Genomic DNA, 860,498 nt, shown 5'->3' on the forward strand with positions numbered 1-860,498 from the left:
CCGTTCATTCTCAAGGCTCGTACAATCATGGGTCATTTCTGTGTCAATTCTCACATTTTCGCACCTTCGTATTGTGTCTTCCTCCTTGATTTAGATTATCTCGCTGGTTGGACAAGGTGAGTCGTCCGTGGATCAGAGACTTGGTGGGAGTTGCATATCTATATATGGGAAGTACAGGGAAGGTTTGGTACCATCAGCCACACTTGGTTTATCACATTCCTTGTTGGTTGCGTGAAGATCACTGTCGATAGAATCCCGTCTCTCTTGCTGCACAGCTGCGTGTCAGTGCTTCGGAAATGACAAGGTTCTTGATCAGAAGGGGGATAGAAAAGTCAACACTACTTCCCTCCTCCTCCTCCTCCTCCTCCTCCGCCTCTCCTCCTCCTCCTCCTCCTCCTCCTCCTCCCTTTTCTCCCCCTGTTCCGCTGGGGACAGGCCTTCGAGCTTATTATTAGCCTTGCTACGTTGTTTCTTACCTGAGTTTTCAATCTAAGGAGCCCCATTACCCCTTCCCTTTGACGTTGAGACTTGGTCATGTCCAACCTTGAGACTTATGGTGATCGGACGTCTCTAGCCTTGGTCTAAATACGACTTCATTCGTGATATTTCTTACGTGGACATGATCGTGGGCTTCACAGGACATCTGGTGCATATGAAGGAGCCAAGCGGTACGGCAGCACGGGGGGACAAAAGGCTGCTCAGAGCGTTCTCTTGACTCCTCGAAAACAGCTGGTCTAATCATCAAAATCTAATGCCTATTTCTGTGCCCTTCATAACAAACCCCTAGATTGCTTCTCTTTGCACACCTTCGCGAGAGCCTCCACGTTCTGCTGGTCGCCGCCGTTCTTGAAACCCGGCATTAGGGCCAGCCACTGATAGACACTTTCTCTCAACTCCTTGGGCATTCTCGGGGGCTCCTTTACCACCGTCTCGAACGCATCCACCACCTTCTGCGCGACGTCGTCGATCATGGACTCGCCCACCGTCCTCCCCGCCGGGGCGCGCTGGAGACCCGTCTTGTAGCCCACCATGGCGTGCACTCTCACGCCCACCGTGCGCGGCCAGTTGGAGCTCATCAGGTTCCAGGCGTCGCCCGTCTCGGGCGGCTGGTCGCCGGCGCCGCGAAAGTCGGTCCGCAGCACGACGGCGGGGATGTCGGCCATCTTGGCGACCATGTACTCGACCACGGTGCCGGCGTCGAGCTCGGCGCCGTCGTAGGTGAACAGTGCCATGTCGCAGGACAGCAGGGCCCGCAGGTCCTGGTCCCGGATGGCGTGCGCGCTGAGATCACGCTGTTCCAGGTCCTGAGGGAGGACAGGGATGAACTTGCCGGCCGAGCCTTTTTGGATCGCTTGCGCGAGGAGCGCGTTGGTGTGCAGTTCGGCGATAGTGAACAGCGGACCGGCATGGTAGTATGTGTACGACTGTGGCGGGTGAGAGATTTCTTGTTGACTGGGGTCGACGGTGTGGGTGGCCAGCACCGAAGGGGTGCTCGTTTGGTTGTCGGTCATTGTGGGAGGTAAAAGAGATTGGCTATCGGAGTCGGGAAAAGGGGGTGGGTGTGTTGATAAGGGCTACCGAGTAGATGGGACCAGGCCCCGAGAAGCGCAGGAAAGGAACTTAGGTATAGGCGATGGGGACGTTGGAATCCGCCAAATGGCCGATTTTGCCGGTGAAGAAGAGGGCCGTGGGGATCGTGATGGCGACGGCGACGAGAGTGCTGATGAAGAGGGTGGCGAGGTGGAACATGGTTGAAGAGGAAATTCACCTTTTTGGCTAGTTGATATGAAGCGTGTATAATACTATGAGTGGGAGGAGAGGCTAGTGTTTGGACAGTAGAGACACGGCGGCATTTATACTGGCAAGGTAACCTGATACCTGCCTGATTTAGGCATGATCTTTTCAATTCTCAGGTTCCCTGGGCGGTGCTTGGGGCTCTAGTGAAGCCTATTGAAGCCTAAAGGACTGGGCCGGGGGCTGTTGCTTCTTGCCCTCCTGGGTGCCTCTGGGCTTGATTGCTTCGTTACCCTGAACCACACAACGGCTACTGTATGTATTGGTGCACAACGACAAGTCTACTTCGGAACTGCATCACTCAAGGCTCTCAACCAGCTGATCTACGTTTCTTGGACCGCGCCAGATGCTCTCAGTCCAAGCTCTGATCCATCATGGCCACATCTCCTTGTCCCAATGCACGCAATCAAACTCGTGCAGGAGATCGACGATGAACAGACGCTGAATGAGGGATATACTGTATTACCACCGAAGATGGACTAGGGGTGCTTCCAACCATATAAATTCAGCAGAGCTACTACAAGAAAAACCCCTGCTCCGAAATAAATTCTGTGAAACAAGGCAACGAAAGACGTGGGAAGCCTTGGCCGCTTAACCATCGTCAGGCTATCACCCCCTATTCTCAGCCAATTCTCTATCAATTCCCGCATTTTCCCTTCCGTCGTCACCCTGCACCCTGCATTTCACATCTGGCCTTAGAATGATAATCATAATCATAATAATAAAAACATGGTATATTACTCTCTGTCTCTTCTCCCATCGGGCCGCAAGCTTTGTCAGAGTCCAGGACTGCCTGGGTGACACGACGAGAAGGAGGCAGGCCAGCCATTCTTTCACGAGGCTTTTGAGCTGTGATCTCACAATATACATGAAGCCAGCCATGTTGGTAGAGAAATGATGTTCTTCCGGATCTGTGATACTTGTATGTTATATCATGCCTACGGTATCTCACAGGCATCCGGGCTTCTGTTTCGTCCAGCTCCTTGTCCATTAGAAGAATCTTCCCGCAGTACCTCATAGATATGTGTCTCACATCAGGAAAACCCCCCCGTCACTCCTGATGCACGTGCCCGTGACGTTCTTGTCCTTCAGGACGTACAGAAACGCCTCGACCACGTCCTCGACCTGACCCACCTCCCCGGTGGCAGTGTGAGCCTTCATCCCCTCCAGCGTGGCCTTGACCTTGTCCTTGTCACCCCCCAAACTGGCCTCCCAGAGCTCCGTGTCCACGCCGCCGGGCGAGATCAGGTTGACGCGCACGGGCTTGAGCTCGAGGGCCAGCCCGCGCGTCATGCCGAACAGGCCGCTCGCGTACGATGCCACGACGGCCCAGTTGGGGATCGGCTTCTCCGAGACCGAGCCCGTGGTCAGGGTGACGGAGCTGGCCGGGCCCGGGGTGAGGTGGGCGACGGCCTCCTTCGCGACGAAGAAGGGCGCGAAGAACCGCACCATGCCGGCCTGCTTCATGAAGGGCATATCCACGTCCCCCAGCGGTTTGGCCGCGAGCGGGTCCCCCGCCGTGAAGACGACGTGGTCGAGTTTGCGCCCGATCTGCGCGAAGAGAGCCTGGATGTTGGCTTCGAGGGTGGCCTCGTCGCCGAGGTTGCATGCCAGGCCGGTGACGGTGGTGGTGGCGTGGGAGTCCGGGTACGCGGCCCGCAGACGCGCGACGGCCGAGTCGACCTTCTGCTGTCGCGACGACGAGATGTACAGGTGGGCGACGCGGTGTTCCAGCAGCGCCTCGGCCAGGCCGAAGCCGAGCCCGGACGTGCCACCGATGACCAGGACGACCGTGTTGGCGAGTTTGTTGGTGTATTTGGGGGTGGTCATGGTTGTGATGTGGTGGGTGAGGACGTATGTAGGGGGACGGCCCCTCTGTGTGCTGATATCGACAAAAGGGCAACGGGCGTATATCGGAGGTGTTGTATCTCCAAGTTCAATGTCTGATCCCGTCCTGCTCGATTATTTATATATACAAATCGTACACGAGAGGTGGAGATCCTTTATCGCCACGAGGTGGATGGGTGACTGGATGTTAGTTGCCTGTGTTGGCCGGAGGAACATTCGAAGCTTCCTTCGGCGACATAGATGCATGATGCATACATACGGACATGTACACCGTGTGGTGCGTGGTGTGGCGTTCAGGTCCTTCCTCCTCCTCCTATCATTAGTATTATTATTATCATCTCCCTCACCATCTTCGATCCTTGTGCCCCTTCGTCGGCGGTAGTTGCGGAGATAAAAGAAAAATTGTCGATGTGTGCGCGGGGCTTCGCTACATACGCCGGTTGACCGGGGGTGTTTACGGACTACAGACTACAGTATGTAGTGAGGTAGATGATTGGTCATCCTGCTTCCAACCAAAGAGAGATACACACACACACACACACACACACAAACACCGAGATATGCACAAAATAAAAACGAGGAGAAAAAAAGGGTCATGAACGTATGTGTCTGTCTCGGAGCTTAGTTGACGTCAAGGCCTTGTGTGGGAGCTTGTTTAGTGCTACATACATAAATACATACAGTATCACAGTACCTTGTGCATATTGAGTGGGGGTGAGGGGCATGAGATCGAGGGTATATCCATCCATCCACAAGTTGATGCACGAAAACATTTTGCATTTCTCATCATCGTCACCACCAAGAAAACGCAACTTCCATTTCGGTCAGCAACCCCCACTCCTCCACCCCGGGACGACCGAATCCGTTAAGCTTAAGCCACTTCATGCGGCTTTGTCAGTGTCTCTCGTATGCTTTCCCCCCCAAGTCTGAACCTCTGATGACGATCAGCATCCGAAGTCCTGAGCGATGAATCAGCGGCGGGATGGATAAGGGGCATGGTAGTATATACACGGGGTAATCTACGGCTTTCCCTTCCCCACCCAACAGCAGAAGATGAGATTGTGTCTCAACTGGCTATACTGACCAGATGTTCGCCATGATCAACTTCAGGGTACAACCGTTGGGTCCGTCCCGGTGGGCGATGCGGGCATACTGCGTGTGGAGCTGGATGTGTTTTGCTTGGTGAACACCGCATGCTGCTGCCTGACTCGACCACTGCCTCTTCCCACTCCGCCCAGGGCCGGAACAAGGGCTTTCGTTCTCGGAGTGGCTGTCCCCCCAAGGAGTAGATGCTGAGTGCTTCCATTGGGGCATTTGGCGAAACGTTGGAATCGAGCGTCACTGCATCCTGATGCAGAGAGAGCAATACGGACGGTAGCCAGCTTGGTGTAAAGCCCTCCACAAGCACACACAGACTGGACCACCTTCGAGATTCAGCTCGGTGACCCAGACACCGTAGGCTCTGTCGCGGTGGTTGTGCTGTAGTAGCTGCCCCGAAGTGTCCCATCTAGCGAGTAAGGAGCCTGTAACTCAGCGCTCCACACCTCGAGACGTAGACCGGGACTTTGATTCCCTCCTATTCGTCTGCAACACATCGTGGACGTCGTCAGCCAGAGCCCTGAGATCATTCTTCTGCTCCGCCGCCAGGTAGAAAAATCGCTCCGAGAGCGCCAGGAGAGCCGCGAAGATCTTGTCCGCCGGAGCCGGTCCGTTGTTAATGATCGCAGAAGAACTGATCTGGCCGACAAACCATGTATGGGCATTAGAGCCCACCTGGGCAGATAGCGCGCCGACGCTTAGAACCCATAGAAGTACCTCCTCGTGACCATCCCAGTCTTTGTCCGGGATCGAGCAGAGTCGATCCCGCAAGAACGGCGCCATGACTTTAGCGGACCGCACTCGTCCGGTGATGGTAAGACTCAGGAACATCCACAGCACAAGCGCCGTCTGAACGGCGGCACTTCTCCCGTCGTCCATGTCCAGATGCAGGAGACGGTGTCTGATGGCGATGCTGCGGACATTGATCCAATGGAGCCCTTCGAGGCTCGGCGGTTGATCTTCCGCCGCCGCCACCGCCGCCTCCAAAGTTTGTGAGGACTTGAAGACGGAGAGCACCACGGCGAGATCCAAGATGATCCAGCGCAAGGTGGCCGGGATGATCCTTCGCTGCGCAGAGCCGAGGAGCCCTGACCCGATGGTGACCGTGCCAGACAGAAGCTTCTGCAGCTCCTGCAGGCCGTAGGCCGTCATGGGATGCTCGTCGCCGTTGTCAAAGTCAGTGTCGGACCACAGGGGCTTCGTGCCCAGCTCTGCCGCCACGTAGGCATCCCCCGTCAACAACAGTTCCACCAGCGGGCCATCCTGGGATTTTAACCCTCCGATCGAGTCAATGATAGACTTGGCCGCTTTGAGGTGCACGTACCCGGCCTCGCGATTGTACCGGTACCACTCTGCACAGCCCAGGGCGAAGATGTTGAAGATGAGTCGGCCTGTGATCGGCTGCCGACTCGTGACATAGTTCTGGGAGGCTCTGAGGGCGCGGTGCATGTAGACCGGCCCGTCCGCCGACGGCAAAAGCCCATCGATGTCGTGCATGTAGTTGGCCATGTACGCAAGCAGGGAGTACATGTTGTACTCGTCGTGAAGGCATCCTTGAATCAGACTCATGGCGTCGTGCCGAAAGGCGTATTCGTGATCGGGCCGGCCACTTCTCTCGAGATGCCACATGTTCGGGTGCCACACCCGAAGGAAATAGTGCAGCAGGCTGTGGATGCCTTGGTCGACCCGGACGCAGGTCACCTCGAAAGGATCGAAAGAATCCTCGGCCGAGGCTGGGAATACGGGGATCGAGGGAGGCGAGCCTGACAATCGCAGATGTGGTGACGAATATTCCCATAGCAACGGGTCAATGTTGGGATCGAGCAGCTGCAGGTACTGCTCACTGTCACTGTGGCCGCTCATCGGAGATGCTGATTGGTAATGCACCAGGCCCGATTCATTTTCTGGTGAGGGCCCAGCAGGGTAGTCTTGCTCGTGGCCAAGCTCGTCTGGACAGTCATGCATCGGATCATCTTGCCCTTCAGGCCGAAGTTGCGGTAGCGGTATGGCGTAGATGACCCCTTCCGCAGATTTCTTGTACCGTCGTCCCTTCTGGACGTGGCTGTGGATCTTGATTCTTTCACTCTTGTGGCTGTGCGACAGGGAATCTGAGTCGGCTGTTTTGTTGATGAACATAAACTTGGGCGCCTTCATAGTTGTGTATGTGTGTCTCGTCTCGCTCAGTAAAGGTCTAGCAGTGATGCTACCGTCTTGCGATGGACACACACATATCCCAACAAGCGGGTGTGGGTTGAGCTATATAGCAAGACCGGTGGTGCATGGGCTTTTAGGTCGAGGGATAACGGGTGCAAGAAACCTTCGCGAGGAAGTCTTGCACCGGTCTCAATTTGAATAGAAGATGCATGTACGGCCGAATGAAAGGGAGAGACCCGCGTGGAAGCCTTAGAAGATGAGGTATAGTCGAGGGCGTTATGTGAAGCGGAGCCTCGTGAGCGGTTCAGCGTGGCCATAGGACCCAGTGGCCTGTACTTGGCAAGCAGCGAATAGCGTGGAGCACCTCCGGACCCTAAGAGATATACCAGATATCGAGTGGGAAAAGTGGCTGTGGATGCTGCCCAGCGAGCAAGCCAGGAGCCTTGTTTGGATGTCCTGATCGGGAAATGGGTACTTCCTATTCCGGTAACGACCGGGTGGCACGAGGCCCTTGGCCCCTTGCAGGCATTTAGCGTAGGTGGCGTTGCGCCTTGAAGGGACAACGTCTCAGGGCAGCAACTTCGTACAGGGAAGACGAGGTGACACCGTCTGATGAAGTGTCCGGTGTTCTGCTCTACACTCCAAGCTTTGAGGTCGGGCTGATGGATATATCGGCGCAGAAAAATACTACCAGAGGGTCTGAGAGGGCACCGAGACTAAACAGGCGTCCTGGAGATGATATGTAGCAATAGCAATGTAGGAAAGTCACAAAACTGGGAAATATACATAGTACGCATACTCTCTCTCTGTACCAGCTGGACGGGCCCGCAACATCTATTCTCCGAGCTCGCTAGCTAGTACGAAGTCGACCTCAAAAGTCGCTGCCTTGACAGCAACCCCGTCTTGCTGACTACACTCGTCAATTCAATTCCAAGGGATCGGTGGCTTGAAAACGGCCCTGCGGGTGAAGGCGACCCCGTGTACAGGGTTGTTTGCAGATCCCCATCCACGGCTGGCTGACTCAGGAAATTTCGACCATTTGGGCTCCGTGGCGCACGCAAGAGAGAGAATAGAGAGAGAGCTTATCGGCTCATGGGCAGTGGCGAGATATTCGTAATACGTATACTTCAAGCCGGCAGAAGACATGAACGCGTGAACAAGGAAGAACCGACCTGACAAATTGGGCCTGCAAAGCTGGGCTCCAGCCACGGATGGAAGGAGTAAACTATATTGTACCTCGTAGTGCTAAGCACAAGGGCACAAAGACGGCAAAGTGTCTACTCATTCGACGCTAGTATCTCAAATATGCATGCATGGCGCGGGGTGAGATCCATAACTCCGAGGGCCAACGACCTGTCTCAGCTCATACTCATTTTGTTGTAGCTACTACCGGTGACCTAATCCTCTGACATAATCCGCGCGCTGGTCATCTACTCTGGGTCAGGCATCTTGAGCACGTACCGCCCAGCGATCTGGCCAGCATGCATCAGCTCGTAGACCTTGGGAAGATCCTTCAGATCCACCGTCTTGAATGGGACCTTGATCAATCCGCGAGCAAAGAAGTCGAGTGCCTCCTCGCTATCCTGTCGGTTTCCGACGTATGAGGCCTGGATTCTGATCATCTTCACTACCGACTCGAAGACCGGGGCACGGATGTATGCCTTGGCCGGGAGACCAATCACAATGACGGTTCCACGGGGGCGGACGTATTCCGCAGCCTGTTGGAAGGGCTTCTCGGTCACGGCGACGAGAATGACGGCGTGGGGGCCGAGACCGTCCTTTGTCGCAGCCTTGACATCCTTGACGACGTCGCTGGATTTGGCGAAATCGATGAAGGTCTGATCATAGACGGTTAGTACCACGTCACAAATGAGGTATCTTCAAAGACTCACGCTGGAACCCATCTTCTCGCAGAGTGCTTTCTTGTCATCTCCAGTGTCAATGGCAATGGTATGGATACCCATAGCCCGCGCGTATTGCTGCGCCAATGAACCCAAGCCACCACCGGCACCGACGATGGCAACCGTCTGTCCCGGTCGTGCTCCCGACTCTTTGAGACCCTTGTAGACTGTAATGCCGGCGCAGAGAACCGGGGAGACCTCATCGAGAGGTACGCCCTCGGGAATGTGGGCGACGTGCCTTGCCGATGCAATGCAGTACTGTTGGAAGGAGCCATCGACGGTGTAGCCGGAGAGCTTGGGAGTGAGGCACAGGGGCTCGTCTGATTGTTGGCAGAATGTGCAGTTCAAGCAGGAGTCGTTCAGCCACTTGACACCGACGGCCTCGCCAAGCTTGCAAATGTCATCGGTGACCAAATCACCGCGGGCCACCACGATACCGGCGCCCTCGTGGCCACCAACGAGAGGCAGCTTGGTTGGGAGGGGCCAGTCCCCGTTGACGGCGTGCAGGTCGGTATGGCAGACACCGGAGTATTTGATGTTGACGAGCACTTCCTCTGGGCCAGGCTTGGGGACGGGAATCTTCTTGTATTGCACCGGGCCGCCGACCTTGTCAATGACCTGAGCCCATTGCTCGGTGGGGATCTTGTATGAAGTCATTCTGTCGGATGGAGATGAAAGGACGGGAAGGTCTAAAAAAACACTGTCGGGCAACGTTGGAAATGGGTGTCAAGGAAGATGCGCCTTTTGAGGTTTGGGTGAGATGATGTTCGACATGTTTGGTAGAGGAACCAGGCCGACCTTATGTACATGTCAGAAGAGCTCTCGACCCCTCCTCCTCTTCTTCAATGGGCAATGAGAAACTCACTTCAGGATGAGCGGAAACCCCTCAGAGTCTAATCACGTATTGCGCGTGTGTCCGTCATGGCTCCCAGACCGTGTATCCTGTGGACCGCTGAGCTCGGGCAGCCAATCAGTAGGATGGTCTGAGGGCGCTGAGAATGTTACATCTCATGACGGGTGTAAGGAGACTTTCTGTAAGCGGATCATCGGGTTTGGCCAGAAGGAACATGTGGACGAACGGATTTTCTCATCACCAAGGCGCAGGGAGGAGGAAGTACCCTTAACCGGGTGGACCAACATGGGCAAAGAAACCAGGATGAAGGCTGCAGCAAGATGGAGTATGAGTTAAGAGAAAGACTTGAGGGGTGTGGCGGTACGAATCGAGAGCTGTGGGAGGGAGTGGATAGGCGGGAAGGAAGAAGCTCGACTGGAAGCTCTCTAGAGGCTAGTGATAGATGGGCCGCAGATCTGGACCGCTGCAAGGGTGACGACGCCAGCTGCAAGCTTTTCCGGATCTGTCTTTGTGCTCGGATCCAAACTTAAGCTCTCCGAGATGTGAGATCCATGTCGCCAGCACGCATTTCGATTCGAGGGACCGAAGGAATAAAGAGGGAAAAGGACCAAAGGGAGCGTCGGAGGAGGGAGTCACGAAAACGAGCCCCCGGAAGGGCATCTCCCCCCAGGCCTTAGGGGGGTGAGAGAGCCCAGTCAATGCGGGGAAAGGTCCCTAAGGTCCCTTGTCGCCCGGGGGGGAGGGTGTTGCTGCCTAGGCGTTACAGTTTGTATGTTCACCTCACCTCAGCTCTCAATTGCCACCCCCTCGCTCATCCCTGTTTACTGCTCTTCCACTGACGGGCACTAGGCTGATCTGCCCAATCGAAGCTCCAGATAAATCCGTTGCTCCGTCGCGTTACCACCATGGAAGCACGTTTTGGGTTCTTTGTTGACGTTACCAAGTGGCATGATGAGTTGCGGGGCAAGGGCCCATGTTTGGGCGCAGTCAGTCGTTGTCACCCTCCATCGCCAGCCCATTGATTTCAGGATGGCCTCACCTGAGGATGAGGTGATGAAGTCTCGACGCTCGATAAGCTAGAAATTGGACCTATCTACCATCTCGCCCTGATCCTTTTTGTTGCAGACTCACGCACTCGCAGCTCGCCGAGCAGCGACGTGCACAATGTCAGGCCGTCTCTGATCCAGCCTCCTTGACGCGTTCGAATACTCACAAATCCTCTCGACACTTGCCCGCCTTTGCCTTGCCTCCTGTCTCTACGAAAGACACACTGCTATCTTCTCCTGCGGACGTTGGCCGTGAAAGTGACGCTGTTGTGCACTTGGAGCATCATCCGCACAAGCCGAGTACAAGACCTTAAAATCGAATTCACGTGTCACGGGTATAAGCGAAGGCGATGACTGTTCATGCGATGATGCAGAAGTGGTCTGATGGCCACCGGCTGCCAAAACAGGGTCAAAATCTATGTATGGCAGGCCGCAGACGAACCAATGGGTTGGTTTGGTAAAATTTCTCGCGTTTGTGTTCCTTTTTTTTGATCTCGAGAGAGCATGTGCGCCCAAGAGATTCTGCTCTTCAAAATGCCGCATCTTGTGGAAGATCAGCAGAGTTCAACGGCCATCGACCAGTCCCACGGTGGCGCTATTTCGATTTCTTGGTTGCTGATCGCAGTCACGATGCTTGAAGGAGAAACACGACAATGAGCAGACAGCCCGGATTCTGCGTGTTCAGTGTGCGAGGCTCATGAAGGAGCGATTCTATAACAGGAGGTAATGTGTTAATATTGTTTCTCAGGACCAGAAAAAAATGAAAGACTTCGGGCAATTGCGAGTCAATGGGCACGGAGCTCCTTGCGCTACTTACCGATTTAGATAAGGCATCTTAGGGGCGCTGCCGGGGCATCTTCCCTCCGACCTTCTCGAAACGCGGCGCATCTCTTCCTCGAGCCTTTCGATATCACTTGCGACATTAACATGGGTGGAAAATAGGAGAAAGGTGATGGAAACATCGGATTCTCAGTGCGAGGTTGGATTTCGTCAAGGATCAACGAGCACAAGGACGACAAGGTACAGACAGAACATTCCTAGCGCCAGAGGGCCAGCTGCCTGAGCCTCTCTAGCTTCTGAGCAAGAGACTGCGCAGGCAAAGAGATGCAGAGACTCGACAGAATTAATAACCAAAACCCCCCCAATTCCGTTGTCGCTGGGAATGTTTATAAGCATTCGCACTCATGTGGATGCTGGGTGTGCACAAATACATACCAAGTCCATCGGCTGTCCTCCGTAGGGAGGCTTCGCCCGACAGATGCAGCCTCGAAAAAAAAGAGCCGAAAACATTTGCCATGTTTACTTGACCGCATGACACCCCTTCACCCCCAAGGACTTGTTGGGGGTGAAGGGGGGCCTGAGAGCCCCTCGATGCCCCTCAGCATGACCTACCCAGTCATAGCTCCGGGCATCACCCAGCGAGCCAGTTAGGCTGGTAGGCTTGAGGCTATTAGTAGGCGTGCCCCGCGCTTTGGATGGTAACAATTCGGAAGCGATCACGCCCTATTTCCCCGCTTCCACCCCCCGCGGGACCAATCCGCGGTGATTTGGCAATATACAGATCAACAGGGAAAAAGGTGCACAATCCGATGGGTCTAGATGCCTTGATCAAATGCCGGAACGTTCCCTTGACCGGCCTTGATTTATAAATCTTAACCCCGAACTTCTGGCTGGTGGACGACGTCCCTCGTCTCTGCGAAAGGAACTCAGTTGTCAGTTCCAAAGCATCACATCTCTCTCAGCATGGCCAGCAACGGTACCAACGGTGCACACGCGCCCACTCCAGCCTTTGACAGTTCGTCGACCATTCCTCTGTGGCTGGACGGGAAAGAAGTCACCCTCTCCTCGACCTTCGATGTGGTCTCGCCGCTCGATCAGAAGACCCTGTACAAATGCTCCTCGGCCGACGAAGAGGACGTGCATAAGGCTATCGCGTCGGCCGAGAAGGCGTTCACGACGTGGTCCCAGACAAAGCCCAACGTTCGGCGCGACATCTTCCTCCGGGCGGCTGACGAGTTCAAGAAGCGACGAGACGAGCTGAAGCATTACAGCTACAGCGAGACGGGTGCCGCCGAGTCCATGTTTGCATTTGAACACAATCTGGCTTACGAGGCGTGCAAGAGCGTCGCCGGCCTCATCCAGGTCGCCTCGACCTCCACTATGCCCGTCGTCGGCGAAGAGGGCAGCAGTGCCATGGTGGTCAAAGAACCGTATGGCGTGATTCTGGGGATTGCGCCGTGGAACGCACCCAACGTCCTGGGCCTTCGTGCGTGCTTGCAACCTCTGGCCATGTAAGTGTTTTTGTTTTCGAGGATGTGGGCACCGATTACGAGAACGAGATTGTCGTCGTCATCGTCGTCGTCATCATCATGACGTCCTTGATTTCTCCCATTTGGTGGGAAAAAAGGTCATTTGTTTGTTTGTTTGTTGTCTTTGTTCTTGTTGGGAGTAATATGGATCGGGCTGACACGAAGCCACTCTCTCGCGCACACAAACACACAGGGGCAACACCGTTATCCTCAAGGGCCCCGAAGCGGCTCCAGCGACGTACTGGGCCATAGCTTCCATCCTGCACGCGGCAGGCCTGCCCGCGGGCTGTCTGAACACCATCTACCACCGACCCGCGGACGCGGCGAAAGTGACGTCGGCGCTGATCTCGCACCGGGCCATCAAGAAGATCAACTTCACGGGCTCGACGGCTGTGGGGGCCATCATCGCCTCGCAGGCCGGCAAGTACCTCAAGCCGACCGTGATGGAGCTGGGCGGCAAGGCGCCCTCGATCGTGTGCGAGGACGCCAACATTGCCACGGCGGCGCTGCAGTGCGCGCTGGGCGCGTTCCTGCACGCGGGCCAGATCTGCATGGCCACGGAGCGCATCATCGTGCACGAGAAGGTGGCTGACAAATTCCGCGAGGCGCTCAGACAGACCATGGACCAAGTGTTCGCGGCGGACGTGCCGCAGCTGGTGACGGCGGCGCCGGTGGCGAAGAACAAGAAACTGCTGGCCGACGCGCTCTCCAAGGGCGCGACGACGGTGTACGGTGACGCGGCGCACGACGAGCCGTCCGCGACGCGCATGCGGCCGGTGGTGATCGAGAACGTGAATGCCACGATGGACATCTACCACACCGAGTCGTTCGGGCCGACGGTGTCGCTGTACGTGGTGGCGGACGACGAGGCGGCGCTGCGCCTGGCCAACGACACCGACTACGGGCTGGCCAGCGCCGTGTTCACCGAGGACCTGCGGCGGGGCCTGCGTCTGGCCCGCGCCATCGAGTCCGGCGCCGTGCACATCAACAGCATGAGCATCCACGACGAACCGGCCCTGCCCCACGGCGGCGTCAAGCGGAGCGGCTTCGGCCGCTTCAACGGCGTCCCGGGGCTCGAGGAGTGGGTGAGGACCAAGGTCATTACCTGGAAGGATTGACGGTGCGGTGGGGTCTGTCATCCTTTTTGTATACATATCTAAGCAGAGAAGGTACCAGGAACTTGTGGGACGAGGGGGGGGGGGGTATGGTGGTGACTTACATATATATGTAGCAAAGAAGTCTGGTTCTCCTGCAACCGGATAGGTAACCTATCTACCTGTGTCTCTTACCATCACTGCAGGACCGACAGGACAATACATAAGAGCTCGGCGAATACCCTTCGTTCCCTCTCCCAGCGTGTCTAGCTGTTCTAGAAAAATCACTCGACAATGTCCGGCCGAGCAAAACTCCTTGTAGTCATGCTCTCATTTCAAGGCTTGCTTCAAATTCATAACAAGGACATGCTCGCTCGGGGAGTGACCCCTCCTCCCCCAGGCCTCCCCAAAATAGTCGAGAAGCTGTTTACCCCTTGGGATCATCCGTTCATCATCATCATCATCATAGCTTGGGCGTATTGGTCAGATTCTCATAGCCATCCTCCAAGATGTGCACGTCGTCCTCGATCCGCACACCGCCTACGGTCCAGTACTTGTCCAGCACGGTCTTGTCGATGTAGCGACTCAGCTCCGGGTCGTCCAGCACGGGGTCGAGGATGAAGTTGCAAAAGTAGATGCCCGGCTCGACCGTGATGACGGCGCCGGCCGGCAACTCGCCGCGCACGCGCAGGTACTTGAACATCTGGTCCGGGTCGTCGTAGTTGGCGTGGCCCCCTGTGTCGTGCGTGTCCATGCCCAGGTAGTGGCCCAGGCCGTGCGGCATGAACGCCACGCTGATGCGCTTCTCGAAAATCTCCTCCTCGTCCCCGACCAGGATGCCGGCCTTTTTGAGCCCCCGGATCGCGACCCGGTGCGCATTCACGTGCACGTCTTCCCACCGCACCTTGGCGCGCAGCATCTTGAAGCATGACGACTGCATCTCGTCCACAATGTCGTAGATGGTCTGGGATTCCGGCGTGAAACTCCCCGAGATGGGGAACGTGCGGGTGATGTCCGCGCAGTAGCAGTCGAACTCGGCGCCCGCGTCGAGGAGGATGTTCAAGCGGTCTCGTAGGGGCTGGTCGTTGCGGACGTAGTGTAAGGTGGAGCAGCTGGTGCCGCTGGCACAGATGGAGTGGTATGCTAGCTCGTGTGCCCCGTTCGAGATGCAGGTCCCGACAAAGGCCCCGTACAGTTCTTGCTCGTTGGTCGCCGTGCGCACCGCCTTGGCGGCTTCGATGTGTCCCAGCGTGGAGATCTCGTTGGCCTTGCGAATGAGGCCCACCTCGTAGCTATCTTTGACCACGCGGCACTCGTCGATGGCCGTCTTCAGGCACGAGAACTCGACGGCCTTGAAGGGCAGGAACGTGATGTGCTCGGAGACCTGCTCGGGGATGGCGTAGACGGTGGCTGCCTTGGACGGGCCGTAGGCGGCCAGTGCGGCATTCACTTCGTTGGAGTAGAGCACGTCGTCGACGTCGTATTTCGCCAGGGCCTCCTCTTTGGACTCAGGCAAGCCACTCCAGATCACGCTGTCCGGGTCGATCGGGGGGATGAAGAGGGTAAGGATGTCTTGGGGGATGTTGTAGGTCAGGTAGGCGTCGGGCAGCTTGCAGCCGGAAAGGTAGAAGAAGTACCGGCGCTGGCGGAAGTGCATGGCCTGGTCGTCGTCCTCCACCATGCGGGTTTTCTGGGCCTCGAGGTACAGGACGCCATGTCGTGAGAAGCCTGCGTCGACCAGGTATTGCGCCACGCGCCGGCAGTGTGCTTTGGCGGGGTATTTCGCTTTGGGGGTTGTACCGTTCACGGACATGATGGCAGCGACGGGGTCTCGAGGGGGAACTGGTTGAATTGGTCGTGAGGAAGCAGTTGGGGGGGCAGAGAGAGAGTGTGTGAGTGAGAGTAAGTGGGTGAATGAGGAATTGAATGAATGAGTGAATAAGTGAATAATGTACCGAGTACGCATATACAGTACGATACGTCCTGCGTATATTATATCAGGACATTATTTCTTTGGGCATCTCCCCGCAGTTCCCACCACTAACTACTTCGACGCTTATCCACGGTTATTAGCCGGTGTATCTAGGTTGGTATTGCTCAGTGCAAATGATCTGTTCACAATGGCTTGTTGGCTCTGTCCATTCAAATAAGAGAAGGTAAACAAGGCTCGTGGAAGAGATACATGGCCCGTAACCACCAGGGTCACGTCCTAGTCAGCCAGCCTATAGCGCTTGAGCGAGGTCGAGTATTCGTTGTGTACCATGTCAATCGGGTTTCATGGCAAGCTCTCCGTGCATCGAGGATGCCTATCTGCACCAAACCATCTGTCCTGATCTCCTTCCACGTGGCAGAGCTTAAGCTTCATGCTCCAGTAAATGGAACCCAGAAATCAACCGAACAGTGCCATAACTCTTTTTGTACGACACTGTCCTCTGTACCACGGCACACACTCTGGGAGTCAGCGTATCAAATCTGCTTGATGATGGTCAAGAACACAGACCTCTTGCAACACAACGCGAGCGAGCAATCGACTCTTGAGTGAACAGAATATATATCTGAAGGGGGCTGGTTCTTCTGATAGCGTGATATCCAGCAAGGAAACGAGCGTCGGTGTGCATTCCCCTGCACCCGAATCGTCCCAGGTCCGTCAGTCACAGACGTGACCGGAATTTATCCCAAGAATATGATACCAACTCGTGTTCCCTGACAAAAGACACGAATCAGCTGGAAAATGACCGACGAGATGATACTTGCTCCGCTTAACCCTGTCCAACGTCGGCCGGTTAATTGCAGTGCCACCGACGGTCAAGGCTGGACGTTGTGTATGTGTGTGTATGTGGGTGGGTGGAAGAAAGACGAATGAGCACTGGTTCGTCCCTGGCCGGCAATAAATAGACGTACGTACACTGCATGTATTCAGCACACACAACGGCCTCAATAATATCAGAGGACTCGTTCCACGACTCCCAAGTCTGACCTTGCGTTCTGTTAGTCCTCGTCACCTTCACCTTATCATCATCGTCTCCGTCACACGGCATGGATTGCCGCCATCACATCCAGTGCTGCCATCTGAGAGTGACTGGTCGGCAAATCCATGGGGCCATCCCACCAGGGACCGTATTGGCCCTGCCCGTTCGTGTCCCGGAGCTGCAGACTCTGGAACTGCGTCTGGATAAAATCGACCAACTGCGTCTGCATCTCCGGGTGGGTGTCGTCGCGGACGAGGACCCTGTACAGCTTGGCCAGGCTCCGGAGCAAGATGGACTTGAAGCCGATGGCGTCGTCGTTCTGCCACGCGGGCTTCTTGTCCGGGCCCGTGCCGGGATAGGCGCCCGGCTCGGTGAGCGTGCCGTTCACGTCGACCCAACTGCTGCGGTTCAGGGCGTGGCTCGCCATGTTGCAGGCCAGGTCGAGGTACGCTTCTGTTGTGGCGGACTGGATCAGGTCCAGGTCCTTCGCTCTCAAGGTATTGTAGATGGCGACGGACGCGGCAATGGCTTGGCCTGTGTTGTATGTAAATGTCCAATTATAACTCTCGCCGGTGATGAGGTCGACGTGGTCCAGGACCACATAGCCGTCTTGATCGAACCTGCTGCGCAAGATCCAGGAGAAACTGTTGATGGCCGAGGCGAGGAACTCTTCTCGGTACGTTTCGTTCGTCTGTTGAGACGCCAGCCGCGCTGACAGCTCCGCGTAGAGGCCCGTGGTGACCGCGTTGACCTGGGTTTCATTCGGCTTGCTGGACCAGATCACCCCGCCGCCCATGTCGGTGCCGTTGATGACATACTTGCCCGCGGGAATCACGAAATGGTTGACGTGTTCCCAGATGGCCTCGGCGACGGTGAGATGGCTTGGGGAGGCGGTAAGATCGAAGAGCTCGAGTGAACACACGGCCCACCACATCGAGTCATCGTTCATGTCGTTGATACAGTTTGTGTTATTCACTTCAACCTTGGAGATGAGCTCTTCCAGAATGCCGCTGTTGGAAGAGGTGGTGTTGTTGTTGTTGTTGGACCAGAGGTCGTGCAGCGCAATGGCCGTATAGCCGTTAGCGACTTGCCAGTAGCCGAGGCCGGCGATCAGCCCGTCGTCTTGCTGCGAGGCCAGGAAGACGTTGATGGCGGCCTGGGTGATGCCGAGGGTGGTCGAGTTTCCTTCTGGGATAAGAGACATGTTTGACGGGTTGATCATCGTCGAGCCTAGGGTCTTCTGGGAAGCTTCTGCATATCTGAGACTGATGCCCCCAAGAAGCAACAGGGCCTTGACGGGGCCACCATAGCCCTTATATATCAAATGAAACATGACGGTTGGTGATATGAGTTCAGCAAATCCAGCCGCCTGTTGTTGGCCCGAATGAACAAACGGCCACGAGCCCCTGCCTTTTGTATTATGACACTTTCAACTGTTGCGCAATGAATGCGAGGCGATATGCTGGGGGCTGTCACTCTGCTGCGCCTGACTCCGTCCGAAAAGGAGATGCATTCACACTTCCAAGGTGACTCTGGAGATGAAGAGACGACGGTCCTGCACGGCGACTGCTCGTGCCAATCATACTGGATATCAAGCCCTGTGCGATCGTGTCTGGGGGCGTTTTGTTTTTGGTGGGCCGAGACACACACGGCAACAGTCACGGCGTTGTCGTTTGACAGCGACTGAACGGCATCATAAGTGCACCAATCGCCAAAACGACCAGACCACGACAGAATGCTGCGCAACGGCGACGTCAACGCGCAGCCAGCCAGCCAGCCAGCCAGACAAGGTAAGTAATGGTGACCCAGTCGTCGTCGTCGTCGTTGTTGCCGCCGTATATGCAAGGAAGAAGGGGACAAGCCGGTGATAAAGAACTCGGGCTCTTGACGCGACGCCATGCTCTCTCCTGATTGGCTCGGGGGCCGGATAGCGACAGAACTGTTGCCGTATGCGGTAAGTATCCACTCCGAGGCTATCTCCATCTATTGCCATTCTCGGGGGTGTTATCGTCCGCTCCCTCTCCATGTATACTGCTGGACATGCATACAGACATAGATAGGAACCTTCAGGGAGTAATTGAGTAGTATATAAAGACCAGCAAGCACATGGATTCAGAGAGTCAATCCTTCATCTTCCATCCATCACACCCTCAGAACATCTCCTCTCTAAGCTCCAGCACACCAAGCCAGAACCATGACTTCCTCCATGTCGACCATCCTCATCTTCGGGGGCACCGGTGGCATCGGGGAGTCCTTCGCTCGAGCCTTCCACAAAATGGGCAAAAAGGTCATCATCACGGGACGTCGCCAGTCCCGCCTTGCCGAACTGGCCAGGGAGCTATCCGGCCTCGAGACTTACCTCATGGACAACAGCGACCTGGCTGCTCTCCCGAGTCACGTCCAGGCCATCCTTTCCCAACACCCCGACATCGATACGGTGTGGGTCAACTCCGGGATCCAGTACCAGGGCAACCTGCTGTCTCTCGACAACTTCTCCGACGAAAAAATCATCACCGAGACCAACACCAACTTGACGGCGCCGATCATCCTGGCGCGCCACTTCATCCCGCACCTGCTGTCCCTCGGCCGCGAGGCGACCTTCATGATCACGTCGTCCGGGCTGGGATACGTGCCGATGGGGCTGTTCCCGGTGTACTGCGCGACGAAAGCGGCCGTGCACTCGTTCCTGGTCAGCCTGCGCGAGAGCCTCCACGGGACCAACGTCAACGTGATCGAGATCGCGCCGCCATACGTGCGCACCGACCTCGACGCCGCCAACCGGCTGGACACGGTCGTGACGCCCATGGAGCTGGACGACTACACGACGAGGACGCTGGCGATTCTGGAGAGGCCGGCCAAGGAGATCAAGGAGGCCGCCGTGGGGTTTGCCGAGATGGTCTCCACGAAGTGGAGGGAGGCGTATGGTCCGGTGCTGAGCATGAGGCATTCGACCGGTTGATCTGATTTGATTTGATCTGGTCTGGAGGAAGGAGAAGGAGAAGGAGAAATAGATACGGTGGCAAGACATAGTAGTCAAAGATGTCGTCGTTTGTGTCTTGTATTGTCAGTCACGAGTAAGGTGTGTTTTGAGTGAATCATCTCTGGCCCGTCTTCGACTCTCTTTCTCCCCCTCCTCCTCCTCCTGCTGCTGCTGGTACTAAGTAAACTGCGAATGCTCACCAACTGTATTTATTAAAACTCTATATAACCCTCATCTAGTGGGGTATATATATATGTTACATATGCCCGAAACTCTACTTTGTCCATTGCCATCTTCGTTCAGCAAAGGCAGCGAGAGGGAGCGAGGCCTTTTTAATCGCACACAGGACGCAGTATCGAGGAGCCCTGGCAGAGTACGGGGAGCACCCTCGAGCACTCGCGAGCCATAAGGAGCGCTCGTCCGATGCCCGTTCTCAGATGCCTCTTCGGGCTTAGGGGATTCCTTGAATTTTCGTGTTTCACATCTTCGGAGGAGCCATCTTCCGGGCCATCTTCTGGGACATGTTGCTCGTTATTCGACTATTCTTGCCTGGCTTGCTGGAACCATTTTCGACTCGGAGCGCCTGCTCGTGGGGAACTCTACATGGATCAGTGACATAGCAGGCTGTGTCCCGTTGAAGCCTTAGATTCTCGATGTATCCAAGGATACATGTGAATTTTGGGTCTCGTTTTCGTTTCTCATGGCAATTCAGATGCTACCTTCTTCAAGCTCTTTGTGCCAGTTGACAGCGTTACGTGTAGCATTTTCCGAAGCGTAATCACTATCGTTAAGGAATCTTATCCAAGTTGGTCGCAGAGCTACTGTAACTGCGTCAAGCAATATCCCTGGCTAACTTCCCGTTCAGGGTTTCCCATGGAAGAATACCCCCGCGTGCAACCAGTACGGCGGCCTCAAGGGATCGTAGTGCGGCAAGGGCAATCGCTCCTATTATTCAGGCAACAACGACATGATATACAACCTTGCACCCTCAACGTACGATACCGATGTAGTACAGTTCGTGATAGAGAAGTAGCAGAATTCAACGTCGCAAGGTGGTTCAGAATCGACAGCGATCGAGAGTGTCAGCCCCTCTACTATGACAACATCTCCAGTGTCACCAGCAAAAACTCCGTCAGGTAGCACTAACTCTGCTGCTAGCGTCTTCAGGAGCCGGCGTTTGTCAACCGTTCTGGGAACTGGGGTGCTACTTGCTGTGTGTCACTTCATTGATGGGGAGGATGACACGATCCTCGGCATCTATGTCGTTGCTTGCTGCTTGTCATGTTAAATTTTCGCATATTCTCTTTTCTCGCGCTCAGAAGCTAACTATAATTTCAGATCAGAATACTTCCCACAAGTGCTACTTTCCAATACTATCGCGATGCGTATCTACCTAGACATGTTTGAGACTGTTAAAATACACTCTTAACAACCATTACAAATAATTCAGATAGGGTCGAGATGAACTTGAAGCTTGGCACATGAAAACGCGCAGTGGCACCGGAACCCGTCAGATAAGCATCGCGATATACCACACCAGAATAAAGACCTACACATCCCTTGTGCTTTATCAACCTGCTTGCTTCCACACTTATGATTTTAGGATGTAGCGGATAGCTGGTCACCTATGCTAGGCTACGAATTAAATCCTTCGGGAACGTAAGTCAGCAACTGGACTCAGACCAGTCAGTCCCTCTCCGGGTCAGTGAGTTCGACATTGTATTTTCTCAGCAGCTCTGGAATGACCTTGTGGATCTCGATCATAGCCATGTTGCGGCCAAGGCATTTGCCGCTCCCGGCCCCGAAGGAGACTCCCAGAAGGAGTGACACTTGCACCGGCAATCCTGACGGTCCCGCGGCAGGACCGTCAGGATTCACTTGGAAGATCTTCTCGAATGCCTCACGCATTGCCCTCTCCACATTTATTCCTTTTGGCTCGCCAATCACAAGTAGTACAGGCACTTTGGGCAGCCCCACCCCTCAGCCTTGTCCTTATCTCATATTATGCACAGACTACTCTGCTTGCTCACGAGCAAGTGAATTTTCATGCTTCCTTCTCACCATCGTCTTCATTATGGTGTTGTTTAGCATGCAATTCTTCCACAGGAGCATCGACGCGATAATCCATCAGTGTGCGTACATCGGCCAGGAAGTAGCACAAAAAGACGGCGGCTGCTGATATCGGGGCGGCAATGATGAAGACAAGGCGTAGGGAATCGGCCGATGCTTGCTTCACCGCAGCTGCGCAGGCAGCAAGGACCGACGGCGTCACTCCAGCTATTTTGCCCAGCGCATCGCCGTCTTTGCTAAGAAATGCCTGGACAAACTCTGGAACTGAGCTTGCAGGAACTCCGTTTTTTGCTGCGGCTGAAGCTACCATGGCAGGTGATTTCTTGCCGATGGAGTCAGTAAAGACCGCCGTGTACACCGAGATACCGACTGTCAGAGCGAGAGCACGAGTTGTCGTGAGAACGGCGGTAGAAGTCGCGATGAGATGATGCGGCGTGCAAAGCTGGATAGCGGTGACTAGCAGAGCCAGGATCACTCCAAATCCCAGCCCTGTGAGCACGGCGAACGCTATCGCACTGACCGACTCACTGGGTTGGATCGTGGCGAAGCCGACCAGCCCGCCGGTCAAGAGGAGGTATCCTGCAGCAATTCCCTCCCGCACGCTGCGCAGCTTGGTGCTAAGATAGCCAAACAATGCACTTCCGATGAAACAGCCGACGTAAAAGCCTTCCTGACGGGCCACCACCTTCATGGGATCGGTGGTGAAGAGCGACTCGGTCCTATCGGTGTTCGCGGTTAATAAGGGGGGGGGCCGAAGAAAGGGTGAGACGGCTCACATGACTGGATAGAAGATGACGAAGGAGGCGCCGACAAATCCTTCGATGAAGATGAGAAGGGCACAGATCCAAGCCGTCCTGCCCGCCCCATTTGGTCCCATGAAGAGTTCGTGGGTGAATATGCCGTTTTTGGTACCGAGCCACTCATACAAACCAAATGCGACCAGGAAGACACCCCCGATGATGAGTGTGGACAATACCCTTGCGTTCGTCCAGGCGTACAGGCCGCCTCCTTGACTCAAGCCGGTCAGGAACAGTGTGAGACCAACGGTGACCAAGGAAGAGCCCGGCCAGTCCATCCGGCCAAGTTTTTGCCATGCAGAAAGATGATCAAGCCTTGTATGCCGCTTGGGAGGCCGATAGCCGACCAAAATGCCAATGGTGGTCAATCCCCAAAGACTCATTTGTACCCACTGTGAAGGACGTTAGCATGGCGGATCAGAGAATTGGATGCTGTCCTTTTATACGTAGAAATTCCGCCATCCTCCTACGCTGTCCGTTTGCAAAAACGCGCCGAGGATGACCGGTGCGATCAGGGCCCCTACAAAGCCACCAATCTGCATACAAGCTTGTACCACTTTGACAGGGTCAACTCAGGTTACCGTCCTCGTCGATAGAGCTACTTACTTGGCCGCCATTTGCGGGGGACGATCTCGCTCGGGACGCAGTAAGCCAGTGGGACAGACGCGAACCCGACTCCAATCAATGATTGACCGGCAATGACCTGATACAAAGATCGAGACCGAGGGACAATAGCAGCACCAACCACTGATATAAGCGATGAACCGACGAGCAACGTCTTGCGAGCTTGGAACAGATCTGACCCAGAAGATATCACCGGCCCAAGGACTGCCTGGACGAGTGAAAGGGCATTGGGGACCCAAGACTGCAGATTCTGCTGACCGAATTCCCCTGCAATCGTTCCAAGCTACACAGGGGGTTTGGTTAGCATGGGACCTTTCCATTTTCTCGACAGGGACCGACTCATTCACTGACAAATACTGGTGGGCCATTCAGCGCAATAAGTTGCACCATATTCAACATGAACATCGCCGCGAGCGCAATCCAAGTTCGGGCGTGGAGGACCGGCTCTTGGTCAGCCTCGTCATAGTTGAGATTCGTCTCTGCGGAATGGAGGATCTCGACCTGTTGCGCCACAGGATAGGATTTCTCGTCAGCGTCGTTGCTGGCAACCTGTGCGGGCGCCTCGTGCTGGGTAAATCCCAAGGCCATGTCGAGAAGGCGTCTGATATTTTCTGGCACCTCGCTTTTCTGATTGACAATGTCGTGACTGCGTAGACCACAGTCTCTGACAAATATCTATTTAAGTCCCTCAACCTTTCCCTGTGCTCGTAAGAACCCCCATGGAGTCCACCGGATATGCCGTGAAATGGACGAGTCCCGAATGAGTTTCTTCAGCCACCACAACACCCCAAATGCCCCGATGGACGTGACGTGTGTCGGCGGAACCATGGCGGCCGCGTGAAAGCAAAGTTTTCGCTAGCAGCCTCCGGGGCGATTAGGATAAAGGACTCGTAGCAGGAACGATGCTGTCCGAGGTTGCTGACCGGGTTACGAGCATGCCGCCGGGAATTCCGCCTACACAAAGCGGGTGGAGATGAAACCTCCCAAGCATTCTGCTTCCTGCCGATACCAACACTGTTGGGTGACTGTCCTGCCGGCTCATAATTATTAAGCACTTTCCTTGTCGTTCACGTATGTAGTCGGTGTTTAAAAGGCCGACATGCTGGGAGAAGCACGAGGCCACATCAACAAGGCCAAGTAAGGCTGATTTCCAACTACCACGATTTCACGCCCCTTTGGTCATGGCGACCAAGTTCTGCGTCGGTGGGGTTGAAGTCGCATTCAAGCCAGCCAACAGAGACTTCAGCAAACGCTGGAAGGATTTCGGTCCCTCTAACGAAGTGCTTCCGAAAGGATGGCAGAAAGAACCAGGTCGGCGCCCTTTGGACAGTGACCTAATTTTCGAAAGGGATGTGCCCGTTATTCTGCGAGACGGGTGCAAAATATATATGGACGTCTTCCGGCCTCCATCTTCGGACAGCACACCCGTCGCAGCCATTGTGGCATGGAGTCCGTACGGGAAACAGGGGAATGGTACGTCGTTCAGCCGTTCCTGATCGCTGGGAATCAGCCCTAAGCTCCCCGCAGGCTTCCAGAGTCTGGATCGTGTCCCCTGGCGGGCTGGGATTCCCAAGGACTGGACAAGCGATCTTGAGAAGTTCGAGGCTCCCGATCCCGCCGAATGGTGTCCACGAGGCTATGCCATCGTCAACATTGACGTTCGCGGCACCTTCGACTCGGAAGGAGATCAGGTTGCCCAAGGAACACAAGTGAGTAGAACCCCCTGACTTACAAGCTGTCATCGTCCCTTCTAACCGCGAGCCACGGTCCAGGAAGGCCGAGACGGTTACGATGCTGTTGAATCCATTGCTGCGCACTCGTGGTGCAATGGTGCCGTTGCCTTTGCCGGCAACTCGTGGCTTGGAATCTCTCAGTGGTAGACCACAGCCTCTATAGTGCCACCCGGATTCATGGAGCTCACAAACCGTCCAGGTTCATCGCCGCCGAGAGACCGCCTCATCTGAAGGCCATTGCTCCCTGGGAAGGTTTGGCCGACAGCTACTGCGAGATGCTCGGCCGAGGGGGCATTCCGAACCCTTCCTTTGTAGACTATCGGGGCGAAGGCTACTGCGGTAAGACATGACCGTAAAGCTCTTCCACCGGCCTTCCACACTGCTGACGAGGCCCTTCCAACATGCCAGGCAAGAATGGCCGTGAAGATCTCGGCGCCATGATCCGCAAGTATCCGCTCTTCAACGAGTACTGGGCGGATAAACGCGCCAAACTGACCCAAATCAACGTCCCTGTCTACGCCCTGGCCAGTTTCTCCAGTGGTATACACACTCTGGGCTCCATCAAGGGTTTCTTGTTCTCATCCACCAAAGATAAATGGTGAGTCCGTCCACCCCAAAGGGCTGCTCCCACGAAACACCCTCTGATATGCGCCCAGGCTTCGGATCCATCACACGCAAGAGTGGCACGACCTGTATCAAAAGTCGGCAAACGACGATCTCCAAAAGTTCTTCGACCGCTTCCTCTACGGGAAAGCCAATGGCTGGGAGTCCACCCCCCGGGTCCGGCACAGCCTGCTCGGCTTCAACATCCCTTCGGTCGTGGACCGGCCGGAGCCTGTCTACCCGCCTACCTACGTCCAGCACCGAACATTCTACCTGAATGGTCGAGCTGCCGCTCTCGAGGAAGGCGGTCCGCCCCCCGAGCCTTCGACGTCGAGCTACACCTCCGACTCCTGGGATGACGACGGCGCGCACTTCACCTTCACGTTCGGAGAATACACCGAATTGATCGGGTTCTCCCAGGCCAAACTGTACGTGTCGTGCGCCGAGACGGACGACCTCGACGTCTACGTGATTGTGCGCAAGCTGGACGCCCACGGCCGGCCTCTGAAGCACCTCAACATCCCCCTCGACAGCCTCCCGGCCGGGACCACGCCCGATGACGTCCCCGATCTGAATATTTTCAAGTACCTCGGCCCCAACGGCCGACTCCGCGCCTCGCATCGCCGGCTGGGCACCGACCCGAGCATCTCGGCCGAACAAAGCGCGATGCTCGCGCCCGCCGTGGCCTACCACGCCCACGACCACGAGGAGAAGATCCCCCCGGGCCAGATTGTGTGTGTGGACATTCCGCTGTGGCCCGGAGGGATCATTTTCCAGCCGGGGGAGGCCATGCGGCTCGAAATCAAGGGCCACGAGGTGACATTGCCGGAGTTTCCGCAGCTGGATCGCGCAGGGGAGAACCGCAACCGGGGAAAGCACGTCGTATACTCCGGACCGGAACACCCATCCTCGATCGTAGTGTCCCTGGCTACAGGGCGCCCTTCTCAATAGAGCGTGCTCAAAAAGGGGAAGGAAGGCGTGCTGGATGATGATAGGGAGTGCTCACAAGGGGAGAAACCTGGGTGCGAGCAACACTCAAGAAACAGAGGCTATATTTGTAGTCTGAGTCAATCATGTTCCCAAAACTTCCAGCTCCTGTGCCCACCGTGTCCAGAATGAAGCCTGTTTACTGTCGTCGAGCGGATAGCTGTTGAGCCAGTCGAGATCGCCCATGGTCTCCTCCTCGTCGATAACCCCCGTCGTCGGATACGGCTGCAATAGTGATTCCACGCCCCCGGGCCCTGCGGCTTGCTCAAAGGAGGCGGACAGGGGCAGCGCACCGTCACTGAAACCCACCCTGCGCGTGGATGGCCCCTGGCCTCCGTCCAATGCGGGCTGCGGAGCCCTCTTCGCCCGAGCGAGCGAGCGCTTGATGATCGCGGTCGCGGTCCGGGCGACCAGGCACTCATCCATGGCTTGGAGGATCAACACGGCACGGTCGATGTGGACGAAGAGGTTGTCGAGCGCGTGCTGGCTGGTCGCGAGTTGTTGGAAGACGGCGGCGAGCAGAATGCTGACGGCAAACAAGGTGTACGTGGCGTTATACCACCTGGCATCAGAATGGCATCAGCGACGGACAGGCTCAGACATGAAGAGACATCAAACTCTTGAGCTACAGCTCCCGGGGAGAATTGGTGCGTACCATGTTTGAAAGAAATGGTCGCTCAAGAATGTGTTGTATATGAGGTCAATCGTACTTTCTGCAGCCTCTAGACACTTGCGCTGACACTCGCGCACGGACATGGCATCGCCTGATCCGCCGCTTACTGATTGGGTCATGAACGCGGCGTGGACGATCATGCGCAGGTTCAGGTAGCCTAGACACCCCCGTCAGAAGCCACCTGTTCCGTGCAAATAGAGGTCTGTCTTGATACTTACGAAGCTGGAGCACGACGGACTGTTTCTTAGCGGGGCTGGCCAGGCCGCTCGGCTTGAGGGATTGGCTTGGAACCTGGTGGTGGTCGATGCGGAGGTAAGCTGGGATCTGCTCGTGCCAACTACACAAGCCGGCATCGAGGGTCTGTGCCCGCTGGAGCTTCTCGTCCATCTCGCAGGGGACCGTGTACAGAGCGAGTGCCACTTGGCGCATGATCCTCGAGAGATGCACCATGCAGGGAACAATATCTAGAGTGTTGGTGTTCGACCGTGCTTCTCCCACAGATTGGATGGGAAGATCTTGTGTATGGTATTCGTCAGGCCCAAGGCTGTCAGGTCGGCCCAGTGCAAAGCTGGTCTGTCTTTATGAAAGTCAGTGCTCGGCTCCTCCTGGAAGTGCCTTTTTGTCGTACATGTCCAGACAATAGACAGCCCTGGTCACATCAGCGAACCATCATTGGAAAAGCCCAAAGCCTCGCGTAACGTACCACCATGTTTTCGCTGCCATCATCGAAGCTCTCGGATCAGTGGCGTCGGGACTGATGGGTCGTCGATTGATTCCGATCGCCAATGAAGTTCTGGCCGCTTGACCGGAGTAGAGATATGCCACTAACAAACCACATCAGGCAATGTGTCGAACAAAACGAAGCCCCCACGTACCATGAGGGTTGAGTTCGTGCTGATATATCTTACTCTGAGTGGGATTGGTGTTAGTTTCGAAGCGTCGGAGCATGTACCGGAATTGCGTACCATCATGTAGAAGCACTGGACCATCTCGATGTCGGTCGTCGTGCCGAGCCTTGTCACGATGGCGAGCGCGCGATTGAATAACCTGCGACTCCAAGTAAAACGATCGGCTCCGGCAATCTCGGGGGTTTCAAAGGTCATGACGAGGCTGCCCAGACTCAAGGTTGCGTAGTAAAGCGCCACGAAAGACAGCGGTTGCTTTTCGGGGGTGTTGAACCAGAGGTCCTCGCAACGACTGAGAAAGACGTCTTCGTCGAAAATGGGTTGGATGTGGTGGATGTTGGAGAAGTAGGTGTCCAAAAATCGTCTCGCAACACGGAAGTGGAATCGGTCGGAGCTGGTACCGGCCTCTGGCGCCGCCTGCCGGTCGTGCGGCGTGTCGGGGCAGAACTCGGTGTTGTGCAGGAGTGAGGCTAACGAGCACCTCGACTGCCCGCCGACGGGGTCGGTGGTCTGGCTGTTTGATAGCATTTCCATGTGACGGAGGAACGCCACGGAGGATGATGATCCGTAGAATTCGAGGTTGCTGGTGTGCAGGTTCGTGTCCATCACGTCCGACGCCGCCCGTTGTGGCGTGATCGAGACCGAACCGGCACTGTTGGTATTCATCGAAGACAAAGCAGGCTGCCTCTGCGTCTCGTTGGTTGGTGGAAGACGGGTCGATGTTTGTTCGACGGGCTCTGCATGGCTCGGGGCATTTGGCCACGACTCGACGTTGTTCGGCCCGGATTCTATAACGGGAGATTGATGGAGCCGTAGAGAGTCAGGATCCATGCTCTGTGACTCGATTTGCATGATAGGCCTGTGTACGTAGATGGTCAGGCCAGAGGTACATGCACAGTCGAAGAAGGGTCACTTGCCGTGATCGTGGTCTCCTGTCGCGATGGACACGAGAATATGTGCATTCTAAGCCATGATCTGATCCTTCGCGTGAGCCAACTATGTAAGGCAAGCCAACGACCACAGAAAGCTTACCCACGCAATATGTGCACGGCTGGTCCTCGCTGCAGCGGTTTTTCCTGGTCCGGCATACCTCGCATGCCTGAAGCGCCCTGGCGCGCTTGGGCCGTCCGCTTTGCAGCATTCTTCGACAGATGCAACCGTGGGGACCGATACTTGATATGAGAGTTGTTGCAGATCACCGTCTGCGGGTAGCCAAGAGAGGAGTCAGAAGAGTCATTACCGTCGAGTTGAGCGGCATGCAAGGCAATACGAAGTATATGGTGGGTAGGTATGGGGTGATGGAAGACGGGGGAGGTAGCGAACTCGGCGTCCTCATGACCGGGGTAAAGGCTAGAAGAACTGGATGCCAGCTACCAGGCCTTCAGGGCCTCCGCTCTAAGGCTAGTGAGCCCGGACCACTCCCTGGATAGCTGGGCATGTCCCGTATTATTAATGTACAAAGGATGGTCTTTAGGGGCTTCGGATGCAAATGGCGACGTCCTGCCGGACCCCCACAACCTTTCTTCCACCTCGGCGTAGGCTCCGGAGCAAGTTATCTTGCTGGCATACACTTGGCATACATTTCCTAGTACAAGCAATCAATCACTTCGTCTGGCTTCATCAGCGGTACTCAGGCGGCGGAGCGAATTGATCCTGCAATCCTCCCCAGCTCTCCTCAGAATAATTAAGCTGTCGTTTGGCGCACTTGGTCAACCCCCAGTCCGTGATCCCAACCATATAACAGCTCTCAAACATGAAAGCCATACTTCCCACTCCGACTTTGACAGGCACCAGCTCCTCGTTCGAGGCTTTGTCGAAAGCGGCCCTATCCGGGCCATGGCTGCTCATGCAATTGTGGAGGCTGGCCCCGGCTGCTTGGAAGCCTCCTTTCCCACCCCCCTTGGCGATATAAGAACCTTGTATCAGCCCCATGAACTCGCTCATACAATTCCGATGGTACGACGGAGGCCGGAACGTATCTTCGGCGACGAGCCAACGCGGCGGGAAAATGACAAAGTCCGCAATAGCGGTGCCGGGATGTGCGTTGGAGGTGGCGGTGAGCACAGTGTTCAAAGACGGGTCGGGGTGATCGTATGAGATGGTGCCGATGGTGTTGAATCGACCCAGATCGTATTTGTAAGGGTAGTATCTCCCTTCCCACGCAACTACGTCAAATGGCGTATGAGTTTGGCTCGCCCGGAAGAGTTGGCCCCGGAATTTGTTGTACACCAGCCAGTCCGACTTGGTATCATGGCTGTACGCGGCGACGGGGATTTGAAAATCTCGGGCGTTGGCCAAACAATTGGATCCTATGGGTCCCAGCTCGGGAAGCTGAAAGTGGCCATTATAGATCTCGAGAGCATATCCCCTGATCGGCTGCTCATCCACCAGATCCACGCGGTATCTGATCCCACGGGGTAAGACACAGATTTCGTTCGGTCGGACGAGCAGCCGGCCCATCTCGGTCTGGATGTCGAGCGCCCCTTGTTGCGGCACGATCAGCATGTCGCCATCCGCATCATAGAAAGCCGTTTTGTCAGCCATCGACCGGGTAGCACCATAGATATAATATGCGACGCCGTTTTTCAGGGCCGGATCTCCGGCTCCAGCAACCATGTTCAGGCCGCGGATCCAGTCCACGTCGGCGTTGACGTCAAAGGGATCCCATCGAAGTTGGTCAGGAATGTAATTGAACTTGGTCTCCAGGCTTTGGTCCGTAGACACGGGTGCAAATGTCGCATGAGACGCCGAGGGGATGATGCGATATACCCATGTCTGCTGGTTTTCCCACCGGGGCGCCGTGAATGCAGTGCCGGAGATCTTCTCGGCATACAGGCCGTAGGGGCATTTCTGCGGTGAGTTCTGGCCGATGGGCAATGCTCCCAAGATGGCCTCCGTTCTAAGCACAGAGTCAGCGTCGGAGTATCAATATCTTCAAGCCACCCACTCCACATTGGCCAGGAAACCAGTCTGGTACGTGTATTTCTCGGGGATTTCAAAGGTCGTGTATGGCATCTTGACGGTTCGACTTCTCTGGAATTATGATCGCTGAGATGCGTCCGCAGCATAAGATTGCTCCGTCCTTTAACTGCTTTGCTCGATGTTGTAGAAGAACTACATGTCACCTGACGGAACGGTTCCAAACTTGCGTGTTTGTCATCTACAGTGATATGAGGGGGGCTTATGCCAGAGATGGATCATCGCTGGGTCAAGCACTTCGGAAGAATTTCCGTGGTCAAAGGAATGGAGGGATGACATCCGCCGGGAAAGCCGCCTGAATGGTTCACGGCTGCCAGAGCCTCGAGGACAACATGTGAATGAATGTCAAGCGATAAAACATGAAGAGAGGAAAAGAAGGGATGTGGTGTCTTCGACCATGTGCTGCTCCCAGAAACCAGATCAGCAGAGATGGGAGCGAGCAGTTGGTTGGATATCCCCAAAGGGTCACATTTCTCACTGGCCAACATACCATTTGGGATTATCACGACCCCCCGGTCAGCCGGGAGACATGCAGCAGTGGCTATTGGGAACCTCGTCCTGGACCTACACGAGTTCGCGCATCATCAGGGCTTCGCTGGACTTGAAGGCTTGACCCCCAGCCATATTGCAACCTTTTCAAATCCAGCACTCAATGACTTCGCCGCTCTGGGCCAGGATGTCCATCGAAAGGTTCGCCGATATTTGCAGGATATCTTTGCAGAGGAAACCCCATTCCCGACCTTGCTGAAACATAACGTTGAAGCTCAACGTGCCTGTCTCTTTCAGCAAGACCAGGTCAAGATGCACTTACCCATGAAGATTGGAGGCTACACCGATTTCTTTGCCGGCAAAAACCACGCGTACAATTGTGGTTGCATATTCCGGGATCCCGCCAAAGCCTTGCAACCCAACTACCTTCACCTTCCGGTGGCCTACAACTCGCGGGCATCATCGGTGGTCGTGTCGGGCACCGATGTGCGCCGACCCCTGGGACAATTCTTGCAGAGTCCGTCCGACACCCGGCCCAGCTTTGGCCCATGCCGACGGTTGGACATCGAGCTGGAGCTGGGGGCGTTACTATGCAAAGGCAACGACCTGGGCGAACCGATTGATGTGAACGAGGCAGAGAAACACATCTTCGGCTTTGTTTGCTTGAACGATTGGTCGGCTCGGGACATACAGCAATGGGAGGCGGTGCCTTTAGGGCCTTTCTGTGCCAAAACATTCGCGTCGACCATCAGCCCTTGGGTCGTGTTGAAAGATGCTCTGGAGCCATTTCATGTGCAGGGGATTCCAAACGAAACGGAGCTACATCCCTATCTGCGGGAGGCCCGCAAAGAGAATGTCTACGACATCAATCTGGAAGTCGAGCTGAGAGGTACGTTGAGACTGCAATCAGATTGATGCACTTGCAAGAAACTGATGGATATCAAACTAGCACCTAACGGCGAGTCTGCAATTTTGTCACGCACAAACGCCCGAAATCTCGTGTTCTCTTTCGCGCAAATGCTCGCCCATCATACCGTGGGCGGCTGCCCCCTGGAAGTGGGTGACCTGATCGGGTCAGGGACCATCAGTGGCACAGAACCTGGGACTTTGGGCTCTTTCCTCGAAGCCTCCAACGGAGGCAAGAAGAGTTTCGATCTATCTGCTACGATCCGCCGGACTTTCCTGGAGGATGGAGACAGTGTTGTCATTCGAGGATGGTGCGGTGATGATGATTCGAACCTGGTAGGCTTTGGCGAGTGCTCAGGAACGATCTTGGCATCGATTAAGCCGTCATGGATATAGAAATATATTGCAACCTAGACATACTTGGAGTACCATGGTGCTCTGTTCCTGACACATTTTCCTTTTCCCGGGACACGAGTATCGCGCTGGAAGTCGGCGCTTCACGTCTTGTACTGGAAGTAGTCGCTTACAGAAAATCTTCGGTGGTCTCTCCACTGGACTACCGTGTCCAAGAGTCACGCACAGATTTCGGTCCACCCATGTCTTCTGCAGCTCCAGGATGTTGAGCCGGGACCATCTGACGCGCCGGATGGGAGCCTAGGCTCGAAAAACCCCTCCCCTGCCAGGATCCGAGGAAATTGGTGCTTTCCGCTCGCCCAAGATGCCGCCGGATGCCCCCGGCAGGGCAGGGATAGAAGCGAACAGCTCTTCGCAGTTAGGTGGGTACTTTTGTGTGCGAGAAATCCGGTTATACTGATCGTAACTATTGTCCTTGTGCAAGGGGGTGAGGGTGGAAATCTTCAAAAAGACCTCAATCGCTGAAACCACAAAAGCAGAAGGTAGTGAGGACGAGCTGGATCAGTGCTGTGCCCCGTTTGCTCTGCTTCACTGAGAATGGGAAACAGCATGGCAGACCTGCTGCCGGTTGCAGCAGGAAAACTCCACCGAACGGCGAGGTTCAGCGAGGTTCTGAACGCTTCCTTCGCATGGGTTGCGATCTTTGCCGGGCTGGTGTTTCTGGTTGGGGTGGTATTGATCTTCGACACCACAGACGTCCCACACATTAGACACCTGCCTTCGGTACCTGGACTGCCCATACTTGGAAGCCTTGCTCAATTGGGGAGCGAACAGCCTCGACGGCTGGCAGAGTTGTCCAAGAAGTATGGACCGGTGTTCCAGATCAGGTTGGGAAACAAAGTGAGCTCCAGAATGAATCTTCACCCATGTCTGAAAAGCAAAACCAGCTAACCGGTCCATCCTTCTGGCCAGAGGTTCGTCGTTGCAAACAGCTTCGATTCCGTCAGGACACTCTGGGTTGGTAATCAGTCAAGCCTGATCTCGCGGCCGACATTGCACACCTTTCACAATGTGCTATCTTCATCGCAAGGATTCACCATTGGCACATCGCCATGGGATGAATCTTGCAAAAGACGACGCAAGGCTGCCGCCACTGCATTGAACAGACCCTCCGTTGTGTCTTATATGCCATTTGTCGACCTGGAGTCCTATGCCAGCATCAAAGAACTGGTGGACCACATCGGGGGACGCGAGGGCCAAGTCGACCTCGATCCGTATCCCCTGTTTCAACGCCTGGCACTCAATCTGAGCTTGACTCTCGGTTATGGGTTCCGCATTGGCGGCTCGGTCGACAACGATCTTTTGCGTGAGATTATCACCGTTGAACGGGGCATCAGCACCCTCAGAAGCACCAGCAACAACTGGCAAGATTTTGTCCCGCTGCTGAGGGTTTTCTCTGCCCGATCGAACCACGCATCTGACCTCCGGCACCGGCGAGATGTCTACCTGGAATACCTCTTGCAAAGACTGAAGGAAAAGATCGCCAATGGTTCCAACGTCTCTTGTATCACCGGGAACATCCTGCAGGATCCTGCATGCAAGCTAAATCACGGTATGATTTGTAATTTCCTTGACCCTTTTGGCTGCTTGAGGTCCGCCTGAGCCGAGGAAGATACGTTACAATACAAAAACATCCGCTGACCGCGACATTCCCATGTAGCGGAGATCAAATCAATCTGCGTGACGATGATTGCCGGAGGACTGGATACTACTCCGGCCTGCATGCTGCTGGGCACTGCCATTCTTTCGGGGTCCCAAGGAGCCTCACTGCAGAAAAAGATCCTCGACGAAATCGACCGCATCTACCCCGACGGAGACGCTTGGGGAAAGTGTCTCGTGGAAGAGAAATGTGCCTACGTGATGGCCTTTTGCAAGGAAGTCCTTCGCTTCTGGACGGTCATCCCCATGTCTCTGCCACGAGTGAGCATTAAAGATGTGGTATACCAAGGGGCCACCATCCCTGCCGGAACGACGTTCCTGATGGTAAGTCGAACACCTGCCCTAGAAGATGAACTCACCATCCTCCTCGCGTTGTTGTTCTCGTCAGAGTGAGTGCCACTAACCCGTATCCCCCAAGAATGCGTGGGCGGCCGATCACGACGCGGATCACTTCCAGGCGCCCGAAGAGTTCAGGCCGGAACGCTTTTTGGGCCTCGCGGACGGCTCGGGGACGCAGCATTTCGCCTTCGGCGCAGGCTCGCGCATGTGCACCGGCTCGCACCTGGCGTACAGGGAGATGTACGTCACGTTTATCCGGATGCTTGTCGCACTTGAAGTCCTGCCGGCCGAGGATCCGGCGCAGCGGCCGGTCCTGACGGGTCCTCTCGAGTGCAACGCCAACCCGACGGGGTTGTCCATAGAGCCGAAACCCTTCAAGATCGGGTTCCGCGTGCGTGACGGGGAGCGCCTCCGCGAATGGTTTGCACAGACGGTCGATGCCACCAGCCACATTGAGCAATGAGTAGACATGGATATGATGTACTCGAGGGCACCGGCCACATTGAGCAACGATTAGGCATAGATATGATAGGATTCGAGGCCCTGTGATATCTGTGACTCTGGTCAACAAGCCCCTTTGTTTCCCGCCACATTCACGCCGCCGGCCGATGTATCGTTACAGTCCTTTTACTAGGACAGAAGAAAAGATAGACCATGCCCGGGCGCGTCTTCATTTCTCCGTGACTGGTCAATGTCAATAAGCGTAGTCCTTGAAGCAGGCACAGAAGGAGGACGCAATCACGAAGCCATGATGACGAAAGATATTTTCATTTCTGCTACTACCTTGAACGAGCGGTGTTGGTACCCATCCTCGATTTCTACGCCTCTGCCATTCTTGTCAACTGGAGGATCCAGTCGACGGTCTCCTTCTCGGCCGTCACGTTCGGCATGTGGCCCGTCCGCACCGCTGTCACATGTACTCGTCGGCCACTTTCCCGCTCGACCCTCTCGATCCAGGATCTTTGCAGATCGGGAGGCCCGACCAGATCCTCCTCGCAGAGCAAGTACGAGACCGGAATGTCCTTGTACCCAGTCTGTGTCACCGGGTCGAGGAAGCTCTGGGCCGAGTGCTTGGCAAAGTCCCGGACGATGGCAGCCCCCTCGTCAGGCGGCAGATGTTGGAGGATGAGGCTGGCGGTCGCCGCGGGGTCGGCCATCAGCATCCAGCCATGTTCCTGAAGCAATGAGGATTTATGAGCGAGAGTCTGGAGCCGACAGCGGCACGGTCGAGAACAGGAAATAAGCAGGAAACGGAGAAGGAACAGGCTTACATCGACGTCGATGGGAGGATGTTGCTCGGCTGGGACCACGCTTATGGCTCCGCGCGCCGACTGACCGTGGGCGGGGATGATAGCACTCATGTAGCCCAGCCGAACGATGCCGCCCGGTTTGCCCTGGGCCTTCCGCTCCTCTTTTCCCAGGCCTTGGGAGGCTTGGGTCATCGGGACGCCGCCATACGAGTGGCCGACGATGATCACGTCCCTGCCCTTATCGGCTAGCCTTTCGACCTCCTGCGCGAGCACCGCCGCATCGTCGTACATAGAAGGCGCCGTGTGCGCATAGCCTTGCCGACTGCTGGGTCCTACCGTCGGTGGATGGATGCCCTTGATCTCACATCCCGCTTCGGTGACCGCGTCGAGGAGCGGCTGGTAGAGGGGAAGCAGGCAATACGAGCCCGGGAAGAAGAGAACGGAAACTTGGGACATGGTGATAGTTAAGACCAAAGACCTCTTTTGACAGTTCGCGTCATCGAGGCCAGGACCGTGGCGATTCAGAACGGGCCCCCTTTTGAGCTTTTTCCACAAACACTGCAATCGCCCTTGCTGAGACGGACGGGTTTCGGTCGAAATGGTGCGTGTTTGTAATGCTAACACGCGTAGCTCATTACATCCGCTGAGTGTTGAGAGGGCGTTGGTGCTATTCGTTCCTCTAGACGGCCCGGGGTGAAGGTTAATGTCGGATTATCCGCCGGCAACTCTGCCATATCGTGTATCAAGGGACGATTCGTCATGGGGATCGACCAATGCGAGGCGTGACTTGACCAGGCTTTGGTCAAGTTGCCAGGATGGGTTTTATGAATGACCCTCAATGGGACGGAGTCGTTACAGGACCTGGGTCGCAGGTCCTGTTGGCGAGGCTGACTAACCGGAGTTGGGCACCGGGGAAGGAAATCTGGCCTCGCTCGCTTTCCTAAAGAAACTAGCGGGAGTTAAAGGATACTTCGTGGTCTATAATATGATATAACTATAGCTAGTTATATATAACTAGTCATATACACACACAGTCTCTGGGCAATTAGCCCAAAAGTACAAAGGTGGAATGCAATACCAAACCCACCTATACAAAGTCCTCCTCCACACCAACAGGCTCTGAGATACATTCGCACTGTGTGCCGCCCTGTCAATTTTGGCTCTCTCCTGATCCAGTCCCTCAGTCGGTCGACGGTCGGACACTCAGATCAGCGGAATAGGGATCTAGCTTTCCCCGTCCGCCGTGTCGCCAGCGACTTTCTTCAAGGGAACGTTCGGGTCACTGGCAGGCTCCGCGTCGGGGTCATGTTGTTGTTGCTGCGGTGGTTGCTGCTGCTGCTGTTGCTGCTGCTCCTGTTTCTGCTCTTTTTCCTTTTCCTGCTCCTTCTGCACAGGAGGCTCATCGGCTGGCTCCCCCTCCTGATTTCCAGGTAGAGGATCCGCCGCGTCGGATGACCCTGCATCATCACCATCGCTCTTTGCATCTTTGGCATCCTTCTCCATCTCCTTTTCTTTGCCCTTCGCGTCTGCCTCCTTCTTTTCTGCCGCGTTCTTGTCCTCCTTCGGCTTCGGTGGCGCAGTTGCCGGGCTCTCATCTGGGTCGTGCGGCGGAGGCTGTTGAACTGGTGCGGCTGCGAGAGCGGGCACGGCCGCAGCTGGCCCTGGGTTTATGCCCACGACTGGCGTCATTATGGGTGCTGGCGCTGGCATCGGCAATGCCGGGGCCTGTGATCCCCCAACAGCAGCTCGACTTCTCAGAGTTGCCCCTGCATAGTTCCCATCCACGGCCCCCGTCATGTACATGTCTGGGTTGTTGACCGTGTTGTTCCTGACCGCCCGTTCGTACAACCTCGTAAGCCTGGCCACTTCGCTCCGGACCGTCACCGCCGCGGCTCCCCGCTCTCCGCTCTTCCCGTCCCCAGTATCGATGTCGTCGTACCCATTGACCCCCGTGGTGATGCCCAGCCACATGATCTCGGAGTTTTCGATCTCGTCCACCACCCGCTCCAGATCATCCCGGTACATGCGCGCCCGCATGGGCTGGCCCCGCGACTTCAGATACGCAACGAGTCCGGCAATGATGGTGTTCATGGCCCCGAAGATGGTGATCAGGATGTGACTCGACTCCGAGGCGCCCAGGGCAGTCAGTGCGGCGCCCAGGACGACCTGGGACAGCAGCATCGTGTTGGACAGCGACGCCGTCATGTAATAGGTGAAGCGCTGCTTCGAGAGTTGGCGGGTCGCGCGGCCGTACAGGGACTTAGGCGGCACTGACGCAGAAGAACGCGATTTACCACTCGGGGTTGGCTCAGAAGAAGGGACACCCGTCATCATGCAGAACTGCGCGTGCGCGTCGGTGGGTAGGTTGTTGTCGGCGGCATCGGAGGGACGACCGGATGACCAGAGGAGAGGCGTGCGTTCGTTCGGCATTGTTTATGGGTGGAGCAGAGTTGGGGGCCCTTGCCGCCGCTGCTGTTGGTGGATTGATGTTGCTGGTGTCCGACCGACTCTATTCGCGATGATGGTGGCTAACCCGTTGCCTTATCTGGTGGCTGTATTGTATTGTTGTTGCTGAGCTGGTTCTGGTCTGTGTCTGTGTCTATCTGTGTCTGTGTGACCCATCAATGTTCAACAACCCCCGCTGAGAATCAATCATTCAACAGCTCTCTTTCTTGGTAAGTAACCCGTAATGGATCTCGACAAGCCCGCCAGACAGACACGGATATCTCTTTCTCTCTATTCTCTCAAGCTTTGAAAATGACTGCAGTCGAGCTGCACAGCGGCTTCGCTTGCTTGCACGGGACTGGGCCGGAGCACAACGGGCCTTTTCAGCTTCAATATTCGAAGTAACATGAAACAATCACGATGCCCAATTGATTAGAAAGTCCCCTGTTCGTAGGAATGCAGCATCATCATCATCATAACCATCACCACCATCACGCAACGCATGGAGCACGAAGAACTGACGAGCTAGCTCGACTCGACACAAAGCAAGTGACGGCGATGACGACGACGGTCCTTCAAAAAGCAACAAGCACACGGGGACGAAAAAGGAAGATGGATTAGTAGGACGAATGGACAGCAGCAGAAAGCATGTGAAAGGGAAGAAAGAGGAGCTAAAAGAAATTAGGAAAAATTGACGGGGATGGATGGATGGATTCATTGAGCTGAGGCGTCACCGGTCGGTGTGAGTCCAGCTTCAGTCCAAGACAGATCGTCGAAACACTATCCTCGCAGGTTCGCTAATTAATTACTGTACTAGCCAACGTGCTTGTGAATGAATGAATCTATTTAACCGAGCCCACGCGCCCCTCTTCCAGCTGATATGATACCCCTAATCACATAGAACGAAGAACACGACCCTGACGATCATCCGCATTGCATTACCACAACGGGAAACTCTCATAGTATAGGATGGCATAGGATATAGGATAGTATCTTGACCACGACTACGCTACATACGAGAGGGCGCAAGGGGGTTGGAACCGAAACCGTCTTGTATAATAAGGAAGTGCCTAATCCAACTACCTGGGAGTCTCATCAGTCGTATCAATGCATCATCATAACCTGCTCGTGTCAAAACAAACCCGGTTCTCTATTCATGGCCCCTGGAGAAAATGCCGGCTCGAGAGAGAAACATTCCAACTCCCCGGTGACGTACGTCAGAACATAACCCATTGTCCCCTTTCTTGCGCCGTCGAAACACAGTCACCGATCTCCTATCCCCAGGTCGCTGTCCGCGTAGGATTGTGAGAAAAGCCACCAGCGAAGAGACTCGCCATCGGAGGGGCTGCCCGGTGGCCGTCGGGAGGATGACGCATAACTGTAACTTCTCCTCTGCAGGCATTGTTCCCAAAGAGGGATCGAATTGTCGTCAATCGCGTGCACCTGCTGCTGCTGCCTCCCCGGATCCGGTACTTCTCGTTGCGGTTGCCAGCCCCCGGCCGTGTGTCCCTACCACCCCACGCCAGGATGCCATCCGCCCAAACCCGTCGACGAGCCACCCACCCATCCAGCCTGCGCCTGCTGGCTCCGGGCCAGGTTGTGCAGAATCTGCGCCGGGTGCGTGCTGGGACTTCCTCCCAGACCAGAACCGATCGGCCGACTGCCCGCCGCGCCTTTGCCTGCCATGGTCGAAGCCGACCTCGTCTTCGAGTCGCACTGCGTGGTGGAATGCACGTGGTACGCGCAGCCCTTGTCTCGTGCCGGATCCCCAAACTTTTCGATCTGCCACTGCCACACCTTGCGCATGATCAACAGCGACAGCTCGGGGATCTTGAAGAGCTCCTCAAATTCTGCTCGGTCGCTCTCGTCCACCACGCTTTTCCGGAGGTGGTCGTGGTAGTGGCGCGGGTAGGTCATCATGTGGTGCACGAGGTGCTCGATGAAGAACCGTTTCAGCGGCGATTTGTGCGGTCCGTGGAGGTGGACGAGCGCGAGGGCCGAGTAGTTGGGCCGCAGGTTGGGGGATGATGCTGAGTCGGACCCGGCGTGGGCGTCTCGGTCGGCTCCCACGGCGGATAGGCTGGAGACGAGGCTCGCCCGGCTGGATTCCCGGCTGCTGCCATGTCCGCTGCCGATAATATGGTGGATGTGAGAGTGATGGTGCCCGTTGTTACAACCACTGCCACTGGCCCCTCCACTTCCGCTGCCCAGTCGATAATTCGTCCGTATGCAGTCCATGATCCCATTCTGCAGTTCCTCCATGCCAAACTTGTCGGCCATGCAGTACGCGGCAGACATGTCGCACATGTCCAGTCCTGTAGTGACTCTAACACTTGCTGCACTGCTGCCACCATTGGGACTCGTCCCAAACGTCCCAAAGACGGGCAGTCTCCCTCTGTATATCCACTCGACCACGATGCTGAACGCCTTGGGGTCGTCTTCGGGGAGGTAGAGTTCGTTCTTGTAGCCCTCATCGAACCGGTTCTTCTGGAGGCATTTTTCCATGAAGGGGGAGCGTTGGCAGATCAGGTCGCGATGGAGGTGGAACCGTTTGCGCTTGGGGCCGACGTGGACGGTGACGATCTCGGAGGTGGTGAAGCTGGCGCACGCACAACAACAGTCAGAACACCAGAGTGAGCGGAAGGAGCAGAGAGGACACGGAAACCGTGGTGTGCTGGTGCATGTGGAACGGGAAGAATTTCCCCCAAATGTGAACTCACTTGTCGACCTCATCGTCCTCGTCATCATCGTCCTCTTCCTCTTCCTCTTCCTCGTCGTCGTCCTCGTCTTCTTCCTCCTCTTCCTCCCCTTCAACCTCGTGCTTGAGAGAAGCGTCGCTGTTTCGGGGGATCTCGTTCTTCATCTCTCCGCCATCACGCCGTGATCCGTCGGCAGCGGGAGTTTTGGCCTTGGACTTCCCTTTCTGCGCTGTTCCTGGTTGCTGCTCCTCCGGCACCCGAGGACTCTGCGGTCGGGTCGAGGTCGCCGGGTTCATGATGGGTGACTCTGCAACTTGCAGGTTGCGAGCGAAGAGAGATCTAATCATGAAACGGGGAGGACCAAGAGAGGGAAAGAAAGAAGGTGGACTGAGATGACAATTCAATCGATGGAGCCCGGCATTCGAGCGGTGGGGCACGTTGCACGGTTGTAAGATTTGGGCGCGTTGAGCGGCGGCCGGTGCCTGGGTGGCTCCTAAGGATGTGCGTTACCGGCACCTAGAGCCGCTTACTACGCTTTACGGGACGTGATTCCGCAATCAGTAACCCGGACCTGGTATTAATCCTGATACAGTACGAGCTCGGGTACTGATAAGATTCGGTAGTGCTGGTGGTATCGGGGACCGTTTCCCGTCCGAGGGTTGACTGACATCTGATCGTTCCCACGAGGCCCCGTTTTGTTGGATCCAATAGCCTTATGTAAGTCGGTCCCTGTGGTCGAGTCTCATCCTCAGCCAGCCAGCCGTCTGCCTGCGGTATACAGAGTGATACTGATATGAACCCCCGAACTATAATGATACACGGATAGCTAGCCCATCGCCCGACAACAACCACTAAAAAACAAACAGAACTTCGCTGGATACCAACCAGCCATCCCTTCCTGTCACTCGGTAGGATTACACTTGACCTTGCCTGGCCCCTTGGGTTGGTGCCAGGACTGCGTCAACCTCAATCCAATGCCCATGACGCGAACCTAGCGCTTCCTCGCTCCTCCAACACCGTGCCCAGGTCCATGTGCATCGAAATCCATCACAGTCCCTTCTTGTAGATGCTCCATGTCGGCGGTAGGAGGTGGTGGCGGTAACGTCAGGGGAGGCGGTGAGATCGCATGGCCTGCATCAAAACCACCTTCGGCACTGGATTTTCTAACCCTCTCCCGCTCCAGTTCACGTCGCAACTCTTCGTTGACGGCATCTCTTTCCTCCAGCCTCCTCCGGGCACCACTTCGGTCCAGTAACCTGGCCTCCCGCTCGGCTTTCAACCTCCTCTCCAGTTCTCGCAGTCGATGGATCCATTTCTCCTGGCCCTGACCGCCGCCCGCGCTCCCTGCTGTAATGCTCGCAATGTCTGAGCCCGACGCCGTGCTCGGTGGTGCAGGAGGGGCTTCTCGTGGGGGAGGGGGCAGGGAGAACTTCCCATCCGCCGGAGCGTTGAAGGGCCCCGCCGGAATCATCAGGCCACCCCGGTCCCGTTCGCCGCCCTGTGCGTAGCCGGAATGACGACTCGAGATTGAGTTTGATCGCAACGAGGTCACGTCGCCGCTCATGCTGGCGAGGTGTTCCACGATGCCAGTGGAATGATGTCGCTGCAGCTCCATCGTTCGAGTGCGCCTCATGCTCGAGGAGCGAGCGGGCACCCCAACCGTGCCGTTCACAGCCCCGTCAACCTGACCTGGTCCCTCATTGGACATGATGCTCGAATAGCCAGAGGCGCGGCTCTCGTTCCGGTCCCGTCGGTGATGCAGGTTGTGGTGTGCCTGTTGCTGTTGGAGAAGCTGGAGCTCGGCCTTCAGTAACCGGTTCTCTCCCTTCAATTTGCTGATCTCAGGCGTTCTGCTGGACTTCGGCGTTCGAGCCCCGGTGTCCATGCGACTCTCCATTTCCGACATCTTGATTTTCATCTGCTCCCAGCTCTCTTCGATACGTTCCAGCTTCCGGGTCCGCACTTCCAGGGTCTGTTCCAGAGCCTGGTACTCCTTATATAGCTCGCGTTCAACGCGTTTGATCTTGTCTTTGAAGGTGGACAGTGTCCCCTCGACCTGCTTGGCGGCTAACAGCAGATTCCGGCTGAAACCAGGCCAGAAGAGCATATTGCCAATCACTTCTTGAGAAGGAAGGTTGCCATTGATCAGGCTGTTGTTGTGGGCCCAGTCCGGACCACACATGGCCGAAAGCCTTTTCCAGAGGTTGAGCAACACCTGGTTCCTCTCCGATAATTGTTCTTTGAGTTGGGTTTCCATCTGTGCCATCCGCTTCCTGTCGGTCTGGCGGAGTCCTTCGAGTTCGGCAATTCTGGTGGACGCCGACGTGAGCGCCCTCGTGGTCGAGTTATGACCCTTGTTGGTCTTCTCAAAGTCCAGTTTGTCTTGTCGCCGGCCTGCCTTCTCTCGCTCGTAGGCGTCAGCCAATTTTCTGCACTCGTGGCTCGTCGATTCGAGCAAGGCATCACGATCGGCAAGCAGATTCTCTGTCTGCTCGAGTCGCCTTCGGACAGATTCCAGGTCAATGGTTGTCTGGTCCAGTTCGCGGCGCATCTTGGTGACTGCACTAATCAAGCTCGCACGAGAGCTGTTCGGGTCTCCAATGATGTTGCGGAGACTCTCCTCCAATTCGGACAACCGCTCCTGGTACGATTTGGCTTCGATGTCGCGCGCTGAGAGGGCTTTGCGGACCTTCCGGAGTTCGTCCTTCGCGCCAGAAGCTTCCCGGTTGAGATCATTGATGACTCGTTGCACCTCTTGCTTTTCCTGACTGGCAACCGCGTCTCGTTGTGCCCGTTCCTCGTTAATCCGCCGTTCGAGTTCTCTGCTCTTATCTCTTTCGGATTCCAAGTTAAGGTGTACTTTCTTGAGCAGGGACTCCAGATCCCCAATCTTGATCTTGTCAGCGTCTTGCTCTTCACGGAGGAAGGCAATCTCATTATGACTGCTCTCCTGCTGCACCGTCAATCGTTGCACCTTGCTTTCAGCCTCGGCGAGCGTCTTTTCGAGATTCTCCAGCTCGCGGTTCGCGTCGTCAAGTTCGGCCTTGACAGATTGGTACCGCGCCAGATTGTGCTGCGCATCCTCTTCGAGACGGACAAGACCTTCCGCGGCAGATCGCATCTCTGCCTGCAGCGCCTTGACGTTCTCGACCTGAGACTTGAGTTCTCCTTCAAGCTTGGCACATTCCTCTACCTTGGCGTCCAGCTCATCTCCCAGGCCGTCGATTTCCTCTTGAGCCTCGCTCTTCAATTGCTGGAAGGCTTGGTCTTGCTCCTCTGCGTCCCGCAACGCATTGTCGCGTTCCTGCGTGAGCAGGAGAAGTTCCTCGTTGAATTGATCCGCGTCCGCTTGTGCCTGGGCATCCACGGCATCAAGTTCTGCAAGTGCCTCGTCAAACTGATTCTGAAGGTTCTGGTTTTCGAGTCTCAGCTGTGACACTTCGTCACGAAGCTCGTTGATCCTCGTCTCAAGAGCCTCGCGCTCTTGGTCGCTCATCCGGGACAATCTCGTTCCATTGCTTGCCCGGGAATGAGACCGTGCTCGGGACGCCGACCGATCGAGAATACTGTCTCCCGCCACAGATCGAAGGCCACCCATCCGGCCGAGTTTCAGATCTTCGATTTCCTGGTACAGCCGCTCCTTCTCCTTATTCCGAGACGTGAGCGTAGAAGCTTGGGCGCCAATCATCTTCTGCAGCTCCGACACCTCATGTCTTAATCTCTCAATCTCGGCGTCTTTGGCATTTGCTGCTTCGACACTACTAGACCTCGAAACAACCGAGCCGCCAATCTTGATTTTGCGCGAGTTCGACTTGCCGGACGCGAATGTCTCGCTCCTGAGCTTGGAAACCTCATCCCGAAGACGCTTGTTCTCTTCTTCGGACTGCTCACGCGCAATGGTCTCTGCTTCAAGCATGTCCTTCCACATGTCGCGTTCTTCCCTCGACCCGACATCCGAAGTAGTGGCGCGAGTGTCACCCAGGGACTTGACCATTTCGGCGAGCTTCCGCTTCTCCGTTTCTTTGGCGAGGTTCTCCTGACGGAGCTTCTCGATCTCGATCTCACTAATTTCGATTCTTTCTCGGAGATAGATGACTTCTTCCTCGGTGGTTGGACTTCTTTCCTCATCGGTGGCATACCCTGGATCAGCATTCGGCGAGTCGCGGGCTCCTGTCTCCTCGAGTTTCTTCTGTAAATCTCGAACCTGCTTCCGTAAATTATGATTATCCTTTTCCAACCTCAATCGGTCGGACTTTAGTTGTACATTTTCCGTGATCATCTCCTTGATGCCGTCCTCGGATCTCTTCTGCAGCGCTTGATCCAAGAAATGAATCTTCATTTTCAGGTCGAAGTTCTCTTTACCCAACTTCTCCACAGTGCTTCTGTGCTCTTTCAAAGTTAGGCCCCGCTTGGGGCCCGGTGTCATTCCTATAATCGTGTTGCTCTTTTCAGGGGACATGCTGCGCTCTTGCCGGTATTGGCGAGCAAAAGTACCAGGGACTTCCAGATCTCTGGCATTGTTGGAGATGACGGCATCGGTAGGCATGTTGAAATTGTAAACCGATGCGCGAGGAGTAGAATATCCGCCTGCCTTGTTAGAGTTGGGGCTCTCTTCCTCCAATGTCGTCAAGTCAGTGGTGCCAGCCTGTCTCTGCGACCGAGATTCATCGTCGCTAATACCTGATATCCCAGACATCATACTTCCTAAGCTGGCTTGTCTGGAAATCGTGGCCCTCGCTTTACGCTGCGCGCTCGAATCGGGCAGGGCCCCTCCGGATTGTAGCGCAAAGTCTGCCCCCACGGTGACATCGCTAGCGTCCGTATTCGAGCTGGCCATTGAATCGTAGGAGAGGCGCGCCTGGGAAGATCTCTTGTGGAGGTATCCTGGTCGCCTTGTCCCTTGTTTAGATGTGCTTTCCGACCCCTCTTGCTGTCCGTCCGTGCTGGGTGGCAGGCCCAAGTATCGATTCTCGTTCTTGCGAGGGGTAGCTTCCGCATCGTCCTGGGCACTCCGGGACCTCCTCTCAGGCCTGACCTGGTCTTCTGTTTCATTGGCAGTCTCGTATCCACCCATGGTAGCCAGAGATTGAACTCGTGAGAGGGTTCGGGCGGTGGCGGCGGCGGTAGGGGAGGATGACATGCTCTCCAGCATGGACGTGGTGGGCATTTGACGAGTGGACCCGTCGCTTTCGACGCTGTGGCGGAATTCATGTCGTTCTGGTGCAGGAGTCTTTTAAGCGCCAGGGGGTGTGCGAGGGGACTGGGAGGGTCGGCCAGCCACTTGGTTCTCTATGTCGTCCGACGGGTAGGAAATCTGGATTGGATGCGGCTTCTTACGCACGGCTACATTGTCATTGACCACGCCGAACAAGTGCGTGTCATCTGCACCAGTAGCGGTCGAGCTCTTTTCTACCAAGTCGGAATGTTCGGGCAGGAAGCTGGACTCAACATCCAATAACTTCTTGTTCATCTCGCTTTCGTCCAGGGTCATGTTGGCGGGCAACTCGAGATTCGTGTTTTCGTCGACGGGCTGCAGGAGGCTACTCGGGTCTCTGTGACCGACCATAAAAGAAGAGGAATCATGCTCGTGGACAGGCGAATCATTGTCGTCGCTTCCCAGGGATGCCACGTCGTCCTCCTCTTCTGGATCGAACCCACCGGGTACCCTCGACGAACGGCGCTCGGTGCGAGGCCGGTTGCTGAGCATTGAGGATGACATTGTACGGATTTGACGGTCGAGCCCGGGCTATTATTGTATCGTGGGCATGCGCAACGATAGGCCGATGTATTTCGAGCCTCTATAATCCCGTGGTGCGGACATCTGTGTGGAGAACAGAGAGGGTTCGACGCGCGCTATGACGGGGTTTGGGTGAAGCAGCGCGTTTGTTGTCTCTAGGGCTCGAAGATAGAGAGGACACAAGAGGGGAAACCGAGGGGGATGCCGATACCGCGAGATGAGGTGGTCACTTGCTTGCGCAAAGTTCAATCGACTGGGATAGTGAATATGTCCGGGGGGTGAGAGTTGTCCGTCACAGAGACCAGGTCCAAAGTGTCTGCCCGTGCTGCCCCCTTCTCTGAAACGCTACGCCAGACTCAATCCGGGCAGGTCATCAACATGAGGCATAGATCCACTGGGAGATCAGCCAAATGTATTTGCGTCTGACACAGAATATATTCCGTTCTTGGCAACTCCAGGCACACTCTATCGGTAAATCGCCCGGTCAGACAGAATCATTCCGCCTTCCCATCTGGTCGTCTCAGGAGTTCTCTTTCGGGGAGGGCTGCGACTCGAAGGCCCCCCTAACAGTAAGCAAGCGAAACTGACCAGCTATTAGTGGCACCAGTAGTAGTGGCCTTGACTGGTGTGATCTCGCCATGACTGGGCTCCTTGCGAGCAATAGAGCCGTTAGAGAGTGATACCAACCCAAGACTAACAAGTACCCAGTAGTACTTACTCGGTATCTGCAATAGCTATCTCGTAGATGTGGACGATGAACACTGATGCAATCAGGGATGCTTGCATCTGGTCCTCCTGCTTCTTTCCACCCTCATCAATCATCAAGTCGTCTACTAAAAGTACATAGGTATGGTACAACGAAGCGAATCAACACCTCAACATCATTACTGCTCCAGCATCACGCTACCCCAGGGATGGCAGTGGTGGCCTGGTTCCTCGAGTCCATCGCGGCATGCTGCATTCTCTCTTCCTCCTTTCTCATCCGATAGATCTTATCTTTCGTCATCTGTGCGTTCTGCAAGGTATCGATGTACGTGCGGAACTTGACAATTTCTCGAAGCAAGTAACTGCTTTTCCGCTCCCAGTTGTTCATAGCTTTGGTTGAGTTGGGGTGTTTGACCGTGAACGCCAGAAGCATTAGGCCTCGCAGTTCGTTGTGCCTCTGCAGTTCTTCCTCCACGTTGGTGACATATGTCTGTAGCGCTCGAAGCTGGTCCACCTCCATCAGCTGGGACGCAAACATGGATTGCTGGGGCGGCGTCCAGTCGCTGATATGAGCCTTGTCCCCGGGAAGCTTAGGCCGGACGCCGCCAACATGGTCCATGGAGCTCCGCATCGACATCTGTGTACTGGGACGTGGACTCATGGCGGCGTTGCGTCCAGATTGGTGCTCCGACGACGTCAATGAGCGGTTGACCACGGCATCACTCCAGCCATACTCCATACTGCTAATACCGCCCATCATTGGCTCTTTCGAGAGCCGAGCACTCCAATAGTTGGCGGTAGAGACGAACTCTTTCACAATGTCCGGTGTGCCAACCGAGAAGAGATGGACGGCACCTGTCGGCAAACTGAGCGCCCACACATAGGGTCGCGCTTTCGAGTAACCAGGGGGTGGGAGTGAGCTGGCAATGGTATGTCGAAGGGTGAACTTCCACAGCTCCTCAGCGTTGTCCTGCCAGTTACCGCCACCCACCACAGCTGGAGCTTTGGGAGCGCGTGCTCTGTATCTCAGGGACTTGGCCGTCAATGTGAAAGAGAAAAGCCTCATATATCCTTTCTCTATCACCGCAAAGCAGTCATTCCAGTTTCTGTCCTTTGACCTCTTGTCAACACCCTCGAGATGACACTTGTGCTTGACAATGCCTTCCTTGGCCCACGGAGCACCGCAAAGCTCAAGGGACTCATCCTCGAGCAGAGACACACCTTTCGCGCCGTCCTCGATGGGTAATTCTAGCTGGTCTTCCCGAATAATAGCCTGGCTCAAAGCATTTGCGAAACCGATGGACGATTGATAATCGGCATGAGTAGCTTCTGTGCCAAAAGAGTCGACCGACATGGACGTCAATGTCTTTCCCAGAGATGCTTTACTCCACGTGCTTGACATTGATGGACTCCAGGCCGAGGACTGCTCGTCAATGCTGGTTCTACTAGATGCAAAACCCGGAGCCGAGGGCAGCCGCGGTCTCGACCGTGCCTTCGTCATAAAACGGGCGCCGAGTGACTTACTCTCACCAGCATATCGACCCCGGTTGGTATCAGAGTGTGCCTTACTCAGCACACTGGGTGTGCGCCGAAGCATCGAGCTTCCGATGGTCAAGAAGTTGCTAGACTGATTCAGTTGGGTATTTGCGTCGCCCTGGGCACCGTATAGCGGTAGAGGCTCTTGTGAGATCGACGTATAGAAAGACCTGAGCACGGTTTCGATATGTGCTTCCCAGTTTCTGCCATGTGCAACGTCTGCAGCAGGATCGACAGCTTCGGGAGAATGTCCATCCTGGTAGGTCAGCGGCTCTACAGACCGCTTTGCCTCCAAGGCAGCGCTGTTTATATCATCGCTCGATGAAGCGTTGTTCCGCTTTGGGCCTCGTAGAGTTCTTTCGGCCTCGGATCCCTGCGCCACGCGTTTGATCGTAGGCAACGTATTCCGCACGAACTGGGCCTTCGTCATCTTCTGGTCAATGTCCGCCAGATGAAGATCGGTATTCAAGAGGAGGATTGAGTAGCAAATTGTGTGCACCACATCTACTTGCGTTAGCCGAAATGTGCCAAAGTTATAGAAATATTCTTACCGCTTGATCTGAAAGTATGCGATGTGTTACACTCGCACCATCGCTGGGCAAAGGCATCCACGATGCGGTCCATTTGCTGCGTCTCTCCTTTGAGCATGATCCTGTCACAAAGACCTCGAAGGGAATCCAGGATATTCTGATCCTTCCAATCGAAGAGCTCCATATATGCTTTCCGCACATATTCCCTTTCGGGACCCGGGTCTCCCAACCACGCACCGGCTGAAGAAGGATCAACCTCGTCGTCGGTGTTGTCGAATATCTGTCGAGCCCTCTTTTTGTAGTCTGCTTCAAGGCCGGTCTGAGAGTCGCTCGGCAAGACAGAGCTAAACGGCGAGGCCATGTCGCCGTCGGGAGTTTCGATGATCAGGGGCGTGCTCGGCGCTGATCTATAATCACTCACATCAGACGTTGACGCGAATGGGGAACCCTTTGTCCCTTTGCGTCCAACCTCAAGAGTGTTTTGTCGCCTCGTTGACATGGGCTTATTCCCATGTTCGGCATTTTGGGGCCCTGAGGTTGGAGGCACGATTATGGAAGATACAGGTGACACCTTGTCGGACCTCCAAGATCCCTGTCGAGTAGTCGCGGTCCTTGGATCAGATAGCGGGCTAGGTAATGAGGTAGCGGAGGGTGTGTGATCCAGCTTCAAGTCGCTCACGCTGGCCCGGTATCGTAATGAGCGCCGTTCATTGTCAAATTGGTGACCAGCGTCAAAGGGAGAGCGTTTCATAGGCTCCTCGGCGCTGCTGCTATCCGCCAGAAACGAGTCCTGGTGAGGAATTCGAAGAGCCGAGACCTGCTTGGAGTTCGATTTCAACGTCTTATTACTGGTGTGGGATTCCGATCGAGTATGGCCGCCTCCTTTGGGGCGACTGGGAGCTTGGTTTGGCAAGCCGAACCCGGGAGGTGGTAGAGGCGGGGTATAGAAACCTTGCATTGAACTCGTTCGGCTATGGCTACGAGGATGAGCGTGTCCTGTCGCGGATGGAGGGTCGACGAGATAGGGATCCATAAACGCCCTGAGGCTGCTTACCGGACTCGTTCCGTCCACAGGCTCATTCTCTGATGGTAAGTCCGAGTGTAGGGTCAAAGGCAGTGGTGGCGGGACTACGTTTGAGACTGACTTCTTCCTTCGGCGGAAAAATGCGGACGACTTTTTGGTGATGACTGGCTGGTTCTCTTTGTTTGCTGAAGCATCGGTGGACGTCCGCCGGACAAGCTTTTGCGTTTTGCCGGGCGGCGTCGTGGGAGGATGTGCATTCTCGTCCTGTACGGGAGTCGCTCGCCCAGGCTGTGACTTCGTAAGTACATGGGGCGCTGGACTGGTGTCCGTCTGCACCGATGGGTTTCTCGAGGAGCCAAAGACACGCCGAAAGAAGCCAGGCCTGGGCGTTGCGATTGTTCCATGCACAGCTCCTATGTTCGCTTTTTGTTCCGCGGTGTTGAAGCTCGGTACACTTTTCATGGAAGGAAGTTGGGGCACGGATTCGTTTCGTGCTGCGTTGGATCCCAAAGCTGCTGCTCGGCCCTTTTTAGCGTACGCGCTCTTGGAGGATTTGGCACTGTTCTTCCGCACAAGAGGTGAGCCCGGAGGTCCTCCTGGTGTCGCACTCTGAGCTTCTGGGCCCGAGAATATGACCGGAGTGGGCGCCCCGTCAGCAGCTCCGAGTGGCTTGATGGTACGTAACTCTCGTGGTCTCGCGCCGAAATCGAAGCTCCGGGACCGTCTGTTGCCCGGTCCTCCTAGACGACCCGTCAGACTGGCCAGATGTCCCAAGTCAATACTTGACGATGCACTACTGTTAGTGCTTCTGCCACCACCAGAGGCATTCTTTTTCCGCCTCGGGTGACGGGGCTGGATGGCTCTTTGTGCATCATAGACCTTCGCACGGACCGATTCCTCGTCTTCTCCAAATATGCTCGGCAGTCTCTGCAGATCCTTTTGATACCTAACACTGTTGCGCACAGGAACTCTGGGGATTGTCTGTGGCAACTGGGGCATAGGTCTTATATGTTGGACATCATTCTCCGAAGACGTCGACGAAGAAAATGTATGCCCTCTCTTCCGGATCCTCGCATTGGTATCGTAACTGTTGCTCCGCGGCGTATACGGGCCGTCGTCGAATATACCGCCAGAGAATTGGTCGAGCGACAAAACTAGGTTATCGACCATGGAAGCTCGGAGGATGTGGTTGCTCGAGAAGGACAGATCATGAGGGTCTTCCATATCGTCGTTATCGTGGACGTGGTCCATTGGGGGTGATTCAGCCAGGAAGGTCCCTGGTCCTGCCATTTGCCTTCTTGATAGTCCCCCATTCGATTGCCGAAGTGGACGAGATTCAGTGGTTGGAGACACAGGCAGGGCACTGCTATGAGGCTTTGGATGCTCGATGACTGTAAGCTGTTTGGCTGATTGGCGGCGAGGACTCTTGGGCTTTTTTGGAGACGACAAACTCGGCGGAGGGGTCATTGTTTGTGGAAAGATGGAACAGGATGTCGAGATTCAGCTCGCGATCCGAGAGAGGCGGTGCGCGCGGTTCGGTCTCAGACGGCTAACTCCTCGATCCCTCGCGAAATGTCGCACGACCTGGACACGGGTTCGACGATGTCCCGGCACATGTCCCACCCCTAAGATAAACCGATGCGGAAATGACAAAGGACAATATTTCGGGAGATCTTTCTGAACAAGATGCAAAATTCTGAGAACGCAGATGAGCCTCACGGCATGGAGTGCAGCTTCGTGTTTTTACGGGGGGGTTTCCAAGAGGACCAGCACAAGTCGCAGTCCGGCGTCCCTCAATGCGATAGGCACCGGAGGTGTTACTGGTGGATCGGTTAGGGTTGGGGCCCGTCGCTAACAGCAGCCAATGCATGGATAGGGGGCACCCATCTGCAAGGGCCAGCGGCCAGGGGTACCCAAGCATCCCCCTTGCAGGCCCCTGGAGCCACTAGCTGCTTCCGACGCCCCTCGTAGTACTCCGTAAATATGTACATAGGGTTTTCAGGCTAGAAATCCTGGAATCTTTTCGCCGATGCCTGATAGAATTTGGAGACGGTGTGTATGTACAAGCTTTTGCCCTCTCCATTCCAACGGTGCCCCAAAAGGGTTTTCTACTGTAAGTATAGGGCGGTGTGAGGTTTTTGGGCATACTGTGTATGCACAGGTTGTCGACAGGTCACCCTTCTCTTGCCGTCCCTATACCCCCAAGTTGAAATCTGACAATTGATTCGCCGAAAACCACCATCAGAACTATAATTGCAATCACTGATGCTCTCGTCAATTCATTACTCTTTTGTGGACACGAACGAGTTGTATGATGCCCCAGCCCGCACCAGATTACTCCGCGTGCATACCTATGTAGTTTGATTCCATCCCAGTCCTCCAGCCGGACGAGTATTCCGTGTAACTCAAGCCATCGAGCCCCTGGACGGTGCAGTGGGCCGTTTAGCCAAGACCCAAACATCGACGGACCTGCATTAGCTCTCCCCCGCTACCGAACGCCACGCCCAGACAGTTGGTCGAATGGGGGCGCTCAGTCGCTGGATGCCGAGCCACATCTCGGCGATTATCCCGTTTGATGTTGCATCTGACAACTTGAACGCGAAATGGGAGTTCGTGGTGGGAGCGAGTGCCCCTTGTTGCGATTGGATGGGGGGACTGTATTGATCTCTTTCAGCCCACGCTCAAGTTCTCGTCGTTTGGAGGTCTTCATTGATGAATCCGACGCCTTGATTGGCACAACATTGACATACTGTGATCAGGGTCACCGTGACGGAGGAGTGTTGTCAGTTGTTGTCAGGCTCATGCACCATGTATCCAGCAATCCAACAGAACACATGCAGAGAGAGATTCCGAGGTCTCCAATCTGGAATCAGATTGGAGGCTTTTATTTCCCGCCGCGCACCAGAGATCACTGTTCCAATTTAATATGCGACTTTTTTCAGCTCTTGACGCCCAGAAACAACCATCTTGTCCCCAATGTCGTAAGATTGATGTTCAGAATCGTACAGACCAGCCATATCACAATCCATGCTAGCATGGGCGAGAGCAGAAGCTGTGTGTGGTGTAGAAAATGCAGTGCGTTGTATCCCAGAAAGGTGATTAGGCTCCAATACAGCCCCGCCGCAAGGTAAAGCAAATTAGCGAAGAAGGTTGATGCGTGGTTTTGATGGTTGATGACAGGCATGAGGACGTATTGGACAATGTAAAGTAACACGTATGGCGGAAAAAATGCCCGTATCGACACATCGAAGCAGTATCCGAACTCCAGAACTTCAGCTCTTCTTGACCCCCCTGGAGGGCCGAACAGTCCTTGTTGACGCCTTCGACCTGGTAGGCCAGCGATTCCAGGCCCCAAGAGTCGGCCAACGACATAATACGCCAGCGTTGCTAGCAGTAGAGACCCTGCCAGGAAATGAATGACGACAAACATCAAGGCCAGCTTGACGACCGAGGCAAATGACGGCGTGTAAGCGAGCGACCAGGCGAACGAGGTGAGTAGGAGGAAGAAGGACAACAGGTAGGTGAAGGACGGATCAGGTCGGTGCCAGGTGTTTCTCGTCTCTGGGCGTCGCCGTTAGTTCGGAGGATAGAGCATGGAGATGTTTTCAGTCGACTCACGTTTGTGGTAGTAGATGGACTTGAAGACTTTCTTCGGAGCAATGAGGAGATGTGTCATCTCCCACACGGCCATCTCAAAGTCCATCTGCGGAAACTTGAAGAGCCTGCCACATCATCTCATCAACATCAATCGCTCGAACCAGGGCCATCGTGCTGCCTACCGCTTGAAGAATCGAGGCATACGAATATCGGAACCCCCTGCGGTGGCGCCAAAATGTGCCCCGCCATATTGACGCGGAGTGGTAATTCGGGGACTACTCATCGAGTCTTTGGCTTTTGTGGCCAGCCTGCAGTTGGGAAAGGAATGAATGAAAATGTGGAAGTCGACGAGAAGGTTGGGCTGCGAAAGACGCCGCGGCCACATCACCTGCATGTCTCACGCCGCTTTAAACCAACGCAGCGTCGTGCATCTATGTACCTCGTCCTACTCGTCTTTACCTTACTGGCAGTCCCAGCTTCGTTTCAAATTCATAGGCATATATTAAGTCGGTATAGAAGACATGGCTCTACGATTCTCCAGGACCCTGTTACCACACTTTCCTCCTCGAGACCCATCATCAACCGTCCTCCTGTGACAACCAAATGGAGCACGGCTATGTTCCGAGGCAAGCATGGCAGGTCCGGCATCATCGGCGGGAATTGGATGGCCTGTGTAACTTTTGAGGTATTTTGCAGCTCCCGTGAACGGGTCTCGAACAGTTTACCGTGCTTGTCCGAGCCGCACCACATCGTCCTTCGACGATTGCGCGCAACGAAACTGAATGTGGCCGTTTCCCGATGTAGAAATATCAAGACAAATCAGGTATAGCTTCAAAGAGGAAAAGATGAATACGGCCGTGCCGGACTATGGCGATCACTTCAGCATGCCAGATATGATCTCCCTTATAGGGAAAATATCAGCCCAGAAAGGAAATCGATGTATAGGAGCAACTGGAGCGCCATCCGTTCGCTGGCTCGAGAATGACAAATTGGAGATCGTCCTTGAGAGCTTCTCGGCGATTGTCAACCCCCGGTTTTGTCACGCCCATTGTCTCGCTGGGCAATATAAGTGTGCAACTTCTTCGTCACCAGACGACAAACCCCAAACTTGGACTCAGTATTCTGCTCTCCAAATCGCCTTTGCAAAAAGAATATATGCTGGCGTCGAACCCTGTAGCACGCTTGACAGCTATCCACAAGCAAATAATCATGTCTACCCAACAAGGCACTGACAAGTCCAAACCCTACATTCCTCTCGCCGGCGGTGCAGATGATGGTTGGTCCAGAGAGACAGAAGCGACAGCAACCTGCTTCTGTGGCGCCATACAGCTGAAATTCCCCATCGAGAAGCCTGGTCTGGTCGGGAGTTTCATCTGCAACTGCACCGACTGCCGCAAGATCACCGCGTCCATGTTCGCCTCAAATTTCATCGTCGCCGAACGTGACGTGACGCATCTGCGTGGCAAGGACAACCTGAACTCCTTCAGCCAATCCAAAACTATTGCGACGGGGAACACCATGACCAACTATTTCTGTTCCACCTGTGGCACGCTCATGTATCGCATTACCTCCGCCCGCCCAGACATGCTCGTCTTGCGTATCGGCACAGTGGATGACTTTCACCTGCACGAGACGAAGCTGAAGCCCCAAGTGGAGCAATTTGTCAAAGATCGGGTGGGTTGGTTGAGTGGTGCGAAGGGAATTAAGCAGGTTGAGGGATCCGCTTTCTAGCGAAGATGTTTGCTCAAGGCTGAAGGCGAAAGTTGGGCTGGAGACACTATTGGTCTTTTCCAACTGCTCCCGTTGTTGGAGCCTAGTGTTATGGCACTGGGTTCAGATGAATGGTTCGATCGAAAACAAGTACACGAGCCATGCATAAATACAGTAGCCTGGTGTACATAGAAACAAGTCGATCTGCCAAAAGCAACCGGAGTCTGGCTGCTTATGGGGCCTCCAGAACCGTCGCCACCGTATCCAAAGAATGCTGTCCCAAACGACGGAGATCGTCTCTTTCGTGCTCGTATATTCGATAATCACCGCCTAAACAAGGTTCCAGTAACGACCGTGCTCGTGTTCGTTGTCCTGGCTGTGGCCATGTCTGCAGACTCTTGTCCCAGTTGGCCATTGCCGCCTTCAGTGTCGCCCGAATAGCAATCAGGGTTTCTTGCACGTCATTGATCCGAAAACCAGACTTCCCAAGATCGTTTTTGGGGTTTACGGGGTCTTGAAGCGTCATGAGGTATTCCAGCCCGTCGCGAGACCACTTTCGACCTTGGAAGGTCGGAGGACGCGAATCGGAGCGTTCCTGATCAGCTATCTGCGACCGCGCCGGGATTCTCTGCGCCTCATCATTGTGATCGCGGGTGCGCACGGCACTCTTTGAGAACAACTCGAGAGGTTCCGTAGAAATGCCATATGTAGAGAAGTCGATATCAGAGTAGAAATCCAGAAAGAAAAGGAACTGATTGCCTATATCCGCACGATGGAACTTGCCCTCGGAGAATTTCAAGGCTGCAACGATCATCTGAAATAGTGGATAGGATGTGATCCCTCCGCTGCTGCCAACAGTGAGCCCGCGCATCTGTAAAAGTTGTTTGAGGACCTTGAAAAGACCTCTCAGAGAAGGATATTCCTTCAAGGCGGCTTTCACGTATTCGCGGCTGTCATATGTTCGGGGTGTGGACTGGATCTGAATCGGGAGCCCCGATGCCTTGTGCTGACAGAGGAGAATGGGCACACGAGCCTGCTTGAGATAAAGCTGGACCTCGATGGGGCGAAAGTGGAAGAGATTGGCTGTTTTCGGGGGCCAACGAAACGTCTTGTAGAGCTTGTTCAGCACGGTGGCAGATGACACTTCCGCGGGCCTTGTCAGCGAGCCTGATTGCCCTGAGCTGGAGATATTGACATCCAGGTCCGACAGAGGATCTGCCAGATCGGTCGCACGAGACCCGATGATATCGACGTGGAAGTCTCCTGCAATTTCCTTGACACATTCAACAAGATCATGGAAAGCGTCGTCTGCAGCGCGCTGCTCTTCCTTGGACGGGGAAGTGTACTTTTCGAAAGCGCGAATTTCATCAGAAAGTCTCTCCACCGCGGACGTGTAGAGGTTCGGCTCTCGGTCGTGCAGATGACGGAGCCACGGTAGACGATAGTGTATAGGGGGATCTTTCTCGGTATCATTGATACGCCACAGCAGATCTAGATTGCGACTCGTGCCTTTGAATGCCTTGAATGGTGTAAGTTCCACCCTTTTGAACCGAGAAGCTTCTCTTCGCGGCACCGGCGTTTTCACCTCAACAGACGGGAGTCGTCCATCGTGATCATGCAACCGCACGGATGGGCGGTCATTGTAGGTCTTTCGGACAACCGATGCACGGTTCGCTTCGCGATGGGCGCGTAGGGTATTGTGGAGACTCTTGATATCAACATTCGGTTCCGTGGTGAAGCAAGTAGAAGGATCTCGAGAAGACGTGTGAACAGAAGCAAGCCGTATCAGGGTACCGGCCAGGCTTCTCGGTCGAGGTTGTCGGGCAATGAATGAGGAACTGAGGGCAACTGAAGCATCATGACGACCACAAGCGGCACTTCGACACAGTGACTGGCAGACTGGTGGCATGCAGCATAGGAGCGACGGAGAGGGGTTGTCGTGCAGATATGGTCGACAGCAGGAAGGAAAGGTGGATATTCGGAGGACGCAGGTACCTAGGTATACGTTGTGTCTTTCTTTGGGTCAGCGTAAATGATCAGAGTTCAGTTCGGAGAGACTCGATCTCAATCATGCGATATCACTTGCGCTGCTGCCCGTGCGGCTTGAATTTTTGGTAGCAGGAAGGCGAGCATCTTGGCGGCTGCCCGATTCAAGCTCACAGCCCCACAAGCTTACCTACTCCCCCTCTTAGGCAAATCGCTGGTTGGGGCTTCGGGGGGGGACCCACGCCTAGTGAGCCTAAACTGCTGCCCATAGCCCAGGCCCTGGTGGCTCTGAAGTTCCACCCTGCTCAATCATTCCGAGCTTTTCCCTGGTCTCCCTTTACCCCCCGTCACCACCGTACTGCGTAGCTTTTTCCCAACACCCGCCGCCAACGAATGATCTGGCTGCGTGTCATTGCTGAGGATCTTCTCTAGCCGTTCTCCCACCTTCGACCTTCGCCCAGGACCAGCAGATCCAGCACACTGCCTGACCCAGCCAATCCTCTTCCATGCGGAGCCTGCACGAGCACGAACAAGACAACGCTGAGTGCCATACCTCACCTCATCCGGCATTGCAAAAGAGGAAGAGAAGAAGGTTGGGGGATGACAACTGCAATGTCTGAGACTCCTTTGACCTCATCTCATCTCTTACCACCATTGTTAAACCCACTTCCACATACCCATCCTCAGCCTCCAGCTGCGAGACATCCAGAGGCCACATAGAGATACGTGACGAAACTGCTGGAACCGGGATCGCCTTCCGAATCAACGCACGGATCCTACCTAAATCGACCCCTCCCTCCACCTTGCTCCTTCTGAACAGTGAGTGGCTTTTTCATATGCGACATCATCGCGTGAGGCTCGTCCCCGATCTCGTCAAAATTTGTGACGACGTCCACAGAGGTACTTTCCATCTCTTCCAGTCCTTACCGCATTCCCTTGTCTTCTCTATGTGCTCTTCAGGTCTCGTCGTTACTTTTACCTTGCCACACTTACCCCGCCATCATTCCTGGGCTTTGTTATCTCCATATCACTCGCTCACCGAATTACTACTGATCATCGTTAAAACTCCTTGTTCGGGTTGAGGAGGCTGATCCCGGCATTCTAGCAGTTTCTCCTTATTCCTATATGTTCTAGCCCACGCTCTCTCTGCAACCCAGCTCAGAAGTGCTACCATGGTCACCCATACAGGTTCAGCAAGCCAAGTTTCGTGTCCCGACAATGAGGCTCCAAGCCAGAAACCGGAGCTGACAAGCGACCCGGAGAAGATATCCCCAGAGCAGGAACGACCGACGACCTCTTATTTCTCTCTGCCGCAAAAGCAAGCCCCCAATGAGTCTGCAACTTCGGAATCTCCTGCGGAGGTGGCAAGGGGGGCACGGTCCGGCAGAGAGTTACTGCGCCGACTCAGTCTTGTTGACTCCAGGGGTGCTGAGGCCTTGGAGGTCGACCCTCGAACGGCTTATCCTGGTTTGCGGCTGAGTGGGAATGTCATCAGTGCTACTTTCTGCATTCCGTACCAACTTACGCATGGGGGAAATGGCGAGTGGGCGCTGTCCAACCGGCGCGGGACTTCTGCATTGTTCGACTCATTCGCCCATCTCTCGTCGGATAAGACCCCGTGGAACCACACCTTGGTCGGATGGACGGGTGAGATCCGCACACAGCAGCAAGCAAAAGCTATCAGCATATTGCAGTCCGATGCTGCTGCTGCAATCGCCGCCGCACAAGTCCCCCATCCCATCAACAAGTCGGCCGCACCGATCCCAGTGAATGGCACCAAGCCCAACACTCACGTCCCTCATCCCGATCATCTCAGAGTGCCTCGCTCAGATCGGAATCGCCTGGAGAAGATCCTGGCGCAACATCCGAATGGCAAAGTCCTTCCTGTGTGGCTGCCGGAAGGCCCAGGAGACGAGGATGGCGAATTCATCTTCAAAGACCAAAGCCGGTGGCGGAAATATGCAGAGCACGAGCTCTACACTCTTTTCCACTATCGACATCACGGTCCTGACGATGGCCGAGCCGAGAAGACTTCGTGGGCGGATTACGTGCAGATGAACCAGTGCTTTGCGGATCGGATTTTACACATCTACCAGCCCGGAGATATTGTTTGGATCCATGACTATCACTTAATGTTGCTACCGAGTATGTTACGCCAACGAATCCCCAACATCTACATTGGCTTTTTCCTGCATATCCCGTTCCCTAGCAGCGAATACATGCGGTGTCTGCCTCGAAGAAAGGACATCCTGACTGGCGCCCTCGGTGCGACGATGATCGGTTTTCAATCGTACAGCTTCTCCCGACATTTTAACTCGTGCTGCAAACGCATCCTAGGTTTCGAGTCCAGTTCAGCAGGCGTGGACGCATACGGCGCACACGTTGCCGTGGACGTATTTCCCATTGGCATCGACGTGGCAGCGGTGCAGAGAACGGCTTTTGGCGACCCGGTAATAGAACAAAACATGAGAGCCTTGAAGAAGATGTACGCCGGCAAGAAGATTGTGGTCGGCCGCGATAGACTCGATACCGTCCGAGGAGTGTCGCAAAAGCTGATGGCATTCGAGATCTTCTTGGAAAGATACCCGGAATGGCGCGACAAAGTGGTTCTCATTCAGGTGACCAGTCCTACCAGCGTGATGGAAGACAGGGTGGACGGAGCTCACAAGATCGAACACAAGATTTCCAACCTGGTCTCGAGGATCAATGGCGAATACGGGTCGTTGAGTCATTCCCCGGTGCAGCATTATCCACAATATCTCTCGTCGCAGGAATACTTTGCTCTGCTCCGGATCGCCGACGTTGGTCTTATCACTAGTGTTAGAGACGGTATGAACACGACCAGCCTGGAATACGTCATCTGTCAGAAGAACAACCACGGCCCCTTGATCCTGTCAGAGTTTTCCGGGACCGCCGCCAGTTTGAGCAACGCCATCCACATCAATCCGTGGGACCTGGGCGGTGTGGCCGACGCACTCAAACAGGCCCTTGAGATGCCCGAAGCTCAAAAGAAGAGCAACCACGACAAACTGTACAACTACGTGACGACCCACAATGTCGCGACATGGTCGAACAGCTTTCTGAAACGGTTGCTTACCAACCTCACCTCGTTTACTCAAAGCGATCTGACGCCGGCCCTGGACCGCAACCGGATGATCCAGCAATACCATGCTGCAAAGAAACGACTTTTCATGTTCGACTACGACGGCACACTCACGCCAATCGTGAAAGACCCCAATGCCGCCATCCCGTCGGACCGAGTCATACGTACCCTTAAAGCTCTTGCCGCCGACCCACGCAACCATGTCTGGATTATCAGTGGCCGCGACGCCTCCTTCCTCGAGGAATGGATGGGTCATATCACCGAGCTCGGCTTGAGTGCCGAACACGGCTGCTTCCTGCGGCGGCCTGGTTCAGAGACCTGGGAGAACCTTGCGGCGGCCATGGACATGGGCTGGCAGAAGGAAGTCATGGACGTCTTCTCTTACTATACAGAACGCACTCAGGGATCATGGATCGAGAAGAAACGGGTGGCGCTGACATGGCACTATCGGCAAGCTGACCCTGATTTCGGCGCCTTCCAGGCACGGGAGTGTCGCAAAGCCTTGGAGGAGAATGTCATGAAGCACTGGGATGTTGAAGTTATGAGCGGAAAGGCCAACCTGGAGGTGAGACCGCAGTTTGTGAACAAGGGCTTCATCGCCACAAGGTTGATTAACGAGTATGGATATGCGAGGGGTGAACCACCAGAGTTTGTGTTGTGCTTGGGAGATGATCAGACTGACGAGGGTGAGTTTATTGCCAGATTGGGCCCCAAGATGCCCCTGCGCGCATACAGCATACAGACTCACTGACCATGATGTCGTTCAGATATGTTCCGCGCCCTCCTTAAGACGGATTTGCCCAAAGAAACCGTGTTTGCGTGTACCGTGGGCGCCAGCAGCAAACGCACCCTAGCGACGTGGCACCTGCTTGAGCCGAGCGATGTCATTGCGACAATTGCGGCCCTGAACAAGGCGGAGAACTTGTAGGCTTCAACACACGCGGTGTGAAGAGGTGGCGAATTACCACGACAGATACGCCACCAGCAATGCTGGTAGGTTATTGTGATGACCGGCATGCCTTGTTGACCCGGAGATGCAAAGGCCAAGACAACGAATTTCATTGGAAAAAGAGTGTTGGATCAGGCAATGGATAGCATTCAGGACAAAGAAAGAACACAGCACAGAAACAAACAGGTTACGGTGCTAGACCTTGCTGGTGGGCGACTCAGGATTCATAGACCTAGCTCTTCAAGCTGATTTCACGATTGATGGTCCCATGGTTTCGCCCCCGTCTAGGACTGTTCTTTTTTTTTGGTCTTGGGAGTGAGCTGTGGCAGTCCGTAGGTGAGTTGGAAGAGCTTTTGTAGACGGTGGGCCTGTTGTGCTACACGTGAAGGAGGACGCCGGGCGCAGTGATTGTTTTCAAGAGGAAACAGCCTGTTTTTCATGCTTGGGCTTCGTCGGTTCGCCCTCATCCAAAAGCGGAATCAGGGTAGCAGAGAGTCGAACGAAATCAGAAAAAGGTCATTAGGTGAAGACTCCAATTGTGTATACACAGTACAGTAGGTGAGCAGTTAGAAAGAAGTCAGACAGTGGCCACGATCATCCTCCCCGGAGCACAACCCCAAAGAGGCAGGTTTGGCTGCGTTCTCCATGTTTCCTCAGGTGGCTGACTCGCTCTTCTCTCCATGCAAATCACCCACCATTGGGCTAGTGACCATCCTGTCCTACCAAATCGAGGTCTTGGTGTGCCCCTGTGAAGCCTAGCTTTTCATCCTGTCCCCTGAACGCTCACCGGATATGTCTCTCGGCACTGGCCTTGTGCGGGGGAATCTGAAGGTGCGTTATCAGCTACGGCTTTCCTCCTTCTCATGCCTATTCTTGATGCTGAAAATATCAGTCAATCCGAGCAGCCTCTCGCGTGCCATCCCTCGTTAATATCTCGGTCATGTTTCCCACCAGCGGAGCCTGCCTCAAGGGCACCCAACAACCCTGAAAATCAGGTGCTTGTCTAATATCGGGGGAGAAATCATGGGAGAAGCTGTTGAGTTGGAACAGGGCCTGAGGACTCGGACGGATCTTGAAGCTGAGAAGGATCATGTCGAGATCAACACGTCGGCCGGCGACATCCATCTGACGACCTCGAACCTGCAAAAGTCGACAGGTATCCTTGCAAAGACGCTTTCCCGAGTCCGCACGCCCGAAATTGCCGATCCAGGACCACCTCCGGATGGAGGCTTCACGGCCTGGTCGACGGCCATCGCTACCCATCTGATCATATTCAATACCTGGGGCTTTATCAACAGCTTCGGGCTGTTCCAGACCTACTACGTCGAAGTCATGAGGATCGGGGATCCAAGTGCGGTGGCTTGGATTGGGACCACGCAAGTGTTTGTCCTCTTTGGTATGGGGACCTTCACGGGGAGGGCGCTCGACGCAGGCTTCTTCACCATCCAGTACATCTGCGGCAGCGTCGTCTACGTTCTAGGCTTGTTTTTGCTCAGTCTGTGTCGCAACTACTGGCAGATCTTCCTGGCCCAGACGCTCTGCGTGGGGTTTGGATATGGATTGGCATTCGTTCCCACCCTGGCCCTGATGAGCACTTACTTCGCCCGCAAAAGGTCCACGGCTCTGGGACTCGCCGTGGCCGGTTCAGCGACGGGCGGTCTCGTGTTTCCGGCCATCGCCGAAAAGATGTTGCCCACAGCTGGGTTTCCCTGGACCGTTCGGACCATGGCATTCGTGCAGCTTCTGCTGGCCGTGGTGGCGTTTATGTTTCTGAAGCCACGCCTGCCACCGCGAAAGTCCGGGCCGATCGTGGAGTGGTCTGCCTTCAAGGAGGCACCATACACCCTCTACATCCTGGCCTCATTTCTGTATTTTTGGTCCGTCTACGTGGGCTTCTTCTTCGTAGGCACCTTTGGCAGAGACGTCCTTGGGGCCAGTCAAGCCACGAGCATCAACTTGTTGTTGGTCATGAACGGCGTGGGGGTGCCTTCTCGGCTGGTTCCGACATATATCGCTCAGCGATGGGTCGGTGCGTTGAATCTGATGATTCCTCTGGTCATTTCGGCGGGCATCATTCTCTACTGTTGGGTTGCGGTGGACTCGGCGACGGGGTTGTGGATCTTCGCGGTGGCATATGGCATCGTCGCGGCGGGGATTCAGGCGTTGTTTCCTGTGGTGCTCACCAGCTTGACAAAAGACCCGAAGAAGATCGGTGTTCGTACGGGCATGGGGTTTAGTGTCGCGGTAAGTCGAGTTTTGCACCTTCACAAGCACTGTTTCTGACCCAAGGGGTGTTCCAGGGCCTTGCGGTGTTGACAGGGCCCCCCATAGCGGGAGCACTGATACAAGGCGAGGACGGGAGTTTTCTTGGGTTGCAGCTGTTCTCGGCGACGAGTATGATGGCGGCGGCAGTGGTCCTGCTGTGTGTGAGATGGGTCACGGTCGGATGGAGGTGGGAGAAGCTGTGAGAAAGGCTTCCCTAGATTGCGGATGGATCTCACGTCTGAGAGCACCCTGACATAGCACCCCCGAGGCGCTATCGACAAGAGTATCAATCTCATTAGCCAGTCGGATGCCGGTGGACTGTAGTTGAGTACTTGGCTGGGTCTTGTTCAGGGAGCGCCAGCCTTGTAATATCGCCACGACAGACAGAGCGATAGAGCGTGGGAATCGCCGCTGATTGGTGGGATCGTTGCTCGGGGGCTCCAGTGACAACTCAGCGGCATCTTTTTTGCGTGCAATGCCTGTCGCCCTCTCTCTGTCTCTCTCTCTCTCTCTCTCTCTCTCTCTCTCTTCTCTCTGCTTGTTGTTCCCTTCCAACAAAGTGACTTTTCCTCTTCCCTCTCTGTCCCTCACACACACTGTCTCAGGAGGTTTTTGTGGCTGCAGTTCCTCTTTCCTGAAAAACACAAGTCGTAGGTTGAACCGAAGCCCCCCACTCCTTCTTTGCCTCTCTCATTTCCCCCGCGTTTGGGCACAAAGAAATCCTTCTTGTTGGTTGTAACCTCGAAAAGGCCACCGCCCTTTGTTCCCCGTCACATGCCCTCATTTTCTACTTCCTGTGCCCAGACTGACTGAGCATTTTGCTGACCGCACAGTCAAGGGACAGTCAAGCTCCTCTGTTGACCAACACGGCCGTCCACCACACATTTGCTGCCTGTATACGCCCACCCTTTTGCACTGTTCACCATGGCTCCACGAGGACGAGGAGGGAAATTCTCCAAGCCGACCAGAGGAGGTACGTACACTACTGATCTCGATCCAAATTCACACACCCTCCCAGTCGCTCAGTTGACTGACTTGGGAAAAAAACGCAGGTGGCAAGCATTTCTCCCGTGACCTGCAGCCCCTGGACAAAGAGGGCAATCAGATGGGCATGTGGCGCGAACCAGGAGAAGGCGACGAAGAAGAATCCTCAGAGGAGGAAGAATCCTCGGAAGAAGAGTCCTCGTCAGACGACGGCGAGGGCGCGTCCTCGTCCACCGCGCAGCCCCCGCCCGGCGGTGAGCTGACCCGCGAGCAACGCAAGGAGCTGGCACGCAAGAAGAAGCAGGAAGCTATCGCCAAGAAGAGCCAGAAGACGGCGGCGGTGGGGGACCTGCCCAGCAGTGAATCTGAAGACGAGGACGAAGAGGAAGACGAGGATGATATGCCGGCGAACCCCAACCACACGCAAAAGGCCCGGTCGCAGGCCCGCGCGGTGACGGGTCCCAGCGGCGAAACACCCAAGAAGCCCGAGAAGGAGAACCTCAGCCGGCGGGAACGCGAGGCCATCGCGGCCCAGCAAGCCCGGGAGCGATACCAGAAGCTGCACGCCGAGGGCAAGACCGACGAGGCCAAGGCCGACCTGGCGCGGCTGAAGCTGATCCGCGAGCAGCGCGAGGCCGCCGCGGCACGGAAACAGGCCGAGAAGGAGGAGAAGGATGCCCGCGACAAGGAGAAGAACGACCGCGAGGCGAAGCTGCGAGAGGCGGCGCTGGGCACTGCGGCGGGCGGGGCGAAGCCGGTCAAGAAGGGCAAGAAATGAGGAGATCAAAGCCAGAAATCTTGCGTCTCCCCCACACGACACTCCTTCAGCCTCCCCCGAACCCACGACGACGACGACGACGAGGACGGCTGTACAGATTCTCGTTCGGGAGACACGTGCATCAATGTCGAATGGAGGGCTAGTGCCACATGCCACCACACCGGCACTAGCTGCCTCATCGGGGAGTGCCAGGGGTTTCACCATGCAGCACAGGGCAGGACAGGGCAGGACAAGACAGGGTACGTGGTGCGAGGGAGTTTGCTAAAGGGGGGGTTGACTGGCTGACTGGCTGACTGGCATGCTGCGTGATCCATCGGGTTCACCATCTCGAGGCCTCTCCTCTCCTCGTCTCCTATGTTACATGTCTCTTTTTATCTTTCTTTCTACTTCTTCTTCTTCTTCTGGCATTCTTACATCAGCATCAGCGCAAGGCGGGCGGGCGGCAAAGGAAGGCAGTGGACCAGCATAGAGCCGGGATGATAAGATGTGTACCTCTGATGACGATGGCGGCAGGGAGGCAGTGAGACAGAGAGACAGACAAGACAGACAAGACAGACAAAGACAGAAACGACATTGACAGACGTTATGATTTCCAGAGTATACACGCCGATACATACATAGCTAGCTAGCCAGTTCAACACACACACACCCACACACACACACACACACAAGCAAGCAGAGCAGAGCAGTGCAGTGCACAGCCAGGAGATGAAGAACTCCTCTCTTCCGCCACTCATTTCAAGTCCTTCATTGATATGAGCGTGTCACAGGTAAGTCAGGTGGGTAGGTGTCTTGTCCAGATGTGAGAGTGATGTTTTGATCGCAGAGGTCCTTGATTGCGCTTGAGCCAAACAAACGCCATGCCATGTAATTGATTACCATCCATTCAATGGTCCCATTCCATCCATCCATCCATCCGTTTCAATCACCAATCCACAACCAGAGCAGATGTCGAGATCCTCCCTCCATCAGTGTCATCGATACCATCGGTGTCATCGGTATCCCATCGCCCCACCACCACTACTAGGGCCGTTGCTCGCGTACCACTCCGGAAACAGGTCGCGGGACGAGTACATGCTGGCTCTGAGCTTGAACTCGTTACCGCTACTCAGGTCGAGGTGCGTGTAGGCGTCGCATTTGTAGTAGATGGTCTTGAGCCCACGTGGCGACGACGACGACGACGACGACGACGGAAGGCGGCCCTTGTTGTTGTTGCTGTTGTCGTCGTTCGGTTTCTTCGTCTCGTCGACGTCGACGTCGAGCAGCCCTAGATCTTTCAGGCCGAGTAGCACGCGCTTGACGTCCGCTTGGTCGGAGAAGTCGGGCGTGTAGATGCAGATCAGCCGGAGGCCGCTGTCTTTCATTGCACCACCGCCGCCGCCGGCGCCGCCGCCATCGTCACGGTCAACCACCGTCTCTCCCCCTCCCCTCGCGGTGGCCACTTTGGCCGCCGTGCCCAACGTCCCTTCCCACACCGCGCGCGCCACGACCGCCCACACGGCGTCGACTTGATCTTCTCGGGGGAAGAGCATCCACTTGCCCGCCGTGACGCGCTGGGCCGCGGCGAGTTCCTTGACGTCGGACTCCAACTTGATGCGGTCGGGCCGGAGCATGCGCGTGATCGTCCCCGCGGGTTTCCCCGGGTGCTGGGCCTCGACGGCGTCCTTGCGCGAGCGGTATCGCTCCAGCAGCCGCGTGCCGAGTTGGCGGAACGTGGCGACGTCGCCGGCGCCGAATTCTGGGTCGGAGCTCGTGCGTCGGCCAGGATCAGGATTGGCAATCCAGATCCACGGGCCTCCCGCGGCGACCGACGTGGTGGTCGACGGCGGGAGACGGGCGAGGAAGTCGGCGACAGACTCGGAGAGTTGTTTCGCCGAGGAGACTCCCTCGTAGTAGTTCTGGGGCTTTCGGGCGTCGTCCTCGGGGTCAGGTTCTTGAGGGATTGCAGAGCCGTTATCGGCTTTGATGATGTCTGTGTCGTCGACACTCATCTCCATGTCCCTCTTTCCATCTCCATCTTTATCAAACACCCCACGAATCTCTCCTTCCGTCTGCTGCTGGTGGTGGGCACCTGTATCGCCATCGCCCGTGGTCGACTGAGCTTGCTGATTCTTCTTCAAGGCCACCTTCGAGCGCTGCCTGGCCGCCGCCTCGAGCCTGGCCTTCCTCCCCCGCGCGGCCGCCACCTGGGTGTTCCACTCATGGACGGCCCAGTATTTCTCGGGATCGTACGCCGCCGCCAGCTGGCGGTACGTCGACGTGGTTTTCAAGCTCCCTGCATGATGAAGGTGGCCCGGCACAGGGCGCGAGATCAGATTCGACTGACTGACTGACTGACAAACAAAGCCTCGTGTCCCCGCGCGGCAAAGATTCACAACGTGTGTATGTAGATGGAGGGTAGACCGAGGGAGGGAGTTACTTACCGTGGAAATCTGATTCATCACTGAACACATCCTCGCCGTCCTCATGATCAAGATCAAGATCACGATCACGATCCGTGATGGATGTATAAGGGCCTGCCATCACCGGGCCGGAAGCTTCAGAGGCAGTGCTGGATAGAGACGAAGGTGGCATGGTTCTTTCTTTCTTTTTCTCTCATTCATTCATTCAACGTGCGAGGCGGTCGACACAGATAATATGTAATGCACGCACACATAAAAGCCACCACCAGACGATCTTTAAAAGCGTGGGATCAAACGACAATCGAATAATACGCCGAGACGGTTTTACAGTAAAACGAAACAAACAAACACCAACACGCTGGAAGACGCGACAGAAAATAATACACGAGAGTAAAGGCAGCAGCAGCATCAGAAGACGAAGAGGAGGAGGAGTCGGTCACGGTCACGGCCCCAATTGAGGCTGGTGAACGATTAATTAATTAATTAATTAATTAACACGGCTGAAACGCACTTTCGCTAATGCTAATACAAAGACGGCAGTCCATCTGGACAGGACGGCGAGGAGGTTCTGGACCATCAAGATCATCACATCAATCTCAGATGACTTCGGCCATCGCCCTGAGAGAATCGAGCGATGCCATCTCCAACTTGAGGGCGTGTTCGTGTTCGTGCTCATCCATGCGTCCGGCCAGGTCGGCGTCGCTGTCCATCGCCTTCATGTTTTCCACCACCCTCAGGAAGCTCTCCACGATCCCGGCATAGACAATGCCGGCGGCCCCCTTCAGCGCCTTCAGAATGTCGTGGTTGGAGGGAGTATGCCTCGCCGTGGTGGCCACGCCGCCACGACGGTGGTCCTCGTTCAGACCTGAGAGAAGCAGCTGATGTCGCAGTTCCAGAAGGTCGTCGCCGCCCATTTCTTGGTCGACCGAGGGGAGGCTCAGGCTCTGCCGCTCTCTCAAACTGCCCCGACTCTGTCTGCTGATCGAGGTGGAGGATGATCTCGGCGTCGGTGTGAGCGTGGTGGACGAGGATGAGTATGACAGATTGGGACTCCTCTTAGAGGCGGCACTCAAGAGGCCGACTGCACGCGGCACGTCCCTCGACCCATTCCGCAGAATGTCTGGCAGGCTGGTCCACAGTCCGATCTCAAGCAGAACACAGCCCACGCTGAAGATGTCGAAGCTCTTGCGATATGAGACCCGGGAGCTCCCCATCGACAGGGGATGGCGATAAAGGTCGTTTTCCAAGTCTGATTCTGTCGGCTCGGTCAGTTCGTTGGGGCTGTCTTCTCTTGCATAGACATAGCCGGCCACGTATATCGGAGAGGGCAGGATCTCTTCCTCGGACGCGTCGTCCAACTCAGGACCTCGGATGAAGAGGATGTTGTTGGATCGGAATTCCTTGTGCAGCCAGTCGGCCGTGTGAATCTGCAGCAGGGTCTCCAAGAGCGTGATGGCGTACGAGAGTCGCTGGTTGAGTGACGGGGTCTCCATGGGCCGTTCGAGCATGTCTCGCAGCGTGTGCATGCTCGGCAACGGTGGCAGGTCCATGTGTCTCTTCACCGGGCTCTTCTGCACCGCCGGGGGGTAGACGCTGAAGGGCAGATCGAAGACGTAGGCATATCGGTTCTTCGAAGCCCAGTCCTTGATGTAGCCCCGGCACGGCAAACTGTGGAAGGACGAGTCCAGTTCGTGCAAAAAGGCAGAAACCCGGTCGACGCGGTTTTCGAGGAGCGGCAGCTTGATGCCTCCGCCGCCGCTTTTCCACTCGAGGAGCACCGGCTCACGCGCATACCACGCAAAGTACCGAGTGCCCTCCACCTGCAACGACGGGACGACCAGCTCCTTTGAGTTCAGCCTCATCGACTTCGACGACGACGCGGCCGAGAGGCTGGAGGGAGAAGAGAGCGAGTCTCTGTTGCCGGCGGTCCTCCACGACTCTGGCCGTTGGGGGACCGAGTGACCGTCCACACCTGTCTCCGTGACCCCCAGCAGGAGACCCTGTCGTTTCAAGCGCGCGGCTGCGGAAACAGCCCCCTTGGAGAAGGAGTGGTTGCGATCGTGCCCGATGACACCCAGCTCCCGCTCGTTGGCGGTCTTGACCACGGTCGTCCGCAGGAACACGTCAAAGGCCTGTTCCATCTTGACCTGCCGTTCGTGGTCCAGGTACTGCTGCAACTGGCCGACGAGGAACGTGACATCCTCCATCAACCGGCGCACGTTCTTCTCGTCAAAGGCGATCCACGTCCACTTCCGCCACTTTGTCTTGTGTCGAAACAACGCGGCCAGGCTCTTTCGTTGTGGCGAAGGGAGCCGGGCCCCGACCGAACCGCCCTCGTCGAGGCTGAGGATCTCTGATTCTTCGCGGAGATCCAGGTTGTATCGTCTCCGCAGCCCGTCCACGTCCAGCAGCAGACTCTGCAACTGCTCCAAGATCTTGGGGACGTACGGGGCGTCGCGGGCGTTCACGCGCAGGTCGCGCGGAGTCTCAAACAGACCGACCTCTTCGGCCCAGGTTAGTAACTTGTGCAGCTCCAGCTCGATCATCAGGCTCACGACCGCCACGTCACGGTCGTGGCTCCGCGCCCGACGCAGCAGGGTGAATCCTTTGATACAGCCTTGCAGGCAGGCGAAGGACAGGGTCAACAGGCCTGCAATGCCCGCGGCCGTATCGAGCCCGTTCATGGCGAACTACCATGACACTGCATCGCTCGACCTCGACCGTGTCCACTAATACTAGGCTGAGGGTCGTGGATAGCAAAAGGAGATATTGTGGTCAATCAGTTGGTCAAAGGTGGCTGGCTGGTGGCTTGTGGTCTTGATATATTGCTCCGGAATCAATCACCTCATGATTACCGAGGACTCTCTTTGACTCTGTTGGATGATGGGCTGTGTACGGAGTATGCTGTGTTAGGATGTCTCCCTGATTACTAGAGAGGGTGCTCGGGAGACTTGGTAAGAGCAATCCCATAAGGAGTCCTTGTAGCGATATATACATGTTAGCCCTTGAGGGTCTCTGCACATGGGATGTGTAGGCAGCTGAGCCCCGGGGGTCCAGGCTCAGTAGGGGCTACTAATAGGCTCAAGGGCTCGCCTAAGTTTACAAGCGTAAAAGGGCGCAAGCTGGAAAAAGTCTTGGGGGCCCTTCAGGGGAGCAATAAGGGCCAGTGAGGCGTCAGGGGCGCCTGAACCCACCAGTTAGTTAGTTGGCTGACTGAGTAAGTAGTCTTCCTCTTCCTCTACGTCCCCTCCTCCCACCTGTATCCTGTATCCTGTATCCCTCCCTCCCTACCAGATAGCCAGCCAGCTAGCCGACCACTCTTGCCAACGCATAGCATGCGGGCGGCCCTGGAATTCGTCGGTCTCGCTGCCGCCACTCATCTAGGCTCTCGATTCCGTCCACGAGGCGGAGGTTGGCACCGGTCCCTCAGCCTATCAACTTCTCGTTTTCTCCTACAAAATGGCTCGTGACAACAAGGCGACAAAGGCGTCAATCTGCCTTGTCAGGGGCGGTCTTCTGTAGGTAGGTTAGGAAGAAGCCTCAGCCTCACCAGTTGTCAACATGTGCCATCACCTCACCCTCCCCCTGGGGACTCGCTAACCTGATCGCAGTGGAGCTTTCACCATGCAGTGTTCTGTCGCCCTGAAGAATTCCTCGCTCTAGTCATTGGTTGAGGGGCCCGGGCCTTTCTTCGCACGCCCTGCCTGTTATCAAAGTGGAAAATTGGCGCCCTTCCACCCCCCCGGTTCTGGCCATATCCCTTCCCTGACCATGCCGCGATCGGGAGCGATGGCCCCGCGGCTTATATCGGTCATCGGGTGTCTCCATGTCGATCATATCATGGTCACCGATCGGATCCCAGACCGTGGAGAAAGTCACAAGGCGAAACAATATCACGAGGCGCTGGGTGGGAAAGGAGCCAATTCGGCCATCGCCGCCTATCGAAGCTGCCATATCCGGCCCCCGGATGGAAAGTTAGCCTCACCCGACGAGCGCATCGACGACTCCAACGAGAATGAGATTGAAGTATGTATGGTGGGCGCCGTGGGAGACGACAAGTATGCGCAAATGTTCGAGGACGTCTTGCAGGACAATGGAGTCGACGTGTCGCGGCTGCAGAAGGTGGATGGCATGACGGGAGTGAGTTTCGTCCTGGTCGAAATCGCCAGTGGTGAGAATCGCTGCACCTTTGCCAACAATGCCAATGATGCGTTGACTGCCGACCACTTCACCCGCCTCGAGAATCTTGCCAATGGAAGGTCGCCGGATCTGGTCATCGCACAGATGGAGATTGATCGCAAGGTGGTGGAGCAGATGATCGCCACGGCCGGTGCCGCGGGCATCGAGTTCCTGCTCAACGCCGCCCCGGCAAACTACATTCTAAGCAAGTTCTACCCGCTTATCACACACCTGCTGTTGAACGAAACAGAGGCCGCCGAAATGTCGGGCCGAGAGGTCGAAGAGGTCAATCCGGACACGTGGCAAGAGATTGTCGAGGACTTCCTGGCAAAAGGGGCGAAGAACGTGGTGCTCACGTTGGGAGCTCGCGGCGCTTTCTTTGGCAGGGCAGGGGAGTTTGGCCACGTCCCGGCTTATAATGTCAAGGTCCTGGATTGCACGGGGGCAGGGTAAGTCTCCAGCGTGTTGGGGACGACGACGATGACGATCGGCGAGCACTGACAGCAGCCTCAGGGACACATTCACCGGCGCCTACGCGACGGATTATCTGCGACAGAAGCAAATGGGGCAATGGGACATCAGGCAGGCAGTCACCCATGCTTGTAAAGCCGCGGCATTGACCATCACACGCATTGGGGCCCAAGCAGGGATTCCGTGGATGGATGAAATAGACAGCTTCGAGGCGAAGGAATTGTCTCCGGCAGGAGTCGATGCTGCTTCTCGATCGGCCACGAGTGCGTCAGAAGAATTGTGATCATACCACCCATAGTCATCCCGAGATGTGGGCCACCCGGCGAGACGAGCCAGGAAAAAACACCCCCGTATGCTCCTGCGATCATGTACAGCTAATGCAGAACAATGCATCTCCCTCCTTCCGGAAGTTTTTCTTGACCACACGTGCCTCCGGTCTCTGTAAAGGTTCTGAGGCCAACATGCTCTAACAGTGTCCCGCAACTCAAGTCAGCGATTTGGTCATGGTGCTCTGTGCAAGAAAACAACATACCAGCGTCTGCTCCAGCAAAAGAGCCCGGACTTCGGGAGGCCCAACCTCCTTCGGCAGCTCCTCAAGCCAGGTACGAACTGCCGCGAGGTTCGTCCGAAAAGCATATCCATTGTCGACATGAGGGAGATAGCGTGCATCACGGTACTCTTGCAGCGTTTTGTTCTGCCTCACCGTGAGCATTTCGCTGAAAACACATCCCAGCGCAAAGACGTCGGCCGCCCGTCCTCGCTCCTGTCGTGGCTCCGGCGGCCAGTACACTGGGGTGCCAGCAATATATTCATCTGTCGAGGTGCTGCCCTCCATCTGGGAGATGTCTTTCGCACTCCCGAAATCGGCCAGGTAGGGCTGATAATCCCGGATGAGGATATTGGAAGGTTTGATGTCCTCATGTTTGACTCGTTGCAGATGTGCAAACGTCAAAGCCGAGGTCAGGCAACCAAACCATTGGTCGAGGTGCCCGGTCTCGGTCCGGGGAAAGCCAGCACAATTCACCTCCAAGAAATGTCGCAGGTCGTAGTCGCCGACGGGCAGCATGATGATGGAAAAGGTGGTTTCGTCCCTCACGTAGAAAAGCACCGGGGCGATGTGATTGTGACGCAGCTTGTGCATGATGGCGACCTCGTTCTTGACCTGCTGTTCAAGAATGTTCCTGGCGCGATGGTTGTTTTCGACCCTGATGGTTTTCTGAGCATAGATGCTGTTCGTCGACACCTCGCGGACCTTGGAGACTTGGCCATGGGTGCCCATGCCCAACGGTTCAAGCCACTGAAACCGTGCGCTTGTGGTCAACCCAGGAGGCAGGAGGTCGTGGCCCTGGTGTGCCAATTGAGGCAAAGACCCCGTTCCTTCTTCCTCTCCAATCTGTCTCACGATCTCTCTCCATTCTTCCAGTGACGTTTCAAAAAGCTCCGCTGCAGTCTCGACCTGAGAATGAAAGGTTTCGAAGGTAAGCCCTATCGTTGTCAGTCCGGGACCTCTTCAAATTCCGGGTGTGCAGTGAGGCTCACCAGGGGGGTGTGAAGCGAAGTGACTGAGCATGACGCTGTAGCACTCAATGTATTGCCTGAACACGGCCTGAAGAGGTTCTTGTACACGAGGACGGGTAGGAAATTGCGGTAGCTGCGGTCCGAATGGTTTGAGGGCTTGGTTGAGCAGGTTCAGCTTGTCGAAGAAGTCTTTGAGGGACAACCCGGCGTCCAGGGCAGCCTGGGAAGATTAGCCATGGCTGCACAGGGCAGAATAGCGTCCTGCAGAACCCGACCTGGATGGTGACAAAAGCAAGTTGCCAGAACAAATCACTCAGAGTGTCTGGCGGCTGGAGATTTTGGGCTTCGTCTATGCTGTTGATAAAGCGTGTAATGGTCCCATGTTGGCGAGAAAAGAGGTGAAGGAGTCGCTGAGCGTTGGGTTCATAGTGGCTGTTACAAAGCGTCTCGAAATTGGTCCTGAACTCTTCCTCACTGGAACACGGTGTGGGTGTCTGCTGGTCGCCCAGTGCTGTTTCTTTCAAATCCGCGATGAGACTGGACCACGTGTCGAATGGGGCTTCGGATTCAGAAGACATGAGACAGCCTGGCCGTCGCAAGGGATTTGGTCATGAAGCAGGCTTGGGCAGAAAGGACGCTATGCTGTACTTCTGATTGCATCTCTTCTTTCGAGTGTGACTGGGCAGGGAGGAGAAGTGGAAGGTTGATGGCGAACGATTCCTCTAACGGCCTCATCGGGCGCAGGCACTACTTACTTACATCACAGCCGCGCTTGGGGACTGACCAGGAGGGCCTCACATGCTGAGGGCAGTGTGCCTCGAGCCGAGGGGTGGTCCGATAGGCTCCTAGCGACACCCAATGATATACCCAGTGTCGAAAATGCAGGACACAATCCTCGAATAATGGTGGCGGAATTCTGGAAAAACACAGCCATCGACCATCCATTCGTCAGTGGCTTGAGATAGGGAGGATATGGCCTTTCGCACTCCCATTGCCACGATGTGTGCGAGAAATGGTTATTGCACAGCATTGGAGGAAGCAGGACGTAGGTATTGGGAAGGACACGGCCTCGATGGGTCCAGCCGTCTCTGGCTAGGGCCGTCCCGCCCATTTGTCTGAAGTGTGGCGAGTATGCAATATGGGGTGCACGGAGTAAGAGGCATGAGGCATGTAGGCACGAAAGATGGGTCCGGGGGTTGCCAGGTGTCGGGCCGACATCAGAGGGAAGAAGCCCTACAAAAGCTCCAGTGGTTAGCTCGGTGCTTTGCCCGTGTCTCATCTCCATGCACTTCTCTTTCTCTGGGCCTCATCCCGGCAAAGTAATCCACCAATGTCAGTCTTTCGCTGACTCCAAAGGACAAGGTGTTGTTCAGTGTGACCGTATTCAGCAAAAGATCGATGGGAGTGTTTGTGCTCTCTTGTCACCGGTCCACGTCAACTGCGCCCTTTCGATGCCCAAAAAGAATTGTGCGTAGAGACACGTGACCTCGCCAGCACTTGCCGCTTTTGGCCGTCCACCTCGTCGGCGTTTCTGTCCCCCACATTTTCCTCCATTTTCCTCCACACTACATCATCGTCTCTCCATCAGATTTTTTTTTCCATGGGTGGAGGTGTAGTCCTTGAGCTTGCACGTCGCATCCCAATACGCACCACTTCGGCACAACTGACTATCTTATCACTCGTCCCATCTATCACCGCAAACTCGTTCAAAAATCTCGACCTGAGATTTGCGTCTGTAAGTGGCGAGGTATACGACCGCTATTACCATCGCCCTCGGTCGCAAACTTACCAAGTCGGGATTTGAAAAGTCATGTGGCCGATCTGACTCACGAATCCTACATCCGTACTACTTTTAGTCTTGTCGCGAGAAAACAGGTGAAGCTGTGGCCTCTTCTGACACATACGGACAACTACCATTGAGCCTCCTTTATTTTTGAGAATTAGGCACAGGGAGCAGTGTGTTAACCACAGTTCCCCATTTTGTACCTGCTGCTGCTGCTGCTGCATCGGCGACCCGACTATATATACAAAGTTTATGTCGTGAAGACTCTGTGCATCGTTTGCGAGTACAAGCCAGCAATCCACAAACCGGGTGATTATACCCCGGAGGTCAAACACCGGACACCATATCAGAGCAGCCTGCTGTACTTAGTACAATCCTTCCAGAACGTCAGCTAGGTCTGAGCCTCATTTAGCAGAATGGCCACCAAAACAGACTTCTCAACCCCCGACATACCTCAATCCACCGCCACATTCTACGTCTCAGCCTGTACACGCATCAACGCCCCTGCGAGTCTGGTCTTCCGCACCCTGCGCAACACCGAGACCTGGAAAGATTGGAATCGCTGGATCCCCCGTGTCACGATCACGTTCCAACCGGACGACGAAGACGACGCCACGCTCGCCGAGATCGAGGAGTTGGTGAGAAATACTTCCATCGCGGTGAATTTTGATTCCGACATCACCGATGGAGCAATTATGCCCGGGCCAGGGGTCGAGCACTCTGCAGCGTACAGGAGAGGAAGCGGTGCTGGTTTGAGTGCAGGCAATGGAGGTGCCAGACGCTCACGCAGCATTGAGCGGCCGAGTAGTCCACCGCCCGTGACAAGGCAAAGGCTAGCCAGCAATGCCAGCAGACTCTCGGGAGTCTCACAGACCAGCGTGGATGGGCCCTCACGGTCAAATTCAACCGCAAACACCAACGGCACGGCCGCATTGTCCGCAGCTCAAAAGTACCAAGCGGCGACCGAAGCACGTAGGGCGTCCCTCTCTCCAGGGGGCCAATCACCTCCTCCGTCCACAGACAAAATTGCAAACGCCAATTCCGTCCTGCTCGAGTCTCCTGGGAATGCTTCTCTTCTCATGCCTGCGCCCGCCAACACCCAGTCGACCGCCCTCGCAGCCAAAGCTTCGAGGCGCAAATCCGCCACCAACTCCCAGCACAGGAGACAGCTTCACATCAACGCCCTGTACGGCGAGCCCTCCGTGCGGATCCAGCTCGGCACCCGGATGATCCTGCACATGCGAATGAAGCTGCCCCACAGCAAAGAGATGAGAGAACAGGGCGTCGTCGTCACCGAAGTCTCCCGCCCGGACGACCCCCAGGACGACCCGGGACGGGAGGCGCTCATGCGCACGCAGACGCACACGACCTCGGTCTCCGGCGTCTACCGACTCGTGTGGACCAGCACCAGCTCCTACAACCCGCCGAAGAGCTACCCGCGGTTCCTGCTGCACACGCAGCGCGTCCACGAAATCCGGCCGTACACCAGCGGCGACGGCAAGGAGATGTGCGAGTACTGGGACTGGGAATGCCAGAAGGGCATGTTGTCCAAGAAGAACAAGAAGGAGAGCGCGTACATGGAGGAGCGGATGGCCGAGTGGGGGAGGATGTTAGGCGAGTTCTGCGAGAGCATGGGCGGCGCGGTGGAGAGGCGGGATTTCAGTGTTTCGTGATGATGGTGATCTTGTTTAGGAGGTTCGCGGGTCATGATGAGATCAGGTGGATGAGGAGTAAAGATGAGGGTCTACCTGCTCTTCCTTCTAGGGAGCTATAAAGATGGGAGAGAGAAGTGGTGGTGTGGTAGGGAGGGATTGGAGACCGGACCTACCCACAGGGCTTGGGTTGGATATACGGCGACCAGACCGGACTGGACCGGATCAGACCACATCAGAGACTTAGATACGCGTGGTGCTTGAGCGACAATGACCGATAATGATGAGTATAGTCAGGGGGAGAGAGAGAGAGAGAGACATTCCCTGATCGTGACGACGAGTTGCCGATTATGTACAGCTGGCTATACTGTAGCCAGTCAGATGTTACAAGGCCGGGGTCGGGATCTGGGTCTGGGTCTGGTATATATATACTTTACATTACGAGTAACTAATGCAATAATGTGAATGAATGTAAGGAAAAGAAACAAACAAAACAGGAAATGCCTATACTGCAACATATATATATGCCCACACACACACACACACCTCTGACTAGCCTCGCTAGGGTTGAATCTTGCCCGTCTCCGAGTCCGGGACGTCTGACGTCCACTGCTCCACCGGGTCGTGGTCGGGCATCTCGGGGTCGTGCGGCATGTCCATGGTCATCATGGTCTGGAGGAAGGCTTTGCCCCATTTGACGCTGTGCAGACACACACACACATATATTCAGTCAGCCGCGGGCTTATTGGGAGGGATCTCAAACACGCTTCAGTAGCGCCTCCCGAGATATACACTCACCTCGTCCACGTATCCACTACCTGCATCATCTGTCTGTGCCGCTGCGCCCGCTCGTCCATGCCCATATTCACGGCCTGGTTGATGCGCTCGGCAAAACGGGGCGTGTCCCAGGGGTTGAGGAGGATGACCGAATCCGACGGCAGCGTCTTGATCGCCCCCGCGTACGTCGACATCATCAGGACGCCCTTGCGCTCTTCCTGACACGCCGCGTATTCGTAGCTTACCAGGTTCAAGCCGTCTCTTACGGAGGAGATGATGCACACGTCCGACACTGCGTACAGGGCGCAAAGCTGCTCCGGCTCCACGGACCGGTACATGTACTGGATCGGCGTGTGTCCGAATGTTGCTGTATATTTTCCCCACCGTTAGTATCTACCAGGAGGATAACAACTGGGAGGTATTCCAGGCGCGGGACCCTACCGTGTTTGCCATTGATGCGTCCGACAAGTTGCTCGACCTCCTCCCGCAGCTTTCGGTACGTGTCCACTTCCCCTCGTGTGGGAATGGCCAATTGAACCATGACCGCCTTTCCCACCCACTCAGGGTGGTCGGTCAGAAAACGATCAAAGGCACGCAATTTCTGCGGGATGCCCTTGATATAGTCGAGTCTGTCGACTCCGAGAATGATCTTCTGCTCGCCAAACTTATCACGCAGCTCCGCCACTGCCTGTTTGACGGCGTCTGCCTCCAAATTCTGTTTCCACTCGTCCGCTTCAATGCCAAGGGGAAAGCCATGGACGATTACCTTCCGTCCTTTCCAATGTAGGTCACTCGGAGACTTCGACACCCCCTCGAGCACGATGCGGGCGCTCTCCAGAAAGCCTTTGGCGTACTCGTTCGTATGAAAACCCACCACGTCACAGAGGAGCAAACTCCTGCAAATCTCCTCCCGAAACGGCAGAATAGTAAAATAGTCTTCGGTGGGGAAGGGAGTGTGCAAGAAAAATCCGATCTTGAGATTCTTCTTCTTTTGCAGCCGCTCACGCAGGATGCCCGGGAGGAGCAGGAGGTGGTAGTCGTGGACCCAGATAATGTCGTTGTCCTCCACGTAGGGAAGGATGTTGTCGGCAAAGACCTCGTTGACTTCTTGGTATGCTTGTGACCACCTCTCATCCGAGCCAGCCTTTTCTGGCATTCCATGTAACAGCGGCCACAATATTGAGTCTGGCATTCTCTAGTCAGGGATAACAGCACAAGGGTGAGGGTGATGCAGACGAAGAGAACAGGGATGGTGACGATAACGGAACAACGTACTTGAGAAGCCGTTGTAATGCATTTCGGCTAGCTTATCTGGCAGGAATATGGGAACGGCGTTAAAGTTGTCTTGCAGGTGGCGACGTACTTTGTCCTTGTCGTTGCGGTGTACATCGATGCCCGGCCAGCCGAACCACTTGAAGTCAATCGCCTTGGACAACGCCTTCAGCCCGGACACGAGACCCCCGGAGGACATGCTGTACTCGAAGTCGTCTTCTGGAGTGGTCTTTATGGAGATGGGCACACGGTTGGCCACGACCAGAACACGGCCTTCGAAACCCGGGATGATGTCGTCCATGATACCGACGCCTTGACGAGAATATTCTCAAGAATTTTACGATAGAGATCCAGAGCAGAAAGACAGCACGACGAGCATTATATAGGACTCCGTTCGCTGGGGGTGGGGGGCTTGTTGACTGAAAGGGACAATAGGCATTTGCATATGCATCACACTTTTAACCTGATACTATGACAACCCCAGCGTAGTGGACCCGGTGAGCAGTGATGTCAGAATTAAAGAAGCAGAAATGGCCGGATGGGTTGTGTCTCCATCGAGGATGACGAGAAAATACCTACAAGCAGCCGAGTGCAGTTGTGGGCAGTTGTTGGAACGTAAGCGCCAGGCCAATTGAACGGCATAGAAAGCCGGACACGGGGTGGAAGGCTGTTCTGTGGCTCCAGGGGCAAAAGATCTGCGTGCATCCTGCATGTCATGCCATCCAACGGTCGCTGGGTGTGGCACTGGCTGTTCGTCTGTAAGGACGCCTGTTATGGACGCTTGCATTTCCCATCGCATGGGTGATGTGGCGAGGTTCAGTGAAAAGGGAACAAACCACCGCAACTGTCGAGGAGATTTGTGTAAGCATATTTTGATGTCGCTTGTCGCTCGGCCAGAGGTGGGTAAAAATGGAGCTTGAAAAGGGAGAACATCCTCGCCTGGATATCTTTTCCTTTTCACTGTGCAGGCGAATACAAGGGAGAGTGGCCGGAGGAGGAAAGATGATGATCCATCCACTGCGGCCCAATTGTCCTTACAAAAGTGATGGATGGAGTAACTTGTACGTAGACGTTCCCAGCGGGCAGAGTTTGCCGGGGTCGATGAGGTCATCCGCGGGGCGTCGCAGCTTGGCAGCTTGGCAGCTTGGCAAGCCACGTGCATTGCTCACATGCGCATATATAGTCAAATAAGCAGTGGCTCCGTTACAAATTACAACGGACACCCATATCTCAGTAGTTGTATGTAGATGACAGACAGATACATCAGTAGAGTACAATGCCGGTGGAAATTTCTCCCGTCCATCCACATCCATTCCCCATGCGCTCTGTGGAAATACAACAATCCAATACAGACAACCTCTCCCTCCGTCCAGACACATATCCTTGGGTTTGTTGCACACGGCCGACGCTGACCATTTTCTCCACATCATCCCTGATACATTTTTGGCATCATGCCATGTCCTAGTTAAAACAGATCGTCTGCGCCAACAAAAACCAAAGGGGAACCCACTCACAACTCCCAGGTGAGGGTGAGTTGAACCTTCAAATAACCATGTCACCATTTCCCCGGGACGAGCCTTGCCAAGCCAGAGTTCGGCTTGGAACTCGTATTCCCGCTCATCTTTTCGACCTACCTCAAAGTCAGAGCTCATAGCTTCACCGGATCCCCTTGGGCAATGGTTTCGACAATCCCCAGCCATTCTTGCGCGCTTACTCGTCCCAAGTCGGCCTTCAGGACCGCCCTTTCCAAGACTCTCTCGACGAGACCGAATCTGGGTACTCTTGACCCTTGTTCGGAATTCCTGGCGTAGTTCAACACCATCCAGCCTTGGGTAGCCATTGCCTGCCGCTGGAATACGGAGCCGGGGTACACCAGCATCTGCCCTGTGGCCGCAACCAGTAAAGTGATTGCCATGGAGAAGACGTCCGACGCTGGTGTGGCCGTCGACGTGGGATCACGAAGGACTTTGGAGTTGAGAAGCTCGGGGGCAGTATATTCTCTCGTGATGGCCGAAAGCGTATTTGTGGTGGTGTCCTCGGTATCCAGCCGTTGGGCAGACGAAAAGTCGGCGAAAATAGGCTGAAAGGAAATGTCGGTCCCTGATCCTTGGACACGGGTCAGGAGGATATTGCCGGGTTTGATGTCGCCGTGGACGACTCGTGCATCATTGTGGAGCCACACAAGGGCTGAAATGAGTTGCCGTGCTAGATGAAACCATTTTGCACTGCTGCCGAGCACCGGGTCTGTCATGGTCCACGTCGACACGTTTTGGGCGGCGACAGCAGCACATTGTCGGATATGGTCTCCGAGACTGAATGGAATGGCCTCGAGAACGAGCGAGGTGTGGTCGACGGTGCCGTAGAAAGGCACCACATAGCTGTCGCTGTTGGGGATGGTATGGAGGTAGGTGAGAACGTTGGCTTCGCTCTTCAGGATTGAAACGGCGTCTCGGCGGGCGGGTTTTTTGACAGCTACCAGAACCGGAGTGGCAAATGCTGGGGAGAGCGGCGGCGTCAAGGAACCCGAGACAGTTCTTGGTTTGGGGTGGGTGGTGGCTTTGAAGACCGTGCTCCAGGCGCCGGTCCCGAAGACGGCGTCTCGACCACATTCGTCCTTGAGGATCTCAACATCGAAAGGACATTCCGGCACACTTGTCTCGGGCGATATACTCTGGCCGACGGCATCGGTTTTGATGGGATCCAACCTAGCTTCCTTCGATTTCCACGTCGAACCCGCAGGAGATGGGGTCACAGGCGCAGAAATCGGCGTCGCAAGTTCTGAGATGTTGGAGGAGGACCGACTTTGACGTGGGGAAGTGGGCGGAGTCAGGATCGAGCTGTTCGCATACGTGTGTTGCAGCTTGGATTCGGTGTTCGATGGAGTGTTTGGAGTGGTGGGAGGCGTGCTCGTGGTCCGATTCAACGGAGAGGGTCGTTGAGCAATTGCCATGGTCCCCTCTATCCTGCTTGTTCGAGCTTTGGATTGGCTGTAGCGACACTGTAGGGTGGACGGATGGTCATCAAGGCTCGAGCGAGGGCGGCACAGAGGTCTGGACGAGGTTCATTTTGACTCGGAGGAAAATGCGAGAGAGAAAATGGCTATTGATGCCGTGACCAATTGTGCGACACGAGAGAAAGGAAAGTTCCAGGACCGGATCGTAATAGGGTTGCGGGTGTCCAGGCGATGGGGGGGGAGGGTGATGGTGTGAGGCTCAAGAGACCGGGGCGGGTACTTATGGATGATTGGATGACCCCAAAAGAATAGAAATGCACAGGGAATAACGGGGCGATAGTGGGTGATAAGATAGGGCCCAACGAGTTGATTCCGGAGGGGTTTGCCAAAGATAAGGATGTGAAGGGGGTTGGGAGTCTGGGGAAGGGGAGTTTGAGGTGAGGGAGTTGCGGGTCGAGGCGGAAAGGATGCAAAAGGAAAACAGGGAAACGGGATCGGGATGAAGAGGCCATAGTGTGTAATCGTTGGCTGGTGGCGGCAATCTCAGGTAATGAGTAGAAGAAACTCTTTCTTGTGCTACAGTGACATCAAGGGAAAAGAACAGAAAACCTTGAAATAAGCATCATCCACTTCTGCCTCTGCCTCTGCCTCGTATTTCCTCCTACGCAGTTCGCCGTCCTACTGGATGCACTGGCGCTATTTACACCCGTCGATGGAGAACGTGGGGCGGCACACGCTGTCATTGGGTCGGGATTCGCACGAAATCAACAATAATATCCCAACCTCCTCCTTTTGCTCTGGCACTGAGCGTTGCATGCTCCGGGACGGTAACAACTATAGATAGATACAGCCTTGAAGGTCTCCAGGGAGGATTGCCTCACACCTCATTCCTCATATTGCATACTGCATACCTCATACTGCACATCCCGTAAACCACTCCTCTCTATAGCTGGTCTGGTCTATACCTGTAGCACCGGCACCACCCCCGTCCACTCTCCACGGCCTCGCTCTTCCCAGTATCCTTCTTTGCCCGTCCTCAGCCTCCACACCACCTCGTCGCCGAGTTCTACCCTAGAGAACCATCGTGGCTTCCACTCCTCGCCCCTCTCTTCCATTTCCCTTCGTCGTGCCCGTTGTGCTTCCTCCAGCTGATTCTTCAAGTGTTCTGCCGTGTCGTGGTCTCCGTTCTCCAGTGCCATTTGGTCCGGCCGGAGACGGCTGTCCGTCGGCGCCACCTTCCCCCGCTCCACGGTGGTCATTTCATTCAGCTGCGCCGCAAAGAGGGTCATGCCATAATGCTTGGGCGCATTCTCCACCAACGGACCGACTGACCAGATGGTGGGCCGCTGGCCCAGTTTGCCCGGCTCTTTCAATTGTAAGGAATTGGTCCACGTCCCGCTTAGGCCGATCGACAGTTCTTGGCCCTGGGCGTCGATGGTTTGCACTTCGACTTCTTCGCTGCGACCCGAGAACATGCCCTTGGCCTTGAACGAGACGACCGCCTTGTGACCCGCCGACTCGTTGTAGATAGTCATGGTCCCCGTAGGTTCCACGTATTTCTCCCCCGCGATGATGTTGCGCAGGAAGCACGTAGCCGCCGACCAACTGAATGCTTCTCCCGTACTGTGCAGGACCAGTCGTGCCTTGCCTTCGTTGATGATCTCAGACGACTTGCCCCAGAACTTTTGCGACGGCAGAGGGGATTGTGTGAATGTCCAATGCTCAGACTCGGCGTGTAATGCTAGCTGCACGGGACGATGCGACACCTTCTCCGAGATGAAGCGGAAACCCCGATCCTCGCGTACCAGCTCATACGTTTCCCCAAGCATGGGATTGAATGGTTTGCGGATCGATCGTTCCTTAACTCGCGTGTTCGATAGTGACGAGATGGCAAATGCCGCCACATACATCAGCCGCTCGAAGGTGTCGTTGGATTTGACCGCGTTATCCAGCAGCTGCGAGTATTCGAATTGCTCCGCGGCACGCTGGAGGAGCGACAAGGGCTCGTTGGCCGACACGGGCATCGAGATCGTCGAGAGGTCTTTGCCCACGTTCTTCCGAAGAAATCCTATAAGGCTCGGCGGCATGACCGTCGGCGCGGCTATCGTGTCCCGTCGGCGAACGGGATCTAGCGGCAGTGGGGCCAATGATTTCGCTCGAGGAGGAAGATATGAAGACACGCTCCCTGATCGGCGCCTCATCCCGCGAATCGAGTCTTCCCCAACGTCGCTGCTGGTGGCTGAACCATTGTCTTCCTCGGCCGTTTCAGCTTCATGGTCGGTATCGCTGTGGATGTCAAGCACATGCCGGTGGTCTTCTGCGTCAAAATACTCCTGCGAGTCGACCGTCTGGAGGCTCAGCCGTGACACCGCAGACTTGGGAGGGGTCGTACGCCGAACCTTGCTTTCGTTGATTAAGAGCGAAAACTCGCTGACGACCGAGTCAAGATCGTGCAGCAACGCTCGGCAATGGTCATACATGCTTTCTTCGTGGTGAATCACGGGCCGTGACGTAGAAGGTGCTGAAAGAGGAGGCGGCGTCCCATTGCGCAAGATTGGCTCGACACCCGGCAGCGGCACCGCGAGCTGGGCAGAAACACTGCGCTTGAAGATGTTGGCTTGACTGTTAGTCATACTGACCTTGCGTTTCCAAAAAGGTCGTCTCTCGTCCTGCTTGAAGTAATCGTCTCCGTTGAGTCCCTCGGTGGGCGTGGTGCTGGCAGAAGCTGCTCCGAGCTTCGGGGAAGGCAGTGGCGCCGGCTGCGCCAACGTATCTAGACACAGTCGGCGCACGGCGTCTCGTGTACCTGAAATCCTGCTGAGCAGAGTCTCCAGCCTCGCCCATTCCTGCTCTTCGAAGGCGGACTTTTCGCCGTCGATGGGGTCACCGGTGTCAAGGTGCAGGTTGTCGGACGGCGTCTTCGCCTCTAACATGAGCCGGGTCGCAGTCTCCAAAGCATGCTTCCATGATTCAAAATCTGCATCGTTGTTGGCCTTCAGATGCCAGAGTTCGGCCCCAGAATCGATGGAGATCTCCCGGGTTTTGCTGTTGGCGGCAATGGCAGCTAAAGAGAGTGGAATGGCACCTCTTAGTGCCGAGGAGTTGCGGTCGCGATAGTACGACAGAGTTGAGGAGGTATAGTCCAGGCAGAAAAACCTCCGCGCATACCCTTGGTGCTTTTTGCGCCTCAGCTTTTGCAACACACCAGTATGGATTGAAGTAGTGTCCTCCGCAAGTTTCGTCTCTTCGGCAACGGGATCAATACTGCCCCCAACAGACTGGCTAATGGAGATTTGTCTCAGTGAGTCGACGGATTCTTTATCCCTTGCCTTGAGCTTCGGACTTCTCTTGAACAGCTGGGATGAAGTGTTGGCTATGGCCATTGCCGAGGCCATTGACTGTGGGTGGTACAGTTGCGCGCCAAACTGAATCTGCGGTTGGCACGCGGTAGGATAGGTGAGGAGGAAGATCGTCGCCGTCTTCGAGATGTTCTTGGAGAAGGTATTGTCGAAAACCAATGCATAGTTTCCTCCCTCCCCGAAGCGCACATCGTGTTTTCCTTGTGTGACTTTGTCGGCTTCGCATTTGCCTATCCACCGAACCACCTTCAGACCAATGCTCGTCAGCTTCTCGATGGCCGTGGACTGAGTCTCTGATTTGTCTTTATCTTCGTCGACTGGCGCATTGACGGGAGAAGGAGGCGCAAGAGAAGTCGAGGACGAGGAGTGCAGGTTGGAGAGCGGTCCGGGATGCTTGAACAGGCCGAGGTTGATGGATTTCTTGTGAGGCTGAAGGGTCCAGGAGATCGTATGCTCTTGTTTGACGTTGACCCAGCGCACCAGGTAGTTCTAACCCTGTCATCAGAAACCCATGCAACAAGTAGAGGCTGAGGGGCGCACCCTGGAATGGACCTCGATCTGCTCGAGGCCCGCCATGGGGAAAAGACAAAGACCGATCCCTGTAAGCTCTGTGAAGACAGGCCGCTCAGATCATGATCGTATATATGCTAGCAATATCGTCAAAGTTGCTTTGTGCTGTCTGTCTGTCTGTCTACTTTCCCCCCACGGGACTGCGGTTGCAATCAGGTGCCAGGGGAACGTGTCGATCTGGCCTTATTTCTGCAAAGGACGAAAAAGCGGCTCAGCCGGTTGTGGTCTCGCCAGTGGCTATCTTGCTCGGAAGTCTAGGTACAAATACTTCGTGCTTCTGAAGTCTCGACGAGGAAAGTTGGTTGTCTCCGGAGCTGAACGAGGGAAGTTGCCGAGAATACAGATCAGCGGCATTTCTTCAGGGATGAGCGTGGCCCGCGCAGCGGGAGACATCTGACATAAACACAGCATAACCCAACTAATACTAAGGCACCATAATTCAAACCGTCAATCATCACTTCGCATTGCCGGCACGGTGCGGCTTGAGGGGAGATCCCCAGCCAGTCACCAACGACTCAAAGGCTTCCCCAAGCCGTCCACCATCAATTCTTTGCTAATAGCACGTGCACCAGAAAAAGAAAAGGAGAGACGGAAGAATCATCCAACTCTAACACCACACGGAAAACGTGGATTGCTCTTCTACTCAAGGAATCCTTCAGACTGAGTGTATGTATTTGTGGGATGGCTGCCTGTCTGGACTGCCTCTGACCGTCCGCATGTGCTTGTATCGTGAGCCTTCTATCTTGCGTCCATTGACAACTTCTTCGTCCGTTTGCTTCGGCCGCTGGATTCCTCTTTCGTTTCCTTCCTACGTTTCGCGTTCCTGGAAGCGCCTCCTTTGGGTCGATAGCCTCCATCAGCGTCTCTTTTCCGCTTCCCCCTCGACGATGACCCATTGTCCAGAGCAAAACCGTCTTCGTCATAGTAATCTTGCTCCTGTTTAATAGCATCTTTGTTTGCTGACCTTCGCGCTGAACTGCGTGATCCGGTGGCTCGAGGCGTCTTTTCTGTACTGGGCTCATTGTCCTGGAGAAACACCTGAGGCTGATGCCTTCGAAGCCAGTTATAGACGGACACCGGATTTCTCAGTTGGGTTTCTCGTTCGCGCTCTGTTGACTTTTCCATACTCCGACTGCCCAGGCTGTTGGCAACATGGGGCCTGGGATTAGTGGCTACCCCGTCGAGGAATGCATCTAGGCCTTGTAGGTATTGCTCTTCTTGTTTCGTCGTCAACAAGCAAGACCCAGGATTGCTAGGATCCAACTTATCAACTGATTGACTTGGCGCAGGCGCACTTGAGAGCAGTGAAGCGTACGACCGGCCGGGTGCAAATTCTTGGGTTTTGAGGAGCGCGGCTTCGATTTCCCTGTATCCAGATAGAGTGAGTTCTCCGGCCTGGAGTTGTCTTCTGGCCTTCCTTAGATCCAAATGTCCGTCTTCTTCAGAAACAGAAGGTTTCACAGTTTCGTCACTCGAATGGCTCTCACCAGGCGGTCGAAGATCGTAACGCAGTCTTTGGGGCACTTGAGGGCAAGAGTTGAGTTCAACAAGCAGCTGAAGGAGCTGGCTGGTTCGGGAGTCAGTGGACGAAAAGCATTGTGCAATGTCTAGCTTACTCGGTCTGCTCGGCCAGTCTCAGCGATATGTCCATGATCCTCTGCTCTTCTTTGAACAAGGTGTTGCCTTCTCTCATCTTCTCTTCAAATGTGACCATAATTTTGCGATACTTGCGTCTGCGCAGGACAGTCAGAACATGCAACTCAAGACGATCTTTCGGTGTAGAAGATACCTGTACGATTTCCTGGACGAGGGAGGTTGATCGGACGATACTGTGGCTTGCTCCTCCATGACATGGTCTTCCGCCGGCTCCGTCGAAGACATGGTTTTCTAAGTCTGTGCAGGCGAGCAGTTTCTGGAGACAGCGTGGTGAAAATTGCAATTGACACCGGATCAAAGAATCACGTTCGTGAAGCGGCCCTAATGTCAAGGATTAAGGGTGCAGGCGTGAGGGAAGAAGTTCCAGCGCGTTTCGGGGTAATACTAAATTTGTGGAGCTCTTCCACGACGAGAGACTGGACAGAAAAAGCCCGCCAGGAATTTTTGATTTCTACGTTCTAATGCTCGATTGTTTGTATGTATTTTCCGGTCCACATTCAACCCCGGCAAACTTCAAAGCCAGACCCTCAGGATGAGCAGCACGGAACTAGAAACAGAAACACTGCAGCCCAATAACCGCAAACGAAATGCAGAGGCGGCAGAGATCGAAATAGACGTGGAGGCACCCGAACCTCCGTCTAAGAAAGCCCTTCGCAAAGCAAAGAAAGCAAAAGTATCTGAGGGCAGCACGCTGCCCTCAGAAGCAAAGAAGGCAATACCGTCAACCGAAACGCAAGATGCATCCCACAAGGATACAACACGCTCCGAGTACGGGATCTGGATTGGCAATCTCGCGTTTGGCACTACAAAGGACGACCTCATAAAATTTCTGACCTCTAATCCAACGAACGTGATCCGCCGAGATCAGATAACAAGGACTCATTTGCCTCAGGCATCACCGAAATTTGGCAGACCGCAGAACAAAGGTTTTGCATATGTTGACTTCTCAGACCAAGAATGCATCGACACGGCGCTCAAGCTAAGCGAGTCTCTTCTGGGCGGCCGCCCGGTGCTGGTCAAAAATGCGAAGAACTTTGAGGGTAGACCCGAACGAAGAAAAGACCTGCTCGAGAAGCATACTCAGCCTCCAAGCAAGAGAATCTTTGTTGGGAACCTGGATTTCACCACCACGGTGGAGGATCTGGAATCGCACTTTGGAGTATGTGGACCGATCGTCCATACGCACATGGCCACGTTTGAAGATTCAGGAAAGTGTAAAGGATTCGCGTGGATCGATTTTGAACAATTAGAATCTGCAGAAAAGGCTATGCGAGGATGGGTTGAACGAGGAGATGGTGTCGAAGACTCGCCCGCGAAGTCGAAGTCTTCAAAGAGCAAAATCTTGCTGCACAGACTTCACGGCCGCAAGCTGAGAATGGAGTATGCTGAAGACAAGGCGGTTCGATATGAGAAAAGATTCGGAAAGACGGCGAAAAAGACGGCATCAGGAGAGGCGGAGACGAGAGAGGACAGGGGAATCATGGAGGTGAACGGCGAAGAAGAGATTACCAAGCCCACGTACCACAAGACGACGAAGCCCAGCAAAGCTCAAGGGAAATATTCAGAGGGGACAGTACAGAGATTGACAGGTGCAATCATCGAAAGTAAGGGCCAGCGAACAGTCTTTGAATAGATATGGAGGACATAACCTATCATCCGATCATCAACGGGGCACGAGATACATGGAGTGACTGGAGCCCAACTGGCGGGGGGCCTTTCCAGGCGAGCTAGACCCCAGGCAGTTAGGGGTTCCTTTCTAGGCTGGCTCTTGCCATGACGAAAATCTGGGGCAGCGGCCTGATCGAGTTTAGTAGCTATGCCTCGGGCGGCTTCAGGTGTCGCCTCCAGTCAAAAGACACTTTTTGGTGAAAGCAAAGGCATCTTGTGCCTTTTCGATCGTGCACTGACTTCATTATCACTTGCTCTGAGACACCAGAGACTTCAAAGTCTGACTTGCTTTATTTGGTCCTTCGACTGTTTTTTTCATCCGCGCAACCTCGAGATGGGTGTCAAGGTCTTATAAATGGTCTTCGCCCAGCAAACTCCCGTCGTCCTACCTCCACCTAGTCGAGACTTTCATGCTCGACAATCGATAATGATTCATCCTCGTTCTTCCTAAGCTCTATTTACGTCGCGTCTCGAATCGCACCACTCCGAGAATTTCAGGTCCGATTCGGGTTCACTACGAACATGCCCGCGCCCCGACGGAAAAATCTGCTCGCGAGCAGACGGCGGCGACAAGATGAAGGAGAGGAAGAAGGATCCATCCTCGGCGAATTTGAGGATGATTCCCTGAGCGAGGGTTCCGCGGTCACCAATGGTGAGGAAGGGGTGTTTGAAGGAAGTGAGTCCAGTGGGGACGAGCGAGACACGGTGCAGGAAACTACAAAAGGTGCAACAGCGCAGGTTCAAGAAGACTGTGCCGCTGTGATTCTTCGAGAAGATGTCTCAAAGTCTAAGAGTACTTCTGGGCATGTGGTTGATACCCAGCCCATGTTGCATGGGTCGAAACAAGCTCAGCAGTCGCAAGAGACGGAACAACTGCAATTTGACAATTTGCCTGCTTCGAGGCCGGCCGGTGCTGCTCGTCTGATAGATTCAGGACAGGAGTCTGGACTTCAACGCGCTCGCAGGGAGCATCATGAGTACATCCGCGAGAGGGATGCCAATCCCGCAATGGTGCCCACCAGGGGCGGGTTCTTCCTCCATGACGATCGGACCTCGTCCTCCGGTGGCCCAAACACAAGACCTTTTGGACGAGGTCGGGGTCGGGCCTATGGACCTGCAATGACCACAGGGTGAGTGGTACGAATGAGACATTTGATACCTTGACTAACGTGGGTAGACGAGGATTTGGTTTCAACACACCGATGGACAAGCCTTGGGCGCATGATCTCCACGAACAGCACGAGAACAAGACCCAGTCGGCACAGCAAGAAACCAGGCCAATTCCTCCTCAGGTCGACACGGAGAAGGGCCAGAACAGAGGTAAAGATCCTTCAACGACTCCAAATAGGTCGTTTTCTTTCACGTCTATCATGGGAAATGTCAATGTCCAAATATCATTTCCAGGCATGGCTGGCAAAATGACGGTACCAAATGTCGTCAAGAAACACCACGTTTTGCTTCCACAGCATCGTCCTCCGCTGAGAAGGGACAAGCCCGTCCGCATCTCGATCCCCGGAGCAGCACCACGATACGTCTTCCCTCATGTCGATCGGTCGTTCATCTTCATCCCGCGGGCCCTGCGTCCTAATCAACCGGGATATACACGCGGCCGTGGTAGAGGCAGCTTCCATGGAAGCCGCAGACCAAGCATATATGGGGGTGGCTATACACCAAGTGTTGCGATGAGCCGAAAATCCTCCATGGGGGCGTCTACATTGCGAGAAGATATCAGATCTCCCGTAGGCTCGGTCATTTCTCACCCAGCAGCAACCAATAATGATAACAGTCGGCCTGTTGTGCGTATGCCGTCTGGTGCTCCGACACCGTCTCTGTCGAGAAGTGGGCTGCCGACAATGAACGGTCAAATTCCCATGACTGCGGCACCGCCACCAATGCAGGCGCCTGCGCTGTATGGGAGCCACGCTGCCGCTATCCCTATGCACCAACCGCGGCCCCAGAAGACAGTCTCCGTGGCACATATCGAATCGCCGGCGGCTTTCCATTTCAAAGCTCCTCAGCAGCAGCAAGAAATACCCTTCCACCAACAAGTACCTACACAGATCTCCAACTTGTATATGGAAGACAAGACTGCGGCTCAACCCGGTCAACCGGCCATGCCTGGAATGGCTGGAGTGTCGCCTCTCTCGCAGATACCGGAAGGAGCGGTATTCGCGCCAGGCTTTCAGCCATACCCTGTCATGGGGGCCGCTCCGTATTTTGGGGGGCCTTACAGCAATGGGGCGATTTTCTATCCACCCGTTCCTGGTACAGGCTCGTTTGGAGTACCGATGACTGGTCCAGCACTGGCACCCAGCTTCATCCCTGGTTCGCAGTCGCATCCGATGAGCTACATGCCTGCAACAGGACCTCCGGACAACAGCATGCTGGCGCACGAGTCGAACGGTATGGTTTACTACTACAACAATCCCACAATGTTCGCTCCTGACGCCCAGGGTGGAATGCAGCAATTCCCGATGGCTCCCAATGGAAACATGATGCCACCATTGGGCCATGGAATGCCGTCCCAGGCTCCCTATTACTACTCTTCTGGCGCTGCTGGCATGTTCTATCCCGCGCAGTCTGGCTGATCTGTGGCCTGTGGAATCTCTATTTCTTCTTTTATTGATCACTCATATTTTGACCCTTTTGATCCCTTTTTTCACAGCGGGTTATGGAGTATGGAGCAACGCACGCATCTAAAGGGAGGAAGCTGGTTTCGCCGGGTTTCAAAGGATCCTTCACGCCGGGAGACTTTTCTCCTCTGTTTTCTTCCATCATGGCTTCGAGATATCCTTGACCATATCCTTCATGTACATTATATCTCGCGGTTAAAGGGAGAACTTGTTGGTGAATGTTAGAATGATTGAAAGGGTGAGATCAAGGCCACAAGGAAAAAGCAAAAGAAGCTCGAAGGCTGTACGCTGGCCCACCTGTCAATTGAGCGACAAGTGATGGAGTGTATTCTCGAAGTTTCATCAGGACGAGGCTGTCACCGGTTGATCTGAAGGAGGTCGAGGCTTATTATCTCGTGTCTCCCCTGTGCCAACGAAGGGTAGTGTCGGCGTTGAGGAGCAGGGTTTCTTTTGCTAAGAAGAATGAAACGAGGGTTCCATACTCAGGTCCACCGAGGCAACGTTGCCTGGGCTCCAATCTTCTTTTACTGAGAGTTTCTGACAAGGCGGTCCAAGCACAGTAGTAGTAGAGCAAGTAACCGGTGAGGAATGTTGACTGTGGAGGAGAAAGTTGGTCCACGAATCACAGAGGCCCGCCGGGCATCCTGACATTTGGTGCTGCCTATCCAGTGGCGTCACGTGTGGGCTACGCGGCAATGGACTGAGGCCGAGAGGTCGAGGTCTCTTCCCCGCCTTGAGGGTTGAGAGTGATTGCCTCAACCAGGCGGCGAGCTTTCCACCTGCACCCGTCATCTCTCGACGGCCTGTTGTGTTTGACCACCTTCCACGACCTCCCGTCCTTCTCCTCGACCTCCTCTGCATCCTCGTCTCTACTTCCTTGAGAGAGACACTCTTCATGACCGTTACTTGTTGAGGTGTTTCTCATCCCTAATCTGACCGACTTTTGGCAAGCCTGCCCGCAGGGTGCTACGGTCAAACCTACCTGACACCGCCTAATCCCAGCCTTTCCTTATCAACCATCATGGCTACACCCCATCCTCACATAGGTCCCGTTGGCCCCGACACCCTCATCACGGTCAAGGTCATCATCGACGGGACCAACAGAAGATTCAAACTCGCTTTACGGGATCTCGGTGCCAACGTGCTTCCACAAAAGGTGCGTAGATCTATAGGTGTCAGCCTGAGAATGGGTTCGCCCCTCGGCTCCTATCTGGCATAGCGAAGATAGAGAGACAGAGAGAGCTAACTCGTACACCGGCAGCTCCGATCCTTGCTTGCTATCTCCCCAGAGCAGGACGTTCGATTCGACCGATTCTCTGATTCCCAGGCAAGATACATCACCCTCGATAGCAACGATCCTGCCATCTACAAGCAGCTCTACCGGGCGGCGAAGGCGAAGCTCAAGCTACGTTTGAGGGCTACCATTGAGGGAAAGCCTGCAAGAGACGACCTGGCCCAAGACATTGACATGGCCCAGAGCAAACTTGCTGTCAAGGACGGTGCAGATTCCCAGGCTGAGCCGAGGAACAACTTCCTGGAGACTGTTCTCTCCCAGCCAGTGGCGCCCTCCTTCAAGGCCTTTCAAAAGACCTGCCAATTCTCTCCCACATGTGCCATTCCAGGAGCCTTCCATCTTGACGTCAACACTTCAGGCATGGACCAGACTGTCAACCCTCCTCAGGGCAATCAGAGTGACCTGTTCAGTCAACCTACCCTTCCTTCCCTGAATGACTTCCCTGCCACATCGTACACCATCGACTGCAACTATTGTGGTTTGACGGTTGAGAACGAACACTATCACTGCGGTATTTGCGAAGGTGGTGATTACGACCTTTGCAAGGATTGCTTTGAAGCTGGAATCACCTGCGAAGGGGACGAGCACTGGTTGCTTAAGCGAACCATTCGTAATGGACTGGTTATTCCCAGCACTACCGAGACCCTTGCCCGCAAGAAGCTATCCAAGGCAGCTGCAGGTTCCTCCAGCGAGTTGACCACACCCATCAGCCCGGAGGCCGATGACACAGAACTTACTTGCAACTCCTGCATTTTCCGTAGGTGCACACACGAAAAGACAAGGGCATCGAGCACTGACACGCTCTTAGGACTATCGGCCTCTGAATGTGTCACTTGCCAGGACTGTGACGATTATGACCTTTGCTTCGGTTGTCTTCAGGACGGTCAACACGGGCATGATCCGTCTCATACGTTTGAGGCACGCGATCCCGAAAAAGCGAAGGACGTCCCGAGCATTAAAGATCTCTGCTGTCCGGGACGTAGTATCCGCCATGATGCCATCTGTGATGGCTGTGACCAGGTAACTCCATTACTCTTACTCTCGTCGACCACCAACCTGACTCTCATTCTAGACCATATATGGCATCCGACACAAATGCCTGTCCTGCCCAGATTTCGACTACTGCTCCGCTTGCATGCGCACCGCCGCGGCGAAACACCCCTCGCACCGCTTCGTGCCCATTTCCGTGCCCATTCAAACCCTACGCACTACCAAGCCGACGCACCGTGGCATTTATTGTGACGGACCGCTTTGCACGTCCTACAAGCGGTACATCACCGGCGATCGGTACAAGTGTGTTGTCTGTCACGATACCGACTTCTGCGCAAACTGCGAAGCTTTGCCCAACAATGGGCACAACGCATCTCACCCCTTGATCAAGATCAAGCTTCCCCTCCGAAACGTCTCAATCACGACTCAGCAAGAGAACGAGCACGGCCAAAAGGTTGCTCAGTTGGGCGACCGACCAATGGCGAAGAACGCTGCTACGGAGACGACTCGATCTACATCAGCCAACGCTGCGACTCAGGTCCAGACCGTTGCCGAGGTAGATCCCATTGAGACTACCCCAGTGGTTGAGGTTGCTAAGGCGAGCGACGCGACCTCGGTGAAGCCCGTCACGAGCGATCTTCAAGCCTGGTTCGTGAAGGATTCGACCCCGGATGGCACGAAAGTTGCTCCCAACCATTTTCTCTCTCAAACCTGGACCTTGCGCAACCCGGGCCCCGACGCCTGGCCCGCCGGCTGTGCCGTCCACTACATCGGAGGTGATGATATGCGTAACCTCGATCTCCTTCATCCATCCAGCACAAGCGCGATGGCCATGGCCAACAGCAGCACCCCGTGGGCATTTTCCGTCCAGCCTGGTCAGACCGCCTTCTTCAGCGTCCTCCTCAAGTCGCCGAGTCGCGAGGGGCGAGCTATTTCTTACTGGCGTCTCAAAACACCAGAAGGACTTCCCTTTGGCCACAAGCTGTGGGTTGACATCGAGGTTCGCTCGACTCCTGTGGAGCTGCCCATTCGCTCGCATATCTTGCCTTCTGCTCTGTTGAGCGAGGCCACTCCCAGCGAGGAAGAGAAGGAGGACGAGCAGTCGCAGAGCAGCTCAACCATGATCTTCCCTAAGCTAGAGAAGGAATCGCCCATGTCTAGCGTGCATGATGTTCGTGAAACCCAGGCCGAATCAGCTCCGGCGGCAGTGATGGAGCCTACCGTCAAAACGGAAGAACACGAACTTCTCGAGGATGTTGAGAGCCTTGAACTCGAGGAGTCGGACAGCGATGGAGAAGGATTCCTGACAGATGAAGAGTACGATATTCTGGACGCCAGCGATGAAGATTTGTTGATGGATGGACACACACACGTGGGCAAGTAAGCTAACAGGCACGGGGACAGTGCTAGGGACCAAGTTGTACGCGGAGCTACTGCGCAGGGCGACGAGAGTGGAATGCGCAACGGCAAGCTTCGCCTGTGGTGGTGACAGAATGAAAGCAAAACAAACACTCCTCGAGGAATATGCGAGCCGGATCAGGCGGGCTTTTTTGGATCAAGCTGAATTGGGGCGTGGGTGAGGGACTGTTTACGGGGGATGTCAAAGTACTTGAATCTTTTCTCTTTCTCGTTCTCTTACCGTTAGTGACCAGGCAGAACTATCACACCCACGCACCGTCCTTTCTTTGGCCTGGAACCGTGATCCAGTTGGTAGGTACATAGGTATCTAGTTGAGGTATGCTTCGGTCACCAGGGAGCCCACTGCTCTGTGATATGTGTCAGCGGGAAGCAGCCTAAAGATGGTGGCTGCAAATCAAGCAGAGAATGCAGTGTCGTCATAGTGATGAAGACAGGAATTCACGGTATGGAGTATATTCCTCGACATTGCGGGGGGCAACGGTCGAGACGAGTAGCGCTGATCGGCCGAGGCGCCTGGGGGAGGGGTCGCGGGTTAAACCGGAGTTGGCAATGTCCGTCGTCAGTGGCTGCCGGCCGTCCTCCATACCTATCCAGCAACGCCTAGGCAGGTCGGTAGGTACCTCATAGGCAGTCTTGCTGGCATGTGCTGGCAAGGTCCTCTTGTCCAGGTCACCCGTCACCCTACCAGATCGCCCGGCACGCCAAGTTGGGTGACTTAGTCCCCGTGTGCCAAAACTCCTCCACATTTGGTCGGTTGCCCTTCACTTTTTGTCACCGCTTCTCTCAGACTGCGCTGTCCTATTTCACATCTGTTTTAAACTGTGGGCTTCTGCCTGATCCCCTCCATCGAGGATCCTCCTACTCGACTCCTCTACCCTGTCGTCGCCCGCCCTTCCCCTTCTGTGGCGTGAATTCCTCCCACATGGAAATTACACGACCCCTTCCACATCACCTGTCCAAATACCGAGCCTCGAAACCCAAAGGGTGACCCAAAACCCATCATCCGAGCAGATTGCCACCAGCTCCGTTACTCCACTAGAGTCCATATCCGTTATTTTTTGCGGCCTCACTACAGTTAGACGCTGCTAATTGCACCATGCATGAAGACTTGCGCCGAAGAGCCCTCGAGAGCGGCAAGACCGTCTCCAACAAGGCCAAATCCAAGGGGTCGTCCCGGGGAAGCTCGCGTGGCAACTCGGCGCCCAACTCGCGCAGTGCTTCCCGCATTCAGAGCAGAGATGCCTCAGACGACGAGGATTTAGACAAGGGCAATCTGAGTGACGATACGACCCAGAGGTGAGTTGGATGACGATTCCTGACATGGCGGACCACCAAACAGCAGAGGCGGGCTGACGCCGGTGACGTACAGTATCAACTCGATCGATGCCCTCCTCGAAACCGACGACATCAACGAGCAGACCTCGGACGTGGCTCGACAAGAGTTGAACGACGTCATCGTGGAACTGCTCGATCGGAAAGGGAGCAGCAATAAGAGCAGGGAAGACGCGCTGACTACCTATGTCAAATGCTTGACATCGCACTATCTGGCTGAGGTTCTCTATGGCCGTGTTGAGGACCTCCTCGGTGCGTTCAGCCGAAGCATCAAAGCAGAAACGAGCGAGAAAGAAACCACATTGGCCTTGCGGGCCATGGCACTTACTGCCATTACATTCGCCCATGGCAGCCTTTACGACACGGTCGCGGCGTCCTTGAAACGGACCATCTCCGATTCTCGGTTCACGTCGGTCAAGGCTGCGGCGATCTATGCGATTGGGATCTGCATTTCGTTTGGTGGCGCTGGAGAAGAAGAGATTCTGGACGTTATGACTTTCTTACTGGAGATCGCGTCGAGCGACGGCGCCTTTGTCGATGCAGACGACAGCGCCGAAGTTGTCACCGCCGCCTTGAACACCTACGGGTTCTTGGCCACACAAGTGGAAGACCTCGAGCAGGAATCGGAAGACGCGGTTGCGACGTTCCTCGACCAGCTCGATGCAGACGACGCCAAAGTCCAAGTATCGGCGGGCGAGAACATTGCTTTACTATACGAGAAATGTTACACACCACGCGAGGAGGACGACGAGTCCTCCTCGGACGAGGAAATTCCTGAAGACGATTTGGCCCACGACCGGCCTCACGTGCGATCCTACCTAGTCAAACGGTATAACCCTTACCACAACACGCATGAAGTGCTAGACAAGGTAACGGCACTCGCGTCGCTCAGTACCAAGTCGATGAATCGTCGAGACAAGAAAGCCTTGCATCAATCGTTTGCCAGCATTGCCCTGACGGTGCAAGACCCGCGACTGGGGCTCCAGTCGAACAATGCCTCGAAGATGGTGGTGCGAGTGCATCGGGAAGGTGAAATGCGGGTGGACAAGTGGTGGAAGCTGATGCGGCTGCACGCCATTCGAAGGCTCCTGGGTGGAGGCTTTGTCAACCACTACTTTGAAGGCAACAAACAGGTGTTGGACGCGTTGCCGATGATCATGCGGGGCATTGGAAGCTCAGGCATGCCGAGTCCTCGCAAGATGGGCGGCAACAACAAGACGCAGAAGGGCAAATACCGCGACGTGCGACGCTTTGTGTCGGCCGACCTGACGGCGCATTGAGGTTGACCCTTGGATGGCGCGAGCTCGAGGGTGGGCTCGGTTTTGTTTCCATCTTTTCCTGTTTTCATTTTTCATGTTTCATGTCTTAGAGCATTTCTCATGTACTTGGACATTTTCACCACGAGTTAGACAGACGAGAATCATGATTGGCAGCAAGCCGGCATCTTATGATCATCTTATGATCATCTTATGATCCGTGTAGGTGCGTGTGCGCTCGCATAAAGACATCGAATCGAGTAACGGGCCGATTATGCGCGGCGGGTTTCAGATTACCAGGAAGAGGGATGCTGGGATGACGGGATGATGGAATGACGGACATTTGCTGACTAGACGAGTTGCCATTTGTGCACATTGCATGGTGAGCAGACGAGGTACTTCCATAGTGAGCATAGCCAGTGAAGCCACGTCGATGGTAGGCGAATACGAGATGCAGCCACCTCGAAGGAGGCTTTTAAGTCTTGACCAGGTCACACGGACTCGTAAACAGGGCTGAATGCACGTACCTTGTACTCGGGCCTCCGTATCAAAAGTAATCCGGACCCAGCTTGCAGGAGAGGTGCAGGAGACTTGCTGCAGGCCTGACGGCCGCCGCGTCACTCAATTTCCTTAGACTGAGTATATGTGTTCCGGACGCCGACGAGTTTCTTATATGCCACGCTTTGTGCAAGAATTCTGGATGCTGGCGAGTTCCGTGCTGGTAGTGGGAATTTCTAAAGGGGCGGCTACCGTGCACGGGCCAGTGGCCACTTGGGCAATATGCCTCTTTTCCACTTGGGGGGCCACTTAGGGGAGGACGGGGGCGCTGCAATGCTGACATGATGAGGCTACTCCCTCGTAGGTAGGTAGACATTTTCGTATGATTGCACAGGGACGACAGGGCAGGTATCCCTGCCCCTTTCCGGGCGTGATTAACCGCCCCCGTAGAAACGCACACGCAGTCCATGTGTCCACCCTGCCCACTTGCCCACTTGTCTACCCCCCGACATTGGGCAGCACAGGTGGCTCTGCTGGCTCTGCTGGCTCTGCTGGCTTGGTCCTCAGGAGAAATCGAAATCAATAGGGCCACCCAAGTGCCCTTAGCTGGTGGGCGGCTAAGCTGAAAGGGGCCGACTCCCCCGCCAAACTGCGACTCAGCCTCTTCAGAACCCACTAATAGCAAGCAAGCCAATTACGCCGTACCCGGGCTCCTGTTTCGCGTTGCCTGTGCCTGTATTGTTCCCCTACAGTAGCACTCAGTTGGGTTTTAGCAGAGCCAGGACTCGTGCGTACTGCGTACTCCGTACTGTGTCTTCTCAACACTGTTGTCTCATCTCTTTCCTTTTTCACTCTCAATCCTACGCTGTCTCTCACTCTCATTCGCCTTTTGCCTTACCACCTGCTCTCCCTCTCCCTCTCCCTCTCCCTCTCACACAATCTCTCTCACTCACATCATCATACATCATCGTCATCCCCCATCCCAGTTTCTTCTCATCCTTGTCGATCCTTTTTTCTTGTCCTTTTTTCTCTCACCTGCAATTCTCTTCTTTATCCCTCCCCCTACCCACCTTTTTCTCTTCCCCTCCCCCTTGATCCAAGCTTCTCTGGCGTTCTTTCGTCAACGGTCGTTCCCCTTACCACCCACGTCTCACGTCTCGAGTTGTCTTGGCCCAGGGTCACCCTGCAATCCTCGATTCCTCACACCTCATATTCCGTCCTCCGGCCCTCTTCTGGCCTAATTCATTCTCCGCCACGCGTCTAAAGCAGGTGTACCTGTTCAGTCACTCCTTTGCGGTGCGCTTGGCCTCCCGGACGACGTGTGTCGAACTTCATCGCGTCGACCCTTTCTACGCACGTGACCACCTTTTCAGTGGACACGCGACACCTTATTTGGGCTTTACACTTTTTGCAACTGCCGTCCAGAACGCATGAGTTAGACCTCTTCTTCGAACTCCGAACCTCGATTTCACCTGTTCTGTTTTAAGGAAACAACTCTCCAATGGCCTCGATACCTTTCAATGTCACCGAGGCCGCTGATGCGGCTCAACCCGATATGGGTGGCGCCCAGTTTGCTTCGCATACTTGGATGGAACCAGTTGTCCGTTCAATCCCCCCCTTTTTACCCGGTGCTTCGTCGCTAACTGGTACCAGATCGTCGTCAGTATCATGACTGCTTCGCTTTACTTTAATCGGAGACACAACTTTCGCATACTCCAATCTCGTAGAGGTCGCTCACCCGTACGCTCTCTGCTCCCCCACAACGACTCCCAGGGCTCCTCCCCTGATGGCTTCACCGACTCCGATTCCCTCACCGAATCGGACGTCTTCACCTCGACCAAGCATCCCCCCAAGAAGCGAAACTGCTGCGGCGTCATCATCCGGACTCCCAATTCGTCCAGATTCTCCGACAACTGGCACTCTCGAGTATTGGCCAAATTTCCCTTCCTGATCGAGATGTTCTACTGGGTGTTGAATCTGCTGTTCTATACCCTCACCAAGGCCGTGGCTCAAGTTCTGTTCTCCGCCGACGACGGTTTGTGGCAGCTGGCCCAAGATCATGGCGTCCTTGTTCTCGACATCGAGCATAAGTCCTGGCTGAGATTTCTGTTTCCGATCCGAGAGAACGACTTCCAGGCCTGGTTTTTGAACGGTCATTTGACCGCCATCACATTTTTAAACCGCATTTATTCGCTTGTTCATATCCCCGGTACTGTTGCGTATGTGTCTTCCCTTCCTCGTGTTGTGCCTCCCACTAAATGTCTCTCTCCAGCTTTCTCTCGTGGTATTACTACGCAGCCCCTACCCACTCGGCCTTCGCCACCGTGCGCCGGACGATGACTCTGGGTAACTTTGCCGCATTCACGATATTCACCTTCTTCCCCTGCATGCCGCCCCGTCTCTTGCCCAAGGAATTCGGCTTCCACGATACGGTCCGCCAAGCAAACGCCGAGTCGGTCTGGGTTGGTGGCAACTATGTCAATCAATTAGCTGCCATGCCTTCACTGCATTTCACCTACGCCTTTTGTGTCGGCAGCACCTTCCTCTACCACTCTGGTGTGTTCCGTCGCGCTCAGAGGAGTGAACCACGCAAACCATTTTACACCCAGATTTTGTTTCTTGTTGCCGGCATCTGCTATCCGTTGTTGGTCCTGACGGTGATTGTCGCCACCGCGAATCACTATTGGTTGGATGCCGTGGTCGCCATGTGTACGACTACTCTGAGCTTCTGTTGCAATAGAATTTGGATGTTCTTGTTGCCGGCTGAAGATATACTCTGTTGGGTTTTGAGGGTGGATAAACCGACGCCGACGACGGGAGATAGACTGAAGAGGAGAAATAACGAATATCAGGCTGTAAAAAATGAAGACGAGCCCTGAGAAGATTGGAAAGAACCCGCTTTTGGTTTTTGTTTTGGGAATCTCCAAGAAGAAAAAGCAGAGATCTGATTTTTCATGCGATGGTGTAACAACCAGAACATTTGGGTTATTTACTGTTGAATATGGAGGGAAGTAAGAGAAAAGTCGAAATCTCGCGGAAGCGGAGGGAAAGAAGAGAGAACTTGGGCTGAGTACGACGCCGGAGAGATCTGCACGGAGCGGCTGTTGATACGCTGGTCTGTGGAAGCGAGCGTCCTTCAAGCCATGCCACCACTCCGCCGTGACCATTCAGCATGTAGCCACAACTCCAAAGCTCCTATCCTCCAGTCTGTCCAGCTGAGTGAGCACCCGCGAAAGCCGACAGCCATTCTCCAGCGATGAATGGACGTGAACAGTCTCCATATCGGGCAATGCGATGGGAGGGATCTATGAAAACTGGGGATTTGGGGCGTGCATCAAAGGTTACAGCTCCGTGCCGTCGAGATACTCTTCGTTCAAAACATGTTGTTATGGGATTGCCGCGTCTCTCCTCCATGTTCTTCCACGGGCTGGAAGCATCTATTCAGGATGGGGGCATATAACGGCGTTAAAAGGGTGGTGGGCGAAGCACCGAGTCTTTGCCTCCAGCAGTCTGCATATATTGGACATTGGAATATATCAAGGTTACTACGGTGCACAGATTATGTTGTTGCTTTCGCCTTGTGCCTCATTCAGTCAAACAACAAGTCATCGTCCAAGGCACCCATGTCTCCGGCTAGATCGACACGTACACACACAGAGACACACACATATGCTAGGCTCTGCAGCGTCGTCCAACACCCAAGTGCCACTGAATGACTGAACAACTGATTGACCGACTATCCCTTCACGACAGTGCTAGAAGGGGCAGCCGGCCTGGCTGGACTGATCCGCTCGCCACCATCAGCGTCAGCGTCAACGTCAATGTTTCACTGACGGCAAGCGAGTACGCTCAGTGAATCAATGCGTGGTGAGTCTTTCGGGGCCTACCGTATTTGGCTAGGGCCATATGCTTGCTTGCTTGCTGCGGTGGACGTACTCTCTCTGTCCTCGGTCCGGTGTATTCCTTGGAGGATTGGCTGATTTTACAATCTTGATCTTGTGACTGCTTGACCTCTGGAGACCGGGTCCGGATGGAGGCAGAGTCAGCCATGGAAGTGAAAAGGCAATGAAGGCCTGCTTCTCCATGCAGAGAGCTAGTATACATTTCCGCTTCCCATCTCCCTCCCTCCAACTCGAGGCATGCCCCTACTCCATTGCATTGGGTTGTACTGGATGCTGGGTCCCATCCCTTTCCTTTCTTCCCCTTTTTCCGACTCGAGACTGGACTGGTCCTGCCAAACCTCTCTCCCACTCCCTGTGCCGGAGCTGAGCTGGAACTGCAGTTGATTAATCGTTGCTTTTTTCTTTTCTGGTCTCTCCTTGGCTCTGGCCAGACCTAAGTAGACCGGTTTGTGGGAGGTGGAACAGCAAACAGACAACATGATTTTGTTGACAGTTCCAATCTGGGGTTTTCCTAGTTCTTTTTTTCTCTCAAAGGCCTCGTCTATTCTATATGCAGGAAGGAAGGGACACAGCGAGTGAGACAAGAGCAGAGAGCAGAGGATCGGCGAACGAGAGAGTGGGAGAAGGGAGAGAAGGGAGAGAAACACAGACAATGTTGGACAGATGTCTGGTCTGGTCTGGTCTGGTATGAGCTCCCTTACAAAACAACAGCCGCTGAAGCTGGGAGACCGTCTGTACGTGTGAGAGTCAACCTAGTTCACTACCTTTTGTTGCCCAAAACTCTACCTACCTACCTGCCTGAACAGCAACCATTTTCTCCGAAATCTGGGATGTAGGATCCCTGATCAGATGAGAGCAAAACTCGCTTTCCGCGCCCTCTGGTGTAGATGTAGCGAGGGCACCAGGTCCATTCAATCAACCCCTTCCCTCCCTCCCTCCCTTGGTGGACCCTATAGAGCAGAGCCCATGGCCTACGCCATTCACTCACTCACTCACTCACTCACTCACTCACTTGTTTCGTCAGTTCATGAAACACTTTGTCATGTGAAGGAAGGGATACAAAAACCCCATTTGTCAAAGCGAAGTAAAGCAGATGAAGTAGTGTGAAGTGAAGAACATACAATCCTATCCATACGTCACTCACCCAGCTCGTCGGTAGATCAAAAGATTGTAATTAGTGGTTTGATTTGGGCGCATCACGGCGTGCTTCAATACCTGGAGGACATATGAATGATAATAATAAAAGAATACATAGGTACCTATGTATTAAGGCTAGGCTAGGCTAGACAGGAATACTGTAAAGAAATCACTTGCCAGGTTAATACTGTATGTTTGTCGGTTCGTAAGTGACAAAATAGGTTTGGTTTCGGTCGGACGACACCTCCCTGGAGGAAGATACTGGTTTTACAATGTAGTATTATCATCGGCGCCATCTCATTTCCAACCATACATACATACGCGTCAAGAGCATCGGGGGTCGGGGGTCGGGGCTTGGCAATGTGAGGCTTGTTTGTATATTATGTAGTTCGTGTTGTATAGGACATGAGATCGGATCGGATCCCTGGCGTCGAAACACTGCCCTGTATGTTATTCCCCAAGCCCAAAGAAAGATCGGACTCAGAGCAGCCAGCCGGATTGGAGCATAGGCTGCTTGCTGGCTGCAGCACGCCTAGCCCATTGAGTAAGATAGACTGAACATATGTTCTTTATATAGCCATCCGTATCCCCCTTCTCGTACCGTGCGTGTGTGCTCTTTTAGCCCGGTGCTTTCTTATTGTTCCCCTTCTGACCCCAATGCGAATCGGCGACTGGCCTCTGCGCGAAGGCGGGCGATGTCTGTCGGCACGGGCGGCTGAGGCATTCTGGTCGTATGGCTCGCTGTTAGCTGCTCATCGGGAGGAGAAGTGATGGTGGTGGTAGCTGTGGATGGTCATGCGAGCGGTAACACTTGTGTGTCACCGTTCTGGGTCGTACCCTATCCTCCAGCATATCTTCCCCTCTTATTTCATCTTGTCTCTTGTCTCTCTCTCCCTCTCTCTTTTGTGTGGTCTCTCTCTCCTTCCCTTAGTCCTCCTCCTCTTCGTCAGCCTTTGCTGTCCATATCCTCCTCTTCGCTGACGCCGAGCCAGTTCTGTTCTTTCTTGGGTTTCTTGGGTGTCTTGGCTGGTGATACCCAAGACATACATGTTCGTTCAATGCACGTCAGCGGCGCCAGAAGCTGTCATTCCGGACAAAAAAAAACACGCAGCAGGAAACATCCTACCACAATCAGAACCTTGACCCTTTTCCCAAAAGGGATGCAAATGGCCAGAATCAACCCTTGCCGAAGAAACATTCCACGCTTCAGGCTGGCTGGGCGTGCTGCGACCATGAGGGTTACCTACCACCCGACCACCCTGAGCCGCAAAGTTTGACCGCTCGCTCTCCGGCGGCGAAGAGAGGGGACGGGAGTCACGGGCGCCAGGACGACGGGCTGCAGTTCATCATACAACGAACACACACACACACACACTCTCTCTCTCTGGAACATGGCTATCACCGGAGAGTAGCCCATGATTCACATTCCATTCCTGCTGCACCTGCTGTCTGTGTGTGCGAGTGTGTGTGTGTGTGTGTGTGTTGCTTCTGGCTGACATCTCAACGGACGGTTGATCGTTCACCATAAGGCTGAAGGCGAGGAGTGCGGAAATTGCTCGGACGCGAGGTCGTGTTGTGTGGCGATTGTCTCGTTCTCTTCTCTCTTGCCAAAACGAGCTACTACCCAGCTTACAAGCCCTATTAGCCGCCCTTGAGTATACAGTGCGGATACGGGAGGCGTCCCCCGGCGCGGGCGGCCTGACAATCAAAGTTATAACCAAAACCGGGCGCGCGAGAGGCAACTCTAGGTACAGGACGACCAACCATCGGATTCCGGAACAGGCATTGGCCTTCAGGAAGGATGTTTGATTACTGGTACGGTATGAGGAGTATCAAGTCGTTTAGTCTAGCCGGATCCACCACTGGGAAAAGAGGCTCTTGCTGGTTTGATACCTGTCCTTTTGTCCTTTCCGTCCTCAATACCTCGCCCCCAAGGCACTCGAGACCCATGCACGGACATCCACGAGCCCTTTGCTAAATTTGGCTTGGGGTGGCGGACAACGTTGGGCGTCATTCGTCGGTTGCCAACCACGAAACCCAGCCAGTGCCAGAAGAACAAAGCGGCCATGTGGGCAACTCGACGGCCGCCTCCCAACAGAACCCAGCTCCATCGAAGATCTTCTCGGATCGCAAGGGCCGTCCGTATTCCTCCTGGTACGCGGTCAGTCATGGGGCAGAAAAAGCATTCACCCCAGGGCCTCGTTGTCCGCCGGAAATGTCACACGTTTACTAACCCGACTCCGTCCTCCATCACCACCGGTTTCCCCTTCGCGCCAGCCACGAGCATGTCCATCAGCCGCTGCGGCTCCCGTCGAGTCAGGAGGTTACTCGGACGGAAGGCAACACGAGGCCTCTGCTGGGTGTCTGCGGCTAGGGAAAAAGTTTTCATGTCCTATCCACGGAACTTCTTTGTCCTCCCCAACAAAACTTGGCTCTAGGAGACGAAAGAAAGGCTCTGACTCGTCCATGTCTATCGCAAAAAGCGCCGAATCTTTTTGCCTTCCCCCCTTTCTTCGCAACAAGCTGCAGGACAAGACATCTAGACGTGCTGTGATTGTCAGGGCACCAGGTAAGACGGCGAAGCTGAAGGGACTCTCACCATGGACTCGCAATGCGCCCTTGGACCTAGGGTGCGAAGGAGCGAGGAGAAAAGAAGTTAACCGGAGTGGCAACTCGCTTCCTAGTAGCACCACATCCCGGTCCTCGTTTGGTAGACTGTCGCAGGAAGTGGCGTGCGGCTGATACAGGAATGGTTTTGCAGATGGCCAGGATCGTAGCCCTATAAGGCTGAACTGGCGGTGAAGCAGCCTGCCAGGTCGCCGCTTTTGTTGCTCGAGAGCTGCATCTTCCTAGGTAGTGTGCAATCTACTGGAGGAGCTTTGCCTGTCCGTTGCCGGTTGTTCCCTGTCGTTGTTCCCAGGAAGGGGCTTCCTGAGCCCGTCCGTGACCCAGCCAGGTACTGTAGCCACTGTTCAATAGATCATTTCTATCGTTGAGAAGGGTCTTCCTCCGTTGAAGTCCTGAGATATCCAGGCATGATGGCTACTGCTTATTAGTTTTCGAGAGTTCTTCTCCTCCAAGGTTACGGTCATCGTGCGTTCGACCGACGACGCACAGCCTTAGCCCAGCATCGTTTCCAATGCCGTGCCAGGAGATCGTTCCACAAGAACTTCTTCAGGACCCCCTCTAGGGTCTCCCACCGGGCCGTCTCTTCGGGGTATTTGTCCAATGTCTGATCCAACACCATACTCATAGCAGAGAGCAGTTCAGACTGCTCGAGCGCACCGGCAGCTGCCATAGCGACCCAAATGAGACACTCTCGGTGTCCTTTCTGGGCCTTCTCTTGCTGTGGCCGGGGCTTGCCATTACCGATGAGTGTGTCTTCAAGCTCCTGGAGCGTCTCATTGAACTCTTCACCAATCTTCCCATCTCCGAAGTGGAGGGTGAAGCAGGTCCCAATCACCCCGAAGCAGAGCTTGTGTTCGATCGAGGTGGTGGCCATAACCGACAAACACCTCAGATCTGCGATGGTATTCAGCAAGTTCCGTCCTCCTGGTGAGCTCGGCGGTGAGCTGGTCGGGGAGGCGCTACCGTCGCCCCTGGCTGTTTTAGATAGGTTCGCGAGAATATCGATCATCTGGATAGACATTTCCCCCGCCATGGCCATGTCGTTAAACGACGTCGACACCTTTGAGAGAGCCTCGCAAACTTTAATGTTGAACGGGAGAGAGGGATAAAGGGGTAGTTCGTTACGCATGGGTGATTCGATCGAAAGCTGGGCCATGCTGGTCGTCGCCTCGTTTCTATCTTTGACAAACTGCCACAGGGCATCGTAACTGGTCGACTTAGAGATTGCGCGTGCGGGAGGGAGCGTGGACAACTTACGCTTTCATGGCAGAAATGACAAAGTATTGCCATGGCGTGTCACCTTTGAGATCAGTCCGAATCTTGCGAATTTGTTGCATGGCTTTGATGTGATTCTCGGCACCTTCGTGGACGCCGAGCATGTACTGTCGAGACCGTTAGAAGTTGGTCTGCTTGGAGCCTCGTCTACTTACATCAATTGTCGTGAGTGCCGCAATAGTGCAGATGGTGGTGTCGTCTGCACACGTCGCTTCAGATGTCAGCCTCAACCGCAACGCAGCGAAGGCATTGGCACGGTGATGCGCAAGTGCGGTGTCCTTGGACCATGGAATGCCTTCCTGCAAAAGCCACGACGCTCGGCTGAGCGCTACCATGGCCTCGAACAGTACCGCATGGTTCAGGGCGTACGGAAACACCAGCGACTGGTACGGTTTGGGATGTCCTTCAAACGCAAGTGCTCGACCATGCTGTTCCGCCCAAACCTGTAAATCTGAAGTCAAGTTCAGCACAACTCCAAGGAAAAACCCAAGTCCCAAGGGGCATGCTCACAATACTTCACCATCCGCGGAACCACGCCTTCGTTGGGAATAGGAAACACATTGACCGGCTCAGAGTGGAAGATGTTGACAGAAAAGCGCGGTAGCCTCATGGCCTTCCTGATCGGAAACACTTCATCCTCGACGGGAGATTTTCGTTTTCGACGTCGGACCGAACTCGACTCTCCCTGATCGAAATCCCATGAAAAACGTTCAGACAGGGGCGTACTTGCCGGCACGAGAGCCGTAGATGAAGTCTTCAGCACCAATTCGGGGCGACGCGCTGGCTGACGATGATGGACCGCATGTTTCCTTGCGGCGGGCGTGCGCGGTCGTGGTTTATCACCGCCGGACGTCGATGGATTTTGCAACAGTAGTTGTTCTATTTTGATTGCCTTTGCCATGCCTTCGGTAACAACTGTGCGACCATTGTTGACTGGACGAGGATATCAAGCTCACGAACTTTGAGTGTGACTTTTAGAATGCTTCGGCTCCCGTGAGACAAGGCACAAGGCACAGGCAGCCTGGGCCTCTAAAGGGGAGCAGAGGCCCAAGTAAAGGGAGGTCAAAGTCGCTCGCAGCGGGGGCCACCAAAGCGCTTACAGTTTGTCAGCGGAATGCGAAGGTTGCCAGACCGGAAGGCCTTCAAGCTCAAGTTCGGACGAAGTTTCGAGGCACGAGTACGAGTAAAGCAGCGTGCGCAGCTGTTGCCTGATCGGGGTGCCAGCGGTTGGAAAAGTCTGTGGTACAGTAGGTATATCGTGTGGCGTTTGGGGGATGATGCTTGCCAATTGGGTGGGGATGCGACGGCATGGAATGTGGATATCCAGCAGAGTAAGATGGCTGCCAGTACAAACACGCAGCAGACATGCACGGCCTGTGCCCTCGTTTAGCAGCACTGATCAGTGGTCGGATAAGATTGGAGATGTCGTCGGTTCGCTTGTCACAGGATGAGAGTTGCCGGAGGTGGTGTACTTGGTTGCTCGCGCTCTGCCTGGTCGTCAGGGGGGCAAAACAAAGCTATCGAAGACAGTGCTGACATCCGCTTCTTCGGGACGCTCTAAAGGCGACTTGAAGTCAGCCAACGCGGGGCGTGCTGTGGGTTGGCGGTGGGCTGGGCTACTGCCCTGTCCGTTCGCCGGTTATGCTATGGGTGTGGTAGGCTGTACCGAGTACGTCTGTGACAGACCTTCGCATGGTAAAGTTTCAGGTCGTATTGTCCTGTCAGGGATTTGTGGATTTCGTGGAGTCAGGCTGGTGGGCTGGACTTCTTTTCATCCGTCTCTCGCCTCCCAGAACTCGGAATTCCTCATCCAGCAATGGGGAAGTCAAAGCTGTGAGGGTCGTGTGGGCACCCTGGTCATATCCTTGTTTCCGCCAACCAGCAGTGAGACTTTTCCGACGGTCCTCGACAATGCTTGTTGGATAGCCGCTAACAGTCCCAAAAGAGCGATCGTACATCTTTGGTCCGAATGGCCGATGGATGATGGCAGGGGGCCGTTTAGGAGTTACCAACCGCATGGGGCTCTGGCCATGGACGAATACTCGGTGCTTCTTGCCCCCATATCAATTGCTGGCCCCCCTGTCAGTAAGTGCTCCGACGTGTGCCTTTCAGACAAGTGTGCATAGGCAATGACTTTGTATAATTGGTGACCTTATCTCGACCCTCAGCCTTTCTGGTTTCAGGCTGCGCACGCACCCGTGGCCTGCCATAAACCATTTGGACCCTCCTACAGGACGAGCACATTTTCGGCGGAGCCTGGAAAAGAGTCAATTGTTCTCAACTACTAGACCGGGAAGGGGGGCGTGCGAGACTATACTCTACCAATCAAGACTAATCACTTCGCCCACTGGACTGTGCGAGTAGTTTGGGACTGCGACTGACCGGCTCGGACTCCTCCCGTGTGAGGCACTGGAGAACCCATTCCCAATTTCAGACTGGTAGAGGCAGGTTGTGTGTCATTGCATTGTCGATCCTTGTCTGCCTCCGTGGCTAGGGGTGAGGATATGGGCACGACTGAAGGTCGGAGAGCCAAGGATTTAGCAAGAAGGACAGAGAAGCGAAATGAGCGCTGGCTGGTCTGTTGAGTTGTTTTTTTCTCGGCAAGGGGACAAAGCCCAAAGAAAATCGATGCGAATAATAGGTAGACATGTTGGCGTTGGAGTCGTTCTCATGTGTCTGCCAGCTGCAGGAACCCGATTTCTATCACCCTGTCGATGCCTCGTGGCGGCCATGTTCATTTTGCCTGCCCTCACCCTTCTGGTTCTCGTTCCGCGTCCACCAATGGTTCGTATAACCGTTGGTTGCCCAGTCAGCCACGCCATCTACCCAACCTAGCTTCGCAGTATCTCCAGTGAGTTGCTCCTCCCAAACACAGTCGCACTCTCCACTTCTGTAAAAAGTCGTCGTCAGCCGCCATCAGCTACATCCTATGCTATGGAGACATACGCATGACAGCGGAAGTAAACAGTGTGAAAGTTGCAAGCTGCTCTGCATGTCAGTGCATTCCAGGGGCTTCGGAGTCATCAGCAGCAGCGTACTTCCCCACTCATGACAGATCAGTGTTCCCTGTCGGTCGCAGGCGCACAGGTCGTAGCACTTCAACGGTGTCAAGGCCCAGGTTGGGGAAGAATCGGCACTGCTGTCGTTTCTCGGTCTCAATTCGGTTGTGTTCTGGAGTGAGCGCGGCGCTGTTGGAGGGTTGTTTTCCCGGCAGTACCCGATATCGACGCCCGGTAGTTCCTTGATTCTGTCAGGCTCAAGCCGTTCATGGCTGGAAGGAGTATCTTGCTTTGCACTCGACGTGCCAGCCCCATGCGGATGGCAAAACAGCAGTACCCCGACCAACTGATTTCTTTCCGACACCCAAGATAGCACCCTCCACGCCATCATTTTCTCGAGTTGGTGCAGCAATGCCAATGGAAAAGAGATGGAACAGAATAGACAAGAAGCACAAGGACTGCATCAAGGCCTTCATGGCTTCTGTGTAGTATTTGAATGCTGACGATCTGGAAGGGGATTTAGGATGGTGACGGCCACGCTGCTGTTGGAAAAGGTCACGAAACGAGCAAAGGTAACTCGCAGCACTTGGGTTTGTCCGGCCATTCTGGGGAGATTGAAAAGGAACTCGAAGAACACAGGTGCAATTGGTAGCGAAGGAAGGTGAAGTGAATGTCTGCTCTTGTATCCAATGGCACTGGCAATGGCGCGAGTTACAGAGGAAGGTGCAAGGTCGAGTAGCAATCATTTCTTCACCTCAGTTGAAATCCCCGGTTGTGGTGCTGGTTGAGGCTTCTGTTCGCTGTCATCCTTCAAGTCCTTGATCTCAATGATCTGGCATTGGCTTCAGCGTTTGGATTATCTGGGAAAGGTCGAGCTGGCTGGCTTACATTGTTGCCTATGGAACAGTCAGCTTCCTGATATTGGGGACCATGCTAGGAACATTAACAGTCAGCACAGTGACCCCAGTCTCCCTCTTTGGTCACATCTACCCTCCCGCCGCAGTTGGGGCACTTGGGCATCTTGAATTGGACGATAAGGCTGAAGGCGGGGCGTTGGGATAAGGGGATGGGTTGTCAAATATCTACTGGCATCAAGCAAGGATCTGAGCGCACCAGAGGGGTTTTTGGAAAAGGATGTGCGAAATACAAAGATGAAGCGGTTACACGGACGGTGGACAAAATGTGAATCTCAGTTGCATCCGCTGACGATTTCCACGTGATGTGTACACAAGTGATGACATAAGCAATCGCTTAGGGTATCAAGCCCCTAGTCAAGCACCTAGGTGTCAAGGGAGACAAGATATTAGGTCAACCAGTTATTTGCTATTTCCATTGCTTCCCTATGGCTCGTCCATGAGCCCCAAGATAAACTTTTTGACCTCGTGGATTTGCAGGCGTTCCATGGGTTGTGTTTGGCAATTCATTCTCGCTCAGACTTTTCCAGACCTCTGCTATTGTCGCCCGTTGTCTCGGAAGCACCGAATACTGTAGCCCGTACATTTGGCTCCGACCTAGAGGCGGTACGAATCGTCCTGTGAGGAGTCGAAACACGACCGTGGGCGAAAGATAGTGTTGACGGATGCGTGCCCAGAGCTGGAAATACTGTTCAAAGATCTGGCGTAGTGATAACGGGGTAGAGGATAGACGAATGTAAGCCATGCTGGTCATCCCGCCGTCTCCTTCTTCCTCATTTTCCTCTTCAGCGTCGCCAGCGCTGTCATCATGATCGTCTCCTTGCTCCGTTTCTTCCTGGTAAGGGACTCTTGTCTGCTCGGCATCCAATAGCTGAAAATGAATTCCCCCGGGCAACCTCTTACTGTCCTTGATCCTAAGCATCAACGCAAACAAGGGGAAGTGGTTGAGACACGCGAGGCAGGTGTCCAGCGTCGCTTTCAGCGAAATGATCGCCATGCGAGCCGAAGCAAAGGTCAGGTAGAAGACCACCACAGTCGGCAGGAGGAAGAACAGCAGAGTGAACAATATCGTACCCAGCAACAGCTGATCAAGATCGTAGTCGCAGTTGTCGATCCGGTTGCGAAGCACGTTCCGCTTCTTGCCACGGAATAGGTGAAAGAGGCTGACGATGATTGTCAACTGCCAGTTGAAGATGCGTGCACTTGCGACGTAAAAGGAGTAAATGTGCATGGTGAGCAGGCTCAGGAGGTCGGAGAAAATGGCGATAGGCATGGTGGCCCCAGCAAAAGAGGAGCATCCGACAAAATACACGACGGTGGGTAATCGTGGAACAATGAGCACGACTATGGTCGAGGCCCAATACTCTATGACCCACAAGAAGAGGTCGCCGAGAAACGCAGCAAGCTCCGTGTTCAATTTGAGACCACCTGGATATGACATGAGCCACCTGATCATGCGCTTGAGACCTTCAATCGTATAATCATCCAAGATTCCACCAATGAGCTGAGATGTAGCTTGCGCATTGTCGCTAATGAAGCTTCCCAGTGCAATTCCGATGATGACATCGTTTGCTACCAGCCACAGCGAATTATAAAAGCGGATGTAATCGCTGTTTGTTGTTGGAAAGGACGACCAAGTTGCTTTGCGACGTCGAAGTAGGGAATACTGTGTCGGATAGTAGGAGAACTGTTGAAGGCGGAGATGCACTTGCTGACAACAGGCCGAGACATCCTTGAGTGCGAGGGTTCCTTTGACAGCCCGGCGGTTTTCTGCAGATTGTAGTCTTCGGAAGGGTAGGGGCAGCTCTAGAAGTTGTAAAAGGCCTTCAGCGACGATCCTGTGTCCAATGATCGCGATTTTGAAGACGGACAACACCAGAGGAAAGGCGTACGCCATAAACAGTGTCCAGAGCGACCATGCCGCAAACGCATAGAGTGATTGTGCAGATTCGACGACTCGTTCGCTCACAGAGAGGCTCCTTTTTCTCCGCGGACCGACAAGAGGCGTGTTCTTCTGGAGTAGCTCTGCAACTTCCTGCGAGCAATTGATCTGGCGAAGGATTGCAGGCAATGCCAACTCTTTCTTCGTTGGGACATGTCTGACCACAGTGTGGAAACGCAGCTTTGCCACTAGCTCAGCGATCTTTTCCCGCTCTTTGTCCCCCTGCATCCCATTCTCGTCCAGTGTAGAGTCGGGTACCCCGGCGACCAAGTATTCCCTTCCCAAAGCAAGCGATATTGGCTCGAGGGACATGTACTGCATTTGGGTGGGATTGGGGGGGTCGAAAAGGACAACTTGGACGGTCAAGTCTGCGCCTGGTGGGCAGTAGATAGAAGGTCTGCGAGAACCCGGAATAGTGAAGGCGCAAATTCTGGCAGGATCAAACGTCTCTGGTGGATCTGGATGATTGAGGGTACCTAAGACGTGCATATGAGGCTGGTCGCAAAGCTGAAAGATCCGGGCCACTGGATATGGACTATTGCGAAAAAGAGTGCCCATGCGAAGAGCAGATTCGACGCTGCGGACCTGGATCGATCAGCATCTGATTCTGCACATGTCTCTTCCACCAGCTTACTTCAACATCTTCAAGAACGGTTATGACAAACAAATCGTATTCCGAGTTCCTCCATCCCACTATTACACCGGGTGTGGTTGTCCGAGTAAGGCTGCTCGGCCAGAATATCCGTAGCATGCCATCGCTATTCTCGACCATGGTAACATATTGTTAAAGCTTAGAAGGAACCTCTCCGACGTAGTTGCTCTTGGGCAGAGATTCCATGCGCGAGGATTCGAGGATGAACAGTGGCTTCGTGGGAGGCGAGGTAGTCGAGAGGAATGGCGAGGACGACGTAGATGAGCGAAATAATCGCAAATGCTTTCGCAACGCGTGCAAAAACACCGTGGTCCCAGGCAAAGATGGCTAATTCATAGAGTCTGGTAACAAGATCCCAACGCGCAGTGATGTATCCAGCAACAAAGATACCAATAGTCAGGGAGGAGAAGGGGTGCATCGACGCGACCTGGTCAATTTGAGTGAGGAGCTGTCAATCAAGCATCTTGCGTTGCGACATGGTCTCAAGCAAATTGAGTTGGGACAATTGAAACTCTTGTGAATTCTGGATAGGAGACTGTACGAGATACTCCGCAAAAGCACCAGGGGAGGAGCAAAAGGTGGCGGAAATGATACGGAAGCGCATTTGTGCCAAAGTGGCAAAGCCACCGGCATCTTAGGAAGAAAGATTTTCCCATCCGCTGTGATAGAACAAAGCCCCCCTCCAGCACCCCAAGCACGACGTGCTCAAAGTATATCTAAAGGATTGGAATCAGACCGAACAATGAGCTTCGAGACGAGGAAAACTAGCTGTAGCGAATGAATAGCCTTCTGCTCGATCCCAACTCAGTTACCAGCCCACAGTATACGAGCTCTCTCACCACTGCCAGCCGTTGACTTGAAGCCTTGTATATCACTCGATGGCTTCTTGTGGGTATATCTGATAGTCTCATCTCGGGCAATGCTCCTGAGTGCCCGTAAAAAGACCAAACCACCCCTGTGAACCACCTTTGACAGGTCCTGGATGGTCTCGTGGGTAGAACTCTCCTGGTGTCAATGCCCCCTGCACTGGTTCTCGTTTCCTTCTCCTGCCCTCTCTAGACCAATATACGTATCTTTATTACTCTTGTACAGAGGATTGCTGAGACTGACGTTGGCTCCTGGAGGTCCTTCAGCTTGCAGGCCCTCTGTGCTTCTCGTTGGACCATTTGGCGCTAGCAAGCGCTAAAGCTGTTAGCGGTCGATCATCCGTCTTTAGCTCCGGATAAATCTCCCTGTGAGAAAGCTATCCCTGTCTCTCACCTTCTTGTAGCTTCCTCGTCTTCTGTATCACAGCATCCAGTATGATTTGACAAAGTCATCCTCGCGTCGTGTAATTCTGTCAGGGAAACGGCGCAGGACGCTGGCGGCCAGTGTGACATATCGGGGTACATTTGTTTCGCGTCCAAGATGAGACATTGCAGCTAGCCGAAGTCGAGGTTTCCAGCCTCCCGAATTTCGATTGTCGAGGTGTGAAAGAGCTGGTTATCAGCTGCTGTCGGGTGTATCTTCTCAACTCCATTGTCCTGAGGTAGGCCTGTTGTTCGTCTGTCTGTCCACCTCCCTGCTGCCAGCGTCAACCTCAGTCTGAAGGCAACTTGTGCAGCCTTTGAAGTCGGAACAGAATATCTTTGTGTGTGCCTTTGACCGGGTGGTTGCAGGCAGTGGAGGGGCAACAGCTATCTGCAGATTTGGTTGCTCGCAAGCCTTGCACTTGTTGAGCTTGGGCAAACACCAGCTTTGTCGGGGTGGCGGATAGGCGCATCGCATGGCAGCTTCCGACGCTCCGCAGCAGTGATCTGGGCTGGCCGCTGGCCGCTGGATCGACTTGGTCTGATCTGATCACTGACTGATTGCAGCTGCCTTCCGCTGTGATTTCTGTGAAGCGCAGAGACTACAGATCGATCGCACTAGTGGTCGGGTCGATCTGCAGCGCCTCTTCTCTACTATAAATCTCTCCTCTGATTTTCCAAAACCTCGACCTGAACTTCTGCCTCTTACCCCCTACCAAATACCTTCAAGTTCTCATCAACACCATCTGCGTCACTCTTTTGGACCAGAATTAACTACGAACTTGGATAACTCCATACTCTTACTCACCACATTCATCAAAACATCCTTCATCATGAAGATCATGCACGTCATCAGTCTGGTGGTTGCCAGCTTCGCTGCTGCTTCCTATGGTGAGTCAACAACCCCCTCTTCCACTTGTGTGTGCTCGCTGCTGACAACACAAACAGCCACTGCCATCAACTTTGGTGCTCATGAGAAGGTGGTTGCAGCCTTGGCAGGTGAGAATTTCAATCCCACAGACTTCTGACCACACGACACTGACGAAAATTGCACAGCTAGAGACATGTCGATTGATGAGATCCACGAAATCATCAACCTCATGCCACGTCGTAAGTTTGACAGGCCACTTGGTCTCTGCAATTTTGACTGACATTGTTTGCAGAAGAGCCGGTCACTGTCACTGTTACTCCTGCCGATTGCACCCCCCCCGGAACTCAGTCTACCATGACTCCAGCTGTTCCGCTCACCCCTACCACCACTTTGGTCACAGTCACTTCGTCCACCTCTGTCACCACGACTATTTTCACCACTCCGACCACTGTCAGTAGTGAGACTCCAGTCGAGACCCCAGGTGTTCCAAGCACTACTGCCACTCCAACGGTTGAGACAACTCTGGTTTCTTCTACGACTCCAGTCGAGAGCAGTGTTCCACTTACACCTGTGCCTCACACTCCGACTTTGTCATCTGAGAGCAGCACTGTCATCGAGACTACATCATCTTCCAGGACTACCTCTGCCAGTGTCTCGACCACTTCCACTTCTGAAACTCAGACGACTGCGACTGCGACTACAACCACTTCCACTGGCATTCCACAAGCTCCCAACTCAAATGGCGCTGGAGTTGCCAGTGTGAATGTCGGGTTGGCAGGATTGTTGGCAGTGTTGGCTTTGGCCTAAGAACAAACACCTGCAAAAGATACCCTGACGCTCTCTGCAGCTATGTCTGCCATGTGACACAACATGCCACTCACCAGCATTTGCAAGTGACAATAGACATTCTCCATCTCCGCAAATGAGATGCATGCACACACAACAACAAACACAGCTCAGCTCTAGCTTTTGCAAAGGAACTCCTGAAATCAAGTGTCAGCAACAACATGATTCTTTCCAACTAGGCCATATTGGACTGGCCACACGATGACCATCATGATGGTTCGTGAGGGAGGCAACTCACTTCTCTTGGATTGGATTGAGGAATCAAACATAATTGCTATTGCACCTTAATTGATGATTCCATCATACTGCGTGTTGGCACAGTGATCACAGATGATGATCCTTGAATCCATAGCTAGTCTCAAATGAAATGTGCTTTGAAACAACATTTCCTCTGCTTCCAGTATTTTCGTCTTCCTTCTTGAGTTCTCATGGTAGAGCACTGTAGTCTTAAGCTGCTGTCTCTCTCTCTCCTCCCCCCCCACCCCCCCATTCATTGCGTCATTCTGTAGACCAGGGCTTTGTTACAGTCACTGTCACCTCCATCTCCGAGGCACCGTGCCCAACTCCAGACAACCAAGGTCTCTGAGACTGTCGACCCCATTGTCGATCTGGCCAGTAGTGACACGACAGCGTCCCCAGATCACAGCAATCCCCTCTATAAGCCAATCACGTGCCAGGATCGCACAGGAATTTGTTCATTCACCAGATCGACCCTCCCCAGCGCCTTGATCAGATCAGATCAGATCAGTCAACATTCCGTAACCTTCCGTGGGCAGCCAGGTAGGCGATCGGAGAATTTATTTCACAGGCTTCACTTCACTCCCCTCCCCTCCCCTCGTTCTCTCACTGATCTCTCGCTTTTGCTCTGGTGTCACTCACTCACTCGCTTGCTCAAGTAGTGAAGTGGCCACCGTGAGATGGGCTGTTCGGACTGCCTGAACGATATTGAGGTCGTTGATTGGGATCTACCTCGCTATGTACAGACTAGACAAGGCTGAGGATTCCGGCTCATCTTCGGGTCTTCTCTTCACTGCAAAATTACCCCTTTTCCCAGGGCCAAGTCAGCTCCCGCCACAGAGGTCCCTGTGAAGGTGCCACAACCTACCTATGGCGCTCCTCCCGCCTTTAGCTCAGCCTGCCTCAGAGACAGTCGCAGAGATGTCAGGAGCTGTTCCCACCGAGGAATCTACCACGGCCGAACCAGTTCAAAGCACAGGTACTCCTGATGCGTTCACCGTGCAGAGCATACACTAAATCTTCATCCGCAGATGCTGCAACGATGGTGTTGGATGGCAGCGAGATGCCATCGTGTTCACATGTCTGGAGGCCGCTGGTCCGACGTCATTGTCAACGACTACATGAAATTGACTTGTCTTGGATGGCTGCAGCGGGCGACAGCGATAGAAGGGAGAGAAGTTTTTGTATGTCATTGTCCCTGAAACACCACAAGGTCACAGGGTAGTATCAAGACAATCTCACATCCAGGTATACCCTGTCTACATCTTCATGTAGAGTAACAAGACTGTGCTAGCCGGTGCCTTAACCTCGTTTTCAGTCTACTAGGCTCTTCACTTTCTTCCCAGGCACAGCGCCATTCTCCCAGACCTCCTCCCAAAAGCCTTCCTTCCACAATCTCAAAACCTCGAATCCCACCTCGATCGCGATCAGCACGATGATGGTCCACTCCAAGAACAACCCATGCTTTTCACTCAGTCTTTCCCTCAGCACGGTCGCAATCTCTGCGGCATAGTCCATCTTCTCGTTCAACACTTTGATCCTGATTCCCACATCCAACGCCCGGCCAACTTGATCATAGTAATTTTCCAAGTTGAGTTCATGCCGGGAATCCCAGAAGAGGTCGGGAAGGGAGTCGGTGAGTTCGGAGTAGAGGTTCAGTTGCGCGCGCAGGAGGAGGAGTTGGCCTGTTTTGCGGGAGATAAAGTCGCGGGAGAGCTTGAACGGGAGCCGGGAACCCTTTGCTAAAAGGGCCGGGATGTCCGCCGTAGAGGCGAGATAAGTGGAGAGGTTCGTCTCGAGGACGGCCAGCTTGGTGGAGCGCGCAAACCCGGAGGAGAAGGCGATCTTGGTCAGTACTGTATCAACAGTCTGGAAATGCGATTCAATCTGTTGATGGTCCGCGCTGGTAGTCGGTTCCTGATATTCTGACTTTTTGGTTCCCAGGATGATGGTGTCGCCCCGGATGAGGCTGTGCTCGCGGTTGGGATCTTCAATGTAGTCTAGATCCTCGGTCTCAATAGGCTCCTTATGAGGATTGTCTGCAGCGGAGAGAAGAGTGCGTGTTGCGAAGTATGAAGTGAACCCGTCCGGTAAAGCCCACGTTACCACCGTGCCCGACGGGAAGACGAAAACATCCCCGACTTCCGTCGACGAAAGGTCTCTGGCGGAAGGATTGGTGGAACGGTAGATCGATGAGATGGGGATCTGTACATGGACGACTTGTGGAAATAGGCCGGTGCCCAGCGGATCGGGCTCATAGCCTTTGTTGCGAAGGATCTCGACGACCTTGGCCAAGTCAAATTGTTCTGCAACAGCATACGCCGTCACCAGTTTTGGTGTCTGTTCCGCCTCTTCATGTAGTCTCACGCTTGGTTTTGTCAGGCCAGCCTTTGACCTCTGAGCCTCCAATCCAACTCTTCGCAGAGACGTCTTCGTGCCGGGCGAACGTGCCGTCTTTCGCTTTTGGGCAGGTGAAGTGGTTGCTGCTTCGACGACAGAATCGACCGAGTCCCCTTCTCTCTGTCCATCTCTTTTCTGCGCTGACTGGCTCATCAACGACGTATTGGAGGAGAAGAACTCCCGGCGACGCGGGCGTTGGAAAATTGGCGATGCGTGCAGTGGGCGGAAGCCCGGTTGACGAAGCACATCATATCCTGCTCGTCGACACGCGGCACAAACAAATTGATTTCCCAGGCTGAGCATTGGACGACAAGCCGCCGGGCGCATGGTCAGAAAAGGAAACCGGGACCATCGAACATCCAAGACCTCTCCGGCTTTGTTGGACCTCGAGCTGCAGGTTGCGTTCCGGCGCACGATGCGCAAGGCCAGTGACCGAAAAAGGCCGAGGACTTGGCGCTCGTCATTTCAATGTGTTCCAGATCCTCTCTGGGATTGGGGTCGGGCGTCTGTCTACCACTACTAACCACTCCGCCTGGAGACTCCAGCCTGCGCGTGCAGATGACGCGCTTCTGAGCTTTCCTGTCATCTGTATGGCGGCCGGAGATGGCTCGTCTGAGCCAGGCGACGGTGAGAAGCTTCAGGAAACCACCAGCCATCCTCCGCAGCCAACGAAGGCCCAGTCGACAGCAGATGAATCTGAGGATGAGACCGAGGAAGAGGATGAAGAGGAGGACGAAGAGCCACGGCTCAAATATGCTACGTTGACACGGAACGTGAGCTCGATATATCGCAATGGAGATGCCACGAGTGCCTTCCACGTGGCCGGGGATAAGATGATCGTGGGGACTCACAATGGGAACATTCACGTTTTCGCTTTGCCCTCATTCAACTCCCTGCGCGTCTACCATGCCCACACAGCCAGCATATCTGCGATCTCGATATCTCCTTACAACCCTCCGCTTGCAGGTTTTCGCCATGACCCAGGGTCGAGATCGGCAGCTGAGGCTGCTCCCAATACGGACAAGTCGCCGTCAAGCTCGCCCGCGCCGAAAGGGAAGCAACTGCAGGCTCCCGTACCAGATATACCTCCAAATCGGATATACATTGCCACGTCTTCGATCGACGGTAATGTTTGCATTGCTTCACTAGTCGATCCTCGTGATGTGCAGCTGCGCAACTTCGGAAGACCTGTTCAGACTGTTGCCCTGTCGCCAGAATACAAGTCGGACAGAACTTATCTATCCGGTGGGCAGGCCGGCATTTTGGTTTTGACTACTGGTGGACAAGCAGGAAAGAGTGCCAACGCGACGACGACAGGAGCGGCAGCGGCGGCCTCTGGCTGGCTTGGGTCAATTGGCCTTGGTGCAAACACCGGATCAGACAAAATCCTACACAGTGGTGAGGGTATTATCAGCACTATCAAATGGTCACTCTCAGGGAAATATGTGCTTTGGGTAAATGAACAAGGGATCAAGATCATGAGATCCAATTTGAAGCTCGAAAGCTCAGAGTCGGGCCTCGAGTGGAAACGGATGAGCCATATCGACAGACCTAATCGTTCGGGATGGGAGGATATGGCGGGCGTATGGAAAGCTCGTGCGGAGTGGATCGACCGCGATAATCTCGAGACCGACGACGACTCTCCCGTCGGCGCTCTCATCCCTGCTCCAGCGAACGGTGCATCTCCCAAGCCGGAGGTGAGGAAAGCCAAAGTGGAAGAAGTCCTGGTAGGATGGGGCGATTCAGCATGGATCATCAAGGTCTATCCAGGTTCTATGGAAAGTGGAGGTAATAATAAAATTGGACGCGCTGAAGTCGCTACGATGTAAGTTCAACAGACCCCTCAAGACCTAGGAAGACTGACCGTCGAACAGTATACGATTTGATGACTGTACAATATCTGGAATTTCGTTATATACCCCAAGTCTGCTTTTGGTGCTTGCATTCATGGAAAAGAAGAAGGGCAATGGATCGGCGTCGCAAGACCACGAAGGCAGCAGGAGAGGCCGACGAGCACGACATAATGCATTGGAACCAGAGTTGCGTCTCGTCAATATCAATACCAAGGAAGAAGTCGACACCGACACTCTCACTGTGAGTAGATTCGAAACCCTCTCGGCTTCAGACTATCACTTGGGGGTTCTACCACCGGTTCGTATCCCTGCTGCACTTATTCAGAAGGGTTACCTCAGCACCATTGGATCTGGTATGAGTACGGTTGGTTCAAGTCTCGCCACAGGCGTCGAAACCGTTGGTCAGGGGATGTGGGATGCCACCATGTACGGGCCACGCCTCTTGGGCGCCAATCGAATCTTCAGTTCAAGCGAGAGCGTTCGAAGCGGTCTCAGCGGCCCTGACCGAACAGGAAGCACCAGGGAGCGCAACTATCTTACAGGCTGGATCCCGGGGTTTGGATCCAGCGAGACAAGTGCCAAAGAGGAGATCAATACCATGGCCACAGCCCAGAGCATGAAGATCTTCATCTACAGCCCCTACGACTGTATTGTCGCCGTCAGGCGTAATCTCAACGACCGTATGCAGTGGCTTGTGAGTCTGAAGAGATACCAAGAAGCCTGGGAACTGGTTGATCAGCATCCCGAAGCGGCCGGCACCCTATCAGAGTCCTCGGGAACGTCAACACCACCAAGTCCATCGAAAGCTAGTTCTGTCGCCAGATCAGGCACCGCGGTCCCACTCAGTCCAACGCAGGCTCGTCAGCAGGCTACAATGACCGAGTTCTTCTCGGATTCTCTGTCGATCACGAGCTCAGCGCAGGCGAAATCCAAGAACAAATTCTCTGCTGCAGAGAAGGAGAAGCGCAGAATAGGCGAGTCGTGGTTGAAGCAATTGGTTGATGCCAAAAAATGGGCAGAAGCCGGCGAAGTCGCAGCCAAAGTGCTCAACACGACGAGCCGATGGGAGCACTGGGTGTGGATATTTGTGAAAAATGCGAAGTTCGACGAGATATCGCCTCACATACCAACGTTAGACCTGACACCTCCATTACCGTCCTCCGTTTTTGAAATCATCCTTGGGCATTACGTGGAGAATGACAGAATTCGATTCAAGGAGCTTCTTGATGAGTGGCCGTCTGATCTTTTCGAGATCAGCAGCATCACAGCGGCGATTGAAGATCAATTCCGCAGCGGGAGTGCTCCAAAAGGGTCGCAGGATTGGAGGCTGTTACAGGAAAGTCTAGGGAAATTGTTTCTTGCAGACGGGCACTATGACGAAGCTCTGAAGTGCTACATTGCCCTGCAGGACGCAGACACAGCCATGTCGTTGATCAAGGAGCACCACCTCGTTGACGCAATCGCTGACGACATTCCCAGCTTTGTGACGCTGCGAGTCTCGCCCGAACAAGTGAGGAGCGCGAGTCGTGAGGAATTGGCCGAACTCGCGGCTGATCCTATCAAAGTCCTCGTGGACGAAGCCACTGCTGGTGTCGTTGAGCCCGATGAGGTTGTTGCCCAGCTTGATAAACCGACACTGAAGCCTTTCCTCTATTTCTATCTTCGCGCCTTGTGGCGCGGCGAGGGAACCCAGGAAACGCCCGCGTTGCCCCGTGTCGGACATTCAGCTATAACTACGTCGCTTGCAGCTGACACCGGCAAACAACACGTCGAACACTTTGCGGACATCGCGGTCGAGTTGTTTGCAGAATTCGATCGAGATCTGCTGATGGAATTTCTGCAAGCATCCACAGCTTACGCCTTCGAGAATGCTGTGAAGATATGCGAAAGGAAGCACTACGTCGAGGAACTTGTCTACCTCTTGAGCAAAACCGGACAAACCAAGAAAGCGCTGTTCCTGATCATCGACGAATTGAAAGATGTCTCAAAGGCTATTGCCTTTGCCAAGGAGCAAGACGACCAGAGTCTCTGGGACGATTTTCTGGAATACAGCATGTCGAGACCACGGTTCATTTCAGGTCTGCTGGCAGAGGTTGGAACTGCCATTGACCCTATTACCTTGGTGAAAAGAATACCCTCCGGACTGGAAGTGGAAGGTCTCAAAGACGGACTGAAGAAGATGATTCGAGAGTATGATTTGCAGGACAGCATCAGCGCCGGCGTTGCGAGAGTGCTCAGTAGCGAGGTCGCCGTGGGGATGGAGACCCTGAGAAGAGGTCGGAGAAAAGGCATCAAGTTCGACATTGTCGCATCCACAGCGAAACACCAGCGGCCACTCGCCCAGGACGTTGTGGGCTCCAAGGATCAACCGGCGGACGAACAACAACCCGACGCCGAAGCTGCCATCAAGCCAGGACATTGTGCTTCTTGTCACAAGGCGTTCCATGAAAACGAAAGCGAAACTCTGGTCGGGTTCGCTTGCGGGCACGTCTACCACGTCTCACATCTGCTGCATGGTCCAGATGCAGAAGGGGACGAGGTGTTACTACCCCAAAATGGGGTTCTTCGCCCGGATGATGGCGAAGCCGAAGAGATCAGGTTTTCCAGATCGGTGGGACCAAAGGTCACAAATGCACGTTTACTGAAAGATAAGATACAGAACGTGGGTGGATGTCCCATATGCAAGGGATCGAGGGAAAGAATGGAAGTTGTGGGTGGCTGACAAAATGCCCAAAACCAATATCACTCACCTTCAGCCATTCTACACCTTTGCTTAGCGGCCGCCTTCTAGGGCTCTCAGACGAAGCAAAAACCCGCCATGGTGCAAACTCAAAGATACAGCATATCGAACAGCATGGGAAATTCATGGCTGCGACAACATGGCACAGTCTTCTGGCATCAAGTCGAAATATCCTCTTGCACAAGCTTTGACCTCTTTTCTTCCCCTACTTTGATCTCGATCTCGTACCGTTTAGGCGCCAACATCAACCGAATCTTGCTGGCCGGGATAATACGAGATCGATCTGAAACACCCTCGTATTCCCGCACGTGGTCTAAGCGCTTACGCTCTCCCCACTTGTTCCCGTCTCATATTTCCCTTGATCCAGAGATCTCTTTACATGGTCCTCCACGGCCGGACGGCGAGGCACATGGCCGTGGAGATGATCCGTCTTCGATCGCCTACACCTATTCTGGCATTTCGCAGCCCTTCGAGGCAGGTGGATCGTCCGGCTTGAGCTTCACTGACGCCGATCTTCCTTCTTTGGCTTCCCCGTGCTGACCCAACCTTGTCCCGTTCCAAGGTACTTAAAGGGCAAGGACCCCGTCATATCGGCGACCTGCTGAAGCCCGAACCTGTTCTGATTCGAGGTGAATGGAGATCGCGTGCTCTGGCTGAAGCCCGAAGCCTGCCAAAGCAGCAAGATTCTTGGATAACTCGGGCGATGTGGAGTGTTTCAGCGGTGATGGAAGATGGAAGGATGCAAGGCTTTCGTGCGTAACCGGGTACACAGGAACCTGTCACGGTAGCGGCGAACCGAGAAGACCTCCCGAAATCCCCGGAGTGCGATCTGGATGCACTGAGGTGAGCGGCTGGGCTGGAAAGAGACGAGTTGCTGTGACTGAGGGCCATTCTCACCCTTTTCTCGAGCAATATGAGAGAAACTCTGGGCTTGCCTCCTGGAATATACCCCAGGATACTGTCCACAGACGCTTTGCGACTGAGCGCCTTTTCCAGCACATTCACCGAACATGAGTCGGGTTCTCGTTGATACCTGCACCTCGATAGCCAATCAAGCGAAACGAGAGTTGCAGGATGGTCTCAAGGCATCAAGAATGAAACCATCTCATCGTTAACCTAGCTAGCAGAATCGCGAGATTCTGGCGCCTGAGCCATGTTGACAATCGAGCTGAAGAGAAGCCTCCCGATGAAACCATCCTGTCTTCGTGCTTGCAGAGGTTGTGAACAAGCCGCCCCCTTCTCGTCGTCTCCAGCAAGACCAACACTTGCCCATCCTCTGAACAATGCGTATATTATTGTTCTCGTTAGCTGCAGTCCTACCCGAGAGAAGGAACGCGTTGTCCCAACATAGCATTGTCCGACTCAGGGTCGGATGAGTACGTTTCCGCCGTCGCCGATTTCTTCGCTTGGCAAAGAAGACACGGGGGACATCGAAGAGGAGGCCCATCTCACTACTCCTGCTTCCAGCTTGTTGCTCTTCAGCTAAGCTAGTTCAACACCGTTCGCAGATTCGACCTTGAGTTTGGACTTGGACTTGAACTTGGGCTTCAGCTTCGGTTTGAGATGGGCCTTGTGGGTGGAAGGGATTGCTCCTGCCTTATATTGGGTTTTCCTAGCCCAGTAGGAGACGGAACAAGCTGTGAAAGAAAGACTAGCATCGGACTGAGGAGATGGTGAATGTTATTCTGCATCATGGCTTCGTTCGAGTTAGGAGGAGGAGGAGGAGGAGGAGGAGTGGAATCTATCAACCCACCCAAATCTTGATGGATGGGCGGGTATACGGTATGTGGTATAGTCAAGAGAACCGATTTGAGTGCGATTACAACAGTCGAATGGGCTTGTGGAATGTCAGAGGCACTGACAGCCAGGTCCAGCAGTCCGATACAGCAGGAGGAATAGTCTGTATTGCCATGCTCAATACAGATCCAGAGATGATATGTTCCCTTCCCCTTCCCTTTCCATTCCATTCCATTTCCGGTCTCCCCACCCAACCCGTTCCCATTGGTATATATCTATCCCGCGCATTTTCATGAGCCTCTCTCTCTATCGATTTCTACCTCTCGACTTTGTCCACCCCGCTTGAACCACCGGTGGCTCTCCTCTCGGCCATGAACGCGCGCACGCCCTCGAGCCGCGTCACAAAGAACAACCGCTTCGCGTCGTCCTTCCACACCAAGACGCCCGTCTCGTCCGCGTACCGACAGTTGGCCTCGTACTCGGCGCGCGTGGAGAAGTCCCGGAACAGGAAGCCTGGCGTGGTCGTCATGCGGTCGCGCTCCAGCTGCCACAGGTGGATTTGGTCCAAGATCGTCGCCGGCAGGATCGGCACTGTCCGCTGCACCTGCGCCGCGGTGGCCGTGCCCCGGGCCAGCAGGGCGGCTTGTTCGGCCTGCGCATGCCGCCTCATCTGAGGGTGCGCGTGCGTCGTCAAGTACGAAATGATCTGGTCGGCAGTGATGCCGGCCTGGACGGCGCGCTGCACCGAGGCTTTGCTCATTTTCCCTGTGACGAGATTCGGGTGGCGAGACCGCAGGTTGACGAAGAGTGAGAGAAGGGCGATCTGTAAGGGGGAAGACGTGTAGGCGTAGACGCGGTAGTTGGTCTCGACGATGATGAAGCCTTTTTGTGTGACGGTGCCTGAAGGCGTGGTGGTGCCGGACGAGGACGAGTATTTCTGGGAGAGGGAGGTGCCGATGGTCAGGTTGGTGGTTGAGAGGGCGGAGGCCGAGTCGGACGTCAGCGTTGTGGCAAGCCGTGTTGGGTAGAAGTAATCGGCAGGATTGATTCCGTCGTCGGACAGAGGTTGGTAGACAAGCCCAAGAGAGACGAGATCGGTGAGGCAGCGGCGCTGGGTTTCGTCCAGAGTGGAGGTCGAGTATGCGAGCCCCAGTTCGAGGGACGAGACGAGAAAAAGAAAGGACAGGACGTCGACTTTGTCCATATCAAAGACCTCGGCGTTGTCTACGTAGAGGAAAAGCAATGCCCACACTTGGGTGTTGATGTCTTGCAGGACAAACGCAAAGCCTTCCTTCGTGATCCTGGCTCTTTGGCCATGGATGTACGCCCCGCTGACCTCGATGAGATGGCCTGCTTTGAGAAGCTCAATGACTCCTGGAGCCGGTTCGATCGCAGGCTGCTCGTTGGCTGTTTCCAGTGGTATGGATGACGAGCCGACCATGTAGCCTAATATGCCTTCCCACCGCTGCGAGAATACTCATCCAGTTGCGATATCGTGACCCTCTCACCCTCAGGACCCGCGCGACCTGTCCGAAAGACCGGCTGTCCCCTGCCCCCGTCAAAGCCCGACGCAGAGATCTGGCAAAGTCCGGAGTCAACGCATAAGCCTTTGTCGAGTTGAGGGTGACATCGCGAAATATGTGGTAACGGTGTAGTAAATCCAGGGCGTGCTCACGTTCGCCTCTGCTGGTGTCTTTGACAAATTGTTCGAGTTGTTTCACTGGCAGCGGCCGGGGCATGTACAACAGCATCAAGACGAAGGATTTTGCCAACGCCGACAGCCGCTTCCTGAAGATCGCCAGAGCTGAGGCTGGACTTCTGTAGAGACGATAGAATTGGGTGCCTGGAAGCGTCTCCAGGTACTCCCATGACTGAAGTGTTGCGTCGGCCATGATGGCAAGAAGAGGAGGGAGAGCTGCAACTGTTGAGCTCTCTGTGACACCGGTTACCGATCAATCATCTTAACTCTGCCGATGCATTTGCTGCTGGATGAGGTTGACGATGAGTCCGAAAAGTGACACTGATAGAGCATCGTTTCGAGGTGCAAATCGAGTCAAAAATGCCAAGAGGCATACGTCTTCTTTGGGACAAATACCTCGCTGCTTTCAGCAGTGATTTCCCTCTACGCGGACAAGCCACGAGCGAAGTAACAGAAACGCCTCTCGAGAACAATGACTGGATTAATTACTAGGGACATCTCGACGTCTAATTACTGCACCTCCCGGGCTGGCCACGGCGGACTGCTCACTGCAGGGGATATACCTCCCCACCCTTCGACTCGTGCTGCCTCCAATACCCTGCTTGGCTTGTCCAAAGCCGCAAGTATGGTCATATCATCGCAGTGATACCGTGCGAGATATAGGCAAATCGCCTGTCCCTGGAGGATCGCCCGGGATGACAACCACCAAGAACCCCGGCAGACCTTCATATACCAATATAAAAGCATCAGCAGCGCCCAAGGATCTCTCTGCGACAGTAGGGACTTATAAGAAGGGTCCATGTGGTTGGCAAAACCAAGATATCTCAACCAGGTGCGGTCGTTGCATTCAAGGTCGAGTAAAGGTAAAAGTGTTTGTGCAGTCTTGTAGTAAGGGTTCTCCCATGCGGATGCCGACGAAGCATCTTCGGCACAGAGATGGTCGAAGATGGAAGGCACGTGTTCTGGAACTTCATCTTCACGCAATTTATCGCCATCAAAGAGGTGATTCACCTGTCGCCAGAGGCTGTTTCTTCTCAACGGGCTTGCCGCTTGCCAGATAGCTTGTTTTCCGTCGCTTAAATTGAGCCATGTCATGTCAGCATCCCGCAATGGCCAAACGTCTTCGACAGACGATGCCTCGAGATTGAAAAAGCTCACAACTCCAAGGAGAGAAGAGGCGATCAGCACCGCGTCCCCTTCCTCAGGTTTGATGGGCCGAGAAAGGACGCTCTGAAAGGAGATCAAGGCCTGGTTCAGGTGGTAGGCTTCGGTTGTGCTCGGCCTCGAGGTTGCCACTCCACCCAGGTAACGATCGTGAGACGCCGTCACTGCCTGGGCCAAGTGCATGAGGAAGGGGTGCGCACAGGCAAGCGGGATGACTTCTTGCTGGAAAACTCGGGCAACTCTCTTGGTGCCAATGGACAGAACTGTCCTAGACTGGAATCTGTCAAGTCGGGCCAGATCAGATTTGTCGAATCGCATAACTCGGCTATGCGACTCTAAGCCATGAGTGTTTTTGTCTAAAGATGCATTTACCATGGCTAAGATAGGCTTAGTCGTTCCAAAGACGGGCTTTTCCACGGAAGCGACGGCTCGAGGTTGAAGATCTGGTATACTAGGATCGTAGTTGCATAGCACCCCGTACTCCAGACACTTTGCGCACATCGGTCGAACCTCGTTGCATTTCACCCGACGTATTTTGCAGTTGCGACACCCAAGCCTAGACTTCTTGTGAGCTTTTCGCTTGCGGACGGTGGCATCGTCCCGGGCAGACGCTGGCACTTGGCTGGTTCTGGTTGTCCTGGCCATTAGGGGTTTGCTGGAGAAAGCTATCGCGCTGTGTGCGGTGCTCTCTTGACAAGAACAACGGGACTATGTTGAACCAAATCGAGTAACAGTTGACCCCAGGAGACAGATCGTTGAAGCCTTGGTTGTCTGTTGCATGTTCACCAAGGAGATGGGGAAGAAGCTGTCTACCTTACAGTGAGTAGAAAGGAAGCAAGCGTCATGGAGTTGCCGGAGTTAGTGCAGCACGCAAGGACATGAGACTCAACTCTATTCGTCGACCTTGGAGACAACAAGGAATAGTCGATGGAGGAAACGGTCCGAGATCAGGCCCTTACTGGCTGTCCCAATGCGCCAGCTGGTGGGTTGCATAACCTGCGCTAACCTCGACTCGTATTCCTCGCAGTCGCGAAGCCTAGAACTTTCGAGGTGAAGGCAACACAGAGGACAAAACTTTGAAGGTTACCTTCCCATGATGGTGGAGGTATCGCCACACGAACCAGGGAATCCAGTAGGAAGAACGGCGAGCAAAAGAAACAAGAGGAAAGGAGTGCAGCGCGGCGTTAAGGACAGTGGAGTAGATGATGAGACACGGTGGGGTATTTGATGTACGAGACGCAAGTATCTACGGTGAGGCACACAGCTATCAAGTGCAATCTCCAACACCTCATTTTGACTTCATTGGATCTCCTCCAGTCGACAGCCTTTTTAATATCATTGCGCCATTGAGATCTCGCTTCTGTTAACAAGCAATTTGATCTCTTACGAATCAACAAAGCTCCCGGCTTTCTGTGGAGGGAAGTGTTCGATTGGTTCTACTCGTGGCGGTCTCGGAAGCTTGGTCACGACACAATGTCGGCACTAAAGTTCGTCCGGCAGGTGAGTTTCCCGGATATAAGCGTTGGAGGGACTTTGAGCTGAAGCTATACAGGTGTGGGAATCTTTCAGAGCAACCTCTGGGGTTGAGCCACGGTAATTTCCCTCATGAATGACCAAAGACACTCGCATTAAGCTGGCAAAAACAACAGGTTGATAGATGGTGTAAGTGTCCTCCTGGATCGCAGAAATGCAACGAGCCATCATGCTTCTCTTCGGAGAGGGCATCTACTGTCGCATGGTCGTCGGCTCACATTTTTCATCTAGATGCGGATAACGGCGGCGGAGCCTGGCAAGGTCAACTTTGAACTTCCCATCGAAAAGCAGCATACAAATCGGTTAGGTATACTACACGGCGCCACACTGGCCACCATGGTCGATACCAGCGGTTCACTTGCTCTGGCATCTCGTGGTCTATATTCGACCGGAGTCTCGACAGATCTCAGCGTGACCTACCTCAACGCTGGTGGGAAGATTGGTGATCTGGTCAAGGGCGAAGTCATCTGCGACAAGTGTGAGAGAACTACCCTTGCTCCTCTCACCGGGTGAGATGTGGACTGATCTCATCCAGTTGGCAAAACACTTGCATATACATCGGTCAAGTTTATGAACCAAAACAACGAGATTGTGGCTCGAGGAAGCCACACCAAATTCGTCGCCCTCGCCTGGAAAGACGAGAAGAACATCACGGAGCAGTTGAAGCCGGACGTCAACGAATCCAAAGCTGGCGAAGTCACAAGGACAAGTTTCAAATAATTCGGCCAGTCTTTCCTACGTCAGAGCCAGCATAGAATTGCCGGGAAGGCATGTACATGTATATATGGACCATATACTAGGTAAATACTACATCTTTGTAGCTTACGATCTGAAATAGCATGGATGATCGACAAAAAGGAGCTTTGTGCTGGCACCGCATATGTGTGACTCGGTGGTGTTCAATTTCCCATTTCCTCAGCCTCTGCTCGGTCAAGTTGCACGAATATAAGAATAAGAGCCTTGCGATAGTTACACCAGACCCTCAGAGAGCGCATGGCGGCATTTCATATCGTTCGAATTGCCGCATAGTTTGATTTTGACGCAGGATCGTTCCAAACCATCTTGTTACAAAATGTCGATAATTGAATCGAAGAACTAGGGCAACCAGGGAGCAGAAGGTTTGCCGAGGACGGTGTCGCCTAGTAAAGCAGCGAGTTACGTATCGTGGACGACACTGAACATATTGTGCCATTCACAAGAAAACCACTACCAATGCTCATCCTCGCAAAAACAAAGAGCTTGTTCAGGCCACAGTCGTGTCGTCGTCGAAGCTCTAATCTCTTCGAAGAAATGTTGCGGCCTGCATAACGTCGACATGCCCCGCGCACCAAAGTCCACGCGAAACACCCCCGGTCTCCCCTCCACGACTTTCGTCCTCGACAACGGCGGATACAGCATCAAGGCTGGCTTCGCACCCTCCGATCCCGTGCCAGACACACAGGCGCTGTCACGATGTCATACCGTCCCCAACTCCATCGTCCGCAGCCGTGACCGAAAAGTCTACGTCGGTTCGCAGTCGGAGGAAATTACACAGTGGAGCGAGGCCTTGTTTCGCCGACCTGTCGAAAATGGTCAGGTCGTGAGTTGGGAGGCGCAGAAAGAGATATGGGATCAATCTTTCTTCGATGAACGGACTGCTAAGAAGGACCTGCTCATTAAGAGCCCCGAGGAGACGACCCTGATCTTTACAGAGCCACCCAATACTATGCCGGCTTTTCAGAAGAATGCGGACGAGATTATCATGGAAGAGTGGGGTCTCGGAGGCTATTCCAGGGTTATCGGTAGGTATGGCCGAGCCAGGGATATCTTGCGTCAAGGAAGAGTGTGCTGATGTCCAAAACAGGCCCGTCTCTTAATGCCTACAACGATCTTCATCCACTCTTTGAAGGCGCATCTTACACGAAGTCGGACAACGATCCTATGGCAGACCTGCCGATGGAATGCGTTCTGGTGATCGACAGCGGCTACAGCCATACCACCATTACTCCGCTGTTCAACGGTCGGCCACTACACCGAGCAGTCCGTCGACTAGATTTTGGAGGCAAGCATCTCACGAACCTGTTGAAAGAAGTCATCTCGGTTCGGCACTTCGATTTGCATCAAGACACCAAGATCGTCAATGACATCAAGGAAGATGTCTGTTACGCTAGCAAAGATTTTCGAAGGGATCTCGAGAAGACGTGGAAGGGAAACAAAACGAGGCCGAACCCGATGACCGCAAGGGCCCCCAAAGACTCAGGATGCTATGGACACCGAAGAAGCTGCCTCACCAGAAGATGAGGAGATCCGCGTCGACTACATACTCCCTGATGGCATCCGCCTTCTTCGGGGGTTCAGCCGTCCTCACGATCCCACCCCGGCCGCCGCACACAAGCGCAAACAAGCCGCCCTCTCCTCCGAACCCGATGCAGAAATCTCAATGACGTTGGGGAATGAACGCTTCTCTATCCCAGAAATCATCTTCTCGCCTGGCGACATTGGCTCGAAACAGCCTGGGTTGCCGGATATTGTTATGCAATCACTCAGTGTGCTCCCGCCGCTTTTGCAGGCCACCATGCTCAGCAACGTGCTCCTCGTCGGCGGGAATGCGCAAATTCCTGGCTTTGTGGAGAGAGTCGAAGCCGAGCTCCGCATGAGGGTGAAGAGTGAATGGATGGTTCGGGTTCGTAAGATGGCTGATCCCATCACGTCAACCTGGCTGGGCGGCGCGAGGCTGGCGAGTGGGTTTCCCAGGATTGTCAGGGAGTATGGTGTGACGAGGGAAGAGTATCTCGAACACGGAAGTGCATGGGTAGCCAGGCGGTTTGTGGGTGGCGGCAGTGGAAAAGGGCCTTGAAGAGTAGCACTACGTTCATGGACGAAATGACCCGAATGCAAAGCCGGCGAAGACCGCTGGAAGGGATCCGTACGCGTTATGCGAGATCGCGGCATATCTCAACGCCCACCTCCATGTCGACCCAGGCGCAATCGGGCTGAACGGCGTACGACCGAGACTGTGTCCAGAGAGCTCAACAGGATGCTTGAAACTGCTTCCTCGAACGAGTCGAGCACAGGCGGCTAGCTCTCCGTCTCTCAACCGGACGCAAACCAGATCCACACTGTCGATGCCTATGTTGTGCATGTATCGATTAGGCTGGATATCTGGCAGACAGTGCGTGATGGGTCCAGTTGCTGCTGGCTGTATAGGGGCTAAGCAGGCGTTGGTATGATCCGACTGAGCCCGTGGCCATGCGACCGTTGACCGGTCTCTCTGTTCAAGAATCAGACTGCGGACACGTGTGATATTGTTACCTGAAGACGATGGCCGTGCTGGGGAGGCACGCAGCGAGATTCAGCTCCAATGAAATGAGAGTTCTATTGAGATGGTCGATCTCTCCCTCTCGCTCCTGCGCTGTGGACTCCGCAGCCACAGCAACAGCAAGCGAGCAAGCAACGACTGTGAGGCCTGTGAGACCTGTTCCCTTCTCCCAGCAACACGGGGTCAAGATGCACTGCAGGCGATCGAGCCGCTTTCCCCCTGCCGGGCAAGATACCCTTCCTTACAATTGCACGATATACCCGGGGAGGACATTGAAATGGCAAACGGGATGAATCAATTTTTACTCATAATGAATGGATGAATGATCCCTACGGATTTAGATGCCTAGGTCTGTCTGTTCAGAGACCAGTTCCACGCGTATATCAACCCGACGCATACGCTCGCTGTCGTCATCAACAGTGTCCGCCGCCGCACGAGATTTGCCGTCGTCGCGTGACGAGCGTCATCATGGCGGACATGGACATGGTAGGGAAGATTCATCTCTCTTGCCTCGCACCGATGTCTGGCTCCTCCATGGGTTGGAGCGGTAGCCGTAGCCGTAGCCGCAGCTGCATCTGTCTCTGTCTCCGTCTCTGAGCCCTTGATATCGTCCACGCCTGTGTCCGGGTCCTCTCGGTCCACAGCCTCGTCCGTGTTTCCCTCCCAGTCCCAGTCCCAGTCCTCATGGGGTGCACCACCGTCTTCATCACCATCGAAGAGAAAATCCACGCGGGGATCTAGATCTTCGTCGTAGGCCTCGTCATGGCCTTCGCCGTAGTCCACATCCTCGTTCTCGCCCTCGGATTCGTCATCGTGACCGTCGCGCTGCTCGGACTCGGACTCAAACTCAAACTCCAGCTCGGAGTCTGAATCCACTCGGCCCCTTCGAGGACGCGCGTCGGTCGGGTACGCGCCCTCGGGATACTCGCCGGCGGGATAGCGCGGGTCGTCCGAGTATGCGACACGCAGCGAGTGGTCCGGGTAGGCGGCGTCGAAGTAGTGATATGCGCGGAAGGATCTCGGCCTGTGGATATGGATGTAGACATGTTCGATTACTTCGTCAGCACCAGGAGCAGTGGCAGCAGCGTTGTTGTTGAAGATCAGGGCTGGATTATCGCTCTTTGCCTCTGAGGTGTTCGTGGAAAGACCAGAGCTGATTTGGGTCGAGGAGTGTGTCTGTGATGCTGCTGCGGCGGCACCGGCGTGCGGACAACCTCCAGGCTTGGGGAGGCGCAGGGAAGTCACAGGGTCAACGAGCTCTGCGGTTGTAGACTGAGTCTGCCTCGTGGCAGGGTTGTGCTCTGGCTTTTGGCTCATTGTAGTTGTCTTTCTCGGGATCAAGTGTGAGAAGATCAGAGGTACAAGGAAGCAGAAGCCAATTCCAGACAAGAACAAGAGGAAGAGGGCTGAAAGCGAAGAAGTGACACGGTAGAAAACGAATGTGATAGTGACGACCAGTCTCATTGTGATTCTTCCATGTCAGCTCGGTCCATGTAGCGTCCCATCACGCACCCATCACCTTTATTCCAGATACACCAGTATTCCTGCTCTCGCTCTGTCTCTCCCTCTCAGAGGAGACAACATCACACTCCGCCGTCGCTGACCTTTTATTGTGGAGGCCAGGATACGGTGACGCGCCATCCATCACATGAACAACTCCTTTCCCCAGAGCCAAAAATTGGCCCGTTGGACCAAGAGAGCAAGGGCGTAAAAGCTCGCGAAGACGGCGACATATATGATCACAAGGGCCGCTCCGGCGATGATCCCGTCAGAGACCCCTGGGGTTTCTTGTGTGTAGGTCGGTTGTCGCTGTGACTGATGTCCGGGTTGAGCTGATGAAGGGCCATTGCGCCGGCGAGCATGTGGTTGGGGAGGGAAGGGATGGCTAGAGGGGTGATGATGGCCTGGCGCAGAGAGTAGTCTTCGCGTCATTGCAACTTGTTCGTTCTCAGTTTCGTGACAATGGTTTTTGCAATAGCAGCATAGTGAATAAATCCCGGCTCATTTATGAGCACTGGACACAGCTGTTCTGATTACTGAGGCGTTTGCACGATGGGCACGTTTGTCGTCGCCCGCTCAAGCCTCGTTGGCATGTTTGCGAGAGAAAAGGCAGACATTGCTATTCTTGCAGAGCATCCGTTTGATGTTCTGAACAGGCGCAGCAATCTCTCTCCGTACCCATGGCGCAGTCAGCACGTGAGTGACAACCGGTGTCCTACCTCGAGTAGGTCATTCCTAGCAGCTTGCGGATGGGCCGTCAAAAGATATTGAGAGCACAGCTTGGAATACTTTCGTTGGACAAAATCAATGGAGTATTCTTGAGCAGGCCCGAGGGAGGCATCATCATGAGGGAGCCTTCTGGCTAATTCGTGTTCACTCGAGCTGCGATTGACCGGCGGAAATTGGATCGTCGGGACCGGCAAACGGCGTCTCGAGTGGTGAGTCAGTGCAGTCTAGAACATACACGGTCATTACCACGAGAGGGAACAAGCTTTGCCCAGTAACGAGGAAGCCTTGAGTTTCAAGCTTGAACGGCGGGAATAGACTCTGCAGAAGTACTCCACTTGATCAGGTACGTAAATAGGGTGATGCCTGGACTGATGGGCCGTCAATGAGGATGTACAGTATCCGTCTATTGCAGGGAGGGGAGGGGGAAGAGGGTCGACGAGAAACGTGTTTGCCTGAAGGCAGCCCTGAAAAGCGTCAGAAACCATTGCATAAAGTGGGAGGGAGGCATGGCATGTCATGGTTTCCAACGGCAATGAGGTGCGTGTCACGGCGCATCTCTTCCGGTTTCCTTACTCAGAAACTCGAAGTGCTCGCGTAAATCAGCGTCTCCGAAAGGGTCTCGGCGTGCGTGGCTTTGGTGGCCTTTGTGACTCAGGCAGAAAGTCAATGGGCAGAAAATGGACCCGAAGTGCGAATACGTGCAAACTGCAGCAGCGTCATTGGTCGAGGCGTATGTTGGTTGGTCTTCTTCCTCTCACCACAACCACAACCACAACCACAACCACGCACCGAGCACGTCGCTGTCCCTCTTCCTAGCTACACGAACAACCCTTGGTCACGATGTAACACACGGTGAGTTTTACAGAAGAGATGGCAATCAAGAGGAGGCTAAATACAACATGAGGAAGTCATCAGGAACAGCGTTACAGTACACATGAGGCTGACCAGAAAGAAACCCTCATCATCCTCATGAGTCAGATCAGCCATTCCCTCATTCTCCATCCATGATCCGCCTCTCCACTTGTATCCACCTGTATGTCCAATGCAGGTGGTCTTTGCTCAAATCCGAGAGCCACTATTGTACGCCAACCTATCACGGGAATGGGCTCATACACTGCCTCTGTCGATGTGATATGCATGTTGGCTGCTGAGCGTTATCCCAATTGTCCCGCGCTGGAGGTCCAGGCCACCACCAAAATGACAAGCTTCTTGCCATCCAACCCCTCGCCGCAACGCCCGCCTGATGTGTTTGGCCTATAAAGGGGACCAAAGCCTCCTGCCTGAGTATCGAGGCTTTCTTGTTTTCTCTCACACTCAGCATCTATCAAAAAAAAAAAGGCTTAATTCAACTTACCTGACAGAACACCATAACTTGCCTACCGAAACAGGTCATACCATCCATCCACTTCAAGATGCCTTCGGATTCCAAGCCCAATGTGTCCTTCGACACCGCCTCGACCTCGACATCATCGATCATGAGTGAGAAGGAGCGAGCTCAACAGGAGAAGAAGCCTTCGCTGGCCAAGAGGGTCGTGACAGGTAAGACATAGATGTACCCATCACCCACCTGCTCCTGTCAGACATCGCAACTGGGCCCTTACAGAGAAAGAAGTATGAAGGCTAACAACGTCCTCCGCCTCGTGCAGCCATCAAGAACTTTGAGCCTCCAGAGCCAAGGATACCGCAAAGCAGACACGAGTATATGCCAGCCTGGTCGAGGTGATGCACAGTCACATGCCCTCGATATTTCAGTCTTTGGTAGAACTATTTGTGAATACCCATCATACCTTCACCATGGTTGGGACCAAAAGCGAGGACTTCCCGGGGGTGAACCACCAGCAACGGGCGCGAGACAGGAGTGCGTGGCCTGATTGAAGTTGGTGCAGAGGAGAACAGGCACAATCAGGCCACCCTCGTATCTATCTATTGCTCGTGGACCAAGATCTTGAGGTTGTGCACGAAGTCAAGAGCACGGTGGTGGCTCACGTGTGCGTGTTGACTGTGGTTATTTATTGCATCAGGATGGTCTTCGTGACGTACGAGAAAAGGAAAGGGAACATATCCTTGGATATAGTTGGCGGTCTTACCGTATCAACAGGCTCTTGGGCAGTTTTAAGCTCTGTCTATGCAGAATCGGCGGGTTTGAGCCAAACAGGCCCCCCCAAAATAAACCGGAACGGGCGTGTCGTTACAGCAGTTCTACAATCTAATGTCATCGAGACGAGGAATGCCGGAAGTTTCATCCATCAATTGATCAAATCCATTCCACTCTTTCTAGCAGAGCCGGCACTGCGAACTTTTATTGCTAGCAAGCACACCCCTTTGTGAGTGAGTAGCGGGAGTCCAGTCCTTCCGCTGGAATGTGGACAGGGAAGAAGCCAACCAGACCTTCTTCTTGCTGCCTCGTGGTCCTCCTGGAATGAAATAAAATACTCGTAACGACACGAAACAAGGCAAGACAGAGCCGGTTGGGTCCCTTTTTTAGTGATCTCCAAGAACCGTCCGGTTTTTTTTTTCCAAGACCGGGCCCCCCCTGTGCTCTCATTCTGGCCTGTGTTTTGTTATTTCTCAACTCAATTTTCTCGCATCAGATTCTCAAGGAGCTAACCCTCTGACTGCTCTCCCTTGTGTTGTTCTGTTCGATTCGGTTCGGAATCCGGTGCTGCTCACCACTCTCGCTTGATCATCTTGCCCTGCTTCGCGCATGCGGCGATACACGCCTGCGGCCCAGCGATGCTGCCCGTGCCGACGGGCGGGACGCGGGTGTCGATGTCCGGCGCGCTCAGGCCGCCGCCGATGACGGTGCCGGAGATGTTCTGCGGGAACGAGAAGAAGGCGTTGGCCAGGTTGGTGGTGCCGCTGTCGTCCGAGTTGAGGGCCGAGACCAGCTGCGCGTTCTCACAGCCGATGTTCATCATGGTGTGGATGGACGCCTGCGGGAAGATGGTCATCTGGCCCGGCTGCAGGGTCTCGGTCACGGTGCGCGCCCCGTTCTCAGCCACCATGTAGGTCTGTGTGGTTCCGGAGATGGCGACCACGAAGTTGGCGGCGCGCGGGTGGATGTGCGGTGGGAGCATGGAGCAGGGGCCGAGATTGAGCATCGCCTTTGACTGAGAGTCAGTCTAGGAGTCAAAGAGACATGAGGTAACATAGATGTGAACCCTTACCATTGTCATGCCATGGCCAACGGTGGCTGGGAACGTCGCAGCATTGGCGTTGATCACCCCCCCAGGCGAGAAGGTGTACTGAGCCTGCTTGGTGAAGTCAAAGAGCCAGTCCGAGTCGTTGGGGAGCAAGTTCATGCGGTCGAGGTTGGTGTTGGCCACGCGCAGCTGGGCCACGAGGCTAGGGTTCACGTCAGTGTCGACAGCCAGGGCCACAGAAGCCACAGCGGCACAGGCCAGGAAGCTGGGTCCGAGAAACATGGTGGCAGAGGTCTTCAGTTGGTGAGAACAGAGCGACAAAGCGAAGGGTGTGTGTGTGGGTGGGAGAGCTGGGATGTTGTTGAAGCAAGACTTTCGAGCTCAAGAATTGGTGTTTATCCCTGCACAAACTGGAGAAGAGATCTAACAAGAGAGCAAAGGGTAAGATGTCCAGTGGGAACATTGACAGGACCTTCTTGGCGAGTCGAGGTCAGATGGGCATTGAGATCTCCGGCCAAGTTCACTTCGAAGAGAGACTGAGGATGAAGTGAAGTGAGAATGAGAGTAAACTGACCTCCAGGAGATACCTGGTGACATGGGCTTTTCACACTTCACCCAGCAAGGTTCCTCAAGTCGTCTCGACAGACGGCCCCCCGACGAGGGACGTGATATCTTGAGCCTCCGATTCAATATTTGCTCGCACATGGTTCGAAGTTCTCGTGATCACGATGGGTTGATGTTGATCACATGTCCATCTGTGTATAAGACCAAGGACGATCTTGTTGGCATCACCAAGCGTTCCATCCATCCATAAGCCATTGATGACTTGTTGAGCAGCCACGCCGCCCCACGCGTGAATGGCGACGAGTGAGCTCAATGCTGCAGCAAGAGGGCTGTCGTCCGTTTGACGGCTTCGATGCCGCAACGACGAGGCTTGGTGGGGTTCGACCATACCTCACTCGATCATGAATCCAACTCGTGGCGTCGCATTCTATCCAGGCCAGAACGATGGAAGGCAACCTACCATCTAAACCTAGATCCTTGAATCCTGTCATAGGGGCATGTATTCCCGTGGCTGGCTTCCAGAACCTTTCACCGGGTCTCATCCTTGGGCACATCCGCTTCTTTTCTTCCTGAGCTGTCAGATTCATTGGCGCAGGAAGGACGTTTCCCACCAGGATCAGGCCCTCGAAAGAAGGATGGCGTGATGTGGAAATGGGTTTGCTGCAAGACGAGCAAAATCGGTGACTCGGTGGCCCTCCCGCCCTGTGCGAGGAGGCCATGCCGGACAAATGCAAGAGTTTCTGTTCGAAGAAAACGGTCGGAAGCGGTGTTGTTCATGGGTATCGAAACAGTACCTACCATTGCTCCAGTCGCCACAGTCCATTGCTTTGGATGAGAGCACCACGGCCCCAAGAACCGCAGACGTCTCTGCTGTTTTTGGTCATTGTCATGAGAGGGAAATCTATCATCTCTTGGTAAGAAGAACAAGAACAACGTTGATGCATCGCAAGATACTATAGGCAGGGAAATAGTCTTTGCTCACTTCCAGAACTCTAGACTGTTACTCTCTCTCCACAAGTCCGTGGACTATCAGAACAGATCCGTCACAGCCCCGTGACTGGCATCGCTGACCAGTGCGGCATATTTGGCCAGGGTACCTCTCGTCACCGCCGGCCTCGGTGGTTTCCACTCCTTCCGGCGCCGGTCCAGCTCCTCGTCACTGACATTCATCGAGATGGTGTTCGACTCGGCATCGATCGTCACCTCATCACCATCCTTGACCAACGCAATCGGGCCACCAACCGCCGCCTCGGGGCAGACATGGCCCACGATGAATCCGTGTGACGCACCCGAGTACCGTCCGTCCGTCACAAGAGCGACGTTGGTGAGTCCGGCTCCCATGATGGCGGCACTGGCCTTGAGCTGCTCCGGCATGCCGGGTCCACCCTTAGGTCCTTCGTATCTTACTATCAGGACAAGATTCTCTCCCCGTGGGATGGCACCTCTGTTCAACGCTTCGTTCAGTTCGACCTCCTTCTCAAAACACCTTGCCTTGCCTGTGAACCGAAGGCCTTCTTTTCCAGTGATCTTGGCCACCGCTCCCGCAGGTGCAAAGTTGCCCCTCAAAATCTGGATGTGCCCGCTCTCCTTGATCGGGCTATCGAGGCTCTTGATGATGACTTGATCGCTGGGCAAACTGGGCCAGCTCGCTACATTTTCAGCTAATGTCTTGCCGGTCACCGTGAGGATGGAGCCGTCGAGAAGGCCAGCTGCGATCAGAAGTTTCTGGACACTGGGTACACCTCCGATCTCGTACAGATCGGCCATGGAAAACTTTCCTGACGGCGCCAGATCGGCGAGAAAAGGGATCTTATTGCTCACGCGTTGGAAGTCATCGAGGGTGAGCTCTACACCTGCAGTGACAGCCATAGCGAGCAGGTGGAGGACGGCATTGGTACTGCCTCCGAGGGCCATGGTTATGACGAGGGCGTTCTCGAAGGATTTAGGTGTCAAGAGTTTCTTGGGCGTAATGTCCTGTTCCAAACATACTTTGATGGCATCTGCAGCTCTGGCGCACTCGCGCATCTTGGCTGGCGAGCTCGCTGGCGTGGAGCTTGATCCCGGTAATGTCAAACCCATGGACTCGATCGCCGTGGCCATCGTGTTGGCCGTATACATGCCGCCACAGGCTCCGGCTCCGGGACAGGCATGTCTTTCGAGATCCTCCATGATCTCGTCTTTGGTCTTGGACGTGTCTCCCCCATCGTCCGGTTGACGTAGAGTGTTGAACGTATACGCACCAAAGGCTTCGTAGCAGGTGGCTATGTTAACCGGCCGGCGCAGCGTCTCGGAGTATCCCTTGTCGATGGTCCCTCCATAGATCATCAAACTCGGTCTGTTGTGCCTCGTCATCCCCATGATACAACCCGGCATGTTCTTGTCGCAGCCGGGGATGGTGATATTCGCGTCGTGGGCCTGGGCACATGTCACCGTCTCGACGGAATCCGCAATGATCTCACGCGTCTGCAAGCTGAATCGCATCCCTTGGTTGCCCATGGTGATGGCATCACTTACACCGATGGTGTTGTACTGCCAGCCTAGCATCCCACGTGCATTGACGGCCTTCTTGACCTCCTTGCCCAGGTCCAGGAGGTGCATGTTGCAGGGATTGCCTTCCCACCAGACACTGGCGATGCCGACATGGGGAGCCGTCTGCATGGCCTGCCTGTCTGGCACACCCGCGGCGAAGAGCATCGCCTGTGCGCCGGGGAAGTCATGCTGGCGAGTCAGATGGGTTGAGTAGCGGTTGAGCATGGGTTTGCCATCGACGCCGGTGGGCTCCGACGAGCGCACGAAGTCGAGGTAGCGGGGTTCCTGGAAACCACCTGTTTTGTCCATCTTGAGGGTCGGCTGCCGCCCCAAGCTCAGTCCTACAAGATTACACAAGAGGATTGCGCGCGAGAGAAGATACTTCGTGGACAGGAATTATACGCAAAGGTCAGTCTCGGTGATAGATAGCCCGTGGTTTGTGTGTCGAGTGTCAGAAGGAAAAGTTTATGACTGAAAAATCGAGGCAAAGAAGGAGAGTTCGAAATACAAGATCTTCCATTGGCAGGATCCATGGCATTGACCATTGACACGGTGCCCTGGCTTCCCCACATCTTTGACATCGCTTCCTCGGTGTTGACGCCGAACGAGGGGTTGATGGGCGGGATGAAGTTGGAGGGGTTGACAACGACGAGGCTGCGGATCTAGGCTCAGGGGGTTTGTGCTGTTTGCAACAATTGCCATGTTTTCCATGTTTGCGATGTTTGCCCTGTTTGTGCTGGCGTTCAGGCATCCATCTCCTCCGTCAATTCCTGCTGCATCCTGTTCTGCGACGTCACCTCTATCTATGAGCATCTGGGGACTTGCTCCACACCGTCCTCATGTGAAGAACAAGCAAGAGACGCTCCGCGCCAGAGAATGAGGATCGCCCGCAAAATGCCTTCGTCACGTCCACCAGCACAACGGCGACGGAGATGGGCCCCAAAAGTCAGGACTGGGTGCAAGACTTGCAAGTAAGTACGCAGACGTCTCGAGTCTCTCCATCTCGATGACCGCTTTAGGACACGACGGATACGCTGCGACGAAGGGAAGCCGCATTGTGCGAGGTAACGAGAGCCGCGTCCTCCTCTGTTTACGAGGCTCTGACGTTGATCAAGGTGCTTGAAAGACAAGTTTCGTTGTGAAGGGTACGAACCTCCAAAGACCTGGCTGTTCGAGCCATCTCCGAAAGAGAAGCTGGAGAGATCGGAGTCAAATCCACCTCTTCTCCAGCCATTGGCGTCCCATTCGGACTCTCCTACAACCAAGGGCAATCAGACCTTTGCCGATTTGAGCAGGTTTCTTCTCGAACCCTCAAGTCCGTGGGTAACGGACGTGGACCGAAGCTACACCCAGCTGTTCCTCCTGAAAACCGCGCCTCTTATCTCTACCACCAGAAAGTGGCGTCACTTCTGGCAATTCATCGTGCCTCAAGCTGCTTGGGATAACCCATCGGTCCATCATGGAATGGTCGCGGTCGCAGCGACCTTCGACTCGTATATTTCGGGGGCCGACCACACCACCCTCATATTAGACCGGAGAGCCCAGGCTGTTCGTGCATTCACGAACCACCCTCCTTCGTGGGACGTGGCATTGATCCTCTGCCGATTGTTTTCCTCGATGGCCCAGTGCAACGGGGATTTCACTGCCGCCATGGCACACATGAAAAGCGGGGAGAAGATTCTCCGCGAAGCAACGCAGAATGGACAGACACGGTCAGACATTGTTCGGCTCATGGCTGCCACCTTCATGGGTCTATCGGCCGATGCGAACAATGATATCAGCGTCATCAGGCGATTTCTCCCGAGCAAGCGCCGCGCCTTTCTCGAGCTCAAGGTCATAGGCTCTGACTATGGAAGGCTTCTGCGCCGGATAGCGCCAGGGCACAACCGTGAGGTCGATACGCCGACCATGGGCTTTCTGTCGATCGCCTTCACCATGATGAACCAAGCCATCAGCTCTGCGATGTACCCGGACCTCCTGGTGTTTAGTGGCGATGACGGGGTTGTACCGGCGGCGCAAATCCGCACCCATTTGATGCGAGAGGACTCCCTGTTAGCTCTGGACGACCTGATCATCATGTATCCATGCCTATGCTATGAGCTGGAGCAGTACTTCGAGGCGCGCGCCACCACCGCCGCCAGAGACGCTTCGGTGGTGTCGACCCTTGACGATCTGAAGAAGCGCCTCAAACTCCTCGTGGACAACTACGTCGTGCAAGCATTAGAAGTCGAGCCCCGCATGACGGCCGGCACGTTTTGGCTTGATGACGAAGGGCTCTCGGGGTGCTTGATGGACAAACACCTCGATCGGCCCCAGAGCGGCGTCAGCCCGGATCTGGGTCAACAACAGGTCGATGCCGGCCACCATGAAGACCCCGTCCTGCGCGAGAGAAGGGAGTACTACCACGAATATGTCTGTCACTACAAAAGCGGCTTCATGTGTTGATTTGGAGGCGGGGGTTGTTTATGGAAAAAAACACTAGTCTAGAGCACGACGGTTTCACGATCTAGAAGTTGTATGTCAGGCCAGGGCGTCACTGTGTGCCTCTTCAGGCGAAAAGGCCGTGTTCGAGGATCAATCCATCAAACTAAATATTCTACCGACTCACCCACAAGTAAATTGTGAATCGATCAGGACTATTACTTTGACAGACAGACAGCCTTCTTCTCACGAATCTTCGCCTGAGCCCCGGGACGGACCCCCTTCTAGCGAGCCAGTGAATGCATTGACCGTTTCGTTGCGAATCTCCGGTTCCAGGACGGAACTTATTGTCGCTTGCCAGCCAGCCAGTCAGCCAGCCAGCCTGAACAGACAAGAAATACCATGAGTCCTTAATCACGCTTTGCTACAATCCCTCATTTCTCGGCCCTTCAAATGCCTCGGTCTTCATATTTTTTTTTGTTATTTTGTGATTTTTCCTCATATCACCTTGGGTGAATCTGCCGCGGATCTTTCTTTCTGTCTCGCTCTCTCGAGGGCATCTCCCTTGTTTTTAGAAATCCGCTTCACTCCTTTTCACAGTCCTGCTTCTTTCCCCAACAGCAGACGTTTCAAATGGAGACGGGGTGATTTGGTATACAATAACTTCTTCTTGGCACACAGTGGCGCATTTTTTCTTCTATCCCTTCCTTCCTTCCTTCCTTCCTCTCAGACTCGCTAGGACACATGTACAAGCACGAGATAAAAAGCTTGCTGGAAACACAAATGGTCGTTAAGGAGAGACATGAAAAAAGGGGGTGTCAACAAGTCCTGAACCAACCCGAAGCTCCAGATATCCTCCACTGGACCTTTGTTCCCCTGTTTTTTTTTTACCTTCCTCCTGGATCGCTCTTGGAATGATCCAACAAGCGTCGGATTCGGGTCGGAGAACTCCCTGCCGTAAGCACATTTACTGACTGATAGAAGGGAAAGATGGAGCAACTGTTCAAACGTTAGCAACTCAGTCCAGAATCTTCCGATCTCGAAGGCAGCACTCACTCTCCATGATGGCGGGTCCAAAGAGCACTTCGTTGTCGCTGAGGCTGCGCCCCGAAATGTCCACAATGGTGATGAAAATGAACACTTGACCACCACCGATGCTTCCTGGAATGCTGACGTTGATACTTCCATCCCTTTCAAAGACGGCCTGAATGGACACAACCTCGAGACCAGCGATGAACGTTACAAAGATGAACTCGGTTTCGGAGAAGTCATGGTGGGATTTCGAGAAGTCTGGGACGAGTTGAAGAGACGAGCCAGCACCAGGGGCGGAGCAAGATGAAGCTGAGCCACCGTTTGTGCGCGCTGAGAGAGCGGTGCTTCGCCGTCCGTAAGCAGGTGGTGTGGGCATAGACATGGTCATTGAGGACATATCCATGGTGGTAGTGGTGGTGGTCGTCTCCATTGACATATCCATAGTCGTTGTGGTCGATGTGGTGTAGGCGGTCGTCGAGTCAGTGGTGGTGGTGTAAGCGTAGTCGGTGGTGGTCGAAGTGTACTCGTAGTTATACTCCTCTGAAGTGGTCGAGTCAGTGGTGGTGGTGGTGGTGGTGGTGGTGGTCGAAGTGTATTCATAGGCGTCCGTAGTCGTCGAGTAAGTGACATCAGCGATATACGCGCTGGCAGTATACGTGGCGGTTTCGATGTCGGAGACAACGGTAGCATAGTTGTAGGAATCAGTGGTGAAGCTCTCACTGCCACTGGTCTCGTCGAAGCAGGGCTGAGCGTTGACTGTCAAGCCAGGGAACGCGGTGAATGGCAATGGTGGGTTCTCAGGAGGGCAGGAGACGATAAACTGCGAAGCGATGGTGAAGACCGAGTTGGCGTCAAGAGGCTTGAGTGAGGATCCGTTAGTTCAGATATATCGCCAGAATGGGGGTCGCTGGATAACTTACAGTGGTGAATGCATTGGAGGCGGCAACTGCACCGAGAGAGCTCCTCTGCGCACTGGTGTGCAATGCTTCTGTGGCCATAATACTAGCAGCCACGGCAAGGATATCCCGTGACCCAATGAACGGTGCCGCTCCGAGATAAGCACTGGTTCCAACAGACTCCAGGATGGCGCTGACAGTGACGAAGCTGGTAACGTCCGTCACGGGGAAGCTATACTGGCAAGGCTGGACCGGCGCAACGCCCGCGGATTCAATCGCCGCGATGAGAAAATCAACGTGTGCTGATTCGTCCGAGGCGATGAATTCAAGGTTGATGAAGAACTCCTCGTCAAAGCCGGCATTGAGGAAGTCCTGCAGCTGGAAGCTGCTGAATGCTTCTTTGTAGAAGGTGTTTTCGAGATGCTCGAGCTGTTCACGAGGGTTAGATCACTGAGTTCTCTCTCTCGGGCGGAGATGGTGGGCTACTGACCGTCAGAGCGAATTGCAAGATGGTGATATCAACCTCTGAGAACTGGCTTCCACGCTTGGCAACAGGATGGGCCAACGTCAAGCCGGCGAGGAGGGTGCTCAACCCACAAAGAGTGAATGTTTTCATGTTGGCAAGAAAAGTGATGTTCTATGTGTGCCACTGGAGGCAAAAGGTATATACCGTGGAATAGATGAATGAGAGTGTCCAGCACAGGTTAGAAGGAGAGCTTGTCAAAAGCTTGGATAAATCGAATGAAGGGCAGACTTATCAAAAGCCTTAAAGAAAAGAAGGACTTGTCAAAAGCCTGGTGAAGGAAGGACTGGAATGCGAGTGCTGGTTGGAATGGCTGATTGATCTCACATTGGCCGCAGGAGAAAGGAAAGTTATATACACACGCCCTAGGACAGCAGACATCTTCCAAGAAGGAAGCGTGAAGATCCGAGCATCGCTTGCTCGCTCATCCATCTCGGTAACCCGTACGGAGTTCATCTTGTCAGCAAAAGTGTTCAACTCACTACAAATTTTGACACCGGATATAGAAGGTGCCTGTTTCAATTGCTCCAATAGTGCTGTATCAAGGAGGAACATCCTTGGGGGTAAAGGGAAAAAAAGGAGCCCTGTATCTCATCCACGGGGTAAGCGTGCCCAAGCTATCTTTCGGAAGCTGGTAGATGCCGGGCAACAGACGTTCAAACGCTCGGGCTGATCTGCGTGAGGAAGATGGGCGAAAGGGGTGTTTGGTCAAGGCTAACGCTTGGGCCGAGATCTCAGCGTCTCGTTCCTGATCTGGGGAGACGGGCTAGAACCTGGCTGAGCCGGCAGCTGCCCGCTGCGAGGAAGGCCATAGCAGACTTTTCCCAATTTCACCAACGGTTGCAATCTAACTGCGACGCCGGAGGAGCTCGAGGAAGCGATATGAGGCTGGGGGGCCGCTGGCGCATGGGACAAGGCGCTTTCATCTCAACCGTGGCGGCACGTTGAAAACACTCCTAGGGAAGAAGGTACCAGCCACAGTGGTTACTTGAGACAGTTCGTGTCTCTCAGTGACTCAAGAAGAAAGGGAAGAGGAGAGATGGTAACCGGAGGGTGGACTAGCCGAACAATGGTGAAGCTGTTGACATGTTTCAGCGATGAGAAAGCGCGACAATGCCAAGTCCTGGTCACGTGCAGACGAGGTAGGCTTGGCATGAGCTTCGCCTCGGAGCTTGCAGAAGCGTCTATACCTCTTTGGGAGTGGTGACGTCAGTGGAGATATCATTGTAACCGCGTGCTTGCAGCTTCAGCTGCTCTTGATCCATCAAACACAACAGACAGCCCAATCTTGTTTTGTACCTTGCACAATCCCTGTTCAGCTACCTGGTTCGTTCCCCAGCAAGAGCCCTACTCAGCCCGGGAACTCACATCAGTGAGCGCGCACGACAACCTCATAGGTTCATCCCCTGGAGGGGCTCCGCTATGATGTATGCTGGTATCTTCCAGCACGCCTGATCGTCAGTTCCTTTTCCTTTACCATTCGTGAATGAGCACTATGTAGGCATGTGCAATGGATGCGTTGGTTTACCTATAAAGGTAGGCCCAGGTCGTGGCCTCGTGGCCATTCCCAATTCCGTCGTGGCCATCAACTTCACAAACAAATCGAACCATCTCTGAGAAGAAAAACAAACAAAAACTATTCCCGTTCCAAATCAGCAAAGATGAATACTCAAGGACAGGCAGCTGGACAGCAGCAGGAGGATTACGTTGACAAGGGTGAATCGATCTGCTCCATCCCCTTCTTATCACGAGCCACGGGGTTAACGCTGTCTCTCTCTACGCAGGTCTCGACGCCGTCGAGAAGAAGTTCGGACAGGGTATTTAGATCCCCTTTCCTCCTCCCTTCCCGGGCATATTATATGCCTCCTCCGCTCCCACCAGTTTCACGTCCCGGGTTATTGTTGTGATCCAACAATTGTGACTGGGTTATCCACATATTAAATCACCGTCCTGACATGGTTTGCGCTCGATTAGGCAAAGTCGACCCTGCCAAACAGAGAAGCACGAACGAGAAGATCACCGACAAGGCGAGAGATATGTTTGAGAAGGCCACAGGAAAAGATGTCCCATCCAAGGTGCGTTCAGTTCTTGTCACGTGGAAGACTTTTCATCGGGCTCCACATCCCGAGTGTCGGAATTCTCGCAGGACGCGGAGGTGAGGTGCGCAAGGCCCAAAGTGGTTGGGTCTTCAAGCGCCGGAAAGAACGGATGAAGGCAGGTTGGGATGAAGTAGTGGGCCACTATCAGTCTTGCCGTCTGATCCACGATTCCATCTGCAATATATCCGAGGCAATATGACCATTGCTAATATTGGCATGCTTCACTACAGGTCAGCAACTGATTTATGGTATGGATGCCCAAATCAGTGCACGATATCCATGGGGGTTTGAAGGAGGGAAGGTAACCAATGCTATAATTCGAATGTCAAAATGAAATGAGTAAACATCCACGCCTTCTGCCCTATCACATCGGCCTATGCGTCTGCAACATCAAGTCTAGATTTTTATACGTACGTAAATATGTCGCGTGAATCTGGTGTCGGTGTTGTCTCCCCCTCGAATCTATGCAGGCTAAATGCTGTTGGGTCGACACAAGCAGTATTATGACTGGGGGCGGTTCCCCGTAAGATTTTCTGTCAAACGCACTGAGCACGAGCAATCATGTATTCCTTCTGTCGTCATAATATATCAGTCCCAAGGAAGGTTTGGGCTTCGACGCGTCTTGTACCGATGGCGAGCAGTCAGTCCATGGGGCTTCACAAGAGAACAGAGGAGAGAGATGCGGTGCCCTGATACAGATCCGCTACAGATCCGCAGTAAGCTCGATGGCGGTGATCTATGATCAATAGCAGATGGACCTCGGAAATGGCCAGCTCTCGTCTCCGGAATTCGGATGTGCATGTCCGTTGGTCTGACACAGAACACGCCAGTTCCAAATCGGCCCTTTTGCGCTGTAATAGCCGGACCACGGACAGCATCAGGCCAGGACAACGTCTCATTTTCCCCGGTCACCACCGTCACCTCCGTCAGCAACAAGTCACCCCCCTTTGGGTGCCCTCCGTCTGGTTTCGGAGGCCGGAGTGAGATAACCCGGAGGCCCTGCTGCATGACGTGTCACGCGGAACAGGAATCCGCCACCACTCGGAACCAAATTGGAAGGGTGATTCGACCGGCCAGTCCAATCCCGTGCCGTTGCAGTGCCAAGGCAACCGGGCTGGCGGTGGATCCTGTCAGGACAAGTGACGAATGGTGGCGGTGCTGAAAGATTTCCCTTTTCTCGTCAGTCCCTGCATGGCAGTTTCACATTCTGCCATCCTCGCTGGCCTCCGGCATTTCTTCACGCACAGTTGGGCCCAATAAGTCTCGACGCTGACCTGGAACAGGCAGTGGGCCAGCAGATCACCCTCGACAGGGTGGCGCGTGAAGATTCACCTCTTTGGTGCACTTCTGCAGGAACAGGTCCTCGCCCAAGTCCGCGGGCGCGCAGATTCTGTGCGGCAGATTCCCGTGGTGATTGTCGGCGATACAGCCAAACTCCATCGGCGATGGTCAGTTGCAGATCAGCTTCTCTTCAGAGCAAAATCTCCGTCGTGAGGATCAGGCGAAAGTACCCCCTTCCTCTGGCACCGCCTGTCGCCCAGGAAATGTCCCACGCGACTTGAGATTTCTGCATGAGGCCCGAGGTGTTCGGCCTAGAACCTCGTCCCGGGTGCGGAGCTCTGGAGGTATTCCAGTCATGGTCCAGCAGCTCCGCAAGGAAGCGAAATCGAGATTAGAACCGGGGACGGACAACACGTGCAAGATAAGGGATCAAAAGAGGTGTGTCTAGTGTCAATTTCGAACTGCTGCTGCTTCGTTGGACTTCAGCCAGGGGAAAACTGTGGGGACCGAATAGTCTCTTCTCCGCGGGTCAGTATCTGGACGTCCAGGATGTGGTTTAGACAACGCACCTCCAAGGGACGTGTGACTGGTCGGAGAGATTGGCGGCGCTCCCAGACGATCTTGTCCATAGCTTGCAACCGTGTCGACCGGGCGGTGTAGAGTTGAAGGTGACCGATCTCTGAGACCGGTTTCGATCAAAAGCCCCGCGGCGGTGATGGATGGCAGACGGGTCACCGAAGTGTTAGAGTCGGGCGACAGTCGTGATGATGTCTGGACGGTCGATCCTGGACCGGTGCTCGCCATCGCGGGCGGAGGCGGTACTGGGTCGAACGTGCCCGACGACGTAGACGAACGGGAGGGCGCTGGCACATGCGGGCTCGGTACCGGGAGTGGCAAGATGATGCGGCCGCCCGACCCAGGCATGCTGGGTTCAGTTTTGAGTAAAGCAGGTGGCAGAAGAAGTTGCTCAGTTTCCGCCGTCTCGGAGCCATTGTTTGACGCCGCCGTATCCTGTCACACATAAAGGTTAGCATCGTGGCCGTGAGGAGTCGGTCCACAGCGAGAGTCTCTTACGTTGTCGCGGGCTTCCTCGATCAAGGCTCGTACCTCTGGTGATACCATTGGCAGAATCTCATTGAGAAGGCTTTCATACCGTGCCAAACGGCGCGAGGTGGCCGTGAGATCCTCAGCGGTCCTGGACGAGCGGGGTTCGCTGTCAGCATGCTGGATTCACACGCAGACTCAATCATGGGCGCCAAGTGGTACATGACTTACTTTCGCTTCCTCCATCCCTTGCCGTAGCCATAGTAGCAAGTGGTGCCGGTGTGAAGACACCTCCGACATGCAGGCCTGGAGCCATCACACTTTGTCTTGCGCTCGCGACATGGTTCGCAAGCGTGACTGGTTCGCGCCCGTTCAGGCTTCTCCCACGCCGAATTGCTTGACCGTGAAATGGGCAGCGAGGTACTTTTGGTGACACCAGCGGGAGAAGCGATAGAAGGTGGAGACAGGCCACTGGTGGTATTGCCAGGCTTCATGATGATGTGCCGAGGCTCAAAAGAGATTTTTCGGGAACAGGTCAAGACATATGGTTATGGACCTCGAGAATGCAGCGACACGTCAAATCCAGCAGACCAGAGTCAAAGTTATGAGTGTGCATAAGCAGCAACAGATGGTGCGCAGAGGCGGGGGGAGGAGTGAGGAAGGAGGAAAGGAAGCCAAGCTAGAAACTTTGGAAGGAGGTAATGAGGTAGGATATCGACGGGTAGATGTATCAAGCTGCAAGATGCGTGTGGCCGATCTCGTGGTACTAGGTATTCGTCGGAGGGAAAAAGGGTGGAGAGCGAGGCCCAGTGGATCGATGGCGGACTTGCGCAAGTGTGGTAGGGCAACGCGGTAGACGGAGTCCCAGAGCGTTTCGAAGGGGGCGTGTGTGTGTGTTGGTGGTGAGAGAGACACTAGCGAAGGGGTGGAATGGCGAAATTTCTGCTGTGGACTGGCTTGGTCAGGTCAGTTCCGCCCCGTCAGTCAGTGAGTCAGTCAGTCCGTCAGTCGACTGCTGCGGCAAGACGGGCAGCTGTGATTCTAGGCAACCGAAGAATGAGCAAAGTATTGTCGTTGTACTGACACCAATGGTCGGGTCAATCGTCAGGAAAATTGTAACGGATCGCGTGGTGGGCCCACGGTGGTGGTCGGGACCCGGAAGGATGGAGAATTGCGACCTAGAACAACCCACAGCAATAGACCCTGTCTAGGTCCCGGTACCTCTTGCTGGAAGTGATCAAGGGCCAGGGAAACCCATAGCCTCGACTAGAACGTCCGGTCTGGCAAAGGGAAAACAAGCGAGCGGAAATGAAAAGACCACTGCGCAATTTTGGTGTCCTGGTCCTGGTCCTGGTACCAATGATGCTGGCTGGGTTTACGGGAGCTCGGACCGGGGACAGCCACCGCGAACAGGTTCGGAGATGGCGGGGGGGCGATAGATTTGGGAGTGTTGGTGGGTGTGTGTGTGTGTGTGTGCACAGGACGGATGAGCTACGGAGAGAGACAGAAATGGGCAAGACAAGAGAAGGGGAGGGAAAGAGGTCGCGATGGCTGAGTGGCCCGCAGTATGACCTGTCGAAGGGGTGGGGGAATTGATGACTGGGGGCGAGAAGAACCGTTGGTCCAAGATCGAGGCCATGAAAGAAAATCTCACGCGCGGTGCAGGTCGATTGTAACGGTGAAAGACGGGGAACAGCCGTAGGTGTGTGTGGTCGACCAGACGCCAGGGCCAGAGAAGAGGCGAAGACGGGCATGAAGATCAGGAGGTTTGGTGGGAAGGATCCCGAGAGATCGCGACAAGAGGGAAGCACCAGAAGAAACCGAGAGACGGCCAGAGACAGACCACTTAGCCAAACGAGGCTAGAGAGGAGGAAAAGAGGGAAAAGAAACATCAGGAATGAGAAAAGCAAAAGGGAAGAAAGTTGAGGCACGGGATCTGCCATTGGCTGGTAAGATGATGCACATAAACAACGTTTTTTTTTCGTCCTGTTTGGCTTTGAACACGCAGCCCGTTTCGTTTATGTGGCAGTGTTTTATTTAGTTAGTTGTTGCAACGGCGGCGGCGGCGGCGATGGCAACTGCAGGCGGGCACGGGGACAAGATCGGGTTACTGGCTGTGACAGATTGTACCCGTACAGGGCACGGGGGCCTCCGCGTATATCAAATACCTAGAACTATGATACCTACAGTGCTGCGTATGTACATACCTAGGGTAGGTAGGAGGGTGAGGGTACCTCGATGCGCTGTACCTACCGAGTACCTCGTACACTCTCACTGGTCCTCGGAGGCGCCCAGGTACCCAACTCAGAGGCCCAGAACACCCCTCAGTACTTGGCAAAGCCGGGGGAACTAGGTGCTAAATCAGTTAAAGCTCCTTAGGGCTGGTGATGCACCGATGCCTCCTACGTCCGGAACACGTTCTCCGTTCTTCTTGCCGGCACCTCTCCTCAGGCTAGGCAGTGGGTAGGTACCAACGCTGAGGTATCGCTGCCAAGCTAGCGCGGAAAGGGACTTTGCGGTAAATCCTATTATTGCTTTCTTTACAATCGTTAACAATGGAGCTGCCATCAGGAACACATAGGTGATCTCTTGCCGGCTCTGCTCTCGGCGCATCTCTCTGTTTAGTAGCTGTCTCGGTCATACTGTGCTCTGTAAGTCCTTTACCCGCCTCAATCTGATGCTGCCTCTCAGCCATGTCATCGTTGTCGCGCTACCGCCACGTCCGCCACTATCATTGCCACCACCGCCCTTATTCTCACACCGAGTACCTCGTACGCGTGTAAGTATGTCCTTTCTAGGCCAGGTGATTTGTGTTCACTGACCCTGTGCACTGATGGCTCTATCTCCAGATGGTTCCGGACCTTCCTTTCTGGCACAAACCATTCCACTGCGTTATGTTCACCCGGATATGGCTTCCAGTTCTCATCCGTTCGCCACCTCCTTTTCTTTCCAATCATGCTCGCTTGCGCTCGGGAAATTTATCCATGAGCTTGCTCCACCCCTCTCCCAACCGGGCTCAACAAACCCAGCGCCGGATTTAAAATCCCTTCTGGCTCATACAACAACCCCGTGAATTGGATGGACATGCCGGTCCCCATGTCGAGCTTCTCCCTCTCCACCTTCGTTCGTTTGTGCATCACGCGATCGTGTCTTGTTATCTTCTTTCCAATTGTGTGCCTGGTCCCCAGGACGCATGGCATCAACCCACGACCGCTAATGCAGACTCGAAGTGACAGAGAATCCACATGCACTGAACGCTTCCCCCGAACGGGGTGCGCGAGAATAATCAAGAGGTGGCGGCCACCCTTCGTCTGACACGCTCGATTTTTCTGTTCCCGACCTGACAGAAAAGAAATGACAATTTGTCACGCCCCCATCATGGCGTTCGCCGCTGTCAGTCAGACCGGGTCTCAACACTATTTGACTCGGGTGCAGGGGACAACGGAGCCATCATCCGGGTCTAAAGAGCTGGTCTCCCCTTGCTTGATGCCCGTCTTCTGGACTCCCTACAGGATGTATGCACTCGTTAGCTATTGACTTTGCCCTTTTTCAATAGACCGGATGATAAACTACGAGTAAGGAGAGATCTCTTGCATTGTTATAGGATAGGAGGTCAGGTGTTGCACCGCGTTCGAGCAGCACTCGTCTATGTAGATAGAGACTCTCGAATCTGCTCTCCAGACAAATCCAGAATCCTCCATACCTACATACTTTGTAGCGACCTCGTGTTCTCTCCTTGTCTTCTACTCGGTACGAGGTGTGATGAAAAACAGTCTCGACCAATTACTTTCCTTCACCACAAGACCCTGTGAAAGTTGAAGTCAAGCATGGCAAAAGAAATCCAGTAATTAAGGCAGAACACGAAACCGGGAGAAAAATCCCTTCGAAGTCATCCAAATCATTCATTGTCTACATGTTTCCATCTCTCTCTCCCCCCTTACCAAGCCCGCCATTTACAGGATCTCAGGTCAAAAAGAGGCCTCCCGGTCCCTCTACCCCTTTCGTCTGTCTGTCTGTCTCTTCCGCTCCGTTGTAGATCTGGCTGTCACTTAATCACTCATTCATTACGTCGTCAAGGTGTTGGAACCAAACCAAAACAACATTAATGGGTACTCCCACGGGTGTTGTTGCTGCTCCTACCCAGTCTGCATGAACCCCTCTCCATAAGAAAAGTCGATGATAGGTTTCCCCTGTGCCATGAACACACCCCGGCCAACGCCCCATGTGTGTCGATTCCAAATCGTGGATGGAAAAGATTCAAAACTCTTCGTCTTCGAGAAGAGAGTAAAAACAGGCGTTCTAGCACTCACACGCACACACACCTGTGTAGTCTTCCCGACAAGCATAATCACAATCACTCACAAACTCCCCGGAACACCCACGCTGTGCAAACCAATCGATATCACTCATAAGTCCCTGTGTCTCGTCACAATCCAGTCGCCTCGGGTCGTGCCCTCTCATTTTCCCGGGCCCCGGGGTTCTCCTTGTCCTACCCGATTCGGTGTCGTACGTGTTTCGCATCTCGTTCTCGGTCCCGTGTCTGTCACAGTCATGGGTCATCTCTTGATACTAGTCTTTCTGACCGGTTCGACGCCCTGCATGGCGCCCAGCTTCGCTCGATCCAGACCAAAACGAGGCCCCCTCCCGCGCACAGGAGAAAGGCCTGGCCCCGTAGTGTCCCACTCTTGGAGCCGGCGCTGTATGTTCGGGTCGCTTTCGTCTCCAATAAATGTCCAGGACTCTTCGGTGTCGCCGCCTTCGTCGAGGAGATCGACAGCCGTGAGGCCGGCTGCTCCTCCGGCCGCGGCACCCGGTTGTTGGATAGCGGCGCGGGCCCGGACCAGTGATCTCGCGTATTCGAGGTCGCGGTAGATTGCTTGAATGGCGGTTTGCACGCCGTTCTCCTGCCGAACAATATTAGCGCCTTCCCTTCCCAGATTCTGCTCGTTCTCAGGAACAGTAGGATCGACAAATACGAGTAAAGAAAGGGGATCTCTTACCTGGCGAATCTGCTCTCCCAACAATCTCGCCTTCACAATCATCCGCTCACTGTGCGTCGCCTCCCACAGCGCCCTCGAGAACAAACTCACGTTGACCTTCTTCAGGCAAATGCCCACACCGAGATCTTCCACTCTCGATCCAAAAAAGAATTGATCCCCAAAGAATGGCTTGACCACGGTCGGGAGTCCCGCTCGAAGGCTGGCGCCTGTGGTCCCCGCGCCGCCGTGATGGCACGCTGCGTCAATCTGCCGGAACAGCCAGTCGTGTGGCGCAGACTTGATCTGGAAGATCTCTGGGGGCAGGGGGACTTCTGCCTTGACAGCCTGCGGATCGCCAAGCCGGTCAGACCAGCCCTTAGAGAGAATGCAGCGCACGTCGGCCTTGAGGACCGAATCGACAACCGTCTTCGTGAGTGCCGCGGGGTCCGAGACGACGATGCTGCCGAAGCCAATGTACACAAGCTTCTTGTTGTCGTCTCGAGCCTTCTTAATAAAGTCCGTCAATTCGGCAGCGGGGGTCCAGTCAGAGGCCTCATCGAGAAACCAATACCCCGTTACTCTGACCCAGTCGCTGTAATCCAGCGGCGGAGCCACCACGTGTGGGCTGAAATTATACAAGAACGGCACCTTATTGGGCTGCATCTTGTCCAGGTTGGTGCTCCTCAGATTTAATTCTTTCTTGCGCCACCGATTCACTTGCCCCGCAATGGCCTTCCAGAAGACATTGTCGAACATGACGTACGAGTAGTAGTTGTACGCACCCCCGATTTTGTGTTCCGGAACGGCAAAGGCGTGCGGGTATGCACGCGTGCGCGTCCATGGCATGGTGAAGGCGCGAAAGTAAGGGATGCCCAGGGCTTCAGCAATGTGGATGCCCGCCATAGCCGAGGGGGATTCGATCAGGAGGTCCGATTCTTGACAGGCAGCCCAGGCTGAGGTGAGAAGTTCATCGATCCATGTGCGGAACTTCGCCGAGGCTTCGCGTAGAAACGAGTACGTGAACATGCCGTTCTCAACGCAGATGCGCATCAACTCGGCCGGGTCACCGTCCACAGGCCTGAAATCAATCCCGTGCTTCTGGATCCAGGGGCCAAATTCAGCATGCGTGGCAATCCGTGGACGGTGCCCTTCGGCGAGAAGGCCCTTACACAAGGCGATGTAAGGCTGCACATCGCCTCTTGAGCCAATGGTGAGACACGTAATGCGCAGCGAAGTAGTTGGTTTGGTGAGGTTGATGATTGAAGCGCGAGGGTCATCAAATAGCACTGGTCCGGAGGATTCTTCATCCTTGTGGCTGTAGATTGCCTCGACCGTATCGGGTAGGACGAGAGCATGGTCGCCCGCCGTAGAGGTGCGACGGGCTTCCTGGAGCTTGCGGTGTTCCTCTTTGGCGATTTCTGCATCATCCTCATCCGCTTTGGCGAGGACGCCCGACTCGGCCATGTAGCGAGCTGTTTCCAGACTGTGCAGGAGCGTTACGGTGCAATCGTCACGATGTTCGGCCGAGCTGAACTCGAAGAATAATTCCTCATGACCACGGATCACCAAGACTAGGCCATGATAGCCAAACCGGAAGCCTTTCTCTTTGTCCACGTTCTCAATATCTTTTAGTGGCAAGACCAGCTTGGTTCGCGTCCCAGGTAGGAGACTTCGAAAGCAGAATTTTCGATTGCTGATGTATATCTTGCCATACAATGGAAGGACGCGATGGAGGAAGCCAAAGTACGTTGCCTGTAGTTTCTCGGTGGCGGGCAATGCGAAATGCGCGCGAAAGCGATCGCCGTGGCCGACGTTGGCTTCTTCATCTTCCGGATCAACGCCCCTGTCATCGGGCACGACACCCTCATTTTCTCCGTAATGTTTCCTACTCCCGGCCCACATGCCTGATACCTTTTCGAGATAGGACATGGACTCCGTGGCAAGCAGCTTTCTCATGGAAGTGGACCGGCTTTTGAGGTAGTCCGCAAAAGCTCCAGCTCTTTGTAGAGGGTAGGATCCGGCTTTGACCAGATCCTGCAGCGTCGGCGAGGAATTGTTCCTAACATAATTCTTGCCGGGTTCTAATTCTGATGAAGGGATATCATTCTGCACCGTTGCCCGGCGGTCCGTCTGCGGCTCATGTGCGCCGCGGATGGGGATAGCAAAAGCATCTCCTCTTTGTGGTGAGCTTGATAAGATTGTTCCACCCTCCGATGATTTCCTTGTGGGTTCAGTCGATATGGATGCCAAAGTTTCCATTCGATGAATGGCCGGTTGGTGAAAAACGTCGCTTCTGGTCAAGATTTGGCTGGCCGACATTTGTGCTTCTGCCCGCGGCGACAGGGGCGCGGTAGACGAATCTGTTTCCTTGTCGATAGAGTGAACATAAGAATCTTCGGAGTCGTGATGCCTCGCTAGCGGTGACCGGGTTGTTCGTTTTGACTTGTTCACCTCAAGACGACTCGTACTTCCGCTTCTACGGCCGCGCTCAAAGCTGGCACGACCGTATTCCCCTGTGAACTCGTTGCTAGAGCGAGAAGGACTATTGCCACGAGCAAACTCGCCGCTTCTTCTGGGAGACATTCTGCCATCATTTCCGACGGAGAACGGGAGCAGAGTGGCTTTAACACTGTCTTTGAGGGGCGGACTCGACTGAGCTCTCGGACTCTCTGCGCCAACGTCCGAAGACTGCCTATTCGAGGACGCCCTTCTTGGGCTGGACAACGCATCGACCTTTCTTGTCGGCGACAGGATATCTTCCGACGTCCTCCTGGCTGGGGCTTCGGTGATCAGGCTTCCGAGGACGTTCAGTGCATCTTGGCCAAAGCTGAAAAATGAGAAAAAATACTACACGAATCAGTGCTGCCAAATTAAGGTGGGTTGGGGAAGTGGCCCTTACTTCGTCGATTGCATATGAATCCTCGCTTTCAATCACCCTAATCTTAACCGTCTCAGCGAACTCGACCACCGGGCTCTCCTCAAAGTCAATGATATTTTCCAGGGGCAAGGAGATCTTGACACTGTCTCCATCGTTGTGGGAGCGGAAGATCGTCTTCTGCAGAGTCTGTACCCATTCCTTGGCGCTCGAAGCAGTGTCTGCTCGAAAGTGGTATGTACGATGATCTGTAGTGACGGAGAAATCTTTACAGGCCTTGGACTTCCCTTTCTCCTTGTCGATAGCGATATTGGCAGATATGCCATATCTGAGGTCGATATTTCCGGAAGGAAAATAGAGGTTGGACGCATCTGAGTAGTAGGACAAAACATCTCCCTTGAGTGAAAACCAGTACCTTTTGTATTTGGAAGTCGTCCTGCCCTTCTTCGAAAGATAGCCTGTTTTGACGACGGTGTGAGACTTCTTGGTAGATAGGCATAGAAGCAAATGTGTTGCTTCGTGATGTAAAGATAGCCTTGAAGGAGCACACTCTGCAAGAGCCAACACGGATATTCGGCCACCACGGGCTCGGGCACTTCAAATCCAAAGATCTCCATCAGTCGCGTTGCAAGGAGCGTCTGCGGTGTCGAGTCGCCTCTGCTTCTTGACTTCAGAGCTGTGGGAGATTCCAGCATCTGGTCCTGACCCTCTGCACTCTCTTGGAACTGAGCCTCCGCGGTTATCAACCGGCTCAGAACAGGGGCATCTCTTGGATTGCTCCTCGAAGACTCCGAGGTCACGTCGCTCTCAGGACTGGGGTCTTGTCGGGGGGTGCCCTCTTTTCTGCGTATCGGTCTTCCCGGTAGACGTGGCAACGACTGCACCAACCGCTGACTCGAGAGACGGTTGATCTTCTTTTCGCTAGTGATTTTCCCGTCCTTCGTAGCTACAGACTGTCTCTCTTTCGACCCCGTCCCTGGAGCAACCGAGGGTGATACATTGTCGATTGCTGGCTGTCCTTGTTCTTCAGGGATCTCATCCTCACTATCGCTTGACTCGTCGAATCTCGTGTTGAAGTCATTTCGCGACCCGGCGGCCGCGATCATGGAAAAGATGGATTGATTCATGTATTGGGCAGGCATGTTTGAGCCTCGATTTGGGGCGGTCACGTCTTCTTGGGCATCGTCTCCCAGACGCAGGCGAGAGGGGATATGTGATGAAGGGAGGAGGTTAAGATTTGAGTGTCGCATGTGAAGTTTGCGGAGACCGCTCTTCTTGGACGGAGGGGATTCGAGGTTCGACATCGTGTCGTTTGTGAATCTGCGGACGCGGGTCAAAGTGATAAACGGACTGGATTGCTCGGCGCTGCGGCAGAATGCCCTACTCAAAGTGTCGGCGACGCGTGAGGCATTTGGGCAAGTGCACACTGTCAGCGTCCCCTTTGAGCGAGACCAGTTGTTGTCGAGGGTCACAGGTTCAACGCACAACGCAGTCTCTCACCTGACTGCGCGACGGGGTTGTTGAGAGGGAGCAGCCCGATAGCCAGGACGTCCGCTGAGAGTCGAGGACATTATGGAAGCATCTCTACAGCACATGAATGCCGATGCAGAGAGAAACAGTCGGGATATGCTGCCGCTAACAATCTTCTCGTGCCGATCAACAACGAGAATACAGTAACAATAATGCAAAGACTGAGGGAAGTTGGCAAAACATATCTCTCGGACCCTGTGCTGCGTGTGTGTGACTGAGCCTCGAGACTGTGTATCCGCTAGTAAGCCAGGGTATGTATGGTCGACCCAATCACAATGCTTGGAGCTGCGTGATTACCACAGGTTCCGCAGGCAGCATTAGGCGAGATTCGGCTCAACATTCCAGGCACCACAAGGGGAGGACCTATGTATGTACGAGGTACTACAATAGGGCTGCTCCCACAGAGCTTGGATAAGGAGTGCATTATTACGTTGCATACTCGATACTTGAGGATGAGGATGAGGATGAGGATGATGATGATGATGATGATGATGAAAAGGGAGTGTGCCCTTGTCCTCCCAGCCATGTTTATTACCCTCCATACTCCTCCAACTGGTCTTCCTTCAGCCGTGTCCATAGGGTCCATCCCAGCCTGCACAAAGCCATCCCTGTGTTTCAAATAAACCGCTACCTGAGTGGACATCTAGGACGTCTCCAGCATTTTGGCATTGTTCCGAGCACTGGCAGCCGCGGTAACAGACACTAGGATCGGGGTTAGCCTGTCGGTACACAGAATGGAGTTGAACTGGTGGGTGGCACTTACATCCTGCCGGGGAATCGTCCCATGGCATGTACATTTCAACCAATTGCAGGTACGGGGCCGATGAAAAGGTTTTGTCCTGGAACAAAGCATGAATGTCCTCCTTGCTTTTGACTTGGTATGTCTTGTAGCTGCCCTCCTCTGCCCCAAAGGTTGGGACCAGCTCCTTGTACTTCCAGTTTTGGATGTCGTTGTAGCCTGCTTTCATCCCGTGGATGAAACGTTCGATGGTGTAGCCGTTATTGCAGACGATGAAAATGATCGGGTTGAGGTTATGTCGGATCATCGTGCTTACTTCCTGGCAAGTGAGCTGGAAGCTGCCATCGCCGGTGAAGAGGATGGTCCGACGGTTACCACCCAGCTCTTTGGCGGCCAATGCCGAACCCTGGCACGCACCAGTCGCATATCCAATGCTTCCCCATAGGATCTGGCTGATGTTGATCACATTTTTGGGGAATCTTGTGTCAAATATGCCATAGTTTGAAGTTCCTGTCTCAGTGAGCACAATGTCACCATCTCGCAGCCACTGTCCCAATCGCGGCCAAAACCAACGGTGCGTGATGGTAGAGTCGTTGGGATTATCGTCTTTGGGGATCTCTTTCTGATGCAGTGTAGGGCCAGGCTCGATGTTCAGTTTGGGCAGTCGGTCAATGACTTTGCGAAGGACGCCTTTCATTCCGACCCCAGGATACTCTGAATATCGGACGCGCGTGTATGTACTGTGGAAATCGATTGTCTTCAGCTGCGAGGTTCTATAGGAGAATCCTGCAGTGTTGAAGTCGGACTTTACGCTGCCGATAGTGATGAGCAAATCAGCCGCTTCAACGCGCTCCTGGACTCCAGGGTTGGAGGCATCGCCGGCATAGATACCACCAAAGGTGGGCAAGGTCTCATCGACGGCACCTTTGCCCATGGGCGCCACGAACACGGGGAGACCCGACTTCACGATCAACTCGTGGGTCTCGGGCAAGACGCGGTGACGAATGGCGCAGCTGTCAACCAGAATAACTGGGTTCTTGGCAGCTGTCAAATACTTCAAGACCACGTCGACCACGTACTCTTCCTTTTCTGGATCATTCTTGTGCGGGCTCAGGTCCAGTGGGGTCTTGAGTCTTTGGCCCTCGACCTTCCGTTTGACCATGTCCGTGGGAAGTGTCAAGTAGACGGGCCGACTGCTGAGGTAGCACTCGCGAAGTACATGGTCAATTTGTGAGGCAATGTCGCGAGGGTCCGTCAATTTGGCGACTTCCAACGCTAGATGGCCAGCCATTTCGGCGAAAACATTGAAGTTCCCGTTGCCCAGGGTGTGATGTAGAAGCATGCCATTTTTCTGAGATATGGTACTCGGCGTCCCCACAATATGCACCACTGGCACGAACTCAGCGAAGCTAGAATCAACAGTCAGTCGATGCAACCATTCCGAATCAACGTGACTCGCCTTCCTGCGGTTGCATTGAGGAGAGATAGCTCCCCGACTCCAAAGGTGGTAATGACAGCTGAGATCCCTTTGACTCGAGCATAGCCGTCGGCGGCATAGCCCGCGTTGAGCTCGTTGCAATTTCCCACCCATTGGAGGCCGCAGCCCTCAAGATAGTCGAGGGCTACCAGATTGAAATCGCCAGGCAGACCGTGGACCGAGTCGATGCCAATCTGCTTGAGCCTGGTGAAAAGATAAGTAGCCACATCCACTGGCTCTCTGAGCTCTGTGGTTCTGACATCAGTTAGAGCAGCCATGACTGGGCACGAGCAAGAGCAAGTTGTATGAGATAAAGGAGAATAGAGATGAGAGATGAGAAAGGAGAGGTGACGTTCAGGACACAACACTCGGAGACAACGGGAGCGAGTTCAAGCTTTATACTGTAGGGAAGGCACGATACGACACCGATCAGATCGGCGTAATAAGCATTGAGGGTTGCAGCGGAAGGCCGGCAAGATGCAGACGATGCTTTCGAGACCCGAATGTTGAGATGACCTCGAGAGTTAATGGGGATTGAAAAAGGCACATGTAAAGTTGAGATCATGATGCTTTGTGATGCAAGGGTGGTATGATGTGACGTGCAACATCAGCCCACGCGTCCCGACCAAAGCTTGTGATAATAATTGGATCAAGCATCCTTATGTGAGTTATTCTAAGCTGCAAGGTAATGGACACAGGATTTTGCTGGGCGATCTGGGTGCAGAGCTTGCCTTAGCTATGCCCACCATGCCTGGGTAGGAAGTTCTACAGTAGGGCGACTGCTGATGCTGGGGAAAAGGGCTGTACTCGATACACATGGCAACAAAGAGATCTGGGGCCAAAGCTAACCATGCCTAGGTGGGAAGTTCTTAGGTAAAGAGCTCTTCCGGTGCCAATAATGCCGAGTGTGATAGAGCTGTTTGTTTATCTCGGGGGGCCGATAGCCAGTAGGGAAGCCCATCTGTGGTCGAGGCCTTTTCCATCAGGTACGCGCTTATTCCAGCCCCTCTATTGGGCACCCTTAACGACAGCCTCATTAGCCCCATGCTAGCCCCTTCCGGCTTCGTAGGCCTGCCTAATCAGCCTTCCTTATTCCTTCGGCCCCAAATCGTCGGTGCCGCTCATCAGCCACGCAGCCCATATTACCCAGTACGCTTGGTTCGGCCTGCGACTTTCTCGTCTCTCGCCGTCGTCGACGTCCTGCTTCGCTGACACCCCTCTCGGCCACGGCGCCGACACACTATCTGCGGATATATTTGTGCTTGTTGCCCATCACCCTGCGGCTCGTGGCAATCTCTCCGCCCTTCCCTCAGTTTTATAACAGCCACAACTTCCTCCGCCGCACCTCAGTCATCCACTCCGCTTTCTCACCTTTTCCTGTTCGCTAAGTCCGTCTGCCGGCGAGATCAAACATCTATCATGTGTCTTTGACGCTGCGCTCTTGTCTAGGGGTGCGCCTCGTTGTTCTGCTCGACTCCGAGCTGAAAGGGACGTGGACAGTCTCCTTCGAGATACTGTGCCAGATTGCGACCACCGGGGTCGAGGTCCGAAAAGCTGGGGAAACTCAGATTGCAGGCAATGATTGTGGCGCTTGTCCGACTGCGGTGATAACGACGCGAGTTGGCTGGTGATCGAGTGCTCCGGTTGACTACCTGCGACCAACCTTTGAACGATGGTCTCGAACAGCCAGATTATGGATAATCAGCGACAACAACAATACATCCCTGGGCCTCCCCCTCCACCCGGGCAAGGTACTCTCGGCCATCTCCCACCCCCTCCTCCTCGACCGTATCTCCAATCGAATCTTCCTCCTCCTCCACCGGGACCACATCCCTCCGCCCTGCCGCTTGGGACCGTCTTTGGACTGCCGGGCGCAGGATGGCAGCAGCCATGGGGAAGATCGGGATTAGGTCAGAACATACCGCCTCCTCCGCCATTAAACCACACCCAGCCTCAAGGGCAACACCTGTCCTATGGTATGCGACAGCTGAATATTCCGCCGCCGCCTCCGCAGAACGACAAACCCATCTTGTCCGCTACATTTATTCCAACTGGGGACTCGTTTGGGCCCGGCGTCGGCATTCCACCGCTTGATGATTACTCTTCATATTCTCGATATGATGCTCAGTTCACTTCCGAGCCTTCATTGTCTCACTCCGATCAGAAGTATTCAGACCCCACCACTACTTCTCACAGCTACTCGTATCCTAATCCTGTGCATCCAAATCCGGATATCGCCAATAGGGAAAGCCGGGCTGCCTCTGCCTCTTCTAATAGGGCCGCTTTCACCCTGCCTCTGCGCGACATCAACGAACCAATCTCCCCGGGACCCCCGACCGCAACCTTGGTCAATCCGCAAACAAGCATTGACCAAGGTCGGCAGCGAGCGCACAGTGCGGCCGTCGGTGGAAGCAACTCCAGCGAACTATCTTCGCAATGGCCCTTGGACCGTGTCCTTGCCTGGCTGGCTGCGAATGGGTTCTCAGGTGATTGGCAGGAGACCTTCAGACTCCTGAACTTGCAGGGTTCCGAGTTTCTCGATCTGGGTCGAGGACCGAATGGCCGTGGAAATTTGGGCATGATGCATCAAACGATTTATCCGCAGCTCGCAAAGGTCTGCTCGAGCGGCAATACCGGTTGGGATCAGGCCCGTGAACGAGAGGAAGGCAAGAGGTTGCGCAAGCTGATTTCCCGCCTGGTCGAACAGGGAGGCGAGGGTCCAGCTAGTGCAGGTATTGGCCATCGGAGGCGAGAGTCTGGTATGATTCCAAGTGCTTCCACCGAAGGGAATTTGGAAACTTCGCCTCATCTTCCCCGATCCGAGTTTTGCAGCGCGCCTGGCACAGCTGGCCCAGAAGGGAGTCCCGGCAAGCAGATGCCTCCACAGTTTCCGAGCGGGTTGGGTCCTCGAAATTCCCAAGGTCGAAGCAGCACCATGCCCGTGCTCAGCAAACACAGCAGCACTTCTTCCACTCCAAGCGACTCTAAACCACCAGAAAATTTTCCAGGCCTCGGCCGTACAGATTACACAAGAGGCGTGCTGACCAGCATGAACAATCGGGGTCGACATAGCCCTAATCTGTCCGGTGATGGCTCGACGGGCTTGTTTCCTAAAACCTTCGAGGCCTCCCCCAGTGCCAGCCCTGGTCTTGGAAGTGCAGTCCCCGTATCGGCTACAAGTACCTCTTCTCAAGGACTGCGACCGGACCACAGCAAGAGCAACAGCACCGATTCTATGCTCAAGGCAATAGGCCATTCCCGCTCAAATGTCAACGTTCAGGGGCCTTACGAGAGGAGTAACACATCATCTGGAGGCTCAGAACGCTTCTATGCAGATAGGCGCGACGCGCAGGAGATGACCAGGCCTTCGCCGCTAGAAGCCCATAGGACTTGGAGTAACGACTATGCCCCAGGTCCCGGAGGAAAGGATCACAGCAAGGGTTTTCTCAGCAAGTTCATGAGAAAGAGGCATGAGCATAATCAGCCTCAATCAGATGAACATCCTCTGGAATCACCGACAAGTCCTGGGCCATTGAAGCTATTTACGAGGCCGAGCGCGAATGGTAGCGACTCAGTGCTGCTTCCGCGCCCTGCATCCGTGACGAGCGAAGATGAGAGGGCGCTGGTTGCCGGGCGCCGAGGCCCCAATGCTTCGAGAAGGTACCTTTTTGTGACGCCAGACTGTTGGAATTACCGGCTTGTGGATGTCACAGACGTGGAAACCGCCATCGCCCTTCGTAGTCTCATTTGTATCGAGCTTGGGATACCAGACGCCGAATATGCCCAGATCTTTGTGACCGAGCCAGGTCAAACAGAGCATGAAAGTGCTCTCTCGGACAATTTGCTCGTCGCAATTCGAAACCGGACAGATAATCTGGGCAGCTTTAAGCTGTTTGTCCAGAGCCCTACACTCTCTGCAGTATCCGGCTCTGCCTCCCAGTCTACTGGTCTCGGGGTTTCTTTTGGACAAAAAGCTCAAGCCGAAAGGGCTCCGCCCATGGTCAAATCGAACTCCTCTGGTGGCATCAGTCGGAATGGTTATACATCTCCAGGACCCGAAGTTGTCGCTGACCCTACTCTTATGCAAAAGCAGGCCGAAGAGTATCGACGGCAAACAGAGGCTAAACAACGTGCCTACTTGGAATCCCGCCGAGCTCAAAAAGAATCGACCTCGACATACAGTGGTGGTGGCATTCGAGGAAGCACGGTCATAGACTTCGACAGTCCCCGCCACTCACCCTTTGAAGAGAAGAAGGTCGAAAATCTTGTCCCAGTTCGGCGGCCGCCAACAGCACCTGCAGAATCTACCACTTTGACCAAGGTCAATTCTCTTCGAGCCAAAGGGTCCAGCAATCGATCTTCCCTCGATGCATTAAAGAGAATTTCGGATCCAATTGCCGAAGAAGACGCAGAGCGTGCAAAGAAGAAGTCTGCTGCTTTTGCGGCCATTGCTTCGGGCGGCATCGGTGCGGCATTAGCCAATGTTGGCAAGATGGCTGGCGCTCCCGCCACTGTGGGTAGCCAAGGGCTCCAACAAGACAGAAGGGGTACTGAATACAGTCGGAGTACTTCAGGTGGGTCCTTTCGTCCCGACTTTACTCGGGGCAAAGGTGATATGCTGTTCAAGGTTCCTAACTATGAAGAAGGTTTTGCCGATATGAACCAAGAGACTCGGGCACGGAATGCGGTGTTGGAAAATGCCCGGCGCTTTGGCGCTTCTCCAGCGGTCAGTCCTTCGACCGAGACCGCACCACGACCGTTCTTGCAAACACGAAAGTCATATGGGCCCGATCTAGAATTTAAGGAGACGAATGTTTCTTTTGCTCCTTCACCTCATCCCATGAAGGATGATTCGGACGACGACTCAGACGATGGTCTCTTTGCTATCCCCCTGGCAAACAAATCCCTATCCAAAGATGATCATCCGTCTCGCAGCAAGGATCAGAGACCAACATTGACGGTTGATACGGACCAAAATATCAGCAAGAATGTGCGGTTCAAATCACCAAGTTCGTCCAGTGGCATACAAAACACAGGGGAGGAAAGCGCCACAGCTAGTGGAGAAGGCTATGACCGCAGTCTTTCCGACGGCAGTTTCAGTGGTTCTGCTCAGTCTCCAGATGACCGAATGAGTAGGAGAGATTCCTTCATCAGCGATATCTGGGCGAATCGCCCGGCTGTGGAAAACGTGGTTCACCATCTCGATGAATTCTTCCCCGGCGTCGATCTCGACAAGCCGTACCTGGAAGAGAAAGGCGATAACAACTCGCCCATGAGGACGACTGAACAAGATCCTCTTGAAGCTCTCCAAGGACCCTCCAACGGCCTGACTTTTGGTACCACTGGGCTCGATCTCGATTTCAGTCGCAAGAGTGACTCGGACACCTTAGGCTCTGACGAATCCACTTTAAAGGCGAAGGATCGTGATAAGGTTGCCAGTGTTGCGCAGAGGCAAGTCGGTAAAGCGACAGGGGGCATTTCTCGGATGAAATCTATCCGTGAAGTTGCTCAAAAGCGAAACGACATCAAGCGAGGACCTTCTATTGCTGCTCGCGTCGAGCAGAGTAACGCAAGCAGCATCGTTCGCCGGAAATCGACGAAGATGTTTGGCGCTCATATCGTTCAGATCAGACCAAAGCCAGGGAGTCGATTGTCTACTCTAGATCCTATCCCTCAAGAGGACGTTCCCACGGACGACACACCAAAGCGGCAGGCAACTTTCAAGATCATTCGCGGTCAACTCATCGGCAAGGGTACCTATGGACGCGTGTACCTTGGTATGAACGCGACAACCGGTGAGTTTCTGGCTGTCAAACAGGTGGAAGTCAATCAGAAAGCTGCAGGTCAAGACAAAGATCGTATCAAGGAAATGGTTGCTGCTCTGGACCAAGAGATCGACACTATGCAGCATCTCGAACATCCAAACATTGTGCAGTACCTTGGTTGTGAACGCAAGGAGTTCTCCATCAGTATCTATCTCGAGTATATTCCTGGTGGCTCGATTGGCAGTTGTCTCCGCAAGCATGGAAAGTTTGAGGAGTCCGTGGTCCGATCGCTTACTCGACAAACCCTTGAAGGCCTGGCATACCTTCACCAAGAAGGCATTCTGCACCGAGATCTGAAAGCTGACAACATCCTCCTCGACCTTGATGGCACATGCAAGATCTCGGATTTTGGTATCTCGAAGAAATCAGACAACATCTACGGCAACGATGTCACCAACAGTATGCAGGGCTCGGTATTCTGGATGGCGCCTGAAGTTGTCAGATCACATGGGCAGGGATATAGTGCCAAAGTCGATATCTGGTCGCTTGGTTGTGTGGTTCTGGAAATGTTTGCCGGAAAGCGACCGTGGAGTCGAGAAGAAGCTATCGGCGCCATCTTCAAGCTGGGAAGCCTCAGCCAAGCGCCGCCTATCCCCGAAGATGTTCAGTCGACAGCTACAGTTGACGGTCTGAACTTCATGTATGATTGTTTCCAAGTGTAAGTCTCCAGTTGCTGGCTGTGAAACGTCGCGGACTAATGGATGTACAGCAACCCAACTGACCGACCAACGGCCGACACCCTACTTCGACATTCAACATTCTGTATCCCTGACCCATACTACAATTTCTACGACACAACATTGGCTGCGAAGCTAAGGAACGTTGACGGTGCCGGTCTTGGTGGTTGAACATTTACAACGCTGTACACATGATACCAACTTCTTGCTACATCCAAGGATCTATAAACGCGATTTTTGAGCGAATATATCCAACAAAGAGCCGTTCTTCGCACAGTAATTACACAACGGCAACTGACGATTTAACGCGGCCTAACGAAGGGAAGGAAAGACATATAATGCGCGATTGTTACTATAGTGGTATCATATACACAACGAACCTTGGAAAGATGGGAATTGGACAAGGCAGACAAAGGCGATGGTGGGGAAAATGGTGACAATGTTGCTGCTTGTCCTGCCGGAATATGGAGATTGTTGGCGAGGAATGCAGAGGGCTCACATGTTTTATGACACATTCCTCGGAACATCACCATTGCCTGATCCTGATCCTCGTTTCGCTCAGTTCCGTGCGTTCCTCCCTTCACAGTGCGTCTTTCTTCTACCGGCCGCATGCAATTCGGCTGTGCTGCATTCGTCATGTTCAAGACAAGCCGCGCCCTTCATCTCCTAGCAGAAGCCTTACAGAAGAGGCCGCCCACATCGATCGATGGGTATGTTCGCTTTCATGGCTCGTCCGTTTGCAACACCAGGAGGCTTTGTTCATGTCTTGCTTAACTCTGTTGCCGACTGCGGCATCGTGGGTGCCATTCATTTCCTTTGTATATCGCATCAATGCCTTGACCGCCACAAATGGCAAGCAATTTCGTTTACCCAAGACTCCTTGTTCTGCATTTCCTATACCCGTCTGTGATCTTGAAACCAGCTCAATAGGGGGATCCATTTGATCCAATCGCAGGGAGGGAACAGCAACAGATCAGGACAGCCAAAATGTCTGATGTAAGTGGCACACCGGCGTTCTATCCTGACCGGAACCCCTTGTCGGCGTTTGTCACAATGCTGGCTTGTTGTTGCTGACTCAGTACATGCAGAACTCTCCTCGGCGTTTGTCTCGCCTGCACAGCATCAGCCATAGCAATGGCACCAGCACTTCTAGCCCTCCGAAAGCCGCCGCCCAGGCTGCCGGGGTCTCGAAGACTCGCATGGGCAACCGGTCTCAAGGGCCGATCCATGCCACCGCCGGCGGCGCGCCCCCTATCGTCTCTCCAAAGTTCAAGACGAGGCGGGCATTGACGCAGGCCATCAAAGATGCGCTAGGCCCCGCGTATATCAGTCCTCCTGCCTCTGATAAAAAGGCTGCTGCGCCGGCGGACAAGAAGAAGAAGGACGAGGACGGGTCGGCCAGTAGTCCGAAGAAGGCTACGGGTAAAGGGAAGAAGAAGGTCTGGTCGAAGAAGGAGGAAAAGAAGACGAAGGCAACCACGCCCGCTGTGACAAAGAGGAAAGTCACGGCGAGGAAGGACAACGCTGAGCCAGAAAAGACGAGTCCCGCCAAACCGGAGAAGAAGACAAAAGCCGCAGCAATGGCAAAGGCGGCGGCGAAGAAACCCAAGGCCACGGTCGTGGTGGACGATAGTGCGGACTCTGACGGTGCAGCCACTGCTGCTGCGAAGAAGGCTACGCGCAAGGCGCGAGACACGACTTCTAAAAAGGCGGCTGCGACGAAGCAGGAGGCCAAGGATGATGATGAGGACAAGCAAGACAAGCAGGGGAAGACGAAGGAGAAGAAGGAAGCGAAGAAGTCGAAGGACGACGTGACGCGCAAAGGGCGGACGAAAAAGACGACAGCATCCAGGAAGAAGCCCACAGCAGCGGCGAAGGACAAGGCTGATATCGATACCGCGACGATCAAGAAAACCCCCACAGCTCCAAAGCCGGAATCCAAGAAGAAGGCGGCTCCAAAGAAGGAGGCCAAGGTTAAAACCACAGTTGAATCCAAAGCTATCAAGAGGGACAACAAGCCCAAGACTGCCGCCACCGACGCAAAGATTTCGAAGGTCACCAAGAAGGCGCCCGCGAAGAAAGCAGCCCCGGCAGCCAAGAAGGGCGCTGGGAAGTCCACGGCTCCTAAGAAATAGTGCCAAGTCATGAGCAACGTCAACTTAATAATAACAAGTATGTAGTTGAGAGGGAGACTGAGCGAATGCTGCTTGGGATTTCGTGTCTTGTAATTAGGATAGCGCCGACATAGGATTGTTCTGTTAGTAAACCAGATATAGGTGTTGACAACGAATATTTGTGGAAGACTCAGAGACTGAAGATAAGGAGGTTGTTTGTGTGGGTGTGCCCTGGTCGCCGTCGTATATATTTCATTCTTATACTGCTGTATATTGACTTGGATGTGCGGACCGAAGGGTGAATAAGTCGTCTGCGAAGATTTCGTGGCTCAACCTAGAACTGCACCGTGGAACTGCGTCCTGGAACCACGAACATGGTCCTTCGAGTCCCTTCTAGTAAGAGGCATGGTAGCATCAGCACTCTTCTTGAGCTACGAGACCAGCCGCCCTTTATTTGAGATCTCTGCTAACCACCAGACCGACAATAGACCTCGTTTACCTCGTCTGGCTAAAGTTTGGCCACTAACCTGTTTTGGGATGTTACTAGTCTAATTGGACGTAGCTGGATCCACAAAACTGGAGACGTCTTCGCCACACTGGTAACCAGATGAACTTTTTCAATCACTCACTCTGTTCCTGAAGCTTGAGGATGCTTAGCACCAAACCCCTTCATCATGATACCAAGCTGGCAATCTGGGCTATGCCTGTGCGACCCCGGGCATAATTTGCGCGTCCAGAGGCGACTGTTCCCCTATGTAGCGTCAGCAGAGCTTTGATTGGTATCAAGCGACGGCATATTTTGGGGTGCAAGAATTCTGATAGTGTCTTCCAGCTGCTTCCCACGAACGAATAAGGGGAGTTACGGAGAACAACCGGACTTGTCCGGCGCTTTCATGCCTGTGTCACATCTTCTGACGGCAAAATCAGACTTTCTGCGGCTGGGTGGCTCCTTCGGAGAACAAGATGGACTGACAAGAGTCCTGGAAGGGCGTCTGACGCTTGCTACGGTACAATTGCCAGTGGGACAAGGACCTCGAGGGCCGGCGCAAAGACGCTTGACCCATCATTAAGCAGTGAGAGCACGTCTCATTGACCACGGTTTGAATACCAGTAAGTATGATTGCCGCTTGTACGATGGCTGAAAAGGAGTGAATGATGGTGAGGCCCCTTCGCAAGATCATACTCCTTCTCAATACGGTAACGTCACCCTCCCAACCATGCATTGTCCGCTACCACTCTCCCGTGCCTCCTCCTCTCCCGTCTCCGACTGCTACGTCCCTCCTCAAGTCGTCCAGGTGCATACATGTGACTTTTCGGTATAGTTGAACGGTGATCACACGACTCTGGGAACACGTGCTACGTCAGTCAGCGCTGAGCTGTCACCTTCTACTGCCAGGGATTGATCTTACTTTGGTGAGAAAAGTTCCAGCACCTCTTATGCTTCATCCTCCAAGTCGAAAAGCTCAACAAGACTGCGGGGCGTGAAGCTGTTGAAAGACCAGTCGCGGGACATCAATCGAACGAGCCTTTGGCAGCAAGATGGGCTCGTGCAGCCACTGCAGCCGGGTTCGCAAGGGTTGGAGCAAGCCCCTCCGCCGCCGCCGCCGCCACCGCCGGCCACGACCATCATGACGAGGCCGAGGAAGGTGAAGATGCTGGTGAACTTCATGTTGATTGTAGTGGAGGGTGTTTGTTTCGAGATCGAGTTGCTCACTACTGATGAAGGGGAAGAATTTTTGACGACTGGGAGTTGACGGTGGTCTTTATACGCCACGAGAGACTTGCAGACCCGGACACCAGACCCTCAACGAACCCTTGGCACGGCCAGAGCAGCCCGTGCAACTGACCACCGGGATGCTCTTTACGGAAAAGTCATTGTGTCGTTCCCTGGCAGGGGAAATTGGAGTTGCTTCCCTAGGACCTCTGACTCGTATAGGCATTGCTGGCGCCTTCATACCTCGAAAAGGGAGCTAACCTGTCTTGGTTTCTCCGTTGCTCCACTCAGCTATGCACACAATACTTCAGAATGCAGTCATTTCAGCGAAACCGGTTAGTCTCTCCTTGTTCGAAGCCGCAAAATCGTGGGACGCCTGGAGGTTTGAGTGGGTGGTGGGCCAGAATGAACCGCTTTGAAGACTGTCGGCCCCAAAGCACTAGGGACTCCTCCCGCCAGACGCAAAATAAGCACTATCAATACAGGAAAAACACGGTATGGACGCTATAACAGCCAGTGTCTTGTGGAGTTCACGAGTGAGTGGCCACGAGTGTCGAAACGGAGTATATCGACGTGGACGGCGACACGCCGGTCAGATCCCCCCTTGCACGCCTGAGCGCGCCCGCGGCCGCAATCCACACGAAGCTTGCTTGCCAGAGTGTTGTTTCTCCAGGTATTGGCCAGGGGAAGCAAAAGGACCTACCAAAAGGGTGCCCCTGGATCGCGGAAAAACCCTATTTCATTGTCGTCCAGACCAACATACACAGTCTGGCCTACGATGCTAGTATCTGTTTATTTTGACCTCCTCTTCTAGGATTCCGCACATCGCGATCGCCCAAAGCGCCCGCCTGCTTTTCTTTCCCTCATCCAACGTGCCTGGCTGAGCTGTCCCAGAAAGAACAGGTCACAATGTTGCGCCCTGTCCCCCCATTGCTCGGCGCCCTGGCGCTGGCCGTTCCTGCACACATGGCCAGTCTTCTGGCCATGGTCTTTACACCTGCAGATTCCTATTTCCGGCTCATCGCTCTGCTTCTAATTATCCTCCTCGTCCGGCAATGCCTCGTCACCATCGACGAGCCATCCGATCTCGGAGAGTTGTTCCGGCTCTACATGTGCGGCTATATACTGTACGCCAACGAATTCCTCCTCCTCAAAAAACTCGTCGCTCGGGCTTCGCCGTCGACCCCACAGCGCCTCGTGTCCGGCCTGAGGCTCCTCTTCTCCCCGAGGATTCATGTGCCAAGAAAGGCAATTCCAGCGTTTGACCCCACGCAGCCCAACTACGTCCCGACACGCTGGGAGTTCTTTTGGCGACAGACCCTCCGAATTGCTGGGTTGGCTACTGCTTACTACTGCGTTTTCCACCGCTACCCCCTGCACATCCTCATCACCGACTATGCCCGACCGAGAGAGCACCTGCTGCGTCGGCTGTCTCAGGTGAGTGGCCGCGAGGTGGTCGTGCGGGTGTATACAGCCTTCAAAGAGCATTTCAGGAACTATCTCCTGATGAGCCTGGGCCACAGTAGCACCTCTCTGGTCGGGGTTTTCCTCTTCCAGGACGATCCCGCCGACTGGCCACCGCTGTACGGCAGCTTGAAAGATGCCTACACCGTGCGGCGGTATTACAGCCACTTCTGGCACCGGGTCATGCGTACCGCCTTTGTGTCCAATGCGAAGTTCCTGCTGTTTCGCGTGTTGCGGATCCCCAGTTCGGCCGCAATGTCTAGGTATTTGGTGTCTGTAACGGCCCTGGCCATTTCCGGCGCCATGCACTCGGTGGCCTTTTCGACGCCCTGGCGATGTGCCAGTCTGCTCCCGTTGTGGTATTACCTGTCGATCGCGGGCGCCATCGTGGTGGAGGATCTGGCACAGCTGGCTTACCGCAAATCCATGGCCTCGTTTCTTTCTGGCAGAAAGGCAGGCCCCTCGACGGCCGATGCGAGCGAGAAGGATGATAAGCTGCTCCCATTGCATGATGTCAAGGGGAAAGACGAGTCAGGAGGAGGGGGAGATGGCCTGGGATCCTCCTTTCAGGGTAGTGGTGACAAACGCCCCTCCGTCGGTTGGCGATGTTTGGGGTATTTATGGGTCATGTCGTTCGAATGCTGGTCGCTTCCCAGGGCGGTGTACCCGCAGCTGATCTGCCACTGGCAAGAGCGTGTTCTGGCCTTGCATCCTGAGGCCACGCTTTGAGCACGCCGCCGTGAGCAGCAGAGAGTGGCGTCTGCCGAAAGAGCAGAATCAGGAACTGACAAGCCCATGATAGACTAGAACAGCGCCACAGCCAGATCCTGCTCCTCTGCGTGTGTGTGTGTGTATGTGTGTGTACCAGTTTTCGGGGTCAATTTACCTGGGGCAGCAGTTCCCGGCCTGTGAAAGTTCGTGTTTTGGCCCGTTACTAGTGGCGCAAATCTTTTTCGGGGTATTGTTTTCAAGCCCTGTTCGTAAGCATCATTATGTACGTACGAGTCGAGACCTCTCTCTCTCCCCCTTTTTGCGCGTCTCTCTGGTCACATCCTCTTTACCGGCCGGGACCGCACCGCTCGTGGTGGTGGTGGTGGTGGTGGTGGTGGTGGTGGTGGTGCTGCTGCTGCATGGTTCCACAAGTACGAGATACGATGATATGCCCCGTAAGGCGGTAAACGAGCAGCTGGGGCTGGGGAAGAAAGAAAAGGGAACGAGTGGGAACGATCATGATAGGGGTGTGGGGTCCACACAGCACATGACCCAGTAAAGACGGAGACGTTCACGACTCGTCGACAGCAGACAGCGCACAAACGAAAGTGGAGAAACACATAATAAACAATAGGGGCGATGTGTGTGGATGGTCTTATGATGGAGTTGGCATAGCGGTACGGAGTATACAAGTACTCGGGACATGTCGAATACTAAGTACGAGGTACGGCAGTCGGAGACACTGTTGTATGGAGTGCTGACTGATTAATTAATTAAGTAGCCAATTAATTAAATTGATCACTCCCCGAATTGTACCAGTATAGGGCCACAGGGCTTGCCGATGGGTACAGTCAGCTCGGTTATATACGCGAAACCCATTTCATAGTCGCGTGGTTTAGTTTGGGGTAGTTAGTCATCGTGTAGCCAAAGATACATCTATTTCGTTCTCGTCTTATTACCTTTGTCAGACGACAGACCTTGATAGGGGACACAAAAGGTGAGGGAGATATGTGGCAGCAGATCGACCAGGATGGACTACTCTGGCTGGCCCATGGACTACAAGTATACATCTCCTCTCCCCCTTGTAACAAGTTGTTTCACTTCCATCTCGATCTGCTCCACTCACCGGTATCCGGAGGTATCGAGTCACCAGCCTCGTCCACTTTCTACTTTACTATTAGTGCTGACGAGCCAGGCCACGCAGCTCTCTGCAGCGGTGCTGATAGTACGCGGTACCAGTAAGACGATGGGCACGACCAGGAGATCGACTTCTGCCCCAGCAGAGAAGATATTCGTTGATCGACTCGTCGTGGTGGTACCTTTGACCCGTGCGTGTGTGTGTGTGGAGAGAGGAGGAGGCCGAACCGGCTAGAAAACCGATTACAGATTCGTGGCGAGGTGTCTCCCCCTTTTCTCTCTGTCAAGAGTGAGTGAGTGCGTGAGTGAGTGAGTCGATGGGACCCGTTCGTCCACGCCAGTCTGAACCAACCCGCCCAGAGAGTCATTTTCCCCTCTGCATCTGCCTCTGCGAGCACTTCGTTGCACGCCGCCTCCCCCCTCGCGTTTACCTGGTGCGAGATACCACATCCTCATTCCTTTCTGCCACTCACTGTTGTATATACCCCGTCGAAAGAGAGGGAGAGGCAGTGAGTGATTGAGGATGAACGACGACAACACGGACTTCATGGCTGCGGCCAATATAACGCTAAAGTTCCGGCACGGCGACGGCATCGACCGGATCCCTACGACGTGGTTCGCCTCGGCGGACCCGATCGACTCGTTCATCTGGGCCCATGTGGTGGTGATGGTCACAGCCTTTGCGGTGGTCTTTCCCATCGGCATGGTCCTGGGCCTGGGGAGGTCGCGGTGGCACATCCCCGTCCAGGTCTTGGGCTTGCTTCTGACTGGTAAGTATCTCTGAGTCAACGGTGGTGGTAACGGTAGACATGCATGCATGCATGACAAGTCCCGAGTCTGCGGCTTTCACGTTGACAAGCCCACAGTTGTCGGCTGGATCCTGCCCTCGTTCCATGGAGGGAGGCAATATCTGAAGCCCAACGTCCACGCCTCGTTCGCAAAGTGGCTCCTCTGCGCCGTCGTCGCGCAGGCAGCAAGCGGACTATATCTGAGCTTGCGGCTGGAAGGGCCCCGGCATCAGACCTTCCGAAGAATATGCCAACGCTGGCACGGCGTCGCGGGGAAGTTGATGCCCATCGCGGGCTGGGCACAGATGATGCTGGGAGGAGAGACATCGTAAGGCTTTCTTATCCTTTTCCCTTCTATTTTCAATTGTGGCGATGAGCTCTTCCACGGCGGAGGAGGAGCAACTATCGAACAGACTGACCGACTGCCGAATTCTGCTCAGGCAAGGTTTCTGCCACGGCGACTGGCTGCCCATGTGTGCCGGACATGTGTCGATGGGATCGATCATGATCGGGACGGGGATTGTCCTGGTCATCATCACCATCGATGGTGAGCGGTGGATACGACGAACGGGGAGATCGTTGGATTTCTATGCTTCCGCCATGATCACAGCTTCTGGGGCCGGTAACGCATGTATGTTCTTGTTTTCTCCTTTTCCGTCGCCTCCCATACATCTTCCTTCTTGCTTACTTGCGTGTCCTTTCACTGACCTGACGTGACTTGACGTCCAGTATTCGAACATGTACGTCTCTGCACCTCCGTACCGTCCCTCAAGAGAAACAAGCAAGCAAACCAATATAACGCCTCGCTAACCTTCCTCTTTTCTTCCTTTTCGCCACGAAAAGATCCCCGGCTCCGAATGGAACCACCGCGAGTACAGCCACGTCGCGTTCGGGGTGTTCTGGTGGCTCGCCGGCATCGTGGGTCTGTGGCAGACGCGCCGCCACGATCAGCGCACGACCATCCCGGGCGTGGTCTTCCTGGTCACCGGGTGGTACTTCACCATGCACGAACAGCCCAACCCCCTGGCGAAGCATGTGCATGAGATCCTGGGCCGCGTCATGATGAGTGCCGGCGCGCTGCACTTTGTCGAGATTGCCTATGTCGCCACCACCACGTCGACCGCGAGCGATCGAAGCAGCAGCGTCACGACGGTGGACTCGAGGCCTCATAAGTCGCCGAAGCCCTCTGAATTTGTCTTTTCGTTCGTAAGTTTTTGGATTGGCCCCCCTTTCTTTTCTATTACAAGCCAAGTTCCAAGTCTGGGAGAGACGACACGGTACGGGTACGGTGATAACGGTAAACCTGTCAACAGTTAATCATTGTCATGGGCGTCATCAACCTCTACGCCCCTCCCCAGACCCTGTGGCTGTTCAACCTCTGGGGCCTGGATTACATATCCCTCATGCTGATTTGGTTCTCGATCGCGATGGGCATCATGTGCTGTAAGCTTTTTTCTTCTCTTTCCGCGTGTCCCATACATCCATCCATCAATGCACACAGAAACGTCTCAGAACCCCCCACACCCCCGACGACAGAGACACTGATACTCACCGTGCTACGCAGTTACGCTCATGCTCGTCCAACTCTACCGGAGCCTCAAATTCTCCGAACGGATGCGATCGAGGAGAAGACACGGTCACCAGGATCGGGGAAGCATCATCGCGGAGGAAAAGGACGAGGACGAGGAGCAGACGGAGGTCTATGGCCTGTTGGGTGAGGGGGAGGGGGAGGATGAGGACGAGGAGACAGCTCACTCACGGTGACGACGACGAAGACGACGAGGATGTCAAAACAGCAGCAGCAACAACAACAACATTCCACACGTAGTTCGTCAGGCACAGCCTTGCCTGTTGTGTGTGTTCTTATCCCAAAAGCAAAGAGACTGGGGAGTATTGAGAAACCAGTAAGAACCATAACAGACAGACCACCAGACCTTACGAAGCAAAGGGGTGATTGATATTATTGGTTATCTGCCAGAAAACTTCCTCCCTATTAATATATCATTTGTTATATTTCCACTACAGATCCGAGGGCTAGCTAGTGAGGCTAGGCTGGGCTCTATCTAATGCTCATCACGATTCACGGGTCCCCTCCAAATTATCCAATCGAGACGTCCGTTCTCTCCCGAACAAAAACACTACGAAAGAAGCAGAACGGTCCATAATGGTCACTCACATAGGGGTTTGAGGTATAAGGGGTAAGATCGGGACAAAACGAACCCTTTTGGCCTAACGAAGCACGAGCAAGACGAGTAGCAGGTGATCCGAATGTGAGGAAAGCAGTAACCGATGTACAGTAAGTATGCAAGAGAGAAGAGAAGACAGAGTTCGATCGACAGGATTCTCGTTTCTCGACTAATACCTACAGTATGTATCCAAGGCATTTTCTGCCCCTGACTCCGCAGATATGTACACGAATGTACAAATCCAAGGATACAGTAGAGAGAGGCCTGATACCGCTCCCTCACTCCCTCACTCCCCTTCGAGAGGGAGCCACAGCACTCTCACCGTCGCCCTAGATTCTCCTTGTCGTGTTCCATCCGCGTCCTTCTCCGTAACACAATTATCCTCTTCCCAGGGCACGACAAACACGCACCGTTCCTCCGCCTCGCCCGTGCCGTCGTCGCGGACAATTTCTCGGACACCGCCCTCCCAGTCCCTGCGGACGTCGTCCCACAACCTCTTCAGGTCGCCGTCTCGCTGGCGCAGAAGCTCTGCGACCCGCGCCTCGTGGCCCGAGATCTCTGCCTCGAGCTCCATTTCCACGCTTTCGGCACCGTCACCCGCAGCTCTCGCGGCTGCGAGACCGGACTTCAGCTCCACGAGTCGCAGTCTCACTTCCCGCACGACGGCGTCGCATCGCTCGCGGATCCAGGACTCTTGTTGCGCGGCCTGCACCAGCGTGCAGTCGAGACACTTCCCGGGTGAAGTCAGGAACTGGCGGACTTGGATGTTCCTGTCCGTGTCGTCCGATCTTGCAGCCTCTTCTGGCGTTCTGGCGGTTTCGATGACTTCCGTCCTCAGCACAGTCGGCAAACGTGCGGGTCGAGGAGTCGGGGGCGTGGTGTGTGAACATCCAGGGAAATGGAGCTGCGTGTAGGGAGGGATCGGACTCGTCAGGGAGGACTTGCGAACATGGGCCTGGTCTGGGCGAGTGTTGCCATTGCCGCTGCTCGAGGATGGACGCGGGTAGGCCTTGCTGCCGCTGCCACGAGAAGAGAGCGTGCGGGCAAGTTTCTTCATGTTGCCGACCAAGTCCTGGGCTATTTCCTTTGGTTCACGCAACCTGTTTGTATTGAGAGCAAATCTGGCAAACTTGATCCCAAGACGAATGAGCAGATCACACGAAGGGTTGTCTGTCTTGCCTATTCCTTGAAACCTTGTCCTCGCCAACCTCGTGTGGCACGCCGGATCTGAACAAACAAAAGACAGGTTCACCAACCTGACAATGGGACATCACCGCCGCCTCAAGTATCGTCACGGCGTGACATGGCAATGTGAACGCTGTCATTGGTCATATCACACAATGACAAGTCTGAGCCCTGCGTGGAACAAGCAAAAGCATGTCCGGACACGGAGCCGGAAGTGAAGACAATGGGACGACTCACTCGCCCGCGCCTCAGCAAACAAGAGAGGTACCTTCAGACAACGAGTAGCTCAAAATGCGCCGAGTGTTCTTCCAGCTGCCCTTCGTCGTTTGCATCCACAGCGACCCACTCCAGTGTCACACATGCAACATGGCCTGCTTCGAGAAGACGGAAGAGCCCGTCGCCATTGTTCTTTCTGGTGCACGGACCACATCACAGCATGTATCCCGTGCGGCATTCCTCCCCGAAGCAGAAGCACAAAGGACACCGAGACAACACAACCATGGCTTGGGGAGCACTCAGAAGCCGGTAGGGACACGCCGAGGGTTACCATAATCGTATCAGAAGACACAGGACTCGCAGTAGATATGCGGTCGCCAGAGAAAGCAGACGGGGTATATATTGATATATATTCTTAGGCCAGCACCAGATGGACAATGCGTAGACCGTAACTCCTGGACTCTTGTCTCATTCATCAGCATTAGGAAACCTCATGGTAGCACATACCTTGCGCCGCCCACGACTCCCGTCCAGGAATCGCTGCCGTGCAAGCCAAACTCCGCCAGTAGACTTTTAGAAGCCAAACTTCGATCCAATAAACCCCAGTGCTGCCGCTCTCTTCTGCTTCGCCACGAACTTGCCTACGTCGTCACTCCACGAGCTACTGGATTCCGCGGCTCGGTCGAGACTGTCACCTGCTAACCCCAAATTCTCTGTTCTTTCCTGAAGCTGTCGCTGCATGTACGCCCAGTACGTTTCTTGAGATTGATCTGGCTTGGGTGCACGTCCCGTCCGCGCGGCCTCCCGTTGTCGTTGAAACTCTGCCTCCTGCGCCGCCCGCATTTCCGCCAACATTCGCTTAGAAGGTGGTCGGTCGGGCCCGCCGATGAGGATATCCATGTCCGAAGGAGTGATGTACTGTGTGCCGGCAATCCATTGGAGGTTGCTGATTGTAGGTCGAGGAGGGACCATTTTGGTGGCGTCGTAGAGACGATCGGTGCTGGGTGGGAGGGACGTACCACAGCCAAAGACATTAACCATGGCGAGTTCGCTCGGACCTGCCCAGCCCAGGATATCCCCTGTGGGCGACACGATGGCGTCGCTGAAGCGTTTGGTATCGAGGAGATGATTTACCCGTATGCTCGCGATCTCTTTCAGTGCTGGGATCGAGAATGCTCGAGCGGCACCATCGCCAAACAAACCAACGAGAGCATATCCACGTTCTTCGTACCGGGCTATGGTAGCCGAATCGCACAGGTAGTGGTCGAACGTTTTGGAAGCGCCTTTCGCTGATGCTGGACGAAAGATGTGCGCCGAAGACACTGTGACAGCCACAAGAGCACCATCCACCTTCCGGCCGGACTGTAAACCTCCCATTGCATATCCTGTCGCCGCTGCAGGGGCGCCTGTGTGGGTATCGATCGGGCACAACGAGATGACCCGGTCATCTGACAAATGTGTTACCCCTGTCGACTGCGCCGTATACCGTCCGGAGGCAGATGGGAGAATCTTGAACGTTGCCACACGACCTCGAGATGTGCCGACAAACAAGGCTAGTGAGGAATAGTCTGGTTCAGTCGTTAGCCCTGCGCGAATCCAATCAGGGAAAACGCTTACCGTCACCATCAAGGGTCAAAATACCGAATTCCATGGCCGTGGCATATTCTGTCGATGGGATGGCTGGCGCACCTCGTCGAATGCTTCCCTTCCGATGTTTCCCTCCGACCATTTCATTGAGAAGAGCGGTATGGATAATAGCTGGACCACGGAGATCCACGATGGTCACTCCACCTCCAGCATAACCGGCGGCAACGAACCCGACATTGGAATGTCTTAGAGCGGTGACAGCACCTTGTTGATCATTTGTCATGGTCAGAGGTAGGAGACCTTCCTTCAAGCCTGGATCTGCCCGTTTGCTAATGTCTTGCATTTTCCCGGCTCCTTCGTTCGGGCCCGGATCCGATGGAGGATGGCCGAAGAATTGATTGCGGTTCAGCCGGAAAACAACGAGTTCGCCGGTTTTCAACCCTACTGAAAGCTCTCCCGTCGCACCAGACATACTCATATGGGACACGTCCAGTTTGTCCCACCGGCCCACGGCTCTTCCGAGATCAACTTGGAGGACATTGGGATTTTCAATGACGTCGCCATGCCCGGCATCCCATATTCGGATGGTCCCATCAGCGTGGGCGGCTTGGACGATATTTCTGTTTTCATGTCTCTTCAGGGGCTTGATGCCTTCAGCACCACCGATCAAAAAGTTGGGTCCGTGCTGGCGAACTTCGCGCATACCCAGCCACCTAGTCCGGTCGACGAATGCCAGCGCTGTTTTGGTTATGAATGGATGTACAAAAGATAACGAGACGTGTAGTTGGTTGCTGGGTGTAATGGGATGTCCAGAGGGAAAGCTCAAGGTGATTACTTCGCCGGATGACAGCACGGTCATGACTGCTATCGGATCATGGGAGCCAGCAAAATGCGGTGATGAGCGAGGAATCAAGAGAAATGTGTTGATCGCAGCATTGGGCGGTGTTGGGAGAATATGTGTGCGTTTTGGATGGCGGAAATGATTTGCCAGGGAATCCCACGTTGAGGTTTGGTAGTTTGGCGTTGTACCCAGTTCGATGAACGTTAGACCCCTGGTAGGGTCGGTCGTTGGTGAGCCACCCGCGAGAAGCAAGCCAGTATCATCTGGATTTGCTTTCGAGCACCACGCAATGTGGAAGTACGGCTCCTTCACAGTACCAAACGCCGAACCCACAGGGCTGAGCGGAGTTCGAGGGGCATTCCTCGGCGGTCCAGCTCCAGGCACGTTGACATCTGTGTCTTCGATTGTCCTCGCCTGGATAACTCTGCCATCTCGAGGATCCCAAAACACCAAACTCGAGTCGTCGTGGGCGGTCAAAACAAAAGTGCCAGTTGGATGCCACAGAGCATGTGTCAATCGCGGATACCGAACGGCGTGGGCGTTTGTGGGGTCTCCATCTCCGCCCCGAGCGCCAGGCGGCAGTTCATACTGGAAGAACTTGGTAGCCTTGTTTTGTTTGAACGAGTATATGACGGCGCCTTCGGAGTAGCCGATAAGCAATGTCCCTATATCCTTGGGGTGGAATTGTATCGAGACGATGGGTAGAATCCGTGCTCTGGGATTCCGCTCCCGCCACAAGTTGTGGATTTTGAAGGGCGTCTGATGCTCCCGGTCCAAATCGAATGCCACGATTTCCCCTGCCACACGATGTCAGCAATACTTGTATACTATTCTGTGCTGTGTTCAAGCCCCACCATTTTGCAAGCCAGAGAAACAGTAGTCCAGACTGGGGTCTGAGAGGATAGCCACGACCTGGCCGGGAGGGGAATAGCTGGCCAGCATGTGCTTGGTGTCAAGGCTGAAGACACTGACATCATTCTTGCTGTCGAGGATGATGATTTTGTCGGCGCAGAATTGTATGGATCGAATGGAGGATGGTCGAGGAGGGGTGAAGGTCACGCAGACCCGCTTCTGTCCAAAGACATAGACGACGCCAGGGCCGAACTGGGACTCGTTGGTGCCGACAGCGAGGAGCGACTGGACAGGATCGTAGGCGAGAACCGAGATCTGCGAGTTGATGCCATAGCGGGCAAACTTGAGATATTGTCAGTGTCCCTGGAAGAACTGTGAACTCGAGGGCAGTTCGTACGTCGTCTAGCATAAACGATTCTGGGGTGACACCGACGGACAGGTCATTCTGAATGCCGGCCTGCTTGCCACGAAGGAAGTGCGCCATAGTCAATGAGGACGCAGTATCCCCCGCATGACAATGCGGGAGTGCTGCACCCTACGTGACGAGTAAAAGAGGCACTGGGGAGGGCTCAGTTCAAGTCGAGGCCTGCGGCTGCGATGGACCGAGTGAAGACCGGCGGGACGCCAAGTGGCAGTGAGCTGAGGAACGCGTCGGAGGGCCCTGGGCGGTGATCTCATACCCCGTGACCCGGTTGGTGACTAATCCATCTACGCTTAGATCACGGGGAAGGCTTACAGTAGGTGAGTGGTCATGGAGCTCAATAAAGCATTCATGTGTTGTGTCCAGCCCCGAATGAGTGATAAGTACATTCGCCTCTCGTGAATAAAGCCAACAAACACGCATCAAAATCCAACCGCTGCTATGCAAATGCGAAGACCACACCCCCCAACATGTCTATTATCTCGTTCAAGTAGGCCTTAGGTCGCTGACGCCTCCACTTCTGATCCTTCAAGCCGACCATTTGCTGCTGTAAGTGGCAGCAACGCTGTAGGTGCTATAGGTGCTGGTGTAACTAGTGGTCGTATAGGCGGTCGTGTGGGACGGCGGGGCGCTATAGGGTGCGTTCCCAGCAGGCTCGATCAAGACGAAAAGACCCGAGAGGCAGACAGGTCCCACAGCGTCACGCACGACGAGGGTGGTGTCAACAGATTGGATGATGCCTGGGAGGACGGTGCCAGGAGGTGGGCAGGGGAAGCTAGGCGCCACTGTAAGCAACTGTCCTGGGATCACTTTCAGGACACCATCGTTTTGCAGGCCACCGAGCGTATTGAACGTCACTGTCAAGGCACAACTTGTCAGTCTTTCTTTGTCATCAAGCATCATCAGGACTCTAAGGGAGGAATTTACGTACAGCCAGTGCTTGGGAGTTCGAGGTCCAGCTGTGAGAAGTTTAAGCTACATTGAATTAAACGTCAATGGTTTTTCCATGAAACAGAGAGTCCGGAAGGAGATGATAGGAGGCGGATGAACCCCCTCTCTAGGCCAACCCGCGGCAAGAAGATCAGGCGACGCTTACCTTCCACCACCACTGAAGATGGCCTGGGACAGATCACCATAGATCTGGTCTGGGCTTGGGACGGCGAGGTTCAAGGAGCAGGTGGCACCCGCAGCGAAGTCGGGGATGGTGAATTGAGAAGCCGTGGCCAGATCGTTAGCAGTCTCGACGTAGAGATCCTGCGATCTCAGAAAGGATTTGTCTGGATAGTACTGCGAGACTGTCTGAATGTTGTCGGCAAAGAGGACGAATTGATCGGCCGAAGGGATGAACGGGCAGTTCTTCGTGGCGTATGGCGGGTAGCTACCGCCATAGTGGTGCAAGCTTCCTGTGGCGGCTGCGATGCTGGAGAAAGCGGCGGTGGCAACGGCTGTGGTAGTCTTCATGGTGCTTGATGGGAAAAGATTGAATGCAAGGAAATATAGTGGAAAGACTTAAAAGCCCAAGATTAAATGTAACGAAGGTCGTAAGGAAATCTGTTACCCAAGTGAATGGAATGAGAGACGGTCGATGGCATTGATTGAAGAGGGCGGGCCGTCCATCATCTTTATAAGTTCTGCTTCCTGGACTTGCGCAGCTGTCAGCTCCTTCTTTGAATATACAAAATCCTGAATAGGTTTCTATGACCCGGGTGATGCTGGAGCTTCCAGCCCCTGCAGCCTGTACCTGGGGAAAGGTGGCTTAGCCTCAGTGGCTCTGGCGGGCCTCTGACCAGGGCATCATCCCATTTGCGAGTGGTGAGGACCTGGGCCAGCCTCAACAGTCTCACCCATGCTGGAGAGCGGATGTATTCTGAGTACTACCGTCTACCGGAGCTGGTCACTGGTCGATAGGCCTGTTCAGGCTGCGAGCAACACAAGGTCACCCCCGATTAGAAGAGACATCAACCACAATTCGCATGTTCGGGAGTGGTCCGCCAGAGTGAGGTGCCTGATGTCGGCGTGAAGAAGGACGACCGGTCCGACATTGGTCAAATACCCCCAAAAGGCCCCGCGAAACGCTTCAATAGACCATTCCTGTCTCTCATACACTCTGAGAATTGCTGCGAGACCGGGACGAGAAGCCCCCGCAGTGTGGTGCTTTCCTTGAGGCCATTGAGGTGACAGAGGTTGTGAACGGCTGTCTGTGAACACCGGCCGAGGGGGAACCCAGCTCACCACAGAATGGTCATGATCCCCCGCTAGCCGAAGCTGGATCTGATGTGAGGAGGATCCTTAATTAGACGAACGATACGGGGGAGAGGGTGTGGAGAGGCCATATTGGCGGATATTAATACTCACGCCATTCAGAGGAGCTCGGCAGAATCCGAGGATTCATTGTTTAGATCGCATGAGTAAATCGTTGGAGGCTAGTTATGGTCTGCTGGTGGTTGAGAAAATACTTAATGATGAGAAAGATGTGAAGAGCAAGCATCGTGGCCCCCTAATACGATAAGATTAGCTATTCTTATTTCGCTGCTTTAGCAATCTTCCTCCTCCCTTCCCTTCTTCACAGCATCGTGTGTGCTTGTGCTCCTTCAAACGCAGATCAGGCTGCCTAATAAGCCCTGCCAGCTGCAATATCTCGGGCCATTTGTCGGACATGTGACTCTAACTACGGATATCACCATCCCGGTGGATTGACAGGATTGGCTAAACGAGGAAAAGGAGGGGAGTGGTGGTGGAAGAGAGTCAAAATGCTTTCGATTCAGCTACAGTGCATCGTCCTGTTACGTGGCTGAATCACAAGAACAACTCACAGCTTCAGGACACCTCTCGCCATGAGGATCTGCACTGCTGGCAAAGAATCGCTCATGATCTCCGTCCTCTTCAACACGATTCCGTCATGGGGCGCCCCCGCCTGCTTCTTGTAGAAGAAGTGAAAGCCTCCAGGGATCTTGACGTCCCATTCCCTCCCCTGCAGGTCCTTGACCTTCTTCTCCTGCGCCGTCGGCGTTCCCTGGCAGTTGGCGAACAAGTGGGCTTGGCCAATCATCTCCCAGCCGTCGTCCGTCTCGAAGCACACAAGGAAGTAGGGCTCATGGAACTCCTGGGTGAACGCGCCGTACATCCCCTTGGCTTCACTGAATGCCTGGGCGTTGCCGGTGTGCACTGAGCCGTCGGGTTTGACGAGAGTGGCGTCGGCAGAGAACTGCGGGTTTCTGTGTCAGCTGTCGAGACGCCGGAGTCTTGCAACAGTACCGAGATGGAGAGAATCTCACCCAGTCACATTCTTCTTGGCTCCAGTCTCCACGCTTGTTGAAGAAGAGGGTATAATCTTCCATCCACTTCATGGCAGGGTGCTTGCGGGTTTCATCGTCCCAAGTCCCAAGATGAACATAAGCCGGCCTGGTCGGGTAAGACATGGTAACCAGAAATACGATGAGGATTCTCGTCCGCTGTCCCAAAGCACAAACAGTATCCTGTGGTCTGGGGAGTAGGCAGCTGGAGAGCTTTGCTGTTTGGGAAGAGACGAGCGACATAAGGCGGGATTATATGGTCAACAGATATTCATTCGATGCGAGGCGAGTGAAATCGACACCATCCCATCACGAGAACAAGACTCCAGCCTTTTCAGCTTGAGCTGTCTGGTACAGAGCTAGATTCAGCCGCTCCGCCAACAAGCCATAGCATCCCGCGCATGAGAGCACGGGGCAGGCGTCTTTTCGACCTCACTCGATTTCCATGCGACAGGAACAGGAAAGGACTGAACATAGCTGGCAAAACTTCCCGCGCCTCGGGAAGCTGAAAGGAAAGTGTTCGTAAGCGAGGCTCATTGAGAGGACAACTTGCACCCGTCTTGCCCCGCAAGTGGCCGCCGTACTAACCGTCTTTCGCAGGCGTTGTAAAAGTCAAGGACCGGAATATACGAGTGTGTTGGGGACGCCTTCAGCTTGCGACAATTGAAGTCAATCCTGCTCCCGTGGCGTTCAGATGGGGGTTGAGCACGGAGGCAGACGTTAGAGAAGGGAAAGGGAGGACTAAAGGAGCACAGGGCGGAATCATGTATATAATGTCAACATGAACAAACACAAGACCAATGCTAAGAAGGAGAAGAAGACTCTTGAGACTTACATGCTGCACAGCGTGAATGCAGAGGGACCGAGAACCCTACATCCCCACATGTTGCAGGTATGTATGTGTGTATGTGTATATATATATACATTATATATACCCCGAACTGCGCTTTATCCCTTACCATTTTCGTTCAGGAAAGGGAGCGCTGCCTAATGCCCATTGCCCATTCGCAGATGCCAGTTCGGGCTCAGAGATCCCCTTTGGGCCTCGGCTGAGAACCACCTGAGCAAATACACTGTTTTCAAGCCTTTTTTGTTAAACATCTTCCCATATACACGGATCTTCGCGTAGAGACCACCTGTAGAAGTCATCAAACGTTGACGACTCCGTGTGCGGGAAAGAGAAGGATTCATCTAGGTCGAGCCATTTTCGAAATAACTCAGACGGGTTTCCGAGTAAATCGCCTAATAGTATAATGGTGGCTGAGCTGAACGTGCCATATTAATGGGGTTTGGGATCCTAGTTTCGGCGAGCATCCCTCTCAATAATCCGGTGCCTGTCACAGTTACAACAATTCGGTCCTCTGGGATGAGAATAGTCGGCTTGGAATAGTTGATCATGTTGTGTGTCTGGGTGTGAGTATTCTGCTTCCGTCACAGTATATATTTGCCGCTTTTCTGATAGGCATTGTGATGCTTGTGAGCCCTTAATGCGATGGCCAGCTGCTAGTGTTTCCACGCTTGCTCGGAGGCAGACACACCCCATAGTGTAGTTAGCGTTCCGTGGCCGTCGAGGCCTACATCGACTGCGCTATTGAGGGTTTTCAGTAGTAGAATAGCGCTATCGTGGCTATCGGTGCCTATTGATTGATAGAATGATTGTAAGTATCGATAATTGACGTGAACATGGTGTTGGCATTGTTGAAATGACGTGTACGCACAACCCGGGCATTATGTATTTGCCGCTTGACAGGATTCGAGTGGGTTCTTGATGATGGTAAAAAGGTGAAGCCGGTTTTGCTGGTTTCTGTATTAATTAATACTAATAAGTGGCTTCCATTGTCGAAGCCGTCCTTGTACCTCTTGAGACCGAGATTTCTCATATCAGCCAAATCTCTATCCACTTACAGTGAGGCTGCGACGGCTTTTCACGACCCTCCATTTTACCCTTTTGGCCTCTTCGCCTGGGTTCGCAAGATGGTCCATCATCAGAAAACCCTTCCGACAGGCCTGTCATTCCCAATCTGCTATACTGTTCGTTGCCTTCGTCCTTCAACATCATCATCATCGGGCCCAGCGAGAGGAGCTCCCAGTCGCTCTCCCGGCTGTCTATCAACTTCGCGTATAACTCGTTCATCTCGCTGCCGGTGCCATAGCCAATGACACGCTCTTGATCGTCGTATTCATACTTTTCCCCGCCAGAGATGTACAGCCGTGCTGCCCTGCGTGCTCCCTTGCGCATCACATAAAAGTCATGGCTGGTGCCCTCGCCAAGGTAGCTTATCTTGACTTGCTCCAACCACCCCTTGACGCGCAGTCGACCAGTCAGTCGGTTCTTCTTTCCCAGAACCAGGATTTCCATCACCTCCTCCCAAGTAGCCCAAGGCCAGAGCCGGCCGTCGTTGTCTTCAACTTCGATCTCAACTTCACCAAGTTCTTCGAAGCGGACGCCCTGGTTCCTCGTGTAGGAGAGTTTCCCAGTCCAACCCAACCACGTCCACGACGGGAATATTTTACGCCGTCGTATTGCAGCCATTTCGTCTGGTAAGACGGATTCATGATACCAGCAGAGTCCTTCCACGAGGTAGTTCACTGGCTTAGTATATGCTAATTTGTGAGTGACACTTTTCTCCTCGTTTTCTCCTGCAGCTCCTTCTTTATTGTCATCATCATCATCATCATCATCATCATCATCATCTTCTTCATCTTCTTCTTCATCTTCTTCTTCTTCATCTTCGTCTTCATCTTCATCTTCGTCTTCATCTTCATCTTCGTCTTCATCTTCATCTTCGTCTTCATCTTCATCTTCTTCTTCTTCGTCTTCGTCATCGTCATCGTCGTCCTTTGCGGTCCGCTTAAGGATAGGTAGTCCGTAAAATTGATACACTGGCTTTTGAAGCCTCTCCATTCGTGTGAAAAAGGAAAGGAACGCGTTCAGCGCGTCAGAGTCCAAGGTCAAATTGCGACCACTATATTCCTCGATCTTCTCGCAAATGACAAGGGACTGCAGTCGGGAAGAGTGGTCTGGGAGGCTTGCGGTGGTGAAGACGCTCTCTTCGTGCTGCCACTGCTGCACCATTATGTCCCAAGGTTGATTGAACACCTCACTGTAAATAGAATTGTCGCACTCAAAGACGACCTGATGCTCGGTGAAATACAGCCGTCGCTTTGAGAATATGGCTTCCTGGAATGTCCATCCACGAGTGATCCAACCGGAGCGGCGGATTGTATAGACGGGGTTCGGGAGTGTCGAACATAGTGTGATCCCCTGGAGTGTTATCCTCGGTTGGGGGATTCTCGATTTCGTCGTCACCCCCGGGAGACCAAAGGCAGAGTCCCTCCCACCCGCGGCGACGATGGTGGCAACGCTATTTTCGTAGATTAGATCCATGTTGGCCATCTGGGCTGCTTTCTCTTCCTTGTCTTCTTGGTTTATACAGTACTTGTCAATCCAGAGATACTGATATCCAAGCTGTCGAGTGACCTCGATCGAGTCGGTGACTACTAACGACATCTCATCCGGCATCGCCAACACCGGGGGATCGCTACCTTTGATGACTGGCCCGGGACCACGTTCCTGTGTGCTGCCCCAGATGTAGCTCAACGCGACGTACTGATATGGCCGGGGGGTTTGGACGATATTGAGTGTTTCACAATCAATCAGCTTGACGCAAGGCGGTTCAGCAAGGGGGACATGTTGACAACCTTGCCCGTGGTTACCTCGACACCGATTCAGCCACCCCTTGAGGACATCATACGGTATTTTGTTCGGCACGATTTGCCTTGTTTGCAGACTCAAGGGTTTGGTGAGTTTCTTGCTTCCATTGTGCGCCTTAGGGTGTGTTGAAGTAGTATAACTATCGAGCCGCTCCTGAGCAATCATGCCGATCCTGTACCAGCAGTGATGACAGGTCCCCTTACCCGCATCATCATGGGCGATCTCGGGTCCAACACCGAGCATGACCTGATCCTGGAAACCTGACACATCTTGTCTGACGGACTTGGCGGCTTCCTGCCCGAGATAGGCTTCCCCTGCAGTCACTGCTCGGAGCTGGAGTTTGCGCGTTTTGATGTCTGGAAATGTGTGAAGTTGAGGATCTAAAATACAGTCACAGGTCTGGTCGGTCTGCTCGCCCAGGGCCATGCTAGCGAAGAATTGACAGAGAGGGCAAGCAGATCGTTTCAGTCCATCCAGGCTGCCTAGATCTGCCACGACATGATAGCCCATGCCCTTCGCGACTTTGCGGTAGCTCCCCAATGCACCTGCAATGTCGATGCCGCGACAGCGTACGCAGAGGGCCTCTGGAGTGATGACGGCCGAGGCAGCCTTGTTTGGATGGTATGGGAGCGAGATGTTTTCAGTCGGTCTGACGCTACTCATTGCTTCAGACATGGCGACATCATCTAACTGGCTTTTGCTAAGCCGAGATACCGGAAGACGGTGCAAGAATAGGGTCTCGCGTTTCGTGGAGTTTCACGTGTCTTGGACGTCGATCTACGGCAAAGGAGCGCGTGTAGTCGATTGAGTCGTGCTGGGGAAGGGAATCAGTCAGTCATGTGTTTTCTCACCCGGTGTGAGCGCACCAATTACCCCGGACGCAGTAGAGGTCGCATGAGATGGAGGCCTTTTGACATAAATATGCACCTACACATGCAACCGTCATGCACCTCAAAGACACGGTCGTTTTCGTGGACACGTCTGCGTCCCAATAGCTGGTAACGCACGTGAAGAATTTTGCAGCCGTCTCGCTGGACCAGCTGGCCAGAGCTGGATCCATCGTATCAAGTACGATAGACCGGTCTTCTTCTTCCACGAGCGCTCAGCCTCACTTTCTCAACGTTGCCCCTCTTCTTTCAACCCCGCCTCTGATCCATGGTAGGAAAGAGTCGAGGACCTCACCAGTTGCCATTCTTCTGTTGTTTTATGAACTCCCCAAACTTCGGCTATAGAGTGTTGAATCTCCTTACCCTTGATCCAAGCAATAAAAATGCCTCTAATGACCCCCCTCCAAGTTCAAAGGCAAGAAAAGGCTGTACGAGACTGGATTGCAACCCTCAAAGAGGGTGACAAAGTCAACGCACAGAAGCGATTCGACAGCATCAGGAAACTTCCCCGGGAACAATATTTGCACAAGTTGCGGAGTTTCTTGAATGCCACCACGGAAGACATAGCCCCAGCCAGTGACGTGGACAGGGCTCTTGTAGTTCTGCAAGCGCCTCAGAATTTCAGTGCACATGTCGTTCAAGCGGCGGCGAAGACGGTGATTGACCATGAGAAGGCGAGGAATAATATGGTAAAGCATGCTCTTTGAACGCTGAGCGGATTTCACGGTTCGCCGCTGACAACGTTCACCGCTGACAACGAGCAATGGACAGGGCGCGGTGGTGAGTTCTCTCTCGAGGCAAAAATGGCCCGGCAGATTGATGGCTGATTGATGTTGAATTGTGTGATACATAGCGCTGGGCAGAAGTAAGTTTCTCCAAACTTTGTTCTCGTGGTTCCTCTCATCTTCTCGTAACTGACGGTGCTCGCGACAGGAATTCGTAGGTGATGGCCGCGTTATCACTCTTATTCAAGGGGCTAATATTTGTGCTCTCTCGCGGAACAGCTTGTGAGTCCTATTTGTATTGATCTGACTGAGAACGTTGTACCTTGTGCTCACGCGATCTTATAGGTGGGTTCCTATCATTCTCATCCAAGCCGTAGTAGCGGATTCTAACGGGGAACAGAAGAAATGATGAAACAACGTCGCGCAGTACAGCTTTGGGAATGAAAGACATATGTCTCTCTCCAGGATGTAAGACCTGTCCAGCATCGATTCAAGCGCAGTCGCTGATTTCTCCCCATGGCGTGTAGAGCGTAGTGACGGATCACCAGACCAAGGGCGAGATATGTGTGTGCCCGATTACCTTTGGGAACAGGGATGTCCTGTTATGATCGTGTGCGAGTCGCATCAATGCTGAGGTATGGTAGCTATCGATTTTGCACGGTGTTTCTGTGCCTGTGCACTAAATCCATGAGTGACGCCGCCCGTTTTTATTTCAACCATAATCCTGAGCACCAAGCCTTGACCTCTCCAATACCATTTCGTCACGCAGTATTAACCTTTACTATGGAACAGGTGGATTCAGTTGCGCCCCCGGTCTGGTATGGTGGCAGGGCAGCCTCTTAGGGATCCCATCCCACCTTTCGTCCAGGGCCCGAAACGGGCCAGAGCCGTGTGGAAGCAGAAGGGAGTGGAGGGGGAGCGCGAAAGGGAGAGGGGGAAAGTGGAAGAGAGCGGAAGAGGGAGTGAGTCGACTAAATAGTCGTTACGGGGGGAGTAAAGCGGCGCGGGATGAGGCTTGGGGATGATATACAGTATATATATACAGTATATATATCTCTCTCTCTCCGTCTCGCTTCCACAAGCGATTTCATCTCTTCCTTTCGCTTAATCCCCGTCCTCAGTGGCTGTCGAAACCCATATTCGCTTCCTTCTCGCTTGGTGACATGGTCAATGTAACGTCGTAGCGATTAGGAAGCGAGACTTGCAAGGGGGTTCCCTGGACATCCTACGCTGTGCCACCTGTACGCGTAGGAAGAGATTTGATCTTTTCTGTCGTCAGGAATGCCTAGGTCCTGTGCTGTTGCGCTATCAATATCATCACAGGGAAAGCATCGACGAACAAGCGCACGGATAGATGAATGGATCGATGGTGTTCGTCATTATTAGTTGCACTCTATATGAATTTTCATGCTCTGGCCCCCGGCAGGAGGGACGGCCCAGAAGCAAACCCTCCAGACCGCTCATCATTCCTCTGCTATTACAAAAATCTAGTTGCTGCTCTGCTGGATTTTGGACCAAGTAAAACAAAAAAATGGTAGTGTACAGATGTCGAAGAACCCGAGCCTGCGGTCGACTAAGCAGAAGCCAATTCACCGTTTCCGCGTAAGGATCTTGGTGATCGCGTGCCGAATCGTGATGCCCGCCTTCTCAATTTCTTTCTTGGTCAGGCCAACAGTTAAACAGATCTTGAGGGCTGGTGAAGGCGTGAAAATCTCTGTCTTCGCGCCTGAAGGCCCGGCCGGGAGTGTCTTGACACGGGTGATTAGGACGTTCTGTGACAGGCACTATATCCAAAAAGTCAATCGAGCCCTGAATAGGGAGGAGGGGGGGGACGAGGAGTGTATCCGATTGTGGCTCACCTCATCGACAATATCCTGCAGCAGTTGCTGTTGGTCCTCAAATGTCAACCTTCGCGATGAAACCACCTCAGGCTTTAGCACTAGCATCATGATTGGATTCTCCGGTGCGCTGGTACAGTACACCCAGTCGCTTCTCGGGTCGAGCTGTTGCCACATGACCTTGATATTCTCTTTCAATTGAATGAACAAATCGGGCTGAGTCTGCAACATCATCAGAGTCTCGCTTGCTGTCACGGCAGACATGGCTGGCAACGCTGCTGAGAAGGTATACGAGGCGGCGGAGAGTCGCTGGTGCTCCACCACTTCGTCTGAACCTGCGCAGAAGCCTCCTGCGGCCGACAAAGGACCTGCCATTGAGCCGACGATCATATCCACTTCTGCTGCATCAACGTGTTGGTGTTCCGTCACGCCTCGACCAGTCCGGCCCAGGACGCCAAATGACCACGTCTCATCGAGGATCAATCGGAACTTGTATTTGAGTTTCAGCTCAATCTGTGCAACCACAATCAGAACCGACCGCGCTCTCCCCACGTTTGATTCATCTGGCAACTCACAATCTTTGGCAAATCAACCATGTCACCGACATTTTCGAATAGGCCCTCGGTGATGATGAACCGTCTTGTCAATGGCTTTTTGGCTTGTTCTTTGGTGACCTTGGCCAGTACCCTCTGCAAATCTTCCATGTCGTTGTGTTCGTACCATCTGACTGCACTCCTAGAAATCTGTATCCCCTTGCGGATGGCATAATTCACCGCTTTATCGGCCACAATGATATCCCCTCTCTTGGAGAAGGCCGGAATGACACTGGAGATCGTGGAGAAGGCTTGAGCGTAGATGATGCATGCCGTCGTCCCAAGGAAGGCCGCAATGTCTGCTTCGATCTTCATGTGCACATCCTGGGTGCCGTAGAAACCAGGCGGACCGCAGGGACCAACCCCATACGTACGTAATGTTTGAATGGCCCGCTCTTTGAGATTCTCGTTCGAAACAAAGTTGTAGAAATTGTACGTGGCTAGGTTTGTCACCGTTCGACCATTGGTCAGTTTGGATCGAGGGCCGCTCGGTCTGTCGCCTCGCACTCAGTATACGCGTCCTGTGTAGCAGATCTTCCAAGCGTGGACTCACCCGACGATGATGGGACGCCTCTCCAGTTCGGCATCCTCAAAGGCCGTCGTCTTCCCGACCAGAGGCTCCGGCGTCCATTCGTCAACTAAATCGTCGATTTCCTGGTTTCAGCGGTCAGCGCTTCGCAGGCTCGCCCTCCAACTGCGCTGACAATATACACCCACCTCGTCAGACAACTTCACATAATTCGGCTTGGTCGAATACTTGGGGGCCAGCAGATACCGGATTGCGAACAGCACGAGGAAGAGCTCGACGGCGGACCGAATGGGGTCGTTCTGGTAACTGGACTTCACATAGCGGAGAAAGATGGCTGACCCGGGGATTTTCTGGAACTGTTCGGCAGCCGTGTTGGCGAGATTCGTGACATATTCATGGGCGTCGTGGGAGTCCATCTTTTTGGGCCGGGAGAGACTGGACTGGAAACAGGAATGGCGGCGACCACAGCGTTTCTTTAAAGTCGGGAGAATGCGAGGGTTGACGATGTCACCGTCCGCGAAAGGGCTCAACGCGGCATGTCACGTGGTGAAATCAGGGGCAGATCAAATTTCCGGCCATCGCCGGTGACCAACAAATCATATCTGGTCGGTACATGTATTAGGTGTATGTATACCTCGTACGGAGTACCGAGTACATACATACACACACGATGTGCCAACGAATCCGCCGCTCGCACGGCTGCCGGCTCACCGGATGGTCCGGGTCGAGTCGAATCGAATTGTTTGGAATTGTATGCAATTCTGGTTTTAACTGTCATGTACAGTGTGCTATCTAAACAAACAAAAGTTTAACCTGACGCCGATTCACCTTCCCATATTTGCCAGGTTCGAAAAACCAGCTGAAGAAAGCTCCCTTTTCAAAGGCTGCTTGTCTATGCCATTTCAATCATTAGTTTGTTCGGATCAATGGCCGACGAAAGAATTGCAAACTCATTAGAGGGCCATCTTGTCTAACTTGTTCCGTCCCCCCCGTATGCACCAACCAATGTGTATACACACCAACCATCTTCGCAAGACTGGATGGAAACAGTTTTACCACCGGACAAATCGTCCACCGCCACCACCGAACGAGAAGGGGTCGTTCGAGTTGGAGCTTGTAGCAGCGGCGGTTGCAGCAGCACCAGTTCCGGCGCCCTGGCCAAAGTTGACTAGAGCGGAACCGGTAACGCCCGTAGTGGTATCGTTGTTGTTCTGTCCAGTAGGTTGAACAAGGTCGAGAGGGATCGTTGGTAGACCAGTAATGTACTTCCGGACAATGATGGGCCCAATGATGAGCACAAGGAAGATGATGAGCATGATGAAATACAAAATAGCGTAACGAATGACGCGCCTCTTACGGAGACGGGATTGTTTGATCGAGTAGATGGGAGGTCTGATTTGACGACTGCAGAAACGTTAGTCTTGCCCACAGAGCAATGGAAAGGAGTTACATACCTAGGCCGCAACCAGAAGAGCATGACCGAATGGAATTTGTCGATGTAAGGAACGCAGAGAGCCGGCAACATGATGAACATGATGATGTGGCCCAGGATGAAGTCCGCCGCGAAGAAGCCCAGCTCGGTGATCTTGCAAAGGTATTCTCGTGCAGGCTGGGACATGGAGTGCCAACCCATAGAGTACCATTTGCCAGTCCACCAGGCAATGTTGGAAGTATCGTGTTTGAACTCTCTCGTCAAGCAGAGCGCGATAATCAACTTGAAAACGAATCGTTGGAGAGCCACGACAGCGATCATGCCCAGGAGTGCCTTGGCAAACACCCATCCCTCGAGGAAAAACATGACTTCCCAGAACGCGAAGAGCATAATGACAGCAACTCCGTGCGCGATGGCTGCAAGGACCGAGCCGAATTTCTTGCAGCACATGCTCAAGACAGGACCCATGCAGCAAGCCATGCCGAACAGACCGGCCAGCACACCTGCGTTAATGGCAATCGGAGCGAACGCAACGATTGCCACTCTCACCAGAGAGTTTGTGGGTGGCTGCACATCGGTTGTCACGCCGGTCTGGGCGTTGATGAAGAGATATGGGACGAGCGTAAAGGCGACAAGCACCAAAGGACCGACGACTTCACTGAAGAAGACGCTGGTAAAGTTCGCACGAGGGACATCTCCAGAGAGCTTTTCCGATGGAACGCCCAGAGCCTTGCGCTTGTATCCAGTGAGACGGGTACGTGACAGCCGGCAGAAGGCGATCCAAGATGAGGCATGCGATCGCGAGTTACCACGAGACAGCCACCTGAGGTAGTCTCGGTAGTCAATGAAGAAATCGTTCCAAGCGAATTGATGGGGATTGAAGATGAAGGGCGAGATGCACAAGCCGAGCAGGGAGACCCAGAACCACAGAAGCCAGGCACCCCATACTGTTATTGTGCCGAAGAGCAACATCATCAACGATCGAGCTCCCAGGTAGATCGATGGACCAGCGAAACGAGAGTAGAGGACTCCAAAGGGGATACGTGCTGTGGCAAAACCACGGCCAGTACCGATGTATCGCGCGCCACCAAATGAGAGATCCTGCTGAATGGAGCTTGCATAGATTTGGCACACAAACACCTCGAAAATTGGAGAGGCAGAGGCAAAGTGCTTGGCCAAACGAGTGGCAGCGCGCCAGAACCCGCGTTCCGTCAACTCCTGAACGACCAGGGGCACGAAGGAGATGAAGAAGACGATGAAGATCGACACAACGCAACGCTCCACCCATTCCATAATAGGTGTCAAGTTCGTGCATCCGGTAGGCTTGAGAGGATCCGTTGGTGGGACATTTCGGTTGTAGAAACAGATGATGGTCTCGTGTCTCAAAGCACCAAGGTTGATCAGCACGATCATGAAGAGCTGCACAGACAACATGATGAACATGTTGTTGATGTGGAAACCAGGATGCGCATAGTAGAAAGACAGGAAGCGATCCAAGGGCAGCTGAGTACCCAGGTAGTAGTATTCTCGGGACAACATCTGTTCACCCATACCAGTACCGATCTTGGTCGTGAAGTTGAGAATAGAGCCAAAACCAAGATCACGACCCTTTCCGCACTGGTAATATTCGCAGTGTTTGATGCGGCCGCCACGGATGAGAGCGTTCATTCCAGCGTAGATATCTTCGTTAAGGTGGAGTCCTTTCTGCGCCTTGGAGACGCCACCTCGAGTTGTCATGAAGACACCGTTGAGGAAATCAGGATGACCATAGTGAAGTTTTCCACCGATTTGGGCCAGGGTACGAGCGAAGAGAGTGCCGAAAGTCTGTTCTTTGCCAGCAGCAACATCACCAAGGACACCGATGTTCTCAGAGAAAATGTACTCGCGAGCACCGAGAATTGCGACTGGGTTGGTCTTTGTTGGAGGAAGTCCGGGAGTGTACGGCGAGACATTATCCGTCGTCATTTCTTCGAACTCGGCCAAGACGCTTCGGATTTTCAAGCATTCTTCCAAGTAGTTGTCTTGATTGGCATCAATAAGCTGGATGTATTCACCGCGGTAGAAGATGATCGCATGATTCTGGTTGTCGGACTTGCCGTCTCCCAGGATGGGATTGCCGGAAAGTTGGACTCTGAATTTGGGTCGACGCATTCCGTTCTCAAGAAGTTCCGAGTGTCCATCGATCAAAGCCGAGTACAAGCGAGGTTCCTCTCCTTCGTTCTGCGGCGGCTCCTCATCCAAGTAAGCGATCTGAAGGTCAGGATAAGCACGGAGCAAGAACTCGGTATTCTCACGTTCCTCCTTCTTGAACTTGGCATAACGCTGCATGGAAACCACAATCTTGAATTTGCGTCTGGCCATGCGTTCGAGTTCACGTTCAAGCTTATCAGAGTTACCGCCGAACATCTGAACCACTTCGGGATTTTCAACGCGGTACAGAAGTTTGATAGCTCGGCTGTAGTTCATGAAACCACTAATTGTTCGATAGAGGGTTTGAGAACGGAGTGACGCCCAGATTCGGGTTCGCAAGGTGTATTCTGGAGCCGCGGACTTGAAACCAATGCAGTAGAACGGTAGATCATCAATCTTGCTCTTCGCTGTGTCTTTTTCCTGCTTCTCGTAATCTCCATTGTATTGAGACGTCTCATCAGCAAGAATCTTAGTATCTTTGACAAAGCAGTCCCATTCGTGAGGATGGAGCTGTTTGAGGTACTCCAGAAGCGTGACACGAGAATATGGCTCATCCTCCCGAATGATCTCTCGCAGAGACAAAAGAATCTTTTCACCGTAATGAGGAATGAGGACAGTGAAGGTTGGCATGTTGTCAACAGGCAGCGGTTCGGGGATAGGAGTGGACAGAGACTGGGCGAAGAACGAGATACGACGCTCAGCTTCGCTCTGAGATGGGAAGAATTCCGTCTTGAACGAATGATCTTCCTGAGAGACGAAGAAGGTTGGCGCGCGAAGCGTGCGCTTGCCCTCCTGCTCCGAAGGTACCTGATGGTAGAGCAATTTCTGAACGTGGTCAATGGCCAGAAGATGCTCCCGGTACATGGAAATGACGATGGCGTTCCAAACTTGCGAGATGAGAACCTTGGGCTTATACTTGATTTCCATGTCAGTCGTAGCCAGGACCTTGGAATAGATTCGCTTTGGCAAGCGAGAGAAAATGTTTCGCCACGGCGTCCAGATGGATACACCTAGGTAGAACGACCGAGCGACCGAGAAGACGCAGTTCCAAATGATATACCACAAATAGGTATCCAAGAAGAAGAGAATCAGATCGGTGAAGAACATGATACCGAGCAAGATCTGAGGCTGGTACTTGCACAGGTAATCTTTAAGAATCTTGTCCCCCTGACAATGGTGGATTTTGGTGTAGGAAAGAATCTTAATCGGGTCTCTGAAGGACAACGTCAGGAAGAAGTACGATTCGGCCAATTTGGCAGCGAACACCATGATCCAAAGACCGAAAGACATCCACATGTCGTTTCCCTTAAGGCGAGGGTATGAAGCCGTGAAAGTCTGACTGGCAACATAGCGGCGACTGTTTCCGGTGAGGTAGCTCCCAAACAACCCGCCCAATGGCATGATTGAGAAGAAGAAGAACGTGGCGAGAGCAACAAGAAATTGCACCACGCCCAGAATCAGAGAGATCTTCGACGTCTGGGTGAAGCCGAAGATGTACACACTGGGCGCAATGTTGAGAACGAACACGCCGATCAAGAAGAGGAGTCGCTTGGTCAAGTGCTGAGCACCTGCCCATTTCCGTGGAACGTACGACCATTCAATCAAAGTGGCCAAGATGTTGATCAAAGTCGCGATCGTGCCACCCAATGCGACAGCAGACCACTGGGCAGCAGCGTGTGGCTTGTTGTTCAGTTGTTGCTGATAGTTCTTAGTGTACAGCGTCGGGGAGTTGAAAGCCGTGTAGAACCAGAAAGTTGTGAGATGAATGACCCAAATACGGTTGAAATTGACAATCAAGTGGAACCAGGATCGCGTTTCCTTGTATGTCTTGAAAAACACCTTCTTCCAGTTCACCTCGCCCAGCTTAAGGTATCTCTCCGCAGGTGGAAGATCAACAATGCGCGACTTATCGTTCATCACGATCCTCTCAATACCTTCCGGATACCAGAAGAGTTGATTGATGTCGTCATAACCAATGACCTTGTTGTGGTCTTTTTCTCGACGAACATACTTTCCGTCAATTATCTCGTAGGCTTGGTCCCGGATATACGTGTAGAGAGGAGTGATGACATTGTTCAGGTAGGTGAACTCTTCAACTGGCTCCACTCGACTCTGGCAAGCGGGAGAGTGCAAATAGTCGTCGGCACACTTGAAGATGAAGCAGAGGGCCTCGGGCATAAACCGGACTTGATTGGCTTCACCCCAGCAAAGAAGGTAGAGAGCAATCTGCCGGGCGCGGTCATGCTGCGACATTTTGTTCATGCGTGTCTTCCAACGGTACTCGGCAGCTTCCAAAGAGTTGTCACCTTCCAAAGCTTCCAGAGTGGCCTCCTCATTCTGTGGGTTCTCTTTTGCTTTCTTCGCTGCAGCCTTTCGGGCTTTTCGTGTTCTGCGGTTGGCCTTCCCGAGCTTCATGTTGGCGAAGCCTACTGCATCGTCGAGATCCAGGTGGGCAGCGAAATACCACCGACGATAGTTTGCATTGTCACCGCCAATGTAATCCGCGTGCAGAGACAACAGTGCCTGATTGGGCGTCATCCGGGAAGCTCGTGAATCCAACAATGTCATCATGTGGTCGTACATGTTGCGCATGCTGTCTCGTTGGAAGCCGAACTTGGCCGTCAAGTCCAGAAATATGTCTTCAACCTCTTCTTTCGAAAGGGGGATTTGAGCATCAGAGGTCCACGCTGGGTAAGGTTCGCGAGATCGTTGGCCGGCCGGTAAAGCATTGTTGTAATCCATGCCATAGATGGGCGTCGATGCACCAGAAGACCTGTTGCCGCCGTATGATATTTGAGACGATGGAGGTCGATACCCGCGACCACCCTGGTTATCGTAGCCAGAATTATATCGCTCGTCGCCTCTACCATAATAGTCCATCTCGGCTGCACGAGCCATGTCAGACCTCATAGTGAAATCGCTGAACGTCTCTGAATCCTCTTCAGAATCGTGACCACGGCGTCTTGGGCGCTGTCCCTGATGGTATTGCTGGCCAGCAGCCCCTTGATCATAGTATTGGCCGTCATAGTAATCATCTTGATAGCCTTGGTGACCTTCGTAGTAGCCCCCATCGTTGTGGTATGGGTTTGATGCATCGGCATTGTAGTAGCCCCTGGTTTGTGTCAATCAGGTGTATGTCCAAGGAACAAGATATGTATTTCTTACGATTCATCGTAGTAACCTTCGCCTCCATGTTGCTGCTGGTGACCATAATCATACTGGTCGTGGTAACCGTGTTGGTCCTCCTGGTAATAGGCATCGTTGCCATGAGGCTGGCCGTAGCCATCATCATAGTCACCTTGATGTGGTGGTGGATGGCCTGACATTTTGGGTACAGTTCCTGCGGCAAAATTCACGGTCAGCCTGCTGTAAGCCAGAGTAAAGAATTACAATTGTTTGCACAGCAAACGGGCAGGTTCATGCCTTGTTCCACTCACCTCAGAGATTTCCCATGAACAATCTCTTTTAGTTTCCAAGATGCGTCACACGCGAAAAGGTTGATCCCGTGTAGCTTGTGGTGTGCGTAATATTAGGCGTGATACAAAGTATAAGCAGCGAATGTTGGATAGGGGGTAAGCGGCGTGATGAAATGATGGAATTCTTGCAGAGCAGCGCGTCGAAATTGCCAGTGTCTGTTTTTGAGGAATTCCAACACGACAGTGCCTCGAACGAAAGCTGGCTCAAGCGTCCCAAACGCAGGTGAAAGGTGGAGGGAACGGAAGTTGGTGAACTGAGCGGTGGTTGTTGTGAAACGATCGAAGGGGGAGGTGCGGTGGTTGCTCAGCCAATGTGCAGCTGCAGAGGCGCGTTGCGGACAGGCGTGGCCCGTCTTTACGGAACCCGAGCTGACAATTGCACCTTCCCGGGACGAGGATGAGCAGTCCTCGTTGTTCCTGCCTTCTTCTCGCAGCGATAGAAGCGAGTGAAGGGGGATCACGAGGGAGAAAAACGACAGTACGAAGGAGAATTATCGACGAGAGACCAAGTTGCGAGGCTGGTAAGTTTGAATAATGGGAAAATGGACGACAAAGGGAGCTGGGCACTGCAGGGCCAGGGAGCGAAGCAGGATTGGAGGAGACTTGGGCGAGACGGGGGTCCCTCAGGACATGCTTGTTTCGGGCTTAGATTTAGGGGGGCCGACTGCTGGTGTGTAGAGTGTGCGCAGGCTAGAGTGGCCCAGTGGCCCATGGGATTTGTCGGTGGGTGGTTCGGTGGATGTTGCCTCCAGGTTGTGAATTTCGGGCCGGCAGGGGGTCGCCCAACTGCAACCAACGGGTGAAGAACAAATGAGGCTTAACTGGTGGCAGACGCCCAGGCACCCCGACCAGATGTGGCAGGGATCAACAAACAAGGGGGGCTGGTGGGCTAGACGCTAGGCACAGGGCAATGGGCTATGGGCAAATCTGAACCAGGCCCATGAGCAACGCCACACCACCTTTTTGATGCTCTGTTTGTCTCCACGACCGGCTTTTCCTCATCACAGTGGCTTCTTTGGCCACGGCAGACACACTAACGGTCAACAAAGGAATGCCTCCTGTCCTTGCCATTTGTTCCTCAGTCCTTGATTGCGACACATCAAGAGCGTCATCTACGTCTCCACTTGACCTACATCGCTTATTGCGCTACGGACACGCTTCCCGCCTTGCTGCAGCGCGACTGCTATCTCTGGCACACCCTCAACTTAATTCGTTGCTGGGGTGGTGGCTATGCATGAGAGTGCAGCAAGATCGAGCCTCACGCTAAATGCCTTGCTTTATGTGCCTTCTTCCCTTTGACAGGTGAACCACATCCAAGATAATCGGTCATCATTTACCACATAGGCAAGAGGGATGAAGCTCATCTTTGTTTCGTTGGCGGAGACTTTGCCCGGTTCGCGGGTCACACAACCCGTGTTTCATATCGTGAGGGCTTTTCCACTGCAGATCTCAACTGCGTCTCGGACAATTTTGCTGGCGGGAAAATGCTGCATGTATCCGTGGGCCTTGTGCTGGCGGATGCGGTGGACGGACTGTGGCCCCGGAAGTACTGCCCCTCCGCCCTCTTGTTGTTCGGCTGCACGAGCTGGTCCTATCTGACAGATACTGTCCTGGACGATAAGCAGTATCCGTGCATCAGCAATAACCAGCCATTGGGGGTTGCGAAGAGATGCACAAATCATGCGGCTGACAAAGAGGTGTCCGACGGACGGTCGAAAAGTACCTGGTTCTTCAGGAACAGAAGTCCCAACGAGGTCAAGTATACTCCGTCCCAACGGCCTGACTGACTCCGGGCACCGTGACCACATCTCTGGATATACTTCCAGGCATGTGGTATCTACATTAGATTCGGAGTACGGAATTGTCTTCTGTATGGTTTAACAGGTGGCCGTTATCAGTATTATATACTCCGTAGGCTACCTGATATACACGTGGATGAGTTTACTCTGACCAAGACAAAATGCCACGCTACAACATATCCATGTTTGTCCTTTGTTCTGTCATGCATCCCTTTGACATTCCTTGTGCATGGCACAACAACCTCGTATTCAGTACAGCTTACAAGGCATGAACCCACTTGAGTCTGCACTGCATACAAATGCCCCCTGTATAATAATGTGGTTCATTCGAGCATTTGTTCTTCTGCTTCCATGATCCCACTGTGGGCTTCTGTGGCGTGAAGCCGACAGAGCCATCATAAATGATTCTGTGGGTCTGTTTGACATCGGATCGGCAGCCATTGACGCCGGTGGAGGCTTTGTATTTCCTTATCAAGAATCCTCTCAAACAAACCAAGAAGATCCAGGTTCCAGCATGGTTCTATCATCGATCTTTCGCCAACTCACAGAGTTTCTCTTCTTTGGGACACATGATCTTACAAGTTCAGCAGATCCTGCAAATACTGTGTGAGTAGTCTACCTATCCGTCCGAGCATGCAAAACCTGCTTTTGTCCACCTAAAGACACGGCATTTAGTGTCATGCTCTGGCTCCCCTGGGTGAAACAAGCTTTGCTAGGAACAATAGGTGCTGGACCGGCATGGAGTGGCGAATTGCTATTACAGGTGGGACAGGCCGGGCATGGACTGATGAGGAGCCAGGAGTCGTCATATCCCAGGGGCTGGATGGAGAAGGAACATTGTCGGGCTTGTAATAACCCTGGCAATTGGACGCCACGCAGAGGAAATAGGGGCCATCCTCCAATGGACGCCCTGATCTGGTCAATGATCCCGACAAATCCAATTTCGTCCTGAGCAAATGGGAACCAGGTTGCGGAGAACTGAGTGGGCATATCAGGGTCACCATCATCTCGATTCTGTTGCAAGGCCGAGACACATCTGTACTTTGTTTGAGCTTGAGAGGAGTGCCCAGGGTGAAAGAGCCGTGAGACATGCAGAGACTTTCCTCCACCCCGGCACCACACCATTTGTTGTAAATACCTGTGGCAAATCAGCAAACCACTTTCTTTGCACGGAGCCGGACGGAAAGAGAGGACGGGTTGTAGCCGTGAAGAAAATGTTGTTGGCAGTACGTACAGCAGGATAATTTCAAGGAGGAGGAGGAGTCCTTTCAGCTGGGGATGGCCGTAATAATATCGAAGGCTCGCTCACCCAGTATTTTAATTGTTTCTTTGTATTTCTTTTCATTCTCTTCGTGTTCACCATTCTCTGTATCCGGAAACCTGGCCAAAATTGCTGTCAGTAAACAAATTAGCTGTGGTGCCTCGTACTGGGAAATCATCACAGATCACATACGGAATAGGTACTACTCCTACCTGCATTGCACCGCCTCGACGAACCAGTCCTTCTGTGTATGGCATGATGGAGAAGGGACGCGTGTCGACTGCTTGATGTTGCGCCGGCAATGGCGGCAAACGCTATCGAAAACAGATCTGCAACAAGTCCGAGGACCAATGATTTAGACGGGCAGGCGAGTTCAGGTACCCCTAACGGTTCTGTTGGGCTGGATGGGCTGCCACGAGTAGGGCCTGATCTGTTAACGGGAATGCCCTCGCATTAGGCGTAAGTGCCCCAGAAAAGAACGTGGGAGGCGGGAATGGGCGAGACGGCAGTGCCTGTGAGAACTGAATCCTCGGACTGCTGTTCAGTGGTTCAATGGCCCTCGAGGTGCCTGAAGAGGGATGGGGATGCCCAGGGGGGTGGTGTCCTCGGTGCTCGTACTGGTCCATAAAATGCCCACTCCCGAAGCGGACCATACCCCATGGATGAGGGGAGGACGATACGACAGCGACTACGACTACTGCTAATCCCTTGAAATCTGTCCCCCTTGATCTGGAGTCGCAGTCGTCGTCAGTCCCTCCTGTAGAACTGGATTGTACTTGATTTTTTTTGTTACTCTCCTGCGCCCCTTGTTTACCACCTTCGTTGCTCTTCACCTTTGTATTCACCTTCGTGACATTCTTTCCACATCAATAACATTGTTGTCCTTCGTTCCTGCCTGCTTGCTGGGCAGTGACAGCTCGTTACTCCTTTCTCACCTGGGGAAACAGCATTCCTGCTATCAGGTATCTTGAGATCATCTGCACACCTCTTAGCCACACGCGCACACTCTTGAAAGACTGCTTGTCTGTGTTCAACTACTTTTCTCGCACATTCTCATCACCATGAAGAGTTTCTCCGCCGCTGCGGCTGCTGTCGCCGGTGCTACTCTTTTCTTCCGGGCCGCATATGCAGATGTAGACCCTATTGTCATTAAAGTACGATACATTCTTCCGCCGCCTGCATGGATGAGCAGCACTGAACCTTTTGTTGCGTCTAGGGCTCCAAATTCTTCTACCAGACCAACGGAACGCAATTGTGAGTGTGGACGCTGATGTTTCTCCACTGACTGTTGACTTACACGACATACAGCTATATTAAAGGCGTTGCCTATCAACGTGCGTTCTTCTCCTCGGTTCCTCGTTGACAAGCCATTAACAAGTGGAAAAGAGGATTATCTAGGCAATGGCACAACCACCACCGGTGATGACAACTATGTTGACCCTCTGGCCGACGCCTCGACATGCCAGCGAGACATTCCCTACCTCCTCCAACTAGGAACTAACACGATCCGTGTCTACGCGGTCGACCCTACTCAAAATCACGATGATTGCATGAATATGCTGGCAGATGCCGGTATCTATGTCATTTCTGACTTGTCGTCCCCTGGCACCTCCATCAACCGAGACACTCCCACCTGGAACGACGATCTGTACGCTCGCTATACCGCGGTCATTGACAACCTGTCACAATACAAGAATACCCTGGGTTTCTTCGCAGGCAATGAGGTGTCCAACAATAACACCAACACTGATGCCAGCGCCTTTGTCAAGGCTGCTGTCCGTGACATGAAGGCTTACATCAAGCGACAAAACTACCGCCCCATAGGAGTGGGCTATGCCACCAATGACGACGCCGACATTCGTGTCAATCTTGCCAACTACTTCGACTGCGGAGACCCGACCGACGCTATTGATTTCTGGGGTTACAACATCTACTCGTGGTGCGGAAACTCCAGCTTCACGGAGTCTGGCTACGACCAACGCACGGAGGAATTCCAGGACTACAACGTACCCGTTTTCTTTGCTGAGTACGGATGCAACACCGTTCAACCCCGTGAATTCACCGAAGTCCAGGCCTTATTTGGCCCTCAAATGAACCAGGTCTGGTCGGGCGGCATTGTCTACATGTATTTCCAAGAGGCAAATGATTATGGTGAGGGACGATCCTAATTTTCCCTGTGCATCATACTGACGACTTGGTAGGTCTGGTCACTGTGTCTGGTAGCTCGGTGAGCACCCTGGGCGACTTCAATGCGCTGTCCACCCAGATTGCGCAAATCCATCCGACCGGTGTCAACGCAAACGACTACAATCCCACCAATACTGCTCCTGCTTCCTGCCCGAGCGTTGGCGCAGATTGGCAAGCATCATCCGACCTGCCTCCGACACCCAACGAAGAACTTTGCGAATGCATGTACAATGCTTTGACCTGTCGACCCAACAACGTCCCCACCGACGACATTGGTGACCTGTTTGGCATTGTTTGCGGTCTTGCCGATGGTGTCTGTGACGGTATTGCCGCCAACGCCACCACCGGTGACTATGGTGCCTACGGCATGTGCAACCCTCAGCAACAGCTCGGTTGGGCACTCAACAGCTACTACGAACAACAAGCCGCCCAAGGAAACGGCGCCTCGGCCTGCGACTTCAGTGGATCAGCCACGACCGCATCTCCTACCAGCCCGACTGGAAACTGTGCGACATTGATCAGCCAGGCTGGTAATGCAGGCACTGGTACGGTCACCTCAGCACCCAGCGGCACGGCTGGCTCGGGATCGAGCTCCGGCTCTAGTTCTGGATCTAGCTCTGGATCTGGTGGCAGCGGCAGCACATCAAATGCCGGCATGCCTGGATTTTCCGCTCCGAGCCACATGGGTGTTTTGCAGCTCGTGGTCTATCTCACGATTGCATTTGTTTCGGGAGCTGGTATGATTTTGTTGTAGGAGCCAAGAGACGAGTGAAAGATGGCGTGTAGTTACATTGGTTACCAGCGATACGGGCTTGTTCATATGGGTTTGCAGAGTCCTTCATGGTCACAGCTTGCCACCTACTTCGGGTGATGGCGATGTAATTGACGGCATCAGTGGAGTTTAGCGAGCACCCCATTCAGTTGGTTTAGGGAGGATGCCCCCGAATAGCACCCAAAAACAATCAAAACATACTGAAAAAGCGCTATCTTGAAGTGGCATGCAAGCACGATATACGAGATTCTCCTTCGTGATTTGCAGCCTGATTTGTAGCCGGATGATTATCGGCTGAACATGGTCAGACCACTGCAGCAACGTCCAAGCCCCAAGTTTCGTAGCATTTGGAACATCTCTAAGTAGCAACAGGGGTATTTCTCTGAATCACTGTACCTCTAAGATTAGCAGCAGACTGGTTGCAATTATGGGCAGGCTAGGGATGCCTCAGGCGACATCGTAGGACCATCCAGGCTCCAATCCTCGCTGTGCTGCCTGTTGGTGAGGAGACAAGATATCCCGAGCTTTAGCAGTCCCATTCATTCTCTCACTGCTGCTCCCTTACCTCTTTCGACCGTCTTTCACAGCCTTGACTCGAGAAGAGCAGAGAGTCTCTGTTGCTGTCTAGCGTCGTCGACGAGAATCCCCCTCACTACTGTTTTACCGTTGCCCCTCAACCAAAGATATCCACTATTCTCCGCCCAGGTCAGAGACAGAGAGACAGACAGAAAGAAAACCATGGCCACCACGTACGGCGTCCGTCAGCTCTATGGAGGGGCGATCACCGTGGAATTGCCCGTGGATCTGATTGATTCAAGGTGAGTCTTTCATTCACAGAGTTTTTCTGGTGGCATATCGAGACTGCTTTGAAGAGAGCGGGGCCAACAGCAGGCGAGAATGAATGACAGACGTCGAAGCTGCGAGGCAGGGATACAGAGAGAAAGGAAGTCGTCTCCATCAAGCAAGGGGGACCCCTCTCCTATCTGACTGGTCCTTGCAAGATTTTGAGGCTGACAAAAGTGACATGTCATTTTCACCAGCGACATCCGCCAGATCCCCGACCACCAAGAAGTCTTCCTCTCGCCGACGACCCTCACCTCCATCATCTTCGAGATCAACGACTACGTCCGACCTGGCGCCACGGCCCCCAGCCCCTCGCCGGGCCCGACGACCACGACCTCCACCACCACCACTCCGGACGGGACCACGACGACGACCACCACCACGGCCGTCAGCCAGGTCATCGTCAACGGTAGCGCCGCACAATTGCAGCGTCCACAGGAAGAACTGGACGCCGAAGCCGCCAAATACCACTTCACCGACGTGATCGCGCCGCCGGACACGCTGGCGGCGCCCCTGCCCAATCCGCAGCCCGTGAAGATGATCGACCCCAGCCTGGCCAGCTACCCGGCGTACATGCTGGCGGGCAACATCCACAGCGACGAGATGGCGCCGCGGCGGAACCCGAACTCGAGCCAAAGCCAAAGCCAAGGCGCCGGGGCCAGAACAACAGCTTCATCGTCTTCGTCACCTTCGCCCGCCCGGCTGGCGTCGCTGGTACACCAGCTCGCGCTGCTCGTGCGGCTGCAGCCCTGCAACGCCGATCTGTGCGTGCGCATCAACGTGCCCGTCAAGGAGTTTGTCGAGGCCGGCCAGCGCGCCGGCGCCACGCCCGACGGCGGCGCAATCGAGGCCATGATCGCCCAGGAGGTCGGCCACGCGCGCGACGTCCTCGCCCGCGTCGTCGGCACCCTGGCTGTCAGGGACTGGCACCTCTTCAACGCCTAAGGGATGTTTTTTAAGATTGGTTGACCGAGCACGGTGGATGGACGGATGGATGGATAATTGACCGACATTGAATTGATTGGCCTTTTGAGCGGAAATCTTTGGGACCGAACGGATGGAGAGAGGAGGGAGGGTCTTCGATTGAACTGGACGTAACCTCTATCGAGGGAATATGACGGAGAAATTGGAGGCAGTGAGTGGCACATGAAAAGAAAAGGCTGGCTAGGGAGGAGAGGCTCTGAGGCGGACAGATCCCACCACCACGGCATGTATGTCCTGGAAATCGAGTCTTTTCGCTGCCTCTGCGTGGGGACAGACACCACATGTATGTATGTATGTACGTAGGTTAAGGTTAGCTACACAGACACTCGACAAGGAGCGAGTCACGTTAGATAGCGACGAAATCAAAAAATCGCGAACCCAACAACCCTTCCTCACGAGCTCGACGATTCATTCAACGCGCACTGAACACGGCACAGGCACGGAGAAGCAACTCGACTGCATGAGGCTTGAAAGCTCACATTGATATCTCACAGCTGTCTATCCCGGTGACAGTCCTAGAACAGGCTCCAGTCGTTAGACGCCAGACACTCGCTCGCTTGCTCATATGCCTGGCACATATTCAACCATACGAAGCCATCACAATCCAATCCCTTGACCCGGCTCCAATACACCCGTTCCCCGGTATGAACCATTCCCAAGACGTAATCCAACGAAGAGTGACTCAATCAGTCCGTCAGTCGCTCAAATCAATCGTCTCAATCATCCTGCCCAGTCCACCACTGCCACTGCTACTCGAGACTGTGCTCTCTGCGCTCTCTTCCCTCTTCAAACCTGGCACACCTCTTGCTTTTGTTTCTTTCTTGATGGGACTCGCTCGGGGCTTCGGCCTGACTTGGACCAGTCTCCCTCTACATTTCCCGCATCGGTGTTTATCGACATCAACACTCTTGCTATGCCGTCCATACTCCGCTCCACATCCCTCTTCCTGCTCCTCCCAGTTGAGAGAGTCCGTCGCCGCAGTCTTCTCCTTGGGGCCGACGCACACCCAGAGATATTTGTGGTTGATCGCGTAGTTGTGTTTGGTGGTGACCTGCACGTTCCGCCAGGATTCAACATCAGTGGATCGCAGATGCGACGTGACTTTGGCGGCCCATTTCTTGAAGCTGGCACCATGAGGCTGATCGCGCACGTTACTGATCATGAAGTTGGTCAGATGGCAGAACTCGTGTGCAAGCGTGTTGACCAGACGGTCTTCACAGTCAATGATCTTTTCGGCGAGTTCAATCGACGCAAAGTGCTGCACCTTTACCTCGGGACCGCTGTGTTCGTTCATGCTGTTGCCTTTCACGGGCGAACCGGATGGCTTTGTGACGGTTCGTTTCCAATTTGCTCGACCGGCTGTGGAACGCAGGGTTTTGGACCAGATGATGCGCACACCGCCTGTGCTGGACGATAAGCGGTCGAGTTGGGAGCCGGCGACTTTATCATCGAGCTCACGTAGCAAGTCCCATGCAAGGTGTTGTTTCTGGGAGTCGAAGGCCTTCTTCCGTGCTGCGGCAGCCCGTTTCTCTTCTGCCAGGCGTTTCTTTTCTTCCTTCTCTGGACTTTTGGTCCTTGACTTTGACTTGCGTGATGAAGAGCAAGGGCTGGGAAGTGAGTCACATTTGTCAAAAGATTTGTCCTGCTCCTCATCCTCTGAGTCTGACCACACCTGAAATCGACCAAGGAGACCTTTCCTTGGAGACGCTACTGGTGCTTTCTTCGGAGAGTATTCATCGTTCCACTCGTTGATCACATTATGATCCCAGAACGCGTCCATACTCTGGCGATGCGGTGACTGTGGAATGGCCTGTCGCTTGGAAGGGGACAGCAACTTTGAGGGCGACTTGAGTTTCGACGGTGATCGGGGTGGTGTGGCAGGTGGTGTCTTGAAGTGGTCTTCCATCTTGTCGACAGGTTTCACTCCTGCGTCTGTAGAGGCGTCGTCGGAATAACGGTCGACAAGTTGATCCTTTGAGGGAATCATGAGGGTAGGCTCTGCAGCAGGTGGAGGGAGTTGACAATGAGGCTCAAAGTTCTTGAAGGGATTCGAGTCTTGAAAAAGATCCCTCGATGGGAGAGCACGGTGAGGTCGAGATGAGAGTAAATCGGGTCCAGCGTTAATTTTGGGCTCTGGGGAGGAGGTAAGATCAATCACTTCAACTTCCTCCTTCTTCATCTTGATGCCCTTGCCCCCTAGAGAAATATCTCGCAGTGCTTTTGATAGCGTCTCTGCCGGATCGTTCTCCTTGTCCGAGCCTTCATGATCACCAAAGCTAAGGCGCCGTCGAGTTGGCGATCCACGGTGCAGCCTTCTTCGCGGACGCGTTTTGGGGAGTTTTATTGTCGGCCTTGTATAATCATCATCGTCCGAAATTGACGCTGAAGACTCGTGGTAGCTCAGTTCCGCATCGTCATCGACAATAAAGCCACTCAGATCTGTGTCTTCATCCTCGTCGTCGTCCCTGCCTGAATCTCCGCTATCGTCGTTGCATCGAGCCTCCTTAAGGAAAAATCTGCTCACAGGGTTGTGCGCCGCCTTCTTCTTCTGCACATTATTCTCTCTTGGCCGTATTGCGTTCTCTCGTATTGGAGACCTGACGGGCTTTTTCGAATCTGCCAATACAGACAACAGCTCACCATCTTCCATGGCCAGTGCCTTCAATGGAACCAGCAGTGAGTCGACATGGGCTAGCCTGAGGCTCCGTTGCGGGCTCATTGGAGAGCGGCGGTTGTTGGAAGTGACATGGGTTTCGGCAACAGTGAGATTTCGCGGGAGAGGCGGGATGTCTTTGAGAAGGGACGACTTTGTCTTCTCGGGCTTCGTAGTTTCTTTGCGGTTACGCCCATTCGCCGGGGCTTGGAAGTTATTGTGTCCAACTCTCTTGACTGGGCTCGGCACTTCTCGTTGTCTCTTCTGAGGCGATGTAGACTCCTCAACTGGTCCCTTCTTGCGTGGTGATCGTCGCAGGATGGGATTTGTGCAGGTAGCCATCAGTGGTTTGGGCGCGAGGATGGCGCTGAGCTGTGGAAAGTCGTCTTCAGACGAGTATGCAGACATGTTTGCTGCTCTGCTATGGATAATCAAGAGGGATGATGTCGCTGTCGTTGAACATTGAACGGGCAGCAGGGCGCTGTCGTATTTACAGTTGTCTCCATTGGAGGCGCTGCCACGGCAACCGAACAAAGTTCCGCTGCTTTAACGCCGCGACATCGAAATCCCCTCCACTCCATCTCGCTATGGACTCGTAATCTCTATCATCCATCATCCCTCATTCGATGATAGTTACGTCGCATGTGCCATCCTTACCAAGCTATAGCGTGTTCTTCTGTGGCGTCTGTCTCCGCCCGACTTATGAAATCCAGGTTTGCGTTGTAGACTGGTCGTCTCGGCCCCCGTGCGGTTGGCTGCAGGTCATCGTTGGGATCAGTGGGAGCAATCTATCATCTGTTTCAGCACGTGGTCTCCCACCCATGCGTTATGGAAGGCTCAATCCTACCTTGAACGTCCTGATGAGCCGCGCAATGGCCTTCTTGATCTCAATCATTGCTAGATTGCGCCCGATGCAAATCCGGCGTCCAGTGCTGAAGCTGAGATCTGCCTGGTCCATCCGCCTGAGCTCCTCGTCACTGAGCCCGATCCATCGTTCTGGCATGAACAGTTCAGGGTCGGGCCCAAAGACATCCGCATCTCTGTGCAATACTGCTTTGCTGACCGACACATCAGTGCCACTAGATACCCAGACGCCATCGATCATGGCTCCAGTTCCCGGGACTGTCCGTTCCAACCAGCCCACGGCAGCCATGTTCCACCTTAGAGACTCACGAATGACACTATCTAGGTAGGGAAGATTGTGCACCTCGGAAAACTGCGGCATGTCACTCAGTGACGCGGAAAGGATTTCCTTCTCCAGCTTCGCCATTTTCTCCGGATGCTGTAACAGATTTATGAGGATGGCTGCCGTCGTCTGTCCGATCGTCTCGCTGCCGGCGTGCATGGTCGACACCAGGAAGCCTACAACGTCATTGATTTTGATCAACTCAGGTGCCCTTCGACTGGCTGTCAGGTATTTCCCCAAGAGGTCGAGTTGGCTTTCTGCGTCCTTTTCTTGGCGCAGCCTCTTCTGCAACCGTTGGGCCGCAAGAGCGCCCAGCATTGACGACTTTTCCAGCCTTTGCATGATGGCATTCTTGAACAACCACCGTTCCAACGTTGGCATGGCTCCCCAATAATGCTGGTGCGTGATACGCTCAGCTGCGCCTCCGATGGTGTTTCCGCAGTCCTGCTGCTGGCTCAAAAAGGCTTGGTCTTCTGTAAACGCAATGCGCGAAATGCTGTCAAAAGCCCAATACCCCAGCGTGGTGCCTATCGCGACGTTGGTTTTGGTGTCCTGGAGATAACTCACCAACGAGGATATTGTACGGTCGAGCTCGGATTCTTGTCGAAGAAAGGAATTCATGGTGAAATTTCCCAGCAGAAGGCGCTTGATGGCACTCATTCTTTTCTCGTCGAGAACGCTGACAAATGAAGTTATCTCACGACCTCGGATCATGATTCGGAGTGGGAGATAGAATGACGACTGTTCAAACTCCTAGTCAGCGCCTGCCCAATCTTCGACGGACAAGTTCTGGACAGGGTCGACCTCACTTTTGGCATAACATCAGTCGTTCTGTATATCACAGGAACGGCGGCCGCCTTGCTGAAGATCAAGCGGTTGGGTCCCAGCCTTACCACCGGGCCATACTTGTGATGGAGTTCTGTGGTGAGCCGAGCAAAGTTTGTGCCTGTCCAATACCTATAGGCGAACCAAAGGTCTGTGAAAGCTGCAAGAAAAGGGCCTGGAACGTGGCGAAGGCGGGAATAGCGCTTGAGAAAGAAAGCGACGATCAGCAACGACGAGGCAACGGCTGCCAAAGCCGAAGAATGGCTCAAAATGGAGTCTGAGAAGTGCACCATGTCGACAAGCACTATGGGATCAAGGCACAGTTGTTCTCTGAGGCGGAGGTAGGACCTAATATATTGGTTATATGTCCCAAGGTGTCTCCCTTTCCCCCCAGGTTGATATCAGACACAGGCTCACTTTTGCCCTGATTACGGCCTCACTCCAGATTGGGCAATTCATAAGCATGACAACAGAGTCAGCGACCCTCACGATCAGCAACCGCATCGCCGGGTTCATACTCATTCTCCACATGGCATGAGTTGAGGCGACAACGTGTTGGATCCGGCGAGCTTCCGAGGATACAAGGCTGGTCCTCCTCCTCCACACGGCTGACGCGCCCGTAGTCATCGGAGTTGTTTACATATCGCCAGTTGTGGAGTGTACTCATCCTGTACCTTTGTTATCCCTGGTGTTTTCTCCATGACGTTGGCCTGGACTTGCTGATCTTGGCGCCAACCTAGACTCCTGAGACTTGATTAGCTGGATACTCTCACATCTGAAAACGTGCATCTGACCGCCAGTGCTGCCTCTCTCTGCCAGCAACACATGTAAGGACTCAATTTGCTGCTAAAGCACAATGAAATGAGCAACACCTCAAGACAGGACGCCAAGACGTCAAGACCGGGGTGGTATGGTAACACAAAATCCAGTCCTGTCAAGAATTAGGCAGTCCTAGGCTCCCGCTCTGGACATGTGCAGTGGTTGGCCATCCGTCACCGTCGACGGCCACCCCTTACAGGAGAGGTGGGTCACGTCGACATTCTTCCCTTCACCACAGGAGGGACAAACAAAGAAAATATTCACCATGTTTTGCTCGGAAAAGAAAAAGTATAAAATCTGGTCATTTTTCCATATTTCTTTTTCACTCCCGCGCAAGCTCTTCATTGTCGGACGGCGCATAGATCTTGTCACCAATCACCATGGAGTCTGACGAAGATTATTCAGAAGAAGAAGACTATTTGGAGCCCTTGAGACGTCAAATTACGGGTTGTCTCAGTGGAATTCACAGTGCGGGATCTTTTGCAACATCTGACAACAACGTCGAGCACATCCACCCTGGTCTGACTGTCAAAGGCGTCGGACCTATTAGACTCCCTTTGTCCCATGACGATGCCCAAGCTCTCATTAAAGTGAGCCTTCGGGCCCCTTTTGGCAAGGGAAGAAACACGCTGGTGGATGAGACAGTGAGGAAGACTTGGGAAATTGACGGAAAAGAGTTGTCGTTCGAAAATGAAAAGTGGGATGACTGGCTCAAGGGGGTTCTCGGCAAAGTTTCTGAGGGCCTGGGGATCCCTGGTGATGGTAGCAATGTGCAAGCTGAGCTTTACAAGCTCTTGGTGTACGAGGAAGGTGCTTTTTTCAAACCTCACAAAGAGTAGGTCCGAGACAAAGCATCATTCCAGGTCTGCTAACTGTCTACAGCACGGAGAAGACCCACAACATGTTTGGAACACTGGTCATTTGCTTGCCCTCTCAACATGTTGGTGGTGGGGTGCGGTTGATTCACGGGAAAGAAGAGACAGTTCTCGAAACAGACAAGGGGTCTGCCTACGGGGTCTCTTATTTGGCTTGGTAAGTTCTTCCCCTCTGGTTCTAGATAGTTCATACTGACTCGTGTCGAAGGTATAGCGACGTGTCTCATGAGGTGGACCCACCTGTCAAGTAGGTATATCGTATCATCACTGACGACAAGCAGGTGTTGCCAGTTCAATCCGGATATCGACTCGTTTTGACGTACAACCTCGCCCACACAGGTATCAAGCATCAACCCTCGGCTACTGTACTGGACATGGAACAATCGAGAATTGGGCAGATGCTCGACAAGTGGTCTTCTATGAAAGACAGACCACAGTTCATGTGTTACGCGCTTCGGCACAAATATACCGCTGCCCATCTCCAGTTGGCTAATCTCAAAGGGGACGACTACTACCGTTGTTTCCAGCTTGACCAAGCTTGTCAGTCCAACGGTCATTTCTGCGTTCTTCTATCTCGGATGAAATTGACCGTGACACGAATCAACGACGAGGACGAATACGATGACTCGGCGCAGGAAGAGCTCCGTCTCGAAGGGGTTGTCACTCTGCAGGGCTTCAAGCTTCGGGATGCTTTAAAGATCTCTGATACGAATCTTGTTCCAAGCAATCTCTATGATGACCGTCAGCACGACGAACAATGGGGAGGCGAACACTTGGGCAATCAGCATGCGGAAATCAGCCAAGTCTATCGTGATACCGTAAGCTGTTGCACCAAGTTCGAAGCGCTACGCTGACAGTCTACATAGGTTGCTCTCATTGCTCCTCGAGACATTGTGACACAATTGCTTCTGGGACGTGGTCATAAACTTGAACAATACTGGACATTCCTGCAACGGCTTCTCACCGGCATCGAGGACGAAGACAGCGATGAGCGAAGTCTCTTCTGCGAAATGCTCGTCCAGACCTGCCAAAATCACATTCAAGCACGCTACCCCACCAGTAGCGACAAAGATCGTCACATGGGCTTTACCGCCCTGGCATCCCTGCGTTTCGAAGATTTCGACATGGCCATGGCCGCTCTTGACGCTGTGACGGATAGCTTCGACACATATACCTTCGAGAGCATTGGCCAACTCGGGTTCCAGAGAACGAAAGAGTTGTAAGCTTGCATTGTGAATTTTGAAATGTGTGCTTCTGGGCCTCTGCTGACTTCGTTATTTTAGTGTCACCGAAGCCTTTTCTCGCATGTCGAAACTGCACCTCGTTGATCGTGGGCTTCGAGCCTTCCGCTCTGGTGTGTCCAAGGCGGCTCAGCCGGACACTACCCGAAAATCAGGAGACGCCGTCCACAAATGGGCAGTGGCTACTCTCCGCACAGCTCTCGATTCGATTAAAAAGGTCTCAGCCAAGGATGCCGGAGCTGTGGTTCAGATCATGGCTGCCTATGAGGACAAACCTCTGTGGAAACGGTAGGTTTCTTGCCCGTTTCTTTTTTTTTTCCCCATGACACTGGCTAAAACTCTGCTCCTTATATAGCGTGGACGCTTTCATCGGTCGCTTTTTGGCTGAGGCCACCTTTCTCGGCGCTCTCTTGTCGGAAGTCCTTTGCTACTCCCGCACAGGCGAGAAGGCGACGAAGTCGCACACCGTTGTGGAACATCTTGTCCCACTCATCCTGGACCGGGCCATCTCGTATTTCCGGCTGGAACAATTTTCGTCTTTTTCGAAGCGGTGGGAGCCTGCCATGGACCACCCGTTTTCTTTGTGGCCTGGTACACCTGATGCCGAGAAAGGCAAAAAGGATGCTGCTGTCGTTGCGTCTCTGTATCGTCTCCTTGCGGAGGACGACTTGGACAAGGCGGCACAGCTCCTGGAAAAGATCGCCGACGACACGAGAAGCGTCAAGGAAGATGATCTAAACCGCTTCATCATCCCGCTGCTGCGCGAAATGATCGACGTCACTGCGCTCCAACCGGCCGAGGCTTCTCGGTTCTACCGCCAAATCATCACCACCTACAGCGAGAGAGTGGTTCAGAAAGAGCCCCCCAAGCCGCAGGACTGGTCCCAACCGGACGCATTCAAGCCCTGCTGGAACAAATGCGAGTATTGCTCCCTCGTCCAAGAGTTTCTAATGGATCCCAGCAAGGAGGAGCAAGTCTTCGCCGTCCCTGCGGAAAACTATTATTCACTGACTCAGCATTGGTCCTATCACTGCGAGAGGACCTTGGAGGAAAAGGGAAAAATCTACGAAATTCGGGTCAGAAAAACCCTCGGGGAGTGGGAAAAAGCTCACAAGTCCTGGGGAGAAAGAGCTGGCCCGGCCCAGTCGAAACTGCGGTCCCTGCCTGAGGCACCGTTGCGCCAATACCTGGGGGACGGCGAGTATGAAGACTTGATGGACCTGCGGATTGTCAAGGTGCCGACGGGAGGAGATGTGACGATGACGACGACGGCGACGACTCCTGCGAAAGCTGGGAAAGGGAGTTCCAGTCACACGAAGTAGGGGCGCAGACTGGTAGGTTACCTAGGCATTGTTCGAGACGGCTGACAAGGAGACTAGCCCGGGGAGTGTTGTTCTGGAGAGGACACATCAAACGAGGGTTCTTTTTTCTCTTCTTTCCTCTTCTTTTTTCCATATGGTCAAGTCGTGTTTCAAGGATTTGCGTTGCCCGCGACAGGTAGCGTTGGATCAGCCTTGGTGACAGGTAATAATGGGCCGATAGCGAACAATCGCAACAAGTGTCGAGCATATTTCTATCAATACCCAAGAAAAAATGAATCAGTCCATGTCACGACACCATGGCTAATTTTCGACTTTCCTGCTGGCTGACTGGTGGGTGAGAGAGACTCAAGCAAAGAAGGGAGATGATAGTATGTATGTTTGTAAGTGGTGTCAGGGAGTACATCATACATTAAATATGGTCAACCAGAACGAACCACTGTCATTCTTTTATCAGTATACTACTACTGTGTACGGACTCGCCGTGATATCTCATACAGTATGTACAGCACCTCGTAACACTACAGTATCTCACTATTGATGATTATCTCACTAGATATCTGTGTATCTCGAATAAGGCCAAGGCCGAGTGCCTGGCTGGGCTGGCTGGGCTGGGTTGGCTCTGTAGAACTCTCATTAATTCTCCCTCCTCCATGGGGCATGGTTGGTTGGTTGATTGATAACGCTGGAAGCACACTGTACCTACGGTATGTATCATCATATCAATCAATGGGAAACTTGGCAAGTTTCCATGCCGTCCGGCCCGCCGTTGGTTGACGAGTAATAAATAAGTGGCGTGAGGGAGGTAGGGAGGGACGATCTCAAGATTGATATCAATCGGGGCGTTAAAGTTCACGCATTCGAAGTCACGCCACGTCTGCGTCTGCGTGCATGTGCGTGCGCGTGTGCGTGTGCATGTGTCTGAGTGTGTGTCGTGTGCTTTGAGCTCTGTCTGAATCCAGACTCCTTTTTTGCTTGATAACGTGTTGTGTGGAATTTTATATATTTTTTTTCTTTTCTTGATTAAAGGGCTCTTTCATCCCTTTTACACACAGAGATATACATAACATAATTACTACACGTACCTACCCAGTATCCTGTACACACAGGACATACGGGACATATACATATAGGAAGGACATCCTACCTACCGTACCCTACCGTACCCTACCGTACCCTACCGTACCCTACCCTACTCAATCCCCTACCTACCTACCTTCCTACCTTTCTACCTATCCACCTCGGATTTACGAAAGAGTTCCCCTGTCTCCCTCTTTACCATATCTCTCTGATTTCTCTTCTCTCCCTACCTGCCTTCCTCCCTCTTGATCCATTTCATCTCGACCCCCAACATCCCCGCCCCACCAGAACGATGATGAACTCGACCGCACGCCGCCTCCTGGGCAGGAGCGGGAGCGTCCCCCGCCTCACGAGCCGCAACTACTACACGCCGACGCGCCCGGCGCGGTTCCCGACCGCGCTCGCCCGCGCCGAACGCGCCTCGGACCTCAAGGCGCACCCGGAGGCCGCCGTCACGCAGGAGAAGTTGCCGGACAAGAAGGGCAATCGGCACTGGACCGAGGACAATGCCACCGTGAGCGAGGCGGATGTGAGTTTTGTTTTGTTTTGTTTTGTTTCCGTGATTTATTTGTTCACTTGCTTGGTTTTTTTCTCTTTGCTTTACTTTACTTGACTTATTTACCACAAGGTGTCGTGTCGTGTCGTGGAGAGCCGTTGAGCCGATGAGTCGCTGAGTCGCTGAGTCGTTGATTTGTTCCTCTGTCTCAAGATCGGAGGGTTGAGTTTCTTTTGGGGAGTTTGCATATTCCTTTTTTTTTGTATAGGTGGATTGCATAGGGATGCATACGTTCCGTTGCCTCGAGGACCAGCTTGGTGTTGTGGAAAAAGTGAATATCATCATACCGTCCTCCCCCTCTGCCCTCGTTGTTTTATGTAATTATTGGTTTGAAGAAAACAACGATATATGGTTACTGGAGTGCACACTCTTTTCACTAACCCGATTGCCCCGGTCTCGCAGATCCGAGCCGACCGCGAAGCGCAGGAGAAGACGACGACGACGACGACGGCAGAAGGATCTTCGAGTGCTGCGCAGGACAAGAAGGCCTGAGTTGAGTGCCAGACAGAATGACCCAGGACAGCTACAAAGAGCTACAGTTACAGCTACAGCTCCGGCCACACCGAGTATCCCATAAATCGACGTCGTGGTGTGGGGACATCTGAGCCTGTTGAGCGAAATCACGGGCTCTGGTGACGTCGCGCCAACTGGGTTCTATTCTACATATGGTCTTCAGATTACCACGTAGCGTGGTGTGTTGATATGTCAGGGCATCGCAGTAAGCGCGATGGGTCAGCAAAAAGCGGTTGATTGACTGATTCCATTGAATTCATTGACGTCTCGTCGAATATATATATATACATGCTCGGTCGGACTTGGATTATGGCAAACCACCAGAATGTGAATATGCACAAAGTTATCTCGATTCTTATTTTGGTTGTTATATTTTTATTGTCTTAGCGGGAGGAGGTTCATTACTGACCTACAGTACCGTATCGATCGACGTATTGCAGGTCGATCAAAGTCCGTTCTATGCTACAAAAGACTGTGCGACATCAATAAGTCGCATCTTCTTCTCAAAGCGGGTAGCGGTCAAGCAAACCAGTATACCTCGCCCAGCACAATGGCGCTGGACACCGCAATCTGCATCAGCAGCGGCAGCATGTTGACCCGGGCGAACTTCCACTGACTCACCCGCACGCCCTTGTGCGCCAGCAGACCCCGCCAAAGCAGTCCCGCCAGAGACCCGGCGAACGTGTAGCTGAACGCCCCAATGTTGCTCCCCATGGCCACGCTGTATATGGCACCGAGCAAGACCCTCGGGTCACGCTGCACAGTGGTGGAGCGCGTAAACTGCGGATCTCGCAGAATCTCCACGAGGATGATGGTCGCCCCGATATTCGTCCCGGCCAGAGGACACAGGAATGCGGCACTGACGAAGCCGAAGAAGAACACGGTCGCGGCAGGAGAGGTGCAGGCGCGGGCGAACCCAATCGCGAAGACGCGGATCCACCCGCGCTGTGAGAGGCCGCGCACAAGGATGAATTCGGCCATGGCGAAAGGGAGAAGCTGGATGGGGAGAAGGGAGATGGTGTGTGCCGTGGAGGGGAAGCGTGATGACAGAGCGCGGAGGAGAGAGACAAGGGATGTGTGATCGCCCTTGGTGTTCGGCTTGGACGAGGGCAGACCCTTTGCAGAAAGCGGGAGAGGAGGAGGTCGAGGCCGAGATTCGGGAGGCAGGGTATCGTGATCGGTTTGCGTTGCGTTGCCCTCGTCCTTGCCCGGTATTGGCGGCGAGGGAGATACGGACTCAGAGCCCTTGGGTGACCGGAGGAGCCCGTCCTTGAGATCCGAAGGCCCATGCCGCTGGTCCTCCTGCGGGACATGCACTTGGATCGGTCTCGACCGCCGGTGATCAATCTCTGACATTTCCGCCGCCGAATCTCGTGACTGTTGCCGAACGATTTCTCGACCAATCTCCGGATGGAACCAGTCATGGACCACATTGAACAGGAAAGCAGAGACACCAGCTGGCGCGGTCACCATCCAGACCTGCACCGCATGGCCCGGCACGAAGCTCGTCCCGACCAGCACTGACACTGTGACCAGCATCAACGCACTCAGAAAGAAAGCCCCGGCGCGGTCACGGAGTTTGCTCCACGGGTCGTCCGTCAACGGAGTCAGCGTCTTCGGGATCTGCTGCCAGAACATGCCCAAAAGAATCGGATAGTTCAAGACCGCCGGGATCAGCGAGGGAAGAACCGTCCACTTGGTAAAGTCGGTCAAGTAGTTGAGCCCAAAACTGCCGGTGATGAGAATGTTGGTCGGATTGCTGCTCACCAGCACGGCGGAGGCAGTATTTGCCGCCATGAACTCGGCAAACACCCAGGCCGTCGGGTCAAGATCGGTATGCTGGCTCAGGTATGCCAGAAACGGTGTCCCAGAGAGGATGAGCGGGTCGTTGCCCACGATACATGCGGTGAGCAGAAAGAAGGCGTACAGGTACGTGAAAAGCAAGCGGCCGGAGCTGCCACCACGTTTGGACACATAGAACGCGGTGGCCTCGAGGGCACCGGTACCGTCCAGGGCGATTGAGATGTAGGCGAGCGAGATAAAGAGGACAAGGACGTCGTAGGGTTTGACGGTCTCGTCCCCGACGATACCCAGGCGAATGGTGGAGCCATGTAGCGTCGTTGTCGCGAGGAGCAGAATGACGGCGAGGACGGGGGCTGTCGTGAGAGACAGGTGGATATGCAGCCGACGGTTGGATAGGGCTTCAAAGTCACGGCGCCCGATGACTCTCGTGGTCAGGAGTGTTGAGAGGAGAAGCCGTTGAAGGGACGCCGGCAATGCAATCTTGACCGGCCAGATAACCAGGACGGACACGACGCAGAAGACGGCGAGGAGGAGGCCGGAGTGGCCGTTGAGAGAGTCCGGCTGGTCATATGTGCTGGACATGCCCCTTTCCGGATGATGAGGAAGCAAAGGAAGGAAGAAGATCTGCGGACCACGTTTGTCGCTGCCATACTGTGAAGGAGTGAGTGCATACCAGACATAATATAAAATGATGCGCCTCGGCGCCAATGGCCATGACGTCGACGAGGCGGGCTTGGCATCGCCTGGCGTTTTCTCGACGTCTACCACCGACGCCGGTTCGAGCACGTGGGCTGCCCGTCGTCGCGCACTAAGCCCTCAACAGGTCGACAAAATGGAAAGGACACGACACAGACAATGAGAGGAGAGAACCTGGATTGAATTACGTTGAGCCCCCTTCATGACCTTCGTCGGTTCATTGCAACGGCCCGCCTCTGCGCTGACTTGTCCACTTTGGTTACAAAATTGGAGTAGCTCCCACCATGTGTCTGTATGCTGACTGCTGTACGATGCCTGATCCTTATGCTCCGTCATGCCTGAACATGTTCGCCTTCCAGCTCAGTTACTCCAAGCATCTTCCTTTCGTAGTTTGAGTATTCACAAAGCAAGGTGGCCTGACGTTCCCGCGGGTGTCTGTGGTTTCAAACCTTCCGTGACTGCAAACGAGCCAGTCCAGCGGCACAGGTGTTGTTGTACCAATTCATGTCGATGCTGTCAATCCAGAACTGACTAACCTGACCTTGAACGTTGGCGTAGAAGCTCAGCGTCGACATCTTGTAGAAGAGGTAGTTGAAATCAATTTCCGTGAGTTGGCACTTGGTGAAATCGGGACACGGGGGGATGCGGAAATGCTGTGTTGCTACCACCACCTCCGTCTGCGTGATATTATCCCACTGATAGGCGGTGGCAACAAAGTCACAGATCTGGCTCAAGTTCCTGGACCCATTGTCGCATCCAACATAGGCAGAGCTGGCGCTGAACCAGTAGTTGTTGTCATAATTGCGGGGCCCGGCGCCGAACGAACTGGGAGGAATGGAACCGGCATCCGGAGAACCGTCGACCGTGTTGTTGAGCGACGGGATAAACTGAGCCAGTCGGTTACCTGACTGTGGAGGGAAAGGCTCTGTCGGTGGGGGGACATAGGTCCATCCGTTGCCCCAGAAGAAGTGCTCATAGGGATTGAAAATAGGCGGAAAGTCTGCGGTATTGTTGTCCGTTGTAGAGAAGACGGGCAGGTCGTCAAACTATATGTGGTCAGCAACCAGCCAATGTCCAGAGACTTTCAATAGAACCTACTCCAATCTGGAAAGGACCGGTTTGGCCACAAGCGCTGGGTGTCGCGGCCGGTGGTGGGGTGCTGGCCCAGTTGGTGGACGTCTGGATCGTGACGGATCCTCCGGCAGAATCGGTCGAGGTGGTGCCTGGCTTGGTGATGGGACCAATACCTGGGATGTAAGAAGGAGTTGCTAAGATTCAGTCAGTGTGTGATCGGACGGTGTGTGGCTGGACGAACGGACTGGTTGTTTCCCATGAAGTGAAAGTCAATGTTGACCCTCCGGCCCAATTGTTGCACCATCCAACCTCTTGCCCACCGATCGTGGCAGAAATCCACACACACGTCTGTCTCTTATCAAGGGCTTCATTGGAGGGCGAGCTTGCATCATAGCCGTCCGATGCGGTCACGGAGACGACGGTCGTTGCGAAGACGGTGGCAACTGCCGTGACTGTGGCTGTGTACACAGGCTGAGTGGGCTGGGGCGGTCCGTAAGAGACGGCAGAACTAGCTGTAACACCAACAGTAGATGAGCCACTCAAAGTGCCATTCCAACCAGCAGATGGACTGGAGAAGGAGGGGTTAAAGGTACCGTTGGTGGTATTGTACTGAGCTTGCTGTTGAGCCGATGTGACGGCAGGAACAGGTTTGACAGTGACAGTGGTGACCTCCGCAAATATCGACGCTGACGGCGTATAGGTCGGATTCGTGTTGCCAGGACCCTTGGACAGGTAGAAAACGGATGCACCGGGGTTGGGAACTTCAGTGGCTTCATAGCCAGAGACGTAGATTGAGTGAATGAAGGTGGTGGTTTCAGGGTACGGTTGAGCGGAAACAGGATTCTCGATACTCTCGATGCTGACTTGCGCAGTGTCCACGCTCGCGGCGGAGCTGGCAATCGAATTGGGATCTTGCTGAAGGATCGTGACCGTTGGAGGAATAACAGTTTGAGTGACCGTCATGTAGTTCCAGAGGGTCACGGGAGAGCATGGCCTGCCGGACCTCAGTCAGTTCAGGGTCAAGAGAAGGGGGGGCATGGGGATCTCTGCTCACGCTTGTCTGATGGGCAAGATACCGCCTTCACAGATGGCAAATACCGCACCCAGAAGGAGGGCAGAATTTGCGACTTTCATGGTGACAATGTCGTCGTCACTTGGCCTCAGTGTCTGGTTCTTTCTCCCAGTCAAGGAGTCCAAGCCTGATGACTTGAAAGAATGACCAGATGATGACAAGGAGGGAGTGGTGTCACTGTCACTGTCACTGGCGAAGAGAGGAAAAGAGTGATGGGTTGTGGGAGATGAAGACGAGAGATCAGGAGGAATTTAAAGGAGCGTCGACAAGGTGAGAGCGTTGATGACTCAAGAGAAGAGTGAGAGAGAGAGTCGGCGGTGCAGGGAAGACCGAATTGGTCATGGATCGCAGTTGACCACTTTCTTGAGAGCCTCTCCCACGCGCCTCTCACTGTCGCTTTTGTCACGTTGACCTTCAACCCTTTCAGCAAGACTGCAGTGGTATTCACGTTCGGTGTCTCCTCTCCCACATGGCCCTTGTCGCCTCTCACCAGCCAGAACACCTTACACAGCCAGTTAGTTCCTTTCACCTTTTCTGGAACCTGGTCACTCATTGTACCATGATACCATGCTGTGTGCGCAGTCTGCGCCTCGCCGTCGATTCAGCCAGCCAGCCAGCCAGTCAACCGAGCTGGCTGCGGTGACATATTCCTCCCTTTGCTCATCCCCAAACCGCTTCAGTAAAATCACGGCGGAGCAGATCCTAGCACGTGGCGGAAGCATGGTGGAAGGACAAAGAATCGCGCACCCACCTCGTACAGCTGCATGCCTCATGCAAGTCTCTCCTGGATCTCCTGCGAGCCACAGTCCTTGCTCCGGTCATCATTCCAGTTGTGATCTCCATTTAGCCGGTTGATTTGTCCATCAGGCGGAGGTAGAACCGTGTATTGGACCTATGAGATGGACACCAAGATGTTTGCTATCGGCTGGATATCTGTCAGTTTCATCTCCAAAGGTACTTATCCGCTTCGCCCTGGTGCGGTAGCCTCGAGGTTGGCATAGAATTTCCCTTCCAAATCCACCGGGTACCTACAGCTGTTGACCCTCATGCCGGAAATTTAGTGACACACAGCTCAGCTCGATGAAACCTCAGTCTGGAGCTTGGCCTTAAACTGCCTGATTAGATCACCAACCTGTCCAGATGTGAGACGCCGCCAGACTGCAATCTACAGACATTCCGAAGGAAGCCTCGCGAGACCGCAGCCAGTTGCGTTCCACTTGCCTTCGAGCAGGTCTCTTCACAAGCCTCCTCTCTTGAGCTGCTTCCACGCCTCGCCCTGCAGATCACCCATTGCCCTCCGAGACCGCTTGCAAGTTGACGAGAAGCTCCTGATCGACTGGGACGCCGTCGAAGGCCCAAACCAACGTGGTTAGACTCTTGGCTGCTCGCTGGCTTATATCCCGACGCTAGCCGTCCGTGCCCTAATTACCACGACAAGCCAGAGACGGATTTATGCCTGGGTAGAAGAGATGGCAAAGCTAGCACAAAAGAGTCTCCGGAAGAAGCACATGGTTCCAGACTCCTCCAACGAGCAATCTGCAACAAAACAATTCCATTCATTACCTGCTGGCATCACTAACATACACGATCGTCAGACCGTACAACGAGAAGAGGTGGATGTGTTTGAGGAGCGGAACTGTTGAGGTGCGAATCGTCCAGATTGAATGCAATAATCCAAGCTTCTCCAACAATTCAAGTTCCAACCGCATCAATCCTTCGTATACAAAAAGCACAATTGATCGTAAATGGTCGTGGGTATTTCGTGATGCGCCCAAAGATACCACCGCTAAACGCTTGCTTGCACCAAAAAAAAGCACAACCTCCGCCCCCAAATGCATGCGTCGTGTCAACCAGGAGCCATGGAGCAACAAAGGCAGAGAATACATGTATCAGAAGAAGAAAGAGTCGTCATGGGTATCTCTCAATGCAGGCCGTCAAGACTCAATGATCAGAAGCGCTGCGCCTCGAACGTCTACCTCCGCTCGGAGGGTCGTGTCGAATTCGAAAGGTCGTTTCGTCCAAGGAACATCTTCCCTATTCCTATTAAGAAGTCGTCGTCGTCATCTCCCATCGGGTACCGTTCGCCCTGTTCATCGGGCAGCATTATCCCCACTTGTAGCCACAGCTACCAGAGCTTCCAGTCGATTCATTCCTCCCCCAGTTCCGTTGCGATCACCAAACGATGTTGTATTGTGGTGACCTCTTTGTTCGATGTATGGAGCGGGGGCAAGACAAACCTGGCCGAGGATCAGTTTCTATTCAAAGGGGGACAAAGCTCAAACATAAAAACCATGGTTGACTCACATTCTGATGTGTCTCCGGAGGCATTGGCCCGTGCTGTGGTTCCATGTATCCACTACTGGGCATGATCATGGGGTGCACTTCAACCGCCGTCATGCCGGGTGTAGGAATACCATCACTGCTGCTGGAGTCTTCCGGCGACGTCCGTGTCGGCGTAGGTCCACCGTACCATGCTTGTCGTTTTGTTCTTTGGCCTGACGACTGTCCCTCCAGTGCTTCGCGCGTCATTTGCTGATGCTGTTGAGCCGTCATCATGGACGGCGGCGGAGGTCCCATGTCGACGTGCCTCGGCGGCTCGTTGAATCGCATACCCACACTCTGGATCTCATTGATGGTCTGCTGACCCCATGACCCCGCTCCGTGATGTCGGTCCGTGTGTTCGTCAAGCTCCGGGTACTGGCTGGGACGATGGCCTTCCCACGAAACATGACCTTGGCGTGTCCGAGAATCTTGGCTCGCAGCCGACGAGGACTGGTTCGCATCGATCTGCATAGGACTCGGCTGGCGGCGCGGGGGGGTGTAGGAGCGGTGTTGGACATGATCAAAACTTTCAATTCCTGGCAGTCGAGGGGCTTGTGCGGCGGCGGCCGTGGCATGTTGAGCATGTGCAGGTTGAGGGGCGTCCGGAGTCTGCGAATATGTCAGCCCGCTTGTAGCAGGACGTCCATAGTTGAAATTGCCAGCCGGGTAAGTTGATGCATGCCACGTCCGCCTGCGCCAGTCTTCCCCAGGTGGAACAGGTTGGCCGCCGATAGAAAATGTTGCAGAAGTCGGACTAGCAAATACACTTGAATTCGATGATGCGTGGGAGCTTGGTGGGCCCATCTGGTTCAGATAGCCAACAGGGTACCCGGGCGGATATTGATTCTGGTACGGATTCGGCCCTGATGGCACAGACAGGCGACGGGAATGCGGCCTCGAGCCAAAAAAGCCGCCCAAGCGGGCATTACTCGACACTGGTGAAGCCATCGAGGACAAGAAGCCCGGGCTACCAGGTGTCGCCGAGAAGTTGGCAGAGGTGGGCGTACTCAGACCACCGGGAGAATTGGGATTGTACCCACGGTACTGAGCGGGGGGTGTATGAGGTGGCTCGATCCCCAGTCCTCTCACGTTGTCGTTGGCCATAAGCAGAGGCGGCGGCCGTCGTTTCCCATCGGTGACTATGCTATAGTTGGACGAGGTCGAGCCAATACTCGAGGCCGATAGGTTTCGGCTGTGGCCACGGCTGTGACTTCCAGTGCTGCCGGCGGTGCCTGTTCGTGGGCGACCTGTTGGTCTAACACGATCGGTACGGATTTGCCGCTGAAATCGAGTCCCGGTGGCAGCAAGGGAGTCGGTGGGGATCTCCTCGTTGACATGCACTGTCTGAGCATGTTGGCGTAGGTTGTCCAAGCGGGAGAATCTGCGGTTGCAGTGACATTGGAACGGGCGTTCGCCCGTGTGTTTTCTGATATGACGAGCCAGATGCTCGCTTCGAGTGAAACTGAGGTTACAGGGCGGGTAGCCAGTGCAGAAGAATCTCTGGCCCTTCTTCTTCCTCGCCGAAAGGTCCACCTCACCTGGCTCGAGTTCGTTGTCCGAGCCAGGCTGGCCGGTGTCATCATCGTCCATATCCATGGCGCTCGACAACGCCTCGCCGCCATCTCTTCTCATTGTAGACTCGTCTCGTTCTTCATCGCCATGATCGATCTGGGTCCCCTGACTCGATGGCCGGGAGGCCGTCGAAGCGCCTGGTCGGGACTGGAAAGCATGGTCTTGGACCGCAACTTTGGCGTCGTCCATGGCTGTCGACGCATACCGATCCGGCCGCGGGGTGGTCGGTGACTCCAAGTCGTCTCTCTTGTCCTTGGGCGGCAAATTGTCGCTCAGAACGAGGCTGGAGATGGCTGCCATAGTGGGGTTGTGAAATGAGGCAAGGCCAGTGCGAGGGTCAGGCACTCGAGAGGCTGCGGCTCTACGCCACACAATGATTGCACATCCGGAGCGGCCGTGGTTTCACAATGAGGCTGCGGCGTGGTGTCGCTGAAATTGAATTTTACGGTGATTAGAGGAGGGTGTCGGGCTGGAGGACTCGATAGACAACGCCGCAGTGGAAGGTGGCGATGTAACGGACACTCTCGGAGGGGCTGGGGAACGGTGACAAGGCCTAAGGTTTTCCGGGCGCGAAGAAGGGTTCAGGTCAAGGATGTGGTTGCGAAAGCGAACAATCCATATGATCGACGTGTAGCCCGAAGGGAGGGGTGGTAGGAGGGGGGAGGGAAGAAGCAAAGCGATGAAGCAGCTAGCGAGAGATCTCAGAGAGACTTGAGAGTCGACAGATGCGGTTGATCGCAGACGCAGGACTCGGGAGGTAATGAAGCGGGAGGAGGGTTATTGTTGGCGGCGAGGCATGCCCCTGGTGTGAATGGTGGAGTCGGTGCTAAGTAAAGTTAAGTAAAGCAGGGCTTCGACGGTGGGCTCCAGGCGGGTGGCAGATGACGAGCCTTAAGGGCACCATGGGTGGGTCTAGCGGGCGTCAGAAAGGCCGCCCAGTGGGAGGGACACTGGGCAACGAGGGACAGGATTCGGTGAGGATGGGAAGGGGGTGCTGGGATTTAGTCAGCAGTGGTTTGCCACGATGTACCGAGTAGGTCGATACGAGAAATAGGTGACGATGGATGATGCAGGCGTTTGGCTGATGGGTTCGATGGGGTTGTGTGGTGACGGTTGATGGCCTACAGGCGATGGTTGATGGTCTAGAGGCGATGGGATGGATGGTTGATGAATCATGCGAAGAAAAGGCAATGAGTTGCATGTGCAGTGTGCAGTGTGCAGTTGCCGTGCCGTGCAGCAGCAGCAGCAGCGCATTGACCCAAGACTTTCTTTGCGAGTTGTGCAGTGTGCAGGCCCGTTAAGCCGATTGTGCCGTCATCATCATCCCTCATCCCACACGCTGTGCCACCTTGGACGGAGTTGCTTGGATGGTTCCTGTGCGTGGTGCCTGTCTAGGTAGTGAGCTAGGCTCACCTGGGGGGCACCTGTTGAAATGCGAGGGGCAGGAGTGATTGGCGGGGCAAGGCTGATGGTTAAGCTAGAAGCAGCCATGCCTCCAGGTGGTTAACTGCTGGGTGGTTGGGCCTGGTGGGCTGGTGGGCTGGGCGCCACTGGCTGAGTTTTTAACGAAAGAGGATATTTCAGGGCACAGCCCACCAGCGCCGCTCCGAAGTACTGCGTCGTAGGCTGTAACTCGTGCCTATTACTTTACCGCAGTTCAACACCCGTTGTTGATGTGCATGATTAGTCCGGCGTCAATCAACTCCCAGCATCCCTGCGAGATCAACATCGTGGCCACTGAGCTTCGCCAGGGAAATCTTAAAAGGCCTCTTCCTCCACATCTTTCGACAACTCGTCGCTCGTTAGCAACCCTCCTTCAAGGGCCACACTTTACCCGAACGAGGCCAGGACTTATCCATCCAGACTTGCCCTTTGCTCATGCACTGGCCAACCGACCGACTGACCGACTGCCCCTCGCCTCCTGCTTGCGGCTTTATGACAAAAAATGAACCCGTGGGACAAGTCCCCCAGGATCGAGGTTTGGTTCCTGAACTTTTATGCTTTTCTTACCACCCTCCCTGCGACTCTCCTGTAATCCCACACAGCTCAGCCTTTCTGTGATCGAATCACCTTGTCGTCATGCAGGAGCCTAACAGCGAGACCGAGCCTGTCATCCCGGTCTTACATTTCGTGTATCTCTTCGCCTGACTCACCTGTTGTTGCGCGTACGAGGTACAGGACCCCTCTGCACGCGGAATACCCCGCCCAATCCGTGGCCCGCCACTCTCTCGAGCCCCCGAGATTGTGTTCATAGGCACTTTTCTGACAGCATTTCGTCCTCGCTGACCGCATACCGGCCGCAGGATGCCCCCGGGTCTGTCGGCTTGAATGGTCCAATAGAACGTGCGATGTTTGGCCCTAGGCTCGTTCAGCTCTCTCATCTGTCAGGTACATGATACGTGGAGAGTGGACATCACTGACTCTAACAGGCCACGGCTGGGCTTGCAGGAAACTCCCTCAACTCGGTCCAGGAACAGGCACAGGCGCCAGGTACGCCGAGTTCCAGGATCCATGCCCCAGTCCAGTCCCTCATCCTTTGCTCCGGATACCCGTAACACACGTATCAGATGACTTGTTATGCCTCTCCTGGTGTCTAGAATCATACACACTTTGATATTTTCACCCAACCTGCCTGAGAGTATTGCCTCAGCCGGCAAGAAATGGCATGTGATAGAAATCATAGTTTGTGCACTAACCCCACAGGTTGGACACCTGGAGGCGCCCGCATGCTCCCTAGCGTCCTGTGATTAGGACTGGCCCTCTCTACACGAGGGATGTCTTCGGACGGAGAGATTCGGACAGAGAGACTCAATTAGTATTCATACATAGACCCTCACGAGCCTCAACTTCCCCCCGCCGGGAAATGGCGATAACGATAACAAACACAGTCTAGTACCGATATGGCTAACCTCAGCCTTGCACCTGGCAAGAAAACAACTCTTCTTCATGGTTGACACCTCTGACCACGTCGACATTCTTCGCCAAGTTCCAAAGTTCCAAAGAAGAGCCTCATCTATCCACCGCAAGGCGAGCCTTTGAGTGGAGTATGAGAGGGGAGGATTAGGCCTCTACTTCGCCTGGGGTCTGAGTGTGGACATGGCTACAACGACGAGCCGAGCAGAATCGGGCAATGCCACGTCGACCTATATCGACATTGACGCCCTCACCTCGGACGACTTCTCACCTTACACACATGCAAATACCCTCATCCTTGCTACCAACAACTCGTCTGATCCAACCATCGATCTCACGACACCTCTGTCCCGCGTCCTTTTCGACCTGCAAGAGATCGATTCACATATTCACACTCTGACCGCCCGCTCGGCCCTCGACATCCTGACATACACCGCCACCCAGAATGCCGCTGCTCAACGAATTCTCACTAGAATAGAGGATGAACGGGCACGTCTCAACGCTGGCTACGAACGGCTAGAGAAGGAAGTCCTAGTCCGGCATCAGAAAGCGGTGGATGCAAAAACCACGGCGCAACGGAGCTGGGACGTCCTGCGTTTGGGGAGGGGTGTGCAGCGCATTCTCAACCTGGCAAGGCAATTCGAAGTGATCCTCGCGGAATCCGGACTCGGAGGAGGTGCGAGAGCTGGCAAGGAGGACCACGGTGCACTCGTGCGTGCATCCCTTTCAATTCTTGGGTTTCGCGATGTCATCACTGGAAAGGACGGTGCTGACTTGGCTCGGGTTAACCTTGTGAAAACTCTGCGTGGGAGAGTCTTCGAAGATGGTGAAGCGCGGATCCTCGACTTTGCACGGCGCGTCGTCCGGGAATTTTCCATGAGCACGCTGTCCTCTGGCCCCGGGGTGGGAGTTTCGACAACCTCTAGCCCCACGTATCGAGAAGTCGAGGACAGCCGTGCGCGGTCCACGAGCGCAGTACACATTCTCTATCTCCTCTCCCCGGCACCGAGGATAGATGGAGAGAAGATGAAGAAGAAGGACTTTGAGCCCGAATACCTACTTCGTGCGTTGCAGGGCTATTTGCAGACGGCTATCACGTCCAGTTCTGCATCGATCGGGAGAGCTCTGGGGCAATTACCGATGTTAGAGCGTGCTTTGCTTGAAACGAGTGCACGGTGTCAAAACATTGTGGCTCTTGAAGCAATGCTGCGCGGTATCTCTGCTCCCGACCACCCACTACTTCAAGGTGACAACCTGGACGACAAGAAAGTCACCAACGAGGACGACGAGGACGACTCGGATGAGGATGAAGAAGAAGAAGTCATGGAGACCGCCCAAACCACTACTCCTTCTGACAATTTTCTCTCGTTGCTCCTCAGTGCCCTCGACACAGCCTCACTTCCCTCATATTTCTGGCGCTCACTGGCGTCCTCGCTATCCGTCCGTGTCCAAGAGATCCTGAACAGAGGAGGTGTTTCTGCACGCACGCTACGGAGTCAACGCGACACTGTGCGACAGGAGATCCGCGAATGTGTCCTCCGAGGCTCGAAGCTTTCGAGGACTGTGCTGGCGGGTGATCCCAAAGCAATGTCGACGGCAAAGGGCGAGCAAGTGGTTGAAAATTGGGAACGGGAGGCGGCGGTGATGGTTGGGAGCGTTGTGGGATTGCTAGGGCGGTAGAAAACCGAGGCGTCTGTCACAGCAGATGCCTTTGATGCTGCCCAACACGAGTGAAGATGTTTAATTCAGAACGCCCTTCCCACCATGGAACAGCATCAGAGGTGATTTCCTGACATCCACGCTATGCAATTCTCTCGGTTTATGGTACAATTGCAGCCCTGCCTGTACATTTCTCTTCATCGTCATAGGTCGAATTGGTGGCCCTTCTCTTAATGATAAGCACGATCAACTCTCTCGAGCCACCAGAGTCCCAACTTTGATATGAGATGCCCGTGGGCGCCTGGTGACCGTGGCATGCTCGCAAACATGTTGCAACCCCGGTCGAAGCTGTATATACACCCAACATATCCGTCTGTTCCCTCAACCAAACCATGACTTGCCTCTTCTCTCGGATTTTGCCTTTGCAGCCGCCTCGGCATCTTCCTTGGCAATCTGCTCTAACGTGCGATCTCGCTTGTAGTCGACGACTCTCTTCTCCTTGAAATATTTGATCTGGAATCACAAAGCAAAGCCACCGATTAGTCTTTGATGGTGATCGCCGGATGCAGCTTTGCTTTGCGGACTTGCCACAGGATGGGGGATGGGACACTCAATCAGGGTTTATACTCACCCAGCTTCTCGCACAGTCCTTCTCGTACGCAGCCACCTCTGTCGGGCAGACCTTCCGGGCCTTCTCATCCTCCTTGACGGCGTCCAAGATGTCATGCCGGTCCAGGCACTGGAAGAAAATGTCGCGGGACTCGTAGCACTGTTCGCGAGAGGTGCGGTCGGGGGCCACGTAGCCGCCGTCTTTGGATCGCGGCGGAAGGTTCGATGACTGCGGGAGAGAGGGATTCGAGGAGGCAGAGCCGCCCAGCCAGGTCGGGAGACCCCAGGCCATAGTTTCTCGGAAATGGAGGATGTGAAGGAGGAAAGGCGCAGGAGACTGGGAGGGCGACAGGGATCCTTCAGAGGTCGAATTCGAGAGGGTACAAGGGCGACTGCTTTTATGTGCCTTCCTGAAGCTGTATTTGCGCAGGTTGTGTCTAAATGTCCCTCACCCTCATGAGATCTCAATAGCGTTGGACAATTTAATTGCCCTTCAGTTCTCCAAAAATGGACGGTAGATGGGTTATGTAATCAACTACCCCAGACCTGCACGTGATCGTCATGCATCGTCATCTTTTCGGGGTTTCGTTGCGTCTCCTTCGACTCCCATTTATTTATTTCAGACACCTTTCAACAAACCGCGACCATCATGCCTAACGATCTAGGGCACTCCCCAGCTTCGTGGCGATGCTAATGTCGGCACTCCTAATCCACCCGTCCACCGGCTTCTCGAGTTAAAAAATAAAATAAACGAGGAGTGACTGACTGCTCATGCCCCCTCGACGGCGCAAACCTCCCCGCGCAGGCGCCCTGACCGAACTGCCGCCTCTAAAGATCGTCCGCTCCATCCTCCTCCTGCAACTCTCGTACTACACCACGGCGTTTGTGCTGATACTGTTCACGACCTTAGTCCTGGGCCAGCGATTCTCCTTGAACTTGATCTTTGATTGGAATAGCGTGCGTGGGGACACGACCGTCGGCTGGACCGTCGGCTTCTTATGGGTTGTTGATGGGTTTATAACGTACGTGCTTCCCTCCCCTTTAGAACGTTGGATGGTGTTTTGAACTAACAGTCCTCCGAAAGAGTAATACCAATCCTCCTCCTCATCACCCGCTCGAAACTTGTGCCTGATTTCGCCTTGACGATCCACTTCATCCACCTCCTCATCACCTCTTTCTACACGGGCGCCGTGCCGACGAATCTCTTATGGTGGGGTCTGGAAGCCTCCAGCGCGGTGTTGATGATTATTTGCGGCGTTTGGGCTTGTCGGTATCGCGAAATGCAACCTATTTCTTTCGGAACTCCGGCGCCTAGGAAAGTGACTGATACAGCCAATGGATCGGCCGAGGTGGCCGTCGTTGATGACCATATACGAGGCAGCCCGGGCAGGGGCATGAGGAATGACGCCGGTTCAAGCTATGAGATGGTGACTGTGAGAGGAGACCACAATGTATAATTGAACAGAGACATATGAAGCAACTTCTTTCAACCTCGATTGAGCGATGATTGCACCGCCTCCACCCCTTTTATGCGTTCGCAGTACAGCAGTATCTTGTGGCAGAAGTGCATTGTTCTAGCCTATTTGAGCTTCGACAAAGGGCAATCGGAAGTTATGTTGACCGAAAGGATTGGACTGAAGAAGCCTTCGAAGGCTGGCCGGAGAGAAAGCATCCTGGCCTTTCCACCAGAACCCTGAGAGACCGTGGACTAACGAGTTGAAATATTGACAGAGGAATGCCCTCTCCGGAGATTCGAACGGCGGTGTCTAATCTTTGGTACCATGGCTCGCTAGGACGTGGAAGATTGGGAACACGACCTGGGCGAAAGGACTATGAGCCAGACTGGGAGGATTGGAGTCCCATTCGTCCTGCTATCAGCATTATCTGACTTCACGTCTTCGATTCGATATTCTTCGGTTGACAACCTTCTGGCTTCGACATTCGTGCCCTCTTCCACCCTATGAGGCGGCTGTTCCAGTATATCCATGGAAGTCGGCCCCTTCTTCCTTCAATATCTCGGCCAACTCGAACATTTGGAAACTGTCCTCCATACTCCTCTGTGTGGGTTCCCATCCGAGCTCCCTCAACCTGATCGCTCGACTCCGACTATTCAGCCCGACAACTGCAGCGGAATACTCCCCGAAGAGGTCACCCCACATGTCCTCCGGAATGGTCTTTGGCGTTGGATCCTTGATTTTGCCAGCCTTGTGGAGGCCCTCGCCGATCATCTCTGCGACTTCACGCCATGAAGCCTCCCGACCATTTTCGCAGAAAAAGTACGGGTTGTCAAGAAACTCCTGGGCCGGTGCATGTTCCATGTGATGCAGCAAGGTCACATACGCCTGCGCCAGGTCAAGCACGTGAATTTGTGATTCGACCGCCAAACCTTTCCCCAGGTGTCCCGCAAAACCGTGCTTTATGGCGAACCGGGTGAGGGTCGGGATCTGGATCGTCAATCGTCGGTGCTGCGGGTTATACCCGTAGATCAACGGTGGAATCATGATGGCGATCTTGGCCTTGTCGCCGATGTCTTTCTGGTATTTCAGGATGGTCAGGTCGATCTGACGGTGCGGCGCGTCGTCCGGGACAGAATCTATTTCGGCGCGGTTGTTGTCGTGGTAGACCTTGTCGCCCTTGAACTCGCCACGCGCGTTGTCGTCCAAGACACTAGTGCCGGACGTGTGGATGTATATGGTGGACTTCCCCTGCTCTGCACGCTCCGCCACGGCCTGGCAGACGGCCTCGGCGCTGGGCTTGTGGTCGGCGGTTGCCGTGTGGAAGATGATATCGTTCTGAAGGGCCTGGGTTTTGATGACGGTGGTGTCGTTCAGGTCTCCCACCACGGCTTTCGCTCCGCAGAACTGGATCTGTTGCCCATGGGACGCGCGTCGGACCAATCCAGTCACATTGTAGCCTTCTCGAACCAGGTGGTCGAGGACGTTCCAGCCGATGAAGCCTGGGCCGACGATGAGGACATTCTTGCCCGCCGCCGACATGATGAAGATGACACGGGTTTGTTTGTTGCTTTCAGATTTCAATAGATCATGAAGACTGGGTAATTAGTCCCTGGGGTTCTCAACTGAGTACAGATGAATGACTTAAGGGTCAATCAATCAATTGCAACAACTGAACAAAACAATTCTATGTAGCCGGCTGGGAAATCCCTCACCCAATACTCACTCACTCATATTATTAATGTTTGGTTGTCTTGTATCTCTTCTCCCCTTTTCTCCAAATGACGTCAATCACGATGGAAATGACTTCAGGTTGAGATCGTCGAGGTTGGGGAAAGGCAGCAATTCAATCAATGGAATTATCACTCGAAGGGAAAAAAAAGAGAGAGCCTCCTGCCAGCTAGGTCGGGGGCTGATCTGATCGATCAATCAATCAATCAACCAGTTAGAGTCATATGTAAATGAATGTGGGAGCGCATGCATGCTACACATGTAATCGGGAAGACAGAGAAGCACGAGGAAGAAGGCTGCCAATAGTAATATGCATGTATGTATGTATGTGGCAAGGCAAGGCAAGGCTCCGGCAGAAGAGGAGACTGATGATTGTAAGGGTAAGCAGGCACGGTCTGTCTGTCTGTCTGTCTGTCTCTTCCTAGGTGTACCGGCCCGTTGCCGTTGTCGTTGCCGTTGTCGCATGATGTGCCTGTCCAGGCTCTTTGCTTTGTATATCTGCCTCTTGTGCATACATATATAGATATATATATGTACACGGCAGGACTAAATGCCATACCGCTTGCTGACGACGACGGCTGTTGGCTTCACATCTCAAGAGGAGTCAGTCCCGTCGCTCGCGCTTCGGGTGGGTTGGCAGCGAGCTCCCCGGGTCTGTCTGTCTGTCTATCGACTTGTCACGCCGATGCGTGTATGTTGTGTGTGTGTGTGTGTGTGTGTGTGTGTGTCGCATCGAGGTTTCGCTGGTGAGAAAGACATGACACGACTCACATACATCTCTCATTCCATCGTCGTCGATCAGCTGGTGTGGTGGTGGCTCAGAGCCCAAGGGTATTTGTTCTCTCATGGAGGTGCTGGATGGCTACATGGCCACAGGAGATGGGCCGAATCATGCCATGCCATGCCGTGTCGGTGCAGGTACTCAACTGCGTCTCGACCGTCATTCTCTGCTCTGAGGAGATGGCCGCCGTCTCCAGGAAGGCATCTGGTTTAGACTGGAGGAGGAGGACGAGGAGGTACGACGAAATCGGCGTGGAGGTGTAGGTAGAGGTAGTCAGTGTCCTACGCCGGTAGCATCAGGTCTATCAGAATCCAGACGGCTGGCTGGCTGGCTCAATGTCAATTGGTTCATGGTCTTCATCCATGTACATGGCAAGAACGCAGACCGATGACGAAAACGCTTCTGGTTGTTGCGGCTGCATATACTGTTTTTGCAGAAATCAAGATATCGGTCTATTTATCTACCTGGGTGAGAAGACCACGACGAAGAAGAAGAAGAAAGTGAACCACCCTATTTGACAATCAAAGAGCCCCGAAGAACCGTCAGACGTAGACATAACATACATTCGACCATCTAGAAGCAGCATCAGGGCAGACCAATAGCTTCACTATATAAACTCTCTGATTAAAGCCCGTTATATTGGCGCTGGGAAGGGACATGATAGTTCTGCTCGAGGATCCGATAAGATAGCAGCAGCAGCAGCAGCAGCAGCAGCAGCAGCCAGAAGCCCCTGTGTCTACCCTCAACGACCGAGAGCAGGCTTGTCGCTCCCCGTGCGTATGCCTTACTCCTGCTGTCATCCGGAATGTTCTCGCTCGCACTCACTTGTGCCACCACCCTCGGGGAGGGACATGTAGAGTCACCGTGACCGGTCGCAGGGGATAACGGACTGGCACTTATCGTCGTACAGCAGAACCCGTGTCCACCGGACCACCAACAGACGGCCTAATCTCGTCTACCCAGTAGTGAATCCTGATGTCGACTCAACCGCAGCAGCAGATTTTGATGTGATGACATCCTCGAAGCGTGTTCTCCTCACAAGGTATATGTATGAACTAAGGACTTAGCGATGTGATGAGTCCAGGCCCCTTGCTCCCCCCGGCGACTCCTGGGCTTGATCGAAGCGGCCTTTGACCCTGGCATGTGAAAGGTAGTTGCGGCGTCTTGGGTTGGCAGGGGCGTTCAGCTGCGTCCTGAACGAGGCAATGTTCTGCTAGCAATCGAAGGTGCGTCGCTTGCAAAAGCTTCTCGTACACACTGGCCGATGTAAAGTGTTTCACTACCTCTGTGGTCTCAGACCATATGCGCCGCAGAACCATTGGCGGGCGAGGCGAAGCGGGTCGGGAAACCGCCTGCTTGGGGGCACGACAAGGGTATGCAAACCACTGCATACCTGGTCGGGTGTAATCAACGACGGACTCGAATAGGTGTTGGGCTCGAGCAGCAGGTGTAGGGGCAGATCCATCCCCGGATGATAGACAATGCATCCCCAGGGCGTTGAATTAGCTTGATCGTTTCCACAGGCAGAGTGTTTCCCCACTGCTCTTTTGGGATGGCGTTGAGCTCGGTAATGATAGCCAGCGCGAAATGCGGGACCGTTGTAATCCTTCAACAGTAAAACGGAGCTCGGTACAATCGGGAGGTTCTTCAAGGATAGCACAGCCCATCGTCCGTCCTCCTAGCTCCAAAGTCACCAGCATGGCCGGAATCCCACCTTCAATGACATGGGGTGAAGGACGGCTGTGTTTCGAAGATCAATGAGCGGGCACCAAAAGCGGCTCGAAGATGTGATGGCACGTTCGGCAAAGGTCTAAACAAGCCTGCCTTATTCCACGAAGGGAAAGGTGGCCTAAGCTTTTTTTCTTTTTGCAAATCCTGCCACAACTAGCAGTACCGGCGTGAAGTCAAAAGCTGAAAGAGGAGACAGAGGACTCGTTGTCTGAGAAGAACATGGGGGTATCGATTCGTGAAGTGACAAGGAACAAAATATGCAAATGCCAGGAACCCAGGCCAAATGGCTCCCACTCTACCCGAAACCTGGAAAGCCTGCAAAAGGATTTCCTCCAGGAAAACCTCCGCCACCGGTCGAGAATTTGAACTGCCTCTGTCCACCGCCGCCGCCGCCAGGGGATCCTTGTTGGAAGAAAAACTGCTGGCCTCCTGCACCGAATGGGCTGCCTTGAAAAGGGTTGCCTCCCTGGTTGGCCATGGGATCATTGGGGTCGTCTCCATTGTCGAATTTAGCCTTCAATTCGGGGTCACTGAGGACTTCGTAGGCCTCATTGATCGATGTCATTTTCTTCTCCGCTTCCTCTTTGGATATCCCTCTCGCAGCGGCCTTGTCCGGGTGGTACAACTTGGTCGCGGTGCGGTAGGCCTTCTTTATGGTGGCTTCGTCAGCGTCGCGAGACACGCCCAAGACCTTGTAATAGTCCTTGGTTTTACTACGCTTCAGAGCAACTTGCGCTTCGTGCAATTTGGAATTGATCGTCCCTTGAGCGTCTGGGTGGTTGTCCCGTGCCGTGTTGAGGGTCGAAATTGCGGCGTCGAAATTTTCGGCGTCCATGTGTTTCTGCGCTTGGTACAACAGCCCATGAAGAGAGTTGGGTCTCAGAGTCAGCACTTCGGAGCAGTACTTGCCGGCCTTGTTCATGTTGTTCAGCGACATGAATGCTTCGCAGGTCTTCTCCAGCATGTTGGTGTAGAGATCCGAGGGCGCTTTTGCATGGATAATTCCCTGTGCACGGTGAGACTCGATGTGAGACTTGAGTTGCGCGAGGAGTCCAGGCTCGTCGTCGGTGCCCTTCCCCACCAGCACCTTGCTCCCAGAGTTGAATTGTCGTTTGTCGAAAAGAGCCTGAACCTGGTCGACTTGCTTCAAAATACTCTTCTCCTCCCGGAAGAGAGACTTGCAGGGCTTCGAGTCCGGATCCGAATGCAAACATTTCTTGATCTGGTCCATGCCCAGCTTTGTATCCCCCAGACTGTAGAATAACATGGCCGAAATTTGTAGGTGTGGTTCCACTAGACCTGGATGGATTTGGAGGACATGTTGGAGATCGCTGATGCCCTCTTGTACCTCACCACGCTCAAATCGACATCGAGCCCGTAATTGGCGCAATGACAAGGCCGTACCTGCTGTCATGATGGCAATACCTGCCTGGTTGATACACGTTTCCCAATCTTGCTTCTTCTCCGCTTCGACTGCGAGATATGCTGCACCCTCTGCCTCTTCGAGTTGGGCCAGGTCTGCCGCTCCTCGGTTTCCCAACGCCACATAATCTTCCCGTGCCGCAGCCCAGTCTGCATTCTTCGCCCTGATCTTCGCCCTCTGCAACAACGCCCCTTCAAACCCAGGTTTTATTTTTAACACATTATCGAAATCAGCACCTGCCTGCGCGTTCCTTCCTAAGGACAAATAGGTGATTCCTCGTTGGTAAAGTGTGAGGTAATCGGTCGAGTCCTTGGAGACGGCGGCATCGAAGTATGCGAGAGCCTCACTGTTGGCTCCTCGGGCACGTGCAGCTTTCCCTGACGCGATTAAAGAAGAAAGCGGAGCGTCAGACGGTATGTCGACGGCATCGACGTTACCGAAAGACGAGAGGTAGAGCCCGAGAAGAGCAGCGAGGAGGCCGAGTCGTTGCAACGTAAGAATCATTGTAGCATAGTGTGAGGGCAGCTGGTGTACAGGGCAAAGGAGAAAGTGAGCGGGTCTAAGGCCAAAAGAACGGAAACAGAGCAGATTGACAAAGAGATGTGAAATGAATGAGTGAAGGTGTTGCTGCGAATGTCCCTACCAATCTGTCCTCTTACAACCGTCGTAGATTCTCAAAGAATCCGCAGCCACATTCCACATTCGCCTCAGCCACAGTCGCTCGTGATTGGATGACCGCGCCTCAGCCGCTTCTAGCCATCTTTGCGGTGGTGGCTGCAATGTTGATTTCGATATTCGAACCTTGGGATATGGATGGGTTGGTTGCACTGATCCGATCCAAAAGACACCCACTGCTTTCTCCAACGTATCATTCCAGTATAGTATTGGCATTCATTCTGGCCCGTGTGATGGCTTGTGGAGAGTCATGACCTTTGCACGCGCACTGAATGATGCAACCAACGAACATGCCTTCTGCGGTGGTCAAAACAAACAACGTCTCAACCTCAGTCCTCCAAGAAGGCTCCCCTCATCGCTCCCGTCGTCTCTCATTACAGGTTCTGAATCGAAACATCCATCAGGTCGTCCTGGGAAACTTGCTTTTCGATGCGTGGTATTATTCGCCCTACCCTGACACCATCATCGTCCCGCAACCAGGCGGCGGCTCGGCATCAACAGACCTGAGAAATGGCCACTCTCACGGCCAGCTGGGCAGATTTCACAGTGTGATAAAGACAGAGGAGCCGACCTGCCGCCTCCTGTATGTTTGCCCGTGCTGTTTTCGCTACACACCTCTGAAAGAACAATTCATTCAACACCTTGCCCACCACCGCCGTCTCCGCTCTGAAAACCTTGAACCAGACCAACCTGTCCCACCATCCGCATTCAAGGTCTACGAATGGGACGGGTATGCGGTCTGGGAAATAGACGGCGAGAAGGAAAAACTCTACTGCCAGAATTTGAGTCTGTTCGGGAAGTTGTTCTTGGAGCAGAAAAGTGTCTTTTTTGATACCGCAGGATTCAAGTACTACGTCCTGACGTATACGAAGCCTGAGAATCCCACCCCATCACCAACACCTGCGACAACCAAGACCCGAGGACGGAAACAAAGGAGCACGTCGGCGAATACCTCAGAGGAAGATGGCGCCCTCTACCGCACGCGCGTGTTGGGATTCTTTTCCAAGGAGAATCTCTCGTGGGACTCGAACAACCTCGCGTGCATATTAATCTTCCCTCCCTTTCAGCATCGGCAGCTAGGCCAGCTGCTGATGGCCGTCTCGTACAAGCTTAGCGGGTGGGAATGGGAAGGCGGGGTAATTGGCGGCCCCGAAAAGCCCTTGAGCGCCATGGGCCGGAAGTCATACCTTAGGTTTTGGTCCGAACGCATTGCGCGGTTTCTGATGGGCCAGACGGCGGATGCGGACGCCAAAAGGGTTTTCGACCAAGCCAAGGTGGGTGGCAGGAAGAGAAAGACAATTCAATCAAGAAAGGAGGAGATGACTGTCAAGGAGATTGGGGATAGGACCGGAATGCTGGGAGAGGATGTAGTCGCTGCGCTGACAGAGATGGGCCTGTGTAAAGTGGTAGCGCCTAAGAGGAAGAAGGCAAAGTCTTCCACGCCCGAGGTGAACGGGATGGCATCCGCGAGTTTCGCTCATGGGGCGGAAATTGACCCAGAAGAATTGGCAACTGTGGTCATCAATCGCTCAAGCATAGTGGAGTGGGCGGAGAAGAACGGCGTCGACCTGAGAAGCCCCGTCAAAGAGGAAGGATTCCTGGGTGAGTGGGCATTGAGCGATCTTGCTGAATCCGACAACAGTCAAGCTGTGTCCAGCGAGGAAGATAGGGATGGTTGATGGACGTGCTTGATCTCAATGATCATGCAGGAGTGTCCTCGGAGAAGCAGGACTTCCATGGTACGGAAGCCCCCAGCTTGCTGAGGTGTCAGATGATGGGTTTCAAACCACAATAGTGTTTGCTGTTGGTCAATATGGTCGAGAGTGGCCAGTAATATAGTATGGTATTAAGTCCCAGTGGTGCGGGAGATGGAGAACCGCATGCCGGATGCGTGTACCGGGACGCTTGTACCGCCTTCGGAACCAGCTCAATATAGCTCGCCGGTTCTTGTTCCCTAACGCACGGTCGATCCAAATAGACCGCCGCTGGCTCTTGGGTATTGGTTATAACCGGCGAGGCGTGAGTAAGCCGGAGACGGACCACCAGGCAGGCTATGGATGCCAGGAGCTCGTGAGTGAGGGGGATTCCAAGGCGCTGGTGTGTTCCATTCCTGAACTGTGCTGTGATCTGCGATGTTTGTTTTCCTTTCAGTAGGTGATCGACATTTGCTACCTGATCACAGACTAGTGCGACAAAGTTGGCACGGATCCGGGCCGATTCCATGGGTTCTTGCGAACCTTGCTAGGGTTTGGGTAGGTGGGTAGACATACCTGTATATACATAGCGGATGACGATGATCACCTGCCAGGGCTCAGTAAGTTTGTGGAGGATCTCTTCCAACGTCGGACTTCCCAAACGAGGTGAAATGCCTCTTAGCGATGATCACCACGAGATTGTGGATGACCCTCGAGGATAGGAGGGGAGAAGGATGCACAAACAAAGCGGGCAAACTGCGAAGTGCAAACTGCGTCGTTGTGGCAGTGACTGTCTGGGTTGGTTACACGACAGGGTACAAGATAGAGAGCATCACAGCCCAGTCACAAGCCCAACGGCTCAGAATCTTGCCTGTCTTCACGTTTTGGGACCCTTGATCTCTGGTGAGTTTTTGGTTTGGACCCCTTTTCACATCGAGCAACGGCCTCCGGAGGTTGCACAGGATGCAGCCAGCTGATGACCACAGCTGCGACTGCTACGAGTATGATGAATCTCAATCGAAATTTTCGACGGAGGCATACTCCACATAACATTTGAAGACGTCATGAATTCTGACACACATTCGAGACACCAGAAATCCCACTCACAGGTCTTTTGCCCGGATGGTTGTTTGCCGGGCGTGACTTTCCGGGGAGGGGGTGATAGGGTCAATAATGGTCGGTATTGGTGATATTGATTGTTTGATTAATAGCTCAAGCCTGCGATTCCTGGAGGGGCTCGCCTAGAGGGGTAGCTTGGGGGTCCGACATGAGCAGAACTTGAGGGAGAGAGTCGAGACCGAGCTTCCAGATTCCCAACAAGCGAAAGGACGCCAGGCTCAAGATTTTGCATCCGCGGCCAGTCGCGATTTGTCCGTTCCCCTGCATAATCCGCATACTCTACCGAATGCAGCTCGTAGGAACCCGGGACCAGGGTAAGAGTGGAGGCGCGAAACCATGTCGGGTATCATGTACCCAAGGTTGGCGCAGAAGAGCCTAAAAGAATCCCTGCAAGCTTGCACAGAATTTTCTCCGGCGGGCATTCCATCCCAGGGACCTTGGCGTGACGACGCCTGCCCTGGACCTTCTTAGGGTGGGAGATGGTCGCCGCACCACTCTCGATGTGAAGGCAGAGCAGAGGGCAGGAAATCAAGCCTGATGCTCGCCCCCCAAGAAGTTGATCTGGTGTGTACGAGGCAGGGAGCAATTCACTAAGGACCTTGACGAGGAAGTCAAACGTGACTCAGGAGATTGAAATCTTGCTGGAGCCCATGGCATAACTTTGTTTTGACGCGTCTGCCCAGAGTTCATGATCCCGGTCATGTCTTGTACAGTAGTTGGCTACCCTGGGTATACCCCGTGTTTGTCAGGGCACAAGCCCTCACAGCCACGAGGGGCGAAGACATGTCTGATATGACTGATCAGCCAGGAGTGTCAACACAAGCCTCAGTATGTCTATCGTGATGGATATCAACCTCATTATAGGACTCTGTACACCCACATCCTGGGGGCTGTGCTCCGCAAGCGGCGAAGGCCGATTCTGGTATGGCTGGATGCAGTGGAAGAATGATGAAGGGGAAGTCGTTTCCGGCAGCTTGCACATGCAGCTGTTCTGCAAGGAGGAGGACTGTGATCACTCAGAATGAGCTCCTCGCCAACTCGCCAGCTAAGCCTGCGTACTGGGGTCAGTAAGTGAAGCTAAAGTCGAAAATTCTGCTTGGAAGCCGACTGGATGGCCCAAGGGGGAAGGGGCTGTTAGGGCCTGAGGCTGCATGTTAGCGAGCCAATACTGCGGACATTTTTGGTGGGCCTGCGGTGTTCCCAGGTACAAGTCGGGTGATGCCAAAGCTGGCCTGCTTTGTCGAGAAAACGCTGAAACTGACTTTTGAATTGATCCCTACATGGCACGAGAACTGGATGTTCACTGCAGGGTAAAAGGTAAAACTTGAAGATAACAGAAGCACCGGAGAATAAGTCAAAAGTGAGGCACATCAGGGTAGAACTCAACTCAAACAAGACTCGGTCAGGGTAACTGACCGCACACCAAACACGGTCACGCAGCAATCTGCACGCAATAATGAAAGTTTGACAGCGACAGCCCCCTCCTGAGAGGGGCATCCACAGGTCACTACGGAATATCAACTGCTGGGCTGAACACGGTGGAGGGAGGAGGAAGACGGCAGTCAGTGCGAGACACGGGAGGGAAGAGAAGGGAGTGTCAAACTTGAGTTACCGATGCAACTACTGTTGTTACTGTGCCTACGTGGGTAGACCATCTTCCCTAGAGATAGGGACCTTGTATACACAGTATTGCCGAAGGATGGAGAACTCGTAGGCGTGCTGGGTATCTCTGGGCGAGCCCGATGCAGTGGTTGTTATGATTGCTGCCCACCTACGCCCACCACCTACCCTCCATTACTCGTAGCCCCCGAAGTGCCGACCCAAAGTCACTGGGCTCCAAAAGTTAAGGGCTGCCGAGGTGCCGTTACGCATTACGGCATAGTCAGTCTTGGTGAACCCTCGCTACGAGCGATGCCCATGACTGTAAGCTATACCTAGAAAACCATAGCGCCACACCCAGAACTCACCCCCCTGTCGCCCTTCCGCCGTCCGGCCACCATGGGTCAACAACTCCACCTTGAACTGGGCTCCACAACACTAAAATCTTGCATTTTCGACTCTTGTTCCCGTATCCTAGCGTCAGTCACCCTCCTCGTACCCAGTCCCTACAACATCCTCAAGAACTCGAACCTCTGGACTCAGTCGTGTACAATCACTCGACCTCAGTTTCCGAGACATCTACATACACACCCACCACCACCGCAGTTGGTTGTTGTTCTGCTGCATCATACCCTACACTCCTTCAAGCTTGCTTTTCGTGCCAGTGCACATACAACACAACACCCTGCACGCCTTGTCCCTCATTGATCTTCGCTTTCTCCGACTTTGCCTCTCGTTCAAGCCTACTTGGGCATCTTAGCATCTGTCAATTAACATCACCTGCCCTTCGGTCCGGCTAAACTCCTCCAAAGATTCGGTGCCCAACTCCTGCGGTGCCCTACGTCGAACTTGCATGCTGGTCTTTGGTTGCAGCACGGTTCACAAACTTTGCAGTCATCTTTGCTGCATTGACCTGCAATCCTGAAAGGTTTCACAATCTCGCTTTTGTTGACAAATTCTCAATGCCGTAAACAACGAACGGACGATCGGGTACCACAAACACAGCACGTTCGACCACAAGAGTAGGACCTCGAGGAATTGGGGACACTGAATCCTTCTTGTTTCCGACGCGTTACAGCTATAACGTCGCGGTTGCAAGGCCGTGGGAGAGTTCCGCTATCCTCCTTGTCCCAAAAGTCAGATCTTGAGCTCAAGTCTTCATTTGGACCGTGTTCCATTGTCTATTTATCTTTGAGCACTGGAAATCTGTTGACAGACCAACGTCGCCCTGAGACAGGCATAATGTCTTCCCTCGAAGGAGATTACAACGCGCGGAGTGCGGCTTACCCTTGGGTTTTGGAGCATTTGATAACCTACCCTGCAACCTATGAGATCCCCCTCCGAACCATGTACACTCTCAATGCAACGACTCAACATCAACAGCAGTGTCCGCCAACACCGTCGCCGACTGGGGTTCCTGGTAATGCGTTTCCTCGAAAGCCCTCTGTCACCGAGGAGCAGCCGAATATGTCCACAATGACTGCCGCCGCTCAACTGCGCGCCAATGTTATGCAACACATACTGCAGTTGCCATCCCAACCAACATCCTTGCCCCCAAGCTTCATCACAAGCTTTGTTCGAAAATGTTTCCCTCGCGAATTGGATCAGGTTGACTTCCCACAAGCTTTAACTGCCATGGATTACCTGAAGGATCTGGAAGTTAGACGTCGGCGGGAGGTGGTGGCGGCTCTGGACAAGCTTGGTATCGAACGAGATGACCTCAGTCACCGAGACAAGCTGGCACAGAAGTATCCCGGCGTTCTACGCTGGGTATCCGACATCGAAGAGAGGGAGCGCAAAGTTGAAGCGCTTTATACTCAGGTCTATATTGGGCTAAGAAGATGGACCTTGATCAATGAGCTTACCTTGACGCCTTTCGACAAAGGCAATTGTCTGGCGATGCTCAACACCCTTTATCCCCCAATTAACATGAATGCCTCACGTTTTGTGCAACCAACCGCACAGCTGACGCCTCAAATTTTGACTCAGCAACGCAACGGGTTCTTCAAGTATATCACGGCGGTGGAAAAAAATGGACCAGCGGTCTTGTCCAACCTGATGAACCAGGCCAAGAAAGCAGATGATCCCAATGGCTGGGTCAGCCTTCGAGACACTCTGGACAAATATGTCCGCATGGCGAACAACATCATCGAAGAATGTTACGACATCACCGGCGCCAGTCCCTCCCCAACCACTACCTCGTTCAAGTCTCTTGATCATGAGGAGGAGGGTCGTCGGAAGGTTGACTCGGCGATTTCCTTTGGCTCTGCAGGCTCGTCGAACCGCAACTCTGCCCAAAGCAACAAGTCTGCGCAGAGCCAGAAGAGCCACACGACCAGACCTAGCACAAGCAGCAGCTTCAGCAATGGCAGCCATAACCATAGTCGACACACCTCTCAAGACAGACAATTGCTTGATAAGCCACTGCCGCCGCCCAAGGACGATGAAATCACTGTGACGCAGAAGTCGTCGGGGTCAACATTGGAGCGAATCGCTCGCGAACTTCGAAAGATGAAGAGTCGGACAAACGTCAAAGACGACTTCCGTCCACGCACCCCATCATATTCTGCAGAAATGAACGGACCGGACAACCATGATCGACCACCACCGACACCTGCAAAAGACCGCAGCTTGAAGAGCAAGCTTAGCATACGGAGAATGCGGTCAAACACTGCTCTCACAGAGGTTTCCGGTACGCGTCCTCCCAGTCGCCACGGAGAACCAGCCATTCAGGAGGTGCCAGCGTTTGACGCAGACGAGATGAATAGGAGCCGACAAAGATGGGAGACCCAACAGAAGATGAAAGGGAGGGGCACTGACGAGGGTCTGAAGGCATAATGTACAACATTGTACTAGACAATGTTCCTTTTTAACGACACGGTTTTGGAATTTGAGAGGGATAATGGATTGCGGCTACTGCTACCGCACCGAGCCATCAAGAGAAGTCTCGGCAAATGTGTAACGATACACCATGAAGAATTACGAGCGAGAACGGGTTGATTATCGGCTAGAAGATTTTGGGGCCTTTGTGAAGACTGACTGGAACCAGAGATATGAGGCTCTCACGAGCAAAAGGATGATTTTCAGAAAAAAAGGGGCACTGGACAAAAGCATGGTCCTCACAAAGGCGACACCCATAGCTTGTGCTTTTCGAATTGAAATCAATTGATGATATACAATGTCCCTCTGATCTTTCGCAGCCCAGTGAACCATTGAAGACACGGAACGCTTGTAGGAGTATCTTATCCCTACACAGTACAAGGTAATACTAATAAGTCTCAGGTATTCCCAATCGGTCGACACGGAAAAATAAAAGTTCCGGTGGAGACTAAGCAACTCAATCCCCGCACCGCCATTATTATTGCTTTTCACGTCCAACAACGTGAATGTCCTTCGATCCATAACAAAAGCTCGAGTTTGGGACGCCAGCACACACCTTATGATACTACAGTTGATAATTTCCCTACCAATAAGTCTTGATCCGTCACTCTCAAGCCGTGAACCAAGCCGATAGACATGACGACGACTACAGTGGAGACCGAAGCCAACCCCCGAGGCATCCCTGCCTTTCCTTTCATGTACAATGTGACCGACTACGTTAAGTCCGTCGAGGAGGTGGAGCCCACGCTGCAGCGATTCCAAGAGATGGTGTCCAAGTACACATTCATGCAGCAGAACGTGGAGCGTCGGGCGATCGGGTTGAAGGAGAAGTTGCCGGAGATGAAGCGGACGCTGGAGGTGGTCCGGTTTTTGAAAAAGAAGAGACGGGATCTCGCCGACAAAAAGGGGGATGATGATGATGATGATGATGAAGCAGGAAGTGACGATTTACTCGGAGAGAAGTCCACGGGCAGAGACGAGATCGAGACCACCTTCAGTCTGCAAGACACGCTGTACGCCAAAGCAGTCATCAAGCCGGCCGAGATCGACGAAGTCTACCTGTGGCTCGGCGCCAACGTCATGGTCGCGTACCCTCTCGACGAGGCAGAAGAGCTCCTACAGGGGAAACTGGACAAGGCCAAGGAAAGTCTAAGTGCGTGCGACGAGGACCTCGAGTTTCTGCGGGTGCAGATCACGACGCTCGAGGTCGCCATTGCGAGAGTGCACAATTGGGACGTGGGTGAAAAGCGGAAGCTGAGGGCCCAAGGGAAGCTGCCTGCGGGAGATAGTGGGAGGGACAAGGACTGAGAGGTCTGAAGGGATACGTTGGTCCGTTGTTGTTGCTCGTCGCCGTCTCTGTCACTCACCTCAGACACGAAAAGGCCAAACCGCTCCTTTTCAGCCAAACCCTTATACCCGCGGCACAGCTGCGAACTCTAGCGCCAAATCTGCACGCTGGGACCCCCGCCCAACATTGTCGATCTGGATGTCGTTTTCAGACATGCACACATCTCCTTCAACAGGGATGCCAATAACGTCCTTCCGACATCATGCCTCATCCAACGTGGCTGGAATCGGAATCGTCCACCACCCCAACATCACATCCCATGAGACTGTGAATTGGCAGCTGACCAAATGCACTGGAAAGGCCGTGTCAAAGTGGCAGGGGACTTCAAGCTGCACGCCGCAGTCTGCCTACCTGGAAGCCGATCAACTACATATGCCTTGTTTGATGTCGTGAGTGACCAGTTCTGGACTGTCAAACCACCCATGTCTAGCCGAAATATGTGAACACCCACCCCCTTTCGCCTCTTGCTCGGTTGGACCCGAAACCATCTCGACACAACAGGCACGATGCGGCCATTTTGATGCAATGCACCGTGCCCAGGCTTCTGGAATTGGTCGGCTGAGTGCTTTTGGATTGTCGGAGTTTGGACTGGAGGTATGGGGGATGATGTTCGCGATATACCCTACATACTGCGGTAGCGAACAATGATAGTGGCAATTTCAGCGTGTGACTGGCGAGGCTGACAAGCTCCTGCTGGATAGAGGATAGCAAACGTCATTACGGAGCGAATGCCGCGTGCATTCAGATTACTTCGTGATACGGATTTGAAGAAAAGGGAGAGCGAAGAAAGTGAACACATTGTAAGCCACCAGAGGTGCCTCTGTGTACTTTTATCGGACTTGTTGGTCGACGCCAATCTTGTCTCTTGTCCAAGACTGTCCTGTCCAACTTCAATACATTTGGAGTTGTAATCCATTGCCTGCATCATTCATCTCATTCATCTCCATGCGCTCGTCGTCTTTCACAGCTAATAGTTCCATGTTCACAAGTTCAAGTTCAATGCATTGACCATTGATGTGATTCATACAAGTCATCAATCATACAAACGAGTGGTGGCCTCTTCACTTTGCAATACCCCCTTCAAGTTGTCAGCTGCCTGAACGCAGCCCATGCCCTAATATGTATGAAGTCGTTTGTGTTCGGAGCCTTCACATCACATTCTCTGCACTGAAGTTTACGCTGTGCTCTGCGTACCATTTATCTCAGCAACAGATTGATCAGGCCTAGATGTGATAGGGTCTGGCGGTCGGAAGACGGAGTCTAATCCTTTGCGGTCACTCCTGGCAGGTTTTAGAGTGTCTTCACTCCAATAAGTCATGTCTTCTTTCCCCAGGTTGGGTTCGATGGACGAATGCAATACATCTTCGGTAGATGGTCCGCGTTGCTGTGGATCCTCATTCGCACCACGGTGCATCAGTGGCGAGATCGGCGGAGAGCTGACACTTCGAGCCTTCCGAGCAACACCCAGAGTCTCATTGACCCTCGATGGACTCGCACGATGCCTGTGGCAAAAGTGATTGATATCCTCAGTGGCTCGATTTGCTTTGTTAAATTCGGCGTGCCGGGAGTTGCAGCTTGCTGACGCATCTTCGACAAGGCTGTTACTCCGAGACTTCCTGCGATCGTCAGTGTCTCGTAACATCTCAGCCGGCCCTTTGACGATGGCACCGCCCACAGCGAGCATAATCGCTACACTAAATTTGCCCCAGAGGTATAACGACCGGCCCCAGCCAGTTTTGGGCGCGTTCGATGGAGACGCCGGTAGAGTAGCAGGTGTCCGTGCTTGACTTTCTGACGCCACGATCTTGTCACCGGAGTGGTGCGGACTGATCTCGCGTGTAAGTTGGCTTGAAGCTTCGATGAGAGGAGGAGCAACATCCGTCAGACAACATTCGTGAGCAATACTTTCACCGTCGTACTTTGTCCAATCCCAGTCTTGGTGATCAGCCTTTTGTCGCCGGTAGCCAATGAACAATCCAAGCACCCACCAACTCAGTTTTCCAAACATTACCCAGTTTGACCTCCAAGCATTTGCTATAACCCGTCGTGCTAGAGACAGAGGATCTCGTTTGAAGCCTTGAATGTACGTAGTGTACCTCGACAAGGTCGCATAAACCGTTTGGATTGTCAAGGTCGCCAAAGGCCTCGAACCTATATTGCGATGCTGGAGCATCTCAAGTGGAGTGCGGGCTGGAGCGGACGCTTGTTTCTTAGGAAGGGTCAAGTGCTCGTCCACGGACCTCTTCGTCTCCCGCTCAGTGACAGACCCAGGTGTGAAGACATCTTCGCAAGCAGGTGGGCAGATCTGTATATCGCAGGATCCATGCTTGACGTCCTTATTTTCTGAGCCGCGCGACTCGTATATCGAGCTTGTTTTCCTCCGCTTTCGAGGATTGAGTGGCGAGTCAGGGTAATCATTGTAGGAAGACGAGCAACCTCCGCCTCGGGTCCGATGTTTCGAGAATAACGGACGAGGTATTTCGACATAATCTCGAAAATGAAATGTATGAGCGGTTTCGAAGTCCGCGGCAGTGCCCTGCTGATTGTAAACCTCGATATTTCCCGGTATCTCAGGACCCTTCCCTCGTCTTATCCCAGCAATAGTAACTACAGAGTGACGGGACTCGCACGCCACATCCCCCGGCAATGAAGATACTGTCTTTGAAACCCAGGACCTGATACGTGGGTTGGAGCAAGGCTCCACGGTAGCCTCAATCTGGTTGATCTGGACTGGAGTCTGATGCTGCACTATGTGGCTTGGAGAGGAAAGTCCAACAAGGGGATCTTCGAGAATCTCCGGCTGGAAAAGTTGCTCATCGTTGGCGAAGACCTCATCTAAGCTCTGATAATCTGATAACGGTCGACCAATGACATTTTCAGGGCTTGGAAAGGGAGTCTCCAGGCAGTCTGGAATGGTCGCATGCGTAACCAGAGGTTGTTCAGATCTGCTTATCTCAGAGCTAATGTGGATGGGGAGTGGTCGAACTGGCGACGTGATGGGTGAAGTTGACGGAAGATTGCCACTTTCAGCCGTGAACGTTGGCAAGAGCAATGGCTTGAGCTGTGTAGATCCAGGCATGAATTTCCGAGGCCTTCTCCTTGAAGGATGTCTCAGGACTGTCTGTGACCGACTTTCTGAACGAACATGGCCGCCAACAGGCATATCAGGGCTGTTTGAAGAACTAGAGACAAGCGTTGATTGCCTCGATTCAGTCCTATCCCCGCCTTGCATCTCGGACTCTCCTAACACGGAGTCGATCGAGTGCCTGTCATCAATGGCCTCTGGGGAACGGCTAGCTGTGTCGAACGGACTCGAGGACAAGGGCGAGGATGGAAGGTGTGCAGCGAAGTAGTCAGAAGCCGCAAGGGCTGGAGATGCCACGATAGATTGGGGTCTGCTCTGAGATGTTTGAAGGCCTGGCGATGTCGGCAATCTTGGGATGACGAGCGACATAGGACGGCCACTTTTGCGTCTCGGCGTAGGAATTCCTATGGTGGGCTGGGCTTTTGTCGGTGACAGGGCTAGAAGTTGGGTTAATACCTCATTCCGCTTCGTCATATCGCGATTCGTGGTCTCCAGGCTAAATCTTTCTTCTTCCAGCTTCTCAATCCTTGCCTTCAGGATCTCCAAGGCATTTTGATCACATCTCTTTTCCTCGCGATCGCATTCTAGATCGTGGATGACCGACTTCTTAAGTTCGACTTCATCTTCAAGATCCTTAATCCGGCGCTTCAGCTTCAGCTCTGTCTCCGTAGACCGTTCGACTGTTTCATGAAGTTCGAATTCAAACGAGGCTCTAATGGCATCCATTTCCTTCTTTAGGCGGTCATTCTCTTCCTTTGCTTTTCGGAGCTTTTCTTTCCAGGGCATATGAGTGGTCGGTGAATACATGGCGTCCTTGACCATCTGCAACTCATTTTCAATGTGCTCGATGTACTCCTCCGAGTTGAACCGGTGTTTTGTCTGAGATGCTTTCCTGGTTGACCCTGGGCGCGCCGAGCGATAATACGGTGAATCTTTGCGAGGCGATGGCCTCTGAAGGTTGACCGAGACTTCTCTAAGGCCCATATTGGTCGGACTTTCTTGCAAAGAACTAGGAACCGAGGGAGGGTGTATATCACTGGATGCGTCGTGGTAGACTGAAGGTGTAGTGGCTCTTGTGTCTCGGGCGGTCGGCCTTTCCGGTGAATCCTGAAAGACTGGTATAGCAGCTCGTTTCTTCAATCCTCGGATGCGGCAAATATTGGCATTCGAGATTTCGGCCAAGATGGCAGACTCAGTGGATGCACTGCTCAACTTCTCGGCCTTGTTTGTGTCGCTGCCATTCTCTTCTCGTCTGTGAAATCGTGCTGAAGGAAAGTATGGAGAGTCGTTCTCGGCGGAGCGGTTCAGCGGAGGAAATGAGACGTTGATGCCATTGCCAGAAAGTCTCTGCGCTGAGAACTTCGCATGACGGGTCTGGAGAAGTCTCTGCTGTCGAGTGTGAGGGGCAGACTTGGGAGTTGTTTGGCTTACAGGAAACTCGCGCAACGACGGCGGTATTGATTGTGAGCGGGTGTGGAGGGTGGCGCCGGTGATGGGGGGTGGGCATGAGCGTCGTCCATAGTCTTGTGGCTAAAGAATTATGTTGTCATGGAGCTCTGACAATGCTGGGATGATTCGCAAGCGCAATGACGCTTACCATTGGTGACAGGCACGGCAGGAAATGCTAGTAGACAGAGCTTGGGTTGTGGAAGGGCAAATGATTCGACAGAATTGAAATTAACCAACATTCCAGACCTCGCACCGCGAGGCGTGATGCAATACGGTGCTCTAAAAGCAAAGGAATGCGAGAAGGGAAAATCTGCTTTGCTCAAGGAGAGGCTGCTTAAGACGCTCAAGATGAAGAAAAGAACATTGTAAGAAGAAGAGGACACACACAGCGCAGGCACAACCTGAACCGGGTTGATACGGAGGCAGGAGGAGAAGACCAGAAATTAACTGCGCTGACGAAAAGCGAGTGTTTACATTGTACTCATTTCGGAGGATCGCTGTAGTGGGCCGAGCGAGCGTTATAAGGGCAGTTAATCGGGAGTTAATGGGTAATTAATGGGCATCTAATAGGCAGGGGTCCCCCGCAGTGACCGCTCAAAGGCCTCGCTAAGCCGGAATTCTTACCCAGAGTATGCCTAGAAGCCCACTAGAACCCCTAGCACATTGGCGGAGTCGTTGCCGAGGTCCTCGTACACTACACTGACTCGACGAACTCGTCTGAGCAGACGCGTTATCACGTGATGGATTGCACATGCCCCTGACGCTCTCCCTCATTTCTCATCCTTTACTACTACGATTTACACCATCTCATCCTCCATCATGGAAAAGGTAGGACATTCGTCTGTGAACAACAATAACTCCATCTCCTCGGCACATATACTCAGTGAAGCCCTATTCACTCCTTTTCACACTTTTTTTGTCCACAATGGCTTCTATTCACTTACGGCCATCACATTGTTCATGCTCTTTTGTCTTTCACAAATTCACTGAGCCTGATATCAAAGAGTCTATTGTTGATGTCCAGGCTCTATTCACAATGGACGACAACGAAAGAGTCTGAATAGAAAGTTATTTTGGAACATCCCATTTCAAAGGTAGGGAGACCTGTGCCTCAAAGAGTCCACCACAGTGATATTGCTCATGGTCCCATGTCCCATTGACTCGAAGACCTGTTGTTTACTTTCCTCTCTCTATTCATGATGATCAACTGATTGTCCTCCCCAAAACTGCTTCGAGAATCACATGTCCTTCTTGTTCAACATGTGCAAGATCATCAGGTTTCGCTATACTAAGTGCTACAGGCCCTCGGATGCGGGTGATGACTATGATGAACATACCCCAGAAAATCTTTGCGATGGCGGCGTTGAGGAGCTAAAATTACCCTGCTTCGTCGAAGTTTGTGACAAGCACAAAGATGGAGTTCCCCAATACACCTTCCCCTTCACCGGTTGGGCAAACGAATCGTCGAAATGCGAACCTTCAGTGAAGATTTGTTATCTTCCAACATACTGCGCCGCTCATCGTGAGGCCATGTCCCGCAACGACCTGCCCATGCCTGTTGACGACAACATTCACACTGAGCCCGAACTGCCGCTGGAAGAATTCGTCTGGCATATACCCCGAGTGCAATGGAAGGATCTAAGTTTTCGTATGGTGGATTGGAATCCAGAACCGAGAAAGGTGCCTCTAGACCACCCCAGCAGTCCTAAAACACAATCCACTTTCAACCCTGAAGACGGCGGCGTCATCAACGCTTTTTACGATGCTGAACATTGGATATCAGCCGATGGCCGTCCGATAGATTTGCTGGAGAATCATTACGATGATGCAGATATCAATGACAGGCCCGCCGGCCCGAGAACCAGGAGGCCAGCTATGCCATCACTGGAATCAAAGCCTCCACAAGGAGACCAGAACCCAGGTTCTCAATCGACTCAGCCTGGGGTGCAGCCTACCAACTCTCAAGAATCATCACAAGCGCATGTTTCTCAAGGGCAACCCTCATACAACCGCTTTCAGGAATCGCAGAGCAGTATCAAAACCACACATCCAGCGGCTCCATTGTCAGGTAATCCATTCGGAACGTGGCGAGAGGCATCGAAATCCAGGTTGTCGGCCTTGGATTCGTCGGCATCAGATGGCTCTTCCTCATCATCACCATCTGGCCGGGGAACCATGGCCCAGACTTTCATGAATCATCTGAAGAAGCGCAAGAGAGGTTACCAGCCGCGGGGTTCGTCACGCACCAAGCCCTCTTCGGTTCCCGCGACGCAAACATCAGTGCAGTCCGCTGCGCGGCTGCGAAGGCTACTACTTGAACGCGTCCCTCGTCTCGACACGGACATCCCAGGAGGACTTTCCGACGTTTCTTATACTGGTCAGCACCGAGATCCCGAACAGACCGCGGTCGAGATGTCGCCAGACGAAGTGAATCAGGCCTGGGAGACCTTGATCAAGGTGTACCAGAACGGCGAGCGCGATTTCAGCCCATTCAGCTACCCTCGGCAGCCCGTCCTACGTATTCGATTGTTGCTACGCTCAGGCCCTCGCGATTCGACCAGTCCAACTATCTCGACTCCAGTTGGTCCAGAATCAATTAGAAGATCTGTAGCCAGTCAATCGCCATCACCAGACCAAGATGCTGCCCCACAAGGACATGAAGTACCCGACGATGATAACGAAGACGAAGAGGAGCAAAAGCCTCCCAAAAGACTCAAGCTCATAATGAGAGCAGCTACGCCCGTTGCAAAGATACATCACATGAACCTTAGGTCGCGAGCACCCAAGCCTGCCCCGACTACAACTCCAACTCCAGCATCCATGCAACCAAATGGCCCAGTCGCCAGAACAGTAGCAAGAGGCAGAGCCGGCACCGCCGCTCGAGCTGGGACTCGCGCCAAATTCACCAAGACGACAAACAAAGGCAAATCTGCTGCTACTACGAAGAATAAGGTTCGACAAGGGACCAGAATTCAAAAGAAAAAGAAGAAGACGACCCCACCAGCGCCAGGCCCAGGGCCTATGACTCGCGCCCGACGCAGAGCACAAGGCGCCCAGCTTCATGCGGGACTTCCTTGAGCAGGAGCCTTTTCTTTGTTCAAGATCGGGCGTCTGCCTGACGGGATGGTAGGTAAGTAGGGATATAACAAAGGAAGAGAAGAAGAGAGCAATCTATTGTCTGATTGTCAGGGGTGTGCGAGGTAGTCATGTTGGAAAAGAGAAAAAGCGAGTTTTTGATACATGCAGGTACAACAACAATGACAATACAATACTTGATTGATCATCCATCTATCTATCCACCTATCTCATTGGCCGTCATGAGCTCCTCTTCCTCCCTCTCCTCCTCCTCCCAGCCAAGAGATCTTTCTTTGTCGGAAGTAAATCAGATCATTATCGAGCTTAAGCCCGGTCAGCATCTTAGAGCTGAGATCGCTCGACCGACCGACCATGTCTGCAAAGGGGGCTGGCTCCCCGTTGATTCTCGTGCTGTTGCGCCACCATTCCTGTTATTCCAGGTCTCTGTACGTCGTCCCATGGTTCGAGGTGAGGTGGAGAGGGGAGGAACACCTAAAGGAGGTAATAGAAAATAATAATGGAAGGGAGCATGATCATGGTTCTTCTGCAAAGCTAAACGAAGGTGACTCGGACCTCGAGAGTTCGAGTGCAGAAACAGCATCATCGGTATGGATGTACAGTAAATAACATTATCAAGTCACATTTACCAGATTTGGATAGTCAATGTTCTTCCTGCTAATAATATTGGTATCGTGTCCAAAAGCCCCTCCTTTTTGCCGTCTTCCTTTCCTCCTTAACGTTTTTGGATCTGCTTTACAAGGCAGGAAAACCACGGCCTGGTTCCATGGCACCATCTCCGGCTGCAGGAATATCCATCTCGTCCGAACTGGCTCTCGATAGCGCCAAACCTTTTGGTGCTCCACGCTTGTTAGCGTACACGTATCGTGGTTGCATTTGCCTGTCATGGGACAGACGCGCGAAGTTTAGGAGTGTTCCAAATGCAGATTTCATGCCCAGTCCTTCTGCCCATGGCACTGGCCTATGTGCCGACCCGTTTCCCTTGCACTATAACGTTGCGCCAGAAGCAAAGCGCACATGCAACGAACGGCAAAATCTGCCGCGCAATGGGTATCTAGAAAACAGCCACGGATAACTCCCCAAAAGAGTTCCCGTATACCAACCCACCCATTGGTAGACATTCAAAAAGCAGGAAAATAAATGGTGGTGAGAATGTTCGTGTCGCAAGTCTTGACCTCATAATATGTATTGCCGAGTATGGCCGATGCAGTTTTGTATGTCCATTCAAAGACAGTGAGAGGGAATAGCCTGGTTGGGCTGAATTTGAAGAAGGCTTCACCAGACTTGTTGGAAAGCCGGGTAAGAGGCCTCCGAGATGGGGTTGAAAAGGGCCGTGCTTGTAAGCACGTCTTGTTCTGCTTGTAGACGCTTCGAGCCTTCCGTTGATGCTTACCGGTAACAAGCATCGATGTTGCATTTCGGAGGGTTAGATGAGGTTGCAACTGCTTGACGAGCTGCTGATGCTGGTGACTGCTTGCGGCGAGCTCACGATGGAAGAGTCGACGGGTATCTGGAGGACGGGGACCCAAAGAGTGGTTCCCAAGAGCCACCTTCTTTGACAAGAATTCGGCGTGCATCCAATTGGTTGTTCTCCTCGAGACTGTTCCGTACACCTAGTAAAAATTCGTCAATCACAAGCAAGCTGGGACGTGCATCACCTCTGCATATGGGACACCTCCATTGGTCGGGACGCGTTAGACCCCCTTCAGCAAAGTCGCGAGCACGACTGGACAGAAATACTTCTAGGTCGAAACATTCGTGGTGTTGACACCCCCTGCCTCGGACTGGTGTTCTCCAGATTTCAGGCGTGAGTGGGTCAATCAGGTTAATGCCCATGACTGGGTTGGGGTCGATCAAATCATCGCCGTTAAGTCCATCACTTCTGCTCCGCAAGAACTCCGTAATCGTCCCAATAACGTCTGCCGCAGGGATTCGAGTCGGCATGTCTTTCATCTCCTCGTAAGTCCCCACCCACGTGATCTCAAGTGCAATGAGATACATAAACGTCTCACCAAGTTCCCAGGTCGAAATCGTGACTTGATTGTCGCCCTCTCTCAATAAATGGGTCACATCAATGACGCCATCATAGGGGATAGGGGTGGTGTCAAATTCCTCGTTGATCGATACGGCCAAATATTTCGGCCACTTGGACGTACGACGATGAAAGTCTGACTGAGTGGGTATAAAGGGTTGCCTTCCGTCCCCGTCGACAAGAACCGATCTCAGCGTGAACTCCAAACTGCCCTTCGAGACACAGCTTTCTCCAGAACCAGTCTGTTCCACCTTGGTTTGAGTACGAGTTGATTTCCGCTTCCATTGGTCTTCTGAAATGTGCACATTCCAATTACTTATATAATCGGTTCCCTGAACACATTCCCGGAGTACCACCGAATCCTCGACAAATGCACAGTAATGAGGATGAGATTCTGTTGCGGGTGGTCCTGTTCGGGATAACTGCACAGGGGGCATCGGGTGCTGCTGCCCATTCGCCAACGAAGTCGAGGAACTAAAATTCGCATCATAGAGTTGTAGTGCCTGTTGGCCTGTCCTCTCGAGACTGTGCCGGGATTTGGGGAGTGATGCTTGTAGGGAGGCTGTATGTGACACGGGTGACGAGGAATGGGGGCTTGGTAAGCGTGGTGAAGAAGTCATTGGAGGGACTGTTCGTTCGGCCGAGTCACTTGTGTCTGCTTTCCGCTTTTTGGCAACGACTGTTGAAGAGGTCATTGGAGAGACTGTTCGTTCGGCCAACTCACTTGTGTCTGCTTTCCGCTTTTTGGCAACGCCTGTTGAAGTAAGCTGCTCCGAGACCTGGGGAGCGATGTTGGACTCGGGCAGATTGCACATTGACAGAGGCGATCTTTGGACCACCTCACCGCTCGTTGGCATCCGTGCCCGAAAACTTGAATGGGTGTCTGGTGGCTCTACCACACTAGACTCGTTGCGTTGGCTTGTCATGGCTGACGGTCCCGTTACCTGCAGCCTATGACGTGGGCTCAAGATTCCGAATCCTCCCGTTAGACGACTACCGCGAGCATGTTCTGACGGTGGTGCTGAATCCCCTTGCCGATCGATGCCTGCCGAGCTCTCCGGGAGAATTGCCTGAGAATCTCGGCCAGCGGGTGAGCAGCTGTCGCGGTGGGAAGGCCCTTCCGTCGGCGGCGTCAACAAATTCTGTCGCGCATTCTGGCCGCCATGATCCGGGGCCGGGACCGATCTCAATCCATCTGTGCCAGTCTTGGGAACAGTCGGGTTCGTGCGCATTGCAGTAATTACGCTGGGGGGGAGTGGTACTCGAATGCATGAATTGTCGTCGTCTTCGAAGCGCGGGATAGCAACTGCACTGGTACGAGACCGTCGTTTTGTAGGCTTAGGACTCGCTTTCCCATGTCGAAGTCCCTTGTCAGCCATTTGCGACGATGGCAAAGCCAAAGAGGCCGCGACTCTGGCAACAGCGAGAAGCTGGAGGATGTTGAAGAATCAAGGGAACAAGAGCCCGGCTGAAGATGGCGTCCACCCCCTGCTCTAGCGAAATTTCAACGGCATCCAATATCAAATGCCACACGTCAAATCTTCATTTCGGACGAGCAAGAGGCGAGAGAGATCGTCAAAGTGATCGAAGAGGAGGTCATCGATACACAAGATGAAGGATCAGGTTTAGAAGGAAACAGTGAGGAAGGCTTGTTGACCAGCCGTGGTCAAGTCCCACTTATTAAGCGGGGCTGAAGGTGAAGCAAGGATGATGCGTCGCTGCAAAGCTGCACACACAAAGGACGCCAGTGATGGTGGGAGTTTGTCCAGTCTGTGCAGAAGGTGGTGAAAGAGATAGAAGAGGGAAAGAGCAATTATTAATTGGGAGAGTTTGCAGAGGACACCGTCTTTGTGGGTGAGAGAGGTTGATGAAGAAACTTCATCAGCAGGAAATCATGGCCAGCGACGCACTTTTAACAACAATAATAATAAGAAGCTGGGCATGGGCTAGGGCTACTACATAAGCTCAAGGTCCTATCGACCCTCTGCCTGTTGGGTGCCTATTGGGTGCCTATTGTAACCTCGAAGAGGGCTAGTCACCAATTAGCCAGTCACTGCTAGTTAAACAGCCCGAGAACAATGCCAATAAACTCACTAGCCGCGATGACCACGAATCATAGGGGACTCTAAGGATAATTTGGGGGAGCCCCCCTGCAGTCCATACTGGCTCTGGCCAGCCGCTGTTTGGCAGGGTGCGCAGGGTGCGCAGGCTGGTCTCATTTGGAGCCATTGCAACATTGACGGGTGAGAGATACAGAGAGTGAGTGAGAGAGTGTGTGCGAGAGTGAGAAAGAGGGTGCAATCAACGGCAGGCCTCAGACTTTTTGTTGTACCTCATCGAAACGAAAACGAGATCAAGCAGTCAATGACAGCCCTGACGTGTAGCCGATGGTGACCTCTCCTCCTCGGACGGCAGCATCACCATCAATCAGATCAGCCTGCACAGCATCAAATCCTCCTGCTTCTCCGTGCCACCAACCTCGTGCGACTCTCCCGACCGATCTTTTCTACCCAGCTCGACCTCTCCCCGTGCCTTTCACCCTGTCGGTGCAGTGGGAAGAGCTATTCTATCATGCAGGCACTTGTCCCTGCGCGTCCGGTCGATCTCCCGACAATTCAGTTACAACTTTCAGTCCACCGTCTGTTGGGTTAGCTGGCTGATTCCTGCTCTTGGAGGCCTGCATGTCGGTGCCTGAGCATCACACCATGTCCACCTCTCTTCAACAACGCCCTCGGGCGGCTCTGCAGCCCGGTGACATCCTGGTGGCCATCCGTGCGTTCACTACTTGCTTCACCATTGGGTGAAGATGTTTCGCTGACAGACTCTGTCTAGATGACTTCGATGCAAGAAGTGCTGATGAGCTGACCCTCCGGAAAACCGATCAGATCGTCTTGGTTGAGTTGGACGATGGGTTTGGCGATGGATGGTTTCTAGGGAAGCATCTTGGGACAGGGACAACAGGTCTCTTCCCTGGAGGTATTTATATTGTTTCCTACCCCGACACTATGTTCATTCAAAAGAGTCTGACCTGTGCTCAGTCTACACTGCTAAGCTTCCTCCAAACTTCGCACCTGTGGGCGCTTCAGCCGCCAAAAGCCCTCAATTCCTTGGGACACCGTCCCCCGAGTCAAAAAGCGAACCACTCAGACAAGCAAGCCCGACCACTGACACCTCCGGACACCGCACACTCTTATCGCCCACCCCGCCACAGTCTAATCTGCCTCTACGAAGCTCGGTACCGTCGTCCCCCACCTCGTATATTCATCGGAGCATCAGTCAGGCTCTGTCAAGCAGAGGAAGTGGAGAGGAAAGCCCAGTTATGAACGAAACATTAAGCGTTATCAACGAACACATTACGGATCTGAGCACGCCCCGTCAGAGCCTGTCCCCGCCGCTGCCGTTGAAGGAAGATTCCGAGAGTGAATATAGCAGCCATCTCGACCGAGCCTCCTACATCGCCGGCCCTGAGACCGACAGCGAGGACAACCCTCGCCCCACCGAAGCCGAGGTCAAGCAATGGGACGCGAAAGAGACGGCCGAATACCTGAGAAGCCTAGGGGTTGACTCAAAACACTGCGACATTTTTGAAGAGCAGGAAATCACAGGCGACGTTTTGCTAGAAATGGACCAGTCCTTCATCCACATGAAGGAATTCGATTTTGGCCTGATGGGCCGCCGTCTGAAGACATGGCACAAGATCAGAGATTTTCAGCATCAAGTCCGCAGCGGCACAGCGTCGCGAAAGAGCAGCCTCAAGCCGAATGGCTCTAATGAGGACGTCGCGCGGGTCCCGGGACGAAGCACTACCTTGTTGCCACGAATACCCAGTCTGATGGAGCAACCAGGACTCTCTATCCGCCAGACGCAGCACACTTTCCCATATGTCATACCTACCTCACCACCGTCCTCCGAGCAACCCATGTCTCCGTCTTCCTTTACCCGGTCCCAGCTTGAACGAAGCACGCCCCCATCCCCTTGGAGAGCTTCGATGGCTGCTGACTCTCCGACACGACGGTCGGCCTCTTCGATACGAGAACTCAACCAGTCTCGCCGTCATTCCTCGATCGACTTCGCCAAACCAGGGGTTCAGGATAGCTCGGCGGCGGTCGGCGCCAGCCTTCCCCCCCCGCATAAGAAAAAGGCATCATTCGATAAAAACTGGTCGATGAGCAACGCAACGACTGCAAACAACGGCGGGAGCACCCCGTCGCTGAGGCTGCATATCAGCAATCCGGCGACCAGTGTGGACCTGGAAGGAGATGCTGGATTCAGCGGCGAGCTTTCTAACTTCGATCTTGACCGCGGCTACTTTAGTGGGAACGAGGTCGACAATAGAAAGGCGAGGAACCTCCTGAAGAAGCGGGGAGGCATGGAAAGTGCAAGCCATTCCCGTCAATCGAGCGTGCTCGATGACTCGTCCAAGGATGGTGTAGGCATGAAACGACATTCGCGACTCAGCAGCCTTGATTCCATCCGAGGCGCCGCTCCCATTACTTCGGCCGCAAAAGCATATCACAGCAGATCATATAAAGGACGATTTCGCTCTGCCAGTGCGAGGAATTTGACCATGCAACGCTCACCCATCGCACAGTCCCCGACAGTGACGAACTTAGAGGATGACGGTCTCTCAGCAGTGTCCTCACCCAAGGCCGTCGGTGGATCAGCATCCCCTGCTACCGCCGCTGCAGCAGCCCCAGCTCCCTGGACGTCATCATCAAAGGCACGAAAATTGTTGGGTATCCGAGCTGCATCTGAGGCTGTTACCGGCACCGAGAAGGAAGCCGCCACTTCTTCAAACATTACATCCGACCCCTTGAGGGAGAGCCCGACCGCGTCACCTTCTGGGTCCCAAACTCCCTCGGCGACGTCGCGTAGCTTCGAAATGGACAATACGGACACCTCTTCCAAAGGTACAACTGAACAGCTGGGGCCTTTGTTGCACACGAAAACCCCCGTGCGGACCAATCCAAAGACCAAGCGACAAACAAGCGCCTACACAAGGGGCTTGCTCCAAATATCGCCTGCGGAAGCACGGAAGCACTGTGATCATTACGGATGGATGAAGAAAAGATCTAGCGGCATTGTGTCACAGTGGAAACCGAGGCTGTTCATCCTTCGAGGCCGTCGGCTCTCATATTACTACTCAGAGAACGACACAGAGGAGAAGGGGATCATCGACATATCCGGGCATAAAGTTCTTGTCACGACGGCCGACCCCATCACCTCCCTTCAAGCCACCATAACGGGAGCCAAATCTACGCCTCCCATCAGTGTCTCTGGATCGTCTACAGACACTTCGCCAAATGCCACACGGAACGCGGGAGGAAGCTCGCCTTTCTATTTCAAGCTTGTCCCCCCCAAAGCCGGAGCTTCCAGAGCAGTCCAGTTCACGAAGCCTACCATTCACGTTTTCCAGGTTGAAAACATCACTGCGGGAAGGAAATGGATGGCTGAGATTCTGAAAGCCACCATCGAGCATGATCTAGCAAACTTTGAGACTACCAATCGGCAAAAGACCATCAGCTTGGCGAAAGCCCGGGCACGAAAAGAACGACCCCCGGCCCTGAAAGGCACAGAGGATATAGCGGAATTGGCTGAGAGGCCGACTCCACAGGAAGGGAAGAGCGAGCAAGAGAGTGGCTTGAATATAAAAGGACTGGATTTCAACGAGTCGGACATGAATCTTCAAATCGGCACAGGTCTGATGAGCGGGACTACAGCACGTCCCGAGGATGATGCGGACCAGGAAATAAAGACATGATGATCAACAGGGGGGAAGATTTGTTTATCTTGTCCTGCCTATATAATATATATATCTCCGGGAATACATAATACTCCTCACCCGTTTGCTCCCTGGTACAGCAGCTGCGAGTAAATCGTCACGGCCGGTGGTCCGTCTCATAATGGCAAGGCTGGCCAATCAGTGGAGTGCCATACAACCGCGTCGTCTCAAGTCGCGCTCGACGCCTCCTTTTCCCTCGACAACTCGACGATGAGCCACGTTTCTTGATTGCTGTTTCTTCTGTATTTGCTCCTGCGTTTCGTTCTTGGGGCTCTGTTTCTGTTTCCATGTTGGTTCGATGTACATGTATGGACATGCAGACAAGTCGCTGCGCCTTCTGACCCTAGTTGCCATCGGCTTGACCACCTATCTCTACCTCTACCCCATCTTCCACGGATGTGCCTTTCCATCGAGAGACACCTCGCCGGTGGCTGCACTCGCTGAGACACTTAAGCAACACTTCACCCCTTTGCGCGGCTTGGACATTCATCAAGGCCCGCCCCATGTGCCCTTCCGACTGTTGGCCCTCGCCGATCCCCAGCTCGAAGGCGACAGCTCCCTTCCCAAACCCGCGGATGATCTGATACCGAAGCTAAGGCAGCATTGGGCGAAGCTGTCCGCAGAAGACCGACGACACTGGCTACCTTTGGCGCGCGAGACCGTGCAAGAAGTGCTTCTGAAAGACCTCCCCGAGGCATTGCGGGCCCTGCGGAAACGACTGGATCTATTTGGCAATGACTACTATTTGGGCCACATATATAGAACGCTTTATTGGTGGGCGAAGCCTACACACGTCGCCGTGCTTGGAGATCTCATCGGCAGCCAATGGGTCACGGACGAAGAATTTGCATGGAGAGGGTGGAGGTTTTGGAATAGAGTCTTTGCCGGCGCCCGGAAGGTAGAAGACGATGTCACAGAATCCAGCAACACAGACCAAGAAAAGATTTTCGAGATGGATGATGCGACTTGGAGGCGAAGACTCATCAATGTTGCCGGGAACCATGACATTGGATATGCTGGGGACGCTTCTCGAAGGAGGATCGACCGATTCGAAAAGATCTTTGGGAGAGCCAACTGGGATGCCAGATTCAGATATCCCGTGCTTAACGCCACCGAGCCTACGGCTCAGACAAATGTCCAGCCATCGTTGCATCTGATTGTCTTGAACAGTCTTGTTCTAGACTCCCCTGCCCTGTCGGAGGACGTTCAGACTGAAACTTTCGACTACTTGAACGATCTGATCTCTCACCGTCTGCGCCCTGTGGAAGATCGCTCGTCTTTCACACTTTTGCTCACACACCTGCCACTCCACAAGAAGGAAGGCATTTGCGTCGACGCCCCCTTTTTCGACTACTGGGGTGATGACAATGGCGGTGGGGTTTACAAGCCCCACGGGGTGAGAGAACAAAATCACTTGAGCGAGCAAACGAGTCAGAGGGGTACTTTGCAGGCATTGTTCGGTATGAGCGGTGATCTTGGTGCGCCAGCTCAAGGCAAGGGTAGAAGGGGTCTCATCCTGACAGGCCATGACCACGAAGGCTGCGATGTCTGGCATTTTCTTCCTTCTGAATCTGTCGGATCAACATCAGAGGACCACGGTGGAGAACAGCCGCAGACTGCATGGGACGCCTGTAGATGGCAGCACGCCAATCACAGCGTTGCACATACGGGAATTCGAGAGATTACGCTCCGAAGCATGATGGGGGACTATGGAGGCAATGCTGGACTCCTTAGTGCTTGGTTCGACGACGAAACGGGCGAATGGAGATCCCGCATCCAGATGTGCGGTCTGAACATCAAGCTCTGGTGGGCTGTCCACATCGTCGACTTGATCGTTCTGTGCCTGGTTGGTTTTGGTCTCTGCCACCGTCTCCTACGTCCCGTCAGGAAACATTCCACGGAAAGAGCAGATGTCTCAGAATCAAAGTCCGAGGAACCATGTAAGTGACGATATTGCTTAGCTTCCTACTCGGCGATCTGTCCCTCCCAGAGCATTCCGAGAACGAGTGGTCTCTTTAGCAAAGTTGAATGCTGCCGCCATTTTGAGCTGTGTGCTGGGCTAGCCTTCCATTCTCGATCGTGCTGTGGGAGTGGTCTCGCTCTCAAGAGAAATTGACGGAGCACGAACCCATATCAAGCAATGAATATTTCGCAGCCCAATATCTCGTGCTATACAGTTGGAACTATTGGCCGCTCTGAGACATCAACTTGTTCCTGCGTTGGACGATCCGCATTTGAGCCAGTCGCCTCTTATCAACCCTATCTTGCCATTCTGCCGAGACCGATTTCTGGGGGCTTGAGGATATATCATGCCAGAAACTATACTATGTCAACAGAACCGGTTGTCCACATCCCAAACATGCTTCTATCCTGATTTCCTCCAAAGGCTACCAACAAGACAACCATTGTCACAGACCGGCCAAGAATTTTCAAGCAGATGTGACTTTTCAGTACAGTCCAGAGCCCTATTTCTCCGGTGATGTGGAGGATGATGCAAATGGTGCCCTTCGTAAACGGTTAGGACGACGGGAAAAAGAGGGCTGGGTCTAGGATCATAACGACCAGCGATGTATAGGGGTGTACAAAGCATTTGATTCCGAACAGCTTCGTTGTGATCCCAAGGGCCATCATCCAACTCAGAACTATTGTGTTCATTGATCGAAGGAGAAAGATGAGTTACCAGAGGATAAATGGATTGAGAATCTGTTCACCTATACCTCACATCAAGTCGACCGCATGCTGAGGCCTTATTGGGAGGACACTCGTGCCTGTGAACGGACTGCTCCTCCCTCTTCCCTTATAAATACCTCTGCCACCCCCTGTTCCATTTCTTCTTCCTTGCCGACCTTTCATCGCCTCCTGGAACTGAACTGAGAGCTGAACACGATGGTGTGCTTCATTGTCTTCAAGACTTCGCTGTCCAGTCCGCTTTCCTTCCACTGGGACCACGATATCTATGAGGCATGTCCGGCCTGTGTCCGTGCCCACGAACTCAGAACATGCGACGGCAAGACCAAAGTCACCTTTGAGATCTGCTCTAGGCACAGAGACATGTGAGTCTATTCCACCGGTGTCTTTTGATCAGATTGTGCATTCTGGACCTCGATTTCTCTCTCCTTCCCTCCCTTTATGTGCTCTTCTGTGACATATTCGTGCTTTGACTTTCAGCAATCCCTCAATCGGCCACGGGTCACCCTTGAAAGGGATATCAAGGAAGAGTGGGCATGTCACTGTCTTTTCATCCCCTGCTTCTGAAGAGCCTTATACTGCCCGTGATAAGGTGAGCGCGGGCGGGTTTGAGTCATCAACGCTATCGACCGTATTTACCTACCTCTGTCCCCTCCCCGTGATCTTCAAGTTATCTATGGCATCTGCTCCCAGTTGAGATCTGCATAAGCTCGCTGTCAGACCTGAGACCTGCAATCAGAAACTCTCGTTACGTCTTTTCCCCCTAACCTTGTTCTAATTCTCTTGCCAATATACATGCAACTGCCACTCCACACGCGGTCCCGAAAGAGGAAAAGAGACATAGGAGAAAAGAGAGACAGAAAAACTGACTGATTTGGCTCCCCCGCCCCAGTCGCGATGCCGGAACCAGAGTCGAATCCACGGAATTGTTTGACAGTGTGCTGAAGGATATCCGCACCCTCGTCCACCCACTGTACTCGCCGGTGCCGACATTCCCCCTCGCCACGAGCACGAGCTCGATCACGGCCACGTCGAGGGAAGACCTGCGCAAGAAGGTGAAGATCACCACGGCAGCTGGGCACGACGCCGTCACGGCTCGAGGCGTCGTCACCGCAGGGGAAGCGCGTTTCACGGCGACGGCGGCGGGCAACGGGCGTCACACCTTCTCCGGCACGGGTGACACTACACCTTCGAGCAGCAGCAGCAGAAGCGGTGAGGTGGACCTGCCGTGGCCCGAGATCACGTACGCGCATGGCGGCGGCTGCATCGCCTCCCCCGAGCCAGAGGTGGTGCTCAAGCCGAAGGCGGCGGTGGAGGCCATGGACCAGTACGCGCGGGAGAGGCTGAAGAATATCACAGCGTTGCTGGACAACGGCGTTAGTAGCAGTCTGGGCCCCGGGCTCGACATCGACATCGACATCGACGCCGACACCACAGACGCGGACGCGGAGGATACGGAGTCTCTACTCGGCGAGAGCACCCTGACCTCCTCCAAGTGCTGCAAGGACATGTCCTCGTGCTCGTCCTCTTCCATGGCTTTGCTGCTGTCCAGCGATGTTCGCGCCGCCGCCGCCCGCGAGGCGCAGGTCTTCCTCCGCGCCGAAAAGAAGCGGTTGCAGGCGTGTCTCGCCACCAGCTCCCTCGCCAAGGGGCTATATTTCAAGCGGTGCAATGGGCAGTGGGTCAATGCGGTGGATGATGTGCTTGTGGTCGATGAAGGTCGTGGTCGTGGTCGCGGTAGCCAGGGCGCAGGGGAAGGTGAAGGTGAAGGAAGATACGTAGTCTCTGGCCGCACCGGGGTTTGCAGCCTCGCGAGCGATGACGGCGTGAACAATCATAGGCACAGGAAGGAGGAGGTAGAAGAAGAGAATTGCAGGGCGGCAGTGGCCGCGGGAACAACCAAGGATGATCAACTTGGAAGCAGTGACACCAACAATCCTCCTTCCCACGGCCAGGTCGAGGATGAAGTTGGGGCAGAGTCACGGCCATCACCACCACCGACCAGGGCCTCGACCCCGAGCATGACGCCGAGGGACACAACAGCCACAAGCATTTCCCCCATCACGCCCGGAAGCCTGAAGTCATCCAGCAGCAGCAGCAGCAGCCACGGCGGTGCCGGCACGTTGACAACGACACCTTCGTCCACGGCCGGTGTTGGGCTCGAAGAGGTCAGCCACCGATACACGTCCGACTACGACGACGACGACAACGACGACGGCTACGGCTTCGGCTATTGCTACGGCTATGCCCTTCTCCGTCACGACGCTACCACGCACAGTCTCATGAATTTTCCAGCTTCTTCATCCAAGTTCATTTGGACTGGTGGTCGGGCTCCTCCTCCTCCTCCTCCTCCTCCTCCTTCTCCTGATACCACCGAGACTCCGTCGTTTGGATACCTCGTGCTCCAAAGTCGCGAACAGCTGGTCCGCTCGGGCCAGTGCACAGAGGAGGATCTCTGCATGACGAGCTGGGTGTTCAGTCGCATGATGACCAAACAAGCTGGAGAGAGTGCATAGGAGAATCGCTCCAGGCGACAGGCGGCGCTGCTGTCTGAATGAGATGAAGGGAATGGAGGCGCGAAGCAGAGAGCGTATCGCAGTTTTGGATTTGCACAGTACTAGTCTGAGAGCACTTTGGGCTTTGCGTCGACACATATCATCAATATCAGCCATCAAACAGGATCTACTGCAAAAAGGCGAGGATGAAGGTAATCACCACCAAAAGATCAATGGTAACATTATCAAGGAATGTGTCACGCAGATGGAGAAATAATGATCCGATTCATATTGCTATTCTTCTCCTGTGTCTTTGGGTCTAAAAAAGTACCTAAAGCAGCTACACTTCCATCGGACGATTGTTGGTAGTTGCACAGCCACCGCAGATTATCTTGGTCCGCCGTAGTCCATCTGCAAAAGGCTGTCGGTGATAATGGGGTTGGTGATATCAGTGGGAGGATGATAGGTGGGAAAGATTGTTGCAATTGATGCGGCCGCCCAGCCCTTCCTCATCGTCTACTCGCCGAAACATCGTGGGGACACCTTTGCCAGTGTCTTTCATGGCCAGTAAGGACACGTCGTCTTTACTCAGCCTTCGCTGCACTGTCCTCCGGTGCAGGCTCGTCCTTGGCCGCTTCGCTTGACTGCGCAGCTGGTGCCTCTTGCGGCTCGGCCTCGGAAGAAGTCCAGAGAGTCTAGACACCTGTTAGAGCAAGAAATATGTAGCCCAAAGGTGGGCGTGGGCAACTCACCAAGTTGTCTCTCAACAGTTGCATGATCAACGTCGAATCCTTGTAGCTCTCTTCGCTCAGGGTGTCGAGCTCGGCAATAGCATCATCGAAGGCCTGTTTGGCGAGGTGGCAAGCTTGGTCGGGAGAGTTCAAGATCTCGTAGTAGAAGACCGAGAAGTTCAGGGCCAGACCAAGTCGGATGGGGTGAGTGGGCGCGAGATCGGTTTGAGCGACTTCGGTGGCTGCTTTGTACGCCTCGAGAGACTTGTCCGCAGATTCCTTTCGCTTCTCGGCAGTAGCGAATTCAGCAAGGTAGCGGTGGTAGTCGCCCTTCCTGTTCAACGAGTCAGAACTGTGGGGGGACTAATAGGGACTGGTCGGCTTACATCTTGTGGTAGAACACCTTGGATTCACCGGTTTGAGCAGATGGGATCAGGTGCTTGTCGAGGACATCGAGGATATCTTCGCAGATCTTGGAAAGCTCCTTCTCGATGTTTTGGCGGTATTCCTTGATCAGCTTGACCTGGGCCTCGTTGCCTTTCGACTCCTCCTTTTGTTCAATGGAGGTGACGATTCTCCAGGAAGCACGCCGGGCACCGATGACGTTCTTGTAGGCAACGGAGAGGAGATTTCGCTCTTCGACGGAGAGCTCTTGGTCTGCGGAGGCAACGACCTTCATGTTCTCGACCATCTCTGCCTCAAAGGTTAGCTGGGGACAGGGCCAGGTCGGACAGGGGGTGAGAATTACCCTCATATCGCTCCGCTTGCTCAGCAAGCTTTGCTAAGTAAACTGACTCCTCTACACCCATTTTTGATGTTGGAGACCACGAAGGGATTCAAGAAGGAAAGAGACCTGCGAGAGGTGATTGATTAGCCTCAGTCATGCAACACAAACAAATGTCAAAAATGTCAACAAAGAGCCCGAACAGCGATAAGGCAGGACAACAACAGGGAAATTTTTGGTGTTGCGACTACGACGGGCAACAAGAAATGACTGCCTTCCAGTTCCGCCGCAGTCGTAGCTGTGCAAAACGGAGATAGTGGGTGGACAGTCCAGGAGCGGAAATTGACGTCAATGAGGCCACTTCTGTTGGGATCGCAAGTGAACAGAGTGTTGAAAGGATGAAACACATGTATCGAGAGACCGGTGCGAACCCAGGGGAGGTCCCTGCATCCGACTGAAGCTCAAGTGACTGGCGGCGCAGTTGATGGTTGTCTCGTGCAAGTGCTAGAGGACGTGGGGTACGTGTAGAGCGTTGTAGGGAGGCGACGATGCCGGGGGGTGATAGCTTACCGTTGGAAGAAAAGGGTGAAGTCGATGGAACTGGTAGTATTGACGACTCGAGAGATCGAGCAAGATTGCAGGCGATCCGAAAGGAAGAGAGAGAGGTAGGTGGTGGTGATTGTAAAAAGGTGTTGGTTGTTTGGTATGGGAGAAAGAAAGACGAAGGAGAGTGTGCGCAAGCCTGCAGGCGTCGCCTACAGTAGTGAAAAAGGTAGCCGCAGGGAGTGGGAGGAGCAGAGTGGGAGGGCACCTGGGTGGCACTGGCCGGTGACTGGAGAATGGCAGGCCCCAAACAGGGCGCCAGGAGTGAAGGGAGAAGCCAGCGAGAGGCTTGGCCCCGATTAAGGTGCAGGGGCCACCAGGGCCCTCAGCCATCTGGGCCACAGCTGCCACTGACATAACCTGCCGCCGCTTGATTTTGCAGCCTTCAAATTTCCTCCCCAGCCTCACTTGTTTCATCGGCAACGCATTGACGGTTCGGATAGAGATTTGATTGCCTGAGGCCCTTCCTGCAGATCCAGACCCTGGAAGTTCGCCCTTACGCAGCAGTAGATATGTCCTTTCCCCTGTAGCGCTGCCTCTTGATGCTGACGATGCCTCTTTGCCGCTTTTACGGAGCAGCTTGACACTTCGGAAAAATACATCACGTGCTCATCCCAACAGCTCACTGGTGTTCTCGCTCCTCCGTACGTGGTGAACGCCTAATCATACGGTCAGGCACTCAGTAGACTCTTCGTCTGTGTTCGTCATTTGCTCCACCACCCCCGAGCTGTCTGTCGTCTGCAGGCTGAGCTTCCCAAGTCAATCAATCCCGCACCCGGACTTCAACTACTGCCACTACTACTTCCTGCATCTAGCAACCGTCCTTCCTCGATCATATCCAACCCCTAATCCACCCTGTGTCATCCGAGACAATGTTACGAACACAAGTCATCAAGCTCGCCAGGGCTTCTGCGGCTCCCTCGGTCCGTCGATCCTTTTCCATCACGGCCGTGCGAGCTTCTGAGGGAGATACTGGGGCACCCAGATATGGTGGATCTGCTGCTGGGTAAGTAACCCTGCACCGTGATGTCTGTCACACGAAGTTATCAATGTTCCTGCTAACGTTGGGGTTGATGAAAACCAGTGATGCCTTCACTCGACGCGAACAAGCCAGCGAGACAAAGTTCATCAGAGAGAAAGAAATGGAGAGGTATTTTCCCCTGGAGCAGAAGGTCTTTTGTAAGTGGCTGACCTGTGCCTTCGCTTCCAACAACAGTTTGCGAAAATTGAAGGAGAAACTCGCCCAACAGCGGAAACACCTTGATGAGCTGGATGAGCATATCCAAGAGTTGGAGAGGGACGCTGCTGGTGAAGATCCTCAACATACCAAGGGCAATTAGACTGCAAACCTCGCCTTCTATCCCCTCAAGTGGCACTGGAGGGTCGGAGCAGATGTTGAGAGGACAACGGCCATGCTGAGATACAAGTCTGTGGAGGATGAATCCCCAAAAGCACGGCAATGAAAAACACTAGCTTACTGGACAAGCACGACTCTTTGGCTGTACAGAAGTTCGCCTACTGGCATGGCAATATCATACGTCTTCACTCCCGTGTTTTTTTATCAAGAGTGCATTTTCACTGTCCGACCTCGTAGAGACCTGACCGGTCTAGTCTTACAAAACTTGCATTTTTCGCAGAGGTGTTGGTTCACCTAGTTCCCTTGCATCCCACATTACCCAAAGCACCTTCCATATGAGAAAGCCAAGCTGGTTCGTTGTTTGATACGCTGATCAAGTCAATTTCCATGTCATGATCTCCTTCCCATGTAACTCCGATAGAAATCGTGGACGGCTGCACTATTGTTGCTCCCATCGGTTGTTGATGACCGGAAGCCGCCCAGGTAGCCCAACTGACTCGCAGACTTTTGCGCCACAGCGACCTTCTCCTGCAAAGCCTGTGTGCCTTGATCGATGGCCTGCAGCTGGATCAAGTGCGAATTGAGGATCTTTACGATTTGTGTGATCTGTGTCGAGCTCGTCAGTTCCCCGTTCAACGCAAAATAGTAAAGGATCAGTCCATCTTCACTTACCGGTTCGTCTCCCTTTCCACTCCTGCTCAGGCTCGCATTCGCAGCGTTGACTTCATCAACCATACTTTCCAAATCTCTCTCCATCTCCTCTAGTCTCTCGCCTAATTTCTCCGCAAGCTTGTACGTCCTCTCCCTCTCTTGATCCGGACCACCCATTTCACTGGGAGCCGCGGAATCTTTGGCGAGCATCTCATCCACATCGTTCTCGTATTTACTCAGCCAGGCCTCCAGTTCTGCTTGCGAGTTCTCGACGGCGGTGAGTTGCATATCCACACTCATAGTCTGTCGTTCGCACGTCCGGGCGCGCACGTACAGCTTGTCGATCTTCGACGAGTTGTCGACGATCAATTGATCCCACCGCGCGATGGTCTCTGCATGGTCCTTGAATTCTTTCGAGTAGCGGGACATGTCGGTCGCCCAGCGGGTGAGGATTTCGTCCATAGTCTTATTGCGAAGACGAGACTGGGCGGGTGGAGCAGGGCCTGCCGTTGAAGTTTGACCGCCAACTGTACCTGAAAATGAGGTCGGTGCAGCAGCGGTCCCAACTGTCGGAGCGGACGTGGCAGCAGGTTGTGAGGTGGATGAGGCTGCTGTCTTGCCGAACGAGAAAAGGCTAGAAGCAGGGGCCGATGTTGTGGCAGATTGTGTTGCTGTTGTTGTTGAAGCAAGCGAGGGGCCTGCCGAGGCGGCTGAAGTATTGGCAGGCTGAGACGTTGTCGCAGCAGCTTGAGCACCAAAGAGGGAGCTCGTGGTCGTCGGCGCAGTTGCGGTAGCCGTAGCGGTTGCTGGTGCCGAGCTCGAAGTGCCGCCGAGGCTGAACCCGCCAAAAAGCGGTGTTTGGGCAGGAGCAGAAGTCGCAGGTGTCGCTGTGCCTGAAGCCTGTGTTGCGGAAGGTTGTGAGAAGGGGAACGTCGGCTTGGGGGCTGACCCTGGAGCTTCTGTCGTTGCTGGCTTCCCAAAGAGATTCTGGGATGCACCTTGTCCCAGCGTTCCGCCAAACAACGGAGCAGCGGTTGACTGTGAAGATGCTGGCGCAGAAGTGACTGCTGAATTCGAGGCTGGCACGGAAAATGTCCAAGTCTTCTGTTCAGGGGCAGAAGCAGCAGTCATTGACGGTGTAGCTGTCGATGTTGACTCTGCTGGTTTTGGAAGTCCGAATCCGCCAAAGAGGCTTCCGGGAGTTGAGGAGGCGGCCGCGGCTGGTTTACTTAGAAAACCTGGCTTGGATACATCTTCGGCTGGTTTTGCGCCAAACATGCCAGCGCTGGAACCGCCTGTACTTGCGCCAAATGTTGAGCTGGTTGGAGGGGGTCCGGCTGGCGTGGTTGAAGTCGTGCCGAAATTGAATCCCTTACTGGGAGCAGGGGTGGTTGAGCCAAACAACGAGGAGGCAGATGTTGTAGGAGTAGACGACTTGTCTGGTGTACCAAACCCTCCAAGCCCTCCAAATGTTGTCTTTGTAGCGTCACTGCTCGCCGTCGTTGCTCCGAATATGTTCGTGGGTGCAGAAGTGCCAGGGGCGCCACTCTGCTGTCCAAAGATGCTGGGAGAAGAAGTAGGCTGGTTATTTGTCGCACCACCGGTGGTGAAGAGATTCTGCTGTGGAGCTGGTGTTGTTGTCGATGGCTTGAATCCGCCAAAAGTGAACGTGTTCGTGTTCGTGTTTGCTGTTGATGTTGGCGCACCTGAGAACAGACCTCCTCCCGACGAACTAGGTGTATTGGATGTTCCAAATAATGACGGTGCACTCCCACCGCTTGTAGAAGATTGCCCAAAATTGAAGGCCATGTTCGCGACAGCAGGACGGGGAATTTCCTATTGATGAGCTGGTAGGAATTCAGGTGGATCGCATCGCAGGAGGCCAAGGTCAGGACAGAGACGAGACAAGGGCAGATCAATGTCTGTGCTCACACAAAAGAGAAGGTGTCGGGCAAGGGGTGCAGTTGAGGATATGAGATGTGTGATCAGGACGCGCTCAGGCGCGGAGCAGCAGAAAAGTTGGTGTAGACGCAGTCAGTGGTGCGCGGAGTGAATGCCCAAAAGGGAAACAGACGCCAATGCTCGCCTGCGCCTTGAACCAACTGCGGACTGCTGCATGCCTCTTCCCTCTCTCACCACTTACCACCTCCACCACCTCCACCTAAGACTCTCCCTGTCCTCATCCGGCTGTCCGATCAGTCGATTCTGGCCCTACACCGGGAAGTAGGTAGACACTGTCCAGTCAACAAAGATGTCGAGACCGTCATCGTCGAGAGACAGTCTGCATCTTGAGCCGCCACGGAAAAGTGTCGAACTAGAGGATCCTGGCGCTCATGAGCGTAAGCCGGCCTGAAGATTCCCGATCACAGTCACTGAAAGAACTAACGCCTCCCGCAGTATCGTCAGAAGGCGAGGACGACGAACACTTCTCAGACGCCTCAGAAGGCCAGAAGAGACCCTCCCGGCCAGTCACCCCGGCCTCTCCCATTCCAAAGACACGCATTGAAAAAGTCGACGATGAGCCACGATATGGCGAGGTCCCCGGCACGCCTGCGTACGAGAAACGGGTACTCGATGCTGTACCTGATGAAGTCGAGATCGTCCGGGAAGGTCGCCTCAGTAAACGCTCTTCTCAGCTGCTTGAACCGCCCACAACCCCTGGAGGTACTCTCATTCCACGTACTGTGGTTGAGAAGCTTGACCCTGAGTCTCCAAGTTATGGTGAAATTCCAAAGACTTCGGCCTACCTTCAGAGGCAGATGGATGCCGTTCCTGATGTCATTTTGAAGACTCCCGAGCCTGGGAGGAGACATTTGGACCCAGACGATGAGGAAGGAGACGGAGGAAGATCTTCTACATCGCCCGATATTCAAGTGCCAGAAACCATCGTGACCCGAGTCGATAGCTTCCCTGCCCATGGCGAAGTCCCAGGCACAGAAGCCCATCAGAAGCGAACTCTTGATGCTGCACCGGATATTACCGAGAAGCAGGGCCACGGAGCAGGTAAATACAGCGTGTGAACCAGCCTTTCAGGAGGACCATTGACCTGATCCAGGGTCACCCATTCTCAACAGATCTTTGAATGCCGCAAGACGAAGATCCACCCTACACAACCACGACGATGACGATGATGGCAACGACCGTAATGACAACGACTTCGGGGACGAGTTCGATGATTTTGAAGAAGGCGCACAAGCTGGGGCTGATGATGACTTTGGGGACTTTGACGATGGCTTTGAAGAACCTGAAAGTGTCGAGTCACTGCCTCCTGTATCTACTTCTCAATCAAGTTCTATACCAGCTGATGCCTTCGTGAGTCTCCCACCTTCGTTTCTGTCCTCTAGTGTGCTGATAAGCTCTTCAATTGCAGCCCTTGATCGACTCTGATGCCCTTTCGTCGATACCAGACTTTCTTACTGCCGCACACATGCATCTAGACGCCATGTTCCCATCTTCCACACCCGAGTACTCCTCCCGAATTCCACCACAGCAACCGATCTCGGATTCCTCGCCCATCTTCCCATCGGACCGCTCACGCTCACTCTGGAAACAACTCATCACACCACCTCCGTTGCAACCCCCGAATTGGACGCAATCACGGATCCGGCGGTTATTCCTCGTCAGCCTGGGGGTACCGGTCGACCTGGACGAAATTCTGCCGCCGAGCAAACAAAAGAAGCTTGTTCTGCCGGACATCAACCTGGAACCCTCACCACGCAAGTCGGAAGGGGATCGGGCAATAGGTTCCCTCGCACGCCTCAGGGCACAGGCCGGTGCAAATGATTCATCCGCCTCGCTCGACAGCACACAGTCGGGTGCCGCCAAGGATGGCCAAAGAGTGGCCCGGTCAAGGAAACCAAAAGGACCCCCTCCGCCGCCAGAATTAGACCTCGCAGCTGTCAAACGCCTATGCGCCACCACCGAAGAAAAGCTGGAAGGCCTGACTGACGGAGAACTGCAGAGCCACGTCGAGGAATTAAACGAACTGACGGCCAGAACGAGTGAAGTCCTCGAGTACTGGCTGAAACGGAGGGATGGGTTGGTCAAGGAAAAGGAAGCGTTCGAGGGCGTCATCGAGAATCTGGTCAGGCATGCGAGGAGGGTGAGGAAATGATCAGCCATCCTGTTACCCGCCGCCAAAGTACATACGATTCTCTTAATGAATACTTTTCTCGCCTCAAGTGGAGAGCTTCTGCCTACAAACCCTACGCCTGGTATATGGAAGACACACTCACATCCTCGAATCGAGGTCGGAAAAGAGGCTGTCCCAGCCCGGCATGCCCATCTTGGGCCCTAACTCGACATACTCCTTCCATATCTCGTCGAAACCTGACAGGTAGTGCTGCCCGATGTCTTCGGAGGGCGGCCAGGCGTTGTTGTAAGACTCCGGCGGGTGTTGTGCCACAGGCTCCAGAGGGATTTGAGGCAACTGAAGAAGAGGTTGCTGAGACGACGGCGGCTCCACGGCCGGGTCCAGCGCCGTCGGAGGGTGAGGCGCATGCAGGCGCACCTTGTGCTTCCTCAGCACGTCCATGAGGGACTCGAGAAACTCGTGGGCCATGCGTGACTGGGATTTGGCCTCCTCCAGCATGCGGCACGCCTCCACGACCTCGGCTTTGCGTGCGGCGTCGTCCTCGCCCTCGGCCGCCTCGTTGAAGCACAGGTCCATCACCAGCACGATGGTCGCCATGAAGATGTGGTAGACGACGCCGGTGTGCTTGGTGATGGCGGCCATGAAGTCGCCCGTCGCGGCGAGTTCGGAGAGCGTCTTCATCCGGATGACCGCGCGGGCCGACTTGAGCGAGATCTCGCGCGAGTAGTCGTAGTGGCGCTGCACGGCGCGGCGGATGAGAAACGGTTGGTGCAATTTGCACCGCCGCGTCTGGCCGATCATGCTGAGGGCAAAGCGCTGGATTTGGATGTGCGGGTATCGACGCATCACCGATTCGCTCTCCCGTATGTGGTATTCGTCGACCTTGAAGAATGGAGGGAGCTCCTGAAAGAAGGACTCGAATTTGGCGTCCAGGCGGATCACGTCTTGGTAGTCGACCGTTCCCAGGTCTAGGCTGGATAGAGGCATCACGTCGACGACGCTCCGGCAGATATCGGCGAGCTTGATCCGCTGGATATAGTATGACATGATAGTGGGCTCGGACAAGGGTTTGTCAACAGGGGGGTTCTCCTGGTAGAGGTCTTCGTCGTCGACATTCCGTGGCATGTTCACACGCATATGTCGTGGCTGAATCAAATATGTCCCTTCCTGGGGACCTCCACTGAGACTTAGTAGCCTTCAAAAATATCCATGTTAGTCGTTGGGTATTTTGTTCGAAAACGCGAGGACATACCAATCGGTCGCCACGACGTGCCACCAGACCCTGCGTTTTATCTCCGTCTCCAAGGTGTTCCGCTGGGTAGCAGCATTGCCTGGTGCGTCGATTTTGTGCAGCGACAGATCCCGCGACATCGCCGCCGCAGTGGCGAAGACACAACGAGCTCTCGTCGAAAACCCTTCGCAATGAAACAGAAGGAAGCCGAGGATGATGGCCGCCTGGACATCCTCCAACTTCCGTGTCGCGATGCGGCGAGAAGACTCTATCACCTCCTGCGTGGCATTGGTCCAGAACGAGGACGCTTGAGCAGCGTCAGACGGCGAAAACGAGGGCTGGGTGTCCCCCAGAAAATACACACAAAGTGCCAGAGAACTTGCGAAGATGCTGAACAAGAGCGCCACTTCGGAAGGGAGGACGAATAGACCTTGCTCTAAGCTGGAGTAGAGATTTCGCATCATTTCCCGGACGGTCGGGACGTGGACGACATGTTGAAGGTCGTTAATGTATCTGAAATAGTGGTCCAGCAACAACGACGCTTCCTCCTTCGGGGGGAGACAAAGATGGTTTGAGACCGGCTGGAAATAGGAAGGTTTCTCAAACTCGAGAGCTATTTGGCGTACGGACACTATGCGGATGTCATGGCCTCGTGGTAGTACCAGTGGTGCTTCGCGGGCACCGCTCTCCTCGAGGCTGTGAACGGCTTGTTCGTATTCCGAGGTCGGTGAGAGGCAAGCAATGCTTGGAGAAGAGGTGGTTCTGGATTGGATGAGAGGCTGAGATACCCCGAGGCCAGCGCTGGACGCATCTAGGATGGACGTCCTCCCGATGACAATGTCCTCAAGCCGTTTCAATCGCGCCAGCACAGACTGGTCGATCGGATCTTGGAGCACCACGGGTGGGGTGGGGGCATAGGGTGCGACTTTGGCATCACAAGCAAGCCCCCTTGATGCGCAATTCGAGCACGGTTGCTGCCTGTTGCACTTCAATTTCTTCGATCTGCAGAACTGGCAAGAAACAGGATCCTGTCGGGGCCTCTTCAAGGGATTTGGAGGCCCATCCGGCCGACGCATGCCCAGGGACATCATTCTTGAGCCTGGTAGTCTTCGGTTTCCAGAAGGGTTGCAAAAAGTCCCATCTACCGTGATACCGCCCAGTGTCCAGGAATTATCGACAGATTAATTTCTCGCATGGATGATGAATATTGAGCGGGTAAAGTGTAAAAGCAATCCAGCCGGAAGTTCCAGTGTAGATGGAACGTCTAAGTGAAGACCAGAGAGCGTTGCCCAAACGGGAACGTCTAGACGGTTTAATTAATATCATGGTCTGTTACTATTGGTCTAATATGACCTACAAAGGCCCACTAACACTAGTGTGACCAATGATATGTGGTTGCAAAGCGGGTCATTTAGGCGCTAGGAAAGTCCGTGGAAGCCCCGGGTCAGTGGTGGCCAACTCCTGAATACTGCACAGGCTACACCAAAACTATGCCATGCCCGATGATTTACCACGACATCACGTCCCATTGTTTTCAGTCGATGGCCAAATTGCATTTTGATGCCCAGCCCCATGGACTTTCCGGCCTGCTCAGGATCCGAAATGCTGATAAAAGACCGTGCCCTCGTTTCCTTTGTTAACATGCACATACGAGCAGGAAAATCGACTCCACAATCTTCCATATGGAACGAGACACGAAAGCCCAATTGACTCAAGATCTTGAGAAGACAGAGAACAGGGAGGAAAAAAATGGCGGCCGTGAATTCAAGTAAGTATTCTTTCCGTAGTCTTTTGGCGCTGGTTGACTCATGTCTCCCACAGCACAAGGTCGATGCTCACCCTTGTCGGTGCCGCCATGTCAACCTTCTGCACGGTTGGCTTCCTCAATGCGTTCGGCGTCTTCATAAACTACTATCGAACACATCAATTGGCCGACATGTCCGAGTTTGACATAACCTGGATTGGCTCGTTCGCGACCTTTATCTTTTTCCTCTCCGCGGCGCCAGCAGGCTTGTTGGTCGATCGAATGGGCCCTACGGTAAGAACACTGAAAATAAAAGACTTACATATCTCCAAATCAGTCCAGTTAATGTGTTTTTAGATTCTCCTCATTATAGGTGGCATTATGACCCTCCTGGCCATGTTTATGGTCTCTTTGTGTCACAAATATTACCAATTTTTCCTGGCACAAGGACTTCTCCTGGGCGCCGGGCAAGCATTTCTCGTCTGCCCCACGCTGGCCATGGTGAGCTCTCACTTTCACAAGAACCGCGGCTTGGCCACCGGCTTCACCATAGCAGGGTCCTCCCTGGGTGGCGTGATATGGCCTATAATGGTGGATCAACTTCTGAACAAGGATGGCGTCAGTTTCGGCTGGACAATGCGTATCGTTGCCTTTACAATGCTTCCGCTCGTGGTCATCACCTGCGCCACCGTCCTTCCGCCAGCGGCAGAGAAGCCAAAGACTGAGGAAAATTCCCCAGCACCCAGCAAAAAGGAGCCAAAGAAAACAGACCTGTCGATCGTCAAGAATCGTGTCTTCCTCACCTTTTGTCTGGGCATCGGGATTTATTACCTGGGGATGTTCTCCCCTTTCTTCTTTGTGACCTCGTACGCCGTCAGCGTTGGTCAATCCACCAGTTTCGGGTTCTACCTGGTCTCCATCCTCAACGCCGCCTCTCTGTTTGGAAGAATCTCCGCCGGCTGGGCTGCCGATAGATACGGACATTTCAATTTGTGCTCAGTAGCCGCCATGACATCCGCGTTGGTTGCATACTGCTGGACCGCCGCCCAAACATCAGCGGGCTTGGTGGTGTGGAGCTTGGCGTATGGATATGCTTCGGGTGTAAGTCAATCCATTGATGGCGGGTGCTTCAAGCATTACTAAAAGTCCGCGCTTTCTAGTCAATTATGAGTCTCCAGGTGGCGTGCGGGACGAAGCTAGCATCGCCAGAAGCCTATGGCACTGCGGTTGGCATGATCATGGGAATTGTCTCTGTCACGTGAGTTCACGATTCTTGATGTAGTGGATCCGGATGCTGATGTCTTTTGCCTTCCAGTGGTCTCTTCGGTTCTCCCATCAGCGGCCAGCTGATCAAGTCCAGCTACCTCGCCCTTTCCATGTACGCTGGAAGTGCACTGGTGGTCGGCGGGCTTTTCATTTGTCTTGCACGACTGCAGCTCTCTCGGAAGCTGTTGGCCGCTGTCTGAATGCTATAGTTGTCCTGGTCTGGATGGAGGGGTTACAGGTGTCCCGGTTGCGGAGGGACTGGACGTTGGAGTGCTTGAGAGGATCTCGGGGATCACTAGAACATATCTCACAGCTCACACATAGAGAGACATGTACACTGTAATAGATCGACGGACTTGAAAATCCCATCCCGAGATTGGGGACGAAAAGTGGACGGGGCAGTCACTTGCTTCTTTAGGCTAGACTCATTACATGGATAAAACCAGCAAGTTTTTGACAGCAGGCTGGACTGCGACTCGCAAGCCCTCATTGCCTTCAACCATCTTGACTGTGAACACCGCGCAATACATGTCCAGAGTTTAGGAGTGGAGTTGCACAGCTTCGCTGTAATAGACACACCTCCTTCTCACTCTCCTCCTGTCTTATTAATTCAAATTCTCCCTGTCGTTGGCTCGTCACTCCTGGCTTCAAAATCAAGTGCGAGCACTCTCCGGAAACTCGTCTCCCAGGCCCATTCGCGCCTCTGAAAGCAGAGCAAAGATGCCTGCAGCCACGGGCTCACAGTCGCCCTCCCTCGACTCGATCCTGCATATCCTCCAACAGTCTCTCAGCCATAACGACACGTCTCAAGCGCAGTCACAGTTGCAAAAAGCGAAGCTCGCCCTCCTCCAACAGAATGCCCTCATACCCTCTCCTCAAGCACCTCCACAGACACTGGCAACTGCTCGTTCAATACTGGAGGCCGGCGCTCTCCTCTCCATTCGATCAAGAGACCCTAAGTCTTTCGTGAGATACTACTCCCAGCTACAACCCTTCTACGATTTTCCCGGTCTCCAGCAGACGCCTTCGAGAGATCGGTCGAAGATCACGGGACTCTATCTGCTCCTGTTACTCAGCCAGGGTGATTACGCGGGCTTCCACACCCTCTTGGAGTCTCTGATCGTCGCGGAAGGGGCGAACGGGTCGTCGAGCGTGGAGGCTGATCCCTTCATCAAATACCCCATGGAGTTGGAGAGAAGTCTCATGGAAGGTAGCTATGACCAGGTTTGGCGGAAGACAAATGGGCGAGACGTGCCCGGTGAAGAGTTTGGACTGTTTTCCGACGTATGGATGACCACCTTTTCCTGCGTTGTCTGCAAAAGTGACTGACGTTGACGACCTTAGATCCTCATCAACACCATCCGTGTCGAAATCGCCTCCTGCGCCGCCCGATCCTATCCATCTCTTCCTATTGCATCGGCCAAGAATCTTCTCTTCTTAGAGTCTGAAGGTGCGGTGGTGGAATTTGCGCAGGAGCAGGGCTGGAGTCTGGAAGAAGGGAGGATATATTTCCCCGGACTGGAGGCGGCGAAGAAGGCGGAGGAAGGAGACGAGAAGGAGGTGATCAGTCACATGGTTGAGTACGCAAGAGAATTGGAAAGCATCGTTTGAAATCTGTCAGTGGGCGTGGTGGGGTTTCACACACACTTCAAGTGGGATGGTTATTGTACTCGTACCCAAGAGCATAGCCTTGCACAGGACGGTGGAACGGGAGGAAGCCGTGGGACAAAAGCGCTTAGACACAAACGGCAGGAATACTAGGTCCCTGGTGTATGGGCTTCTGACCTTGCTTGTACCCGCTTGACCCCAATCCCGACCTTCTTTCTCGCTTCGCCTGCCAACCTCCCCCTAGAGCTTGCTCTGCTCGGCCCTGCCTGACGTGATTCTGCTTCAAGACATCGAGACGTTTCTTTCGGATCAGTTTGGCTGTTCTCGACGACACCGGCTTTCCCTTGTCACTGGTTCTGGACCTTGAACTCATCCACAAATTTCCACGTACATATCTTCATGTCATAGAAGCTGGTACTGACAACCGTGTACACAGGTGGTGCTTTCTGTGCGTCCTGTGCTGACGAGCCGCCGTCTCGCGCGTCTGCGTCTTCTTCATCTCCATCTTCTTCGTCTCTGCCCCCTCGAGCCTGTTTCCGAACCTGTTGATATTGGCCGCCGCCGCTGCTGCTGCCGCCGCCGCCGTGACTGTCAAGCCGTGCGTCGCAGCAGTAGACCATACTCTCATGACTCCCGCGGAAGAAGGTGACGGGCGTGATCGTCCATGTGTCTCCTCCTCCTCCTCCTCCTGCTGCTGCTGGGGAAGATGAGCCGGACATGGTGGCGGCGGCGGCGGCAGAGGCAGCACGTGTGACGCGGACGATTGCGGCGCCGGCGTGCATCAGCGACGCGAGGATGAGCGTGTGGTGGTGAGAGTATGCGTGACCTTGACCCTGGCCCTGATCCTGACCGGCCTCACTCCTCCTGGTTGTCGAGTAGTACTGGTCCAGCACTTTCAGGCGCCACACGCCGCCGTCGAGCCGCAGTTCGGTCTTGAAGCTGGCGCGGTAGGTCTTGGTGTCGATCTCAAACACGCGGATGAACTCGTCGTAGCTGCCCGTGACGACGGGGACGATGTCTTTCCTGGTATCGGCGTCATAGCCGGCCCGAAGCCTGACGGGGGACAGAGGAAGTATGGCCACCACTCCGGCGGTATGGCTGCGGCGGTCTTTCCAGAGGGGCATCGCGTTAAAGGGCGTCGTGTCGTCCGAGGATAGGGATGTTGAAGTCAGCCCAGCAGGATGGGTGGCGGTGCAGGTTTGAGAGATTGAAGAGGCGATCAAGGCACTGTCGTCGCCGCCACTAAGGATTACTCGAGCGTTGCTGCTGCTGCTGCTGCTGCTGCTCCAGGTTTCATCTGCTGCTCCTGCTGACAAAGATGCGGCGCCAAAGTCAACGACTGCGACGGTCCAAGCTTCCAATTCATGTTTGTGGACGACTTCGTTCAAGCTGGGCGTCAACTGCCGAAGCAGAGACTGATCAGCTCTCTGGTCGAAGAGATCCTTGATCGCCGGCACCGAGACTTTGACCACTTTCGTGTCGCCGAAGCTCGTGGTCGCCGCGAACCCCACGTCAATCACATCGCTGATCCCGACGACCCCGTGCGTGCGCGTCTCCGGGAACCAGGTGAACTGCGTGACCAGAGGGACCAGACCATGCTCGTCGTTCTGTGCCACGACGACAAATCCCAGCGGGAGGAGTTTCGTGATCACCCGCCGGCCGAGCACGTCGCCGTGGGCAATGAAGCGGAAGAAGTGCACGGCGGCATTGCTCGTGGCGACCCCCAGCAGCGTGCTGTCCGCCGGGTGGAAATGCATGTCCAGCACGGCGCAGGGGAAATCCACCCGGTCCAGCGAGGGGGGGAGCATGCCGGCGTATCGCGGCCTGAACCTCGACACAACCGTCATGACCTGCAGAGAGCCACGGCGCGTCTGCCCCGTGTAGTCGCCCGGCTCGTCCTTCTTGAGGAGTGAATACGTGCCGACGACCATGTAGTCCGGGTGGGTCGGGCAGATGGCGACGGTGTCGACTTCCTGGTCTGCCGTGCGCGCGGTGTACTCGATGTCTTCTTCGGTGGCGGTGGCCATCTTGATCAGAGACAGGGGCGATACCCTGTCAGGGACGGAACCGCCGGCAGCTTGTTGTTTTGCACGGTAGCTTCTGATGCTGGCCTTGACCATGTTCATGAGTTCGGTGATGGAGGGTGCCGGGGGAGTCATTGCGAGGGACGAGATGTAGTGGAGGAAAGAATGTCGACCAGACAGGGGGATGAGAAAAGAAGAAGAACAAGGAGAAGAAGGAGAGGATTTGGATAGACTGACTTACCGGACTAATGTCAATTCTTCAAGGCCTCATAGATAGCACTGGAGAGCCAATCGAGGACAGTGAAGGGGTGATGATGTCTGGTGAGGGTGTGGCAGAAACAGAAAGGGAATCCATCGCTCGCTCGCTCAGAGGTGATGTGGCTGGTTTGTCGCTATGCTTCTCATGGATAGATTCTCACGGCAGGACGAGTATCTTGCCGGCACGATAGACACAGGGTACGAGGTGAGGGAAACAGTCCATCCTCAGTGTTTTTTCCAGTATTACATACAAAATTCGCAGGGGACGTTGTCTTTTCTTGTCTTGTCTTGTCTTGTCTTGTCATGTCATGTCTGTCTGTCTGACGAAAAGAAATGCAGCCGTTTTTGCCCATGGAATTAATTGATTCAAGAACCCAGGGATATAATATACTACTAGCTGTGCCAGAAGTAAAAAGGGAAAACAAGTGCTAGCCCAATAAAGAAACCAGAGGATTTCTATGCAATGCAATAATCATAACACCGAGGTCGGTGACAAGTACGGATATGTGATGGGGCGGGATCAGCTCTACGAAATACAGTGCCGATCTCCCCATCGATACGACGTCCAAGGCACGCACTAGCAACTGAGATAGAGTACTCGGTATAAAGGACGCATAGGACTCGGTGGAGCAAGGACAATTCAACGTGTATTTTGAGGCTGCCTCGTGTCATGATCATTGTGTCTAATTCTCCTTTGCCATCACCATCGGCCACCCATCCTTGCTGTTCTACCTCCACAGTACGAAATCGCCTCTTTCCCGCCGGTCTCTTCCAGACTCGAAGCGTGGCCAAACTGCAGCTCAGCCACTCGAAGATGCGGCACCTCCACAGAGGACATGACCATAGGGCTGCGAGAAGCGGCCATTTGCCGGCGTAGAACATGCGGGTATATACGAGAGATCCAACCCGCACTCGACGGCGGCACCGCCTTCATATCGATGCCTGCGCAGGGGGGTTGTTTTGTTGCAGGAGCGTGCGTGCTGACGGAGAGTCACCATTCGCAATCCTTCCGTCCGTTGCTTGCACTCAGCTGAGGTAGCAAGCAGCAGCAGACAAGGCTGCGGTGGTGCCCCCACTTCCCTGGAGATCTGCAAAGAACACTTTACACCTTCGTTTTGACCGGCTGTTTTGGTAGATAAATTTTTTGGAAATGCTGTAGCTCACTGGCGTAATCCCAGTCCCAGCTGACTGCTTCGGGAGATAAACTGTGAAGCTCTTGCCCATTAGATTGTTCCCTCTCTCAGCTTCTTGATGCGACCGACAGCAGGGCTGCTCCGGCTTTGATAGAAGCATTTCCAGAAGCTCGAATGCGGGAACCAAAGACCTGTTGCGATGGACGAAGGACTACCTCGATGGCAGAGAGCATTCAGGAACGAGAAGCCGTCACCCTTTGTATGCATACGGGCCGTTCGCTGATTCAATCCAGCATAGTTCATACAGTGTATCATTGTGGGGTATCATTCGAAAGAGAAAATATGTTCCCTTTCACTTCCGTGCTTGTTCTCTCTCCACCTCGTACATGAAATCGAAATAAGCCTTGTCGAAAGCATGCATTCTGACGTAGCCGTCTTCGCCGCCACTTGCGTATGCGATGCCTTGGGGGTGGACGGCAATGGTGTTGAGGGGGCCGAAATGACCTCGGACACGACCGATTTCGTCCTCGAAGATCTTGTGGTAGAAGCGAGCTTCGAATTTACCTTGTCGGGCAGACGTTGTGGTGACTTCCATAGCCGCTTGACCACCTCCCAGGATGACAAAGTCCTTCTTGGGGGTGATCGCAGCCGTGTTCAAGGGCGTGTCGGCCGAGTACGACTTGAGAACGCTCAGGTCCCGCGAAGACAGAATCTTGGCCGTCTTATCTTTTCCAGCTGTGATGAAGTAGGTCCGGTCGGGAGAGAACTGCAAATCATTGATGGTGGTGTCGTACTCATGGGCTTCTTGGGTCAACAGAAGTTCCCCTGTTTTCGCATCCCATTGGCTCACACTCCCATCCTCATGGCCCGAGATGATATACTTGTCCAGGTAACTCCATCCCGCGACTGTGGCCTTGCTTTCCTCACACGTGATCCTTAGACTGTATTCGTCGGTCTGGTCTGAAAGGTCATCGCCGTATCGGATGTCGTAGACCACTATCGTTCCCAAGTATCCCATTCGCTTTTCTGTGATTGCCAGTAATTGCTTCCCGTCTTCACTGAACGCGACCCGTTTGACGGCAGTCGGGAACTCCCATGTCTTGACATTTTCACCAGTTCTGATATTCCACAGTTTTATCGTGTTGTCTGCGGCGCCGGAGGCAAGGAGTTCGGTGTTGGGAGATACATCGACGGTCCAAATGGCACCCTGATGGCCGTTGTATGTTCCTAGCCTTTCTCCGTTGCTAGTGAACCAGGCGCAGATCACTTTGTCTTTCGCAACCGAGAAAAGGAGGTCGCCGTCTTTGTTATATTTGATTTGGTTGAGCGATCGCTCCTGAAATGTTCGTCAGTTGGTCTGCAGTGAACTTTTTTTCCCTGAGGCAACTCACATGGCCTTGCAAGAGAATTGGCCTCATCTTTTGCTGCAATACTTTGCCTCGGGAATTTGCCTCGGACGGTGAGGGTTTGTGAGACTGAAATATCAAGACAACAAGATTGTTTGTGGAATCTTCGCCTTGGAGTCGAAGAGTCACGAACCGGCGAGAGGGTTGGCTGTGGGAGAAATCTACGCCAAGATCACTTGCACCCCACTTTGGGATGAGGCCGACGCTGCTCTACTGGCGCATATTCTCAACCAATGAAAGATGTGAGCTGGAGACGGATATCTGGGCTAGCCCTAATTAGCATGGGGCCCCAATACAAAGGGCACTAACCCGCTTCTGAAGGTATGCGGTCTTTACAACATCCACTTGTACACGCGGTGGCCGTGGTCCCTCGACAAAGCCGTAAGACTAGATATCAAGAGATGTGGCTTTCGAACGGAAAATAGGCCTCCGCCACTGCAAGGATGAGGGGTCGAGTCACGATATTGCTGAGAAAGCGTCGAAGAAATACTTCAACAGCCAGAAGATGCCCTTGGCCCTTGTCATTCTATTTCCTACCTGGTCGTAAAGCCTTTCAACTTGTTTCCATCAAGCTCTTCGCCCTAGCATTCTCGTACCAGAGCTGTTTCCTTGCGTAAAGTTGGTCAACCCTGGGGTTTGTACGTGTTGTCATGGCCATAACCTGATATACGGCAGATAGAATATATACTTTTGGCTAGCCTTCCAGTGGAAACACTTGTGAATTTAAAATTGACCTGCAGAGGCCCGTGTCATCCCACAACCTCCCCGGTGGTGAAAACCACCAAAAGCTGCCCCATTCCTTCTGTACCCTAGTCGATCTATATAGACAGTCTGATGAACCTTGCCTGGCGTCTGCCAGTGACCTACCGCGGCTTATCAGTCGTCTCGTCGGCTTGCCGTGGACCATCGTGCTCGGGGAGCTTGTTCCATGGCTATGCCACAGGCTATGTACTTGAGGGCAGTCTCGAGCCGTTTTTGTCGTTGTACTTGTGCTTCATATTGTATCGGCTGGTAATGTCGTTGTCAGATCTGAAGACCGTTCATACAACTAGGCCTAGTTCACGTCTTCGCCGAAGATGGTGCTCCAGATACGTATCGTACAAATGTTTGATACTGGAAACGTCAATGTTGGTTTGGAAAGGCAATGATTTTGCTTACGGGTACACCGCGTCGATGTAGACTCCTCTCAGAAACGTTTCTACCGCAGCATCGCCAAAACCCTGCGGTCCTGGCGTGGTCGCACAGAAATGCACCGCAGTTCTGAAGCCCATGTCACTGCCCATTGCCAGGAGGACATCGTCCAACACTGCTGTGAGGAGGACTGAGTTACGCTGGAGGCGATTGTCTTGACTCTCCACGAAATCGATACTTCCAATTCTGCCCTCGGCATCATATGCAGCCGCCAGGACAGTCCTACCGAGTGTCACTTCGACCAGGAGCACCGCGAGACGCCGGAGTGGATTCACAATATCTGGGCCATGGTTGGCTTCGCCCCAGCAGCCAGCGGGGGCGTCGTTGGGATTCTCCCACTGCATAGTCGCCCACGGAGAAGGCTCATGCTCAACTTCACTGAGTAGGAGCGTAAAGTCGCAACGCGATTCGTCGTATCCCTCAATTCCATAGTCCGCCGGTGTCCCGCGGCGCACTCTGCAGCTGCAGACCCTCGAGGACCAATGCGCATTAAAATAGAAGAGAAAGCATGCCTGAGAAAGCTCAAATGCGACTCTAAGTTTCGAGATCATTCCAAGGAGATTATTATTTTCGAAACGTGGGGGCTGGTTTCCGGACTGGATGTCCCGTAATGATCTCCGATTTCCACCCGCTGGATTCAAGGGTTGTGCAGATCTGAAGAGGTGTAGATCCAATTCATCTGTCGCTCTGAAAGAGTATGGATCAGTATCAGTTTTGGAGCTCGCTTGCCGAAGAGCGTCGATCCAGGGCTCGCTCTGGGAATCCGCGGTTGATTCGGATGGTCGAACGCAGATTCGGTTCATGTCGGCAGCTTGCCAACCAGCCTGCCTTGTCAAGATTGTCAGCTGTACACGCTTTCCGGCAGCTGCGCTGGCAATTGCGCTTTCGGATGCTGCTCTGGTGGTTGCATGCGAAGTGCCGAAGATGTCCAAATCCAATTCGGACGTGAGAGCTTCCCGGTTAGAAGTTGAAGAAAGCCACAGATAATCTGCATAAGGTGTTGTTTTACTGGCCACAGGCGCTAGTAGATGCGCGATGGCGAATCGCTTGACGCTGTTGGTATCGACATTGTCCGGCGGGTGATCGTCATGTCGGTGCCAACCATCTTTGCTGGCCTGTGCGATGGCGTCTAAGGCTTCGGTGTTGTCGCTTAGGAGAGCGCTCAAATACACTCTCTTTCTCGTTTTGATGAACCAGGCTTTGCGAACTTTCGCCTTCACCTGCTGCCATAACCCCCTTCCTGTTGCGGGTTGCGTGGACTCAAGAACAGTAGCCAACTCTTTTCTGGCGGCACCACACCGTTCCGCTAGGCTCTCGAGCTGGGTTTGGATGGTTGCATATTCTGTCCCACCCCAAAGGCTCCTGTAAAACGATTCATCTATACCGTCATAAACGAACCAGTCCTTCTTCCATTGTTGCAGCCTCCTCTCCTGCCTGCCTGTTTTGTCAATAAGCGTCTTGACATCGGTCTTATAGTGCTCCGAGTCCTTGATCTCCTGGTGGATTAATGTCACACCGTTAGACACCATCGAATAGAAAGCAATGCAGGTAGATACGAGGCCGAAGATTCCAGCGCCTTCGGCAAGCACCATTTCGAACCGCCAGAGATATTGGGCTGCAAGGTACAAATGAATACCTAATCCAACAGAAGTTGGGGCCGAGATATTAGGACTTTAGAGTGATCGAGACTGATACACGTGCCAGAGATTCCTTGTGGTATGATGATATCGGGAGGCCTCCGATTGTGTAAGCTGTTTCGAGATACCAGGAAGCTGTGAGGCTGTGCGAGAAGGAGGATCTCATAATGCGGCTGAAAGGTCCAGATGGAAGAAAGTCGAAGAAATACCCCTCCATCCCATCTTGAGGCTGCGGCACGTGCCCCAGAGCTATTGCCATCATCTCATTCAGCCGTTCGTTGCCTTACCATGCACCTCAAGCCACGTACTTGGCGCGCCTCGGAGGGATCATCTGCAATTCCAGCTCGCAGTCCATCGGTATCACCGCCGCTCTTCAATCCTCGACAGCTTCGACTTCCTCGAGAACTCTCGTACTGCCATCGAACTCGTTGCCCCCTGTGCAACTGAGGGTCAATTTGGCTGATACCCAAGTGTTGTTGTAGCGGAACAGAGCGATCCTCAATCTACCCCACCGTCAGCCTCATATTCTTCGAGAAACACCCCTCCACGCGTTGCGGCAATGTCCTCCTCCATCCCTGAGAAGCGCTCGAAAGATGCAAAAGAGTTCGAGGAACGGGTGAAAACCTTGGTCGTTCGGTTCGACAGGATGGTCGCGTCCTCGATTACTGGGGCAGCCAAAAGCAAATCGGCACGAGATGTGGACACTGCGAAATCACTGGATGATTGTCTCCTCAAGCTGAAGATCTGGCTGGAAAACTTTAACACGATGATTCCAGATGCGTATATTTCAGAAACCTTGAGGATACTGAGTATCTTATTCCCGTCGACAATTTCCGGTTTCGGGAAAATCCTTCTCGACATCGAAAAGGGACTCGACCGGCAGTCAGTATCGCTGTCTGGTCCTTCCGGCACAATGAGGTACGAAAATCTAACACAATGAAGAGGGTCTATGGAAAATGGCAAATCGAACAGCGTATTTTGTCCAAGAATTTGGAAGATTCCACGGACATTCAGGATTCTTTACTCGATTATATGTGCCACCCTGGTTATGTTCTATCTCGCTAATAACAATCAATTGAGCTAGGCATTTCGACGATGATGTCTCGGCCACACGTTACATCAGAGACTCAGTCAACCAATTGCTCAAACTTCAGCAGGAGCTGGTCAAAGAGGTCGAACGTAGTCCAGGCCGGATTAAAAGTATACGGGAAGAGCAAAAAGAACATGTCAAGAGCCGTGGTACACTAGTTCTCTGTCTTGGTGAGTGTGTGCTTTCTCACTGGTTGGGAGTGGCGGGGCTGAAGCTGTATCCTAGATGGAGGCGGTGTTCGCAGCACCTCGAGTCTCCTCATTCTACGGTCCCTCATGGACGAGATTGAAGCTGTCCTCCGCGAATCAAAAGGTAATGTGCCTTTCAGTGAGGCTGCTCGGTGAAGGCTGCTGAATATCTCACAGCGAGTGTCAACCTCAACACTAAAGCTCCTCACGAAGTATTCAGATACATCTTTGGATCAAGCAGTGGCGGGTGAGGACAGAAGACAGTCTTTATCTACACATACGGTAGTGGATACTGACCTGGATCCTAGCGTCGTTGCTATCATGCTAGGTCGCTTGAAAATGACCTCGGTGCAGGCCCAAGAGACTTTCCAGAGGTTCGCAATGGAACTGTTCCGCCATCCCCGACGATCTTACAAGTTACATCGCGGACTATATAGCTCGACGAAATACAGCGAAAAGTCAATCATCAACGCGACAGAGGAGGTTGTGGGTTCCTTCGACCCGAATCCCGGCGGCATGAGGTATAAGAGAGATCGCTTTGCCGCACCTGGTGAGCAATGCAAATGGTAAATAGTGCGTGGCTCTCACCATGGACGCAGTCTAACAATAAGTAGTGGGGTTTTCTCTAACCGTGAAAAAACTGGTGCACACCTCTTGCGCAGCTATGAAACTCTTTCAGACGAATCTGGCGCCAAAATTCGGGAACCGGCTTATTCTTATCAAATTTGGGAAGCCGCAAGGGCAACCACAGCTGCTCCCACATATTTTCCGCCTGCTGTGATCAATGGAGATAAATTTCTTGACGGCGGCATATCAACAAACAACCCGTCGGTACTATCGCTGAATGAAGTTATCAGCAGAGAGCCGGATGGCAACATATGTTTGGTGAGCATTGGCTCGGGGCGCAGACCATTTGAACCCAGTTACCCAACTTCTTCTTTACGGTCTTTGGTCAGACTTTTGCGAGACGTCGCTACGGACACCGAAGAAGCCCATCGTATTGTTTCACATTTTGCCGCATCCTCGAACCGTATTTCTTATTTCCGATTCGATGCTGCACAATATTCACGAGACATTGCCCTCGACGACTGGACCGCGATCGACGAGATTAAAGCTCATACTTACCGATACCTCCGCGGAGCCGAGGCTCGGGAGTCACTACGACGTTGTGCTTTGGCAATCATTGAGTCGCACTCTCCAGCCCCTTCACATGCCCCAATTAAGGAATCGAGGTCACTTAAACTTGTCAATGCTCCAGCCCGAAACACTGGTTTTTGCGGACGAGAGCCGATATTGGAGCAGATGTCGAACCATCTGCTTCCAAAGCCACTTGGCGAAGGCAGTTCGTGTGTTCTGTATGGACCACCAGGTATCGGAAAGACGCAAATTGCCCTCGAGTACATCTATAGGCAGTCAAATATGTACTCGTCCATATTCTGGATAAATGCAGAGTCCAGAATCCGACTTTCAGAGGGGCTCTATTCCATGGCTCGTGCCATAGGGATTAGAACAGGAGACGATGCCATGGTTGAACGAGTACGAGAATGGCTCTCAAGCACAGGTATAGCGCGCCTCAGCCTCTCATACTTCTCGCTGTAAGTCCGCTGACCGGTTGTTTAGACACAACTTGGCTTCTAGTCTTTGACGAAGTTGGTTCCGCGGATGCTGTGATGTCATTGATACCCGAAAACACACATGGTGCTATAATCATCACATCTCGAAACCGTCAAGTCAAGATACCTAGGTCTTTAATGATACCAGTGGAACCACTGAAGCCCTTGGAAGGAGCTCGGCTCTTGAAAACTCTCTGCGAAGACAACGATTCCATGGACGCGGCCATCAAGATGTCTGAAATGCTGACGGGCCACCCGGTTGATATAGCCCAAGCAGCAAGCTATATCAAGAGCTCAGGCATCTCAATAGGCGACTATATGCGGCTTGCCAAACAAAGTTTGGCCATGTAATCGTTTGGAACCTGAGCCCTCCGTGGACACGGGGCGTGACGAGAGTTTTGTCAAGATTGTCTCCAGAAGTGAGCGTGTCGCTTGATTTCAAGCAATAGTGGATCTACTAATCGATGTCACAGGCAGGGTGTCGAGAGGAATCACAGATAAAATCCTCTGTTCCATTAGGAGTCTTCTCTTTTTGCGGCGAACATTCGCTGTGGTACGAGATACGTCCAATATACATAATCCAGCCCATTATCTATATCTTATGGCGTTTTGTCCTCTGCAACAGAAGGTGTTGGAGCCCTACGGGAATTGATCTTCCAAGACACATGGGCCGAGGACGTCGCCGTCGCCAATTCCAGATCTTTATTGGCACTCCAGTGTCAGTGGTGATAGAATAGGGGCCACAGCCTGGCCGAGTTTAGCCTTTGATGCCAAGCTTGGATCTCCGCGAGTCATGCCACGCTCCGCGCATGAGTCAATCGAGACAAGGACACATTTACCCACATCGATATATAACTATATAACTCGTTAGTTATACATGTACATATAGATTTTGGCACTGCAACATCTCGTTCTCTGCAATCATCCGTGTTTGGAGATGTAAGTACTGAGTGCATCAACAGGATCTGCCCCGAGTCTTTGTCCTGGAAGGGCCGACGACAGCAAAACCAGCGCCCCAAGCTACTCCTCCATTATGTATCTGTCCCCAGCCTTCTCCATGGCTTTGTGCCTGTTCTACTGTGAGATTGCCACGGATATCAGTGTTTTCGATATCCTCAGGTGACAACAACGCTCCGTACTCCCCACAGACTCACTGTCAGGCCATGGCAGCCATGACAAATCTACCAGTATCAATCGACTCAGTCAGATATCACCACCACGGTGCTGGACAGTGGGCGAAATCGGTGGGAATTTATATCAGTCCTTTTTTTCGAGGTCTCTAAAGAGAAATACGATATACACGGGTTCTCAGCGCGGATACTACCCTAGCAGCATCCAGCACTGGCCACCCGCGCTCTTCATGGGGCCTTCGCTTTCATTGAGAGTTCAGTCAACCAAGCGGGGTCCCGAGGAATGAAGCGGCAGTCGTACATCCGAGGCGCAGCGACCAGTTCGTCGAGGACGTCTGAGAAACGAACGCCATCGATGACGGGGAACCTCGCGTTCTTATCGACCTTGGGGTCCGCCAGTCTCATCTCAAAGGCCAGCGTCAGACGGACCAAAAACGCGGACATGAGACGGTTACTCAAGGCCATGGCGGGGCAAATCCGGCCGCCCGCGCCGAAGGACACATGTGGCAAGGGCGAGGTATCGCCGAGAAAGCGTGTCGGGTTGAACGACCAGGCGTCGGCGCCGTAGTGGGCCGGGTCGTGGTTGGCCTGTTGCGCGTTCATGTAGACGGCGGTGCCGCGGGGGATCTTGGCAGACTTGTACTGCACATCCTTGGTCGTCTGGCGTGGCGCGCTGTACGGCGTGACGGTGAAGAAGCGAAGGCCTTCTTTGTACAGAGATGTGACCAGGGGCACTTTCTCCTCCCGAAACGCCATGGACCAGGCCAGGTCGCGGTCCCCCCCGTACACGTCCAAGATGGCCTGATACATTGTGGACTGGAAGCCAATTCCTTCTGGAGAAGCGAGCCAGGCGACGCACTGATAGATGCCCGTGGCGATGGTGTCAGGAGCGGCCTGAAGCAAGGACAGACACGTGCCGTGGATCTCCTCCTCAGAGAGCTTGTCGGATCCCAGAGACGAGACGACGCAGTTGACGTGGCCTTCCTCCCGGACGCGATCCAGGTAGGCGTTGTAGATCTGGTGAACGTGGGCGGCGCGCACTTGGACTGCCGCCTCGGCTGTCTTTTTGGTGCTCGACCACTCTGGCAGCCAGCGTAAGAACTTGATATAGTGGCGGAAATTGGCTGTCGACGCCCGTACGGCGGTGATGTCGAGGATCGATTGCAGAAACGAGTCCATGAAGGCCTCGTCGAACTGGCCATACCGCACGCCGTACGTCAGCGACAGGCCCAGGTCGAAGATGACGGTACGCAGCTTCGGGTAGAGATTGATGAGGCCCGAGTCGGCGGCCAGGAGGGAGAACACCAGCCCCTCGGACGACGGTTCCAGGAGTCGATAGTATTCCGGCCACATGCTCTTGCCTAGGGCCTTGAGGGACGCCGCCCGACACCGCCGGATCTGGTCGGTGAGCGATGATCCGGTGATGTCGACGCCGACCTTGTCCAGGAAGCCCGGCTGGGCGGGCCGGTCAACCAGGGCGGGAGATTGGTTCACCCACAGCTCCCGCACCGCCGTGAACGTGTTGACCACAACCGTCACCTGGTCGCCGATCCGGCAGGAGATCAGGTCCGACTTGGTCGCCCGTGCCCACCGGGAATACATGGTGGCATCGTTCTCCCCACGTCGTCCACCCAACAGGTGTAGATGTCCTATCACCGGCAAGGCCCCAGGCGCCTCCGAGATGCCTTCAAGGCTGGCATGGGACCTGTCGTTCTGGAGATGTTTCTGGCACAATGTCAGTCCTGTCGTGGACTAACGCAAAGAGTGCTAAAGTCGGCTTCTTCACCACGTACCCAGGCAACGGAGAGAATGATGCCCAGCAACAAGATCCCCAGGACCAAATACTTGGGAGTTGTGATGGCCAGTTCCGCCATCATCGGGGGTATCAGCAACGCCATCGTTCTTCTTCGAGAATGTGGGTTTTACGACAAAGTCACCACCAAGACGGCAGGTTCTTCCAAAGATGTCGCTCCGATATCTTTATGGTCCCAAATGCCATGCTGCTGACTCGTTCGATTCCTATACCTGCGTGCTGTTCTCCATCGTATCCTTATCTCGGAAGAACCGAGGGATCGGAAAGACGACTAGCTGCCTACAAGACCCACAACTTCACCCATTCTCCACTCTACTTGGAGTTAGTATGGATGGAGGGTTGTCTTCTCACTGCCTAGTTGGTCCTATATGGACCCACTGTTCTGCTCGCTAGGAGTGTTATCTCTGCGATTTTGTGATTGGTCGCTGACGACTGAGACAAGATGAACGGCTCCGCGTCTCTCGGGACAAGACTCAACAGTGTCCAAGCGCCACCATGCTTCGGACTTGGCGCGGAAACAGTGCACCAGGCCGACAAGCCATGGGCAGAATGCTCTGTCTCTCATGGCCGGACCAACGTCGAGTCTCCGACTTCGTGACGACGATGAGAAAGCCTCTGAGAAAGGCGAGAAGGCGAAGAAAGAAAATGGGCCAACAAAAGCACTTCCCCCAGCCTATACGTGCCTTCTACCTTATCACCTCCTATCCCGAATCGAGCGAGCGGGTGACTGGTCCTTGGAGTCATGGCGCAAACGATGGACAGCATTGTCGAAACTCTGGACATGCCATTGATCATCCCTCTCGCCCCTGAAGGCGACGATAGCGCAACGAACCTTGAGACATTCCCCACTGCTCCTGCTCCTGCCTGCTTCCAGGTTCCCGACGTGGAAGAACTCTCGATCGACCAAGTCCACGTCAACTACCTGCGCCGTGCGTACACGAGTCGGTCTCTGGTCGAGGGCTTCCTGACGCGGATCCGGGCCCTCGATCAGGACGGACCCAAGCTGAACAGCATCGTCACCGTGTCGCCCACGGTGCTGCGGGAAGCAGAAGAGCTCGACGCTGTGTTTGCGAAGACGTCTCGCTTCGTCGGTCCCCTTCACGGCATCCCCGTGGTCGTCAAGGACCAATTCGACACGGCCGGGTTGCGCACGAGCTATGGATCTGTGACGGCGTCGGACAATGTCCCGGACCGGGATGCAGAGGTGGTCAGAAGACTGAAGGAAGCAGGTGCCCTCATTCTGGCCAAAACCACCATGCCCGGTACGTTGGTTACTCACCCACATCCCTTGCTTGGGCCTCCGCAGCCAGCTACCCGCTCGGCAAGACTGATTGATAATGAGTTGCAGACTGGGCGACATCCTTCTATTCCACTTCCTCGGTTTCTGGGATCACCCGCAACCCGTACGATCTGTCAAGAGATACCGGAGGCTCGAGCAGCGGCACCGCAGCCGCCGTGGCAGCCAGTCTGGCCGTTGTGGGCGTTGGGGGCGACACGGCCGGGTCGATCAGACTGCCGTGCTCGTGGTGCAGCTTGGTCGGGTTGAAATGCACGCCGGGCCTGGTCGACTGTTCTGGAGCCTCCCCTCTGATCGGGGCGTTTGACTCGGCCGGGCCCATGGCACGATCGGTCAAGGACGCGGCCATCATGCTGGACGTCATTTCCGAGCAGAGAGCACCGCTTGCTCAAGGCTACGCGAGCCACCTCGACGCACAGCGCTTGCGGCATGCACGGTTAGGGGTCTTGACGTCGGCCTTTGGCGACGACGCCGATCCGCCCAGTCGCGACGTGAACCGGGTCCTCTGGACCGCGCTCGACAAGGTCCAACAAGCAGGCTGTACGTTGGTGCCCGTCAATCTCCCCACACTCAACGACAAGCTCAACCTCACGCCGGGGCTGTACGAGACGTCCCGCGCGGCGCTCGACGGCTTCATGGCCCAGAGACCCGCGCTTCGAGGGATGACCTGTTCGAAGCTGGTCTCGGATCATCTCTTCCATCCCGCGTGCGACCTGATCCGAACCATCGCCTCCATTTCCCCCGCTGGCAGCCAGATTCTCCCGGAGGAAGGGGGCCCAACCCCCACGCCCGCGCACGATCTCGGACCCCTACAACAGGTCCTTCTCGAGGCCATGGAGCGCGAATCGCTGGCGGCGCTGGTCTACCCGGTGGCACAGATCCCCGCGGTCAAGCACGCACAGGCGCTGGCCGGGTCTTTGGAGACCTTCGTCCTGCCGACCAACACCTTTCTCGCGGCGCAGGCGTCATTGCCGGCCATCACAGTTCCAGCGGGCAGCACAAGGACGACGTCGTCGTCGGGCGAGGGCGAAGGAGGGTTGCCTGTCGGGATCGAGATGCTTGGCCGCCAGTTCTCCGAGCAGGTGTTGCTGGACCTGGCGTATGGGTTTGAATGCGTGGTCAAGGGTCGGACGACGCCGAAGTTCATCGGGTCATGATCTATTCTATCCTGTTCCGTCCTATCTATCTATCCGTCTTCTCTTGAAGGAAGGAAGGGAGGGAGGGAGGGAGGGAGGAGAGCGGCACAATATAGCGGCAATACAGGTGGTGATGGCCCTGCATATGATGAGTACCGTTGTGCACATGCATACATCAACTAGGGGAGGAAACCCCCGAATAGACATAGACAGCGTGCATCTAGATATAGAACAGCGGCATCGTGCTTTGCAGTGTCGATCATTCATCCACTCATTCACTCATTCACTCACTCACACAGCTGCCGAAGATACGTATCTAACCCGGGCGACGTGTGGGTCATGCCCTCGATCAAGCCCCAATTGTTCAAGTCGTCGTCGTCATCGTCTTCCAGAAAGTTTGTTTCCGAGAACGCAATTAAGTGCGAATGCGAATGCGATGATGGCGACGAGTCCGTTGGTCTGTTGTTGTCGTTGTTGTTGTTATTGTATGTCTGTGTCTGTTCCACGATCTCGACGGTCTGCTGCTGCTGTCTAACATGGGACACGCCAATCTTGGATGGAGTCAGTCCAGGAGGAGGAAGAGGAAGAGATTGCTGTTGCGGTGGTTGTTGGTGTTGGTTATGGTGGCTCGGGCGATCAGAACCACCACCATTGTGATTGAATTGTTCTCCAGCAATCTCAGTGAGAATATGTGTGAAGTTCAGCAGGCATCCGTCAGCGTCATCATCATCGTGCTCCTCCCCCAACTGACGAATCGTGGACTGAAAGTCGTCGTCGTTGTTCAACGTCGCGATCTGTTGGCGCGGGACGTGCTGTGCGTTACGGCCGACGTGGTCCAGCACCTTGTGCCGCACAAGTTCAAAGGCGTCCCGGTATTTCTTGGCCGTCACGGTGCGGAGCCGTTCCACCATCACGAACAGCACAACACTACACGCCGAGACGTCGTCGTTGACCGAGGCCATGGAGAATTCCTGGGGTGAGGCCCAGACGCAATACACCAGCGTAATGCCTACAGCCCATGACAAGTCAGACAGTGCATCAACAACGAGGAGGAATGCAACCCACCGGCCATAAAGACACTTTGGAGGGACATCATCGAGTACGCGATTGACATGGACTGGTGCAGTCGTTTGTAGGTTTGGCAGAGGTTGCCGCACGCCGTGGCGCAGGGTTTCAGATATCTCGGGTTGGAACCGAAGCCAGCGATCTGGGGGTAGAGAAGAAGGCGGACACATTTCCAGAAGAAGATCATCTGCGTGTCAAGTATTAGTTGGGCCAGTCATGCTTTCGTCAGCGAGGAGTGGGAGGTTTCTGTACATAGTAGTCAACTCCATCAAACGGAACATTTTCTTGGTCGGTCGCGGTGTATGCATCCCGCGGGATCAGCGTTTGCCAACGTCCCAGCTTGGCCAGAATTCTTTCCACCTCCTCCGTGGGGGTCTGCTCGGAACGGTCGACGCGATACACGGTCTGCTGGACTTCCGACTCGATCTTACGGAGCCGCACGATGTGATTGAAAGCCGACATGGGTGTCCCCGTATCTGGAGCACGGGTGGGTTCTGCACCGTTTGCTTTGGCCAGCAACTCTGGGTCTGAGACGTGTTCCTCAACTTCCAGCGGAAGAGGAATGTCAATATCTCGGTCGGATATTCCTGTGGGTCGGCCCAGTGGCATGGACACTTGGACGTCAAAGGCGTAACACGACCAAAAGATGCGTTTTCTCATTTCATCGTCGATGGTTCGCCACGTATCGGGTTTGCCTTTGCGGTGAAGGCCCAGGTCAATGGCGATCAACAAGGCCAGGCGACAATATGCCCAGGCACCGACACCGGCAGACGTTCGCAGCGAGTAGATGGCCAAGAGCATGAGGGCCTGGACGGACCGGATATCTCGATATTGCAACAGTTCATCGACGTGCTCGTGGGCCAGTGCGTAGTGTCGCTCGGGCTGGAGATTTCCCACGGGACCCGTTGTGTGGAGGAACTGGCCTGCAACAGCATACACCAAGTGCAGCATCGTATACTCATAGTTGTCGAGGTTGCTATTTCGCTTCGCATGCACTTCTCGGATCCAGGTGGAATGCAAGACCGGCCAGTGAGTGGCCACGTATTTCATGTAGCCGTTGAGCAACTGGTCGAGAACGGCAGAGTCGAAGGCCGCCAAGTTTTGCGTCTTGAGGGGACCCCTTGCGATGGGAGCCAGGGCTTCCTGAGGCGGGAAGGCCGCTTTCCTTGCCTTTTTGGACGGGGATCGTGACTGACTTTGGGGTGCCCTGGGCTCCTGGACAATGTCACCGATGAGCCTTCCGATGGAAATGTACGACGAAGCACCAATGTAACCTCCGTTGGCGTCGAGCGAGAGGTCCCGGAGGAGGTCGGTCATGGAATCGACCCCACGAGTGTCATCTTCCAGTTTGCGCTTTTCGACCAACGGTTCGGGTGTCTCATCCAGACCCTCGGGCGTTTCTTGGCCTGGTTGATGATCTTCCAGCACATACTTTCTGGACTGGACTGAGAATGGAGTCACAGGGATCTCAGATTCGTGAAACCCCTTTTGTTGAATGTACGCCTCGAGGTCGGCGATGCGTTGCTCCAGACATCGGATGTATTGGTTTTTCCCGAACGGCATGGGCTTGTCTGGGATTTTGTACTCGCAGGCGATCCCGAGCGAGGCACACTTCGCACAGCTCGGGAACTCGCCATTGCACTTGCAAGATGCGTGTCAGATATACACCCACGTGAAGGACGATGCCTTGACTGGTTGACCAACGAACGCTCACCTTCTGCTTGCGAGACTTACATCTCTGACAAGCGACAACAACCCTTGGCTCTCGTGGGCGTTTCGGGCCCGTTAGTGGGATGACATCCATAGTAGCTCGTGCCTTACTCGTCTTGATCCTACATCGACAGTAGCTGGGGGGTGTCTCTGGTTTGTTAGACTCGATTGGATCGATTGAAGAGAAAGAAAACTAGCTATGCCATAAGATAGGGCTACATGACATTAAGCCATCAATACGTGACCGGCCCGCCAGAGACTATGGTACGGCAACGTAGTTCTCTATGTCTCTCCCACCCGTGTTATCGGGGCCGAGGTGGACGACGCAAAAGTCCAGACTCTTATCAGTGAGTGGATCCGAGTTCGGGTTGATGAAAGGGAGACTAGTTGGGATGGCGGAGAGTGAAGCCGGCTTCCGAGCGATCATTGTGCCCTCCCTACGCACATGTACAAGGGGGCCTAGGAGTCGACTGGATCATGAAGGGTTGAGGGGCCTGTAACTCGATAGAAAATGTGACTGCAAGTAACGATGATGGAGGAGTTGAAAGCGCCGTCGAGGTGGAGGGCAAGTGCACGTGACTGCACGTGACCTTGTCGGCGGATCCACTTCGACCACTCCCCAGCATTCACTTATTACTGCATAGTACGAACTCACCAAGAGCTAGTGAAGCCCAAAATACCAGTCATCAAGCCGCAGTGGAGCAGACTGGCCAGGTGAGCCGTTCGCTTAACAAGCCCGAGGCAATGGCTGAGCCTGTGGGTCTGATAGCCACCCATATCACCATATCCAGCTATCGGCAGGATGCAAGGTTCCCGATGCGGTCGGCAACTTGTCCACCAGCCGATCTCCCCAAGGCTGTGGTGCGCATAGAATACAAGGACATAGATCAGACTTGATGACCCCGGCGCTCTGAGATGGGAAGAACATCATCCATAACCACCTGGTACATCCATCTATCTTTCGTTATTCTCATCCCTGCTCTGGCCACCTCGTCACCATGACTGACAGCGTCAATAAAATGCCCGAACCTGAGATCGGGGAGCATCAGTCGGCAGACTCCATCCAAGACCAATATGGTGAAAAGACAGCGGGGACCGTCGACGACCTGGAGACGTTCAAGGTCGCAGATGGAGCCGTCAACTTCCGAAGTGTTGAATGGAAACGAGCTGCTGTCATCTTTCTCAAGAGTATTTGGAGACCCCCGATGCACGAACAAGAAGGGCATGTTCTAACTTCACCCATAGTTCAATTTTCCACTGGAGTTCTCAGTCTTCCTGTTGCCGTGAACGCTCTGGGTCGGTAGCACTCGTATTTTGCTGCTTATGGGAATCCAGAAGAATTGACACTGGAGTGTAATAGGGGCCGTTGGAGGGGCACTCTCCATCATTGCGTGGGGCGCCCTCAACTTCTGTGAGTCTTTCTCTCGGGGCTCAAAGCGAGTCAAACAAGATCGAAGCTCACTGTACCATGTGCCTAGACACCGCCATCATCCTGGGCAACTTCCGCAAGAATCATCCGGCGTGCTACAGTCTCGCAGATATGGCCAATGTGGTGGGAGGGGCCACAGCACGTGAACTCACCGATGCCCTCTTCATTGTGGCGTGAGTGCATTTATTCTGTATTCCTTAACCTGGACTAAACTGACATGGGAAACTGGTATCTAGGTGGGTGTTGTGCGCCGGTGCCGGAATTCTCGGAGTGTCCATCGCGCTGAATGCGCTCTCCACCCACGGCGCCTGCTCCGTCTGGTTCGGATTCGTGGGCATGATCATCACGGTGGCTACAGCCAGTCTTCGCAGATTGTCCAAGATCGGATGGCTGTCCTGGGTCGGAATGATATCCATTTTCGTGGCTGTCTTCATTGTGGTGTAAGCCATCGCCTCTCCTACGTGGCAGATCACCTTGCATTCTGACCCCATTCAACCAACCAGTGTCGGCGTTACGACTTTGGATCGTCCAGCGGCTGCACCAAAGGAAGGCGATTACGAGCTGGGATTCAAAGCAGTTGCGTATCCGACATTCGTCGCTGGCATCACGGCCTCGGCGACCATTTTCGTCTCGTCCGCTGGTGCCTCTGGCTTCTTACCCGTCATTGCAGAAATGCGTCGACCTAAGGAGTACAAGAAGGCCCTAATCTGGGCCTCGGTCTTCCTCAACGCGTGCTACTTGACCTTCTCCCTGGTGGTGTACGCCTACTGTGGCCAGTGGGTGGCCAGTCCCTCGCTCGGGGTAAGAGATCTCTCTATGCGCTCCGTTTACGAATACGTGAACCCGCATTCTGACTATATATCTCCCCACATTTTAGAGCGCCGGACCGACTATTAAAAAGGTTGCTTATGGTGTGGGCATCATCGGTTTGAGTGTTAGCGCCTGCCTTTTCCTTCATGTGAGTATTTCATCTCTACCTCGAGCTATACCTTTTGAGAGTGAACCATACTGACCCAACCCACGCCCCCAGCTTGCGGCTAAAAATCTCTTTGTTCGAATTCTTCGAGATTCCAGGCACTTGCAGACAAACTCTGTCGTGCACTGGAGTGTTTGGTTGTGAGTCTCCCCCCGGCTATTGTCTAACCCCCCTGTGAAATCCATACTCACCCAAAGTATGTCTGCCAGTGGCTGCACCATCTCCCTTGGCAGCATTGCCTTCATTCTGGCCGAAGCCGTTCCCATCTTCAACTACTTGATCGCTCTGGAAGGATCCGTCTGTTTTGCGCCCATGGCTATCATCCTGCCGGGGTGGTTTTGGCTGTATGACAACAAGTCGTTCCTCACCGGCACCATCTTCCAGAGGTCTGCTTATGTGGCCCACGTCGTTCTCGTCCTGATCGGAGGCCTCATGCTGGTCGGCGGGACCTATGGGACAGTGGTGCAAATCAAGGATGCGTACGCCGCGGGAATCATCGGTGAGTCCAGTCCCATGGATTGCTCTTTTCACCCTGTCGCAGGTGGTGAAGAACTCTCTCCTCGGCTAATGTGAATTGCGTACCATCTAGGCTCCGCCTTTTCCTGCGCCGATAACTCTGGCTCCGTTTGAACGGGATGATGTGGCTGCCCGAAGGGACGACTAGGATAGCCAGTGGGAATAGTTGGATGTATTTCAAGCAGCTGTACACGTCAAGATATTGGTACTGGTACTGTGCACCCTGTACTTGCACATTAGTACGTACATACAGCACGTGTATATAACGAATATAGATATGCCTGCTCCACGGCAATTGACAGAAGACCGGAAGCAAGCTTGCCCTGCCCGCAAAGCAGTAAATCGTTTTCACATGTTTTTTGCGCATTTCCGATACCATATGGATATGATATATTGGTTTGGTTCCATACATTGACTAATCCTCCGGACTAGCCAGTACTATACTATCACATACCCCCCATCGACGACCATGGCATGGCCGAGCACAAAAGACGCCTTGGTAGAGGACAGGAACAGCACACAGTCAACCACCTCGGACACTTTCCCCATGCGCTCGATGGGTGTGGACGTCACCTGGCCGGCCACGATCTGGTTGAACTCCTCGTCGCCGCGGGTCATGGGTGTGTCGATGAGCCCCGGGCAGACGCAATTCACGCGGATCCCCTTCGTGGCGTAGTCAATCGCGTCGGCACGGGTCAGGGCGATCACAGCGGCTTTCGACGCGGTGTAGGCGGCTATTTCGGTAAATTGCATTGCGCACATTAGACCTCTCGGGTTGCTTGCTTGCTTGCTTTGATAGAGGGGTTCGAGAAGAGAGAGAGAAAGGAGGGGAAAAGGTGAAGAGAGCTTACGAGCACACTTTCTGCCGACCAGACCCAGTTGACTCGCCGTGTTGACGATGCTCCCGCGCTGAGGTGTGCGGTCCGGATCATGCGAGGGCAGCGGTTCTTGGCGGGTCATGACCTTAAGCTCTGCACGACAGCAGAGGAAACAGCCCCGGTAATTCACCGCGTTGACGGCGTCAAAGTCCTGCGGGGTGGTGCCGAGCGTGTCCGCGCTGCGGCCGATGATGCCGGCATTGTTGACGCAGTAGTCGAGGCGGCCGAACTTGTCGACGACCGCCGTGACGAACGACTCGACGAACGACTCGGACGAGATGTCGCCTGGGATGGCCAGCATCTGGGTCTCTGGGTACAGTTTGACGATCTCGGCCGCGGTCTGGTGCAGGGCGGCAGCGTTGTGGTCGGTCATGGCGATTCGGCGGCATCCTGCAGATGCAAACCCTCTCGCGACGCCGGCGCCGATGCCTGAAAAGGGGAGAGAGATTGTATTGTTAGTTTTGAGCTGGCTGTTGCTTCTGGAACCAATAGATATATAAAAAGAGGTCACAAGTAACTTGATATGAATTTGGTATATGCAGTATATCCAAAGAATGCCGTCTTTTTCATACCTTGAGCAGCACCAGTCACCAGGGCGACTCCTGGAAACAGATTCTCCACCGACATTGTTTTGTTGTTCTGGAAATGTGATGCCTGCTCTAAGAGGAGGAGGGAATGACTGTAATTGGTTGAACTGTAACTGATGCGAGTCTGTGGTCGGTCAGTCAGTCGTTGTGACCATTAATTGCTCTTATCAACTCCAGCCAAAGTTTTGTTGTCTCCGGTTCTGTCGGCCCAGAAGCTAGTTTCCGAGCCCTTTACATTGCAAAGGGAATCAGAAACGTAGGCTACATTCTGATCCGGATGTTGTCTCTGGATAACCTGTTATTAGTTCTAGCATTTCTAATGGCACTCTCCCTTTCCTTCGCATCTCCGTGTAGATTTTGTGTCAGTTCTAGTCCCCTCCTCCCGTGTTGATCTTACTTCTCTTCGCTTGTACCTGCGTTAGTCTTCGAGAGGACTGACCACAGGGGAGACGGAAACTCTTCGACTATCCACCAAAAGAGTAAGACATAATATTCTAAGGTTAATAACGATAATATCTGGCTGGGTAGATATGGTGAGTCCCCAAAGAGCTCTCAGCGACGAGCAGTTTTCCCGCCGCTTTACTGGCAACTGCAAACCCGCCAAGCTCGGAATCCCCACGAGTCATGCAATCCCCCCGGCATGACTCATGGCTCCTCGAAAAATTCTATGTGACGGATTGCTCGAAAACATCGTCTCAACCTTTAGCCGGCTCTTACAATGATAGATATACTCAAAGACCAGGGATAGCTCTGTTCCTGGGTCACCTGAGACGAGTTTTCCACGGAGCTGAGGGAGGGGGGCTCTGACATGGCCAGCAGATTATCTAGTGCGACGCGTCCAGATCATATAATATTGGCAGGTCGTGCCATTCTCCGTCACTCAATTTTCTCCAATAGTTCTTCTCTCCGCCTTCCGACTTTACCCTCTCAACTCTCGTCTCCCATAAGCCCGACTGCGATCAGGGCTGCCTCTGGAGCCAGCCTGGCCAGCAGAGGTGCTCGGTGCTCTCAAGAATCACTTGCCTGCTCCAGAACAGTCTCCACGACGCTGGGCCAATTCACGCCGCTCATCTCCTCCACCACCGGGGTCACACGAGCCGAACCTCTTCTGCCCTCACCGTCGCTACACTCACGGTCTTTCTCAAGTTCAGCACAAAAGAAGATGGGGGCTACAAAGATCGATGGGAAAGCCATTGCCCAGAAGATCAGAGAACGCCTGGCAACCGAGGTCCGCGACAAACAGAGTGTCAATCCGCGGTACAAGCCTTGTTTGAAAATCATCCAAGTCGGTGATCGGCCTGATTCGACTACCTATGTGCGGATGAAGCTGAAGGCAGCAGAGGAAGCGGGTATTGATTGTGCCCTGGTTCATCTTCCAGACTCCATTTCCGAACCCGAACTCTTGCAGCAGATCATTGACTTCAACAATGATCCTGCTGTCCATGGGATTCTCGTCCAGCTACCTATCCCCAAACATCTCTCAGAGCATACCATCACGTCTGCCGTCGTGGACGAAAAGGATGTGGATGGGTTTGGAGCGACAAACATTGGAGAGCTCGCAAAACGCGGCGGTAAACCTTTCTTCGTACCCTGCACTCCGAAGGGAGTCATGGTGTTGTTGCAAGAGAGTGGTGTCGATCCTCGGGGCAAAACGGCCGTTGTCCTCGGTCGTAGTGATATCGTGGGCAGTCCGGTCAGCTACCTTCTGAAGAATGCCGATGCGACGGTCATAGTCTGCCATTCCAAAACCCAAAACATCGCGGATGTGGTCAAGCAAGCTGATATCTTGGTTGCCGCCATTGGACAGCCAGCATTCGTCAAAGGTGACTGGTTGAAGCCAGGAGCGGTGGTCATCGACGTGGGCACAAACTACATCTCGGATCCGTCCAGGAGCTCGGGACAGCGCCTTGTCGGAGACGTTGAATTCGAGTCGGCTGTTCAGGTTGCTTCTCAGATCACCCCGGTCCCTGGTGGTGTTGGCCCGATGACAGTTGCCATGCTCATGCAGAACGTCGTCGATGCCGCTTCGGCTTACTTTGAGAGACTGAAAGCAAGACACGTCACTCCTTTACCGCTCAAGCTTGTCAAGCCCGTGCCGTCAGACATTGAAGTTTCAAGATCGCAGCATCCCCGGCACATCACTCAAATTGCCTCTGACATTGGCATCGCCCCTCACGAATTGGAACCGTATGGTGCCCACAAAGCCAAAGTGGACCTGTCCGTTCTTTCCAGGCTGGCACATCGGAGGGATGGAAAATATATCCTGGTTAGTGGTATTACTCCAACGCCACTGGGAGAAGGCAAATCCACCACGACCATGGGTCTTACGCAGGCCTTGGGGGCTCACTTGGGAAAAGTAGCATTTGCCAATGTCCGACAGCCAAGCATGGGACCGACCTTTGGCATCAAGGGTGGTGCTGCAGGTGGTGGCTATAGTCAGGTCATCCCCATGGACGAATTCAACCTTCATCTGACGGGTGACATCCACGCCATCACAGCCGCAAATAACCTGCTGGCTGCCGCCATTGACACACGCATGTTTCACGAATCTACACAGAAGGATGGGCCATTGTACAAAAGGCTGGTGCCCAGCAAGAAGGGCAAGCGCGAGTTCGCCCCGGTCATGCTTCGGAGACTGAAGAAGCTAGGGATAGACAAAACGAACCCCGACGACCTGACCGAGGACGAGATCAGGCGGTTTGCACGGCTCGACATTGATCCCGAGACCATCACTTGGAGGCGAGTCCTGGATGTCAACGACCGTCTTCTGCGAGGCATCACCATCGGTCAGGCTCCCACCGAGAAGGGCCACAGTAGACAGACAGCCTTCGACATTTCTGTTGCCAGCGAGTGCATGGCCATCCTGGCACTGAGCAACGACCTGCGAGACATGCGGGAGCGGCTTGGTCGAATAGTGATTGGGTCTTCGAAGGCGGGAGACCCTGTTACTTGTGATGACATTGGCGCCGGTGGTGCCCTCACCGCTCTCATGAAGGATGCTATCAAGCCTAATCTCATGCAGAGTTTGGAGGGAACCCCCGTTTTTGTCCATGCTGGGCCGTTCGCAAACATCAGCATCGGCAACAGCTCTATTCTCGCTGACAAGCTGGCACTCAAGCTTGCAGGAACGGAACCCGATGAAGATCACGAAGCCAAGGCTGGCTTTGTTGTCACCGAAGCGGGCTTTGATTTTACCATGGGCGGCGAACGGTTTTTCAATATCAAATGCCGAAACTCCGGTCTTGTTCCTGATGTCGTTGTCGTGGTGGCCACCATTCGAGCACTGAAGGTCCACGGCGGCGGTCCCGAGATTGTCGGATCTGCGCTCCCAGAAGCATACCGCACCGAAAACACGGAGATGTTGCGCGCGGGCTGCGTCAATCTCAAGAAGCACATTGCCAATGCCAAGTCCTACGGCATCCCCGTGGTAGTGGCGATCAACAAGTTCGACACCGACACCGAAGCCGAGCTCAAAGTGATTGAAGAGGAAGCCCTGGCCGCCGGTGCGGAAGCAGCGGTCCCCGCCAACCACTGGGCGGAAGGGGGTGCCGGTGCCGTCGACCTGGCCAAGGCCGTGATCGAGGCTTCGTCGAAGCCCAAGTCCTTCAAATTCCTCTACGATCTGGAGGGTACCGTGCAGGAGCGCATCGAGAAGATTGGAAAGGAGATGTACGGGGCCGGAGCGGTCGAGTTTAGCGAGCTGGCCCAGAAAAAGGTCGACATGTACACTAGACAGGGCTTTGGGAACCTGCCCATCTGCATCGCAAAGACTCAGTACTCGCTGAGCCACGACCCGGCCCTCAAGGGCGCGCCCACGGGCTTCACGGTCCCGATCCGGGACGTCAGATTGGCCGTCGGCGCAGGGTACCTGTACGCACTGGCCGCGGACATCCAGACCATTCCTGGTCTCCCGACAGCGCCGGGATATTTGAACGTTGATGTGGACCCCGAGACGGGCGAGATAGATGGGCTGTTCTAGATTGGCGTGGCATGGCGTGGCGCCAGCTTAAACAACCAAAAAGACCGAACGAACGAACGGGATTTACAGTACAGTATGCACGCGTGGCCTGCCTTGCCCTTTTTTTTTGTTTGACGACTTTCAACAACGAACTAACTCTTGAGATACCCCATTTCAACATCACTCTATGGGTGGTAGATAGATAGATAGATAGACAAAAGGGAATCAAATCCACTGGATCCAGACCTATCGATTCCCTGAACCCGTGTCTGCATGAGGCGAGAGCTGCTGTGCTGCACGCATGTCGGGCTGATATAGCCCGTGCTTCCAACGCAGATGAGCTTCCTCGCGTCGGAATGTCGGTCCACATCTGTCTGTGTCTGCACGTATGGTTTCCTTCCTCCCTCACCCGATCCCACGGTCTCACGAGCTGCACCTCACCTTACCGTCTCATTGTTTATCCTCCCCCTCACATCACACACACTCGCTTTCACAGAGAGGGGTGCAGTAAGTAGATAGGTGTGCAGTCCTCGCATAGCGGAGAGCTCAGCGAGAGCAGGCTGGTGGCCTCGAGAAGATGGCCCGGAGGCGTAAATGTATTGCCGACTCCCCGTCCGGGGTAGAACCAAAAACCCAAAAAAATCCAAGGGAAAAGTCGGGGTGCAGATGTACTAGCTCGATCCCTTCGGTCCTCGTCTTTTTCTCTTCACGGGGGCCCCGTCGTAGTCATCATACATATGGAGCTAAGGGCCAGCAGCTCACGGTAATCTTTCGGGTGGTGTCGCTGACTGGACTTCAGGCCGTCCGGCTCCAGTTCGAGCAGTCGTTCAGGACATACACGAAGGAAGAGTGAGATAGGGATCAACTGCAACGCCAGAGGTCGGGTTCTCATGCCTGCAGAAGACTGCGTGGATTCCTCACAGGAGATTGACCACAGATGATGACAAAGGGGTAGAGGAGTCGAAACTGTGATATCTTTGACAACCCGGTTCGCTGGTCGCCGGGCAAGGTCGGAGAGCTTTCGACGACTCACTTATCAGGCCTCAGGCAAGTCCTCTTCGTGCACCAGCACGTCCGCCGTATGCCAAATTTGGAAGCAACGTTACTTCAGTCTCCCACGTATCAGCCGGGCAGCATGCAAATCTGCTCGATTCCGGTTCATTCCTGGCCTCGGTTTGCCGGTTCTTCCCACCACGCGGACTCGATTTCCTGTCAGCAAGCACGTGGCGTTCGGTAGGCTGTCTACTTGATGGAAGGATGCACTTGTCTTGATTCCGAGCGCTCTGAAAGCAAGGTCAAGCATGGCAGAGCCTCGGAAGTATCTCAGTGGTTGTTCAATACGAGATAGTGCCAGTTGTCTCCTTGACAAGGCTGCCTCCCCTTTTTCTCGTCACCTCATTGAGACCAGGGCTGGAAGAATGTTTCTGAATCCAGGCATGATATGATTTTCCGCAGACATTCCAGCGTGTCGAGTAGAGGTACAAGCAGAATCGTTTGAAAATCCAACATGCTCTATTTCTTGGGCCTCGATCTCCACAACATGAGTCGTCTCATGTCGACTGTTGCAATCTTTGCAAGGTAAAATAGTGGAAAGGCTATGCCGGCGTTGAAGCTTATGTACACGCACATGAGACCGAAATTTCTCCAACGATCGCCGTAGTCCATGTTGCGGGTGACAAGGTATTGGTCACCACTTGAATACCGACAGTACTGGCAGTTCGACATGGCGTCCGGATTTAGGAGGTATCCGAACTGTTGCTGGACGAATGCACCGGCGTATTCCATACATGTCTGTCCCAGCGGCGGTTGAAAGACGTTAATTTCCTGGGCAGTGCAGACAACGCGGGTGCCGTGGATGGCGTTGGAGATGTATCCACTCATGAGATAGGTGTATGGTGAAGCATGGTACATAAAATGCCAGAACCGAGGAAGCTGGCTGAGCGGTTGCAGTACACCGTTGAAGGCGACCACGAAGGAGGCAAAGACTGTGGTCAAAACAGCTGCCGTCTGAGGGTTGGGCGCAAGAGAGGCAATGGCAACGCCAAAGGTGGAAATCCACATTTCGTAGGTCATGAGAAGGAGCCACATGTAAAATCCTCTTCCTCCGTCCCCTGCAGTGCTGCCCATCCAGCCTCGCGAGAAGCCGATTGGGAAGTACCATGGGAAGAAAAATAGTGTGCCCGCCAATATGTTGAAAAGTATTTCCGTCACAAGGTTTGCCAGGACAAAGACGCTCCAGTGGTACGTGCCTGAGGGATTTTCCCGCTCAGTGAACATCTTTGCCAGACTGGAAAACTGTGGTTGGAATTGATTCATCGTCGGCATGCCCAGAATGGCTGACGTGAAAGCTGCAAATAACTGCACAATTGTCAGCACTCGAAAGGGACGGGTAGGTCTGCGATGGAAGACATCAAAGAAGACTCGCCTTGTTCTGAAGACCCTGCACTGAGTTATCCTCTTTGTAAAATGTGAACCCGAGAAACAGTCCGGCGACGACGTTCAACATAATCTTGCCCATAACATATTGCGGGATCCTCCAATAATGCACGAAAAGCCTTAATTGGACCGCAAGGTATTGAGTAGTCCAGGGTTCAGCGAAAGTAGTCCCGGAGCTTGTGGTCCTGTGGTTCGCATGCTCTTGCTTTTCTGGCCGCTGGTCGTGATCGTCTACATGTTGGCCAAGCAGGCTCTCCATCGCTTGAGCCATATCACTGCACTCGTCAGAGCTCGTCCATGTCGTATTCCAGTCTTGTTTCGTTTTCGGGCTCATAGCCGCGCCAATAACGTCGAGTATAAACTCGGCAGGATTTCCACCCGAGGGACAGCGTTCGCCACTCTTCTTCTCAAAATACTCGAGGATGGTTTGGGAGTGTTGACCGATCTCACCAAAGTACACTGGCTTCCCACCCTTCGCAAGCAAGAGCAAATGATCAAATTGCTCAAATATCATTGATGAGGGTTGGTGGATTGTGCACAGGATGGCTTGTCCAGAGTCGGCAAGCTTCCTCAGCAGTCGCACGATAGACCATGCTGCCAGGGAGTCAAGCCCGCTCGTTGGCTCATCCAAGAACAGTAGTATCTCCGGTCTTGCAACCAGCTCAACGGCGATAGTGGTTCGTTTTCTCTGTTCGATGTTGAGACCTCCGCTGCCGGGAACGCCTATGATGGCTTCGGCAAAGTCCTCCATCTCCATCATGTGAATGACCTTCTCCACGTAGTCAAGCTTCTCTGAAAGAGGTATTTCCCTTGGTTGACGTAGCTTGGCCGAGAATTGGAGAGCTTCTCGCACGGTAGACGAGGAGAGGTGAACATCCTCTTGCTGTACATAGCCAGTCATCCGGTGGAATGACCGATCAGGAAGCTTGCCGTTGACAAGACATTCTCCATTGAGTGTGCCACCGCGAAGCCGTGCAGCAAGAGCTCTGAGGAGCGTTGTTTTACCAGCCCCGGATTCTCCCATCAAAGCCGTGAGGGTACCCGGCTCCACGTAGCCCGTGATATTATCAAGTAGCCTGCAACGGGAACCGTCATTCAGTGTGATGTCGTATGTCACGTCCTTCCACGTCAGGACTTTCTGACAAGTAACAAGTGCTTTGGTTGTGGATGAGTGTGATGGGATTTCTGTGATGACCTCCTCGGAGTCTTGCCCTTCTCCTCCGTCGGTAAGCCTTGATCCTTTCCCCAAACGTCTCTTCATCTGCTCTGGCTCATGTCCTTTTCGGTAATACAGGCGTTCTCGAGTATGTTGTGACGACGCAGTTCTGAACTCCGTCGCCGCAGAAAGTGCGACAACAAAGCCGCAAAAGAAAGCACACAGTATTCCCACATTTCTCCATACATTCGAAAAGTGATAGTCGAATGAAAGTCCAATGTAGGCGTCACCGCTCACAGACCGCTGCCCCGGGTTTGAGCCTGTGACGGCACAAACCTGGTTAGCAGCAGATGCATTTCTATACCCGGGCCCAGAGGGGACCAGGACGTCGCACAGTGCGGTTGTATCGTGAAACTCGTTGGCAATCAGAGCCTCGAAAGCGAAGGAGAGTGGGTTGATGTAAGTGATCCACTTGAACCAAGGGTGCATGCTGGGTTTGGGGATGGTGTATCCGGTATAAATGGCGTAGGACAGCACCAATATGCCCGCACCACCAATGGCAGCTTCAGGGCTATTGGTTAAGGCGGCTATTGTTCGAAACCAGGCACTCATGACCAGGGTGGCTAAATAGGTGGTCAACCACAAGACGAAAAAGGCGCTAGGCTTTTGCTTCAGCCCGACCAGGAAGTAAAGAATGATGTCGAATATTGTCACGTTGACAACCTTGTAAGGATATTCCACCACCAAAGTCGCCAAAGCGTCCAGAAAAGGATGGTACATGGCGTACGAGTTCTGGCGTTGAATGATCGGTCTCTGAACATATAGAGCGCCAATTTCGGCCATGGTTTGGAGAGAATTGAACAGGATTGCAAAGAACAAAGCGCCTCCCTTTGAGAAAAACCCCGAGGTCGAGTCTGGTACATTGTAGAACATACTGCCCATGATCAGAGACATGAAGATAGAGCTGAATGCCGTTGCGCCTAGGAATGCTTTGTCGCCGACGAGTCGGTAAAAGCTGCGTCTGAGATTGGCAGCAAACTGAGTGAATGTGTCGACGGTGTAAATGCTGCGCTGTCGCTGATGCTTTGACTGAGTGGCTGATCGATAAGCCTCGTAATTCGCCATTTCCACGTCGGGCTGCCCGAATTCCCTCGCGTATTCCCGGATATCTTCCTGGAGCTTGGAATACTGATGGCTGGTTTTCCAAAGCTTCACAAAGTCGTCTGGTGACCTTGGCACTCTGGCTTCCCAGCCAGCCCTGGGCTTTCGGGCAGTTGGGTCGCTGATCGCTGTCAGAAAGTCTGCCGTTGTTTGATGCGGATGGCATTCGAAGCCCATGTCTTCGAAATAGTGTTTGGCATCCGCGACCGTCCCAAAGAAGATTTGACGGCCTTGATATAGCAGGGTTACTCTGTCAAACTCCTGCGTCAACGTCTCACCTCCTTGGTATAGTGCGACAACAGCAGTTTGCCGAAAGGTCTTTGTCATGGCTCGAATTGTTTGGATGAATTCCTGTGATGTTGACGAGTCAAGGCCATGAGTGGGATTATCCCACATCGTGACCGAAGCTCGCATTGCGAACTGAACGTGTCAGAAACTCCTGGCTTTAAAAGAGAGGAAGGGAGACTTACAGCTTCTGCCAGAGAGACGCGCTTGCGTTCGCCACCGCTGATGCCCTGAACATATTCGTTGCCGACTCTCGTCTGGAAAGTGTGCTGCACTCCAAGCAGGCTTCCATACACGTCTGTCATGTCCCTGATGAGTTCGGACCGTGATCGGTCGGCAACTTTGGCCCTTGGTGTTTTTGTCTCGGAAGCAAAATCCAATGTATTGCGGACGAGGAGATATGGAAAGTGAACGTCGACTATTGGGGTTGTTAGCAAAGCCTGTAATAAATCAAGAGTGTGGGCATACCATCAGGAACGTAAATTGTATCGCCTTTGAACCGACCCTTGAACTTCTTGATGTCGACTCCGTTGTACTTGATTTCACCTCTGACAATCAAGCCATCCTGGTTCTGACCACTCAGAGCCTTCAGGAGGGCGCTGGAGACTCTGCCTGGCCGACCTAATACCAACAGCATTTCGCCTTCCCTAACTACGCCATCGACCCCCTGCAGCAACAGGCTCTCGGATTGCCGTCTTCGTAGAAGTATATCTCGCACAGCCTTGAACGGTCTTTGGAAAACCGCCATAAGGGTTTGTTGCGCTCCGACGTTGCATCCTGGCTGCCGGACGGAGACATCTATGAAGGCTACTGATGAGCAGGATGCTTGCTGAGGCAGATTTTGCATGTGCAGCAGCTCTCCTAGCTTCTGGAGCTCATCAACTGGAGATACGATGCCATGACTCTCTTCTGCAGATGACGTTGCCGTTGTCATTCGCTCTCGAAGAGAATTTTGCGTCTTTTTCTCCGGGGTGGCCCGTTCATCGCGAGGATATTCATGTCTAGTCGAGGCTCCTTTGAGCGGTAGGGCTTGTGTCTTTTGTAGCCAACACGGCTCACCATGCTTGTCTTCGCCTGCATGCATTTCTCGATCAGTCGAGCCCTGGTCATTATGACTACCAGAATTCATTTTGAGGGTAAGGTATTCCGTGAATCATAAAAACAGCATACAGGTATGAAGCACCAAACAAGATCAAAAAGACATACCCTAGTCGTGCATCAAATGCATGGATATGCTTTATAGGATGCTGGGACTGGTTCAGATAGAATTAAATGCCGTGATATTTTTCGTTTGAGCTTGAGCGAGAAGAACAGGTATTTCCGAGATATACGTCCGATACGACACCTGCAGAGACTCTCGCAAAACCTTCGATCCGTAGACGGAGCACATAGTGTTCCGCTGACCAGTACAAGGGTAAAGGGAATTCACATCAATTGAAAAGGAGACAATATGAGTGTGAGAGTCGAACGATGCGTGAATTTCCATGGCGAGACGAGACGGCGTAACGCTGTCGTTTTCATCCGAGATCCGTTGCTGGAGGAAGAAGCAAGCGCAGTTAGCGCAGTTAGCGCAGTTAGCACAGTTAAGAATAACGATGGCTGCGGGTGAAACGACACAGACAAGCCAATCAATGGCGCTTTAGATTTCGGTCGCATCTCGTGCCTGTCTCGCTGTGTCATTAGCCGAATACGATTCTCTCCAGGCTCCAGTTCTGCTTTGTCAATGAGCTGTGTCCATGTCACTCACACCACACGCCACTTTGACTTGTGAACTTCATGCAGCCTTGTGCTTGTTTCAGCTTCGGCCCATTGAGGTTCGCTTGCTTCTACTGTATGACTTTACCTCAAACCTAGCAACTCTCCCCGCCAATCGCAAATCGTCTTGATCCCATCATTGCTGATTCCACACGCCCGAGACACCTGTTCTATTCAATGTCGCCCAACAGTGTCGACACCAAGGCGAGGCGAGGGGCTCGGGTCTCGTGTGATTCGTGCCGGCGCATGAAGGTACGTTCCTTGAACTCTTCTGGGGAGATGGGTTTACGTCTTTGTCGCCCATGTGTATCCTGGCTCATTTTTTGGTCCAGATAAGATGCGACAGACAGGCCAGCAACTACTGTTCCAACTGCCGGGCGCGAGGCTTGCCGTGCATCCTCACCCCAGTGGAAAAGCAAAACACCAGAATGAGAAGGTATGTCCCGAGGAGAATGTCCCACTCTGACAGAGGCCACAGCTGACAGTACGACGCTTTTTCTCGTCTTACAGAGCACAATTCCTTCACTCAATCGAGTCTCGAATTGAGCGGATGGAAGCGCTGCTGTCTGGTTTCGCGGAGAAACAGTCAACCATCGACGAGCCTGCTCAGTTTAAACCACTTGAAACTCCAGAAACCCCACACGCATTAGAGAAAGAGCTTGCCAATCTAATCATATCAGAGTCTGGCGAACAGAAATACGTCGGTAGGTCTGAATTGTTGTTTTGCTTGCCTGTGAGGGATATCATGAGGCTAACCATCCCAGGTCCCTCGGAATTCTCTCTTTTCTCCCCTCGAGGATTGGCCTGGATCCAGCGCAAGACGGGATCAACCCGTGTCGCGGTCATGTTCGAGCATCTTCGGCGATTCGGTCCGATATGGCCCTCATATAGACTCGGTCAATTGTCCGAGGGTGGGCGTGCTGGGTGCCGCCTCCCAACCAAAGAGGCAGCTGCACAGCTCGTGAACAGTGAGGCCAACCTGCACAACGTGTATGGACTAACTCCATTAACGAGCCACCAGACTATTTCAGGACTTTCAATTCGATCTTCCCTCTCTTCGACCAGACATCGTTCTGGGTCCTTTTCCATCAACAATATTCAGCGGACCCTCCGACCAAGCGATCATGGACTGGCGCATTGAATGTTGTTCTGTCCATCGGCTGCATCACTGCCACGGACTCCATCTGGAACAGCATTCGCAGCTCCGATCCGTATTATTTCTTGAGTGTGTCAGACGTGACATGGAAGCTTTTCCAAAACGCTTCGTCAGTACTGTTGGATATGCTCTTTCACGCCAATGATCCTATGGCTGTGCAGACAGTGATTGGAATGGTATACACCGCTACCCACAAATATAGCATCCTCGATCATTGACTCGTGTCCAGGCCTTCATCATGCAGGCAATCATGAATCCAGAAGGCGCTTTTGCACTCCTTGGAGTTGCCGCTCGAATGGGGAATGCTCTTGGCCTGCATCGATGGCTCGATGGCTTCGGCCTGTCTCGAGCAGAGCTTGAGCAGCGACAAAGAGTCTTTTGGATATTGTACATCTTGGAGAAAGACATGGCGAGTCGTGTTGGTAGACCCTCCGCTATTGATGACGACGACATCGGCTTCGATTTCCCTGCCGAACAGTCGCATGGAACTGGTGGAATCAACATATCAGGTGCTCCTCCCAACCATACGAGATTCTACCCTTTTCGCCACATGTGCATTCTTGCGCGCATTCAGAGTAAGGTGTACAGAGAACTGTACGCGTATGCTGCTCGGTTGAAAACAACGAGCGAGAGACTCGAATCTATCAGCAGACTAGACACGGAGCTTCAGGAATGGAAGGAGAGCTTTCCCGTAGAGATCAGGCCGGAGCACCCCATACAATGTGACTCGGAGGGCAGGTTTCCCATTGTCCTTCTTCATTTTGGATACTACCACTGTCTGAGAGCTATCCACCGAGTCAATGCACAGTGAGTTCCCCTGGTGATGCACGTGGGCTTCCTATCGTCTCTAACGTGTGCTAACAAATACTCATAGCCATGAATTGTGGTCTTCGGAAACCGACGGATCCAACAACAGCGAGTCTTATCCCTCTTCTTCAGGTTTAGATGGCCTATGCGTTGACGGTGTACTAAACGTTCGGGTCCACGCCTCCTATGCGCTCTGTCTGGCGGCGGCACGATCAATCCTTCACCTCTCGGTAACATATTTGCAGAATTGGGCCGATCCAAGAAACAACCTCATTTGGATAAGTCCATACTTTCCTTTCTCGGCATTCTTGACGTTGTTCGCCTTCATGCTACATTCCCCTCTGGATCCAAAAGTGACGGCAGATCAAATTCTTATGGAGAGAACATTGGACTGTATGCGCGGAATGCTACACACACTAGATGGGCAAACAATATCGTTCATGGCAGAAATTTCGGGCGAGCTTCTCGCAGTTGCCAAACAGTATGTCGAGAATGTTCGCAATCACGTCTCTCAGGGAAAGGACGAGAATCCGGCAAAGCGACAGACTCCTGCCGAAGAGGGTTTCGCGGGTTTCGCGTCAAGCGACCCCACTGTCCACACCGACGCGAACGTGGCCAGTGCCATACAACCGTCGACGACAGCGAGCTTGGGGGTGCAGCAGGATCCCACGTCAAACTCGGTGCCGATGTCCCTTGGGTTGCCAATTGGCTTCGATTTTCCTGGCGGTCTCCCAGCTACGAATCCGCCCTATGCAGCAAACGATGGACCCGATCCAAGCCAGATCAATAACTTGGATCAATCCTCGATACAACAATCCTTAATGGACGATCCATTCTTTCTTGTAGAAGATGATGGTTGGGATTGGAGCTATTGATCTTGATGCCGCTATGTACAACTTTTTGAGCAAGGGTTCCCTGCTCAAGCACTTGCAGACGGACTACATTTGTGGTCTGCTGGATAGGTCTATTGTCTTGCTCTCCGCTAAATCAACTCCTTATGCCCATCGAGCCATTTAAGAACTTGCCCGATCAGCTCCGACCTCGTCAAGACGGCACCCCGCAGAGGGGTCTCCGCCGTTCTATTTCAGCAGTTCCAGTCCAAATAGCGCTAGATGTTCTGCCATCCAGACTCTGAGTCGGTCAAGCAGTGCTCTAAGTCATTGCTTTGCTGCTCAACTACTCAAGTCACTCAACCTCCCCCGGGGCATTCGCAATGAGGATATCGCCTTTCGAAATCGACGTATCCGATGCCGAAGTTGAGCGTCTAAAAAGGAAGTTGCAAGACACGAGAATCCCCAACGACCCCATTGTTCCTGGAGCCGGTAGCGACTATGGTTCGTGAACACTCTGATTTATTCGTTTGTTTTGGCGACTCTGACCTGGATAGGCCCTCCTCTTGAATGGTTTCACCGTCTCTACAACAAGTGGCGTGATGATTTCGACTGGTTGTCCGTGCAAGAACATCTCAACCGACATGACCACTTTCTCGCTGACATTGATGATGAGAGTTTCCAGTTAAAAGTACACTTTACGCATACCAAGTCTGCAAGAGCCGATGCCATTCCTCTTATTATGGTTCACGGCTGGCCGGGCTCGTTCCACGAATTTGACCGTGTAGTCGACGCCTTTGCCAACCCCAAGGACTCTTCGGAACCAGCATTTCATGTCGTGGTGCCAAGTCTCCCTGGGTTCTGCTGGTCTGCTCCGCCCCCTCGACGGGGTTGGACCTTACAAGACACAGCACGCATCTTTGACAAACTGATGGGCCAGCTTGGTTATACGCATTACGTCGTGCAGGCGGGGGACTGGGGAACGTTTGTGGCGCGCGAAATGGGGGCCAAGTTCAAGGCGTGCAAAGCTGTCCACCTGAACTTCTGTCCGGTCGAACTGGATGACAGCGTCACAGACCCTACACCGCGCGAGATGAAGATCAGGGCACGGTATCATGACTGGTTGGACAACCACCTCGGATACGCCGTTTGCATGCGGACCCGTCCACAAACCATCGGTGTGGCTCTGAATGATAACCCGGTTGGAATCCTCGCGTGGGTCGGCGAGAAATATATTGAAGCGGTGGCACCTGCAAAGGTCGAGACCCCAGATCCGGCGTGGGACCAGGCCATTCTCACCACCTGCTCTCTGTACTATTTCACCGGCTGCATCATGTCTTCGACCCTACCGTATTTCGAAGGAGTCAAGCACGCGGATTTTGGCAGTTTTTTCCTGAAGCCAGAGAACTACATTGGGGTTCCTATGGGCTTCACCAGCTTTCTCTATGACACACGGCCTGCCACGGAAAGAAGCGTGAAGAAGACGGGCCGGCTCGTGTTCTACAATGGTAAGTTCCTCTTGCAGCCAACCTGTACTCCAAGGAAATGTTCCACAATCTCACGACCGTGTACAGAGTGCGACGATGGTGGCCATTTTGCTGCACTGGAAAGGCCGGACATTATTCTCGCTGACTGCCGCCGGTTCTTCGGCGAGTGGTACAGGGCTTGAGGCAGGGAGGGCCCTTACATCGAGCGGGGTTTGTTTGTTCTACTGGCATCTTCCTGGCCAGCCTTGAGGTTGTCCCTCTTGAATACGAATTCCCCTCTAATCGTGCTGTTCACATGCCATGTGTTAGTCATTCCTACGGCTGAGTGCATCTGCAAACAGCGTATTCCGCCCACAATATTATATATGTTCTTTGATAGATGACGTCCAGCGAGAAAGGGTTCCTCTTCCCTTTAATTCCGGGTCTGACCACATTGGAGACATGTTATTGCCATGAGTCTGGCACTTTGTTCCTCTCTCTCTCTCTCTGTATATAAGAGATATTTGGGTCATCCATCGCTGTCGAGCAGAACATGGAGAATAAACATATAACTCAGGAGCCTCTGAACATATAGCTGGGGGGAGGGCTAACCCCGTCTCGTCTAATTCAAGTTGTACATATATGGTCCGGAGTTCCGTACGCCAGGTCATGCTTGTGACATCGGCTCGCGTGGACATTAATGAGCATCTTGTAACGTGTCAGCCGAACTGCCCATCGCCATGTAGTAGTAGCCGAATTCTTCACCAGACAAGGGCGCCAGCGACCTTTCCGGATAGTCGGACAGAGCAATCATCTGTTAATACCGCTAGCCAGTCTTCCACTTCCGACATGGGTTTCCCTGTACGGTTATCCGCCTGGAGATTACACCTTTCATGAGAACAACGTCCCAGATCATGAACACACGTCAGGCAGGGTCGAGTTCCAGAACATTGCATTCATACCGTCAATCTTGAGGCTCTTTTTGGGGTGGGATGCTTGAACGAACCTCCACAGCCTTGTTGATCTCTCCATTTGTGCCATCCTTGCAATTGCCGCACACCTCGCCAACGTAAGGGGAGCAACGGCGGCAACGGCAATAGCTCGATTGACCGCACTGCGCACATTTTTCCTCCAGGAGCGGTGCCTTGACCGGACGCTTGAGAGCATTTTCCTTTTGAGGCTTCCTCCTTGTCACTTCGCCTTCTTTTGCGGCCCGAAGGCAGAAAGAGATTCGAGTTGAGGGAAGCCCAGAGGTAAAGGGCCTTCTGCGTTTATGGAAGGCGGCAATACTCGAGCATCCGTCAAGCGCTCACCACAACCAGTCCTCACGGGAAGTAGCAAGGTTGGCCAAGTGGGCTCGTTTAAAACGTAGCGATACATTCCAGGTCAATTATGTATAGCTTCTCAGGCTTTCGGTCGGTCCAAACCCTTAGTAGCCAACCTCAACAATTTTCCCCTCTGATTCCAGATGTTCTCCTGTCATTTGAATACCAAGTCTCATTTCTTCTTTGGTTTCTTAAACGTCGGAGGTTCTGAGACTTGGGTGATTAAAGTATCTGGCGTCACTTCCGGGGGGCCGAGAGAGCCCAGTCCGTCGTTATCTGTAGGCGCTGACTCCGAAAGGTGGTGGCTTTCCAGACCTTGTGAAATTCCCGATGATGAAGGGAATTGCAGATTCGATTCCTCGGAGACTTCAAAATTTATATCGAGTGGTATTGCGTCGATTGCCGAGCAAAGCATTTTGAAGTGAGTAGGCATCCAGGTATCATAGACGTTTTTAGTAAACTTGTATGCCGTCCATTTCTCTTTCCCATCAAGTGCGGTGAAGTCGAATTTATGAATCGGATGACGGTAGAAGGTAGTCTTTTTACCCTCAATTATAGGATAGTGGCCATAAATCCTCACATTCTCGTGATCGTGGGTGATAGAAAAGCCAAGGATCTTCCGATGAACCTCTTTCTCGCGCTTTACGAGCCGGAATAGTTCCACGACTCCTCGAACCGCGAGCGTCATACTGTGTGCATTCTGTCGATCTGCCACCTCGAGTGCGGCCGCACCGCACTTCACTTCGCTCGAGAAGAAGGGAAAGTACATGTACCATGTTCCCATGAAGAAGGAGAGGTCGTTGAAGCTGCCAACGAATGGCTGAAGTTTCTTGAGCTGGTCGTCCGTAAATGCAGAGCGTTGGAAACCCACAGAGTAGTCTGGTTGAGGTCGTGTTTTGGTAACAGGAATTGAATTGTTCCAACCCTCATTGACGCTCTCAATTAGTTTATCGAGATCTTCGGCACCCAATGTGGCCAGCGTTTCCGCAGATGGGACGATTAGTCGAGATATATCCTGGATGACCCTTGCCTCATTTCTGTCTTGGAACTTTATGCAGGCTTTCTCAAACACGTCATCGGAGAATATAGAATCCTTGAGGGTCGTTTGCTCCTTCGTCAATAGGTTCTGACAGAGAACTTTGTCCTCTTTTGTGATGTCTAGCTCGGACTTTTTCATATAGCTTCCCATAGCCTCGAGCAGGATCTTGTAACGTGAGTCTCGATAAGGAGCACTCTTCTCCTCCCTTGACTGTTGGTCACTCGGTGTAGTTGTGCTGGGTGCGCCAGACTCGCTATCCGATCGCTTTCGGCGAAGGGAGGCGGTGGATTTCTGCCTCGCCAATAAGTGACTCATTTCGCCACATTCCCTGTTGAAATATCCTTGCGGCCAGTAGTATGTCTGCGTCCAATACGTAACAGGATCAACGCCCTGAAGAGAGGGTGTCGGACAAGATGTTCGCGGCCGTTTGGGGGAGGGTGGGTTTGGTTGCTGTTCAGTTTCTCGTTTCCGCTTTGGAGACTTCGATGGTAGAAGGGCAGGAGATGGGTGCGCACGCTGTATTGGGTCAGTCTTCCATCACAGAGTAACGTTGGCGACCTACATTAGGTCTTTTGATGTCGCTAACTGGAGATAGTAGAGGCCGCTGGCCGGCGTTTAGTTGAGTCTCATCAACCTCAATTAAGCGGTCCAAACGGGCGCTCCGTCGAAGAGGGGTTTCTTTTTGTCCTTCCTTAATGCCTTGAGGGAGTGTCCCTTTGCTGTTCAGTCGAGTACTGGAGGAGGAAGCAGATAAATAACCTTGGGGTGGCAGATTCAGGGACTGCCGTCTGGTCTTCTGAGCGGTTGCACTGTCTCGTTCTGCCATGGTTGCTCGAAGTGAGGGAGAAAGGAATGGACAGGTTTATTTAGTTGCCAGCGAAATGCAGTCGCGGCCGGACCTTAAGCGCCAGTGAGCGCCCAGTCTAGGTTACATGTGACAGAAGGATGGCTGGCAAACTCCATGATTGGATACGAATGGCTCGATATGAAGTTGCGCGCAGTCCGCACTCCTGGTCAAATACGGGGATCAATATGGCAAGGAAGGTTAGCCGAGAGAGATCTGCAACGGCTCCATTTTTGCAGCGCACTAGTGATAACCTTAACAATAACCTTCTCTGATGTTCAATTCATCTGGGTCGCCGCTACCAAATGTGTCAACGTTTAGCATCAGGCTCGTTCGGAAAAATCCCTTCCTAACATAGGCCTCATTGCCCATTTACCATGTCAGCTCATTGATTTGGCGCGAAATTCGTACGTGGTTCAACCTTCCTTCCAATACAATCCACGATTTCGGGCACATCGTGGTTGCAACCACTCCACTAGACTCCCCGCATTTTGAATGTTGGTCCACATCAGCCATCACCAAATGCCTCCGTCGGTCTAGCGGACGACAAAACCGAGCGAGGATTGGACCAGATTTCCACAGGCTGCTTCGTGCGATGATCGACATAGCACCTCTTTTTCCAGGGTCGCGTTGAGATGCGGTAGGCCCACTGGCAAGAAGGGATCATTCTCAGCACCTGTCTGTAGTGTTCCGTCAAGAGCTTTGGAAGTGTGGCGAACATGGTCGTAGTTCAACATGTCGGTGTTTTTCTTTCGCAGTCGTCTGCTCGAACCTGTGTAAGATGTCTGAGGCAGGACGAGGACGACGTCTCTTGCATACAAAATATGACATCGTGAGCACTCAGAAGTTTGCCCTGTCCACACTCGCCTTCAACAGGATCTGAAAAACCGAGAGCAGATGACCCCCTGGGTTGTTGTCCTCAGGCCACCACCGATCATCTAGTCTTAACTCAGGAAAATCTCCAGACATATTAGTCTCTTCAGGCATCGCCAATTAGTTGAAAACAGCCTTACCTGAAAATAGCCGGGGTTCGTCAGAATCTTGTTGCATCATGGAGTTCGGACCTCAGCGAACCAGGTCCCCTTCAAAGCCACAAATGCATTTAATCTCGAGCGTCTCGCACGCATTTCTAGCCACAGTACAAACTCATGGTCGATACCGGTTCATGGAACTCCACAAAATAGAACAGAGCCCATCGACCATATTCTAGACGAACCAGCCCTATCATTGACTGAGAATGAGCTCGCCACACCGGTGTTAGATGAGTTCTTTGATAAGTTATGGCTGAGCAAAGAAATCCAGCAACAACATCGATGCCCTCCACAGACAGATCATCAAGGGCAGAGACATCGTGCCAACGGAGGATCTGAGACTTAGGCTCCTTGTTCAAGTTCCATGAACAACAGCTTCGATCTTGCACAGTTGGCGAGTTTCCACCGCCAAAGGTTCGTAGCACCGCAGTCGAGGCTATCTCATAAGTAATCGATAGCAGCATCTTATAGTCTGGAAATTACAAGGTCCAGGAAAAGTCCAGGTTCTATCACAATAAGGAAAGAGGATGAGGGCGAGGAAGTTCTATCTGATATCCCAAGACACTGCAGAAAATCCTATGACTAGAGACAAGGAGGTAGCATCTAGCCGCCTATACAGAACAGAGCATGTTCCACTCCTGCGTTACAGCCTCCGCTAGGCAGCAGGACAGAAATCACGGTCACACCCTCCCCAGTACGGGCATATTGGATATAAACGGATAAGAATTCCCAGCCTGTACTAACCCAGTCATTCTGTCTCAGCTCCTGTATCCATTTTCTGGAATTTGGGTTGTCGAGAGCCCATTGACTTGTTTCCCTCCTCAAGTTTCCGCCTGGAGGACGTAGGCTTAAGCAGAATTGCAGAATTGCGGGTTTCTCTGGCCACTCGCAGCCTCTGGAGACAGGATACTCAGGTATTGTCCAGCGGTTCTCAGAAGGTCCGTGGTGAGCAACCCAAATTGACCCCAAAAGCGACTTCTCACGGGCTCGAATCGACTCTGGGAGCCTCAATGGCCCTCTTACGATTCCGTAGATTATTTGGCATCGGAAAGGAAGAAAGGATAGACATTTCCAGGCAGCAGGCTTGGCTGAAACGAAATAAGGGGTTACAGCTGAGCCACTATAGCTGAAGCCCAAATAAGACCCCTGAGCCCGAACCAGCTTCTGCAGATTGGCAGTCGTCAAGCGTGCTCCCCCGTGCTCGGCCGGCCGCCCTCGATGCTCCGTCACATGCGCAATGAAAGCGGCCTGGCTCCCTTTCCCGAACGAAAATGGTAATAGACGAAGAACAGTTTGGGGTATGTATTATATATATACGTCGTAACGGTCCGTGAATTGACGCGCGAAACTTCCGAGTTGCTTTCGTATGAATCATGACGTCACACCTCAGCCTCGTCGACACAAGGCTGTCTCGCTTGATAAATCAACCAGTTTGTGATTTCAACTGTTGATCAACCTTCATCCAAATCATCTCTACTCTGTATTCCGAACACCCTCCCCTTAATCCAGCAGTTGATGACTCGAGTCCGCAGTCAAGGGCAGAGCGTCATGGCAGTTCAATCTTTTCAGTGATGAAACGAAAGAAATAAACAATGAAGATCTGGACCACGCTCGGGATCTCGAGCTCACTCAGGCTTCGGCCCGTCGAGTGTTGCGGACTACTATCACCTCGTCCGCTGGTCACCCTGCCGAGAAGGTCTCTCCTCTCGACCAGGACCCCAGGAAGTCGGCAGCTGCAAAGACCACCGACGCAACATGCACGCATTAGCTCGCCTTTCGTCGTGAGACGGGCATCATCTACCCAGAGAATCTCGTCAGATAGCGAGCTGGTGGAGGACGGCGGGCTGGATGCGCCAGATTCTAGCCTCAACGCGAAGAACGGGCGAATTACCTGCATCTACTTCGACAAGGCCGGCCGCTTCAACGCCGCGCACAAGCAGCTCACCAAGGCCGAGATTGCAGAGCAGTTCGACCTCCGCCACCGCGACCTGCGGGACATCGACCTCAAATCCGAGGCGGTCACGCGCATCTTGGTGCGGCCCACCACCATCCTCCTGCAATTCTTCCAGCTGTGTATGATCATCCAGGCGGACGAGGCGCTCCTGATCTACAGTCAACCGCACACCAGCAGTGACGGTGACGGTGACAGCGACAGCGTTGCCAACGAGAACAACAACGACAGTGCTCCAAAGAAAGACGAGGGCGAGTTCTATCACGAACTGGAGCGGCGCATGTCAGGCCCCACGATCGAAACAGCCGACGTGCCCGAACTGCCGTACGAGCTGCGTGCCGTGGAAGCCGCGTTGGTGGCGGTGCTGTCCGGGCTGCGTCGCGACCTGATCGACGCCCGGCGCCAGGCGGAAGAGTCGGCCGCCAGCCTGCGTCTCGACTCGGGCCTGGCGGCGGTGGGGCTGAACCAGGTGTTCGACCGGACGCGGCGGCTGGCCAAGATCGAACAGAAGGCGCGGCTGGTGCGCGACACGATCCGCGAGGTGCTGGACACGGACGAGGACCTGGCGGGCATGTACCTGACGGACCGGGAGGCGGGGACGCCGCACGCGACCGCCGACCACCAGGAGGCCGAGTACATGCTGGAGGCATACCACAAGGCGGCGGACACGCTGGTGGAGTCGGCGCAGGCGGCGGTCGACGTGCTGCGCAAGAAGGAGAACACCTTCCGCTCGTCGCTGGCCGTCCAGCGCAACCAGATCATGTTCCTCGAGGCCCGCATCGCCATCCACACCCTGGGCCTGGCCGCGGGGACCATGGCCGCGGGCCTGTTCGGCATGAACCTCCTCAATTACCTCGAAGAGGCGCCTTACGGCTTCTTCTACATCACCGCCGCCTGTGTCGTGTTGAGTGCCATCTTTTCCATGCAGGGCATGCGCAGTTTGCGGAGGATCCAGACCCTCAAGGGTATCCAGCGCTCGAGGGTCGGAGGGCGGCGGCCGCAGCAGCAATTCTAGAGCGTTCATTAATCCAGCGCTGGGCGTTTAGCGAAGGGGGTTGGTTACCTTTTTCTTTTTAACCCTTTTTTTGGTTTTGGTTTGTTTGGTGTGAGAGTGCTTGAATATATAATACAACACAATACAATACCACATAAATACGTCTCTTGATTTTGACTTTGGCATGAACTAACTATAACTACGACACCATCCTATATGTATGCCGGAGGAGAAACAGAGGGAGCAATGAGAACAAGAGGTGAACGGCGGAAAAGAATCTTGTAGAGGGCTTCTTCAAGGCCATGAACCTACAGAAGGTGCAAAGAGCCCAGGCGGGACCTAGAGGCAATAGTACAGTACATTGCATAGCATAGCATAGCATAGCATGGGTATTTCAGTCTATTTATGTGCCGTGGCATTCTGGGTGGTAGCTCATGGCGTCAGATGAATTGGTAACCAGTCACTTCCTCGCTCATAAAATATGTTACGTGCAGCTAGAGGAGGTTGATAACAAGTTGATTGAAATGGCTCGGGATGCATAAGGCAGGCAGGCAGGCAGGCAGACAATGTACTTCGTTGAAGAAGCGTCACCACCACCACTGTTCACTGTATATCAGCGGCATAAGCATCGGCCAAAAGGACGAGGGAGAGAGTAGTCGGTGATCGTGTAGAATTCGTAAACCCCCAAAAGCACAAGCCATGTCATTCATGTATACCACGAATATCCCATAGACGCTGAAGGCTTTGAGCCCCCCAACCCAGAAATATCCCGTGTCGTCCAATGCGTTCCGTTCGTTTGAGCAGCCACCCCGAGGGACTCGTTACGGCTTCGGAACGTGCAACGTTCTGCTCGTCATGAGAATTCCATTAACGAGAAAGATCACCCCGATGGGATGAAACTCGAGATCGGTTCCACCCAAGATAGTCCCCAGAGGTATATCCTCATGTATCCAACCAAACCACGCACAAGTCGCCATCACGGTCAAGCTCATCAGGCAGGCAAATGGTATAGGAGTACCCTCAAAGTACTTCGACTTCCCCGTCTTGTCCTTCGGCAGCATGGCGACGGTCACATTGAACCGAGCGAGTCTAGTCAACCCGCAGAGGACATAGAAGGCGAGGAAGATCTGGTCAACGTTCGTCCGGAATCCCATGGCGAATCCCGCAGCGGCAGTTGCGACACCAAATGTGACCTGGAGAACAAACAGGCGGTCAGAATCATAATATCAACCAAGAGGAATGTGTAGCTTCCGAGCGTACCAGATCCGCCAGCGAATCCAGCTCTTGACCCATGAGGGATGACTTTTCTCTCCACCGTGCCACCTTGCCGTCAAAAAAGTCGAAGAACAGACCAAATGGCATGAAACCGAAGGCAAGCCATAGATTCGTGAGATCGTTGGGGTCGGCGAGACAATAGCGCATCGACGAGAGAATTGACATGACTGGCAAACAGGTCAGCTGCAACGCTCACAGCCTGAGGCGAGAGACGCACATCCACAGAAACCTGGTCCAGTATTAGCTTTTGTATCGTGTTTCGCCATGTGTGGAGGTCTCACCATTCAGTTCAGTGATCAGATCAGCGAGATGAAGCGCCCTATTCAGTGGTCAGTCTTAGCCGCTTCTCAAGGTGCCGTCCAGGGTACCTGATCAGACTGAAATGCCCCGAGTCTTGAGACAAAAGCATTGCCTGCTTCGATTGAGCATTGTCCTTGGCTGGCGCAGGAGGCTGTTTCTCAGCGCCATTCGTGAGCCCCGCTCGCCGCGACATGGCTGTAATGGTTGGGTGTAAGAGACCGGAAGGGAAATCTAGGAATCAATCGTCTAGGACGAGACAGAGAGATGTTTTCTTGAAACAAACAGGCAGAGGGGGATTCGTAGATTCGGGACTCTTGACGAACAGACCAAGGCACAGCCGCAGTTTACTGCAAACAAGTCACAAACTTCAGGCGGTGCGGCTCGTGTCGTCATTATGCAGCGTGTGTGGCTTGCACCTAATTATTGGGAGAGAAAAAAGTCCTATCACGTGCCAGGAACAGAGAAGCCATACGATACGAAGACTCCCTCCCTCTCCCTTTCAGTCTATTCAAACAGACAAGGCAATCTCAATTCGGAGGCAAGGAACCATCAGCTCAATGGGTATTTACACCCCGATCCCAGGTCATCTCTGACCACGACTTTTTAACCACGGGTATCCATCCTAACGCCGATCCTGATGCGAAACAGAGGGCAGAAAGATCTCTGGTCAAGCTGTGCTTCACCACCTGCCACGGCCTCTTGAGCTGAACCCACCCCCTCTCGAAAAGCCCCGTCCGCCGGGTGCTCCTCCACGACCTCTAGGAGCACCTCGAGCACCGCCACCGAAAGAGCCACGGCCTCTGGGTGCTCCCCGACCAGGTGCACCTCGCCCTCTGCCTGCTCCTCGACCCCCTCTCATCCCTCCTGATGCACCTGCCGGCTTCCTGACCTTCGCGGCACCTGTGTAAATGTCAGCCACATGTATGTCGGAGGACTCTGTTAGGCTGGAGACTCCTCACCTGGCGGAGGTTTGGGTTTGGGCAAGAACCTGTTGCCACTTCTTAGCACACTGTCCTTCTACCGGAGATGTCTCAGACCTACTTCTCCAGCGGTAATAATTTGTCCCCTCCAATGTAGAATTTGTCACCCTTCTTGAACGACGCAGCTTGAATGCCCTCTTGCGGCTTGATGGTGAAGTAGACCTGGTTGATGGGCCCTAGGATCTCGTCCACCTTTCCGATGGTAGTCTGTGCCGGTCAGAGAAGTCCAGACGACCCGAAGAGGATGATCTCGGTACCTTGTTCTCGAGGTAGATGGGGGCGTTGAAGTAGGGGATCTTTGCGTTGACGGACTCGCAGACCATTTCACCCTCGGTGGCGTGCATGAACGTGCCCATTTCTGCACCCAGTCAGTGTCGAACAAGTCGCAAATACATCCAGTCCCTTACCAAACACCTGGGCAGGTGGCCCAAAGCTCTGTGGTTGAAATCCACCCCGTCCTGCTCAACACCCGTTCGGTCAGTCACATTTCTCCGCCGCAGCGCAGGGGAAAAGTGCGTCGCAATTTCAAGATAATTTTACCTCCACCTCGTCCACCAAACGATCCTCTTCCTCTGTCACCACCTCGGAATCCGCCACGTCCTCGCGCATCACCTCGGAAAGCCATTGTTGTTGTTGTGGACAGCGGGAGTTGTGGCAGGCTTGTCCTTGAATCTTGGGGGAAAAATAATTTTGCTGCATCTGCAACTGCACCTCCATGTTTAGAGCGGTGGTCGGCCGGCACGTGACTGACCCTTCATTTTTACACTCTGCCACGACCACCACCAGGTCCCATACCCACACGGCGGGCATATTATTCAATCTCCATACCTCCCCACTCCGATCTTTCGCCATGAGCCACCAGAAGAAGGTCAGTCTCAATCCTCACGATCTCTGGGGGGTTCTCAAAGGCGACAATATGACTCAAAACGGCGCTGCTGGCCCTGACTCATCGGCCCCTGAGGCCAACAACACCTCCTCATCAAAGAGACCGGTGAGCCCAACTTCTACCAAGAAAATCCCCAATCGACCCAAAACAATGTCTACCCAAGCAGCACCTCCTGCGGCGCACCAGGCGCCCCAATCACTGCCGGACTTTATTGTCGAAAGAAACCAGCTCTTCGACCAGCTGAAGAAGCAGCGTGACGAAGAACTTGCCAGCAGGGAGAAACCAGCCATCCAGGTCAAATTGGTTCCCGCCCCCGGCCAGGAGACCACAGTCGAGGGCAAGGCCTGGGAAACCACGCCTGGCCACCTGCTGAAGAATCTGCCCAAAGAACGGGCGGGTCAAGTCGTGGTGGCCAAAGTCGACGGCGAACTCTGGGATCTCGACCGACCACTCGAAAAGGACAGCAAGGTGTTATACCTCACGTTCGACGACCCCGAAGGCCGTGATGTCTTTTGGCACTCCTCAGCCCACGTGCTGGGTGAATGTGCCGAGCACGAGTACGGCTGTCGCCTCTCCCACGGCCCTCCGACGGCCATGGGTTTCTTCTACGACATGGCGCTCGAACCGGGCAAAGCCGTGCGTGAAGCCGAGTGGCCCTCGCTAGAGAACCGCGCGAAGAAATTTGCAAAGGACAAACAGGCCTTTGAACGTCTCGAAGTCTCCAAGGACAACCTCCGCAAGATGTTTGGCTACAGCAAATACAAGATGCACTACATCGAGAAGTTTGTGCCCGACGGCGAATCCTCCACGGTGTACCGTAACGGCACCCTGGTGGACTTGTGCCAGGGACCCCACATCCAGAACACCCGCAAGATCGAATCCTTCAAGATCATGAAGAACAGCTCCGCCTATTTCCTAGGCGACCAGAACAACGACTCCCTCCAGCGCATCCACGGCGTGGCTTTCCCCACGAAACAACAACTGAAGGATTGGGAACATTTCCTCGAGGAGGCCAAGAAGCGTGATCACCAGGTCATTGGCCAACAGCAGAAACTCTTCATGTTCAGTCGCATGTCTCCCGGTTCACCGTTCCTCCTCCCACACGGGACTCGCATCTTCAACGCCCTCCAACAGATGCTCCGCGATCAATACTGGGAACGCGGCTACCAGGAGGTCCAGTCCCCCAACATGTACGACGTGGACCTCTGGAAAACCTCGGGCCACTGGCAACATTACCAAGACGACATGTTCCGGGTGATTGTGAAGGACGACTCTGCCGACCCCATGCCCCTGAGCGACAAGAAACCCGACGGCAAAACCCCTCTCGCCGAAATCAAGGATAAAGACAAGGGTGTGTTCGCTCTCAAGCCGATGAACTGTCCCGGCCACTGCCTCATGTTCCGCGACGAAGAGCGCTCCTACCGTGAACTCCCCTGGCGAGTGGCGGACTTTGGCGTGCTGCACCGCAACGAGGCCTCGGGCGCGCTCTCGGGGCTCACTCGGGTCCGCAAGTTCCAGCAAGACGACACCCACATCTTCTGCACCAACGAGCAGGTGCAGGGCGAAATCGAGGGCCTGTTCGACTTCATGTCCCACGTCTACGGCTTGTTCGGGTTTCCTTTCAAGTTGAAGTTCTCCACCCGGCCCGAAGGGTACATGGGCACGCTGGAGGACTGGAACGCCGCCGAGGCGCGCCTGAAGCAAGCCCTGGTCAACTTCCGCGGCGACGACTGGGAGATGAACGAGGGCGACGGCGCCTTTTACGGGCCCAAGATCGATGTTACCATCTCGGACGCGCTGGGCCGCGAGTTTCAGTGCGCCACCATCCAGCTGGACTTCCAGGGCCCGCAGAACTTCAGGCTCGAATACCGCACCGGCGAGGGCGGGGATGTGGCTGCTCAACAGTCCGACGAACACCGCGAGCGCGACCCCAAGGCGCCCGCCCCGGGCATGGCGCGCCCCGTGATGATCCACCGCGCCATCATCGGGTCGTTTGAGCGCTTCATCGCCATCCTGTGCGAGCACTTTGCGGGCAAGTGGCCGTTCTGGCTCTCGCCGCGCCAGATCCTGGTCATCCCCGTCATGAAGTCGGCCGAGGACTACGTGCGCGAGATCCAGGGCATCTTCCACAAGGCGCGCATGTACGTCGACATCGACGTCAGCGGGAACACGCTGCAGAAGAAGATCCGCACGGGCCAGTTGGCGCAGTACAACTTTATCTTTGGTACGTGTACTCTCTCTCTCTCCTCTCCTCTTTTCCCCCGAGGCACTCATTTTTCTGTTCTTTTGCTTTGCATGCATGCTATTTCCTCACGATTGTTATGTATCCTATTTACCCCCATTCGCTGACGCCTATATCCTTTTTTTTTCTATATATGCAGTCGTCGGCGCGAAAGAAAAGGAAACCCGCACCGTCAACATCCGCAACCGCGACGACCCGGACACCCAGAGGATGGGCGAGCTGATCCCGCTCGAGAAGGCACTGGAGCGCCTCACCCAGCTGCGCGACGAGAGGAGGCTGGAGAACAGGATCGACATGACTCACTAAGCTCCTCTGTCCTTCCTTGCCCTGCCCTGCCCTGCCAGCCAGTAAGATAGCTGGTCAGTCAGTCACACAGATGGATGGTTGGACTGACACACCCCGGGACTGAAAGATAACAAAGCAGGAGTCGCCAAGGAGAGAGAGAGAAGGAGAGGGAGAGAGAGGTACAAGCTAGAATGCAAATGGCAAATAAATGTATGGTCTGTGATAAAATGCTGCATTTTTATCTGCACATCCGCAAAGAAATTCCCTTTTGAGTTTGGAGCGAGACAAACTGTGTTGGCAATGGATGTCAGTCAGGGGAGGCCGGAAGAGCGACAGACAGACAGCTTGTCATGACGACGGTCAGCAAGCACCGCAGATCACGCAGATGGGGAATCATTCAAAGTCTAGGGAGGAGGCCTGTTCCCAGCTGAAAGAGAAGACCAGGTCGTTGTCGATGAGAAAAAGAAACACGTGCAAGCCGAATTTGACTTCCAACTTCCTCTTTGCCCGTCTTTCAATCAATGGAACGCGCTTTTTATATAACGATGCCAGTCTCAAAAAAGAGGTGTGGATCAATTCATTTTACAAGCATGCATTGTATGTTTACACATAAGACACATCCAGAGGTGCGCATTCGCCCAACCCTTTCGGGAGAAATGCTTCTAGGACGAGATTTAGGCGGTCTGCTCAGGAGTTTCGCCCTCTGCCACGACTGGGACTGGCAATCCTCGACTCGGACTCTGCAGGACGAGGGCCTCGTGCCTTCTTGCCCGCAAAAAGTCTGATACCGCCCGGATCAAAATAAACCAACCAATGATCATGAGAATGTAAGAAATCCAATCTGCGCTAGTGAAACCGCCCATGCCACTGCTTCCTCCAGGAGACTGATCTCCGCCCCCATTGACGGCGTTGGGGTCAAAGCTGTGACTGTTTGGATCGGGTGGGCTGGAGTTTGAAAACTGTCCTGGATTTCCCGTGTCCGAGGGGGTATCGTTGGAACCGCTCATATAGAAACCATATTGTACCAGTGTCAGTCCCAGACCGGCGCGGCTACCATGTTTGGCGGCGTGAGTGGTGTGCAGAAGATAAGTGAGCAGGAAGCCGACCAGTTGGAAGGACATGGAGATCATGCCGTTCCACACAAAGGAGAAAACAGATCCCACGGGGAGACCGTCGACGTAGACTTCGTCTGAGGACATTCCCGGCGCGAGAATAGTGGTTTCCCAATAAGGCGGCGTCGCATCGGCAGCGGCTTGTTCGTATGTCTAGTAACAGTTAGTGTCATCATGCGCAGAGGGGTCTTGCAGGCGAACACGTACAGGAGGCTTTTCATCCACTTGTTCACCACGTTCAGGCTTGGCGGAGAGATTGGCGAACACACCGTCGGTGGCTCTCATGGAGGCGGGCATCGGTCTGAAGACGGGCAGTTCCGTCACTCGTCGCTCGACCGTAGGCACCGGCCGGGTCTCGGGGACAGAGGTTGATGAGGGGGAGGCATCTTGTCTCTGGGCCCCCGTGTCCGCCCTCATCAAGCGTTGCCGGTCGTCGCCATCGTTCTCGGCATCGGAATCCTCGCCGTCGTCAAAGGTGTCTTCCAAATGATCTTGGTCCGCGTGAGGAGATAACGGATCCTGGGCCAATAAGCGCCTGGATGTGGGCGAGGAGGCTCTGGAACGGAAGGACGGTGGAGGTGAGGATGGAACGGGTCGAGGGGTATCTGGAGAGACGGGAGAATCGATGTCATCGTCGTGGGTGTTCAGCTGAGGAGTGTTAGTGATACAGCTGGCCTGCCAGGCCGTGATGGTAGAGAATAACATACTGCTTCATAACGTTGAGGGGCCATTTCCGGCCAGGCAACCTCGTAGGTGTCTCCCAATGCACAGAAACAATGAAAGAGATCGAGTGTTGAAGATAAATGAGGAAAGTCGGATGGCGTGTATGAGGGAAATAGGGCAGTGATGGACGAGGTGAGGGAAGGGAAGGAATGGTGTGGAAGTGGAAGGACGAACACCCGAGGGCGAGTGAGGCGGTGTTGAGATGGGCTTCCAGTAGTAATAGTAGTAGTAGTGGGTGGTCCTCCGCACAGAGTCGCAGGCGCAGGCAGAGGGCGTAGGCTATAAGAACTAGACCTAAGAGCAGCCTGCGGGTAATAATAATAATAATAATAATAATGCCCTGTGGCCCAGCGGCCCAGCGGCCTTGTTATGGTGCCGCCCAGGTGGCCAGACACTGGATCGACCAGCATCCGCCACCGCCATGGCCATTTCCGGTATGGTCTGGGGGATTATGGGATCGGCGACGAACTCCTTAGGCGTCATCATCAAAGCACGCACTTGGTGCTCGTATGTATTGCTAAGGAACTTGTCAGGTCCTCTGTGATAGCTCTGACGACTGATGATTCAGAATTTCCCTCGCCATGGCAGCTAATCAATCTGTAAGTCAGTCCAGGTCAGAGGATCTCAAATGACCCTCCGCTCATCTCTCTCTGTCCTACAGGTCGTTTTCAAGCACTGGGCACGCATCATCAAGCAATGGCCGCTCGACCGCATCCGCCCAGGTCATGTCCACTTTCAGAAGGTCATGCAGTCTCGTCTGCAGAAGCTCGAGTCACCTGCACCGGCTGCAGATTCGTCCAAGTCCAACAATGCCCTCGTGACGCCTGCCGAGCCTTTTAATGAGCAGAAAGAAATGCGACAAGTCAATGCTCTGTACGCGCTGCTCGAAGACCGATACGCGAAGGAATACCCGCTCCCGCAATCAGTCCGCCAGCCCAAGAGCAATGTTTCCTACTATGATGATTTGGTTCGGGAGCTGGACGAGGCGCCGGGACGATCATGGGCCACATCATTCTGGAATCGCCTCAAGGGTGCTGTGCGATTGAGATGAAAAGGGAATTGGTAGACAAATACAGCCACCTTGCGTGTTTACAGAGCCTCAAAGAGATGGTCTATAGTCAGAGATGATCGTCTCTTTAAGACTGCACATCTGGACGCCGGATGAACAGCCGGGTTTGGACCTGTCCGGTGGATATTTCCACCCTCCATTGGTCGTCCAACAGAACAGAATCCAGCTGGCAGTGGCATCCAGGAAGAGCCGAATACAAGGTGTCATTTCGGATCTGGTCAATCTGATGGCAGGGAGGAACCTCCGATCGACCTCGGATCTGAGACCCTTCCTGATGACTACCGATCATCTTGGGCTGGCCTTTCCTAAATATGTCTACCTCTATCAAGGACGACCAGCCCAAGTTATTGAGCCTTGGGATATATCTGTGCACACAGGTTGTGCAATTCGTCCAGCGGCCCCCAGGTGTCCCGTCAGTACAAGCTTTGGTGGTTATAGGCAGCAGAGCCAGCAACTGAGAAGGTCACTGATGTGGTGGATGCGGAAAGAACAGTCTTCGCCCCGATGATTTTTCGAGTCATGGGCCGATTGGTCTTGAAGCGTACATAGGTGCTTGACCTGGTGTAAAGGGCAAGACAACAAAAAGATGGATTTGTCCCACCCGGCAGCCATAGGCTCAATTGGGCAAAATGACATGACATTCTTCTATACATTGTATGTGCCCTCAAATCACGAACATGAACATGAAGCCGCGTCCCCTCCCCGTTCTATGTTGTGTCGTGTTATATCTTACTCCCCAACCGGGCTGCCCCTCCCCCCATCTCCATGGCCGCGACGCCCTCATCCTCCAGCGTCTCGGTCACGAATCTCACCATGTACGGGACCATGGCGCTGGGCACGTCGTGGCCGACGCCGTCGAACACGATGTCCTCCAGCACGAATCCGCTGCCCTCGAACCAGCCGCCTGGCCCGCTGACCGCCTTGAGCCAGTCGACGAACGGCTTCGAGTGCGCGTACGGCACCAGCTTGTCGGCGCCGCCCGAGAGGTTCAGGAGGCGCTTGTTGCCGAAACATCGCGTCATGACGGGCAGCAGCACGGCGCGCTCCTGCTCGGTCAGTTCGGTGTGCAGTTTCTCCTGGTCGGCGCGCCAGTTCAGCCCCGGCAGCGACCACAGCAGGCCCGCCGGGTCGGACTTCTTGATCGCCTCGACCAGGCTGGGCGGGAAGTCCCGCGAGCCCAGAAAGTCGCGGCCCGGCGGGGTCGACGACGTGTACGTGGTGCGCTTCGACAGCCGCGCCCGGTCCGTCATCAGCCGCGTGTAGTCCGGGCAGCCGATGGTGACGACCGCGGCCGACACGCGCGGGTCGTGGATCAGGACGTGCCACGCCGCATGGCCGCCCAGGCTGATGCCCAGCACCAGGTTCTGCACGATCTTCCGGGGGTCGCTGGCCCCGCCGAAGATGTACCCGGGCAGGTAGTCGAGTAGGAGCGACGTGTCGAGCGCCGTGCCGGCGTAGCAGCCGAACATGTCCTGGGCGTGGTGTTCGTTCCCAGACCGCCAGGCCTCGTTGGCGATGGCCGACACCAGGCGCGAGCCGTGGTTCCGCTGGTCAAACGACACGGCGATCAGGCCCTTCTTCTTCTTCTGCCCGCCTCGTCCACCACCACTACTCCGTGACGTTGGCTGGTGCTTGTTCCACTCCGAGATGATGTGCGCCGCGAACGGCGCCATGCACGCCTGGGTTTGTAGGCGAGGGTGCAGCAGCCAGAGGACGGCGATGTCGGTGGTGCCTGAGGGAACCTCGTCCAGACCAAATACCGTCACCAGAATCCCGGCAATATGGTGTGTACTTGACGACATGGGTTCTGGGTGTGGGATCGAAGAGGCCGTGGACCCGCCACTCGCCGCAGGAGACCCGTAGGTCGAAGCAACAGGGTTGGGGGTCGCCTTGGACATGTTCGGCAGGGCGTTGTGGCAGGTGGAGAGAGGGAGGGTAACAAGGAGGAAGGAAGAAGTGTTGAAAGCAATGTGATGTTGAGAAAAATCCGATATGAAAGAGTCGGTTGTCGATGTTCAATGAATGATGTGCCGCGGCTTCGGCGCATTTCCGACGTGCGGGGAGAAATTTGTATACGAGATACGATGATCAGAAGCCTCATGTCTAAACATGTAATCTATTTTCTGCCTATGAGCATGGTAGAGGCGATACCTATGTAGATATCCCTGTGGTACTCGTCCGCCCATGTCCGTTCGTTCCCACAAAACTCCTCCGCTGCATGGGTTGTAGGGAAACCTCCACGGCATCGACAGAAGTATTCGACTGGGACCACCCTGGTTGATCGAACTAATACAAACTCAACTGGCGAAATGAAACTCTTGCTCATGACGGAAATCTAATCTTGCATCAAAACAACTCGCACCTTGGTTCGTCCCTGTCATCTGTTGTACCTTGCCAACGTCTCCATGATGTTCTGTACGTTCTGTTGGGACTGTTGTCCAGCTGCATACGCCGGTGCGCCAGGTGCATAACCTTGCTGCTGTGGCTGCTGCTGCTGATGTGGAGGGCCGTGTGGCGATGGGAATGGCGCTCCGCCATGACCTTGCTGTTGACGAGCAACGTTGGTTAAGAGACCGGCCAAGTCGGCGGGGTTGTTGTGGTGCGAAGCGTTGTCGGGCTGCCCGTCACCAGGCTGCCGAAGATTCGCGAGCAGTTGCTGCAGGTTTGGCGCGGCTGTAGCAGAAGTCGGAGTCACCGGCGTCTGTGCCGGGTTATGGTAGTGGGCGTTCTGGCCGTACTGATACTGGTTGTGTTGTTGCGGTGGGGGTGGTTGTTGTTGTTGTTGTTGTTGTTGCTGATGGTGTTGGGGAAAAGGTGCTGGTGGGTATTGTGCTGGTGGAGGAGGATAGCCATACTGGGAATATCCTTGTGACTGATAGGACTGAGGGCTTTGCTGCGCGCCTCCACGTTCCTTTTGTCGAGCGTGGAGCACAATGTCGGCAGCAACGGGGACATCGAGATCGACATATTCGTTAAAGTTGACATTCGACGTCCCTTGACTCCGATCAAAAACCTGCAAGGGGATCTTGCTGTTGTACTGGTTGGCCTGCGTTAGTTTCACAACCGCCTGCACGCCTTCAATAATTTGCCGTTTCACGACAGCGTTCAGTGGTAGTCGAGGACTGAGCCATATTGTGGAAGCACGGAGACCTTTGTTGCGAAAGCCTTGTTCGATCCAGTTCATGAAGCTTGGAGCCACCAACGGTTCCAGGATGAGGAGTTGCACGTCCGGCACATCTCGCGGGTCTCTTCGGGGTAAGGGAAGGGTGGTTTCCTCATCATAACCTACCGAGGGGGGATTGGAGTAGTTGTTGGCAAACGGCGAAATCGGTCTCCCACCCGTGCCGTAACGAGGACTTTGGAGAGGTTGCCGATAGTCGTCCCTGGACCGATAGCTTCTAGGCGAAGGGCTGCGTCGATACTCGTCGCGCCTGCCGCGCTCATCTCGGAAATCACTGTAATTAGGACGCCCAGATCTGTCGCTTTGACGCGAGGTCCCGCGATCTGGTGATCGAGATCGGCGTCTTTTGTTTCCTTGCTGGTTTTGTTGACCCCGTGAATTCTTCTGAGGCTTCGATATCTCGAGGTGAATCTTCCTTCCTCTGATTTCCACGCCTTGTTCTGCTTGAAGTGCTGCTTGACAAGAGGAGGCCTCGAGATATTGGACGAACCCGTACGCCTGTTTAATGGAGATCTGAGCAAGTCTCCCATGTTTGTGGAAGATGTAGAAGATGTCCCGCTTAGAGACCTTCTCACTGGGCAGGTTCCCCACGAAGAGACGTGATCCCTGGGGAAATTTGTCCCAAATCCCTTCCGCCACATACCTCCGTTCATCCTCGAGGAAAGAGTCATAGAGTGCTTGTGTGTTGGGAGACCAAGGGCGTTCATACCCATCAAATCCCTTTCCCTGTTCGGGCGCCTGGAGAGAGTGTGCAGGAGAGGTCGGGTCGGTGCTTGTGGGGGACGCTTGGACGCCGGAATATGTCCACATGCCGGGGGCTTGCGCCGAGGCGGGTGGAGGCTGGAATTGTGGGGGCGCAAGAGCAGATTGATCGGTGCCATTGGTGTTGACGTGGTCTGGACTCACTTGCTGATATGGCCCCAGTTGGTCGTGGTTGGAGTTAGGAAACGTGTGAACAGCGGGAGAATCTGAAGATTGTGCTTGAGTTGGTGGCTTGGGGGGTAAACCTGGAACGGGAAACAATGATTGGGCTCCTTGGTTGGCAAGCGAAGCGGCAGTAGTTGGGGCAGAGACAGGGTCTGCGGCAGGAGCAGTAGAAGCAGATTTAGAAATAGTATCCAGAAGCGACTGATAGTCTACTCCACCTTCATGTGTTTGAAAGCTGGGCTTTACGGCGGGCGCTGCCGCAGACGTGCTCTCTCCATCGGCTTGCGCAGTGTTGCTGGTGTCAGGGTTGGCAGGGGGATCAGCGGCTGGCGAAGTATCAGTGGTCGTTTGCGCAGGATCTTGGACCTGGCTGGCAGCACCTTGAGGCGGATTGGCATGGGCTTCAGACGACTGCGGATACGCCGAAGCGTTTGCAAGGGCCGAGACAAGATTGGCGTCGATGGCGGCATCATTCGCGGTTATCTGACCGTTCGTGGAGGGAAACCGGGCAGAGTTGTCGAGACGAGTGTTTTGCTCTTCGGCTCCTCTCAGGAAATTTTGGACCACGTCTTGCTCTTCCGAGTTGGGATCGTTTGAGTCATTCTCATTCATAGCGCGGGCAGAGTCTGAGTAAGGAGAGAAAGTTTGATTATGAGGGATGTTATAGGTCTCGGTGTCATTGAAAACCGGATCCATCTGGTTCAGCAGGACCGGGATCGTTGAAGGCTCAGGGATATGGACCGGACGAGGAGATTCAGGCGTCTGAGATCTACCAAAGCGTTGGGCCTCTGGTGGAGGGTCTGCATCAGTCATTTTGAGGCGGCGAAGGCGGTGCAAGTCATGTTCAGGGCAAGGTGAAGGAGAAAAGCTGCCTGATCAGGCTGTTTTGGCGCGGGGAAGAGGCTGAAGAAAAGTTGGACAAGTCAAAGGCAGTCCGGCGACATCAGCGCACCATATGGAGACAAGAAGAGACAGGAAATGAAGACTGAGCTTGATGATGAGGATGGTAGAATTGGCGATTGACTGTCTGTCGAAGGGGATGCGAAGTTTGCTCCTCCACGACTTGGAACAACAGCGCGCAGGAACAAGAGTCGCAAGCCGCCAGAAGAAGACTGCAGTTGCCTTTCGTTTAGTCAACCATTCACGCCATTCCATGTACAGTTAGCTCGCTCGGCTAACCTGCCATGGAATATTATGGAGACATTGAGGCTGAAAATGGCGGATTGTGCTTTGGCTGCAGTTAACATTTGCTCACCGGCCAGAATATGTGTCGCCCTTGGCCGACGAGGACTGTCTTCAAACATGTGCATCTCTGGAGATACTACTCCGCACAGTCTGGGGGCTTAGGGCCTGACTACACCGCGGCAAGGGAGTGGTACAGCAGACTGAACACACTACAGTGTCTGCGCGATGTCGGAGAAGTGACTTACGCCCGGTCCAGCGGTCCTGGCGGTCAGAATGTCAACAAGTATGATCACCTTCAGGATTCTCGCGACGAGTAGGTCTAACTTGGCTGCTGCAGAGTCAACTCAAAGGCTCAGCTGCGCGTCCCTCTTGATCGACTCCTCCCCTTAATCCCTGCCATTCTCCATGAAGGCATCTTGTCCTCTCGGTACTACGCTGAGAAGTCGTCGAGTTTGGTCATCCAGGCAGACGAGAGTCGAAAGGCCCAAGCAAATAAAGATGCCTGCTTCCGGAAGCTACACGAGCTACTATTGGATGTGTACAAGAACGTAGTCCCCGGGGAGACAACAGCAGAACAGAAGGAAAAGGTGAAAGAGTTCCAAAGGGCAGAAAATGAGGCCAGATTGAAAAGGAAGAAATTGCAATCGAGCAAAAAGCAATCGAGGTCAAAAGGAGGTATGGATTGACTAGGCCGACACGGGCACGCCCAAGGACTTGATAACAGAATCTGCCACTGTCCTGATCGCTGGATCCACATCCGGTGTTTGAAGGATCTTCTCAAGCGATTCTTTGGCCCACCCGAGCAACTCAGGGCTGTGCGACTTCCTGCGAGCGTCCTTCAGTCGCGACAGCATATCTCTGAGAGCCGCAGGGAATTCGGGAGAAGTGGGAGGTATCGAGACAAGTGGTAGTTGTATGTGGCATGCCTGGCTGCACCAACTCTGTGGGTATTCTCTCAAAAGGAATGTCGCCACGTGGTCTGCAACTCTGCGGCAGGCTGGAATGTCATCGTAGTCGAGAAGTATCTTGAAAAAGTCCAAGCCAAACTTGGGGTCAAGGAACTGGGCCATCGCAGCGTCGAAGATTGCGACTGGAATGGCCCCGCTCATTGCAGGTGTCGATTTCAGCTTCTGGAGTGCGGAGGTGTCAATATCATCGTGCTCGCCGGTCGGCGCGATGTCCATAGCCGTTAGTCTCGGCAAGTGCAGATTATTCTCATCTGCATTCTCTTGGTCTGCTGGTCCTTGTTGGTCGGCATTCCCCGTGGTGATCCCCAGGACTTCTCGACGGAGGTGAATTTTGGCGACATAGGACATTTCCAGTCTCGCATACCCCAACCATAGAGCTCTTGACCCTTTACAAAATCGAAGACCACGTTGCATGTAGCTCCTTGCTTCAGCCATATCACCATTCTCTTCCATCGCGTATTGGGCGGCGTGGATCCATAAATCGGACTTTGTAGGATGTAGCCGAAGTACTTGTGTAAACATCTCCTGCAATTTTTTATATGCCCTCTGTTTCCTCGCAAAATCTATCGCCTCCATCCAAAGACCGATGTCGCCGGGATGCTTGCGGGTGCCGCGGTCGAAGACGAAGAAGATGCGACGCTTGCCATTGTGTGATGTGGACTTGACTCCTAATCTCTTCACTCTCTTGCGCCTCAGGGCGTCCACATTCATCTCGAACTCGGCATAGCGAGCGAAGTCCGCAGGCGTGGATCCTCGGGCGTTGATCTTGTGTTCAAAGTCGGATCGTTTGCGGGCAATGCTGGTGATCTCCTCGGCGCTGAAGATACCTTTGCGTTCGTATTCTTTCAGCTCTGGCACTGACTGTTCGAGGAAAAACCGAGCCTTGTCACTTGCGGCGGCCATGATATTGGTCTTGGTAGTATGTCTGATCGAGAAGGAAGACCTGACTTTGGCGGAACTTTTATTTTTCGTAAAGTGAGGAATAAATTGGCCCGCAGTTTTCCCGCTTGGTTGCTTAGGCTGCGGATAATCAGGGGGTTCGAAGTTATTACTGAACTTCCACTTGTCCGCATGCGTAGCTTGTACAATTATTCCACCTGTTGACCTTTTCATACGCCTTCTTGTCACTCTTTCAATCTTTTCTTCTTGTTCTTCAGATGCAGCTGGTCGTCTTTTAATCCCCCGCTGATACACCAAATGGCGCCCAGGAAGGACGGAGACGTGGTGTTCTCTGTAAGCACCGAAAACCGCATCCCCTTCAGTTCGAGGTTCCTGACGAGTCGCAGTTCAACGGCAAATGGGTGTCATGGACTCATACAGTCGTCGCATACGCAGCCTTCCTTGGAGCGTTAATCGTTGGTGTTTCCCTCCATTACCACAAGATTGTGCAGAACGAGCACTATGGGTACCCCGATGAATGGTTTCCCTCTGTTTCGGCCACCATTGGCGACCGATACCCTGAGCGATCAGTCTTTATGGTCTTTATTGCCATTACCTCCGGACCTCGATTTGCCCTGGTCGCCTTATGGTACTTCCTTACGAGAAGACCCAATTCGAATCTTCCCACGATCGTCGCATCCACCGGTTTGTTGAGAACATTGACATGTGGAGGATGGACATACGTGACATCTACGGACGACCATGACTGGCATGATATTTTTATGATTTCATACCTGATTTTTACGCTCCCCTGGACACTGGGATGCCTCGCTTTGAGTCCGCCGAATCCGAAGGCTGTCAAGTACCGCAAAATTTTGGCTAGCTTGTTCTTTGGCACTCTTGTGCCCTTGATCTATTTCTTCATCCAGCATAAAATCCATAAAGTCGCTGGCGGTGAGTCTTTCAGCTACGGTATGGAGCATTGGCTAATTTCTCAAGCGTACACCATCTATGCCTTCTTTGAATGGTCTCTGATCTTGTTCGATGTGGCTTTTGATGCGGTCACCGCACTTGACTATGAAACCTTCGAATTCGTGATCAAAGATGTCAATGGCTCCACCAGAGGGTACGTGCAGTTGCTCCCAAAATACTCAAATGTACGAACAAGTCGAAGTTTGGCTTGGTGACTTACTAATCCTCTTCCAGTGATGCGAAGCTACTGAAGGATGCTTTGAAAGAGAAAGAGTATGTTCAACCTTGTTATTCCGTCGACGTTGCTAACGGGCTTCAGACGCGAGAGTCCTCTCATCCAGACTTCCACCTTCGATGGACCGTACTATTGGTCTGCAATGCTGGACGCCACTGCCGACATTCTCCATGGATTCTTCTTCTGGTCTATCCTGACCTCTCTCGGCGTCCTGATATGGTATTTCCCGCTCTGGCACATGGGAATCTCCGGGTACGAGGTTATGGTCATGGCCCCTGCTTCGCCTCTGATACTCGCCATCCCGTTTGTTCGATCTTTCGCAATCAAGAACCTTCGTTGGCTCCATATGTCTTCCCTCGTGGGGCTCGTGGCTTGGTTGGTCAAGGATCCATCATACCGTCTATTCACCGTCGGATTTGCTGTCATGGTGGGCTGCATAGCCTGGTCAGCAGAGTGGTACGCTGAACGAAGGAACTCGGCGCGGCTTCAGAGGAGAATCCTGGCGTGGACCATTGGATTCGTGCTGTCGAGCATCGCCAAGTTTGCGAATCACACCAACAATCCTATCTGGCCAATCCTACACTCCGGAATTGGCGGTTGGAACAAGACTGGTTTGGTGGTCGCCCTGGCTGCCGTGTGGCGCTCCACCCGCCCAGACATCTCCAGTAGCGCAGATTACATTCCTCCAAATGCGAAGAAGGGGTCAAGTTTGTTGGCTGGGCTTGGTCTGGGAGGGCTCTTCTTCACTATGCATTCTCTTCTCTCAGACTCCAGCACCATGGTTCTATGGGTCTGGGAAGGCTATCCTGTACGAGGTCCATTGGCAGTGCCCCATGGTGCGGTCACGATTGTCGTGATGAGCCTTGGATTGTTCCTGGGAGCTGCAATCCCTGGCTTTTTCGGATCGTGGACAGCCTACGGGTTGGGAGCTGTCGGTGCGGCCCTGCTCACCGGCTACGCCAACTGGACCGGCTACTATGGTGGTCTGATTCTCGCCTTCTACACTATGGGAGTCGCTCCAGTCCTTATCTCGTCCGCTGCCCAATACAGCCCGGCGTCTACCTTTGGCTTCGGCTATTTCATGTACAACATCATGGTTCTCTTCCATGTCTGGGTTGTGGCATACGCATTCGTCCCGGGAGGCCCCCTAGTCCGAGAACATACCGATTGGGTGATGATCACTACGATGCTTCTGATCGGTGCCGGTGTCTTTTCAGCCTTGACGACCAACTCGGGCTATCAAGCGAAGAACAAGCCCAGCCCTCGTGGACGGAAGCAATCCAGCTACTATCTCCATATCCTGCTTGTTTTGCAGCTGTTGACGGCCTCGATTGCGTATCTGCGCTTCCCAACCTACGATTATGTACCTTACCATCCAGAAGAGAAGCTTATAACCGCGGGAATCTGGACCATCCACTTTTCGCTGGACAACGACGACTGGTCGTCGGAGCGGAGGATGCGAGATGCCATCAAGGAATTGGAGCTAGATGTGGTTGGGTTGCTGGAGTCTGATCTGCAACGAATCATCATGGGCAACCGCGACACCACGCAGTATCTCGCCGAGGATTTGGGCATGTACGTGGACTATGGTCCTGGGCCAAACAAGCACACCTGGGGATCGGCTCTCCTTTCCAAATTCCCCATTCTCAACTCCACCCACCATTTGCTACCGTCGCCGGTGGGGGAACTTGCACCCGCCATTGAAGCTACACTGGATGTCTACGGTACTCAGGTCGATGTATTTGTCTTTCACTCTGGACAAGAGGAAGATCCCGAAGACCGGCGACTTCAGACGGAGTTCTTGTCGAGGCGGATGGGTGCGACGTCTCGACCAGCGATCTTGCTCAGTTACCTGGTGGTCAAGCCGGGGGAAGGCAACTACAACACCTACGTGAGTGAACTGAGTGGAATGCACGACATTGATGCTCGGGATTGGGACCGGTGGTGCGAGTACATCTTGTACAAAGACATCAAACGCGTGGGGTATGCCCGGATCAGTAGGGGTACCATTACAGACACGGAGATCCAGGTAAGTACCCATTGAGATGATGGTTTCGTGAACATGGCTGATTGAGAATACAGGTCGGCAAATTTGTAGTCGGAGAGCCGGCTTCCTACACGGACGAGAGGATTCCTGAAGAGCAAGTGCCGCCTGGACGCAGATTCCCAGCGTTGTTCCGTGGTGAGGGTGTCCGAGGACATAGATACCATGTCTTTGATGAGCCATGGTATTATGCATAGAGGGGGATTTGAATGCACTGTACCGAGTAACATGATATGGATGGGCCCGGAGCCTAATATGAAGCGGCCACATACGCGCCACGGAGTTCCGCTGTGGCCAACCAGCGCCTCGCCATGGTGGGTGCGTGGGTATGTCTTATCGTTATCACGAAAATAGTGCGGGGGTGTCGCAGCGAGTAACTGCGCAGGCGGAAACAATCCATAGATTAATCCACTCGAGCCTGTGACTCGGGCGGTGGTGACTCCATCGGTGAACGTGACCTGAATCATGCGCATTCTACATGACCGACTGACTGCACTTCCCTCTTCCCTCCTTCAGAGTGATGTACATCACACACAGGTAATCACTACAGGCTTTGGATTTTCCCTTTGCTGTTCTTGGGCTCGGTGAAAGGCGTTTTCTACAATCCTCCTCTTCACTTCCCTACAAAGGCTTCTCGAATCCCACTACTGGTGGTGGTGGTGGTGGTGCTTATAACATGCCCGACTCCTCTGCCACCCCTGCCCCCGGCTCCCGTGCCATCAAGATCCCTTTACATATTGGTAGCCATACAGACTACACCCCTCCGAGCCGACGTCGACGAAGTGAACGCTACGTGCATAATGCGGAACGAGCCGAAGCTTCAGATGCTGGTCCATCTTCGCTAGGCTCGGGCTCTGATCAAGACTCGCCGTGGTCCTACAGCCCTCTTCCCACTCGGTCTCAACAGCTGCTCCACAACATCACTCCATCGTCAGGCGAGGGTGGTCGACCCAAAGACGATCCTAGCACATCACAGCGGAAGGACAAGCAGAAGGCGGGCCTCCCGCCGCCCAGTAGCATGCCGATGCTCTTCAACGCTTCCTCCTCCCCCCTTGGTCCTTCGATGCTCTCTTCCAGCTCGTACAAGTCCATCAACCTGAATGCACACCACGATGATCCCGACGAGCCTCCTCGACTCATCACCTACACGAAATATAGCCAAGGGTTTACCTGGAATGACGAACTCTTTCTACCAAGCTATATGCTGGGACGATATGGGGAGAGGGGTCGAAAGAAGCTGTACGACGGTGACTTTGGAGACGAGGACCACTGCCCTGTGGCCGAGATCTTTGTCACGGATGAAGAGGCGCAGGCGATGATGCCGTGAGCGACCGCAGAGATGATTACTCGGAGCTACGATGTATGAATTGAGTCATGATACACACGGGGACAATGTCGGTCTGGGCGGCGTCCTCAGGCCAGGGACACCCATGGATGGATCAACGTTGCAGGCTGCTTGGTTCTGGATTGGTCTGTTGGGCTGCTAAGGACAAGACACATGCTTTTGGAGAGGTTGTTTTCTTTGACCAGGTCCACACCAGAGGCACACGGAGTTATGGGAACTGGATAGGGCGTGAGAAACGCTGCAGGAGGCACCGTTCGGAAAGGGGCTCAAGCGGTAAGGATTATCTCAACTCAAGACAGGGTGTTGGAGGGAGGGAGGCTTTGGGGGATGGTCAGAAGGATCAATGTTATCTTTCCTACCGTCACTCTCTCTTTCGGTCAGTCATACTTGTAACTAGACCAGTCACCCAGGAAATCACATATGTTCTGTTCTTACGCCTTGTCCCCTTCAGGGCTTCTCTTCCGCGTCAATCAGTGTCAATCCTAGCACATGCAAAGCCCTCCGTGTTGGCAGATCCCTTAGTTGCCGCGGATCAATTAGGGCCTCTACAGGCACCCAAGATGCATCCACCCGCTACATGCCCGCATTTCATGGCTTTTAGCTGCGACTCTGACAGAATCCATTTGTCCAGGCCCAGCCGACACCATGCCAATGGCCAGTCCATCCAGTAGGAGGCAGCGTCTCGTGCGTCAAAATCCGCACCAGACCCCTTTCCACCCGGCGATGCGCTGGCAACGCGCGACCTCGACGTGCATGAAACGGATTGTCAAAAGGTACCTCCTCCAACTGCAACTACTACCGCCCAGCCGACGAACGTCTTGTCTAGCAAACAACCACGTCAATTCGGCGGAGGGGCCGCTATGTATGCAACTGGGGTGGGATCCGTCATGTCCGTACCCGGCTGAGGTACATATTTGATGTCCCCAAGTACTGCTCTGCCGACTCGTGGTCGAAAGATGCTCTGTAAGTCACTGCCATCAATAGACACACGGCACCCCCGTAGATAGCATTCGTCGTCTGGTTGAGGTACGAGGCACGAGGCACAGACTCATCAAGACATTACCGGTCCTTTGGCACATAACGGACCAACCACACACCTTCTCTCAAACAATCATCTGGACGACGACGATACCCGCCAATAAAAAAAATATGGCTGAAGATTTGAAGTCACTCGTCAGTGAGCTCTCACGACTGGCTAGCACCTACGTGCCATCCACAGGCCATGATGCGGCATCTCTCGCCCCCAAAGCGGCTCTGGTCGGCCTTTCCAAGAAGATCATTTCCTCTTTAATGGATCCGGGGATGATGGTCCAGGCCCACTCCCTGCAAATGGCCGAGCTGGTGTCCATCCGCACACTCTTGGACCTGAAGGTGTTTGAGAAGATGCCGGCGGAAGAGGGAAAGACGATCAGTGCCAAGGAGTTGGGTGAGAAGTCGGGCGTTCAGGAGGCGCTGCTTGGTATGGCTTCTGTTCTCCTTGGATTCACGCCTGGTGATCAGAAACCACTGTAGTCCCACTCGATCACAGACGGTCAAGCAAAAAAAAGGGGCGAGGGCTGACACAACTGTGACCAGAAAGACTATTGCGCCCTCTGGCCGCGTCGGGATTCATCACGCAGTCGCCCGAGGACGGTAGCTATGGCTCCACCAAATTCTCACAGGCCTACACGTCGTTCCCAGGCATGTTCTTCACGTTGATGTTTGACCACTTCCTGCAGCCTATGACGGACCTGCCGAAGTACCTGGCCAAGCACGGGGCCGTCGAGCCGACGTCGTTCTACGTCAACCCGTACTCCGACTACCACAACGCCAGCGACTCCGGCATGACGACGTGGGAGATCATGTCCAAGGACCCGGAGAAGCTGAAGACGTTCCAGCTGGGGCTGAAGATGGGCGACAATCTGGTCCCCGTCGTCGGCTATTACAATTTCAATGGCCTGAAATTGACCGAGGACGAGCTGCAGAGTACACCCGACCGCGTGGCGCTGGTGGACATCGGCGGTGGGGTGGGCAACACCCTGAGGAAGGTCCTGGACGAGTACAAGGAGCTGGATCCCAAGAACGTGGTGTTGCAGGATCAGAAAGAGATCATCGCCATGGCCGAAAAGGAGAAGATCGCCCCGGAAGGAGTGAAGTTGATGGAACATGATTTCTGGACCGAGCAGCCCGTCAAAGGTGAGTTGAGTTTGCCTACTGCAGTCACACACCCCCAAAAGAGCAGAGGGATCTATCTATATATCCGATCTTGATTCCCTTGATGTTCTCTCAGTTCATCTATGTCTGCCGCTCCGTCAGACTGAGCCTGAAACAACGTAGCTGACGTGGTCTCCCCTTTCCCCTTTGCGAACACCCAACAGGTGCGAAGGCGTACTTCTTCCGACGCGTGTTCCACGACTACAGTGACGAGCTGTGCGCGAAAGCACTCAAGCAGATCATCCCGGTCATGGCGCCGGACTCGCGCGTGCTCATCGCCGACATGCTGCTGCCGGAGATCATGACCGACGCGGCGGCGCACACGGCCGCGCTGGACGTCGCCTGCATGGTCATGGGCGGCAAGGAACGCACCGAGGCCGACTTCCGCAAGCTGTTCGACGGCGTCGGCCTTGAGGTCGTCGGCATCCACCGTGCCCCCGAGGCCGCGGCGGGGATCGTCGAGGGGAAGTTGAAGGGTGCGACGGCGGCGGCGGCGGCGGATGCCTGAACAGAACAGAACAGACGAGCGAGGGCACGTCACGCCACGACTCACTCACTCACTCACTCTCTGCGACTCTGTGGCTTGGATGAAGCGAATGGTGTACACAGTGCACGGTAGACAGGCAGACAGATAGACAGATGGAGGAATGGATAGCAGCAGGCTAGTTAGAGAGAGAACGGGGTTATGTGTATGTCGTCACTGCTCTACATGCCTAACAGACAGACAGACAGAGGCAGAGAGAGAGAACATGTCTTTTTCCACACGAGGCTGAATTTTCAGGCAGAGAAAGAACCCCTCTCCTCCCTCTCCCCGGTACTTGGCTGAGACTGGGTTGGGTCTCAAACAAAAAGCGAGCGATCGATCGATTGATTGATTGATTGCTTGCTTGATTGATTGATTGATTGATTGATTGATTGCTTCCCAGTCTCCTCCGAGGAAATCGTCCGTTCTCGTCTTGCTTGTTCTGAGGATTGCCTCGTGCGACAACGACTATTCCATACATAATTACATATAGTTCCTGGCGTGGCTGGCTCAACTTCCGGATGCTCCCCTTCGCCAGCTCGCTAGGTCCTTAAAAAAGGGCAAAAGGGTAAAAGGGCAAAAAGGGAAAAAAGGGGACGTTCAGCCTTGTCGAGCCGCCGAGCCACGTGATCGATCCAGCATGTGAAACCACCCCTGCTGCGGTTCCAGAGACAGACAAATGCCCTGCCATGCTCTGCTCTGCTCTGCTCTCCCTCAGGGCCTGGGGGCCAGTATCAGTCCTTGAAGCTGGTTTATTTCTGTCTATGAGCCCGAGGGACTTGTCAGAGCCTTGGCACGGCGGCTGTTCGCCTCGTGAAAAAGAACAATTCCGTAAGAGAGACAGGCATGACGAACATGATCCAGACCCTGTAATGCTGTCCCCTTGCTCGATGCTCTCCGCGCAATTACGTCCGTTCGACGCCCCTTTTGCTCCGTGCATTGTGAACATGTGGCATAAAGTGCCTCAACCAGGAAGCATCCTTGTCCCTGCCCGCTCACACATGCATCTCCCCTTTCAAGATTTAGTATTACCAAGGACTGCCTTCACGCTTGCGTCGTAGATGCTCCCATCCTCCACATGCAGGTCCGGATCGACGTGGTCGGCCAAAAGGCGAATCTTGTTCGCGGCATCTTTCGACCGAGGGGTTATCCTGCACTTGAAGGGCGCAGGACCTAAGACAGGAAAGCCTCCCACTGAACGACGAGATGCAGCCAGTCAGCTTGAGGGCTCCATTTTCTCTTCCTTACTTGGCCCCGTCACTGAGGCTGGGGAGAGATTTCAAGGAACAAACCACCTATTGGAACATAACTCACCTGTTTCATCATTTGGGGCTGGGTGATCGCCACGGTCGATATTAAACGCCCACAAAATTCGGCTGATAACGATAAACAGACTCGAATCTGCGACGTGTTTTCCGGGACACTCTCTCCTCCCTACACCGAAAGCGAGATGATGGGGAGTCTTTGCACCGTTGGGGACGTGTCGCGGATCGTCAGGTGGCAGCCATCGGCCGGGCAAAAAGGCTGAGGGGTTGGGAAAGTGTTGCTCTGAGTGATGCACGGCGTACGTATTCGGAATCACCGTTGTAGATTTGGGGATTGTCGAGCCACGGTACGTGTCGGTTTGAGATGTTGCGTGAAAAAAGGCCAACGGTGTCGCCGATGCCCATCGATGGAGTTCTGAAACCACCGCCGTCATGTATGGCAGACTTTCCCGGTCAGAGAAATCCGGTAATCTCTCACTCCCCACGACCGTGTCCAGCTCCTTCTGGGCGTCACGTATCCATTCCGGATATTTGGCGCACGCCTTGAAAAACCACTGCAGCGCCGTCGCCGTCGTCTCCCTGCAGGGTCTCAATCAGCCGCTTGTGCCTGGATCAGAGACTCTCCATCTCTGATGGGAGCTTCCAGTGTTACACTTACGTGCCCGCCGTGAGCAACTCTGCCGTCACGCTGATCCGTTCGACCTCACTGAGGTGCTCTGACTCGGGGCTCTGAATAAATCTGCTCAGAAAGCAATCCGGTGCGGTACCCATCTTGACTCGCTGTTCGATGGAGTGGAGGAAGACGCCCCAGAAATTGCGCATTTCGAGATGCATAGAGTATGCCTTGGATCTCCAGGGGGCGAACGGTCCAGGAAGATAGTTCAGGAGAGGGTAGCGGTCGACGAACCAGACTCCCGGGGTGATGCCTTGGAGATTGTTAGAATTTGGGTTCGCCATTGAGGTCCTGGGTCCGGAACACATACTGCCAAAAAACTTCTGCATCATTGTACCAATCGTCCTGTCATATTATTCAGCCCTGGCTAGACTGTAGGGCGTTCGAGCCTTGGACGCCAATAATGCAAGCGGTCTCTGGCATTGCGATGAGAAGAGGAAACTTACATGGGAAGGAAAGCGTCTGAGCGATCAAAGCGGGCGCCGACTCTATGATAACGGACCAAAGCAAAGTCAGGAATGGTCGACTAGGCTTCACAGCAACAACAGAACCCTTCGGAAGGTATTGTATTCCCAACTCACAGAAGCGAGAACGTTACACTAGCCGAGTACCGCGACATTTCCGAGTAGAAACTGTCGGGAGCGTTCAGCAGATTTCTCAGCGTTTGCCGAGACTCGTATTCCTGGTAGGGGAGGAATATTTTCGCATTCTGTATTCCGAGAAGTGTATGGATGATTTTGCGGTGCTTCTGGGACGAATCAGTTCTTGCCAACCCCGGTGCCACACCAAGAAGGTTGGCAGTACCCTGAATTCTTCGCCGTATGGCATATTCACAATTCTCGCCTTTCCGGTGATGATGTCCGCTTGGGGTGAACTTGTCGGTCGCGAGCTGTAGATGTGGCCCCTTTTGACCAAGAGTTCCTCGATGGCTTGGGCGCTGCTGAGTACGATTGCAGTCGAGCGACCCATCTTGTAGGAGAAGACGTCTCCGTACGTCTTTACCCATGGTGTGAGGTAGATGTGGAGTTTACTCCGACGGTCCTTGTCAGGAACCAATATGTCAGGGCCATCTGGGAGATTGTATTTTGTTCTAGGCCTGAAGGCGATATAGACGAAAAAGACGATAGGTAGAAGGGCAAAAGGCCAGTACATTTTCGTCGGTGGTGACTGTCCAGGCAAAGAGCTTTTCAATACCCTTTCGAGTTGGTTAGCACCTCTCCCCCCAAATGGATATCCCTTATATGCCAAATGGGACCATCGTGAGGCCAGCCGATGGAAAACACGGCTGACCGTCCTTGACCGAGAAGTCCAGCAGTCTTACAGCTGCTCAAGTAATTCGGGTTTCACGCGAATCCCGACAACAGGTTTATATTGACAGCACTTAGCGGCACTAGGAGCATTGTCCATTGCAGCCAACTGAGCACCGAGCATACCAGGGATCGGCGAAAAGGTGGGACTCGTGCAATTCTTCTTCGATCTGATCTTGGGGCTGGCCGACCGCGAAAAAAAGGGCCCCAACTCCGACGTTCGAAATGCTGGAAGCCATTGTTCAACCTTCCCTGGAGGTGGAAATAGTTCAGTCCCCGGTGCCAAGAGCCGGGGAAGGAGAACTTCTGATCAAGGTGATATGCACAGGGTGTAATCCGTAAGCCACTCGATCTGGAAATGCTCTTCTCATCCTTGAAAAAAGCCATTCTCAATGGGCCGACGGATCTCCACTGACGCGAAGAGTTGCAGCAAGGACTGGAAATCGGTGGTGTACACCAGTAAGCCACTCAACTCCGGAGATGACATGGCAGGGATCGTCGAGCAAGTCGGAAAGAAGGTGGTGGGTTTCCGAAAGGGGGACAGGGTTGCCGCTTTTCATCAGATGCGTACCGCACACGGCAGCTTTGCAGAGTATGCCGTTGCCCCCGCCCATACCACGCTGCATCTGCCGGACCATGTTACTTTCGAAGAGGTAAGATGTACGACTGGCGGCCCTGGCGGAGGGAGACTGACATTTTGTTGCGTGAACAGGCAGCAACTATTCCCCTTGCTGCTTTCACTGCTGCGGTTGGATTATACCATTGCCTGCAATTGACACCCCCATGGGAGCGGGCGGCTACACCAACTCCTCTCATTGTCTATGGGGCCTCCAGTGCTGTCGGGGCGTTTGTGTTGAAGCTTGCTTGCAGATCAAATATCCATCCCATCATAGCCATCGCCGGCAATGGGCAGCCCATGGTCGAGAAGCTGATTGATCGTTCGAAAGGGGACTTCGTGGTGGACTACCGGGAGGGCGAGGAGCACATTATAACTCGGGTGCATCAAGCTCTGGAAGAGCGAGGGATCGACTCCGTCAGACATGCTTTCGACTGTATCTCAGAGCATGGGTCTCCAGAACTGATGGCCCGGGTGCTCGCTCCTGAGGGACACGCGACATTTGTTCTCCCCGAGAAGGATTATAGTCTCGTGGCTGAGAAGATCCTCACTTCCCTCACTTTTGTGGGTTATATCCATACAGGACCTTTTCCAGTGGATGCAAAGAAGGGCATCAGGTTCAACCCGGACGGCTACGGGAAGGATTTTGGCGCCGTGTATTCGAGTGTGTTAGCGAGGGGGTTAGCGGAGGGCTGGCTCAGTGCGCATCCTTATGAGCTCGTGGCCAATGGGTTGAGAGGTCTGCCCGTGGCACTGAAGAATCTGCGAGAGGGAAGGGCGAGCGCGAAGAAGTACGTGATTCGTATCGACGAGACAGAAGGGAAATGAGGTCGAGGGCAGAAGGAAGGACTGTGTGAGCGGCACTGCGTTCGTGGATACAATACTTACTGCAGTATTGTTTGGAGAAGATTACATATTCACCACACACAGCACCGGTAGCAACGTCCAAGGGCTTGCGAAGAATAAGAAGCATTGCACAGCACCACGGGATGCTTGTCGAACCATGCCTGAGTCTTGACGCTGATGCTGATGCTGATGCTGATGCTGATGTCGACGCTCGGCACCAATGTTGGGCGAAGATGAGCTGCCGGTTCAAAAGGACGCACTCTAGCGGGTGCTCGATATTCCAAGAGCTCTGAAGACGGTCGCCGGTTTCAGCTCCAATTTGGCCATTGCATGTGTATACATATCCGTGTACTATGTTCATTAAGCAATACAGTCATGGTTTGCGGCAGAGAGAAATGAATTGACCACCAATCCCGCACATCAGCACCAGCCATACGTCTCGTCGTGGAGCTCGTCAACGACGTTATGCTATTTCCAAACGAATACCTCCCGAGATATACCATCTTTTTACTTCGTGCGGTCCTGCTCCTGAAAATATCCGCCTCGGGCTCGACACAACCTGCCACCCTGAACCACCTCAAACGCATCACTTCCTACACACGTGGGGCAATAAAACAGTCCCCGCGGATCGTATCTTCTCTTTACGGCCAACAGCCTGGCGTAATGGCGTCTACCGTAGAAATCGACCTTCCAGTCCGGGTCGAATCTGTCCCCTTCGTTCATGTACGCGCCGGTGTTGGGCGCCAGTTTCTTCATGGCGGGGACCTTGACGTACGTGATGTCGTGTTGCTTTTCGTCGAGCACTGATTGCGGAGTGTCGAAGGACGACACCCGGGCCACGATGTTGTTCAAGTAAGAGAGACGCCAGGCCGGGGTGACGCCGGAGAATGGGTCGGATGCGTCTCGAAACACCTGCCCGCCGCCGACAAGCTCGAGGTTGTTCGTTGTGAACTGCTCGGGCGTGCCGGCAATGGTTTGGATCATGGTACGTAGGGCGCTGAAGTTCTGCGTCACCGAGGCGCGGTCGAACAAACGGTTTCCAGCACCATACGCGGGTGATCCAACAGGTGGTTCAACGCCGGACTCGGCCTGGTAGTACGTCCAGTAGTCCGGATAGGAAGCGTAAGTTTCGGAGATGAAGATGCTGGTCAGGTTGTATTGAGCCAGTCTTGCTCGGGCCGCGTCAAAAGCGGACTGAGCTTGCGTGACCGTGGTGTTGAAGATGCTGAAGCCGTGAACATAGCCGGTTGTCACGTCGGCGAAGAGAGGCGCTGGGCTGTTGACTGACCACTGACCATAGCCGGCGTACCCGGCGTCATTGAGATCGGGATAGGAAGAGTACAACACAGCAATAGCATCCAGAAGTCCAGAGATGTTAGCGCTCAAAGGAAACATGGCCAGATGTTGAACAGTGACGTTGACCATGGCGTAGGCTTTGACCGTGCTCGATACCACGACGCCGTAGGTGCCACCACCGCCACCACGAAGGGCGAAGAACAGGTCACTGTACCGGCAGGCATTGGCTGTTACGAGGTTTCCGTCTGCAAGAACAACCTCAAGTTCCAGCACTTGATCTGCTCCGAGACCGAAGGTTCGGGATGCAGGGCCGTGACCACCACCCTGCATCCAGCCTCCAATGGCGCCGACGGAGGGAGTGCCGCCATTGACGACAACGACATTGTGCTTTTGTGCCTCTGCGCCGACATCACCCCAAGTATACCCACCTGCAATCTTGAAAGCACTTCCAGTCCAATTGCCCACGTTACAGGCAGTGGAAGACTTAAAGGTGCCCTGGAAAGCAATGCCGTTGCGGAGATGGCGAATCCAGATCTCCAGGCCATTGGACCCTTCAGAGCGACCAAGCTGGTCGTGTCCCGTATTCTTGACTACCAGACGGAGGTTGAAGAGCTTGGAGAAGGCGATCGTCCGAGCCACCTGTCGAGGATTTGTACAATTGACAGCATAGCTTGGATTTACTCCCAGGGTGCAGGTCCCGTTGGCACTCGCCCCGGCAGTTACATTGACAGGGGGACAAGTGATATTGGTTGGAAATGAGAGCCCGACGACATCATCGGCCTGGAACGTAGCGTTGGCCCAGTTGGCATCAACCGCAGCACACTCAGCGGGATTGAAAGACGGGCCGGGATAGCAGGAGACGGCGACGGGCTGCGTCCTAATCAAGTTTCCGCCGACCGTGGAATTGAACAGGGCCCAGATCTTCTCGGAAGGCCAGCACTTGTCGCCAGAGATCTATCCATCCGTCAAGAGAATGCCCATAGCGGAGGGGGCCAGCAGCCTTGTAGGAAACATACACATTTGCATGAACCGTTGGGAGCAACATCAGCTGGCAGAGCAACTGCGGCAGAGATGGCAGGCAGAAGCAGCAAGGCGGCTTGACCGAGGAAGCACAGTACTCGCATCGTCTCCCTCATCTTTGGTTGTCGTCGTTAGGTGGGACTGTCGGTGAGTAGAATTGTCGTTCGTTCGACTTGACAGCGCCACCAGTCCGTGGGTACGGCTTGCCACTTTATGTATGTATCCAGATCACTTGGTCTTGCAGAGTCGAGACTCGCCGCCACTGCCTGCAAATTCAGCCTGATTCTAGCTCTTAGGTCCTTCCGAAGCCCATGTCCTAATTGTGTGGTGTTGCCTCTTGAAACGGGCCAAAGTGTTCGCGAATGAATGCCGGGCTGTGGTAGCTGTCTATACAAAGCTGTTCCAGAGCCTTAGATCCCCTCCAACGTTCTGGTCCACAACAGTGCAATGCAGTAGGACGTGCTCCGATCAGCTCTGAGGAAGTCAGCTCGCGGTGACGGTCGAAGTAAGGTGGACGAGCTAATGCAAGGCCAGACCTTGAGCTGATGCTCCTATCAATTGGTGCCATCAACTCCAGCCACTGAGCTGCCTCGAAGCTGAAAATAGTATCCGTTCAGAGTTGAACAAGCCGGCACACATTGGCTAGAATTGAATCAAGGACAGCACATACGGAAGCCCAGGATGGGGTGGCCATCAGGACTGGTGATGTGGGTTCGTGAGCCTCTCGGTGGGTTTGGCGGACAGAATCAGATTTCCTGAGGCTAGCATATAATAATTGGATCATGACCTGTTGAGCTTCATCCTCGAGCATCATGTCGGTACTAATACATTGATTTTTCTCCCGGGAATCCTTTCTTGTCCCAATACAAAGGCATTCGCCGAAATGCTGTAGATTGCCACCCAATGTGCGGCTAATATGGGGCACGTTCGGCCATCCCAAATACCCAGATATTCCTCTCTATCTTCGCATGGGCCTGCCCATCGCCGCCGCCTCATGCATGTTCTGGAAAATCAGCTTGAAGCCGTTGCACAGGTCCCTCATTGTGGGATACGGTTGCTTCATCAATTCGAATCCTTGTGGAATAACCCTCACGCTCCAGTCCATCAGTTTCGCGTTCTGGCCTGCCTTGAAGACAAGATGGAATTGGCCTGGCCGCTCACGGTTGAGGCAGAATTGGTACATGGAGCGTTTGGGGTTTGCGTTGGTATAGGTGGTCAGCCATTCCTCTGGTCCGGTTGTCAGTCACGTCTGGTCTCAATTTCACAGCAAAACAAACTCACCTAATGCAGCCTTGGATTTGTTCTGGAATTTCTCGTTGTTGCACATCTCGTCCACTTTTCGAGCCATGGCCTTGACGTGCAGCACAATCAACTCATCCAAGTCTGAATAGTTGTATCGTCCACCTATCCTCAAAGTCCTTCCAAGAGAGAACTCGTTCTCTTTGTCCAGCTCCAGCACGTCAATGTGTTGGAAGATGCCGTCCGCAACCTTCCAGGTCACGGCCAAGTGATCGTTGCCTTTGGATGATGGCCGAATGACAACGTCACCACGGTTCTGGCTGCCCAAGTACTCTTCCGCTTGTTTCGAGTTGAATGGCCTGAATAGAGGGTGCTTGATTACTCGGGTCACTCGACCGCCCAAATCTGTCTTCTCTTCCAGCAGCTTCCTGTCTGCAATTTCTTCGCGCTCGTCCCACTCGTCGTAGTTCCGATCGTTGTGATTGTATCGCCTGAAGGGTTTTTTCAACTGCTCGTCTCTCAGACTCACAGTGACGATAAACTCCTTGCGATTGATCGACGTGATGTGAGCCTGAATGGTCTGGTGAATGTTGTACAGCTGCTTTGGAGACAATGCAGGGTCTGCCCATTGACGGTCCTCGACAACTGCATCCAGCCCGCATTCGAGTTTGCCCTCCATGTGATCATCCGTGATTCTCTTCAGCGTCATTGGAACATTCATGCCTCTCTGTAGGGACTCCCTCGTCTCGCCTGTGAGCATTGTGAAGATCTCCGACTCCCCTAGATTGACCCGGAATGGATTTCTCAATTCTTCGTAGGGATCGTTGAGTTCAGCGGTGATGTTCTCCAGTGTGCTTCGCTTTTTGGAGTTGAGATTTTGTTCCAGCTGTGCGGCGTATTCTTCAAGAACCAGGTCATGAACTCGTTCCTGTGCCTCTTCCCGGATCAGTCGGCGAACGATCGCCCCCGAGCCCCCCTCCTGTCTCTCGGCCTCAATATCTTCTTCATCGAGTTCAAGTGCATCGGCTGCCATTTTTCGAGCAATGTCATAATCTTCGGGATGTATACGTGTGTTGTCCAGATATTCCGAGTCTGGATCTGACATGTCGAAGTCGATGTACAAGAAAGAGGCCGCGTTTGCCCACACTTTGGGGCCCATAGCTTGATGTTTATCGTTGAGACCTAGCAAATCCTCGCGAGCTGTGACAAAGCCATTGTTAAGATTGATAACCTTGACCAGATGCGAAGCTTTTCGAGGCCCGAGACCGGCCACGTAGGGCAGCAGATTTGCCAGCCCGGGATCCGTCACGGCGTCATTGATGTTCACGCCCGTCATGGTGACCGTGTCCACAAGGGCAGTTTCCAGTTTCTTCAGTAGTTTGTCTTGCGGCAACAGGTTCTGAGCTGGGTGGAAGTTGATGGATACAATGTCCCGACCCAGAGCGGCGTACTCTTTCAGGGGGGATTGCATGTATCTTGCTAGCCCAACACAGTAGAGGGCCATTTCGGGGACCCCGGGGTTATCAGCTTTCATGCGGTCGCCCGATTTTGACAAGCGCGCCACCTCGTCGTTGACCAGAATGACATCCAAAAGGTCGCTTCGATCTTGATCATCGTCGTCCGTGTATGTCGCGCCACGAAGGTCATGGTTGCTGACCAAGGTGGTCAAGTTTGCTACCAGTTTGCGAGTGTCAGGACACCATCCCGAGACCGCGATAACTTCGGGGTCCCTCCTTCGAACGACTTCTAATAGTGCCTCAACGTCCTTGCCGTCGGAGATGCCACGTTCTCGGTTACCAGGGCCGAGGTCCTTGAACTGACCATGCTCAATGACTCTACCCTCATCAGTGACATAAGCCCAGTGAATGGGATCCCGGCCAATCGTCCCGCCACCGTTAGTCATGGCCAAAACGCGCGGAGTAGTGCCCTTAGCCAACCCTCTTGGTTTCCAGGGAGCTTGATCAAGCTTCGCATAGAATTCATCGCGGCAGTCATTCCCAATGGTTGCCTCGCATTGGTCCTTGAGATTTTCTTTGACTGATCGAGCCATCAGCTTCATGATCTTGTCGACAGTAATCGATACGGCTTCGCGACGCTCCTGATTCCATGCATCTGCCACGGTAGAATAGTTGTCCGTTTCGATGTGCTTGTTGAGTTCTTTCTTAAAGGAATCCAACCCTGGCAGTCGAACTCGGATCTCGATCAAGCCTTCTTCCTCGGCTCTTAACATCTTGAGAAACAGTTCAGGTCGTTCACTAAAATAGATGCACTTCTGATTTCGGAGGTATTTGAACTCATAATATGGATGTTGTTCGTCGATCTTGCGAAGGCCCTTTTCGGTACGATGGCAGTCAATAACCCCCTGGGGAAAGATTCTCTCTCTGATAAGACGTCGGAACCGTGGGCTGGTGACGAGCTGTTCGATAAACATTGCTTTCGCGGCCTTGAGCACTCTGGCGCTAGTAGGGAACTCTTCGTCGACCATGGTATCAGCAAGGTTCTCGGGGCTGTCAGAGGGATCTTCTGTGTACGTTCGAACTCCCTCTCTGGTGACATTTCGTGCAAACGCGTCCGCAGTTATACCGAAGGCACGAACGAGACCGAAGGCCTTGGAAGCACGAATTTCCTCGTAAACACTCCTCGTGGATGCTTTCTTCTGGGACATATTCACACCGTTGCTCTCGCCATTCGAGGTCAGGGCCAAATCCTTGAGCTGCGAGGCGTACTCGAAGTATAGATAATCCTGTAAATCCTGAAGATCTTCCATCGAAGCAGCTCGGGGAAGGAGTTGTTCGAACGTCAGGTCTTCGGGCACATTGGTCGATTTCAAATCTTCGTAGGTCTTCTGAAGGGCTCTTTTCCTCTCGATAAGAGCTCGATATTTGAGATCGAGCTCCAATATCCGCCATAGGTCTTTCTGGTTGAGGAGTTTGACGGTGTCATCAATGACCTTGGGAGTTCCATCTTCCTGAACGCCGACCACCTTGGTCTGAGGAAACAACAGATAATCCTTTCGATGCATGTAAATAAACGGGGGTTCGAAATCCTGCCGGGTCATCAAGTCCAAATTATCTGCGACTGCCCGTCTGAACGGTTCCTCGTAAGCAACGTCGTGCCCTTTCGAGGGTAGGAGCAGGTTGGCTATCCACGCTGCTTCTTCTTTGACCTCCTCTTCGTTCAGTTCAAGGTCGCGATATGGTCTCCGAGCCAGTTGGTGCCGTTCGGGAATGTCGGTGAATCGAATTTCATTGTCCTCGTCGGTGAGAAGCTTCTCCGCCAGCTGCGAGGGCTCGAAGACGTCTCTGAGATGAAGATTCTTGTCTTTTTTGGCCTCTTCCTCGTCGGCCTCTTCCTCCTTTTCTAGAGCAAAGTCGTAGTCGGTTCCATCACCAAACGCAGCGCGGAAATCTTCCAGAGCCTGTTCGTCAAGGCCAGCTGCATCTGCGATACCTAGCTCCGCGATTCCCCGCCGGTTGTGTCTGGCCACTTCTTCGTCTTCACGTTGCCGTTGTTGCTCTTCATCGGAGAAGATGTCCTCTTCTATGAAGTCGTCAAACTCGTCCTGCAGCCCTCTTCGGTCCTGGCGACTCCGCCGACTATAGTCGGCCGCCTCCTCTTCCTCATCGGAATGACCAAAGATATCATTGACGCCGTAATGTTGTTGTGCATCACGGTCTTCACGGGGTCCCCGTTTGAGTCTTTTGAATTTTGATTCGGTCGTCTCCTCGGTGGGCTTCATCCCGATCAGCTCCAAATCCTCTTCATCGAGATCTTCGTCTTCACGCTCTTCCCGGCGGCGCTTCTTCCGTTCTCGTTTTCGTTCTCGGCGCGCTTCTTCGTCGTCTTCATCCTCGTCAACAATGAAGTCTTTGGCAATCTGGAATAAACATTAGCATTGGTTTCCAGAAGTCTCTTGAAAGAAAGCATTTTACCTCCGCTGCCGCCTCTTCATCTTCGTCCTCCTCGTCTTCGTCGGAGGAATCGTCAAATCGGCCGTTCGCGCCATTCGACTTCGGTCTTGCTTCACCAGTTTCTTCATCGAAGGATTCGTCCTCCTCTTCGTCATCGAGAATTGCCCGATCATCGATGAGATCCATGTTGACGGAAACGACAAGCGCAGGTAACAGACTCAGGAAATCGAGATAGGGTCGAGGAGCATCCGATCCGCAGGCAGCAAGGGTCGCAGTTACGGCGACGGCGACAGGTGTCTGAATGCCCTGCGAAAGCCCCAAAGGACAAACTTAACGCTGCGGCTAAATCGCGGCCTCGGCAGAGCTGCCGCCTCAGACAGTGATCGCCACGAGCCAAGCTAGATATGGACAGGTGGGGTCCTCGCTTTCGGCGATTGGCTAGGCCTTCTCCTCACATGAATCGAATCAGCCTGCTTGCGGTTCTTTCTGAACATGGGGAACTTCTGACTTGAAGCGTGAGAATAGGCGCTTGCGCTTGACCTCCTATTGACACCTATTGGGCGAACTACTGGCCTATGCCATGCACTATTGACTGATATCGCCTCTTCTGTCAACGACAGCGTGTGCCTTTCACGACCGTGCTGAAGCGCCTGGACCCCTATCTTCCCCCGGTGTGGTTTCAGTTTCACCATCAGTCAACTGACAATCTCTTCGACCGCACGGCAGGTTATACCGTGGTGTTTTGATATTTTGACAGCACTCCACCGTTCAGCGTTGGTTCATCTTGCTGAAAACTCAGAAGAAGCAGCGAGCTATTCATCCCTCGAAGTGTCTGATGGCCTTGGTGGGCATCGTTCTTGGGGTCTGAAATAGCCGCCTCAATCCTCGATTCCCCGTCTGCACGTCACGCTCGCCGTTCCGTCAAAGCCTCCCGTATATCCTCTTTCGACCTCCATTCTTCCCTCGCTAGCCTCTTCGACAGATCCTTACCACCGTCGTGCCAGAAATATTCTTACACCATGTCTGACGCGTTCAAGGCTCGGACGTTGAAAAGGAAGAATGTGAAAGGGTTGGCGTTGAATGCACCTGCTCCCCGGACAGCGCCCTCGGATGGCGACTCACAAATCCCCGGGGCGCTTGGAAACTCAGAGAGTGACCGAACAGACACTTTGGAGATTGGCTTGGAATTCAAACTCGACCTCAGAAGTGAAGACCTGATCGTGTTGAAAGAGTTGGGTGCTGGTAATGGGGGTACTGTCAGCAAAGTCATGCATGCTTCGACCAAGGTGATTATGGCGAGAAAGGTATGTGTTGGTCATGTTGGGGAGGTGGACCAGATGCTGAGGGAGAATACAGGTCATTCGAGTCGACGCAAAAGAGAACGTCCGCAAACAAATAGTCCGAGAATTGCAAGTGGGCGCCGACTGCAGCTCGCCGTACGTCATCACATACTACGGAGCTTTCCAGAATGAAGCGCGGGATATTGTGCTCTGTATGGAATATATGGATTGCGGGTGAGCCACTTACGGTCTAGATCTGTCCTGCTTGCTAACCTGGCGTCCTGCAGCTCCTTGGATCGCATATCAAAAGATTTTGGGCCCACACGTGTCGATGTACTGGGGAAAATTACCGAATCTATTCTTGGAGGTCTCGTATACCTTTACGAAGCCCACCGAATCATGCACCGAGATATCAAGCCATCAAACGTCCTGGTCAATTCTAGAGGAATGATCAAGCTGTGCGATTTTGGCGTGGCTACGGAGACTGTCAACTCAGTAGCCAACACGTTTGTCGGAACGTCGACGTACATGGCCCCGGAACGAATTCAGGGTGGAGCATACACGATCAAATCCGACGTCTGGAGCGTGGGTTTGACAGTGATGGAACTTGCAATTGGAAGATTTCCATTTGATTCCAGCGACTCTGCCGCAGGCGACAGAGCCAGTGCTGGACCCATGGGGATTCTTGACCTTTTGCAGACTATAGTTCACGAGCCGGCACCGAAGCTCCCGAAGAGCGAGGCCTTCCCGTCTATCCTGGAAGACTTTGTGGCCAAGTGTCTCCTCAAGAACCCAGACGAGAGACCAACTCCTCGAGAGCTATATGACAGAGACAACTTCTTGCAGGCTGCGAAGAGGACACCTGTTGATTTGCAGGAATGGGCAGTCTCGATGATGGAACGACACAATCGAAAGTCCTACTTGGCACCTCCTGCACCAAAATCGCTGAAGAGCGATGGGACAAGTTCGGATTCCTCTCACCCAGCCTCGTCGACGTCGACAGCCTCATTTGCAGGTGATCTCCGTGGCACCCCGGTGACGGCCAAGCAATATACTAGTCCGACATCTGGCAATATCACGGTGGCACCGCCACAATATGGCTTTCAAGGAACACCAACCGGCATTGTGGAAAGATCGCCGCCGCCCCCGCTATCCTTGCAGCATTTGTCGTTGGAGACGAGGGATGCGCCAAACGGAATTGGTCCTCGTGCTAACCGCCTGGGCTACAACGACCGTGACAATATCCCTGAGCCTGCTTCGGCCATCGAGCCTTCGCAAAGACCCATGTTTCCACCGAGGACAAGCAGTAGCGGGAACATCATCAACGGCAGGAACCCGTTGGTAAGTCCAGCGCTTTCTGTGCGACAACCTCCACCAACTGGTCCCTTACCGGCTCCTCCCATGAAAGACCTACCAGCGCCACCAGCAATAAAGAGTGCAGGAATAGCTAGCCCACGTCGTCCCAGATAACATCGTCGAAGGGCACATGATGGCAGTTGGCTTGAACGCGAGCTGCATCAAGCATATCGTGGCAAAAGAGCAACAGGGGCATGCATGGGTATGGGGTGAGGGATGGGCATGTGTTATACAGCATTTGATCCTGGCGTTTCACCAAGTACACTGTGAGCAATTTCGAGCTTGTAGATCTTGAACATGGGAACAATTTATAGGGATCTCTGTGTCGAGATTCTGCCTTTTTGGGATTTATCTGGCGACCAGATCGGGTTGAGGCTGGCGTGGCAGTGTGGTTACATTAATATGGCCCCTCCGGTGCCCCTCGCTTCCCAATTACCAGGCGGCGCTGCGACGCTTACTTTTCTCAGCGCTCCTGCCAAGACGTTCGTCAATGGTTGGCATTCGTTGACTGCAGGCTGAATGCGCGAGTGAAGCCCCGAGTCCGGCATGTCTTGAACAAACAGGAGATTCCCCTCTACTAACTACGACTGCGATCGATCTAGACAGAGACACACACCTCCACGCCAGTCCTGATCATGGAAGCCACCTCGGCGAGGATGGCTTCGCGAAATCAGTTTGTCTTCGACGGCTTCGCCCCGCCTCGTTCGACCCTCCAGCGCTTCATATATAATGCCTGTGACCCTATCGCCAACCTAGAACCTAACCTTGCCTTGAACCTCGAGATCGTCGACCTGGTCAACTCCAAAAAGGGCAATGCCCCGCGTGAGGCCGCATTTACCATTGTGCAGCTGGTCAACCACCGCAACCCTAATGTGTCTTTGCTGGCCTTGTCGTTACTCGATATCTGTGTCAAGAACTGCGGCTATCCTTTCCACCTCCAAATCAGCACCAAAGAATTCCTCAACGAACTTGTCCGACGGTTTCCTGAACGGCCTCCGTTACGGCCCACCCGGGTGCAGAGCAAGATCTTGGAAGCTATCGAAGAATGGCGGTCGACCATATGTCAAACGTCGCGGTACAAGGAGGATTTGGGTTTTATCCGGGATATGCACAGGCTTCTGCTGTACAAGGGGTACATGTTCCCGGAGGTGCGGAGAGAGGATGCTGCTGTCCTGAATCCTAGTGATGTATGAGATACCCCCCAAAGGAACAGCGGTCCACCTCTAATACGTCGCAGAACCTCCAGTCGGCCGAAGAGATGGAGGAAGAAGACCGAGCGGCACAATCGGCCAAGCTACAAGAACTGATTCGGCGAGGACGACCTCAAGATCTGCAAGAGGCGAACAGACTCATGAAGGTCATGGCTGGGTACGATACGAGGCACAAGACGGATTATCGGGCAAAGGCAGCGGAAGAGGTTGCAAAGGTCCAGCAGAAAGCTAGGATATTGGAGGAGATGCTTCAAAGCCACCGACAGGGTGAAAAATTTGCGGATGGCGATGTTTTCGAGGTACGAATCATTGCGCCGCAATTGGTACAACCAGCTGATGAGACTAGGAATTGGCGGGTGCGCTCCAGAGTGCCCATCCCAAGATCCAGAGGATGTGCGAGGAAGAGTCGGATGACGCCGAAGCAGTCGCCAAACTGCTTGAGATCAACGACAGCATCCATCGGACCATTGAAAGGTACAAGCTGATGAAAGCTGGAGACATCGAAGCAGCCAACAGGATCGAAAAGGGAACATTGGGAACCACGACCGGGGTTGGCAAAAACGCAGCAAACGAATTGTCGTTGATTGATTTCGAGCCGGAACCTCCAGCAGCCCCGACAATACCGACACATACGAATGGCTCCCTCCTTGATGCTGGGCCTGCCTCTTCTGCTGCACAGCCAAGACCAACGACAGTTGAAGATGACTTGTTAGGTCTATCGCTGGACGACCCCGGTGCCGGCACACTAGGAGCGATTTCTCTAGGACCGGGCACCAATTTTTCAGCTCCTTCGGGGTCAATCTTCTCGAACATCTCTTCCAATGTCGCTCCCAGTCAGCCGACAGTGCCCCAAACTTCCGCGCAGACATCACCAAAACCCAATTACGATGCTTTTGCCTCACTCATTAGCGCCCTCCCGTCATCGAAACCCGCAACCCCGACGCCTATGGCGCAGGCGCCGCGACCCTCAAGTCAAGCACTGGCTGACCCGTTCGCAGCGCTGGTGTCGTCCAACTCGCGGCCTTCGACCCCTTCGAGACAAGCTAACCCATCGCACCCAGGAACTCAGCCTGTCACAGGGATGAACCAAGGGGTCTCTGCTCCGGCTGAAGACGAGTGGACTTTCGAGTCGTCGTTACCCGAACCACAGACGGTGCAGGTGCTTTCATCACCCCTCGGGATCGACTTCGAAGCCCGACGGACAGGAGGACAGAATGTAATCCAGATAACTGCGCGTTTCTCCAACACGACGCCGCAAAGAATCACCGGGTTACATTTTCAAGTGGCCGTGGAAAAGAGCTACTCACTCCACCTGAAGCCACAAAGCGGGCGTGAATTGGCTCCCAACACACATCACTCTGTTCAGCAGGAAATTCTACTCAATGGAGTGCCAGCAGGAAAAGGTAACCAGGTCAAGATGCGTTACAAAGTATCTTACCAACTGAACGGACAAGCACAGGAACAACAGGGCAATGTTCCACCACTGGGAGTTAGTTAACGGCGACACAGAGTTTGACAGTTTGACAACTTGCTCTAAGACTAGAATACCACGTGAATGCCCGCCTGCTAGGGGCAGCTTGATCCTAGCGAGATGTGCCGTGTCTCACACACAGCATGCACATTCGGACGGAATAGGGCGATACTTTGAGTTGGTCGAGTTTCCCCGTGAAAGCCGTCGGAGGCGGGACAGAGAGGATGGATGCCATGATATCATTTTGTATGTAGCGTTGCCCGTGGAATTGAAATTGACATGGGCATTCTCAAGGTTTCGCACCATTGCTGTCTTCCAAATCATGGAACTTTGCTGCCCCTGCCCCCCCCCGCACACACAGAAAAAAGAAGGGCCGACAACCTTAAAGGGCTTGCAGCCGTTTCCCCCAAGAGGTTGCCCTAAAATCTCTGTTTTCCTCCCATGGTGCAGGAAACGGCAGGTCATGGGAGAAAATGGGGGGGTTGGTTCTAGTGGGCAGTCGCCACGGCTTGTCCATAATCACGCCGACGCCAGCAGCACCGGTTACTGCGTGGCTGCATAGGTCTCCCGGCTACCTTGTAAGCAGTTGAGGCAAGAGAAATGAAAAATACGAGACACGAAAGGCGAATGGGGCGAGAAAAGAGAGATCTGGTACGGTGATCAGGTCGATCTGTACAAGGAAGAGAGATCCAGACATCGCTCCGATCTTGCGGCACCACGGGCACCGCAAGGAGCCCTAGAGGGTCCTTCCAGGGGGCCAGCGAGTAACCAATAGTGGTGACAGTGCCGCCCGGAGATACCTAAGCCGTCGTCAAATTTGCGTCACGGTGGGATGGGATCGTGGAGCTTGTGGGGTCGCAACCTGGCTGAATATTTCAAATTGACGATGCCAGCCCAGATCACCGATTCAAAGGGCTGCCCATCTCAGCCTTTTACGTGCCAAGAGCCCTCGTCTCTTGCTGCCACGTAACTAGGACCATATGCCGTGTGTCGGAAGTGTGCGATCCGAGAGATGGCGGCACTGCGAGACTTTCCTGCCGTGTTTGCTGGTCGAGAAAGGGTATCATGCTGCGCAGGGGCGGTGGCACTTGGTCCCAGAGAACGGGGTTCAAGCCGAATGCAATGGATCCCAGTCGACCACTCCAACATGACCTAATAGCAGATGGGGCATTGTACTACGTACCAAGTAAGTGGCTACCAAATCGCCCGTCATATCTTGGGAGAACACCTGCCTCATCAGATTCAAGTTGGTGGAGTTCGCATTGAACAGAGTACGATGCAGTGGTCTGGGAATCTGGAAATATGTGTCTAATCGAGGACCACAGACACCGACGAGGTGAATTGCCCGGAACAGGGTAGAGACGAGTGACAACCATCTCAATGCAGTAGCCTCAACTTTGATTCCCAACTTCACACTAGCAACCATGCTCTGGACTCGAGTCTCCCACTCGCCTGGGATCGAGCATCTTCAAGTCTGTGACCGCCATCTCTTCTTTCCTCTTCCGCGACTCAGGCGTGTGCGTAGGCCGTTGGCACGGAGACGATAGCCGACAGCGCTAGGATCTGGCGCTACAAGCAAGTGAGGGGCTGCTTCGGGGCCATCGAATTCTGATCTTCGTGGCAGATCGCGAATTGGGGCGTGTGGTAGGAGGGAGGCTGAACAACGGGGAACGTGAAATCTCTGATGTTGGTCCGAGTTCATTAAGATACAACCAAAGCATTAGGCATGACAGAGAGGGCGACTCGTCGAGACCAGGCCAAGGCAAAGGAGATCTGTGCCATCTAAGGCCACCAGAGCAAAGTGGCAGCAGCACCTGCACGATCGAGGGAAGAAAGACGCGATGGGCGGATCAAACATCCGCCGGAAATGCAATCGATCACGGGGGGCCGCCTGAAGGGGAGCATTTGGCTGCGCGCTCTTAGCCTGCGCCTTGCCTGCAGCTCGGCCAACTCTATCAACTCAATCGTGCTCGTACCTGCCGCGTTGGGCCTGGTCGACAAGCTTCTGCTGGCTTCATACCAAACATCCCAGCATCTTGTTCGATGCTGCCCATTCTTTCCGCCATTCTTCGTCAGGGACCTCGTGCATTGACTTTGTTTCTCCCGGCTGGTTGCTCCATGGTCCATGGTCCTTTCTCGTTGGTCACCCCCGTGGCGCTCCAATAGTAGCCTCTGAAGGCCTGCTGCCCACGTATTCCGTCCGCTCCCATGCTCCATGGCTTTCTCAACTCTTTGTTCTGCTCTGCTCCCCCTCTTTCCCCTGCAGATTGGCTGCTCTAGCCCACAGCCACCGTCTTCTCGCCATCCTCGTGCTCGGTCCTAGATCAAAATCCATGGGGATCGCCTCCCCCCTCGACCATCTGATGTGCAATCGAGTCCACTTGGCCACCCTCTGGCGACATTGTGCCCTGGTCTGAATCTAGCTGACAGATACGAGCTGTCTCGGTGCAGTCACCCCTCGTCCTCATCCCAGACACGGTGATTCCTTGGTATTGGCACATTACTGTGCCATTCGCCGCTTACATCTTCCTCTTTTATAGCCCATACCGCCCCCAGGGAACAAGCTCCGTAACGCTTTTCTACGCCTTGTAGATGCACTGGGTTACCGCTGCGTATGCTCTGCCTCTCGAAAGCCACTCAAAGATACTTGCTGTTGCTATATTTACCGCACCACCGTTTGTCTATCCGTCAAGTCACACACGACTCGACCATTAGAACGCCATTCACTCCAGAGGCACGTCTATCGAACTGCGGGAAGATTCTTAAGACAGGAGCTGGGCGCCGGTACCTGAAGGCCTCTATAAAAATGCCACCAATGCGAACCACACCGCGTGAGAAGCCGGTAAAGTCCCAAAGAACTCAGGAAGAGAACCAGGAAAGGTTAGCATTTCTGACGGTGCAGCTTGGCCATATGCACTGACATCGACATAGAGCATATATCGCTGCGTCGAGAAGGAGTGACCGAACTCTTGAGGCTCGAGTGGAGTCGGCACGGAGGGCATCAGAAGTTCACAAACGAAGAACCGGACGAGCACTGCGTATAACCGCTGAGGATGTCATGAACGAGGAGATGTATGAAGAAGAAGGGGACGACCTACCAATACAATACAGACGCCTCACCGCTCATTTGCAGACCAGCTCGGCCGAGTTCAATCGCCGCGTCGCCGCCTACTTGACGCACCAGGTGGCGGTCCGGAGTGCGGTAGAGCAGATGGCTCGAGATCCTCACGGCCAGTATTCCAACAATGGAGTTAATATGTTTCCCTCTCCCATGCTTCCTCAACACCCTATGGCACCGTCAGTAGGAGCATATCAACGCCCTGCTCCTTACCCTTCTCCACATCAACCTCGTTTCCCCCAGAATAGTGGCACCAGAGCAGACTCTTTGACATCAGCTCCTAATGGACAAGAGCCCATATCCCCTTCGGCACCTGCACACCCATCAGGTGGGATTGAACAGGCCAGTATGCCATTTCCCTCTCCCACGCAGGTTGGCAACAATTTTACGGGACAGCATATTAAGGACCAAGGCTCGAGCGCGAACTATGAGTTCCCGCCACAGGCTCAAGCCAGATCGGCTTCATTCACGCCAATGTGGCAGGATATGGCGCTCTTCACCACGTCACTGCCTCCAGAGTCACAGCAGATGCTCGCACACGCTCCTGGCTTTGACATGAATGACCCTTTTTACGCCATGCTGATGCGTGGCTCAGATCAATACTTAGGCAGTTCATACTACCCTTGGAAAAGTACGCACGACCCGGTCAAAGGCATATCTGGCAACGATTCAACGTACCAGGGAATGAACGCGACACTCGCGCCCGCTGCGCTCGATAACCCCCCCGAAGAAATACCCAAACGCCCCAGTAATACCCCTTCAATGTCTACGGCAGCACACACTTCTGTTTCTGCGGAATCTGCGGAGACAAATTCTCGTCAAAGTTCAGGACTGGACTTTGGCCTTAAGCAGGAAAGCAGAGAACCCAGCTTTTTCGCTGCTGTTGATGGCCTGGACTCAGGTCAGGCGACCCCTGCTGGTGACGGCTTTTGGGACCACTTTGTCAGGGATGGGAGCTGGGATGGCGACAACAATGAAACACACGCCTTTTTTAGGGGAGATAATCAAGACGGTGTTGATGAGGACATGAACGTGAAAGTCGAGAGGCAAGATTAAGCTACAGGATAAGGCGGCAATACTCCAGGGGTCGAACGTGACTCGGTGTGTCAATGACCACTTGTTGTTTTTCTGTGAGTTTCTCCTCGCCGCTTCATTCATTGGAATCAAAGAAACAAGAACAGTCGACTCTTTTATCTCAGCCTGAGTCGGAGCCACAACCTCAATAGATAATAGCTTTCAGCTCCTGCTCACACAGGCAACTGCTTTCCACATCGCTGACCGTCCTCGACATGAGGACTACTCTATCTGGAGTCTACGTGTGGTTCATTGTCGAAATACCCAGGGTCCAATGGAGTCATGTATGGAAAAAGATTGAATATTGACCTCATCGCAATTCCTCTGACAGTTCTGGACTTCATTCTGCGCCGTTTCAAATCTGGCTGAAGAGCATTTGGCTGTGAAGTGCTGCTTCAGAGTTATTCCACTAGCGCTCTTGGCGGCGACCGATAAATGGTTTAAGCGTGGCACTAGTCACCAAGTAATAGGGCAATCCGCGTAGTTCCTGACTGCCAGATGCGGCTAGCAGCGTTTGTGAGTGTACATCACTTTGAAAGTACGCAGACAGAACTATTTATTCGCCAGACAGCACTGATCAACGCACAAGACCATCGAGTAGGAGTTCTCGTCAGTGCAGGTACATTCTCGTAGCTGGAACCGAAGTTAAGTCCCCTCATTTTCCTCTTGAAGGTGGGACATTGTACACTGCCTAATCCAATCCATGATCTTCACCATTGGGGCTCTAGCCGTGGTGGACACAGCGTGTAGGTCACAGAGACCTCGACCACCCCGCGAATGGCGATATCCATTTTTTGAAACCGAGGTGTTGGACAGTGGGCCAGAGTATCCGGTCGTTGAGTGTGACCTCCGCCGAAGACATTGTGACCTCAGCTGCTGGCATTGGCTTTTTTCGAATACCAACACAATATACAAAGCTCAGCCCAATAAAGTCAAAGTCTCCATTGCTGGGAGCTGGCTCATTGAGGAGGAAATAGCTGTTGTTCTGGACGGGCGTTTCCAGGGTCCTCTGCCCATCTGAAGTCAGTATCATGTCCTGTCTCGATTTTAGTCATGTACATGACTAAAATCGAGACAGAGGTCGTCCACTGTCTTTCGATCTGGTCAAGTTGGAGAATACTTACAGTTGGGGGACCGAAAAGGCTGTGAGGGTGTTTGGAGCCCGGAGGATTGAGAGACTGGGGCAGTTGGAAGCCGTGGAAAATGTATGCACTATACATATCTATGATTTGGTGGAAGAGCTTCTGATGGGAGAAGACAGGAAGTACCGATTAAATAAATACTCAGGAAATAGGGAGAAGGCATTGACACGCAGCCACGCTCAGCTTCCGTCACGCAACTGTCTCACCGGGTCGCGACGTCTGTCACACGCCCTGACGTAGACATATCTGGTGTGGTAGAACTCTATTTCTTGCTTCTACACCAGTTTCGGCGGCTTTGGTCGCGGCGGTTTTGTTGTTGCCCTTGTCGAGGTTCTGAAGTATGAAGCTTTCCCAAAAGCTTCCCATTTGTATTTGAAGCCCTTCACGGCTGTGACTTCCTCTGGCTTTGACACGTCGAATCTAACGCAACCGAGCGAGGGGACGAGTAGACGCTATGTATATATAAGATGGGAGGGTCTCCATCCCGCACGGAGAATAGCATGTCCCGCAAAAATGCGATGTACCAGGATAAGTATGTATATTGGTATATGTGCCCATATGCCTATATGTCGGTCAAACCGAATGTGCAAGCTGTAAGAACCTGGTTGTAGGTATAAGCTGGAGTGGTACATGCACCAATTCCACAATCCTGCCGAGCGAGGAAGGTTTCTCTCAGGTCGCTCTGTGATAGCAATCCATATGCGCCAAGAATGGGTTGAAAGTCCTAGAGCGAACCGCCCAACATGACGCCTGTGGCAAAGTGAGTTGGCACGATGTTCCCCAGAACCTGGCAAAGGGAGCTTGGGTCATACTCACCGATCGTCGAGAAGACTGTCCACACGGTGGCGATCTGGCTCAGTTTCGGCGGACAGTAGCTGTCAACCTCTTAGTAAAACAGACGGATAGAACTGTTAGATCCGTCTTGGACTCACTCATCTCCAGATGCTCGAACATATCCCACCCACCACACCCACTGCGCGGCCCAGCACCCAAACATGCCTACAATCGACCGCAGTGCAATCTTCTTCAACAATGCACTGTTGCCCCTTTGGCGCTCCTCGTCCTCTTTCCGTCGTTTCTTCTCCAGTCCCGACCATATCTTGATCAGCCGCGCGTGCTCTGCCCCAATTTGCACCCAGCTTGTGCACAAGCCGCGCCATGCTTCTAGAGCGTGTCTCTCGCACTGCGACTTCGTCTCACCGGTGCGTATCAAGGTCTCGAGACCGGTGAGGGTGTTCTGGTCTCTGAATGCGTCCCCAGGGCCCCTTAGATCTCGTAACTGAGCCTTGAGGCTAATTCTGCGAGTCAGTGAATCGAATATTTGGCGCAGGTGATCCAGCTGATATTGGTGTGAAAGCCGCCAGCCTTGGCGGTTTTTCTGAAACCGATTCTCCAGGTCCCGGAGGCGCCCTCTCACAAAACTTTGCTCGGATATGGAGGGTTGGACCGCAGCCAGCTGCTGACGCCGCTTCTGGTATGCCCGGATCAGGGATTGGATGGTCTGCACCTTTCTGTGCGTGGTGGCCAAGCGGACTCTCAGCATGCTGTTTTCGGCGGCGGTGGACTCGCTCTGTCTCATCAAGGCATTTCTGTGCTGCTGTGCTTCGGAATACAACTCAGCGGCGGCCTCTCCAAAGGTTGCCAAATCAGAAAGTTGCTTGCTCGGTGTTTCGATCCAGACGTAGTAGGCGTCAGCGTACTCCTCTTCGGCATCGGCACCGTCCGAGGGCCGCTTTTTCTTGTTCTGGCGGATCGCTTTGGAGGCAATGATCAGCCTGTTCGTGTCATCAGTTACATATGTCTGCAAAGCCTGCCAGCCCCTCGCCAGGGCTTGGAAGGCCCTGATAGCGTGCGGGTAAACGTCCCCCAGAGCCTGCTTTTCCCTTTCCAAGTCGGCCACAGCGGGAGTCCAGGCGTCGTGAGCTGTTCTGAGAGACGTAAGCTTTGTTGCCCTAGCGTTCGCAAGTTCCCGCGATCTCTTTGCTTTTCTGTTGAAACCCCTAATCGTAAAAGCAAGGACCGCAACATAATTGCTGATGCCCAGCATGGACCAGAGACATGTCGCGACCGCGATGAACATGACGCTGAGCCACATGATAGATCCGGCATACATGACTGCCGCGTCTTTCCCGCGGGAAGCGTGCTGGAGTCGACCGACCGTGTAGAACTTCTGCACACGTGCGTAGTTCGTCGCCACTCCCATGTAGTATGCTCCTAGTAACTGGAGGATGACTTCGGCCAGGAGAGTGGAGCTCGCCACCGAAAAGTAGATGGCATCTTCGGCCTGCCAGGGGATGAGGGCGATAATCATCCAGGAAATTCTCGGCCGGGTACACCACAACAGGACAAGTTCCCCAACATTCACGCCGCCATACCCTGGCGTGGATTTGATGATGTACGCCCCAACGACATTGCTTGCCACGTGAAGTATCACGGCGGCTGGGCCCGTCAGTAGCCACATGCGCGAGCCTCGATGGCCGCATTGACGGAACGTCAGCTTCTTCATGACGTCGCGTCGGCCAAAGATCGGTACCAACAAGGCCATGGCAGCATTCACAGCCGCGAATGCCACCAGACTGCTTACGGTCGAAGGGCATTCTTGCGGGGGATCCGAGCCTGTGCTGGTGGTGTTGAATGACTTGTCCGGCGCTATCTGAATGCGCCAGCTCCAGGGTAGTAATTCATCATTCTGAACATAAAGAAGTTTGGTCCAATTACGAGGTAAGCCGTCCCAACCAGCGACTGGGCTGCAGGTCGAGTTCATCCATCTGAGATATCCTTCCCGTTCCCAAGACAGCTTGCAATTTTCGGTGCAGGTGGTCTCATAAGTCACTGTGCCATGTAAGTTGCGAACATACAAGTCATCCTCATCGTGACGTGACATCAGTTGGTAGGGCGAGCTTACCAGGGCGGCAAAAACAGGAAGCCTTGAATCCAACCGTGGTGGACGAGCAGTTGCCTCCGCTAGGGTCCAAGTCACAAAGAGACATGCTACATTTCTGTTGCGTGCCACTCAAGACGTCGAAACAACTGTGTGCGTTGAGGCATGAGGGCCAACTGAAGTTCTGTTGGTCCTGGTAGCTGGCGTTCATCACCATAAGACCATCTTCCCAGTTGTTGGGCAATCCCACAAAGTCTGGTATGCCATGACAAGTCTTGTTGAGCCAGAGATCTAATTCGGTCTTTTCAATCGCTGTCGCATTGCATTGGTCCAGAAGGCCTACGCTCTGGCAGAGACATCTCTTATCCACAGCGTTCCCGACACCAGTACAGTTGTTTTCGCTGACTGTACACGCGCTAAAGGTACAGTCACGTATCGTGCTGTTCACTGTACCGGAACAGTGGTTAGGTCCGGGCGAGATGGGGGGTACCAAGGTGCTGCTGTTGACAAGCGTTGCATTGTAGATAAGCAGACTGTCTCTCCAATTCACCGGCCATCCATAGGTCCCTGAAGGATGGCAGATGGCGCTGGCCCAGAGAAGGAGACTTGTTCGTCCTGCGGCGGAACAGTCATCGTGGCTTGCATTGTATGCTTCTTTGCAGAAGCCATTCCGATCAATGAATATGCTGTCGTCTTGCTTCGGATCGTAGGGCTCCGACGAGACGTAAGAAGGTGAATATCCTTTGCCCGGTGCATCAGGAAAGAACGCCGCAGCCTCTACAGCTGTATAAAGGTTGGGTTCCCAGATCGACGCCTCAAAGCCAGCACACGTTGAATTCACAGCCCACGGCCTCACATAATTGTCCGAGTACCAGCACTCCGCTGATGCGAAACAGGGGTAGACATTGTCCAGGCCCCAGAAGCCTTCTCCGCTGTCCCACGAGCCAACAAAGAGAAAGGAGGGCTTCAGCAGTCCATTTGTCCAGTTCTTTGGAAGTCCATCCCAGTCGTCCAGATCACCACAAGTGGCATTTAACCAGTAGAGGTAACTCGCGTGATCTCTCACGCCAGAGCACTGCGAGGAACAAGTTGAGGAGAAGAGATTTTTGCAGATGCAGTCCTTATTGATCAACGTGTCTGTCTGCACACAAGAACCGATGAAAGTCGCGGTACACTTTTCTGCCGAACATGAAGTCATGTAGTTTGGATCGAAGGGGCAGCCAGGACCATGACTGAGGCAGGCCGGCGGATCTCCCAGGTCAGACGGGTATACCCATGGTGGAGATTTGGGAATTGCGTCTCGCAGGGACAGCTTTGGTAAGGGTGACCTTGCTGAGAGCCCGCTCTCCAACTGCGCGGGATGTTGGTATCCCGCCACAGCTTGAGCGGCTGTGGGTAAGGCTGAGAAAAACAAGCACAGACCCAGCAGATTCAAAACCGCACACATGCAGACCCGATACCATGTCTGACGAATGAGCATGATATGGGAGCCTTTCACAGTTCAATTATCAATGTTTCATGAGGGGACAGGCCGCATCAAACGAGATGTTTTGATGCAGTACCAACCCGCAGGAAGGAGGGCTGGAATGGTGCAAAGTCATGGGAAGTGACTGCCTTCTATCTGCATGACGAGAAATAGCACATAAGCTGTATTTACCGACAAACGAGCTCTAGCCACGGCTTTCGGACCTTTTGGCCTGACGGGCAGCGCCGCGAGGCGCCCAGGGCCCTGCGATGCCAAAAGACCAAAATATCACGTCTCTGGTCGATATCGTGACATGCTGGAGCAAGCAGGGCAAGTCATCGGGCGCTGATAGTGTTTTCCTTCCCGATGCAACCCGTGGCCTCGATTGGCTCTGGACGTATGAAACATGGCATGAGTTTGTAGCTTGGTCTCTCTGAATCTAGACGTCCATGTGCAGGCGAGAGAGGTTCCTAAAGCCGCTGGGGCGGACACTGGCGCAAGCCACCGAGCCAAAGGGGTCTTGGCAACTCGACGGACCGGAGTGGAAATCGAGGGATCAACGATGAGGCCTTGAGCTCGCAGCTTTGTTCTCTCCACGGGAGCTTCGGCTTTCATTACTCGTGTGCCTTCTTTGCTGCACCGCCTTATGAGTCGGGAGCCTGGTAGACTGATCCTTTAGATGACATGGCTTCAAGACCTCCCATCTCAATCAAGGATCAGGCTGGCCTGAAGAAAGCCTCTAGCGGAAGGAGAAGAAGTCGTTGAGGCAGCTAGCGCGAGGCTCTTCTGAGGCAGGGGACTGTAGTTTGTTCATTCATTCTGCACCATACGAATGACAATAATAGATCGGGACTTGTTGCTTGATGTTGTGGACACTGGACAGGTTTGATAGGACAAGCTTCTGTTGCTGTTCCCACGTAACCCACGTGACAGGATCCAGGTGGCAGATCACGTGGAAGCTTATGATTGGTTCGGGGGATTTTCTAATGACACCAAGAATGACCGTGATCCGTTGAGTGAGGGGCACAGCCTCCAGGACTATCGAACTAACTACTCGGTACACGGCGTGGTAGCATAGCCATATCTCTTGGGAAGCACTGGTGAGGCTTAATCAAGGACACGCATTAGCGTTCATGTCAAAGAGGCCTTTGTTAGTGTCAACAATGCCCAGGCCTAGTTGTGTCACTAGCTACCGCGTGGATAGTTCTATCTATGGAGGAGTCTTCGGGGCCATTGCAGGAGGACCCTCGGAACCGAATTTCTATCTCATCTGAAGACCGTTGCACACCTTTGTAGGTGGTGTATTGGTCGGGGAATAACTGGTCTTTGACAAAGCGACGGAATTGGGACCGCATTTTGCATGCGAGCCGATATATCAGTTGCATGCTTTGTGGATAGGGAATGGTGGGCAGGGAGGCATACAGGTTGGGGGCAGGAAGAAGAGCCTGTCCTCCTGTGTCCGCATGTACGATCAGTGGCCGTGCTCTCCTCCAGGATCCTGCTGTGCGTCGACTCAGTTATTCCCAGCCGTCTAAGGCATCGACACCGCGTCATGTGAAGCTTCATTTCGTGGATTTGAACATTATGCCTTTTTGTCGACGATGAAGAGTCATTCAAATCGTTCTCTCAGCATGGAGTCTGAGTCAGCTGGCAGACGTTTCCAGCTTTGTCTTGTTCGAAGATCCATTGTTCGACCATGGTTCCTTGTACTTTGTTCCTTCCTCTAATCAGCGGTGCGACGTACTGCTCTTCCGACTCAGCTCTCCACTCGGCCTGAGTCCGCTTCCCCCGTTGCTACCAACACTTGGCCGTTGCCCCAGATCAAAACTCCTCCTGACACTGCTCGAGCTGCTTCGTCTCCTTCGCATCCTGATTTCACTTGGGTCCGCCACGTCCGAGACGCCACCCGCACGGGCGAACAAGATCAGAATGTCGGTAAGGGAGACTACGCCGACAAGGCGACCTGAGATCCGCGCTCCTGGAAGGGAAGATGCGGAGATCGAGGGACCTGTAGGCGCGATAAATGGTGGTTTTGGCGAACTGTCAACTACCGCCCCAGGAGATGTCGAGAACGGGTCGGATGCGGGAGTAGGCATCGCAGTCGGAGGTGTGATATGGTGACTCCCCCCACTAGTTAGTGAGAGGTTGGAGGAGTGGCTTGACGTCGGCACAAGGGTGGCACTATGCAGCGCCGGCGTGGGCGGGCCGGAGGAGCTGGGAGAGACTGGTTCGGTGATCCACATTCTGTGCGACTTTGTGGCGACCAGCTTCGCGACGGTGTGCGCGAGTGTCGAGAGCGGAGTTACGTGGAAGACGGGGAAAGAGTCTTTGCCTTCATACATGCCGCGGGTGGAGAGAATGACGGTGATGAAATGGATACATGTGTTGCGGAGGAGGGGCAAAGAGGTGGACTTTGTGAGTAGCTTGACGTCGACATTGGAGATGTTACCAATGACATTGTAGTTATGGTCGACCACAGGGAGGGAAGAGACGCCTTCGTTGAGCAGTAAAGTCAGGGCCTCGAAGAGGGGTCGGTCGCCACTGAACGGCACACCGGGTCAGAGTGTGTTTTCACCACGGAAGGGCTCGCACTTACTTGATAGCAACCACATCTCTGGATCCGATCCTCAAATCACGAAGATTTTGGAGGTACAGCTGGTCCAACATAGGAAAACTCCGGCCATTCTCCCATAAGAATCTGATCAGACGGCTCTGGCTGAGCACACCCGTTGCTTCCTTCGTCGTCTCATTCACCACCACGACTCGGTGTACCCCTCGTCCGAACGTCTCAATGGCCTTGAGCAAATCGGCGTTTTCGTCAAGGAAAGTCAAAGGTTCCTTCTTGCTCAAGTCCTGGATCTCGCGCAAGTGTATACGTTTGCCTTCTCTTGCCCGCTGGGCCAGTTCCATGAAGTCTGTGGCATGTTCATCGTCATCGGGGCGGGAAAGCCCCACGACCAGCAACAGGTAGGCATTGAGGTCGCGGTGGTCAAATGTACCGATGACTGGAGAGCCTGGCTTTTCGCGGACAAGGACGACAGGAGCGCCTGACTCGATGAGGAGCTAGCAAGGATCCTTTGTCAGTCCTGACGTGGCCTTGAACAAGGGACGAGGATACACTCACATTGGTAGCCGACTCTACAGGAGTTTCATTGTCCACAAATCTCAGATCATCCGGATTGACCAGCTCTTTGACCTTCACCTCCGTCCAATTCCTCCCCGCGAAGCGAGGATCGGGATTTCTCATAGGTGGATTGTCAATCAAATCTTGCACGGCGAGATGGGATAGCGAGGGCTGTCTCTGCGACCGAGGAGAAGGGGGATGACCTCGTAGTTCGTGGAAACTCTGGCGGTGATGGGCAGCCGCGCTGGGCATAGACGGGATGCGTAGGGAGGGTGTTCTGGCAGTGGTAGAAGGAGACTGGGACTGAGATTCCATGCTGGAGCGAGAAGATATAGTCGTTGAAGGGGGGGAGGTGACCGGCGGGTCCCGGTTAGGCGTCGACATCCTCCTATCGGCCAAGGAGCAAGTGATCGTGTTTGCTCGTCGCTGGTGTATGGGAGATTGAGGATGGAAATGCGGTGGAGGTGGGGACGGGTCGCACCTCAATTGGCCGTGAGGGGGAAAGGTTTGTTACGTGCCAACCGCGAGTGGTGTGATGTTTGTTATCTTCGATGACTGAGACGGTCATGCATCAACAAAAACTTGTTCTAGATGCTCGACCGGTGCTCGTTAAAGACGCACAAGGTGACCCATGAGAGAGTGCTTTGCAACTCGGCTCTACGAGGTGTGCTGTTCCGTGCTGGGGACACGACACTTGTCATAATGTGAGGCTGGGGATTAAGGCGGCCAAGGAACGCCCTCCATGCCACTGAACTACGAAGACAAGCAACGAGGCATGCCTTTGGTGGACGCACATCATTGTGATTGGAAAACGTCCTTCGCAATCATCCATATGTTTGGAGGACCAGATATCTACGATGCGATTTCTATACAGAGAACAGCGTCCCTAGTTAAATTACGTCTATGTCGAGAACTCCTTCAACATGTCCGTGACATTCTTCTCATTCGACTTCATTGCATGCCTTGCTCGTGGCCCTCGCTTTCGAGGAGGTGATGCCGCTTCAGAGGTTGCTTGTTCTTGGTTCCTCACCCTCTTCGCCGGTTCGTGGTCGCTGCTGCTAGTAGAACGTCCGTCTCCAGCCTTCCGACCATGTGTCTTGATATTCTCCAGAAAGATCGTTCGTGTAGAGGGGAAGTCGTCAACAATATGCGACCAGTGTCGAGGATTGCCGATCCACGCTTCCAGTAACGGTCGGCTATCAGTGAGGCCGGGCCAGCCATTGTGCGACAACTGGCTGTACAGCTCCAAACTGTCATAGTAGCAACCCGAGATTGCGCCAAAGGCAAAGTCCTGATTTCCAATGATCGGCCGGAGGCTTTTTGCACTCTTTTTGGCATGTCTAGCCTCCCATCCTGAGGCTTGCGCGGTTGGTTCCCACAGTGCTCGGTTTCTCTGGTGCATTCTCGGGCAATCCGTGATAATGATGTGACATAGAGATGGGAACCAGTCAGCGTATTTGAAGATCCAGTCCGACAGATGCTCCTGCCAACCAAAGAGTATCACTCGCAGATGCTGAAAGGCCTCTCCGGAGCGTGCAAGCTCCGCCCAAGACCGCAGGACACGTTCGTCAAATTTAGAAACCTCATTGTCAATCGTGACCTGGCCGTCCGAAAGATCAAGCACAGCGAGGTTGGTAATAGTGTGGATCGAGACAAGGCTGCTCGTCGCCATTTGCTTGGGGGAGATTCGGAGGCAACTGAGCCACATTAATTCCTTGGACGTGATGCCGTTGAAATAATCCGTAATTGGCATTGCTAATTGCTTAATGTCCAGGAGATAGCGGTATTCACGCCTTCCGAATTCTTCGGAACTGGGATATGCCGTCGCCAGAGTCCTCCAAGCGTGAAAGCTCTCTGCTCGCCTATCTCTAGCTGTCAGTGATTGTCCAGACGGGGCTTTCTTGTGACTAATACATTGACAATAGTTGATCCCAGACCTTCTGCGCTATTGACCACGGCACTGTGGCGAAGTGTTCCGGAGTTAGATTTCTGAACTGAATAGCAACTTTGGTCCTCGCCATAGCTGCCAAAGAACGGGCGCCATTCGGGTTCGGGGGTGGCTTCTTGACCAGACCAGGTGTTTTGGGCTCACCGATCCAATCTGAATACTTGTTTCGGGTAGGACGTACTTCTACTTCAGAGTACACCTGCCCTGTTTCCGAGTCGAACTTTTGTACGATTGCCGCACCTGGACGGCGTGCTGCAGAGCCAAATGGCCCCGACAGAAAAGGCCTCCTATTTGACGGTCCAGAGATAGATTTCATGTTTGCGGTGCGAGGCCTCTTTGATCCTCATTCAGTCATTTGATACGGCAGCACCAAGGTACAATTGCACCGAGATCGTCGCAGTTTGGGATGATCTCAGTCAACCAAGCCAGACCCTAGTAACTTGGTCATTGCAATGAGGGACTCTTTAGCCATTATGCTGTTTCTCGATTCTGCTGATCCTGGGTTGGTGAACTGAGGTCTAGACGGGGTATTGGGTCGGGATGCGTACGCTGAATGTCGAATTTTATTGCTTGACGCCACAGATCGCACAAGCGCTGCGCCATCCACGTGATTTCGCGTTGAGGCTGAGGCTGTGACGTCACTAACACGCGATGGAAGGTCGTCACAGAAAATTCTCATACAAAGCAAGGTGTTTATGTCGTGATTCTTCCTCTTATCTATTTGCCCATGTGGTCACAGGTGCGGGTACCCTTTTTTCTCCCCTGCACTTCCTTTACTTAAGCCAAGGCACGGGGATGATGATATTTTTTCCTGTTTTATGTGCCAGATGAAATAACCAGGTGAAGCTGGGGAACATCACACAGCTTCCCAAGCGACAAGCTAGGCATTGAGGCTGCTAGCGGAATCGCTTGTGATCACAACGCTCTTTCAGAAGATTCCTGGCTATCGAAAGGGCAGATATTAAAGGCCTATCAACTATGTGCAGGACCACTTCAAGAAAGCGTCTGGGCATCCTTACCACGGTTAGAGGCAGGGGTTTGGAGTGCTGACAATAGCTGTGCCAGGGAGGTAGTACTTCGCCTTTGTCTCCGGCTGACTCTTGCGCAGGAAAAAACCAGAGAAGCCCTCGAAGCAGTTCCGTCACCTTTTTGGCCGGTCCAGCTTGCCTTTTGGTTGCCGATGCTTTCTCCGCACTCGAGCTTTAGTTTTCCGGGGGATTTGCGAGACTTATTCCATAAGGGTCTAAATCCACGAGACGGAATCCAATCACAATACAGTGAGAGTCAGTCGAAATGCTCGTTCCTGCTTCCGGTCAATTCTAGAGCGAAACCTGATTTTCAATCCCCGCAAACGGGCTTGATCGGGGAAATACCGACGTATAGTCTGACAATCGGCTTTTGCAAAAGCCATAGATGTCTTCCCCTTTCGGATAGTTGGAGACATCGACCCCTGTCATTCATTGGCTTCCCCTTTGTCCAGGGCTTCAGCAGAACTTTGCGACATGGCAAGCGGTGAGCACAACATGTCATCTCGTGCGGGGTTTGACGAAATCCTAAAGCTTGAGGAGCAACGGGGAAGCTCAAATATCCGTGATGAGGCGCTCTGTGGTCCTGGGAGTCTTGCCAGAAGCAAGGTAGACATCCGCCAAGATGCTCCCACGGGCCCTCCTCGTCGGCTTGACTGCTCTCATCGCGTCGACCTCTGCTCAGTCGAATTCCAGTCAGATACTGGTGATTGATCAAAAGAGCTTCAATGTTTTGACCCCTGTCCCTCCTCCTTCACAATCTAATCTTACAACGGTGAGAAATGACGGATCCCTGGAACCTCCTGGAACTCGTCTCTGTTAGCATGCTGATTCCAATACGTAGATTTTTGTCCCTCCCGGCGTCACATTGCAAGAAGCCCTGGCGAAGCCTTTCCACGTCTACGATGAAGCCTTCTTAGATATCATTGGGACAAACCCTACCTTGACGATCATTGCAAGCACTAGCAGTAACCCTCTCTTCCATGAGGCTGTCGTCTGGTATGTTTCAAATACTGGATAGCCTCGCTATTCTGATCCCCGTGTCCCAGGACTAAATATGCTGCTTAGGTACCCTCCCACGGATGAAGTCTTGTGAGTAACGCCTTTCTCTGAGAAACTGCTGTGCTCCCTCCGTATCTTCGTCAAAATTTCACCATGATCGGTCCAGGATAACAGAAGTTGACAGTTTCGTACAAAATGCCGGAGCAACTGCCGCTGGAACTGGTCTGAATAAGTCGAACATTATAGAAAAGATCGCCTTGAGCCAGGCGGCCGCTGTTTCGTCCTTGCGCAACGCGAGTGGCCAGGTGGATGTTGTGACTGTTAATGCTACTCCTACGGTGGTGAACGCCAACGGTTAGAGTCACAGCTATTCCTCCGTTACCCCAGACCTTGGAAGCTGAAACATGTTTATTAGGGGCGACTCTCTATCGAGACCAGCTTCTCTTTACTGGCGAAGGACAGGGCAACAACACCGCTCCGGCGTTGTACGTCGTGAACCCTCGCCCTCCTTACAACACGACCAGTAGGTTCAGATATTCGCAAATTTCTCGGATAACTCTCTCACGGAATATCGCTTCGATGTCGCTGACTTTTGCCACAGTTCTTGTGAATAACTACTTCGGCCGGCAATGGAATTCTCTCAACGATGTGGCGGTCAATCCTCTGAACGGCGACGTGTATTTCACAGACACTCTATACGGCTATTTGCAAGACTTCCGCCCTTCGCCAGAGATACCAAACCAAGTGTACAGGTTCACACCTGCGACGGGAGCCGTGTCGGTGGTGGCTGATGGATTCGATTTGCCCAATGGTACGTTAAAACTGCTGCGAATCGCTGTTTGCACACGGCGACAGAAAAATGGAGACTGACCAAACACAACAAGGCATCACGTTCTCTCCCAACGGGACACTCGCGTATGTGACCGACACCGGTGCCCAGTATTCCTTTTTCGGATACAACATGACAGCGCCGGCCTCAATGTAAGTTGGGATTGCAGTTCCTGGATCTCTGAGACAATCGGCGCAATTGTCGTCTCGGTCCTCCCTTTTCATTTCAATCTAACATTTACGAACCAGCTATCAATTCACTGTCCTCCCCGACGGGACGTTTGCGAATCGCAAGCTGTTCGCGTATGCGAGCGTGGGCATTCCGGACGGGATACACTGTGACACAAACGGCAACGTCTACTCGGGTGTCGGCGACGGCGTGCACGTGTGGGACCCGTCGGGAAAACTGCTCGGCAAAATCTTCCTGGGCACGACGTCGTCCAACTTCAACTTTGCCGGCAAAGGCCGCATGGTCATCTGCGCCGAGACCGAGCTCTTCTACGTCACGTTGGCGGCTGAGGGAGCGATCGTGTCGAGCCAGGTGCCGCCATCTTCTTGAAGACGGAGGAGGAGATCTAGAGGTCGCAAAGGCGTCGTGAAAGGCGACATGAGGGGACATCTCAGGGTCAAACTGGGAAGTCATAGGGTTAGAGTTCCACCTGGTAATTCCTTGTCGGGAGCTTGAAAGGAACCGCTATCGCCCTGACGTTATTCATAAGGCGCGTCACTCAATGAAGAGAGGAGAGAGAGAGAAAGTACCACAAGGCATGGCGATGACGATACTAATTGTGTCAAATATAACGTCAATTGTGTCAATTCACCCAGGAGATTCGGGGGAGGAGGAGGGAGCAACCACCATCCCCTGTGTGTGTAAAAAAAGAGAGAGAAAAGAGCAGGCCTATATCAGGAATGAAGAAAAAAAAGCTGCCTCCATCATTACCAAGGCAGCATCCTTTCTCTGTCTCTCAAAACTTGATATTTGAGCAAAACCACCCATGTCAGAGAACGGTGCCACTTATGCCGCGCGTGGCTCTGGTTTGATTTTCTGGACCACTGTTGTTGTTGTTGTTATTGTTGTTGTTCAGAAAAGAAAACACGTCGAACACTTCGGACACAGTTCCCGTCCCATTACTGCCTCCCTTCCAGCTTGCAGCCCCTCGCCCGTGCCTGTGGTGCCACAGGATCTGATTATGATAGGTCGTTGTTGTTGTTCAGCGAGCTGCCAGCGCCAACACACAACGGGGACGAAGTTAGTGTAGAAGGAGAGATCGAAGAGGAAAAGTCCCCCCTCCTCAAAACAAACTCTCCGGAAACCCAACAACAAGGTGGTCCAGCAGTTCCTATGCAGATTTCCCCTTTTTGGCATTTCAATTCAATCCCCCCATTTATGGTCCGTTTGCGTGACGGGCCAGTCGTCCGGATACGCGCTCTTCGCCTCCAAGTCTCGGTACTTCCGGTCCATCTCGTCCCTCCGGCCCAGGGACACGCGGTCGCCGTAGACGATGCCGTTCAGGTGGTCGACCTCGTGCTGTAGGACGTGTCCGAACAGGCCCGAGGCGTGGATGGTCAGGGCCTCGCCGCGCGGGTCCAGCCCGTTGATGGTGATGGCACCCAGGCGGGACACCGATGCCGAAATGCCCGGGAAGGAGAGACAGCCCTCGGTGATGGACAGCGTCCGCTGCAACACGTGTGGCGGGTGATGATGGTCGTCGTCGCCGCCGTCGCCGGCCGGCTTCTGGCTCGAGGGCTCGATGACGGGATTGCAAACGGCGCCCCAGCGCCGGGTCCCCCGCGCGTCCGCCATGTCGTACACAAACACCCGCAGGTCCACGCCGACCTGATTCGCCGCCAACCCGACCCCGCCGGCGGCGTACATGGTGGCGAACATGTCGGCGACTAGGGCGTCGAGCTCCTGGGTATTGAACGTCGTCACGGGGCGCAACTCGCGGTGCAGGATCGGCGTGCCCCAGCGCACGATGGGAATGACCTTGCCGCCGCCGTCACGGGGATCGGGTTGAGAAGAAGCCATCGTTGGTCCACCAATCCAATCCAGTCCGTCACCCGCGACTAGGTAGCAGCCTGGCTGTGTTAGTGATTGATTGGGTTGGGATGGTTCCGTTATTAGAAAAATGAGGCGCCGGAGATCAGTTCCCCCTCCCCAATTCCCAAGGATGGCTTCTCTGTTCTCTCAGCACCGAAAACTAAAAGCCGAACATCTGCCGTGCCCTGTGTGTGTTGGCCCCCCCCAAAAAGCATCCTTGAGGAGAGGGAGGACGCGCCGACGGGAAGGAAAAAGAACTTACTCCGAAGAATGTGAGATCGATAAGGGGGCCGGGGGAGGAGGGGAGGGGTTTTGGGATATAACTCGGGTACGATACCGAGAGGAGACTAAGCGCGCTTTCTTGGATGGAATAAGGATGAATGGGGGAAAGGGAAAAAAGCAGGTATGGCCAACCACTTGTATGTTTCAGGAAATAGAACCTTGCCGCTTTCGACAGGGGGAAATGCTCACGGTTTTCCCGAATAATATCAAAGGACGGTGTGTGGTGGACAGAAAAAGGTCAGGGAACTGTTTGTCCACAAAATCCGTTCTATCCGCCATAATACCATCGGCAGCATCGCGCTAGCAGAGTTTCACGGGGCCACGAATCGCGGGGTTGATTTGGAATCGATGCTGAAACTTCTCGGGATCTTGTCCGAATAATTGATACTTGGTCCGTCTATATAAAAGTAGCAAGAGTCCAGGTCACACTTATATTATCATTGTTGTCATTATCATCGGCGGTAGCAGCAGCAGGAGGAACAGAAGAAGCAGCAACAGTAATTCATCAAGGCAAGCAGAGGGGGGAAGCAAAACCCAGCCATGAGCAAGATTGTCGTAGCATTCGATCTCTACGGCACACTGCTGTCGACAGAGAGCATTGCCAAAGAGCTAGCTTCACACTTTGGGCAGGAAAAAGCCGCCTCGGTCGCTGCGGTATGGAGGAAATATCAATTGGAATATACGTGGAGGTTGAACAGCATGAGTACGTGTGAGGGCAATATCGAAAGGGAACTCTCAATAACTGACTGATTTTATTAAGAACAATATCAGGATTTTTCAGATGTGACCCGGAAATCTCTCCAGCATGCTCTGGCTGAGCACGGGCTGAGTCTCAACAGTGCTCAGAGTGACAAGCTCATGGAAGCATACGACTCCCTGTCGACCTTTCCAGATGTCAACCCAGCACTGAAGCGCCTGGACAACAACCCCAACATTAAATGCGTCGTGTTCTCCAATGGGACCCAGGCCATGGTCTCCAGCTCCGTCACCAAATCTAGTGATCTCAATTCTTCCGTGTTCAAGGACCTTGTATCGGTGGATGCAATCAAAGTATTCAAGCCCGCTCCCGAGGTTTATCACTACCTGGCCCAGCAGGTCAACAAGGTGGGGGAAGAAGATCAGTTGTGGCTGGTCTCAGGAAATCCATTTGATGTGGTCGGTGCTCGCTCGATTGGGATGCAAGCTGCATGGGTTGATCGAGCAGGGAATGGATGGCAGGACAGCCTGGGTCTGGGCCCTACAGTAGTGGTGAGAAGTCTGGAGGAGGTTGCCGACGTGGTAGAGAAGCATGCTGCTGGCTCCAAATTGTGAGAGTGCTCCAGAGCAACAGGGGTTATGCTACATCGTCATGATATGGCTCGGTCCTGGATGTGGCCGCGGCTTCCCTCGATCGATGCGCCTTTTCCATTTTCGCGGCCCATAGTGCACTCCCGGCCGCCGACGTCAGCAAAAAGAACATGCTGAGCACAGGGATCAGTTGCAATGCCAATGCAACCATGCCGAACCACGTGTATTTGAGCTGACGGTTCCTGACGTATTCTTGTCTTTCCTTCTTAGAAAACCCCCGGAGCTTGAAGTATCTCCAGTGATGGAAAGGTCCGGCCCGATATCCAGTCAAGATGAGGAAGATCGGGACACCAACGAAAGGAATGAGGTTGACGGGAAGAAGAATGACGAATTCGACGATTTGGCGGAAACTAAACGGGGCATAAATGGCCGTGGACGTAGGTTTTCCAAGCATCTTCACCGAGTTCTGAGCCATCGGATGGAGAGTACGCCCCTCACTGACCAGGTCCGCCAACCCTTGGTCAATAAGGACAGCATCAAAGGTGTCCACGAGAGTCTCATCGACGAAGAAAGCCTCAAAAAGAAGCGCGACAATCGCAGCCCCTTCACCCAGCACGAGAAATGTTGCGTTCACCCAGGCTCCTGCACCGTGAAAGATGGCGAGGAAGGCAACTTGTGGGAGGAATGTCCAGAGGAATAGATTCGCGTAGATGAAGGCGGAGAGAAGCACGATGGGAATCAGGCGCGCCTTAAACAGAGGGTAGAAAGAGGGATGTAGCAGGAAGTAGTAGAGACCCTGGCGTCGAAGACAAGTTAGAAATGGTAACCTCTTCGCGTGACGACATACTCACCTTCAGAGGATAGAGCCAGGTAGCGTCCCAAAGGGAGCTGCACATTCGTAAACGCCCTTCCACCGCCATTGTAACTACCAAAAGATGTCCATGAGACCGGTTGGGAGCTAACTAACAGGGGAGAAACAGTGTTACAAGTCGCAGGCAACGAGCAAGCGGGACAGATTCGCGTGGTGATGTCACTCAGCCAATAGAAGAATCCCGGCGTCTCAGCCTCGTTTCCGCATCGGGTTTTATTAATATTTCTCGCGCAGTTTCGTCCTCAAATTTTCTTTTCTCTTTTACCAAAACTGAAGTTTCCTCTGTATTCACTCTGTCAACGATAATGACTGTGGTTGCTGGAGGGGAAATCAGAGGACAGAGGGACGAATCGTTTCGACGGCTGCCAACTTACCCCGGAACCTTCTGTTGCTGATCCAGCTTCGAGATTGTGGAGGTTTTTGGAAATATTTTCTGGCTGCACATTATCCATGTATCTCAATAAATGGGCTTGAAAGGACGGGGTGGTGGATGGAGGATGGTTATGCCCAGCTCGTCGCACCCTTGTGGTCGCTTGCGGGTCGACAGTGATACACAGTCGTGTTGACATTTACAGACATCCAAATCGGTGCCTACAGCACAGTAGGATAGCTGCCAGAAATACCCCCCCTTCCCTAGGAGTTCTGGAGCTCCCTCCCTTAGGGAGTAGTAGGGGTGACCTACCGCCTGTCGCACCTATGGCACAGGGACTAGCCACTTAATCCAGCAGCCTAATCACATCCTGCCCCCACCCAAACTGGGCTAATTCCCCCCCGGACTCCAGGTCAGTCCCTCCCCAACTTCTGCAGTATGAAGACTTCTGTTACTGCGTAGGTTGTTACTAGTGGCAGGTATTATTGTGTACTCGGTACTCATACGTAGCTCCACCGTGGTGTTGGTGTGCTGCAAGACCTTTGCTAGACTTCTACCTCGTCCTTCGCAATGCTACCCTACAGGCAAGCCCTCTCTTTCCCACCTCTCCAGAGAGTGAAGACTTATTGCTGTTAGCTGTCCACTCAGATTGCATTCCAGAGATGATTCATTCTCTTCACCACTCACTTCACGCACATTCCCCCGCAACAAGTCACGGGCCGTTTCGAGGGAAGTGAGATCTCACAAGTGACAGGCAAAACGAGAGGCCGTGCCGTGGTTGTTCCTCGGTCCCTTGACCGCGAAAATCTCCACCCTTTTGCCTGCGCCTGGCTCGCTCCCACCTCCAGCCATCCAGACCACCTACTCCTCCTGCCGACCTCGCCGACATCTCAGAATCCCCTGGGAACCTTGTGCTAAATAATACTCCATACTATGTGCCGACGTTCACCCGTGGCTCCCAGACTGCTCAACAGCGACACTGCAAGATAGGAATCCTTCCCAATGGCGTCGCTCTCTCCGCAAGGCCCATACTCGTCCTCTCAGCCGCAGGACGCGGGCAACGCCTATAAGTACGCAGATCCCACCGCGTACGAAATTCCCTCGGGTTACCCAACAAACCAATTCGAAGTCCCTCTGTCCATCGCGCGTCCAGAACCAGAACCTCAACCCCGAGAACCCTCGAAGCCACAGCCCTCAGGTTCGTCAGAACCCAAAGTCCGTCTCAGAAAGGCCTGTGACAGCTGTAGTGTGCGCAAGGTCAAGGTAAGTGCGCCGCCACTCCCTTCTTCCCCCAGATCTTTGTGGTTCATGCGCTCATGATTGCTTTCCAACAGTGTGACGAGACTGGTCCTCCTTGCAAATCATGCGCCGCCCTCGACATACCCTGCACCTTCGACCGTCCGAGTCGGCGGCGTGGCCCGCCCAACAAACATGCCGAAGCCATCAAGAGGCAGAAACTTGAAGGTGGTAACTATGACGGCTCACGAAGCTCCCCGACTCATGATGCCGCATACAGCCTGGCTGCCCTCGCCGCGCCGACGCCGCTGTCCGCCGAGTCAATATGTGACCTGCCGGCCTTGAGGGTTCTCCTCGACGATTACTTTACGTATATCCATCCGTTAATACCGCTTCCACACGAACCTACATTCCGAAGGTTGTTTGAGGCGAGGGAGGATAGGACAAATCACAACTTCCTCGCGCTCATTGCCGCCATGGTCGAATGTCTCGTGGCTAGTTTTCCGAGACGACCAAGACAACTTTTTATCACGGAACCAGGAAAGTCACAGTTTCCAAATGCGGGGAGTCTGATCGACCGATGCCATCAAGTCTTCGTCGAGGCTCGCGGCCTAGGGTACATGGACCGGCCGATGAACCTGTACGACGCTATTTCGAGTTATCTGACAGGACTGGCCGCCGGATACACCCTTGATATCCCACGTATGCGACTCTATCTGGGCGAATGCACCATTATCATGCGGGAGTTGCAATTTCACCGGCCAGAGATCCACCGGCCTGCTGTGACTCCAGCAGCAGCGTATGGTCCTGCCGATATGCCTCGACCCCCGATGGTCGACTTCATCTATCAGGAATCCGGTCGGAGGCTTTTCTGGTTGCTGTTCGTGGGAGCCATGTCGGCCCGACAACTTGACGAAGCTGAAGGAGACTTGTTGATGCCTCCAGTGTCCCACGCGGAAATGCTCCCACCACTGCCGGTCGAGGTAGATGATGAGTACATTACTGAAACGCAGATTTTCCCTCAACCTCGGGGAGTGGTTTCTGAAATGGTCGGGTTCAACCTCAATGTCAAAGTCTTCCGAGCCTTTCATTTTCTGGCTGCCCTGGAAATGGCGTTTGGGGCAAACAACGTCTATGACTGGGATCGTCAACGACAAATTATCCGACGTGCTCTCCAACACGTCAAGGATGCTACCCGGGACGCTCCCAAGGAATTGCAGCTCAATCCGGCCAATGGATTCGGCGAGTGGCCACCTACCCAAGCCGATATATCGGCATATTCCCACCTCTTCAATGATCGCGAGGGAAGTGAGGGCGATGCACACGCGACCCCAGGTAGCGTACGCACGTCATTTTCTATGCCATCCAAGAGAGCAATCCAGTTTGAGATCCAGAAGGCAAATATATACGCCACGCAACTTTCGTCGAGGTCTTACCTGGTCGAGAGATTTTGGAATCTCTACGAAATCGTGGATCGCGACAAATTGACTTTCCCTTCGGATAAGTCAGTCACAAGCTCATCCCCCACGGCAGGCATTGTGACGACGGGTATGGAACACAGCTATCGACAGATCGTAGGTCGTACACCCAGCGACAGCATGATGGATGCCGGAGAACAAATGATGGCTGTTGAGCGAGAAGACATTGTGAGAGATATGGCCCTACTTCTGAAGAGCATCAACCAGGTGAACATGGAGCCCAATGGAATGAGCTTCGTAAGTAGTCGATCGTCCCTGTGGAAGACTTCTCGCTGACTCTGTCCAGTGCAACAAGATCCGTACCGTCGCGTCGACCTTGCTGGAGACCAAACGCGCCCGAATGAGCGTTATGCCCACGCTCGACTCCGAGAGTGTCAACGCCTATCTTCACGTCTTCCTCGATATCCTCTCCAAGTTGGAACGCCTGGGTCCCGGTCGATTCCGCGGAGTCGCTGACAGCAATACCGGCGGCATGCTACGGACGCCGGAGGACATCGAAGAGGAAGAGCTGGTCCACTGGGCCAGTCTAAAGGAACACCAGGAGAGGTTTGTTCGGACAAGCGGATTTTGGTGACCCTTTCCGGGGAGCAGCGACCTTTGTTCATAATGTAATGAGTGATGATCTTTATGGGCGCAGGCTTGATGACGTGGCAGAGATTAATGCAGCAGGAGAAAAGCAGTTCTTACCATTTGCATGGATGGAAGAAAAGTGAAAGCCTCTACCGAGGCTTTGATACCCCCTGGTAACCCATGCATAGGATGGTTGGGCGATTATGGGTATTGGTCTGTCAGCGATACAGACAAACAGCTTTCTGTCGGACGACACAAATCTTACAGGGTCGCCAGTTGGCCTTGGGCTACCCTACGCACAGCTCGATATCTTTACAACAAAGCTAGGCATAATTGGTAAATTGGCGTTGACATATAAATACAACAAAATGCTGCTCATTGTGCTCATTGACTCCAAAGCTCGCGACTAGGCCTGATATAAAATATACGCGGCACGGAATATCCATATCGCCAGACTTTCCGCGGCGTGGTTAGGTTGTGAGCTTGCTTCAACGTCTTTTCTCTCTTCACGTCGCCCGTCCATTCTCTGCGATATATATATATATAGTCCGGCTCCAATGACAGACACTGGCAATGGCAACTATGATGCTTTCAGAGACTGCCTGTTCTCACACGTGGTGGAGAAGCTCACTGGAGGATCAAGAAAAGCCCCCAAACGCTCCTCTCTAGGCAAGAAAGCCCGACAGAACCAGTCTGAGCCCTCTGCACTCGATGCTTCTGGGCCTGATCCTTCTGAGCTGGCTGACTTCTCGGATTACCTGGCCACCGATATCTTTGCCAGTCTGCCGGTTCCTTTCCAGGAGTTATCCTATCATGGACTACAAAACGACGCTGTGCACGCGGACAAGTGGTCCCTTCCACTGACTTTGACCGTCCTTGACGAGCTCTGTGCCCATCTTCCAGGGGACATAAACGACAGCCTGAAAGCATATGGACTCATCGAACCTCCCAAATCTGACATGCAGTCCTTCATGGCGCCGGTGCTCTCGGGCTACATTGCTGCTGTGACGACGCCGCCACCCAAATGGTCAGACACAAAGACAAAGGCGTGCGAGATCTGCGACAGGGAGTGGGTTCCACTCACCTACCATCATTTGATACCAAAGCAGATCCACGCCAAAGTGCTCAAGAGGAATTGGCATGAAGAACACCAGTTAAACAGCGTGGCATGGCTGTGTCGAGCTTGTCACAACTTTGTTCATCAGATGGCTTCGAACGAAGAGCTCGCCCGAGAATGGTACACGGTCGAGTTGATTTGCCAGAGAGAGGATGTCCAGAAATGGTCTCAATGGGTCCGACGCGTCCGTTGGAAGAAGACTTGAGACTTGTGGGCCTGAAGCTCAAGGCAGCACCACCCAACCTGACGGGATGCTTGACTGTCTCTCGGGTCACCTTGACTTGGTGTGTCCTCTCGCCAGTCATCAACCTGTGGCAGATGCCTTTGTCCATTCGTCGCCACTGCCTTTTCAGATGAGCGATGAAATGGTGGGGAACAAAGGGCCAAAGCTTCGCGGGGTGTATGATATACTCTTGCTTCACCCTCGGAGTGACTGCTGAATGCATACAAGAACTCCGCGCCCTCATTCAATGAAAGCGGTTTATCTTATCGCGGTCAAGTGTCGAACAGTTCACGGCTCCACCTTTTTCTGCGACACAACTTATCTATATATATCCCTGCACTCACAGGTTCAAATCTGTGCTCATACCACTCAGAATCAAGCTTGTCGAGCTGCTGCTTTCTTTGTATCAACTCCGACTCCGTCATTCACATTTTGGGACGAGATCTCGGTCTCAGAGAAACGCTGGCAGCGTCAGTGCTAGTGTGGAAGTGCAGACCTTTTGGGTCTGACCTTTGTATGCCTGGTTCATAGGCACGACCCTCTCCTCGTGTTGTACGATTTCTCAGTCACGACAAGGCGACTCTGACCCTTCCGGTCTAGTCTTGCTTTTTCTAGTGAAGATCTGGAATCACTGGCAAAAGATCAACTGGACACGCGTTGAACTGCAAGTGGAACGACAGGTCCCTGACATTCACAGTCGTCAGCATGGCACAGAACCACAATGACATTCACAGTCGTCGCCAAGCGCAGTATTCTGCCGCACCTTATGGACTTGCAGTTTTTATCCTTCTTCCTCGCGCCATGAACTTTTGGAGAGTCAGAGATTTTCTTTACCCCCAAAAGGTCTACGACAGTCCAGTCTGCATTCGATCTTCCTCCAACACGCGACCCGACGCCTGCGGGATCAGGAACTCTCTTTCGGCCTCTCCCATTTCCACTCTGCCACCGGGAAATCATTCGCATGGTTTCACGGTTACAGAATTTTGGGAGTTTCCTTCACTCCTGCGAAGTCGAGTCTTCATCTACCAGTCGTCCTCTGGACTTGTCACACCCGTCCACGAGTCTCTTCCCAACATGGCCTCCTACGACGCTCGACTCATTCCTGTACGCGAACATGTCGTGTCCGAAGCCCTCTCATCCCTGGTGCGGAATCCCAAGATGAGCATTGTCGATTGCTACCGTACGGCCATTCATAACTTCCTCCGTCTTTCTGTCGAAAACAATTTCCTCGACCTGGTCAGGAGATTCGATCTCGAGGTCGACTTCGCAATCCAAATCATCCGAGCCACCAAACAGCCAGAGCAGTTCACACTCGAGCAAATGGATAACCTCCAGGCGCTTGGAAAATCCTTCACTGAATTGGCCCCGACTTACCGCGAGATCTGGGTGCAGGAAGTGACCAGACTCAACCTTTGGCCGCATCACGAGGCTAATATTGTTGACGCCAACGAGTTTCAGCGATACATCGGCGGAAGAGACTGGGAGACCGAGTGGGTACAAGGCACCCTGGTAAGGAATGAGCCCGAGGTGGGCGTCCACAACAACCCGCACCATCATGGCAATATCATTGATGGAGATAACGGGCAGGAAGAAGGAAGTGCGAGAGATGTCAACACGGTGGAGATCGATGACACAGCGCTCGCCGCTCTCGAGGACACCGTCACATCCGCTGGCGATGGTGACAACGACAGTGCCGCCGACAACAATGGCCAGACCATCCTCTATCGTGGTCGGGATGCTCAAGGCATCATCACTTGGTCGACAGCCATTGATGGCGGATTGACTCCTTTCGCTCAATACACCCACGGGGTCGGACGGCCCTGGAAGTGTCTCCTTTGTGACAGATGCCTAGTCACGGAGAAGGGCTCGCTCCAGAGCCATCTCCGCCAGCGGCATAGCCTGGCCGGCCTGAAGGCCATGAAAATCGAGAACGAGAACTACTCGAACTTCCAAGGCCACGACGACAACGACTGCTACATGTGGGGCCAGTATGTCCAGGGTGACCCTCGGCCGTGGAAGTGCCTCCTCTGCAGAACCCACGCGGGGATCAAGGTCGGCAAGAAGACGTTCGCGCGGCACTTTCAGAAAACCCACGGCATCCGCGTCGTCCTGCCGCCGGTCACACCCGAGGAGGTCAGACGCCATAACCGGAGGCGGCAGCCGCAGCAGCAGTAACTCGCCAAAACAGGCCAATCACTAAACTCACGGGGACACAAAGAATGATAATATCATATCACGTGCCACGATGAATCCACAACAGCTTCTGTGCCTGCCTCGAAGAACACGGCCGCGATAAGGACGAAGACCGAAGACGAAAAAGACATGAGCTGGGTGGGGGGTTTTGCGAGGTACTACTGAGTAGTGAAGAGTGTCACACGTGACAAAGAGGGCCCATGAGAGCGCCCATGAGAGCGCCTCTTATCTAGAAGACGCGTGAAAAGAGAGACGACGGCAAGAAACCACCAGTGAGACGAGCTCTCAAACGAAAGTGAAGTGAGAGAAACCAGATACAATAATCAAATTAATTTGACTATCCAATTCCGCTTTGCAAGATCCTCCCACACAGTCAGTCAGTCAGTCAGTCAGAGTTGCTTTTTATTTTGGCCATTCTGCTTGCTTAATTTCGCACGCTCATTCACACACGTTTACAGACGAGCGAGACCGACAGTCTCGCCAGGAGCGTGGTATGGTGGGATCTTCATGTCCAGGGCGGCTCCACTGTAGCCCAGGTCCTCGGCAGATAGCACGGCGCACTTCTCGCCGATAAGCAGGGCGGTCTAGGATTGTGTTCGTCTGTCAGTGTTTGATGTCTTGACAATGATAACGACAAACAGTCACGTTCACGGTGGGAGTGAGTGAGTGAGACAACTTACCGAGAAGGTGTTGCAGCCAACATTGTCGGGGCAGACCGACAGGTCCGAAACCTTGAGGTTCTTGACGCCATGGACGTTCAGTCTCGGGTCCAAGACACCGTGCTTGACGATGCTGTTGCCCTCTCGCGGAGCCATCGAGCAGGTTCCCAAGCTGTGCCAGGTGGTCTCGCAATGGCGCTGAACCCACTTCTCGATGTGAGCAACTGTGATCATAGGTCAGTCAATTGTTGCTATCTGTGTCAACAGAGCGGGGAAACAAACCATCTTCCTTGGTGTACTTAAGAGGTGGTCGGAAGTGCTGCTTGTTCGAGTTGAGGAAGCTAGGCCCGGGCACCTCGCCCTCCTCAAGGGGCATAGTCCAGCTACCGTGTTGAATGTTAGCAGTGATGTGGTTAGGTCCGGCGTATTGGTTACGGGTGATGAGATCCATGTCCAGGGCTCGGGCGGGTGAGTCGTGCTTGAAGTGAGGATGCATGCCCGTAACTTCACCGGCGTAGGCTTGCATCCGACGGGCCGTCTCACGGGACTGGATATAACCCCAGACCATGGGTGCCATATCACGCTTGTCGTTCATGAAACCGGCATCGAAGTCTGGTGCCTCGTATGGGTCTGGAGACACGATATGGGTGAAGCCACGAGAGAAGGGGTACTCCAAGAAATGGAACATGGTGAAAAACTTGCCGGCCGGCATGTCGAGGTGGTCGCCGAACCATCCAGCAATCACGCTGTAATGCATGACCGGCTTGTCGGGCTTGTTCTTGAAGTAGCTGTCCCAACCTCCCTCGGTGACGAACTCGGGGGTAGGCCACTTCTTCATCTCCTCGAGTTCTTCGGCGGTGGGTCGTGACTTGACGCCAGCCTCAATGCCGTTGGTCGCCAATGGTCCGGTGCCCTTGAGGTTCCATTCCTCAAAGACGGCTTTCTGGACCTCTGGAACACCACGGACAAAGTCATCAAAGGACTCGGTATCTGGCTTCGCACGGTAGGTGGCAAAGTGTAGGTAATGGTCCTGGAAGTTGAGGCCAACACCTGGAAGGTCCACAATGCATTTGACACCAGCCTTTCGAAGCTTCTCTGGGTCACCAATACCAGACCGTTGCAGGACGAGCGGTGAGCTCAGCGTACCACAGCTGACGATGATGAGCTTGCGGGCTTTCCAGAGCTTGCGTTCCGGGTTGGATCCACCAACTGGCTTCGTCGGCACAGTCAGGACACCGACCGCGGTGCCGTTCTCGATCACCACACGGTCCACCTTTGTGTTGCACTGGAGGTGGAGGTTCTGGTACTTGGCACGAGTGGCATGGATGTAGGCATGAGCAGCATCAGAACGACGGCCGGTGTCTCGGTTGATCCACTTGAGCCAGTGTTCGGCACCATGGCCAGTCACAAGGTCCTGGAGATCGTCCGTGACCGGGAAGCCCTGGGACTCAGCTGCTCGGAGGAAGTCTTGCATGATAGGATAGGTGTAATTGCCAAAGGAGACCTTGATTGGTCCTTCGAAGCCGTGGAGGTCTCGGTTGTTGCAGGCCCGTTGGTAGGTTTCATGTTTCTTCATCAACGGAATGAGCTCCTTGGTAGTCCATCCTTTCGTTTGGAAATCATCGTAGTCGCTGGCGCTAGCGCGAGTGTACATCATGAAGTTGATAGAGCTGCCGCCGCCGAGAATGTGCGCACAGGGAACAACAGCACGACGTCCATCGAGCCATTCGGATGGGCGAGAGTAGTAGAACGTGGCGGTTTTCGAGTCGAGCTTCATGTTCCGGGGATAGATACCCGGGCGGTAGACCCATGGGTTGTTGAGATTGCTCTCTCCAGCCTCAATCAAGAGGACTTGGAGGTTGTGGTCCAGATTGGCCAGACCTAGGACGTTATCAGTGTCACTCTCGAGGAGACTTGAGGCTGGCATAACTCACGTCCAGCTGGCACACATCCTGAACTGCCACCTCCGCAGACAATAATATCAACTTCTTCTGGAATAGTCATGATGAGGGTATGTTCAATGAACGATGGAACGGATCAACGTCTCTTTGTGCGGATGAATGTGTCCTTTGCTCTACCAGGAGCGGGCTGGATGAGGAGAAAGAGAGAAGAGACAGAGGGCGAGACGTCCCAATATAAGGCTTCTGAACATCTGTCCCGCTCTGCCTCTCGGGAGACTGGAGGAGAGGGGGGAGAGGGGTTCAATGCAGACGCGTTTCCGGGGACCAGGAACTCCACAGACCGAAAGAGTGGTTGTGATCATGTCTGAGCATCCTTGCAAGTATGATCATCTGGAGCAAACCTGGAGACGAGCTGATTTGCGTTTGATATGCGGGGTTTGTTCAATCAGGTTGGTGATGACGAGGATCATCGCCACAGCGGCTAGGCAATGAGCTGAGGCCGTGTTGCGTCGAAGCGAAGTCATTGCCGGCACAGTACGAGGCGACCGGGCCCTTCAGAGTTCCGGTGCTGAAGATATCAAGTCAACAGAAGTGTGTATGTATCAAGATGCATGAGAAGGCATGGTTAAAGTCCAGGCTGACCAGGATATTATCGTCCACCACAGCCCAAGAGGGCTAGCGTCAGCGAGCAGCAGGAGACGACTGTTTCGGTAGTTCCAACGAGGATCCCTATCACTTCTGGTATCTCGTGTCTCAACCGCCTTGAATTATCAGAGGCCCGAGCTAGAGCCCCTGCATCGAGAAAGGCAACGACTCACATTGCTTTTGCACGAGGTACCACACAGGAAAATGCATCGGCACACGGCTGATATCGAAAGGACCAAAAGAAGCCCAAGACTAGCGGTGCGATGTGCCGTTAGTACCGCCAGCGGATTGAACGGCTCAGCACCCCACCCGGGTGGCTTGGAGGGGGCGTCCAATGCAAGAAACGCGGGGAAGTTCCACAATCAAGCGGCACCGCATACACACGGCGTGGCTGGCAAAGAATGGGAAAATCCTGCATAAGCTGGAACGCCCGACTAATGCTGAAGGTTGCACTGATGGGAAGAAACCAAAAGGAAAGCGGCTAAACCCCGTTTGCGGGGGAGAGGACGAGGGCTAGCCGTACCAGGAAAGATACAAATTGGAGAAATGCATAGCCGACCTATCGCCATAGAGAAGGTTGCACTCAGATGTTGGAGATTAGAGTATTGGCAGCTTGGTCCAGGGTTGACTTCCTCGTATGTGGAGGTCACACAGGAATCTCAGCATGACAAGAGACAGGAGCAGGACTCGGCTGTTCTCTTTCTGAGACGGGTGCAGCTCCATCAAACTTCTTGATGTACAGGGAGTCATCCTTCGGGCCAACGCAAAGCCTGGACCGACTTGGGTGCAGCACCCCTCTCGAGTCTCAAAATAGCGGGTTTGAATATCGGGCCCACCCAGAAGCGGTTCGGGATTCTGGCAAATTGCTGTCCGGGACCAAAGGAGCCTCTCGTATTGCTGAGAACATGTTGCCCACACAGGAGACCATCAGCAAGATTTGTGCCCGAGGGGACTTTCCTTTGTCTCGAGGTCCCCAGATTTAGAGGCCTCAGAACAGAGCCCCTTCAGAGCTGTATGTCAAGGTCCGGGGAAATCAGGTAAGCACGCGTCGACTGTGCCTATGGGTGCCTAGTACATGAAAGCGGTCTGCATAGACGGAGATCTCGCCCGTATTTGTGCCGAAACGGCGCGAGCGGGCACACTCCGCATCTGGTTCCGACAGATCGCTGCGATACTGATGCAGCAGCACACCTCAGCTTGTATCCCTGCTTATCTGATTTCGGCCCCGGTGCGTTCAAGGATCTCATGTTGCAGCATGCAGTTGACCCTGGCCCAGTTGTCGCCGGAGCTCGTCTGTAGCGACCTGGATCTCAAGTATTTTGCCTATACCTCGCTTCCAATTTTCCTGAAGGGTCAACAGCTCGCCTTTAGACTGTTCTTGGGTAGCTTTCCGAGCTCTGTTGATGCTTTCGGTCTCAGTTTTAAGGCCGGTAAGCTCGCGTTCGAGCACCTGCAGGATTTGTTCTGTCTGGGAATTGCCGATAAGCCAAGCGTTCTTGCCAAACTCGTCGAGCAGCTGGAGGTTGGTGTGTCGATCTGACAGGAAAGTGGTCAAGATGTACGCGTTTCGCAGCACCTCCTTCAGCGTGGCCTGATCACTGTCACTCGCTGGCTCGTCGGGGGCCTCGTAGCGCGACACGTCTATCCCTTGCTGGCGGGGCTGACCCGCAGCGACCCGATTGATTTCTTGACGGAATGTTTCGGAGAAGTTGACTGCAGGAAGAGGGGCGAGAGAGGGGTGAGGTGTGCTGAGATAGTCCTTGGGGAGGTGTCGAGCAATCGAGGCTTTCGCTCTCTGGCGCTCGGCATCCGTGATGTCGGGGTCGATGTCTGAGGAGAACCATGGTCAGCATGCGTGAACAGTCTCACCGCCCAGCACAGCATTACTCACAAGGGAGAGAGTCAAAAGACTCCCATATTAGGGCCATGTTGGTTGCTGCGAGTTGAGCTGGCTGCTGGTCGGTGCAAATTCATTGACTGCGATAAAGATTCAATGATGCCAAGCCCATGACTTTGCCGCTTGTGCGAATAGTTGTGTCTGATTGGCTAGCATGACTCGTGTGTCTGCTTACTACAAGGCTCTGGTCGATCACTGCTGATTGGTCAGGATGACGACATTGTGTGCTCATTGCAACGGAGCCTCACGGCCTCGAAAAGAATCCGGCCAAATTCATATAGTTCTTCAATGGTGGTCAAACCATACACTTTATACTCTGCCATAGTCGTATATTGTCAGAGAGGCGCCAACTTAGGACGATGACCCATTCCGGAAACTTCCTATCTGACCCGAAAACAAACGGGGATAGCCACATCCACAGCCCGTCGTCAGCTGCAAAGAGATCGCCGTTCACGGCAACACGAAAATGGCACGGGATGTGCTAGCCCAAGTTCTATGCGTGTTGTCTATCTTCCTTGCGACGGCCCTTCTGTTCTACGGTATCTTTGTCCCAAATCCGCCTCGCGATGTGCAACTACTTCCAGCCAATGCACAGGGACAAACGCAGCAAGGCCAGCACAGTGACGGGGGTGCTGTGCAGGGCGACTACTTGCTGGGGGTCGGCAAGGCCGATATCACTGGGTAATGGAAATGCGCGGGTCTGTGCCGACGAGCATGTGCTAACTCCAAATTATTCAGACCGGCTGTCGAGATCAACTTGATGGGCTACGCTGACACAGACCAAGTGGGAAGTGGTGTCCGTCAACGGATCTATTGCCGGGCGTTCATTGTGGGCAGCCTGTCCAAGAATCCCTCGCGGATCGTCTACCTCGTCCTTGACACCCAGTCTGGCGACACTGCCATTCGCCACGGCATCTTGCAGAGGCTCGAGGAGTTGGGCCCTGAATACGCAATATATAACAAGAACAATGTCGCAGTTACCGGGACCCACAGTCACAGCGGGCCTGGGGCTTGGTTGAACTACCTGTTGCCACAAATCACGAGTCTAGGCTTCCACAGAGAGAGCTACGATGCCATTGTCAATGGCTCGGTGTTGGCCATCCAACGGGCACATGACAGCCTGACGCCAGGCTATCTCAGGATTGGACAACACCCCGTCGAAGGTGCGAATGTAAATAGAAGCCCATATGCCTACCTCCAGAATCCGAAGGACGAACGAGACAAATACACCGACGATGTCGACAAGGATATGACATTGCTGAAGTTCGAACGGGCGACTGATGGTGAAGTCCTGGGGGCACTATCTTGGTTTCCGGTCCATGGCACATCTCTATATCAAAACAACACACTTATCGCTGGCGACAATAAAGGCGTAGCAGCATACCTGCTGGAAGAGTACATGAAAGCGAGGAACCCGTCCTTCGTCGCGGGCTTCTCGCAAGCAAATGTCGGAGACACTTCTCCGAACACGCTAGGCGCGTTCTGCGAAGATACTGGCCTCCCATGTGCATTCAAAGACAGCACATGCGGAGGTCGGAGCCAGCCATGTCACGGACGTGGACCGATGTTTCACACAGAAGATCGAGGGACGAAGTCGTGCTTCGAGATCGGGAAACGCCAGATGGCTGCCGCCAAAATACTCTTGGAAGACGACAGCTTAGCTCGGATACCTGCATCCACCATATCATTTTTCCACACCTACGCCAATCTCTCATCGTTCACCTTCGCCTCGTTCTTCAACCACTCCCGAATCCTCCGGACCTGTTCGGCCGCGTTGGGCTACGGCTTTGCAGGAGGCACCACCGACGGGCCCGGCCGCTTCGACTTCTCCCAGGGCACCAACGACACCAACGGCTCGCCCGCCTTGAAAAACCCGCTGTGGAAGGTCGCAAGAGGCGCGATTCATCCACCAACAGACGCCCAGATAGCGTGCCAGAGTCCCAAACCCATCCTCCTCGACGTCGGTGTCGCCGATGATCCCTACGCGTGGACGCCCAACATCGTCGACATCCAACTGCTCCGCATCGGCAGTTTGATAATCATCGTATCGCCAGGTGAAGCGACAACCATGTCCGGCCGCCGGTGGAAATCAGCACTCGAGGCTGCGGCTCCGGCAATTCTGAACGTCTCGTCTCCTCGACTCGTGCTCGGCGGCCCGGCAAACACCTACGCCCACTACATCTCCACCGAAGAAGAATACGCCGTGCAACGCTACGAAGGAGCGTCCACGCTCTACGGCCCCCACACGCTGGAAGCATACATCAACCTGACAATCACGTACCTCCCCTATCTAGGATCGGACGAGGAAACCTCCCACCTGGACCGTCTCCCCGCCGGTCCAAACCCGCCTATCAACGTGAACCGCTCACTGTCTTTCATCCGGCCCGTGATCGTCGACCACGCCGGAATCTTCCGCAAGTTCGGGGAGACCCTCTCGTCGCCGGATCCAGCACGATCCTTCCGCCCCGGCGACGTCGTCAGTGCACGATTCGTGGGCGCGAACCCGCGCAACAACTTCCGCCTCGAGGGCACCTTCGCTGCGGTCGAGAAGTTCGACGAGAACCGCAGGGAGTGGGTGCAAGTCCGCTCCGACGAGGACTGGTTCCTGGCGTTTCGGTGGAAACGCACGTCCACGACGCTGGGTACGAGCGAGGTGACGCTAGAGTGGGAGATCGAATCGCGCACCGAGCCGGGCATGTACAGGTTCCGGTACTACGGCGACCAGAAGGCCCTGACCGGCCAGATCACGCCATTCGAGGGTACGGGCGGCGTGTTCCATGTCGTGGGCGATGTCGATGCCTCGAGGACTACGCTTTGGGATGAGCTTGTCCGTTCATGATGGAATGAATTTGCATGATGTATACAGCATGTTTGCCTTATGGACACCTACCTAGGGAGGTGAATATACCTACCATTCACACAACGTACACCGTAATCTACCTGGGTTGCTCAGGGTGTCCTCAGCTACACCCTTCTGGCTTGGCGTCGAATGTTTCTGTGGACTCATACGTAGCTGAAATTGTCAATCCGAGCCTCTGCAATGGATGTAGGTTCCTTTGTATTGTCCTTTTGGTATGTGCCTGACTTCTCGGAAGGGTTTTCCACTCCACCTCTGAAATTTACAAGCACAATCGGAGGATATCTGGTTCGTAGATATGGTGGACATATTTGGTGGAAACCCGGGTAAAGGTACCGGAGAATGGGACGGCACGAGCAGAAAGGATTGCAACGCGTTTGGTAGTTGTTCGTTATGCATTCGGGGGTGGAGGGGACGATCAAAGCCTAGTGAGATAGAGCAGGCTGCCCGTTGACGAGTGGAAGACAGGGATCGTTGGGCGGCCGTGATCGAGATTCAGCGCCACCTCCAGTTCTTGTCGACGTGCCGCTACCAGCGATCTTGAGGGGCTGGGTAATTTCACCGGCGTGCGGGTGCGCCTCCGATATCATCTGCAAGCCAGCCGTCAGTGGCCAAGGTTGTCGGAGCGTTGTGAGACCTCACGAATCGAAGATGATCTTCCTACCCCCTTCATTCATCGCCCAAATTCTAACGCAACAGAGAATCGTGCTCCGACGTGGAACCACCGCATCCATCCTCCACCATTGGCCCTAGGACCACTACGAGTTGGGTCCCCACTGCTCTGAGCCTCTGACCATGATGGAGCCCCGACAGCCTGCGCCCACCGAAGCCAGGGACCAACCGACCTCTGACGTCGGACGGGAGAAAAACAGACATGGCCAGAGCCAGGATTGTTGTTGTCTGGAGTGTTTGGGGGGAGTTGGTTCCTGAAGACTATTACAGGGGCACACCCTTGGGATTCATAATTTGAACAAGACAAGTTGGGACACCAGGAAAAAAGGGAGACTCTATCTCACTGTGTTCCAAATATTCCAATCCCACGAGCTTCTCAGCCACATCCACACCCAACATACATACGCGTTCGCCACCCCACCCTCTAGAGTCTATGTATCTCATGGCCTCATCAGCTTGTCTCAGTTGCTAAACGAGTCGTCATCACACCGTGCTCCGAAGAATGGCCACCACCCTCGACCCCCAACTGCGGGATAGTGGTTGTGCCACAACATCCACCTCCACGACCTCAACGATACCTCTCTCGAGTCCCCCTCGTCGCCGGAGCCCTGTAGAATCTGACAGGATTCGTGGCTCCCGAGACTCCCCTTCGTGTAACAAGGAAAAGGAACCCTCTCGCCGGAATTCTGCGTTTCTCGAAGTTGGCCTCGGCGGTGAAGATGCCATTGTCGACTCGAAACTGAGAAGAGACTCCCGACCAAAGCTCCAAGTGCGTTTTCGAAGCGACGTCGATGTTGTCGAACCCAAAGTAATCGACAGGCCCGAAACGTCCCCCGTTGACAGACTACCCCGTCCGCAAATGTCTACGTATTTTCCCACGCTGCCCAGATTGCTCTTTCTCGCTCTGGTTATTTTGCTTGTGGTCCCAAGTCTGCACCATTCTCCATTGTTGATCGCTGGGGCGAATCCCCTCAGTCGTAAAGCTGGATCGTCGCTGGCGAGGGCGCCATGGCTGGGGAACAAGAGGGATGCACTTCCAGGAAACGTCAAACGAGAGAAGAGTGCCACGGATGTTTGCAAGAGGTGGTCAGGGCAGAGCGCCCTGGTGAACGGGACACTGTTCTATTACGGAGGAAGAGCAACAACTAGTGCCGACCAGACCTCAAACGAATGGAGTACGTTCCCGTCAACATAAGTTGCGCCGTTTTTACTGACAGTTGTTGTGGCAGATAACGATTTCCTGACACTCGACCTGACCAAGTCCTGGCAGATTTCTTCGCCGTCACTGACTGGCCTGCCAGTCCCCAGCGGACCCCCTGCGGTGTCGCTTGGCTACCTGTGGAATTCCTACGATGCTTTGTATCTGTACGGCGGCGAGTTCTCAGATACGCCGATTGCATCTCCCGTGCCCTTCTCCTTGTGGGCATATGACATCTCCTCATCGACATGGTCCGAGTCGTCGAATCCGCAAACAAGTGCTGGGCAGAATTCGGAGCCGGCAGGGCAACCCGTCCAACGTGCTGCCGAGGGCGCTGGGGTATCGGTACCAAATCTCGGTCGAGGCTACTATTTCGGTGGCCATCTCGACTTTTTGACCACACCGGGGTGGTCCGAGTCGGTTGCACGTGTCTATCTTCGGGGCATTTTGGAGTACACCTATCCCGGCTACGGCAATGCTGCGGTGAATGGTGGGCAAAAGGCGGGATCCTCAGGGATATATCGCAACATCACTCAAGGTGGTACGCAGGATTCAGCAGGCTTCCCCGAACGGGCAGACGGCCTTCTTGTTTACGTGCCCGGGTATGGGAAATCAGGAATCATTCTGGGCCTTGCAGGTGGCACGAATGCGACATTCACTCAGATGAACGTGATAGACGTGTACGATATCGACTCGTCCACCTGGTACAAACAAGCCACGTCAGGCCCGACGCCCGACATTCGAGTCAATCCGTGTGCCGTGGCGCTGTCTGCTGCCGACGGAAGCTCTGTTCAGGTCTATATGTACGGGGGCCAGAACCTGCTACCCTACGGCGAACAAAAGCAGTATGATGATATGTGGATTTTGACCATCCCGTCTTTCACGTGGATTCAAGTCGACACCACCAACCAAGCGAATCCTCCTGGGCGAGCTGGACACATGTGCAATGTTTGGAACGCTCAAATGGTGGTGGTTGGAGGATATGTTGGCCAGGACCTCTCATGCGACAGCCCGGGAATCTATGTCTTCAACACCAGCTCCCTTCAATGGCAAAGCGGATATATTGCATTGCAGACAGATGACAACCTCAACAGGCAGGAAAGCCAGCAAGATGATCCTGCAGCCTTGCAAGGGTCATTTGGATACTCGGTCCCGGAAGCTGTTCAGTCTGTGATCGGGGGTAACGGTGTGGGAGCTGCCACTGTCTCTGCTCCTGCTCAGTCGGCCACTCAAGGACCTCTAGCAACAGGAACACCACACATCTACACGGTCACCCAGTCTGGTGGAGCTGTAGCCACCGAGACTGCCGCTCCCACCGGAACAAGCGGCACCAGTGGTACTAGCAGTGGTCCAGGCGGCAGCGGTGACCACGGAGGCTCTTCGAGTGGCACCAATGTTGGAGCGATCGTCGCCGGAGTCATTGCTGGCGTCCTTGCCGTCGTGGCGGCCTATCTCGCATTCTGCGTCTGGCTCTATCGTAAGCAGCTCAAGCTCTACAAGAACCACGTGTCCATGGCTCAAAGGCAGGATCTCGCAGGCGATCCCCGATTCATTGGCGCGGGGTTCGCAGCCGGTGCTGGGAGATACACGGACAAAAGCCAGTCTAGTGACAGCCGCCACAGCGCGGACAATCGCAGCGGCAGCAGCGGAGGACGCGCTAATCAGTTATCCAGCAACAACCCGTACCGAAACGTCCCTGGGGGCGCTGGGTCGGCCACGGCGGCTAGCAGCACGGAAGACCTCATGGCTGGTCAGGAGCCCAGTTTCTTGGGCGTGGTCCTGAACCCCAGACGGAGTCTGAGGGTGGTGAACAGAGATTAGAGTATAGGGGAAGGCTGTATACCGCTCGCTCACTCACTCTCTCTCTGTGGCAGCCTTAACTCCTTTCTTTTATGATTCTCATGATCTGCAAAAACGGTATTTGAAAGAAAAAAAGCACACACACGATTGTTCGTTTTCAACGAGGCATACTGAACATGCATGGAATTTTGTGATACATGATGATGATGGGGGATGGATGGTGGCATATGCAATCTTCGCTTCTGTATATATATACCCACTCAGCGAATGACGAACCTTTTTTTTGGACGAAGGAAAGATCATGGTTAGACACGTCGGCAGAAGACACAAGACAATTTCTTGATCCTTCACGTTCACTCCTCTCTTTCTTTCTTTTTTTTCCCCTCTCGCTGTGAGTGACCTCATCGTGCCGTGCCGGGGGGCTTTGTTTCAAGGCACTTCCTTACAAAAAGGCAAAAGCACAAGCACAGGCGAGCGAGTGACATACATACAATGATGAATGAAACACGGAGTGAACGTCAAAGGCTCAAGGTCGGAGAAAGCTGAGGATTGTTCTCGACGGACTGACATCGTCATCACCAGGGATGTGGCTCTTTGACCACCACCACCACCACCACTGCCACTACGACTACAGTAGCTGCGGCGTGCAGTTAGCGAATTAGAACTGAAAGGGAGAGAGGAGAGAGAGGAGACAGCTAGGGTAAGTGTTCGGATGTTTTTCTCTCCTTTTTATCTTGTCTTCCTATCGGCGATGATGAGCATTGCTTTCCTTGCCTGTGACACTTATCAAGTGTGCTGTGCTATTTGCTAGCTGGCTTGCTTGCTTGCTTGCTCGATAACCTAGGATCCTTGACACATCGAGGTATTGGATTTCCGGATCGAAACAGAGCATGCAATAGCAAAAAATAGAAAGTTGAAGCAAAATGCATCTGTATTCAACCCCAAATTCTCCCATCGGCATCCGGACGCTCACATCACTTTTGCCTCCAATCGCGCCACACCCTCCCCAAAGGATAACTCCCAAACGCCATGCTGCTGTATGTACCATTTTGGTCCTGTTGTGAACGAACACCTGTGTTCCAGCCCGCGTCCACCAATGGCCGTGACTGGTCGTGAATAAATAAACTCCCTGCTTATGAGTTCGGTCGTCATGTAAATAAATGGTGTCGTCGCCCGTCGTTTTCGTCGGCTCACCCCCAATTCATGTTCCTGGTCCCAGTGCCTGTCTGTCTATGTCTATGTAGTCGAAATTTCGAACGTGAAGGAAGGAAGTGTGTTGCAATCAATGCCGACATCTCGATTCTTCGTTCCGGCGGGTCTTTAACGAAAGGAGGGGATGCATGGCAGAGATTTTTGGCTTTCGGTGGAAACGGTCTCGCTTTCGCTCTCTGTCGCGTCGGTAGATCTGTGAGCTGATATGTGCCGGGCCAGCACGTTGGCAGAATGTCACCCACTCGTCCTCGCCCTCCCGGGTGGTTAGATGCGTGACTTTTAAACCGTCTCCTTTCCAGGCCCTAGCCCCTGGATGCAATTCAGCGTCTCCTGGCCGGCGACTTCGAGATTCTTCTCGTCGTCCAGCCGACTCCTGACCCGGACCAGCTCGTTGCGGGCCTCGACCTTCTCCTCCTCGTCGCCGCTCATGACCGCGATGCGTAGTCTCTCCTCGGCCTTTCTCCGCTTGCGCTCCTGTCGTTCTTCGTCCTGTCGCATCTGGCGGATCAGGGTGGATTTTTCGCGAATGCGGCCGCCGTACCGGTAGAAGAGGAACGGTATCGGGATGATGATGACCTCGAGGAGGCCCAGCAAGGTCCCCGCCCAGTTGGGTCCGAGGGCACGATACATGGCCGGTCCGGCCAGAGGCAGTGTTCCTCCCAGCAGAGATCTCATCACGGCATTGCCTGCCATGGCGCTCGCGGCGTAAATTCCGTAGCTGTAGGCCAGGTAGTTCCCAGCGTAGATGAACACGGCGCCATTGCCGTATCCGAATGGGATCCCGGCGGCAATCGAGATAGCCCAGTGGATCTTGGTTGGGTAACAGGACCAGGCGAACCACAATTCGCCGATGGGGACCAGCACGGCCGCGATGCAGACGATGCTCATCATTGCCTCGGGTGGCACGTTTCCGTCTTTGTCCCGTTTGTGCGAATTGATGAGCTTCCGGATTGGGGTGGCGCTTGAGATTACCAACAGTGTCCCAATACCAATTCCCAGGAAGGAGAGGCCGCTCATGCCAGTAGACCAGCCACGCAATTCGGTAAAGACGATAGGGTAGGCGACGAAGCACAGATAGAGAATGCCTAAGGGAATGGAAGTCAGTGGTCGCCCATGTGAAGGGACATAGCCCTGAGGGAAGAAGGGTCAAGGGAGAGGGCACGAACCATAGACGATCGAGATATAAACATTCCAAAATATGCAGATGGGCTCCTGGACCGCGAGTAACAACGGGCGTTTGAGATTAATTTTCATCAGTTCGACAAACCCAACCCGAATGTCGTACCGAGTCCAGTACCTGTCATCGTCATGAACCCGTCGCAATGTCTTGCCTCGCCGCTGCAGCAGGACTGGTGCATATGTCTCATTCAAGAACAGCAGGAAAACAAAGGCGCAACCTCCCCAGATCATGGCGATCCAATTGGTCCATCGCCAGCCGAGATATTCGGTCACGAAACCTCCAATCGTCGGACCAACCACGGGACCGTTCATGGGTCCAATCGACCAGATAGAGAAAGCCGTCGCGCGGAACTCGTCCGAGACCAAGTCGGCAATGGACCCAGGAGCATTGGCAATCATGGCGCTTCCAAAAAGAGCCCCAAAGAACCTCACGATAATGATGGTTTGCAAGTCAGTAGCCAACGCCGCTGGAATGATCAGGATGGTAAAGCCGGCCATGCATATCGTATAGGCCGGTTTTCGCCCATATGTCTCAGCAATCGGGGCGAGAAGTAAGGAGCCCGCCGCCAGCCCGAACAGATATGTCGTGACACCAAGCGTGGCAATCGGTTCCGACGTGATTCCGAATTCCTTCATCATGGCATCCATGCCCGACGTGTATGAGGTCGAGTACATTACCACTCCCAACGTGGCAAAGGATATCGTAAAGATGGCATAAGATTTGTACCATATTGACCAGTTTCTAGGATTTCCAGGATCGTCGGGCTCAAAGTCCACTTCGAACGATGGATCTAGTGTGAGATCGGTGCCATGAGTGGTTATTCTTGTCGCCGTTCTCGTGGCAGACTGTCGCGAAGCTTGGGTAATGGTGAGTGTCAGGGCTCGTTCATCATTGTCACTTTCAGACCTAGAGACAGAAGATGTGGGAGACTGGTCGGTGGTGGGTGAATAGTATTCCTTGTGAATAGGAGTCTGTGGAGAGGAGGAGGGACTGTTCGGGTATTGGGAGATGACGACTGGCGGGATGGACTTTTCTGGATCTGACATTGTGGGGGATGAAGATCTGTCGCGTGGAATGGCTTCGAAATAGTAAACAGGAAAGGTAACGAGCCGAAGCACCTTTTATTGCGCAGTAGAGAACGAGCAGATGTCACCCAGGGCGAGGGAAACGGTGGGAAGCAGGGAGGCGAAGAACAAACAAACCTAGTTGGAAATTTCCACACGGCTTCTTGCGGTGTACTTACAACACTTGGTGAAAGGGCGTATGCTGGCTGAAGTCTCGGAATGAGATGCCGTGCAGACCAGTCATGGTAGAGCCCCAGCATTTTGTAGGCGGGGCACCCAAGATGGGAAATGGACGAGCGGCAATCCATACTATGATGGAGAAGGGAATGAAGAAAATGTAGAGTCAGAGCAGCCGGAGATAAGTCAATGTGTGACAAGTGGTGGTGCAGCGAAACATGCCACTGTCAACGACTTTCTGATCTATGCCACCAGACGTGCTTCAATCAGTGGCGGGGTTGCTGGACATTCCCCATGTTTGCAGTCACCGTTTTCTGCTCGTGATTTTTCACCAAAAGAGAGTGCGTTGATGGCCGGCACCAATGATTGCCTTGTTGTCGTGCCGGTAGAATGCCTCGGTCTGCACCCACAGAAAGTTTGAGACGAGGGTCATTTGCCGGATGTCGTCAACAAAAAGTAGCAGCACTAGTAGTGGCTTGGGGGTGGGACGAGGAGATGTCAGATCCTCGTATTTCATGGCCCACGATCCCTCATCAAGCTGCTGTATCGTACGGGCGTCTTCTTTTCCACGTCCATGGTCTGAAACAGCTGCTTAAGGAATCGTGGTCCTGGACCATTTGATCCGGCGGATTGAAGGACGAGGACGAGGACGGAAGAATGAATTGAGTATTGAGATCCAAGGCGATCTTATCCGTGGCTTCGGCTATTGGCCCCTCCAAGTCGGTCTTCTCAAACCAGTTTGCGTAGCCGGCGTGATTTTTGCCACAGGGGCGGATCGACTGTTAAGCTGTTGACCGCCCGCAATATTTTCGATCCTCGTCACGGCGAGGAAAATCCTGCTAGGCAAAGTAGATAAAAAAAAGGTTCTGCGGGACGCCTCATTCCATCGTCTAGTGACTGGGATCACTTGGTTGTCAGCAAGACGCCGGTTGCAGGATACATACTTTTCATTTATGGTATTACCAACTCGTCACGGTGTGCTGTTGCTGTAGTCGTTATGGCGCTTAAGTAGAGCCGTGATGGTGCGGGCATCGTCGAGAGAGTCCGCGTTAAAGCACGGGATGAGGCTGAGGGACATTGGCGTCCACCCTCCACAGCATTGCAGGGCGAAGGGTTTATCGAAGGCGTCAGTGCCTGACTGAGATGTTGTCGGTACATGGCGAATAATGAATGTTGGAAGAGGGGAATTCGCATGTAATTGTCGCCGATGATTTTTAGACGCGTACCGAGTCATGTTGAAAGATAATGATATAAATTGACACAGAATATGTATTACACCCAAGTTGCTAAACAATCCTCGATTGCAAAAAGGTAACCACTTTATCTAAATATAGTTTAATGATAGAGATCCAAAGACAGAGCACCGCGTATTCCAGACGTGGTCGGATACCTCTTATCAATGAAGTCCACACTTCATCTATTAGTAATTATGGAGGGTGTCGTTCTTTGCGATCAGTGGCCGCCAGTCCGCATCGTTCCATTGATTTCTCATATCGGCTCGCATGCACCAAACGGCTTGATCCATTCTGATCGGAATGTTGTTCCACAAAAGCGCCATCCGCAGTTGATGATTTGCTTCTCGACTCTGTTTCCACCAGGTTCGGATATGGAGTCGTCAAAGAACGTGGCGCGGGCTGGCATATTCGGCATATTCGGGATTTTTTATATGCCGAATGTGACATGTTCAACGAGCAGGGTTGTGAGATTTGCTCTGCAATAGCAGTGAGGCTGGAGTCGAACCCCGGACCAGCGCTTATAGACCAATCGACGGACTTTGCTCGCATGGCCGGTAGTAACTAGGAATAACGTTCATGTCCCTTTCCCAAATTGACGTTCATATTGTTCGAAATATGCCTGTGAATCGCAGTGCCGGATGATGTGAATTAGTAGGATATGTGATCTGAAAGAGACTGTCGTGTTGACAGATGGCGGCGAAATTCGCAAATGTCTCATCTCTTCCAAACACCCTTCTCGTCCTTTTTCCATCGCCCGCCAATCGGAGTATGGGTCCTCGCGGGCCGTGGCTGATAGTCTGCGTCGCCCGTAGTGGTTGTGACTGAAGGGATCCTGGTGCCTCGTGGTTCTGTGGCTTGCGGCGGTGGTGTTTCGGGTTCCTTCATGTCCTTTTCTGTGGGTGTCGACGGTCCTGAACATCGAGTGTCTAGCACTTGACCTTCGATGATCTGCGTGTCCAATGTAGGAACCTTGCGCTGCCGCCACTCGTCCCGCATCTTCTCCCACTCATCGGGTTCATCAGCTTCATCGCCACTGATAATGCGCGTGAGTGCAGGTAGGTCTGCTTTGTTCCGTGCTGCATGAAGCGAGGGTGATCCGGAGTGCGGATGTCTCATCTCCAATTCTCCTGCGCTCATATGTGTGATGTTCTGGGAACCCGCGAGTCGTTCAGAAGAGGCAGAATCCCGGCGCACGTTCTTATACTTCGGGTCCAGCGCCAGTTTAGTCTTGACAGCGGCTGCATGTCGCGAAGTGAGGACGATGTGATCCATGTCTTTCTTCTCCTTCTTCTCCTTCCTGCCAAACAGCTTGCTGAGTCCGCTGGACGGCTTTGTGGAGGGCTGCACTGGGACAGAGCTGGCGCGGCTTCGATCCACATTGTTCATGGCGCCGAACCATCCCGGCTCAGATTTGCGAGATGATAAGGAGACGCTGCTGCTATTTCTCGGCACCAGAGTCGAGGTCGCTCGAAGGTGCTCAGTCGAATGTCTCCGGTCAGGCACACCTCGATTCGGGGTCTCAAGGAAGGCAAAGGCCGACGCCATTGTCGCAATAACCTGTGGTGCTTCTCACGGAGCGCTGGTGTACCATATGTCACAATAAGGGACGAAGATAATGGTCACACGAGGATCAAAGATGAACAGAACGGTGCGCACCTATGAGTGGCTCGCTCTGCCCTCGTTAGTTGAGGTCGCTGATATCAAAAACATGTCACAAGAGAAGTTGCAAGGTTAGCCATATCCAATTAGAGTGGCGAGGAGTAAGCATGTGGCGGTAGAAACACGTAGGGGACGCTGTCAGGTTCATCAGTCTCCATTGGCTTTAGCGATGGGATAGGCGCAGCTAGAGGAAAATATTGTTGGGTGGTAGCCGGCAGTGACTCTTCTCTCTGGATAGCAAAAAGTTTTTTGTTGGTGATTACGTCTAGATCTTTCTCGGCCTCACCAGCCTGACGCCACCCCAGGTGCGGGACCATCAGGTCGGGTGGGGGTGCCTGGGTGATTAAAGTAGCAGTTTTACTATAGGTTGTCCCAGAGGAGAAGACGCCTGCAGAATTATTAATAGGTGGCCTTCTTCAGGCTTTGAGGGTTCGGTCAATCGGGGTCCAGCATCTCCTAGGGACCTACAGTATTACCTAGGCACCTTAGCCAGGGCACACAGGAACCCGTAGGAGCCTTGCTAGCTACCCACCCACGTACATACAGTATCTAGGTGTGACTTTTCACTGTCGACCCCGTGCCTGATGTATCCTTTGCCCTGAAGGGCAATTCCCTTGCTCTTGCTCCAGTAAAGCACTCAATCTTTCCTCTGGATGACGCAGCGAAGGCTTTTCCTCGAAGAAAAGCCCGCAATGTATACCCCTCGACCATAATCTCCTACCGCCGGTGACAGCGTAGACGTCGCGCCGTGTTGCCAAAACCCACAATCCGTGACTATGGGAGCAAGCGCCAGTCCTCTTCAGACCTCGTCGACGGCGACTAAGGCTCAAAGATTGAAACGACATACTAGGGCTAACTTTCTAGGCTTGTCGATACGCTCAGACTAAGTGCAGTTGTGTTTAGAACAGGCCTCAGCCTCTTCGATGGTAAAAATCAAGTTGTTTCTTCGCTTCTGAACTACCTTCACCGATGCTCTTCCACCCTTTGGTTGTTGGGTTCTGCTCACTGTCTTGCATTGGCCTTAAAGGCTCTCTGTTGCCGCCGAAATCTTCGATACTAGCTATGGCTCAAATGGTCTTCGATGAATTGAGGCTGAAAAGTTATATGACCATGATCGCACAACTATCGCTTTGCTGTCCAAGCCAATCATGAAGTTTCATGAACCGACGATGGTCGGAATGATGTCGACGTTCTAATGCTCCCCTGCATATACGCTGACGGTACATTGGGATGTTGCCCAAGTCCAGGCTACCTTTCCATCCCCTGGGAGCATGAAGAAAAGGCCGCCGTTTACCCCAGCTTGATGTCCTGCGAGAGGTCTGAGAGAAATGCATTGACATAACACAATTTGGTCTAGTGCTCGGCATTTGTGCGTGGAGGCTGAACTACCCAGATACTAGGGCCATATTCGCTCGGTTGAGTCTGGAAGGGCTCTCTGCGATGGCTTTCGAGGACACAATTGAAAAAGAGTGCGCAGAGTCGAATATGTCCACGACATATCTGAAGAGAGTCGGATCGGCGCTTCCAACCGAGCGTTTGAGCTCAAGGCCCATCCTGGCGGTCGGCATGTTATGTTCATCGAGCAGCCTCGACTGTGATTATGAATAATGTTATATCCATACGGCACTCTGTGTATTTCCTGCAAAGCTAAATTTGTATATTCAGTATATGAGATGATAGTCCCGTTTTCCTAGCAGCTTCTGTATCTGTCACGCCTTCTCTCGGTACATACAGTATATTCCGCAGACGGAACGACATGAATCCAACTGACAGTCCGTCTGGGCAGTCATCTGCCTGAATTATTTGAGATTAGAACTGGACGAGGCCAGAGGACAGGGTGGCGGAAGAACTTCGGAGAGAATTTTGCCAAGAGTTCTGTGCGCTAACCCTAGTCCGGAGACCGCACATTTTCTTGAACTTCCACTTCAACCACCAACGTTTGATTCCAATCAACGACAACTTCAGTCTCGACGCCGCCAAAATGCCCACGAGACTGACAAAGACGAGAAAACAGTGAGTCTACCTCCCGTGCTCTCTCTTCCTCTGTCAACAATGCGAGCGTCGCCTTGCGCAAGCCGATCAAGTTGTCGGACGATCAGATTCGCACTCTCAACACCACGATCATGCAATCACCAAATCAGCCATCGCACAAACTGAACGCACCAAATCCACCTCGAATTGTCTACTTGCGAACAGCGCGTTTGGCTTCCTACCGTGACATCGCTGAGATAGAGGGATATGGCTAACTGTTGAATCCTTCAGCCGCGGCCATGTATCCGCCGGTCACGGTCGTGTAGGAAAGCACCGGAAGCATCCTGGTGGTCGTGGTCTTGCGGGTGGTCAACATCATCACAGAACAAACATGGATAAATACCATCCTGGGTACGTCTGCTGCTGGAAAAAATCGAGGCTGCGGAGGGTTGGTCTTGTTGGATCAATTCTGCCCACGCTCGACTTTTGTGGTCGAAAAACTGCTGACGGATGAACCAGTTACTTCGGTAAGGTCGGTATGAGACACTTCCACCTACTCAGAAACCACTACTGGAAGCCCTCCATCAACCTTGACAAGGTCAGAACTTGATCCGTGTTTCACATGTGGAAACAAGAATCTAACATTGGCGTACAGCTCTGGTCGCTGGTCCCTGAGGAGACCCGTGAGGCCTACGTCTCTGGCAAGAAGACCGATACCGCTCCCGTCCTTGACCTCCTCCCTCTCGGATACTCCAAAGTCCTTGGAAAGGGCCGCATTCCCAACATCCCGATCGTTGTAAGAGCAAGGTGGTTCAGCAAAGAGGCCGAGCGAAAGATCAAAGAGGCCGGGGGTGTGGTCGAGTTGGTGGCATGAGCGAAGTCTCTGTTTATTGATGATATGGCATGCTCGGAGTGGACAGATGAGCTTGGTATGGTCAAACATATGTTGTCCAACAACGTTACTGCCAAAAGAGTGAAGACAATGGTCGGCTGATCCTGCAGTATCGGAATCAAAGTCTACGAAAAATTGTCTCTATTGAGAAGAGGCGACGTGGGACTTGAAAAGTGGAAATAGAAACAGACGAGTCTTAAAGGAGATCGAGGTGATTTCCATTCAGTGCAGCCACGTCAGTCTCAGCCATGATCGTGTCGATGCAAGAAGAGACAAATTCATCGCACTGTTCTTCCGTGAAAGGCTCTAAGGACACCTAGTTTATTGTCCTCGTTGCTCGCTTCGCCCTTTCCCATGTCCAGACCCGTTCTAGGGTGGATCACGAAATGTGTCGGCAGACTTGCCCATTTCCTCATTTTTGTCCTCGTGAGGGCGCGTAATTGGAGACGCGTCTCGAGCGTGTCGTAGCCAGGACCTCGTATCAGCCGCACTCCGCAGTCCTGTTGCAGAACACTATGCTCTACTAGTTGACGGAATGGCTCATCGCTGAATCTACGAGATATACCGTGGAGTTATTATGGACACATCCATTCCTCTACCCGACACACCCACACGAGTATCCCTGCAGTCTCAAGCAGACACACTTCGCCTCGACCTAAAAGAATATGAACGAACCTTTGTCGCGAGAAACGGCGGCCGCAAGCCAGGCAAGGGTGACATAAAAGCCGACGCCGTTATTGCAGCGAAGTACAAGGAGTATAGCCGAGTACGCGATGTGCTCGCAGGGAAACGCGGCATTGACACATTGAACACACCCCATCGGCACCAGAGTGCTCACAGGCACGGACGCACAGACAGTGCGATCAGCCTGACACCTCATCGAGGCCGGAAGAGCTTCTCTCCTTCGAGGGCATCACGGCATCCCAACGAAATCGATCCGTATGACCCTCCCTCATCAATATCTCCAAAAGTGATACCTAAGGCCATCGGACCAACTCCGCGAAGAGATGGAACTGTGTTGGGCATATTCGATTTGCTCCCTAATTCGGTGTCAAGGAGAAGCGTCGAAAGCACACCGGGAAGCAGAAAGAGGAAGATCAACGAAATCTACGATGGAGCTGGCGACAATGACTCAAGACAGGTACCAGTGGCCCAAACCCCAAGCCAGAAACAGAGGCAATCGAGCTACACTGGAGATGTAGGTCTTCAGGCGACTACGCCATCAACAAAGCTGTCTGCCGGAAACCGCCTGCATTTTAAAACCCCGATAAGCGAAGGCAAAAAGTTCATGCTCGATCACTTCTTCACAACCCCCAGCGCTGTCAGATTTGCAACCATGGTCAGTGGTGATGATGACGCCGATGTTACAATACAGAGCAAGACCCCGCTTCGAGATTTCGTCCTCAAAACTTCTCCTGCGAAGGACACTGAGATGGGTAAAGGAGGACTCCTGATAGCGAATGGAAACGACTGCACCCCGCCGTATTTGAAACGTTCGTTCTCATTTAAAGAGAGGCTTTTCGCTGTGTCAGGAGCTTCTGCCGGTAAGCTGAGTCCGACCTCCAACAGACCGGGCCCGCGAAGAAGCCTAGTATATGCCAAATGCGCGCCGAAGCCCTTGAGTCAGATCATCGCAGATCTGGAGCAAAACAAACAGGAGACACAGCAGCGGAACGACGACGACGAAGATGACCTTGACGCCTTGAGAGAAATGGAAGCCAACGAGATCAATGTTCTTGTCAACGATAGTCAGACGGCAGATGCAGTTCCGACGACGGAAGCCACCGGAGACGAACCAGCCCCCAGAGTATGGAAGAAGAAGGGCCAGAAAAGGACGACAAGGAGGGTCATTATGAGGCCCGTGAAGATGAAACCGTCTGCGGCACCAAAATTTGTCGCTGAGGAGGAGGATGATGATGAGGCTGAGGATATCGGCCGGGAAGAAAGCGAAGACGAGTTGGCTCTCGCCCATGAATCCACTTTCGGCGAACCAGACGGCTCGGACACGGAGGATATCACTGCTGAACACCACGAATCAGATGATGATGGATTTTATGATCCAGACACATGTGAAGAGGCAGACGAGGTCGTACCCAGAAATGACCGACCAGTCAACAGGAGAAAGGCCGCATCGAAGTCGAAGACATCATCTTCTACCATGGTTCCAGAATCACAACTCTTCCCCAACTCGGATAAGCCCGTAAAAGGAAATCCAGGAAGGACGAAACCTAAGTCGAAAGCCTCGAAGACCGCTTCATCCGGCAGCACGGGCCAAGACGAGATGATGACGACGACGCGCAAGATCAACCCGAACGCCTACGCGCATATGAACTTCCGCAGCTTGAAGATCAAGAACAAAAACTCTCGGGCGAAGAGAGCTGGAGGAGGTAGATTCTCCAGAGGCAGAAGGTGAATGACCAAGAGTACGATAGGTAAGAAGGAAAAGCCTTGGGGAAGCTTGTCGCCGCACTGCATTTCGCGCACTTTTGTCCGGCCGGATTATATCACGCCACGACGGTCGTGAGGCTTGCATTGTTATTGTTATTGTTATCGTTGATTTTGATGTTGATGGTTTGGGATGTCGGTTTTCGTCTGGACCGTTCGTGTATGTACACTTGACGATGGTGATCAGAGGGCATGTGTCCGAGGAAAACAAGGAAAACGAGGTTTGTACATAGATAGAATGATAGCAAGTGAAACACTGTTTCACCTTCTGAGATTCCGTTTAATTGGTGTCTCGCTACTTGTAGTTGCAAGTCTATTGACTCGTTTCCATCACGTGGCCGCTGTATTTCTCTGTTAAAGTTCCTGTCCTAGCCTCACCAACTCGGACAAAAAGTCCTCCCCATTGACCAGCTCGGTGCTCCCATAGACGACCCTCCTTGTCCTGGGGGCATTGGCGCCTACTCCGCCACCACCACCGGCGGCTCCAAGCCCACTTGTCCGCTTGACCCATTCCTGTAGATTGCCGTATTCATCCATGCTGCCTCCTCCCACAGTGAAGACAACGGCCTCCGTATACCCCTGCCTCCTCTGGCCAAAGCTGGGATTCACACCTGCGCCACCCGGTTGACCACCAGGGCCTGCCCTCCCGTCTCTCGACGGCGGGTTCGAGCCGCTTGCCGTGCCAGGAATCCCCCGTGCATGTGCACTTCTCGGGTCAAAATATAGATATCCCTCGGTCATGGCGATGGCGCTTGAGCTCGCGGCCGGAGGATCCATAATTGACTCAACTATCTTTGTCACCGTGAGATCCCTGTTCGCCGGCAAAAAATTCTTCACTCCGGAAACGAGGGCTTCAAGATTTACGGTGCTGAAAGTGTTCCCGAGTGCAGTGGAAGAGAGCTTTTCGGTGAAATTTTTGGAGAGGGAGGAGAGGCCACCAAACAACGGCGCTTGTGAGGACGGTTGCTGAGATGGGGCTGTGGAGCTCATCATCGTCCCTCGTGTTTCCAGACGAACGTTGGAGATATGTTTGATTGCTGTCACGGCATCTCCCACACCGGCGGCTGTGAGTGCCGACTCGAATTCCGAGAGTTCCGATTTCGAGGGTTCCCTGTCGACGCTGAGGTACCAGATGATGAATATTCGCAGCTTGTCCAACGGGTTGTTACCCTTGTCGTCCGCTTTGATGAGAGAAAGCATTTGGTCGGCGGTTTGTTTGGTAATGGTCTCTTCCAGCTGGAAGAAGTTGTCGAGTTGGCGATCCTTGATGCCTTTGAGCAGTGCGGTCGCAATATTCATGTGCATGTCCAGCGTGGCTTTGCGCTCTCGCAACTCAGGCAGTAGTGTTATTGCTGCTTTCAGGTGGGCTGCCGAAGCTGAACTGTCGTTGAGATCTTCGATGCTGTTGACGCCTGTTTTTCTGGTCACCTCTTCTGCATCGGTCTTGTATTTTGTGAGTTCTTGGTCGATGTCTTCGGCGACCTGAGGGAAAGGTGCACTTGCATTGCGCGCCCAGAAGAAGTCGCTTGCATTAAGGTCATATGCTCGGGGTTTTGCGGGCGCGTCACCCTCCTCGCCAACATCTACCGTAATCCGATTGAGGTGCATTTTCAGGACATCGTGAACCAAGGACTGGTACGTCCACGAATGAGATAACATCGGGACCAGATCGATGTTACGGTCTAGGATTATTAGAACAGGTCGCGAGGGTGCGGAGTATAGATTGGCGGCGGATCCTTTTGCTGAGAACAAGTTATCTTTGGAGTTGAGGACATGATCTCTTAGTTTTCGGTCCAGTTTGGTTGCGATCATTTTGGCCAGCTCGGTCTGGGGACATCGTATAATTGGCACCGACCCCATTGTCACACTGACGCTGAAGAGCCCGCTCACAATCCTGTCTATAGCTGCATCCTGAACCTCAGCTTCTGCTTTGGCACTGTTAAACGTCCAATAGGACTCTTTTCCCATAGCCAGGCTGAATAAATCCGGTTCGGCAACAACAAAATTCAGGTATTGGTCATACACTTGGGCGATGGAGTCTGCGGTATTTGTGGACGCGATCTGGGCGGCAAATTCTTCGAGTAGTGGTCGAGATATCGAGGAGATGAAGTTGACATAGGCTGGAGAGTACAGCCCTCGGGCCAGATCGGAGCATATGAGCTGGATATTGACCGGAGTAGGTTCGACGAGGTACAGGACAGGAACATCGGGTATGGGATAGCGAGGGGAATTTATGTTTCTGTGGATGGGTCAGTAGTTGCTCTGCCCCGGGCAAACCATTTGCAAACTGACAGGTGTATCGTTACTCCTTTGCTCCGCAGGTCATTTACCCGCAAGACACTGCTGATTATGTCTCGTCCAAGGTTGTCAAATACAAGAACTTTCCATATAGGTTCTCCGTCCTCGTTCAGGAGCGAAGCCGCTGGTGGGCTGACGGTGCCATCGCCATTTGAGGTAGATGACGGGTCGTGGTTCAGGCTCAGTATGCGTTCGATCGACGCTGGAACATGTGAGAATCGTGAAGGGCCAAACAAGCCATCCTGCAAGAGTGCTCACCTATCTGGCGGTCCCGCAGAGTCAGAATGCGGGAGGCCATGATGGTCGTGGATGAAGGTCCGCAGTCGGTAAGTTGGGGTGGAATTGTTGCAGGCTGACTTTCATCTTGACCTTGCAATCACTGGACTTAAGAAGAACAACATCGCATCACGGAGAAGCAGACGTGATTGTCGACTGGGCTAACTTCTTTCTGGCTGTACACAAAGAAGTTTCCCTCCACACCAAAGGCTTCCCGAAGTATATGGCCATCTTGACAAAAAGTGTCTCAAACAGGCACCCCAGGCGCCAAGCCGAAAGCGGCCTAGCTTGAGACTGCGGCGGCGCTTCAATCTCAGAGGTTGTTCACCTGGCTGTCAATCTTTCCCTCTCTCTCACTTCCCTTCTTATTTCTTTATTCCTTTCATCTCCCAAAACAACTTCATCCACGATAACTCCTTCTCTCTTCCTTTTCCACACTGTAATCTTGTTCCTCGGCACCTTCTGACAGTGCTCTGTAATAAGTGACATTGAATGGTTCTCCATTCGGCATCACCGCATGGGCTGGAGTCGGGGTGTGTTGATGTTGGCGTGACTGTGGCGCGTTCGCTCATCATCTAATATTGATTTGAATCCCGCCTCAAACACGTCCCTGTGAGCCTCGTTCGTGTACAGCTCATCGGTGACGGGTGGATTGAGTGCATTAGTGCTTGTTTCCTTCAGACTGGTTCATACTAGAGAGGAGAGGGTTGTGGGTGGAAGGTTGGCCTTTGTTTGCACGATTCGCAGTGCGGCCAGAACCAAGAAGAAAGGGTCCCTATTTTGTCCTGTCTTGGGGGCGGTGGTTGCAGGCACAGGCAAAGGCAAAAAGGCGGAAGGCCGAAGGCACAGGCACGGGCACAGGCCCTCACAGAACCTATCGACCCCCCCAAAAAACAAATCAACCCCCGTTTTGCAGCCGGACAGAGACTGGACTGAGCAGCAGCGCCAAAAACCAAAAATAACACTAATCTCCTGCGTACCCGGAACGGCACTTAATTTCTACGGTCTCTACTGCTACTACTGCTTCGGATTGACAAAGTACATCACAAAAAGTTCTCAAAGGCTCAGTTACGTTGGCCAGGCCGGCAGTCGCCGCGACTTGCACTTCCTTGCCTTCTATGCAGCCGAGCGCGTGTTGTGGCCTGTGAGTGGCAACTATTTCTCGGCATAAGCCCCAAACCTTTACTGCCTGCCACTACGACGCAGCGACTCTTCCGGGCCCGTTTTACCTCGGGGGTATTTATCAGATTGGGCCTTCGGTCAGACACGGTTATTATTCTTCACGTGACTAACTGGTAACCCCCATCGCTGGACTGGCAGACGATCGCCCACGTGACTGCGGCTTCTCGATCCTCCGATCAGCGTCGCCATGGATCCCTCCACCAACTCTTCACTTAATGGCGCTCAGCATACAAAGGGTCAATCGTACAACCTGCTCGAGGGCATCCAGGCCTATGCGAGCACCGATGGTCTTCAGAATGGAGAAGATCTGTCTCGCTTTTTTGACCCTGAGCTATTCGACACTACCACCATTGGCAGCAGTTATGCTCAACCCGCCTTGTCCATGTCGCAGGACTACGATCCCAACACAGGCCGACCGTCGGGGACACCAGATCCACAACACTACAACAATGTTCCCCAGCGACCCTTTCCTCACCATCAGTACTCTCAACCCTTCTACGATTCACGCCAACTGAATCAAGCCAACTATGACCCCCGATTCTTTTCGCGACCCTCTGCTTCACCGGTGGGGTTCGAAGGCGGTTATTCGTATCAGCATCAGATGCGCTACCCGAACCAGCAATTCGGTGCTCAGCAGTTGAGCATGCAATCTCAAACTCCCCCTCCTTCGCAGAATTATGCCCCCAGACAACAGCAACAAGGGCAGTCACAGCAATTACAGTATGTCAACATGGGTCCGCACCCGACACAGCTGTCGCATGTCCAGGTAAGGAGATAAAAGCGCTGTCTCAACTACTCAAAATGTCTAACAATGGCCCAGGGCAGTGACATGATGCGCTTCGGGGCCTACTCAGACCAAACCCATCAGCCCGCAAATCATCATTTTGTGGACCCTTCGATGTTGAATGCAAATCAGATGATGCATACGAGTAGGAAAACGCATTGGTCTCTCCGTGAATTAGTCGCTGATGTAACTTTGCCAGACACCAACCACGGCTTTCAGACGCAGCAACCTTACATGGCGGCTTCGTACTTCAAGACGGGTTCAACAGTGGACCCGAGATCGCTGCAAGGAGGTCAGCCGATGCAGCCGATGCCGCCGGCCACGTCACAAACACCAATTCCAGGTATTGAGCTCGATTCAAGTCACCAGCGTCAGCTAATGTGGGCAGGCGTTACTATCCAGCCAAAGCCACAACAAGATGCGAAGCCGACAGCTGGAAAACCCCAAGATGCGTCCAAAAATAAAAGGGGTCGACCGAGAAAGGATGCATCTGCGAAGTCCACCGAACACCCCTCGGGATCTGGGACGGATTCCGACGATGAGTTGGAAATCTTGGAGGTCGAAGATGAGCAGCCTCCAGAGAAGACGCCAAACCTACTGTGCGTGGCGATGCCAACCGATGAACGAGGCAGAGCTCTTTATACCGCAGTGCAAGCTATCTGGACCCCTCGCAACAGACCCGCCTCCCCCGAACAGATCCGCGGTGGCATTGCTAGGTTTGGTGATGTCGTGCGAGGCTTGAGAGATGCTTGGAAGACGAAGAATGAAAGTCTGAGAAAAGCAGAGCTTCCTGATTCTCCCACAGCTGCAGACGCTCCCAGTTTAAAGGAAGAAGTGGCGCGCTACCGCCAAGTCATGGAAACCGTCATGACGAGGTCTTTGCTGTATGGCCATCCGGACATCGTCGATAGGTATGTTGCCTCCCCCACCACCCTGCCATACCGTTTTTTGTTTTCACCTTGCACACTCCGTCATGAGATGGCCTTTAATGGTCCAGAGTCCTCCTTTCGTAGACACAAGGGGCTCGGATTCTTCTGTCTTTATTGCAATCAGAGCTTGTTGGCTCCGGTCTGGAACACAAGGACATGGATGTGCTCGTCGCTTTTGCGTAATGGTTGTAACCATAGCTGTACATCCATAGATAGTCTACAAGCCGCCTCATTTCGTGACCCATTCCGTACACCTGTGGGATGGCCGCGGCATACCTGTCCTTCAATCACACCCAATAACATTTGCTAATAATCCCTTTAGACTAGGTGAAAATCAGTTCACAATGTCCGCCTTGTACTCGTTCATGCTCGACAGATTCAACGCAGCCGATTATGATAGTAGTCTTCTCAGATCCATCCTCAAGGTAAGCAGAAACGTTCACTTTTGCTACTCCAGGCTAACCTCTTTGGACCAGTTTGTTGTCGAATTCGGGACGCTGGATACAGAGATGTTAGAGATGACGAAGATGTCAAAGATCCTACAGCGTCTGACCAAGAAAGCCACGAGTGATGTCAAGACATTGGCACAGACTGTCCTAGACAACGCTGTCGCAGCTACGGCAAAGAAGGCCTCCATCACTCGTGACAAGAAGGCTGACAAGCCGATGTCACCTAAATCTGTTGGGAGTCCAGCAGACGGGACACGAAAGGAGAGCGCGACGGGGGTCAAGCGTCTCCGAGAAGGCGATGGGTCAACTCAGCCGGCTCCGAAAAAGGTCGCCAAATCGATCCCACAGTCCTCGAAACCCCTGGCTTTGCAAAATGCCGAACGTAGAAAGGCGTTGGAGGCCGCTCATGCGGCGAAGGCGGGAGAGAAAGCAACCTCTGCCTCAGCAGGAACAACGGCCAATCCGGCGGCGAAGGCAAAAGTGGCTGTAGCTGCACCCCCGAAGTCTTCACTCTTCGCGTCTCTAGCATCGGCTCCAAAAAAGCCAGGCACCTCGAACGCAGAACGAGCCGCTGCAGCTGCGAAAGAGAAGGCCAGCACAACGGCATCTCCTTCTACGGCTCCTGCTCAGCCAGCGAAGAAACTGAACACGGGCAAAGAGTCACCACCGCGAAATGGCGTCTCCGCGCCTGTCACAAAGGCTGCAAACGCGTCGTCCTTCTTGGGTTTGCTCGCAGACATGGAGAAAAGGCCTGAAAAAGAGGCCAAAAAGGAAAACGAGGTCCCGAATGAGACCGAAGAACAAAAGGCCAAGAGACTGCGGAAGGAAGCTCGTCGGAAACTCCGTGTCACCTGGAAAGCAGATGCGGAGCTCGTGGAGACTCGCCTGTTCACCCATGATCCTGACGAAGAGCTGGACCAGGGCGACCGTCTGAAACGCGACGCTGGAGACACCGGTCGTGAAGGCGAAGCGCTTAAACACCACAAGAATTTGGATGATCTGGATGACGAAGAAGACGAAGACTCTTTCGAAGATTTTGAGCCATATACATCACCGTCCGAGGTGGATTTTAGTTACCTTGAGGATGCTTTGCTTGGCGAAGATTCACCACACTTGATCAATTCACCCAAATTCGGGGGCTCGATGAAACCTACCAGCCCAAGCAGTGAAGCACAGAATAAATACGAGCAAGACACACTCATGGCACTCTACACTTCCAAGGCCGACCGCCCGCCGACGCCAAAGGAGCCCGATGATACGAAGGAGGACGAAGGTGATTTTGAGCCTGCCGAGCCGGATACACCTTTCGGAGAGCCTAGCGAGCAGACACGTCGACGAGAGAAGGAGTACTTGGCGCGACAAGTCCGGACAACGCCTGCTACAGATCTTGCGACTCAAATCCAAGCCATGTCTGCGTCGCAGATGTCTCAACCACAGCCAGGAGCAATTCCCCCGGAGCTTCAACGTGCTCTGAGCATGCTGGGCCGGTCAAATCAGCCGAATCAACCAAGCCCTGCCGTGCAAGCCACGCCGGCTGCAAATGTGAACTTGCAGGCGCTTCTCCAGACAGTCCTTGGGAACCAACCGCAAGGTCAACCTCAACAAGCTCAGTATCCATCCGCTGGCCAGTCTACGACCCTGGCACCAAATCTAGGCGCACTCTGGGCCTCGATGCAACAAGGTGCCCAAGGCGGAACGTCTGCTAAGGCTCTGCCTGTGGGCCTGGGAGGGAACCCCAACCCCTACGTCGCTAACTTCGACGATGGATCACGCAAACATGGCCGGAGCGACTCAAATGAGAACGATAACGACTATGAGTACGGCAGGAAAGGCGGAACCAAGAAGAAAAAGGGGGACTCAAAACCATACCTCTACAAGACACTAATGTGCACGTTCTGGGAGCAAGGCAAATGCATCAAGGGCGACGCCTGCACATATCGTCACGGCGATGAAGACGATTAATCACTCAGTTGCCGGTTCGGCGGCACCTCATACCTATACCACTTTCTATTGTACAACTAACATCATCTTACGGAGCCATGAACTTTCGATTGAGCGAGTCCGACAACCGACCTCATATGTTCCATCATTTTTCCTTTCCAAAAGCGATTTCGACTTCCAGAGAAGCAGGCAAGCATGTACGTACGTAGATGGCACTCGGGGGAGTTATGGTCGGATAGAGGTGGCGCCTCTCATGTCGCAAGGGTGCAAATTTACCTCTTCTTACCATAGCATTTAAGCTGGTGTCACAACTATGAGCCAGATCCATGGCTCGAACTCTGGCAGAGTTCGGTAGAGAACTCATGCAAAGTTTCTTCAAATCATGTTTATTCCACTTTGCAGTTTCTTCACTGCTTCCGTTCTAACATACTTTCCACAGGTGATAACGACCATGGGTACTCAAAACGCCAGACTTGGGCGGCGGAATACGAGATACGACGCATACATCACAGAAGCGGGAAGCCATGACGTGGGACCTTTGAGCATCGCACCTGCGACTTGCGGCCTGCGATTTTCTGGCCACCAATCTCCACCTGCCTGGGTCACGGTCACCCTTAGGATCAGGTCTGCTTTTTTGACAGGATTGCTGTCCTTTTCTAGCCCATAGACGATAGAATACCTTACTTCCCTTGACATAGATTCCGAAAGCTACACAGTACGTTTCGAGCCAGCCTTTCTATCGCTCCGTGCACTCAAAACCGATCGGGGAACATTCGAGAACAGCAGGTGGTCTTCTGCGCGCTACTGTGGTCAGAACCGTCGGGTCACAAGAGGAGGGTCACAACAAGTCAGACGACGTGGACAAATCCAACTTGCACGCAGGAAGATGTCGACTGCGATCATCAGCGCCGACGACGACGTCCTTGACCCCAGTCTCCAAAACCTCATCGACCAGAAGTCGCTACGATGGATTTTCGTGGGTGGAAAGGGTGGTGTGGGCAAGACAACAACCTCATGCTCGCTGGCAATTCAAATGGCGAAAGCCAGGAAATCGGTGCTCTTGATCTCGACCGACCCCGCTCACAACTTGAGTGACGCCTTCAGCCAGAAGTTTGGCAAAGATGCACGACTGGTTGAGGGCTTTACAAACCTCAGCGCCATGGAAATCGACCCAAATGGTTCCATCAACGACCTCATCAGTGGTGGCGGGGATGAGGCTCAGAATGCCATGGCAGGACTGGGTGGAATGGGCAACATGATGCAAGATCTGGCTTTCAGCGTATGCAGTCTTTCATTCTTTTGCAAAGTGAGGTGCTAATCTAGACAGATTCCTGGCGTTGATGAGGCCATGTCCTTTGCCGAAGTGCTCAAGCAGGTCAAGTCTCTCTCCTACGAAGTCATCATCTTCGATACGGCTCCCACCGGCCACACTCTTCGCTTCTTACAGTTCCCCACGGTGCTGGAGAAGGCGCTGGCAAAGATCTCTCAGCTGTCCACCCAGTTCGGTCCCATGCTGCAATCCGTCATCGGCGCAAGAGGAGGCCTTCCCGGCGGAGCCACACTCGACGAACTGACGCAGAAGCTGGAGTCCCTGCGAGAGACTATTGCCGAAGTCAATGGCCAATTCAAAAATCCCGATATGACCACTTTTGTCTGCGTCTGCATCGCCGAGTTCCTCTCCCTGTACGAGACGGAGAGAATGATTCAAGAGCTGGCAAATTACCATATTGATACCCACTGCATTGTTGTCAACCAATTGTTGTTCCCGGAGAAAGGCAATGAATGTAAGCAGTGTAACGCGAGGCGAAAGATGCAGAAGAAATACCTGGACCAGATCGAAGAGCTCTATGACGAGTTCAACGTCGTCAAGATGCCCCTCCTGACGGACGAGGTGCGCGGGGTGGAAAAGCTGAAGAGGTAAGTTCTATCGCATCTTGATGCCATAAGCTCGACTTACTGACGCCGTCGGTAAATTAGTTTCTCGGAGATGCTGATTCATCCATATCAACCGCCATCATGAGATCAACCCTGGGTCGGTACACGGTAGTGATTGCTGATAGACACACAACCTCTACGCTGGGGGCCAAATAAAAAGCTCCATGCACCCGCGCTCTGATCCGGACCAAATGCCAACATTGATTGCACGCCCAGATGTCTGACACGAGCCCAACTCGGTAGATGATTCCTTTTCTGACTTATCGCCTGAGGGGTCCAGATGCATTTTGACATGTCTTGGGGGGGAGTGGTCGAGCCTGATGCAATCTAGCCTGTAATACCCCAGTCCGGATCTACGACGGCTAACTCGCCATGCGCCTGACGTACTCTGCATGCTTTGGCCTTGCAGGCATGTGGGCAACCAACACCAACGGTCTCGTTTGTCAAATGTTATGCAAGCACTCGCCTAGTCATTGGGTCACGAAAGCCGCGGTTCTGCTCGGACAAAAAGGTGTGGCCAGGGCTTCAATTCGCCGCCATGTGCCTTACTCATCGCATCAGGGCCCATGAGGTTATCGTCGGGCAGGGCTGCTCGTCGGCTTGGACTTTCCGACTGTCGACTTAGGGAATGGGCTGCTGTGGCTGAGCCACTGAGAACAGAAGTTGCACTATTGCTCACGCTCGGCCAATCACTAGATCCGGCGTCCCGTCTGCACATCCTGGTATGGTTCTACAAACCGGAATAGGATTATGGTCCAACCAGCCTTGTCCACACCGTCATGGTTCAACGGTATGGGGTACGGGGGCCTGCTGAACTGTAATCTCGAAATCCGTGTCTGGGCTACTTCTCAGCTTAAAAAATGCGAAAGTCCGCCGCTTCGACGAAGGTCCAATTTCTTGGGTTGGGAGCGCAAGCATATTCGGCCGTACGTTAAACAGGAGTGCGACATTTCCAAGCTGAGGGCCTTATTGACGTTTTTTTCTCTTCCAAAGTCTAGACTTCGGTATCCTGCTTCCCGAGTTGCAGTTTATCCCAGACTGATACCCATATGCTCGATTGATCAACGAGAATATCCCGGATGAACCACATGCGGCGTCCGCAACGACAGGATTTATAACCGCGCTCCTTCCCAGAATGTACGACTCTCAGGGGGTGGCAAGCTCACCAATCCATCACCTGGGTCTCAATGCAGCAGAGTCTAAGGACGACCCACACGTAACGTCTTGCAGTCCGAGGTGCAGTTTGCGCCGCTCCAGTCTTCATCAGCCGCCGAAAGCTGTCATGGCGGAACAAGACCCGGGTGACCGCCAGCCAGATCAACGCCCGCCAGCCTATACCGGCCCTTTCCTATTCGTGAACAAGAACGCCACAAACCTAAGGTCCAGGCAGAGAGAGGAAGTATTCGCGGTGCGCAGCCATGCCATGCAAATAGCCAGGCGGTCGAGGAAGCCCACTTCCCGGCCCAAGTCGTCAGAGAGCGAGAGCCAGGCTCAACCAGAGTCCACGACACCCGCCAGCCCGCGAGCCCAAACGAGCGTGCCCAGCCCGACATCCGAGCCCATTCCATCCATCCAAAACATTCTAGAGCAGCAGGCGAAAGGAGTCCTCCAATACCAGCAAAGGCAGTCTCAGACACGCCAGCCAGACCCATCCCAGAGCCAGTCGGCGACGCATGAGTTCCCAGCCTTGTCCCCGAGATCTTCGACCCTCCGCCCGTCGACCTCGAACCTTCTTCCGGCTGAATATGCCGCTTCTTTAGCGCAACTGACCACGGCCGCATCGCCCCCAAGCCTGATTCCCAGCGGCGCGTCAGACCCCATTGGTGCCACGCAATTGTCTCCCGATGCATTTTTCAACTCTGTGCTCCAGTTTTGGCGACTGTGCTACATGTCCAACTTTTGGCCCGCTCATATCTATTTCGATCTTTCGCACCGAGCAGTCCAATTCACCGACGGCTGGATTCGGAATATGGTCATCAACAATCCGGCCATGCTGCACGGCCTTTTCTCTGGCGCCCTCAGCTATATCACAAATTATCTTCCTCCGACAGACAACACCCCGATGTTGTGGGCTAGGGCGATCCACCATTATGGAAAATGCCTCGAAGAGACCCGAGCTCAGCTCGCCCGACCAGGTATCAGCACGGAAGAAGCACTGAGTTTGATCCATGGAATGACAACGTTTAGTTTCCACTGCCACGATTTAGAGAGCTGTCAGGTTCACCGTGCGGCATCAATGCGGCTTCTTCAAAGTCTTGAAGGAGGTCTTGAATCGCTGCACCCGGTGCTGAAGTATCTTTTGATCCTCTGTGACTCGCTCACGGCAAGCCATGTTCCAAGACGTCCGTCAATGGACCTTGAGTCCTGGGCGCCTAAGCCATGGGCTGAAGAGCCCTCCTTGCGACCGCTTGATCATCTGTTTAGCTTCGACGCTCACGTATACGAGGAGACAGACCACGCCATATTTCCCCTTGCCGCCCAGGGCGATGACAATAACAGTTCGCAGCATTTGTTGGAGCTGATCAACTGGCATCGCGAGGCGTTGGCGGCCAATGAACTAGCTTTCGCCCTTGCCGACACATCGAGCTCTCCAAACATGTCCGAATCTGCGGGTGAAAGCGGCCAGGACCGAGCCGATTTGATATACACATGGCTGTCGCTGCGCCAGTACGCCTTGAGTTGTCTCTCGTCGCACAGGTATATGGACATTATGGAGTCGGAGGACCACGAACAGTCGCTGTTGGCACAGATACACGATGTCTTTCACTCGAGTATCGTGCTTGCCACCAGCTACATGTTCCAATTCGTCATGCGATACGGCATGAACGCTCCAAGCATGGCATATATACCGTGCCATCACTTACGCACACGATTGGACCTGCTCATGGCCCTCATGAGCCAGCATAGACGCATACAAGCGGCAGAAGTGGGCAAGGACGGTGGTGGAAGAAGGCCAGCTAGCCCAGTCCCTACGGACGCCCTTCTCTTCCTCTTTTTCGCCGGCGCAGTCGTCGAAGAGTCCGACGGGCCGAATCGAGTCCAAGCACCACCACACATCACCAGGGCGGGCGTGATCCCTTCCCCTGCGGTTGAGCATCCTGGCGATATCATCCACGCACGTTGGTTTAGCGTGCATTTCGCGATGGTGCTGCAACGATCAAATATCGAAGCTTGGGAAAACGTCAGACGGGTTCTGAAGAGGTTTGTCTACGTTGAACGAGTTCTGGATCGATTTTTGCAGGTGCTTGTGACGAGAAAGCTCGAGTTTTTGGCAGCTTTGGTTGTGGGGGTGCCGGCACATGTTCCTGCTGGTGGTTCTGGAGACGCTGGGAGTCTTGGGTTTTTCGAGGGACCGGGCGTGGCAGGGTCACCTAGGCCGGGGACGGGTTCTCCCTCGCGACGACGACCAACACCATCTCGCCAATCTTCCTTCCAGATGCCCACGCCACACCAAGCACTACTTCAACCACCGGGCATGTCGCTACCGATGGCATTGCCCGTATCGCCCTCGAGTCCTAAGCTCGATGATGGGATTGATGCCTTGCCATTGTTTGGGCCCCTCCCAGTTTCCCTCGCGGCCACCGTGCCTCACACAGCAGCCGACTGGTGGCAAGACATGGGGTACGAAATGGGGGTCCAAGAAGAGTTTTCAATGGATTTGGATATGAATTTGGGTATGGGGCCGGAGTTGGATACGCTATTGGATGTGCAGATGCACGGCGAGGATCTGGATGGGCATGAGGACATGCAGGCGGAGAAAAGGCGCGAGCAAGGTTGAGGAGAGGGCATTAAGTCAAAAGGAGGTGCAGTTCATAATGCCCATCGACTCGATCGAGGATCAAGGGATCAAAAGCGGTCAGAGAAGGTAGTCTCGTGTTTCCAGTTAGGCTTGGGTTTTTGTGTGCTTACGCGTTGGCGGATCACACATAGGGTTGCAGATGGGGGGGGCCGCGATAGCCGTGGTTGCCCATATTGCTAGGGACAGAGCGTTCCAGATATGTAGATCTGGTGCTGTGTTTCCGTGCAACATCGATCATTTCCATGGCTTCAGTAGGTCGCTGTTGGGAGATGGAGGCGGCGACGATGATCACGTGAGAGGCTCAGATCATGTGATCGGAGCATTTTCGAATTTGTCACTTTTTCTTCCCATCATCTCCATGTATGTTATGTATTGATCTCTTCAACACAGGTCAAATCAAGACTGCACCAACCTTGCCGATCAGAAGCTTAACTCTCCGTTAACGGCCCTGGCTGGGCGCAGTGGGCACCTGGCCAACGGCGTGGGTGACGTGTTGGGCACGTCTTCCCCGGGCCGAATAAAGTCTTGTTGTAAGTCTTTGTTGACTGTGCCGAGTTCCGTGCCTGCTTCGATGCGATCCTTCAGGCTTCGACCGGGGTGGCGGCAACACATTCTCCCAGATTCTTTTGTTTCCTTCCACGCACAGCCAGGGTCTTTTTGCAATGCCTCGTCATCTCAGTGGCCCGTTGTGCGCTCACCGGCCGGTCATTATGCATAAAATACGATTCTTTCTCCAGACGAGATGGCGTGGAAAGAAGGATTTAAAAAGCCCTCGGCTTCTCTCCACCCCCTCACTCTTCATGTGCCTTCTGTGCCGCGATCCCGCGTTAGCTTTTACCTTTTCTGCAGGACGATAACGCGCGCCGACGAGCCGGACAATGGACACAGTCCTAAACAAAACACGGACAGCGCCCGAAAACCGGGCCAGGCGATCGTCGCGTGCTTCTTTAAGACGTGCTCGATCGACTCCCGAGGATGATTCTCACCAATTGTTTTCGCCTCAATTCATGGATGACCATGGTGCCCACCATTACCACGTCGATGCGACGCCCGACGAGGACTATTTCGGTGCGCGCGACGATGGCGCAGGTCCCATAATCGAGGAGGATGCCATCTCCACGAGCAGTACCGCGGGAGAGTCGCAGGAGGAAGTCAGGTTTGGCGTGGTCAATAGCCGTGATGTCGAAGCAGGAGTCAACCTGCCAGAGTTGAAAACTGAGAAGTCGACTCGATCACTGAAAGATCCCCACCTGGTAAGTGTAGCATTCCCTGATCATTGACCACAAGCAAATCCTGAGGCAATTCTCTGGTAGGTCACCTGGGAGGGCGCCGATGACCCCGAAAATCCCAAGAACTGGACATACCGGAAGAAATGGGCGGCAACTCTCATCGTGTCGTCGTTTACGTTCATTTCACCTGTGTCGTCGTCGATGGTGGCACCAGCTCTCAACAAAATCGGCGAAGATTTGGGGATTAGCCAGGACATCGAAAAGTCATTGACCCTTTCTATTTTCGTCCTTGCCTACGCCATCGGACCCCTGTTTTTGGGTCCTTTGTCAGAGATGTATGGCCGAGTTATTGTTTTACAACTTTCGAATTTGTTCTATCTCGCGTGGAATCTTGGGTGCGGCTTCGCCCAAACCCAGGGTCAACTCATCGCATTTCGGTTTCTCAGTGGTTTGGGTGGTAGTGCACCCCTGGCCCTGGGTGGAGGAGTTCTGAGTGACTGCTGGCGCGCAGAAGAACGTGGCAAGTCTATCAGTATCTATTCCCTTGCACCCCTCCTCGGTCCTGCGGTTGGGCCAATTGCAGGTGGATTTATCGCCTTAAAGGTACGTCAGATCTTGACGTGGATGATCTTTCGGGGGGCTGACGTTGAACAGACAACCTGGCGATGGTGCTTCTGGGCGACTTCGATTGTGGACGCTGGCATTCAAGTTCTTGGCCTGATCTATCTACGAGAAACCTATGCGCCGAAATTATTGAACGACAAAGCGAAGAAGCTCCGGCAAGAGACAGGCGACCCAAACTACCATACTGAGTGGGATCGTCCCGATAGAACACTTGGGAAGGTCCTCCGCACGAGCCTTGTCCGCCCGTTTCGTCTTCTGGGAACCCAACCTATTATTCAGGCTTTGGCCATGTATATGTGAGTCACGTCCCGTCGAGACACGGCACGGCAGCCACTAACAAGTTTGCAAGGGCGTACCTGTACGGTCTTATGTATTTGGTCCTATCCACTTTTCCCTCGGTCTGGGAGGGAACATACCACGAAACCGTCGGCATCGGCGGCTTGAACTATATCTCCTTGGGAGTGGGCTTCTTCTTGGGCACACAGATCTGTGCTCCGATAAACGACCGTATTTATCGCAAACTGAAGGCACGAAACAATGACGTTGGGAGACCCGAGTTCCGCGTACCGCTTATGATTCCGGGAGCCGCCCTCGTGCCGGTCGGTCTTTTCGTCTACGGCTGGACCGCAAGATCCAGTGTTCACTGGATTGTTCCTAATATTGGAGCTGCTATCTTTGCGGCAGGGACGATTATGGGCTTTCAGTGCAGTCAGACTTACATTGTGGATGCATATTCACGTTTTGCAGCCTCTGCTGTGGCTTCAGCTGTGGTGCTGAGGAGTCTGGCAGGGTTCGGATTGTAAGCGATTCCCTATCACCTCTCATGTCACCGACCTGGGAATTGAAACTGACCATTGTGTGTGCCGACGACAGCCCCCTCTTTGCTCCCTACATGTACCAGGCCCTTGGGGTGGATTGGGGAAACTCCCTGCTTGGGTTCATTGCCATAGGCCTTGGTCTTCCTGCACCGATTCTCCTGTGGAAATATGGCGAGACCTTGCGGAGTAAGAGTACCTATGCTGCTGGATAAAGTTGGCCTGGACTTCGTTCACAGACAATGGCAATCAACTCGTCGCCACCGCCAGGGCGATCTGGCTGATGTCCAAACTGTCGCGACGCTTTCATGCGAACTCGGCCACCCTTCCGAGAAGCTTACTCCCACCGTTCTTGCTGACCACCCGGCGAATTTCTGCTGGCGATATGACCTTGGCATATCTCCGACCGATCTGCGGCATTTGAACAGTTCGTAGTGGATTGATTCGCTCGGCCGACAGGTGACGGACATCAGCGGATGCGGAGTGTCAGCGTCAAAGAACGAGTTCCGAAATTCAGCCCCTCGAACAATCAGAAACTTGGTTGTTCCCGGAAGCGACGATGCCAGTGACACCGACAGGAAAGTTGTGCCCCGAGTTGAAGGATGTGGTCTCAGGTGCACGGCGGGAGAGAATCAGCGTTGGGCAACCCGGCGATGCTTGCGGCAGGGAGACATCATTCACAAATCGACGCTCTCGGCACCATATGTGTGGCCTGACTGACCGCCTCATCCTGGCGCCGCAAACATACACCGTTGCGTTCTATACTCTATTTACTGTGTGTGGATGTCGTTTCGCAGTGCAAAAGGTTGACGACAGGACAGGACATCAGCGCCCTCGCCCCTCGTGCCTGCACTTTCTCAGTGGGAGTTTGTCGACATGGGTGTCGACACATGCTGCATGCACTCAGTCACTTCGATCTTGCCATTCATTACTAAAGAAGGTATTAATTACCCCATGTGCCTTGCCAGCAGGTCATGTTTGTCTCCCTCGTTGATTATGACGAACGGGATATCGGCGAGAGAGAGGGATAAAGGGAGCGAGCAAGCAAAGGAAAGAGTACTTACCTTGCCTTGGTCAGATATATATATATATATATTTATAATGAATTTGGGATGTCATGGACATTTCAATCAATCAATCAATAAGATTTTCCTGCTTGATGTATGTATGTATGCCCTTTCACGCCCTCTTCCTTTTCCATGCCCTACCTTCCTGCCCACTGTACCCCGAGTCCCATTCCCATTCTCCATTCTCCATTCCCCCTATCCTTCGTTCCGGGTCGTAAGAAGTTTCATCTGTCATGAATGGTATCGACACATAGCTAGATAGAGATATATCTGCATGTCCATGTCCATGTTTATGCCCATGTTCATGTCCACAGTGTCGACATCCACATCATCCATCCGTCATTCGATATTGTGTGCTGCGTACATGTAATGCGTACATGTATATGAATATGTATGTATGTACACGTTGTGTTGTGTTGCTTGCGTAGGCCGCTGTATCCGTATTCATCAATTATTCATTCAGTCGACATCCGTCGCGCGGTGCGGACTCCGACTGCGCACGCGATCCAGCGCGTCGGGTGAAGAGGAGGGGACTTGGAGGGCGCGTGAGAGCGGCGGCGGCGCCAGCGGTGTCGTGGTGATCGTCGCGGTCGCTTCTTTAGCGTCGTCGGCGGCGGCGACGTTCTCTACTCTGGTCCTGTGTTTGTTCAGCTCGCCGCCGTCATGATCCCCTGTGCGACTGTCGTCCTCCAAGGAGCCCGCGAGACTCGCGAGCTCGACGACCTCGTCTTGTCCGTGTCCGTGGCGGTGAGCGCCCGAGGGGAGGAGGCCGTTGGCCATCCCGCGAGCTCTGTCCCGTTCCACCACTTCTTCGTCGTCGTCCGACTCCTCGTCCCCGTCGTCCTGCGATCCGGTACTCTTTCTCTTCGTCCGCCCCCTCTTCTCGTAGCCCTCCAACTTGACGTTAACGAACAAGGCGTACAGGCCAAAGTCGTAGGCGAGACGACACACGCCCGCGGCGACGAACGCGATGCCGAAGCGGTCTCCCTCGGCCAGCACACCCGTCACACTCGGCCCCGTCATGGCGGCCAGGTTGCGCAGCATGCTGGTGATGCCCATGACGGCGGTGCGCTCGTGGGGGCGCACGACGGCGGCGATGAAGGCCGAGCGCGGCGCCTGGTCCATGTTGTTGAGCCCCGTGCGCAGCAGCAGCAAGCCCGCCGTCAGCCACAGGTAGGGCGGGAACGGGAAGAACAGCACGGCGGCCGATGACGGCACGTGCGTGAACACCATGGTGTTGATCAGCCCGATCTTGCGCGCCAGCGGGCCCGCAAAGACAGCCCCCACCGCCCCCAGGAAGTACGACAGCGACGTCACATCGCCCAGCGTCGACTTTGCCGGGTGGAACTTGATGTCCATGTAGTAGTTGGTCAGCGAGTACGGCACCATCCCGTCCGCCAACGAGTCGATCGCCAGCAAGAACCACAGCTTGTACATGATGGTCCGTGTCGGCTTGGAGATCTGGGCAAAGGCGGCCGAGAACCACGATTTGGTTCGTGACGTCCAGCGCTTACTGGAGGCCGGTGATGCGTGATGGTGGTGATGATGATGATGTAGATGTGAGTGTGATTGAGGTTGTGATGGAGCTGCTGTGGTCGGAGTGGTCGGTGCTGTTGCTTCGATATCGTCTGCGGCGGTACCGTTCGGTCTCGACAGTTCCACCACCACCTCCTCCTCCTCCCTGGCGTCTTCGTCCCTCTCGTCCTGCGGGACGCTCGCGTACACTTCGTGACCTTTACTGTCCGGCCTCAACTCGCAGGCCTCCGTCAAGAGGAAGACAATCAACACGTTAACGACCCCCATGACCGAGTATATCCAAAATAGCGCATGATAAGCGTCGACCTCTGTCCATCCCGGGCGAGCTTGGAGGAAGTGAATTACTCTCCCCGAAGCTTCGCTGCCAATGCTCGAGCCCAGCGTTGACGTCGTGACATACCAAGCGAGAACATCCGCTCGGTTTGAAGGTGTTGTTAGCTGTGAGAGAACAGATCTGGCCAAAGTGACGTGAGTTAGCATCAATCTGTCAATCCGTCCCGTCTCAAGACTCTCGCCGGCACAAAGGGACGAGCGATCCAAGGGACCAGAAGAAAGGACGTAAAACTTACTCCTCCACACTCCTAAACGGACCAAAGTCGCCTCCCGTGACGCTGATCACCCCGAGGATAGCCGCCCCCAGCAAGATCCAAAAGTTCTCAAATATCGCAAAAACAAACCCGCTCAAGATCATCAGGACCGACCCGGCCATCAGGACGCGGCGACGACCCACCCGGTCGGCTATCAGCGTCAAGAAGGTGCCAAGGAAGACATCGCCGAGTAACGTGAGGGTCATGAAGATGCCAATCTGGTGGTCGGAGTAGTTGAGCGCCGAAAAGAAGATTGCTGTGAAAAAGAAATCCCCGTGAGAAAACAGGGATCAACCGTGCGAGAGCAGTTGGATGACTCTGCCTCGGACTTGGATATATGCAGCACGGTACCCTCTGGCCTTACCTGTGGAACGGAGGAGGAAGGATTATGCATGTACACACATATTCGCAAGCCGAAGCATCGAGACATGGTCGGAGACTTACCCAGTATCAACGAATTGGTCCCATAGGCAAACATCCGGCACGTTCGTGCCAGGATAATGAGCCACGCATTTCTCCCAGTCTCATGGATGGCCACGATGCCGAATTCATGATAGAACCATGTCAGGGGCCGGAGGATGACAGACATGACCTCGGGGCCTTGGCTGCTCGGGTGTATACAAACACCCACGTACTCACTGGCCTCAGGTGGAGGGATTGCGAGAAAAGAGGAGAATGGAAAGAATTAAGTTGCGTAAGCAGCTTTGAAGGCGACCTCGATGGTTGGGACGGCATCGACGGGATCTTGGCCGATACCGCCTATTGCGCCTACCGATGTCGGCTGAATATACTTGGGGTGTACAGTAGACCGCCTATGAGTAATATATATTAGACCGAAGGATCTGCAACTCCACCATGGCGTAATGACTGACGAGTGTGATTGCTCAGGTACTGCCGGGGGCGAGATTCAGGGGTTCTGGGGAATTCAGAGCCTTGCGAGTCGAACCGCAAACCCCACTATACAACGAAGCATTGCAGTGAATGGTGACACACACTACTCCCGACCGACATGTACATAAAGAGACGGAAATAATGTGTCAAAAAACTCTCCCTGTCTGCACAAACGAGTTATGGAAAAGGGGATAGCCTCACCACTTCTTAAGGAGGAGGTGCCAACATTCCGACAGAAAGAACTTCTTTTTCCGCGAGACACCTTAGAAGGACAGTCCCTCAAACCTGAAGAACACTCATACACAAAAGATTGAGAAATCTTTATACTCGTATGTGAAATAATAGATGTGCCCCAGGCTTCGTGTAGGTGTCCGGACGGCTCATGCACTACTGCCTGGTTTTATTGTTTCTTTTGTACCCAAGAAAAAAACTGGCACAGATCGCTCGGTGGCAATGGGTTCAGCAGCTTCGCAGGAGGCAATGGCGATTGCGGTCTCGGTTCAGGACTGTCGTTTTCGATCAAAGAAGTCATAGAGGGAGTTTCCAATCATTGGAATAGCTAGAACTGAGGTTTGCGGCAGCCGACTGGCTTCTTTTGGGCTAGTCGACAGTCGAAATCCGTGGTCCGTGAGAGGTGTTTCAATGATAGTTTCCAGCTTCGGCGTGTGCGTGCGCGCAATTACCGTGGCGACGTTCGAACCTCGAAGTGGTGAATGGGGAGAGACTTGGTTCTCTCTGCTTTGCGATCAACATCCAAAATTCAAGATGGCTCCAGTCTTGTTGGTAGATCCTTCTCTTTTCTAGACCGTCGTAGCTGCAAGGGGTAGCTGATCATGCCGATAATGCCACAGCGTTCTCATTTCAAATGCTAGCATAACACGCTGGCTGATCTTCCGCTTCCCCGAGTTTGACAAGACCACAGAAGTGGAATTTTGAGGACCTCGCCAGCGGAGAAATGATCCTGAACCACGACCGGAAGTCACAGCTCCCCCACTGCCCATAGGATTTCCTTCCCTGTCACGCGCACAGAAAATGAAATCATAAACGAGGATGGTGTACAGATACGCCACGTCATCGCTCGCTGGCCTAAAAGGAGAGATGCTGTAGCGGACGCAATCTCGGAGCTGGAGTGTCTTGCCCGGCAAATACTCGAAACCAGGTAGTTGCTACCGTTGGTGATGACAGATATGCGAAGTGCCTGGCTTATATGCCGAAACGGCGGGACTTCCTCAATCTCAGAGAGGCGGACCGTTCGTTACACTAGGTCGGCTGAAGGGGGTCGTTTCAGGAACGCGCTTCATTTCCTGCAAAGTTGATATGCAAAAGGCCGAACTTGCCAGTTAAGCTGCCAGGCCGCCTGTCTGCCGATAACGTGGAGATCACAAGCTTCGGGACTTCGGGCAGATTACCCAGTTGGCCCAGGACTACCCTCTTCAGTAAGTCCTTGCGTGTAGAGAGAGGTGTGTAGTAAGTCTAGTCGTGTGATCCGACCCTTGTGGTGTCTGGCAATAGGGCCATGAAAGCGCTGAGAGGCTGCCATAACAACAAAAGCAGGCTCGAAGACGTCATGCTTGTGACAGCGGGCATGAAGCTCGGTGTCCCCGGCTGTGTGTCTTCGTGCATGATGGTTCTCTCATGACGTTGCAACCAAAGGAATGCCACCTGGGGAGACCGACTGACAGATCTGATCTGTACCACTTGCTTCCAAAGGGTCTATTACTGCGCGTTCTTGCGCAAATTTCTTACTTCCTCCATTCGGAAGACTTTCTTGAGGACCAACCGGTCAATTTTGTTTCACACTCTCGAACTGGAGGGGCCTTCGGGGTATTTGGAAAAGGCGCAAGCAAGGCACAGGCGAAGTCAGGTCAGCCTTGTCAGCTGTAACAATGCCATTTCAAGCATGCTGTAACCGGATCAGACAGGCCATGCCAATGGAATGTCCTGCCAATCGCATGGTCGAGTGACAGGTTCGCTTGGGATCAACAGTCATTAGACTTAACACAGTCGCACGGCAGCCACAAGACAGCCACATCACACGCTCGCCAGATCACGAATTCGGTCCGATAACATATCTTCCGACCGTCATAGGGTTCGAGGCATCAGCACAGCATCAGTTGTATCTTCTGTCAAATGTAAAACCAACGAGTCCATCCAGGGGAGGCGTTACACAGAACTACCCAAAAGGACCAGCAGCATGTACTCCCAGCCCCACCCATGCCAGATGAGAGTTCCCCGGTGAGCATGATTCGTAGGTTGCGATGTGTCAAGGACATGTACTTTGCAGGTTGAACAGGACAGCAGAGACAAAGACGCGATCAGGGGTCGTGCGAGAGTCGGCGGCTAATTTCGCGTTCTGTTTGGTGCCCCGATCCGGAGTCTTAACAGTTTTACTGGCAGTGATTATGCTGGGAAATACTGAGCTCCCAAAGAAGAAGAGAAAGTGTAGTGGAGGCGAAGAGTAGCTTTGGAATGTGTTCCTAAGGGCTGCGGTTGTACTGCAATCGTAAACTTCACCCTGCCCACGAGATCTCTTGAGTGTCCTCAAATCGCGTGGGAATATATATGAATGTCTCCGGTAGAGTGCGGCACTTCCAATTCGGCATAAAATCAACTTCTCGACACTTTTTGACCGTCATCTCGACCATGAACCACATTCTGTCTATTATGGCTCCTAGACCGCGCAGTGTCATCTTCAAGCTTGCGACCAGACGATGAGCACCTAGTGCAGGGGGCCTTGACGTGACCATCTCCGTTGCATGCCTTGCATTGGGCTCCGCTATGGTGAAAATCAGCTCCTGGACACGAATCCTTTCACGCCGACACAGGCTCGGTATAGACGCTTCAGTAAACATTCGAGAAGGAGCATACCGTGGAGGATGTCCTGCGCAGGCACGGCAGGTGTCCCAGACCTTTGGGTGATCGCACATTATGAGGCTGAGGAAATGCTCTGTTGGTTGAAAGGAGAGTCGAAATAGTGTTGAGTCTTAGGCAAGGTGGGGTTTGCGTATGCAGGCTGGCAGTGATTGACAATGTTGGACGTTTTGAAAAGGACCAGAGGAGTCGAGCAAGATGGATTGCGGTAGGGCAGGTCCATTTTATATGCAATCCTGAGCCTTGCATCTGACACTTCCCGGTAGATTCATCCCCGTGCCAAATACAGGTAAGAGAAACATGTCGAAATGTTCGTACCTTCTGTGCGACTGTGGCAGCACGTTGGGAAGAGTCCGCCTTCCCATTTTCCGCTTGATCAGCTGTCCGCCTCAAGACCGGAGAGCGGCCAGTGCCACCTCCAGCCCGTAACACCGGAACCGGTATACCGTGCAAAAAAAACAGCCGATCGGAAGAGACGAGTCCAGCTAAAACGGTGACTTCCCCTAGCTGCTACATCGAGGTACGTTTCAGAGTAAATAGGTCTCACGAGCGTGACGTTGCTACGCAAGGTAACCCTAGTGGGAAGTCGCTGAGGAAGCCAGAGACCAGCACTCTTTCCGTGGTGAACATGCCAGACTTAGCAGTAAATGCCAAAGGAGCATGCTTGGGCAAGGAAGCAAACATGACAGGACGTCATCCAATCCCACGTGGCCATGGCAGAGCTAGGATCACGGCTAGACCGAGGAGGGTGCCAGGGTGTTCGCGGACAGGAAAAGGGGGTCCAGGGCCTCTCTGCGGTGTAGTGGTCGGCGAACAAAATGGTGGGAGACAGAGACCAGTTTTGCTGAGAGGAATTGGACCCATCACAGTCGCTCGGACCTTCTCCTGGCCATTGAACAACGATTGAGAGGTGGCACGGGAAATAGTCTCCGTTGAAGAAACTGGCGAGGAGATTGGTACATTTCTGAGAGTAGTATGACTGACTTCGTGTAGCAGTACGAAAAGGCCACTTGAGGTGGTTGAGGGGTGAGATCGGCGACCTTCGAGAACAGGTTCGGGGTGGCCTCGCTAAGCCAGAGTCTTTCGTGTTACGTTCGACCATCGGCTTGCCCACTAGTCCGGCTCTAATGAGCCTCGTGCATGGCGCTCGACACCATCATGTATTGTTGCAAATTGAAGAGAATGTATCTGTGCGAATCCCAAACGGGTTGAGGTGGTGAGGGTACTGCCCAAAGGAGCCGGGCGAGATGCATGTTGCTGGTTCGGAAGAAGTCGATTGGGCTGCTTCTAGCCGACATTGGCCTGTCTCATGTCAGGTTGTCGATACCCATAGTCAGAGACAGCGGTATTTACCCGCATGGCTTTTGCTCAGCAATGTATGGTTCGATGGCAAGCCTCGAGGTACTACTCCGTCTCTGTAAACGACTGGGTCAGCGGGTCCAGGTACGTTGCTGGCCATGAGATGAAGGGGAAATAGAGAGAGAGGCAAAACTGGTTTCTTGCCCGAACAAGGGGTCAACTGACATCGAACAGAAGCAGAAAGCTAATTCGATGTATCCGGTGGCAACAAAAATAGTCCCTGTTTGAGGCCCGACAATTGTTGGTCAGACACGGCTCGTCCCTGTTTCTCAGGATATAGGGACTGCCTTTAGTATCGAAGTATTGCGTTGCCTGTGGAGAAGGGGTGTACCCTCTCCATGCCAAAGGTTCGTATCGCGTCAGAATCTCGCACCAGTAATTTGTAGTCTGAGCATGAAGGTCGATGCAAAAGGAGACACAACTGGGGCAAAAGGAGTCGAGAAAGCAGGATTCACCAAGGTCCACAGCAAGTCCCTTGAGAAATCAAGTGGCGGTCAAACTCATACTATGTAGGTGCCCCTACACCATCTGCTGCTGGTCGTGAAAGTGAGACATCGAAGGCCCATGTGCAAGGAAAGACAACAAACTGGAAGGCAGCCAAAGGTCCAAACACCCTCACGGGCGACGTCTTTTGACCTCAGGCTCGCGAGAGATTGCCCTGTCGGATGCCACGAGGGCGAGTGGCTTCACCGTTTGGATCGACTTTTTCCCTCCACCAACGGGCATGAGGGTGATAGAACTCTCTGTCGTTCGCCATTCGCTGGTTGCATTCACACCACAACCACTAACTACACCCACAGCTCTTGCAAGGGACGAGCCCAGGTGGTAGGGAGCTAGCGTGGATCGACATGAACGTGAGTCTGTTAGAGCTCATGGTGGGTTGACCTGAAGACTCTCGCCGTTCAGAGGTATGACAGAAGTAGCGGGCAGGGAAAGAACTTCAGCCACCAGGAGGTCGTCGGCGTTGGTCTAGGCCCTCAATTACGAGAGGGTGGGAAGGCAGGCCAAATATGGAACGAGGCAGCGACATCTCTGGTCACTGGGAGACGGTTGAGCTCTGACACGCTCTCACAGGGCCCAGAGCAGCTCAGCTGCAGGTGTTCGCACGGGCCGTATTTGATGAGAAGTTGACGAAGGTGGAAGGGGTCGATCGCGGAGACCGAGTGAGTGTTGGTTTGACGAGTCGACGACCGAAGTTCGAGAAGAGAAACACCTCGGGTTTGCACGTGACACTGGAACCAACAGCATCTGAGCCGAGGCAATCGTGGCAATCTGGAGTGTCAGCCAGGGATGATTGAGTGAGGAAAGGCAACAGAGGAGGCTTCTGACCAGCACCATTGTCGAGCCCAGACATCCTTCTTTGATACTTAATATCCCTTGTTGCCGCTCGCTTCTCTCTCTCTGTTATTTTCTGGTTTTCTGTTACAGACCAAGTCACAGCCGCAGGAGGGACAGAGGTTTCCCCATATCACGATCTAAACTCGATACGATGGCGTTGAGAAACTTTTCGAATTTCAAGTTCTACAATGTCACGGTCCCGGCAGAATATGTGGTGCATGTCGAGATCAACCGGCCACAAAAACTCAACGCCTTTTTCGCGCCCATGTGGTTTGAATTGAAGGCCATCGTCGAACAGTTGTCCCACGACCCCGAAGTCCGGTGTATCCTGCTTTCGGGCGCTGGAGATCGAGCATTTACTGCAGGTGGGTGACGAATGTCTTCAAGAGTAAAGAATAATAGGAGCTAAGATGTGGGACAGGCCTGGATGTCGAGCAAGCAGCCAAAGCTGACAATCCTCTCTCATCATCAACCTTCCCCGACCCCTCACGGAAGGCGACAGTGATACGGAGGCATATACTTGAGCTACAGGAAGTCATCACGGCCGTCGCTCGTTGTGAGAAACCTATAATTGCACTGCTGCATGGGTACACGTACGGGCTCGGAATCGACCTATCCTCAGCATGTGATTTGCGCTTTTGCACCAGCGACACCAAATTCTGCGTCAAGGAGGTCGACATTGGGTTGGCAGCGGACGTGGGGACTCTAAGCAGACTTCCGAAGGTCGTGGGGGGAGTGACCAGCTGGGTGAAAGACGTCTGTCTTAGTGCAAGACCTTTTTCCGCCCAGGAGGCACTCAAGAACAACTTTGTGAGCCAGGTGGTAAACGGGAGTAAGGCCGAGCTCATTCAGGAAGGCATCAAGTACGCCAAATACTTGTCGACCAAAAGCCCTGTCGCCGTGCAAGGCACAAAGAACATCCTCGATGCTGCGTGGGGAAGGACCATCGAAGACAATCTTAACTACACAGCGGTATGGAATGCAGGCATGGTCCAAAGCAGTGATGTTCAGAGAGCCATGCTCAGCGGACTCCAAAAGAGGACACCGACATTTGAAAAGCTCTAGATCGTTGTTGGATGGGGATAACTTGTCGGTGACAATTTGAAATGTTCGAATGTCAGTGATAACTTGATTCGTAAAAGATGTCCTTCATAGATCGAATAACCAACCGTTTGACCCTGAATCACCTGGTGGACACGAGGCTGGATTGGTTGATGAGATGGGCAGCAGTCAGCAAGGCCTCTGACCTTGTTTCGAGTTGTTTCTGTGACGACGGTGGAGCAGTTCGGAACTGCACATTGTCCCTGAGGGTTACCCATGTAGTACGGAATATTACCTAGGATCTTGCTAGGAAAGCCAGTTGGCCGGTTCTTCCGGAGGCGCCGCCTTTCACGTGATCTGTTCCCAGAGAATCTCTCAGAGCCACTGGTCGCGTTGCCAGGACAGAAAGCTGAGGATGAAACGCAGCAACCCAGGTTGCTCTGACTGCCAGCACCATCCTCGTAGGCACGAAGGGGTTCAATTCGTTGTGAGCTCATCGCGAGGGCGGAACCTGACAGGATAAAACCTTGTGGCTCATTGGCTCTGATGAGAAGAGAAGAGAGGTCGCCACAGTGACACCATGCTGTTTATGGGCGCCTGATTGAGATACCAACGTTACCGAAGCTCCCGAATGGGTGTGGGTTGCTGGATGCCCGATGCCCGAACACCCGTGAACGCTGCGGGCGCTGTGGGCGCTGTGGGCGCTTTTTGCTGGTGATGATTCACCACAAACAGGTAAGGCTACCACCCAGCTCCCTTGCACGCTTTGAGCCTAACGAGCCCGGGCCTTCCCCCAGGTGCCCCCCTGCCTACTAAGCTTTTTGCAGTTGGCGTCACCCTCGGAACCACAATTCGGCCAGTGACGTCGTTGGCAAACCCGGGTCGCCGTGGTCACCCAGGGTTCGCCGCGTCACAACCCACCAGGAGCGAGCTTGGGTAGACGCCCAGGTGCCCTCCCCTCTTCTATGCCCCCGGCATCTGCCATCTGCAGAGCTCCGTCACTCAGCCAGTACATCATCATTCCACCTTCCACTCCGTTCCGTTGCTCTCCACCTTGACCGACAGCTACTTACGCACAACTCTTTCTCTCTTCCCAGCTTTCTCAACTTATCTGCCAATTCCTGCAGCTTTCAACCAATACTCAGGTTACAGTACCTCCTCCCAACCACATCCACACAGCTGTATCGCTTTCCAGCAGGCCTCAATCAAGCCGACAAGATGGTGTCCAAAACAATCAACCTCATCCTTCGAGGGGTCGAGGTAAGCTCCTGGGGAATCGCCCACAACGTCTCTCAAGCTTCCAGCAACTGACCAGATTCGTGGCGCAGTTCGTCTTTATCGTCATCATCATGGGCCTCATTGGCAACGTTATTGCCATAGCTTTCGCCGGCAACCCCTCCCTGATCAACTACGATATGTTCGTAGCGGCCTTTGCCATGGTCTCGCTGTTCTACCTGGTCGCCGTCTCTTTCAACGACTCGTTCATGGGCCACGCCATCTTCCCCGTCATTGTCGATCTCCTCAACTGCATTTTCCTCTTCTGCGCCGCCGTCGCCATGGCTGCCGAGCTCAGAGTGCATTCCTGCAGTAACAACGTAAGGCCCCTTAGAGACTACTTTGCGCATGCGCTTTGCCTCATACCTAAACACTGGCTCACTAATTGTAACAGTCCTACACTCTCCACAACCACCTCACGAACGGCGCCCGCGACAGGGAAGGCCGATGCCGAGAAGAGCAGGCAGCTACCGCCTTCCTGTGGTTCACGTGGGCAGCCTGGATGGCTAGCTTGTTCTTCTCCCTTCTTGATGCTCGCAGTGGGGGTGTCAACCTGAGAGGACCTGTCCGCTCTAGAGGTGCGCGCCCAGCAATGTCTCAGGTGTAAACAAGTGAAGCAGACGCTTTGGGAAACGGATAAGGAAACGAGGCTCGATCCTGCTTCTCGGACTCTGCATCACGTATGCTTGGAGACATGCCCCGAGTTTGGGGGAGATTTGACAGCTAACGTTCTGCAAAGTCTAATCACTTCCTCGACTGACGTCGCGAATCACGCGTTGACGACAACTCCAATGAGGATCAACGACGGCAAATTGGTCTGAAGTTAAGCTGGTCTAAACTGAAAGACAAATACCCGGATTATTATAATTCGCTGCTTTTGACGACTCCTCGATCGGCGTTGGAAATGACCATCTGTCACTCCCTCTAGAATCGTTGCATTTGCATGCCTGGCCGCCTGCACGGCGCTTCGACGCACAACTTGAAAACCATGAAGATTGAAAAAAAGTCCAAAAAAAAGGGAAACAATGCGAGACATGGAATGCTGCTATGAATTGAATGTGTGCAAGATCTGGGTAATGCAGATGATCCTCATAGGTCAAACTGCTCTTAATGTGTATGATACAGCACATGGATTATTGGGCGCTGCATGACTTGTTTGTGATGGACCAGATACTACCTTGAGAAGTAGTTGTTAGGTAGCAATAACGCAGAAGAAATGCAAAAATTAGACCAAATGTTCCTGCATTGATTCCTTCAACCAAAAAACCCCCCATTTCGAAGAGCTCAGCTGCGAAGTCGGAGCATTAGGTTAGCATGTTGATTACGAGGTACTCTCTTGGTGGATGTCTGGTGCTTCTGAACCAGCCAGTAGGAAGGAGCAGGAACGAGCAGTGTTCCTCGTCAGATTGTCGGATGTATAATGAATACTTCGTAAGCAGTTACATAGTTCCCTTGCTCTTGCATTGTTTCGCATGGCAACCTCCCATCTCAGTGTATATATATAGATACAGTACGAGCGAGGTACATACAGCGTATTCATCCATCCTGATACCGACCAATGGCGTTAACTCCACGCAACCTTTATCCCACGCTCAGTTGATAGTTGGGACTATACCTCGTATCTACCTCGTAGTACTTCTATTGATGAGAATGAATGCACCCCGAGAGTTAAAAAGCACAAACAAGAGCTTTTCAAACACGGGGGGGCACTGTTGAAGTGAACTTCCGAGTGCCCCCAACAACGAGGGGGAACTCTGAGTTGGTTTTTCTTTTTACATGCCTAGCTTAAGTACAATGCTTGTTGTTGCTGCCCAAATTCCCCGGTTTGTCCCAGACACGCTTTCTTCAACGACACAGATTTGATAGAGCCAACGTCTCGGCACAATACCCTCGCATGAGACCCCTTCACTGACCTGGTGGCTCAGAAATGAATGGGCTGGCCATATGTGGCCATTGCCGCCTCCTTGAACGCCTCGGCCAGCGTTGGATGAGCGTGGCACGTTCTCGCCACATCCTCACTGCTGGCGCCGTATTCAAGCGCTAATGTGCCCTCTGCGATCATTTCTCCCGCATTCGGTCCGATGATATGGATGCCCAGAATCCGGTCGGTTTCTGCGTCGCTGAGGAACTTCACCAGCCCTTCGGTGTCCAGATTGGTTTTGGCACGCGAGTTGGCGGTGAAGGGGAAGGTGCCCACTTTGTATTTCACGCCGGCGGCTTTCAGCTCGCCCTCGTTCTGACCAACCCACGCGACTTCGGGATGCGTGTACATAACGGACGGAATGGCACCGTAGTTGACATGGCCATATCCCTTAGTGATGTACTCGACGCAGGCGACTGCTTCTTCCTCAGCTTTGTGTGCAAGCATGGGGCCGAAAGTGACGTCGCCAATGCATCGGATGTGCGGGATCTTGGTGCGGTATTCTTGGTCGATGACTACCCGTTTGCGTTCGTCCATCTCGACGCCAATGTTCTCAATACCCAAGCCATCGGTGTAAGGTCGACGTCCGATAGCAACGAGCACGACATCTGCATCTATAGATTCGTTCTTGCCACCTTTGGCAGCTTCGACCGCGATCTTGACGCCGTCGCCGCTGGCATCACCCTGAGTAACTTTGGTATTGACCTTGAATTTGATCCCTTGCTTGCTCAGGATCTTTTGCGCTTGTTTGGCGATTTCCGCATCCATGCCGGGACCACCGATTTGACCGAGGAATTCGACGACGGTAACTTCGGAACCGAGGCGGGACCACACTGAGGCCTGGTAAGGGGTCAGAAAAGACATCTTAAATGAATGGGTGGAGCTTGAAATACCATTTCCAGGCCGATGATACCACCACCAATAACCACCATCTTCTTGGGTACTTCTTGCAGGGCAATGGCACCTGTGCTGGTGATGACTTTCTTTTCATCGATCGTCAGACCGGGAAATGGAGTCGTCTCACTACCGGTGGCAATAACAATGTTCTTGCCTTTGACCTCGGTCTCACCGCCGTCGAGCAGGTTGACTTTGATCGTGTGTTCGTCCGCAAAAGTTCCCGTGCCTTTAATGTAGTCTACATTATTTTTCTTGAACAGGAATTCGACGCCCTTTGTCAGTCCCAGGACAGATTCGTCCTTGGCCTTCATCATTTGAGTGAGGTTGAGCTGAACATCGTTGACGTCAATTCCTCGCTTCTTTGTGTCGTGGAGTATTTGATGGTATAGTTGTGAGTTGTTGAGCAGAGATTTCGAGGGAATGCACCCGACGTTTAGACATGTGCCTCCAAGCCTTCCTCTCTTCTCGATACATGCTGTCTAGCAAGGGTGTCAGATACTTGGCTGGGGTTGTTCGTTTTCCCCTAGAACAGGATATGCGCACCTTCAGACCAGACTGGCCAGCTTTTATTGCTCCCACATAGCCTGCAACACCACCACCGATGAATACAATGTCGTATTCTGATGACTCGGAAGCATATCCCCTCCTTCTTTGCTGGTTCAGGGAGACGATCTGGAAGCTGGGAGCGGTTCGGAGGTTTGCTGGGCCCAGATGCGGAGCTTTCGTTGAGAGGAGCGACCGGCCCGTCCTGGGAACCAATGTCTTGAGCATCGTGAAAGTGACCGTGTCAGTGGAGAAGGAGTTGAGGGGACAATGAAGGGAAGCGACCAAAAGTCGCAAAAGAAATCCAGCCACCAAATAGCTGGGGCAAGGGCAAAAGTGCTGAGAAATTGTAGCGAGCAGAACGCCGCTGGGGGATGGGAGACGCAGTGCTTCCCGGAGTTGGAGCTCAAGTCCAGAAGATCTAATCGGGTTTAGTGCATTTGAGGGAATTTTGAGAAAGGCTGCCAGATTCAGCCTCGTCATCCATGCTCCGGATTGGCTCGGTCAACTTTCCCTCAACGAACACAGGCACAGACTGTTTTTACATGCCTCATACTTAACTCTGATATTTGGATACTGGGATACTGGAGCCCCTTTCCTGAACAGTAGACAAACCCAAGGGACTGAAGAACAAAGTCCCATCTCTTCCTCGCCGTGGACCCGCCATATGCTGCTTTTCCTTATCCTGCACTCAGTATGCCGGTGTGCAGAGTGGCTTTGTGCCGGTTGATACAGAATGCACCTTTCAACCTTGACTTCAATCCTTGTCCCAATATTGATACCCTTCCGCCAAACCGAGTGGTAAGATAAGATCAAGAAAAGCCTGCCAGGGTATGCCTGAATCATCTGAAACACGTCATGTCTATGGCTATCGACAACTATTTGCTCATTTTCTGGATTCATTCTTCCTTGTTTGTGACGGCCAGAATGCCTCTTCCGCGTAATATCAGCTCACACTCTGTCTCGTATTATCATGAAACACGGGAGCATACAGAATCTAGCGTGTGCTGGTTTGACACTGACAAAGGCAAGGCTGAAAAGTTCCTCAACAGAGCAATCGGCTGCCTAAATTAATGATCATAGGACAATGGCTTGCACGGTCGCCGTGTCTCTGGTCTCGCCCAAGACGAGAAACACACCCACAAAGACCAAGCTTGCATGGCTGTCAATCAAGCAAATAAAACAGATGCATTACTGCAAGTTTGAGAGATATATGCCTTTCCTTAACTCCAAAGATCCTATCTCAGCATAACGTTCTTCTGGTCAAGGTCTTCCTCACTCGCAGAGCAGAAGGTTCAACCTTCTGAGACTACGAGATCTCTTTAGTGAATTCGCAAAAGATTTTCTCCTTCGAAACCCCGTGTACCGGACTTCGCCATGACAGCCTTCCAGGAATCAGACTTAATGCCGGTCTACTTTGTCGACAAGGTCTCCAACATGAGGGTTCCGCTTCCAATCAGCCGAGCAACAACATGGAGCCAGCTCATGACCTGTCTATCCGAAGCCTCAGCCCCCATCGCTGCTCAAGTCAAGAACAATCTTTTCCGATGGACCGATCTGACCACCACAGGCCAAACATCACCACGCCTGACGCAGGAAGACGGCCGTTGGCTCTTCCGCACGGCGACACTGGCCCTGAGAGAAGGCGAAGAACACCATTTGCACTCTGAGTGGCGAGTTGTCACACGCAAAACTCTTGATCGGTTGCGCAAAGACACCCGGAAAGATGGCATCAGTTATGAGGTTCTACACACTGCACAATATATTCGCGATGAAGAAGCCACTCGGATGTCAGCACCACCGTCGGGCTGGGGCAACCCGTTCACTACAGCACCTCCAAGCTTCACCACCCCTCGAACGTCAGGGCCGGCTTCACTCCCAACACTGTATCATGCGGCAGGCCCAGCAGTCCAATACCAGCCATGGCAGACCTATGAAGGCCTACCCGCAAACCTCACTCCGCTGGGTCATTCCGTTGCTAGACAATTCCATCCAGCAGACAACATGTACCGATCTCCGAGAAACCAGGTTAGGGGTCCACCACCAGCTTACGGTTCTGCTCGTCCTCAACATTACAGCCCATACCAATCCTACGGCTCCCCAGCCATGGGTTTCTATCCTCCAACACCCGGTTTCCTTCCAGATCTCCCGCGACCTCCTTATCCGATCTATGAACGAGGGCCAATTCCGACGCCACGCCCGGTTCAACATCCGACTCCTCCTGTTCGGGCTCGCTATCCACCGTCATTCTCAGCTCCATCTCAACTCTCAGTTCCTGCCATCGCACCGTCTCCGGCTCACATAGCTATTCAACCAGTTGCAACTCCGGCTCGAGATACCGCTTTCGCCCGTGCCCCAGCGACTCCACCAAGAGCACCGACGCTCCCACGCGCCCCAACACCGACAAGCCTCTCCCCGTGGACCCGCGACATGGTCCCGCCACTGATCGTCGACAGCGCTGATATCCATTGGAGGCATCGCGAAGCGACGCTGCGGGAAAAGGTCAGGATCGGGCGAGCTCCGATCGTCGACGCGATGGATTTGTGGACGGAGAAGTCAAAGCCACGGTATTGAGTCAGGATGGAGGTTTCAGAATTCAGGCTGCTGCAGGCCTGGAGAGGAAAAGAGTTTGGGGGGGGGAGCAGGCTTCTCTGGTGGCGTTTGAGTGTTGATTGTCGGTTCCATTGGAAAGATGGTTGATGAGATCAGGAGCAGGAAATGGCTCGTCTGCGGCTGTTTGTCATTGGGAGAGTTTTATCTTGTTTTTGCCATAGATCATAATGTCAGAAGGGCATCATCTTTTGATGTAACACGCTCACTCACTCCCACGGGACACCGCCGGGCCACAACGTGATCCCATCGCTCCCCCCACGCCAGGACAGCAAACCCTGCAGCTGCCTCGTCCACGTCTCATCGCCGCCATACCTTGCCACCACCTCTCTTCGGAACCTGTCGGCGTCCCAGCCTCTCTGCTCCCGCTTCCTGCTCAAGCCCGCGCCCGCGCCGTACAGGTCCTTCTCCCAGGCGCCGAAGCCACGCAGGCGATCGCCCTCCGCGATCTCGGCCAGCTTGGCCGGCGTGAACGGCGGGTTGATGCCGATGTACACGGTCGATTCGAGCGGGAAGCGCAGGGCGGGGAGGTGCAGGTCGAGGAAGCGGGCGCGCTTGAAGGCGTGGGAGATGACGGTGAGCTTGGTGGGGAAGGTTGGTTTGATGGCCTGGTAGTAGGCCTGCTTCTCGCCGTCGTCCTCCGGGGGTGTGGTGCTGATAAGAGTCGAAGCACCACCCTGTGACAACAACGGTGGCCGTGGGGAGGGTATTGTTGTGGCTTGAGGCGGTCTCCGAGACTGGAGTTGTTGGACGAAGAGAGGGAACTGGATCAGCGAGCAGAGGATGTTCTGGTACGAGTCCGTGGCGTAGCGGTCGATAAAGATGCGTTGTCTCAGCGATGGTGACGGTGGAGAGGTGTCAAAGCCGAAGAGGTCATGCTCGAGGGCGACGTTCTACATATCATCCCGTCAGTCAGTCATGAATCGGGTCGTTCCATCCCTTCATCCATTCTCCCTTTAAGTTTTGCTGTCAATCAATGCCCTCCCGTCACGAGCAGATGAACTCTTCTCATAAGATGTAACAGCACCAATCCTGCCGCCCCGGACACCCCGACGGGACAACCAACACCACCACTGGTGACGGGCCGGGACTTGGACTTACTTACCAAATACCCTTCGCCCTCAGTGAGTGGCGTCTTGTCAGGCTTAGTGGGCGCGCCGCTAAACACCAGAATCGCGTGCTCCCTATCTCTCGCCAATTCCCGTACGCCCGCCTCGACGTGCTGGATGTACGTGCCGGTCTCGCCGGCCTGGAAGGGCTCGATCAGCCAGTTGGACTCGTCCTCGCTGGGGGCAGAGGAGTCTGGCAGCACTCCGGCACGCCGACCGAGGTAGATGGCGTGGCAGCAGACGATGATGAGGTGGGAAGGAGGGGCAGATGACGGTCGAGGCATTGAGATGTGGTAGTGGTAGTGGTAGTGGAGTGTTGACGAACGAGGTAGAGTAGGTAGAAGAAAGAGGAGGGACAGTGAGAACCCTCTCGTTGTGTGGAGAGTACTGTACATACACGCAGTGTGATATCACCCGCTTCTACACCGTCGCCATATGATATATCCAAGTCCCTTCCTCTTAGCTCTTCTATATAAATTATTATCCTACATCCATATTGTTGTGGCCTTGTATGTATTATCTATGAATGAATACATGTGGACCGCAACACATACATGAACGTTAGATACTTATCATAGACTTAAGGGAAGCCAATCAATGCACTCACTGCAGTTCAATCAACCAGTCAATCAGTAAATAAATCCAATATTTACAGATTCTTTACTTTATGGGCACTGTATACCAATACCGTACCAGTAACTAACTTCTGTCTATATACAAGAGCTCTCTTTCGGCCACCTTTCTTGTCTCCATGCTTCTCCTACCGCCGCTCCGTGACGGTCGTCGTCACCGTCTCAGTCACCGTCACCGTCGCCTGTGCTTGTACTGGATTGGGCGTCACTGGAATCACAGCCAGTCCATTCGTCGCCGATGCAGAGGTGGTTGTCCCGGTCGCTGGAGGTGCAACTCCCGGTACTGGTGATGTCGTTGGGGCGCTTGGTGTGGCTTGCGCAGGTGGCTCGGGCAAAGTTGATGAAGGCGATGGAGACGCGTCAGTTGCACTCGCTGGAGTCGTGGTGGTGGTGATGGTGGTGCTTGTCGACGTCGGCTCTTGTTGGTGGTCGGTGGCGGTGCCTGCAGTGTTGCCATTCGCGTCGTCTGGCGTCAGCGTCGTGTATCCGGCAATCGGGCCAGTAAACGTCGGACTGGCGGTAACAAACACGATCGTGACGGCCCCGGCGGGCTGTTGGTCTCCTTGATCTCCAGCTCCTGTGCTGGACGCGGGAGGAGAAGCATCTGGCACAGAGTTGGACGAGGTGGTTGAAGCTGTTGGTGCAGTCACGGCGCCAGAGTCAGGAGTTGACGCAGTGACTTCAGAGGTCACAACCACAGTCTGGAAGATGGTCGTTTGGGCTTGCACTGTCACGGTCGTGGTCGACTCGTCTTGTGCTCCGGTCTGCGCTGCATTGGGCTGAATGGCTGTTCCGGAGCCCACCGGCCCAGCGGTGTTGGTCGTAGATCCGTCAGAAGAAGTCGTCTGTTCAGCAGTGGAGCTCTCTGTTGTCGAAGTCGTCGTCTCGCTGGGTGTCGCCGTCTGTGTGGCTACTTCGATCGTGGTCTGCGTCAACAGGCTGATGAGACTGGTATTATCTCCTCCCACGCCGACCGCTGGGACCGCTCCATTTTCCGTTCCACTCCCGGTCTGGGCTGCGAACGGGTTGAGACTCGTCGTGGTTGGCGTTGCGGCCGCCTTGTCCGCCGGATCTGTCGGAGCTTGTCGCCTCTGCTGCCGTCGATGAGTCGCTGAGAGGAGGCTGTTCACGACATAGTGTTTCTGTGGCTGGTTCAATCGACGTATTACATTATTGGGCCTGCAATGAAGTCAATATATGCCTGCGAGAGAAAATGGACGAGAACATACCTCTGAATGGGACCAGCCAAGATGGGTGTCAACAGACAAAGGAGGCCAACTATCGAAATGAACGTATGCATAACTGTCCAGCAGTCTTTGAGATCAAGATGGTTGCAGTGGTGTCAATGCAGCTGATGGAGGAGAGTAGTTAATTAGACTGTTAGAATGACGCCAGCGTGGAAAAGAAAACAACAGATGTGAACAGAAACTCCTCAACTATGCAAACAGGTACAGGTCCATGAGAGAAGATTGTTCCTCGATACTTCGATGGACCTTTTTGAAGTATCGTGATGTGGCGCGTACCAGATTGGCCATGTCTGGGCAGTGGCCTGCTCGTGGTTCTAATCTGACTCTATGTCTTTTTATTGAAACATGTTTCTTCTATGCCGTGAAACAAACGCAGTGACCGCAAGTCGTCTGTGCAGAGAGCGGTCTTTGTTTCCAAGGAGGAGCAGAGGCCGAAATGATTGGTGTTCAGCTGGTCCATACAAGATGCCGGCCGGGGCGGAGTTGGTGCCAAGACCATCCCGAGACAGGGCATTGATTGGCTGGGAGTGTTCGTGGAAAAGGGCGCCAACTTTGTGGCCTCATTATTATCCAGAGCCGCCAACGCCACCGTCGTGTTTCAGCTTTGTGTCTTTTTGTCCCAGGCTGTTTGGCTTCTTTCTGGAAAGAAACATTCTGGCTGGATGGAGCACGGCGTCGGAGCGCTAATGCAAGGCTCGCTTCTCGCTGATTTCCTCAAACGACTGGATCTGATCGCCCACTTCGAAGGCGTCCCAGTTCTCAAAACCCATCCCGCACTCAGAGCCTTTTCGCATCTCTGTAACATCCTTCTTAATATTTTTGAACGAGGTGAGCGTTCCTGAAGCCCCATTAGTGGATCCGACAACCGAAAACGCGGAACAAAACTTACCCGTGTAAATCACCTCGCCTTTCCTCAACACTCGGATCTTCTCCGAGCGACGAATCGTCCCGTTGGTCACCCGGCACCCAGCAATCTTCATGGACCCTTTCTTGATTTTAATGTCGAAGATATCTCCCACCTCGGCTTCTCCTAAGACTCGTTGGGTCACGATGGGAGGCAGTTCAGCGCTAACCTTCTCGGTGACGTCGTCGGTGACCTTGTAGATGATGTTGTGGTCGAGGATCTGAATGCGAGCTGCCGCCGCAAGTTGCCGTATGTCGTTGTCAATGGGTTGATTGAAAGAGATTGCATAAGCAACTTCGCCGGTTGCAGCCAGCATTTTGATGTCCGACTCAGTCAGACCGCCCGTCCCGCTATGAATGATGTTGGCTCGGATCTCGTTGTTGCCAATCGCGCTGACGGCAGCAACCAACGCCTCTGTGCTGCCGGCCACATCGGCTTTGACGACAAAATGGACAAGTTGAGGGCCAGAAGACTCCTTCTCGATCCACCCTTCATTGTCCTTGGGTCGCCTTTTATAGCCCATGGACAGGTAGCCTTGTTCTTTCTCCCATTCAAGCACCTTGGTTCGAGCGACCGCCTCCTCTGCGCGTGTCGCGTTGATGGCCGTCATATTATCCATCTCCCAAGCTGCTTCCTCGCGTTCTTTTCTCACTGCTATCGCCTCCTTCGCTCGTTGCTCGTTTTCGGCTTGCAGCACCTCCAAGCCTGCCTCGGGATCATCTCCTCGCCAGCCGTCGATTTGAACAGGTGTGCCTGGAGGTGCAGCATCCATCAGTCCTCCCGAGTCGTTTCGCAGCGTTCGAATGCGAGCCCAGGTGGTGCCTGCGACGATAAAGTCACCTGGTCTCAAAGTTCCACGACGAACGAGAATGGTGGCGACGCGACCCGTAGCACCGATCTTACTCTCAATAATCCAGCCTTCCGCTGGTCCGTCGGTTTCAGCGCGGAAGTCGGCGACATCAGCCAAGGTGAGGATAGCTTCCTCCAAATCTCCCATGCCTTTTCCAGTCTTTCCGCTCACCGGGATGGCTTGATACTCTCCGCCAAAGTCTTCCACGACAATATCATGTTGCATCAGATCTCGCTTGACTTGTTCAATGTCGGCTTCCGGCTTGTCAACCTTGTTGATTGCAACAATAATCTGCACACCAGCCTCTCGGGCATGTTTGATGGCTTCGATCGTTTGAGCCTTGACACTGTCGTCCGCAGCAACGACTAAAACAACAATATCTGTCACAACAGCACCCCTTCGGCGCATCTCCAAAAATGCAGCATGTCCGGGAGTGTCCAGAAACGTAATATTCCGCTCTGATCCAGGCATCGTGACGGAGAAAGCCCCGATGTGTTGAGTGATGCCTCCGTGCTCTGTCGCTACCACGTTCGCCTTCCGGAAGTAATCAAGAATAGTGGTCTTTCCGTGGTCAACGTGGCCCATTATAGTGACAATTGGAGGTCGAGGTGGTAAAACCGAGGAATCTTCCGCTGCAGGTCGTGGGAAGATATCGCCAGTCTCATCAATGCTTTTCACGACGGCTTCAAAGCCGTAGATTTCCGCAAACATGGAGGATGTGCTCGAGTCCAGCACGTGGTCGTACCTCGCGCCTTCAAACCCCTCTTCTTCGAGCTTGTCAATGAACTCTGGTAGTCTGACCTTGAGTCCTTGTGCGAGCTTCTCCACACTGATGAACTCCGGGAGAGCGATCTCTGGCCGTGCTGGCGTCTGCGGTTTCGCGTTCGCCTGCTTTCCCTTCCTCTTCCGCCTCGCCTTGGCTTCGTCCGGAAATTCATCCGCCAGATCGGGGTCGTAATGAAAGTCCAACGAACTTGCCCTAGAGATACCGCTGCGCCGTGCAGTTGGAAGCCTAGCCCTGCGGGACACCTGCATAGGCTCCTCATCCTCGACTTCATAAAGCCGAGATCTCCTGTCACGATCTTTGCCGCCAACGAGCTTTCGCTTGCGCCTGTCGTCTTCAGCATCCTCTCCAAGCTCGGTCTCCACCAGTGTACCGGGTTCTTCGTCGGCAATGGTTGGTTCTTCAGACCCTTCGGAAACTCTCTTTACACGTCTGTCCCCACTGGTTCGTGGGTCAAACGCTCGTTGCGAAGTACCCGCTGACTCAGGTCGCCAGACTGAGGTGTTGTCTCGAGCAACCCTATTGCTTGGGTTTCTGTCTGTCCCGAATTGTTGCGGGGATCGTCTTGGAAAATCTCGTCCAGCGGGATTCGCTGCTTGGGTCTCTCGGTTGTTTCCTCTTGGATTCCTCTGGGCGGATTGTGAAGGAGTATTGGATCTCTCTATCCACGACCTCGTTCTTGGCGCAGCGGTCGAAGTCTCGGTAGCCCGATGTTTTAGAGCATTACCTATCCTTGAGGATGTCGGAAATGGCCCGGTCTCCTTCATTCCCCCATTTGCATCGTTGCGGCCCGTTCCTGATTCCACATATGGCTTCCGCGTATGCGAGTACCTGAAAAGGGGACGTTGGGATTCAGAAGTGGTTTCACTTGGCGGTGCATTACTTCTGCCATTTCTCCCATCAACATTGTTACCATTATAATCTCTGCGAGCTCTGCTCATGGGGGACCACTGCTCTTGAAGCTGGGGTCGTCCAGGCGGCGGTCGCGAGGTCGGAGAAGGTCCATTGCGCTGCCTTTCTTGGGATCCTGAATGTGTCTTGGAAAGTATCTCTGATATTGAACCTCCAAATGTCGAGCTGGAGTCGGATCGAGGTGCACGGTTCGGCAGAGGAGAGTGTTGAGGAGGCGACGGCGGAAACAAGGAGGGACCGAGGTCTGTATAGACCATTTCGGGCCTTTGTGGGCGGGAACTCAAGCATATCGTACACTCCGATCTTGCAGGCTTATTGACGTGGTTGCAACCACATCTCCAGCCGAGAAGCTCCCTTGCTGGCACCGTCGGCGCAGCAAAATCATCATCGTCCTCTTCTATACGGGCGACCGCAGCTCCAGCCGGACGCTTTGATGCACCGGCAGCCCTATAAAGCCGACGCTGGGGTTGGAGTGAGCCGACATGGCGAGACTCGGCAGCGTATCGGAAAGCGCAGAAAAAGCAGATGTCTTGACCTTGTAGTAGCTGGCGCAGGCTGGTCAATATCTCGTAAAACTCGAAAGGGGGAATAGAGGTTGCAACATACCTTCCGTGTCACTGCCCTGCGCATACTGGCCCAACGTTGCCGAACCCGGGTCGATGAGGTTGTCTCAATGCCGAATTCAATAGGAGACACGCCACATGCACTTCATATCTACAACTTTTTTGGTGGACCCAATTAGGGCGAACCATAGGTGGCTAAGTGCAGATATTTACTGCAGACCATAGACACCGTCAAGTGCAGATCAGCTTGCTTTGGTCCATTACCTTTCAATTCCGCAGGTCTGGGACCGACTCGACGGTTTAGTTCGCTATCACATTTACTGATGCTCCAATCGTCACATCGACTTTCTAGGAATCCTTGTCGGACACCACAGCGAATATTGAACTCCGTACGAATACGCCCTGAAGTATTCAAGAGAGCCAATCACAAGCCAGCGGTCAAACCCGCGACAGCGACGGATTACCGCCCGAGGGAGACTAGCGAATGACGTGCGCCAGAAGGAAAAAGAATCGAATTATTCCTGAAATAGTCGGCTTTTGAATACTCGTGCACACATCCTGTCTGGTCACAAATGAGGTGAGCCTTGGCTGGGGCGGATCAATCGAGCAGCAGAATCAGAAGATGGCAGATGGCGTCGAAGCGATTGAGGCCCACGAGGTTGGGAATGGGAGCTGGGCGAGAACCGCCAAAGATTTGTTTGCTGGCGCTGCTGGGGGTGTCGCCCAGGTTCTGCTAGGTGAGTTCCAACAAGATGTGTTTACAAGTGATCTTTATATCGAAGCTTTCAGGGTTGAATTTTCCCTGGCATCTCTGAAGGAGGTGACACTGTTGACACTGTTTGCTTCTGTGGTCGTCCTAGTTTTTGCTTGATCATACACTGACACTCTCCCAGGTCAACCATTCGGTAAGCCCTGAAGGAACTTGGCCTTTGGCTCTCTGTTGTTCAGCCATTTCTCACGGATAATATTTTAGATATCGTCAAGGTTCGTCTTCAGACGACAACAACCTACCCCAGCGCCTTATCATGTGCATCATCGATCCTCCAAAATGAAGGACCGTTGGCATTCTATAAGGGCACGCTCACCCCATTGATCGGCATAGGGGCGTGTGTCTCGGTGCAATTTGGCGCCTTCCACTATGCTAGACGGGCATTTGAGGAACAAAACCTCCTCGCAAACCACCCAGCAGGTCTGTCTCACGGCCAATACTATCTAGCAGGAGCTTTCGCCGGTTTGACGAACTCTGTTCTGTCTGGCCCCATCGAGCATGTGCGTATCCGTCTACAAACTCAACCCCACGGCGCCGCTCGCCTATACAATGGCCCCCTGGACTGTATCAAGAAACTCTCCGCGCACGAAGGCGTCTTGCGCGGTCTCTACCGTGGCCAAGCGGTCACACTCTACCGAGAAGCACAAGCCTACGGTGTCTGGTTCCTCACCTTCGAATACTTGATGGCTCTCGAGCAAAAACGCAACAATATCCGCCGCGAAGACATCTCTTCGCCGAAGGTGGCCTTCTACGGAGGGCTTGCGGGTGAAGCGCTTTGGATTGCCAGCTACCCATTTGACGTGGTCAAGAGCAAGATGCAGAGCGACGGCTTTGGCAAGGACCAAAGATATAAGACCATGAGGGATTGCTTTGCGCAAACATGGAGGATTGACGGGATGAGAGGATTTTGGAAGGGCATTGGGCCGACATTGGTGAGGGCGATGCCTGTTAGTGCAGGTACCTTTGCAGTGTAAGTTTCTCTTTCGTTTTCGTTGAAGCACATATCGTGGCTAACACAAACGACCAGTGTCGAGTTGACTATGCGCGCGTTAGGATGAATGTCACCATCAGACTTGTGCCATCAAGACTGAGGAAAAGGAAATCGTCGTGGGACCTGTTCCACTTCGAGCTTTCTGAGCTGGCGCAAAGTTGGTCAAACCGAGCCAATCTACATAGTAAAGGATGAGAGTGCGTGGAAACAGCCTCTGTTAGATAAATGCAATTCAAGGTGATTTTTCGCTGCAAAGCCACTCTCTCCTTCACGCTGATTCACAGCTTATGTACAATTTGAGAACGAGCGCCGGTTGAGTGCCTTCCAGGGCCATTTTTATCTGTAGGGTGCGTCCGCTCTTGCCACAGCCGCTAATTCAGGTTCCCATTTATCACCGTTGGCGAGCAATTTCTCCTTGTTGTACAAGAGCTCTTCTCGGTACTCTGTTGCGTACTCGGCATTGGGAGTCTCCACGATAGCGTCAACGGGACAGCTCTCCTGGCAGAGACCACAGTAGATGCACTTTGTCATATCAATATCATAACGGGTGGTCCTTCTCGAGCCATCTTCTCTTTCTTCGGCTTCAATTGTAATGGCCAGGGCGGGGCAAATGGCCTCGCAGAGCTTGCAGGCGATACATCTCTCCTCACCCGAGGGATAGCGTCTCAATGCGTGCTCGCCTCGGAATCGTGGCGAGATGGGTCCCTTTTCGAACGGATAGTAGATTGTGTAGCTGTAGCCACAACATCAGCATCATATTCTCCAGGTAATCTAACCTCCGACAACTAATTCATGGGACATACGGTGGTCTGAAGAATTGTTCCATCACCACATACATCCCCCTCAGCATCTCGGTGAGTAGAAAGTAATTGCTAGCTTTGTCCATCACACCCTCGCCCTCGTCGAATCGTTTTGGTCGTGGGAGTCTGTAGCCCTGCGGCGGAGGACCCGAAGGTAAGGCATTTCTGGGACTCGACGTGTGAAATTGAGCTGCGGTGGTGGCACGGAGGAAAGGCGATCGCTCTGCTTGTCGTAGGATGGCGGACGAAGCTGACAGCGGCCTCGCGACGAGCCGCGATGCTGGACGAAGTGACGACGCCATCATCCGTACAGGTTGCAGACTGGGAATTGACGATGCGTGGCGAGCGCAGGAGAGGAGGCGTGGTCCAGGATGTGATTTGAGGTGCAGAGGTCATTGATGCTGTAATAGCATTGACCGCGATGTGATTGGCTGGCCGCACGTGACCCGAACAAAGCTCTTCCCTTTCCCGAAGCTCGCAGCAATTGTCTGCATCTCCGTCCCAGAAAATCAATCATTACCTACAACCAGCGAAAGGCCTCTTGCCACCTCCCCAGCATCCTCACTCTTCACGACCTCTATACATCCACCTCAGTTCACGGTCAAGATGATCCGGGCAGGCGCCGTGAGAGCGCTTTACGCGGCCACACGGACCCAGGTCCCCCGACAACTACCTGCCTTCCGATCTCGAATCTCAACCTCCCTGCTGCAATCGTCACGGATGGTCACTCCCTCCTTCGTGGTTCCAAGCATAAGATACTACTCGGCCCCCGCCGGCTTGTCGAAAGAGGAGGTGCAAGGGAGAATAATGGATCTCTTGAAGAACTTTGACAAAGTGCGCACCCGTCACTCGCTCATGAGATGGTCTTGCCATTGCTAACCTCCCACAGGTCACAGACGCCACAAAGGTAGCATGCTCTTCCGGTGTGAGTATGAAGTCCTGCTGACATGTCACTTTAGATCAGCGGCACGGCACACTTTCAGAATGATCTCGGATTGGACAGCTTGGATACCGTCGAGGTCGTGATGGCCATTGAAGAAGAGTTCAGCATCGAGATCCCCGACAAGGAGGCTGATGCTATTCACAGTGGTATGTGATATCGGCCATCTCTCTGCAAGAGCTCATGCTGACAACCATCAAGTCGACCAGGCAGTCGCTTACATTTGCGCCCAACCTGACGCACACTGATGCGTGCTTGCCGGGCGCCGGGGGTTGTTGGGTGTAGACGCGGTTCAAGAATCACAAAAACATCAATGCACTGTACATTTTCCAGTGGTGAGGAAATGGATTCCCCTTGTACTATCATCACACAAGACTAGATCTACCGGATCTCCACGATGGTCTCTGAACAAAAACCTCCCATTTTTCTATCTTCTTTGGTGTCTATATTTATGTCTAGCCTGTGAAGATCTTTGGTTGTTCCAGTCAGACAACACCAGACTTCCTCAACTCAGCCACCTCCGCAGAGCCATACCCAAGCTTCGCCAGAACCTCTTCCGTGTGCTCACCCAACAAGGGTGGTTTCAGCCTCACGTTCATTTGGGCTCCCTCAAACTTCACGGCAGGTCCAATCAACCTGAGGACGCCGTCTCTGGCTGCTTCGAAATCCTCGACGTCGACCACCATATTCCGGGCTTTGGCTTGAGGATGTTCCAACGCCTCGACCACATCATTGATGGCGCCATATGGCAACCCACTCCCTTCGAACGCCGCCAACCACTCGTCTTTCGTCTTGGCCCGGAACTTCTCCTGCAAGATGCGGTTGATCTCCTCCCTGTGCTCAACCCGCCCGTCATTCGTACTGAACCTCTCGTCCTCGGCCATAGCGGCGATTCCCATACGCCCGCAGAACCCTTTCCATTGTCTGTTGTTATTCGCCGCCACGTACATCATCTTCTTGTCTTTCGTCTCAAATCCTCCATAGGGTACCAAGCTGGGATGTTCTAACCCTAGTCTCTTCCCTCTTCTCCTTTTCTCGGGGCCTTGATCAACGTCCAGATTCAGACTGGCCAACCCCACATTGATGAGCAGGCTCAGACTGCTCTCAAATAGACTCCCTTCAATCAAGCACCCTTTCCCAGTCCTATCCCTCTGATGTAACGCCGCAAGGATGGCGCCATGCGTGTACAGGCCCGCTGCAAGTCTCGGTTAGCCCAGTATGCCCGACAACAAGAGTTTTTCCGAAAGAAAAGGGGGATCCTACTGCACAAGTCGGCCATGGCCACACCAGGCTTCGACGGCGGCCTTCCCTCCTCGCCCGTGATGTGCAGCAACCCAGCCTCCGCCAGCGCAATGGCATCATACCCAGCTCGTTGTGCACTGGGGCCCGATGGACCATAGCCGCTGACCGCGGCGTAGATCAGCCTCTCTCCCGCCTCACCCATGGCCTGTTTCAGCTGCTCGTACCCCAGGCCCATCCCCTCCATCTTGCCCGGTAGGAAGTTATGCACGACGACGTCGACGCCGGTGCCCTCCCACTGCCTCGCGAGACGGGCGACGATCTCGCGCCCCCGCGCGTCCTTGAAATTGACCGTCACGGACTTCTTGTTCCGGTTCACGGCGGCAAAGTACAGGCTCATCAGCCGGTGCTGGTCCTTCCACTTCTGTGCCTCGTGGTGCGTGCGCCACTGCCGCGTCTCGTCGCCCACCCCGGGCTGCTCGACCTTCAGCACCGACGCGCCGTAGTCGGCCAGGATCTGCGTGCAGAACGGCCCCGCCAGGACCCGGGTCAGGTCCAGGATCTTGAGGCCCTCGAGCGGCAGGCGGCGATTGGGGGGTTTGTTGTTGTTGCCGGGAGTAAAGGTGGATAGTGGTCTATGGGGTATCTGTACCCATGATGATGACGATGATGATGAGGACGACGACAATGCGGCAGTATTGTTTGCCAGGATTCCGGCGTGGAGCTTAGCCAGAGCGTGCCGTCCGGGTAGACGTGTTGGTCGTCGTGTCATTGTAGGCGAAACATACGAGTTTTCGTCCCTCCAGGGATTGATTGGAGGAAGGTTTTCCTTCCCCGGCTTTGGCTTGTGTTATTGAATGAACTTTCACCTTTTGAGGGCCTCTACCCTCCACTGATAACCCTCCTCTTCTGTCTGTGAATAGGGGCTTACTTAAGTTGCCTCCCTTTAAGCACACAAACTGTGTGCATTGGAGGCAGGCAGGCAGGCGGCTTGGGGTTTACATACCTGTACGGACCGAGGCTGACGAGGCTGCCGTGCGGGGGTTTCGCATAGGTATTAAATGTACGAGGTATCTAGCGAGCTATTAGGCCAACGACCTATCCAAATCTTACAGCTCCTAATTGAGGATAGAGGAGCTTTCTCTGGCGCTTTAAGACCTTCTAGCATTTCTTGTCCTGTCCTGTCCTGTCTGGTCGAGACGGATCAAGTCTGGTGTGGCCACAGTCTTCCCTTCTACATGCTGGCCCTGAGTGGATGGTGATTTCTCGGCTGTCGACATTCTTTTGGAGAAGAAATAAGACATCAAAGACGGAGCCACTTTGCTCACAGGCAAAGAGCTAGAGAGTTCTTGGGCAAGGGAAACTTGGATACGCATCACATGTTTCGGCGCTGCGGTCTATCAGCATGGCTTCTAGAAAGGCGGTAACGGACTTACTCCAGGGGGTTTGGAGGAGGGCCAGAGCAACACCCATGAAAAACGCATCCTACTTCCACCCATCTCGTGTGTCTTCTTCGGCATTCTCTACAACTCGTCTGGCTGCTGCCCGTGGGACAGAATACCTCCAGCTCCACGACCCCGACCTCACCGAATCTCAGCGGACGGTGCGTGAAGCGATCAGCAAGGTGTGCGCGAGATTCGGGGACGAGTACTGGCTCGCCGCGGACCGCGAGCACCGCTTCCCCACCGAGTTTCAACAGGCGGTGGCCAAGGATGGCTGGCTGGGCATCTGCATGCCGTCGGAGTACGGGGGCAGCGACCTGGGCATCGCAGAGGCGGCCGTCATGGTCCAGACGATCGCCGAGTCCGGGGCCGCATACGCGGGCGCGAGTGCCGTGCACATGAACATCTTTGGGCTGGAACCGGTCAGAAAGTTTGGCTCGGAGGAGCAGAAGAAGAGGATGTTGGTGCCGCTGATCGAGGGCCGGGAGAGGGCGTGCTTCGGCGTCACCGAGCCGAACACCGGGCTGGACACGCTGAGGTTACAGTCGCGGGCTGTCAGGGACGGCGACTTCTACCGCCTGAGCGGGCAGAAGATCTGGATCTCCACGGCACAGGTGGCGGAGAAGATCCTCATCCTCGTCAGGACCACGCCGCTGGACGAGGTCAAGAAGCCCAGCCAGGGCTTGAGCTTGTTCTACACGGATCTGGACCGGAGCCAGGTCGAAGTGCAAGAGATCCCCAAAATGGGCCGGGCAGCGGTGGACTCCAACAGCCTGTTCTTCGACGGGTGGAAGGTGCCCCAGGAGGATCTGATCGGTGAGGAAGGCAACGGGTTCAAGATGATCATGCACGGCATGAACGCGGAGAGGATATTGATCGCCGCGGAGGCCCTGGGGACCGGGTTTGCCGCACTGAGGAGAGCCGCCTTGTACGCCGGGGAGCGGGTCGTGTTTGGGCGGGCGATCGGGCAGAACCAGGCCATCCAACATCCCCTGGCCGAGAGCTGGATGGAGCTCGAGGCCGCCCGGCTCATGATCTACCAGGCCGCCCGCATGTATGACGCCGGGTACGAGGCGGGAGAGTACGCCAACGCGGCCAAATACTTGGCTGCCGAGGCGGCGTTCCGGGCTTGCGAGAGAGCCGTCCTGACCCATGGCGGGATGGGGTATGCGAAGGAGTACCATGTCGAGAGGTACTTGAGGGAGATCATGATCCCCCGGCTGGCACCGGTCAGTCGAGAGATGATCAAGAACTACATCGGGGAGAGGGTGCTGGGCCTGCCTAGGTCGTACTGAGGTCTCGGGGGGACAAAACCTCAAACAAAAGCTAGCTAGAATGGATACCGCTCGTGCATTTGGGATAACTAGACCTGGGAGGTTTCGTGTCGATTCCTCCTAATCATTCTCTTTTACCAATCCCTGCTCAGAAGGGCTCAACACGTCTTCCCATCACTGTCCGGCATTAGAAAGCTCACAAGGCTGGAAAGAGAGCCCGTCGAACCCACGTAGACGGTGAGGAGAGTCTCACACAGGCTGTGTTATCCACCAGATCCAGCTGGGCAAGGGAAGGGGGGGGGGGAAATCGAGGAAGGCCATGGAGATCAGGCAGACTCGACCAACCCTGCAGGGAGGGAGGCATTCCCTACCGTTGCCTACCGTACTCGTACCTCTGGTGCCTCGGACTCCAGACCCGACGTATTATTCCCTCGCCCGCGAGCGCGCGGAGAAGGGCCCAATCAATGGGTATGGTGACAGACCGACCCAAAGGGCGCGTCCTCCGAGCTGTGCCTCTTTCTTGGGGTGATTGTCATCGCTTATTTAGTCCCCCGTTGATGCCGTTGATTCGATGCCGGGAAGAGTTCGGCCCGGGAGCCAATCAGATGCGAGACGGGAGGCGGGGCGCACAGCCATGCGCCTGCGCCTCACTGCGCCACGGCCAATCATCGTCATCCCTTTTTCCAAACTGGCCCAAATCCGCCTCGCCTTCGTCCATCACCATCATCATCGTCATCATCTCGCCCCGGATTGAGTAATCTTCTCGAAGAGGCGTGCGTACGGTAGATGGAGATGGAGCGCTAGGCCTCCGTGTTATCCCAATCGACTGGGAGAGTTGGGGGATGTACGCCTCTTTGAACACGTACTGGGAGTTCCTACGTAGATCAGTTCGTGTCGATCAAGGCACCAAGCCAAGGGAATGACATAAAAGCATCTGTCCCTTCATTTTCTGGACCACATCATTCCATACAAGATCATTTCCATCACCGGTTATTAGACGAATAGTCGCCTCACGATCAAAAGCAAATCCTAACTCCCACCTGTACCAGACTACTACATCATCAGCCCCAATGTCCGGCCCCTACGATCAACAAGTTGCTTTCTCTCAAGGCTACGACCACAACAACCAATACTACAACCAGAATTCTTACCCCAGCGAAGGCTTCTCGGGCTCATATCAACCGCAAACATACCATAACTCTCAGAGCTACTACCCCGACACCCGTGGCTCTTCCTATCCCGATAACACCTACCAACAAGGCGGCTCCAATACCTCCTACTACAACAACAGCAACACCACCACCACCACCAACCCACAAGGCGCTGAGGCAGATCGTGGACTGCTCGGTGCAGCCGCCGGTGGCGCTGCCGGTGCTTTCGGTGGCCACAAGGCAGGCCACGGTGTCTTGGGTGCGATCGGCGGAGCCATTCTCGGTTCGCTGACCGAGGACTATGCAAAGAAACACAGGAAACACGACAACAGGCAAAGTAGACACAACAGGCATAACCACGGCCATCGCGACGACAGCAGCAGTTATGCGGGCGGCAATAGTCAGAACTTTGCCTCGGGCGGTCTGGGTTCGGTGGCCAGCAGCTTCTTCAACAAGAAGTAAGCTGCGAAACTGAAATATGCTTTTGAATGTTGTGGCGGGCGAGTGTTTCTCGAGCATCCCTCCGGAGGCGTTGGATCTGGCACATTGGGAAATACCGACAGCCGTGGACAGGGTCGGAACCGTGGCTGTTGAAACTTCCGAATTGGAGATCGGTTAGGCGTTCCCAGGTATTCGATAGTTTTAAAATTGAACTGACGTGCGGGTGCTTGGCTCCTATCACCTTGAGACTGCAAGCTCTTCCAAATGCAAAGTACAGTGTCCACTCTAAGGACTGTTAGCTATCCGCGCCTTCAAATAAGCAGCTCTGCCCATTCCTTGCACTGGCAAACCAACTCATATTGTGCCAGCATGGTCCAAAGTGGCATGATTGCTGGCGGATGCTCGGAGGTTCATCCTCCCGCCGACGGCGCATAGTTGGAGATGCATGTCCAAGGCCTCTTCACCAGTCCGAGCTCCCCGTTGGGTGCCCACCACACGACCTTTGCGCCACTGACCGACTCTCTGACTGGACCTACCGGTAGGAAAATGCAGCCGGACAGTTTCGATACGTGGGTCGGAAGCCTATTATTTCCAATAGCCGCTAATCCGCTTACGGCTCGGGTGCAAACTAGCAGATGAAGGTGGTTTGCGGTCTGCTTGCAAGGAGGGGAGAAGGAGGAGGAATCCTTTCCCCTCCACCAGCAAGGACCAAACCTACCATGCGATCCCTGAAACCAAAGAGCTCTGAAGACAGGGCTGGGGCGTCGTCTCAGATCTTCAGCGACGACGAGGCACATGTCGAGAAACCCTCTCCGTCGACCCCGTCCACCACCGCCGTCAAGCCCAGGAAGAATGTCAGCCGCGCTTGTGACCAGTGTCGTAAGAGGAGAAGAAAGGTAAGCCCGAATGATCTCGTTCGTAGCTCGAGCCCCATAAGGACGGGAGCGGGAAGGGGAAAACGAAGGTCCCAATGCTGAAATAGCAATTTTGCTGTGTTTTGCTCTTTAGTGTAACGCAGTCTGCCCGTGTCTGCCTTGTGTCCAGGTTGGTCGCCCGTGCACGTACGACATGGGCTCCAAGAATGGCGGCGACGGGAGGCGCAACCGCAACACGGCCCGGCACGTCGAGAAACTACATGAACAACAGGTCGTCCTGAACCAGCTCTTTGGCCTGATCAGGAATTCGGATGCCGACGAGGCCATTCGAGCCGTCAAAGAAGGTGCCACCTTCGAGGAGATTGCTGAGCTCCTGCGGAAAACGTCGTCCAAGGATCCTTGGACCCCTTTGGCGCTGTTCTCTTCAAGCAAGGCCTCCACGGGAGAGTCCTCGTCGCCAACCCAGATGAAACCAGACCAGTCTGACAGACCTGAGGCAGATCTTTGGAGGTCCACCAGATCTGCGAAGGAGTCCCCCGAGGCCGCACAGCATGCTGGAGAAACACCCGGACGAACCACATTGGATAAGGCACCCGAGTCGAGCAAGAGAGCCAGGAGCCCTTCTGTGGTGGTCGAGCCTGGTGATGACACGTCTGGAGACCGAGTCTGGACTGGCTTGGCGAGACGTCTGTCCGCCGCGGACTTAAGCAAGATCAACATGCCGATCTTTAGCTGCGACCCATACCACGTAGAGTCGGATGACATATTGTCCAAGACAATCCTGAGTTTCCGCGATGGAGCCCGGAAAGCGTTGCAGGGGCAAGCCAAGGTCCTCGATGTCATCGGGCCGAAAACACCAGACCTCGATTTGTTCCTGCGGGAGCGACGGGAAGGAGACCCCCACACTGCCTGGACCTGGGCTTGCGAGCTGGCGAAGGCGTATCCTTTGCCGTTGACGGTGCAATTGGTCGGAGTGTTCGTGGCGGGTATTCAAATGCGGGTGTGTTCTGCGTTTACCTTTGGTGTGAAATCGTCGTTTGCATACTTAGTGACACCCAGTACTTCATTCATCCGTGCAAGGAGACATATGACGACTTGCCTGTGATGCTCAGACCCACGAGGCAGCAATATGCCCAACCACATGCGGCCGGGGCGGACATTTGTGCCATGTGAGCGTCTGTTGTGCGATGCTGCCGCAGGCTGGGCTAACCAAAGGCGTGCAGACCCCCTATTAAGACGTATCTCCTCTCCCACTGGGACTCGTACGCGTCGCTCTTACAGGCCGGCCAGTACCACAATTGGCCGTACAGTAACCAAGCGTGTCTGGGGTGGGATCGGACCAGAAAGAAATACACACTCTCGACGGCCTTCCTGGAACATATCTCCAACCCCAAGAACCACAGCGTCGGCCCACAGATCCTGGAGCTCGTGCCCGAAGCGGCGGCATACGTGGTCCGAGACGAGGGCTCGACCCGCCCTGAGGATATACCGTAAGGATGAGTGAGGATCTCGAGGGGTGTGTTCTCCGGCGTCCAGCGTCCTCTTTATGAAAAGGTAGGCAGGCGGCGGGGGGGGGAGGGAACAAAGAAATGTGGTCTAGGAGGGGAAATGTTGACTTTTAATTAGTTCTTACAGGGCCGATGCGTTAATTAGTGGAAGTGAGAATTGGGGTATGGGCCCAGCAGCAACCCTCTTTCGTCCGATTTTCTGACCACTTCGGACGGCGAGACCAAGGGAGACCCGAGGGAAGATGGTGGTGGGCCGCACAACAGCCAGACATTCTGCACTATTACACGTACACACCTGCGCTAGTGAAAGAGGGAAAGGGGGGACCTTGTTGAGCTGGCAAACGCGTTTGCAGAACTACTTAATTATGAGCCTATGAATTAGCAGAACTCTATTATGTGGCCACGATCGGAATCAGGAGAAGATCTGACAACCCGCCTCGCCGCCCGAAGCGTCCTGGTCCGCCTATTTGCCCGTGGTGATATTCCGCCAAATCGCGGGCGATGATTGGCCGGAAGGGGGAGTGGGAAGTCCACTTCCGCGCTTGGCGGTGGAAATATAACTCCCCCTACTCCCGCCTCCAGTCAGTGTTCATCGTGTCGTGAATGTTTGTGTCTTTTCCATCCCTGGGAAAGTCCGCAGCGGAGACGCAGCTGTACCACCTTCGACACCCAGACACCCGCCAATCGACGATGTGCGGGTTCTAGCCCATAGGTTCCTCTAACCCACAGCCTTCTCCGACCACCATCACCGGCGTCCCTCGGGTATTCATTCGCTGGGGCCCCCAAGTCTCCAACTGGTCAGGTATCCAAGGGTTGGACTCGGCGGTACTTGGAATTCCGCCGGTTGGACAAAGCACCTGTCAAAACCTGCTGTGTTTGTCCTTGACTGGGGAATCCCCCTGAACACCACTTACTCCTTTTGAGGGACAAGCGCCCTGATAGAGACACATTGGAGACTTCCTGGCTAGAGTCTCGGGCGACACCACATGATGAGCAGAATGAGTTGCTTACCGAGTACGAGGTACACGTACGTCCATACGTACCACAACCGCGATAACGTTTCCACACACATATATTACCTAAGGCCTGTGGGACATCTGATCGGGCCTTTTCCCCGGGTCCTAGGTAATATTAGTAGGATATCAGTAGCTGCAAAAAGCCCATTCCGGCAAGCCTCCATATTACCTCAGAATTGCACAAAAAGCAAGCCAACAGGGCAAGCAAGAGTGACAAGGGGCCGTCCTCTGGGAAATCGAGTGCGGAGTTTTTATTAGTATTGGCGCAAGCACAGGCTGACTTGGAGAAAACTGGAGGTGTATCATGGTGGCCGAGGTTGGTGAAAAGAGGGTGTGTATTGAGTTGAGTGGCACGAGGGTGACGGGAATTCGCGAATTCTCTTGTATCATATTATCTCAGTCTTCATCACAGAGATTGTTTGTTGCCCATCTGATCTGTTGAACGATACACTTCCAGAACCGCCGCCTCTGCCATTCACCGTCCACCACCAGAAGAATGGCACCCCCCTCCGCGGCGCAAATAACCCGCCTCTTCGCGCCGCTGGCCACCCAAGGCCGCCAGCCCGAGACGCTCGCCCTGCTCGCCGACGACGTCGACTGGACCATTCCGGGCCACTCGCCCATGTCGCGTCGCTACACGTCCAAGCAGGACTTCATGGACAACACGCTGACGGTGCTGCGCGAGCGTGTCCTGACCGAACCTCTGAGGCTCAAGGTCCGCCATGTCGTTGTCTCGCCAACACCAACGGCGGCTGCTGGAGGAGGAGGGGCGGAAGGAGCAGAAGAGGGGAAAGACGAGGAGATTGACGGCGATGTCGTGGTCGAGTTGGAGGCGGTGGACGCGAAGTGCAAGAACGGTGCGTTTTCGTCTTTCCCTTTCTTCTTTCTCTTTCTCTTTCTCTTTCCCTTTCCCTTTCCCTTTCTCTTCTCTCTCTCTCTCTCTCTCTCTCTCTCTCTCTCTCTCTCTCTCTCTCTCACAGTCAATCCATCCTTGATGTCTGTCCATCTCGTTCATACCTCCGCACGCGTTAAAAGAATTCATTTTTTATCTCGAAAGGCATTTTATTGTCAATACACGGTACAGATCAGCTTGCCCATGGTCACGTTGGCCTCGAGCATCTTGTGCGCCTCTTGGATCTCCTCCATCTTGAAGACCTTTTCGATGATGACCTTGAAGCGGCCGTCGATGAAGCGCGGGAGGGCGTGCTCGACGAGCATGTCGCGCAGGCGGCCCTGGTAGTTCTCGTCGCGGCTGCGCAGGCTGGAGCCCTCGAAGCGGAGGCGCTTGCGCAGGAAGCGCGACACGTCGACGGGCTTCTGCACCACGTTGCCGCCCAGGTTGCCCAGATTGACGATGTGGCCGTCGCGCGCCGCCGCGTCGAGGTTCTGGTCAAAGTAGCCGGCGCCGATGAAGTCGACGATCAGGTCCGCGCCCTTGCCGTCCGTGTACTTGAGCAGCGCCTGCGCCCAGTCGCCTTCCTTGTACGAGAAGCCCTCGGTCGCGCCCAGCGACTTGCAGAAGTCGATCTTCTCGCGCGAGCTGGCCGTCACGTAGATGGCCGACGCGTTGTCCGCCTTGGAGAGCTGGATGCCCGCGATCGACACGCTCGACGCCCCGGCGTGCCACAGCACCGACATGCCCGGCTTGAATTCACCCACCAAGTACAGCGCCTGGGTCGCCGTGATCCACGTCTCGGGGATGCCCGCGGCCTCCTCCCAGCTGAGTTCCTTGGGCTTGTGCACCAGCATGTGCGTGCTGACGGCGATGTACTCGGCATAGGCGCCACCGTAAGCCAGGCCAAAGACCTCGTCGCCGACGTTGAAGCCCCGCTCGGGCTCACAACCGAAGGACTCGATGGTGCCGGAGAATTCGACACCCATGATCGGGCCGGCCTGCGGTGGTAAGGGATAGCCCCCCTCGCGCTGGAAGAGGTCCATACGGTTGAGACCAAAGGCCTTGACTTTCACGAGCGCCTGGCTGCCCTTGGGCACCGGCTTGGGGATGTCCGGGTTGATGAAGAGGGCGGAGATGGGGCCCTTCCCACCCTTGATGTCGACTGCGCGCATGGTGGCCATGGTTCTCGGTGATGCGGTTGTGAGTGTTCGTCGGGCACGAGTTTGGGGGGTGCCGGTGGTGATGGTTCTGTTCCTGCTGTTGCCGCTGGTACTGCTTAGCTGCGGTGTTGATGATGCTGAGAAGAATCCCGTTGCTCTGAGGGATGTCTGCAGGATATTTAAGGACGGAAAACCGCGCTGGCCTCGAAGGGATGCGACTGTGGATGGGGAATACCCGGCTCCTAGCCGTTGGAGACGCGGGATTTTTAATGCGATCCTCGAACAAACCACACTTGCCGTCGAGTTCATCCAAGCACGATGGAGGAGGGAGAGAGAGAGGACGATGATAGCAGCCCCGGGACCGACGGCATACGGGTGAAAGATTCAAGGAGCTCGCAAAAGAAGGAAAAGGGCCCACGGGGATATGCTGACCTGGTTGCTTTTCTTCCTCCTATTAGGCAGTGTTCAATGCCGCCCACAGCGTGTTGGAGGGTGAAGAATAATAACAGCGACGTACATGTGACTTGGTGGCATTGTGCGACGGGCGATTTGCTGATGACATGACGCCATTACTAAGTCGCCCAAGCGACGTTGCCGCATTAGTGAACTTCCACCGGAAAGAACATTCGCTATTACTCCGTACTGAGGGCGGTACCACCATCAGTCCACATCCGTCGTGCAACTATCATACATGACTTGTACTCTGCATGCCCCTATGACAAAGCATCCTTCACCCTAGCTCCGGGTGGCTTTTGTTCCATCCTCTTGTTGGACCAATGCCTCCATCCGCATACAAGCACTTAGCCCGAAGTCAGGCAAAAGGCTTATCATTCAGGTATAATGGGGTCGCCGTCTCGATGCTACCAAACAGCACCCTCTGGCCTTTAATCGATGTTGTATTGCTTGATCAGATCAATCAGTTTCTGCGACTCTACCACATAGTTCAACGGCGATGCCGACGTGACTTGGTATCGAACCCTGGTATTCTTGTTAGTGTCTCGAGGTCGAAAGCAGCGTGGTTCGCCTTACCGTTGTTGTTCTTGAAATGTGTCGAGCTTCGCCTTGCACTTCCAATTCCACGTCTTGCAGTTGGCCTCGGAGAATATCTCGGCGAGTCTCTTCTCGTCCACCTCCCTGATCTCCATCAACTCATCCGCAGTCATGCCAATGACCAATCTTCCTGTTTCGTCGAAACAGCTGACCCAGAGTTGACCAGTATGATCACTGATATTGACCGACATGATGTATCGGTATTCAGGTTTAGGGTGGCTCTTGTCACACCGTTCACAGCGCCACTGACCGGGGTCGATCTCAAAGACTTTCTTGTTGCATCCTTCCGACAAACATGCCGGATAGCAGAAATTGTCCTGCTTGATGTATTGTATTGATGCCTTGACGGAGAAGAAATCGGCGTTGTCCGACATCCCCAGTTGCTCGTCTTTGACTTGCGCGATGGTCTTGAATGGATCGCCTCGAGAACCGCTGCCAGGTGCAACGGCGCCTTGGATACCGGCATGGGTCGCGAAATTACCACTCCGACCTTGGTCCTCGTACCATCCCTTCAATCTGTGTGCTTCAGGCATGTCAGGATTGGCGGTCACCGATCCGGAACTTAGCAGACTCAAGCTGCGTCCGCCAAAATCGGAGACTTTGACACCTTTGAAGGCCACGACCGATTCAGGCGGTATGTCAAAGGAGGACGCGGTCTTCCCCCAAATGGTCAGGCGTACCGAATATCCAGTGTTGTCAACCAGAGTGAGCTCCCTCTTGTCGTATGGCTTGCTTGTGGTTTTCGACGTGATCTGCGAAGTCTCGCCAATGTCCTTGAGTACGCCGATGACGTCGATGGTGGTGTCTTTCTCCACGGATTGCAAGTCCGCGATTGTGGTGAAGTTGTATCGAACCTGGGGAACACCGTCTTGCTCCTCAGCCTTCTCAACAGTGGTGTCTTTTTCAAAGTGAAGCTCGTAGTCGTTTGCCAGATTTGAAAACTGTTTCTTCGCCAAAGTGACTCGGCAAGGGCTCGAAATGTAGTAGACGCTGCCCTCCTGGAACAAATCATAGAGTTGGTCACATTGGTCATTGAAACCAGTAGCCCGGATTTCGCCACTCTCATCCAAGAGGTTCACACTGAACAGTTTGCCCTCGCCATTGCGGTTATGCCACGTCTTGATGTCCGATTTGCTTGTGCAACGCGCCTTGATCGTCCACTTGTTGGAATAGGGGGAAATCGCTTCGATGGGGTAGATATTCGCGTGGGCCGACGAGGAGGGTTTCACGTGGCCCACGGGGCGGCTCTGTTTCGGCTGCTCTTGCTTGTTTCCATAGAATCCATTGCTCGTGATGGATGTTGGGTAGGCCTTTTCCTCCTCTTCAACCTTCAACTCCAGTGGTTTCGGGTCCCCAAGTTTCTCGTGCTCTCCATATTCTTCGAGCACTTTAATGTCGGTCACGATCAGGATACTGTGACAGATGGTCAGAATCATTCAAAGTCAAAGAAAGAGCCTGTCTTACCGTTTAGCCTTAACCTTGTTCGCGGAGTATCCCATCAGTTGCACGAGGACTCCTCTGCGGAGAATCTTCTCCTCTACAAGCTGATTCTGGTGCACGGCCAGCATTGTCTGGATGTAGTTCTTCGTATCACTAAAAATGACTCGATGGCGCTCCTGGCCGCCTTGTTGAGTGGCAATGGGCTTGATCTGAACACATTCTGTTTGCTGTCAGTTTCTGTGGAAGTGGCACGATCTCGCAACATGGAAAATCCTCTAAACGTAGGATGGCGACTTACGCATGACGGGGTGTTCGACCCTGCCAGGGCGATCCTCAAAAATATCTGCGAGCGAGCCTGCATCAATGCGCGCGAGCGCAGCAGCGGGGGAATTCATGGCTAGCACTGAGAGACGAATTCAACGAAACAGAGATTCCAAATGGCAGACTGAAGTAGATGTTGGTGAGTTGAATAGCGAGAGAAGCCTGACGATGGCTGCGGGCTCCCACTTCTTTCGACGCGTTCTAACGCGTTAAGTGGTTCTCCCCGCCACCGCCGCATGAGCCTCGCTCGGAGTGGCGCAAAAATTGCTCTCGTCTGACAGTGTGTTTTTGTTCGGTCTTCACACGCCATTTCCAGCACTGGTGAATCACAACGTCGTAATACTTCAATTATATCTCTGTTTGTGGATAGCGCATGCCCACTGTGGTCTATGTAGTCACGAGCTTTGAAAGTAATGGGGTATCTACCGCAGTGAGACAGACCTACTTGATCACCTTCAAGCAGGGACTTCAGAATATGCTGGGCCATTTGCCTGTCAGACTCGCCATTATTTCGGTTGTCCTCAAGGAAAGACACCGTCATATTGGACATTGAAGGTAACCTTTCATGTAACATCATCCACCAAAAGTCTGAGTCGTCGCCGCAGCAGCCATAGAATTTTGGCCTGAAGTAGACGAGACTCAAACTCAGAGAAAAGAAGGCTCGCCTATCACTTCTCTGCTACATCATGGCAGACTCTGAACTTGCAACCAGGGCTCCAGAATCCGATGCCATGGAAACCCACGTCGAACCCTCCGCTATCTCATCTACAGATTCGACGGCCCAAATTGGCTTCAGCATGGGGGAACACTGCGTAAGTGACCGCCCTGCACCGGGCAATCGTCAGCCGTCCGGCGAAATGTCCAAGATGGGTGACGTCGATGTCTACATCTCGAAACCCGCCGACTATCCAAACACTCCGGCCAAACTTCTCCTACTCCTCACCTCTGGTACTGGTGTGCACTCAGTAAACAATCAGGTGCAAGCAGACATATTTGCTGCTGAAGGGTTTGTGGTGATCATGCCCGACCAATTCAACGGTGATCCGGCACCCAGCTCCAACAAGACCACGGTGCCCACATCTCCCACCTCTACCGGGGAGCCACCACAAAGTCCCAGCCTTCTCGAGCGGATAAAGCTTGGGGCCGCTGAGACGGCCAAATCATTCCTGGTGGATATGTGGCTCGCCCGCCAGACGCCGGAGAAAGTGTTTCCCATTTTAGTCAAGGTGATCGAGACATGCAAGGACGAATATGCGGATGCAGTCGCCCATGGACAAGGGATCTACAGCGTGGGATACTGCTTTGGTGGAAAGTATGTGATTATGCTCGCCGGAGAACATCCTAGTCCTTCCCTGCAAGGGTCAGGGGGAAAGGATGAGGAGCAGGGAATGGTTCAGAAGGGGCCGCTTATTAAGGCGGGCGCTGTGGCACACGCGACGTTGGTGACGCGCGAGGACTTCAAGGCTGTCAAGGCGCCTCTGACCATAGTTTGTGTCGGTGAGTCACACCAACGTCTTTGCGGCGCGCAGATTCATGGCTCACAGTCTCTCCCAGAGAACGACCCTCTACTCCCGGACGAAGTGCTGGAAGTTGGTCGGAAACATCTTGCAGCCAGCAGCATAGAGCATGAGATCAAAACATACCCTGAGGTACCGCATGGTGAGTTCTTGCCTGGACACACAACCTACAGAAGTAAGGGGGCATCTCACTAAACGTGGCACAGGATTTGCGGTCTATGGGGACTATGATTCGCCTGTAATCCAGAGAGCTCAGGAAGCGGCCTTTCAGCAAATGCTGAACTGGCTGAAAGCGCACTAATGCTTCTGTCCTAGGACGTTTGACGGCAATAGATATCTCGTAGGAGCCATAATGATACCCCGGGAATCAATAGTGAACTCAGGAAGATGACCCTGTCGGGTCCATGACATCGCATTTAGCCGCAAGAGAGTGCTCGAGTTGGTTTCATTGTACCTCGCTCAATTACTTTAAGGGCCACACTTTGCCCGGGACGCCTGAATCAGTTCAGAACTGGTCTTTATCAGGCAAGAAATGGAAGATCCTGCGGTGCCATCACCATTCAGAAGCTCTTCGCACAACCTTGTTGATGGCCCCTACCCTTGCTAGAAGTTCGTGCCCCCCCGCTGTCTCTTATTCTGTATCCGTCACGGGTTCTTGTCGTTAGGTGGCTCATTTCTGCATCATCAGTTGCACGAATTCGTTGTCTGTGGTGCGGACCGATCAGCTCTGGGGTAATACACGCCAAAGAACGGGGAGAACGTAGAAAATAATTGGCTTACAGTCAATGCGACCATCACCGTCTTGGTCAGCCTCCCGAATCATCTCATCCACCTCGTCGTCCGTGAGCTTTTCGCCAATGGAAGTCATGACGTGACGCAGCTCGGCAGCGGATATGAAACCATTGTTGTCGCGATCGAATACCTTGAATGCCTCTCGGATTTCCTCCTCAGAATCCGTGTCCTTCATCTTCCGGGCCATCATCGTGAGGAACTCTACCACATTCGTGAGCCAAGTCCGTCAACGTCTCCAAATGGGACTGCTCCCTTCATACCTGGGAAGTCAATGGTGCCATTATTGTCTGCGTCCACCTCGTTGATCATGTCCTGAAGTTCGGATTCTGAAGGGTTTTGGCCGAGGGATCTCATCACGGTGCCCAGCTCTTTTGTAGTAATTTGCCCTGCACAGATTCTGTTAGATCTCAACGATTCCGTGTCTGGCGACAATCTCGGCGGGGTCGGAAGGGATCAATATACCATCGCCATCTTTGTCCTGCGGGGCGATGAGTCAGTATGGAAGGCGGCAATGTAGAAGATAGATGGACATACAAACAGAGAGAAAGCTTCCTTGAATTCAGAGACCTGTTCTTCGGTCAAGGAGTCCGCCTAAATCCAACAAACGTCAGTCTGTGCACCAATCGAGAAATGTTTGACCACTGCAGCCGCAGTCGGCGTCGCTAGATGATGCCATACCATGGTGGAAATCGATCACGGAACGATGGGCGTGGCAGTCAGGACGAAGTTGTGGTGGTGGGTGCGCAATGGTGGAAAGGGTGGTATAAATATGTGTGTTTCCTAGAGGGAGGATATATTGTTCCAAGGCAGCTGAAGCGGCGGCGTAAACTGAACTGACAAGGTTACGAGTAACGTTGTCCGTGGAAAGGGCAAGCCTCGAACTCCACTGGGTTTGGCGCCTGGAATCTGGAATTTGGCCCCAGCTGAAATATGAAGGATTGCGGGAGGATTCCATGACCTTCGGATCATTGATTCTCCGTGTCTCCCTGCCTTCGTCACGGCTCCACAGGTCGCCGTTGTTGTTCTTTTGCTCGTTCGCATCGGCTGCCTGGGTTCGGTGTTCGCGCAGTCTATATTCAATGCCCACTTTGACGATGCTTACTGCTCCCATGCCATTGAGATCCTAGCAGCCGACTGAAGTACCTTTCCCTTCCCTATTCAGCTGGGCTACTCGACCAGCATGCCAGTCGGAGCAACCAAAGATCGAAGGGAAGACCGCAGACACATGTGATCCTCTTGAATTCCATCAGGTCGCAACATGTGGAGAGATCGAACGAATCTGTATATACGGCCATAAAATCCCTGATGCGAGGCCAAAATCTCTGACTGTCTTCCAGTTACATCTCCTATCGCCAGTCATACTCCCACCACCCCGCAAAGAAACCGCGACTGCCATCGACGACGAATGGCTATGCCGACCAAGGATCGGAGGAGACCAGGGGTCTGATGTCCGTTGGGGCATATGAGAATGATGGCGACGCTGTCATAGAGATGGATCTCCTCCCTCCACGCTGGATTGATGTTCAAGACGAGGTCAGCGATATTCTCAAGGACATCACGCTCAAAGCTGCAAAGTTGGACAAGCTGCATTCGAAACATGTCCTTCCGGGGTTCGATGACGAGTCGGTCAAGCTACAGGAGGAGCGAGAGATAGAACAGTTGACAACGGAGATTACGAGAGGCTTTCAAGAATGCCAAAAGGCCATCAAGCGCATCGAGAGCATGGTCAAGGATGCCAGGGAGACAGGCAACCTCCAAAAAGGAGACGAGATCATGGCGAAGAATATCCAAGTCGCCCTGGCATCTAGAGTCCAGGAAGTCAGCGCAACATTCAGGAAGAAGCAAAGCAACTACCTCAACAAGCTCCGTCAATTGGGTGGCTTCGAGTCACCAATTGGCCGATCTTCGACCCCAATACCAGTTCAGAACCCATACTCCGACCCAGCCTTGCTCGAGTCTGACGCCGACAAACGGCTCGGGCAGTCGGCGTTACAGCAAACAGCGCAGAAACGACTCCATAGGAACGACACGGCCATTGCACAACGAGAACAAGAAATCAATGACATTGCCAAAGGTATCATCGAGTTAGCCGACATATTCCGCGACTTACAGGCAATGGTCATCGACCAAGGCACCATGCTCGATCGTATAGACTATAATGTGGAACGGATGGCCACCGATGTCAAGGCGGCAGAGAAGGAGCTCATCGTTGCAACCAATTACCAACGACGCAACACCAAGCGCAAAATCCTTCTGTTATTGTTGCTTCTCGTCGTTGGCATGTTTGTCCTCTTGCTCATGAAACCGAAGAGGCGGGCACAACCAGCGCCACCTGCATCCCCAGCGACCCCAAACAATCCTCCTTAGGGCGGGCTAGGAACGGCATACAAGCCTCCTGGAGGCAGAGATGAAATATACACCCGCGTCCCGCCCTCGCATTCTGATCCGGGCAACACTATTTATTACGAAGGGCGAGCTTTGACAGTGCAGTGTGGCTCACACACCAAATCTCAACAGACGGCACTCGCTCTCCACCTTTATATCGTCCGGGGATCCATGCCCGAACCCGCAGACTACGCCGATGATGGAAGTCAACAAGGGTTCGACAGAATTGCAGGACAAAGTCGGGGATGACCTGAGGGACCCGTGGTACACATGGAGAGTTAAGATATTAGGGCTATATCACCAGACGTCTTGCATCTTGAACGAGCTCACGGCCTCGTCGAATCACGGGAGAACTGGGACAGTCCTGTCGTAATATGAAGTAAGTATTTGGCACAGCCGTCGTCTTTTTTGTACAGTTTCATGCCTGGCTAATACAGACCCAGAGAGCCTAAACTCGTCTCATTCTACACGAGAAAACCGTTAGAATATTTTCACCTCTTTTCTAAGAGGATGTGTATCAACACAAATACAGTACCAGTCAGGTCTGGCACGATCTCTTTGCCTAAGCTTCAAATATGCTGTACGTAGCTTACTATGTAAACGATCGAAGTAGAAGATACCGGCCAAGCTACTGATCCTGTCGGCCTGGGATGTGGGTTGACTGATGCTGTTCACGGTGCTATCTTTGCCCTTCTTGCTCTCCCTCAATCAACACCTCGGATGTAGTTTCTTGCTATTGGCTGTAGTTCACGCTTTTCGTGGTTGATGGCGCCTCTCTGTGCCGATTTGGGCCTTAATATACAGTGTGTGCGCTGAGGATTTTCAACCGAACATATGCTTTGGTGACTTTGCCGCTCTTGATTGACAGACGCGTTGGGCAACTACCATTTACGTGCTGATCAACATTTGTCTAATTTCTTAGACTGCCCGCCTGTCCCAAGGACGAATTTGTGAACCCCCAGCGAGATCACAGGTAGTGTCACCAGTGTCGTTGAGATGCGTACGAGGATTGCGAAACTTCGCTGAGAACGACACCGTAGTGCTAATTCCGCAAGACAGCCAATGACAGAGCACCACCGAGCGAATACGTGTATTCAGTGGCTTTGCGCACAGAGACTAGTTTCACTTTAAAATGTCCAGGGGTATCTTTCCGCCTTTGCTATTCGCTGCATGAACTGAGTCGCACTTACACCCTAGTCCCAGTGAATACATATTTATATAATTTTTAGCCGCGCAAATTCTTCCAAGAAGTGCCGGGAGACGCGCATCACAGCGAGTTCTCCGCGGCCTTCATAGCTCAGCGGTAGAGCGCGACACTAGTAGCTTCTATCTACTGGAATGTCGAGGTCTTGAGTTCGACTCTCAATGGAGGCATTTATCTTTTTGGCCTGTTTCCTGGCTCATTGGAATTGGGTCAGTAACAAGTTTTTTTTTGGCCCCCTCCTGATTTGCTTACTACCTTTTTTGCCCTCATGGTTTCTGTGTAATAGTTGGTGCGTTGTATTATTATCAGACATGCCAAGACGCCAAGGGCAACTCCAAACAGAGGATGGAGGAGGAAGGTTCTCTTCACATGTACCTCGCCGTGCTCGTCTGGACGCCTCGCGTTCACATATGTATCTCATTAGACAAGTATACTATGCCAAACTTGTCCTCCCTGGCCGTCTCTCCGTCTATGATGCTATGCACACAAGCTCTACTGATCAGCTGATACGCTCTACTCCCGCTTCGACGCAGAATAAAGAGCACCTGGGTTCCTTTGATCGAGCGACGACGTCGCCTTTTCTGACATGTTCGTAACTCAGAACCAAATGTCCCCTTCGAGTGACGAATAGAAGTCGCTCGGGGCCTTTTCCGATGATCTCTGAGTCCAGCTTTATCGGCGCCAGGCCCTTATCCCTCGTCCCAGCTACACCGATTGCATCGTAAACCCTGCAGTCCTGACGGTCGTTTCGGAATGCAAGCGTTGAACAAGCTCAGGAAGAACCAACTTTGACGAACGCGCAATGGGGCGAATCATTAACATGCGGGCGACTCTGAAGATGTACTACATGGGGGCGGCAGCTGTGACGCGCTAAATCCAAAATCCCACGTTCGTGGAGGCTGAGCCACGGGGAGTGTTTCATGTAGGCATCTAGGCTGCAGTGGCAACATGTTGTCAGGCCTCTGCCTAATCCAGATTTCTCATGTTGCAAAGTACCAGTCTCCTCGATTGTCCGTGGTTTCTCGCGCCTATATTTGATCCAATGCTGTCTTTCACTTGACAATGCCTCTTTCCACAACGAATCGCCCGGTATTCGAAAGACTCCGGAAAGAACACAATATCGTGTACATAGACGCGTTGTCAAGGGAAAAGTGGCCTACCAATCACAAAGAAGTGTTCGCGTCAATTGAGAGACTGAAACAATTCAGGTATAGCAAATATGTTGGAGCTGAAAACGAAGATAATACGGCTGCGATGCCCTGGAAGGGCGAGGCCAAAAACCAGGCAAGAAAGCTCACCGAAAGAGCTAGAGATTGCGTTTCTCGAAATGAGGCAACTTGGAGACTTGCTTGCGAACCTCTCATTTTCAGCCGGTTGACCTCCGAGGTGGCATGGTAGGAATTATTGTAGTCTGTGGTGGGAATTGGCTGACAACTTTCACAGCAAGATGTGTAGAAAGCGAGTATGGCGTTCAGAGATCGAAGCGAAGTTGAATGAAGGTGACAAAACAGCTGCCAACCTCAGAAGACGTCAGGAGAACCGCGATCGCTGTCGTTGCCCTCGAGGAACACGACCCGAAGACGAGTATATCATTCCCGAACTTTGTCAAGTCGGCAGCATCTGATTGGCTATAGAGACGAAAGAGTCGGCCTCAATCGATTATTTATAGATCGAGCCGACGATGTAGTCATTCATCCCTCTGAGTTGGCTCAAAAGTTACCCCAAGAGCAAAAGCCAGATCGCGTCTACGGCCTCCGACAGACAAGAAACATGGAAAATCTGCTCCTTACAGAGCTTGCAAACGGCAGTTTTATCGAAGACCGTTTGCACAAGCAACCACATTCTGGCCTTGGGGAAGCCCTTCTGTTCCCTTTCGTGGTTATAGAAGCGAAATCAGGCACAGCAGCTGACGACTGGTACTCCATCCGCTTGCAAACAGCTTTTCCAATCTACACATATCTCAATGTTCAACAGAGCCTCAGGTCAGCCGCAGGACAGAGATCGAGGTGGGCATCCGGGCCTCTAGTCTGGTTCTTCATGAGCAGGGGAGATGACTGGCGACTCTGTTTGGCTTATCAAAGCCCGGCTGTGATCTCACCACATTCAAGAATTGCTCCTCACAATACCGTAAGTTTCAACAGTCACAACCCTGGCAGAGAAGAGTTACCTCTAAGTCATAGATAGAACATCGTTCAAGTCTGGACTGGATGCATAACGGACCGAGATGATGCCCTTCAGCTATTTCTTATAGTGGATTATATGTCAGATTGGGCACGAGATATCTACCGAACTGCAGTTCTCACCGAACTGAGGACAATTACGTCTGGCGACAATGACAATGCGACCATATTTACCGATACGGACATATTTTCTTCTCGAGACATCATACCGACTCTCAGCGCTGCGGAGACAGATATTGGACCGCCAAACGAATCAACTGGAGTTCAAGCAGCTTTCAAGGTTTTGGACAGTCCCCTTGGAGTTGTTCGCCATATTGGCCCAATTGAATCTAGATTTCTATGCCTTTTCATAACAGCGGACAGCATCCAAACTTTTCTGCGCTCCATAGGCAAAAATGTACGGACATTATTAATACGTCGAATCTTGGATCAACTCCACTCTGTCATACCGAGTATTCTTCTCATCAACGACTTGAACGCCATTGAGGAGCTATGGACTGGTCAAGCAAGACTACACACCCCTTTCAGCATCAAGCAAGTGAAATTCTATACTGTCCATCTTGCAACTTACCGTCTGTCTGAATCCTGGGAACAGATCCGCGAGCTTTGCGTCATATCAATTGCTGAAGATGCTTTCGATGTTCTTATTGCCGAATCAACCCTGAAGGCGGGGCATGGGAAGGCAAGAATGCCATATGTGCCCATTGACGAGGATGGTGAGCTTTTGGTCGATAAAAGCCTCGTACAATACATGTCTGAGCTTAAACGAGCCACTGCCCAGCACAATTTGCTTGCCTCGATTTCAAGAATTGCAGGGTTCATACCTGCTTTTGACGAAGCGTGGCCATCAAAGCGGAGTTTCGAGACCACCAATGCCACAATTTGGGAACTAGTGAATTACTGTTACAAATTTCACAAAAGAGGAGACCTGGAGCCTGACCTTCCTTTCCTTCGCATCTCTAATTCCTACGAAATACAGGACGTCAAGTCATACGACGACGGGCCCATCCCAATGGAAAATACCCTACAAGTTTCCAAAGAAGGAGCAGTCCTCATCCACGCAAGCATGAACCGTCTATCTTCACTCTGTGTTTATGTCGTTCAAGATTCTGCCAGACCACCAGACGAGGACGACCTGGCCAGAATCATCAAGAGGACCTTCGAAGACAAGGACGTTTATCACACAACAAACAACAATGGGACATCAAACTTGAGAACACAGAAGAGATATCGTGATATCTGGAACTTACAAAAGCCGTACGGTGTGTTTTGCTCGTATGGCGGGCCGAGCTTCTCAAAGTGGCTTCGAGAGCTCAAAAAGCCCCTACCAACCAGACAGGGCTCTCCTCGCGGGCTCCGTGATACAGGGCTGATCATTTTCGAGCGGGAATATAATCCCTGGCTTGACCCTCGTCTCTTGCACGGCGGACCCTTTGCAGATTGGAAGAGAAAATTCCTCCGACGGCTTTTCAAGTCGGAGGCCGCTGCCTGGGTCAGAGTAGCGGAACGCAAAAGACAACAGGGAATCGATTGCTGCGACTTTTGCGCAACTGAGCTTGATGAAAGCGCTGTGGATTATGACAACAACGATGCAACATTGTGTTACACATGCGACGAGCAGCTCGACGTTGTTGGCAATTGGGGTTTCCCACTGTGGGTCAAAGAGTTACTGATAAAAGCCCTTCATACAGCCCCGACGACGAACTTGCCAGCTGATCTTCCGCTAGTGCCAGGCTCTCTCAACATACGTACACTGCGAGTATGTCTCTTTCGGTCCTCATCCCAAAGACACGGAGATCATGACAGCCATCAGGAATCCGAAAGGGATTCAGATCGATGTTTCTGGCGCTTCGGCAGTGGTCCTGAGTATTCATCTACTGGAAACGTGCGAAGTCTCGAGGTTCTTAGCAATGTGGAGCTGCATAATCAACAAAATGGAAGCACGGGATCTCATCGACAAGTTGATGAAGCTTCATCGGGTTCACCCGAGGAGAAGTCCTCCAGGGTGAAGCGAAAAAGATCCGTAGAGACTGCACGGAGAAGACAGAAACGCAGGGCGACTCCGAGGTCCTGAGCGACCGAACGAAGCGCTGGTCATGGATGATTACTTCGCATACGCGATTCCCATTTCTAGGAAGGCATGGTCAGCCTGAGCGGCTCGAACTCAGGCCAAACCGGCGTTAGGGTTGGTCGCATAACATCCTCTCTCCTGAGAAGCTTAGGAAATCTGGGTGACCTCGACATTCTTTGCACATAGGCATGTCAGCAGCACAGACAACTCCCTATTACCCCCTACAAGAGTAGGTGCAATTGCCGCCGTAAACGACGGGCCTCGTCTCCTAAGCATTCCAAGGCGCTTGCTCTTGCCACTCTTCATATCTCAACATACACCACGATACGCGTTCCCAAATCTTGACCTCATAGAAAAGCCATTTCTGTTTCCGGGGCTGAACAACCTGAGGTTGTACCCTAAGTCCTGGCTGGGCAATTTTGAGACATGGCTGTCTAATCCCGCGCTCGTCTTCCCAGGCCGCGAGTGCCTCTGCAGCAGCCTAAGCTCAACTGTGGCCCGCCTCTTAGCTTTCGCGCTGATGTCGGTTCCTGGCCCCGTTTCGGACAATAGTTTCGTGTTTGGAGGCCCTCGAGCTCTGGGATAGGACTATAACCTAGATATACCCTCTACACCTTGCTAAAATTGATGAATATCGGCGGTGCTAAGTTGCTAAGGCCATAATCGGTGATGTTTCAACATACAAATCGAGTTACAGAGAGTCATCACCCCTGTCCTGTGCCGTCCTTCGAATGTTCCACGCTCTCAAAATATACGCTGGCTTCAAGTCTGCGATTGCAACAGACCTCAAACTTCAAAGAAAGCAAAATGTGTGCCCAGATGGTGGGTTGACTTTCATCAGTTTGTTCAACTCCTTCTTTCCCTGGGCATTGTCCTCCATAACTTGTCGAAATCCCACATTATCTGGCAGTTCAGTCACTGTCTCTTTCATATTGAGTTGATCATCAGCATACTCTCGAGTGTCGATCACGCTATACTTCCAAGTCTGCATGTCCTCCAAATCTTGAGCATCGTCACGTATGAATACTTCTGGATGATGTTTGCTTGTGCTGCCCAGGTCATTGCATTCTGATGTCTGAGGATTTAGACATGAGAATAATATACTTGACCGCCGCGGCAAATAGCGTGGTCAAGGTCGCAGTTCCGTCTTTCAGTTCTGCAAGGACGTCCTGAACGTCGTTGAAGTCACTCGCGATGGCCACGACGGACCAGATTGCATCCCCGGGCATGGCTATATTGAATATTGGCATCTTGGCGCGAGCTTTCTCACCACCTCAAGGCATTCTTTGTGATCCTGTTTTCAACGGTGGCGTTCATTGCTTTGATGCTACCGCATGCAGGGAGCCTCGGGAAGCTTTGTTCGCTTTGCTGTGTAAAGCCGACTCAACTTAGTATTATGCTCGATGTAGGGCTCCCCCCAAAAAAAGAAACCGAGGTCCCAACAACCCTCAAAGAGGTGTTCACATGGCTCGATCGTCCAGGATCTCTTACATAGAAGTAGACACAGAAAAGTTCGATTCCAGACTATGAAGCTTTCCGTGCCCCCATGTGCCTGTGCCTCTGCCTCAGCATCCTCATGTGGACACCCTGACGAACGAGGTGCCCGGTCGACGAGGATCGCCGGTTCGTCCTGGCGACAGCGCCTCCCAGAACATAGGACACAATGCTTGCTACATACGCTATCGCGTGCTGATCTAGAAGAAGGGCGCGCGAGCAGATACCTGGCAGAACAGTATTATGAAAGGATATTATTGTGGACGTACTACATAATAGAGGTGATGCACAAGTGTTGTTCTCTGGTCGTTCTGTATTGCCCACCAAAGACATGACTGAGTGGATGGATGACTGAGTGAGTGAGCGAGTGGGACAGGGCAGAAGGACCGCATTGGAATCGGCTAGGTGCTAATTATTGTTTACATGTATTCAAAATCAATCAGCCAAGTCCTTGATATGGAGACAGACGATGAACGAACGATTTAAGACCCACGCTTTTCAGCCCCTTCTCAGCCAGGAAATAGACCATATATACGGAGTATATATACAAACAAGGGACGCATAGGTGGTAAGTTCAAGGTTGGAAACATGAATCGCTCGCTCTTCGATTACATCTCTCCGTATGTAGCTTGGCCCGTGTGCGCCGTGCAGGTAGATATCTCAGATACATATCACATCCTTAAGGAACACCAACAACATGTCGTTCACAACCATTGCAAAAAGAAAGAATCAAGAGACCGCGCCAGCCATGACCAGCGGCCGAACGCCGACGACCTGCTTCGTCTTGCCTCCGCCACCAGGTGCTCCCGAGGCAGAAGCAGAAGCAGTAGTACTAGACCCAGAACCGACGGTAGCATTGGTGGTGTTGTTGTCGAGCCTCATGTCTCTCAACTTGGCAGCAACTATTACCTCCTGCTCACCACCGCTCGTATTCGTAGTGCCCATCCCAATACCCTCATCCTCTCTCATCCGCCTCCTCAACCCTTCTGGGACGGGTAACTCCACGCACCGAGCGCCAAGTCGGCCCTTGATATCCTCAAACAACACCTCCATGGGCGCAATGTACGCCGTCTTGCTCTTCTCGCCCCAGGCCAAGACATGACCGCAGAGTCCGCCCGAGACGGGATCATAGACCCAGGCACCACTATCGCCAGGGATACCGAAGCCGCCTTCGACACACCAACTCACCGAGAAGGATTGCCGGCCGTGCATTTTCACCAGCGACATGGCCTGCGAGATACGTCCCCGTTTGAAACCGGATGAACGACCGCGGCAATGTACCCGGAGGCCAGAGAGGGAAGAAAGGGGGGTAATTGTTGTGAGGACGGGAATGGGGTCACGCCTTTGGGGAGACATCCGAGACCCTTGTCGTGACGAGGACGTTGGAGGAATGCCAGTGCCCTTCTGCTGCAAAGGGATGGCGTTCTCGATCTTCAAGCGGTCTTCGTGGACCCGAATCAATGCCCAGTCGACTTCATGCTTCATTTCGCCTCTTACGACACGTCGAATGCCGCTACTCGCAAAGACATACCCAAACGCGTGGCTCGCGAGGTGGTCATCGTCACGATCTTCCTCGCTAGGAAAGAAGTCTTCGTCGACATCGTCGATGGCGGGTTGAGTCACGCAGAGATCGTCGTCTGAATATGGTGCGATACCTCTTTTGTCGCCGATAGAGGCCGCGTCGTCAGCGTCCGCTTCGTCTTCCGACGATTCCTCGTCGGATCCGTCGTCATCGTCAAGTCCGGGAGGGCTGTCTTCGAGAAACCAGAACTCGTTGCCGTCCGCGTCCATGATGGCATAGTCTGGTCGGATGGTGCTGGCATCACTCTGGTCATCGTCTTCATCACTGTTGTTTTCAAAATCCTCGTCAGAAATGGCAAGATCGGAAAACCGCGAAAGGTCTTCCTCTGATTGCATGAAACGTACATCGGCTGAAGTGTCAAATTGTCCAGGCATTTTACGTGGTGCTGCAGCTCGCCGAGCTTGTTGTTGTTGCTGTTCGCTGCGTCGAACTACATCGATTTCATCTTCATCGTCTCCGTCGTCGTCGCTTGGAAGGTCGAGCATGTGATGCACCGTCATTCCATAAGGTTCGCCGTCAACAAGGATAGTGCCACCGAAGGAAACAGGAGGAAGATGTTCGCAATCTTTAAAGGCTCCAATGCTGGCGCCACTCGTCGGTCGTTCCTGATACTTCTGCTCCAGAGGCCTTCGTGCCATGGCTTGAGGACCTCTGTATTTCGAGCAACTGGAACCATACCCCGATCGCCTCGGCTTTCTCCTTCTGCCGGTGCCGCTTCGTCTGACTTCACCGTTGAGCAGGACGACGCCCCATCCCTTCTTGGGCCGGAATTTCCTCCTCAGCACATCACGGACCTTGTTGATCTGTGGACATTGAATGCAGATGGTGGTCTTGGCGCTTTCAGGGGCACTTCCGAACATCATGAGACTGAGGCTGCAAGATGATTCGGGCGAATCCTTGAGAGCAGCCTCCAGCATCTTGCCTAGCTTGGGCATCACCCTGGTATTCCACTGGTCCAGGTCTTCTTGAGGGATGTCGACATCACTCCACTTTCGGAGAGGCTTCTCTGCTGGCAAGGTGGATTGCTGGATCGCGTCGGCCTTTCGTTTTGAGTTCGCCCTTTTAGGGAGCTCGGGCTTGACGTCGTCGGGTGGTATCTGGGGTCTTTTCTCCTCCTCGGCAGCTTGTTCTTCAGCCTTGCACATCTGCTCAATGATGATGAGCTCAAAGGTCTCGATGTCAGAGGCAGGAGGAGGCCCTTCTTCATCGAGAGCGCAACATTGTGATAGGTCCTTGGCCACCTGAAGTAGGAACGCTCCAGCATCCTCATAGTTGTTCCTGTACTGCAATTCCGCAGGTGCTTGCAAGCATTTCTGAACAACCCTCATGTACTTGCTTCCGCACTTTGAAGCCAGCTTGTGTGCGTAGATGCGCTGGACTCTTTCCATGAAAAGTCGGCGGTCATACTTGGGCTTCCACAGTTTCTGTAGGGGGATCCAGAGACCAATCTCCAACAAAAGCAAGCCAAGGCTGTAGATGTCATAAGCAGGAACAACTTCAGACGCGTGAATATCGTGGTCGGGGTGGCGGTAGATGGTTGCTGCAAATGGTTCCTCTGCTTGTAGCCGAGATAGAAAGTCCTGGCACGACTGTAGTAAATAGGGATATCTCAATTCTTTAGACACGTGGGAGCGATGCATATGCTCTCTGCTGCCGATGAGAAGGATATTGCTGCTGTTGACGTACTGATGAGTTTCTCCTTGAGCGAAATAGCCCATTATCGACAGAGCGAGATTATATGCCAGTCGGAAGCGATCTTCCAGAGCGGGCGAGGAGCCCTCTTGCACGTTACTGGTGGCTAGGAGAGAGAAAAGAGTCCTGTGTTGCTGGAGAGTCTTGTGGTCGTGTCCGTCGGGTAAGGCATACACCATGGCACAACGGGGTCCATTGGGATCGACAGTGAACCCGAGAAGTCTCAGGTGGCCGCACCACGACAGGGATCGATCTTTGCAGAGCTTCTCGCCAAGTTCATGGAGCTCGAAGACGTCCTCGGCGCTTCCGACAACATAAGGTGGACAGTCGGCCGTGAGAAAGTCGACAAGGACGGGGCAAGCAGCCTGACGAAAATAGGCGATCGACCTTTCCCTCGAAGCCACCGAGCCATCGGCGGGATCATATGGGGGTGGGTCAGCTGCTTGGGCGGAGTAGGTACTGAACTCGAGACCGTTGAAATCGATGTGTAGAGGGTGGTCGTACAGGGGGCCATAGTCGGTACCATCGGCAGCAAGCGAGCCATGCGCGTGCTTCGTCCGTTTGGCGTCACCGCCCTTCTCATCGGCCCTCCTTGATTCCTCGAGGCTATAGAGGACGTCGATGCAGGTCGTCAGCTGCTCCAGCAGCGCACGCCCGGTCATGACCTCGTGACTGGTCCAGTCTCTCCGTGGGGCCACAGGACTCGACCCCGGACCCCGTGCCGACTTCTTCATCTCATACCGTTCAGGATGCTCCAGGCGGCCACTCTCTTCCAGAAGCCTTTTGATCTCCGACATGACGCTGGCCACCACCTCACCCAACCCGGCCTGGTCGATTTTCTTGTCGATGTCGACATCGCCCTGGGCGGAGTAAGGAGCGCCAACGTCGGTCCAGTGCATCCCCCATGCCAGCAACCGATCCTGCTGAATCTGGAAATCACGCCTCAAGTCCCTCAGCTCGGGCAGGTCCGTGACATTCGCCGCCGCTGGGGTGACTTTGGCGCTCTCATAGGACTGTTTGGTGTCCGAGTAGAGCTTGGACAGGCGCTGAAGATACGTGCCACGCCGCTGAAACATGGTGGCGATGGACGAACGAGTCGGGGGTGGGAGTTATCGTGTGTTTTGCCGTCTCATGTCCTGGCTGTTGCTATTGCGCGCGACGAGGTTGCAGGCGATGCATCGTTCAAAAAAGAGGATTTTGTGACAGTGGCAGAGTCGAAGTCGGGTGGTGCTGAATTGATTATGCGTAAGGCCCAAGAAGTCAGGGCGGGGTGAATCCGAGTATATCGGCCATGGTGGAATTCCTGGTGCCTGTTATTCGACACATCAGTCAATTTTCGCCACACTCTCGGGATCCCGCAGCACCGTCTATTAGTGGCCTGAGATTGGCCCGCCTAGAAGGGCCGGAGGCTGCCTCTGGTTAGGCGACAGGCTTTAAGCCACACATCTCCAGCTGGCGAGCTGGGTAAGGGAAACTCTGCTGCCTTAGCCATGGTGATCTTTGTCTGTCCCTTGCATTTGCTGGCGCCTGTAATCAAGCAGTCACCAAGCTAAGAGCAGGTGTCCATCTGTTGGACGCCACGACCAGTCTGCAGTCTCTTGACGGCGAACCTACGTACAGTTACAAAGGACGAGGGTTTGCAGTGGAATGAGCTGATGCCGAAATAGATCCCGACTTGCGTCAGCAGAACATTCGAGCACCCGGAGCACGTCGCGAAAGCCAGAAAACAGCAAATGTCACAGGCAGATGGTGCAGGATCACTTGATTTCAACTCAATTGTTCGATTGTGTTACAATTGACTACTTGTCTTCTGTAAGAGGTCCACTCGAAAGGACGCAAAATCCATCTCGAGTATTGATTGCTGCGTCTTGGTCAAGCACGACACAAAAGTTCTTAAACCCCTTGCCATAAAAACCCAACGTCAATAGTTTTGTAATACAGCCAGACCCATGCGCCGTGTTTCGTCATCCATGACCACCGTAGCCCATATCCACATCTCTCGCAATCGCCGGACTCTAGATGTCGACCTCATTGTGGCGAAGTCTAACCACCGAAACCGTAGAGGGTTCTGCCTTGTCGCTTGAGGGCATACACAACATCTAGACGCGGAGTTAGTCTGGGGTCATGGTTGAGATGCATCTCACTCTCGACTTACCAAGCGAAGTGACGGTCTTTCTCTTTGCGTGCTCGGTGTAGGTGACAGCGTCACGGATGACGGATTCGAGGAAGGACTTGAGGACACCACGGGTCTCTTCGTAGATCATGGCTGAGATACGCTTGACACCACCACGACGAGCGAGACGTCGGATGGCAGGCTTGGTGATACCCTGGATGTTGTCGCGAAGAATCTTACGGTGACGCTTAGCACCACCCTTGCCGAGGCCCTTTCCGCCTTTGCCGCCTGTAGAAGAGATCGTTAGTTATATTGTTACTTGAGTTTATTGTTGTTTGTTGCAGTCGTCACAGGTATCGGCGGTGGCGCGCCACAGCTCCGACCTGCAGCTGGAGGCGACGATAAGGTGAAGCGACAGCAAAAACCAGAATAATCGCAACAACGGATGCACAAGGGTGCTAACTTACGTCCAGTCATATTTGCAAAAGTGTTTGAAAGATGAAAAGTTGTAAAATGGGAAGGTTATTGATGGTTGGTTGATGAGATGCGGAACGACCAGAAGCAGTGGCGCGAGATAGTCGAAAGTGGGCGGGAAAAGGAGGGAGAAAGAAAAGGAAGAAAATCGGTAGGAGGGAACGGGGATTATAAGCGAAAGGTCAGGAGGGTGGGCAGTGACAGCAAGATCAGGTCAGGACGGGGGCTTGGCGTTGATCCGAAGGTTGCTGGGGGTTGATTTCAGACTGCGAAAAGGACGCTGAGAAAATCAGGCAAAAGAGGTGCTCGAAATCACGCACTCATAACAAGGCACGGTTGCGCGCTGTTGATTGGCTGTGAGATGTTGGGTTTGCTTTGTGTTCTGGATGTCACGGAGGGCTGATCACTAGCCGCTTGTAGCTTAGTGGCGCTGGCTTGAGTTTCGGAGCTGCATCACGTGCCCAGCTCTAGATCTCAGCCTCGGGTGTGTACCGTACATACCATATGGAACCAAGTACAGCGACAAAGACTTACAGGTGTACAGAAATGAACTCATCTACCGTATAGCCTGTGGACACAGCAAGCAAGCCAGGCTGTGAACCATCTGTCATTGATCTTTGTACAATCACGAGTCGAGACCTGCCCATGCCACCCTGAACTCCTCCCTTTGACTCTACCTAGAACCCCTTGAACCCATCGTACCGCTGCTTCTCCTTGTACTTCTTGTATCCAACATACCCGCCACCTGCCACACCCGCAAAGAGCAGCACCTTGAAAAAGAACCATCCCCAACCACCACCCTTGGGCTTGGTACTCCTTCCTCTCCCACTCACCCGAGCCTGTGCCGCCTTGTCTCTCCCGGAGTTTGCTGCCACTGGGTTGTATAAATTCCGTGTTTCCACGCTAATGATATCGAAGTTGTCGGAGAGCTCGCCCGTGTGTGCGCTGAATCCTAGATATGCCGTATTGGGCATCTTCAATGGTAGATCCGCCGTGGGGGTAATAGAGAAACAGTCGACCCAGGCATCCATCGCTTTGTACTGTAGCTGGAGCGTAAGTGACTTGTCTTGGAAATAAGTCAGCTTCGCTTTGGTGGGGATGGAAGCACCGCGCAACCCTCGAGCCTGTGTGCCATCTGTGGTCAGTCTCATCTGATATCGTCCTTGAAATGCTCATCTCTTACCGAGCAACCACCGATTTCGTTCGCCTTCCCGTCATTCGCCGCATCATATGAAGTCTTTCCGTCACCCATCATGCCCATCACGTAAGGAAACACAACACCAGGTCTGTTATTCTTGTACGTGTCGAAGAAAATCCCCAGTCCTTCAAACCGATCCGCATGCCCGAACACGGGACCGGGCTGTGCCCTCTCCTTGGTTATCCACATCGCAAACCCGTCGCCATGCAGGTGGCCCTTGCCGTGGATTGAGAACTCGAACTCCACTTCCCAGTTCGTCGCCGTCAGCGGTATGCGGGAGAAGATCCAGCCGGATTGTGAGGGCATGTCAGAGGCGAGTCGGATGTACTGATCCGCACGAATGATGGTGTCGCCGCCAAAGTCGAACCACCGACTTGACATGTCCGAGTCGAGGTATGGAGGTGCGAGACTGTGTGTTCTCAGCTGATCAAGGATTATGGGAGATTAGCCAGTGGTCCCGGAAGCAGTCGTAAAGGATGTATTTGTGCCAGGACCTACGGGGACGCTTTTCATCTCTGGGTCTGCCTCTACGGCCGCTCGCGTGCCCACTGCACATGCTGCCAGCAGCCATAACGAGGCCCAGACATTGGAGTGCGGCCACATCTTCAATGGGGACAATGTCTATGTGCTCAGAAGTTTTCGCGATCGCGGTGAGAAAAACACTATGTCACAGAGACTTCATGGCAAGAACACGGCTGGTCTTCAAAAAATGTCGCGAAACCCCCTTAAAGGCGCAGGAGAAGTGAAATGGTCGAGTCGAACTACTGTAAAGGTGTTCAGTTTCGCCAGACTATTCGACGCAGGTGAACTGGGGCTTTGTGGAGAACGAAGGAAATGGTTCGCCAGTGGCCGCTGCCAATAGTTGATTTCCGCCAATTGTTATAGGCGGCCGTCGTGGCTAGTAAGGCTTGATGGGCTGCCGCCGGTGCCGGCAGACCTGCCTAGCGAAGCCAAACTACGAGGTACTCATAGGCACAAAACGAAGAGTGCCTGCAGAAGGTCTTCCGCTTAACGAAAAAGGACGCCCCAGTAGCCCCAGCATCTCCCAAATCTCTATTGAACTCAAGACTACGAGCACACCTCTCTCTACACAATCAGACACCTGTAACGCAATGGCGTTCGGCGGCTTCTTCGGTGGCGGTTCGTCCAAAGACAACTCCTCTTCCTCCTCATCATCGTCATCCGACTCGTCGTCCACATCCATTAGCAGTCCTCTACCCTCCACCTCTTTCTCATCTCCCAGCGGTGCCAACACTACGACGCCGGGCGTAACCCTCCAGCGCATCCAGTCCGCCATCAGCGAACAGTCCAACGTCGCCAACGCCAAGCAGCTCATCTCCAACGTCCATACCAACTGCTTTGAAAAATGCGTCCCCAACCCCGGGAGCAGTCTGAGCTCGACGGAACAGAAATGCTTGACCTCCTGCATGGAGAAGTTCATTGATGCGTGGAACGTGACGAGTCGGACGTACACGGCTAGGTTGCAGAGGGAGAGCGCCTCGTTCGCTGGCGGAATCGGTGGTGGCTCCGGGGCTGGAGGAGGGAAGGAGTTGTTTTGAGCTGTCAACGAGATGGGGGTGCCGGAGCTGGGGTGGTCCCTCCTGCTGCCCTGACATGAAGTAATCGGCATCGAATGGTTGTCGCTGGAAAGAGCAGGATCTTGAAGCTCTCAGAGCATTGGGAACCTGGTGACCGACAAAAACTCAGGCCCAGGGCGAGATGGAAGAAAACCGGGGGAAGGTTGAGCTATTTTCAGACCACACCCGAGCAGCCGCTGTCTTCCTACGAGCTGGGGACCCTTTGTACGTGCCGTACTGCGTCCCGGAGCACTATGAGCACAGTGGATAAGCGCTGCACCGGTCTAGAGCCACCCAGCGGTACGCCAGAAGCTCGAAATCAACTTCCATCAGAATCGGCGCATTTGAAAAGCTGTACACGCCCCTCAAAAATTGTATACATAGTCCAACCGACCATGCAACCCCTCCCTTCTCATCAATCTCCTTTAGGGCCGACGGATGAAAGTGTCGTGCTTGAGATTGGCCTGTCCAAGTTCGACATCAAACACCAGGTCCTTGTAGACCTTTTCACTTCATAGCATAGCTGTATACTATTTTGATATCAGGAGGCCACCAAAAGGAAACGAAATCGGAAAGAAATACGCGGAAGTAAATAGGGCTGAAGTGCTGCGGACTGCTTCACATTGAACACGACCTCAAGATCTTCTCTTCTCAACTAGACAGATGAACCACTAGCCCGAAAAGATCAGATGTAATGATCTTGAAGAATAGAAATTAATGCATTCAAAAGTCAGAGGCTCATCCAAGGCTTAACTGCTTTGCTTCTGGGCATCAGAGGGATAACTTCTCGAACCGCAAGTATGCAAAGTCCATACATATCTCATGGCCACCCGTGGCGATATTGTCCTGGTACAATGCACTGAGCGCTTTGTGCGATCTCCATATCGCTTTTGGAGTCATGAGTAGATATTCCAGCTTCCCGCATCGTCGCCGCAATCGTGATACACAGCAACAACAACCACAACAGCCACAACCACAACCGCCGCGGCCCACTCAACACTGCAACTGCAAATCCAAAGAAACCACCTCCACCACCAGATTTTCAAGGTGGCCACTCCAGGAGAGCCATCCCCGCTGTCATCAAATTTCGTTAATACGGCGGCTGCACCGGCTGCAGCACAAATCCAATTCAGAGCCACTTTTTTGGTTGTCGCTCCTCATGTCGTATCGAACCAGACTAGCTGGCTGTCAACCCGCAGGCTGGGCATGGTCCGATGTTCTCTTCGTCTCTATCTGGTACTCCCGTACACGGAAGCACTGTTTTACGATGCTCCTTTCGTTCTTCGGTGTGGCAGTGTAATGATTAAAAGTCCACGAAAAAATGGCCGAACCTATATCATGTCAGCTTAAGGCATTGCGAGAAGCGGGTTCTGGGGTCGTCGTACGGGTCCTCTCCTTTCTTGCCATATTCTTCCGTCTCCTCGGGGTATTTGTCGAACTGACTGGCATCACCAGCTCCGCCTTTCACTGGTGGAACGTACGGGGCGTCAATATCTTTCTTCAATAGTCGCTCCCAGGTGACCTCTGCGAACCAGGCATGATTCTTGATGTCTGCGGGGCCGCCATGCAAATTGCCCAGTCTCTTGGTCAAGTCATTTGTGATCAATTGAACCAGGAGGTCTTGAGCATCGGCATGGATGTAGGGAGGATATTTGACTCTTCCTTTGAGGATGTTCTCGTAAATCTTGACAGGAGAACCTCCATCCCAGAACGGGGTGAATCCACAAAGCATTTCGAAGATCAAGATCCCTAGAGACCACCTGGAAAGGCTCAGTGTGAGAACTCCAAACGCGGTGGCCGACAACCTTACCAGTCCACTGACTTATTGTACCCTTTTGAAGCCACAACCTCGGGGGCCAGGTAATCCGGAGTACCGCACAGGGTCCAGGTAATGTCGGGCACTTCTTTGGCAAACCCAAAATCCGTGATCTTGACATGGCCGTGCCTGTCCAAAAGCAGGTTTTCGGGCTTCAGGTCGCGGTAGATGATATTCTGTCCGTGCAGATATTCGAGCGCCAATGTGACTTCAGCGGCATAGAACTTGGCTACGGGGTTGGGGAAGCGCTATCACAGAAGGTCAATGTCGGGGTGTCAGAAGGGACAAGCCAAGGACAAGGCATTACCTGAGACTTTCGAAGCAGACTGAAAAGCTCTCCACCTTCGATAAAGTCCATGACCATGTACAGGTTCTTCGAATCCTGGAACGTGCCCCAGAGCGTGATGAGGAAGGGGTGCTTGACCCGCTGCAGCATACGTCTCTCGTCGTTGGTGTGCTCGATTTGTTTCATCTTGACCACTTGGGCCTTCTTCAAGACCTTGATGGCATAGAAGCGTTGGTTATGTTTCGACTGCACCAGATGCACCCGCCCAAACGAGCCCGTACCCAGGGTCCGCTGGATCGCGAAGTCCGAGAGGGTGTATTTGCCCTTTGTTTGTCTCTGTACTGGCTTAGAATCCACCACGCCCCCGGTAGGGCTGACGACGGCGGCAGCGTTCATGTCGACACCGCCGTTGCTTTCGACTGTCTTGGCATGAGGTTCTGGAGTGGAGGTGGTGGTCACAGCGGTGGTGGCCTGAGAGGGTGCATCGGAGGCGCCTGTAGTCCTGGAAGAGACAGGCGATGTGGTGTCGGTCTTTTGGGAGGACTTGTATTGAATGGGCTGATAACTGCCGCCGCCTGATTGCGCAGGTTTGTCGTCAGAAGACTCTTTGGTCTTCTTTTTTTTGAGGAGACCTCCAAAGGTCGGCATTTGGGTGACACAGGGAAGCGCACGTTCCCAAAGGCTGGAATGCTAACAATAGAATGATTCAGAGGAGCTCGGAGGCCTGTTGGACTGCCCACCGAGTCGCAACGTGGAACGTGGAATTAGGTGAGAGAGGGCAATAGACTGCGAAGTGGGGAGGGGTAGCAACAGCCGCAGCTCGCAGCTCGCAGCAAGGTAGGAAAGAGGCCAGGATCAAGTCAAGGCGGTTTGCTCGACTATTCGGTCGGGTAATGGGCTGGCCGCTGGGAAGCTGCAGTGCAGGCCGATAAGCTCCAATGGAGGGCAGAGGGGAAGGTGACGGCCGCGACAACAAGGTCAGTCAGGATGGAGATTGGAGCTTTGGCTCCTTCTTTTCTTTTCCCCTCTTCTTTCAGGAAACGGTGAAGCGCAATCAAGCTAGAAGAGACAAGCTGTGTAGCACACATACACACACAGAGGCAAGAAATCAGAAGAAGGCAGGTTTGGAGCTGCAAGTTGGAAAGCAGAGAGACGGGATCTTTGAACTCTCTGTGTCCCTCTCCAGAGCTGGGGGAGGTGCTCTGGGTCGTCACTAGCAGTAAGTAGCTAGGTAAAGGGAGCGACAGAGGCCGAAGTGTAAGCTTTGGAACTGGTGGATGATATTATTGGCGATGAGGGCACCAGTGACGAGCAACAGTTGGTGAGGGGCCAATGCCGGGCGGTGACAGAAGGAGGAGGGAGCGAGCGAGCGAGAGGGGAGGTCCAGGAGCCAGTGTGCAGGGTTACAGTAGCCGGTGGGTAGCTGTTTGGGATCTAGATTGTGGAATGCAAGCACCCAGCTCCCCAGCACCAAGGAGTGCAAGCAAGCACCGTGGTAGATAGGCTTGTGGTCTGTTGAGAGACGCGGGGATACTGAATGCGAGAGCTGCAGTTCCTCCTACCTACTAGGTCTGTCGTTCCCCTCAGTGCTGTTCGCTACCACAAGCAGATAGGCAGGTTTCTTCAATTCCCAGTTCTGCCCACTCACCTCATCTCCCTCAGCCACGTATGTCACCGTCCACTAGTGGGCTCCCCTCCCGCAGAAACGACCCCTCCTTACGTATGTCGTAGACAGAGGTGCTAGGTGCAGCGAACAGGTTAGAAGCCTACCAGGCACTAGGCCGACCTAGCCGAGGGTTGCCGGGGTCCACGCCCACGCCGCCTGGGACTGACTGCTATCTCCGGGTGACATAATCCCACCTAAGTTGAAGAGCATGTATACCCCAGCAGGTGAGGACATCGAGATAAACAGTGGAGCAGATAACGTTCTGCATGTCTGATAGAGAGGTACGGTTTGCTCATGCTCGCGCCAGCCTCATCTCCCGTGTCACCTCGTCCACAATCTCCTGCGCCTCCCCTGCCGTCCGCGCTTCGAAGTCGTACCGTTTCGACTCGTTGATTCGCCGCACCACGATTCGTACAAGCTTGGGGTGCTTGGAGCTGACTTTGCACTTCAGGATATCGTTGAATGCAATCGAACTGAATTTGGCATTGGAGCTGGTATCAGCCGGCATGACATGAATGATGTCGCCATCAAACACAAGCACCCTCTGACTCCCTTGGGCAAAGCCACCCAGCTGTTTCCGGGTGACATAATACTTCTTGAAGTTGCTGGCACTCGACAACAGGTCCTGTTTCTGCGCCAGAGGATGGAGGGGTTGGCCCCTCTTGCCCTTCTTGGGACCTTGGATGTCCAGTAACAACGGTGCATTGGGCGAAGAGCTGCCCGGCGAGCCCGTCAAGCTGGCACCAGCCCCGAACCTGCGGCGCACAAGATCCAGCTCCGATCGCCCACCGAGAGCTTCCACGGTGCGATCCAGGGGCGCAACGGTATTGGTGCCGGCCACTTTGAGCACGAACCCAGCCTTCTCGAGGTTCCATCTTTTACAGACATGGTCTAGAATCTCAGCAATGTAGCCATCGGTCGAGATCTCCATGGTCATTGTCTGCGCGGTCATCTCGAGGTTCAGATATCGTATCCTGATTGTCTTCGTGGCTCCCATGCGTGGAGTGGCCTGTGGTGCCGCCGGTGCCGGGAGATCGGCAGGTGTCAAGGATGTGTTACTGAGCGCAGAGGTGAATGGTTGGCCAGCCAAGAGGATGTTGGTTCGCGATGGTGGTGCCTTTGATGCGGGAGGCGGTGGTGCTGGAGACTGTGACGGAGCCCCATCTAACGTAGGGATAGGGCCAACCTCTGTCGCTGCTTCTGGTATGAACTGCGGTGTTTCTTTTTTGTTCGCTTCATACTGAGCAGCCGACGCTTCGACAAGCGCGAACTCGTCGACTGGACGATCCGTTGCACGACCTCTCCCGCCTCTATTGTTGTTGTACGTGAAGTCTGCCACAGGCCTCGTGCGAACGAGGGGCGGAAAGTCGTCGTCCACCTCTCCATCTTCCACCATTCGTAGCGTCCATTTGTTGACATCGAGCTGTTCAGGCCTTAGAGGAGGCTCCCGCTTTTCCTCCCCATATCTCCATAGAGCGTGACCGATAGCTTCTGCAACGATAACCATGCTACCGTCTTTGGACGTCCGGGCCAATGGCATCTCGAAGGGTTCATCGGGGTTGTTGGCGAAAGGTGTGTATATCTTGATCCAAAGTGGGTTGGGGGTTCCTTTACCTGAGAGACCGGCGAATGCCTGTACGGGGTTGCTCGGAGCCCTTTTCTGTGCACCGAGCGCCGCTGTAAGCAAGCTCTTGGGTTGTATCATACTGATAGGTCGAGGAGGAGGTAGCTCATGCAGGATCGGCAGTGTCCGCTGCCTTTTAGGTGATTCTGGTAGCGATGAACGGGAGCCCGAGCCGGTCAGACTGCCCAGCGTAGGTGATGTAGATGTAAGGTTCGGGTCTTCCATGGTGTTGAGGAGGGATGCAGAGTCCATGGTGTCGCCCAGTTCGGAAGACATTGCAGATCCAACAGATTCAGCATCAGAATCATCCTGCATATCTCCTGGCCGACCGGGGTCTCCATCGGCCCTCATTTGACCGTCATTGGGATTGGGTGCAGATTTAGACCGTTGGCCTGCGTGGACCTGACGGCGCTGGAAATAGGCTGGGTCGACTTCGTTTTCAGAAGACATGTCGCTGCTCGTGGTGGTATCTCGCCTGGCGCGAGCTTTGACGGCCTCGACGGCACCAAGAGATCCAGTACGGCGTCGATTGTCGGTAGGACCTTTCAACGGGGATGTTCTTTCTCCGTCTACGTCTGAACCGCGAATCGGAGAAGAGTCGGCTCGGTGACGAGACGGCATCTTTGCAAAGCGAATTTGCTGAGCCGCTCGTTGTCCGCCATCAGCCTCCTCCTCTGACTCGTCGGTGAGATCGCTGCTATCGTCATCCTCGACATGCTCCTTCTTTCGTCGTCGCCTGACGTTCAAACCGGGGCCAATGGTGTCGTTGCTGGTCCTGCCAGTCACGAGGCCACCTTCGTCCTCTTCGTCGGCTTGGGAATTGATTTGCTGTAGGTCGGCGCCTTCCTTGAGATACTCGCTGTTGATCGATGTCGGAATGGGTGGAGAGTATGTCCGGTGAACAGGATCCGCTGACCAGCCTGCTGCACGAAATCCAGGAGTGTTTAGGATTGATGAATTCACATTAATGAGTCGCTCCGCAGTGCCATCTTTCGCACTTGCCAGGTAGGACGTGCGCAGAAACCAGATGGCGAAACTGGCGTCCAGGGTCAGCAAATCTCGGGTTCATGGTATTTACCACGCAGCCCCGTGTCCGTACATGAAGGCACGCTCGCAGGCTAACTTACTCTTCGTTTTGTAGAAGGGCCATCGCGTATACCAGGACGAGTGAGACTAAGCCTCAATCTAAGATCGCGCAATCTCCAGGTGAATCCATAGACGACCAAGTAATCCACTTTACAATGTAATTTTCGTTGAACAGCAGCGTTCAGAAGGCGGCTATAAGCCACGTCACTGACGTTGTCAAACGCAGCATGAGGTCAGTGAAACAAGAGACGTGTGGTGTGTGGTAACAACGAACAGGCGTCGAAGGAGGTTATGTCTGGCTTCAAGTCATTCAGCCAGTCAGCGAAGCGAATCGCCGGGATATATTCCACGCCGAATCTGGCCGTCAGTGTCGCCGCTTTTGACAGTTGACGTCAGCCTTGCAGCTGGGCATAGCCTCGTCACTCGAAGTGCGGGCTGCTCTTTGGTGTCTGTGTCTTCCCACCTCATCGTCGTCTTATTCCAAGTCAACCGTGGTGTGCCTACCTGTCATACCATCCTCGTCCCCCTTCGCAGCCATAATGGAGTGTCCTCATGCCTATTTAGATACTCTCCACCCTCCCAGACCCAACCAGAGCGTCTACCGCGAAGACTGCACCCAGTGCTTCGATTCCATAGACGATGAAGCTGGTCTCGACGTCTGCCTGCATTGCTTCAATGGCGGCTGCGCAGGGGACCGTAACCACTCTCTACTGCACTACTCCTCTACAAAACATCCACTGGTCCTGAACATTAAACGAAGCCGGAAACAAGTCCAACGAGATGAACCCCCACCAAAGCTCACCAAACTCGCCATTGCGGCGGAAACAGAGGAGGACAAGTATGACACAGTCACAAGAGTCAAGTGCTATGCATGCCAAATACAGGATGTGAACAAGAACTCGGGGAATTTGCCTGCAGTGGTGGACGGGGTCATGAAGGCTATGACCTTCGCTAAATCAGAAGAAGTCAAGGCATGGGAGCAGGAGTTTACGCCGTGCGAACATACTCTTTGTCTGGAGCAGCAGCCTAGCCGGCAAATTGAATCACAGAACCTGGGATCATGTTCCAAGTGCGATCTGAAGGAGAATCTGTGGCTATGCTTGGAATGTGGCAACCTGGGTTGTGGCCGCGCACAGTTCGGTGGTATTGGTGGCAACTCCCATGGCCTGGATCACGCAACAGAGACTGGTCATGCTGTTGCAGTCAAACTTGGTTCCATCACTCCAGAGGGGAATGCCGACGTCTATTGCTATCAGTGTAACGAGGAACGGATCGACACTGACCTGGCGAAGCACCTCGCTCACTGGGGCATCAACATTGCTGAACGGGAAAAGACTGAAAAGAGCCTCATGGAGATGCAGGTAGAGCAAAATTTGAAATGGGACTTCTCCATGACAACAGAAGATGGCAAAGAGCTATCACCGCTCTTTGGACCGGGTCTCACAGGTCTGAAGAATATCGGCAACAGCTGCTATCTTGCAAGCACGGTGCAATGTTTGTTCGCATTGCCAGACTTTCAACAGCGTTATTACCACCCCAACGAACCGCCTCCAGCCACTGAACTTCCCGCCGAAGACCTAGAGACACAGTTGCGCAAGCTTGCTGATGGAATACTCTCTGGTCGCTATTCTCGTCCCGAAAACAATGTTCATGCTGCTCCCGACAGCCCCGAAGTACCACACCAAAAGGGTCTTTCCCCGGCCATGTTCAAACATCTGATCGGACGAGGACATGAGGAGTTCTCGACCATGAGACAACAGGACGCTTTTGAATTGCTACTCCATCTCTTTAAGCTCATCAATATCTCCAATGGCTCTCGCCCTTCGGAAGACCCTGTTCAGTCATTTCGCTTCGCGATGGAACAGCGCTTGCAGTGCCTGAATTGCAAGCGAGTGCGATATCGAACCGACGAGCAAGATAATATCTCTATTCCTGTGCCGGTCAGGCGGAAGCCGGTGACCAACGGTGACAGTGGTGCAGCAGATACAACGAAGGGTGCCGAATTCGAGCCGGTCTCACTTAAGGAATGCCTCGACATCTTTACGGCCTCCACTTCCGTGGAGTTGACCTGCCCTGCTTGTGGTTCCAAGGGAGGATTCTCGAAGTCATCGAAATTTAAGACGTTCCCTCGCAACCTCGCAATCAATCCTCTCCGCTTTGAGATCATCAACTGGGTGCCCACTAAACTCGACATCCCTGTCCAGGTCTCAGATGAACCGTTTGATCTGAGCACGTACAAGTCTGCTGGACTGCAGCCGGGCGAAGAGGAACTACCTGAAGACGCAGATGTGGGAGGGTCTACATCGGCTTCTGCTGCTTTTGTCCCGAACGAGGCGGCCCTCGAGCAGCTTGCCTCAATGGGCTTTCCTCTCGTACGATGCGAAAAGGCACTTCACGCTACGGGCAATGCAGATGCCGAAGCAGCCATGAACTGGCTGTTTTCACATATGGATGACCCTGATATCGACGAACCTCTAAATCTTGGTGGCGCCGACGCCGGTGGAACTGGCTCGAGCGACGATGCTGACAAGATTGCTCAGATTGGTGACATGGGAATCAGTGTACCGCAGGCACGCAAAGCTCTACGAGAATGCAACGGCGATGTCAACCGAGCTCTGGACTGGGTCTTCAGCCATCCAGATGACCAAGGGGATTTTGGCGAGGATGTCCCTGCGGCACCCAGTCAACCAAAGGCACTCCCCGGCAGCGATCAGCTTCCCGCCAAATTTGAGCTCCAGAGCATCGTCTGCCATAAAGGCGCCAGCATTCACGCCGGTCACTATGTCGCATTCATTCGTGAGGTGATCCCCGGCGAAGGCAAGGAACGACAGTGGGTTCTGTTCAATGACGAGAAGGTCGTCAAGGCTGTGGACGTGGACGAAATGAAGAAATTCGCATACATTTACTTTTTCCGCATGATATGAGATGAGAGCTGCCGTCAACGGCGGTTATGAAGAACAAGAAGCGAGACGACAAAAGGCAGGACACACCCACGACGAGGTCCACACCTGGCACCTAATCATACAATCATCAGGACTGTATTACGAAACACAGAGCGGTGGATCAAATTCTGCATGCGAAGCCCAAAAGCAACGGTCATGATCATGAGATATCATAGAATAGATGGACAGCAACTTGTCAATGCCAATCAGATCCATCGATCGTAAGAACAGAGCTCCTTCGTTGTCCAGGTATCTATCTATACTATCCTGACATGGTATACTGAACGCCCCTTCAGCCCACCACACAATCTCCTGGACCCGAGTCGCCGCGTTTGAATATCAATCAATAATTACCCTTTATTGTTGCTCTTCGGAAGCCCCAAGGCCCGCGCTGACCTGATCCAATCTATTGACCACATTCCAGAAGAAAAACTTTCCAAACCGATCTCCCGCTCCAGGTCCGACTGCTTGTCGATCGTAAAACCACTCGCCTCGAACTCGTTCTGCTGCTGCCAAGTTTGGACTCCCCCTGAGACACCAAAGCACGACCTCTCTGCAGTGGACACTAGCCCGACCTCAGCGCCCAGCCAGCTCCCTGTGGCATATCCCGTGGATCTTCTCGCTCCACTCTTGCAGAACCGCCGGGTTCCCGCGAAGCACTTTCCATCCTGCGAGAAGAAGAGGATGTTGTGCGACGAGGCCTGTCGGTGGAGCCAGCCGATATACTGTGATTGTTACACGGCCACTGCGAGGCTTCTGGCCAGCTGGAGCCGCGTGTCAAGGTCTGCCGCGACGTTGGTGTCGGCGGCAAAGGAGGCCTCCAACACCTCGTGTAGCGTCCTCGGTGGGTCCGAGACCCATGGCAGAGGACGAAAGATGAAGCCCAGATCGTCAGTTCGTTAGGAGAACCCAGCTCAAGCACGGAAGGAGAAAATCCCAATCATGACATTGCCCACGGAGCTATATAAACTAACTGCCATCCCCCCCAGTCCTGCTTCGTCTAGGATAAGGACTGGTTGGGTCCTACCGAACACGACCAACCAGACGATCTCGAGGCCATGAGCGTGTTCTACAGGTTTTCTTATAGAGGCTAGGGCTGGCCGAAGTGTGGATAACGACTGCATTGGTTGAATCCATAGAGTCAACATCGATCCCACTAGGTTCGATATATCTTGTCTGCTTCCGGGATCTGCTTCCTGTGGATTGGGGGTCCGGAAGCGATGTTCTCACCAAAGTCACAAGGGAAGTCCGGGTTGCACTCCGAATCGACCTCGACAGCCCAGGTGTCGGAGCTTCGCCTAGTCTACATATTTATACCCTTCTCCCCACAGCTTTTGATGTTGGGCGCCTCTCATCAATTTCCACTTCCCTCTTTCGGGAGATTTCGATTGAACGCAGCCGGAACAAGATTGTCTGCCATAGCAACGGATGATTCCAATTGCGTTCGATACTTGCTGCCACCTGAGGATGAGTTTGCAGTAGTAGTTCTCCCCCTTACTCACAGTTTCTGAACCACTTGCAACGCAGAAGGTGAGAACGAACCCGCTCGATTCCATCTCCTCGAAAAGCAGACCTCGGGAGGAGTATGACGACGACGACAACGACAACGACGCTCCTTCTCCTCCACACCCGCTCGCCCGGCCAGCGTGGTTGTTGCAGAACCTCGCGTCGACGAGGACGGATGAAATTCTTCAAAAACTGACGTTTTAACCTGCAAGTGCCTCTATAAGAGGCAGCCAGCAGTGTAATACGATTGTTCTCGGAGCGTCTAGCACCTGGGAGGCCATTATGTCACTGACTTCTTGGACAGTCAGTGGTAGTAGATATGGCTGGTGTTGGTGGGTTGTGAACTACTACTATGGCCCGTTGGTAACAGCATGAATCTCCATGAGCGATGAAGCAGCAAAGAATACCTACCACGTGCCCCTGCGAGAAGATAGCCATGGGATTTTGGATCTGCAGCCAGTGCCAGCGCCAGCATCAGCATGTTCATCTCTCGCGTGCGCACCGTTGATAATGACATTGTCTGCCCATGGCGGGTTGCCCTCTTTTACACCTCGAGAACCTCCCCGCGCGCGCACAGGTCTACTGGTCTGATTAACGTTTTTCAGCGCGTTTGTCTGCGTCCTTGGCTGACTCGGCCATTATGCGAGAGCTATAATGTGAGAGGTACAATGTGAGAGCTATGGTGCAGTATTACGATCAATGAGGATGGCCAAGCCCGACCACATGCGAGAGCCTACACTCACTCGCGCTTCTTTCCTCCTATCTGTCCGTCCTTTGACCAGGAGAGCCAGCCTCCGGGCGTGATCAGGTACATGTTTGCAGTGTTGTGCTCGGTTTCATACCTGGAGTTTACCATCACGGCAACCTAGACTCCATCACTGGAGTACCTAGAGTCTGTCACCACGGGCACCCAGATTCCATCACTCGAGCACCTGGAGCCTAGGCAGTTAGGTTAACTTTTGTTTTCGTGCCCCCATATCTGCCGTCATCTCGCTCTTCCACTTTTCGACCCTCTTCCAAAGTTGTTCCTCAGCCTGAGTCATCCATTGTCACTTTGGCCAGCTGGGCCTCCTCGTCTTGCTTGAACTGTTCGAGCAAAGCGTTGAACGCGGCGGTCCCCTCAGGATCATCCGCGGTGAAAAGTGTAGCCAGAACCGCCTTTAGAAGACCACTCGGCCAGGACGAGCTCCCCGTGGGCAACATCTGGTTGTACTCCTGGGCCTGTCCTCTTGTTCTCGACGTCTTTCTCGCGGTTCTCACCGGGACTCTGAGCCTGCGTCTGTGCCAACTTGGCTGTTTGAGTCGTACTCTGCTTCTCGCCCAACTCAGGCTCAAGAGGGTTGTAGTACTCAGGTAGGCTCAGGAACTCCATGGTGCGGCCTATCCTGCTGTCTTATAGTCCTTTGAACCCTCTTAGTGGGAGTTACATTGACACCGCACCTCTTGTACTTTCTTTCCCTCCAGTCTCGAGATGCTGATCCACAGAGTCATTCGTTCTTTTTGGTGGTTGCCTTCGGCTTGCATGATCTTGCTTGACATCACTCATAAAACTCCCCTCGCTGCCGCCCATATCTTTCTGTCCTTGAGTATTTCTGTGCTCTGAACATGGCGCGCCTGATGCCTCCGGCTTCGGTGGCACCCCTCTATGAGATCGGCTGCATTGGGACGATCACGCGTAGGATGCTGGAAGAAGTCGTGCAGAATACCAGTGATCCGGCCGGGTCTCTGCCTTTGGTACGATTTGTCTTCGAACAGGTCGAGCCACGAGAGCTGTACACTTATATCAAAGCCGTTCTTCGTTCAGCCATGTGGAGTCCAGCGTCGGGCTGGACAATAGTCGAAGGGATATTGCTCGCCAACTCATGGTTCGGGATTCCCAAGGATCTTCTATGAGAGAGGTTCCGCGTGCCTGAACGGTCATATGCTCGCCTCAGTCCTCTCGGCGGTCCTGTGAATTTGTTCATTGACAGATGTGAGTTGTCCGATTTGACGCCATGAATGTTGAGGGATGCCTTCCTGGCGCAGAATTACGAGTCCTGTCGAGCCTTCCTCGATCGGAAGCGAGATGTCTCCCAGGGATACTCAAATATCGGCATCCGTACTACTCGGGCCAGGCAGGTTTGAACGACGTGGACAGATTGTGTTCAAGCTGGTTTTCACTCTGGAGGAACGAGACCTCATTGTCCATCCCGACTTGTTGGATATAATCCTTGGGCCCGATCTCTTTGACATTGTCAAGCCACCGGTGACCGAGCCTGTTCTTCGGCTGGCAGCCTGTAGAGGTGATGGTGGCACTTTCAGTCGACTTCAGAGCCCGTCTGGCATCAAGCTGAATGGGGTGATACTGGCATCGGCTGTGGCAAACTGGCGGCACCATAGGAAACTGTCCATACAGCTCCTACCACAAATCGTTCCTGAGGTGGACACCATGGACGTCCTGCTGACTGCGGCCTGTAGGTGTGCAGCAGAAGAACTGAGAAAAGTCGTCTCTCTATATTGAAAAGGAGTCTCATCCTCTTTTCCTCCCTTAAATCGTGTTTCATACGAGGCGGGTACTGCTCCTTTGGAGACACCGGAGGAGGGGTGGAAACAGCCTCTTGGATGAGTGGACACAGACAGGCAACTGAGGTAAGTGGAAGAAGACACAAGTAACACAGAGGTGCTCCCGAACAGAATCATGTTGGCAGTTGTGCGGCCAGGTTTCTCGTCACGAGGAATCTAAATAGCTAGTCCAGTACATACAAAGACGCACCTCAGAGACCGTGGTGGGCTCAAGAAACCCATAGACGACAAGTCCCATCGCCTCCGGCACTGACGAGCCACGGATGCTGGGGATGCCAGTCCAGGTCCAGGACACCCAACCCGCCCGTAATCTTGTGCCCGCGCAACACCTTCAGGGGGACGATCTGGGCATTGCTCATCATGTCGCTGGTGACTTGGCCATGGAAGACCTGGATGCTACCGTCGTCGCTGGCGTCGGCGAAGAGCGGATAACGGTTCGTCGCCGGGTGGAAGCGCACCGCGCGGATGGCCTTCTCGTGGAACCGCAGCGTCTTGTATGGCCGCGGCGAGAGATCCAGGTCCATCCACAGCAGCCGGCGGTCATACGACCCGACGATCAGGTTATCCGAGCCCGCGGTCGACGAGCTCGTCGGGTGGATATCGAAGCTGCTGATCCAGCGAGCCCCCGGCTGGATGATCTTCAGCAGTGACTGCTTCGACAGGTCGTACGCCCGAATGACGCGTTGGTTCGCGACGAACAGCACCGGCTTGCTGGGGTGGAAGTGCGCCACTTGCGGAGTGCCGCCGCCCTTGAGTCGCTTGCGGAACGGTAGTTGTGTTTGGTGTTTGGAGATGGTGTGGATGGCGATGGCTTGTGAGGCTGGGACACTGGTCGCTGGGCAGATGGTGACAAAGTGGTTGCCGCCGGAATGGAACGAGAGCGTCTTCGCCGTATGGCCGAGATGGATGACCAGAGCCACACCCTGATCCCGTTGGGAAGAGCTCGGTCGGCTCCATTTGACACTGGTGGACTTGGACGTGCTGCTCTCGGAGGCGGCGTATCCCCATCCTGCGTCCAAGACCGCCTGGGCAGCGTCGGCTTCGGTGCTGAAGTCAGTCCCTAGTCGAGGCACGCAGAGATGGATGTTTTCCCCGGCACAGGCAGCCAAGATAGGAGTGTCTTTTCCAGGTCGCCACCGAACGACATTGACCGCGGCGTCCGAGGTCAATTTTGCAGACCAGATCTCGCGCGGGGGCAGCAATGTCCAGACTCTGGCCGTGCCGTCATCACCGCCCGTGGCGAGGTACAGTCCAGATGGATCAATTGCCAGAGACCGCACACGACCTGTGTGGCCATGGAACCGACCAGCCTCGTGCGTGGGGAAAGGTCGAAGTTCATCTGGGTTCGGTAATTTGGGCAAGAGTGACTCGGGATCGATGTTGAGCTTCGTGCGGCGTACCCGAGGTGCAAGATACAGATCCAGACATCGCTCGAATTTCTCCTTGATGAACCGTTCGTAACCTGGCACTTTCCGCAACGACGTATGATCTGTAGGTAAGTAGTCTTTCTCGCGATCTTCCTCGTCGGCCTTTTCCCACGCTTCTTTCTCCTTCTTGTCTGGAAGATATTCCGGCGGTGGATGGTAGCTTTCATCGAAACCCGGAGGCGGAAGTTTCGGGGCGGGCATGTGCATGGCATGATCCGCTCGGGGTTGTTCGTCGGCCCAGATATCATAATTTTGGACCCCCTCATCCTCCTCCTCTTCCTCTTGAGGCGGCTTGTAAGGCAGAATACGACCTTCTCGAATGGCGCGGACAAGTTTCATGACTCGCTTTGCCTCGTGCTTGGATGGCACAAACCGCCTTTTGGGTTCTGGAGCAGAGCTAAGAGGCATGATCTCCGTTTTGCTGGTGAACCACTCGACTGTGGGCTCGTACGGGTCGTATCCGTCCGCCGCAACCTCGTTCATTTGTACCTTCTTCAGCAGTTCCAGTTCCTGTTGGCTGAGCTCCAGCGGTTTCCCGGTAGCAGGGTCTGTGAGACCTGTCCATCCCTTGGGGATCTCGATGCTGTCAAGGAGTGCATCCAGGGCTTCTCCTCGAGCCGGCCTCATGATCTTCTTCCCGTTGATATTGTAACCAATGTGAGGGTAGGAGTCATAGAACGACAGAGGAATATTCCCAATCGTGTTGGCTTCGTGGTCTGGCACCGAATAGTCCGAATCTTCGCCAGGGTCGATCTCGGGATAGATGTATCTGTCGTTCCCATTCGCATCTTTCACGACCTCGTAGTTGGGTTCCTCCTCATCAGATGTATCGGCCACATTCTCGACACCAATGTCCACCTCTCTAACATTTTTGGCATGTGTTTTCTTTTTAGGTTTGAGCAATTCGCCATCACCACCACCATCACCTTCTTGTGGCGCTGATTCTGCAGTCCCTACAGACACTGCATCGCTCTCATCTTCGGCTCCACTGCTCAGTTCGTCTTCGTCACTGTCACTGGCAGAATCGTCGTCCGCGAGGGTCCCGTCCAAATGTGCAAAGTCGAATTCGTCCCCAGACACCACGGCGGCGTCTTCGTCGACATCTCTGGTCACGGCTTTCCGCTTCTTGGACTCGGCCATGGTGCTGCGCACACAGAACTCAATGCCGTTGCTAGCCAGGCGTAGATGTTGGAAATTTCGAGTTTTGCTGCGTAGTTTCAATTTGTGGAGACGCAAAGCAGGAACTTTTTTTCTGCCGCTCCAGAGCAAAAGGCGGTGAGCGGCGAAATTCCTTTTGCCTGCGCTCGGAGATTCAATTCGCACATATTAATTCTGTTGAATGCCAGCTCCAGCAACTGTCTCCCTGTTTTCTCGTTTTCTATCTTTTTGTCGCGTTACAACAGCCTATAGAACCAAGATTTGAACATTCACTTTGTCCTTGTCTCCAGTTGTCGAGATGGGTTCGGTCAAGACACCCTTGGAGAGCGTGCAAGCATGTTGGGCACGCGTCTCCCAGAATTCCCCTGTCTACAAATTCTTCTTTTCGGACATCGAACTGGTCAGTGCCACAGACGGCTCCATGGTCGCTCGCCTTCCTGTCTCGGCAAACCTGCTCAATTCTAAGGGTGGATTGCATGGCTCAGTCTCCGCAACCATCGTTGACTGGGCAGGGGGGATGGCCATTGCCAGTACCGGCCTGGAAAAGACCGGGTTGAGTACCGACATCCACGTGTCCTACGTCTCGAGTGCAAAGCTGGGCGATATTTTGACCATCGAGGGCAATGCCAGCAAGGTGGGAAGAAATATGGGATTCACCACCGTCACAATATACAAAGGCGAAGGTACAAACAAGAGCGTGGTGGCCCATGGCACTCATACAAAATACATTCTTCGAGACCGGGAGCAGACCACGACCTCGTGAGTGGGCGAGATACCCTCACATCAACCCGGCGTCTTCTTTGCATCAGGCAGCAACACTCCTCCATTCTGCTATGATTCACTCGGACGTCGCAGAACAAAATCATATCACCCCTATTGCTTTAGATCTCTAGCAACCCATGTACACACGCAGGTTGCTATGAGAATTATGGCGTGAGACAGACCTGAGTCCACAACGAAATGAAGTTAGGGTATCAATCGGCCCTCCTTGAGCCATTCTGTCCACAAGCCTCCGAGTTCTTGTGCCAATGCGGCGGGTGTTCGCCCGTCACTGTCTACCAGAGTCCTGATATCCGGCTCACCCTTCCTGTCCTCTTTGCGCAACCCCAAACCTTGCATGGCCTGGAGAACAATTGAGGGGAACTTAGCCCAGTCGAGTTGGGATCCGAGAGCCAGCAGTAACCATGCAACCTCTTGCTGGTTGTATCGGATGGCGACGTGTAATCCAGAGCCTTCGATGCCCTCAAACGTGCCCCGGTATCGCAGTATATCTGCACTCTCCCCATTTTCTTCATCTTCGTCGTCTTCGTCGGGGTCTTTGATCATGTGAATGATGGCATCGATGTCCCCTTCACGGCAGAATTCGAGGTAGGCATGGCCTTTCCGCTCCTCAGGGTATGCACGCAGGTAGGCTTCTTCGGTGGCCGCTGGGAGGATATCATAACGCTCTTGGACGCCACCTTCATTCCGGAGAGTCACCAACACCTGTTGTGATCCACTGGGGGAAAGAGAGGATACGTCTTTGGCACAGTTTGGACATTGTGTGATGGTGTAGGACTCTAGAAAACATTCCCTAATGTACCGAATCAGTGACTGTAACCTCGAGACGATGATACACACATACCAATGGTAATGGCAGCCACAGGACAATTCCACATCATCGGGCACACTGGATATCTGGGCAGCCGCCTTGCTCTCTTCGACATCGCTATCTGGCTCCACCTCGATGAGCAGAGGCTCATGGCAGCTTGAGCAAAGTTGGTCGGACATGGTAGAGGTAGTGTTTTCAGAGAAATAGAAAGGTTGGAATCCCTTACTTTTCTGGCCCAGAACTAAAGACCAAAGATCTATCAACTTTTTTTCCAAGCGTGCAACCCTCGAATCAAAAATTCTCATATGCGGCAAGAAACTTTTGGACGGGGCGACAGGGATCCATCCCTTGAGGCCTGGCCTATGCCACGCGCCTCTCACATGTGCGGAGACTCGAACCGCACAGGGGTCGCACGCCTCCTTCTTTTCCGCCCAACGCGCGCTCCGACAAGGCCGGCTTATGCGGGCTCAACGGTGTCCTTTGCATTGCCTTCCTACTCAATACATAAGCCAGACAACAACGCTTTACGCCACTATTCTCCGCGCTGGTGGACTCCGGAATGATGATTATGAGTGAAACTGACCATGGAAGAAACATCGCATCCTCTCGAAACGCCTCAGGGCGATGGTGTCCTAGTCGAACCGTCCACGGCGCCCGAATACAAATCACAGTCGAATCCTACGCCCGCCCCGCTACCGCCTCCGTCGAACGCGCTGACGACGTCTGCTGTGCTCGATGCCACACTCAAGTTCTTTGCGAATGCGAGCAATGAGACCCTCGGAGCCTGCGCAGTTGGCCTGTGCGCCTCCACCTACCTAGTTCTCGGGAGAGTCGGTTTGGTTCTCATCGGCGCAGTAGGCGGCGTCGTTCTTCATGCTACCTGGGAAAATCGGTACGGCGGCGGATTGGATGGTGAGAGTAAAGAGATCAACCAGAGAAGGAAAGAGCTGGGGATTGAAGTTGCGCAGAGAGTCCTGGATTGGCGAGAAGGGAGAGAGAAGCCCAAGGACGAGGAGGACGATAGTCTCGTCGACTCCAGGGTCGAGCTGAAGACGCTGGATTACACGGACTTCGAACCCGAAACGAGAGCTGCTCTCACCAACTTGACCGATGCTGTTATCAGAGACTACGTCCAGGCGTGGTATAGTCCACTGCTTCCCAAAGACCGGTCGTTTCCAGCGACGTGCAGACGGACCTTCACCAGCTTCGTCCTCTCCTTCGCCAACCATCTCTCCCGGAAACGGACTGCCGATCCAGTTCTCGATTTCTTTGCTAACTCGACTTCGATCATCATTGTCTTCCTCAACGAACTCTCCACCGCCCTCAAGGCGTCATCCAACCAGGACGCGGAAACGGCAGTGAAAACCTATCTACAATTTCAACCCGACAGCAATTTGGCCAATGTGCTGAGCAAGGAACAGCAAGAGCGGAAGCTCAGTCTGGTTGCGGATGATATCTTACAGAACTTCCTTGAGCCCCAGTCGTACAATTGTCCCCCGGTCAAAACGTTCCTGAGGGAGGTGTTGTCTGGACTGGTGCTTGAAACCACCATTGACATGTGCTCAAAACCGGAGTTCATCAATGGCTGGATTGTTTACCTGCTGGAAGGTGGCGAACCCGAGCTCATGAATGCTATCGATGCTGGGGTAGAAGACATGAACGAGGCCATGTCACAAGCCAAGGAGAATGACGATGTCGGCAAGATCCACGATCGCCGTATGAGTAAGGCTGAAGAGGCCATGCAAGAGGCTATGCGAGAGGCTCAAAGGTTGAACGAGATGATTGCTGAGGATGAAGCCCGGCGGAAACGCGGACTGGCCCCCAGCGAGCCCGAAGAAAACAGCTCCGTCGCCACCAATGATGTCGGAATGGCTACACCGACCTCCTCTGATAGTGATCGGAATCGGCCAGGAGAACAATCTTTGGACACTTCCTTGGTATTCGACAATGATGGCAACGCCTACGCTTCGTCAACTCCAAGCCCCAGCAAAGAACCGGAGTCCTTCACCAGCTTTGATCAGTTGGCGGAGACGGTCCCAAACGTGCTACCACCGGTGTCAACTGCTCCGGCGCCCATCGAAACCATGATGGCAATCCCCTTGACACTACACAACGCTTCGATCACCATTCTTGATCTTGGCGACCTGAATGAGCGAGCCACATTTCGGCAGAAACCGAATAACGAGTATCTGCTCCAGATAGAACCTGCATCGAATCGGTACCCGGGATGGATGGTGTCCCGCAAGTACCCGGAATTCGAGCCCCTTCATCAGACTCTGACTACCATTGCTCGCCTCTCGGGCGTGCCAGAGTTTGGGCAAAAGTATCCAACCCTGCCTCCTTGGCGAGGCCAGACGAGTGCGGCACTCTCCCAAAGCCTCGAGGCCTACCTGAGGTTCGTGGTCAAGTATGAGCCATTGGCCGAAACGGAAGCCATGAAGAAATTCCTCGACAAAGAGACCGGTCTCCAAAAGGCGCCTGTCCAGAGTAAGAATGTTCTGGTACAGGGAGGTGCTGCATTGGAAAACGTCGGCAAGAACTTCATCAACGTCTTAGGGCAGGGCGGAAAGAACATCGCTGGCGGCGGCAAGGCCGTGCTGGGTGGTGTACAGGGCGTCTTTGGCGCCGTGGCAACCGGTGTCGGAGGAGCACCCAAGAGGCTTATTGCAGCAAGGCCAACGCCGACGAGAACCCACACGGGGCAATCCTCCAACTCGATTTCGCGAATCAGCCAGGAATTGCCGCGACAAAGCACCGACAGTGGGGAAGAGAGGCCACCCCCCTTACCCGCGAGACCTAGTGCTGGAGTCACGTCGGGCCCGGAGGCCAGTTCGCAATCACCGATCAGCTTGAACGAGTCGGGGCGTCAATCAGAAGAGGTCATATCAATGCCACCGCCACCGAGCGTCATCACAGACGACTACCAACCTATCACGCTTCCTAAACCCGAGACGCCGCCACGGCCCCGGCAAGACACAATCACAGCCAATCCATCAACACCTGCTCCATCGTTAAAATGGGAAGACTCGGGCTCGGTCCCCTCGACGACTAATGTGCCGGCAAAGATACCCTCGAGACGAGCCAAAAGAGATGTGCCAGTCTCGGAAGAAGAGACTCGCATTCTGATAGAACTGTTCTTCGCCATCCTCACTGAGCTATACTCTCTCTCGGGTGCATGGTCAATCCGTCTGTCCCTCCTCGGTGCAGCAAAGACATTCCTCCTCCGCCCAAACAATCCCCAACTAGAGTCAATCCGTGTATTGCTACAAGAAAGTGTGCTCGACACGAACTTTTCCGACAAGGGAATGGCGACGCACATCAATACTCTGCGGTACAATAGTCTACCCACTGAAGAAGAGAGGTCCACGTGGCCCAAGGAGTTGACAGCGGATGAGAAGGAGAAGCTCCGTCTGAAAGCACGCAAATTGCTGGTCGAGAGGGGCATGCCACAGGCCTTGACCAGCGTGATGGGGACAGCTGCCAGTGGAGAAGCACTGGGCAAAGTATTCGACTGTCTGCAGATGGAGAATGTGGCTCGGGGGTTGATCTTTGCGCTTTTACTGCAGGCCATCAGGGCCACCACACAATAGGTGAGGCCCATCGCCAGAACAGAATCCCAGCGGAATGCGAGAAACGAGTAGAGATGTGATACCAAAATGTACATTAAGGGAATGGAGTGTTTGGATGAAAGGGGGGAGGCGTATCTGTGAAAGAATTTTGTGCCTGGCAAGCGCGCAGATATGATATAGCGCTGGAGCAACGATGAATGAGACGATTGATTCAATAGTTTGGGTCTTTGGACTGCTAGTTACTAGGTCTTGAGTGTTGTCGTTGGCCTCAACCTCGACGATGGTGGAAGAAGTGATTTTCTCTTTCGTCGTCTACTAGCAGCCAATTGGATTCTGTGACTCACTTCCGCATTTGGTGTGCAAACTCACTGGGTGATTTTTTTCCTTCTCACTTTTGATCTCAACAACGACTTCTCATTCTTCGAGTACATCCCGATCCTACTTTGACAAACCACTCGTCAAGTGAGGAGCACGTGCCTGAGCAGACATCGAGGACGAGATGGATCTGCCCTGAACCGCCACAACTCACATGCACCCTCTCAAGAATCGCTGTCCATCATCAGTCCCGCATCCAGGCCAGAAACCTTGACCAAAAACCCGATTTGCCATCATCTCTGTCTATTTCCAAGGAAAAGAATTTCCTGGGTATCCGGGAAGATATGCCTAAGGTTCACCTTCTCGACTACGTGGCGGGCAACATCCGCTCGCTGGTGAACGCCATCGAAAAATGCGGATGGGAAGTGGAATGGATCCGGAGCCCTGAGGATGTGCAGAAAGCAGATGTAAGTTTTGCAATGTTATTTTCCCGATATTGTCGTTGTTGGTGTGCTGTGCAGGTCCTGCTCTTTTCGTTAGCGAGTCTGCGGGATACTTGGAAAATTCGGATCGTTCTTCTTGTGGTTTCCTCCCCTGTGGACAGGCCTTCTCTCTGCTTCTAGGTCGAGGCGATGGGAAAAAGGTCGTGCTGGGAGTCTAGAGGCACAGCAGGTCTCCTGCAAAAGCTCTTTGTTGCTGTCCTTGGGACTTGTGTTCTTGTGCTCTGCTTCAAGGCAATCCGAGCCACAATTGATATGCCTCTACTTGCCTTCCTTACCTCCCGTCGCCTTGTATGTAACGCATCTGTTTCCAGATTCTAACGAAGTTCCCACTCCTCCGAACAGAAAATCATTCTCCCCGGTGTCGGCCACTTTGGTCACTGCTTAACCTCTCTCTCCACGGCAGGCTACCTCCCCGCCATCCAATCCCACATAGCCAGTGGAAAGCCGTTCTTCGGCATCTGCGTGGGCCTCCAAGCGCTGTTCACCGGCTCAGAAGAGGCACCCGGTGTGTCTGGCCTGAATCTCATTCCTACGTCGCTTAAACGCTTCTCAGCCGAGAACGCCAACGGATCGAAGAAGTCCGTGCCTTGTATAGGCTGGAACGACGCTTCGACGCTGCACCATGAACTAGACCAAAACCTCACCGCCGTCTCAGACAAAGGGAAGAGCTTTTATGGGCTCAGCCAGGGAAGCAAGTATTACTACGTGCACAGCTACTTTGCTCCCTACGTGCCTGGCGAGCTGGAGGCCGATGGCTGGGTCGTCGCTACCGCCACCTACGGCGACGAAACCTACGTGGGAGCCATCGGCAAAGGGAACGTGTTTGCGACCCAATTCCACCCCGAGAAGTCCGGCGCCGCAGGGCTGAGAGTCATCAAGGCATTCCTCGAAGGCAACACCTGGTCGGATCCCGTGATTCCATCCGTTCCAGGGACTAGCTCGAGAGCCATCGGGAAGGCAGACGGCGGGATGAACGGCCTTACCCGTCGCATCATCGCGTGTCTGGACGTGCGCACCAACGACCAGGGTGACCTCGTGGTGACCAAGGGCGACCAGTACGACGTGCGTGAGAAGTCGGCCACGTCGACCGCGGGGGCCGCCGGCCAGGTGCGCAACCTGGGCAAACCGGTCGACATGGCACGGCGGTACTACGAACAGGGGGCCGACGAGGTGACATTCCTCAACATCACGAGCTTCCGCGACTGCCCGATCACAGACCTGCCCATGCTGGAGATCCTGCGACGGACCAGCGAGACCGTCTTTGTCCCGCTCACCATCGGCGGCGGCATCCGCGACATGACCGACCCGGCCACTGGCCAGCACGTCTCGGCCCTCGACGTCGCCAAGCTGTACTTCGCCTCCGGCGCCGACAAGGTGTCGATCGGCTCCGACGCCGTGCTGGCCGCGGAGGACTACCACGCCGCCGGGCGCCGCCTGTCGGGCACGACCTCGATCGAGACCATCTCGGCCGCCTACGGCGCGCAGGCCGTGGTGGTGAGCGTGGACCCGAAGCGCATCTTCGTGTCCTCCCCGTCCGAGACGGCCCACCACACCATCCGCACGGCGTTCCCGGACGCCCAGGGACGTGAGCACGTGTGGTACGCGTGCACGATCAAGGGCGGGCGCGAGACCCGCGACCTTGACGTCGTGCAGCTGTGCACGGCCGTGCAGGCCCTGGGCGCCGGCGAGATCCTGCTCAACGCCATCGACCGCGACGGCAGCAACCGCGGCTACGACCTCGAGCTGGTCGACATGGTCAAGGCCGCTGTCGGCGTGCCCGTCATCGCCTCCTCCGGCGCCGGTGTGCCGGATCACTTCGAGGAGGTGTTCCGAAAGACCGGTGTGGATGCCGCTTTGGGCGCTGGTATGGTGAGTCTCTGTGGATCGCATTCTCTTTCTTCTTCTCGTCCTCGTCCCCGTCCTCTCCTTTACTTTCCTCCCATCCCAACCCACCCTTACCTCCCTCGCAGCCTGTCATTGTTTCTGATGAGGATTATTTAATTATTTGATTCTGTTACTGATTTCCGCACGCTCTCTTTCCAGTTCCATCGGGGTGAATACACCGTTGCCCAAGTCAAGGAGCATCTCGCCAGGCGGGCCTGCTGGTGCGGCCGTTTGAAGAGTTTTGAGAAAATGGAACTCCCCCTGGAATAGGGTCAGCCGGCCACGCATGCATGCACTGAGGGGAGGTCCAGGGACAATAGACGAGAGGTCAATCGAGGTTACTTTTGCCGGCTGTACAGCGAATAGACGTGCTGGTGAGAAGGCGAAAAAAGGGGATTGAATGATGAGGCCGTGGTGTGTATGTATGTACAAGGAAGGGGTCGGGGAAGAAAATTTGTTCTATTGGAATATCTATATCCTGCCTTCTTCGCCTTGTTCTCTGCCACGCCACGCCACTCCATGCTATGCGATGCAATTCCGTCTGCCGGAGCTTCGATCAGACAGACTTGACGATGTTGATGTTGCGTTGATAAAGACCACGATGCTGGCTTGAATAGTAGCGAACTCCGGTTGGTATATGTGATTGCGCCTGCTCAACGCCTATCGGGTATCACACTAGCCGGCTGTCTTGATCCAGGCCGTCCTGGTTGCATGGAATAGGCCCTTTGGACATTCGCACAGCAACTGTCCCAGCCAATGAGTTTTTCGTCTCCCTCGTATCTTGCCATTTGGTCGGAGCCTACGGAATTTCCCAATTATCCCGTAAATCATGAACAGGGCATTCTTTCCAGCCCCTGTCGAGTGGATAGCGGAGCTCTTGTTGCGGGCTGCTCGATGTCTTGTGTAACCGTGGTGGTTGGGCCAGATAGAAACTCACTCGTAATCGGTGCTCCGCGAGGAGAAACGGTGTAGGGTATAGGGTAGATGAACGTGGTCTCTGGCGCTCATGAGACGCAAGCTACTGGTTCTCTCTTCGAGCCGAAGTGAACGGGATTTGACTCCTGGGAACATCTCCATCGCCCTTCCCGTATGTTCTGAGGTAGAACGCTGAAGTCTCCAGCTTCGTGTTCCAGCTTTAGGAGTCCTTTTTGTTCTGTATAGATAGTGACTTCGAGTCTTTGCCCATAGCCGTAAGGGCATTGAGCATCTTTTCGCGAGTTTCTTGTGTTAGCTTATCGACGTCCGCCGCCGTGAGGCCTTTTGTAGGAATAGGATCGAGCACTGCGCAATGTGTTAGTTCTTAGTTCGACAGCCTATTTCGGGCACAGTTTCATCACGCGTTAACCTACCTTTGACTCGGATTGTTCCGGCATTAAACCTCTTCGTTTTGGGGTTCAGCACACTGCTGTAGTTCTCTGCCACAACCGGTACTATTGGCACACCGCCCTGCACAGCCAGATGGAAAGCGCCCTTCTTGAAAGGGAGTAGCATCGGTTCGGTGGAATAACTTCTCGTACCCTCGGGGAAGATAACGACGCTCTGTCTCTTCTCTCGCATGGTCCTGGCAGCGCCCTCGAAAGCTTTCAAGGCCGCACTTCGGTCCACCCGATCGATGAAAACGGTGCCCGAGAGGGCCATGAACCAGCCCAAGAAGGGGACGTTGCGAAGTGATTTCTTGGCCGTGACGGAGCAGTATTTCGGCCATATCCAACCCAGCAACAGCACATCTAGCTCTGTTTGGTGGTTGACGATAAAAACCGCGGGGCGGGTGTTGTTCAGGATCTCGTAGCCGTTGTCCAGAACGTCGAATTTGACGCCCACCGTGTAGGCACAGAGATTCTTGAACGCCTTGGCCGTCGTCCACTGTGCATATGCAAAATGTAACCCCAGAACTCGGAGGATCGCAGAGGATATTGTGCCATAGGCGGCGCAGGCGATGAGGCTGATATAGGCGGCCATGGAGCGGGCGACGAAGCCGAGGATCCTAGGAGGCTTCGGGAGATAGGTATAGAGAGCGAAGCAGGACAGCATGGTGACGAAGTAGAAGCCTAGGAAATACAGAGTGTAGCGCAAGAGGAAGAACATGTTGGGCGAGTGTAGGCAGCTATCGATCGGGCGGGTCGGAGAGGGGAGCTGACCTAGCTATGTACACGAAAAGTAGAGAGCAATCAAGGCTTCCACGACAAACTAAGGTAAGGATAAAATGATTGCAGACGGTCTGGAGGTCAGCGACATAGAGGGTTGCAGGCTCAGAACCTCGACCGTCATCTGCAGCAGATGGTCACAAGGTACGAAATTGTTTTCTGAAAGTTGGAGAATTGGACGTTGGGCGCAGTGGGCGCATAGGAAGAGGACAGTACTCGGCGAGTCGGTATGGTATGGGCTTCCAATATTCAACCCCACACCCACAACATTCTCGTCCCTCAGCAATTTTTTTTGGTGGCTTCTCAACGCCGGGCAGCTGCGTCATACCGAGTTCCGTGTTGGTTGGTTGCACGTGATGGCGACATGGCCAAGTATCACGTGAATTGGCGTTGCCCAGAGTGGATCTTTGGATGACATTCGACGCGAGATGATCATGGCGCGTTGAGCCAAGCTAGTATTGTTCCCCCCCAATGCCAGGTCGACTCTCCTATTCCTTATGTCATAGCAGGACGACCTTCTCGAGGGTAGATTCATTCGTGCCTCGGTGACTGCCATGCCTGCGTAAGTCGTTCCCCCATTAACTGGACTGAACCATTGCTGAATAGCCGCAGCGTAGGTGACCAGCACAAGCCGAACGGCAGCACGACGGCCAACCCGTTCGAAGAGCAACCGCCTCGCATAGCGGAATATACTGCTCAAGAGATCGCCACGCTGCAAAGTCGGCTGGACAAGCAGTTGGGACCAGAGTACATCTCGTCACGAGCAGGACCAGGCGGCTCAAAGGTTCACTACCTTGCCGCCGACAAGGCCATCAGTCTTGCCAACGAGGTTTTCGGCTTCAATGGCTGGAGCAGCTCCATTCAAAACATCCAGATCGATTTCGTCGACGAGAACCCTCAAACAGGCAAGATCTCACTGGGTCTCTCCGTCATCGTCCGTGTGACACTGAAAGATGGCGCACACCACGAAGACATCGGCTACGGACAAATTGAGAACTGTAAGGGAAAGGCGGCTGCGTTTGAGAAGGCTAAAAAGGAGGGTACCACGGACGCGTTGAAGAGGGCGCTGAGAAATTTTGGGAACGTCCTGGGCAACTGCGTCTACGACAAGAGTTACTTGTCCAAAGTCACAAAAATGAAGGTTGGAAGCACGAAATGGGATGAGGGGATGCTACATCGACACGCAGACTTCGCACCCAAAAAGGCGCCGGAAGAGAAAAAGCCAAACGTCTCTGCACTCGCGCAACAAGATACACAAGAATTCGAAGACAGTTTTGAACTGGCGGATTTTGAAGAGCTTGATTTTGAAGGTGTCGACGCAGGGCATCCAGACGAGGTCGCATTGCCTCCTGAACCAGCAGATTCCACGAACAAGTCGAGTCACTCTTCGGACAGGACCCGCCCGCAAATCAGAGCGGATCAGACAACTACACCGTCCAGACCACCAGCCCTTGCAAATCCTGATCCTCGCATGGCTCCCCCGAAGGCCGCTCAAACTCTTCCGACGACGAATGTCATACCTCAACCTTTACCTGGGCAGCGGCACCAAGGCTTATCAGTCCCCTCTATAAAACCCCCGGCAGGAGACTCTCGACTTCCCGGTGACGGTCTCTCTCGAGCAGCTTCTCCCATGTCCGCCCATCATTTGCCTCCCCCGCAAGCCGGCCAAGGCATTGGCTTTTACTCGGCTAAGGCTGCTGGTAAACTGGATGAGAACAACAACGTGATACCCGACGCAGCAGCACCAGCCTTCAACCCGCATACCGAAAGTCCGTCGATTCGCAAAACTGCTGGGGTCAACCACAACAGGTCTATTCCCTTGAAACGAGACTTGACTCCCGACACCACCATTCTACGGACGAATGTCATCAATCCACAGTCAGACCCGATGAGACGACTGGGCGCCCCGGGCCCTAGCGCACAGATTGCGGGTTCCCGAGGGCCGAACACTTCTGCCTACCGACCTCCCACCAGACGCGGGCCTCTGGAATCAGGCACCGGTCACGCATTGAGCTCAGTTGACCCGGGCGGAGTTGACCGTGTCGTGCAGGCAGCAAGAAGAACACCGTTAGGAGATGTGAGCAATGTGCAGCATCATGTAACATCAATCACCGTGGACGGGGCCGATGCTAAAAGACAGCGGGTAGCTGATGTGGGTCAAACCGGCATTGAAGAAGTGGTCACCAGTAATCCAAGGATGAGCGGATGAACAGTGTGATGTCCCCCGATATGGCAAGGAGCCCATCGATCAAAAGAGAGGAGTCGGATTTTAGCAGGTGAAACAGTTGGCTCAAACTGATGGTGTTCGTGGACGGTGGAATTCGCGCGCCCTGAGGAAGCTGTTTGTGTCAAAAGTCCCGTCTCTGGTTTTGAGGCAATCGTCCGAATTCCTCTAGCGGTATTTGTTTTCGTCTTTTATTTCAAGCGTGAATGACTGAATCTCATGAATTTGTTACCACAACGATTAGGGGACCGTTGACTCATGTTTTTGCCCGTGGATTTGCGTCAGCCTTGCCGATATCGATGCCGAACCGTCGCTGTGTCTGTCCTCCTGGACTGTTTGTTCCGCCGGCCGAACCGTCCCACCACCCCAAGCTGAAGACGTAGCCCTCGAACACGCTCCTCAACTCTTCATCACTCATAAACTCGGCCCCAACGGGGATGATCTTCCGGTCAATGATCTCGCTGCCTGCGAGCAAGCTCATGGTGCCCGCAATGCTCCAGGGACAATGTCGAAGAACACGGCGCATGTTGCGCCGGCCGTACACGAACGTGCCGCAGGCGAGCATGATTGCGAGGAAGATCTGCAGGATCAGCTTGGACGTGGCGTTTTGCTTGAGTCTCAACCGGGTCGTCCCAGTGACGGACCCGTGGTACTGGGGTGCCGAGGATGCTTCGGTCTGGTTCAGGGTGCGCCGCATGGTGCCGTTGATGAGTTGCGCCATATATCGACGATAGATGCGTTGGGTGGCGTCAATGAAGCGTTGGGTATTTGACGGGCCGGTCAGCTCGTCGGCAGGGATGCCGTCGGGACCGTAGTTGACCTGTGAGTAAAAATAGTCGGCCAGGAGAGTCGGGGCCTCACGGTTGAACGGTGCGAATGTACTGGGTTCCGTAAACCAGTACGTGCTGTTAAACGCTTCGAGCCACCGAGCTGAACTCTCATCTATCTTTGGCTCTGATACGACCTGGAAAGAGCCTCCTGATATCAAGAACGTGGCCTCCGCGTTGACCTCTTCCAACCCTTGAATACATGTCATGGCTGTAACATTCTCCGTCGAGGTGACGTTTTCGACAAAGTAGCCAGACATGAACGCCAACGAGGGACATCCGGGAGGATTACTCGCCGCTCCCAAAGTAGACCCTGCGCTAGTTTCTGTGGTCGCGTCGCCCATTGCGCCCTGGTTATTGAGAACCACTTGCTCGTGGACAGCAAGACCACCCTCACCTTCACAGGAATGCTGTACAATAGAAGTGAACGGAATGTTCGTGGCCGTCTGATTTTCTCCATTCAGGAAGTGTGGGCATGATGGGGGCAGATCTGCGTAAAACGTGATGTTGTTGGATCGACAGCTAGTAGGGACTCCGGGATCCGGGATCGTATACATTGTCATGATCATATGCTCTTTCGGAATCAAAGTGCAGTTAAGCGATGCTCTCGTAGCCACAACGTTGGCTTGCAGGGTGACTGCGTGCGTAGAGTTGCCCAGCTGTTTCAGAGCTTCGGCTCCGAAACCAGAGGTCTGGATGTTGGGAAACGCCAGTCCATCGTACGTGAGTGCTGGATAGGACACGTTATTCTGCTCAATCAGCGTGAAAATAGCACCAGCCGATCCATCTGTTGAAGTTCCGAATGATGGCACAAATTTGTCAGACGTGATGACGGTAACATCGAGGACAACCGGAATAGCTTCGATTGTGTAGAGGCCCGAAGCGACGATTGTCAGCAAACTGCCAATGAGAGCGGCGACTGATGCTACGGCAGCTTCCACATGACGCCCACGGATTGCTTTCCAGGTGGACCAGATTGGGAGGCTGCCTGACGATGTCCTGAGCAAAGTCTGCTTTGCAGGGGCACTTCCCTGGGCCAACGTCTGATAAGGCGCCAGAGTTGTTGTCGCGAAATCAAGGGCATCGTACATGATCGCGATACATATCAAAACGACTGATGCGAGGATGTTTGGTAGTGATCGATAGATAAGAGAGCTAGATATGGCGACCAAACCGTCATGTGCATCTGATTCGTGCTGCAGGACTTCTAGAGCTGCAATGACAGTGAGCGGAAGCCCTAGAGCAGCGGACATGAACCAAATGGTGGTGGAGCTAGTTTCCCACCAAGAATGATTGCTGCGGTCATCCTTTTTTCTCCGTTGAGTTCCTTCCTGCACGGTGGCCATGATGGAGAATTCGGGGGTTGCACGCTCACTGTTGATGTGAGACGCCGCAACTAGATCCTGTAGATGAGTCTCAAAGGCGGTACCGGAGTAACTCGAGGCTGTGTCTAACGACTTCTGGAGCGTAGGGCTCGCAGCAAGTATCGTTGCTTGAGCGCCAATAGAGTTGGGCTGGCGCGAAACGACATCTCTTGGGCGCCAGAGGAGAACAGCGGCAGCAGCGACGGCTAGTAGTACACATCCTGCGCTCATGGCCCACACGCTGAGTACTCGAACTTGAAGTCTCGGTTCCTGATATGAAATATCGGCAGTAGTCGTGGCATTGTCTTTCTTGCGTAGATTTGAGTAGGCGAGTTGAACTCCTACGCCTTTGAATGCTTTTTCGGCAGTGATTTTCAACGTTTCCACATTTAACAATTCGACGGCGGAGCCGCCAGCGAGAATAGCGAAGAACCTGGCAAATGCTTTGACCTGCGGAGCATTTGGCGTTGGCGGAAGGCTATTCACGTTGATTTCATTCCGGAGAGCCATACTCAGATTGTAGTATGAGTACCCAGGAAGAACATCTGCAATGCGCTGGAGGGGTCCGGTGGTATTAATTCCACCACTTGCAGTAGGATCAGCCGTATTGATCGTGAGGTTGACACTGTCGATCGTGTATCCAAGACCACAAACAATACCAACCGGCTCGGACAAGGTCACGTTCCATGCGGCACTAGTGTTTTTAGGGTGTCCTGTGACTTCTTCGAAAGTGATGTCGATCAAGCTGAGCGCGTAGAGGTTTGCACAAGGGTCAAGATCGTCAACCGGGGGTTGGAACGCGCTCCAGTCCTCTTCAGAGATGATAGATCGTCCAACAGGGCATTCAGGTGCCTGACACAACTCATAGTAGGTCGTCATAGGAGGACATTTTGCAGGAGACAGAGTAAGCCTCAACTCTAGTTTATCTCCGAATGGATATTCGCCATCATTGCTCCAGGTGAAGTTGTTCCCGACAATTTCGGGTGTCAGCACTTCGCAATTGAAGAACGGGAACACCCCGTGCACCGTCGCTGTCACAGTCGAGTTTGTGGGCAGAGATTGCAGGTCAAGAGTATTGTATGCGACATTTGGCGATGCCCCGTATTGGTAATTGAGCCCCCGTTCTTCTATGCCATAGAATTGCATTAGTTCGGCGTCGACCAGATCAGGTCCGATTGTGTAGTTTGTGCCTTCAAACTTCGAGTTCACGATGGCATCGGAAAGGGTTTTGAAATCGGAAGTCGGTGTAAGCACGAGCAGGTCGGTGCTGAAGACGATGACTATTCTCAGCAACAACAAGCCCATACCACTCGCCAGAACAGCCCAATCGTGGTTCTTAACCGCTCGACCCAGAGCCAGAGGCAATGGAGGAGAGATATAATCTAGGAGCAAGGATCTCTTCGCTGGAGTTGGACCACGCCGAAGGTGTGACCATGGCGCTAAAGCCCGGCAGTGGAAGTCGACCTGCCTCCAGGGAACGCCTATCAAAACGAGCAGTGCAGTCGGTCCATAGGTCCACGCGTAATGATTGCTGGTGATAGCCGTCCTGATTCCGTTCCTGATCTGTGCAAAACGCCACAGGATAACCAGCCCAGCGACCAGGGCTAAAAAGAGTAAGATGACCCCGAAAAGAAATGATTTGCGTAACCACGTTGGATTCCACATCTGCGGAATGATCTGTGTGCCTTTGTCCGGGGGAATTTCATTCTCCAAGATATGCCGGCTTTTGTTGGACAATACAGGCTCCTCCCATTGATTTGGAAAAGGAGACACTTCGGAACTGTGATTGCTTCCAACACTTTGTCGATCGGCGACATACCGCTGACTTCGTGTTGCGTTTGGCACATTGATATCTTCCCGGGACTCGTCTGTTGCGTCTGTGTGGGCGTAATCAGGAAAATCAGGTACCGCCCAGGAAGGTCTGTCGTCGAAGGAGATCATAGGGACGGCATCATCTTGAAAAACGCCATCATAAAAACCACTGCTGTGTCTTGAGTTTCGAGGCAGCGCCTTCCTCTTCACTGGGGATGTTTGATGAAACGATCTGTTCGCCATCGCAACGCCGGCGGCATTGACACGCGGGGGGAAATCAAACAAGAAACGCGGAGAAGAGTTGAAATATCCATCCACAAGGCTTTTGCTACATGAGGCTGCCCTTTTCTCAGCCCTGTTCGCAAACAGCAGCTAGGCGGCTGAGCACGGAATGCGAATATGGTTCAGATGAGCAAGTTTTGCTCCCAAATCCACTGCGGTATTCGGCCCTTGCAAATACAACAAATAAGTCGCTCTTTGAGCGCTGGTGTTTTTCTCGGCGGTATCACCCCTCGTGCAGGTGGTCAAAGATAGCTCGATTTGCTGGTCGATCTGGCTTGGACCCCACGGAAATTGGCAGGAAGGCCAGGGCTCGCCAGACGGCAACATTTGATTGTTGGATGCATATTTAGTGTCACTTCGCCCCGGCAAGATGCCTTGCGCTTAGCCATTCCAGGGTCTTCGCGGTCGGGTACAGGCAGACAACAACACAGCCGTGAGCTTGAGTTGTAAGTGGTATGATGGTGAGCCGTTATTTCATCATGATTTGCCAAGTATTTGTGGAATTCCAAGAGGGAGTAAGTTGCGCTCAGACATCCAAGACTCTTACTGCGTATAGCGAGATGGCAATGGATATAAGCATCACGGGGGCTTCTAGGAGGGGCAATCGAGACCAGGCTATAATTACGCTCATGACCTGCTAACAAAAGGGGCATACCAAAAGGCAGATGAAGGCTTGTTTCATGTGATTTCAGGCGCGGGACGGCTCGACGCAGGCCACCCCGTAAGCTTGGGAGGCACTGGCACGTGATGACGGAGCACGGGACGTGAGTTATTCCATTAGTGGCTTGGCACGGAACAACACAGGCCGCTTCCGGATTGAGACTCCCTTGGGTGTCCCTCGAAGTGCATATTGTGACATTATCAAGTCATCATATGTACCCCCACATTCTCTTCTATGCTGTTTCGCCTTGACATCTACATACTCGTCACCGGCAATCTATGTGGGGTAAGGTTTACCACTTACGAGTACGAGTGGCATGCTTCTCCAGAACTGCCTATGATCCTCTTCTGGTAGGGAAGCTCAATCAACATATAGCCTCTATTCCGAGTTCTTCCACTAGAGAGAATACCCATCCTTATCTACTTGGCCGCTTGGCAAATCACCATTGGATTCCTGAATCCTACGAATTTGTCGCCAACGGAAGGATTCTAGTTACCAACCCGCGGGGCATGATGCCTACTCGTAAATCTAACGGTATCCTGGCATTCTGTGGTAAGCTACAGCCTCCAGCAAGACATCTACCGTTTCCTGGGAATGGCTCATGAAGCTACATAAATATGGCCTTAGTCATGGACTCTCAACCGTCCAAAGACAATCCTATGGCCCAACATCCCACTTAACAAGTCGTGCAAGTCCTTCCACCTCGGGAACCTGCGGCCCGCACGGTGATCTACACGCATTGCCTCCACTGGGATTGACTGACGCCTATTTACTTGTCTTTCTAGGTATAGTAGATACACAGAGCATGCTCTTCGCATGCAACCTACTAATCTCAACCAATCACGGTATGCATTTCATATCGGATTTGAACGACGTTTCTCGATGTTCCGATCCCCAGAACCTCCGCAAGGATGGGCGTGAATCACAGGTTGGAGGCAGCAGTTGCGGATAACGAGCTGGGATCTTTATAGAAAGACTTGTGCTCGCCAGGTAGGTTTACGAGTCTCTATCCATCTACCTCCACGCCACATCCATCGAGCAGTGCGGGCTTTTTGCCATGGCCGGTCACCTACTGCTGTCAGCCTTGTTTTTGCCATGTGTACTGGCTGTTTCCTTGCCGGTAAAGCTACACTTGAAGCGAGCTGTGGATTCGAGTCTTGCCAATATCCATGTCTCGTATGAGGTGCCCGTCAATACCGAGGTCACCTTCACATATGGCCCTTGCATGGCAAAGACTCCAGGAGAAGCCCACCATCTCGTTGGCCGCTCCCATTCTTGTGACCACGACCGGCTATTGTGGAAAATCCCAGAATATACCCCCACAGGCCATTGCCTTTCAGCATGGGACGCCCGACAGAATCTTCTTGGCCGAAGTGCTCCAGTTTCCATTGCTCCCAATGCGAAGACTACGCGCAGACGTCTCAAAAAGCGACAGACCGACTTCTCGATTCAGATGGACAACTCGAGCGGCATTGATGCCGAAGGACCGTGGTTCGATGGAGTGGTTGCCCTCAAAAACAAAGAAATCAGTGCGGTCAATGCTCAAGAGGCTAAGTCCAAAGAGATTGCCATCGTCGGTGCCGGCATGGCGGGTCTGATGACTTGGCTCGCCCTCAACCAATCCGGTATGACAAACCTGTCTCTTATTGAAGCAGCTCAACGACTTGGTGGGAGAGTCCACACTGCTTACTTCGGCGATCCGAGCGAAAGGCAGTATCAAGAAATGGGCCCGATGCGTTTCCCGCTCTCTTTCACGTCATCCGAGACAAATCAGACAATACAGATTCAAGATCATCGCATTGTCTTCGATCTGGCCGCCGAAGTGAACAATCTGAACGGCAACAATACCAATTTCACCGTCGACTTTATCAAGTGGTACCAAAACTCCCCAAACGGACTGTACTACGTGAACGGCGCCCGGAAACCCAATGGCCAGGTTCCGACTCTGTCAGAAGTCCAAGCAAATGCATCATTACTGGGAACGACTTCTACCCAGCCAGATGACCCCAATTTGGATACGCTCGACGAGGACGTCAATGCCATCTACAACAACGGTAGTTTCCTCGACCAGATGGCTCGCAACATATACATGGCTCACAAGACATTCCTGGATCAGGGACTTGGTGGATTGGGAGGGGATGACTTTTCCGAATTTGCCTATGTCCACAACGTGCTTGGATATGCGTTGAATGACACTTTCGTAGAGCTCGGAGGCTCTGGAAGCGAGAGTTTTTGGGATAATTTGTATGAGTCGATGGTGAGCCGGTGCCGTCCTATAACCCACTGATCGATTCTGCATATCCAAGGTGGAGCCATCCACACATCTTGAGACCTGGTCTCGACTGGCGATGCTGACTTTATATTTGCTTTAGTATTTCTCTGCGACAGACTGGAGGACAATTGATGGCGGCCTAACTCGTCTTCCCAGTGCCTTCCACCGTGCGTATCGCCCTCGAGCACTCTTGGATGCAGATGCTGACAAACATGTAACTCGTAGCACTTGTGGACAATATAACCTACATGAATCGCAAGATCCAGCGAGTCCAATACAACGAAACCACAAAGAAGGTGACATTGCAGTGGAAGGCCAAGCCGCTCGACAGCACCTTCCAGAACGCAAGCTACGACTTGGCGGTGGTCACTGTCCCTATGCCTCTGGTCCGAACCTGGCGTCTCCCGGCATTCTCATATCTTCTACAGACCGCCATCGACAGCTATCCTTACTCCCAGGTCTGTAAGGTGGCGCTCCAGTTCCAGACCCGCTTCTGGGAGCATTTCGATAAACCTATCTATGGCTCTTGCAGCACGACCACCGATATCCCGGGCATAGGGAGTATCTGCTACCCGAGCTACGACATCAACTCGACCGGGAAAGGGGTGATGCTCGCCAGCTACACATCCTCGGATGACGGGTTGCGCTGGGCGTCGATTCCGGAGGATGTCCACGTCCAATATGTCGTAGACGCCATGGCTGAGATCCACGGGCCTGTAGTGTATCAGCAATACACAGGTGCATATAACCGACGCTGCTGGATTCTGGATCAGTACGAAACAATCAGTTGGGCGAGCCCGGACATTGGAATGAGGAAGTCCTTCATCCCGGCGTTTTTCAACACGGAGCAGGGCATCATCATGAGTGGTGAAGGGACGAGTTATACCAGTTCGTGGATTGCGAGTGCGCTGGAGAGTGGCGTCAGAGCGAGCGTCCAGCTACTGCTTGAGCTGGGGCTGGTGGACGAAGCAAAAGCTGTGAGTATCGCTTCCCCCCTAGAGCCTCTTCCGTTGCTTCAATCCTGCTACCGCCATCTGCCACGCCAGGCTGACAGAACTTCAGGTGACCGAAAAATGGATGGCCCGATGGATTGATGTGTAGGCTTTGGATAGGGGATACTGCAGTGAGGTCCTCCGAGCGGTTGATGCGCCCCGTCTCCAGTGGCGGACCAGCGTGTGGCCGCGGACGAGCATCTTCCCACCAAGCTGAACCACAAAATACCAATATGATCGTATCGCAAGCTGACTCCCAAAATGAATTTCACGCCTTGTCTTTCGTCCTCTTGCTGGATCAGTCCGAGTATGATAAGCACACGATCATCGACCCCTCTCTAATCAAAATAACTCCGCTGGTTTCTGATCGGGGTGTGGAATACATACTTGGCATTTGTCACGATCCTGTTCCCCCTTGTATTTCCACGTATACTGCATGGTTACATTCTGTTCATGTGTCTTTCTTGACAACCGCTGATGGCAGGTCCAGGATAGATAGAGCTGCTGTGAAGGATACCTTCCAGCTAAGCTCCCCCTTCCACCGCCCAAGACTGTGTGTTACACCCCAGGGTTTCCGGCCTATATAAACAAGGCTCCGTGTTGAAAAGGGATGGTGAGGACGCGGTGCAATAATGCAGCCGTCGGCCTAGTTCCTCGCCCTTTTTCCTGTGTCTCAGAAACCAGGCCTGTGGCGTCAAATGCCCAGGCACCGTCACACACAAAACGGCAGGTCGAGAAGTGAGTCGGTGAGTAATCCGTTTACGAGTCATCCATGTGGCATCATATGTGCATTGTATGTATGTATGTATCGACATAGTTCACCACGGCCCTTGCTGCTTCAAAATCTTCTACGCAGGACACATACTTCATGCAACATCCCTCCTCCTCCACCAGATCTCTAGCCCGAGTGGTCTATCTATTACTTGACCTCAACTTCCAAGTTAGAGGAAGATCGTGCCCACAGGTTCTCCGCCCATCGATCGATCCACTTACTGATCAAGAGCATCAACCTCCTCCCAACGGTGTACAGCAAGCCAACGACACCCACACACGCAGGGGGCAAGTGAGAGGGCCATGGCACTCAAACACGTCCTCATCACAGGCTGCTCGGAGGGTGGGATCGGGAGCGCCACGGCACTCGCGTTTCAGAAGCTGGGGACGTACCACGTCTTCGTGACGTTGCACAACATCACATGACTCGAGCTTGACGTGACGTCCGCGGCGTCAATCTCTGCCGCGGCGCAGAACGTGGCCGAGAAGACGGGCGGGGAGCTGGACGTGCTGCACAACAACGTGGGACAGCTGGTCATGGCGCCGGCGTTGGGCACGGGCTTGGACGAGGCGAGGCGCGTGTTCGAGACCAATTTCTGGGGTGTGATGGGCGTTTTCCCGCATGGTCATTGCGACCAACGGCGTGGTGGCTACGACGGGGAGTATTACGGGCGATATCAACAGCCCTTTCAGAGTGAGCCATCTGTCCCCCCCGCCCGCCTCCCACAGAACTAGGTCTGTCAGCGCACGTAGGAAAGAGGGTATACTGAAAAGGCCCATCTACTCCAGGTTCCTACGCCGCATCTAAAGCCTCCATCATGACATACTCCGAGACCCTGCGCCTCGAGCTGGCCCCCTTTGGCGCGAGGGTGCTCACCATGCCCACGGGCGTCGTGGGCTCCAATCTCGGCTCCGGATTTGCAGAGGCAGTCTCTCTTCCCACGGACTCGCTGTATAAACCCGTCGAGGGGGCGTTGAAGGAGCGCGTAAAAGGCGGCGCGTATGCGAAGATGGACACGGACGCATACGCGGAGAAGTTTGTCATGTTGGCAGAGGGAGGGAAGAGCGGGAAGATCTACCTGGGCAACTCGGCGGGTGTGGTGAAATGGGCGAGGATGGTGCTGCCCGCTGGCATCGTGGTGAGTCAGTGTCGTGTCCTGTCACCGGCCGCCTTTTTGTTATTCTTCTTTTTTTTCCTTTCCCATCTCATGCATAATAACGCTTCTCCTTCGCCTTGTCCTCGTAGGCCCATTCCCGGCTGTGTGTGTGCTGATCGACCGTCGTGTTGTCGGTTTACAGGACTATCTCGTCAGCCAGGGAACATGTCTAAAGAAACTCAAGCTGTAGAGATACACGATCCACCAACTGGGTGACAAAATTCGGGAAATAGTTGATAGTGCCTCGTAGTCGGTACTGGTGGAGAGACTGGACACTGGGTCCGCGGTTTAGAAGATGGAAAGGAAGGTAGTACGGGATATTGAAGGCTGGAATTCGGTTAGGTTGGAAGTACGCTATTCGTGCATAGAGCTGAGCTGATCTGGGCACCATGCACGCAAGCGAGGATACATATTGTGACTTGTCGGTGAGCACGTTGGGATACATACATAGGGCTGAATGAAAGAGTCCGAGCACCGATCAAGGAATAAGACTGCAAAAGTCTTGACACTCTACGCAATGCATCTATTCTGCACATGATCGATTATTTCTTCTCTCCAGGCCAGGCGGATACTTCCTTTCGACCTTCCCAGAGCCTTCAATCCAGAGAGAAGAATGTCCGACGACACCAAATTCGTCGGCCTTCCTTGGATGAGGGCAGGGCTGCTCCTGTTCTGCCTGTGCCTCTTCATCCTTCGTCCCATCTTCCACAAGCTGGTTGCTTCCAGGGTGAGTTTGTCTTGTACTTTTCAACCCCGAAGGAAGTGACTGGGCAACTCGGCTGTATACTGAGCAGCCACAGAAAGATGCGGCATTCGGGCACCGCGTCCAGTGCATGCCACCTCCAGAGCTCCCCAACAAGTGGCCGCTGGGCATCGACCGCATCTGCGAACTCTGGACCTCCAACGCCGAAGGTCGTCTGTTGTCGTTCTTGTATTCAATCGCCAAAGACTATGAGCCTCGCAACATGCTCTCTCAATACCTGCTCCTCGGCCCACGTGCTTTCCATGTCCTCGAACCCCGGAACCTGGAGGCCATTTTGTCGTCAAATTTCATCGGTGAGCGCGCCGTCAAGTGAAAGCACTTGATAGAGGTTTCCCTTTTACGTATTTCTGATATGTACCTGAAAAACAAACAATAGATTACGGCCTCGGAGTCCGTGGGGAGATCTTCGCTCCTCTCCTCGGTCGGGGCATCTTTACACAAGAAGGCGCCGCCTGGAAGCGTTCCCGCGAGCTTTTGCGAAAACAATTTGTCCGAGCACAGTATCAGAATCTCAGCCACTTCGAAGAGCATGTGGACAATCTTTTAAGCCACTTGCCAGATCACGGAGTGGTTGATTTGCAACCTCTGTTCTTCAGCCTGACACTGGACACAGCTACGGCTCTGTTGATGGGAAAGTCGGTCTACAGCTTGAGAGCAGATATCGATCAGGACGCCGAAAACAGAGAATTTTCTGAGAGCTTCAATCTAGCTCAAGACGGACTTGCAAAGCGATTCCGTATCGCTCCGTGGCATGCTCTGTACAACCCGCCGGCCTTTCGGCGGGCTTGTAAAACTGTCCACGCCTATGTGGATCGATACATCGAGAAAAGAGACCTCTTTCACAAGAAAAACCGCTCTGATGGAGAAGCGTACAGTTTTATTGACCAGATAGCTCAAGAGTCAAACGGGACAACCGAGCTCAGGGACCAGTTAGTGAACATTCTCCTCGCTGGTCGCGATTCGACGGCTTGTTGTTTGTCGTGGACATTGTAAGATTCTCTCTTCAAGTGGACAGAAATGCGATCAAAGCTTCAAGCTGACGCTTTTCATGGAACCAGACGTCTTCTTGTCCGTCACCCTCAAACGATGGGCCGCCTCCGGTCAGAAATCACCGCTGTCGTCGGGGACTGTGAACATCCAACCAGAGAGCAGATCCGGAAGATGCCGTTCCTATCGTGCATCATTAAGGAGAGTGAGTGGACGGGTGGCCATCTGTGTCATAGGTCTGTCGGTCTGACGGGTTTTCAGGTCTGCGCTTGTATCCACCAGTGCCTCTCAACAACCGTCAAGCGATCCAAACTACCATCTTGCCAACGGGTGGTGGACCTGAGGGAAAACACCCCATCCTGGTCAGAAAAGGTGAGCTTGTCGTGTTCTCGCAGTACGTGAGTTCCCGTATGGAGAGCATCTACGGGCCAGACGCAGATGAGTTCCGTCCAGAAAGATGGGAAGGGGACGAACTTCCAAAGATTGGCTGGGCGTATTACCCCTTTGGTGGAGGACCAAGACAGTGTCTGGGCGAAGACTTTGCACGGACGGAGGTCTCGTATACGATTGTAAGACTGCTCCAGGCATGTTCGAGCTTTGAGTTGCCGGATGGCGAAGTCAACGAACGTATTGGCCAGGAGAAACAGAGGCTGACGCTCGTCCTGTCCAGCGTCGATGGCTGTAGGGTCAAGTATGTCCGGCGATAGCTATCATAGTCCATTCGTCCCAGATATAGCCTGAAAGTACCTTGTTATAGCTCGCAGTGTCCTACCATTGGTAGGAGCCCAGAGGTTCAATCCCGGAGTGTTGTGGTTTCAATGTCTGTATGGCCTGTCGTGGATGAGCCACAGACGGGGACACTGCTCCTCTACCATTCCCCTATTGAATTATTAGCAAATCAGCAAGAGCAATGTAGTCACCCATAGTGGATCTGGGTACATGGGTGTTCACACAACAGCTGGAAAGGGATGTGGCAAAGGAAGGATCCTGGTGACCTGGTCGTGACTCGCTGGTGACTGACTGCGCCATCCCATCAAACAGACGCGCGGTGACAACGGTGCGGGGAGGAATCTTTGCCGTGAATTTTCCCGGACCAAAAGCCAACAACAACAACATCCATAACCCCCTACAGAACTCAAAACACACCCGGAATTCCTGTCATTGCTGCTGGGAAACAGTGATTCATTTGCAAGGCACAACGGTGCCGTACCCGTCACTCCCACCAACACCATGTCACTTCCCCCAGAGCGCATCAGCGTCAAGCGCAGAAGGCAGGAGGAACCTGTCGAGGCATTGTGTACATCTCCAAATATCATCTGCTCTATCAGAGAGTGAGCTGACCCGAGACTTCTAGATCTCGAGCAGGGTACTGGCCTAGAGAAGAAGCGAAGAGTCACGGACTTCTACTTCCAGCGTCTCCAGAACGATGTGATTGCCCCCGTTTCTCAGCGAGCCACCAGTTCTCAGACCGCCGTGTGGTCGGAACCTCCCGCACCTGGTGTTCCTCCAATTCGTCTGACCTCGTTGAGTGATATAAAGAAAGACGTGGAGAGGTCACAGGTGTCCGTCGCAGCAAAGGCTGATGTGGTCCGAGAAGAGAAGAGCAAAGCGCTAGACAATGCCAGCGCAGACGGTGGCGACAGGCCAGCTTCGAACACGTCGACTGGAAACGAAACACTCCATCAAGCCCGCCGTTTCCACCTCACTCGGCACCTTTCATCAGTCCTTGGTCCAAACGCTTCGGGCGGGATCCGGAAGCCCAAGAATTTTATTCGACCCCCTCTCGCTACCTTCGTGGAAAGACATGTCCCCATTTTCAGCCATGAGGAGAATCCACTATACCGTGATAAACCCATTGACAAGATGCTGGACATCCAAGTAGACGCTGGAGTGGGGAGCTCGAAGCCCGATAAAACGACAGAGCCGACCCTCGAAGCCTTGAATGCATCCAAACGAACCGTTACGAGCACGTTTGTTCAGACGGGTTCTAAAGCAGCCAGAAATGGGACTTCCATCAGAGATCACCCGAGCACGTGGGATCTCGACTCTGATCAGCTTGCTGACGAGCTGGCTGCGCTTGCAATGGAGTTCGATCCGGACGTGCAGGAAACCACCGAAGCCATGCTTCCTACGGTGCCTCCTTCCAAAACCCAGGATGATATGATGACTTCTCACGATGGAGAGGATGACTACATTTATGAAACCTATGTTCGAGTAGAGTACGATGCTCAAGTGCATGGTCCAGGGACCGCCGCAGCTCTGCACTCCAACTATGGAATACTCGTCATTGATGAAGAAGACGAGGACTTGTGGCAGAAATATATCGATAGTGATGATGACAGTGATTGGGATGAAGAAGATTCAAACGGTGAGCAACCAAATATTAGTAGCCTTAACATGCTGACACTGGACAGCTGAGGACAATCCTGCGAATGACTACCCGGAAGAGGAGGTCAGCTCCGACGACGAGTACGGTTACAACCCGTACAAATATCGTACCTATGGATCTGACCATGAGGACTTTGAAAACATCCACACTTTTCGATAAGAGATGACGACCGATTTCTGAAGACCCTGCCAACACAACTGTGAGAGCCACACCGCGACCGACGAAAACACGAGGCCGCCCCAATGTGTCCGCTACCAACACAACATGAAAGCACCTGGATCCCACCTGACTTCTCATTGATTTTTGAGACCGAGAGATGAATGCCTACCATGATCATCGTCACGGAATGACATCGGACAATACTCCACCCACTCATGTCCTCTTCCTTCCGGAACAAATCTCACAGGCCGGCTGTCCGCAGCCGCCTCGCTTGGTGAAGCAGGGCAATGGAGGGATCAATTGGTCCTCTGGCCTCATCCAGGGAAATCGCCGGGCCGTTCGTTGCACCACTCCGTACTTGTTGAACTTGTCTCCTCGGAGTCTGAGCTGCGATCTTGCTTGTTCTCTTATTTTTTCGACGTTTGCTTCGCCGAGAACACGATAAAATTTGCATTGAAGCCCGGCCTTTTTTCTGGCTTCGCCGAACTGGCGGTGGAATTCTTGTTCGACGTTGTCCCAGTTTTCGCGCAAGTCTATCCGGTGATACCAAATGAAATATGCTTGCTCAAGCTCGTATTTCTTGCAGGGCAAGCGAGGACGTCGACCACGCTTTGATCCCGACGTTGTCGATTCGTTGGAGCTAGTGGACGGGGTCTCACTCCCACGATATTTGACGAACGCAGAGTAGTCTCTGCATTCCAAATCGTCGTCCGTCGAGTTGGCATCGTCAAGTGGGCTTGCCTGGTAACCGGTCTTTTGGTCCTGGACCAGATCGTGGTCGTTCAAGACCGATGCGATGCTCATTTTGTCAGGGTTGCTGCGGGGCTGCTGTGCCTTCTCATCATGCTTGCCATGGGAGGAAGACATGATGACTTTGCTTTCAGTGCAGCACGATGTGAACAGATTGATATCACTTGTGCAAGTGAAATCGATTCAGCAAGGAAGGAGATACGTTGCCCTTCAGTGGTGGAAGAAGGAGCTCAGGAAATGCACCAGATTCCATGGCGGCAAACGCGAGGGCCTTAAGAGGCCCTCAACCTGACCCGACAGAGTGGTTCACGCCAGCGAGGTGCATACAACATATGTCTCTCAAGTATTTCACAAGTCTACAGCAACCCAGCTCGGTAGGGATTGCGCCCGACTAAGCCCAAAGAATGCATGTCCTGCAAGTACGCGCGCCAGACCCCAACAGACTTTCCAGCAGATCAAACATCGAAAGCAGACCAGTATGAACGTAACAGTACATCCGCATATCGCCTCTCATTCACCAGGTCCATTTTTTTGATGGCAGCTCAAAGCCGGCCGGTGGGAACACTCCACATGTTACGAACAATACGATGACAATGGCTCCAAACCAGGCAGATCTTCCTGGGTGTGTCGAGCTTCACTACTTCTCCTTCTCGTGACACGCCCTTGTCCTGAAGCCACCATTCTCGCTATGATTTGAGGGCAGAGAAGCGGACTTCGGACGTTATGCCAAATGCAGAAGGACGCTCTCCACAGCTGTTATGAAAGGAGCACCTTGATTCGAAACCCCTTACCATGACACAAGCAAACATCGTCGAAGAAAGTTCCATATTTCTCCCTAGCGTTACTAGTGATGAGGAGGAACGGCCGTCGGAAAGCGAAACCTTCAGGTGTGGACAATAGGTCACACATGCTTTTGCCGCGCATGCAGACCTTCGCGGAAACAGGGCTGATGGGATCCGCACCCGCTGGTCGCGCAGCACTTGATGCGGCAGGCTGTGTCCGACTCCCCACTGTCATTTGGCCCCTGCATTGCTTGCAGGTCATCTGCCGTGCAACCTCTCCAAGCTGTTCCCCAGATTGGCCTCCACAGCATCATGGATGCAGATTGATGACGATCATCAATGGAGGGACGCTGAAGACTGGCTTAGCCTACATTGACTGCTGCCCTTCACAAGGCCACCACTGTCATGGCGTGAACAAACGATGATTCCAGGTCTCCATGAGTAGAAGTGGCACACTCTTGTTCGAGGTCAACCGGTGCATCATTACGTTTCAGTACCCTTCATTTCCTGGTTGACTGGGCTGTGGAGGCTTGCCAGGGTAAGGACCCGCGATCTTTTGGCCTCAAGATACGGGTCCCTCACTTTGAACGCCTCATCCGTCATTACAAAGGCCGTTGATCCGAGTTCGAAGCTGGTCCAAGCGCATGTTGAATTGGGAAAAGAGGAGGTCCCTCTCCAATAATGGCCAACCCGGGACGTGGCCACTACTTCCTCCCTCCCGTCAACCAGTGAGAACAGGCTCACTAGGCTTCGTTAGGCGGAAATTTAGTTACGCCCAGAGTGACCAACCAGATGATGTGTTGCTTGTCCCTCACCACCACCAAATCGACATTGCTATGATAGGCCGCGAGATCAGCGTAGTGCTGGGTCCGAGCTCTACACTTACACTCGCCGATCTAGTTCACTTCATAACTCGCCTCGGTTGTTGCAGCCTTCTGCAGCGACTTGGTTGCGCGGGAGTCTGGAGCTTTTCGGGTGTGCCACTCGCTCTGCCCGAAGACATCATGCCTTTGTTTGCAACTCCGCAGCTTTTGGCTTTTCCAGGTCAGCAAGGGCGTTTACGAGGTACAGGATTGAGACCCGCAACCGGAGGAGTACTTTTGCTGTCATTCACCTTTGAGTTCAGAGAGCGGCATGGCTCGGGCGCATTCTGGTCCAAATCTGCGCCCAGACGCCTATGCGAGCACAGGTCAAGGTGGCACCTGGTTCTTCGATCAACACGGCATGATTTGGCGAAGGCTCACTCATTTCAGGCCACGTTGACAGGTTGGAAAGCCACGGTACCGGCCTTTCTCCCTGGTTCAGAGACCCCTGTAGCCCTAACTGCGACAGATCTGCTTCTCCTACGAGCTACACAAACATGGCTGACTGCCGGGTTGGAGGATGGGCCAACGTCGCCATCGACTCGCCACCTCTGATTGGAGTGACCTTTGGGGTCTGGCGTCCTAATGCAATAGAAAGGGAACTTGATTGAGCGGTGTGGAAGGGATTGTTACCATCATGAAATATCTGGGCTTTCGCCAAATCAGCATCGGAACCCAGGGGCTTCCAAGGGGGCCCGGAGGCCAGTCATCCGATCCTTAGGCGTGCGAACCAGAACTTGCCGAGTGCAATTTGGCAGGTCCTTCAGCTCCATGACACAGACCTCCCGTCCCACTGCTCTTACGAGCGCTTAGATCCATGCGCTCATGGTAGCCAATTGGTCGGCAATGCAATGGAATGTTTAACGTCACAGACAGTCGAACAATGGGACAGTCTATGCACACTAATTCAAGCAGTCGTACAGCTACATTCCTGTTCAGGCAGCCGTTCGTTGCTTGCTCCCCAGCGAGCAACGACTATTCATTTAGAGCTTCTGTTCAAAATTGACTTTCTCAAGGACATCAGACGGCGGCACCGTGCACATGCATCCTGGATGGGCACTTCGCGTGTGACCCCATCCAGGAGACGACTGCATCACTGCAGTAGCGTTTTGCGACAGCTCGAGTGTGGGATCAGCAGAAGCTCTTCACCACCCTGCACTACACCGCCCTCCCATTCCTAAGGCTAAGTTGCCAGAGGCAAAGATTTGGCGAGACAGAGCAAGACAGACATTTATGGGAAGGGGGCTCTCCCATGGCTGAGATGGTGTGAGGCGACACGACCACGACGCCCGGAGTTGTTCCCCACCGGTCTACTACTGCATACAGCCTGGCTGCCATTGATCATGCAAGCCACTCGTGCAATACTATTCTCCGCATCCCAGACAGAGAGGACACTGTTGGCATTTCGATCTGAACCGGCGGGCTCCGATCGCAGACAGAGACATCGATCGCAGAACCTGTCCACCACCAGGACAGGAGCCCCTTGTGGTGTGGAGAGCATGCAGTCCATGTGGTCTATTGCCTCTGCAATATTTGCACATTGGGGGCCAAATTTCGGGACCGAAGAAGTCCACTGTCATGTATTCACCCGTCCATCCATACCTGCCTGGCTCCTTGCCTGCTTCTTTGCAACGTACGTTCGATCGAGCCTCCCTTATGAAGTCATGAGGGTTAGATATCCCGATTGCATACCTATTGTCTTGCGTGTATCTATTGTAATACATGGGACGTGATGTGATGTGGTGCACCCAACGCGCACACACGACCACGTGGTTACACACAGGTCGTCTGTCATTCGTAAAGGAGCGGTTATATAGATAGATCCATCCCAGCGGTCTTGGCGCCGACCCTAGATTAGGAGACACGCTTAATTAGTCCAGCGAGGGCTGTACATGAACACAAGACGAGACAACATCAATCGTGGTGCGACGTCGTTTTGGGAAACACGGCCTCGATTGAAGGAAAGAAAGAAAGTGGAAATCAATAGGAAAAGGATATAATCATTTCGATTGTAAAGCTTTTTTGTCTCGAAGGCAATGGCGCGCCGAACCCAATCCAAAATAATGCATATAACTGTCTTCAACAAGCTCGTCAACATGTCTAGGGGCGAATTCGCCCCAAGCCCTCGAAGAGAAGAGCGCGCTCACTCAACCACGGACCACACAGTCCAGAAGAGACGTCCATGAAAGGCTCTGTGGCGTGGAGGATGCTTTTGTGACACCCTGACTGGCCTCTGCGTCCGATCGGTTGCCTCCCCTTCTACTATTTATCCTTTCAGAACGCGTATCCTCCAGCGTCGTCTGGAAAGCTCGAATTTCCGCACGGCACCGCATGACCGAAATGTGCTATGAGCAGAACGAAACAATTGGCCGTAAGATCGTCTGACTCTCTCCCGAATATAGAAACGTGAGGCGGGTGTAGTGTGATGCAATAGGAAACGCCAGATAGACACCATGGGTGACCATGATGCGACGTCGTGTCGTCCTAGATTCAAGAAAACTCCCATTTTGCACTCGCTGGGTATCATTTAATTTGCCCCTTCCGATATTTATTGCACAAGAATGTTATATGCTCTCTCCAAAGTTGTGAAGTCTTTCGAGACGTGCTGGATCATATGAGATTCGTCAAGTGGAACAAGGATCAAAGGAATGAAACATGGCAAGAAGGCGTCAGGCAGATTTCGTCGAGTGACGTTCACTCTTTATGTGCGCGAATAAAATTCTATCTCTGATGGAAGTCAGTATCACGATTCATGTAAGAGGAAGATACGACGTACCCGGCGGCCTCGCCCCCCAGAATGAACAGTCTGCATCGGTGGGGAGAAGAAAAATTGCTGTTGAGGGTAATTGTACATGTTGGAAGGCATATTCTGCTGGAAGCTCTGCGGAGGGAAGCCAGTAGAGCCAATAACAGGACTCATCTGGGCAGAGAACGAGAGAGGTGAAGACGACGGGTTTTGTAATGGACGGAAAGGGTCGACCGTCGCAGGGGGCGTTGCGTAGCTAGCATAGCCATTCGGCATATACCCGCTGTTGGACCGCTGTGGGGCTGCAGCCGGGAAGTTCTGATATTGAGATTGGGGTGTCATTTGTTGATAAGGAAGCTGAGAGTATTGCTGCTGCGATTGGTATCCATTCATCGTGTATGGTGAGAAACCAAATGAGTCAGCTGAACCCGTCCGGATGGGACTTAGACCATTCTCATAGGTGTTGCCATTGGGAACAAAGTTGCCGCTGTATTGCCGCTGAGGAAAATTTTGCTGTTGCATTCCATTTACTGGGACATGTTGCGGTTGGGCCAACGGCCTGGTGCGATCGTTCAGGGTTGGGTGCCCGTGGGATGGAAATTGTTGCATAACAGGTTGGCTAGGCCGTGATGACATCCCGACCTCGTCCATGATTCTCTTGTAGCCTTGGTTTGGTTGAGCCTTGATCTTGGTAAGGACCTTGGAGACATTTTGGACTACCTCCGGCCTCATATGATCGTCAAGGAATGGCGTGGTCAGGATCTTGAAGATCAGAGTTACACCAGAGGTTTGGTCACACAGAATCTGTTCGAGCACGTTGTCGTTCGGACTGAAAAAGAGTGCACTCAGCACCATATCACGAGCCTCCGGCTCATTTCGCTGGTTGATGACCTTGAGTACGGTGAGATATGCAACTTTGTGGGTGCAGAGTTGAACGAGGTGAGGGATCAATCTTGGGGCTAGGACTGAGCGTCGACGGGGAAAGGTGCAAGTATCGAGGAGCCAAGTCAGTAACAGTGCCCCGTTGGCATTCTGGGCAAGTTGGACGCTATGCAAGGCAATGGCCGCTGCCATCATGCGCTGTTGGTTCTTGGAAGCATGGTGAGCCTCTAAGCAAGCCCGCATGGCTCGGGCTCCGAATCGACCTTGCGCAATTTCCCATAGTTGGCTGAGCATAGTCTCGAAAATGTAGTCATTGTAGGGTGGTCCAAACCGAAGGCAGCATTGAAGAACATAATTGCCATATTGGTCGAGGAAAAGAGGGATTGTGTACGGGCGAAGCGAGTCGACAATCATTCGAGTTTGGCTTTCCGTCTTGCATACTTCGATGATCTTCTGAGCGGCCCAGGTGCCGTTCTTGTGCACTCCGATCTCGGCGAGATGAGGTGCGATGCACGCCAGCATTTGTTCCTTGGTTTGCTCAGAGCAATACTCAAACAGCTTCTGGACCACGGTGTTACCAAGGTAGTCCGAAGACAGTTCTGCAATTTCAGGCAACATGTCAATGGCGATCTGCTCAATCTCCTGCAGTCCGCAGGCTCCGTTGTCAATTCGTTTACGTATGTCCCGGAGCCTTGGTGCATCATACATCCTTGTAGAACTCGGTTCTGGGATAGGAGGGATCTCTTTTTCCAGACGACTATAATGAATAGCACTCTCAATATTTGTAGAGATGGTGGGCAGATCCGATTGTTGCCCGCCAAAATCGAGCACGATTTGCAATATCTCCGGCTGCAGCTCCGCTAGCCGGTCAGGAGCTGGTAAACTCAGCGTTTGCTGCATGTTCATAGAACTGGTAGGACTGCCAGAAGCATCCTTGGCTTGCGAAGCTCCTGCTTCAGCAGTTCCATTTGCCCCTGGTGGGGGTGTTGCGTTCTGCACGGGAGTCAAGGAAACAGACGCATTTGGGGCCTTTGCAAACCCGATCCTAACGGGGCCGGCGCCAGGAAAGATTTCTTTCCCGTTGAGCAGTTGTCGAGCGCGGACGGCATGTTCGACCGATTCGAAGTTGACAAAACCGCAGTTTTTATGAGTGAGAACCCTTGTTGATTCGATCGGGCCATATCGGTTAAAGATGGCATCCAGGGAAGACATTGTTGTGGAATTCGGGATCGAGCCTATCCACAGGGATCGAGAAACCTGCACTTCCGATTCGTCCATGCCTTCATATGATAAGGTCACATTTTCGGCGATGGACAAACTCTGTAGAGTGTCTGCAAGAGTGGACTGGTCCATTCCATTTGGCCCTTGCATCTCAAACGCGATACCAAGGCTGTCCGCTGGCTGTTGTGATAGATTGCGAAGTGACGTACGCTGAGGTGTCTCGACAAGTCCGGCAGTTCGAGCTCGTGGGCGTGCAGCACTGGCATTCACCGCAAATGCTTGCACTGCTTGATTGTGCAGCCGAACCTTCTCTTGGACCATCTCGTACTCGGCTTCGAGGGCTGCTGCCGCCGATGGTGTCAGCGATCCGCTGGTAAATGGCGGAAAGTTACTGCTTCCGTCTTGAGCTTCAGTCGCATACTTGGACTGTGTGTTGACCGAGAAAGACCTAAACCGACTGGAGTTACGCATCCCAAAACCGGCTAAGACGTCAGACAGGCTGGGATCCTGTGAACGCCCGGGATCGTCTGCAACTTGGCGAAGACTATCGGGTTTCGCGTGCTGGGGAGGTTCGGCAAGGCCAAGATAGTCAAGTGTTCGGACCCCGGAGTCAGACATACCATCCTTGGAGTAACCAGAGGGTTGGGGAGAGGTGGGATCCTCAGCAGAACTGATACTGGTCAGAGTCGCGGCCCGGGTCCTCGTTCCCCAGCTAGAAGTAAAGGCGTTCTGACCAAACGGACCGGAAGGACCGAGCAGGCTCGAGCGCTGAGGCATGCTTCCCGCACGAAGCCTGGATAGAAGGGCTGAAGTTCCCGAGTTGGCTTGGTTAGAGGCCGTTGAGTAGAATGCGGTTTCGGCAGCGGACGTTGAACCGGGTCGAAATGGACTCGTGGAAGGAGTTGGCCGCGAGGTCTTGGATGTAAGGACATTTACGCCGTTGATCGTACCGACGGGGGATATTCTGGAGGGTAGGGTGCCGGCACGCCCTCGTCTTGCGGGACTATTTATCCCAGTCTCGGTCAGAGGCACCAAATCTGGGAACCCGTCTTGGTTGGGGGATTCCGGAATCTCGAACAGCGGGGTTGAGGTGCCACTGGTCGGAGGACCCCAGATATTAGGGGTCAACGAAGTCTGAGACTGCAGTTCTCGTGTACGTTTTGGAAATAGCCGAGAAGCTTGTTCGTGAAGAGGAGAGCCAGCTCCTACTCTTGCATTGGAAATCCCCGCCAGTCCCGACGAGGATTTTGCACCGCCAAAAGGAGATTTGCTGGTGGGCACCGAAGAAGGCTCGCTGATGGGAGTCAACCCAGATAGGTTTATATTGAGCTGCCCGTCGGGCCGTGTGGTGGTGGGAGGAACCATCATTGAGCTCTTCCAAGTATGTCGTAGATTGCAGGCCCAGGTGGATGTCAATGGGACGATTTCAAATTATGTATTTGAGCCTCTTGTGCAGTAGAACCACTTTCGTATAAAGAGAAATGATTGTGAGGTGATATCGTATGCTCGTTTTCCGTGTTTCTCGGTGGTATCCAGAATTGTTAGGATATCTTCGGCAACCTGCGGACAGGTGCGTATAGCTCCCAGACGTCTTTTGAGCGTGAGACGTTGTTTCAAAAAGGCCGTAGCCGGCAGATGAGGAATGAATTCGTATTCAATTGAGAGTCAAGTCGAGGCAAGGCGGATGTCTCGAGGGACAGAAGGGTTCGTAATCGCGGGATATTACTTTAAGAGGGGGAGTTTTGGATCGTGATCGGGCAAGGAGAGACTGTCGGCCGCCGTATTAACACAAGTGATGGAATAGAGAGAATCGAATGTAGCAGCTCTCCAGGGCTGAAGGGGGCATTAGAGGAAAGCCGAAGGTGAAAAGTAGAGAAGACCAAGGTGAAGCAGCAAGCAGGGCGGTGGTGGATGAATTAGGGGGCACAAGAGATGCTAATGGGTAAGGTGAGGTTTGGGAGCAGATCGGGAACAGGGTTGTCGGGTTGCGCAGACACAAATGCGGTTACAGACAGACACACGTCAACGGCTGGGCGTCTTCGGTGAGTAGTTAGGCGGTGATGGGCCCTGGGCCACAGGCCACGGGCCATGGAAGGAAAAAGTACGGGGAAGAGCAGCGGCCAGCAGGGTCCGCTAACGAGCGGTCGAGCCATAATCAATCACCCGATGCGTACTCACCCAGTTCTGTCTGACTGCAGGGCACCCTTCTAGGCCTAGTCACCTGTATGGAGCCACCAGAGTCCTCTGAAGAATTTTCGGAGCCCTGTGAAACCCCCAATAAGAGCCCGCAGCCAACCTAGTGCCCGTGCTCCTTGCTGTACCTGCCAAGCAATAGGCCCCATGTCACCACCATCTCGACTGGGACTCATCGCACATCATTATTTCTCCCACAACTCTGCTACCAGAATGCAACACCCGGCGGTTGAGAATCGGCCCCCAGAGAGGGATCATGCCAGCTGGTCGGTGGCTCTTTCAGGTCCATAGAGCCTATAGCCGACTTTGGCCCCACATTTTCAAACCACCGAGCCCATCCAACAGGTGGCCATGAAACACCCTCTGTCTGTCCACCTTGTTCTTCAATTTTACATCCATCATCCTGGATCCCTCAAATCCTAAGGGACCAAGAGTGTGACTGATGAATGCCCCTTGGACTCGAGCTTGACGCAAGCTTCCCGGAATAAGCTCCCTTGCTAGGAGGACGCCTATTTTCAAGCCACTTAGACATCCGATTCGTACCTGTTCGACCCTGTCGGCGTTGACAGACAACATGAAACACTGGCGTCCAGCTCCCACAACCAACCATCCAGCTTCAGTTAAGGTCATCCACCTTTTGAGTTCCGTCCTGGAAAGCATGTCCCTTGCTCTGCCTGAGCGCCTGTGTGCCCTGGAAAAACACCTCTGCTTCCAATTTTTTGCGGGGATCATACTGGTTCGAACCACAAAAATACCCCTGAAGGCTGCATTGATTCTTGGGTCCAGGCAACTGTCGAATAATAGGTCGGTGACATGTGCATTATCTTATGCGACTATTAATACTTGACCCAATATCACAGTGAGAGCGCCTATGAATCAAGCCATTCACGGTTTTTGGGGCCCGGGTTGACTAGCTGCTGATGGTCACGTGGATCTCTCAAGTTGTCGGGCCACACATTTACTCGGATCCTTTCGAGCACAATTGATCTATACCAGGAGTTGGCTGGATCGGTCATAATTAGGGTGCAACGACGGAGCCCTTGTGGCTGCCGTGTGCTGTGACTAACAAGTGCCAACATGGGGAAATTTCAGTGCTAAACTGCCGAACACAGATTATCGACTAGGCCAACCTCTTGGATGTCGAACAGGATCACACCTTGTGTTGACCATCATTATTAGATGAAATCGGAGAACACGAGCATAGAGGCACAGGTGGTATTGAACTTTGGAGCAGTGGTATCGTTCCTCCTCGAAAATCCATTTGTGTAATCAAAATGTTCGGGACTATCCTGGCCCCAGGTGAGTAATTATAGAGCCATACTCCGTACGTCGTGCTGGGTACGGACATAGAAGGTGGGACGCCTGGATTTTTCTATATGCCACTTCAAGGTCGTAACTCTTCCTGGGTTGCATATCACGAGCGCTGCGAGTGACACTAATGGTGGTAGAGGTGATGGTAATGTCTTCAGCGGTGGTTGGGTCTCAGCCTCCTCAAGAAAGCAGACCGATTTCTCCCAGCTTTGCATGTTCGGATATCTTCGGGCAAATACGCTCGGCAGCCATCTTGTGAATTCTTCAGGGAGCGTGAGTTCCACAGGCTAGCTTTATAGCTGTGAGATGGGAAAGATCTGCTCTTCGTGCTGGTTGAGATTGATCTGCAGCGCCTTGCCCTTCGTAGAGCGGACCTTCAGTTTAATAGCAGCGACAGTTACCACTTTGCATATTAGGGACTGCCTTTGAGGCGGAGGCGCACGCGGCAATTAGATTTTCGTTTCAGAATCAAGGAAAGGTTGACATGATGATAAGAGTGAATTGAGCAGAAGGTGCCGAAGACTGGAAACTGACATAGAGACGCTGGTGTAATACTCGGTACTTGTGGGAATGTTGGCTACTAGCCCTAAATCACCGAGATCATCTTCCTTCAATCACCTATTACCGCTTGAACTGAGTGTTCGGCGGGTGTGGGGCATGGGATCAGAGATGGACTGACAGCGGGGCAGAAAAAGGTTGAACTCTGAAGACAAGTCATCGACTCGGTAGATAATGCGACAGCAGGAACCATTTTGGTATAAGTGCTGGCTAAGGAGATGCTGTGTGTGGTATACAGGATTTTGCGGATGTTGGAGCAGAAGCCTTGTCGAGGTGCGGCGTCGACCAACATCAAGTTCAACCAAAGTTCACGCCAAGCTCGGCCGGCGAATGAGCCGGTCGACTGCGTTCTTCATGACTTCAACTCAACATCCAGAGTCAACTGGTAATAACCCATTCAAACTTCCTCAGGCCTTTGCTCTGGCGAATCTCCCTTTCGAATTTCTGCTGTCTTTCCTGTCCCTGTCTGAATATATGTGCAAAGAGAGCTTCTCCAACCTCTGCCCCTTCCTGTTACCTTCGCCTCCGACTTCGCCTTCGCCCTCTTCCCTTGATTCCCCACCACTTCCAACCTGCGATGACCTCCTACAGCCAATATGAACGGCATGTTCGAGCCCTTACCCGGCCTCCTTGATGATCCTCTGTTTCAACTGCCTGATCTGCCTGCTCTGACCGACATTCAAATTGCGCCTCTCCGGAATCCTGCTCCAAGCCGTCATGCAAATGTTCCTCTGCCTCTCGAGCCTGTGGCCGACAATAGTCTAGGTAATGGACGAACAACTAAAAACACTACACATGCTGTGGATAGCCCCGAGAGGAAGAGGCCGCCAAAGATCACACCCAACGATGTCCTTCTTGCACGAGAAGCCAAAAGACCACACTTGGCTATCAGCGAGCTGCTGGAAGCCAACCAAGGCCCCGACCCCGCCCCAACGTCCTTACCATCGTTCATTAGTTTGTCTGTGGTAGAAAAATCACCTATCCAAGTTCCTTCGTTTCTCGAACATCCTCACTCCCTACGGCGTTTGAGGTTGGACGGTGACAACGACCATGTCGCCCTTGACTGGAACAGGCATCTTCCTCTGCCAGCTCAGAAAGAAGACCGACACACCAGACCTGCTCCACTTCTCCCTGCCATGGTCACAGGGCTACACGAACCTCCTCCGTCTGCAGCTCTACTACCATCCATTGACCTTGAGTCTATACGTGCCGCGGTTCCAGGCACACATGAACCTCATTCTTCTTCAGCTCTGTTACCATCGATTGATCTTGATCCGACACATGCCGCCATCACAGGACTGTATAACTCTCACCCTGCACCTTTGCAGCCGCCGATCTATTCGGAGCCGATACATACCACAGGCACGGGGCAGCGTGAACCCCTTCCTCCTTTGACGACCCAACTACCATCGATTGACTTTAATTCGCTGCATGCGGTTGTGCGGCCGGCATCAACATCGAGAATCAACGTCAGAGACATGCTCACAGAGTCCGCGCAGCCAAGTCTTGAATCATATCTGCCCGAGTCCGAACCTAATCAACCCGATCCTGAACCCACCAGCCTATGCCCTGACTCCTACCACCAAGAATCCGAGCTTTTCTACCCGAGTCCTGAGTCTTACCCTCGCGATGCTGAGCCCGCTAGCCTAGACCCTGAGGATTCCCACCACCAAGAATCCGAGCTCTATCAGCCGAGTCCTGAGCCTTCTCCGCGCGATGCTGGGCCTACCAGCATAGGTCCTGACCCCTCCCACACAGAATCCGAGTTCCATCAGCCAAGTTCTGAGCCATATCCCCCCGGTCATGAGCCTGACTCACCAGAGCCCGACCCGGAGCCCGAGCCCGAGCACGAGGACGAGGCTGAAGCCGAGGCTGGACCTGAGCCAGAGCCAGAGCCAGTGCCAATGCCAGTGCCAGTGCCAGTTCTAGTGCCAGAGCTCGAGCCAGAGCGTCGGCTCCCTATCGGGCCCAATCCTTCTGGCTTCATTATCGACAAACGGCTTACTTTTACTCGAGCGTACCTACAAGATAAGGCAATCCCAAATGAGATCCGTAAAACCATTCCAGCAATCCATCCTTTCTACTCAGATCCAAGTCGGGGGATTTACAGACGCCGAACCAGGCGGCGATGGACTGATGCTGAAACAGCAGATCTCTTGGCTGGAGTGACCAAGCACGGCGTTGGGCGATGGAAACAGATTCTGGAGGATCCAGCTTACAAGTTTGGCGATAGGAATTCCGTTGATCTGAAAGATCGGTATCGCGTATGCATCAGCGAGAGGCCTCCCCCGGACTCAACCACAGATTTGAGAGCCGACAGCCCTATTGACGAGGCATCTCCTTCTGTTGAAATATTAGGAATAAGGCACTGTCGCGACTTCGCCGACCCAGCCCGTAGGGGTCACAAACAACGTCGTAGGCGCCGCGCTTGGACAGATCGTGAGGACGAGCTTCTCATGGAAGGCGTGGCCCGACACGGATTTCAGTGGACTGCCATACATGATGATCCAGACCTTAATCTGTCGCACAGACGAGCAACAGATCTCCGAGATCGCATCCGAAATAAATTCCCGGATGGGTACAAGCATGCCGAGTCTGCGCCGTTCAGGTCCGAGGTCAGGAAAGCAGAAAGAGAAGCCCTCTCTGCCGAAGCTACAGTCGTCCCGGGGAGAGAGCCAAATGCGACCAAAGTAACCGCGAGAACACAGGACGAGTCCGAGAAAGCGACAGCCACAGATAAAAGCGCGACCGCTACAGCTCGAACTCAACGCCGCCGGATTCGACCAACGACCTCTCCAACTGAGGGCGACCGTGAGAATATGCAGGAGCAACACGACACAGAAAGAGAGCGAGAGGGGGAAAGGGAGCACCAGCCCCTCGTCACATTACCCAGTTTCCAACTTGGCTTTTTTGATGATATGGACTGGGAGGATAATAGGCTGCCCCCGTTGCATGAATGGGATGAGGACGATGATAGTGAGTAGCAACGGAAATGGCATATGCGTTGAAGAATTGAGCGGGGAAAGGATATTTCTCGGGCGTTTGAAATCAATGCTTGGGCAAAATTCTTGAAATTAGCACACCAGGCCACATGGCAGCATTTGAATGGGATGGAGCATGGGAGCCCACAGAAGGCAACACAGTGCGACTAATACAGCGACAGGACCGGGGTTATTGTGTTTATTCTTTTTTACACCAACTGGTTATATGGGTTGATGCGCAACGGTGGACGAAACAGGGCAGGAAAACGGACCTCTAGGAAATGGGAGAGGACAAGGGAAGGGAATACCCATTTTGCGATTGCGACTGCGATACCCATTGATTATTTTGGTACTTGACTTGGGCTGGGACTGACGGACATGGGAACGTTGGAATTGGGCCGAGACGCCTTAGGTTTGAACATACATCTTTATTTGTACCTTGGTAATGAGCATTCGCAAGGGTGGCTTGCAAAGAGAGGAGGCTGAATGATATCTGCCCGACATACACTGCCTTTCTGTACCGCTGTTAGCAAGCATGTCGACAGACAGACAGACAGTCCTGCTTCATATTTGATCATGTTCGTGGCCAGAGACAGATCACTCTCCTTCTGTGAATAGATATGGAGGCGCGTGACTGGTTGCTTCTACTACGTGTGACTCCCGTTCTAGGCGGTGGCATAGGTAGAAGGCAGAGAGGCAGACGGGGTGAAGAACTCATACGCATCCCAGCAGGAAAAAGCAAGACAGAGAGAGAGAGAGACAGAACGTTCAACGGCATGTTTTGGCCAGCATTCACTTTTAACGACATCAGCTGAAGGGACGGGTGGATGGTTAGTCTTCTATATGCTTCCGGTTTCTCACTCAACTATGCTCACTCGACCTCTTTGTTGTTTTCTGCCATTCGGGTAACGCGCATCACATTTCAAGGTCCCTCGAACTTCTCAGACACTCACCAGAACATCCATGTGATTTCAGATTTGCGGCGTGGTTTCTTGTTGTCCTCAGGGGAGCTCCGAACGGTTCAACTCCTCGTAGTCCAATCCAACCAACGCGCTCAAGTTTGCGGTGATGGTCCCGAAACGATGCGCCATCGACCAAGACTCCGTGGTCACCACCCTGCTCCTCCATGCGCATGCTAAAAGGAAAGAAACAAATATACAAAGTCGAATAATGCTGCAGAGATTCGCCCGCAGAAAGCCTCGCTTCCCATTGTCGTTTTGCTCGTCACTCTCATGGATCATTCTGGTCTTGTCATTTCTTTTAGCAATGGTTTTATTGTGGCTGGTCGGCTGGCCTCTTTACCAGGCATTGCGGTCCCAGTTCGGATCTGGTTTGGCCCACTGTCAGCCCGGGCTCATTTCCCTTCCATGGCAGAAATGCCTCGCCTTACCTTGTATGAACGCCCCGAGAACTTTACTCCCAGTCTGCAAAAGAGGATGTCCGACCACGATTTGTAGGAATCTCTGAAGCCCTTCTCTCCTGTGCTCGATCACGTCATCGGAGAATCTGTTCGTGAATACTTTCCCGGGCAGCGGGGGAATTGTGACTCTGGCACTTTCTCGCTCCAGAATGTCTCGAAAGTACTCGAAATCCGAGTATCTGCGGCGAACGACCGAGTGACGGAGTTTGAACGCAGGGATATTCGTGCGGGTGTGGATTTCATACGAAGTGTACATGTTACGGGGAGAGGACCCGTGGGTTTGTGGATTTTTCACCTGTACATAGAGGGGTTAGTCTGGCTGGCCCGAGGGGTGTGCTCGATCTTGACACAGCGAGCATGGAAGCTCTGCAGCGGAGAGAACATCTTCGAACGTACTTCAATCTCGAGGAAATTTTCTGGAGGGCCATAGATCTCCTCGAACGTCTGTTGACGAGACTCCGGTAAGGCCTGCATCGTTGCGGGGTTAAGGATGGAGGACACAGGCAGCTGAACAGGGCGATGGGTCGCGTGCGATTCAGACACAAGGCTGTGGTGCTCTGGGGATATGCTCTCTGGGCAGTCCAAGGGTTCTGGTGGACGAGGATCAGTTGGTCAAGTTGAAGATTCTTGTGGGATACGAGATGTTAGGCGTCGTATTTAGGGCGTCACTTAGAGGACCGTGTGTCAGTCGAGAAGATTCCTGCAAAGCCGCACCTGCACCTGACTTTTGGCGCTTTCCCAATCTGTCAACGCCGTCCACCCCGCATCCTCTGCGCCAAGCCCGTTAAGTGGATCTCGAATGGAGAGCCAGTGATATTTTTTTTTTTCAAGGTTCACTTTAGAGGAAGACTGCAATACTCCGTACATACACGGTCACTTGCGATGAGCGCTGACACGATGTCCAAAAAGAGAAAGAGAGAAGTCGACGTCGAGCTCGTCAAAGTTTATGAAGACTTAGCCGACGTCCAGGAGAACGTTCGTCTCGGTGCGGCCCATACCTTGCTCTCCAAGTTATACAGGACAGGAATCACCAGCCACGAGCAAACCAAGACCATTTTGATACGACTCTTCCGCGGGCTCTGCAGCAGCCGCAAATCAGCCCGTCTGGGCTTTTCGGTGGCCTTGACCGAACTTCTCTCTCAGCTTGCGTCTACCCCCGCCGCGTCCCCTGAAAGCGATGTTTCCGCCTCGACTGTCATTGACATCCTCGAAGCAGAAACATTGCCAGAGAAGGGAACCTCTGGCCAGGACGAGCGCGATCATTATTTCGGCAGAGTGTTTGGCACTGACGCTATCTTGAAGTCGGGGATACTCTTCAGTCAGAAAGCGGATCAAAGTCATTTCAATCGCCTGCTAGATATCGTTTGTGCCTTAGCAATCAAGAAGCCCTGGCTTCGTCAAGAATGTGGCTGGGTGCTTTACAACTGCATTGTATCTGCTCAGAATGCCCTGCCAGAGTCCTTATCGTTATTCATAAGCGAAAAGCTGGTAGCGAACAAGCTCATTCGTACGCCCGAAGGCGTGGCTATCTGGTTAGCGACGTCTAGGCGCTTCCCGAACGCGAAATTGCCCAAATCAGCTTGGAAAAGTGGTCATCCACTGGCCAAGAAAGATGTGAATATACTTGCCGACATCCTCAAAGATGCGAGGGCTCAACAAGAGGAAGGAGATTCCGAGCTGAACTCCCAAGGTGCTGCTAGGTGGTCTGCTAATCTCCATTTTGCCTGGGAGGTTGTGCTGGCCGAGACCTTCAGAAACACTCCTGAAGGGTTCGGGGTAGGGAAAGGTGCAAAAAATAGCATGCAAGCTGATGACAAAATCACTTTCGACCTGTTCTGGAAGGTCGTGGTGGATGAAAGTCTTTTCGCCCCTGCAAGCAGCGCCGAGCGCAAATCTTGGGGGCTCAGCCTTTGGAAAAAGGTTTGGGAGATTGCCGCCCAAGAACTATTGATCTACACATTTACACCGCAAGCGACCCGTTGTTTAGCCAACTCCCTCAAGAGCTCAGAGAGATTTCTACAGAGGTCTGCCCAAAGGGTATCCCAGATCATTCAGGCCCGCTTGACCGAGCTGGCGCCCTGGGATCAGCGTGCCAACCTCGCCGGAACTTACGTTCGAGTACTGTTGCAGAGTGTTTCTTTCGGTGACTTTGATCAGATCACAAGATCAAAAACTCTACAGAGCCTATTCGAAGCAAGAGACACCGATGTGCTAGAGGGCATCAATTCTGCTCTGACCAATCTCCTACAGAGATCTCTTGAAGAGGAGGACAAGAAGACGACTCTTTTGCAACAGAAGGCAGTCGTGAATTTGCAGTGGAAGATGGTTTCTGCAAGGCTTCGTTGCTGGGAGCAGCTACAGATGTCTCAAGAGGACGACGTCGAGGAGACCGAGAAGGCACTTGTGTCCAGCATACTCCAATCATGGCTGAGAGAAGTCTGTGTCTCACCTACTTCGCACCGTCCGGAGAATCTCGACCATGATTTTCAGCCTATACTCCTACCAGAAATTCGCGAATTTGCAAAAGAGCGTCTGGGTTTGTCCTTTGAGCAAGCTCTCAAACTCGGACCGCTAGGCTGTTGGTTGTTGAAACATGTGATCCTTCACATTCGCGACTTAGAAGCCGTCCACATCCAGATGATCTCTGCCTTCGACGACGATGTCAAGGCCATCGTGGAGACAGCCTGGCAAAACCTGGGAGATATTCAGGTCAACACCCAGATGTCTGCAACGGTCGGCCGAGTGCCAGCAAAGACTTCGAAAGCACCTGTACAATCAAAAGTTTTGTCTTTTTCAGAGGGGTTGAGTCTACTTTATTCGTTACTACTTTTTCAAATCTACAGTGGAGAGACAGAGGCTGTGCAGATCTTGCAGGAAGTGCTTGAAAATTGGGGTCAAGAAACAGCCAAGAAGAAAAAAAGTGTCTCGACTGGCAGTGGACAGGGACCTGCCGATGCTATTATGGAAATTCTCCTCAGTTTTGTGTCAAGGCCGTCAAAATTCATGAGGCGGATCACTATTCACATCTTCGATGCCTTCGCCCCCAACATCACCGCCACTGGTCTTGAAGCTATATGCCGCGTACTCCAAACTAAAGAGAATCTTCAAGGACAACAAGAGATGTTCGAATCAGGAGACGTCGAGAATGAGGATGAAGAAAACCTTGCTTCAGAATTAGAGACGGAAGAGCTGGACTCGGACGTCGAAGTCGCTTCTATTTCGGAGTCTAGCGAATCAACAGGATCCACCACAGATTCCGATTCCAATTCAGACGGCCAATCTACAGATGCAGCCGAGGATGAGGAGGATGCGGAGCTGGCTGCGTTCGATGCAGCCCTAGCATCAGCGCTAGGCACCAGGCGGCTCAACCAAGAAGATCTCGATGCCGCTCCAGCTACTTCTGAATCGTCTTCCGACGCTGACATGGACGACGATGAAATGATGCAACTAGATTCAAAGCTTGCGGAAGTTTTCCGCGCGCGAAATGAGCAACAATCAAAGAACAAAAAGAAAGAAGCGAAAGAGGCAAAGGAAAACATTGTCAATTTCAAGAACCGTGTGCTCGATCTTGTCGAGTCGTATTTGAAGCACCAACAACACAACTCGCTGTCCATGGACTTGATTCTGCCGCTCCTCAAGCTCGCAAGGACGACGCAAACAAAGCAGCTGGCCGATCGTGCTTGCAATATCCTGCAGCAATTCTGCTCGCGGTGCAAAGGACCTAATGCCCCGAACCTAGCGAGTGACTCCGACAGTGGACATGCTTCTAATGTTCTCAAGTCGATCCACGAGGAAGCATGCATGGAATCGTCCCACGCCCATTCTAATGTGGCAAGTCTCTCGAGCATTCTGGTTGCGAAGGCCCTCGTCCGAGCCGATGCAACGAACATCCAAAATATTGTCGAGATATACGCGTCAACAAGATTGAGGCAACTAACAGACAAGAAATGCAAAGTTTTGCCGGGTTTCTTCACAGACTGGAACAATTGGTGTCAAAGTATCAGAGAGAAGCTAGTGGGATGAAATGGGATGGATAGCCATCGGTAAAGATAGCGGCATCGAGGACATACCGTTAAATTAATAAGAAGGATTTATCCTAGAGTTGCCATCCCTGGATGTCTCTTGATGGGTGTAGTCCTCTTTTTGAGGAGCATCCTTGCAATGCAATACCCAGTCAGATGAACACGATTTCATGATCTGGAAGGCTGAAAGAACAGCCTGACCGGCCACCACCGTCTCGGATGTTGCGGCTGCAAATGTGCCACAATTTGCGACCAAGTCGAATACGATTGGAGGCCCAGAAGCCACGAAAGCCATGAACGAAGCCTGTGTGAATAGACAATCTATTGGCGTGGCTGCGTTGGACAAAACAAGGATACTCGCAGGTGCTATTATCCATCAGCCTTTCGGAGTGGAGCAAATTGGATGACTAAAGATGCCAAGGCTGTGGAGATTCCTTGGCAGAGCTAAACTATATACGGCAAAAGGTGACGGGACGCCAGAGTCAGGCCTTGGACTTTGCTTACGAAACACGTTCAGGCATTCAGGTAACGTCAACTTCACCCTGCCAGTCCCTTTGTATGTGCAAAGGACGCCCAAGACGACATTTCCGGCCTGAAAGCCCAAGCATCGAGTTATGCTCGAGGGTCTGACATGTTGACCACTCGGCGTCTTCGAGTTTCGGAAGAAATTTCCCTCACAATCTTGCGCCTAATCGTACGAATTTCAGCCTCGTCCGAGATGTATCCCAATGCGGTATCTCATGGACGCTTAGGCCATAGCTTACTGATGCACTCGCGTCTCCTCACTTGATCAAGGCGTTGGCCTGCCATCTGTGCCGAATTCAATTTGGTCTTCTTCAGCAGCCTTTTTCCTGATGTTCACCTGATACTTGCTTTGAGCCTTTCCGCTGTGAGGTTCAGCTCAACGCGTCCTCTGTGTCTCATCCTTTGTTTACTTGCTGCGTGTCTCCATCCCCGGAGGCGAGGACCTGCGAAAGGAAGTTGAGCAGCTGGAATCCACTCCCCTCTGTGGTTTTCAATGCTGCGGTAATTCTGCTTCTGTATCCGCCTTTCCTTGCGGAGGACTCTCCCTTTTGAATTGCTCTGCTTCGGACTTTTTCAAGGCCTTGGAATCGGCACCATGGCAAGCTCAAAGAAACCCTCGCTGCTGAAGAGGATCAACGACAAGCTGGGGTTGAAGATCAATCTCCCTACCCTATTGTTGATGTTCAAGTAAGTCTTGTAGGGGGACAATGCCGCAAGACGTATCACACGAAATTGTGCCACAGCACGGCTACGTGCCTACAGACTCTACCAAAGTTTCGGGCCCTACGCTAACGGCTTGTACCAGAGGAGCTGTGGCACCTACCATTGGCATCGCCATGTAAGTTGACTTGGAAAGAAAATGCGTCCACAGGAACTGACTCGTACCAGATATCAAGATGATCGCGTCGCAGACCACTACTCAACAATCGGCTACCTCATCCCTATCATGTCACTCTTCGTCGTACCCATCTTACCCCGAGCCAGGTTTTTGCAGAATTTCTTCGTCACTTGTGTACGATATCGGATGTCTCTCCTCAGCTGTGCTGAGCTCACTAGTTCCTAGCTCCTGACTTGCCTCGCAGCGGCAATATCCCTTCTCTACATGTGGACTGCTATCAAAGCTCGACAAAACACGACCCATTTGTCGGCGGAGCAGCGGAGCAATGGACCTGTTCCAGGAGCCGAAGTTGTGCCCTACAACGCAGCGGCAAGCGCATGTCTTGCTGTGTGGTTCTTCTTTTGGCTTTGGGCTTACAACACGTATGCGTTCCTTCTACTGGACGTTCTCTGTCTCAACGCGGCTGTGCTGATAGCCTAGGCAGGTTTCGCGCTTTTCGACCGCAATATTTTCTGCCTCTGATTGTGTTTGGTATATTTATCAACATCACGGCTGTATACGGTACCATCTTCCCGGAGATGGAACAGGTATATTCTCTAAGTGGGTATTGGTGTGCTCCTGTAGAAGGATTTGCGCTGATTTTGTGGCATTTTAGTAAAGCGACTCCTCGACACCTTCTTTGTCGGATTCGGGCTGGCATTCGCTGTCCACTTTGTGGTGCTACCTATCACATCACGAGATCTAGCAACACTGATCCTGACTGAGTACCTCCACGTCCTCAAAGGCGTCATCGATGCCAAAGCAGCACTACTGATCTCTTTACCTTCTCGTGACTGGAACAATGCGAGCACGACGAGCAGCTTGGAGAGCGACAGTGACGGGAACGACCCCAATGAACGGTTAACCTCCTGGCCCGAGGCTGAAAAGTGGAGAGCACTCACTGCGGCGGCGACCGAATGCCAGGTCAAGATTCAGTCAGAGATGCGTTATGTCAAACGGGAGGTCACTTTTGGGAAATTATCTGGCAAGGATTTCTCGAGTATCACCAAACTGCTGAGGAATGTTTTGATCCCGACTGCCGGCTTAGAGACGGTAATTCAGGTGAACGACCGAGTTGAAAAACAAGGTGGATGGACGTCAATCAAGACCAGCAAGGACGGTTCCAACTCCGAAGTTTCGGATCGAGCTTTGAATGACGTGGAGAAAGAGCGCTGGAGTGCGTTATTTGGCCAGATCGATGGGGCCTTCAAACTATTGTGGCAGGCAATGATCGAGGGACTCGACTACGCATTCCTCACGCTGCAAATCACCAAGAAGCCAGCATTTTCGACCAAAGCTGATCTTGAGGCGAGAGCAGCCGAGTTTCCAGAGGGCAAAGGCTTTGCAAAGTACCTCGAAAAGACAATCAACAACTTTTTGGCCGAACGAGAGGGGCCTCTGAAAGAGTGGTGTCACACGAACGAAACCGTTGAGACTACGGGCCAGTCGACCAGTCGGGCTTCGCATAAGCGACATACATCCCAACTATACCTTCTGCTTGATCTCGAATACTGCGTTGTGACAACGGCAATGGGGATCCTTGACCTGGTCCGGTTCGCCGATTCCAAGGTCGAAGATGGCACCATGAGGAAAAGACGGCTGTTGTCCCCGACCGCGAAGCAGTGGAAGAAGTGGGCATGGGCAATCATCAGCCGGGAAGACAGCAATCTGGATTACACGGCATACAGCTACCGAAGCGGTACCCCGACAGTTTATCTGGGAGATGCTCTCGGGATCAACCGAGATCCTGAGCACCTTCCGCCGGTGACGTGGTGGGAGAAGGTGACTGATTACTTCCGCCTCATTCCAAGGCTTTTCGGCTCCAAGGAATCCTGGTTCGGCTTCAAGGTCGCCGTGGGGACCATGATTATCGCGGTCACAGCCTTCCTGCGCAACTCGCAGCAGTTTTATATCAAGCAGCGTATCATCTGGGGCGCCATTATGGTTGCCATCAGCATGACCCAAACCGCCGGATCCGGCATGTATGGACAATTTGTGAGGATTTTCGGCACGTTCTTGGCCATGGTCCTCTCCTATATTGACTGGTATATCGTGGACGGCGACACAGCGGGCGTCATTGTCTTTCTGGGCCTCACCATCTTCCTCTATCACTATCTTATGGTCACGAAACCGAACGACCCCGTCATCCCCATGATCGGCATGATCACGACTGTGTTGATCGTGGGATACGAGCTTCAAGTCAAGCAAGTTGGCCTCGCCATTTCCGAATCAAACGGTCAAGTTTTCCATCCGGTGTACGAGCTCGCGCCTTACCGGCTTGCATGCGTGCTCGGCGGCGTGGGCGTCGCGTGTTTACTGACATATTTCCCTAGCGTAACCACCGCGAGAAGTGAGATGCGGAGGGACTTGGGAAATACGTTGTATTTACTCGGTCAATACTACAGCTCCTCGCACAAGGCGGTCTCGCTGCGCCTGAAGGGGCTGGAAGGAGACGTCAAGGACGAGAGAAGCCCTCTTCGGAGGCTGGAGAAAGCCCGCACCAAGCTCTTTGCGAAGAACTTGATTCTCATCCAGGCGATGAAGAATCATCTGCGGTTCATCAGATGGGAACCTACTTTTGGCGGCAGATTTCCCAAGGAGATCTATGAAAGGATGCTCGCCCACACAGAAAAGTAAGTGACAGTTATCTTGAGGGTCTTTTCCTTTACTCGCCACTGACAACGTTCGCAGCATCCTTCGCTTTACGGCGATGATCGCATGGACCACGAAAACCTTCAAGGAAATTCCCGAAGCGGTCGGCCACCTTGAAGCGCCCAACACCATCGTCGCCACCAACGAGACCGGCACCTGGCTCAAGGATTTTACACAGCTGATCTCGTCATTGGAACTGACTTCGCATAGTGTCACGTCGCTGCTCGCTATCCTCTCGGGCTCCATCGGATCCGGCAAGCCCCTTCCCCCGTACCTGCGGTCACCGGAGCGGTTCCACATCGACGAGATGCTGTCGTCGCTCGACTCGAGCATCCTGGACACCAAGCACATCTGTGAGCCGGGCTACTCGGCCTTCGCCGTCATGCAGGTCTGCACCACCATGCTCAACGAGGACCTGGCAGACCTGCTGGCCGAGACGAGGAGACTGGTTGGCGAAGCCGAGTTCAACCTGGACGTGGTGCAGGAAGACTACGAGCGCAATGTCGGCACGCTCCCGCGCGAGATTCGGGAGAAGGCGGATTGAAGTGGCTCTGGTCGACAGCAAGAGGACGAGAGAGGAGGAAGCAGTGGGAGACTCCTGGGTTTTGCCCAGGGAAGCATGCTCTTTCCTGATCTTGCGAAATACCAGAAGAGGACACAAAAATTGTCTCTTTGATTAATATTGACACCTTCCAGCACGTCCATTGTGGACAATCAAAACACCCAAAAATCGGCCCGGCCTACTCACTGGATATGAGTTTGAGGAGCGGGAGAGAAAGAGGGAGGTGTCATATCATATCATATCATACCAGGTACAAAGTATGTTGTGCATGAAAAGCGACCTAATATATATTAAAGCAAGTTGGTTTGGTTTGGTTTGGTTATATATTAGCAGGTCCTGGCCCTATACATACATATTGCACCATAGACTGACTCCTCGACCTTGATTTACTACAAAAACATAATCCATCCCGCCACTGAATACTCGCATGTAAAGTACCCATAAAGACCTATATACGAGTGACTAAGTCTGATAACCTCGTTAGCCATCAAGCGGTCCCAAACCCTCAAATCATTGCTTTCTATCTAGTCGAGCCCACCACCGGCCCACTCCGGTCCTCCGGCGAACTTTGTGTAAGGTTATTTCTCACTACTTGTTCGTGCCGGGCGACGTAAAATGTGTGTTTGTTCATGCCTGCGCATCATCATCTTTCCCTTCGGTTCCACATTCAAGATGTCCGCCCACCCAGTGCTGCCCAGCGAGCGACAAGCGAAATCTGTCGGCATCGCCAAGGATCCTCTCCCACTGGATGCCAGCACGACAGCAATGACAACAAAGCGGGCATGCAGGAAGTGAATTCAATTCGGTGGATGTTGAGACTCTCAAGACCTTCCGTCTCAGTGTTTCTCGGGTGTTTCTTGATCCAGGGTTCACGCAAGATTCTGTCCGTGCATACACCGGAAGGGTATGCATGCATGCATGTAGACCCTCCAGGATCTGTGGACGAAGTACTGCTGTACTTGCATGCCTTGACCATGGACAGGTCGTATTTCGACGATTGTCTTTGCTTCGATGGCGAGTTGTTGAGCGTCGATGTCTTCAGGTTGGAACTTCCCTTATATGAGAGCTGACAGTCTTACCGCTTGACCCAGAGGTTCTTATTGAGAATGCTCCATTTCTCCCCATGGCGCCATTTTCACTCAACAGCCTCATCGGCATTGGTCGCTTCGGTGACGATGCTGGGCGCTGCACGACAACGGCTCCGTGCTGCCTTGTATCAGGTTCTCTGTGATCCTTCTCACGGAGTCTCTATTGCTCTCATATCTCCCTTGCGCTTGTCGACGGCTCGTGAGATTGTCCCGTCTGGTTCATTGGTTTCTGGCCGATGACTGTGTACCTTGCCGTGGGTTAGCACTGAGGATCCAAAGGTGCAGCGGTACGGATACTCACACATCATACAACGCGTGAATCGACCTGTTCTTCATGTCACGTCGGACTTCCATCAGCAGCGATTCCAGCTCTGGCTGGGTCCACCCGAGGACGTTCAGGAACAGCCTCAGGCTCACGGCCTGCAGCCCTTCGAAGATCTGCGTCCAGTTGACCAGCCCCATCCGTTTCAGTGTCTTGTCTTTCGGCCATGGACCAATGGGCACCGGAACCTTGACCGCCTGGACATTGGTGAAGCTGGCCTCTCTGACCCACCGCTCGAGCTGTCTGCCGACCGTCAGTGTCCTCCCCACCTTGGCGGCGGCCTCCATGCACAGCACCTGCCAGCGTTTGATGGCGTGCTTGTCCGACAACGACCCGTCCTGCGAATAGTAGTCAATGTCGAAATCCTGGAACTCGACCCAGCCACCGGGGTTGAGGTTGTCATAGCATTGACGCATCAGCCTGGGCCAGTCCGAGATCGACCCGACCATGTACCGGCAGTGGATAAAGTCGGCCTGCTTGCTGTACGTCCACTGGTCCATGATGTCGTCAATCTCGAACTGCACGTTGGGCGGCACGACCTCGGGCATGGTGGGACTGATGTCCACGCCGACCACCACGGCGGAAGGATGGGCGTCGGCAAATTCGATGGCCCACAGCCCCGTGCCGGCGCCGAGGTCGAGGACACGGCCCAGGTCGGGCTTGAGCGGAGCGAGATGCAATCGGTCCTTGTTGATGATTGCAAAGAGGGCGTGGGCGATGTCGAGACGCTCCAGCTCGGCCTGCCAGGGTGACAGTCTTGAGTAAGAAGCGAGAGACTTCAGATGGCGGAACGCACCTCGTCGTTTGGACGATGGTATGTCCCATCCTTGTACGCGTGATATCGTCTTCCAAACTGTTCTTTGTTCTGAAAAATACTGGAACGGACAGACGTCGTCGTCTCTCCATCATCACTGTGGAGAGGATGTGTCAAGACCAACTCATCGATTTGCAGAGATAGTGGACTGACCCTACTTACAGCTCAGCTACTCCTTCATCTTCATCCAACAAGATGGGGGCAGTCTGATTGTCGGCCATATCGATTGTCGTTTCCAAGGCGTCGTTATAGGGAGAGTATCGAGTTCCAAGTTGTTGAAGGAATATCAAAGCCCTACAAGGTTGCTTTGGAGATGCTACGTCAAATATCACCTCTCTGCTCCATCCGGGTGTCGAACTTGCTGTCCCTCGCTTGAGCTGGGGACATAGGTACATAGTTGTCCTAACGGGGCATCCTTGCAGACCAAAACCCCTTCAACTCCCATAGGTCAGCAGCGTTGACGAGATACCACTGCGGAGTCGGCGGGAGACATTAGCGGCGCGTGGGACTGTGTGCTGACCCTCACCCGCGGGCATCATGCGCCTTAGGAGGCCCACGAGGTGGATAGAAGATCTTGTGTCACGGTGAATAGGAGCCATCCACGTTTGAGGCCTCCATATCGAGTCCCCACAGCGTATCACTCTATGCCATGCACGAGAGCGAATTCAGTATCACGGGCTTCTACACGAACGGCAAGCAAGGTGGTAAACTTTGAAGCCACATCGGGGCCACAAAAGTCTCCCCCTCCTTCAAAAGTTCAAAAGTACAACCTGATTCGGTTCGTGGGACAGCAACTAGAGAGAGCGAGAGAGAATGACATGGCAGTGACCAGCTCGAGACGAGACGAGACAAGGAAGGACATGTCAGATCTCTAGAAATCCAACCATTTCCCCCGACAATCCATTAGAATACACGCAAATCAATGGCTTCCACAACTCCCCTCAATGTGATTGTGATAGGCGCAGGTACGTGCAACATCTCTCTTCTTGGACAGGCTCCTCCGGTTCGGCAGACTGGCCATCCGGCCGGCAATTAATAGTTTTCCCAGGGTCTACCGGGCTGCTCCTGGCACAGGGTCTGAAACAGGTATTATTATTCCCCCTTTTCCGACGAAAGATGTGCATACATACACGCAGAGAAAGCCAACGAAAGTGGTACTAGAATGGCATTCCCTGCACGGTCTATGAGCGGGAGGACCACACCACCTATCAGAACCGTGCTCGCGAGTGGGGGATGACCTTGCACTGGGGAGCCGAGTTTCTCTCCAAGTTCGTCCCGCCCGAATTGGCGGACCACATCGACGCGAACATCTGCTGTGACCCGTTCTTCAAGGGCAAGGTTACGTCGCTACCCATCTACAATGGCGCCACGGGCGAGAAGCTCTTTGAGATGGAGGGCATGGACCCCCGGCGAGTATCCCGCAAGAAGCTGAGGACGTTTCTGAGCCAGGGCATCGACGTCCAGGTAAGAGACTCCCCAAGATCCCTTTTGCTGGCATTGCTGGCACTGATGGGTAATCCAGTACGGGAAGAAGTTGGCGTCCGTCACCGTCGATGCGGGTGAGTCGGTGACGGCCGTGTTCGACGACGGTACCAGTGCCTCTGGTTCTCTCCTGGTGGGCTGCGACGGGGCCCATTCGACGGTGCGTAGGTTCCTCGTGGGCGACGAGCTGGCCAAGGAGGAATACATGGACATCCAGATGTTCAACGTCAGCTGCCGCTTCCCCAGGGAGACGGCCGAGTACCTGCGGTCGATTCACCCGATCTTCAAGCACAGCTACCACCCGGACAACTTCTCGTGGTGGAACTCGATCCAGGACGTCAGCGACCCGGACCGGCCCGAGACGTGGCTTTTCCAGAACCTGCTGTCCTGGCCCGGGGCGCCACGGCCCGAGGACCTCCCGGACCAGGCGTCGCGGCTCCGGTTCTGGCGCGACCGCGTCGCCCGCTACGCCGAGCCCTGGGCCACCATCGGCCAGCACCTCCCGGACGACCTGGTCTTCCCCACGGACCGCACTGTCGTGTGGAAGCCCGACATGGACTGGACGCAGAGCCCGCTGTGGCCGCGGGTGACACTGGCGGGGGACGCGGCGCACGCCATCCCGCCCTTCCGCGGCCAGGGCCTGAACAATGCGCTGCAGGACGCGGCGAAGCTGGTCGACGAGCTCGGGGCCTTGCTCGCCGCCGGTACCAGACACTCCTTGCGCGAGGCCGTCGCCGCCTACGAGGCCGAGATGAAGGAGCGCGCCCTGCTCGAGATGAAGGTTAGCATCCTCCAGGCCGAGACCGTGCACGACTGGGACAGGCTGATGGAGGCGCCTATGATCAAGCACGGTATGAACAAGTACAAGGAGGATCAGGGCGCGGAATAGATAGACTCTGGATCTCTTGTCTGGGCAGCAGTAGCAGTCTTCTCGCCAGATATTCTAGACCAAGCGTGTCTTTGTGGCCCGGCACATCATACATATATAGTTTTCCGACGGTCTTTCAAATCTAGGAAACCCCCGAATGGGTACCATAAGTTGTAAGGGCGCTCAGTTACAATCGATGGCTTGCTCGATGGAAATATATACAGCAGAACCTGTAGAGACATCTCGCTTCCAGGTGATCCTCCTCCGACCGAATCTTTGTTCCTAGCTTACAGTATTCATCGTCCCCCCCCCCTCCCCCCACCACAGGTACTCACACGCTCGCCCTCTCGCCGTACAGGATGCCCTCGACGTACTCGGCAATGGCCAACGCGCTCGTCAGGCCGGGGGACTCAATGCCCAAGAGATTGACGAAGCCCGGGAACCCGTCCTCCTCCTGGATGTAGAAGTCGACGAAGCCCTTGCCGTCCTTGCCCCAGGTGCTGCCGGTTCGGGCCAGCTTGGGCCGGATGCCGCAGTAGTCGAGGGCGATGGCGCTGGGGTCGATGGAGGGGAGGTACGTCTTGATCACGTCGATCGCCTCCGACAGCCGCGCCGGGTTGGGCGCCAGATCGTCCGGCGACGTGACCCATTCGACGTCCGGCCCGAACCGGATCCGTCCCGCCATATCCAGCGTCAGGTGCGTGCCTAGCCCGCCCAGCCCCGGGATGGGCGCCGGGTACAGCAGCGTCTTGGGCTTTGGATGTGAGGCCGAGTACGAGAAGTAGCTGCCCTTGGCGTAGTAGGCCTGGCGGTGCCGTTCGGGCGGCAGCAGCATGTTGGACACATCGACGGCCGCCAACCCGGCTGAGTTGATCACCGTCTCGGCCGTGATGGTGTCCTGGCCGCCGGTGCCGTCGCGGGATCGCGTCGTGATGGTGTACCCGGCGATGTCCTCGCCATTGCTGGACGACGAGGAGGACGAGGAATGCAACGGCTCGATGTTCTCCACGACGGTGTGCAGGACTTCCTGGCCGCCGCGCTCGTCGAAAGCCCCTTCCAGATAGGCCATGAAGGCGTGGGAATCGATGATGCCGGTGGTGGGGGACTCGAGGACGCCCGCCTCGGCGCGGACGTCGGGCTCGCGGGCGGCAATGTCACGGCGCGAGAGGAAGTGGGTGGGCACGTCGTCGATGGTCCGCGTGAAGGCGTGCAGGGCCTCCAGTTCAGCCAGCTGCACAGCGTCCTGGGCGATGATCCATTTCTTGGTGCGCCGGAATGGAATCCCCTGGGCCTCACACAGCGCGTACAGCATCTGGCGCCCGTGCACGCACAGCTTGGTCTTCAGCGTGTCCGGCCCGTAGTAGAGCCCTGCATGGATCACCTCCGAGTTGCGGCTGCTCGTCTCGGTGCCCACCGCCCCGTGCCGCTCGATCAGGATCGTCGACGTGCCCGTCCGCGACGCGAGTTGCCGGGCGACCGCGAGACCCACGGCTCCGGCGCCGATGACCTGGATAGATCCCGGTCAGCATCTGCTGGGAAGCCACGGTGGCTAGGAAGACACGTACTGCATGTGTAAAGTCCACACTGAGCGATCTGGTCGTGGAGAATGTTCTCGTCTTGGGGGCGCCGTGGGAGAGTAGTCTGGCCCCCGTGCGAGCAATTGGCGGTGACATGACGGCGACTCCTCGTCTGATAGACGCCCTCAGGTTTGGTTTCGATATATCCTTTCCGTTCAAGTCAACCGCACAGACAGCGGTGAGGCAGCTCAGGAGACTGACTTGACACCATCTGCTGACTGAGGGCAACAGGCTTTCTCAGTCTGGCATTCCCTCGACACCAATTGAGGTCGGCGAGTCACTTATCAGGACTTGTGGGTTCCAGCAAGAAGAGCCAAGTGATTCAACTCGACGTGTATGTACACAGCTGGATCTAGATAAAACAGAAATATTTTCTTTTTAGGATGGATAGTGAGGGTGAATGCCGCGACGTCAACGACGGCGAGGAAAGAAGGCAATGTAATAGCGCCACTTTGATAAGCGAGATCATGTCGGAATTGATATCCGATGCCCTCCCTCTCTCTTTCTCTTCCCCCCCCCTCTCTCTCATGGAATAAATACATGTACGAGCTGGGACATCTTTGTTCGTGGCTCAGGCTGCCCTGAGTATCTTCTTCCAAGATATCAATGCTGCCATATACAACCAAAGCTGGGACAATGACTGACAGACATACTGGTCCTGCACGTATTTCGATTCACACTGATACCCTGGTTGTCACTTCAACTTCTATGCTTCATCACAAACCCTGAAGATGTATATATATAAATTGAGAGAGGTGCAAGGCATTCCATGCATATTGAAGAGAAGCCACGACACCAATCCGATGAAGGTGGATTGGTATGGTCCATGTGCCACTTACTCTGCCAACATTTCCCACCACTGGCATCTGGCCCCAAGAGCATTTATATATACACCTCAGTGACAAAACCCAGTCCCAACTTACCAGCAACGAAACAGGAACAGATCACAAATGGTATCAGTCTCACACATACTGCATACCGGTCCTCGGACTGACGCGATCGCTTCTCCTGGTGGCGCCATCCAAGACTCCTCCAATGGGGTTCTCTATCCCTCGACAGGAAGAAGTAGACATACACGTGGAGATCCATTGCCATAGACCCAGGCCCCAATGACTCCCGGCACAGTCTTATCACGCAATGGGGGGGTATATGGATGGAGTTGCTGATTACAATTGGAACCCAGTGTGCTTGCCGTGCGGCCTGGTCAGAAATTGATCACCGACGTTCTTCTCTTTTAACCGTGGGCAGTGCTGTCTTTCTTCTTCTGCTTCTTCTCACGCTCACAGAGGCTTTTGTCCAAGACGCATCCTCCCATTCTTTTGGGTCTATACAGAGATCACTTTCACCACTGGACGCGATGGCACACCTTGAAGCCCGCAAGCACGTCTCTCCCGACTCGGGCTTCCCCATCACCCTGCACCCAGGCTTCAACGCCAAGATCAAGGACTGGGTGCCACCGGAGCCTCTGCGCGAGGAGTTCAAACCCAAGCAGGACCGCGCCCTGTTCGCCGACCCGGAGAAGAAGGCGCTCTTCGCGGCCGCGCGGCGCGTGGACCTGACCGAGTCAATCGGCACGCTGCTGGAAAACGTCCAGCTTTCGCAGTTGGACGGCAAGCAGCTCGACGAACTCGCCCTGCTGGTCACCGAGAGAGGTGTGGTGTTTTTCCGCGACCAGGACTTGACCACCGAGGGACAGTACAAGCTCTTTGAACATTACGGTACACTTACCTGGAATAGCAGACGGCTGGTTCGGGTTGACGGCTTGGATGTGTTCATGATGCTAAGGAAAATGGATTTGTAGGGACGCTCGACCGACATCCGGCTCAAAAGGTACGTCCAGTCTACACAATCGATGTTCCTGCTGACACGGCGTTCAACCAGGATCAAAAGGTAGCCCTGCTTCACAAAGGTGAAGGAGGAAAGTCACCGGCTAAAGAGTCTCCAGCATGTGGTGATCAAAGGGAGCCAGGAAGACCACCGTGAGATATTGAAATACACTCCTTGGGTGTGTAGCTACCTTTGCTTGTGTCATTGGTATTGGGTTGAACTGACACCTCGCAGCCTTCCGGGGACTGGCACGCCGACACATCCTTTGAGATCAACCGTGCGTCTTGCCTTTTCCGGCCCTGAAGAGCGTCTCTGTGGGCGTGCAACTGACACCCATTGGAACAGCTCCGTCTTACTCCCTCCTGCGCATGGAAGAACACCCTCAAGTCGGAGGCGACACTGCCTGGGTACGTCCAACGACCTGAGTTGTGAGAAACGGCAGGGAGTGTGGCCATCCTCATTAACACCCGATTTACAGATCTCGCAGTACGGCACATACGACGCCCTGAGCAAAGCCTTGCAGAAGTTCGTCGAGGGCCTGCACGCCGTCCACACGTCGCGGCTCCAATGTCAGTTTCCCCCTCTTCTTCTGGTTGTCTCAGAAGGACAATGGAGGGGATATGTTCAAGGTTTGTGTCAAACTGAATTGACCACTAACAATATCCGTGCAGACGACACCATCCTCGACCTCTGGGGCGTCGGCCCCAACAGACCGCCCATCGACACCCACCACCCGGCCGTGCGCACGCACCCGGTCACCGGCCTGAAAGCGCTGAACGTGAACCCAGGCTTCGTCACGGGCTTCGCGGAGCTCAACAAGAAGGAATCAGGTATGGTGTCTATTCTGCGCGTCTATCCCTTTGCCGTTCATCCTTACTTCTTTCTGCCTGTCACCCTTTCTCTTGTCTTGTCTTGTCTTGTCACCGGTTCACGCCACCCATCATTATAGACGTCGCTCTGTTTGCGGCCTCACTGCCTACACTAAACTAAACATGCGCCACGACAATACAGACAAACTGCTCGAGTTCTTCGAATACCACCTGCACTCGGCCGACGACCACTACGTGCGCTGGAAATGGGCCGTCGGCAGCGTGGCCATGTGGGATAACAGGTGTGTAACACAAATGGCCCCCATCCATAGATGGATACCACCCAGTATATTCCTACTATGGACGGATTGTGACGCTGACTCGTACCTGAATCACACCACAGATGTACTGCCCACCGCGTCATCCCAGGAACGTACGACAGTCCCCGCAAGGGGATCCGGACGACGGTGTTTGGCGAGAAGCGTAAGTTGTGACTGACTGACTCACTCGAGCACCGAACCCTATCTTGCCTTTCCCTTGCCTGTCTATCCGCCGTCGATCTATGTATCACAATATTTCCCCCAGATCCTAACTAACGCCTCCTCTCCCCCTCCCTCGCCCTCCTCCTTCCGGCCGGCCGGCCAGGAGGAGAGGAGGGACGACGGGAAATGAGGAGAGGAAATACCACACAGCCTACTTCGACCCCACGAGCGAGAGCCGTCGCGAACGCCACCAACGCGCCGCCTCCAAAGCAGGGGCCGCCACCGCAGCGATCAACGGCAGTGCGAAAGCGACGACGACGACGACGAATGGGACCGCCGGAGGAGGGAAGCCCGTTACCACGACGACCTCAGAGTCGTCCCTCCACGAACCGCATGAGCACACCCCTGCATGAAGCATGATAAGAGGCAGGCGCGGCAGATTCGATCTTATGGAATTTCCCCCAGGGCTGAATGCCTCACATACACACATAACATATCCTATCCGCGACGGACGCAATAAATAGACTGGTGGAGGGAAGGGGTGAGTGAGTGAGTGAGTTAGTGAGTGTCCTGAGAAGTTTAGACGATCGACGATTCTGACGCGATGGGGGTGATAAGTGAGGCGGTCCAATACTCAGTACTCCGTACACGCTCGTTAGACTCCTAGCGAAATAGGTCGGGAATATACTGTAATAGACCTCAACGTATACTCACTTCATCCCGTATATCATCCATATATGCAAACATACTGTACGAGAGAAACCGGTCAGATGCCATCGGAACCGCAGAAAGAAAGAAAACCAAGAAAATCGGGATAGACTGACTGACTGACTCTATTCGTTCCATCGATCAGCATCTGCTTGGTCCATCTTCGACCGCTATTAACCACGCATGCTAGCTATCCAAGCTCGCTCACATTTCCGGCTAAACTATGTACAACCCACCCATACTCTTCTTCTCTTACATGTAAAAAGGCCAGTCACCCCCCGAGGAGACCAGGGACCACCCCTGTTCAGACCCGGCGTGCCTAGGAAGGCCGACGAGACCAATACGCAACGAGGCTGTGGTTCTATGCTGCTGCTTGCCGCTGGGACACCTCGCTGGTGGCAATATGGACAACAATATCTCTCTCCAACGTTGACCTGCGTGGCCAGCAAAGTCTATCGCTGAAACGCAAAATAAACAATCACAACCCATCACTTTATGGCCGCTCAGAGAAGACCAGCTTGCAATGATCCTGCCGTCAAAGTCAGCAAACACGCACATTTCAATAACAGCCGTAGTAACTTACTTGAGGGAAAATGGTCGCAAACACCTCGATATCCTCACTAATGGGCGTGGGCTCGTGCTCCCAGTCCAACAAGATGCTGGCTTTTCCAATCATGGCCATCAGGTTCAGCTGAGCGTATGTCTGTCCCAGGCAGTAATGAGGCCCCGTGCCAAAGACCAGCCAATTCTTGACCTGCTTGTCGGCATCCCCGGTAATCCATCGCTCGGGCTCAAAACTGTCCGGGTTGGGATATGCTTCGGGATCATGGGTTGCGGGCCAGATGGAAGGGATGATCATGGAGCCTTTCTTGAGGGTGTAGCCTTCCGTCACGGGGAAATCCTTCTTGGTCACGTAGGGCACCAAAATGACTGGAGGACGATATCGCAACGTCTCTTTGACCACTGCTCTCGTCCAGACCATCGACTCCAGCATGTCCATATCAAACGGCTTGTTGCGGTCGCCGCCTCGAAGCTGGAGATTTTCTTCTCGAACCTTGTCCAGAATCTCCGGTCGATCAGCCATAATCTGGAACAGCCAGGTGCACGCGCTCGACGTGGCATCTTGCGACGCAAACAGGAAGGTGAAGACGGTCTGGGCAATCTCGAAATCGGTAAATTCTCGCAGCAATTGAGGTGGCTTCTCGGACTCGTCCACTTTTTCGCCTCGCTCGAGGCGCTCTCGGTACTTGGTGGAATCCTGGATCTGCTTGACCCAAGCATCGAGAATGCATGTGATACTGCCGCCGGCAGCCATTCGCACCTTGGATTTGGCCGCACACTTGGCGAATTCGTCCAACACCATGTCTGCTGCCTTCTTTCCGTACCAGGTCTTGGTGAACGGGATAATGATGGGGAAATTGACGAGCTCCAACGCCGCGGTGATCAAGTAGTAGTCGTGGGCGATCTTCTTGACCACCTTCTCGCTCATGTAGTGTCCGACAAAGGTTCTGCACGACACGGCGCACATGAGCTCGCGGAACACGGGCATCCAGGGCTTGGCTTTCATGTTGTTTTCCTTGGACATCTCCAGAAAGTTTTTGAAGTACTTGCTGTAGACCTCCTCTTGACCGGGCAAATACATCTCGAGCGCTTGGCGCGTGAACAGCCCGTTCAACCCCTTGCGATACTCGACGTGGGCTTTTCCGTCCAAAAAGACCCAGTTGGTGGGACGAAGGAGTTTCGGCGCGACATCGACGACGGTCGGTTTGACGAAGCCCGGCGAATTGAACACTTTCCGCGCCATGTCTCGGGTTCCAGCAATGACAACGAATCTGGCCACAGACGGTGGTTAGCACCAGGGCCCATTCCCGTGAGCAACGTGCGAATGCGGCATACTTGTGGAAAACGGAGACGCAGCTCAGCTCCGCACTCTCCCATTTCTCCTTGTACTTCCTAAAGTCGGGTCGCATCGATTCGAGAAAAGGGCCCATGAAGGGCATCTTCCACGCCGGGCCGACGATGCCATGCTTCTTCCATTGGTAGCTACCTGCGCAAATCATCAGTCCCCGCGCACTACCGGATTGTCATCACCGGGCGCTCACATTGATCGTAGGTAGCCAATAGTAGGATAATGGTCAAGAGTACGGTCCAAACATTAAGCTGCGCCCACACTCTCCCCACGATGCCCGAAGCATAGGCGGCCTGAACCTTGAGGTCGGCGTTGGCGAGAGGAGAGGCAAAGCTGGTGGCATTCGCGAGGACGTCCATGGCGTATTGGTTGGAGGGGGGCTCTCAAGGGGGCCGCGGCAAATGGGTGCTTTGAAAGCCCGATCGAATGGGGGCACTGTGCCTTGCAGCTGGGCAACAAGGTATGACGAGGGCGACAGCGGCAACAACTGGTTGTATCAATCCTCCTCTCCTCACGGCCGTAGAGGGTGTGTCAGATCCAGACAACGACGACGACAACCACCAAACCGACAAGATTGCAGGCGGGTTTTTTCAATGGGAAAATCTGGGGCGTGCTCTTCTCACCGCCAAATTTGCTCTAGTTCGGCCACGGGTGCTCCTTCCATTATGATTGGGCGCGGGCTCGTGGTACGATTCAATCTCCGCGTCGGTTCATGAACTTCCCGGATGGCGACACTGGCTGTCCTGTCAGCCAATCACACGAGCTACTGATAATATTCTTTTCTTACCAATCGGGACAGATATTCTATTCAAATCACTACAAAGCCACAGAATGCAGTTTTGAACAACAACGATTCAACAGAAAGAGAGAGAGAGAGAGAGAGAGATGAGATAAGTCCTCCAGAACGGAGCACAAGCTTGGTCAATCCCAGTACTCCGCCAGTGACCCATACCCGCAGTATTGCTAACACATCCAGCCCAAAAATGCAAGTCATGTCATGCATGCTTTTCTGCAGACCTTTAAAACGCCCTTCTGATATCCATGTCATCTCATGCTCTCGTCATCTAAGGAATGTCGAAAACGGGCTTGAGCTTCTTCAGCAACGCCCATTCATCCCGTGTCACCTCGTCTCGGTAAAACTCCTTCAGCGTATCGATCGACCGGCGAGAGATCAGGGAGTAAAGCGTATCCTTGTCTTCCAGCTGTCGTCCGTACATGGGCTGATTGGGTCCTTCAATCTTGACGGCCACTGATGGCTGCCCCTTTTTGCATATTGGGATGGTCTTGTGTTCGCGCTCGATCGATGCCCTTGTGTCCATGTTAGTTCTTCCGCCCATGTCTCGTGGGTTGCTGGTTCACTTACACTCTGCCCAAAGTAATGATTTCCTTCACACCCGTGACCGGATTCGTCTTGACCACCGCAATTGGTGTCAACGGCCGCAGGCTGCCCTCAACCACGTCCACCCCCACCACGATCGGATCTTTTTTGTTGAAGACCTGGATAGGGCTGAGCACGCACGGGAAGACAGCGTGCAACTTGCTCTCTTCCTTCTTCTTTTCCCGCAACGCCTCCATGTGTTGGGTAAAGGCGTCGAACAGGTGGTAGATGATGTCCGCGGTAAAGATCTTGATGCCGTTTTCGTCCGCGTATTGCTGTGCCTCTTTGTCGACTTTTACATCGAAGCAGAGCATCACCGCGTATTCTTTCGCCTTCTCCAGCATGGTGCCCGCCATCATGACGTCTCGCTTGTACACCGGCCCAATGGCAATATTGGCGACGGGAATCTTGCTTTGCTTGAGGAATTCCAACAACGCCTCCAAAGAGCCCAGAGTGGAGGCTTGGACGCTGACACCTCGGTTGTCTTTGGATATCTTGCTGAGAAGACTTTGCAGATCCGCCATGACGTCGTCCATCAGGTCTTCCTCATCGTCCTCAGGTCCGACCACGAGCAAGCGGGAACCTGCAATGGCTTTTTCCAGGTCGTTGGCGGCGATCTTGACACCAAGGGCGGCCTTGCACTCTTTGTTGTGTACATATTGCGACTTGAGGCGCAACTCCTTGAGCGGGGCAGGCGTGAGAAGCGCTCGGATATTCGTGGCAATCGGGCCGTCGGTGCCACACAGCACAATCCGATCTCCTTCTCGAAGCACGCCGTTCGACAGGACCACATCAATGGTCGTCCCGAGGCCTTCGATAACTTTAACTTCAAGCACCGTGCATTCTACCTCAGACAAATACATCAGGCTGGACGTCATCCGTTCCTGAGTCAGCGACACCAAGAGCTTGAGCAGATCTGGAATGCCTTCGCCTGTATGCGCCGAAGTGGGCACCAGTGATACGTATCGGCGCATGTCCTTGTTCTCGTAAAAGAGCTCGGAGTTGAATCCTTCCTTGGCAAAGGCGAGCTTGGTTTCGGCAAGTCGACTCTCAAATTCGGCTACCACTCCCTTGGACTGGAAAGCGAGACTGTCCTGGAAGCCATTGTTGTCGATTTTCTTCCAGCCATAGAGACGGTCAATCTTGTTGAGGGCCACGATAAACGGGGTCTTGCGGTCGCGAAGCAGTCTCATCGACTCCAAAGTCTGCGGCTCCAAACCGTGCATAATATCGACGACCAAAATGGCAATGTTGCAGAGCGAGGAACCGCGGGATCGAAGGTTGGAGAAAGACTCGTGGCCAGGAGTATCGATGACCAACAAGCCAGGCACTTTGAACTCGAATTTGCCATCTTTGTTGACAACAGCCGTCTTCTGTTTCAGGGCATCCACAGGGAAGTAGGTCGCACCGATCTGCTGAGTGATACCACCTGCTTCACCTTCCTGCACATTTGTCTGTCGAATTTTATCCAGGAGCTTTGTCTTACCCGTATCGACGTGACCCAAAATACAACAGATAGGTGAGCGAAGGTTATCTTTAGACCGAGCAGCAAGGGCTTCCTCGTGAGCTTTTGCTCTCCTGGCGGCGGCTTCTGCTTTCTTCTTGGCGAGCGCTCGCTGGGTGGCAGTGCCTTCCTCTTCTGAGGATGAGTCTTCTGAATCTGTGTCGGATTCGATGGGCCTCTCCTTTGGCGGAGGTCCCGAATCTCGGCTCGCGGACTTGGACACTGCCCCATTCGTGCCGGTTGTGGGCGTCTTCGAAGCGCTTCCATTGGCAGCTGCTTTGGGCACGCCGGCCGCTTTTTCTTCGTCACTCGATTCGGCATCCCAACTATCCTTAACGTCTTCATCAGCAGCCTTCTCCCAGTCATCAAGCTCCGATGACTCTTCCTGCTTCGCAGCCTCGGCTTCTGCTGCAGCTGCAGCGGCGGCGGCTTCTTCGGCTTCCTTGGCCAGTCGCTGGCGTTCTGCTTCGGCCGCCTCGGCCTCTTGTCTCGCTCTCTCAGCAGCAGCTTCGAGGTCGATCTCTTCCTTCTTTGGGCCTCTCCGTTTTTTATCGACCGCAGGTTTCTTCTTTTCTTCGACACCTTCAGTCAAACCTGCGACCTTGACTCCAGATTCGAGCAGTTGCTTGAGGCGAAGATCTTGTTGCTGCTTCCTCTTCCTGTCAGCCTCCGAGAGGAGTTTGCCTTCCTTCTTTAGCTGCTCTTTCTTCTCCTTCTCCTTCTCCTTCTTTCGTTGTCTTGCCTCGGCTTTCTTCTTCTCCTCTTCAGCCTCCTTTCGTAAGCGCTCTTCTTCGGCGGCCCTTTCGGCGGCTTCTATTCTGGCCTGCTCTTCTCGTTGTCTAGCAAGAGCCTCTTGCTGCTTTTGGATGGCAGCCAGATGTGCCGGAATCTTCTTTTTCTTGCCAGACTTGTCCTCTTTCTCTGGTGCGACAACAGGTGCTTCGACCTTTTCGGCCACAGCAGGCTTAGCTTCCTCAGCCTTGGGACCTGGTGCCGGGGCGACAGCCTTTTTCTTCGCAGCCTATTTTCCGTGTCAGCCTTCAAGCAACCTGCCTTGAGACGGCGCCCTTACCTGTTCTTTCTTTCTCTGCTTCTCACGTTCCTTCTTCTCGCGTTCTTTCTCCTTCTTAGACTTTACTCCACCCTCGCCAGCGTCTTCGCCGTCGTCCACGGGAGCAGATGACTCGTCCTTGTCTTGTGGCTTCTTGCCCCCTTTGCCCTTTTTGTTTGCATTGCCTGCAAAGACATCGTCGTCGTCGTCAAATGTTGCTTCAGTGGGCGCTTTGGCGTCCAGGTCGTTCTCAGGCTGGGGCGGGGCAACACCATCCGCATCTTCGCCTTCAACAAAATCATTGACAACGGGTTTGCCCTTCTTAGCACGTCTGTCCTTGTTCTTGCGTAGAGCCGCCAGCAATCCACCACCACCACCACCACCATCACCGTTCATCTCTTCTGCAGCGTCATTCTCTGTCTCTGCCTTCTTTGCATCTTCGGTGGCCTGGGCTATCGGGTCGACAGTCTCACCGAGCTCATTCTCCCAATCGTCGGCCTGTTTCTTGCCGCCCTTCTTCTTGGGCGCCATTGCAGTGATGGTTGTGAAGGGGGTTGGGTCTTGATATGAAGCGTTCACGGTTTAGAGGCGGCGACATAAAGTCGTGTGCAGGTTTTGTCAAGACGGGCGGGGAGGCTCTCGAGCAAAAGGTGGCGTAGAAGCGAATGGTGGCTATTGGCCAGAGGGCTCGGATCTTTTAGGTTCTTTGCCACAATATCTCAGGAAGAACGGTGAGTGGGAACCGGACTTAAAGAGTCCTGAATACTGGTCGCGATGGTCTCCCAGGACAAACAAGCTGAAAGGAATGGAGGTGGTGGGGCAACTGAGAGGAAAAATAAAGTGACGTTTCATGAAGAAACAGTGCGGGCGGAGTTTCGGCATCGTTGCCTGGCTTGGCACTCCTCGGGGATCTTGAGGAATCACTGTCTGAGTTTATATGATTATACTGAGATGAGTCCGTGCCACAGTTGTTGGAATGGGACACTATTTTCACACTAGAATTTTGAGTGTCATTATCTGGACATGGTGATATTGGTGATGGGTGGGAAGTGTCGTCGTTCATTGTCCAACAAGCAAAACATGCATTCCAATCGCTTAGGGCATCGATATAAGGCCCCTGAGAACCTGGAGATGCGAGAGCCTGTGGCCCTTTCCTCCTCATAGACCGACCTCCTCCATTAGGTTCGCGGCGGGTATACCATCAACTTCCTGATCCAAGCAACCACAGCGTCCACAGGCTCCACTGTCTCCCCCAAGGTCTCCTTCACCAAAGCCTTGAAACTATCCAATCTGTCTGACCCTTTCAGAACATTTCGAAGGTTGTATGGGCCTTGCTCGATCATCATGAGAAGTCGATCTCCCTGGACATGCATGTCCTTTGGCCGGAAAGCCGGAGGTTGCCAGAGGTATGGCTTGTTGTCCACGTCTCTCTTCTTGATGGGCACCGCCTTGATCGGTTTCTTGGCCAGGTAGCTCATTTCTTCGATGAAGTGGAGTAATTTCCACTCGTGATGCTTCAAGAGCGCAAAATGGAGAACGGTGCCGTCGAGAGTGCAGCCGTAGAAGCGAGTTCGATCAGTCTTTCGAGAGCCCTGTGACATGTCGAGTCGGAAGCGGTGGATGTGACCCGGCACCGTCGCATGAAAGGCCGGGGTTGCTTGGGTAGTTCCCTTGTTCAACCCTGAGAAGCCAATGATATCCGTGCCTCCCACATCGGCCGAGGCAAACACGGCGGTGGAACCATCCAAGACGACAATATCTTTGGCATATCTCATCTTGGTGTCGCATTTGTGGTGGCGTAATACGTTATCCTTCTCCACGAGAACAAACAACGAGTGTTGCTGTGTGGCTACGCAGATGAGAGAACCTTGGCAATAGATGGCATTCGCATATGAGGGGAGTCCGTACCTCGCCAACGTCTTCCATCTGCGTGTGGACCAATCAAGATGATGTAAGACGATTTCTTTTCCGGCGGCAATCAAGAGAGATGACATCTTGTACGCACATATGGCCGTAATGGGTTCCCGACTGGTAAAGGCAAGTTTTGGAGTCGCGTCGGGTTTGCCCTTACCCAAGCTTTTGGCATTGACACAGACAACTCGACCAGGTCCTCGCACACCGGGTTTGGTGCTCGACTGCTCTAAAGCGAGTACCAGCCATTCATAGTGATTGTGTCCGTCTGTTGGTGCCCAATCAATGAGATCGTGGATTATGTCGCTGTCATCTCCAGTCACGATGGTTGAAAAGAGAGCGCCTTCGGATTCTCTCGACTTAGGATATTGCAAATTAGGAGTGATGAGCTGGAGTCCGACCCTTTGAACCTTATTTGACGGTTGGTTGGGAACGTCCTTCTCTCCCTCGGGCAGGGGAATACCGGTGTGCCTTGTGCCTCGAAGCTCCGTAGGATCGCCTTCTTTGGAGAACGCAACAACAAGCTTTTGGAGGAACTGTGAGTAGATTATACGCTGGGGAATACCATTCAGGTTCAGATGCTTTGCGATTCCGTGTTCCTGAGCAATCACAGAACAGAAGAGCAAATCCTCTGCCACAGCACAAATCAGGAAGCCTCCAGGGTGTTCGTCTCCTGATGCAAGCTTTGGAATGCGGTGGACTGCATTGATCAGCGGTTGGAATGACGGCTGATCGTATATTAGCATAGCACGAACTACGGCCATAACCAGACGTACCTTCGTCCTATCTGTCACCCACAGTGAAGACACTGTGTAGTCGACCACGGCCGAATTGGGATGGAGCGTGATGCGGCGAAGTGTATATTCGCAAAGGACGAGCGCAGATGGGTACTGTGGACCGCCAGGTGGACTCTTCTCCTCGACAATCTGCACAGAAGTTGCTCCAACGCGGTAGATGTCGTCACATTTCAAAGCTATGAAGCTGTCAGCACCGAGGATATGTATCGAATACCTACACACCATACCTGTTTTCGAGAGGTCTTCACAATTCACCCTGAGTTCCAAGCACATGACGGTGCCCAAGCGGAGACCACACAAAAGCAAGATGGGGCCTGCTGCGTCCTGTTTGAGTGCGACCAACGAAGACACTGCGGTATTCTCAACGTTCGCACCGAGATCTTGAACTCGAAATTTGAAAACAAGCTCTAAAGTGTCAGTGTAACCCAGAATCTCTCCAGTTGATGTACCGATCAGAATTAGCTGCATGCCCTGTACCTGGAGGCAGCAAATCGCATTGGGAATGTGTCTCAGTGTCGCAGGCGGACGCTGTGTGAAACGAAGGTCTCCGTCCTCTGAGGCTTCGATGTCGATCACACCAAGCTCAAAGCCTGAACTGACGCGGTGGGTGGTGGCAATGGCCTGGTCACCCGCGAAGAAGCCCGCATGGGCGATACGTGATGCTAGGTGGCATAACTCTCCAACGTCGCCGTCAGCTTCGATAAGTATGGCGTGCACACCATGGGTAGTCACTTGTACAACAGTGTCGCGATTCAAAACCGTTGCAGCAAGCGTGGGATGGTCGAAATCAAACCCGGGGTGACTCTCCGTATCAGTGAGCGAGATGTCCTGAGATTCTAATCCGAATAAGACCATTGACGAGTTTGTTGTATGAGAGGCCAGCAGCAGCAGCTCATCTGTTCCAGGTATCTCCAAGCTAAACAGCCGTTCAACCAAAGCGGCCTCCGGGAACGACATTTCCCAGCCAATTTGAGCTTCCAATCCATAACGAATTTCTGACACTTGACCATGTCTATCACAAGGACCCGAACAGGCAAAGAGCCTGCCTGGCGTACCTTGCCACACGGCAAGGTCTTGACAGTCAACGGCTATCGGAGGTCCGAGGGCAATATCATTCAGTGGAGCGAGTGTTTCGATACGCTGAATGCGTTCTGGCGATCCTCGGGCAGAGACATGAAAGACTCCTCCGTCGGTCAAGCTGCCACCCACTATGATGATATCACCGCCTGTCCTAGGGGGTCCAGAGAGCATGCAGAATGCTGTGTCAACACTGAAACCGAGATGGCCGATAGTGTTGTTGGTGCTGAACTTTGTGCTGGACGCTTTGTCGATTAGAAAGTTTTTCAAGAGCCCGTCTTCTCGCAATACGACGATATCGTCGCATCGCTCGAGGTACTGGTTGTGGCGCCTAGGTCTGACCCATTGCACCCACTCCAGATTTGTGTTGATGTTGTCCATACATCGACAGTAAACTCGCTTCATTTGAGAAGAATGGACATTCTCATAGTAACTGATGCCAGCCGCCATGACCACAATGTACGAAAAAGGGCGCGTTGACGGAATCAACATCAAGGGCAGCTGATCTTCTCTCAACTTGCGCCCACTGCATGTCATTGGCTGGATTGTCTGGAGTGGTTGGCGCGTGTCCCATCTGTAGAGGTATTGATGCGTTCCCTGTTCCGCCTCTCCAGAGTAAACCAGCAGAAGCAGGATGACCTTATTGGGATCGCCCTCGGGACTGCGTAAGAAGGTCATCATCAAAATCTTGCCAGCCACTTGAATAAACCGTTGCTGCGATGATTAGCTCCGACGTATATTCATGAAGCCAGTCACACATACCTCTTCAGAGGGACGGAAAGAGGTAGGGTTGAGTGGATCCCAGGTATCAATCTCTGACTTGATCTCATCCACATAGTTTAGTTTGAAGACTCCAAAATAGCCCGATGGTGAAGCTACTGCAAGGGCACGGGATCTGAACCATCAGTCAGTGGCCCATCCAAGTAAGATGGGAGTCTGTTGGCGATGCATACTCTGGATCAACAGCGATATCCCGACATTCTCTTGAAGGCAGATCCACCCCTCCCAAGAACGGCCTTTTGGCGAAGATGAGTTTGACATCTCCAACAGCATCCTTTCTTGCATAGACGTAAATCAAATCATTGTCTTTCGTGATGAGGACGAGGATCTGTGGTGGCTCCGAATCTTGGACAGGTTGACCGCGAATACTGAATTGCTCTTGATCCCGCTCTTGTTTCAATATGGCATCGACAATTGGCACAGACTTCAATTCTGCTGAGATGATTTTGGCATCGGTGATTGTGGTGCCAAAGTCGAGCTTGGCGGTCACGACAACCAACTGTCCGCTGTCTTTGAATTCGTGAAGCTGGACGAAGGTTGGTCCAACAAAGACAACGTCGTTGTTGGAAGGCGAGCGAATACGGGCAGGTAGAATCCATCTGATCGTGGAGCTGGAGCTGAGAGTCCTGGAAAGAATGCCAACGCGGTCTTGGATGGTCAATTGGCCATGGTCACGGCCGTCGGGGGATTCCCTCCCTTGACGACGGCTCCCAGACGCCATCGTTGACCCATGCAATGGCTGCATGTAGTTGGGCAACAAAAAAGAAGCACAAACTAAATGAAAGCCAACGGGAGGATGGCTGTGACAATGTGAGAGGACAAGGTTTCGCCCCGTTTGATTGAAAGACGACGAGGGCGAACAAGAGCGGCAGAGCTGGAGGTTGATATACCCCGTACTGGGTTTCTCTGTGTGTGCAATCCGCGCCCTGACCGGACTTGGGAATTGGTATGATGCTTCCGTCGCCTTCCGTCCCTCTCTCTCTCACAAGTTTAGTAGTGTCCAGAAAGAGACATCTTGCGCCGACAGAGAGATGAAGCGGTCAGAATACGGGGTTGGTGGTCCAGGACGCCGAAGGACAGGAGCAAATCTGGCCTTACGCCCGACTGGATCGCCATCGGTTCATCCAACATGGGGGTCGGCATACGATGCATGCAAACAGTCCAGCTGCGAGTGAAATCAACCTGTCGTTCGAGGCCTTGAGGAGGATGTTGGCGAACACAAACAAATGCAGGGTGTGGGAAATGACAGCAGATTCTGCAGGTCGACGGTGGAAGTAGTTGGCGCTGCATTCTCCATTCCCCACCTCCACAACTTCTTGGTCCATCCTTCTTCACCTCACTTCTCCCTTTTTCCCTTCACCCATCCACCCATCACCACGCAACAAACCACTCCAAGGAAGACCGACGAGGCCTGTGAAGCCTAACACTCTCCAATCACCCCCCCTACGAACCACCCATGACGGGATGAACACCAGGGAGGGTTGCCTGGGTCTGGGTGTGGACAAAGTTGACATCTGACGGGGGTCAAACTGGCCGCCTTGTGCAACCTGTCACATTATCAACTACCTCCCGCGTCAAATTCCATCCCCATACTTGTCTTGACGGCGTGGAGGTGACACCGGCCATTGTCTTCTTTCGGCCCGTTTGAATCTCGACCCAAAGAGCGGCGTGCACTAGCCCGTCTGCGCCCGTGCCCGTCGCTTAAACCCACAGTTCGCAACACACGCAGATGGCGATCGTCCGATCAAGCTAAACAAGGCACAATGCATTGCGGCGCCGACACCGTGGGTGCAGCTGTCAATCAGAAGCAAATGACAGCTTCCATGGCTTCTGCTGAAAAGAACTCTCTGACCGACCCGGAATGCTCTGCGAAGCCCCAATCGATCCTGGAAGCCTGTCGACAGAGGGATTTCGCCGCCCTGGTCACGCTTGCAACTTCGACTGGGGGTCTTTTGACCGACGAATTGCGCCGGCAAGCTTGTAGGTCCCCCCATACACTCCGTGGCACTTGGAACTGACACCTGAACTTGGAAGGGCCAATTCTATTGGGTTGCACACCTGAAGACACAACACCGGCCCAGCCAGAGCACGCAAATCAGCGCCGGTGGAAATCACTGCCCCGTCACCCGGACGAGGATCAAGTACAACTCGATGTTGATCGTGCCTTTGTATACTACCCTAAAGGTTTGCGCCACGTCCCCGACGATTACAATGTGACACTGGTCTGAATGCAGCTAGATGAATCCGAACAATCGCTCGAGCAAAAGAAGGCAGAGCTCTTTGAGCTGATTGTGTCGACATTGAGGAGCTATCCAGTCCTCTCCTATTTCCAAAGCTACCACGATGTCGTACAGGTCCTCCTCCTTGTGCTGGGAAAACATCAGGCAATGCCTGCGGTTCCACGAATTTCTTTGCTCCGTCTTCGCGACTACATGCTGCCGACAATCACCCCTGCGACGAGACATTTCGAGCTTGTATCGGCTGTTGTGACGGCCGCTGACCCTGAACTGGCTAATCACATTGCCCAGGCTGAGAATATTTTCGCTCTGTCGGCGACCCATTCCCTGTTTGCACACGACATCTACGACTATGGCGACATTGCCAGGCTGTACGATTTCTTGCTTGCGCATGAGCCAATCATGAGCATCTATTTGTTTGCGGCGGTTACAATATCGAGGCGATCGGAGTTGCTCGAGATGCCCGCGGATCAGTCCGACATCCTTACCTTTGTGATATCCAAGCTACCCCAGACTTTCGACATTGATGCACGGATCCAGGATGCCGTAACCCTGTTTCGCCATCATCCGCCTCAAAAGTTGCCGGGCTTCATCTGGTGGCGCCTATCCCGTTACAGCGTCCTCAAAACATCACGCTGCATTGCCCATCCTCAGAGTCTGGAGGAGGCCACGGTTCTTTGCCAGAAGCAGATCCAGCAAATCCACAGCCATGAGCTGATGCGAAAGAGAGCACTGTTATTGTATAAGTATCGGAAATCCGCCGCATCGATGACCGCCGTAATCTTAGTGGGCATCTTCTCAATCTGGTTGCGAAAGACGGGCCACGACAGGATCTTGTGGTCCATGATATCGACTGCGTCTACGCTTTTTTCTACCTCTCGATAGACTGTCTCACCAGATCGACGAGCAGCGAGAAGGCATGGCTTCGATCCTACACTGACTAGTTCGAATGAGCGCCCAGGGCTCGGGAGCCTCCCGAAACAAGGGAATAACTCTGCTTCGTGGTATTTTCCCATCTCCACGACGTCAAATGCTTGCAACCAAACAACAATCAACATATGCCCATGCTGCAGCCACCTCCACCATCCACCCTTGCTGCATCACCATCACACAACCCCACCTGAGCCATTCTTGATGCAGTTCAACCCTTGTATTTCCAATTCTTGCAATGTACGCTGCATGCCGATGCGAAGTGGTAGAGGTCAGCGAATGCGTCGTCCTTTGCGCCTGTTCAGGGTATAGCTTTGGTAAGACTTTGCCCCCTGGCTGGCCCTCCAAGGACAACCGGAGCCATACGGACCGATACCTCTGTGTAGTATGCCTATTGCACACCGGCACCAAAAATTCCAAAACTCCCAGGTTGTCTTGGCCCAGTCCGCCACTCACATTACAAAACGTAATGTAAGCGTGTTAGGACTGCGAAACATGTAAATTCCGGCACTCATTCACCTTTTCTTCTCATCATGATTCGGAAATGATCATCTCCAAGTTCCGCGAAAACACGGGTGTCTCATCAGCGGGCGTGAGTGTCTGCGGGCAGTGACATGGACTGGGGATTTGAGGGCAGTGGCGAGGAAGGATTGGATGAGAGCTGTGATGTGGTCTCTTGGAGGCTGTGACATGGAAGGGAATGTTGCAAGCACTCACGGCGAGCATTGAGCATGATGTCCATCTGAATAGATCTGACTTCGGACTTGCAGCTGCTTTGGGATGACAGAAGTAACCCTCGTTGGAAGACTTGACGAGACGTCGTTGAACCTGCGCACGTTAGCAAAGGTTCTTACGCCCTGTTGAAACATGCACGACCTACCTGTCTGTGGAAGAACTCATTGAAGAGCGACGAAGGATTCCGCTCAGTAAAGGGAGCAAGCTATGGAAGGCGGAAGGTCGCAAGGAAAGGAAACCTGCTTATTGCTTTCAACATAACGGGGGATCTACAATGGTAGGGACGCTCTTTGCGAGAGATGGCGAAGAATCTACTTGGGGCACATGGGCCTTGATATACATCTACCTCATAGAAGCGTTATGCTCCAGGCATCAGAACATAGAAGATGAAATAGAAGCATGTTTGTATCCAGCTTGTTGGAGGTCCTACTACTACCCGGCGGGGTGCCAGGGGTGCCCTTTTGGGGAGGGTGGTGGCTTAAATTATTTGTAATGACATGCATCTCATCAACTCATTCGGCCCACATACTGCATGCTTCGATCGGTAATTACGCAGCCTTTTTCAGGCAGCCCTACATCTCCAACTCACTAAAACTATTATTACGAGGTACCTCGTACAGAGACAGGCAAACGTGTTCGCACTTCGTCCTCGTTCAACACCGACCACGTTCTCCAGCACCCACGCCATCTGCACTCGCCGCTCAAGATGGCAAATAGAGGCTATGATGTCGTTGTCGACGTCGACACAGAAGTATGGATTCCCGTCGTATTTCCCTCCCCTCCCTCCCTCCATCATCCCTCGCATGACCGCCCCGAGAAATAGATTGAAGCCTGTGGGAAAACTAACATCACATCCACCACTAGGGTGACCTGGGTCACACCGACCTCCAAGACGACGACCTGGAATTCCACCCGTCAAGTACGTCCGCTCGCTCGCAACCTCACAATTCTAGAAACGAACGTCGAATCTGACCTGAATACTAACTGCGCGCGCGCTCTCTTTCACTTTCACAGACTTCGAATCGGGTTCCTCGAACCGCAAAATCCAGCCCGACACGCCCTTCCTCTCAAGCTCGACGAATCCCGCCGGCCTGCCCAATGACCCCTCGTCCATGCCGCAGAAACACATGCTGTGGTCGCTCTCCTTCTACGCGCAGTTCTTCGACGTCGACACCTCGACGGTCCTGCACCGGTGTCGCTCCGCCATCCTGCCCTTCGTGCCCAACACACCGGGGTTTCTCGACATCATGGACGGCAATCCGGACCTCTACGGCCCGTTCTGGATCGCGACCACCGTCGTGGTCATCCTGTTTCTCACGGGGACGATCAGTCACAAGCTGGCCACGGAAGGGAAGAAGCATTTCGAGTATGACTTTAGACTGCTCAGCGGTGCCGCAGGCCTGATCTACGGATACACACTGTTCATACCCCTAGGCCTCTGGGGCGCGCTGCGCTGGTTCGGTGCACAGTCTCTCGAACTGGTGGAGTGCTGGGCGCTTTATGGGTACAGCAACCTGTTCTGGATTGCCGTGGCATTGGTGTCGTGGTCACCGTTGAATGGACTTAACTACGCCCTCGTTGGGCTGGGTTACGGGGTCAGTGTGTTCTTTTTGGTCAAGAACCTGTATCCGGTGATCAGTGCGACGGAGAAGAAGATCAGCCAGGTTCTGCTGCTGGCGGTGGTCTTGCTCCACGCCGGCCTGGCGATCGCCATCAAGATTTTGTTTTTCAGCCACAAGAGCCCTGCGAAGGATGATGACAGTAAGATGTTGTTGTTCTAGTCCATACTTTGTACCCCATGGCATTGGAGGCGGCTTCACAATGACTTGAGGGCGGGCTGGCGGACACGGGGGTTATAACGGTACATGTATCAACAACACGACGAGGATACGGGGAAATGGGAAAGAGTCCCTCCTCTATTTGGAGTGGCTCCTTCAATAATGATAAACTTGATCCATCCAAGGACAGGGATTCCTACAAGAAATTTCGTTGCACTTTCCCCTATTATCATCTGCTTGCCGCATTTGGGCGGGGCATGTGCGGACGCTGGAGCGTGTGACAAATGTGCTTTGAACATAGGTGGCATTGACGATCTAACCTGTCCAGCTCGTGGCCACCCTTTTCTGGGGCTCACGAGACTGGTCCTGCATTTTCTCTACCACGCATCACTTCCGGCGAAAGATACAGCTCACCACAGACTTCTTGTGATCTTGCTCCTGCAGATTCTGTGCACCCGGTCCATCATCTCGCACGAAACCAGCGCCGCCACCACCACCACCACCACCACCACGCATCGCAAAGTACAAACTCCTGAGGGCGTGCGCAGACCACTACTTGATCTTCTTCTTGGGTCGGAGCTGGTTGGAATGCCCGCACTTCTTCTTGCGGCAGTTGGTGGCTCGCGGGGGCAGGCGGGCGTAGCACTTTCGGCAGATCATCTTCTCGCAGTTGTACTTGGAGGCGAGCGCCTTGAGGGAGGGTTCGATGATACCACCGCGGAGACGGAGGACGAGGTGCAGCGTGGATTCCTATATTTTGTTCAAAAAAACAGCGCCCGCAGGTCAGTCAGGTTCAAATTGGCGGGGTTGGAGAAGCCGGTAGATTTCTCCCTTTCGAGGAGAAGGTTTTAGTTGGGAAAGAAGCGTGTGTACCTTCTGGATGTTGTAGTCGCTCAGAGTACGGCCATCTTCGAGCTGCTTGCCGGCGAAGATCAAGCGCTGCTGGTCGGGCGGGATGCCTTCCTTGTCTTGGATCTTGGACTTGACGTTGTCGATCGTGTCGGACGACTCGACCTCAAGGGTGATGGTCTTGCCCGTGAGGGTCTTGACGAAGCTGTTGTGTTGAAAGAAAAGACGAGATCTCGTTAGCTCTTCCTGTCCCCTTTTCGCAGCTTCTTTTCTTGGAAATTTCCGCAAATGTGCTCGAGTGACGAGGAATAATTTCGAAAATGAAAAGGGAACGTCGGCTTCGTGCAAGCGCTTCGGGAAAACTTACATCTGCACTGAAAAACGAAAGTCAGTAAAATGAGCGATTCTCTCGCTAAATGAACGGATTCACAGCTTACTCTTGTCAAGATCTTCTAGTCACTGGCAATGGGGGTTGATGTGTAGCAGCAGTGATATCGAAAAGCGAGGGGTGGCGAGACGTCTTTGATTGTGGACGCAGATTTGGCGCCAAGACTGTCCCGACCGAGAAGGGAAGGTGGAGCGGATGAGGTCCTCAGCCTCGTTCAGCCTTGTCCGCAGCGCTTCTTTTCCGTCTTCAAAGTCTAGGAATCAGAAATCAGTCTTTTCAGACATCTGTCAGGAAGGCTGCAAATAAAATCCTTTTTGTCTTTGCTGTCGAGCTAGTTTCTGCTGGAGTGGTAATTACAATGCGGCGCAGATACCAAAAAATTGCGGTGCTAGACATTCGCCGACATCGTAAATGTTCGTGAAATTGCGATTGAGTGGGAGCTTTGGGGAGCAATTGATCACCGGTGTCAGGATCAAGCAGGAGACAAGAGAGGTGTGGATAGAAGGATGGATTACGAATCTATATAATCTGCACCATGTAGGTGTTCCCAATATCCTTCGTGCAGCCCCTCCTTGGATCCCCTCGATCAATCCACTGGTTCTTCCTCTAACAACAACTTGAAACTGAAGGGTTCAAATGCCACGCCCTCTCCAATGAAATGCTTACTCATCGCCTCTACCCAGTGCAACCTGAGACTGTGCAACATGGCACTTGTTCCTTCCATGACACACAAGACAGCAATCGTTAACACAAACCAGAAGTAGAAGGTGACCACCACCATGATGACCTGTAATGCGCCGGGGGAGGCTCCAAAAGCGTTGCCCAATGTCATAGTCCATAAAACAACCGAAAGTTGTTGATGGGCAAGCGAGAGAGCCCAGAGTCGAAGATACGAAGCCGTGTGCGAGACGCAATTTAAGCAAAATTCGATCGTATCTAAACACCAGCACGTCAGATTTCGTCACCATAACGGGGTTTGGAAAGAGGAGAGTGCGAAGCGACTTACGAATAGTCTGGTGGATCATAACTTCTGAGAACTCGAATTCCTCTTCCTCCCCGTCTCCGATATTCTCAGTTATCATTGCACCCTCATCATCATCATCCTCGCTCGGCCGGCCATTCATACGCCCTTCGTTGGCGTGAGCATGTTCGTCGTCATCATCCAGATCTGTGGCATGGGTGACGCGACTAGTGTCGCCGATGCCGCGGTATCCTTGAGCAGCGGTCTTCTGGTGTTGCCAGCGCAGGTACAAGGGCTTCAGAAGGAGAAGAATAGGCACGTTGATGACGGCAAGCAAAAGCAGGCACACTTGAACCACCGCTTGACCGGCGTAAAGCTGTTCGCTTTCTTCCACATTCCCTGGCGACAGGAACATTTGAATCAACATGTTGAGCAAGGATGGTGGGTTGCGACCTTCCGCTGCCCAGTCGATTGACCATTTGTAGATGATGCAGAAAGAAAGGTATCCAAAGATAGCCTGGAAGAATATCATCCCCGGCACAAAGTTACCCCAGATGTCGATCGGAGACTTGAAGTGTCTGGCATTGATGTATGAGAAGCACAGAGCGTAGGTCATGTGAGCCCAACCCATGAGAATCGACAGCTTCATTTTCAAACTGTTGCTGAAAAGCAAGTCATTCTCGGAGCCATGCCATGCCCAATCCAGACCGAATGGATACCGATAGCTACCCTTGAGGTGACCAGTAACCTCTGGACGACCGTCTTCAGGGAATTCCCAGGCGGAGGCGAAAGGGGTAAATCCTTTTGAGAAGACATCGTTGTAGACAAGACCGGTGTACATGGAGAAGATACCCATCATCAGCATGATGTAGCGACCATAGAATGCCATCGCAAAGAGTTCATCCTGCTTAGACCGGGCTAACGGCTTTTCCCAATAGATCATTGCTGCTGCAGCCATTGCCATCAAGCATCCGTGTCCGAAGTCACCAAACATGACGGCGAACAGGAACGGGAACGTGACGATGGTGTAAAGGCCAGGGTTGACTTCCTGGTATTTAGCGGTTCCATAGGCATTAATGATGGTTTGAAAGCCTTCGGTGAATTTGTTGGTCTTGTTGTAAGTCGGTGGAGTTCTGTTGGTCTTGATCTGGTTCACAATGGTTGGCACCGACAATCCAGCCCGGTCGTTGACATCTTGCAGGGTGCGTCGAATCTGTGGCAGAGTATTGGTGGGACACCAGGCTTCAGCAATCAAGGTCTTTCTGGCCTGGTCATAAGAGCACATGTTCAAGGCATTGAAGACGGCCTTCTCTTTTTTGATGACAATCATCCAAGCAGCAAGAGATCGAGCTATGGCACTCAATTCCGCATCGAGGGTATTCTTGGTGTTCCGGAGGACACTCGCAAGGTCGCTGAGGCGGGTGTTGACTTCATGAATCTGGTCCCTCCGAATATCACTGTTCTCATCGACGTTGTAGAGGTCTGCGCCTAGAGATTCGGAGATTTTTCTAATCTTCGCAATAATTTCCTTGCCGTGGGCGAAGATCACAAAGACATTCTTCTGAATCTCCTCGTTGTTCTCGGGGTTGATGATGGGCTCTGGGATTTCAGATTGATTCATGTAAAGGTTGCCACGAAGGGTCCTCCACAAGATGCGTTCGAACGCAGGTAGACGCTCACGGGGGATGACTCCGGCGACAAAGCCAATGTTCATAACGGCGAAGCTCTGTTGTTGCTGAGCGGCGTCACCATTAGCTCTGCCTTCCTCGACCTCTGTGTTTCGCAGCAAAGGGGCGTCATCCTCGTCAATGCTTGCGCGGATATCTTCCGTTTGCCCATGAGCCCTGTCGAAGAAACCTCCAGCCTCTTTAAGAACCCATCGCCACTCGGTCAACTCGACCTCCCTCTTCTTCAATGTTTCATAGCTTTCATTCAAGCTGCTGATGCGTTGTTCCAAGCTCTCGGCGCGTTCCACCAGGGCATCAATCTCATTGGCTTGCGGAACCGCAAGCATATTCTCGTCGAAGTCCCAGTGGCTCCTCATCTCAATCTGGGATTTGTCCATTTGGGCCTTGAAATAACGGAACTGGCGTTCAACGTTATCTAGTCGGCGGATCTCCTTGGTAAAGGTGCGTTGGAAGGCAGTTGTCTCAGCGTTGAGATCGCGGAATTGGACAACGCCAATTTCACCAAGGGCAGAGACGACTTCGCGTCCGATTTCGTTGGAGATGTAGAGCTGGGTCAAGGACATGCTCGCCGAGCGGAAGAGGGTGTCTTTATGGGCCATGCTGGGCGGATGTTGAAGGAGAGGACAGGCCGCCCAGGCCTTGACGAAGCAGGAATTGAGAAATGAGACACACCAAAGAGCTTCGGTGGCTCGCTGGACTAACTTAGAGCTTGGAAAGATAAAAGGTCGAAGCCTGGTTCCTGCGGGAGGTATCACCTTGATGATTGCGTCGCAGCTCAGTCTCGAGCTTGGCACGCTAGCCGCTTAAAGGTTCTACCTGGAAATTACGGTCGAGCATTGAGTGCATAACGCAGACAAGGCTGGCAGCCTCGCCATTTCTGTCTCCAAACACTTGACTCGGCAGCATGACTGTCAAGGCCGATAGTAGTCGTGATTCGCATTTCATACCAAGACATCAAGGACTTTGCAGGTCCTCTGATGCCAATCACTAAGATCCTGCTCGCCCTTTCATCATCCGTTCACTCCCAGAGAATACACGATCCACTCTATCCTCGCCCACCCGTTAGGTCATGACCTTTGAAAAAAAAAACTCGCATCCCTGCATTCATCTCTCGCTTGTCCGGCCAATTACTGACAGAACCAAGAGAATGGCCCCTAGGCACCATGAGGTCCTATCCCTGGAGAGCTCAATCGTTTTCCCTGAGGAGTAATTACACATTGGAGGAAGGTACCGAGAATCGACCAGAAGAAGAACTTGCTGCAGAAACAGATAACAACGCCGGTGCGACCGGTTAATGCCCTTCAAACAAGACGCCAACGCTATGCCTGAAACACATAGATGTTTTGCGTTTTCATTCTACAAGTTAGTGCAAAGCTAAGCAAAATAGCTCTTCCACAATACACCAGAGAGGTCTTCAATTTGTTCTGGTTTGAATGCCTGCAACTAGTCAGCTTGGGTTCACACAATAGTTTCAACACAATACGTACCTTGACATCTATATGCCAAGTATCCTGCCTCGTCTTCTTGAAGTCGCTAATTATGCTCTTGACGCTGTTGCCCACAGTTGCTGGATCGTTCGCCGCCTTGCTGCTCAAAGTGACCAAGACGTCAGGCATCCAAGCCGGCGGTGGACTTGAATAAGGGAATGCCTGAATCAGAGCGCCCAACCCGAGCACTGCCGCATGGCGAACGATGACAAGCCGCTGTGCTTCAGGGGTAGGTGTGTTGGTCCCTGAAGTCCGTGCTGACGACAGCCCGGCTAGTTGGCCCTTGGGTTTCTTCGGTAGGGGATTGTCAATGAGCATTTGTGTAAATCGATCCCTCAGATGGATGATCATCCTCTCCCGCAGCTCGAGCGGCGAGCACCGGATCATCCCAGACAAGGTCGTGGCAGCACCCGCACGGACCTCGTGTTGTGTATCTTGGAGCATATCAGCCACGCAGTTGAATAGTTTCTGCTTACTTTCTTCGGACAGCAAGAACAGGCGTCGGAAAAAGATGATCTGCATATTGATCATGACACGCAAACGTTGATGCCATGACGGAGATGTTCTCCCTATGCGGATCAGCGACTCGATCAATGCTTGATCCTCTCCTATCCGATGGGGAATATTCGGCAGGTGACGGAAGACATGATAAGCCAGGGATTGCAACTCTGGATCCTCCTTGACATCCATCATGTGCAGGAATTGCTCCATAAACAAATTGGGGAAGTACTTCAATAACTGTGTGCACTCGTATGACGAGAGCATCGAGTCAAGCCACAATAGTATGGTTTTGCTCCCAGATGTATAAGCCGAAGGGGTCTGTTGACCTGGGGTGCGTTCATGTCGCCACTTGTCCAAGCGCTCGAAAATCTCGCTCATGGTCTCGTCAAATTCTTTGGTTGGCAGGTAGGGCTGGGTCCCAATAGGGCCCGCCTTTCTCTGGGCTTCGAGGAGCTCCTCGACATTCTTGTACGATTCATGGTATCGAGTGCGGGTAATAGCAGCAAGTGTCTGAGCCATAGCCTCTCGAACGCCTTTGTATGGGTGATCAATGTGGCCTAGGAAGTTCTCCATGATGGGCTTTTCCAGCTGGAAATGCCACCCTGCATCTAAGATGACTTGATGGAGGAGATGAATCTTTGAGCTCTCTTTGAAAGCAGCGTTAGATCCCATGTCAAGGCGGAAGCTAGTTAGCCACTCCACCAAAGGCCATGCTCTTCGAGGGTCCCGAGATTGAAGAATCATATGAAGGAAAGTCGTCCAGTAGCCGGAATTCTCTGGAGTCAGGCCGTCCGAAAAGACTCGCTGAATGATGGGGAACGCGAATTCCCACACCATCGTCCGCCGCTCAATGGAGTTATCCATCACTGACGTGACCAAACCACCCAGGATCTCTGCTGTTGCACGATGTTGGTGCTTGTCGCTGCCGTCCTCAAAAACGGCCAATGTCTCTTCTTTGATGTCTTCGAATGTTGCCACCGCTAGACCATCTCTGATAATCAATTCGAAGGCATAAGTCAACATTGCAGCACTGGCCATGCGGAACTTGTCCGCTGATTGGTCTCGCGGTTCCTGCTTCAGGTATTTGAAAAAGGTGACAAACCATTGTCGATCCAAGTGCTTGCCGATTACTGTTCGTTTCTTCCATTCCAGTTCGTCATAGATGATATCGTTCTGCACATTGGCTTTGTAGCCAGGCATGTCTTTTGACCACACAAGCCAACCGGGATAATCATGGTCAATGTAGACCTCGGCATCGGGTTGAGAGAATGCCTTCAAAAATGTTTCGGTCCACGACTCTTCCCCGGCTCTGGTCTCGACCTTGACTTTCGCGGGGAACTCTTGAATTGCCTGGATGTAATTCGCATACTCGTGGTTGCACACAGCCCGCACGTCCGTCATGGTGAACAGAGCCACCAATCCTTGGGAATACAATCCTCGCAGGCCCGGATGAGGATCTATCGTGCCCAGGGTTATCAGATCAATCATGCTGTCCGAAGCAACTGTGTCAAAACGCATCCCTAATGACATGACTAGCGTCGCTACACGAGTGGCTTTCTTCCAATGTGAGACGCGAGTCAGTTCAATGAGCTCTTCCGCAAGTTCTGCCTTCTTGCGCTCGATATTTGCACGCTTGCTCAGGATAAACGCTTTTTTCTTTGCGATTTTCTCATCGACGTCTTCCTCGGGGGCAAACGGGTCAACAACTGTGCGGTCGATAATAGCCAGTCGATCGCCTGGTCGACCGTAGTCCATAATTTGGAACAAACCGCCGCTGCAAAGTTTCTGGATGGAAGGTTTGTCGGCAGTGCTAGCCTCGATGAATGTCCTTATGACGGCAGGAGTGTACTTCCAATGTCTACCCACTGTCTTTGCAAGACTACCAAACAACAAGGCAAACAGTCCACCTTTGATTCGGGGGAAATCGTTCTTCTCCACTGCTTTCTGGAAGGCCGCGATGAGGGGCGGGATGACGAAAAGTCGAGCTCCAAAAATCACCTTTAGAGCTGACTCGCCTGCACTTTGCGCGTTCCGACGAACTTCGGTGTATAAAGAGACAGCAGACTCTGCAAGGTCTAGCAGAAGCAGCTCGTCGAGCTCTGACCGTGGTCTAGGTGCTGCATTATGCCGGAGCCTTTGGGTATGGTAGACATTGGCACGTCGAACGAGTATTGAGCGAGGGTAGTCCTTACGTACTCCACTCACTTTGTACGGCTGCTCGTCGGCGTGTAGCAGTCGAGTGACTCTGTCAAGAACGTGGGCTGAGCGCTCGATGCCAACATCAACGAACCATGACCGATAAGCTGTATATAGGGGAGCGAAAGACGACACATCGTCCTCCCCTTCTCGGGTCAGAAAGACGTGGACATCATGTAGGACACGGCCAATCTTCTGCCTAAGCCGGTGAAGAAGCTTGTAGTTCGCATCCTCCGGCTTGAGCAGCTCGCCTGCGGGATACTGGAAAGAGGGTTTGATCGATGTCTCGTCCGTGCCATCAAGAGAAGCGTCAGTCTCAACTTCATTATTTTGTTCGGGAGCGTGACCATTCGCATGAGACATCGAGGTGTCAGTATCAGCATCGATGCCTGTCGCAGTCGTGGTCAGACCCTCATTGACTCCTTTGGAATCAAAGAGAACTGATACCCCTGCGAGCAGCAGACGGAGGAGAACGAGGTTCCTTGAAACTTCATCCGACCATTCTTTGCCGCTGCCATCGCGTTTAATGCTGGATGAACCGTCGATGAGGCGTTGTAGATGTTGCACTGCGCTTTCAGCCTGGTTCTGGAACAATTCTACACCAAAATCGATCTCTTCTTTGCATGGAACATGCCACTTTGGTTTGATGGTTGCTGGGGGTTCCGCCACTCCCCAGAGATCTGCAGTTATCCCATTCTTAACCTTCTCCGGTTCATACAAAGCGTAGTCGGCAGTGTAAGTCACAGTAAGGTTTAGCAGCAAATGATGCACGTAGTTGGAAACGTGCACAGTTGGCATACCCTTGCATTTTTGCTGCATGTACACGGCGATGTCGAAGAGCTCCTTCTTGTATTTCAGCACCGCGGAGCCCACATGAACCACACACATGCTGAGCATGCTGATATTCCATACCAAGCCTCTGTCTCGAGGCAGGACATCTGAGGCGGCATTTCGTGTCGAGCCCGCGCCATTCTCATCGATTTCTGTGCGGATGGCGCTGATCAAGACAGGAACGAATTTCGCCAAAGCCTTCTCGGGGTCAACCTTGCATAGGCAGTTGCAGATGAAGGCCATGGCATCTCTCGACTGATGAATGACGTGGTTGGCAACGAAGTCAACAATTTTGTTCAATGCCATGTCGTACAATTCCGGTGAGAGAGATGCTAGCAAGGGCATGAAAGCTGCCGGCAGCGTGTTGACAATGTTCTCCTCCGGAGAGCCACTTCTGACGCGCGCTGCATCTGGCAAATTTTCCAGAAGAGTGAAGACCCTGCCCAAGAACGATGTAACAAACTCCCCAAACCCGGCGGTGGACGAAGCAAGTATCAATTCTTCGTCCTTTTCATTCAAGGCGGCATAATTTAACTCGACATGAGAGCCCTCCTGCTCCATTCGCTCCATCTCTCCTGTGATCCACTCCATAGCCAGCATGTTACCTTGGACATCCTCTCTGCCCTTGGAAAGATCTTCGAATGGTATATTGTAGCAGACATTCGCAAAGAACGACAGTGTACACAGAGTCTTGTCGAGATCGTTGGCATCGATGCCCGGCAGAGCCAGTCCCAGGAGAGCTGTGATGTGACATCGATAGCCCTTTGTTCTGATCATCGTCCTCGCTAATATTTGCAATGACCGCATAGATGAAATTGTTCGGTGTACCTCAACAAGTCCTTGCATTGAGGGATAAATCCGTTGGAGAGCCCCGGGAAGGATCAAGTCTGGCTCCAAGAACGCTAGAGCCTGAAGGGTTGACAGCGAATAGCTCATGGCCGTTCCACTCTTGGCATAGATGCCCATGAAGATGACTTCTCGCAAGCAGAGGACAAATCGTTTTCTCAGTGCTTCGTTGAGCTTTCGCTCCTCTGGGACCTCCATTTCGCCATTGCGTTCCCTGTTCCACCGCATGACAAAGAAGTCGGCCAGATAGAACACAAGCTGGGCTAGAGTTCGAGTCCAGGAGCCAGAGTTCGATGGATGGAAGAATGTCTCAATTGCTTGGATCAGAGTCTCGAGGAGAGAAAGAACCGAGGTCTTCTTTTCCAGACAAGCTGGTGATAACGACATGACAAACCAGCGAGCGATGTGGTGCGAGACAGGGTGCTTGCGCGAATCACGGTCTAGTAGAAACCCCATGCCCGCTGTTATGTCCACCAGAGCACTGTAAGGCGATGTGGATTGCCCAACAGGAATCTCTAATAACCTCAGAACGGCAGTTGTGATCAGCGTCGACTGCTCAGCTGTGAATATCCCAAACTCGGAAAACTCGACTTGTTTACTAGGCAGCGAGTCCCGGGCGAGGCGTGAGAGAAGATCGACGAGGGCGACATCAACTGTCCGGGATCGGTTTACCAAGGACCAGAGGTGGAAAAAGGTGGGAAGAAAACGCTGGGGGTTCAGGTCCGAACGATTCGGCGGTGGCGGTCCTGTTGGCAGCAGCATATTGAGCAGTCCTATCACCACAAATGCGCCTTCAGTCGAGGACATTGTGAAGTGAGGGAGAATCTCTTCTAGCATAGCGGGGATGTCCTCTGGATCAAAATAGAGCTGGGCAAACGAGCTGATCTTAATGAGTGTCTTGATGTTTCTCTTGAGGTTTGTTGTCTGCATCAAGCCTGACTCGCTTGGTAGCACGAATACTTTGATTTCTCGGAAGAGGGGTCGCCAGTCGAGGGTTAGGTCAAGCAAGGGTCGCAAGTAGTGTTTCCGTCTGCAGAGAAGTCAGTCAAGCAGGGCCTTAAGAGCCGTAGAATGAGAAACAACAGACTTGGTGAGCAGCATGAACATGCTGGCAAAGCGCTCGCCCACGCCGGGATCAATCCCAGGAGCTAGAGCCAGTTCATAATAGAGCCTGACGAGCTTTACACGCTGCTCCTTGGTGGGATCGAACTTCAGTGAGAGCCAACTGCGCAGTTCTCTTGTCCAATGTACCGCACCTGGAGTGAAGTCGCTAGCCTGGATGGCAATGTACAGACGCTTCAGTATCTCCGCCAGATCTGCCTGTCTCTTTGCCTCATCTTCCGTCGGGTATGGTAAGGTAGAAAAGTAAGGATATGTTCGCGGTCTGTTGCGCTTGTTCTGATTTCCGCCATCGTTCGCATGACCATCCTGCATGGTTATGGTCCCGGCTGGAGAGGTGGCTCTTGAGATCTCAGAGCCATGTTTGCCGTGGCTGCCACCATTGACCAGCTCTTCCAAATGATGCTTGGGTGTTTCCATGGCCGTTTATTTCTTTCGCTGCTGAGCCGTGGAGGTCATCCGAGTCGAGGGAGTAAGGGCTTGACAATTGTCCTGTATCATACCGATGTGGACCGAAGCAGGCACCAGGACTTGAGCGACACTCTTTCTCTGCTCGAGATAAAGGTCGCACCAAGGTGGGCAGGCAACGTGGTCGTATGCGGCAAAAAGCGCTTAGCAAGCTGCTGTGCAGCCTTGCGACGTGGTACGTCACGTTTATGCCTGCAAACAACGACTCGACGATCCTGAGAAGGAGGGAGACAGTGGAGGGGGCAGACAATACCGGGAGACCAGTGTTCACGTCTTCCAGGAGCCGTGACAATGGATGCAAGAATGAGATAATCTGTTGCTAAGTATGGTCAATTGCACGCGACACAGTGATTGAACATGTTTCTGTGCCAAATTCTCCGCAAGGCACGAGGCATCAACACGGCAGCCGCCCAAGAAAGGCTTGGCGCTTTCTCACGTATCGAAGCCCCCTTCACCAATTTTCTCCTCCTATTGTATCCTTCTCTTGTCCAGTCGTCGCCCTTTTCTTCTTTCTGCTGCAGTTCAGATCGTCTTCACATCTTGAGGCAGCCGGCTTGCCTTCATCAGGCGGATTAAGTTGGTCCGAAACCTAATGTGCATGGTGCATTGCTGCCGCCGGCCGAGCTCTTTTCATCTCGCAGGTCAGGTGGCACTGCGGATGTGAAGCATCCTTTCAAAAATAGGCCCATGAAGACTATTCACAATGTGGAGAATCGAGGACTCCAGAGACCATATCTGAGACTGGTTGTCTAAGCCGCTCTTGAATGTCTTTCATGGCCCACTAGAATCTCGCACTTCCAAAATCATCCTGTGTCTCTGAAAATGAAACATCTAGAATGCTGAAGGCGCTTCTCCAGGTTAAATTTGTCTGATGTCTACCATCAAAGCCAAATGAACAGGGCTACCGAATGTCGACATGAGTCTATACCTCTGTCCGTGTTTCCCAGCTAATGAATGTGCCACGATTGCCAAACACCCCTGGGACTCGGGATCTGGTTCTTTCGTGTTACATCATCTGCAACAGTCCTTGAGAACTAGAAGCACGTCTGCATCGAACATTCAAAGCGCCATGCCATGCCGACCGACCGGCATTCAGGGCCTTTCGTTGGTCCAGCTTTCCTTTGAAGTTTGTCTCCCTCCGTCCCACCTGGCCTCATCTGGCCGAACGACAAGATTTTTGCGAAATGTCTTGCTCTGGCTTACCCCTACACGTCCTACCAGGAATTCAGGATGTCGGGTCAACAAGTGGCATGCGCTATTACAGGGTCGTAGGTGTTCTAAGCGGGACACCGACGAATAAAGAGCCCAGATTGGCCTGAAAACCGCCCACCTGGGTACGAAGCTTGAAAGCAACGGGGGCAAGGCTTATTGACAGTCCTTGATTGGGCTCCAAATAAGCCCGATATCCAAGAAAAATCATCTGCGCCGAAGGAGCTATTGGCCGGTATTACGCCTTTGGAGTATTGCTCCTGGTGGCACGCTTCCTCCCTTGCGGTTCCCTGCCTTCCACAGGCGACTACTCGCCTTCAACAAAAAGCGTCCCATGACACCTTAACGGACGGTAATTTCCGAGGCACCGGATAAGGATTTCGCGGCGCAATTCTGGCTGAGGCACAGCTTTGCATATGCATCTCGGCTTTAGTTGTTATCTCCGCCATCCAACGTACAGTCAATACCACTTAAGTCCTGGATCATTCTGGGCCTCGATTGTCTATTCTGAGCTGCAAATGTGATATCTTGCTCGGCCGCTTCGTGTCGCTTGCCTACTCTCCTGCCACCTCGGTCCTCGTGCAAACCATGGGAAACGCAGTTTTTTCACCCATCGACCCGGCCTCTCCACTCTCGATTTCACCTCATGAAACCGCAATGCTGCTCATGGACTATCAAAACATGGTTCTCGCAAAGATTGGGGACGTGGCCGCCACCAGTGTCCTTAACATTGCATCACACATGCGCGACTGGGCACTCCATAAAGAGATGACCGTCATTCACTGCCTCATCGATGCTTCGCCCGGCTCAAATCCTCCTGAAACTTCGAGGATGTCGGCCACATGGAAAATGTACGAAGCCAAACTTGTTGAAGTGCCTTGGCTGGGCCGTGAAGCGGAGACACTGGCGGTCAGAAAACATCCCACTCGGGAGTTCACCGTCCTGAGAACACCGGGTTTCATCTCCGCCCTTGAATCCCATGGATTGTCGAGTGTGTTGAAAGAAAAAGAAATCAAGTCGCTCATCATTGGCGGGGTTAGCACGTCTGGCTGTGTGCTGAGTACCACTCGCGCTGCAACGGATCGTGGATACATTGTGACTGTGATGGAGGATGCTTGTTTTGATCCCGTTCCGGGCTTGCATGGTATGCTGGCCACACATGCGTTGCCTATGAGCGCTCACGTGGCAACTTCATGGGAAATCCAGGACGCATGGAAGATTCTCTAATGTTTGATCCTTGGTGGGATCTTGCGGGAGAAGAACATGGCTTGTTTGCCAAAGCGCGTTTATATCAGTCAAGAGGTTACTGCCTCTGCTAGATGTGAGCTGAGCCATCACCGTGCATGAGGATGATATCGAGTTCGTCCCTCTCTTAGCTGGTGCTGATCCCCGATATGTACCCGAGGCATACTTGAAGTGAAGTACCAACGTATAACTCGCAGCAATCTCAAGTGTATCTCGCCACGGCTGCAATCCGGATGAAAGGAGATTCGGATTGCCATCAGCCTCGTCATCCTTCTATATAAGCTTAACCAGAGATACTCAATGGTTTGGTGGGATGACTACCACCGGCCACTCACCGCCGGCACAAAGGGCGGGGCGATCCTTATATCGCAGCCTTGTGCCGTCTTTAAATGTGGGCCCGAACTTCCCAATTCAATATCATCCTCCTCATCCCTTTATCCGGCGGACATGGAGAGGCTAGAAAACCCCCATGCCAGCTTGTATTCCTCTGCTGGCGTGGCACCAAATATTCTCCTCCCAAAAGGAGAAGAACGAATCGATATCCGATAATAGCCCGTCGACTAAACCCCGCAATATCAAACGCCCCCATCCCCACAACAGAAATGCATACCACCAAGCATGCCAAGTTATACTAAGACAAAATATGTCCATCGCTTCGCTGTCTCGGTCATGCCTGCGGGTGTATATAGGACGAAGATGTGGGGTAAGTCCTAGGGTGCAATAACATCAATGCTGGGGCCTTTTAAGGTGCGCGAGACTTGCAGTTGAAGGAAGACGACGGTTGGCATCGAGGCAACTCAAGCCATAACTTTAGCTCTGGAGTGTCCATTCTCCTACAACCTCAAACATACTGTGGTAACTGCTCCACTGTACTGTCCACGGCGAACATCAAGCAAATATGGTTGCGAACACAGAGACGAAAGAGTATGCAACTGAAGGCGGGTTGCCAACCAGTGCGCCGTCTGGTCAACGAGCTACAAAGCAAATGGTGCTCTTCTCCATGTTTATCTCTTTGGCTGGCTGGATCTTCAACTTCGATCTTGGATATGGCGGCACAGTCCTTCAGATGCAGTCATACAGAAAGTCATTCGGCCAATGTGCTCCCGTCACCGACCCTGAGAACCTGAAGACAGCGGTTGTCTGCTCACAGACTGCACTTCAACAAGGGCTTGTTTCTTTGACATTACTCTTCGTTGCCGTAGGTGGAGCTTGCAGTGGCGTTGTTGGAACCTACCTCGGCCGCCGGGGCACGATACAAGTTGGTGCCTTGCTCGCCGCGATCGGTGCCGGAGGGATGCTTGGTACTTCGGGGAACTTCACCGCTTACCTGGTCTGCAAATGCATCGGCGGGGTAGGATTAGGTCATATCATCGCGGCTGGGCCGGTATATGGAGCCGAGTGCACGATTGCCAGCAAACGTGGGATGCTCCTCGCCCTATACAACATCGGTCTGGGTTCGGGTAACGCTGCCGCGGCGGCAGTATGCTGGGGGTCTTCAACATACACGCACAGCAACCTAGCGTGGCAGATCCCAATCATATGTCAGATTCCCCTCTCGGTCATCCTAGGCACCGCCGTCTTACTTTTCCCGGAATCCCCTCGGTGGCTTCTGACTAAAGGTCGGGAAGATGCTGCCAAAAGATCCTTTGCCTGGTTCTATGCAAAGAGTCCGGACCATCCAGACGTTCTTCTCCAGGTCCAAGACGTCCAGCGCCACATCGACATGGAAAAGCTTTATGGCACAACCTCGAACTGGACTGAGATCTATCGCGGCACCAATTTCCGGCGTACCACGGTCAGCGGATTGATCATGGTCGGTTTGGCCATTACCGGGTCCAAATTCGTAGGACCCTACGGTGCAATTTTCCTGGCCAAGGTTGGGGTGAAGAATCCGTTCCTGAACAACTTCATCATTGCGGCTTGCACTATGGCAGGATCCATCCCAGGTCCAGTTGTTATCGAGTACGGCGGTCGTCGATTTTCGATGCTTTGGGGTTACGGCACGATGACCGTCTGCATGCTGATCATCGCCATCGTGGGATCTGCATTGGGCCCGGGTTCCAGCACCGCGAAGGTGGTGTTGCTGGTGTTCCTGTTCCTCTGGGCCTATCTGTTTGGCATGTTTATCGGGACCAGCGTGTGGATAGCCGCGCCCGAGCAACACAACATTCGCCTGAGAACATATGGACAGGCGTCGACAACGTTGGTGTACCAGATCTTTGGATTTACGGCGAGCTTCTACGGGCCTTATATGCTCAGCGTTGACTATGGGAACATGGGCTTGAACGTTGGGTATTTCTACGCAGGTAAGCAGGACATCCACAAGATATGTGAGGATCCGTTTGCTCAGGCTGAATGTACAGGGGTGACTTTCGCGATGCTGGTCCTCACGTTTGCTTTCGTCCCCGAGACCGCGAGACTCACGCTCGAGCAAATCGACGAGTACTTCTTCTCTGGTAGAGCCGCGTGGAAGACTTCGACAAGCAGGAACAAGAAGATTGCCAAGGGGGAGGTTGTGGATCATGTGGTCGAGCTGGAATACGCTGTGCGAAAGTCCGCCCTCTGATGATGATGATGATGATGATGATGGAAGAGACCCTCGCTACGCGGGCTTTGGCATGAAATCATCGGGGAATATACCAAGGGACTAGAGGGCTTTACGCCCCAGGAATACTGATTCGATCTGCCTGACTCTTGAAGATTTCACTTGGCGACAAAATGTTTCACTCCGTTTACTTCAGAACCACCGCAGCCCTCATGCCGAGAATCGTCAAACGCTGCAGGAGCAACCAAGAAGCACATTGTAATCTACTCAACACGCAGCTTCAGTGATGTTCTCATAGACATTCGCAACGTAAGCATGCAAAATACTGCCACCAAGTCTGGATAAAATAAGACGTTCATATTTTATGCATAGCCTGATCGTTGCTGCGGATACAATGAAGAGTTGTCATATTCAGCCATCGCCCATCTCACCCCGCAAAGATGACTGATACATGCCCGGACTGAAGCCAATATTCTGCAAGACGAGAGATACAGCCGCCTTGTTACTGACGCTGTCGATCACGGACAAAGTGATGAGTTCGCTGTGGCTATTATCGATTCGTCGCTCTACGGGTCAAATGCAAGTCTATCGGCACCTGAACAACATCATCTCCGAAGCTTTTCCTCTGGTCTCCTCAAGTATCGGGTTAGAGGCAATGCCTCAGCATCGGTATCGATGTCGAATGGTCTTCGGTAATCAGTCGTGCCAGCGTTGGCATTTTTTTCAGCAGCGTTTGTTCCAGTAATTGTGCTAGTTTTCGACGGTGGTGTTTCTCTCAGAAGCAGTGTAGATATTGGCACTTTACCTATGGTGTCGTCGGTCAACGTCCGAGTCGGTAAGGCTGTTCCTACCTGGAGCAGTGAAAAAGCCCTTTACCTCGTTTCCTTACATATTGACAAGGCTCATGTTCTCAGCCTGGGAAAAGAGAGGCAGTTTTAGGGGTAACAAAATATCTGAGAACATTGGCTCTGTCTAGGTGCCTATCTAGCAAAGAAGAAAAGAAAACCACCTGTCCTAGAACTCAGCCTCGTTAGTTCGGCCTTGCCCGCCCCCCCCCTCTTTGCTACGGCCCTTGACGAGATTTCTCTGCGCCGTGTACATTGGAAGTCTCAAAGGTAGTGGCCTTTTCCTTACGGCCCTCGACGAGATTTCTCCGCGCCATCTACTTCAGCACCCTCAAAGGTAGTACCCTTACCCTGTATTTTGCTTACGGCCCTTGACGAGATTTCTCTGCACCATGTACTTTAGCACCTCTCAAGGTAGTACCCTTTACCCCTCTCTAGCCAATCATATCGAGGCGTTCCTTGGTATTATGGTGAATGAGGATGAAGTGATTCCGCATGACTAGCGGTTTGGATCCTCAACTGGCAACGTCGAACGTGGCAGTGAGTGTGACCTATACCAGCTGGCTTGAGCAATTGCAAACTTTGGTTAGCTATCTAGTGTTTGTTGGATTGAGCCCAGATTCATCCTACATCTCAACCTCTTGCCCGCCATTTCTGGACCCTCAGTCTTTCCTGCGAGGGCTCTGGCTAGCATGAGCTTCTCGCTTTCGGCACTGTCGGTTGTCAATAAGTGCTTGCACCTCTATTCCTGACTGTTGCATGTAAGGCCTTTTCTGCCTGTACGCATCTCTCTGGGTTATATGTTTTTGATCTGATTGTGGACTCGCCGTGGACATCAAGAAGACCTATCCCGACTGCTACAGTGCTTGCCAGTCTGCCGGCGTTGTATTCTACTTTTGCCCCGAAGCCAAGAGAGAGAGGTCTGATGTTGTTAGTAGGCGGCCTTTAAACAAGCAAATATACAGGCGTGTAAGAGGAGTTGACCTTTTGGCCCTCGTTGAAGACAATGGTGGTCCGTACCAGTAACCCTCAGCTTGTCTACCACGTGCTCCCTACTACCATGTATAGATAGCATTGATGATGGGCGTGTGGGCGTATGCAAATATCAAGTCAGAGATATCCTGAAGTATCTACACCTTCATTGCTGTTGATCATACAACAGCACCTTCATTGCTGTTGATCATACAACAGCGCCTTCATTGCTGTTGATCCTACAACAGCTTCATCTGGGCTGTTACCTCTTACAGCATTCATTGACCTTCTGCTGACCCTCTCACCTTCATTGCTGTTGATCCTACAACAGCTTCATCTGGGCTGTTACCTCTTACAATATTTATCTGAGCTTCTGTTGATGCGGTTACCTTCATTGCTATTAATCCTATCACCTTCATTGCTGTTGATCCTGTCACCTTTATCACTGTTGATCCTACGATCAGCTTTATTTGGGCTGTTACCTCTTACAGCATTCATTTAAGCTTCTGTTGATCCGGTCACCTTCGTTGCTATTGATCCTGCCACCTTCATGGCTGTGGATCCTACCACCTTCATTGCTGTTGATCCTGCCACCTTCATGACGGTGGATCCTCTCACCTTCATTGCTGTTGATCCTGCAACAGATTCATCTGGGCTGTTACCTCTTACAACATTCATTTGACCTTCTGCTGATCCGGTTACCTTCATTGCTGTTGAACATACAACAGCGCCTTCATTGCTGTTGATCCTACAACAGATTCATCTGGGCTGTTACCTCTTACAACATTTATTTGACCTTCTGCTGATCCGGTTACCTTCATTGCTGTTGATCCTGCCACCTTCATGGCGGTTGATCCTCCCACCTTCATTGCTGTTGATCCTACAACAGATTTATCTGGGCTCTTACCTCTTACAACATTCATTTGACCTTCTGCTGATCCGGTTACCTTCATTACTGTTGATCCTACAATCAGCTTCATTTGGGCTGTTACCTCTTATAACATTCATTTGAGCTTCTATTGATCCGGTCACCTTCGTTACTATTAATCCTCTCACCTTCATCACTGTTGACCCTACAGTTAGCTTCATTTGGGCTGTTACCTCTTGCAACATTGATTTGAGCTTCAGTTGATCCTGTAACCTTCATTATTGAGCTGCTGAAGCCAATCCTGTTCTCGCAACCATGGACGCCGGCCAAGCACCGTCCAGCCCTCCCACACGATCCACGGACCGACCCTCTCGATACCGCCGACTTTTCAGCCACGGCGGTCGCTTGCCACCAATGGCAATAGCTTCAGTTGAATAGTCGGCTGGCTGGCCTCTCCTGCATTTATTCCTCGCGCTCTTCTTCCTAGCCTTCTCCTCTTTCACAACGATATTCTTCTTCCTAGTATCCATGAAGTCCTCCACCAACCCAGTTCCTGCCAACGATGTCCTTCTTCCTAGTATCCATGAAGTCCTCCACCGAATCAGTTCCTGCCAACGAAGGCTGCTTTGACACAGAAAGCTCCGCCACCAGGCAGGCTGGCTCTCATCTGTGGGGGATTCCTGCTTACCCTATTAAGGACCGCCTTTCACTACTCGGCCCCTTCAATCCCCAGGAAATCTTACTCTGCTCTCCTCTCTTCCAATCCCAAGAAAGTCTCACTGCGTCGCTGGGTCTCTCAGTGAGAGCCTCCGGTACGAGCTCTCTGAGTATACGACAGGACAAGCCATGGTACCGGCGGAACGCTGTGAGTACACCATATCGTTCATTTTCTCATGGAGCTACATGCCCCCACCCTTCACATTCAAAGCTTATGCTCGCCCAAAAATCTGTCACATTTGAAACAGTAGTCGAGGTGATTTCTGGAGAAAGAAAAAGAGATGGAAGGGTTGTAAGAATGCAAGGCAACCGGTCAGCACAGAACCGGATCTGGTCGAAGATCGTCGATGCTGAGCTCGTAGTTTCATATACAGATCGCGATGTGCGAAAGGTGCGTCCAGGCTAGATGTGAATTGTTTGTTTCGCCACGACAATTGGTAACACGGCAAGCGACCAGGCACAAATGCATTTCTCCACATCAGTCGACGTTACATTCCTCGTTGGTAACGGTGAGCTGACAGGGAGGCGGGAACGACGTTCAAAATACAAAGAAAATCCGAATTTGCCAAAAGGTGATGCTTACCCTGGGAAACTCAAAAATCAGGCCATGGCGTAGCATCAAGAAATCTGCCCGCGTGGTTCGAGAGTTTTGCAATGGCTCGGGACGGACTAACTAAACAGGGTTTGCTGGCTACCCTTATGATGATCAGGCAAGGTTAATGACGCATTATTAATGCACGACAAATGTCACCAGGAAAAACATGGTCCGACGTCTTGACTTCCACGCGCCATCCTGAAACAGGCTAAACTGCTGGAATTAAGCCTTACCTACACAAACAAGCAAAGGAGGTATTACTCCAACTCGTAATACCCGGGTTGGCTTCACGAACTCGGGGACAGCGGTGGCACGATGGCCTAATGACTCAAAAAAGGAAATGGCGAATAGGTGTTTGTCCGTCTCGGTAATTGTAAACGCCAGTGATTCGCCAGGAAAGGGGTTTTGATATCACCTGACTCTTGCGAAGCTCGGTGGATAACCGACCGAAGGAAGCCATGAGATGCTTGTTTACGCCGCCGACATCATTTTCCCTCAGACTTGCTAGATCCGAGGCGCCACCACGCCCTCCGGGATCCGAGAATCTACCACTTTCTTACGAGGCTTCATGGTAGCGTCTCCCTCCTGTCGATCTGGTGTCTTGGGCGATACTGTAAACTTCTCAAACCGTATACTTGGTATTTGCTGCTCTGGAGAAGCTCGAAATCTGTCATCATGTGAACCACTACCGAATTTGTGAGCTTCTCGAGGATTCTGAGTGCTGAGTCCTCGCACCCACAGCAGTCGATTCCCCCTCGTTGCTTGCTCAGCTTACATGGTTGTTCGTGTTTGCCGAGAGGTCTTCCCCCGTGGGGCAAAACACGAGATTCAATTACATGAGGAGAAGGCATTTGTTCAAATTGCCTTCCGACTCATCACAGCATCTCGTCATCGGTCAAGTGACCGCGTCCTAGTGGCTCGCAAAGGGCAATAGTTGCATTTGTGTGTCCGAGCCTTCCGGCAGACTCTTGGCTATGCCACTATGGCTGGAGGGCATCGGAGACCGGAGCTCCGAAGAGCCTCGTAGAGTACAGCATCAAAATTCATTGGCACTTTGAATGATCTGTGTGTAGGACAGTACGACCCGACATCTGATTGCAGCCCGACGCCGTTCGCAGATTGGCGTCAGGCCTCTCGTGCGAACAACCATGTACCTGGCCCTTGTTTGACCAGGTGGGTCGAATAATGTGTTGGAAGCGGTATGCGCTGTCGTAAATCGCCTGGGAGCCTTGTCGCTGTGGCTAGCAATGAAGGAGAAGGTGGGCTCGTGCTTACAGAGCCCTTTCAGAAATCGCTCATCATGATACACCATTGGATATGCCACCACACATCTCCATACTCTACATTCAGGTCATCCGCACTCCTCCGCTTTTCTCGAAGTAACCTTGGAAGACAACCACCATCCACGTGGACCTGCATGGATTTTATTGGGGCGAACCTCGTGGTGACTATAAGAAAGACTGCAGCGTCTATACGTTCTAGCAGATCTCCCCCAACTTTCAGCACACAGTATTGATTGAACAACTAAAAGCGAAACATGGGTTATCTCAAGTTTCGGAGGCCAGAGCTGACTCGCGAGTCGCTCGGCCTCTCCAACTGGGTGAAATACGACAAGTACAATCCAAATGCTCCTGGGGCGACCGAGGCGAGGAAGTCGCTGGCTGGCCTGGACTACTCGCCCTTGCGACGAGTAACATGGGCATCGTTCTGGATGGGTATCCTCATCTCTATGGGCGGTTTTATCTTTGGTTATGATACCGGCCAGATTTCTGGGTTCCTTGCCATGCCAGACTTCCTGCAGAGATTCGGTCAGCGTCACAGTGATGGAACGTACTATTTCAGCAACGTGCGATCCGGCCTCATTGTGGCAATGGTAAGTTCGACTACCCCCTTGACGGACCAGGGCTAAGTGGTATAGCTGTCGATCGGTACTCTGATTGGAGCACTGGTTGCTGCTCCCATTGCCGACTTTATCGGCAGAAGGCTGAGCGTGACCCTCTGGTGCGTTATCTTCTGCATTGGCAACATTGTCATGATCTCCTCGGAACATCATTGGTACCAGATCATGATGGGCCGATGGGTTGCTGGTCTCGGTGTCGGCGCTTTGTCGTTGCTCGTGCCAATGTACATGGGTAGGTAGTTTGTCTAGGTCGCGTTTTGTCCATTGACTGACTCTTGACGACAGCTGAGACTGCTCCCCGACATATCCGTGGGTCCTTGATCAGTACCTACCAGCTCTTTGTATGTCATATCTTCGATCACGTCGGCGCGAGTGGCACTATTGACTATCCATACAGATCACTTTCGGTATCTTCTTGGCTGCCTGCATCAACTTTGGTACCTACGAGCACCAAAGGGGGAATTCTGGATCATGGAGAATTCCCATGGGAATCGCCTTCGTCTGGGCCTTCATCCTCGGCGGCGGCATCTTGCTTTTCACCGATACCCCGCGATACCTGTACCGCAAAGGACACACAGAGGAAGCCAAAAGAATCATGGAAAAGGTTTATGGTGCTCCACCAAACCACTACAGCGTCCATGTTGAGTTGGAGGAGATCGAGGCCAAGCTTCGGGCGGAAGCCAAGCAGGACGGTCTCCTTACTGAATGGTATCGCATGTTCAGAGCCCCCAAGATGACGTACCGTATCGTCCTGGGCATGACACTGCAGATGTTCCAACAGTTGACTGGTGCCAACTACTTCTTCTACTACGGCACAGTGATATTGTGAGTTACTACATCCCTGCAGTTCTGCTTCCCACTTCTGGGAAAGACTATTGTCACAAGTCTCTCCGACCATCGGCTAATAAAGTCTTCAGCCAAGCAACGGGTATCAACAACAGTTTTGTGGTAAGTGCCAAGCCATTCCGCGGGAGCGGACTCCCATTCAGCCTTGCCCCTTTTGCCGCCCTCCTCCCCCGCCAGACACATCCTACTATTGTTATGGACTCAGTACTTGTCAGACAGAGGCTAACAGTCATTCGCAGACGCAAAGTAAGCCTTTCCAGAAGCGCTACTGGCACATGCCGGAGGCTCCACTTTCCCAATTTGGTTCTACACAACTGCTAACACGATATCAGTGATTTTGAACGGCATCAACTTCGGAACCACATTCTATGGCTTGTACATTGTCGAACATTACGGCCGTCGCAAGTCTCTCATGTTCGGGTCGGCCTGGATGTTCCTTATGTTCTTGATTTTCGCCAACGTCGGTCACTTCTCCCTGGACAAACACGACCCCCAAAAAACCGAATCAAGCGGCACCGCCATGATTGTAATGGCTTCTTTCTTTATCTTCGGCTTTGCAACTACGTGGGGTCCTATCATCTGGACGATTGTCAGTGTTTCCTCTTTGTTTTCAGCTTGAAAAGTGGTCTGGTGGAAGAATATCTGCGTCCGGAGGAGGGCTCCTCGGCGCACGTTCCCCCCTCACCACTTCCCCCAGCACTTCTAGCAAGCAGATACAGGTGCTAACGTGCTTAATAGTGCGGTGAAATGTATCCGTCAAGATACCGGGCCAAGAGCATGGCAATGTCTACCGCCTCAAACTGGCTGTGGAACTTCCTCATCGCCTTCTTCACACCTTTCATCACCGGAGATATTGACTTCCTCTACGGCTACGTCTTCGCTGGCTGCAACCTGGTTGCCATTCCCCTGGTCTACTTCTTTGTTGTTGAAGGCCAGGGCCGAACACTGGAAGAGATTGATACCATGTACATTCTCGGTGTGAAGCCATGGAAGAGCAGCGAATGGGTTGCTCCTTCTCCAGAAGAGATGGCCAGAATCCGGCGCGAGGCTGGAACTGGTGATATCGCCGAACCCGACAATATTACCCCCGCTGCCGAACGCAGCAGCGACGAGTCAAACGCCGAGAAAGAGGCCGAAAAGGAGGCCGAGCACCATGCGTAAAACTGCCGCGTGCCAACCACGTGGTTTCTACGTCAGCACGAGACAAGAGATCGGCGGAAGCAGCATACATCGGAAAGAAAAAGGACAAGACAGCCCTGTTCGGTGTGTTGCGAACTAATGAGTTGAGAAGATCAGAAGATCGGGGCTGGTTGAGGAGCAAGGGAAGAATAAGAGGAGAAGAGAAAGAACCTGGATACCCCACGGAGTTGAATTAAGGAGGCAAGGAAAGCAGTGCATGCTTTGCTACCTAACGCACTCTTTACGACTTTCAATTTTTGTGGAAGATATTAACGTCTTAACGGCCATACCATACCAAGCAGTTATAGCTGCCCTCGAACAGATAATGTATACACCTTCATTTGAATATGATTCTTGATCTGTGAGCGTCCTTCTACTGAGGCGTTTCCAGATGGGAAACCTACAGAGGATTGCTTTGCAAAAACGAAGGTTACATGTTGATCCATTGTGTAGTCGTATCACTGCAGAGCGAGCACCGCCATTTTCGAAATAAAGTAAGTTTGTCCCCGGAAATGTGAGCTGGGCATTGGGTTCTCAACACATACGAATATAATCCGCCGCGACAACAGAAGACGACCTGCATGGTATGGTACATGACATGTACTTCTATTCAAGGCCCTGGTCGGGGCTCCCTTGGCACCCCAAGCCTTGTGGGTACGTAAAATCGTTTTGCCGAGAGTGGGGGCCATAACGTCAATATTGGGTTAGAGTACCTTTGAACCATACTTAATTTGGTAATGCTTATCTCAGCGGCTCCGGAGCGCAAGTTCGGTTAATGCTCGGTAGAATCAAACCACACCAAATTTGGATGGGAATCAATTCTTCACGATATAGATCTATTTCCTGGCGTTATCCTTGACCTCTACGCCGTCTATTTGACCTCGCCGCCGCCTACATTATAGGCCTCGGATCTCGTTTATGGGCACCTTTTGCTTGATCGCTTCGATAGTACAGGCGCTATAGAGATATTTACAGATTCCGATGCCCGTAGATAAAATAGGGCAGGAAGAAGTAGAAGATAGACAAAAGAGCACTCCGCCATGGAGTTCAACTTGGTTGATACAACTAGCTCTACAGACGATAGATCGGCTACGGCCGCGTCGCAGTTCTTCTCCCGAGGACTCTCTTAAATCGGCGCCCAACCTACCGCCATTGACGGCGCCTCCCACCATTGGCAGTGGCAGTGGCAGAGGCAAGCAAGTCCGTAGAAGAGTACTGGGCTAGTTGAATCGAAGCAACAAGGCTTCCTCGCTGGGATGGAAAGAATAATAAGGTTGGTTACACAAAACAGGCGGCGGCGAGGTCAAATAGACGGCGTAGAGGTCAAGGATAACGCCAGGAAATAGATCTATATCGTGAAGAATTGATTCCCATCCAAATTTGGTGTGGTTTGATTCTACCGAGCATTAACCGAACTTGCGGTCCGGAGGCATCCTCTTCCTTTGCATGGGCGCCAACTTGCGTTCGCTTTTGATACCTCATATTTGGACGTCTCCTTCTCTGCGACACAATGATTTTGGCCTCCTACTGGTATTTTCGACAGACCTCGCATATGCGCCTCCTCTCAACAAGCGTAATCCATCATGGCAGTGGCCTTGCACCCATTACTCGTCGCGGTGGGGTTGACACCATCAGGTGTCCCCTTGAGCGCGACTTATCGCACCTTCACACGTCTGCGATGCTGGAGTCCCTCAATTCTCTACGCTCTGCATAAAGCTGGACTAGATATTCGACGAAGGAACACATGAAACAGCTATGTCTGCCTATATGGCTTCGAGTTCAGAGCCTGTCAGCACTAGCCGGCGACGACCTGGGAGATGTTTGAGCTTTCCTGAGAGAAAAGAAATCTGCACGTCATCGCATCAGGTCGCCCGCACAAGCCTTTTGGACGAAAGTAAGCACTTATGCTCCTCTACCGAGAACAATGAGCTCACAGAGAACTGCCGCTTCTCACGCATCCACGACGATCTTAGCGCGTTCTCCTCTTTTGTGCGAGTATGGGACAGCAGGGGAGGCTCCCGGAGAGCTGCCAGATCAATATTGAGGTGACTATTTGCCATGAGTCACCAATGTGGGATTTTTGGGCGAGCGAGCTACTGGATCCAAAGTGAGCGTTGAAAATATTACAGGAAAGGTGGTTGCTTTCCTCCCACAGATGTGAGCACATGTCAATGCTATCGACATCTGGTTCATCCAGGGATATGGGCCTTGAATCAATGATACCGACATCCGTCTCGTCACCCTTTCCGGAAGGTGTTCTCCGACCAGAAGCTCTTGATATTGGAATTGTCATGTGGCGCGCAGCTATCATCACTCGCGATTGGAAAGTATCAGTCGTTCCCTAGCTGCTGAATGATGCTCTTGTTGGACCTTGTATTGCTTGAGCAGTACAGGAGAAGCAAGACTTCAATGTGACGCGAATGACGCATCTCGAGAGGTCTCCTTAACACGAGCAAGTTTTATTCTACAGTGAGTGTGACTGACGCACCTTTCGCATTATCCTGCGAAAACTATCCAAACTGTCGAACCTGGACCGGGAACTCGCCGCAGCACCACGATCAGATCCTCTTCAGAAGCTGCAAGACGTTGGCGACAAGAAAGCCTCCGCTTCAAGCTTCGGACGTACAGACAACTCATAGACCTCTTCCCTCCGTTATGGGCCGTGACAAGCATTCCGACATTCAAATCACGCCATAGGTCTCACATCCGCATCCACCAGGGGGATGGTTCAGGAGATGACAATTAAGTTCTTCGGGTCGGGGGGTATAAATGTTTGCAAAGCCTTTGTCGAAGTATTTTCTCCATTGCCGTTTTGGTAAGTGGGTGAAAGGGCACTCGAATGAACTTGCCAGGGTCCCAAGCACCGACCAAGCATTCATACAGTACAGAAGTAATCGGCGTGTCGAAAGGCCTCCCTCCCTTCCTGTCCGCGTCCCACACACGCACAAACACATCCACCAAAGGATTTTCTCAACGGGTGCCTTGCATCCTGCGCCTCGAAAGGGATCGGTTTTCCCTCGTTCCTGCATGAAGGATTTTGCGCTATGAGAAACGCGTCGACACTAAACCCGAACGTTCTGCAAATACTTCGTTCGCAAGACTAGGCAAAGGTCGATAGATAGACAGGTACTGTACATGGTTACATCGACAGCCCTATCAGAACCCGGGGGCTTATCCAGCCAGCCCACGTTCACGGTCCCGCTTCCGCTCACCCATCGTTGCGTGCCGGCCCGTTATTACCATCCAGCAGCGCAAAAGCAAGCAAGAACACCCCCAAACTTCTCCCCCATTTCTCACCCTCTCCCAATCCATCCACTTCTGTCCACGGAGCCAGGACAAACGCCGATAAGAGAGATAAATGCCACAGATACCAGAGATACCAGAGATAAACACTCACTAACTCACTTGACACTTTCCACTCACATGGGAAACTCGCGCGCTGGCGAGAACCCCTGATTATTACGAGGCTAATCGATCCAGGAACCAGTGATGCCAGGGGTTCTCGGTGCCTATCAATCGGGCCCAGTCACCACGCCCTACCGGCATCCTTTTCCCCGGCAAACGAACACGTTGGGTGGGGGGCGATAAGTCCTAATACTTGTAACGGCCAGGCGCCATGTGCCCATCACGTCTATCAACACCTCCTTCGCCCGGGGCCCCCTGCTCAGGCACACGCTCAAGCGCACGGACCATTGACATTAAATTAGCCCCGTAGGAGTAGCACCATGGTTTGGTGTATTAGTGGGAGCTCCTCTGGACAGTGGCCCGTCCAGTGTGGTTTGCCACCACAACGCAGGGCTGGGTTGGGCTGGACGGGACAGGGCCGGGGGTGGCCTTCTTGTGCACAACCTAGTCAACTCCTCCGGCATTTGGATCCTTGGGACCCAGGGGAGGACGATGGAGGGCCAGACCTCGATGTATCAGGGATCTGAACGAGGATGAAACTTCACAGTGAATGAACACTATGTATTATAGGCATTTCCAGAACCGCATCCTACGTGGCCACAGGCGGTAGCTGGGGGTGGGTGAGTGAATGGGCGCGTCAGCAATACCCCGACCTACCCATTCTGCAAGGAAGAGCCTTCGGAGTACGTTCTTGCCCTTCGCGCACAGCAGTCCATGTTGGATGGGCCTTGCCGTGCTCATAAACGTTGGTCCTTGTATGAACATGTGCCTGAATTGGTGGCGAAAGCCAGGAATGTAGGCGTGATAAGGTGTTTTCCTGGCTCCCCCGGTGGATCTGTCGCAGCTTGCATGGACTTGCCTGGACGATCGTGGAGATGTGTCAATCCGTGTGGACCGCCGTAGAGACCTGCAGGAGGAGATAATTCAGCAATTCTTTGTGTCTTCATCTAAAGGGGACCTTGACAGGAACACCAGATGAGATCCAGTCGCATGAACCGAACCTGAATGGCTTGTTACCGCATGACATGTCTGCTCACGCAAAATTTCTTTAGAGAACAATACCCATGTAGATGTACAATATCCCCCGGGGTCTCTGTGCTTTTGCGGCCCTTGCGCCAGCCCCAACGTACGGCTTCCACCCACTCATACACCCGGTCCCAACCTTTCCGTGTACCCAGGAAAACCTTCAGCATCTAAAAAGAGAGAGAAAAGACCAAGATCACCTCGGATCAGACGTCCTGATAACTGACGCTCCATTCCTTGGTTGTCTTGATGATCATGGCCTTGCTCCCGTCACTGCCGTGGCTCCTGCCTCCGTCAGAGTTGATGCTCTCGCTGCGATGCCTCTCAGAGCCAAATTCCTTCTCCGCCCTGCCCGTCGAAATTTTGTTCACCACGATGCGGTTGCTGCTCGTTAGGGCTTGCCCAATGCCATGACTGGTCGCATCATTCATCGACCCGATCGTGGCTCCCTGGCGTGGCAGATCAAGACTCTCGCCACGCAGCTCGCTTTTCAGCGCATTGCTTCTAAGTGCCGACCCGGTCTTGCTCGCCGCCATCTTGCCCATCAAGTAGCTGTCGTTGCCGTAGCCGAAGCGCCCGTCCCCTTCTTGAATTACGCCAGAGAGGTAGCCTGCTTGGATGGATTCCATGAAGGGTCGGAGATGCGGGACGCATGCCGAGAATATGCTGAAGAAGACTTCCAGGATAGTCGCGATCGTGGGTAGCCAGCTCTCGAAGGGGACATCTGCGCTGCGGTCGAAAAAGTGGCGCATTTCACTGATGCGCCAGATCGTGCAGGCAATAGCCAGCGTGCGGAACGAAAAGGCGAAACACACGGCGGCTTTCTTCTTCATGGGCAGCTGGAGATTGTGCACCAGCCATATCGGTATGGCCATAAGTGCCACGTCGATAATGATGTCGATCACTCCCACAGCGTCCCAAAAGCCCTCCTGGTCAAAGCACTTGTTCGTTGCGATCAGATACGGGTGGGGGAGTGAGCATTGGAATGCACTGGCGATGATCGATGCAACTGCCCACGCCACCGTCAAGCCGCCCGTCACCAGCATCGGAATGCGGTAAGACTTGTTCGGCGACAGAGCAAGGAGTAAGGATAACGTCGAGGTCTTGCCAAAGGATAGACTGGTGACATAGAGGATGTTCCAGGCATATCCCGCCTTTTGGAATTTGTCGTACTGGTCAACGCCCAAGGTCGAGATCTCAGATCCCAATCCTCCACTGACTTGCTGGTTGACTGCGACGGTAAATCCAATGGAGAGCACCTTTGTGAAGCAGTCAGCCATGTCTTCATCGCGCTCATATCTCGCCGAGTGCTTACCATTCCCGTAATAAGAATAGAATCGTTCCATACCAGTCTCCTTAACACCACCAATTTACTAGTCAAGACAGTGAGAACTGCCAGACACATGGTTGTCACCGTGATCCATGCGACCAAGTTCACCACAGGGCCTCTGTGGGTGGCCGATATCAACGGAACTCGAGTGAGCAGCCTGTGGATTCCTGCCATGGTGGGCTGCAGTGTCAGGAGAGAGGCCGAGCACTTTTACGACGTCCTCTGAGTGTCTTTAAGTTCATAGATAGGCTTGACGAGGGGCAGGTTCCGACAGGCACTGACAGCGAGAAGTTGATCGACGTCGAGACCGTTGAGACCTGGGCAGCAGGGGGCTATGAAAATGAGGAGCACCGACTGTCCTGCACTTGGGGTAGCAGGAAGACATGGTTAGGCGCGATGCGACAGCAATTGTGATAACCACGCAAGGTCGGTCTTTGCAATTGCCAGGCTCTTCCGCACAAGGGGGGGCGATTGCGCTTTCTCGGATGGGCGCTGGTGGCCCTGTCAGGCATGTCGATAACAGGCTTTCCCATTTGGACTAGGATTGTGCCAGTACAAACAAGGTCAGCAGTTACGAAGTATATGCAAAGCTCAGCACAAGCGCGGACGTGCAGCAACCAGTAGAAGCGGCCACTAAAGCCTGAACAGGCGCATACCTGGTCATCTTGCAGATAGGCGCATTCTCAGATGAGCTCGCTTAGCCCAAGCTGTAACATAGGGGTCGGAATAAGGTACAAAGCAAGGCTCTAGGCTGCGCTTAGGGACCCCGGTGGGTGTGGAGGTGAGAAAGGGCGAGGGAGGCCTGACCCGTCGTGCCCGTTCACGAACATGCTCGAGAGTTTGGGCTGGTGAAGCCACCAACCCCCCCGCCTCTGCCTTACCTGTTGTCCAGGGCATTTAGCGTCCTGCAGTGTCGGAGCGGGCGATCTCCTCTCCCCGAGTGCTCCCGCGTAGCGTCCCCCAAGCCTCCATCAACGGCAGTTGCCCCTCGCTGTGGTGGACCTTTGGGAGTTGTGGAGTGATAACGGCCTTCTGTGCTGGCTGACTGTACTTGTACAGGAGTAGTGTAAGGCTCATGTGGAACTTTGGGTGACTTGAATGTCCTCCCAGCCAACGCGTGGTCCGGAGTCAAACCCTTCAGTCCGTGGACAAAAGATGTCAAAGACGACTACTCGTAGCTCAACCCTAGATCTTCTCCGAATACGTCTCAGATGCTTCATATCTCCGACTTAAAACCTGGGAAATGGCGAGAGGCAATGGGTAGGACCTTGAGATCAACAATCCCGTCGTGGAGGTGATGGGGTCGTGAACATGGAATTGTCATTCGTGATAGTGACCGGATGAAGTTTGTATCCGGTGCCAATTGTCGCGATTTGCCTTCCTGTTTCAGAGAAGAGACAAGCCACCCAAGACCCCGTAGTTGCCGATCCTTCCCACCTCACACCTGGAGTATTTAGCCCACTATTAGCTGTTGGCGTCAGAAGCCGTTAGCCTTATCACGACCAAAGCTCAAGACACACGCCAGCATTGCGAACTAGCAGCTCGCCCTGGAGGCGAAATTATTCCAACACATCCGTACATGACGGGCCCCAATGTCGAAATCCCAAGGGCCAAGACATGGCGGCGATCGACATCAGGGCGGTGGATGGAAAATAGTCGTGATATTGGCCATGGACAGCATGTAGAGCCGACGATTGGGTTATCTTTGCGTGAATGCCACTTTTCAACACATACCTTTGCGTACTTGTCCTGCTAGTTGATCACTCTCTAAGAGGAAGTGTCGATACCTGCTGGAATGGGCCCTACAAACCAGTCTCCAGTCTCGGACTTTTCACAGTTGTCACTGTGTCAGCCAGAGACTGTTCACATGAGCAAACCTTGAAGTAGTGTTAGCCTATGTCCCTTGTCCTTGTAGGCAACATGGCGTATCTCCACTAGTTCCTGTCAGAAGTCTCCAAGGCGTCTCAAATCACCAAGTAATCTGCCCTCAAAAGCACAGACCGCAAGACCTGGAGTCGAACGAAAGCGTCCGGGTAACGTGGGGTTCCAGGTCCTGGAGTGCCGCGAACTGTCACAGTGCATGCGACGATGTAACTCCACAATATATTTCCTGGTGGCCACCAACCTGTCAATAATGGTCTTACTATTGGTGCCTATAAAGTAGTCTCCCACGAATCTCGTACGATACATTGTATCTAAACTAGGAGACTCCGCGTCGATCACGGATGTAGAGTCAGTCAAGCGGAGTGCCACCAGAACCTGGACATGTCTGCCTCATCTCGCATGTGGCTGTTCACAGGGACGGTTGTGTTCACATCACATCAGAAAATTGCATCGAAGGCGTGAAAGGTTCATCAGGGACACGAAGCCCTACTCTTACCTGGGTCACAGAACGCTAATAACAAAGTTCACGCATCCCTGCATCCCAGACGATAAGATCTCTCACTGGATTGCTTGTCGAAGTTCTCCCACTTGATGTGGCTGTAGGAAACTTCTCATGCGCTATGTCAAGGCTACTGCAAGCCCGACACCCTAATTAAAACAGGGTTTAGAGACGTTGAGACTTACCTCGTTCAACAGCAATACCTTGACACCATCTTGTAATCCTGGTTGATCCGTGTCACCACCCAACCCACCACCGTGCATGGAACCCGAGTGCCGCAGGTCCCTTGTCGATAAGCATTCGGGAATGGTGGCTTCACACCGGCAGGTAAGAACTGTCTAAATTGGTCAACTCCATAGTGTTTCGCCGTGGGTTGCGGAGGACAATCCGATGGAACAAACCCTCTTAGTGTTTCGTACCTCGCCTGGAGACCACGAGGCAGAACGACGATCCTGTGAGTATATCGCCTGCCTGAAACCCCTTTCACTTTCTGATCACAAGCGGGTCTTGCCTCGTGGGACTTGCTGTCATATTCTTGCTTGCCTTCATTGAGATTCCAGGTGCTTTGTCATTCACTGTGTCTGAGTAGTATTCGATCCTTTCCTGTTGTCAGCCTGCGCGAACGACAGCATCAGTCCAAAAGAGACCGATCGATTGGACCCGCGAAACAAGTTCACAGTGTTGCTGCGATGGCGGACGCATTCGCCCTGAAGAGCGGAGGCAAGTTCACCTCAGAGATCCATCACTCCAGGTCCTCTTCCGAGCAAAATGGCGAGAAGTCGGTCAACAGAGATGAGCAGGAAATGGCCAGGTTGGGAAAGCGTCAGGAGCTGAGGGTATGGCAACAATGCATCGCAAAGCTTGCACGACAGATCGGCGGGACTAACATTGGGAACAGCGCAACTTTGGATTCATGAGCATGCTCGGTTTCTCCTGCACCCTCATGATCACCTGGGAAGGTCTGTTAACGGTCTTCGTGTATGGATTGACCGACGGAGGGCCGGCCGGCCTGGTGTATGGGTATCTCTTCTGCTGGGTGGGATACTTCACCGTTGTTGCTTCGCTTGCTGAAATGGTCTCAATGTGGGTTCCCTTCAAGAGGCCGGCCATGGTTCTCGTGACATTGACTTTGAACAGGGCACCAACCGCCGGAGGGCAATACCACTGGACATTCCTTTTTGCCCCTAAGTCTTGTCGCAACTTCCTTTCCTTCATCACAGGCTGGCAATCCGTTCTCTCGTGGCAAGCCTGTCTCGCGTCGGCGGCATATCTGGGCGGCACCATCATTCAAGGGCTTCTCGTTCTGAATTATCCCAGCTATGATTTTCAAAGGTGGCAAGGGACCCTTCTCCTGTATGCCGTCATCTTCTTAGCCATGCTCTTCAATACCTACCTCGCCAAGCAACTCCCCAAGGTTGAGGGTGCGGTCCTGATCGTCCACATTGTTGGGTTTTTCGGGGTCTTGATCACCCTGGTATACTTGGCACCCCATGGCACCGCTCACGATGTCTTTGTGCAATACTTGGCCAATGGAGGCTACGACAAGGGCACCTCGTTCTTTGTGGGACTCATCACCACCGTTTTTGCTTTTATTGGGGCGGACGGCGCCATTCACATGAGCGAGGAAATCAAAAACGCATCGACGGTGGTGCCTCACTCTTTGGTGGCTTCTATTGGTCTCAATGGGCTGATGGGTTTCGCCATGCTGATCGCGATCTTATTCTGCATTGGCGACATCGACAACGCGCTTTCAACTCCGACAGGTTTCCCCTTCATCGAAATTTTCAAACAGGCGGTAAAGTCGAATGGCGGAGCGACCGCCTTGACCTCGATCGTCCTCTCGTTGATGATCTTTGCTACCATTGCGGTTTTAGCTGCGGCGTCCCGAATGACGTGGGCTTTTGCTCGTGACAACGGTCTTCCTGGATCTCGGTTCATCTCTCGGGTTGAGCCCCGAACTAAGCTCCCATTGTACTCAGTCGCGCTCTCGGTTCTGATCACCCTGTTGTTGGGATTAATCAACATTGGATCATCGGCTGCTTTCAATGCCGTTGCCTCGTTAGTCGTGTCTGGCTATCTCGGCAGTTACACCATACCCATCAGTAAGTGTTATGGAAAACCCCCCCCTTAAAATTGGTCGAGGCGACAGCGACCTATGCATTTGGATGTCGTCCGTTTGATGCTAACGACGGACTAGTCCTGATCCTGCACAAGAAGATATATAATCCTTCGTCCATACACTATGGCCCTTGGACGCTGGGGCGCCGTTTCGGCATCTTCTGCAACTTTTTTGGCCTGATATGGATTGCCATCGTCATGACCTTCAGCTTCTTCCCTTCTGTACGGACTGATTTGACACTCCAATCCATGAATTGGTCCTGCTTGTTATGGGGTGGAACCATGATCATTGGTGTGACTAGCTATTTCGGGTACCTCCGGGGCAGATACAACGGTCCTATTGTCGAGACGGACATCATGGAACAGGTAGGCCACGGGATTTGATACAGGACGGAGGTGCAACGAGGAGGTATCACAGCGTTGGTGGATCCAGGGGTATATCGTCTTTGAGATGGACGGAAACGGACTGACATTATGGATCTCGAGAAAATTGGTGTACCCATTTGTACGAGGTATACCTTGTAGACTATGTTTGTGGGATCGGGATCGGGCATGGAGGACCAACGGACAATGTACGGTACGGACTAGATATGGAAAAGGGTCTCTGTTTCTGTGCTGTGTCGACAAATGGAGGGAAATTCTTGATTCTATTTTGGGACATCCGGTAAATCTGCCCAGTCCAGACTGCATAACATAAACCACCAAACAGATCAGCAAGGTCTCCATGTACAGTGAATTGCAAAACCGGCTTCCTCATTTCGTCTACTCTTCATTGTAGTTTCGGGTTTGGTGGAGACGAGAACCTGGCACAACCAAGTCGTGCGATCGACAGCAAGGGATGTTACATCGCTGAAGTCATTCTGTGCTGACGACCCCAATTTCGCCCATAGTGCAATGCCATCACTTTGACAATGGAGTTCCACCGATTGTTCGGCGGTTTTGAAGTCTATTTCGAAGCCCAAGGCAATCAATTGCATACATACCGGATCGACTCAGTAGGAGAGGATTTCTTACGCCCTTCCATCCTTCCTATCGAGCGCCGCACCCTTTCGGCAACGGACACCCGAACGATTGACCCTCCTTCTCCACGATTTCTTGCTCTTCATGCCGCCATTGCACATATACTCTATCTGAGTGCCGCTGGCAGTCATATTGACAGAATTCTTCGTGACCTTGCCCAGGGGATGTCATGGCAGTTGGATCTACACCGTTAGGATATCTCACTACGCTTAGAGTCGGGGGTTGGTGGGATGGGCGAATTGGCTCATATTGACCATTGATCGTGACGAGATGCAGTCTCAGATAAAGCGTATCTGGAGCAGAGGTAGGATATCACGGCGTAACCTAGAACTGGAGGAATCACTGTTAGGGTGCAATTATGATATGAAATTTTAAGACGGAAGGAGTCTAACTAGTGATGGCGGTAGCGGCGCGAAAGATCAGAGGTGCACGCGGCCTTATACACGGTAGCCCGCCACGCTGTCCGTGATATCAACCTCCCTCAAAATCAGTCCTTCATCCTCGAAGGTAATCGATAACATCCTAACAACTCCTCCATCCTAAAAGGTGAACCGAACCGTGCTGAATGCCCTGACCGATGTCGACGACCCGTGGTCGCTCTCTCCTAGGTTTGATATCCTTTCGTTCCATCTTCGTTTTCGTTTTGGTGCTGAAGTCGTAGCATACGGTAGAACCAGCTTTCTTTGGGTACCTATGCGTGGAATTCTTGTACCGCCTCGTCGCATCCTGGTAACACATACTCCCAGCAGCACCATTTGATCCTTTGTATATCCTGTCCATTTCACCAAGTACTATAATTGTCGGGCCCTGCCAAAGAATCTCGCGTCGCAGATATCCTCCACTTCGTATTCCTCTTCCATCGTGTCCTCTCTTTTCACTACCACAGGCAGTGGCGGTGACTGAATCTGTCCAAGGAATGGTGCTTCTATCACGGCCAGCGTGCCGGGCTACCGCGTATCAGGCTGCGCGCACCTTTTATCTTTCGTGCCACTACCGCCATCACTAGTTAGACTCCTTCCGTCTTAGAATTTCATATCATAATTGCACCCTAACAGTGATTCCTCCTGTTCCAGTTTACACCGTGATAGCTTCTCTAGCTACCGGAGGAGGTAGGAGAGGGGACGAGCTCCAAGCACCGGACATCGAAGACTGTCCGACCTGGAGAAGTGGGTTCGCAGTGTTTGTAGATGGTTAGCGGCGTATAGGTGCCATTTTCATCAGATCTTCAATTGAACGCTGGATTGGCACTTAGAATTGCGTTTTTGAACGTCCTGTAGTGTAGGATAACTGTTAAGTCGACAGATCAGGAGGGTCGGGCTCAGGTTCTTCTATAGAGCGATCGTTAACAACCTGAAGTTTATCATCTCCGTCGCCATCGTCGAGTCGGGATTGCCGGTTACGTCTCGAATTCGGCAGGCTTATTCCGATGCCCTATAGGTTTGAAGATATGTTGACTGATCGATAACGGATGGATAGTAACGATGTTGGGAAACTTATTCAGGAGAGAAAGCGAAGTGGTGAACTGATCATACGCAGACTGCGATGCGTAGTCTGTGTGAAGTGGTAACTAGGGTCTCGAGGACGTGTTCACAGCTTGGACTGGTAGAACTGATGAATGAACAATGAATAAATCGATGAATGATGATGAAATGATGAAATGGTGGATGTTCTCGCGTTTCGTGTCGCTCAGTGAAAACGGGTCTGAAATGATCGCATGCGGATTTACTGATGATTCGGAAACTTGATCAGGATGATAAGATGACTGGTGAATCTGGACTGGTCTTGAGTCACTGGGTTTGGTATGATCGCATGTTGGTGCTTCAGGGCAGTCGGACTGATGTTTGTTGTTGTTGTTAGCTTGAGCGCGTTCAGGCACAACGCAGTGGTTCTTAGTTTGATGCGATCGCATGCAAGTTCCCCAGAGTTTTGCTGAGCGCGCTCAGGCCAGGAAAGGACAGTCTCAGAAGGTATCACGGCGTAACCTGGAACAGGAAGAATCACTGTTAGGGTGCAATTATGATATGAAATTCTGAGACGGAAGGTTGATAATGATGACGAATTCAATTTAAGCGTCCCAGCTGCCTAAGTGTTACAGTACTATGCGCCGAGAGCCGCTATGCCTATTCTAGAACCTAGGCATGGGTTATTAAGCGGCCCGTAATGCCCTCCCCTGTGTTAGTGTTGTCCTTAGAGCACTACCCTCTTTTAGTCTTGTCTTATCTTAGCTAGGTCGATGTTATCTTCTCCGAGGCCCGCAAGACATGAGCCTCTATCTCGATACTCCGTTCCGCAGCCCCTCTCGCGCGGGTTGGGAGTGGTAAATCTCACCTCACCTCGCAAATCCTCTGTCTCCTCGTCTTGTGCCTTTGGTGTCAGTGCGTCGTTTTGAGCACTTGGCATTCTTGTGTCTGAGGCGGAAGGAGTCTAACTAGTGGTGGCGGTAGCGTCACGAAAGAAAAATGGTGCGCGCAGCCTCATGCCCGGTAGCCCGTCACGCTAGCCGTGATATGGGAAGGATGACAATGAACGGGCGGGAGCCGCCCCTTAGATACAGCACAGACAGAACGGAGTAAAAAGTCATATAGTCCTAAGTGTCTTGAACAAAACAGCCCCTTATCGTCGCCTTCCTTTCTTGTTGAGACCACGGCCCCATCTCAATGCTTCATTTAGATCTTCATTCAGAGTCTTGATTTCTTGATCGCGTTCCTGCACCTGGAGCTCAAGATTTTGTATGCGACCTTCTAGCTCGTCTTCTACCAAGCCAGCTGAGACCCCATGCGCAAGAAGGCGACGCGATAATTTTCGTGCCAGATCAAGTGCGAAGTCACCGCCACCAGTAAACAGCACTTCGAAGCTACCATGCATAAGGGAAGTGTAATTTGCAGCTGCAAATTGAGAGAAGAGCTTCCTCATCGGTTCTTCGTTTTCTTCGTCGGCGGGAATGTTGTCATAGACAAATTCAATGGCTTTTGTGAGTTCCTGCTCGGCATGGTCCACCGAGCAATCCAATTTCCTCAACGTGACGATTGTTCGTTGAAGGGCGAGTTCCTTCAACCCGGAGAGCAGATGATACTTTGCGAAACTGTATACTCCGACATGGGCGAGCAATGGTTCCAAGTAGGAAAAAGCTTTGTGAGGGAACTCCCGATCCTGAAATACTCCGCCGGCACTTTTATATACCGTCATGAGGGGGGGGACTCCAACACACTTGCCCAGTGGAGTCAGTGGACGCACGCTACATGATTCGAATATCGCATTTTGGAGTTCTGGATCTTCGGCTTCCAGAGGGTCCGATTCTGCCGCTGGACTGTCTGGTACGGCATCTACCTCGGGCTCTGGCTCGTCAGTTGCGATCTCGGCTTCGAACTCTGGTTCGACTTCAACCGGTGTATCATCGACACCTTCACTACCCTGTGCCGCTGGTTGACTGCCCTCTCTTGTTTCTGAAGCATGTCTGTCGCTGCCTGTCTCATGTGGGTCTCCGACTTCTCGGGGTACTGGGTCAGGACTTTGGTAGTCGCCAAAATAAAGCCATGTCAAGACTCGCTCAACTGTCTGGGAATTTGTGTGCGTCCAGTCAATGCATCCTTCTGATGACTCCCTCCAGCCTGGCTTAACTAGTTTCTGAAGCGATTCCGAGCTAGACTTCGAAAGAAGGGCTTCGTGGACGAAGAATTTGCAATCGCCCTTTCCCGCGTGGATCGTGATGCATCTACTGTGCAACAATCTAAAGCACGAGTCAGCACTCAATCAACCAACACTCGTACAAGGGAAGGAAGCAATACTGTGAGAAGTTACCCAGAGATTCCATCGGTTCAAGACTCGAACTCTGCAGGAATTACCATTAGTATCTGGACATCCTACTGATGAAGTCTCAAAGAGAAGAGCTTCGCTGTAGACTGGCTTGAAGGAGAGTGTGGTGAATGCGGCACGTCGCCTTACAATGCGACGTCTTTAGAAGTAAAAGGAACTGCATCGTCACAAAAAAGATCTGTCAGACGACTCGAAAATATCCCGATTAGTTCAAACAGCTACGTGTACCAGCACAATTGGTCAAGAGCACTTCCTGATCTTGTACATACACACTTCGTACTGTACATATTCATCTCATGGAATGCTCTGCTGTTGACTGGTGACTGGTGATCACTGGTGACAACACTTGGTCTGGTTCCAGGCACGGCGGTAAAATCTCGACCTACCCACCCGAATCCACCCATAATCTAGCACAAGCGAGCCCCGGAAACGCCACCTCCTTTTTTTGCTTTGCGCCACGGAGTTCATCCTTCACCCTATTTGTTTCGTGTTTCGAAGTCCCTGTAGAGAGAGTCACCTGGAAATCCTCAAAACCTACAGAGTCACTTCAACAAGAGTGATACTATATGGTGTTGCTCCATCGTCTTCCTCATACCCTGATTAACGCACACGTTGGCCAGTTGTTTGCACAGAGGGCTGATCATGTCTCAGAAGACGGTGCAAGAGCTAAAGGTGACTGGCTTGATACGCGTAAATTTTGTGGACAATTTGTGGAGAAGGATGATCTGCCAAGCGAAACAGACGTTGCACAGGAGTGATTGATGGATTTCACTGAGGCATTACGGAGTATTGATGGCCTGATGGGCTGAGCAACTGGCCCCAAACCCGGGAAAACATCAAAAATAGTCTGGATGTTGGGCCATTCCCCCGTGTTTGGCGTTCGATGGTGGATTTGGGGCTGTAAAGGCGCCTCTTTGATTTCCTTCTCCTTTCTTGTAACTCCAGACCTCCTTCACCCCGGATTTCACTTTCCAAAGCGATTCTTGTGCACAGTGTACGCGTCACCGCTCGATGTGTGCCGTCTCACGTCCTTTTTGCTTAATGTAGACACCTCCCTCGCCGGCACAGACCATGAGCCCGTCGAGGACTGGCTCCTCGCGATCCAGTTCAGATGGATCTCACGTCGGACTCCTGAACGAGAAGCACGACTTCGACTACAACTTACAGACCACAAGCACCAGCTCCTGGACGAGCATCGGCTCCTCTCGCCAGATACCCAAGATCACCTTATGCTTGTCGGTCAAATACCTGACAAAAATCTTAAGTCAACTGTTCAACCTCTTTATCCCGAGTTTTCTCCAACGACGGCTTCATAATGACCAGGCCAAACCAGACAAGGTTGCCCCAACGGCATTTCTCGATGGCATGCGTGGGCTTGCTGCCTTTGTGGTCTTCATCTGTCACCTCACCTATGGCACTTTTGATATTGCCCACGCCTGGGGCGCCGTCCCGGACCCAGAACACCAGCCGATCTCTGTCTTTCGGGAATATCTACGATTACCCATCGTCCGCCTTCTCTACTCTGGCCCTCCCATGGTCGCCATCTTCTTTGTAATTTCGGGCTACGCACTCAGCTACAAGCCTCTGAAGCAGATGCGGTCGCGGCAGCAAGAACAGCTGATGACGACCATGACCTCGTCCATCTTCCGACGGGGGTTGAGATTGTTCCTCCCATGCCTCGCCTCGACGTTCCTCGTCATCTGTCTGGCCCAGCTCAACCTGTACAAACTCACCGAAGGGTTTTCCAACCAAATGCGCATGATCCGTGAGAGCCACTGCTACACTCAACCGAACCCCTGGCTGCAGTTTACGGACTGGCTGGTGCAGATGCTAATCTTTGTGGACGTCTTCAACTGGAATATCTTCGCAGGCTCCATCGAGCTCGATCGGCATCTCTGGACCATCCCCGTCGAGTTTCGATGCAGCATGGCCTTGTTCTTGACGCACATGATGGTCGCGAGGATGTCCGCCCGGCTGAGGCTGTCGACTCTGGCGGCACTGATCATTTGGGGCATCTCATGGGACCGGTGGGAACTGTGTCCGTTCTGGGCGGGAATGGTGATTGCCGAGCTGGATATCATTTGGACGACGCTCAAGCAGCCCGAGCTGCCGTCGGTCGCAAACAGCCAACCACCTCACAAGCCGCGACTATCGTCCAAGCTCCTGTATTGGGCCGCTTTCTGCGCTTCCCTTTTCCTGCTCTCCTATCCGGATATTGACGCCCACGCCACACCGGGATACCTGGCCCTGACCAACCTCATCCCCGCCAACTTTACCCAGAAGCATCGCTTCTGGCCCAACATCGGCGCCGTCATGATCGTCTGGTCGTCGTCGCGGCTGGGCTTTTGGCGAAACAGGGCCTTCTGTTGGAGCCCGATCCAGTACCTGGGGAAAATCAGTTTCCCTCTGTACGTGATGCATGGTCCGGTCATCCACACGTTGGGCTACTTGGTATGGAAGCCATTCCTCCCTTTTCAATCTGTGATCAATAATTGTTGAACTAACCCTTCCTTGAAAAAACTTTCAGATTCTCCCTCCAACACCCGAAATAGAAACACCGGATATCATGAGACAGTTCCAGCTGGAGTTCCTCAAGTCGTCGATCATCATTGTCCTGGCCGTCATTTGGGCTGCAGACGTCTTCCTCCGAGGCGTCGACACCCCCTGCGTCAACCTCACTCGAAAATTGGAGAAAGTCTTCTTCAGTGGATGATCGGTCTACGTGTCCCACACCGGGTCACATCGCCAGTCAGTCATGAGTGATGATGCATGACATATGCGTGCGATGAGGGCAAAATCCCGCAACTCGCTACTACCTCCACGATCAAGATGCCTTTGTGGCGCACCTGAGGTTTGGACTCTGGTCATTGATTGTCACGCACAGTTCCGATCGTTTGGATATCGAGAATGGACAGGGTGTGCACTTATTGATTATGGAGGACCTGGGCTATATGCCAAGAGGACATTCGGTCTGAAAGGAGTTCAACCGGTCAGTTGAGAAATAAACTCTGAAGTTCGTCACGCGTCAAGCTATTCGCCGAGAGCGAGAGCGAAAGCTACCCGGAAACGCCTCTCCCCCGTCGCGTCTGGGTAGGAACCATTCCGCGGGCGGCGATCGATTTTCCCACCACAGCGGCTCAGAGAGAAATAGTTCTGATGAGCAGAGTAGGCGGGACTTGGACAGCAAGCAGGGATGCTCAGGAGGACGATGGTGCTGGTCGGAGCGAAGAACGGGGAAAACAAAGTGGGAGACACACAGACGCTGTGATGTGATGTGATGTGATGTGATGTCTGGGTGCAGAGCCGAAGGTATCTTTAACGAATACCGATATCAGCCCAAGGGACTGACTAACAGCTGGCAAATGGACTGCTTGGCTTGTGCCCACGCAAATCAACCCGCCAACCAATGCTGGTATAATGTCATATCATCGCTCATAGACGACCACAGCAACTTTGACCATCATCAACACTTAGAAGAACCTTTTTGATTGCAGCAATATCCAGATTCAAACTCCAAACACGGAGACGGACCATGGTGGATGGACGAAATGGAGCACCCATCCCCCCTCCCTGCGTCACCTCCTTTTGCTATCCTTTATTGCCCCCCCTAACCGGTTATCCTCATTTGCCCTTCGGCCGCTCCAGTGTCGAAGCAGCGGTGGCCTCCGGCTGGCTCTTAGTATTCTCCTCGTTCACGGCATCAAAGATCTTGCCGGGATTCATCAACCAGTGCGGGTCGAGGCTGCGTTTCAGAGTCTGCATGACACCAATGGTCTCGAGGCCCAGCTCGTCGATGAGGCTTTGCTTTTTGCCCAGCCCGATGCCGTGTTCACCCGTGCACGTGCCTTCCTGTGGCCCCGAATGTTAGCGTGGTTCTTCTTTTCCCCTGTGGATTGTGAGTTGTCTGGGAAGAGCTCAGACGTACCATTTCAAGAGCCCGGTCAACCATGTTGTGCACCGCCTGTTCAACGCGCTCCCTCTCCTTTGGGTCCTTGCGGTTATATAGAATGGACGTGTGGAAGTTGCCGTCTCCAATATGTCCGAGCACACTGGCGAAGAGGCCGAGGTCGTCGATTTCTGTCTTGGTGATTTCTGTGGTACCTATCAGCCGAACAGCCCCCTCGATCCAACAGGCTTGGATGCATATGCTTACCGACGATATCGGGTAGACGTGAGATCGGAACCGCGACATCAGTGGACCAGACTTCGTCGCCCTCCCTGCGCAGGGAGAGCATGCTCCACAACGAATCTTTCCTCGCCTTCCACAGGTCATGGGCTTCTCGGTCGTCCTTTGCATAGATGAAATTCCCACCCTTGTTTTTCTTCGCGATCTGAGTGGTGAGCTTGATATTATCCTCGACGCCCGCCTTCGTGCCAGAGAACTTGAAGAAGATGGTCGGCACCTCTTTCCACGTCCGATTGGTGCCTCCAGCGCGATTGATCACCGACATTTGCACATCGTCCATTATCTCCATCGCGGCGACGGGCACGCCAGCGCGTATCAGCTGCGACGCCGCAGCCGCAGCATCACGAATGGTGGGAAACGTAGCGACTGCGACTTTGGTCTCTTGAGGAATCACGGCCAGTTTCAGCGTCGCCTCCGTCACGATCCCAAGGGTACCCTCCGCACCAACGAAGAGACCTGTCAAGTTGTAACCGGCTGCCGTCTTGCGTGGCCGCCGCCTGGTCTTGATAATTCGGCCGTCTGGCAGGACGACAGTCAGATTCAGAACCCAATCTTTCATGGTGCCATAACGAAACGCATTAGTGCCGCTGCAGGACGTTCCAATCATGCCACCAATTTTGGCCGACGGGCCAGGATCCACCGGAAAGAAGAGACCAGTGTGCTGCAGCTTGTCATTCAGGTCCATCCATTGAATCGCGGGTTGGACCACCACGTCCATATCATCCGCATGGATCGCCAGGATTTGGTCCATGAAAGCAAAGTCGATGCTGAAACCGCCAAAGGGTGCAGCAAAGTTGGCTTCCAGAGAAGAGCCTCCAGAATATGGAATCATTGGGACCTTGTACTTTGAAGCAATTTTGGCAATCTGTGAAACTTCTTCCGTCGTTTTAGGATAGGCCACTGCAACTGGCAATTGATCAATGTTGATCGAAGACCATTCTGAATAACCATGTGATTGGAGATCCTCGTCATCCGTGCTGATCGCATCCTCTCCCAGGGCTTCACGAAGTTCCGCGATGGCGTTGTCCATGTCCTTCTTGCTGGCGTACTTGGGAGGCTTGGGTCGGCGAGGAAGTAGCTCATCCGCATGATTCCCTGCATCGGTGACGCCCACAACATATCCAATGGAGGCAAGTGCCCCTCCAAGCAGTAAAACCCTGCTGGAGGTCCATAGTGGAAGTCTGGATTTTGCCAGTGACTCTGCTGCTGAAGGCCTTGTTGAATAGTATGCTCTTGTGGCGGCTCTTAGCGAAGGGCGTTGCGCACGGGCCTTAGAAACCAAGCGGGCTGCAGCGAAAAGCCTCTTCGGGGAAGCGCCTTCAGTCCATACTTGGAGCAGATCCGAGCACAGTCTGAACCTTTCCATCTTCCTTGCAGTCAAAATAAAGAGATATTGGCCAACTCTCCAGCAACATATAAGGGTAATCCCCAACCTTGGAAGAAGCTTCAACAGAGCTTCAGGCCGGGGGTTCTCGGAATGAAAGCCGCCCGACCCTTCATGAATGAGGGGGCGTTTGTCAATCGCGCCATCGACCATATAGCGGGGTTAGTGAGGTCGCATGGCTGCAGCTCGTATCCCAGGCTGTAAGGTCCAGGGTCCTCGTGTTCGCGCTTTCAAGAACTTTCAAACCTTCACAGCCCACTCATGCCCGATGGTATCGGTGAAGAATGGGTTCTGGACTGGTCCAGAAACGGCTGGCGACATCAGGCGGTGCCATGTGGTTCAAAGGTGAGGGTGCAGAGTTCTGCTGATAGCCGGCGCAGCGCCAACTAACTCTTCGCAATGGCATGCAGCCTCGCCCGTGAGCTGTGGCATATTCTGGCGCGAATGAGATTTTCATTGTGAGATACAGAGTGGTGGACGGATTAGGACAGCGTCTCTGCTTTCGTTTGTCTCTTTGCCAGTGGTGTGAAAGGGACACACCCTTCGTTCACGCTGGTAAGTGTGTCTGTTTCTATTGGAACTAATCGAGCAAACCAAACACGGCGTCGCTGATTCGTTTGCTATCCTTTAGCTTGTCCAGTTTTAACATCAACAAGGCCAACTCAGTCTGTGGATTGAATTGTGATTTATTCAAGTTGGGTGTTGAGTGGCATTGTCGTCACTGTCTGGTTGCGGCTCACTTGCACCTTTTTCTTTCTGTCTTTCTGTCTTTGTTGCTTTTTCACTTTTCACTTCTACCACTATCACTACGCCTCACCGCATTTTACTCTGCAGCTTTCCATGCATTCATCCTCAGCTTCACCATTAGCATCGACATAACCAGCTCAAACCCCCTTTTCCTCGTCTCCAATCCCTCAGGCACAGTGTACATTTGGCTAGCTGCGGCTCCAGCCGTCTCGCCCCCGATCGATCTCACTGTCTGGGCCACGATCATAAAAACTCAGATAATTCCGCACAGAGTATGGCCAGCAACCCTCACTTTCACTTCGGAAAGTCATGACAGATCTACGCTGGTCAGCGTCAGCAGCGCTGCACAAGCCTGAGGCGCGTGATGTGATGCGCCAATCTCACCCCGAGCGTGAATGGAGAACCTGGTCATCTGTGAAAGCAACGATTCCCAACTTGCCTCGCGGCACAACGACCTACGACATCCACAAGAATTTACAACGCTTTGGAAAGTTGGAATATATCCGCATCGAGGAAACCCGTCAGGGCAACTTCGCCAGATATGCCCATGTCACGTTTAGGTAGGTGAAGTCATGATTGCTGGCCACCCTCGCTCATTGTAACCACAGACCGCCACCCCCTCGAAGAGCTCCATGGGACTCGATCTACAGAAATGGCATCGACTTTCCTCTTAGAGACAAAAATGGTGAAAGAAAGTACAAAGTCAGGGTCTCTTTGTCTCCGAGCCAACCCACGACTAAGCTCGTTGAAAGTCGTGCTTGCGCCGGCCTCACGTATCCATCTGAAATGGCTCTGTTGGGCAACTCGATCGACTTCGGTTATCTGGAAAATCCGACCTTGATGGTCGTCAAGGCGAGGAGGTCTGATGTCCATGGTAGTGGTATTAGACTGCTTCTCAATCTCAGGCGGCTTGAAATGGAAGTTCACTTTCCGGTGACGATCAAGTCCAAGGGTAGGACAAACGAGAGAGCTTACCGATTCTTCGTCGCTCTTGACGATCAGTTTTCTCTTTCTGAGACCCCAAATGGGGCACTGCCTTCCTTGGTGATCCATGTCAAGCGTCCGCCTTGCTATTCGAGACAACTGAAGGAGGCTATGCAACTGAGCCACGACCCGAGGTCATTCAGGTGGTGTGCGGACGATACCTGGTCTCGGCAAACCGATATTGTCGAAGAAAAGGAGACTTACCACAAGATTGACAGCAGTCCTATATCGGTGCAAAAGCTCGACAACAGCATTGACATTGCGCGTTGGACAACCTTTCGGGTCACTATTAAGCCAAGCACCGATAGTCACGACGGTTCTCTGAGGCTGTTTCTGAAGGCTCTTGCAGATTTCAATATTCGCATAACTCGAGATCCATCCTTCAAAGTCGTGATGGGCCCCAGTGGCGCAGCGCCTCTTTGGCGTCTGCTCGGTGATCCCTCTTCAAATCGGTCCCTGTCGGACCAACTTTCCTTGCCTTATCTTGATTTCAATTTGAGATATCAACTTGAGGTTTGTATTTCCAAAGGCTGGCTCAACGAGTACAGTTTGGACGAAAGTTTTCTGCGTCGTCTGACGGGAATGCGCCCTGCACATGCAAAGCAGATGCTCATCCACGTCGATTCCTTCCAGCAGAGAGTTTTCGATCCTATGTCTATCTTCACCGACCTGCGCTACTCCAAACCTGTACGTGCCCGCACTTTGCCATCAAACTGTGCAGAAATACATCATGCCACCGTTACTGCAACCGGAATCCTGTTTCACACACCTTCCGTTGAGATTACCAACCGTATTGTGCGCAAGTATAGGCGCCTCAGCGACCGGTTCCTTCGAGTGCGCTTTGAAGATGATCCATACAGAGGCCAAACGAGGCTCTATCCCGCGACGAACGGCAGAATGAAGCTCGTCTTTGACAGAGTTCGGCGGACGCTCAAGAATGGTATCGTTCTCGGTGATCGGCATTACGAGTTTCTGGCGTGGGGGAACTCCCAACTTCGAGAACATGGAGCTTACTTCTTCGCCTCCTCGAAAAACCCCGTTATCACTGCCGAGAGTATTCGCAGAGACATGGGCACATTTGATCACGAAAAGGTTGTCGCAAAACGAGCCGCACGGATGGGTCAATGCTTTTCCACAACAAAGCCAGTCCCAGTGCTCAGCAGAAACAGCTGGAAAAGAGACCCGATTCCTGACATAATCAATGGAATGTACACTTTTACAGATGGGGTGGGTAAGATCTCTCCACTCGCTGCTCAGCTTGTCAAAACAAACCTCAACCTTGAGGGAGAGCACCTGCCTTCGGCATACCAATTTCGACTCGGCGGCTGCAAAGGGGTCCTCGCCGTGGACCCCAAGCTCAATGGCGTCGACATTAAGATTCGGCCGAGTCAGTACAAATTCAGCTGTGAGTCAGACGAGCTCGAGATCATTCGCGTCTCAGAGTACTGGCAGCCATTCCTCAACCGCCAGCTTATTCTGGTGCTCTCGGCGCTGGGCGTTCCTGATAGAGTATTCTTGCACAAACAATCAGACTGCATAGAGGCATTGGATGCGGCGCTGGTGAATGATGTGGCTGCCTTGAAGGCACTGCGCACGACCGTTGACCCCAATTCGATAACCCTCAGCGTCGCTGCTTTGATAGAGGCCGGGTTCTCCCAAATCCATGAGCCTTTTGTGGCGTCCCTTCTTCGGCTCTGGAGGGCCTGGACCTTGAAATACCTCAAAGAGAAAGCAAAGATACCGATCACTCAAGGCGCCTTTGTGCTCGGCGTCGTTGACGAAACGAAGACGCTTCGTGGCCACATCAATGAGATTCAGCCCAAGCCCGACGCAAGTCGCCAAGAGAAGGAGAAATCCCTACCAGAGATCTTCATCCAATATACAGACCCGGTGAAGGGGGTCCGCCGTATTGTCGAAGGTATTTGTGTCATTGCGCGGAATCCGTCCCTGCACCGCGGTGATGTACGAGTAGTCAAAGCCGTCAATGTCCCTCACTTACGCCACCACTGTGACGTTGTGGTTATGCCAGCGACAGGCGATCGTGACTTGCCAAGTATGTGCTCCGGGGGGGATCTCGATGGAGACGACTACATTGTGAGCTGGGATCCAGATTTGATACCTTCGGAATGGAACGCTGAACCGTTTCATTATAACGCCCCGGAGCCAATCCAAAAGGAGAAAATATCTGTCGACGATGTTATCAATTTCTTTTACGACTATATGCAAAACGATTTCCTGGGAAAGATTGCTAATGCCCATCTCGCAGCTGCAGATTACCTTTATGACGGTATCAACAGCGAACAGTGCCTGAAGCTGGTCGAATTACATTCGTTGGCTGTCGACTACCCCAAGACTGGCGTTCCTGCTGAGATGGGTCGTGACCTTGAGCGGAACAATTGGCCTCACTTCATGGAAAAGAAACGATTAGGACAATATCGTTCTCGCAAAATTTTGGGTCAGTTGTACGACGCGGTCGAGAGAGCAAAATTTAAGCCGCACTGGTCAGGGACCTTTGATCGACGGATCCTCATACATCCTCCAGCAGATGGGATCATGGAGACTGTCAGCAATCTAAAAAAGAGTTATGATGAGAGTATGCGGCGCATCATGGCGCAGCATCAAATTGGCTCTGAATTTGAGGTTTGGTCCACGTTTGTACTCCACCACAGCAAAGTCTCTGGAGATTTCAAGTTTCACGAAGAGATCGGACAGCACGCGAGAAATTTGAAGGAGCAATACTACGAAGCCTTCTGCCAAGAGGCTGGTGGATATGACGCCGAGAAGCTCAAGCCATTCGCGATAGCAGCGTATCATATCACTCACAACGAACTTCGAGAGGCACAAGCACAACAGCAAGACAATGGAGGGGTTGAGTCACAGATTGATGACTTGAATGAATCCAGTCCCGCTGCCACCGATATGCCCTTTATATCATTCCCCTGGGTACTTCAGGATACCCTAGTGAAGATTGCGAGAAACACAATCCTGCACGACGAAGGCCGAAAAGTGCAGATAGCTCAACAACAGTTGAAGTCTAGTGACTATGACCTCCTGCTTGAGGAAATTAGTCCCCAGTGGACTTATCATGGCGACCACTTGCCTGATCCATCCATGCCTATCGCAGCAAGAGCGGACATGACACGACCAGAAATAACTATTGCAACACAGAATGAAATCTCAGGAGTAATAAAAATGCCACCACCGGCCTCCAGACACAGCAGGTCAGGAGAACTTCTACCACTGAGACGACGACAAGCTGCCAGCGGAAATATGGAAGAGCCAGCTACCTCTGATAACAGTTCGATGATTTCCTCGAACGTCCCTTCCGTGGTCACAAGCAACATAAGTGGATCTACCAGCTCAGATGATATCGACCAACCACCCTCGCCCATGTATATATCATCGGAGAACCTGGTGCACTCTTCCCAAAACCCCATCTCCATTGCCACAGGTCGCTTCCAGAGCTCCATGGTTTCGACTTCGAGCAAAGGACCTCCGCTCGGAGTTGACATGAAGTTACCGCTCAAAGACCCAGTCCTAATGACAGAGGAAGAATTTTATGCCTTTGAGGACAATAGTGGTGATGATGAGGATCAGTTCACTTTCTGAACCTTGACGACTTTACAGAATCACGATCAAATTTGGAATTTGCCATCCAGAGCTGAAGCACCAGATAAGGTCCAATGACACACTCTTTCTAATTATGCCATCTAAACAACAAACCAAGGTCACGACAGGCCGAAGATGCGACACGAAGGTTTGAGAGGGGGTTTTTTGTATCGGGCTCAAACAGCATCATGATACCCAAAAGCATAGCGCGGTGTTTGGATCATTTTATCGGAATGAGACACGACTTTCAACGTGTGGACAGGCAGGCAATTCCTTGATATGCGACGCTCGGCACGAAGACAATCGAGGTACAGCCGGCGGTCGCATCCGGGGAGGGGAACTATGCAGAATTGTGCTACTGCAAGACGAGAATAGTTGCGCCCAGCAACGCAGATCTGTGACGAGACCTTTCTTTTAGGTAGTTGAAAGCTCGGAGATAGGCATACATCACAGACGTAGTTCCTCAAACCTGTGTCTCGCTCGATCCCGTTTTGTCAAAGCCGACATCACCAGTCTATGTCACCGTGTCTCCGTGATGCCCAAGAGTGCCAGCACGCCGGAGAAGGGGAAGGGGGAAATAGATAGGTTTGAAACTGGGAAGTGGCGGTGGAGACTGATTTCAGTCACACTCAAATAAATCTCTTTCATGCACATTGATTGACCGAAGAAGGAATTTTATCGTCGCGGTCCCTAAGAGGACATGACATGCACCCGCGCCCCAGGACTTTGACGTTTGAATATCGGTTGCCATTGTCAATGCAGGAGACAGAGAGGAGGAGAGTATTCCCTAGCCATTGCTGCTCCCTCGTGATCTTTTTTTCTCGGAGGTTTCCACCGCCCAGGGTCTCTAGAAGAATAGCAGAGCTTGGTTTCGCTCGTGACTCCTTTCTACCATCATCCGCATTCTCAGGCCCTGTTGACCAAGTCGTCCTGCAGTTTCCCACCCCACTTCGCTGCCCCTTTCGGTCCTCGCCGCATCATGCTCCATAAAGCTTTCCACAGTAAAGACACAAAACCCAGTCTCGGAGCGCGCTTAGATGTGCGTATCATAAGGTTGAGGCGCAAGGCTCTCCACGCCTGTGAACTCGACGACGTGAGATTTCCGGGGACCTTGTGGCTGACGCTTCAATTGCACAGACTCGCCCTTCTCCTTGGCTTCGCGACGGCGTTTGGCGTTCGACTTGACTCTGTTCAAGACTGCAATTTTTCACACCACTTTATCAGCAAACACTGCCTCGATCGGTTCGCGCATGACCCCATTGCAAGAGGTCTGACGGTCGCAGCGGGGAATGATTTGTCAAAAGCGAAGTAGGTGGAACTTACACTCCTCTCTTGATCTTGAATGGGCGATGTGCTCAACACGGACGTTGACTCGCTTCTCGATGTATCGGTTGCCGACACGCTTGTAGATGATGACTCCAACGGCGGTTCTGGTCACGTTGTACACGACGCCAGTCTTGCCGTGGTACACCTTGTAGGGCATCTAAACTTGTCCGAATCGCAATCAGTTATCGACGTTTTTGAAGTGCGAAATGAAACTCCGGGGTCTCATATGGAAAATTGCATTGTGGGTAGAACATACACCCTTCTGGACTGCGCCGTTGGCCTTGATGTCGACGATATCACCGACACGGTATGTCTTCATGTACGTCGAGAGAGGGATCATTCCCTGTAAAATCCACCTCGTTAGTCCTGCTGTCTCTCCATCTGCATCCTCTGGGTGATCTTACCTTCTGGCGGAAGCTGCGGCTGAACGCATAGCGCGTGCCAGCCCGAAGACCTGCAGAGTGACCCATTGTGACGGATGAGTCCGAGGTGACTTGTCGGCAACAAAAGATCTGGTTGTCGAGACGGAATTGTAGAACTGTTTCAATGTTGGTGTGGTTCAAGGCGCAGTTTCCCCAAAATCGATGCCAAGCCGCGGAGCGCGAAATTCGAATTTGTGCGGCGTGCCAAGACCACTCGAAATCCACCAATTTTGCACAAGACACAAGCCCACCTCAATCCTCTCTCTCTCTCTACGAAAAAACGGTCCAACCGCCCAACGACTTCTCCCTTGCGACGACCATCTCGATTGCGCAGTCTACATCGCAATCATGGCGCCGCGATCCTACTCCAAGACCTACAAGGTCCCTCGTCGACGTAAGTGATGTCCCTTGGTGGCCGAAAGGGATCCCAGACTGACTTCGCACAAACAGCATTCGAGTCTGCCCGTCTGTACGTTACATGAAATATCCTGGCCACTGAGCACCAGCTTGTCTGTGCTTCATGTCTGAGATATCCTGACAGTCTCCTAGGGATTCGGAATTGAAGATTGTCGGCGAATATGGCCTGCGCAACAAGCGTGAGGTCTGGCGTGTCATGCTCACGCTTTCCAAGATCCGTCGTGCTGCTCGGTATGAAATCTCAAATCATCCATGCGAATCTCTCCGCTGTCGCGGGAGCTGCTAGGGAGTTCCTTTACTGACATGCGTTTCACATCATAGTCAACTCTTGACCCTCGACGAGAAGGACCCCAAGCGTCTGTTCGAAGGCAACGCCCTGATTCGCCGTCTCGTCCGTGTCGGCGTGCTCGACGAATCGCGTATGAAACTCGATTACGTGTTGGCCCTCAAAGTCGAAGACTTCTTGGAGCGTCGCCTGCAAACCTGCGTCTACAAACTCGGTCTCGCCAAATCCATCCACCACGCTCGCGTGCTCATCAAGCAACGACATATCCGCGTCGGCAAGCAGATCGTCAACGTCCCCTCCTTCATAGTGCGACTAGACAGCCAGAAGCACATTGACTTCGCCTTGACGAGTCCCTTCGGTGGTGGCAGACCCGGCCGCGTCAGGAGAAAGAAGGCCAAGGCTGCGGAAAAGAAGGATGAGGATGGTGACGAGGGTGCCGAGGATGAGGAGTAGATCATACGATGACACGGCGCATGGTGACTGGTCAGTCTATCTCGGTCTGATCATCCAGACGCTGACACGAATGTTGGCGTGCAAGATCAAGGGCCATTCTGTTGAAAGCAAATAGAGCCAGCCCATCTTCGCAAGCCCGAAGTGGGAAGCCAAAGGAGATGTCAAATCGAGGACTTCCATCGTGCAAGCGGTGCATTTGTGTCCGCCAGCAATACCAAGTTTTCATGCAAAAGATTTCATACATTTCATATCCATTTCTTGTCCCAGGGTATCGTGGTGCGCGATATTAATGGCGCCGGCAGCCTTTCCAAACACCCCGTGCTCCCTTTCTCAGTATGTTTTCATTTCCTTGCTAGGATCCCTCTACCCCTAGCAAGCCCTTCATGACAGCCTCATTCGCTTTATACCATCTGCCCAGCTCCTCCACCTCGTCCCTCCCTCCTTGCTCACGCCTCCTTCGTCCCTCGATCGCGAGTTTTGTACTCTCGTTACGTCTCTTTTCCAGCTCGGCGAGCTCACGATCCATTTTCTCTACCTCCCGGACCTTTGCTGGCATCTGCTTCTGTATTTCTGCTATTTGCCGATCTATCTCGGCATTCCGCTCTCGCTGCTCCACGAGGGCTTGTTCCGTGGCGGTGAGCGAGAGGTGCATCCTCGGATCGCCGCTCCCATGGTGAGCGCTGTCGTCGCCTTGTCGAGCAGCCAGTTCGGCTTTCAAGCTCTCAACCTCTGCCTTCAAGGTCTCAATTTCAGCCGGAACACGTCCTAACACGTCCATCCCCTCCCCGACGCTCTCATAAGCCCGTGCAACATCCCTTGCTCGTTCCTCCATCTCCTTCACCAACGCATCGACCTCCTCCTTCTTCGCCTTCAACTCTCTTTTCATGCCCGCCAGCCTGTCCTCCAAAGCCAGATTGTCTTCATGGCTGACGACAAGGGGAGGATCGCCCACGATGCTGCGCAGGTATTTCTCCTTGGTGACTTGTTCGAGGTAGCTGAAGCGGAGTTTGGAGAAGAGGTCTTTGTAGTGGGCTAGGTCGGCGAGGAGAGTCGCGTGCGTGAGCTGCAGGTTTGACTCGGTCCCTGAAGTTGATAGAGTGTCTGAAGGACGCGATTGCGAGTTTGAGGGCTTCAGAGGTTGTGTTTGCGACGCGGTGATGGGCTCGGCGAGCGAGATGATTGAGAGCGGGTGCGCAGCTTGTTGAGCGCGAAGGGTCGCGAGAGTATCCTGGTAGCCCATAGATTCCATTGTCTCACGCGGGGAGAGGCAATACACGCAGCGGTCTTGTGGGACAAAGTCGACGTGTTGAAGACTGAGTATCCTGCACCGAGGACACTCCGATGTATCTGGCAAGGTAAACAAACGACGCCAAGCGGTGTTATGTCACTCCCATATCGGCACTGCGCATATAAGCAGCTAGAATGGCAATGTTGCTGCAACTACGGCAGTGGTTTACCAAGCAGTCAGACTGTCGAACGATACTCTAGTTCAATATATTTATCTTCATCCTTCCTTTGATCCTCTCTCTTTGGACCAATACATGGGCAGAAGCAATGCTCGTATTCAGAACCACGGCATATCTGGCGATAGAAGCCAGGGCAGTATATCCCAGCAACATTCCAGCCACCTCAAAGAGTTTCTACTGGTCTATCCCGATGTTCCCAGGGAAGATAACCAGAATTCCCCCGTTTGAGTCCGCTGGCTGCTCCCAGCGTCCCCACTTCCTCCACGAAGAACACGCCTCGCACCCACTCGGTCTCAAAAATCCTGCTCAACGTTTGATTGTACGGTTCAGACCCCAGTTGAATGAACTTGACTTCCACCGTCAAGATCGTCTTGCCGGCGAAAAGATGGAGGGGAACTGCTCCCTTCGACCGTTTCGGGGGAAAAATCTGCGTGAATCTCTGGTTAAGTGCGTTCTACCCGTGGGCGGCACTCCTGGGCGACGGGTCTTTATTTGCTCCCGTAGTGGATGCTCATCACCCGCCATTGGAGGGAGGCGAGCCGTGGTACTGGCTGGAACGGTCATGCGGTTGGTAGGTGAGTAGCCTCAACTGTCAATTCTTTTTGCTATCATGGCGGAAATAATAACACGACGCGTTCAACCACCCGGGAAGCAACAACTTCTCTGGAAAACGGTGAAAAGCACCATGGATGATGGAACCTTGTTACCCACGGCGGGACCAGTTTTGTTGCTAGTAGCTTGCCGCCTTGAGTTCCATTCCACGCACTGTGAGGCGCACGTCAGGTGGCCCGAGAACAGCCATCACCAACGTGAGCGGTTCCTAGGGACATCAGGCGTGCATATTAATAATGTGACATGCCGGTCTCCGCTTGTAGTTGCTACTTGTATTCGGCCAGCCCAACTGAAGTGGCCTCGTGGTCATCGCATTTCCGGCCGTGTTACTGTTGTCAACGATGTAACTTCTCGTGGTCGATACAAACATCACACAATCATGTGAAGGCTGAACTCCTATGTTAAGGGGTGGGTGGGTGTCGAAACAACTGAGATGCTCTAGACTTAACGCTGTTTCCAGCCAGGAACATAAGAGGACGGGGAAGTTCTCAACCACAGGAATAATGCCGGATAGCAGGTCACAGTCGTCAGTCAGCAATAGTCTCACACGCAATCCCCATGTCTGACTGAGGTCACCTAGGCGTCGAACGGGATACATGATCGATCGGCGGCAGCGAGACAACCGGTTCGGCGTTGACGCCCCCAGGAGACATTATCACTCCTTTCCAACGCCTGACTGGTTGGGGTTGATCACGTACTCGAATGATCCTCTCACCGATGTTTCCCATGGCTTCCAAAAGGGGAATTCTAGCCGGAAGATGATGCTCCAGAGTCTCTGAAGTCTATATAGTGGGCATAAGAGTTGGAGCCGCTAAGTGTGTATGGGAGGTCGTTTCAGACGGGGAAATTGCCTGCCCCCTTTTACCGGCACCACGTTCTCTCAGCGTGCAGTCAGTCATGTCTTGAGCACAGAGGAAAGTCGTGAAAATTTTTCAAGAGCAAAAGATCATCCGTACCAATCCGAAACCCCTGCCTGAGGGTGCTACTGTACCACAGCTGAACACGAACTCCAGCGTTGCTGGCATGGAACAGTTCGCCTACGCGATGAATACTCGTTCTCGTCCTTGGCGATCGCGACCCAAATGGCCCACACAGGGATCGCATGCACATACAAACTATTATTATTCAGCTCAGCCATGACACTGCGGAGGCGTGCATTCAATCTTGTCAACCTTTGAGGCCAAGCTTTGATTGCTCGTCGGGGACAAGGTCTAATCTGGGGCTATCCGTTTCGAGGAAGGGTAGGAACCGGTGGCGCCTGTAGCGGCTGGTGGATATCCAGAAATGGCTTGTCGGGTTGGAGTCTGCACCATGGGACTTTTGGATTCTTCGCCATGCTAACGGTGTCGCGCTGATGGAGAATGCAGTCTGGCCTTTCGAGGTGGACCACAATCAACGCGGACCGAATCGCTTCGACCAACCTAACAGGTTCTCAGCAGGGCTTGTGCGAGAACGGCTGAAAAGCTTACCAAGAATGGTTGTTGTCGATCGAAGGTGAATCGATTCAAAAGCTTCAGGTTTGCTCTTCCCCAGAATCTGCTGCCTTCTTCTTCTCTTAGGGGGTTATGGTACTTTTGACGGAATCATTCTCTGTCGTCCATTCGTTTGGCAGTTGCAAAGATGCTTGTCCACGCTCGTTACCTTCTTGGTTCCCTTCTATTCTCCCTCGGGTCTGCTCATACCTGGGCGGATCCTGACACGACGGTGACCACCATTGTCACGTCCACTCATTACGTTTGCCCTTGCGACCACTCTGGTCACGACTTCTCCCAATGGTCGACTTTGCCTTCTACGCCAGCTGCACCGAGCTGTGCCCACGGAGACAACCATGCTTCCGGTTTGTGTACCTGGGGATCAGGGCCCAGCTCGTCCGGTCCGGATGGCCATGGTGACCACGGTGGCCATGGTGTAGCGCCTACTTCAAGAGTCCCGGGCAGCCTGGCCTCGTCTGCGCCTTGGGGACAATCAACAGACAATCCGATAGCACATCGAACCTCAAGCGGTATCTGGGGCCATCCGTCCTACACATCGGTGAGTTTTGCGGAGTCAAACCCTAGAATTCCATGGCTAGATTTCGGCATAATTTCTAACAGGTATCTAGTCTCTCACATTTACGTCCACACTTCATCATACCTTGACCTCGACTCCCACTCCAATCGAACCCATTACCACATCGACGACATCGACGCCTTCGACATCGCCAACTACGTCAACTTCGTCAACTGCTTCTACGTCCTGGTCGAGTCCATCCACAACTGAAACATCGACGTCGACATCGGCTTCAGCAACGTCTATAACATTGCCTACAACGTCAACGTCCACGTCAACTTCAACTTCAACGACATCGACTACATCAATTTCCACGTCTACCACAACTTCAGCGACATCTACTACATCAACTACTACGTCACCAACTACAACCTCGACGTCAACTTCCACCTCAACCACAACTTCAACTACGTCGACGACGACGCCCACGACAACATCAACAACAACAAGCACAACAACAACTACGACTACAACCACATCAACAACCACAACCACGTCGCCTACAACCACCACCACCACCACCACCACCACCACAACCACCACGTCCCAACCTCCAGCGACGTCGACATCCTGCAGTGTCGCGCAATCCACAGCTTGTCGTGACGCAGGCGGAGGCAATTGCCAATGTAACATTCTCGCCGATGGAACGACACCTTTCTGCGACAATGGCGGTGCGTACTGCAATTCCGTTGGTACCACTTGCACGACCAACAGTGATTGTCCCGGCGGTTACAATACATGCGTCCAAAACGACGGCTTATTTGGTTCTATCTGTCCTGGGCCCACTTATTGCGTGGCTGCAGGGGGTTGTGCACAGCCCGCGGGCGGCGCGAAGCGAGATCTGGAAAACGTGTTTCGCGCGTACGCCGGGCTGCCTCGCAACGACATGAGTGGAAAAAGGCGACTGGTCCTGGGTTGATAGCTACAGGATTGGATGTGGGACAAGGATATTATGCTAGGGCGACGAGAGACCGAGTTCTCGAATGCCCTGGCTCAAGCAGCCCGCTCTCCCGAGCAGAGCGGTTTGCTTCGAGCCAGGTCTTCGATGTGACCGTTCAGGTGGGTAGGGTTGGCAGCGTTATTTGGAGGCTGTGACAACAGCGGGCTCGAGAGATCGTCGACAAGTATGAGCCAGTTGCAGAGGGTGAGGCGATGAGGGTATTCTGCATCTCGAGATCGATTTACATCCTGATTTTGGGAACATATGTGGCGTTCCTGTTGTTTACCATATCAGGTTTTTTTACGGATCAGTATGCCGATGCTAATAATGAAGGGCTGGCCAGTGTCTGCCGGCGTGGGTATCCAGTTTGACAACAGCAGCCTGAGGTTCGGTCCTGAACAGCTGGGGCTCTATTCCCGCAGGATATACTGGTAAATAAATCCCTTCTTGGAGTATGCTGGTGTCTCGATATTGCTTTGCCGACATTGCACTAACCTGATCGGCATTAACTCCCCACTAAGTCTCCGGTTGGCGCTCAGCTTCTTTCGACCTCGTATATACATATCATTCATTCTACTTTACCCTAGATAAGACACATGAATACCTACGTAATATCAACAATCATGCTGTCAAATCTAATTGGACCAAAGAGGTCTAAAGGAGCGTTGGACAGGGATGCCGAAGGCATGGGACAATGTACCTTGAAGCCTACGGGGGGACGTGTGCCCTTCCTGATGGAAGAGGAAATGGTGGGACATGTCGCCCCTGCTCTCAGGTGTTCTCTCCCTCTCCTGCGACCTTCGAATATATCTCAAACTTGAGAAACGAGCAAGTAAGTACCAACCGCGAAGAATTCCGAACTGGACTCGCTGTCTTACACCGTCAGCCCACCCGTCGAGCCGTGCCCCGATGTCGTGCAGCGTTTGACAATTGTGCATCTGCCACAATTGGGCACCATTCGATTCACATTCTCTAGGACTAGGCGCGTGGAGATATTCTCGCTGCAGAGATGGCTGGTACTGCAGAGAGTTTGTTGTATACCTCGCAGACCTGTGTGAACCGGGCATTACCGGACTTGACTCCCTTGGTCTGGATTGCCTCCCTTGCTTCACCCCTTGGCTCCTGGGCCTCAGGACGGTGTCCGTCTGTTCTATGTTCTCCTTCTACTCTCAACCCAACGTCAATCAACAGAATTTGTGTACCCGAGATGCAAAGCGAGGCTGTCCATCGACGGCAGCGATTGCTCGTATATGAAGATCAAACGGAACGTACACACCTCGCAATCAAGCACCTCTTTGAGCAGGCAAAGCCGTCGGTCCTGCCCTCGTCTTTCCTGCTTCGATGTGCTGACTCGTTGCAAACGCCCATCGCGGGTCTGGGCCGGCAAGCTCAGCAAAGCTTCCCGACCTTTCGCTCGGTTCTCGATCTCTGGGCAACGTTCGATTCATCCGACGGTCGTCATGTCCTGTTTCGTTGACGCTATGCTATGTCACCCGCATTGAAGCGATTATCATGTATGGGAGAAGCTATAAACACGCTCCGGGAGGGCCCTTTGGAGCTGACGGCTCCAGGCTTGCTCACGAGTCGAATGACCGTTCTTGGACTTTGTGTGGGGTTGATACCGGCCGCGATCGCTACTGCTGCAAGACACGTCTGAGAACCGGCCGACCGGGCCGTCACTTTCATTCCCTTCTGTGGAAGGCTGGCGATGAGTACGGAGCAGAGGACCCGAAGGCTCCAGGTCTCGACAGGGGCTTGGGGCTACGTGTTGAAGGGCATATCCAGCACCGATCTACAATCCATCATCGCTGAATCCCATGCTGCCACTGTAAGTATGGGACGTGGCCTATCCGGATTCCTTGCACCAACACGGCGAACTGCTGACACAAATCGAACCATCTAAGGCTACACCAAAGCATCGCGGTGCCTATATCAGCGTCCTGGGCCCCAATGGGACGACGATATCTGGTCCGCCGTCAATTCTTCGCAGATTCCTCGCCTGATCCTGCGCGTGAGTGAGTTCCCCCAGATCCGGATGCCTATCGCCATCGTCGCCCATTCGCCCAATCTGCCTCCGGTGGATTATGAATGGATAATGGGAAGTTCACGGGCGCCAGCAAAGCCTCTGCCAGAGAGGGTATCGATCATTTCCACCAGCAGTGTGAGCCCTATCCGGGCGTGACTCTGGGTACAGTTCTGCAGGAGGTTTTGAAGGACGCACCGCGCTAAACCGGTCACCGCTTCTGGTGGACTGCGTGGCCGCAGTGCCAGGCCCAGAGTCGGTCAGGTTACGTCGTGGGCGGCCAACCCGTACTGGACTGACTGACTGACTGCCTGGTGCATCTGGCGGGGTTCGTCTTAAACGGCAGCAGCACGACCCGCGAAGACGCGGCGTACATCTCGGGTGGGTTTGACCGTATGACGCTGCTGGAAGATCTGTCCGAGGGGGTCCACGTACCACACCTAGCTACGTGCTTATGCGCGCGGCGGGCAAGAAGGGCGCTTGTACCGGCGACGTGTATGTTCTGGACGGAGACCGGATCATCGGCTGGCTGCCAGGGCGTCAAGTTCCAGCAGATGAAGAGAAATGTCCTCAACATGTATGATGCTTGGGGCTTCCGGGCCAGACAGCACATCCGTGACATGCCACGCCACCCCGCGCCACGACACTTAACGAGGTAATAATACTGGGGTATGTACGTGAGTGTTGAGATTGGTGGCCCTCTCCCTCTCCCTCCCCCTCTCCCTCTCCCTGTGCCAACATCGACATTGCAAATAGCGAGGCACGACAAGTACCAAGTACCAAGGGCTACAGCACACAACACACAACACTGGAAGAAGGATCGACGGTGCAAACGGATCCCATCTAGAATTAGTGTAATCAGAATTGGCCTCGCTTTCAGCACTACAGGGGGGTTTTGTTCGGTGTTATTTAGTTGAGAAGATTATCCTCATTCTCTCTCTCGCCCCCTTTTATCGTACATACAATGGGCGTGGAGGTGGGTGGGTGGGTGAGTGTCCTTTTCTGTGTCGATCAGGACACAAATTATCCTCCTCTCTCTCTCCCCAATTCCCTCATTTCAACCGCCGATCCCCCATTGCCGTGGTGTGTGACAAAGTGCTCCATAGTGGATAAGACTGGTGGTACACTAGAAACGCCCCAACCCCCCGTTCGATGCAATACACGTCCGTGACACGTGAGAAATGCCCATCCGTTAGAAGAGATACTTTTGTACAAGAACTCCAGGAAAGCCACACGACGGGGGATTCCCTTCGTTGAATTCCAAGCAGTAGCAGCCGCCCGGACGTCACGAGGTTGTCCCAAAGATCCGCAAGAAAATCTCGTAGGTCGACATCATCACGGCGGCTGCAGGCACAGCCCGGAGCAAATGCGGCGTCATGCCTCCGTACAGCCCAGCCAACCCTTCTTCTTTAGCCACGAGGCGGAAGCACTGCACCAAGCCGGTGTATTTCATTGTAACTCTGCCTGTCTCGGTCGTCATGGTGGGCGCCTGCCGTAACCTCGTCCTGACCACTTCATGTGGATATGTGATGACGGCGGCGAAGAGCTTCGCGCCGGCCGCGGCGCAGAATTTCCCTCCGAATTCCTCGGCATCGTCGAGCATTGTTCGTTGGTACCCGGGGTGCGCCAGGCGCTTGGCTTCTCGTCTGGCCAGAGAAAGCTTCATTCGCTCGTACAACACCCACTGCAACGTCGACTCGGTAACCCCCAAATATGAGGCTGACAAACCGCGATACAGCCCCCGGAAGCCCTCGTGCCGGACGGTCTGTTTGATGCAGTCCCAACTGTTCTTGTACTGACGTCCTTTTGATGGGTCATGGCTGGCCGTGTTTTTGTCCAGTTGCAGTCGCGTCTTGACGACCCAGATCGGATTCGTGGCGGTGCCCGTGGCGATTCCGGCCGTGGCCGCCGCCAGAAGATGGACGCTCCAGACGTTCTCCCGCCCCTCGGGGTTGAAGTAGTTGTTCAGTATCCTCTTGCCATTTCCGTACACGTAGAAGTTGATGCTCCGTGCGGGTACAACGCCGATCAGGTTTGCGCCGAGGCCGCGGAATAACGCCCGGAACCCTTCGTGCTGGTATATCGATCGCAGGATCTGTACCGTCTCGGCGATGTGGAAAAATGCCGCTCGGGGGACGGAGGTGAAGGTGAGTTTATGAGGTAGAGGGTGCTGGGCGTGCAGGGTTCTCAGTTGGGCTTGATAGAAGTCGGACTGGAGACGGGTCTTCAGGACGTCGAGAGGAGAGGTGAGGGTGGCCGCGGCCATGCCACCGATCCTAGAACACCATGAGTTTCAATTTTGTGACAAAATCTGGGTATTGGGGGCGCCCATACCCTCCCGCGACAAAATGGGCCCAGGGCTTCGCCGTGGGCCCATCCTTGGTCACCGCAGTTGCATGCCCATTCTGTCCCCCCGGCACTACGACTTGTCCAGTCTCGCGGGGCTCTAGGAGCAGAGCGGCACTTTCTCCTCTCGTGCTGGTACCCTGGAAAGCCTCGGGAGTCGCCGCAGGAAAGGTCATGAACGGTTTGCGGAATCAGCTTGGACAACAGAGATGGAAAAAGAGGAAGCCTGCGCGCGAGTGTTGGAAGAAAAGGCAGAACTGTACAAGTCAAAAGGAGGGAAAAGAAAGGATAATGCTGGTGGTAGTGGTAGCAGTAGTACAACGCAAGGCGAAACATTCGATGCGGAAATGGGGGAAATTTTTGGATCGGCGCCGGAAAAATACAGCCTCCGAGATAGCCAAGAGATCCGCCACCGTCACGTGGGAGACTTCAAATGACCGGGTTCTCCGTCAGTCAAGATCTTTGTGTGGTGTCGTAGTGAGAGTGAGTCCATCTCAATATCACACAACTACACATAGCAAAGCTGTAATCTGTTCCTCGGCTCAGCCACCGACAGAATTGTGAAAGATACCATCAGATCGAGAAAGTTGGGGTAATATGTGATGTGGCATTATTACCACTCCCGAGGTATGTATCGAGGTAGCATGAGCCCCTTGGGCACCTTTGCCGGCTATCTACTTCCGTGCCGCCCTTCGCTTCCACCGGATCTGACGCTTCCCCTGGCCATTTCCCGCCGGAACTTTTCAGTGGTCGTCATCATTATTCGCCAGGATGGCGTTGCTGGAGCTCAATACATTCCCATTCCCGTCATGGAACTGTACGGGCTCGTGTCTCTGACGGTTGACCTGCAACGAGAAGACGTCGAACCTCTGATACCCGCCCACGACGTCGTGGTACTGCTTGCCTTCGATGCACTCGTTCAGGTCTAGATCCGCAAAGAGAATTGCTTCCGTGTTCGTGACGATGTCTTGCCCATCCAGCAGCTGGTCCTTGGTGAGTTCCAATGCGAAGCCTCCCCGGACGGTTTTCCCTGTGGGATCAAGGAATTGACTCGCTCCCCGGGGGTAGCTTGCTAGCTTCTTGTGCATGTCCTCCGGTGCCTCTGTCATGGCAGCAATGTCCGCCAGGGCGGCATCATCCAGATGTCCCGCACTCATGATCCCGAAGCATTTGGCTTCGAAGCAGTGAGCCGCTGCTCGCGTGTGATTTGCAGCAATGTTGTCGTAATTGCGACTCCCCGTGCTGCTCCCGACATCGTCTGCACGGCCGGCATTATTCTCGACCATGACCCGGGTCGGCCAGATGGCGGGCCAGGTGGAAATGTGCACTTGCTCGCCCTGTGCCATGAGAGCATATCTGGCCAACGGGTTGGTGTTCTCACCACAGATGAGGGCCCCGATCTTGCCGTGCCGGGTCTGGGCCACACGTAGACCGTAGCCGTCACCCGGAGCCCAGGTCAACTTCTCGAAGAAGGTCGGCATCAACTTGCGATGGTGAACCAGGATCTCTCCGTCCTCCCCGACGATTATATTCGTGTTGAACAGCGTGGCGGCGCTGTATCGCACCTTTTCAGACACGCCCAGACTGACCACAACGCGGTGGTCGCGGGCGGCCTGACGAATGGCAGAGATCTCTTCGCCATCGACGTAGACTGACTCCTGCACCATCCGTCGGAAGAAGTGATGGGTGTGTGTCGGTGGGAGGAGAGAGGACCATATTGGAAATGCAGGGATCGACGCTTCCGGGAACACGACCAGATTGGCCGAGTGTCGGGCGGCGGATTTGATGCATTGGATGGTCTTCTGGGTTGTGCGAGCAGCGGAGAGAATGTGGGGTGAGATGTGGCATGTTGCCGCTCTCAGGCTGGGCAAAGCCATGGTAGGAGAGAAGAGGGCGGTGGCATTGATGCAGTAGGAGTTACTTACTGGTCTCTCCAACCTCGTCTGGGTATTCCTCCACGCCCCCGGAGTGAGTATTGTAGTGCCTCTAGTGAGTGGTCTGATTAGTCCGGGGGGTGGTTAATACAGCGGCAAACCAGTACAGCAAGCCGGAAGCACAATAATACACCTTTTCCGAATGTGGCTTCTGCTGCCTCGGTTCTCGGATTAACCGCCGTCCAGCTGCCAGAGAGCTGCCATGTAACTTCTGGTCTTCGTGTTTGATCACTAAATCCATCCCGTCCTTCATCTATCTCATTTAATCCTGACCTCGCTGCTTCTTCGAATAATCGAGGGAAAACAATCCCCTCTGACCACTTCCGCAGCTTCTTCTTCTTCTTCTGTCTCTTCTCCCCCACCTCTCACCAGAGTTACTCCAGCATGTCTGTTCCGTATCTCATCAACAGCGCCTCCGGGCACATTCCTGCCTCTGAAAGGATCCCAGTTATTGCCAGACCTTTCGTGAGTGAGCGAGCAAAGAAGACACTGGACTTGGTAAGTTAGCATTAGAAGACTTCTTACAAGTTGTCTCATGCATCTTCTCCGTGACGCTTCAAGAAAAGGCCTGGCACCAGTGGAAAGAAGCAAAAGAGTCAATGTTTAACGGCAACCCTGTGCCCTTTAGGTCGAGCGATTCGTCGAGGAAGAATGCATTCCTGCCGACGCCGTATTTGCGCAGCAGATCAACTCAAAGGGCGGGGACATCGTGTCGCGCTTCGACGCCCATCCACCGGTCATTGAGGACCTCAAGGCCAAAGCCCGCAAACTGGGTCTGTGGAACATGTTCCTGCCCAAGAACCATTTCAAGGAAGGCGCCGGCTTCTCCAACCTCGAGTACGGCCTGATGGCCGAGTACCTGGGCAAGTCGGGCGTCGCCAGCGAGGCCACCAACTGTGCCGCCCCGGACACGGGCAATATGGAGGTCTTTGCCAAGTACGGCACCGAGGAGCAGAAGCAGAAGTGGCTCGGCCCCCTGCTGAACGGCGAGATTCGATCGGCCTTCTTGATGACGGAGCCGCAGGTCGCCAGCAGTGATGCCACCAACATCGAGCTGAGCATGAAGCGGGATGGGGACTACTACGTGCTCAATGGCCAGGTTTGTCTTTTCCCCCACGATCGTCGCCCTTTCCTGGAGATCTCTCTCTAACACGGGCCTCCAAAAAGAAATGGTGGTCCAGTGGTGCGGGCGACCGCCGATGCAAGATCTACATCGTCATGGGCAAATCCGACCCCAACAATCCGAACGTCTACAAGCAGCAGTCGGTTATTCTCGTCCCTGCCGACACCCCCGGCATCACCATCGAGCGGATGCTGTCAGTCATTGGCTTTGACGATGCCCCGCACGGACACGGCCATATCTCGTTCAACAACGTCCGCGTGCACAAGAGCAACATGATCTTGGGTGAGGGACGTGGCTTCGAGGTCGTCCAAGGCCGTCTCGGACCTGGCAGAATCCACCACGCCATGCGGTCTGTCGGCGCTGTAAGTGGAATCCCTGTCTCCTCGCCTCTGCCACGGCGTGGGGTTGTATGATGGCTAGCTAATCCATCGCAGGCCGAGAGGGCGCTCGAGTATTTCCTGGCGCGCATGAACGACCCGGCCAAGAAGCCATTCGGCAAGCTGCTGGCCGAGCACGGCATCATGTTGGAGCGGGTGGCGCGGTCGCGCATCGAGATCGATGCGGCACGGCTGGCGGTGCTCAACGCCGCCATCAAAATCGACCAGTCCAACGCCAAGGACGCGCTCAAGGAGATCGCCGAGGTCAAGGTCCAGGTGCCCAACATGCTGCTGGACGTGCTGGACCGCGCCATCCAGGCTTACGGCGGCGCGGGGGTGTCACAAGACACACCGCTGGCAGGCATGTGGGCTTCCGGCCGCACCATGCGCATCGTCGACGGGCCCGATGAGGTGCACATGCTACAGCTGGGCCGCAATGAGAACAAGCGCGGTCCGGCCCTACTCAAGCGCATTGCCGCTCAGAAGGAGAAGACCAAGGAGCTGCTCCGCCAGTACGGTCTGGAGCAGAGGGATCCCTTCGCTTTGAAGCGTGTCAGCGGTGGCCAGTCAAAGTTGTGACTTGTTTGACGTCGGTGCGCGTGACGGTCGGCTTGGGGGAGACATGTTTCGGCTGGGTCGCTCTCGCCGGTCGTTGTATTGGTTCTCTGTGGTTGATTAGCTATTACCAACCGGGAAAAAGGGCTCGAAATTTACTTGTGTTATCAATCATCTGAACCTGCTTTTCCAAGTTTTCTCTTCTCTGCGTTGTTGTGCGCTTTCGCGAAGTGAGTGAGCAAGCATACGCGTGGGCAGACTGATGATCCTTGCCGACTTTTTCCTCGTCAGCACCCAGCGGCTCAGCACAGGGTTCCGAATCTAGATCTCCCTCAATCCCATCATATCCCTGAGCTTGCATACCTCCCGCCCCGTCTATCCGGGGTATCGTGGGACCTGGTTTTGAGTTTTACAGGACAGGACTCTGAAAGTCTCCATTCACACAATTGTGGTCTCCGGGGGAACAGCTCGACCTACCGTCAGTTCCGCAAGTCGTCGTCAGCGCAGTGCTACGACATCCCCAGTCTCGCACCTGCTCCATCCAGAGGCCTCTCTCGGCCACACCGATCCCTATCCACGTCCATTTCCATGCAACTATCTTAATACCATGCAGAATTGGGGCGCTGTCTGACGAGTTTTGTTCCCAGAACACACACAGACACATACCTGGAACTCTTTTCCACTGGTATGATCTGGACTCAGAAAACCCCGGTTGCAACGCAACGGCAACGGCGTAGATCCTCCACAACTCGTGTCGAGGGCGGCGCCGGAAGGCTTGCTTGCGATTTCCTCGGGCTGGCCAGAATGCCAAAAAGATAGTAATATCTATGACCGGTCCCCCAATTTGGCAGTTTAGCCAAGCAAGAGGAAGCCTGGGCTGAGTCTTTTGGCCTTCGTGTGGTCCGGGGAGCTCACTGTTGGAACCAAATATTTCTGGTCGTCGTTGTGACTGGTTGATGAGGGAGAAGAATAACTTGCTTTACTCACTCACCCCCACTGATCTGGAATGCAAGCTTTTGGGGCTTTGCTGGTGCAACCCTCTGCCCGGGGGATGCCGGTAAACCATCCCTATGGCGTAGTACGGTTCAATGCTTTAATGGTTCATCGACTCAGCGTTAGAGATTCCCGTTGTTGAGGATACCTAGCTATCCACTCACCAGTCACCACAGACCAGCGAGAATTTCGGCGAGACCGTGCATGGATCAATGCATGCTTAACCAGACTTAGTTCGAAGCCGTGTCTGGATAGAATCCATAGTTAGATCGCTATTGCCCAACGAGATTTGCCTTTGGGATCCCCCGGCAGTCCCGAGAAAGTGTCAGACCAAGGTGTTGGGATTAGCTCGCGTTGCTTCCGAGGAGGTCCCCCAGCCCTAGGATGGGCGTGCAAGAGATTAGGATTCTGAGTGATTTCTGGACCTTGGACTCAGTCAGTCGGTCCGATGCGAGGGGTCTGATAATAGTAATGTACGCAAGGGGAGGGGAGAGGAGGAGTTGGGAAGGAGAGGGACTACCACCATCACCTCTGGAGTTAATTCTTAGCATCTGTGATCTCTCCCTCCCTTTGCATCTGGGTTGGGCAAGGGGGGTGGTGTATAGTATGCCCATACGGTACAAGGGCTCCCAAGGAGGGCGACTGTGTGGACCTCGAAGTAATAGACTTTCCTACGGGAATCTGTATTTCCTTTTGCAGGCACTGATGTCGGTGGGGAAAGCCAAAGGAAAGAATAATATCTCATACAAGCACATCAAACACGATGAGCCCTTCAGAGTTGATCGGCAATGTCACTGTCCGGAAGCTTGAGGTGGAGACGATTAACCCACAGAGGTATTTCCAGCATGAATGTGACATAAAGCTTTACATCACCAGATGGGAGAGCAGGATCTCAGTGGACGAGAAGAGGGGGCAAGCGTCGATGGACAGATGGAGTTTCAGCAAGTAACAATGGGGAAGTTTGAGAAATGCCATGGGCGGTGGCGCAGTCACAAGGGTCTAGCTGCCCTAGTGTGCCTAGTGAGCCTATGTACTAGCCTACAGCCTACTAGCCTGGTGCCTAGTAGTATCCTTCTAAGTAGCCGTTGCTTGACTTTGTCCTCTGTCTGCATCGCCTCATTCTCCCCCTCCTCCTCCTCCTCTTTTCTTTCCTCTTGCGTGCTTACCATGTGAACGAACAGCTTGATGGCTGAACTTGTTCTTCTCCCCACAACACACCGGCTGTCCACTGACATCTCTATCCACGATTCACCATCACGCTATTCATGCGAGGCCTACCAATGTTCAGCTGTCCAGAAACTCAGTTGCTCCCAGGTACCTGGTCCGTTCTCTTCCTAGAGCTATGCTACCTGCCTGATCTATCTAAGCTCGCTGTCCAGTCCCAGTCCCTAAGAGCTGGGACGAACGATTCCAGCTCCGCGGCGGAGCCGGGGTGCGTTCCCCGGTCTGGTTATGTTTCGTAGCTAAGAGTAGGTCTCTGACTCTCCAGATCTCTATCTATCTATATATTGTTGGCAAATCTCCCCCCTGCCCAGCGTCACCAACACCATCAGGGCTTCTCATCACAATTGCTGCTGGTACCATTTTTCTTGCCGAGTCCAAACGGAAAGGAGAATCCCTTCTGTCTGCTTCCTCCCAGAATACCTTGTACACCTCATCCCCCATCCAGCTTAGAGAGGCCGCTCAAAGCCGGCGTTGGTCTCTGACGCGTCCTTCCGGCCCTCCAAAGCAGCCACCCCCCCAGCATAGCGCCAGGGCCACCTGGCCAATCGTCTTTTTCCTTTTACTCATCACGCTGCTGGTACTTTTCACAACCTCTAATTCAGCCTAAGCCAGTGGGACAGCTTCTGCCCGTCCAGAGCAACTTTCCCCTTGGACGAGACGTTTCTGATGCTCTTTGCCCCCAGCCACTGACTCCTCCGCCACGGAGTATTGATGCTTGCTGGACATGGCGTCTGAAGAAGCCAGCACATCCCCCCCAGGTACCAAGTCCAAGCAGGAGCGAATCCGCGACAATCAACGACGCAGCCGCGCTCGACGGCAAGAGTATCTGGCTGGTCTGGAAAACCGGGTGAAGGAATGCCAGGTGTCTTGTCGTGAGGCGGATCTGCAGCGCGCAGCCTACGCCGACCTGCAAATAGAGAATGCTCGTCTGCGAGATCTCTTGCATTATGTTGGTATCAGCCCTGATGTCGTCGAGAATTTCGGCCGCCACGGCATCCAAGCGCTGCCCAGCAATCCTGCAGCGCTTGCACCTCGCCAAATCAAGCCCAGATATCACCAACCCAGCGCAGTGCGCGCCGGCGATTTGTATCAACTCGGCATGGCCAAACAGGACTCAATCCCGGAACCAACCTGTCCCGCGTTCCCAACCCCGGCGTCACTTTGTGCTCCGACACCCGTCTTGCCGCCCGAGCCCCTACAAGCCTACAGTGGCCAAGATTGTCTACCTTTGGTGGCTACTTGCGGTGCGCCTGCGACGACTCTACCCGAAGTGACCTCGATGTCCTCACTGAGTTCGTATGAATGGATGCCTTGTCCCGACGGCCAAAAGCTCCCTTCGTTCTCCCCCGAGACTTTCTGTTGCGAGACCTTCGGAATCCCGCCAGTCGGGCCGCTTCTGCCGGACAGCGCAGACACAGTGCAGTGCTTGATCGCCAAAGCGATGATTGATCGGTACGAGCCGACTTCGATTGAAATGGAAGAGATTACGGCGCGGCTGGCCACGGCTTTCAGCCTTCCCAGATCTGGGGAAGTGGGCTGCCGGGTCAACACCCAGATTTTGCTTCAGATATTGCAAGAGATGGACGCAAGGCCGAGATGTGAGTGATATCAGGTGTTCTCGGTTTTATGCCGCCCAATCTTTGCGCCTGCCAAACCACCTGACCACGTAGACGAGTCCGAGAAGAACGGGCACCTCGATAAGAGGTCCGACAGTTGCCGCAAGAGCTTGGTCACTGTCGACGCCATATGTAGCAATGGCAACGGCAATTGCCAACTCAAAATTGTTGCTCGCCGCCGTAAAGCTCTGGGTGCAGGCAAGTCGGTATCCGAAACCGAGTCTCCTGGTGATCAGGAGGGTTGACAGGAAGATGATTGCAAAGTACACGATGAGAGGAGCGGCAACCCTCACAACGGATACGATCTGATGGACCACGCGGCGACCTTGGGAACCGAACAGGACGATGATTGTGAAAAGGAGGCCGATCAACGACAGAGGCCCAATCCATTTCAGGAATTGCTTTTCATACCAATCTTTGCCCACGAGGTTTCGAAGGCTGAATCGGGTGACAATGGCAGTGGCGAGGGGAATACCGAGGAAAACGCCGACGCTCTTCGCAACCGGAGCATAGTCGACGTCGACACCATTGTAAGAGTGACTGATAACGTTGATGAAAAGAAGAGCCAGAGGGGCAAACAGGACCATCTGTAAGAGAGAGTTTATAGCGACCAGGATAGCACAGTACTCATTGTCGCCACCAGCCAGTCCAGTCCAGATCAAAACCATCGCAATGCACCTGGCAATCCCGACGAGAATGAGTCCGTCGCGGAGGCCAGGCTCATCAGGCAAGAAAGCCCAAGCCAGGCCCAGCTACATCCTATCAGTACTGAGGCTACACTCCACAATACCGCGAGTCTTACCATGAAGAGAGGTGCTACTATCCAGTTTACAACGACGCTGAAAAGGATCTGAACCCAGAGGGTCCTTTTGCGAAAAGAGTGATGCAAAGTCTCGAATCTGACCTTGCACAGAATAGGATACATCATGACCAACAATCCGATGGCTACCTACACGGTTAGCATTCGGTGGTTTCTAGGCTGTCCGAGGTGATTCCAACATACCTATTGGAATCGACACGCCGACAAACTGGCCTTTCTGGAGGGCGGGGCCCGTGCTAGGGACGAAGTTGCCCAACAAAATACCCACGAGCATTGCCAGGAAGATCCATAGTGCGAGGAATTGATCAAGGATGCCGAGACTTTTGAAGGCTGATGTGTGTACACTGGACGGTGGTTCGCTCTTGGGTTGTTGCTCGAGATCTGGAGGCGTCAGGGAAGGAGACACCTCGGGAGCCAGTACAGCCTCTTTGTTATGGATGTCCATCGTAGGGTGGACTACGATACCTCGCAAGATTTCATATGGCTAAACATCCAGTTGAGAAGGAGGAATGGTGGCAGTCACACCAGGCCATTATATAGAGGTCCATAGATAGGCCGTCGACAGCGACTGGGACGAGGCAAAATCCCAAAGCATCGCATCTATGCATTTTGCTGAGGTTTCCGGCCAATAGGGGCGAGGCCGTGACAAACTCTGGCATATCCGGCTTTCGTTCGAGTCTTTTCCCAATCCATTGCCGTCTCTCCCAAGCGAAGGATCGCACTTGCTATTGGTGAGGGGGTACCCACGGTTTCTCGCCAAAGCAGACGGTGCTGCCAGTACCGAGTAGATCCCCACTGATGTCCTCTCTGGTGCCCTCATCTCTTTTACGCCAACTTCCACATGTGTGCCGCCTTGCCGGCGGACGAAACATGGAGGGATGACAGGAACAGGCATAGTGCGAGGTGGAGGGGAGTCGGCGGCGACAATGAGCGATGGAGGCTCCGAGGATGGTCACAAGCGCATCAAGCAGTGCATTGCTGACAGTCATGGCCCATCCTGCTCAGATGCCGTCATTGCGTGATTGGAGAAGCAAAGCTGGTGGTTGGTGTCGCAGGTTGCAAGCTCGGTGCGCAGTTGATCGGCTGACCATCGCAGCTTCTTCTCCCTTCCCACACACTTCTTACTTTCTCCGTTCCCCGGATTTTGCTCTCCCCCTCGTGTTTTTGGATTGTGTTCCTCTCACTTTTCTTCACACTCTCATGTCTTCTGTCCTCGAGTCGAGCTCTTAACAAAGTCCTTTCCCCGCCCGTCATGCGGCTGGTTTCCGCACTGGCGGTCCTGGCCGCTGCGCTCCCCCTCCAGGCGGAATGCTCACGCCTCACGCCTCCTGTCCTTCCTCTGATCGTGCGAAACCCGTACCTCAGCACTTGGCTAGCTAACGCACGAGACGTGCCGTGGGAAAAATGGCCCATGTTTTGGACCGGCCAAGAGATTGGCTTCTCCATTCTCGCCAGTGTCCCGGAGACGAGGGCGGCATACCCATTGCTCGGAAGACCTCAGGACTCGCTGCGGAAGGAGGGTGACAAGTAAATATCTGTGCCATTCGTCTTGGAGTGGACAACTGACCTCTGTGTAGCTATACCGTGTCCTCGCCGATCTACCACGGAGCTGTCTATGATGCCTCCACCACGAATCTGTCCTACTCTCTGCCGCTGTCTTCACTCTACCCGCAGTCCAGCTACATTGACATTACGGTCTCTTTCTTGTCCCCTATAACTCCCACTTCGACTGTCAGACAGTCCATCCCCGCGAGCTATGTCACTGTCTACGTCTCCGGTAATGTGCCTGTTGATATCTACATCGACGTCAATGGCCAATGGGTCAGCGGTGACCGGGGAAGCAAGATCGTCTGGGGACTTGATCATACAGCTCTGGAGGGTATATCCCGCGGTTTCAAGACGTGGAAGGTCCAGCGGGCAGTGCAACAGCTGTTCACCGAATTTCAAGATCGAGCTGAATGGGGTACCCTCTACTTCTCCGCGCCCTCAGACGTGCATCATGAAGCCGGTGTGTCGGCTCGGTTGAGGCAGCAATTTGCCCGGAATGGGACATTAGGAGACCGGATCGATCACAAATTCCGGTCGATTATGGATGAAGAACCTGTCTTCGCATTCTCCAAGTCTTTTGACCTGAACGGTACACGATCCACGGACCAGAGTATCACGTTTACGATCGCTCACATTCAGGACCCCGTTGTTCAGTTTGCCGCGGCGAGGGGGCTTACCTACATGCGCCCTCTGTGGGAATCATATTTCCCGACTGTCCAAGAGGTTCTCACCTTCCACTACCTCGATTTCAATCATGCTAGCGAATTGGCGGCAAACTATTCGGCGAAATTGGCTGTGGATGCCTTCAAGTCTGGTGCGGAAGACTACGTCGACATCGTTGCACTCTCTGCTCGTCAGGTGCTGGGAGCGACGAGCTTTTCGGGTACCCCAGACGATCCGATTCTCTTCCTGAAGGAAATTTCGTCAAACGGAAACTTCCAGACGATTGACGTTATATTCCCTGCGTTTCCGTTCTTCTTGTACACAAATGCGCGCTGGCTTGGATATCTGCTCGAGCCACTTATTGAGCACATGCTGAGCGGCCAATATCCAAACAAATATGCCATGCATGACCTTGGATTTCATTTCCCAAATGCTACCGGGCACCCGTTAGGGCAAGACGAGTACATGCCGGTCGAAGAGTGTGGAAATATCCTGATCATGGGATTGGCATTGGCGAATGCTCTGAAAAATGATGCGGGCTGGACTGCATCATCCACATGGCAGCCGATGGGCGGAGTTCCCACACCGATGCCTTCGTCGGACAGCCTGGCTCCGTTGTCTGTGGGCAAGGAGGATGGCATTCTCTACATTGACGATGCTTGGGTTGGGCAACCGGAAAGCCTGAAGAGAGCCGAGAAGTGGGTTCGCAGAAGCTATCGATTATGGAAACAATGGACAAGTTACCTGGTCGAGTTTTCTCTGCTACCCCACAATCAGCTCTCGACCGACGACTTTGCCGGCTGGCTGGCTCTGCAGACCAACCTGGCTCTTAAAGGTATCATTGGCATTAAAGCCATGGCCGGGCTTGCAGAACTCACGGAGAACTATGCAGATGCGAAAGTGTTCAACAACATCTCCAAAGTGTACATTGAAAAGTGGGAAGAATATGGGATTTCTCGAGACAAGACCCATGCCAAGGTTGCGTACAATTGGTATGGTTCCTGGACAACCACGTACAATCTGTATGCGGACAGTCTCCTGTGCTTCCACTTGGGCTCAGCCAACTCCTCGGAAACAACCTCCATCGCTGGACGGTATGAGTACCAGAAACCCCTCAAGGACTCCATTAGGGGAGACAAGGACGGATTCGTGCCGAAACACATATACCAGATGCAGAGCGACTGGTACTACGCCGTTCGTCAGAAATATGGACTGCCTCTCGACTCGCGACATCTATACACCAAGACGGATTGGGAATTCTTTGCGATGGCGGTGGCGGCGCCAAAAGTCCGAGCCAATATACTGCAATCTGTGGCTAAGTGGGTGAACGAGACAGTCACCGACCGACCATTTACCGACCTACACATGACGGAAGGGAGAGGAGAGTTTCCCGGTCCGAACTTTTTTGCGAGACCTGTTGTTGGAGGACATTTTGCATTTTTGACATTGGGACAAGCGTGCAACGGCAAGGCCATGGATGGGCTGAAGTACCTGAATGACGATGTGACGAAACAGATGGATGTGCAGGGCATATTGGACGCGGAACGAGCGGAGGCTGGATGGCACTCCCTCGAGCTGTGAAGCCGACGGCAGGAAAACAAGACATCAGATGGTTTGGGGAAACATGTAGTTTCTCTATATGTATCTGTTTATACAGAAACAACAAGGCTATGATTTTGGTCCCGAATGGGCTGTTATTCGTTCCCTGCTGGCTTTCCTCCTTGTACATTCTACCAAACAAAGCCCGAAGCACAGTTTCTGTTCTCTTCTCTTCTCTTCTCTGCCTCTGCCTCCGCCTCTGCCTCTGCCACTGAATAATCAACTGAAGAAACGAAGTCTAGCTAAAGTACCTACCTACCTACCTACCTAGGCAAAGGTAGTCTTGAGGAAGAAGAAGAAGGAGAAAATGCATGACAAGAGTCGAGCTGAATCGAGTCGAGTTGGCCCCATGCGATGTACTCCCAAGGCTCTTGTAGGAGTCACTGAACTGACGAACTAATGTAATGAACTTAACTAACTGAGGAAGAAGGGAGGAAGTAGGAAAGGAAGGAAGTTCGTCGTGCTGAAGCGATGGGGACGTCGGACGAACCATTGGTGAATGTGTAATTTTATTTCTTTTGGAGAATACAATAATATACACGTCTGCATACGTACAGTGGAGATGGAACATCCCTCACGACTCTCTATAGAGAGGAGAGGAGAATTGGGGTATGAGGGACACGTGCAAACGAATACAGAGAGAGACGCAGATTGACCGAGTGACGCGTTTGAATGTTGGTGTTCGTTTTGGGGTCACTTCAGCATGTACCTCGTATAGTGATCAGTTCAGTCACCGCTCACGCCCAACATCTCCTGAACACTGCCGAACTTCTCGCGCGGCTTTCCCTTTTGTTTGCCCAGCTGCTTCTCCACCTGGTCGATCCGCTGCCAGTTATCCCAGTGGACCGGTCTCAGTGGCAGGCCGGACATGGCGGCGTCGGCCTGGACGCCCTTCCACCCATCTCGACGACCCTGCGCCGATGCTTCCGTCAGCCTTTGAGCCTTGTTCTTCCAGTCCGCGACGATGGATTCCGCGGTCTGGAACGCGTCGGTCATGGTGCTGGCGATCACGCCGGTCGGCCCGCGCTTCACCCAACCCGAGCAGTAAATGCTCGAAGCCTCGTGCCCGGAGGAATCGCCCATGGGCACAACTCGCCCCATTCCGTCGTGACGGATCGTTCCTTTCCGCTCGTCGAAGTCAACGCCCAGCTCTGCCATACCGGGAATCGCTTCGGCCTTATATCCGATCGACCGAAACAGCGTCGACGTGGGGATCAGCTGCGTCTCATCCGTCGCACTGACTTTCGACTCTGGATCGGCGGGATTCTCGAGCTTCGTCTTCGAGAACACCACTCCATCCAGTCTATCAGGGTCTGCATCGGACCATTTCAGCGAGGTCGGTGCGAGCAGAAAATCCAGGGACCACGATTTGGGGGCGCTGTCCTTCAGCGGACTCCCCTTTTTCAGAAGTTCCATGAGTCGTCGTTTCGGGCGGGGCAGTTTTGACAGGTCCGGCGGGAACAGATGATTGGGGATGGGGCGGAAATTGACGTCTTCGAGGTGTAGAAGCTCTCGCACTTCCTTGATGGTGAATGCCGCCTGCATGGGACCCCGTCGACCCACGACGTGAACATGCTTGATCTTGCTCTGGGCAAGCGCATCTAATGCGTATTCGGTGATGTCGGTTCTGCTCAGCACATCGACCCTGCTCAGCAGCGTCCTGGCAACATCCAACGCCACGTTTCCCTGCCCCACGACCACCGCGGTGTCTCCGGCTGTCAAGTCGGGGTTGAGATTGCGATATTCGGGGAGGCCATTATACCAACCCACGAAAGCGCGGGCGGAGTAGATATGAGGTTTGTCTTCTCCCTCGAGGCCAATTTTGCGGTCTTTCGAGGCACCGTATGCGAAGACTATGGCATCATAGTGTCTAGCGAGAAGCGGGAGGGGGAGGTCGTGGCCCAGGTTGACGTTCCCGATGAACGTGAATTCCGGGGACGCGGCGATAGCTTGGAAGGTGTCTTGGACATTCTGGAGGGCGTGTCAGTCTACCATTGCGCGCGGGGAAGGGGGGACAGTATGACCTTTACCTCTGGATGATCTGGAGCAACCCCGAACCTGACAAGGCCGAAAGGGACCGGAAGCTGCTCGTACATGTCGATCCTTGTCCCTCGAATTTCCCGCAGCAGCTTTTGGGCTGTGTAGAAGCCTGCTGGCCCGGAGCCAATGATGGCCACGGTCGGAGCTGGGCCATTTCCATCGTGCCCTGCAGCTGCATCGCTACTGAAAGTCCTTGGGACAGCAAAAGTGATTGAGCAGTGGCAGCGTTGACAAGAAGTAATTCTTGCACGAAACGGGAGGCGCAAGCATTGGTTGGTCAGCATGGCCGATGTAAGAGGAAGCTGGCCATCATCCCCTTTGATCAACCAGAGGAGAAGCTCTTCAGAAGAAGAGAAGAGAAGGGAGTTGCAGTCACAGTTGTGGGTGATGAGGAGGATTGGGTCAATGGGTCAATGGGTCTTCCGGAACGGAGCGAAAATTCGTTATCGATAAGACATTTTGTCGAAGCCCAACCGCAGTGCGGTTGCCACTTGAGAGTATCAATACGAACGAGACAGAGAGGTATTGAGCTCGCCTGTCCATGAAACTGGCCATCCCTCCCTCTTCCAACTTCCAACTTCTCCTTGTCCTTATTTCCCTCGGGCTCCTGTTCATTCTTTTCCCTGCAATCTTCTCGTCACCTCCCGCACCAGTGGTCAAGATGCCGAAACCACGCGCGTCCCAGCGTCCTCAATCCACCTCTTCCTCCATCCCCGCGACATTCACCGACTCCCTCCCCCTCCCTACGGTCATAGTCTTCGATCTAGACTATACACTCTGGCCCTTTTGGGTTGACACGCACGTCTCTGCCCCCGTGAAACCGCAGAACTCAACACCAGGGGCGTTCAATACTCGCATGCTTGATCGGTGGGGAGAACCTTATGGATTTTACTCCGAGGTTCCTCAAATACTGGCTGCCGCACGCGAGAAAGGCATCGTTATGAGTTTGGCGAGCAGAACCCACGCGCCAGATTTGGCACGGGATATGCTGAAGGGCCTACATGTCCCTGCCTCAACGCAAGGTGAATCTAAAGAGGACCAAGAAACAAAACCGTTGAGGGCTATTGATCTATTCATCCATCCACAAATATACCCGGGGTCTAAGACAACACACTTTCGACGTCTGCAAACGCAACTCAAGAAATCACCACCGCCATCGTCTGCAGTCGGTGGATCTGGCCATGGCGGCCAGGGAGGACGGACGATACCGTTCGACGAGATGCTCTTTTTCGACGATGAAGGTAGGAACCGCAATGTGGAGACAGAATTGGGGGTTACCTTTTATCTGGTCCCAGATGGAGTTGATAGGGAAGAGGTGGACCGAGGAGTGTGGGAATGGAGAAAACGAAGAGGAATCACGTCGAACGACTTGAGGAACGAGGAGCAGATGGCCGAGTTGGAAGGCTGACGTCCCTACAATTGGGATTTATGTACGGGATTTGGTTCTGCAATTTCGGCCATGCGTATGATGGAAGAGGGGGGACATTTGAGTGGGAGACTTAGCAGTGGCTTTGATTTTGGGCACAGCGATGGCGTTTTCTATCATGGGATCAGTGTACAGATCAACGATATAGACATAGAAAGGAGGGGGAAACGGCAATCCTATGGTTATGTGATAGCAAAAATGTGTGTGAAATGCAGGATAGCTATCTCAAGGCACTGACTTCTAAACCCCACCGATATCGATCACTATACCGAGTAGTATGTGTCGTCGTCATAGCCGGCCACCCTCCGTTGCTACTATATTATGTGGTTGTAAGAAAATCCACATCCAGCAACGAATCCTTCGTCGTGTCAGGTTTTGGCCCCTCACGCGCATTATATACGTACGTATCAATCGAAAATTCCCCGTTTCATGCCAACGTCAATGGCCCCAGTTAACAGCCTTCAAACTCAGCCGGCACGTTCGGCTGCCAATTTTATACCCTTTCTTTCTCGTATACTGCCATTGATTTGATTTGGGACGCTGAGACATTTGTTTGTCGATTTGTTGCAAAGTTCTGACCATGGACACCCTTGTTGTTCAATTTCTCAGGTCAAAGGCTTTTCATGGCTGCACCCCAATAGCTCATAGCTGGGCCAGTCTGGCCCATGTGACAGAAAGCTGCACAACATCTGCAAAACCAGGCTAGTTCGATACGAGACCGTTGACGGCTACAACTTTCAGCTGGAGAGGATCCACATCAAGCGAGCCGATATTATCTCGTCGTCATGAAGCACGCAGGTTGAGGACTCGGCTCGACCCAGGCCGTGTCCCTCTAGTTCGACTGGCAGAGTCTCCACCCAAAGTGCGCTGCGAATCACCAGGTTCTCTTCAGGCGGCTGAAACAGCCCTTGGGACAATAGATGCGGACCATCACTTTCCGCGAATGGATGCGAGCAAACACCTTCCAAGGCTGGACGCCTACTGGAGCCAAAGCGCCTTGGCTGGCTCGCGCTTTACGCTGTATGCCTCCACCACCACCCACCACTGGACCGATTCATCACCCATGCGTGGTCGGCCTAACGAGCATGGTCCAGGCCACGACTCCGCATAGACACGAGAACCGCAAGATAGCCAATTTCTGAGACTATCAGGGGGTTGGATATGTTCTCCTGGGACTTGAAAGGTGCTCCGCTCGCTGGTCTCTTATTCAGCCGTCCTTGTCCTTAAAAAGCCTTCAGTTTTTTTGGAGTCATTACATTGGTCTTGTCTTGATGTCGCGTGAGTATATATCGCACCGTTTTCCTTCATGGATCGTTTTGGAACTTGACCCATAAAAATAGCAGTCCTGTTATGAACTTAGCCTTATGACCTGTTGGCAAGATCTTCCACCCTGTCGAGTTGAGCAAGTATTTGCCGATCCGCTATGAGCAATTACGACAAAAAGAAGGACGAGACATTCGAAAGGGAGGCGTGGAATGCTGCTCGAGCAGTATTTTCTGGAAATCATGATCCCGCCAACTTCCAGCCCTTCCTCAAAGACTATACGACTCCCGAATCGGCTCGGAGTTCGGTCGTGCAGGCCCAGAAGGAGGCCAATTCCGAGTACAATGGGAAACTTGGTGCTATCCTCGACAAGGTCGACCAGTTTATGAAAGTGGGAGATCTTGCCATCAAGTCAGCTCCGGAAAGTATTGGCCTCGCCTGGACTGGTATCAGACTCTGCCTCCATTCCGTGCAAGATGACTTTGCCACCTTCAGCCTCTTCTCAGGGGCATGTGCAGACATCTTGGGGATTCTCATCTCTTGCAGAGTGTATGGCGGCTTGTATGCGAGTCAGGACCATCCTCCAGAATTCACCGATCTTCATGAGAAGGTGCTGAGCTACATCAAAGAAACCTACGTGAACATCATCGAGTTCTCATATCAAATGTGGAAATATGCCCGGTCCGGTGCTGGTGTCCGTGTCATCAAGGGCCTGTTCCGTAGTGCCCAGGGAAAGTTCCAGCCAAAGATCAAAGCCATCAAAGACAATGAAGCTCAGATGAACAAATATGCCTCCCAAGCAAACCAGCAAGTCTCACAATACTACCAAAAGAAAGGCTTGGACAATGACCAGACGATGATGAGGGGCTTGTCGGATCAAATGGAAATGCTACAGGCGTTGCAAGAGGAGGCCGCCAAGCAGAACCAGTTGATGGAGGAATTGATGAAGAGGGATGAGCTTCACAGGAAAGACCAACGGATGACAGCGGCAGAGATCACGCATGAAAATTGGGAAAGGCAAAAGAAGGAACTACCGTCCCTCGACGACAATCAGCAAGTGCTGGATTCTAAACTGACGGCTTGCAAGCCAGGAACTTGTGGCTGGATTCTGGAAAACAACAAGTTTCAAGATTATGTGAACGCCGAAGGTGGTAATGTGACGTGGCTGGTCGGCACAGGAGGGTCTGGAAAGTCCTTCCTCATGTCTGTGGTCATCAGAGACCTCAAGAACAACGCCCACCGACACGACTCTCTCGTGCACTATTTCTTCATATCCAAGGGCTCCCAGGCAACCATGCAGGCTGATCAGATCGAGCGTCATCTTCTCGCCCAGCTCTATAAAGACGCAGCTCAATCATTGGACGTCTTGGACAAGTGCAACAAGATCATGGCAGAATATATTGAAAATATCGAACGCCAAAAAAAGAGCACCACTAAAACCACAAGCAAGAAATCAGGAGATGGTCCAGCTGTATTTGAACAGAGCTACACCGCTCTCGCCAAGATCATCAACAAGCGAATCTACCTCGTGATAGACGCTTTGGACGAGTGTGCGGACGGAGAAACACAAGAATTCATTCAAACGATCAAGAAACTAGCCAGCACCCCGGGCCTGAAGGTAAACGTCTACTGTAGCAGCAGAGATGAACCCGACATTGCCGCCGTTCTGGAAAATTGTCCGAGAATCAGCGTGGAGGAGAATAACTCAGGAGATATCGCCAGACACGTCCAAGCTGAGATGGACAAATTGCCCGGATTCACCCCGGCAGAGCGTGACGAAGCTTGTCGAGAAATTACCCAGAAAGCAGGCTGTTATTTTCGTTACGTCGAGTTGGCTATGGATTTCATGCGTCGGCCGTGGCGGAGGCCTTTATCATCGCATCTCGAGTCCTTGCCGTCCGGTGTTGAAAATATCTATGCTCAGCGGCTCAATCAGACTAACCCGGCCTATTACGATCTGCTCACCCACTGTCTTACCTGGACGATTCTTGCGGGAGAGGAATTGCGTGTCCAGGAACTCATTGATGGGTACAAGGGCAGTTTTACGGATGAGGAATCCAACCCTCTGCTTGACGATGACCAAGAGAACGTGCACTTGGAACTGTATGAAGACCAAATCAGACAAGCGGGAAGCGGCTTCCTTCGCGTCAACACTGACCATGCCGTAAGCCTTGTCCACAATACCGTGCGAGACTTTTTCCTGGAATCAAACAGCGTGGTCAATGGTAGTGCGAAATCGGCGGCTGAGCCCGAATGTGAATGTGCCAGATGCCAGAAGGAGTTGAAAAATAGTAAAAAGTTTGTCGTTTCCGAACGGGAAGGACACATGCAGATAATCACCACGATCCTTCAGCATCTGCTATCTCCGTCATTCCAACGCAAGTACTACGCTAAACCTCGAGACAAAGCGAATGGTAAGGAAGATGAGGAAACAAAAGTGGAAGGTGTGGACCGAACTGAAGTCGTCCAAAATGAGAATGATGCACCACCGGCGGAGGCAACGCCGGCAGAGACAATATTTACGGAAGCCCAGGACGAGCATATCCAGAGCAATGGCATCAAGGTGCATGATCACGGCCCCGATGATCGAATGGAGGACCTCAACAATGACCACCAAACATCTGAAGACCACCACGAGGAAGCAGCAAAAAAGGAACCATCAGAAACCAATGGCGACCCGTCAATTAATGGTGTCTCCGGTGACCTGGATTCAAAGTCTACCCTGCCCAATGGTGATTCAAATCATGTACAAGAGAACGGGAGCCTACCGAATGGCGATGGCCCACCGAATGGAGAAGAAACTCAAAACAACGACAATGCTGAGCCGACAAACGAAGCAACAGACGATCACTCTGTTGTAGACAGCGATGAGAACGTAGATTTGACGGACCAGGATCGAGCGAGGCTTTGGGATCTGCAGTGGGATTCAGACGCGTTCACGGCCCGGTACGAAATATCGAGACTGAGGTGGCATTTGACACAACTCGAAGACATCTATCCGGCCAATGAAAGGTCTGGAGAGCAATGGAACAAGTTACGCGACCTTCTCGACCGATTTCTTAATCCGGAATCCGAGGCGTGGAAAGGATGGATCAGAACATTGTGTGCGGCCGGCCTCTCCGTTGATTCGATGGATGTCTTTGTTGACGACCAAGAAATACAGCCTCTCTTTTTTGCCGCGTGTTGTGGCTTGACCAGCCTGGCTCACATCCTCCTGGCCCGACCCAATGCCTCGGAACTTATCAACTTCAAGACGCCGGAGGGAATGAGTGCGTCGGGTTGGGTGGTAGCTTACCAAATGGATACAGAGAAGGTTCAGGATGCTTTCTTGCTTGCCATGTTGGAGGCTGGGGCTGACCCCAATGCCTACAACCATTTTGAAGAAGAGCCTGTGGGGACTGCATTTCACTTTCTCCTTCTGTGTCGGACCGTGACCAAGGCGCAGCTCGACATGTTCCTTGCACACGGGGCCGATATCAATGCTCTGGATGAAACTGGCAACAATGCCCTGCATTACTTCTCCTGGGGAGAAGCCGAGCTTGAGATTGGCCAGGCCTTGGTTGAGGCCGGAGCGGACATCCACATCCGGAATACCAGGGGGGAGTCTGTCATGCATCTCCTCGCCCGTCGGGTCAACTGTCGCGTCGACATCATGCAGTATTTCATCGAGAAAGGTGCCGGGGTCGACACAGAGGATGGCGCGTCGGAGAGACCATTGCTCGAGGCCTCCCTGGCCGGAAATTGCGACGCGGTGAAATTGCTGCTCGACCGCGGAGCCGACATCGAAGACGTAAATGAAAACGGACAAACAGCGCTCTTCGTGGCCGCATTGGCTGGCCATACGGACGTGGTGACGGTCCTCCTTGAGCGAGGGGCAGATCCACTCAAACGAAATTCCATGGGAGCGACACCATTCGGAATGGCCTGCAAGCATGGTGACGCCGAGTCCGCTCTCCTGCTTGGAAAAGCCATGTTGGAGAAGAGGGGAATCGAACATCTCAACTGGCGAAATACCTTTGGGAAAACACCGATCATGAGAGCCGCATCTCGAGGACTTTCTACCGTAATTGAATTCATCCTTGCCCATGTCGACAATGAGGCTGCCCTCACCACGGTGTCCAATAGAGGCTGGTCGGCCCTGCATTATGCGGCACTGCGGGCCCGTCCGGAGGCGACGATGACGCTGCTGAAACGCGGGGCCGACAGTCGATGCAAGGATCCGGAGGGCAAGACACCACTTCAGCTGTGCTATGGCAAGATCTGGACCAAGCCGGATGAGGCCCGGGAGACGACGATATCCGCCCTCATCGACCACGACCAGCAAGCGGCCATCGCGGAGATCGAGCTGCTGCACACGCTGGCCATCAACGATTCCCCCAGCCTCGTGGCCAAACTACTCGAATACGGAGCTAACCCTTACGCCACGGACGAACACGGCTGGAACGTGCTCCAGCTCGCCGAGCAGTACGACCGGCTGGACGTGGTCGAAGTGATCAAGACTTGCAAGCTCAGGGCGGGCAGTCGACCGTCCAGGTTTGTGGGGAGCTTCTCCAACGTGCTGGTCTGTTCGTCATGTGGTTTGGAGATCGAGCTGCTTGAACGAGGCAAGCCCACCACGGATACCATCAATGGAAATCTGTGCTACACGACGGACCAGACGCTGGTCACCGATCACCCCATCCCGGCGTCGGCCGAGCGTTATTACTTTGAAATGACCATCGCGGATCGCGAGGAGAAGATCATCGATCCGATGTTCGTGATCGGTATCACGCAAAAGCCCACAGGATCCACCAAGCTGTGGTTCCCGGGGTGGTCGAAGCTGGGGACGTCGAGCTGGGGATACCACAGCGACGACGGCAAGATCTGGTGCGTGGCGGACCCGCCCAAGATCAAGGACCTCGGGTCGGCGCGGAAGTATGGGTACGGCGATACGGTCGGGTGCGGGATCGACGTGAAGAAAAAGACCGTGTTTTGGACCTTGAACGGCGAGCGATTGATGGAGGCCGGGTTCCAGAACGTGCGCGGCCAGATTTACCCTGCTGTCGCCCTCAGCGCCGCCGGCAAGGTCAAGGTCAACTTGGGCCTGAACTTGAACGACGAGCGGTTCCTCTGGCGGCTGGGCACTACGTGCGATTTTGAGAGTGACGTCCCCTCGCCGCCTTTGAGGAGGTTGAAATCCGAACACTGACGAACAGACTGTGGAAGATAAGGAAATAGGAGATTCAACGGTTCAGGTTCAACAATGCCCCAACATTTGTCCATTTTATGCTAAAGGCCCTAAATCCTACCGTCCTCCAGTCAGTCAGTTAGTCAGTCAGTCAGTCGGTATCACGGCCAGCACCTCCACCGACCCTCCTCATATGTTCATCCAACCCACAGACGACAGCTCCTACGATGGGAGAGAGGAAGTAACTTGCAACTACAAAAGCTCATGCTCGTCACTGCAGACTCTGCAGAGCCCGCCCGTATCCTGCCACGCTGATCAATTTCCTGCTTCGATGAGGGGCATACCGGAGAAAGCCAGAGCCAGAGCCAGAGCCAGAGCCGGAGCCGGAGCCAGAGCCGGAGCCGGAGCCAGAGCCATTATTTTCGACCCGGGCAAATTGACCTTTCCGCGTAGCATGAGAAGTGCGGACCGGAAAGAAGAGAAGATTATGCTGTTTTTTCTTGACCCCCGATCCCGCGGGTACAGTGGCCTGCCTGCCGATTGGGACAACGGGAGCCCAGACTATCTTGCTCATGTGTCATGTGTCCAGCTGTGACAGCCCGGTCTGATGGTGGTTGACGGGGTCTTTCTCGCATGTCCTCGACAGGCCCCATTGTCATGCATTCCAACAAGGCAGTACAGTCCAGTCTCCAGGCAATTCTGTGTCTTTGCACCATTCGCACCCAATGGATACTGATGCCCCGTCCCCACTATTTATTGATTCCTCCCGGACTGTCTTAACTTGTTCCGGTAAATGTAACGTCTACGGATGACACAACGGCGACCAGCCTAGTGGTATAGACTCCTGCCACGCGTGGAAAGTCGATAGATTACTCGTATCATTTGCTATGCAGGATCCCTGGATTCGTGAAGAATCCCGAATGAGGGTAATATTCCACGGAATGAATCAATCGACCAAGCTCCCCCATAGTATGAAGACTATATATATACATGTAACATTATCAGAACCGTGTACTCCTTCCTTCACTCTATCTTATTCTTGTCTGTCACACACACACACACACACACACTCTCTCTCTCTCTCTCTCTTCGCACCTCATTCTGTACGTATCTCGTATCACCAGAAACAAACGCGCCTGCCCCGAAACCCCAGTCGAACAAAACAATGAAATTACAACTCCCAAACCTCCTCTTCGTGGCCTCCGCCGCCGCTCTGACCTCCAGCGCCGCAGCCCAAGTCAGCTTTGACTTCGGCATCGGCCCGCCGACGTCGAACTTCTGCGGCGGCGCGACGGGGGCCTGCGAGCTGCCCGACGGCTCCCTGCTCTGTTGCTCGGGCGGCGTCTCGTGCGGGTCCAACCACGTCTGCAAATACGACGCCGCCGAGGGCAAAGCTTTCTGCGATTGTCGGGGCAATTGCTCCCCCGGGCAGAATAACACGAATTCGTGCACTTGTGTAAGTAGAAACACCCTCAACAAAATGCAAGTCCCCAAGCAATGTTTTTCCAGGTCAAAGGGGAGGCGGAGATAGTAGCGTGGAAAGATGGCTGATATATCGCTTCGCGATTGTGGAATGTGTAGTCCTAAGACAAGTCCACTGAAACTAGACGGAGAGGTGGTTGAAGAGAGAGGGAGAGACAGAGATGGTCGATGACTTCTCGACGTCTAGGACTGAGTGGTGGCTGTTCGTCTGGCACGACCCTCCATCCGTAAATGATCCCCGGAGGGTGGGGGGGAGGTCCCAAACAAAAACATAATCCCTCGTTCGCCCTGGTGTGGCCACCGGAGGTGTCTCAACCACCAACGGACGATATGATATCAGATAGTGTGTGCAAAGTTCAAATGAAATGGTCCATCCGTGATGTTATGCTGTTCTGTTCAAACGAAACCAGCGCATGCAGGGGGTGATAGCTTGGTAAAGATCACCCCAAAACGGCTTCTTCTTCGTCTATCATTCGAACGAACAAACAGGATGTGTCGATTTGGGAATCACACCCTCGCAGCACAATCCTCTTCATTGCAGGCCCCTTTCTCCCTTCCTCCGCTCATCCCCTCCCCCCTCCCCCAAGAACCTGAAGCTTGCAAAATTCATTCTCCTCTGTGCAAATAGCTCTCACTTAGTCGGTTCCTGGAGATATAGTTATACATATCACATCATCTCTATCCGTCGGGCGTGTGGAGAAATATATTGTATCGGAATATACGTATCAGAAAGCCTCATTCTCGATCAAGCTGAGCCAGCCCGGCCCCCCATACCCATCCAAAACTCAGGGGGACATCCAGTCCCAGAAGCTGACGTGGCAGAAAAGTGAAGAGCATCCGCCGCTCGATGGGACTTCTTTCTCTGTGCGTGTTGGTGGTTTCGAGGCAGCGATTCGAGAGTGGCTGGAAGTGGCAGTGAGAGGCAGCACGGCGGATGCCTTCTGAAATTCAGACAGGCTCTGATGTTGAGGCTCAGATCCTGTTCGTGGACGTGGAGCAATTGTCGCCGATCTCCAACCGGCATAGCCTGGGCTGAGGTAGTTGATGAAGTCTGAAAGAGGGCGAAAAAGTCCTATACCCCTGCGTCTAGCACAGCAGCCGGACTGCGGCAACGGTCGTTTGCACACGTATATAGCACACATCCGGCCGGCGGGCCCTGTCCACTCGATCGAGGCCTACCCTCTTCAGGACGTATCGGTAATGCTTAAGAGCGTACCTCGATGTCCCGAAGCACGTTTCTGCCTGAGGCCAGGGGCCTTGAGGAGTGCTTTGGTCTCACATCTCAGCAAAACACGAAGCCCCAGTCACAAGGCGACCGTCCCACAAGATCCGGCAAGATCACGAATAGCATCACCTGGGCTGAACATGTCCCATATCGCCGGGTAGTTCTTGCGGCAAGACGCGATGCGGATCGTGGTACATTTCATGCCGTACGGGTGATAGAGCCAGCTCGTTCCACGGCGACATGGGCTGGTCGGCATGCTGTTGCGGTGGGAGATGCGAGTGGCGTGCCTTGACCGAGAGCTCGGCGCCCGGAGAGACCAGGTCATTTGACGGCACAGGCGTGGAGGGGGTGCCGGGGTAGACTTCCATCTCATGCTGCACGGCTCCCTTCATCCCTGCATACGAGGGTGGATTGATTGGAGCACTGGAGAATGCTGGGCCGTGAGCCGTGCCGGGCTTACTGTCGAGCTCTTGCTTGGAGTAGCGGTGGCCCGGCGTGTAGGGCACGGCGCTGATGGTCTCGCGCTTCCTCTGCTGCCGTCGCCGGTAGAAGCAGCAGTATCCGACGACCAGACCCAACGCCACCACCACAAGCGTCCCACCGACGCCGATCGCCGCCGCGACACCCGGCGACAGGCCTGCGGAAGAGGTCCCGGTAGAGGCGGCTGGGGTGGGGGTGGGGGTAGCACTTTGGAACTGGAAATGCACCGACTCTGCGACGTAGTTGTTGCCGAGAGAGATGATGAGGCTGTCGTCGTAGAACATCCAAGTCCAAGAGTCTCTAAGGGCGCGAGGACTTGATATCAGTCTGTGCAATTCCTTCCCGCGAAAAGGCGAGGAGGAGGAACCTTACCCCTGTGGTGGCGGTTGACTCAGCGTGATGGCGGTAGATCCATCATCGATGACGGCGACAATACACCGCTGTTCGCTTTTCAGGTTCTGCCCACTATACGTCGCCAGGTAGATAGCGAGCTCCGTGGGATCAAAGCTGCGTGTCTGAGTTTAGCCAACGACCAGGGACAGACAGATGTATTTCGTTCGACAGGCTTGCTTACTCGGACGTCGACTGCCATTGCACGTCAAGGGGCCCTCTCGTGGGATAGATAGTTCCAATCTTGGGATACGTAATCTCCAAAGCTGTGACGTTCGCGAGCAGATGGACCAGAAGGAGGAGGAGGAGGAAGTGGACCCTCGCCTCCGGAATAGATCGGTATATCATATTCAACACTAGCGAAGGGATGATGTGGTGTGGCCCGCAAGGCTGGGAGCGAGGATGGAGTTACCGACGCATAGATATTGTTATTGCCAATACCGCGCCGCATCCAGAAAACTTTTGGTTTTGAGAGCGAAGAGAGTCTCTGGAAAGACGGGGAGAAGAAATATCAATCCATCCCTGGCCGGCCAAAATGCGAGCTCTGTCTACCTACTAGATTGGTTTCAGAAAGCGCCACTTCGTACCTGGAGATTGCTCTTCCCAGAGGCATCAGAATGCTGGGTAGTAGTTGGTCCCCAATTAATAGGAGGTTTCCTGGTGCTTACTCGAACATTTGAAGATATTTGCCAAACCGTGTGTAGAGAAAGCCTCCAACGGTGTACAATCTGTATAACTGTCTGGTCCGTTGACCGATGGCCTTGGTGGAGTTCCCTTTTAAGCAATTAGACAGCCACTTCATCATCACACACGGGCGAGTTGGCAGCTCCAATCGAGAGCATCAGACAGAGGGTATCTGAACTATCACTGCGAATTGGTTGGAGCGTAGAAGCATCGTCTCGTGGAAGACCTGCCGAGGCGTTGGACAAACAATGATAGAAGCATTGACTATCTACGTACAAATAGAATAGGGGTTATCCCTACGCCTGCCGTGGCTGTAGCCACTGAAATACAAGTAAGCTCTAACACCGCGTGGCGCAGATGGCCAGAGCTTCCCCTGGCTTAGGGCTGCAGATAGTCCCGGTGCCACACTTTGATCAGTGACTAACCACCTCGTTCTTGTGGCCCAGAAAACATAATGGAATGTGTTGGCGATCGACGTCGTCCAGATCGGACAAACAGGAGCAAGCTTCTCTAGAAGAACTCTGACATGATATCTTGCTATCGAAATTCCACAAAAGTATATGAACAGGATAGAGATCTCGAAGGTGGGGTTTTTGGGTTCCTAAAAGCCACACTTTGATCTTGGGTCTCGGATGGTGTGGAGTTTGATATAGTTCTCCTGCCTTCATGTGTCACGGGAATTAGGCCGAGCATCGCGAAGCCCCGGATTTGGGCCCCATCTCAGGTTGATTCTCCTAGTCTTTCTGGTCTCTACTCCGGCAGTGGAAGCCATACCCCGGCACCACTCATCAACAAAATAGCTTTTCTTGCCTACTGCCCCGGAGAGACAAGAAAAGGAAGACTTTAAAACATTGCGGCTCGCCTAGAAGGAGGTGATTTTCCGTTGGGCGGGGGAGAGCCTCGGCATAGGAACAAGGCTTTGTCGGTGTGAAGCGCTTGATGCGGGAGAATTTATCGGGAAAAGCGGTCGGGGCGCGTAGAGGAGAAGGCCGAAGATAGAGCGACGTGGCTTCTGGAACGTATGCTTTCTGACGAGCTCACAGCCTCTTCTTGATTCTGAAGCTGTCGTGAAACATATCCTTCTTTGTTGTTTGTTTCAATGTGATGCAAGAACATCCATATTGACAGCCAGATCAAACATGTCGGTGGCACCGGTATACACGCCACCTCCGGGCTACCGGACCGCCCTGGACGACTTCACGTCCTATGTGAATAGGAGCTACGGGCTGCAACTGCGTAAGTAGATCGATCCCTGAGGAGAATGCATTGGATACCGTCTGCACCACCCGTGTGTGCATGCTAACGTCGGCAATTATCGAAGAAACCTACGAGGACTTGCATGGATTCTCCATCAACCGTCTCAATGACTTCTGGATGGCAATATGGCGGTTTCTCGACATCAAAGCATCTGTTCATCCTCAAAAGGTGGGCTGTGATTCGCTGGTTGGGTACCGGTCCGTGTGCTCATGGTCATTGTCTAGGCCGTGGACGAGAATATTCCCATCGACCAGTTCCCACTATTCTTCGAGGAGGCTCGACTCAACTATGCAGAGAATATGCTGTGTGGCGGCGACGATGACCAGGTTGCTGTGGTAGACATCAACGAGCACAATCTGCACAGTCCTCGACGATATACGTGGCGGGAACTCCGGGCTTTGGTGAACACCTATGCGACCGCGCTACGCCGCTCTGGTCTTGTCAGGGGAGATGTTGTTGCTTGTAAGCATGCTGTGGGGATCGAACCTCATCAACGCAGCTATACGTGAGGTGTTTCAGCGGCTAATGCTTCGTTAGTAATAGGAAGCAACTGCGCGAGGGCGTTGGCCCTGCTTCTTGCCACGGCAGCTGTAGGGGGCATATTTGCTTCCTTCGCCACTGATATCGGGGATAAGGTGAAGCTCCCATCCGACGAAGCCTGTTTACCTTGTGCTGATGTTGTTCGAGGCCCTCAACGACCGACTCAGCCAGGTTGAGCCTCGTGTAGTATTCGTCGAGTCGAGCTATTCATACAATGGCAAGCGAATCGATATCACCTCAAAGGTCGACGGCTGGACCAGCAAGGCCTCTAGCCCAGTGAAGCTGGTTGTGATAGGTGACACGGCGGGCTTTAAAACCAAGTGGTAAGGCCAGCTGGATGTCACAGCTTCATCATGAGAAAACTGATTGTTTTGTCTCGATGCAGTCAGAGCCTGGAGACTTTCATCAGCGGCAACCCTCCTCAATCATCACTGAAATTCGAGCAAGTCCCGTTCAACACGCCAATAGTCATCATGTTCTCTTCAGGAACGACAGGGATCCCCAAGGGCATCGTACATTCTCACGGGGTATGCCTCGGATTTCGAATATGGCAGGCACCAGCTCATGTGGAATGCAGGGTATCCTCTTGAACGGCTTCAAGGAGCATCGCCTCCACAACGATTTCGGACCGCAGGATATACACTTTCACTTCAGTGGCGTGAGTTCTTCCCTTTCATCCCGATCTCTATCCCTTCTTTCATGAGATTCTCACGGCCTGGCAGATCGGATGGACACTGTGGAATATATCGCTCGGTGCCCTCTTTTGCAAATCCACTCTCGTCTTGTACGACGGCTCACCGTTTTACCCGTCTCCAGAGGAGTTTCTCCAAGGGGTTCTGGCAACCGGGTCCGTAGCACCGCCCTTGTGTCCTTGTGACCGTGTTTAACAAGAACTTGCAGAGTCACCGGGTTTGGCGCTGGCCCACGTTATTTCGCCGAGCTACAGAAGAGAGATGTGAAACCCAGTTGGTGGTCTTCGGCCTTCCTCTGCTGGACTGATGCTGACCATGGACCAGAAAAATACGCTCAAAAAGTTCGCTCAGTCCTCTCTACTGGCGCCGTGCTGACACCCAGTCTATCGTCATGGCTGGGTGAAGCCTTTGGACCGGTGTGCCAGATCCAGTTCTCCGGCGGCACCGAACTGTGCGGCTCCTTCATACATGGCACGCCATCCCTCCCATCATATCCCGGCGAGATTGCGGTAAAGGCATTGGCCATGGATGTTGCTGCTTATTCCCCCGACGGCGTCGAAGTGCCCGATGGGGAGAGCGGCGAGCTGGTCTGCAGGAAGCCATTCCCGAATATGCCGATCATGTTCTGGAATGATCCTGGAAAAAAGCGCTACTACAACACGTACTTCGACATGTTCCCTCGTAGGTCTCTTGGTCTCTTTTGATGCTGAAGCCACTTAACCGGACTGACGAAACTCAAGATGTATGGACGCATGGTGATTTCATCAAGGTTAACCCAGCGACGAAGGGAACCTATGTGTTAGGAAGGAGGTCAGTCAGCTTTCCACAACTCCGTGAACGCACGTCGTAACATGCTGTACAGTGATGGCACCCTCAACCCGTCTGGCGTCCGCTTCGGCAGTTCAGAAATCTACAACATCCTGTCGTCAGATCGTTTCACGTCTTCGATAGTCGATTCATTGGTCGTTGGCCAACAACGCCACGCCGCCCCGTATTCAGATACGACTGAACGGGTTCTCCTCTTTATCAAATGCCACGAAGGCGAATCGTCGAACCGCATCCTCCCCAAAAAGGACCTGGAAAACCGCATACGCGATCAAATCGCCAAGGACCTCAGCCGAAGACACGTCCCGGCACATATCTTCGAGGTCACGGAGATCCCGTACAACGCCAACGGGAAGAAGATGGAGATCCAAGTCAAGGCGGTGGTGAACGGCGGGGCAGAGGCGAGGGCAAAGCAGCGGGTCAGTCCGCAGGAGCTGGCGATGCTGGAACAGTTCGAACCGTTCTTTCACCTCGAGAAGCTGCTCAAGAGGCTCGATGGGCCTGTCTCGAAACTGTAGATGGCCAGAGAATCCCCCCATGTACTACTCTCTGCACATGGCGATAGAGGATAGACGGCGATATAGATCTGTTGAGGGGAACAGTTTGGAGTGGTTGGGCAGAGTTCTCAGGAATAGACGGCGACTACCTCACCTCTGCACGCCCGCCAATCCTGCCCTTTCACTGCATGAGCTGCCAGAGGGCTTCTTGTGACATCCTGATGCTCCTAGTTTTGGCGTGACAAACAAATGTCAAGAATGACGTCCTTCCTTTTTGTCTTTACAAGACTCTCTCGGTTTGTTCATCACGTGCATCGCTGTGTCACCTAACCTCCCCTGTTTCATTGACCGCTCTCTCTGTCTCTCTCTCCTTTCTTCTCAATGCGCCTTAACACAGCAACCACGAGCTAGAGGATTCGCGAGGTGAAAGAAGCTTTTCATACTTCCGTGGGGCCTTAGTGTCTGTTATACATCCACCGGCTGCGAGCTAGATCCTGAGTCCCTCCAAGCCCGAGGGTGGAGTTTCCCCCCCCCCCAACGTACCCCCAATCGGGCTCTACACAGAAGATCTCTCGAGAGGTTAATTCGACCCCGGAGTGGAAGATCAACATGATCTGGTGTAAAAAGAAAGGCACCCTCAAAACAAAACCCAAGAAACGCAAGAAGCGGCTCACAGCCATTAATCCCGGCTGCAAGCTGTGCAACAAGCTCCGACCACAGGGTCACACGTCCATCTCGTACAATGCAGACAGTGCCACCACACCCAAAGCCAGCCTGACGCTCGGCATAAATCCTCATCTGCTATCCGCCAGCAAATGCGATTATTGCAAGCTGTTGAAACAAAGCCTGCGGGAATTTGTTGGGCCCGAGTGGTCCCAAATCTCTGCCCCGGTGTGTCTTGATCTTGTGGACGGCTCGCCTATCATACTGTCGGTGCAAGAGTCCAATGGCAAGACTACGGCGTGCGAGTTGTATACCCCATCAGGTGTGTCTTTGCGTTCCTGTGCTCCGCATATCTCTTCAATGATTGTTCCGGTGGATGTTCCTCAGCCTTGCGGCCATCGACAAGGACGTTAACGTCGTGATACTGTGGCAGATGAGCGCCCACCATGGCCCGCACTGGGTCACGCCAGCAGGATTCCCATATCCTCGGCGTCTGAGGCGTCGTTCGAGTTTGCGCGTAATTGCATTAAAGACTGCCTGTCGAACACTAACCACACCGCCTGCCGGAATCCCGCTCCGACCATACGCCCGACGCGCCTCATAGACGTCCGGGGCGATGACCGACACATAAAGCTTGTGGAGCTCAACGGAAAGATCGCCCGGTATATTACCCTCAGCTACTGCTGGGGCGCCGGCTCGGCGGTGACGACGACAATCTCAAATGTGCAACGAATGCGACAAACTATCGAATGGGATACCTTACCAGCCCTGTTCCAGGACGCCATCAACATCACTCGCCGGCTGAACGTCCCCTACCTGTGGATCGACGGCCTGTGCATTGTCCAAGATGATCACGAGGATTGGGAAAGAGAATCCTCGAAAATGAGCGACATCTATGAAGCTTCATACGTCACAATTGCGGCCGACTGGTGTGAGGACAACAGCCACCGCTGTCTAACAGACCGCCCGAAGCGGCTGCACCTTCAACACCAGACCACACCGGGAAAATCGTACACGGTCAAAGTGCGTAAACGTTCCCACCACCACGAAGCGCCGGAGGAGGGCCTGCCCTTTCAAGTGGAAGGACCTTTGAGGTCTCGAGCTTGGGCATTGCAGGAGACCATGCTCTCCCCACGGATTCTCCACTATACAGAGACCGAGATCGCATTCGAGTGTCGTTCCACGTTCCGGTGCGAGTGCACCCCCTCTCCACGCCGGAAAGCGACGACTCCGGGCCTATTGCCCAAACTGCTTTCATGTCCCGAACGGCCCAGCAAGATCTTCCGAGCTTGGCAACGCGTGCTCGCGCAGTTTACCCTCCGCAAGCTGACCGTCCCGTCCGACAAGCTCCCGGCTATCTCAGGCATTGCCAAAAAGGTTCAAATCGCCACCGAGTCGGCGTACCTTGCCGGGCTCTGGAACGACAATTTGGTCGAGGACTTACTCTGGGCTTCCGCCCCGCATCTGGAGTCGCCGCATCTCGCACGCAGGCTGGTCGAATATCGTGCGCCGAGTTTCTCGTGGGCCTCGGTCGACACTCAGATCCAGCCGTTTGTGGACCGAGAGGACCCAAACGTCCGCTTGAGCCCTTATATCACGATCACCCAAACCTCGTGCACGGTTTTCGGCGCCAATCCGCTCGGCGCCGTCACGGGCGGCTTCATCGACGTGTGCGGACCTGTAGTCGAAGCGACATTAGTGGCGCCGGAACGCTACAAATTCGAATATTACTTGGTGACGAGGAGCGGCGCCACGACGGTGGGCGTTGCTCCAGACTCTCTGTTGGTGCAGGACCCGATCGAGGATGACGCCGGGTTGCTGCGAGGGATGGTACGGCGGGGGAGAGAAGGAGAGAGCTACAAGCCGTTCAAAGCGCCGGTGTGGTGTCTCAGCGTGGGGGGCCATTCCCAGGGCTGCATCTCCGGCCTCGTGCTGACCGGGTCGGCGCGAGTGCCGGGAGATTTTGAACGGATCGGCTATTTTTCGTGCGGCAACGACTGGCTGGTAGGGGCGAAGACCCGGAAGATCAGACTTGTGTGAGCAGGACGGTGACCAGGAAAAGATTGGGGAGGGAGGGAGGGAGAGAACTGCCCCGGCGAGAGCAAAGAGGGGAATCTTCCATGGTTTGAACAGATGAGATACTAGGCGGCCTCCCTTTATCTAAATAATATATGCAGCTATTCTTTGAATCGTCCTGGTATTTCCCCAGTTTCCTGCCTTCCCCGGATTCGGGATGAACCGAAAGTAGTTAGCTTATCCAGGTCTTGGCAGACGTCATGGCCCAATTCTCTGCCAAGGCATGTTGTTATCGCAGAAGCAAATAAACGGACTAATAAGCGAGCAAGGAATTTTTTTATTCCGAAGTTTTTCCATTTTTCTCCGAAAATGTGAGTCGATATAGCACACGCCCGTCTATCTACTGTCACCACTACCACCACCATAACAGCAACAACAACCTCAGCAACCGAGTCTTGCAGGATGACCGACCAGGGCAACAAGGCGTCGGCCCCTGTCCGGCTATGGGGCGGCCGGTTCACGGGCGAGATTGACCCTCTGATGAACCAGTACAACGAGAGTCTGTCGGTCGATCGTGTCTTCTACGCCCAGGATATCAAGGGCTCGATCGCCTACGCCCGGGCCAATGTCAAGACGGGCATCCTCACCCAGGAGGAGTTTGTGAAACTGGAACAGGGCCTCAACGAGGTCCTCAAGGAGTGGGAGCAGGGCACGTTCCAGCCGGCTCCCGGAGACGAAGGTGAGTGTTGCACGACACTTCTGGATCCCCCAACGGTATATGCTTGCTATTTGCGACCTCGGTCCCGTGAGACTTTCTTTGTCCAGGGTGAAACCCCATACCCCGGGATAGATGCTCGCTTTGCTGTTACCAGAATACCCCTTCTAGAAATAAAACAGCTGACAAAAAAGACATCCACACGGCCAACGAGCGCCGGCTGGGCGAGATCATTGGCACCAACATCGCCGGCAAGCTCCACACCGGCCGCAGCCGCAACGACCAAGTCGCGACCGACATGCGCATGTGGCTCCGTGATCAGCTGGGCCTGATCGAGCAGTACCTAGTGGATCTGCTAAAGGTCATCGCCCTCCGCGCCCGGCAGGACATCGACTACATCATGCCGAGCTACACCCATCTCCAACGCGCACAGCCCATCCGCTGGAGCCAGTGGCTGCTCAGCTACGCGACGGCGTTCCAGTCCGACCTGGAGCGGCTGCGCTTCACCAAGAAGAACATCAACAAACTCCCCCTCGGCGCGGGGGCCGTGGCGGGCAACGCGTTCGGGATCGACCGGGCGCAGCTGGCGAGGGAACTCGGGTTCGACGGGGTGATTATGAACAGCATGTCGGCGGTGGGGGACCGGGACTTCGTGGTGGAGGCGCTGCAGTGCTGTGCGACGGTGTGCCTGCACCTGTCGCGGTGGGCCGAGGACCTGATCGTGTACGGGTCGCTGGAGTTCGGCTACGTGAAGCTGGCCGACGCCTACACCACGGGCAGCTCGCTGATGCCGCAGAAGAAGAACAGCGACTCGCTCGAGCTGCTGCGCGGCAAGGCCGGGCGCGTCTTCGGCGCCATGGCCGGCCTGATGATGAGCGTCAAGGGCCTGCCCTCCACCTACAACAAGGACCTGCAGGAGAGCCTGCAGCCCATGCTCGACACCGTCAAGACCGTGCAGGACAGCCTGCAGATCGCGGCGCGGTCGCTGGCCACGGCGACCGTGTATCCGGAGAAGATGCGCGCGGCGTTGAGTCCGGACATGCTGGCGACGGATCTGGCCGAGTATCTGGTGCGGAAAGGTAAGCAAGCAAGCAAGCAAGCAAGCAAGCAAGCAAGCAAGCAAGCAAGCACGCAAGCATTTCTGACCCGTGTTTATTCCGCCTTGATTTCCCATCTATCTTTATATCTCCCTCTCCCCTCTCCCGCCCCTTCATCTCTCGTCTTTTTCGGGACCAACTAACATCTCCAATCTTTCCCCCTTCCAGGCGTCCCCTTCCGCGAAACGCACCACCTGGCGGGCAAGATGGTGGCGCTGGCTGAGGACACGAACAAGCCGCTGGACCAGCTCAGCGTGGCGCAGTTCCAGGCCGTCGACCGGCGGTTCGGCGACGACGTGCGGGCCGTCTTCGACTACGAGCGCTCCGTCGAGCTCAAGGACGCCACCGGCGGCACCAGTCGGCGCGCCGTGCTGGAGCAGCTGGACGCGCTGGAGAAGGTACTCGGTGCTGCTTGATTTGATGGAGTCTCGGTCAGGTCCCCCCCCCCTGGGTCTGGGGGTGGGGTTGGTTGTTGGGGGGCTCTCATAGATAGATACCTTTTAGACGGATATGCATGCGCCCACTCATCCCAAAAAAATAGACGTCTGTTGAGCGACCGACAGACCGGGCCAACCTGGGTAGTTGACTCGACGTACTTACTTACACTACCTGGTTGAACCGATGTTTGTATGTATGAATGGATGGACGATGGAAAGGGAAGTAAGTGGTCGTGCTCAAATCGAATCAAAAAGTCCAGTTCTCATTTCCCACCCCTCAACAGCTGTTGCCAATTTTCTTCCTCCCTTCCCTTTTCCCCCTCCCCCAAAATAAAATCAAGAAAGTGTCCAAGGTCCAGCAGGCATGATACCATGCATGTAATACTGTCCGGGACAGTACATACATATGTGACACGACCAGCAAGCAACAGTCTGCAGTGAGCTCGCTCGACATCCAGGAAATATAGGTAGGCATTTTACATTTGCGTTTACAATTACATCGGTATATGATATGGTGTAGATGCTGTAGATGCTGTATATCTGTATGGACAGGGGGACATAATGTGGATTGACACGTATAGGTATAATAGGTATGGGTACTCCGTATAGGTATAGGTATGGATAGATATGTATATGTGTATAGCGTTAGTAAAATATGTTATGTGTTATGTATGGGTGATGTATGTGCGTGTTGTTGCTTGTTTTGCATTGTTTTTTTATTCATCCCTAATTCACAATTCAGGCTCTCTCATCTCATCTGATTCCGATTCTCATCTCGTCTCCTTTCCCACTCGACTCGACTCATGAATGACTCACGCCTCGCGCCTCTTCGTCATCTGCATCATCTGCATCCGTTCCCCGTCCGTCCCGTCCATCCCGTCCGCATCATCGTAGAGGCCCACTGATCTATCTATCGTACACACACACAGCCCACCAAAAAAAAAGAGGCACCCACGCAGGGGGAGGGGAATCACAGACGTAGTAGTGTTGACATGGCCTCTCTCGCTCCCTCCCTCCCTGTCTGTCTCTCTCTCTCTCTTTCCCGCTTTCTCGCTTTCAAGGTGATAGTCTGAGTGCATTCACTCACTCGCTGCAGTCCACTCCCCTCTCCACATATCGACTGATTGACCGGCGTAACCCTCCTTGGTCGACCTGGCCTCACTCACTCGCTCACTCACATCTCTTCTTTTTTTTCTTTCCGGGAAAAGAAGTCTTGCTAGTTTCCAAAATGCTATTAGACATCCCCTCCCCGCTTATGGGTCAGAGTGCAATCCATCTCATCCCGAACCTGGCTCGTCTTTTTCTTCTTCCATCGGACAAAGAAAGACATGGAACGTGCTGCTGCTGCTATTGCGTCTCATCTGCTTGCTGTATGCCATCCCATAATCGCTGTGCCCAAAACCTTTCCCTGCTGTACCTCGTGACCGAATGTGTATGGGGGGGTATCACAAAAGATGCGGTAATTGTACACTGTATCTTCACGTCCGTCCGCTCGTTGCCCGCTGGCTGGTGCAGGCCTGTCCACGCGCATTATGACAGCTCTTTTGGACCTGCTGCCACGCAAACGCGCGCCCGATTCCTCGTGACTGAAGAAATCCACCGCTCATCGCTAAAACATCACCCTCGAGATCTCCGCTTCGAGCTAGCTGGCATCGCAATCTCAACCAAATGATCCTCCTCGTCGTCATCATGATCCGCTTGTCCCGCGAACTCCGAGGCCTGCTCGTCGGGATCGTCATTCATGCCATACGCGTTGGGCAGCTTTTCTTTTTCCAACGGACTCAGCACTTCTTCGTCAGAACTATTGCTCTCGACGTCTTCCGTGGGAGTCACCATCTCTCCCATCTCTTCGTCTTCAAAAACTTCCAGGGGCCGACGCTCGAGACTCGTCCTCGCTTCCAGGGGTGGATGTCCCGAATCGATGTCAGAACCCGACCCGTCAGACGACGAATCATCGAGAGACCCGTCAAAGTCGTCATGCGATGTTTGTCCGTGCATGTCCCGACTGGGCGCTGAAGAAAACAGACTGGTCAGGCCTCGGCTGACGGAAAAGCTGTGGTGATCACTCGTGCTGGGATTGAACGAGTTGACATTGCTGCGCTTCCCAAACGTCGTAATGTCTTGCTCTTCCTCGTCTAACGAAAATTGGTCGCCGCCGTCGTTATCGCCGCCGTTTCCCAGCGCCGCGAACGGGTCGTCTGCTTCGGAACCGAACTCGGAGGCAGCCACTTCTTGCTCGGCCTCTTGCTTGTGTCTCGCTAAACGATCAGCCAACCGCCGACGAGCACGTGATGGCTCGATGTTGAGTGGTGCGGGTGGAGGTGGAAGCAAAGGGATTGGCTGGTCGGACTGTGTGAACAGCAAAGCATCATTAGCCTAAAAAGTAAACAGTCGTCGGATTGCATTGGTCCCACTTACGTTCTCCGACGAAAGACCATTATCAGTAGAAGATAGCTGGGTCACCGTCCGCACATGCTCATCGTCCTCGGCATCATCCATATCTTCATCGTCGTCGTCGGACGAGCTTCCAAACCCACTGGAAACGGATCCACTTGAATTGTAGCCAGCACTAGTGGCGCTGCCATTGTTGGACAAGTCGATGCTGTCCAGAGCATGTTGGCCACCGCCCAGTCCTACGCCAGCCAACCCGCCCGAGACACCGAAGCCTTGACCTGCATTGACAGCATTCAGGACAGCTTGTCTGGGACCGAGACCGTTGTCCGGTCGAAAGCCTCCCAAGATAGCATTGTCGCGTTCTCTAGTCTCGGCAAGTGTCTTGGTCACGTATTCCTCCCAAGCTTGAGAGTAGATGTAGTCCTGCACGACAGGTGACAGCAACTCTCTGGGGTGTCGTTCGCCAAACTTGACGACCTCTTCGGCTACCAGCGTCAGGTGGCCCATGTATCCCAGACGCATATTCCTCGCCCGTTGTTCCTCATCACTTCGTCGCTGACCTTCAATGATCGCGTCAGTAATCCGCCCGGTTTCGAAAAGATCAAATGCTAAGAATCGGTTGTGGCCCCGGTCCATTGGCCCGTTGAAGACTTGCTGCACCACATCATACACGACGTTGTGGAGGAAGTTATTCCAGGGAAAGCGGAAAAAGAAACTCTGTCCAATATTAGCTTCGTCCTTCAGCAGGACTGGAATGTATCCTCACCAAAATCGTTGGAACCACCCGGTTCTCCACGAACATGATCTTCAAGTAATCCCCGACGACCGGTGCCGACTCTGCAGCGGTGTGCTCGGGCTGGACGTTGTGCATGGTGTCATCTTGGGCCGATTGGAAGGATTCGCCGTCTGGCTGGCCTCCTTCGTCAAGTCGAATTTTCACGGTTGACGGACTTGTAGACGGTTCCGGGCTGTTAGCTGTGGGAGTCTTATTAGGATCCGTCGATTTGGAGAACAGCGGTGCCGGTTTGTCCTCAGGATGAGGTGAAATGTCTCCTTGTTGAGGCTCTCGCGCTGTCGTCTGTTCATGCTCGTCGGGTGCAGTCATGTCCGTGTCTTCGAGGCTGAGTCGGCGCACGGTCTCATCCAAAGCACCGGTCGGCGTGGTCGGATGCTCCTGCGATTGCGAGAATAGTGTTGGCTTTTCAGCCGCATCCGGTTTCGAGCCCACACCGAGATCCGGGGCCTCCGAAACAGCGACCTTCTCAAACCCATCCTCATCGTTCAGGTTGGCGATGCGGAGCTCTTCGGTCGAGGTGGACCCCGACGGAGTGAACGCATTTTCAAACCTCGACGAACTCGCCGAGATGTCGACTGTTGAATCTTCTGATTGTCGGTTGGACAGAAACGCCCCCTGCGCCCGAAGTCTCTCTCTTTCGGCATCCCTTGCCTTGATGAACTCTTCACTGCCCCTCTCGTTCAAAAGACCCATGTTGCTGCAATGCAAGAGTTCTGCCATCAACTCACAGGTCTTGAATCGGTCAAAGCCGAGAGGCTCGATCTGCGTGCCCCATGCTGATTTGAGTTGACCTCGCTCCACTATCCGCGTTTCCTCACCTTTGGTGACGGTGTGCTTGGAGCTGAGGATGAGGTTCATGAAATCCGGAACATGCTGGGCGAACAATCTCAGGAGCGTGCCGAGATAGATGGGGTCGTGATTAGTTGGAGGGGCGTCAGCGCTGTGACCTTGATCTGGATCATAGTCGGAGTTGTTCTTCCGGATAACTTCGATGACAATTCCCACGCCCACAGTCAGGGGATTCCCTCCTTTGAGCATGTACGAAATCAGCTGTCGAATACACTTTTCCGACACCAGTTGGCGCGTCAGGCTGTTGGGGCCGATGCAGGATTGCTCATTTTGAGCCGCATTCGCAGATATTGTTATGATGGCTTTCAAAAAATCCCCGGCCGAGGTCTGGGTCGACGAGTTGCATTCTGGAGACAGGTTGGAAAGGAGCATTGGGATCAGATCTTGTGCGTGGAGCCAGTCAACGATGCCCATTCCGCCATCTGATTTTTCCAAGCTGATGATTTTCAGCAGGAGATCCATCACCATGGGACAGTCGACGTGCTGCAGAATGGCAGGAACAATTCCCGGCAGAGATTTGAAGAAATCCAACATCTCCTCCGTCTTCTTTTCCAGCAACGTCTCGTTGACCTTTGTGAAATAGCCTGCCTGTAGGGGGTCCAATGGAGCGGGTCTCCGCAGAAAATCCCAAAATCCCGTGAGATCAGGAGTGTTGGCCACCAGCGACTCTGTGATCGACCAGGTCTCGCACGACAGGATCTCACAAGCGACAAAGGCATATTTCAAGCGTTTCTTCTCAGCCTTCTCTTGTTCTTCGTCGAAAGGCGGCGGGTCATCCTCGCCACCCGTCGCGAGGTCTTTGGCTTTCGCATCCTCCTCATTTTCATCGGATTCAGACACCGGGCCCGGTGTAATAACGTAGTTTAGGAGAGCACGTAGATTCGATTCGTCGCGCAGGTATTCTATCAATTTGGTATGGTGCGACTTGAGCTCCTGAATGAGGTCGGACTCTTCCAGTAAATCTTCGAGCCTGACATTGGGCTTTTCGAGCAGGGTGTCGATGGAGGAGATATTGGAGTAGCCCCCAAATCGCCAAAACATGGTTGCGGTTGCGATTCGGACGCGATCGGAGTTCAAGGAGAGGAGGTCTTAGTAATGATACAGAATCGGCGGGGTGTGGTCGTCAAGTAACAGGCCGTGGGAAGTCGTAACTCGTGAGTCGAATATTGAGTAAGACATAGACAGGCGGTCCAGCGCTGTGATGGGTGCGTTCCAAAAGTTAGCCTCTTTTGCCAGTACAGGTGGAAAATGAGCAACCGGGCAAACCTCTTGAGGTGTGCGCTTGTCGCCGGTTGCTCGGAGTTTGCAATGCCGCATGTTTACCTGTTGTTACAAAGGAGTGACTTGGAAGAGAACTCAGGACTACCGTCAAAGACACGGGTCCCAAGGTCAGTTCGCCGGGGATGGTATTATTTCTGGGGATGGAGCGTCTCTGATCGCATGAGAGGATGGTTTGTGAGTTGTGGATGATTTGGCGTCCGGTGGGAGATGGAGATGCGGCGGGTAATAATAAAAAGAGAGATACCCGCGCGAACTGGAACTTGGCAGAAAAGGCGGCTGCCGTCAGATCACCAAAACCACGCGTTTACATGGAATGCAACACCAGGGTATCTGGGTGTCTTGTGTCTTGAAGGATGATGGCTGGGGCCTTGAATAAGTTGTAGCACAAACACTGATGATAGCGAGTGAGAAGAGCTGTGCTACGTGCGACACACATGGATTAACCGAGTGATTTGGGCACGAGGTTCAACACCGGCTGAAGGACCAGATACCGGCGCCCGGCGCCTCCACAAACAAGCGCCCCCCTTTTCTCCCTGGTAGTAAGTTCTGCACTATGTTGATGATTATTGTCCGCCACGAAATGCCCATGCCACATGGCTCCCTAGAAAGTCCGAATTGCAAGCCCACGGCCCCCAGATGTCTTAGCTCGTTCACTGCAGCCCAAACCTCCAACCGGTCCAAGCACTGACCAAGGATATGATGACAATGCCCTGACGCTTAGGCGGCGTGACACAAGATGCAGATGAGGTGGCACACACTGGTACAGCAAAAAGGGGGCGGTCGGCACGTGCAACCCTCTCCCCGGCATCATCTGGCACAAAGGCTTTGGGCAGCACGAGGATGAGGATGGAATCAATTTGCGACATCTGCAGATCTGTAATGCGGGACGATCTCTCACCCCTGGTCTCCCGGGACCTCCTGACAACTGGGGCTGCTCATGGTGCCATGGGGATGACACGGACATCCAAGAATCACCAATATCAAACGATTGACGAAAGTCGAATAGGGGATTCACCCTAGAGAAGTACATCTCGTAGTGAGTGCCCCAGGCTGGTGGCTGGATGCCTGTAAATGATTTCATAGAATGGACGCCCGGTTAAATGTCGGAGCGGGATGACGCCCCAGAAAGATAACCGCAGGCAACTCTCCTTCACTGCGCCCTACACTCGAGTGCCTGGTATATCCCCCGCAACAACTAGTCTGAGTCTCGTAAAGAGCCCTTTCATTCACACATCTGACACACGATGAACCGTCTCTTCGGGGCAAAGAACACGGCTCCGAAGCCCACCTTGAACAGCGCCATACAAAATGTGGGTTTTCACTATGTGCCCCTCCCGGGCAGCTGGGCATGTTCTGACTTCTCGCGCCACAGGTCGACACGAGAATCGACTCGATCGACGTCAAGCTCGCCAAAATCAACGCCGAACTCTCCACATACCAGCAGAAGCTGTCGAAAATGCGCGACGGGCCCGGGAAGCAGGCCATCAAACAAAAAGCCCTCAAGGTCCTCCAGCGGCGCAAAATGTACGAGTCGCAGCGGGACCAGCTCCAGCAGCAGTCGTGGAACATGGAACAGGCCGGGGTGATGCAGGACAACCTGAAGAACGTCATGACCACCGTGGACGCCATGAAGACCACCAACAAGGCGCTGAAACAGCAGTACGGCAAGATCAACATCGACAAGATCGAACAGATGCAGGATGAAATGGCGGATTTGATGGAGATCGGCAACGAGATCAATGAGAGCATCAGCCGCGCTTACGATGTGCCGGATGAAGTGGACGAGGCCGAGCTCGATGCTGAGCTCGAGGCGCTGGGCGAGGACATGATGTTTGAGCAGGAGATGGGCATCGGTGAGAGCACACCGGGTTTCCTGCAGGATGAAGTCACTCCACAGTTCGTGGATGAGCCTCCGGAGCAAGCCAAGGTCAAGGAGGCCGCGGGCGGTGTTGGCTAAGATGAGCTGATTACAACTGTCGCGTGCCGACTCTGGTATACACATTGTCATGTTGCGTCCAAGCGAGCATTTCTATTTCTCCGTCATTCGAGGTCCACCACACAATGTCACGTATTCTTCTTCAAATCCTGCGTCCACGCTCTGACGGCCTTGGGGCCCTCGTGCGCCGCCTTGAACAACTGTCGCTCGCTCTCCTCCAGCCCTCGTAGAAACTCGGCCCCTTCGCCCCCCAACGCGCCGCGGGGGTTGTGCGCCTGGTCGGCGATTTCTGCCGCTCGTTCTTTGAATGTCTAGACATCCGGACAAACGGGCGTGTCGCTGTCAACATCGGAACGTGACTTTGGAACTCGAGAAACGGGGGGGGGAGACACGAGTGGGCGAGTGAGTGAGTGAGGGAGTGAGTATAAACGTACATCTAACAGGGTATCCAACACGGCGCGATCGTCGAACAACTCCATGATGCGAGCGCCGAGCGCGTAAAAGTGCGGTGCCTGGGCGCGCAGGTCGACCGTCTTGGGGTCGGCCTTGAGCGCGTTGATAACGCGCTGCTGCAGCGGTGCCGGGAAGTCCAACGTGACGAGCTTGGGAGAGCCAGGCGTGTTTCTAGAAACAGTCCAGAGAGACGGCACGTTAGACACGGAGTTGTTTCTCACCTCACCTCGCCATGGGGTTGGTTGTTTGTGGGAGATCATGGGATGGAGGAGGCATCACGCGTTAGAAAAGGCAGAATCTCGACAGAATGATTCACAGAAAAATACGTACCCCGTCGACACGGCCAACATGACCCCGAGCCACAGGGGCAGATCGATCTTGGTGCCGGCTTTGATCTGTCACTCTCCCGCGTGTGGGCGCGTCAGTGATCCTTCTTGCGGTGCCCCGTCCCCCAATCCTTCCTTTACTTCATCCAGCCTAAGATAAAGATAAAGACAAAGATAGAGAGAGAGAGAGAGAGAGAGAGAGAAAGAGAAAAAACTGACCGTCCCGCCGGCATTGCCGTCCAAGTACCCCAGGCCCGGCACGTCCAGTTCGAAGGTGCAGGGCAGTTTTTGCGAGTCGGTCAGGATCGCGTCAACGTCGTAGTAAGACATGCTGCGCGTTGGTCGGTCATGCCTGGGTAGCTAGACACGGAAGAGTTCCATGTGTGAGGCCCCAAGATCGAGAAAAGCGTGTATATAGCAAGGAGGAATTCTTTGGGTCAGGGGTTGGTATAGGCACATACAGTAATAGAAGTTGGGGTCTGCCAAGTGGTGGTCGGTCAGCACTGCTCAATGCTCCACCATTGATCGACCCGCTACTTAGACTACCGGCGACACAGATCTAATCCTCTGGACACAGAAGCTTACATATAAAAGCGTCCCTTGTGTGCTGCTGCCACGAAAAAAACCGAATTCACAAGCCGAATCTACCTCTCGCGAAATAGAGCGCTGTCAAGGGGAGACTCGACAGAGATCGGTGGGGAGGGCAGGACATTCAACATATTATCTACCTGGGGTTGCGCTAGATGTATTCTGGATAGTGTTGACTTCGATAGGCGGGTGGTGCCAGACCGATATCGTCGGTGCCGCTATCATACTGATCCCCAATTCCACTCCCACGGCTAGGAAAGGTCTGGAGGCGATGAGTGCTCTCGGACAGATCATCCTCCGTGTAAGGCGTGGGCAATTTGTAGCTGACGTCGGCTTGTCGGCTCCTGCGCCCAACGACCATCCATTTGGCTGCACGGCCTATGGCTTTGACAATATCCCACCAATTCAACACGTCGACCAAGGCTCTGACGCCGAAAGTGCCGCCCTTGTACTCGCCCCCCGCCTCCGATCCATCGAGCCTCGTCCAGGTCTCGTTTTTGACATACGGCCTGTACGGGTACGCCCAGAGATGGAGAAGAGATATTATGGCCATCTCGACGCAAAGCAGAGTTGCCGGCAGGGAGACGTTGAGGTCGGGGGTTTGAAAGCGCGCGGTGGCCGTGAAGGCGCCGAACTTCACGAGGATGGATATGAGCAACTAGCTCCAAGTCAGCAGATGCGAGAGACGAGCACAGTGACGAGGATCGGTACATTTTGATAAGTCGACAAATAGAGCACAATGTTGATGCAGAAAAACTGGAAGTTGGTCTTCCACTGGCGGACATCGTGGACATTCTGGTCATGGTACTGACTCAGACACTGTAAAGACGTTAGAGCCTGTGTCGGTCTCCCCAGAACCGTAGAATCACGCCTGAGTACTCTGGACATTGAGAAGCAGGTGCAACTTACATAGGATGAAACGATAGCGGAGACGCTGTTAAAGGCCAGAATCTGTAACAAGTCAGCCAGACCGCGGTCATCAATTGCCATGGAGGCGAAATTACCCAGATATGCGCAAAGGCAGGTTGGATAGGAGCCTCGGAACAGTAGCGGTCAAATGCCTGTGCGATGACCCCGGCGACGGACGTGATCATCAGGACCACACAGTACTGGAAAACGCCGAAGAAGATGACCTGTCGAGGGTGAGACTCGTTCCAGGAATATTTCGGTTCCTCTCTTACATTGAACCAGGTCAGGCCGCTCCGTGGGTTGCGCAGAAGCCCTCTCTCCGACCCGCCGGTACACTTCTGCAGCCAAGGGACAGGCCAGTTCCATTTCTTTGGCGTCACGGTTCTGAAATACTGCTTTTGTTCGTGCAGATTTGGGGCGATGTATGAGCTCAGCAGGTTGAAGAAGGACGCCAGTCCAAACGCGGCGTAGGCGTTGCCGATGAGGAGGAAGTAGATACTCTTCCTGTAGTAGATCGCCGCGAGGAGATTGCTGACGCTGTACACCGGGATCATGAGGAGTATTCTCGTGACACTGGCGGCTCCATCAGCATAGAGACCGGAATCCAGACAGGAGCCTCACTGCTTCTGCTGCGACGGCTGCAGGTAATGCATGGCGTGCAGTAAAATCTGCGACAGAGAGAGCACTCCCGCTAAAATGGTCGAGCCCATAGCAACCCAAACAAGGATCTTATGTACCGTCCAACCGTTCCCCACCGCTTCTTCGGTCACTGACACAGGTTAGCAGAACGGAACATGGAAAGAGGTGACATCAGCGCTACCTATCATGTCGGACAACGTTGAATTGCATTGTGGCCACCCCATGGTTCCTGGAGTTGTCGGAGAAGGCCAGGGCGGCAGCACCAGAGATGTTCAGGAGGCTCAGGCACAAATGGCCGGATGAGGCTGAATATATCTTGCGCCATGGCCCAAGCGATGCTCGGCTGAGCCCCCATATTAGATAGTCCAATTGGTTCAGAAGGTTCAGCGGCCGGTCGAGACTCGAACTGGTAGTGCGGTTGTCCTGGAGTGGCTTGAGCTATAGTCAGGGAAATGGTTCAAGATTAAGCGACGCGAACGGTCGAGGCCAAGCCCCAGAAAGAGACTAACGTAGATAAGCTAGCGCCGACGGGAGCTTGTTGTTGCTTGTTGAAGTAAAGCGGCGCTGAGGCGGATGTGTGCTTCACCGCCAACTCGGGACTAGGGGTGGTTTTAAAGCAGCACACTTCATTTCTTGCACGTGATATTACCACCGAACCAATCAAACGCATCTCTTTTTCTTCGCCTCCAGCCGTTCGAGAGTCCCCGTATATTGTCTTCAGCTCTTTCATCCCACCAAACTCAGCCATAAGTGATGAGCTCCCAGCCAAGTACTGCGCATGCTGCGTCTCAATCAGTATCGGCATTATCTTCCCGCCCACCCGTGACCCTCGGACAGACCACCCATCTCGACCCAGGCGCCTACGTCCGAGGCACACACGCCATCACAGTGGGTGAATATGACCTAGTTCACCCCAGAGCACAGCTGGTTGCTGTCCATGGTCCCCTCTCCATCGGTGATAAGTGTATTATCTCGGAGAAATGCATTATTGGTGGCCCGGTTCGGGGCTCGGGCGGTGTGTCCTCTGATCCGGCGTCGAAAACCTCGAATGCTGCTGCTGGCAGCAGGAGTAATCAGCCGAGTCCCTTTGTCAATCAGGGCGGTGCTGATGATGCCGATGATGAGGAGCGTGACCCCATGAAGACTGTCATTCATGATTGTGTTTACCTCCATCCAAGCTCCCAGGTCCACGCCGGAGCGACAATACGGGAAGGTGTCCTGATTGAATCTCACGTGACGATCCTTGCGAATGTCACGGTCGGCGCCCATGCGAAGATCTGTGCGGGCGTGACGGTGGATCGAAACGTGGCGGATTGGACTGTTGTGTATGGGAATGGCGACATGAAACGACGGCGCAAGATAAGGTCTGCGGACGAAGAAGAAGAAGATCAGACTGAGCTTGTGGAGAAGCTGAGGCTCAAGGCCATGGACAAAGAACGAGAAGGGACCGTGAGCCTTTTGAGGGCGGCGGCTCGGATGGCGAGTATGGCGAAGAAGAAATGAGCGGCTTCAGCAGGTGACCCATAGAGCTATTGTGTCTCTCGTTGCGGACATGTTGGCTATACCGCATACACCACAGAAAGGAGCAGAAGAGGGCCTGCCCCGGCCAGAGAAACGCACCCAGTGGTCCTGCTCCTCGGAAGAACAGCATGATTTCTTCAGGGCGGTCATCCGGCGACTTACTGTCGCAAACACCGATGGATGCACTGCCTCAGCCTCGATCACTGCATTCAAACCTCCCTAATTCTTCTTCAATATGGCGTCCAAGATCACGCTGGCCGCTACACTCGGGGCGGCACATATCGACACCACACACCCGGAGGCAGAGGTCACATGCATTTCATGCAATGGAGTATATGTACGGATCAATGTTCTGCATTTGCCAGGCACCTTCCTTGGTACTCGAGACTCTCCATGAAGACAGCATCTGGCTCCAGGAAAAATCATCCCCTTCTCCTGCGAGGGCGACCGGAAAGAGGACTCCAGCAAGAAGTCGTGGGTATTCAAGGTTGCACAACACAGAGCTTTTCGCCAGTTCGAGTGCTATACACCCTCATCGGTGTAAACAAAACTGACTGTGAGGTCGCCATCCATCAACGCAAGCCTAGCAGACGTCGACGGTGGGTGAGCAGGAACGTGCTCTACTTTGGGAAAAACGTGACCATGGGTTTTCTGGTATGGTGAAGGAAGACAGAGCATCGTGTCGAGATGGATGTCAAGACGAGAATTTTGAGGCGTGGACGTTGCGACATGGGAGTGTTTAGTATACATAGAGGAGAAGACGTAGTGTGTTTACAGAGTATATATATAGAATTGGCTTGAGCAGACCGACTCGACCGGGCCGGTTGTCGTGGTGGAATATGTTGGGTATTTTCTTCATTTATTCCCCCCATATACGCCATCAATACCGAGATGGATAGAAATCACATTCCATCATCTTCAGAAATGTTCCTGCGTTTGGGTCCGTGTCAGTCCTCTTCCGCCTCCGGTGTGCTGTGTACATGTACCTCGCTCACTACTACCATAATAGGCACTGATTTGCCCATCCAAGTCTGCCGTCTGTCTGTCTGTCTGTCTGTCTAGCAGATATAAAACCTCCATAGGCCTATAAAAGATGGCTCATACAATCGTAAACTCATAGCGGCCATCAGGTCTTAAATCACCCGTGTCAAACGGCCGCGGTTGCGACGACGACGACGACGAGCCCGAGGCGACGACCACCAGGAACTCGTCGCCAGCCGCGTCGGCGGTGAAAGTGCCGTATCTGCGAAGCTGTCGCTCCCTCCCCGAGGGCACGAGCAGCAGTCCCCGGTAGCGGGGGACGCGGTTGCGCACGCCACGCAGGATCGGCAGGCAGTAGACGACGGGGGGCAGGTGGACGGTGGGGCTGAAGCCGTCGTCGGGGCGGCAGATGGCGGAGGGCACGGCGCGCTCACCGTGGATTCGGAGCGCCAGGCCCGGCGTCGGCGAACCCGGCTGGTGGATGCGCGAGAGGGACGCGCGCACCAGCACGCCGGCCACCCGCAAGCTGCCGGACCGGATCTGGCCCATGGGGTCGGCGTGGTCGACCGGCACGACGGTCGCGCTGGTGATTTCGATCAGCGTGCTCGCCGTCGCCCACGTCTCGGTTTCGCACGGCACGGTGGCCATGCGCGACGCCCACGACCAGCTCGGCGCGATGTATTCGTCTTCACACCCGTACCCGTACCCGTACTCAGGGCGGCTGCTGTGCGAATGGGATTTGTAAAGATGTGGTGGTGGTGGAGGAGAGCGAGGAAGGTCCTTGACGTCCCAGAGCAGCTCGAAGGGGAGATCCTGCTTCCACAGGCCGGCGAGGTACGTGTCGTGCGGGATGAGGCGGCGCTGCAGCTTGCGCGCGATCCCCGACAGCGCCACCAGCCGGTCGCTGCGCCGGCTCAGTTGGCCCGCCGAGTACGTCTCCATGACCTGGTCCCAGATGGCGTAGGGGCCGCGGCCATTGCTGGTGCCGGGGCTGGGATCCCAGCGTCCTTGCGGTGACGACGACGACGACGACATATTCGCCGGCAGGCCCGAGAACGGCAGCAACTGTTTAAACTGCTCGCCCAGCCCGTCCGGAAAGCCTACTGGAAACGCCTCGGACGCCTCGAGCCCCGAGCACTCCCAGTACAGCTGGTCGGCGCCAAAGTGTAGCACGCGCGGCGAGAGCAGGCGTTCCTGCAGCACCCATGAGCGGCCGTTCAGGGGCGCCCGGGAGACGTTCTTGGCCCAGTCGTCGTGGTCGACGCAGTAAAAGAACCTTGTCATCTTCTCACCACCGCCCCTCTTTTGGGGCACGACGGGGACGGTGCAGGGCGAGACGAGGCGCGGATCGCGGTCGGAGAAGAACCCACGAGTCCCGTCGGCGGCGGCCGTCGCGGCCAGCGTGCAGAAGGCGTTCTGATAGATCTCGCCCATGATGGTCGACTCGTGGCGCCAATCCTCGGTCGAGTCCTGGATGATGCACAGCGAGTCGATCCACAGGTATCGCACGGCGAACTCGTCCCAGAACCGCTTCGTCACGGCGACGGCGTCCTGGAAGGTGCGACACAGCTCGTCCACGTCGACGCCCGCGACCAGACTGGCCGCAGACCGGGTCGTGAGAATTACCCGCGGGGGCTCTGTGCCCCAGCAGTGGCTGAGCGCGAGGTACTCGATCGCGTAGGCGTCGCCGATGCTCTCGACCGTCCGCAGCCTGACCGTGTTGGCCGCCTCGCCGCCGACTTCGAGGAGTCGCTTTGGAAGCTGGCGCTGGCGGAGGTGCAGCGACCGCGGCGAGCATTGGCCGTGTTTGGACATGCACGTCCACATCCACTTTTTGAACGTGTGCCAGCTCTCCTCCGACCGGGTGGTGGACGTGAACCGTGCTTGCTGTATGAGGGGCTCTGCCTCTGGATTGCTGGTTAGTTGTGAAGAGACGGGAGACAGAAAGCATCAATCCGCCCAATATCCAGCAACAATGATCGAAGCAGTCAACACACCAGCCTTTATGAAGAAGGCTCCTATAGGGGTCTTTACGTACCCTGACTCCACAGCAGCCTGAAATGCCGCCTGATCGGCTTCAGATGCTCGTGCGGGTTCGTCAGACCGAGCTGGTACTTGTACTCGACCAGCAGCTTCGGCTTCTTCGTGTCACACGGGTGCGTGGCGGTGGCGAAGATGGCCCGATTGACGGTGAAGAAGCAGGGTAGCCAGTGCGCCGGACGGTCGTCACGCAGGATCTCATCCCAAAAAGCATGGACCTTGGGCGGTGCGGCGGCCCAGAGCAGCATGCACAGGGGGCAGCCGTCGGAGGCGGACTTCTTCAACCGGGGCAGACTGTGGTGGTTGGCCTTGTAGAAGGGCGACTCAGGAGCAGGGCCCTTGTCGTCGTCGTCCTCCTCCTCCTGCTCGCAGAAGACGTTGGCGCAGGCACTGCATAACAGCGGCATTCTTGATCCCTTTGCACAAGCAACCTCTCCGTGCTCCAGGTTTGGGATCATGGTCGAACCGGACAGAAGTTTGTGGCCAGCTGAAAGACAGACGTCGCTGGCTCTTGGACATATTAATCCCACCCCCTAGACCCGAACAACTCTAGACCCGTCGCCAAGGTCAAGCAGGAACGTACATACGGTAGATAATATGCCCAAACTTGGGTCTAGAACTCGAAGGTTTTCGCCAGGACATAGCCTTGGGTGTCGGAGTGTCGCACCACCTGGCCAACACATATATATTAAAAATATCCATGAAAGAAAAGTGCTGGGGAATGGGGATCTCGAATTGGCAACAAGACCTGATGAGCAGTCTCCTCTCCTCTGTCTCTCTCTCTCTCGCGCTTATGATAGGACAAAAGAGCATCATGTCATAATTCTCATCTGTGGTGGACTATGTAAAAGGAGTGATTCTTGTATTTGTGATTCCTGGAAAAAGGTAAAAGAAGGACCTGGTCTGGCGAGATGACAACAACAACAACAACCATCCCTTCCACCTGCCATTCTCTTCTGGTCGTCGCCTTACAGCATTCATACCCCAGAGACTGATTGGCATCTCGGACCCCGTCATGTCTTCCTCCATTCATGTTTTAGCAATCTCCCGGTCTTCGGGTTCCCTTGCCCGCTGCTTTGCCTGATCTTCTCGTTCTCTTTTATTGAAAGCCGATCTGTCCGCCTCTCCTGTTGCTTTGGGACTCGCTCTGTCCTCGTCCAATCTTCGCTCGAGTCTTGCTACTTCATCGTCGAAACGTTTCCAGTACGCCTCTTCGCCGCCGTGCTGCCTCTCGCTGGGTTTGCTCTTCGACCTATATATGGTCATTGAGGATCTGAAGGCAGGGATCCAGGGGTTTCTCCTGGCACATCCGCTCGCACATGGGCAGGAATGCTGCACGTCATCCACCAATGGCAGAACAGAAGGTCCGTTCCACTAAAGAGCACTCACCGCTTGCGTAGCGGAGATCGCGAGCTTCTTCTCATTCCCAGATGTTGTTTGGAGGCTACGGTCCTGAAAGTCCTGTCATCCACCTCGCTCTGGAAGCCCCTGCGACAAGCTACTAGATTCCTGTCCAGACGGTCGTTTGCACAGGCGCGGCCATGGTCATCGAGACCCCCTTAGACAACTTCTGTCTCCATGTCAACTTCGGCTTGCCCTTGGTTCGAGCTTCTTCGATTATCTCCGTGGCCGTCTTCCCATCGGCGATCGTTTGCTCTTGACGTGGTGAAGTCGGCTGCGGTGGTGATGATGATGATGATGATGTTATGCTGGGATGCTCGAGGTTCAGGGAAGCGGTCCTGGAGCTTCGCTGCTGCAGGGGGTCGCTTGCATCAATGTATTTCGCTAGCCTGTCATCCTCTCGGGTCATCATGCCCCCGCCCGCCAGAGGCTGGTCTGGATTGACGTCGTCAACCTGATACTCTGGCACCGCTCCTTCGGCATGGACCTCCGAATAGACGGGAAGCGCCTCTCTCCCTCGAGTCCACCTGTCCGCCTTCGTGATTGGATCACCAAGTCGCCACTTTCGTACATCTTCTGGTTTGAGAAGACAATCTTCCGCCGGAGCATGCGTCCCTCTATAGTTGCCCTCTTTGTCCTTTGCATAATGCTTTCGCCAGGTGTCATAAGGGATTTGACGCATCACAAAGGGCGGCAGATCATCTTGTGAGTCGCGTCTTTTCCGTTGCGTGGTGAGGCCAACCTTGCGAAACAAACCCTTCCGCCTGCTGGGCTCCTCCTCGCTTATCGGGTTGTTGTGTTCCCAGTTGAGGGATTCATCGTAGCTGATGGCTTCAAACGCCCCGATGCCCGTCGGTGGAGCCATTCCTGCTGGGAGGCGCGGAGGTAGGACGGCACAAGACACCATTTTGACACTTGGTGGCGCCGAGTCGGATTGGGAGCCCGCTCTCAGGCGTCCAACGGACTCGCGGCGAGACATTGCCCAGGAGAACTGCTCTTGGTTGAATCTGTTGATTTGGTCGATGCGTGAACCCACCAACCCGCGACAGTCGTGATGGTCTTTTAATATTGACGACGAGTTCGATGATAACGAGGCAGTGCTGATTCAAATACAATAATAGACGAGATTTACAAGGGCTGGAATGACCGTTCGCAGATCGACATGACCACGGGACACGGGCCGTCAACTTGGGTGGTTACACTGGAGAGTGGCGGAGTCGAGCCTCAATAGGTGGGAGCTTTGCACCCCGCAAGGCATCGCGTAATAGTACGCGACTGAGTCGCCAGATCTATGATTGCGCCTTCTCATGGGGCATGTTCTGGAGAAGCTCCAGAACTGGCAGCGAGCGTGGTTGCACCGCCCCTTGAATTGCCGCACAGGTTGATCGTGGTGTCGTGTTGTCATTTGACGAGACCAGGCGTTGATTGAGGCTTAGATAGAGATCAGCTCAAGGTTGGTGAAGGTGTCATGGAGAGAAAGCCAGGAGCAGGCACGTGACAAGCCAGCTCTATCACACGTGACACCCCGCAAAATCCACATGGCTATCTCTGGCTTTCCCAGATAGTCAAGTTAGCCGACACCAATCCCACGCTAATGCAGCCTAATTCACGAAAATAACCCGACGTCGGTATAGGGTTACTAACCCTGAGACATGCTCTGACTCCCCAGTCCATCACTCTTCACGTCTCATGACATCGCCGTGATGGCTCCTCGTCCGCGAGTCAGGTCCAGTAGCAGAAAGGACTCGCCTCTTTCGCCCCCCAAGCCCCCTTCGATCAGCGTCGTCATCGACGCGCCACCAAATCATAACAAACGACGGACGCGTTCATCCAGCCAAGAAGTCGCAGCAGCGCAACAGCAACCGCAAGATCTTGAGCAGGCACTGCCCACTGTCGCCGAAGAGGACGCGGTATCGGAGCAGGCCGAAGATCTCGACAGCAGCCCGTCTGTCTCATTCGAGGAGAGCTTGACAGGGTCATCCTGGGAGAGTCTTTTAGATGCCCTGGACCGAGACGCCATCATCGACAATCTGGTCAAATTGCGCAATGATTCCGACGGAGTTTTTTCAATGTTTGAGGGTGGTGACGACAGAGTGAGGGACATCTGTGCGAAGCTGCTGCAACTCAACCCTTTACTCTGCCGGAAATTGACGCGCCGGGAGGAACAGCTCCTGGCCACGATGGAAGTCTATGGGGGCAATCCGGGCTTTATCGTCCCAGGGATTGTCACTCGCAAAATTGTTGGTGATGGCGAACTGCACGAGATCAACAACGGCCCGTGGCGCCCCGACAGTGTTCTCTATTTGGCAAATCTTGCCTTGCAGCTGGCCAAGGTACTTCACCGCTCAACAGAAGAGCGTCACACGTACCTCGAGTTCATGTTCAACAACTTCCCAGAACCGTTTCATGATCTTGACGCATTTCCTGTCTCGGCTGACATGGTAAAGGGTACTCTCCTTTTTCACACTGAGATTCTCACTCAGTTCTATATCCGACAAGTCGAGATCAAGCATCATGAAGCCGGGTTTGATCCTGACGCATTACTTGGAGCTGTCTTCTACGATGAACGCAATAAGATAAAGGGATCGGCAGACAACGTGACGTACGCCAAAGCATTATCACGGATGTCTTCCATCAGATCCCATATCAACATGCCAAAACACCCGTGGCTCAACGTGGAAGCCTTGAGACAACAATTTCCTTGGTCAGATTTTGTTGTACAAGCAGTCAGGTGGAGCCTAGCCTACAAAAAGGAGCTAGACGGAATAATCAAATCCAGAGGGGGAGTAGAGGAGCTCGTCGATCTGCTTCTCGCTGAAGATCTCCAAGATGAAGCAGCTCTCTCAAACAGACTTACTCCAGATTCCGAGATAGCAAGCTTTGCGTCTAGAAAGCAGGAATCTGCCACAGCCGACACCCAAACAGAGCAAGTTCAGAATGCCAATAACAAGTCTCCACTCCCGGCGGAGAAGGGAACGACCGGGAGTTTATTGGGGAAAGCCATGAAAGCAAACATAAACAGACTCAAGGCCATCAAAGTCCAGCATTCAGCACGCACGTCCGGTGCTAAAATCGAACACATTGCTGCTCCCAGTCCGCCAGAACCAGAGCATGAAATTCCACGGTCGCCATCGCCGGTTGTGGATGAGACTCAACCATCAGCTGCCAATAGAGGCGACAGCCAACCACAGAGTCTTCCTCCAGCCGCTGCATCTGACGAAGAGATTGTCCCAACCCAGCAAACAAACATAGTCCTGGAGACTGTCCGCCGACAAAACGAACAGAGCGACAAGGAGAATAGGCATCAACCCGTTAAGAAGCCTTCATTGCTCGACCGCCAAAAGGGGGCAGAAAGGGTGGAATGGGAGGAACCCTCTGATGACAATGATACCCCCAGTCCGCCGCCCCAGGCCCTGAAGCGTCGACTGCCTCGAACGTTCGAGGATGATGGCGGCCATGACGAGTTCGAGACAGACCAAAGAACAATAAAGAGAGCTCGTGCTAGTGCCGAGTTCAACAGACAACCCCCCTTGATGACGCGCCCTAGCATTCCAGCGGAAGGGGAAGATGCCACAACTACCCAAAACAAGGATGTTCGTCTCTCTGAGAAATCTCGCACGGTTGCATTTGCAACTCCAGACCAGCCTTCAAGACCCGCTCGAACGACTCCTTCGAAGTCGCCAGATGCCGTGCAGCGCACGTTGTCCTCCGGATCTTCACAGCCCACACGATCCACTACTCAGAGATCGCCATCAGGCCGAGCACTTCTTGAATCTATCCCAGCGGCCAAACGAAAACCACCACCTTCGAGCGCCCCCGCTCGAAGTCATCCTGAGAGTGCCCGGGTATCTATGCCACCGTCAACGGCGCCACCCGTGTTCGACATTGATGACGTGAATCGCAAAGCTAGAGAAAGAGTGCGCATGTCTCGGGAGTTGTTGCCGGATCCACAACGCGGTCAAGTTCGTATACCATATACAAACGACGAGGTCGAAAGATTGATGGAGCTGATCGCGTTGTACGGGACGCAGTGGGTGAGGATCTTGGAAAAGGACAGGACGCACGAGAAGGGGCCGGTGCTGCTCGGAAGGACCCAGGTGCAGCTGAAGGACAAGGCGCGGAACATGAAGTTGGTTTTTCTCAAGTAAGCTTTTCCTCCCGTCGATGTCCTTCTTGCTCGCCACGCTGAGTTCCTTTTTCCTTCCTTGTTTTCCCCCCTGCATCGATGACCTGTGGATGGAAGGGGTCCCGTCCCCAACCAAATATTGTGTGGCTAACTTGTTATGAATAGAGCCGGTCACCGCTTACCTCCCGGATTCGAGCTCGTAAGTGTCGGCCAGCGACAAATCAACGAGCTCCGGAAACTAGGTATCGACTACATTGAAGGTCAGAGCGGAGCTCGCTATACCGCACCGCGGGACGACGCTGATCCTGAAGATGACGATGACCTTGGGGATTAGGTAGCGGACTTTCTACTGGGGCGGGCAGGGCTTCCTTGGGTGAGCGGCTGGCGGCAACGTGACATCTACAATCATCTATTGGTTTCGTTCTCTTTTATTCTCTTAGACCTTCGTCGCTTGCGATTCCGGATACCCAGGACAACCTTGAACTCTTGGGAATAGGCAAAGCTGCTGGGCTTATAGGAGTATAGTTCTATACACTGAGCGAGAAGGGGATCATATTGTTCCCAGTCTCCCTTTCTCTCTCTGTGTGTGTGTCTGTCCGTCTCGATCTCTCGTTGCACTCACCACCCACCCTACTTCATCAACGACCGCGCCAACTAACCCGGCCTCCATCTGAGACCCTTTGTCCGTTTTCCCCAGCAGGAGCGATACGTGGAGACAGCTGACTGACTGACTGACTACCCAAGCCGGGCTGACTATTCTAGCACTGCAGATTCTGGGGTGAAGACGTTGGACAATTTTCTCCTTCCTCCTCGTCTTCCTCTGCCAGAGGGTTTCCAGAAATTCGGTATCATGTTCGTCACTATTTACTTCCCTCTTGGTCAAACATTGTGATACGGTAGCCGGGAAAAGGCGTAGAAGCAGTTGTAATAACAGTAATAGTAGAAGAAGAGAGAGAAGAGAGAGACACAGTCCAAGATATATAAATCAAAAGGGGGGCTGCAATTCTGCTGCCGGGTATTTCTTTTGTCGTCCAAACCCATAATATAACCATCTCGGTTCTTCATCCCATCACGGCATGATCCGAAACATACAAAACAACCCAATTGCTGATCCTGAGGTATCTGAAAAGACAGAAAGGTCGATCTCCGAGCTGGATCTGGTAATGTACAAAATCGCTCCCCCACGTAGAAAAGATCAATTCCAACGCATACATCCGCCCTAAGTCACCCTTCCCCTCTCGCGAGTCAAGAAGAGAAGTATCCTTTCCCTTACAGGGAAGCTTCGTCAAAGTCGTAAGACATCCAGCCATCCATGCCTCCTATTAGGATCCACTGACCCACAGGACGCCATGCTGATAAACAAGTCGCAAAATACTGCCCCGTTAACACATTCCAACCCACACCATCGCCGCCCCCAGAAAATACACAAAATGAACACACAATGTGGAATAGGTACTGGCCTTGAACCAGGCTGCCTTGGTCGGCTCAGGTGCCGAACAGAAAGTCCGCGAATTGTCTCTGCTGCTCAGTCCAGGTCTCTGGATGCTCAAGATCGGCTCCTAGAGCTTGGAGATGGAGTTGTTCGGTCGATAGCTGCGGTTTCTCGACTGGTTCGAATGGTGAGCCGTCCTCGCCCATCATGATGTCCAGATCATTGATGGTCTCGAACGGGGACATGTCGCCAAACCCACTGAGATCAAGACCCTCGATCCCATCAAGGTTGACCTTCCATTGATCGTCTTCAGCCTTTTTCTCTACTGTTTCCTTCTTGTCCTCGCGCGACGCGGCTGCTGCCGAGCTGCCTTCCTTGTCACTGACGATCTCTGGACTCTTGGATTTCTCGGTAGAGGTGTCGGTCAAAGCACCATTGGGTCCTTCAACGATCTTCTGCCATCGTTCGCTGGTATTGCGATAGGCCTCATAAAACTTGGACTGTTGTTCAAACAGCTTTTCCTCGGACGGAAAGAGCTCGTCCCAGTCGTCGCCGCCAAAGGCAAGCCGCAACTGATCCAATGTGATATTGCTGTGTTTCCAAGGGTCATCATCTTCCATAGCGACGTCACCATCTCTGGTAGTGGTGCCTGCAGGACCTTGGCTGGGCATTTTGGCCATGGGTACAGGGGTGCCTGCGGAGCTCTCGTTCTTAATGATGGTCGCCCCTGCGGCTTTACCCTCGGATTTGGGGAAAGTCTTCTTGATCTGCTGGAAATTCTCGTCTAGGTTGAAGGCAGAGCGAAGAGAATCGTGGAGAAAGGCAAGAGGATCGGTGACGGGCTCCATATCTAGCTTGTGGGCCACATTGTGGTGGTGATCAAGTTCGCCTTGAGTCGCGAACCCTTTGAGCTGATGATCGCACCCATTTACAGGACACTTGAACATCTCGGCAGGTTTTGGCGTTTTGGTCGTCTGAGGAGAGGTAAGCACGGTAGGCGTTGTGGCAGTTGCACTTGCGGGTTGCTGTTGGTTCTTCTTCCGCCTCTTGGGATCGGTAGGAAGCTTGAGGTCTTCTTGCTTAAGTCCTGGAGTCGCGTATCTTGGCGTACCTTGCCCTCTGGGATCTCCGATTTGGAATGGTGGTTGTGTGGATGTCGGAGCGGGAGGAGCTTGGTTGACCTTAAGAGACTGTTTCCGTTCTTTCTCTTGTGCCTCAAGCAAACTGAGATTCTCCGGCGTGAGCTGCGCAGGCTGTGGGCGGGCTTTGTTGTTTGGGATTTGCGCGGCAGTTTGTTGGAACTTAGCAGTGATGTTGTTAACAATTCCTTCAGCGTTGTCCGCGGTAATGCTAAAGTGGTCAGCCGGCTCAAAAGTTTTGTTCTGCAGCGACTGCGGTTTGTACTGCGAGAACAACTGTATCTTCTGGAGGACCAGTTGCTTAATAGCTGCGTCATTCGGCTCGATGCGATAGAAGGCGACAAGAAACGAGTCGAACCGCCCGAGCATGTTTTTTACGTTGACGGACGTCAAAAGGTCTGCGATGCGCTTTCTGCCACTGGCATCCATGTTGGTCATGGGCCGCAGCTTGGGCATGCTGGTTTGTACTTCCTTTGTGAGTTCCACGATTTTCCGCATCGCGGCGTGCTGCAGCTGATAATTCTTGTATTGCTGTCGCTTTACCGGATCCAACGCGTTGATTTGCTCCTTTGTCAAAGCTTGAAATCCCTGGGCCTTGTTGCCATTCACTTGCGGCTGGGCTTGTTTGTTCTGCATTGATATCTCCACCACATCGTCGTCGCTAGGTCGCTTTAGATTTTTGTTCTCAGGCTGGACTGGCGTCTGTGGCGGGCGAGGTTGTCCTGGCGCTGAAGCCGAAGGCGGCCGAACTTGCTGCTGAGCCTGCGCCGGAGATTGATTCTGTGCGGATGCCTGGACACCAAATTGTTGTCCCTGAGAGGTTGCTTGACCTGTCTGCGGTGGCATTGGGGGTCCTTGCTGTTGCATTCCTTGTTGATTGGCCTGGTGCTGCTGCTGCAGCTGCAGTTGTTGTTGTTGTTGTTGCTGCTGCTGCTGCATGTTCTTTGCTTGCACCTCACGATGTCGATTGATCAGGATAGCTCTAATTTGCTCGTCTGGCATATTTGCGACGCGAGGATTTGCGGCCCGCACCTTCTGAATATCGAAAGCGGTCGGGGTTCGGAGGGGCATGGCTCCAGGCGGGACACCAGGAGGCTGATAAGGGATGGTTTGCATAGACGGCTGAGGCACTGTCTGAGTCGCTTGTCCAGGAGCCTGGCCCGCCATGGCATTTTGTTGTTGTTGTTGTTGTTGTTGTTGTTGTTGTTGTTGCTGCTGCTGTTGTTGTTGTTGTTGCTGTTTTTGCTGCTGTTGGTGTTGCTGTTGTAAATTCTGACCTCGATTTTTCATGATATGGGCGAAATGTGTCGCCTGGATGTCCAATACATGAGGGATGGGCCAGTTTGCAACTGGGTTCGAGAGCAGCCACTGTTTGAGTTGATACCAGGTCCGTATTTCCGGCAACGCAGCATGCTGTCTTATGCTGCTCAACACCGTGGGCGGAACTGGTTGCTGATCCATCAACTTCATCTGCGGAGCAGTCAACTGTTGACGAGGGCCCTGTGGTTGTCCTTGGGCATTTGGAGTCCCTTGCGGTGGCTGCTGTGGCGTCGGCTGCTGCTGCTGTGCTTGTTGCTGTGCTTGTTGTTGCGCTTGTTGTTGTTGCTGTTGTTGCTGCTGCTGCTGCTTTTGCTGTTGTATCTGCATTTGGCGCTGCCTCATCATCTCCTGCTGATTCTGTTGCATTTGACCCTGGCTACCAGGCTGCATGGCAGCCATTTCTTGACCCTGTTGAGAAACTGCCCCAGCCGACAGCGACTGTTGCATGGGCATGGCGCCAATATTAGCACCACCAACAAATGCATTATTCTGTGTTTGAGCCATTGGCGTTTGCTGTTGTTGCAGCTGCTGTTGCTGCGATTGCATCCCCTGTGGCTGCTGTGATATGCTCCTTTTCATTTGACCACTCTGCTGAAATTGCTGTAGGATACTACGCCATTCACTTTGTGGCTTTTGACGAAGAATCACCTGGAGAGGCACAGGAAAGCTGGCCAGCGCCTGTTCACGCTTCTGCATTTCTTGCATGTTCAACTGCTGCTGCTGTTGCTGCTGGCCCTGTTGTACTGCGTTATTCATTTGCTGCATCTGCTGGTTCATCAGAGGAGTTCCAGAGCCGGGTCGGGGGACTGTTTGTGGGCTCGCCCCCGAGACATTTGGTCCAACAGGACGATTGATGGCAGATAGGGGGGTGCTGGACTGTGGCATTGGCATATCCCGACGCTGACCAGCCATTTGTGCCTGAGCTGCGGCTTGAGCGCGAGCTTGAGCCTGTGCCTGGTTTTGTGCCTGAAGTTGGGCCTGTTGCAACTTGGTAGCCTGTGCTTGTTGGAGGCGCTGTTGCTGCGCGATGAATGCCGGGTTCAAGTTAGCCTGGTTTTGTTGCCCCATGCGCTGGGTAGCCATCATCTGTTGCTGAAGACGCAACTGGTCCGGCATCATGCCTGGCGTACTGCTGGCAGGAACCACCAATTCGCCACCCTCTTGAGATCTCAACCCCTCGGCCTGCTGGCCTTGGAATCGGCCCATGTCGCCCATAAGCGGATTCCCGTTCATGGTCATTCCCTGACCCATCGAGTTCGGAGTTGACTGATTTTGCATCTGTCCCATCATGCCGGCGGCATTATTCATTTGTCCCCCATTCCCCTCTAACTGTTTTCGTCGCCGAAACTCTTTAGTTGCGAGCATGCGGAAATAGTAAATGATAGGGTCGACGGCCTTCTGAGCCAGGTTCTGCCGTAGTTGTGGATTCATCTTCTCCACAATATTGCGCATCTCCTCCTTGGGGGTACTTTTGGCCAGCTCGGCCGCTCGCAGATTAATGGCCTTGTTGTCCTCCGGGGTCAACTCGGGCAGCTGAGTCTGCTTCTGTTGAACATTACCGGGCATCATGGCTACCATGGATTGGTTTGGAGCGGATTGGCTTGCTTGACTCATCATAGGTTGGGGTTGGTTGAAAACGGGCGAGCTGTGCAAGCCCTGCTGCTGTTGCTGTTGCAACTGCTGCAAGTGCGGGGGCAGCGACAGGTTGTTTTGTATCTGCTGGTTGGGTTGCATCTGTGGCATGAAAGTTTGGTTGCCCATTTGCACACCCTGCATGCCTTGCATAACGCCGGCGGTAGACTGGTTCAACTGTTGAGCTCGCTGGTCACGGATTCTGCCTAGTTTTTCGCTACACTCCCGAACGTAGTCCTCTCGGCTCGCGGACTGGGTGAAGCACTTGCGTTCGAACTGGAGAGCGACTTCGATCGCACGAGGGAGCTCGACCGGGGGTCTGACCAGACGGAGAGAATCGACGAGCAACTTGATCTGACCGGCTCGTTCGCGGATGTGGACATTGGCTTGCCAGCCAGTAAACGGCCCCTGAGAGTTTAACATGTCGAAGATGTGTTGTTGAACCGAAGGGTGGTTGAGGCTCATCTGCCCGGCCATCTGCTGAGGTGTAGGTCTTCCCATTCCCGCACCCATCTGCCCTGCTCTGGGGTTCATTTGACCCATTTGCCCCATCTGGCCCATCTGGCCCATCTGTCCTATCTGGCCCATTTGTCCCATTTGTCCCATTTGTGCCGCCATTTGCCCACCCATCTGATTTGCCATGGCCATTTGTTGTTGCATGTTGTTGGGCATGCCTCGACCCATGCCCACCATGTTCTGAAAGTGCTGTGGATTCATGGCTGCGGCAGGGATTGGCGAGCGGCGGGACGCTCAGGCGCGGTGGACTCGATCAACGCATTCGGGACAGGTAGGGGAGTAAGATGTTGCGAAGGATCGGTTCGGCGGGGACGAGGAGTTGCCTTGAGTTCTGCGGAGGACTATATGGGAAACAATGGCGGGAGCTGGCAGGGGAGAGGACAGAAAAGATCGGTAAGGCAGGCTCTGGTCAGGCCTCCGTGACGGGAGGTGGTGACACAGGCAGAAATGGAAACGAGGAGCGAGTCTGGTGCGCGGTGAAGTTGGACGTCGACCGGGGTGACACGACGCCAACAACAAGAAGGACACACAGGGAGGAGATCGAGGAGGTCGTCAATGGTGTCAGGGAGTGAACTCTAGCGCACTTTGTCACTCTTAGGCCATAGAGGGAAGCGTAGAGAAGAGAGGTTGAGTCTGGGGATGTGGGATGTATGCGTTGGTCGGACAGGAATACGGAACAATTCGAGGCTGACACTAGCTCTGGGAAGACTATGCAGCGATGCCTTATTATGTGAGGATTTGTACGGGAGTCGGGGGGCGAGCTGTAATTGGGCGCCAACCGGGCGCGTCGTGGAGGACTCCAGGCCAACCCACTTTGCGATGAGGCTTGTCGGTGGCTGTTTAGCCTTGTTTACCAAGAGCACATCGCGGGGGTGGTGCGAGGCACCTCTCGGAGAGTCGAGTAAATAGATATACCGTAGAAGGAGAAGAATGTTCGCAAGGGGGCTTGCCCACGACAGAGCAATTTAGAGAGCCATACGGAGATACGACGGGGGACCATGGAGGAATGAGCAAAGGGAGAGAGAAAAAGTCGCTGTTTGCAGGTGACGAGGATGGAGCCCAGGATGGGATGACTCTTCGCCAAACAAGAACTAGTGCGCGAGCGAATTCGCTACCGTAGCTAAAACTGATGTTTGTTAGGCTGAGGTGTGCAGGCCCAGGTGCTATGAGTGGCCCGGAGACTGTTAGTCCATCTCGCCCATGCGCCCCCGAGTCCACTCAATCAGGGCTCACTACGCCCTAGTAGGCCCAAGGGACAGACCTAACAGGGTTCATAAGGCCATGGACTGTCCCTTGCTCTTCCTGACTGGGTGGCTTCATTCTTCAACCATCACTTCACCTGTAAGCCTACTATTCCAGTTATTTGGTAAACCAAGGGCACCGAGAAGTCGTGACATGAACCGGACTTGTTGGGTCTACTGCATTCTCCCTAAGTCCGACACCGACTCGTTCTGTACCAACAGCTTCCCACACTCGTAAGGGGTACTCTAGTTTTGGGTGACCACCACTCTTTGGTCCCCTCAGGTTCTTCACCCCCACCCCCTTGCCCTTTTGCCACTGTGACCAAGAAACCTTGTGAAAGCGCCCTTAGGAGCACCAAAGCTCTGGGGTCTTTACCTAATGTTACCCTAAACCACATCTGCTATAGCGTTGCCGTGCTTTTCCTTGTCCTCCATCCGCTTTCCAACTGTCTCTCCATCACTACACCGTACAACGTCACTCGTCTGATTGCAGTCCTTCTACCATTTCCTTTTTTCACGGTTGTGCATAATCGTTCCCCCCCTCCTTTCCGGACCCTTCCCACTCATCGCATTCTGCTTGGTCTGAGGCATTTACAGCGGTCGAACTGATTTGCCTCGATATACCATTTCGCTGACGTCCAGATCATAATTGCGCTTCTGGTGTCAGCTGCGATCCCCCGGTTTTGGTGGTGCCATTTCGATATGAGAGACCGATCAATGGCCGGTATCAGCACTCTTTCTCAGTAGCAAGATTCGTTTCTGCGTTTGGCACTGGAAGGAAATGGCATCCTCGGTGGGGTCCGACATCTTCGCATGCCTGGCTCTTTTGACCATCTCAGTCGCCGTCTTGTTCATCCTACGCCACTACCTGCCTCTACGAACCAGTCCTGCGTTCCTCCTCGTCCCAATTTTCCTCGCCCTAGTCCTTCCCGCCAGCGCCCTCGTTTTAGTGCCTATTGATCTCGCATCCAGCGCACGAGAAAGCAATCATGGTGGGAAAGGAATATGGTTACCACAAAGAGCTGTTTTGGTCTCGTGGAGGATAGTCTACTGGTTGACCTTTGTCCTGACATGGGTTGTCTTGCCTCTGTTGGGAGAATACATGGATGCTGGATACCGCGAACCCAAGTCCCGGCTGATCTATTCCCTGCGTTCCAATGGCAGGTACCAGCTGATTGTTCTGGTCTGCGCCATCGCCGGTTTGATCTACATGATCTTTTCCTATGGCTTCGACTTCACCGCAATCAGAGCCTTGGTCATGGCCCTCGCATATGTGTGGGGTCTTGCTCTCGCCATCTACCTGATGGGCCATGGGCTAGTCGCCATCCCTAGGAGAATGTTTCGAAAAGCAGATATAAGCGGCAGCCTGCGCCGCGTCCAGGGTCAGGCTCCAAGGGTACATGAGAAGCTGGAGGACGCTGTTGTGGCACTTGATGAGCTGGAAGCTCAAGTGATGCAGCTCAAGCAAAGGAAAACTGGGAGTGCCCGAGATTTTCAGGATTGGATTGATGAATTGGTGGACATGACCGGTCAACCCGAGAGTCGAGTCTTCTCAAACGTCACCACCATGGACGCCTCTTCCAAAGTCCCGGCCGTCATTACCGAAAGATACCTGGCGGACCTGACCCGACGACTAGTTCGAGCCAAACACCGACGAGCTAGATACATCCGGGAATGGGACAACATTGTGCAGACTGCCTCAGATCTGCAAGCTATCCTTGACTCCAGAGGCTCGCGGAAACTGAACTTTGGGCGTTCCATGTCATCACTCAGGTGGTCTCTCATGACCCCATCAATGCGCTATCATCTATACCTCCACATCATCCCCGCGGCCAGGATAGCTCTTGGAGCCATCCTCTCCCTCGCATCGATCGCTGTCATTTGGTCTGAGATTATCAAGTTTCCTGCCCCGCACCTTTCGGCGGTCAGCCTCACCGTCATTCATCACCCAAGTGACAAGAACTATCAAATTGGCTTCGGCGGTCAACTCGTCGCTTCCATGTGGATTGCTTATATGTGCGTCTGCGCACTAAGTAGCATGAACGATGTTCCTACCTGGAATCAGCGAGCACTGGTTAGAAGGAACACCTACGCTGAATCTGCATGCTGGTACGCGGGACAGATTGCTAAACTGACAGTGCCGCTCGCGTACAATTTCCTCACTTTTCTGCCCAAAGATATCCACCAAAATTCGACGTTCTACAATTTCTTGGGGAGGCTGATCAACCTGACGCCGCTAGGGACCTGGTTTGATTACCTGTTCCCAATGTTCATCCTTCTACCCGTGATCATGACATTATTTAATCTATATGGCAAGATCAAGAACGTGCTAGGCTTCGGCATATTGGAAATCGATGAAGACGAGGATGAAAATCCGTCCGGTTTCGGAACTGGAGGCTGGCGGGAAGGACGGGATCTCATCTCTCGAGATCTCCAGGGGCATCGACCGACAGCTACATTGGGTATTACAGAATCCCCACGCTCGTCTGTGGATAGGCCTCGCGGCGCACCGACCAGGGGGGTGCCCTCCGCTGACCGTGCAGGTGTTGGAAGCAACCGCACCACCGCATCGAGTACGCTACACAACTCGGCATCGGGTGGTAGGTTCAGAGATAGACCTGCTTTGGAACCTGAGCCTGATGAGGAGAATTTCTTCACGCTGTTCGGACGAAGGGTGAAGAACACGATTGATACGATCGAAACACCCAAGTGGATGCAACCTTCGACGAATCGAGGTAGAGCTGGTGGCGGATTCAAACGGCCCCGATGGTTAGGTGGACCAAGCGATGAGGGCGGAGACAACAGCGAGAATACCAGCAGTGCAAGTGGCAGCGGTGGTGGTTCCAATATCCTCGGGCTGTTTGGTGGCAGGACTCAGGACGGGAGAATCATGATATGATGTGAACGAAATTCAATTCTACGTGACGCGGTAATTAGCAAGCAGTGGATCATAACCGATAGATGCATATATACCTCTGTACATATGTGTACGTGTATGAATATGTTTGATTCCGACCATTCAATCAATACCTACTTGTCTGTATATACTTACTTTCCCCTCGTCACACCAGCATGTGGAAGGAAACCTGTGCACCACCCCCGCCCTCCGGACTGGACTGTATCCTCGGCATAACTACGGAATAACAGCCCCTGGCAGGGAGTACACAGTCACAAGCACATAGACATAGACAGACATGGACATAAGCTCCCAGTGGGATGGATATACATACATACCTCGTCTTGCATCGCTGGCACATGTACATGTATGTATATGTAGGACAGCCCGCCTCCTCCCCCACCCTCCCTCCTGCCCCAGCCTTATCACGTGCACGTCACGTGAATATTGATAGACTCAGCACACCATCCATCCCGGGAACCCGGAATAAGGCAAACGGGGGAATGGGGGGAAGAAAGAAAAGACCAGGGGAATGAATATTACTCGGTATTACTACTATCTAGGTATGCGCACAATGTAGGCGATGATAAATTGATGGTGATGGTGATGGTGATGGTAGTGGTGGGATGTTACCAACAAATAATTACGGCGGCTTGAAAATGTTTTGACTTGATATCTGATCTTACAGTACATATCTATCTATTGACCTCTTTTTGTTTCCTCCATCCATCCCATTTTCGATTTCGTAACCCCTGTGCAATGTGGAACGGTCATTTTCCGCCGAGCTGCAACGATCAGGGAGGGTGGCTTCTTATTTTAGAAGACATCTGGAAGCCCTGTCGTCTGCTCATTGACTCGTAATCATCAAATCATTCCATTTATTTCACAAGACCCCAGCCTGCATATCACACATTATTAGACTGGACTGTACGTAAGCTAGGCTTTTGTTTTCATGTATATCCTTCATATCTCCCTCATCCCTCCCATTCCCATCCCTGGTCCCGGCGCAATTCCTGGCCCAGATTCAGGTCCGGGCGGTCCCATCGGCCCGCCAGGCAGAGGTGGTCCCATGGGACTGGGATAGGGGCCATCGCCACCACCACCCACAGCACTGGCTGGCGGGACACGAGTCGGTCCTCTCATCATTCCGCCTCTCATCCCAGGGCTACCGCCACGACTTCGTGGTTGGAGACGCGGTGGTCCCATGGACCCAGGCAGCTCGAAGTCGGGGTTACCTGCCAGAAGCATGTCTTGCCTGGTTTGCTGATCTCGTCTCCTCATGGGACCGAGAGCGCTGAACTCGCCCCCTCCATTGCCAGGCCGCCAATTGGGATTGACCCCGCGTTGACTGACGGAGGTGAAATTACTGGTCTCGCTCTCCGCCGGGGATCGAGCACCAGGCAACTCCTCATACGAGTTTGTTGGAGGGATCTCATTGTAGGAGTCGGGTCGGTACTGGCCGGGTGGTCCTGGAGTGAGAAGTGGAGGAGGCCTCCAGTTTCGTTCTTCTGGTTGGAGATTTTGCGGTAAGGGCGGTTCTGGGTCAGAGGCGAACCGTGGATCGACATCTTCGTAGTAGACATCACTCCCTCCAGAGTTCACGCGCGCTCTACGTGGGTGACCGCTATAACCCCCTACGTGACTGCCGCTTGTAGGGAGCTCGACAGGAGACTGAGCTTGCCTTCCAGGTGGCCTCGCGTATCCCAAATCATCACCCGACATATTTGCCATGTTGTTCCAATGAGCCCGCACGGGGACATAGCTGATCAGTCAGTAAAGATTTAGGTGTCACGGAAGGCGGTTTCACTCACGGATCTTGGCTCTGCGACCTCTGGGGTTTGAAGTCACGCACGGAAGTGCCTGCCATCTCGACGGGCTGAGTTGTTGGCAAAGGAGGCATAGCCGGAGGTGGAGAAGGTCGACGAAGGGTTCCCGAAGGAGATTGGACGCGACTGCCATAAGGTGACGTTCTGTCCCTTGCCGGGGACTGCGCTCTGGCCCCGTAAGGACCTTGGGGCTCCTCTCCTTGAGTGTAGACAGAAGGACTCCTCGCGTCATACCTGCGCTCATTGTCTTCCATGTATTGTTGGCCTGGTGCCATGGGTAGCGGAGGACCCATCGCCACGGGGTATCCGTCCGGCGGAGTGTATCTCTCGGATGCACTGTCAATTCCGTTGGGCGGATATCCTGGGGGTGGTCGTCGTGATCCCCCAGCGACACCGGGCGGGATACCACTTCGACCACGCCCACCATATCCTCCTCTCATGTCCGTGGAAAATCCACCTCTACCAGGATAGCCTTGTGGAGGAGGTGGCCCTCTAGGGCCGAAACCGCCTGCTCGCGGAGGGAAACCACCGCGAGGAGGGTAAGTGCCTCTGCCACGCGGCGGATAGCCTCGACCACCGGGCGGCGGCAGACTGCGATCACGATAAGGACTAGGAGGAGTGGGTTCGTCCCCGGATCTTCTGCCTTGCACCGGCACCATGGTACCATCTGCAGTGGGTGGGACCGGCGGCGGAGGGATGTTACCAAACTGGTCGCGTTGTCCGTTGTAGGGTGGTTGACTGCTGGATCTGGAGGGAGGCCCATAGTATCGATCAGACGCCCCATCTCGAGAGGGCGTCACTACACTCGGCTCGGCGGATAAAGCTTGCGCTCGGAGAGGTTGACGTTCTTCATCTGACTTTTGACTTGCATCAAAGGTTGCGAAAGTGGGCAGCCGGTCTGCACCGGGCGAGCCATTGACCATGGGCATCGTCGGCTCCGTGGTAAAAGTCTGCGCGACCGTTTTCGACTCTTGTGCTTGTCGATTGTAAAAGTTCTCTCCACTCATTTCAGCATTCTCGGCAATTCTCTTCTTACGCGCCTTCCGAGACACCAGCGTCCGCCTCATAGCGCAGGTCACAACGCCTGAGGCGGCGATGAGAATGGTGGAAGCAAGGACAATCCATCCGGCCCATTGTAAATGTGGCACAAAGAGTAATATGTCGACTAGGAAAGCCAGTAAAGTTACCAGTAGGGTTGGCAGTAGCAGAATCAGCAAACCGAGGAGGTAGCGGGCGGAGTGAGAGGGGGAGTGCAGGTGAGCAGCGCCAGCCAATGCAAGGCAGACCAGGTTACAAAAGGCCGCGACAGGGTGGACGATGAGGAGGGAAGATAGCGAGTGTCTGGTAGAGGATGAAAGGCTGAAGTCGGTTTCCCCTCCGGTAGGGAAGAGGCCATCTGAGAACAAAAATCAGTGACACTGATATTTGAGCAATGCGGGATTAGATCATGTTGTGGTTACCAGTTGTATATCCCACCCTGATGCCACTGCATTTTGTTGGTGTGCAGTAGCCGAAGACTCCAAAATTAACTCCCTGATAGGTTGCGATGGGGATGCTGTGGACGACAGGCGTCGAGAGGACCGACAGCAGGAGGAAAACGAAGGATATGAGCAGCAGCACGGTCAGAGGAGTGGCGGGCCTCAGCATGATGTAAAACTGGAATGGCAGTGGGATGCCGCAGCTGTCGTTTGGTCTTTTAGAGAGTCCACGGCGCAAAAGCGCACCGTCGGGAAGAGTGAGAGTTGCGCATTAAGGGAGACGATGATGGTCTTCTTGAGCAGTGGTGACTTCAGCGAGCGGGAGTAAATGGCGAGTTCCCCCCATACACCGATAGTGCTGGAATGCAATGGTACAACGATGTCAATTGGAAAAAACAGATGCAATGAAATGGTGCTACAAGATGATAGATAGTCAACGAGTGAACGTGCAGTGGAGGAAGGTGTAACTGTGTAGAGGTTGTAGGACAGGATGCGTTTGAGGCGCAGTCGTCGCATCACCAACTAATAGGAAACTGGGCAGGTGCAGATGCACGTTCCTTGGAGGAGGGATGGGGGATGGGAGAGTGGACAGGCGTATGTGGGAGGTGGTGGGTAATTGGTTAGAGCCTAGACTAAGGGCCGCTTTAGCAGGGAGTGGAGGCGGGAAGAACACGAGATTGGGTACTTGGACACCATGGCGGGCTGGTTCCTAAGTGATCTTCTGGAACCTTGCGCCTAATGTCCGTCAACTCTTACCGTCTCAGGCCTGGGCGACCGGAGTTTTAGGTGTGCCTGGGCCAGTCAGAACCCGGGGGAGAACCTCCGTACAGGGCAACGCGACAATCCACCGAACTACAGTGGAGTACGAGGTACAGTACATCCGGGTAGCACAGTCCACACAATCAGTTCATTAGTTAGATCTGGGCAGAGTGGCCAGTCAACAACAATTCCGTGAAACATATGCACACGAAGAGAGTCTTCCTTCTTCAGCCCGTGAAGTTCATCCAATCGTGGACAGTGATAAGGGTACATACAGTACTTTGTTGCCGCGCGTCGTCTTCCCCGGAGTTTCTATATTCCGATCTGCCGTATTCTCAGTATAAGGATGGAGTGCAGTTTGCAGCTTGTTGCCTTGGTTTGCCAAACTCTAGTCCCCAGATTCATTCTCAGTGCTCTCGACAACGGTCCAATGGCTATCATGATGGCTGCGTTTATCCTAATACGTATCTTTGCCACCTCGAGGAAGACCAGCCATCCCTGCCACCTTCAGATTCTCCCTTCATCAATTGAATATCCGCCATGGCGGATCTCGTACAGCTGATGGCTATTCACGCAATTATAATTGCGACGTATTGAGATAGGACCCTTCGCCTCTTTAGTGCACGCCACGGTGTCCCATCAGATGATAAGGGTCCCCTTCCACCCAAGCGAGATGTGCAGGACCAATCCCACAAACTCCACGACTGGCCGAATGCTGACCAAAAGAGGCCGCCTTCTCCTGCCATTTTCGGCCTCGGGCCGGGCTCTACACCAAAGAACTTTCAAAACCTTTCATCCTCATTATTACCCATCAAATATGACCTCTAACGGTTCATGTTTTCATGAGCCTCTATGATTGTCAGCAGCCGCTATGGACCACCAGGCTGTCATTGCTCCAGACAGTGAACAGTCTTCGTCCTCATCTCGTCTCTCATGCAGCCAACCACTCCTGTCTCGAGAAGGATCGCCCCAGAGGTACGCCCTGTCTCGTTTTCCATAGACCAGCCAAATCCCAGAACACGCAATCGCATCCATAACCAGGCTATCAAGAGAGCAAAGGCAAATGTTGGGAAACGTCGCGACCATATCTTGCCGACATCTCGTGACGAGAATATCGACCCAAGGCGCATCCTCGATCCGCTCCTTGGCTTGACCAAAGCTGGCAGCAGCAACCCCAGTCTCGCCGTCACAGCTACTGCGCCTTCACCGAGATTGACTGTGACATCTGGCGGGCTGCGGGGCGATCCGTTCTGTGCCTTTCCAATATCAGCAGATGGGGGAGTCCTTTCCGCCGTCGACTATTGTGAGTTTTGTTTACGATCCAGTCTGGGGATGGTTACTAATTCTTGGTTTGCGCAAAGTCCTCCAGCACTATGCGCCGGTCCATATCAATCCTAGAAAGGAACAGTTAGGCCCAGCGGATAGCTTACCATTGGCGCGAAGGTATTTTGGTCTCGCGTTGGAGAATGCATCCATGTTTGAACTCATGGTGGCGCTCGCTCAGGCCTCATTTGACGCCCGGCGGCGAAATACTCGGGAGCCGACGAGGGAAGTTTTGGTCCACTATGGAAAAGGAGTCGAAGCTCTGCGTCTAAAAATGGCGCGGATCTCAACCTGCGACGACGATGCCACAATATTGGCAGTCATGGCGCTGCTGGGGATTGCCGTATGTAAACCCACCTCCCACAACACGAGGAACGACAATTAACTTCTGTCAAGTTGATGTACAATGACTTTGTTTCCTTCGAGACCCATTTGATCGGCTTACGCCACCTTGTTGAAATGCGAGGAGGGGTTGATAATCTGGGATGGGACGGCTTCTTGAAGAATTCAATCATTGGGTAAGTTCGAGAGACAATAGGGGCCTCCAACGCATTGAGTCTTGTCGCCATGTTCCGACGGAGATGACTGACCAAGATCAGCCTCGAGTCTCTCTGGGCGTATCACGAGAACAAAAAGATGAGCATTTCGATGAACGAAGCCAGCATCAAACTCCAATATCCAAAGCACCCATTTCCTCCCGATCTCTGCACCTTGATTGCCAAACTCCCCGAAGGGTTTGGAGAAATGGCCTTAACCGGTAATCTCTGCGTTCAAATCTTAACGATATTGTCACGTGTGTCGGAATGGGTCAAACAGCTCCAAGGCCCGCGGAAGAAGGGCGTTCTCCCACTGGGAGATCCGAACGGCACGTATATGAAACAGACACAAGCGTGTCTCGAGTTGGTACCGCTCCGTGGGCTGAAAACACTCGAGAGGGTTTTGTGTTCAGCGATTGCGGCCATCACAGTAGAGACGTTCAGCAAATCAAAGCAACAGAACCCAGTTCATCGGCGGATGCTCGAATCACTCTCGGAAATGCTGTCTCAATATGAGCTCCGTGACTTGCCCCCCGAGTGCGCCATCTGGATGGCATTGGTCATAGCAGGTCCTCCACACGCATCTACTGATGGAGCCACCGGCCAGGCGATGTCGTCGAGTGAGGGTCAATCAGAATCCCCACGAAACATCCTCCTGGATAGGATAATGGAGAATTTATCCAGTGCTAGGAATTGGAAATGGGTCGAGAAGTCAATCAGGAAGTTTTACTACAGTGAAGACTTACTCGAGACATGGCGACATACGTGGGAATTGACCGTGTTGCGATACACGAACAAGCTCAAAGAAGGGCGAACATGACAGGGAGGCACTTGTCCCACACGTTCTATATAAGATGGTCTATGACGGCTGAAATTTGAACTCCCGGGACCATCGATATCTTTTTTTGGGAAAGAGGAGCCATGGTCAGTCAAATGGCAAAGCCCTACAGCAGGAGGAGTTACCGAGGACACTCCGCATGCACCCTTGTGCTGCTTACGATGAAAAGCGCATCAGCCACCCCCAGCGCTCCCCTGTTTAGTGAAGTCTGTTGCCATTAGGCATGCTGAACTTGACGGTGGGGGCGCCTAAACAGGCTAAAGGCACCCTTGCTAATAGGTAGGAGGAGGTGTGATGCTTGATTCGTCTTGGCTGGGACCAGCTTGTGTCACCCACAGCCACACCTGGCGCCCCCGACGTCATAACGGTTGGTGCTTCAACAAATTTCCCCCAGATCATCGCGTCGATCGATGCCATCTCTCTCCACCGACGTTGGACAAATCATGGTCATTTTTCAGGGAAGACGCCGCGTGACTATAGACAATTCCATGTATGCTGAATGGGAATTTCTCCATCTTCCTTTCCTACCTATATCTCGTCTCACACCAAGTTGTTCTCATACAGCTAACCACTCCCATTGTACCATCCATGCCCATGCAATCCCTTGCATACGAGTAGACTTGGACACACACAGTACCATGAAACACCAACAAACAATGCCTTAGCCCATTCCTCAACCCATCGGCTCTGCAGTAGCTCCTCAGGATGAATGATCCAGGCCTTGACGATCCCATTGCCGATGCCTCTGCGATCCTCAAGGAAAATGTCGAAGACCACCCCCCTGCGTCTCACCACAATCCCCAGATGTCCTCACCCCCCCGGCACCCAGAGGCTTCTCCAGAAGAGAGATACGATCAAATGTCGGAAGAAGAGCAAGAGCGGAACTTTCTCATGCCGGCGCGGTGGTGGTATGCTTCGACGGGCGTTCCCCTACTAGCGGGTACCTTTGGACCTATCGCGAATGCATTCAGTATCTGTGCGCTGGTGGAGAATTGGAGGGTTGAAATTCCCCCGGGAGGGACAGAGGAGCATGGAATCGACATCAAAGACCCGGCTTGGTAGGTCATGCCCGCCACGCTGCAGCCCACCGGTTGCCCTAACCTGCCAAAGGAGATGTTGGCAGAAACTATACAGTGCTAAACAACATCTGGTATAGGCTTATCGCCGTCAATGCGGTCTCCCTGGCCTTTGCCCTTGTCGCCAACATGTCCCTCCTCCTTAACATGGCGCGCCGTGTCCCTTTCAAGATCGCCCAACCCATCACGATACTCGGCTTCTGGATTGCTTCAGTTCTCCTGATCGGCTTGGTTGCCGTCGCATCCTCCGACTTCCATGCTCCAGGGGTCAAAAGGCAGGCTCTCTCCCAGGCATATTACTACGCCATCTTCGCCGCAGGATTGTACCAAATAATTTCATACTTGATGTGTTTTACGGTGTATGGAGCGTACAAAGGGCATTACAGTAAGGAGTTCAAACTTACCGTGGCGCAGAGGTCGTTGATGTTGCAAACCATCATGTTCTTGTTGTATCAGCTATTAGGGGCGTTAGTGTACTCCCACATTGAGGGATGGAAATTTTTGGACGCGGTGTATTGGGCAGAATTCACTTCTCTGACAATTGGCATTGGTGATGACTATACACCCACGACCCACTTGGGTAGAGGGCTGCTGTTCCCCTTTGCGATGGGCGGCATTATCATCCTGGGTTTGGTGGTCGGCTCCATTCGGTCATTGATTCTGGAGAGAGGGAAAAAGAAGCTGGCGGCCCGATTAACGGAGAAGACTCGGATGCGGTTGCTCAAGGAGGTTGAGCGGATCAGTAAGAAGAAGAGTCTCTTGAGACGCAAAGGGGCGCTAGGTCTCGAGAAAGACACCACAAAAGCATTGACCGTGGAGCCAGGGGATGGGGAGGTGTCCGAGCTGGAGAGGCGGCAGGCCGAGTTTGAGGCCATGCGGAAAGTCCAGGAGTGGGCTGCTGCAGAGCGCAAGTACATGAGTTTGCTTATCTCGACGTTTGCTTTCGCTTTCTTGGTAGGTGTGGCATTCATCTCCTGCTCAACCTCGCTAACTACCGGTAGTGGACGATTGGGGCATTGGTCTTCGAACGAACCGAGAGGAACCAGGAGTGGTCGTATTTTGGTTCACTTTACTTTTCATATACGACGCTATTGACCATCGGATATGGGGATTTCGAGCCCATGTCCAACAGTGGCAAGCCTTTTTTTGTCTTCTGGACTCTCCTGGCCGTGCCTACCTTGACCATCCTCATCTCCGACATGGGAGACACCGTGGTCAAGGCTGTCAAAGACGTCACCATCTGGCTGGGAGAAATCACTGTGCTCCCCAGCAGTGAAGATACCATCGCCAATCGGCTCAAGCATGGCGTGTACAAGGCCACTCTTGGGCAACTGGATCCTCGATCGCCAGGTTCTCGAGATGTGGAAAAGGGCTCAGAGACCGGGAGTGAGTCTGGATACCAGGAACTGCATCCCGGCCTTGTACGTCTGTTTCGCAATGGTGGCAAGAAGCACAGGTCTGGAGGAAATGGCGAAACCCCCGAAGATAACCTGGCTGCCGACTTTGAGGAGGAGGAGAAACAGGGCGAGTCGGAAGCTAGGGACAAGGGCGATCGTCCGGAAGAAGGTAAAGGGCGTCCATATCCCGGCAGTGTGGATCAAGTTGCTCACTTTGGTTCCAACAGATGCCCATCACTATCGCCACGTGCTGATCTCTCAAATTCGGAGAGTCTACGCAGATGCTTCGGCTGCTACGCCCAAGAAGTACAGTTATGACGAGTGGCAGTACTTCCTCAAATTGCTAGGAGAAGATGAAGCAGATGCCTCATTCCATCGGCGAGCCCCCACCCATGGTGATAAGGAAAGCGAAGCGCGAGAGGCTGAGGAGAACCACAACGAGGGTGGCAACCTTGACATTGGGAGACACGGGGCAGCGCGTGGTCGGGAAGGAGAGGGTAACAGCAGCGTCCGGGCCGCCAAATGGAGCTGGATAGGAGCGCAGAGTCCATTGATGGGAGACAAAGAAGAAGCCGAATGGCTGCTGGAACGGCTCTTTCAACGGCTGGAAGAGAGTCTTCGCTCCGACACGATACAGACGGAGAATGCAAAGCACTACACCAGGGACCTCAAAGAGCAGAAGCGAGGAGACGAGTCTGGCGCTGGCGGCGAGAGAACAATGTCCCAGCGTCGAGACCCCGACGTCCTGAACCATTCTTGAACTCGTGACGAGGCTCTCGACCAACAGGAGCGTTACACCTCGTTAGAAATTTGAGGCTTGGTCTGCATGTCGCCATTCTGGTCGGGTATAGCCAAGCAGCAGCAGCATTGGTCAACAGAATGGAAACTAATTTCCACGGGTGGCCGTTTCAGGCATTCCGCTTCTCCGGGGCCTCAAAGCTTGATCGACCTCGGCATAATCAGAAATACTTGTTGCTTTCCTGATCGTATTCCGGTGGTATCCCGTCGGTATTCCGGTGGTCTACAGATGCAGGGAAATTGGAGCATGTGAAGACAACCAGGCGAGTACTCGGTATATCTTACGCGAGGTATGGGGGCATCAACAGGGTGTCATAGGCTAATGCAGATACAGTACTCCGTACATGGTAATAGGTTAGGTGAAGGGTACTGTCTTTGTGCTGAGCTGAGCTGAGGTCGAAGAAAGCATCTCACATACTTACTGTAATACTTGTCCCTCCATCTCTTCTTCCCACGGCCACTATTACATACTTGTCTAGACAATCGCAGTATTGCTCGTCGTATTCTCGGGAGTCAAACTGCCCACGTCATCATGTCGACGAGTTATGTAGCTTTGAGCCACTGCTGTGATCCGCCCGATGTTTCCTCTGCTCGTCTATCTCCAACCATGGCATGCAATGCAGCAAGATCCCCCAGCCCAACTCCATCCATCCTACTTCAGAGACCACGGTGACCCCCACCACCCATCTTCCACCACGTCCCACAAACTCTGCCCGTATCAGAATGAATTCTTTCCCGCCATTCACGGCGCTTCCAACTAGGTTCGCGGTCCCCCTCTATCCACCGAGGCGTTTCCTGCTTCACACGGATCAGCGCGTGTTGGCAGACCCTTCTATCCGAGTAACGATCTGTCATCATTCTCGAGCTGCCCTCCACCTGCTTTCCTGAAGCTTCTCTGACTGTTTCTACTTGTAATAATCCGTCCTCATATCCGCCACTCCTTTGGCCCGCTTGCGACCCCTCACTGTCGGACGCTCATTGGCGTCCAGACCCCGGATGGAGATCGTCACACGCCATGTCTATCTGGGGCTATGTAATTAATCGGGGGTGGCAAGGGCACGCGGGGTATGTCGACAGCAGATTACAAAAGGCTCGCTGTCACCTCCCAACAGTCCTACTGTATGGCCAGTCCTCTGCATCTCTCCGTCTGAACCTCAAACCGCCCGAACCCCCCACTCATTGGATACTAACTACCCTTGCCCCCGGATCCCCTGACAATCATGGGTTCTCATCAGATCGAGCAGGTTGATGTGCTGCTCGTTGGAGCTGGCTTTGCCTCGTTCACTTTGTTGAACCGGTAAGTGCTATCTGTATTCGGTCTTAGATCATGAGCACGGAGGTTGACGGTCAGGGACAAGCCTACGGAAACTCGGCTACAGCGTTCGCATCTTCGAGAAGGGATCTGCCAGTGGCGGTATTTGGTATTGGAACTGCTACCCCGGTGCCCGCGTGGATACGGATACACCCATCTACCAGCTGTTTGACAAGGAACTGTGGGAAGATTTCACTTTCAAGGAGCGATACCCAGGCTGGCAGGAGCTCCGCCGCTATTTCGAATACGTCGAGAAGAAGTGGAATGTCCGTGACTATACCTCGTTCAACAAGCAAGTGGACGGCGCTGTGTTTGATGAAGGTCGCCAACAGTGGCTGGTTGAGTGTTCGGACGGCAGCGAAATCTACGCCAAATGGTTCATCCCCTGTATCGGATTCGCCAGCAAACGGTACACGCCTCCGTTTCCCGGTCTCGGCAACTTCAGGGGCGACATTTACCATACCGCCGTATGGCCCCAGCACGGCGTAAATTTGAAGGGCAAACGAGTGGCTGAAATCGGCACCGGTGCCTCGGGGATCCAAGTCATCCAGGAAATCGGTCCGGTTGTGAAGGAGTTGACGGTGTACCAGAGAACGCCTAACATGTGTCTGCCCATGAACCAGCGCCTTCTTGATCCCAAAGAGGAAGAGGAGAAGAAGAAGAGCGGGTGGTACGCGGAGGAAATGGAGAAGACCCGCAACACCTTCGCCGGCTTCACCTACGACTTCATGGAGAAAAACACGTTTGATGACACGCCCGAGGAACGCGAAAAGGTGTACCACAAGCTCATGGTTGAGGATGGCGGCTTCAAGTTCTGGCTTGCCACATACAAGGACATGTTATTCGACCTCAAGGCGAATGAACCTGCCTACAAGTTCTGGCGCGAACAGGTCCTGAAGCGCGTCAAGGACCCCGAGAAACAAAGGCTTCTGGCCCCTGAAGTTCCCCCACACCCATGGGGCACCAAGCGCCCGTCCCTCGAACAGAGGTTCTACGAAGTGGTAGATCAGCCCAATGTGAAGATCATCGACGTCAACGAGAACCCCATCGAAGAAGTCACCGCCACGGGCCTCAGAACCAAACAGGGTCTTGTCGAGGTGGACGTCATCATCCTGGCTACCGGCTTCGACTCGGTGACCGGTTCGCTGGCCCAACTCAACATCCAAGGCACGAAGGGCGGCACAATTGCCGACCACTGGAAAGACGGCACTCGGACCGCCATGGGCATTGCCATGCCGGAGTTCCCGAATATGTTCTTCCTGTACGGGCCTCAGGCGCCCACCGCCTTCAGCTCGGGCCCGACCTGCACGCAGTTCCAGGCCGAATGGGTCGAGAAGACCTTCAAGATGATCAAGGAGAAGGGGATCACCCGGCTCGAGGCTACCCCCGAGTCTGAGGAAGACTGGTGCAAGAGAATGTCCGAGAAGTGGGATGCGACGCTCTTCCCCCTGGCCAAGAGTTGGTACCAGGGCGCCAACATCCCGGGCCGCAAAGTTGAGCCGCTCAACTGGTAAGTTACAGGATCACCCATCCCTACCGAATCCTCATCTCCTGCTGGGAGACGGACAGGACAGTTGCTGACTTCATAATTGCGCAGGTCCGGCGGAATGGTCGAGTACGTCAACACTCTGAACCGCAGTCTCGAGAACGACATGCAGGGCTGGAAATACTCCACGGCCACAGCATGATTCATTTGGCTAGAGCTGGAGGTTAAGAAACCGCGGCGGTCGTTGTGCCCTGCTGTGACATTGGATGAAGTGTGTATGACGGTAAGCGAGATACCCTCCTCTTAGGGAAGAAAGGGGCAAAGGACGGCAATATGCGTAGGTAGGAAGGAAGGCAGGGGGGAAGGAAGGCGTCATGGCTCGTTGGCTCCGTGCCGAGGACGATGTCTGTATAGGAAGAAGGAGTAAGTCGAGAATTAGGGGGTTCGTTTGTCATTAGAGCAAAGACCAAGCAAAGACCCAGACGGAGAGGTCTGTCCCTATGGAGCCACTGCACACAGCTACATATTACATACAGTATGTACTTACTATACCGAGCCAACAAGATGGTGAAACAGCAAGTCGAAGAGTTCGTCATGTCATATCCCTGCCTGCCTGCAACCAACCACCCAATTCCCCCTCCCTTTCGAATCAATCTACTTGAATCTAATTACTTGTATATACTCGGAATATTCATTTTCCTCCTCCCCCCTTTTTTTTCCTTTCCTTTCCAATGAATAAATAAATAGGCGTTCCCTCTATATACGTACCCGTCTCCCACAAGCGCCCGTCACACTGGAACCTGGGAACCTGGAAACTGGACTCTCCAGCCGGTATCCCTTCCTGTTTTTGTTCTGTTTTGTTCACTGTCTGGTTGGTCTGATTGGATAAATAAATATGCACTCGTTCATTCGTTCAGTCGGCCAGCCAGCCAGCCAGCGAAGCCTGCGGAAGCTCTTTTTTTGGTGGAAGGGGGGAGAGGGGTCGGCTTAGAAGGCTTGATTCTATATGAGAAACCGCACCTGTCTTGTCAATGAATTCTTTCTTCTGGTGCTCGCTACAGGTTCGACGGGCCCTGGTGTCTGGGCGGTAAATTTGCCGTCCTTCCCTCCTCCCTCCTCTCCTCTCTCTCCCTCTCTTTGCCTGTCTGGGGAGGAGGAGCAAGAGGAGGAGACGGAGGAAAAGAGACTCAAGGAGGGAGGATTGTCCTAGAATTGGAAGGGTCACTGAGAGCACTTCAGTCGTTGCTATTGTCTCGTGTTGGTCTACCTATAATAAACTGCCGTTGATACATAATTTCTTTCGTTTCCCTTTTTTATTTTATTTTAGGTTCCTCCCCGTTCCCTTTCACAAAGGTAGCACATATATACTCCACACAACTAATTTTCTCCCTCGCATCTGATGGTGTCTCGCGATTTTCTGCCTCCAGTACACTGGTATTGGGTGTGACGTACTTCATTTGATGTGCAAAAGTCGGTAACCACCGCTGTCAGGGGGCAACGCGCAAGGCTGCAGCACGCAAGGGGCCGGGTGGCGGGTGATGCGCTAGCATGGTAAGACAATCATTACCATATTGTCAAGACCGTGATCGCGGCGGTCAACCTGACGTGACTGGTCCGGACTCCCGCAAGAGAATGTCCTCTGGCTTGAAGCTCCCATATCGCCTTCAAGGTTTGGGCTTTTGTGCCCAGACAGTGTACCTTTGCTGGTCGTTAGCTTCAGAACGAGCTTCACATCCAGACGTCAGTATCCAGCAGATAAAAAGTCCATCCCCCATCCCGTACTGGATGACTGATCCCTGGCTGCTCTTCTTCGTCCGGTGACAATATCTGTCCATCGAACCACCGGACCAAACACCAAACTTACATGTCATATATACTATGGATCGCCGGGTTTTTAAAGTCGTTGCGGACCTCCATCATGAGAATGTCCAACTCTGGTCGGGTCCAACCCAGAAAGTCGCAGAAGAGGCGGACATTGAGGCCCGTGAGTCCTTCGGAAAGCTGGACGACGTTGAGAAGGCCGATTTGTTTCTGAGACCGGGGGTGGGGACCACGGGAGAGGTAAGTAAGTAAGGTAAAGAACACTGACCTTCAACAACCACAAAACGATGAAAGGAGAATCTGACAAGATCCAGAGGGTGCGATAGAGCAGGCGTGACTTACCAAGTCCTTGTTCTTAGGCCAGGGTCCCACGGGGACTGGGCTGCGCACAACCTACACACGAACAGGGATCGAGTCAGCCAAAGGATGACTACAGAAATACAATGTGTGAGAAAGAATACGAAAGCGGCCGGTAGACTAACGTTCACATTCACGAACCCAGCATCCCTCACCCAGCCTTCAAGTCGTCTGCCAGGTCTCAAGGTGCGGCCCAAATCTTCCATGCCTTGAGTGGCGAGTTTGATCCAACGTGGGATGGCGTCGTCTTCAGTCAGGGTGCCGTCTTGGCTGTAATAGTCGATTTCGAGATCAGCAAACTCAGCCCAAGCTCCTGGTTTGAGGTTCCTGTAGGACAGACGAAAAAAGTCAGTGACAGCCATGGAGAATCCAAAGGTCGAGTTGTTGGAGGAGAAGAACAACGGGTCGCAGTGGCCAGCCAGCCAGTCACTCACTCAAAGGTCCGACGCATGAGCTGTGGCCAGTCCCTGATGGCGCCTGCCATGTACCTGCAGTGGATGTAGTCAAAGGGAGCACTGAAGGTCCATTCGTCCTCGATGTCAGCAATCTCAAACCTCGTGTTCGGAGGCACCCATTCGGGAGCTGAGGCGCTGATGTCGACGCCGATGATTTCGGCCTGAGGATACTTGTCGCCCATGGCCATCGCCCACATCCCGGTGCCAAAGCCGATGTCAAGAACCCTCAGGCTGCCGTGGCCAACGGGCGCGAGATGCAGCTTGCGCTTGTTGATCAGAAAGAATATTTCGTCCATCCAGTCAAGACGTCTGAGTTCTTCCTGTAACGTCTTGAGACACGAGATTCCGTCAGTCATATAGCAGAGCAGACTCACTTCGTCGTTTGGTCGGTGGTATTCTGTGTTTGACCAGGTAAGTGGCTTTGATCCCATCCGGTCGTCCTTGAAAAGATATGTATATACATACCACCATCTCTATAGCTTTGATAGCGCCTGCCATGAGAGTAAACAGGTTGCAGGAAGCTCGACCGTAATGAAGCAGTGGATATGTTGTCTCTATTTCATGTAAATGGTCAAAATCAAGACGCTGTTACCTCGCACATTATGTACCTGAGGTCGAACAAGGGGATCTGCCCGTGTGTCGTTGTGGACTTACAAATCACCGACACCTTCATCTTCATCGGCATCAATCAGAGGATGTTCATCCTCTCGGTTTCCTGCTGGATCCCCTTCGTCTGACATTGTATAGCGTTTCCGTCGGCGGTATTGCAGTCATCAACCAACACTGACCTAGCAGACACAGATCGAAGTAACCATCGAAACAAGAGAGAGGAGAGCGCAAGCCGTTTATGCGCCTCCTTTTGGAAAAGGCCATTTTTGGCTTGCCTGAAGGACCACTTCCCATACTTAAAGCTTCCCTTCACGCCGAAAGGATTGAGCCATAGGGTTAAAGAGCATGGGTGGACAAGTACATTGGAATTCACAAACCTACATAGAGTTCATGCAGTCATCCAGCCAATGCAGCAGAAATCGATCGCGATGGCTCTCCGTGGTTATGAGATCGGCTGGTGGTTTGATAGCGTGAACAAGTCCATGAACCACGCCGGTCGTCGGCAGGTCATTTGGTTGCTTTTGACGGACCACGCTGATTCCCCGGGAGCTACTGTCGAAGAGCGTGCATAGGGCGACAGGTGGCACGTCAGCTCTATTGGTTCGGGGATGTCGCGATCAAGACGATGTGTGGCGATTGGTAAGACGAATGCGCTATGCAAAAGGACCCGTTCGTGCCGCCCGACCTTTCTCCCGCTAGAGTATGAGCCAGGTACAGCCATGTCTCTCGAGAATCCCTTCATCATAATAACGAGGTACCATTCGGCTAATTTAGCCACGTCACACATCCTCCCCACGATGATTGAGACAGTGTGGTCAGACGGTTCTGGGTCAGCGTCCTGCTCGATTCGAGCTTTGGTCGTCCTTATCACCTGGTTACTCACAGTGGGAACAGAGGAGCCCAGGGTGATAAGAGTCGATCTGTCCGTCCCCTGCAACCCCCATAGCACTCATGGCCGACAAAAGAGATCTCGAGGTTGTGATTGTTGGAGCCGGTGCGACGGGGTTGTTAGTCGCTCAGGGATTGAAACTGGTACGTGTTGCTGGTTCATGGGAGAGGGGGCGCCTAGCAACAAGATGCTAATGAGGACCTCAACTCCCAGAACGGCATCAAGGCCACCGTCTACGAGCGCGAGGAAGCGTCGGTCTACCGCACTCGGCCTCGAGAATGGGGAATGACCTTGCACTTCGGCCAAGAGAACCTGGCCAAATGCATTCCGCCCGAACTCATGGCTCGTCTGGGTGAAGCATACTGCGACGAGTTCTACACGGGCACGCACACCTCCTGGCCCATGTTCAATGGCGAGACGGGCGAGAAGTTCTTCGACATGCAGGGGTTCAATCCTCTGCGTGTGTCTCGCCGCAAGCTTCGCGCTCTGCTGAGCGACGGCATCGACGTGCGATATGGCCGTAAGATCGTCTCGGTGTCCCAGTCGAACGGGTCGGCCACGGCCACCTTCGCCGACGGCAGCACAGCCACTGGCGACTTGATCGTTGGGTGTGAAGGCGTCCACTCCTACGTCCGCGAGGCGCTTGTTGGTAAAGATCGAGCTGTCAACGCTCCCATCGACATCCAGATGTTCAACACCTGCTGGACCCTCCCTGCCGACTCGGCCCTCCTGCAGCGCAAAGCCCACCCCATATTCCGCATCGGTTACCACCCGATGGGCATGAGCTGGGTGACGGCGATCCAAGACGTCAAAGACCCCGACGACCCGGCCACGTGGCTCTTCCAACAGTGTCTCTCCTGGCCGGGCAAGCCACACGCCGAGGACTTCCCGGACCAGCAGTCTAAGATTGACTTCATCAAATCCAAGGCCGAGGCGTACGCCGAGCCCTGGAAGAGCGCCGGTCTGCACGTCCCTGCCGACCTACAGGTACAAGTTGACGCGGTCACGGTGTGGCGCCCAGACATGGACTGGTCGACCTCTCCGCTGTGGCCACACGTCACGCTAGCCGGGGACGCCGCACATAACATGCCCCCGTTCCGCGGCCAGGGGCTGAACAACGCGTTCCAAGACGCCGAGAAGCTCGTGTCGGAACTGCGCGAGGTGACGCAGGGGAGCAAGACGCTGGAGCAGGCGGTGAGGGCCTACGAGGACGAAATGAAGGCCCGCAGCCTGAAGGAGATCGAGATCAGCATGATGCAGAGCCGCATGGTGCACAATTGGGAGACCCTGATGGGAGCCCCCATGATGAAAGCCGGCATGAATGCGTACCGGGAAGAAGTCAATGGCCATGTCGAAACGGCCAGCGGCGGAGAGGTCAATGGCGTGAAGTAGTTGGTAGTTGATGTATGTATGTATGTATGTATGTTAGTTACTTGGTTACGCAAGTGACGTGTGTCTCGCCTGTTGAGGTCAAAGCGTAAATACTGGCCCCTTTCTGAAGGAGAGCGGTTTTGATATAGTATATGCTTTGAGATAAAGTATGCATGCATGTATAGATAGCAGAAGATACAGTTTCCTCGAAAATGATGGACAACAAAGGGCCATCTTTGCCCTCGTGTACAACCAGGGCCTCCGCAAGCTTCCTCACTTCACGGAGAAGACGACTCTCATGATGAGAAGGGCCTGGCTGTCCCTCGAGCCACAGAGCGAGAGAACAACCACGGGCTCCTGGTCTATCCATCTATCTTTACTTGTCCGCGACGACGCCAAAATCCGCGAGAAAGGCCCAGAACATTTTCTCGCGCCAGCCCCGCTTCTTCCACTCGTTCGCTGTCAGGGGGAACAGGTCGGCCACACCCCTGGCGGTGGCGTCGTGGGCGTAGATGAACAGCACGTTGGTGTCGGCGTCGGCCTTCTGCGCCTTGACGATCGTGTCGATGGCCTGCGGGATTGAGAGGCCCATGGCCGGGTCGAAGAAGGGCCGCGTCCGCGCCGGCGACCGCCCGCGCCGCTCCTGCAGGGCCTCGAAGACGGCTCCCGGGCAGGGCGAATGTACCTGCATGGCGCCCGCTACAGGGTGGAGGTGGATCTGCGTCGGCAGCGGCGCGTACGGGGACGGTCGGATCTCGCCGCCGTGGTGGCACAGGTCGCCGCCCATGAAGATGAAGGTGTCTTCAGGGGTAGATGTCGTGCGGGCCAGGCCGCACACGTGTCCGACCGCGTGGCCTGGCGTGTCGAGCAGGTAGAAGGATCCGTCGCCGAAGAAGTCGTGCGCGCGGAAGTCGCCGATCTGCAGCGTGCCGGGCTCCGTGAATGTCACTTCGCGAAGCTGTCGTCCCCTAATTATTGAGGGCGAGGAGGAGCAGCATGTGGTCAGAAACAAGTCTCCTCATTCCCCGTGGAGAGAAGCAAAAAGAGACAAAGAGAAAGAGGTCAAGTGCCTGTCTGCTAGTTGGACTTACTTGAAATCAGATTCCCGCACTGGGGAGTCTGGCTTGCCAGGATAGCCAGGCATGAATGCTTCTTTGAATCCAGGGCCGACCACCACTTCCGTCGAGGGAGGGAACGTGGACGGATCGCCCAGGTGATCCCAGTGCCAGTGACTATACACAAACCCACCACCCGGAGAATCAACCGTCCATTCACGGAAGGAATATATATCGGTCACACCTCCTCGTCGACGCGGCGTAGGAATCACTCACCTCCACACAATACTCCCGATGCCCTTCAGATCCACCCCGTTCTCCTCCAAGACCTGGCTCGTATGCTTCTCCGCATAGATCTCCCAGCCTCGGGGCTTCAACGCCTCGTACACGGCCGGCGCGAAGTTCTCCCAGTCAGGCGGCACCCCCAGGTCGAACAGCGCCTTCTTGCCCGTGGTGGTGGTTTCGACCAGGAACGACCACGACGGGATTTCGGGCATGTGCTCGAAGCCTTCAAGGGGGGGAGCCATCAAGTAAGACACAGGGATCCGTCCAATGCGCGTGGTGGTGTCGATGATCGAAACAGTGGCTGTGGCGCCTGAGGGGACAGGGAAGAGACTCTTGGAAGTCGAGGTGGATGCCGCCATGGTGGATGAGTGTAGATGAGTGTGTCCCTGGGTTGATTTTGCTCTGGAGTGGCCCTGACTCTTACACAGTCACAATGGAGATGAGAGGAGAAGACGAGACCAACTGGCCTGGCTGAAGCATTTCAACTGGCGTCGATGATGCGGGGTGCAGCAAGTTGTTTGCACCGAAAGCGGGGAACCGAGTGAAGAATTAAGTCCCTTTGTCCCTTATCCACGGAGCCTTGGGCCTGGCGTTTTCGATATACTGTAGCTTCCACTCCTCTCTCGCCGGACTAACCCTCCAGTCCGTCCAGGGCTTGCCGTAAAGCCTGTCTAGCTTCTGCTCTGGACCTTGCAACAATCTCTTGTGCCGAGTCAATCGACCGCACGAGCCCTACGGCACTCCCTACATATGCCGTCATTCTCCCGTCCTCTCCCCATCCAATCGACCCATTCGCCATCTGTTCTTCGAATATCTGCTTGTTCTGCTGGAAGTCCATACCTGCTAGGTCATCCTTCACACTTCCGTTGATGATCGCACGACCGTCGTAGCGTGGCGGCCAATCATCTCTCCCCTGGAGTCTATCGAATAAATCGGTGCGGATGGTGCTTTGGCCGCCATCCGAGACTCGCACCACGTCCTCTTGGTATCCCTTCTTGATCTCGGCCTCGTTGCTGGCGAGGAAGCGGGTGCCCATCACCGCACCTGCTGCGACGCCCGTGGCTAGGACTGCAGCAACTCCTCGGCCGTCCGCGATCCCACCAGCGCCGATGAGGGGGATGTCAGACCCCAACTCGTGTAGAGCATCCGCTACTTCTGGGAGCAGTGACACCACGCCTGCACCCCTTCTAAGACCGTGCCCACCAGCATCAATCCCCTGCACGACAAGTACGTCTGGCGCCTGTTTACTCTTCGCCGCGGCAACAGCTTCAGCGACAGAGCCAATTTGAATCCATATTTTCGTGGAAGGGGACTCTTTCCGAATCCTCAGTGTCCACTGATCTAACTCGGATTGGCCGGATGCTGGGACAAAGAGCCACGCCGCGACAGGCTTGTGCTTGTGCACTGTTGCAGCAGCCACATCAAGATCACCATCGAAAAGCTGAAAGCCTACACCGATAGGGAGGTAGTCAAGATCTGGGGCATTCAAAGAGGTAGAGCTGTGGGCAGCGATGGAATTCTGGTCCAGCAGACTCCGAGCCCTCTGAAGTTTGGAGTCCAGATCTGTAGGTCGCAGACCCGGACCGATGAAGCCCAGGCCTCCTGCGCGAGACGTTGCAACTGCGAGATCCGGCCCGGCGAACACGCGCATAGGCGCGGAGATGATGATGGGGGTTTTGAGGAAGGTGTATGTTGCCTTAAGGTGCTGAACTGCCCGCGGAGCACCCATGACGACGATAACTCGTGAGAGGCGAACTGTGAGAGTATAGTTTGAATATCTGCTTTTATACTCGTTGGTGCTCCTTCGGGGTGTTCCACGTTCCAGAGTGACAGGACGCTTCTGATATCTGTCGCTGTGTAAGCGCGATCGCTTGCTGGGACCGAAGATCGGCGTCAGCAATCAAGGTTCACGGTGGGGTTCAAGGCATGCCTTTTCCGCGGTCTCAGAATGTTTGCACACGACGGTATTTTCGAGTCATCGGCACTGGGGCAGCTTTGGTGGTGGACGTATTGTGTCAGGAGAGGCTGAATTTTGATGACAAAGTGGTGGGGGCCTCAAAAGCAGCATGATGGAAATACTCCAGCCTTGCCTACTGTACTTCCGCGGAGAGGAATCCAAGAGTCTTTTGCTCGTTTTCTCGAAGACTTCGAAAGATATGTGTCAATTGTCGCGTCGGATCACTGGTGGAGTGTTTCAGGTGACACAATGATGATGTTTGATCGAAGGCGATTTCCTCAGCATAACTTGTCTCGGGAGCAGACACGAGCTCATCATCCACGAGGCAATCCGGCACTCTTTGCAAGACGGTCAAAGAAACCTTTGAAGCCCATCAATCCGAGCCAAACAGCTTCTTCTGTTCTGATCGTGCGACTGCCCTGGCCAGGTAACAGATTTACCCACACATCGAACAGTTCCTTGACTTTTTCCCCAACAAGACCGATTTCTCGACAATTCTTGTCATTCTTGGCCGCAGTTTCCAAGCCTGCCACGCCACCGAAGACCATAAGCACGTGTTTGTAGCCAGTCGGTTCAATCATGCGTTGTTCACCGAGCACGTTTGCCAGTGGCTGGCCCCTTTCGGAAGTCCCAATTGAAATGTCATAGCCTCCGTCATAGGGGCATTCGGTGAACACGTCTGTGAGGGAGTGGCATTGTCGTACCGCATAACCCCAGTAGTACCCCTTTTCCTCCCGTGGAGCATTGGGTGAGACGGCTTCGGCGATTTTGGATTCTTCGTCTTCCAAGTGGACAGTTACTCGTGTGTTTGGAGGTATCTCTGCGCCCGATAGCAGTAAAAACCCGGGTAGGCCAACATCGACCAACGTCCCTTTACCGTCGGCAAGGGCGGTGGTAGTGATGCCTTCGCGATACTCACACCATTCGTGTGCACGTAAATGATGCGGCATATCAAGGCTGGGAAGTGTACCTGCGGTTCGAAGATTAGGGTGCATAGCAAACAGAGTCTTGCGGAGGTGAGGTGGCGTTTCCAAGTACGAGAGAAGGTGAGCCAGGAAATGGTCTGGGTGAGAAAAGGCTGTGTATACGTTGTCTTTCATCGTCGGTCGTTGTTGCTGCGTTTCAGCGTCCTCGTCGTCAAAGATGACCACTTCATCCACACAAAATACCGCCAGAGCCCTCGCGATCTGACCGGCTAGGAAGGTTTTTTGATCGTGAGATTTTGCATTGCCAATGATGCTTCCTGGTAGGGCTATAGACAATGTGTACGACCGACCGCCTGTGGGTTGGAAAACTGCCGAGGGTTTGGAGGTGTCGACTTCGTGTCCATTGACATGATCATCTCGTTGAGAATCCTCTAGTGTTGTGTGCGACTTGTGGCTGTACTTATTCGCCCCTGATTCGCGTTTTCGCTTCTACAAGGGTTTTAGCACGGTTAGGATTGGCAGACGTAGAAGGCAGAGTTTTCCTTACCTTTTCCTTTGGCATTCTGTAGTAACAGACCTTGGTGGCCTGTGCAGGTTGAAGAGCCTCGGTTCTGTTCAATGGGACGTCCCTTGTACGAGGTACACGCGTGAGATACTGTCAGGCTAACGATGCGCTGACGGTGTTGATGCTACCTCTCGTAAACCTACTCGTAGATTTTGGTCTGGAACTCAGCCTCACTAGAAAAAGGAGCGCCAAGAATAGACGCTCTTCGGCCCCCCTGATTGGTGCAAGGATCGTCAGAATTCCCCGTGTCCAGAGGAATGAGATGCGGATGCATGCGAAAAAAGGAGCCTCAAACCTTCCTCTCCGCTCGAATCCACCACCAATTCGTGCTTTATTCAATAGTGGCGCGTGCAACCTCCTTGTTACAATAATCAGTCACAAGTCAACACCCTCGAATCTGTGAAACCCCTTCGTTTGCTGCCTTCACCTCTCCATTCCGATTCCCTAACCCGTCTCACTCACGTTGATCTCGCCATCACCTCTTCCTTCCGTCTTCGCATATTTCACATAACCATGAAGATCGGACGTCGGCGCGCCCAACTACTCCTATTCCTCTTCTCCGCCGTTGCTCTTTGCGAGGCATCGGCCGCTGCTGAACCTAGCGACCTTTCTGGAGGCAAATTGGGTGAAGCTGTCGTTGCTCCTGGTGGCAATTCTGGGAAAGCGTTCCCTGTGGGCACAGAACATGCCCCGGTGGACGGAAAAGATGGAATGCCACATGATGGCCCCTTTGTTGAGACAAATGCCGAGAGAACGAGGAAGAAGACGCAGAATACCGGCGCTGAGGACGAGGTTCCCGTAGCAGATTCAAAGTTCACTGAGTCTTACAAGGACCTCTCCACAGATGGCGACCTGCCTCAGACAAATGATGCCGTCATGGACGAGCGTATCAAGTCAAACCCCGTTGAAGGGACTAGAGGCGTGGAGGGGGGCATATCTGGGAAATCTAAAGATTTGAGAATCACCGAAAAGAGACCTGATCCCCCGAAAGACGCAAGGCCTATTCCGCACAGCGAAGTTGTCGGAATGAAAGAAGCCGTTGGCGGTGAAGCAGTGCCTCCTACTGATGAAGAGACGAAGAAAGGTCTCACGGTATGCAAAAGAACATAACTTATCTATATTGGTACAGTATTGACACTCATCAAACAGGTCCCAGAAGATCTCCCCGAGAAACCGCACGATATTCCACATCCTGAGAACCCGTCCTCCCCCAAAGACACCATCCTCTCTTCTGAAAGCACCACCGGCCAACAAACCTCCGGTAAACCAAAAGACCACGAACCTGCCGTCATCTCACCCATGCACTCTCTCCTGCTATCTTTCACCATGATTATCTTCTCCGAGATCGGTGACAAGACGTTCCTTGTCGCTGCTCTCATGGCCATGCGTCACCCTAGAGTGGTGGTTTTCACGGCCGCGTTTTCCGCCCTTATTACAATGACTGTTTTATCCGCCATACTGGGACACGCCGTTCCAACGTTAATACCTAAGACACTGACGAACTTTGCAGCCGCCGGGTTGTTCTTGGTGTTTGGTGTGAAGATGCTTTTGGAAGCCCGCTCAATATCTCCGGATGAAGGCGTCAGTGAAGAGATGAAGGAGGTGGAAATGGAACTGGAAGAGAAAGAACATCAGCAGGCAAGGAGGATGTCGAGACATCGGAGAAGATCATCCGCCATATCGCCTTATGCTCTCGAAGCAGGCCGCGGCCCTGGAAGAAAGAACACAGACTCGCGACTCCCCTCACCACCCGAATCTCCGGCCTCGTCTCGCGATGGGTCGCCTGTGCGCCAATCATCCCTACAAAACATTCTCGGTGGAATTAACAATCTCTGTTCACTCCTCCTTTCTCCGGCGTGGGTGCAGACTTTTGTCATGACTTTCCTCGGAGAATGGGGTGACCGCTCTCAGATCGCCACCATTGCCATGGCGGCGGGCCAGGACTACTGGTGGGTTACGGCTGGGGCGCTGGTCGGGCATGCTATTTGTACGGGAGCCGCCGTCTTGGGAGGCAGAGCTATCGCTGGGAAAGTCAGCTTGAGGACTGGTAAGTTAATGTCCAGGTGTCTACCGCAGAGTCCATGGTTTGCTGACGTATGAATAGTTACAATGGGCGGAGCGATCGCATTTTTGGTCTTTGGAGTGATTTATTTGCTTGAAGCGGTGTATTAATTCCCACACGCAGATCGTGGTCACCTCCGTCTGTGTCTTGAGGTCCATGGCAGAGTACAGCGGTCTCCCAGCTTTTCGGGACAGTGGAGGTCCATCAATTTCCTCGTCCGCTCGGTCCGACGCGCTGCGGTTGGGCAGTTGTGCTTTCATCGAGCTGGCATTGGTATACAACAAGCGCGACAGCGAGGCCGGGGCCGGGACTCACTCTAAATGAATCCGTCAACGGCCCACGCAGAGAGTGGATAATCATAATGGAACCCATCGCATACGCAAATGCACACGCCCTGGCGACTCGGGAAAGCCTGCAGGCATGCACGAAGGGAGTCTCTGCGCCATGGCATGACGACGTTCCGGCCTGCCCCTTTAGCCTGAGTTTGGGAATCAAACCCTTGTGTGGACGACGAACAGACAGACAGACAGCATACTTTGTACAGTATTAACGACGTACCATTCACCCACAAATGGCTTTGTGTTCTCCTCTATTTATACTAGGTTCTCGGGGTTGACGTGTCTTCTCTCGTCCCAGAGAGTAGATCTGTTTTCACGGTTGGGAAAGGAAGTCGGTCACAATGAAGAAATGGATGCATGGAAAAGGAAATTCATTGATCTTTCGTCCGGTGTCGTGGTATGCATGGTTCGATCCTATGCCAAATCTGCGCCAGCTTTGCCTCACAGACAGTGTCCACACCTTCGCTGGAGCAGCACAAGCTTCTGCACCGAGTACTCTCACCCTCGAACGGGTGAATAGGATACCCAAACCTCTCGATCCAAGAACTCTAGGTCGTGCTAGACCAATTTTTTTTGGTTGGACCGCCATACCCAATGACTCATTCCCAATCCGCATGACCTGACCCTGTATCCCCTTGACCCTGGTTGTTAATCCTGAACATGATGTTGAGCGTTCTGCATCAGAACTAGCTTAGCCCGACCCCTCTCAGATTCCAACCGTGCTCGTATGCACCTCCCTAGAAAAGCCAGAATTCTACACAGATCCCGAAAACAAGAGTCGAAAATAACTGAACGCCATGCTCGACGGAGCTCAGTCACTGGAAAGCAGAGCGGGATCAGGCAGAGAGGGTGTCCAAGCCGACTCGCCGCCGCCTCGCATATCTGACTCAGCCATTGGTAGACTAGTAAGACCGGACAGAGGAAATGAGATGCCACTCAGCTCCTCTGCTTAGGCCGAGCAAGCATATTCAAGCGACTGAGACTCAAAATGCCGCGGCCACTCTTGCGATCTTTCGCATTCTGCTTCGCCATCTCGCGTGCAGAACTTTGTCTTGGCTTCTTGACCGGGCTCAATGTTTTTGCTGCAATCGTCTTGTCCGACAAGTTTCCTGCTGCTGGGGCAGTCCGTAGCCGCTTTCCACCTCGCTTCTCACCCTCGTCTTGCTCATCTTCACAGCTAATATGAGAGCTATTTTCCCAACCGCCGGGGACATTGGGCATAACTGATATGCGTCGATTCTCCTTGCTAGATTCTTCATCCGTGCTTTGGTGATCATCGGAGACTGTCGACGCGCGTCGGCGCTTCTTGCCAGGCAATCCATGTGGTACGGTCTTGACCTCCGCATCTTCGAAAGGTTGGACCACATCTGTGACACCAGAGGAACGGACCCGCCGGATCGTTGATGGGGAAAAGCTAAAGAAGTTCCTATTGCTAGGAGACCGCGTAATATCGTGCGCATGGGTGGTCGGATCGGCTTTGTTGACCATAGTGTTGACAGATGTCAAGGTCGAAGGGCCGCTGGAACGAGAAGGATGATGCAAAGTCGTAAAGATCGACTTGAACTCTTTTGATTCGCGACGGTTATGTTCCTTGGCCTTTTCGGCGAACGCGTTATCGAGCTTGGGAGGGGCGGCCGGGCTCGAGGACGGGTGCGGTAACGCTGGGTACTCGATCTCACTCGATGCATCTTCCCATACATCTTCGTCTTCGACAGTGTAGGCAGCTGGATCATAGGGAACAACAGGTGGCAGCGCCTTTCCTGGCGTAAGGTGTGGCAGCTTAGCCGGGCTAGGACTTCCAGCAGCCAGTTTGACAGCGTATCTAGACTTGACACTAGGGGTAAAGTCAACTTTCTTGTGGGAGCCATTCGTCGTGGCCGTGTTAGGACGCTTAGGTGTAGCTTGCTTATCATCAATCAACGGCAACATGTCGGTTTTGCGTCCAGGGCGAAGAATAGATTTCAGACCAGAAAATTTTGGAAGTCTGGAAGAAAAGCCCGATGCATTGGTTGTCACGGCACTCTCTGCAATCGACCTTGACCGCGGCATAGTGTTGACAACTGATGGTGAATGCTCCTCGCGTGGCAACGGTGGGAGCGGTCTTTCAACCTGTATGCTTCCCTTCTGTTGCAGCCCGAGTGAGGGTTCAGTGCTACTTTCTCCATGTGAAGCAGAAGGTCTCCCATCGGACGCAGCCGACGGAGCTCGCAATGACTTAGATGAAGTGGCGCGAGTAAGCGAATGTGCTTTGTTCGGGGAGGCGATCGGAATTTGGCTCGTTGTCGCTCTAGCCAGAGACGCTTTGGTAGGTGACAAGAGACTACTCGAAACCGGGCGTGGTAGGGTAGTAGGGCGTACTGATGGAGGCTGTTCCGAGGGTCGACTGGCTGATACGTCATGGAGTTCGGAGCGTCGAGCACGTTTGGCGGGTATAGCAGGCTCGACACTCTCCACTTGAGCCATTATGGACTTGAATGGGCTGGTCGAGGTTGGTCGACCGAGGAATGGAGGCGGCTTCCGACCCGGGGTTCCCTTCCCAGCAGTTCGAGGTCGATCAGCTTCGTCGAGGCCAGCCTTGGAGCCACTTCTCTTTAGTGATTGAGTAGTAGGCTGAGCAAAGCCTGGCCTCCCTCGGAAAGCGGATGGATGATTGGCTATCGAGTCCATCTTCTTGAATTGAGCCATATGGACATCGCTGAATCTTCCTGCTTTGCCCCTGGGTTTCGCGATCTTCCTCCCAGTAGCGTTTACGCCGCCAAATATTCCTTCTGCCTCTGAATCCTTCTGCTTTTGTGCTTCCCTCTCCACCTGCATCTGAGCCTTGATCCTTGCCACGTCTTCTCGAACATTGTGCATGAGCTTTTGTGCCTCACTGCTCAACTGGGATTCAGAGCCAAAGTTGAAGTCGAAGTTGGTAGAGGACAAGCCTGCCGGTGTATTCATACGCGCCTTGGACGGAGTGTTCTGAGCACTTGCGATGGACCGAGGAGGATGGGCCGGCACGTCGACAAATCCCAGCTTGAGACCAGAATCCGGAGCTTTGGTGGTGGTTTGGTGAACGAGATGAGGGTGCATTTCGCCGCGATCGGCCTGTGGTTCGGTTCTAGGAGTCTTAAGACCAGACAACTTCGAAAGCTGTGACTTGATCATCGATGAAGACGTCGGGGTTGCAAGCACATTGTCGATAGACTGGGGCTCGCCGACATCTGGAGTTTCATCTCTTTCTACTAGGGACTCGAGCTGCACCGAGGAGATCATCTTGCGAGGAGAAGCATGCTATAAGCAACACCATTAGCTCCAAGCCATAAAAAAATACCTTGACTACATCGCAAATGGACTGTGATGAAGAGTTGATTCTTTGCAGATTGGCCAAACATTACCTGTTGCTGGGCTGCCTTGCTCAATCGAGCTGAGCGACGGCGAGGAGTGGCCATATTTGAATGTCCTCCTCCAAGACCGACAGGGTATGGAGATGTGACAGATTGCAATGTGAGTTACAGAGATGTGTAGGATTTCGAAACCGATCCAGGCGGTGTGTGGTCTGTTCGTTGTGGAGGATTTGTGATGGCCAGATTCGATTGTTTGGTGGAGAGAGCTTGGACGCTTTCTTCTTACGTCAGAAACGTAAACAACGGGCCGCAGCCTGAGGCACCAGCCACTCGGCGGCTGGTGCAGCGCCACGTCCGGAACGCGCAGTCACGTGGTTCAATGGCGCCTCGAGCCACGACTTCGCGTCTTGCGACCCTAGGCTAGGTCTGAAACATTCAGCTCCATCGACCTTTGACCATTGATCCTTCTAGAGTTATTTTGCGCTTCAGTTGCTTTGGTGGCCTCAGGTCCCTTCAAAATGTATCAATAACGATTGTAAAATCCTTCAGGAGCTACGACTGGCCAGCCTCTTCGTCCTGCTCCCCCTTTCCGCGATGGTGAGGCCTGTATCATCTCATAGCACCACGAGACGGTCCTCCTGAGCTGCTCACGACCTCTCGATGCTCCATTGGCGCAGTGTGTTGCAGTTTCTCGTAGGAAGTTTCGTGCTGCATGCAACTAATTGGCCGTGACCAAGTTTCCTGGACCGCCACAATGGTGTGAGAGGCTTTCTTTTGAGGCTGAGTGAGTCTAACAGAATAGTATTTGCGTAGGTTCTGGCCGTTGACCCTAAATGAGGGTCGCTCTAGTACAGCTCCTCTGGGTTTCCGACCGCGTCATCCGTTGATTTTGAGACGAATTCCTCTTTGAGCTTCCATCACTGACAACGTGCGACTTACATCCTACAGTATGCCTCCGATGTGTCACGAACCAATGGCCTGTCATGGCCCCAGTTCCCTAGCCTCGTCTAGAGAGAGCTAGGGCTGACACGGGAAATGAAGGATTGCCCCAGGGATCAGCAATTAAAACTACTCGAACCGGCACAAAGCCCAGCAACAGCTTCCACTCGTTTGGTTTCTTATTGTTCTTTCTACCGTCACTCGCTTCAGTGTGCTCTTTCAAGTCTCATTTGTTGATCGTTCTGTCTACATTCGGTCGGGCAGCTGGCTGTCGCAATGGATACCGGTCGTGCTTCCATGAGCCATCGTCTTATCCTTTTTGGTCTTTTTGCGTTAACTCAACTCGATATTGCGCGCGCAGGAGTCTCCCTCGATCCCGTCAAGAATTTTTGCAGGAGGATTGGGCACAGCTGTTAGTAGTTGAAATGAGCGCGGCATCTTTGGGCTATACTAAAACACTCTCAGCTGTCTACAAGAATGGCACGCTTTACATCAACGGTGGTCTCGAAACTTATGTGGATTTTGGTGCAAATGGACAACAAGACTGGAGTACAATCACTTCGGGCATCAGTGGGTTAATGCGTTCCCTTGGAACGTCGCTGCCTTGCTAACTGTCGCCTCTCACAAGACGAGAACCTAATCTCCGTCGATATGACCGCCTCTTGGGATTGGAAAACAAACGTGTCGATCTCCCAGAATGCCAGAGCAGAAAGTGGTAGCGTTTCGGGCATGCAATGGCCTGTCAATGTTCATGATGGTTCCCTCTTTGGAGGAATGGACTCTTCTACTACTCTTTACATGTTTGGGGGGACGACGTCGAGCTTCAATCAGTCTTTCCCTTACTTCGAGATTCCGCCTACAACTCAGTACGCCCTGTGGACCTACGATATGGATGCCAACGTCTGGGCTGCTGTCGACACCTCCGGATCCTTGGACACAATACCGTCATGGGGGGCAAACGCCGAGGCTCCAGACCAAGGACTTGCTTTCTATGTGGGTGGCCAAATCGATAGTGGAACAGCAAACACGACCCAATTTTTGGGTGACGATGCCGTTGGTGTCGGTGGAATGGTGGTTCTCGACACAACAAGTAACACCGTCAAGAATATCACAGTCGACGATGCCGTCAAGAGCAATCGCCAAGGGGCTGGGATGGTGTATGTTGACAACTTTGGCGACGCTGGGTTGCTCGTACTCATCGGTGGAGAAACTCAAGCAGACGGCCTGCTTCCTATGGACGAGATTTGGGTCTTCGATATCAACTCTACGGACCTCAGCGATAATCCCTCTGCTAAGAAAAATATGTGGTACCAACAGACAGCGACAGGTGACGTTCCCACTTCTGGACGCGTGGACTTTTGTTTGGTCGCTGCACCTGCTCAAGACAACAGCAGTGCAAACATTTATCTCTACGGTGGTACTTCTAATGGGACGATCTTCGACGATGTCTATGTTCTCAGCCTTCCCTCCTTCACCTGGGTCAAGGTATACACGGGGCAGGACGCTCGGTGGAGCGTGACATGCCATTTTATTCCGCCCAGGCAGATGATCACGGTTGGTGGAGGTGGTAGTAAGTAGTTCAAGGTGGTGTGAGGTTTGCAATTGACTAACGTAATTTTGCAGAAAGCAGCAACATCTCTTCCGACTGTGACTGGGAACAGAAGAGCTTAGCAGTACTTGATCTGAGCACCATCGGATGGGGAAGCGTTTTCGATGCCGCAGCACCCCGTTATGATGTTCCTGATGATGTTGTCAAAGCTATTGGCGGAGGGTGAGTAATGACGCGAATCAAGCAAGGAACGCCTCGAACTGACTGAAAATGCTCAGACCGACAGGGAATGCCACTAAGAATGAGCCGGCCGGGGGATGGGCCGAGACGGGACTCAGCGAGCTCTTCACCATCAGAAAGGCAGCAACAACCACTTCCGCACCCACACCCAGCGTAACTGTGGTTTTTACCCCCACTACCGCTCCCGCCGAAGTCGAATCAAAGAAGAGCAGTAGCTTGTCTGGTGGCGCAATCGCAGGAATTGCAATAGCAGCAGTCGCTGGCGTGGCAATAGTCTGCGGCGCGATCTTCTTCTGGCTTCGTTCTCGTCGTCAACACAGACAGAACGTCGGCATGGAAATACCCGAGAAAGATTCTCTCCCATCGTACAGCACTGCCGCTTCTCAAAATACTCCGGAACTTGGTGGTACTCCTCAGGCTGCGGAAATGCCAGCAAAGATTGGCGCTGCAGTAACGAAACCGCCAGTTCAGGGGGAGCCTGTAGAGAAGGATGCAGGGACAGTTCAAGGCCCTCACCCATCATTGAGACAAAATGGACCCGCAGAAATGGAGTAAACACCTGGATCTAGCCGTCCATGTTTCGATGTTTGTGATTGGATTGATGTGCAAGTTAGCGACGCCCTTCTAATGATACGGTTTGTATATAGGTTATCTAGGTAGTATATATTGGAGTTTCGAGTCAATTTGGATAGGCAGGGAGTATCCAGTTGAACTTGGTTCGGACCCCTTGTTTTTCCCGCTCCGGCCACCGACCTTTAGTTTTTCCGCCCGTGGCGATGACGCAAGGGTTCTTGCAACTGACGTCTGCTCATCATCCCCTCCTTTTCGGACAACTCGAACTCAACCGCCTCCGCAGATATCGCAGGCCCCTCTCAAGCCAAAGCCAAGGCACAAGCTTCTCAAGCACTAGCCTCTCGTGCTTCTTCATCAATACGATGTAGGGATGTTCGGACACGCACCGGACGATCACTGCCCCCATCCTTGCGAATGGCATCCTTCTCGTGTTCCCGTCTCCCTGAGGATCGGCGGGCAAGGCTGTCGTGACGTCGAGGTCTAAAGTTTAACTGGCAAGGGAATGTTAGCTATGGCATCATTGTATACACAAGACACGGGACAACACATGGTGCCTTCGCTGATCATTTCACCATCCCCATGCGTAGTGTTCATATACCATTGTGTCTCACCCTGCCCTGTGTGTTCATCTAGCACTCTTGCGTGAAGTGGACTTGGGATTGCATTGCTCTACGATGACAGACAGAATGGCCTCTCGCTCGCCTACACTTCGTCCCTCTTCCGACCCTTTCGGTCCAGACCAAGAGAAAGACATCCAAGGTCTCGATCATCCACCTGTATCGGGAGATCAACGCCCCTATATTGACCCTTCCACAGAGAAGAGACGTTCTTCTCTCGGTTCTGCATGGCGGCGCCAAAGCGAGTATCAGGAGACGGATCCCTTTGGGGAAGACGATGAAGAAGGAGAAGTCAAGTATCGGACTTTGGAGTGGTGGTAAGTATACTATCGTCAACGCACAGGCACATGCTGACATGCACGTGCTCCAGGCAGTGTAGTATGAGTGAGTACTTTTGATGAGCTTTGTTAGTCCCATCATCGACCTGACCTCATGCCTTGTTCCTCAGTTATGATTGCCGAAACGATCTCTTTGGGTATTTTGTCCTTGCCCTCAGTTCTGGCGACAATTGGGATGGTTCCAGGCGCCATTCTCATTGTCGGACTTGGTGTTGTGGCGACCTACTCGGGATATGTCATCGGACAATTCAAGGCGGCACATCCTTGGGTAGGTAGATCCTTGCGTTCCAGGGCAACGTTCAGCAACATATGCTCATGTCGTCTCACGTAGGTCCACAATATGGCAGATGCTGGCTACATTCTCTTCAAACCCATGGGGCCGCGAGCCGCTGCTATCGGTCGTGAAGTCTTGGGTGCTGCGCAAACCATCTTCCTTATCTTCAGCATGGCGAGTCACATACTGACTTGGACCATCTGCTTGAACACATTGACCGACGGCGCTGCCTGCACGATTGTCTGGGGTATTGTCGGCTTGATTCTCTTTTGGATCTTCGACATTCCTCGAACTCTCCTGAAAGTGTCCTGGCTTTCCTGTGTGAGCTTTTTCAGTATTACGACCGCGGTGATTGTCACCATGGCGGGAACAGGAGCCAGGGATCCGTCACATGGCCATTTTCACGCCACCCAGTCTGCGACCTTTGCCACCGCCTTTCTCAGCGTGACCAACATTGTGTTTGCATATGCTGGTCATGTAGCTTTCTTCAGTTTCATCTCAGAGATGAAGAATCCGCACGACTTCCCCAAAGCGTTGGTCTTGTTGCAGGTTACGGACACCAGCATGTATTTCCTGGTCGCGATGGTGGTCTACGCCTATGGCGGAGATCAGGTTGATTCACCAGCCTTGGGATCCGCGGGAACACTAATCGGAAAAGTTGCTTGGGGCCTGGCCATTCCGACAATCATCATTGCCGGTGTCATCTATGGCCACGTCGCTTCCAAGTATGTCTATGTGCGTCTCTTCCGGGGGACAAAGCACATGTCCAAGAGGACATTGCTTGCCGTGGGCAGCTGGCTCGCCATTACCTTGACAGCGTGGGTGATCGCGTGGATCATTGCTGAATCAATCCCCAACTTCAACGATCTGCTGGCTTTGATTTCGAGTCTCTTCGCCTCCTGGTTCACTTATGGGATTTCCGGCGTTTTCTGGCTCTTCCTCAACTATGGTCAATATACCAGAAATTGGAGAAAGATGGTCTTGACTGGAGTCAACATTTTGATGTTCTGTCTGGGAGCCGGCATCTGTGGAATGGGACTGTATGCCAGCGGCTATGCCATCAGTAGTGAGCCAGGCGGGAGTAGCTGGACTTGCAAGAGCAATTCCCAGTGAATCGAAGAATGCAGAGGTTAAAGGTGTATATGAGGATGACCATCATGTCAACGTCCCTGCGCCTGTGTATCATTACGGAACGTGTACAACACCGATGAAAGGGATCTGAAACCGGAAGAGTTATAAAAAGGTATCTTTGATCAGATAGGTTGTTTCCAGATTTGCCACAGTCCATGGGGAGGGTTTGTTTTGGTCAGCTCCAAACGCCATTCATCATAACCATGGTGAAGCATGGGTTTAGTGAATTGTGCCTGGTGTAAGGCTCTCTACGACACAATTGTCCCCTACAGTAAACAATGGAGAACCCCCTCCATCTGCCTCACCACCACTCCCTCATCCGCTTCGCTGTTCCGTGACTGGTCAATAACCTTCACAATATCATGTGCAAGAGAAACCAGTGATCCTCCCACCGACCATTCGTTCGCCGCCGAGACTCAGGCAAGCGAGAGATGCCGTTGGGCTCTCGGAGACCAGTAGTGAGCGCCAGAGGCTCAAGGCCCAAGCCTCAGGGGGAAAGTGCGCCTAACGGCCCTATGAACACCACCAACACCCACGCCAACAGGCGCCAGCGTGGGAGTGGTGAGGGCCAACGAGGCAATCTTCTAGACCCCGGCACCCAGCCGGGAATTAATCAGAGTCCCACCAGCAGCTGCAAAATTTCTAGACATTTCGACAAGGATATGCCTGAGAGCAATAACGACGACGAAGGCGAGAACCATCAGCACGACCAATTCTTCCCGTCTGCAAACCCTCGTAGCCACCGTCGAGATTTTCTTCCAACCGGCAAACTGAAGTCCCCAACCCGCTCGACGTCGTACACGACACCCCTCCCGCTATTCACCGAGGAGTCAAAGCCTAAATCAGGCCAGGCGGCTCCTGCACCGTTGACTGAGCAAAACCTACGGGCCCTCCTACGATCCCTGCACGCTGCCGACTCAAAGAGACAGGAGACTGGGCGGCGGAAGGGAGCGTCTGAAGCAGCAGAGGGAGTGCCCGAAACAAGCATCAACAACAAACTTAGTCCTCCTCCTCCTCCCGCTGCCGGTGTCACTCGCACCGCGGGCACAACAGGTGCAGGCTCAGGCCGTGCAGCCTTTGCCTCAGCCCCACCCGGCGTCGCCCTCCCTTCTACTGGCTCACATCAACATCCATGCGGAAGTCAAAATCGCCCAAGAAGCAGGACAAAGACAAGGACAAGAAGAAGTTTCGACACAACTCCGACCCCGACACCCACCCACTGAATCTCCCTCCTGACCAACTGCGTCACCATCTGGCTCAAATGGCCAGGCAAGAGGCTGCTGAGTCGGCTGGCAGAATGTCGCTGGATCGAGAATTTCCAGACACCACAAATAACCATGATTCTTCCATGTCCAACGGCACCGCGGGCTCGTCGCAGCCAGCCACTCCGTCGAAAGAAGTTCCCGGCGCCTTTTCCGACCAGGCCAACAGTGATGCGACAAGCAACGGCACCAACGGCACCAACGGCCACCACGATGAGCGAAGTCCTACGCCTCCTCCACACCGAGTTCCTCCAGCACCCAAAGTCGACGCCGAGGCCTGCAAGGCCGCCGGGAATAAATTCTTCAAGGCCAAGGATTATGATCGGGCCATCGTCGAGTATACCAAAGGTAACGTGTGCCCTCATCGGTGGTTGACCTTGCAAGATCAAGACTGGCTGACAAATACACACAGCGGTTGACGCAGAGCCCACGAATCCCACGTATTTGTCCAACCGAGCCGCAGCCTACATTTCCGCCAACAAATACAGCCAGGCTCTTGGTGATTCTCTCCAGGCCAGCCGGTTAGATCCCAAGAATGATAAGATCTTACATCGTCTTGCCCGAATCTACACTTCGCTCGGACGGCCGCAGGATGCTCTGGATACATACGCTAAAATCCCAAATGCGTCAGCCACGGACACTGCATTGGCTCGGAAAGCCCTGCAATCGATTGAAATGGCAGAGAAGCAAATTGACGCAGAGGACGGAAATGGTAACATGGCTCTTTGGAGCATTGAACAGGCACGCCAGACGCTAGGACCCTTGACGCCCACGCCGAGGAGATGGCAGCTTCTCAAGGCCAAGGCAAATTTGAAGATCGGGTCCGCAAATGCGCTTGGGGAGGTTCAGGGTATTGCGCAGAACCTGATGCGTGAAAACCCTATGGACGCCGAAGCCATTGTACTCGCAGGTCGAGCATTTTACCTCAAGGACGACAAGCCCAGACAAGGGAAGACCGACTACGAACGAGCCGAGGATTACTTCCGACAAGCACTGGCGCTGGACCCTGACAACTCGGATGCTCGCAACTGGCTGCGAACAATGAAAAAGCTGGACAGGGCCCGAACATCCGCCAACGACATGTTCAAGCGTGGCAAATATTCCGACGCCGTCACTGCGTACACCGAAGCTCTCACCATCGATCCCACGAACAAGGTCACGAATGCCAAACTTCTAGGGAATCGTGCTCTGGCCCATATTAAAGTCAAGGAATACGATGAAGCCAAAGCCGACTGCGATCAAGCTCTCAAACTTGACCCGACCTACACCAAGGCCCGCAGGACCCGGGCCAAAGCTACCGGGGAAAGTGGCGACTGGGAACAAGCCGTCAAGGATCTGAAGTCCTTGGCCGAAGAGAACCCCTCTGACGTCGATTTGGCCAAAGAACTCCGTAATGCAGAACTCGAACTTAAGAAATCCCAGCGGAAGGACTACTACAAGATCCTTGGGGTGGATAAGGACGCTGGTGACAAGGAGATCGAAAGAGCTTACAAGAAGAAAGCGGCCGTGTTACATCCGGACAAGACGCAGGGAGATAAGCAGAAGGAAGAGGAGTTCAAGGACTGCCTCGAGGCCAAGGAGACGTTGCTAGATCCCCGGAAGAGGCAGATTTACGATTCGGGAGCAGATTTGATGGAGCCTGGGATGGGCATGGGTGGATTTCCCGGTGGTATGGGAGGCTTCCCTGGCGGGTTCGGAGGGATGGGTGGATACCCCGGAGGTGGATTTGGCGGCATGGGCGGTGGCGGTGGTATGCAAATCGATCCGGAGATGTTGTATAACATGATGAACGGAATGGGTGGTGGAGGGCCTGGGGGTGGTGGCTTCAGGTTCAACTCTGGTGGAGGACGAGGTGGTGGATACTCACCGTTTGGCTGAGACTGTTGTCTCTCGCCAAAGCTTGAAAGAAGGGAGCGGGCCACTGATCACCGGCGTTGAGGTGGATGCGAGGCTGTTCGACAAGATCCCCCATTCCAACGCGGTTGAGCAAAGGGTTCGGAGGAGTGGAAAGATACATGATGCCCCCCAATACCGACGGAAGCGAAGCAGCAAGGACGAGCTCTGCTTCAGATCAGGCTCCTTATCCCGCTCCGACCAACCAGTGAACCACATAAACTGGTCCATACCTAAAAGCATCGAAGCCTGGGACGGAAACAGAGAGGAAACCAATATCCTTCATCCTGGCACCATTCGATCAGTCAAGAGGTGGGAGCCACCTGCAGCCGTACGGATCTTGACAGCAAAAGCGAAAGGACTGCATTGGACCGACGTTGGAAGTCCATCCGACACGCTCGAATTGGCATTACATTACAAAGTGTCAAGGTGCATTCGAACAGAGGCCAGGCCGCGACCACTGCGGCCTCCAGGGTCCTATTTTCCCGACTTGGAGTATTTTTATCAACGTTTCTCTTGTGTGTCCCCCTGACCTTTTACATTGGGGGCCCTGCAATGGCGGTTATTTCACGAGGCGAGGGATGAGGCTGACTGACGATGGGACAAAGTTGGTTCGGCGAGTGTGAGGATGGAATGAGAGCAGATGGAATCAGGGCAGATAGATGCACTCGCAGATACGTTGGAGTTCAGGCATCTTCCGTTTCGCTATTATTCGCTGTTTTCGCTGTTTTCGCTGTTTTCGCTGTTTTCGCTGTTCTCGCGTGCCTGGTACACATTTTGTTTTCCTATCGGATGATATTTGTTCGCTCGTTGACAGTACTTTGATCTTCCATCCCAAGAAGACCGAAGGCCTCGAGCCATATTCCCTCCCCCGGCGCCTTCACTGACTGACTGACCGGTCCTATGCTAGGGGAGAAAAGCCTGGAGACATGAGAAGGAATAAATAGCACAGACCCGTTTGTGACGAATGCCACTGAGTGAGGAGTGATTGCGTCCACCGATGCGCCGACCTTTCGGCCCAAAAGGGTGATATCTGTGGCTCCGCGTAGCGGGAGAGGTAGCAGGCTAGGTAGGGGAATCGAAAGTATCGAGATAAATGGTGGCAAACAGGAGAGATGATTCCTCTTGTGTAGAGAGAATCATTCGAAGACAACCGTCCGCGTCCACCATGATCATTCGTCGTCGGCGTCGTCGTCCTGCACATCCCTTCTTCTGCCGTCTCAGCCCCTCCCCTCCCCCTCTTCCAAACACTCTGGATCAAGCCCTCTGTTTTCCCTTTCTCGACGATCTGGGCTGTACGATTTCGGCCTCGGCAGCATCCTCCTCTTCTTCTTCGTTGCTATCGTTGTCTTGTCGTGTATTTCTTGTTCTTCTGCCGCCTTGATTTTGGTTTCTGCTAGTCGTACTGGGTTCAACTCTCTGGCTTCCACCTCTCGTTGACCGAGACTGTACGTCCTCGTGCTCGTCGGGTCTGGACCTCTGACCTCTCGGCCTCGACGGTCCAGGCTGCCCGTCATCGTGGTCATCGACTTCTCGCGCATTCCTTCTTCCGCTGGCTTGACCTTGTCTACCAGACGTGTTGGGTCTGGAGCTCTGTCCTTCCGGTATCGACGGGCTGGGCGGCACGTTACCGTCGGCCTCCTCATCTCCCATATCAAACACGATGTCATCGACTTCGTCCTCGACATCCTCCACCGCATCACTCTCTCCAATCTTTACGCCAAGACTCCTTGAGAGTTTGGCGTCGAGTTGCTTTTCGGTAATGTTCACTAGGCCGACAGCTTCTTCTTGGTCGGGGTCTTCGTTCTCAACCTCGTCCTGCTGCGGACGTTGATAATTTGGTCGAGGTTCTCCAGGGAGAGGCGCTTCTCCAAAGCCATACACAGCCTTCGCCAACCCCACTACACCATTCACCCCAACCTCGACCCTGCCTCTCGGCCCCGGTATCCATTCGATTATTTCTTCGCCAGTAGTCGTATCCTTACGCTTATCAATATATCCATCCTTCATCATCCTGTTGAGTAGCTTCTCTTTGTTGCCCACTGGCGTATAGACGTCGGCGTTAAAGCGCTGAAGATAACGTCCTAGCTTTTGGTCCGGAAGCGCTTTGTCATTGAAGTAGATCAGAGCCAGGACAACTGTGTAGAGGGCAATATAGCTGCCTTCGACGGCTTCATTGGGGGCCCGTGTGGGCTTTACGATCAGAGGATTCTGTTTCAACTCGGGCGGGAGGGTGGAGACCAGTATGTAAGACCTGGTGGTACTGCTCGAAGACTTTGTCTGCGAAACTTTTGCACGGCGATCCTTCAGCGTCGTCTTTTCCTTGGAAGGGAGTTCCATCAACTGCATGCCGAAGACATCCTGCAGCACTCGCTGGGCGCCCTCGAAGACCCTTTGGTGAGAAGCCCGCCCTCCCGTGATATCTGCATCCTTCCATATCTTTTGGTAGATGTCGCTTCGCCGCAAGGGGGTACGGGAATACTCTGTGGCTAAAGCCAGACGGACGAGTTTTTTGATGAGAATCTTCTCTATCGGTTGTCCTTCTTCTCCAGAGGCGGAAGAGTATGTGCTGCCCGAGTCTGAGGAGTAGGTGGCCGACCCCGAAGTGGTGGCGATTGTTGCATGCCGTCTTCGAGCCGGTTCAGGTTCTGATTCGGTGGGGTCACCAGAGATTTGGTCTGAGCGACGTTTCCGACGTGGTGGCATGGCGATCGGGTTGTGATTGTGATCGAGGCGGGGAACTGGAACTGGTAAGCACAAGAGGGGGTTTCAATGTGAGTCAATGGGCAGTGGAGGCCACCACAGAGCAACTTCTGTCCAAGTGCACGCGTGAGGTGGAAGATCCGCAGACGCGTCTAGCGCTGTTCAGAGTAGCTGCCAGTACGGAGTACGCAGTAATAAAACACGGTGCTAGTTCCGGCATAGTCTAGTGCACGGGCCACACAGTTGACGCACATCACGTGTCTGCTACTCGCTCCTAGTGCTGCTAGCGTCAACTCTAGCGCCAATCTCGGTACAAAGCCTGTCAGGAACTCCAGTATCTTTGTAGACGGTATCAGGTACATGTAATAAGAGTCATACCTAGGCAGACTCAGCACGATGATATCAACCTTGCAGGATTCCAGTGAGCCAGATGCACTGTGGTTGATCGGGGAAGCAAGGGACCAGCAAGCGGCTGAGCTCTCAGGCCCCCGTTACTCGCCCGTCACGCCTCCCGTGATACAGGTACAGCCTCTTGCACTCCACCAATGATGCCTTGAGGCCAACGGTTGCCTGCCGGCTCCCCAAACAGTAACCAGCAGTCACGAAATGACTCAATCTTGATCCTTTTGACAACTTCCCACTCAACGAGTTGTGCAGGGAAGGGGCAATGATGCTTAAAAGCCTGGCTCTTGCACCGCGTTGCGCCTGTCGTGCCTAACAGTCTTCGCTTGCTCTGTCCTTGACTATCCTTCCCATTCTCCTTTCTTTGACGCCTGCACAGGAGTTCGTCGTCCCATCCAGCCTCATGCGTCTCAGCCTGATATAGCCCAATCCTCCCCGCGACAACTTCATCCCTTCCATGGCTTGTTCACTCGCCTGGCTTGGGCGCCTCTTCCGCCGTCGACCTTCCACGCGGCTTCACTCTGCCCACCCCTCCACCCCACCTCGGGCGCCTGCCTCACCTTCAGTCAGAGTCAGTGTTCTTGGCACTGCATCTACTGTCTCTGACTTGCCCACGGAATATCACACTGCCGCCTTTTCCTCGGATCCTAATTCATCCTCAAATGACCTGAGAGACAACCTCTTCCTTCTGAACAGCATGGCGGGCCAGGGTTCCTCCTACATCGCCATGCACGGTCCCAGCATCCCGTCACACGAGGCTAGGATCCCCTTCACTCCTCCATTCGCCCACATGGAAGGATATCTCGGCCTCAGGACAATTCGACAAGGCAGAGACGGGATCTACTACTGGGTCTTTGGCTTCTCGACTGCTGCTGGTGCATCCTCTGCCCTTCACCACCATCCTCATCTCTACATTGCGGGTCGTCAGTACGATCTTTTCTCTTACGAGGGTGTGGTTACCGCATTCGAACCTCGACCACCTCAACCACCTCAACCGTCAGACATCTCTCCTCCACGGAAGCGTCTCAAGAAATCCTCGCCCGCCAGTAAGGTCGCCTGCAAAATCTGCTTCGATGATATTGAGGGAGCTTATTCCACACCTTGCCGACAATGCGCAGAACCTGTTTGTTACGAGTGCCTAAAGTCCCTGTTCAAAACAGCCATGAGAAATATCGACAGGATGCCCGTCATGTGTTGCGCCACCGTCATGCATCACGACGTCACCCGCGGGATCCTGCCAGCGGCAGAAGTCGAAAAGTACAAGCAAAAGTACGACGAGTCTAGCACCATTAATCCTCTTTACTGCCCTGTGCCAACGTGCTCGGCGTTCCTTCCCCCTCGAACGTTCAAGCCAACCGACAAGAGGGTCACATGTCACGTTTGCGCGACTGCCATCTGCATAGAGTGCCGGCAGCACGCCGAAGACAAACACGTTTGCACCAACGATGACTCGAGACGGTTTATTTTGCAAGCGTACGAATACAAAACCTGCCCCAAGTGTGGAACGGGTGTCATGAAAATGTATGGATGTCCTCATATAAGATGCCAATGCGGTGCCCATTGGTGTTGGGACTGCCAACGGCCCATGAATGCTTGCTACCAAAAACCGTGTCGTACCGCCAGACAGGAAGGTGAGGAGTCAGACGGAGGAGAATTTGAGTCTGAGTCTGATGAGGAAGAGGATGGAAACATTGCCTCCGCGCCCGGTGCAGCGTCAACTGAGGTACCCGATCGCACGCTAGTGCAGGCTCCACAGGACCAGATCCTTCTCGACAGCACCATCGACACGCCCGAGCAGAATCACGATACAACGCCAACAGCCCAGGTTGCACCCATTGAATCAGCTGAGGTTGAGATCGTCCAAGCCAGCGAGAATGAGACGCAGACGCAGGCTCCAGAGGCAGCCGAACTTTCAAGCGATCCAACTGAACCTGAGGAGCCCGCAAATGGACAGCTTGAGAATCTGGATGATCCGGATGACATCGACTGGGAAGGAGTAAGCATGGACTTTGGAGATGAACCAACCGATGAGACCTGGGATACGTGGGGATGTCGACACCTGTTCAGTGAGTTTTCAAAGGCCCGAGTCCCGGAATTCTGGCTGGCCGCTATGAATCCTGCAGAGGAGCGAGACTTGGAAGTGGAATGCATGGGTTGTTTCAACAAGGTTAAAGTTGCAGACGGTGAGCTCAAGAAGACAGGATCGAGGGAAAAGTTGCGCCATGGGACGTCGCCTCATGTGAGGGGACCATCAATGAGTAATGCCGGAGGAGCGGCTGCTCGTCGAAATGCCAGCAAACCGCAAGCTTCGTTCGAGTGTCGTTCTTGTGGAGTCATCTACTGCGGACCATGCAAGAAGGCGGCGCGACGGAGGATCTCACGTGAACGCGTGCCTCCTGATTTTGACCCCATCGTGTGAGGTCGTGGTTGATCCTCGATCATTGTTATGAATGATGACGGTCAAGGTCCGCTATTTTCTCAACTGGTGGCGCCGGGCATGGTGATTGCAGGACATTGACCTCGTTCGAAGCGTTATGGTGCTCGTTGATATGTGCAATTCGTTCTTCTCGGGCCTCGGAGCTGCAGGAGTTGGGATACAAGATTTCGGTCGAGGTCATGTCCGAGAGGCTGGATCACTGAGCTGGCGTGTTGATATTAGGCTCCGGGTAGTCTAGGGCAGAGGAAGCCACCCCTGACAGAGGGAAGAAAGCAGCACCTGTCGATAATAAAAACTAGATCGATTGACACCTTCTGGCTTTTGTGCGAGTCACACTGTTTTCGTCTAACTTCTACGCTCCTCGTATCATGAGATGTCGAAATTCCACAGATCAGGACCCAGTCAGCACCCACCTAGTCGCTGGACCTGCTATACGATAGGAAAGCGGACAGCCAGACAAAAAGGGGCTCAAGACTGTGCTTCTTGGACGACAGAGGGGAATAGAGTGGTATTGGACAGGAGAAAGGACAAAGAGAAAGCCTATAGAGATTAAAGGCTCTTTCTATAATGATCCAGGGAGTATGTATACGAAAGAAGAAAGCATTGCAGGGGAGAAAGGGGTGAGCATAACAATGAAATAGGTAACAAAACATCCGATCTCACGTCTAGATCCGCCAGTCAAAGTATTCATCCTTCCGACCATTCCTTCGACCATAATAGAGCGCCCAGCATCCGAACCAGTTCACCAGAAGGGGAAAAAGATTATAAACCAAATGTCTCCACGCCCAGGCTAGTCGAATAGCACAGCCTCAAAGATCCCCAAGTAGCACATTAATAAGCCACGCCTCACCATCCACGTAGCAAGGAAAGAAAGAAAGAAAGAAGGAAAGAAGGAAAGGCAGACAAGTACAGCCAGGCAATTATTCCTGCTTCAACATTCTCGTCCATTGACCCGGTCTCCTCTCCTGGCCGTCGGCTAGTGCTTCTTGATCACCAGGGCCACGTAGCCCAGGACCCTGTAGGCAAAGATGATGGCGAACATGATGCCGATCCACTCGCCAATGACGCCCGAAGACCAGGAGTACTTGTACGCCTCCAGCACCGCGGTGCCGCGGATCTTGCCCTCGGACTCCAGGTCTGACGGGTACATGCACTGGAAACCCGAGTCGGGGGATTTGGCGCAGTCCCAGACCGTAGAGCGGAATTGGTTGGCCATCATGCCTTGGAAGACGTAGGCTTGGTAGTCGATGTAGTGGAAGACGTCTGTAAAAAAAAAAAGGGAGGGGGGCGACAACGGTCAGCCACGTGCACGTTTGATCCATGTTCGCATATCATGAGGAGATGGACAACGAGGAGGGGGCAGAGGGCAGGGACGAGGAAAATGGGAGAAAGGTCACTTTCGTGAAGGTATGTGTGTAGTAGGGTGGCTGAGCAAGTGAGACGGGCGGGGGAAAGAACTTACACTTCCAGAACGGATTGAGCTTGCCCATCGGGACCATGAACCCGTCCACGCACATCCACAGTCCGTTGGCGAACGCCGTGATCGCGAGCGCCACCACGAAGATGGGGAACAGCGACGACACCAGGACCACCAGGCCCTCCGCGGCGAGGAGATCCAGGAACAACCACAGCACCCACATCCAAAAGCCGCCAGCGGTCGGGTTGAAGTGGCCCAGCCAGTACGTGACCACGGAGAACATGATGGCGATGAGGAACAGCCAAGGGATGCCGATGAGTGTGTTCGCGATGACGAACGGCAGGGGACCGTACAGGCCGTTGTGCCGCTCCTTGTTGAACGTGTGAAGGTCCTCGATGATGGAGGGCACGTAGGCCACGGCCATGAAGGACATGAAGGCGCCGCCGAAGAAGATGGCGTTGGTGAAGGGCTGGATCGACGCCTGCGAGAAGGACAGACGCAGCCACACGGTGCCCATCATGATGGCGAGGCCAAAATACATGACCACCCGGGTCCCGTAGGCGATGAAGTCTCGATACGACTTGATGAAGTTGCGGTGGAGAAGAACCCCCGAGACGGTCAGGACGTTCTTGGACGATGTCCGTGCAGGAGAAATGTGCGTGCTGCTGGTGCCGACGGCATCCGTGACGCTGGTGACCGCCTCTAGGGCTTTGTACTCCTCGGAGGACGTCCATGCGTCTTGGATGTAGCGCAGATTGCCCTCGGCAGCGCCCCCGCTGTGGCTAAAGTCGCTGTTGACCAGGTCGAGCAGGAACTCGGCGGGATTGATATGCAGCGGCACCGGGCGGTCGATGTGCTCGAAGTAAGTGTGGATGTTGGACACGGGTCCGAAGTAGCACGTGCGGCCTTCCGACAAGAGCATCAGCTGGTCGAACAGCTGGAATGTTGTGGTTGATGGTTGATGGATGGACGCGATGACGATCAGGTTGTGCTGCCGGGCCACCTCTTTGATGTACTTCATGCACTCGAAACTGGCAGCCGAGTCGAGGCCGCTGGTGGGTTCGTCGAGGAAGACCACCCTGGGGGAGGTAACGAGCTGGCTGGCGACGCTCAGCCTGCGCTTCTGGCCGCCGCTGAGCCCTTTTCGCAGGGGCGTGCCGACAATCGTGTCTGCTTGACGTTGGAGGCCAAACGACTCGATGAGCTCGTTGACCCTCGCGAGTCTCTCCTTCTTGGACATGCGCCCGTTGACGGAGAGTCTGGCGGCGAAGTCAATGGTTTCGCGCAGTGTCAAGATGCCGATCACGGCGTCCTCCTGCTCCACATAGGTAGAGACCTGCTGGACCGACGAGGCATTGGCGACTTGTCCGTTTATCATGATCTTCCCGTGGATCTCGCCCTTGATCGACGACGTGCGGTGAGCCAGCACGTTCAGGAGGGTCGTTTTGCCGCTCCCGCTGGGACCCATGAGGGCGAGGACACTTCCCGCTTCGACGGAGCCATAGCTCGAGGTCAAGATCTGCAGAGGTTGTTTTGTCTTCCGGTCCTTGACGACCACCCCGACATCTGACCACGAGAAGCTGGAGACGGCGCTGTTGGTCAGGTGGCGGCTCAGCTCGAGGCCCTTTTCCAAATCCTTTGTCATGTCACTCGGGTCTTTCGAGGCGTCTGCGGAGAAGGCGAGGTCTTTGGGAATGGCCATGGCGACTTGGGAATACTTGGTCCGATATGCTTCAGGGAGCAGGCGTCGATATCAGATGATGCTCAAGGAGACAGAAGAGACAACGGAAAGCTGGGAAGCAGGATAGAACACCATGAAGGACGCCCACGACAGAAGGCAATTCAACAATATTCTTATAAACTCTCATTCAACTCCTTTCACAACGCAGACGCCGAAGCATCCCTCGTATCCAGTGCATCGAGATACCTATAGCCCACCCCTAGCCCAAGTCAGCTCAGGTAAATTCAGCCCTAGACAACTAACGGCCATCCTGATCCCCTTAGGGACCTTCCCGCGTCGAAGTCAACGACCTCACCGTTCCTTCGTATTTTGCACCGCCATACATAAGATAAGAGTCTGCTGGGCCACCCAGGGCCAAGCAAATCAGCAGATGCTCGGAAATGTTTTGTTATTCTTCACGAGGCTGGCTGACCCATTCGGATCGCCCGACCGTCCAGTCGCCAACGAGCTCAAGACCGATACCCGATCATAGACCTTTAGGGGAAAGCGCTGCGCACAGACGACAGTCAAACAGGGCAAAGCATCATATCGGGGACTAGCATCGCGCAGCTCTATCTGGACAAGAGTGATTCAGCGCCACAGACTCGTGGCAGTCGTCTCTTCGGGGATCTGGACGGAGTCCATCCTACCAAATCGTTTCGCACTCTTATTTCTCAGCCCCAGGAACGCCCCCTTGCTTGTTTGTGCGGGATTGCCCATCTCTTGGGATCAGGCCATTGCCCCCCCTTGTCACATCCCGTTTCACATTGGGTGGGAGGGGTCAGCTCTCGGGAACGTCGGGTTTCACGACTTTTGCCGGCGTGGCACGGGTCTGACACAAGAAGCCAGGAGAGAGGAGCACACGGCGGGCTTTACGCCTGATCTGCAGGTGATCAAGAATGGAGCGGATAACCGCCGGAGGTGCGATAGGAGGGTGTCTGTGAAAGCGTAATTGCAAGAGCGATACAATATGGCCTCAACCAGAGGGCACTGAATGCTGGTGCAGGGAGAGATCAAGCCAGAAGGGCCGGAGACGGATTGAAAATGCAGTGAGAATGTGAGATGAAAATAGGAAATGATTTCTGTCAGACGAATTCTGCACAGTCATGCCCTAAGTTCCTTTGTGCGCACGTGACGCACACTATTGCCCAACGGTTTTGGTGGCCGGGCTAAAAATTGTCGCCATAGTTTCCGTCTCCAACACGAGGGGTGGCGTCCCGTTCTCCACCAAGTCCCCGACAACCTCCTCCTCCCACCACCGCCGGTTCCCTGAGTCAGCCCATCGTGGCAATATCCCAAACTCCCAAGCTCACAGCTCCCAGCACCCAGGACCCCCCCCCGGGGACCATCAAAGGACGCAGCAGACGTAGCTCTCGGGCGATCAAGCCAGGTAGCCACTGCCTATTGCTCTCAATCAAGGAACAAATACCTCAGGCGAGTCGGAAAGCCACATAATCAGCACCATCCTGTTACCCATTGACCCCCCCTTTTTTCTCGTTACGGAATATTAGACCGCCATTCATCGACATTGCCATCTCAGACGAAACCGAAAATGTCCACCGAGGATGTCACTAATGCTTCTCCGGCCCCCAGTAAAGGCCGATCGAAGCATCCAAGCCTTCTCGCCTGCATTCCATGCAGGAAGAGCCATCTCAAATGTGATGGCCAGAAGCCGCTATGCAGCAGGTGCTCCGAGAAAAACGGGGACTGTATCTGGATTAATTCCCGAAGAGGATACCGAGAATATCGCAAAAACCAATCATCTCCTGACGACAAGACTGACCAGAGGCCGAAGAATGATACCATCTTCCACGAATCCAAGCCCTTTTTGTCTCAGGAGGCCTATCATGTCTTTAACGAGGCTGATACTACCAAGCTGAGGGCTATGACCTATGCCGAACTCTTTCAGCCCACCATGGATCCAGCCTTCCCAGCTCTCCCTCCCGAGTTGCAAACCACAGCACCCGTCAAAGAACAGCTGCCAAGTCCCAGCAACAGCGATTCAACCATGTCTATCTCACGAGAGATACTGCCCGCTCACGCCGACCGGGCCTTGATAGAGAGCACCGACTTGATCGACCTGTTCTACAGGCATTTCTATCCGTCCCACCCCTTCATCGTGCCACGCAAGCTCTATTGCCAGAACCCCAACATCCTGCCTGCACCGCTCAAGGCATGCATGCGATGGCTGGCCAGCCATTACATCCCTCAAGCCAACCACACCGCTCTGGAGAACGCGGCAAAGGCCATCTTCTCCTCCGACGTGCCTGACGATGGCTTCAAGGTGCAAGGCCTCCTCATCTATGCCATAACCTGCTTCGCTCGGTTCGGTCAGGGTGAAGGATCCATGGCCCTAGACAAAGCCATCGAGATCACCCTCCGGATCGGTCTCAACCGACAGAGCTATGCTCTACAGCAATCACCAAACGATTCTACAATGCAAGAATCATGGCGGAGAACATGGTGGACACTCCTGTTGATCGAAGGCTTGGTCGTGGTTATTGGGGGTCAATCGTCCCCATTCCGCTTGTACTCGACCTACACGGATGTGGCATTACCTGGCCACGATGAAGACTACAATGAACTTCGATCGCCTCCAATCACTCGCACAATTGCAGACCTCCGCAACAGGACCTTTTCAGAAGACACTTTTGAATACTCGTCCTTTGCCTACTGCATCGAAGCAACCTATATCCTTGGCTCTGTGCTTGCCTTAAGCCCAGACACATTTGCGGTGACGGATCCTCAAGTTGAGGGCATTGATGCCGCCATTTCGAACCTCCTCTTGTCGCTCCCCATGGACAAGAGAGAAGTGGTGCGCAACGACGGTACCATTGACGAATGCCTTCTCATCGCCCATCTAGTCATTCATTGGGCTGCTATTTGTCTGCATCGTCCACGATCGACCTTGACCTTCATCCGTAACCACTATCGCACGACATGCACAAAGGCAGAGGCTGCTGGTCTTCCTGCGCTGGCGTACACCTCGCACACTGCCAAAGCATTGCGAGCAGCGAACGCCATCACCAACCTGGCGTCCATCCAAACAGATGTCAAGATGTGCTCACCAGTGCTGATGTGCGGCTTGACCACCGCTGCAACAGTGCACTTGCCGGCGTACGCTATCGTGGATACCCCGGATCAAGCTGTGGCAATTAAGGAACGGTTGCAGCTCAGCATTTCGGCGCTTGGATCATTCGGTGAGGTCTGGCCACGAGCCACCATTGCCAAAGGACAAGTGGCTAAGTTCGCCCGTGAGGTCTTGACAAAGCCAAACGTCTACGTCGACAGCACAGTTCCTGGGATGATCCCGCGCGTATCGGAACCTGTCCCTCAGCTGGAATACCAAATGCCCTTCAACAACGAGTCGTGGATGGACAATTTGATCCAGGCGGAACAAGACGTAGAAGCCCCGTCGTGTCCCGTCTTTGACACCTTCGCGATGGCTCAGAGTCAGGGGCCCTGAGCAAGTTCAGATTATGGCATGTGTACATAGGTTTTTTCTTCTTTCATGTGGGATTGGTCCGGGCGAGAGACCATCCGATTCTTTCCCTCCTATTTTGCGGCAGAAATGCGCTCCCAGGAGCTAGACTTCCGTTGCGCCAAAATTCTACACTTCTACAGTGATGAGAGAGATATACTTTCAGGATATGAGCAGGCAGGGGAGTTTGGTGGATTTTTCGAGAGCTTGACGAATGATGACTATTTCTTCAACCTATTCTCTTATCATCGGTATACTAGAGATAAAATGTGACGGTTGGATTATCACGGTTCTGATCTTGTTTCCTTCCTTGCCCATGATGGCAGAATCTTCTGCGGCAAATGTAGAGATCATGTGTTCCCTACAACGTTTGACGCCAGCAAAGTGACCCGACCGAGCATCGAGCCTCATTCTCCACCTCTGAACCTTCATGTCACAGTAAAGCCACAAAGTCCAACAAACCAAGTCCGTCTGTGGCGGTCTCATCCTTGTAGGGGTTATGGCATCGCCTTAGCAAGATTACCACCCCAATTTGTGCTCATGCTAAGTAATTCCCCCAGGCAGAGCGCAATCACATGAGCTTGTGGGCGCATTGTCGGCAGAGAACAGGTGGATGTGGAGTTATTCATCCCACTGGCTATTCCTTCTCTCCCAACATTATCCCTTCGGTGTAGCCGAGCCTAGATAGAAAAAGCATTGCCATGAAGTGAAGTACATGAACTCGTTAACGCCTTTGGTAGTATATAGCACTGCACAGGTGACCGGCGACAGTATGCACTCAATTGTTCTCGCTCAACACAAACGTGAACCCTGCCCCATCACTAGTCCCGCCTATGCACGTACTGCTGAACGTCCCCGTCGGACACACCGCGCGCGCAGCCCTCACACATCCTTCCCATCTCCCCTTGCTCACATTGATCGTGGCGCCCTGTGCGGCGTTGACAGCTGTCAACGTAAACTTTGACGTTCCCGACGCCCCCACAGTCGTCGACGGGTCGCCTCCGCAAAACTCTATCGACCCGGCGATACCCCCGCAGATGGACAGGATGGCGACATTGGTGTCGTGCGTGTTGAGGACCGCTGTAGGGTCTATGCAAGTCGTCCCCGTCACGGCATCGGGGTTGACCGAGGTGTTGGCTGGATCGCGAGGACGGATCGGGTAACTGAAGTCGCCAGTCGTGGGAGACGGTTCGATGTGGTCATCCCACCATAACGGCGACGCCGTCGTGTGGATGATGAAGAGCAGGAACGTAGTTGAGAGAATGTGCAGGAGCATCTGCATGGCGTTTAAGCTGAGGATTTATATCGGGATACTGTTGAGGGAGATTTAAGCAGCGTAAGGTCAATCGATGGTCACTTGGGCTTTCCGTAGATAGATAGTTCTCATGGCAGGAAATTGCTACACACTTGCACACACACACATATATATTTATACAAAGACATCATCGAAGCCACGAGATCCCTCAAACGTGGTCATCTCGGCTAGGAAGTTGGGAATTGATATCTCCGCCCCTTCGACCATGCTCTAAAGAATCTGCCAGACAAGCCGGTTAAAACTTATTATCGCCATGAGGTGAGGGAAATATGTCCAAATGCTCGAAAAGCGACAAGGGCTGTCCCCGTGCCCCGTATTGTGACGGAGATGCCAGGGTGACGGCTTCGTTGGCGTGAGACGAAAGTGTGTCAGAGTGGTCGACGGGGAGAATTGTCACAGAAGGGTTTGACGAGCTTCTAGCACAAAGCCTTGTGCGACAAATTAGGTCTAGTGTCGATTACGGATCAATGTCGGAGTGTATACGGTAGAGCGTATGGGTCGAGGGGTTGTCCGATACGGCGAAGTATACGAGGTATAGATTGCTCTTGGCCAGCGAGCCAGATATTCCTCTTCAACACCCAGTGCCCTGCGCCCACTTGCGAACTCTCCTTGACCTTCCCACGTGTGGATGTCCTCGAACCACTATCCTGCTCTGGCCAGAACATACAACCCTTGTACCACTCCAGGGAAAGATGCACTCATGAATTCACCCCTCTTCCCTACGAGTAACACCAGTTGCGAACGACCGCCATCCCGTCCTCTGCAGAAGCCACCACTACCCACCAGGTTGCGCAGCTTTTGTCTCCAAAACGCCCACACCTGCAATGATGATATGTCCACCCCGGCTTTCCAGGCAGAGGAGGATATTCCGAGGGCCGGCTTGCCAATATCCTGGGTGAACCTTGGGGAGAGGTGGACATGATGATGGCTGTACGAATAGTTGATGCCCGAATACATGTAATGTTCGAGAAGTCGAAGGCAAGAGTTGTTGGCAAGTATCGAGAGCGACCTGGTGAGAGATTTCATCACCTTGACGTACTAAACAATTCTTCAGCAACCTCGCCCACCGACAGTTGCTCCAAATCGTGCAATTTATTCCCTCGAGTTTCGGATCAATTTGAGCGTTGTTTGTATGGTGGTACGCCACTTTTTCAATGCCCGCATCAGGAGGGTATTTGCTGCCGTGAGTCGATCATGCATACCCTTGACCGTGGCACACAGTCCCAGCATCGCAATGGCATTATCCTTCGACCGATTCAGCCATGGCGGAGCACTTGTCATTTTCAGTTTCACCGACACGGTTGATTATGGTCTCACTCCTGACGCCGTTGGTAATCGTTGGGAGGTCTGGACATACCACATGCATCAAATTTCTCAGCTGCCCACGCCATTGGCCTATAACGCCTCAAAGCCTCGCAGGTGTGTCTCTCACTTCGTCTCCCGCCTTTCGCCAAGCGCTACCTTCGTCCAACCTGTCCGCGCCTCAAGCAGACAGTGGCCTGGGTCACTGGTCTAGAAAAACCCTTGAATTCGCATACCTGAGATGGGAAATCCCATTCGCATTTTGTGGTTTCTGAATACGCGGCACACGCAAGCTTCGCCCGAGTTTAGCTAGATCAAAGACCCTCCTTGTCAAGGGAGGATCCATCAAAGTTCGACATTCCCAGCGCTGCGCGCAGCAGCTCACAGCTTATATACTGGAATCCTAAACAGTAGGTGCTGATACTCCACACTGTGTACGCGTACAGGACCTCCTAGCTGTTTCAAGGCCTGGCTTCGGTCGAACCGGGATCCGACTTCTCCCTGCAGTTTCTGGGTTGGGTTTGATTTACTACCCTCCAGGAAATGCCCTTGTAGAGCTGCACAGGACACCTGAGAATCTCTCTATTCAGACACTTCACTAGTGTCCAGCACCGTGCATTCTCCCCAAGTGAATCTTTTCTGCAATGTTTTTTCCGGACTCCAAAAAGAGGAGACTGACTATGAAGATCTGGATCTTCGCTAAGTGCAACCGGCCTGTGTCATATATGCTTCTCCTTGCCTGATCGGGCTCAGCCTGGCACTTCACGTCGAAGGATTCTGTCCAGCATGCTCGAACACGTATTCAACGTCGTTCGAAGCTCGAAAGGTCAAGTTTCTTCGTCATAGTGGATGCGATTTTCGTTGCTGCGCCCCTTGCCCTTCGCTGTCAGGTTATGCTAAACCCCCCAGCTTCATATAACAACATTATTCTGGGCATCTGGCAGCTTCCTCATTCTGTCTTTTCGACAACATCAATATTCATCAGTGTAGGTGAAGAGAATGACGTCGAAGTTTTTGCAAAACATCCTCGAAGCCACCAGTGAGATTTCAGAGTTCAGCAATAACCATTCACCTGCTCATAGCAGTTGGGTGGAAATATTACCGCATAACCATGAGCCGCACACATCCGTACAGAAAAGCGAAGCTCTTGTCAATCCTAGGCGTGCGTTCCTGCTGAAACAATACGACAGACTTCGATATTGGACCAGGATCACGTCCGGCATCACAAATTTTATTTCAGCACTGTTTTCAATCTTCACGGAATCGATCATGATTTACACCATCTACAAACTCCATATAACGAAAGACCTCTTCGTGGAAGGTCGACCCTGGGGACCATGGGCCAGAGGTAGTGTTCTCTGGCCGACTTTCATGCTGTTTACAGGCTCCATCATCACTTCTTTGCTGGCATTGACAGCACTAGTTGCTCTTTGGTGTCAAGCCGAACATAAGGCAGCATTCTTCAGCGTTTTATATGCTACCGTTCATATCGTAGCATGGGTGGTTGTTTCGGTGGTATATAAGGTTGAGAAAACTGAAAAAGACCTTTGGGGCTGGAGTTGCACCGACAAAGCCAAGGCAATTCAACATCAACTTGGAAGCAACAAGGTGGATTTTGAGAGCTTGTGCAAGCTTCAGGTGAGTCTGATTCTGAGTCTCTCAGCCTCCAATTCCCTCTCAAAATCCGCAAGTGATCGCCAGAGACCAGCGATGTCTGACACTGGATCTGCCCAGACATCCTCCTGGGAAGTCTCGGTCACCGAGGTGGTGATTAAAATATTTGCGACGGGTGTCTCCAGCTACCTCGATGGAAAACAAGAAGGACTGAAGACCAAGCTTGTCGGCGACGTCGGTTCGGCAGTCTTTGGTCAGCTGACAGGTTGAGCGGACTGTTAGCGCCATTTCAGAGCCTAGAAAGAAGGCCAGATGCCAGGCAGACTGGATTGAACGAACTAACACCTACGGCAAGCTTGCCTTCCGCCGACGGGTGGGAGAAGGATTTTGATAGTCTGTACGGCGGCTCGAATCCCTAATCCCATACGACTCGTAGTCGGACGAATCGTTCAGGATGACGGCCGCAAAATGGGATGAACACTTTAAGTCGGCCCGGAAACTTTCGGGCTCATTTCTAAGCAGGTGCTCTGGCGTCTGTCGAAACGCGTATCCCTATGTCATGGCTTCAGGGACATGCCGTAATTCTGGGGAGGATCACGAGTAGAACGACAGCTATGTCGTTATGGTGTCCCTGGGCTATCACTTTGAGAGCAAGCGTCTCTCTGCATTTCCGAATTCGGCTAAGTGTGCCTCAAGAAATAACGGATCGATCTATCACCAGTTTACCGCCATCATTCTTCCACTCTGAGCAAGTGTGGCATAACATCACCTTCAATAGTCGATAACGTGAAGGTCAAAAACCTAGTGGGTGCATATGCTACGCCGAGCAGAACGCTGCGCGGAACGCCAACGCTGCAGCCCCATGTCGTACAGTTGAACGAACTATCAAGGCAGAGAAAACGACATCTCTTTCGGAAAACCAGACGAAAAGCGTCATGGTGTCGGACTGGGTACAAATGTACTTAAGACCGACTCGGTCGGCATTCCGTGCTCTAAGGCTCGTCAACAGACTCATCCCCCTTCGTAAACAAGGTGGCAGGTAACAAAAGGACAAGCCTAAAGCTATGACTCTGAAGCTCTGGACGTCACCACTGTCGTGGAACTGCCTGCGAACTGAGCTTGTGCTGGCCGAGAAAGGGATCGATGATGTCGTCAGCATCCCTGCCGACCTCATCGGAGGGAAACACAAGGTCAGTGATCTCTGCCGCCTCCAAATCCAAGAGTATGCGTTGCTAACATCGCGTCAACAGACCGAAGACTTTCGCGAAAAGTCCATCTTCGGGAGGGTCCCACTGCTAGAGGACGGCAACATCGTGATCTTCGAGTCTCGCGCAATCGCCCGCTATCTGTGCCTGAAGTACGCGGACGTCGGCCAGGGATTGATGCCAGAGAGCACCGACGCCGAAACGAAGGGCGTCTGGGAGATGTGGTTGACTCTCGAGGCAATCGAGTTCGACAGCCACGTCGTCCCTGTTATTAGCGAGACACTCATTCGACCGTACGCCTCTCCTTTCCCATATTACCACGTCCTTCTTCCCCCAGTCGGGACACCACGTATGTGACCAGGTGATTGACATGACAGCGAACAGCGTATTAGGAAAAGCCACGGATGAAGCAGTCGTTGCAAGACACAAGCCGAAACTACTCGACTGTCTGGACGTGCTCGACAAGGTTCTGTCAAAGACGGCATACATGGGAGGGGGCGAGTACAGTCTGGTCGACATCTTCTACATGCCGTGCATGTTCACTGTCAGCCGGTGCCTTGATATTTTCGACGGCAGGCCCCACCTGAAGAAATGGTGGGAGACCGTCAGTGCCCGGGAGGCGTGGAAGAAGACCGTCAAGCCGCTGGACGATGGCTACACCCAGATGATCCCGGCGTGGAGCAAGTAAGAGTGAGCAAATGGCCGGAAGATATGTACGTTGTGGCCAGTGGCCGGACAATAGTCACAATCTACCTGCAATAAATTCCAGTCACTGCCCGAGCTGGGGAGCAATCCCGAAAAGCCGTCTCAATTATCCATCTTGTTTGCGACTCGTTGAAGGGGGGTCTTCTGGGGGGGTCGTTGAGCGGGTTATTAGCAGACAAACTCTTTCAGATAATCTCGTCAGACTTCCGCCCCCCGCTTTATGACGAGGTCTAGTCGACGAGCAGAGTAGAAGTGGTGGATCATCCGGTCTACATTTTCTTCGTGCGAGGAGGATGCGGTGTGTTTGAAAAGCCAGACATGGTATCTTGAAGTACATACCTTCTGCTAGATCGATATACACAAGTACCGTGTCTGGGGAAGCAATGTCTGCACACCATCCAACATGTGTTTGTTTGAAGAGCAAGATGCCAGTGGTAATTCTACTTCGTTGGCAGATGTCTCTCAGCCAATACCATCGCCACCACCATCACCACCATCAATCAGTCATTCAGCCAGTCAGTCAGTCACTTCGCAATCTTCTCCTCATGCATCACGGAGCCGCCAGCCCCTCTCTTAATCTCGGCCTCGGCGGTGATCTCGTGCAGGCGGTGCTCGAGGTCGTGGCTGACGTAGCTGTCCCGGCTGGTGCCGACGACGATCCACGGCGCGTGCTCGAAGAGGTAGTTCATCTCCTCGAGCGGGCGGCGCGCCGTCTCCGGCAGCAGCAGCCAGAAGAAGACCGCGTTGGTGCAGTTGCACACGATGAAGACGTAGTAGAACCGGTAGCCGATGTTCGTCATGGCGATCGGGGTGACTTGTCCCTGTAGAAGAAAGAACACACGGGGCATCACATGTTAGCTGACGGCTAGCTTTGCATGTGAGAAGGGGAAGGAGAGGTGGTTGGGGGAGGGGCAGAGCTTCTTTATGTAGAAGAGCACGTACGATCATGGTGTTGAAAGCGAAGCTGGTCATGGTGGCGATGCTCACGCCTTTGCTTCGACTGGAGACATACAGAGCGTCAGCATCATCATCATCATCATCATAGTTGTCATCATCATTGAAATGGTATGGGTATATAGCTCGGTTGACTTACGTCCTCGTATCAAACACCTCGGCCGGGATGATCCACGACAACGGACCGCACGTGGCGCTGAAGGAGAAGTTGTACAGCCAGGTCATGATGATGAATCCCCACTGGGCACCGGTGTTGGTCGAAACGCCCGGAGGATACTTGGCGAGCAGGATGGTGGCAATGATGAAGGTCACCATGTTGCCAATATTGCCGAAGATCAGAGGCCAGCGACGGCCCGTGTGGTCGATGCAGAGAATGCACAAGAACTGGGCCACCAGAGCGATGATGCTGTTGATGCCCTGGTACTTGAGCGTGTTGTCTCCAGAGATGCCTGTCAGATAGATTGTCTACATGTTAGTTTTGGTGTAGCAACTTAATATCTTGTGAGGCAAGACATTACCGATCTGGCCGTAGATTTCGACCGAAAAGTACTGGATCGCTGAGACGCCGGTCATTTGGATACTGGCTTGCAGTGCGCAGCAAAGGAACAGCCGGCGGAAGGCTGAGCGCGACCGGAACAGTTCGAGATAGGACTTTGCTTCGTACTGGTGCTCGTGGGCAATGGACGCCTGGACCTGTTCGTACTCGGCAATCACCCAGGGATCCTTTTCGTCGCCGTGAGCGTGCAGCTGGGCCAGGACCTTTAGGGCTCTGTCCGGCTGGTCGTGGTCCATGAGCCATCTGTTGTTGTTGAAGGCAAGTGGTTAGCCCAACGAGATGAGGACAAGACTGGGGCAGAGGAGTCCTACCTGGGAGACTCTGGGAACAAGAATATCAAAAATCCCAAAAAGATGGCAGGGATGATCTGCAGACCGAGCGGAACTCGCCATTGGGCGCTGTTGTTTTTGATATGGACAAACTGGAGAATCCTTGTTAGTTGTGCCATTTCATGCTGAACAAAAGTCTTCGAAACCGACGACTATTCTAGGCACATAAGACAAGACGTACCGTAGCCCACGAGATCCACGAGGCCACCAGCGCACCCACACCCAGCATGAATTGCTGCAGGGCCGTGATGCGGCCCCGAATGCTGGGATGGGCCAGCTCGGCTTGATAGAGAGGCACGATCATGACGAGGAAGCCGACGCCCAGTCCGGCCAGGAAGCGGCCAGACCAGAGGTAGCTGATGTTCTGTGCACCGGTCTGCAGCCCGCCACCGAGACAAAAGATCACGGATCCCAGAACAATGGTCCATCGACGGCCGAGATAGTCGCCGCTGGGACCTGCCAGGGCGGCACCGAAGAAGGCTCCGGTCGTGAACATGGAGACAACCAGACCAGTCTGCGTGTCATCGGCCGCAAACTTGGCCTTGAAGGTGCTGCTGGCCACGACTTCGGCGATGACTCCCAGGTCGTAGCCGTACAGGTACGAACCAAGCGAGGCAAACACGCCGACGAGGAACTGGTACCATTTCGGTGGTAGACGCATGATGGGCGATTTGCCGAAAAAGTAGAGCGATAATAAAGCGGCCAAAGGGAGGTCGATGGTGATGACAAGAGTAGAAGAGTCTGAAGACCGACGAGACGGCCTACGTCGCAGACGAGTGAGGGCTTGCCTTGAAATAGATCGACGGAGTCCACAAGAAATATATAGACGAGGATGCCTCGCGCCGTCTCAACCCCATCACTCTTTTGAAACGATGAAATAATGGCCGGAGCAAGCTTCATTCAGCGCGTGATGCCTTCCCTTCGCATGATTCCGCAGTTTTTCCCAGTTGAGACAAACGAGGATCTTCCCTCCCTCTCTCCCCCGCCACAACTAACCTGCGGAATGTTCGAGTCTAGCGAGCCCAGGAAAACATGGGATCGCGGAGAGGCATGACTACATTCATCCACATACGCGCGGTCGAGCCTCGCATTCGCTGCTGACTCTTGGGCAATACCGAAAGCCCTCGTCGAAGCTATGTGCCGGGCGATCTCCACTGCGTGTGTGGCAGTTTGAAGCTCCGGCGGGGAAAAGAGGCGAGTCTCCCAGAATGGAAGTTCCCCGGTGGGATGGGAGGTCGCTGGTGTCATGCTCGTCAATTGGCTCCGCGGATGATATCCTGAATCCTGGTTGTTGCTTTGCTCGGCTGGCGGGTAATAGCGAATACCTCGCGTGGAGATCAAGCACCGACAGGTAAGAACTTTCCACCGTCGAGGTAGTCTCCTGTTGGACACGAGGGTCTCTTGAGCCCGCTTTTCCGGCCTTTTACCGACCAAGGCCAATCATACAGCTGGTCAATGGATTCACACCTGACTTCGAATCTTGCATTTATGAACGACCGCGTGCCCCCTGATACTGGATGGTAGACACCTGGGATTGCTGATATTTGCTTGAGAGGCGTGACTCCTGGGGATCAACAGGTCTGCAGTAAATAGGACATATCCAAGACGACACCAACTTGTGCCACAGCCAACATGGCGGCCCCATCAATAACGGTATTCCCTACCCGCAAGATCTCCAAGATCAACCGAAACATCTACTCGGGCTTCACGGAGCACATGGGTCGGTGCATCTATGGCGGGATATATGATCCCACAAATCCCTCCAAAGACCTGGTCGACTCTGAGGGGTTTCGAAAGGACGTGATCGAGGCCCTGAAGCCGCTCGACATCCCTGTCTTTCGGTACCCGGGAGGAAACTTCTGCGCCACATACCACTGGCAGGACGGGATCGGGCCGCGAGACCAGCGGCCCTCCCGACCGGAATTGGCGTGGGACAACATCGAGACGAACCACTTCGGCACGGACGAGTTCATGGCGTGGTGCAGGGCTGTGAACGCCGAGCCCTATTTGTGTCTGAACTTCGGGACCGGCACGCTCGACGAGGCCATGGCGTGGGTCGAGTACTGCAACGGCACCAAGGACACCTATTGGGCAAACCAGCGGCGGAAAAATGGCCACGACGCGCCGTACAAGGTCAAGTACTGGGCGCTGGGAAACGAAGTGTGGGGGCCGTGGCAGGTCAACCAGATGACCCAGGAAGCATACGCCGAGCGCGCCCTCCAGTGGGCGAAGGCGTTGAAGCTGCTCGACCCGAGCATCGAACTCATCCTGTGCGGCAAAGAGGGGCCCTCAAGCTGGGACTATTATACGCTGAAGTACTGCCTGCAGCCGGCCGGGCTGAGCGACCTGGGCGAGGAGCGCGTGCCGCTGATCGATATGCACAGCATCCACTTGTACACGGCGAGCACCGACCATTACGAGAACATGACGGCCCCGCTGGCCGCGGAGCGCAACATCGAAGTGTGCTCGGGGCTGATCGATTTGGCCTTCGTCGAGAACAAGATCCCGCCAGGCCAGAAGCGGCCGACTATCTGCTTCGACGAGTGGAACGTGTGGCTGCCCACGCGTGCCGTCGGCAGCAAGGGCGCCGAGGAGACGTACACGCTCTCGGACGCGCTGGCTGTGGCGGTGTGGCTGAACGTGCTGGTGCGCAAGTCCAAGGATGTAGGGATGGCGTGCATCGCACAGAGCGTCAACGTCATCAGCCCCCTGATGACCACGGAGACGTGCATCATCAAGCAGACGACCTGGTGGCCCTACGAGCTGTTCTGCCGCTTCATGAAGGGCCACCAGATCGCCGTGCACCTCGAATGCGACGCCTACACGGGACCGACGAGGCCGGAGTGGGTGAGAGCCCTCAAACCGACGCCGTGGCTGGACGTGAGTGCCACGCTCGACGACGAGGGCTGGGTCAACCTTTGCGTGGTCAACATCCACGCCGAGCAGGACCTCAAGACGACTCTCGGAGGCGTGGATGCCTCGTCATATGGTGAGGTCTACACGGTCACGGGGGCCAATCTCAACGTCACAAACATGGAGGGCAAACAGGAGGTCGCGTTGCAGAAGTCGGGATGGGATCCCAGCAAGTCCTCGACGTTCGTCTTCCCCAAGAGTTCTATGACGATGCTGAGGTGGAAAGCCTTCTAGCCCGACGAACGTCGAACCATTCCTCATGCCGGGATTATATTCTGTCGGGGATATATAGAATAAAAGGGGCTACACAGCCAGTAGCTGCAGTTAAAGCCGAGGGCATTCGTATCCAAGTATGAAGGTCCTAATCCATGTGTGGAAAGGATCATCTCCAAATTCAACCCGCTTTCCTGAGCTCTGCCAGCTTCATCAGAATATCGTAGTACTCTCGACTGACGCCCCAACAGGCTAGTCTCGTCCTCAACAGTCTTGCGCCTTCCAGCAGCACCTTCTGCGGTGCCTTGCAGATATCTCCCACGTTCGTCATGTGCCCGGACATGGTGTGGCCGTTGCGCACAAAGTGCTGTACCATCTCGTCGTCGCAAGGACGGTCCAGATGAATGAACTCGGGTCGTTCGTCCGAGGAGGACGTGTCTTCTTCGGAGTCTTCCTCGGAGCTGAGCGACGGACGTCGTGGTGGTGGTGACCTTGAGCCAGCCGTCATCGTGTCTTCATGCGTCGCGGACACAGAGTTGCGAGCCGAGGAACGTCGATCAGCAGGCGATCTGAGAAATGCAGGATCTGGCGGGATCGAGCCACCGGCAGCAGCAGCTTTCTTCCCTGGCCGTTCGTTGGCCTTGGCGATGAATTTGATCGGATGCTCTTTCCTCTCCATTCGAGACGGCTGGATGGGAGCGCCCGCGTCAGGGCCCCTCGGACCGCCTTCAGGTTCCTGGTTGGCAGCAGCATTGTCTCGCTCAAAGGCAGTCGACTTATAGGAGCCATATGTCCAGAGGACCAGGCTCGCCAGATAGACGGCAAACGGCTCGAAGAAGGTCATGGCGGAATACCGACGAACGAACCAGAAGACCGATCCCGCGTGCACCATAGCCAGACGAGCTTTGTGTTGATCCTCGCGCAGCCATCGCCACGTTATCTTGCGGATCTGGGGCAGCTTCGCACTGTTGCGTGGCTGGTAGCTGCCGTCATGGACGTAGAATGATGCCTTTGGAGAGCTTCCCACCTTGCCGATCAAGGAGAACAGCAAATCCTGTATCTCCTGGAAGGGTGTGAGGAGGACGATACGGGCGAGGTGGAGATGGAGGATGACGCCGTGTTCGAGGCCCGAAGCCTTGGCAACGATGCTCGACGCTTGCCAATGAAGCACGTCGAGGCAATCACAGGCGCTGTTGCGCCAGTTGGCGTAGAGCGGGTAGAGCGGGAGCCAGAAGTTGTCCTTTGAGGGTGTGTTCAAGAAGCCTCGAGCCTTGCCCGTGGGAACCCATTCGCTCAGTGGTTGCTTGATGTGCGTGCCTACCTCCCACGTTCGTTGATAAAGAGAGTGGATCAGCAAGATCTGTGACAATTCGCTGTAGGCCGGATCGACATATTTCTTGCTATAGAGCTTCTCGAGGGCTTCGCAGAGGGAGGGGGTTTCCGCCAGCTCTTGAGTTCTCTCCGCCCAGAGCTCTGGAGTGGTGGCACTCCAAACGGATTCGGAGCAAGGGAGAGGAGTTCTTGCATCGTCCATGTTACAGAGTGGACGTGCATTCGCCATATAACCCAGACAACAGTCCAGTAACCAAGCCATATAGCCCACGCGGCGCAAAGACTCCGCTCTAATCCATTTAGGCCAAAAATGCAAGCGATCTTCGACACTCCCGCCATTTTCTTGACCGTCTAGCAGATCGCTTTCCACAGAGAGCTGCAACACCCCGGATTCAAGACACCACCGTGAGAGATCTGCATGGTAGCGTGGCGACAGGGCCCTCAGCGGCTCGTGATCTGATTGAACTAGGCCGACAAGATTCAAGATGCGAGCCTGGGCGAACGGAATATCCAGCACGGCGTCTGGTACTCCGTTCACATGACTATCGATAGCTCGGCGCAGAAATTCTTGGAAGGCTTCCCGAACGTCCAGGCCAGATGTGGATTTTGAAAAGGAACTGCCAATTGTTGCGGCCGCAAGAACCACAATCCAATCGGATTGAGAACCGAAAGATGGCTGATGTAGCAGGGGAAAATCCTTGTGGAAGTTCTCAAAATAACCATCGATGCAAATATTGAACGCATACAAGGGTGGAAAAGCAGAGCTCTGAAATGGAGCGGGCGATGTCGTCTCCACACATAGATCTCGGAAGGCACTCAAAATCAGATCGTATGTGGCCTCCGGACAGTATTTCGTCGTCCTATTTGCCAACATGGTATTCCAAGAGTCCTCTGTCTCTGGAAATGCATAGCCGGTGCTCTGTTTTCGTGGTTGCGTAAAACGATCGGGCAGGAGGGACGTTTTCCTCTTCTTGCGCTTCAGGTCTGAGCTGGTGGAGCTGCCGTGGACCGATTTGGGCATGTATATACCGTCACTTGTTGAAGATGAAGGACTTTGTTCAACAGCCACGAGACGGGCACGAAACTCTCGAGGCTCGGACGAGTCGTTGGTTACGTCTTCATTCGCTGGATATATGTTTCCAGGTGCATTGAGTGAGAAGTCCACCATGTAGTCAGCGTTCAGGTTGTTTGACAGTGTGGGGAGAATAAAAGAGAAATCCTGTTCAAGCTCTGCATCGTATGGCGACGGGTAAATGCTGGGAGGGATCCAGTTGAGAGGTTCGTCGAACGTGCTATACTCAAAGGCCGCGGCAGGCTCAACAAATCCAGTACTGAACGGGGGGGCAAGGTAATCATTCCCGAAATGGCCGTGCTGTAGCATTTGAGTCGTGCCTGAGTTTGTCGGTTCTCCCCCTTGACCCGCCGACTGATGTCCCAACTCGTAGTTTGACAGAGGATTCTGTGCATTTTGAGAGGGGTCAGGAAACACTGTTGAGCTGGACAGTGTGTCTCCGCTCGTATGGATGTCCGAGGAGACCTGGTAACGGCCATCAGCAGCAAAGGCTAGCTGATCCAAGTTTCCGACTATTTGCTGCTTGGTGGCCGCGTTGTCGTTGGTCTTCGCTGGTTCGGTCGACAATGACGTCTTCCGACGTTTGTTTGGATAGATACACTCGAGCTGGCGAAGCTTGCACCTACCACATGGAAAGCCCCCTGAGCATCTAGATCTTGCTGTTGCACAGGCATGGCAAGCTCTGAATGTCCCAGCAGTGACTCGATGAAGAGGTCCTCGATCTTCTGTGGAATGATGATTTTTCTCGTGCCGAAGCAGGGTGTCGGAGCGCGCAAATGTCTTGCCACAAGACCTGCATGCTGCAGACCGTTCGGTAGATTTTCCTCCAGGCTTCTCTCTCATATCTGCTACAAGCCCGTGTTGGCGACGATCAGGGTAAATGGTTGTCAAGCAGAGACGGAGAGAAACTTTGGTGGAGAATGACAGTAAATTGAGGCCCAGACCTCGGCGGAGCTGCCTGACCGGGCAAAGGCTGGTGAGCAGCAGCGCAACCCCGTATTGTCAGGGGCGCTAACAGCATTAGTGGCTCTTGGGGTTACTAAACTGAAATGCGGGGAAGGACTCGGTAATACTTGTAAACATGAAGGATGTGACCATGCACGTGATCCAGATATTATCCCATATGTCAGAGCCTCTCTGCGCCGACGAAGAGAACGGAGATGAGCCGAGATTTGCACACCGAAGCAACCACTGGGAGCTCGACCCGTGGCACTGCCTTGTCGGCTCGGGCCTTGGCTGGGGGGACGCCCCGGGATGCCTTACGCTTCAAGTTGGTTTCAGCCTATGGTAAACCGTCCTAGTGAGCCCATCTAAAACCCTGTGGCACGCGAAATATTCTAGCCCCAAATTTCCAGCCTGATCACCACCACTCAAAAGACGTCGTCGCCTTCTCCCATGGACATGTTCTTCTTCCTCCTTCTGGTCCGGGAAGATGGCGAACTCAGATCAAGGGCAGGAGGCTGTCTATATCATGGAGTCGAGAGTCGACAATGGGCCTTTGTTGAAGACCGGCTCCGACAACGACAGTGTGCCATCCCACGATCCCAAAGCTTCTTGGAGTGCACGACAGCTGTTATCTTTCGGCGTTATTGGACAAGGCCTGCTGGATTTTCTCATTGCTCTCACCTGCGCCTACTTCATTGTCTTCGCCGCTCTGGTCTATACCAGGCGCGATCAGCCTGTCGACCAACAAGGAAACCAAGGTTTGCTTGAAGCGGCCAAATATGTGAGTTTGGCCATTGCCACAGTTCTGTTGTTTGCCATGGCTGTTACTGAAAAGGATTCTGACAGAGTCCGACCATTTTTCCCATCTTATTTTCTGCGGTCGCTGCCAAGTTTCTTAAGGCAATAGCAGCGGTCAAGCTCGAGAATGGCGCCTCCGTACTCGCTCTCGAATATCTCTTGCAGAGCCGGAGCGTCTTCAGCACTTTCATGGCCCCGATCACGTTGAAGACCGTCAACGTCCTCACGCCTTTTCTCTGTTTGCTGTGGGCACTCTCCCCACTGGGTGGCCAGGCCGGGCTTCGTGTCATCTCTACACACGAACTCTACTCGAATACGACGCAGAACTTTACATATCTCTCCTTTGTATCCAATTTCAGCAACCAAGGCGTTGGCTCGGCCTCGGCGGAACCGCTGATCCCAATTAATGCCATCTTCACCTCTGCTATCATCGGCTCGGCGAAGTCAAAGGGCCTGGCGCAAGATCAGTTCGGCCACGTCAAGATACCCGTGTACGAGAGTCTGTCAGCAAATGCCGGCTCAGATTGGAGGGCTGTGCCAGATTCTGGCGACGTAGAATGGAGTTCTCTCACAGGACTGCCCATCCATAACCTTCCATCAGCGGGAGTCTCACGGTTCACGATGAACACTGGTTACATGGTCGCCAGCTGCAATGTATCGGGCCACAATTGGACTGCTGCATACAGACAAAGTCTTGAACAGTTTGTTGGCTGGAGTGGTGCGAATTACGCTCTCACTCCAAACGAGTACAATCAGTATGCCGTAACTAACTTTACGTTCCGATCTCTCGACATTGACGAAGGCGATGATCTGCCGTCCGGGAAGATTCTGACCGTTGCAAACTGTACCGTCGGTATGAGTTACGTTGAAGTCCAGATCAAATGCGACGGTCAAACCTGTCAGAGTGTCGCTGCCCGACCTTCGGAAAATCCTGCTTCGCACCGGCTCAGCCCCAGCTTTACTTCTCTCGGTGTGGCTGACTGGACACCGATCAACGGTCTGGGTCAAGTTGATCTCTTGTACATGGCGTTCTTTCCGGATTTCACTAACGCCACCAACCCGACAGTGGGCTGCGACACTGTGTTTTGTCCCCCTAGTGCCATCGAAGCATACTTGGCGGACCCGTCGAATGTGCTGGTACAGACTTCCACCACCAAGCTGTGGAAGCTCGGGAACAAGACCATCTCCAAACGGTTCTCGCAGCTCCTCAACACCTACTGGATTGACAGCATCGCTCCCTCTGCGATATCAGGAAACTTCACCGTGGACCCAGGTGGCTATCGCCCGTACACCACGGATAGCACGCTGGGCACAATCACAACTGGCCAGAATGTCGTCAAGTGCGACTTCGGGTGGCTCGCAATCATGCTGGTGTGCTCGCTTGTGCTGTTCATCATCGGCTTGGCCACCGTCGTGCTGGGGGCGTGTCGGCGTGGGCCTGACGTGTTGGATAAATTCAGCTCACTTTTGAGGGACAATCCGTATGCGAGTTACGCCCATGTGTCATCCATGGAGGATGCGTCGGACCAGTCGAAGCGGGTAGGAGATCTGGTGGTTCGCCTCGGTGACGTTCGTCCCGAAGATGACCTTGGATATGTGGCAATAGGAGTGCTTGATAGTAATCACGTAGTGCAGAAGCTGAGTACGAGGAGGTCTTATGCCTGATTGGCGGCACGCAGCAGAACCTATCGTAGTAGAGATTCATCCTAATTGACGCTGCGGTGGACTCTACATATATACTGTAAATTTACAATATGTGCATGCTACCATTGTTTGTATGTAGCATATCGTATAGATTCATGAACTTACTAGCATTTCTGAACGCAGCACCAAAATGACCCAATGCGGTTTAGCTGAAAATGGATAGTCGATAAATCTGGGTTCGCTATTACATCAGTTCTAGTTAGTGCACTGATACACCCGTAACAAAAGTGTACGAATATTGTTGAAGGAATAGTCAGACTGACTGAGTAACTCAGACTTGCGAGTGTCAGATTGAGTACCGGGTCAAGAGCATGTTCTCTCGCCTCTCGTACAGGTTGCCTTTCCGGGCTGGTGATGACGCTCTGCACGCGCCGTCGATTTCAACGTTCAACCCCATCTAACTTCGGCGCCGATTCGCCGGTCTTGGCACCTCCGGCCAAAAACTAAATCTTCTTCCCCTCTTTTTTCCTCTTTGTCACTTGAACTTCTCCTCTACTTTCAATGCCGACCATTGGCTACAATGGATTCGTCCAATGCTCTCCGCAAGCGAGCACGGCCCTCCCCCGAGTTTCTCAGGGATCCACGTCGTTTCATTCGCTGTCCTGACAACGTGTGTCGGCGCTAGACCATCCGGTTCCTGAGACATCGACAACTCTCCTACCTTCCCATTTGCTCATGCTCGTGGCTGGCAGCAACAAGAGCTGAGACCAGCAGTCCAAGCTATCCAAACACTTTCTTAGAAGGGATTTTTAGGCCTTTCCCCCTCAACTTTCCCACCTCAATGCGGCAGCTCCAGCAGCTCTGGGACGGGACATGCCCGCCTATCGGCGGCCAGACAATGGGCTGCAGCTATAAAACTTGGAACAAGCTCCTCCCAGATTGCGTACCTCTTTTCTCCTTGACCTTCTCATGCACTTGAGCACTCGCTACTCCAGGTTCTGCGATCCTACACTCGCTCTCTGATTGCGAACAGCGTTTCCCAAATATAGGCCAAACAGCTTGTTCGAGTTTCAGCTCAATCGTCGAATCACGGTCGTCTTGCCTATTGCTACTACTCTTAAGCTTCACAGAAACCAGATCCCTGCCAAAATGCGCTTTCTTGCTGTCGCTGCCGTCGGGCTGGCTTCCCTCCTCCATTTTGCGGCGCCGCAAGATCTTTCTGGTCTTCCCGCTTGCGCCGTATGTATCATGCCACACTCGTGCTTTTCGACCAGCTAGGACTGAGACCAGACGTTGCAGGTGACCTGTGCTGTCAACGCCATCTCCAGCACTGGTTGTTCAGCCACCGATGCAGCATGCGTCTGCACGGCGACCAGTTTCCTGAGTGGAGTGTATACTTGCATTTCCGGTGCTTGCAATGCTACTGACATAGCGGGTAAGCTCCAGTCTTATTTGAAGTGTCAGAGTCGACCGAATATGAAGCTGACCTCCCACTTCTCTTCAGCAACTCTCCAATTTGCCGAACAATACTGCGGCTCGGCAGGCGTCAGCATCACCCTTCCCACGGCTTCCCCATCTGCTGGCCCGACTTTCACCCCAAGCTCAAGCAGTGTTCCCGCATCGACCTCCGCGACCTTGACCAGCAGCTATGTGCCGGCGAGCGTCACTCCGGCTGCAACCTTCACTGGTGCCGCGCAGATGCTGAAGCAACAGTGGGCCAACGTCGCTGGTGTCGCTGGTGTCGTCGGACTGGGTGTCGCCGCTCTACTGTGAGAGGCGAGTGAAAAGAGAGGGATTCGATCTGGATAATTGAGAGGACAGAAGGTGGGCTGTGGGAGATGTTGGAATGGATTAATGGTGCTGGAGTCATGAGGAGCCGAAGATATTGATGAAATTATGACGCAAAATAAAAAATAAGCAATACTAGTTCTATGGAAACTACCACGATGGTCTGGATACTATTCCTGCATGAAATAATCAGTGGGTGACTGAGCTGTTTGGACATTTTGTTTCATGTACGTACGTAGTAGTAGTTCTCCGTAATCATAATAATCCCCATTGCACCCTCATAATTCAGCATTGAAGCATCCGTCTTGAAGTCTGTCCAGAACTGGACAAATTTGGTGAAAGTCCTTATAGATAGAGCTGTGGGTAGTTGTGGTATTGCTTGACTATATGGACCTGAATACGACTGGAAAATGCAGGAACGACTGCGAACCCTGGATCGGACGGTTCCAGGAGGTCACGTATAGCTGTAAGATCTCGTTCCTCTATAAGGGCTTTTCGAGATGCGATATACTAAGGGTTCTAAGGCGGAAAATGGTCTTCATGAAGCTTTTTAAGGGACAGCGCTGTTAGGTCGCGTATCCCTTCCTGACCTGTAACGATCGACGGGGATATTTGAACGAGTGTACACTCACTATATATGATTTATATGGGGAGATATCTAGCGTATATAGGCACAAGAACTCGAAACACAATATGATTTCCAAGCATAGCGGTTACCCCAGAACCTATGAAGACCGATAGGTATAAGTGAGTTGTGTGAAGCATGCGATACCAGGGCTAAACAGGTAGTGGCTATGGGGGCTTGTGAGAGCGACATATCGTACCATGGTGGCCCAGGGGGCTCATGAGTTGGACACTATGCAGGTTGACCGTGGGAGCCCATAGCCGCCCTAGGCTTTACTGGGCTAAGCGGGACCCTTTGCCGATGTATGGTTGTTGCTTGCTTTGATAGCCGGATGGGGAACAACATTTGCCCGAGCACTCCTCTCTGCTACCAACTCTCCTTCATTCAATCTGCTACATCAAGTCTCTAACCAAGGTACGAGGTACTCCTTGTCGTCTCACCCTCAAGCTTCTTGGCGATGTCTCAGCTATACCAAGTGACAGGCCCTGGCATTTTTGCCTTTGCAAGTTGCTTCGCCTGCGAGCCCACGGTATTGTTGGATTGGCGGACAAAGCAGGCAAAAGGCAGACTGTCAACGCCCAACGGACAATGCACAGACCTCCCGTGAATGAGAAATCTGGTCGTAGGAAGAAAAAACCAACAAAAACCGGTGGTGTTAACTGATCATCAGGATGTTCAGTTCAGTTCCTACAGGGGATGCAGCGCGCGTCGGCGGTCTCCGCGCCCACAAAACCAAAATTCCTTTGACTTTGGCGCGATTGGATACGATTTCACATTCTTTCACCTCTTATCAAGTCGACGACGACCCTGATCACGAACACCTACTTGGCACCCAATGTCCACATGGGAAATATAAAAATGCATGCCGGTAGTACATGCCTGGCTGGACTGGTAGGGAACTAACTCCTCGTCTTTTTTCTCTTGGATATCTAGAAAACTCCTCGCCCCATCTGATCGCCTCATATACCTCGTCTACTACATATATACTTAGAACTTACTTCTCCTACTTAACTCCCAATTTCAAGCAAAGGAAAATACCTCGAAGCGAAATTTTTAAGACAAAAGGATGCCACGGGCCCAAGATCTGGCAACGGCGCTGCTGAGCACGACGGAGAAATCCATTATCCCGCTGACAGCCAAACAAGTGTCGCAGGGGTCGAAGCTGTTCGGGGCGGCCGTGCTGGACCGGGCAACGCTGGCACCTGTGGTATGCGCAACCAACAACGAACGCGAGTCGCCGCTGCTGCACGGCGAGATCAACTGCATCCAGGAGTTCTTCCGGCTGCCGCGCGAGCAGCGGCCTGAGACGTCAGATTGCATCTTCTTCGCTACACACGAGCCCTGCTCGTTGTGCCTGAGTGGCATCACTTGGTCGGGGTTCAACGAGTTCTACTACATGTTCACCTACGAGGACAGTCGGGATTTGTTTGCCATTCCATGTAAGTGTCCCCTCATTCCCTCTAGCACAACAACTTGGCAAGATATTTCACAGAGAGAAAAAGAGAAGGAGAGAGAAAGAGGAGGGAGAGAGGCTGACATCTTCAATTCCCGCCACTCAGACGACATCGACATCCTGAAATCCGTCTACCAGGTCCCCTCGCCCGGCGACACCGAGGAGACCCTGGCGGCCAAACCGCTGTACAACCGCAAGAACAAGTTCTTCACGGCCCAGTCGCTGGCGGACCTGATCGACAGGGTGGAGGACGAGGAGGCGCGGACGACGCTGAAGAGCGAGCTGGACCGGGTCAAGAAGATGTACGACCAGCTCAGCGCGACGTATCAGGAGGGAAAGAAGGGCGGGGCGACGACGAGCAGCTTCTTCCAGTGATGCATTATCATGCTTTCAACCAAGTTTTGGAACTGTGAAATGCAAAAAACCTCGAAGGGTCATTTCTTCGTTGTTCGTTGTTCATTTTTTCTTTGGGCACAAGACAGCGGCTGCTAGATTCTACTATGGTATTTTGAACCGAATCCTACTTTTTTGCCCTCTGCTATCTGACAACCACGTTACGTACAACTTCCCCTATCAATATCGTATGTACATCCCCCAAATCCGGGATGCGCCCCCTCCTCTTCCCCAGCCCCGGCCACCGCTGATAGACTCCAGACTCAGTCCCTGCGAGGGTCCGTCGGATAGGGTCGACGACTCCCAACTAGTAGTAGTAGTGGTGGTGATGGTAGGAGGAGTAGTAGTCGTATCCTCTCGCAGTACTGTGTTTTTAGCCCCCTTCCCAGTATTAGCACCAGCGACCCTAACCCAGTTCGGGGGCGGCATGGACTGTCATTTCGCCGCACCTCTCGCATCGGGGTGGGAGAACATGACACATTCAAAGTTGTGGCCGCTGGGACTGAGGATGAACGCCGCATAGTAGCCTGGGGCATATTCGGGCCGTTCGCCTGGTCCGCCGTTGTCGGTGCCCCCTGCCTTGAGTGCCGCGGCGTGGAAGGCGTCGACTTGTGCGCGATCTAGAATTGTATATAGAAAAAAAAGGGCCCGTCAGCCCCCATCGCATCGTATCGGTAATCAGAACGAACGAAACAGCACCACGTGCTCGGTAGTCACATCGGGGGTTCTTTATACACACCTTTAGCGTGCAGAGCCACATGGTTCCTCAGGATCTTGTTCTCATCAGAGATGGGCTGCCGCTCCTCGATGCCCGTCACCCACAGCCACGGCCCAAACTCGCCCAGGCCAACCACACCGGGGGCAGGGCGCATGACTTCCTTCAGGCCCATGTGCCCAAATGCGGCGAGGAGGAAGGCGACCTCGTCCTCGACTTTGCTGAACGGAACCGGGTAGGCCAGGTGGTGAAGCGACATTCTGGATCAGCTGTGCTATGCTTGGGTGGACCGATGGGCAGCTTGCTAGTTGTTGGTCACTGGAGGGAGGGGAAGTCGAAAGTTCTTTGATAGAGAGAGGACGAGTACAAAACAATAGTACTTAGTAGTTCGTAGTGGTAAAAGAAGAAGCATTGGATCGAAGAGCAGAGCGGCGGGGGGAGATGATGAACCATATCTAAATAATACCCTTTTCCACGGAGTGCCATGGGTGCTTTGCTTGGGGGACTAGGATCAGCATGGTAGCAGTCAGTCGTCTTGAAATCTACTGCCCCTCCCTATTCATTCATCGATTGGACCTTTGAAAGCCATTTTTATCTCTCACACGAACAAAAAGCCAGCAATCTCACGTGTGACCGTGTCGCTTTCGCGCATGGTCTAACTATGCACCACGCTCTGTCTTTTCTTTCCCCCAGTTCAATCGATCGGCTCGGCTGGGTTCTCGCACGTTGTTTGTTAGGTCTCCCGAGCGCCACCCACGCCGCGCCAGGCAACAGTCGCCTAAGCGGCTTGGCGATTGGACACGCCCAGCCTGTTGCCTGAGGGTGCCTGATTGAACCTGCACCCATCGATCGGAGACGGTGAGTCCCCGGTCCGATAGGGAACAAACAGAGGGAGCGATATTCGTGACGGGAACCGAACGCCGTGCCTGTCGATTTCGTACGTAAAGGGTTACTTACAAGGGCCCGAGTAATAAGTAGTATCTATCCTCAAGCCCCAACCAAGCAGTCAGGCGGAGGAGTGATGTATTACGTAGTAGTCCTTTTTTGGAATCAGATATCTGAAGTGCTAAAAAAGCACAGACAGTACTGCTGGTAGAGGCGAGTCCTCAAAAAGGTCAAATCCAATCGCGCTGGGACCAATGCGAGGGTTCCGAACATTCACAGACTAACAGCAAAGAAACAATCCAAATTGGGAGTGATCACATCCTCCCTAACAAAATCTTCTTACCCGATTCGGCGAATTCGGTGTCTCATTTCAAACACATCTTTTTAATTTCCATACTGATTCAATCGCAACTGTTGGAACACCTTTACAAGCCGACCAGAAGCTTTCAATTCATTTCTGAGATTTCTCTCTAGGTCCGGATATTCCCATTCTATTAGTACATCATCTGCTAGTGGCAGTCTTTGACCAAATTGACTTCATAGTACGACCGCTACCTGTCGACCTAGAATCTCTTCTTTCCTACCCACTATTCCGCGTGAAACTCGCACGAGATGGTAGCACTGACTTCAACGAGCTGCGGCTCGAAGTCGATGCCCGCGCCGACCTCGAACGTCGCTGCGCTCGTGGCCCTCATGGCCGTCTGCTTGAGTTTTCTCACGGGCCACGATGTCTGCACATCCTCGATCTTGACACAGGTGACTGTGGCCCTGCCGATGACGCGGCTGTAGCCCTGTGCGCGGATCATGGCCTTCCGCAGCGCCTGCTCTCGGACCTCATCGTCGAGCTCGGCTTTGCTGGCCTCCCCCAGTTCCCAGTCGATGCCCCGCATCTCGACGAACGGCATGCGCGACAGCCGCACGACCATCAGGCCCAGGCGCGTAAAGTCACGGAAGTGTATGGCGATATTGGAGTGGGCGCTGTATAGCTTCTTCTCCTGGCGCACGTGCTTGTCGTCGTACTCGTCCGCCGCCGAAATGGAGAGCGAGGCGATCGAGTAGAAACTCACCGGGGCCGTGGGGGAAATGTCGCCATCCGCCAGCCGTGGGCACAGGTGGTCCAGATCCTGTTGGATGTCTTTCACCGTCGACACCACGTGGCTGGAGACTTCGTCCTTGTCGGACCCGGTGTCGGAGGCGGCGATGTTCAGCACCGCCCGCTGTGCAGTCGTAGTGATGGTGGCGCTGCTTTGAATACTGATCAGCGTCGGAGGGGCCATGGCGTCAAGAGATCTCAAGCTTGGTGTTGCAAAGGTTACAAAAGGAGGATGAAGACAGTTCAACCAAGAACTAGATGGATGGATTGCAAAATCAGATCTGTCGAGATTTGAGCAGTTTTATAGACACAGCCCGCCTCTGTTGCGAGCTGAAACAAGCTTGGCGAGTCCAATCCCTGTGCCTTCTGGCCACCCGACTAACGGTTCGCGGTCTAGTTCAACACTATATACGATATCCTATATTCCGGCTTATAGTGAGGGGCGAGAGCCTGCCATATACTCACGGGCGATGTTCCTTTTCGACATCAGCCTGTCTCTGGTGATCCAATATGGCGCCGGCAACCCTGTCTGACTCAAATGCGTTGCTTCTCCTCGAACGAGGGACGCAATCGCGGCAGAACAACCGAGGATCCGTGGCATGCCGTGGCCGGTGAAGCCTGCGTTGACGAAAATGCCGGGTTTTCCAGGTACCTCCCCAACCCAGGGCATAAGATCGGAAGAGTAGCCCATGATGCCGGTCCAGATGTCCGTGATCGTCGCTTGTGAGTCTTCCCAGCCGTGGAACATCCGCTGCATGTAGCCGGTGAAGTACTTCTCAGCGCCCGGTATCAAATGCGAATCATCTGTATTGTTACGCCAGTAGGAGTCGTTCAGGAGCACGACTTGTTTTGCACCTCCAACGACGATACTACCATCCGTCTTGCTGATCAGATAGTCATATTCTTGGGGCCCATACCGAATGCTGTAGGTATTGTTCAGGTGCGGAGCCATCTTTCCACCCTCCGGCACGGCGATTCTGCATGCGACTCCTCTAGCAGGGGTGATTTTGTCACCAAATTCGGGCAACAGTGCCGACAGATATGCATTTGTGGCCAAAATCACTTTCTGCGCTCTGATGTCTCCTCGAGGTGTTTTCAAAACCCACCGTCCATCGCTGCCAGGTGAGGAGGAGATTGCCGTCACAGGAGTATTTGCTTGCAGGTTTGCCCCCCACCCCAGGCAGCGGCGGAGAAGATGGGAGACCAGTTTATAGGGCCAAATAGATCCCGCCGTGAATGTAAAGGCCGCCAGCGCCCCTTTCACGCCTGAGACCTGTTCAGCCTTCTTGGGGTCCCCGATGAAGTGCAGGTCGTCGGGGAAACGATATCCTCTGGCTTTCATGTCCAGATACGCCGCGACCGTGGGTTCAGCCACTCGAGGATCCACAAACACATCGATGGCACGGGTGAGTTCAAAATCGCAGTCGATTTGCTCCTTCTCGACCAATCTTTTAACGTCCATGACCTGCTGCGTTTCAAATCTGGTCACCTCCTCCGCTATTTGCGGTCCGTACATTCTTTCATAGAGGGCTGCGTTGAAATAGACATCGGGCTTGAGGTGGCCACCATTGCGTCCCGTCGCTCCTGAGCATACGTCTCGGGCCTCAAGTATCACGACTGACGGTCTCTTGCCATCGTCCTTTTCGAGGATGTGGTAGGCACATGCTGCTCCGACGTAACCAGAACCGATCACCACGACGTCTGCCTCTCGAGGGAGGTCTTCGGTTGTGCGATGTTTCGACAGATTCGATGGATAGGAAAGCCAATACGGTGGCATAGGATCTGCCCCGGGAAGTGGCATATTGCTGTGACTTTGAAGTAAGGTCGTTCGTTACCAAGAACGATATGTCTGTCTAACTTCAGGCTTTGTTGTCGGCAACATCAAGAGCTTTTTTGTTGGTCTTCTGATGTCGAAGCCACCCCCGACAAGGGGCGGAAATGTCCGCGCCTAGGGCGGGTGAGAGGCGATAAGGTCCAGGTCGCGGCATTGCAAGATCGACGACGTCGTGCCAGGACGATAACGAGGGGGGTGGGTTGTACAAATGAGGAGGAGGAGGTTGCTAGGTAGCAAACGACGTCGAGACAGTCTATCACGTGGCTGCCCCTAACAGGCAGTGAACAGTTGTTGGGTCGTATGCACGGAAGACGGTCCCTGAACTTGTCAACACCATGATGGAATCAGGGATATCAGACTCGGCGGTACGGAGAGATACCATCTGCAAATAAATGTATCTAACTGAATTGACAACTGCTCGCCGTCCATCTGGCACCACCAAGAGACGCAAGAGACGCAAAAGACGAAAGAGACGCAAGGTCTAATGTACTCAGTCAGCCTCCCTTAGACTTGTTCTTGTGTGCTTTCCCAGTCCGACCTTTGGTGAACGAACTTTTGCCTCGAGGTGAGAAAATCATTGCAAAGATAAATGTCCTTCGCTGTACCACCACCCGTCATGAGTGCTGGCTGCTTGCGTCTTCCTTGTCCTTCTTCCTATTCATCAGACTCGAACTCCTTCCGCGACTCTCGTGTCCTATCGTCATTGCCCTGAACCTGCTGGTGGGGCTGCTCGGACTGTCGATTGACACTCCGCTTCCCTCGAGTTTCCCGATCCGAGCTGTCAGAGTGGTGTTCTCTCTCTGCAGTTCCCCGATCTGGCGGGTAAGCAATTCTTGCTCCTTTTTCAGCAGCTCCAGCTCGGCTCTTGCCTCGTCCCGTTCTCTAGTCAGACGTGACTTTTCATCCTTGTCGGTCTGTTTGCGCTTCTTCTCGTCCAGTTTCTTCGCCTCCTTCTTTCTTTTTTGCTCTAATTTGGCCACTTCTTTCTGGTACCTCTCTTCGTGCTTCTTAAGTTCACGCTGATGTTTCTCCTCGGCCTTCTTGAGAGCGAGTTGTTCTTTCTCTGTGTCTTTATTCGCTCGGCTCGATAGCTTTTCACGTTGCTTTGCAAATTTGGCGTCTACGGCAGCCTTGCGTTCCGAGAGTTTGGTCATTTCTTTGTCATGCTGCTGGAGCAGTTGACTTTCCGTCTGCTCTGAAAGGGACTTGGAAGAAATTGAGGGAGATTCCTCGGACGTCAGGTGCGAATCCGCCGAGGCAAATGAAGTGGTCGAAATAGTGGACGCGTCATCATCGTCGCCATCCGGATTCTCCCCTTGCTGTATGTCTTCCTTGGTAATCTCTTGCTGGTCCTTGACTTCGTGGTTCCCGATTTGAGGAAGGTGTTCGCGAACTGTCTGCGGAGTGTATGAGCTAATGGCTTCCGTCACAGTATCCAACAAGCTGGACGACGACGCGGGCGTATCCGGCGGGGATTCAACTGTGCCGTCATGAGCAGCGGACGCTTTGGGTGTACCTGGTTGTGACTCTCCAATGGCCTGCAGACTCTCTTCGTGTTCTCTGATCCCGGCAAGGGTGCCGTTAGCTTCCCAGCTGGCAAAGCTTTCACGCCGCCCGCCGAATGGTCGTTGTTCGGGCCTGTCAGTATCCTCCTCCTCGTCTTCTCTTTGACATGCCCAATCCAAGAACTTCAGAGCGTCTGCGCAGATGCTCGCAGGGGTGCCTCTCTCGACCATGAATCGCGGCACGCTGCCCCCTGGGTCGCTTCGAGTGACCATAATCCATTCAACAGGGTTCTCTTCCGGATCAAAGGGCTCAGCAGGGTCAGGGGTTTTGATGGGACTCCCCGGTGCATCAACCGTAACACTCCTCTTTCTGCTTCCGGGGGACATATCTCTGAGTCCTGAGCCGTTGGTATTGACCCTCAAATGCCTATGGTCGTCCTGGTGATGCGGGTCAGCATCCGCTGCGTGCTTCTCTGCATTGTGTCTTAGTACATCTTTCTCAAGCGATGGAGAAGGGACTCGGTGGTGGTTGAAGTGATTCAGGTCTGTCGATGACATGGTGGATTTGAGCCTTCTGGGGACCTCGCGGATGAATTCTACCGATTCATACTGGCCTCGGATGAAGCCATTTTGAGGCTGCGTCTCGGGATGGTCGCAGGGTTTAGAAATGATCATATAGTGCCGCGGAACCAGATCAGGCGCTTTATGAGAGTCTCCATGGTGTTTAATTGCCTTGGACGAGGTGACCAAGAGAGTGACGAAATCACGCGGAGTGGTAGGTCCTGGGAATTGGGCACTGAGTCGATATACTTCGATCTTTCCACGATTTGGCACCGTGATTTCCTCGACCCTGGTTTCTGCGCCGATACCTCTAACATTCCCTTCACCAGGTTTGCCTTGAACTGCAAGCGAAGTAGGAAACTCCCGCTCAAACCCGCGCTTAAAGCGATTAAAGCCGAGCCCTTCATGCACACTCCTGCGAGCAAACCACGAACCTTTTCCGTCCTTGCTAGACAATTTGTAGACAGCTATACCCAATGGATTTTCTTTCGCCGCGAGCTTTATCGGCTTCCCCCACTCATGTTGTAGAGCTGCGTATTCTGGGGCTGGAGGAGGACTCCGCGCAGACGAGACAAACATTTCGGAGGCATTGCTTGCGGTGATAGAGCCCGTGGTATGTGAACGATGTCGGTGAGTGGGATCGGGATCAGGAATGGGTATGCTCTCGACTATCGTCTGGACTTGGGAGAAGAGATCGGACAAGAAGGGATCTAGCTCTTCATGCTTCTGGGGGATATCCTGGAACTTGCAGGGGGCAAGAGCTTTGAGGGAGTCGTGGAGGTTCACCATCTTGGAGCGGATCTCCCGAGGCGATTGTGTGATCAGAAACCTCTGCCCGCTGGTGGGTGAAGAGCTGTACAGACGAGGGAGTGGTCAAGTGGTGGACATGGCGGGAGATGAGGGGCAACTTCAATATGCCGTCACTTGGATGTGGAAGCGGGAGGACGCGAGAGCCAGTCCTTAGCGGAAAGGACGGCGAGCTTGAGGACACGACATTTGATTCGACCTTCGGCAAGTCAATGCGGATAGGCACAAGCTGGGAAAGCAGTTGAAGTAAATGGGGTGGCCGCTGATATGAGAAGGTGTTGATGATGACTGAGCAACCTGCGGTCGATTGCCTGGCCATTGAGGATAAAAGTCTCGATGACGGGGAGGCGCATTTTGGAGACGGGATTACCTGGCTGGTGGTGATAGTGGGGGACGGGCGATCGGCCCTCCAGTTGGGCTGGGCCTAGTGAGCCTTGGAAGCTGAGCTGGTTATCGTCATAGGCCCTTTTAGGCGAGGTCGCGCCGTGGCTCCTTGGCTAGTGAGGCTCACTAGCCCCGTACGCAGCGGGTATGGCTCAACTATTATAATGTGGCTATCGGCTGGACTTCCCACCTCCCCCATTCCTCGTGCTAGCTCAGCAGCTTCTCATCTGTTTTCTGCAGACAACTTGAGTAGCAGATCTAGATGCAGCCACAAAGAGGCTGACAGGTCGAGACCTGCACCGGAACACCGCCAGACCGATGAGGTTGTGGTAGAACCAATCTACAAAGAGGCAGAAGAAAATGGAGCAAAAAGACCAGAAATCAATGGATTGAAAGCAAGTCCAGCGGTGAAAAGATTGAGAAGATGCTCATATTTTTAGATTATCTTTATGTATTGAGGTGTGTGCCTCAAGCTCCAGCATCCGATTCCCCTCCACCCAGTGGAGCAGGCTTCCTCGACACCAGGCCGAGGATATAGGAGATGACCCTATAAACCACACTGCATCATGTCCAAGACACCATAGACTGTCTCATTGTTGCCCACACAAGTCACGGACCCGTAATGGAAAGTTCGCACACGCCACAGGCGTGCCAACGAAACGCAACCCCGATCGAGTCCTTGGTACCTGCAAACAGATATCGCGCAGTAAGGCAGCATTCGTCACATGCCTGACGCGACGCCTTGCCACCCCGCCGTTGTTCCCACTACCTTGAGTGCCAGCCAGTGCATCGTCAGGTGTAGGAGGAACGGGTGTTCAAGATGTGCAACGCGGAGGGCTCGCCTCAGTCATCGCAACACCTCGAGTGTCACCACGGCATTGCCAAAAGAGATCCCAGCGTGTATCCCAAACCTTGCATACCTGCCGCGAGGCATTCCGATCTTGCGAAAATGCGGGACTGTATCCAACCCAGGGATATCTCTGTGTTCCATCCAGTCAGACCTGCCGCTGATGTATAGTCCAAAAAACCCACAAAACTAATACTCGACATAGGAGATTAGCGAGGAAAAGAGCAAAAAAACACAACGCTTGCTGGAAGATCAACCCTGTCCCGATATTATTCCATGTCCCGTGTCCCGTATAGCCTGTGTCAAATGCAGAGTGGTATCCTTGTGTCGCTAAAGTTCGATCGATTAACTCCTTGCTCAAAATGCTCAAGATCTTTGTTCCCGCGGACTTGAGCCGCTCTTTATCAGCCGACTGTTGATGTTCCTAAGAGGACAGCGGGTTGATGGCCATCAACCTTGGAAGAATTTTGTGCAGACGAAATGAAGCGGACGTGAAAGTCCTCGTTCCAAGATCGTTCACATGGCAGTGGCATACGGCATCGTGTATTCTTGGTACCGATCCCATCCGAACGTGCTCAGACCCGCAGACGTACTGCACGGCTGTGGAGTGAGCATGCTCGGGAGAGGGAGCGGGGCGAACGATGATGTTGTGGCCGGAGCGCTGAAAGCAGGCGCGCTGTAGTATTGAGACGTATTGTAAGCCGCTGTGGAGTAAGGTTGGCTGAAGGAGGGCGTCGGCGATGGAAGCTGAATCTCGTGCACACCCACGTTGGACCAAATATTGTGATGCGAGTCGCAAGAGGAGACGGGGCTCGGGCTTGAGGGAACAATCTTCCATGCCTCGACGGGGGCTGGTTGGATGGCGTGCAGATGATGTGACGACCACCACTGTTCCGCACCGGTCGAGCTGGGGAGCAGAGGAGTCGGGCGAATGACATCGACGATCCTTGGGGGGGGAGGTAGAAGAGGGACAAAGAGACCCATGATGGCGGTGCGCACTTCGTCGCTTCGGCCACACAGGAGCTCGCCGGCGCCATCTTCCTCCATACCTTCCAGGGCGTGGGCACTTGTCCGATAGACGAACTTGTTGGCCGCCTGCACAAACTCCTCCTGCAACTTCTTGAGCTGTTGTTCCTTCTCCGACCACTCCCAGGTGTTGGCGTTGGTGTCGACAGAGAAGACTTCCTTGTGATACTCGACCAGCGAATCAATAGTGTCTGTTGTCAGCTTGAAGGCGACCTCGTTCTGCGAGACCATGTCGACATGCACGACGTATGCCTCGATGTGGATGAGTTGGTAGTTGAACAAAGCCTCCACCAGAGGATTCGAATCTTTCCTCAACTCCGACTCGGGCGCCTTGGGCACCATTAATGAGCACAGCGACCAGATGGCGTTGGGCGATGACAGGGTTTCGGTCAGACATCGAGTATGTTGAGGCACACTGTTCAGAGGTCGCTTGATCTTGTTGATCCGCTTGAGGGTGGCCGTCAACCAGGGCTCGACCTTTGTGTTGAGCACCACATTGCAAGTTGATCGCGGCGCAAAGGCGGCCGCCGAGGCGGGCAATAGTATCGTCGGCATTATGAGATAATTGGACTTGTTTGTTCGGTTTTTTGTGACGATTATCTCTCCTTCTATGGTAGATGCAGGGGTTCTTTTGATCTTTTCTCACAGAGACATTCGACACTGACGGGCAGGGAAGGGCTGATCAACCAGAAGCAACAAGATAATATATGAGACGACAGAACGAGGGTTCAGGGTAAATTGGATGAATGATTGCGTAGATCGAAGTGTATCTCTAGGCGGTCCCAACGAGGGAAGTAGTGTGCGCGCCTTGCAGAGAGGGTTCGGAGATGAAGTGGTAGGGGAAGAGGTGGTGATGGTGATGGTGGAGGGAAAGAGTGGTAGAGGGACGAGGGTGGGAAGAGCGGGGATGACGAAAAGGGCAAAGAGATAGAAGGAGGAGAGAGCCGTACCTTATATCCAGCAAAGGAGAAGAGTCATTCACGGAACTGATAGGCTGAAGAATCCAAAGCTAAAGATGGGGGACCTGGCCGGTCAGGCGCAGGCTGCGCAGCAAGCGTTATGCAGTTGGATGGAGACATGGGTAAAAAGAAAAATTGTGGATACGGGCCCTACACGGGTCTCCCCATCAGCAACACGAAAGGATGGGAACCACCTTTTTTGGGGGGAGTGGGAGGGGGGATTACTGGCTATGGGCCTGAGCCTTTGGGAGGGATGCGAGGGATGCGAGGCGTGGGAAGGAGAGATGGGTGTGTTTCCGAATGGAGCAAGCGAGGAAGGCCACAAGCAAATCAAGCAATCTGCCATAGTCATGCGAGGATGTAGGTACATCTGGCAACAGTTGCAGGAGTGGGAGGAGGAGGAAAGAGCGAGACTAGGACCAGGAGGAGGCGAAAAGAGTGCAGAAGAGGCGAATTCGGCAATGAGCGAACGAAAGAAGAGGCACGAACGGCAAAGGCGACGAAGAGCGAAGAGGCGCAGCCGGGGATGTGAGGAAACGAGGCAAGTCCGAAGTCACTCACTACTCATTCTGCACGGGCACGCCCAGGGCTCACCAGGGCACACCAGGGCACACCCAACAGTCTCTCACTTTACTTAGTCACTCGTTCAGGCGAGGCCGAAGAAACCAAGGTTTTCCCCGTTTTTGCCCCATTGCCATTCGCATTCACTGTGCCCGCAGCCCACTTTTCCACTTTTCCTTTTACGATCCTCTTTTCGCCTCTTTTCCATCCACCGCAACTCACGAATGCTACTGCTGGTGGGCTACACTGCGGGCTACACTGCACGGCGTCCCGGTTACGGACGGGGCCCCCTCCCTTCCCTCTGATCCCGAGCCTGCACCCTACGAAGGACACCGGCGCACCTGAAGTAAAAAGGTGAAGCTGGATCTGAACCTGGCCGACCTGCAACTTGCATCTACGCTACTGCACGCTCAACCGACTCGTCCCTGCTGAACATCTACGGTACAAGCTGCGTCTGAGCCCTGCCACTGGCCATTCGTCATCACCACCAAGTCTCGTGTATGTTTCCAGCTCAGTCTGTTTCCCACCCCCGTGCCCCTTCCCCGTGCCCCCTCCTCCGAGCTGGGTAGAAAAAGATTGACAGAGGACAGAATTGATTTAGCTGCATATGCAAGATCAGACGCTTCTCTCGCCCGGCTTCATCCATTCTCGTCATGTAACTGGTGGCCGGGCTTACGATGGCCATCTTGCTTGAAATCAAGCATGCTCACTTAAGCGCACCAGCGTTGATTGCCAATATCAAGTTTGATCAAGGCTTCGTCAAACATTCAACTCGGCACACGTGGGCGGAAATTGATCTTGGCCTCGCCCTACGCCCCCAATATCTCGCCCATATCCAGCTTCCAGGTCCTGGCCCTGGCAGTGGCGCCTGGATCAGCAAGCCGCAAACGGCGAATATCTCCAATTCTCTGGCAAACAACCCTCGTAGGTCTGCCCTTGCCACGGCTCTCCCCGAGCACAAGCGTTCTTCGAGATGATTACCCCCTTCTAGAAGAACTAGTTGAACGTGCGTTGTTCTGAAGCCACCTACGGTGCCTGTAGATTGCCATCGTTTCCAGCCCAAAGCCCTGGCTTCTGGGCTCCCTCGTAAATGCAAGGCTCTTTTTCCTTTTCGTGAGGGGCCTGATGATTATCCTCAGCAACGGCCTCCCAGGGGGGCCTTCAATCTCAAGAGTCGTTCAATCACAGTTCTGGTATGTCAGGGAACCGCACTCCTGAATCCCTGAAGACTCATCGTCCCGTAGCAGGTTGGTGGCATTGTCGGAGGCTGGGGAAGGAATGAGCCTTCTGTACTCGCCGTTGGCGGACTCGTAGACTCGAGCACAAACCTCCAAAAGCTTTACGTATACCGGGCCTGGGGCGGTTGTCTCAAAAGATCAGGAGTCTTTGGTCGCCCTTCACTGCGATTTGCAGACCCGAGTTCGTGGTACGAGAGCCCCGTTTCAGCAGCATAAACACCAGCCTCTGGATGCTCGGTCTCCAAGAATCGGGGCACAGGCCAGAAGCTCGCCGAACGGACAGAGTTCAGAAATCATGATGGCCGGACTCGGGGCGGTTTGATGACTGGCGGAAGGCAAAAGGCATGCACAACCACTCGTTGACACAGGATGCTGGGTTGTTGCAAATCCGCCCGAGTTAGCTGGCGCAGGACAGCTGAGGTGATCCTCGTCGGAAGGCACTTCTGCAAAGGCATTGGCTGCTGATCACGGACACTGGCGTGGCACTTTATCTCAACATCCCTGCTACACACTCTGATTGGCTGCACTGGTTTTTCACTTGCCTGTGGCATAGCATCATGTGACAACAGTTTGTGCCGTGCCCACCTGCTCCAACGGCGAGCAGACTGGTTTGACGGGCTGGAGGGACAAGATACAAGTTTGTCGCAGCAGCCGCCGACATTTGTTTCTAGATCGACAAGCTGCATGTTTCAGCCCAGGTATCCCAAACAGTGACGACAGTGCAGTGCGTCTCCACGAAGAAAGAAGCTAAAAAAAAAATGGAGAGGCACCGAGGCAAGCAAGATGCTGATGAGATCGACCACCCGGGGAAAGCGAGGTTGGGAAACAGGGCGATCCCTGGCCAGCGCGCGGTGGCCGACCAGGTGAACAAGTTCTTGTGGCTGTGCACGTTGCATGATTCAAATACGTTGCGAAGCCGCATCGCCTCACGCCTCACGCCTCACGCCTCATCGGTCTGTCCGATCACGTGGTTGTCGTAGCCTTAGTGCTCGGCTGACTTGCTTTTCCGAGGCTCAAAAGTACCTCAGGCAGAGGCTTCGCCACCTTTGGTGCTGTCGATCTCGAGAGGGATCCTCTTCGCTCCTGACATCTTTCATGGAGACCATGACCGAGGACAAAAAATTGGGCACGAGCCATGAGAAGGATGACGAGGCACAGGACGCAAGATGCGGGAGCGGCGCAACATCTATTTGGGGAGTGTTGCGCATTACCATTGTGTTCTCGCATGCCTGTTGTGCACATCTCCGAGCGGCTAATATCCCAGTTCAGTCACCCTTCTCATGCTTTACCCGGCCTTGGACAATGTAACCGGTGACCCTTGGCCTCGTGTCTGCAACAAGAGCATATGTCTGATGAACGGCTTCCTCGGTCACCGCTGCCGGATGATTGCTCCGTGAGCTCCTCTCAAATTGACTCGGAATCGTCCAGTGTTGTTTTGCTGTTGGCAAAGCTATGACATGTTCAGATTCTGGAAGTCAACCGGGGCTCATGTCCTTGACCAAATCCGGTTGCTGTGAACTCTGATGCTTGGCGCCGTGGTTCCCATGTCTCATCTCACTTGCGTCCATTGTCAGCTGAGGTCACTCACATTCAGCGCCCACCACTAACGAGATTTTCAATGTTATTTACGAAAGCGCAAATGGGTGAGGGACGACCAGCTGTCCCGTGACGCAAAGCTGCGTAAACAGTGTTGGGTCGAACCACAGGTCATGGCCATCTACCCGAATATGACATGTGAGTTAACAGAACGTGGTGCCGATTGCCACGAGTAGGCAATGTATCCAGCCACTTCAGTGGCAGAAGTCTCCTCTAATTCCCATTTCCGGTTGTACAAGACAGCCTTCAGAGACTACACTGGAAAGCGACCACCCGCGACATGCATCTGCGGGAGTGTTTGTACCACTTCCCATTGAACGCGCCAACGATGATGAATGCATTGTATTACAGTTAGGTTGCATCCATCAACAATGCGATCACCGGCCAAAGATCTGTTCAGACGTACCTGCTACTGCGGCTAAATTCGACGAACAAGTGGTCGGTGTACAGGGAATGGAGTGTTGAGAGCACAGAGCGGTCCATTGCCCTCGCCAGAAATAGGTGGCAACCTTCAAGCGAGGAATGAAGTGTTTGCACCATGGGAACTCACTACGACTTGGTGAACTTGACCATTTCTGGGACAAGAAACATCTGATCGCCAAATGCTACTGACCAGACTCGCAATGACCACAGGCCCGCGGGTACATTATCTAGCCAAATCAGGAGACCGTTGAAAGGAGAATAAACTGTGCAATAGGGGACAAGCCCAAAGTACTCCTTGGCTCAAACGATACTATGACTCAGTGGAATTTCTCCTCTAACACTTGAGAGAAGAGCGGCGCAAAGTGGTACCAGTTTAAAATCCGAGCGGCGATAGGGCTGCGGCTTCTCTCAAAAGCTCCTTTCCCCCTCTCCTTTTCCCAAGACAGCCTTGTCAGCCCTACACTTTGGAAATGCTTTTGGTGCGGGCAAAAGGGACAAAAGGGTAAAAGGGGCCAAAGGCTCCAGGCTCAAGGCTGTGTGCCAAGCAGATAAGGGGTATTTTTAGATCCGTAGGGCCGGCTGATCTGGGCCTTTGTCGACGTCTTCGGGGAATTCTCCTCCGCACGTGCAGCTTTCTGTCCAATCAAGTTCCGATGTCGGTGTTTCCCTGACCGGGCCCCGACATGTGCTGAGTCGTGGACCCTAGCTTTTCCTTTTTCACCAACCAAAAAATATTGAACAACTTGTTCTGGATTCTATCCTTCTCCCTCTCACCGAGTTTCGTCGCTTTTGAGCTTTCCTCTGGGCCGTGGTCGTTGTTCTTGTTTGCAGATATCTCCCTTTGTTGCAGCGTTGGGTTTTCAGGTGCTTCTTTCACCAGCTCGTGGACCTGTTTTCTACTCAGGGGCAACTACGGTCATCCCCCTGAAGTGCTATTTTATAGCTCTTTTTTCGACCAGGAACCGCGTATTTTAATAATTACCCCGTGCTTTCCAACGTCCAGGACGACCAGAATCAATATGTCAACATACATTCGTCCTTCCCTCAAGGTTGTGGGTGTTGCGGCAGCTGGTGCCACAGCGGGATATACAGCATGCCATTACTGGAACACGACCTTCTTCCAATTCAACACAGTTCATGCCGAGTCCCCTCCTTCAGATGCCAAGGCAGCACTGAAGAAGATGAACTGGAAGGGCTTCACAGAGCTCAAGCTCGAGAAGGCTGAAATGGTCAATCACAATGTCAAAAGGCTGACTTTCGCTCTCCCTGATGATTCATCAATTACCGGCATTCCCCCCGTCAGTACGTATAAACTGCTCGTCACCCGTGAAAATCTCGACTCTCTGACATTTCTCCAGCATCTCTTTTGACCAGACACACGCCCGAAGGAGCCTGGATTCCAGTTTTCAGACCCTACACACCTGTCAGCGCCAATGGTAAGTTCTGAATAGGTTTTTCGTTGAAACGGACTTGGGGCTGATCTCATAATGTGAAGACCAACCCGGATATGTGACGTTCATGGTCAAGAAGTATCCCAATGGCAAGGGATCCGGCAAAATGCACTCTCTGAAACCTGGTGATTCAATGTTGTTCAAGCCACTCCATGAGTTCGACTACAAGCCAAATCAATACTCAGCCATGACCTTCATTGCCGGAGGTTCGGGTATCACTCCGATCTACCAACTGACCCGGGCTATCCTCAACAACCCTGAAGACAAGACCAAGCTCGCCCTGGTCTATGCGAACAACTCGGAAGAGGATATTTTGCTGAAAAGCGAATTCGACGAACTTGCACAGCAATTCCCAGACCGTTTCACCAGAACCTACACCATCAGCAAGACCACGCCAGAAAATGAGGGTCGCTACCACCAAGGCTACGTGGACAAGACCATGTTGAGCCAGGTGATGCCCCACAAGATGAACGAACGGAATGTCAAGGTTCTCGTCAGTGGGCCCCCTGCCATGATTGAAGCTGTGGCAGGCGCCAAAGGCGGCTTTGGCTGGACACAGGGCAGCCTGGGCGGGATCCTCGGAGAGCTCGGCTATACCAAGGAAGAAGTGCACAAGTTCTAGAGATCCAGCGCAGTGCCGTAGCGAAGGTGTTTATTCATTCGATGTCTATATTACTAGGACTTGGGTGAACTTGGAATCTGTTTACACACCCGGCGCTTTGGGGGAAGCTAGACATAGAATAGATAGACAGATACCAGCGAGTCAAGCGAGGGGCAAATGGCTGCACCCTTCGGCTTAGGGTGCCTCTTACAAGCAATTTTGATTTTTTCAAGCATGACGCTCGCCGTCGGAATTTAGGGTTCGACACTCCGTATCGCCGATTTTGATACATGGTCCTCTTGTCTCGATGTGTGGAAAATGGAAGAACGAGTCGATAGAGGTCGCGGTACCCCCACTGGATGATGGCGGACCCTCCTCAACCGACGTGCCCAGTTTTGACGACCTCGAGCGTAGATAATATGGGTCACCACCAGGTATTGAAGCACAGGCCGCCTGCGACCGGCTTGGAGGCTAAACATTCACTATGGAAGCGGCCCTAAATGGGGCAATGATGGTAGAGGATTGCAATGGAAGTTCTCGGAGCTCGTTCGTCCGCCCGGCCCGGTAACGTCGGTTCGGGGGTTGCATCATCGTGATCATCCCAACCTCGACCTCAACCCTCGCCTCGCTCCGCTGTTCCACACGCTTCTCACAAGCTTATCCCGTCCCATGTTCGCAGCTCATCGCATACGCAATTCTGCGTCCGTGTTCGAACCAGCGAACCAAAAACAAGAGGGTTGCGGCCGGAAATGGAAGGAACCCACTAAGAGCCATCTGGGACGCGTTTGCTTTGTTCGCTACTCATCTCTCATGTGAGAAGAAGGTGACGTCCCGTGCCCTTCCTTGACCATGCAGGCCTTTGGTGAGTTCTTCACGCTTTCTTTTTGATCGATGGCGAATGGTGATGATGGTGGAAATCCCTCCTCCCATGCTGCGAGGAATATGCTGCGGAAGCAAGCGCTGATCAATCTGACATTCTCAGTCCCCAAAAATCGCAAGGTATGTGATGCACCGCGAGTTCCTTCCGTCGTCCTCCTCTGCGCAACCCACCGGCCCCCACTGATACTTCTCTCCGACATGGCTGCTGATCGAGAGGGTTAATCGTTGTAGCCCAAATTCGATCTCACCCTGCGCATCATCGATTTGACCAATATCCCCTTGATCTACGGAACTGTCTGTGTGAGATGGCACCTCTCCTCCTCCAACGCCGCAGAGCACCGCGGACGCACCGACAAGGCCCCGATCGAAGAACACAAGGCGACATGGGACTACTGCAAGGAAATACCGGTGCGAATGACCATCGACAAGACGGGCATGCTCCAGGAATGCGACATCCACTTTGAGGTCCTACAAGAGTTTCATGAAGGCGGAAGAGGTGGTCGTGTACATTTGGGTAATGTGAAACTCAACCTGGCGGAATACACTCGACTGTCCGACCTCCCGCTGGCGGATCGCGATCCCCAGGATGACGCCGACGACGGGAGCATTACAAGGAGATACCTCCTACAAGACAGCAAGGTCAACAGCACGCTGAAGATCGGGATCAGAATGAGACAGACGGAGGGCGACTCGAATTTCATCGCACCTCCACTGAGATCGGCGATGGTGGTCGGAGGCATCGCGGGAGTTTTGACGACGGAGGTCGGGGAAGGCGACGACATCCCAAGCATCACCAGCAAGACGAGAGAATTGTCAGAAGCCCAGGACATTTATCGAAGAACACTGGCAGCGACGTGGGCTTGTCAAGCCGGAGAACTGCCTCCGGATAAGTTAATCGAGAATCTGTTTGCTGGGGGAAACGGCGGAGGACGGCCGCACTCGTCGAGCAGTAAGGCCAGCAACCAACAACAGCAACAACAATCACCGCAGCAACAGCTGCAACAGTCTCCCCGATTTGGTTCACGCGAAGAGAACGGTAGTAGTTCAAGCGATGAACACAGACGACCGGTCACTCCGCGGCAACTCTTGACACCCCAGGCAGCGGCTGGTGCCCATGGGCACAGCCACAGCCACCGGCGCGGCTCCAGTCGAGATTCTGCTACCTTGCAGACAGCTGCCGCCGGCGCCGTTAGTGGCCGATCGAGCATCGAGCAGCAGGTCCACGCCAGCCAACAGGATCATCGCCGGCGTGAGCGCACCGAGTATCACGAGCTTACCGAATTTGATCTCAGAGACGATTTACGGAGCTGGCAAGTCCGAGTAAGATGATAAATTGCTAGGCGGGTTGGAAGCCCTCGAGTATGTTGTTTTATCTCTCAATATTTGATCTGCGCCTGAGACGATGCGACTCCTCACCTTTTTCGTCCTTCCTGCCTAGTCGCGTATCCCGTTGGTCACAGCATTCTGAACTCCCTGTCGTCGCGAGATCGAGATATGTGAGGCTTGAGGGACAGCCCTGTCACTCTGCGGATGTCATCGGCGCCGAGATGAGGCGACCGTGTCGGGCAAGTATCGCCAGGGAACAACATCGTAAATATCTTGAACCATTTCTCCTCTGTCGACTGATGGTTTGAATCTGGGTTCTCGCCTCCCTGCCCCAAACGGAACCTCATCTGGATCGGTACGCCTTCCAGTCCTGGTGGAGGGTTCATGGACTCACATCTTCGTCGTCTGATATGCCAATCATGGCTGATTCGGTCGTCGAATGTGAGCCCACAGGAGGGGCAGTAATAGTCCAGCGAAGCATGCTTCTACACCAGCTGCTAGCCGATAGCTTCCATTATTGGTAAACTCGTGACCCCTCCGACCAATCACGCCTCGATCATGAGCTATCCTAGAAATCAGGACGGCTTTTACAACATGGATCTACAGGATACGAATATGGCGAGTCTGGGACAGTCTTACCAACTAGGCGGTTCCTACAACGGTCACCCGATCCGGGATATGCAACCGCAACTTCAGGTCTATGATGTGTGAGAGGTCAAGGGCGGTGGAAAGGGCAAAATTCAGGGGTGAAGCCAGACATGATATACTACAGAGACGAACAGGGGGACAGAAGTCAATGACCTAGTTTGACGGCCAGATGTTGAATCTTATTGCCCTACATCCCCTCCTTTTTTGTTCGGCGAATGGACCGCCAGTCTCATTGTTTCTCTTTCTAGTAGGATCATGGCCAATTGTCACCGCTGTGATACACCAGATCTCTCAGATCAATCATTTGGTTAGTATTCGAAACGTGAAAGTAGTCTTTGGGCGGGGACGCACGTGAGCTTCGCCTAAACTCCGGGAGATCTTTTCGTGAAACTCCATCTTGAGATCAACCGCGAAATCTTTCTCGAGTTCATTTCCTTTGATCAATTGATCGTAAGTCGTGACATTTTATGCACGACATATATGTTAGCCCGTGCGACCAACCCGGTCAATATCTGCCTGCGATGCCAGAGAAATCTTGCCAGGGTCAACCTCAGTCTACCCAGCGGTGCAGAGTCCGTCCACAATCGGGGCCTACGGCGATGGCAGAGTGTAGCGACACATCAACTACCGCACGAAGAAGTTGGCGAAGTCCATGAGGACGACGCTAAACCCTCCTCTGAAGGCATCGATGCGCAACTCCAAGCTACATTGCCGTCTCGGCCTAACAACCTCCGACGTCTGAATTTTCGAAAATGGAAGCCCAAACCCACTGCGCAACTCGGGGTCAATTCCCTGGGCAAACCTGCGGAGGTGCTGCTCCTGCCCACAAGAGATCGTCGAATACCTCAAGTGCCCAAAGATGAAGGGAAGGAAAAGATGCTTGGGAGCACACTGCAAGAGTCCATCGCCTCGGAGAACGTCCCGCTGAGCGGACAGAAGCTGGCGGAGAACATCGAGCAGGTTCGCGCCTTGGTGGGCAAGATGCGCGGGCAGCTAGAAAAGCACGAGTGGACAACATTAAAGAGGCACCTGCATAGTGGATTTCAGAAACAGCAGTTGAGAAAGTACATTCGCCTGCGCCGAGGCAATTTCTCTTTCCCAGAGGATCTGGAGAAATGCAACAAGAGGGATCTCATCAAATATTTGGTGGAAGAAGTCTGGGGCTTCACGACTCCGGTGCACGATGAGTCTGTCGTTTCCACAAGCAGCCAGTCGAAGATGGCCTTGACCCTGACTGAACCCGTCAAATTCGACCACCTCCTCATGCATCCCAGTCAGCCGCTGAAGACAATCGCCGAAGAGTTTGACGTCCAGATCGATGTTTATCCGTCACAATTTAAAATTAGAACAATGGGATCCAAAGCCAACGCCCAGCAAGCGCTGCAGAGGATTTCTCGTTACGCCAAGAATCTGGGACAGATTGTGATACAGTTGAAGGGCACCCATCGTGCCATGTACCAAAGTCTTGCGACAAGGAATTACTTGAATTCATACCTGAAATCAATCCAGCTGAAATACCCAGGGTTAACTATCGGCATGGACGAGCAGTGCATCAGAATTGTCCACCTTGCCAATCAGCGTGGTGCTGACCAAGCCCGTCGTGAGATCCTGCTTTCTGTGTCAATGGAGAATGTTTCAGAGAAGTCGCTCGTCTGGCCGCGAATGGACACATCGGCGTCTACCCACCAGCCTTTCCCGACTCCTCCTGAATTTCCTGCGCTATTCCATCAGTCTCCGTGGCTGAGGCTGGTGTCTACCACCCCAGGTTTGCAGACTTCCAATGCTGGCACTCGCACAGATATCGCACTTGCACCGGTTCTGCAAGGTCTCCAGGATGCCTTTGATCAGGTCTCTGGACTTCGCAATGCGGACAGTCGTCAGGAACTCTACTATGATGTGACAGCCAAATTTGGGCAAGCTTTGATGCAAGAGCTTCCACACTCTGCGACGGGCACTGTCAATGATGGTCCTCCTTCGTCCACCACTCTGGGTGGTCAAGGGTCAATCAGTGAAGGTTCCACAGAAGCAAGAACAGAGCAACCAGAGAAAACGTACGGAACTCAGAGACAACATTTCGTCGGAGGGGGGGCTTTTTTGGCACAACACCTTGCGTTGATGGAACCATGGGTTGATCACCCACGAAACCCTTCACAGGATATTGACAAACACACCCGGGCTATACTGCGTCTTGAGCTTTCACCCGTTCCAATCTCGAAAGACTTGCCGTCTTTTGAGGTGTTTGTCACCGCAGGCGAGGCTGTTGGTGGACAGCGACCCCGACTCAAAATCATTCGGGTATCGGCCATTCACCAAGAAAAGCATTTTACGGTGCTGTGTCCACACTCTCACGTGGACGTGCAATTCACGCAACGGCTCAAGCAAGACCTCGTCTACCCTGGATCTTCCGAGAGCGACACCGTACAACTCTTGACGAATGCCCTGCGTGCCTATGTCGGCAATGCGCAAGGTCACAGTTCTTCGGATTGGGTGTTTCTGCCATTTGTCGGCCTACAAGTACACCCCGATTTGCGAGAGGCGCACAAAGGGGCTCAGCGCGTCGTCGGTAAAGACGAAAAGCAGGGTACTCACCGAGAAGCAGCGACAGCAGGCAAGAAAAGCTCTCGAGGGATGGCCGAGAAGAAACAGGAATATATTCTCCGGTCAGTAGACGTCATCGACATTGATTCGCGGCTCTTCTTGATGGAGTCCTTCAAGCTCTCTAGGACCAAGTCTAGTCCCAAGTCGACCTCCACGCGCACGACCAAGCCCACAGCAAAGTCTTTCTGCTTGGACCACGTCACATACACCGGCACGACTGCTACGAGACAAGAGATTCGTCTTGCAGAGCGACCCTTGCTGTGCTCTCCCACGTTGACACAACCGGATTTGCCTGTGTTTGTGCAGGCTGCCCTGGACATAGTCAAACGACTAGACAGAGACCCGGTGAAGGCCCCTATGGCCAAGATGGCTCTCTGACTTTGAGTAAAGGGGTCGATTAGGAGGGGTAAAGGACATAGTATCCCTGAAGCACTTGCAACCTGTGTCGGAAGGAGAAAGTCGGATGTGCTGGGTTGGAGGCAAAACATCTGCGGGTCATCAACGAACGATATAAAGGACACCCCTTGTGATCAGTGAGTGGGTGGTTGGTGCATTGCATGAACGATATCCCACCGGACACGCGGTGTTTATGTGCTGCCCGGGCAATCCTTGTCGCAGTCCCTGTCCACCTACCCAGGGCTGGCTGTGTGACTTTGTAGCCATATTTTGTTTTATACTTGTATATTATCAATACAACAAATCAGCCGTGCTGTTCACTCACACCTTGCGGCGAAACAGACAGGAACCCGTATGGAAAGGGAGGCTTACTTTGGAAGAAGCCCCCGTCTATCGATGTAATGGTGCCATGACATTCCTGTTCAGAACATTGTAAAATCCGGAGTCGGGCGCGACAGCTTCGTTTAATGTACCATGCGCTATATATAGCTGGACTCTCTCTCTCTCTCTCTCACACACACACACAATCACATAAATATATATACAAAGAGTCACGTACTAGTATGAGACAGAGAGAAGGGCAGCAGGATCAAGAGGAGAAAACAAAGCACGGCACGGTACAGCTGCTCGCGCCATAACACCCACCAACCGGTAGTACCCACCCGATACATCGAAGTTTTCCATACGCGACTCATAAGTAAATCCGCTGCATTGAACGTGCTGCCTTAATATCCTTTCTCCCATCGCTGCGACTAACTACAACAGTTAGTTCCTAACAGGAGGAGAGTCGCATCAATTTCCCCCACCCCCTGGTCAGAAACCTCAATGAGTCTTCAAATACTCCGTGACAGCGGGGGCGATGGACGGTCTGCGCGACCCATTCGGCGTCGCGGCTGTGACCATCGAGCCCCTGCGCTGCGCTAGCGCGTCCTCGGCGCGGCCGTGGCTCGCCAGCAGATCGGTCACGGCGGGCACGAAGGACGGGCGGCGTGGCGACTGCAGGCGGCTGTGGCCGTCACCGTCACGGTCCACCGAGAACGAGTTGTACCGCGCGGCGAGCTGGTTCTGGGCGTGCTCGTCGAAGGCGTCGATCTGGGTCGTCCGGAACTGGCGCGCCGGGATGTTCTTCGCGAACAGGATATCGAGTTCGTGGAAGGTGCGGTCCTGGATATCAGCGTCGAGAGAGAGTGATTAGTTTTTCGTCGGTATCGAGAGCTTTTGTTGCGTGCCTGGAATGGGAGGGGGCGAAAGGGGGAGAGGAGAGAATAACAAACGTACCTTTGTCTCTGGCAGTCGGAAGAACGCCCAGATGAACACGAGCCAGGCACATCCGCCCCACACGAAGCCCGTGTAGCCCTGCAGATTCCAGGCGTTGGGGTTCATGAAGAAGTTCTCGAGGGTGCCGCCGATGACTCCCGTGATGTTGGACACGTTGCGCGCGAGGCACACGGTCTTCTGTCGCAGCCGGGTCGACCCGATCTCCGCGGGCAGCGCCCAGCCCAGCTGGCCGGCGCTGAGCTGGAATGTCACGGTCCACACGAGGGTCAGCACGGCCTGCGTCCACGCCACGGAGGGACGGTCGGTCCACACGTTGAGGATGCCGATCAGGCACAGCTCCACGGCCATGGCGAACATCCCCCACACGTACACGGTGCGACGGCCGAAATATCTGGGAAATTTGCAGCGTCAGAATGTGAGGCGGATGGGAGGAAGTCGGGATAATGAAAATTTGTCTTGACTTACGGCATGAGCAGAAACCAGTTGGCGAAGCAGGCCAGGAGCGCGAGCCCGTTGGCTCCAACGCCCAAGGAGTAAGCTGCCTTGGTGTCCAGGCCGACTTGTTGGAAGACTGCGAGCGTATTAGGAGTGAAAAGATCTGCGTCTGTTGGAAGGAACAAACTCACAGTATGTTGAAGCATAGGCAAAGCAGAGCCCACACACGAGTTGACCTCCAAAGACCACGCAGGCGATCTCGGTCCGGCGTCTCTCAAACCCGCGGAAACAGTCAAAATACGACGTTCCCACGGCGAGTTGCTCTTCCAGGTTATTCGTGTAAACGATGGTTGCGAGAGTTCTCTTGGGGTCCAGACCGGGACCGGGGGCCTGCAGTCTGCGAATCGACCTCTCAGCCTCTTCGAGCCTGTTGTGGCGGACCAGGTGGTACGGCGACTCCGGGGCGAACCAGATCAAAGGGATGAGGAACGCCGGCCACAGCCACTGGACCGCGAAAGGGATCCTGTACCCCCACTGGTCGTTACGACCAACCAGGCCGCGCAGCACGCCCCCGGAGATGAACTGGCCGATGATGAAACACATGTTCACGTACGAGGTGAAGAAGACGCGCAGCTGCAGCGGGAGCACCTCCGAGGCGTAGGCCGGAGCTGTGGTGGCGAACTGAGAGAGCGGATCAGTATTTGGCATTGAGACCTTGAATGGGAACAGGCATTGATGGCTTACGATGCCCCATTCGAACCCCAGCAGAATCTCGCCCACGAGGAGTACTTCCTTGCTGGGCGCGAAGAAAACGATGAAGAGGAAGCAGGTCATGACAGACAAGGTGCACAGCAAGACTTTGCGAGGACCGAATGCCGTGACCAGCCACCCGTTGAGGATTGTGCCTAAGATGGAACCGCAGCCTGTGATGGTTGTTAACGACCGATGCTCTGGAGCACAGTATTTTGTCGTTGAAAACTCACCACTACCTTGCCCCAGACCAGACTGCCAACCAGCAGTCAGCGAATAGCCAGTGGGCGTCTGTTTCGAGATGCCAACCCAGTCACCATACTTTCTCTGGAAGGATGCTATACGGATGATCAGTCCATGAATGTAAGTTTGAGATGGGACTCTCAATGCCACCCACGGTATGCGTAGAAGTTGCCCAGGAGATTCGTATCATATCCCTAATCCAGTCAGATTGACGCTGAGTAAAAGAGTCTTCTGACTGCGGCGGACTTACTTCCATGATGACGCAGGTTGAAATAACCAAGCTCCACAAGATGGCTTTCTTGTAGATCTTGATGGCCTGGGGGATTGTCATGTCCTTCTCGTCCCTGGCGACATCCTGAGCCGCGACACTCAGGTTCTTGTCCCCCCACTGCTCCTCCCGCCATGTGCGATCGAAGTTGCCGTTGGGCTCTTCGGAGTGGATGACATCCTGCCCTTTTTCCGACATTCTGCGATAGTGTGAGTGTATCTTTGGAATTGGATAAGGTTTTGCACGTTTTTCGCCTCAGAGTTGTTGCGATACTCCCAGCACCGAGCATTGGGGCAAGCTGGTAGTTATAGTTGTTTTTCTCCTCCTCAGTCGCAGGAGTCTTTCGTCAGCGTGTATCGCAGAATCGGGTCCATTCCCGCCAAAAGCAAATAAAGCCGCCATGGTGCGTGCTGTTGTCAGTGTCTCCTGCACTCAGCAAGATTTGGGGGAATACAACGAGGTGAAGCCACACAACGCCGATGGTGGCGGACAACGGCGGGCTTGGAGTCGTATGATTTGCTGATGGTTGAAGGCACGTTGGAGGAAGCAGCACAGAACGGCGGTTGGCAGGCAAGGTCCGTCGCCAGTAAAACCACTAGTGCTACCAACGAAGGGTCGATCAGCCTCAGCCTAGAACGTGTCGAAGGCGTGGATGGCGCCGAGAAGGTGTCCACAGGGCCGAAGCGATGCGGGGGAGAAAAGTGGGTGGCATCGTCGAGTCCAAGACCTTTAGTCGTCGCATCTTCTTTCGGCCCGATTCTAGCAGCTCAAGTCAGTCGTGCCTCTCGAACATAGAACCCATTTTCCGCAGGGATCGGGAAATAGATAGAGAGCTCCCATTGCGTCGTCCAGCTGCCGTGCGGAGTATATGCACAAGCTTCTTCCTAGATCGTATTCCAGACCAGAAAGCTCAATGTGAACTAACCCTTCCCGTCAACGTCTTCCCCGGGCTCGATTCCCCCTAGCAGCCGCTCTTCATCGTCGCCCACCCCTCGAAAAGCACTAGCGCCCCGGCCGCTTCCCTCAACCTCGTCGGTATTGGTCGATCGCTCGCGCTGATCTACAATATCCCACTCTGTATCCCCGTCGGCCGCCGTATCATTGCATGCTTTCCTCGTCAAGCGCTGCATTTCGTTCTCGTCCGAGGCGTAGACGTTGGTCGATTCAAAATCTCGCGCGTCGATCCTCTTTGAGAACAAAATGTCCAGCTCTTCATAAGTCCTGTCTTTCGTCTCGGGCAGCCTGTACCAGGCCCACACCCACGTGAGCATGGCTGTGGTGCCCCAAAATAAGCCCGTGTAACCGCTCCAATTCAATGCTTGCGGGTTCATCATGTACGGCTGGACCACCCCTCCTATAAAACCAACGAGATAATAAGCATTGCGCGCGAGACATATAGTCTTGGTCCGAAGTCGAGTAGAAGAGACTTCTCCAGGGATGGACCACCCTAATTGGCCCACTGAAAGTTGAAACACTATGGTCCACACGAGGGTTAGCAGCGCCTGTGTGAAGGCGACGAACACGTGGGAGGTCCAGACGTTTAAGACACCAATGACATAGAGGATGAGAGCCATGACCAGCATCGAAGTGGTGTAAATTCTTCGACGACCGAAGTAGGGCATGACGAGGAACCAGTTCGCCAAAGTCGAGAGCAGCGCCAACCCCGTCCCAAAGAGACTCAAGGTATACGTTGTTTCTGCACTGAGCCCGACCTGCTCGTAGAAATATGTCGCATTATACCCGAAGGAGAGCCCAGAGAAGTTTTGACCTGCAAAACACATGCAGGCGATCTCGGTTCGTCGGAGTTCGAATCCCCGGAAGCAGTCGGTGTAAGACGTGCCAATCTGCAACGACTGTTCTAGGTTATTGGTGTGGATGATGTCCGCGAGCGTGTCTTTGGGATCAATCTTTGCTGTGCGCGACTGGAGGCGTCGGAGTGATTTCTCAGCCTCCTCGAGACGGCCCTTCCGGACGAGATACCAGGGTGATTCTGGCGCAAACGACAACAGAGGAATGAGGAAAGCCGGCCATATCCATTGAAATCCGAACGGTATTCGAAATCCCCATTCGTCGTCCCTTTCCAGAAAGATCCTCAGCACGATCGCACAGATAATCTGTCCGATTATGAAACTCATATTTGTGAAACTCGACAGGTAAGCCCGGAGTGCCATGGGGAGCACTTCGCTGGAGTAAGATGGCGCGACCGTGGCAAAGATTCCCCAAGGGAAACCACATAAGAATTGCCCGATCATCAGGACCTCTATGTTGGGGGCAAAGAAAGTCATGAAGATGAGGCAAGCGAGGACGCACAGGGCGCCAAGGAGAACTCGCTTCTGGCCAAGTCGGTCAACCAGATAGCCATTCAATACTGTGCCCAGGACGGCGCCGACGCCCGACGCCGTTCCAATCTGCGGTTTGTGATTAGCCTTCACCACATGTTCATGTTTCAAGCATGCTTGGAGCGCAGTGTAGGAAATTCCGAGACTTACTGCGGCCATCCAAGTCGCACTGAGCTGATACCCGGACTTCGTCTGTTCCGTAACTCCAACGAATTCGCCATCTGCAAGAGCATCCTCAGCATCCAGCAGCTCGGAAGAGCGAATTAACGGGAAGGAGAAGCGACGTACATTTTCGTTGAAAGGTTGGATAAGCATAGAAATTGGGGACCAGGATGCTGTCAAAGCCCTCCATAATCACACACGTGCTGACGGCTAGGGACCAGAATACGGCCATTGGGTACGCTTTGATGGCTTCTCGTACGGTCAAGCTGTGCTCAAAATGGGAATGATTCAAGGCAGCTCGGTCAAGCGTGCTATTCCCCTCTTCCGCTCTGCTGCCACGCCACTCACGGCGCGAGGGTAACTGTCTCGCGCTTCCATCATGGGAGAAGTCTCGTACTTGGACATTCTCATCGGCCGCCTCTGCATTGGCCAACAGCGGGCGGTCGCCTGAATGGTCGTCGTCCTCAAGACTTATCCTCGATGGAGTGCTGGGTACGGAATCAGGGTCTGGATATCGCGGTCAGGTACATTCGAGGTTGGTAGGAGTATTCTTCAGCTCGGAGTCCTTACTGTCCATTGCAGTCTGCAGGGCATCCTCACCGCTCACAGGAATGGTCAACCCCCCTCGTTAGCTGCGAAGCGAGCGGTTAGAGCCGCGAACGGAGCCTCCTGTCGCGTAAAGATATTGATGCGTAATGTTGGGCAGAACTAGGCCAATGGCGAAAAGACGCGAGGGGACGGAATCCACGGGTAAAGACCCCAGATTGTGTGGGTCATGGACGTGCCATTGGGGAGAGAGGCTGTATTGCTTCGTGCTTATGGGGTAGATGGAAACGTGAAAACACAACGACACGTCCGGATTTTTGCCTTTGCGCGCTAGTCCAGCGCTCGGAGAAACAGATGGACTCGGATGTGGTGGTGATGAGAAATGACGGGGAATGCATGTTGGCGCAGGAAAACTCGGGAAAGCGGGAAAAGGGGAAAAGGGGGGCGGCGGGATTGATTGCACGTGATTGGCTCACAGTCTCGGCAAGTTTGTTGGCGGCGGAATTGACAAACGCCGCAAAGTGACAGCGAGAGTCTTAACTGCGGAGGACTGACACCAACCACCAACCACCAACCGTCTGAAGGGTTGATCGACACCAGACACAAATGCCGCTGTTCTATTCCTCATTCGTCCGCTCGTTGACTCGGTTCTTTTCGTATGGCAACATGCCGTTCCTTGTGTGACCGCCTCCACGAAGACCTTTCCATTCATCACCCTCGATTGTGGCCAGACGCCCCTCCAGCTCCAACGACTTCTCTGATCCATACAGACGCTGCGTCATGCTGAGATGTCCCCCAACGCCGGATCCTACGGCAGAGTTGAAGGTGCAATCCCCGGTGTGATTCTCGTTCTATAAAATGACGATCTGAGCGTCTCTGTGCCAACCCAGATGACCTATTGTGTATTCAAACATTCCTTCAACCCATAGACGATGTTACTTCTGTTCGCCCCCACCATCCTAGCCACTTCGGTGTATGCTGTCAACAATGGTCTGGCTAGAACGCCTCAGATGGGATGGAACAACTGGAATTCCCTGGGTTGTGATGTCTCACAATCGCTGTTGCTCGAGACGTCGAAAGTGTTGCTGGATAGCGGCTTGAAGGACGTGGGCTATCGGTATGTCGTCCTTGACGACTGCTGGTCGGATGGTCGCGACGCAGGTGGCTATCTTCGACACGATGCGAAAAAGTTCCCCGACGGCATGAAATGGATCGCTGGTCAACTCCACGACATGGGTCTCCTGTTTGGCATGTATTCGAGTGCTGGAGAGATGACGTGTGCCAGATACGAGGGCTCGCTGGACAATGAGGAGAAAGATGCAGATATCTGGGCGTCATGGGATGTCGACTACCTGAAATACGACAATTGTTACCATCGTGGCCGATTTGGCTATCCTGAAATTTCCTTCAACCGTTACAACAAGATGGCGAAGGCTCTCAATGCTACTGGTCGGCCAATTCTTTATTCGCTATGTTCTTGGGGAGAGGACTATGTGCACACTTGGGGTATGTCCATTGCCAATTCCTGGCGAGTATCCGGCGACATCTACGACCACTTCAATCGTCCAGATGCTCTGTGTGCGTGCGATGATCCTCGAGATCCGCACTGTGTCGCACCAGGCACTCACTGCTCGGTCATGAATATCATCAACAAAGTTGCACCCTACGTCGATCGGGGCCAGTTTGGTGGCTGGAACGATTTGGATATGCTGGAAGTCGGACAGGGTGGGATGACGGATGAAGAATACAAAGTATGGTACACCGGTTGTGGGCTTCATCGTCCGTCCTTTGACTAATCCCTGGCATGTAGGCACACTTTTCGATGTGGGCTGCTCTGAAATCTCCGCTGCTGATCGGCACCGACATTCGCAAACTGTCGCCCGAAGCCTTGACCATCCTGAATAATCCGGCCGTCATTGCGGTCAGTCAAGACCCTCTCGGAAAATCGGTCGCTCAAATATTCCATGATCGAGAGGTCAAGAAGGACAGGTACGGACAAGGCGAGATTCAAATCTGGAGTGGCCCTCTTTGGCTGCACGACCAAGTTGTCATCTTCCTCAATGCTGCTGACGAGGGTCTTGAAATGACAACGACCCTCAACGATATCTTTCTGCACGAAGGGCCCGAAGGCTCGGCGCCGCAGACCATGGAGGAATACGACATTTACGACCTGTGGGCCGACCGCATGGATGACTCTACAGCCAAACAGATCCTCAATGGGAAAGCCCAACACAAGAGCTCCTGGTATAACGCGACTCAGACACCGTATAAGGAGGGTTTGGCTAAGGCTGACTTGCGGCTCTTGGGCAAGCGTGTGGGTAGCATTGGCCCAAAGCATGACGTTCTGCGAGCTCATGTTCCCCGACACGGCATTCGCATGTTCAGACTGCGGAACTTGAGCGGCGGCTCCCCCAGATATGCAACGACCAAGGACGAGCTGTGAGTATGGATGGGATGGATCAAGGGTAGACACACCAGTAGACAATCGAGATTTTGCGGTCTCGGGTTTCTATATAGATGGAATAGATGGAGGTCAATACCAGGTAGCCATCCTGCCAGGGATACTGCCTTGCCACTTTCTCTCAGTTCTTGATTTCTTTCGTCTCGGAAAAGAAACCCGCTGGCGGCATGTCTCATAGGCCTGTTCTTTCCCCGCTTCCATCCGTCCCATTCATCTTTCCATGTAATATCCAACCCCGCATTTGTGGCAGCCATATCATTGCATTGATACAGCTTCCGATCGATGCTAGAATATGTGTCGGATTGATCTGTGCAGAAGGCTTCCGATCTCTGTCGAACCCTCATCATGCTTCCCCGTCCTTGAGCCAACGACTCGCCTCGCACCTCGACCCAAGAGTATCAGTCCCAGACCATGCGTCCTCCTACTGCATGTGTCGTTTGTCGGTGCGTGTTTCTAAACCCCTTTGCGATCTTGAAGTCTAAATCTCCCTCAGAACTCGTCGTCGGAAATGTGAAGTCACCGTCCGTGGTTCGCCATGTGGCTACTGTAGCTCCCGCAACCTCAACTGCTCCTTTGCGCCTGCCTTCCAGACCAACGGAAGTTGGCCTGGACAATCACCGACCAGTACTCCTGACAATGTTGTATCGGGTATGACTCGGTGCCAGAGCATCAGGACGGAAATACCATCCCGTCCTCTCTGCATAGAGCTTGTGGAGCTATATTTCCGCTACATTCATGATACCTTTCACTCCCTCTTCCATCCACCCAGCGTGATGGAAGATGTCGTCAACGGCACAGTCCCAACGGTTATCCTGTTTGCTATGATCAGTCTCTCGGCGAGGTTTTCAGAAGATCCTTTCTTCGCCGGAATTGATCCACGGATCCGGGGCAGGCCATATGCCTTAGAAGCTGAGCATCTCTTCAACCCGCGAGAAGTCTCCTTGACGACGTTGCAGGCGGCTGTCCTTCTGGGCGCCTATGTCATCACGGAAGGGGAGGCTGCGGCTGAGGCTGTCTTCTACAGTGTGGCCTGTCGGAATGCGCTCTTGCTGGACCTTCCCAACATGGCCGTTCCATCTCGCGCCGAGCAGGAGGTGAATCGGCGAGCGTGGTGGACGCTCTGTATGATTGACGTCTGGTCTTCAAGGGGTGTCCGGATCCCGCGAATGCTGACGCCCAGAAATGACGTTCCCTATCCAATGGAAGAGACAGTGTTTCACGGACTGCGCTCCGATGGCTTTGACGTCCCAAGCCCATCCAGCCTGCAGGAGTCGAGCGCATCGCTGCTGACACAGATGATCAAGCTGAATGCGATCCTGTTTGAGATCAGCACTGTCAATGAACTGGCGGCGTCCCATTCCCACCTCAGCATCCATCACCAGGAAGCCGTTGATGCACTCACTGCCAAGTTAGAAGGCTGGTACAACAACTTGCCCGTCGGGCTGCAGGACACCCATGCAAACCTGTCACGTTACGCCACAATTGGGCTCGGTCCAATGTTCGTGGCTGTGTACCTGGGCTACTACCACTACGGGCAGTTACTGTACTACCCATACTTGCACGAGGATTCATATGACGATACCATTCATGCGCGATATTACGCAGACAAATGCAAGGGCCACTCGATCGGGCTCTGCGAGATCCTGTACCGGGCATATTCCACCCCAGGCTGCGAGGTATACTACACAATGGTCGGGCACGTCTTGGTCATTGCGTCAACCGTCCAACTCCACATCCTGCTCTTCAGCACCAACGAGGTACAAATCAGAGCTGCGCGATCGCGGCTGGAAAGGAACTTTGAGATCTTGACACGCCTGCAGACGTTCTGGCCCACCTTGGACGTGTGCTTCACGCGGTTCCGCGAGTTTCACAAAGCGTGCCAGAAATATAAAGAGACGTCCTTCCGCATGGACAAATGGATGCTGCAATTCCTGTTTGAGTTTGCAAACCCCGTGGGCGAAAAAGACCCGGATGATCTCGCAGAGCTCAGACCGTGGTCCCTGCAGGACTTGGGATTCACGCCTCCTGCTTGAAACCGAGAAGAGAACCGACTCAATCGGAATTGGCAACTTATGAGGTGAACAACCTCAACAAGTGATTGGTCCCGGCTATATCTCCTTCTATAGTGGTACGGCTCCATCAAGCTAGACCTAAAATGGAACGAATACAAATCTATCTCGCATCGTGCGCGCTATAGACTGGCCTTTCCGGCTGTCTCATACGGGAAGAGGAAGCTCACCAGCCCAGCAACGATGTACAAACTCGCCGAGACGAAGATGGGAGTGTTTGTATAGCCGACATAGGTTGCGATGATGGGTGCCATGAGACCACAGATTCGATTGAATGCCGCCGCCAGGCCGCAACCTGTTCCTCGGTGCACGCTGGGGATGACTTCCGGTGTGTAGCAGTACAACGCACCCCACATACTGCATTACAAGTCAGCGCACAAGTCGAATACCGAAGATCCTGACACAGGTACTCACATGTACGACACGAAGCTGGTTATAGAGTTGAAAGCAAGGATTGATGCTTGGGTCCTCGCCGCGGTAAAGGCGAACAAGAAGACCGATGTCAAGATCAGGGAAATCCCGAGCGTGCCTCTTCTGCCAATATATGGCAGTCCAATGAACCACCCTGCCATCAGAGTGCCAGGAATTGAGCATGCGATGATGATGAAGTTGTTGCGGTATGTGATGTTGATGCTACTGGAGCCACTCTGTGCTCCATGCAACGCCAAATCTATTCCGATATTAGCACTGTTCTCACATTATCTCTCCAGATACGTCCTGATGCTTACATTCAGGCAGGAAGTTCGAGTAGAGGGGACTCGCAAGTCCTATGCAGCCCCATACGAAGATGATGAGTGCTGTGCTGTAGGCCAGCTTCTTAGTCGCGAACAAGGCTCGAAGGTGCTTGAAGCCGCCGGGTCGGAATTGCGCCAGGGTGCGTTCCCAGGACGTTGGCCTCTTGGTGGCCGCAGGATGCCCAGAGCTGGCATAGTCTCTCTCGACTTGCAGCAGATCCTCAACAGTCAGAGGCTGCGTGGTGCCGTTGTAGTTGGCAACATCGTTGAGAACGTCGATGGCTTCCTGGTATCGTCCCTGACCAATCAGATAACGTGGGCTCTCGCGAAGTCGGAAGAAGACGAAGCGGGCAAAGAAAGCAGCGAGGGTGATGCCACCCATGGTGTACATCAAGTATCTCCATCCCATGTTGTCCTTCTTGTGGCATTGCCCAACTGGGGTGTCGGCGCTGCACGAAAAGTTGGGAAGAAATCCCCATGCCACTCCTGCTGGGATAAATTGCCCGACGGACCACCAAACGGCCAATATTTCGAGCAGGTACTGGTGAGTGCCGGGAAGGAATTCCAGGAAGACGGCAGAGTCGACGGGCACTGTACGATCAGTGGAAGCTCTGCAAAGTTCAGTCCTGTGAACTTACAATTTCCTCCAACGCCAAAGCCGCAGAAGGAGACAAGAACGGCACACGACACAAAGCTGTTGGCGGCTCCTGCAGCGGTGCCGAAAACTCCGGCAATCAGCAGGGTTAAATTGAACGCCAGCCGTCTCCCAATCAGATCACCTATGACAGTCAGCGTACTCTCATATGGGTCGGACAGAGATATCTCACATCCAAACCCCCAGAAAGTTGCTCCAACAACCAATCCAGCGATCAAGGCAAGAGACAAGAACGCTGAATGCTTCGGGGTGAATTCGACGGCTACTTGAGCGAGCGCATCTGAGACGGTCGTTTGCCAGAGCTAAAACAATCAGCCTGCGTTGAACAGAGCGGTGTCTTGAGACTTACCTGATCACACAACCAACCATACCCACAGAGGAAGAACAGGGCCCATTGATACTGAAAATGTCAATTCGCATCAATGATGTGTGGCGTCTCTTGGTATTACCTTGCCCATGCCAATTTTTTGGACAGCATGGTTCACGAGTCGAGCTTGATGCTCAAAAATCGGGTCGAGACCATCCGTATGCAACGACTTCAGCTCTCGAATGGAGCCCACTTCGGCTACCTCCTCTGAGACTGGGCTCGCAGTCCCAACATTGGTCTCTTTGTCCATACCCATGATGCCTCCTGTTTTCTAAAGTCGAAGTACTGAACTCGGGAGAAGTCTGGTGCATGCCCGGCAGAAAAGGGCCGTTCTTTTGTATTAAATCGGTGGTTCATCTCCTCGTGGTTGACTTTCGGTCCTATCATATCTGCCTTGATAGGCCCACGGGATCTTGCCACGGCTCCATGTCCTCCATTGTGATAAACATGGGGGACGTGGATAGTGTGGAATTTTGGTATAGAACCAAAGGAACCAGCTATCCGGTTGCCCGTGGACGGCCAAGGCTGCATATCCTCATTGGAGAGGCCCCAAGCCCTCCCCAAGATAGGGAAACGCCCGGTCGAAGGAGAGACTATCACGGGCAATATCGCTCGGCGAAGGAGCTTATCTCACGGTCGCAGTGAGATTCCGACAACACGAAATGAGCTTAGCGCAAGAACCGTTGAAGAAGGAGATGCCCGCCAGATCGATTTTCGGTTCGCCGTCTGCTTGCCCGTCCATACGGGAATCGTCTTCCCCTTCCACTACTCCAGACGACAGGAAGCTCGTAAAGCTAAACATGACCTATCTCCCGGCAATGAAGCTCCCCGTTGTGACGGCCATGCCTCCAATATCCTAGAGTTTGCGGGATAGTTGACGGCTGGGGCATGTCTATAAGATCGAGGTAAGCTAGAGCAAGAGCCAAACTCACAAAGTCGCAGCACCACAGTATCCAACCGTTCACCCATCATGGCCGCCGAGACCAGTGTTCTTCCCTTGCCAACTGTCGACCATGCGTTTGTCAAGGTCGAGCCTCTTGTTTCCAGCCCTCCGGCTCCCGTTCGCTTCGATCCTGCCAAACATATGTGCTTTGAGCCTCCAAAAAGCATCATTACTTTGAAGGAGCTGCTATTGTCGGAAAAAGATGCCATCTCGCCTGTCGCCATTACGGAGCCGTTCCCGTTGTTCACGCTTGAGGGTGTCAAGCAGATGCGGGCAGACCTCTTCCGCAAAGAAGTCGTGAACAAGCATGGCAACAGGACGAAGAAGAATTGCTATAAAATGAGGGGATATTCGCAAGATACTCCGTTCGTTGATGCCGCATGGCGTAGCAAGGAAGTCATCAAGGCCTGCTCTGAAGCCGCGGGTGTTGATCTCGATGTTGTCTTCGACTACGAAATCGCCCACATCAACGTCCAAGTCGATGCCCTGGAGGATGGCATGCCGCTAGACGCCGCGCTGCCGCCCGCAATGCCTCCTAACCAGGCACCTTCAACTCCTCTTCCGGTCATTGACCAGTCAGAGGAACTCTCTTCAGTTGGTCGGTGGCACACAGATTCGTATCCCTGGGTCTGTGTTTGCATGCTGTCCGACCCATCCAACATGATCGGTGGTGAGACTGGCCTCAGAAAGGGAGACGGTACCATTGCCAAGATCAGAGGGCCACAAGTGGGCTGGGCTGTGATGATGCAAGGAGGCTGTATCGAGCATATCGCATTGAGAGCCATCGGAACCGGAGAGCGTGTAACTATGGTTACTTCGTTCCGCCCACGAGACCCGAGTCTGAAGGATGTTAGCAATCTCGGCAATGTCAAGAAAAGCAGTCGCCACGACCAACTGTTCAAGCAGTGGTCGACTTACCGTCTTGATGTTCTCGAGAAGCGTGCCCGGCTACTGAGGGAACGAATCGAGAAGGGCGACTTTTCTGGAGAGGAGATCGCCAAGCTGGTCGCTCAGTGGAACGAAGAACAGATTCCCTACATGAAGCACACGGCAGTTGAGATGGTAGGCCCTGGAAATGAAGGCTCGCAAGATTGAAGGAGGGCATTTCGACAATATAACTGGCGCACCAGCATAGATTGTGATCTAGCTAATGGACTCTTTTGACGCCTTGAGCAGCGCTGAGGCCGCTTCTGCCAGGATACCTGCATCTCCCCCCGGTAACATGATGAAGCTGAATCCTATTTTTGCGAGACCAGGGACCGCAGCTTGTGAGCCAAGAATCCCGATAGGTTTTGCAAACTTTTTGCCCACTTGAAGCACTTTCTGCAAGGCTGCGATGTATTCTGGTTCTTCCCCCGTTGATCCCTCGAAGCCCAGTGAGTGTCTCAGATCAACAGGGCCGATGAAGATGCCGTGCACGCCATCCGTTCCAATGATGTCCTCGGCGTTCTCTACCGCCTCTTTCGATTCGATCATTGGTAAGATCATAACCTCCGGTGACCGTTTCCGCTTGTAGTCGGCCACGTCCGGCGGGGCGGGGATCTCAGCAAAGGGTGTTCGAAAAGGCCCATAGCTTCTTTGCCCTGCTGGGGGATATAGTGCTCGTTTGATGACGCCGTCAACTTCCTGCTTGGTGTTCACCATGGGAACAATGATGCCGCTGGCACCGCTGTCCAACGCCCATTTAATCCATTCGACGCCGTGCGAGGGAATCCGGACGATGGGCGCGCAATTTCCCGCCGAAGCCGCCACAGTGGAATGCACCATGGCTGTAATTTCCTGTGCTGAGAGCGGCGAGTGTTCCATATCGATCATGAGCCAGTCGAAGCCGCACTGTGCCAGGATCTGGGCGCTGTACGGGTCATTGAAACTGACGAAGGTCCCGATCAGGCACGCTTTGTTCTGGATTAAAGAGCGAAACGAAGGCATCTTGTGGTCATACAGTTTCTCTTTACTTGTTCGTCTGGGTTCAAGCGTACTGGAAAGGGGGCTCCCTGTGGTTATATAGCATTTTGCTCTTACCTGACCTGATGGACCCAGCATCTCTATAGGAGACGGTGGAGTTGCGTCGCAGTAGATGGAGTTCCTCAAGCCAGCTTCGTTCGGCAGCTTTGCGACGGCGACTTCTCTGAGGCCTCTTATCGACGCTCCTTACGGGCAACATGCGTGGGAGAAGGGGTCCCGGAGATGCGCGACGTCAATATCGAAACCTCGTGAAGCCCGACAACGAAGGCGTCAGGGTGGCAGCTTTATAAGAAGCTTCATGCTTGGAGGCGGCTCATTGTTCACGCACAATTGACTTCTGTCGACGACAACTATAGAGCAGTAGGAGCGAGGAGGGAGCCAGCCATGTCCAAGCTCGGGCAACTGCCCGAAGAGAGAGACCGTCGTCGTCGTTATCAAACGACTTTGACTAGCCGCTTTGAGATAACAATTCCCGCTCTCCCCCGCGAGAAACACACATTCTCCTCCCATCGTATCGTTCCATCCTTCCCTCTCCGCTCCCTTGGAAATCATGCAGTCTCTCCGTGACAGGCCTCAAGGATGCGCCCTACGCCATCCCAATGGACCTGTCCAGTCGCCAGGAAGGTCCCCGACCGTTCCGCTCGCGGCGTGATCGACCCTGCGACGCCTGTCGAGGGCGGAAGATAGCGTGCCGCATTGAGACCTCGCCGCCGTGCGCCTTCTGCGAGAGTCGAGGGAGCACCTGCACGTTCCAGAAAGGGCCGAACAACAAGCGACGGCGGGGGTTCTCCTCTTCGATGCCGAACCACCACCACCATCATCATTACCTGCCGCAGCCGGATGGTCTAGCGGCGTCAATATCGCAGACGACCTGGGAAGAGTTTCCCGTGGACGCGTTCGACAGCACCATCTTCGACAATCTGGATCTGGCCGAGGACGGGAGTCCGACGTTCCAGAACCAAAGGTCGCCCACACATCCTCCACAGCCGCCGGCCTCTGATGGGCGCCACGCGAGCACGAGCCCTCGCCATTTCCAGCCGCAGGTGAGCGTGCGTCCGTCCCCCGGAGACGCCAGGTATCACGACTCAAGCACCCTCCATCGGTCTCAGGTCCCGCCGGATACGGGCCATCTGAACCGCCATGTAATGACGGAGTTGATGAAAGGGACATCTCAGCTCGAGATATCCCGAGTCCGCTTGAGAAGTACCAGAGACCGCAATGACGACTCATTGGCCGGCGAAAGTCCTCATTTATTGATGGTGAGAGAGGATCCGCCTTTTCTGCTCAACGGCAAGTCGTGGATGGAACGTGCGTCGTGGTCGGACATAGAGGGTCTGCTCTTGGGGAAGCAACGCGATGAGCTGCTCAGACTGTATTTTCGTTTTGTCCAGCCTTTGTTCCCCATCCTCCAGCAAAGTGACGGAGCCTACAGCGAAGCTCAAGACGATCCTCCTCAGGATACGGCCTCACTTGCTCTGTATGCTTCGGTGTTTGCAACGGCGCTGCCATTTGCCATACACAATGATTACCTGAGTGCCACTCTGACAGACGCAAACGGCAAACGTGAGGAGCTGTACTCGATCGCGATTGCAGCCTTGTTGCAGGAGGCGAGCTCGCCTTCCATTGAAGCCCTGCAAGCCTGTCTGCTTCTGCTGCAGAAAGGTCCAACTATCCAGCATCAGGGGCTGACGCCAACATATTCCTGGCTCACGGCGATCGCAGTCACCATGGCCAAGTCTCTTGGCCTACAATACGACTGCAGCGGATGGAATATTCCCTTGGCAGAGAAGCGGCTTAGAAACCGGCTCTGGTGGGCTACGTTTACTATGGATATATGGGTGAGCGTGGACTCGCCTGGGGGACGATCGATAGGGTCTGACGACTATGATGCGCCCCTGCCAAGGTCAGGAGACGGGAAGCCTGGGGATTACGAGGCTGTTACGGGATACGGCAACGAGTTTGACCGACTCGTGCTTCTGACGCATCTTCTCTCCCAGATCCACGAAACTTATTACACGATCCGTGCGGCAAAGCAGACTGCCTCGGACTTGTTCAAGTCCCTCGAGTTTGCCCGCCCCCTTCGCTCTGCTCTCAGCGACTGCCGGCAGAGTTTGAAGGCAGATCTGCCTCTCAACTCCGGCGACGAGCCGGGCATGAGCGCGTCCGTGCACCTCGCGGCGTGTGTCGTGTCCATCGTCCTCTTCCGCGCCCTCCTCCGACCCGTCCAATGCGGCGGCACCAGCGGCTCACCGGTCGAAAGCTATAAGTCGGCAGCCGCCGCCGTCATGACCGGCTCGGTCAACTGCGCGCGAGAGACTGTCGAGCTGTTGGAGAACATGGTGTCCTTCATCGGCCCGTGGAACGCGTTCTGGCATTCCTGGTCGCAGGGCAACTTTGCCATCGTCAGCACGTTCCTGGTGCAGCTCCTGCTCATGACCGAGTCCGGGGACGGGACTCGCGCAGAGGTGAGCGACCTGATTTCCCGCTGGAAGCGCGCCATTCGCATTATCGCTGGCAGCGGCGGATGGGGCAGCTCTCTGATGTGCATGGCGCTCGGTAGACTAGATTCGCTTCTTAATCAGGCTGGATTATGATACAACGGAGTCCTGAGGACTAATCTAAAGGATGACAGCTGTCAGGTGAATGTTATTCTTGACAGCTACTGGCCTCCCTTCTTTTTTCTTGCCCGGGACTTTGTTCTTGGTACTAGGTGACAGGCTGCATCTCTGCTCAATTTCTGCTGAGCATAAGTATTAAGTTAGAGCAAGCAAGTAAGCAGGCTAGGAATATCCCAATATTCCCCTACTCCCACAAACCATGCCTTGTTGTCTTGCTTGTGTCATTCATCCCTAGAAGAACGAACCCAGCAGCCAGATTCTACCTTACGTGCGAGACCTGCATCAGCGGTCTTTCTTTCCTTTGGAGTAAAAGAGCTCCGGACAAACGCTCTTATGTATCGATCTCGGCTCAGGTGGCGGCGGCAAGGCTGCCAACAATCAGGAGAATCCCCACACCACACAACACCACCCTTCCGTTCCCGTTCAAACTCACCCGCCACAATCACACCACAGCAGAGAACCATTTTCATCCGACAACCCTAACCATGTAATTATACTGGCAAGATACTTCTTGGAACCCGTCTATCGACCGACCCCTCCAACATCCTCAAACACATAAATATACACATCCAAAGACCAAAAAGACAAAAACAATCAACAGCCAGGATTCCCACCTGGTCACCCACGGTAGTACTAACTGACCGGCATCAGGCTTAAGTACGGCTGAGCGAACGGGAAGCCCTGTTTTCCTGATCCTATGGTCGATTGCGAGAGACTATTATTCATTACATCTTATATCTATTTATACGCTCTTGTACGTACATAATAATATTTTTCGGGTGCGGAGAGTCCTGGTGCGTGGAAGCGGGAAATGGAGAAAAGAGGGACGGGAGAAAAAAGGTCAGTTGATGCCACACACTGATAATTGCACAGATAGATATGGAGCTGCTGAGTGACGAGGCAACTCTGTACTACGCGCCTGGCAGACTAACGGCCTGTGATACTGTCCACAGACGTAAAATGACGCAGGAGAAATTGATACAAACGGTGTCCGTCACGAGTGACAACATGTTGTGCTTCACGTTCTGTAGAACCGATACCATTCCTCTCCGCCACCGCTGCGCAAATATCTCTGCACCGTTGACGATCTCACATACCAACTGTAATCACCGAAGAAAGTTCAACTAACTGACAACACACAACACAGCGTCTCTGCCGCAAGGAGGGACGACATTCCCTGACCGTCAAAGCAACTCTCGACCGGCACCTTGCGCCTCGTCCCTGCTACCGCACGAGGGACACAAGTCTCTATACCAATCCGTCCAGGTATCCCGTCGCCTCACCCCGGATCTGCAAAGGCCGATCTCGCGGACGGCATCGGTCCTTGACGACCTGCTGTGTTGGTGTGAATGTTGATGGCGGTGATGCTGCTGCTGCCGCTTGCGTATCGACTCGTCGCACTCAATCTCGAAGTAGTTGTCCGTGGCGAAGTGGACGCCGCAATTGCGGCAGTGCTTTCTCGTCGGCGAGGAGACGCACATTTCCTGCACGCCTGTGCGCTTTGAGGGTTGATAGGGAAGTATACCCGACTGTGAGGAGCACGGGATTTGAGGGTGAACAAAGTGTATGACGAAGGAAAGATCGCAGTCGTAATCGTGTCTATTTGTGGAAGGCCGTTGCGTGGTTGTTATCCTGACGGTGCTGGTGTGCGTGCGATGAAGAAATTTGTGGGTTTGACCGCCGAATAGATGCTGGTTCGTCCATGAGGAGGGCGCATGGGTTTATATACCCGCCCTACGAGCAGCGAGTGATGGAGGTGAATGTCAATGTATCTCACCTTTTGCGATCGGAGGCAAGTCCAACGGAATAGGCGCGTGATCCTTGATCTGCAAAGTGCTGCAGGCGAGGATAGCCCGCGACCTAGCCATCTCAAAGTGACATTTTCATGCATTCCTGTTTGGAAGTCACTAGCCCGGAATCAATGAAAGATGTGGAACCAAAGGCACTTTCGGATGTCAGTGAAAATCTTAAGATGTGGTCGGATGACCTTCTTATCACTCTTTAATCGTCCAGTCTTTCGGGGCTCGGAGAGTCCAAATGCAATATGAGACGGAGACGGACTGGCAATGAGCCCGCAAGCCACGCTGTCAGGGGACACACATCTTTTGGACTCAACGAAAATCTGCGACTCGTCAAGCAAATTGGCCGATGCAAACTGGAACGGTCACTTTGATATCATTAAACTTATTACCACTTGCGTCTGGTGAACTGTACAACCTGGACTGCGCAGGCCTTGGACATTATGTACCGGAGATATTTCTATCGACTGGCTTAGAAATTCTTGCCAGTAAAGGGGCTCTGGACGGAGCCGAATCTGCATAATAGCTGTTAGCAAGTTCTCGGGCCGAGCTTCATCCATCGCAAACCTACCCCTGAGGACACTCCCTGCCCAACGCGACATTCCCACTTCTCATGTAACAGATTTTGGCCTCCGCGCACGCGTTGTTGGTGCAGTTGGGACTCATGACACTCATCTTCCCCTGGTAAGTGTTGTGGATGCTGACCAGCGTATGATTTGCAGCCATAGCCTCGGTGACCTTCTGCCAATACGTTGCATTGAGAGGCGCATCCTCAGGCCATCCGACCTGGTATGTATCTCTGGTAGAGTATTCGTAGCTCCAGACAGGGCCGGATTGGGCAGCGTCGAGAGTCTGAAACGCGCTGACGTTGACGTGATAGGTATAGGCGTTATATATGGAGAAGTCTCCAGTGTCCACCTCGTACATGCGGTAGCCGGAGTTCAGGTTGGTGAGAGGGGTTACACTCGGGCCTATCCAGCCAACGTTGATAGCATGCGCAGCATCTTGGGTGGTTCCGTTATTGCTATAGTAGATCATAAACTGATCCTCGTGGGTGTGGCCGAAGAAGACACCAGCAATCACATGTGGAGAGTATCGGTCAACAATCTGATAGAAAAGATCTGCAAATGCAAATTAAAACCTACATTGACCTATCTCACCACCGCAATGGCAAGCTCTCGCGGACTTACCTGTAGGGTTGGGAAGCGGGTTGGAACCATCCCAACCGGACAAGACGTGGCCCAGGAGCCAAACTCGTTCCCCCTTGCTCTCGGCATCTGCGAGCTCTTGCGCCACAAATTTGAACATTCCACTGTTGTCTGGATTTGTAGTGTTGCTGTCCAGAAGTCAAACCTCTCTCCGCCGAATGGGGAAGTTGGCCTACATGTAATTCAAGAGGTTGCTTCGGTACCAGAAGTCCGTGTTGAAAGTGATGATCCTCAACTGTGGATACTTGGGATGGTTGATACTGTACGCTCCGTAGTGCATGCGGGCCTCGTTTGCGGCGTCGGAAGAAATCCAGTTGTTCTGCTGCCACAGCGAAGCAACATGGTTCCAATTCCAAGACCTGCTCTCAAGTCAGAGACTTCCAGAAAGGGAGGGATCCACTTACTGTTGCTGGCCCAGGTTTCCTGGCATGCTGTGCGGAGAATCAATCCCATCTGTATCCTCGTCCTCAGTCATGCCTCTCTTTACAAGGGTCCGGCTTGTCCTTACCAGGGTTGGAATCGTGATTTCCAAGCACGGCGAAGATAGGTCCACTAGGAATGTAAGACTTGATCATGTGATAGATCGAAACCTCGGCGTATTGGGTGTAGTTGTTAGACAGCTCATTCTGGGACTCATGAGAAACCAAATCGCCGGTATATATTCCCCAGGCAAACTGGTCGTTTTCGGTTTGGTTGTTGAACGTCGTGCCGGTCAGAGGACCGATGGACTCCAAGGCTGACGTCAGGAGGAAATAAGGACTGTCGCATCTGAATGAGCCGTAGAGCGGTGAGGGTATCTCCAGCTGACCAGAAGCACTCTTGGGGTTATTGGAACGGCAACACAACCCGCTTGAGCAGTTTGCCTCGGAGCCGACGTCGTATCTTGGGTCAATATGGAAATCGCTCATATGGACGACTTTGACTCTGTTGCCGCTGGGTTTCGGAATTGTGATATTGTCAGGCTTCGGGCCGAAGTAACCCGTTGTATTTGAGGGAAGGGTGAATGGGTGCGGGCAGAAATTCCCGCTCAAAAAGTTGCAAAGATACTCGCCGTCAGATCCGGACATATTACCTAAGGCAAGAACTTGGGTATAAACAGCTCCGAAGTTTTCGGCGTCGTAATTTTCATGACAGCTCGTGTTGGACATGAACCCGCTGCTTATACACAACTGAACCAGCAGATCTGGGACCATGGTAGGGACTCGTTGGGCCACATATTGCCCGACTTCCAATGCCGAGAGACATTTGGTGCAATTTGTTGCGTTTGTTGCAAGGATGGAGTTGACTTGGCTGATAGCATTGGCCACAATTGCACTCCCGTTGGTGACCGAAAAGAGGGGAGTTGGATAGAAGACGGGATCTTCACTTTCCTGCGGGATGTTTGTCTGGTTTGTCAATTCGAGGGGGAAAGCTGTTTCGTTATTAGCACGACGAAGACTCTCTGCCAGTGCAGCGTTCTGAGAGACTCGAATGGTAAGAGCACATGGCATTCAAGAGACTCACTATAATTTAGTGCCGGGTCAAAAAGGACGGGTTGGGGCTGAAAGGTGGTCTGTCAGCACAACCCGATGCATACATCTGAGGTTGGAAGACTTGCCTCTTGACTTGGCGAAGGGGGGATATAGTACGAGGGAAATAAGCTGGTAGGGAAGCCGGCAGGGACAGTATAGGCCAAGAGCTGAGAACTGGAGCTTTGGGCATAGGCGAGTGGGCAGGACAGCAAAGGCAGTGCCAATGACTGCCACGTACAACGACAGAGCATCATGGGCAGAGTTGGAAGCAGATATATGTGGAGCGAGCGAGGATCTCAACCTACCGTGGGATCTCTATTGAGCAGAGAAGGAGCAGACTGCTCCAAGGGATACTCAGCCTTTTTATTGTTAAGTCGACAGCTTAAGCATCAGCAGCAGTAGGACAAGCTTGAAGCTGCCCCGAGCTTCTTGCAGCTTGATGGAAGACGTGGTGTCTATAGACCAATGGCGTTGATTGTTGGAGGCAGAAGCAGGTGAAGCTGCGAGGTCGCAGCAAAGTTGGTGGTTCCCTACCACCGGCAGGGACCTTGGCACCAATTGTAGAGCCGCAGACGCTACACGTGTCGGTCTAGTACAAGTTATTCTCGTCTTCGTCCACCGGCCGACTGCCGCCAAAGGAAACATGTTGCTGTAACCGAGTCGAATACCAGGGTTGGGCCTGCAGATAAACCTGCCGATCCCGATCCGTCCAGTGGTTGACAAGTGTGTCGCCGGTAGTGAGGCACAGGAACAGCTAGATAGAAGTAACGTCACTGAACCGACTCCACCACCAACCTCGAGATCGGGATGGTAGCGAGGAACGGTACCGGGACACCCAGTTCGAGTACTGATGATGGGGCCAAGCAAACGCTCCTCGCCTCTAGATACCGAGCTTGTCAACGATTCTAGCCACAATCTCTTCGTACTGCTGCATGCCTCTGTCCAGCCTTCGAAGCCCAGTTTTTCGCACGTGGTATACCACCCCGGGTGTACCTGCATCAGAATCCGACTCTTCGCTGCTTTCGCCTTCGTCTTCGGTCCTTACTGGCTTCTCTCGGTCCACCACACATCGCATAAAATGCCGGTCGTGAGTGATCACGAGCAGAGCACCCTGCCACTCTTTGAGGGCCTGAATCAGCGCGTCGATGGTGTCCGCGTCCAGATGCGTCGTTACTTCATCTAGGACGAGTAGATGAGGAGAATTAAAAAAAGCCTCTGCCAGTGCCACACGCACTCGTTGCCCCCCAGATAGAGAGGCCAAAGGAATGTCTGTCACGGTGTTCCCTCGGAGGCCTAACTTTGCCAGTGTACCCCGAGCAGCCTGTTCATCTCCCGTCCAGTTCGGGAGTCCCATCAGGTGAGACAAAGCCGTTCTTTGCAAATCCTGCCTCCCGAGAGTCTCCAGGTTTTCGACGGCGTCTTGAGAATAGCAGCCGAACTTCGCCTTGGAATGCACTGTGACTGAGCCTTTGGATGGTCTCGGATCTCCTCCAGTGGCTGCTCCCATAAGGAGCTTGACCAGTGTGGACTTTCCGCTTCCATTCAGACCGGCCAGCCCTACACGTTCACGAGGGTGCATAACTAGGTCAACATCTTTCAAGGTCCAGACGCCCGATTTGGGATAGGTGAACGAGACTTTGTCAAAGCTGAACAGAGGCCCGGAATGACGCAGCGGTTCTGGCTGCTCCGGCAGCGTTATCGTAACAGGTGGATCAAACTCGGGAATATCAATGCCATCGCGCACTGAGTTGTGCCATCCTGCAAGGTCTCGATTGAGTTTGAACCTACCACCACGTTGGCCAACCTCAAGCCCAGTCCGTTCCTCTAGCTTCTTTCTCCGTGATGCCGCTTGTTTTAATTTCTTGTCATCTCCCGTTCGTTTCGCAGCCTTGACGTTCTTGGCAATGGTATCTTTCATGTGTTCCGTCTGCTTTTCTTGTGCTTCGGCCATCTTGGTCATGCGTCGGATTTGTCGCCGCTTTTCGCTCTCATATTCTGTCAAATTGCCTTTGAACACCTCCAGCGTTTTGGCGGGAGCAAGCCGGACGAGCAACACCTCGTGAGCAATGGCGTCGGCAAAGTCGCGATCATGTGTAACAATGATCACAGTGGTCCCCGCTAGCGATTTCGTGATGTACCTTTCAAGCCAAATAATGGCTGGCAGATCAAGAAAATTCGTGGGCTCGTCAAGCATCAGTATATCGGTTTTCTGAATCAAAGCGCATGCGAGGTCACAGCGTGTTTGCCATCCTCCAGACAACGATTTGACGGGGTTTTCAATTTGTTCCTCGGAAAACCGCAGGCCGAGGAGTATCGTTCGGGCTCGAGCCTCAGTACTACCAGCGTCCATTGCCTCTAGTGCCGAACGTGTCGCTTCCAGCATATCGAGCCCGATTCTGGTCGCTTCTTGTTCATCTTCGGCGCTCCCGGCTTCATCATAGCTTGTTGATCGTAAGTAGAGCAATTGAATGGGCAAAAATAGATTACCGTTTTTGCGCCGCCTCCACTTCCTTCTCCTTCTCTGTGAGCATTTGGCGGGCCTTGAGTCCTCGCGCACCACTCCGTCGTGCCGCTATAAGTTGAGCCTCGACCAACTCTTGCTTAGCTTGCTCGAGTTGAAGCGACCGTACCGTCGGCACAATATTGCTGGAATCGGCTTTATCTTCTAGTGCTGCGGCAAGACCTAGATCGACGTTAGAATGAGAGACGCCATCGCATCAGGGGGAGGCGACATGCGGCTGGCATCCTTGAGAGCCTGCTCTCTGCGTCGGTCACTTCTTGTGACGTGTTCAAGTACCTTGATGCTATCGCCCTCGCTGTCGTCAGATTCTGTCACTGCATCGGAACTAATTCGCGTCTGCCCAAGTAAGAGTAGACGCAAATTGCGAGGAACACCAGGTACTCGTCGTTCCGCCAACGCTCGCAGCAGCGAGCTTTTCCCGGTTCCATTCCGCCCAGCCAGGACATAATGCACGCCCTCCACGATCCGTAGATGTGCGTGGTCCAGTAATCCGCGCCCCCCAACGGATAGCGTCAGATCCTTAACATCAATATCCTTTGAAGTTGGAGCATCCACGGCATCCACATGAAAGCGGCTTTGCTGGCTAGTGACGACTATGGTTCCATCCTGCAGGGAGGGCGTTGACGAGCTTTTCTTTGATGACTTGGACATAGTATTTTTACAATGCGGGGAGGCGCTGTGATAGAAGAGAAGAGGTTGGATCAAAAGAAAGAATTATACCCTTGCTGTTCTCGGGGGTTGAGAACTTGCCTCTTCACATGAGGGTCTCCTACATTGTGTCTCTGCACGCTATTTTATACGGGGCGGCAGTGATTTAGCTTCTGTAGCTGATTGCTTAAGAGGCAAACTGGGGTCGAAGCTGCGGGTAAAACTCCAATTTGTCGTATACGAGACTGTGAGTCTTCGATCGGCATGAGTCACTGAGGAAGTCCGAATACGCATTTGAATAATCTGATTCGCGTGCTTGAAGTTTGAAGCCGTTCCTAGTCGTCTTCTTTGGCTATTATAAGCTGGCGTGCATGGAAGAGATGAGTCATGCAACTAACAGCCCTGCAGTCGTCTTTGTGTACTTCAAACGCATTTCAAGGAGAAGAGAAAGCGAGCTGTAAGAGCTCAATCTCGTCAAGCTGAGGGCATCGGTGACTGTCATTTGAATGGAAGTTCGCGCTGTGTGACACCCGTGACCCGCTGAATTCGCCAATCAGAGCAAGGACACGCCGTAGCTGCGCAGACTTCTCCCAACCCCAATGCGAAGGTGAACATCCTCTAACTCTCGCAAACCAGTTCCTGGTGACCTTCAGGCCTTGCGAGCATCAAGTTTGTCGGACTGCACGTAGCCTCCATAGCCCCCACCAAGATCTCCTTTTATGATGGCACAGTTCCGCGCGAAGAAACTTGACTTGGGTTGTTTCGTCAACTCCAAAATCATCCGCGACCACACAAAGCGGAAAACATTCGAGCAATTTGAACCGCAGAGGTACGCATTTCCTCGTCTTACGTCTAGTCCTTTCCCCCTTCCCCCCGCAAGCCATTCACACAAGTTCCAAATTCCCGTTTACCTGACCCCGACCGAGTACTCTAGGCAAGCACTTCGCTACCTCGTACGGAACACATCTCTCCCAGACTGGGTGCGGACGAAAGCGCAATTCGAGCTGAGAAATATGCACTGCTATACACGGCCGACGCAGATAAAGAATAGGTGTATAATGGGTGGTGTGGCTAGGAGTGTGCTGAGGAAGTTCAGGATGGGCAGGGTAAGTTCCTGACATGTCTCTCGAGTCTCATCAACAATGGGGAAGATTCCAACCCCTAGCTTATAAGAGAAAAGAGGGAGGTGAAGAAGGCCGTGAATGTCTGTGCTGACTGTCTTGTGTTTCTGCAGTTCCAATTCCGAATGAATGCGCTGGAAGGGACCATTCCCGGCGTTAAGAAAGCCAGTTGGTGAGCAACTGTACAAATATTTTGCAAGCATTGGGACTGGGGAATTTATGACAAGAGACGGCGTTCTCTCTGTACTACAACTTCTAGAACAAGAGGAGTGTGACACAAAAAACCATACATCAGCTGGAGTGAAGGTCAGAGTCAAATTTATCGAGGACAGAATTACTCGAGCTTCAATTGCTCTTGAAACAAAACTTTGACCCTCGTAGAAAACTAGCTTCTCATGGGAGCCTGCTATCTCTCCATACCTGAAATCATTGTGAACGCCAGGGCCACCAAGAAGCCGGAAACGACTTCGGGAGTGAGAAAAGAAGGGAAGATCGGGCGAACTAAAAGCACATAACTTCCAAGGCTGCGACGCCATAATACCTTCATTGTTTTCCACCACATACCTGGTTCAAGGGACGCTTTGGGTGCTCCTTATCAACAGTCGGATCCAACTTCAATCTTTCCACAAGGGCAGCAATAGCGTCATCTCTCTGGCGTGGTGGCGATAGTTCAGACTCGGACGAAGGCAGGATAGAAGCCTCAAAAGGATCGAGATTGTCTGCTTTTCGTCGGCTACTATCTGGAGTGTATGGTCGTCCCGGATCATCATTCGCAGTCAGGCCTTGGTCCTAACTGTCGTTGGAGTCCAATTTGTGCCGTTCCTCTTCCTCTGCACCTTTTTCCTGCTTTCTATCATCTTTCAATCGTGCTTCGATAAGCATTGCGACGAGCGCTTCCAGTGTATATCGTGCATCGTTTCCACCATTGTGGGGGAAGTAGCATGGAAGGCCCAAGTCCTTCATTATCGAAGCAAGGTTACGGTTTTGCATCTCTTCTTTCAGGATCCGATACAACGGTGCCGTGTCAAGTGTATCAATGATGGAGGCCAATGTTTTGGAAGAACCTTCTCCGTTGGCCATAATGTCCATAGCGCCAATGGGATACGTTGCCCAGGAAGACGTGAAAATTTTGGATCCAAGATCCCGGAGATACGCGACGTCCTTCCCAACGTCATGCCCGACCAGAATGATGTTGCGCCCTTTTGGTCCACGCTGCAAGACTTCTGTGGCCGATTTGTTCTCTTTGGCAAATTTGACGGCATGTGTGATGGCATCCTGATCGCCAAGGCCATACAGAACACTGGCAACAGCCGCTCTGTTCGCAATGTCCTGTTCAGCATTGGTTGGGCCCACGCTAACCCCTCCAAAATTGGTGGAAGTTGCCTCTGGACTTTGTTCTCTTTCCTAGAGCCGTCTGGCTCGACATCCCAGGGGTCAATGATGCTGACATGTTTGTGAGCCACAGAGAAAGGCCATTCAAAACAACTGTCGACCTTGGCCACGGCATCTTTAAGGTCGACCCACTCAGACTTGCCAAAGTGGAATGAATTCGGATCTCCAACGCAAAAGTCCTTGTTGATTAAATGCTCCCTGCCCTTGATTCTGAAATGTCGAGAACGGATTTGATCCGTCCAGTTCTTACCGCTTGGGCCTGGAGGGATATTGACAAGGTCGAGTGTGTCGAGAGTGCTGATTCCAATTTCTGTGATAAGGTTGTGGGATCTCTCATATGCCTCTATATCAATCGCAATAATGACGGGCTCTGCTTCAAAGGGATAGGGAACTGGCGCGCTGAGGTCGAGGGGATCAAGAATTAAATGCGCTCTCTTCAATTGTTGCTGATGGAACTGTTCCTGTTCATCCCATGGCATGCTCGGGTCTGGGTGTTGGATCTGGCTGGTCTTTCGACGCAAGCCCATGTACCTCTGAGCTCGTCTCAACTGTACATACCAATTTCTTACTGCAACCAAACGGTCATCTCCTCCTTTCTTTTTGCTTCGCCCACCTTTGCTCTTGCTAGTCGCGGCGAGGGCTGCTCGACACTTATGCTCGAAGTCCTCAAATTGCTGTCTGCTTTCGAGCGAGGCATCTTGTGGGCATTCACCGTGGTCAGAGACAGCATCAGGGACACTGTTTTGTATTTCTTGTGCTTCTTCCTTGGAGTGTGATTGGCCCAAATGTTGAGGTCCGGGTGTTCCGTCCTCGTAAAATGTGAGAGTAAATGGAAACGCTGGTACTGAGACCGGTATATTGAAGGCCTCGCCAATCTCCGTCACAAGCTCCTGAACTTGTGCATGTGGGACGAGGAAGATAGGTTTCGCACTCAAGCTGGAGGGAGGATGCAGGAAGTGGCTAGTTTCAGCGTTAGCAATATAGCTGTCCATCAATAGGTTTGTTGCTGTCAAGGATAGATAGAAACGCCAGCAACAGAACTTACAGGTCCCAGGTCCGATTGTAGAATTTATTGGATGCAAAGAAGTGGCGCGAGACACGATCATCGACATCGTTCATGTATTTGTATGGGAATTTTGCAGCAAGGACGAATTGACAGAAGTGTCCTAAGGCCGGATTTCCTCTCTTGTCTGTGGTCGGCAGCTCATTGTTGTCAGAGTCAGAATGTTCGGTCTCGAATCGGGAGGACTCGCGTTTGGAGGGCTTCCCCTTGGCAAAATACCGAATGGTGTCGTCAGGTTCAACAGCCTTGGGACTTCCACTTGGATCGGGTGCAAGCCTGGCAATTGATTTGTGCTGTGATCTCTTCGGAGTAGCTTTCATGGAAGGTTTCTGCTTAAAGGAGGCGACATAATCGTCGTCGTCGTCGGAGCTGGTGAGAACTAAGACATCTCTCTGCGGATGTTGGTTTTTGGTTGCATTGGTCTCATTTCGGTCCTGCGCAGTTCCAGGGACCCTCCATGGCTGTTGCTCTGTTGCTTCTCTTTGTTCTAGTTCTTTTTCCGAGAAGTGAAGTTGATTGGGGGTTGGAGCAGGTGGAAGTGCTTGGTTGGAAAACAACCGATTCAATCGATCTTGAGGAGTAGTGCTGGCCATTCTACCTCAGCCTCACTGGCAGTTCACGTGTGGAGAAGTTTCAAAACCCAGAAGCGAATTCTGCGGATAACAAACCGTGGTGCTATCAGATTTGAAAAAGAAAAGGAGGGATCGAAGGAGTGGTATTGGTGGTACGGATTGCCGTTCGTTAATTCTGAATGACCTTATTCTGTATTATGAAAAGGAGAAGGCACAGGATACCAACAAAGCGACTAGCTAGATTGGAAGCAAGTCTGCAATGAAAACAAAGAACAGAAAGATTGGAGTGAAGTATGAGAGATATCAAACTGCAAGGGGTTGATGAAAGTCTGTCTTGAGATTTTCAGGAAGGAGTAAGGGGCTCACATTGGCCTTGGTTGTCTTGACAAGCTTTTGATACTGCAGCTTTTCTAGTATCAACAACTTATGAAGTGAGGTGGAGGGTCAAACTGAAGGCCGATTAATAACGAGGCTGAAAGAGAACTGCAATCTTGAGGCGTTGGTCGCGACAGTTTCCCTTCCCATGAGTCACATGACTGCGTAGAAATACTGCCGTATTTCACCGCCTTCGCCGCGATGGCGACTCGACTTGACATGCGCGTTCGACTGCGGCAGGGTTTGGTGGGATGTATACACAAGTTCGAAACGAAATACGCCAGCCGCGACCACATCTATCTCATTTCTGCCGTGATAACTGATCGTTCCTCATGAAATGAATTCCTGTTGCAACCCCTGATTAAGACCCTTCAGCAAGAACCAGTCGATCTACTCTGCTCCCATCGTTCCTCCTAGCCTCGATCATCCCTCCGATGCGCCGGCTACAATAACGTCTCACTTGGCCTCGATGCCGACGATGGCGGAGATCGCTAGTAACCGCGCTGTCGACCCCGACGCGCAGGCTGCGGTGACAGACTTTCTCGACTATACTGAATATCTCCCCTCCGATCTTATTCGCTCTCTGACCCTTATCCGTGGCCTCGATGACACCTATCTGAACAGTTCTTCAACGCTCAATGACCTTACCAAGCTCTATGGCTCTCTCCCGAACATTGCGCCCCCTCTCCGTCCGAACGTCCAAGAGCTCCGCGCTCAAATCTCCACGAGTCTAGATCAAGCTCTGAACGCCCGTGAATCCGCATATGCAGAAGCCTGCCGGCTGTTTGACGTCGTGGAGCGACATCATAACAGATTGAGGAGTATCATCGCCAAATTGAACGCCATACCAAAGCCTCCATCGCGGGATCCCACTCCTCAGCCAACACCCTCCAGCCAAGTGAAGCGATCACGGAGCGGGAGAAAGATCGAGACTGGCACGTCGACGAGACTAACCCTGCATCCTCCCCGTGGGAGTGCGGTCGCCTCCGCAATCCTCAAAAGACCCCGTGGCCGCCGCGTCACTGTCCCGGGAGATGTCATGCCACCATACGATCCCGACTCGCCTATCGCAAGTACAGAAGTCTCGGACTGGGAATCCCCGCCATCTTCACCTCCACGCCCTGTTCTCAAACTCAAACAACCTAAGCCACAGGCGCCGCCAAAGCTCCCGAAACAGAAGCCTCTGCCACGCGACGAAAAGACCCGCGAATCTCGAGAGGCAACTGAGCCTTATCACAAACCAACTCCTCCCCCCGAAGATGCTGAGATCGGAAGCAAGTACAGGCCATGGACGCACTTGACTGAGTACGAGATGTACAGGCTCCGGAAGAAAATGAAGAAAAACCATGCATGGGAGCCTAGCGATGTTATGATCAGACGCGAATTGGCAGACCGTGGTAGAGGATGGGACAATTACTACCGTGCAAAGGCAGAAGCTCAAGCAAATGGGACCAGGTTCATCGACATCGATAGTATCGAAAAACTAACACCGAAAGATGAGAGAGCTGACAAACTACAAACAGAAATCCTTGATCAGGTAGAAAGCGTGGAGAAGCCAGACGCGGCAGACACAGTGGGGAAGGCAGAGGAGGTGGACATCCCAACGCAAGAGCCAGAGGTCGTGGATAAGTCTGAGGAATCTGCCGCAGGCCCGAGTGGCACGCCTGCTCCGAAAACCAAATCCACGAAGAAAAATGAAAAGAAAGAGAAGAAGCCGGATCCTGCGCGGTCGCAAGCAGCCCTTGCAGCCCAAGAGGCTGAACTTGCAGCCCGAAGGCTGGGAGATATCGGCTCCAAATTTCGCACTCTGTTCACGACTCCATTCACTTCAGCCCTTGCATCGCTGAGCCGAAGTGCCAGCACCCCGGTCGCTACTAACCGGGCAATTACGACAGGAAGGAAAGGCACAGAAAAGACGTCCAGGAAGAGAAAGGCTGAAGACACACCAACTTCATCGGTCTCCCCGTCAGTGGAGCCGGAAGCCGCAAGAAAAAAGCAAAAGATTGCGCCTAAACCATCGCCTCTTGCAGTCAGTCCAGTCCCAGTCACAACTCCTACATCTCCTGCCGCTACAAGTAGCGAACCTCCTCCTTCTACCAGTACGGGAACCATTAAAATTCCACTGAAACTCAATGTGGCTGCTGCAGCTGCAGCTCCATCTCCGGGAATAGCTTCTGCCAATGCAAGCAAGACACCAACCCCTGCTCCGACAACCCGTGCTCCCAGTGTGCAGCGCAACTCAGTCGCACCAAAGCCAGAGACTACCCCGCCAGCATCGACGACGGCCTCCTCTCGACCTCCCTCGCGACGCTCCGCCGCTGCATCCGTGGAACCCCAGCTACCTACCGCGAGATCGAGCCGACGGGCGTCCATCACGCCTTCTCTCGTTGGAGGGCAGAAGACACCCGCTGAGAGGGAAGCACAAGGGCCGAGTCCGAAAGCAATCATCGCCGTCCCCACAGCAGCGAGCCGCCGTAGCAAACGTGATGCTCCGGGAACAGTCATGCAGTCGAGTCAAGACGGAGGCGCTGCCGTGAGCGTGAGCAAGCGTAAGACCAAACCTGCCAAGAAGTCATCCTCCACGGCCCAGATACCTCAGATTAGGATCGACGTTGATGGAAGGCAAGAAATTGTGGATCCAGATGAGGAGCGGTATTGTCTTTGCGGAGATGTTAGTTGGGGAGAGATGATTTGTTGTGAGATGGACGAGAAGGCATGTTCAACCCTCGCACCAGCAAATCATGCGCTCCCTTTTTGACCTTTTCCGTCCTCTTGTAAGGGCTGAGCTGACTTGTGCTCTTTATTTAGTGTGACTACGGTCAATGGTTCCACATGGAATGCGTATCTCTAGCGGAGTTGCCTCCTCGGACCGTGAAATGGTATTGTCCTGGCGATAGGAAGAAACATCACAAAGGAGAAAACACTAACGGGCTTGTGGGAAGGGGGATCAAGTGAATGTGATTTGGGGGTGAACGAATCGAGTTCTGAGATATGAATGCGCCTGACGCGCGAGGCATCATGTTTTATACGAGGTCTGTCTGAAACCATTGCGTGCGTGCAATAGTATTGGGATTGGCTGGTGGTCAGAACACCCGTTACTTGCGGTAGCTATGAGCTGGGTAAGCCAAACGAGTCTGAACGTCTGCGCGGCCGGTATGCTCATACTGGCGATTGGAACTTTACCAATATATATGTTAACATCAGCTCTCTTTATGCTGCCATCCCCTGTCGGGATCAGAGTGTGCGGCTGTTCGTCTTTAAGCAGCGTCTTCCCCTTTCAAGTTGAGACACGCGCAGGCGCTACCGAGTCGAAACATTTGGGCACAAGACGACGATGCAGTTCTCTAAATAACTCTGGAAAAAGGGACCGTGGTATCTTACTCATCAGTCAAATCAGTTGATATCACGCTCTTCTTAGTTTTGCTTCCTAGGAATTATCAAGAGTAGGACTGTTTAAAGTGTTGTTGGGGTTGGAACCGTGTCTCTGTCTCTCTGTCAACATCGGAATAACAATGATGGGCGACGTGAAGATTTGGGAACAGGAGGCACCCGTGACTGACGTATTGGGATCGATATTGGGATGTTGCTTTTGCTTGAGCACCGTGCATTCGGTGAGATTCAGTGCTGCTTCACTGGAGGGGGCATGGCCTCCAGGGTTGCTAGCCACGCTTCACTAGAAGCAGGGACAAAGGTCCATCCGAGTAAAGCTGGATTCGATGTAAGGACATTTTCAGACGCCGTCGAAATACGTCCGCTCTGCCCTCCCACTGATATGAACCCAGAGGTCGCGTTGGAGTTCTGCATTTCACGCCTCCTGTGGCAAGGAACGTCGAGGCGCTGGAAGAGCGTATCTTCGATTTCCGTGGAGGAAAGTTCTCGTCAGTCGTGTTGGCGTTGATCAACTAGATAGGACTCAGTCTGCGAATGCGTCTGTCCAATAACCTTCATATCTGTGGTGATCATCGGATCCGTTCGTAAATCATGTTGTCTGTGAAACGTCGACAGGTAGACGTCCATGAGGTCCGTGCAGTTGCATACTCGATCTAATCTAGTTAGTACTGAGCCTTGTCTCGGGGAAGGAAAGAAAGGGCAGGGTTGCAAAATCTGTTGAACGTATAGAATTCCCCAACGAAGCTCTTCCAGAGGTGTCAAAGTCACTGTGAGTACTTTGGCAGCAGATTTAATGCTGTCAGACACCCAACAGGTACTTTGTGCATTCCAAATCACCTCGATCAAGCCGTAACCAATGGCTGGGTAGTTACTCAACGGACCGAGTCAATGGAGACGCTGTGCGCTCTCCGACACCGGCACAGGTGGCACCAGATAGATCAGACGATTAATCGAAACCGAATATTGATGCTGTTTCACAAAGCATCCACTGGGAGGCGTGTACCTAATGCGACCCGGCTGCCTGGTCAAGACCCAGTTCTGTAGAGCCCTCTCGGAAGCATGGAAAGGCATCCTAGCCTCCCTGATCCTGCTGATGGAGGATGGTCAAGGAGCTCGTTTCCCGGAGGGCGTCTAGTCATCACCCTTCAACGCTGTCTCGGCACGACAAGTTGATAACTACTGGACCCTTCAAATCGATCATGGAACGCCAATCGACAATCGTCAGGAAGGTGGGATCATTGCGGTCCCGCGGCAAGTGGGCGTTGGAGGCACAAGTACAGGGCGTCTCTGACTATACCCAAAGCGCAAGGCTGACAAGATAATTTCCGCGACCAAGATGGTGGAATTGGAGGGAACCGCGCTAGAAAGGCACATGGACAACGAGGGTCGACCTTCCCTGAGGCTTGCCAAGGGAGAAGTTCATTGACCACGCCTCCATCCGGCCTCTTTTCCGTTCTGGGCGCGGCTGGGATGAATAACATCTTTTAGCCCACCCAATCTCAAGGGAGCGGCTATATTGATACCGAGGCCATTGAGCAGGTGTTGTATCGACTTTGTCAGGTGGAAATAGCTTTCAGAGGCTGAGAAGAAAGCATTGCGTTTCGTCTGGGCGCTCGCATGGAAATAATCCAGCTTTCTCATACATTTGCAGAATAATCTGGCTGTCACAAGGGGGAGTTCTGCATGTGGCGCAATTTGACTTTAACGGCGGCCCGACCACAGCAGCCGGCAACTTCCCTCTGCCACATGGTTGACTGGGTCAGTTGCAAGGAATGGGGGCTATCTATCTTCTCCCAACAAATCAAGCCAATTAGGATGAAATGCAACCGCTGAGAGCCGTGCTCTAGGTGTGATGGCTTGCGGTCGAGAAGTTGAAGGACAGATAATAGGAAGCGAAACGTGTCACAGAAAGTCGTGTCGGCAAATCGCGTGACACATACTGGGAGTCTCGAGAACTGGCCTTTCGAGATTGTTGTTACTATTGTTGCTTCGAAGTTCTAGATCGACTAGTGGAAGTGTTGACTGAGTCGAGATGGATCGAGTACTCGGTATCCCGGTCTCTATCGACGCAGCTTCTCACGCAGAAAAGCACATGGTCGTAGGTCCAGCAATCGGCAATGGAACGCCAATATTGCCCTTGCTGTGTAGTTCGAAAGCCAGGTCTGTTCATCCAGACACCGGATTGCAACGCCCCCCAACTCCCAGCTTTTCGAGTTTCAGCCATGTAGCGGTGAACTGGACTTGTCATTTTGCGTCCGGGTCTAACGGGTGGAAGCAATCCACCAAAATCTGCCGCGTTTCTAGCTGCATTCTAGCTGCAGGGGAAAACCCACTGGGTGTCAATCAGGCTGAAGCAACGAGCACAACGCCTGCCGGAGAAAGGGAAAATTATCAGCAGTAACCGTATCGTCTGTGCGGACCCCCCTCTTAAATTTGTGGGATGCTGGGATGGAGGTCGCTACGGCGGGCCGCCAGGCCCGAATGCATCGCTGAATATGTGGAGGGTGGCTTTACGAAAAAGTGACATGCACGAAGAGACGGAGTCCTGCGATGCTGACTCGACGCAAATCGCCCCGTGGTAGTGCCCGTGCAGCGCCCATACATACGAAGTCCCTGGTCCTTGTAGCACTACGCTGAGATGCGATTACCTCAATGTTAGCAGACCAGCGAAGGTATCGTTCTGGGAGCGCTCTTACACCTGGAAAACTCCGTTATTCGATAAAGGCTCCTTGGCTTGATAGGTGGGCGTCGATATGTCAGATGTCATTGACCCGTCAGAACAGGAAAGCAACACACCAGATGCAGTAGGAGGTTCGGGAGAGGGACAATTTGGACGGATTGGGAGAAAAGGTTGGAGGTGTTTGTGCGTGAGTGGACGCAGAAGTGGGTGGGTACAGTACGGCGGGTGAGGTGGAGGCAAGGTGAACAGTGAAAGGAGGCGTCAAGGCATCAACTCTGATCGACGCTTCTGCAGGTACCGGGTGCACGCCGGCGCACTATGGCACGGCACAGTGGGCCTAGTGGGAGCTGCCAAGGGTGCTGTGGGCATGATTTCTCGAACTGAGGGTGCCGGGCGACTGGCACCCGCCAATGCAAGCCATGGGGAGCCATCGACACACTAAGGCCCGCCCTGGCCTTTCCCCTGGTGCCCTGGGGCCGACGCGATATCTTAGGTATCGATTAAGCAAGGGCCCTTGTCCCTGCACAAGCTGTCGATTAATTTTTTTTGTTTTGCTTTCTCATTGCGCTCCTACTGGGTACTTGGAGGGTGATTTCGTTTTTGCTGAGGGTTGCTTTTCCGTTTCCAATCTCGCATTATGTAATCGAGCTGAAGGTACTCAATGTCATTCCTGCCTCCGAATGGTAGACTCCATGGGTCAATCCCTGTCACAGGCTCACATTTCTCTTGGTGTTGGCAAATCAATCGCCCAAGCCCCAGCAATGTGGGCTCATTGCGCATCCGGGCAATCAATCATTCTCCAGGGTTTCTAGCCTCCTCGTTTACTTGTTTGGCATGCTTCCATCACGCTTGCTTCTGATCCACGCGCTCTGCCCTGGCCTTAGAATTTAGGCCATTGTTTAGTTGCCTTCACCCTCCGATCCCCGTATGCTTGCCTCGCGTCAAAGTCTCCTTCCTGTCGGCGGCTCAGCTTGCACAACTGATCCATGTCACTGTCACTGACCTGTCACTCGAGTTCACATCTTGGCCACGACAGAATGTTCCGGCTTCTCAGACGAGTTTGCTCCCTAGATACAGTTCCCTCAAGTCTAGGCCACCCCTTGCTGGACAATCAATCTTGCCAACAGCATCGACAGGTCCTTGTTTGCTGGTCCCTCGTCCAATGCCGACTACGGATCCCCACTTCGGAACTTCACTCGATGCGTCATGATGAGCCCGAGTAGATACTCTCGTTCACGGGGAACAAAATAGAGCAGAAATAACACAAAAGTCAAAAAGGGTTGCTGGGAGTCGAGCCATCTGCAACCGTGCATGGTACACTACGATCGGGGATCCGGTCCAGGCCCGTGCCTCCAGTGCATCGTTGTTTGAGAATGGCGACTCATGGCTTCGGAAACGTCGAGGCGACCGAGCAATCGCAACCATAATCCATCTCGAATCCTGCCTTCGAATTGACTCGAACTTTTAGTGTCGCTGCGGGCTCAGCTACGGATGCCGCATCCTCGATTCCCGTCTGCTTGGTGTCTGGTCCCTTGGGTCTCGCTGAGGTAAAAGACAATTCCCCCTACAGAAAGACTAGGCCCGCTCTTCAGACTCGGTCAGCTTGCGACTCGAGAAATGGAAACCACCCCCTAGTGCCGCTGGGACCCTTCCAAGTTTGGGACGCACCTGTAAAGCTCCCGCGGGAAACTAGGCCTCTAGGCTTCGGAGAAGGCCCCACCACCCGTCCATCCTGCCTGGAGCCCTTGGAGCAACTTGAAAGCCTTGTGGCTCCCCGGCTCCCAAGAAGAAAAGCCTCTTGGGAACAAACCCTGCGTATCCGAAGTGTTTAGTTCTATGCTAACGTACCATCCGTTGAGTATCCATCCGACCAGATGGGGGTGGATAAGGGGTAGCTGCAGCTTGTCTCCCTGTCCCATCCTTTCTGCTATAACTATCACATTTCCTTGTCCGGGCTACAAATGTTACACGTCTTTCGCTCTCTCATCTGTTCTCGACGTTCTTTGCTTGTTCATAGTCCTGCATTGACTTTCGCTTGTCATCGACGCAAATCGTGGCCCTGGTCCTGTACCGAATTGCCTTCTAGTTTTGACGTTCGAGAAACATCGGCTCGACACATCACAACGGCCGCACCCCCTAAATCAGACAGCGACCTGGGCGTGTACCAAATCTACCTGCCCGCAATCAATTCCTATCCGAGACTCGACGACGTGGGATAAGCTACCTGTCGGATCGAACCTGATCTCAGATCTGTCGCTCAATCCAAACAAGACATTTGCGCTGGGCTGGAACTTCTTCTCTGACAGCGCGCAACAAAACTCAAATTCTCGGCGCATCTCCCTCTCCTCATCTCGCATTCCTCCCCTTGGCTGGACCGGAAAGGCCCCTGACAAGATCGTTCACACTGCCACCTTCCCCAGGCCGGCAATCAGCGAGCCAACTCTGTATCACATCCTTGTCTCCGGGACACCTCACTGGACGGGTGCAAAATAGTCTACGGACTTCAAATATTACTCTGTGAGTCAGCCCAAGAGAATCCCGTACTGCCTGGCTATATAAGCCCGCGTCCGGCCCCTACCCCCTAAACTTTTCTCGACCCTCTTATCCACCAACTCTCCAGCTAACGTGTTTGTTGCGCCCTCAGACAAAATGACTTCCTCATCAGCATCAGCATCCTCAACTCCTTGCGACATGGGCCGTGGTGGATACGACACAACAGGGGTGCCGAAACCTAAGCCTCCTCAAAAATAACGCCGGACGAGTCGCTCTCACGTCCAACCTCAACATCCGCCCCAGGGCATGTGGCAGCGGTTGCCAAACATTCAATTCTTTTGCCGGTCGAATGCAGACACCGAGTCTTCAGGCGTAAGGCGCCGACCAGACGACTCGTCATACTCCCGAGTGTCGCATTACAACAACCTCCATTTTACCACTCCGACCGAGCAACCTGTTTTTCGACACTTTTAATCCCCCATGTGCTTTTGGACCAATCGACTACCCTGTACAAGTACTGTCTCAAAAGATTTGAGCGTTCTCGGCGACACTTTTTTACCCTGCATGTACGGCGCTAGGAACATTTTCGTCTTTCGGGGACTCGACCAGCACGACTATTTCCTGTACAACCAATATTTGATGTATCAAAAAAGTGCTTTTTCTCTCGGCGTTATCACTA

At 53.5% G+C, this 860,498-nt stretch overlaps 297 protein-coding genes and 1 non-coding gene across 298 annotated transcripts; 147 read left to right on the forward strand and 151 right to left on the reverse strand.

The window, feature by feature from the left end:
* Positions 1-770: 770 nt before the first annotated feature.
* On the reverse strand, positions 771-1,511 carry AYL99_06158 (hypothetical protein; the record flags this gene model as incomplete). The annotated part of the gene is made up of 1 exon (XM_018837668.1): positions 771-1,511. One exon carries the CDS (start codon positions 1,509-1,511, stop codon positions 771-773), a length of 741 nt encoding a protein of 246 aa, XP_018692228.1.
* Positions 1,512-2,823: 1,312 nt separating this feature from the next.
* On the reverse strand, positions 2,824-3,624 carry AYL99_06159 (hypothetical protein; the record flags this gene model as incomplete). Its single annotated transcript, XM_018837669.1, has 1 exon — positions 2,824-3,624. One exon carries the CDS (start codon positions 3,622-3,624, stop codon positions 2,824-2,826), a length of 801 nt encoding a protein of 266 aa, XP_018692229.1.
* A 1,548-nt stretch (positions 3,625-5,172) lies between these two features.
* Positions 5,173-6,894, reverse strand: AYL99_06160 (hypothetical protein; the record flags this gene model as incomplete). The annotated part of the gene is made up of 1 exon (XM_018837670.1): positions 5,173-6,894. The coding sequence occupies one exon, from the start codon at positions 6,892-6,894 to the stop codon at positions 5,173-5,175; it is 1,722 nt and encodes a 573-aa protein (XP_018692230.1).
* A 1,430-nt stretch (positions 6,895-8,324) lies between these two features.
* Positions 8,325-9,452, reverse strand: AYL99_06161 (alcohol dehydrogenase 1; the record flags this gene model as incomplete). Its single annotated transcript, XM_018837671.1, has 2 exons — positions 8,325-8,732; positions 8,787-9,452. The coding sequence occupies 2 exons, from the start codon at positions 9,450-9,452 to the stop codon at positions 8,325-8,327; spliced, it is 1,074 nt and encodes a 357-aa protein (XP_018692231.1).
* Positions 9,453-12,437: 2,985 nt separating this feature from the next.
* AYL99_06162 (hypothetical protein) lies at positions 12,438-14,121 on the forward strand (the record flags this gene model as incomplete). The annotated part of the gene is made up of 2 exons (XM_018837672.1): positions 12,438-12,985; positions 13,197-14,121. 2 exons carry the CDS (start codon positions 12,438-12,440, stop codon positions 14,119-14,121), a joined length of 1,473 nt encoding a protein of 490 aa, XP_018692232.1.
* A 439-nt stretch (positions 14,122-14,560) lies between these two features.
* On the reverse strand, positions 14,561-15,910 carry AYL99_06163 (hypothetical protein; the record flags this gene model as incomplete). The annotated part of the gene is made up of 1 exon (XM_018837673.1): positions 14,561-15,910. One exon carries the CDS (start codon positions 15,908-15,910, stop codon positions 14,561-14,563), a length of 1,350 nt encoding a protein of 449 aa, XP_018692233.1.
* Positions 15,911-17,124: 1,214 nt separating this feature from the next.
* Positions 17,125-18,399, reverse strand: AYL99_06164 (hypothetical protein; the record flags this gene model as incomplete). The annotated part of the gene is made up of 1 exon (XM_018837674.1): positions 17,125-18,399. One exon carries the CDS (start codon positions 18,397-18,399, stop codon positions 17,125-17,127), a length of 1,275 nt encoding a protein of 424 aa, XP_018692234.1.
* Positions 18,400-19,260: 861 nt separating this feature from the next.
* Positions 19,261-20,025, forward strand: AYL99_06165 (hypothetical protein; the record flags this gene model as incomplete). The annotated part of the gene is made up of 1 exon (XM_018837675.1): positions 19,261-20,025. One exon carries the CDS (start codon positions 19,261-19,263, stop codon positions 20,023-20,025), a length of 765 nt encoding a protein of 254 aa, XP_018692235.1.
* A 2,065-nt stretch (positions 20,026-22,090) lies between these two features.
* Positions 22,091-24,125, reverse strand: AYL99_06166 (hypothetical protein; the record flags this gene model as incomplete). Its single annotated transcript, XM_018837676.1, has 5 exons — positions 22,091-22,835; positions 22,893-23,305; positions 23,360-23,469; positions 23,520-23,820; positions 23,889-24,125. 5 exons carry the CDS (start codon positions 24,123-24,125, stop codon positions 22,091-22,093), a joined length of 1,806 nt encoding a protein of 601 aa, XP_018692236.1.
* A 593-nt stretch (positions 24,126-24,718) lies between these two features.
* On the forward strand, positions 24,719-26,824 carry AYL99_06167 (hypothetical protein; the record flags this gene model as incomplete). The annotated part of the gene is made up of 6 exons (XM_018837677.1): positions 24,719-25,010; positions 25,065-25,246; positions 25,310-25,413; positions 25,470-25,609; positions 25,679-25,868; positions 25,927-26,824. 6 exons carry the CDS (start codon positions 24,719-24,721, stop codon positions 26,822-26,824), a joined length of 1,806 nt encoding a protein of 601 aa, XP_018692237.1.
* A 120-nt stretch (positions 26,825-26,944) lies between these two features.
* On the reverse strand, positions 26,945-29,290 carry AYL99_06168 (hypothetical protein; the record flags this gene model as incomplete). Its single annotated transcript, XM_018837678.1, has 7 exons — positions 26,945-27,422; positions 27,516-27,690; positions 27,752-28,110; positions 28,162-28,182; positions 28,237-28,357; positions 28,409-28,442; positions 28,499-29,290. The coding sequence occupies 7 exons, from the start codon at positions 29,288-29,290 to the stop codon at positions 26,945-26,947; spliced, it is 1,980 nt and encodes a 659-aa protein (XP_018692238.1).
* Positions 29,291-30,058: 768 nt separating this feature from the next.
* Positions 30,059-31,453, reverse strand: AYL99_06169 (homogentisate 1,2-dioxygenase; the record flags this gene model as incomplete). The annotated part of the gene is made up of 2 exons (XM_018837679.1): positions 30,059-31,337; positions 31,386-31,453. 2 exons carry the CDS (start codon positions 31,451-31,453, stop codon positions 30,059-30,061), a joined length of 1,347 nt encoding a protein of 448 aa, XP_018692239.1.
* Positions 31,454-31,846: 393 nt separating this feature from the next.
* Positions 31,847-33,208, forward strand: AYL99_06170 (fumarylacetoacetase; the record flags this gene model as incomplete). The annotated part of the gene is made up of 2 exons (XM_018837680.1): positions 31,847-32,795; positions 32,856-33,208. The coding sequence occupies 2 exons, from the start codon at positions 31,847-31,849 to the stop codon at positions 33,206-33,208; spliced, it is 1,302 nt and encodes a 433-aa protein (XP_018692240.1).
* Positions 33,209-33,775: 567 nt separating this feature from the next.
* AYL99_06171 (phenylacetate 2-hydroxylase) lies at positions 33,776-35,687 on the forward strand (the record flags this gene model as incomplete). The annotated part of the gene is made up of 4 exons (XM_018837681.1): positions 33,776-34,066; positions 34,139-34,778; positions 34,887-35,209; positions 35,304-35,687. 4 exons carry the CDS (start codon positions 33,776-33,778, stop codon positions 35,685-35,687), a joined length of 1,638 nt encoding a protein of 545 aa, XP_018692241.1.
* Positions 35,688-36,042: 355 nt separating this feature from the next.
* Positions 36,043-36,930, reverse strand: AYL99_06172 (hypothetical protein; the record flags this gene model as incomplete). The annotated part of the gene is made up of 2 exons (XM_018837682.1): positions 36,043-36,399; positions 36,496-36,930. The coding sequence occupies 2 exons, from the start codon at positions 36,928-36,930 to the stop codon at positions 36,043-36,045; spliced, it is 792 nt and encodes a 263-aa protein (XP_018692242.1).
* Positions 36,931-37,698: 768 nt separating this feature from the next.
* AYL99_06173 (hypothetical protein) lies at positions 37,699-38,904 on the reverse strand (the record flags this gene model as incomplete). The annotated part of the gene is made up of 1 exon (XM_018837683.1): positions 37,699-38,904. The coding sequence occupies one exon, from the start codon at positions 38,902-38,904 to the stop codon at positions 37,699-37,701; it is 1,206 nt and encodes a 401-aa protein (XP_018692243.1).
* A 1,524-nt stretch (positions 38,905-40,428) lies between these two features.
* AYL99_06174 (hypothetical protein) lies at positions 40,429-41,914 on the reverse strand (the record flags this gene model as incomplete). Its single annotated transcript, XM_018837684.1, has 2 exons — positions 40,429-41,518; positions 41,640-41,914. The coding sequence occupies 2 exons, from the start codon at positions 41,912-41,914 to the stop codon at positions 40,429-40,431; spliced, it is 1,365 nt and encodes a 454-aa protein (XP_018692244.1).
* Positions 41,915-42,609: 695 nt separating this feature from the next.
* On the reverse strand, positions 42,610-47,337 carry AYL99_06175 (hypothetical protein; the record flags this gene model as incomplete). The annotated part of the gene is made up of 2 exons (XM_018837685.1): positions 42,610-46,835; positions 46,956-47,337. The coding sequence occupies 2 exons, from the start codon at positions 47,335-47,337 to the stop codon at positions 42,610-42,612; spliced, it is 4,608 nt and encodes a 1,535-aa protein (XP_018692245.1).
* Positions 47,338-48,253: 916 nt separating this feature from the next.
* Positions 48,254-52,401, reverse strand: AYL99_06176 (hypothetical protein; the record flags this gene model as incomplete). Its single annotated transcript, XM_018837686.1, has 2 exons — positions 48,254-50,100; positions 50,148-52,401. The coding sequence occupies 2 exons, from the start codon at positions 52,399-52,401 to the stop codon at positions 48,254-48,256; spliced, it is 4,101 nt and encodes a 1,366-aa protein (XP_018692246.1).
* Positions 52,402-54,088: 1,687 nt separating this feature from the next.
* Positions 54,089-55,030, reverse strand: AYL99_06177 (hypothetical protein; the record flags this gene model as incomplete). Its single annotated transcript, XM_018837687.1, has 3 exons — positions 54,089-54,711; positions 54,769-54,872; positions 54,930-55,030. 3 exons carry the CDS (start codon positions 55,028-55,030, stop codon positions 54,089-54,091), a joined length of 828 nt encoding a protein of 275 aa, XP_018692247.1.
* A 926-nt stretch (positions 55,031-55,956) lies between these two features.
* Positions 55,957-56,478, forward strand: AYL99_06178 (hypothetical protein; the record flags this gene model as incomplete). Its single annotated transcript, XM_018837688.1, has 1 exon — positions 55,957-56,478. The coding sequence occupies one exon, from the start codon at positions 55,957-55,959 to the stop codon at positions 56,476-56,478; it is 522 nt and encodes a 173-aa protein (XP_018692248.1).
* A 211-nt stretch (positions 56,479-56,689) lies between these two features.
* On the reverse strand, positions 56,690-58,366 carry AYL99_06179 (hypothetical protein; the record flags this gene model as incomplete). The annotated part of the gene is made up of 1 exon (XM_018837689.1): positions 56,690-58,366. One exon carries the CDS (start codon positions 58,364-58,366, stop codon positions 56,690-56,692), a length of 1,677 nt encoding a protein of 558 aa, XP_018692249.1.
* Positions 58,367-59,615: 1,249 nt separating this feature from the next.
* AYL99_06180 (trehalose-phosphatase) lies at positions 59,616-62,474 on the forward strand (the record flags this gene model as incomplete). Its single annotated transcript, XM_018837690.1, has 2 exons — positions 59,616-62,232; positions 62,314-62,474. 2 exons carry the CDS (start codon positions 59,616-59,618, stop codon positions 62,472-62,474), a joined length of 2,778 nt encoding a protein of 925 aa, XP_018692250.1.
* Positions 62,475-63,518: 1,044 nt separating this feature from the next.
* On the forward strand, positions 63,519-64,963 carry AYL99_06181 (hypothetical protein; the record flags this gene model as incomplete). The annotated part of the gene is made up of 2 exons (XM_018837691.1): positions 63,519-64,739; positions 64,796-64,963. The coding sequence occupies 2 exons, from the start codon at positions 63,519-63,521 to the stop codon at positions 64,961-64,963; spliced, it is 1,389 nt and encodes a 462-aa protein (XP_018692251.1).
* A 721-nt stretch (positions 64,964-65,684) lies between these two features.
* Positions 65,685-66,522, forward strand: AYL99_06182 (hypothetical protein; the record flags this gene model as incomplete). Its single annotated transcript, XM_018837692.1, has 2 exons — positions 65,685-65,733; positions 65,813-66,522. 2 exons carry the CDS (start codon positions 65,685-65,687, stop codon positions 66,520-66,522), a joined length of 759 nt encoding a protein of 252 aa, XP_018692252.1.
* Positions 66,523-67,514: 992 nt separating this feature from the next.
* Positions 67,515-69,096, reverse strand: AYL99_06183 (hypothetical protein; the record flags this gene model as incomplete). The annotated part of the gene is made up of 2 exons (XM_018837693.1): positions 67,515-68,797; positions 68,946-69,096. 2 exons carry the CDS (start codon positions 69,094-69,096, stop codon positions 67,515-67,517), a joined length of 1,434 nt encoding a protein of 477 aa, XP_018692253.1.
* A 424-nt stretch (positions 69,097-69,520) lies between these two features.
* Positions 69,521-71,608, reverse strand: AYL99_06184 (hypothetical protein; the record flags this gene model as incomplete). Its single annotated transcript, XM_018837694.1, has 1 exon — positions 69,521-71,608. One exon carries the CDS (start codon positions 71,606-71,608, stop codon positions 69,521-69,523), a length of 2,088 nt encoding a protein of 695 aa, XP_018692254.1.
* A 1,087-nt stretch (positions 71,609-72,695) lies between these two features.
* On the forward strand, positions 72,696-73,857 carry AYL99_06185 (ribokinase; the record flags this gene model as incomplete). The annotated part of the gene is made up of 2 exons (XM_018837695.1): positions 72,696-73,552; positions 73,617-73,857. The coding sequence occupies 2 exons, from the start codon at positions 72,696-72,698 to the stop codon at positions 73,855-73,857; spliced, it is 1,098 nt and encodes a 365-aa protein (XP_018692255.1).
* An 81-nt stretch (positions 73,858-73,938) lies between these two features.
* Positions 73,939-75,670, reverse strand: AYL99_06186 (hypothetical protein; the record flags this gene model as incomplete). The annotated part of the gene is made up of 4 exons (XM_018837696.1): positions 73,939-74,040; positions 74,107-75,059; positions 75,114-75,312; positions 75,368-75,670. The coding sequence occupies 4 exons, from the start codon at positions 75,668-75,670 to the stop codon at positions 73,939-73,941; spliced, it is 1,557 nt and encodes a 518-aa protein (XP_018692256.1).
* A 1,621-nt stretch (positions 75,671-77,291) lies between these two features.
* On the forward strand, positions 77,292-78,548 carry AYL99_06187 (hypothetical protein; the record flags this gene model as incomplete). Its single annotated transcript, XM_018837697.1, has 1 exon — positions 77,292-78,548. One exon carries the CDS (start codon positions 77,292-77,294, stop codon positions 78,546-78,548), a length of 1,257 nt encoding a protein of 418 aa, XP_018692257.1.
* A 540-nt stretch (positions 78,549-79,088) lies between these two features.
* AYL99_06188 (alpha,alpha-trehalose-phosphate synthase (UDP-forming)) lies at positions 79,089-80,877 on the reverse strand (the record flags this gene model as incomplete). The annotated part of the gene is made up of 4 exons (XM_018837698.1): positions 79,089-79,227; positions 79,326-79,671; positions 79,746-80,489; positions 80,580-80,877. The coding sequence occupies 4 exons, from the start codon at positions 80,875-80,877 to the stop codon at positions 79,089-79,091; spliced, it is 1,527 nt and encodes a 508-aa protein (XP_018692258.1).
* Positions 80,878-82,224: 1,347 nt separating this feature from the next.
* Positions 82,225-83,526, reverse strand: AYL99_06189 (hypothetical protein; the record flags this gene model as incomplete). Its single annotated transcript, XM_018837699.1, has 1 exon — positions 82,225-83,526. One exon carries the CDS (start codon positions 83,524-83,526, stop codon positions 82,225-82,227), a length of 1,302 nt encoding a protein of 433 aa, XP_018692259.1.
* Positions 83,527-84,488: 962 nt separating this feature from the next.
* On the reverse strand, positions 84,489-87,464 carry AYL99_06190 (hypothetical protein; the record flags this gene model as incomplete). The annotated part of the gene is made up of 2 exons (XM_018837700.1): positions 84,489-87,377; positions 87,429-87,464. 2 exons carry the CDS (start codon positions 87,462-87,464, stop codon positions 84,489-84,491), a joined length of 2,925 nt encoding a protein of 974 aa, XP_018692260.1.
* Positions 87,465-88,196: 732 nt separating this feature from the next.
* Positions 88,197-89,339, reverse strand: AYL99_06191 (hypothetical protein; the record flags this gene model as incomplete). The annotated part of the gene is made up of 3 exons (XM_018837701.1): positions 88,197-89,025; positions 89,075-89,191; positions 89,248-89,339. The coding sequence occupies 3 exons, from the start codon at positions 89,337-89,339 to the stop codon at positions 88,197-88,199; spliced, it is 1,038 nt and encodes a 345-aa protein (XP_018692261.1).
* Positions 89,340-89,646: 307 nt separating this feature from the next.
* AYL99_06192 (hypothetical protein) lies at positions 89,647-90,747 on the forward strand (the record flags this gene model as incomplete). The annotated part of the gene is made up of 1 exon (XM_018837702.1): positions 89,647-90,747. One exon carries the CDS (start codon positions 89,647-89,649, stop codon positions 90,745-90,747), a length of 1,101 nt encoding a protein of 366 aa, XP_018692262.1.
* A 557-nt stretch (positions 90,748-91,304) lies between these two features.
* On the forward strand, positions 91,305-93,370 carry AYL99_06193 (hypothetical protein; the record flags this gene model as incomplete). The annotated part of the gene is made up of 2 exons (XM_018837703.1): positions 91,305-91,912; positions 91,960-93,370. The coding sequence occupies 2 exons, from the start codon at positions 91,305-91,307 to the stop codon at positions 93,368-93,370; spliced, it is 2,019 nt and encodes a 672-aa protein (XP_018692263.1).
* Positions 93,371-94,436: 1,066 nt separating this feature from the next.
* AYL99_06194 (hypothetical protein) lies at positions 94,437-97,083 on the forward strand (the record flags this gene model as incomplete). The annotated part of the gene is made up of 4 exons (XM_018837704.1): positions 94,437-94,571; positions 94,677-95,466; positions 95,518-95,729; positions 95,782-97,083. The coding sequence occupies 4 exons, from the start codon at positions 94,437-94,439 to the stop codon at positions 97,081-97,083; spliced, it is 2,439 nt and encodes an 812-aa protein (XP_018692264.1).
* Positions 97,084-98,214: 1,131 nt separating this feature from the next.
* Positions 98,215-99,730, forward strand: AYL99_06195 (hypothetical protein; the record flags this gene model as incomplete). Its single annotated transcript, XM_018837705.1, has 2 exons — positions 98,215-98,414; positions 98,488-99,730. 2 exons carry the CDS (start codon positions 98,215-98,217, stop codon positions 99,728-99,730), a joined length of 1,443 nt encoding a protein of 480 aa, XP_018692265.1.
* Positions 99,731-101,705: 1,975 nt separating this feature from the next.
* AYL99_06196 (hypothetical protein) lies at positions 101,706-103,083 on the forward strand (the record flags this gene model as incomplete). The annotated part of the gene is made up of 3 exons (XM_018837706.1): positions 101,706-101,804; positions 101,858-102,423; positions 102,477-103,083. The coding sequence occupies 3 exons, from the start codon at positions 101,706-101,708 to the stop codon at positions 103,081-103,083; spliced, it is 1,272 nt and encodes a 423-aa protein (XP_018692266.1).
* A 5,248-nt stretch (positions 103,084-108,331) lies between these two features.
* Positions 108,332-110,047, reverse strand: AYL99_06197 (hypothetical protein; the record flags this gene model as incomplete). Its single annotated transcript, XM_018837707.1, has 4 exons — positions 108,332-109,079; positions 109,129-109,253; positions 109,302-109,597; positions 109,657-110,047. 4 exons carry the CDS (start codon positions 110,045-110,047, stop codon positions 108,332-108,334), a joined length of 1,560 nt encoding a protein of 519 aa, XP_018692267.1.
* A 2,840-nt stretch (positions 110,048-112,887) lies between these two features.
* AYL99_06198 (hypothetical protein) lies at positions 112,888-113,165 on the reverse strand (the record flags this gene model as incomplete). Its single annotated transcript, XM_018837708.1, has 3 exons — positions 112,888-112,977; positions 113,034-113,078; positions 113,136-113,165. 3 exons carry the CDS (start codon positions 113,163-113,165, stop codon positions 112,888-112,890), a joined length of 165 nt encoding a protein of 54 aa, XP_018692268.1.
* Positions 113,166-113,468: 303 nt separating this feature from the next.
* On the reverse strand, positions 113,469-115,773 carry AYL99_06199 (hypothetical protein; the record flags this gene model as incomplete). Its single annotated transcript, XM_018837709.1, has 2 exons — positions 113,469-115,586; positions 115,636-115,773. The coding sequence occupies 2 exons, from the start codon at positions 115,771-115,773 to the stop codon at positions 113,469-113,471; spliced, it is 2,256 nt and encodes a 751-aa protein (XP_018692269.1).
* A 2,002-nt stretch (positions 115,774-117,775) lies between these two features.
* Positions 117,776-118,620, forward strand: AYL99_06200 (hypothetical protein; the record flags this gene model as incomplete). The annotated part of the gene is made up of 4 exons (XM_018837710.1): positions 117,776-117,833; positions 117,891-117,941; positions 117,999-118,052; positions 118,106-118,620. The coding sequence occupies 4 exons, from the start codon at positions 117,776-117,778 to the stop codon at positions 118,618-118,620; spliced, it is 678 nt and encodes a 225-aa protein (XP_018692270.1).
* A 1,590-nt stretch (positions 118,621-120,210) lies between these two features.
* AYL99_06201 (hypothetical protein) lies at positions 120,211-121,623 on the reverse strand (the record flags this gene model as incomplete). Its single annotated transcript, XM_018837711.1, has 1 exon — positions 120,211-121,623. The coding sequence occupies one exon, from the start codon at positions 121,621-121,623 to the stop codon at positions 120,211-120,213; it is 1,413 nt and encodes a 470-aa protein (XP_018692271.1).
* Positions 121,624-121,886: 263 nt separating this feature from the next.
* On the forward strand, positions 121,887-125,871 carry AYL99_06202 (hypothetical protein; the record flags this gene model as incomplete). Its single annotated transcript, XM_018837712.1, has 2 exons — positions 121,887-123,121; positions 123,171-125,871. 2 exons carry the CDS (start codon positions 121,887-121,889, stop codon positions 125,869-125,871), a joined length of 3,936 nt encoding a protein of 1,311 aa, XP_018692272.1.
* Positions 125,872-127,942: 2,071 nt separating this feature from the next.
* AYL99_06203 (hypothetical protein) lies at positions 127,943-129,518 on the reverse strand (the record flags this gene model as incomplete). Its single annotated transcript, XM_018837713.1, has 2 exons — positions 127,943-129,091; positions 129,135-129,518. The coding sequence occupies 2 exons, from the start codon at positions 129,516-129,518 to the stop codon at positions 127,943-127,945; spliced, it is 1,533 nt and encodes a 510-aa protein (XP_018692273.1).
* Positions 129,519-129,835: 317 nt separating this feature from the next.
* Positions 129,836-131,134, reverse strand: AYL99_06204 (hypothetical protein; the record flags this gene model as incomplete). The annotated part of the gene is made up of 1 exon (XM_018837714.1): positions 129,836-131,134. The coding sequence occupies one exon, from the start codon at positions 131,132-131,134 to the stop codon at positions 129,836-129,838; it is 1,299 nt and encodes a 432-aa protein (XP_018692274.1).
* Positions 131,135-131,962: 828 nt separating this feature from the next.
* Positions 131,963-132,742, forward strand: AYL99_06205 (hypothetical protein; the record flags this gene model as incomplete). Its single annotated transcript, XM_018837715.1, has 3 exons — positions 131,963-131,989; positions 132,254-132,500; positions 132,558-132,742. The coding sequence occupies 3 exons, from the start codon at positions 131,963-131,965 to the stop codon at positions 132,740-132,742; spliced, it is 459 nt and encodes a 152-aa protein (XP_018692275.1).
* A 595-nt stretch (positions 132,743-133,337) lies between these two features.
* Positions 133,338-134,858, forward strand: AYL99_06206 (hypothetical protein; the record flags this gene model as incomplete). The annotated part of the gene is made up of 3 exons (XM_018837716.1): positions 133,338-133,803; positions 133,866-134,158; positions 134,256-134,858. 3 exons carry the CDS (start codon positions 133,338-133,340, stop codon positions 134,856-134,858), a joined length of 1,362 nt encoding a protein of 453 aa, XP_018692276.1.
* An 807-nt stretch (positions 134,859-135,665) lies between these two features.
* AYL99_06207 (hypothetical protein) lies at positions 135,666-136,784 on the reverse strand (the record flags this gene model as incomplete). The annotated part of the gene is made up of 1 exon (XM_018837717.1): positions 135,666-136,784. The coding sequence occupies one exon, from the start codon at positions 136,782-136,784 to the stop codon at positions 135,666-135,668; it is 1,119 nt and encodes a 372-aa protein (XP_018692277.1).
* A 2,177-nt stretch (positions 136,785-138,961) lies between these two features.
* AYL99_06208 (hypothetical protein) lies at positions 138,962-139,272 on the forward strand (the record flags this gene model as incomplete). The annotated part of the gene is made up of 2 exons (XM_018837718.1): positions 138,962-139,088; positions 139,196-139,272. The coding sequence occupies 2 exons, from the start codon at positions 138,962-138,964 to the stop codon at positions 139,270-139,272; spliced, it is 204 nt and encodes a 67-aa protein (XP_018692278.1).
* Positions 139,273-140,215: 943 nt separating this feature from the next.
* AYL99_06209 (hypothetical protein) lies at positions 140,216-140,974 on the reverse strand (the record flags this gene model as incomplete). The annotated part of the gene is made up of 2 exons (XM_018837719.1): positions 140,216-140,653; positions 140,717-140,974. 2 exons carry the CDS (start codon positions 140,972-140,974, stop codon positions 140,216-140,218), a joined length of 696 nt encoding a protein of 231 aa, XP_018692279.1.
* Positions 140,975-142,285: 1,311 nt separating this feature from the next.
* AYL99_06210 (dihydroxy-acid dehydratase) lies at positions 142,286-144,094 on the reverse strand (the record flags this gene model as incomplete). Its single annotated transcript, XM_018837720.1, has 1 exon — positions 142,286-144,094. One exon carries the CDS (start codon positions 144,092-144,094, stop codon positions 142,286-142,288), a length of 1,809 nt encoding a protein of 602 aa, XP_018692280.1.
* A 623-nt stretch (positions 144,095-144,717) lies between these two features.
* On the forward strand, positions 144,718-146,230 carry AYL99_06211 (hypothetical protein; the record flags this gene model as incomplete). The annotated part of the gene is made up of 3 exons (XM_018837721.1): positions 144,718-144,756; positions 144,805-144,842; positions 144,901-146,230. The coding sequence occupies 3 exons, from the start codon at positions 144,718-144,720 to the stop codon at positions 146,228-146,230; spliced, it is 1,407 nt and encodes a 468-aa protein (XP_018692281.1).
* Positions 146,231-147,173: 943 nt separating this feature from the next.
* On the reverse strand, positions 147,174-148,750 carry AYL99_06212 (hypothetical protein; the record flags this gene model as incomplete). The annotated part of the gene is made up of 4 exons (XM_018837722.1): positions 147,174-147,205; positions 147,263-148,097; positions 148,159-148,563; positions 148,625-148,750. 4 exons carry the CDS (start codon positions 148,748-148,750, stop codon positions 147,174-147,176), a joined length of 1,398 nt encoding a protein of 465 aa, XP_018692282.1.
* Positions 148,751-152,487: 3,737 nt separating this feature from the next.
* AYL99_06213 (hypothetical protein) lies at positions 152,488-153,575 on the reverse strand (the record flags this gene model as incomplete). Its single annotated transcript, XM_018837723.1, has 3 exons — positions 152,488-153,048; positions 153,112-153,232; positions 153,313-153,575. The coding sequence occupies 3 exons, from the start codon at positions 153,573-153,575 to the stop codon at positions 152,488-152,490; spliced, it is 945 nt and encodes a 314-aa protein (XP_018692283.1).
* Positions 153,576-157,637: 4,062 nt separating this feature from the next.
* On the reverse strand, positions 157,638-162,239 carry AYL99_06214 (hypothetical protein; the record flags this gene model as incomplete). The annotated part of the gene is made up of 4 exons (XM_018837724.1): positions 157,638-157,985; positions 158,082-160,907; positions 160,960-161,393; positions 161,486-162,239. The coding sequence occupies 4 exons, from the start codon at positions 162,237-162,239 to the stop codon at positions 157,638-157,640; spliced, it is 4,362 nt and encodes a 1,453-aa protein (XP_018692284.1).
* Positions 162,240-163,108: 869 nt separating this feature from the next.
* On the reverse strand, positions 163,109-164,959 carry AYL99_06215 (hypothetical protein; the record flags this gene model as incomplete). The annotated part of the gene is made up of 3 exons (XM_018837725.1): positions 163,109-163,167; positions 163,229-164,613; positions 164,655-164,959. The coding sequence occupies 3 exons, from the start codon at positions 164,957-164,959 to the stop codon at positions 163,109-163,111; spliced, it is 1,749 nt and encodes a 582-aa protein (XP_018692285.1).
* Positions 164,960-166,353: 1,394 nt separating this feature from the next.
* On the forward strand, positions 166,354-171,354 carry AYL99_06216 (hypothetical protein; the record flags this gene model as incomplete). Its single annotated transcript, XM_018837726.1, has 2 exons — positions 166,354-171,164; positions 171,216-171,354. 2 exons carry the CDS (start codon positions 166,354-166,356, stop codon positions 171,352-171,354), a joined length of 4,950 nt encoding a protein of 1,649 aa, XP_018692286.1.
* An 816-nt stretch (positions 171,355-172,170) lies between these two features.
* On the forward strand, positions 172,171-173,318 carry AYL99_06217 (hypothetical protein; the record flags this gene model as incomplete). The annotated part of the gene is made up of 2 exons (XM_018837727.1): positions 172,171-172,179; positions 172,272-173,318. The coding sequence occupies 2 exons, from the start codon at positions 172,171-172,173 to the stop codon at positions 173,316-173,318; spliced, it is 1,056 nt and encodes a 351-aa protein (XP_018692287.1).
* A 2,602-nt stretch (positions 173,319-175,920) lies between these two features.
* Positions 175,921-177,204, forward strand: AYL99_06218 (hypothetical protein; the record flags this gene model as incomplete). Its single annotated transcript, XM_018837728.1, has 1 exon — positions 175,921-177,204. The coding sequence occupies one exon, from the start codon at positions 175,921-175,923 to the stop codon at positions 177,202-177,204; it is 1,284 nt and encodes a 427-aa protein (XP_018692288.1).
* A 1,642-nt stretch (positions 177,205-178,846) lies between these two features.
* Positions 178,847-180,875, forward strand: AYL99_06219 (hypothetical protein; the record flags this gene model as incomplete). The annotated part of the gene is made up of 7 exons (XM_018837729.1): positions 178,847-179,093; positions 179,190-179,439; positions 179,552-179,742; positions 179,841-179,851; positions 179,955-180,317; positions 180,425-180,554; positions 180,676-180,875. The coding sequence occupies 7 exons, from the start codon at positions 178,847-178,849 to the stop codon at positions 180,873-180,875; spliced, it is 1,392 nt and encodes a 463-aa protein (XP_018692289.1).
* A 708-nt stretch (positions 180,876-181,583) lies between these two features.
* AYL99_06220 (hypothetical protein) lies at positions 181,584-182,354 on the reverse strand (the record flags this gene model as incomplete). The annotated part of the gene is made up of 1 exon (XM_018837730.1): positions 181,584-182,354. The coding sequence occupies one exon, from the start codon at positions 182,352-182,354 to the stop codon at positions 181,584-181,586; it is 771 nt and encodes a 256-aa protein (XP_018692290.1).
* Positions 182,355-183,271: 917 nt separating this feature from the next.
* Positions 183,272-186,462, reverse strand: AYL99_06221 (hypothetical protein; the record flags this gene model as incomplete). Its single annotated transcript, XM_018837731.1, has 4 exons — positions 183,272-184,266; positions 184,316-185,923; positions 185,981-186,320; positions 186,376-186,462. The coding sequence occupies 4 exons, from the start codon at positions 186,460-186,462 to the stop codon at positions 183,272-183,274; spliced, it is 3,030 nt and encodes a 1,009-aa protein (XP_018692291.1).
* Positions 186,463-186,927: 465 nt separating this feature from the next.
* On the reverse strand, positions 186,928-187,860 carry AYL99_06222 (hypothetical protein; the record flags this gene model as incomplete). The annotated part of the gene is made up of 3 exons (XM_018837732.1): positions 186,928-187,256; positions 187,331-187,374; positions 187,496-187,860. 3 exons carry the CDS (start codon positions 187,858-187,860, stop codon positions 186,928-186,930), a joined length of 738 nt encoding a protein of 245 aa, XP_018692292.1.
* Positions 187,861-189,208: 1,348 nt separating this feature from the next.
* Positions 189,209-189,818, reverse strand: AYL99_06223 (hypothetical protein; the record flags this gene model as incomplete). The annotated part of the gene is made up of 2 exons (XM_018837733.1): positions 189,209-189,604; positions 189,675-189,818. 2 exons carry the CDS (start codon positions 189,816-189,818, stop codon positions 189,209-189,211), a joined length of 540 nt encoding a protein of 179 aa, XP_018692293.1.
* Positions 189,819-191,568: 1,750 nt separating this feature from the next.
* Positions 191,569-194,082, reverse strand: AYL99_06224 (hypothetical protein; the record flags this gene model as incomplete). Its single annotated transcript, XM_018837734.1, has 1 exon — positions 191,569-194,082. The coding sequence occupies one exon, from the start codon at positions 194,080-194,082 to the stop codon at positions 191,569-191,571; it is 2,514 nt and encodes an 837-aa protein (XP_018692294.1).
* Positions 194,083-194,677: 595 nt separating this feature from the next.
* On the forward strand, positions 194,678-195,428 carry AYL99_06225 (hypothetical protein; the record flags this gene model as incomplete). Its single annotated transcript, XM_018837735.1, has 5 exons — positions 194,678-194,983; positions 195,066-195,074; positions 195,148-195,159; positions 195,228-195,301; positions 195,365-195,428. 5 exons carry the CDS (start codon positions 194,678-194,680, stop codon positions 195,426-195,428), a joined length of 465 nt encoding a protein of 154 aa, XP_018692295.1.
* Positions 195,429-196,608: 1,180 nt separating this feature from the next.
* AYL99_06226 (hypothetical protein) lies at positions 196,609-198,395 on the reverse strand (the record flags this gene model as incomplete). The annotated part of the gene is made up of 5 exons (XM_018837736.1): positions 196,609-196,803; positions 196,879-197,370; positions 197,433-197,943; positions 198,004-198,104; positions 198,168-198,395. 5 exons carry the CDS (start codon positions 198,393-198,395, stop codon positions 196,609-196,611), a joined length of 1,527 nt encoding a protein of 508 aa, XP_018692296.1.
* Positions 198,396-199,031: 636 nt separating this feature from the next.
* On the reverse strand, positions 199,032-204,927 carry AYL99_06227 (1,3-beta-glucan synthase component FKS1; the record flags this gene model as incomplete). The annotated part of the gene is made up of 3 exons (XM_018837737.1): positions 199,032-199,383; positions 199,434-204,713; positions 204,767-204,927. 3 exons carry the CDS (start codon positions 204,925-204,927, stop codon positions 199,032-199,034), a joined length of 5,793 nt encoding a protein of 1,930 aa, XP_018692297.1.
* Positions 204,928-209,198: 4,271 nt separating this feature from the next.
* Positions 209,199-211,078, forward strand: AYL99_06228 (hypothetical protein; the record flags this gene model as incomplete). Its single annotated transcript, XM_018837738.1, has 5 exons — positions 209,199-209,291; positions 209,354-209,391; positions 209,446-209,471; positions 209,524-210,288; positions 210,339-211,078. The coding sequence occupies 5 exons, from the start codon at positions 209,199-209,201 to the stop codon at positions 211,076-211,078; spliced, it is 1,662 nt and encodes a 553-aa protein (XP_018692298.1).
* Positions 211,079-211,834: 756 nt separating this feature from the next.
* On the forward strand, positions 211,835-212,884 carry AYL99_06229 (hypothetical protein; the record flags this gene model as incomplete). Its single annotated transcript, XM_018837739.1, has 2 exons — positions 211,835-211,914; positions 212,137-212,884. 2 exons carry the CDS (start codon positions 211,835-211,837, stop codon positions 212,882-212,884), a joined length of 828 nt encoding a protein of 275 aa, XP_018692299.1.
* A 733-nt stretch (positions 212,885-213,617) lies between these two features.
* AYL99_06230 (hypothetical protein) lies at positions 213,618-215,984 on the reverse strand (the record flags this gene model as incomplete). Its single annotated transcript, XM_018837740.1, has 1 exon — positions 213,618-215,984. One exon carries the CDS (start codon positions 215,982-215,984, stop codon positions 213,618-213,620), a length of 2,367 nt encoding a protein of 788 aa, XP_018692300.1.
* Positions 215,985-216,229: 245 nt separating this feature from the next.
* Positions 216,230-217,880, reverse strand: AYL99_06231 (hypothetical protein; the record flags this gene model as incomplete). The annotated part of the gene is made up of 3 exons (XM_018837741.1): positions 216,230-216,364; positions 216,424-217,503; positions 217,572-217,880. 3 exons carry the CDS (start codon positions 217,878-217,880, stop codon positions 216,230-216,232), a joined length of 1,524 nt encoding a protein of 507 aa, XP_018692301.1.
* Positions 217,881-218,786: 906 nt separating this feature from the next.
* Positions 218,787-221,844, forward strand: AYL99_06232 (hypothetical protein; the record flags this gene model as incomplete). Its single annotated transcript, XM_018837742.1, has 7 exons — positions 218,787-219,241; positions 219,289-219,438; positions 219,490-219,511; positions 219,563-220,099; positions 220,148-220,500; positions 220,565-220,810; positions 220,878-221,844. 7 exons carry the CDS (start codon positions 218,787-218,789, stop codon positions 221,842-221,844), a joined length of 2,730 nt encoding a protein of 909 aa, XP_018692302.1.
* Positions 221,845-223,213: 1,369 nt separating this feature from the next.
* Positions 223,214-223,969, forward strand: AYL99_06233 (hypothetical protein; the record flags this gene model as incomplete). The annotated part of the gene is made up of 2 exons (XM_018837743.1): positions 223,214-223,450; positions 223,880-223,969. The coding sequence occupies 2 exons, from the start codon at positions 223,214-223,216 to the stop codon at positions 223,967-223,969; spliced, it is 327 nt and encodes a 108-aa protein (XP_018692303.1).
* A 540-nt stretch (positions 223,970-224,509) lies between these two features.
* On the reverse strand, positions 224,510-228,697 carry AYL99_06234 (hypothetical protein; the record flags this gene model as incomplete). Its single annotated transcript, XM_018837744.1, has 5 exons — positions 224,510-226,444; positions 226,939-227,535; positions 227,588-227,757; positions 227,809-228,557; positions 228,618-228,697. The coding sequence occupies 5 exons, from the start codon at positions 228,695-228,697 to the stop codon at positions 224,510-224,512; spliced, it is 3,531 nt and encodes a 1,176-aa protein (XP_018692304.1).
* A 2,028-nt stretch (positions 228,698-230,725) lies between these two features.
* AYL99_06235 (biofilm and cell wall regulator 1) lies at positions 230,726-232,829 on the reverse strand (the record flags this gene model as incomplete). The annotated part of the gene is made up of 2 exons (XM_018837745.1): positions 230,726-230,872; positions 230,940-232,829. The coding sequence occupies 2 exons, from the start codon at positions 232,827-232,829 to the stop codon at positions 230,726-230,728; spliced, it is 2,037 nt and encodes a 678-aa protein (XP_018692305.1).
* Positions 232,830-235,625: 2,796 nt separating this feature from the next.
* AYL99_06236 (hypothetical protein) lies at positions 235,626-237,122 on the forward strand (the record flags this gene model as incomplete). The annotated part of the gene is made up of 1 exon (XM_018837746.1): positions 235,626-237,122. One exon carries the CDS (start codon positions 235,626-235,628, stop codon positions 237,120-237,122), a length of 1,497 nt encoding a protein of 498 aa, XP_018692306.1.
* A 360-nt stretch (positions 237,123-237,482) lies between these two features.
* Positions 237,483-238,002, reverse strand: AYL99_06237 (hypothetical protein; the record flags this gene model as incomplete). The annotated part of the gene is made up of 2 exons (XM_018837747.1): positions 237,483-237,614; positions 237,733-238,002. The coding sequence occupies 2 exons, from the start codon at positions 238,000-238,002 to the stop codon at positions 237,483-237,485; spliced, it is 402 nt and encodes a 133-aa protein (XP_018692307.1).
* A 479-nt stretch (positions 238,003-238,481) lies between these two features.
* Positions 238,482-239,167, forward strand: AYL99_06238 (hypothetical protein; the record flags this gene model as incomplete). The annotated part of the gene is made up of 2 exons (XM_018837748.1): positions 238,482-238,732; positions 238,795-239,167. The coding sequence occupies 2 exons, from the start codon at positions 238,482-238,484 to the stop codon at positions 239,165-239,167; spliced, it is 624 nt and encodes a 207-aa protein (XP_018692308.1).
* A 501-nt stretch (positions 239,168-239,668) lies between these two features.
* Positions 239,669-240,706, reverse strand: AYL99_06239 (hypothetical protein; the record flags this gene model as incomplete). The annotated part of the gene is made up of 1 exon (XM_018837749.1): positions 239,669-240,706. The coding sequence occupies one exon, from the start codon at positions 240,704-240,706 to the stop codon at positions 239,669-239,671; it is 1,038 nt and encodes a 345-aa protein (XP_018692309.1).
* Positions 240,707-243,702: 2,996 nt separating this feature from the next.
* AYL99_06240 (hypothetical protein) lies at positions 243,703-245,334 on the reverse strand (the record flags this gene model as incomplete). Its single annotated transcript, XM_018837750.1, has 1 exon — positions 243,703-245,334. The coding sequence occupies one exon, from the start codon at positions 245,332-245,334 to the stop codon at positions 243,703-243,705; it is 1,632 nt and encodes a 543-aa protein (XP_018692310.1).
* Positions 245,335-245,795: 461 nt separating this feature from the next.
* On the forward strand, positions 245,796-247,184 carry AYL99_06241 (hypothetical protein; the record flags this gene model as incomplete). Its single annotated transcript, XM_018837751.1, has 1 exon — positions 245,796-247,184. The coding sequence occupies one exon, from the start codon at positions 245,796-245,798 to the stop codon at positions 247,182-247,184; it is 1,389 nt and encodes a 462-aa protein (XP_018692311.1).
* Positions 247,185-251,159: 3,975 nt separating this feature from the next.
* Positions 251,160-252,755, forward strand: AYL99_06242 (hypothetical protein; the record flags this gene model as incomplete). Its single annotated transcript, XM_018837752.1, has 1 exon — positions 251,160-252,755. One exon carries the CDS (start codon positions 251,160-251,162, stop codon positions 252,753-252,755), a length of 1,596 nt encoding a protein of 531 aa, XP_018692312.1.
* A 678-nt stretch (positions 252,756-253,433) lies between these two features.
* On the forward strand, positions 253,434-254,105 carry AYL99_06243 (hypothetical protein; the record flags this gene model as incomplete). Its single annotated transcript, XM_018837753.1, has 1 exon — positions 253,434-254,105. One exon carries the CDS (start codon positions 253,434-253,436, stop codon positions 254,103-254,105), a length of 672 nt encoding a protein of 223 aa, XP_018692313.1.
* Positions 254,106-255,319: 1,214 nt separating this feature from the next.
* AYL99_06244 (hypothetical protein) lies at positions 255,320-258,830 on the reverse strand (the record flags this gene model as incomplete). The annotated part of the gene is made up of 2 exons (XM_018837754.1): positions 255,320-258,760; positions 258,828-258,830. 2 exons carry the CDS (start codon positions 258,828-258,830, stop codon positions 255,320-255,322), a joined length of 3,444 nt encoding a protein of 1,147 aa, XP_018692314.1.
* A 1,109-nt stretch (positions 258,831-259,939) lies between these two features.
* On the forward strand, positions 259,940-261,757 carry AYL99_06245 (hypothetical protein; the record flags this gene model as incomplete). The annotated part of the gene is made up of 1 exon (XM_018837755.1): positions 259,940-261,757. One exon carries the CDS (start codon positions 259,940-259,942, stop codon positions 261,755-261,757), a length of 1,818 nt encoding a protein of 605 aa, XP_018692315.1.
* Positions 261,758-263,257: 1,500 nt separating this feature from the next.
* On the reverse strand, positions 263,258-265,036 carry AYL99_06246 (hypothetical protein; the record flags this gene model as incomplete). The annotated part of the gene is made up of 1 exon (XM_018837756.1): positions 263,258-265,036. One exon carries the CDS (start codon positions 265,034-265,036, stop codon positions 263,258-263,260), a length of 1,779 nt encoding a protein of 592 aa, XP_018692316.1.
* A 1,473-nt stretch (positions 265,037-266,509) lies between these two features.
* Positions 266,510-269,565, forward strand: AYL99_06247 (hypothetical protein; the record flags this gene model as incomplete). Its single annotated transcript, XM_018837757.1, has 3 exons — positions 266,510-266,576; positions 266,637-266,780; positions 266,843-269,565. 3 exons carry the CDS (start codon positions 266,510-266,512, stop codon positions 269,563-269,565), a joined length of 2,934 nt encoding a protein of 977 aa, XP_018692317.1.
* A 319-nt stretch (positions 269,566-269,884) lies between these two features.
* Positions 269,885-271,534, forward strand: AYL99_06248 (hypothetical protein; the record flags this gene model as incomplete). Its single annotated transcript, XM_018837758.1, has 1 exon — positions 269,885-271,534. The coding sequence occupies one exon, from the start codon at positions 269,885-269,887 to the stop codon at positions 271,532-271,534; it is 1,650 nt and encodes a 549-aa protein (XP_018692318.1).
* Positions 271,535-272,472: 938 nt separating this feature from the next.
* AYL99_06249 (hypothetical protein) lies at positions 272,473-274,790 on the forward strand (the record flags this gene model as incomplete). Its single annotated transcript, XM_018837759.1, has 2 exons — positions 272,473-272,639; positions 273,167-274,790. 2 exons carry the CDS (start codon positions 272,473-272,475, stop codon positions 274,788-274,790), a joined length of 1,791 nt encoding a protein of 596 aa, XP_018692319.1.
* Positions 274,791-275,353: 563 nt separating this feature from the next.
* Positions 275,354-276,309, reverse strand: AYL99_06250 (hypothetical protein; the record flags this gene model as incomplete). The annotated part of the gene is made up of 4 exons (XM_018837760.1): positions 275,354-275,464; positions 275,522-275,834; positions 275,887-276,193; positions 276,249-276,309. The coding sequence occupies 4 exons, from the start codon at positions 276,307-276,309 to the stop codon at positions 275,354-275,356; spliced, it is 792 nt and encodes a 263-aa protein (XP_018692320.1).
* A 1,390-nt stretch (positions 276,310-277,699) lies between these two features.
* Positions 277,700-278,167, forward strand: AYL99_06251 (hypothetical protein; the record flags this gene model as incomplete). The annotated part of the gene is made up of 2 exons (XM_018837761.1): positions 277,700-277,833; positions 277,912-278,167. The coding sequence occupies 2 exons, from the start codon at positions 277,700-277,702 to the stop codon at positions 278,165-278,167; spliced, it is 390 nt and encodes a 129-aa protein (XP_018692321.1).
* A 407-nt stretch (positions 278,168-278,574) lies between these two features.
* On the reverse strand, positions 278,575-280,644 carry AYL99_06252 (hypothetical protein; the record flags this gene model as incomplete). Its single annotated transcript, XM_018837762.1, has 1 exon — positions 278,575-280,644. One exon carries the CDS (start codon positions 280,642-280,644, stop codon positions 278,575-278,577), a length of 2,070 nt encoding a protein of 689 aa, XP_018692322.1.
* Positions 280,645-281,086: 442 nt separating this feature from the next.
* On the forward strand, positions 281,087-282,949 carry AYL99_06253 (hypothetical protein; the record flags this gene model as incomplete). Its single annotated transcript, XM_018837763.1, has 4 exons — positions 281,087-281,174; positions 281,233-281,838; positions 281,891-282,147; positions 282,206-282,949. 4 exons carry the CDS (start codon positions 281,087-281,089, stop codon positions 282,947-282,949), a joined length of 1,695 nt encoding a protein of 564 aa, XP_018692323.1.
* Positions 282,950-283,066: 117 nt separating this feature from the next.
* AYL99_06254 (hypothetical protein) lies at positions 283,067-285,247 on the reverse strand (the record flags this gene model as incomplete). Its single annotated transcript, XM_018837764.1, has 2 exons — positions 283,067-284,123; positions 284,181-285,247. 2 exons carry the CDS (start codon positions 285,245-285,247, stop codon positions 283,067-283,069), a joined length of 2,124 nt encoding a protein of 707 aa, XP_018692324.1.
* A 594-nt stretch (positions 285,248-285,841) lies between these two features.
* AYL99_06255 (hypothetical protein) lies at positions 285,842-287,369 on the forward strand (the record flags this gene model as incomplete). The annotated part of the gene is made up of 5 exons (XM_018837765.1): positions 285,842-285,927; positions 285,981-286,197; positions 286,261-287,004; positions 287,064-287,161; positions 287,219-287,369. The coding sequence occupies 5 exons, from the start codon at positions 285,842-285,844 to the stop codon at positions 287,367-287,369; spliced, it is 1,296 nt and encodes a 431-aa protein (XP_018692325.1).
* A 520-nt stretch (positions 287,370-287,889) lies between these two features.
* Positions 287,890-288,780, forward strand: AYL99_06256 (hypothetical protein; the record flags this gene model as incomplete). Its single annotated transcript, XM_018837766.1, has 2 exons — positions 287,890-288,453; positions 288,514-288,780. 2 exons carry the CDS (start codon positions 287,890-287,892, stop codon positions 288,778-288,780), a joined length of 831 nt encoding a protein of 276 aa, XP_018692326.1.
* Positions 288,781-289,124: 344 nt separating this feature from the next.
* Positions 289,125-290,936, reverse strand: AYL99_06257 (hypothetical protein; the record flags this gene model as incomplete). Its single annotated transcript, XM_018837767.1, has 1 exon — positions 289,125-290,936. One exon carries the CDS (start codon positions 290,934-290,936, stop codon positions 289,125-289,127), a length of 1,812 nt encoding a protein of 603 aa, XP_018692327.1.
* A 1,608-nt stretch (positions 290,937-292,544) lies between these two features.
* On the reverse strand, positions 292,545-293,610 carry AYL99_06258 (eukaryotic translation initiation factor 3 subunit I; the record flags this gene model as incomplete). The annotated part of the gene is made up of 2 exons (XM_018837768.1): positions 292,545-293,528; positions 293,584-293,610. 2 exons carry the CDS (start codon positions 293,608-293,610, stop codon positions 292,545-292,547), a joined length of 1,011 nt encoding a protein of 336 aa, XP_018692328.1.
* Positions 293,611-294,752: 1,142 nt separating this feature from the next.
* On the reverse strand, positions 294,753-296,381 carry AYL99_06259 (hypothetical protein; the record flags this gene model as incomplete). The annotated part of the gene is made up of 1 exon (XM_018837769.1): positions 294,753-296,381. One exon carries the CDS (start codon positions 296,379-296,381, stop codon positions 294,753-294,755), a length of 1,629 nt encoding a protein of 542 aa, XP_018692329.1.
* A 604-nt stretch (positions 296,382-296,985) lies between these two features.
* On the forward strand, positions 296,986-299,668 carry AYL99_06260 (hypothetical protein; the record flags this gene model as incomplete). Its single annotated transcript, XM_018837770.1, has 7 exons — positions 296,986-297,344; positions 297,511-297,686; positions 297,742-297,828; positions 297,882-297,951; positions 298,013-298,270; positions 298,319-299,265; positions 299,325-299,668. 7 exons carry the CDS (start codon positions 296,986-296,988, stop codon positions 299,666-299,668), a joined length of 2,241 nt encoding a protein of 746 aa, XP_018692330.1.
* Positions 299,669-300,675: 1,007 nt separating this feature from the next.
* On the reverse strand, positions 300,676-302,345 carry AYL99_06261 (hypothetical protein; the record flags this gene model as incomplete). The annotated part of the gene is made up of 2 exons (XM_018837771.1): positions 300,676-302,172; positions 302,241-302,345. 2 exons carry the CDS (start codon positions 302,343-302,345, stop codon positions 300,676-300,678), a joined length of 1,602 nt encoding a protein of 533 aa, XP_018692331.1.
* A 657-nt stretch (positions 302,346-303,002) lies between these two features.
* Positions 303,003-304,714, forward strand: AYL99_06262 (hypothetical protein; the record flags this gene model as incomplete). Its single annotated transcript, XM_018837772.1, has 2 exons — positions 303,003-303,522; positions 303,609-304,714. 2 exons carry the CDS (start codon positions 303,003-303,005, stop codon positions 304,712-304,714), a joined length of 1,626 nt encoding a protein of 541 aa, XP_018692332.1.
* Positions 304,715-304,980: 266 nt separating this feature from the next.
* On the reverse strand, positions 304,981-307,562 carry AYL99_06263 (hypothetical protein; the record flags this gene model as incomplete). Its single annotated transcript, XM_018837773.1, has 4 exons — positions 304,981-305,702; positions 305,759-305,945; positions 306,011-307,399; positions 307,473-307,562. 4 exons carry the CDS (start codon positions 307,560-307,562, stop codon positions 304,981-304,983), a joined length of 2,388 nt encoding a protein of 795 aa, XP_018692333.1.
* A 904-nt stretch (positions 307,563-308,466) lies between these two features.
* AYL99_06264 (hypothetical protein) lies at positions 308,467-310,503 on the forward strand (the record flags this gene model as incomplete). The annotated part of the gene is made up of 10 exons (XM_018837774.1): positions 308,467-308,656; positions 308,714-308,764; positions 308,829-308,879; positions 308,947-309,070; positions 309,134-309,337; positions 309,401-309,698; positions 309,775-309,855; positions 309,928-310,013; positions 310,083-310,372; positions 310,463-310,503. 10 exons carry the CDS (start codon positions 308,467-308,469, stop codon positions 310,501-310,503), a joined length of 1,416 nt encoding a protein of 471 aa, XP_018692334.1.
* A 63-nt stretch (positions 310,504-310,566) lies between these two features.
* AYL99_06265 (hypothetical protein) lies at positions 310,567-311,894 on the reverse strand (the record flags this gene model as incomplete). The annotated part of the gene is made up of 4 exons (XM_018837775.1): positions 310,567-310,612; positions 310,844-311,123; positions 311,241-311,696; positions 311,840-311,894. 4 exons carry the CDS (start codon positions 311,892-311,894, stop codon positions 310,567-310,569), a joined length of 837 nt encoding a protein of 278 aa, XP_018692335.1.
* Positions 311,895-313,016: 1,122 nt separating this feature from the next.
* On the forward strand, positions 313,017-315,833 carry AYL99_06266 (hypothetical protein; the record flags this gene model as incomplete). Its single annotated transcript, XM_018837776.1, has 1 exon — positions 313,017-315,833. One exon carries the CDS (start codon positions 313,017-313,019, stop codon positions 315,831-315,833), a length of 2,817 nt encoding a protein of 938 aa, XP_018692336.1.
* Positions 315,834-317,324: 1,491 nt separating this feature from the next.
* On the reverse strand, positions 317,325-321,598 carry AYL99_06267 (hypothetical protein; the record flags this gene model as incomplete). The annotated part of the gene is made up of 4 exons (XM_018837777.1): positions 317,325-318,170; positions 318,259-320,985; positions 321,036-321,268; positions 321,319-321,598. 4 exons carry the CDS (start codon positions 321,596-321,598, stop codon positions 317,325-317,327), a joined length of 4,086 nt encoding a protein of 1,361 aa, XP_018692337.1.
* A 1,344-nt stretch (positions 321,599-322,942) lies between these two features.
* On the forward strand, positions 322,943-325,443 carry AYL99_06268 (hypothetical protein; the record flags this gene model as incomplete). Its single annotated transcript, XM_018837778.1, has 6 exons — positions 322,943-323,041; positions 323,084-323,309; positions 323,370-323,573; positions 323,627-323,937; positions 323,991-324,568; positions 324,636-325,443. 6 exons carry the CDS (start codon positions 322,943-322,945, stop codon positions 325,441-325,443), a joined length of 2,226 nt encoding a protein of 741 aa, XP_018692338.1.
* Positions 325,444-325,781: 338 nt separating this feature from the next.
* AYL99_06269 (hypothetical protein) lies at positions 325,782-327,067 on the forward strand (the record flags this gene model as incomplete). The annotated part of the gene is made up of 3 exons (XM_018837779.1): positions 325,782-325,902; positions 325,956-326,906; positions 326,973-327,067. The coding sequence occupies 3 exons, from the start codon at positions 325,782-325,784 to the stop codon at positions 327,065-327,067; spliced, it is 1,167 nt and encodes a 388-aa protein (XP_018692339.1).
* Positions 327,068-328,361: 1,294 nt separating this feature from the next.
* AYL99_06270 (hypothetical protein) lies at positions 328,362-330,054 on the reverse strand (the record flags this gene model as incomplete). Its single annotated transcript, XM_018837780.1, has 2 exons — positions 328,362-329,744; positions 329,791-330,054. The coding sequence occupies 2 exons, from the start codon at positions 330,052-330,054 to the stop codon at positions 328,362-328,364; spliced, it is 1,647 nt and encodes a 548-aa protein (XP_018692340.1).
* A 2,641-nt stretch (positions 330,055-332,695) lies between these two features.
* On the forward strand, positions 332,696-334,069 carry AYL99_06271 (hypothetical protein; the record flags this gene model as incomplete). Its single annotated transcript, XM_018837781.1, has 1 exon — positions 332,696-334,069. The coding sequence occupies one exon, from the start codon at positions 332,696-332,698 to the stop codon at positions 334,067-334,069; it is 1,374 nt and encodes a 457-aa protein (XP_018692341.1).
* Positions 334,070-334,869: 800 nt separating this feature from the next.
* On the reverse strand, positions 334,870-335,816 carry AYL99_06272 (CDP-diacylglycerol-serine O-phosphatidyltransferase; the record flags this gene model as incomplete). The annotated part of the gene is made up of 5 exons (XM_018837782.1): positions 334,870-335,241; positions 335,309-335,490; positions 335,541-335,552; positions 335,605-335,642; positions 335,692-335,816. The coding sequence occupies 5 exons, from the start codon at positions 335,814-335,816 to the stop codon at positions 334,870-334,872; spliced, it is 729 nt and encodes a 242-aa protein (XP_018692342.1).
* Positions 335,817-336,226: 410 nt separating this feature from the next.
* Positions 336,227-337,413, reverse strand: AYL99_06273 (H/ACA ribonucleoprotein complex subunit 1; the record flags this gene model as incomplete). Its single annotated transcript, XM_018837783.1, has 7 exons — positions 336,227-336,460; positions 336,513-336,523; positions 336,583-336,611; positions 336,665-336,810; positions 336,861-336,961; positions 337,011-337,061; positions 337,164-337,413. 7 exons carry the CDS (start codon positions 337,411-337,413, stop codon positions 336,227-336,229), a joined length of 822 nt encoding a protein of 273 aa, XP_018692343.1.
* Positions 337,414-337,453: 40 nt separating this feature from the next.
* Positions 337,454-340,037, forward strand: AYL99_06274 (threonine-tRNA ligase; the record flags this gene model as incomplete). Its single annotated transcript, XM_018837784.1, has 2 exons — positions 337,454-339,713; positions 339,871-340,037. The coding sequence occupies 2 exons, from the start codon at positions 337,454-337,456 to the stop codon at positions 340,035-340,037; spliced, it is 2,427 nt and encodes an 808-aa protein (XP_018692344.1).
* A 653-nt stretch (positions 340,038-340,690) lies between these two features.
* On the reverse strand, positions 340,691-341,859 carry AYL99_06275 (hypothetical protein; the record flags this gene model as incomplete). The annotated part of the gene is made up of 3 exons (XM_018837785.1): positions 340,691-341,281; positions 341,336-341,776; positions 341,836-341,859. The coding sequence occupies 3 exons, from the start codon at positions 341,857-341,859 to the stop codon at positions 340,691-340,693; spliced, it is 1,056 nt and encodes a 351-aa protein (XP_018692345.1).
* A 413-nt stretch (positions 341,860-342,272) lies between these two features.
* Positions 342,273-342,902, forward strand: AYL99_06276 (hypothetical protein; the record flags this gene model as incomplete). Its single annotated transcript, XM_018837786.1, has 3 exons — positions 342,273-342,358; positions 342,420-342,450; positions 342,513-342,902. The coding sequence occupies 3 exons, from the start codon at positions 342,273-342,275 to the stop codon at positions 342,900-342,902; spliced, it is 507 nt and encodes a 168-aa protein (XP_018692346.1).
* Positions 342,903-343,642: 740 nt separating this feature from the next.
* Positions 343,643-344,818, reverse strand: AYL99_06277 (hypothetical protein; the record flags this gene model as incomplete). Its single annotated transcript, XM_018837787.1, has 1 exon — positions 343,643-344,818. One exon carries the CDS (start codon positions 344,816-344,818, stop codon positions 343,643-343,645), a length of 1,176 nt encoding a protein of 391 aa, XP_018692347.1.
* A 479-nt stretch (positions 344,819-345,297) lies between these two features.
* AYL99_06278 (hypothetical protein) lies at positions 345,298-347,841 on the reverse strand (the record flags this gene model as incomplete). Its single annotated transcript, XM_018837788.1, has 1 exon — positions 345,298-347,841. One exon carries the CDS (start codon positions 347,839-347,841, stop codon positions 345,298-345,300), a length of 2,544 nt encoding a protein of 847 aa, XP_018692348.1.
* A 1,058-nt stretch (positions 347,842-348,899) lies between these two features.
* AYL99_06279 (hypothetical protein) lies at positions 348,900-350,084 on the reverse strand (the record flags this gene model as incomplete). The annotated part of the gene is made up of 1 exon (XM_018837789.1): positions 348,900-350,084. The coding sequence occupies one exon, from the start codon at positions 350,082-350,084 to the stop codon at positions 348,900-348,902; it is 1,185 nt and encodes a 394-aa protein (XP_018692349.1).
* Positions 350,085-350,378: 294 nt separating this feature from the next.
* Positions 350,379-353,508, forward strand: AYL99_06280 (hypothetical protein; the record flags this gene model as incomplete). The annotated part of the gene is made up of 6 exons (XM_018837790.1): positions 350,379-350,414; positions 350,468-351,014; positions 351,060-351,186; positions 351,267-351,305; positions 351,352-353,296; positions 353,350-353,508. The coding sequence occupies 6 exons, from the start codon at positions 350,379-350,381 to the stop codon at positions 353,506-353,508; spliced, it is 2,853 nt and encodes a 950-aa protein (XP_018692350.1).
* A 479-nt stretch (positions 353,509-353,987) lies between these two features.
* Positions 353,988-354,638, forward strand: AYL99_06281 (hypothetical protein; the record flags this gene model as incomplete). Its single annotated transcript, XM_018837791.1, has 1 exon — positions 353,988-354,638. The coding sequence occupies one exon, from the start codon at positions 353,988-353,990 to the stop codon at positions 354,636-354,638; it is 651 nt and encodes a 216-aa protein (XP_018692351.1).
* Positions 354,639-355,805: 1,167 nt separating this feature from the next.
* On the forward strand, positions 355,806-357,357 carry AYL99_06282 (hypothetical protein; the record flags this gene model as incomplete). Its single annotated transcript, XM_018837792.1, has 3 exons — positions 355,806-356,115; positions 356,232-356,831; positions 357,014-357,357. 3 exons carry the CDS (start codon positions 355,806-355,808, stop codon positions 357,355-357,357), a joined length of 1,254 nt encoding a protein of 417 aa, XP_018692352.1.
* A 1,030-nt stretch (positions 357,358-358,387) lies between these two features.
* On the reverse strand, positions 358,388-360,462 carry AYL99_06283 (hypothetical protein; the record flags this gene model as incomplete). The annotated part of the gene is made up of 7 exons (XM_018837793.1): positions 358,388-358,566; positions 358,687-359,216; positions 359,296-359,563; positions 359,621-359,655; positions 359,757-359,798; positions 359,892-360,058; positions 360,115-360,462. 7 exons carry the CDS (start codon positions 360,460-360,462, stop codon positions 358,388-358,390), a joined length of 1,569 nt encoding a protein of 522 aa, XP_018692353.1.
* A 547-nt stretch (positions 360,463-361,009) lies between these two features.
* On the forward strand, positions 361,010-362,061 carry AYL99_06284 (hypothetical protein; the record flags this gene model as incomplete). Its single annotated transcript, XM_018837794.1, has 2 exons — positions 361,010-361,270; positions 361,330-362,061. The coding sequence occupies 2 exons, from the start codon at positions 361,010-361,012 to the stop codon at positions 362,059-362,061; spliced, it is 993 nt and encodes a 330-aa protein (XP_018692354.1).
* A 525-nt stretch (positions 362,062-362,586) lies between these two features.
* AYL99_06285 (FAD/FMN-containing protein) lies at positions 362,587-364,511 on the reverse strand (the record flags this gene model as incomplete). The annotated part of the gene is made up of 2 exons (XM_018837795.1): positions 362,587-364,329; positions 364,392-364,511. 2 exons carry the CDS (start codon positions 364,509-364,511, stop codon positions 362,587-362,589), a joined length of 1,863 nt encoding a protein of 620 aa, XP_018692355.1.
* An 842-nt stretch (positions 364,512-365,353) lies between these two features.
* Positions 365,354-369,731, reverse strand: AYL99_06286 (hypothetical protein; the record flags this gene model as incomplete). Its single annotated transcript, XM_018837796.1, has 3 exons — positions 365,354-365,622; positions 365,677-369,511; positions 369,567-369,731. 3 exons carry the CDS (start codon positions 369,729-369,731, stop codon positions 365,354-365,356), a joined length of 4,269 nt encoding a protein of 1,422 aa, XP_018692356.1.
* Positions 369,732-370,564: 833 nt separating this feature from the next.
* On the forward strand, positions 370,565-374,890 carry AYL99_06287 (hypothetical protein; the record flags this gene model as incomplete). The annotated part of the gene is made up of 6 exons (XM_018837797.1): positions 370,565-370,849; positions 370,902-371,059; positions 371,113-372,166; positions 372,784-373,368; positions 373,419-373,691; positions 373,739-374,890. 6 exons carry the CDS (start codon positions 370,565-370,567, stop codon positions 374,888-374,890), a joined length of 3,507 nt encoding a protein of 1,168 aa, XP_018692357.1.
* Positions 374,891-377,669: 2,779 nt separating this feature from the next.
* Positions 377,670-379,037, forward strand: AYL99_06288 (hypothetical protein; the record flags this gene model as incomplete). The annotated part of the gene is made up of 2 exons (XM_018837798.1): positions 377,670-377,743; positions 377,795-379,037. The coding sequence occupies 2 exons, from the start codon at positions 377,670-377,672 to the stop codon at positions 379,035-379,037; spliced, it is 1,317 nt and encodes a 438-aa protein (XP_018692358.1).
* A 1,884-nt stretch (positions 379,038-380,921) lies between these two features.
* Positions 380,922-384,558, reverse strand: AYL99_06289 (hypothetical protein; the record flags this gene model as incomplete). The annotated part of the gene is made up of 4 exons (XM_018837799.1): positions 380,922-380,947; positions 381,014-381,072; positions 381,130-383,029; positions 383,103-384,558. 4 exons carry the CDS (start codon positions 384,556-384,558, stop codon positions 380,922-380,924), a joined length of 3,441 nt encoding a protein of 1,146 aa, XP_018692359.1.
* A 1,712-nt stretch (positions 384,559-386,270) lies between these two features.
* Positions 386,271-387,982, reverse strand: AYL99_06290 (hypothetical protein; the record flags this gene model as incomplete). The annotated part of the gene is made up of 3 exons (XM_018837800.1): positions 386,271-387,084; positions 387,140-387,606; positions 387,668-387,982. The coding sequence occupies 3 exons, from the start codon at positions 387,980-387,982 to the stop codon at positions 386,271-386,273; spliced, it is 1,596 nt and encodes a 531-aa protein (XP_018692360.1).
* A 586-nt stretch (positions 387,983-388,568) lies between these two features.
* On the reverse strand, positions 388,569-389,688 carry AYL99_06291 (hypothetical protein; the record flags this gene model as incomplete). The annotated part of the gene is made up of 2 exons (XM_018837801.1): positions 388,569-389,529; positions 389,582-389,688. 2 exons carry the CDS (start codon positions 389,686-389,688, stop codon positions 388,569-388,571), a joined length of 1,068 nt encoding a protein of 355 aa, XP_018692361.1.
* Positions 389,689-391,265: 1,577 nt separating this feature from the next.
* Positions 391,266-393,029, forward strand: AYL99_06292 (gluconolactonase; the record flags this gene model as incomplete). Its single annotated transcript, XM_018837802.1, has 8 exons — positions 391,266-391,415; positions 391,485-391,639; positions 391,709-391,732; positions 391,827-391,996; positions 392,058-392,165; positions 392,244-392,453; positions 392,527-392,623; positions 392,720-393,029. The coding sequence occupies 8 exons, from the start codon at positions 391,266-391,268 to the stop codon at positions 393,027-393,029; spliced, it is 1,224 nt and encodes a 407-aa protein (XP_018692362.1).
* An 813-nt stretch (positions 393,030-393,842) lies between these two features.
* AYL99_06293 (hypothetical protein) lies at positions 393,843-394,499 on the reverse strand (the record flags this gene model as incomplete). The annotated part of the gene is made up of 1 exon (XM_018837803.1): positions 393,843-394,499. One exon carries the CDS (start codon positions 394,497-394,499, stop codon positions 393,843-393,845), a length of 657 nt encoding a protein of 218 aa, XP_018692363.1.
* Positions 394,500-395,333: 834 nt separating this feature from the next.
* AYL99_06294 (haloacid dehalogenase, type II) lies at positions 395,334-396,104 on the forward strand (the record flags this gene model as incomplete). Its single annotated transcript, XM_018837804.1, has 2 exons — positions 395,334-395,496; positions 395,554-396,104. 2 exons carry the CDS (start codon positions 395,334-395,336, stop codon positions 396,102-396,104), a joined length of 714 nt encoding a protein of 237 aa, XP_018692364.1.
* A 22-nt stretch (positions 396,105-396,126) lies between these two features.
* On the reverse strand, positions 396,127-397,000 carry AYL99_06295 (hypothetical protein; the record flags this gene model as incomplete). Its single annotated transcript, XM_018837805.1, has 2 exons — positions 396,127-396,876; positions 396,932-397,000. 2 exons carry the CDS (start codon positions 396,998-397,000, stop codon positions 396,127-396,129), a joined length of 819 nt encoding a protein of 272 aa, XP_018692365.1.
* A 1,323-nt stretch (positions 397,001-398,323) lies between these two features.
* On the forward strand, positions 398,324-400,609 carry AYL99_06296 (hypothetical protein; the record flags this gene model as incomplete). The annotated part of the gene is made up of 3 exons (XM_018837806.1): positions 398,324-398,584; positions 398,656-400,272; positions 400,322-400,609. The coding sequence occupies 3 exons, from the start codon at positions 398,324-398,326 to the stop codon at positions 400,607-400,609; spliced, it is 2,166 nt and encodes a 721-aa protein (XP_018692366.1).
* A 553-nt stretch (positions 400,610-401,162) lies between these two features.
* AYL99_06297 (hypothetical protein) lies at positions 401,163-401,927 on the forward strand (the record flags this gene model as incomplete). The annotated part of the gene is made up of 1 exon (XM_018837807.1): positions 401,163-401,927. The coding sequence occupies one exon, from the start codon at positions 401,163-401,165 to the stop codon at positions 401,925-401,927; it is 765 nt and encodes a 254-aa protein (XP_018692367.1).
* Positions 401,928-402,650: 723 nt separating this feature from the next.
* AYL99_06298 (hypothetical protein) lies at positions 402,651-404,120 on the forward strand (the record flags this gene model as incomplete). Its single annotated transcript, XM_018837808.1, has 1 exon — positions 402,651-404,120. One exon carries the CDS (start codon positions 402,651-402,653, stop codon positions 404,118-404,120), a length of 1,470 nt encoding a protein of 489 aa, XP_018692368.1.
* A 470-nt stretch (positions 404,121-404,590) lies between these two features.
* On the reverse strand, positions 404,591-406,801 carry AYL99_06299 (hypothetical protein; the record flags this gene model as incomplete). The annotated part of the gene is made up of 4 exons (XM_018837809.1): positions 404,591-404,722; positions 404,819-405,021; positions 405,080-406,678; positions 406,732-406,801. 4 exons carry the CDS (start codon positions 406,799-406,801, stop codon positions 404,591-404,593), a joined length of 2,004 nt encoding a protein of 667 aa, XP_018692369.1.
* Positions 406,802-408,586: 1,785 nt separating this feature from the next.
* Positions 408,587-409,271, reverse strand: AYL99_06300 (hypothetical protein; the record flags this gene model as incomplete). The annotated part of the gene is made up of 2 exons (XM_018837810.1): positions 408,587-409,173; positions 409,235-409,271. 2 exons carry the CDS (start codon positions 409,269-409,271, stop codon positions 408,587-408,589), a joined length of 624 nt encoding a protein of 207 aa, XP_018692370.1.
* Positions 409,272-409,706: 435 nt separating this feature from the next.
* On the forward strand, positions 409,707-412,079 carry AYL99_06301 (hypothetical protein; the record flags this gene model as incomplete). The annotated part of the gene is made up of 2 exons (XM_018837811.1): positions 409,707-409,921; positions 409,979-412,079. 2 exons carry the CDS (start codon positions 409,707-409,709, stop codon positions 412,077-412,079), a joined length of 2,316 nt encoding a protein of 771 aa, XP_018692371.1.
* A 1,192-nt stretch (positions 412,080-413,271) lies between these two features.
* Positions 413,272-415,788, forward strand: AYL99_06302 (hypothetical protein; the record flags this gene model as incomplete). Its single annotated transcript, XM_018837812.1, has 2 exons — positions 413,272-413,944; positions 413,999-415,788. The coding sequence occupies 2 exons, from the start codon at positions 413,272-413,274 to the stop codon at positions 415,786-415,788; spliced, it is 2,463 nt and encodes an 820-aa protein (XP_018692372.1).
* Positions 415,789-417,258: 1,470 nt separating this feature from the next.
* On the reverse strand, positions 417,259-419,205 carry AYL99_06303 (hypothetical protein; the record flags this gene model as incomplete). The annotated part of the gene is made up of 2 exons (XM_018837813.1): positions 417,259-418,064; positions 418,146-419,205. 2 exons carry the CDS (start codon positions 419,203-419,205, stop codon positions 417,259-417,261), a joined length of 1,866 nt encoding a protein of 621 aa, XP_018692373.1.
* A 2,144-nt stretch (positions 419,206-421,349) lies between these two features.
* AYL99_06304 (hypothetical protein) lies at positions 421,350-422,180 on the reverse strand (the record flags this gene model as incomplete). Its single annotated transcript, XM_018837814.1, has 1 exon — positions 421,350-422,180. One exon carries the CDS (start codon positions 422,178-422,180, stop codon positions 421,350-421,352), a length of 831 nt encoding a protein of 276 aa, XP_018692374.1.
* A 2,476-nt stretch (positions 422,181-424,656) lies between these two features.
* AYL99_06305 (60S ribosomal protein L27a) lies at positions 424,657-425,139 on the forward strand (the record flags this gene model as incomplete). Its single annotated transcript, XM_018837815.1, has 3 exons — positions 424,657-424,676; positions 424,785-424,863; positions 424,921-425,139. The coding sequence occupies 3 exons, from the start codon at positions 424,657-424,659 to the stop codon at positions 425,137-425,139; spliced, it is 318 nt and encodes a 105-aa protein (XP_018692375.1).
* A 595-nt stretch (positions 425,140-425,734) lies between these two features.
* Positions 425,735-427,570, forward strand: AYL99_06306 (hypothetical protein; the record flags this gene model as incomplete). The annotated part of the gene is made up of 1 exon (XM_018837816.1): positions 425,735-427,570. One exon carries the CDS (start codon positions 425,735-425,737, stop codon positions 427,568-427,570), a length of 1,836 nt encoding a protein of 611 aa, XP_018692376.1.
* Positions 427,571-427,956: 386 nt separating this feature from the next.
* On the reverse strand, positions 427,957-430,198 carry AYL99_06307 (hypothetical protein; the record flags this gene model as incomplete). The annotated part of the gene is made up of 3 exons (XM_018837817.1): positions 427,957-429,841; positions 429,895-430,102; positions 430,159-430,198. 3 exons carry the CDS (start codon positions 430,196-430,198, stop codon positions 427,957-427,959), a joined length of 2,133 nt encoding a protein of 710 aa, XP_018692377.1.
* Positions 430,199-431,545: 1,347 nt separating this feature from the next.
* AYL99_06308 (hypothetical protein) lies at positions 431,546-435,482 on the forward strand (the record flags this gene model as incomplete). The annotated part of the gene is made up of 6 exons (XM_018837818.1): positions 431,546-432,124; positions 432,179-432,287; positions 432,342-432,485; positions 432,531-433,053; positions 433,394-433,496; positions 433,548-435,482. 6 exons carry the CDS (start codon positions 431,546-431,548, stop codon positions 435,480-435,482), a joined length of 3,393 nt encoding a protein of 1,130 aa, XP_018692378.1.
* An 865-nt stretch (positions 435,483-436,347) lies between these two features.
* Positions 436,348-437,481, forward strand: AYL99_06309 (ATPase get3; the record flags this gene model as incomplete). Its single annotated transcript, XM_018837819.1, has 3 exons — positions 436,348-436,740; positions 436,789-437,378; positions 437,439-437,481. 3 exons carry the CDS (start codon positions 436,348-436,350, stop codon positions 437,479-437,481), a joined length of 1,026 nt encoding a protein of 341 aa, XP_018692379.1.
* A 1,197-nt stretch (positions 437,482-438,678) lies between these two features.
* On the forward strand, positions 438,679-441,174 carry AYL99_06310 (hypothetical protein; the record flags this gene model as incomplete). Its single annotated transcript, XM_018837820.1, has 1 exon — positions 438,679-441,174. One exon carries the CDS (start codon positions 438,679-438,681, stop codon positions 441,172-441,174), a length of 2,496 nt encoding a protein of 831 aa, XP_018692380.1.
* Positions 441,175-442,073: 899 nt separating this feature from the next.
* Positions 442,074-444,287, forward strand: AYL99_06311 (hypothetical protein; the record flags this gene model as incomplete). The annotated part of the gene is made up of 6 exons (XM_018837821.1): positions 442,074-442,448; positions 442,509-443,027; positions 443,079-443,344; positions 443,398-443,847; positions 443,922-444,052; positions 444,103-444,287. The coding sequence occupies 6 exons, from the start codon at positions 442,074-442,076 to the stop codon at positions 444,285-444,287; spliced, it is 1,926 nt and encodes a 641-aa protein (XP_018692381.1).
* A 1,102-nt stretch (positions 444,288-445,389) lies between these two features.
* AYL99_06312 (hypothetical protein) lies at positions 445,390-447,642 on the reverse strand (the record flags this gene model as incomplete). Its single annotated transcript, XM_018837822.1, has 3 exons — positions 445,390-446,920; positions 447,036-447,309; positions 447,498-447,642. The coding sequence occupies 3 exons, from the start codon at positions 447,640-447,642 to the stop codon at positions 445,390-445,392; spliced, it is 1,950 nt and encodes a 649-aa protein (XP_018692382.1).
* A 6,021-nt stretch (positions 447,643-453,663) lies between these two features.
* On the forward strand, positions 453,664-454,577 carry AYL99_06313 (hypothetical protein; the record flags this gene model as incomplete). Its single annotated transcript, XM_018837823.1, has 2 exons — positions 453,664-453,877; positions 453,934-454,577. 2 exons carry the CDS (start codon positions 453,664-453,666, stop codon positions 454,575-454,577), a joined length of 858 nt encoding a protein of 285 aa, XP_018692383.1.
* A 1,194-nt stretch (positions 454,578-455,771) lies between these two features.
* AYL99_06314 (hypothetical protein) lies at positions 455,772-456,435 on the forward strand (the record flags this gene model as incomplete). Its single annotated transcript, XM_018837824.1, has 3 exons — positions 455,772-455,813; positions 455,882-456,148; positions 456,223-456,435. 3 exons carry the CDS (start codon positions 455,772-455,774, stop codon positions 456,433-456,435), a joined length of 522 nt encoding a protein of 173 aa, XP_018692384.1.
* A 1,314-nt stretch (positions 456,436-457,749) lies between these two features.
* Positions 457,750-459,417, reverse strand: AYL99_06315 (dihydrolipoyl dehydrogenase; the record flags this gene model as incomplete). Its single annotated transcript, XM_018837825.1, has 3 exons — positions 457,750-458,589; positions 458,643-459,125; positions 459,190-459,417. 3 exons carry the CDS (start codon positions 459,415-459,417, stop codon positions 457,750-457,752), a joined length of 1,551 nt encoding a protein of 516 aa, XP_018692385.1.
* Positions 459,418-460,566: 1,149 nt separating this feature from the next.
* AYL99_06316 (hypothetical protein) lies at positions 460,567-461,763 on the forward strand (the record flags this gene model as incomplete). Its single annotated transcript, XM_018837826.1, has 1 exon — positions 460,567-461,763. The coding sequence occupies one exon, from the start codon at positions 460,567-460,569 to the stop codon at positions 461,761-461,763; it is 1,197 nt and encodes a 398-aa protein (XP_018692386.1).
* A 245-nt stretch (positions 461,764-462,008) lies between these two features.
* AYL99_06317 (hypothetical protein) lies at positions 462,009-463,192 on the reverse strand (the record flags this gene model as incomplete). The annotated part of the gene is made up of 2 exons (XM_018837827.1): positions 462,009-462,692; positions 462,905-463,192. The coding sequence occupies 2 exons, from the start codon at positions 463,190-463,192 to the stop codon at positions 462,009-462,011; spliced, it is 972 nt and encodes a 323-aa protein (XP_018692387.1).
* A 476-nt stretch (positions 463,193-463,668) lies between these two features.
* On the reverse strand, positions 463,669-464,840 carry AYL99_06318 (hypothetical protein; the record flags this gene model as incomplete). The annotated part of the gene is made up of 2 exons (XM_018837828.1): positions 463,669-464,719; positions 464,770-464,840. 2 exons carry the CDS (start codon positions 464,838-464,840, stop codon positions 463,669-463,671), a joined length of 1,122 nt encoding a protein of 373 aa, XP_018692388.1.
* Positions 464,841-465,470: 630 nt separating this feature from the next.
* Positions 465,471-468,494, reverse strand: AYL99_06319 (translation initiation factor IF-2; the record flags this gene model as incomplete). Its single annotated transcript, XM_018837829.1, has 2 exons — positions 465,471-465,625; positions 465,677-468,494. The coding sequence occupies 2 exons, from the start codon at positions 468,492-468,494 to the stop codon at positions 465,471-465,473; spliced, it is 2,973 nt and encodes a 990-aa protein (XP_018692389.1).
* A 928-nt stretch (positions 468,495-469,422) lies between these two features.
* Positions 469,423-470,627, forward strand: AYL99_06320 (hypothetical protein; the record flags this gene model as incomplete). Its single annotated transcript, XM_018837830.1, has 4 exons — positions 469,423-469,537; positions 469,694-469,705; positions 469,774-470,539; positions 470,597-470,627. 4 exons carry the CDS (start codon positions 469,423-469,425, stop codon positions 470,625-470,627), a joined length of 924 nt encoding a protein of 307 aa, XP_018692390.1.
* A 269-nt stretch (positions 470,628-470,896) lies between these two features.
* On the reverse strand, positions 470,897-471,662 carry AYL99_06321 (NADH-ubiquinone oxidoreductase 23 kDa subunit, mitochondrial; the record flags this gene model as incomplete). The annotated part of the gene is made up of 2 exons (XM_018837831.1): positions 470,897-471,293; positions 471,364-471,662. 2 exons carry the CDS (start codon positions 471,660-471,662, stop codon positions 470,897-470,899), a joined length of 696 nt encoding a protein of 231 aa, XP_018692391.1.
* A 304-nt stretch (positions 471,663-471,966) lies between these two features.
* On the forward strand, positions 471,967-472,548 carry AYL99_06322 (acyl carrier protein; the record flags this gene model as incomplete). Its single annotated transcript, XM_018837832.1, has 4 exons — positions 471,967-472,194; positions 472,250-472,267; positions 472,320-472,449; positions 472,502-472,548. 4 exons carry the CDS (start codon positions 471,967-471,969, stop codon positions 472,546-472,548), a joined length of 423 nt encoding a protein of 140 aa, XP_018692392.1.
* A 237-nt stretch (positions 472,549-472,785) lies between these two features.
* AYL99_06323 (hypothetical protein) lies at positions 472,786-474,311 on the reverse strand (the record flags this gene model as incomplete). Its single annotated transcript, XM_018837833.1, has 2 exons — positions 472,786-473,495; positions 473,564-474,311. The coding sequence occupies 2 exons, from the start codon at positions 474,309-474,311 to the stop codon at positions 472,786-472,788; spliced, it is 1,458 nt and encodes a 485-aa protein (XP_018692393.1).
* A 633-nt stretch (positions 474,312-474,944) lies between these two features.
* On the forward strand, positions 474,945-476,276 carry AYL99_06324 (hypothetical protein; the record flags this gene model as incomplete). Its single annotated transcript, XM_018837834.1, has 1 exon — positions 474,945-476,276. One exon carries the CDS (start codon positions 474,945-474,947, stop codon positions 476,274-476,276), a length of 1,332 nt encoding a protein of 443 aa, XP_018692394.1.
* Positions 476,277-477,325: 1,049 nt separating this feature from the next.
* AYL99_06325 (hypothetical protein) lies at positions 477,326-477,868 on the forward strand (the record flags this gene model as incomplete). The annotated part of the gene is made up of 1 exon (XM_018837835.1): positions 477,326-477,868. One exon carries the CDS (start codon positions 477,326-477,328, stop codon positions 477,866-477,868), a length of 543 nt encoding a protein of 180 aa, XP_018692395.1.
* Positions 477,869-478,566: 698 nt separating this feature from the next.
* AYL99_06326 (hypothetical protein) lies at positions 478,567-480,216 on the forward strand (the record flags this gene model as incomplete). Its single annotated transcript, XM_018837836.1, has 4 exons — positions 478,567-478,743; positions 478,892-479,722; positions 479,782-479,891; positions 479,946-480,216. The coding sequence occupies 4 exons, from the start codon at positions 478,567-478,569 to the stop codon at positions 480,214-480,216; spliced, it is 1,389 nt and encodes a 462-aa protein (XP_018692396.1).
* A 1,526-nt stretch (positions 480,217-481,742) lies between these two features.
* AYL99_06327 (hypothetical protein) lies at positions 481,743-482,278 on the forward strand (the record flags this gene model as incomplete). The annotated part of the gene is made up of 2 exons (XM_018837837.1): positions 481,743-482,107; positions 482,227-482,278. 2 exons carry the CDS (start codon positions 481,743-481,745, stop codon positions 482,276-482,278), a joined length of 417 nt encoding a protein of 138 aa, XP_018692397.1.
* A 36-nt stretch (positions 482,279-482,314) lies between these two features.
* On the reverse strand, positions 482,315-483,322 carry AYL99_06328 (hypothetical protein; the record flags this gene model as incomplete). Its single annotated transcript, XM_018837838.1, has 1 exon — positions 482,315-483,322. One exon carries the CDS (start codon positions 483,320-483,322, stop codon positions 482,315-482,317), a length of 1,008 nt encoding a protein of 335 aa, XP_018692398.1.
* An 863-nt stretch (positions 483,323-484,185) lies between these two features.
* AYL99_06329 (hypothetical protein) lies at positions 484,186-486,186 on the reverse strand (the record flags this gene model as incomplete). Its single annotated transcript, XM_018837839.1, has 4 exons — positions 484,186-484,279; positions 484,331-485,764; positions 485,816-486,011; positions 486,090-486,186. The coding sequence occupies 4 exons, from the start codon at positions 486,184-486,186 to the stop codon at positions 484,186-484,188; spliced, it is 1,821 nt and encodes a 606-aa protein (XP_018692399.1).
* Positions 486,187-486,798: 612 nt separating this feature from the next.
* AYL99_06330 (hypothetical protein) lies at positions 486,799-487,930 on the forward strand (the record flags this gene model as incomplete). The annotated part of the gene is made up of 3 exons (XM_018837840.1): positions 486,799-487,609; positions 487,667-487,771; positions 487,836-487,930. The coding sequence occupies 3 exons, from the start codon at positions 486,799-486,801 to the stop codon at positions 487,928-487,930; spliced, it is 1,011 nt and encodes a 336-aa protein (XP_018692400.1).
* Positions 487,931-488,299: 369 nt separating this feature from the next.
* Positions 488,300-489,102, reverse strand: AYL99_06331 (calmodulin; the record flags this gene model as incomplete). Its single annotated transcript, XM_018837841.1, has 6 exons — positions 488,300-488,334; positions 488,410-488,622; positions 488,682-488,807; positions 488,884-488,899; positions 488,956-489,012; positions 489,100-489,102. 6 exons carry the CDS (start codon positions 489,100-489,102, stop codon positions 488,300-488,302), a joined length of 450 nt encoding a protein of 149 aa, XP_018692401.1.
* A 577-nt stretch (positions 489,103-489,679) lies between these two features.
* On the forward strand, positions 489,680-490,788 carry AYL99_06332 (hypothetical protein; the record flags this gene model as incomplete). The annotated part of the gene is made up of 2 exons (XM_018837842.1): positions 489,680-489,702; positions 489,759-490,788. 2 exons carry the CDS (start codon positions 489,680-489,682, stop codon positions 490,786-490,788), a joined length of 1,053 nt encoding a protein of 350 aa, XP_018692402.1.
* A 1,304-nt stretch (positions 490,789-492,092) lies between these two features.
* AYL99_06333 lies at positions 492,093-492,180 on the forward strand. The gene has a single exon. It is a non-coding gene; the product is annotated as a tRNA-Leu (tRNA).
* Positions 492,181-494,878: 2,698 nt separating this feature from the next.
* AYL99_06334 (hypothetical protein) lies at positions 494,879-496,264 on the forward strand (the record flags this gene model as incomplete). Its single annotated transcript, XM_018837843.1, has 1 exon — positions 494,879-496,264. One exon carries the CDS (start codon positions 494,879-494,881, stop codon positions 496,262-496,264), a length of 1,386 nt encoding a protein of 461 aa, XP_018692403.1.
* A 790-nt stretch (positions 496,265-497,054) lies between these two features.
* On the reverse strand, positions 497,055-497,511 carry AYL99_06335 (hypothetical protein; the record flags this gene model as incomplete). The annotated part of the gene is made up of 2 exons (XM_018837844.1): positions 497,055-497,310; positions 497,366-497,511. The coding sequence occupies 2 exons, from the start codon at positions 497,509-497,511 to the stop codon at positions 497,055-497,057; spliced, it is 402 nt and encodes a 133-aa protein (XP_018692404.1).
* Positions 497,512-498,484: 973 nt separating this feature from the next.
* Positions 498,485-502,105, reverse strand: AYL99_06336 (hypothetical protein; the record flags this gene model as incomplete). Its single annotated transcript, XM_018837845.1, has 1 exon — positions 498,485-502,105. The coding sequence occupies one exon, from the start codon at positions 502,103-502,105 to the stop codon at positions 498,485-498,487; it is 3,621 nt and encodes a 1,206-aa protein (XP_018692405.1).
* Positions 502,106-503,072: 967 nt separating this feature from the next.
* Positions 503,073-503,619, reverse strand: AYL99_06337 (histone; the record flags this gene model as incomplete). The annotated part of the gene is made up of 3 exons (XM_018837846.1): positions 503,073-503,128; positions 503,185-503,430; positions 503,610-503,619. The coding sequence occupies 3 exons, from the start codon at positions 503,617-503,619 to the stop codon at positions 503,073-503,075; spliced, it is 312 nt and encodes a 103-aa protein (XP_018692406.1).
* Positions 503,620-504,293: 674 nt separating this feature from the next.
* On the reverse strand, positions 504,294-505,195 carry AYL99_06338 (hypothetical protein; the record flags this gene model as incomplete). Its single annotated transcript, XM_018837847.1, has 2 exons — positions 504,294-504,740; positions 504,800-505,195. The coding sequence occupies 2 exons, from the start codon at positions 505,193-505,195 to the stop codon at positions 504,294-504,296; spliced, it is 843 nt and encodes a 280-aa protein (XP_018692407.1).
* Positions 505,196-505,926: 731 nt separating this feature from the next.
* On the forward strand, positions 505,927-506,373 carry AYL99_06339 (hypothetical protein; the record flags this gene model as incomplete). The annotated part of the gene is made up of 1 exon (XM_018837848.1): positions 505,927-506,373. The coding sequence occupies one exon, from the start codon at positions 505,927-505,929 to the stop codon at positions 506,371-506,373; it is 447 nt and encodes a 148-aa protein (XP_018692408.1).
* A 1,321-nt stretch (positions 506,374-507,694) lies between these two features.
* Positions 507,695-509,141, reverse strand: AYL99_06340 (cAMP-dependent protein kinase type 2; the record flags this gene model as incomplete). The annotated part of the gene is made up of 4 exons (XM_018837849.1): positions 507,695-507,722; positions 507,777-508,151; positions 508,202-508,455; positions 508,515-509,141. 4 exons carry the CDS (start codon positions 509,139-509,141, stop codon positions 507,695-507,697), a joined length of 1,284 nt encoding a protein of 427 aa, XP_018692409.1.
* A 1,310-nt stretch (positions 509,142-510,451) lies between these two features.
* Positions 510,452-512,933, reverse strand: AYL99_06341 (hypothetical protein; the record flags this gene model as incomplete). Its single annotated transcript, XM_018837850.1, has 2 exons — positions 510,452-512,819; positions 512,911-512,933. The coding sequence occupies 2 exons, from the start codon at positions 512,931-512,933 to the stop codon at positions 510,452-510,454; spliced, it is 2,391 nt and encodes a 796-aa protein (XP_018692410.1).
* A 475-nt stretch (positions 512,934-513,408) lies between these two features.
* AYL99_06342 (hypothetical protein) lies at positions 513,409-515,793 on the forward strand (the record flags this gene model as incomplete). The annotated part of the gene is made up of 1 exon (XM_018837851.1): positions 513,409-515,793. The coding sequence occupies one exon, from the start codon at positions 513,409-513,411 to the stop codon at positions 515,791-515,793; it is 2,385 nt and encodes a 794-aa protein (XP_018692411.1).
* Positions 515,794-518,346: 2,553 nt separating this feature from the next.
* On the reverse strand, positions 518,347-518,689 carry AYL99_06343 (hypothetical protein; the record flags this gene model as incomplete). Its single annotated transcript, XM_018837852.1, has 2 exons — positions 518,347-518,475; positions 518,531-518,689. The coding sequence occupies 2 exons, from the start codon at positions 518,687-518,689 to the stop codon at positions 518,347-518,349; spliced, it is 288 nt and encodes a 95-aa protein (XP_018692412.1).
* Positions 518,690-520,088: 1,399 nt separating this feature from the next.
* On the reverse strand, positions 520,089-522,446 carry AYL99_06344 (hypothetical protein; the record flags this gene model as incomplete). Its single annotated transcript, XM_018837853.1, has 1 exon — positions 520,089-522,446. The coding sequence occupies one exon, from the start codon at positions 522,444-522,446 to the stop codon at positions 520,089-520,091; it is 2,358 nt and encodes a 785-aa protein (XP_018692413.1).
* A 316-nt stretch (positions 522,447-522,762) lies between these two features.
* AYL99_06345 (hypothetical protein) lies at positions 522,763-523,227 on the forward strand (the record flags this gene model as incomplete). The annotated part of the gene is made up of 1 exon (XM_018837854.1): positions 522,763-523,227. The coding sequence occupies one exon, from the start codon at positions 522,763-522,765 to the stop codon at positions 523,225-523,227; it is 465 nt and encodes a 154-aa protein (XP_018692414.1).
* Positions 523,228-523,430: 203 nt separating this feature from the next.
* On the reverse strand, positions 523,431-524,234 carry AYL99_06346 (hypothetical protein; the record flags this gene model as incomplete). The annotated part of the gene is made up of 2 exons (XM_018837855.1): positions 523,431-524,037; positions 524,089-524,234. 2 exons carry the CDS (start codon positions 524,232-524,234, stop codon positions 523,431-523,433), a joined length of 753 nt encoding a protein of 250 aa, XP_018692415.1.
* Positions 524,235-524,639: 405 nt separating this feature from the next.
* AYL99_06347 (hypothetical protein) lies at positions 524,640-527,645 on the forward strand (the record flags this gene model as incomplete). The annotated part of the gene is made up of 1 exon (XM_018837856.1): positions 524,640-527,645. One exon carries the CDS (start codon positions 524,640-524,642, stop codon positions 527,643-527,645), a length of 3,006 nt encoding a protein of 1,001 aa, XP_018692416.1.
* Positions 527,646-528,283: 638 nt separating this feature from the next.
* AYL99_06348 (imidazoleglycerol phosphate synthase, cyclase subunit) lies at positions 528,284-530,596 on the forward strand (the record flags this gene model as incomplete). The annotated part of the gene is made up of 3 exons (XM_018837857.1): positions 528,284-528,406; positions 528,785-530,311; positions 530,486-530,596. The coding sequence occupies 3 exons, from the start codon at positions 528,284-528,286 to the stop codon at positions 530,594-530,596; spliced, it is 1,761 nt and encodes a 586-aa protein (XP_018692417.1).
* An 865-nt stretch (positions 530,597-531,461) lies between these two features.
* On the reverse strand, positions 531,462-532,411 carry AYL99_06349 (hypothetical protein; the record flags this gene model as incomplete). The annotated part of the gene is made up of 2 exons (XM_018837858.1): positions 531,462-531,607; positions 531,676-532,411. The coding sequence occupies 2 exons, from the start codon at positions 532,409-532,411 to the stop codon at positions 531,462-531,464; spliced, it is 882 nt and encodes a 293-aa protein (XP_018692418.1).
* A 613-nt stretch (positions 532,412-533,024) lies between these two features.
* On the forward strand, positions 533,025-534,679 carry AYL99_06350 (hypothetical protein; the record flags this gene model as incomplete). Its single annotated transcript, XM_018837859.1, has 2 exons — positions 533,025-533,032; positions 533,083-534,679. 2 exons carry the CDS (start codon positions 533,025-533,027, stop codon positions 534,677-534,679), a joined length of 1,605 nt encoding a protein of 534 aa, XP_018692419.1.
* Positions 534,680-534,950: 271 nt separating this feature from the next.
* Positions 534,951-538,826, reverse strand: AYL99_06351 (hypothetical protein; the record flags this gene model as incomplete). Its single annotated transcript, XM_018837860.1, has 1 exon — positions 534,951-538,826. The coding sequence occupies one exon, from the start codon at positions 538,824-538,826 to the stop codon at positions 534,951-534,953; it is 3,876 nt and encodes a 1,291-aa protein (XP_018692420.1).
* Positions 538,827-540,865: 2,039 nt separating this feature from the next.
* Positions 540,866-543,013, forward strand: AYL99_06352 (hypothetical protein; the record flags this gene model as incomplete). Its single annotated transcript, XM_018837861.1, has 4 exons — positions 540,866-541,897; positions 542,013-542,079; positions 542,138-542,889; positions 542,975-543,013. The coding sequence occupies 4 exons, from the start codon at positions 540,866-540,868 to the stop codon at positions 543,011-543,013; spliced, it is 1,890 nt and encodes a 629-aa protein (XP_018692421.1).
* Positions 543,014-543,978: 965 nt separating this feature from the next.
* AYL99_06353 (hypothetical protein) lies at positions 543,979-547,289 on the forward strand (the record flags this gene model as incomplete). The annotated part of the gene is made up of 7 exons (XM_018837862.1): positions 543,979-544,077; positions 544,108-544,369; positions 544,465-544,814; positions 545,633-545,888; positions 545,972-546,584; positions 546,654-546,787; positions 546,844-547,289. The coding sequence occupies 7 exons, from the start codon at positions 543,979-543,981 to the stop codon at positions 547,287-547,289; spliced, it is 2,160 nt and encodes a 719-aa protein (XP_018692422.1).
* Positions 547,290-547,812: 523 nt separating this feature from the next.
* Positions 547,813-549,130, forward strand: AYL99_06354 (hypothetical protein; the record flags this gene model as incomplete). The annotated part of the gene is made up of 3 exons (XM_018837863.1): positions 547,813-547,879; positions 547,937-548,950; positions 548,997-549,130. 3 exons carry the CDS (start codon positions 547,813-547,815, stop codon positions 549,128-549,130), a joined length of 1,215 nt encoding a protein of 404 aa, XP_018692423.1.
* A 213-nt stretch (positions 549,131-549,343) lies between these two features.
* AYL99_06355 (hypothetical protein) lies at positions 549,344-549,997 on the reverse strand (the record flags this gene model as incomplete). Its single annotated transcript, XM_018837864.1, has 1 exon — positions 549,344-549,997. One exon carries the CDS (start codon positions 549,995-549,997, stop codon positions 549,344-549,346), a length of 654 nt encoding a protein of 217 aa, XP_018692424.1.
* A 4,249-nt stretch (positions 549,998-554,246) lies between these two features.
* On the reverse strand, positions 554,247-557,739 carry AYL99_06356 (hypothetical protein; the record flags this gene model as incomplete). Its single annotated transcript, XM_018837865.1, has 2 exons — positions 554,247-554,252; positions 554,302-557,739. The coding sequence occupies 2 exons, from the start codon at positions 557,737-557,739 to the stop codon at positions 554,247-554,249; spliced, it is 3,444 nt and encodes a 1,147-aa protein (XP_018692425.1).
* Positions 557,740-561,032: 3,293 nt separating this feature from the next.
* On the forward strand, positions 561,033-563,420 carry AYL99_06357 (hypothetical protein; the record flags this gene model as incomplete). The annotated part of the gene is made up of 1 exon (XM_018837866.1): positions 561,033-563,420. One exon carries the CDS (start codon positions 561,033-561,035, stop codon positions 563,418-563,420), a length of 2,388 nt encoding a protein of 795 aa, XP_018692426.1.
* A 1,295-nt stretch (positions 563,421-564,715) lies between these two features.
* AYL99_06358 (sorting nexin-3) lies at positions 564,716-565,311 on the reverse strand (the record flags this gene model as incomplete). The annotated part of the gene is made up of 3 exons (XM_018837867.1): positions 564,716-564,744; positions 564,808-565,132; positions 565,234-565,311. The coding sequence occupies 3 exons, from the start codon at positions 565,309-565,311 to the stop codon at positions 564,716-564,718; spliced, it is 432 nt and encodes a 143-aa protein (XP_018692427.1).
* A 423-nt stretch (positions 565,312-565,734) lies between these two features.
* On the forward strand, positions 565,735-568,860 carry AYL99_06359 (hypothetical protein; the record flags this gene model as incomplete). Its single annotated transcript, XM_018837868.1, has 1 exon — positions 565,735-568,860. The coding sequence occupies one exon, from the start codon at positions 565,735-565,737 to the stop codon at positions 568,858-568,860; it is 3,126 nt and encodes a 1,041-aa protein (XP_018692428.1).
* Positions 568,861-569,979: 1,119 nt separating this feature from the next.
* On the forward strand, positions 569,980-573,457 carry AYL99_06360 (hypothetical protein; the record flags this gene model as incomplete). The annotated part of the gene is made up of 7 exons (XM_018837869.1): positions 569,980-570,071; positions 570,190-570,222; positions 570,273-570,396; positions 570,448-570,644; positions 570,707-570,822; positions 570,878-572,894; positions 572,953-573,457. 7 exons carry the CDS (start codon positions 569,980-569,982, stop codon positions 573,455-573,457), a joined length of 3,084 nt encoding a protein of 1,027 aa, XP_018692429.1.
* A 1,275-nt stretch (positions 573,458-574,732) lies between these two features.
* Positions 574,733-575,920, reverse strand: AYL99_06361 (hypothetical protein; the record flags this gene model as incomplete). The annotated part of the gene is made up of 4 exons (XM_018837870.1): positions 574,733-574,811; positions 574,865-575,625; positions 575,682-575,796; positions 575,862-575,920. 4 exons carry the CDS (start codon positions 575,918-575,920, stop codon positions 574,733-574,735), a joined length of 1,014 nt encoding a protein of 337 aa, XP_018692430.1.
* A 701-nt stretch (positions 575,921-576,621) lies between these two features.
* AYL99_06362 (hypothetical protein) lies at positions 576,622-578,070 on the forward strand (the record flags this gene model as incomplete). The annotated part of the gene is made up of 4 exons (XM_018837871.1): positions 576,622-576,664; positions 576,748-576,785; positions 576,861-577,163; positions 577,222-578,070. The coding sequence occupies 4 exons, from the start codon at positions 576,622-576,624 to the stop codon at positions 578,068-578,070; spliced, it is 1,233 nt and encodes a 410-aa protein (XP_018692431.1).
* A 310-nt stretch (positions 578,071-578,380) lies between these two features.
* AYL99_06363 (hypothetical protein) lies at positions 578,381-579,722 on the reverse strand (the record flags this gene model as incomplete). Its single annotated transcript, XM_018837872.1, has 2 exons — positions 578,381-579,556; positions 579,615-579,722. The coding sequence occupies 2 exons, from the start codon at positions 579,720-579,722 to the stop codon at positions 578,381-578,383; spliced, it is 1,284 nt and encodes a 427-aa protein (XP_018692432.1).
* A 1,261-nt stretch (positions 579,723-580,983) lies between these two features.
* AYL99_06364 (hypothetical protein) lies at positions 580,984-583,157 on the forward strand (the record flags this gene model as incomplete). The annotated part of the gene is made up of 11 exons (XM_018837873.1): positions 580,984-581,344; positions 581,428-581,456; positions 581,508-581,516; positions 581,572-581,631; positions 581,688-581,730; positions 581,799-581,860; positions 581,932-582,022; positions 582,125-582,283; positions 582,465-582,564; positions 582,666-582,745; positions 582,955-583,157. The coding sequence occupies 11 exons, from the start codon at positions 580,984-580,986 to the stop codon at positions 583,155-583,157; spliced, it is 1,197 nt and encodes a 398-aa protein (XP_018692433.1).
* A 788-nt stretch (positions 583,158-583,945) lies between these two features.
* AYL99_06365 (hypothetical protein) lies at positions 583,946-585,720 on the reverse strand (the record flags this gene model as incomplete). The annotated part of the gene is made up of 4 exons (XM_018837874.1): positions 583,946-583,981; positions 584,036-585,284; positions 585,349-585,499; positions 585,555-585,720. The coding sequence occupies 4 exons, from the start codon at positions 585,718-585,720 to the stop codon at positions 583,946-583,948; spliced, it is 1,602 nt and encodes a 533-aa protein (XP_018692434.1).
* Positions 585,721-586,425: 705 nt separating this feature from the next.
* AYL99_06366 (translation initiation factor aIF-2) lies at positions 586,426-589,825 on the reverse strand (the record flags this gene model as incomplete). Its single annotated transcript, XM_018837875.1, has 3 exons — positions 586,426-586,669; positions 586,725-589,264; positions 589,316-589,825. The coding sequence occupies 3 exons, from the start codon at positions 589,823-589,825 to the stop codon at positions 586,426-586,428; spliced, it is 3,294 nt and encodes a 1,097-aa protein (XP_018692435.1).
* A 647-nt stretch (positions 589,826-590,472) lies between these two features.
* On the reverse strand, positions 590,473-594,580 carry AYL99_06367 (hypothetical protein; the record flags this gene model as incomplete). The annotated part of the gene is made up of 6 exons (XM_018837876.1): positions 590,473-591,933; positions 591,982-592,178; positions 592,230-593,003; positions 593,058-593,793; positions 593,842-593,974; positions 594,033-594,580. 6 exons carry the CDS (start codon positions 594,578-594,580, stop codon positions 590,473-590,475), a joined length of 3,849 nt encoding a protein of 1,282 aa, XP_018692436.1.
* Positions 594,581-595,622: 1,042 nt separating this feature from the next.
* On the forward strand, positions 595,623-596,981 carry AYL99_06368 (hypothetical protein; the record flags this gene model as incomplete). The annotated part of the gene is made up of 3 exons (XM_018837877.1): positions 595,623-595,839; positions 595,894-596,043; positions 596,098-596,981. The coding sequence occupies 3 exons, from the start codon at positions 595,623-595,625 to the stop codon at positions 596,979-596,981; spliced, it is 1,251 nt and encodes a 416-aa protein (XP_018692437.1).
* A 1,486-nt stretch (positions 596,982-598,467) lies between these two features.
* AYL99_06369 (hypothetical protein) lies at positions 598,468-599,542 on the forward strand (the record flags this gene model as incomplete). The annotated part of the gene is made up of 3 exons (XM_018837878.1): positions 598,468-598,512; positions 598,626-598,680; positions 598,776-599,542. 3 exons carry the CDS (start codon positions 598,468-598,470, stop codon positions 599,540-599,542), a joined length of 867 nt encoding a protein of 288 aa, XP_018692438.1.
* A 549-nt stretch (positions 599,543-600,091) lies between these two features.
* AYL99_06370 (hypothetical protein) lies at positions 600,092-604,024 on the reverse strand (the record flags this gene model as incomplete). Its single annotated transcript, XM_018837879.1, has 4 exons — positions 600,092-600,289; positions 600,413-600,593; positions 600,756-600,762; positions 601,783-604,024. The coding sequence occupies 4 exons, from the start codon at positions 604,022-604,024 to the stop codon at positions 600,092-600,094; spliced, it is 2,628 nt and encodes an 875-aa protein (XP_018692439.1).
* A 775-nt stretch (positions 604,025-604,799) lies between these two features.
* AYL99_06371 (proteasome activator subunit 4) lies at positions 604,800-610,825 on the reverse strand (the record flags this gene model as incomplete). Its single annotated transcript, XM_018837880.1, has 3 exons — positions 604,800-604,862; positions 604,913-610,316; positions 610,374-610,825. 3 exons carry the CDS (start codon positions 610,823-610,825, stop codon positions 604,800-604,802), a joined length of 5,919 nt encoding a protein of 1,972 aa, XP_018692440.1.
* A 1,845-nt stretch (positions 610,826-612,670) lies between these two features.
* AYL99_06372 (hypothetical protein) lies at positions 612,671-613,309 on the forward strand (the record flags this gene model as incomplete). Its single annotated transcript, XM_018837881.1, has 1 exon — positions 612,671-613,309. One exon carries the CDS (start codon positions 612,671-612,673, stop codon positions 613,307-613,309), a length of 639 nt encoding a protein of 212 aa, XP_018692441.1.
* A 916-nt stretch (positions 613,310-614,225) lies between these two features.
* On the forward strand, positions 614,226-615,893 carry AYL99_06373 (hypothetical protein; the record flags this gene model as incomplete). Its single annotated transcript, XM_018837882.1, has 1 exon — positions 614,226-615,893. The coding sequence occupies one exon, from the start codon at positions 614,226-614,228 to the stop codon at positions 615,891-615,893; it is 1,668 nt and encodes a 555-aa protein (XP_018692442.1).
* Positions 615,894-621,406: 5,513 nt separating this feature from the next.
* Positions 621,407-623,776, forward strand: AYL99_06374 (hypothetical protein; the record flags this gene model as incomplete). Its single annotated transcript, XM_018837883.1, has 8 exons — positions 621,407-621,742; positions 621,788-622,001; positions 622,055-622,110; positions 622,167-622,594; positions 622,687-622,717; positions 622,855-622,861; positions 622,948-623,204; positions 623,354-623,776. 8 exons carry the CDS (start codon positions 621,407-621,409, stop codon positions 623,774-623,776), a joined length of 1,752 nt encoding a protein of 583 aa, XP_018692443.1.
* A 4,652-nt stretch (positions 623,777-628,428) lies between these two features.
* AYL99_06375 (hypothetical protein) lies at positions 628,429-629,726 on the reverse strand (the record flags this gene model as incomplete). The annotated part of the gene is made up of 2 exons (XM_018837884.1): positions 628,429-629,481; positions 629,538-629,726. 2 exons carry the CDS (start codon positions 629,724-629,726, stop codon positions 628,429-628,431), a joined length of 1,242 nt encoding a protein of 413 aa, XP_018692444.1.
* A 2,898-nt stretch (positions 629,727-632,624) lies between these two features.
* Positions 632,625-634,437, forward strand: AYL99_06376 (hypothetical protein; the record flags this gene model as incomplete). Its single annotated transcript, XM_018837885.1, has 4 exons — positions 632,625-632,771; positions 632,834-633,018; positions 633,073-634,037; positions 634,133-634,437. 4 exons carry the CDS (start codon positions 632,625-632,627, stop codon positions 634,435-634,437), a joined length of 1,602 nt encoding a protein of 533 aa, XP_018692445.1.
* Positions 634,438-637,686: 3,249 nt separating this feature from the next.
* Positions 637,687-638,884, reverse strand: AYL99_06377 (hypothetical protein; the record flags this gene model as incomplete). Its single annotated transcript, XM_018837886.1, has 2 exons — positions 637,687-638,800; positions 638,859-638,884. The coding sequence occupies 2 exons, from the start codon at positions 638,882-638,884 to the stop codon at positions 637,687-637,689; spliced, it is 1,140 nt and encodes a 379-aa protein (XP_018692446.1).
* Positions 638,885-639,957: 1,073 nt separating this feature from the next.
* AYL99_06378 (hypothetical protein) lies at positions 639,958-641,599 on the forward strand (the record flags this gene model as incomplete). The annotated part of the gene is made up of 2 exons (XM_018837887.1): positions 639,958-641,337; positions 641,414-641,599. 2 exons carry the CDS (start codon positions 639,958-639,960, stop codon positions 641,597-641,599), a joined length of 1,566 nt encoding a protein of 521 aa, XP_018692447.1.
* Positions 641,600-642,507: 908 nt separating this feature from the next.
* AYL99_06379 (glycolate oxidase, subunit GlcD) lies at positions 642,508-644,438 on the reverse strand (the record flags this gene model as incomplete). The annotated part of the gene is made up of 3 exons (XM_018837888.1): positions 642,508-642,735; positions 642,812-642,978; positions 643,040-644,438. The coding sequence occupies 3 exons, from the start codon at positions 644,436-644,438 to the stop codon at positions 642,508-642,510; spliced, it is 1,794 nt and encodes a 597-aa protein (XP_018692448.1).
* A 1,074-nt stretch (positions 644,439-645,512) lies between these two features.
* On the forward strand, positions 645,513-649,796 carry AYL99_06380 (hypothetical protein; the record flags this gene model as incomplete). Its single annotated transcript, XM_018837889.1, has 2 exons — positions 645,513-645,763; positions 645,812-649,796. The coding sequence occupies 2 exons, from the start codon at positions 645,513-645,515 to the stop codon at positions 649,794-649,796; spliced, it is 4,236 nt and encodes a 1,411-aa protein (XP_018692449.1).
* A 1,033-nt stretch (positions 649,797-650,829) lies between these two features.
* On the reverse strand, positions 650,830-651,592 carry AYL99_06381 (hypothetical protein; the record flags this gene model as incomplete). Its single annotated transcript, XM_018837890.1, has 4 exons — positions 650,830-650,993; positions 651,120-651,279; positions 651,379-651,465; positions 651,527-651,592. 4 exons carry the CDS (start codon positions 651,590-651,592, stop codon positions 650,830-650,832), a joined length of 477 nt encoding a protein of 158 aa, XP_018692450.1.
* Positions 651,593-651,892: 300 nt separating this feature from the next.
* AYL99_06382 (40S ribosomal protein S9) lies at positions 651,893-652,700 on the forward strand (the record flags this gene model as incomplete). Its single annotated transcript, XM_018837891.1, has 4 exons — positions 651,893-651,938; positions 651,995-652,013; positions 652,094-652,192; positions 652,283-652,700. 4 exons carry the CDS (start codon positions 651,893-651,895, stop codon positions 652,698-652,700), a joined length of 582 nt encoding a protein of 193 aa, XP_018692451.1.
* Positions 652,701-653,052: 352 nt separating this feature from the next.
* On the reverse strand, positions 653,053-653,949 carry AYL99_06383 (hypothetical protein; the record flags this gene model as incomplete). Its single annotated transcript, XM_018837892.1, has 1 exon — positions 653,053-653,949. The coding sequence occupies one exon, from the start codon at positions 653,947-653,949 to the stop codon at positions 653,053-653,055; it is 897 nt and encodes a 298-aa protein (XP_018692452.1).
* A 2,601-nt stretch (positions 653,950-656,550) lies between these two features.
* Positions 656,551-657,430, forward strand: AYL99_06384 (hypothetical protein; the record flags this gene model as incomplete). Its single annotated transcript, XM_018837893.1, has 4 exons — positions 656,551-656,615; positions 656,691-656,809; positions 656,880-657,021; positions 657,064-657,430. 4 exons carry the CDS (start codon positions 656,551-656,553, stop codon positions 657,428-657,430), a joined length of 693 nt encoding a protein of 230 aa, XP_018692453.1.
* Positions 657,431-661,075: 3,645 nt separating this feature from the next.
* AYL99_06385 (hypothetical protein) lies at positions 661,076-662,312 on the reverse strand (the record flags this gene model as incomplete). Its single annotated transcript, XM_018837894.1, has 2 exons — positions 661,076-662,066; positions 662,125-662,312. The coding sequence occupies 2 exons, from the start codon at positions 662,310-662,312 to the stop codon at positions 661,076-661,078; spliced, it is 1,179 nt and encodes a 392-aa protein (XP_018692454.1).
* A 567-nt stretch (positions 662,313-662,879) lies between these two features.
* Positions 662,880-664,013, reverse strand: AYL99_06386 (hypothetical protein; the record flags this gene model as incomplete). Its single annotated transcript, XM_018837895.1, has 1 exon — positions 662,880-664,013. One exon carries the CDS (start codon positions 664,011-664,013, stop codon positions 662,880-662,882), a length of 1,134 nt encoding a protein of 377 aa, XP_018692455.1.
* A 441-nt stretch (positions 664,014-664,454) lies between these two features.
* On the forward strand, positions 664,455-666,149 carry AYL99_06387 (hypothetical protein; the record flags this gene model as incomplete). Its single annotated transcript, XM_018837896.1, has 4 exons — positions 664,455-664,568; positions 664,699-665,169; positions 665,238-665,555; positions 665,628-666,149. The coding sequence occupies 4 exons, from the start codon at positions 664,455-664,457 to the stop codon at positions 666,147-666,149; spliced, it is 1,425 nt and encodes a 474-aa protein (XP_018692456.1).
* A 2,917-nt stretch (positions 666,150-669,066) lies between these two features.
* AYL99_06388 (hypothetical protein) lies at positions 669,067-669,944 on the forward strand (the record flags this gene model as incomplete). Its single annotated transcript, XM_018837897.1, has 2 exons — positions 669,067-669,794; positions 669,824-669,944. 2 exons carry the CDS (start codon positions 669,067-669,069, stop codon positions 669,942-669,944), a joined length of 849 nt encoding a protein of 282 aa, XP_018692457.1.
* A 22-nt stretch (positions 669,945-669,966) lies between these two features.
* Positions 669,967-671,223, reverse strand: AYL99_06389 (arsenical-resistance protein; the record flags this gene model as incomplete). The annotated part of the gene is made up of 3 exons (XM_018837898.1): positions 669,967-670,710; positions 670,761-670,903; positions 670,962-671,223. 3 exons carry the CDS (start codon positions 671,221-671,223, stop codon positions 669,967-669,969), a joined length of 1,149 nt encoding a protein of 382 aa, XP_018692458.1.
* An 807-nt stretch (positions 671,224-672,030) lies between these two features.
* Positions 672,031-674,570, forward strand: AYL99_06390 (hypothetical protein; the record flags this gene model as incomplete). The annotated part of the gene is made up of 2 exons (XM_018837899.1): positions 672,031-672,305; positions 672,356-674,570. 2 exons carry the CDS (start codon positions 672,031-672,033, stop codon positions 674,568-674,570), a joined length of 2,490 nt encoding a protein of 829 aa, XP_018692459.1.
* A 744-nt stretch (positions 674,571-675,314) lies between these two features.
* Positions 675,315-676,684, reverse strand: AYL99_06391 (hypothetical protein; the record flags this gene model as incomplete). The annotated part of the gene is made up of 2 exons (XM_018837900.1): positions 675,315-676,559; positions 676,619-676,684. The coding sequence occupies 2 exons, from the start codon at positions 676,682-676,684 to the stop codon at positions 675,315-675,317; spliced, it is 1,311 nt and encodes a 436-aa protein (XP_018692460.1).
* Positions 676,685-677,289: 605 nt separating this feature from the next.
* Positions 677,290-678,036, forward strand: AYL99_06392 (magnesium-dependent phosphatase-1; the record flags this gene model as incomplete). The annotated part of the gene is made up of 1 exon (XM_018837901.1): positions 677,290-678,036. The coding sequence occupies one exon, from the start codon at positions 677,290-677,292 to the stop codon at positions 678,034-678,036; it is 747 nt and encodes a 248-aa protein (XP_018692461.1).
* Positions 678,037-679,477: 1,441 nt separating this feature from the next.
* On the forward strand, positions 679,478-684,505 carry AYL99_06393 (hypothetical protein; the record flags this gene model as incomplete). Its single annotated transcript, XM_018837902.1, has 1 exon — positions 679,478-684,505. The coding sequence occupies one exon, from the start codon at positions 679,478-679,480 to the stop codon at positions 684,503-684,505; it is 5,028 nt and encodes a 1,675-aa protein (XP_018692462.1).
* A 1,144-nt stretch (positions 684,506-685,649) lies between these two features.
* On the forward strand, positions 685,650-686,071 carry AYL99_06394 (hypothetical protein; the record flags this gene model as incomplete). Its single annotated transcript, XM_018837903.1, has 2 exons — positions 685,650-685,940; positions 686,066-686,071. 2 exons carry the CDS (start codon positions 685,650-685,652, stop codon positions 686,069-686,071), a joined length of 297 nt encoding a protein of 98 aa, XP_018692463.1.
* A 1,245-nt stretch (positions 686,072-687,316) lies between these two features.
* Positions 687,317-688,409, reverse strand: AYL99_06395 (hypothetical protein; the record flags this gene model as incomplete). The annotated part of the gene is made up of 3 exons (XM_018837904.1): positions 687,317-687,971; positions 688,044-688,178; positions 688,246-688,409. 3 exons carry the CDS (start codon positions 688,407-688,409, stop codon positions 687,317-687,319), a joined length of 954 nt encoding a protein of 317 aa, XP_018692464.1.
* Positions 688,410-689,884: 1,475 nt separating this feature from the next.
* AYL99_06396 (acetoacetate-CoA ligase) lies at positions 689,885-692,577 on the forward strand (the record flags this gene model as incomplete). The annotated part of the gene is made up of 12 exons (XM_018837905.1): positions 689,885-689,981; positions 690,067-690,170; positions 690,227-690,464; positions 690,540-690,637; positions 690,690-690,865; positions 690,928-691,069; positions 691,120-691,200; positions 691,265-691,389; positions 691,443-691,507; positions 691,559-691,915; positions 691,975-692,044; positions 692,097-692,577. 12 exons carry the CDS (start codon positions 689,885-689,887, stop codon positions 692,575-692,577), a joined length of 2,034 nt encoding a protein of 677 aa, XP_018692465.1.
* Positions 692,578-693,165: 588 nt separating this feature from the next.
* AYL99_06397 (hypothetical protein) lies at positions 693,166-695,259 on the forward strand (the record flags this gene model as incomplete). The annotated part of the gene is made up of 2 exons (XM_018837906.1): positions 693,166-693,541; positions 693,653-695,259. 2 exons carry the CDS (start codon positions 693,166-693,168, stop codon positions 695,257-695,259), a joined length of 1,983 nt encoding a protein of 660 aa, XP_018692466.1.
* A 438-nt stretch (positions 695,260-695,697) lies between these two features.
* AYL99_06398 (argininosuccinate lyase) lies at positions 695,698-697,463 on the forward strand (the record flags this gene model as incomplete). Its single annotated transcript, XM_018837907.1, has 3 exons — positions 695,698-695,974; positions 696,145-697,029; positions 697,216-697,463. The coding sequence occupies 3 exons, from the start codon at positions 695,698-695,700 to the stop codon at positions 697,461-697,463; spliced, it is 1,410 nt and encodes a 469-aa protein (XP_018692467.1).
* A 1,638-nt stretch (positions 697,464-699,101) lies between these two features.
* Positions 699,102-702,564, reverse strand: AYL99_06399 (hypothetical protein; the record flags this gene model as incomplete). Its single annotated transcript, XM_018837908.1, has 3 exons — positions 699,102-699,833; positions 699,903-700,595; positions 700,645-702,564. 3 exons carry the CDS (start codon positions 702,562-702,564, stop codon positions 699,102-699,104), a joined length of 3,345 nt encoding a protein of 1,114 aa, XP_018692468.1.
* A 1,484-nt stretch (positions 702,565-704,048) lies between these two features.
* AYL99_06400 (hypothetical protein) lies at positions 704,049-704,761 on the forward strand (the record flags this gene model as incomplete). Its single annotated transcript, XM_018837909.1, has 2 exons — positions 704,049-704,114; positions 704,177-704,761. 2 exons carry the CDS (start codon positions 704,049-704,051, stop codon positions 704,759-704,761), a joined length of 651 nt encoding a protein of 216 aa, XP_018692469.1.
* A 107-nt stretch (positions 704,762-704,868) lies between these two features.
* AYL99_06401 (hypothetical protein) lies at positions 704,869-705,849 on the reverse strand (the record flags this gene model as incomplete). The annotated part of the gene is made up of 4 exons (XM_018837910.1): positions 704,869-705,051; positions 705,175-705,364; positions 705,524-705,588; positions 705,739-705,849. The coding sequence occupies 4 exons, from the start codon at positions 705,847-705,849 to the stop codon at positions 704,869-704,871; spliced, it is 549 nt and encodes a 182-aa protein (XP_018692470.1).
* Positions 705,850-706,258: 409 nt separating this feature from the next.
* Positions 706,259-707,669, reverse strand: AYL99_06402 (hypothetical protein; the record flags this gene model as incomplete). Its single annotated transcript, XM_018837911.1, has 6 exons — positions 706,259-706,765; positions 706,819-706,926; positions 707,017-707,058; positions 707,112-707,240; positions 707,289-707,589; positions 707,638-707,669. The coding sequence occupies 6 exons, from the start codon at positions 707,667-707,669 to the stop codon at positions 706,259-706,261; spliced, it is 1,119 nt and encodes a 372-aa protein (XP_018692471.1).
* Positions 707,670-708,408: 739 nt separating this feature from the next.
* On the forward strand, positions 708,409-709,158 carry AYL99_06403 (hypothetical protein; the record flags this gene model as incomplete). The annotated part of the gene is made up of 1 exon (XM_018837912.1): positions 708,409-709,158. The coding sequence occupies one exon, from the start codon at positions 708,409-708,411 to the stop codon at positions 709,156-709,158; it is 750 nt and encodes a 249-aa protein (XP_018692472.1).
* A 1,116-nt stretch (positions 709,159-710,274) lies between these two features.
* On the reverse strand, positions 710,275-712,604 carry AYL99_06404 (hypothetical protein; the record flags this gene model as incomplete). Its single annotated transcript, XM_018837913.1, has 2 exons — positions 710,275-712,064; positions 712,196-712,604. The coding sequence occupies 2 exons, from the start codon at positions 712,602-712,604 to the stop codon at positions 710,275-710,277; spliced, it is 2,199 nt and encodes a 732-aa protein (XP_018692473.1).
* Positions 712,605-713,698: 1,094 nt separating this feature from the next.
* Positions 713,699-714,577, reverse strand: AYL99_06405 (hypothetical protein; the record flags this gene model as incomplete). The annotated part of the gene is made up of 1 exon (XM_018837914.1): positions 713,699-714,577. One exon carries the CDS (start codon positions 714,575-714,577, stop codon positions 713,699-713,701), a length of 879 nt encoding a protein of 292 aa, XP_018692474.1.
* Positions 714,578-715,301: 724 nt separating this feature from the next.
* Positions 715,302-718,058, forward strand: AYL99_06406 (hypothetical protein; the record flags this gene model as incomplete). The annotated part of the gene is made up of 2 exons (XM_018837915.1): positions 715,302-717,742; positions 717,890-718,058. The coding sequence occupies 2 exons, from the start codon at positions 715,302-715,304 to the stop codon at positions 718,056-718,058; spliced, it is 2,610 nt and encodes an 869-aa protein (XP_018692475.1).
* A 1,151-nt stretch (positions 718,059-719,209) lies between these two features.
* Positions 719,210-723,964, reverse strand: AYL99_06407 (hypothetical protein; the record flags this gene model as incomplete). The annotated part of the gene is made up of 1 exon (XM_018837916.1): positions 719,210-723,964. One exon carries the CDS (start codon positions 723,962-723,964, stop codon positions 719,210-719,212), a length of 4,755 nt encoding a protein of 1,584 aa, XP_018692476.1.
* Positions 723,965-725,785: 1,821 nt separating this feature from the next.
* AYL99_06408 (hypothetical protein) lies at positions 725,786-727,903 on the forward strand (the record flags this gene model as incomplete). The annotated part of the gene is made up of 1 exon (XM_018837917.1): positions 725,786-727,903. One exon carries the CDS (start codon positions 725,786-725,788, stop codon positions 727,901-727,903), a length of 2,118 nt encoding a protein of 705 aa, XP_018692477.1.
* A 960-nt stretch (positions 727,904-728,863) lies between these two features.
* On the reverse strand, positions 728,864-731,373 carry AYL99_06409 (hypothetical protein; the record flags this gene model as incomplete). Its single annotated transcript, XM_018837918.1, has 3 exons — positions 728,864-729,662; positions 729,712-731,122; positions 731,187-731,373. The coding sequence occupies 3 exons, from the start codon at positions 731,371-731,373 to the stop codon at positions 728,864-728,866; spliced, it is 2,397 nt and encodes a 798-aa protein (XP_018692478.1).
* A 1,523-nt stretch (positions 731,374-732,896) lies between these two features.
* Positions 732,897-734,642, forward strand: AYL99_06410 (hypothetical protein; the record flags this gene model as incomplete). Its single annotated transcript, XM_018837919.1, has 4 exons — positions 732,897-733,266; positions 733,325-733,629; positions 733,683-733,804; positions 733,886-734,642. The coding sequence occupies 4 exons, from the start codon at positions 732,897-732,899 to the stop codon at positions 734,640-734,642; spliced, it is 1,554 nt and encodes a 517-aa protein (XP_018692479.1).
* Positions 734,643-735,365: 723 nt separating this feature from the next.
* Positions 735,366-737,893, forward strand: AYL99_06411 (hypothetical protein; the record flags this gene model as incomplete). The annotated part of the gene is made up of 4 exons (XM_018837920.1): positions 735,366-735,718; positions 735,817-736,690; positions 736,738-737,302; positions 737,361-737,893. The coding sequence occupies 4 exons, from the start codon at positions 735,366-735,368 to the stop codon at positions 737,891-737,893; spliced, it is 2,325 nt and encodes a 774-aa protein (XP_018692480.1).
* A 1,258-nt stretch (positions 737,894-739,151) lies between these two features.
* On the forward strand, positions 739,152-740,931 carry AYL99_06412 (hypothetical protein; the record flags this gene model as incomplete). The annotated part of the gene is made up of 3 exons (XM_018837921.1): positions 739,152-739,228; positions 739,290-740,753; positions 740,841-740,931. The coding sequence occupies 3 exons, from the start codon at positions 739,152-739,154 to the stop codon at positions 740,929-740,931; spliced, it is 1,632 nt and encodes a 543-aa protein (XP_018692481.1).
* A 1,658-nt stretch (positions 740,932-742,589) lies between these two features.
* AYL99_06413 (hypothetical protein) lies at positions 742,590-744,102 on the reverse strand (the record flags this gene model as incomplete). Its single annotated transcript, XM_018837922.1, has 6 exons — positions 742,590-742,760; positions 742,893-742,943; positions 743,033-743,234; positions 743,342-743,759; positions 743,828-743,916; positions 744,017-744,102. The coding sequence occupies 6 exons, from the start codon at positions 744,100-744,102 to the stop codon at positions 742,590-742,592; spliced, it is 1,017 nt and encodes a 338-aa protein (XP_018692482.1).
* An 820-nt stretch (positions 744,103-744,922) lies between these two features.
* AYL99_06414 (hypothetical protein) lies at positions 744,923-746,252 on the forward strand (the record flags this gene model as incomplete). The annotated part of the gene is made up of 2 exons (XM_018837923.1): positions 744,923-745,003; positions 745,074-746,252. 2 exons carry the CDS (start codon positions 744,923-744,925, stop codon positions 746,250-746,252), a joined length of 1,260 nt encoding a protein of 419 aa, XP_018692483.1.
* A 355-nt stretch (positions 746,253-746,607) lies between these two features.
* On the reverse strand, positions 746,608-747,930 carry AYL99_06415 (hypothetical protein; the record flags this gene model as incomplete). Its single annotated transcript, XM_018837924.1, has 3 exons — positions 746,608-747,199; positions 747,323-747,463; positions 747,563-747,930. 3 exons carry the CDS (start codon positions 747,928-747,930, stop codon positions 746,608-746,610), a joined length of 1,101 nt encoding a protein of 366 aa, XP_018692484.1.
* Positions 747,931-748,202: 272 nt separating this feature from the next.
* AYL99_06416 (hypothetical protein) lies at positions 748,203-749,300 on the reverse strand (the record flags this gene model as incomplete). The annotated part of the gene is made up of 1 exon (XM_018837925.1): positions 748,203-749,300. The coding sequence occupies one exon, from the start codon at positions 749,298-749,300 to the stop codon at positions 748,203-748,205; it is 1,098 nt and encodes a 365-aa protein (XP_018692485.1).
* Positions 749,301-749,842: 542 nt separating this feature from the next.
* On the reverse strand, positions 749,843-751,016 carry AYL99_06417 (hypothetical protein; the record flags this gene model as incomplete). The annotated part of the gene is made up of 2 exons (XM_018837926.1): positions 749,843-750,943; positions 751,002-751,016. 2 exons carry the CDS (start codon positions 751,014-751,016, stop codon positions 749,843-749,845), a joined length of 1,116 nt encoding a protein of 371 aa, XP_018692486.1.
* Positions 751,017-751,532: 516 nt separating this feature from the next.
* AYL99_06418 (hypothetical protein) lies at positions 751,533-753,405 on the forward strand (the record flags this gene model as incomplete). The annotated part of the gene is made up of 4 exons (XM_018837927.1): positions 751,533-752,111; positions 752,169-753,066; positions 753,124-753,152; positions 753,205-753,405. 4 exons carry the CDS (start codon positions 751,533-751,535, stop codon positions 753,403-753,405), a joined length of 1,707 nt encoding a protein of 568 aa, XP_018692487.1.
* A 950-nt stretch (positions 753,406-754,355) lies between these two features.
* Positions 754,356-756,853, reverse strand: AYL99_06419 (hypothetical protein; the record flags this gene model as incomplete). The annotated part of the gene is made up of 2 exons (XM_018837928.1): positions 754,356-756,695; positions 756,800-756,853. 2 exons carry the CDS (start codon positions 756,851-756,853, stop codon positions 754,356-754,358), a joined length of 2,394 nt encoding a protein of 797 aa, XP_018692488.1.
* Positions 756,854-757,963: 1,110 nt separating this feature from the next.
* Positions 757,964-760,031, forward strand: AYL99_06420 (hypothetical protein; the record flags this gene model as incomplete). The annotated part of the gene is made up of 5 exons (XM_018837929.1): positions 757,964-758,099; positions 758,153-758,257; positions 758,316-759,257; positions 759,311-759,458; positions 759,515-760,031. The coding sequence occupies 5 exons, from the start codon at positions 757,964-757,966 to the stop codon at positions 760,029-760,031; spliced, it is 1,848 nt and encodes a 615-aa protein (XP_018692489.1).
* A 704-nt stretch (positions 760,032-760,735) lies between these two features.
* Positions 760,736-762,391, forward strand: AYL99_06421 (hypothetical protein; the record flags this gene model as incomplete). Its single annotated transcript, XM_018837930.1, has 4 exons — positions 760,736-760,983; positions 761,037-761,050; positions 761,115-761,272; positions 761,336-762,391. 4 exons carry the CDS (start codon positions 760,736-760,738, stop codon positions 762,389-762,391), a joined length of 1,476 nt encoding a protein of 491 aa, XP_018692490.1.
* Positions 762,392-763,541: 1,150 nt separating this feature from the next.
* On the forward strand, positions 763,542-765,549 carry AYL99_06422 (hypothetical protein; the record flags this gene model as incomplete). Its single annotated transcript, XM_018837931.1, has 2 exons — positions 763,542-764,019; positions 764,084-765,549. 2 exons carry the CDS (start codon positions 763,542-763,544, stop codon positions 765,547-765,549), a joined length of 1,944 nt encoding a protein of 647 aa, XP_018692491.1.
* Positions 765,550-766,821: 1,272 nt separating this feature from the next.
* Positions 766,822-768,270, reverse strand: AYL99_06423 (hypothetical protein; the record flags this gene model as incomplete). Its single annotated transcript, XM_018837932.1, has 1 exon — positions 766,822-768,270. One exon carries the CDS (start codon positions 768,268-768,270, stop codon positions 766,822-766,824), a length of 1,449 nt encoding a protein of 482 aa, XP_018692492.1.
* Positions 768,271-769,366: 1,096 nt separating this feature from the next.
* AYL99_06424 (hypothetical protein) lies at positions 769,367-771,088 on the forward strand (the record flags this gene model as incomplete). The annotated part of the gene is made up of 2 exons (XM_018837933.1): positions 769,367-770,190; positions 770,293-771,088. 2 exons carry the CDS (start codon positions 769,367-769,369, stop codon positions 771,086-771,088), a joined length of 1,620 nt encoding a protein of 539 aa, XP_018692493.1.
* A 994-nt stretch (positions 771,089-772,082) lies between these two features.
* On the reverse strand, positions 772,083-774,225 carry AYL99_06425 (hypothetical protein; the record flags this gene model as incomplete). The annotated part of the gene is made up of 2 exons (XM_018837934.1): positions 772,083-772,369; positions 772,569-774,225. The coding sequence occupies 2 exons, from the start codon at positions 774,223-774,225 to the stop codon at positions 772,083-772,085; spliced, it is 1,944 nt and encodes a 647-aa protein (XP_018692494.1).
* Positions 774,226-775,795: 1,570 nt separating this feature from the next.
* AYL99_06426 (hypothetical protein) lies at positions 775,796-777,709 on the forward strand (the record flags this gene model as incomplete). Its single annotated transcript, XM_018837935.1, has 1 exon — positions 775,796-777,709. The coding sequence occupies one exon, from the start codon at positions 775,796-775,798 to the stop codon at positions 777,707-777,709; it is 1,914 nt and encodes a 637-aa protein (XP_018692495.1).
* Positions 777,710-778,502: 793 nt separating this feature from the next.
* AYL99_06427 (hypothetical protein) lies at positions 778,503-779,006 on the reverse strand (the record flags this gene model as incomplete). The annotated part of the gene is made up of 1 exon (XM_018837936.1): positions 778,503-779,006. One exon carries the CDS (start codon positions 779,004-779,006, stop codon positions 778,503-778,505), a length of 504 nt encoding a protein of 167 aa, XP_018692496.1.
* Positions 779,007-781,340: 2,334 nt separating this feature from the next.
* Positions 781,341-782,225, forward strand: AYL99_06428 (hypothetical protein; the record flags this gene model as incomplete). The annotated part of the gene is made up of 1 exon (XM_018837937.1): positions 781,341-782,225. One exon carries the CDS (start codon positions 781,341-781,343, stop codon positions 782,223-782,225), a length of 885 nt encoding a protein of 294 aa, XP_018692497.1.
* A 794-nt stretch (positions 782,226-783,019) lies between these two features.
* On the forward strand, positions 783,020-783,848 carry AYL99_06429 (hypothetical protein; the record flags this gene model as incomplete). Its single annotated transcript, XM_018837938.1, has 3 exons — positions 783,020-783,145; positions 783,206-783,509; positions 783,538-783,848. 3 exons carry the CDS (start codon positions 783,020-783,022, stop codon positions 783,846-783,848), a joined length of 741 nt encoding a protein of 246 aa, XP_018692498.1.
* Positions 783,849-784,389: 541 nt separating this feature from the next.
* On the reverse strand, positions 784,390-786,365 carry AYL99_06430 (hypothetical protein; the record flags this gene model as incomplete). Its single annotated transcript, XM_018837939.1, has 6 exons — positions 784,390-784,686; positions 784,808-784,865; positions 784,959-785,268; positions 785,338-785,618; positions 785,687-785,796; positions 785,886-786,365. The coding sequence occupies 6 exons, from the start codon at positions 786,363-786,365 to the stop codon at positions 784,390-784,392; spliced, it is 1,536 nt and encodes a 511-aa protein (XP_018692499.1).
* Positions 786,366-787,336: 971 nt separating this feature from the next.
* On the forward strand, positions 787,337-788,851 carry AYL99_06431 (hypothetical protein; the record flags this gene model as incomplete). Its single annotated transcript, XM_018837940.1, has 1 exon — positions 787,337-788,851. The coding sequence occupies one exon, from the start codon at positions 787,337-787,339 to the stop codon at positions 788,849-788,851; it is 1,515 nt and encodes a 504-aa protein (XP_018692500.1).
* Positions 788,852-789,011: 160 nt separating this feature from the next.
* AYL99_06432 (hypothetical protein) lies at positions 789,012-791,908 on the reverse strand (the record flags this gene model as incomplete). The annotated part of the gene is made up of 2 exons (XM_018837941.1): positions 789,012-791,807; positions 791,861-791,908. The coding sequence occupies 2 exons, from the start codon at positions 791,906-791,908 to the stop codon at positions 789,012-789,014; spliced, it is 2,844 nt and encodes a 947-aa protein (XP_018692501.1).
* Positions 791,909-792,666: 758 nt separating this feature from the next.
* Positions 792,667-794,642, forward strand: AYL99_06433 (hypothetical protein; the record flags this gene model as incomplete). The annotated part of the gene is made up of 2 exons (XM_018837942.1): positions 792,667-792,960; positions 793,026-794,642. The coding sequence occupies 2 exons, from the start codon at positions 792,667-792,669 to the stop codon at positions 794,640-794,642; spliced, it is 1,911 nt and encodes a 636-aa protein (XP_018692502.1).
* A 1,128-nt stretch (positions 794,643-795,770) lies between these two features.
* AYL99_06434 (hypothetical protein) lies at positions 795,771-796,394 on the forward strand (the record flags this gene model as incomplete). Its single annotated transcript, XM_018837943.1, has 3 exons — positions 795,771-795,860; positions 795,921-796,056; positions 796,126-796,394. 3 exons carry the CDS (start codon positions 795,771-795,773, stop codon positions 796,392-796,394), a joined length of 495 nt encoding a protein of 164 aa, XP_018692503.1.
* A 1,706-nt stretch (positions 796,395-798,100) lies between these two features.
* AYL99_06435 (hypothetical protein) lies at positions 798,101-798,862 on the forward strand (the record flags this gene model as incomplete). Its single annotated transcript, XM_018837944.1, has 2 exons — positions 798,101-798,473; positions 798,594-798,862. 2 exons carry the CDS (start codon positions 798,101-798,103, stop codon positions 798,860-798,862), a joined length of 642 nt encoding a protein of 213 aa, XP_018692504.1.
* Positions 798,863-799,253: 391 nt separating this feature from the next.
* AYL99_06436 (hypothetical protein) lies at positions 799,254-799,854 on the reverse strand (the record flags this gene model as incomplete). The annotated part of the gene is made up of 3 exons (XM_018837945.1): positions 799,254-799,261; positions 799,330-799,500; positions 799,620-799,854. 3 exons carry the CDS (start codon positions 799,852-799,854, stop codon positions 799,254-799,256), a joined length of 414 nt encoding a protein of 137 aa, XP_018692505.1.
* A 1,213-nt stretch (positions 799,855-801,067) lies between these two features.
* Positions 801,068-801,757, reverse strand: AYL99_06437 (hypothetical protein; the record flags this gene model as incomplete). The annotated part of the gene is made up of 1 exon (XM_018837946.1): positions 801,068-801,757. The coding sequence occupies one exon, from the start codon at positions 801,755-801,757 to the stop codon at positions 801,068-801,070; it is 690 nt and encodes a 229-aa protein (XP_018692506.1).
* Positions 801,758-802,003: 246 nt separating this feature from the next.
* Positions 802,004-803,374, reverse strand: AYL99_06438 (hypothetical protein; the record flags this gene model as incomplete). The annotated part of the gene is made up of 1 exon (XM_018837947.1): positions 802,004-803,374. The coding sequence occupies one exon, from the start codon at positions 803,372-803,374 to the stop codon at positions 802,004-802,006; it is 1,371 nt and encodes a 456-aa protein (XP_018692507.1).
* Positions 803,375-804,021: 647 nt separating this feature from the next.
* Positions 804,022-806,262, reverse strand: AYL99_06439 (hypothetical protein; the record flags this gene model as incomplete). The annotated part of the gene is made up of 1 exon (XM_018837948.1): positions 804,022-806,262. One exon carries the CDS (start codon positions 806,260-806,262, stop codon positions 804,022-804,024), a length of 2,241 nt encoding a protein of 746 aa, XP_018692508.1.
* A 1,765-nt stretch (positions 806,263-808,027) lies between these two features.
* Positions 808,028-809,092, reverse strand: AYL99_06440 (hypothetical protein; the record flags this gene model as incomplete). The annotated part of the gene is made up of 1 exon (XM_018837949.1): positions 808,028-809,092. The coding sequence occupies one exon, from the start codon at positions 809,090-809,092 to the stop codon at positions 808,028-808,030; it is 1,065 nt and encodes a 354-aa protein (XP_018692509.1).
* A 5,241-nt stretch (positions 809,093-814,333) lies between these two features.
* On the forward strand, positions 814,334-815,387 carry AYL99_06441 (hypothetical protein; the record flags this gene model as incomplete). Its single annotated transcript, XM_018837950.1, has 3 exons — positions 814,334-814,616; positions 814,673-814,750; positions 814,810-815,387. The coding sequence occupies 3 exons, from the start codon at positions 814,334-814,336 to the stop codon at positions 815,385-815,387; spliced, it is 939 nt and encodes a 312-aa protein (XP_018692510.1).
* Positions 815,388-816,257: 870 nt separating this feature from the next.
* On the forward strand, positions 816,258-817,574 carry AYL99_06442 (hypothetical protein; the record flags this gene model as incomplete). Its single annotated transcript, XM_018837951.1, has 2 exons — positions 816,258-816,365; positions 816,477-817,574. The coding sequence occupies 2 exons, from the start codon at positions 816,258-816,260 to the stop codon at positions 817,572-817,574; spliced, it is 1,206 nt and encodes a 401-aa protein (XP_018692511.1).
* A 416-nt stretch (positions 817,575-817,990) lies between these two features.
* Positions 817,991-818,282, forward strand: AYL99_06443 (hypothetical protein; the record flags this gene model as incomplete). Its single annotated transcript, XM_018837952.1, has 2 exons — positions 817,991-818,012; positions 818,080-818,282. 2 exons carry the CDS (start codon positions 817,991-817,993, stop codon positions 818,280-818,282), a joined length of 225 nt encoding a protein of 74 aa, XP_018692512.1.
* A 417-nt stretch (positions 818,283-818,699) lies between these two features.
* AYL99_06444 (hypothetical protein) lies at positions 818,700-821,195 on the forward strand (the record flags this gene model as incomplete). The annotated part of the gene is made up of 1 exon (XM_018837953.1): positions 818,700-821,195. The coding sequence occupies one exon, from the start codon at positions 818,700-818,702 to the stop codon at positions 821,193-821,195; it is 2,496 nt and encodes an 831-aa protein (XP_018692513.1).
* An 840-nt stretch (positions 821,196-822,035) lies between these two features.
* AYL99_06445 (hypothetical protein) lies at positions 822,036-824,385 on the reverse strand (the record flags this gene model as incomplete). Its single annotated transcript, XM_018837954.1, has 8 exons — positions 822,036-822,377; positions 822,492-822,882; positions 822,957-823,062; positions 823,118-823,607; positions 823,671-823,849; positions 823,910-824,014; positions 824,074-824,113; positions 824,170-824,385. 8 exons carry the CDS (start codon positions 824,383-824,385, stop codon positions 822,036-822,038), a joined length of 1,869 nt encoding a protein of 622 aa, XP_018692514.1.
* A 722-nt stretch (positions 824,386-825,107) lies between these two features.
* Positions 825,108-827,265, reverse strand: AYL99_06446 (hypothetical protein; the record flags this gene model as incomplete). Its single annotated transcript, XM_018837955.1, has 4 exons — positions 825,108-826,595; positions 826,677-826,747; positions 826,815-827,195; positions 827,259-827,265. The coding sequence occupies 4 exons, from the start codon at positions 827,263-827,265 to the stop codon at positions 825,108-825,110; spliced, it is 1,947 nt and encodes a 648-aa protein (XP_018692515.1).
* A 901-nt stretch (positions 827,266-828,166) lies between these two features.
* On the forward strand, positions 828,167-829,677 carry AYL99_06447 (hypothetical protein; the record flags this gene model as incomplete). Its single annotated transcript, XM_018837956.1, has 2 exons — positions 828,167-828,985; positions 829,045-829,677. The coding sequence occupies 2 exons, from the start codon at positions 828,167-828,169 to the stop codon at positions 829,675-829,677; spliced, it is 1,452 nt and encodes a 483-aa protein (XP_018692516.1).
* A 791-nt stretch (positions 829,678-830,468) lies between these two features.
* On the forward strand, positions 830,469-831,728 carry AYL99_06448 (hypothetical protein; the record flags this gene model as incomplete). The annotated part of the gene is made up of 1 exon (XM_018837957.1): positions 830,469-831,728. One exon carries the CDS (start codon positions 830,469-830,471, stop codon positions 831,726-831,728), a length of 1,260 nt encoding a protein of 419 aa, XP_018692517.1.
* Positions 831,729-831,886: 158 nt separating this feature from the next.
* On the reverse strand, positions 831,887-833,776 carry AYL99_06449 (hypothetical protein; the record flags this gene model as incomplete). Its single annotated transcript, XM_018837958.1, has 7 exons — positions 831,887-832,121; positions 832,179-832,434; positions 832,493-833,089; positions 833,137-833,277; positions 833,326-833,455; positions 833,503-833,553; positions 833,603-833,776. 7 exons carry the CDS (start codon positions 833,774-833,776, stop codon positions 831,887-831,889), a joined length of 1,584 nt encoding a protein of 527 aa, XP_018692518.1.
* A 714-nt stretch (positions 833,777-834,490) lies between these two features.
* AYL99_06450 (hypothetical protein) lies at positions 834,491-835,558 on the forward strand (the record flags this gene model as incomplete). The annotated part of the gene is made up of 1 exon (XM_018837959.1): positions 834,491-835,558. One exon carries the CDS (start codon positions 834,491-834,493, stop codon positions 835,556-835,558), a length of 1,068 nt encoding a protein of 355 aa, XP_018692519.1.
* Positions 835,559-835,606: 48 nt separating this feature from the next.
* AYL99_06451 (hypothetical protein) lies at positions 835,607-836,392 on the reverse strand (the record flags this gene model as incomplete). Its single annotated transcript, XM_018837960.1, has 1 exon — positions 835,607-836,392. One exon carries the CDS (start codon positions 836,390-836,392, stop codon positions 835,607-835,609), a length of 786 nt encoding a protein of 261 aa, XP_018692520.1.
* Positions 836,393-837,027: 635 nt separating this feature from the next.
* Positions 837,028-839,022, forward strand: AYL99_06452 (hypothetical protein; the record flags this gene model as incomplete). The annotated part of the gene is made up of 1 exon (XM_018837961.1): positions 837,028-839,022. One exon carries the CDS (start codon positions 837,028-837,030, stop codon positions 839,020-839,022), a length of 1,995 nt encoding a protein of 664 aa, XP_018692521.1.
* A 2,295-nt stretch (positions 839,023-841,317) lies between these two features.
* Positions 841,318-846,736, reverse strand: AYL99_06453 (hypothetical protein; the record flags this gene model as incomplete). The annotated part of the gene is made up of 9 exons (XM_018837962.1): positions 841,318-841,360; positions 841,417-841,966; positions 842,036-842,181; positions 842,230-842,412; positions 842,458-842,506; positions 842,562-843,464; positions 844,453-846,005; positions 846,052-846,247; positions 846,340-846,736. The coding sequence occupies 9 exons, from the start codon at positions 846,734-846,736 to the stop codon at positions 841,318-841,320; spliced, it is 4,020 nt and encodes a 1,339-aa protein (XP_018692522.1).
* A 1,907-nt stretch (positions 846,737-848,643) lies between these two features.
* AYL99_06454 (hypothetical protein) lies at positions 848,644-850,902 on the reverse strand (the record flags this gene model as incomplete). The annotated part of the gene is made up of 3 exons (XM_018837963.1): positions 848,644-849,169; positions 849,214-850,206; positions 850,292-850,902. 3 exons carry the CDS (start codon positions 850,900-850,902, stop codon positions 848,644-848,646), a joined length of 2,130 nt encoding a protein of 709 aa, XP_018692523.1.
* Positions 850,903-851,734: 832 nt separating this feature from the next.
* AYL99_06455 (hypothetical protein) lies at positions 851,735-855,162 on the forward strand (the record flags this gene model as incomplete). Its single annotated transcript, XM_018837964.1, has 2 exons — positions 851,735-853,908; positions 855,039-855,162. 2 exons carry the CDS (start codon positions 851,735-851,737, stop codon positions 855,160-855,162), a joined length of 2,298 nt encoding a protein of 765 aa, XP_018692524.1.
* Positions 855,163-860,498: the final 5,336 nt, after the last annotated feature.

Source organism: Fonsecaea erecta (genome assembly GCF_001651985.1).
Source record: "Fonsecaea erecta strain CBS 125763 chromosome Unknown Scaff5, whole genome shotgun sequence".
Taxonomy (NCBI): Eukaryota; Fungi; Ascomycota; class Eurotiomycetes; order Chaetothyriales; family Herpotrichiellaceae; genus Fonsecaea; species Fonsecaea erecta.